Source organism: Diorhabda carinulata, chromosome 4 (genome assembly GCF_026250575.1).
Source record: "Diorhabda carinulata isolate Delta chromosome 4, icDioCari1.1, whole genome shotgun sequence".
Lineage (NCBI taxonomy): Eukaryota > Metazoa > Arthropoda > Insecta > Coleoptera > Chrysomelidae > Diorhabda > Diorhabda carinulata.
Window position 1 is genome coordinate 23,052,632 of NC_079463.1, and position 984,667 is coordinate 24,037,298.

General features: G+C 32.9%; 18 protein-coding genes, 1 long non-coding RNA gene and 3 other non-coding genes across 34 annotated transcripts; 14 read left to right on the plus strand and 8 right to left on the minus strand.

The window, feature by feature from the left end:
* Positions 1-878: 878 nt before the first annotated feature.
* LOC130892361 (myrosinase 1-like) lies at positions 879-22,835 on the minus strand. 5 transcript variants are annotated; one of them, XR_009059025.1, is made up of 10 exons: positions 22,640-22,799; positions 17,237-17,509; positions 11,962-12,365; positions 11,752-11,846; positions 9,872-10,135; positions 9,682-9,819; positions 6,926-6,991; positions 4,570-4,673; positions 3,939-4,153; positions 3,245-3,814 (listed from the first exon to the last, which is right to left on the minus strand). XR_009059025.1 is itself a non-coding variant. In XM_057797752.1 (9 exons), the coding sequence occupies exons 1-9, from the start codon at positions 22,681-22,683 to the stop codon at positions 896-898; spliced, it is 1,533 nt and encodes a 510-aa protein (XP_057653735.1). In that variant the 5' UTR covers positions 22,684-22,835; the 3' UTR covers positions 879-895. The 5 variants fall into 5 exon arrangements, 4 of the variants coding, with proteins under 4 accessions (XP_057653735.1, XP_057653736.1, XP_057653738.1 ...); XM_057797752.1 differs by lacking the exons at positions 3,245-3,814; positions 3,939-4,153 and adding an exon at positions 879-1,040 and having other exon boundaries at positions 22,640-22,835; XM_057797753.1 differs by lacking the exons at positions 3,245-3,814; positions 3,939-4,153 and adding an exon at positions 879-1,040 and having other exon boundaries at positions 9,875-10,135.
* A 7,012-nt stretch (positions 22,836-29,847) lies between these two features.
* On the plus strand, positions 29,848-29,955 carry LOC130893557 (U6 spliceosomal RNA). The gene has a single exon (XR_009059222.1). It is a non-coding gene; the product is annotated as a U6 spliceosomal RNA (small nuclear RNA).
* A 2,333-nt stretch (positions 29,956-32,288) lies between these two features.
* On the plus strand, positions 32,289-65,090 carry LOC130892407 (tyrosine kinase receptor Cad96Ca). Its single transcript, XM_057797823.1, has 8 exons — positions 32,289-32,651; positions 41,846-42,087; positions 48,832-49,440; positions 50,004-50,129; positions 52,995-53,130; positions 58,327-58,664; positions 61,478-61,759; positions 64,363-65,090. The coding sequence occupies exons 1-8, from the start codon at positions 32,597-32,599 to the stop codon at positions 64,585-64,587; spliced, it is 2,013 nt and encodes a 670-aa protein (XP_057653806.1). The 5' UTR covers positions 32,289-32,596; the 3' UTR covers positions 64,588-65,090.
* A 4,800-nt stretch (positions 65,091-69,890) lies between these two features.
* LOC130892579 (probable pseudouridine-5'-phosphatase) lies at positions 69,891-81,179 on the plus strand. The gene is made up of 4 exons (XM_057798047.1): positions 69,891-70,201; positions 70,253-70,471; positions 76,944-77,148; positions 80,775-81,179. Exons 1-4 carry the CDS (start codon positions 70,117-70,119, stop codon positions 81,055-81,057), a joined length of 792 nt encoding a protein of 263 aa, XP_057654030.1. The 5' UTR covers positions 69,891-70,116; the 3' UTR covers positions 81,058-81,179.
* Positions 81,180-86,853: 5,674 nt separating this feature from the next.
* LOC130892430 ((2R)-3-sulfolactate dehydrogenase (NADP(+))-like) lies at positions 86,854-104,173 on the plus strand. Its single transcript, XM_057797853.1, has 8 exons — positions 86,854-86,983; positions 87,052-87,213; positions 87,265-87,453; positions 89,346-89,461; positions 94,268-94,366; positions 96,108-96,294; positions 102,283-102,440; positions 103,996-104,173. The coding sequence occupies exons 1-8, from the start codon at positions 86,908-86,910 to the stop codon at positions 104,152-104,154; spliced, it is 1,146 nt and encodes a 381-aa protein (XP_057653836.1). The 5' UTR covers positions 86,854-86,907; the 3' UTR covers positions 104,155-104,173.
* Positions 104,174-105,273: 1,100 nt separating this feature from the next.
* Positions 105,274-119,538, minus strand: LOC130892776 (PAX3- and PAX7-binding protein 1). Of its 2 annotated transcripts, none has more exons than XM_057798384.1 (7): positions 118,996-119,538; positions 118,717-118,938; positions 118,419-118,636; positions 115,936-116,152; positions 112,859-113,140; positions 107,971-108,430; positions 105,274-105,882 (listed from the first exon to the last, which is right to left on the minus strand). In XM_057798384.1, the coding sequence occupies exons 1-7, from the start codon at positions 119,405-119,407 to the stop codon at positions 105,369-105,371; spliced, it is 2,325 nt and encodes a 774-aa protein (XP_057654367.1). In that variant the 5' UTR covers positions 119,408-119,538; the 3' UTR covers positions 105,274-105,368. The 2 variants fall into 2 exon arrangements, with proteins under 2 accessions (XP_057654367.1, XP_057654366.1); XM_057798383.1 differs by having other exon boundaries at positions 118,419-118,642; positions 118,996-119,530.
* Positions 119,539-129,065: 9,527 nt separating this feature from the next.
* On the minus strand, positions 129,066-448,451 carry LOC130892636 (protein jim lovell-like). Of its 4 annotated transcripts, none has more exons than XM_057798145.1 (8): positions 447,918-448,451; positions 247,823-247,884; positions 162,705-163,237; positions 159,312-159,691; positions 159,018-159,248; positions 153,414-153,536; positions 151,200-151,379; positions 129,066-147,265 (listed from the first exon to the last, which is right to left on the minus strand). In XM_057798145.1, exons 3-8 carry the CDS (start codon positions 163,154-163,156, stop codon positions 146,832-146,834), a joined length of 1,800 nt encoding a protein of 599 aa, XP_057654128.1. In that variant the 5' UTR covers positions 163,157-163,237; positions 247,823-247,884; positions 447,918-448,451; the 3' UTR covers positions 129,066-146,831. The 4 variants fall into 4 exon arrangements, with proteins under 4 accessions (XP_057654128.1, XP_057654130.1, XP_057654129.1 ...); XM_057798147.1 differs by lacking the exons at positions 247,823-247,884; positions 447,918-448,451 and adding exons at positions 175,588-175,617; positions 189,642-190,175; XM_057798146.1 differs by lacking the exons at positions 247,823-247,884; positions 447,918-448,451 and adding an exon at positions 190,008-190,175.
* On the plus strand, positions 328,383-638,601 carry LOC130892635 (protein argonaute-2-like). Of its 2 annotated transcripts, none has more exons than XM_057798143.1 (3): positions 328,383-328,669; positions 635,668-637,610; positions 638,402-638,601. In XM_057798143.1, exons 1-3 carry the CDS (start codon positions 328,646-328,648, stop codon positions 638,409-638,411), a joined length of 1,977 nt encoding a protein of 658 aa, XP_057654126.1. In that variant the 5' UTR covers positions 328,383-328,645; the 3' UTR covers positions 638,412-638,601. The 2 variants fall into 2 exon arrangements, with proteins under 2 accessions (XP_057654126.1, XP_057654127.1); XM_057798144.1 differs by having other exon boundaries at positions 328,472-328,669; positions 638,405-638,601.
* LOC130892637 (uncharacterized) lies at positions 480,962-558,699 on the plus strand. The gene is made up of 2 exons (XR_009059070.1): positions 480,962-508,579; positions 513,546-558,699. It is a non-coding gene; the product is annotated as an uncharacterized LOC130892637 (long non-coding RNA).
* A 9,281-nt stretch (positions 638,602-647,882) lies between the features above and the next one.
* LOC130893023 (uncharacterized) lies at positions 647,883-652,788 on the plus strand. The gene is made up of 5 exons (XM_057798786.1): positions 647,883-648,089; positions 648,154-648,321; positions 649,149-649,447; positions 650,862-651,127; positions 652,670-652,788. The coding sequence occupies exons 1-5, from the start codon at positions 647,883-647,885 to the stop codon at positions 652,786-652,788; spliced, it is 1,059 nt and encodes a 352-aa protein (XP_057654769.1).
* Positions 652,789-696,742: 43,954 nt separating this feature from the next.
* Positions 696,743-696,815, minus strand: Trnar-ucu (transfer RNA arginine (anticodon UCU)). The gene has a single exon. It is a non-coding gene; the product is annotated as a tRNA-Arg (tRNA).
* A 107,378-nt stretch (positions 696,816-804,193) lies between these two features.
* Positions 804,194-805,135, plus strand: LOC130892495 (collagen alpha-2(I) chain-like). The gene is made up of 2 exons (XM_057797935.1): positions 804,194-804,369; positions 804,663-805,135. Exons 1-2 carry the CDS (start codon positions 804,358-804,360, stop codon positions 805,041-805,043), a joined length of 393 nt encoding a protein of 130 aa, XP_057653918.1. The 5' UTR covers positions 804,194-804,357; the 3' UTR covers positions 805,044-805,135.
* Positions 805,136-810,411: 5,276 nt separating this feature from the next.
* LOC130892542 (uncharacterized) lies at positions 810,412-811,560 on the plus strand. Its single transcript, XM_057797998.1, has 2 exons — positions 810,412-810,550; positions 811,055-811,560. Exons 1-2 carry the CDS (start codon positions 810,539-810,541, stop codon positions 811,469-811,471), a joined length of 429 nt encoding a protein of 142 aa, XP_057653981.1. The 5' UTR covers positions 810,412-810,538; the 3' UTR covers positions 811,472-811,560.
* A 7,385-nt stretch (positions 811,561-818,945) lies between these two features.
* On the plus strand, positions 818,946-819,593 carry LOC130892507 (collagen alpha-2(I) chain-like). Its single transcript, XM_057797951.1, has 2 exons — positions 818,946-818,996; positions 819,152-819,593. Exons 1-2 carry the CDS (start codon positions 818,985-818,987, stop codon positions 819,506-819,508), a joined length of 369 nt encoding a protein of 122 aa, XP_057653934.1. The 5' UTR covers positions 818,946-818,984; the 3' UTR covers positions 819,509-819,593.
* A 7,071-nt stretch (positions 819,594-826,664) lies between these two features.
* LOC130892512 (collagen alpha-2(I) chain-like) lies at positions 826,665-833,729 on the plus strand. 2 transcript variants are annotated; one of them, XM_057797957.1, is made up of 3 exons: positions 826,665-826,768; positions 829,830-829,990; positions 833,145-833,729. In XM_057797957.1, the coding sequence occupies exons 1-3, from the start codon at positions 826,747-826,749 to the stop codon at positions 833,631-833,633; spliced, it is 672 nt and encodes a 223-aa protein (XP_057653940.1). In that variant the 5' UTR covers positions 826,665-826,746; the 3' UTR covers positions 833,634-833,729. The 2 variants fall into 2 exon arrangements, with proteins under 2 accessions (XP_057653940.1, XP_057653941.1); XM_057797958.1 differs by having other exon boundaries at positions 829,838-829,990.
* Positions 833,730-843,402: 9,673 nt separating this feature from the next.
* On the plus strand, positions 843,403-845,996 carry LOC130892539 (cuticle protein 64-like). The gene is made up of 4 exons (XM_057797995.1): positions 843,403-843,527; positions 845,185-845,248; positions 845,349-845,567; positions 845,631-845,996. Exons 1-4 carry the CDS (start codon positions 843,516-843,518, stop codon positions 845,888-845,890), a joined length of 555 nt encoding a protein of 184 aa, XP_057653978.1. The 5' UTR covers positions 843,403-843,515; the 3' UTR covers positions 845,891-845,996.
* Positions 845,997-868,608: 22,612 nt separating this feature from the next.
* Positions 868,609-908,562, minus strand: LOC130892228 (histone acetyltransferase KAT6B). Of its 3 annotated transcripts, none has more exons than XM_057797479.1 (20): positions 908,002-908,562; positions 905,025-905,267; positions 902,311-902,642; positions 900,406-900,610; positions 900,124-900,343; positions 899,630-900,045; positions 897,832-898,098; positions 897,568-897,768; positions 896,711-896,919; positions 894,176-894,521; positions 892,247-892,508; positions 891,786-892,183; positions 889,481-890,346; positions 886,869-889,367; positions 884,149-884,646; positions 882,406-882,646; positions 880,962-881,418; positions 880,603-880,891; positions 880,165-880,471; positions 868,609-880,098 (listed from the first exon to the last, which is right to left on the minus strand). In XM_057797479.1, exons 1-20 carry the CDS (start codon positions 908,024-908,026, stop codon positions 879,413-879,415), a joined length of 8,967 nt encoding a protein of 2,988 aa, XP_057653462.1. In that variant the 5' UTR covers positions 908,027-908,562; the 3' UTR covers positions 868,609-879,412. The 3 variants fall into 3 exon arrangements, with proteins under 3 accessions (XP_057653462.1, XP_057653464.1, XP_057653465.1); XM_057797481.1 differs by having other exon boundaries at positions 880,962-881,415; positions 908,002-908,513; XM_057797482.1 differs by lacking the exons at positions 868,609-880,098; positions 880,165-880,471 and having other exon boundaries at positions 880,769-880,891; positions 880,957-881,418; positions 908,002-908,513.
* A 709-nt stretch (positions 908,563-909,271) lies between these two features.
* LOC130892429 (proteasome subunit beta type-4) lies at positions 909,272-912,018 on the plus strand. The gene is made up of 4 exons (XM_057797852.1): positions 909,272-909,513; positions 909,569-909,775; positions 911,069-911,204; positions 911,264-912,018. The coding sequence occupies exons 1-4, from the start codon at positions 909,407-909,409 to the stop codon at positions 911,564-911,566; spliced, it is 753 nt and encodes a 250-aa protein (XP_057653835.1). The 5' UTR covers positions 909,272-909,406; the 3' UTR covers positions 911,567-912,018.
* A 12,337-nt stretch (positions 912,019-924,355) lies between these two features.
* LOC130892724 (uncharacterized) lies at positions 924,356-927,863 on the minus strand. The gene is made up of 2 exons (XM_057798291.1): positions 927,618-927,863; positions 924,356-924,621 (listed from the first exon to the last, which is right to left on the minus strand). Exons 1-2 carry the CDS (start codon positions 927,754-927,756, stop codon positions 924,395-924,397), a joined length of 366 nt encoding a protein of 121 aa, XP_057654274.1. The 5' UTR covers positions 927,757-927,863; the 3' UTR covers positions 924,356-924,394.
* Positions 927,864-929,285: 1,422 nt separating this feature from the next.
* On the minus strand, positions 929,286-931,473 carry LOC130893024 (uncharacterized). The gene is made up of 2 exons (XM_057798788.1): positions 929,948-931,473; positions 929,286-929,871 (listed from the first exon to the last, which is right to left on the minus strand). Exons 1-2 carry the CDS (start codon positions 931,471-931,473, stop codon positions 929,286-929,288), a joined length of 2,112 nt encoding a protein of 703 aa, XP_057654771.1.
* An 8,540-nt stretch (positions 931,474-940,013) lies between these two features.
* LOC130893025 (uncharacterized) lies at positions 940,014-957,893 on the plus strand. The gene is made up of 7 exons (XM_057798789.1): positions 940,014-940,234; positions 940,615-940,856; positions 943,552-943,813; positions 945,040-945,230; positions 945,992-946,245; positions 948,849-949,011; positions 957,586-957,893. Exons 1-7 carry the CDS (start codon positions 940,014-940,016, stop codon positions 957,891-957,893), a joined length of 1,641 nt encoding a protein of 546 aa, XP_057654772.1.
* A 3,854-nt stretch (positions 957,894-961,747) lies between these two features.
* Positions 961,748-961,820, minus strand: Trnar-ccu (transfer RNA arginine (anticodon CCU)). Its single transcript has one exon. It is a non-coding gene; the product is annotated as a tRNA-Arg (tRNA).
* Positions 961,821-984,667: the final 22,847 nt, after the last annotated feature.

The following is a 984,667-nucleotide window of genomic DNA, read 5'->3' on the forward strand; positions in this document are numbered from 1 at the left end:
CAGTATTGGCGACAAAACACAACCTTGTCGTTTGTCCATATCTAACCGTTGCTTATTGGTTCCAATAAAGATTTCTTATAAACTCGATGTGTCTTGTTTATCTAACTCTTTTTTTCTGTAGTAGTGTCAGTCGATGATCGAAGGCTTTGTCGTAGTCTATGAAACAGGCATAAACATGTTTCCTATCGTCTCGACATTTCTGAAAGAGTATTAATAAATATTTTCTCTCATATTGCCCTAAATTTCTTTCGTTTCGGTACATCTACAACTATACAGGAATTAGATGTAAAAAATCCGAGCTCGCTACATATTTCCTGTGAAGAGATATTGCTGCTACAGACACACGGATAAAGCGCTGGTAATAGCGCGTATTTTCTTGTAAAAAATTAATCTAATTGATCAGCCTTCTTGGCCGATCTTGACAATCCGTTTGCCGTTGAAGTTTGCTGTTACAAAATTAACATTGAAATGCATTAGACGGTATATAGTTGCCGTTCGACGTGTCCCTGTTTGCTGATCAGTCTGCCGTTGGTGACTTTCAACATAACGAATCTTATCTTTTCTTGTCGGCCGTTTGCGTTTTTCACGTTTGTCCCAATGAAAAAATTCTTCGTTATTTTTCATATTATCGTTCATAAATACCGGCAGCAACGTCAACTTTATGAATAGGGTGTAGAATTTGATACGAACGTCAAACGGCAAACGACACCTGCGAACGGCAACGGAAAACGGAAAGTCAAGTTTATGAATCGGCTTAATTCTTCAATATTTACCCATAAATCTATTACTTATTCGCTTCGGCAAAAACTCGTGACGCGTTTTAGAACAATTAAGGAGTAGAAACTTAACAAGGACTATGATAATTGGAAAAAAATACATTGTTTAGTGATAGAGTTTAAATCAAACAAACTGGTTGGATGGTTTCTGTACAGTTCAAAGTTCTGGTTCTCATCAAGTCTTTAATAAATTCAGCTGACTTCTTGGGGACTCTTGGTAATTTGGGATCTTCAAAATCGATGTAATATAAACCAAATCGAATACTGGAAACAGAAAAAGTGAGAATAGGAAGCGTTAAATACATGACAAATGATGTAAATTCATTAACCAACTTATTTCCTATCCATCTTTTAAAACATAATAGTAAAATTTTTCACTGGATATCTTCTTCATTCTTAATAGCTACTTATTAAAATTGAAAATGATCAGTATTAAAACAAGGGTTTTTCATAGTTGTAAGTGAACCACAAAATGCTTTGTAATATTTTAAGATATTCCATACAAAACTGAAATTCCACTTTTGAATTTCTCTTGGTACTAAAGCCTCAAGACTAAAGTATAAATTTACAACAATAATTTTAAAAATGGTCAGCTACAGAGATGATTTTGGAAGGAATAAATCATCGGGCACATTAAATACAAATAAATTATTGACAGAAAATATTTTTGGTGTTGTCTTCATTTCGGATCAGAGACTCCAAACGATGTTAACAACTCTTACGAGAATGATAAACAAAATCGAAGCTGGTCAGTAGATTGCGCCGCTTTTCTTGCAATTTTGAGTAGGTAGAGATGCCGGTATTAGTCCATTGAAGTCACATTCCTTGAAAAATAGATATTTTAATATATATAATATTCGTCGCGGTATTAACCAAGAGAGTAGTTGTTTTCTCGGTCATTTTATACTTTTGTAGTCCCCTCCTTTTTTACGACCTTTTTTCCGAGTATACTGAATAAAGGGATGAATTTCATGGAGTTTTAAGGAGCTTAAAACATCCTTTATTTACGAGCATCTTTATGAATACTTAATATTTATAATCTGATTTTATACCGGGTTTTTCACTTAATATTACTTTCTCGCGAGATTACTATGGAAGAATCGGCTATAACAGAATTTGTAACAGCTTGTAGTTGATATAAAATTGCAACACTCACATTATGAATCTAGTTATTGATCTGCTGAACACAACAATCTTATAGCCGTTTAAAAACTCTTTATTAAAATCGAAAATTGTTTTTTATATTTTCACCACCAAGAAACTAGATTTAGAGAATTGGTCAAGTGAACAACAAAGTATTTAACGATCAAAATGGGCATTTGGTGATAAAAGTAGTTCACGGAAACAATTTGTGCTGATCTAATGAACTTGAAGAACGACGGATATAACTTGGTGATGAGGGAGGTGTTGGTAGGTCCAGATCCTCGGTTGATACTAGAAATATTCATGTATCAACGGAGAATTGGCAATTGGCAAGAAGATATTGCTGAACGAAAGCTTTTTCGCTTGAAAAGTTCATAGAAGAACCGAACTTACAGAGTTTTTTCCATAACAAGGTTATCACTTCCCCTTACCTGTTATTTGGAGAGATAGACTAAAACTTGTAAATGAAAAATGCGTAGAATTCGCTGAAGAATTTTTTTGTTTTATATAAAGTGCCACTTGAATGGGTGAATATTAAAAACTTATGTATTTTTTATATTAGAGTGTGAAATATTCTTTTCAGTAGTGGATCAAAAATTTTAAAAATAATTTCCACGTGTTTCTCGAGGTCACTTTTGTTATAATTTTCATTCCCTTAAGCTGTAATATGATCAGTTTCTAAAATATACATTCCGGGAATCTATTAGATTTTAAGGTAGAAACATTAAGGTCTAGTTAAACGGAAGCGAGTTATTTCACAAAAAGACAAAAGTTAGAATAAGATCGAAGAATTTGCTACCTACTACATCCAATATTTATCCCAGAAATCTTTGTTTTACGGAGGATTTATGACAAAAAAATATGGAAAACATCTCACCTGAAGATTTCATATAGTTTTATGACTTTAAATGAATGTGATCATAAACGCTTAAAATCGTTCATAACTTTTTACAAAGCGTCAAACGCCGTTCACATATTTTTTTTGTTAATCTACACAAAAAACGAACATTTTGGAAAAAAAATTGAAAAATGTTTGGTTGTTCATTTTTATCTCACTTAATGATTTCATATGGTTTTCTGACTTTAAATGTTATTATAAACGCTCTAGAAAATCGAAAAATCATCCAGTTTCGATCAATTTCTTTTAAAAATCTTCGTTTTTACGTTTGTGAGAAAATATAGAAAAGATTGAAGATTTTATATGGTTTTATGACTTTAAATGTGGTCATAAATCCACTTCTTGAGATATAATCGTTCATAACTTTTTTGCCAAGCATTAAACGAAGTTCATATGTTTTTTATGTTAACCTCCAAAAAAACTAATATTTTGAAAAATAAAAATCACATAATAATGTTTATTTATTAATTTTGTACATAATCAACTTTTATCGTTAATAATGGTACATAAAATTTATGTACATAGTCAAATTATACTTATTTCTTTGGTCTACACAAAAAAATGAATATATACAAAAAAATATGCACAACTGATGAATATTGAATGTTAACTAACTTAAAATAATATTTATAAGTTCAAAATGTGATATTTTCATGTTTAATGGCAAAAAATATAATTTAATTGTATTTTAAGCAGAAAATAGATAAAATTTTCAATGAATGATCTTAAAATGACAAAAATAAAGGAAATTAACTATGGAATGTATTCAAAAAATAAATCAATTCGAAAAAATCTTGTAACAAAATAAAAAAATTATGCAATCTTTGACAGTGATTGCTATATCTTAATCTTAACATAAATTCTGCATTATATCCTAGCCTTTTCTCCTCCTTGCATCCGATTCTTGAAATACAGGCTCGCTCTGATCTCCAAATTCTCTCAATATGTTGAGTATGAGCTCCACAATCCGGGTCATTAAAATTATAGGTGCGGTTCACTGTTAAATGTTTGAACCATGAAATATTCATAAACAAGTTGATGAATTGTACAGAACAGTATGTATAATCGTATCCATAAATTTTTATTCAAAACAATACTTGAAATGGAAAATTGATAATTACCTTCATCATTTAAGCAATCATAGGTCCAGCAATCCTCCAGACTTAACTCTTCTTTTGATCAATGTTTTTTCCCTCCGATCCATTACTGGTTCCATAAAAAAAATTTGACTCCCTCTCGATATCTCGAAAAATCCATTTTCCTTCAATTACTCTTCCTATGTCCGAATTTAGCCTCATCGATTTCAACAATTTGGCGTCGACCACCAATTTTCTCACTACAGTGCCCAATCATTGTATGTATTAGGTGATATCTTACACTCATTTTGTAAATAATACCATTTTTTTAATTAATTTTTCAAAATTAACTTTTAATATTGTGATTGTGATTTTAAGAATGAATTTAAAAGAACTTGTTATTATTTTTAATTGTAAAAACATGATAAATCAATATTTTTGTATAATTTTCTTTCAGAACTTGTTCTTTTTTTGTCTTTAAAGCACTGAAACCTGAAACACTGAAAACGAAGATTTAAAAAAAAAATCATCGAAATTTGATGATTTTTCGATTTTCTGAAATTGGATTGATTATTGGATTGGATTGATGAAATTGGAATTAAATAATTATTCTTCCATATATTAGACACACTTAGTATATAAATGGAAAATAGTATGACCGTTTATAAATACGTACTTGTAACCAAATATCCACTCGAGATCGTCCATAAGATTCCAAATAATAATTCCAATGACGTTAATACCATCTGTAATCGCTTCAAGAATATAGCACATATAGCCCTGCAAAAAATTGTGAGAATAGAAAGTTTGAATAGATTTTTCTATTCTAACTATAGGTTTCCTATAGTTTATTCCAGAAAGGTTTAGAGTAATAAAACCTTATTAGGTATGCAAAGGGACCACAGAGTGACCCAACGAATATTCAAGTCACTTTCAAAGTTATCCGTTTACAAACACTGAAAATAATGTGCCAAAGGTGTGCCGGTAGGATACGAGAGAAGAACGAGAGAAGAACGAGAGAAAAACGAGAGAAAAACGAGAGAATAACGAGAGAAGAACGAGAGAAGACCGAGAAAAGAACGAGAGAAGAACGAGAGAAGAACGAGAGAATAACGAGAGAAGAACGAGAGATGAACAAGAAGAACGAGAGAAGAACAAGAAGAACGAGAAAAACGAGAGAAAACGAGAGAAAACGAGAGAAAACGAGAGAAGACGAGAGAAGACGAGAGAAGAACAAGAAGAACAAGAAGAACGAGAAAAACGAGAGAAGACGAGAGAAGAACAAGAAGAACAAGAAGAACGAGAGAAGACGAGAGAAGACGAGAGAAGACGAGAGAAGAACAGGAAGAACAATAATAACAAGAAGAACGAGAAGACAAGAGAAGAATAAGAAGAACAAGAAGAACAAGAAGAACGAGAAGAACAGGAAGAACAAGAAGAACAAGAAGAACAAGAAGAACAAGAGGAACAAGAGGAACAAGAAGAACAAGAAGAACAAGAAGAACAAGAGGAACAAGAAGAACAAGAAGAACAAGAAGAACAAGAGGAACAAGAAGAACAAGAAGAACAAGAAGAACAAGAAGAACAAGAAGAACAAGAAGAACAAGAAGAACAAGAAGAACAAGAAGAACAAGAAGAACAAGAAGAACAAGAAGAACAAGAAGAACAAGAAGAACAAGAAGAACAAGAAGAACAAGAAGAACAAGAAGAACAAGAAGAACAAGAAGAACAAGAAGAACAAGAAGAACAAGAAGAACAAGAAGAACAAGAAGAACAAGAAGAACAAGAAGAACAAGAAGAACAAGAAGAACAAGAAGAACAAGAAGAACAAGAAGAACAAGAAGAACAAGAAGAACAAGAAGAACAAGAAGAACAAGAAGAACAAGAAGAACAAGAAGAACAAGAAGAACAAGAAGAACAAGAAGAACAAGAAGAACAAGAAGAACAAGAAGAACAAGAAGAACAAGAAGAACAAGAAGAACAAGAAGAACAAGAAGAACAAGAAGAACAAGAAGAACAAGAAGAACAAGAAGAACAAGAAGAACAAGAAGAACAAGAAGAACAAGAAGAACAAGAAGAACAAGAAGAACAAGAAGAACAAGAAGAACAAGAAGAACAAGAAGAAGGATAGCAAGTTACGATTCGGGCGATTAAATTTCAGAACTTTTTTTATTTATAAATCGCTATTATCTTTTCAATTTCCGCTAATTTCCATTAATTTATGATAGTTTCAAATTATAAAAGACTTGTGGAATAGGCCTACTGGGGAAACTATGTTAAAAGAACGCGCTAAGTACACTACCTCAAAGATGACGAATATAACTTTTTGAATCATTATATCTCAGAAACAGTGGCTTGTAGGAAAAAAATGATTAATACGTTTTTTGTTGATAATTTTATGATCTACATTAAGGTATTTTTATGATAAATCTTACCGTTTTGCTGAAAATCGCGAAAAACTTTTTTTGACCTCTCAACTTGAATAAAATATTTTTCCATTCACGGGAATGATGGGAAACTTTTATTTTTAATTATATTTTACACAATTTTAGCGATTTTCAGCTTGGTCGGAATTTATGTAACTTCGAATGTCTAAATTGACAGAACTATGTATCATACACGAATTGAGACAAGCGATACCACTTCTGCACGAAGCGAAATATTGAAATCGATCTATGATAATAATGTAGTGACTTTGAAGAAGTGGAATGAGCGATTTAATGTTAAAAATGCTTGATTATTTGAATAGCTGCTTGATGAGAGTCCATACGGATCCGCAACGTTTAATAGATGATTAACAAATCTGACAAGTGAGGGCTAAATTTGATCTGAGACGTTTTGCTGATGAAAACATGCTTTTGCCTGGAATTGACATAATGTTTTCATACAAATTTGAATTTCATTGTAACTGGTCATGTTATAATTTCGATTTTTAATTGACTAATCTTTTCTTTTTGAATATAAATGAAAATTTTGGTTTTACTCATCGATAACATTTTCTACCGTTTGTATAGACATCTAGTTCTACTTACTTTAAAATGATAAATCCTCTCGATATCATTTATGTAAATATTTTCTGTTATTACATAAGGAGGCTTCTGAAACATAAATATTAATGAGAATCATTATTTGGATTACTAAAAGATGTAAAATCTTTTTAAAAATTACTAAACAGAGAGAGATATTCATGAAGACCTAAAAACATTGAGCTACCAAAGTAAATAAGAAGATTAGTGAATGTATCGATGAAGCAATCAGCGTAAAAGTGATGACAAAAGAATAGCAAACAAAGGAACAAATGAATTTGAATTTAACATCAAAGTTTGGTGAAGAAATACATTATTCCTCACATTATTTCAATAGTTGAGATTATTACAACTGTTAGTTTGATGAGAACTATAATAACCAATCAGATATCTATTACAGTTTCTACAGACATAAAATTAACAAATATTGAGGAGCTGAAAAATATTTTCAAAAAATGGGAGGAGGAGAAATGAGAATATTAATGAATGATAAATGAGAGAATATAAAGGAGACGAGTGGGATTGTATGGGAACATATAGAAAAAAGGAAGAGAATGTCAGTTGTAGAAGGACAGACCAGAACCTATATGAATATGAAGACAGCGAAGAAAGAAGTGAAGAACAGTGGGTAATGGAAAAAGTAGTGGAATAAACTGAGTCACAATAGAATATACGAGTGCTAATCCCTTTGCTCCACTATTGACTCACTTTTACAATGATAAATTGGCAAAAATCATTTTAATTTTTTCTTAAAGGCTCCATTTAGCCTATATAACACATGATCTAGTATTTTTAAAGCGCGTCGAAAGGAAGATTGTTCAATTTATGCAAACAACTGAATTAATTCACCACTACTTTTTTATCCTAAGAAATCGTTTAAAAGTATTCTTCAAATGGATACAACCTTCAATCCTTCTGTACACAACTGTCTGCCATATTCAAATCCTCGATATTATGGAAATGACGTCTTTCTCAAAATCGGGCTTCTAGGGCACGTTTCAACATGTTCAGATTTCGTCGTTAATTTTACAAAGTGTCGTATCGCATTTTTTATTATTATTCAAGTCGGAGGTTTGAATATTTTCATCATGATTTGGCAATCGTTAAGTGTAAAAAAGCATTTGCCAACATATATTCATTTAGTTGTGTTTCATAGGTTTTTGGGATATTTTTTTTTTAGTTTTGTGATATATTTTTTTAAACTTGAGTTATGAAAAAATTAACCAGATAAGGCCATTTGTGACAATAAATTTCTATTGAATGTTGAGATACGTCTTTGTGATTTGAGATTAAATGTATTATTTTTTGGATAGAAAAATAATGCAGCCCCTTCAAAATGAACAAATTTTATTTGAAACATATGAACTTGAATACGAGTGCTATAAAAACTCAATACAATTTAAAAAAATTCAAAAAGAAATAGTTTTAAGTAAATTTTATGGCTAAACTAATAATTATTAGCAAAATCATAAGACACTAAAAATGGAAATCGGTACAAAAACTCATCTATTTATCATAAAATTATAAATCATAAAACTGAAATATTATTACATTTTTTTAATATGGCAGTAAACGATAAAAATGTTTGTGTTCTTCCAGGCGAATCACTGGTGTCTCTCCCGTACACATTGATTGTAAGTCGGAATATTTTTCTTCAGAAATCTTAATTGGCTGGTTATTCAAACAGTTTTCTAAGATCCGTGCCAAGACGTTTTAAAGATAAAACTTTAAAGTCTTCCGTAAGATGGCTAGTTTTGAAAAAAATCTGTTGTGGGTTATGTTTTGATACTTTGAGCTCCCTAATTTCCGTCCATTTTATTGGCTCTCCACTTTCGGACTTTTTTACTGTCAGAACTCTTAGTTCTTTTGCAAATAACAAGTCGTTGTACTGTAAGGGGAAAACATTTTACGGTTGTTGTCTTCTAGCTAGTTTAAAGACTGTGTACAATTGGGATGGGATGAAGATGTTGCCAGCATGTTTAATAGCGCGAGAGATAGTACTATGGACAGAGTCTCCTTCATTTTATCCATGATATGTCTCAAAGAATTTCGATGGTATGGATTTCCCAAATGCTTTAGAGCTTCTTGTACAAAATCCAACGATGCGATACCTGAAACATTTGCTTCTGTAGAGGAGGTGGAAGTAGAGGAATTCTCCTGCTTTAGTAATGTTAATTCTCGACGCCTTATTTTCTCTTCACTAATTTAAGTTGCAATACAAGCTCTATGCCAGGAACAATTGTGTGCAGTAAAGATTGTATCACTTTCTATTTTCTTACTAATATCACCTTTTCTGCGATCCGCTGCTTTTTTAATACTAATAAACGTTTGTGATTTTGGATTCTTCACTAAATCACCCGTTATATCACAAAACAAACACAACAATTCATTTATTTTTCGCTTCTTCACATTTAACACTTGTAGTGACATCGTCCGCGCTTTTATTTAAATAAATAATACCAATAAAATAGTCGACTACGAAAAAACTTTAATATTATTACTTAAATACGCAAAAATAAACCGTCATGGGCTACAAATTCTTTTCTACTGACTACTCCAACCACTATGACTCAGCAACGTGCTGAGCAGGGAAAAGGGGAAGGGGAAAAGGGAAACGGACCAGCACGGCTGCCGGCAACATGTGATTTTCTATTATTTAGGGTCTCAGGTAAAAGAATTTGAGCATAGTTGCCGGTCCTCACATTTTGCATACTCAACTCAACATGGACCAAAAACTGTAATTTATTACGGTGTTAACTTACGGATTGTAGATGAGGTGTTTTAATTTTATTTAAATACGTAAAATTTTGACCCAATCCTAATTCCGTTATTAAAATTTCATGATATCCATATTCTTTTGTAAGCCATTTTAAAAGTTCATATATACCATCCGGTTTATACTGAAATTTAGGTCTCGATAAGAAATTCAAAAATTTGAAAATCAATACTCACTACATCAAAACTATCGGTGACACGAACATCTGCTTCATAACTAGTTATATTAGGAGGAGATTCAATTCCGTTTTTGGTAAATATTGTATAATAGTGATTTATTCCTAAAAAGTCATAATTTCCTTTGATATCGTGAATTTCTTCGTCAGTAAATTCAGGAAGTCTTGATTTACTCAAGTTCGCAGCGAAACTTCTTTCTTGTATTCTTTGCTTAAGTATTTGAGGCCAATCACCATTAAAAAGAGGATGGAAGTACATACCACACTAATATGACATATAAAAAAGAAAAAATGAGTTGTCATATATAAAAATTCTGAGACATGCTCAAATAATATTAAATCGATAAAGGACTGTGACTTACGACACTAGTTGTTATAATATTTGTACGAGGATGTGTTGATATCTAGTTAGCCTAGACCAGTTCTAGTCCATAGCAACGAACAATAACTTATTAGAAGTGTCAGTGTAAAGTTTGACGTCAAAAAAGTAAACCAGAGTTACGCAATAAATTAAAAGAAAAAAGATGTCCACCGAAATTGTGATAATCGAAAAATTTGAGTATCGAGCCATCATCAAGTATTTAAAAGGGTAAGCAGATTTACGAAGATATGCTTAATACCCTTGGTGATCAATGTCCTTTGTATGAGACCGTGAAAAATTGGACTGCAAGCTTCAAAAGAGGTAAAGTTTCCATTGAAGATGATGACCTATAGGGAAGACCAGTTTCTGTGTCAGTCCCCGAAAATATCAATCAACGGGTCAAAATAAAATTTAGACCACACCTGCATCTCTAAAAAATTTACAGAAAACATTCAACATTTGGATAAGAGTGAGGTTTAGGTATAGGAAAGTATACATGATTTTGCCTTATTTTTTACCCCTGGATGCATTAAAATAGAAAAAATCTGCTGGTTCTATTTAAAAAAATAGAGAAATTTGATATTTGTGGAGTTAAACTTTTTATACACACCCTGTATAAAATGAAAAATGTTTCAACACAGATTCAAATACGTCTGACCTTGATTAAAGCAACAGAACAGAAACCATTTTCATATCTTCAAGGGTATATAATTCGGCTATCGGAAGTATTTTGCCATATACAGATAGTTTTAACTCGTCGTGGGACACCCTGTATAAGAGTACCTTTATTAAGACGTTATTATGTCATACACTTATATCCAACTCGAAAAAGCAACCTAAGTGTCAGTCGATTTTTAGATAGACAGGAAAATTTGCTGGAGCGATACCACAGGACTATAGTGGTCATTACCCAGAAGAAAGTAACTTATTTGAAATCACAAATCACGTTCACGTTTTCTTTCACTTCTGTGATAGAGTTAAGCCATAACAACCGTTTTCACAGCGGCGCATCATTATCAATTACTTATTTATTATTATAAACTCTAACCTCATTAAGTTTTCGTTACTATAAATTGTCTGTGTTTAGTATTTCTATATTTATCATTTAATTATTATTAATGTGACTATAATGAACCATAAATATATTTATCTAATTTTATAATTATTATTGTATAAGATAAGAACTCATATATAAAGAAGTCCGTAAAACTAATACTGGATTCATTCAATTTGATATTCGTCTAGTACGCCAGTCAGATTAGTGTAAGCAATTGTAACTTTAAATTATTAAATCCTCAGTTTGCTAAATAAATTGTTTTTAAAAAACAATTTGGTGAATTGAGTTATTTAATTATAATAAGCTTAGTTAAAGATGTATATGATCAAATAAAACAAACAAATTTCTTATTAGAACTTGGTTATACAACTTATATGTATGAACTTTCTTATTATGTGAATTTTGGATGTTTCCACGAAAGATTTTCAAAAATTTATTTGAAATACACAATTTGAGATTATACCTCGAACTGTAGTTGCCTAGTTGCTGCTTCTATATCGGACGGAGAGCTTGTTAATGGACGTATCCACTGGCAATCAGAGCCAAGTGACATTTTAGCTGAAAACAACATATAGTTGCAGTTATACCTCCTTCTCAGAGTAATGATTATAAATTCGAAGCTATTTTTGATACATTAAGTTCTTTATATTTTATATAATTCTTCTATATTCACCTGTGTAATGAGGAAACTCTTTTTTAAACATACGATAAACGGCGGCATGTGATTTTAACACAATATAAGCACAATGATATTCTAATACTCCATTGCTTTTTATTCCAGGAGCGATTACACCAATCCCATATCCCAAACGACATATCTGCTTAGGCTCATTAATAGTAATCCAATAGCCTACTTCAGGTAAATTTCTAATAAGAATTCTAGAATAATTTACGAAGTGAGGAATCAAATCGTTTGTTGTCCAGTCGATACCATCTTCGAGAAGTCGTTGCGGCAGGTCCCAGTGGTAGATTGTTACCGCAGGTGTCATGTTATATTTTAATATTTCTTTAACGACATTTTTATAATGAGTGAGACCTTTGTCGTTTATAAAGTTAGCATAGCCCGTTGGTAGAATTCTGAAAATTTATATAAATAAGCTATTTAATTATCATAACATATTGTATTGAAATTCATTCTTGTAAGATATCCAATTAATTGAAATAAAATCATTTATTGTAGGAAGGGTCAGTGCTTGATCTCAATTGTAGTGTTTTTTGTATCTACCGAAAAATGTCCCAAATTTTATTGATAGGAATAATGGAATTTAATGTGCCTAAGCGTGAATAAAATAATTTTTATTGATTGCGTAACCTCTCATTTTCGGAACCTTTCCAAACTAAGCAAATCCAATAAGTAGACAAACATATTTTTCCTACGATCACTTATGAAAATTATAGATTGCACACTCATTTTTACCTAAGAAAGTAGCTTCACACATGTACTAAAAAATAACTGAAATGCTTCTTCTTTTTATGTAATATATGGTATCGAACTGCAATTTAGTAATTGTTATAATAACAACTTTACATTTAAATTTTATTACGTCTCAGATGAAAAGTAAAACAAAATCATCAATAATTCACTGATCGACAAAAAAATGAATAGCATATTGTGATCAAATGGACCAACACAAATACGAAAATATGAAAAAAATATTGTAACGCATAAGGTTAACCTTTTTAGAATCATAAAATATTTAATATTTATTAAAAAAATAATTTCACGTTTTTTGAATCGTATATATTAACAATATTTATAGTTTACATCTAATAAACTAATAAACATGCCTCACATTTATTAAAAATCAAAACTTAAAATAAATGACTTCAAATATCAATTAGCTCTACTTTTTCCTCTTATGATTGGTTGCACTTTCTCTTTTTAAAAACCAACAGTAATCACCCATCACGGCCGAATCCCATCGTCCTTGATACCGAATTTCCATTGTTCTAATATCTTGGTGGAACCTTTCATCCTGCTCATCACTGACAGCTCCCTAATTTTCCGGAAAAATGGTAGTTTGGATCCACATTGTTGCCCAAAAATCCTTTCACTACACTAACAAATGCCTTCCATGCTCCAAGTTCCTGTCTGGTGAGCTTTTTTGCAAAATTGTCATCGTCCAGCAATTTTCTTATTTGTGGCCCAATAAAAATACCTTCCTTTAATTTGGACATCACTCAACTGGGGAAAGACTTCTCTAAGTTATTTGAATTCATCGCCCTCTTTATCCATAACCTTTACAAAGTTTTTCATCAATCCAAGTTCAATGTGAAGGGGGGACAGAAGGACATTTTTGGGATCTACAAGGAGTATAAACTTAACGTTTTGAGATCCCGGTTGAAACTCACTTTTTGCTTGCAGATTTTTTTTACATAGTGTTGATCTACTGCCCGACTGTCCCATAGACAAAGAAAACAGCAATGTTTCGTAAACCCTCCCTGAAGTCCCATTAAAATTCGAATCACCTTCAGATCCCCACATATCTGCAACTTATATCTACTTGTTCTAGTTAATTTTTCTAAAAGCAAGCGATTATTTTCATTAGTTTCTTTCATATTCACAGAATGACCAACTGGTATTGTGTAATATCACTGCTTTTAAACTGTATTTAGACGAGTCAATAAATAGGCGCCACTGGGATCACTCACTGGGATTATGCTCAATCTCAAGTTCCTTCATTAGACACCATCAATATCAGTACACGCACACAACGAATTTTCCATACTGAAGAATGCAGAAAATGTAGCATTTCTTTTTGTAAAGGTCGTAATTTTTGTTTTTTTGGATAACAAGTTCTATTCACACTTTTGATGGGTATGTGGTATCACCCTCTTTACAACCCTTCTTAATTAAATCAAATGATGACTCTAGTTCAGACGATTCTGACTACCACGATTATTTATAAAGATAGTTTGGAATTGAAATGTTTTTTTCTTTCGTTTTATTTGCGAAGAATTTATTTTCCCTTATGGTTTGCTTTGAAATTTCGTTTTCCAGAAAAAAAGAAACGAATGAGATACAAAAAGGGCTCAGTTCACGTCTGGAACCCTGTTTAAACCAAACTCCCTTACAGGCAGGTACATTGATGTTTATTTACAGTGGGTTTGGGTTTGTAGTTGCAAATAAATTGAGTCCAATCTTGATCAATGTTCGATTTATTGAACAGGATTTCAAAGTGCGTTCAAATCGCATTCAAGGTTCATCAAAAAAGCATCAAAAAGTACCTTTTGAATATTCTGACACTACTTGTTTTGTTAAACAAAACTCTCGCCAAACAATCGACGGATTGTTGCGCAATACTTTCAAACAAACGGAATAACAATTTCGGAGCACGTTTGTCTTTCGCCTTTCTTTTCGCTTGTGTCACTGTTACATGAAACTGTCAAAAGGTGCTTATCGCCTACCAACTTAATAAAATCAGAATACATTAGAATACATAATGTCAAATTTTGACTCTATATAAAACAAAAGTATAGTGTGAAGTAGGATAGGGTCAAGGTTGGGTTGGGTTCGGGTCAGCTGTCAATTGATCAATTCTCAACATACATTTTACTCGTCTATTTACGTTTTATAATTCAATATTCAGTTGTACATATAATAATGATTTTTTTTCCAAGTTCCAATTTATAATGATTTTATTGCCCTTCACCGAATAATTTCTCGCATAATGTATACATATTGTCAAAAGTATTTATAAAAATAATAAATTTATAAAATGGGGTATATACGCCTATGGTAGATAGATCTAACAAAATTGTCGGCAAGGGCTTTTATATAAGTTTTTATAACCTGCAATTGATATTTGAAGAACTATACTAAAACCGGAAAGAGAACAGATTTTTTGCTAGAGACTTTTGACCGTGAGCGTGCGAATTGGGTTGATTTTTTTGCTCACGACTAGAATGAAAAACATAAAAGCTTTTAGCGTCCAAATGTAGGCAACATATTATACGTTATATATAAGTTGTGTTTGCTTAGCTTGTAAAGGTCATGTCATTTAATTTTTTTAACCAAATATTATTGCATTCAAACATTTTTCAACTTTACCGACGACTTTGTGTGTTAGTAGTGAAAGTAATGAGTTTTTATAAAAACATCAAGCTCCCACACATAATTTGTTACAGCTAAAGGGTACGGAATTACATATCAATATTTATAGTTAGTATGTACTAAATATGGATATAGAATACAAACAAGACATTTGTTGCCTAAGATGAAGAATTAAATTATTGTGTACTTATCATTAAATAAAAATGTGTTTTTGCTAAACTTGTCGTGAAAAAGATGTCAGGTATATAAAAATTCCAAATATTCAGCACATGAAAAAATTCTTTATAATTGAGATTCCAAATTATGAAACCAAAACGAGACGTTTAGTAGTAGTAACAAAAAAATTTAATTTAGACCTTCTGATATATAAATGCATCTAAATGTTCTTGATTTTACGTCTCTTCTGTTTTAAAATTAGTTTTTTTTATTATTTTGAAAAATTGACTTTTCGACTTAACTTCAGTCTTTATTTAAATATCAATCTTTCAAAAATTATAAAAAAAAAACTAATTTTAAAACAGAAGAGACCTAAAATCAAAAACATTTAGATGCATTGATATATCAGAAGGTCTAAGAAATATGAAATTGAAGAAATTTATGTTATTTTGACATGTGGTTAAATTTTTTTGTTACTACTACTAAACGTCTCGTTTTGATTTCATAATTTGGAATCTCAATTATAAAGAATTTTTTCATGTGCTGAATATTTGGAATTTTTATATACCTGACATCTTTTTCACGACAAGTCTAGCAAAAACACATTTTTATTTAATGATAAGTACCCAATAATTTAATTCTTCACCTTAGGCAACAAATGTCTAGGGCATTTTTAGAAACTTGATAATTTGTTTCTAAACAAGTGTTTTCACCTCTATATCCATATTCAGTACATACTAATTATAACTATTGATATGTAATTTCGTACCTTTTAGCTGTAACAAATTGTGTGTGGGAGCTTGATGTTTTTATAAAAACTCATTACTTTCACTACTAACACACAAAGTCGTCGGTAAAGTTGAAAAATGTTTGAATACAATAATATTTGGTTAAAAAAATTCAATGACATGATCTTTACATGCTAAGCAAACACAACTTATATATATAACGTATAATATGTTGCCTACATTTGGACGCTAAAAGCTTTTATGTTTTTCATTCTAGTCGTGAGCAAAAAAATCGACCCAATTCGCACGTTTCTAGTAAAAAATCTGTTCTCTTTCCGATTTTAGTGCAGTTCTTCAAATATCAATTACTGATTATAAAAACTTATATAAAAACCCTTGCCGACAAATTTGTTAGATCTATCTACCATAGGCGTAATACCCCATTTTATAAATTTATTATTTTTATAAATACTTTTGACAATATGTATATATTATGCGAGAAATTATTCGGTGAAGGGCAATAAAATCATTATAAATTGGAACTTGGAAAAAAAATCATTATTATATGTACATCGTTAACTTGCTACAACTGAATATTAAATTACAAAACGTAAATCGACGAGTAGAATGTACCTCCCCGTAAGGGAGTTTGGCTTAAACAGGATACCAGACTGAAATGAGCCTTTTTTATCTCATTTCAAATCTTCAATCTTTGAAAAATTTAAAAAAAATTCATTTCAAAACAGAGGAGACCTAAAATCAAGAACATTTAGAAGCATTAATAACATAAATTTTAATCCTTTTGCAATGGAACATCTATTTGTATTATCCTAATGCTAATATATCCTTCCATGGACCATATCACTGGCTCACTTGGATTAAATAAACTACCAAGAAAAGACACGTGACAAAGAGCTAAGAAAATAGTATAACAATGTTTATACTGTAAGCAAGATAAATGCTAATCTTACAGAAGACTTTCCAGAGGAATCTAGAAATTGAAAACTCACCTACTCCAAGCGATAGAGAACTTATAAATCTGAACTCCGAGCTCTGCGGCATTTCTGATATCTTCTTTATATCTGCGATAAGAATCACATGCGATATCGCCTGTATCACCATATAATGCTGGTGATGGTACTTTATGCATGAAATTATCCCAAATACTTTCGCCTTTTCCATCTACATTCCAAGCACCTTCGGTTTGATACGCCGATGTTGCTGTACCGAATGTAAATTTATCCGGAAACCTCCCATTATTTTTTAACCGTATTTGTTTATTCCTGTAAATAATGATATTATTTTCGATGCTAACTTATTCAAATGTGACAACAAGGCAGCTTATAGTTGGAATATAGTTATCGAAATACCGAATGGACTATCCAAATTGGTAGAAATAACACTTACTCAAATAAAAAATTTAGTTACAATAGGAGGACACTAGTCGGAATAATTTGAAGTATCCCAAGAGCTAAGGCAAGTAGATCCATTCTTATTGAAAAAAATACCCGAAAGAAAAGTAAGTAAATTAGCTTATTACAAAAAAACCATCAGTGTTTAGCTTACGCAGATACTATAGGAGCTAAAAAGCAAACCGATTAATAAAGACAGCAAAATTTATGGGCAAGGAAATAGACGAAACAAACCTTAACATATGAAAATTGAAAATAAAGAAGAAGAAACCGTAGGAAACAGATCACTACAATTAGAATAATTACAAAGGGAAAAACTAAGCATTGAAATAATTGTAGGTTTTATAAGTCTGGGAGCGCTAAGGAATGAAAAATGTGAAAAGGAAATGGAGATAGATCTCAGACTAGTCAGGCCAATAGATCCGCTGGATTATACAAGATTCTAGTATCAAAATAAGTCTCAAGAGAAACATGAACTACTTCATAAAATAATAACGAGATAAGATTGCTAGATGCATGGGTTGTGGAGAAGAAATAAGTCTGGAAGATGATATTAAGAGAAATGTATGACAGTAAAAAATATTAATGTTAAATATGACAATTAAACAATACAGTATTCAGGGTCTTTCAAAATGTTCGCATTGCGATTTATATCACTGCATTAAGCGAAAAAAATCTATTAAAAATCACCAAACAATCATATGTTTATAACGCATAGATTAATCGCAAATTAACAATAATATTAAATATGGAGCAAAGGGATCAACCGTCAGTCCCCATGCATTCAAATGCAAATTGAGAGAGAGCACTACTTCGATATCCGTAGTGCCAGGATTTGGCTACGCCATTTTGTGAATCGATCCAAAATAAGTCGAAAATCGTCGAATTTATAACGGAGTGATGAAATTCATAAATATCTGCCCATTTTGCTTCAGAAAACCGTTCTTTTTATTTTATTATTGAAATTGTAGGGTAAATTATGTAAAAATTAATTAAACAACCTTTTATTCGTTGAATTACAAGACTCCTGTTGGATATAAGTGACAAAATCTTCATTTCAGACGAAGTATTAAATGCCATTTCTTTTATAAAGCGAATGTCGAAAAACGTTTGGTTGTGACGTCAAGTATCGATATCTCGAAAACGTACAGAGATATCGAAAAATGTATTTTTCATTTTACTCTTCCCTGTGAGATGTAGAGAAAATATAGACAATAAAGCTAAATATTTTCACATGGATCGGGAATTTGAAGTATTAAAAATTTTATGACTACGAAACTTTTGCAGGTCTAATCTAAATAAAATAATTAAACGCATTATGGAAATTTTAATCTTTAAAAAATTATGTCGCAAAGTCTCGGTTCATTGATCTTAAGTATTGTCTTCATAGTCCAGTGAGTGCAGCCCAATTAGAGCCAAAACCCTTGAAAATTAGTTATGTCGCCCATTTTCTGGATTCTCTGGATTTTCTGGTAGTTCTCAGGGTGCTTTATCGATATAGTGAAAGTTAACATCAAAATTTTGACCGTCGAGCGATATATTTTTGTTTTCAAAATTCCGAATTTTGTAAATAACTCGAAATCTATGCCAAATTTCGAAAAAAGTGAAGGGTTCAAAAATGTATTTTAAGAAATTTGTCTACAAAAAAGGTTCCCTGTGATTTTTCGATTTTTCCCTAAGAGCTGTCATTTCTTTGTAAAATGCGCTCATACTTCGTGGGTCGCATCTTATCTATGCCAAATTTCGGAAAAAGTGAAAGGATCACAAATATAGTTTAAGAAATTTTCTACAAAAAAGGTTCCCTGTGATTTTTCCTAATCTCAAAATTACTCTTACAAAAAGCGAATTTCGTGTTACTGGATTATTTCAACAATGCATTTTCTGCGGATAACTCAAAAAAGACTTGAAATTAAGAGGTAAATTTCTGAAACAAAATGCCGAGCAGAAAATTACCTTCGAAAAAGCTCAAATATGATTTTTTATAACCTACAACAAACTCTAAAATGCCAGAAATCGTCTTTTAAAATCTTGATTGTTGTAAGTACTCTAAACTTAAGTGTGGGACAGGGATAATCCTTAAAAACCCTATTCTTGTGAGAACTTTATTTAAACATTTATCAAAAATGGAGAAAATATAAAAAATCTAACATAAGAAATCAATTGCAATCTAGTTGATATCATCATCACTCTCAAGCATTTCTTCCAAGAGGAATTCCGTGCTCGTCAGGGTGTCCTCACTGTCTTCTCCTGCAGGACTCATCTCTCCGTCGAAAAGTTCTTCTTCCCTCAAGTCAGCAGAAATCAGATTCGTGCAGGAATTTTGTGAACACGACCCGCACAGGCTTCTACATAACAGTTCAGCCTTCTTGCAAGTACACAACTTACTACAACTTTTTGGCCGTTACAAAACATCATTTTTAAGATCTCTGAGGGCGATGGTGGTTGCTTCATTGCTTTCGGTCTCAAAATGTCTCGATATTCCAATCCCCACTTTACTGAATTTAAGCTGGTATTGGAGAGCCAATCTTGAACCTGGAAATACACTGTAAAGCAATGCAATTTGGTTGCATCTGAGGTTGGAGGAAGAGACCCTAGATTGACCACTTTTTTCTTAACAATAGCCTTTAAAAAACACGTATATTTATACAAATCGAGGTCAGAGACATTACGAGGCGCATTATATAAAGCAAGAACTGCATTCACTCCATACACTCGTCTGTACTGTCAAACGCTTCAAGAGCTTCTCTGAGATTAGATTCATTTTTTAATTTTTGTTCAAACAACTTACAGGCACCCAAAAACATATTGAAAAAGTTGGGACAATGGGAATAACTGAAACCATTCTCGAACAAAGCCAAAATTCCTATTTGCTGATAAAATTTGTGAAAGAGAGGCTCTACAGAGTCAAATTTACTTGGTTTATCAATATCACAGCTTAACATTGTATAATCCACCATTAAATTATAAATATATAGCAGCTCCTGTCCACTTAACTAAACTGCTAACCATATTTTATAGTAAAGCCTTATTTCACGACTTGAGACTCTGAGCTATACTTGTTATGAATATTTACATCAGACTCGTCAAGAAAGTCTCCTTCATTCTCATATATATTGAAGAAAATCGAATCGCGATTAAAACAATAAAAACAATGGAACATTTCACTAATCAAAGAGTATTTTGTTGCTGACATTTACGACACTTTACGTACTAAAAAAGAAACACAATTAATTATTTACCTTGAAGTAAGAACTTCCATTGGGTTCCTTTTCTGCCATTTTCACTATTTATTTTCACAATTTTCATTCAACAATTAACTTTACTCGTGCACTAATAAGATGTCTTTAGCTGTCCGTCTGTTTTGCTCCGACGGCGCCCTCTACATCCGTAAGGCTTCGGCTGATCTATTGAAGAAACTCTTCTAGTAAAAAGAAGTTTCCTTTTTGTAATGGATATCTATATAGAGGGTGACTGGACTCATCCGATTCTCTATCACGTAAGCTTTCGTTGTGTTAAAACCAAACCCTCGAAAATCGTAAAAAGATTCAAGAAAAAAATGTCGTCTAGGAGCTCTTGGTAAGTTTTCAAATTTTTGATGGGAAACTGAAGGTTTTACGAATGTTTGGGAAGAAAATTGAACCTCGACAACTCAGCTACAAAATGGATGCTTTAGTTTTCTCATTATTTTGCGAAAATGGCTGCTATTCAACAACTTAAAAAAGTAACCAAACTTTTCAATTATTAAAAATCTAACATTAGTAAAAGTAGTTTTCTTCTTATCACAGAGTCAGTTCAAAGGTATAATTGGTCTCATTTTAAAGGTAATTTTCTAATTGACGACCTCGAGCAAAGGTTCGCTGCTGGGTGTAAGTAGAGACATAGACACGTGTTTTAAGTTCGCCCAGGCAACCAGCGAAAAACAATTCTGTTCGTGTTGTTTTTCAAAAAAAAATTTACAAGTCTGAATTTTTTTGCAGATGCAGTTGAAAAGTAGAGACTCTGACGAGTGCAATGCACTTTTTTTCGTCCCGAAATGTTGAGTTTTCGAGCAGATACAGCATTTTCTTTTTCAGCCGGAGACGTAATTTGTCTCAGACTCTACGTGGCGCGAAAACCTTTTAGTAAGATGCGACCCACGAAGCGCATTTTGCAAAGAGGAAAAGGGAAAAATTACAGGGAACCTCTTTTGTAGACAAATTTCTTAAAATACATTTTTAAACCCTTCACTTTTTTCGAAATTTGGCATAGATTTCGAGTTATTTATAAAATTCGGAATTTTGAAAATTTAAACAAAAATATATCGCTTAGCGGACAAAATTTTGATATCAACTTCCACTATAACGATAAAGCACCCTGAGAACTACCTAAATCCAGAAAATCAGCGACATAACTTATTTCCGTGGGTCAGGAGCTGTGATTACTGGACTATTAATGATTATTCTGTTTATCAATTTCCTGTTTTTGTTCGAATTACAATATTGATTGGACTTGAAATTATACAGCAAAAAATTTTTTAAATACATTTATAACAAAACTACAAAACTGTAAATTTAGAAAAGTAAAAATACAGGACCTTTGTCTAGGTGTATTTCCGAATATTTGCCTTCTAGTTGAGGGAACAAGATGGATTTGCTTTTCTTGGCTTACAATTTGTATGTCCATGGATGTCATACTGAGCATTTGTTTGATTGACTTAATTTAAGTCAATTATTTGATTACTCGGTTTTCATAACGTGGTTATTTTTTACTATTTTGTAATTGAAGGAATAGAAATTCGATATTTAGAATTGACTTTATATATCTTATGAAAATAATCTTTAAAATGAAAGTGTGGCTAGTTAACAGAATTCAAGATACCGTCGTATTTCTAAATTGAGATACCCTGTATACATTATAATTGTATATAAAAAATCTTGATCGAAAATAACAATCGATAGGTCCCACATTCAAAAATTGTGAAAATTGTATGATATGATTTATTTCTATGATATAGAAACTTACGATGCTGTTGAAAATAACAAAATAAATATTAACAAAAAACACATGTTTGTTAACTTTTGAAATTTTCGATACTAAAAACTTTATATTACACAAAACGACACATACTTCACCGAATCACAATAAGTGATACAATGTAGAAAAGTAAATTTCTAAAATTAGTATTTATATACCTTATCTACAGTTGGAAGTCGAGTCTAATATTAACGTAATTAAAAATTAATTTGATTCATAAACAATTTGTTAACTATATTGATAAAAAGTGTTTCTGTATGATATCAGACAAAATACGAAATAATTCAACTTATTCAACGTCGTACGACTTCTTGTGACGATGAATTCAACTGGTTTAAAAATTGTATGAAATTCGCTGTTCGACGAATTTTCATCTTCATTAAACAATAAGCACACTATATCAATATTTGCTTAGTATCTTCTGTATTTTCAATACAATATTTTGTTTAAATTTTTGAAGTGTATGTGTAGAATATCGCTAGGCACATAACGTGTGGAACGCCGCATGTTGGTTCAGCGTGGCTAACATGATTTTCAAAGTTTTTCTCCAAATTCATTTGGTGGAATTGCGTGTAGATTGTAGGTAGCATCGTAGTGTACAAATACGTCTAGAAATAATACAAATGAGTTCAACGAACGACGAAAAATTTGATAGTAATTTGCTCGAACAGACTCAAACACCATTATAATGTCTTCATATGTTTTTATGTTTGGATATTATTTTGGTGTATTTGCCGAAGCCAATTCCACGCCAAGTACAATTAAGTTAGTGATATTATGATTTTTTGACGACCCTATAAAAAAGTGTCTATATTAATTCAATCTAGTACTGTGCAGACTCGATAATCCGAATTAATAAAAACCAAGGCGATTTGGATTAACAAATAATTTGGGTTACCGAAACAGTTGTTTTTTTATACAGTAACTACGAATAAGTAACACTAAAAAATATATGTATAAAAAAGTAAGAATATGGTATGTTTTAATTTCTAAAGTAATTTGTAATCTTCGCTTGCTTTACACATCTTTGATTATTCATAAAGGTCATTTCTTTTAATCTCTGAAGTATATCATTTAATGGAATATCAATTCTTCGGCCAATTTTCATACAGGTTAAAACTTTTAGCTACTTTAGCGTTATTAACATTTTTGTTTTTGTTATCTAATTCCGAGCCCTCATTCTCGCCAACTTCAGGTTCATCTCCATCTGTTTCTTCCAGCGCTAATAGGTCTCATCATTTTCAACCCAATTACGTACTTCCACGTTTGTTAGATTTGGTTCTGCCAAAACATTGAGCATTCCAGCAACATCTAAAAAGAATAACATCTTTATTTACCTTCCATATCTCTATCCAAAAAAAGCAGATTAAGGCGTAATTCATTCAGAGCAATTAGATCTTCAGCTTCATATTTAATGTCTTCATCGTTATCGGACATAATTTTGTCCCAGCACTACTGTAAGACTTCCCAAGCATTGCATAGCAGACATACTGCATCTTTTAGGTTAAGAGTTTTTAACAACGTAACAACGCTGTGTTCGTTATTTTATAAAATGTGGGCTAAAAGGCTTTTTCGGTAAAATAATTTTATTAGTCTGATTGCATTTTGATCCATAGGCTGCATGAGTGCTGTACAATTTGGTGGGAGGAATAATGTTGTAAATCTTCTATCTTCACTAGTTAGCTCTTCTACAGTTCTATGACTTGAGGCATTTTCTATGATTAACAGAGCTTTTTCAGAAAAATTATGACTTCTTAAATGGCTCCTAGCCTGAGGTGTAAATGATTGATGAAACCAATCTATAAAAATCTTTGTAGTAATCCATGCATTATCAGGGGATTTGTATTCTACGGGAATGTCTGCGTTTTTAAATGCTCGTGGATTTTTTGTCTTTCCAATCATTAGCATCTTCAGTTTATGTGACCCATCTGCATTGCAACAAGCTAAAAATGTTACCCGTTCTTTGCTTATTTTTCGACCTGGTGCGGTCTTCTCTTGAGAACTAACCAGCGTTTTTTCTGGCAACTTTTTCCAGTAGATTCGTCTGCGTTGTATATTTGATTAGCCACAAGATTTAATTGTCGTCTTACCTTCTCTTTAAATGTAGTCAAGAAAGGATTGACGACATTTTGATCATTGGATAGTATTTCGCCGCACACTTTTAAAGCGCGCAGACTATGCCTATTTCGAACAAATCCAGCCCCTGTTAGCTTTAAAATTATCATTTTCATATGTTTCGGTATAAAACTGTCTTGTTTTAGCAGATAAAATTTCATAGGAAATTGGGACATGCCTCGATCTTTGTCTACAAAGCCACGCATACAAACAAAGTTTCCGTTTCAGGATATTCAGCTTTTCGCAAAGTTTTTCTGCGCCCTGGGCCAGAATCACACTGACTAATAAATCTAAAAAAAATATACACAATTGGACAACTGGTTCCTAAAAAATGATACGACTCTTTAACTACTTTTTTTCCAAAAAATGAGCAGTGTATTTTAGTGCCACTAATATCTTAGTATTATATTTTATAATAACGTATTGGTCAGATGTTGATTTACTGGTCATAGAGTGTTATATCAATGATTATTCTTGTCAATCTGACAAAAAAATTGATTTAAATTTGCAAAATATGTCAAAAGTCTTCACGTCAAATTGATGATGTGTTTAGACTACTCAAAAGAATAAAAATTATTTTTAGATCGTATGGTAATTTTTAGGAACCAGCTGTATAAAGAAAAGCACTAAAATTTTTTTAAAATTAATCCTACCGTCGATTCTAGACTTTTTCTGTTTTATGTCACAGATTGTAAATCTTCCAGCTCCAAACTCATCGGCCAACACTTTTCCACTTTCTCCCTTGTTAAGTTTTTAAATAATTTCACTTTTTGGTTTTATGGACAATGTCTTGTGTTTTCTTTTAGGGGCCATTTTTATTTTAGCAAATATTAAAATAAAAACCCACTTATATCACCTAAAATGGCATTACGAACATCCCAACAAAGTATGTAAATATCACTGCTCAAAAGCGTACAAAAGCAGTGAAAATGCTGCATACCTGTTTAATGTGAGTCCCAGATATAAACAAAAGGGTAATTGGGGAAATCCCTGAACCTATAGTCATTTCTATAGGAAATAGGCCTAAAAGTATAGGTTCGGATTATCGAGTACTATGAAATTCGGATTAGAGAGTATCCAATGTATTGAAAATGCTTGTCCGGACTACTGAAGAATTCGGATTATCGAATCTGTACTGTAGCTACGATTTCGAACATACGGCGCCGGCGTTAATTCTTATCGCAGACGTATTTGGAACATAACGCACGACATTGCAAACATCCCGCAACTCACATGCGATTGACTGTGAGGCTGTAGAAGTTTCTGGCAGGATATTGAAGCTCGCTGATGCGGATGGGAAAAATGAGCCGTAGCGTACTCTCTTGGTTCATTAGCATAACTAATACATTTATAGATTTGACGGTAGATAACACGAGGGGCTATGATGTCCGGCCAATCAGAAAACAGCATTGATATTTGACATAATGTAATGAATGCGTAGTTGATCTCGTTAATATCATTGTAGCACATGTTCAGTCGAAAAGAAACGATTTTGTTTTATTTGTTTGTTATTTTGATATCTGAAATGGGTGAGTAAAAGTGTTTTAATATGCCATTCGGCGTGTTATGTTTTTTTTCCAAAAATTTTGAATATTCCTTTCCTATTGTGGCACAGTAGTCATCTGTTTTATTTATTCTAAAATTCAAGTTTTTGAAGAAATTAATTTGTTATCGACCTCCCACTCCATTCGAGAAATTCAATCAAACCTCGAAATTAATTCGAATTTTTCCTCTAAACTTCAAGCAAAAGTAAATTTTGTAGTGATTTTATCCATTATATTCGCTGTTCTACAGCTGCCAAGTTGGGAGTTCCAATCACCAAGGATACAATCACCAGACTACAAACTCAACCTCAACTCTAGCATCTGGGAACCGAGCTGAGAGCTGCAAACATCCCGGATTTCCATAGATAAGTTCCAGTCTTATCTTTAATATATAAATAAATCTGAGTTTTTTTTATTTATAACTGCTTTTATTAATTTAATTAATGCCAATTTATTATTTTTTTTTCAATAAATTTATTTTTTGCTTAAACTTTGTTTTTGTTCTTAGCAATAAATATTAATTCGGATAATCGTCTCCCGGGGATTGTTCTATATCATTTAATTTTTATTTTTGACTTAATTCATAAGGTGTTTCCAGTTTTTCCTTTTTTTTTTTTAATTAATTGTAACATCGTTCGTTAAAAAGCTGGTAGCGTCCAATTTAATATTGATTGTTCACACCAAATAAGTACCAGTTAATTAAATACTTTAACTGAGGTCGAATACCACTTCCCGAGGAAGATTCTCCTGCTGAGGATGTAAGATTACAGTGTGTAGTGTCAAATTGGGAATGAGAAAGGTAGTGGAACCAGAAATAGAGAAATATCAGAAAGGTTTTAGGCAAGGAAAATCTACAGTACATGCCATACATACTATAAAACAAGTGATTGAAAGAAGCTATGAGCACAACATTAATATTTAAATGCTATTCATCGACTTCAAAAAAGCATTCGACAGTCTGAAAAGGAGGACGATTATAAAGGACATGGAAAAACTACAAGTACTCCAAAAGTTGATAAGATTGGTGAAATGACTATGCAATGGTAATAAAAAAAAACGGACCAGCTGTGGACTTTGAAATAAATGCTGGGGTAAAGCAGGACTTTCAGTGGTATTGTTTAATATTGCAGTTGAAGGCATGATAAGAGATGGAAGTATCATTAATAAATCAATACATATGCTGATGATTTGACTCTAATACCAAGAGACCAGCAAAGTTTCGAGAACACATTAGAGAAAATTGTAAAAGAGGCAGGAAAGAGAGGATTGAAAATAAATCAGAAAAAGATAAAATATATGGAAACTGGAAGAAAGAAGGAATTTTGCAAACAAGAAACAGTAAATGACCTCATCTTCGAAGTAGTCGACACCTTTAAGTACTTAGAAACAATGATACGGAAAACTAGACAAAATAAAGAATTCATGCGGGATATAGGGCATGTAATAAGTGTAAAACTATAATGCAGAGCGAAAGAATTATCCTAGCAACCAAATTAAGCGTCTACCAGACTGCGATAAAACCAGTAGTTACATACGCCGCGGAAACTATATAACTAACAAATATAGACAAAGAATAACTAAGGATATATGAGAAGAGAATAATTGGAAAAATTCATGGACCAGTAAAAGTTGGGAATAATGACTATAGATGACTTATGAATTATGAAATTAAGAATTAATCAGAAAATGAGAATATAGTAAATACAATTACAGCAAAAAGAACACACGGACACATTAAAAGGATGGTAAAACGGCAGGGTACAAGAAAAATCACAGAATGGAGACCGAGCGGAAAAAGATTGCCTGGTAGACCAAAAAATAGATGGGAAGATCAGATTGTATAAGATATGGAAAATCTGTGAGTGCAGAAAAAAATGGAGAACAATAGTCGAAGCTGCAAAAATATGTTATAAGCTGTAATTAAATAGGGTAAAATGTAGGCTGACCACTCACATAAATACAGGGTCAAAAGAGCTCAATTTGAGCGGTTACAATTTTCAATAGAATGTATAGCCTTGTATATATAAATAGAGAATTCTTTGACACTCGCAAAACTGTATAGTTTGTCCACGTAAGTTGGCGGCATATGGGAAAATTTTGATGATCAATTTTACGAAATAAAGTTATTCTTTATAAAAAGTTCTGCAGAATTGGTTCGTAATATATATAACACCCCATATGGTTAGCAATGTCTTAAGAGAATTTTGTAATCGAACTGTTACATGTATAAAAAGAAATGGAGGATATGTGGAGGCGTTAGTAAATTAAAGATAGTGATTATTCATTAGTATTTATTGTAACAGAGTAAATTATGCATACAAACTTCATTTAAATGCATCGATAGAATGTTACAAACTAGTTAATTAGTAATTAATAATAAAAAAGTTTCCCATATGCCGCCACCTTACGTGGACACACTGTATATAATGAAATCCTATGAATTAATAATGAATTATTTCTAGCTTTGAAGTCAAGAAAAGAAAATCTCTAGGCCGCAACTTCCTTTCGAAGTTATTTTAGAGAATACACGACTTAATGTCCCTATAACATATCCTGATATATTTCAAATTTACTGTTTGTACTCACCACCTGTTCCTTACAAAGAACAGTTCAAGGCAATCGTCCCGCGAGAAAAATTCATGTTAAAAAGTCAGCTACACTTTACATTTCGAAATAAAGTTTGAATAAAGACTTACCCTGAAGTTTACTATTGCGATAGCCAAGAAATAGAAGAAATTGATAGCCACTAACCGTGCGAGCTTCTTGTATTGAACATGAAAAATACTTCTCGGTGCAAGCTACTCAACTTATCTTTATCAAAACCAAAATTTAATCAACTGGGAAACACCAATAATTGAATAAACGTGCTTCCAAGCGAAGAGATCCTACCAATGACCTGCGGACAGCAACAAGAATTTAGAAAGCTGAAAAGAATCTTCTTAATCGAAATCCCTGTAGGATGTGGCATTCAATCAAAAACACTAACGCTAGCAAATGAGAAATCCATAGCGAATAGCGAACCAATACTTCTTCCAGACATTACCACCACTACTAGCTTTAAAACTGGGGGTACCAATGGAACACATGAAGTTGGACCAATTCACAGACATCCCAAATCAAGAGACAGAAATCTACCCCTTGGAATTGGACTACCAGAGTAACCCATACACGCAGCGTGTGGACTAAACTGATTTACACCATGATAGCAAGAGCAATCGCAGCCTTTGCTTACAGAAAGTTCCACATCAGGAAGAAGACAACATACCAGGCTCTTGTGGTTCCATCTCTATCGATTCAACTCTCTCTTGCATTTTGAGTTGAAACTTTGTCGGGAAGACCTTCTTGATGACGCAGTAGAAGATAAGCTAAGTTGCGAGCGTTGCAGTATCATGATATACAAGACGATTGATCCAGAGATAGCAACATTAATTATTCATTATTGTTCATTACGTTTAATAAATATTTTTGTTTTTAAAAACGGGCTCCAAAGTCCTCGAAAGTTAATTCACGTACAAATTATTTCTTTAATTATTTTATTTACTTGCTTCGGCAGTACATATACTGAAATTCGAACGATACAGAGAATATTAGCATGGACCCTGCGCAAGGATGACACGCAAAATCGTTTACAAAATACAATCTAGTCTAATAAAAATCAACACATTTCGATGGCCACTGACCGTAGGAGCCATATACAGCCCATCAAGGCATACTATCACATCAGACGAATACAGTGACATTTTACGACCACTAGGATCCCACTTCATAGTTGCCGGTGACTGGAAAGCCAAACACACTTCCTGGGGATCAAGATTAATCACTCTAAAAGGAAGAAACTTGATGCACACCATGCAGATATTGGACCTAAGAACTTTATCAACTGAAGAATCCCGTACTGGCGGACAGATCCAAGCAAAATAAACTAATAGATTTTGCAGTAACTGAGGACTTATCAGATATACACTCTCATATTGAAAGCGATTTAGGTTTAGATTCAGATCACACAGCTATTTTAATAACACTAAGTGCAAACGTTATCTGGAGGACACGCTTCCAAAATTATATAACAAGAGAACAAACTGGGAGCAATTTCAACTCATAATAAACACCAATATAAACCTAAACCACAGAATGTAGGAGCCATAAGATGTCGACGAAGCTGTGGAATACTTGTCAAACATTATACAAGAAGCAGCCTGGAAATCAACGTCAAAAATTCAAAAGAAAGAAAATTGCAAGCAAACAGGAATCCTTGGGATAAGATAATTCTGAACAGATTAATCCATCGTATCAAGAACGCCTTAAGTCAAAACAGAAACGATAATTTTAACTACTACATAACTAACTTATCTATCTCTCCTTTAAGGAAACCCGATGAAAACTGGGCTCGCACAAATGATGAAAAAAGCAACGCGTTTGCAGAGCTCTTAGCTAAATTTTTCACCCCACTTTCATTACATAATCCAATAATACCTGTCGAGATAGAAGCCAACTTAGAATCTGCCAACCAACTATCCTAAGAGCAATAACCCCATCAGAAGTGTACAGACAGTATACAAAGCTCCAGGATATGATCTCGTTACCGGGAAAGTATTGAAGCATCTTCTAAGGAAAACTATCGTACTAACCAACACAATATTCAAGAGAATACTACAAATTAATCATTTTCCAATATAATGGAAATATACATAGCGAAGCCAGGACTACCTCTTACAAACCACTTATACAGGCCAAATACTTTACTACCACAACTATCTAAACTCTTCGAAAAAATCCTTCTACACAGTGTCATAGATTAGTGAACGATATCAAGCAAGCACTAGAACAAAAGGAATCACGTGCTTTAGCATTTTTAGACATCTAACAGGCTTTCGACAAAGTATGGCACCAATGACTACTGTTCAAAATAAAACAAAAATTACCCCATCATATCTTCCTTTTACTTAAATCTCACCTTAGTAAGTCAAAGTCCAAACCTCCTTATCCAATTATCAACCCATAAATCAGGCGTTTTCCAAGGAAGTGTCCTTGGGCCTTATCTGTACCTTATGTATGCTGCGGATATTTCAACTAACAACGATACTTTAATCGCTACCTTCGCAGATGATACTGCAATAATGTCTTCAGATACAGGCTCCACAGGAGCATCAGAAAAGCTACACTACCACCTACAAGAATGACTACATCAGTGGAGAATGAAAGTCAACACTGACAAATCCACACAAATCACGTTCACCACAAAACGAGGTGTCTGCTCACAAGTGACCATTAACGATATGCCGATTCCGGTGAACACAGAAGTCAAATACACGTGGACCAAAAATTAACTTGGAAGAAACACATACAAACTAAAAAACACAACTAAAGGTGAAACTTCAAAATATGAATTGGCTAATCGGCAGACGATCGCAGTTAACAATGGAAAACAAGATACTTATGTACAAAATCATCTTAAAACCAATATGAACATATGGCATAGAGCTATGGGGTTGCAGTAAACCATCGAACTCCAAGATACTTCAAAATTTCAATCTAAAATACTTCGCATAATAGTTAATGCTCCATGGTTTATAAACAACCACATGTTACACTCGGTATTCGGTTAATCAGACATCAGCGATAGGAAATAAAAACCACCAAGATCCACTAATATCCAAGCTTTACACTGATGAAATGGAACAGAGAAGATTGAAAAGACGCTGGCCAGAAGACCTCATAGAGTGATCTACGGATGGTGCACGCCTCAAGTCATTTAGAAGAAACCATATCATTTACTTATTACTCTGTATTTTTTGAGTAGATTGTAAATTTGCAATTAAATTAAAAGAAAATTATTATCATTTTATATCATATGTATTTCTTCACACCTGTTTATATTTAAAATTACCGCGGTTTTGTACCGTTAGTCATCGGTGTTACTTTCTAAAAAAACCACTCGGTTAGCCGAGTGCCAGCCTCGCCTAGTCCGGTTATTTTTCAGTAGTTGCCGTGGTTTGGCGGTAACGCAGTTTAGCGAGTACGGAGAAGATTTTTTAATAAAATAAGGAAGTTAATCATATTTTGTGCAAATGTATCGGTAATAATATTCTTAGTACTCTTGAATGAAAACTATTTTTGAGTTAAATTTCTATGTAATCATAATGAAACGACGAAAAATATCAGAGATATCAATACTGCATTAAAAACGAAACCTTTAATTTTGTGTTTGGGTGTGTGGTGTGGTTATATCTACCTCAGGAAAAATTTACTGGCGGAAACGTTTAGATTTCAAAAGTGTTGTTCAAAAATGTGTTGGAATATCTATTTTGTACTACTTTCTTTTGCTTCGCTACCGATGAAAGGTGAGTTGAGAAAGCATAGCCGATGTTTGTAATAAATACTGTTTATTATAATAAATGTAGACTCGAATGACTAACTAGAATGAAAATTATTGCTGGAAATAAAATTCGAACTTGAATGAAGCTTAAATCTCTTTTCTATTACACAGGCCTACAAAAAAAATCTTTTTTGGGTGCCTAGTATTTTTGAGCTGATTTTAACTATATTTTTATTGCTGAATCTAAATATGAAAGCAGTTTTTCTGTATCAGCTATAAATATTTAGATAAATACTTTCAAGTGTGAGTGTTGTAGAATTTATACAGGAATAGATTCTTGTATATTTTCCTTATTGTCAGTCTTCTTTTATAACAAATTGAATTTAAAATAATAATATTTATGAAATAACATTATTATTTTGAAAAATAATTATTTTAATTCATTTATTACAAAAAGAAGACTAACAATATGAGATATATAACTGATTGGTTGACAAACTGTTAACAAGTGGGATTTAATCCTACTTATTAGTGTCATCTAGTTAGTTCCATAGAAATCCGATAGATGGAGCTATCCAGTATCTGAAGTGACCTTCAAAACTTCAACTGCAGTTGAGAGTTGAGGTTAGTTTGTGATTTCCCGCGGTGCAGATAGATAGAAGTTATCGTCGTATGAAATTTCTCTTTAGTAACGAGTTGTTGAAAAATAAATCTAAAACGTAGATTGTTAATGTGAATTACTGTATTTGTGTCCTTGAATAGAAATAAAATGAGTTCAAGTAGAAGAAGCTGTGTACATCATCCTGATATTTTTTGCTACATATGCGGAGAATAGACGTTACTGGAAAACAGAAAAACTATTAGTGACTTTGTATCTAGGATATTTTGGTGTTAAGCTCAGGATAAAACCTGGGCACCACATATTATCTGTAAAACTTTTACAGAGCACTAACGACAGTGGAGTACCGGGAAAAGTCTGAAATTCGGAGTACCAATGGTTTGGAGAGAACCAAAAAATCACTTCGATGACTGTTATTTCTGCCTAGTAAATATTACTGGAATCAACAACAAGTGTACTTATCCAGATTTAGTCTCTACAAGACGCCCTATCCCTCACTCAGAAGTGCCAATTCCAACTTATCACCAGCTACCAGAACTCTGTGAAGACACATATTGTCTCTCTGATCAGAATTCTGACACTACTGAAGGTGATAGTAATTTTGAAACGATATCATCAATTTCTCAATGTTTCAACCAAGATGAGTTAAATGACCTCACTAGAGATCTCAACCTGTCGAAACAAGCTTCTGAATTACTGGCTTCCAGATTAAAGGAAAAAAAATTACTTGAACCAGGAACGAAAATTACATTTTATCGCACAAGGGAGAAAGATCTGCTACCCTTTTTCTCTGAAGAAAAAAATCTTGTATTTTGCCATGCTATTAGAGAACTCCCGGTAAAAGAGAGTCTTCCTGAATATTTTCCGGATGATTGGCACCTATTTATTGACAGCTCAAAGCGAAGTTTGAAACGTGTTCTTCTACATAATGGGAACAAATATGGCTCAATACCAATTGCTCACTCAACGAAAATGAGAGAGCAATATGACATCATAGCTTTGGTTTTGGAAAAAATAAAGTATCATGAACACCAATGGGTGATTTGTGTAGACCTAAAAATGGTAAACTTTCTCCTTGGACAGCAAAGTGGCCACACCAAGTATCCTTGTTTCTTGTGCCTCTGGGATAGCAGAGACAAAACGCAACACTGGGTTAGAAAAGATGAGTTAAATTATCTCACTAGAGATCTCAACCTGTCGAAAGAAGCTTCTGAATTACTGGCTTCCAAGTTGAAGGAAAAAAATTTACTTGAACCAGGAACGAAAATTACATTTTATCGCACAAGGGAGAAAGATCTGCTACCCTTTTTCTCTGAAGAAAAAAATCTTGTATTTTGCCATGCTATTAGAGAACTCCCGGTAAAAGAGAGTCTTCCTGAATATTTTCCGGATGATTGGCACCTATTTATTGACAGCTCAAAGCGAAGTTTGAAACGTGTTCTTCTACATAATGGGAACAAATATGGCTCAATACCAATTGCTCACTCAACGAAAATGAGAGAGCAATATGACATCATAGCTTTGGTTTTGGAAAAAATAAAGTATCATGAACACCAATGGGTGATTTGTGTAGACCTAAAAATGGTAAACTTTCTCCTTGGACAGCAAAGTGGCCACACCAAGTATCCTTGTTTCTTGTGCCTCTGGGATAGCAGAGACAAAACGCAACACTGGGTTAGAAAAGATGAGTTAAATTATCTCACTAGAGATCTCAACCTGTCGAAAGAAGCTTCTGAATTACTGGCTTCCAAGTTGAAGGAAAAAAATTTACTTGAACCAGGAACGAAAATTACATTTTATCGCACAAGGGAGAAAGATCTGCTACCCTTTTTCTCTGAAGAAAAAAATCTTGTATTTTGCCATGCTATTAGAGAACTCCCGGTAAAAGAGGGTCTTCCTGAATATTTTCCGGATGATTGGCACCTATTTATTGACAGCTCAAAGCGAAGTTTGAAACGTGTTCTTCTACATAATGGGAACAAATATGGCTCAATACCAATTGCTCACTCAACGAAAATGAGAGATCAATATGACATCATAGCTTTGGTTTTGGAAAAAATAAAGTATCATGAACACCAATGGGTGATTTGTGTAGACCTAAAAATGGTAAACTTTCTCCTTGGACAGCAAAGTGGCCACACCAAGTATCCTTGTTTCTTGTGCCTCTGGGATAGCAGAGACAAAACGCAACACTGGGTTAGAAAAGAGTGGCCTAGGAGAGAAAACATGGATGTTGGGCAAAAGAATATCATCAATGATCCTTTAGTTCCACGAGAGAATATCATCTTTCCACCAATGCATATCAAGTTGGGTCTAATGAAGCATTTTGTAAAGGCTTGATAAGAATGGATCATGCTTTGCTTACATAGGGAAAAAATGCCTCAGCTGAGTAAATAGAAAATTAAAGCAGAAATATTTGATGGCCCACAAATAAGACAGCTGATTAAAGACCCTGACTTCGTAAATTCAATGATTGAGATTGAACAAAAAGCCTGGAATTCATTTGTTTCAGTTGTCCAAAATTTTCTGGGTAAACGCAAAGCAGAAAACTATGTTGAATTAGTCAATGAGTTGCTGAATAATTTCAGATCACTTGGGTGCAACATGAGCATTAAGGTACACTATTTACACAACCACTTAGACCGTTTTCCTGATAATTTAGGCGACATCAGTGAGGAGCAAGGTGAAAGATTTCACCAAGATATAAAATGTATGGAGGATCGCTATCAAGGAAAATGGGATACTCACATGATGGCAGATTACTGCTGGTCTTTAAAACAAAAACGGGATTGTTCTAAAATACATTCAAGAATGTCACGCAAAAGAAGTTTCTGAAATATTTAGTGAGTAATTGGTTTAAATAATGAATTTTTCTGTTTTCTATTGTATATAATAAATAATATTTGTAATATCTGAGTAATATAATAAAAATTTCTTGTTTATTTTGTTTCTTTAAACCATAGTTTTTCTTTTAAAATAGTGTAATAGTGTATAATTCCCAAAAATGTTGATATCTTAAAAATTCGAGCTGATAGGCAAAAAATAATAGCATATTTGAATTCAGGGCATCAAATTCATAAGAAATCACCTCCAAAATCTTCGGCACCAAAACCACTGTTGACCAGTGTTATAAATATTGATTGTTAGAATGTTTTGTTTGAAAAGTAATCACCCAATCACTCAATGAATTTTTATTTGTTAATTCATTCATATTATCTCCAAAATTAGTTAGATATGCGAGAAATTTGGTGAAAATTCTAATACATATTGTGATTTATAATCGTATTCTACTTCTAATATTCAACAAAACAATCAAGAATAATATTATTTAATAAAAAATTATCGTAATAATTTGTGTAACTGCGTAACCCAAAATTTTCTTGAAAAATTATTTATTCATCATTTCCGTTAGCATTTTTTAACGCTAAACTTGATTTGAGTGAGTTTTGCTAATTGAATAATTTTTCATGCTTTCGTATTTTTATAATTGTGTTGGGTACACCAAAAATTGAAATTATTCTTACTTATGGAAAATTGTTTGGTGAAAATGGTTTCGTTGTTAATAAAAAAAGAAATGAAGGAGTATGTCTCACGAATCATTAAGAGAAGCACCACAGTTATATATAAATTCCAACCTTATAAATGCAAAATGTTTTACAACGTTTGGACGACAATTTCGTCACAAGAATTCGATTATGTAAAAAAATAATTGAGACTATTGAACTTTATCATCATGTTTGTAATCTATTCAATATCATCCGTTTTTATTAGTTTTCAGGTGTAATATTATCCCTTGTTACAGGTTAATATATATCTTCGTATACGATTTTTGAATTATTATCTCCCATATCTATGTTGACATTGAACTTCATCTGTTTATTTCCTAGTGAAATCCAGTTTTTAAACTAAGGTCTTTATTTTTCTTTGACGCATGTACGTTTATTATACTATTTTCGGTTTTTATTATAACCTCAATTGTTTGATATTGCCTCAAAATGTATTAGTATATGGATTAGCATTTATTTTCAATGAACTTTGTTTCAAAACATTCATCGTAGTTTCCAATGTTTAAAAAAGTCTTTTTCCATATTTTTTATGGTATTCATTTGCTTCATTTTCTGTAAGACTAAAATGTTACATAATATATTTTCTTATAATCTCTACAGTTTTTAAAGCCAATACAATCAGTTCTTCTATAATCCAGGTCAAAATTTCAAAACATTTTCCCCCCCTTTTACTTCCTAATTTTTAATCATTTCTTGTCCTTTTCTGATATAACCTCGTGGCTATAAATAACGCACCACCCCTTATTTAATATCAAAACCTAAAATGTTAATCTTTTGGTTTTTTTTTCTATCACAAAAAGTGAAAGTATCTTAAATGTTAGCGATAAAATGTAGCACCGATTTTGTGGTTTTTCAAAATTTTGTATTATGCATATTTTAATGTTTCTTTCATTCTATTGTTGTACTAACTTGTGGACAGCAGTAATTAAAGTCAATCAAGGTGTGTTACAATCCAGACTAGTTAAACAAAAAATGGGACAAAGTTATCGTAAAGTGGCAATTCTGTTTGGCGTACACCACACAACCATTGGCAGATTGATGCAAAGATTTTGAGAAATTGGTTCACGTTCTAGGAGGTCTGGACATGAACGTCCTTCAGTTTTAACTTTTCGAGATGACCGTTTTGCAATTAAATCCGTTAAAAATCAGTCAATGACAAGTGTCGAGCTGAACAGCCTTTTACGAGAAGTACGAAATGTAAATATCGTGCCAGGCAGCATCGTGTTGCTAGACTACATTTAGATTGGAATCTAGAAAATTGGTGCCAAGTTTTATTTACTAATGAGATAACAATCAGTCTTAGAGGTCCAGACGGACGTTATCAAATTCGAAGACGGCGAGGAGAAAGATTTGCGCAGTCTTGTATCATTCCCAAGGAGACGTTCCAAGGAGGATCTATCATGTTTTGGGGAGAAATTTGTTTTGATGCCCGCACAGAATTAGTGTCTCTTCCTAGACCCGCCCTTAAAGCAGCAAGATACATTCTTGAAAATCACGTCGTTCCGTTTGGGCCATTTTTGGTGACGATTTTCGCTTAATGCATGATACTGCTAGACCACACGTTGCGGCAGATCCTATGAATTATCTAAACGAAGTAGGAATTCATACTCTGGACTGGCCACCAAGAAGTCCAGATATGAATCCTATCGAGCATTTCTGGGACATTTTAAAACGCCGCATACGTCGTCGAAATCCATCTCCTCAAACTTTAGAAGAGCTTGAGCAAGTGGCATTAGAGGAATGGAAGAACATACCTCAAGAAGTGATACGGCACCTAATTGAAAGCATGCTCAGGAGAATGTTAGCAATAATTACATACACGCTACTAGCGTTTTTTTTAAAAAGGAACATTATTGTTTAAAATGCAAGTTTTATTTTTAAGAAAATTTGGTTTTATTGAAATGTTTTCTTTCTTTCTTTCTTTCATTTCTTATTATTGCGTCAAAATGATTGAGAAGAAGTTAGACAATAGCAATATTAAGTTAAATTTATTAAACAAAAAAATATTTTCAGAAATCGGGGTGGTGCGTTATTTTTGACCACGAGCGTTGCTGAATCATTATACATTTCACTATCCCAACATTTGTTGCTACTACTGGTTCTTTGTACCTGTTTTCTTATTTCTGAGTAACATGGATTAGTTTCTTTTTATTTTATTTTATTCCCACTCGTCGTCATCTGTCTTCAAGTTGCTAAATTTTGTTACATTCCTTTTGTCCTTCTCTGAAACCTTTCTTAATGTACATTGTACTTTCTCATCTTCTTTGCTTATATCGTTATTAATTTGAATTCTTCATATTTCTCAGGTTATTTTTGTCGACAAGTGACCTATGCGTATAATTTTAATTTTAGCACATGTCCAAATTTTCTGATTCTTATTTAATTTTCATATTCAGTAGTAGATTTCATATAATTCATATGACGCAATCTTCTGTATCTTGCTAATCATCAAACCCCTTGTGTTAATGAAAATATTACTTCTGACTGAACGTGTAGTAATAACTTTACCTATTACTTATCACTCATTGAGTATTCAATTTAAATTTCCATTTTTTTGGGATAATCGAGAATGATCATATTTAAAAATGTAAAATTTTCTCGTCTTTTCATTGTTAATGACTTTCGTTCTGCTTTATGTTTGTGTTAATCATCTACACATCTACGATAATTCGTCATTATTATTTTATTAAAACCGTTATCTCCGAGCTATCCCACATACCAAATAGTTTACCACTACTCTGTTTAACATTCAAACAATCAAAAGAAGGACTACAGACGTCACCACTGTAGTGAAACAAGTGAAAGTTACCAATAACAGATTTTATGGACTTTTGTTGAATCTCAAGGTCACTTAGAAGGTCCGGTATTCATTTAAAAAACGTGGTGTTCATTTTATATCACAAACAAATTAATTGTGATAAAATTGGGTTTTTTTTGAATAACACTTGTGTCGGTTTGTTCTGGATAGAACCAATTTGGATTTTAATTTAATATTGGGGTTTTTGAGAATGTGAAGAATGTGTGGATACAGGGTGTTTCTAAATTAGTTCGACAAAATTAAGAAGTGATTGCTCGTATGAAATTAATATGAGTTTCAGAGATATCACCTTAAAAGTTGACTAGAATAGGTTTTTTTTTTTAATTTCAGTAATGCTAGAAACTTGAAATTGTGTAATTTTTGTGAACTCACAAAGGACTAACAACGGGTACTTTTTCAATATTCCTGCTTCAATACGGGGTTGAAAGTAGCAGCCCTTACTTTATTTTATATTAAAAAACTTTGCTTCAAGATGAAGTTTCTTGAAATACAATTATAAATCAAAATCCTTGTTTTTTTAGAATTTTTTTTATTCTTAAATTTTTTCCTAAAACCAATAGTTCCAGACAACAAAAAATAAGCACTAATCATAATCAAATCATAATATTTTCCAGTAAATTGAGTTGAAAACACTAAAGATGTATAATGTCATACGATTCCAACAGATTCAACCTCTTTTACCTTGAGATTTTCCTTAATGACTAAGATTTTGTGAATGATTAACACACGAAAAGTGATCCTCACCTAAAAATTAATGGGCAATGGAAGGAAAAAAATCGGCGACTTATCTAGCAAGATTTTCACCGGCACTAGAAGCATATTGAGCTCAGTGAGATTCCTTTGTGTTGAAAAGGGCCTTTTAAAAAGAATCCTAGAGAACGATGTACGAGAGTAGCCGACGTACTGAAGAAGATATACGTTAGTCCATGAAGGGGCATCTGGGAGTGAAGAAAATCCTTCAGCTAGTTCGTGAAAGGTTTTATTGAATAAACAGCTCCTACGATGTGAAAGACTGGTGTAAGAAATGTACGACTTGTGCTATGAAATGTCATAGTACTACTAAACTGAACAAAAAATAGTAGTTTGGAATAAGAAAATACTAAATGGACATATATGTAATTGAATTATTCCATCTCTCAGGCATTTATTCTAGTTTATCCATTCTCTTATGTTATCTTTCTCGCCGTATTTAATAATTTCTGCTAGTATCTCCTGCACTCAAATTTTCTAAGATTACTTCATCTGTTGGTTCCTTCATGAGACCCACATTTCTTCCTCTTTCAGTGCTCTCTCTTATTTATCCAGCACTCTCTCCCTCTCTCATTATCCCTTATATAATATTCTCTGCAACTAACTGTGCCCTTTTGTGATTTATTGACCTCTTGGTGAAAATTTCCCAGCTCCTCAGTTTTTAGAGTATTATTAAATATTTTGTAGTTTATTGCGCATGTACATTCTCTTCTTTCACCTTTTGATTTATTTTTCTCGGTCTCCTGGGTTTCTCTTCTGGAACCTACTGAAGAGTAGTTCTATTTGATGATTCTCGGAAGGTGTTGGATAGCAATTGTACTTAAAACGTTGAAACATCAGAATAATGTAACTCACTATAAGTGTTTGAAACGAGCAAGGTACGTATGGTTCCTATTAACAACTCGATTTTTGCACAGCTTATGCGAATCATACTGACTGCGCCAATTACGTTTATTTTAATTGAAATAGTTTTTCAAAAAAGCAGAAAAAAAGTCTTATGAAAGTTACAAAACACTGAACTGCAGATATGATCTGGATCTGCGTCAAATACATTGCAACTCAAAACTTGTACGATCGAATCCAGTATCTTGGATGAACGGTTTTTGAAAGTAAATTTATAGTTTAGAACGTTGATATCTCTTCCATTCAGTACTTTCTACTAACTACTACAGATAGTGACCTGTTATTCCTCTCGATTGGTCAACAATAAACAACAATAATGATCTTTATGTGTAAATGGTGATAAAAAAACCTCGACTCATATTTGACATAATTTGATCCCTTTCAAAGTTGCTTAGGTGGCGACTGATTGTATTACATAAAACGTATTAGAGGTAACAAAAATAATAAACCCATTTTGAGGTCTACTTGCGAGGCTCAAACAAATCATTTGTGATAAAAAATAAGCAATAGAATGAATATGTCGGAGAAAATCTCGTTATAATTGAAGATGTTTTTTTTTTCAGGAAATACCCAGCTAGCTGACAATACACCGCCTTCAGTTTGGTTAGCAGACAGAAATTGGAACCTCCGTGAAAATGAAACAGTCGGTACTAAAATATCACAAGCACATGGAGATGATACTGACGATGAAGTTCTTACATATAGTCTCGAACCAATATCATTTGATGGTAAATACGTGAGATTACCATTCAGAATTGACAACGAAACTGGCACAGTATATTTGAACGAATCATTGGTTGGCAGAGTGAGTATTGTTCATTATACGATTTATCAAGTTGATCTGATTTATACAGGGTGCGCCAGAGACGTTTCCTTATTTGAAACGTCAATAAAAACAAAAGTACTTCAGATATTGTTTTAATTATTTTTTTTATTTGAGAATACAATGTCTCAAGTTTTTTTTTCCTTCAGTGCTGAATATGACATCTGTCAAATGATGTCCGCGATTGTGTATACACCGATTTAGGCGATTTCGGAAGTTCATCTCCACTCTTAACAGCATATCAATGGCATCACGAATGTTGTTCTTCAGGTGAACAATGGTCCGTGGTCTATTGTTATAAACCAGTGATTTCAAATAACCCCATAAATAAAAATCGCATGGAGACAAATCTGGAGAGCGTGCTGGCCATGCGAGATCACCTCTGAGAGAGATGAGGCGACCGGGAAAATGTTTTCGCAACAAATCCATTGGGCCTCGTGCTGTGTGTGCTGTGGCTCCTTCTTGCTGAAACCACACGTTCCTAACGTTCATTTATTCGAGGCTTGAAAGAAAAAATTCATGTTACTGTAACGAGCTGCATTCACGGTAACTACACACGTTCGTTTTCTTCAAAAAAATGAGGACCAATTATTCCCATTACCAATATCGCACACCAGACAGTAACTCGTACGCAATGAAGTGGCTTCTGGTGAAGTTTGCGCGGATTTCCACCACTCCAATAACGCATGTTTCGTTTGTTGCCCGAAATGTGAAGCCTCGTCACCGAAAAAAAACGACCGAATCTTCAGGCAGGCTGACAAGCAGCACTTCACATGCGTTTTGACGGGCAACAAAATCGCGTTCAGTCAATTCTTGTAGCCCACTATAGAATTGAATTACGGCCAGGAACAAGTCTGGTAGGAAGAATTTCAAAACGAGTGCGGAAGGTACGTTATGTGGCAACAATTGAGCGATTGTTAGAAAAGTAACTCTCAACGGCGAATGCCCATTGCTCTCGACCAGAACATGATGGCAACTCATTAGAGGGAGGACAAACTTGGGGACTTCGGATGCGCTCCACTCCTCTAGTCCCCCAACTCACCGCTTGGTAGTTTTTTCAAATAAGAAAGTTTCTCTGGCACAGTATAAAACAAAGTTTATCATTTACTAGCGTTTCACAAGATCCGAAATAAGGCAAAACTAAAATAATAACTTTTTAAATCCTCCTGTGTTGAAATGCTACTAGGTCAACCGTAATGTTTGTAGAAAGTTATACAACGTCTAAACTTATGATTACATAGTTGGTAAGTAGCTGATAGTTTTGAAAAACAATGCAAAATCAAAAGAATACTTTACGAAAAACATGTTTTATTGTATGCTAGTGTAACTTTATGGGTGATGAATTGTCCAATTTTTCCGTTGGGTGATTCTATGGATAAAATGATTGGACGTAGGCTTAAGGTTTCTTAATTAATTTTTGGTAAGCCATGAAATTTTGTAATTATAGAGGAACTTTCTATTTTCGCTCAAATATTTTCTGACCGATGCTTGATTTTTTTATAGTATTATTGAGTTGGGATTATTTCACATTACCTTTGTCAGTTTTTTTCTATTTCTATTTCCGGACGTTCTTTTAGAAAATTTTTGCATTTCTGTAAATTTTTTTGTGAAATAGTTATTTATATGCCAAAGACTGAAAGTGCTACTTTGTTGGAAGAGTATGACGAGTACATTACAGAAACTCCGTTTTGTTCGTGTAACGTTATTCGATTATAAGAGTTTTCAATAATTTGAAATGTATCAAACTTAAAGCACGATAATAGCACCTTCTTCTAACGACTTTGTTGACCATTTGATCGACCAATTTGTTGACCACCTTCTAATCTACCACCTTTTTGATAATTATCTTCTTGTTTACCACTTCCTCGTTGGTGACCGCTTCCTTGTTGATCACCTTCTTGTCCACCACTCGTTTTCTGATTACATTTCTGTTGACCATTTCCTTGTTGACCCTCTCTTTCATGAATACCCCCCTGTTGATTGTTTTTCTGTTGACTACTTCCTCTTCTACCACTTCCATGGTGACTATCTCCATGTTGACTACTCCCATGTCGACCACTTCCATGGTCACCACCTTTATGTTGATTACCTCCATGTTGACTATGTTAACCACCTTCATGTTAATGAGCACCTTGTTCACTACCTCCTTGTTGATCTCCTCTTTGTTCATCACTTCCTTCACCTACTTGTTGACCACTTTCTTGTTGACCACCCTCATGTTTATCACTAGTCAAGTGTCGTTCTACTCCTGGAGAACCATCCAGAAAACCTTTGTCAATTTTGAAACCACTTTCCATATCAAGTCCATGACCCAAGATAGCAATATGTTTTCAAATATATCGAAAATATTGGTAGTTTGTGAATATCCTACGAAGAGCAATAGGACAATCTGAAATAAAAAAAAAACTGATATTATTTGGAATAAAGGGTGGGGGGTGGAATTTTATTATTAGAAAATTGCAGTATTCAAACTAGGTATTACTGAATTTCGTTGTAAAATAATGACGACGTTGTGAATGTTAAATAATATTTTAATAAAGGCCAGAAATTGGACCGAATTGATTGTTGCTAATAAATTGAAAGTGCCCGTCTATATATCCATTTGAACATTCTCAAGTTAAACAGCTTTATACAGGGTGGCGCAATATTGTATCATCTTTTTTCGCGAGGAAAACGGTGCGTGATTGGATAGTTGCACTCGTGGAGTTTTAGTAGCCATGAGACACTTCGACGAAAAGCGTCGTCTTTTTGTGTTTTGCAAGCTTCGAGTACAAATTCAATTGAAATATGGATTAAGCGTTTTGAAGAGACCGATTCCACGTTTAAACCACCAACAAAAGGTCGTCCAAGAACGTCTAGGATCACAGACAATATTGATAGGGTGAGGGAGTCAGTACGAAAAAATCTGCATTTGTATACTCGGAAGCGATCAGCGGCTTTAAACTTGTCGCGACGAAGTTTACAGCGAATTTTGAAGTTGGATCTTAAACTGCATCCTTATAAGCTCCAGTTAACAAAGGAATTAAAAAGTACCGACTTCGGAACAAGGTTGAAAATTGTTGAAGAAATGCTTAATCGATTTTTCACTTTTCACAACATCCTTTCTTCAGATGAGGCTCATTTTTATTTAAGTTAGGTTAAGGTTTCGTAAGCCGACAACGACAAAATTGTCGTTATGGGACCGAAAAAAATCCAAAAATGAAACATCACAAACCGCTGTATAGTCCGAAAGTTACGGTATGGGCAGCAATCTCAAACAAAGGAATTATTGGCCCTTTTGAAGATTTACGAGTACGAAACATCACCGTTAACACCGACTGCTATGTTACGATGTTGGAGGGATATTTGACTCCAGAACAAGAATAGCGAATACGAGACAGAGCGACCTCTCACACATCAAATTACTCTATATGGCGGCTGTGAGACAGATGTTTCCTGCAAGACTAATTTCCAAATGAGATGATATACCTTGGCTTCCATTTAGCCTTGAATTGACGCCTCTTGATTTTTTTTTGTGGAAACAACTCAAACATTAAGTCTAAATGAACAACCCCAGGAACATCAGGCAGCTAAAGGAAAATATCCGCCAAGAAATGACAGCAATCACCCCAGATTTATTGACATGTGTTTTCACAAATTTGCATTCGCGTGCCATCTTCGAGATGGTCATCATTTAGATGATGTTATTTTTAAAGAATAAACTTCATTGATTTACCTAATCAACATATCTTTTATTTCAACATTACCTTATGTATTTATTTTTTTATTCTATACTTAATAAATGCACGTTCTATTGCGCCACCCTGTATTGTGGTTTTATTTTTTTTCATTATTGCTCATATAATATAAATACGTAATATACGTATGTTATTAAAGGATGCTCAATTTATTTACTTTGTTTGGTATTTGTTCATTTTATCAAACTTAGAAAAACGTTCCTGAATTGATGCAAAATTATAGGAAAAGTTCTAAACGCTACCCTGTAAAATTTTATTAATATACAAACTATGCAGCAGTATAAACTAAGACGAATCATTATAGCTTGTTGTAAGTTTTTTTTTTGGTATCACACCAATCTTGAAATCCGCAACCTTGGTAATTTTAAGCCCAATATTTAACATTTTTTGTTGTTGTTCGTATTTCCATATAAAAATTTTTTCATTGTACGATATTATCATCATTATAATCTTTGAGTTAATTTCGAACTAGTTGAATCTACAATTATCAAATTATATGGAACCAAAATATTCTAGGATATAAATAAATAACTTGAATCAAAATGTTACAAATTTATTTAAAGAATATATAGTACCAAAAGTTAAATATTATATTGATTTTGAAGATTCCTTACATAAAAAATTCAACACCGTTATAAATAAATCCAAAGGTCATCAATTCAAATTTCTATCAACGAAAGTGAAATATGCCAAATAACAAAATGTGATCGGAAACCCGTGAAAGCACTTTTCAATATTAATCCAACTAAAATGGTTTCAAATAATACATTATTAGACATTATTACCTTAAGAAGCACTATAATTTTCAGGTCTATAGACTCTTTTTCAAAATATGAACAGTTATATATATTAATCTTTGCTCAATGTATAGAAAGTTAATAATTTATTTAGATAATGCACGCATCATTGCACACAGGAAAATATAACATCAGGACAAAATTCAGAAATAGCTTAGATTTATTATGAATTGAACATATAGGACTTCTAAATAATCAGACAAATTGAAACAAGAAACAGATATCAACCCCAAATAATATAATTCGTAAACAGAAAGAAACTGCAAACATTGTTAAACGTTATACTGCTGCCAAAGGAACCTATTCAAGATATTAAATAATTATTACTATAATCTAAATATTTATACGGTATACTTGACCTTCAAGTGCAATATCACAATCTTACTTATTTCAAAGATATCTTAGATGAAATTTTAATTATTTATAATGTAATATTATATATTATTGAAACTGTAGAGATTTTTTAGATGTTCTGCAATTTAAAATCATTACATCCCAGTATTTTGTAGATTGTTTTGGAGAATCATTTGGCTTTACAACCACTCTGCACCTATACCTAGAAAATATTTTATACAAGACTCTACATCTTATTATTCTGCTTCCAAAATACATAGACTCCTCCCAAAGAAGGCTATTTTTTGGGGCTCTTGTGTCTCACTTCCCTAGGTCTCAGTACTACGGTTTCAAGGTACTTAAGGCTTTTAGCGAAATAGGCAGGACGCTCCCAAAGTAGAGGTTCTGCTGTTTCCATGGCTTATTCGCAGAATCTGCAGTTGTCGTCCTCTGCCAAGCCCATTGTATTAAGTTGGTATTTGACAGGGCAGTAACCTGCCAGAAGAACAACCATCACTTTCAATTCGTTTCTGGTCATCATGTTTTTAGGCTTCTTGGCTAATATGATTATGAATCTTTTTAATTGTCTAAGGTATGGAGTGTTTTTCCAGTAAGACTGGACTTCTAAACCTTTAGCCATTCGTTCAGTTCGATATTGAAGTGGTAGATCGTAAGACCATATAAGGTTCTAGGTATGGAGTTGTTGACCATTTTTGTCGATGCTGTTTGCTTCTTTATTTCCTTGTATACCCTGGTGGCCTGGAAGGGTGACTTTGTTTCTATTAACTATTGTTTTCAGAGTTTGTTTGCACTCTCATATTAGTTATGATGTGCACTCAATAGCTTCAAGATCTTCAAGGCTCCTTGGCTATCTGAGAGAATGTAAATGTGCTTTTTAGAGATGTTTCTATCTTGAGCACATTAGTTTATTTTTAGCAACTGTATCTGAAAAAATGGTGAGTGATGTTCATAGAGGAATCGAGAGTTTGTATTGGGGTCCAGAAATATCCAGCTTCTTCCGTTAGCTTTCAAGCATCTGTGTACCAGAGCGATACATGTCGAGTTTGCGGAAGATTTTTATTGACCCATGATTGGCTATCGTTAGTTACCACTTCGAATGGGGCATCTTTGTCCAATAATCTATGCATTTGGTCCTTTGTTTTTATGTTGGTTGCCGTTTTTGTATTGGATGTGTTCTTTACATTTTGTTAGAAACGATATCGTGTTATTTGGTTCCTTTGGTAGTTTTTTTATTTCTATTATGACTGATCTATGTAACTTTTTCAATTTTTTGTGCCAGAAGTGATTTATGTCGGGTCCTGGACTTTCCAGACATTAAATTGATAATATTGTGAAGTTTTCGCTTCATATATTTATATTCTAATTTTATCTATATTGCTGGGATTTTGATATTGATCATATTTCATTCTAGAAATTTTCTATATCCAGCTTCCTGTGTGCTGGGTGGATTTATCCGTGTCACTTTCTCACCAATTTTATTGGAACGCTTATTTGCTTTAGTTGCACTGGGTATCCTGCGATCCTCTATCGTTTATTCCTATATATCATTTTAGTCGTTTTGCGTATAAAACAAGATCATATTTTTGTGTCTCTGATATTGATTTCTGGTTATTTTCAATGATTTTGGTGATTTAATTCAGAAAGCTGTTTGATCTATTGCCATAGCTGTATTCAATTGATAGGGTGATGTTCCTTCTTATGATCTGTATTATTATTATGATTATTATTATAATTATTCAGTTTGTTTTTGAAAAAGTATATTTCAAAATGCAATCTTACTTTAAAAGCAGATTTCCAGTGTTATTACTCCGGTGTATTTAAAACTGATTTTTTTGCAGGCAGGAGAAAATTTACACCTTTATGTACAAGTCAACGATGGCAAACTCGAAGCAAAAACAGAAGTAAACGTAAATATATTAGCCGCTAATTCTCGTTTTAATCCATCAAGACCGCTTCGGCCTCCTTCGAATGGTATTATCAATTACCCGGGAATGATACACAGATCCGGACAACATCCTCCTATATTAAACTATCCAAATGGCAATCACCAATCTGTGATAAATTATTCACCGTTTATACCAAACCCACCTTACTTTTCAGATATCAGAAATCCTTCAACAAATGATATGAAAAGCACGAATAAAACTACGATATTGAAGCCAGTACTAGTGAAACACGATGAAATTGATAACAGTATTAGTGAAAAAACAAAAGAAACTACCACTACAACGGCGAAAATGATAACAAAAACATTTCTTCAGGACGATATAGAATCTACGAACGAGCTGTTAACATCAGATCTACCAATCAGGTCTACAGAAACACTATCTGGTACTATAATTCCTATAGCAGCAGTGATTGGTGTATTTTTGACCATTGGTGGTATTGCTTTCGTATTTGGAAAGAAAATTTACAATTCTAAGGAAGGAGATGGCAAAGATGACATTGTAAGTATTGTCTATCTATAACTGATAGAGCTTTCCATGATTTCATAAACATACATACAAAATTAATCATTGATTACAAATTTTGTTTCTTAATCAATTATATTTGATACGATTTTTTCACTTAATAAACGAAAGTGAGCAAAAAAATTGTCATTGTTCCAGCTATATACTAGTTGTAAACACATCCTCTGGTAGTCTCAAGCTCCTGTTAATATGCGAAGGAACAGACCTTTGTGTATTTATTTATCGTCTTTTTCAAAATACATTCTTGGATTCTATAATCAATACGACTTGGACCAATTTCAATTGTTCGATGTTTAGTTTGATATATAAAATGCATGTTTTATTGATTTTCATTGAATTAAAATACTCCAACCCTCAATTTTTATAAATTGCGTTATGTTTTGATAGACACTGAACGACAGTTTCATGTAGAAAAATATTTAACTATGATTGTCCGTTAACAATTATTCACGCTTTTTATATAAAAATGATATTGAGAAATTTGATTCAAAAATTGTAGAATTTGGCTTTTAAATTATTATATAGTGACGATTTTACAGCGTAAAGAATTTCCGAACGGAACTGTCGTTCAAGAAGATCCTGGTGTCAATTTGCAGGAATGGAGAAGACCCAGGGCGTCCAGTAATCGTTATGAAGCATGGAACTTGGATGCAGGTCGAATACCGGTAAGATTCCTAATAATTATCCAATTCTTGTTGTTTCTGTACCTCTCCAAATTTATTATTAACTCAAAGGTGATAAGTAAAAAAGAGTAGTTCATATAAATGCAAAAAAATCAAAATTCTCGTCGAATAAAAAAATTTAGTGTTCAGGCATTGCCTGGACGCGTTCAAGGCAGAATCCTACCATTGATTAGCATGGGCTATAAATCAATGTTTCTCATTGGTTGTTGCTAATTGCTGGTGCGTTTAGTACAAACATTGCTAATCGCGGGTAGATTTTGTCACTCTAGAAATACTATGCGTACTATTGCCAATAGGAGGTAGGATTTGCCTTGACCTTCATTCATGAGCTTGCTGATAGAAAAGGAAAGATATGGTAAAAGGAACAATACAGGCTTTATCATTTTATTATTTATACAAAACATTTTAAATTATTACAGTAACATTTTTATATTTAGTGGACTTCACATTTGGTACATTTTTATTTACATTGAAGGCGAGATTTCTTTTCCTTTTTGAGTGTGTTTTTTCACCAGTTGCTGGTCGACCTGCAGGTCGACGCTCACTGCCTCTAGTTACACCTGGTTTCCTTCTGGAGATGGATCCTTCTTGGATCTGCGTAATACCCAAGAAGTATTAGTTTGGGCAGAAAATTCTGATATCCACTGAATACATTCATCACTAGACTTCATAGCGAAAATTTGCTGGAAATTTCAAATCAGTATTCATATTGGAATGTATAATAATAATCAAGAGACACTGACTACACCACGCTAAAAATAAAACAGAAATGCATGACTCATAAAACAAGATAATGCAATAATAAGTGTGTAGATAAAACATTCCGCTGATTAGCAACGTCAAGGCAAATCCTACCTCCTATTGGCAATAGTACGCATAGTATTCCCAGGGAGACAAAATCTATCCGCGATTAGCAATGTTTATACAAAACGTACCAGCGATTAGCAACAACCAATGAGAGACCTTAATTTATAGCTTATTGCTAATCAATGGTAGATTCTGCCTAAATGCTGCCTGGACAGCAATGAGTACATAGGCCGCTGAGGTATTAAGAAAACTTCGCTCTGAAGAGAACAACCAAGAAAGGGACAAAATCGAGAGAAAGTATTTGACGGAAGTGGGAATGGGAAATGTTCCGTATCCGATGTACTAAGTAGAACGGCAAGCTCTTAAAATACTTAATAACAAAAACATATACAGCAAGCTAATCAGGATTATGGCACGAATGAATTCATTGTTTTGTCATCAGTATGCAAAATTTTTAATAAATCCAATATTTTGAAGTGCTGTATAAACAACACAAAGATTATAAGTTAGTTAAGTGTAAGTGATAAGTTAATTATTATTAGGTAATTAAGTGTAGTGTAAAGTATTTAAATAAATCAAGAACGTAAGAGATAGACACGAATAGAGAAAGTGTAAATAAATAAAAAAAACATTACAGTACATTACGAGGATATATTGAAAAATTCTTCGCCTACTATAGAACCAAACAAAATTTCAATGTCAAAATATTTTAATATTCGACATATTCTCCTCTGAATTGGTTACATTTATTACACAGAACCTGCAACGTCTCTAGATATTTCAAAAAAAATGTTTCTTGTTGCTCTGCAAACCACACCTCTTCAGATTTTATTACCTCCTCGTTGGAAGAAAATTTACGACCTTTTAAACTTTTTTTCAATTGAGGAAAGAGATGATAGTCGGACGGAGCCAAATCTGGTGAATAAGGGGGGTGTTCTAGTAATTCAAACCTCAAAGCACGAATTTTTTGCAGGGCAACATGAGATTTATGTGCAGGGGCGTTGTCCTGCAAAAACAAAACACCTTTGGATAGCTTTCCGCGTCTTTTCTCTTTAATTTTTCTCCGTAGAGTGGTCAGTAATGTCGAATAGTAATCTCCAGTTATTGTTCTACCCTTATCAAAAAAATCAATCATGATTACTCCATGGCAATCCCAAAAAACTGAACCAAAAACTTTTCCAGCAGATTTTTGGACACGAAATTTCTTAGGTCTTGGAGAACCAGAGTGTCGCCATTCCATCGATTGTTGCTTTGTTTCTGGATCGTAGAAATGTACCCAAGTCTCATCCATAGTAAAAATTTAAGAAGTTTACATCGTTTGGGGATCCATTTTGCAGCAATTTTTCTCATGTCCAAATTGAGGTGAACTATATGATGAACGCATTCGTATGAAATATTCAGTGCTTCAAATATCCGTATAAGCCCAATTCGACGGTTTAATAAAATCATGAGAAAAATTACCTCTTTTGAAGCTTGCAGCCTAATTTTACACGGTCGCATACGAAGGACATTGATCACCAAGGGTATTAAGCATATCTTCGTAAATCTGCTTACCTCTTAACCCTTTTAAATACAGGTACTTGATGATGGCTCGATACTCCAATTTTTCACAATTTCGGTGGACATCTTTTTTCTTTTAATTTATTGCGTAACTCTGGTTTACTTTTTTGACGTCAAACTTTACACTGACACTTCTAATAAGTTATTGTTCGTTGCTATGGTAACGCAATATTTTGTTTATGCATGGAACTGGTCTAAGCTAACTAGATATCAATACATCCTCGTATATTACTAGGAGAAGAATACACTTATGTGTTAGCTCAGACGTTTTCTGTAGAGACGTAAGCCTAACATTATAATCTGAATACACAATGAAGTCTTCTACTATAAGTAACATATCTAGTTTTTTCTTCAAAATCCAAACATTCCAAGTTATACGAGTGATTTTTATCAGGATTTATCAAGATTTTTATCAAGCACCAAATTGTGATTTTTATCAAGCACCAAATTGTGATTTTTATTCAATTCTTTGTTTTTTAGATAGGAAATCAACTTTCTACATCAGATAATGACACTGATCGATGGGAATTTCCTAGACATCGTCTTAAGTTTTTCAATATATTGGGAGAAGGAGCTTTCGGTCAAGTATGGAAATGTGAAGCTATAGACTTAAATGGTGAGAAATTTTATTTAAAATCTTTTAACAAAAAAACTCTGGCATTAAAACAAAAATGATATTTGAGGGTGTAATACATGTGGAAAATATTTCAATATTTTTTGCATCAAGTTTCTCAAAACTTTCTTCTAATTGCGTGAAACATTTTTGTTGCTGCGTACAGAAACACCTACGTTGCCTGGTCAACTTCAGTTGTTCAGCGCAAATTAATTGAACCCTTCCAGAGGAAATAAGCATGCAGAGGACATTACTGGTGATCATCTTATATTGCCTCATTTTCTTTGATTCTATTTATGAACAATTTGGGCGATATTACCGACGAAAATTTACATTTAGTATTAGCTAGAATAAATTCAAATTCTGACAATTCTACAGAGATAATTAGTTCTCGATATATATAAGAAATCTTTTTCTGATGAGCCTGGAAACATTCATTGTAAGAAGAAAATGTCAGTAAATAACAGATACTGCATCTCAACAATTTACTTCAAATGCAAACAATGTCTTTCGTATTAAGGGTGGACCTGAAGATATACTAGTTACACAACTATTAACAACTGTACAACAGTATAATGAAACTCACCATGAATACCACCAAAGAGTTACAGTTACAGTTACAACACATAATAATCAATGGAAACAAATAAACTTTGGAACTATTTATTTTAGAAATATGGCATTAAAAACTTTCAGCACAGGTATAAACGACCTCTTCTGTGAATAACTTTCGACATTCAAATAAATTCTTTAGACAAAGCTTTACATCTATTGCTTACGATAACCACAAAAAACAAAAGGAGTACATGGAAAACTCCACAAAATAGGAAAACTTTTTCGTCTACAAAAAAGCCCAATTTCCCGACACCACTATCGAATGTGAGTATGTCTACTAGAAGAACTCAAAGTATAATTTCCCCAAAACCAAAACCAAAACCTTCGTTATTAGCATCTGTGAAAATAACCTACAAATATTTGTCTAAAATTAGAACACCTTTATTTACCAAGGCTAGGTATTCATAAACTTATCGATCATCATATAGCAGATTGGAGTAAAGATTTTTACTTGTACTTTCACTTGTAAATGTTGATTTGGAACATTTGAATGCTTTAATTGATTATGAGAATAAAATTTTAACATACAATTCAATATTACAATTCATTTTTCTTACAATAAATGCCAGTGGACAAAAATAAAAATTGATAACTTAGAAATTCCTCAATCTATTCACACGGTAACAAACGACTATGTATGTCATATCATATGTCTTTAATAATAGGTATATATGTTTAACGCCTTAATAGTTATAAGATTTCACATGCTCAGCAAACTTCGACCCAGCAATGATAAGAACTCAGCAGTTAAATCCGAAGAAAAGCAAAAGAATTTAAATCTTTGTGAAAAAATTCATATTTTATGATGAAAAATCAGACTTATTGTTTTATCTATGTGACCATACAATAATTAGGCCTTTCATAACCCTTCCATCAACCCCCAGTTTGGATTGTGGCAAAAACGCAGACATATCCGGAGAAAAAAGTTTCACATGGTAATTGATTACCGTATGGACATTTCGAATTTTTGAGAATGCCATTTGAATTAGAAAACGCACCTTTCTCTTTCGAAAAATTGATGGATTATATCCTCAGACCCTATCACTACAAATCGTGCTTCGTCTATATGGAGGACGTAATTATCTGCAAATCATTGCATGAGCACCTTCTCTTCTTCTTCTTCTTCCTATTCATTTTCAAGAATTCATACAGGTTTCTTTGTATCAGTTCCTGGGAGGTGGACTGCCAGCTGTCTATCCATCTCGGTTATCTTTCCCTTCAAGTACGATGCGTGACGGTTTACTCTCTTCCATTCTTCTCACGTGCGCGTACCAGTATCTTTTTCACCCCCATCTTACGATGTCTTGCACCCCACATTGTTCCCTGATGTCAGTGTTCCTGATTCGATCTACTCTTGTTTTTCTCATTATAGTCCTGAGCGTTTTTATTTCGGCTACCCGAAGCATGCTTTTCGTTTTGTTGGTTTCCTCTCTGGTTTCTATTCCGTATGTCATGATTGGCTTATAGATCCTAACCTTGCTATCCTTTCGCATGTATTCGTTTCGCCCATATTATCTGCCTTAAGCAGCCCGATATGGCAGTCGCTTTGTTGATCTTGCTTTCTTAGGTACTTCACTGGGTCGTGATAACTCGACAGGTTCATACCCAGGTATTCCAATTGTGAGATTTGTTCGATGATTTTGTCCTGTACCACCAGCTAACATCGTACGCGCGAAGGTTATGCTTTTAGTTTTTTCTGTGGATATAGCCATGTTCATCGTATGGCTGAGCCTGCAGAATTTGTGTAGTTGTCTCTGTAGGTCGTCTTGCATTGTCGGCGTAGCGTACCATGTTGATTCTTTTATTCTGTCCCATTCGGAATCCCATATTTAGTGATGATAATTCCTCTATAATTCTGTCCATTAAGAGATTGAACAGAAATGGGCTGAGGCTATCGCCCTACCTGATGCCTCCTGGTGTTGGAATCTCTTCCTTATAAGTGTCTCCTGCCTTATATCGATCAAGTTTTTGAAATATAATAAAAAACTAGCCTCAAAGTTCAAACGAATAAATGTGAATTTCTCACTAAAGGAATTGAATTTTTAGGTCATATTTTAAGCCCTCAAGTATTAAGTCGAATCCTACTGAAATAGAAGCCAACCAAAAATTGCCCCTTCGAAAAACTGTCAAAGAAATAGAATCTTTTCTTTTACTCATTGGCTTTTATTACCGATTTATTTATAATGTTGCAAAAACCACCTCTCTTTTTTCAGAGAGAACGTTCATAGAAATTAATAATCCTTTATATAAAAAATGCTTTGAAAAGTCTAAAGAGTTATTGAGCAATGCACCTTTTCTTCGATATCCTGATTTTTTGAAAACACTAACCACCAAAAGAATTACTCGCTATCGTGCGTATAAATTCGTCTATGCCTTTATTTTCAAAAATTCATTGTTGAAACTGCTCACAATCTCTTAGTGTTAATATACAAAATATGTCCCCAAAGTAAGCAGATCAATATGAGGAAACAGATAAAACAGTAAGCGTAGAATTAAATGCTAATTAAGTGCCATATTATGAAATTTTCCGTTGCGCATATTTTTGAGGAATTGGCTATTCTTAAATAAAGTTAGCAAAGCGGTGCAAGTTAAATGTGCAAAATCAATAGATAATAAATATAGGATGCTTCAATAATTACATGTTTTTGTGAAAAAAATTATAATTCTTCTATGGCATTGGCGACTTCCACATCTGTTTCCTAAAAGTGAAAAAGCTTCAGAGAAAAGATCAAGTACTCGACTAATGCTAATTAAATGGTGCGAAAAAATTAATTTTTCGGAGACGTCACAAAAAAAATAACTTTTCTGAGCAGAACACTATCATTGGCGAGGAACTATAGACCTAAATAATTACTCTAATCCTAATTATGACCTAGCAAGGCACACTTGCCTATAAGTTTTCAATAATGATAGTGTTCTACTGAGAAAGCTCTGAAAAACTCATTTTTTCATTCACCTGCTACAAATTCGAAAAAAATCATTCTTTCCATGCCAACTGCGAAAAATTCCTTTTTCCGTAGCGTTTAGTTAGCATTGTACCTAAATTCCAAAGGTAACCCTTCCTAAATTTTGACAATAAACATAAATTCTTTCAAATGAACTATTTCTAATTATTTGCTGGGATCTCTTAAATCTGTTCGTTTGTACATCCTGTATAAACGAGAAATTAAGATGCCTCCTATTTTTTTGATAAATATAGTTCAAAAATACTGAAAAATACGCTTTTAAAACATATAAAACAAAAAAGTTGAAAATAATATTTGATATAAGGGGTATATTTTTTGCTATTAAATTGTGTTATTTTACAAAAGTAGTTATATGGCATTATTATACAATGTTTTGACTTGAAGTCACGAAAATTTCAAAAAAAAAAAAATTTGATTTCGAAAGTTATAGCTGTCTGTGTTGACCCAGTTCCAAAAAAAGGTCCTTGCGGTGACAATCATAAGTCTTTGGAGATTCATCTAAAATGAATCGGATAAAAAAATTAGTTTTATAAATAGATAATCTTGGGCCTGATCGAAGGATTTTTTTTTAAAATTAACAAAATGGCGGCTTCAGGAAATTTTTGTCTAGATTTTTGAGAAAAAAATCAACAGTTAATTGGTCTTAAAAAATCGAAATTTAAAAAAAAATCCTCCGAGTTTATTATGTATAAAAGCTGTATAAATTTCATTAAAATCTACTGAGCAGTTTTCGAGTTACAGTTGTCACTAGTTCAAAAAAACATAGTTTTGAGAAAAACGCGTTTAAAGTTTCACACTAGACTCACGTACAGAAATACGAATTATTAAATTACTTACACCGAGTCATTTATTCCTGGGCCATATAATAGTTCTTCAGCCATTGTGGAAGTTTCCAAAACATCAATTTGCTATTGCCTACGAAGCATTCTGCCTTCCCGAGTGTTGTCGTTGGCGCGCTGATCTGCAACTTTCACACGTGCAGCATCCATTTTTTCAGCTACCTGCTCCCGAGCGCTTTGAAGTGCCCGAGCTCTCTTTGTTATTTGTCGAATAACTCAAAAACTAATTATCGGATCATCTTGAAATTTTCAGAGAATATTTTTAAGATGTTACACTTAACGAAAATGCAAAAAAATTGATTTTTTGAAAATTCTGACTACCCCTAACCCGATACGTGAAAAATACTAGTGTTAATGGGAAGAAAGTGTCGGGCGCTCGACGAACGGCTCACGAACGTGATTGAAGTGGTGGGATATACTAACAGTAATAAGCCACAAAGGACAGTTACAAACGTGTTAAAAGCAGTGAGATAATCCTCGTAAGTAAGATGATTTGGACCAATAAATTTACTCAAATGCGATTTTACAGTTTTTATACCAGCCTCCAATTGGCCGCAAGAATATAGCTACAATTTATAGTAGCAAATTAATTGCGGCTAATTTTTCATTGACAACCTATCGCTTAACCATTACATAATCCCTCAACGTTCATTTAAAATAAATTTTATCACAAATTATCTTCAGAATCGACCAGTGGGAGCTTATACTATTAGTACAGTCAAACATTTAAACTACTCTAACATTAAGCGAAAAAATATTAAAACATACTATTGTTCCAGGCAAAGATACTGGCGTGACTGTTGTAGCAGTGAAAACTCTAAAAGAAAACGCCAACGAAAAAGAAAAATCAGATCTTCTATCCGAACTTCAAGTTATGAAAATGCTGGAGCCTCACGCCAATGTTGTCAGATTGTTAGGCTGTTGTACAGATAAAGAGCCGATTTTCCTGATCATGGAGTATATTAGCAAAGGAAAATTACAGGGATACTTGAGGAATTCGAGGGCGGAAAGATATTATAATAATATGCACGGACCAAGTCGATCGCTGACCTCCAGGGATTTAACTTCTTTCGTTTACCAAGTTGCCAAAGGAATGGAATTTTTATCTGAAAATGGGGTGAGTATAACCGTTTGCTAGATAATTTCACTTTAACTTGATGGATGGTTGGAACAAGAAAAATTTGTCTTATATTATAACGAGTTTAATAGGGTTTTCGCACTCCACAATTTTTTACGATAAATACCGAAGATTATCTTGAATTACTTACTATAATTTGTTTTCTGTGAAACTATTAGAATAATAGATTTAATTGAAGCTAAGGTTGAACTCTTACTTTAATCCATAAATAAGAAATAAATTCTACTCATCATGATCGATATGTGAAGAAATAAAATAAGAGTATTATGTTAGAAGATATTCTGATTGAAGTAATCCTTTCACATTATCAGATTTTATTTTCTGTACTTTAAATATCATTATTTATTATTCCAGAGTAAATATACCAATGAAAATATTGTATAAAGTAGTCATGTCAAAGATACGGCCCGCGAGTCGCTTTCGGCACCTGGGCCTTACCAATAAGGCCCGCGATCACAATGTGCCACAGAAACAAGAATCCTGTTTTTTAGAGCTTTCAGACTACATTCGATTCCTCTACGGATATTTTAAATACTCGTAATCTCAAGTCTACGGATGTTTACAAGTAATTATAAGGACAGCGCGTGCCTAGACAAGCGAGAGAGAAAGACAGTATCGCCACCTTTTAGCAGCAAGCGGAAATATCCTATTATTTTTGTCGAGAATTATAGAATATTTCACGAGCTTCGAGTCTAGACTAGAACCTTCCTAACCTAACCATATAAAACTAGTGCGTCGGCGCGACGTGAGTCAGTTGAGTCGAGTAATCGAAGCGATACGGTTGGAGAAGAATTTTAATTGTACTGCGAAGTAGTGATTGTGAAGATATTGTGCATTTGTTTGTGTTGTGTCGATTTTCAGAATTGTTACGATTTTGGCATAATCTCACAAAAACGTGCAGAGTTTTTCAGTCTAAATGGGAAATTGCATATTTTTTCATAGAATGGAAAGGTAAACTGTGTTTGATTTGTAATCGAATAGTTGCTGTTTGTAAGGAGTTTAATTTTAAGAGACACTATGATACGATTCAAAAGTCAAAATTCGATTGTTACACTGAAAAAAAAAGAATCGACACATTGTCATCTTTAAAATTCAACTTCACGGTTAACAATCGATGTTTACTTAAGTTAATACAGGGTGTGAAGATGCCCTGAAACCAAGTTTTATTATTGCATCAGAAATAGCGAAAAGATCAAAACCTTTCACTGATGGTGATTTTATTAGATCTGTATCTATATTCAAAGTTGCTGATGTTTCAATCCATCTCAAAAGTCAATAATTCAAAATATATTTCGCTCTCAAGAAACACTGTTGATTCAAGAATAAATGATTTATCTCAAAATTTGGTTCTTTAACTGAAGGAGAAAATTAAGGAATTTACAAACTTTTCACTGGCTGTTGACGAGAATACTAATACTGTTGATACAACTCAAATTGCTGTTTTTATACGAGGTATTAACAGTAGCTTTGAAATAACTGAAGAACTATTAAAGTACGTTCTATTGTCAGATACAACAACAGCAAATGATATTTATTCTGCAATTGAACATTTTATAGCAGAATACGAACTCGACTTCAATATACTTAGCAGCACAACTAGGGATGGCTCTCTTGCCATGGCTGGCGAACATTGGAACGTTGAAACTAAATTAAAACAGAAAACATCAGGGAATTTTGTGGGATTTCTCTGTATAATTCATCAGGAATCATTGGCATCCAAACATTTGAAAATTGAGCATGTCATGCAACTTATAATTAAAATTATAAATTTTATAAAGACCAGAGGACTAAATCACCGACAGTTCAGGTAATTTTTACAAGATTTGGACGAAAAGTTTTCTGATGTGTCTCATTTCACCGAAGTTCGTTGGATCAGTCGAGGAGTGGTTTTAGAAAGATTTTTTGCATTACGTGGCCCTACTCAAGCTTTCAAACCGATTGATTATGGCAATGACTGGTGGATTGATTGTGCCTTTTTTGTAGATATGAATAAACACTTGACTGATCTGAATATAAAGTTACAGGGTAGAAATCTGATTGCCACTCAAATGTATTCATATAATCAAGCCTTTGAAACAAAGTTGAGGCTGTGGGAGAACCAGGTAAAAAGTCAAACTTTGGACATTTTCCCTCATTTGGCACAGTGCACAAAAAAAAATTGGATGCATATTCTAAACTTCTGTAAAATTTGCTTACGAAATTCAACAATCGTTTTAAAGACTTTCACAAAATTAATGAAATATAATTCCCAATTTTTAACAATCCATTCAATGTTGAAGCTTCACAGGCACCAGTTCATTTGCGAATGGAGTTGATAGATCTTCAATCGGACAGTATTTTGAAAGAAAAATTTAATGAGATTAACGCTCTTATATTTTGTACATAAATATCGCACAAGAACTACGAATGAACATCTCCAATCAATTCTTGAAATCACTACAACGAAAAGTCAGGTATCTGGAACCTCGAGCTCAACATAATTACCTACCATCTTTTATAACTTTGATATGATTTTTAACAACCGTATATCACATACTTATATAATTTGATAAATAAAATATTATAATAATTCAGTTCATTTTTCTTTATTTTAAATCTGGCCTACCTACGAATTCAAAATTTAATATATGGCCCTCTGTAAAATTGAGTTTGACACCTCTGCTATAAAGTAATGATGGGTAACAGGTCTTGAAAGCATTTTCTGAATATCAATTATAAACTCATGCTTAAACTTTGATATACTATTGAAGTCTTTTCTATACTCCTCATAATTATTTTTGGAAATCTTTCAGATAATTCATCGAGATTTGGCCGCTAGAAACATTCTTATAACCGAGGATCACGTTTGTAAAGTAGCAGATTTCGGTTTCGCGCGAGATATTATCGCTAATCATATATACGAAAGAAAAAGTGAAGGCAGATTACCGATTAGATGGATGGCGCCGGAATCACTATACGATAATATTTTCACAATTAAATCTGACGTGTGGAGTTTTGGTGTTCTTGTTTGGGAAGTTGTCACTCTTGGTAGTACACCGTATCCTGGAATATCCGCTGTAGAAGTTATGAAGAAGGTGAGATAGTCAAAATTATTATTTATACAGGGCTTTTCATCCATAATGTATCTGTTTATCATTATTATACTTGACTATAGACTTTAGGTACTTTCACTAAATTATTTATTATATATAATTTTGTTTTATCTTTTGAAACACAAATTCATAAAATTCAGAAACCAATGTCCAAGTTGATGCGTGACACAAATATGGAGTTTATTGATTCTGGTTGCTATTTAAATTGTTGTGAAAAATTCAATGTCATTTATGATCTAACTAATAAAAATTATCAACAATTTGAATGGCGATTAGAATGAATATATATGTCGCGTGACAATGTGAATATTGATTTTTGAGTCTTGAATTTTCTATATTTCTCAAAAAAATTATCAAATTTGAAATTTACATTCTTATCGCTATTAAAATTTTTTTCAAGTTTTATTGGTTAAATTAGGTAAGGTAACGTTTTTTGATGATATTTTTTTAGAATTTATTCTTTAGAAATGTAAAAGCTATGCATCGAATACATTAGTAAGTGACCTCTTACACTGACTATTGTATTTATATATATCGGAATTTGAGCAAATAATTGCATAAACTATGTTAGGTTGTTGTTTAAGAGAAAAGTCATATTGATTGCTGCTCCGTAACTAACTTTGTTTTCCGGAGAATTACGATCAATTAAAATCAACAAATTTGTTATTTCCTAACTAATAACTGTTCAAGTGTGAAGTGCATAATTTTGTGACAATTTAAGACAAAATAACACAGATACATAACAATGTTGGTGACAACAATAAATATCGCCATACAAAAAATTTCAAAATGGCTAAAAGAAAAACAACTTGAGCTGACTCCTGAGAAAACAGAAGGCCATACTTCTCGCAGATGGAACAGGTACTAAACAAGCGGCTATAGAGGTAAAATATATTCAGATAAGAACAAAGAACAACTAAAATACCTCGGTGTGGTTTGTGAATGAGAAAACACGTGGTAGAAGCAAGCAAGTGAGCTATGACATATCCTATGGCTCTATACCGACTTATGCCTAATCTAGGAGGTCCTTCATCAAATACACGGAGTCTACTTAGTGTAGTAACTCACTCTATAACGCTCTATGCTGCACCTATTTATCATGAAACTCTAACCTTGCATAAATATTTAAATATGTACCTTAGAATATAAAAAGCGACTCCAATTCGTGTGGGCAGTACGTTTAGGTTTGTATCAACTGAAACTGTCCAAGTACTGGCAAGCATAGTACTTATTTCAGGCTTAAAAAAGAGTTCGATGTATGGGGAAAGAACGACATGTAAAGAAGGATGAGAGGGAACGACCCATAAGTATGTGACTGAATGAATTAGAAGGTTGATACCTAACATAAATTTATGGATAACAAGAACCCATGGTATATTGAACTATCACCCAAATTCTAACCGGACATGGATGCTTCCAACAGTATTATTTCCGGTTTAAAATTTCCGACACCCATATTGCACCATATGTAGAATGCAAATAGAGGACGTTTACTACACCTGTTTTGAGTGTCCCCAGTGAGAGACAGAAAGAAGAGCCGCTGAGATAGAAATAGGCGATAAAATTTCATCCAAAAGTATCGTGGAACATATGCTAAAAATTGCAAATTTCACTGAAAGTATATTAATACGAAAGGGTGATTCCAACATTCTTTAGCTGCACGTACAGGAGGAGTTTTTCAGTGAGCAGAAATCCTATACCATGTCAAACTCTGTCAATCTCTATCGATCATGTTGGTAGATGTCTTTCTAGTAGATTTTTCCTCTCTGATTTCATATATATCTATCCTTGAGTTGGTTTGAAGGTCCTCATTGATTTAAAAGCGCTTCCCACCAAGCCAAGTCTTCAGTTTAGGAAAAATATAGAAGCAGTAGCTTGGTGAAAATGTGGTTTTCTTCAACCATTCTGTCAACTCGTCGAACCAGGTCATCTGAAACGACAGATTTGCGTCCTTAGCCCTCTTCTTCATGCACGGCCATCGTTAAACTTTTGACACTATTCACACATTCCCATACACGCGACTCATTCTATAGAAATCGAATCACACTTCGCAATTCACATTTGGCAGGAGCATCAATAATGGCCGACATGTTTACGTGGCTGAAGCACAACGCCGACTAACGCATGAATGTAAACAATGGCGTAGTGTGTAGTGCGAGAGCTTCACAGTCGCCTACAGCGCATGCCCGCTGTTTTCTGCCCGCGTAGCGTCTACACGGAGCGAGAAGTGTTTTTAGATGTAATTACCCTCAAAAAGAAAGGGACTAATTATTTTGTATACATTCACTTTTTCGGTATATTGGTTATGGGATTCACGCATCCAACAAGGATTGTTACGTGACCAGTATCTACAATTATGTCGATTTACGTTTCACTTAATAAAGAAAGTGGCGTCATAACAAAATATAGCTTTACTTAAAAAATTTTGATTGTTTTCACTTTTTGAATTATTTCGTATCGCACAAATCAACAAAGTATTCAGATATTTTAAACATCCCTCAATGGCACTTACTAATGTATATGTAATATAATTTTAAGGTTCAAATAGTTAAAAGTTGAAATTAATATTATGAATACTTCAATAGGTTCGAGACGGTTTTCGCTTGGATAAACCTGAACACTGCAGACGCGAACTATACAATATAATGTATTATTGTTGGGACAAAGACCCCAAGGAAAGACCCTCTTTCACAGAGCTAGCGGAATTGCTGGAGAAATTGCTGCTTACAGAAACGGACTATATTGAATTAGAAAGGTTTCCCGATCACTCTTATTATAACATGATGAGTTTAAGTGGTGAAAAACTTTAACTTGTAATAGACTATTAATAAATTGGGTAACTATCTAGATTAGGTTACACCCCTCCGATTTCGTTAAAATTTTAGTATGCTATAGAAAAAATTTTTCCAACTTTGAAGTTCCAGAAAAAGAAAAATAATTTATACATCATAGTTTACCTTCGCATGTCTTCATTACTTAAATGGCATCATGTATCATAAAATTTGCAGAGAAATATGATGTATAAATTATTTTTCTTATTCTGGAACTTTAAAGCTGAAAAACTATTTGAAGGGATGATTTCCGCGCCCTACATATATACATCAAATTTTTCAGCATAATTTTCTCTATAACATACTAAAATTTTAACGAAATCGGAGGGGTGTAACCTAATAGAGATAATTACCATAAATTGTTTGTTTTGTATTCAAATGTTGAAATAATTATGTCTAATTGTATATATAAACATTTTATGTATGTCTTAACAAATATAAAAATAACTGTGATTTTGGTTAAATACAGAATTATAAGAAAACGATACATTTTTATTTTCACTAGAGGTATTTTGAGTGAATCCAACAACTGACTGAAATGGTGAGGTTTATGGCCCCCCATAAGTTAATGCTCGGATATCCAGATATTCGTTTATCCAACAGCAGCGATACTCACTCTGGTGTGAAACTTACAAATGTGAGATTGTCAGTAACAAGTTATACATAAGCTTTTGATCTTTTTTTAGTTCACTCACGAATTATGAAAAATATAATATACTTTTATTCAAACTTGAAGTATCAATGAATTTCGATCGCAAAACTGATATGAAGAATGAAAATTAACTACAACCACTTTATAAAAAAGATTTTAGGTTAGAAACAGCAGCTATGTGTCGAATAATTCCGATAAATCCCTATTATTCGCTCATAGTTTGAAATATTTGATTAATGGAGGTGAGTAATATAAAAACACAACTTCTTTTAGAGCTTATTTCAAGACTAAGAATTAAAATTATACGGCTTAATCTCGGTGTTGCCACGTCCTGTTTATCGTCATAATGAAAAAATATTTATATCTATAATGTTTTGAACATAAAACAATTTTCATTCTCTGTACATTCAAATACATATTATAGATATACATAAAGGTATCAAAAACTTGTGTTGAACAGATTTACATACCTGAAATAATATATTTCCTACTTATATGTCCAGTGTATACTATGAATTCGAGGCATGGCTATTAAATAACGAGACTTCGCTAGTCATATAGAGACAATTACATAATTCAATATAATAAATTGATAACAGTGCAGCTCATACAGTTAAACTTGATCATAATTTTCTAACTTTATCAGCAAACATGTGAAGAAACATCCTGTTAACCAACATCTACTATTTCTTTTATATTTAATAATTGTATTTAGCATTTCTAGTTTTCTCATAAAACCTGAGAATATTTTTAATGTTATCGGCAGACATATGTAGACATCCTGTTAATATAAGTGCTATCATTTTGTTATACTTTACTGTATTCAGCGTTTTTCCATTTATTTAATATTTGTTAATTCATTGATACAGTTAGTCTTCATTCTAACCCCTATTGTTGTAGGTCTATGGAGACAATTCTCTATCTCGTAAGCGTTTTTTTATGAGTGCTGTAAGCGCTTTAGTAAAGATCGAGAGAGCACTGAAGATGACCTAGGTTGCACTGAGACTGTTTCAATTTTGGAAACAGTGACTAAAATCAACCAAATTGTGCGTGCAGATCATCGAATGAGCATCCGGATGATTGCCGAGGTTGTAAACGACAAAAGTCTGTGCGAAGTTGGTGCCAAAAAATCTGACTCCTAACCAAAAGCTCTTGCGTCAACGGGTCTGTTCAGATATCCTTGAAAGGTTAGAAAAAGATTTGCTTTGAAAAGATCCCGATTTGAGTCGATGGAAACGGTAAAGCAAAAAATGGCAGAGCTCTTAAAAGTCATCACCAAAGAAGACTTCCAGCGCTGTTTCGATCAATGGAAAAAACGTATGGAAAGGTATGTGACGATGGGAGGGGAGTATATTGAAGGGGAACATTCGATTGTAGAATAATTTTTATAATAAAACCCTTTTCCGTAACTAGTTTCGTTATTTAATAGCCAGACCTCGTATTCATATGAGTATCAATACTTAATGAATATTTTAGGTATATAACGAGTATCTACACAGATAAATATAAATACGTTGCACATATAAGGCACTTATGGTTTATCCTTTGCATATTAGGAATGTTGTTTATGATTATAGGCGTTTTTTTCTAATTGTTTCAAATTGTCACAGTTATAATGAAGAAACAACAATATTTAGATTTATCCAGAGAGCTAATTGATAATAGTATATCATACAGAGAATTTACTAATGATCCTACTCTTAGAATAGTTATTAGTTACAATAAATTAATAAAACAAGCTTTCAACGAAAATCAAATTGACAAAGAAAATGAAGAGAAATTAATAAACTATAACCAATATATTTACTAAAAATTCATGAACCTTCATTATCTGCCAGACGAATTGTATCAATAAATACTACAATTGAATTTCTTACTGTTTTGTTAACTGAAATTTTGACAAAAGTTTATATGAGATTATATCAAAGACTTCTTTACAATCAATGAAATTTTCAATCATTTGGTATTACCAAAGATTCTATTCTCTTGATAGGGTGCAGAAAATAGCATGCAATTCCTTGAAAGATCAAAATATTACATAGACGAATATTTTATGTTGTTCGACATCATGCAGGTCTCTTCACACTACATCATGGTCGCCACTAATCAAAATTCCAAATGTAAAATAAACAATTTCCTAGCCTCAAATTTTATTTGATATTTTGTGGGCAGTTTAAAATTGAAAATAACAGAGCCAATTAAAGTAAACAAGAAAAAAGTGGCTAGTACGTCACTGGCAATAATGATATCTGCCTCTGCCTTGCTTTTTGAGTCTGATGATTTTAGCTTGGGAATTAAACGAGAAACATAGAAAAAGTAGTTGAAAATATATGAAGAAACATTTGTCTTGCATCATGTCAAGCGGCCTTTAAGTTTATACGCAATATCACCTTTCGGTGATGCTCACTTAAATACATGTCTAGCTGCTCTACAACATAAACAAAAATTGGAAACTTCATAAATAATCGTAATTACGCTCAATTTGATAATACATATAATTCTTGTAATAACAAAAATTACCAACAATTCTTTTCAACACCAATGGGCTCTTCAATATATTCCATAGTAGTCCAATAATGGATAATATTTTGGGCGATGTTATATTCGTTTTACCATTCAAGTAATTCTTTATAAATATGTATGGAGATGGAATAATTTAACTCTTCAAAATGATGAAAATGTTATTTAATAGTACAATACTTCCGATGTAAATATACGATTTACTATAGAAAGAGTAGATACGGAACAATCCTTACTAAGGGTTTGAATTCATTTTCAGGCATATGCATAGTTATTCCTACCAATTTATGAAGAAATGTCCTATATTGGATACCAACATTTTTCAACTTAAACACAAGCTTTCTGGCTGAAAATATTAATTTCATCATGTGACATGCAGCTGTGTTTAAGTTTTAATTTGACCGCTAATGATTTGATATTAGTTATATTTCATTTTCACATTTTCAAACAAAACAATATCATCTGCAGAGAAGAAATTTCCATTAAAATCTTTTGCCATGAGAGATGAAAGATTTTAAGTTCTTTTTCAATTGCTGTTTTTGCACTATCTATATCATGAGTAAAATTGATGAAACCTTTAGGTTCTGAATTAAAGATGGAAACATTTTGGTGGAGATATTACTACTATTAAACTTTTATCCATATAGTAATATGGCCAAAACACTTTACTTAATTCTCCTTGTTCTCTCGATTCTCTGGTGTTGTATCATCATTTCTGCAAGGACAGATGTTTTTATCCAACGTAAAAGATGACTGAATTCATGAAGAAATCTACCATATTTTTCATGAGGCAGTATAGTTAATTTTTGTGAAATATTTATAATTAAATTGTTTATATAAGCCACATAGTTTAAGAAAATTTACATTTTGGATTTTGGCATTCTAGAGTTTTTTGTAAGTTAGGGAAAATCATATTTGAGCTTCTTCGAAGGTAATTTTCTGCTCGGCATTTTTTGTCAGAAATTTACCTCTAAATTTCAAGTCTTTTTTGAGTTATCCGCAGAAAATGCATTGTTGAAAAAATCCAGTAACATGAAATTTGATTTTTGTAAGAGTAATTTTGAGATTAGGAAAAAATCACGAGGAACCTTTTTTGTAGGAAATTTATTGAACTACATTTTTGATCCTCTCACTTTTTTCGAAATTTGGTATAAATTCCGAGTTATTTACCAAATTCAAAATTTTTAAAATTTAAACAAAAATATATCGCTTAGCTGCCAAAATTTTGTAGTTAACTTTTACTGTATCGATAGAACACCCTCAGAACTACCTAAATCTAGAAAATCAGCGACAATTTTCGTAGATTTCGATTCTAATTGGGTTGTACTCACTAGACTATTAGTTTTGATGGCGTCTTCACCTACTTTATTCCATCACGGAACTGGAATCTAACTCTGATCAACTTTGTTCTACCAATATAGTTATCATTATCTTTGGTTATAGTGAGGTTTTCTATTTTCTAAATGTTCTCGGAAAAAACATCCCAGTTTGCATGTTTAAACCCCCAAATATAAGATGGTGAGGTGGTTTTAGTTTCGAACTTAGTATTGCCTATGATAATCGGATAACGATCACTATCATATAAATATGAAAATTTATGTATTTGGATTAATATCTTCTGCGACGAACCTCTACGATACGCGTTAATAGCCCCTGTGCAGGAGATTCCTAATTACGTTATTTTTTAGTTCATTTGTAATGGCAAATAAAACACTAAACTTTCTTCTTATTCACCTTTACTATATCATTAAACTATAAACCAATAAGTAGTGGACTGCCTTTACTATTTAACTAAATTGTACTTTGAAACTTAAACATTTATCCACTCTTGCTAATTGACATAAACCAAAATACATAATATATAAATATATTATAAGATAGTAGCACGCTAATAATCACACGCACGCTACCAAGGCCAAAAAGCAAGTGTTACATTTTTTTTTTCTATTTATCTTTTGCCCAGCGTTAGCCGACGGGACAGCAAAAAAAGGTCTAAAAATAGAAACCACAATACAGTTTGTTGCCACGGTAACAAAATTCAGTATAATCGGTGAACAGATTAATAACAAGAAAGAAATATAGATATATACGAGGTGCGTTCACAACAGCCCCTTCATAGTTATTATTCGACTACCTTCACCATTCAACAACACTTCCTTCAATTTATCTCTGTGTTAATATTTACGTTTCAATTCATTTGGGATTTTTTTCATTCCTGTAAAATTAAAAAAAAAATAGATCTTACAGTTAATGAAAATGGGCTACTCAAATAATGTCACTCCAAACGTCATGATGACTTTTGTTCAAACTATTCACTGAATTTTTAGCGAGCGGGAATGGCCACATTACCAGCGTGTTGTATACCTAATAAATTCAAACCTGTAACTCATTGTATATTTGACTTGGACGGAACAATTTTAGGTAAGTTTTGATCGATTGTTTGGAAATATAATTTCATGTTTGTGAATTTAGAAACGGAAACTATATATTCTAAAGCAATCCATTCTATACTGCAAGAATATGACCAAGAACTAACTAAAGAGTATCATACCACTATTACCGGATTAGTTGAAAAAGATTTAAGTATCAAGATGGTGAAAGATTTCGACCTCCCAATAACTCCAGATGAATTTGTGACAGTATTTAGAGAAAGATCCGATTCATTTCTTCAAGAAGCAGAATTTATGCCAGGTATTAATCCATTTTCTTTGTACACACTGTTTCGTGTTTTTTTCATCTTATTTATAGAAATAGGAAAAATTGAATAATTATTATAGTAAGATCAGTTCAAGGAATTTAAAGGTAAGGTAGCCAGTTCAAATTAAATTAATCGGAATCGAAAGTTCAAGCTCGTCAGAGTTGATTTTTGTAGGAAAACATATTTTTACTACAAAAAAATGTTATTATTTTCATACTTGATTCACGAAGCTAAACAATAAATTAATTAGAAACATTTTAAATTTTCCATTTTTAACGAAACATTTTCCCAATTTCTGTATGTATGTACAACGTCAATACGTTAAGAAAAGTCTCAATTTCGCCTGGCTATTGTTAATCCAGTCATTTTAAGTAGATTTAGGCAAGAATTTCGAAAAATCGAGATACCCAGCTATAAAGTCGTTTAAGCTTGTTCATTTGACATCCTAAAACTCCTCTCGAAACTCATATATAATTCGATGTGAGCAACTTTAAAAATCGGGTATCAAAAGTCAAAAAAAAAACGATTTTTTGCACATTTTTGCAAATAACTCGTTTCCTATGGATTTTACGCTATTTATATTTATTATCAATATTTTAGAGTATTACATTATTTACAACTTTTGTTCAAAAAATTTTTTCATACGATGATTCGTTTCTAAGATAGAGGGCAGAGAATTACATCATATTTAAATATTTTTTGCTTAATTATTTATTTCCAATAAAGTATAAATTCGTTAAATAGCATTTACCTGTAGTTTCAAAATCGTAGGGAGAAAAATTTTAATTATATCAAAATTCAAATCTTATTTATCGTAATTATTCTCAAATAAATATAAAATAATAGGAAATAAATAAAAATGTAATTAATTTTTATTAAAGAATGTCATTCGATAGATTTGTGATTGTTAAAATTAAAAAAAAACAAATAAAAAATAACTATAAGGACAATGAGTTCTGAGTATTGCACAGTATTACTATAAGAAGCTGAAAATCCTAAGCTAGATAGACTATCCAATAATCTTTTAGAACCATATCTTCTATATCTTAATGCAGTGCATTTTGTTTTCAAATGATCTATCTTTCTTCTCTTATTTTTAATAATAACTTCTTCTAAGAAATGCAGTAAAGTTTTTCGAATTTCTTGATTGACATCATCCAATATTTTACTGGGAGGTGGATAAGATTTCGTTTCAACTATGGATGATCTGATATCTTCTCTAATGATAGCTGCTGCAGATTCTACAATCCTTAATCTTTCTGCTTCAGGATCTAATTTTTTATTTTCGTACCAAGCTTTTGAGAAGATATTTGCGTGTGTATCACGGAAAGAAATGATTGTAAAACTCCTACATAATTATTATATCAGTTAAATATTTTTGTTGCAGTCTGGTAATGTAATTGTTGATAAAAAATTATTTATAATTATACATTTAGCAATAATTTATAAACTTTATGAGATTATTTTGATCGGGATTACCAGTTGATTTCAAACGGGATTCTAACCGCGCTCGATCATAGAAACGATTCGCCGTATGAAGAATTTTTGAAACAAAAGTCGTAAAGAATTTAATGCTCTACAATATTGATAATAAATACAAATAGCGTAAAACCAATAGGAAACGAGTTATTTGCAAAAAAATCGATTTTTTTTACATTTGACCCCCGATTTTTAAAATTGCTCATATCTAATTATATTTGAGTTTTGAGAGGAGTTTTAGGATGTCAAATGAATAAGTTTAAACGACTTCATAGCTGGGTATCTCGATTTTCCTAGATGAACTACCTTAAATGACTAGACTATGTTCCATATTTCCGAAAACAAGTTCAATCGGATTCAAGCAGTGATCTGCTTCAATAGAAGCCGGATGAAAAATTTTGAATTTCTTGTTTTGTCAAACACTTGTCACGGACCGATAAAAATATGCTAATTTCACAAATTCATACCAATATCCTTCACATAATCACCATGTTAGCTTGTAAAAAGGTTAGAAGGTGAAGCATTAGATGAAATTATTACACTAGAAAATAATTGATAAGATGACATAACTGTTTTACCTTGCAGAAAGCTCGACCGGTTTACATATATTTAAAAATGAAGTATGTTCACTGTCGTCAAATATTGTAAATAGAAAAGTTGCTTTTTAAAAGTCTTTACATCACATTTTAGACCGATTTTGATAAACTTTACTTACTTCAAATTCACTTAGTTTAGATGCTACAATATTAAAATAGTTTTTCAAATATAAATTCAAAGCACTTAATGGGAAAATTTGGTACGGCCAGATAATATTATTGGGTGAATAGTCATATCTGAAATGAATGGGACAATGTTTATTTAACTATACTCCATTCGGAAAGAGTGTAGAGTGATAAATCAATCCCTCTCTTGGCCACCATAGCCGTAGCCACATTTAAGAACAATTTATTATTTTATTTTATTAAACCTTAGTAAATGAATCCAACATTTATTTTTTAAGAAATTTATAACATTAAGTTCAAATTTCCAACTATGTTTACCTATAGGCCGAAACAATTCCTTCGGGGTATATTAAGAAAGTATTATGTTGACAGGTAAATATTTCACGCCCTTTATAGTATATACCTATACCAGACAGGTTAATTTGAAAACGATTTGTAAAATGTTTTCTGGGAAAAATGATAAATAGGTACATGCCAGAGGGCAATAAAAGATTAAAATATGAGATATACTTATATGGTTATAGACAAGTTTCAGTTTAAGAAAAAGTCCTATAAAAGAAAATTCCCGATACACAACTGCATTTCTAGTGCAGTGTTTATAAAACTTTAGTGAATATTCAATATGTCGACCTTTGAAAACTATACTGCAATACATAAAGTGAAGACGCATGCACTTTCTGTTAACGAGAAAGCCATGGCTTTAAATGTATATGGTGCATTAAAATATCTACCCTTCAATGAGTGTGGATGATTTAACAAGTATTTGCTCGAAGATGTTTAAGTGGTCCAAAGTCTTGGTCAGGAAGGCCAAAGGTTGACATCGATGAAGATTACAAATATGCAATCCGCAGGAAAGTCCACTCATTTTACTTTTTAAAAAGAAAATTCCTACCATTGATAAAGGGAGGAAGAAAAAACTATTTTTCATTTGGACGAGACTTAGGTTAACTGTAGGAAAAATATGGTAAGATAAGACGGTTAACAATTTTAGACAAGCTTTCTTGGAGGGACTATCAACAGGATTGAGAGCTCCATCAGGGATAGGCAGACGATTAATAGTAACATATATTGGCAGTGACAGTTGTTTTGTTGATGGTGGCCTACTGTTATTTGAATAAAAAAAACGGTGACTATCAAGAGGATATGAATGCAAATGTGTTTGAGGAACACTTTAACAAATGCTAGATCTTATTCCAGCCGGATCTGTAATTGTTCTTGACAACGCCAGTTACCACTTTAGACAAGTTGAAAGTCTACCTACGACGTCATGGAGAAAACAAGACATTATTAACTGGTTAATACAAACAAATATTAAATTCAACAATGACTTGGTGAATAACCAACTTTTGTCAATTGTCAAAATGAATAAAAATCTCCACAAGAAATATAATATTGATGAAGTGGCAAGAAATCGCCAAATTACTATTATTCGTCTTCCTCCCTATCATTGTGAAACTCAATCCGATCGAATTGATATGAACCCAAGTTAAAGGCGATGTAGCTCGGAATAACACAACATTTGAATTAAAGGACGTTGTAATATTACTAAGCTTTAAAAAACGTTACTGCTGAAAACTGGCAAAAATGCATTCGGCATGTTATCAAAGAGGAAGAAAAAATGTGGGAATTAGACAACATTTTTGATCAAACTGTAGAACCTCTCATGATTAATTCAAACAATTCATCCACTAGTTCTACGGAATAAAATTCATATATTCCAAATATTTACATACTTTGAATATATTACAGGAAATATTGATAGACTGTTGTATATAATATAGTAATGTGTAGTTTAGTTTATTTTGTATTTTTATTTTTCATACTTACATGTATATACTCGTATTTGTAAATAATTGAATAAAAATAACTGTATATATTAAAAAACAATAATATTTTATTAATTGCGAAAAACCCATTGCAACGGCGATGATGGTAAGGGCCTTCTTACTTTTGGGGAGATTCAGAGGTTGGTGTGAAAGTATTAAAATAGAGAGAGAAATAAAGCTATCCTTCAATTTTGCAAAGAAAAGGATGGCCATTCGGATTATCTAGGTAACCGCTTACATTTTAGTACGGTCAATTATGGGAAAAACATCTCTGTACAGTTACTTATTTATCATTGGCATATTTGAATATTGCAAATTTTGGACGTAAAATACCGTACTAAAAATTTCAGGGTTTTGCATTTATAATGAGCATTTATTACTCTACGCTCCTTCCAAATAGAGTACAGGCTTGTTTTGGCTATAAAAATATACAGTGCTTTTCAGATAAAAGTATCCACCTTTAATAACTTTTGTAATACTGGTATTTAGAAAAAATCCGAAAACACGTCAATTTATGTTGGAAGGGGCAAGCATTATGGCTTATTTAAACTTACTGGAAAAGCCACCCCCTCACCCCTAGCAGCATCCCCTTTATTTTTTTAAATTACTTTTCATATTTTTTATGTAAAATTTGGATACTCCTCTTTGAGCTGATTTCAAAAATGTATAATACTTGTAGGTTAAAGTGGTTAGTTTATGAGATAAACAATTTTTCTTTTAAGAGCACAAATTTTACTTATTATTTACTTTCACCTTATTTGCCTGTACTAAAATGGGTTGTACAACAGTTCAAACTCTTTAATCTTTTTAACTGTGCTATTTATTCTACTTAAAAAATCCAAACAACAAAAAACTCTACTTTTTATTAAAGTTTGACATTGTCAACTAGAATTTGTAGTCACTATTGATAGTGTAATTTGATACATTATTTATTTTGTTTCTCTGAAATGGTTTACTCTTTGCAAGAAAAAATTGAAATTGTAGGTTTATACTACCAAAATAATAATTCTGCAAGAGCTGCTGCTAGAATATTTAACGAATTACATGACGGAAGACATGCAACTCATAAGTATGTAATTCAACTGATGGAGAAATTTACCACAACAGGGTCTGTTTGCAATAAAGTGCATAAGCGAGAGGGACTCGTAAATAACGAAGCAATCCAAGTGGCAATTTTAGGGCAAGTCAGCTTAGAGGCTCAACAACCCCAATCGTTGTCAACAATAAGTAGAGCGATCGGTGTTTCATCTTCTACAGTTTTCCGAGTTCTACATAAATTCAAGTACCACCCATACAAAGTTAAGTTGGTGCACGAGTTGAATGAAGATGATTTTGATCGTCGTCTAGAGTTTTGCGAACCAATGACGCAAATTATCAATAACAATCCACAATTGTTAAACAATATTTGCTTTTCTGATGAATGCTCATGGTCATTAAATGGCTTAGTAAGTAGGCATAATTGTAGATATTGGGCTGAAAGTGATCCACATATTATGCGTGAATTCCATACACAACATCCCCAAAAGTTAAACGTTTGGTGTGGTATCCTAGGTGACCACATTGTCGGACCTTTCTTCATCAATGGTGAATCATATCTTGAGTTACTCAAGAGTTACATTGCCTGTCCGACAATTTTTAAACGAAACATTCCCCGCTCGTTGGATAAGTAGAAGGGGGCAGATGATGGAGTGGCCACCTAGGTCACCGGATTTAACACCCCTAGACTTCTTTTTATGGGGGTATTTAAAAAAAAAAGTTTATGCTACCCAACCAGAATCTCTGGATGATTTACGAGAGAGGATAGAAAATGAATGTCGACAATTAAATCCAGCCGTATTAAGCAATGTCAGAGAGGCATTTCAAAATAGATTATACCATTGTATGGAAGTGAATGGTACTCATTTTGAACACTTATTGTAACTTCATAATAAATAGCACAGTTAAAAAGATTAAAGAGTTTGAACTGTTGTACAACCCATTTTAGTACAGGCAAATAAGGTGAAAGTAAATAATAAGTAAAATTTGTGCTCTTAAAAGAAAAATTGTTTATCTCATAAACTAACCACTTTAACCTACAAGTATTATACATTTTTGAAATCAGCTCAAAGAGGAGTATCCAAATTTTACATAAAAAATATGAAAAGTAATTTAAAAAAATAAAGGGGATGCTGCTAGGGGTGAGGGGGTGGCTTTTCCAGTAAGTTTAAATAAGCCATAATGCTTGCCCCTTCCAACATAAATTGACGTGTTTTTGGATTTTTTCTAAATACCAGTATTACAAAAGTTATTAAAGGTGGATACTTTTATCTGAAAAGCACTGTATAGTAGGCGTGTTTTGAGACAAATACCTTGAGTTGAAAAATATTATTTCGTTAATCTGCTTATCAGATAATTTTTGTTAATTTAATTCTGATTATATTAAAATGATGTGTCTATAGGAGCCGTGGATCTTCTACAACATTTACATGCACATAGAATACCCTTAGCTATAGGAACATCTTCAGGGCAATATGCAGTTGATTTGAAATTTAGTAATAAAAAGGAAATATTCGATTTATTCAGCCATGTGGTTTGTGGTGGCAGCGACCCAGAAGTTTTAGAAGGCAAACCAGCACCAGATATCTTCATAGTAGCAGCTAGAAGGTAAGAGCTGTACAAAATTGTGTAATAATACATTTTAGAAGTTTTCCGTTTGAATAAACAATTTTCGCAACGTCGCAGTGGATTTGCTTGACCGTCGGGAAGTTCTTACACAGGGCCAAATCAGGCGAATGGGGTAGATGCTTAATCACTGGTATTCTTTCACGAGAAATTTAACTGTACGTGATGATGCAATATTGACCCGCGAATATTTACTGGCGGTAAAGATTTTGTGGTGTACCAGTTTGCTGAAACTTATCGTTGATCTTCAAGCCATTTTTGGTGTTGATGATTCTGCATGAATCCTCATACGGCTTTTCTGGCGCGAAGGAATATCATACAATGGTATCTGTTTCATCACCTGTTATTATTTTAGAGAGAATACGATATCAGTTATGGAGATAATCATGTAAAATTGAATTTACACTCGCGGATCTAACACAGAATTTCTTCAATCGCTTGATGGTAGCAAATTTCTTCGATCATATGCCTCACTCTTGAATACTTCCACTATTCCCAAATCTCTCCTAAACAACCCCAACCCTTTTTTTCTTGGTTTTTATCTCCTTTTTTTTAACTTCTTCACCTTTCAATACTCGTTCTACCATCTATCTTATGTTATATCTTATGTCTTTGTGCCTATTTTGCATTATTTTGGTAACTGTCGGTCTTATTATTGTTTGATACATTCTTATTTTAGCTGTTCCTGATACATATTTTAATTCAAACATTTTTGATATCATTCCTGTTGTTTTACTCTCTTATGCAATTATTTTTTCTCTTTCCCTTTTTTTTTCGTCTACTTTATATGTGATATTGACTTCCAAATATTCGATTTGCAGGATTTATTTGCTTCACAATTTGTAATAATATCGGTTTTTTGACTCTCATGTATTTAGTTATTTTCTCATTAATGACAAAACCATATTCTCTGGCCTGCCTTCTTTTCTAGATACAGTTTGATTGATTAATGTTTATTTCTATAAATTAAACCTTGATAAACCACTTTCTCTTAGTATGAAGTTTTGAATCAATTTGACGAAGATTATGGATCGAGACTTTATTTTTACTATTTTACTATCTATTAGGTTCTAACAGTTATTCACACCAATGTTGTCCTGCACACTAATACACACAATACACTAAACTAGCTCGAAAGATTTGGTCCTCTTAAGTCTTCTTTTCAAGTTCACATTGTCCAGGAGCTGGATTGCCTTAACGTTGGTGTGGTGTAGAAGTCGTTGTTCGTGGCTTCCTGTGAATCTTTTGATGGTTTGATAAATAATTTGAGCCTCCATTTATTGTCTCTTGCTACGCTAAAAATGCCTGAAAAAAATGTGCAACAGAGCACTAATTCTTTTATCGGTCAATAACTAAGGTTTCAAACTTTCAATTTTACACCAAAAAGAAACTCTTGATAAAACTAGAAAAAATGTTTTCGGAATATCATGATTTAAAAATTATGAAGTAAGAACGGATGCTGGTATAAAGTATTGATGAAGTATTATTATTATTAATTAGTAAGCCTTATATGAATTGAAATTTTTTTTATCGCGTACACGAGAGCTCATCTATAAAACGGATACATTTACAAAAAATTGACACTGAGCGCATTCGTTTCCTGTAAAGTTTCACAAAAATCCAGTTTAATTAGTATAAATTCTTGTTTTTGAAAGTTGAATAACTAAGGGCACTGAGCTTTGGAGGCCTTAGTATGACAAAAACAACAATTTGATCATCATTTATAGGGGTTGTGGAACTCAAACTGTTGTTTATTTCGTACTAAGGCCCCCAATACCTGCGCCTCCAAATCTAATACAAATATTATTCAGAGATGCCAATCTAAAAAACTCCGTCAACTAGTAGATGCTCCATGGTACGTAACAAATCATACCGTTCACGTGGACCTGGGAGTGTTATCCAAAAGAGGATCATCAAATACCACAAAACTATAGAAACCCACCCAAATCCACTACTAGAGGAGTTGTTAACGCCACGAAACGCGAAAAGTTGAGCTGAAAAAAAGTCAATAGACCTAATATGAATCACTGGATGTGAGGCTCACCAAGACATTATAGATGTTAGATTATCTAACACTCGCGAGCAAATTAAAAATGTATTCAAAGTTTGAGTACACTGATATGTTATTAACTTTAAGCGAGTGTTTAGTGCAACTGTTAGGCGTTATGCAGAAAAGTTTACTTTACGTTGTCGAGAAACTGTGAATGTGAGACCTAAAAAACTAAATTCTGGTAGGCCAAGAAAAAGTCTTCTTCAAGTACTTGGAGGATACTTAATCAGGAGGAAACAACATCCTTATTATTACAGATAAGTCCAAAAGCTCTTGCCAGACGATCTACCGGTTAGAGTGGATTAGAGTGGACTTTTTGCGGACGAGACCGCTTTTACGCGACAAGGTATGCTTAACTCCCAAACTGAACACCACTGGTGTGATGAGAATTAATGTTTGGGCATCAACTTTAGGTAACAAATTATTAGGTTATCACATTCTACCTGGAAATTTAGATGGTGATATGTACCTGGATTTTTCAAGTAATCACTTATTCGAGATATTAGAAGATTTAACGCTAAACGAGCGAAGATCTATATTTTTTATGCACGATGGAGCTCCACCGCACTTTGATAGAAGGTGTCGTAATTGGTTGAGTGTTCGATGGAGCAGAAGCTCCGATTCATTGGTCTTCTCGGTCATGCGATTTGTATCAGCTTCCAAAATATATTCGTATAAAGTTTGAATACAATGTTGCCAGTAGTTGCGGTAAAATCTTAAGAAATGTGTATAATTTTTTTCCTTCAACGCCCTTTATCTTCAATGCGGATAGCGTTACGAAAATTTTTTACTAAGAAAAACCCCAAATATTTTTCTATCTATCCTAGAGATAGGGTCACCTTTTTTAAAACACCCTGAATATTTTTTAATGGAGAATAGTTTGCTGGATAATAATATGGTGTTTCGAAGAATCGATGGTATTTTTTATTATTATAAGAAAAATATATATTATTAAAAAGGAATGTTGATAATTATAATAAAGAAAATGGATTAATTTACAGAAAAATTTTCGTCGATACAATGTTTGAGCATTTTGGCAACTTCATTAATAATAGATCATCGATGCAGCAGATAACTTTGCCTGGCCAATGACAGTTTAGTCGTGGTTAAAATAATGTCCCAGTTAAATTGATCTCGCGTTATTTCATGACCATCTAGCAGCCCCGATCTATCTCCAGCTGATTTTGTACGTTTTTTCCAATTAATATTTACGTGAATAAACCAAAAGTAGTACTCGAATAAAAAAAACCTTCGTCGAGAAGTAGGTAACATGCCCGGTGCTATGTGTCAATGAGTTCTAGTAAATCTAAAGGCCAGTTTTCAGGAATACCAGTGGCGATATTGAGGCCACATTACTTTGACGATATAATTTGCCATTTTATGTTGTCAATTTTGATTTAGCATTTGTTTGAATACAATGTGTTTTTTGTTTTCAAAGTCGAAGTGTATAGCTCACACTGTATAAGTTGACAAAGCGAATTCACTATTGATTTAAGTACGTACAGAATAAATAGTAGAGTTGTTTTAACAATAAAATAATTAACAAACCTTTTGTTAGATTTCCTGACCGACCTAGTCCTTCAAAGTGTCTCGTTTTCGAAGATGCAGTGAATGGCGTGAAGGCAGCACTAGCAGCAAAAATGCAAGTTGTCATGATACCTGCCCCTGAAGTTCCTTACGATTGTTGGAAACTAGCTACTTTGAGACTTGATAGTTTGAAATGTATGGTTCCAGAATTATTTGGTTTGCCAGCTTTTAATGCACCTTTGCCGGAAGAAAAGGCTGTAAATGAAAATGATGGTATGGATGCAAGTGAAGAAGCTGTGACAAACGAAACTTGATCTATCAACGAGAAATGTGAAAATAAAATGCCTGTGAGATTTCATTTATTCCTTTAATGAATATATTAATATTATATATGTATTGAAATGTCAAAAACCATTAAAAAAAATTTGCTGAAGTACCTGAATATTTGACTTTCTAGCGATGATAATGTGAATCATATTGTTTTGTTTTCGTGAAATTTTTCAAAATGAATGTATTTTCACAAAAATTGGAAATCTTATATATAAAAATTCGGTGTCCGTGTGTATGTTCTGAATGAACCCAAAAACGAATCAACTGATATTCACGAAAGTTGGCATATATATGTGATTTGGTCCAACTTAAATGATAGGATAGTTATTATTTGAATTAATGGTCTCAATAATTATTAATAATAAACTGATCATCAACGTTGATTGTTGTTATTAATCGTAGTTTCCATAAGTCTGGGACAGATGACGCCTTAAGCGAATTTTTTTACAGAGAACTATAAAATTTTGTCTTTTGCACCTCATAGATGGCGCCACACTTTAATGTGATATATTTTCATAGACTACACACTATATATCCTTCTTAAATCACTCAGCCACAGCAACGCGTGGCCGGGTCTGCTAGTTGATAATAAAATGTAAGATCCAGTATCAAATTCTCTGTTAGATTCTACAATAATATTTTTCAACAATATTTATTCTAAAAAAATGTTGGGGATGTACGTCGGCTCTCCGCTTAATAATGTGCTCAGTAAAATAATTATAGAAAAGCTGAAATTGAGGTAAATAAGCGTTGATTTTATCATTTTATCGAAAAATGTAGTTCTAAAATATACGGTGCAACGCTATAGGCGGGGATTCGTGGTCCCCATTACTTCCACAGTCCCACAGCTAAACACTTTCTACTACAAAAAGCTAAAAAGACAATTTTTTTCGTGTATCTGTTTAATATTAGTTCATGAATTTCAAGATTTCTCGGTATTTGACATGTTTGACACGTTTTTTATTAATAAAACTGTGCGTATATGCACGCGGGTACATTGCGTCGACATCACGATAACTTATGCAAGATAAAATATACAAAAAAAAGAAGTAATTTTTTTTAAATGAGACACCTTGTATATTTGTTTATCATCGAACTTAGCTTAAAATTCTGCATTTATCCCTGTCTTTCCGTTTCCCAACGTCGCCAAGTTGGAGCGAAAAATATGAAGATTTGACGAAAATTGGTGCAATTATGTCTAATAATGTACCGGGTGTCCCAATAAGAATGGCTCTTTACCATATCTCGGGAACCGTTTATAGTACAGCTTCGGGAAAAAAAAATTTATAACAAAAGTGACATCGAGAAAAATCTGGAAATTATTTACAGAGTTGTAGGTTCACCGCTAGAGGGCGTAATTAAATACCAAAAATTATAAAAGGAATAATTTACAAATTTTGCCTAATTAAGATGCATTCAAATTATGATTATCGTATTGTTCAAGAAATTCAGCGTAAATTTGATTTAACAAGTTTTAGTCTATCTCTTCAAATAAGAGGTGGGGGAAGCGGGAGCTTTATTAAGAAAACACGCCTGTAAGTCCAGTTCTATTTAACCTACCTATGCAAACATAGTCTTTTTGAAGAGAGCTCCTTTCTACCAATGTAAGAGTTATAATTTCGAAACAACCTAATGAGTAACGTATACGCTAGAGGACGCTATTTATTTATTTTTTTAAATATAGCTATCCTTGAAAAATAATGAATGGAAACAAGCAGTTTTAATTAAGGAATATAAAAGTACATCAAATTAGTAACAGAATAGCGAAAACCGCATGTCGATATCCTGAGAAATGCGTAAATTTTAAGCATTTTCCTATAAACATGAATTACTCCGGGTTGACCGAACGGATTTTAACATTTTTTGAATCCTGAAAATTGTCTTTCCTTGTTCTATTATTGTTCCAATTATTATGTCAATATTACTTATGCTGTCACCGGGAAAGTAAATTATAGAAGTTAAAATAGAAATATAACTTAAGGTACCTCGCTAGTGACGACCTAAATGTTCAAATTGTCGCCCATCATTTTCGATATAAGCGTTTATTCTTTGAAAAGTAGATTGAACAGCAGTCTCAATTTCTGTTCTCGAAATATTCTGAATGGCGTTTCGTATTCTCTTGATCATGTTATCTCTAGTAGTGGTCTAATTGCACAAACAAGGTCTTTAATCCTGCACCAGATATAGAAATCTAAGACGGTTAAGTCTGGTGACCTGGCTAGCCAAAAAAAATAGGCCTCCACCTCCTATACACTTATCAGGGTAAGCATTATCTAAAAATTCTCTAGCTTGTCTGGAGAAATGCGCCGGACAACCATCGTGCTGAAACAACATAGATCTACGAGTTGCTAGTGATATATCTTCTAGAAGAAGTGGTAATTCATCCCTTATAAAATTTAGGTAGCCTTTCCTGTTAAAAATTAAAGGTCTAATTATCTGACCATCTACAATACCACACCATACATTCACCGACCATTGCCCCTGATACTGAACGTCTTCTATCCAGCGTGGATTATTTTGTGACCAATAATGCATATTATGCCAGTTAACCGAACCATCACTACTAAATGTAACTTCGTTTGACCACAAAATACGTGATGGTTTGTTGAACTGTTGTAGATATAAACAAATACAGTAACAGAAATTGAACATACATCGTGACGACAGACAAAAATCGACAATTCTCAATTCCCTGTTCACTGATATAAGTATATAAAAATATGAAATTATTACTAGTCGCCTAGTACTTAGAAGCTAGACATATAATAGTTGATTCCTCTTTGAACTATGTCACAGAGTGTATTCGATGTCGTGGGCTTATCCTTGACAGGCGCCTCCTATGTATAGGAAGGCACACACTACGTTTTCTTCGTTTGTAAGAACATCTCTGTTCTAATATAGTTTTCGACAGCTTTTCCCATCGTTTTAAGTAGAAACGAGGTGAAGCTGATTAATCTGAAAGATTTGAGATGTGTGGTGTCCTCCTTTTCTGCTTCTGGTATGAAAGCTACTTTGGCCCTTCTCCAAGGTTCTGGTTTGTACTCTAGCTCGAGACTGCTTCTACTAGGCGGATTAAATGTGATAGGATATACTTCTATCCTCTTTGAAGGATGCTTAGGAAGATTCTGTCCACTTCTGGCGATTCTAATATTTTAAAGGTGTTTAAACCCTACTTCAATCGTTCATTATTGTTGCATATGTGTTTTGCAATTGCTGCAGTTTCTCTCCTAGCTCTGCTATGGTGTACCATTTTGTTCTCTAGGGCCCGACTGCCGCTTCCCTCAAAATGAGTCTTCAACAAAAGCTGTGCTCTGTTTTCTTATCCCATCGTGACGATGCTATCCGGTTTCCTTAGTGCCATTGTTGTATTGATTTTACCCTTTGCCAAGACCTTGTGTCTTGAGGCCGCAGGTGTAGAGTCATACCAACGAAGAATTTTTTATAGCTTTATCGCTTTACTTGTCTGATTTCTTTATTTTGGGCAGTGAGTTTTAAGTTGTCGCTCTGTCAGTCCCTGGAACAATTTGCTCTATTGAAGAGATAGGAAAATGATCATTCCACCAGGGAGCATCGCTACCATTTTTGCTTTTTTGTATGAGGCAAATCGATTCGTGAGCATGGGCTATGGAATCACTTAATTCTTTGAGATCTTATTCCAGATTCATTTGGTATCTCGACATTCTGGTTTTCAATCAGTTTTCCTTAGATTCCTGCTGAGTTTTAGCTGAGTGGGATCGGTCTCTATTCTGAACATGATCATTTTGTGATCAGAGTTATGGCTTATTCGATACCCCTCAGTTTTCCTTCCGTTCTTCTAGGTTCGATGTACTTAATGTTATCTCTAAAGCTTCTCCTCCTACTCTTGTTTCAAATGTTGGTGTTTTTCCTATATTCTGTATGTGAAAGTTATTAGTTAAAATAAATTCTAAGAATGGATCACCTCTGCTGTTGGTGTTTGTGCTTCTCCAAACATTGTTGTGTGCGTTTGCATTGTGTGTTAACCCTTTCACAGAATAATAAGTAAACACTGAGTCTACATCATTGAAGTGAAACATATTCATATAGAAAATATCATACATAATCCAGTAACTTCACCTATAAAGGTTTAGTGTTGATAGCCGCCGCGCCGCTCTTGCTGATAATTTATCAAATATGAAATTCCTCCACCTACATGTTTGTTAAATAATAATGTGGAGCCTGTCTTATTATCTCTGCGGGGATGAAGCATTTCGATCAATGCCATATTCAGAGTGACCCTATCAACTAAGAGTTTTGACTGTATCAAGACGATTTCCAATATCTTGTGAAGACGACTATTTTTTAGGGATTTTTTTAATATTTTTTTTCTACGACCAGTAAATGGATAGAGCTTTGAGTTTATTATCATTTCTTAACATATATATCGACAGTATAAATATAAATTTTAAGCTAAAAATATTGTGTAGAACTTGAGTTACAGCATTCTGAGCACCCCCGCTTCGAAAAAATGAGCTCACACGATTCCGACTGATTGGCTTATCTGAAACAAAAAAACGGCGTTCTAATCTGTAATCCTAAATGCACGGAATGGACTATTATCAAATGAATATACAAAAAATTGGACTTTTAGTAGACATTTGAAATAAAAGTTGCGAATTTTGGGTTTTCTTTTTGTTTTTTGCTATTAAAAAATCGAAATTTTGATTTTCGATTGATAATAGTTTATTACATGCGTTTTCATGTATTGAGTGTGCCCTATAAATTTCAAGTCATTCGGTCAAGCCGTTTTTGAGATACGATGGAGGAAAGTTTCAAAAGCACAGTTTTGGGGAAAACGCGTTTAAAGTTTCAAGTCCATTTAAAAGTATGAAAATCTCAACTTACCCTCAATCGGCGATTATCACACTCACACGATAAAATAATTTTAAAACCTAAGCTATGAAAACTCAATTGCGAAATAGACACACCACTTTTACAAGTTTTACACATTTACATACTATTTCAGAAATTGCAGCGAATACCGAAACAAAATGCAATACGCGAAATTTAAAGCGATGGGAACCTCCATGCTCATGCTATTCTGAAGTTTTTTTACCGAAGCTGATGTAAACGCCATTTCAGTTTGGGTGGTAAAACGGTTTCCACTAAACTTTTTTTTTTACTACGACCAGGATGAACATTTCCACTCGTACTTCCTTTCCGTCCACTCATTATGAAAAAAAAAAATAATTTGTAGTTGTTGCACTCTTCGAAATTCAACCAAGACTAAAATAACTTCGGTAAAATATTTAATAACTATTTAAATTTCTGTTTAATCCTGTAAAAACTTGTCTAAACTTGTATATATATATATATATATAAAAGGGGGGCCAGGTATAAAGTCGACGGTCCACAATAGGCCCGGACCCCAACTGCCCATTCAGCGCTCCGAACAGCTCTTTCTTCTACCTGCTGTATCTTTCAAACGACTTCGAATTTTCAAAAATCACTTTACTACCGTATTCTAGAAATTTTAAGAATTAAATTAATGAAAAAAAAAAACGATTTTTTGAATACATCACATGGTTTGAGCCGATTATGGTATTTCCGTTACATTACGTTTGCTATATACAAAGATGGTTCCATTTTTCGTAACAAAAGGCGTCGTATCATTAGAAATAAAAAACACAAAAAATCTATAGTATATATTCTCAATATTTAAAATGATTTGCATCGTTAAATTTGACTGTACCTAATATCGCAATCAGATTTCCTTCATTTTCATAGTATTTTTAAACACTGACAACGTACATAATGATAACATGTCATTTTATGACTATCATGGGTGACAAAATTTGTCAAATTCATATAAAGTCATGAAAAATCATCTATCATTCAAAATTATTAGTCAAGAAATCCCAAAAATTTTCAGAAGGACTAAATGTGACGGGGGTAAGTGTTTTACAAACTTTTATAATCATATACACTCATATTTGAATAAATCTTTTCGCAAAATTCAGGAAAGAAAAACGAAAAAGTTGCTCCATTATCCGAAATTCATAGATTTGTTGTGGATTGTCTCAGCTGCCTCAATGTTGCAAAAGAAAAATCTACAGTATTTGCAGACTCTTTAGTAGCATCTGATTACAAAGGAGTGTACAGCCATGGTTTGAACAGATTAGGTAATTATATTAACTCATGATCATGCAATGTATCTAAATTTAAATTTATAGAAGCGTATATAAAAGATATAAGAGAGAAAGCGTGCGATGCAAACGCAGATCCAACCATATTAACGGAATGTGCTTCGATTGCTGCAGTATGTGGCAATAATGGTTTGGGCGCGGTTATAGGAACGTTTTGCATGGATATAGCTATTAAAAAAGCGAGGGAAACAGGAATAGGAATGGTTGTTACAAACGGTGAGTTATTTATAAATACGCATAAAAGGCAAAAAACCTAAGCGCTATTTAAATTTTTGGCAATTTTACTAATACATGCTCTGATATGTTTCCAAAAAAACCTTAATAAAATTGGCATATATATAAATAAATATGTTTATGTTTCTAAATCTTCTTTATTTTAAGTCTCTTATGTTTCAAAATAAGTTTTTCTTATAATTTTTAAAAGATTGATAAAAAATTGACGTTCCGACTAATTTTACGTCTTTATCAAAAGATGATATCAGATCACCTTCATCATGAATATCAAAATGAGAATAGAATCAAACTAGAACTATCTTCTAATAAGAAAAATTAATTTTTCCTTAGTCCTTACTTGTGATGTTTGTCATTGTTGCTACCGTTGTAGTAAAAGCAGCTACTTGTGTGACGCTAATGATAGAGCTCGTGTGTTTTATTATGTAGATGGTTATTGTGCTACTTTGACATACGAATGATTGAACATTTTGAATTCCGTTCTCATGAATAACAATTCCAGACCCAATACTCTGGAAACAGCCGAGGAATTGTTGCAATTGTTCATCACTCAGCAAACAAGTAGGCTGTTTAGTCCAACGAAGTTTCATACAGTGTAGCGCATTTTGAAACCACCTCACACTCAGCTCAGTACTTGCATCGCGATTGTCCTATTAATAAAACAAAAAATTCATGAATCTTACTAAATTGTTTCCTATTAAACGGCCTTCTAGAATTTCACCAGATAACTTGAATGCTCTACTACTTTATTTTCGGGAAATATTCTTTTTTTTTTTCGAGTTGTGACAACATAATAAAGCTACATCCTTATGTGCAGATTACAGATCGAGAAGTCATCTTTCACCTTGTACACTGATGGTGGTTTTTGTGTGGTCTGTATTCAATAAGCGTTACTATTACTATTAAAAAACGTTTAGAGGGGTTTGGTTTTGACCAAACGTAAGAAACAGTCTGTCATATTATTCCTTTCTATTGTGGATGATTACGAGTTCTGGCTATTGATTTACGAGACTGGTTTTATTACAAAAATTATTCTACATTCAAATGTTCCCTTTAAATATACTCCCCTCCCCTCGCCACACACATTTCCATACGTTCTTTACATTAATCGAAGCAGTGCTGGAAGTCTTTTTGATGACCGCCTTTAGGATCTCTGCCGTTTTTTGCTTTACCGCACCATCCACTCAAATCGGGACCCATTTAAAGCAGATATTTTTCTAACCTTTCAAGGAAATCTGAACAGTCCCGTTGACGCAAGAGCTTTTGGTCAGAAGTCAGATATTTTGGCATCAACTTCTTATAGACTTTGGTCATGTGTAATTCTTCGAGTTAAATTTTTCTAACCGTTTATTGGCGTTTACAGCATCGGCAATCATCCGGATGCTTATTCGATGATCTGTACGCACAATTTGGTTGATTTTGGTCACTGTTTCCGGAGTTGAAACAGTCACAGGACGACCTGGGCGCTAGTCATCTTCAGTGCTCTCAAGACCCTCACTAAAGCGCCAAGACCACTCAAAAACACGCGCACGAGATAGAGAATTGTCCCCATACGTCTCTTGCAACAATTTATAGCACTCGGTTGGAGTTTTTTTCAATTTGAGATTGATACGTTGCTCCTGGTTTTCGTCAAACATGGTGAGAAAAAAACACGTGACGAAAACGTGTTTTGAGACGTGAATAGACAATATATCTAGATACCCAACGCACTACTTGTTTTCCATCCCACCCGTCTAGGGCACCATTTAGGCGCGCAGTCTCGTTATTTAATAGCCAGACCACTTACTTCATTACTCGACCTGTAAAAATTTTACGTTTACTCTCTTTCAAATACCATCAAGCGTTAATGCATAAAATGAAGCTCTTTAATTTATTAGGCTCGAATCATTTCGGAACAAATATGTTTTATACTGAAAAAGCTGTTCGGCAAGGATTGATTGGTATGGCTTTCACAAACACTTCTCCAGTCATGGTTCCTGCTGGCGCTAAGCAGGTGAGTATACCACAGTAATGGGCATAAACCAATTGTTTGTAATAAAAATAATAATGGATTGTAAAGTTTTTCGTTCTGATACTGAATGAAAAAATTTTTGGAAAATAAAATCAGTAACGTAGAAACAATACAAAATGGCATCATTTAATAAGTGATAGAGAGAACAAGACCAAAGGCCGAGTTTGATTGTTCATCAACATGAATTTAGATAAGAATTATATATAAAACTTATTTTACTATCAAAATTTTTAATGTAATAAGAATAAATAATCTCTAGTTTAATTCAGACGTTTAATCATTTGTCATACGAGGATGTATTGATATCTAGTTAGCCTAGACCATGCATGAAAAAAATATTCCGTTACCATAGCAACGAACAATAACTTGTTAGAGGTGTCAGTGTGAAATTTGACGTCAAAAAAGTAAACCAGAGTTACGCAATAAATTAAAAGAAAGATGTCCACCAAATTTGTGTAAATCGAAAAATTGGATCAATGTCCTTCGTATGCGACAGTGAAAAATTGGACAAGCTTCAAAAGAGGTAAATTTTCCATTGAAGATGGTGACCGATCGAGAAAGCCAGTTTCTGTGTCAGTCCCCGAAAATATCGATGCAGTTCATGACATGATTTTATCAGACCGTCGAAACCGTCGCTAAAACGGATATATAAAGCACTGAATATTTCTTATGAACGCCTTCATCATATGGTTCAGGTCAACTTGGACATGAGAAAAATTTCCTCAAAATGGGTCCCCAAATATTTGAATGTTGACCAAAAGCGTGTAAGGGTAGAAGCATCGCGTTTGATCTGTGCTTGATTTGAAAACGATGTAGACTTCTTAAGCCGAATTTTTACTATGGATGAGACTTGGGTACATTTCTACGATCCAGAAACAAAGCAACAATCGATGGATTATCGACACTCTGGTTCTCCAAGACCTAAGAGGTCCAAAAATCTGCTGGAAAAGTTCTTGCTTCAATTTTTTGGAATTGCCATGGAGTAATCATGATTGATTTTTTGGATAAGAGTAGAACAATAACTGGAGATTACTATTCGACATTACTGACCACTCTACGGGAAAAAACTAACGAGAAAAGACGAGGAAAGCTATCCAAAGATGTTTTATTTTTGCAGGACAACGCCCGTGCACACAAATGTTTGAATTACTTGAACACCCTCCCCCATTCCCCAGATTTGGCTCCGTCCGACTATCATCTCTTTTCTCAACTGAAAAAAGTTTAAAAGGTCGTAAATTTTCTTCCAACGAGGAGGTAATAAAAGCTGTGGAGGTCTGGTTTACAGAGCAAAGAGAAATATTTTTTTAAAGGTCTAAAGACGTTGCAGGTTCGCTTTAAAGAATGTATCCAATTAAGAGGAGAATATGTTGAGTAATAAAATATTTTGACATTGAAATTTTGTTTGGTTTTATAGTAGGCAAAGAATTTTTCGATATATCCTCGTATAAGTGGTGTTTGCCAGGAACATTGGAATCAATTATTTTGGCAAAAAACAGCATCAGAATCCTCCTTTCGAAGGAAATTTTCGAGTTCTCATCATATTCGGATTTAAAAGTTTCATATTGTAGTACGATTTGATGTAATTGATTGAAATAGTTCTATTTAACATTTCTTACTCTGAATCATAGAAGGTTAGATTAGAAAAGGAGTGATTGAATTTTTCCTACATCAATTATTTTCGTTTCATTCCTCTCATCGCATACCTTCTTCTGTTCTGACATGCAAGTATAAATATTAATCATTTTTGTCTTCTATTATAATCGCTTTAATAAGTTTAAAATATGAAAATGGATCTTGAACAACACAATTAACTCTATAGTGCGCATTGTAGAAAATGTGATACACCATTCTTTTATATAACCTAATTTGAGTCTGACCCATATAATCTCTATAGCAGGTTTGATAAAACCTTATGTACGACACCGTACGCGTCTTTTGTTGGCGCGTAAAATTCATTACTTTGTTGCTGCCTGTACATGCATGTAGAATGTAACCTCATTCTATTTTTCTTGTTTTTTGTTAGTTATTGTTTCATTTTTGTGTTTTTACTGGTTAAATTTTAACTAGATTGTGAGTAAAATAAACGTGTTATATAAGGTGTAATCTTGAATTGATAATTTTTTATGAATCACGTCATTTTTTTGGTTGAATCAGATCTGCAACATAGCGTTTGTTGCAGGGTAAAGATGGACAAAAAGAAGTCATTATCTGAACGTGAACTAGAGGAAATTGCAGCGAATTTTTGAAACTGTGACGACGACTTGGATGTCAGCGAATCTGAAGTATGCCTGGAAAGTGAATTTCGAGAACAAAATGTCAATTACTTGGACATTGATGATATTGATATAGAAAACCTACCTTTAGATTTTGAGGATTGGATTATTGGTAATAACAAGCCTACTGACCAACAAAGGGATACTGTTCCAGAGAATTATATTACTAGTATAGTGTCAGTTACTGCACAGTGTAAGAATGTGGTATGGAAGAAGATAAATCTAGTTATCGATGAAACTGCAAACGCGTTCAAGAAACACACTACCCTTTTTAAGTCCATACTGGATTTACCTTATGCTTTTTTCAAACATTTTTTTGATGATGAACTCATTCAGAAAATAGTGTATGGTTCCAATAATTATGCAACTGAAAAAAATCGAAACAAACCTTCTGGCCCGACTGAAATCGATATAAATCAATACTAGTTATTGGACTAATTCCTTGGGTTATCCTCTAATAATTTCAATGACAATGCTAATTTAGATCAAAATAATGCAGAACGAAATCGCCTACATAAATTACGCCCTGTCATTGACTACCGGAATAAAAAATTCCAAAGTATTCCATTAGAAGAAAAACTTTGATTGGATGAACAGATATGCGCTTCTAAAGCCAGACATTATATGAAATAATATATGCTTACTAACCCCAAAAATTGGGCTATAAAATTTTTGTTTTTTGTGGAGCTAGTGCATATTCATATAGCTTTGAAATTTATACTGGTACAGAAAATGATAAAAAACATCACCGTTCAGAAGAGCCTGATCTAGGTGCAAGTCCCAACGTGGTCGTTAGGTTGACCAGAATTGTCCCACATGCACAAAACTTTGACAAATACTATAAGTCTCTGCCTTCACTACACTATCTCGCTAGGCAATGAATATAATCGCTAGGTACTGATAGACGTAATCGTATTCCAAACTGCAAATTACATTCGGATGAGACTGCAAAAATTTGGACAGTGGGACATCTGTTGAATATGTTTGTGATCTTGAAGGTGTGGAAATATCATCCGTTTCCTGGAAATATATCCAAAGTGTAGCATCAACTTATTCTGAAGAGTTACCAAAAGGAAAAATTGATCGATATAATAGAAAAGCAAAGCAACATTTGAACATTGATTGTCCCAGTGTAGTTCAAGACTATAACCTCCAAATTGGGGGTGTTGATCTTATGGAAAGCCTCATTGGTCGTTGAAAAATCAAAATAAAATGTGAAAAGTGGTATCTGAGGTTGTTCTACCATCTTCTTGAAAGGACAGTTATAAATTCCTGGCTGCTTTACCGAAGATGCTTTGCACAAAAAGGAGTTCAAAAATATGAAACTTGCAGATTTGTGGGATAAGATGGTATATTGTTTATGTAATTTTAACCGTATAGTGTAAAGAGGTAGGTCATTAGATTTCGAAAAAGAAATACAGGAAAAAAAAAGAGAAAAGGTCAGCAACAACATCCCACGTTACTCCAAAAGACGTAAGGCTGGATGACCAATCACATTGGCCATTGTACAGAAAGGAAAGGCAGAGATGCAAGCTTCCCAAACGTGCTTCTTTTTCGTATATACAATATTCCAAATGCTGATCACATTTTTGTCTCAATAAAAACAATAATTGCTTTCGGAAGTTCTACAATACTTAGTTTTATATGTGTCCTATTACTTTTTTGTTTGTATCCGCTATGTATCATATCTGGTACAACTAATTTTTTTTAAATACACTTTTTTAATAAACCTAGAATTCATTTACTATTTCTGCTCGTTAAATCGTCCGTCAAAGCACCAGAAAACATATTTTTCAGTTCACTAGACAAAATTGCGCACTATAGGGTTAATATTAAACATTATTTGAAGAGCAATTTAAAAGTGAAAGTAAAGGACAAGGAACGATTGGGTTGGCCTAAGATCTCAAAAATAAAAAAGCCCAAAAACTGTACAAACTTTTCTGGTATTGTCAAGAATTTGAAAACCCGTACCATATCAGCAAGAAGTTTTCAGTAAACCCAACTGCTTTCCTGGTTCCAGTTTTATAAAACATGAGTCAAGATGTGACGGTTTAAAATTTGTAAAGCAGTTGTCTGCTTCTTGGCTGGAGTGACGGGTCTTCAATTATAAAGAGATAAGATGCTTTTGGGTTTTTAGTAACAATATGGACATTGTGGAGGTAACGATTGGCATTACAATGGATTTATAAACGTGTCTCCAATTTCTATATCCATATCCATGGATATGATTTGTCTATATCATTAAAACAGTTGTGCTTATGAATAAACATCTCGAATACATCAACAATCTGTTTTGAAAGAGGCTTTGGAGTTTATTTTGTATTAATATTAGTATTCTTGATCTAATTCTGACTATCAAGTATCAATTATGTAGTTTAAAATAACATATTGATAGTAAATAAATAACTACAATAAAATTTTCAATCATAGTCTATTTCTTACCAGGATTGATATCGTTTTAAAATTAATTAAGGACCCAAACAAATATACTTATATTTAAGTATGTAATTTCTAGGTATGTTTAGGAACGAACCCCATATCTATAGCCGCCCCAGCTGAATGTGGAGATTCTCTAGTGGTTGATATGGCAACTACAGCAGTCTCAGTGGGAAAGGTAAAATGTTTAGTAATTTCCATCATATACCAAGTAATTTAGATCTCGTTTCATTACATCAAAATTGTACTGGCAACAGTCGATCAAACTGATTTTCCCCTTTTGTCTTTCTGATTATTTATACGATTTCTATTTGTAGGGTGAAACACTTACATTCTTAATTTATTTAAATATTTTACAATACACTTAACTGATTTATATAATTCACTTATTACTATCACTTAATGAAATGAAATAATTTATTTAAATTACTTTCTATTGCGATCTGTTCACTATGAATATTTTTTATAAATTGAACTAAATCGCACTACACAAACTCCTTATATGCCTCAATATAATTATAAAAACTTCTAGAAAATAAAGAAACAAACAAATAAGTGAATAAAACACCTGCTATAATAAGAAGTTATATAAAAAGCAAACATCAGACGCGTGAGCCCGATTTTAGAATACTTGGTATATCAATCGCATATCAAAGGTTAAAAGCCGAATCTTAGAATTCCATAATAGCCGGAGAGGGCCGCCTTAAGGACCCATTTTGCGAACTTGTTCGTAACATTACCCCACCTTACATAGAAGTTCCTACTTTAACTCATGGATAGCCGAGACTGGATGTTGAAATCGACAACTGGACCCATTCCTGCCCTTTCCGGTCATATAGAAACAACAGGGCACCGTCTTCACCAAGTACTGATGGTGGGGTGGATAGCTGCAAATTAATATGAGATCCAGTATCTAGGAATATCACATCTGCCATGTTGCGGAGGCTTTGAAGCGATTCCCATACATCTGGGTAGGTAAATTGATATCGAAACTTCTTCCGGAAGATGGTTGCTAATCCTCGTACCAGAGATGTTGCAGACCAGTGAATAATTTTCCGGCAAAGTGAAAAAATCTTGTTCTGTAGTGACTACTAGCTTTACCGGTACCTCAGTACGCACCCATATATTCTTCGAAAGCAGGGCCAGGCTCTTCTCACAATTGATTCACTCCTTCCTGTAGGTCGTGGTCAACAAGAAGGCGAAAAAAATTTCTTTGCAGACCAGTTTTATATCTATTTATAGGGCTAATCCTGGGAAATTGAAAACTCATACTCACATTCGAAAATTAATTAGTCTAAAGATTTTCAATTTGTTTCCTAATTTTATTCAAAAATATACGTTACACACTTCAAGTACATCATTTTGTTATTTGTTAAGACTGAATAGGTCTGATTAGGCTGTAAGCAAATGACAACCTAGAGTTCCTAAATAGAAATTTTGACTTCACGGTAAAGTTAAAATTTTAAAGTACTTAAAAAATCATTATTTTATTGATATAGATTAAGAAACTAAATGTGATTGTTCATAGGTAGAATAAAAACTGTTAACTCAAATTACCAAGTCACAAGAGTTCCCTATAAAAAAGTCATTTTGCTTTGGAAAAAAGTTAAAAAATGTTTTCCTGATTTTTTGAGTTATCAAATTGATAGTGGAAAATGAATGTGGTAATTGGACTGATGTATTGTTCTATAGAAAATATAATTGTTTTCTTGATTCTGAATCATTTTTTTTAAGAAATCCTCAGATGGGTCGGATCCGACCCCTCCTTACTATTTAAGATGATACACCCTACCTTACCGTTAGAGGAATTGTACCGTTTTTGTTCAAATATGTTAAAAATCTGATTGTTCTGTTTAGTGGGAAAGCTAAAATATAGTTAATTTCAAAATTCGATGATCAGATCATATTCATATGTTTAGATTGAAATGCACCGACGAAAAAAACAGAAAATACCTCCTACCTGGGCTCTAGATGAACACGGCAAACCAACAACGGATCCAGAAGTTGCTATGAAAAATCGAAGGTTGATGCCACTTGGTGGTGACGTCAGTTACAAAGGGACCGCCTTTGCACTTATGACGGAGTGTCTTAGTAGTATAATTGCAGGTATTTAATGATTTAATTTTACTGTTGCTATTATCGTCGACGGCAGACGCTATACTGCAGCTCAATATCCCAAATATATGCGAAACATCTAAATTTTCTAAATTCAATCCCCGACCATTATAAGCACATTGTTTTAACCTCTTTGGAATTAGGAAATACGAAGTGAATGTGCTGTCAAAAAAATAATGAAAATCGATCTCAAGCTTATGATTTTGATTTTTCCCGATTTTTCAATTTCGGTAATTATCAATGAGATATAATCTGATTTAATTAATTTCTGATTCTTACAACTTCAAATTAAGATTACATTGGTTATAACCGGATTTATTATGAGACGAAATTAGAATCATATTTAAAGTGGATATTTGGATTATTTCACCTCTCGATTACATTATTGCTTGTTAAAAAAAACCTCAAAATTCCTATAAAAAAGACCACAGATTTATACCTTCATACACCTTCATTTATTTTCCACATTGTTCGACAAAATCTGCAAATAAAACACAGGCCAACGATGAAAAAACTTTTTTACTGAAAATACCTTGTTCTTATGTTTTTTAGGTTGCTGAATCCAAACATGATGTTTAAAAAGGTGTAACACCCACCATTTATTCACATTTTATAGTTACATTTACGAAATCAAACAACATTTTTAGAATATAACAGCTTTTTTATAGTTGAAATAAAATTGAAAAAAGAGGTCTAATGAACCAAGACCGACTCCTTACCTATCTAGGGGTATTTAATGAACGAAGATGATGTTGGTAGTACTGCTGAAACACATGCTAAACAGCTGATGTTTAGTTTAGTTTCAACCTAACCTCAGTTTCATGTTTCCTGTATGTACATGTGCTCAGTGCAATGCCTAACTGCGGTTGTAAAAACTGCTGACAATTTTTGTCAGCAATATTTGTGGTGAATTTGTTATTAAAAAACACCAAAGAAACATTACAGACTCTGTAAAAAAGGTTTATCTAGCATACTTTGGAACTAAACTTGGAGATCGGGATAAATCTTGGGCGCCGCATAAGATTTGTTATGTATGTATTGAAGACCTTGGAAAATGGACAAAAAAAGAGAAAAAACACTTCAAATTTGCTGTTTCTATGATATGGAGGGAACCAAGAAATCATTCCGATGACTGTTACTTTTGCAGTGTTGATATTACTGGTCATAACTCTAAGAACAAGAAGGGAATAAGCTACCATAACCTTTCGTCCGCTATCCGACCAGTAGGGCACGGTATAAATTTGCCGATCCCTGAACCACCAGAGGACTTAAATTCTATTGTAACAGAAGAATTTTCTGATGTACAGTCGGAGTTAGATGAACACGATGAAGAATTTCAATGTTACAGAAAATGTAGAGCCTAAATTGTTTACTCAGGTCGAGCTTAACGACTTAGTTAGGGATCTGGGCTTAACGAAAGAAAAAGATGAACTGTTTGGCTGTAGACTAAAAGAAAAGAACTTGTTGGCGGCTGGAACTAGCATTCATGTGTATATCCTCCAAAAATAGTTTGAGTGATGTTTTACTACACAACAGTGTTAAGTAAAATAGATTATTCTGCACATGGTTGGATGTTATGTGGTGATTTGAAAGTAACGTGCATGCTTCTTAGTTAGCAAGGTGGTTTTAGCAAGTTCCATGTTTCCTGTGTGAATGGGACGGTAGAGCTAGGAATTTACATTAGTCCAAAAAGAACTGGCCTGCTAGAGAGTCTTTAATGCCTGGCGAAAACCTTGTATACCCAAAAAACGTGCTCCTACTACATATTAAGTTAGGCCTCATAAAACAGTTTGTAAAGACTTTGCCTAAAGACGGGCCTTGTTTCAAATATCTCTGTCACAAATTTCCACACCTTTCAGAAGCTAAATTGAAAGAAGGCGTCTTTACCGGACCTGATATTAGAAAAATGATGTTTGACGTTAACTTCGAATCCACAATGACCTCAAATGAAAAAGAAGCATGGGTATCTTTGAAGCAAGTAGCCACCAAGTTTTTGGGAAATTGAAAAGACTCAGAATATAAGTTTATTATTGCCAACTTGCTAAAAAAGTTTGAAGAGTTAGGATGTTCACTTTTTGAACAGCCACCTCGATTACTTCCCGGACAATTTAGGAAATGTTAGTGAGGAGCAAGGTGTGCGAATGTTAAAGTGATGGGAAAACGTTCCAGGGCCGCTGGAACGTCAACATGATGGGTGATTACTGAATCGTAGAAAAAGTTACAAAAGAAGTTTCAAAGAAAAAAGGGAAAGAAAATACAGACAAATTCCAGTTGTCAAGTAAACTCTGTATTATCACATTACATTACTATACAGTGAATACAAACCATTTTTATGATGTAACATAGTGTTTCATTAATATCCCTATATACCGTAGAGGGGTATTAGATTATAATAAAATACATATTGCTTGGAAGCTATGGGTGATACAAAAAAACTAAGGCCAGATTTTGATCAGCACATAAAAATCTATGAAGTTTCCAAACAAAAGTTTTTTGTTGGCCTGTGTAATTTTTGAACAAACGTTCAACACCTACGCAACAGTCCATTGTTCGTTTATTTATATTTCCTGTCAGAAATTTATCGAAAGATGCTCAGAAGAAGCTCTTGATAAAGTAAAAGTCATTTTATAAAATATAAAGACAAAAAAATAGCCTTATGGTCAGTTTTAATCCCAGGACTTGTCTAGCTGAAGCGCTAACCGAGATTTGTTTTGTTTTTCAAGTCTTTCTTCAGATAAAAGGGTTAAGATATCTGCACAGTAAGAAACTTAACGATTTTGCTTGCAATAGTTTCGAATTGATTTCATTTGATATGAATAATTTTTTAAAGGAAGAATTTCTATCTGATTTTGTTTGTGAGTAGAACCTTGGTGAAAATGTTGACTTTTATTTTTTTAGATCCTTCTTTATCTTTGTGCATGTGCACCTTATTTGGAAAGTTTGCTCGATTCTTAAGGTGGGAAGTTGCCTAGCAATAGAATACCGTTTCCAATCACGCAATGCTGGATCTAATTTATTTGAAATGGAAAAAATGATTACAGGATCCCAAAATCTAGTGTGTCTATTTTCTAGATAAGTTATTTGTTATTGTATCAACCAATGACCTATAAGAAGAAGGATTGTTTGTCTTAATTTCAACTAAACTGAACATGTTTTTAAATGTTTATGCCGTAGTAATTTTTTATTATCAAAATGCTCACAGGCCTCAAAGGCCCTATGCAAAATATGAAATTTGGCAAAAGCGATAATCTCTGTGCAATTGTGAACTAGCGATAAGTAAAGATCTCTAGCCATGTTCCTTTTTCTGATTCTTCAAAATCAACACCCTCAATTTATAGCAATTACTCTTGAAGTTCATGGAAATCTGGCAATGACTCTGAATCAAGCTTTTGAATACCTAATTTCTAATTCCTCTAAATCTATATGTGAAACTGAATCTTGCAATTTCAATTTAACAATAAATCTGTATCAGCTCGATTTTATATTAGCTCTGTTTTCGATTGAAGTTTGTTGGTTACCCATGAATGCTTGTGTAAAGCTGTACTTGTATTTGCTAAGTGACCTTGAAACTGATAGATGTCTAGACAGTTTTTTCGAGAACCAAAACGGGTATTTGCTTCTTTGCAAATCTGTAATACACTCAAAACAAAAACAGTTGTTTGCTAGTTCTCGGTTCGCGTTAATTCACTCGAAAATTTTCTTTTGAAAGAACGAAAACCTTTGCTACAGAAAAGGGAACAAATCTTAACATAGATTAAAAATCATATTAAACAATTTCAACATCAGCATTGAACTTGCAAATGACCTCTTTAATGAAATAATTTGACGTTGACATCTCAGACCAATTATCTACCTATTACAATGACCTTCAGAAAATTCTTTGGTAATTAAAATTTTATGGGAAACGATTAGCAATATACTTTTAATATACTTTCAAACGCTATTATTAACAGAAAAATCTACTACTTATGTAACAAACATTTTTTAATAATTCTAATTTCAGTCCATCGTAATTTTGAAACTATGCGGTTTTGAATGTTATATTTGTGATATGATAATAATGAAAGAATGAATATATTTACCCATTGTACCATTTAAAAGATATGTTAATATGTTATTTACGACTTAAGCAGATTGCTTTGATAATAATTATGACCGACAAGATTGTCGTAACACAGGCGAGACCTTTATTTTTAAAATAGAAATACCCGTCCAATAATAGAAAAAATATTTATTAAGCACCAACACGTACCACTTTTCAATAGCTTAATTATCTCTGTTTATATTAGCAGGTAGGTAATTTTATAAAGTAGCGGTTAATATTGGTAAATTTTATGGCCGAAAAAATACCTAAACTGTATTATTCAAAATTATAAACATAAAATAACATTAAAAATTAGTATTCTGTTGAGTTTCATAGTGAGTGGTTCTCTGTTCATAGTGCAAAAAGTGATTTTAAAGACGTAAATGACGAGTCAAACTCACCGCAGTTGCAAAACTTCTCATGACAAATTTTGTTATATTTGTGGAGAATTTATGGTGAAATCGAAAGCCAGGCCATTTTCCGAAAATGTGAAAAAAGCCTATTTCAAATATTTTGGTACTTTAATTGAAGACCAAGACAAGCAGTGGCCCCCCACGCGTGCTGTGTTAGTTGTAGCGTGTCATTGGTGCAGTGGATGAATTCACATTAAACTTGGATTGATGAAAAACTTTGTTAAGGTTATGGATAAAGAGGTCAATGGATTCAAATACCTTAGAGAACTCTTTCCCCAGTTGAGTGATGCCAAATTGAAGGAAGGTATTTTTATTGGGCCACAAATAAGAAAATTGCTGGACGATGACAATTTTGCAAAAAAGCTCACCAGACAGGAACTTGGAGCATGGAAGGCATTTGTTAGTGTAGTGAAAGGATTTTTGGGCAACAATGTGGATCCAAATTACTAACAGTAAGTTGATGAATTTCTAGACGACTACAAATCCCTTGGTGCTCGATTGTCATTAAAAATTCATTTTTCTACGACCGTGCGTTTTAACCCACTTTCCCGCACGCATTTTAGTTTTGAAAGTGTCACTTTCCCGCACTAGTGCACTGTACTACAAATGACTTAAAACCGTTGCCGTCACCGTCATCTTTATGCGACCTGCAACCGATGCCATCTTCACCGACGTCATCTACCTTCCAGTTGAAACCAAATAACTCCACTGGGCCGGCAATTCTTACTAGTCTACAGAATACAACAAATTGTGTTTTCAATATTAATATTTATAATAATTAATAGTTTTTAGTTAAAATTTTGTATATTATTATGTTTGTTGGAATAAAATAATTTTTGAAAAATGGGTTGGTATACTTTTTTCTTATTAAAGTGATTTTTTTCAAAGATTTTGTTTTTAATAGATGTGAGGCATGTTTATTCGATGTAAACTATAATTACTGTCAATAGATACGATTTAAAAAATGTGAAATTATTTATTTATTAAAACATAAAAACCTTACGTCTTACAATTATTTTTTCATATTTTCGTATTTGTACCTATAGGTCCATATTATCACAATATGCTATTCATTCATGTGTTACTACAAAAATTTTTTTTATCGACCAGTGTAATGAAAGAATGAATATATTTACCCAGGATACCATTTAAAAGATATGTTAATAAGTTATTTTGGAGTAACGGTGCACCCCGTATGATTCTCAACGACTTATGCAGATTAATTATAAAAGAAATTTTTTTCTGGAAACCCAACAGAAATCGAAATTAGTTACTTCATGAATATTTCACTGTATATACAAACAGAAAAAGAAATCCGTTGAGAATTTAATTTCAATAGACTTTTGAAACAAAATTGGTACTGTACAATTTAACACTAACTTTTCAAAATATCACTGCGAACCTTTGAAATTATTTAAATAGAATGCGATAAATTTACTATTGTTACATTCAAAACTCTTAATGTTGTGATATTGTTTATAGACGCTGCTTACGGACCGAATGTGAGACTATGGGGCATAAAATCAACCGAACCTGCAAACTTAGGACATGGCTTCATAGCAATAGATCCTGATAAATTCCTACCTGGTTTTAAAAAACGTTTGAGTGACTTGTTGAACTTCATCCGACACATGGAACCGGTAATATCATTTACGTTTGTTATCTCATGTAAAGTTTTTTCCAAAAGTGTCCAGCTAATTCTCATATCTCTTGCTGCTACACTTCTTCATCTGGTGAATGACATCCTTCAAAGTAGTTCCAATCTGATATTTTTACATTTCGATCATACTTTTAGTCTCCGATGTTTAATACATAGTTATTTGACAACTTAGAAGACATATTAAAAAGACTGCAATTTGGCATTTTGTTGCCACTTGTGTTGTCAAGTTAGAAAATATGTATTTTGAATTTATATATATTAAACAACAATTATTATTAGTGTTAAATTTTCAACTCAAAACTGGGAAATGTGACTAGATTATTACAGTTGCACTAATTGAGATCAGTTGTGTAAATGTTTTACGCTATCACTTGGATATAACGACGCGTACAGTTTGGCAAATACAGGAGTGAATGTGGAGAAACGTACGAGAGGCACGAAGTTAAAATTAGAAAGTATTCGGATGACAAAGAGGGTAATATGGGCTTGGTGAATTAGTACGTTAAATAATGAACGTAGGTACCCACGCAGTGCTGTTCAGTGTCTAACAGACACAATAGAAATGACAATAGTAGTCAAGAATACCTGCCTGAGGGACCGTACTAATCCCTACTACCATCATCTAGTAACGCGCATTGATGGCATGGCTATTTCACATTTAGGCCCGCCGCAAATTGAATCCAGCCCACATACAACACACGCGAGGGCCAGACCGACCCAACCCATGTCCACGTTTTTTAATAGTAACGCATATTTTGAACACAACTCACGCCCACGATTTGTATCCAAATCCCCATTAGTATACAAGATGACAGCGAGCCAGCAGCTTCTTCTCGATCCGGAATCTGAATCTAAGGATTACAAATAAAATCACTTACCATCAGTAAAATTTAATTCTTTTGCTATGTTCTCCCACAAATCATCCTTCAGTTTTGCTCTCATATAATCTTCATGAGTAGAATCATAGAGTACAGGAAAGGATCTCACAATTTTGATTAACCTTTCCATTTTTGAGCCAAAACAAAAACTGTTTGGTAATGGATGGTTTATTTAAAAGTAGCTACCCACGACCCACGAAACTGTGTTGCAAGTACAACTCGGTACCACGCCAACCAGGTTGGGTCGGAGCTGGCCGTGGGATGGGTTTAATATGCGCCACTCCATTTGAAACAACGTTCTACAAAATAATCCACGCGTGTGCTGGGTTCAATTTGCGGCGAGCCTTATTCCTGTATTTGTGTAGGTATTTTCAAGGTCATATAATAAGAGAATTGGACACTTTAACTAGGCAACTTCCTCTTAATATTCTATGTATCAATAACTTTCTAACCTATGAAGCTATACTCGTATTTTGGAGTTGTTTTCCTTATAGAGAATAAAAAATAAAAACATATTTTTTAGAAGAAACGAACAAATGAATAAATAATATTATTATGTAACAAATAAAGAATTTTAAAATTAATTTGAGTTTCCAACTATTTTATTCTGTAATATTCAAGACGTTAAAAAAATATTTAATACTTTATTATTTATAGGCTGATCCTAAGCATCCTTTGTTGATACCTGGAGATGCAGAACGAGCTAACATGAAAAGAACCGACCAATTAGGAGGTATTATTTATACACCTAGCCACTTAAAAATGCTAGAAAAACTGACCAAACAGTTTAATGTCAAACCAATTCAATTCAAATAGAACATTAGAATAAATCAAATTGATTTTTTTTATAAATTTTCATCCCTTTAAAAATATTAAAAAATAAATGATAAATCAAATGTTCAGTTTTCCTTTAGAAGTGATGACATACATCGTGAGGAAAAAACTTTTATTAATATTTTTCTTAAAATTTATATACAGAACTTCTCCGTGGCTTTCTTGGTTTTTTTCGACTATGCAGTGTTATGCTTCGTGTAGGTAAGTGGTGAATAGAGTCTGTAAAGTAGGGTTGTACATACGATTGTGAAATTTTCCGAATTATGACACAAAGTAGCTTAAAGTACCCGTGAAAGTTAAGGCTCTATTTTGTTCGTTTGAATCTAATACGTGTGTTATAAAACACGTGCAACATTAAAAATCCAAAATGCATTTTCATATTTCCATTTCCAATTCTTATAATCCAGGAATCAGCGGTTAATCATCGTCGATTGAACGGCATTATACGGTGTTATTGTAACTTGAAAAAAAAAATCATTATTATACCTCGTTAACTTGCCAAGACTGAATATTAAATTATAAAACGTAAATAGACGAGTAAAAAGTACCTGCCTGTAAAGGCGTTTGGTTTAAACAGGGTACCAGACGTGAGCTGAGCTTTTTTTGTACTCCATTCGTCTATTAGAACTTCAGTAGTCTTTTATTAAATAATCTTGTAGCCATCGAACTATCCTTGTCGATTCGGTTATTGCCATCTGTTTATTCACTTTTTTTGTGTTTAAAACCACATGCCGACAAAACTACACTGTGCAATTTAATTGTCTCCATTTGCCCATGGTCTAAAGAATGCCCATATTTCTATTTATTTAAAGACATTTATGAATTAAATTAATCTCAGCTATCACGCCAATGCTTATCGCATACTTTCTACCAGGAATATTTCGAAGAAATTGTGTACATTCGGCTTCGGCCAATAGAAATGCATTTATGTTTGCGATTCGATGTTTTCATTGGTAAACAGTAGAGATGATGAGTCCACGTGGACTGACGGTTTGTTAAATGTTTATACGAGCAGTAAACATTATTTTTTATTATAATTGAGATTGGAAGAACTATAATTTTATTGTCTTATTTACTAAAAAATGCAATAATAAATAAAACGATTATGTTAATATTTATTTTTATGTTTTTCCTCCATAATTCACTGAGACATGTAAAAATAAAATATCAAAATGAGAATTAAAATCCTTACAAAATCAAGTATGCGATCTTAAAGTTTTCAAAATACTATTAGTAACATCGATTGGCTCCAAATGTAGAGGATTATTTTTATCGAGTTGTTGATGTAAATTCATCACAGAATTCAGAAAATTTTTAAATTCGGGCGTACCGCCTTGCAACCAAATCCTTGGCAAAATCAAACTTATTAACCTCACTTTCTGTACGGCGTCCACCAAGGTACAAAATTTCAGACTGCTCAACAAATATCGATCGAGAAGCGACGTCAAAGCTAATTCTTTAAGTGTATTATCATTGAGAATGCCTTGCCAGCTGGTAATGTTTTTCAGTAATTTTAATCCGCTGGCGAATTGTCGTTGAAAAAACGGCGACTTGTTATCGGCTAATTTCGGCGTTATCGGTATAAAAACGTCGTGTTCTAGTGCCGTTTTTATTTTATGGAGAACGGCACTGAATAAGTTGTTTAATGATTTGCTAGCTGGACTAAGTGTAGGAAACCTTCGTATATATCGACTTATAACTCCAACCAGCCTAAAAATAAATAATAATGAATAAAAAAAACAAAAGACAAACATTACAGTAGAAAGGAATCATAATAATCCCGTGGGAAACAGTCTACGTTATTGAGTTGCGTCAGTTAATAAAATTAATTTTCAATCAGAAGAGAACTAAAATCATCACGATTTACCAACAAAAAATAAATTAATTTCATATAAATAGAGAGCCATACCATAAGAACAGTTGTCTACAAGACCGTATCGGCTAAAGCAGCCTAGGTTATAGCAGGATTTCCTCTCATTGATCTCATGGTAGCCGAGAGATATATAAAATAGGAGGCAGGCTAGCCGGCAATAGAAAGATGGCAAGAGAAAGAACATACAAAAAGTGGACAAAAACCTTAATAAAAGACATAAGAAGCTGGGTCACGTGTAATCATAGAACCACTTCTTACTACGTCACGCAGATTCTTACGGGACATGGTTCGATTGGTACCTTCACCAAAAGGATCCGTAAGACCGTTGATGGCACATGTGCAACATGTGGACAAAGTGATGACCTGGTCCATGTCGTTTTAGAATGTGTACGATGGAGTAAGGAGAGAAAACAACTTAAAGAACAAATAGGAGACTTGCCACCGGCAGGTGAGATCATAGGAAATATGATCAACAACAAGGAAACCTAGAAGGCGGTAACGACATTTATGACCGACGTGATGACCAAAAAGTAGAAAGAGGATAGGAACACTCGAGGTTAAAAATTAGGAGAAAGGAAATAGGGGAGGTACGCTGATAATTTGACAACTTGTTGTCCTCCCGGCGTACGCAACGCACAAAGACTAGGAAGGAGGATGGTGGTTTAGTGGGCGAGAGTCCCACACAAACTCACAGCATTGCACCCGCCCGCTGTGAGGACGGCATTACCTTCCACCCCACCTCAGGGCAAAAAAAGACGATAAAAACAAGTAAAAATCCAGAAGCTATCGAAAGAATAGAAAAATTTTGACTTTACTTCGGTTGTTACCTATTTTTTTATTTATGGAAATGAATACTAAAATTACATGGTGTCGTAAAAGCTTTTCCTTATTTTAATACGTTGTAGCGCAAAAAATAATCGACGGAGAATAAGAAAACAAAAAGAGAAAGAAATTATATTTATAACAAAAAAAAAAGAAAATTATTTTTAGAAAAAACATTATTAAGATGGATTAAGACAGAACCTTTTCTTTACTCTATAGGGGTTAGTTTAGAACTTCTCGATTTCCAACGAAAGTTTTGAGATATGTAAGGTGGCGCCGTCCCGTTGAAACCAAGTCTTTCCATCCCGTCAAATTATCGAGTGCGGCTCTTAAAATTAGAAAAAAAAATCTGGTATTAACGCCTTTGGCCTATTTCATGTGGGGCAATGTTAAGGCTTATGTCTACAGGGCAGCAACGATTGACGCGTACTGGAAGCCAATATTGAGGCATTTATTATTATGTTGGAGAAAGTGTGCAAATTGGATCTTGCGCATGGGCTATCTAAAGCGGAACCACGACTAACATTTGCATGAAATCATCTTCAAACATTAAGTTATACTGATCTTGCTATCGATTCCGATGAAGATTTCATCAATTTCTTCAAATTTTTTGTGTTTTTTTTCAAAATCAAATCCTATACCTGTTGAAAAATCAGTGATTACATGTAGGTTGAGAGAATGGTTTCGTCCCAAATGGCTTATTAATTTTTAAGAAAGGTAACCAGGGTTATTACTATCTAAAATACTAAACGACTTCAGTTGTTATAATTTTATTTTAAATTTTTTTTCTGGTTCCAAAAGCGATGACTACCATGATAACATGAATCATGAATGTTTTTTGAGGGAAAATCTATAGACCCTTCGATCGAAGTCTTGATATTAAGAGCTCAAACTTTTTTTTGGTACTTGCAACAAAATTTCACGATGGGATAGAAAAAAATTAGTTGAAAAAAGCACCTTAATATATACTTTCCAATCAATTGCTGGGATCAATACTAAAACCATACGTAAGTCAGCAAGAATTTCCAATAAACTGAATGAAGAAAACTCAAAACAATTTCCAAATTGGTTATTAACGAAACACTGTATTAATAAATACAAACCTTAATGTCTGAGAACTAGATAAAGGATCCCAACACTTATCTACAAGTTGCGTCAATTTTGGAATTATGATCTTCTCGATTATAGTTGGTAAAAGAGATATATCTGGATCTTTAGCTAAACTCTCTTCAGTCTCATCGTCATGTAAACCATATAACGCCAATGTACGATACCAATCGAGTTTTTCCAACTCTATAGTTTCATTAAGTGGATTCCAAAAAATGAGATTTAATCTTATTAAAGGACTGACGACTTTTGGAAGACAGAATGTTGCGTAAGCTTCAGTATAAGCACTCAAATCATTGGATCTCCACTGTTCGAATCGAATAAGAATGCTAGCAGTCGATGAATATTCCTCAATTACATCTTCAAACACTTCTTGTAATTCTGTTTGAATTTGTTCTCGCTCTTTATCAAACAACAGAATATCTTGTTGAGAAATTTCTTCGTCACTAGACATTCCTACAAAAAAATATAGAATAAATTGATTTAATAAAATAATATTTGAAAAATTTTCTGGAAACGAAAACATAATTAACTCCAATCTAGCACTGTTGCAATGAAAACAATTGAATCAATTCACTCTTGTAAAGTCTATCACCAATTACTAAAATGCTTGTCATTGCCAGCTAGATTATGAGCGTTTTCGTAGTGGGAGTGTACTAACTCTAATATATATCCTAGCTTTCGAATATTTTTATCCTCTGGGACTGAAATTATGGTCAAATACAATTTAAAAATATATATAAAATGTATAACAATAATGAAAATCACTTACTTAATTAATTAAGAATTACAGTATGTTAAATTCTATAAAATATTTTAGAAAACATTAGATTAATTAAATTCAACATCCAAATTGATATAGAAATATTAAACGTATTGATTTTGGTTACTATAGAAATCGTTATTAATTTTCATTGGTTGGATTATGAAAGAGATTAGAGTTTTATAGGTTAGATAAGATTAAGTAGCTGTGAGTGATGTTGAATTTTGATTGGTTAGGTTTATAAATATTAAATATCTCAAGATTTATCCTATTCGTTCAGTTTAGTTTCAATATTGAAGCGAGATGTGAATAATAGTGAAATAATAGATTTGGACTTTTATTGAGTATTTGCTTGAAAATAGATAGAAAAAGTTCGCGGGGAAGCTGTAGTCGTCCAGATAGGAACAAGAAGAAACAATTTTCATCAAATTATTAATAAACTTTGGGTACTGTCTTCGGGAATTTTACTCAGATTTCCAAATTCTCCCAATCTTAATTGTATATGCTACTTGAAAAGAAGAAATTAAATTTTCCCAAATGGCACCACGTGGTTTAGGATTTATAATTGCATTACAGTGCAGTTCAATATATGGATTGCCCCAAGGCTTAATACTAGGTCCTATTTTGTTTCTCCTGTTTATAAACGACATCGCCTATCTAGACATCAGTGGTAAAATATGTCTTTTTGCAGACAATACTAGTTTCTCTTGTAACAACCCTGATTCACGCCACTTCCTAGGACCATATCTAGTGACTAATCACCCTTAAATCATGATGTGATTCTAATCTTCTCTGTCAACGTTCCTAGAACTAAAAAAAATACATTGATGCCTTTTTATTAAATAACATCACCATTGACGTCATTGAATCTGTAAAATTCTTAGGTGTTGTTGTGGACAATTCCTTGAAATTGAAAAGTTACATATTGTCGCCTTAACTAGAAAATTAAGTTAGTCCTGTTTTGCGCTGATATCAGTTTCCAAAGAACTGAACCTATCCATTTCATTAATAGTTTATTTCGTCCTTATTGAGTCGCATCTCCGATATGCCCTTCCCTTTTGGGGTACGTGTCTGTGACTCTTCCTTATTCATCTTTGAATCCGTTTGTCTAATTCGTAAGAAGGCTTCTTCAATTTCAGAAAGGTCGTTGCACGGCTATCCACGCGGAGCTCGATCTTTAACTACCCATTCCTCGTTCAGAATTGGTCGAGGGCACAATATTTTACAATACAAAAATGCACAATCACTTGCCAATTGAAATCAAATCGATATCATCTTTTCTCGCTTTCCGGAATAATTTGAGGGCATATTTACTGGAAAGTGCCTTCTACTCTGTAAGCAACTTCTATTCTAATAATAATATTTAATTCCGGATATGCTGCATACTGGTTGAAATTTTGCTATGGACTTCAAATTGTAACATTTTTTTGACAATAAAGCATTTCTCTCTTAATTGTAAATGATACGGTGGCATGCGTGGCAAATCCAATGAATTTGAAAACTCAACTTGATAATTCAAAGCTTCGTCGGCATCGCAAACTGCATTGACAGATTTTTATAACACCAAGTCCCCATGCAACAACTGAAATTGAACCCAATGAGGTCCACATATTTTGCTGCCAACATCGGTCTTTCTACCAACCACTTATGATTTTTATATTGTGTGTGTACATCGAGAAATATGTGATCGATAAGACTATTATGCGAGTTGATAATTGTGCAGAAGTCCGACTGTAATTTTATTCATCCACTATTTTCATGTACAGCAACTTTTACATTGCCAATATCTAACAGTTGTTTTGAGAAAATAGGAGCTGATCGTAGAAACGTGGAAAATTGATAGTAACATGAATTTTTTTATTCTACCTAAGATATGAAAAAATATAAATCTTGACAAAAAATGAAGTTTATAATTACAAATAGGGGTTGATCGTAGAAGGGTAAAATTTGGGCTCTTATGTATTTTTGAATGCTGTATCATGAAAAAAAATTAAAATCAAAAACAATTAAGGGATGGACCACTTTTAACATTTAGGGGTTTTAAAAATAGATGTTGACCGATTGTCAGATCTACCCGATATACACACAAAATTTAATGAAAATCAGTCGAGAAATTTCGAAGGTTTGGCAACAAACACTGCGTCACAAAAATTCTATATATGATTGAAACTCTATTGATTAATATAATAATGCAAATTGCCACATTTTAATAAAGACCGAAATAGATCGAAAAGTCTATTTTCATCTGATTTTTGAAAGTTATTAAATATATGAACCACTGCACCAACACTCTCAATTACACTGTCTAATGTGTGTTCCAATAACCAAATTATCTTCTGCAAAGACAAGATTTACTTTCTCAGTCCCTTTTGATGGTTATCGAAACGAACATGTGTTTAGTATGAATATCACACAACAATTCTGTAAAATCCAATATAAGTGTTTTTAGTTCCTTTATTTCCAGTGTCTATAAATAATTCAAAAAATTTGCGTTCCTTGTTGACATCCCTCTGAAAACAACTTATCTTGGTTTACAACAGTTTGAGAAATGCAATAGGGAATTGGTCTTTGAATATTTTCTTTTCAAAAAGTTTTAATTTAACTTGGTATTTTAAAATCACAGTTATCAAGTTATACATAGAGTTGTGTCTTATAGGGCCGGATAACTTTGGCCATGATCAAGTTTTTTGTTTTTCAGTCACTTTGTACAAAACAACTGATTTGGTGATGGAGTTAGTTATATTTTTCTATATGCTATAAAATACTACCTCTCCTGGAAAAGTGAATTGACTAATGTTGATAGAAATAAATGGCTAGTTTTCCAAACTAAAGTTCGTTTCAAATAACAGAAAATCTACTTATTGTGTTTAATATTAAATGATATTATCTCGTAGAATAAATGTCAATTCGTTTTAATTAAATTGTGAGTTGTAGTCAAAAAATAAGGTGTCTTATTTTATCAAAAAAACTGAAAACTGAAATCTGAGCCAGATTCCTTAAAAAAACTACCCTTTTCGAAAAATGCACTTATTCCAATTGGAAGCATTTCTGGAAGGTTCTCATCTGCTACGACGTAGCTAATATCAGGAATAGTATTAAAACTTTTAACACATATGGACAGATGTGTATAGATAGGGAAACTTTTAATAGTCACAAAACAAAAGATTCAAAAAAATGGTACGACGTGTTGCTATGATGAAGAAAAAAACTGTCGGCCTATTTTTTATGTCTTTTCCTTCACATAAAGTTTTGCAAACGTTACAGTACTCGTGAGAGGACACAAAAAATCAGGATAGGAAAGAAAGGAAACTGCTGTGGAAAACGAAGCGTACATAACGACTCAACTCCAGAATGCTTTATAAGATAGAAAGGCTTCAAGATTAAGTTAGTAGTTGGAACGAACCTGATCGCCCTACGTTCATTTACATTACATTATATTTGAAGTTGTTTTCAAATTTCTTTAATGTTTTGGGACTTTCAAGTACATTTTACATTATTTTGGAGAATTCATCGAAGTTTTAAAATAATTTATGTTCTTGAACAACATACCAGTTTGTTCCTGTTTGTTTCAGAAAATCTTGGAATATCCTAGAACATCTTTAACTATTTTTCGATACATTTGAAGTTGTTCAAGAACGATTTATGTTCTTGTAGAACAAACCAGAACGTTCCTGATTGATTGATTGAACATATTAAAATAGCTGAAAATATCTTCAACTACTTATTGGTACATTTAAAGTTGTTCTTTAGCTTTATATCATGTTGTTGGACCTTTATAAACATTTTATTTGAATAAAACGATGAACATGATTTTGATGTTGAATTTTGATTGAAGGACTTTTTGGGGAAAGGTGAGTCACTTTTTTCTAAGGGCCGTAGTATTTTTTTAATGTCTAATTTATCAACTTTTTTGCATATGTTCATCTGCTTGTAATGTTAAAGTACGATCTTAAACGACTTATTTTCACTTTAAATCGCTCATTGACAAGCTGAAACGGGTTCAAATTTGTCACACTTAAGGGTATCAGATATACTAGTTTAAATAGACGTATAGAAAGATAAGAAAAATCATTCAGCGCATTTTTTCATTAGAACTCTTAATTTTTTGAAATATTTACTACCTTCAACATGTTTTGGAACTTCAGCTGCTTCTCTGATTCTCCTTCTTCTTGTCCTCCTTCCTTCCCTCTCTGCTGCTCTTCTTTGTTTCTCTTCACTATCATAATCTTTTTTAAAGGTGCTTCCCTTGTTTGCAACTTCTTCCGCTTGATCTCTAACGTCTTGTCGTCTCCTTTCTATTAACCATTCTGATTTGCGAGCCATAATATCTAAAGCCCGTTGCTCTAAATTAGTGATTATGCTTATTTTTTCGTCCAGACATTCAACCAAATCAGTTATGTACCCTAAAAATTTTAATATTATGTTTAACAATTTCATATTATAATTGAAAATACTAATATAACAGTGAATTTTCAATTGCCAATAACTTGAAAAGTATTGGGTTTTTTTAAAAACTTTATGGAACATTTTCTTTTCAAAATTAGGCCTCTATCGATATCTGAGGTTATTTTGAAAAAAAAAAATTTACACCACCGATAAGGGATGGCAACCAGGCAACTACCCCTAGTGGTGAAGTTAAGGGTAAGATGAGCCTAATTCCAAAATTTCATGCAAATTGGTTCACAGTAAAAAAATCGGAGCAATAACGTTTCAATGACTGCACTAAACGTAGTTTGGAAATTACTTATTGTATTAAAAAAAATCACTAAATTATTTTTTCTAAAGCCGGTCCTGAATTTACTCAGTTTAGTTAATACCACTAGAATGCTTGATAGTAGTATACTGCATCATGGGAAAAAATCAATAATTAAATGAGATATGTAAAGAGACAATTAAAATTGATGATCAATTTCACACATCACCCTGTAAATATATAAAGAAGAGGTGAAACTTTTAAGACGCCTCATAATATCCTCCCTCTACATATGATTAAAATATGTAAGGCTCCTGAAAACACACCCTATGTAATAAATGTTTCATATAAATTTTTTAACATTTTTTAACACTACAACCCTAAAGCAAGCAACATATAATTTATCGTGAATCATCTCAATGATTCCCACAGAAACCGATCAATCCAAAAATCAATAGAAGATTGTTGAGAATCGTTAATTCAGTGAGTATCTAATTTCCAACTTGTCACCAAAAAATAGTAATATTATAATCAAGTACATTGTAATGAATGTGACGCTGTTTACATAGGACAGACATTTTAGTATTTGGAAAATGGATTAAAAAGTCATCAATGCGTTAAAAAACTGCATTAGTTAACTATGAAATATCAAAAATACATATTCAATAATAAAAATTCTTGAAACGGAATCATATACACGAAAAAGAGAATTTTTAGAATTAGACAGGAACTAGAAAGAAGTCAAAAGACCTAATTTGAGTCCAATTTGTAGTTTTATTTTATAAATTTTAATCCAATAATGAATAATTTAATTGATGACTGCCACATATTTTTGAAATGTGACAACCTAATTTTTATAATTCCGACAGATTTTTTTTTTACTTTTAATATTCATATTGCAGGTGATCTATTGTTTAATATAGTTATTAGCTTATTACTCTCTTTTCAAATCATTTAGTATTGTTTTCTGTCTGCAATTCTGTTCGTTTTCATCCATCTTAGTCTTGCTTTCATTAAATTTATTCATTTTCTGATAGTTAATTCTCTATATGTACAATTTATTCTTTCCACATTTTTTCATGATGGTGTTAGTCCAAATTCTATTTATGACATTTACATTCTGTGCCAGTTATTTCTTTTTAATTTTGTGTCTTATCTTGTCATTTTTATGGTGCCGAAATTTGGTACTGCTGATAATCGTATTCGTTTATGCTGCTAGATTACATATAGTACAGGTAAAATAGGATTAAACTCGAAATTAAATTGGGCGCTTCTGATTTTTTAGATTCTCAGAGGTTTTTGGTTATTGACTCTTAACAACCCGTGCAGCAAGGTTTTCGAAATTTTGGAACTTGTAAATTTTGAAACGCGAATAAATCGAAAATAAAGAGGAATTTGAACAAAACTACCTGAACAAAAAAATGTAGAACACAAAATTTTCTACAAAAAAGGTCTAGTCATTTTTTCGTTTGAGCCACTATTTTGAGTAAATCTCCTTCAACGCGGAAATCTGGAGCTCGCGAATTTCCGCCAGTGCGAATTTAAGCTAATTTACGTTCCAGGCGCACATGGTCACTGCTCTAACTCTTGGAAAACTATTTCGTTTTCAAAAAATCAAAATGCATCATGATGGTTAAGACCTCTATTTTCTACTCGGATAAGCAAGCATAATTTTCGACGAGATGAAGAGGTATATTGGCCACATAAACAAATGAAGTTTCAATGGATATATACCATAACTCGCCATAAAATCAAACAAGGAAATCTAACGAGAGATTTGTCGTTTGTGTGGTTATCAATATTTTCATGTATATAACAAACATGAACTACTTCTTGGTTTCAAATGAAATAAATTTTAAAAACCAACTAACAACCGTTTTCGGTTGATTATTATTTAAATATTGCTGAATTCTTAATAGTTTCAATTTCACAAAAATGTGGATACTCATTTTGTGCTCTACAGTTTTGGCTCCGGCACTTTTTTGTACTACTACGTAGTCTTCGAGTTATTCGGGATTGAAAATATTTTTGAGCGGTCAAACCCATTTTATAATGGAAATTTTGAAGTTAGGAAAAAATTGAAATTGAAAAAATTTTTAATACATAATGTTGTGCTCCACATTTTTTATCTCGACAGTTTGTGTCGAAATCCTCATAGTTTTTGAGTTATCAATTCAAAATGTTTTTGAGTACATGAACCCATTTACAGTGAACATTTTTAGGTTATGAAAAAATTCTTGCAGACCAATCTATTAGAAATTTTGTGCTGCACATTTATTACTGCAGAGGAGCGCTAAACTGAAATAATTAAAACAATGTTTAAAATAGTACTAGGATCAGATAGATCTCCTGTAAATTGAAAGAAACCAATTCAAATTATTTTTCATATCAATACAATTTCATACAGTATTAACACACGAAAATTATTCAGCCCCTAGTCTATAAAGGAAGAATGTGCATAAATGGATGTTGGGAGGAATAGTTTTCTTTAAACACACTACTTACCTCTCAATTCTTGATAAAACCTGAATCGATCAGCAGCATTCGGTGCTTTCATCTTCAAATCCTCTAATTCCTTCACAACTTCTTCTATATCTTTCCTCGTCTTTTGTAATTGTAATTCATGATTTTGTTTCGATTGATTAACCTGCTCATAATGTTCTTTCAATTTTTCCGCAATCATTTTCGGAGTTCTCGGAATACCGGGTTTCATAATGGGTAACTAAAAAGTAAAAACATAAGAATTGTATAACAGAAATAACATTACATATTGTGAAGTGGGTCCTTAGGCTAGTCCTGTCCAGCTACAATGGAATTTTATAAACGGCAGATGCTTTTGATGTTTCCTTTTAGAACTTTTTATAATAGCAGGCGGTTTATTTACAGTATTATTTCTAAATAAATTCTAGCTAAGTCTATTTAGTTATTTCCTTTGGTGCTTTTTGTTCTAGATCTTTGTAGAATTTTATTTAGGTATATAATTGATTTGTGTAAACGCAGTTTGGTTAGTTTTAAATAAATATTGTAGTGAAAAGAACGAATCAGTAAAAGTAATCGCAGAAATTATTGAATATAGTGAAATTTATAAGTAAATTATTATGAGTTGAATGTATTTAATAGTGTATACATAAATTAAGAACATAAGAGACAGTGTTTATTAAATCACCCCAAGAATAGAGTGTAAATAAATACAAAAACGTTACAATATGTTGATACATATTTTCATCATTATATCTGAAGAGGTTGTTGAAGAAGTTAAAAATATCAAAAAATGCACGGTTAGTATCTCTGAAATGAGAACGAGGACATATAAACAATTTAAATTTCAATTGTTTTATTAATAAATTGGAATTTTTTTAATATTGAAACCATTTAAACAGAAAGTCTTTTTCAGCTTGATTAAATTATATAAAATAAGTTGTGTCTAGTCCTTGGGGTTCACATCTTTATTACCTGACCTAATAACAGTTAGTGAATCGATTGAATTGAATGAATCGATGCCTCGGTCTACCCTAAATTTCTCTTACAGCAATTACTAGATAGAGTACATTTTACCATTCCAAGACCAAACCCTTTCCCCTAGACTGTGATCCAATTCGCCTCAGTCTTCCCTAAAGTTGTCGAATAGCAATTCTAGATACAGTACAGTTTACCATTCCAAGATTAAACCCGTTCCCTTCCACTGTGATCCAATTCTCCTCAGTCTACCCTAAAGTTGTCAAACAGCAATTACTAGACAGATTACAGTTTACCATTCCAAGACCAAACCCTTTCCCCATCACAAATTTAAAGCCATGTAGAGAAATAGTTCAAGACATTTAACAGAGTCACACAAAAAATTAACACTACCAGATCTAAAAGTGGTTGAAGTACATATCTGACTATTGTTTCAAGAAATATATTTAAAATAAAAAAAATTATTTCGTGTAGTAGCAGTGTATTCAAATTTAGAAAAAAATGGAATAGAACTTTTTATATCAATCTCAGAACCAAGATTACAACACTAAAGAAAATTATCAAAAACACTTTCATAAGAAGCATACAGAGTCTGTCCTGATGCGACTCCAGCAAATATTGTGGTACATTCTAATATCAATGATATTCCTTCCTACTGTAGGTTAGTTGCCATATGTTAAATTCCCTTAAAAAATATTGGAAATACATCGCCATCAAAGAAATTTATTGTTGTATCATGTAAAGGTAAAATAATAGGATTAAGAGCCATGCTATTATACTGTAAATTTGGCAAGAATACTAAATAGAGGAAAATTCAGAGCAAAAGAGGTAAAAAGATATCGATAGAGAGTGAAGACAATCCTGACGATAAAAACAATAATGGACAGAAGAAAGAAAACAATACAAAGTCTGCGCGCCCAGAGGGAGCCCTAGACGGATAGGGCAGCAAACAAAATTATATCATATTAGAAGATGAAGAAGAGACTAAATTCTTAGAAAGAGAAAAGCTTTTATTCATGTCAGAAATAATACAGGCCTCATTAACACATTGATGTTAACTAGTGGGTTTACCCCAAATAATATCTTAATCTAACTACTTTATATGATATACACAGGGAATTTGGAAAATTTGCTAAAAAAGATACCAAAATATTTGCTGACGAAAATTGTACCTACGCAGAATCACAACAAATATATAGCTGTAGTAACATTGATTCTTAGAATATGCACATATTAATAAATAGACAGAGGAAGTAAATAGGCCATATGGTACATGTGTTGTAATATGATGCCCAAAAAATTTCATCCTGGACTGTCCTAACAATTTAATACATGTCTAAAAGCTCCTCAAAAATATAGAAACAAAATAATAAATTGAAATCCCATATTCAATCAACCTCAAATACTTATTAGGCGATCAAAATTTTGTCACTACCTCGCAGTAATGTATGAATTCTGGTCTGAACTTTGAGAAAAAAAATTTTGGATTTCTAAAAAATGTTAGAAAATATAGAAAAAACTATGGCATTCACCTGTGTGCTAATATTTGGTGGTGGAGGGCATTCTACAGGATATAACAATTCTCTTGCTGCTTCCATTGCAGCTCCAGTTACTCCTTTCCTGATTTGCTGATCTTCCCATTCATCCATTTCACGGTCTGAATCTTGAGCAGATAAAAACTGCTCTCTTCTGCGCTCTTGATCTTTTAAAGTTATGTTTATGTCCATATCAATCCTTTCTTCATCACTGCCTGAAACTATGTTTTAGCAATTGATTCTCTTAATATTATGTATAAATTTTTATCAAATGATAATAGTGGAAATAACAAACCTTCATGATCATCCTCTCGTAACAATCTTCCTTTATCTTCAGGTTCCTCCTCTTCTGTGGGGATGAAATCTCCTAGTTCCCTTGCTCTCTGACGACGTTTTCGAGCTGCATGAATCATAGCTGCATCTGGAATAGCTCCCGATTCTAATATTCTCTTGAAATTATCTGGCTTGTTGAATCTATGAGGTTCTTCATCCTCTTCAGATGACAAGTCATCTTTTCCTAAAAAAAAGTGTTTATGATTAATTCATTCAACCAATAAAATTACTTTGATTTTACCTGCACATAAGGCATCTCTGCCACTAAGAATGAGTGGAGGTGGTGTGGGAGGTTTTTTGTGACTAGAATTTACGACTAAAACAAAATCATCAGTAATTATTTCAGTTTTTTCCTTGCTCTTAGAGTCCTCTTTTTCAACTTTAACTTCCTTCTTTTTCTTTTCTTTCTCGAACATACGCAATACTTTCTTGCTGTGCAAAGATTTTTTAACTTGAAATACTTCGCCTTCTTCTTCAGCATCAAAACTTAGAAGCGTTTTTGGAGTTTTGTTGGATTTGTCTTTCTTTTTCCCTTTTTTGTCAATAGGAACGGCATTACCAATTTCCATTGGTTCTGTATCGTCATCATCATCATCATTTTCAGTAAAAACCCTTCTTTGAATTGTTTTCTTAGGTTTTCTAAATAACGACATAATTAGGTTATTACAGTATATCTCTTCCACTGTGATATTTTAGATCTATTTATATATTTGGTTATTTGGTAATTGTGGTTATGTTAAAGTTCATTCCATATTTCTTCTTTTTTAAGTAATCACTATCCCTTAAAGTAGTGAGGCGCTACAGTTGCATGCTTATTTTTTAGTATCACTATTTTGAGGATGGCAAAGCGTTGTAACTAGAATAAAATATTCTAAAGGGACAGTAATCCTATTTTTATTGAATTAATCAATATCGAATATGTTAATTCTATACAAAATTTCACTCTCATACGATAATTCATATATGTAATACTTGGATAGTTTCTATAAGTGAAAGCTGTTCCGACTAAGGAAGACAGAATGACAATGATTTCTCTATCCTCCGAGGCTCCAATTCGGCTCTGCGCATTCTGAAGTATGCGCAGTATAGATAAAGTGTCTCGAACGAGAAAGAAAATTATTTTGTCGGCACCGTAGCGTAGGGACGTTTTTTTCCCATACCAACAGTCCATATAGGAGTATTACATATATGAGATAATTTCACTTTTCTTACTTTATCTTATACAAGGAGAATTCTTTCAAAAATGAGTATGTGCATATACCAAAATGAATCTAATATAATTGAAATGTGGTGAATAGACTAAAAAAAACCTTTTCTAATTAATAAATGAAAGTAATTATCACATTTTTCTTTGATATTCATTAACGCCCTTGTTTATATATAAGGTTACGCTAAAGTTACGTTAGTTATTCAGTGATTTGAAATTACTTAAGTAAGAATGGCATTTTCACGGTCAAAATATGCAAAAAGTAGCTATTATGAATGAGCTTTGGAGCACAAACCACCTATTTGTAGACGTTTCCCCAGATCGCCAAAGGCTATAATCAATTTTTAACAAGCTTAAAGCCTCACCATTATACGGGTTTGTTTGTCAGCTTGTTTGTAACTCTCCTTTAAACTAAAAGTGGATTAATACATTCTTACGTTTGCGCCCACGCAGCCGCCCTCGTTGGCTTAACGTTTGACTTCATGTTGGCTAGGCACTGGAACCCGAGCGCCGGTGTTTGTGTTTATAAATTACACTTCGTAATCTTTCTAATTTATATTCAACGTGAACCAGAGCGCCAACTTAGGAACGAGGGTAAGAGTTTATAAATTGACCTTCAACGGAGGAATTCGAGCCTTCGATCTCCGTGTTAGAAATTAAGCACTTCGACAACCTTACCAACAACATGGTTCTTCTCCTCTTAGTGTAGTGTTTTTAAATATTTTTAATTGACTAAAGTATTTTAATTTTTGATACATTAACTTTTGTTATTCGTTGTTCCCCCTTTGGCAGGAAACAATTAAAAACCATGAATATTTCAGTTTTTTTCAAGTTTCTACAAAAACCCTTAATTTGAGATATATGAATTTACTAACGAAGTCCCCTCAATTTAAAGCGTAGAATTCAATGGTAAACACAAAATGAACTCCAACCATTTGAAAAAATTAAGTTTTCGAAGTTTATAGATAGTAAAATTCGGATCCATTTTCTGACACCCTATATAAATTTTTGTCAACGTTTTCGTAGATTTTGAGAGCTGTAAGTGTTATTTGTCCAAATCTCAAAAATATTAGACCTGACTCTCTTAAACATAGAAATATAATTTTTTTAGTGGAGGGCTGCATATTTTAAAAAATTTCGAAAATGTGAAATAATTAAAAAATGGTAAACTTTAGGCATAGGATGCCTCATATAAAAATATATTGAAATTTTGCGTAGATTCCAAAAATTTAATAAAAGCCATAGCATTCCGTTTAAAATAACGAAGTTTGGGTGCACTTCCGGTATAACCGGAAGTTTCAGCTGATACGAGCATTTCGGAAAACCCATGCAAGCCAATTTTTAGAACACTAGTCGCAGTACTTTATACTGTATATTCTAATGGATTATTCTGAACTACAGAGGGAAAATTCTAAAATAAGATAATATTTCTTGACGAAGCTTTATTGATTTTTTCAACATCATCAAAAACTAAGCCTACCTAATATCAAATATCTATTTCTTATACCGTATGTACTACAAATTATAATACAATATTTTTTTATTATTAAATGCATAATTCTGCACTTATGTGTAACACCTCGTACATGGCGAAACAATTTACTATAAAATTCAATATATTGTTCCGCCCTCGAAACCACCTATATCACTGTATACGGTTTTTTATCATTTTTCGGTATACATTTTTACATTACATTGTATCTCTTTATTTAAATTAAGTTATTTATTCAGATATTGTTAATTATTACCCTGTATTTAATTTGGTTTTTGAAAGAAAATGTTAAAAATGGCAAATTAAACGAAAGTACGAGGTGCCAAGTAGGATTTTTTCCAAAATATTTGTTAAACAAAAATTATATTAACCACATTTTTATCGATTTTATAACAACTTTCTCCACTTCTAGATGATTTTGTAATTGATAAAATTACCATTAATAATCATTTTCTAGCATATAGAAACTTCGTGCATTTATAAAGGTCTAATATTTTTTCAACTGTTCTATTATGTTATCGTGGGGGAATTAGCAGTCCTAATTTCTTGACCTTTCAAAATTTTCACACAATTAGATTCAGACACATATTTCAGGCGCAATATATTTTTACACTTTTTTGTATACGATTCTTCAAATCGTTGATGTATTGTAAACTTCTGATTTAAGGTGATCCTAGAACAAGTATTCACATGACTCTCCTTGACTAATCCAATGATTTGCATCTTATATTCCCTAGAGATCCGACTAAAATATATTGAAGCTCTACTAGACCAACATCCAGTGATCAATTTCAACTGGGCATTTCAGAAGTCGCGAAACTTTCTACTGTAAATCCTCTATACCTATTGAAAATGAAAAGCCACTTCTGACAGCCCTCTGTGACCGGGGTAGACTACCCTAAAATTTGAAGCAGGGTGAGAATTTTAGGAAATTTAGGACAGTAATATGGATATCAGCGGATTAAATTGAAAGCGCTTATTAGGTATCTGTGGACTTCATTAGACGTAGATATAAAATAGATACATAATGCAATAGATTTTTTCTTTATGTCATTGTCAAGAATACTGTGGGATAATATTAAAACGCGTAATATTCTAGGTATTCTTTTCTTTTAAGAGTGACAATTCGTAGAAGATCTATTGCTGTTACCTTTACCTGTGATGTACTTTTATATTTCTTACTTTACATTTCGAAGGTCCGCAGGTATGAATAAATAGTTGGGATCCTCTAACGTTTGGGGGTGTTGCATACGAATCAACATCGCACTAGTCGTTCATATATATTCGCCATATAAATTACACATTAATAAGTGTCCAAGTGCAAATTTAATTGAATCAAGGGTTTAAAAGCACGAAGCAATTGGCACAACCATTAATAAAAAACAAACAGCGCTGTTACAGACAAAGGTAAAGAAAAGGGTCCGTGGCACATGCAAATTAGTCTATGCAGGTTGATCTAAGGTTATCTATATGCAAGTGTTCAGATATTTTGGCGATACCCCTAAAAACTTTACGTCGGATATTATAATTGGACTTAAAACTGCATCTTTTCAAGATGGAGTCAGTGCAAGAACTGGAAGGCAATAATATAAGTTCAAAAGAACTGCTTATTCCCAAGAGTACATTGCATAAAACACTTCGTTTCCTAAAGGATGGATGTTTTTTTTTTCAGTTTCCTAAACTCTTATCTAATTGTCAAAAATAGTTGCTGTTGTAAATAAAATTTTCATTATGAATAGAAAATTGTTATCACCCTTCTAAAGCCTCAATAATTTTTGTTTTGTATATGGATTTTGGAAAAAATCCTCAAATCGTGGAATATTTTTCGAATCTTTATAATTTTTTGTTTCCTATCGATTTTGTTCACAATGATTGCACCATTATACGAAATTGCAACATTCATTTTTTATACATATTAATGCCAGGGGTTACGTTCCTTTTTTGTTTAAGAATTTCGATAAATCCTTAAAATTTATATTACAAATTTTAAATATTACTAAAAAAACAATCAACAAATTATTGCACTCATAAACAAACACAATAAATAACGTTTTAAACATAAAATATTGAGTATTACGGTACCGCATTCAGATTTAAAAAAATAATACCCTGCATATTTATATAAATTAAATTGAGGCAAAAATCATTCTCAAAAGGGAAATCATTTTTATTTCTCTCTTTGTTTTGCTCAATTCAAATATTATACAATAGGTGTCCGCTTCATTACACAAATATTGATGACGATAAAGATAAAAATATAAGTAACTTTTACTTGGAAGCAAGTTGAAAAATTTATCATAAAAGTTATTAGATTCAAATAGAAATTAAAAAATCATTAATTTACAGATATTTGGCAACAACACAACATTATTTATTTTAGTTTCAAAGAAGACCTGAAACAAGAGGAATGTCATCAATTTTTGGTGAATGTTTTGGCCTGTCTTCCTTTTCACAAGCAATAGGTATTTATATTTAATTGGACTGCGTCTTGCGTCCTCATCTACAACTCACTGCTTTTACATGTACCCAAGCTGTGTGAAAATCGGTAACCGAAAATCGTCATGCTGCCTATGACGAAATAGATAAAACTGCTAATAGGATTTATGCCAAAAATCATGAGAAACCTGAAGTGTAATATCTAAAGCCTTGCAGTTTCACATTCTCGAAACTATAAATGTTTGATTCCAGCTGATATATTTTTTATACACAAATACATTACTTCTCAATTTGGCAAGATTATTCAATAACGAGCTAAATAAACTAGAAAGCTTCAGCGCAAAGAAAAAAATATTATTGGTAATACAGAAACAATCACAAAACTAGAGCATAATTTTTAAGAATGATTTTCGCCTTCATATTGTCTAAAAAGTGCTGAGTAAAATAAAAAAATTGGTTTAGGTGCTAATATTACACTAATCGATGCGTCAAAATCTAAAAGAACTCAAAAGTATACTGTATAATGTATTTTCAAAGTAATTATAAACTAATAATACTTTTTTAGGAATGTCTGTGTGTTTATCAGATATATACAACTTAATATTATAATACCAGCACCATATTTGTTTTTAGTTTATATATTGAATATGCTCAAATATAATCATCGAAGATTTTTTTCCAATTTTCATAGAAATATCAAATCAAATCTAAGTTTTATGAAGCCATTTATCATTAGGTTTGTGAAACTAACGTATATCTATATAGTAGTGGGTTCATCAATATAATTGTACTCAGTAATCAGTCGAAACTAACTTAAATGTACCATACAATGGTAATATCTATTTTAAAATCTTTCGATCACATTTCTGACAACACCTGAAACAATAAACAGAATTGTATAGAACTTTTCTTTGAGGTAAATTTTCTAGAGAATCAAGTTATGATGTAAGTACCATCAGGCGACATGGTTAACCACACCACGGTTCTTCTTTTCCTAACACCATTGAAATAATAATTCAGAAACTGCCAGACCCGTACATTGATAAATGTGATAATGTACAATATTGTTAAAAGAAAATGTTCGTGCTTCAAAAGGTTAATGTCGATTTCATGAATTTGAGTTATCATTAGATTAATGTAATTTTCCACCAGATTGAAGTTACTGCCACCATCTAGACAACCAGAAATAAGGTCCCTTTAAATACGAGTTATATTTGTTATTAATGTACCGTTTTGAAATTGTGCTATTGCAACTTCACCGTACACGTCAACACTCGACACTAATACAGGATTTTGCATTGGCGCGTTCAGTTTTACAAAAATTTATAAAATGCCTCCACTAATGGAGCTCGTTTTCTTCCATTTGTAAACCAAAAAATCTGTTATTACCTATCTGAATAGTTTCCTCAAAATTGTAAAGTGATGTTCAAATTATCGGACATACTTTTGAGAACCAGCAAACAGAGATGCTCAAAACCAAGCGTTTGGTCAGTGCTTTCCCTTTCCTCTTGCATTACGACGAGGAAAGTGAATATTTTTCAAGCCAGATAGAGATGGTTATAGAACATGGGATGATATTCCACATTTCTTGCAAGTTTAAGCAAATAGTGTCAGCCTGAAAGATTTGCCACAATAAATATCACGACGTGTTGTTGACTTAACAAAAATTCGCCGTGCTATTCAAAATAAAAGTATGCTGGGTGACAGCTTTGCTAGAGTTCTGATCTAACGCTCAATGACTACCACATTTGATGAAACATCTGAGCCCCACGACAAGGATGAAGGTGTTAAAAGAGTGGTACCAAGCTAGATGAAGGAATTGTTCGATGATTGTATTCAGGAGCCTGACTTGTATCGGCCAAAATATTTTATTTCTGTAGACTTTAGGTTGAATTTCCATCACATACCTGTATTTGTGATAGTTTTCTTCACCATCTGGTGACAATACGTGCCTGTCACAATTTCAGTTCAATTTTGAAAGATATTCACATTCACAAAGGATTTTTAGCTTATGTTTCAGCCTAGTGTTTTTCTAGAATTTTTGTATTCCTGCTATTCAGAACAAAAATAATTAATATCAGAAATTATCATGGAATATATCTCTTAATTTTTTATATATTTTTATTATCGTTTGATTAACTTTTTTCTTAATGAACATATGAAAATGTGTAACTTCATTTAAATACAAAAAATAATGTATATTGGTAAAACACGATTAAATTTTATAATCCTCACATTTTCCAATGCAAAATTTTTCACGACTGATTCAACACTTATGAGTTTGTTGTACCCAAAGCTTTTTTTTATAAAGTATACGATGATTATATTGATTCACATCCAATTTTTTATCTATTGTAAATTAAACTTATTTGTAAACGAACACTTCGAAGCTTTTCTTAAATAAAAGCAAAATAATAATAATAATATGTGCACAACCATTAATATTTCAAGAAATATACTTTATACAGAAAATTAAAATCACAAACAGAACATTATATATAAGTAAGTTATCTACAGGGAATTCAAGCTCAACCTTATTCTTTGAAATCAGTACGTAATTGATGTGAGAAAGATGTATAATCACAAAATAATCAAAACTATCCGTTAGAACTATACTTGTACGTATTTAGCTGTTATTTTATACGTTATTTGGTGTAATTCGTTCTTTATGACCTACTTGTTTTATTCTATTATTCTAATAAATATATTTGTGAAATAAAATGATATATTACAATCATTATAGATAAAAGAAAAAGTAACAGTCTCAATATCTTTTTATAATTTTCAATTTAGTAATCAAATTCTTCCTGATATGCCTAGAAGTTGTGTATAAAAGTACAAACGTTTTTCAACTTCCAAAAAGAAGAGTTTGATAAGATCAAGTTCTCACATCCAGATTTTTACTTTTTTTCAAAAAGATTGTTAAATTATTATCGAAATGACTTAGAGCTTTGATATTTTCCTCAATAATGAAACGTAAAGTTATTCTTTTAATGTTTTTAGTCGATTTTGAGATATTTCGAAAAAGCTAACTCTCACAAAACAAAGCTAAAATAATAGCTGCTTTCCATTTACATAAAAAATCAGATTATTCTCGCTTGAGACGTTATAACTCAGTTTCAGTCTCACAACTGAGACCCAATTGAGTTTTCACTATCAATCTGCACAAGTTTGAGTAAACTGAGATTAAAAGTGAGGTTAAGGACATCATATCTTGTCATTAAAATAAGCAAGAAAGTACACAATACTAAATGATTACAAACAGTCAATGATGTAAATGTAATAATATTATTTTAGTTATGTCTTTTCTTTTGCTGCGAGTAACATACTGTTGAATCACAAAGAATTTTATGTTTTAGGCATTTCTTTTATTTACTGAGCAGTGACGTCATTTTCTGAGTATAAGATAAGCCCATATCTGTCTCAATTCACTTGAATGTGAATGGAAAGCCGCTAATGTTAAACTAAATGTGAGATACGTCGATAGAAATGAACAAAATGATATAGATTAGGTTGGGCCGCAATTCTTTTAAGAGAATAACCAGAAATTCAATAGAATAAAAAACGTACACAAAGAAAAATAGGTAAAATAAAAGTGGTAACATATCATTCTGACTTCCTAATAAAAAATCGTGAAATTTCGAAAAATTTATATTCGATATTTGACGATTCTAATCCTACTTCTAATGTCTAACAAATGTCTACCCAAATATCTTTGAGTAGCTATATCACATTTTAAAATTCTGAATAAAAGTGTCATGTAGATATTTAAAATACTGATGTAAACGAATCAATATATTTATATCCGATGTTATCAAAAATATTTGTGGCAAGCAATAAGTATTTGCATTAAAAATTTAAAAAAAGTACCGCAATGAATCTACTACTAAGATCCCACCGCTTGATATTGCAGGTAACTGTTTTTTTTTTGATGAAATTAATTTTAAAGGAATGTTGAGGATGTATGGAATGGATTAAGGGATAGGTTGTCTTGTAAACATTAGCCGCAATTACCTGTAATTAATTTTAATGTCATTAATATACTAATATGACTTGCAGCTATAAGTTTTTTCAGTCAATCTTACAGCATTTGAAAGAAAATATCACATATCAAAATAAAAATGTTTGCCAGCTCACAGTCGACCGCAGCATTAGGGTTGCCAGGCATAAACAGGTATATTATTGTTAATTAACTGCATTCACCGTTTTTTTTTTAAATTTTATGCAAAATTAAAATTTTATATACATCGAACATGAAAATCCATGGTTGCCAGTTGCACAATGGAAACAAACAGAGGCTGCCATGATTTTTGTGAACGACTCTCACTCCAGGTAAGTAGAAGCGCGAGAGAAAAGATGCACGCATTGTTACGTGCGATGAATAAGGACAAAGCATGGCAGCTGCAACACTTATACAGTTTATGTGCAGCTTAGTCATTTCGTAGCTTCATTTCATTATGCCCAAAAATTTATGTTTAATAAATAATAAGTGAAAAAATAATAAAACTTAATTTACACAACTTTATACTATTGTTAACAGCACGTAACAATGCGTGCACCTTTTCTCTGGCGCTTCCACTTACCTGGAACGAGAGTCGTTCACAAAAATCATGGCAGCCTCTGTTTGGGGCCATTGTGCAACTGGCAACCATGGATTTTCATGTTCGATGTATATAAAACTTTAATTTTGCATTAAATTTGAAAAAAAAACGGTGAATACAGTTAATTAACAATAATATACCTGTTTACACCTGGCAACCCTAATACTGCGGCCGACTAGGACCTGGCAACCATTTTTATTATTATATGTGACATCATTTTCTTTCAATTGCTGTAAGATTGACTGAAAAAACATAAAGCTGAAAGTCATATCATAATTGCGGCTAATTTTTACAAGACAACCTATATTTAATCCATTCCATACATCCTCAAGATTCCTTTAAAATTAATTTCATAAAAAAAACAGATACCAGCAAGATCAAGCTGTGGGATCTTAGACTATACAGTTAATTAGTGCGAGGAGAGGTCCATATAATCAAAAGAGATATCATACAAAATTTAAAACAAAGTATAAACAACATATTTTCAAATATACAGAGTTATTCATATTGACGAAACAACTAAACATATATACCTGATAACATATATATAAACATATACCTGAAAAACTCAAACCAATTATGTGGCACATTTCTCACCGTATTTCGTACTTCAAACGTAATATTTCATTATTAACTACTAACAGACAGTCTGACTGACTTTGTCTAAGACATTCTGATCCCACCACAGTTTTTTTTTGGGCAATTGTCGCTCTCAGTAGCTTTCTAGTTTGTAGTATGTCATATCTTGCGTGGATGAGTTGTTGATGGGATTAAGGGGTAGGTGTAGATTTAAAATGTACATTCCCTCTAAACGAATCACTGGGAAGCTTTCTTAAAAAGAATTGAGAGCCACTTCTATGGCCTCCAAAAGCAAATCTGGCGATTTATCAGAAATCAGAGAAAAGAAACCAACGAACTAATTGTACCTAAACATATAACAAAGGAAACTTGGGTCGAATATCTCACAAAACTATATAGTAAAGAGGAAGATGATATCGAACACAAGACTCCAGATATAACCACAAATGAGGATATACAAATAGAGAGCAGAGACATAGAATCGGCGATCCGACAATTACAAAAAAACAGAAAAAGCCCTGGACCCGACAAAATTCCCAATGAACTGCTTAAGCACGGTGGTCAACAACTAACCAAACTGATTAGAAATATCTTTATATACCACAGAATACCTGATGAATGGCGAACAAGCACCACCACTCTTATGTTTAAAAAGGGAGACAAAAAAATGCCAGAGAATTACAGAGGCATAAACCTACTGAGTACAACATTTAAACTAACAACAAAAATAATAACAAACAAAATAAATAGTATCATATTCCTGTCGGATGCACAACAAGGATTTAGAACGGGAAGATCATGCACTGGTGCAGTGTTTGTTATAAGACAGATTGCAGAGATGTCGATCGAATACAACAAACCAGCCTACATGTGTTTCATAGATCTGCAAAAAGCATTTGACCGGGTTCAGTTAGAGGATATTGTACATTTACTCTACGACAGAGAAGTAACCCTTACCTTAATCAAAGTCATAGAGAATCTATACAGCGCGAACAAAATCCAGGCCAAGATCGACGGAGAGCTCACCGAACCAATCCCTGTGGAAAAAGGAATACGACACGGTAACTCACTGAGTCCACTCCTTTTCAATATAATTATGGATGAAATAATAAAGTAAGTACGCAGATTGAACGGATACAAAATGGGTGACTGCAATATTACAATCCTGTGCTATGCTGACGATGCTGTGCTGGTTGCAGACGACCTCCAGAAGGCTGCTATATCGCTTTAATTGCACAACAACATCTCTAAATATGATGGTTTCTACCTCCAAAACAAAAAGCCTAACAACATCAAAAATACCTCTGAGATGCAAGATGGTCGTAAACGACAAAATAATCCAGCAAGTTATGAAATTCAAATATCTGGGTATAGAACTATCCGGATATGGTGATATTGAGACAGAAGTGAATTTGAAAATTTACCTGTAGTCTGAAATCGGAAAATTGTTAGAAATATCAAAAACATTTCGTGGACATTGTTATGATGGGCATCAAGCAGAGAAATATGACATGGATTAACGACATAAGATTGTCAAGAACTGTTCTTCTCTGAGGATTTCAAAGTTGTGCAAATAGGAACAGATTAAGACGTAGAAATAGGAACGACAAATCGAATTGCGAGCGGTAAACGTAAAGTAGTGAATAGTGAAATTTGAATATAAAATAGGTATTGTTCAGTCTAAATAAATAAGAGATGAGAAAATATACCTTGTGTTCAAATTTATTCCACTTACTAAGATAAACCATGAGCACGAAATATGAAAAAAACATTTCAACTTACAAAGACTGTTCCAAATTTGAACGTACGAAGAAAAGTATAGTACAGTAGTATACTTATTGCTCACCATATTATTTTTATTTTTGATAACATGTTGTTTCAAATTACGAAATAAACAATTATTATTCTAGTGATGTGTCCTTATTTTTGTAAATTGAATTTTTATTGAATAAATTGTTTGAAACTGCAAGTTTTGAACTCATTTATACCCTGCATAGATTTCGAAATCTATGAAAATGTGCTTATTTGCTATAGATCGTACAGATACTATTTAAAAGCATATTTGAACAAGTTTGAATATATTTAATGTATGGAAAACTATTTAGTGTACTCTATATTTTAATCAGCGTGATTATTCATTATATCATATAATCAAATCAAACCTGAAAATGTTATGAGTAATAATTTTTAGTATTCTTTATTTTGAAATTAAAGAAGATATTTCCAATTACGTTTATTATTTAAGTTGATCACTCTGTGTATTTTCAATGACCAAATTCAATTTTTACTTACGCATCAAGTCTCCTTGAGATCCACCCTGTACTTTAACTTTTATTAACCGGATGCGAGTAATGTTACTTGCTTGCAATGGCTAAGTAAATGCTCAAAAGTACAAAAATATAAGATTTAAAATATTAAGAATTAAGTTTGTTGGGTATATTGTGGAAATGATAACCCAATCTTCCAATCTATTGAAAATCTATGTTTTTGGGCACTCTATATATATTGTTTGTTCAATTTCATGCGGTTGAGATAAAATATCAATTTTTATTTGAAGCTTTTTGTTGTGTTTTCAAAATATAATGAAAATAAGGGTTGTCCGGTGGCAGAATTAAGATTTGATTTTCGATTTTCTCCGTAAACATTAACGGGAACGGGGCAGAAGATTTTGTCCACGTTACAATATTCGACGGTTATGTGATGCCCCATGGGTGCGAAGGTTCCGAGCAACAAGTTCAGTAGAAACAAACCCACGACCAGAACCCAGCAAGGCGTCGAGAACGAATGAAAACATTCGGCAAGTTTGCGCGATAATCCGCGTCAGTCCGTTCGCTACCTTGAAGCTTCTAAAAACTATAGTGCACGAAATATTGAAGAAGGATCTTAAATTTAATCCATGTAAAATTCAAATTGTGCAAACGCTTGACAATGTTGGAGCGATTTCGCACAGTGAACACTATCTTTTGGAATAATTAAGCCCATTTTCATTTGAATAGAAGTATGAATAAGTCGTTATTGGTCCCCCCCCGCTTAAAACATCCACAGTACCAAAATGACGGTTTGATGTGCGTTGTCAAGCAGGGGAATAACTGGAAAAAATTTTTTGTAAATCGTCAAGGGCAAGAAATCTCTGTAGATGGTGTTGCTTATAAGTAAATGCTTGACGATTATTTATTTCCAACATTGGGAGAACATTCTGCCTTCACTTCAGAGACATGTTTCAGCAAGATGGCGCCACGCCTACGCCCTAGCAAATTGATAAGCCGTTTCTGTGATATCCCTTGGCCATCCAAGTCCCTCGATTTAACCCCCATGGACTTTTTTCTGTGAGTGCATCTCAAAAGTAAAGTGTAAAATATTGTTCGCGAAGTCAATGGCATCTCGACGGCACTTCTCCAGCTAGTGGCAAGAAATACCGAAGCCAGGTTCGAAGAATGTGTTCGACGTAACATTTAACATTCGGACGATGTAATTTTTAAAAGATAAAACCCGCATATGTTCTGTAGTTTTTTTGTTATATAGATTTTGACACCGAAAGATTTGGTCAAAATATATTGAGATAACAGTAGGCCTTTTTTTTTCATATTCACTATATGAAAAGTTATTTCATCGATGGAATTGAAATTTTGTATATAATTGAGAAACATCATAGAAATTGTTAGATCAAATTAATGCGGCGTTCTTTCAAATATTCATCATTAAAACCAAATATATGTTGATCAAAATGATTCACCCAAATTTCGCACCAAAAACTTTTTTCTATAGGGATTTACATCGTTCAACAGCAAACCAGAACAGCTGATCTTTTGGAGCAATTTGGTAAAACCTTTCTCACATTATGTAATAAATATTTTTAATTCAAAATTTTTTTATTGCTTGCGTTTATTTACCTTACTTTTAATTCTGCAGGACTGGCAGCCAAACGAAAATGATTAGTTAGAGCAATTTTTTGATCTTGTAGGGAGCTTTCATTATTTTACGTCAAATTCCGTTTGAAAGATTATTTAATAATTGAAAATACCTCCTTATTTCTGAGTAAAAATAATTAGTAAGTAAAAATATACACCGAGAAAAACCAAAATACACTTTCAGATTAGAAATAGGAAATAAAAATTTCACCACAATATAATTTGAAATTATTAATAGAAAATACGATATATTGAATTAATAATGTTTATCAATAAAATGCATTGAACGCAATAATGTGTATAGATTGCATATATGATGAAACAAAGTGCATTCCATACATGTATAATATCACATAATTTTTATTTTAAGAAAAATGGAAAGTATCCAAATAGATTATTCGAGGTAAACGCACTTCAAAAAACTTATAAGCAAAGTGTTCATGCAGACGAAGTACACCTCGTATACTTAAACTTGTTTGCAGGGCGTTTCCAAACGTTTTTCTTTTGAATACTTTGTCCATTTTGAAGCGGTTATGATTGTAGAACAACTTGCAGTCAAAATAAACGCATATAGAATTATTTGTACATTGTTGACCGTATACCTATATGTTTCTCGCCTAATATTAGTTTTTTTTACAATTTCCTAATGGATTTAATAATTTTTTTTGTCATACACCGAACTTAATATATATTTTTCTCACAGTTAATTCAGTAAGTTTTTTCCATACATACACATAGTCAACACATATTTTGTACAAACATTATTTTATTGAATAGTTAATGCTTCAATTTCTATGGGTAAAAATTTTTAATCTCGAACATCGAATTTGTTTTTTGCAACTATTATAAACTTGTATTGTGTTTTTGAATTTTCTCTAAAAACTTTAAATATTTTCAATCGCTGTTGGTACCATGAAATAAGTTCTAAATTTGTATAAAAATGGTCATTCTTGCAAGGAGCAATGAATAAGTTTTTATACGAATGAAATCATGATAATTGTGTACTGAGTGTCTCGAGAATTGTTTAATAAAGTAAGATATCTCTCCAAAGAATTCAAACTGCGCTCCCAAGTAATAAAAAAATGAGGAGGGAGAAATTATAAACGATGTCAATGGTATTACAGATGTTTGGAAAGTATATTTTAGAAAATTTTACAAGGGTAATTTAGAACAACTCCAAGAAGAAATAACTGTTAAGAGTCTGATATACTAAAATCGGAAGTTGAAAATGCCTTAAAACTTCTGAGAAATAAAAAATCATCGGGTACGGATGATGCCAAATAACGGCAGAGGTCTTAAAGGCTCTGGGCAAGGAGAGAATAGAAATATTTCCCAAAACCGGTAGCTTTATATGGAAAACAGCACAGTGGTCTGAGATTTGGGAGAGTCGCTGTTTATTCCAATATTCAAAAAAGGTTCGCGCAGCAGCTACAGAACGGTTTCTCTCATTTCACTAGTAAGATCTTCCTGCATATCTTCCATAACCGTCTCAAACCAAATCTTTTGCCACAGCTTTCAGAGAAGCAAGTAGGTTTTGTACCAGGGATCAAATATTAAATATCAGGGAACTTATTAAAAAGGCTAGAGAAGTTAATATTCCACTGTATTTCTGTTTTGTTGATTATCAAAAAGCGTTTGATAAAGTTAACTGGAGCTATCTTTAGACCATAATGGAAGAAATGGGAACGTCAAAACACCTGGTTCAACTAGTGCGCATCCTCTATCAGAAAAATAACGCGAAAGTCAGAACCGACGGGGACCTTCAAAACGGCCGCAGGAGTTAGACAGGATTTCACCTACATTATTCAAAGTTTATAGCGAATACGTCAAGAGAGAGGTTCTAGATGAGGGACAAGACGGAATATCAATTGGAGGAAGGAGGAACCTGCACTACGCCAATGGCAAACTGATCATAGCCGTCAACCATACAAGCAATAACAGAAATTATGACTAGACTGCCTGTTATCAGCGAAAAGTATGGCTTAAAAATAAATAAATCCAAAACGAAAATGATGATAGTTGATAGACAAGACAACAATTCTCCACAAACATCAGAAATTGCAGCTACGAAGTAGTAAACAATTTCAACTATCTTGGTTCCTTAATAAGCAGCACTGGGAAAGGCAAAATCATCGACTACCAAGTTAAATAAAATATAGAAAGACAAAACTATTACGAAAACAACGAAAGTCCGTCTAGTTGAAACGTTGACTTTAAACAACGCAGATAAAAACCTCTTACGAGTATCATGGACAGGATACCGAACCAACGTATCCGTATTACAAGAAATTGGTCCACGTACAAGGCTGCTAACCAGAATAAACTGCATGTAGCTGCAGTACCTGGGACATACAGCTAGAGGATCAGGAACAATGGAACGATTGATCATAGAAGGGAAAGTAGAAGGCAAGAGGTAGATCTCCAACTAGACTGGGTAGACCAAACAAAATCCTTGATAAATATGTGACTGCATCATGCCGAAAAGGTCACACAGGATCTGCAAGCATGGAAACAACTGCCGAATTAAATAAAAATTTTGGACGATAATGGAAAGAGGAAACACTGAGTGTAACCAAAACTCTTTTATATTTATTGAAATGGGATTCAATAGTCCCATTAATTACTCTAAAAAACAGCATAGAAGATTTAGAATAAGAAAAGTGACATTTAGAACATAATTTTTTGAAATGTGAAGGAACGTTTACTAGATAGATTACTAGATAGAGTCGCCTTTCACTTTCCAGTGTTCCTTGGTTTCATGAAAAATATCAAATTAGTTTATTAAGCGAGTTAAAAAGATCTATATATTACGTATAAATTCACAATTCAACATTTTATATATGCGTATGAATAGTTATTGAAACCATGGAAAAGTGACATGCTGCCATTGCAGATCTTCAAACCAGCAGTGATAACCTCGTTCTGAAAGGAATATGTCGAATCTCCTCAGTTTTTTATTGCTATTTTGTGGAAAATATTATGGTTGTTAATTATATGGCTTTTTGACTTTTGACGACGATTAGAAATAAAGGACAATTAAATAGAACCTGCAAATATCGAATTGGTTACTGTTGGATATGAATACTTTGATGAAGTAGTTGTGCATCTACTAATCCATTACAAGATGGCATAGATTGATCAAATTACATCAGAGCAAATGTTTTGATCTCGTTTCCATATTTCATGATGCAATGAGTCGTTAATTATCTTTGTTGGGTTGAAAATATGGTATTTTCTTGTACATAATACATCAGTTATAAATTCGTTTCATTCAAGGTAAAAATATGATTCTTTTCTTCTTCATTTCATGTATTATTAAATTTTTCTCACATTTTGCCCTCCTTTTCTATTCAATTTTGGAATACAATAATTCTATTTTCAGTGAGTGAAAAAATTAACATTTAATGTGATTGATTGCAGCGCTTTTATAATATTTGTCATTATTCACGTGATATGGCGAAGGAAATTTAATTCAATACGCTTATTTTAGATGAGGTTTATAGATAGTAATTGTAAATTGGAGCATTAACTATTTGTTTTTCTAAAAAGGCTGATTAGTCCGGTAATCCGCTTCTTCTCGAATCATTTTGCCAAATATTCAATAAACACAACTGAAAACTGTTTCAATGCCGGGAAAAAAATACTTCTATATATATATATATATATATATTCAGAAAACAACGCAAATTTCAGTCTGTTCCAACTGTAAAGTTATTAGTCATAATATATTTAAATCTGTAAATGGTAATATTATAAAAAGTTCATATCTGTAACCATATTGTTATTGTAATTATTATAAAAATACTGAAAAGCCGGGATCTTACGAGATCAAAAATATATCTGTCGAACAAATTACTGTAGCTATATATAATCTGTATACTGTACAAACTGTTCATAAAAAATCACAAGTATCGCAGTTGAAAGTAAGTCATATTATCAAGTGCAGTAGAATATCAGCCTCAAAACAATCTTACGTATATGTCAAATTGCTGAAAAGTGGAAAAATCCGAATGACATTAAGACTGTAAAACATTAAAAATAATTTGCTTTATTTAGTACAAAGAAATTCTTCCAAGAAGGCCGGTCCTGAATTTGGTTGATAATACCACGTTCAATTCGGTCTTGTTTAATTTATGAAAGCTTTTATTAAAATTGAAAACAAATCATCTTATGTCTATCTTAACCTAATTGCAGTGACCATCCAGTGATCACGGATAATCACAGTGTGTATTAGATCTACAAGTATTTTACCTTTTTAGATCTGGTTTCATTGCGAGGGATTTTCGACGGGTTTTTTCGGAACCTGTCCTAATTGACGGAAATTAACCAGGGACAGAGTCGGCCTTAGAAAATTCTCCAACATACTAGCCACCCATAAATAATGGAGTCAAAATTCACGACTACATTGTAGGTGTTGGATCCATAGTTCCAACAGAATTTGTATCTACCTCTCCTCCAAAACAACAGTTGATTACCTAATCCCACACGATAAATCAATCAAAATAAATGAAACCGATACCGAATGTATATTTGTTATATCAAACGTATGCCCAACAATACCCAATTCACAAATCGAAGAAAAAATCCAAAATATGGGAATAAAAACAGTATCAAAAAAGACATTCCTAAAAGTAGGAATAGGCCTAAAGCATATTATAGCCACGTATTAAGCTTTCGAAGACAAATTGTTATCTTTTCCATTGAAAATCTATTTCAGAATCTTTTGTGTTAACAAACGATAAAACCACCTACTGATTATTTCTTTCAATCGAAGGATTGAATTGCTCCACATGCAAATCCACAGGTCATGAATAATCCGCCTGTTTGAAACAAAGAGACACACATACCACTACAGAAGAAATGATTCTGACAGAATGAATAATTGCTACAGAAGAAACAGAGAACATAATAGAAGCCACACCAGAGACGACAACAGAGAATATTCAGCTTCAATCATCAAAAATATCCCAAAAGTTCCTACCACACCTCAAACACCCACAACAACGACCTCGTCAAATGTCGTCAAGTTTTGCATTAAGACGGAATACACTAAATTCAAGCACCAACACTCCTATCACTACAAAAAGAAAAATTTCAACATCACCTGAATATTTTGATAGCCCCCCCATCACTTTCGCTCAACCTACTAAACACAAATCAAAAAGAAACCAAAAAAATATAAGGAAACTAGTGAAGATCTGACCCCCTTACTAAAGACAATTAAATATTTGATTGAAAACCGAAGCCCACCTTTTGTTTTAAATTTCAATGAGATTTTTTTCAAAACACTATTAATGCTGCAAACCCTGAAATAATCGCACCAGATTATTCAAACGAATTACTCGAAATTCTCAATTTTATCTATAAAAACATACAAAATAAAACCTTAAAAAAAATATCACAAGACTTAAGAAAAAATTATTTACTATCAACATCTCAACTACAGATTATTGATCAAAGGAATTTAAACGACTTTTGGTGCCATCACGAACAAATAAAACTACTCCTAAATGAATTATTCTCTCTTTAATACTTTACTTTCAAAAAACCCATCTAAAAAATAATACAAACGTTTACCTAAAAGATTATACGACTTACTAAAAAATAGAGACACAGCTTTTAAATGGCAATCAATCTGGAAAGAAGCCGAAACAAAACTAAAACAAATAATACCTGAAATTAAAACCAAACTGCCATTACTCAAAAAAGAAGAAAACAAGTAATCCTTAATCGTCTAAAAATTGGACACACGTGCTGAGTGGGATTAAGCTAGGGGCTTGGGGGGCTATAGCACCGGGCTCCGGATCCAAAAGGGCCCCAACATTTGGAAAACAATCTGTATTGTGTTGATACCAGAAATCTAACGTATTGATATTATTCTTTCGGGTTTCCGAATTCGTTAAGGGGGCCGCTCATTATTTTAGCCCCGGGCCTTATACATTTTAATCCGGCCCTGCACACGCGCATAACATTTTCTAACAAAAGAAACGGCGCCTTTATGTCAAACATGCCTAACCATTGATTTGTCTTCTCAGCCTAAATTCTCATATTATTTTTCTCTGTCGTTGTCTTCATCGCGCTGTAAATCATCTTCATCAACTGCCACTAGTACTCCATCATCCGCATCTCATAACATTCTGAACAATTAATCTCCCATTCTGGAAGCTACGTTGACCATGTTGACGCTTTGTATGATTTTAAGTTATACCAATTGAGTTATGACTAAAGCTGTGTTCTTGTCATATCCCGATCCATAATTGGTAGTTCTTTGGAGAGACCTATTTTGGTTTTGATTAACGATAAATGTCCTGTATTCAATTCTATAAAAATATTTGAAAATTTATGATTTGTATTATTTTTTTTTCTATAATATTTGTCAGGTCTCTTAAACGTACTCTATCAAAAGCTTTTGTTTGGTCAATAAAACATATAAACATGGGCTCACTGAAATCTATTTTTCTAGGTACTAATTAAGTATTATGAATGTCTTGAGACGATAATTTAAATTTATTTTCTATAACTTTTTGTATAGGATAAGTCAGAAATAGAAAATTGCTTAATGCTAGAAAAACAAATCAAATAATTTTTGAATTTAGCTTTATTTAATTAAACGTATTTATGTAGATTCACGGTATATTTATATCAAAATATTTATGTTAAACGAAATTAGAAAACTTTCATTATACAAAGAATTTTTTCCTTCTTTTCAATAAAACGTTTGACATTTTGAGATTCTAAAGAATGGTGGAGAATTTTCTACTGCATCGAGATAATATGGAGGAGTGAACAAAAAACCTTTGTATAATATAGAATATTGAGTATATATTTGGTAAAAAATCTGTATATCTGAGGAACTGTGTAAAGTGGTATTAGTAAAAGAAAAATGTTGTAGATTAAAAAATATCTATGTTGGAACGTTGGCAATATGATATATCAGTCTTATAATACGACAAATTCCGAGAGAAGATATCATTATATTTTAAAATGAAGTTATATGTACATTTCGTCTCGGAATTTGAAAAACTCTTTCGATTAATACCGGAAAATTAAAGGTGTTAAAATATCCCAGAAGTATTTGCCAATTTCCCTTAATAATATTAATATACCATACACATTCAAAAAAGTTGACAGTGTTTATTCTTATTTTAAACTCATTCAATCAAAAATATTCATTCCCCTTAATATGTAAAATATTAGATTCAAATATTTCAAATAGTAAAACGAACTAACCGAAACCCCTCACAAGATCTACTGTCAGTAAATTAGTAAAAAAGTTTAACGAAACTGGTTCAGTGAAAGATTTATCCAAACTAGGGCGTAGAAAAACTGCATCAACTGAAAACAAATCAATAGATGTTTGTGTCCTGTTAAACGATCTACACTTGAGTGACAAATATCCAGGAATATTTTGCTAACATCGGTAATGAGAATTTTACATGATCCATCCATACAAAGTAACGCTGGTTCAAGACTTGTCAGATGACGATTTAGATAGAAGTGAAGAGTTTGTAGACCTTATTAAGGGAAAATGTTGCAATCAAAACCATCCAAAATTTTTTGTAATGTTATGTTTTACGATGAGGCCACTTTTTGTATTAATGGAAACGTAACCTGACATAATTGTAGAAACTGTTCACGTAACAATCCTTGTTGGATGCGTGAATCCCACACCCAATTTCCCGAAAAACTGACGGGGTGTTTGGTGAAGCAATACCTAGAAGATGAATTAGAAGGCGTGGTTTTATGGAATGGCCCCCGCGATCAACCGACATGAATCCTTTAGACAATTTCCTGTGGGGTCACTTGAGAAACATCATTTATAGAAGAAAACCTATATGTCCTGTTAAAAGACGATCCACATTTGAGTACTATCCAGGAAATTTGATATATCGCACACGTCCTTTAAGAAAATTTTACGAGATAATAAATTCCATCCATATAAAGTAAAGTTGGTTCAAGAGTTGTCAGATGACGATTTTGATAGACCTGAAGAGTTTGCAGACCTAATGATGGAAAAATGTTACGAGATGTGTATTAACACCTGAATTTTTATAGGATATTTAAATTAAACGAGTTTATTCAATCGTAGCCATCTAAATATCATATAAAAAATCGTACAAGCCGTTTCCGAGATAATTGAGGTGTTCCATAGATAAAACTCATTCTGTATATTGAATAAGTTTCGTTTTCATAAATTATGTTATAATAAGAACATTGTGGGAGTACGAAATTAATGGACTGCAACAGATAGTTCATTTTAAACTACAATTTAAGAGAAAAGATGTAAGTTCGAAAACCAACCAAAGTTAGGTGAAAATATTCAGGGTAAAAAGTATGTATCAAAAGAGTTTTTGACTGTGCAGTTATAGAAGATAATTACAAAAACGAAGGATACCGAGTCAAATGACAACAGTAATAAAAAATGATCGGTAATCGGTAGAAATGATGACACAAGAATTTCAATTTGATAAAGGAGTAAAACAAATAGATAAAATGTCCACAAAAGGTACCATAATAACAAAATATACAGAACTAACAAGACGATATAGAGATCTCAGATATGTTAATAAAATTGATAATTCAAGCTTAAAAATGTTTGCATCCATAAATAAATGTTGACGAAGAAAATTCAATATAAAACAAACCGAATACCATGCAGTAGCAGCTTTTTAGTATTCAGGTTCATTCTTAGGAGGAGATAACGACAGGATGTTTGAAATTGCTCAAAGGATTCCATAAGGACATCTTAAAACGATATCTGCAATTATTTGTGTTTATACTATTTTTTATTATTCTATTTGTGTATTAATTGTGTTTTGTTTTGTAGTTATTTATCTATGAAATTATTAGTACAAACACAAATACAAAAATATACACAGCGATCTTTGAATTAATGAAAATGAAAATAAAAAGACACATTGAAAACATATACAGTATGTTTCTGAGGAAACCGGCCATAGGATTTCCCATGTTACCATTTAAGGGGTCGCCTACTTTCTCGCTCTGGGGGGCGGTAAACCTCCGACCTTTTCAGGTCAGTCTTTCTACCTGAATTTTATTGTTGTTACATCAAATAACATTTTTTTTTGTTCATCATTTTTTATCGCTGTAATGCTATTTTATTAAACGCTATGAAATTACATTTATTTTGGTTTTTGAATGAAAAATATCGAACAACTTTAACAAATTACAGGTCTGATTAATAGCTTGAAACTGTTTTTTTTATGTAGTTTAAAAATCGTTCTCGGGCACCTAGTGTTCTAAAAAAAATGTGAAACACCTTCTGGTCCTCTTAACCAAAAATTATGTTTAAAATGGTTTAAAAGCTTTGATTTCAAAAGTACTATTTATTTTAATGTTCTTCATTTAGTGTTTAATAAATATTTTGTCATAAAATGCTATTAGTAAATTTTTTCATTAACAAAACAATTTTTGTTATAAAATTAGAAAGTTCCAGCTAGATAAAACAAAAGAACATGAAAAATTAACAAAATGAAAATTCAGTCAAATAGCGTCAAACAATTTCAAGCTATTAATCAGTCCTGTCATTTGTTAAAGTTTTTTTTATTCAAAAACCAAAATAAATATAATTTCAAAACATTTATTAAAATAGCAAAAATATAAAAAATGAACAAATATATTGTTATTTAACATATCAACAATAAAATCGAGGTAAAAAGACTGACCCCAAAAAGGTCGGCGGTCAACCGCCCCCCCGGAGCGAGAAGGTCGACCGCGCAGGTAGGCAACTCGAAGATAACATGGAACTTACATGGTAACATGGGAAATCCCAAGGTTATTAGAATAATAGAAGGTTTGTGACAATAACAAGATGCGCAATAGACAAGTGACAGCTCAATAAATTCGTTAGTTAGAAATATATTCGTTTGTATAGCCAGATCAGCAAGAGATAACACACATCCTCATAACTGGAACATAATGTTAGTGAGGTTCTGTTTGACATAAAAATATAAACAAAATTGTAAACATAATGACGTAGCTGGTGTTCTAGCAGCTGATCGTTTGTTTACAAAAGCATGCGCATGTCACAAACCTTCTATTATTCTAGTAACCTTGGGAAATCCTATGGTTTGTTTTCTCAGAAACATACGGTATAGTGGAACACCATTATAGATAGAGTAACTAGAAGTGTGTAAAAAATTTAGTGGGAGGTAGTTGCAGATACAGAAATTTAAAGTTTGTGATATTATTGAATCGAAAAGCAAGTAAAAGTCACAAAGGTAGTAATTGGATATTGGAATGTTAGAAGAAAACAATGTGTTTTTTATTAAAATGTGACAATATAAGCTTCTGATAATGAATATACATTTATGTATATGTCGATAGATTCAGTTCAATACTTATTTTTGCAGCTTTAGAATGTCTTATTCAAATTGTTCGACATAACCTCATATTGTACAATTATTATGTGTATAAGAGAAGAAGGCTCTAGATCCACGGGAGACTCGACAGGGGTCTAATTAAATTTCCAACGTAACATCTAATCTTGAGATTGTTTGTCGTTTAGTGGGTAGAAATTTGTAATGAAACCAGAGAAATTTTTAAAATAGACTATCAAGAAAAGAGTTTGAGCAAATGGAGTAGAGGTAACAGAAATGTTGATGAGAAACATAATTGTTGAGTAACTTCGAGACTTAAACTGAAAAAAATTGAATGAGGTTAATAAGATGAAATTTTCGGATATTTATACAACAAAAAAATTATTATTTCATCTCAATTTCACACGTTGTTTTAATAATGAAAACATATTTAGGTAGAAATTAGTTGATTAATAGAAAATATAGAAAATGTGGAAGGACTCTATTGACATAATCCTTAATTTGTAAATATATAGAATCTTATTTATCATGTGGATAGAATGAAAATATTGAATTGGCTCTCAGTATTTTGTACTGCTGGTTTGTGATAACTGTCAATTATAAGATTGGATATTTTATATTATTTGGGATATTAGCAAATAGCTCTGTGAATAAATTTTTAAACACCCATCTGAAAATCAGGAAGCACGACAGCTTATTCTAATCAATAAACATCAACCAACAATACCACAAATTGATCTTTGTGGTTCACAAAAAAAACATAATCAAGTCAATAACAGAACGGTCCCTCTTATGAAGACCCATTTTATCGCCATATCCTTTTTACAAATTTCTACTCAATATATATTTTCTAATATTGCCCTCATTATTTTATAACTTTGATAAATTGAGCCAGTTTAGTATGGAAGAGAAAATATATGCAAAACTGTTGAAGGTTCGTTTCATTTCTTTTTGTCATCAAAACCATGAGAAATATTTCATTTGACATCATTAGTGATTTTGTAAAAGAGCGAAATTATATTTAAGCAGATATATAACTAATTTTTAACATAAAGAATAAAATTTCAAAACTGTTTGTGCAATTTGATATTATTTTATAAGGCCAAAAAGACATTGAAATTGAGTTTTATTTGAACAAGATTTTTTAAAATAGTTGAAAATATTGTCCAGAACTATTAAAGCACATATATAGAGACTGGACTGTTAAAAAAATCGATTTTTTTTTATTTTAATATTGAAAAATTTCGAAAATTTCAATTTCCCATTTGATTGAATTGGGAAATTTTTTTTCTCTTTAACAAGTCATCGGACTAATTAAGTTAGAACATATTTTTATCGAGAATTGAACGTTTTACAAAAAAAGATTATAATTTTTTAATATACTTACTTTTTCAAAAGTCATTTAACGCTAAATATGGATTAATTAAAAATTTTGACATTTTTCTAATTTTCCGACGCAACCAACAACTTTATGAGAATATTCGATGGGACTTTTTTTTAGAACATTTAATTTCCTATAATTTATTTTTTGAGAAAATTTCGATAGTTATCACAGATCTTAAGTTATTTGCAAAAAACTAAAAACCTATAACTTTTGAAAGGCTTGACCGATTTAATCGCGGTTGACGCCATTCGAAAGGGCTTGACTGAAGTTAGATTTTGACTACGGTTTGAACCGATTTTGAGAAATCTTAAAAAAACTACTAAATGTGGTTTTTTTTGGAATAACTTTTAAACGGCTTTGCCGACCGATTCCAAAAACTAATCAGTTCTTAACATCAAACAACCACGTCGATCGCCACCAAGCCAGTCAAAATAGGTATTTAACTGAAACGCTAGCCATAATTTCCTTGTTTGATGATGAAGTAGAAGAAAATTAAGGCAAGGAAATTTGAAGTAAAAACATCCAAGTTAAATGCAATATTAGACTTTGTGTCTATAGATTCTCCGTCTATTTTCAAAGATTTTGATTTGCCTTCTGAATTCATCGAGGAAGATGTAAATTCTTGGGCTAGTGATGGAAGTTTTGAAGAGTGTGTGCGATGTTTTACAGAATTAACAGTCGTAATTGATGTCGCGGAGCTTGGTGTAGCATTAATTGAACAATAAAATAAGTATTCCACTAAAAATGAAAAACAATTACGATACTTATTCTAAGTTCTAAGTCAATACAGAAAAAAGTGCCTAATTGTTAGGGAAATTTTTTAGTGAAACGATGTAAATTGCTTTGACTATAATAAACATTCAATTTTTAGGTTGAAAATTTATTTATTTAATATAATTAATTTTAAGCATTCAAATGACAACTTTTTAAGAAAATTTTTGTTTTTTTACAAATAACTTACGACCTGTAGAAATATTAAAAATTTTTTGAAAGGTAAGTTATAGAAAATTAGATGTTCTATAAAAAAGTCCTATTAAATTTTATCATAAAGTTGATGGTTGCGTCGGAAAACTAGAAAAATGTAAGAATTTCAAATCAATCCATATTTAACATTAAATAACTTTTTGAAAAAGTAAATATATCAAAACATTATAAGAATATTTTTGTGTAGAGCGTTCAAGTCTCTACAAAAATTTGTTCTGACTCAACTAGTTCGATAACTTGTTAAAGAGTTAATGAATTCTAAAGCTAGAAAAAACCTTTTAATATTAATATCAACATCTCTAAATTTTTCAGGATTTTTTTTTCGTTCTTTCAAACAATATTTTCAATATTAATAAGAAAAAATAGTCGATGTTTTTAAAACAGTCTAATAGAGACTATAAGACCTTTGATCTTATGTCAAGATTACCATTTGACCCAATTAGTTCAGAATTTGTGATATATCAAAGACCCAGGTAGTGCCACACAGCAGTGATTGACTGGAATTGTAATTACAGAACATTACTGTCTAAATCAGTGCAATATTTGGCAAAAAATTACAGATCTCTCAAGAAAATCTTGTAACATAATCTGTTGGATCTATATCTGGTAATCCAATTAAAATTTTCACCTCGAAATATTCCAGGTTTTGTTCAAATTATGAAAAAAATATGTGGTACTTCACATTGTAGCCATTTACAGTTTTTTAATTGGTGGTTTTGAGCGCTAGAGGGTCGAAAGGAAAGTTTGAGACTATATATATAATAATAAAAACATATTTTATTATTTTCCATGTACAGGCTTTATAATTATTCAAATATTAAATTTAAAATCATTGCAAAAAAGGTTTTGAAATATCTAGATCAAGTTCTGTTATGATTAAACTGAAAACAAGTCAAAGTAACCTCATAATAAGGACGGTTTTGATTGAAAAACTATATAAAGAGGTTTGTAGTGGAATACTACGCTACTTTATATGATTTGAAGGTAAATGAACAAATTGTAATGGTAGCATTTTGTATGAACCCTAAATAATTCAATTTATATTAACAGGGTATATGATGAAGAAATATTCAGTACCTACTGGATCAATCTATCATATAGTTTTGATTTGGACGATTAATCTTTATATATTATATTGTACTAGCTCTAGTCCTGCCCGTTTTGTTGTACTAGTTCACGCCTATCTAAGAGCGATGATGGTCGGAATATATCTTGTTGCATTTCTTCGTTTACACCTTTTGCTCTATCTTTATTATCCTCTTCCATCGATTGTTGTGCGAAGTGATCTGTTCTGTTTTTTTCACTTTGCGGCAGCAAGTGTAACATACTTACTGGTAGCGGAAACCCTGATCCGAAGTCGGGAAAGAAACTGTGAGGGAAGGGATTGAACATTGTTGGTGGAGGCAACTGTTGATCTTCCGTACTGGGCGGCCTAGTATTAGGCTGGATTTGTTCAGGTTTACTATCACTTTTACCAGGAATGCTATTGTTGGTGTTACCTCCAATATTCATGATATCCATTGAATTGTTCGGACTTCCCATGCAGTCTTTTCGTAGTTGTTCTAATTTAAGGCTTTTACCTAGAATTTTGGAAATAATTCAAATGAGAAAACAATTTTCCAATTTAGTAAGTCATATTACTAATGGTAATTCTTTTTAGCAATTTTAGGAAAAAGTAGTATTCCATAGGAATCTCTACATGCCCTAATACCCATAATACAACTATCAAATATTATCTCGTAAGTCATATTCGAGGTCTTTGTGTCAAGAAATATGAATTTCACTTTGAAGTGATTGATTTCTGTGAAAAATAGTTTTCAAAAAACATGTTTCTATGTTTCTAATTATTGAAAAGTAGCTGTGGGAACCTCAAATATCAGTACTCTGAACTTTTAAAGTATGATCTCAGACCCGATGGATGAAAAAGTATATACTTGGACTGTGTACACACCCGCTAGCTGCAGTCGACAGCCAATACTTTTCAGATACCAGGGTACTACAGTTAAATACAAAAAATTACTCACTTTCACGTTAATCAGTTAAATAATTCCTATTTATTTTGTAGGCAATACACGATGTTTCAACAAATACATGACGTCCCAGAAAATCAGAAACCAGGAGTTTCTTGAAAATGTAAAGAACGTCATATTTTATTAAAAAGAAGATGAGTTTTGATATAAAATTATACCTACCAAGAAAAAACAGGATATAATATGTATATACAGGGTCCTTCACGACGAGCTGAATCGATATGTATATGGGAAAGTACTGCGACTAGTGTTCTGAAAAATTTCTTGCGTGGGTTTTCCGAAATGCTCGTTTCAGCTAAAATAATTTCAGTTTTCTGAAACTTCCGGTTATACCAGAAGTAAACTCCACTAAAAAAATTATATTTAAGTGAGTCAGGTCTAATATTTTTGAGATTTGAACAAATAACACTTACAGCTTTCAAAATCTGTGAAAATCTTGACAAAAATTTATATAGGGTGTTCAGAAAATGGTACCGAATTTCGCTATCTAAAAACTTCGGAAACTTAATTTAATTTCGAACATTTACTTTAGTTTAATTTTTAGTTTTGTTCTTCTCATCTTGGTGTAGTGTTTTCACATATTTTTGTTCGTTGACGCCATCTGCAGATGACAATTAAAAACCATGAAAGTTTCAGTTTTTTCAAGTTTCTACAAAAACCGTTAATTTGAGATATATGAATTTACAAACGAAGTCCCCTTAATTAAAAGCGTAGAATCCAATGGTAAAGAGCAAAATGGGGGTTGCTATTTGAAAAAATTGAGTTTTCGATGTTTTTAGATAGCGTAATTAGGCACTATTTTCTGAACACCCTATATAAATTTTTTCACGGATTTTGAAAGCTGTAAGTGTTATTTGTTCAAATCTCAAAAATATTAGACCTGATTCACTTAAACTTATGAAATATAATTTTTTTAGCGGAAGGTTGTGTCCAAAAATTGTGAAATAATTAGAAAATGGTGGACTTCAGGCATACGATGCCTCACATAGTTATATTGAAACTTTGAGTAGATTCCAAAAAATTTAATGAAAATCATAGCATTCCCTTTAAAATAACGAAGTTTGGATCCACGGTATAAGTTTCAGAAAACTGAAATTATTTTAGCTGACACGAGCATTTCGGAAAACCCACGCAAGAAATTTTTCAGAACACTAGTCGCAGTACTTTCCCATATGCATATCGATTCAGCTCGACATGAAGGATCCTGTACATATAGTATTTCTGATATGCAAAAAATATACTGAAAGCTCCACGTATAATCACTTATGTAGATTCATCTGTATATGTACTAGTTACATACATAAAATATTCATTAAATACTGATGGATTTATGTGTATCTATAATAGATAAACGTACAGACAATAAATATTTCTCTATACTTATTATTTATTTGTTGATATACAGAGTGAGTTTTATGTATAGAACGCCTCAATTCTCTCGGAATTTTTATAAATTTTTGTGCACAAGGATCTTGTGATACGGCCAGTATTATGGTAGTATTTAAATTGTTGTCAGATCTTTCTTTTTTCCGGAAAAATAAAAAAACACCCTTTATATTTAAGAAATACTTATTATTTTTCATCTAATGTTCCCTACACTATAAATGCCATAATTTCGGAGCTATAACTACAATAACAAATTTAACGTTTCAATAAATTATTAATGTTGAAGTTTATTGCAAATAGCAATGGATCGTTTATTTGGAAAAGAACGAATTGATATTTTGATGATATTAGTATTATGTGGTAATAGGCGTAGAAGTCAACAAGAAACGTGTAATATCTTTAATAATTTATATCCTGACCGAAATTCCATACCAAAATCTACTGTCAGTAAATTAGTGAAAAAGTTTAACGAAACATCTGTAATGAAAATTTTACGCGATAATAAATTCCATCCATACAAAGTAAAGTTGGTTCAAGAGTTGTCAGATGACGATTTTGACAGACGTGAAGAGTTTGCAGACCTAATGATGGTAAAATGTTACAATAAAAACGATCCAAATTTTTTAAGTAATGTTATCTTTTGCGATGAGGTAAGTTTTTGTATCAATGGAAACTTAAATCGCCATAATTGTAGATACTCGTGATCTATTTGAAATAACAAAGTCGTGTATGGAATTCATCAGAACACTCCGCATATGTTTGGTGCCCATCGTTCAAGTCCCATCCAAATCTTATTATCAAATATCAAATCCTGTAATCGTATCTGAACGTTTTGAAAAGAAATTCCCAACCAACTCAACTACTCCTTCCTATGACAAAGTCAACATATATCTATTCAGTATAAATCTGCAATTTCCAAATTTTCCTACCGCAGACCAAGAGCTTGCCCAACTCAATAAACACCAACAAACGTAATAAAACAACAAAACTTTTATAAGGTATAAACAGATGCTTTGAAAAATCAGGATGAAATTGGAGCCGTCTTCTACTCTGAAAACCTGTCGAAATCCTTTGTACTCCCTCCTATCACATCCATCTACTCATCTGAACTGTTTGCCATTCTAGAAGCACTCAAGGAATTTCAAAAAATTGGATCCAATAATGTCCTTATGGTAACAGATTCACCAACGGCAATCTGCCAGCAATATCCCAACAATCCTCTTGCCATTCATATTAAGAAGGAGCGACTCACTTGCGGAAGCAACAAGATAAATGTTAATTTCATGAGAGTTCCATCCACATCGGAATAGAGGGACATGAAAGAGTAGGTGGATTAGCAAAAAAGCATACAACAACGAGCAATCAGAAAAAAGTAACTATATAGTACATACCGATTTCAAAGCATTTTCTTCCAAGAAAATTGTCGAGGAAATGCAAATCAAAACCAACTCGAACCTTACGAAACCATTAAAAATTATCAGGACTATAACTGCAACAACATAAGTAGAAGGGAAGAAGTGATCCTCTCCAGTCTACGAATATCATACATGACTATCTATTAGCGAGAAATCACCAACCAACGTGCGAGATGTGCAATAGTGAATTAACAGTGAAACACTTCTTAATCGACTGTTTAAAAGATGACAACGAACGAAAAATGAATCAACTACCATATTCACCGGAGAAGCTACTTCAAGAAGACCCAAAAAGAAATTTATGAACTACCTGAAAGACTGCAAACTAAGTAGTAAAATCTAGATTTAACGATAAAATGTATCAAACCTCAATCAATAACCCTGCGTGGTTGATGCGTATAAAAAAAGTTGTGCACAAAAATTTATAAAAATCGTACAAGCCGTTTTCGAGTTAAATGAGGTGTTCCATACATAAAACTCACTCTGTATAATATATACATATAATTAATATTTTAAAATGAAAAAATCTAGAGGGGCCATTACTGCAAATTTACAAAGAATTTATATTTAGTATTAGTTTTGACAGTTGTTTCAGATTATGTAAATATTTTGATGAACTATTACGTTTTTCCTAAAATTGATAATAAAAAAGTTGTCAATTTCCATAAAACTTTTGAACTTACCATATTTTCCTCTAACATACATTAGAAGAGAATTATATGGAATTCCAAATATCCTTGAGGCTTGGCTAGTGGTCATTTTTTTATTCCATACTTGTTGGAGGGCTTCAGTTAGTTCACCATTTGTCCATGATCTTGGTGGACCTCCTCTAGGCGCTGAGTGCTGACCTTTTGGTCTTCCCACTTCAGAAAAATATAAGCAGTAAATATTTAGAAAATACAACAAACTGAAACTTGTTAAAATGGTACTAAAATTAATTAGTTTAAGAATGCATCAATACTACACTATTTCATAAAAACAATTAAGGAAAAAGTTCGGTATATAAACATAATCAAAGTTAAAACATTTATATTTTTATCTTAAGCTACTCTAAATTTAGTGATTATGTTACCAAAATCAAGGTCAAGAAATTATTCCTCCTTAGTGCTATATGCATTCCAAATCAAGCAAGTAGCTTTAATAGTTAATACTTTATTACAATTTTTGCCGACCAAAAAAATTGTATTACTGTTCCCTCAATATAATGCTCTAATTAATAATCACTGGTCGACAAAAAAAGTTTTGTTATAACACAAGAATGAATAGCATATTGTGATAGAATGGACCTATACAAATAAGAAATAAGAGAAAAAATAATTGTAACAAGTAAGATTTTTAAGTTACATTCATTGGTAAAATATTTAATATGTATCAAAAAAATAAACTCATGTGTTTTGAATCGTATATATTGACAATATTTATAGTTTACATCTAATAAACATGCCTCACATCTATTAAAAACAAGAACTTAAGAAAACAATCACTTTGAATATCAATTAGCTCTACTTTTTTCTTTTATGAGGGGTTACACTTGCTCTTTTTGAAAACCAATAGTTCATTACGGACAGCTCCCAAATTTTTGGGAAAAAATGTCAGATGGAAATGGAGGAAATGAATTTTCCATGACTTTCGAGCACCAAGGGATTTGCAAGCGTCTAGAAGTGCATCAACTAACTGTTGGTAGTTTGGATCCGTATTATTGTCCAAAAATCCCCTCACTATACTAACAAATGCCTTCCACGCTCTAAGTTCCTGTCCGGTGAACTTTTTTGCAAAATTGTCATCGTTCACAAATTTTCTTATTTGTGACCAAATAACAACCTTCTTTTAATTTGGCCTCACTCAACTGGGGAAAGACATCTCCAAGGTATTTGAATCAATCACCCTCTTTATCCAGACTCTTTATAAAGTTTTTCATCAATCCAAGTTTAATGTGAAGGGAGGGCAGAAGGACATTTTTGGAATCTACAAGGAGTATGAACTTAACATTTTGAGATCCCAGTTGAAACTCACTTCTTGGTTGCAGATTTTTTTTACATAGTGTTGATATACTGCCCCACTTTCTCATCGACAGTAGGGTTTCATAAACCCTCCCCGAAGTCCCATTAAAATTCGAACCACCTTCAGGTCCCCACATATCTGCTAATTATACTTGTAGTTAATTTTTTCTAAACGCAAGCGTATATTTTCATGAGTTGTTTTCATCTTCACAGAATGACTAACTGGTATAGACGGTTTTAAGTTTCCATTGTGTAATAACACTGCTTTTAAACTGAATTTAGACGAGTCAATAAATAGGCGCAACTCACTGGGATTATGCTCAATATCAAGTTCCTTCATTAGATCATTAATATCAGTACACGCACACAACGAATTTTCTATACTGTAGAATGCAGAAAATGTGGCATTTCTTTTTCCAAAGGTCTTAATTTTTGTCTCTTTGGTTAACAAGTTCCATTCCTTCAGACAGACGGGAAGCAAGAAGATCAGACTGTTGATTTGATAACCCAAATCACGTGCGAAATCATTCAACTCACTTTGAACAATCAAATGTGGCTCGCCGGAACTGGTACGCACTTCACTCTTTGTTAGTTAAAAATAGCAAAAAACAGAATACTAATTTTTTATGTTATTTTATGTTTATCATTTTGAATAATACAGTTTAGGTATTTTTTCGTCCATAAAATTTACCGATATTAACCGCTACTTTATAAAATTACCTACCTGCTAATATAAACAGGGATAATTGAACTATTGAAAAGTGGTACGTGTTAGTGCTTAAAAAATATTTTTTCTATTATTGGACGGATATTTCCATATTAAAAATAAACGTCTCGCCTGTGTCACGAAAATATTGTGGACCAGTGAATTACTTGTAATAAATCTAAGTTACTTACTTTTCTTTTTGGCCAACGTATGTTGATCAGGTATTGATCTTGGATCTGGTATGTCAAATAAAGGATTTCTACAGCTTTCAAGTACAGGAGGAAATAATCCCAAGGGAGAGTCGAGTCCAAAAACTGAAACATAAATTATCATTTTGTAATATGCAAAAGAAGACAGCTGAAATATGAAGATTAGCATAAAATTATTTATTAGAGTAGAAATCAAGGATCATAAAACTGAGCACTAAATATTTGATATTACTCCAAACTCTCTTATCTTCTCTTATATCCAATCCGATTTTCTCGAATAATCCCCCCTGGTTTTTGAAAGTTTAAAGATTGTTAGAATATTCGATAACTACATAAGGTGATATTAGATTTACCTCATGGGCTCTAAATTGAGTCGCAAAGATAAGAGACTTTTCCAAATTCGTGATGTTAATCAAATAGAGTGATCGGAACCAGTCATGGAAAGGAATTGTTCACATCAGGCGTGCTTGTAAGATAAGTATATACCTTAGAAAGAATATCTTTTGTACTATTAGTAATATTATGACAATTATTATATAACCAATACCTCAAAGCACTAAACTGATTAATGAGAATTTTGAGATAATTTCAAATACCTGAGGCGCATATTTATTTTATCTGTAATTACGAATTTAAAAAATTTGTTCATATAAATGAAAAAATGTAAATAACTTGTAGAACAGATTACAAGCCACTATGAAACTTGACAATATCTTAAATTTCCTAGAATCGGTTTTGGTACATAGGTAAAAGCACCAATTGTTGACACTAATCCAAAAAATAAGGTATTGGGCCACTGTAGGTACTCGAGATTGGCGTTATTTTGCTGATAAGATTGTCGTTATTGAGGTCTGTCGCTTCTACTAGTTATAACATCCGATATAAATCATCTGGCTGATATTGCAGCCGATGACGGCGGTTGTAGCAGATACTCCAGAGACGCTAGCCTTGTTCACCTAGGAAAATCGATATACCCAGCTATAAAATCGTTTAAACTTGTTCATTTGACATCCTAAAACTCCTCTAAAAACTCATATATAATTCGATGTAAGCAACTTTAAAAAATGGGGGTCAAGAGTCAAAAAAATAGATTTTTGCACATTTTTTGCGAATAACTCGTTTTATATGGGTTTTACGCTATTTGTATTTATAATCAATATTGTAGAACATTAAATTTTATACAACTTTTGTTTCAAAATTTTTTCATACGACCTATCGTTCCTGAGTTAGAGGACAAAGAGCGCGCGGTTCGAATCCCGTTTGAAATCAACTGGTAATCCCGATCAAAATAATTATAATTTGGATGAACTTGCAGCAGCATTTGAAGAAGAAAACTGTCCAGTTCAGCAGGAAGACGACGACGATGAAGAAGAAGAAAATTGAAATTAGAACTATTATCCTTATAATTATTTTTTTTGCTCTTCCAATTTTAACAATCACAAATGTATCGAACGACATTTTTTAATAAACTTTAATTATATTTTGATTTTTTTCCTATTATTTTTTATTTATTCAAGAATAATTACTATAAATAAGATTTTAATTATAAATGATTAAAATTTTTCTTTCTACGATTTTGAAACTACACGGGCAGGTAAGTGCTATTAAATGAATTCATACTTAATTGGAAATAAATAATTAAGCAAAAACTATTTAAATATAATGTAATTGTTAATAAAAATTCAAAATTATCCATAATTATATATTTAGCAATATTTTATAAACTTCATAAGAAATTATTTTGATCGGGACTACCAGTTGATTTCAAACGGGATTCGAACCGTGCTCTATCTGCCCTCTATCTCAGAAACGATTTGCCGTATGAAAAAATTTTTAACTAAAAGTTGTAGAGATTTTAATGTTCTACAATATTGATAATAACTAAATAGCGTAAAACCCATGGGAAACGAATTATTTGCAGAAATCGATTTTTTTTATATTTGACCCCCGATTTTTAAAGTTACTCACTTCGAATTATATGTGAGTTTTGAGAAGAGTTTTAGGATGTCAAATGAACAAGGTTAAACGAATTTATAGCTGGGTATTTCAATTTTCCGAAATTCTTGCTTAAATCTACCTAAAATGACTGGAATATCATAGTGAGGAAAGTCAACAAATTAGACTCATGAAAAACGTAAGGAATAATGGGTAAAGCATTAATGCCCTTAATTTCAATAGAAAACCATGTTTGGGTTCGGTGTCATCATTAGGTCTCACGAAATAGCTTAGTGTATTTTGCTTTTTAATTGATTCTAGTATCTTTATTTTTTTTTTTTAAATTTTCCGGATAATTATTTTCTTTCAATGCAGTTTTTGCTTTTTGAATAGCTCAGCATCTAAATTCAGGATCTGATAGTTGGATAGTTCTATTAGCCAAACTAATTATCACTGATCTTTTCCCGTATAATTTGAACAACTATCGCAAACAATGTTTCTCAATACAAGTCATAAATGTTGTTTATGTGAAGAAATGTTTTAGTTTGTTTTTATATTTACTGAATTACGGCTACTTGTTATCAATTTATGTTATTCAATATATCTTGAGAAATGAATTAAAAACCTATATCTACAAAATGAGAAAGTCAAAAACGTTAACGTTGTAACTTAACTCTAATACCGCAAATTTATTTTGTATAAAATAAAGATAATTGGAAAAAAGTGCAGAAAATGCATTCGTTATTTGGTTATAGTTGAATTGTCAGAACTAATTATCAAAGCTTAATATTCAGTTATAGTCGATTGCTAGAAGTAATTATTATTGACAAAGAAAAAAAAGGAACATTTCACTGGCTATTGTCGAATAATTTCATATTAAATGGTGTTCTTCTAGAAATAAAAACTATTTACGTATTACCTAAATAGTTTTAAGTACACAGTAACTGAATAAAAATGTAGTATAAAATAAGACATGAACTGAGAAATAAAGAGGGTAAAAGTAATAAAAAATACAAGGTCATTGATTCTTGAATAAATGGTTGGTCCCTCCAATTAGTATTTCCAATCACGTTTTTATACACAGTGAGTTTTATGTATGGAACGCCTCAATTATCTCAGAAACGTCTTGTACCATTTTTATAAATTTTTGTGCGCAAGGGTTTCGTGATACGGCAGGTTTTATGGTGGTATCTACATTGTTGTCAAATCTTCCCCTTTTCCGGAAAAATAAGTTATTATAGTTATATTTATTACAATTGGATTTCTTAGGGTGTTCGAAAAGCGAAATCCTTAAGAAATATTCATTATTTTTCATCAGATGTTCCCTGTACCTAAATGCGATAATTTCGGAGTTATATCTACATTGGCGTTATCTCCGCAGAAGTTAAAATAGTACATTTAGTTGGTTATGACTGCCATGAGAACAAATTTGACATTTCAATGAATTCTTATTGTTGAAGTTTATTGAAAGTTACAATGGATCGTTTATCTGAAAAAGTTATTGATATTTAACTGATATTAGGATATGATGATAGTCGTAGAAGTCAACAAGAAACGTGTAATATCTTTAATAATTTATATCCTGACCGAAATCCCATAACAAGATCTACTGTCAGTAAATTAGTGAAAAAGTTCAGTAAAAGATTTATGGAATTTCTTATCACGTAAAATTTTCTTAAAGGATATTTGCGAAATATCAAGTTCCCTGGATATTTGTCTAGTACTTAAGTGTGGATCGTCTTATAATATGACACAAAAACTTAGAGATTTGTTTCCAGTTGATGCAGTTTTTCTGCGCCATGATTTGGATAAATATTTTACTATACGAGTTTCGTTAAACTTTTTACTAACTTACTGACACTAGACCTTGTTACGAGATTTATATTAGCATACGAATTATTAAAGGATATTCAAATTGAACGAGTTTATTCAATCGTAGCTATCTAAATGTACAATATTTATTGTAACTTTGTTAAAGATAATGTAAATGTAGCTATAACTTCGAAATTATGGCATTTAGGTACAGAAATATATTTAGGGTGATCCACGTGAAATAACAAAATTCATTATCTTTTCGGAAAATGCAAAGATCTGACAACAACCATATCACAATACCCACATAAAAATTTATAAAAATCGTCGTTTCCGAGATAGTTGAGGTGTTCCATACATAAAACTCACTCTGTATATACAATAATAATCAATCTAAGATTCATAATTTAGAGATATCTGGATATGTGATACTAAATTATTACATTTGTATAGGGTGTGTAAACTTCTACTCAATTGACATCTCATGATACTTGAACAACTTGTGTAAGTACATTATCATTTCAGCAAAACCAGAAATTTGTTATTGAACAAAAATACGGTATTGCTTTAACAAATGGTTTGATATGGTTCATTTAGGAAAAATATCAAACCGTTTCGCAAAGCACTGCGTAAGAAAATCCAAATATTTCAACCAGGCAGATATCGAATGATCTTTAAATCTTCTTCTATGCTTTCTGATAAATGTTTTTCTATGTGTAATTGTTGAAGGAAAGTCTTACTAGACGCTCAAAACAATAAAATGTTTTGGCAAGGATTGTAGGATATCAAATAATAGAACCATTATTCTAAGACAAAATTTTAAATGGAGTGAGATATTGGAATTATTGCAAGAAGAATTAGAGCCACAATTTGAAACTTATCTATTTTCTACATGTATTTCATTTAAATTGTCAATGTCCCTCGCAAGATGAAACAATTCTCCGACGCTGAGATTTGTCCATTCTCTCATGTTACGCAGCCAGTATTTCTTCTTCCTGCCGATGCCTTTCTTTCCTTCTACTCTGCCCTGCATTATGCTCTGTAGCAGTAGGTATTTATCGTTGCGTAATATGTGTCCCATGTAAGATGCTTTTCTTATTTTAATAATCGTCAACAGCTTGCTTTTGCGACCAATACGTCTTAGTACTTCGTCGTTGGTGATTCTGTCAGTCCAGGGTATCTTCAAGATACGTCTATAGAGCCACATCTCAAATGTCTCAAGTTTTTTTATCATTGGAGCTTTCAAGTTTCCTCTCCATACATCAGTCTTTACCACACATAACATTCCATGAATCCTATTCTGACGTTGAGGTTTAGATTTTGAGCGTTTATGACTGAACCAAGATACTTTAATTTCGGCACCCATTCTATTTGTTTTACATTCAGTATGAGGATGGGGCGAATATTAATATTTTAATAGTAAGACATACTCTTAATAGAGGAAAATTCGAGAGTAACTTGTGCCAGGAACTCAAACAAGACTACAGTAATCCCATTCACCTAGGGCTTAAAGTCTGATTAAGATCTTTTTCAATCGGGTTTTCTGTCATTGGGAAATCAAGTATAATGGAGAAGCCAATAAAGAATGTTTCCATAACTGTACCACTCCAAATAGTTCTGGAAAAACTTTAATGCTGTGAGATCTAAGACATATCCAATTCTTGCTTCAGCTAGCATCTGACGGAACTAGGTCTAGCAAAAATTGGTTAGGTTTGCTATTACGTATCAAGGTAGAAATGTTTTAGATAGGGTAGACCTTAAGGTCCTTGTACAATCTACAAAGATAATTCTCAAATAACTCTAAAATATATTATTTCCAAAATCTCCATTTGTACTTACATTTACTGTGAGGCTGTGTCATGGTTAACGCAGAAATAGACGGCATGGGCGGGAAGGGTAAAGGTGAATGACTGTCGATTTCTTGTTTGAGGTTCATTACAGGGTGGTGCATATTAATTGGAGACGTTCGAAAATCCTTGGTGCTGGGCAAACTCAGATCCATTTCAGGACTTCCAATACTCGTTTCCGGTGACCTAGACTTTTCTTTTTTCACTTCTCTCCTAGGTTCTTCTACAAAAAATAATAAAGCATTATTGGTAGTCAAAGCTTATTTTGAGAACAATTGTTACTTACTCGGTCTTTTTATACAAAGATTCTCCGCAGTTTCTTCTTCAACAACCGTAACAGATACAGCGGCAGCGGTAGCAGTTGCAGTGGTGGTAGCAGTAGCTGTAGAACTAGCAGCAGAGGTAGTAGCAACAGAAGGAGAATTCGATTTAGATGATGGAATCGAAAGATCTTGAGGTTGATCTCCCGATCGTCTTCGAGGTCGAGCTTGTTTTCTTCTAGGTACTGGTGAGTGGCATTCGGGTCGTGGTAGACCGTGAGGGAACGGAAGTCGAGACATATGTGGAAGTCTGACAGAAGATTCGAGATTTGTTTGAGAGTGACAAGAAGAAAGGGAAATTGGTTGTTCCGTGGGACTCTGGACAGTTACTACCGTACTTGGGCACCTGAAATTGAGAAAAATTCATAATTATTATGATTGTATTCTAATTTGTTACAAATTATAATTTTGTTATGGCGGAATATATTGATTTATAGATAACATTGTTGCTTCAAAGATTATTTGAAAAGCTCCAAACTTATCTGCTGGAACATTTTCCAAGAGACATCGGTGAGAATATATTTTGCATATATTATGTATGGAATCAGAATTGAATAAAGCTTAAATTTGGAATAGATGTTTTATCTTGAGCATAGAACTAGTTGGATGGAAATCAAAAACAGTTGCTAATAGTTACATGGTCGATAAGTTTGTACGAGGAAGATTACTACTATTATGTTCATTCAAATTAAAGATAGCTTCATATTTTTTCCTGATAGCAAAAAATATACTATTATTCAGCTGGAAAGACTCCTCTTTCCAGCTGAAAGGTTTGTTTGTTTATAGGTTTCTTCCCGCAGTATACTATGATCATATTTCGAATTTCAGTACATTACGCATGACTTGACTATTACTAATATATCCCGAAGACGTATCCAACAATTTCTGGTGGCACAACACCTTTAAATTAGATGGGGAAAAGAAGAAAATCATCATTTTTGTCTTTAGATAGTTTCACTGATTATTCACTTTTCACGACCTGATAAAGTTTGATACACGATTTAAAATATTTTGACATGCGCGTATCCATATGCTCCAAATTATATTGAAAACATTTTTGCTCGTTACGAACTAGTATTGAACAAGTTAAATTTGTTGCCGGAACGTAAAACATTTTGTTCATTACTTGAAATTGATACTTCTTCTTCTTCTTAAAGTAACATCTTTTTCGCAGCCATGATATTCTTCATCGTCCTATACCTCTGGAATTCGTATCATAGTTCCCTCAATACATAACCGAAGTACTCTAATTTGCGGGCTTTTATGGTAGTCATTAATTCTCTTTGTATTGCCATTTTACTCAAAACTTCTTCTATCTGTCCATGATATTCGTAGTATTCTTCTTAATATCCACATTTCAAAGGCTACCAGTTTTTTTCAAAGTAGCTGCCTCCAGAAGGATCCAGTATATGTAATATTTTATCATTCTCATCTCATCATTTTTCATTTTATGAAATGCACTGCGGGCACTTTCAATTCTTACGTTTATCTCTTCAGTGCTGTCATTTATCGAATTAATCCAAGTTGATAGATATTTGTATTTCTGTACTTTTTCAATGTGGCTATTTTCAATTTTTAACTGTTTATTTTTGAGATGTGCATGTATTTGATTTTATTTGAATTCATTATTTATTATCGTTATCATTATTATTATTCATTACCTTTTCTGTAATTCTTTGAAGGTCTTCTATATTCTCCGCTATTAAGACAGTGTCTTCAGCGTATCTTATGTGGATAATCACTTCCGATTATATATTAAGAAGTATTGATGATAATATGCAACCCTTTACATTGTCTGTCGGTTTTAATAAAGTGCTCCCATTATTTTGAGATCTTTGTAATATTTTTGTTTCTCTTTCAGTATCTGTATCAATTCTTCACGTCCGACTCTACAAAAAAGGACCATCTCGTAATCAATAAAGCTCGTATGAACTTATCTGTTAACATCAAGGCACCATTGGATTAAACCATTAAAACAGAAAAGGGCATCTCGAGTACAAAGTTTACTTCTAAAACCAAATTGAGTGTCACTCATACCGTCCTCCAGTTTTCGATAAATTCTATTGTGTATAACTTTCAAGAATGTCTTGAGTGTGTAACTCATTAGTCCGATATTCGCATTTTCGGGCATTTGTTTCCTTGAGGATTGTTATTAAAGTGGATGTTCGCCAATCTGATGGGATAGTGCCATAGTATTGAAAAGATTTTTCAGTATTTGTAATTGGTCTTCCTCAAACAGCTCAAGTAGTTCCATTGGTAGTTCATGAGGTCCAGGTTCATCATATAGTTCACGTCAATTTGGACATGACTGCAAAATGGATCCCCAAATGTATGAATGTTGACCAGAAGCGTGTAATGGTAGAAGCATCGCGTTCGATCTGTGCTCGATTTGAACACGATGTAGACTTCTTAAACCGAATTGTTACTATGGATGAGACTTGGGTACATATCTACGATCCAGAAACAAAGCAACAATCGAAGGAATGGCGACACTCTGGTTCTCCAAAACCTAAGAAGTTTCGTGTCCAAAAACCTGCTGGAAAAGTTCTTGCTTCGGTTTGTTGGGATTGCCATGGAGTAATCATGATTGATTTTTTTGGCTAAGGGTAGAACAATAACTGGAGATTACTATTCGACAATACTGACCACTCTACGGGAAAAAATTAAAGAGAAAAGACGCGGAAAGCTAACCAAAGGTGTTTTGTTTTTGCAAGACAACGCTCTTGCACACAAATCTCATGTTGCCATGCAAAAAATTCGTGATTTAGGGTTTGAATTAATAGAAAACCCTCCTTATTCACCAGATTTGGCTCCGTCCGACTATCATCTCTTTCCTCAACTGAAAAAAAGTTTAAGAGGTCGTAAATTTTCTTCCAACGAGGAGGTAATAAAAGCTGTGGAGGTCTGGTTTGCGGAGCAGGAAGAAACTTTTTTTTTGAAAAGTCTAGAGACATTGCAGGTTCGCTGTAATAAATGTATCCAATTAAGAAAAGAATATGTTGAGTAATAAAATATTTTGACATCGAAATTTTGTTTGGTTCTATAGTAGGCTAAGAATTTTTCAATATATCCTGTTTGTACCTGTACAAGATAAAAATGAAATTTGCTAATACTAAAAAACTAAATCGCGTCAATATTTGTAACTAATTTGCATAATTATTTATAACTAATTGGAGTGATTAATTCATACATTTCATTCCAAACTATTGTGATATCGCATTTGTTTAAATGAAAATCTGGTCAAATGCATACAAGAACAATTACTTATACCTATAAGACCACCTATATACCAGAGTTGCTGAAACATGTAGCATATTTGGAATGAAAACTATACAAAGTTGAAGACATTTCCAACTTACCTTCCGGTGTGAAGATAAATAGTATCAAAATCTTCATTTGGAGACGTAGCAGGCGTTGGTGTTTGATTAATGAAAAATTTACTCTTCTTATTTAATTGATTTTGTGGAGTTAATCCTTGTACCTGAAGATTCTCGGCAGCTTTTATCAAACACGGCAACTGTTCTTGCCTCACGCATATCTCTCCTCTATACATAAATTCGATGATCGCCTTTATTTCCCAATTGGTGAAATCTTTGAAAACGATAATTGGATGTTTACAAGGATTCTCGGTGAAAAGTTGTTGGAATAATGGCGAGCAAGCACCCAATACTACTTTGTGAGCTCTAGTTGACAATCCATCACATACTAAAGTTACATCTACCAAAGTTTCAGTTTGTAATAGTGCTTCGAAAGCCGCCACTAAAAAGCTTTGATGGTCATTCCATCGAAGAAAATACTCAGGTGCGGTCATTTCTTTTACTCCGTTCGTAGGCTCTTTGATTAGCGGTGTTATACTATGGTCATTTCCGTTTTTTTCCTAAATTTTGAATTCCTGCAACAATAAGTTATGTTAATAACTCTTTTATTAAATAACTCTACTAAGTATAGGCACTAGTAGTGATTTTGATAAACAAAAGTTCTGAATTTTTCATATTATAGGGGTAATAATAATAAACGAAAAAAATATACGGAATCGTGGAATAAAATCATCACTGTTCAACCAGTAATTGAGAAATAGAAACGTTGAAACACCTGATTTGATTTTACGTTTGACGAATTTGATACCTATGTTAGGTTTTGCCAATCAAATTTTAGCTCTATTCAACTTATTTTTTTTTAACATCTTGTGTAGCTTCATTGGATTGAAGTGTCGTGAAGTGTCAAATGTCTCAATACCGCTATACGTTGACTGGTCGGTTCCGATATTAGCCGGTAAAGTAAGTATACTTGATCATTTATAGTACTTCCAATATCAATTGCAGAATATGAAAACCCTTACCGACAATTTTGTTTGATTCACGTACTTGGAACTTAAAAAAAATCAATATTATACCTCGTTAACTTGCTACAACTGAATATTAAATTATAAAACGTAAATAGACGAGTAGAATGTACCTGCCCGTAAGGGAGTTTGGTTTAAACAGGGTACCAGACGTGAACTGAGCCCTTTTTGAACCCCATTCTTTTTTTTCTGGAAAACGAAATTTCAAAGGAAAATCATGAAGGATAATGAATTCTTTGCAAAAGAAAAAACATTTCAAATCAAAAGTATCTTCATGAATAATAATGGTAGTCAGAATCGTCTGAACTAGAGTCATAATTTAATTGAATTTTGAAGGGTTATAAAGAGGGTGATACCACATATTCATCTTCTCTTTTGATAACATGTTCAACACAGTTTTTCCAAAGCTCTTGGCGGTCTGTTGCTTTACGTTTGCTCATATTTAGCCTATAAGGTTAAATATGCAATAGGAGAATGAGAAGAGTTTTTCTTTACATGTTTTTCGGTTTTGTAAATGATTCACAGCAACCTGTGACTGCTCGATAACTGGAAAATTTATTTATTTCAACGTCTTGTTATTTATTCTCCCTACACTGTGCAATTCCATTGTCTTCATTCGCCAATGGTCTAAAGAACACCATATTTCTATTTATTTAAAGAAATTTATTAATTAAATTAATCTCACCAAGCCATGCCAATGATTATCGTAGACTTTTTGGCAGGAATATTTCAAAGAAATTGTGTACGTACGCCTTCAGATAGCTTAGGCCAATAGAAATACATTTATGTTTACGATTCGATATTTTCATTGGTAAATAGATGAGTCCACGTAGACTGACGGTTTGTTAGATGTTTATTGAATTTACATTATACAATAAACATTATTTTTCCTTTCTTAATTTGGTATGAGTGCCGTGCGTATTTATGAAATATTCATTGTTCCTCGCATAACTGTCTTTTGCAATTGATATTGTAAGAACTATAATATAACACTTTGAGGTAAAATTCTAAATAAGATCTTTATATTTTGGACGCAGATGGGTTGATCAATCAAAGCATTTTTTTAAACTGAAAACAATTTTCGTATTGTTTTCGCACTATGTTCTTGCTGGAATAATATAAAACTAAATGTTCGACAGACCTCCCGGTATTTTTTGTGTAAGATAAATGTATGTATTTTATTTACAATGCAACAGTAGACTTGGCTACACGGCTACACAAGTTCCTCCGTTCTTGAAATGTCAATTACTTGCAAGGAGCTTTTTGAGTGAAAAGGTTACAGCTGAACGCCATTTAGACTTTTGATTACATTGTAACAATATATATTGTGAAATAATGGTGGGACATTGGATTGGAGGACGTGATACAACTGAATATCAATCAAGATTTCCGGAGCGCACTAATTTCTATTCATCTGATGACGTTAAAGCTATATCGGGTGTTTCAAAACGTTCGCATGCGAGTTACATCACTCCATTAAGCGAAAAAAATCGATTAAAAATCACCAAACAATCACATGTCTATAACACAAAGTTCAAAAATGAGGCAACAGCTAATACTTTTATGGCTCGCTCGATAGGGAGGAACTTAAACGTTCCACAAGCTTTGATTGGATTAATCTATGCGTTATAGACATGTGATTGTTTGGTGATTTTTAATCGATTTTTTTCGCTCAATGCAGTGATATAACTCGCATGCAAAAGTTTGGAAACACCCTGTATTTTTGAGAAAGTACTAAGTAGAATCCATATAGAAATTTCTGGATGAAGTTTTCTGTTTTAATTCTTAAAGATTCATTTGATCAACCCAATAAAATTTTTAAATATCATAATAATTCCCTCCCACTATTGTAATAGTCATAATTATGAATAATAATAAATAGTGGAGTTGATTTTAATTGAATGGTAGAATAATCAAACTTGCTAAAGATTTGTGGGTATTTCAGGTACTTTCTACATCTCCGTGATGTAAACTACTGTAATATTATAGTTGAAAAAGCTGTTATGGTATTATACTTGGTCTGCATGTAATGTAAATTTTTTATATAGAAGTTCTCAAGAATTGTCAAACATGATATCACACTTTAAGTCTAATTTTCATGCTTCACAGAAATCTATAAAACCGTAAAGTTTTCTTCGATGTATATTTCTTATTTATAATGATGCAAAAGTATTCGATATATTCATAAAACTTGTATGGATTTCTCACGATAATTGTGGTTTCGGATTAGACCGTAAAATGTTAATAATTGTACTTATTGTATTGTGAACCAACTGTACAAATGGAGAAAAAATTATAAAATAATTTCTATCCAAACGGGTATACAGAGTGAGTTTTATGTATGGAAAGGCTCAATTATCTCGGAAAAAGGCTTGTACGATTTTAATGAATTTTTGTGTGAGCAACATTGTTGTCAGATCTCCCCTTTTTACGGAAAAGTGATGAATGTTATTTCGAATGGATCTCCTTGTATATTTTTCGCTTTTCGAAATACCTATATTGATAATTTAATGATATGAGGATATGTTGATAGACGTAGAAGTCAACAAGAAACGTTTAATATCCTTAATAATTTATATCCTAACCGAAATCCTCTAACAATATCTACTGTCAGTAAATTAGTGAAAAGATTTATCCAAATCAGGGCGCAGAAAAGCTGCATCAACTGAAAACAAATCTTTAGATGTTTCTGTCCTGTTATAAGACGATCCACACTTGAGTGCTAGAAAAATATACAGAAAACTTGATTTGATATTTCGCAAAAATCCGTTAAAAAAATTTTACGTGATAAGAAATTCCATCCTAAGTAACATGGGCTTCAAGAGTTGTCGGATGACGATTTTGATAAACGTGAATATTTTGCAGACATAATTATGGAAAAATGTTACAATCAACACGATTGACATATGTTAAGTAATGTTATGTTTTGCGATGAGATCACTTTTTGTATTGATGGAAACGTAAATCGGCATAATTTTAGATACTGATCACGTAACAATCCTCGTTAAGTGCGTGAATCCTACATCCAATATCCACCCAGTTATTATTAGAAATTCTCAGACAATAATAATATCCCAAACGACAATATTTGGCTACAACAAGATGGTGCTCCACCTCACTAAGCGTGTGTGGTGAGAGAATACCTAAATTATGTGTTTCCCAGAAGCTGGATTGGAAGCCGTGGTTTTATCGAATGGCTCCGCGATCACCCGACATGGATCCTTTAGATTATTTCCAGTGGGGTCACTACAAAAACATCGTTTTTAGAACAAAATCTGTCAATATTCAGGAATTAAAAGATAGGATCACCACAGAGATAAGAATTGAACAGTCAGGGATGTTGCAAAATGTATTGCAAGGTTTTAAAAATCGCATGGCTTGTTGTATTGAAGTAAATTTTGTTTATTTACTACAAAAAATTATTTATTTATTTTCAAATCTTGTGAAGCAATAATGAGAAGAGAATGATTGTGAAGTAGTCAGAAAATATGAAATCCAAGCAAAAATAAGCATTTATGAAAAGAGCTCTGCATGACCTTTAAATACTAAATTCTATTCTCTAAATGCAAATTGCATGCATATTTTGAAATTTCGTGAATTTATTGCATATTTGAAGGAATTGTGGGGACATGACTGAATTTCTTAGTTTTTCAGAAAATGTGGGTGATTCATTCCGTTTAGTTTGCAGCCCAACTATTTTCACTATAAATGCGGTGAGGGTTGGATTTCATTTTATCATTAATTCATTACCTCATCACTTCATCAGTGACCGTTAGTGTACAGCCAACGAACGTTGGTTGCGATCAGGTCGCTGTGTTGTAAATCCTTTGCATATGGCAACGCTTCTTTCTACTTCAGAACAGATCAATCCATGGAGGATAAAGAATTGTTTCCGGGTATATACGGGAAACGGGGAGGTAAATAAAATATGGTATTCATCCAGTTAACGCAAAGAGACTTACATGTGGACAGTTCCACACATTATTTGGTCTTTTTAAAAACCACGAAGGTTTTTTTCATACTTATTTTTATCAGCATTATTGAGTTGGCAGCCAATGATTTCTTATTATTTCGGCAGATCAAAAATCAATTGCCAAGTTAACGTTTTCCTACACCTGAAGAAGTGTTCAAATCACATGTTTTGGAGTACCTCAAACGGATAATTTTCGCCAAATGTCACATTATTTTTTATGAAAAAAATCTGTGATTCAATCCTAAATAAAACTAAGGTTCAACATTTAATGAAATTGTGGGAAAATACGTGCAGTTCAATGCAATGCAAGCGTGTGCAGATAAAGCTAAACAGTCTACTTAATTCGTTTCACTTAGCTTTGTTATTTTTAAATTGGTTTAAACTGGTCACAAAATATTAAATAAAATTTAACGTAAGAGACTTGTCAAACGATGTCAAATATTAATCTATGAAGCATTTTGACTTTGAAAAAATTAAATGCAATTTCTTGCACGTTTTCTTGCAGAATGTCAAGCTGTCTTAAAAAGTAGAGCAAAATAGTAGTATGTATGTGTATGAGTGTGACTCCGTTTGTTGATAAGAACTTAGTGGTTCATTTTGTGATTGACTACGAATAACATCGGCGCCGAGCACGATTCTTTGTTTATAGTAAACGTTATTGATCATTACAAAAACATCATCATTCACAATTGAATCGCAAGAGAGTCTAAGTAAAGTGAAAATTCCAGTATCTATGTAATTAATTTTTCATGGGCTTATGTAAAGATAATGACGTTGTTTGAGTGTCCCTAATGAAATTTAATCTTAATTTTCACGAATCTCGAACTGTTTAGTTACGTTTGTTGAAACGCAAATATTTCTGTCACCCGATAAATTAGTGATTTATTATTTTAATATGAAGAGATATTTATCTATTTTTATATCTATGTTGTCCCCAGTTTACAGACAATCTCAAGTAGTTCTCTAATAGTAATTTTATGGCCAAGGTCGGAAATAATTCAGAATGTGCACAAATTTATAAAATGGTTAGAAAGGGTTTTAAAGAAAGGGTAACTACGACGTATTGAGTAGTTGTCAACGCGCTGAAGCAGATTATTAGCCAAGCCTATTGCACTTCATAAAATTAGTCTAACTATGGAGACAATGGGGGGAAACCAGAAGAGAGAGCGAACCAACTGAAAACTAACAAGTACAATCATGAAACACAAGAAATAACCGTAATGAACAAAAGAGAAGAAGAAGAACTTGAAAGGTACTGAGAGAAATATCATGAGAACTATAACAGGTCCACCCATAACAGGAGGGAGAAAGGAGAGCAAAGATTACGGAGAAATAGAGAAAGAGCTGGAGAGGGAAAATATATTGTGCTGGGTATATAATGAGAAGAAAACCAACTGAAATGATCAAAAGAATAACGCAATAGACTCTATTGTGACCAAGGAGAAAATGCAGGCCGAGAAAGACTTGGAGTTAAGAGCACTGTATATAAAGGGCAAAATGCCAGAATCGAAAGGAATGGAAGATAATAACAAAAGCAGCCAAGACAAACGATAAACTATGAAGAGAACAAATATAAAAACCGAGGAGTAAACCACCTCAAAAAAGCGATACACATAATCCAAAAGATTGAAAGGCTTGATGATAATGATGATGATGATAGAGACAATATTCCAAGCCATTGGAGAGTAAGCAGGATTTAATTTTTCAGAATAAATTCATTAAGAAATCAGTTTAAAAGTGCATATGACATGAAAAGTTTAATTGGAATACTTAGGAATGTTGAAAGATACATAGAAGACTAAAGAATGATAGTATATTGCGACGAAACCAAGATTCACAGCTCACATAACCAAATTATGGGACAATGGAAAATATTGAAATATAAATCACCAGTAATTTAAAGTGAAATTGATATTTATATCATCCAACCACCACAAACAAATGAATTCAAAAACTATGGTAAATTTAATCACCAACTTGCTCAAAAAATACGTTTTGATATTAGATTATGCCTCTTGTCAAAATACTTTAGTAGATCCTATAACAAATTTTTCGTGGAAGTGACAAATAGAAAGAAACATATTTTATAAGGTGGTTGATACTAAAACAGAATTTTATAGTTTAATATGAATAAATAAACACACACAAGATATGCTAACACTGCAATTGCCATTTTACCATGCGGAATTGAATCCAATAGAAAGAATTTGGGTTCTGGTAAAGAATGGCGTAGCTTCAATTCACTTTGCTCTTAAGCTAGATGATGCGTACCAAAAGACTTGCATACTTGCAATGTTTTCATTGTTCTACATATCAAGTTTGGCGCAGAGAATTTATGTATACATATTTCAATTGAAAAAGTAATTAATTAAATTTTTTCTACGATATTTGTCATTTTATTTCGATATCTAGTTACGTATTTTCTGATAAATAACTCAAAATAATAGTGTTTGATTATTGTGTCGATTCCAAACACACAAATACTTGGACCTACTAAATCCGAATGTACACTTCTGTTTATTAAAACAGCGTAAAAATCTTGCAATTTTTTAATTAAATTAAATTTACTCGACATTTATTGTCATGTTTAACAATATTGGATGAGTATTTAATATATCATTATATCAACCCTTTCAGTTCAGCCGACTCAAGTAAATCCTTACCATTCAAACCCATTTGTTAGTTAGATGATATGCTTGATAATAACAGCGGAGTATCTTTTTTTCTTCTGAAGACTATTTAAGAGCAATAAGTCCATCACTAACTAATAATAAAAAATCTTTTTCTGCCGTTGTATCTATAATAACAAATACTGTTTTCACTGCATCTTTCTGAATCCACTTAGAAGAGCTTGGGTTGCTGTGAAAACCTTGTCAAAAACTGTGTTTCTTTGACATTAAGAAAGTGCTTATAGTGATCTACAATGAATCTAAGAAGGTAAACCAATGGGGTCTTCCAATGTTATAACTAAAGAATAAAAACATTGGAACGGTTCATACTATATCAGCGAATCCAGTTGTTTGCGATCTGATTTCAGTGAAGACTCTAGCCGCGTCATGAGTGAGTCAGTTATCCATAATAAAACTTGGAAATGAATAATAGAAGTAATTCTTATAATGATGATAAAACACTAGATAACAGTATAAATGTTTAACAAATTGGAATATAAATAATTGAAGAACAGAACAAAATTTTTAGTAATTAATTAGAGCACTATCTATGAAATCGTTCTTATTATAAGTTTGATTTACCGATGACAACATCATATTGTCAGAATATTGAGATAAACTTCAGAGTTGAACCTTGCATCTATTCTCCAACAAACGCCAGTCCCATTGATACTCATCCAAGCACAAACATCTACTGAAAATTTGTCAAACATTGCCGATTCAGAGTGATGTTCTGTTAAAAAATTATTCAATGCAACATCTTGTGCCTTATTTGAAATTAATCTTTCTCCATGCTCAATCTTTCAGCGCGAAGTCCAGTCTGATACCAATCGCTTCTCCACTCTGGTATTAAGACCTAGATGAGTTACCAGTCTTCTAAAAGACAATCCTTCCCCCATTTTGGCAATAATGGCAGTTTCTGAACTTCAGTTAACTGTGGAGGCATTAAGTAGACTTTTATTTACTGATTTACGCAGGCAAAATGTACGCTTCTTCAGTGTACAGTTGAATTTTGAATGAATATAATAGATTGGATGAAGTCTTCGGAAAAAAAATTATTATATATCTAAAAGTAAATGATGAAACACTTTGAAAGCTACTCGGTGTCAGAAAGTCACACTGTTAGAATATTTGAAAATGACCAGATCAAAACGAAACGAAAAACAATTTATCAACCAATTTATGTTAGATCAAATATTCTTTCCAATTTAGAGTTGATTGACAATGCTAATAAATGTGAGACTATTTGAAATTTATGCTAAAATTAATTTGTTAATTGCTAGAACAACTTAATACGATATAAGAAATCTGCCCTTCGTTCTAATTCTCCTGATTGCACCTCTGTTTTTCCACCCTCATTAGAAAGTTTTCTGAGAGAGCGTAGAAGAACAGCCAGAAAAGCTTCTTAAAGCATAGATGTTTTTGTACATACTGGGAAAATCGGAAAATGCCACATACGCACGCAACCGTTCTTCGCATTTTCACCGGATGTTCCGTGACTTTCTCCATATGAGTTTTATTCTAAGAATTTTCGGCGTTTAATTGTTATGATTTACCTTGAACGTTTAGAACCCCAGACACAAGGTTAAAACTGAATATTCATGATAGAGAATGCGGTTTTCTTTATGAAAACCCGTATGTTTGTGACGACAAAAATCTTTCATTTATCCAAATTTAGGAATTTAATCTTGGGGTATATAATAAAAAGAAAACAATACATTTCATTACAATTGATTTTTTCTTTAACAGTATGAGATCTATTGAGAAATGAATAAAGTTTGTCATCACTATCTATACATTATATTAAAAAGTTCAGAGAATACCTGCCGTCTAGGCACTTCTTCGTACAAATAATGGTATAAGCTGTAGTTTGCTCACTATTTTTAAAATTTATGCCATCCATATGAATGGAGAGATCAGTGAGGTGGAATAGTTTGAGAAATAGAGAAATAATTGATTCTAATAATGGCTATAAAGCCGCAACGCCACAGAAAATTTTAATAAAACAACATTAAAACCGAATCTACTGGTAATCTACTATAAAATTACAGAGCTACGCAATCTGTTTCGATTCACTCATCGCCATAAAATCAATTCGACAAAAAGATATAAAGTCCTTCAGCAAACCATATTCAACAATTTCTCATTTAACTATATAATCTATAATTGCAGAAATTGAAACTAAAGTCCAAAACAATTTCTTTCGATTCTTGTACAAATTTCTTCTCAAACTTTTTTCAGAAAAAAGATTGACATTATGAATAAAGATTTTGGATTTGCGATGCCTTCTGATGCTGATTGATTGGATTGTCTCTGAAGACGAAAACTTGGTTATCAAAACGCGCGCTAGACATTGTAATAGTGATTGTTGGTTTAGCCTAAACAATGTATTTAATGTGACGTATCCAAAGAAAAGAATGTTTGAAATTTCATTTTATATGATGTTATTTGAATGAATATTCTATTAAAAAATTGCACTGGTACATACGACGAATATCAAATGACAATTTAGAGACACTGAAAATGAAATAGTTTTATATAAAAGACAAAATGTTCTAAGCTAGTAAAATATTTAGTGATATATGATTCACACCTGACACACGTTACAGAAGAATTGTAGGTAGATGGTATCATTATATATTCAATACTTTAATATTCTTATAGTTCTTCCAATATGAGATGCAGAAGACAGTTATGCGATATTTCATAAATACGCACGGCACTCATACCAAATTAAGAAATGAAAAGTGTTTACTCCCCATATAAAATTTGGTAGGCATTTAATAAACCGTCAGTGCACGTTGACTCATCATCTCCACTGTTTACCAATGAAACTATGAAATCTTAAACATAAAAGCATTTCTATTGGCCAAAGCTGTCGGAAGGCATATGAACAAAATTTCTTTGAAATATTCCCGGTAGGCAGTCTGCGATAAGCAGTGGCGTCACTAGGTGAGATTTATTAAATTCATAAATTTCTTTAAATGAATAGAAATATGGCATTCTTTAGACCACGGGCAATGAAGATGATGAAATTGCATAGTGTAGTGGAAATAAAGACAGTTAGCTGTTTTAAATATATTCGAATGTTTGAAAAAGGAAAATATTCAGCAATCTGAATGCAATCATAATAAGAATTGCTGAATTAACTACAGTAAATGAATTTTCCATTGCTGTGGATCATTCAAAGAACCGAAAAACATGTAAAGAAAAACTGAAATCAGTTGACCAAGCTACTCAAGAGTTTATACGTAGGACAATTTATAGTTTATATACTACGCCTATGCTAGATAGATCAAACAAAATTCTCGGCAATTGATATTGGAAGAACAAATGAAATGGTTACTATAGCCGTGTTATAAGTTTTCTGCTGATGGATCTTTCCCCACCTCTTTTCCCTAATACAGTTGCAACGCTTGCGCACAACGAATCGAGACTGAATAAGTGAGAAAGACGACAATCCCTGTCTCTCTTAGTAGGCAATACTTCCACTTACTGGGATAAACAATATGATAAACACGTGACAGTACGTAATACATTTTGGTTATGACAGATGTGATTCTTCTTCTTAAGGTGGAATGACCTCAGCAGATTATCACAGATGTGATAATATTTCAGAATGACAGAAAACAAAGAACACGTGATGGTACAGAATATACGATAACCTACACAGAATATTAAGTTTTAGATTCTTCAGGAGAAATTTGAACAATTTTTGGAGAAACGAATAACGTTCCAATATATTTCTGAAGGAATTAAGCAAGGGCAAGTAATAGGTAAATTATGTTTCTACAACACAAAAACACAATTACTTTTTGACGAAAATTTGATATTATTAGATATCCACCAAAAAGGAAACCAAATAAATTATTTGAATGAGTTTGGTGAAAAATTTGAATCGTCTCTAAAATTTGGCAAGACAATAACAAAATACAAGAAGGTTGATTGTCATCGTAAAAAATTTCTCCTGATAAAAGGTCAACGGTTATATCTTCACATATTGGAAGCGCAGTAGGATTTTTTTATGGTGGCCTGGTGGCCAAAATTATCAAGAAGTATTTGAAGAATCGGAAATGTTTAGTTACGTTCCGATTTTTCAACCAGAAATATTGACAAAGTAATGTGTTCCAAGACACAAGCAATATCTCTTTCACATATTGTATCATAATAAAATTTAAATAATTGCTCCACATCGAAAATTCGAGTTGTTGAACTGATGTTATTTACAAATTTAAGCTATTTGCCAATGACCTTATACAATATTTCAAATTTATAATGTTGACAATATTTTTTCTCTCAGTTCCACATTCTTCGTCTTCTTATGATAATTAGTTTTATACACGCTTCCTGACTTTCTCTATTTTTTTTTCACTGGCATAACATACAACATATTCATTCATTTTCTTTTACACTTCTAGCAATGTTATTTTTGAAAAACTGAACCTATACTTACTGATTTGAAGTCGGAAGGAAATATTTCAAATAGAAGATACTGGACTTTCATTAGTCATACTATAATAGTAACAAACGAATCCGAGCATACAGTGAAAATTATTTTATTATTGCAAATATTTGGAAAATATACTAAGAAGATTGATGTACATGATAAATTACAATCCAATTGAGTGAGGATGAGATAGTTTCGACTATCTTTAATAATGGTACGGTTGCAGATCTATAATTCCTTATGCTCCACCTAATTTTAATCTACTCGAAGTAGTCGAAGGTTTCACCAGCTAAATGTGGCCGAGCGGTATCTTGTTGATTTTCATGTGTTTCATTATCTTTGAATGTATCGTTGTGCATTAATACTGCCCTTGATAAAAACTGAAGATAACGTCAAGACATGGACAATGACATTCTATACCATAACATTACACTCAAACATTTCAGAGTTTGCTCCTTCTCCTTTCACCTTTGCTCAAACTAAGCTAAGAATATATCGAAACGGTATCCACAACTGAAGATGTGGATATATATTCGTCGCTTGTTTCAACTAGTGCTAATAAAGTCGATTTCTTCGATGTAAACGGCAACATCAATTGATATGAACAAATAAGAAACTTCTTCAACGTGTACGGGACATATCAACCGAATCTTCGGATTATACGACCTATTAACTCAAATTTCCATATATCAGTTATAAAGAAAGATAGTGAAGAATAATTCAGGTAACCATTGAAAAGATACTAGTATGTATGTAATCTTTTAAATTTGATCTAGTCTAATTATCATGCAAAAACACATTCGACACTTACCTCAAAAAGCCGGCAAAAGCTACATTGCATCTACAAAATAATAAATAACTTATCGTACTACTCTGCAATAAACTTTTTACGAATAGGATGTTATTGAAACGGATAATTACATGATTTTTCTCAACATTTGCAATAATTGATATTGATTTTAGTTTTCATTCTTTTCATAATACATATTCCATTCTTACGATTTGTAAATGTTAGCCACACGGTTAATTTCAAATAAAAAAGCAGCTGAACGTGAATCTAGCTATGAAAACATTGATTGAAACAGGACCTTCAATTTTTGTAGATATTTAGTAAAGATCAGGATCTGTATTTTTTTTTTAAATAGAATAACAAAAGTATGCCGCTCTGCTTTTCTATATTTTCGTTGGCAACACTGAGTGTCTGGGAGCGCTGCAGCCGATTAGTCATTGCTGTTTTTGTTTCGCAGACTGTTCACACGTGTACACGTTTAAGCTCTTTCCTTGTTTGTTTTTACTATGGCTAGTATAAGCAAAAAGCAGAAAACATATCACTATAATGAAGAGTGGGAAACTGATTACTTTTTTACGCAAGTTAAAGATAAATGTGATAAATGTTTACTTTGTAATGTGATTGTCTCTATAGGAAAGTAAGAAATGTTGAGCGTCATTTCAAGAGAGTTTACAATGGAATTGAAAAAGATTATCCGCTGAATTCAACTCCGAGGAGAGGTAGCTAAATGCACAACAATAAACTTTTTTTAAAACAATGAACAAGAACAAGGCAGCCACCGAGGCGTCATTCCGGGTTTCCAAGGTCATCGCTCATCATAAGAAACCGTACGAAGATGATGAGTTCATTAAAACTGTTCAGCTTTCTGGTAATATAATGATGTGAAGAGTTGAAGCTATGAGTTCTGATTTAGTTTCACAGATTAAAACTTTTGATTGCTGTAGTTATTTTTCCTTACAACTTTACGAATCAACTGATATAGTTGATACAGCTCAGTTGGCTATTTTTAGGCTTATTCGGATATTACGAGCAGCCAACAAATCTGTTTGCAGCCTTCGAGCATTGGTATGCGTAATTCTTAACGCCGTTAACCTCAAATAACGATCATCTACTACCGAAGTTACACTTCCGCGGCCTTGTCCGGGTCTTCTGGTTAGCTGCCCTGTTTCTTGGTAGCGAATAACAACTCTGGATATGGTGTTTCATTTGTCACATGTCTTGTTAAACGTCGAGGCACATCCATTATTAACAAAATAAATTTAAATTTTCACTATACAATAATACAATTTGCTTAGAAAGTTCTCGATCTCAATGCATTCTCCAAGACAGAAATGATTTACTCGGGTATTTTTGCTTCCCAAAAAATTTGTAAGGAATTGTGATATTTCTTTGCTCATGATAAGAAACCAGAAATATCTAAAAATAAGTATTAAAAATATTCTAAAATACCAGTGATGCGATAATTTTTGTGATCTGTATATTTTAATTAATATTAGAAATAAATGTTCGTTTGTAATAAACCGGTTTAAATTCCATTTTGTGTTTTTTCTCTGGGCCAATATTCCTAGGTAGCTCAAAATGTTAGGATGTCGCATTAACTTAAAAGTTTGGCGACCACTGGTCTAAAGAATCAACAGAATTTTCTCATATTTTATACAAATCAACAGTTATCTTCTCAAATGTCCTGACAAAAGGGACGATACGAATTAGGATTACTGATTAATATAGTAAAATTGCTAATGTGATCGAAATAGACGACGAATAATGGAAATTGTTTTACACAAAATTCGCGCTGTTCTTCCTTGGAGCGATCCATTCCTCCGATTCCTCTCTCAGCGCGATTCTTTCCTTAGATCGGTTACAAAAGTGCAAAAGCTTATGGTTCACCCCGTTATGGGTGAATTTGATAAGATTTAAAAAGCAGACGTATAAAACAATTATAATAATATAACACGAATAGTGATGACGAATATTGTGTTATTAGTCAACAAAGTAATAGATTTTTTATCGGATTATCCTATTTACTACATAATTGGCTACATAATTGAACATTGAAATTTGATTGTAATGTTTAAAACGTATTCTAATCTATTCGCAATTTATTTTCATATGCATTCGATTCTCTCAAAAAATGATGGAAAGGCGTTTGTATTTACACGTTATTAACGGCGGTTGAAATTACTGACTACAATAATCACTAATCCAGGATTTCTATAGACCTTCATACTCCGTCCGCGTATCCCCAACCAATCGCCATTGCGTATGCGCTCTGTTGTCGTTAAACATCATAAAATGTCCCTAAGTTACGGTGCCGACAATATTTAGTTTCTCTCTCGTTCGAGACACTTTATGTATACTGCGCATGCTTGAAAATGCGCAGAACCGAGCTGGAACCTAGGAGAATAGAAAGATCGTTGCCATTCTGTCTTGCTTAGTCGTCTTGCTTCCACGTATAGAAACTGTCCCTATAGAAGTATTACATATGACGAATTCCCATATTTAGCTAGAATAATGTAAATAGAAATTTCAAACAATCAAAAACATTTTATAATATTTTAAGTTGCATTCAAAGAATTCTTATAATATGATGGGTGAAAGAAATCCACTTGTAACTTTTCATAATTCTTGTAATATTACTTTCAATTACTAAAAATTAATAATACCAGGGTTGCTGTTCAAGTTTTCAGATAGACAAATAGAAACGAATTTTTATGTGGATTTATTGTATTCCAAAATATTTTCTATTAAGATCGATACATTTCTACATGCGTTTGAATCAATTGTCGAAGCATTTTTTTCATTCCAAAAACATGTGGCTTCAACGTATCAATTGCTTCTTCAAGTGTTGAAAAACGTTCACCTCGCAACTTATTTTTGATCTGCGGGAATGAAAAGAAATCAATTGGGGCCAAATAAGGCCTATACGGCGGATGACCCATCGATGTTTTGACTGTTCGAAAACGTTTTTGTTTGAATTGATGTGAGAAAGTTCACATTGTCGTGGTGAAGAATGTCTTCTGCGATTGGTTTCCCTGATTTTTTCGACCATTTCTGTCAAACAAATGCTGGCGTACTACTCAGAATTTACTTTCTATGTTGCTCTAACGGAACGATGGCGACATGTTAAGTTATTCCGAAAAAACAAGCGACCATTTAGTGCTTCCTGCGCGAACAGATTTAGTTGGAATTGGCTCATATAGAAAAACCCATACAGTTAATTGTTGTTAAGTTTTGGGTTCATACGTACCGATCCATGATTCGTAGCCTATAACGATCTTAGAGACGTTTTTTGAAGCATCGCAATTTTTTCAGCATTCATTTGCACCAATCGATACGAGCTCTTTTTTGAGCGATTGTCATACATTGCGGTATCCAATGCGAACAAATCTTCTTGAGACCAATACTCATGCAATTTTGAATGTACGCAATTGGAACTAATACCCAAGTTTGCCCTAATCTCATGGTATGTCACATGGCGATCTTGTGACATCAGTTTACGCACAGCATCGATGTTTTTTGGCATAACAGCCGATTTTGGGCGATCTCCACGAAATTCATCCTGTAGCGAAGTGTAACCACGATTGAACACCTAACACTAGTGAAACTTGATGGACTAGGATGGTGATTCATCACCAAAAGTTCAAGCAAATTATTGGCATACAGGTGTAGGCTGAATCCACATCGAGGCTATAGAAAATTCATCTCCCGCGATTTAACCCCATTTTTTTTTTTGACCAAGTATCTGTAAACAACTTAAACAGCACTCGTATGATAACACATTCTGAGTACGTCCACCTTTGAAACTATCATACTTTATTATGTCAAAGTTATATTTGACATATTCACGGCACACTTCAAAACTTAAGTAGCAATCCTCGTATATTGTTCTTTCTCTTGATAGTTGTAGATAAATTATTTTTTTTTATATTGAAGTAGTGGCTAATCGCTACGCTTGTGGTGCAAAAATCGCCCTCACTACTAATAGCCATCATTACCCGCTCATTGAACAAAATACTAGTATAAGAAGTCCCATTTTTTTATTATAAGTTTTGAAGTAAAACTTCTTCGCGCACGCTTCACTTGAGGATGAAGCTGATGAATGCGTGACGAGAAAATTGCGGAAAGCGTAGTCGGGCGAGGCGAACGGAAGTTGAGAGTGAGATATAAGTGAAGGAGTATAGTAACTTCGGGTATGGACATTTCTTGCAATATATTTGTGCAATCTTAATTGGCCAATCATCAATTGGTGTTTTGGACGATTGAATAATAGACATCCACATATAAATCCATGTCTATTATTAATCTGAAGGTTATTTTTTGAATTAGATCAATTCTTTATTTCCTGGAAAATTTGTTATGCCGCAATTCTCGATTAATTACTTCCCTGATGATGACTACATTCGAAAGCGTGTAATACACATTAGGTGTTTCATTACCACAATCCTTTAGCGATCACGTTCATAAACTGATCGAGACAATTGATAAAAAGGAACAATAAAATTTTGTGTACTCTTTAACGTTAACGTCCATGTTTTTCGAATACTTTCAGTATGTATTCATCATACATACTGAAATTGTGGTCATAGTACGTTGTATGTATTTAATTATAACAGTCGATGATAAATACGAAAGTATTGGAAAACTTGAGATAAATATTGGAAAGATTACACTTTGGTGTTTTAATTGCCACAATCCCAAAACTAAGCAAATGTTTGGATTACTATCTTATGCAGAAAAAAACGATCCAATCCAAACAATTGTTTCCAATAATAGTGATTAGTGAGATTTATGAATTGAACATTGAACCAAACAGTCTAATTTGAACTCAAAATATCACACCAAACCAATAAGATAAGTTAAAGTTCCTTAAGTTCCTTTTCTTAATCATTCGACGTATCCTTCATACGAGGTCTGGCTATTAAATAACGAGACTAGTTACAAAAAGGGTTTTATCATAAAAATTATTCTACATTCGAACGCTTCCCTTCAATATACCCCCCTCCCCTCGCTACATACATTTTCATACGCTTTTTTCATTAATCGAAGCAGTGCTGGAAGTCTTCTTTGGTGAGCGCCTTTAGGAAAAAGTCATAGGGAGACTTGGCGCTGGGTATCTTCAGTACTCTCTCGGCCCTCATTAAACGCTTAGACCACTCAAAAACACGCGCAGGAGATAGAGAATTTTCCCCATGTACCTCTTACAATAAATTATAGCACTTTTTTTCAATTTACCGAGAAATTTGTGATTGATAAGTTGCTCGTTTCAAACCGCTACTACACAAATACTATAATAGTGACGGAAACGTGTTTTGGGATGTGCATAGACAAGATATCTAGTTACCCAACGCACTACTCGTTTTTTTACCCCACCCACTTATGGTGCCCTCTAGGCTCGCAGTCTTGTTATTCAATAGCCAGACCTCGTATACTTAACGGGAAGTGTAGGTGAAGTATTTCCTCTGAATTATGTTTAATAAATGCTATTATCCGACACGTACGACATGGAACGGTGATTATAGAAAAGAATTTAGCAAAGGTGAACTAGTAAGCCTTTAATTGTAGCTAAAAACGTTCACATAACATGCGAGACCTATTTTATTTAGCAATATATGACTTATAATGAGAAAAAACGGATAAATATGAAAAATATTCGATTATCGTAAGAAATTGGGGATTTATAATATTTCACTTTGATGCTCACGTTACTGCTTCAGTTTAAAAAGATGAAAGTCACTTTATAATATTATTGAAGGAGCTTTTTGACTCAAAGAATGATACTATAACGGTGGTTGAAGGTTTGTTTCAATTATGTGGGTGCATTTGGAAGATTTGTACGCGTTCATTGTTTTGACTGTTGTTTCGTTTCAGGCATGTCTATCAGCTATCAAAATGAATATGGAATTCTGTGGTATGTGGAACCCAGTGAGTGCAACTGTTCAGTAATGATGGAGGAACTTTCAATTCTTTCCAACCTATTGTTGAAATCAAGTCATTAAACAATAGCGAAAGTTTTGTTATCTTGACCCTGTTCATCCTTTCGCGTCAATCTTTTCATCTTCCGACACTATTCACTAACAAGACCATCAGTTATGAAGCTGCCTACATATACCTGACTCATTTTTCGATGAACTTTCATTGTTATCTTCTGCCTGTAAAGACAAATCACAGTTCGAAATTTAAACGGAAGATCAATACTCAGTGAGAATCATATTTGTGTTATTTCAACTTAACTGAAAATTGTTTGTTAGACTTGCTAGTATAATATGCACTATAAGTACCTTCTGTATACCAGACAATCATATTTGGCACTTAAATAAACAACCACCGTAATTTCACCAAACAGTAAGGTTTACATTTCACCTGAAAGGTTGAATCTTCAAATATTTACTAATGAATTAACAATTAAAATATTTCCAATCATCAATAAAACACTTCCCCTTTTTTATAAATGAGAAATGAACAAATGTATAAGAGACAAGGATACTAAAGTTGTTATTAACATTATTAATAAATATAATATTACGCATTAAGCACAACCCTATATAATAAAAGTGTAAACCGTTTAATTTGAAATTATTACATTTACGTAACGATCCATGATGGCCCCCAATTATAGATGGTATATGAAAAAAGTCTATCAAAATCCGTTAAATAAAGATGGCGCTACATCAGCATCAGGGTAAATTTCTTTTAGGTTATATTTACTATACTATATCGTGCAATACAAGTTGTTGAATGATACAATGATAATTTGTGATGGATTTCAATCTTTTTAAATCCATTCTGAGTGGTTTTGGTCATATGCAACTGGACCTTTTTCAACTTTTCTCCCACAGAAGATACTACTCCTTATCTCTATCCCTCATATCCACAAAATGGATAAAATGTATAACATAGGTGGTTGAGATACATAATGGGTGACAGATACTATCATAGACGACACTGTATACAAGATGGTTGACGCAAGGAATTGATGACTGGTTGGTGATAAAAGACATACATGAAGAATGATAGGTGAAGAGTGTATTTTAGTGTATTCTTAATCGTTGCAAAGTACCAAGTAAGGACGATAGAGTTATAATGACACTTTACAAGCTTAACAATTTGATTACAACAAATGATTCGACGACCTTAATTTATAAAGAAATTTATAGTTTTTAGTTTGAGGCTAGAGTACATTTTCAGTTCCTACACGTTAATGCAGCACTGGTAGCTTTTTCATCCTTAATAATTTTTTATTATTTCCCATTAACCACAAAGTAAAAATGAGCGTAGGAACTAGATTGGAGGTGTATCTTGGGAATCCATGAATCAAGTTAATGAAAAAGAAAACGCTGTTCATCTGTGAAAGACGACTAAGAAGAAATGTTAACTGTAATTTCACGACTAGAAACATAATCTACACCCAAAATTAAGTGGATTGGTCACAATTCGAAAATTTAATTGCAGATTCAAAATGTCTTTAGATCAATCAAAAAGTATCTGGATTTTATGATAGGCTATAAGTAATACTAGTGCCTAGCACGATTTTGTGTTTTTAGTAAATTCTATCGACCATTATAAGTTGTTATATTAGATAATGTCTCTTAGCACCATACTTTGGTGAAGTCAATATCGAGTTTCTCTTGGATGTAAGCTTCGATATAAAAGTGGCTGATTAGTTGATACTGAAATGGACTTGTATACTTCAATGTAAATACATGTACTATCACAAAAAATATATAATGTTGACAAAATTTCATGTAGTGGGAATTACCGCCAAATGTGGAAAATATTTGGGCACATCTAGCAAAACCTATATTATAGGTGATGATTTAATAATGAATGCAGAAAATTATAGTAGCGATAGCGATGGTGAAGAAGCAGTTATAAATAAATATTTATTGTATATGTTACATTTAATAATAAGTATATTTAATAATAAACGATAAAATATAGTTTGTTTAACTACAATTCAAATTGTATCAGCAAACTCAATTTACGACTATGTGAACGTTGAATTTTAATAATTTTAGTTGTAGGGCGCAAATATTTTGAAGGCCGTCGCTCATGAGAAAATCTCCATACTATACCAGCATAAGTTGTTGGAATTAGTAAGTATAAATAGCTTGGAAAGATCATCGAATTTTTAGGAAACGTTCTCATTCTATTTAGCGATGAAAAACATTGGCCTCATATCCTCTTCCAATATCAATTGCAGAAGACAGTTATAAGAGAAACAATAATATTTCATAAAAACGCACGCCACTCCTACCAAATTAAGAATTGAAAAACAATGTTTACTCCCCCGTAGAATCATCTAACAAACCGTCAGTCCACGTGGACTCATCATTTCCACTGCTGGAAATGCATTTCTATTGGCCGAGACTATCGGAAGGCGTATGAACACAACTTCTTTGAAATATTCCTGCTAGACAGTGGCTTCGCTTGTTGAGATTCATTTAATTTATAAATAAATAGAAATATGGGCGTTCTTTAGACTATGGGCGAATGGAGATAACACAGTGCACAGTGTAGTGAGAATAAAGTCTGGTAAGAATTTAATGATGAAGATTTAGATATAGAAACACGGCAAGTTATTTTAAATATATTTGAATGTTTAAAAAAGGAAAATATACAGCAATCTGATAATGCAATTCCAATAAGAATTGCTGAATTAACTAGAGTGAAAATATTTTCTATTTATCGAGCGGTCACGAAAGGGGTTGCTGTGAATCATTCACAGAACCGAAAAACATATAAAGAAAAACTGAAATTAGTTGACAAATCTGCTCAAGATTTTATACCTTTATACTATTTATAGTTTTTATTAAAGAGAACAGGGCTGCGATATGAGAAGTTATACAGCAAAAGGTAGCAGATTATCCAGAATAAAATTAAACCAGTTTAGAAAGATTGCGTCAAGTTCTGTCAGCATGTGGTTTTAAACATAAGAAACTAAATAGCCGGATAGCAATAACCGTGATTTGCATGAGATAAAAGACTACCGAAGTTCTAATAGATACATAATTTATCTAGATGAAACATGGTTTGACAGTCACGATGTAGTAAATTTCGATTGGGTTGACAATAGTAAAAAGTACTGTTTGAAGATGAAGATATGACAGCAGAATTATTTTTTTTTGTTTTATTTGCAAGAGATGGAGTACAAAAAGGGCTCAGTTCACGTGTGGTACCCTGTTTAAACCAAACTCCCCTACAGGCAGGTACATTTTACTCGTCTTTAACGTTTTATAATTTAATATTCAGTTTTAGCAGCTTATATTATAGCTGATGATTTAATAATGAATGCAGAAAATTATAGTAGCGATAGCGATAGTGAAGAAGCAGTTATAAATAAATATTTATTGTGTATGTTACATTTAATAATGAGTATATTTGATAATAAACGATAAAATATAGTTTGTATAACTACAGTTCACATTGTATCAGTAAATCTCAACGTACGACTATGTGAACATTGAATTTTAGTTTCATGAAGATGTGACAGTCTGGTACCCTGTTTAAACCAAACTCCCTTATAGGTACATTTTACTCGTCTATTCGCGTTTTATAATTTAATATTCAGTTTTAGCAGCTTATATTATAGCTGATGATTTAATAATGAATGCAGTAAATTATAGTAGCGATAGCGATAGTAAAGAAGCAGTTATAAATAAATATTTATTGTGTATGTTACATTTAATAATGAGTATATTTGATAATAAACGATAAAATATAGTTTGTATAACTACAGTTCACATTGTATCAGTAAATCTCAACGTACGACTATGTGAACATTGAATTTTAGTTTCATGAAGATGTGACAGTCTGGTACCCTGTTTAAACCAAACTCCCTTATAGGTACATTTTACTCGTCTATTCGCGTTTTATAATTTAATATTCAGTTTTAGCAGCTTTACTAAGTATAATGAATTTTTCTTAAGTTCCAAGTAGGACTTCAATTAATTGCCTGTCTAAATAATGGCGTATTATACCGTCCAATTTATAATGATTCGATAGCCTTTTAAAGAATAATTTTTCGCATAAGTTATCATACTATTAAAAGTATTTATAAAAATAATAAATTTATAAAATGAGGTATCTACGCCTATGGTAGATCAAACAAAATTGTCGGCAAGGGTTTTTATAATCTGCAAGAACTTATACGCTCTTAGGGATTATAACAAGTAAGTACCTGATAAATTTTATTGAAAACAAATCGATATGTATTAAGAGAAACTATTCAGAAAAATTTTCAGCTTTCTTATTTTAAAGATGGACACCTGGAAGTTTTTAACTCTTACTCTATTATCATAATCTATCTGGGTAAATTTTTAACTATGCATATGGATAATTTTCATATTTTTTCCCTCTCTTTTATGGAACACAAATTTCATAGAAGAAAATTCGAAAATTTTCTTTATTATTTTTTCATAATAACAATCTATATCTTTAACTAATTGTGTAACAAAAAGTTTCACTTTTTAGATGAAGCTAAATTATAACAGATTTGAAACAATGTAAAAATGAAGAGATACCAATTTATCAAAGTTAATTGAATTAATCGAAGTAAAAATTGATACAAACCTCAAGATTCTTCTTTTCAATATACCTGTTTTCATAAAGAGTACATCACTAACTGACCATATAATTATTAGACTATTCAAACAAATGCGATAATAAACTATTTACTTTTACCGAACATTTAATTTCATAGTTGAAATACATCTACTACTAATATGGGCTCGATTTATTAGCCCCACATTATGTATTATCTATTTAAGTATCTCTAGATATTATTTGTGTTATTATACAAAACTTCTATTGCTAATCACTTAGCACACAAAAGAAATATATGTTCCAAAATACTAATATCTAGAATATGAATTTTCTTAGATAGTTATGAGGGTCACTAGAAATATAATTTTTTGGATTTTTTCGATCTATACTGAAACAGTAGCACTACTGTAGGTATTAATAGGCTTCTGTGATTTGAGACCTGTCAAAGTTTAGATAAGCTCTGTTATTATGTATTAGTTCAACAGCCATTAATAGCAGCTACATTGAGACTTAAGAATAAAATGAAAAAAAAATGTTTTTATCTGCTCATTATCAAATTAACATGTCTATAAGACCTTTGATATACCTCTACATGTGAGCCTTTCAGAGACATAGCTTCATCTATCTTTTCTTCGTTAGGTAGCATCTCAACAGTCGGTAAAGGGCCGTAGTGTTTTTAATAGTTGTTTTATTTTATATAAAGTGATAAAAAAACTTTATTTTTATTATTATTAGTCAGATTTGGTGCAATCAGTTAATAAAAAAAAATGTAGTCAATATTAAAAGTTTTATATCGATAAAATCCTTTCAATACTTTCCGTTCTATATCGATGCATTCTGTTGAAATGTTTTTTATTGTAACCATCGGTACTAACCAACTGATTTTGGTTAATACAATTCGATTCTTCATCTAAACATAACAAAACAAATAATCAACTACCCAGCTCACTATAACTGAGTTGTTAAATCTATATATAAAACGATATGAAGTTGGGAGCCTTCTCAAAACACTTAATTTCTCGAAGAGATTCAAAAATATTTCATTATCATCATGGATTTAATGGGAGTTTACCGCACGAGTTACCTTTCATGAAAATTGAAGATATGGAAAATTATAATGAAACTCTTATAGTTAATATTCCGGTAATCAAAACAAACACGTTTAGATAGTTAACACGGCAAGAGAATTTTGAAAATCTTGTGAAAGATATCTTCCATTGTGCCTCATAAAACTCTTTATTTTTAATTTACCAAAATGATAAATGTACCATATAAGAAGTTGCTATGAGCAAACATATGGAAATTAACCGCAATTGGCGAAGGTTATGTCGTATAACAATATAAAAAGTAATTAACAGTAACTGTTAACTGTACCATACAAAGTTTTGTAAATATTACAGCTACCTAATTGGACGGATCTCAATTGCCAAAAATAAAAGAATAGTAACAAAAATCAACGAACTCATATTTCCATATCTATACAATGTTTATATGTTTACATTATATTTAGATCAAAATTTCAGTGCTTGATAATGAATATATAGTTATGCGAAAGCTTGGAATATATATTGAAAAGAGTAAGCTCTGGTGATTCATTGCCACAATCCCACAACGATTTTTTCTTGATAAATCGTCTTGATATTTGATCTCATAAACAGATGAAAATTGACGGTTTTTATATGTATGTATGAATTGTAACGAAGTCTTTGTCAGCTAAATTATGAGCGGTTTCTTATTGGGAACGTGGCAATGAATCAATATCTCTATCAACGTCATATTGAATATTGAATTTTGAATCCTAGGAATTTTTACAATAATTTATACAACTTAAAAGCACCACAAATCCACAAATCTCAATGAATTATTTCCCAGACGGTGAACATATAAGTATTCGAAAGCTCGGAAAATATATCGAAGTTAGTACACTTTGGTGTTTCATTGCCACGTTCCCAATAAAAAACTACTATATATATATACAGTTTTGTTTATAAATTGTCTTGATTTTAGGCCTCCTTAAAATGGAACATCGTTTAAAAAACATAAAATCTTGACGGTTCGACCTACTTCGCTCTTTTACAAAATATAAAAATATAGCAGTAGATTATGGGATTGTGGCAATTAATCTCCAAAGTCTATTGATTTAATATACATTCCGAACTTTCGAATACTTATGTTTACATCATCAGAGAATTGTAGTGTCTTGAAATTTTGTAAATAGACATTCAAAATGACAGTTGACATAAAAATTTTTCATATTTTCACGTGCCATTTAATACCTCCGATTTAATATATAATAAGTATTAAAAAGAGAATACCTTCATTATCACTTGCCACAATCTCTCACAACATATATCATGAAAATAATAATAAAATAAATTATTTGTGAAAAACGAAATAAATTGTTGAGATAAATGAGACTGAGAAATCAATTAAATAATTTGATGTAAACAGTCGTATCAAATAATTATCAAATGATGTAACAAATAATGCTAATTCAGGTATGCCAGAAGGACAGTTTACTAAAATGACTGGATAGGCAAATAATAAATCATTAGGGTCTTATTTACAGTTCAAACTACAAGTGATATGAACATTATACAAGAAAATTCCACCAAGAAGATCTCTAAATGATATGTGAATACTTTTAATATGTTTTATTTCCATCTATTTTGAATGTTTATTGTTTATTTTGAATTTTGAATTTCCAATTGAATATTCTAGGGAGTATAGTTTTCACTCATTTTCCTAAAAATATTTTCGATAATTTCTCATTAACTAAATAAGATTCAAATTATATAATCATCTGCCAAAAAGTTTAGAGTTTTCCATGATCAAAAAACTTATTTAATGTTATTCGAAATGATACATACTTTGAAGTATTTAAATAAGTAAAATTTTTAATACCGATACTAAAATACATATTCCATAGGAATACATCTGTTTGCCAAATTGAAATAAAACGGGAAACCCTGAATATTTTCAATTAATTGTATTTTGACGACTACAATTATTCAAACAATCAAATGAATATCATGCAGCCAGTATAATTATTTATAGTTCATATTCCTCTTTGGTTAAAGTTGATAATCGAAACTATGTCATAGTGAATGGAAGACGATAAAAAATTTACAACAAAAGCATTGTTTAGTCACTTAAGTATATCAAATCAATACTCTCATGGTAGTAGAAATTGTCAATGATATTAAAATTATTTTTTTATAAAAAATCATTATATCTTTTTAAATTAAATTCTACGACAAAACTAAGAATCTATGTGAGAACTGCTTGCTTTGTTTTAAGAATTTAAATTATCAGTATTATTAACACTTAACACTCACTCTTAACACTTAACAAAATATCATAATTTAACTTAAGCTCGTTTATGTAAATGAAAAATTTGATGATTTATGAGATATGAATGTTTTTAGTATGAATGAATTATAAATATAAATATCAATACCGCAAATGTTGTGTGAATTATTGAGAATGAAAAAACGAAGTCGTTGGGTCTCTGATTTTGTTACGTTACTTACAGCTGATGAGAACGTGTTACCGGTAAATTTTGATGTTTGTTATGAACCAGTTTCCGAGAGGAAGTTTCACCGCACAAAACACGTGCTGTTTAGAAACTTTAAACCAATGAGCGCGCGAGAACGATATTATTATTGCAAAGTAGCACATCGCTGGCTAGTAGCGCGAAAATCAAACAGACTATAAAAGGGAAACGAGAACGGGAATGTTTGGGTTTAACAGGAGAGTTGAAAACACACACTGGCAAGCAGGCACACACGGAAACTAAAACCAGTAAGTAGTAGACTAGAGAGAGATATATAAGGCGCATATTCGCCACACATGCACATGACACATTCGAAAATAAGTGTTGAGTGTTTATCGCGCACCTGTCATCAGAAGGACGTTTTCTACGAGGGTTACCGGTTCCGACTGCTTTCAAAAATATGCCGACTAGCAATGGACGCATAATTCCTGGATCGCTGTTAATGAATCCGATTAGACAAAGCCTACTAAGAGGGTAGAACGCTTGCGCCCAACTTCCCCTCATGTAAGACTCACCCCCTCCAACTTCTTTACTCTTACTGTTTTACCCTTAGACATAAATTAAGGGGCGGCGTATACTTAGAATCACACACGCTCCTCTACCCTCTCTCTCCAACTTGGCGACCACTAATTACTTGAAAAAAGGATCGGTATACGGCGCTTCTCTCTCACTCTGTTTTGCATAAATGCACTAAGAAATCATCTACGCCGTGGAGCGGGTTTTCTTTTTAACGAGGCCGCCCTTCTTTTTCGCCCTTCATACACAATCTATCTTTTTTTCAACGTTTTTCTTATTTCGCAAAACAAAACTTCAACCCCTTCTTTCTTGAGATTCGCGAATCTTCATCAACAACTCTCAAAGTTTTCCATCGCATTTTATATATATTTAACTAACACTTTTTCCAATTGGCATTTCATTTTAATAAATATTACTATAAAAACGAAAGGGTATTGATAATAAAAATCGATGAATTACTTCTAGTTGCGAGTAGTTTAATACATTCATTATTTCGTATATATATATATATATATAGTGCTATACTAAAATATCACTACAGAAACTTTTTTCAGATTTGAACGTATTAAACAGCAAATAATAACGATTAGTGAGCTAAAGAGACGTCACGCACTTTGTACAAATTGATTTTCAATGAGAAGTATAAGTTTTCATTTGTATAATTTGATAGATTGAAACAATTCCTAAAAAACAAACGTTGAATTACGAGGACTGATATTTTATTCTCTCTTATCAAGGGTGTTCGGGGTCCACAAACTTTAGGGTGATTGTAGATTGTGTAATAAGTCATTCGTTGTTTCTTCGTATTGATTTCGCTAGGTAATTGATTATCACAAACAATTAATAAGTGTGAGTAATGAGGACTATCTAAAATCAGCACATTACCAAATTTTTTTGTTTTCGTTGTTTTACTTTTAGTTGTTTTAGTTGTTTTAGTTGTTTTAGTTGTTTTAGTTGTTTTAGTTGTTTTAGTTGTTTTAGTTGTTTTAGTTGTTTTAGTTGTTTCAGTTGTTTTAGTTGTTTTAGTTGTTTCAGTTGTTTTAGTTGTTTTAGTTGTTTTAGTTGTTTTAGTTGTTTTAGTTGTTTTAGTTGTTTTAGTTGTTTTAGTTGTTTTAGTTGTTTTAGTTGTTTTAGTTGTTTGTTTTAGTTGTTTTAGTGGTTTTAGTTCCATGCATAAACAAAATATTGCGTTACCATAGCAACTAACAATAATAATAACAAGTGTCAGTGTAAAGTTTGACGTCAAAAAAGTAAACCAGAGTTACGCAATAAATTAAAAGAAAAAAGATGTCCACCGAAATTGTGAAAATCGAAAAATTGGAATATCGGGCTATCATCATGTACCTGTATTTAAAAGATTTACGAAGATATGCTTAATACCCTTGGTGATCAATGCCCTTCGTATGCGACCGTGAAAAATTGGACTGCTTCAAAAAGGTGAATTTTCCATTGAAGATGATGACCGATCGGGAAGGCCAGTTTCCGTGTCTGTCAGTCAGTCAGTCAGTCAATATTTCATACGAACGCGTTCATCGTATAGTTCCCGTCAATTTGGATATGAGAAAAATTGCTGCAAAATGGATCCACAAATGTTTGAATGTTGACCAAAAGCGTGCAAGGGTAGAAGCATCGCGTTCGATCTGTGCTCGATTTAAAAACGATGTAGACTTCATAAACCGAATTGAAACCAAAGCAACAATCGATGGAATGGCGCCCTGTCCAAAAATCTGCTGGAAAAGTTCTTGCTTCAGTCATTTGGGATTGCCATGGAGTAATTATGATTGATTTTTTCGATAAGGGTAGAACAATAACTGGAGATCACTATTCGACATTACTGACCACTCTACGGGAAAAAATTAAAGAGAAAAGACGCGGAAAGCTATCCAAAAGTGTTTTGTTTTTGCAGGACTACACCCCTGCACACAAATCTCATGTTGCCATGCAAAAAATTAGTGATTTAGGGTTTGAATTACTAGAACATCTCCCTCATTCACCAGATTTGGCTCCCTCTGACTACCATCTCTTCCCTCGACTGAAAAAAAGTTCAAAAGGTCGTAAATTTTTTTCCAACGAGGAGGTAATAAAAGCTGTGGAGGTCTGGTTTGCAGAGCAAGAAGAAACATTTTTTTTGAAAGGTCTAGAGAAGTTGCAGGTTCGTTGTAATAAATGTATCCAGTTAAGAGGAGATTTTGTAATAAAATATTTTGACATTGAAATTTTGTTTGGTTCTATAGTAGGCTAAGAGTTTTTCAATATATCCTCGTAAGTCTTGGTGGTCAGAGAATCTAGGTTGGATACTAATTGTGTTGTTACCAGGGAAAAGCAAAGATTCAATAATTGGATTATCACGATCGAATTTCTTGAAAAATTATTTCGAAATCGTTTTCTTCCAAATATATCGGGAGAAGTGTTATTATGAAGGTTTCATAAAAGAGAAAACGCACTCCATTTTTAGGCCCAATAATTAATTCAATTAATTGATGTCTGTAGGTTGACTGGTTATTCATCGTGAGAATCGCCTACTGTGGTTTTCCAATGTCATTAGTGTATAAGAGGTAAAGAACCAGATCAAGAACACTATCTTGTGGTACATCCGCGTTGATTTCCTTAATTCTTTTAATAAAGCATCTTCTTGCTTTATTATCTTCTGAAGGATCGTCTCTTATATAGGACAGTTTTGCATATTGGTTAGGTAAGAGTTTGTTCAGTTTGTCTTTGAGCCCTCGATGACAAACTTTGTCAAATTCCTGAGTCTAGACTAAGAAAACAGAGAAGCAGAATATTTTTTATGATATCGGTTAGCCGATTTACTTTGAAATTTGTATCGTAAGATCTTCATTGTGTCAAATTTTAATCTTTCAATAAGCGTATTATAAGACGCGTGGATAAATTGAAGATTTAAAGACTGGAATTTTGAGTGATTAATGGATGGTTTTAAAATATGGCGGAGCTCTGTGAAGCGAGTTCACCTAAATTCAAACTGTGCTTAGTGCAACGAGAATACGGAATGAAAAGTACAAGACGAAATAAGATTACTATTTCAGTGGACTATATTTAATCGCAGGTTCAAAAGTATTATTGTTCGTTGATTTTTATATTCGATTATTGGAAACTGAAGACATAAAAACACCATAATTTTTGTGTAGTTTATTCTACGACCATTCAAATTCTCTTCTAGTAAATTATATCGATGAAGCTCGGCGTAAGAGAAACCACGTTGTCGCGTCCTGTTTATAATCTTATATGTTGAGAAAAAATTGTAATTATAGTGTTTAGAATAAAGTTGAATTTTCCGTTTAGTTATTTTACCGATTGTAGGTATCACCATATACTATGATTGAATCTTTAATTAAAATAGGAATATTAATAATATGGTTAATAGAATAATTGGTTTCAACGGAGGGAAAAGATGGAAATAAAAGTAATCGTCGATCCATATTGGATGTGGATACATGGATATGTGTTGAAGTCTACCATAGACCACCACTAAAATATTTCTTTCAACAGCTGTATTCAATTCCAAAGAATCGCGCTCAGGGGCGACTTGCACTAAAAAAATTTGTAGATGCAAAAAGTTATAGGTTTGTCGTGTTTGTTAGGTTTTTATAAATCAAATCGGTTTCTGTGTGGACATGATTATTTGTTTTAACTTATTTTACTGAATGAGAGAGTAATGAAATGATGAAGCATTTGTAATTTCTACAGATCAAACTCTCTATTGTACAGTTTATAAAAGATCTATCAAATTTTTATTTTAGATTTGGATTAGTAAGTACACGAAGAAAATATAAATCACCAAACACTACTCCACATCTTTATCAATATCTTTACTATACATAACTATTTTAATTTAATTTTCTTTACAGAAAACTTGCAATGCTTGAAATTTCAAAATTCAAAAATGTCATGTAAAACTTGTATACATACTTTTAGTGACTCAACCATGCTGAGAAATTAAACTAAAGTATGTTTTGGGATAGAACGTTCGTTGTGATGTTATAACTTTTTTTAATGAATCAAGTCTATCCTATATTCTTTTCGCTTCACAAAATTTGTAATCACTTTGTTATTAATATTGTCTATTTCAAATAAAAACTTTTTTCTATGGATAGCTTGGAAAGATCATCGAATTTTTAGGAAACGTTCTCATTCTATTCAGCGATGAAAAACATTGGCCTTATATCCTCATCCAATATCAAATGTAGAAGACAGTAATGTGAGGAACAATCAATATTTCATAAATACACACGGCACCCATACCAAATTAAGAAATTAAAAATAATGTTTACTCCTCGTATAAAATTTAGTAAATATCTCACAAACCGTCAGTCCACATGAACTCGTCATCTCCACTATTTACCAATAAAAACATAGAATCGATAAATTCTCTGGTTTTCCTTCACATGTTAACATCATCATTTATCAAAAAAGGTCGTTGCTGTTGAGATATTCAATTGGAATCTATTCACTCTCCTAACCAAGGATCAACTAAAATATTCACTAATAACAGTGATTTTTTTTATTAATAATGTAATTACCCTGTATATTCTTTTTTACTTTTAGTTTTTATGATTTTTGTGAAACCCGATACTGAATAATTATGAGGCAATCGTTGGAGATATTGCACATGTAATTGTATGACATTTTAAGCAAAATTATTATTATTGGTCTGCACGTGCTTCATGACTAAAAATAACATTATGACATTATATACGAAAATTATCACATTCCTTTTTTATAATATTCAATATCAAAATTTCAGAATTTAGAACCCTTTACTACTAACTAACTCCATAGCCCCCCTCGTAAACAGTACTTTTCATGTAAATTTACAATCATCTATATATTTTATTTCTTGCCGATCTTCAAATTACTTCTTGTATATACCCTCTAGAAAGTTCTTTTACATGCAACAACATACAAACAATGCAAAGCCTTGTAGCCCTCTAAAAAAACTTTTTGCTTCTTCTAAAACCCCCTAGAGATATAGTTCTTCCAATACCAATTGCAGATTTGCAATATTTCCTAAATACGCATAGCACTCATACCAAATTCAGAAATGAAAAATAATGTTTACCACTCGTATAAAATTCTGTGTACATCTAACAAACCGTCAGTCCTCGTGGACTGATCATCTTCATCGAATCGTAAACATAAATGCATTTCTATTGGCCAAAGCTGTCGGAAGGAGAATGTACACAATATTCCTACCAAAAAGTCTGAGATAAGCAATGGCGTGGCTTGGTGAGATTAACTAAATTAATAAATTTCTTCAAATAGATAGAAATATGGCGTTCTTTAGACCATGGGCATATGAAGACAATGAAATTGCACAGTGAAGTGAGAATAAAGATAGGTATGAATTGAATAATAAAGATTAGATATTTCGATAGACTTAAAGAAAAGTCGAAATGTCAGAATTTATTTTTCTTTTAAAAATTATCAAAAAAACTAATTTTAAAACAGAAGAGGCCTAAAATCGAGAACATTTAGTTGCATTAATATATCAAAAGGTCTAAGAAATAAGAAATTGAGGAGATTTAAATATTTAGATATACAAACACAGAAAGATATTTCAAATATATTCGAGTGTTTAAAAAAGAAAAATATACAGCAATCTGATTTATTGAATATTTTGGAAAAGGTGATGCGCTATTCGATGCCCCGCAATTAGTACATACTTGAATAAATAAAAGACACTCGAAAAAAAAAACAAAGTTGCGATTTTGTGGAAGTAGTTTTGGACATAATTAATTCTTTTTAATTATTGCTTGGACGCCTGCGTGTTGGCCGCTCATCAATTCTGCTTTATCATAATACACTTTGTTAGGTGACTTTTAATTATAAGGATTTTCAACATTTCAAAATCTATGTTATAGGACTCGGGTAGTTCCAAAAACGTTTATTAAGGTCACCATCGTCAACATGTTTAAAAAAACTTCCAGTTTAGATTTTGCATTCATAGTTTCAACTGTCATCATTGCCAAAAAAGGTATTATTGATGTATTCATGACAAATTCCAAACTTGTCCTGTGATCATTTCATATTTCTTGCATGGTTATTGTGAATATTGAAGAATTTTCTTTCTGCTTTCTTAGACTTGTATCTAATTCAGTCGGAAAATTTTTAAATAGAAACATACAACGATTATCGGAATTTTCATTTCTATCGTGTTCGCGGAGCGTTAATTCAAATGCCCCGCAAAAAAATTCGTACAAATGATAATTTTTGACAATGAGTACTGTCATCTCAACACATTTTTATCATGCTTCTGAATATTCAACCAAAAAAACAGGAATTTTCATCTTCAAACTTTCTTTATAACCAAGAATAAAAGTCGTTTATAGAGTCGAAGGCTCTTTCCAATAAATATTCCTTCAAATTATTGTGAAATGCGGGACAGTATTTTATTATTCTCTAGATTTTGTTAGTTTTGAAGATTATTTCGATCGTTTTTTAATTAGGTTTTGTAGCTAAAACACCACGATTTCTAAGCTTTTTTTTTCACTAAAACATTATGTTGAAACATTTTATCGAGTACACGTCCAATAGACTAAATTGAATTATTTCATAAGCTTTCATTCAACTTTTTTTGTAAAATCATGGGAAATCTAAATAATTGCATGTTACGTAACTTTTTGAGAACACTGTATAAACGGGTATATGTTAGTGATGGCTGTGATGGCTAAATATTATCACTTCCAGTCAGATAATTTGCCTCACATTGTACATGACTTAACTATAATGAATTACTATTAAAATCGAAACACAAGTATTGATATTATATACTTTCGCGGTCCCCTCGTTTTTTGGCTCTAGAAAATCGAAAAATCATCCGATTTCAATGAATTTGTTTTTAAAATCTTAGTTTTCACAGCGAATTTATGAAAAAAAATGGGAAATATCTCACTTGAAGATTTTATATAGTTTTATGACTTTAAATATAATCGTTCATAAATTTTTTACAAAGCATCAAATGCAGTTCATATATTTTTTCGTTAATTTACACAAAAAACGAACTTTTTGGAGAAAAAAAAATTGGAAAATGTGTGTTTATTAATTTTTCATCTCCAACAATCAACCTTAGTAAGATTCCATTTTTTTAATGGTGAAAATTTTTAATTTTTCAAAGTTACTTTTTTATATTGTACATTTGATTATAATAAGTGATTTTGAGAATGTTTTTGTTCATATAACTTGTTGTAGAAATTGTTATTGTTTTTAATTGTAAAAACATCATTAATAAACATTTTGCTATAAATGTTTTTTATTTGTTCGTTTTTTTGTGTAGATTATGAAAAAATATATAACAACTTCATTTGATTATTTGGAAAAGAGTTATATGCAATTATACGTGAGAGAGTGCATTTTCATGAACTGAATGTTCATAAAGCCCTGAAACCCATTTTTTTATTCCCATAATTTTTTTCGTAAATCGGCCGTGAAAACAAAGATTTAAAAAAATTCATCGAAATCAGATGATTTTTCGATTTTCTAGAGCGAATTCAAAAAACGAGGTGAACACGAAAGTATATAATTACCTTGATTAGGACAAAAAATATCATTTCGATCATTATTTCTGATCTTGATTCCGCATCTCTATTCTTGATGATGAGATCAAGTGGTTTGACAGAAATGTATCGCTCTTTAAGGTTCGATTTTTGATACATCCACTGTCGAAGTTTTTATCTCCCCTGAGGACACTATTAATTTTTTCTACTATCAGTTAGTCCCTGAAAAATTCAGTCTGGTCGTTGTTATGTTACGTTTTGGTCATAATGATACCAAAATTTCATTTTAAATGATGATTTGGTACATCTGCATCATACCTTACAATATTAAATAGAAATTTTGCGATTCGTTTCACATTTTTTCAATAATCTTCGAAGATATCGATTTTTTTTAAACTTATTTTCAATATCTAATTGTTAAACTTGTGTTCACCTCTTACTCAATTGAAAATAATATCGAGTGGACAATTATTCCACTTCAGATGTGAAAAAATATTCAATTTATTGAGAAACAAACATATTCATATCTTTTTGCAAAGTGTATAACTTTCAGCACGAGCTAAAAGTGAAAGCGTACTGGGGTAAATAGAGACAGACAGGTCACGTACAAGTGGCCTCTTCGTAGGTTATAGGAAGCGGTGCAATAAATCCCTTTTATCTGCTTACCTGTTGTTAAGAGTGACTAATACTATATGGTCAGCTTTAGTAATACGAAGAATTTTTATACTTACAGGTAACAAATGAACCGTTGACTTTTATATTTGTAGTAACCAATACAAAATTCTGCTAATAGGTGAAGTTGAATGTTTATTCTGTTTGGGGATAATTGAAGGCACAATTATTTTGTAAATTCTCTTTTTCCTATAAATAATCTAGTTTTGTCATACTGATATAATTTTGAAAAATGTTTGACCGTCGATTAATATTTCCAAATGATTTTTTACAAACGATTATGATGTATAGAAAATATCCCAATATATGTAAAATTCTCAGGCAGAACGAGAAAATATGCATGCAGAATTAATTATTGAGGAACATTTTAAAACTAAAGAATTAGGAAATTTCTACCAAAAGGCCAAGAAATCACGAGGGTCTAGTTGCTGAGATATAATAAAAAATTTTAAATCAAAATTAAAAATTTGCCATAAATTAAGAACGCCTTTATTTTTTTTCAAATTTGGTGCCCAATATGCTCCTTGATGAAGTAATATTTTGACATGAATAAACTTTGGAAAAATTCAACCGGTGACGCGATTTCCACCGTAGTGTTTTATTTTTAAAACTGATATAAAAAAATAGGAAAAAGCAATGTCTAAACGTCAGCAATGTCTTTTAGACGATGAAACACTGATAGATAATGTAAAGAGTTTTCCACATTTGTATGACAAAAAGGACCCATACAGTTTTTGATTTTAACTCAAAATTTCGAACACACTATATCTCAGCAGCTAGTCCCCGTGAGGATTCGTATTCCTGTATCAAAATGCATCATTTATTGAGATCTCTCTGTGATAGAGCGTTGTCAGTCAAATATCGAATCACCCTGTATCAGAAATAGAGAGGGAAGGCTATTAGTAGATCCATAAGAAAAAACTGTCGGGTCTAATACTCCGAAAGAGTGTTAAGTGGACAAGAGGAAATCAGGAAGAAGATATAGGGGAAGAATGAAAAAATGTTGATCTGTGAAAATTTGAAAAACCATATGTGCAGGAGGGATCCATATGATCAAATCTGGCGGGAAAGATATACGGAAATACGGAAAACTATTAGATGTGAAAATTATAGAGAAATATTACTTTTAGATGTGGTGAAGAGGAACAGATTGAACGAAAAATCAAAAAACATTGTAGGTAAATAACGAGAAGATTTCAATAAAGCATGAGTTTCAACGGATCAGATATTCACCCCTATATTATATACGATAACGGGTAAACTCTATACGTGACTTCTAGGCCTAAATTTCATGTTTACAAGTATAGATTTTATCAAACTTATGACTTAATAGATAGAAATAAAATTTATATTGCATGGGATGTTCAAAGAATTGTGAAGCTAATTTAAATGATACTAGACAACTCAAACAATAGAGTCCAATATCGGTTATAATCTATTGTTGGAATAAATAGTATGAGATAGCAGGATAGCGCCGATTCATTACCATGGGCAGTATATAATTGCATATGCAGACAAGATTCAGCTTTGATAACAAAACAAGAAGGAAATGGAAAGAATATTCTCTCAATTAGAGGAGGATGTAAAGAATTTTGAACTGGGAATTCAATAAAAGAAAACAAAGTATATAAATTTGAGTTGGAGAGGTTTAAAATATGAGGAAGAAAACGTATTTGAATGCAAATACTTGGGAGCAACAGTGATAATTGAAAATAATGGAAGGATTAACAAAGGAATTATCTATAGAAATAAGACCGATAGTAATATGCCCAAATGAAACATGGCATTTAATAATGGCGAGAGAGACGAAATTGGTTATGTAGGAAACAAATTTACTCAAGAAAATCTTTGAGCAAATAAATACAAATGATGATCTTTGAAGAAAAAGAACTAAGCACGGACTGAATAATCCTCATAAATAACCATAAACAATTTTCTTATGAGCTCAAATAATGAGATAGTTAGAGCATACTCAAAGGATGCTCTAACTATCATTGGAGAAGGATCATTAGGGAGATGAGAGAATAAGAGAGAGCAAAGAAAATATGACTGGATGCAGTATTGGAATATAATAGTGAGGTGGAACCAATTTGGAGTACAAAAATGATTATAGTAAGTTTTGATATAACTAAAAATATTATTTACACAATGTGCTTGTTAATAAAATTGTTAGATTGCACCCATATCATATGGTTTCACATCAAGCCTTTCATCACGAAGACTTTGAACGAAAGTTAGGTTATTGTGGTCATTATTAGATTTGAAGGAAATATTAATTTGCATTATTGACCTGAGAAAATATGCAATCACGACCAAGAATTGAACATTCAATAGGTAAGATGTAATTCATGGAAAAATAAATGATTTTTTCAACGAGATCATCAAGTTTGTCAAGATGTTTGTTGGGAGAAAAATTGAATTACCTCCCTTTACCTCAATCGATATGTCATAAAGTTTTAAACAAGAACTACAGGGGTTCTGAATAACCTATATCAATTGGTAACATTGATTTGATAGATTCCAGTGAACAATCTCTTTAATAAATAATTTGAAATAATAGTTACGCACTTTAGATCAGGGTCGATAATTTTTGAAACAAAAAAATAATCGTATTACAAAATACAATGGAAAAAGAGGAGAATATAATGAGAAAGAAATTAAAAATTATTTACGTGTGATTTGAGGTCGTGAAGTGGGGTGAGTTTCTGAGGGTGAAAATCGGCTTATCTCGATATCCGGCAAAACTACAAGTTATGTGGAGAAAAGTTAGATAGCAAATTTGTAGGTAATAAAAAAATGCGAAAAATTCAAGAGTTCCTATTTTTTTATTTTTATCTTTCGCAAAAAATATTTATTTTCACGAAATTTGGTGGAAGGTTATTGTATCCCGTATACACTGTGATTCATTTGATTCAATATATTTATTTTTTTAACATGATTTTCAAGAGCTCTCTTATTTTCAATCAAAAATTCAGTTAAAGATTTTATAAGCATCTAAAAATTATACATAATTTGAATCAAGTTTTTTTCGTTTTTTGCCTTACCGATGGTTATATTTATTACATCACCAAAAAGTAGAGATTTAAACAACCAAAAACTCACCGACTATCTTGACAGGATAATTTTCGATTGAAAATTAGGGGGCTTTTTCGAAATTGAGGTGAAAACATAAATATTTTAAATCGAATACTTTACAGTATTTTTGAGACATGAAAACTTAGGTTTTCACCAAATTTCGTGAATAAAAATGTTTTTAGTGGAAGATAAGAATCGAAAACCAAAAACTTCAATTCAAATTTTGAGCTATGCAAAAAAGTGTGAACACATAAGCTGTACATATCTTTATTACCTACAACTTTGCTTTTCAGCTTGCAGCTTTGCCGAAAATCGAGGTAAACCGTTTTTTACTTCTAAAAATTCACCACCTTCCACTCCCCGACCTCAGATCACCCGTAAATTAAATTATTTTTTTTCTAAATTTTATTTATATGATACATTATATTCTCCTTCTGTTTCAAAGGGTTTTATTCTACTATTTTCTTTTCTTATAATTTTCAAAAGGCTTCTACTCTGACGAGGATTTTAGTTACAATTTGTACCTCAAGTTATAACAAAAAGTTTCTAAGAACGTTTGCATTTTTATCTGGACACGCTTGTATATATCTAAATAAAAATTAATATGAATATGAAGAGCAAGTGATCAAATGATTCAATTCAATCATTGACTATTTTACTGTATTCCGAACGCGATCGTTCATTCATTTTGGATATTACCAATTATTTTCGGCGAAACTAATTTACCCTTTTTTCACTTGTGATTTTATGTCTTCAACATTTGTTGGTTGGCATTAGGAACTTCACTTTTCAAATATATCCAGGAACATAAATCCGGAGGAAGTAAACTAGGATATAGATAACCATTCTGTGGGTTTTCTTGTACATTGACATGTACAGGGTTCAAACACAAATTAGCGTAATCGCGGTACTAATTTCTCTTGCAAGACTTTCAAAAACACACTCCGTTGTAGTTGGTTCAAAGAATATTGGAAATATAATTTGAATTTGATTATGACCTCCTCTCACATCCGCAAAATATCTATAATTTTGTCGATTTACTAATGCCCTCTGGATGTATTTAAATGAAATATGCATTTTTTATGTTTTTGAATGTTCTTGATTTTTAGTCTCTTCTGTTTCAAAATTATATTATTTTCAATAATTTCTAAGAGATTCATAAAATTTGACGCTTCGACTTTTCTTTAAGTCTTCATCAAAATATGATATTGACAATATAAAAATAAGAATAAAATTAAACTACAACTTTGCTAAATTAAGAAAATTGATTTTTCCTTACTCCTTACATCTCAAATAATAAATTATTTATTATACATCAAGTGCCTTGTACTAATTGGGACGCTGTCACGCTGTCAACATAGGGCAGTCATCTCAGTATTTAGAAAATAGATTAAATGGTCATCGATACAATAAAAAAATCGGGCTTCATTAAAAAACCATGAAGTTAAAAAAACGGAATTTAATAAACGAAAAAAGAGAATTTTTAGAAATGGTTCACATTCACAAGATCGAAAAAGCTATAAATGATTTAAAAAACCTAAATAATTCATTTATAGCTCGATTTTACGCTTTAAGAAAAGTCGAAACGTCAAATTTTATCCATCTCTTGAAAAATATAAAAAAAAAATAGTTTTGAAACAGAAGAGACCAAAAATCAAGAACATAAACATATGAAAAGGTCTAAAAAATAAGAAATTTACAAGTATATTTATACTAATGAGAATAATTATTGAAAAAATATATTACTTCTTAAACTGTCAAGATGTAACAAACTAAGAGAAATATATGAATATATTTGATCACACACGAAATTGAACGAGTACTATGATTAAATAACCGTCAGTACCTACAGTAAGTGAACCACATTGTACTAAGTACATAACTATTAACAACCCAGAATCAACTACTGTTATAGAAGGAAACCACATAACCAGTTTCCGGTATTTCTGAATTTAATATTGGAAAAATATTATTAGAATCTCTGTTACCAGTTTTAATATATTTTGGATTTTTAAATTAGTTCGAGGTGACTCCATAAACCATTTATTTCATAAAATAATTTGAAAATAGGAATGTATTGGAAGAATATCTTATTCCGTGAATTCCCAAGAAAATTTAAAAAAAAATGTTTCCTAATATTTCATCATCACTTCCTAAAGTTGATCACACGGGAAGTTGAGCTAGTACTACGAGTATTGAAATAACGGTAAGTACGTAGAGTACAATAGAGGTGAGATTTCCAACTACCTGTTCATTTTGGTTCAGTATTTCGATGATAACTACTCACTTGGAAGCGATCCACTCTCACTTTAATCTTTTCCACAAGCTAATTTTTTCTAAGAAGGGGTACTTACGGTGCATCCTGTTATTAAGGTTTAAAATATGAACTGTACTCTTTTTGCAATGAAATGAAGAATTTTGTGTAATTGGTTTCAAATGCAAACTAGATTTTTAAATAACTCAATTTCAATAGTATCTTTATAATTTTTCACAGTCGAAGTTTTATAATATGAAACAAATATTCAATTTATTTGAAATTCGTAAACATATTTAAGGGAGTAAGACCTTGTAAGTAATATCAAAAAAATTGGATTAAATTCAACGGAAAGCATGATTAGAATGAAAATTTGACATAAAAAATATGCCAATTTAATAAAATTAAGAGTTAAGTAATATCGTTAAAAGTAGTACTTTTCATAAAGAAACATTTTTTTAACATAACATAACAATTGTACTTTGTAAAAAAAACACAAGTAGTTTATTTTCTACATACAGAAAGTTGTATAAAATAACTTACCACTTTAGATAAATTCCAACAAAAAAAAAAGTAAACACAAAACACAATTATTAACCACACGAAAACTAAGAACTAATTATCTATAGACTTTTCGCTCGGACCCATTGGTATCTCGAAGATGACTAACAAATCACGTTGAAAGGAACCACCATTTACCCATACATTAGGTAGGGGTAGTGACAAGTATTTTGTGATTGGTTTAAGTTATATAGAAGCATGGTACTGTTAATTTTGTTCATAGAAACGTTACCCGATATTTATATTATGTTGAAAAAGAGCTACAAATTAGTAAATGAGTACTTAGTAGAAGTTGTAATTGGTAAAGAAGTGAATATGAAAAAATAACAAGTGTAATTAGTGGGCCATAATAATTGACCAAATAACCGACTGGTCAATAAGTTTTGTTACGCAATAAAAGATGGAGCTATCAACTTTATTGTGTTAGTTTTTTAAAATTGATAATACCTCATTATTAATACTTAAAAAGTTTTATGTATATTGGTTACTCATTCGAAAAATAATGTCGTTTTCTTGAATTAAATCAAAAATATTTTTTTACGTCCGTTATAATATTCACGTTTTAGTAATTTTATACTTTCGCGATCCTCTCATTTTTTGGGTATTTATACACTTTCACGGTCACCTGGTTTTTTGGCTCTAGAAAATCGAAAAATGGATGGATTTTAATGATCTTGGTCTCAAAATGTTCATTTTACGGCGGATTTATGAAAAAAATTAGTAGAAATAGCTGGAATGAAAATTTCTCATAGTTTTACTGTTTTAAATCGTAAAAAAACGGTTTTGCAAAATAATCCTTTACAAAAAATTATGGTAATTATACACATTTTTCGATTTTCTAGAGCCAACCTAACCTATCCTAACCTAACCTATTCGGTAATTATACACTTTCACGGTCACCTGGTTTTTTGGTTAGGTTAGGTAAAGTTAGGTTAGGTTAGTTTAGGTTAGCTCTAGAAAATCGAAAAATGGATGGATTTTAATGATCTTGGTCTCAAAATGTTCCATTTTACGGCGGATTATATAGAATATAGTACAAAACTATTCACGAAAATTGATTGTTTTTCATCGATTTCATTTTAAGCTATAAAAACTGAAAATCATTCTTTTTGGATTTTTTTTTAAATTGTTTATTAATTTATGTAGAATACAAAAAAATATAAGAACTTTATCTGATAATGAGATAATTTTTTGTAAAGTGTTATTTTGCAAAACCGTTTTTTTTACGATTTAAAACAGTAAAACTATGAGAAATTTTCATTCCAGCTATTTCTACTATTTCTTTTTATAAATCCGCCGTAAAATGGAACATTTTGAGACCAAGATCATTAAAATCCATCCATTTTTCGATTTTCTAGAGCCAAAAAACCAGGTGACCGTGAAAGTGTTTAATTACCATTTTTTGTCACGAGAAAATCGAAAAATCATGCGATTTTCATGAATTTCATAATTTTTTTTTTAAATTTCCGTTTTTATGGTGGATTTATGAAAAAAACTTATAATGGTTAGGTAAGGGGGGAATGTGCCAAATATTCAGAACAAATGATCACATTTGGACTGCTTTTAGTAAAATAACATTTTTTTAATGGTGAAAATTTTCAATTTTTCTTTAACTTTTAATATTGACAATAAAATCTTCCCTAATCCCATCAACCTGTAACGTTCACACAGGTGAACTATTCAGCATTCTACAGGCCATCAATTCAATCTCTCCACCTTATAAGCTCGTCGCCATATGTACAGACTCACTTGCCTCTATTTTATCCATCCAAAATATATTTACCGAACATCCTATTGTCCAATCAATACATGACTCCTACCAGCTTATCTCATCCCAAGGAATAGCAGTTACTTTAATTTGGATACCTTCCCACATTGGCATCGAAGGCAACGAACTAGCAGACAAACAGGCAAAAATTGCAGCTACATATACCGTCACCGACAATGTAATTATTGGAAAGGATTTAAAATCACAGTTCAAAAGAAAATCCAGAGTTACATGGCAGCAGCATTGGGACACTATTAACACATCCCTACGTCAAATACAGCGTTCAATTGGTAACCAACTTATTATCTTCGCTGGTCTCTCAAGGCAAGACTTAACTGCGATTAGAAGAGTAAGAATTGGCCATTCAAGACTTACTCATGGATATCTTATGACTACTACTGCCAGACCATTTTGCTCCAGCTGCAACTCGTACCTAACCATGAAGCATATTTTGACCGAGTGTCGCAAATATACCGTCGAAAGACAACAGTTTCGGCTTAGCCAGAACTACAATGAAGTCCTTAACAACTCGGAACAAATTACCTCTCTACTTCAGTTTATCAAAGATGTACAGCTGTACCACCAACTATAGAACAATTGTGTTACTGTGTATTCATATTGTATACTTGTATCAATGAACCATTTCATATTTAATGTATTATAACCGCTCCCGTGCAAGTGGCCATAGTAGCCGAGCACGTTAATTTTAAATAAAAAAAAAAAATATTGACACTTGATTTCAATAAGTCATTTTCAGAATGTTTTTGTTCGTATAACTTTAATGATCACTTGATAAAAAAAGTACAAAAGTACAAAGATTATATGTGAGAAAAGGTCAATTTTAAGAGGAATTTGTAACATTTTTAACTGTAAAAACATGATTTCGTTTTTTTGTGTAGATTATTAATAAAAACAACATAACAACTTCATTTAATTATTTGGAAAAAAGTTATTAACAATTATACGTGAAACTCATTGCATATTTGAAAAATAAATCAGTTGACTATAGACACAAAAAATCTAAAACATTTGTCCGTGAAGAAATTAAATATTTTCTGCTGCAAGCTCCATACGATCTTATCTCATGCATTAGTTATGACAGCAAAAAATTTTAATGTAAACTTGGATATTATTTGTAACATAACAACAACAAAAGCTCATGCTTAACGTCGATACTGTTATTAGTGAAATATCTGATAATAGTTTAAACTTGGTAAACATTTATAAAAAACTACCCACAAATGTCAAAACAGATAATTTCTTTTTTCAGTATAGAAATTGAAAATGCAAAACTCAAGTTGTGTATTAGTGGATTTCGGTGGTGAAATAATTCAACTAAAGAAGCACGGTGGGTGGAAATCCAACACAGCTGCGGAGGGTTACGTAGACGACGCAATAAAAAACAAAATGGATTCCGCAGTGAAAATTTTAACGGGAGCAACTAGTTCGACTTCAAGCAACATTGAAAATGGTCACGATCCCACCAACAATCCAATAATATAGACAATTATAGACGATGTTATTCATCCAATAGTAAAGTAACTTCTTTACTTCAAATTAATAATGCTTACAGTTTTACTTTTAATATTACTATTACAAAATCAAAATTAATAGGAGTTTTGTCTTCTACGAACGTAGAAAAAATTTTGTATGAATCTTCTTTTTCACTTGTGGGAATTACCACACTCGGTCAAACCATCCTACTCGTGAAAACAAGTATTACTTTACTCACTTTTCACATAAATAACTATCAACTTTTTAGTTTGATGTGCTTTAAAAGCATGTTTTTCAGCTTTTTTGAACTATATTTATTTATCACTTTTTCAATTGATATAATAATATATTCAGAAATTTAAAGTTTAAACTATAAGAATATTAAAAGATACTTGCATTGAATGAACTAGAATTCTGGTAGCTTCAAACTTTGTTTCCTTTAACAGAATTATCAAATTCATAAGATTAAAAAATCAATATTAAAATTGACCTGTGACATAAACTTGTTAATTATTATCACTATTGAAACAGTTTGGTGAATTTTTTATAGGTGTGATTAGTTCATGAATGAATTTTAATTTTATAGGTTTTGTAAGGTTAGTTGTTTATGTTGAATTATTCATAGAATTTGTTTTTTCAAAATCTAAAAGATATTAATAGATTAAACTATAATTATTTATCAGTTTTTTTATTAAAATGCTGATCATTTTGAGTAGGTAAATGATTATGCTTCAAAATACAGCCAGTTTTTATGAATGTTTTCAGTCATCAAAACTTTGGCAGATTTATAATCTGATAATGAACTTCATAAAAAACGTATGAAGCAAGTGAGCATCTCTCAGGGTATAATTGGCTGTCACTTATGAAACGGGTTATTTTTATCACAATTTGAACTATGCTAGGCAATTTATTGGTGTTGGATCTTTTATTTTAGTGAAGGCACATAGAAGTGTCAAATTCTGTTTGTAAGCTAAGCTTTTATATAGCTCTAATAGCCTATAATAGTACCAGTAATTATACAGATTTTCTGAGTTTTACATTTTTCTAGTAGTTATCTTATTCTGTTAAGCCAATAAACTAGCAAAAAATAACATAAAATAGAAAGCTAAAAGTAATAGAAGTTCTTGAAAACCAACAAGTGACAAGAAATAGGTGTAAAACAAAACACAGAATTAACATAATGTTCTTACTAACTTTCTATCCAATATTCAAGAAAAACACATACTGTGGTTTTTGCTAGTTAAACTTATTTAGAAAGAATTATACTACAAATATTTCGAGTTTTGTATGAACATTGATTTCAATTTCCTATATTAATTTGGACAAGAAAAATTATTCAATAATAATCGAATTTACAGATTTTGGTAGAGTTCGTCTTCAACAGGTTACAAAATATCTTGACATTGACATTAGATATTCTATAAGAAACTTTTTGAATATGTTGCCAAGGATTTTGTTCCCTTGGTTTTTTAAAACGATAAATCATATCTAATGGTCACTCACGTGGTAGTCGTAAGAATCAATAGCATAATTATTATCTTCCAATAAAAAATTTAGACTATTAGAAATTATCTAAATCTTGTATATCGGGGTATCTTGCATAGTACATGTATTCGTGTGGATTCTTGATAAAATTACATACTGTATGCATCATATATATACGATATTTCTTATTTTCAATTCACGCGAAATAATAATTTCCTCGAAATACTATTTGGTAAATTACTTTATGGTACTGTACGTGGTCATATAATAACCTCGCGTAGCTCCAGGTAAAAAGACAAGTTATAAAATGAATATATTTGATGAACGATTGAATTTGTAGTAGGTCGGCTTCAAATATATTTCTTGGAAAATGTTTTAGAAGTAACAATAATAAACAAAATAGGGGCAAAATTCCATCCACCCATATTATTCCGTTATTTTTTCTGAGGGTATTCATTTTTGGAATTAGAATAAGCTCATGTATTGTGAAAAAACAACAACTGCTATTTTTTGAATAAGGATATAGTAATTACTGTACAGATATTTGTTTTTATTTATTCATCTTTTTGGACAGATTATATATAAAATACAGAGTGAGTTTCATGTATAGTTATAGTTATATAGGGTGATCGAAATAACAAAGTTATTTTTCCGAAAAAAGGAAAGATCTGACAAAAATGCAAATATTACTATGATACCGGCTGTATCACAAAACCCTTGTACATAAAAATTTATAAAACTCGTACAAGCCGTTTCCAAGATAATTGCGGCGATACGTAAAAAAAAATTCTGTATATTGTTGTTGTTTTTATTTGTCATAAAAATGGTTTTTCAACAAGGACAACTTTTTTTCAAAATAAAATGAGAACCATCATTTGAGATATTTCTAAAACTTTATTATCGGGTTGAAGTACATTCAAAACATTTATGAATGGAACTCGACTTCGCTCATATGGCCACCGCGGGCACGTTTGCAGCGGTTGGACTTCGTTGGACCCAATTTTCCATGACTCGGCCATACATTTCGGCCGAACGGCTGCTATTTCGCGTTCAATGTTGGCTTTGAGCTCTTCCAACATCGCGGGCTTAATAATATAGACCGATGACTTGACCTAGCTCCAAAGAAAAAAAATCTAGAGGAGTTAAATCACACGAACGAGGCGGCCAATCGTCTGGTCCATTTCTTGAGATAACACACTCATCAAACTTTTTCTTTATTAAATCGATTGTAATGTGTGCTGTGTGGCTTGTGACGCCGTCCTGTTGAAACCAGATGCTGTACAAGTCCATATATTTCAATTCGGGCCAAAAATAATCGAGAATCATGGCGCGATAACGATCACCATTCACAGTAACGTGGCGACCACGGCCCTATGACCCCACCGGCATGCAAACCACACCAAACAGTTATCTTTCGTGGATGAAGTGGTTATTCATTAAGCACATGTGGATTTTTACGCGCCCAATACCGTATATTATGTTTATTGACAAGCCCATTGAGCCAGAAATGAGCTTCGTTACTGAATATGATTTTTCGATGAAATTGATCATCTTGGCTCAACCGGAGATCGTACGTCGTTTCGAATAGTCCATCGGCTTCAATTCTTAAGTGAGCCTGATCTTGTATGGGTGTAAAGTAAGATTCTTACGCAAAATTCGCCATGAAGTGGTCTTGGCGATGCACAACTCTTGAGTACGCCGTGGAATTGACTGATTTGGATCATTTGCTATGGACGTTTCAACGGCAGCGATATTTTCAACACTTCGACCAACCCGTAGTCTCACTGGCACGGCATCATCACACAACGAATATGTAGACTCAAACTTTTTCACTAAACTTGTTACTGCCTGTCTACTAGGTGAAGAATTACGACCGAAAATCGGAGTTAACGCGTAGTAGCGGCCACCGGCTCCGAATTTCTGTAGTAAATGTTTAAGATTTGCAGACATTGTTCGTTCGTGTAATTTACCATGAAGAGAAGGTTATGTCTACTGAATAAACTGGCAGTGACAGTTCGATGTTTAGTGAAAAGGTGCATTCACAAACTAAATTCAAATTTGTCAAGTCCCTATTGAAAAACCCAATAAAAGGTGATCCCGTTTCTAGGATAGATAGATAATTATTAATTAGTATGCATTATGTGACTTAAAAATTCTTCGCCACGTGAATGAGATCTCATCGATAAAACTCATAGGTGTTGATTGGGATAAAGGGCTTTCCTTTCTTGTAACTTTCCAGAAAAATAATTATTGCTTGCTTCTCTGTTGAGGTGAAAAACTGAAAGTTACGACGATAAGTCGACAATGATAAGATTATCGAAACCTTGTTATTTGTAAAATTGGATAACGTTATTCAAAATGTATTCAGATGTTGTATACACCGACATGTTATTAACATTAACATGTTTAGGAAGCTCTAGAGTAGACTTGGAAATATAAATTCAGAGCTATTGAACGTCGTCGGGACGTTATTGAGAAACTGGGAATGTGAGACGAAAAAAGATTTATTCTGATAGATCAAGAACAAGAAACATTGTTAGAAAATATCAAGATCCAATAGTTAACGTAAGGAATATGGCGGAATAAACAAGTATGTCTTCTTCAAATATTTGTGGACTTGAAATTTCTATTGACTAATCTAATCTCAAAAAAGTTATGTTCAATAGTACTTAGTAATTAGCATTATCTATGAAAGTCGGACATGAAACCGAATTCATGAGTTTCTAAAACATTATGGTACAAAATTTTATTACAATGTTGTTAGTAGTTTAGACAAAATCGTAAAAAATGTTTATTTTTTCTTAAACGCTCCTTTTTTTGACGGCAGATTACATTACATTACATTACGAAAATTTTTTCCCAAGCAACTTGCAATTATTTTCCAAGAGACGGGGAAACATTTTTTGATATATTGATTTATTAAATTAGAAATTATTACGAAAGTCATCAAGAACTTACGTGGTCTAAATTCATTGTTTTGTGAAAGCTGTAAATTGATTTACAAATTAACTATCAATATGAAAAGCCGTACAACGGTTACATATTAAATATGTTCTGAAAGAAACCTACAATCGTCCTCAAATACAAACTAATATTCATGTTAAATATTTAATATATTACAAGGGTAAAAGTACTTAAGAGTCATTAGACACATAATGGTAAGAAATAATAAAAGTTGTTATTAATATTGAAACAGTAGCTCGAAATGTATATGTCGTCCTTAAATAGAAACGGGTATTTATCTTAATGATATGATGTATTTGTTTGCGATATTAGACTTCGTAATTATCAATTATTCATCAAGAAATTGATTGCTATGGAAAAGACATTAAATTATCTACCACGAGATACGTTTTGTCTTCAATTCTAAAAAATATTCTAGTACGTATACAGTGTAACCAGATAAGAATACAAATCTCTGTAAATTGGAACTTTTTAGCGGTAACAGAAATTTTTGCAAAATATATGACGTCAACGAATGGGTTCTATCAAGAAAGAAAGAATGAAACAAACACATAAGTCGTATGGACAACAATAGACTGGTCAAGACAGCGCGCGATAAATCCCCATTGGGCCGAAGGAGTACCGGCCGACCCAGAAAAAGGTGAAGCGACAACCTTGGAGCAGGATAGGAGGCAAGGATGTCGAAAATAAAACAGGCGACTACGCCTAATACACGGAAGAAGAAGAACAATAAATTTCGCACTAAAGTGGCTAACAAAGAACCATGTAAATATGTCCAGATCCCCAAGAACGGGAACGGGAACAACATCGCCACCTCAAACTTTCTAAGTGGTTACTCATTGAATTTCTTCAGGCTATCCTTCACTTATTAGAGTTATTTTTTTTTAAATTTTCATGAAGTAGCTATTAAGATAACGTTATATGGAGTAACAAATAAAGAACTGAACAGCTTTCGTCAAACATGGTCATCCATTATCCATTTCACTAGAGATATGTTTGCTTGATTGCGTTTTTCGATTAATAAGAAAAAATTTATTCAAAAAATTTAATTTTTTAATACTATATAAATATATTTTTTTGCACTATAAGAGTGTAGGAAAATTTTTCGTTAATATTAAAGTGAGAATCGTATTTCTATATCTCCTTCGTAGCTTGAAATATGGAAAAACGAAAATTTATGGACACAATTACAACCGTATTAATTCAATGATAAAATTGAAAACTTGAATTGCTTTTGTTATTCAAAAACTGTTAAGTTATGCACCCTCCTATATAATCTGTGCGCTGGAACCATCGATGCATGCATTCCCCCTTTCACATGTGTATTTCTGCTATTAGCAACTATTTGAAAATTGGATATTGGCCTTATCTAACAAAAATAAAAATAGTTTGGGTATACAATATTCTTTTTTTGTCCAAAAAGGAGATAAAAGCGTGTTTTTCAGTGTACGTACAAACTATACGTGTGTCAAAAACTTACTGAATCTTCTGTATGTCTTGTTGCCTTTTATTTATTTTTTATCGAGACAAAATTCATAGAATAGTATGCAAACCAGTTGCCGTTATAAATTGCACCAGTTTCTGTTCCAGAACGATCTTTTTCCTTCTAAATTTCGCTGGTGAAATGCTTTTGCGAGTTTTTAATTTTTCCTCAATTTCTCGTAATATTTCATGTATATCAAAGTTGATTTCTATAAGAGAATCATGTTGTTTCCTTTTTAAGGCTTTTATTTTAAGCAACCGATAAAACCGGTACATGGTAAATATGGTAAACATCAATCAACATTTTTCTGCGATATTTTTATGACATCACTGAGCGCATTAACTATTCTATCGATATAACTGAACACAAATTACTGAAAAATTGAACTGAAATAAAAATTTGTTGATCGTTCACACTGCATAAATTGACTAACCACCTTTGATTTTACCGATCAACGGCAGCTTTTTGCTAATTCATTCATTTCTGCCTAAATTCTTGTATTCGAATAACAAGAAGATTATAAAAGTGCTTATACTCATATTTTGATTGGTCTTCAAATCGTTATTTCAACTTATTATTTCCAAATAATGCGTAAATTCTTACATATTCACAGAGAACAAAAAAGCTCAAGTGAAGAAGTGAAGTTCAAAGGGTCCCTGACGATCGAACTATTGATTAGCACCGATATCTCCACACTCTGACTGAAATTTGTGGAAAAAATCCGAATTGTGGAAGAGAAATTGAGGAATTCTCCAAGTCAAAGCGTGGGGGATCATTCCGTGTTATCTGCCAAGAGGTTTCTAGTTTACCAATGTTAGACTGCCAGATTTTTTATCGTACACTTTCTATCGTTTTGATTAAAGCGAAATCTCAATTGAAAAGAAAAACATTTGTTTTCGATGAATCTGTGGAAAAAGAAGCCTGTGAAGGAGCCGAAAAAAATTACTTCTGGCACTACAAATAAAGGAGAAATTGCATGAAGAGTTGAAGAAAACAATTTTAGTCTCGTTGTTTGATAACCATATACCAATATCATTCAACTTTGACCACATTTTAGGCTATATTAGAAATTATTCGATGACAAATCTGGCAGCCTAACATTATTATAGTGAGTTCGACTAGAAATCTCTTCGCAGACAATGCGGAATGGAATCACGCTGTGGCTTGGAAAATTCTTGACTTACTCTTCCTCAATTTTCCTTGTTTTTTTCCATAATCTTCCGCCAGAGTATGGAGGTATTCATGCTAGTTAATAATTTGAACGTCAAGGACTGTTTGAACTTCCCTTGCTCAAAATTACATAAATATTCTTCATCTTCAAAACTTTCAAGACTATTTTCAAAATATTATTTCTTCTCAAAACTTGATCTGCAACACCCTATTCCAATTAATTAAAGTCGTATAATTATTAAAACTACTGTTAAAAAACTATTGGTATTTTGAAAATATCTTTTATTCCAAGTTCAGTTTAAACTTAATAATTCTCGCGGACAGGAATATTAGAAAAATAATAGCAACTGTTCAGTTCGTAGGAATTATTAAATGGAAATAACGCGGTGTGACCTTAACCCCAACAGTTTGTGAGATTTGTGTGAAATCGAACTACAAATATGAGCCAGCAATTTTGATGAAATTCATGTTTCTACTGCGGAGTAAATTATTCAATAAGAATTGCCCATCTAGAAGATAACTATAATAAATATTAGTGATAACAAATAACAAGATTCTAACCACGAACACATGAAAACAAATTATTTTATATCCAATAATAATAAATCTCATTCCAAAAGCGATTATGCTAATTTTTGTGCATTATTCCTTTCACCACCGATGGTATAAAGGTCATAGAAAATGCATTTGTTCAGATGCATATTATACCAAATATACTACATACGTATAATTTGAGTTCTTTTTAATATTCTAATGGTCAAAGACACTTTTTGTTTTTAATAAATTTCATGAATTTTTTAGAAATTTTATCATTTTTTCTTCATATTACTTATAATCTTTGGAGGGAAGATGGAATAATTTATATTCTTTGAACAATACCTACATGGTGAGTCACCTGTATTTTTACAATTTCTAGTGGGTGCCAGTAACATTTTCTCAAAATATGAACATCAATTACATTTGTGGTAAAAAATTATTTCTAGTCCCAATGTTAATTAAATACAATCAACATACAATTTTTCTGAACGAAACGCTCAATATTTGATCATATCTTTGAATTTACATGAGAAATTAGGTGAACTTTGGATTGTTTCTTTAAAGTTACTATCAACTACCCGAGTAGCACCACTACTTTTATTAACGAAAAACAAACGATTACATAACAATTTTCGGAAGCTCAAAATAGTTAGGAATACGTTTATACTTTATTTCAATAGCTATACACCAAATATCAAACTATTAAACTATTTCAATATTCTCATAAGCCACTATTCAGTAATTATATAACATATTGTTAGACTAAACATTCTCCAAAATTTCCATCATATGACAAAATCGAAATGTAGGACTAATAATAATAATAACAATCATTTTAGTGTCGATTATAGCTCAAATAACACCCAATTTAGTCGTTTTATATCAGTTAGAAATTCTATTTTACCAAATTTACTTATCATTTGAAAGGGTTGTTGAATTAAGAGCTCTGTAATGGTGCGTGTAAGATGAATAATATAATATAAAAGAACTTTGTCATTTTTTCTTGATCATGTAAATCATGACGTCTGTAGAATTGATATTGAATATGAAGAGTTGTGAAAGAAAACTCTTACACAAAAATTTTCATACATACAGAGTGAATTTTATGTAAGGAATGCCTCAATTATTTCGGAAACGACGATTTTTATAAATTTTTGTGTACTAGAGTCTTGTGATACCCACTTAATACATTTAGGTGGCTATGACTGCTACAATAACAAATTTGACGTTTCAAAAAAATATTATTGGATCGTTCATCTGAAAAAGAACGAATTGATATAGTGTAATATCTTTAATAATTCATATCGTAACCGAAATACTATAACAAACAAACAAATTGTCAGTAAATAAGTAAGTAAGTTCAACGAAACTGGTTCAGTAAAAGATTCATTTAAATCAGGGCGCAGAAAAACTCCATCAACAGAAAACAAATCTTTAGATGTTTGTGTCCTGTTAGATGATCTACACTTGAGTGACAAATATCCAGGGATATTTTGCTAACATCGGTAATGAAAATTTTACATGATCCATCCATACAAAGTAACGCTGGTTCAAGACTTGTCAGATGTTACAATCAAAACCATCCAAAATTTTTTGTAATGTTATGTTTTGCGATGAGGCCACTTTTTGTATCAATGGAAACTTAAATCGGCATAATTGTAGATACTGATCACGTAACAATCCTTGTTGGATGTGTGAATCCCACACCCAATTTCCCGAAAAACTGACGGGGTGTTTGGTAAAGCAATTCCTAGAAGATGAATTAGAAGGCGTGGTTTTATCGAATGGCCCCCGCGATCAACCGATATGAATCCTTTAGACAATTTCCTGTGGGGTCACTTGAGAAACATCATTTATAGAACAAAACCTGCCAATATTCAGGAATTGAAAGATAGGATTACCACAGAGATAAGAAGAATTGAGTCGTCAAGCATATTGCAAAGTTTTGAAAGTCGCATAGTTTGTGAATGGACAACATTTTGAGCATCTGCTGTATTCGTCTTTACTGTATGTTGTCTAAAATTTTTCTACTTCACAAATGTGAATCCACTGGTAACATGAAACAAACATTTAAAGACTTTTTTTAAGTTGTAGGTTTACTTCTTCATGATTTGTATGAATATTTTGCTGAACCAGTTTCGTTAAACTTACTGATACTAGATCTTGTTACGAGATTTATATTAGCACATAAATTATTAAATAATATTTAAATTAAATGAGTTTATTGAATCGTAGCTATCTAAATGTACAATATTTATTGTAACTGTGTTAAAGATACTGTAAAAGTAGCTATATCTTCGAAATTATGGTAATTAGGTAGAGAAAATGTTACATGAAAAATAATCAGTATTTTTAAAGAATTTCTAAAAACACATAATATATAGAATGATCCATTTGAAGCAACAAAGTTCATTATTTTTTCGGAAAAAGGAAAGATCTGACAACAATGTAGATTTCACATAATTCCGGGCGTATTGCAAGACCCTTGCGCTTAAAAAATTATGAAAATCGTACAAACCGTTTCCCAGATAATTGAGGTGTTCCATACATAAAACTCACATGTACAATATTCTAGAAAAGGAAATTAATATTTTTCTGTCGTCAATAAATTTTATCAGCATCAATGACAAATTTTCTGAAAATGGGGTAGTTCTGAACAAGTGAAAAAATGTTGTTACTTACCTTACCTAACCTAACCTCATAAATTTGTCCAGCAGTGTTGTCTACCACCAATAGAATTTCGCAATAACAACTTGCAAATGTATAGTAGTGGAAATCGAGTAGAGCTATGAGTCATACTGACGCAGAACTCAATTTTACGTTTGAAATAAGATCCTATTACCTATCTTAACAATTTTATGCAATATTCTCGTTCACTTAGATTTCTCTGACTGAATATAATCTATTATTGCGGTAATTATGTTTCATTTCAGTAAACTTTTTTTAAGCTGACGCATATGAATTTTTAAATTTGAAGAGAAAATATAATGGTAGAGTATTTTTTCCTAATTTTCGTATTCACTTTCCGTTGTTAAAATGTCTGTTAACTAATTCTGCAAATCTTTTGTTTTAGACAAAAATTGGAAAATTCAATAAAATAATTTGTACTCAAGTTCGAAAAATCATATACAGTGTATATGATTTTATGAAAATGGAAGAATATTAAGCACTAAAAATCTTCTGAATAGTTTGCAGGAGAAAGAAACCGAAACGTGGATGAGGATGAATGAGGATGCATTTGAGGGAGAAGTTCATACGTGCTTTGTACTTATTATTTCTAACTTTCACAGATCCATGAATTTTCCTAATTATTCTCCTCTCATACATACTTGGTTGTCCTGCAAGAATTCATTGTCTTGTCTTATCCTTTGTGTCATTTTTGCAGCTTATCATTGTTTCTAAGGACTTCTTCCATGAGCAAGTCCGGAATAAAATATTATTATTAGAATAAAAGCCGTTTACAAAGTAAAATGCACTTTCCAGTAAATATACTCTCAAATTATTGAGGAATGCGGGAAAAGATGATATCGATTTGATTTCAATTAGCAAGTGATTGTGCATTTTTTTGCATTGTGAAATACTGAGCCCTTAACTAATTCTGAACTTGAATGGATAATTTTAGGTATATTTAAGTTAGGGACAGTCTGGGATAATTATAGTAAATATCGGCTAGAAATTATAACTGAATAACTGCTGGAACAATTAATTTCAATTAAAATATCGAATCGCTCTCGAAATATTCATGATCGTATATTTTAAAAGTAATTTTTATAGAATAACTTTCCTTTCTGTGAAAATTTCAAAGTTTCTATGTGAGCAATAAATAATTTTTGAAAAATTTTGCCGCCCCTTGAAATCTGCCGCCCTAGGCTACTCAACGTACTGGTAAATCCAACCCTGGTTTTAATACTCAAATATTCGCAGTTGTCACGTAACGTTAAACAATTATCTGTAATACTAATACCCATATACACAATGGACTGTTATCTGTCATAAAATTCATGTATTTGTAGTGAACTTTCGAAGAAATTCATTACGTTTGGGATTAAACAAAATATTGTCTGAACTCCCATAATCTTAAAATGTACCCTCTCTTGGTTTCAATACAGATACGTGCATTCAAATTATTTAGTTTGATGCAATGCAGTATGGATTTCTAAGAAAAAGAAAGACAAAATATAAGCAGATGCATTTTTCTAAAAAAACTTGTTGATAATGCAATATGTACAACTCAATTTCATTTTTACAATTCTTAAATACATTATAATATTTTTTAATCATTTTAGAACAATCTAGAATGGTCTAGTCATTATTTTTATTTGATTTCAAAGTTTTAGGTCAATTTATCACCCTTGAATAAGTCAATCTACAGTCGATCTAAACGAATTAGAGTAATAAAATAATGAAGCATTCGTAATTTTGACAGGTCAAAATCTATTGTTCTGTACAGCTTATGGTTGTGAAAGATCAATAAAAGCACGAAAGCTTGTATTAACTCAACTACATTTATTTTAGTTTTGAATCAGTATTGAATACACTGTTTATACCACCACTACACCAACACTCACAATTATACTCACAATTATCGTCTTCAGAGACTAAAGGTAAACTCAACTTTACCAACCTAACTTAACCTAACCTAACCGTCAGTCTCTGAGATCAAAGGTGAACTCAAGTTTACCAACCTAACCCAATCTAACCTTCAGTCTCTGAAGACGATAACTTGGTTATCTAAACGCGCGCCAGACAGTGTAATTGTGAGTATTGGTGTAGTGGTGGTGTAAATAGTGTATTCGGTATAAATATCGCCAAGGGTTCCAAAAATTCCAACTTAGTTGAATCAGTACATAAAAATAAACTACAGTATAATCATTGAAATAATTTCAAACTACTTTGAAACAGTGAAACTGTTAATAATTTTACCAGTCATTATGAATAATTCTTGATCGATTGGAAATATTTTTATGAATTAAACTCACTTCGTAACTTAGAAGTCCTAGGATAAGTTCAAAAGTTATATATCAATTACATTCATATGAAATAAATTTAATCATCGGAATATATATGAGAACTTTCATGATCTTTCGAGAAATTTGTAGAAGAATCATTTTTGACCAATTGCAGCCACATATTTTTGAACCCTCACACCTTTATAGCGATTGAGTCCGAATTGTCACTGGGTGCGATGTGTTACTTCTATCTACTATCTCATACACGATCACCCACCTTAAGTTATGTAGAAATTAACATTGATTTTTACCGTCAGGTCATTTTCGTTGACGATATACACAGTCTCCACGACATAAAGTGTGAAAATGAACAACAATCTATTCCAATTGGTTAGAGAAATGAAACAAGACATTTACAATTTAGGAACTAGTTTCATGAACAATCATGATGGATCTTCGCAAGTCCAGGTTCACGAATCACCAATAGAAGTGTTATCAAAAGAAATAGCTGATCTGAGACAAAGTATCAAACAAATGGAAAAGTTTGCTGCCAAGAATAAGTCAAATATTAGCAATAGACTACAAACAGTAAAAAAGACAATATCAACGCGGAGCGACCATAGAAAAAACAAAAATACAACTGTTTCTTAGTCTCCAGAAATTATCTCATTCCCACCTCATACAAACCCCACAGAGGAGGATTCGAATTATGTGGTTGTGTCCAACATTCCGCCTCCATATACAGCAAATTAGCTTGCACACTACGTGAAAGAAAAACTAAGAACTAATGACTTTTTACGATGCTTCCCAATGCTGAAAAATAAAGATAGTTTGCACTCCGATTTGGTGTACTAAAGAAAATTTACTTGAAGCAACTCAAGGATATAAGTATGTGGCCGCCTGGTACCAAAATAGACACTGCCAACTCACCCTCAAAACCTTTAAACCTTATTCCGCGTGATCCATGTACTGTGTCTATCAGTGAACATATTGGAATGGACAATGTGAAAAAAGAATCAAGCTTCACTCGACGAAACTTATTTAAGGAGGTCAAAACTGTTTAAATAGGTTCAGACAGGGAGGCTACAGCTGCTTATAAGTCCCAGGAGATACAAAAGTCTGATATAATTATAGAAAAAAATGCAAAAAGAGATGATTTCTTGTGGACGCAAGCTATTCGCAAGACTGAGGTATCCCACAATATTCAAAAAACTTGGTCTATTCCTCGCCTATCTCCACGACCAATAATCCACCGTGTGCTTCGAAGGGCAAAGGGATACAAGCATCAAACTAACGCTAGTGTCAGAGGGACTCCCTAGCTACGTGGACTCCTTGCGTGAGTTATATTTTATCGCGTACCATAGCAAATATTATTCCAGTAGCTCTTCACCCTCTGAAAGACTGAACGATAATATCATCGGCCTGTTTCTTATTAATATTCAATCCCTAAGACACATAACAAATGTACTTTTACTAGAGGAGTTCAATTTTCCAGAAATTGTTGCCATCACTCAACATTTGTTAAATAATAATGAGCCTGTTCTTGTCAAAAACTATATCACAATTTATCTCATGGAGGTACTATGATCATGTCCACAAACAATGACTTATTCTTTGTGGCGATCTCAATATTGATTATTCCAGGGTGTGTGCTGGTCAATTCTTTTGGTATGATGATGCATATCACTACACCAATCAGAATAACTAAGACCAGTTCCAGTACTATAGACTATATCGTGTCATCATATGATCCAGAATCCACCGACTGTTCTATTTTTTATTTAGGTCTCTCCGATCATGAAGCAGTGATAACAAAATTTTCGGTTGAATCCAATACCGAAAATGCTTCTCGGAAATTATGCCGTATCTTCTCGGAAAAATTTTTTCCAAACTTCCAGCACCGTTGTCAAGCAAATGACAGATATGGTGATGTGAATTTTCTAGATTGTAACTAGTTTGGCATACAAGACTTTTCTCTTTAGGCGTATTAAAAATAAACCCTGGTCCGCTAAGTTCACGTATATCTGCAAAGAATATGCGATCTTCATCTCACCTTAAGAAATTCTCTTCTCGGATAGTATCTTCTTCAAAAATTACGTGAAACTATACTGAAAAATTCATCAGAAGACAATAAAAGCTGCCAAAGATATTTATTATAATAGGAGACTCGCCAATTCTCGTAATGTTTCTAAAGAAATATGGTCTATCGTGAATGATCTTAGGAATAAGGCTTCTTCATCGAGCATAATCTCTACTTCACTTGATAATAATTACTTTGTGAATGTGGCCAAAAATTTATCAAATTCTGTAACTCCTTCACATGATCCTCTTTCATATCTTCTTGATGCTAATGCTAACTCACACAATTTCTTCTTTGTGCCCGTAGTCAAAAATAAATACTCATCTGGAACTTATGGACTTACATCAATATTATTTATTTTTCTACTTGTATAATACATGAGTGTAGTCGATCGGAACACAGAACTACGTTAAAATAACACTCATATTAAATAAATTTTTCTAAAGCAATGTCACATGATTTCTTTTATTTAAATCACATCTTCTAATAATAAATTAATTTATATCATATTTCTTTCAAACTTTAGAAAATAGAACTTATTTGAAGTATTATGACCGTATTATGAGGCGAAACCAATGAAATAAATATATATGTTCCTAATCAACGTGAAATTTACGATAATTGCAAATCACTCTTGTAATATTATCATTGCATTCACTTGAGAACATATGAATGATTCTTGCATCTTACTTAAGCAATATTAATTTTACGCATGAATTATCAATCCTTCATATAACAAAGTCATTTTTTATCTATGGGTACTCATAAAAAACCAGTACGACTAGATTAATTTGAAGAAAATACTAGTAATGTAGCTGCTATAGATAAATACAAGAAATAAACTTGTACCATGTTCAATAAATTAAAAAATCTACTTAATGTATCAACTATAATTGGCAATACAGCTATGATAGTATACCAAGAATATTTCAGGAATCAAAAAAATTGATTTGTCCTAGTACAAATACCCTATTACACTCGAGTAGTTCGAGTGGTACCTGCTGTAGAAGGTACCTGTGGATCTTGAGCTACTGTATGTTGTAGTTAAAGTGAAAGACATGCTTTGGTAGCTGATTCTGCAGGCTTGCACTTCTCCAAAGAAAGGAGTCCCGATTAATTAACGTTTTGGGCGTCTACAAGAAAACTCGGTGTTCATGAGCCGCGTTTGCCTGCCGAATAGGTCTAGCAGATACTGCCAGTCAACGACTTTTCTCAAACGCCCTAAGCTGTCCAGGTTTCTGATCAACTCTGGGTTGCCTATTGTCGAATTGCTCTCTTCTGTATAGAGTCTAGCATCTTAAGGGTCGAGCTCCAAATGTGCGAGAAAAACTTCAAAGATGGACGAATCTGGGCATTGTAGATCATTAAAAGCTGTTGCGGAGCGTATAACTTTTTAGTCTTAAAGAGGACTCCAAGTTTTTGTGAAGCTGCCTTTAGCAAAGTCCGTCACGTGACTATGCCTCCAACTTCAACTCTGAACAAGTGATTATACGGCGATGGTGATATTTTATGTCGAAACAGGATCAAAACCAGAGCAGCAGCGCCAGCCTTTGCTGCATTAAACTCAATCAGATTGCTTTCACTCTACTCCAAAAGATTGATATTGATGGTGGTAATCTGTTGCTACTTACGGATTTGGGTGTAAGCCGAGTTGATTATGGCGACTGATTTGAACTAAGACACCAATGTGCTATCGATGACGAAACAGTTTTTTGTTCAGTAGATCGTTGATGTACAGAAGGAAGAGAGTAGGTAACAAGATACAACCTTGACCGGAATGGATTGATCTTTGAGGAAGCTACTAAACCAGTCGATAAGTGAGTACGACAAATCGTTCGATTTTGATTTATTTAAGAGGTTGGCATTTCAAACCCTGTCAAAAACCTCCAATATATCCAATGCGATTTCTCTAAATTTTCCATATTTCTCTAAAGCTTCAGTCCATACACTGATGATATAGGCCAGGAGATCCCCGATTGATATATGTTTATAAAAGCTCATGGTGATATAAGCAGACTGAAAACATCAAGATTTGATGGTTAACACTTTCTCCTCGATCTTGACTAGGACTGCATCAATCGGATGGTAGTCGTTGGGAACGGTCTTGTTTACGTTTTCTCAGTATATGCTGAGCCCGAGCATAAGTTTTTTTCTGCATAGTGGACTCGTTAATTCAGCTGCGCATTTCTTCAATACCATTGTTGGTATTGCATCGAATCCAGTGGCTTTATTGATGCTCTTTGCTACATTTCTGGTATCGATGAACCAATTCCAGATAGTCTAGGGGTATTTCTCCTCGCGGATCAAGAGTTGAATTTGAAGGAAATGGGCGAAACAACAAATCCGCTTTTTCTTTTGCGGTCTTGTGATTGACTCATCTTCAGAAGTGCTTTTGCTACATACCAAATAACCAAATGGAACCAAATGACAGTACCACCAATTTGAGATTCCAATCATTTCTCTTTTATTGATGTTTAAACATCGGCCAGAGAATGGTAAGGAAGACTTGTAGTCTGTAGATTTTGTGATTGACTGTGAATCATACCAACACCGAGCATAATTTTATGTGTACAGTAAACCCAATCGACCCTCATATAAATAACGTAATTTCAATTTGGAACGCTTGATAGTGAATACGATGTTCAGATATTAGTACAGTGAAAGTTCTATTTTTGTAGTTGGTTCATTATTGTAGTTTCGGTTGAGACCTAATTGTGCTGGTTGACTATTACTAACAATTATTAGTGTTAGTAATTTAGTGAAGTTATGTGAATCTTGAATTTTTCTGTTATCGTCTCACTCGATAACGTTTATGTTCAGTAAAATAAATGCAGAGACACGTCATAGTGTAAATCCAACAGTAGTTAAGGAGTATTATAAATCGAAACCGTTATTTTTGATAGTAAATTTGAATAATACACCTATAAATGCAAAAAAGGATAATCCATTCATTAAATAAGAAAATTGATGATGTCTACGGTTGTCAGCAAAACAGAATAATCATTTCGACATTTTGTCTTGGTACTTTTTACCCAAACGTTCACTTACGAAGTGATTTTGATGTGTACAATCAACCAATAGTCACATTGTATTATTATTTTAAACAAACAGACTAGTATGAGAAGTTGTAAGAAAGCTGTTTATAGTAGGGAAATGATTTAACATAAGAACAAAATGGAGAAACCGGGGAAAAACAACACGGCCTTAAAATCCCTTAAGTCGTCTTCAACAAAAGGTTCTAGCTTTAGCATGTGGAGTTGGTCTCATTTCACTAAAATAGATTACCATAGCTAAAGAATAAACGTGCATCGAGCGCACGGGGGCATTTGCAGGTTTAAATGTTTATTTCTGTAAATAAACAAATTATGACGGGATTTATTATTATTATATTCTTAACTATCTTAACTAGGTAAACTCGACATACTCTACAGGTAGTTTTAGGGATTTTCAGTTGCAGGGATAATTCGTAGAAAATGGTATAATTGTGAAAAACATGAAGGGGTTTTTTTGTTTAATATTTTATTTATTGTTTAGCATACAGGGAGTGAATAGTAAAATCGTTAACATATTATTGGTACGCCGATATAATATATGTATTAATATTCTTGCGTCCTCGATATTATTGTTTTGTGATTTATTTATTTATTATAGAAATGAGTTATACATAAAAATACTACCTAACCTAACCTAAACTATCCTATCATAAATAAATAACTTTTGAAAGCATTCAGAACGTAATTTTTTTACATTAAATTACTAATTGCATCTTCAAACTATCATTAAATATTTTTTTATCCTGTAAATAATGAAAAACAACCGACAATTCTTTAAACATCAAATTATTCATGTATTTATCGTATATTAAGATATATTCATCACAGAGTGATGAAAGTTATGAAAAATTGCTCATTTTGCTATAAAAATCTGTTTTTTTCAATATAATTTTGGAGTGTCAGGGTAAATAATATAAAAATTGAATAAAAAATCTTTTGTTTATTGAATTACAAGATTCATATTGAATTTGAAGTGATAAAATATTAATTTTAAACGAAGTATTGAACGCCATCTGTTCAATAAAGCGATTATAATTATAAGTATCGATAACTCGAAAACGAAGCGAGATATCAAAAAATTTCATTTTCATTTCATCTGCTGTTAAATCGCGGCGCCACGGAAATCGTACCCTCCCCCAAAAGTTTGTATGTTTGTCCATCTCTAGGACTCACTTACGCAGATCAATTTTTTTTGTGCGCTAAATTCACGAAATATTTTCTAAATGTGCCTGCGTGCTCGATATACGTGCGCACCCCACCGAAAAACCAACACTATAGACACAAAAATTTCTTCAATTTCTTATTTCTTAGACTTTTGATATATTAATGCATCTAAATGTTCTTGATTTTAGGTCTCTTCTGTTTTAAAATTAGTTTTTTTAATAATTTTTGGAAGACAAAAAAGAGAACTTAAATGCAGAACATTTAGATGCATTAATATACAAAAATTTTTCGTATCTTTTAGTTATAAATTATAATAAAAGACCAGGCACAATTATAATACCTGTTAATGTGGAAATCATGAAGGTTATGGTTGCCTGTTTGAATACATATTCATAATTCATTAATTAGTTAGGCTATTTTTATTCAGATAAGAAAAAATTGATTCCAAATAAATTCGGTATATGGCTTCTTATTTTTAAAACGAAGAAAAGTAGAGCAAAACGCTCAACACAATAGAAGCGAACATTTTTTTGTAATGAGACTGGAGCACTCATATTCACGGTTCGATATCGGTACTTGATTGATCTGAGATTCGTTTCTATTTGCGGCTTCGACGCTCAAAAACTATGTAGGAAAAATAATTAATTATAGTCGGTTTTACAAAAGAGCACGTTTTCGTGAATGATATAGTTACCAAACCAGTTGGAATATTTAGTTTTATGAACGTTCGGATAAGCCAGGTCCGGCCTGAGATGTGTTCTATGGTTCATTCATTTCTCATCGTCATCAAATCATATTTGCATTGGGAAATGATCATTAACATATCTTATTTCGTGAAACAATATTACAATTATTTTCACAGCATATAAACCATAGAATCAATATATAAGTTGAATGTAGACTGGTAAAAATACCAACTAGCACACGGAGAAGAGGTCGACCACGAAAAACTTAGAGTAATAATGCCAAGATGAGGGAAGACATCGCAGAAGGAACAGACGTTATGGCTGTTATCGAAGAAAGAAAAATATATTGTAATTATCCGAAACACCGCGAATCAATAAAATGAAAAAGAATAATAACACGTCACTTTGTGAGCCTCAAACTCCTAGTTCTAGGATAAAAGGATAAAGAGAGGCACAGCCCGAAAGGCAGATCAACAACGAGATAACTTTTGACGCTGAGGGAGAAATTATTTAAATCGAGGTATCACACCACCGGCAATCATAAATGGCTAATCAGTATAGATTGAGATGCGACGAAACTCGAGGAGCTGAAGCTAGCGACACGATTCTTGAGTAGTAAACTCTGAATGCAGCTGAGTGACTGCTATAGGTTTAGCTTTTGGGTTAAGATTTGAGCAAAAAGTATTGGAAGGCTAGAACGCGCATTTGGTGATAGTCCTACGCTAGCAGCTCTGCTTTGCTTGTATAGAGAATTTGAAAACGGATGGATATCGCTTGGTGACGAAGCACAAACATTGAGGAAGTGAGACGTATGATTGGAAAAGATATAATGGTCACCGTTGTTGGATCTGAAACACTAAGTTTCAGTTTTATATGATCATTATTATGAGAAAAAATATGTTATTCGTTGGGGGCTAGATACGCTTAACGATTTCCAAAAATATAGAGTAAGTGATCTGGCGTGAAATTTTGGAAATGACAAATAATGATGCTTTTTTCCCAAAATAATAAGAGATGATAGAACAGATATACCATTTTATGGCATTCCTATCCGCCAAAAGAGTATTGTGTTGACGTGGATTCACCAAACACCAACAATAGAGAAAATGTAAGGGTCTGCTGAGGAATTTATATAATAATATGCAATTCTTTCTGTACTACAGAATAAGTGGAAACATTTGAGCTTGAGGATCATCATGCAGTTACAGTAAACTACAACACCACAGAATGTTTACTTGCGACTTTAAAGTTAGTCAATATTCGCAAGTTAATGTTACATCAGGATAATGCATCTTGTCATTACTGGTCATGTTTCAACCTAAATAAACATGCAAATAATTTAATTTTCATGCATCTCAAGATATACCGAGTGAATTTTATACGATTTTTATAAATTTTTGTGTATAAGGGTCTTGTGATACAGCCGGTATAATGTGGTATCTACATTGTTGTAGGATCTTTTTCCAGAAAAATAATGAACTTTGTTATTTTGAAAGGATCATTCTATATATTTTTTGTTTCAAGAAATCCTTAAGGAATACTGATTATTTTTCGTGTAATATTTTCTATACATAAATGCCATAATTTCGGAGTTGAATATTGTATATTTAGATAGCTACGATTGACTAAACTTGTTTAATTTGAATATTTTTTAATAATTTATGTGCTAATATGAATCTCGTAACAAGGTCCAGTGTAAGTAAATTAGTAAAAAGTTTAACGAAACTGGTGCAGTAAAATATTTATCCAAATCATGGCGCAGAAAAACTACAACAACTGAAGACAAATTTTTAAATATTTGTGTCATGTTGGAAGTAGATCCACATTTGTGAAGTAGGAAAATTACGAATTTTAGAAAACACACAGTAAAGGCGATAAATATATGATTTTTGGTATTTTGCAACATATTTTGCAGCATCCCTAACTGTTCAATTCTTCTTATCTCTGTGGTAATTCTTGAATATTGGCAGGTTTTGTTTCATAAACGATGTTGTCAAGTTACTCCACAGGAAATATTCTAAAGGATTCATGTCGGATGATCGCGAAGGCCATTCGATAAAACCACGCATTTCGAACCATCTTCTGGGAAACACATTATTTAGGTATTGCCTCAAAACACACGTATAGTGTGGTGAGGTACCATCTTGTTGAAGCCAAATATTGTCGTTGGGGATATTGTTATTGTCTGAAAATTTCTAATAAAAAAATTTTTTAAAATGTTATTGAAAATAATTACTTGGATTTGCAAATATCCGAGCCAACTCAGGTGTAATACTATTTTCCAATAAATCTGAATACACCGGACCTTTTAAATTACCCTCAATGAAAAAGGGACCAATTATTTTGTCGCCTGTTATTCCAGCCTTCACACTCAATTCTTCGGAATATTGGGTGTGAGATTCACGTATCCAACGAGGATTGTTACGTGAACAGTTTCTACAATTATGTCAGGTTACGTTTCCATTAATACAAAAAGTGGTATCATTGCACTACATAAAAAATTTGGATTGTTTTGATTGTAATATTTTTCCATCATTAGGTCTACAAACTCTTCACGTCTATCCAGATCGTCATCTGACAACTCTTAAACCAACAATACTTTATATGGATGGAATTTATTATGACGTAAAATTTTCTTTCAGGAAATTTGCAAAATATCAAGTCTCTGGATATTTTTCTAGTACTCAAGTGTGGATCGTCTTCTGACAGGACATAAACATCTAAAGATTTGTTTTTAATTGATGCAGTTTTTCTGCGTCCTCATCTGAATTAATCTCTTACTAAACCAGTTACGTTAAACTTTCTTACTAATTTTCTGACAGTAATTCTTGTTATGGGATTTCGGTTAGGATATAAATTATTAAAGATATCACACGTTTCTGGTTGTAGCGCCACCTATGTATTTACGTATACTTGTTTTTCACATCCTTTTACTAAATCATTATTATCTATTTATGTATGGAATACAATTTTCAAATTTGATTTTCTTCATGAGGATTTTCACGATTAACGATTAGATAAATTAGTTTAGACATGTAAAAATTGATATTTCGACTTACTTCGCTCTTTATCAACATATGATATTGACACTAACAATTTGCGTATTTACATCATAAATATCAAAATCAAAAGAGAAATATCTATTATCAGGAAAAATTAATTTTTTCTTAGTTTTTATCTCAAATATGTAGCAGTCATCTATCAAATTATTCGTAGTTGCATTACAATTTATAAAGTAAAACTATAAATTTTACTTAAATTATTTATAGTGCAGGGCATAGTGGCGCATTCGTTTGCAAAATTGTTTTAAGTCTTATATTTTTTTTTCTTAAATGTCCGAGATGTGTTAAAAAATACTCTTACGGCTTCTAATATTAATCTATCAAATTTTCCAACTTATTGTTATGTGTAATGAGATTTTTATTTATTATTAAAATATTTTATGTAACTTTTTTTGGTGATTGAAGTTAAAAGAAACATTTATTTTCAACATTTCTTTTTATTTATGAAAAAATCATTGTCAGATACCGTCTAAGATGTAACCTTTTTTGAACCCTATTTCCAAGTAAGATAAAAAAGGACAATTACACTTGTCGTGATCCGTGAAAAATTTCTACCTGTTTCAATGAACATTGTTGGTTTACTGGGGTCATACAATGTTATCATTTCCAAAATACCTATCTAATTTAATTATTTTACAAAAAAAATTACCAAAAAAAGTTATATAAAATGTTTTAATAATAAATAAAAATAAAAATAAGTTGGAAAATCTGATAGATTAATATTAGAAGCAATAAGAATATTTTTTTCAATGATTACTGCTGAAAAATAGCAAACAGCACATTGTTATAACATAAATAGGACATATAAAAAAACAAAATTCTTTAAATCTATTTAGGTTAATTTGTTTAATATAGTTGAAATATTTGATAAAAAATCAAAAATTATAACATTCCACTTTTTTAGGTATCTTATTTAATTCAGGAAAATTAGGATTTTTTGCGACATTGAATTTTAAAAAATTCATAACAATTAATGGGTTGGAGATACGATAATAGGTGTACAGACTTTTTTCATTCGAAATATTGTAAAGAATACAAAAAAATTAATTCATTGCAAAAAATGCATTTTTCCGGCTTATTCAGTTTTTCGTTGTTTAAACAAGAATGTCAAAAGATATTAAGTGCTATCTTATACTTTTATAATCAGGAACACCTCCCGGACATTTAAAACAAAATTACGACTAAAAACAATTTTTCAAACGAATGCGCCACTATGCTCTGGTCTAACAGGTGATTTAATTTTGTATTCAATAGGGTTAACAATCAGAAGCATTATTTTTCAACGTACTCAAGTAATTTCAAAAAATTCAAAATTTCTGATTTAACTATCGTAGCCTCTCTCTACCTGCAGTTATTTTTTTCGTTTTGAATTGTAGTTTTTGAAAAAAAAGTATGAAATAAAATAAGGACGGAAAAATATTTTTTTCATCGTTTTTTGTTTACTTTTAGCTTAAATTTTGACTTTCTCAACAGAACGACATTTTTAATGAGAAAAAAAAGGTTTCAGATATTTATCACTGTACATTTTTTAAGAGTTTGTGATTTGGTGTAGAATCATTTACATATTATAAATTATCAAATTAATCAATAGGAAATTCGTCAACTTTAAAACCCAAATTTATAAAATTGATAGACCACTATTAGTTTATATTCAATTAAATCATGATCGATTTAACTTTATGTAAACACAAATTTTCGGTCAAAAATTTTACTTCAGTTGTGTTAACATAACAAGGAATATGTATTATGATTTAAAATAAATTATCACCGAAGGATTATGAGGCTTTAATTGTGGAATAGTTGGCGAAAAAAAAGTTGGCTTTGAGTTTTTTCGATGTCGACGACACTCAAAATTTTTTCCATATTTTAAATCCAAACATCAGCGTCCCCAAACGTTATGGTGCTTGGCGAATGGTGAGTGCAAAGAGTGACAGTAACAGAAATAACTGTTCTAAATTTTCATTTACTGTAGATAGCTGGACTTTGGATGATATTACGGCGTGACTATTCAATTCATCGATAGTAATTAGCAGCTACAATCTTAAGCTTTAGATTTTGTTCCTTCTTGTGGTAGACATAGCAGAAAAGATATCGCAAAAGTTTTTTTAATACATTCAATAATACGCGTTAAAGAATATGGTTCAAGGAATAACCCTTGATAATGCAATCACGACATTTATGAATGAATTAAATGTTTTGATGGCAGAAAATGACCAATCGTTTTATTATCATCGACATTTTCGTTATTTTACCCACATTTTGACCTCAGTGATGAAAATGTTAAAAGTAGGTCTTCTTGAATCCGAGAGTGATATTCTGGACAGTTTAATCTCCAAAGTAGAAAATGTTGCTGATGAAGAACTCAATCATGACGTTTTAGATGAAGAGGAATTGTTGAAATGACTTTTAATGATTTCAGTCCATCATCAGCTATTTGTATATTGTTCAGTACTTTCATTAAAATCAGAAAGAGTGAGCAAATACAAAATAAATTGATTGACATCACAGAAATAAACTATATTAAACCTATAATGATATGATAGAAGTGGGAATTAGTTTGAAAATTATTTCAAATTTATTTTGGTTGAATCAAGAAAATTATAAAAGTAAGTTAAGAGTTAGATTAAGTGAAAATGATTGGTTATTACTTGAACAAATATTTATATTTTAAAAAAAATTCAAAATAGTTTCGAAAGCAATTTGTGGTGAAAAATACGTGACGCTACCAATAGTAGTTGCTTTTAACATACTTATCTCAGATATTGAATGGACAATTTTTGAGTAGGACAATAAGTTAAAGCGTACAATGAACTTCTATTAATTGCTTTCCAAGCATCTGGAGATGTTAAAGTATTATAGGAATACCAATTGGGTTTGTTGTTCGAGTTTATAGATCCTCAACATAAGGTCCAAATATTCGACAAAAGCAATTGGGGTAAATAAATGAAGACTTAAGCTAATCCGATGTTTCAAAAATTTTGATAATAAATACGCTAAAAACACCCTCAATAAAATCAACCAACTGAGAGAGTAGTCATTGAAAGCTACAACGATTCTGTTAAAGAATATATTGATACTAAAAGCCTGTAAAAAACTTCGAAACATTGGAAAGCTAAGTTTGAAAAGTATTTACAATTGGAAAGAGTAGATAGAAATGAAAATATGTGGTAGAAAGTGCATGAAAAAGTTTTTTCTACATTTTCCAAGATGGCCAAAGATTTATTTAGTATAATGGCTAGATCCAAACCTTTTGAGCGATTATTTTGGTCATTTTTGATTAAAAAAAGAATTAAGAATGTTAAAAATTAAATAATTTATTTATATGTGAAAATATTGGTGTATAATAGAGTTTCAAATATAGTTTGAAAAATTATTTCTTATTTATTCTTCATTTCATAACATTCTTTGTTCTTTATATTTAGAACTAAGCGAGACAGGACAAGGCAACTGGTAACGAGACGAGACCGAGACTCGAGCGAGACTTTTTTTCGAAATTGATACCGAGACGAGGTTTTTGATACTCTCATCTTGTGCAAAGCCCTACTATTTATAAAGTATACTTCTCAAAATTTAGTAGTTATTCTCCCTATAAATACAAAAATATCAGCATTCATTTCTCCATGGTAATATTTAGTAGAATTTCAATCAGGCACACCTTTATCAAACAATTTCCGTCTCTCACACCAGATTTTATCTTTTTGTCTTCTCCAATTTGACTGACAATAAAATAGAGGGCGAGTTTCACTATTTCACTATATAGAAATTTTAGCAGCAGAAATAACGAATTCTGATTCATGTGAAGTTTTCCACAATTGTCCTAATGTTTGGCAAGGTTCATCCAAACTAGGTATCTTTTTTTCTAAATAAAATCATAGTTTTATTAGTTGATGTTTTAGATCTAACTGAAATACTTTCATCTTTCTCTCACTTAAGAAGTCTCTTAATGGTTGCTTCCTGAACTCGCTTTAAACACTCAAGAATTAAAAAATTATGATGGTATTTCTTAAAAGGGTATATATTAGGAAATTGTTGAATGCTAAAAACGAATCACAAAATAATTTTTTAGACGACGCCATCTGAAAGTTGTTCGTTCTATATTCATTTACTTATGGAAAGTTGCGTTTTAAGTGTTTCATGTAGAGAAAGTGACAGTTCCGTACTGTAAAACGCTCTGGAGTAGACAACTTTAACTTCCTTAAATGTGACATAGTCACTTCAATGTTGACAGTTGACAGTTTCATTTCGATGATTTTGCATAATCTTAAATTTTTAATTTTCTGAAATTATTTGTTTTACTCGAAGTTTTGTCTAAATTAACTAATAACAATGAATGATGATGAAAAAGAAAACATCAGCGATGAAGAGTTGTTGGAATCCACGCCACCTCATCTCACCGAAGAAAGCGATGCGGCCGTTCTTAATTCGTTGCCGGATAAATCTCGTGCAAGGTACGAAAAACAGCACGAGCTCTTTATGTGGTGTCACCAGAAAAAGGCGAAAATCCTAACGGAAAACGTAGTGCTCGCTTATTTTTCGGAAAAATCTGAAATCTGGAAAATTTTTACTTTATAGTCTACATTCTCGATGATTAAAAGTACTCTCGCAATAAAACAAGATAATTTTTCTTCTTCTCTATAACTCTTCATGCTCTTATGAGCGTTAGAGTGTTGGTATTTTAGTTTTCTTTCTCCTTTCATCCATTTTTTTCACTTTTTCCGATCTTTTGATACTTCAATCATCTACTGTATTGTTTTCCCTTGTCTTCCCCCTTCCTGTGCTATTTGTAGTAGTTTCCTCAGGTCTTCCTTTACTTCTCTTCTCATATCGTTTTAGCCTCGTCCATTTTCTTATTAGGCTTTATGTGTCCGCACCAGTTTAAACATCTTTCAACTATTTCGTTCCCTATTAGTTTCTGTTTGAGTTTCTCTAAAATTACCTCATTTCCTATCCTATCCATCCCCGTTTTCCTTTCTAATTTCCTCAAATCCTACAACTCCGTTGCTACTATTCAACAATATTGATACGATGAATAATACGATGAATGAATTTTCATATCATTGTTTTAATTAGTATGTGTCATACTTTTATGTGTTGGAATAAGCAGATTCCTGTTTAAACTTGTTCCGGGTTGTTAATCTTCTACTATAGCTGTCTTTATGAGATCGTGTTGGAGTATCTGTCATGATACATGGATCTTATAGATGATCCTGATTATCACAAGCTGAAAACTAAAGTGTCTACAAAACTGACGATTTGTTTAAATGGTCTATAATGATAATATGAATTTCATAATTGTATGTATGAGTAATTTCATGTATATTAGTCAAGTAAGAATGAGGAATGGTTGATACTTTCCTATGGAAACGTTGAAAAAACCGGTGATCGACTATTCGAAAGGATGAAACTGAAAAATTCTGTCTCATCTTCATGTAAATTTGGATCTAATTGCAAAAAATGTACTGGAGATGTCTCAAATCATGTTTTTAATGTTACCTCGTTCTAAATGCCCATCAATAAAAGTTGAGTATCTAAGTAATGGTTATAGTTTTATTGAATTATGAGGGTGCATTGCGACCAGAGCTCAATATAATTGTGTTCTTCGAAAAATGATTTGTGGAGATAGAAACGGCTTTCTTCTTTATCATTACAATACGCCAAACCATAAGTCGTTAAAGTTCTTATCACAAATCATAATTTGTCTTATCATAAAAAAATACAACAGCTTCTAAGTGATATTACAAAACATGTTTTACGAAATTGAATTTAGAAGAAAGTCAACCCTCGATTGGAATTAGGAGAAAGAATATGTGTCATTGCTCTATTCAAATTTTGCACAAAGGGGTTTCAGACATCAGTGCTAGTGGAAAATTGAAATTAATGTATGCCCTAATAGTTCTGGTTCTTAATATTCTACTTCATATTTTTGTAATAACGATCTTAATGAACCACAAATTTAAAAAACGAGAATTTGAAGTAAGGAAAACCAGGACAATTCAGTTTAAAAACAGGACGCATTAATTAAAATATAAAACAAACACTTTAGTTTTAACAAATTATGGAAACTTAGGTTATAGACTATAACTATTAGATATTAGTTACTATAACATATAGTTACAACTAAATAGTAATCTGACTGGATAGCTAGCTCTGTATGTCTAATGCAAGATTTGAAACGAGGCGCTCGAATTTTAAAATTTGAAAACCCAGGACGCTGCTTAAAAACTATTCAGGACGTCACTACAAAAACTAGGACGGTTGGCAACCCTAGTTAAAGCTGAATAAAAGAGTCGGTGATCCTCAATTAGGCGTAATGGTTAAACTCTAGACTTAAACTCTATTTCGCGTATTTTTCTATAATTCTACTAGAGAGATAGCTGGCTGTAAAACACCTGGCCTATCGGATGAAGTATTTTTTGAATCATTCACTATAACTATTGAAAAAATCATTCAGTAGTAGGGCAAATATGGTGCACAACATTGCTACATTTTTTCTACGGTACATTGTTTGGAAATAAACTGTACTATCGAGTAACCGCTTGAAACTGATTTTAAAATTCACTTTCGAGTGAGTAAAAAATAATATGAACAAGTGCCTCATTAAATTTGGTGCTAATCCCATGGCACGACAATTTTTAAATTTTTTTCTGTTGCATTACCGTATTTATTGAGTAACCGCTTCAAATTATAATCAAATTAAAGTTTAAACATTTCTTATTATTAATAAAATACATTGGGGCCACTTCTATTCTAGTGACAAACGCCTGGCCCGATACTTTATATTCCTTCAAGCCCTATACTATTCATATAGCAAGGCTAGTCAAGGACTATTTTGGAGTAAAGAGAGAAAAAAAACTCATTCACATTTTCCATAGACTTAATGTCTATGCCTATAAACAAGAAGCGTCGCCTGTTTAACTATCTTTCCCAGGTATGCTATGAGCCGGTAAGTTTTGGGAACAACCGTTGAGAGGCATTTTTAAAAGTACCTTCCTGTACTTTACTATGCTTCATCTATGCTACCTAGAGAGAAATTTAACATTAGAAAAATATACAATGGAGACGCTGTTCAAACTTGATACGAACATTGAGCGTCTCAGTTATTGAACTAGTGGTGCATTTCGCACATATTTGAAAATTTTTTGAAATATTTCCTATTAATTATTATTAAGAAAGTGCCCCGAAACAATAACAATGAAAGTGTATCTTTTATGTGGTCGTGCTAACAGTTTGAAAGACTTCGATGAAGCTAATCTTGAAAAGACTACAGGTATGCACGTGTTTCGTAAGCAAATAAAACATAAGTATCTCGATATTAATTTGCCTACAACGATGAATGATGCTGGATATCATCCTGAGTGTTATGGAAAATTCGTGATATTAAAAGAAAAATATAAAGAAGAATACGAGATGAAACTAAATCACTGAACAAAAAATTCTACGAACTATTCAAGTAACTTCAATGTGGCAAAATGCTACAGAAGCTAACTGCATTAATTTCTCACCAGAACAATGCAGATGGACAGTTAATGACAATAAAATTGAACCGATTTGGTTCGAACGAGATCCGACACCTCTCTTAGTTGAAGAAATTGTTATGGTAGAACTTGATGAAGTAGAGCTTGATGAAATTGATAATTGTGACAATGATTATTATGATAATGATGATTGCAACGAAAATAATGACAGTGATCATGTCGATAATAACGATGATAATTATAATGAAAATAAAGGTGACCCATGGTGATAATCGAGATAAAAGTGACTATGATCATGACGATGGTGATGATAATGATCATGATAACATTTAATAATAATTCCATATATATGTTTTATTGTATATTTTTAAATATTTAAGTATTTTATTAATTTTATAGTGAAATATATAAGAAAACTTTTATTGTATTTTACCTGAGTTTACCTTCAGCCTCTTAAGACGATATTGGTTATCGAAACGCGCGTCAGACAGTGTAATTGTTAGTGTTGGTGTAGTGGTGGTATAAACAGTGTATTCAGTGTTTGTATTTTAGGTTTATACTTTAGTACTCTAAACTATGAATAAAAAAATCACTATATTTGTTGCTCACCAGATGTTTTTTATTAAAAAGAACTGCCTCAACCGTGAAAGGTTATTGGAGGCCGGACAATGTGAGTAAAGTCTTAATCTAAGTTTACAAAACAATTGATCACTATATTAATTTGTAAAGGCTAGTCAATTTTGGAAACTTATCATTTTATCACAGTTGACATAGTCCAGCGCACTTTTCATTACACGTGGAAGTTCACTTTCTAGTCGTTCCTGATGGTTTTTGTTGCTATATCTTCAATAGGTACTCATGGGTTAACGTGTCCTATTCTCATTCCCGTCGTCTTTGAGATATTTTCCTTTTTGGTTGTAGATTTGGATTGGTACGTTAGAGTTTATTGTCTTTAAATTTTTCTCACTTTTTGCCATTTTTCCGTCGAATGTTGTTTAATATAACTTCTAATGTCGGAATGTAGAATTTCAGGAAGTTCGTTTCCTATTCTATTGATACTGCAGGCATCTTTAGCTTCTCGATCGGCTTTCTCATTTCCTATTATACCGACGTGGGATGGAATCCACACGAACTCGACTTGTTTTTTTGTTCATATTGTGGAGAGCTTCAAGGTCGGTTTTAATTTGGCGTAAAATTGGTGGTTTGGGTATACCTTCGATATTTCATTTCATTTAAGGAAACAGTAAAAATTACTGTCTTTGATTAGCACTGTTGTAATATATGATGCAGGGCTTTGGAGATTGCTGCCAATTCTGCTGAATATATGGAATATTCCTTGGGTAACTGAAATTGATAGGTGGATGTTTCGTCGACGAAAGCTACGCCTACTGCTTCCATTTGAAATGCATTTGTGTGTATTTGGTAGTGGCTTTCATACTTGTTTTCGATATCTTAAAAATTTTGTAGAATCAGGGGTAACGGAGTACTGGATTTAGGGTACAGAGAAGATTGCATTTGGGACTTTTTATGGTCCAGGAGGAAGGATAGTTAACATTGTTTGAAATAATTTTCGGGAAATTGAAATCTACAATTCGTTTGCTAAATGATGCGGATATATTTGATTTTTTGTCGAAAATCGAATGAAAATTATCAGAGAAGGTATATGAAGTGGGATTATTAGGATAGGCTCCGGTTTTAGATGCGTATTGTAGACTCAGTTTGCACCTTCTGATTGTAAGAGGGGGCTCGGTAGCTTCCACATAGAGGCTTTCCACTGGACTGGTTCTGTAAGCTCCAAGTGCAAGTCTTAATGCAATATTCTGTATGACGTCCATTTGCTTCAATAGGCATCCTTTGGCTGAAGAGTACACTATAGAACCATAATCTAGCTTGCTTCGAATTTGTATTTTATAGGCAGTTAGTAATTGTGTGGTATCGGCTCCCCAATTATGATTTGCTAATACTTTAAGTTTTTGTTTTGTTTATGTTTTGCATGCAGGATTTCTCTTACGTACTAATATCAAATTGGGCAGGTTTATTTGGTTTTTTACTGAGAAACACATTGCTTTGGTCTTGTTTATAGAAAAACGAAGACTTGTTTTTTAGACACTGTTATATTATAATTACAGCCATGTGAATATTTCTGTTACTAACATAGATGACAAGATCATCTGCATATAAACCAGTTTGTACCGAAGTATTAATATGGTTTACTATTTGATTAACTATAGGAGTTTGGTCATTAAATCTAACTCTAAAATTTCTGTCATAGACAAAGTTTATTAATTTTTTCTACAATGTTTCTGTTATAGGTTGTATGAGCAATAGTATAGGGCTTGAAGAAATATAAAGTATCGTGCAAGGCATTTGTTACTAGAATAGAAGTGGCACTAATGTGTTTTCTTGATAAGAAATGTTTAAACTTTAATTTGATTATAATTTGAAGCGGTTAGTCGATAGGTACGGTAACGCAACAAAAAACATTTTTAAAAAAGTGTCGTGCCATGGGATTAGCACCAGATTCAACAAGGCACTTGTTCATAATTATTTTTTACTCATTCGAAACTGAATTTTAAAATCAGTTTCAAGCGGTTACTCAATAGGTACAGTTTAGGTCCAAAAAATGTACCGTAGAAAAAATGTAGCAATGTTATGCACCATATTTGCCCTGGTACTAAATGATTTTTTCAATAGTTACAGTGATTAGTATCATTCAAAAAATACTTCAACCGGTAACTCGATAGGCCAGGTTTTTTGCAGCCGGCTCTTGGACCATAGACCATAATTGTTCCTTATTTTCGCTTGTCACCCTTCATCCTTCATAGCAAGATAAAAGTGCCCTGAGGTAAATTAGGAGGGTTATCTTGTTGTGGTACAAAAGAAATGCTATTTTGATACAGCCAATTTTATATGGCCCTTACACTACGGACCCTAAGTCCGACCAAAACATTTTATCGTCTCCAACGTGATGTTGACGTCCAAAATCAATGGATTTAGGGAGCCAGTTGTTAATATACCTTCCAGGATCTACAGCTTCCCACTTTACTCGACCCACATGACGTCTGGATATCCCTCTTGTCGAAATCGCTCACCAGATCAGATCTTTAATAGGGAACTTTACTTTTCATTCAAATTCTACATTGTTAGGGGACTTATCTATATTGTCCGACGATTCTTCGATTTTCGAAGAGTAAAGTGTCTTTCATTGTCCATTACATTCGCAAAATGTATCCGCCTTGATTGACGCCAGCATTTTGGTATCGATGCCAATTTGATTTCGGAGTATTTATGGCATTTTTGATCATTTCTTGCTAATTTCGACGATTCGATACCTACTCTTTCAAGTATGGTATTTACGCGCTAATTTTCTTACGGAAACGCCGGCTCTATCTATTACTGTTCTTAACAGTCTGCTCTGTTCGACCAAATTATGAATGTTTATTCTTATTCTCAACTTATGAGATGTCGCTTATATAAAAGAGGACAAATATCATGAAAATGAAAAATGAAAAGCCGTTTTGATATTGTAATATTACAACCTATTTTCAAATTAGTAGATTTATGCCAAAACTATTGCGATAAACGTTATTTGAGGAAAATTCATGAAAATTGAACTCATCGATTCAGAATCAGAAATTCTTCGAATATAATGTAATAATATAAATTAATGAATTAATCAGAAAATTATGAACATTATTTTGTTACAGGACTGTTATAGCATGGGAAATTCCATTCAGAAACATCTTTTAAAATCGACCATGTCTTTGTCTAAGTATTTAGTCCAAGATCAAAAATAATGTACTGCAAGAATGTACATGTTTTTCATTTTCTTTTTGAGCGCCGTCACCTATTCAGAATTTTCCTTGTTGTCTTCGAATTTATGCAGTCTCTTTGCATTTATGCTATTTTATATCTCAGTTTTCCAAAATCTCACTCATGAAAACATCAATTTTCTCTGTATATTTCATGGATCAAAAAATCACCATGAAGTAATTAACAGCACAAAAATAGACTTTGATGAGATTTTTTTTTAAATCTGTCAATTTTCTGGACGCATTTGGTTTCTTATCCTTAAGAAAATCTAGCTCAAGGGGATGAATCATTTGTAGAATCCTTTCTATTGATATTTTTGGTAGTTAAAAGTTTTCCACATTCGCATAAAAACCAGATTTAGTTCCATACGACTTAATCTTTACGAAAAAATTACTGTTTTGATAAAACTATTGCGAAAAACGCTCAAAAAATTATTCCAGTCATGAAATCCACATTGTTTTAAGTGCTTTGGTATCATGGGCACTACTTTGAGAAACATTAATTGATTACTTTTTCTACTTCTCCCTCGTCCCGAAAATTTCTTGATACTATATTTCAAATGGTCGATAACTATGTTTTTTAGAAACAATAATTTCAAACACTCCACGGAAGTTTTGTCCATTTTATGTCCCGCAAGACTTCCTAATCCGTTACTGAAACCCAGTAGTTGACTTCAGGAAATTTGCGGTTAGGATGTTATTATTTTCTTATACGTTCAAATCGAAGATGAAATTTTTATGTTCGGTTGAGAAGAAGCAATGATGTGATGAAACGATATGTGTGTTATACGTATTCTTGGAATCGGATTTAGGCTTCATTGAACAACACTTTTACCGTTTTTATTAGTTTTTATTTTGCTTCTTATTCGTTAGAATTATCACAGTTGGACTTATTTGTTGAACAATAATTAATGGAACGGTTTACAACAAAAGAATTTTTCAATCATTATTGAAAATGTATAAATTGTTCTTATTGTGATAATGAATACTTTTTCAAATGAGTACCGGGAATTGATTGGTAATATACAAGTTAATTCGTAAATGATCAGCCAAATTTTAATTACACGTTCTAAAGAAAAAATAATAACATTTTCGTTAACATAAATTTGTCTAAACCTTCTATTTAGAGAAATACAGGAAATCAACATAATCTAACGACAATAATATTATTTAAGAACAACATAATTATTATTTATTATTACAAGTAAGGTTCTCTGTTTTCAGTTACACATGAGGCTTGACTTTTCACTTTTGAACCCATTAGAAATGCATTCTCCAGTTCAGTTGAAATGCTGAAATCTTTGGTCGTCAAGATTTAACTGTTTTTTGCACATTTTCTAATTGTAATGAACGACGATCGAACATAATTGAACGACTAATGAAATCCGTCTATTACCATTTCTTTTCAAACATAAAATCTTGATAGCTCCACAGTTTGGTTTCCTACCTAATAAATGCACTAATGACGCTATGCTTTCTGTTCTCAATGAAGTTTATATCTCACTTAACAATAAATTTGATACGCCTTTAGTTTTTTGTGATTTCGCTGAAGCCTTCGATTGTGTCGATCATGAAATTCTGATTATCTAACTAGAATATTATACCATCCGAGGTGTTCCCTTCAAATGGTTTGCATCTTACTTTGAATGTCGAATACAATTGATAAGAGCTAATAGCAACACTATAAGTAAATGGCCAGCTAGCAGTGGTGTACCTCAAGGTTCAGGAAATCCAGGAAGATTATCTAATCCAAACTTGTAAGCTGGTTCACCGGTCTAGAGGCAGTAATTTGAACTGTTCAATTATATAATAATTAAACAGTAATTTAATAAAAATCAACAATGTAATGGCGTCCTAGGTGTTGTCCATCATTTTTTATACATGAGATCAGTCGCTGACGGGTGGATACGACAGCGATTTCAATTTCTGGCATTGAAATACTGCGTATTGAATATTGCTTTCTTTCAATCATATCATCTCTTATAGTAAATCTATTGGTGTAAACGAGATCTCTCATTCGGCCTCACAAATAAAAATTTAGGCAAATTAGGCCTAGAGATGTTGAAAATAAATAAACTTCGACATCCTATCCACCTATCAGAGTATGTTCGATCTAGAAATTATATGAAATTATGTGCCGGACAACCATATGTTGAAAGAACATGTCACTGCGAACCGCTAAGCATTTCGCTTCTGAAAAAATTGGCAATTCGACTAGATTCTCACACCACAGATTTACAGACCTAAGATTCTGATTTTAGATCTGTTGCATCCAACGAGATTTCGTTTTGGGACCAGAGATCAGCCTGTTAAATAAACATCTGAAGAAAAATTCCAGCTGTTCTCAAGATATATCGGGATACTACTGTTAATATATTTTAATTATTTCCACCAATTCATGCCTTTTTTTGTTGTACAGTGTTATATGATAAGAATACAAATTGTTGGATTCCAGTGAACAATCATTTCAAAAGGTTATGATATCGGTTATGTCCTATTGGAACTGAAAATATTTTCCTCGGTCTTCTTTGGTTAGTTAAGTGAGACACAATTTTAAGGCAAATCTCTTCGATAATTTTGAAGCTATACATTGAACAGAATATCTGGTGATAGACGACAATGAAAAAGTATTGTGACGTTTGCGTTTGATTATTACTTAATCATAATTAAGACCCAAATCTCTAAAATTGATTGAAAAACCACTAAGCATGAATCTCATGAACCGTGATGAAACTCGATAGATAGATAGATATTAGATTCGACGTTACTATTATGTTTGGTATGGTAATCCAGTTAGATGGATAAGTAACATTGTTCCACTTGATAAAATTTATTTTTGTCGTAAAACCTTATAGTTTCCACATCGATTTATCAATCATTGTTGAACATATAAATAGTTATGCAATACGTTTGGTTCACTGATTTTTATTGAAAATTGAAGGCTGAAAATAATACTTTTATAGATATTTTATATACTGCGATGTTTTGTAGAAAAATTGATGAAATGTAAAGTTATTAAAGATTGGAGCTGTAGATACACTGGTGAGCAAAAAATTGAGGTCACTTCAGAAATTGCGAATAATTTTAGCGTCAAAATTGATAAGGATTAGTAGGCGTTGAAGCAAATTTTTCCCGAGACTTGACAGCTGTCATTCGATGTATTAGAGTACGACTTTGATGAAAAATGTGCCTTTTCGCTAATTGAACATTCACATTTCCCTGTTTTCCAGTTTACTGTTGATTCTTTGTGTAAAACCTAACGATTACAAAGTGTAGTGATTTAAGAGGTCCATAATGCCTTTAGATCCGATTGTTGTAGCAAGAATTGTTGCGCTGTTACAAGATGGTCGGAGGCAACGTGAAACTGTAAGAATTGTTGATGCTACTCTTTGTGGTGTGCAAAAGGTGTAGCAGTGGCCTGATCACTAGAAGACCAGGGTCTGGGCGAAAAAGAGTTACCATTCAACGAGATGACCGTTTTTTGGTGTCCACAAGTTTGAGTTTGCGGAATAGGACAGCTACTGCAGATTCACTGCGAAATCAGTTGGAAGAAGTAAGAAATGTCAACGTTAGTGAATGGACCGTTAGAAGAAGACTTCATGCTGATGGACTGTCATATAGAAGAATAGCTGCAGGTCCCCCATTGCAACGGCAGCATCGGACTGCAATATTGACATTTGCCAGAGATCACGTTCGCTGGAATAATGATGACTGGAGGTGGCTATTGTTCTCGCGTTTTTACCTCACTGAGTCAGATGGACGTCGACGACTGTGGAGAAGACCTGGGGAAAGATATGTTGAAATTTGCATTGACGAGCGTCTTCCTTTTGGCGGTGGGTCAGTTATGGTTTGGGCGGGAATCACTGCACAAGCTCGTACAGAGCTGGTCTCCATAGAAAATTCTCCCTAACCTCTTACAGGTACATTACGAAGGTGCAGGAAGACCATGTTATGCCTTTCATGATGACTAAGGGGGGAATATGGCATTTTTATGCAGATTATGTGAGACCAAATACAGCCAGAATTGTCAGGGAGTGTCTGGATGAGGTAGAAATTAGGCGCTTTTGACTGGCCAGCCCACAGCTCAGACATGAATGACATACAACATGTCTGGGACGAGTTGGGACGACTAATCCGCAGACATACACCAGCACCAAGAACTTTCCAGGAGCTGAGAAGATTGCTGTTGCAGGATTGGGATAACATCGACCAGAATGTGATCCGCAACTTAATTCAAAGTATGTCGCGCCGACTTCAAGCAGTCAAAAATGTTAATGTGTTGCTTTTTCAGAATAAATCATTTAATCCAAGAAAAAAATGCATTTTTCTTTAGTATAGAGTATCACAATCAGCTTATAAAAGTACAATGATGTACAGTTTGCGAATACTATCTGAAAACGTAAAATTTCAAAGAACATGAAAATTTTAAGGTGACCTCAATTTTTTGCTCGCCAGTGTATATTGAGAATTAAAAAATGTGGTTATATTTATCGAAAGACTTCCAATCAATATTATTAAAATAAAGAAATAGTATGCAAAAGTCAACTACCTCAATGGAAACTCTTTATCTTAATATATAAGAAGGAAAGATAATGGAAAGCTTTATTCTCAACCAATAAATACGATTGTTGAATTTGCAAAACCGTCCGTCGTCGTCGTCGTCGCCGTCTACGTCGCAGCACCAGCAGCAACACCCAGCACCAGTACAATTATTCATTCAAGTTATAACATATTCTGGTTTTAATCCTTGAACGTCCTTCTTTGTTTATCGAGCGAAGGAAATGAGTCCGTTTCTTTTCAGAAAGGCAAAACTTTTAATGACCGCCCCACCGCCGTCGCCGTCGTTCTTACTCTGCTGTGCTGTTTCCATAGGCAGCCGTTGATTGAGGGTGGAAAGAGGAGTGAGCTGTCAAAATATTTTAAATTTATTCTGATAAATTGAGGAAAGATGATTCGGCGGTTAGAAATTGGAGTAATATGTGGATCGACTATATGAAAATATTCTTCATTCACGGATTTATCCGTAATTCAATATATATTTACAGGGTGTCGATATCAGACAGAACCATAATCAATTTACTTGAAATGCGAAATCATTTTCTATTATAAATATTCAAAACTAATAATTCACAAGCGAATTGACAGAATGCAGAGACATTCATTATTTGTCAAACTGGACGCATGGATTGAGTGAGATAACTCTGTTATTATGATTAATCAATTCTATAGGATAAAGTATGATTCGTCGTACATTCAATAGATGTAATACATGATATTTGAGGATAAATGATTTGATGACAGTTCATACTGTTGTCTAGTTATCTCACTCTGTGACCGCCAGTCATTATAATTATTTCTATAGATATTTAAGTGTTACAAATATAAGTAGTTGAAATGTAATCCCTATCAAACACTTAAAGCCCTACTGAATACATTGTTTACACCACCACTACACCAACACTCATAATTACACTGACGCGCATTTCCATAACCAAGTTATCTGTCAGTTCATCTGTCATCTGTCAGTTTACCTTCAGTCTCTGAAGACAATAACTTGGTTATCGAAACGCACGTCAGTGTAATTGTGAGTGTTGGTGTAGTGGTGGTGTAAATAGTGTGGATATCACCAACGGTTCCAGAAATTCCCACTTACTTAAAACCCTGACATCATAAGAACCAGGCCTCACTGTAGGAGTTGGTCTTGGTTTCAAGACCTGTATGTAATATCGTGCTACGAGTGTTTTTGATACAGTCGAAATATTCCTAATATATAACAGATCACACATTTCTTCTAAGTAATTAAAAATGAAATATTTCATTAGCGTTTGATTCAAGTTGCATTAATCACGAGTTTAAAAGAAGTCAGCCACATGAAAGAGTTAGAATCAATGAAAATTGTAGATATGGAAGACTACTACGAAGCTCTTGTAGTGAACTTGTATTAAAAGTATAGTATTCAATTCGTCAGAATCATTCATTAGTAAATTTGTAAGTATTTATGTAAGCCGTTCCACAGACAAAAATATGATGAAAAAGTTATCCGAATCTGATGGTCTGAGTCCATTGCTAAAAGACAAAAATGATAAAAGTTGGGGTAGCGAATTTAGGGCAAAAATTTCAATGATATTCTCTAGAATATCTAAGTGTAGTTGTTTAGAAAGAATTAGAGAATGGACTGGGATAAGAGAAGTAGGACAGTTATTTAGACTAGCTCAAGATAGAGAGATACTGATCGCCAACCTCAAATGGACATGATACAACACGTTAAGTAGAAGAAGAAGTTGTGATTTAATTAAAATAAGTAGGCAATTCATCACATTTTCAACGTAAATCCTATTTCCATTGGAAATATTATTTTTCTTCAAAACAATTTTGAAATAAACTCACGTTATATTTAATATGGAGCATTAAGATTCCAATTAGGACCTCCGCATTTACTGCTTTGCAATCTGTAAAAAAGTAAAGATAAATCCTGTTAGTATTCTATTATAATATACCTATATGTAACAGATGTTAAATGTATTAATAAAAGTTGAATGAGAAAAAAAAAACATATTTTCATATTTCTATGCTTGCTTTATACACTTCAAGTACAAGTCAATGCAGATTGAAAATTCTGACTATTTGAATCTGTTTGCCTAATTCGTAAGCACGCTTCTTCAATGGGAAGAAAGGTCGTTTCACGGCTCTCCACTTAGGAACGCGGAGTACGACCTTTACCTACCTACTCCACGTTCAGAATTAGTTAACGGTTCAATATTTTACAAGGCAAAAATAATGCACAATCACTCGTCAATTGAAATCAAATCGATATCATCTTTTTCGTAATAATTTTCAAGTATATTTACTGGAAAGTTCCTTCTACCCTGTAAACGACTTTTCACGTTTTTGCAAGCTTTTGTCTAGAAATTGTAACAGATTTTTTGACAATACAATATTTGTATTTCTCTTTATTGAGGAGCTACTTTGATTTCTGATGCCAAAAATGGAATAAATGCTTCCCAAGCTAGAAAATTTTTTTTTTAATTGAATCTTCTTCTTCAAGTACTATACACTTTGCAGCTTGTAGGTGTTCTCTTGTCCAAAATTTTCAATCTATTATCTGCACGACGAAAAATTGTTGCCGCACCCTGAGTGCCACAGCAGTCTCATATTCCGTAGCCAGGAATGTTTTTTACGCTCTGGTTCTCTCTTTCCGTCGATCTTTTCCGTCAATATGAGCTTGAGAGTTGAATATCTCGGTCCTCGCAAGATACTTGCCGTTGTTTGATTACCGCGATCAGTTCTCTTTCCACATCCGATCTCCTCGGTACTTTCTTCATTCGTAATGTGCTCGGTCCATGGGATCCGCAGAAGTCTGCGCAACAGCCACATTTTCATTGCTTCTATTCTGTTTCACTTTCACCGGATCTCACTTTCAGGGACCACGTTTCCACTCCGTACAATAGGATTGGCCAAATATAACATTTTATTAAACTTATTAAACTTAGTAAAAGCTGTTTTTGCAGTTGTTCCTCTTCGTAATCCCATTTTTCATTTAACACACATCCAAGGTATTTAAATTTATTGACTTTCTTTATGTTATTTCCATTGACAAGTAATTGAATAAGTTATTCAAAATCTACTGAAGATCTACTACAAATATTGTTAAAGTCACTCAAGTTTTTATTTTAGCTCTTTAACATCATATTCCAAATACAAATAAGACAGTAAAAGAGACAAGGATTTTCCCAAAGAAAATTATTGGTTCCGTAAGGAAATTTTACAAAAATTGTTGTATTACATACGTCTTGAGATATACTTTTTTATGTTAAATTGTTATTATTTGCCTAAAATTTATTTCTTGAGATTTTTATCATTCATGGAAAATTTTTGTATATTCGATAATGGTTCAAGTTGTTTTCGTAGAAAGATGTGAGACATATAGAAGGCATGTTTTAAAGTAAGTGCTGTTATTGCGTTGTAGAAATGCGAATTTTTATCGGGACGTATAGTTTATAACACCTCAGTCAATTTAGGGTCCGGCCGACCGCAAAGTACGTTCTTTTAAATGCATTCCTTGGGCACATTTCACAAAAGTCATCTATATTCACATCGTGAAATCCGAGCAGTGAACAGAAAATATTATGGATGTTGTGAATAAAAAGTGACGTAGATGAGATTTTGTAATTACTGACGATTTATTGGAAAAAGTTGACCTAAAAGCACAAAATATTTCATTATTAACACTAATTGCACAAAATAGTGACAAATCGTTTCAACTATAGGAAAATGTGTTGATCCTATGCAGGCGTTGTCTGCTTGAGTGTTCTTCATTTGTCGTAACTTCTCTATTTGTCTTTTTGTGAACCTACAGTCTTGTAACACAATTTTGATTTGAATTTTGATGTAAGTACTTATATTCCTCACATTTTTTTCAAGCTCGAAGCACTTACTTAAAATGGATGTTTAAGATATGGCAACACTGATATTAATATATTATATCTGACATTGCTATCATAAAGTTTGAACGTACTCAGAGATTATTGTCATAAGAGTGCTTTTTCAGCTCTTCAGAAACTTGGAACATTCATCTTGGTAAAATAATAGAATTAAATCGCATTTTCTTGCTATGACTTTCGTCGTGGATTAAATCGACAGGAGTGGGCCAATTAACTCGCTTAGGCTTTTGGTGATGAAGGTCGAAGCTTATTCTTCTTAGTGTGCCGTATTAAGTCCCCTTGAGGCTGGCGATCAGCGTGGCAAAACTCTCTTTATCTTGAGCTAGTCTAAATAACTGTCCTGCTTCTCTTATTCCAATATTCTTGAACCAAGAGGCTTGTTTCCTTCCAATTCCTCTACGACCCTTCACTTTACCCATCATAATCAACTGAAGAAAACTAAATCAGCTACTACGCATTATGTGTCCCAAATAAGCTAATTTCCTGAAATTTAATGTTATCCACCAACTCAGGAACCGCATTTGCTCTGTTAAGGACTGCATCGTTTGTTTGCATAGCTAAACACGATATCTTGAGCATGCATGCACATTTCAAGTACTAAAAAAGTTGAATAATTTTTAAGGTTATGAAACATAGTACGTTAAAGCACAATCAAAATAGTACTTTATGGAATGGTAGCAATCAAAGTTTGAACAAAAATTTGTAGTCACAAATCAGGAGCATTTTGGGATATAATGCGATTTCTGGTTGATTTCTGATCGAACTCAAAATCTGATTGGAATACTTAGGCACTCCGCACACGAGTCGACTCATTTGTAATTCGAGTTGTCAACGGGAGTCGCGCTCAACCTTGTCTGTGTTCCACGGTGGGAGTCCTCACACGGGCCAACTGCCAGTCGTCAACTCAAATCCAGTTGGCAACGTGAATCGCATCAGTTGCACGTAACGCTGACTCCCGGTCCCCTGCAATCTCAGTCGCGTAGTTGCATGCCATAGAATAGAAGACCACGGGTGCAGAGGGGCTTATATTATTTAAAATGAATGATCAATCGATCAATACTTCTTTTGTTGAAGAGGTGGAGAAGTATGAAGTGTTGTACAACTATAGAATGCTACAAACTTTTCATCTGTTTCTTTCATCTCTTCGACAGCAACAAACAGCTTGCCGCTTAATTTTTTTTGAATATACGGATGACACCAATATTTCCTTCTTCCTCCTCTATGATACCTTCTGTACTGATAGTAATTTATCATTTCTTCTTCCGACTCACTACTGCTAGAATGCATTTTCAAAAACTAGCACTACATAAAGATTATAGCTCGTCCGAGCTCTGTTGCTAAATGAAACCGACTATCAGCCGAGAGTTGCGGACTGAAGTTGCATACATGGCCCTCCTGTGTGCAGATTCCAGTTGCAAACAGGTTGCACAATTCCGATTGCGCGTTGCGCAGTCAAGTTGCAAACTCGAATTGCAAATGAGTCGACCCGTGTGCGGAGGGCCTTAGTCATCTTTTATAATATAACAACGTCTATGTTGAGACATTTGTATTGAAGTGGTTCTGCGTATTGGTGGAAAAAATTTGATTACAGTACAAAACATAAAAAATTACTAAATAGTTATGTATAATTCGAACATCAACAAAAGGAATTTACAGTAGAAACACACATTGTGTAAATGGAATGTAGACAAACACGAAAAATTTGTGACAGTATTGTATCCAAATAAATATAGACGAATTTTATCCTAATTAGATTTTTTAGCACGTCTATGTTCGGCTCTTTTCTTGTCTTTGCTTATTGCATGTAAAAGTAGAAGAAGGAAGAATTCTCAATCAATAATTGTTACGGGCTGGGCTCTCTCTAAATATACACACATACATACATTGCTCGATGCATACATTATTTGAACCTCTCCTCTCCTCCGTCCATCCCCACTTTTCGACGAATTGAAACGTTTTATCTCTTTCTCGCTTGTCCGTGCAAGACGCGGTTTTAAAATTTTGATGGGGAAGTTTGAAATCTTTCATTTTTAAAAGAATTGATCATTCTCATTTCGATATAATAAACAAAGTAAGTACATTGAGAATATTTTGATCACGTACCTAAGAGCTGGGTTCTCATTGTTATGTAGAAACATATTGGACAATTTATTGAGAATTTAGGTATTTTACAGCTTATCCTTGTTAAAATTACTATAATTTATTATTTAGCATCACGCACAAGATTCTTGTCTATGTATGGATTCATATACAGAGTGAATTTTGTGTATGGAACGCCTCAATCACCTCTAATTTATATTGATAAATTTTTGTACGCAAGGGTCTTGTGATACGGCAGGTATTATAGTGTCTACATTGTTGTCAAATCTTTCCTATTTTCGGAAAAATAATAAACATTTTTATTTCAAATGTATCACTATATATATTTTCCGCTTTTCGAAATACTTATTTTTTATCTAATGTCCTCTATACTCAAATGCCATAATTTCTTGGGTATTTTTTTTCCTTCTCTTATTAATTTCCATATATCATACTGGTTATTACGGTATATGTGGCCTTTCTTCTCTTTATTGTTGTAAGTAATTTTGTTTCTTTTCCAATACGTTTAAGCATTTCATCGTTAGGTATATGTTGAGTCCATGATATTTTTAGTAGTGTACGGAAGATCCACATTTCAAAAACCTCGTGTTTGGTGAGTTATCCACTTTTAATGTCCATGTTTCTGCTCCATACAAGAGAACTGAGCGCACGAACGCCTTTACAAAATGGTATCTTAGTTTTAAGTTCAAGGTTGCGTTACATAATAGGTTTTTCACCTTTAGGAATATGGCTCTAGCTCTCTAGCTTGTTCTATACGTGATTTTACTCCGACTTTAGGGTCTACATTTGTCGTTTTGGCAGCCGCCAAAATATTTAATTTTCTGAACTTTCTCTATGGTGATGTTATAGATGTTTATGTTCAGTTGTGGGTTTGGAAGTCTTGTTATGGCCATTACTTTTGTTTCTATTACAATAATTTTCATGTCTAGTTGATCTCCCACTTCTACAACTTTGTTGATTAGGCGTTGAAGGGCTTCTGGATTATCTGCAATGATAACCGTGTCGTCTGCCTAACGTATGTTGTTTAATTTCCTGTTGTTAATTTTTATTCCATCCTCGTCATCGCCTATTGCTTGGTTAAATATGTGTTCAGAATACGAATTAAACAGTATTCGCGCCGAAACACAACCTTGTCGTACCCTCTCTTCTATACACGCCGGTTCTGATGTCGTTTGTCCATATCTAACCGTTGCTTCTTGGTTCCAATAAAGATTTCTAGTAATGTCGATGTCTTGTTTGTAATGATGGTATGATTAACTCGATCGAAGGCTTTCTCGTAATCTATTAAACAGGCATAGAGTACGATATTTCCTCATGTCTCGACATTTCTGGAAGAGTATTAATAAGCTGGCTAGTGCTTCCCTTGTTCCTAGACCTTGGCGAAATCCAAATTTGGTATCGCTTTGATCTGCTTCACATTTATGGTAGATTCTAGATTGTATAATTTTAAGTAGTATCTTAAACACTTGGCTCATCAAGCTTATCAGTCTGTACTCATCACATTTCTTGACTTGTAATTTCTTAGGGAGGGGAATAAATACAGGATACAGAATACAGAGGTAAGTGTTTTGGACTATTACCTGTTGCATGAACTTTTTCGTCTTGTAGTTTTATCATTTCTATGTGGATCTCATCCGGACCCGTTGTTTTCGTTTAGTATACCTGTTAGGGGTTGATTTTTATTGAAATGCGTTACCTCTTTGATTTTCTTATGAACTCCGTGGTTGTTCTGTTTAGTCTGAAGTAATTTAATCTCCTCGAACCTTTCGTTATTCCACTTTTCTTTTTTTTCTTCTCTCTCTTATTTCTCTATTTATTTGTTTGTATTTTTTGATGTTTTTATGCTTGTGTACTCTCGGATTGTCCTCATCAGTAAAATTCCTTCTGTCATCAATTATTTCTTGGTCTTTGGGCTGGTATATCCTACTTCTTCTTGTACGGTTACTAACGCATATTTGATATATTCTATATTCGTATCTGTTTTTGTAGTTGACTTTATTGTTGCAAATTCTTTTTTTTTTTATTCGTTCGGATACTTTTGTCTGTGTATCTTTGTCTTTAAGTTTTTTCATGTCCATACTTTTTTTGTTACTCTTTCTTAGCTCTTTGATTGAACTATAACATTTGAAATAAATGTTCTCATATTTCAAATTGAACTTTGAGCTTTATCTGACCCACCGGGTTCCACGATGAGTTAAAACTATCTGTATAGGGCAAAATATTTGTAGTACAATCATGAAAATTTCTATGTTTGGGTTTTAAATAAAATATTTTTAAAGATTGCCGACTTCCCCTTCTACCGGATGTCGACTGTAACTTTGTCATTTTGAATAGAACACCCTATATATTAATACATTTTTGAAATCTTAGTAAAATTTTAGTATACTTTTGTCTGAAAACTTTTTTCGAGAAATGCATACTTTTTGAGTTATTATTTCTTTTGCAAAAAATTAACCATTGCAGACCCTTATAAATGATTTTTTCACGAGGATACCCTTAAGGATATGGAAATGGTTTCTAGTCGATTGCTTTAAGCAAGATCAAACGTATTTGAATCTATGTTGGGAAATTTTCCATTTTATACAGTGTGTGTATAAAAAGTGTTAAAAGTTTAACTTCATAAATATCAAATTTCTACATTTTTTCAAAAAGAACTACCCGGTTTTTTCTATTTTAATGCATTCAGGGGTAAAAAATAAGGCAAATTCATGTATACTTTCCTATGCCTAAACAGTGCCGCTATCCAGATATTAAATGTTTTCTGCAAATTTTTAGAGATGCAGGTGTGGTCTAAATTTTATTTGGACCCGTTGATACGAACACTAAGAAATAAAAGAGTATTTTTCTGTATCTTGTCAAGATCAGTCAAAAAAATTGAATCAAATTGTATAAAATAATCCTATTCCAACTTTTAGTCGTTTCCGAGACATTTGAGATTTTAAATTATTTTTGTATTTTTGAACAAACTTTAATTTTTTATGTATACTTTTAGTAGGCTTTGTAATAAATGTCACTTATTGTCATGTCATTAGTCAATTGTTGATATTTTCGAAAATAGCTCATTCTTAATTTAATAACGAATTAGACCACACCTGCATCTCTAAAAATTTACAGAACCTTTGATATCTCGATAACGGTAAGGTTTAGGTAGGAAAATATTTATGAATTTGCCTTATTTTTAACCCTTGAATGCATTTAAATAGAAAATACCGGGTAGTTCTATTCAAAAAATAAAGAAATTTGATATTTATGAAGTTAATCTTTGAACACTTTTTATACACACCCGGTATAAAATGAAAAATTTTTCAACATAGATTCAAATACGTCTGATACTGTTGAAGGCAACCAAGCAAAAACAATTTTCATACCTTCAAGAGCATCCTTGTAGAAAAATAATTTATAAGGGTCTGCAAATTTTGTACAAAAAAATCAATAACAAAAAAAGTATGCATTTCTCGAAAAAAGTTTTTAAACAAAAGTATACTAAACTTTCACAAAGATTTCGAAAATGTATTAATATACAGAGTGTTCTATTTAAAATAACAAAGTTACAGTCGACATCCGGTAGAACCGGAAGTGGGCCATCTTTGAAAATATTTTATTTGAAAAGATCGTATCTGAAAACCTGAACGTAGAAATTTTCATGATTTTACTATAAATATTTTGCCATATACAGATATTTTTAACTCGTCGTGGGACACCCTGTATAATTAATATCCTTTTTATTCTTGATTATCAATGTACAAACAGTTCCAAATTAATTAATGCATTGAAAGGAACAATTGAAACTGAAAATCAATATCGATAGAAACAAATAACAATTGTGACCCCCAATACCAACGAAATAATTGGAAAAAAGTTGTGAGAAATAAGAAAGTGTGTAAACAATAGATTCGGATTGGTTGTCACCTTTGGTTTCAATTGTTTTTTTTCTTGTTCGTGTGTTTTTAACCATGAAGTTCAATGAATTGGTGCGATATTGTCAACATGGTATATACGATTATTGTCACCTCACTGCCGCATCTAATACTGACACTTCAGTAACTTCAAGTGAAATATTCTTTTCGACGTCAATTAACATCATAAAATATCGATAACAAAATAGTCGTCACTCATATATGTAATACTTCTATATGGACAATTTCTGAAAGTGGAAGTTGTTCCGACTAAGAAAGACAGAATGACAACGATTTCTCTATCCTTCGAGGTTCCAGCTCGACTCTGCGCATTCTCAAGCATGCGCAGTATAGATAAAGTGTCTCGAACGAGAGAGAAAATGAATATTGTCGGCATCGTAAGGTAGGAACGTTTTTTCCCCATACCAACTGTTCATATAGGCGTATTACATTTGAGTTATTATATACAGAAGTTATAATAATTACATTAAGCAACACTCAAAGATACTAGAATCAAATCTGTTGTGCATTTTATTAATAACGCCCCAAAAGTTAACAGAGTCTTATCCGTGATTCCAAAAATGGTCCAGGCGCACCACAAGGTGTCCACAGATGATTTGAGGTGGGTCTACGTTGGGCTCGACAAGAAATGGGTGTCCACAATCGTAAGTGGGGGTCCATGAAAATTTATTTGGTTTTGATAGTGAAGAATCAATATGTTTGCTCGACTTCTCCTATCGACATAGGCAGATAATATGTTAAGGAGCTCAGCGACTGATATTTGTAAAGACTTGCATATTCTATATTCAGTACAACGCGTCAAGACTTATCGATGCCGCGTTGGGCGCCGTCACGTTCACAACGCTTGTTCAGGAGTACAAATTAATTCGACTTGTGATGTATGCGCTAGCAGTCTCGTATGAACTTGTTTGATTCTTCAACAATATAAATACTAATGTTATAGATAAACGTTATTCATTCGTTTCCGAAGAAAAGTAGATCGATATCGATATCTTTTGAAAAGAAAAGTGAAATGAATCGATATTATTGATTGCCATTCGTTTTATTTTATATATTATTTATTTTACACAAAAAAATGGAAATTAAATGGAAAAAAATCTATTATATGAGATGAATATATTTATAATTTGACATACTCGAAAGAATTCCTTTGAATAACAACACTGTACAAAGACGTATTGGTGAAATGAGCTCAGATGTTGAAAGTTTCTAGTGTGATTAACTGCAGAGCTACTATTCTGAATCAATATTAATATTTGATTGATTTAATTCACGAAGGTTATTTTGTTGGCAACAGATGGAGCTCCTGCTATGGTCAGGTGATATTGTGAATTACTAAGCCATGTTAAAAGAATTATACCAGAGGTAGCTGCAATCCGTGTTATCCACGGACAACATCTAGTAGCGAAAACTTTGGGTGTTATATTACACCAATCGCTTCAATCTGTGATTAATGCAGTTAATAAAATAAGAAGCAATGTTATATACTGAAGTACGCTGGTTGTCGAAAAGTGCATATTTATTAATATTTCATTTACTTTTCTGAAAAGTAAAGATCCTGATTCAAAAAGAATCTTATCAATTTCAAAGCAGATGTTGCGTATTTGACAGATTTGTTAAAAAAAATTTGATGATATCTACTTATAATTACTTGAGAACAGCCTTAATTTGATAAATCCCATTTTATCCCATACCCATATCCATATAGGAGTATTACATATATGTCGTTAATTGGCTTCAACTCATGTCATTTGAGGTCATTTTTCATTTTAAATATTATGAGAATTGCCAAGAAATGTTGAGGGAAAAATTATTGAATATATAAAATTATTGATATTTTTTCGTTAGTTTATTTTTCATGGAAATTTTTTTCTATGAATTTAGATATCTGTTAATATTTACTGATTGCTGAATGTCAGAAACACGTTGTTGTTTTGATAATGTCAGAGTGTCATGAGATATTGTCATAGACCAAAAGCCAGTGACCAGTTTCTGGTGGTCATCTCAAAAGTCACGAAACTTTCTACAGTAAATCCTCTATACCTACTGAAAATGAAAAGCCTCTTCTGGCAGGCCTTTTGTGGCCGAGGTAGACTACCCTAAAATTTTAAGGAGAGTTAGAAATAAGATTTGTTTCAGTTAAAGTATCAGTCATAAAATTTTAGGAAATTACTTTCGACAGTATTTTATCTTCATGGAATTTTTGCCAGAGCACTTACATCCTCTCCTAATTGTTGCTGTTACCTGTACTTGTGACGTACTTTTATATTTATTAGGTACTTTACATTTCGAAGGTCTTAACACAGGTATGAATGAAAAGTCGGTATCCTTAATGGTTTAGGGTGTTACATACCATTCAACAATTCAGTAGAACTGAGTATTAAAAAAGTCTATAGCGAGTCTGAAGTATTATATAATGGAGTAGGCAAATCAACACACGTAGAAATATACCTCACGATACTTTAAAATTGTTAATATATTGTTAATCTTTATGAAAAAAAAAAAAATTTTCACAATATTTTAGCATAAAATATTTATTCTGATAGCAAGAGTAAAACTGAACCGCACATTAAAAATGTTCGTAAAGATTACTGAGATGTTGAATCATATGCAACACTCCAAAACGTTAGACTAAGGATCCCTATTTTCTATTCATTCCTGTGTTAGGACCTTCGAAATATAAAATAAGAAATTTAAAAGTTCATCACAGGTACAGCAACAAACCTTCTACGAATTATCACTCCTAAAAGAAAAGAATACCAAGAATATTACGCGTTTTAATATTTTCCCACAGTATCCTTGATAATAACCTAGAGAACACCTGCGTCAAAGGTACAGAAAAATCTTTCAAAAGTGATGTTTTAACAAGATTAAGAAAAATCACTTTAACCCGCAGGTTTCCATCTTACTTGCACTCGTACGGATCCGTTTTTCGCCCTGGCAGACTTTTGGTGATGGAATTTCGTTCTTGCATTGTATATTATTAATTGTTTATTCACTTTATATATTTTGTTGAAATTTGAAGACTGATGGAATGACAATAATGAATTTGTAATTTCCTAAAATATTATGACTGATACTTCGACTGAAATAAATCTTATTTCTTGCCCTCATCAAATTTTAGGGTACACACACGGAGCTGCCAGAAGTGGCTTTTCATTTTAAGTATGGATAGAAGATTTACTTCTGAATGACCACCTAAAATTGGTCACTAGTTCTTCCTCTAACATGACAATCTGTGTAATGAGTTTTTTGTTGCATCAGAAGCTGCAACATCTTCAAATAGGGATATAAAGCACTCTGAACTAGTAATTCGTTATCTTTGTTATCTTCGCAAGGCATCTGCATAAGCAGCTGTTCTGATTGCCGTGTTAATATTACTTCTTATTCGTCTTCTTTATCGTACGTTAGGACTTAGTCCTGTATTTGCATCAATGGTTGCTTAGTTGCAGCTGGGATGATGAAGACCAGGTTTCATACCATCTTGTAGGTGGTTAGGTTAGGTATGCGGTTTTTCTTCCTTTGCAAGATTTGCCAACCAGTCATCTGACATTCTGTCCACGTAGTCTCTCCATTCCCTTCACCGATTTCTCGCCCATCTCACTACATCCTGGATGTCATATATCTTAGTTATGGTGTTCTCTGCTCTGTCGTGGTCTCACATAGGTCTTGTATATTCTGACTTTGCTCCTGGTCGTCATATATTTATTTCGCCAAATTACATATCTCGGGTACCCTGATATTAATGACGCCTTTGTTATATGACCTTTCACTTCATTCATTAGATTTTTATTATTTGTTACAACTACTCCTAGATGTTTGACATGTCTTTTAGGTGGCATTTAAGCATGCCAAGGGAAGAAAAATTTAATAACTGCACAAAGTGCACCTTCAATATTAGTGTTTTTACTAATTGAATTCGTCTGTTGTTTCGTTAATTTGTTCCAATCTTGATTAAAATGTTCGAAACAATAATAAATATATAATATATCTTATGAGAAATCAATAAAAAACAATTAAACACACTTCACGCACCAGTGTGTGAAGAAAATTACCATTAACCGTATGCTGTAAAAATTTTCACTAGTAGAAAAAACATTGTATGCAATTCGTTTGAAAAGGCCTTTTTTCGATTCATATTACATAACTGAAACGTAACAAGTGCGAAATACACTTTCCAACGGGTTGTGTACACTATTTTTCCTACGACCACCACAATTCTTCGAAACGTATTTTTTAAAGAATGTAAATTGAACAATATCACACATGTGTTGAAAAGTATATAAACACGTGTGCTGAAAAGTTGAAATATCCTACAAAATTTTTATTTTGTAATAGTAGAAATGACAAAAACGAAAAGAATGATTATGAAACATATAAATATAAATACTAATATAACCTCAAAAAATCATATTGTGTACTTCTTCAATCTTCTTAAATTTGGCCTTTTGCCTTTCGGCACCCAGCCAGATTCATGTTGTATTCGCGTATTCCCTCTATAGTTCTAGACCATATGTAAAGTGAGAAAAAGAAGCATTTCAATACATGTATGTTTTGTTATTTTTTAGTATATGTGTGAAATAAGCTACTTTCTTAGATAAAAATTAGTCTGTAATCTATATTTTTGATCGTAGGAACATATTCATACGCATGCTTTGTTATTTAATTCAATTTTTAATCTTATCAGCTTAAATTAAAAATGTCATTTTTTTCTTCATAAAATAATATTTATCGAAACGAAAGAGTCGAATCTAGGGGAAGTGGTTAATAATTGAATGAACAATACAATTATTTTTCAGTAAATATACAGGTCTGTTATTTGGAATAAATACAAATGATGCTTTGTTTCATTTTGCTCTGACACATCGATAAGTATTTCAAATATTTTATATATAATAATAAAATGTATGTGGTATCCATGTTTAAATATATGACGTCAATATCAATTTCAATTGATTGCAAGTTGATACAATTAGAATTCAAAGTTTAATATTAATTAAAGATTGGAAAACCGGCATTCACTTTCCGATAGTAAAATATCATCTTATGGAATTTATGTTGTACTTTTGCGAATATGTTTGTGAAAAAATAGCAATAATGCTGTTTGAAAATATAAAAATTGTCTTTAATGGTGTGGATCTTTGATTCTAAATATTCACATAGAAGATGTTTTGGACATCGAAGTGACTATCCCATTAAACTTTGTCCTATCCATCCACCACTATATTTTTCCTCCAATCACCGTCTCAATCAAATAAAGTGAGGCAACATCCTGTTTGAGAGTTACTCAAAAATTATCGAATTCATCGTCCAAAATTTCAAAGATTAACGCTTTATTGCGTTTTATGGTTCCAGATAAATCTTACCACTTAAATTGGTATAATGGAACAAGTTCAACGATTTTATATTCAAAGATACTTACCTGCTAAACAATAATTAACCATATTCGAGGTCTGGTTATTAAATAACGAGACTGCGGGCCTGGAGGGCGCCCTAGACGGGTGGGGTGAAAAACGTGAAAACCGAGTACTGCGTTGGGTATCTAGATATCTTGCCTATGCACGACCTAAAACAAGGTTTCCGTCACTATTATATTATTTGTGCAGTAGTGGTTTGAAACGAGCGTGTTTTTTTCTCAAATTTCTCGATAAATTGGAAAAAAAACTCCGACTGAGTGCTATAAATTGATGCAAGAGACCTATGGGGTGGTGTAAGCGCTTTAGTGATGGTCGAGAGAGCACTGAACATGACCAACGCCCAGATCGCCCTCTGACTCCAGAAAAAGTGACCAAAATCAACCAAATTGTGCGTGCAGAACATCGAATAAGCATCTGGATGAGGCTGTATACGCCGATATAAAAAAGGTTAGAGAAATTTTACACGGGGAATTAGACATGTGCGAAGCTGGAGCCAAAAAATCGGACTCCTGACTAAAAGCTCTTGCGTCAACGGGTCTGTTCAGATTTCCTTGAGAAGTTGGAAAAAGTGAAAAAAATCTGCTTTGAAAGGGACCCGATTTGAGTCGATGAAAGCGGTAAATCAAAAAACGGCAGAGGTCCTAAAGACACTCACCAAAGAAGACTTGCAGCACTGCTTCGACCAATGGAAAAAACGTATGGAAAGGTGTGTGGCGAGAGTAGGGGAGTATATTGAAGGGGAGCATTAGAATATAGAATAATTTTTATAATAAAACCCTTTTTCGTAACCAGTCTCGGTATTTAATAGCCAGACCTCGAATTTCACGAAATATGTAAGGATTTGAATCACTCCAATAACATTCCGTATATACACGTTTCCATTTTTATTTAGTTACGTTGTTTACTGTTAGTCATCGGTAACTATTAACAAAAATCTCAATTTTATAAAAAGGAGTTTCCACGAAAAATGAAACAAACAAAATATCATGAATTTCATTTCTTTAATAATATTTTCTTCATTATTTCTCGACAATTCTCATAATAAAAGGTTTAAAATATGAACAAAGACAGGTGAAAATTCAAACAACGGTTAATATTTGACATTTCCAATTGTTGTAATCTTTATCAAAACATTACTTGACATTTTTTTCCTAATAATGACCAAAATTCCTTTGATTTCGGTGCAATTACAGTTATACAGAAATTAAATGGAAAATACCTGAACTTACTACATGTTTCCTGTGAGGAGATACGAGGGTTGCTAATTAAGTTTTGTGCTATTTGAGTCGCGAACAACATAGATGCTGTTCTTAACCGATATTGTTATATCCTCATGTGACATACCGTGAGAATGAAACATACTTTTGTTGTCAAAAAGATTCGTTCGCGTTGGATACCTCATAATTTGACAATCGCCCATAAAACTTATGTCCATTGGTGCAAAAAAATGCAGAAAAAAAAGATGTTGACAGGCGACAAATCATGGATATATGCAAATGGACCCGAAACTACACAACAACCGACTATATGGATCCAAAAAAAGATCCAAAAAAACTTGTTCGTCCCTATTTTTTCAGAATAACTGGACATCGTTTCATTAAAGCAACGTGGAACGGTCAATTCTGCATGATACACCAGCATTTGTTGGCCTGAACCTTTCGAAAAAATCAGGAAATACCATCGTAGAAGAAGAATCATTCTCCACCACGAAAATACGAGCTCTCACACAGCAGTTTAAATGAAAACGTTTTTGAACTGTCAGCACAACGAATTGATGAGTCAATCTCCGTACAGACCTTGTTTAACACACAACGATTTTATTTTATTCTCGCGAATAAATTGCGAGATCAACGTTTTTCTATACTTGAAGAAGCGGTTGATGTTTTCAAATCACATGTTTTGGAGGTACCTCAAACGGAATGGAAAATTGATTCAAATCATACAAAAGGTGGTGATTATAATGGAAAATATTTTGAAAAATAATAAAGCTACATCCAATCATAAATACTATTTTTGTTAGTCTATATCAAAACTTAAGTAGCAGCACTCGTATCGCTGTTACAGACGGATTTTAGCGCCTTTTTTAATTAAAAACAACCAAAAATATCATATAAAATCATATCATATAAAATGTCACTTTTTTGGAAGTATTGAAACTCCTCCATTTCCCAAATTACTTATGTTCAGTGATGGATTTACACCTCACCTCTTGAGGCCCAGGCCGAGGACGACAAATTTTTCTAATGGCCAATTTCTAGAGACAAAACCGAAAACCAAGTTTTTAGGAAAGCGTAAAAATGAGAAAAAGAACTACAGATACTACTCTTATAGATATACTGCTAAATTTTATTTATAAATCCGGTGGAGCAATAAATCAATCAATTGTCCAAATTCCATAAGCATAACGTGTGTTAAAATAATAAATTAACACTTTACATATTCAACTCATTGATATTTTCTACTGGGTGTTTAAAATTAAGCCGCCAACATGTACAATTCAAATCATTACAAATTGCTTACTTCAATACATTTGAAAATTTGGTTCATATTAGTTTATATAATAAAAATAAAGTATGAAAATAAATAACAAATATGAAGCATTTTAAAATGAATTAATCTTTTGCATTACTGTCTATTGAAGCTCGATTAGTCCTAGAAATTAATTATGAACATATATAAAAAATATCTACTTGAGGCTTATAACTTATTTACATATAACATATTTATTGGTTATACTCACTTGAAAAGTGGAGTACTCAATGTATGTGTTTCTGCTCTTAGTATGAAAGGATAGGATGTTAATGATCGATCATATTTACTGTTAGTGACATCAGGGTAAACAACAATTTGATCGACTGATTATTAATTCAATGAGAAGTATACTTCAAGAATTGTTTGATTTCTGAAGGAGCCGCTTCGGTTACTGCAGATTAAAATCAATGAGCATTTTTTGAATTGAGCTGGGAAACTATGCACGGCAAATTTTGTTCAGGAATATCTATAAAAATTAATTACTTTCATTTTTTAGGTACATTTACTTGAGATGAATTGAGCTTATAAGCTATTTTCGTGTACTTAGATTATAGTTCGCATTTTATAATTTATTATGTTAACTGAATAGTCTGATAATTATACAGAACACTGCTAACTAAACAATCTAGATTGTGAATGTGAGAATGAGAATGTGAAATGTGAGACATAAAACAGAATCTTCAACAAAGACTTCGAAGCAATTATTGGTATTGGAAGTAGGGGAACATAATACGAAATCAATATTCTAATAATTAAAAATACATAAAATCATCGGGTTAGGGAAAAGATGGAACTCCATTTTAATGTATGCGCGCAGGACAACCGTCAGAAACTGACATAAACGTAGGTGGATATTTTCAAGAAGAGGTGATTCTTCTCAATAATTTGGAGAATTATTTGAGTATTTTGCCTTTGCACAACATAATTCGAGTCACAAGTAAAACTTAATGGTATGGTGTACTCGATCATTGTATTGAGTCGCTCAACTAAAATTTGCACACCAAAATATTTTTGTTAAAATTTTGAGAAAATGCCAAACAGTCAATTATAGATGGCTGAATTTTGATTTGAGCATAGCTTTCCACTATTCTAACGACTAGAATTACCCTTTGGAATACTTGAACGTGAAAAAAGATTTCTGACAATTAGAACCAGAGCAGATGCAGGTCATTTCCAAAAAATCTTTCCAAACATGCTCCCAGTCATGGGTTCAAATTTGTTCCTTTCAATCCTTAGCTGCAGCACTACCAACTAGCTTGTTTTCAAATTTAAAAGGACGTCGTGTCATTGGAAACCTTGTGTATAATGGAATTTCATTATAGCCCATTATTTCACTTATAAGGCTCTTGTGAAATAGGAGAAAATTGAAAACAAAAATCATTACCTTTCACGCTTAAGTTGAAATTTGACGTTTTAACTGCCCAAAGTGTTTTTAATCAAAGTTTATTCATGTACCATCGTATTGAACCTTTCCAAGTAAAAAGTGCACAAAGAAGTTTTTGGAAATATTTAGTTGGTAGAAAATTTATTTTTCTCATTTCCCAATAGCTACAGAAGTGAAAGGAAAAAGGGTACGGTGTGACTTTACTTTTCACGAGCTTCTCGATGACGCTACACGTATATCTTTATCATCATCATCATCATCATCAAGCATTTCAATCCTTTGGATTATGTGTATCGCTTATAGCGCTTTAAAATCCTTTTTTTTTTGAGGTGGATTATTCCTCGTTTTCCATTTTTGTTTTCTTCATATTTTATCGTTTGTCTTGGCTGTTTTTCTTATTATTTTCTATTCCTTTCGGTTCCGGTATTTTCTCCATATTAAGTCCTTTTATGTCCTCCTCTTTTTTTGTTTCTCTATCTCTTTCTTGGCCTGCTTCTTCTTCATGGCCACATTGGGGTTCATTGCGTTATTCTTTTGATTATTTCAGTCGGTTTTTCTCTCATTATATGCACAGCACAGTTGAGTCTTTGTGCTTTTATGTATCTCCCTATATTTTCCTTATCCAGGTCTTTCTCTATTTCTTCTCCATCCTGTATTGTGTTTGGACGTGTTATAGTTCTCAATAATGTATACTTTACCATTTTAAAAAAGTTGATTAGATTTTTAAAATTTGGAGAAAAAAAATCTACTTTACTGGCAACAACAACATTCTACATAAAATCAATTTAAGTGTATATTTAAATATGGGAGGGTGTAAATGTGAGAATTCTGTTTGGGATCCACCAGTGAGCGTAGAAGCGTCAGAAGCGAACGATTTGCGACCTATTTTAAATTATCATTGATTGCGTTCTTAAGAAATGCCGAAGCTTATTTTTCCACGACGAAAAGGGATGGATTTCTCATTCAATTTTCGAGTTGTAATATGTGCTCGTTAATTATACAGACAGAGGAGAGAAAGAGAAGAGCTTTTATGAAAAACAACTTGAGTGGTAGAAAATTCTGCGGTATAAAAGGAACGCTTTGTGTTTTTATTGCTGTACCGTTAAATAATCAAATTATTTTTACAGAATACAATTTAATGACCTAACAGTAGAATGAATTCTAATAAAATCATAATTACCTATTTCTATTGATCACTTTTAAACAAAAAATGATAACATTAAACAAATTTACATTTGCATTTAAAAGTGTCGTAGAATTTGATTATGTTGATCAACTTTTGACTATGGTCTGAATAATCTGTAATATTTTAATTATTTTTTCTGTTGTATAGGAGTGTCAGCTAAGGCTACATATATATGATAACGTTAATAGAGATGCCCCTTATATCTTTTGCCTGGCCCAACAAACTCAATATTGCTATATTGAAGAGAATAAAAACATGTACATCAAACTTTATTTGTTGGTGTAATATGCATAATATGCATCTGCAAAATTGAAGAAATAAAAAAAATCCTTTGAAATCTTTCAATTGGCCTTCTATAAATTTAGGGATGGATAAGATGCCCCCTACATGGTGGTAGTGTTGGTCTACATGTTTTAATATTTAATTATTTCTTACTTCTTCACGTTCTTATAATCCACAGCTTTACAATTTTATTATATAGTCCACTAGCTAAGTTTTATTTGCAACATCCAGACTACTATCTGGCCTCATTCTTTCCATTTTAGAATTTTTCAACTTCAGTCCTTCTGCAAAGTCTTCTTGATGGTATTCCATAAATTCGAGCTGTTAAATTAGTGCCCAGCTCGCCTTCCTCAACTGCCTGGATGGCTGTTAATAAATTTTTCCATATTCAGTTATCTCTTTGAGGACATATTCTTTTATACAAAGAAAGCATGATATCCTAAGAAAAAATAGTACATATAAATTAGCCATCTCTACCTACGACGACTGGGGCATAGTTACCCAAAAGTTGTACCAGATGACGGAGCGTGAAGTTTGTATAAACTAACAGATAAATGATTTTTGTAGTTTGGATATTGTACCTAGATCTACACTAATCAAATTGCAAATAAAACGCTTAGTGCTTAATGCTTATACAAATTCTAGACTATTGTAGTAAAAAAGTTTGCACCTACCTTAAAAAAATATCATTCATATATAATTTTTCCACCGCTAGCCAATTTATAGCAAAAATTGAAAATACAATTTAACATTTCGATAATTGATATAAAGAACTGCTTTTACATAATATTCCACCGCCGTTTGTGTTAGTTATAGAAATGCATAGATGCAATATTGTAAGATACCATATAGTAGCATTGTAAAAACTGGAATAATTGTATTTTTCTACAAATAATATAACTCTGCAGGCGAAAGAATCGGAAAAAGATTTGTAAAAAGCTTAATGCTGGGAGAAATATATAGACGAAGCGTGCGAAGAAGTGACACATACTGTTCTAAGACTACCTCCATACTATTGCAAGGGTTCATAGTAAAGAGCTCAGCTAAAGTGCTCACTGCCCCGATGCCATCAACTGGCCCAAAGCATGCACGTTACTTAAATAAAACTAACCAAATATTTATACGAGCTGACTAATTATATCAGCGAATGCTTCTCGATCGTGCATAGGCGGAATTTTTCATTTTTTTCGCGAATGAGATGCTAAAATTTTTCAATGGCCTTGACAACTAGAACCCTTAATAAAAATTTTTTAACGCCGATAAATTAATAAGACTTTTAATGACCAATTCATGATCTTTAGTTCATATGGTATAATTGGTCGATTGAAATTCCGCACATGAGGTGCTAAGATAGTTGAGATGTGAAGGGGTTGTGAAAACTGCAAAAAATATAAAAGGAGTCGATGTTGTGCAATTGATTATAATAATAATTCTAATTAATTCGACTATAAACTTCAATAGTTTTTTTCCTGTATAATAGTTTTGTCTTTGTTAGGGGATTGAAGGTATTTCTTCTAAAATTCAATTTGTATCATGTTATAAGCTAAATGAGAACCGGCAGAAATCAATTCAAGTCTGTTACGATAATAGGTATGAAATCTCGTAGCTTTGAATATTTGTTATCTCGTGTATTATTGTGAGAGGCGCGAAGCGTGAATCTACTCGCTTCCCAATCTTCAATTGTTGCCATCTAATTTTTTTTTCAAAATTTGTCTTCTCATGCGTTTAGTTAGTTCTATATTGTATAAAGGTTGGTAAGCTCATTGTTTGTTAAGCAGTTGTCTCTATTAATATATTACATTCCCAGATTTACTATTTTCTGAGTTTTCTTTCCATCCGTATCAAATAATATGATGAGCGTTCTGAATTTTCATGTGTATGCAAATATTCATATATAGTAATGTCTGGAAAATAGTTCGGTTTCGGTATCATCGCGCCTCCTCAGAGCAGTACTAATGCTTTTTGTCTAACGTCTCCGAACTGAACAGTATTAATAAGTATTAACAAAATCTATCATTCAGTACTTACATCTTTATTCAAGCCAACGACCTTCTACAACGTATCTCTTGGACACCTTGAAGGATATAGGAAATTCGTTCCATCCATATTCGGCACATTAAGCTTAGAATACCTCTGGATTTAGTTTAAGAGCTTAAGGACCAAAATTATCTTTTCTTTATACAAAACTGACTCAAAAAGTAAGTTACCTTTTGATTATCCCACCTCTTAATCAAGGTTAAGCTATGGAAACTCTGTACGAGGGGTTGCAAAAACCATAGACTTTCTATCTAACCCCAGTTAAAACGAGGGTGAATCAACGCCTAAAAAGGCTTAGGAAGACTTGTCATCTAATACAGTCCTGACTTACCGTTTTTTTCTATCCACGCGATGTAATCCACATTGACTAACTTAAAAAGGGTGAGATTATTTATTATGGTAGATATCACATAAACTTATAGGCAGAGGAATGAGGATTTAAGAAAATACGAATACATTTGGCCAATAAAAAAGTTCTTTTGCACTAGGACAATCTAAGAGTTTATAAATGTGCAGTGTCCTCGGTAAAAATCCTTGAATTTCGCTACTCACTGCTTTATCATCCTCGAATTCACGTCATATATGTACAAACAATTTTTCCTTGTTTCCAAACTTTAAGCTCAATGAAAAAATATTCGATTCCAACGATAGAACCATTTAGCGAACTAATATTTATTTTGATGAGCGCGAATAAATATTTGTGGAGGGAGTAAAAAACTACAGACATAGGTATTGGATAGACTTTAAAATGAGCTCAAACAAGACCACACTGGAAAATAAGACTATTTTTTTGTTAAAAAATCTGTGTTTCACTGTATCAGTATTTTTTGTTCATTCTTTGATACTTAATATTTAATAGAGAGAGAGAGAGAGAGAGAGAGAGAGAGAGAGAGAGATAGAAACTCTTTATTGTCAAAAATTTTGTAGAGAAAAGCTTGTAAAAAGTAAAAAACAAACAAAAACTAAATAAATAAACAAATTTCAATACACAGAAAAAAACTACAATGAGTAACAAAATTGTAGGTAATGATATGCCGTAAATTATTACGAAATGCGGGAAAATATGATATCGATTTGATTTCAATTGGCAAGTGATTGTGCAGTTTTTTTGCATTGTAAAATAATGAGGCCTTAACTAATTCTGAACGTGCAACGTGCAATATGATTCTGAAATTGGAGAAAAGAGCTTACGAATTAGGCAAACGGATCCAAAGATGAATAAGGAAGGAAGATTCAGAATTTTTAATTTGTTAAAGAAGTTTCTACAGTGAGCCCTGTTGTTTAGTCCGAGTAAATATCTAATAGCTCTCTTTTGTAGTTTGAAGACACCTCAAATTGCATCACACTACACGTACTCCAGAAGGTAAAGGCATATCAGAGATACGACTCAATAAGGGCATAATAAACTGTAAAGGAGATGGATAAGTTCAGTTCTAGGGAAAGTGGAGTCATTTCAAGGAATTTTCGTCTGAAAATAGACATATTTTACCACTGATGTCTAGATAGGCGATGTCGTTTATGAACAGAAGAATCAGAATAGGACCTAGTACTGAGTCTTAGGGCACTCCACATTCTATTGGCTTGCAAGAAAACATCGTTGTATCAACCCTTATAAGCTGACTTCTATTTGTAAGATATGGCTCAAACCATACGAAAGGGGTTCCTCTGAAACCATAGCATTTCGTTAATTAAAATATTATGATTAACACAATCGAAAGAAAAATCACAAAAAGTTGTTGCAGTCCGTGAATTTCCAACGAGTAACAGGTACTTAACGCTCGTGATTACTTAGATTTGTTGAAGATGTTATATAAATCTTGAATAATTCGCATTCACTTTTTAATAAACACATTACATCCAATAACATAACTAAAGCAACTATAGACGATTACTGCATTGCTATAAATGCACCAGCAGCAGTTCATTACACACTAATTTTCACGCATTAGTTTCGTACCTATAACTACTTCTCGAAATCTAATTTTTCATTCTAGAATTTTTCATTTGGAATAAGACTCTTCGGTACTGGAATAGTTGAAATTAACTGTTATTGACGTTACGGGGGATGAATAGAATATTCATTTTCTTTCTTTATCAATTATTTGCATACATACATACATACATCATTGAATAATTCCGTTATAACATGACGTATATTTTCAATCACTTGAAATAGATAATATTTACGTAGTTTTTCTCCTGATATACTCTAAGATGAGGTACCATCTATGAATTCTCGAAAATGCTATAACTAACAAACTCGTTTTTCGAATTATTACTTTAGAAATAGAAGTAACTACTTTTCGTGTTTTTTAGGAACAGATATGTTCTTAATTTTTGTAATTGTTAATGTCACATCTATCACAATGACTGTTTGTTACAAGCTGATCGGTGAAATAATGATGCGATAAAATTGTCTGTTTAAAAAAATACTCGGTTAAAACAAACTGATGTTTCTATGAACTTTCATATTTATAATTAGGATATGTACTTAGTTTGTTCTAGGAAATATTGAATAATGGCATTAATTGGGATTTATAAAAAGCATACACTACTCGTGGAATAGCCTTTTTGGTTGCATCATCAATTTCATCAGTCACTTCGTTTATATCATCATTTTTTATTTAAAATTACCTGACTGACTCCCCTACTAATACTTTTCTCACTATTCGACGCTGTAGTGAATATTTTAGTGATGTTTAACCAGTGAGTCTACTTGTTTGGAAAGTAGTGCTGTAGAAACTCGATTATCAGGCCTTCAGTTATACGGATTCACGATTATCCGTACTATCAACTACGACCAATTAAATAATTGAGTTATATTGAGCCAAGTTACAAAATGTTTAACATATGTACTAATAGTCGAATTTAAAATGCATTAAAAAAAAAAGAAAAACCGGTCGTAAGTTAGCTTATGAGTTTGGTGTAGGTATACATGATAGTATTAGATAGTAAAGACGGGAATAAACATCGGAAAATGATGAAGAAACCGGGAAACAAACTTTTAGAAGACGCTTTGTATTTTTGTTTTTACAAAAACGATCAACTGGGCAACTGATATCTAGCCCTTTACTCTGTGAAAAAGCATTACAATTAAATAAAAAATTAGGTGGTGATGAATAGTTTGTCACAATTAACGAATGATTATACAGATTCAAATCTCGTCATGAAAATCGTGATTGGAAATACAAGGTGAACAAATGTCAGCTAATGTAGACGCAGCAAACTCTTTTAAAGGCGATTTTAAGAAGAAATTGGATGAAAATAACTATGACTTGGATTTTGTTTATAATGCTGATAAAACCGGATTAAACTGGAAATCATTACCTTTAGTTTCAAGGCGAGAGAATTCAATTCCAGGATAAAAAACTGGCAAAGTGCGAGTAATAACTAAATTAGACAGCACTCGCTACCGGGACCCATACAATACCTTTGCTCCTCATCGGAAAATAAAAAAAAAACCAGATGTTTTAAAAATAATAGTGTGTCCTTAAGTTATAAAAATCAAAAAAGCGCATGGATGAACTCTGAAATATTCATTGACTGGTATGACACAACGTTTATCCCAAAAAACGAAATTGGCAAGCAAGGTAATGTAATATTTTTATTGGATAATGGTTTGGTTGAATTGTGAGAGAGAAAATGGACAGTTTAAAGTGAAATTTTTGCCTCCTAATGTGACAACCAATGGATCAACGTATTATTGAAACGACTTTATAGAAAATAACTTTTACGTGGGTTATTATCGGTTGATGAAGATGATGTAGAAGTCGTTTTATCATTTTTAAGGGAATGAGTTCAAAGGAGTGTTACATGGTTGTAGATGCGTGGGATTTGATTGAAAGGAAAACTTCAAACAATACAAGGCTTGGAACAGAGTACTTTATCGGGAGAATGAAAATTCGATAACTAATGCCAGGATTGTGATGATGATATCAAAGAGTGCTTCACTCGTGACAGTAATGATCAAGGCTTTTAGATTATGTCGGATGACGAAATCATAGAAAATATACTCTACAGATAAATGAACAGCAGGAAATGCAGGAAGATGAAACTGAAGAAAATCTAGACGTGGAAAATGATGTAGGACCATTTCATGATGAACCACTTCAGGCTATGGAAACAACTTTCAAATAGTTTGAGAAACAAACTGTGAGTTTACTACAGTTTACTACAATGAAGCAATGAAGAGAAAAAGTAGCTTACATCAAATGCCAATTACCAAATATTTTAAACCAAATTAAACTTATTTCATTTCACAAAAACCGCTCTTCCTCATACATTCGATTATCCGGTTAATCGAGTTTCCACTGTACTAATAAATTACTGACTGCATTAAAATAAGCAAGAATAATTTTATATATGACCTGAACGTTATATATGGTGAAGCTACAAACAGAAGTATGCTCAAATTCTCCAGAAAAATTATCCATTTTGAAATTTTAACAATCATATTAAACCAGATAATAACAATCAGCTCTTATACCGTATAATCTTCTTGAAGCTGGATTTTTATTTTTTGAAATTACGCAGAAAATCTTTAGCTGTATTTATATATAACCAAGTATTACTTCGTATCCTGAATCATAAACAGTCAATCAAACAAATATAATGTTGAATTCATGTCTCTCAATTTGACATATCGTATTCTTATCAGAGCTCATTTATGTGACGTATAAGGCCTACTTTGCAAAATCGAAAATTCTTATTTTCTCTGTAAAATTATATGAAATCACCTATAGAATAATTTCTTTGAACAATAGTTAATAATTGCTGATGCGGCATCTAGTGTTCATGGTAATCTTAATCAGTTGCTAAAAATAAAGTACCAAGTATATATCAAAAATCATGCAAGAACTATTTTAATTGTTACTGAATACACTGTCTACTCCACTACTACACCAACACTCACAATTTCACTGTCTGACGCGCGTTTCGATAACCAAGTTATCATCTTCAGAGACGGAAGGTGAACTGATTACTTTCAGTCTCTGAAGACAATAACTTGGTTATCGAAACTCACGTCAGACAGTGTAATTGTGAGTGTTGGTGTAGTGGTTTTGATAACCAAGTTATCAGTCTACCTTCAGTCTCTGAAGACGATAACTTGGTTATCGACACGCGCGTCAGACAATGTAATTGTGAGTGTTGGTGTAGTGGTGGTGTAAACAGTGTATTCAATAAGAATATCACCAACGGTTCTATAAATTTCAACTTGTTTTAATTGTTGTTCAATAACTTAAAAATTATAGTGTTCTTGTTCTATTTGATTGAGATCCAAATAGAAATGTTCTTGTTGAATGAGTTAAATCAACGTTTCCATACCGTAATTTTAATTATAATTCCATTTAACATTCATTTATGTATTATTTTTTAATAATGATGTGGTTGAAATGCACATTTCATATTATTCTTTCACAAAACACATAATTTTACTCGTCAAACCATTGCGGTTCGTACCTACTTTCGAATAAATCAATCGCACAATCCGACGCACTGGTTGGCGTTTCTAACTAATTTATACCGCACTATTGAATTAAACCATTGATACCTGTCAGGTGGTATATTTTTCCTGTTCACTAAACTGAAGAAATAATTTAAGGAAAACGGTTTCATTGTAATGAATCAAGGTGCAAGGTGGACGTATGTTTGATTAAGCGTGAGATGTGAAAACAGATGCTTGGATAGAATTAGATGACACACTTTGGGTTTTATATGTAAATATTATCATATCATATTATGAAATTATTTATTTCTATATGGACAGTTTCTATGAGTGGGAGCTGTTCCGACTGAAGAAGATAAAATTGTAACGATTTCTCTATCCTCCGAGGTTCCAGCTCGGTTCTGCGCATTCTCAAGCATGCGAAGTATAGATAAAGTGTTTCAAACGAGAGAGAAAATGAATATTGTCGTCACCGTAACTTGAGGACGTTTTTCCCATACCAACTGTCCATATAGGAGTATTACATATATGTGTTATTATATACAGAAGTTATAATAATTACACTAAGCAACAATCAAAGATACTAGAATCAAATCTGTTGTGCATTTTATTAAGAGCGCCCCAAAAGGTAACAGACAACTATCAATTTATGTCATCATACATTAAACGAAGAGTAACTTAAATAATTCAGTGCGTCTCGTGTTAAGTTCAGCTTTGATCCTCCAGGTGACAATAAAATCCATGGATAGTATCATCACTTTGAATATAACATTGATACAGAATCCGTGATTCCAAAAATGGTCCAGGCGCACCACAAGGTGTCTACAGATGATTTGAGGTGGGTCTACGTTGGGCGCGACAAGAAATGGGTGTCCACAATCGTAAGTGGGGGTCCATGAAAATTTATTTGGTTTTGATAGTGAAGAACTAATATGTTGGCTCGAGTTCTCCAATCAACATAGGCAGAAAATATGTTGAAAAGTTCAGAGACTGTTATTTGTAAAAACTTGCATATTCTATATTCGATACAACGCGTCAAGACTTGTCGTGTATGCGTTTGCAATCTCGCACGAACTTGTTTGATTTTGCAACAATATAAATACTAATGTTAAAGATAAACATTACTCATTCATTTCCGGAATTTCATAAAGAAAAGTCAAGTGAATCAATATTATTGATTGTCATTAGTTTTATTTTATATATTATTTATTTTACAGCTTATTTTACACAACAAAATGGAAATTAAATTGAAAGAAATCTGTTCTATAAGGTAGGTATATTTATAATTTGACATACTCAAAAGAATTTCTTTGAATAACAACACTGTACAAAGACGTATTGGTGAAATGAGCTCAGATGTTGAAAGTTTCTAGTGTGATTATCTGCAAATCTGCAAACAACTCATTTTCCTATTCAACTGGACGAGTCTACATTACTTGACAATGAATCATTATTATTGGCATATACCTAATCCATTTGGTAAGGAGGAAGCAAATTCATGAAGAGCTACTATTGGTGAAAACTATACAGACGAACACTGAATGTGAATCAATATTAATATCTGATTGATTTAATTTACGGAGGTTATTTTGGTGGCAACAGATGGAGTTCCTGCCATGGTCGATAGAATGTCATAATGAAGATGTTCAGACCAACGTGTAACATTTGATTGCCCTGCATGATTATTATAATATCATATTTGAAGATATTCCTCCGATGGAAATACCACCAGAGATTATAAATCCATTTGATGAAATGAAAGTGGAGTATATGACATTAGAAGAAGAGCTACCAGATCTTAGCACTAATGAGGACATGAATTTAAAATATGGTATCAAAATTTTTGGCAGCAGGTAAAAATACCCGAAAAATATCCTGGACTGTAAGGAATTGTTCTCAATTTATTTCTACTTCTAGATTTTGCATATCTTGTACAATCAATTTTCCCATCTATTTTTTAGTCTTTCTCTGGCAATATTATCTCCTTCGGTCTCCATTCTCTAATTTTCCTTGTACTCTATCGTTTTTCATTCTATCAATGTGTCCGTAAAATTGTATTTCTTTCGCTTTAATTGTGTTTACTACATCCTCATTTTTCAATATATTCTTGATTTCAAAGTTAATAAGTTCTCTATACTCATTATCTCCATCTGGTCCATGAATTTTCCTTATTATTCTACTCTGATATATCCTTAGTTGTTCTTCATATCTGTGAGTTTTATATTTTCCACAGCGTATATAACTACTGATTGTATTGCAGCAGACTTTTAATTTAGTTGCTTGGTTTATTCTCTTTCTTCGCATTATGAGTTTGTACTTAAAGAAAGCCTCTATATCCTGCATGAAAGTATTCATGTAGGATATAGGATATAGAGTCTTGTTTAAATCTTCGTGTCATATTTGTTGCTTTTCATTGTTCCTAAGTGATGTCGTTTTCACCAATCGTAACAACTTTTGGGGTACTTGTAGTTTTTCCATGTCCTTAATAATTGTCCTACTTTTCAGATTGTCGAATGCTCTTTTGAAGTCGATGAATAGCATTTGCATACTAATGTTGTGCTCATAGCATTTTTCGATCACTTGTTTTATAGATTGTAGAGAAGCGTCTATTAATTTTCCTCGTCTTAAACTTTTTTGATACTTCCACATTTCTGTTTCCACTATCTTTCTCATTCTGTATATTATTATTATTTTTTTATACGGTATTAAGCAAACTGATACCTCTATAATCGCTACATATGTTGAGATTTCTCCAATTCATTATTGGTATAATTAATCTAGGGACCACTGTCTCGGCATTATTTCTGTTTTTCACACTCTTTACAATATGTTGGGAAACATTTTTCAAGGTTTCCTAAGAACAATTTTTCGTGTGATGAATTGATGAAAACTTTTAGTTAGAGTTTTACGTAAAACATTTCGAGTTCCTCTGTTTTTGATGTATCATCTATAACTGTGTTATAAAACATTGAAATCTGGCTATTTTGAAACAACCGGTAGATCAATATAGATGTTTCCATTTCCATTATCAGCTCTTCCGTGTTATGAATTTTTATAAGTGAATTTCTAAATTCTCATGAAATTTTTCATAGAATAAAATATATGAATATATAATTATTTATATGAACACGGTTTAAACCATATATTTTGCAAGTCGTGCTTTCTTTTTTTGACACCATTTTCTTTTCCATGTATTTTGTATGGGAAGAGATTGTATCTACAATTTTTGAAATATCTCGTTTAAAGTAGAGATTTTTTATGGTGTATCACGCAGTACGGTGCGTCGTTGTTTGTCGTATATTAAAAAAATTCCACGCTTTTAAATGCGTAATTACATATACACTTATATATGATTACCAATATTTTAAATAACGTGTGTACATAGTAGTTGTAAAAGGTTTCATTGAAACTTTACAAAAGGAGGCATACATCATATATCTACTCATATCGTTATTTCCATAATTCCCATGGATCGTTCAATCACGATGTTTCCTCGGGGTACTGAATTAATGAGGGTCAACAAGAATCTTTCGTTCAGAATTGCCTCAAAATAATAAAATTTGTAGGAATGAATTCTATAAAATATTTTTTTTTATTAGAAGTAGCAAAAAATACTGGATAGTGTCTTCTCCAAAAATTACGTGAAACTATACAAAAAAATTTATCATAGGACAATAAATCTTAACATATACTGCATTTTTTATTGGTAACGTAGCAAGGATACACCAAATATATTTTCCTAGCTTTCGAATACTTATGTATAACAATAATGAAATTTTACTTACAATAATTAATTGAGATTTCCGGTGATTTTGATATTATTAAAGCTTGTAAAAATTTTTAAACTCATGGAATTCAAAATTCAATATTCAAATTGACTTTGATAGAAATATTGATTAATTGAAATATTTATTCTGATTACTATAGGAATTTTCATTGATTTTTGATTGGTTAGATTTTGAATGACGTTGAATTTTTATAGGTTAGATAAAGAAAAGTTTCAGTGAATGATGTTTAATATTGTTTGTTAAATTTATGGATAACATCAAATTTCAATAGATTTGGTCGTTATGAATGTAGTTGAATATTTATTGGCTAGAATATAAATGACAATAAATTTTATAGGTTAGGTCGTTATAAGTGAAGTTGAAATTTATAGGTTAGGTGAGGTTAGTTGGTTGTTAATGGAGTTGAATTTTTATAGAATTTGTTTTATTTAAATCAATTTTCTCATTAATGCATTGATCATTTTGGGCAATATATGTTGTTTCTAAAAATAAACGTTTTCTGTAGTTTTTTTAGTTGTCAAAACTTTGGCAGATTCATATTTCATATTGTGTCCTTTGTGATAGACATGAACATAATGAACATCTATCAGGATATAATCTGCTATCACTCTTGTGAGAAGTTATCCGACTGATCAGTGACCTTTTCGACAGACCAATTGTTTGACTGTATGCTATTTTAATATTGTGTTGCTTAAAGGTTCCAGAAAGTTTGGGAATAACTGATTTTATATATGGTAAAGGTGTATAAATATATCGAATAGAAATGTTAGAAATGACGTTTGAAAATGATGATTCAATATTCGTGTCAATGTCAAATGAATTATACAAAATTCGTTTTAAAAGATATTAAAGAGATCAAAGTGTGTAAAGTATTTTAATGTTTTTTTTTTCATGAAAAATTGGATCAAAAATTTTTAGAACTAGAATTTTTCATGTGTTTGATTGAATTAATTTCACAGTTACGCGGGTGATTTGAATGATAATTGATATATTTTTCAGAACTTATTGGTTTCCCATACCAGTCAATTAAAATTTCATCATTTTCGTTTCTTATAAATTTAGTATCAAGAAACGGTAACGATTTTTCAGTATTATCCTTTTCTGTAGTGAATTGTATATAGAGATAGAAACTATTGAAGTAAGGATAAAGGTATAAGGTTAAGGGATAAAATTATATCATCTACATACTTTTTAATGAAAAATAATTTGAAGCGTAAAACATATATTACAAAGTTCAAGATTTAATCCATTACATAATCTGCTAATATAGGGGATATTGAAGATATTATATAAGAGAAATATGTATTGTTAAAAATGAATGTTATTAATTCTAATGAAATATCATTATTAAGTTTGCAATTTTTACTTATATCGCTCCATTTATGTTGTAGAACTGTAAGGCATATATTTAAGTGTACATTACTACATAGGGATATTACATCCAATCCTAACAATACATAATTCGGTGGTAATATAATACTATTAAAAGTTTCTTTGATTTTAAACGAGTATTTTATATAATAATCATTGTGATAATCATAAGATTTAGTCAAAAATTCACTTAACCAATTAGTAAGGGGTTCGATGGGAGTGTTAATTGATGCTACAATAGGTCTAGCTGATAGAGTAGGTTTATGAATTTTTGGTAAACAATAGAATTTAGCAGAAATATCGTTATAGTTTTTTAATTTCTTCTGGGTTTCTTTGTCAATTTGTCTTTTGTTAAAAACTTTTTTTATTAATTTGTTACAATTATTAGTTGTTTCTAAAGTTGGATCATTATTAAGTTCTTTGTCTGATATGTAGATAAGTTCTTTGGAAAAATCTAAATACTGTTGTTTATCCAAAATGACTGTGACATTACCTTTGTCAGATGGTATGACTATTAAATTTGGATTTTCTTGTAGAAAATTTTTGGTTTTATATAATAAATCTCTAAAAACAGAAGATTGTTTTGATTCATGAATGTGTTAGTTAAAATATTGGTTGCTTTCGCTATAAAGACATTTCTTTCTTGTTCATTTTGTATGAATGAAGATATGTGATCAATATTTGCTAACATAGTTTTGATTGAAATATCTTTAGAAATTATAGGTTCGATACTGAATTCAGGTCCTAACGATAGAAACTGTAAAATATCCTTTCTATTGGGAACGTGGCAAGGAAACACCAAAGTGGAATAACTTCAATATATTTTCCGAGCTTTCGAATACTTATGTATTCATCGTCTGGGAAATAATTGATTAATTTTCCGGTGATTTTTGATATTATTCAAGCTTCTAAAAATTTTTGAGCTCATAGAATTCAAAATTCAATATTCAAATTGACGTTGATAGAAACATTTCTATCTATCTAAGGTACAAATTTTTAAAAGCTTCAATAATATCAAAAATCACCAAAAATCTTAATTAATTATTTCCCAGACGATGAATAAATAAGTATTCGAAAGCTCGAAAAATATATTGAAGTTAGTCCACTTTGGTGTTTCCTTGCCACGTTCCCAATAAAAAACTTTTTGTCGTTATCAAAGAAATATAGCGGTGACCGGTATTTCTCACTGACCACTATTACACCATTTTACCCTACATGTTTACTGAGGATTTATCATCTAAGTTACTAAGAAAACGTTAACTATATAGTGAAATTCACCACCTTTTTCGCGCGAAAAAGTATTATAAGCGTTTTGTTAAAACTCGCTCCGGTATATTAGTTTAGTCGTTGTAACTTTTTGATACTTTATATAGTTCTTCAAGAAAAATTAGTACTAATTTGAGAGTCTATTACATTTCATGTGAAATAACTTTGAATTGGAATTATTTTATAGTTTATTTCAGAAAGGTAAAGAGTAATAAAATCTCATTAGGTATGCAAAGGGACCACAGAGTGACCCAACGCATATTCAGGCCACTTTCATAGTTTGGCATTGATTTCATTGTAAAATTCGTTCTTTTTATCAAGTGAAGGTAGTACCACCCGGGTTGGGGTAAATATATGGGTTCAGCCTATTGTTATTCATTCACAAACACTGAAAATATTGTGCCAAAGGCGTGCCGGTAGGATACTCGTAAAAAGGAGAGAATTTTATTTTAACAGAATAAAAATTAGGCTTTATGTACATAGTATTAAGTACACTTACTTTTTATTGAAGATTATACTAAAAATACATTATACAGAAATTAAATTATAAAAAATCATGATATTCTTCGTCATCTGAGGAGCTGTCATCTCCTCTTGACGTTATAATTAACGGGTCGACGATCCGATCGATCAAGTTGGACTGCTTTTCGCCAGTTCTCTGGTGTCACCTCCTTAATGGCTTGATCAAACAGTAGCTTAACGTCTTTTATTTTGAATGTCGTATTGTGTCTTGCTACAAATCTTTTCATTTACGCCCATATAAGTTTTATCTTCAAATTCAATATTTTTGGTGGTTAACAAGTCAATAATTTCTTGTTTTCTCCGAGATGAAGTAGGAGTATTTTCTATGCGTCGAGAATGATAACTTGTGTTATCCATAACTACTACTGGACCAGCCGAAAGATATTTTATGATTTCAAAAACATCCGAATCCATGTCCTCGTGATAATCTCCCGTATGGCACGACTGATAGGTTAGCAAACCTTCTTTTAAAAATTCCTCTTCGCTTCCAATATGGAAGATTATTAGTCTTTTCCCTTTACCTGAAGGCACCTTAATACCCGTTAAAAGGCCTTCCATGAAAGCTTGGCGAGCACTGGTCATATTTTTGTCTTGCCACATTTTTGGTACTGTATAACCTTCATTAATCCACGTCTCATCAAGATAAAAGATTTTCTTCTGGTCTGTTTTGTACTGCTTTATACTTCTTAAGTATTTTCGTCACCAGTAAACAATTTTATCGCTTTCCAGTAAAAGTGATTTACGACTATGCTTTTCCCAAGCAAAATCTATATTTCTCAAAGTGGTCCATAAAATTTTTTTAGTTATCAACGGAATACTGTCATCCTGGCCAAGCTCCATTAAAATCTCATCTAGGGTGGGTAGTTCTTTTCTAAAATCAAAAAAAGAGTGAACTTTTCTTTGAATTACACTTTTGGTGTCTTCATCAAGGACTTTTACTGGTCTGCCTGGACTTGTCTTGGGAAGTTCCACTTTGCCTGCTATCTTTCTCCCCAGCAATAATTTAAAAACGGTGGAGTTTCCAACAGTCTCTTGTACAGTGAATTTCTGGTAATTATATTTCATGCAATCGTATAAAATTCAAAATAATAAGTTTTTCATTCACTGATAGTGGAGAATTATTGGAACATCTTTTCGTTGGTCTAAATGTCGCCATTTTATTACTAATCTTATAATACTGTGAACACTATTTACGGCTTAACAGCAAATACTGATGCGTTAAACTAAACAAATATACTTATAAAGGTCTAAGAATTTTGGGTAGGGCACCATTGTTCTTACGGCGCATGGTTAAGTCGAATCTGAAATAGGGCTGGAACTCGGCATAGGCCCTAATAGAAGGTTAAACGGTACCTGTTAAACATAACTGTATAATCTACTACCTAAGTAATCCCTACACAATATTTCAAGACCGACACCTATGGCCGACACCGAAATTGAGACGAACTGGACGGAATTCCCCATTTTATTGCTCTATATCTTTTTGAAATAGACTATAATTCCATTACGAATGTAAAGAGTCTTTTGTCAATTTCATGTAAGATATTTTTTTATTAGACAACATGTAAATTTTCTTTCGAGGCATTAATAATACATGTTATATCTTTTCGCCTTACCAGGGATGTGAAGCAACGCAAGCATAAAATGCTCGCAGGTGTTGTAATACTAAGAAGCACAAATAACCAAATACCAATAATAACGAATGATGTGTTAACTGGATGATATATGTGATTGTATTATTACGCTCTCACATATTGGAGTTGAGCTAACATCTAAGTTCGTATTCATTTAAACTTCGAGAATTATTAATGAGTCAGCTTGGATACATATGACTCTCTCTTACTAATGAGTTTGTTTGAATTATTAATTTATTACATTTCCATTTGATGTTTTGCCTTTTCTGGGATTTAGTATTTGCCACAACTTAGAGATATCGGGTTTCGCTATTTTATATGAGCGTCGAATGGAGAGACGAGTTCCACCTCTATTACTTGCTCTATCTCAGAGAACTTTTGTTAAATTGTTAACAAGTTATCTTTTCCCTCTGCTCATGTACGAACGTCGAAAAGACATCGAAGGTTTCTTCTTTCACTTCAAATGTAATTGGTATGTTAAACTCTTCGTATGTTTGCATACGGGAGGTTGTTTTGAAAACAATTGTTTGTATTTCGAGCTACTTTTCAACACTTATGGAGCGATGTCACTCAAAATTCATCATTAACAGTTCATGATCAATTGTGGACTGCTGGAATGGTTATAATAAAGCTGTACAGTATTGGAATATTGAAACATAGGAATATTGAGATGAAATATTTCACTATCTGGAATATAATCTATCAATCTTCTTGTTCTTATTATTTATTTTCAATATCTCATGATCTATTAGTTTTGCAGGTTCTTCTGTATCAGTTCCTGGGAGGTGGACTGCCGTCCCTCCATCTCTTAGGTGGTTCTGTTTTTTTCTATAGGTTTCCCTTCAAGTACGATGCCTGGCAATATACTCATTCTTCTCACGTGGGCGTAGGATATCAGTATATTTATAATGGCGGAGAAGAGGATCCTATCAAATGCCTTGGTCAAATCGATGAGGCAGACCTACGCTGGTGTATTAAATTCGATCGATTTCCCTTTTAGTTGTTTAATAATGAATATGGCGTCGGTAGTGGATCTGTTTCGTCTGAAACCTTGTTGTTCTTCCCTGTTCGTTATTTGTGTTTCAAGTCTTTTCTTTAAAATGCCAGTGAAGAGTTTCATGCTTGTGTTCAGCAACGTTATACCCCTGTAGTTGTCTGGGTTTCGTCTTCTGTCCTTACTTAAATATAGGTATTTTTGATGTCGCTAAAATTTTGTTATAGAGAATTTTTTTATGTTTTCCAAACGCAAGACCGGTATATTTTAGAAGTTCGTTTAGGATGAGGTTTGTTCCGGGGGCTTTTCTGTTGTGTGACTCCTTACGTTCGCACAAATTCTTTTGTTGGCTTTTTCCGGTTCTTGAGCATGTTCCACACTTTCTTCTGTGCTCCATATAGGTCATGATCCATGTCGCTCGTAAATTTTGTCCAGAAATCTCCTTTTATGGCTTTGATTCTAGTATTGATTCTATTTTTCTCTTCTGTATGTTTAGAGTTTTTTGCTGTTATTGGTCCCATTTATGTTGACTTTTCTTCTACCAATAGATTCTTCGGCTGCTTCTACGATACATGAGTTGATTTTGTTCCAGCACCTCTCTACACCGCACTCCAGGGTATTAAGTCCTTTCAGTTCATTTGATAGTCGATTCCCATATATGCTTCTTCTATAGACCTAACCTAACTTTTAATTTCACTTTACTAGGAAAAGATACTCATTCACTTGATTTTATAGGACCACAAGCCACAAGACACATATTCTAATTCAAAGAAATATACAAAGGAAAAGATATACCACGATATAGAGAAGAAGTGATAATAGCATATAAACCAGTCGAGAAGAATATGGAAAAAGTTCAGTTTATATAATTGGGTTTCTTGCTAATAGAACATGGAGACATTGAGGAAAAAAATATAAATAGAAGAGCAACAGAGAGAAGAGTGTTATATTCGGATATGCTAAAACCAAAAAGATATACTGAACGCCCTAATAAAGATGTTACTTGCAACATCAGTACAAAGTTTTATTTGTAATAAGTAGAAGCATTTCATATTTTCTATTTAATAAAACATTTCACAAATAAGTTTAATATACAGAGTGAGTTTTATGTACGGTAAGGTAAGATTCGGACGCCTCAATTATCTGGGAAACGGTTTGTACGATATTTATAATTTTTTGTGCGAATGAGTCTTGCGATACGCCCGGTATTATGGTGGTATCTACATAGTTGTCAGATCTTTCCTTTTTCCAATATATATACCCAATATATTTTGTTTAACGAAACTGGTGCAGTGAAATATTTATTTAAAAACCTACAACAACTGAAGACAAATTTTCAAATGTTTATGTCATGTTAGAAGTAGATCCACATTTGTGGAATTTTGGAATACATACAGTAAAGACGGTTACAACAGATGCTCAAAATGTGGTCTATTTACTTCAATACAACAAGCCATGCGATTTTTAAAATTTTGCAACATGCCTCACTGCTCAATTCTTCTTACCTCTATGGTAATCCTATATTTTAATTCCTGAATATTAGCAGGTTTTGTTTTACAAAAGATATTTTTCAATTGACTTCCCAGGAAATTGTCTAAAGGATTCATGTCGGGTGATCGCGGTGGCCAATCGATATAACCACGCCTTTCAATCCATCTTCTGGGAGACACATAATTTAGGTATTGCCACCGCATAGTGAGGTGAGGCACCATCTTGTTATAGCCAAATATGTATATTGTCGTTTGGGATATTTTTATTGTCTGAAAGGATTGTTACGTGGACAGTATCTACAATTATGCCGATTTTCATTAACACAAAAAGAGGCCTCATGGCGAAACATAATATACTTTGTATGAATGGAATTCATTATCACATGTAATTCTCATTTCCAGTTCCTTGGATATTTGTCTAGTACTCAAGTGTGGATCGTCTTTTAACAGGACACAAACATCTAAAGATTTGTTTTCAATTGATGCAGTTTTTCTGAGCACTGATTTGGATAAATCTTCTACTGAACCAGTTTCTTTAAGGTAGGTCATCTGCGATATGGTTGGAACATTTAATTTTGAGATTAGTGAAATCACGTGTCTACGCGGAAATACCAAAAACACTTCGGAATTTGAAAGTTACCATTCAACGTGTGATTGCCGAAATGCAGCTTTCAGTACTGTAGAGAATATGTAAAAATTGGACTTTTTCAAGAGTTAAGGGTAAAAAAATGTTTCCAATATAATCAGTAATATTGGAAATAGTCGCATAAAATTTAAGTTGCTCCGTGTTTAAAAAAAGACCCTATATAAGCATCAATGTTACAGTTTATGACTACCAAATTTCATGCATGACGTGGACCATGAATACGTCGTAGAACTCCCTGTATATTCCTTAATATGATTCACTCTTCATTCTCCTAAATATCCAAATCGAATCATTGGTTACGTAGCACTATGTTAGTTTCCTTCAGGCTGTCACTGGCTGTCAAACAAAGTGAAGTTAATATAAAAAAAGAAGAGGAAATTACCTTCAATGTTTGTTAATGTTAGTATTAAAGTGTTATGATAGGATGAACCGGTTTCATTGTATACGTAGACATTGAATAGTAGTCAACACGAAAGTTGAGACATGAAAGAAATTTATCGGGATTGAGGGTTAAAATAAATTTTTTGAATATATATCAGGTATAAGTAAATATGTTTTTTTATCACTTTTCATCTATTTTCCTAGCAATTTTATTTATATAACTATAAGAGTAAATTAGTATAATAATAATTCTACTTCTGTGAATCTATTGGAAATATAATCAAATTTCGTTTGAATAAAATAGCGTTATTCTACTCATTTGCTGTTGAAAACTGTTGAAGAAGTAATATTTGTTCAAACCATTAAAACATCAAAATCGTCAAAATACATCAGCTGCCACTGTAGATATATAGATAAAACATATTTAAATGTTTTTATACCTGTCGCTGATATTTATCCGGTCAATTTAGATATTCGAAGTTACATAAATTCCCATCAAGCTGAAAATCGGGAAAATTGTTCAAAATACAATCGAACATACAATTTGAATATTCCCCATCATTTCAGTGTATGAAAAAAGATTTATTCAAGATCAAAGAAAAAAAAAAATGAATTTTATGCATTTATCAGCAAAACGGGTGAGTTTTATCAAAAAAATACCTCAGACAAAAATTGTAGATTATAAAATTATATACAAAATACGTATCAATAACTTCTTTCCTACAAGTCACTGTTTCTGAGATATAGTGATTTAAAAAGTTGTTAAAGTTGTCGTATTTAATGGTTTCACCAATATATTTTCAGCAGTAAACTTTTCCTTCAACATTGAAATGAACCGAGACTTGTTTTGAGTATTTGTAAGAAATTTTTGTTGCCTGGTTGGAACTGTTATAAGTTCATCAAATAAATTATCAATTGACGAGGATGTTGCTAAAGTTTGACGATGTTCTTCTGCAGCTTTGGTAATTCTCGTGCAATCGGTATAATCATTAAATACGATAGTTAATCCGAAACATTATAACTTTTACAAATTTTTGAATCGTTATATCTCAGAAACGATGGCTCGTAGGAAAAAAAGTTTTGATATTTTCTTGTAGACAATTTTATGATCTACAATTTTTGTTTGAGGTATTTTTTTGATAAAACTTGCCGTTTTGCTGAAAATTATGAAAAATTCATTTTTTTGACCTCTAACCTTGAATGAAATTTTTTGCTTACACGAAAATGATGGGGAACATTCAAATTTTATTTTCAATTCTGAACAAATTTATCGATTTGATGGGAATTTATGTAGCTTCACTCTTATTTTTCGGTCAAATTTGACCGGACTAGTTGTCGGCCGACAAAAGCACAGAAATTCAGTCGAACTTTGGAGATCTCTTGTTATTATTTTTTTAAGTATCCAGTAATTGGTTCTATAACATAACATAAATCGGGTTCCATCAGATGAATGGAAAGAAATAAGGAAGTCTGGAAGTGCCATAATATATTTATGGTTCAAAATAAGAAAAAGGGAAAGCTGTCTTATCCAATGATCTATTTTGAGCTAGATACGCCTATTAGATAAGACTATTAGAATAATAACAACAGTTTATTGAGGCAGCCACATTTATCCGAATTAGCCACAAGATGTTAGTAGACACGAACACTTATTTACTATTTATAGACAACGATGAACCCAAAATTACGATATTCAAATTTATCGTTCGCTTATACCTTCTACGATCATTTATGTAAATTCTCTTGTTTCCTCACAATTCATACTTTTTATCAAATTTATTCAATCACTTTACTGTTTACGAAGTTCATCACTTGATTCGTGTGGTGAATACACTAGATGACATGTGAAAATTGGAAATAATAACAATAAAATCGGAAAAGGTGCTCATCCAACTTCAATTAATGTAAACATAAAAAGTCGTACCTGACGACCGAATCTTATAATCTGTCGGTGCATCTGTTTGGACAGGTCAGCATTCAGGAGCGAAGCAATAAATACATGGCAATGATAATATCAAAACTGTTCAAAACAATGATTATGGTGTTGAAATTAGATGAAGATTAAGAGAAAAAAATCGTTTTGGTATTGGATATCAATTTATCAAATCTTAGACATAAAGTGAGGTACCTATCTTACCATCTCAGGAGAATTTTTGACCATTTAAAAAAAGAAATAGGTTAGAGAAATCTGTAATCTCATAATATGATAATGAAAATGACAATATATTCGTTAATTCGTTATACAGTGGCGGATTCACGAATTTGCCGTCTACGGGCCAGACCGGATTTGCCGCCCTGCCCAAAACCATGTAATGGTGGTTGGGGGAATAGGCGAAAGGGAGGTACGATGCTTGCAAGGTTGGCGAAGTTGGAAGCTAGTAAAATTTCTTGTATGACCAAGAAACTAAATGAATATGACGGTAGAGATTAATGAGACCTAGCCTTAGCTTTTAAATTTGAAACATATTTGTCTCTATCAGAATATTATGAACATTGTATGGGGAATTGGAACTAAAATCGCAACTTTAGTTCACTCACGTATTAACTGAAATGTTTACTACTAGTACTGTTACGTTATTCTACCTTCTTATCAAAATAAACTTAAACTTAGGATATTAGTCGGGTAATTTATTCACACAGTTATACTCTTGAATTACTCGATTATATATTTATATTGACAACAATAGAAATAGCTTATGCTGTATATTAATACATAGTTTTCAAAGTTATTTGTTACAAAACAATGTTTATTTACATACACAAATGTGGAACTGGAACAACTACTATTCACATTTTACAATAGTTTTCGTCTTGATTAGCCTTTAGCAAATACGTCAATTATCTCATTGAAGTCCAACACTTTGGTTATGTCTGACTCAATCGCCTGCCAATTCAGCCAATCGTTGGTCGTTGTAGGTAGTTTTTCAGTCGCTTCATAACTGAAAAGGATCGTTCAGTTGAACAATTCGAGACAGCCACGGTCAACACAATTTTCATATATATGTCCACATATTGGTAGATCTCTCTTATCCTATGATCATGGATGATTTTCTAAAGATCGAAGAATGTTTTGCGGTGATCTTATTCGAGACATAAACTTTTCGAGTAACCAAAAAAATGAAGACATTCATTAGTAGAACTCTCTTCGTCTGGTAAATCATCCGGGAATTTTAAACTTAGTTTCTTGGCATTTTCAGCTATGGTTCTTCCATCCCATTCAATACCAGAGATGAGTATGTCAAACAGGGCACAATTGCTAGAAACGTGTTTATTTTGAGGCTGTCTCGTCCGGTGAGATCTGTTTGTTCTCTTGTCTCATCGTTTTGTAGCTTTCTTATTTTTTTTCTTGAACTATCCTCATAATGCGATATTTCTGATTTTTCGATTGCTTTCTCTTCAAAAGCATCAAACTGTGATACATACTCATAAAGAGAGCCGTAAATATGTGTTACTGTTGAAAGATTTATTTCCTTGGATTAAAGTGTCTTGGTTGAAATATTTAGTCTGTCTAGCAGTTGACAGTTAAAAAAATTTTGCCGCCCCTAAAATTTTCCGCTCTCGGCCATGGCTCGTGCAGCCCCCCTGTAAATACGGCACTGCTCATATATGATATCTATCATTCAGTTTCCAAAGAACTGAATTTATCCACCTCCTCTTATTATGTCACATCTCCGGTATGCCCTTCCCTTCTGGTGTACTTGTGGTCCGACTCAATTTGAGCAAATCTTCAAACTCCAAAAGATAACTAGGATTAAACAGCAGGGTTCACTGCAGGGTTTTATTCAAAAGATTAAAAGTTTTGACTCCCTTGCACAGCTATCCACTTAGAAACGCGAAGCACGACATTTACCTACCTACTCCATGTTCAAAATTAGTTAAGGGCTCAATATTTTACAATGCAAAAACATGCACAAGCACTTGCCAATTGGAATCAAATCGATATCATATTTTCCTGCATTCCGCAATAATTTGAGGGCATATTTACTGGAAAGTGCCTTCTACGCTGTAAACGACTTCTATTCTAATGAAAATATTTGATTCTGGGCATGCTGCACACTGGTTTAATTTTATACTAATTAATATCTATTTCTATTACCTATAATTTTGTTACTCATTGTGGTTATCTTCTGTATATTGGAATTTTTATTTATTTTAACCTTCATTTAGTTATTTTCATGTTCAATTTTCATTTTTTACAAGCTTTTCTCTCTTTCTCTCTCTCTATTGAAACAGAGTGAAAGAGGACCAAATATTTTAATATATATCGGGAGGACTTTGGGCAGAAAATACGTTGGAAAAAAAACGGAAAAATATTATATGCAATACCGAAGCAAACATAAACAATAATTACAATAATTATAAGGTGCGTTGGAACAGAATATTCAGCGCGATAAAGAAAATAGAGCAAATATACTGGAATAAACTCTGCAAAGCTGCAACATGACCTAGCCTATATAGAGTGCTAACTAGTATCAATGATATTCAATCCAAATATATCTGTACATCCGATTAAATCCCTTGGTATTTGAAGAGCGGAAGCGTTTCAAATTGGCTGTAATTGATCAGAGAGGTGACAAAGGTAAGAAGACTTTTTAGGCAAAATCACGTGAAAAGATTAAACAGAAATACGTCAATAAATAGCAAAGTTTGAATAATATTTATACTCTATACATCATGTTTACTTCCTATGAAGAAGACATTGATTTGTTGACATTCTGGAACTCGTTCTGATCTCTTTCGCACGTCAGTATCTATACTTCTCACCATTTAATATAAACAATATTTTTTTTGAAAAGTTTGATGTCCCCTAATAGAATTTTTACTCATTTATAGTTAGATTCAAAATAGTTAGATCCAAAATGTGGCTGTAAAAGATATCTGAAACGGATAGTACGACACTTCAACGATGACAGTTTATTAATGATATTTTTTCCGTTTTCCTATTTTTCATATTCTATTTTCATCTGATTTTCGAACTGAATATATAAGTAGTGGAAAAAATAGTTTCTAAAACTTGAAAATATAGTCTGATAATTTCGGATTGATCCGAGCCTGTCGTCGAATCAATCTTTGTCTGAGAGTCGGCGAAATAAAAAAAAAAAAGTTGAGAGTGTGTCAGCTCAAGCGGTAAATGAGCGTTACACATGGAAGAGTCAAAGAGCCACGTATGCCCATGTCCAACCATAGCCATCCCAATCCCATCAATCGACCATACGCAAGCGGTGTAAATGCGGCCATCCATGACCGGCGGATAATACATCCTTCCAGTTCATATATATCAGTTCGATGTAAGCGATAAGATTAACACCAAAAGCGAAATAAATTTCTTTTCGATCTGTAGCTACTCGGAACACAAATTTTCTTGTCGGTATTGTATACAAGTTTTCATATGGTAATCTAGATTTCTTGTCTATATAAACAAGTGATAAATGAACGGACGTGATGTTTAATTTTATGTTAGAATATCTTCATTAGTACGTTTTCGCGTAAATTTTTGTTCTAAGGCAGACACATTTTTAAATAGGAAATATACCAAGTGTGCCATATCATTAATAAGGCATTTATGACTTATTAGATTCTTTATTATGTACATATTTGCAAAAAGTTTTGATGAATTCCAACTCCAAAACATCTGAAAAATGTGACGCAACCCCTTTTTTCTGTCATATCAAAAGTGAATCAACAAATATTATTAATTATATTATATTAAATTAGTTATTTGATAGTAAGGCATTCAAACAATGTTTGCTATTCACAAATAAGATATCGGAGAAGTGACAAATGACGTTTACACCTTAATTTTTGTATTTCATATTTTACTACTGATACAAACAATAAGCATATTTGAGCTTCGTTCAAAATGACATGTTGTGTTTATGTCCAGCTAGAGATTATCCCTCTATGCAAATATTAGGCTAGTTCCAGTATTACCATTTTTTTTTATATTTCACTCATCTCTTATGATATCTTCTGCAGCAGAAAGAGAGTACAAAATACTTTGGAAGTCATCTGGATTGACGACTAACCTGGAGCACTTACATACTAACCAAGAGTAAGTAATTGTGTCTAAAACTCAACAAACTGTACTGATCAATAGGTTGAAGATACCAATTAACAATCAACAACAAGCTGCAAATATACAAAATCTCCCTAAAATCCATCTGGAATTATCCTATTCAACTATGGGTCACTGCATCCAACTCAAATAAAGACGTCAGCCAAAAGTACTTAGAATTAATTTAAAAAGCTTCATGGTCTGTATCCAATAGCGTTATTGCTTGTGTACTTGAATTGAAGTGAGCAGGAAAAGAAATATCTCACTTTCCCCAGAAATATTCTCATCGGAATGGAACCAATCCCAAGGCATTTGCTCAGTCTCTAATTAGACCTGCCACTTAACGAAGGTTCAGGAGGCATCTTCCGTGTGATCAGCCTAAAAGTTTAGTGACCTGTTGTGTAGGTATACCTCAATCAGACTATTTTTTTAAAGTGAAAAGAAATTGTCACTGGGCCATCTTCCTACAACTTATACAGGATGTCCCACGACGGGTTAAAACCAACTGTATACGGCAAAATACTTATAGTGAAATCATGAAAATTTCTATGTTTGAGTTTTCGGGTACGGTCTTTTTAACTAAAATATTTTCAAAGATAGCCAAAGTCGACTTTAACTTTGTTATTTTAAATAGAACATCCTGTATATTAATACATTTTGATATCTAGGTAAAATTTTAGTATGCTTTATCAATTATTTATTGACCGTTGCAGACCCTTATGAATTATTTTTTTACGAGGACACCTTTTGAGATGTGAAAATGATTTCTATTCAGTTGCTTTTAGTAAGGTTAGACGTATTTGAATCTGTTAAAAAATTTTTCATTTTATACAGGGTGTGTATAAAAAGTGTTCAAAGTTTAACGTCATAAATATCAAATTTCTTCATTTTTTCAAATAGAACCACCGGGTTTTTGCTATTCTAATGTATTCAGGGGTGAAAAATAAGGCAAATTCATTTTTTTTACCTTAACCTAACCTTTATCCATATATCAAATGTTTTCTGTAAATTTTTAGAGATGCAGGTGTGGTCTAAATTCAATTTTTACGCGTTAACTTTTGCTTCAAATAAACCGTATACCTTCAAATTGTTGATTCTTTTAACAGAATGCGAGTTTGGTCCAGGTTTATCTGGATATCTTGCAGCAAATGAGTAAGTACATGTTTTTGTAACAACTTTGACTACTGACAGTTAAATAAGTGTCATTTATTACAAAGCCTACTAAAAGTAAACATTAAAAATTAAAACTTGTTCAAAAATACAAAAATAATTTTTTATTTCTTAGTGCTTGTATCAACAGGTCAAAATAAAATTTAGACCACACACTGCATCTCTAAAAATTTACAGCAACCATTTTATATATGGATAATGGTAAGGTATAGGTAAAGGAAAGTATACACGAATTTCCCTTATTTTCTACCCCCGAAAGCATTAAAATGGAAAAAACCGGGTGGTTCTATTTGAAAAAATGAAGAGATTTGATATTTATGAAGTTAAACTTTGAACATTTTTGATGCACACTCTGTATAAAATGAAAAATTTTTCATCATAGATTCAAATACGTCTGACTTTGCTAAAAAGAACCAAATGGAGACCATTTTCATATCTTTGAGGGTATCCTCGTAAAAAAAAATAATTTATAAGGATCTCAAATTTTCTACAAAAAACTTAATAACTCAAAAAGTACACATTTTTCGAGAAACGTTTTAAGACAAAAATATAATAAAATTTCACGTAGATTTCAAAAATGTAATGTAATTAAAAAGTTACAGTCGACTTCCAGTAGAACCGGAAATTGACCATGTTTGAAAATTTGTCTGTTAAAAAGTTCGTACACAAAAACCCAAACGTGGAAATTTACATGATTTTACTATAAGTACTTTGCCATATACAGCTAGTTTTCACTCGTCGTGCGACACCTGTATATTACTTTGAACTATTCGCTCATTGTAAATATTATAGATTGCAAATAAATTTTTTAACATTTCCCCGAACCATCAGTCTGTATAAATAATAATTCATTGAACTAACTTTTTTGTTAGTTTCGGAACCTGTAACTGGATTTATCATCTTCATTGAAAAATGATATCCATCTTCATGCCAAAAGAATATTGCAGCGCATCGATGTGTTTCGGATAATCGATGCAGTAAGAATAATTATCCACGAAGTTTCTGTGCAAATGTCTCCACAGTTTCTGAGATACAACGGGTGGATTTAGACATCTACTAAAATATCTATGTGAGTATTAATTTGTAATCAACATCTCACCCCGATAGTGTCACAACCAGAAATACAAAATACGATAGAATTATTCAGTAAATATAGCACTCCCTGTATGATACTAAGTAATTATACGAAGGTTAAATAATAAACAAATCAAGTTAATGAAGAAACGATTTAGTTCGTTGAGATATTTCTAATTAGTCTAACGTAATTACTCATCGAGGTATCCAATTTAGGAAATCTCACAATTATCCTTCAATTCAACGTTGTCAGTATTGTTGGAACGATAAATCTCAAAAAGAGATCAAGTGGCGAGGAGCACTTGCGATATATACATACAGCCGTACATGGAGCAGGTAGGTATCTTGGGTCTCCACGGTTGGCTAAACAACAACGTGCTTACAAATTGTGTCCGCTTTGCTTTTATGCATACATGAACTATTGTTTATTATTTATTTATTTTTTTTTAAAACTTGAATTATCGTTTTCTGTCTATAAATTCTAGATACTCTTCTATACGTACCATGTAATTCGAAAAAAAGGTATCTCAATTTTCACAACGCCATGTTTTTATCTTGTTTCTTATTCTATTACATACACGGGGTGGCCCATTAGTGTGTAGAAGTGCAATAACTTTTCTTTTCCTATAAATTGTGACGTTGCCAAGTTGGAGCGAAAAATATGAAGATTTGACGAAAATTGGTGCAGTAAAGTAACTTAACTTGTTTGGTAAGTGCGAAGGTTAAGAATTGCTGAAATGTCTGAACATAGTAGAAGTTTCGTTTGGGGTTCGTTTTCGTTAGATAAGCGATAATTCAGGAGATTTTAATTAACAAAAACTTCATTTTTTTAAATGAAACATCAAGTATAGCACGAGGCATATTTTTTAAGTAAGTATGTTTTGAAATTAAAAAAAGAAGTGCAAAGATATCGCAATAATTTTATTTTTACATGAAAGCCTGTACCTTAATCCACTTAATCTACTTTTGTAAATAATTTCCGTGAATATTGAGGCACTTGTCATAACGTGGCACCAGTTTTTGAATACCCTCCTCATAAAATTCTGCCGCCTGACTTGTTAACCACTGTATCACAACTGTTTTGACTTCGTTATCGTCTTGAAGACGCTGACCGCCCAGGTGTTTCTTCGTAGTCGCACAATGATGAAATTGTAAAGCGTCTGTTTTCTCTAATCTTTTCGTCCACTTTCTGCACCAAATCTTCATTAACGACCGAAGGACGCCCACTCCGTTCTTCATCATGCACATTTGTGCGGCCATCTTTAAATGCTCTCACCCATTTTCTTACCATTCCATCACTCAAAATGTTTTGTCCGTAAACTTCACAAATCTCACGATGAATATCGATCGGTTTTACGCCTTTATCACTAAGAAATCGTATAACAGCCCGTACTTCACAATCGGCAGGACTCACGATTGTCGGAGGCATCTTAAACACTCTGTAAACAACGTAAACAATGAAGAATCAGACTGTAATGGCGCGCATGTGCGGAACGCCGACCTTGGAGTTGCGGCGGCGGAATCGCGAAACGGTACTTACTTAAAAAATATATTTCACCATCTTATAAAACTATTTTACCCCTTCAAATTATGTCTAATAATGTTCGCTATAAAATTGACTGTTTTTAAGAAAATTGCATTTTTAGAGAATGATTTAAAAATATTCACCTTTTTAACAAGTAAACACTGAACGTGACGTTTAAAATACTTCTAGTTTTTGTGACAAAATCAAACCAGTAATTTTATACCTTTAAAAACTGTAATAAAATAAATAGGGTATCTACAAAACTCAAAATAAACAAATTGAACAAAAATAACTAACAACAAATAAGAAAGAACTAAAAACTTTAGATAACTATTCTATTAAATGTTCAGAATGACCACCATTTACTTCGATACAATAATGAATGCGATCTTCAAAAGCTCTACTAGCTCGATGTAACATATTGACATCAGCAGTTCGGAAAACCTCCTTAATCATATTCTTCATGACTGGGGTTCTCCTCTACCTATCCATCGTCCGGGAAATTCATTATTAAAATGTATATTGATCAGTTGGATATGGTTAACTGGTGCACCGTCATGTAAGTAGCACATTCGCCGCCTATCCTGAGCAGGTAATTGCTGAAGTAGTTGGGGTAATTCGTTTTGTAATGTAAATAAACTTGTTCATTAACAGTTTCGTCAAAGAAATATGGGCCTATGACATGATTCCCAATTATTCCACCTCATACATTTAATGACCACCTCGTCCCAATTCACTCATCTTTATTTTATAAGCGATCGGTGCTTAACACCAAAAACTTGAGCGCAATTTGTAAATGTAACGTTATAATTTGTTCCAAATCAGTGTTTCCGATTTAGGTTATCTGTAACGACATTAATTAGTTCATAACATTCGTATATAATGATGACTGTAGTAACCCTTTTTAACACGTACGTTAACCCAGCGGACTAATTTTTTTAAAAATGACTTAATTAGCTCAATAATAGCCGTTTTCAGCCATGTTTTAGCCATTTTTAGCCGTTTTTAACCGTTTTTTGCCGTTTTTAGCCGTTTTTAGCCGTTTTTCTGCAGTGAAACTTCAAGAATTTGCCGTTAGTTATTTAAAAAAAAACCTATGGTCCGCTATCATAGCACATAAGTTAGCGAGCCACCGCCTGAAAAACCGCTTCCCTACGTACGGCAATTATATTTGAACACATAATAATTGCCGCTTAATTTGCCATACAAGAAATCATCGTTGATTCATTCGAAGCACATCGGGGTTGAACGCAAAATCGTGAAATAGCAATTTTCCATATAAATTTGCGATAATACTTTCCGACAAAATATTTTTTATGTTTATATGGAAAATTGCTATTTTCCGACTTTGCGCCCGACCCCGATGTGCGATCAACGATGATTCCTTGTACAGCAAATTAAGCGGCAATTATTGATGTGTTCAAATATAATTGCCGCTAACTTATGTGTTAAGATAGAAGACCATGGTTTTTGTTAAATAACTAACGGCAAATTCTTGGAGTTTTACGGCAAGAAACGGCAATTATTAAGCTAATCAAAAGTCATTTTTGAAAAAATTGGTCCGTTAGGTTAACATACGTCTTTTTATGCTTGTACTCATCGCGCCGATTCCAGTATTAGATTGAATCACGTTCATATTTGTCATAGCAGTTCCACTTTGTATATAATTACAGTGTATACACAAAGAAATCAATCTTGTGATCAACTGATTTGATTGAAGAAAAAATACATGAGTTTAGATTACCTTTTGAGCAAGGCAACATTGTATTTGGAATAAATTTTCGCTCCGCTCTATATTAACAACAAAGGTTCTAAGATCTAAGATCAAATTAAAAAAAGTGTGAATTCAATTATTGCTGGCACACAAATAATAATGAATTGATGTATTTTTTCCTAATTTGATGATCATTTTTGTGTGCTCTGCATTTTTTCTGTACAAAATTGATGTGGGAAGTTTATCGTGGTATGTGTGTTGTAAGATCAAGACCGAATATGCAAGAATAAATTGAAATTACATTACAATTAAGAGTTAAAGTACGTGAACTTCATTCTAACATATGATTGTCTTCCGGTCTCAGAATATTTTTTTTTGTGTTTGACATTAACTTCATTTTTAACTATAACAAAGACAAAACTTTATTTTTCACACGCTCATCTACTTACCTAAAATTATGAAAACGATTCTAGTGATCAAAAGTTGTTCCACAATAAAATAGCTTTTGATTTAATCAGTTCTATAAAGTATTGAAAAGCAGTCGAAATATTTTCTATAAACTTTCATATCTTTTTAACAACGCCTTGTATATGATTAGTAAATACACCATGGGAAGTTGAGTGAGCTCGAGTTATTGAATTCGATGATAATCTAAATATTAATGTTTAATATTTAACAAACATTAAGAGTGTATTTCATCATCAAAGCTTGTAGTTTCTCACATCTTGATAAGTTTAGCGTGAGCTTGTCAGCTCACCATATCTCACAATCTATTGTGGATGGTAGAGAAAAGTAACTACATTATCAATTTAAAGAACAAATCAATTATGAAAATTATACCAAAGCACCAGTTTCAATATGAATATGCTAATTTTCGAAATGCAATAGGACAAGACAAGTATTGGAAATTTGGAATTGTAAACAACTGCAAACTAATTGATAGAAAGAGATCGCTGGCGTGAACTTGAGGTAATCATAGGTAATCTTTTCTACGGAAATTGTTCTGGATATTCGACTTAGGTAATTTAAAAAATTATTATCTGCTGAAAAAATTATTCCAACAAAAATTTTATTTCATATTTCATCAAATTTATATGATATTTATCAATTATTTTATCATTTTCAATTATAATTTTTTGATAATGCTTCTAGTCAAAAGCGAAACGTCAAAGTTTTGTTTACATTGTATCTTTAAACTTTTTAGTTATTCAGTTTTATAGTTAGTCTAGAATTCACTTCGATTCGGAATAGTTGTAGTTTAAATAAACAATTTTTAAAGCACTTTCCTAGTGTGAAAAGTTAAGTGGCGCAGTCAGTAGGATATGTTAAACGGGCGTTAGTGAATATAACAACTGCTTCGTTTCAACGATTTATTAAAATACCTGTGAAATATTGGGACTCTTGATTGAGTGAATTGAGTAGTTCAACTAGAAATCTGTTGACTCGTAAGAAAACGAGTTTCAAAAGAATATTGCTAGTTCAAGCTTCAAATTCAACTACATGGCAGGAACAGTTCTACTCTTTATGTCATGTAGAAATAATAATTGTTAAAATTATTCAGAAAATCAGACAACTCCGATTCTGATTCCGCTTTAGATTCTGATTCGAAATCTTCCTTTAATCACAGAATGAGTATAATATTATGGAAACCTAAACCATTGTAGATAAATTTCACAAAATGCCTACAGATCACGTAGTACCTCAATTAAAAAAGAAATATCTGGACATGATTCCAGAATTCCACGGTGCCATGCCTTACTACCTAGATTTATAGAAATCTCCGAAAAATTAGTTAATAAGTTTTATAATGTAGTAGATTTAGTAGACATCTAAAACGGATATTTGATGTCTAGTATTTTATCTAAAATTTAAGGCCAAGCGGCAGTAAATATTTCAACATGTTGCATATCTAACTAGCAAAATTTGAAAGTGGCTTTATTAAATACTTATGCAGATAAACGAGTCATTTACACGTTAAGCATAGAAATTTCTGGACTTAAGCAAGGTAATGAATCACCATTTTATTTTTAAACTGAATACAGCATTATCAAATTCCTTGATAGACATTAAATAAATTGACTAATCATTATATTTTTTAATAACCAGGCATTTGTTATTTCCGCTTGAAATAGTTTTTGCTTATATTGGATTTTTAAACTTTTTAGTTGTTCAGGTTTTATACTCAATCTAGAATTTAATTCGATTCGGAATAGTTGTAACTCTCTTAAATAAATAATTTTAAAAAAGCTATATATATATATATATATATATATATATATATATATACATATATAAAGTTCTTCAATTTCTTAGACCTTTTGATATATTAATGCATCTAAATGTTCTTGGTATACGAAACCAACATGGCCCTCAAGATATTTGAACTTCAATTCGTGTCATCCTATGTCACTAAAAAGATCAGTGATAATAAGTTTGACTGATAGATCTATCCAACTATTAGATCCTGAATTTAGATTATATTCAAAAAGCAAAAGCTGCCTTGAAAGAAAAAGTGCCTTGTACTAATTGTGACGCTGTCTAAATAGGGCAAACATCTCAGTATTGAGAAAATAGACTAAGAGGTCATCAATACTATAAAAAATATAGAACTGCATTAACGAACCATGAAATATCAAAAAAACATAAATTCAATTATAAATTTTCAAAAATTCTTGAAACGGAATCTAATACACGAAAAAGAGAATTTTAAGAAATGGTACACATTCATAAGAACGAAAAAGCTATAAATGACAAAAAAGATCTAAATAATTTAAGTAAAATTTATAGCTCTATTTTGTAAATTCTAATAAATATAATATATGTTTTTGATGTGGAAACCAAGGAAAAATCAATCAATCATATATGGGGAAAAAGCAAGAATTCCAACAAGGGCATTTCCTAACTGCGTGAAGAAACTTGTTGATTTATATCATGTTTGAAGAGATTTGCAAAAAAATTGTAAGAAAACTCAGATTACGTTCAAGAACCATGAGAACAATTTCAAAATTGATCTTGATAATTTGATATTGCACATGCTGATGCTCTTGAGAGAATGAAAATAGAGGAAGATAAATTATTTTCAATGAAACAGAGAGAGCCAGGTCGACAGGGATGCTTAGATGGTGTAGATAAAAAATTGGCAGAAAAAGAAGAAAGATCTAGACAACGACGATTAAAAGAAGAAGAAAGGATTGTAAGGCAAAGAGAATCACTAGCTGTTGCGTTTATTTCCACCACAACTAACTTAGAGTCTAGAAGATTCAGACGAAGAACCGATCGTGAATTCTGAACTTAGTTTGCTGGATGTTCCCTGCCATGATCAAAGTTCAAAAAGAGGTAGAAAGAATCTCATAACACCTAAACTATTTGCAGTTTTAGATCGATGCCAATTATACATTAGAAATTCCGTTTACATTCTTAATGCGGTGGTAGAAGCGCTTGGTCTGAACTTGGTCTATTAACAAATCCTCGATTCAGCGAATTCGTACTGAAACTAGAAAAAATCAAGGGCAGAAGCAATAAAGTCTGAGTTCCAAAACCATGTACCCGACGTAGTCACAGTCCATTGGAATGGAAAACTATTACCCGGGTTGGATGTACGGAGTTCAAAAGAAGAACACTTGCCAGTTATTACTTGACTTGACGGTAAAGAACAGCTTCTTGCAGTACCGAAACTAGACAGTTCTTCTGGAAAACATCAAGCTAAGGCTGTCTCAACAGTTCTCTTTGAATGGAACCTTCATGATAAAGTACAAATTATGTGCTGCGACACAACAGCTTCCAATACGGGCCGTTCTAATGGAGCTTGTGCTATTTTGGAGTAAACTTTAGAAAGAGAATTATTGCTTTTCGCCTGTCGTCATCATGTTTATGAATTGGTCCTAAAAGCTGTCTTCGAAACCAATATTAAGCAAATTACTAGTAGCCCAGATATTCCGATATTCAAAAAATTCAGAGTAAATTGGCGAAACATCGATTCTAGTAAAATTGAACCATGTCTTCATTTCGTAAAAGAACGTATTGCCTATACAGACATTCAAGCTTTGTTACTATTTTATAAGGCAGAATTAGGAAAAGGTTTTGTAAGAGATGACTACCGTGAATTGGTCGAACTGTGCGTTATATTTTTAGGAGGAGACACAGAGGAAAAATTAAAAATAAAACCCCCCGGAGCTATGCATTACGTACGGCGGATGGTGAGAGCGATGTATTCTTTAAAAATATGTTTACTTCAGTCACAATGCAAAATGATTGCAAAGGACAAAAAAACTCTACAAGACGTTTGCTAATTTTTCGTTATGTTATTTGTGAAACCTTGACTCGAATGCACAGTGGCGACGAAAGCTCCTAACCAAGATTTGCGCTTCTAGAAGATGTTAAAAGCGTACAAAAAAGTTGGCGCAACGATTTCTCAAGCGTCTATAAGCAAGTTTAGCCATCATTTGTGGTATTTATGTGAAAAGATAGTCATTCTATCACTATTTGATGATAAAGTTGATAACTAAACTAAGAAGAAAATGATAGCCAACTTCAACAGGGAGAAAAGAAAATGATTTTAGCAAACGCTACGACCTTTCGAAGGAAGAACTAACTCAAAAGTTTTTGGTAAGTAAAATTTACTTCTGTTATATTTTCAAAATTTTTATTGACTTTTATTTGTTTTTCAACTTATCCTTCTTTTTCTTTTCAGATAAAACACTGGATCATTTCGTACCGGAAAAGAGCGAACAATTTTTATCACGACTGCAGATCGACGAAAGTTTTCTAAAGGAAGATGTATCTTCATGGAATAAGAATGCTGCTTTTCTGGAAGCTAAAAGAAGAATAAGTTATTTGAGAGTTGTAAATGATACTGCTGAAAGGGCTGTTAATAAATGCAAGATTTTAATGGACTTATCACGGCTCAAGAAGAACAAAAATAGTTCTTGCTGCGTCCTGTGTCCACGAACATAGAAAATTGTATCCGGACTGTAAAAAAACTACTTTAAAAAGAAGTTACCCTGAATAATTGTTATTACTTCATGTTTTTAAATAAAGATTTATGTTCATCTTATTTATTTTTCACTTTTATTTATTTTATTCGTTGCATTTATAGTAATTTTATAGCAGATCATAATTTCAGGACAAAACACGTTTTTTCCTAAACTTTGAAGCTCGGTCGGCACTGGCTGCAATTATGCTAGATTGATAAAATTTGATATTTAAGTATCTTATAGCGTTAGTGAAAAATATAGAGGGTATGCATTTCGAAATGCATAGTGATGATTTTTTCTTATTTTGATAGAAGATCTGTTCGATTCGTCATTTCGACCTATTCCACACGTTCGGACAACGAATATCTGTCTGGATATTAGTTAATTTATTAGTTGGTGTTGGTTTTAGTAAAGCTGAATTAAAGTGCCGTATTTTATTAGAGAGCTAGCTTCAAATCGCATTATTTGAAGATTGCGACAAGTTTAGGAGTAACTGATTTTATATTTGGTAAGGGAGTGTAAACAGGTGAGATAGTAAGTGTCAGAATTAGTATTGCTCTTTCGTCTAACGTGTAAGTCAGTGTCAGATGTGTTATATAGAATTTGTTTTCAAAAAAAACTTGAAAGACTCTATAATTAATGTTCAAATTGACGCTTGACATAACGATTGAGTTTATTGATTCTGGTTGCTATTCGAACCGTTGTGAATTTTCATTGGTGGGTTTATAAATAACATTAAATTAGGTTAGGTCCTTATGAATGAAGTTGAATATTTATTGGTTAGATTATGAGTGACATTAAATTTTATTAGCTAGATTAGGTTAGGTCGTTTTCTAAATTTTTTAAGACAGGTAAAAACTTTTGTTTTGTAACAATATTCCTGATTATTATATCTCAAAATTCTAGTCATTTGTTGTTGATACCATATTTTCCATTATGTTTTGTTCTATTCCTTATAACTTGATCATTGTCTTCAGAGGAACTTTTGCAACAATTGCTCCGAATTGAGAATTCGATTAATCTTCATCCACATCATTCTGAAACAACATGTCGTTTATGAAGTTCGTACGTAATCATGATCTATAGATCTATAGACTAATGATACTAGTAATCCATCACCTGGAGAATCATAACCTATCTTAATACGGAAGATACTCATCTACCATTCCATGTTTGCGAACTGTAAAACATGAAAAGTGTTCTGTTCCTCAGTTCTCATATTCCTAATCAAACAAAACTGTTTCATCTCCGCTTTCGTTTGATGTTTTGCTTAGGTATGTTGAATGCTAGTGTATTTTGAAACAACGTATTGAAAATATTTGATTCCAGTATCGGTTTCGAATTCTTTTGTTTTCATTTTTGTAGGTATTGTTATAACTTAAAAATATAAGTTGATATCTTATTGTGATGTTAGACTTGTGAAAGCGACAAATAAATACTTTCGAAACATCAAAACTTTATTGAAATCAATAGCACTGAAAATTTATACTGTTGATATACTTTACATTAAAATATTTTATTATGATAGATATTTATCTGATGAGGATCATAATGACGATCATTATATGGTACTAGCCCGAGGGAAGGCTTTAACTGAATCCGTTAACAAAGCATGTATCATAAAACTCATAATCGAATGGTATACAAAATTTCTGCTGGAAATAATCTGTTTAAAATAAAAATTTGATATTTCTTACAAAAGTTATTTGAACTCAATACGATCATTCATATAATTAACGATGTTAAATATAAGTTACTTGATGCGATTTTCACATTATAGTGAGATTCCAAGGCTCAACATCAGAAAAGAAAAATACAAATAAAGGCGTCAAACAAGTGAGTCAGTGTCAGATGTGTTATATAGAAATTGTTTTAATTGATATGGAAGAAATCAGTTTTCATAAAAACTTGAAGGACTCTATAATCAATATTCAAATTGACGCTTGTCATGAAGATTGAGTTTATTGATTCTGGTTGCTATTCAAATCGTTATGCGTGAAGACACGCACAAAAAAAGACGTCAAACAGGAAGACCTAATGTCATCACGCTATTCAATATAATATTGGAAGGCATTGTGAGAAACGCAGAGTTACAGAATAAGATGGAAGATAATAACAAAAGCAGCCAAGACCAAAGAAAACAAAAATAGAAAACAAGGAGTAATCCATCTTAAAAAAGGATTTTAAAGAGCTATAAGCGATAGCCATCAATCCAAAGGATTGAAAGACTTGATGGTGATGATGTGAGTTAAAAAGTATGTGACAGAAATATAAGTAAAATCAAAAGACAAATGTATTTCGATTGACTCAATATTAATATATATTTTTCAGTATTACACTCTGTTTCATATATACACTCTGAATTTTGCATACGAAGGGAACTGCGCCATTGATATTATAATATTTAATGAGCGAGTAAAGATGGTTATTTATCATCACCAAATGTGGCGAGGCTTCAGCCATGCTCCAAATGTATGCGTATAGAGAATGTGAAAAGTAAAGGACCTAAGAAAATAGTGAGATAAATCTGTTTGGAACTGTACGACGAACTGTAGCGGCAGTATGGCAAATTGCCCAGTCTTTCTGGAAAAATTGGTCTCGAAATGCCAAATTTCCTGCACAGAATTGAACTAGATCGGGATAATTTTTTGAGGAAAGATAAAATTTGACGTTTCAACTTTTCTTCAAGTCTTTTTCAAAGTCGAAACGTAAAATTTTATCTTTCTTCCAAAAATCAAGAACATTTAGATGTATTAATATTTGGAAAATTTGAGGATAATGATAATAGTTGCGTCTAAATAGCCTCACTATTACCTCATTTTCAAATTTAGTACGAGTATAAACATCTAAACATGAAGACTGGTACATTTCCTAGCTCCCTCACTATATTTCGAATGTCCAGTATACTCTTGTGGGTTGCATCTAGATTGGGAAATGTGACAATCTGTTCAGACATAATTCATATAGTCTAAATACATAAATGAAAAAATTATTAGCAGTAATATGATATGATCGCAGTGGTTTACTAATTTGTAAAATAACTCTTCTCGTGCGGACGGTAGAGTCCGATCCTGTGAGATTTTACCGTCATATACGTTCCAGTTTTCATGGGATATGAGTTAAGTGTCTACTACGGAGGTAGTAGAGGAGATAGTACATTGTTGGTATTTAAAAATTTTTAAAAATCGTAAACAATAGTTCATGTATGCATAAACTGAACGGACACAACACAATTTGTAATGTTGCAAGCTAGCCAACCGTATAGAATAGAATCATACATTAAGATCACTATGTAATACCTGATTCCATTTCGTAGTGTTTAAGTTCAAGCTTATACTTTTTTATATAATGAGAATATCAAATTGATGGGATATTTACAGTGAAAAATTATTTGACTCTAGTAATATCATCTGTATGCGAATGTTTTATATTTTGGTGAGTACAGTCAAATATACAGGGTGTTTCTATATTCGACCGACAACGCTTAACGACAAAGAGATCTCAATAAATGATTCATTTTGATATACGAACTCTTACGGAGCCTAGTTGGCGTTATTGATTTACGGTAAACTTTTGATTTTGATTTAAAATTTTGAACACCCTATATCTCAGCAACTAGGCCCCGTGAGGGTTCGTATTCCTGTATCAAAATGAATCATTTATTGAGATCTCTTTGTCGTAAAACGTTGTCGATCGAATATAGAAACACCCTGTATATTTTGGTTAGTACAGTCAAATATACAATTTAAAGATATAAAATTGAATAAATTTAACTTCAAAGATCGTCGAAGTTGGCTTTAAGCTTAAGGTTCGATTATGGAACGCTTTCAAAAACTTGAAGAAGACATTAAAATGTAAACTCATTTTAATTTTATTATGAATATGAATAATAAAGTTCTACTAACTATTATGCACCGAAAAATTCGGTTTCGATTAGTTCATTTTAAGAAATATTCGACATACTAATAATTGAGATCGAATACGGATGCTTTCGAAGATTTGCTTGTTGAGATATCGATTGAAGAAATACAGTTAATACCAGAAAAACGAGCTCATTCTGTTTGACTTATTGATCATTACAATTTTTGAATCAATGATGAATTTTATAAATAGTTCCGCTTACAAAAACCTATTGCGTCACCATCGGTATGTTCAGCACATAATAAAGTGATTGAATCGGATTCAAACTAAATGTGAAGAAGAAGAAGGGTGAAGAAATTTTTTGAAAATCACAAGTTCCTGCTGACGTCATGTGACTAACAATTATTTGACACTTTATTAAATTGTTTTCTTTTCTAGGACGGCAACTACGAGTTATCTCGTCCGGTGTTTACTTACTACGATTAAAATCGGAATATATAAGTGCTAATATCGATAGATTAGTTCAAATTCACGTAATAAAATAATATTTTATTGTTTGTGGAACTTCTTAAAGCAATCTTTCACAGAAAGGACTGGCTTTTCCTTACATGCTAGACAGAAATAACACGTTTCTCTACGTTTTTTTGCTTGGGTACATATACGACATAGTTTTGTCGGACGCTGCTTTTTTTCGGTAGGTGGTAGACTCTCTAAATAATGAAGCTCTTCAAATTTCATTTTTTTTTCGAAACTAGTTGAATCTCTTCTCCAATCAACGCGACGACGAATTCTTCTCTGAACTTGATCAGTTTTATTTTAGAAGAAGTTACTTTTTGGAAAATTTTGTGAGTATTGTGTATATATATATATATATATATATATATATATATATATATATATATATATATATAATATGTAACGAAACCTTTTTGGGCCATCTAATAGTCTTTCTTGGGTAGTACTCAATTTAATTTTGAGTCAGTGGTCTTTTCTTATCCATATTGAATTCTTAATAATTTAATTATAACAATAATTATAAAACAAAACACTCAAGAAAGACGTAAATGTAATGCAATCGAAAATATCTGAGATTCTACTGACTAATATGGACGCGTATATATAATTTACCTTTAGAGAAGCGAAGAATGGTTGTTGGTATTCAGAAAATTAGTGCCGTGCCGCAAGAAATTGCAAAATTTTTGAAGTTAGAAAATTGGAAGGAGTATACTGGACATTCGCTAAGAAGAACATCTGCTACAGTTCTTATTGATGATGGCGGTAACCTCACTTGTCTTAAAAGACATGGAGGCTGGAAATCGAGTACGGTAGCAAAAGGATTTATTGAAGAATCACGTATCAACAAAGAGAATACTGCCAGAAAAATATTGCAACCTGACAAAGAAGGTACAAGTACCTGTTCAGATATTTCCTCGAATGTTTTATCAACAGTTACGGAGAATATTTTGAGTTGTTCTAACATTAATGAAAATCTTTTGAATTGTTCGAAAATTGTTATTGATAATTTTATTGGTGCTTTGAATTTTGGCAATAATTGTTCGAATTGTACATTCAATATCAGTATAAATAACAAATAAATACCTATATAGTTGCCCAATTAGTTTGTTTTACTAAGTTTGTAAGAGACTTCTTCAAATTTCAATTAGAGAGCACCTGAAAATAGTACAAAAATATCAACATTTTTTGATGGTTGGAGAAAAATACATTTTCATACTTTGTATGATAACTATGCACTATAATTTGAGTTTTTAATAATATAATGTAATTAAATCAAATTTTGAAGGGAATTCTGAACCTCACCGTGGCAGTCATCGTGTTAATATTGTGATTATTCTAGATGATGCTTTGTTGAAATTATAGAATATGGCAAGAGAAATTCCATTTTTCATCGCATAAAAAATTAAAAAGGTACAAAATTCTGAGGTCGCTCCTGTTTGCCAAATTTTCATTCCGAATAAATCCGCTTTTCCGTCTTGTGAATACTCTTCCTTTTGCGTTTCTGCATGTGTTTCACAGTCTCCACACCAAAACCCATATGCCGTTACCGTTGTCTTTGTGAATAATGTACTGCATTACTTTAAACGCTCTTGAGTTGTTAGTATTTAGGGATGTTATTTACTTAGAGTGAAAAAAAAAACATTTATGTCAAGTGGTTTTCCAATATACCGAGAGATAAGCGAGATAATTTTCATTCCGAATAAATCCGCTTTTCCGTCTTGTGAATACTCTTCCTTTTGCGTTTCTGCATGTGTTTCACAGTCTCCACACCAAAACCCATATGCCGTTACCGTTGTCTTTGTGAATAATGTACTGCATTACTTTAAACGCTCTTGAGTTGTTAGTATTTAGGGATGTTATTTACTTAGAGTGAAAAAAAAAACATTTATGTCAAGTGGTTTTCCAATATACCGAGAGATAAGCGCGTAAAATGAAAGAGAAAAAACTTTTCTGTTCTAATCATTGATTCAAAAATATTGAGGCTATTTGACAAGAAGTGATATAGATAACATGCAATTCAATGCATGTATCTTGTTCTGATCGATTAGTGCAGAATTTAGCACGTGTATTCGATTCTTCATTGTATTCTATTTGCAATTTGGTTATTTTAGGGTTCAACAACGCATCAAATATTAGATTAATTTAATTTAATTCAAACACTAGTGGAACTAACGTTTTCGTCTCTTCGGTGATAGATCTAATCTTCGTATTTTGCCAGAGGACAGTAGCAGAAGAGAGAATGATACAATCGAAGGAATGTCAGACAACGTGCACAATGTAATAATTTTATTTACAAGAATTTTGCGCGTGTCTAAGTCTTCTTAGTATTCATTTTATGAATAAATAAAACAAACTTATAGGTTAGATTTTATAGTACCGATATACTCTTTTTATTTATTATATTTTGTACACTACCCCAAAGTCCAAAAGCTAAATAGTGGGTAAGAAAGACACACTAGGAAGCTTCCTATCTGCAAATAATTTAAATATAAATGAACAATAAGACTTAAATTTAGAAATACACAGTATATTCCGTTATTCAAAAATAACCAATTAAGATTTTTTTTTTAAATTAGTAGACCTCGTATACAAGGGCTTCTAGTAGACAATTAGTGACATTTTTCTAATTTTTTTCTCCTGACGATATGAACGTCAGTTATAGCAACATATTCACAGCCCTATAGAATGTTTCCAAAGGAGTTTCATGTGAGGTTTTCCCATTTTTGAAATATTCCATTCTGCGGGGATGAAGAATTGTTGATTTTAATAAATCTACTAAATTGGAATAGTATTTTCTATGTTACTTCACATTAATTAATTACAATTCGTGATATATAGCACACTATTAATTGGAAATTCATTATACCTAATGTCCAAAATTAACATAAGGCCCCTTGATAAAATTTTATCAATGGTAAAGAATATATTGTTTTTGGAAGGGTATATAACAGTTGAAGGGATGAAGAGGGAACCCTTAAGCTCTATGATAGAAAACTGAAAATGTAGTTCAATATATTGAAAATATACCGGATGTTCCATTTAGTATAAAAGAATAATTGATTTTCAAATTTAGCCAATGTAATCTTCAATATTTGTAAGATTTATTAGGTAAAACGAATATCCCGCTTCTATCCTAAATCATTGCTGTAAAATTCGCTTTGTACAAATCAAATGATTTCATTGGGATCCGCAAAATTGGAATATCACAATTACATGGGTCCAATATAGTCGTCCCCGGAAGAAAAGTATTTTCCTCAAGAGGAACGAGTTTTTCTTCGAATTTTTAAAGAAATGCCTCATTAATAATTTCTCCTAGAGTGGTCGATGGCGTTGATTGATCAGTAACTTGACGAAGTGAATTAGAAACAGAAATTGCTAAGCTTGACGTAACAATATTCTACACTAATCTCTTCAAGAGATTCTTTAAAAGGACCAAGGAGAATAGTAAGGTCTTGAAGCTGCGAAGTTGCCACTATATCAGGCGTATTCTTGTAGAGGCAGCACTTTTAGTAAAACTTGCGCGTTCTGGTTTACCCTTAAACGTATACTCACTTGTATATTTCATTAATTTATAATTAGAACGGGTAAAATATTACGACAGTAAGTAGAATACATAATTAGTAAAAAATATTATGAAGATTTTGAAAAAATATAGAATTTGATACTCGAAAATAAATATCCACTATCGATACTTCAAGATAAAAATTAATCGACGATATTTATCAGTTATTTTTTGAAAAATTTAGTGTATCGATATTTTATGCCCTTCCCTAGGAGTTACTATGAACAGTCGTTTGTTTCTATCTCATTGTTAGAATGTTCTCGCGCATTATTCTGATTTAAATGTGAAATATATTTATTATGCATCATTTTATACTTCACCAAAACACATAGGCGGGTTTTCGAGAGAGAAATCTGTAAATTAAGATTCGAGTATTATACATGCCTGCGCAAACAAATGGTTGTGCTATATATGAGACTCTATTCTTTTTAAGATCTCAATCTTTAATTCATTAAAACTGTTTTTCATTACTTCTCAATACTCCCAACATTTCAACTGTATGTCTTAGAAGTCAGTCCAGCCTCCATTCTAGAGCAGTTTTTAAGCCAGCGAATTACACTAAAAAAAGAGTTTTGGATTATTGGCGTAATGAAATATTTCATTCTTACACAATGTTAGCTGATCAAGTGCTAACATTTTTGGAATGAAATTTGAGCTTTTATGATCTACCCTGCTCGTTCATAAATTAAAATATTGAAGAAATTAGTTCAATTGTACAAGGTTTAAACGTGAATTTTCAAAAATCGAGAAGAGTATAGAACCGTTAGTTTAGAAATGAATATTAGGGTCCTAAAAATAGGTACTTTTTTTATTAATACCTTACTTTAAAAACATGAATATTCATGTACGGTGAAATTTCTGGAACCTTTAGTGATAATCAGTCTGAACACACTGTTAACACTATTACTACTCCCAAACAGATACACTGTCTGACGTGCGCTTCGATAACCAAGTTGTCTTCAAGAACTGGAAATAAACTAAAACCTATTAAATTGACTTCCCTAATTGTTGACAAAAACAATTTAGGCTAGGAAAATCACTTTGACGGTCAATTTCGCATTCAGGTTTTTACCGCTGGAATTGCTTCTGTGGGAGAGAGTTAATAGTTAGCTTATAATATATAAGCTTATATATATATATATATAATAATAGCTAATAATTAGTTAACATTCAGTCTCTGAAAACGATAATTTGGTTATCGAAACTGGAGTCAAACAGTTGATGTCTTAGCGTGAACATTGTGTTCAGAATGACTGTTACCAACGATTCAAAAAATTCCAATTTAGTCATTACATATTTATTTTCGAATTGTTAAACATCAACGGCGGTTCGTGGTTCAAAATTTGGAGGTTTATTTTGTGAGATTTCCAGAAAACCAAGCACATAATATTCTTTTTGTGTGTTGAAACCATCAATCTGGGCTAGGAAATTGAGGGATCTCAGAAATAATGCATTTTGTATTTCAAGTTTTGAATTCGATGTCAATTCGTCTAGCTTGCGATTCTAATCTAATCTAAAGTTTTACCATATAAAATTTATTAGATATCACCATCATTGACGTCGTTGAATCTGTAAAATTCTTAGTGCTTATTGTGGACAATTCTATGAAATTAAGTTCCTCATGCTTTGCGCTGAGATCAGTTTCCAAAGAACTGAACTTATCCACATCCTCAACAGTTTATTCTGCCCTTATTGAGTTGCATCTCCGATATGCCCTTCCCTTCTGAAGTACGTGTGGTGCAACTCAATTTGAGCGAATCTTCAAACTACAGAAGAGAGCTATTTGATATTTAGTCGGACTAAACAGCAAGGCTTACTGTAGGGACTTCTTTAAAAGATTAAAAATTCTGACTTTTTCTTCCTTATTTATCTGTGAATCCGTTTGCCTAATTCGAAAGCAAGCTTGTCCAATTTCAGAAAGGTCGTTGCACGGCTATACACTTAGGAACGCGGAGCACGACCTTTAGCTACCTACTCCACGTTCAGTATTAGTTAAGGGCTCAATATCTTACAATGTAAAAAAATGCACAATCATTTGCCAATTGAAATCAAATCGATATCATCTTTTATCCCATTCCGTGATAATTTGAGGGCATATTTACTGGAAAGTGCCTTCACGCTGCACACTGCTTTGATTTTTGCTATGGACTTGTCTACTAATTATCATCTATAACTATTACCTATAATTTTGTTACTCATTGTGGTTTTCTTTTATATATTGAAATTTTATTTGTATCTTTAGTTATATTTTTGTTTGTTTTTCAGTTCTTACAAGCTTTTGTCTACAAATTGTAACATTTTTTTGAAATTAAATCGTTTCTTCCTATCTCTAGCCTTTTTCGAGATAAATTTATAACATTGCGAAGGCATTTGATCTATTTTCACGTTACTTTCGTAATTGATGAACCTCGCTTCAATTGCCCAAATCTCTAAAGTTAATTTTTTTCTTTTTAAGGAAGGAAAGGAAAATTTTTTCTAGATATTGCTTACTAGTATTCGTCATTTTATCAAAATTACTGCTTCGACACTGATTATTACATTCGCGAGCTGCAAGTGCACTGATTTTTTGTGCACAAGAACCAGTATAAGTTTTGAACGTGTCTTTAAACTGAAGCAGGAGATAAAGGATAAAGGATAAAGGCAGAGGATGGACTAATAAGCTCTAATATTCCAACGTACATTGACAATTTGCGCCACGTTAAACGAATGGCTGCATTTCTCGACTGGACTTCTAACAAACAGCGAGTTGCATTTTGAAATAACGAAAAGACAGAATTTTCCTTGTTTTTTTTTAAAGTAGGCATTTAAATTGCACTTATTGTGCTATTTATGATCAATAGAAGTGCTATTAGTGGAAGTGTGAGTTTTCTGTGTCTAAAAAACTAGCAGTTTAATACGAATAGAATTTCTTGTGAATCGAAATATAAATATCAACTATACTCTCAACAGTCATTTGTTAGTATCAGTTTTCTAAAAATAGGAGCCTTGCACGAGCAAATCATTTTCAAGTACTTTATGGTGTTGTAGTTAGAAAATTTCAGGCAGAAAAACTGCCATCAATTTTACTTTAAATAAGCGATATAAGTACCAAGTTAAATTGACACATTAGTAGTAATCTGTTGATTTGGAATATTAACTCCAGGGCAAAAAGTTTTTTTTTCAGAATATTATACTTTGGACCATGTACAGATTCGTCAGAAAAGTATATTTTTAACGAATAAAACAATATATTATAGATAATTCTTACATCGGCACGCCTATGACCGCGAGAATGATTATTTATTTGGATGGTAAAGCTTTTCATTTGGCATTTGTTGTGTCCCCATTGAAATGCTGATTTGAGAAAGTAGAAGTCGAGATATGTTACAAAAGAAAATTTATTTGCAGATTACCTACGTTCTGAACTTAACATTAGGCTCACGGTTTTTGTTTGTAGACGCCGAATAATACGAGAGAACCAAATGCACGTTATTATTTTATGAAAAGATGTATGTACAATTGCGGGCTTCGTCTTTGTCAATGATTTGTCGGAAAGAATTATTCTGAAGCAAGTTGAAGTTTATCTTATTTTGCAACATCAAGAAATGCCTTTCAACAGTTGAGTTTATCCACTTTATGCATTGATATAATATTCATTGTTATAGTTATAAAAATTGGTCTAACTGTTAATGTAGAATTATTGATTTTTGGTAAATATAAAGTTCTTTATATGACGTGCTATTGTCAATTAGTTCTCTGCATAAATTTAAGTATTGACGTCTCTTTATTATCACTTCTGTCAGGTGGTAAGACTATTAATTTTGGAATTCCGTTTTTGATGATGATTACATAATTAATGGAAAACTAGGCCTATGGATTAAAAATACTTCAGTGTTTGTTATTCTTTGATTTGACCATAATTTCAGTTCCTGATGATGAATACAGAAGTATTCGAAAGCTAGGAATATATGTTATAAAGAGTACATTTAGGTGTTTAATTTGCCACACTCCCACAACAATCACGTTCATGTTTTCCGTTAAATTGTTAGGGCAAACTCTTATTCTACTTTTTTGGAGCTATCTAGAACCTCGACTTCTACATTTGCTTCTCTGTCACTGAAAGTTGATAATCTTGTTATACTTATAATGCAACAAAATATTTCATATTGTGGAATAATTAGGTTACAAAATCAAGTTCATCTAACAATCTGATAATTTTCATCTTTCGAGAGATTTTAACGATTATCAATGACGCTACTCAAGTTTCAACCCTAAAAATATACAGATGCTTAATTTCAATTTAAAAATATCGTTAAAGTGATATAACATCGCACATTATTTTAATTGATACTGATTATAATAAAAAATGAGGGCCCAGGAGAAAAGATCCGTTCTTAAATTTTTATCATTTTGTGGAGAGCGCTACGAGGTTTTGTATTTAATTAATATTAAGTCGTTTTTATGTCAAAGAGTTAAATTGTTGAGAATATATTAAATTTTAATCATGGCAAAAAGTAGCTCAATATTTAGAAGATGAATCAAATTTCTTATTATACATAAAAATAATATTTTGCTCATTTATATGAATCAACTTATCAAAACATCGAAATATTAACTTCTACTGATTAATTGTGACATAAATTTACTGTCGTGATGATAGGAGAGAACATCGACCTGTTAGTGGTCATCACATGTCTTTGCCAATAACGAAAAAACGTATTTTTCCTGACACCAGTACGGACAAAAGTCCCTCCAACGACCCACTTTTCTATCCACACTCTGGAAAACAAAACCATTAAAGGACACATCTGTTTCTCCATGGATGTAGCACGACTTCGTTACAATATAAACAAAGGAAATTGTGGAAAGTTTGTGGAAACTTTCACCAGAAACCGCCGATGCTGTAAATATATTCAAAATCCTGAGGCAACCCCAGAAAGTATTGCATCTATAAGGGAGAGATTCCTTGTCAACCAACAAGAAGATCTGAACCAGCAATAAACCGTCTGAGATACATTATTTAAATGAAGGCAGACTTTAAAACTTCATCAAAGATAGCTGCACCACAACCGTCAGCAGCTACATTTATACAACACAGTTTTAGGGTATAACACCAGATACAACAATGGCTGGGAGTTGTGGAAAATGCCGAAGATTGGGATTGGAAATTAGGTCCAAATTGCTCTTTTCTGAAGATGCGCCAAGTCTTGCGTAAAGCATATAGCTTCAAAAAGCAGCAAGGAATTTGAATAATTGTAACGTTTTTCTCATTTTTTAATTTATTTAAACTGTTTCAACGGTGGGGTAAATTTTTACATTTTCTTTTACTCACTTAATTTACTTAAACACTAACACTAGACTTAACTACTTTTCTAATTTATTTAAATCTACTGATTACTTTCCTATCTCACTCCGTTCACTAAGGCTTTCAATTATGAACTAACTTTCGCTGTTAAACTGGCTGGAATATATATTAGAATGGAATTTCTAGAATTCTAGGAAGTTAACAACAAAAAACAAATAAATAAAATTACTTTGAAGAAATTAGTTATGAAAAAGTAGCATAAACAACTCGCCGATGTTTATAACATACATATATCAAAGGCGCCGATAAACATCAAGCGATTCGGCGTTTTCGCAAAATTTTAGAGTTCTAGTATTAGCGGACAGGACCGGGTTCACGGCCCAAGTCGCGGAGTCATTCGTAACAATATTACAATACCTACAACACAAATATAAAAATAAAAATCTGTTTTAAACACAATTAATAATTTGTTCTTAGTTGTTATATCTCCAAAATAAGTAGCAGCTATCAGTCAATCTATTCATAAGGGCAGTGAAATTCATAAAATAGAATTATAAATTTCACTCGAATTGTTTAGGAATCTTTCTCACTTTTTTCGTTCCTATGTATGAAACTTTTCTTTTATTATTCTGTTACACGAATGTTCGAATTTTCATAATTTTGAGAATAAATTTAAAAACAAAAAACAGCCGAGTAATATCGAATCTCGAAATATAACTATATGATTTTTGTAAACTTAATATAAATCGATATAAGCAAGTTATCTCACTTTATGAACACACTATAATAGTATTATATGATGATGTTTGGCAGATATCCACTAGCTGGTGGACAATCGGGATAAAACTCGGTGAACAGACCATTATATGGTTATTCGTTATAGAAAAAATACTTAACTTCGTGATATAGCACATAATTGCTGTGCTTATGAAGATAAAAAAATAGTCGACGTTTACTCGTGTAGCACCTTAACCATGTAATATGCCTCGATGACATTTAGATAAAATAAATTATTAAGTTTGAACAACAGGCGATTTATTACCATTGAATGGTTTAATCTCACATGTGCTATCTCCACAAAACGAAATAGGAACGCTGTGAATCTAATGAAACAACAGCACAGAAATTTTCCATATGAGATAAGAATAAGTCCTGTCATCGCGCAATTAAAAACTCATTTTGAGTATAACAAATTATTTTTTATTTATTGATATCTCTGTAAATAATGGATTTTAGTACTAGTAGTACATAGGTGACGCTATATATTTTGAGACACTAAAAAAACTTTTGGATATTTCAGGAAAATGATCTTAATTATGTTCATAATAATTGCCACCTTCATCAATTGACATTTGTAACTGGAGTTTGTACTTAAACTCAAAAACTTAAAACCTTTCATTTTTTAGCATGCTCCCAAAAAATGGATGAGTTGCTTCATCTTTCTCAACCTACATCGTGCATTGTAAACCACGTAAATGTCTATAGTGCAATGATCCGTAGATACTTACTTTCAAAAACTTCACATTAATATTTTGAGGTGTATCAATTTGCTGTAACTGTACGCTCATCTTCAAACTAGGTGCTCTCACTAACTCTTTAGTGTGAAACAAAATTGTGTATATAAATTTTTTAACAAAACTTTGTTTTTTGTCATCGTTGGTGTTGATGAGTCTTAGTGAATCCACACTCTGCTCTCCTGGTAGGTAGGAAGACTTAAGACTTTGATGTTTACTTAAGCTAACATTGAACCTGCAGGTCAGACCTCACTACTTAAAGATGGTGATATTCTACTGTCAGCTCTAACTACTCACAAGAGCAGTTTCAAATATTTTCAAAAATTAGAAATATATACCATAATCGACCTAGTAACAAAATAAAAAATAATCACTGGACTAATGTTCAGCTCCTCCTCAGTCTTCCTTTCTCTTGTAAGCTCGTGTTTCATATATCTTACGTATTATTTGTTCTTTTTCCATTCTCATAAGGCCAAACCATCTTCATTGATCTTCTTCGGTTTTGTTTTGAATCTATGTTCTAATTTTTTCTTATAATGTTATTCCTTACTTTGTCATATTTCGATTTATTCTCTATATTTCTCAGAAATCATTTCTATACTTTGAATTTTGCTTTTTTGTTTCATTGTTAGTGTCCATGTATCATACTGTTTTATAGATTTCAGTTTTTATTCGTTTAATTTTTCCTTTTTGACTATAAACTCTGTCTTTATTGCATTGGATAATCTTCTAGCTGCTCCAGTTCTCTCGTATATCTCTTGTTCCAATCTTCCATCTTCTGTTCATTTCAAAATATCTAAAGATTTTGATATACTCTATATTAAAATTTTTTAATGTGTCTTCTCCTTTTGGCTTATTATCATCGTCTTAATTTTGTGCTAGTTTATTTCCATATTCATTATCTGTACACTTTGGTTGTATCTTAATAAGTTTGAGCTCGAGGTTTTCACATATTCTGCCATTATTACCATGTGATGTGTGTGTATAATATCTCTGATAATTTACTATCTTCCAATTTCCAGTGTCAAACTTTATACTGTTTTATTTGTCCTTTTGTTCTTTTTATTTCTTTATCTAACACGATATACATCGCTGCTTTTTCTTGTTTCTAAATTATTCGATCAATCTTAATTGGAGCCAAATTAAGGTCAGCCTACCTTCTAATGATAACATCTATTGTAATAAGGATCCCAAACTGGATACCAGCTAAAGCAGGCTTATACAAGAGCCAAGAGAGTGAAAGACTCATTATTTTCCTAGGAAAAGTACGCTTTTGCTAAACAGAACAATCAAGTGATCATTTTCACTGCTGATCAGATTGTTGCTAAAACTAACCACCACATTAGTGTACATATCTGCACGTACAGCGTAGAGGCACAAGCACCAGATTAAAGTTGGTTCTGGAATGTTACAAGAAACTAAATGACTGGGAGGACAGACTAAGCTGCTTTGTATACGTGCTGGTCAAGCATGAAGCCACTTTTCCACTGGCAGAATGAAAACTGCGATAGGGCAATTATGGAGTGTAGAAAGTATAGAAGAAGGGCTAAAATAGGTGAAACAAACCTCTCAGACAAAATTTTGCAGCTGGAAGTCTTTATTACAAGGCACGCAAAGGCCTACAATCGCAGATACAACACCGACAGGACGGCTTAGCTAAATATCTGGTTCTATGGCATAGAAAGGTAGATGTCAAGCTCTTATTAAGACAAAGAAAAAAATCCTGGGATTCAACTAGGAAGAAGGCGAGGCTAGCGAATTAGGACAGACAAGGACTCCCTATTCTTAGTATTAGCATTATGAAATTTTTGTATTGCTGCTGATTTTCTGATGTGTTTTGAAGTAAGAAAAAAAGACAATACGAAAATTTCACCCTTCAATGGTTATCCTGGTAAAGATAATCGAAATAATCTATGAAATTATCCTATTGGCATTGGTCCTTAATGAAGGCAGAATTTCAAAGTAATCCGAAATTTTCAAAATCATTTTCAAAAATTTAATTATCATCTTTTTACTTCTTAGACATGTTTATTTGTTTTTCGTGATAATTTTTCTCAATTTATATCATTTTTTCTAAATTTCAGTGGTAAAGGAACTTAAAATCAAGTCAAATCGCTAGGAAAAAAATTGAATTACTTGGATGCATACATACCAAATCAAATGGTATAAAAAAATGCCAAGAAACATCAATTGTAAATACGAATTCATCCTTTTTGATAATATTTATTATCCAAAATAGTCATTAATTTCTCAAAATAAGCTGGCGGACTCCATGATTGTTGTATATGACCTCTTCTAATAATATGATTAACTCACGTACACCAATGGGTTTATATATTATACGTTTATAGTGAATGTATTATTCGGTTTAAGGTAACGTATACTTTGAATGTTATAAATAAAACGTGATGTTTGAAATTTTGCATGATTATAGTATTTGAGGAACGCGGTAGAAAAACAGAATGGAAATTATTTGATGAAAATTAAGTTATCAAAATTGAATGGCGAAATTAATTTGGAATGGTGTTTGAGCATACCTAATTGTCGATTTGTACGCTTGAAATACACAAAGGAAAATATCGGACAACTGGCCTAACATCAATTTTGAATCGAAATTAAAAATAAATATTCGAACATTCTCATGCGATTATCAAGCATAATTTTTTTTGAGAATGTTGTTATTGTATGATTATCGAGCATATTTTGACGATTGGTTATAAATAGTCTGTATATGAAGAAAAGGATTCGCGTCGACATTGAGAAATATTTGGCCCATCCTTTCCAATTATTTCAATTCCAATTATACCGATTATATATACGAATTGAGGTTAAGTTTCTCAAAAGCTGATGAAAATGTTTTAAATATAAAACTGATCAACAATGATTTGTTTTCCATGTCATTAGATGGATTCCGGAAGTTAAGACTTCATTTTAACGTTAGGACAAATAACAGAAACTGTTATCCTAATAATCAATCAGTTAAATGAGAAATATACACATATACTTAACTCAATATTTAGATTAGAAGCAATGGGAAAAACCAACCATATTTTGTAGGAACCAGAAAATAAAATCTCTCGGGAGAATGGCAAAAAAATTCAGATGCTGTATTGTTTTTTAGAGGAAATAGCCTTGGACACGATGGAGCCATAGAAATGCTCAATTTTACAATTTGTGAAAGTAATGATTGATATAAATAATGCAAAATCCTTTGGAAGACTCGAAATCGCAAATAATATTCATTTAAATCCATTATAAAAGAACTGTTAAAAGTTTAAATACAAGTCTACTAAATCATTAAACATTCATTAAATTTGATGTCATTATTGATTTAGTAAATTGTATAGTCGTGCCTCCGAAAACAGAACAAATAAATGAATCAAATATTGAAAATATTGGTAATGTCAAACCTTCGTACTATTCCTTCGAAGAGTTCATCGAATAAGAACAAACCTTGATCAAAAATTTTAATGCTAAGATTAATTATCAAATCAAAACCTCATATGATTTGTCTACTGATACTAAATTGTATAGATATCACAAAATGTATAAGACAGAAGTCCCAAATCAGATGAAGACTATGTTGGAGCAAAATATTTTAAGGAACTCTGCTCCCCTTAGTCAAGTAGCATAGGAGTTTTTTCAGAATTAGACAAAATTGATAAACTAATGAAGATAGATACCCATTATCAAATATTATCTATCTATTGGATAAATTATGACACTGACAATAATTAACTACCCATTACTTTCATACTGATTTCACGAAATTGAGATAGCTGAACAGGATATACCTGAAAAGGCTTTTTCAAAATGGCCATGGAATGGAAATTTGGAAGAATGCTATTTTGTAACAATTATGGAAGTCTCCAAATGAAGAATATTTGGTATACTATAATGTTCATAATTTGTATAAAAGTTTTTAAAAGATAACTGGAATTACATTCCATAATACAAATCGAGAAGAAGCATACTTATTCGAAATATATTGTTACCCTAAAAAGTTTCAAATCAAACCCCTATAAATTAAATGGAATCTTGAAATGCACAATTCAAGAGCAACCGAAGAAATCAAACCTCTTCTCGGACTTCTTGGGTATTATATTAGATTATATTACAGATTCCTGAAACTTACTTAACCTTTAACCAATCGCTATGAGAAAAATAAAGTAATTAACATAAAATATCCAGGACATATGACAGTGGATCATTAGAAGGAGTTGAAGAATTTGATAGGTTAAATAGAGAATATGCTTGATGAAGAAGCCCTATTTTTTACATCATTCACAATGGACCATGTTTCTTTAGAAACATATTTTAATAAATATATTAATAATAAAGTATATTCCATTAGGGGTCTGCAAATAATAATTTTTCCGTGCGCACGTGACATCCATTTCTGGACGTGTAACGCACGATAATTTTCCTTGTCTGAAAACACCGTAAAGAAGGAAGAAAGTGAATTAAGATCATTCGTTTCTCAAAGTAATCATAATACATAGTAATAGTACCTAATATGATTAACATTTATATATATTATTAGCATTGTTTTAAAGAATGTACTCGAGAGAAAATCTAGATATTCGTGAGAACATATTAGATCTAGCGGCATAGTCAAGTGCTGATTTGTAACCAGCAAAATCCATGTCGAGATATGAACACGGGTAACAACTTTTTATGGAATGGGGAGATATCGAAAAATTATAAGTGATGATATTCTTCTAGTTTATTTTGTCGATAAAGCCAAGAACATGAAATTGTTCACATTATGGAGTCGGTTCTCAATGCTAAAGAGTTGCTCATCTATAAAAAAAACGACTAGCGACACAAAATATCTAAAAACTTTTGCATTTTTGGAGCGTCAGACTGAGGGCTATTTACTAAAAAAGCCCAAGGTACTAACATCAAAACACATATTTATACGAAGCTTCAGATGAACAATATACACCGGCAAATCTGATTTTAGTATTTGGGATCTTTGACTCATGTCGTGGACATGATTTAATACGTTTGATTTATTATTTCGACCAGTAGTCGTCAAACTTTCAAGTTAATGAGCTATCTTAGCACTTATAATCCTTTTAGTGAGCTACCTAGGAATATTGGGCCAAAGAAAGTACATAAAATGGAATTTAAACCAGTTTATTATAAACGAACCTTTATTTCTAGTACTAATCAAAACATATAGAAATTGTACTTTAAATACACAGAGTATTGGATGTCATACCGTCAGCTCTGTCCCAAAATTTGTTGCAAAAAATCCACAGGAAAATCCCAAAGAATATACCAGACATGGACTAAAGCGTTCTTCAGTAACCATGTCGGTGGAAAACAGCGCTGATTTGCCTACTCTGAAAACACACGGAGGATGGACAGTTGTTTTTTTACTACCAATTTCAATTATGTTTTTTTATTTTGCGCTCGAAAAAAATCGGAGATCTGGACAAATTTTCCGTGCGCTGGTCTGAAAATGCCACATTCACGTCAACAGATGAAAACAAAGTGTTTCCAGGTAAGTATAATAAGATATATTTTGACATTATTAATGTCTACTTTTTTGTTGCTAGAAAAATCGGTAAGAAATGTCTGATGTGTCAAAGTCGAAAGGAAATATTGGAATTCCCAATACAAAAAAGGTTGAAACTTTATCGCAAAACCAGTTACCAAGAAAATCCCAGGATTCATACGAAAAATAATGCGACTTATTCTTAGAGTGAAAATCTGAAAACGTTGCAATAAACATTAAAGAAATTGTGTTGTTGGGGCACTTTACTGATCAATCTTAAAAATTTTCCTCGATCTCTCTTTAGGATGAATATTCGATGATAAAGAAAATGGTCAAAATGAATTGATTATTTTCAGAAATTATGTAAGTATTTAAAACAAAGGCCAGAAGGATATAAACCAAAAATATCCAACCTAGAGAATATGAATAGTTTTTGATAAATAAGTTCGCACTTTTCTTTCGTATGTTTGGTTGATATCGGTGGCGAGAACTTGGAAATATGAAGAAATTGTAAATCACGCATGTAGAGCAGTCTTTAATTTAACGGTGAAATATACCAAAATTAACAAAAAATCGATTTTTGACCATTGTCGATGAGGACGAAATTAAGAGTTTGAAACTTATAAAAGATAATAGTTATTTTCCGCCAATACAATGTGCAACCTGTTGGAAAAACTATATTCGGGAATATGTAGTGATATAGTTTTAATTACCCTAATTGAAAATTAATCTATATACCAAATTCCCCAAAATAAGAAAAAGTCCCCCATTGAATCACATGTAGGTAAAGAGGAATATTATATGGATATATCACTTAATTCAAACTTTAATCTGAAAACGATTCAATCTGTATATCTGTATACTATTCTTTAACATTTATCACCAATTCAATTTAGTGTAAAGTGAGATATTATATACAGAGAGTTTTATGTATGTGCGCGGGGGTCTTGTGATACGGCCGGTATTATGGTGGTATCTACATTTTTATGGAAAAATAATGAACTTTGCTATTTCAAATGGAACACCTCATATATTTTGTGTTTATAGAAATCGTTAAGAAATAATGATTATTTTTCATGTGATATTTTTTATACCTGAATGCCATAATTTCGGAGTTATAGCTACAACTCCACCAAAATTATAATAAATATTTTACATTTAGATGACTACGATTGAATAAACTCGTTCAATTTGAATCAATTTGGTCTAGTGGCGGTAAGTTAGTAAAAAGTTTAACGAAACTTGACGCATTTTAGAAAACATACAGTAGAGACGCTTACAACAGATGCTTAAAGTTTTGTACATTTACTACAATACGTTCCTGACAGGTAAATCCAATTTATCTCTGTGGGAATCCTATCTTTGAATTCCTGAATATAGAATTGGTTTTACAAACGAAATTTTTTTAATGACCCCACAGTCGCCTATTATTCCTGCCCATACATTCAGTTTTTCGGGATATTGGGTGTGGGATTCATGCATCCAACGAGGATTGTTACGTGACCAGTATCTACAATTATGCCTATTTACGTTTCCATTAATACAAAAAGTGGCCTCATCGCAAAAGAAAACATTAATAAAATTAGTTTCGATTTTCCCATCATGAGGTCTGCAAACTCTTTCAAAACGTCTTTCAAAATCGTCATCTGACAACTCTTGAGCCAACGTTACTTTGTATGGATGGAATTAATTATGGCGTAGAATTTTGATCTAGGATATTTGTGAAATATCAAGTCTCTGGATATTTTTCTAGTACTCAAATTGGATCGTCTTTTGACAGGACATAAATATCTAAAAATTGATTTTCAGCTAATGCAGTTTTTCTGCGCCCTTATTTGGATAAATCTTCTACTGAACCAGTTCCGTTAAACTTTCTTACTAATTTTCTGACAGTAAATCTTGTTATGGGTTTCGTTTAGGATATATATTATTGAAGATTACACGTTTCTTGTTGACTTCTACACCTTCGTTCTTTTTCATATAAACGATCCATTGTGACTTTTTGAATAATTTATTGAAACGTCAAATTTATTATTGTAGCAGTCATAACGACCTAAATCTATTATTTTAACTTCGGTGGAGATAACGCAAATGTCAAATCAATTTAATATAACGAAGTTCATTACTTTTCTGGAAAAAGAGAAGATCTGACAACAATGTAAATACCACCATAATACCATAATAAAAGTCCTACAAGCCGTTTCCAAGATAATTGAGGCGTTCCATACATAAAACTCACTGTCAAATTGTTATTTTATATTTTTATATTATCTAATATAAAATTGTGTCGATAAAATTGTAAAATTTTCTAATGATAATAAAGCTTCTCTCTCTCAATTCATCCTTCTATTTTAGTTGTCCCATCTCCTACGCTTCCAAAAAGTTTTGGTTAGGTGTTGAAATCGATTCGGGAACAAGAGTAATTTCCAGGAATTTTGTTCAGGTACACACGTACGCATACTTATATAATGTAAAATTCCGACTGCAAAGTTTTCTCTTTTACAGATAGGTATCATCCTATTCATTTTCTACTTCGAATGGATGAGAAGAATTGACAATTAATGGAGTGAAAGTGAATTTGTTCAATTCCTCTTAATTTCCTCAAACCAAATACTGTAATATGGAGGGTGTAGGAAAGAAACAAAGATGCCTTTTACGAGAATGTATAATAAATTATTGTTGTAGCGATATTGGCACCAACGGACGATGAGAATAACTATTTATCGTACAGCCCCCGTATTAAAAACGTTAATTCCATGTTAGAAAATCCTTTTTTGTTTATGTTGATTTAGAAATCGTCAATCAATGATTAATGTGGTTGTTACTATTTTTGGTGCTTCAAATGTTATAAGTGAAAATATTATCAAATGCAACAAACTCAAAAGAACAAAATAATTCATTGGGTGCTCAACTTATATACGAGTAGGTTTCAGGGCCTTAAGAGTTCATTAAAATGCACTCATTCACGTATACTTGTTGATAAATTTTTTCCAAATAATCAAATGAAGTTGTTATATTTATTTCTTTGTTGGTCCTTCTATTCTTGGAAATTACTTTTTTGTTTGATTTATCCCTTACAACTGAGAATCTAGTTAAACTACGGGATAATCAACAGTAAAGACTTGCTTCTTGTAGATGATCGATTGACAAGTTTCAATAGCTAAATATTTCCATCCACACCATGCCAATTTTCTGGCGGTGAATATCTATCAAATATCTGATTTATGTACGCCGCTGGGACAGCAGAATTTTTTTCTCAGGCCTCGTCTCTGAAAAAATAGGGTTCAACCTGACTAGGGCAATGAGATAGAACTAAGAAATTAGTGACGTGCATACTTTCTGACCCTAGTGTAGTCCTCACCTGTAAAAAGCAAACTAATTCTATGCGGCGATCCCAATATTGATAATTCCAGTGTGTGTGCTGGTCAAGAATGTCTTTTCTTTTGGTATGGTGATGCATAAAATAGCACCAACCAGAATAACTAAGACCAGTTCTAGTAATATGCCGTGTCATCGTATGATTCAGAAACCGTCGACTGCTCTGTTTTTTATTCAGGTCTTTCCGATCATGATGCAGTATTAACAAAATTTTAGGTAAAATCCAACACTAAAAATGCTTCTCACAAATTATGCCGGAAAAAAGTTTTCAAAACTTCAAACACCGTTGTCAAACAATTGAGAACATTAACCAATTTGGTATCCAATTTTTCTCCCTCTCCCATTAACAATAAGCAAAATAAACCCTTGTCCACTAAAAGTCAATTGCAAAGAAGACAAATTATCAGAAGACAATAAAAGCTGTCAAAAATATTTATTGAAATAGAAGGCTCGCCAATTCTCGTAATGTTTCCAAAGATACATGGTCCATTGTAAATGATCTAAGAAATAAGGCTTCTTCATCGAGCATAATCTCTACTCTAGACAAAAATTTATCATGATACTATGACTAACTTACACAGTTTCTTCGTTTTGCGAGTAATTCTAGCAGAGCTTCGCAGTACAATTAATGACATCAAATATAATCATATTGTACTGATGGACTTACAAATTAGCTTGTAAGGGTTGATACAACGATGTCTTCTTGCAAACCAATAGAATGTGGAGTGCCCCAAGGTTCAGTACTAGGCCTTGTTTTGTTTCTTCTGTTTATAAATGACATCGCCTATCTACAGTGGTAAAATATGTATATTTGATACTAGTAACTCCTGAAGCAACCCTGATCTCATAGCACTTTATAGGACCTTATCTAGTGACCTAATCACCCTCAAATCATGGTACGATTCTAATCTTCTCTGTCTCAACGTTTCTAATAGTTTTATTATATAAAAATACGTTGCAGCCTTCTTTGTTTAATAACACCATCATTAAGGTCGTTAAATCTGTGAAATTTTTAGGGCTTGTTATGGATAATTCCTTGAAATGGGAGTAAATAGCCGGGGTCACTGCAGGCTTCTCCAATTTCAGCTCCACATTCAGAATTAATTAAGGCTCAATATTTTACAATGTAAAAAAATGCACAATCACTTGCCAATTGAAATCAAATTGATTACATCTTTTCCCGCATAATTTGAGGGCATATTTACTTTTACTCTAATAATAATATTCAATTTTGGGCAAGCTACATACTGATTTAATTTTCACTATGGACTTATATACGACTAATACTAATTATTACCTATCACTTTTGTTACTCATTATGGTTTCCTTGTGTATATTAAAATTTTATTATATTTATATCTTCATTTAGTTATTTTTATGTATGTTTTTTAGTTTTTACAAACTTTTGTATACAAATTGTAACAATTTTTTGACATTGAAGCATTTCTCTCTCTGTTTCTCAAAAAGCCGATTTATTGAGAAAAATATTATTAGGTAGAACTTATTAACGAAAATTGGCAATAATCAGGTCACATTCTTTTAACACTGACTGAAGAGATTTTAGAAATTATAAGGAAGTTATGATCGGAGACCACCCAAACATTTAGAAAAATTATATGGAAATATTGAATTTGTTCTTGAGAAGAGAAATGGGCCTATTTCTGACTTATTACAACAAATTACCAACTGATGATTCTAACTCAAACGAGACTGACTGTTATGGTTATCAAAAACAACCTCAGAAGTTTCAGAATTTCACTAAATTTTCTTAGTTATAAATATTGTGTTTGCTTTGAAATTTAATTTTCAAGAAAATCGAATGGGATGCGAAAAGCATTTATATAATGTATTGTAGTTTTTGTATGCCTTTTTTACATCATACTAAATAAAATACTCTAGATAAGACAAGTGAACTAGTAAAAAATTGAATACAATGTATAATTAACAGAAAGGTAAAAATAGGTTTGTACATTAAATTATTGCGGTAATTATGTATGTACAACACGGTTCGGATCTTAATCACGTCAAATTGTTAATTTTATAGTTTTTCGTTGCATATAATTGTAATTAACAAAGCGCTTTGAAGTGATAAGACTTTGAGTTAGAAGCATTTAGAGAAAATTAAATGTAATAAGCGTACATTTGTTTCGCGAACACTGTTAATATCGCCCGAAAAAAATATTCGCGACTTCGACCGGTAACAAACGATTGGAAACGACCCAAAAGATAAATCAGCATAGCAAAATGAGGAATTTCACTTCTTTCGCGGTAAGTTTTGACTATTTTCCACTGTTGTATATATTATATAAACATTTTATTAAAAACTATTTAATTAATCGACCTTAGCTCACTTGCTTATAAAATAATATTGAGCGAAACTCGTGTTGGACGCATTTGTTATCAAGATAATAAAATTTTAGCGGTGATCCCATCCAAAAATGAAGTCAACTATACCTATGTCGTTAATGGAAAATGAAAAAGAGATCATATAAAAACAAAAAAGTATTTCTAGGTGATAGTGGAACCTAATATGGCTCGGCTATGTCTAAGGCGAGTCTAAACACCAAATTTTATTGACTCACCATGTTCAAATGTAATAAAGTAGCCTAGTAACAAATTTTTTGCATCGATGAACTGTTCTTAACTATTCTGTGTATAATTGACTTGAAGCCTATATTTTATTTATTTGTTTATAGAAAGTGTTCTTTTTAAATGTATTAAACGAAAATAATGTTGGGGATGGGAATGGAATGCGGAGTCAAAGTGAAATGTGAACTATCCAGATAATTACTTACAGAAATTTGAGAAGCAATACACAGTGGAGGACTTGCCATAAAGTCGGCAACATTTTTTCGGCGAAAATAAAAAATTGGACATTGCCATCACTTCTGCAACAAGATCCACCTTTTTCAACAGTGTTGTTTACCCAAAATGCTGTGTGTAGACGAACCATAAGTTTTCTTAGCCATATCTGAGGCATACTTGGTCTAAGAGCTTTTGAAAATTCACTTTATCACTTTAATTTTTTGAAAATATGATGAGACAAATCGCTTTCCTTGCTCATACTTAGCGTCGTCTAAAATAAATGTATGGGCAGGTACAATCAACAACAGAAATTTAGCTTCATGCTATAGATATAATAGATAATATGAATTATTTGCATTACTCTAGATTGCTCGGATTGGTGCAATTCAAGGGCCACTAGGATATCCAGAATTAACGTCATTTAATAACATCATTTATCTCAGTCAGCTAACATTGAATATCACGGATTCATCAGGATCTTAGGGTTCATGAAGTAGCAATTCAAACTTCAATTCATTAATTTTGGCTATTGCAATAACGGGTGTGTGAGCTAGTGCATTGTCCTGATGAAACAAACAAACTTCTTGCTCTATTTCTTCGTTGAAACGTTGCAATAAGTTTGCATACTACTTTTCAACGATACTTTTTACTTTTTTAATATAATCAATGAAAATTGCATCACAAGCGTCCACGAGCATCCCAAGAAACCGACGCCGCAGATAGAACGGTCTTTGCCTTCTTCGGAGCCGGTTCACTCTTTTCTGTCTATTATTTTGATTATTCTTTTGTTTCGAATGTGACGGGATGGATCATGGTTTCATCCTTGGTTATAAAATGGTGTGAAAATTTGACTTTATCTCTGCGAAACATTGCCAAACACTTTTGAGCAATCGCGGCACCCGTCTTGCGCACAGCTTTTTGATGTCCAAATGTTTAGTTAATATGCCTTCTGTATATGTTTGCAATGTTTGCAAACAGAAATCAAAGCCTCCATGTCGGAATAGGATTCATGGAATGTTAAGTGTGGTCAGTACTGCTGCAGAAATTGGAAACTTGGACCTTGAAAGCTCAAATGATCAAAAAACTTTGAGATGTGGCTCTATAAACGTATCTTGAAGATACCCTGGACTGGCAGAATCACCAACGACGAAGTACTAAGACGCATTGGTCACAAAAGGAAGCTATCGACAATTATTGAGATAAGAAAAGCATCTTACAGAGGACACATATTCCGCAACGACAAATACCTACTACTACAGAACATAATGCAGGGCAGAGTAGAGGGATAGAAAGTTATCAACAATAAGAAAAAATTCTCGCTCCTTGTTTCATGTTGCGAGGGACAGAGACGTATTTAAAAACAATTAAAAACGTTGTCGCTAAATTTAAATGAGAAAGCGGCATGAGAAGAAGAGGAAGATGCCTTCTGTGTCTGCTAATTGGCGCGCTTTCAGTCAACGATCATCCAATACCACTTTGTGGATTTTCTTCAAGATTTATGGAGTCTTCACCCCAATTGGTAGACCGTTGTTTAAACTTTGCAGGTCAATATTCTACTGTTGATAACAAAGGATCAATCTCATCCAGGATAGTATCTAGTTCAGTAAAGTATTGTATCACAAAACGATAACCAATTTTTTCCATGTTCACAAATTCACTATTAATGATTGCCAAACAAATATTAAACAACGTGGTGTCTTCAAACTTGAAATATATGCTGTAAAGATTATGTACTTTCTAATACAGTGGTATTTTCCAAGCAACTATCGCCATCTCTAGGTCAGGCAAGGTACTTCTAGGACCATCATTGTATATAGTTCTGAGCTATCTCATATTGTATTGTATTGTATTTTTTTTTCAGTCACCATAGTTAACCCTCTACAACAACTGCATGTTTCTTACTTTTTGAATATCAATTTTCCTTTTTTTACGATACGATCGCAAAAATTACATGATTATGTTGAGTAGGCCTTGTATAAAATCACAAAAACAGTGGAGTTACGTTTTTAAATAATGATAACCATTCTTGTAACATCATAAATCTGAGTATGTATTTATATTATAATTTGACATTATACGTTTTGAATATGAAAAAAATTATTGTTATTTTCTTTAAACAAATTATTATTTAACATATCTGATGATGAAACAAGTTTCACCCCAAGGCACATGAAATACCAACAGATAATGGGTGTGTGATAATTGTAAGAGGTCGCCTTTAGAAAATAACTAGGTAGGAACAAAGCATTTTAGATATAACTGGTATGTCTATATTATTTATTAACACACTCAATTTAATTATTTTGAAACAAAAATCGTAAAACGGAGCAAAAAATGTATAACGTATAGTATGTTTATTTGTGTGATACAGGTAATAAAAAGTAAAATATATCTAAAAGTCAATCTTAAACCGAAGTTCACTGAGGAATCGTAGACGTTGTTCCATAAAAACTGCAGAATATAATAAATTATCGCTCACCAATTTTCCTCGATTCCAGCCAAAGCTTTCTTAGATAACGACAAAATATCGGTTAAATCAAATTATTCTAACAACCGAGGTATTTTGTTTCTGCACGCTTCGGTAACGTTTACGGGACGGAAAAAACTTCAAGATATTACATGGTGGAAGTTCACTAAAGCTTACCTGGAACAAAAATGTTTATGTTATATTTACCTTCACATATCTTTTTCTCGACATATGAACATATTACGATTGTTAAAGTATTTTTGATAATGTGAGATTCTTTGCCCAAAACAAAAAAACTGAGGAAAATTAACCGATATTACTGATCACTTTGTAAGTATAGTCACGAACATGATTGACTAGTTATAAGATATGTCTTAACGACAAATTTCTGTAGATATCTTGGGAAAATATTAAACAAAAACTCCAATATAGACAAGCTCCCAAAATGTGAAATTGTGATCGCCGACGAGTTGTACTAAAGTCACCATTGCTCAAAAAATGAGAACGAGACAAAGATTTCCAACGTAGGTCTGGTTATTATAATATGATTCAATGCTAATTGCAACAAAGTCAAACAAAATAAACAATCTTATCACGTTAACAGATGAGCAGATTTAGATCGGGAAGGTCGTGCACAGATGCGATCGTCGTCATCAGGCAGATCACAGAAAAATCGATTGAGTACAACAGATCAGCATTTATAAGCTGTATAGATATACAAAAATTCTTCGATCGAATACAACTAAAAGACGTAGTACATATTCTCTACGATAAACAAATCCATTGAAAATATGAACATAGACAAAAGAATCCAAACCAAAGTGAACGGAGTGCTAACGTAGCAAATAACAGTACACAAAGGGATTCGCCAGGGAGACTCTTTAAGCCCCTTACTTTTCAATATCATTAAGGACGAAATAATCAAGTTAGTAAGAAAGCTAAGGGGCTACCAGATGGGGGACCGAAATATTACAAAATTATGTTACGCTAATGATGGTGTTCTAGTCTCAAAAAATGAGGAGGATCTTCAAAGATGTTTAACTGAACAGCTAAATCTTTCAATATGATAATATCTGGGTCCAAAACAAAGTGTATAACCACAAAACTCCGATAAGATGTAAGCTAGTCGTTGACGACCAGATAATTCACCAAGTAATGGAATTCAAATGCCTAGTAATCGATATTTCAGGATTTGGAGAGACGTAGAGAACGAAGTAAGAGAACAATCAACTGAAGCCTCAAGAATAGCAGTATGTTTGAACAAAACCATATGGCGAAATAAACATATCGGAATAGAAGTTAAATCGAGAATATACAAGGCCATGGTAAAACCCATAATGACCTACCCCGCAGAGACACGGCCAGAAACGGCGAAAACCAAAAGATTGATGGAAGCACCAGAGATGAAAGTGCTACGCAGGATAGCCGGAAAAACCATTACTGGACAGGGAAATAAGTGAGAACATCAGAAGTTTGTGCAAAATAGATGACGTCAACGAATGGGTTCTATCAAGAAAGAAAGAATGGAGTGAGTGCATAAGTCGTATGGATAACAACAGACTAGTCAAGATAGCGCGCGATAAATCCTCATTGGGCCGAAGGAGTACCGGGTGACCCAGAAAAAGGTGGAGCGACAACCTTGGAGCAGGATAGGAGGCGAGGATGTCGAAGATAAAACAAGCGATTACGCCTGATACACGGAAGAAGAAGAAGAAACTAATTGCAATAGAGTTCAAGATTCCAATATACTAACTAGTAGAACGACAAAAAGTATGTATGTTGAAATTTATAAAACTTTAAATTGTAAAAACCAGATATATTTCTGATTTTCCTAATCCTAAGATCATTGTGTGGTATTAACGTATTATTTTGATCGAGTATACGGGCAATTCTAAACGAGGCACATTCAGATTGTCCTATTTCACTGTGGGTTATGGGGACCGCACGTGCATCGAGCGCACAATACTTGTTTCGAATTCGAAAGATCGTTCGACGAGCGCACAAAACAATTTGATCTGCCTAAGTGAAGGTTAGGTTAGGTTAGATTAGAATAGGTTAGGTTAGGTCAGCTACATCTGGAATACACTGATGGGTGGTTGCTTGTAGTACATCGTATTTGACTGCAGTTGTTTTAACACTTGCTTCATCTTTTCTGAACACACCTCCAATAAATAAACTCTTTGTTTTTACATCCAATTCGGTAACGTTGTCCATCTAATATTAGTAAAAGTTTTCCTTTAAAACTTGATATCACTTCTATCGTAAGAAATTTATTTAACATTTCAAGCTAAATGAAGGGTTTGAAGATACCGTCTTTATACCTGCAAATTTGTGCTCGATACACCTACTTACATAATATGTGCGCTAGAACCACCGTGTGCATCCAATTTCACACCACTATTTCCAAGATTGCTGGTGGTATGTTGCGAATAACACGAGGCGTCTATTGTTTCTGGTTTATCATCAAAAACCAACAATCGAGTGATGTCAAACAACACGATATTCTCGAGAAGAAATTTATCGTGAAATTTTGTTAAAATAAGTCTGATGATTATTGTATGAGACGTCATTTTTTCGAAATCACAGTTTGCCCGGATCTTTCAGATATTCAAAGATATTAATCTTCATCAAGGTGCGATCTCCATCGACTGTAACTCATTGTATCAGCAAATGGCGCATGAAGCGAATTTAACGATAATAACATTTTCCATCTCCATCTCCTGGCAACAATTCTTTTAGTCTTTACTAAAACTAGTAATACAAGAGAAAGATAAACATACAGCGAGTTAATTTGCAAGTACAAGATTGTCAATAACACTCTTAATATAATATGATCAGCCTAATTTCTCAAGAAGTATGGAGAGATGGGTATTCAGAAGATTTTCTTCTAGCTTGGCCTAAAATATTGTCGTGTTCTTTTCCTGTACCGTTCAAATCAACATTAATTATATATGTTCTCTTATAAATACCGAAAGCTACTTTTTATTAATGCAGCATTAACATGTCAAGAACTTAATACGAATGCTTTTAAGAGTGCAAGTAAAAACCTTTCTAGGTATACATCAGAGAAGAGTTGGAAAACACGAAGGTGCCTGGCTTCCCCTAGCACCGGTCATGATAATTGCATGTTTTAAACAAATTTAGTCGGCAGGTTAATTTGTATGAAACCATATAAACGGATCCACTCATCTGACTATTGTTAGACCGCATTTTTCCTCTCACTCGCTCCCTTTTTATGTTACAGGACCGGGGATAGGGGTCTAAAAACAGAAAACTATTTAACGTTTTTCAAATGATTACGGACAGTCTTGTAATTCCGATCAAAATGGTTTTCTCTCAAATCATTGATCGAATGTTCACGTTGAAAATTTCACGCCTTTTCGATTTAATTTGTTTTTTTTTTCTGTAGAAATTGTGTTTTCAAAAATGTATAGAACAGATCACTGACTTCCTCTCTTACCTCTTTTCAACATCAAGAATCTTGGGCATATGTTTTTAACTATCATCAATAGTAATAACCCAAGGATATTGATACAGCGTCGGTCTGTTGCCAATAAGCAACAAGCTTTCGGAATCTATTATCAACATTTTGAGCATTTATCAATATTTGAGAGTTATTCCAATAGAAACTTTTTTGCTTATTATAGAGAAAATACAGAGCGAAAACAAATGATTTGAAGGTGCAATTAACAAAAGAACAATTAGAAAAGTTTAGTGAAGATCCAAACATGTTAGTTTCTATAACTAATGGAGAAGTATTACCAGCTGTTATAATTTGATTATTATTTTCTTAGTCAATATTCAGGTAGGGTTTTATTAAGTTGACATTGTTGTGACCCGTAATTTTCATAAGATCTTCTCTTGTACACCACTTTTGGCCAAACGACTACTCACGGTCGATGTATTGGAGTGATTAGAATTTTTTTTCTTTGGTATTCAAGCCAATCGCTTTGGCAGAAGATTTTGTCCAATTTTGAATCGTATTTCTTCCAATCGGCATATTATAATATCAGTAATCATTCTCGGATTTCCAGTGACGATTTATTCTTAGAAATAGGAAGATATTTTTTTAATAATCTGTCAGTACAAACGTAGCTGGCATTATTTTCTATTGAAAATTTACTGTTATTAATACTGTTATTAAACCACCTTGGCAAGTGTTGCTGTATACAGGGTTACAAGCAATTCGAGTTGTTACGAAATCATAGTTGTTTGATTCAAACAAGCAGCAGTTTCCCCACCTCGCCAAACTAATTCTACCGCGGCTTCAGGGGTATTTTCATTCCAAAAATTTATCATTACCTTTATTTCTGTCGTTCTTTATTCCTTTTTAAAGGAACCTAATTGCAGTTTTCCTCGAATAGAATCGCGGGCAACTCGCGCTTGTTGAAATACAACACTTTTGTAGTCAATCATAGTTTTGATTTCTTTATAATATCTTTCTTCTAACAGTTTACTTGTTAGGTTGCACATGGTTTTGACCATAATTTTTTCACCATCTGTACTATCTTTTCTTCTCATGTTCACAAACCAATTCTTTAAAATCAACGCCAATTCCGCCGCCATCCTCTTTCCATCTAATTGATACTTTCTTCTACTGCCAAGTTCATAAATGTTTCCCATACGAATGTTTTACTATAACGGTATTTTTTGATATGCTTGATTCCATAATTTCATCAATATTCTTTTCAGGATTATGAACAAATAGTGACATTTTGAAATATTAAAAATTTCAGCAACGTCATAAACTGAGAATAGCCCATAGGATCTGTCGTCAGTAAAATGTTGTACTGATTGGTTGTCTTCAGTCATATGACTTCGAATTAATTGATTACATTAAATTTATATTGGTTAGGTTGAGTGAAGATTGTTTTATTTAATCGCTTCCAATAAAACCTCTATGAGAAAATCGACACTGCGCTGAAGCTTCTTTTATAATAATTCAATCATTTTTTGTCGTGCTGTCATGTTGTTGACGCGACCTTGGAAACTTTTCAAAAACGTGGCGGATAAATGAATGTCGCAAAATGGCCCAGGCGTGTTACAACCTACTCATCCATCCAGTAGCTGGTCCTAGCTACTCGATGGATGAGTAGGTTTTATGTTTTAATTATTTCAGCAGTATGCTTTCCACTCAAATAATTAAATCACGTTTGTTTTGGCATTATTAGATAATGACACTGAATCTTCCACACTTTTAAATGTCTCAATGATTTTGGTTTAACCTTTAAACGGGCAAGGTATCATATATGATACTATATGTTCAATATTTTTTTAAAATCGTCGGTAAACCTTTGCACCTGGTTCCTTTTCTCAGGGCAAGGGAATTTAATTGTGAATTTATTAGTCACATTTTTTTATGTCTAATGAAATTTATAAAAATGTTTATCAATAAAAACTTTCAATAGCTCACAGCTCATCAGTGAAATGGCGTCACATCCTAAAATGTTAAGTTGTTTTTTCTTATCGTTCAAACAATGTAGTATTTTTTTGAGATTGTCTTGGCTTCATATTACTGTTTTGAATGCAATTATGGGAAGAAAAAATAGTGATAACAAATTTTCTGTTTTGGAAAACGCATTTTGAGAAGGTATCATATTTGATATTTTACCCGTTTACGAAAATGTAGATGGTGTCACAACGAACAAACAAATGTTCAATGTGATAAATGTAAATTACCTTTTTGCTTTTGCTTAAATAGTAATAGTTGTTTGTATGCCAAGGACAGGACTGAAAGTGCTACTTTGTTGGACGAGTCTGAAAATTGTTTTCTTCGTCTCGCAGCAGACGAGTCCAACAAAATAGTATTACAGCCGCGGCATACAAACATTTTTTGGACGACGCATAAGATGGAAAACTTTTTCAATTACACTGGGGAAAGAAAATAAACATTTTATTTATTGAACATTATAACGTACTTGATGAAATTTACAATGTCAATATTAATTTATTAATTATTTGCAAAAAGTAATGTTGATTGCACCTCCAGGACAATTATTAATATTTATTGGATTGGATGCAGATGGAATATGTATATCTCTACTAGATGTTGATGGAATCTCTTTAGATGTGTTTGAGATTTCGATGAAATTTGTAGATGTGTTTGTGTCTTCGATAGAATTTGTTGATTGTTTCGTATTTGTGGTAGAAGAAAGTATCCTGTTAGCAATTTGTTATCGAGTCTTCTATATAAGGTTTCGTTACGATGGAAGAAGCCTACCCACCATGCCTTTCTAACATCAGAAGGTCTGCGCCAGTATCAGCTAAAAGGGACACTGAGATACGGCTAAAACAGTGGCCTGTATAATCTTCTGGATTTTGTAAATGTAGATATTTAGCAATATTACATGGTATCTTACTTAAGGTATGAATTCCCACAACTTGGGTTGAACACTTGCCTTTATGATAGCTGAGAAAGAAATTTGAATGATTTCTGTATGGAGGTCTCAATGCTAAGTATTCACGAAACAATTCGATTGGATTTATACCAAGACAAATTTTGTTTGTTACAGTAAAGATACGTTGTTATAATTAAAACATCATTTTTATCTTGAATATAATTCAATTTTAATTTTCTTGATTCATACTGTCGTAATCCATCTGCAACAGCTATTATTAGACAAATTAAAACATACTTTCCACATGAGATATGTCTCATAGAGTGAACATCTTGTTTTATTGCGAGAGTACTTTTAATCATCGAGAATGTAGACCATAAAGTAGAACTTTTCCAGATTTCAGATTTTCCTAAAAAATAAGCGACAACCACATTTTCCGTTGAGTTTTTCGCCTTTTTCTGGTGACACCACTTCATACTGCTTTTCGTATCTTGCACGCGATTTATCTGGCAACGAATTAAGAACGTGGTGGCGTGGATTCGAGTAACTCTTCATCGCTGATGTTTTCTTTTTCATCATCATTCATTAATTTAGACAAAACTTCGGATAAAACAAATAATTTCAGAAAATTAAAAATTTAAGCTTATGCAAAATTATCGAAGCGAAACTGTCAACTGTCAACATTGAAGTGGCTAGAGTCACATTTCCCTTTCACTAAAGGGAATACTCAAAAAGCAACTTTCGGTATGTAAATGAATATAGAATGAACAACTTTCAGATGGCGTCATCTAAAAAAGAAATTGTTTCTTTGATACGCATTCCTAATAAATAATTTTATTATTATTTTGTATATTTTTATATACTAGCTTTTACCCGCGGCTTCGCTCGCTTTGAAGCCATTAAATGAAGAAAAGTAATCATTCCAATAGAGATGAGTCAATATGATTGAAAGCAAGAGTTATACTTTCTTAGTTTGATTGAAAATTGCTTTGACTTGACTTTGTAATACTTAACAATTAAGTTTTTAAAAGCTCTTCTGGTTCACGAAGTAATGGATGCGAAACTTTACCACTGGAACAGCTCATTCCATTAGTTTCATATTTCCATTTGAAAACATCGCAATAGTGACATTTTTTATTCATTGAACCAATTCTCGCCTGCGATTTTTCTGTCCTTTTCTATCGCTTTTCTAGCTGCCTGCAGCGTAGCTTGTCTTTCTGAACGAACCCGTACCTGAAGAGGAATTCCAGCTGCTCTCAAAACACTTGTCTCTCTGCTTGCTCTTGTCTTCTCATCTCTGCGTAATCCGAAGATTCTTTATTTCCTGCAGCTTTTTCTGGACGGGGCTTTTGCTTCCGATCATTTTTAAAGAAGAACAGATTAAGAATTAAAAGCAAAGAGTAAGATCTAAAATAGTATGTAACCACATAAAGGACACCGAACCTCGATAATTCAAATAGATATATACTGCATATATAATGATATAAAAAAATAGCAATAAATAAAGAAAAATTCCCAGCAGCTGAAACTATTGGATTCGATATTGACAAGTGCAACGGTATTCTGTATTCAGAGTCGGAACTCCATTACTGGAATGCTAGATGGTGTTGAGGAAGCTAGATTTTGAGATTTTTGACAAAAAATTGATTTATAATACTTAAATTTTTTTTCCATAAGAAGTATATGTTATTTCTAATACCTCCAAGAATATGTCTACAAAGTTTTATGATGATCGGTTAAGTAGTTTTCGCGTTGTTCTCTAATTTATTGCTCTCATCTAACTGATTATGATTGAATGGTCACCATTATTTAAACAAAAATTCTGTTATATATAATAACAGCAATAAAAACTAATTAATATCTAAATTTTATGAGCCGACGAAAAGTTATTTATCTAAATTTAAAAAAAGGAAATAGAAGATGTGATTTCAGCTAAATTCTAGAAATTTTTAGCTTAATAGCTATAAATTTCAGTACTCCCTAAGCCGGCAAGGTATCATACCTTATTGAAACATATGGTTCAGCAATTGAAAAAATCTCTTTTCTTTCTTGAGGTCTAAATGATAGGAAATCTTGAAAACAAGAAAACAAAGTCATTGGTTAATATACTGTCAGTTTAATGGTTGGACAAGTACAAGAATGCGACCCTTGTGAAACATGGTCTCAAGTAAATCCATAATAATTGGAGAAGCGCTGACGTTTCGCATTTTATCTTTGCTGGTTGTTATTGGCTCTATGAACCTTGACACCTAAGAACAACTGTCGCCGTATAATTTTTTCATTGATTTTATTTTGATTATTTTTCTCTTGTTAAACATGGTGTAACTTATAAAAAGTGGTGAGTTATAGACCTTCGAAGTTGCGAAATCAGAACTTGTATTTAAGTATATTTTCCAAATTATATATAATCTGTTTGATGGAATAAATAATTCAACACTACTATCTGAACTTTCATAGTAAAACAAAAATGGACAAAACGTTTGTTTAATTCGATAAAATTCATGGTTTGAGAGATATATAGATTTTTAGATCATTGTACATCCCATAGGAAACCTTTCGCCATAAAGAAACATTCTGGAGAAAATTATCATAAATTGTAATTATTTATTGAAAAAATCTCGCAAAAGGTATTGAAACTAAACATTTTCGAATTTAACTTAACATACGATGTTGATTCTTTGTTTGAATTGTACTGTGAGGATTTTCATTCGATTTTCATCAATATAAATTATGAGAATTAATAGAACCGTCTCGTATGAAACCAGCGTCATCAGTAAACTGTACTTTTCATCAAATGATTATCAACTCTTTGTTTATCTAGAAACCAACGAGCAAAGGCCAGTCTTGCCGGATAATCCTCTACTTCCCTGGCATGAACTTTCTGTGAAAGGGGTAAAAAAGTTGCTCCTTGAGAATCCTATGAATAGTTGTCCTTGATACGTTAAGATGTAGTGACATCTGGCATACGCTAGTTTTGGGATTAGCATCAACTGCATCTCATGCATTTTGCTCTAAAGCAGGTGTTTGTATAGTTCGTTGTTGACCTTTTTTTGGTAGGACACTTCCTAAAGTATCATTTTATGAAAAATAATACCTCCTGAGAGTATTTTCAATGAATAATTACAATTTATGATAATTTTCTTCAGAATGTGTCTATATGGCGAGTGGTTTTCTTGTCATTTTCAACGATCGAAAAACGCATATCACTAAGAAACGGTAAGTCGCATGATTTTCACGTCATCTACTCACCCCCGGATTTTTTGCATCAAGTCCGGTAACACCCGTATTCATAGCTTATGAAACTAATCAGCGAAGCAGATATTTTCAGCTTGCCATATATAAAACATGCCGAGCCCTGTATATTCGAACAAATATTGAAAATTTCATTTGGACGTCACAAAATATGACTTGGATTTTGAAATGAAAACTTGGCGAGCTTTTTGCGGTCCTGTGAATTTAAATTATTTTGAATTCCTCAACCGAGTTCAAAGTAATTTACAACAGCTGATCGTGAACATCTAGTTAATGCTTTCACTACTAATAACGTAAGTTTGAAAATATATAACGTCGGTCTCACAGCTCTATGGAATTGCATTTTAACGAACAAATGTATTGTTGTTATTCATAGGTCGTTAGATACATTCTTAATAATTTCGACATAACGGGGATTCCAAATGCTTTAGGTCGTGTTTGGAAGAAATTGAAAACACGAATTTTACTCTAAATATCTCTCCGAGTCAATATATATCAGATGTCCTTTGAATTGAATTGTTAATAAATCCCTAAAATTTATGTTGGTTAGACACAGGATGTTGAAAAGAACAGAAGAAATATTAATTTCATTGCATATACTCTCTAGGGGTAATTGTGAAGTCAAATAACTCTTAATCTCTACAAATTACATCAAACAAAATCGTTTTATCAAAATCTAATGAGCTAGTAGTGTGGTACTAAGAGCGTCTAATTTGAAATCATGTTTGGTGGAGGGTGAACGTCGCTGCAGCATTATAATAGACCGAGCAGGAGAAGAGGAGGTGGCGCATATACAAAGTATATGGTATCTTTGCTTTTATTTCTCAAGATTCCCTACAATCATTACCAGCGGCAATATGAATGCACATTAATAAGAAATCTTCAATTTTTACATAAGGACACTTCAAAATATAACTTTCAAGGTGATTAACGGTCGGCCATATACCAGTTAAGGACTATTTGATCAAATTAATCTCGTTCCTTGCTCTTCAAGATACGCTGATTTGTCTCAAATCACAGCATTTCCGAGATATGAACGATAGAAGGTTAAGAAAATTACAGAAACTTTCTCATCGGCATGAAATGCCCAGGAGGATATTGATCCCTTGATGTATATTCCTAGACGCATTTCAATCTTACAATTGGAGTTCAATTCTAATCATTTGCTGATGACTGCTGCTCCTTGATTTCTACAGCAAAAATTATGCAAATAAAAGATATTCATATTTCTAAGTCACTTACTTTGAATTCTAAGCTGAATTCATTTTTTAAAATAGTAATTAACAACTGTGAATAGACTATTTCATTTTCAGAACAAAATGAGAATCCATAAAAATGTTATACACAAACATTTATATATATATATATATATATATATATATATATATATATATATATATTGCAATATTCCCCCCAGCCTTTTACTTTTCTTTTCATATATTTTTCCTGGTTGTTTTATTAATTTTAGTGGTACTGTAGTCACTACTCTTGTATGTATGTATGGATTTGGCGTCTCGTATACACTGCGACCCAAAGGATCTATTGTTGCGATACTTGTTTACAGCTGATCCCCCTCTTTTTAAAAAGTCTATAATGTGGTGCAGTCCTCTGGAGATCATTAGTGTTTCACACTTCGAGGTTTCGTCCACTGTACAACCAAACCTGCACGTCGCATTATCAGCTAATCGTGATGTCTTCAGGTGTTAGTTGAGGCGACAGTGCCTTGATAGAATTCCTGTTAGTAATTGTAGATTGTTCTTACATATTTAATACATTCTGCAGATCTACTTTGGTTATAGTTTCCCGAAAGAGTATCTCAGCTCTTGTAGGTTGTCCCAATAATTAGTTTTGCTCCTATCTATTTTTTTATCCCGTGCTTTTTCCATTGCCCTGTAGCTGAAACCACAAAAGGGTTCGGGTCCCATAAAGGGCTTGTATGCCCCCATCTAGCGATCTTATTAGCTATTTCATTTCCTTTCGCTCCGGTGTGTTAGTTAATCCCAAACTAGTTTGGATTTTATAATTTGAATCCTAGAGTTGACTATCAGACAGGATGATGTGCTTCTGTTTGCGAACAGATTGAACCGAATACATTTCTCAATTGCATAAATTCTGCTTGAATAATCCTTGTTGCGCTGCCTTCATAGTGTTTGGTTCTAGGCCCACACACTCCTATTCCAGTTCCATCTACTGTTTTTGATCCATCCGTATACCATTTAATTGCATTTCTGTACATTTCTTGTATAGTGTTTCGGTCCCACTTGCTTTCACAGTTTATTATTGAGGAAGTTTTTCTCAAAGCTAAGCTTTTTCGATGTGACTTCCTGAAGCATGTCCCAGGGTTACGCATTATCTAGATACGGGTTTTCTATAATGATTCCGTCTCTGAACATTCTAAGTGATGGTTTTTCTGCCACGCTTTCCAGTACCATGTATAGAGTTAGGAGATATAGAATCAGTTCTAGTGAAGCTGTTGAGCAAAATTTCATGGCCCCGGTTGCACATAAGCAAGCCAGTCGTTGTATCTTTGAGAGGTTGTTCCTCGTGGCATTCAGACTAGTTGTAGTATTCCAAACCACTGCCCTATAAGTGTTGATTGATCTCACAATTGCCGTGTACATCCACCGTAGAATCTTTGGGTTACAGCTTCAATTCCTCCCCGTAAAGTTTCTGCACACCATCAGAGCTTTTGTGGATTTGGTGATTATCTCTTTTTCATATTTGTTCCAGAGAAGTCTAAGAGGAATTCATTTTTCACTTATTCACTTCAATTCGAATCTACAAGGTTTTAAAAAGTATTGCTACTATAATATAATGTTTACTATTTGTCTATGATCTTAAACATGTGAGATTAAAAATAAATAGAATATTAAATTTTTGCCAAAAAATTAAAAAATCAAATCAGAGATTGATAAATAGCGAATTTTTTTCTCCATATTGATTTATCCTGATGGGTATCATCAAATCTTGTAAAATCTTCTTCTATTGTACATTATACCAGCATTGATGCTCCATCCTCCCAAAACTTTTATTCGTTAGTCATGGCTATTGAAGTAATTTCTTGTTTCATATATGAAAAGCGGATTTCTCTATTGAATGAAAAACCAATTCACATCCATGTGGTTCAGTGTGTTAGTATTGGAATTGTTAGAGCTATTCTAGTGAATAGATTTTTGCGAAATGATTAGTCGAAATATCGATCTATTATTTATGTAGTATGGTCATTTCGATGTTTGCTTATCTTACCTCACGTTCACTGTTCACTAATGCATACTCCATTATATCCACTCGAGTATCGGTATGGAAGCATCAGAGCCCTTCTTCCAACAAATTAATTATTCTACCCCTTTCGAAATGAGCTCATTTCGTATTAACTACCAATTATTACAATTGTATACTTTATTTATCGATACTGATAAACTGTTTGTTTTCTTCTTTGTGACATTTACCTTGTTTTTGACACTTGTTGCTTTGGGGCGGCTAGGTTACGATTACATTCCTCCTAGACCACCAAACGGTAGAACATTGCTATAACAACCGAGCCTTCTCTAAATTAGATCTTTTATATTATATGTATCATAGATGGATATAGGAATGATGTTGTGGATACGCAATTAATAAATATATTAATGCTTAAACTTTCGGTTTCCGTACTTTATATTAATTACAAAAATTGTATTCTTGGATAATTTTATTGATTCAATTAACGTTAATTACTATATAAGGTGTTTCAAACTCTTCCCCGTTACTTTTAATTTCTAATTATCATAAAAAGGCTGGTAGCTTTCAAATTTATTTTGATCGTGTCCCTCATAAGAAAAAGTTTCCAACGTGAAAATGTCAAGACACAATACAAATTTATTGATGGTTCTTTCTTTCTCCAATATTGCCATATTACATCCGATGACATTTTCGCGTCTTTCTTAATTCACTGTTCTCCTCTTCTTCTTTATCACATCAGTGTCATGAATTATTGTTAAAAATCTTTTGAACTGTGCTTACGTGTTTTCCTCCTACTCATTTTTCCTCTAGGACGTCTGCTGTACCAGTATTATCATTTGATTGTCTGTTGCCTTTGTTTTCCTATATTTACTATTAGTTCTTTCCAGGTATTTTTAAGGCTGTCTCTTACGCTTTCCATATGCGTTTGGCCACTCTTGTTCCATCCTTGTTAGATGTTCAAACCAATTCAAGACTCTATTATTCATTTTTTATTCGGTTGTTTCTTATAATTTCATCTATTATTTTATCCATCTTAGTTTTCTCTTCTGGTTTTGGATAGCGTTCAATTTACCATCTATTTTGTTATTAACTACCTACGTCTCACCTTCTTATGTCACGGTTATTGTATAAGCTCAGGTAGATTTTCCTTCTCCTTCTTATTGATCACTGCTTTATTTAATGCGTGGTACGTATTTGTTGCTTTTTCCATTCTGTTTGCAACCTCCTCTTTTATTTTGCCATACTCAGTTATTACCCGTCCAAGATATTCAGAAGTTGTGATATGTTCTATTTATTATTCTTCTGTTATCAGTCTGACTTTATTTCAGTTTTTCTCGTTTATTATCCTCGTTTTGCATTATTCTATGTTAATTTTCATTGCGATCAATTCTATTCAAATTGTTATTAGTGCATCCATCTTTCCGTAATGTTTTGCCATATTTGTCTCGTCCGTTTTTTCGCATTATTAGCCTGAACAATAGTGGGTTTGGACTATCCCTTTATTTTATCCCTTTTTCCATCATGAAGCTTTCTTATCTTTGTCTATCCAGCTCCACTTTCCCATTTACCCTTTTATATAAGCTTCTTGTGAAAATTATAATTTTTTTTGGAATTTCTAGCTTGTTGAAAATCTAGGTGTTGTTTCCTTGGTTTGAGTCGAATGCTGTTCTCATGTTTATGGATATTAAGTGGATTGTTTCTCCTTTCCGTAACGTCTTTCTGTTATATAAACAAATTACTTATATTTTCTCAAGTATGTTTACTATATAGGGTGTTTCTATATTCGACCGCCAGAGAGATCTCAATAAGTGATTCATTTCTATACTGGAATACGAACCCTTATGGGGGCTAGTTGCTGAGATACAGGGTTTCAAAATTTCAAATCAAAATCAAAAATTTGCCATAAATCAAGAATGCTCCTTAATAAAGTAATATTTTGACATAAACAAACTTTGGAAAAATTTAACCAGTGACGGTTAGTTGTCGAGTATTTAAAGATAACCTTTGAAAAATATTATCTGATATTTCCTCTTCAACACGATGGAGCATCTGTTCATTTTGCTGCAGCGGCAAGAAATTACTTAAACAGACGTTTTAGGGAAAAAATGGATTGATCGGGGTGGACCCAATTGTTGGACAAGATCACCTGACTTACATCCTATCGATTTTATATATGAAGCTATATAAAGTAATTAGTGTACGAAATCATCGAATCAGAACAAGATCAAATAGCTAGAATTCAAGCTGCGGCAGAAATCATTCAATCCCATCCAGATTTATTCTCAAAGACACGTTTTTTAATGACAAAACGCTGTAATACGTATATTGAAGTGAGCGATCAATAGTTTGAACAATTGAGATGATGAATAATTTTTATTTATTTTGAACTACTCACGATTAATCATTATTCGAAATTAAAAGAATAATTTATTAATTTGTAAATTACTTACGTGCTTGCAAACTTTTGTTTAGAGGCAAATTTCTGCAACATCCTTCATTTTAGCTTAATAAAAGATCATTATTTTCTTAACTAACAATAATCAGGCAATTTAAAACAAAATTAAAAAAAAGAATTTGCTCCAGTGGGGTGAAAAATGGGTGGATGAAATTGACAACTAACCCTGACAGTGGCTAAATTTTTTCAAAGTTTGTTTATGTCAAAATATTACTTTATTAAGGATCATGTCTGTAACCAAATTTGAAAAAAGAATTAAAGGACTTCTTGATTTATGGAAAATTTTTTATTTAAAATTTTGGAACATCCTATATCTCAGCAACTAGCGTTGTCGGTCGAATATAGAAAGACCCGGTATATTCTCTTTTAATTTTATGAAATTTTTGTAAAACGAATATTATTATATTCAACTCGTAAATTTCTGATATATTTTTTAAATTAAAATCGCATCAATTTTAATAATTTAACAAGGTATTACTTCAACTGACCCTGTACTTTGGAGAACATTCTATTTTTTGTTAATCTTGAAACATAAGGTTTTTTTAATTATTATTCTAGACTATAGTATCTAGTATTTTTATGAGCAGAACGTGCAATTTGAAACTTCATTCTAAATTCATAAAGAAAACGTTTATGGAATTTGGATAATCGAATGATTTTTCAATTGATTTCCGGAAATATTATGAAACTATCGATTTCCGGTCACAGTACAATGCCTATGCGTTTCACGTTTACTGAATTAGGTTAATTTTCCAAATGGACAAAATGTGACTCGGCAAAAGAAATAGCTTTTCAAATATTCACCTTGCTTGGAACAATTAGAGACTAGACAGAAAATGTAATAATAGAGTAGCTGATATATTTTCAAATTTGTACTTTATAATAAAGGTCGAAGAACGGAACCATCGTCTTTGACCCGGAGCATACTTTATTCATAAGTAGAAAAATCGTGTTCACAAGAACAAAGCCGTAGTAGAATCTTTTAATTAAACAAAGTTCTGCTCAAAATAATGCCGCAACAATAAAGTCGTAATGACAAAGGTGGAAAGAAAATCTGTCGCAATTAGGTCCCGAATTTATTCCTAGCAGACTCCTTCAAATTTGAAATTCTCGAGAAACCTTTCTCCGAATACGGAAAGTAGACCGATACACGTAGCATATTTAAGAAACGACATTGTAAGAGAAACTGCCTCTGTATGTGTGTAATGAAAGACTTTACTTTGCACGAGTGTAGAAAATTTCGTTTTCGCAAGGGGAACTTTAATTTCGTCTCGGGCTGACGTCACATTACCATACGGGAGAAAGAGAGATAGCAGAAAGATCTGAAAATCGAGCAGAGCGAGACAACTGATTACTAATTAAGAATTTGAAAGAAAGGGGCCGATGTTTAAAATGCGTGAGTTGAGAGGAGAGTCTATACGTATATATGAGACAAAGAAATAAGACTTCGTTCGGCAAGACGGGAATTGAGTTAGAAAATGGCGGATTGTACATTCTAGAGAAGAATTTGCATGTAATTAATGCATAAGGAAAAATCGGGGCGCACAGATGTACAGTACAACAGACTAGGCTTCTGATTACATTAATTTCTCATCTGCAGTGATAGGAAGTTTTAAAATGTTCATGAAGACCATTTCTCGCTTTTTATTTCCTTGACTACTTCGTTCGCACATTTTCATTTATTTTTCCTCTTCGTTTCTTGCAAAAATAAATCATTACTCAAACTCGTAAAGTATTCGAAGAGGTCGTCAGTTATTTCATCTCACATCATGATGGAATTGATGTTCTGATATGAATTTATATGGAAAATTATTTTGAATATTAAATACAGTTTCTAAAAACTTGTAGGATTTAAAAATCTCAGACACACTTTTTCCAATATATAAACTCAACGATAAGATAATAACGGAATAGTACATACGAGGATGTATTGATATCTAGTTAGCATAGACCAGTTCGATGCACAAACAAAATATTGCGTTACCATAGCAACGAACAATAACTTATTAGAAGTGTCAGTGTTAAGTTTAACGTCAAAAAAGTGAACCAGAGTTACGCAATAAATTAAAAGAAAAAAAATGTTCACCGAAATTGTGAAAATCGAAAAATTGGAGTATCGAGCCATCATCAAGTACCTGTATTTAAAAGAGGTAAGCAGATTTAAGAAGATATGCTTAATACCCTTGGTGATCAATGTCCTTCGTATGCGAAAGTGGAATATTGGACTGCAAGCTTCAAAAGAGGTGAATTTTCCATTGAAGATGATGACCGATCAGGAAAGCCAGTTTCTATGTCAGTCCCTGAAAATATCAATGCAGTTCATGACATGATTTCATCTGATTGTCGAATTGGGCTAATACGGATATCTGAAGCACTGAATATTTCATACGAACGCGTTCATCATATAGTTCACTTCAATTTGGATATGAGAAACATTGCTGCAAAATGGATCCTCAAATGTTTGAATGTTGACCAAAAGCGTGCAAGGGTAGAAGCATCGCGTTCGATCTGTGCTCGATTTGAAAACGATGTAAACTTCTTAAACCGAATTATTACTATGGATAAGACTTGGGTACATTTATACGATCCAGAAACAAAACAACAATCAATGGAATGGCGACACTCTGGTTCTCCAAGACCTAAGAAGTTTCGTGTCCAAAAATATGCTGGAAAACTTCGTGCTTCAAATTTTTGGGATTGCCATGGAGTAATCATGATTGATTCTTCTGGATAAGGGTAGAACAATAACTGGAGATTACTATTCGACATTACTGACCACTCTATGAGAAAAAATTGAAAAGAAAAGAATTGGTAAGCTATTCAAAGGTGTTTTGTTTATGCAGGACTACACCCCTGCACACAAATCTCATGCAAAAAATTCGTGATATAGGGTTTGAATTACTAGAACACCCCCCTTATTCACTAGATTTGGCTCCATCCGACTATCATCTCTTTCCTCAACTGAAAAAAAGTTTAAAAGGTCGTAAATTTTCTTCAAACGAGAAGGTAATAAAAGCTGTGGAGGTCTGGTTTGCAGAACAAGAACAAACATTTTTTTTGAAAGGTCTAGAGACGTTGCAAGTTCGCTGTAATAATTACGAGGAGAATATGTTGACTAATAAAATATTTTTACATTGAAATTTTGTTTGGTTCTATAGTAGGCTAAGAATTTTTCAATATATCCTTGTATACAAAGCCAACAATACCTCAAAGAATCAAAGTTTTTCAATAATAATCCAATAATAATAGTAATAATAATAAGGGAAAATAATTATTTCAAAAATATTGGAAACTTATAGTTGAACTATAAAGACCAAAATGTGACTGTGGAAAATATTATATGAAAGTTATAGTTAACCTTTCCTCATGTAATTTTTTTATATCATTTCAGGACATATCTTTTGCAATAATTAAATGTTAATAAGAAGCTGCAAACAATATAGCGGATTTTAACAAACTTCGAAAAGTCTCGTTCGAAAAAGCATTTCTTTCCCCATGTTACATTATTTTTAGTATTGCCTCTTAGTGCGTTTCCTAATGAAATAATAGCAACTGTTAACCAAGTTCTTATTGTTTTTTTTTAAACATGGATATATGAATAGTTTTTAACATTTAACATGACATTTTGGAAAGAAAGTATTTGAACTGTTTTTCTTTACGTATCTTTTTGAAGATCAATATATTATAAGTATAGTTTTTTATTAATAAATACCTTTTCATTCGTGTAAGTTTTATTATTGTGGTAATTTTTAGTTTCCAAATAACACTGAAGTTTGAGTACGGATAGAAATGAATGTCTCTATTGAAAAAATTCATCTGTTATATTTGAGAGGAATTCAAACACAACTATACGTAGATATACCTACATCATATATTATAAAGATAAATCAATTGCTTCTTTAAATTTATTGTCAGCAGATAGTATTAATTTTCAGGATTATTATTCATGAAGAATTTGAATAGTCTGTAAGACTCATTCCATACATTATTCACCACCATTTTCTTCATATCACTAGTTTTTTATGATTAATACAAGACATTTATTTGAAGTTGTTCACAAAATTCAAAATATGTTTCTATAGAAATTTTGCTAAATTCTTTTGGTTGTTCATTCCTTGGAACTAAAAGCAATTCTAGAAATTATAGACCAGACAGATATAACTGAAGAATTTAATGATTGAATCGATAAATATTTGGTTCATTAATACGGATTTTTAAGAAAATAAAAATCACCGTCAGCTAAATGCTTGTAGGTGAAATCGTTAGTTCATCTGTCAAATAGACCAGGGTCGATAATTTTAATAGTAATAGTAGAATGAAACGTATCGAAAAAGAAGGAAAATATGATAAAAATAGAAGAAAAAATAATTTACGGGCTATCTGTGGCCAGGAAAGGAGAGGGGGGAGTTTTTAAGAGTAAAAGAGGGTTTGTCTCGATTTTTGGCAAAACTACAAGTCCTAAGAAAAAAAATTAAGTGACAAAGTTGTAGCTAATAAGAAGATCTACAACTTTTCTCTTCACACTTTTTCCTCATAACCTCAATATTTATGTGAAAAATGAAAAAAATCCAGTTTCTCGTTCTTAATTTTTATCTTTTACGAAAAACATTTTGTTTTTACGAAATTTTGTAAAAAGTTACGTTTTTATGTCCGATATACACTGTAATTTAATTGATCTATTTCATTTATTTTTTTTACGTTATTTTAACATAATATCGAAAAAGCACCCTAATTTTCTAACGAAAATTCTCCCATCAAAATATCAGATTTTTTGAAAAAGTCAGTGAGATTTTTATTCGTTGAAATCTCTACTTCATCATGAGGTAAAAAATATTACCATCACAATGATAAACTTTCTCAGAATCAATGTAACATGGATTCTCACTTTTTCGTGTAATTAGAGCAGAAAAATTTGATAAACAGCTTAAAATTATACGTATTAATAAAAAAAATTTCGGAAGCTAATTTTTTCCGTCTTATTTTTTGCCTTTTCTGAGAAAACTTACCATAATCATGGTAATATTTTTTTACCCCTTCAAGTAGAGAATTCACAGATAAAAATATCACACAACTTTTTTGAGAAAGCTGATATTTTGACGGGTGAATTTTCGTTCGTAAATTTTTTGTGAAAAATAAAAATTGAAACCGAAAAACTTGATTTTTTCTAATTTATAACATAAATATTGAGGTTATGTGAAAAAAGTGTGAATACAAAAAGTTGTAGATCTTATTACCTACAACTTTGTCGCTTAATTTTTTTCCATAGGACATAGGCCGGAAATCGAGATAAACCGTTTTTTATCCGAATATTCGTTCGAAAATTAGGGTACTGTTTCGATATTATGTCAAAATTCGAAAAAAAAAATAAATAGGTATTTCAAATCAAATAAATCACAGTGTATATGGGACATAAAAAGGTAACTTCTTACAAAATTTCGCGGAAAAAAATGTTTTTGGTAAAAGATAAAAATTAAAAACGAAAAACTTGGTTTTTTTTAATATCTAACATAAACATTGAGGTTATTTAAATAAAGTTTGAGTACAAAAGTTGTAGATCTTATTACCTACAACTTTCTCGAACAATTTTTTCTCCATAGGACTTGTAATTTTTCCAGAAATCGAGATAAACCGTTATCTTATTCTTAAAAACTCACCCTGTTTCCCTCATACAGAATTAGCTTATACAGAAAGTCTCTGCTTGAACCCAATATTTTATATTCACAATTGTGACTTCTCATATAAAGTAATAATGAATACAGGGTGTCCCAATTTAACAGGAATCTTTAAGATTGTTCTGGTGAAGAAAAATCTATTTTTATAAACATATTGACTTCAATATTAGTTGCGGTTTCTTTGATGTCTATTCAGGGAAAATTAATACGTTAAAGTCGTTCTTTCAATTGTTACAAACACGTAAAGTATGCGAGGTACGACTATTTTATCACATTCCCATATCTTCCCATAATATGCAAGATTATTGTATATTCAATTGTACCTTCAATCGATATAACAACCATTTTCGGATGAGTAATTATCATACCGTAATTTATAGTCCGAGTTTTTTGTATAGCAAAATAACTTGAAAATAAATTGTATCATTATTTATTTTTCAATCATCGTTTTATAGTTTCAATAGTGAATCATATACGGATACGGGCGCCATGTGGGTTACCCCCTAGAGCTGTAATAGTCATCCCTCTTGTCCACAAGTCTTTTGAACCTTAAGACCCATTCTTATACCTGTCGCTTCACCTACTTTCATTTTCAAACAATAGGTATTTATGTGAGCTTCAATTTAAGGATTCCCGTTCTGTTATCTTTTAAATCGTTATTTGAAAAATAATCCACCCATATATTTCCCACAGTATACAAGGTATTGCGTGAATTAAAGGTTTAGTATATATAGTTGAAATTTCGTATGTGATAAAAAAATACACATTGTAACGAATCAGTTCAATAATATGTATAATTCAGGGCTTGTTTTAAATTATTTTCCCAAAATGTTCCAGCGCAATATTTAAAACAGACGCAAATGTTCGAAAGGACTTCTCTGGTAAAGTAAGGGGTTAAAAAGATGAGGAAACGGGGGACGAGAGGCGATTCATCTCATTTCGCCCGCACTCTCTTACTGTTTTTACTCTGACACACACTGACTACAATCAGTCTTCTTCATTTCCCCACCTCCACTCCTTTTTCCTTACGCCTTAACCGTACAGTGTTGTTCAAATAAAAAAATAAAATGGGGTATTTTTTTATCAAAATATAGAAATTTTAAATCTAATGACACGAAAGATATCTATTAGATGGTTTATGTGCAGAAGGTTAAATATTATCTTCAAATAATATATTTTACAGGTCGTGATCATAAAGTTCTGCTAGTGAAAAATACACTTTACGCTGGAAAAAATGTAGTTTCTATTATAATAAAAAATTTTGAATTGTGATGAAAATAATTATTATTTATCGTAACGTTTTCACTGCTCACAGCTTGCATTACTTTTGTTGTTATAAACATTATACGATATAAACTTACCAACTTCTTTTTGTAAATAATTTTCTTTATAACATATTTTGTCATATTATCTTTGTGTAGAAATATTTACATATTATATTCCATATCTCTTCTGTAGTTTTATATATACTTGTTGGTGACATATTGGGTTCCCGAAATTTAAGTTATTTAGTACAGTTTAATTTGTCTTTTGGTTGTACTATTCCAATTTATACAAATTGAATGTTTGGTTATTTTCTTTTAAGGTTAAGTCCTGGTCTACAGGGCGCAAGCATTATTCGAAATTTGCCAGACGTGGTATAATTGGTTGCTTGTAAGAGAAAAGTTGTTTCCCCTTGGAAGGTTCGAGCAACATCAAGTTAATTGTTCACGAATTAAGTTATTCGTGCAGAATTTTTGTAAATTTTGCGGATATTGATTTTTGGTTGTTCAGTCCGTTGAAGGGTTATTTTGATTAGTGAATTTGTTTGCTGGTGTTTTTGAAATTGAGCTATTGCTGCATCTAGCTAGATTGTCGTCATGTCAAAAACACCAGCTGACAAATTCACCCATTAAATTAACTTTTCAACCAAAAATCAATATTCGCAAAATTTACAAAAATACTGCACGAACAACTTGATTCGTGAACAATTAACTAGATGTTGCTTAAACTTTCCAAGGGGAAACAACTTACAAGCAACATAATTCTGCAAACAGTTATACCACGTCTGGCAAATTTCGAATAATGCTTGCGTCCTGTAGACGATGACTCAAAAGAAAATAAACCAAACATTCAATTTGTTTAAATTAATATAGTACAACGAGAAGACAAATTAAACTGTACTAAATAACTTAAATTTCGGAACCCAGTAAGTCACCAACAAGTATATACAAAACTACAAAAGAGATATGAAATATAATATGTATAACAACAAAAGTAAAACAAAGTGTGAGCAGTAAAATCGTCATAGGATAATGCCATTCATTTCCTCGTCAGTTATTTAATTTTTATATTGAAAGAATGTACTTATTTCAGTTCTTGGTTTGGTTATAGTTTTTATCTAGTTTTCAAGTATTATATAATTTATTTGTAAAATCATACACTCGTGAGCAAAAAAAAAATCGATTTAAGCGATACTCCTTTAATCGGAATTCGCTGGTAAGAAACTTAACACGAATGTTTCTTGCTCTCATAGTCCAACAATATGCCAATCTTATACCCTATAAGGGTAACTGATCCTTATAAAATGTTATCAACTTGACCTGCCAGACATCAAATCGATACAGTCAATCGATACACATTTCCGTTATCAACGAATACGAATTCTACCTGAAAATATATACAATAGGTGATAGAACTGCCCAAACAGCGACAAGGTCAGAGTCATCGAGAAGTGGTCAGTGCACTGAACCTAAATCAGTATGCTGTTTCCAAAGTTTACCATTGTTACCAATAGGTAAAAAGGGTGCTCATCCGATAGAAATGAATGATTCATTATCAGCATATCGCTGAGGAATCGGGTCCTCACTAGTGTCCAGCAAGTCCAACAATAGCTCAAAGAACGCAACGAGTGATTGTGAGTAGCTGGACAATCAGAAGAAGACATAAGGTAGCTAGCCTTGAGTAAAAAAGGCTATACATTGGCCTCAAATAAATCCAAGCCCACCGAGTCAGAGAACACGTTAATTGGACTGACGGACAAGCTTTTGGAGGAAGCTCATGAATTGTTTGCGCGGGCATTTTAAAGGGTTTTTATTGAAACTGGCGGTGAAGCGGAGGGATTAAGGGCGAACCGATCCATAAGAGAAGGTTTGAAGGATCACATCATTCCCTACGGCCAGTTTAATCGCCAAAAACTTCATCCCAATGCACGTCCACATACTGAAGGTTACGCGGTATTAACAGGATGTCAAAATTGGCTTGACCAGCGAGTAGCCCAGATATTATCGAGCATTTATTTGATATTATTTATTTAGTTCAGTACATATATTTTTATAATTCATTACAATCGGCTTACGATCATTAAAATTCGATCGTACAAATTTAGAATTACCTGCTGATTTGTCAACAAGTTTACACACTAACTAAGGATTATGTCGAAATCGAATACTGCTCATTTAGATTGACAGTTATCTGGTAGTCAGACGAATTTTATATAGTAAGAACCAGAATCTTCCAGAAATACAGATTTTTTGCTAGTCGATTTTTTACTCACGAGTATAGATGTTTAGAATATCAAGGCTTCTCATAGATCATTTCACAATATAATCAGTTCATAAGACATACATTAAAGGGGAATCTGCTTGCAATTGAGGTCGTTTTCTATTCGTGTGGGCGGCTAAGTACTATTGCCGAAATTCTGGACAAACAACAGTCAATATCTAACTCAGAATAACGATTGATTGAAGTTGGTGAAATCGAGTCCAAAGATTTTTTTACACGGACATGTGTGAAAAAGTTTAACATAATGTTTCCCAAAAATTTATGAAGAAAACGTGATATTTTACGAGAGAACGAAAGATTTGAGAATATAACCGATAATAGTAAGATAAAATTGATAGGAAAAATATTTAGTTTCTGCCCAATTTAGTTACGGTTGTAAACGAACGAAATTATGATACCGCAAGTTTTTTGTTGTTATTTTCAGTCGATATTTATTTGTAGGAATGCAAATTCACAAAAAATTCTTTTATCCTACCAAAATACCAGATATTAAAATGCATATTTCTGTGAATTGGGACCTTTCACGATAATGAATGATGAATATGCATAAATTTAAATAAAAGAAACTTATTCGTATTCTCTCACATCACCTCCGACTCTGGTTCCATCCCTCTACCGCCAACGACGACTTTTCCTCATCAACCCCTTCGGTGTACACTCTCCAAAGAAGATTCTCAATTATTAATCGAAAGGAATTTTTAATCGATGCGAGCGTGTTTTAAACTGCGCCCTTTTTCTTTGCTGTTTCTTTCTCTCTTCTGTTATTTCTTATGACCGCGCAATGAAATTTGCAGAACTCCGGCGAGCAACTCCAAAGACGGGGAGAGGGGAAGATATATGCAGAGAGGACGGGTTGAACTCATTATTATTTTTATTCCAATACAGATTTTGAATAGAAAGAAACAAACATTACTACATTAAATATATTATGACATTTCGAATGAGATTCTAAAGAATTGAGAGAAAATTCTTGTGAATTTATTTTATCCATACCTAATTGTATTAATATCATTGGATAAACTTGAAAAAATAATGATATGTTGAATCAAGACGACATACTTAGAGCTTGTCGGGCTATACTTCAATAATAATTGGATTTCCTCTAGAGATAAATTACCCTAGGCAAGTTCTATGAACCTAATTTTCCAATAATGGTCTATTACTTTCTATGATCGGCTAGAATACATGTCCAAAATGAATCTTAATTCATTACGATGAAGTTATTTCATTTAAGGTCCTAGTTCAGCTCTGCACTAGGCCAGTCGATCACTTCGGTGCCTGGGAATGAGAGTTGGAAAGCCTTTAGGAATATATGAAGTAATCTTCTAATCCGATGAAACGCAGCAAACTTTTATAACGTAAAAAATCACTATTTTGATTTCTTTTCTTATCTTTATGAATCGAAAACTAACACGGATATACAGAAAACAGAGGAGTAAAAACCTATTAAAGAACCTGAAGCTGAGTTGTGGGAGGAGTTTGTGGAAAAGATGGAGAAAAACGCAGAAGACAATGCAAAAAGATTGTATCACATACTGCGATTAATCATAAAAGAGAAGAAAATCCAATAAACAACAATAGTTAAATCATAAGAGAAGAAATTTTGAACTGATGGAAGGAACACTTCGAAGAATTACTAACAGCGGGTCGTGACAGCAGAAAGTAACAATCGGAAAGAATAGACAGATATATAACAGAAGAAGCGCAATCCGAGAAGAGCTAAAATCGAGAGGAAAAAGAAAGAAATATAGAAGACGGAAATGCTAAAGTACTAAAGAAATAAGGTTATGGAATTATTACGCAGAATATAACTAGTAGCATCGAATACATACGCAATCCCAGAGAAGAGAAAAATAGCAATACCAGCATTCATCCACAAAAAAAGGAAGTTATATGGATTGCCAAAATCATAGAGGGATAACGCTACTCTGTACTACATATAAGCTCTATGTATGCAGAGAATATGAGCCAAGTTAGGTGGGGGGAATGGGGGAAGGGAGGAAGACGATAAGTAGCTCTTCAACTCATAGGAGTGAGAAAAGGCGGTGTTTTAAGCCCGTCATTGTTTCTTTTGATCGTGTACAAGAATTGTTAAAGAATTGGACACAGAAGGAAAGAAAACACACTTAGGAAACAACAGACTGAAATCAATCTTCAGAAACGAACTGATATAATGCAGACGATATATTATTTTTCGCCTACACAGAAGAAGGGCTACAAAACAAAATTCTGAAGTAATGTGATGGAATAAAGGACTCTAGATAAACATACAAAAGACAGAAATAATGAAAATATCAAACATAAAAGAAGAAACATTTATGCAAATGCAAAAACTGGTAAGCGGAGAACGTTAACAAACTAAAGTACCTGTGGAAAATAGCAAGACCTCGTGGAAGAAACAAAGAAGATATAGCCAATAGGGTGAATAAGATATTATTCGAATATGAAGGACCCTACACTGTATTTAAAAAAACAGAGATAACAAAGCGTTCAAAAATAACAATCTACGAATCATTACTACGTCCAATGCTGATGTATGATTGCGAATCCTGGGTGCTAACGAACAAATCGAAGTAGGAAATAACAATAAGCGAAATGATAGTGCTGAAACGAATAGCGAGGATGAAGAGACTACACAAAATAAGGAAAGACAAAAACAGTTAAGATGGTTTGGACCCATAGTGATAGACAGAACAGTTGAGATGATATGGGAAACTGAAAGCAAACAAAAAGAAAAGAATGTTGGTTTCTGGAAGATTCTATAACTTTCTTTCTCTAAATAAATTGATTTTTTGTAATTGAGTGACACATTTTTGTGAAGTGACGTAGTTATTTTCACGTAAAAATTTTTCTTGCGAAAATGATTAACAGGAATATAAACTTATCAGTACCATATTCTCATGGTATTACTTCTTCTAGTTGAGAGTATCCCTAGCATACAAATTTTATAGGAAATTACATAAATGTTTATTTTTTTATGTGCTCTTAGTATTCTATTCCAAAGTTTATGTCAGTGTCAGCTATATTATGCCCTTTTTTTCAATCTACGTTGAAAAACTTCATTTGAGTAAACAGCATCTCTAAAGTGTGGTGATGCACCATCCAGGTGAAACCAAATGCCATTAAAATTGATAACAATTATATTAAGAATCAAATACTGCCTTATATAAGTTACTGTTCAAAAACAATGGTGCCGCTGATAACAACTCAAATATTAACTTTCTAAGGCTTTCGTCTACCTACATCAATCTAGAATTAGAATCACTTTAATATCTACACCCTGTATAATATAAATAGAACCATGTAGATAGCCTGAATTATCAATGTCAGCTACCTTGCTTTACCTTATTTTATGACAATTTATAATGTACGGGTAAAATTAGTAAAAAGGTTGAATTTATGTTTACCCGGGTAAACTAAAGAATACCCAGGAAGTTGCTAAGAACCTGATTGATATATTTCGTATTTTTGGCGCCTATCCTGTACTTCAATCGGACAATGATCGGGAGTTCGCGAACCGTGTCATTGAAGAGTTTTGTTCCATATGATATGACTTTGAAATAGTGCATGCCAAACAGCTATTCATAATGCAGTCTGGAAAGGACAAATCAGGATATACAAAATATACTCATGTCGTGAATGGACGATGAAAACTGCGAACGGTTTTTAGAAGGTTTGAGATTTATCCAGTTACTGAAAAATGAAGAATAACATGATAAAATAAAATACTGCCATGTTCTAGCATGATATTAAATTCGAACTATTATATCAACTTTTATAAAGGAATTTGTCGCAAATCTACGACCCGAATATGAGCTGGAAAAAGTGGTCGGAAAATTTGGTATAGAAAAACAGCTTCGACAGAAACAAAATTAAGACCAGTTTATGGATAGTGAACAGTAAACACTTTATCGAAGCTGAAGATGGAATGTGTGGATAATAATTATAGAAAAAATGCCAGGATATCAGAGACCAAATGTGCAGAATGTGAAAAACCGAATACACCGGGAAATATAATATGTGAACTCTGTGCCAAAAAATATACAGAATAAATGCAAAAATAGATTCGGAATACCAAACAGGAACTAGTTTTCTATGTGTAATAAGAAATTTATAGATCTGAAAAGTGCATCACCCGAACAGAAAAGTTTACGACAACTTTCAAACCAATAGGAGGTCAAAACTATAAATGATGTAACTGTGAAATCGAATGCATGGTCAACAAATGTAAACGTAAAGCTATGGGGAATCTCTGTAACTCCAAATGTCATAGTTGTTTGTCATATTGGAACATATCGAAATAAATATATTATTTATAAAATCCTTAATAATATTAGAATGATACAGATTTAGTGTTCTTACTTATATTTGTAAAATGTGTTTTTATTATACATTTAATATGTTTTTTAAGCATTTATAGCTCTGTCAATATTTGGTAGGTACTCCAAATTCTACCTAAGGAAAAGAGGATATAGCGTGGTTTATCAAGGTGAAGCATAAAACACGTACAATTTCAGTTATATTTCGAACTTTCACCATGTTTCCTCGGTATTTTGCAGTTTACGCGGGTGAATATAGGTTTGACCGTTACACTGAGATATATAATATGAAAATTCAGTGTTTATTAAATACGTATTAAATAAGAGTTGACATTTCAAGATTGTATTCCATAGTTTTTCCCTTAATAACTATCATAGGTATAATTATTAACATAAATATAAGGAATTGGTAATTTCACCCCATATTCCCATCTCTAGCTCTTACGAGGATATATTGAAAAATTCTCAGCCTACTATAGAACCAAACAAAATTTCACTGTCAAAATATTTTATTACTCAACATATTCTCCTCTTAATTGGATACATTTATTACAACGAACCTGCAACTTCTCTAGACCTTTAAAAAAAAATGTTTCTTCTTGCTCTGCAAACCAGACCTCTACAGCTTTTATTACTTCCTCGGTGGAAGAAAATTTACGACCTTTTAAACTTTTTTCAGTTGAGGAAAGAGATGATAGTCGGACGAAACCAAATCTGGTGAATAAGAGGGGTGTTCTAGTAATTCAAACCCTAAATCACGAATTTTTTTCATGGCAACATGAGATTTGTGTACAAGGGCGTTGTCCTGCAAAAACAAAACACCTTTGGATAGCTTTCCGCGTCTTCTCTCTTTTATTTTTTCCCGTAGAGTGGTCAATTATGTCGAATAGTAATCTCCAGTTATTGTTCTATCCTTATCCAAAAAATCAATCATGATTACTCCATGGCAATCCCAAAAAACTGAAGCAAGAACTTTTCCAGCAGATTGTTAGACACGAAACTTCTTAGGTCTTGGAGAACCAGAGTGTCGCCATTCCATTGATTGTTGCTTTGTTTCTCGATCGTAGAAATCTACCCAAGTCTCATCCATAGTAACAATTCGGCTTAAGAGTCTACATCGTTTACAAATCGAACACAGATCGAACGCGATGCTTCTACCCTTGCACGCTTTTGATCAACAATCACACATTTGGGGATCCATTTTGCAGCATTCTTCTCATGTCCAAATTAACGTGAACTATATGATGAACGCGTTCGTATGGAATATTCAGTTCTTCAGATATTCGTTTTAGCCCAATTCGACGGTCTGATAAAATCATGTCATGAACTGCATCGATATTTTCGGGGACTGACACAGAAACTTGCCTTCCCGATTGGTCATAATCTTCAATGGAAAATTTACCTCTTTTGAAGCTTGCAGTCCAATATTCCACTTTCGCATATGAAGAACATTGATCACCAAGGGTATTAAGCATATATTCGTAAATCTGCTTACTTCTTAATCCTTTTAAATACAGGTACTTGATGATGGCTCGATACTCCAACTTTTCGATTTTCACAATTTCGGTGGACATATTTTTTCTTTTAATTTATTGTGTAACTCTGGTTTACTTTTTTGATGTCAAACTTTACACTGACACTTCTAATAAGTTATTGTTCGTTGCTATTGTAACGCAATATTTTGTTGATGCATGGAACTGGCCTAGGCTCACTAGATTTTAATACATTCTCGTATATAATCTGCGGTAAGAATGGAGAATAAATTGAGCTTATTAAAATTTCGGTTTCCAGAAATTCTCAAGATACTCTGTCATTTATAATATTTGAACTTGTAGTTGCATCTTCCCAAGTTCTAACTATTCACACCAAATCAACATGAGAATTCATATTACTTACCGTTACAGCTACAAAGCTTAAGCATCTAAAAAAACATCCTGCCAATTTTCAAATGATCACTGATAAAACCGAATCTATCGATATCATTTTACCTTGGTATCTTCTTGTGTAAAATCTTAGCGTAAGAGGATTTCTCAGGTGTTTCCACTAAAGCAATTAAAGAATTTATTCTTTGAACTGTGAATGATAAATATGTGGATTTTTTTAGTACTTTGTCACACAAATAGTGTATTCCCTTAAACTTATCTTTGGAATACTTGCTCGATTTCAATCAATTCCCACGTTCAGGTAAGAATTTGATATTTGACATTGGTAATCACACTGTTTGACCACCTACTAAGCTAGAACTATCATATTAGAAATCTTCTCCTAGCTTTCAACAAACGATTAAACTTACAGAAAACGCTAACGAACAAAAAATTGGGTGCAAACCGATTGACATTACTAACATTGTACCGAACCCAACTGTAAAAACTAGATGATGGATCATTTGTATATACCCCAGCCAACAAATCGCTTCTGAAAAAACTTGACAGCTTTCACAATTCAGCGTTACGTTTATATAACAGATGCATCCAAAAAAACAGCAGTAGAATCTGGAGAACCATCATTAGGAGACAGAAAAATATATTTGAGCGTTACGTATGGAGTTAATGTAAAATCCAATGCTTTCAATCCTACCCTCCAAAATTGCTTATTTAAGAAATTCCCAAATCTTTTTTCAAATAAAACCAGAACCCCCAAACCTTTCTCTGCTATAATTGGATCATATTTAATCGAATTAAATTTCTTCCTTCCTGAATTACTTCCTATCGAATCTTCTTAGACTCCTCCAAGGACAATAGAAAGTACCAAATTCATTACCCAGCTCACCTCATTCGACGATCGCCACACCAACCATACGCTAATCGAAGGAAAGTTTAATAACATACTCAATGAGTACAAAAACTTTGAACGCTTTTACATAGACGCATCGAAATCTTAAAGTACGGGTATCGCAATCATCACACCAACCTCCAAATATATGTTAAAAGCTCCTCCAACTTCATCCACTTTCACTACTCATACTTACAGATTCCCTTATCTCAATCAAAACTCTTAAGAAAATTCACCCAACAAATTCCTTAGCAATCGAAATCAAGCAGCAACTGCAATATACTTAAGGACAACAATAAAAAATATCATTTTTTTGGATAGGATAAAAGAAAATCACCGTCCAAACATAAACTTCGTGAGTGAAAGACTCAGTAAAACAATGGTCAATACTACCGAAAAATCGCAGAGATGAAGATTCTCTAACCCATAGCTTCCTATTTGATGCGAAACCTGAACCAAATTGTGGCAAATGCAATTGCAAATTGAATATAAAACACATAATCGCCAAATGTCCTTGTCTGAATATTAGTATTTATAGATAAAACACTCAATTTTTACTGAATCGCTAATAACCAGTATAAGGTTGATACGAATTTTGTAATAGAAAGAGGTATAGGATTTGATTTGATAAAAACACCACAAAAATTTGAGAATATTGATAAAATCGTTATTAGAATTGATAGAAAGATCAGTATAATTTAATGTTTGAAGATGATTTCATGCAAATATTGGCCGCAGCTCCGCTTTAGATAGCCCATGCGCAAGATCCAATTTTGGCACACTTTCTTTAACATATCAACCGGTATTTCCCGAATAAGTGTTTTAATATTAGCTTCCATTGCGTCAATCGTTGCTGGTTTATCCCTGTAGACATTAGCCTTAACATGGTCCTATAATAAATAGTCCAAAGGCGTTAAATCAAACGATCTAGGCGGCCAATTGACGGGCCCCAAACGTGAAATGAACTGTTCACCGAAGGCGGCTCTCAATTTGGCCATTGTTGAAACCACATGGTAGGTATGTACAATATTTCCATTTTGGACAAAAAATATCGTCAATCATCACACGGTAGTGCTCGCCATTCACCGTAACGTCGCTTTTGAAGAAGTACGGCCCGATTATGCCAACGTCCCATAATCCACACCAAACAGTGTCTTTTTCGGCATGCAATGCTTCTGGCTGGTCTTCACTCCAGATGCGGCAATTTTACTTTTTGACGTATCCATTCAACCAGAAATGTGTCGTCGCTGAACACAATTTTTCGATAAAAAAGAGGATCTCCCTCCAACTTGACCAGCGCCCATGCACCAAATGTTGGATGTTGTGGGAGATCGTGTGGCTTCTATTCTTGCACCAGCCATGTCTTATAAGGTTTTAGACTCAAATCTTTTCGCATAATTTTCCATGTAATAAAGTAACAGATGCTCAATTGCTACGAATCGACATTTCACACGTGTTAATGTTTTAATGTCCAATAGTGTAAACTGGGTTCGAAATTTAGCTGTAATCTTCCGAATAATTTCCTCAGTAGGCCGACCAAACTGTCCATAAATTGGAAGAAGTGCGCGATGCAGTCTCTTAACCGAGTATGAATTCTGATAGTAAAATTTAATAATTTGCAAGCGTTGTTCGTTCGTAAGTCGATTCATGATTAAATTATAGACCAAATTGAACAAGTTTGACAATGACACAAGACACGATTGATCTGTCAAAAACAGTCTTGCCAAAAAAATCACTCGTTATTACCAATCAGAATACCCTGAACATAATAGTTATTTGTTAGTAAAAATAGTGACTGGAACTATCAATCGATTTGATTGATGTATTGAATTCATTATATCATATTACTAATTCATAATATATGAATTTCATATTCCCCGTCTCTTTGGAGTATTTTATATAAAATTAGTTATTTCCCCCTTACGTATACGTAATTATGTAATTCTGTAATCGCTAATTTCAGAAACCTTCAGAGACCAAAAGCTAAAATCCCACAGATAAAGAGAAATAAGAAAAAAAAAACAACCATCCCAGTGTTTTCAAAATATTCATTTATGCCTCCTTTCTTAGCTACACACTCCAAGACTTACAACTTTTAACGAATTCCCAAGCGTATGAAATTCGCAGGAACCCCCTTTTCTCACTGTACCCCTCGCCGTCGCCCACCACCACCTTCCTACCCTTACTGTGTCTCATACGCGACTTGATAATTAACAAAAAAATCGTTATCGCGGACGACCGTGCATAAACGAAGAATCTCTCTTTGCGTCTTCACCCTCCGGACCCCCTTCTACCGCTCTTACCTCCTCTTCCCCCCTACCGTATTCTCTCTCACACACGCTCGCTGCCTCCGCGGCCTTCTTGATTGTCATTATAAGGGAGTTTTAATAAGGGAAGTATTGATGTTCGTTTTTAATGCACGTATTCTTATTCTTAGCGCACATCGGTCTTCTTTTGCCTCTCCTCCCTTCTCTTTTCGCGACCGTCCTAGGATGGATCCGCGTCGGGACGATCAGTGCGGGGGCGCAAAAGGGTAACGAAGGGGTTGAGAGTAATCGTGCAAAAATAATTGGTATTTCTTGTAATGGAAAAAGGTTTCTATCTCCACTCGAATAGGAGGGGTCCTGTACCCTAATCTAAGCCAAGAAAGTAACGTTAACACTTTTAAAGTTTAATGAAAAATGAAGTATTTTCAAGTTACAGAACAAGATTGGTTATTATATAACTTTCAAGTTACCATTAGCTGACCAATAAAAAATATGGATATCGAAAGTAATGCCAGACTTTCTTTCATTTCCTAACATGGCTTAGAAACACCACGGGTCCGAATAACCCGCAACGTAGCGAATTTTATTTATTCCACTGACGTATTGAGAAGGGAGAATAATCATAAAAATTCCTTTTTATATAGTTTCATCTAAAAACAACTCTTGTAAAAATCCTTATCTAGAACAAATTTACGTTTTTATGATTGCACGGTTAGAAAAATTTGTTATTCTCAATTTTTAAATGTGTAATTCTATTTTTTCTGAGAGCCTTGTGTATTTTGATAATATATCAATACAAATCGAACAAATATTGTAATCAGTTACTATCATTTTATTTATTAAATTTGCCACAAATCCACAGAAAATATGTGTCATCGATAATAACACATTTTAAAAAATGTATTATGGAAAAATTTGCCTAGTAATTTCTCCAAGCTAGTTTTACTGTAGCTATAGGAAAAAATGTGTTTTGTAGTGTTTTCATTCCAATATTATCACAAGTTATATCGTGTCTTTGAATATATATTTGTAAGGATCAATATTATTCTGTCTACTTCTTCTTCTTCTTCTTCTTCTTCTTCTTCTTCTCAGCCTGTAGTTTCCAACTTGTCATTCTTGAGATGTGGATGTCCATGAATCCATCCATCTTTTTGGAGGTCTTCCTAATGGTCGTCGTGTCCCTGGTTCACCGTCTCGTGCGATCTTTGCTAATCTTTCTCTGATCATCCTGTCCACGTGTTCGTTCCAAGTTCTTCTACGTTTACGTCCCCATCTGACTCGCATTCGTGTCTTATGTCTGTGTTTCTCCTTCTGTGTCTTAGTGTGAGCCCGCATACGCAATAAGTATTATTTCTTTTATTGTCCGCTATTGTTTCTATAGCATATTAATCTGGTAGTCAGTAATTTTTCGCATCATGAGTTCTTAGTTTACGATCTACAATCAACGTCATTTAAGTATGAGTTCAAAAAACCATAGACAAATTTACCAACCCGTCGGATGAGTGTTACTTATATGCAGTCGGTTAGTTATCATCCAGAATGGGTTAGTAATCGATTAGAACGATTCTAAATTGATTACGAACTGATTCGGAATCGATTTTAGATTGAATTGAAAACAAAGCTCTATGGGTGTAGAATTTGGAATGTGGCATTCCAGGAATCACCTATTTGTCACTTGTCAAGAAGTTTATCAAATAAACGCGCCTGTCAGCTGTTCGAATTTTTGAAATTTGAATATGGATGTGTTGATGATAAATAGTTTTGATTTAGTGTTTGGTTTGATAGTTTTAAAAAACAAAAACAGGTCGAAACGTCAATTTTTACCTGTATTAAGAAACTAATTTTTTATCGAAAGACGATTCATCACGAAAAACATAAAAAATATATGGAAACGAAAAGTATATACAGAGGTAGATGAAAGAATTCTGTTACTGCATATATTTTGAATTTTCGTTTGGAATCTTACAGAATCCATTTTGGCAACAATGGCAACCCAACTGAAATTGAAGACGATTGGTGTTTTAATTGAACGATATAACTGAATGAGAAAGAAAAATGTGAAAGTTTGTTATTGAGAGTGAGATAAAAAACCAAATATATAAAACAGAACGGTCTGAACTCTGGATCTATTAAAATGATAATGGATAGAGAATAGTGAAAATTTCGAACCTGTATAACGTCATATAGAAATAGAGAGAAGAAGTTCAAATATTTAGGTGTCGGAATCAGTAAAGGGGAAACTAAAGAGCGAGTGTGAGATTTCATGAAATGTAATAGATAGAAATGAAAATAAAAGAAATCAACCCAAGTGATCAAATGTGAGTAAGCTAAAAATGGAATACTCTGATTCGATTCTTGGACGCGTTAGGAGATGAAAACATAACGAAAGGTAAAAAAAACAAGTAGATTAAAATCGCCTCGCAAATATAATTCAGATGATAATGATAAGATTTGTAGGACAGAATATAAGACAGAAAAATGTTAATTGAATATGAATGAAAGCAATGCTGGTGATACAATCAAATCAGTATTATATTGTTTTGGTTTTTACAATCACTCAGTAATTGATATCATTTTAAAAGCCATAGGATTCAACTGTTCTTTTTTTTTTCGTAAATTTCAATGGGCAAGAACTTCCGTTTCCAAATTGAACGGAAAATTTCAAAATTTTAAAAGCTTAAGGAACTCATTATTTCGTTTCTTCTCCTGAGTTCAAATTGAATAACTTTAGTAATACTTATTCAATGGAACCATGCTATAGGATGTTCTACATTCTGAAGTACAAAACATCATTATCTACTCATTCAAAAATTATAACTTCCGCCACTTTTTGTTTTTCCACTTCAGAAGAAGAGAGAATATAGTAGTTATGATTATTAGTGCTTGTGTGTTGAGTTTGTTTTGCCAAATTTCACTATAAAAACTCTTGAAAACGAATCTGTTCTTGGTAGGTAGAAAAAACCTATTAAATGCTCAAAAATCTAAGGTTGACCGACATATTTCATTTCGGAACTCCGCTACGGAACTAAACGTTAACCATGAAAAAAATTAGTACCATTTACCTCAGAGTTTTTAATCGTGATTTACATAAGCTACTTCAACCTGATCAAACTCTAAATTCTATCACTACTACTACTATCATCAACTAATGCGATTGAGAAAGACAATCGACGAAACAATCAGCTTGAATTGATTAATCAGACCTTTTATGTATCTTCCCTAAATATCATGACACGTTGGATTATGGCTTTAAATGCATCTTGTGATAATCACTTGGTTCAATTTTTATCCAAAAATTTCAGAAGTTCTGTAGTAACAAAATTATATTTAACGAGAAAAATGGCAAAAGGTGTTCAAAATAAATACTGATTGATTCATATCCATTGTTAAACATAAAAAAATCCCAAATTATTTTTTAGACGACGCCATCTGAATGCTGTTCGTTCTGTATTCATTTACATAACAAAAGTTGCATTTTGAGTGTTCCATGTAGTAAAAGTGACAGGTCCCTATTGCAAAACAATCTCGGGACGCTCTGGAGTAGATAACTTCAACTCCTTTAAATGTGACTCTAGCCACTTCAATGTTGACAGTTGACAGTTGACAATTAAATTTCGATGACTGTCGAAATTACAAACACATCTACAGAGATTTCATCTGCATCCATTCCAATAAATATTAATAATTGTCCTGGAGGGGCAATCAACATTACTTTTTGCAAACAATTAATAAATTAATATCGACATTGCAAATATCATTAAGTAGATTATATTGTTCAATAAATAGAAGGTTTATAATTCTCTATTATTTATTTTCTTTCCTCAGTCGTCCAAAAAATGTTGTTTGTGTACGCCGCGGCTGACATACTACTTTGTTGGACTCGTATTTTCAGATGTGTTCAACAATGTAGCACTTTCAGTCCTTAGCATACAAATAACTATTTTCCATAACCAAATATTTCAAATCACTTAGATATCTTATTTTAGATAACTTTGATAAACCCTTGTACATGAGATGATACTAAATGATTTTTTGGGCTTACTGGAAAGAGCCTCACGAAATATTTTAAGATTATTTGGAAACTACGAGCTGAAATCAGGTAGATCATCTATCAGCTGATTGTAGAACCTTACACAGAACCAGTTCCAGATCACAGTTTCGCGTTCAACTTTCCGTGCCAATTAAATTTAAAATATAATCTAGAATAACTTTTAATTTTTATTACGTTTTTGAGCATTAAATCTTACATGATTTTCATTTGGTTGTTTAATAGATTCTTGATGTTTGATAACTCTTATTGAGTAGTTATTTTAAGCTGAACTGTCAAAAAGTATGAAAACCGCAAAACTGTGAACTACGCTCGTTATAAGAATTAATTATAGGCAGTCATTGAAGGGCAAAAATAATTTTCAAAGTTCAACATAATGATATGAAACAATTCGTCAGCTGATAGCATTTACCCATTGGTCTACCAAAATAGAAAGGATCATATTATATGAACTCAGTTTCAGAACAACAATGATCATAGTTTCCGAAAAATATATAAACGATTCTTCAGTGTACACATTATTTTCTACTACCCTCTATCCCGACTCTTCCTTAAAACTGCAGAAAAAATCGTGATCGAGACCTTCAGAAGCTGAAATTAACACCCGCCGCCCCTGCGTCTACGTCGTTTTATTTTTTCCCCTTTCTCCATCCACATACGTTCCTGGATCGCTTGATTGTCATTAAGAGGACGGAGGGGTGGTTTGAGGAGGTAGGGAGAGCACGTTTAATAAGAAAGTATTGATGTTTTACGTTTTTAATTTATGCATGTATTCTAACTAACTGCGGAAATACCGAGCAGGATTCGTTCTTTCCCCCTTCTTTTCGCCCATACCAACTCACCCGCCCCTCACGTCTTATCTGCTCAATGTTATGCCCAACATTCAGAAGCGTGGTGATTAAGAAAATGAGAGTGCCTTGCATCGAACTTCTAATATTTATACTGCTCCTCGTTTGTAATTAGAATTGATTATGCGCTGTGTATTTTAAATTTTAGGAGATGGAATCTTGAAAAAGGATTTTCATTACTTTTTCATAGAGGGAGCGCGCCATCAAATGAGTTTTCCATTTATCTCTACAGATAAAAAAAAGTATATGAAATTTTAACAGAATCGTATGTTGGGACCCATTTATAAATATTTTTTTTATGAATATTCATGTTGAAAAACATAAAACATCTTTATTTCAGTCAAGACAGATTTCTAACTATGAACAATCCATAAATCATCGACCTGTTTCCTGTTATGATAACTATTATCTGCTTTTATGTATGAGGGAGTAATAAAATGATTAAGCATTCGAAAAAATCAATATAAGTGCGAAAACTTGTATTAGCTCAGGTATATTATATTATTATTGGGTTTCTAACTACTCTCTCCTACATAAAAATGAACTATAGCATTAGCTTGGAAATTAAAGGAACTAAAGTACTTCTTTTTGTATGAATCGCGATAGAAAATATCACATTTGGTAAAAATTACACTGATAACACTGTAGCTGTCGAAGGAAGACTATCGGAAAAGTTTGTAACAAAAAGAGGTTTAAACTAAGAAGACCCACTATTAACGGTGCTGCTTAACTTTGTATTAGGAATGATCCTAAGAAGTAGTGACATCCGATCCATTTACAATAACAAACCACAAAGGAGCTAGAAAAAATATTGCTACTCTTTGAAAAGAAAGCAAAAGAATATGGATTGCGCATAAATGAACAAAACACCAAATATATGGAGATGGGAAGGGGTCTGAATAGCTGCAACCAATTGAAAGTAACGACAGAGCAAAACAAAGATTATAGATTTGATGAAGTCTGAGAGGGAACAAAACGTTTTGAGGACTATTGAGATCAAAAGATATTTCAAGAGCCTCCAGGTTACGCTTTTACAAGCCAGTTATACAACCGACGGTGTTGTATGGCAGTGAGTGTTGGAACATGAATAAAAAAGAAGAAAACAATATAAACATATGGGACACAAAGGATTTTCGTAGGAGTGCTAGAGCAAAACGAGTAGAGAAGCACCAACGCAGAGATCAAAATACTGTATGGTCAAGTTGAGATGGAATGCAAAAGACTCCGTTAGATGGGGCATATAACCAGAATGGGCGAAGACAGTTGGGTGAAAAGATCTTTGTTAAGGGGAGAAGGAGTGAAAAGGAAAAGAGCGGGTCCACGAAAAAAGGGATAGGAGAATTTAGAGAAGACTTAGAAAAAATAGAACTGGCGTGAAGTAGCCTTGAAAAAAAATAAATGGAAGAAAGTAGTAGAGCTACTCCCAGCCCTTTGCCTATAAGGCATGTCATACATACACACTTACGTCACTTTTAATACAACAACAAATTTAATTTACGACAATTTTTTCTCAATCTTTCCCTCATCTTTTTGTTAGGATACCTCATTTAATTGAATCGTAATAAACGTTATCCATAACTCGATTTTTTTCAAAAAAACTTTCCCTTTTTCTACTATTCATTGTTCCTATTTTGTTATTTGTTTTGCAATTTGAAATTAAATGACAAATTTAATGCGTTTCTCTCTTAAACATAATCGATTTCCAAAGTTCTGTATTAATAAATTTAAAATTAGACACACACATTGCCTTTCACCGCACAGTTTACGCATATAAAACGTACGCATTGGATGTTAATATATTATTTTTTGATATTCGCCAGATATACAAACACAACAAAACTAATTGAATTCTCTGTAGGAGGCACGCGATGCTAAATATTCATAATTTGTGGCTCCTACGATTTTATTGCCCTAATCTACATTATATCATTTTGCTTTACTTCTATTAAATCTAATTTATTTCTTATTCGAAGGTTTTTCCAAGCTCCGGGTCTTGTCAGCCATACCTTGAAACATTTTTATGACTCTATTTCAGTTTCGTCAAGAGCATTTGTAAGCATTTATTTGTAATATATATACTTCTCTAATTTTTTTATCTCTTAGACTCTTATTATTACAATTGAAACAGACAGACAATCGTTATTGTTGTGGGATTGTGGCAGTGAAAGATTAAAGTTTATTCTTTTTCATATGTGTTCTAAGCGTTCAAGTAACTATGTATTCATTATCAAAGACCGAAATATAATATAAAATTTGAATATTATGTAAATATAAAAATTCATAAAATTGAAAATGATGATATTAATTGATCGAAATTTCCAAATTACTCAATTTATTAGATTCAAAAAATCAATTTCAGTTTGATCATTTTTGTAGCTATTCTTTTGTTTTTTGAAATTGAAATAGACCAATCAAAGGTTAGGTTACTTTAGGTCGTCATGAATGACGTAAAATTTCCATACGTTGTGTTCAGGTATGTCATCCTGAGCAATATATGATGTTTCTGTATACAAAAGTATTGTTAATACTTCAACAGATTCATAATGGATAGAATGTCCCACATAGAAAACGTGCTAGGCAAGAGAACATCTATCAGGGGATCAGATACCGTATCGTAATATTATGTAGACGTGCTATTTCGTTCAAAAAACGGGTGAAGTTAGGTGGATTGAACATTTCAACTAACAATGGTTGCATTTAGCGGACGATTGGTAATTCGCATGTGTTTATACTGTTCCTTATGTGCAAACGCTGATATTTTTAAGAAAATTTTTTCATAGCCATATGAACATCAAGTTATTTTTTATATGGAAAAAGGTGTGATATACCTTTTTGATAATGAAGACTTGGCGTAGAATTTGAGTTCATTTAATGTTTAGATAATAGGTTTAATGTAATAGGAGTGTTTATGATACCTTGAACTAGCAGTTGTGATATTTGTTGTGCTATTATTCCATGATATAAATTGGCCTTATATCTATTGCGAATAATAGCCGCCCTTTCGGGCTCTGTCGATTCAACTTTTATGACGAATCACCCCACTCATACGTCCACAACTTGTCTGCAGTTTCTCAATTGCCCCGCTGCAATATCCTGCATTACTTGTTGTTTCCAGCGGACTTTGTGTCAACCTGTGTCGAATCTTAGACACTGCCACTATATCACCATCTTTCACCTCATTGTTGATCTCGTGGTTCATTAATCTCTTTAGGTATCCTCCACCGGTCTCAGTATCTTCCTTAAACTTTTTTTCTGCATTATTAGAAGATCCTCCTCGTCCTTTCCCGACAGGTAAATGGTTTGGACTCGAAACTTTCGACTCCATATGTAATGATTGGTTTAAATCCCGCTTTATATATTTTTAACTTTGTGTTGGGGCTCAGCTCTGGACTTCTTAGAAACCTGACATATCTACAGTATGCTCATTTTGTCGCTGTGATTCTCGCAGTCATTTATATGCTTCTATTATTTGCATCGTGTATGGTAATACTCAAATACTTGAAATCTTTCACTTTTTGGCATTCATATCCTCCAAGAATGATCTTCCAGTCTTTATTTCTCCTTTTTATAGTCACCAACATGTACTTTATTCATGAGCTTTTATCTCCAACTCTATTTTACCAGTTTTTTCCATCAACTGCATTATAAGTTTTTTAAGATTTTCTCATCCCTTGCCATAAGTACTAGGTCATCACCATATTCTACTAACATCTCTTTGTTAGCCTATCCTCTAAAATTTTGGCCTTGAGATGACGATGACCAACTTTATTCCTTTTCTGTTGACACTAGCGAAAGTCCACAAACATTATATGCAGGTTCATTTCGTATTCATAAAACTTTTTTACTGTTTGCGACATCATATGCATTGCATCTATTGTTGATCTGAACAATCATGATAGGGTGATCAAATATTGAAAGTAACTTGGGCCAAAGTCGAATATTATTGATTTCCATACTTTTTTCTTATTAGAAATGTTTCATACATATATTTTATGACAATTCTGGATATTAGGTATACTTGAAATACTATTTAATCAAGATAACTAATGTCATTAATACCTTTGATAATATATCAAAACAAAGAAAATACTTACTCAATTTATTAAAAATTAAAAAAATTAAATTCACAACAAAAAATATTTTGCAACGTTTACTCGATTGAGGTACATTTTTTGTAATACATAGTGTGACTATTTGTTCAAATGAAAGTCTTAAATCTCTTAAAATGTCAGTTGTAACTGCAGCAATTTTTGTACAAATACAGGCTAATCATCCTATACATTTAAATTCAGCATTTAGTCATTCGATTTAGATTCCTTTTGACTAAATAGGTTTTTTTGTAAAAAATGTACGGGAACAGGTATTTTTCTTTGAATATGTTCAGGGGTGTCTCCAAAATGTAAATTGCTTCTATATAAATAACCTCGTTATTTTGTCACAATTGTAGAATAAATATGTCAACAATATGATAAGTATTTGATGTGACTGTATTTGCAGTTCAAAAATATTTTTGCTGCGTCTGCAGAATAATTTACGAATTGTGATGAAACACGATTTTTTTTTATTTAGAAGTCTCATTTTCTCAACTTCAAAGACTCTGGAAATTTCCGTCGTCTTTGTCTCAATCACTTGTCGTACACTTCTGGACGAATGACTCTTGGAAAAGTATCCATGTCCGCTTGTTTTTTTAGTCTTCAAATACTGAAGTAAATTTATCCGCCATCTCCTAATTGGACCTCCCGAAGCCCATCGAGAACACCTTGTACACTAACACCCTCACTACTGGCTTCCAGCAAACTTACCTCTCTTAAAATTGAAACCGAAACGTCGAGAAATTTCCAAGGCGATTTAACACGTGAACCTAGTCCACTACCTCACTGCGGAAAAGTTGGAACATGGCTTAACTGTATGTTTTTGGCGTAAAAAATGATGTAACTATATCGAAAATCGCTTGGTTGAATCGATATAAGCAGTCAAAGTTTCTCGATTAAAAATTGTTGTAAATTTTCGATAAGCTAGAAAAGTTGGGATGAGAAACGAAAATTCAATCGCCCAAAACCAAAATGTTGTGTTGGTGGTTCATTTATATATTTCGTTAGGATAGTTTGAAATTATTCTCTTTTGTTAGCCTCGAAAAAGCTTTGTTTCCCCCAAAAAAGCGGTTTACAATGCAAATGTTATTGAAAAAACTCAGTTTTTCAAATTTTGTAAAAAACTGTGTATATTTGTCTGCCCTTTATTTTCTCTATCGAAAATTGTTGTCGAAATCACTAACAGAAAAAGAATTTTACGAATGTTACTTCAAAAAAACGGACTCAGGCATTTGTTATAATATAAAAAGTGGCGCATTATTTTACAGGGCGAGTCTTTTTTTTTCGATATCGACAAGATACTCATCGCCTTTTGAATCTGCCTCAATTAAAGGCGCATGATTGAATATACAGCATTACAATATCGTTATAATCTCATTTACAGCGTAATAGTTCCTAAACTATAAATGCTACGGGAAAAAGTTTACAATAAAATTTATAGAAAATTTTATGGTCTACAATTCAGTTACTACGATTTTCAATTTATCATTGACCATTAACTAGATATTTAGCAAAAACCATATTGAAAAAAGTTTGGAGCGCTATAATCAAAAACTTATGCGTTATACAAAAAAAATATTCAAATGAAAAAGATGGCAAATATTATTATCTAGAATAATGATTAGTACAATTTTTATCGTACGATGCGCGGTTCGCGAGATATTTGATAAAACGTGTTTTTCAAGATGGCGGCTAAAGTGAAGCCCTCCCCCATGACGCCCACTTGGATTTACATTTTGGGGACACCCCTGAACATATTCAAAGAAAAATACCTGTTCCCGTACGTTTTTTTCGGAACCTACTTTCTTGGATGGGGCCCTTGGACTAAAATCCTAGGCCACAATATGCCTACTCCGTGGAATTCCATCAAGAACAGCGAAGTATCGAGAACACCTTGTACACTAACACTCTCACTATTGGCTTCCAGCAAACCTACCTCTCTTAAAATTGAAACCGAAATGTCGAGAAATTTCCAAGGCGATTTAACACGTGAACCTAGTCCACTACCTCATAATTCTCACTGCGGAAAAGTTGGAACATGGCTTAACTGTATGTTTTTGGCGTAAAAAATGATGTAACTATATCGAAAATCGCTTGGTTGAATCGATATAAGCAGTCAAAGTTTCTCGATTAAAAATTGTTGTAAATTTTCGATAAGCTAGAAAAGTTGGGATGAGAAACGAAAATTCAATCGCCCAAAACCAAAATGTTGTGTTGGTGGTTCATTTATATATTTCGTTAGGATAGTTTGAAATTATTCTCTTTTATTAGCCTCGAAAAAGCTTTGTTTCCCCCAAAAAAGCGGTTTACAATGCAAATGTTATTGAAAAAACTCAGTTTTTCAAACGCTGCTACAAATTCTGTCTCCAATATTTGTGAAAAAGAAATAAATGAATGAAAATTTCTTGTAGAACGTAACCCATTTTAACAAGTACATTCGTATATTTTTATGACAGGACGTTATACCCAATTCCAAAACAATAACGATGGGCCAGGTTAACGTTGACACATATTTAGATAAAATCATTACTACCTGGCATTTCGGCGCCAACTGATTGTGACCTCTTGTGTGGTCGTATATATAACATTATGTGTAGCAAAAATTGATAATGTTCGAAATGCCCACATGACATGTTTGTAAAGCTGAATTTACAGCTTTAGAAAATGTTAGAATTTGCTAGTATTTTATTAAATTAAATATTTGTTGACAAATTCTCGGTCACGAACCTCGAAACTCGTTGACGAATGAAGCTTTTTTGAGATAAATTTTTGTAGAATATTATTATAGTAAGAGTCTTCTTTGATAATACAAATTATTATTTCGTAATTATTTGATTTGGTTTTATAATGTAGGAGAAACTCCTTATTAACTTTAAAGCGTTGGTAAACTTATCGAATGTTGGATTTGAAGAAGAGGAGCTATTGAATGATCAGCAAGCTCTTGAAAGTATTTTTCCGTATGCACGCTTTAAGGATTGATTTCATACACCGAGTTATTTGCCGCGAATAAAAGTCACGTGATAGAGAAAGTGTAGAAAATATGCAAAATATGCACTCGCCATTAGTTGGATTTATTATAAATAAAGTGTTTATTCAAATTTATTTAAAGTTATTGTCGAAATATTCAGTTAAATTCATACTGTTGGGAAATTTTTTACTTTTCATATTGTACAGAGTGGGTTTTATATATGGACCTCCTCAATTATCTCGGAAACGGCTTGTACGATTTTTAATACATTTTTGTGCACAAGGGTCTTGTGTAACGACCGTTATTATGGTGGGATTAACATTGTTGTCAGATTTTTCCTTTTTCCGGAAAAATAATGAATTATGTTAGTTCAAATAGATCATCCTGTATATTATTCGCTTTCGCGTTATCTCCACCGAATTTAAAATAATACATTAACGTTTCAATAAATTATTATTATTGAAGTTTAATTTAACGATCTACTGTCTGGTAATTAGTAAGAAACTGGGTCAGTATAAGATTTATCCAAATCAGGGCGTAGAAAAACTACATCAACTGAAAACAAATCTTTAGATGTTTATGTCCTGTCAGAAGATGATACACACTTGAGTACTAGACAAATATCCAGGGAACTTGATATTTCGCAAACATTCGCTAAGGAAATTGTACGTGATAATGAATTCCATCCATAAAAAGTACCGTTGGTTCAAGAGTTTTCAGATGACGATTTTGATAGACGTGAAGAGTTTGCAGGCCCGATGATGGAACAATCAAAATGATCCAAATTTGTTAAGTGATGTTATGCTTTGCTATGAGGCCACTTTTTGTATTAATGGAAACGTAAATTGACATAATTATATTTACTGGTCACGTAGCAATCCTCGTTGGATGCGTGAATCCCACACTCAATATCTCGAAAAAAAGAAAGATTTGACAACAATGTAGACACATCATAATAAAGGCCGTATCACAAGACCCTTACGTACAAAAATTTATAAAAATCGTACAAGCCGTTTCCAAGATAATTGTAATAAATAATACAGGGTGATTCATTAAAAATGTCCAATCTCTGAACTGTAGATTCTAGACCTCAAAATATGACGATTCTGCTCAATATGCCGTATGCGAATATTGCTAGTTTCCGAGATACGGGGTGTTCAAAGTTTAAATTTAAATTTTGATTTTCGCAATAATTTTTTATGTTTTCACAATTTCTCTTTGAAAATTGGCAATTTTACGTTTTTTGGCATGAGGAATCATAATTTGCACTCTAATTTAACATTGCTAATATAGGACGCTAGTTACACTTGTTTGTGTTAATTAAATAAAAGTAAACTTTTTTTGGGCTAAGCTTACAACTAAAATAATAAAAAAATATTGAAAAGCGTTAAATTCTACAAAAAAAGTTACTCTTCTTTGATTCGTCTAACTCAATCGGTTATCGAGTTATTTGCTTCTAAAATGTTCAATAAATCTCAATTTTTCCATAAAAAATTCCTTAAATATGTAACAATAACAAGTTTAAGGTTGACATTTGGTGTGGTGTAATATGTGGGTATTCAATAGGCCCTTTTGAACTGCCAACCAATTTAAATGGTATTAAAATTTATTTTTAAATTTAAAATTTAGTGACTGAGTATTTTGACACATTTTTTTACTACATACACTATATTCATATAAATAATAACAAAAAAAAAATATTTAAGAATGTAAATTAATATGATTTCATCTGTATTAAAACCCCAAAATTTTTAGCTTAATATCAGGTAAAAAAAACAAATATTGGATAAGTAATTTTTATTTCTTTATTTCATAACACATATTCACTATTCAGATTTTGGTCTTGCCAATCAAAAGCACCTTCATTATTAAAATAAGTTGTAGTTGCTCCTAGATATTGGCGCGGAAAATTCAACGTTTTCGGTAGATAGCACAAAAATCCAAAACGTAGTCTAGACCACACTATGAAATGTGGAATATAAAATCAAGAAGTGTTTTGGTAGGTTCAGAAAAGTTAAAATCAATCTTTAAGGATGAAAAACTCTCTAGAGATCAGAGAAAGCGTTTTATCAGAGATAGTGATTCTTAACAAGAAAAGTAAGAAGAAACAAATCGAAAGGCGATGAGAGGATAATACTTAACGAGTTCATAGGCCAGTCTACATTAAAAATGACAATATCAGGAAAAAAATTAAAGTAATAATCATATTAGAGAAAACTACAATCTATTGAGAAACCACCATATTATAAGATATAAATTATTGCATTTTGGAGCTACGGGAGGTCCGATTAGGAGATAGCGGATAAATTTACTTCAGTATATGAAGACTAAAAAAACAAGCGGACATGGATACTTTTCCAAGAGTCATTCGTCCAGAAGTGTACGACAAGTGCTTGAGACAAAGACGACGGAAATTTCCAGAGTCTATGAAGTTGAGAAAATGAGACTTCTAAATAAAAAAAAAGTCGTGTTTCATCACAATTCGTAAATTATTCTGCAGACGCAGCAAAAATATTTTTGAACTGCAAATACAGTCACATCAAATACTTATCATATTGTTGACATATTTATTCTACAATTGTGACAAAATAACGTGGTTCATACATTGATAACAATATGCGATTCACTCTCTAACACAGAAGCAAGTCATTTCGTCCCATAACCATTTTTATTTTCCAACATTCTTCAAATTCGATCGCTTCCATGTAATCTTTTCCTTTATCTAATGAAAAAATGATGCATCATACTCCTCAATTATTAGTTTTTTTAAATAGTACGTGAAAAGTAGCTCAAGACTACTCAAAAAAACAGTCGCTATCTGCAATCCACTGTCTCTCTTGTTTTTTGTTCCAGTTTAGTGTGAATCTACTGTATTTATCTACTGTATTTCGAATAGCTCAGGCATCCACGATTCCTCAGTTCTTTTGACATGCCACTTTTATCTCTCTATCCTCAATCTGAAAGTCGTCTAGTCCCATTTAGCGAGCTTCATCGATGATTGTTGCATATTTGTACTGTCCCCAATGCTCATCGCCAGTCAAGTTGATAAGGCTACGTTTGAATTCAGCTGCCCAAAAATTCACGATCGTGAATGATGGTGCAGTGTCCATACACAGTGTCCATCTTCTCTTTCATTTGCGTATACGTATTGTTTTTCAAAAACAAATATTCAATTACAGCTCGATACTCATTTTTTCCCATTTTCAGAAACATCTTCACAACGACTCAATTATACGATTGTCAATAAGAAATTTAGCATCCAAAATGGTTGAAATTTTTAACATGGAAGTGCTAGTGCTAGTATCTTCAGGATAAGGTCAAAAATTTTTCAGAACACCTCGTACATCTTTTGATGCTTGAAGAAGAACATTTTTTACATTCTTGTAAAAAAGGTTTAGCAGCTCCTGTAGTAGATTTATGTATATATAGTTCAGGGTGTCTACCTAAAGGATTTATTGTGGTTCCTTGTTTGCTGCGGCACTGAGGATGCTCAATATTTTCAATTGTTCTATTATTTTTACTTCTTTTAGAAAGTTCAACATTTATCTCTCACTAAATACAATTTAACTATTACGGAAGCCATCACTTTCCATTATTCACTGTTATGAACACTAATATCCAAACCACTATTTCAATTTGTGATTTCACTACAGCAAATGACAGTTATGGTCACCGGCGCTTAGGTTTTCATTAAATTGCGATTCTACAAAAATTAAGCGACCGCATCATCTTCACAAAAAGTGTCTGCGAACTTAAAAAAATAGAGAGCAATTTTTGAAAAAATTTTCATCGTTGAAAAGATAGGATTCCACCTGTAAATGGAATTTTATTTACTCTATTGAATATTTCTTCATCAGTGCTTCAGATATCTCAGTTTGTTGATGGTATTCTTCTTCTCTTTATGTATTAATTCTTCTAGTATACTTGATATTTCCATTATACAGTGAGTCTGGACCATATGGAAAACTTTTTTATTAGTGGTTTTATGAAAAAAGTTATTCTTGATAAAAAGTTCTGCATAGTCCAAAACTCAAAATGCAACCATCAGATAATAATTTTTCTAAGCAGTATACGAGGTTTGTACAAGAGTCGCGTATCTTTATTTTTCACAATTCAAAAAAATGTTATTTTCTATTTTTTACTGTTTTTGAACAGCCTTGCAATTTACATACGCAATGAGTGCATAATATTTTTTTATTTTAGAAATTGAAAAATCCATACTAAGAATAGTTATTAAACAGAAACAAACGTATCATATTTGGAGTAATTTTCTGATCTTCAGAAATAATCCTCTCCAAATGGTCTACATCATCAAATGGTTCTCTCTGATAAACCTGCTGTTTTAAGTAACCCCATAAAAAAGTCAAGGAGAGTCAAATCAGCAGATCTAGGAGGCCAAAAAATATCTGAATACCTGTGTATCACCTTCCCATTAAACATATTTTCAAGGCGTAATCTAACGTTTAATGTACTATGGATGGAAGCAATGGCGAAATAAAAAAAGATCCAACTAATTTATTTTTGTAAGCACCATACCATACGTTCGTTTTAAAAGAATATTGGTTCCGAGTTTTTATTAGAAAGTTTGGATTACTGTGAGACCACCAGCAACAAATTTGTGATGAGACGGTTCCGTTTGAAGAAAATGTGTATAATATCAAAATTATTTGCGGCCTCTCTATGTGTTTTGTAATTGTCTCCAACTATTAATACAAGTTCTATTTTTCCTTCACGATTTAGTAAATTTGCCATTTTTATTGTAATGTTATAAACAACTCACTCTGACATTCACTGCCACATACTTCATGTCAGGGTGTCTTAAATTACGTTGAATTGTATCCATCCAGAATAATTAATACGAAATTATTAGTAAATAATCACAAAACCCCAATTTTCATAATGAATGGCTGTGATTGCATGTTTGAATATAACTTTTAACTCGATCGAGTACTGCAAACACATGTAGGCTGGTCTACATGTGTTTCATAGATCTGCAAAAAGCATTCGACCGGGTTCAGTTAGAGGATGTTATACATTTACTCTACGATAGACAAGTACCCCATACCTTAATCCAAGTCATAGAGAACAACAGCGTGAACAAAATGCAGGCCAAGATGGACGGAGAGCCAATCCCTGTGGAAAGAGGAATATGACAGGGCGACTCACTGAGTCCACTCCTTTTCAACATAATTATGGATGAAATAATAAAGCAAGTACGCAGATTGAACGGATACAAAATGAGTGACCGCAATATCACAATCCTGTGTTATGCTGACGATGCTGTGCTGTGTAGAAAACGAAGACGACCTCCAAAGGCTGCTATATCGCTTCACTTGCACGGCAAAATCTCTAATTTGATGGTTTCTATCGCCAAAACAAAAAGCCTAACAACATCAAAAATACCTCTGAGATGCAAGATGGTCGTAAACGACAAAATAATCCAGCAAGAAATGAAATTCAAATATCTGGGTATAGAACTATCCGGATATGGTGATATTGAAACAGAGGTAAGGCAGCAAACAGTAAAAGCAGCCAGAGCAGCCGGATGTCAGATCGACACTATATGGAAAAACAAATACATGAGTATTTAGGCCAAGTCAAGAGCCATCAAAACTGTATTTAGGCCCATATTGACGTACACAGCAGAAATTCGGCTTGATACAGCAAAAACAAAAAGGCTCCTGGAAACAAGCGAAATGAAAGTCCTACGGAAAATTACTGGAAAAACGCACTTGGTCAGGGAACGTAGCGACGACATAAGGCAAAAATGCAGAGTAGAAAATATAAACATAAGTAGAATGAGCGAGGAAAGAATAGTAAGGAGAATCACTGGGGAGAAGAAGTACGGAAAGGCCACGAAAAAGATGGAGTGATAATCTTATCATCAATTGAGGCAATAGGCATGCTGCGAAGAATGCCTAAAATGGAGTAGGAAGAAGAAGAAGAATTTTATTTCATAACATTTTTGACAATCCTCGTATACTATTTCAAAATATTAATATCTGATGGTTGCATTTAAACTTTTGTACCATGCAGAGTTTTTTAACAAGATAACTTATTTTCATAAAATCACTAATAAAAAAGTTTTCCATATGGTTCCAACTTAAGTAGACACACTATATATATTAATAATCTCTTATTTTTCCAATGTTCAACTTTTAACTAATAATAATGGCTCCATATCTGCCAGGATTATCTTTTTTGATAAAAAATTCTGTCCTCCTCCTATTTTTTTTCTTCAAGTAAATTCAAGCACATAAATGTATCTGTATAATATTATCAACATGACCGATATACTAAAATTGAAATATTAAATAAAAATGTAATTACATAAATTCAGGTATAGAAATTGTTGGATAGTCGGGAGACAATAGAAGAATATTCGACGCGAGCAAAACAAGTCGGTAATCTTGTTATTGAGTTGGAGGAGGAAATAATGCAGATTTTGCAGTTTAATAAAATCATGTTTGAATTCCTACTGGATCTTGTATACTCTCATTGCTAAATACATAATTACTTGGATTCACTTCACCAATATAATCATCAGGACCGTATTTTTACACGGACTACACGTAAATAGTTATTCATAGAAAATACAAAAATAAGATTTATTGAGATGAATATCTGTATAATAAAAAAGGACCAATTATTTTGTTGCCTATTATTCCAGCCCATATATTCAGCTTTTCGGGATATTGAGTGTGGGATTCACGCATCCAACGAGGATTGTTACGTGACCAGTATCTACAATTATGACGATTTAAGTTTTCATTAATAGAAAAAGTGGCCTCATCGCATAACATAACATTACTCAAAAAATTTGGATCGTTTTGATTGTAACATTTTTCCACCATTAGATCTGCAAACTCTTCTAAAAGGACACAAACATCTAAAGATTTGTTTTCAGTTGCTGTGATTTTTCTGCGCCCTGATTTGGATAAATTTTTCACTGAACCAGTTTCGTTAAACTTTCTAGTTTCGTTAAACTTTCTATTAATTTACTTTAGGTAGATCTTGTTATTGGATTTCGGTCAGGATATAAATTATTAAAGATATTACACGTTTCTTGTTGACTTCTACGCCTATCACCATATCATTAGAATCCACATATCCGTACATAAAACTCACTCTGTATGTTTACCAAATCTCACAGGTATATTTGTAACCTAGCATGACGCAAAAAATTTGAGTTGGTTGCAAGATTTTTAGTGCAAGAACGAAAGAACTTCAAAAATTCAAGTTCTGACAGTTATTAACACTAATAATCTATTTCGGAAATAGAAACGTGTTTAGTTGGATAACGCTACATTAGCAGCATAGTGCTTCAAGGCGGTGTAAGAACCTTCCTGAGTGCACTAGTACCAGACTTCAAAGCGAATATAGAAAAGCTACTCTCGTTATGGCAAAAGCTTCACAATTTGAGTGAAATTTCATAATAAATTGTCTCTCTTTTCCTCTATAGCATAGGCTTTAACGTATAAATCATGCGGAGAAATTTAAGCTATTATTGTTGAAGATGATGCAACTGATTATAATGAGAGTGATTATTTGGGACATTTCAGTAGTGGTTATGAAAGTTTTGCTTCGACCTATCGCTGAAGAAACAGATGAAATTTTGCAATTGATTGAAATTGATCCGAATGTAAAACATCATCATCAAGCAGTTTTGAATCATTTGAAAAAAGCACATAGACAAAAAAATTCAATGTTGACTGCATCTAATTTATGTCGAAATATAAGATACCTTATGAAAAAGCTATAGTTTGGAAACTATTTCTCAAGAGATCAATAATGGGCGATGCAAAAATAGAAATATGATAAAATGAGGGAAGTAAGTTCAAACAAACTTTAATAGAACGAACGTTATGTTCCACCAAGGCAACACCAGATCAAAAATACCTTAGATGACTCGTAAAAATATGACTGGTTGCTAAGTTTGAGTACAATCACCGCTCAGCGATTTGTTACCGTCTTTGTAAACCTTGAACAATAAAAGAGGATTCATGTTGCTACTAAGAAAAGGTCTAGGATAATAATGACACACGTATCCTTAAATAACATTCATTGTTAGTAAAGACAAATTTGCATTTAAAAATCAAATCGGAATCGGAAAATACTTTTTGTATTTTATTTAGTTGGTTTCGCCATCTTTTGATGGACACACTAACTCTCTTTTTGAGTTGTTCTATCTACTGTTTTTCAAGGATATTCATCTTAACGTTTTTGTTTCTGTTATTCTCAAAATAGTTTTCATTTCCTATATGTTTGTTTAGTTTTCGTGAAATATGTTATTAGGGACCCAATTTATATATGTATACTCCACTATCTAACTCAATATCTTCTCATTCTTCAGTTGATTTATTGAACGTACATGTACGTTTTGGTCTATATAGCTGGTTACTTATATCAATGCTTCTAAATGTTCTAGTTTTTGTCATAATTTTTGGAAGAAAAATAGAATTTAACGCTTCGACTTTTCTTTAAACCTAAATTTAAAACAGAATAGACCTAAAATCAAAAATATTTAGATGCATTAATATATCAAAAGGTCCAAGAAACAAGAAATTTCATTCAATTATGTCGAACTTTGTTCCTGAAAAAGTGTTTTTGCGGAAAGTTCTTCTTCATTACTTTAATATGAAGAAAAATGTTGTCGAAAATAATCGTATTCTTGTGGAAGCTTATGGTGAACATGCTCTAGCTGAGCGAACGTGCCAAAAGTGTTTTGCGCGATTAAAAGTGGTGATTTTGGCCTGGAAAATTATGAACGTCCTGGGCAGCCAAAAAAGTTTGAAGATGAAAAACTGGAAGCATTACTAAATGAAAATTGTTACCAAGCACAAGAAAAGCTCGCCGAATCTCTCAAGCAGCCATTTCAAAACGTTCAAAAGCAGCCGAATATAATCAAAAACAAGGAAATTGGGTTCCACATGAGCTCAAGTCGAGAGACGTTTAAAGGCGGTTTTGCATGTCCGAAATGCTGCTGGAACGCCACAGAGAGAAATCATTTTTGCATCGGATTGTTACTGGTGATGAAAAATAGATCTATTACGACAACCCCAAGCGCAAAAAATCATATGTGAAATCCGTACAATTAAACGGCAAAGCCGAACATCCATGGCGCGAAGGTAAAGCTCTCTTTTTGGTGGGATCAGAAGGGCGTGCTGTATTATGAGCTGCTAAATCCGGGTGAAACCATCAATGGAGAACGCTACCGAACATAATTAATCCGTTTGAAGAGCTGAATAACGCCTGGAATATGCGACCAGACACGAGGTAATAATTTTTCATCATGACAACGTAAGTTGCTATTCCGGTTAAGAACTATTTGGAAAACAGTGGATGGGAAGTTTTACCTCACCCACCTCATAGTCCAGACCTTCCCCTTTCTGACTGCCATTTGTTCCGGTCGATGCAGAACGCCCTCACTGGAAAATGGTTAACATCAGAGCTAGATATCAAAAATTGGCTTGATTCATTCTTGGCTGTCAAGCCGGCGCAGTTCTTTTGGTACGGGATCCACAAATTGCTAGAAAGATGGAAAAAGATCATAGCTTTTTTCTTAAACAAACGTTCAAATGTTGAAAAAAAAAACGGCTCGAATTAAGTTATAGCTTAACTTGTAATTTCAGAATCAGCTAACCACTACGACGGAAAGTTACTCTTAATTAACTGTAGTACATTGTGAAACATTAATATGGTTGATTCAATCGAAGTTTTTCGATGTAGGACTCATCCTTTTCTTCTATTTATAAGATTTTTATAACAAGGAACAGCCAAAAAATATGCAGGTCCGTCCCTGTTAGAAATAATTTCTCTCCCAATAAAATGATATTCTTCGCTAGGTATGCAAGTTTTACACAAGTGGTGCTTTGAATATTCACGTTTAAGAAAATAAATTTCAGATATACGAGCGACGGCAAAAAATCGTTTCGATCCGCTATAATTTGGTGCTTTGCTTTCATTTCCTTTAAACATTGCAAGTGAATTAAACAGTCCAGTTCAGTTCGAAATACTACTAAATAGGAAAAAAGCACAGTTTAATGTTTGAATATAAGATTGAAATAAAGTTATGTTGATTATACGTGGTGGTTGTGGTGATTGTTTCTCTTCTTATATCAGCTTCGTCAATACGTTCCTTTAATATAGATTTCACCCTGGGTAAAGACAGGAATTATATGGCACAATATCCGGATAATGGGGCAAATACTTGCATATTAAACTTGGATAGAAATCTCTTGAAAACTATGAAAAATGGACCCGATCATTGCTTTCTTGGAGAAAGGACTACTTCGCATATCACATGAATATCAAAAAAAATATCTATAAATCATAATTATTTGGTACTTTCATTTATTTATTTGATATTTCTTGACTTTCGCTCGCTAAAGTTGAACTCTTCGTTTCAGGATCATAAGTAGAAAACCACAATTCATCAAATGTTATAATTACCCGATGGATTGATTTAGTGGACAAACTATGTCTTGTCGTTGTGTACGGTTTTTCGACGAATTCCTCTGACTTCAACAATCCTAGTTATTAACCGATAGACAGATCAGATTATCATATTTGTCTATATCGTCATCTGTGTTTGAGATGGAAGAGTGTTAAGCGGAATCATCTAGAACATCTCCTCGGTTCACATGAATCTCTCGCAAAAACGGGATTTCAGAAAGATTAACAAACTTTCGGAGAAATTATTTTTGTTTACATCCTCAAAAGTAACTCTTATTTGATATGAAACTTTATTACGTGAAATTTAACCATCTAATTTAACAAGCTGATCCATTTTATTGAGTTTCCATATGTTTTCTTCGTCATAACCAGGTCTATTTCAAATATAATTAGAGGAAATATGAATTTACAAACTTCGGATGAAAAATGTCAGCGGACAAGGAAAGAAAGTAATTTACGATTTACCATCACATAATTTAGTTTTAAAAACGGAAAAAATCAAAACTTGATTAAAAAACTTATAGAATTCTCAATATTGTAATATTTGTCATATTTAGAATTTATTTAAAGACTTACATTCACTATTGATTGTATATAAAAATAAGCAATTATTTATTATCAAAAACCTAATATAAACTAATATATTTGAAATCACCGGAAAATTTTTACTATTTCGATCGGTTCACTATGAGATTCAATTAATAACTGACTACTGTTTTACTGCATTATTGAATAATTCGATTCTAGAAAGTTAATCAACAAATCAAAAGGCCTTCATAGATATTTATTCTATAAAAACAATATAAACAAATCAACGCTGTATATAAAAAACATGTACAGTCTTTCCGAGAACCGCCGCGTCTGCAATCTTTCAGACTCTTCCATCATGTCCGAACAGGATCAGGTTCACGGTCCATGTTGTGTACGAGTTTGTTATTATAATTCATCTAAATTTCTTGAATAATTAGATTCTAAAAAGTTTCGGTTTTGGAAAAGTTGGTTTCGCAAAAAGATTCCTCAATCCTTGATCCGTTTTATCAACTACAAGTTCCTTATAATAATTGTTGAGTACAGTCACATCCTCAATAAAGAAGGTCAAACACCAATTTTGACGTATCTAAGCATCACTTCGTTTGTACGTATGCAGGTAGTTATAATTATTTTCTTTTCGTTACTTTGATAATCTTGTAGGGTGAGAAGTGGGTGTAGTAAATTCAGCCATATAGCGGGTAGATGATCTTTTGATAAGGTAAATTCAGCCAAAGAAATTGGGAAGCAATATTTGTACATTTAGGTAGGTTTTGAAACATGGATGTTTTCCTAAACGAACAAAAAATGAATAAAAAACAATTCAGATCCTATTTTCATGAAAATATGAAAGAAACGATGTAAATTAACTGATTTTTCTGTTTGTAAATTAACCGATTTTTTGTAAGAGCTGATAGGTTAATACAAGTTCTTGTTTCTCTAAAATTCATTGGTAAATAAAATCCTGATATTAATTTTTGAAGTAGACAAGGAAACCCAGTTATTTTTAATGTGTTTCTAGCTGTATTACCTAATTAAAAATCATCTGTAATTTTTCACTCATTATTACACAAAAATAATTGGGAGAAAAACAAGGTTCTGAACTTCAAAACAAACTTCAATAAAAATAAATAAATTTTACGATTTAAGTTGTAATAATAATTAAAAACAAAAAAAAACAATTGATCAATTAATATTAAAAAGATAAAAATTTTGAAATAAAAATATTGGGTATTAAATTTCCCAAAATTTGTCATCTAGTTCATGCAGAAGAAAAAGTTTCGCAGGCATATCATCTGAGAGGCAATTTCTGAGAAAGTTCAAAATCAGACCTGCTTGGGAGAATAGATGCTCAGATGGAACAGATGTGGCGATTACAGGTACATATTCGAATACTACTTGAAAAATAGCAGGGTAAATGTCCTTCCTCATTTTCCAGAAAGCCAGAGGGTTCTGATGAATCTCCTCGTTTGGGGAACTTAAGTATAACGAAATTTCTTCGGTCATTGATTTATCTATCGATTGTTTCTTTTTTTGCCATGCGGTCTGAATTTTCTTGTTGTGATTTCTTATCATCTCACTGATCGAAATGAAGCCATATTTCACTTTTAGGACCCATTTTGTTTGATATTTGAAATTTAAATGCGTGAACGATACAGATTTGACACAAATGACAAACTTAACTGTAACAGACTAACGGAAAAAATGATACAATACAACATACGAATGAATATGAATAATAACAATACCTGAACCTGTCTCAAAACGTACACCCTTGTTCCACAACCTTCTTTATTCATGGGAGGGGATTCAAATAATGAAATAATTAGTCTTGGCTGATTTGAAATTTATTAATTGAAGTAGCTTTCCAACAACTAGGAATTATTGAAATTACCAAAACATCGATGTTTATTTAGAACCATCGATAACTGCAAAACATCGAAAGAAAATTATCGATTGAGAAATCATCGATGTTTTCGTGAAACCATCGATGTTTTGATAACATCGAACCATCGATACCCATCCCTACATTTAGGTGAACTCGGCCAGATTCTAAGGTGCTATTTTGAAATCAAAAAAAAAAACCTGAAATAGATATTATGAAAATATTTCAATTGAGTGAGGAATATTGAGGTATACAACGTCGAATATGTATATTTGAACTTTTAAAAATTTACAAATTCATACGAATACAACAAAATTTGAAAAATTCCAGAAATAATGGAAGAATATTTAACTGGAAAATAAAACATTGCAAAATACGAAATAAATTTTTCACACAGCATAAAACCAAGGTTGTCATCAATGCGATTATAGTTATAATCTCATAACCTAACCTAACCATTCTTAAATTGAAAGGCTTTTTTGTGGAAAGTTCAAAATACGTAATTTTTCAATTATTTTGAACCTAATACCAAAAATGCACACATTCTTAGAAAATATAATTTATCTATAAAGTTTTGTTCAATATTTTATATTATATTGAACATTTGCTAATTTTGGAAAATCTTAGATGTTGCTGATGGTTTTTCGTTTTGTCTTAATGATAATAATTATTCAAAAGTTTGTATTTTGTCCATCTCTAGGACTCACTTCGGCAGAACCAATTTTCTTGTGCGCTCGTGGAACGATCTTTCGGATTCGACAAAGGTAGTCAGCTCTAAATACACGAAATCTTTTCTAAATGTGCCTTTGCGCTCAATGAACGTGCGCTCTTCGCACCATACCACTGATTTCACGTACTGAAATCTAACTTAATCTGTGACTTTTTGGCTGAATTTACCAGTGAATTTAAAACTATCTTTATGACTCCATAGAGCAGATAATTTATTTGACCGAATTCACATCTCCCTTGATTGCTCTATTATAAAAATAGATTCTGGAGTTGTATATGAATCAAGTTCTATTTATAATTACAAACATAGACCATGAAGTATATCTCAAATAAACAGAAGCAGCTACAATTATAGTGAATTCGGCAGTTTTTTAGCATATTACCAATACCACTTTATGTTTATTTTCTGTCTGTTCATAAAGACCATCGGGAGGTCTATTTCGTGTCCTCTTGGCACCATATAACGGTTATCCATTTTAGTGACCTTACATGTACAGACACGTACATAGATCTTAAAGAAACAAACTGAACCTACCTGTCGAACAAAATAACCGTAAAGAATTGCAAATAATGCGTTGAGTAGGGAGATTGCTGACGGCTTGCCTTTTATTATAAGGTGGCTTTACACATTGACATATTTAAAAGCAATAACGTACATAAAATGTAAAACTTTTTCTTGAACCGTCTGGTCGTATAAGCTAGAATATTTTATTGTGTTTATTAAAAATAATATCGTGCATACGAACTAATATCTTGACAGATAATACTGTTAACATGTGATGTATGATTATTTATATTATTTAGAACTTTATTTCTTGTATCTCAAAATATACAGCGTCATCAATGTATATTTATGTAGGATATTTATGATTTGTAATTTACCTGCTTTCCGTAATAGTTTTGATACATTCTTGGTTCCCATTACCTTAGTGACATCTGGTTACTTCATGACATGCTAGGTATTACAAATAATTCGTATTGTTATCTTTAATAAAGATTCAGGTTCAAACCAAATGAGTCTCATTGAATTATGAGCTTAGAGCTCATATGATTGGTATTTTTTAACAAAATTTTTCTGGAAATATTGCTCCTAGTTCCATTCAGAAATGCAAATTATTTTGGGTATCATCAATAAGTTTTTTAGGCCATAAAAGAACTTCTCACAATTATTTCATAATATCGTACTCACTTAAAATCAACACACCTCAAGAATGTGTCATATTAACAACGCCTTTATGTAGCAATTCTGCCTTTCTATTAAAATTCTCGAAGTTAAACCAGGTAAACCACTAAATGGAATTAAATAAAGGGCCTAACTCCAGGAAAATAATCCACGAATAGTGAACTTTGGAATAAATAGGTGGAATTTCAGTGATGTGGTACTTGAAAGAGATAACAAATGTCCGTTGTAATTTTAAATATGTTCTAAGGAAATATAAATTTAACTCGATCAAATAAAATTTTACTAGCACTTTATCAATACTTTTCATTACTTTTATCATATATTAGGGTTAATAAATGCCGTATTTCATACTTTAATACTTTAATGGTCCTTCGAACATCCTGACAATATCAAATGCCCTAATATATGATGTATTCCATATTTTGATGGATGGATTTATAACATTCAAAATGTTTGAAGCCGATTGGTTCAATATCTGTAACTGCTTGAAAAACTCATTCCAGTTGCTCAGGAAGCTCATTTAGGATTCACAGAGATGAAAAAATTGTATTTACACGGAGGCCCCCTGATAGTCCTCCATTAAAGGCTAGATTTTGAACCTCACACTCATCGATGACGTAGCCTGCAGTTTCTTTCTCCTCCAGGCATCAAAGACATTTCGGCGTCTAAAATAAAAGTGCCCCGTTTGAAAGGTCAGTGACTAGTCGAATTTCTCGACTGTTTAAGTAATTGATTGGTGAGAAGGGTAGGAGGCTTATCTATTTGATGGTCCTTCGAACATCCTTACAACATTCAAGGCCCTAATATATGTTGGATGGATTTATAACATTCAAAATGTTTGAAGAAAAACGTATTGGCATGTTACTAAATAATGTTAAATAAAGGTTTGATAGGTGGATTTGAAGCAATCTAGTGATGAACTACAATCGCAATAATCGTCGTTTTAGCTAATTTTTATCATCATTAAAAGAATGTATCACATTTATGGGAGTTTCACAGAATAATTGACTTGTATCTGTGATGCTAGAAAATAATCTACACTAAACTTCAATCTTACCAAAATTTGATAACATAAAATTCGTTTTTATATCATTATCAGTCCCGAGAGAGTTATTAATTCTCTCCAACTAAAATGGGAAGTGATAAAAGTTACATAATAATTATGAGACTTGAATTTGACTTCAGTTTTTATTTTAAAACTTCTGAGTCTATGGGTTTATAACCAACGCTTAAAATTATTTCGTTTCTTAATAAAACACGGAGAAACTGCTTAAAAAGTATTTTCAAAATAAAATGAAGATATGATTTCTGAATGTCAATATTAGATAGAAATATATGCGTCTCAGAGATGTTTGTCTGATTTTTTTACAAATAAATAGATATACGAAATTTTTAATATTCTATTTTTATAACCAATCCAATAACCAAAAATATTCCTTCCATTTTTTCCCGTGGATTTGGAACATTTAATAAAATAATATGCACACCTCTTGCTCTTCTCTTCCTCGAGCAAAAATTGATCAACATTAAAATGTCAAATTTCACATTAGAACAAATTTTTTACATACGAGTATACGATTAATTAGATTATAGAATTCTTCACAATCCAATAAAGTGATAAGCTTTCAATCAACGCCTTGGTGTAAGTTCAGTTACCCTGTATTTAAATCAAATGAATATCTAAAACTCAAATTTTTCTTCAAACTATGAGGAAAATAAAATATATGATATGATACTTAAATTTTGAGATATGGCAACAATGATATGAATATGTAAAATCAGACATTGCTATTCATAGAGTTTGACATTTCTAATGGTGAACGTATTCAAAACGTGTTGCCAGACGAGTGTTTTTTGAGGGGTTTACAGTTACTTGAAACAAAACTAAGCAACAATCGACTGTATAGGTCTGAAGACAAACCAAATCCTTCAAAAGTTGTTCGCGTACGAAGCCTGTTTTTTCGGAATAATTGGATAGTCACCACCATTACCATAGAGCAACGTATAACGTCAAATCTAAATGGTACACCGGCATTTTTTTGCCAGAAGTGTTCGTAAGAATCACCAATACGACAATGCGAACTCTCAAATATTATTCCAAACGAAAACTTTCTTAAACAGTCAAAACATCGAATTGATGTGTCATCCGCTGTACAGTCCTTGTTTGGCACACAATGATTTCTTCTTGAAAAAACTTCGATAATTGGTTCAAGTATCGACTTTAATGGAGAATATTTTGAAAACCAAAAAATCCATATCCTATAATAAAAATTTGTGCCTACTTCTCCATCTCAAAACTTAATAACAAACTTCGTATATAATAGTTTATCCCTGTAGAATGCCCTCCCCCAATAAATAGCTATAAATTCATGATTTTTTGAGTCTTATCAAATTTATATTGGTTTTGGTTGTAAAGACACTTAGATTGTGAAAAATACTATAACAATATGGATCTATTTTCACATATTTGGGATAATATTGAACCTCAAATTGGGAAATAAATGTTGAGAAGTATTTGGAAAAATTTCCCTGTTCAGTTCATCGATCCATCTTGAACCAACTCATTCAGTATATAAAGTGTAACTCATGTCATTACTAACCTTGTTTTATTATAAATTATTCTATAATGTACTAAATAAAAATAAAAAAATCGATTGTATACGATTTCACTTCAATTTACAGTAGACACAGTACTTGTAATGAAAAATGGAAATTACTTCTTCAACTTTCAAAAATCAACAATAACAATCTTGATTCTATTAAATTATTCTTGAAAAGAATCATATTAGCGTAAAGAATTGCCAGCGAATGCATTAATTAAACTTCAGTATAACATTTTATAATCAGATATGAAATATATTGTTTAGCAAATAAATTAGAATATAAGATGTATGGCTATCAGATAATGAATGAAAGAAATAATGTTCATCACTATCAGAGTTTTTACTGTAGTCTATTGAGAATTTTGAAAATCGATGAAATAATATTATTCAATTCATCATGTGAACTCTTATGTTATCAATACTAGAATTGTAAATACACTAATCAAAAAATTGGCATAAATGAGTTGGCTACTATGGGAAAACAAACTGGTACGTTCTTAAATCCTGAACTTTACACAACAATTTGCTTGAGTGGGGGTGATCACATGAGATTTGTGGAGAAACTAAGATGCTGGAAAGCAACCGCAGTCGCGGTTGGTTACATCGACGATACCCTACAATGGATTCCGGAACACACTGGAGCGAATGGAATTGAAATAGTTGATAAGCTCGCTTAAGCGAGGGCAGACAAGCCCTTCTGGGACCTGAATCCTGGAAAAAAAGGTAGACAGAAGCAGAAACAAATATTGAGCCAACCTACAAGGGTTGAAACAGGCAAAGACTCTTCTGGGAAATTATAACCAGGGTAGATCTGCAGAATGTATCTACTTAAGTAAGAACAATCTATGAATACTAATAGGAGTTTTATCGGGGCAATATCGTCTCAACAAACACCTGAAGACACTAGACCTAACAGATAATGCGGCATGCTAATTTTATCGCACCTCTATCCACACTCTCTCGAAGTGTGAAACACTAAGTAACTCCAGAGTGGCATTAATCGATCGGCTGGAAACATTAGGTTCTCCAGTATCGCAGCAAGAAATGAAGGTACGATAGATCCTTTGGGTCGCAGTTTATACGAGACCCCAATTCCATACATACATACATCGACGATAACATGAATAACAAGCTAGAACGAGGAAGCAAAATTGTGGGGTTAATTAACAATTAGTATTCCAAGTACAACTATATCAAGAAGTACTAACTATAATATAACAAAAAAAATTTATAATACGTTTGATTGTTTTTATTGTACTCGCGAGTAATTGCTATTAAGGGAGAGGTCGCTAATAAGGGGTTGCTCCTTAAGTCTTGAGATATCGCAACACTGATGTGATTATGTCAAATCTGATATAGTCATCATAAAGTTTCACATTTTTAATAGTGAACGTACTCAGGCCATGCTGTCATACGAGTGTTATTTGAGTTGTCTACTTAAAATATTCATCTGGGTCAAAAAATGGAATTAATTTGACATTGACGTGGATTGAACCAACAGCAGTTTGCCGATCAATTCGATTCGACTGTTCGTGATAAAACATATTTTCGAGTCATCGTGTTTCGCTTGTTTTCCGAATTCAATTATGGTCGCACTTTGCTAAATGATGAATTTTATGAAGGTCGTCCAAAATGATTTGTTTAGCCAGAAAACATCGATGAGTAAAATGATATTGCAAGATCGTAATGTGACATTACCTTGAGATTGAAGCACTCTCATACATTCAATATTGGATGAACATTTGGCTGTTGAAAATATTTTTTGTATAATTTAACAATCGCTCAAAAAAAGCTCTTGTCTATTGGTGCAGAGAAATTCTGAAAAAAAATCATTTGCGTTGCTTTAAAAACTCTATAAGATCATGACAGACGAATCATGAATCTATGCATATGAACCAGAAGCTGAACAACAACCGACTGTATGGGTATGTGGAAACGAGCCAAATCCAAGAAATCCACTCATCAGTTCAAACAAAAACAATCAAAATATTGAATTGATGGGGGTCATCCTTTGTTCAGTCCTTGTTTGGCCCCCAATTAAAATGCGTTCAAATCACATGTTTTAAAGGTACCTCAATCGGAATGGAAAGAATGCTCCAACATTTAGTTCAAACCAATGTGAAAGTATTTTGATTTTAACGGAAAATATTTTGAAAAACAATGAAGCCACATCCAATTATAATTATTAGCTTATCTCAAAACCTAATTTGCAATCCTCGTAGTATATTTGAAAACACGAAGACTCAAGATAGCTGGATACAGTACAAAATAATAGTATCAACACAATCTTTGAAAGTGACACTATTAAGACCGAGAAGAACAGGCAATGATGACTAAACAAATATAATGAGAGTAACCAAAACAAGCAAAAACCGCTTTTTTGATATTTTTGAATAAATTAGGTAAGAATAACGGAAAAAAACATCAAGTTAATTAATTAAATCTTGGTTATATCGTATGATACTTCACGCTTTGTTTCTGATGATTTTAATAGAAAACATTGTAGTCAAGTCAAAAAATGATTTTGGCATAAACACTTCGAATTGCTTCAGCATCTTTTCTATTATATTCTCCAGATGTAGCCGCAATAACATTTACGTACTCACAGACCAAAAACACATGAGTTTTGCTGGAAAGAGTTCTAGAATTGTTGACGAAGAGAATTAATGAATTAATTTTCCGGAAGCTTATCAGACAAAATTACATTATAGTGTACATGAAATCTATCTGGGAATAATTTATTTCTGGAAAATAGTAGGAAAGCTCACGCGTTCAGTCATTCCTGATTTTAATGGGCAGAACGTGGAAAATTAGATTATTAGCCAGGAAAATCATTAATCTAATTTTTGAAGTTGTAGTGTGGAAAATAATTTAACAATGGTTGTTTATTGTTAAAATGAGATGAGGTGCAGCGATGACAACAATAAAAAATAGTATAAGTTATTGAAATCAATCAAAAGCGTTTACTAAACTATTACGATCAAGAGTGAACTATTTTACCTAGTATATCAAAAATAAATTTCTACAATTCAGTCACCCAAAATTGTTGAATCATCACTAATAACTTGAAAGACTATCTAACAGAAACTAGTATCTCTGGTACGCTATTACGTTAGCTGTACTAGCTCCAAAGCTAAGTCCAATTTCTATTTTAACTACCGGCTCTTCAACTGCTACTAAAAGGATGTTATTTCCAATGTATATATTGAACTATTACAAAATTGTTATGCGGTTATCTCTAGCAGTTTAGATTTAGCCAAACCACATCCAGAATGCGATTGTTTAGAACCAAGACTAAGATCTCTATCAAATTCGTGTCGAGAAAAACGAAATTATGAGAAAAAATGTAACTTATTAAAAGGGACAGCATAGCAAAGGGCAGGCACGTGATTATCGATTGAAAACAGCTTGGGAATTCAATTTTATGACCGGATAGTAAGGCAACGCTGAACAAAACAGTGATATTTCTCTATTGTATTTAATCTGGGCTTGACCTAGTATTTCTATGTGAACGTTGTTGGCAGGGGATAAGTCTTTAGAGACGGAATGCACTATTGTGCTAGTAAAATAAACAGGTCTTTAGCAGACAGATTTTTTATTGTCCTTGGAATATTATAGAATGTTTATTATTACAATCACAGCTTTACCAGATTTTGGATTGTTTGCTCTAAATTTATTAAGGAAAATTATTGCTTATGGATTTATGCTATAATTACTTTTCTGCTATTGATAGAAATTCGAACTGAAATTTACGAATGTATATACGAATTAGGTTCGAGTGCTTAACAAACCATAATAATTAAAAACAGGTTCTCACGTTTATCACGAACACACGGTACTCTTTGTAAGCCTCGTTATTTTGCAAATGTGCTATTAATTATAGGTTCGACAAATAATGTTTGCTCTCGAACAATTTTATGTAACGAGTTAACGTTAATGGCAGACTTTCAATATTCTTTTCGGGAAATAATTCGCTTTAGTTTTGTCTGGTTTGGCATAAAACTTTCAGTTTTGAACTAATTACCTGAAACATGTGTACCTATATATGTCTTCAAATCTTCAAGTTGAACAGTATCATTAGTATCATTTATTGTCAATACATTTGTCCATATTGGAAGACTATACTAATTAATGACTATTAAATTATATCCATAAAGCTCATCCATCGTTCAGGACATATAATAAAAACAAATCTAGTTGAAATATAATTACTGTAAATATTGAAGAACAAGTGAACTGTCACAGGTCATAAGAGGTAAAAATCAATTGGCATTTTGCTACAGTGGACTGTTCAAGTTACTAACGAGCTTGGTTCATGACAATGCCTATATTTAATCCAACCACTTTATTTGTTACCCTTTAAAACTGTTTTTAGTATATATTGTAAACAAATTCATTGCAATTTATTTTACCAGCAATTTCAAAGCCTCATTACTAACTCATATCTTTAACTACATATTTTGAGATATAAAATCTACAGGGACATATCGACATATCTTCATCAATCGATATCCTCTATACTAGCAAATTACAGTTGCTAGTGGACGATTTCTTTGACCGATTGCCCGTTATCGACCTTCAAATGATAGTACGTGGTGTGGCTATTAAATAACGAGACTGTTTATGAAAAACGATTTTATAACAAACATCAATCTACATTCGAATGCTGCCCTTCAATATATTCCTCTCCTATCGCCACACACCTTTCCGTACGTTTTTACCATTGATCGAAGCAGTGCTGGAAGTCTTCTTTGGTGAGTGCCTTTAGGAGCTCTGCCGTTTTTTGTTTTACCACTTCCATCGACTCAAATCTAGTCCCTTTCAAAGCAGAGTTCATCTTCAAAAACAAAAAAACTCGCACGGTGCCAAATCTGGTGAGTACGGCGAGTGTTCGAGTACTGGAGTGCGCTTTTTGGCCAAATACTGCTTCAAAGATAGTGCGTTATGGGCAGGTGCAAAATCCACGAGTTGTTCTTCCACAACTCGGGCCGTTTTTAACGAGCTCTTTCTCGCAGTGTTGCTAAAATTGACAAATAGTGAGTCTGGTTGACAGTCTGACCCTCTAGGTCATTACGATACCGAAAAAAAGACGATCAACATTGCCTTGAATTTTGATTTGCTTTCTCGGCCCAAGTAAAGCGCTTACAACACTCTAATACACGAGCACGAGATAGAGAATTATCTCCTTAGGCCTCTTGCAACAATTTATAGTATTCAGCCGTAGATAATTTCAATTTAACGATAAAGTTGAGATGATACGTTGCTACTGTTTTCCGGCACGAGACAAAAACACGTTCGTTCCAACCGTTATTGCACATATACTATAATAGTAACGGAATAGTTATTTTCCTAACAAGTGCGCAAAGTGATACTTTTCCGCACGCGACTGCAGTTGTCCCGAACGACGCGGAGCGGAGTTCGGGCAAGCGGTCAAGTGCGGGAAAGACACTTTACGCATGAGTTAGGAACATTATTTTTTCTACGACCGTATATACATAAAAGTATACCAACCCATAACCAACAACTACAACCAACCCAACAAACATAATAATATACAAAATTTTAACTAAAAACTATTAATTATTATAAATATTAATATTGAAAACACAATTTGTTGTATTCTGTAGACTAGTAAGAATTGCCGGCCCAGTGGAGTTATTTGGTTTCAACTGGAAGGTAGATGACGTCGGTGAAGATGGCATCGGTTGCAGGTCGCATAAAGATGACGATGACGGTGACGGCAACGGTTTTAAGTCATTTGTAGTACAGAGAAACTTTTTACCATCGAATAGCGGGACAATAATGTATTAGATTTCAAAACCTTACTTAGGTCTGGAAAATACGCCAGAAATACCTCTTCCTTATAAGTTTTGGCCCCTTTCTCCTTACACCATGTAACAAAATGGTCGTATTGCTTCTCATACTTTAGTCTGGATTTGGCAGGTAACAGCTCGGAATTAGCTTCATTTGCAGCCTTCAAAACGGCTTCGGGAAGTTATTCGTCGGATGAATCCATTAATATTATTGTATCGGAATCGGTTTAATGTGGTTTAATTTAAAAGAAGATTGTTCTTATTCGGTCACTTCCAAGACGTTTTGAACAACTTTGACGTTTTAGTAACAATTACACGCTTGGGTTGTCATAGCAACTGATATCAAACCAGTTTTGATATTTGTTTCTCCTTTGAAGAATGTCACTTTCCCGCACTAGTGCGGGAAAGTGACACTTTCAAAACTAAAATGCGTGCGGGAAAGTGGGTTAAAACGCACGGTCGTAGAAAAAATTGTTTTGGGACGTGCATAGACAAGATATCTAGATACCCAACGCACTATTCGTTTTTTATCCCACCCGCCTAGGCGCGTAGTCTCGTTATTCAATAGCCAGACCTCGTAGAATATTACGCGCTTATGTTTTCTTGACAGTCAGAGTTCAGTACTTGAGGATAATGGTTGCCAGTATTGCCAGCTCTAGCTCCTCTAGTTTCGTTGCATCTCAAAATATACAGAGTGACCCACGTATTTGTTCAAATATTTCCAAACTAGCTTGAAACAAAAGTCACAAATTAAAAATTATATAGGGATATAAGCTATTTTGGAAAATATATCAGTAAACTTTGCTTTTCATATGTTCTCACAATAACTTTATATAAACTATAGCTAACAGTTTCTTGCCATGATTTGCGAAAATTTAGATATTTCAGCTTTGTCAATCTTCTCAAACATTACGTCAAATTTCAGTTATTATAATGACAGAATAGTGAATGATAATCATTTATTGTTGTTTCAATTTGTAATTATTGATATTAATTAAATATTGGACGCCACTAAGAAACATATCTTCAGACTTACTCACGCGATCTTGCAGCTTACAGTTTGGCAAATACAGGAGTGAATATCAAGAAACGTAAGAGAGGCACGAAGTTAAAATGAGAAAGTATTCGGATGACAAAGAGAGTAATATACGCTTGATGAATTAGTACGGTAAATAATCAAAGTACTAAATTCTGTACCTCAAAATAAAATATATATTCTATTACGGAACCCAGTTAAAACAATGAAAGTAGGTACCCACGCAGTGGTCTTCAATATCTAACAGATACCATATAACTGACAATAGGACGTAGTTAAGCAGAAAACGTCCAACCCACAAATTACAAAAAAATGAGTTTTTGTTTTAACAAACTTTAAAAATGTTAATAAATTGCAGGAATCGTCCAAGTCAAATAAAATGTTTTTGTAACGATATTCTGTAAAATTCTAACCCACATAATTACAAAATGAGATTTTCATGTTCACAATAAGTCCAAGTGGTTTGGACGTATTGTGTCAGAACAAATTTGGTTTTGATTTTCTACCACAATAAATTGTTGAAACATCTTAAGTGGGTTGGATTCATTTTATCAAATAAATTACGTAAAAAATCCTACTGTTATTTTTTCGTTGAAATCGTCCAAGAGGGTTGGACGTTTTCTTTCTTACAATATTACGCATAACTTTTATAATGTTTAATTTTTCGGAAAGAATCTCTTGGATGAATTCGATGTTTTCACATTAGGATGTAAGTCAGCTAGAGATCAGCATAATATCACGTTCCCGTATTAGTGCGTTTTTGTTCACTCAGCTTACTAGACGTTGTCGCAAATTTTTTAATAATGTCAGGAAGAGGAAAATTAATGTGTGAAGTTAAAGTTAATGAATTGATGTATGCCGAAATGCAGTCCGAGGAGATGGGAACAAGTTTTGAGGTAAATCTATTATCTTCATTTCGTTTTTATAGTTGTTTATTGTTTACTTATTTTCATCAGAATGTTTGAAGTTTAAATAAACATTTTTTACTGTTATAGAAATCTCCCTTAACAGATATTACGAAGAATGATGACACTGGCCAAATAATAATGTTTGATGAATGAACAAACTGGATGTTTCAAGTTTCTTGGATTTTTGTTTCGCTTTTGTACAATAAAATATTTTAAAAAATTCACATCTTTTATTTACCTGAAATGTGCCAACCCACATAACCATCTTTTGCCAAAATGTTATTTATTTACTTAATATTTGTCTCTAAAACCGTCTAACCCACAAATTTGTGATTTATTCCAAAATTTTTGGCATTTAAAGTAAATTATCATGTACCATTACAGCTGCAGCTACATAAGAAAATCAATGTGAATTTTAATTTAATTATTTTAGGTTTAAAGGGCACATCAATAAACTTTAATTATCAAAATTTATCATTTGTGGGCTGACGTTTTCTGCTTAACTACGTCCAAGTAGTCAATTATACCTGCTTGAGGGACCGTACTAATCCCTACTACCATAATCTAGTAACACGCATTGACGCGCGTGGCTATTGCACATTCATTCCTGTATTTGCCAAAGTGTAACTATGATATTTCGCAAATTCGGCACAAAACAAAAGATGTTTTCTGCATATTAAGTACTGAAGAAAATTCTAGTTAGATCACAATTCCGCCAGTGCCGCGAATGTATGAATTTTCCATTGGCACTTTCGTAGTTTTTTGGTGTCTCATTATGCAATAAATTTGAACCAACGATCAAATGATATATTTTGGCTCAAAGTACCGTGTATATGTATTTTTATTACAATGAAATTGGATATTGAAAATTGAAAACAATGAGTTTGTAGTGAATATACAATAGTCCTGAAGACATGAGCCAATTTTCATATTCCGGCTTATGTCTATATCGTCTTCATTTCAATGAAATTCAACATTGTTCATTGAAAACAATAAGTTTGTACTAGTAGTTGTTCAAATAAACACATTATAAAAATGACAATGAATAGAGTTGTTGAGCTTCCTTTATTTTCGTTACCAAATTTATAATTGGATGGTAGGAGACAACTTGATGTTACCAATGTTTTCAGTCTTTTGCGAAGTGCAGTCTAAATCATAGTTTTAGGATAACAGGCGATGTTGCTGTGATTCCTCGAACTGGAACAGCAAATATACTGCCAGAAGACAAGGTCATTTATTACAATCTTGGTGCAAAGGAATGTAATCTAACCAGCATCGGCGATATTCATGGAATGCCTATTCACATATCAAAATTATATCAGACCAGACATGGATGAGGACTAGAGGGGCAGAAGAAATTTGTTATTGGAGGTAATCACTCGAATTACATCGAATACGGGATCAATTATCACAACAAATAATTGATAACTGTATAAGAAGTATGAATATGTTTATCGTTAACACAAGGAACGACATGATCGATAGAATGAACTTCCATTGTGATGCTATGAGGCAGAATCTTGGAATGCCGTTCCTAGTACCCTCTTCGAACATTTATTATATTTTTTTGGTCTTTATTTGATAAGTTATAGGCTAGCCAACTTAATTTTTCTACATTTTTTCTTATGTAAGTGTTTCAATACCTCCCGTGAGTATTTTCAATAAATGGCTACAATTTATGATAATTTTATCCAGTATGTCTCTCCATGGAGAACGATCTGAATATCTCATAAACTAAAATTTTATCGAGTTAAACAAATAGTACCTTCCGTTGAAAAATCCATTGTAAAATTCATTTGTGCCATCTTTAGATTGTACAGGTTGTCCATGTAAAAATTACGTTTTGTTAAGCATTGATAGTTCTGATAGTGTTATCTATTCCTTCAAATACATGGAACGGATATTGGTAATCATCCATTAAAAATTCGTTATGTACGAATTTGTAATCTAGAAAATTATTACTTAAATATAAGTTCTGATTTCGCATCTTTAAATGCCTATAACTCAGAAACAAGGAATCGTGCGAGAAAATTTTCTCTATTCTATCTACTCATTAGTACAATTTTTTGCATCAATTTTTGGAACATCCTATATAAAAGTGTAATTAATGCATTTTAATTTTAATGCATAATTAATGCATGCATCTTCTGTTTTAAAATTAGTTTTTGTTCGATAATTTTTAAATGAAAGATAAATTGGAAATTATCAAAAAAAAACTAATTTTGAAACAGAAGAGTAACTAATAATCGTTGTTCAATATTTGTTACATTTTTTTTTAAATAAATTCCTTTTCAATATTTCCCTAATTTCTTTTTATATACATATAAGGAGTGTATATTCTGTTGACTTGATTTATAAATTATGGAGTCGTCGATGATGTCACAATTCCAAATAATACGAGGGTTGCAAGGTAAGTTTTGAGATATGTGAATATTTCGAATTTGACATTGCGTTAATAAAATTTGACATATTTTATGGTGAACGAAATCGAACCGCGTTTTTAAAAAATGGAATTAAATTCTCGAACATTTTTGTGGGATTTTCTTTGACTTACGACGTGGATTAAACTGTGACTGTGTTTTGCTGGTTTTCAGAATTCAATCGTGGTCGCACTTCGCTACAGAATGAATTTCGTAAATATCGTCCAATATCGGCTGTTATGGTAGAAAACATCGATGCTGTACGTAAACTGATATTGCAAGTTCGTCGTGTGACGTACCGTGAGATTTCGGCCTACTTGGGCTTCAATTCCGCTTGCATACATTCAATATTGCATGAATATCTGGCTGTTGTTTCTGTTAGCGTTGGATACCGCACAATTCGACAATCGCTCATGAAAAAGTTCGTGTCAATTGGTGCAAAATCCGCAACTAAAAAATAATCGAATCTATGAGTCTTTTAAGACGAGCCAAATTTAAAGTTGTTCGCGCACGAAGCACTTTACCGCTTATCAAATTATCGCCTGTTAGTCGAAATAACTGCACATATCGCCACAGTTTCATTAGAGCAACGTAGAACGGTCAATTCTGGATGGTACCCCAGCAATTTTTTGTCAAAAGTGTTCGATAAAATCAGGAAAACTAATCGCAGAACACGAATCGTTCTCCACCAAGACAATGCAATGTTTTTGAACAATCAAAACCCAAAGATTCCTTCTTATTCTTGAAGATCAACGTTTTTCTACACCCGAAGAAGCAGTTGATGCGGTCAAATATTTTAAAGGTACAATTGGTCAAACTCAAGCAAAAGTCTACTGATTTTAATGGAGAATATTCCGAAAAACAATAAAACGTTATCCAATTATGAATATTTGTTTTTATTTGTCTATCTCAAAAAATAAGTAGCAGCCCTCGTTCCACTCAATTCGGTAGAAAATCTATGATATAGAAGAAACTACTTGCAGAGAGTGGAAGTTGTTATGTGAATTACAGGAAGAGATACCCAACTATAAAACTTTCCTCTAACTTTGCAAGCTAGGGAAATACTAAATAATGACAGTAAAAACAAACATTTTCATTCATAATTTGTTTGAATCATAGTGTTTTCAAATAAAAGTGGTATGAAAAATATTTTAAATTCCAATTATTCAGTGCCATGTCAGGAGATTGAAAGCTTTTATTGTTAATTGTAATAATTATAAAGAGCGTGACATTTCTAATTCCTAAATCTGTCATAGTCATTCAAGACATTATTTTACTAATACATTATTACCAAGTATTTATGCGGCAATAGGAGCTTCGTATCTTATGGAACAAAGTTGATAGTGATTTAACAATAGTAGCGTATCGTTAATATTGAAGTGGTTTGTGGCAATCTCTATTGTTTCACCTACCGAAAACGGTGCAAAATATCTCACGGTAACACCGTATGTGATGTGTGGGAAGACAGATTAGAACTCTAGATACAAATTGTTTATATTTTACGACTTCCAGAAACCGAGAAATAATTACCTTACCTTACTAAAATTACAGAAATTTTCGTTGCGTAATATTTTTTTCACACTGTCCTGAAAAGGATGTCCTTTTTCTACTATATCTCATATTCAATATTATGCTAGAGTCCGTAAATCATTTTCCAATTTTGATGGATTCATTTTGTTTATATAATATACCAATATCAAAATATACCGAGAAGGTTTGAAAAATAACTGCAGTAATTATATGTACAAGGTTAGTTCCTTAATTAACGAACTTATCTTCATATGAGTACGAAAAAACCTTCAAGCGACCTTCCTGGGGCGTGAAGTTCCCGAGTAAATCTTCATATACATACTCCTTGATTTGTGCAGTTAGTGCATTTGTTTACAACGACTTTTTCCGTTCCCAGTATTTTGTTACAGTGAAAAATAAACCAACGAAGTTTTATCCATACAAACATCGACAATATTCAAATTCCTAATGGATAAAATAAAAAAGCATGCAGACTAGAGCTTTATACAAAAATATTTGATAGAGAATCAGTTCCTCCTGTGTGATACATTCCTAATGTAGCATCCTGCGACTTTAGGCTCTTTCTCAGATTGAAAACGAACAAAGCTTCGATGACAAAGAGAAAATTAAAGGCGATTTCAAAATTTGACTCCAGGACTGCTTTAAAAAATGTTAATACCACTAGAAACGTGTTATTCAATCAAATGAGAACATTAAATTTTAACACTAACCAAATGATACGAAAGAAAATAGGTGAATACAACAAAAGTAGTGATAGAAATAGAATTCGGGTCAGAATATTTAGGAATATTCATTTCATCTTATCGCAAATTGACTTATTGAATCCGGATACTGAAAAATAATATTTTTTAATAGTTTTGGAAAGGAAGAAATTAACAGGATTTTATTAAACAAATAAATAAATTGATTGTAATATATAACTAAGAAATAATAATTTAAAACGGATTGATATAGTCACTGTTTGGCATTTTACACTATCTACTAATTGATCGATGTAGAGGTGCCAGTAGGCCGATGTGTGCTTTAAAACATACTATCAATGACTTAGGCAATGCATGAAATATATGTCACTACATAGAATATGGTAGGTGAGACTCATTGTTTAAAGGTCGATCTATATCGACGGACAACTTTGTTCGAAAATATCAAGTCAGAATTCAAATTAGAATATTAAATGGGAAATTGAGATAAGGTTAAAAAATTACGTATTTTTTTATATATTACTATCTATCAGGATCGTATAGTACTTCCAATATCAATTGCAGATTATAAAAACCCTTGCCGACAATTTTGTTTGATCTACCATAGGCGTAGATACCTCATTTTATAAATTTATTATTTTTATAAATACGACTTTATTTAGACAGATGCACTTAATTGTAGTTCTACTTGGAACCTGGAAAAAATTAACTTGCTACAACTGAATACTAAGTTATAAAACGTAAATAGACGAGTAGAATGTACCTGCCTATAGGGAGTTTGGTTAAAACAGAGTACCGGACGTGAACTGAGTCCTTTTTGTCCTTCATTCGTTTTTTTTTGTGGAAAACGGAATCTTAAAGCAATAAACCATAAAGGAAAATGAATTATTTGCAAACAAAACAGAATAAAAACAATCCAATTGCAAAGTAACTTCATAAATAATAATGGTAGTAAGAATCGTTTGAGCTAGAGTCTTCTAAAATTATTTCCATTCTAGAGGATGTTCCAAAAGTAGTTAAATAAATCAAACAAACAATAACAAGGTCAATTTTTATTGAGGTTTCATGTGAATATGTGAATATTAAGTTATAAAACGTGAATAGACGAGTAGAATGTACCTGCCTGTAAGGGAGTTTGGTTTAAATATGGTACCGTACGTGAACTGAGCCCTTTTTCTACCCCATTCATTTTTTTGTGAAAAACGGAATTTTAAAGAAATAAACCATAAATGAAAATGAATTCTTTCAAATAAAAGAAAAAAAAACTTTCCAATTGCAAAATGACTTCATAAATAATAATGGTAGTAAGAATCGTCTGAACTGAGTCATCTAACATTGTTTCTATCTTTAGAGGATATCCCAAAAATGGTTAAATAAATCAAACAAATAATAATAAGGTCAATTTTGATTGAGGTTTCATGTGAATATGTTTTTGCTTTTTTGTTTGAAAGTTTAATTCCGATCAATCCATTTAATTTCGGCAAGTCAAGTGATTTAGGATACCTCGAACTACGAGGACCGATTTTTTTCCAACCTCCGATAGACTATAAATAGAAGACTAAAAGATCAATCACCGAAGAGATTGGGACATTTGTCATATCTGTGGAAAAGCTTTCCAATACCCTCTTCAAACAAAGTGGCCGCCATTGAATTCAAGTAGTGTACAAAACAGCTTCTGGATTTCCGTAGACAAAGCAGTAATGGTGAATCTGCATTTCATCAAACAATTCTGTCAACTCGTTGAATTATATAATCGGAAACGACAAATTTGCGTTCTTGACACCTTTATAATGCACATCATTACGGTCATCTTTAAACTTTCGACACCATTAACGCACAAAATGAAGTTTTCTCTATATACACGACCCATACTCCGATGGATTTCTGCAGCACTACACCCCTCAGCATGTAGAAAATGAATCTCATTTCGCCATTGAAACTTGGCGGGAGTAACAATAATGTCGGACATGTCTATGTGTCTGTAGCACAACGCCGACTGACGCCAGAATGTCAAAAATGGCGGAGTGTGTAATGCGAGAGCTTCGCAGTCGCAAGCTTAGTGCCGTCCAAAGATAAGTGGAATGGATTTCGTCCCAATGTAGCTTCTGGTTGAAATGTGCAAAATATCTATGAATGTCATATTCAACGATTTCAAGATGGTTTCTTCTATAAATGAACTGCAAATCATGTTTCCGATTATTCGAGGATATAGATTTACAAATAAATAATATTCTAAAGCTCATCTCACGCCGCTGGTTTTGTAGCTTTGAAACTAAATTCTCGAAACTACCAATAACGTAATTAATCGGCGTTTCCTTGACTATTATATGAGTAAACTTTACTTTCACCTTTCCAACCACATCCCAACAACCGTATAGTAGTGTATAAAATAAGAACTTCTTGGTCAGAGTTAATTTTAAGCTTAGTTTTTTGAAAACACGCGTACGGAACCCATTGGACACAATATAATTGACAATTACATCAGAAACTACATCACATACAGAGTGAGTTTATTGTAACTTTGGTGGAGATACTATAAATGTAGCTATAACTACGAAATTATGGCATTATGGCAGTATTCCTCAAGAGTTTACACAAAATATCTAGGGTGATCCACTTGAAATAATTTTATAGGAAACAGGAAAGATCTGACAACAATAAAAATCGATCAAGTTGTTTCCGAGATAATTGAGGCGTTCTATACATAAAAATCACGCTGTATAGTACAGTCGCTTTGCGTGGAAACAATCTCTTGAATTATTTACTTTTTCTAATGATTCTAATGATATACTTGAATCACACAGATAGAAAAAGGTCGTATAAAGCTCAATTTGTTTTTGATCTTATACACTGAACAATTGTTTTCAAAAATAATACCACCTCTGTTTGATTTACAATTAAACACCATGGTGTTTCGTATTTGTCTTATTCTGCTCCTTAAAACTTAATCGGTTATTCAACAATGTAGAATTAGATGCTTAGACATCCTCAGTTGTGTAGTTATGACCAATGGTATAGAAAAAATAAAATTACTTCTTTCTCAATTTAACAAATAGAGAACTAATAAACTTTTCGCCGGGATATGGCACTGATCTACACATTGGTCATCTTTGCAATGGCACTTTCTAACGAATGGCAGCGTATGATGCCTGGTACTGACCGTACGCTGTTTTTAGTTTGATGTATCATATAAGTGATATTGGAATGATGGATATTATGGAGGCTTTAATACATTCTATTTATTTTAAAACAAACGGTATAGAATAGTTCTTTGAATTTATTTCTATGGTAGTATGTAGGATAAATAACACCAGAAAAAAAGTTGACTTGTGCCAGATCATCGTGTGAATAGACACTCCCTAGTTAAGTACCCTGCAAAACGTATGGTCCAGGGAAAAGAATATTTTATGAGAGTATGGAAAGTTTTTTCAATTATCAGAAGCACCTAAACGTAATACGATTATAATATATGAAAAACGTGTCTCCAGCGAAGCACAGCGGAAGGCGCAATTAAAAGTAAATTCTCTGTTATATTTATGAATAATTATTGAACTCATTACACTAATTATTTATCTAACCCGAGGATATCGACAGAAAGGACTATAAATGTAAGTTACACCATATAAGTGCTCACTTCACGATTAAATAAATAATAAAAGAAAATATATTTTCAATTTGTAATTCTTAATGCAATGTGGTTTCATGGGCAACAATTCCATAGCTATAGTTTTTTTTACAATTTGCTCATTCAGTCTATTAATCACACCTAGGTCATATCCACTTACAATAAATTTTATATGAACATAATTATCCTTGAAATTAGCATTGTAGTTACACGCTTCAAGGAATCTACAACCACTGATCAGTTTTTATTGTTTTTTCGAAGCAGATTCCTACTACAAAATTTTTAGTAAGATGTATTGATATCTAATTAGCGTAGACCAGTTCCATGCATAAATAAAATATTACGTTACCATAGCAATAACTTATTAGAAGTGTCAGTGTAAAGCTTGACGTAGAAAAAGTGAACCAGAGTTACGCAATGAATTAAAAGAAAAAAGATGTCCCCCGAAATTGTGAAAATGAATGCGAAAGTGAAAAATTGGACCGCAAGCTTCAAAAGAGGTGAATTTTCCATTGAAGATGATGACCGATCGGGAAGGCCAGTTTCTATGTCAGTCCCCGAAAATATCGATGCAGTTCATGACATGATTTTATTAGACCGTCGAATTGGGCTAAAACGGATATTTGAAGCACTGATTATTTCATACGAACGCGTTCATCATATAGCTCACGTCAATTTGTACATGAGAAAAATTACTACAAAATGGATCCCCAAATGTTTGAATGTTCACCAAAAGCGTGCAAGCGATCGATCTGTGCTCGATTTAAAAACGATGTAGACTTCTTAAACCGAATTGTTACTATAGATGAGACTTGGGTACATTTCTACGATCCAGAAACTAAGCAACAATCGATGGAATGACGACACTCTGATTCTCCAAGACCTAAGAAGTTACGTGTCCAAAAATCTGTTGGAAAAGCTCTTGCTTAAGTTTTTCGAGATTCCCATGGAGTAATCATGATTGATATCTTTGATAAGGGTAGAACAATAACTGAAGATTACTATTCGACATTACTGACCACTCTACGGGAAAAAAATTAAAGAGAAAAGATCTCATGTTTCTATGCAAAAAATTCGTTATTTACGGTTTGAATGAACATCCCCCTTATTCACTAAATTTGGCTCCGTCCGACTATCATCTCTTTCTTCAATTGAAAAATAAGTTTGAAAGGTCGTATATTCTCTTCCAAGGAGAAGGTAATAAAAGCTGTGGAGGTCTGGTTTGCTCAGCAAGAACAAACATTTTTTTTGAAAGGTCTAGAGATATTGCAAGTTCGCTGTAATAAATGTATCCAATTAAGAGGAGAATATGTTGAGTAATAAAATATTTTGACATTGAAATTTTTTTTGTTCTATAGTAGGCTAAGAATTTTTCCTTATATCGTCGTATATTCATTCATTTTTCATTACCATTCGTTCCTAGAGTTATCAGCGAAGTTATAATGCGTTAATTAGATTGATACGATTATCTGTTCAATGTTCAAATATTTTTGACGTATTTCTAAAAAATCACAAGCTTCAAACCGTCGATCTTAATTACGTGATGTTTCACGGTAACTTCAAGGCCAGTAATTATACGAATTCAATTTTGAAGCTCGAGGTAAACTTGATATGAATTCCATGTAAATATTAACTAAAAGTCCAGCTGAGATTAATATCTTCAGGTAGATCAAGTAGACTATTTTGAAAAAATAAAATCCAATTGCATAGTCCTTATCCATATTTTAACTAAAAAATCATTTTGAAACCGGAGCTTTTTTTATAATCTAAATTAAACGGATATCATATTTGATATCCTTGATCCAGAAAATATTTTATTGAGTTTGTAAAAACTGAAAAACAAACTAAAAAATAACTAAATAAAGATTGAACAAATAAAATAAAGTCGTTCAGAGAGTAGAAGACACTTTCTAGTAAATATGCCCTCAAATTAATAAGAAATCGATTTAATTTCAATTAGCAAGTGATTGTGCATTTTTTCATTGTAAAATATTGAGCCCTCAATTAATTCTAAACGTAGAGTAGGTAGGTGAAGGTCGTGCTCCGCGTTCCTAAGTGGATAGCCGTGCAACGACCTTCCTGAAATTGGGGAAGCGTACTTACGAATTATGAATAAAGAAGGAAGATTCAGAATTTTAAATCTTTCAAATAAACCCCTTCAGTAAGTCCTACTGTTTAGCCCGAGTAAATATGTGACAGCTCTCTTTTGTAGATTGAGGAATCGCTCAAATTGAGTCGCATCACACGTACCCCTGAAGGGAAGGCTTATCGAAGATACGACTCAATAAGGACATAATAAACTGTTAAGGATGTGGAAGAGCTCAGTTCTTTGGGAACTGATCTCAACGCAAGTTATTAAATTACTGTTTATTAGTCCTTAAAAAAACATGAAAAATTAATGTTTCACTGCTTTGAAAGTGAAGCAGGTGAGGTGGAGAAAGTTTGATAAAGTAAAAACTCATTACATTATTATCCATAAAAGCATTTTCTCTCAAACACATTTTAAAATTTCAAAAAAGACCTTTTATCCTCATGGGAATTGAGCTTTAGCCAATTTTTATAGTGTTTATTAAAAGTTAAAATGAGTACCATACGTCAAAAACCCTCCAAAACTACCCTTCTAAGATACCATGAGAGTAGAGGTTTCGATCAGTTTTACTGAAACTTGGCAAAATGATAGTCTGAAGTGAGCTGATTAAAAAGCTCACCGGGTCGCTAGTGGGGTAGGTAAGTTTCATAAGTAACTTCACAAGCCTTCATCAGTCATTTGAGACTAGATGAAATGTTTTACTTCATATTACCTTCTAGGACTTTCAAATATCTTTCTTTGAATTATCATTGTGATAAATTTCATAAGACATTGGTCATAACCAATTCCCTTCTTTCCAGAGTATCCTCAAACAATTTAAAGGTAGTTTTTGGGTTTCATCCCTATTGAAACTTGTAATAAGCTTGATGCGATTTCTACTTAGTTTTAGAACAGTTGACTGAAACTAAATTTTAATTCTCCCTAGGTAGTTTTGGTGGTGTTGGGGAGGTTTTAGATTTTTCGTGCCCATCAAGACTCTTGATCAGCTAGCTTCAAACTATCATTGTGCGATGTTTCAGAAAACTTAGTTGGAAACTAATTTCCATAAGGATTTAGCGGGGTTTTTGCACCTTAGGCTTTCTCAAAACGCAACTGCTGCATTTTAAATATTCAAAACCTATGATTGATGAATAATAGATCCATAAGAAGAGACGTGTGATAATAGTGACCATTTCATTGTTCCTCTTCGACCAAAACACCTTCCAAGGAGTCTATGGTTCAGCCAATTTACTGGGACAGAGTCTTGTAATAAACCTACACCTTGCTTCAAGTTAATTCAAGTTAATTCTCCCAAATTATTCCTCAAGGATGCATCCTGTCACCTACTCCCTTTCTCTCTCTTCTGTACATCAACAATCTACTCAACAAAACTGTAAAGCAAGACGCTATATACTCCACAACAGCTTCTAATACGCTACAAGACTCAGATTCGTCCATTTTTGGAGTATTGCTTGCACATTTGGAGCTCGGCTTCCAAGAATACCCTGAGGATGCTCAATTCAATATATAAGAGAGCCATTATACTAGTAGGATATCCAGAGCTGAGCAAAAACTTAGACAGCTTAGAGCATAGAAGAAAGGTCGTAGACCTGATTTTGTTTTACCAATGCTACCACGGCACTTGCTTTTCCGAGCTGTCCAGAATAATCATATCTAGAGCAGTATTTGCAGGACCTACTAGACGTGCCTTATGAACACCGCGTTCGTCAGCAAACGCTCAGAACAGCAATTTTTCAGGACTCTTATCTTTGGAGAAGTACAAACCTGTGCAATCAACTACAACTACTCGAAAAAGCCAATAATACCATTCCTGAAAATACCATTGCAAATATTCCCTTTTTAGATACTGTTTATGATCTTACATGAAAAGTTACGAATATCCAAGGCTCCAGTAGTAATAATTTTGTACAAATGCCTATAAAAAATCGTATAATCATCAGTAAAGCAAATACTCTACACCTTTTTCTTGTTATTTGAGATTAACACAGTCCAGAATAGGTATTTAAAAGACCTTTCAAATAATGTATTACAACACCCACATTTCCATTTAAACATTTTAGCGATGAAGTCATCACGCTCGCATAGATGACGTCAAAAATAGGTATTCTTACGATGATTCTTAAAATGAAAATCGACGGGTTTCAGTACTTTTCCTTAAATACGCCAGTTTACAAAATAACGAATTTATTCCTTTCATTTGCACCATACTGTATATCATTCCAAGTTTCCTTTCATTTCATCAAATCATTATTTCAACAATTTTTTGTCTCATTCCAGCGAATTATCTTTGAAAATGAACGTTGGTTTCAAAATAATTCGTCAAGTCATGTTCTACAATAAAACTTCGAATATCCAATTGTTTGTCATATCTCAAGACATCTTCATACATGAAACGAGATAATAAAGAAGAGATAAAACAGAAAATGTGGTTAAACGACCACACAAAAAAATTCTCACGCATGCCAAAATCGTATATATATGGAGATCTAAGTTGATAAGAAGGAAATAACTTATTACATAAACATTAAAGACCTTGTGTATATGTGTGTCCATAATATCAATTATAGTCGGATTTATGTTGTTTTTTTAATTGAGGTGGGCAAATGAGATACAAAACATTATAAATACATTTAACATTACAAAATTAAAATTATTAGAATACGAAATGACCCGATGAACTTAGTTTATAATATATTCAAAGTGTTCCAGAACTACATACTTAAAAAATGAGAATACAGTTTGAAGTACTTAAACATAAATATATTAGGATAATCAATTTCCTCTTACCACATACCTTATCCCATATTCTATTTACTCAAAATCAAATGTACGAGGTGTGGCTAGTAAATAACGAGACTTATGATATAAAATATTTCATTCTGACATTATATGAATTTATTTATCAACACCACATTCTCTATACCTACATACCTTCATGTTATTTTCTATTGCTCGAAATAGTGCAGAAGTCAGTTCCTTTAACTTACTGTTACTTCAGATTTGACCTTAGGAAAGTGGTTGAAGTCGCACGGTACAAAATCCGGTGAATTTGGGTGGTCTAAAACTAGGATATCATACTTGTAAACTTCTTGTTGTCCAAATTGGAAAATTCAAGGCACCAGTTCTGCAGACAATTTTCACATGTAAAAATTTTCATGTAAAATTTGCCGCAAACCTTCTTTGTCAATTCCTATAGATTCAGCAATCACCGACGGTCAGATAACAAAATTTTTTATGCGTAAATGCTACCCGAACGTGAACCATCTGCAGCATCTTCTCGGCCCTCTTGAAATCGCATGAACCACTCAAAAACACGTGGACGCGGTGAACGTTCAATACCATAATCTTGTTTCAATAAATTGTAAGTTTCAGTTGCACTTTTCATGTGAAATTCCAAAACAAAAAAACAGCTCCTATACAAAAGAAAGAAACGGCTGCTCTGGTTTGTCTACAGACACCGTAGACATAGCATTCGAGAGAGTAGACTTCAGGCTAAATATCTGACATCTCTCACATTTGACGCATGCGTATAAGTATATGTTATCGAGAAGCGCACAAGAAACTATAGTTTTCAGTAGCTACAAGGTGCCTAAAAAGAGTATCGGGTATTTGTTTTCGCGCTACATTCGAAACGGGGCGACGAAAGAGGAGAGGTTCGTGGCGTCTGCCATTTTGTGGAGTTTTAGTCACGATGGAACAGTACTCGGGGACGCATCGCGTATTTTGCGTACGAGCGTTTTATCGTGACGGTGATTCAATAGTGATTGCTCAACGTCTGTATCGTGCGGAATATCGTACACGCCACGCGCCAAGTGACGATAGCATTAGGAAATGGATCAGGATGTTACAGTGCAACAGTTAAAATTCAAAACTCTGGTCGCTCTCGTTCAGTTCGCGATGAAGAAACAATTGAAACATCAAAACATCGTCCTTACATTTGATTTTAAAGGAAGATTTGCATTTAAAAGCGAGTTTGCAGGTTTCAACTCAAGAACGTTGTACCAGCAAGATGGGGCCACTTGCCATACCTTCGAATGCCTCGATGGAAGTTGTGAATGAATTATTCTCTAATAAAGTCATTTCGCGAAGGGGTAACATCAACTGGCCTCCCATAAGCCCCGACCTTATCCCGCTTGACTATTTTGTACGGGGATATCTTAAAAGTAAGGTTTGTCAAAATAATCCAACGAACCTAACCCAATTGAAGGAAAACATCAGGTCAGAAATGGCAGCAATATCAAGAGCTTTGTGTCGACGTGTTATCGCCAATCTTCGTTCCCGTTGAGAAGAGTGCCAGCAACGTAATGGTCATCATTTGGATAACATCTTCTTTTCCAAATAATTTTCCAATTCATATGGTATCAAAAAACAATAAGTTTTTATTGCTTATAAATATTTTTTTTTTACTTAAACTTACAACTACCCGATACCCTTTCTGGACACCTTGTAAAATAAATGGTTAGTCACAACATTACGTAGGTGTAAAAACAAATTAATAGAGAAGCCAAAAAATAATTCACATAGAAAAAATAATGTTGCATAATCAATTTTATATGTTTTTCGTTCAGTTAAAATAGGTGAACAAGTGGGAATGGAACGAATTTCATGGAAATTATTTTACATTATCGAAAATACCCTTTGAGGCGTGGGATAATACATAAAGTTAGGATTTTTTCATTTTGCTTCGTGGTTTGTTGGTGAATCCACAATTTGAATTTTGAAGTACTTAAGCATCTCATTTTTTTTTAACTTGAAACACTTAGTTAAAATGTATGTCTTTATTGACCCTGATATTTTCTATTTTTACGCTAAGTTATTATATGATTTATGTAATTCCTAAGTACAAATGGAAAATGAGGGCTTCTTTGCCTCTTTTTTTGTTCATAATATGTGTAATATACTTTTGTTGTTTTCTGATATTATAGTCATATGTTCAACTATGCAGCATGTCCGGAATTAAATATTATTATTAGAATATAAATCGGGAAGAGATGATATGGATTTCATTTCAATTTGCAAGTCATTGTGCATTTTTTTGCATTGTGAAATATTGAGCCCTCAACTAATTCTGAACGTGGAGTAGGTAGGTGAAGGTCATGAAATGCCGTGAGATAAGGTTTACTACAAGAGAAACTAGTATCAACTGCAAATAAGACATATTTTACCACTGATGTATAGATAGGCGATGTCGTTTATAAAAAGAAGAAACAAAATAGGGCCTAGTACTGAGCTTTTGGGCTCTCAACATTCCATTGGTTTGCTGACTTCTGTTGGTGATGTGTGACTTAAACCATGCGAGAGCTGTTTCCCTGAAGCTGTAGTTGATTAAAATATTATGATTAGCACATTCAAAATCCTTAGAAAAATCACAAAAAATTTTTCTTTCTGTGATCTTAGATAACGTGGGGAAGGAGTGTAGTTGGGCGATAATTAGATGCTTGATTTTTATGAAGAAGTATAATTATAGCCGTCTTAAGGCAACTGGGAAAAGTGCCATTTTGAAATGAAACGTTAATTAGAGTGGTAAGGTGATTTAATGTGCAAAAACTGAATTAAAAACAGTACAGTCTGTGAAGTCTGGATCATACGACGACACGACAAAGTCTATAATACTAAAACTGGTCTTAATTGGTCTGGTTGATTGAAATATGATCACCAAATGGAAAGGATAGGTTTCTTTCCCAAAACTGACATGGTTCTAAATTGAATTGCAATAATTAACAAGATGTAATCAACTAAAATGGGATGATTAGTTGCGTGAAGTAGTCATCTTTTCACAACCTCAGCTTATCAACTCCATTTCCGCCTATCCAATGTAATTTTTTTCAGTTTCTCACTTTTATCTTTTCAACTTCATGTCCACCTCATACAACCATATCGACCTTGGTCTTCCTTTTACTCTCTAACGCTTATCTTTATTTGATTCTCGCCCTCCAGCATTGCTTCTATGTTTTTTTCTGTATAGGTCATCTCATTTTTTGATCCTATATAATCAAGCGCATACTTTTTCGTATTATTTTTGTATTCTTAGTATTATTTTGTCATTTCGATTTGTCATACTCATTATCTCGGCAGCATAAGTCATGATGGTTCTAATTTATCACTTTGTTCCCTCCTTCTCTTTTTTCTTGCTACATTTCATTTACATAGTCTTCCTAGCATTAATTATTAAACCTATTTATTCGCTTTTTTCCATTAATTGTTCCATTCTTTGCTACTAGAGCTCTATTTCCTATTGTCTTCTTCGAGAGCCAAGATAAATAATGTGCATCCCCTTGCATCTCTCCTTTATCTATTACAATTTGTTCTTTGTCACCATATTATGTTTCTACTCTGGAACTTGAGTTTTCCATGATCATATCTATCAAGTTCTGCAGTGCTCGCTTCTTTGAAGTGTGTCGAAAGACTACTGGAAATCTATGAATAAAGTTTTTGCATCTATATTGTACTACTGGGTGAAAGTTTCTGTTTCTTTATATCTATCATCATTATTTGTTCAAAGTTTCTTTATATTTATTATCATTATATGTTTGAAATATCTTATACTCCTATAGAAGTGTAAAACTGCTACTGAAAAAATAATAATACATAATAATACTCGTATATGAACATTGTGAGTTAGCGGAATCGTCATCCGGCGATGTCTGCTGTCACATGTGCCGATTTTCCCATAATCCATTACTTTTGACATCGTTTTTAATTCATATGAGTCGTCATGCAAACAATTTTAATCAACGGAAGAATAGGCTGCGAAGTTCGACCTCCGTCTCATCGATTTAACAATCATATAAAGCACCAGGAGGGGACTGCAATTGATGCATAAATTATCTACGTTTCCATACAATAGGAGAACGGTTTTTGTATATACATACACACAATATTATGTCGAGTAAGTTAGATGGGATCCTATTATATTGGTAATGATTAGCTGTGTACTGATTTTTTGGGAACAATCAGTTTTCTACACCATCTACATATTTCTTTAAGCACTTTATTTGGTGAATTAAGGATAAGCAAAGCATTAAGATTAATATAGTTTTGCATGAACCAATTGGTGAAGCATTTTCTCATTCCGTTTTAGGTAACTCCAGAACATGTGATTTGACCGCTTCTTCAGGAGTAGAAAAACGTTAACATCGCAATTTATTTTTGATCTGCGGTAATAAGAAGAAATGATTGGTTGCCAAATAAGGAGTATACAGCGAATGATCCATAAATTTGATGTTTTAACTGTTCGAAAACGTTTTTGTTTGAACTGAACAGTTCGCATTGTCGAGCTGGAAAATGATTCGTCTTTTGCAATTAGTTTCCCTGATTTTTAAATTTTAACTTTTAATTTTAACAACTTTAATTGGATTTGGCTCGTCTTGAAAGACACATACAGTCGATTATTTACGTGCATAGATCCATAACTCGTTGCCTATTACGATCTTAGAGACGCACCGCCACTGAAGTTTTTCAGCATTTCTATGCACCAAACGACTGGAGTTTTTTTGAGGGATTGTCAAATTATGCGAACAAATCTTTTGACAGATAAATTTTGATACAATATTGAATGTATGCGAGTGGAACTAATATTCAAGTATACCTTGATCTCACGGTATTTCACATAACGATCTTGCAATATCAGTTTACGCACAGCATCGATGTTTTCTGGCAGAACAGCCTATTTTGGACGACTTTTACGAAATTCATGCTGTAGCGAAGTACGACCACGATTGAGTTCGGAATACCGGCGCAAAAATGTTAGTTCCACATGGTGTTTAATCACGAAAAGTCGAAGCTAGATGATCGGCACACGCGGCTGATTCAATACACGTTGAAAGTCATAGAAAATCATCGTTCGAAAATGTTCGGGACCATTGGAAATGTCAAACTTTATGATGGCAATGTCAGAGTCGATATATTCACATTAGTGTTGATATACTTCAAAACTTTAGTAGCAACCTCCATATCTTATTATCTGTTATCTAAGTTTAAGATGTCAAATCACTGGTTTATCTAATGTAGATAACGAAAATTCCTACTGCATCTTATAGGGAGAGACAGTTATCTTTATAATTGTATGTTTCAGGCCCGCACTGTACATTAATATATTGTGCGGCTAGGGCTTTTTTTACGCCACTGGTTCATTAAAAACTTACTAAAGAGCCGCCAACCGGTTTGTCATTAACAAATAATCGATTATTGTGATGTACTCATCAATCTCGTGATCAATTACTGATATGATTAATTATTTAAGCTTTAATACCCATATGATTTTATGTGGCTGTTTGAAATTTCTTGAGAACCAATGAATGCGATTAAACGATTAGAGAAAAGTAGTTTATATGAAATTAGATGTTTCTGGTCGAGACAAAAAACGCTATTGATTTGTTTGATTTTACAAAATGGAATTCATACAATTTATGCAATAAATCACCGGTCTAGTTAACAGAAATATCAGCTGATTTCTAGTTCTCATCAAATTAATATGGGATTTTTAAATATTTGTGACATTCCAACATTATTTTAAGAAGACAATTTTTCTCTATACCAAGTTACATCTCTAATAATTTCCCTAAAACTCTTTAGCTTAAAAATACCCAAAATACCAAATTTGGTACACTGTATGAGATTTTTAAGGGCATTAAATAATGCTAATTAGAAGCTGATCGAACCAATATGGGTGGTTAATTAGGGGTGACCTAACCTTTTAGATTTTTAAATAATGTTGATTCGAAATATTTTATTTTCTTACTTCATTTCTAAAACTCTTTCAATCTTAAAATTTTTCTCATCAAAGGAAAAATGGATACCAATTTTGTTAGTATTCGGTTTTGTGGAGGAAATCAAAATTTTCCTCTCATTTAAGAAATATAATAATCTAATTACTGAAAAGACGAATTTCCAAATTGTCACATTTGATACATAAATTCATAAGCAACTCTTGACTTTTTGTATTTTTGAAAAATAACATTATTCAAAACATGTCTTTGGTCAAAAAAGTTTCAAGAGAAAATGAAGAAGTTAAAAAGGAATTAAAGTATCCATGGTATGAAAATGGAATTTCTTATATTCTACATCTACACCCAGAGTATATACATAAGTTACAAGCGAAAAGTGTATATTCATCATCAGGGAATTAATTCAATGAGAATTGCAGAACAAACATTTTTTTATAAAATATTCAGTTCAAATTATTCAGGAAAAAACAACCCTATCAAATTTACACAATCAAATCATATTTACGAGATCTGGCTATTAAATAACCAGACTGATTATTCATTATTCTACATTCGAATGCTCCCCTTCAATATACTCCCCCCCCCCCGTAATCACACACCTCTCCATACGTTTTTTCCATTGATCAAAGCGGTGGAAGTCTTCTTTGGTGAGGACCCTTAGGAACTCTGCCGTTATTTGCTTTACCGCTCCCTTCGACTCAAATCGTGTCCCTTCCAAAGCAGATCTTCTTCTAAGCTTTCGAGGAATTCTGAGCAGACCTGTTGACGCAAGAGCTTTTGGTCAGGAGACAAACTTTTTGGCACCAACTTCGCACAGACTTTTGAAATGTGTAATTCTTCGTGTAAAATTTTTCTAACCGTTTCTTTATCGGCGTTTATAGCCTCAGCAAACATCCAGATACTCATTCGACGATCTGCGAGCACAGTTTGGTTGATTGTGGTCACTGTTTCCGGAGCTGAAACAGTCACAAGGCGACTTAGACACTGATCATCTTCAGTGCTTTTTTGGCCCTCACTAAAACGCTTACACCCCTCAAAAACCATAGGCCTCTTGCAACAATTTATAGCACGGAGCTTTTTTTTTAATTTAACGAGAAATTTGAGACTGATACGTTGCTCCTGGTTTGCGGCACGAGATAAAAATACGTTTGTTTCAAACTGTACAAATACTATAACAGTGATGGAAACGTGTTTTTGAACGTGCATAGACAAGATATCTAGATACCAAACGCACTACTCGTTTTCCACCCCACCCGTCTAGACGCGCAGTCTCGTTATTTAATAGACATACCTCGTATGTACTCTTTTAGAAGCTTTCTAATAACTATGTATTCATCATCAAGTAAGTTGGAATTTCTGGAACCATAGGAGATATTCATACTGAATTCACTGTTTACACCACCACTACACCAGCACTCACGATCACACTGTCTGATGTTCGTTTTGATACAAAAGTTATCGTCTTCAGAGACTGAAGGTAAAAGTGTACCTCACTACTCAGGTTGTCATATGACCAAATCAATAATCAAGTGATCCAATCAAACAATGAGAGAGTCTCAATACAGCCACCGTATAGCGCCGACCTTTATCTTAAAGATGTAGTGTTTACACTCGTGAACTAAACAACATCCTTCAAGCTTTCAAATTTATCTCTCCTCCCGGTAAACATATAGCCGTATGTACTGACTCTCTTACAGTCAACTAAAACTATATTCAACGAACATACAATAGTTCAAAACATTCACGAGATCCACTAAAATCTCATTGATCTTGATATAACAGTCTCTCTCATTTGGCATCCATCGCCCACTGGAATCATTGAATCAATAATTTGAAGACTAACCCTAAAAATTTCATCTAAGAATCTTGGTGCGATATATGGAGCAAGTGTTCTACAGCATTACATAACATCCCCCCCTCTACTTTTCATTTGCCCCTGTACTTTTTGAGTAGGAGAGGAACTGTGATAATTAGAAGTCGTCCTATCTACCAAAGTTGTCACGTTCCTGAGTTTGATGAGCACATTCTCACTGCCTACAAAGAATACATCAGTTTGATCTGTAAACTAATCTCCAGGAGGCACACAAATGCCCAACAAAAATCCTGGAAATCCTTAAAGTCACCAAGCTGTTTTGGAAAATATAATTTAATTTATGTATCGTGATGGATTTTGTGAAAGTCCTTCATTTAACTTTTTCCAATGAAATAATTCACTATAGATTATATCCCACCCCGTTTTTCAACTTAAGTCAATTGTAAAAATGATAGGCGCATCCATTAGATCGCTTAGAAGAATAAATTGACAAATAGACGCGGATATCGACTTTATTTGTTGCTTCATACACATGGCAATAATTTATATACAAACATTGTATTATACAATAGCAAAGAATTATATAATATCTAACATCAATAATCTAAATACGCGAAAATCACCCACGCTCTCGAAAAAAAAATATACATTATTATTATGTATGTTTATCTATATTATTATTGGTACAACTACATATGTTGCGCCGTTGGACCACTCCTCATTTTGCTTATAGATGATATTGTTTCAACCCACTATAAACTAAATGATTCTATTGTTTTGTTCTGTTTCCATGTTATGTCTTTTTTATTTCTCAATACTTTTTGTTTCGCCACGGTTATGTTGTAACGTATGTTATGATTTGAGGTTTTATCTGATGCGTTGTTACCATTCATCACAACTCGCTTACCTATACGTTATTTTTTTCTAGCACATAAATCTAATGAGGATTGATATTTTACAATGTTATTTATAAAGATGCCAACGACAACAATGGCAAGTAAAGTGTATAGATGAAATTAGCTATAGGTTGATTCAGTTCGTTAAGATTCTTCTTAATTCATAATATTTTAGTTACAAAAGAATACGTGAAACGGTTAAAAAAGGTTGAAATTTCATTCATCTCCGCGCAAACTACCCACACCGTCAAGATATCGAAGTTTGTAGCTCATTTTTTCTTAAATTTTTTGCCGATTCGTACTATGATTAGTCGGGAAAATAATTTCGTAGTTTGTTATAATTAAGTCGTGAAGGCGAACATGCAGAATGTTTTCGTGCTCATTCAACGCACCATCAATTACCATTGGATTTGCAAGAGAGGAAATCCCACCTCAGTCGATAGCGATACTGTAAATTGGAGCTTTTTAGTACTGTGGTCTCTTAATCTAACCTCTTTCTATCTTCTATCAATCTATTAGCGATATTTGGTACTGTTCCGTAGAGTCTGCAGCATTATATAGCGGTGATTCCTAACCTATTACGGAAAAGGAGTCTTTTTATGAAGCTTCTCGTTTCTCACCAGCGAGTCACATAACAGTGGTTTCTCAACTTACATACGTATATTATCTGCCTTTTCAATTAGGTAACTGACCTAGCATTTTTAAAATTTCAATATTTCAATAAAAAAATTAATTTTTTCCTTAGTCCTTACATCTCAAATTTGTAGCAATACTCTATCAATCAAATTATTTGTAATTTTTTTAGAATTGACGAAATAGAGCTAGAAATTTTACTTAAATTATTAAGGTCTTTTTTTTCGTTCTTATGAATGTGAATCATTTCTCAAAATTCTCTTTTTAGTGTATTAGATTCTGTTCCAAGAATTTCTGAGTCTTTATAATTGAATTTATGTTTTTTTTTTGATATTTCATGTATTGATGACCTTTTAGTCTATTTCTAAATACTGAGAGGTCTGCCCTATGTAGACAGCGTCACAATTAGTACAAGGCACTTGATATATAATATCACTTCTTTTGTTTTTTAGTGTTTTAGATTTGAATTTAGTGGAATATTAGGATAACGTATTATCATAAAAAACTTCAATTCACAATACCAGCTTGGTCCTCAAGATATTTGAACTTAAATTCATGTCATCCTATGTCACAAAAAAGATCAGCGATAATAAGTTTGGCTTATAGATCTATCCAGCTATTAGATCCTGAATTTAGATGTTTAGCTATTCAAAAAGCAGAAACTGCATTGAAAGAAAATAATCATCCGGAAAAAATGATAAACAATATATTCAAGAAAAGGATAAAGATACTACAATCATTAAAAAACAGAACAGAAACGAAACATCAAAACATACAAAAAATTTTTCCTTACCATATGTACAAGGAACTTTCCTAACAACTATCAAATTATTTTAATAAATTAAGTCATAAAGGACATAATACGTTATCCAAATACTTCAATAAATTCAAATCTAAAACACTAAAAAACAAAACAAAAGATATTATATATCAAGTGCCTTGTATTAATTGTGACGCTGTCAACATAGGGCAGACATCTCAATATTTAGAAAATAGACTGAGAGGTCATCAATACATGAAATATCAAAAAAAACATAAATTCAATTATAAAGATTCAAAAATTCTTGCAACGGAATCTAATACACGAAAATTTTTAGAAATGGTTCACATTCATAAGAACGAAAAAGCTATAAATTATAAAAAAGACCTGAACTAAAAATAATTTGATTGATTAAGTAGTACTAAAATTTAAGATGTAAGGACGGAGGAAAAAATTAATTTTTTCTATTAAAACAATCTATTTATTAATATAAATAAGCAAATTGTTAGTGTCTATATCATACTTTGATAAAGACTTAAACAAAGTCGAAACGTCTGATTTTATCTTTCTTCCAAAAATTATTAAAAATACTCATTTTAAAACAGAAAAGACCTAACAAAAAACACTTAGAAACATAATTATATATAGCAAGCAAATAAAAATGTTTCGAAAAAAATAAAAAAAATTATATTCGATTCGCTCAACTCTTAATCTCTCTCTTAATGCCACCTAACGAAATAATCATCCGTACGATACGTGAAGGCATAATGTGGAATGTTAACAATTTTCCGGCGATACTATCGATATACTTAAATATATGTACGCGATTCTCCGGTGATCTCGAATTCAAAAGCATTGAAGAGTAACTTTCTTATCGACAGAAGATCAGTACACCTAAGCAATGACAAAGACTTTTATAGATCTTGTACCTTGAATATGGTGCACGATATATACTACACTATAAGGAACCTATTAAATAATATTAGTTGAAAGTTACGTGAAGCAAAAAGCAGAAATAAGAAGTTCTTTTTGAATTATCACTCGGATTTAGTTAGTAGCGAATTGAAAATATTGATAAAACGAAGACAACTGAACCGAGAAACGCTTTGCATTGTACAAAATACTCTTTAAATACGATATGAAATTATAAAATAGAGCAATAACAATATTTTGGACCTTTTCTGATAATCGTCTCCGCCACTGAACCATTTGTACTAAGAGCTAAGCTTGGAATACTTGTCTCGCATATATATGTCACGTTATCGCCTATAACTAAGTAATGATCTTGTTGAACACATGTTTTTGCGTTCTTCATCACGACAGATCAAATTATGTTATTGGATTAATAATACTCAGACCGCTGAGTAGTTCTTCGTTCTCTTGTCCGAGCGATCTATTGTAAGTAGATTAAGTTTGCCACGTCGAACGATGTTTTGATCTTTATCGGAATTAAACGTAGAATCATATTTGAGATTACGAACGTCTAACGTATTTTTTTTTCTTTTATTTTATGTATATGGAGCGTGGTAATTGGTTATTCGTTATTAGTAGTTTTAATGTTCAATGATGAGTACTTACTGATATATAGAGATATCTTATATTGATAATAAAACACAAACGCTACTATGTTTAACATGCCTCATAAACAAATGTTTCATAAACAGTTAGTTTACTCATGTGGTCAGTACAAATCTTCTCCATTTACGATACATTCAAATACATTGGTTATTGAAATATTATTGAAATAACATTCCATTCTGGAATTCTCGGAAAAGGAATAAATTGAATTGGAAAACTTCTGAAGTTTTTAGGGACAATCATCATTTCACAAATAACCTGAATGAAGAAATTGTAAATCCGCCTGGTGTGTTTCGGTGTGGTGGATTGAGTAGCCCACTGGACACAACTGCCGGTCCCAAGCCCGGGTAAAGGAGGAGGGTCAAGTCGATAGGCCAGCCCCCTATCACTTGGAAAAAACTTCTTTTGGCTAAAAATCCGAAAACTAGGCCTCGGAATATGGATGATCAAAATGGAAAACGACAATGGCAACGAAAACGGACTATGATTTGTGGAACATGGAATATACAGGGAATTAGAACGAAGGTAGATGACATTTTACAAGAAATTAAAAAACATAAACTGGACTTTATTGCTCTCTCTGAAACAAAGAAAAAAGGACAAGGTACACAAACACTCGGGGAATATATCCACATATACAGCGGCGTTAACAAAGAAGAACATGCAAAAAGGGGTATATCGCTCCTTATACATGAGAAGTATAAGAAGAACGTCTCCAGCTGGGAAGCAATAAGCGATAGAACAATAAAAGTTAATGTCAATTTAAAAGGCTGCAAAATAACAATAATTGCTACTTATGGACCTAATGAAGACGCACGGGTAGATGAAAAAGAAAAGTATTATGAAACGCTAAATGAGCTAATATCTCAGACAGGTAACGATCGAGAAATCATAATACTGGGAGACCTAAATGCTAGAACTGGCAAAGAAACGAAGCATGAGATAATAGGGCCCTACGGTGAAAATACCAGGAATGATAATGGCTCCAGGTTGATAGATGTCTGTCAACATAACTTACTAAGAATAATGAATGGGTATTTTAAACATAAGGAAATACACACATATACATGGACGCAAATAACTAGAAATCTAAGATCAATAATCGACTATCTTATAATGAAACAAAAAACGAAGATAAAAGTGCACAATGTCAGAGTATATCGATCCGCAGAATGTGGAAGTGACCATCATCTGATAAAAGCTAAGTTAATAATGCCAATAATCAAAGACAACAAACAAAAGAATCAACTGCAAAACAGTAAAGATTTAACAGATATAGATATACCAAACTATAATATAGAAAGCCTTATGAACGAGAGCACAAAATTATTATACCAACAAAGACTGGACCAAAACCTCCCACAGGAGTACGAACAAGAACCAACAGACAATCTTACCAAAGTAGTAATTGACAGCATACACAAAGCAGCCAAAGAAGCCTTAGGATATAAAGAAATGAGAAAGAGAACACGAAATTATTGGTGGACTGAACAACTGCAAAATTTAAAAGAACAAAAACAACGATTGTATCATACCTGGCTAAGCACTAAAAAAGCAGAACATAGGGAACAATATAGTGAAGCTGTATCAAAATTTAAAACCGCTGCGATAGAGGCCAAAAACCTCAGCTGGGAAAATAAATGCAAGGAATTGGATACCTATTTAGGAGGACGCCAATCCAGGGAATCGTGGAGATTTATAGATAATGTTAGATCTGGCAGAAAAGAAAATATCCCAATAGGCACCATATCACCAAATAAATGGCAAGACTATTACCGCTCATTACTCAGAGAACAGAGATCTGAATATAGTAACATGCCGGCTGAAGACATACGGATTACAGGTGAACCAATAAAAATCAACGTAGAAAAAACAAAGAAAGCTATAACACTACTTAAAAATGGGCGCGCTCCTGGTCCAGAGGGAATACCTGCAGAATTAATAAAAGCAGGAACAAATAGGCTGTTTAATATCCTAACAGAAATTATCAATAGACATCTAAATGGAGAACCAATACCGCAAACGTGGAAAGAAGGATGGATCACGTCCATATACAAGAAAGGAAATAAGGAAGACTGCAATAATTATAGGGGCATTACAGTGACTAGTACGCTCAGTAGGTTATACGGAAAAATAATAAAGGAGATCATTTGTGAAGAATATCACCCATACGAATCCGAGGAACAAAACGGCTTCAGAGCAGGTCGATCGACGATAGATAGTATTTTCTGTCTATCACAAATAATCGAAAAGAGAACCGTAAGATCACAAGAAGTGCACCTACTATTGGTAGACTTGAAGAAAGCGTATGACACAGTACCTGTCTCAAAATTATGGGAGGTTCTGGAAAGAACGAGCATAAATACCACTCTAATAAAGGCTATAAAAGAACTATACAGAGACACAACAGCAAAAATAAAAATAGGTAACAAGGTGACAGACGGCTTCAAAACAACCAAAGGCTTGCGACAAGGGTGTTGTTTATCCCCAACTCTGTTCAACATATACATAGATGAAGCCCTAAGAGTTTGGAAGAAAAAATGTAAAGGAATGGGACTAACTATTGGGGAGAGCACCTTGTATACACTGCACTATGCCGATGACCAGGTAGTGGTAGCACAGGAAAAAGAAGATCTGGAGTACATGTCTAGAAAACTTATAGAAGAATACCAAAAATGGGGTCTACAGGTTAGCACGGAGAAGACACAATACATATGTATAGGATCAGAAGATTCACCTGGGGATTTAGATCTAGAGGGAAAAATAATTAAAAACTGTAAGGAATGCATATACCTAGGTGTAAAACTAACAACAACAGGACGAAACGAGGAAACAATTAGGGACAGAATAACCAAAGGAAGAAAAGTAATAAGAGCCCTGAACTCAGTGCTGTGGCAAAAGAATATTAGACCAGAAACAAAAAAGAGAATATACAACGCCATTTTACAACCAATAATTACATATAGCTCCGAGGTTTGGCAACTTACAGAAAAGCAAAAAAATAACTTAAATGCAGTGGAAATGGATTTCTGGAGGAGAGCAGCAAGAATATCTAGAACGGAACATATAAGAAACGAGGAAATAAGAAGACAATTGAAAGTAGAAAGAACTTTAGTAGAAGATATAGAAAAGAAACAGTTGATTTGGTACGGACACGTTAAGAGAATGGGAAGAGAACGACTACCAAGAATAATATTAGAATGGACCCCCACAGAAAAAAGAAAGAGGGGAAGACCACCTAGAACATGGCTACAAGGAATCACTAGAGCAATGTCCGAAAGGAACCTAGCAGTCGACGACTGGCAAGATAGACAGGCCTGGAGATTAGGAACCCAAAGGCGTATAACGCTATAAAAGGGGATATATATATATATAAGAAATTGTAAATAGGAAGGAAACGATATAATACACTAATGAACAAAAAAATCGACTTAAGTCACACGCTCACAGTCAAAAAATCTATAGTTTCCATTATTTTTCTAATTTTAGCATTCCAAAGCCTTAGCTTTATAATAAGTCATCCATGTTGTTGATGAGCTATTTTCTTGGCGAAGGAAAAATCTCAGAAAAGAATCTTAAACATTGAAAAAGGGTACAGAAACCGTACAGAAAATACAAGCTCAAATTTGTCAGATTAATGATTTATTTGAAATCAACCAATGAATATTTATAGTTTCTTTCCCTGGCACTGATAACAGCTTCCACAATCTCTTTTGCATTGATCAAATAAGTTTCCTCATTCGATCTTGTTCGATACTATTCTATTCTTCACTGAGAGCCATTTTGAAGTCAAATTTCGTAACTGTTGCAGGATCATCCTAAAAATACTCGATAGAATTCAAGGTCGGGCTACGTGCTGGCAAATCCATAGCGGCAATTACGACATCCTGTAAAAACTTCCGGCACCTGCGGTATGTGCACGGGCATTGTCCTGCATTAGGATGTAATTGTTGATGTTGAAATTGGAGAAGGGAACGATGTGATCCCTTAGAATTTCTTCTATGTATCGGTTCGGCATTATCCCTTTACTCCACCGCCAGTTTCAATAAAAACCAACGCAGTTTCTACTTCCATTGAAATACCCGCCCAGACCATCAACTAACCTCTCCGAAATCAGCGTTTTTTATGCAAAAATGCGCGAATCTTTCTCCAAGTCTTCTGTAGACCTTCCATCTTCTATCGCTAGCATGCAAGCACATTCTGTTTTCGTATGAGAAGAGAACGGAGCCCTATTGTTCAATCCAATTAAAGTGTTCTCTGGCAAATCATAGACTTGAAGGGCTAAGGTTGATTTAGAGCCAGGAGCCTTTTTTGGGCTAGGCCCTCAGCTGTCTTGAGTCTTCTTTTGTTTGTCCAACCAGTACTCGCGTTTTTCTGAGGTCTTATTGGACTTGAACACCCGTGGTTGGTAATGACGGTAAACTCTAGTAACAGCAGACTGACCCATCAATAGAGTGACCGCTTGAGTTGCTTCATCGCTTGTTATATCCATTTTCAAGCAGAATCTTGTTTGTTGTCAATGGAGGTTAGTATTGTTTTGATACAGATAGTAGTGGGTCATGTTTACAATTTCGTGTTCAGTTTTTTTGCCAGTGACTTGCGGTTGTGGGGTGTCGCCTGATTCGATTTTTTTGCTGTTGAGTTTACATGGAACATGGATCAATATGTTTATTATTTCGACAAAAATTAATGGGAATTTTATCCTGACATTTTCAATTATAAAGTGTTCAAGGGAGTTGAATTATCATACGCTAGTTCTAGAATTTAAGTTCATTATGAACTTTATTTGGAATGAGAATTCTAAAGTCAAAATAGAATGTCTGTAACTGAAGACACAAATTCATCATTACAATATTTTACAGCACCACGTATTTAGAAAAAGCAATTTACTCGAATAATGAATGACTATAGATAACCGACTTTCTCATATTTCATATTCGGGTTTATCTGTTGAAATAATCTCTACATTCACATTCATTAACACATAAAATAACTGAAACAACCAAAGCTTCCGAAATACTGCGTTATAATTATTAATTGACTAATTATCATTACAATAAAGAGTGATGTTCTTCATACAAACCATCAACAGAGACGTGCAAAGAATATTTTATAAAACAAGTAGCTTTTTTCGAATTTAGGTTGAAGTGGCTTTTCGAACTCCATAAAATTAATAAAACAAAAGTTATAACCAAGACACTTGTGAAGATTATTGGAATCCGTAGACCTTTGTGAATGTTTGGAAGGGTCCTATAAGTTGAAATTTGGTATTGTTGATATCTATATCAGAAAGACTAAGATAACTTCATGCTAAGGATACAATTGGAGGCAAATCCATGTCAAACAATTTGGAGAATTTCAGACTCCCTTAACTAACTTTAATGGACCATCCAAGAACATCAGCAGCAGATTGAGAAAATAAGCACAGCACTGGTTTGGATCCATCAAAATCTTTTTGAAAAGAGCAAAACCATTCATCATACACAACTTTTCATTCTGACGAATCGATATTACTTTTGGTTACCATTGGTTATAAATATGTTTGTGAAAAGAATACGGTTGTTGGAAAAAGGTATACTCTCCACAATGTACTTGATCCGGTGATGTTCTAATTCATGTATTCCAACCTTGAAGTGATAATCTGGAAGGTATATCGAATAAGTGTTCCCTGCCATTATTTACTAATCTTCATCAAAGATAAGTCGTCAATATTTTCTTTCATTACTATCTCTTTACAAAACTAGACTAAAAAGTTCTGTTGGCTGATAGAATCTAAGAACTAAATGAATTGTTTTGATAAACTAAAATTTTTCTATGCGTGTAGCTCGTTGTTCTTGGTCTTATTACTATTTCAAGAATCAGTCATAGCTAGGTACAAATTGCTGCATTTTATTATCTTATGTACTTGCTCAAACTCTATGAATTTATTAACTTCGTGAATCCAATTACATAAGGAGATACAAAATAATATTACAATAAAATGAACCAAAAAATTGATAAAACCAAAATATGAAGTTCAAAATTTTGGAAAAAGAAATTGATACAACCTAAAAAATAAAAGTTAAGAAGAGCAAGAAAATCATTTCTATAAAAGATAAGCACAACCAGACGAAGACAGATGCTGGAAGAAGCGATAAATCGAGAAGATATTACTGATAAACAATTGAGGAAATTGAGGAAAATTGAGGAAATCATTTGAAGGAAATAACAACCAATTATCGGTAATATATAAAATAGAAAAGAAACAGTTAAATTTGTACAAATATATGGAAATAAGCCAGCAAAGCAATGGTAAGGAAAATAATGGAGCTAGGAAAAAACAATTAAAAAGCAATTGAGGAAATCAAGAAAACAATTGAAGAAGAAATGAAAAATGAAGAGTTAAGTATAGAGGACATGAATGAACTAGCCAATGATAGAAAAATTTGAAGAAAACGGGTGGTATATGACACTAAGTCCAAATCAGATGCCTGATAATGCATAAAGATATGACAAAACGCAGATAAAATACACTAGATAACAAAATTATTGTCATTAATGTTTAAAAACTATTGATCATTGAATTTCCATATAATGTTAGAAGTATAAATCGTTTTCATTGAAAAAATACATAATAGAATGAGTTACAAGCATCAGTACATTGAAAAAAACAATAAATAACTGACGTAAAGTTGTTTTAGTCATAGTTTTAATAAAATGTTTTCTTAGCGTTGATTACAATTAAAATAATTGTATCTAGAAAATCTGATTTGTGCCAATTCAATGTTTACAATAAAATTCTCACGCTTTCTTTTCTAGCAGTACGCCGCTGCATTCTATGATGTGTGAACCATTAAGAACATCCAATTCATATGTAAATTAGAATCAGATTAAATAGAAGTAACGAAACGTAATTTGTAACGAACCAATTGACCAATTAAACAATTAACTTAACGCCTTTCCTCGTTGAAAAAATTAGATACAACTTAATGATTTTCACATAAATTAGTAAAGACATATAACATAGGCGTGACGCAAAAGGTGTATTATAAAAAATTGTTTTCCCTATAATGCGATATACCAAAATAGTCAAACCACGCTAGTGCATTGTACTTAGAATTTCTCTTTCTATTCAAAAATTAATTGATTTTTTTGTACAGAAAAAATATTATGCACTGCTTGGAAATGCATTAGAATGTTGAATTTTGACAATTAATTATTGAAAGTTTCACAGTTCTCGTTAATAGTTTTTTAGCTTGCAAAATAATTTATTTACTATAATTTCTTCTAATTTGAAACATTTCTTTACAAACTTAACAGCTTCTATTCCTTTACAAGGTCGATATTAGTCCAACTTTGGAATATTGCTCGCACATTTGAAGCTTGGCTTTCAAAAATACCCTGAGGATGCTCAACTCAATACAACAGACAACATTAAACTTGTAGGAGAACCAGAATCAACCTTGGACAGCTTAGAATAAAGATCGCTGACCTGACCGATACTATCATACTGTCCAATATAATCCCAACTAGAGCAGTATCTACAAGACCTGCTCGACAGGCTGACGTGAACACCGGACGCCCAGAACGTCAATTTATCGGGACTCCTTCCTTTGGAAACATAGAGAAGTTCAATATCAATATCAACAAGCATCTCCATACGATAAACACCGCTCGAACTACTCGAGTGTAATAGGGTGTTTGTTGTGTTGAATGAAATGATAATACAATTTGAAATACAAGCTGAAACGCTTGATTCCTTACTAGTAAACTTTGTCATTGAAACTCCAAATCAGAGTCCCAAACTAATTTCGGTATTGGACTCCTTCTCCAAAATTGTACCTAATTGATATAGATGTAATGATATCTAGTTAGCCTAGACCAGTTCCATGCATGATCAAAATATTGTGTTACCATAGCAACGAACAATAACTAAAACCACCGTCGAGTACCTGTATTTAAAAGGGTTAAGAGAGGTAAGCAGATTTACGAAGATATGCGTAATACCCTTGGTGATCAATGTCCTTCGTATGCGACTGTGAAAAATTGGACTGCAAGCTTCAAAAGAGGTAAATTTTCCATTGAAGATGATGACCGATTGGAAAGGAAAATATTGATACAGTTCATGACATGATTTTGGGCTAAAACGGATATCCGAAGCACTGAAAATTTCATACGAACACTTTTATCATATAGTTCACGTCAATCAAAGGTGTTTTGTTTTTGCAGGACAACGCCCCTGTACACAAATCTCATGTTGGCATGCAAAAAATTCGGGAATTAGGGTTTGAATTACTAGAGCACCACCCTTATTCATCAGATTTGGTTCCGTCCGACTATCACCTCTTTTCTCAATTGCCAAAAAGTTTGTTTGGTTCTACAGTAGGCTAAGAATTTTTCAATATATCCTCGTACCTCAAACTCCCATAGAACAAACTACTCCCCCAAAATCCTAGTGCGTGAACAAAATTCATTGTATATAATTCGTGTGCAAAGGCCTTTTTTCGACTCTCGTGTGACAATATTCACATTCTTCGAAAAAAGTCTACTTTACCCACTTGTGACATAGATAACTATGAAATCGCTTTTTTCGGTTCTGATGCATTATCAAAATACTTATATTGAAAAATGATTGAAAATAATTGAAAAATGTTATATAAATTCGATACAATATAAAATTTATTTTGTTCTATGAAGATCATTTCTATTATTGTTAATTTTTGATCATTTTTATTTTGGTATTTTTGAAATCAAATTCGTGTTTATGTAAAGTGATTGATGCGTTTTCAGTATATTTGTTATCATTTATTGTATTACCTATATATCGCATAGTCATTCCTTTATAATTTTTGAACAATATTGATTTTCTTACAAATGCTTACAAAAAGTTTCATTATTAATTGAATAAATTGTAAAATCATACCGTTATTTTTCAAATGTTAATAATAGTAATAGTACCTGAAGTACAAGTTGCGAAATATGCTCAAAAGTATTTCAGAACGAGTATTATACAATACTTTATCTACGACCACATTTAAAAATACTTTTATGAAAAATACGTTTTTAACATGACGTTGACAATTTCTATTGATATTGTCTTGACTTTTCCGAGAAATAAGCAATAAGAACATTTTCCATGTAACTTTTGATTTTTTTATTGTTAAAACCAATCCACAAAATCGTCAGATAACTTCCTGTATATTTTTCTTGACTTCTCTGGAAGCAGGTTTTGAGTTACATTGTACGAAATTTCAGAGTGCAATCAGATTTTTCTTCAAGCTTAACAATCAGTGTTTTGGCAATCAAAATTAGGAAAATATTTTTCAAAATGATGATGATGTTTTATAGTTCTCAATGACAGTACAAAATTATCAAAAATACAGAACTTTTGTACAAATAAAAAAGATTGTTATCATGATAATCCTATTTAAAAAGCACTGTTCTTTTTAGTACGTTTGGACGTATGCATAATATATAATATCACGTATTTATATGAGTTTTTAAATGTTTATTTTCAATGGTAAAGACAACGATAATGGTTTTGATTACTCATTACGTACAAAAAACAATATCACACATTCGTAAATATTTAATTTTGTATAATCCTTGTCTTTGAACAAAAAAATAGTAACCAAACACAAGCATATAAATACAAATCTAGTCAAAGAAAGAACTACCAAATCAAAAGCGTTTCCTTGCAGTATAATTGTATCTTCACAAGCAACAGCGTACATCTTTAAACGAGGATAAATTGAAAAATTCTTTGCCTACTATAGAACCAAACAGATGGAATGGAATGGAAAGAGATGATAGTCGGACGGAGCCAAATCTAGCGAATAAGCGGGGTGAATCAAACTCTAGATCACGAATTTTTTGCATGGCAACATGAGATTTGTGTGCAGGGGCGTTGTCCTGCAAAAACAAAACACTTTTGAATAGCTTTCCAGTTCTTTTCTCTTTAATTTTTTCTCGAAGAGTGGTCAATAATGTCGAATAGTTATCTCCACTTATTGTTCTACCCTTATCCAAAAAATCAATCATGATTACTCCATGGCAATCCCAAAAAACTGAAGTAATAACTTTTCCAGTAGATTTTTGGATACGAAACTTCTGAAGAACCTGAGTGTCGCCATTCCACCGATTGTTGCTTTGTTTCTGGATCCTAGAAATGTACGCAAGTCTCATCCATAGTTATTCGGTTTACTACATCGTTTTTAAATCGAGCACAGATCGAACGCTTGCACCCTTTTGGTCAACGTTCAAACATTTGGGGATCCATTTCACAGTAATTTTTCTCATGTACAAATTGACGTGAACTATATGAGGAACGCGTTCTTATGAAATATTCAGTGCTTCAAATATCCGTTTTAGCCCAATTCGACGGTCTGATAAAATCATGTCATGTACTGCATTGATATTTTCGGAGACTGACATAGAAATTGGTTTTCCCGATCGGTCATCATGTTCAATGGAAAATTTACCTCTTTTGAGGCTTGCAGTCCAATTTTTCACGGTCGCATACGAAGGACATTGATCACCAAGGGTATTAAGCATATCTTCGTCAATCTGCTTACTTCGATTTTCACCATTTCGGTGGATATCTTTTTTCTTTCAATTTATTGCGTAACTCTGGTTTACTTTTGTGACATTAAACTTTACACTGACACTTCTAATAATTTATTGTTAGTTGCTATGGTAACGCAATATTTTGTTTTTACATGGAACTGGTCTAGGCTAACTAGATATCAATACATCCTCGTACTAAATTTCAATATTACCAATAACTTTGTTCGCGTATCAGAGAGTATATTTCTGATTTCTTCATCTATGTTTCCAGTTCTTACGCTGGTGGATATCTACGTTTGTAGACGGTATCGTTGGTAATTATTTCATGGAAATATATCGTTTAAACTCAATAACGCAGTAGAGATAAAACAATCAAGTACTTTAACGCATAACAGTTAACAACATTTCTACAGGTTCTACTCGTTACTTAATTGATTCTCAAAATGATATAAACACATATGTTTATTGTTACAACGTATCACACTATTCTATAGTTAATTGGTATTGCAGCTCGTTTCTATTGTTCACCATAATAGGTACTTAGGATTACATATTTATTGTTTTGATAAATCTCCCATCAGTGACAGCTCGTGTTGAAAATGTTCAGACGTTATAAAATGTTGTACAAGGTCAAATTTCCATCCATTTTATCTGTGTCCCTGCTAAAATAATGGATTGATAAAACTGTTATCATAGAAAAATATGACGTCTTTACTATACCAGTTTTCCAAATTTCTTATCTTTAAAGAGAATTCGCAGTTTGAATTTTCAAAAATGTCATGAACAACTCAAACATTAAGAAATATTCGTTAAAAGATTGTTTCTAAACTTCGATGTCTTCATTAGAATATGTTTCTTATCAACTGAGTCAATCCTACGTCTTTGTCGAATGTGAAAACAAGCTAATTATCTTATATTTCAATTCAATTTTTTAAAAGAAGGTTGGATCCAATTTTTTTTACTGTTTTAGCTCCTATTCATTGAATATATATTTTTTTCCTCGAATCATTTTTCTCGGGTCTGAAAACGGTTATTAAACAAAGGGAGCGAGTGTTGGACAATATGATGCGTGCGGAGGTGATTAGGTTTTGAGTTGATTGAATATTTCTATCGACTTGAGACACGGTACATTGTACTGCTAAATGACAATTATTTTCTTATGTCTGTAAAGCGGCTTATTAGGGAGTTGCTTATTCAATCAGTCAATAATTCTTAGTTATAGTTACTTTTAATTGTTATTGCTTTACTGGTCTTTGTGGTTTTTGCAGGATCCAGTCTACTTTTCTGAGTACTGTATTAAATCAGGCGAATCAGAGTTTCATTAATTGTCAGACCTGTATGAGAAAAAACCCTTTTTATTTTGAGTGATCCGTTCTCACTCATCAATGTGTTTCATTTTGTTTTTCCAATGTCAGGAACGGCAGTATCCAATGCTGATATACGAGTGAAATGGTGTTCAAAATCTCATTCGATATATTCGTAATGTCTACCACTTATCTCAATCCCAACTTGCCATGTTTTCCTACTATTTGAAGAATTTTTTCATGTGTAACCGCTTCATATGTATGTCTTGGTTGTTTAATATCATCGTTGTTTATACGATTACGATTTAACGTATAAAATGTCCGTAATATTTGATTTTTCTAAAGAAGGAATACCATAATACTTCCAATTTCAAGCTTTTGCTTAAATATTCATTTTGTCTGATTATAAGAAGGTTAAAATCTTTCTTTTCTGTAGTTTAGAATATATGTATTTGACAGCTAACGTTTGAAATACGGTTAGAAAAAATCTAAAAATGCTAATGATCCTTGTATTGCAGTCTTACAATAAAAACTTATCAAATGATTTTCACAGTTGTAATTTAATAGAATGAATAATTCGTTTCAAAGAAAACCCATATAGGATTTTACGATGAGCTCAGTATAGTCCCAGACAAGTATGTACAACTCTGGCCCTAGTTAGGAAGCCGTTATTGGCCCAGACTTAATGGGACCCTGGGATGATTTGGTTAGTTTGAAAGCCTGAACCAGGCCTGGTTACTTGTAAAAATAGTTTTTTTTTCATATTGTTAATAAAAGTATAGTTTATGTTTCTAAATGTTCTTGATTTCAGGACTCTTCTGTTTTTTTTATAATTTTTAAAAGATAGATAAAAATTATAGTTTTATGACAAATTTCTATGAATTCTAATTCTACTAATTAATGTACATAAAAATATTAGTTGAATAATTGAATAATTAAACATATAAAGAAGTGATACTATTTTTTATGATTCTAACTTTATTGTCTTTTATGCATAAAAGAATTTTAGTCATAAGAAATTATCAATTTTTATGTTAAGATATCTATTATGTATGAGATATTAGAACAAAACTTTATATAGTTATTCAGAGATCTGCCAAGCCTGGCTGACTATATGATGGCCGAGGTCGGGTTACCCAGAGTTCAGCCACTCTTGGGTGAATATGGGATGACCGGGGCTCAGTTACCCAGACTTCAACTAGGCTTGTGCCATTATCGGTTTGCCAAGACCGGGTTACCCAGCGTTGGCCCAAGCTAAGCCCCGCCGTTCAAATTACAAATCACTGGATACGATGATACTGGAACCAATTACATGTAGACGAATTCAGAAGATATTTCTATGATATAATATATTCGAAATCAAATGGTTCGTAATCATCAATATTATAACAAACATAAAATTAATCATCGAAATTACTCCTTCAAGTTTCCTTCAAAGTAAATAAATCGCTCTATTATTTAATATAGAAACGAGGAATTCATGTATATCTATAATTCAGTAAACCTTGTAATTCCTTTCAAATTTGTTATGCAGGAGAAGGTAAAAGCGGTGCCCGAAATTAATTTAATCCAGTGAACGTAGTGTAATCGTTTCAACTCGCACATTTTCATGTATGAAATGAGTGTGTGTATATCTATATGGCGGAAGCCAAAAGTCAAACCGAGCCAAGCGCTTCGTATGTTTTACAGGTTACACTCTCTGCGGATTAATTTAATGATTGAATGACACAAAGCGTCGTTTTGTGGTCTGGCTGTGACACGCCTTTCGGAATCTCTACAACCACCTGTTGATATGTTATATGAAGCTGGATGGATGTACTCGGTTATACTTTAAATTGTGTCATCAGGATAGTTAGAACGCTTGTCTATTATAGTTTATTGAGTACTGAAACTTAATAACAGAATTCAACAATGAATCTGATTAAATATTGAAAAATGAATGACTTAAATAAAAGTCTCACTTCTTACTCATACAATTAGTGTTTAGTTGTATGGCAATTTATATATATAATCGTTTCGATTTTAGATCTCCCAAGCACCCAATTATAAATAGATACTTGTAGAAAAAAAGGGTCGTGAATAAGTTACCTGCCACCGCGCGTTAATTTGAATACATCCTAAGCGCAACAGCCTAATCTTGCCTAAAAACCTTTGCAAATTATTGTGTCAAATATTTATAACGTTCTAGATGTTATGAGCTATTCGTTGTCGCTATCAAAACAATTGTAAGCCATTAACAGTAACCTCAAATAGTATTAATACTTTGCAACTAATAATAAATGAAGTTGACGTACCTTCAACTCTATGAAGAATCAAAGATTTTGCTCGAAGAAAATGGTAGTATATTACAAATGCCACGTATCGTGGGAGGACAGTCGGATAGGCACGTATTACAAAATAAATTCATTCGTATCATTTCAATAAGATACAATTCAACAAATTATTGAGAGGTTTACGAAGTAACGTGAAGTAGTACATTGTGGAGTACCTTCAAATTTTGCGGCTCGTTCTGGAATTTAATAGACAATTCGTATGTTTTCGTAGTGCAGCCCGAAAACAGTACATCTTTCATCAAAGCAGAACTTGAAGTGTGGAAAGCAGTTACGACTATCACCTCTCCAATTCCAAAATCTAATTTGAAATGCGTATCAAAAACGATCAAAAACTGTACCCAAATATTTATACATTGTTACAAATATTGGCTACCATACCTTTTCCAACCGCTACCCCAGAAGAACTCTTTAAAGCCTGAGGAGACTTAGAAACTACTTGGCTCTCATGAATATTCAATATGGGATAGAAATCGATGAGAATGAATTAGTGGATATTTTTAAATGGAAAAACAGAAGATTAGTTCTGTTTTTCTTTGTTTCATTTCTTGAACCCCATACTAAAACCTGTCTACATCCGTAGATCTAACAAGTTAAAGAGATATATCGTTTGAACCCAAGTATCTACAGAAAAACATGTATACATGTACTCATGTGCCGGGAGGCTAATAAAGATTATAGCTAGACCCTGTTTCGAAAATTCTATGTCGATAATTTTAGAAAGGCCAAGGGAAAATGGACAGTTTAAAGCCTGACATTGTTCCGATTATTTATCGCTAAATGCTTTCCCTTAACTCTTAAGGCATACTGCACTCCATAGTGTCCAGGTACCCAGCAGATCCTTAAACGATGTCACGGATGATTTTGTTTTTTGTTTTCAAGCTTTTATTTTTGAAACTGTATGCTATCTCTATAGATTGTGGTATTTCTGTTTAATTCACCACTTCCCTTAAACAGAGTGACAGCCTTCTTTATCCTCTCGAAATATATTACATCCAGTTCTGAGTACGACTCCTGGGTTTCCAGTTCTTTGAAATACCTACTGGTGCTATTCCATTGTTTGTTACACAGCCTTCTCTGAAGATTGAATTTTGTTTTTCCTTCATTATGAACTTTTCATTCGAATCTTCCCGAATGTGAGCTATTTCTAAAAATTCAATTTTTCGTATATAAGATTCCGTTCCAAGAATTTTTTATTCTTCATGATTAAATATATGTTTTTCTGATATTTCGTGGTTCGTTAATGCGATTCTATTTTTTTATCGTATTAATGACCTCTTAGTCTATTTTCTAAATATTGAGATGTCTGTCCTACCTGTATGTAGAGAGCGTCACAATCATTACAAGACACTTGATATACAATATTACTTCTTTTGGTTTTTGGTGCTTTAGATTTTAATATTTGGATTATGTATTATGGCCTTCATGACTCTTACTAATATCATTTATTGAAGTCATTCGAAAGTTGTTGGGAAAGTCCTTGTACATATGGTAAAGACAAATGTTTTATGTTTTAAGTTTTTGTTTCTTTATTGATTATAGTATATGTTCATCCTTCTTCTGAATAAGTTGCTTATCATTTTTCCTAATAATTATTTCTTTTTAAATACAGTTTTTACTTTTTGATTAGTTTTTGTTTAATTCACCACTTCCCCTAAACAGAGTGGCAGCCCTCTTTATCACAGGAATTTCCTCTCGAAATATATTACATCCAGTTCTGAGTACGACTCCTGGGTTTTCAGTTCATTCTTTCTATTCTATTGTTTGTAACCCAGTCATCTCTGAAAATGGAATTTTTTTTCCTTTGTGATGAACTTTTCATTCGAATCTTCCCATGTAGGAGTTTTCATTCTCATACTATTCTTCTCCTATAAGATACTTCTGTGTCCTAGACTATTTTTCCTGTTTTTATCATCACTCCATAAACTTAATCATCAATGGAGTATTTCAAAGACTTTTGAATCAATGTCTTCGATTTCTTATTTCTCAGATCATTTATATAATATGTTCATGTTCCTTAATCGTCTTGATTTAAGGTCTCTTCTATTTTAAAATTAGTTATTTTTAGTATTTTCTGAAAGACAGATAAAAATTTGACTTACAGTCTTTATCAAAATATGATTTGATACTGACAATTTACGTATTGATATTAATCAATAGATCACCTGCATCATGATTATCAAAATGGAAATAGAAATGTGTTTTAACATGAAAAATTAATTTTTTCTTAATTTTCACATCTCAAAAATATGTATTTTTACTATAATAAGTATTTTGTTGTTCTAAGTGTAAGTTCTGTATCTATTATAAGAAAGGGAACTTTCCAAACAACTTTCGAATGATTTCAATAAATATGATATTAGTAAAAGTCATAAAGGACATAATATATTATCCAAATATTTCAACTAATTAAAATCTAAAGCTTCAAAAAACAAAAGAAGTAATAAGATATGTCAAATGCCTTGTACAGATTGCTATATAGGGCAGACATCTCAGTATTTGGAAAATAGACTAGAAGGTGATCAGCTCAAGAATTATAGAAAAAAACTAATTTTAAAACAGAAGAGACCTAGAATCAAGAAGATCTAGAAATAGAAACAAATATAAAAAGTCTAAGAAATGAGAAATCAAAAAATTGATTCCAAAGAAGTCTTTCAAATGCTTTATTGATGATTAAGTTTATGGAGCGATGGAAAAAGAGGGAAAATAATCTAGGACCTAGAAGTATCCTATAAGAAATGAGTAAAATAGAAAAAAAATAATATAGGAAATTAGAATATGGACTACATGATCACTGAAACGAATTTCAAGAATAGAATAAATGAACGAATAATCCTACAAGAGAAAATTCCTACAAGGGAAGTTCATCATGAAGGAAAAAGAAAACTCAATCTTCAGAGATGGCTGGGTAACAAACAATGGAATAGAAACCAGTAGGTATTTCAAGGACCTGAATATCCAGGAGTCGTGTTCAGAACTGGATGTAATAAATTTCAAGAGAAAATTCCTGTAATAAAGAAGGATGCCACTGAGTTTTAGGGAAGTGGTGAATCAAAAATAAATACAACAATCTATAGAGGTAGCATATTTAAGATTATTTAGCGATAAATAATCGAACAATGTCAGGCTTTAAACTGCCCATATTAGATATATTCAATATTAGTATATTTAACAGAAAACGGAATTTGTATTTCATAAATATTATCACTATTTAAGAATATTTATTTATTTTAAGAATAATTTTTTCCCAACTGACGCGTTTGGTTAGTTTCAATTTTAAAATTATTATAGATATCTTTAAGTGTAAAACTATCGTTCGAAGGTATCATTTTAGTTTTAATTATTTGTAAAATTATCAATAATAATTGTTTAAAAATATTCGCTACTTTACCAAAATGGACGTTTTTGGTCGAAAGAGTTAGAGAATATTCGATAGTTTGCAATGAAGTTTCATGGCATTCATTTTTGATACTTTAGATCCATTTAGGATACAAAATTGCTATAAAAATTAATAATAATGGATGAAAAGATGGAAAAACGTTTTTATTTACTTGGAAAAACTTTTATTGAACAGAAGGCAATAAATCCTTAAAAATATAATGTAAATAATGGAAAATAAATAATCAGGTAAGTAATTTCGTTACATTTTACAAACGATTAATCGGAAACACATAATACATAAAAAATAAATTTACTATTGAATTTCAGTATTATCGGGTTCTGCCACAGAATCGCGGACCGATTTGGAACCCGGAAGCTGCTCATAAAAAGACCTGTATGCCCTGGGAACTAGCCCTTAATTGCATAGTTGCAATAAATTTTTTTTTTCACCTCTGATATACAAATCTGACCATCGTACGGCATAAAAGGTTCAGGAGAGCTATCATTGAGAGTAATTTTTTCCCTCGTTTTCGTTTTCGAATCAAAACATCGAAATCCATATCATCAAAATTACTTTTGACAAAAAATTTTATTCAGTTCAGATTTCCGGTATTGAATCCACACACAAGAATTAAAACTTTTTGTGTTTTTCTTTTTCTCAATGGTTTCTGGAACAAATTTGTCTTTATAAGGATCAAAATTGAAAAAAAAAAACATCATGCTGGAGCCTAGTTACATTGTAAGGTTTGGGTTTTGTACACGCCAATCTGATCAAGTGGTCCCAGTCGAGTGGACCGAGTCACACTCTATTTGCGATTGGCCTAACTCAAAATAAACATGATCAAAGTTTCTAAATGAGGGCGAAGTTTTTTCGAATTTGAATGGTTGTACTGTTGTTTGCTGTTCCAAAAAAATAATATGCACTACACACTCCAGTTGAGGAATTTGAGAGTTTAAAATGAAATAAGACATCAATTTGAGAAAAACATTCAAGGGGTTCAAGAAATGAAACAAAAAAACAAAAATAATCTTCTGTTTTTCCATTTAAAAATATCCACTAATTCGTTCACATCGATTTCTGTCCCATATTGAATATTCATAAGAGCCAAGTAGTTACTAAGTCTCTTCAGGCTTCAAAGAGCTCTTTCTGGTGTAGCAGTCGAAATATGTAGGATAGCCAATCTTTGTAACAATGTATAAATATTTGGGTACAGTTTTTGATCGTTTTTGATACGCATTTCAAATTAGATTTTGGAATTGGAGAGATGATAGTCGTAACTGCTTTCCACACTTCAAGTTCTGCTTTGATGAAAGATGTACTGTTTTCGGGCTGCACTACGAAAACATACGAATTGTCTGCTCAATTCCAAAACGAGCCGCAAAAGTTGAAGGTACCCTACAAGGTACCACTCTACTTCTCAATCAATTGTTGAATTGTATGTTGAAATTGATCATATTGAAATGATCTGAATGAATTTGACGCAGGAATTTTAGAACCATTCAACTGTCTCCCGACGATACATGGCTTTTGCAGTTACCACCATTTTCTTAGGGCAACATCTTTGCTTCTTCATACAGTTGAAGGTAGGTCAACTTCATTTCTCAATAATTGCAAAGCATTAATACTATCGTCGACGTGGCTAAATGCTATAATGAGGTTACTGGTTACTAGTTATTGGTTACTGCTAATACCTTACAGTTGTTTTTATAGCGACAATGAATAGCTTAGAAAATCTAGAACGAATTTGCGAAGGTATTCTGTCCTTGAAGGTAGATTAGGCTATTTCGCTTAGGTTGTATTCAAATTAACGCCCGCTGGCATGTACCTTGTGTACGATCCTTTTTGTGTACAAATATCTATTTATAATTGGGTGCTTTATTTGTTGTTTAAGTTAAATAATGAATGAGCGAGCGCCCGATCGTGATAATACAAATTATTAGTGTAATAATTAGTAGTAAGTTATACCACCCGCATTTCCTTATTAATATCATATGGAATACCTTAAGTTTTCGGCGGTGGTTGAACTTTCCAAAGCCTTCTATACTTTTTCTATCTCATGCGTGTGCTTTTGAGTGGTGTAAGCGTTTTCGTGAGGACCGAAAGAGCACTGAAGATGACCCGCGTTCAGGTCGCCCTACGACTGTTTCAACTCCGGAAACAGTGACCAAAATCAACCAAATTGTGCGTGTAGATCGTCGAATGAGCAGCCGGAAGATTGCCGAGGCTGTAAACGCGGAATTACACATGACAAAAATCTGTGCGAAGTTGGTGTCAAAAAATCTAACTCCTGACCAAAAGCTTTTGCGTCAACGGCTCTTCTCAGATTTCCTTCAAAAGTTAGAAAAAGATGCGCTTTGAAAAGAACCTGATTTGAGTCGATAGAAGCGGTAAAGCAAAAAACGGCGGAGCTCCTAAAAACCTTCACCAAAGAACTGCTTCGATCAATGGAAAAAACGTATGGAAAGGTGTGTGGCGAGGGGAGGGGAGTATATTTAAGAGGAGCATTCGAATGTAGAGTAATTTTTATAATAAAACCCTTTTTCGTTATTTAATAGCCAGATTCGTATTTCATGTTTGTGCTAACTCCAGTAAAATCACCTTGTACATTTTTCAGCCCAATTTCATCATTGAATAGATAATAAAAAGTTGCATAATGTTGTCAAAAAAACACTGGCAATTATAAAATGTATATGAAGTTTTTTTTTCTGATTTTTTAATCGTATTTTTAAATTATATGTGTATCAAAACATGTTTTTATTGCGTTTTTTTATTAATCATAACTGTTTACGTTTGTTTTCATATACACCCAACAATATTAAAATTAGATCTAAAAAACGAATTGGAGAATGACATACCTTGATACTAATCTATATTAAACAAAAATATGGAGCAATTAACTTCAATTTAGTATACCAAATCCTTTGTGATGATAATAACTAGATTATAAATAACGAATGGAATGAGAATTTCAACTTACCAATCAAAAAACGACGTAGCACCAAAAAACTGTAGATTCACAAAAACATAAAACGTTCTAAAACAACACAGTTCTATTAAAATCGGTAAAATCAAAACGTTAGAAATATTAATGCGCGCTCGAATCGCGGACGGATAGTTGTGTCAATTCTATTGATAAAAAAAACAAACAATAAGAGCCGCAGATGCGCGTATGCGAAGAACCTGAGCGATAGTAAGCTAAGTGGGCTTAGAAATCAAGGTGGCTGGACAAGTAAGACCGCCTTCGACGGTTCCATTGGTCGTTAATTTCCTACTTCCACACGCGGCACGTCACTTATACTCATATAATGAGCATACTTTAATATCGTCGTCAGGATTTGAACATCGAGATTTTGTCACCAAGTTTAATGAAGGAGGCGGAGTTAAGTTTTGTCTGTTTATTTCACGTATGTACGATTTAGCGAATAACCGCGGTACTTTACGATTAGTACTTATATAAAGAGGGTATTGAACCCGTTGTAGCATTTCTTAAAGTTTTTCATGACATGAATTATATTAACATAAAACATGATATATTTTGGTTAGGTTATTAATGGTAACAATAATTTACGTTGTGGCAACCAATATCCGTTCATTTGGAGAACAATAAAGTTGTTAGGTCCTATTCGTCAATCATAGAAGAAAGTATCAAAAATACCAGTCTTTGATTTTAATTTTGATCCTAATTTTGGTTCACTATATTAACCTGGATCTTGAGATATGATTGTATCCCACAGAGTTTTAAGTTTTAAGAGATTTTTTATCAATTTATATACATAAATACGGAGACAATTACAGTTGAATTAATTAATTCCTTCTATCATATATTAACTAAATATAATATAGTTGAAATATATCACAGTGGAATATCAAGTTCTTGAAGTATATTAAAAGATGATCCTCAAGTTATAAGTCAACAGTTATGATTTAAAAGAAAGTTACGTGATTGAAAATAGAACTGAGACAAGAAAAAATGGTAATGATCTCATGAAAAAAGAATTAGTAGATTGACAGTACCAGCAAGATGCTGCTTCCATGCTTCATATTGCTTCTTCTTCTTCTTATAGTGCCGAGTCCGTTATCGAACGTTGGCGATCACGTTCGCTATAATAATTTTGTTCACTGCAGCTCGTAAGAGGGAACTAGTTGTCTGACCGAAAATCTTTTTAATTCCTACATAAAACAAGATAAAGAGCGAGTATACCACTTGGAACATACAGAAGACATTATGGTTTGATTCCCAATAAAAACAAACCAAATAATGAACTTACAGAAGATATTTGGAAGTGAGATTCTGATCTTAACAGATAGGCATAGAAATATCAGGATACGGTGATATCGAAACTGAGGTAAGATACCAAGCGGCAAAGCAGCACGAACCTCAGCTTACCTGAACGATACAATCTTCGGAAACTTCGAGTGTTTTAAGAGTTGCTTCCATGAGTGTCCATGCTTCCACGCTATACAAAAGAGTAGAAAACACATAATACCCTGACGCGAAGCTGTGACTACACAAGATGTTTTTTGGTCTAATGAGTGCTGCTCTAGCTTTCTCATTGCGACATTTTCAACAAAAATGTCACCATCGTTTACTGAATTTTTGCTGATGATCATGTACATAGTCTTTTTGGTATTAATTTTTATTCCATACTCCTGAAATTTCTCAATCATTTGATCTAATAACTTTTTTAAACCTCTATTGAGTCAGCTACGAGTACAGTGTCATCGGCGTACCGGAAGTTGTTTACGGTCCCCCCATTTATATTTATACTTTTTTCGACATCTTCATTGAAAAGTATTGGTGACAGTATACAGCCCTGTCTGATTCCTCTTCTAATTTTGATATCTGGAATTAATTTATCTTTCGGTCGTAAATTTACTTTTTGATACCAGTAAAGATTCGCTATAAAATTAATATCTTAGCTATCAATTCCAGTTACCTGTAGGATATTTATTGGTTTATGAAGACGGACCTTGTCGAATGCCTTTTCAAGATCTATTAACCATAAATATACGTTACGGTTGACATCTCTACACCTCTGCACCAAGACCTGAACGCTAAACATAATGCATATAATTCATTAAAATACTCGAGGATTATTGAATAGGATCTAAGATATTATGATCAAACAATAATGAGAATAACAATACAGTGTGAAGAAACGTACGTAAGAAGATCTCCATATTTATCATACTCACACGATTCACTGCAATACAAAGATACATGTTTAGAAAAAAAAACTGATTCTTATTCTATTCTATTATCGATTATGCAATATTAATTAGTGTCCAAATGAAAATTTAAATCGATCATAAGTTGAAATCTCGAATAAACCGGCACGACTGTCGATAAAAAACAGAGTGGTCACATAGCAAGAGAAGCAAAGAGACCGTGACGTAAGTAAACGAAATGAAGATTTCAGTTTTTTTAAGTTTCTACAAAACCCGTTAATTTGAGATATATGAGTTTACTAACGAAGTCCCCTCAATTAAAAGCGTAGAATCCAATGATAAAGAGAAAAATGAGAGGGTGCTATTTGAAAAAATCAAGTTTCTAGAGAGCGAAATTCGGTACCATTTTCTGAACACCCTATATAAATTTTTGTCGAGGTTTTCACAGATTTTGAAAGCTGTAAGTGTTAATTGTCCAAATCCCAAAAATATTAGATATTCTTCACTTAAAATCTAATTTTTTCAAACTGTGTCCCAAAATTTTGAAAATGTGTAATAACTAAAACCTGGTGGACTTTTGGCATACGATGCCTCATATAAAGTTATATTGAAATTTCTCGTAGATTCCAATAATTTAATAAAATCATAGCACTCCGCTCAAAATAACAAAGTTTGGGTCTACTTCCGGTATAACCGGAAGTTTCAGAAAACCTAAATTATTTTAACAGAAACGAGCATTTCGGAAAACCCATGCGAGCAGTACTTTCCCTTAGTAGAAATAATCGTTATGACTAATATTCCCAAGTTCGGCTTTTTAATAATTGGTAGTTAAAAATAGTTTCAACCTTTTTAATTGTATCTATATTATTTATATTTTTAACATCAAAATTTTTGGCAGAATATAGGTACATATTTATTCATCCAAAATTTTGACGAACGACTGAGCTATTTAGAATGAATATTTTTTCTTTATAAACCCTAATTCCTTCGATGAGACGTGGATTACATAAATCCAAAAATCTCTTAAAACAGCTTTCATAATCCCAATCAACACTTGATACAACAGGAGTTTCACGTTTTTTGATACCTAACTACCTCTAATAGATGCTATTTTTACATCGTAATTTTTTATCAAATTTTTTTCATCTCACGGACTCTTGATTAGCTTTTTTCATGTGTCTGAAACTTCTTCTCACTTCTATGTATTTGTGACGTAGATAGCTGGTGATAATCATCAGAAATTTTGATCTTAAAAACTAATATTGGCTATTCGTGCCGTGGATATTATATGTTTTGGTCTTGTCAAAATTAAGAGCAGTATGAAATGATTTCAAACAAATTTCGTCCAAATAATATTTTTGCTTACGTTTCTCTTAGAAATTTACCAATAGTCAAAGTAATTTTACTTGTACGAGGGTGGCTACATAATTTTTGGGATAAATACATATAGGCAAATATTTATAATTGAATATGGCTTTACAGTTTATCCAAAATATTCTTCCTTAAAATCAATCCACATTCTCATGTATTTGCACCAGTTGTCGAAAAATTTCGTCCATTCCATTGTGAGGTAAATTCTTCCAAATTATGTGATTTCAAAGCATTAAACGCTACTTCAGGTATAGATAAACGTTGACTTTGCAATTTATTTTTGATCTGCTGATATAAGAAGAAACCATTAGGTGCCTCACAAGGACACCCATCAGTTTAACCATAGCATCAATATTTTCTGACACAACATCCGATTTTGGACGACCTTCACGAAATTTATCCTGTAGCGAAGTGCGACGACGTTTGAATTGGAAAAACCATCGAAATACCATGGCTCGAGATGGTGCTTCATTACCAAAAGTCGAAGCGAATTGATCGGCACACACTTCATACAAATAATCGCACGAAAATATTCGCGGTTTAATCCAATTTTTTGACCATGATAAATGTTTCAAGTATCTGTAAACTGTCAAAAAACTCCTATGACAACACGTACTGAGTATGTTCACAATTCAAAATATTAAACTCTTAACTTAAACTTAAATGAATGAAATGTCAGATTTGCCATATTCACATTAGTGTTGCCAAATCTCAAATCTCACAAACAATTTTTTGGCCTGATCAGGGCAGGGCCAGCTGAGTAAAACACTATTTATATAAAAACTGAGAAAGGGGAAATAATAATTGAGGAGACCGAAATGATCCAAAGATGGGAAGAGCATTTCAAAGAAACATTAAATGGAGAAAACGATGGTGGAAAATGGGAGGAGCTTACAGCCCAAGATTGGAATAATATATAAAATATATTGCCACCACAAAAGGAGGAAATACTAGACATAGTTCAGGGGCTAAAAAACGGCAAGTCCCCAAGAGAGATCGAAATAGAGCCAGAATTAATCAAGTATGGTGGGACTGCACGAAGACAACAATATATGATTTAATAAGAAGTATACCAGATAATACCAGAAACGTGGGAAATGACAATAATAGTACTAATACACAAGAAAGGGAAATAAATGAATGCAGAAACTACAGAGGTATGGCGGGCGCTACTAGATACAACAAAATTTTGACCAAGGCCATAGATAAAAGTTTGACAGTATATGGAGAAAACTTGTTCGGAGACTACCAATGCGTGTTTAGATCTGGAAGATCAGTCACAGACGATAGTTTCACTCTGAAGCAAACGCAAAGAAAGGGGTATGAATACGATCTGCCAATTTACTCAGTCTTTATATATTTCCAAAAATCTGTGAACAGAAACCATTTGTACAGCATAATGGAAGATCTTAGTATTCCAAAAAAGCTTATAAGTCTTACGAAAATGACACTCGAACATACAAAAACGAAGGTAAAGGTAAATCAAAGAATATCAAAATGTTTCCAGGTAAACACAGGACTAAAACAGGGAGATCCTGTTCAACATAGTATTAGAATGTATAGTACGTAAAATCGGTTTGAGCCTGCAGAGATAGGAAATCTACGATACAACGAAGATAAATCGAAGTTCATGATAATTACACCACCACAAAGAAAAACAGCAATGAAAAGTTTGTCAATACAACTGAACGAAGAAATGGTAATGGGATTAGAACAAGTTCAAAGTTATGTATATCTCGTGGTGGTTATTAAGGACGACGGTGATGAAGGAGAAAATCTGGAATCGATGATGATGAGGGGAAGTAAACAGTTGGAAGCGCTGAATAAGATACCAAAAAATTTACATGTATAGAAAACAATATTAAGACCATCAGTGACCTAAGGAGGCGAATCGTGGATTCTTTACAAAGCAGAGGAATAGAAGTTGGATATATGGAAAAGAAAAATACTGAAAAGGATACTAGGCGGTAAAAAGGAGGGAGATTTATGGCTGAGGAGAACAAATTATGAAATAACGTATTTATTTGGAGAAGCAGACTAAAGAGAATAATAAGGTCGAAAAGAATAGAGTGGCTAGTTCATATACAAAGAATGCCAGATTTTAGAGCAATATAAAAATGATGGACATAGAACAAGGAGGAATAAGAAAAAAAGGAAGACTAAAGAAAAGATGGTACGCAGAAGTGATGGAGGACCTAAGAGAGACAGAGGAATTTAGGACTAGAAAATGATGATCAGTAGGGATTTTTATACAAATGAAGTGCTATTACCTCAAATGGCATTACTAATGCTGAAACTGCAAATTTATATTGAACTGAAGTTATCTGAAGACGATCAATTAGTTATGAAAACACACCCCATATGGTGGGTATGTGCAGTATGAATGTCTCAACTCCTAACTGACATCCAATATTCTTAATGGTTTTTTCCGTTAAAACTTTCATAAAAATATTGATACTTCTCCTCCTTATTGGTATTGAAATATGATCATTTTGAAATTCCAAACAACAGAAGTAGTACAAGCTGTCAATCCAATTCAAGTATCATTAAAATCCAAATCAAACCCCATATAATTGAATTCTATTGTCCATATCTATAGGAAACAAGCAGGGTATGTTGACGATCTCACTAAACATAATAAAAATCAATATTCTCAATCTAAAGACAAACAAATTTTCGGCTTTTATTGATGAAAACTAATTCTCCTTCTTCTATTATTTTCTCTTTCTATAAAATGAGCGGTTCATCAATCTCGCACGCTGGTATCGCATCCCAACTTTAGTTTTTCACGACCTCTTAATTTCCGTACCGACCATCCTCAATGGTCAACCCTTGGGGTAGATCAGGTACAATCTTTCGCTGCAAGGGGTCGACGAACTTTTACTAGCATAACACCGGTATATCAGGTTAGCGACGGGCCCACGACAGGTCGTTCGAAAAAAGCAAAACCCCCATATATCTTTCCGTTGGTCTTCTTGTGTTCTTGCCTATGTTAAATGTGTTGCAGAAAGAAACATAGCGCAAGGTGCGTAAACGATGGTATAGGTAGGGCTGTTGAATTCTGAATAAATTATCTTAACATTGTTGTCCTACCGAGGACGAAGTTGTTCAATATAAATAATGACGTAAAATAACAGTATTATGTTTCATAATTTAGGTTCATGATATATATTATTATGATATATATATATATATATATATATATATATATATATATATATATATATATATATATATATATATATATATATATATATATATATATATATATATTAATAATAAATTGTTTTTTTTTAGAAATTTGTCGTGCGTTATAAACAAATTAAAATCGTTTTTAGCCACAATATCGTTGGAGAAATAACGACTAGTAAAACAAACTTGCTCTAATGTATTTTGTCCATTTCCTGATAACTTTTGACAGAGTAAATCTAAAAGAAATTCAACAATTTACAAAACGCCGAACTCTCATATCTCCCAGACTTTTTATTTTGTTCCGTGCTACATTATCTAACTGGGTAATTTTATACTTTCGAGGTTTCCTGGTTTTTTGACTCTAGAAAATCGAAAAATCATGCGATTTCGATGGATTTTTTCTAAATCTTTGTTTTTACGGCGGATTTGCAGCATGCCCGGAATTCAATATTATTATTAGAATAGTCATTCACAGAGTAGAAGGCACTTTCCACTAAATATGCCCTCAAATTACTGCGGAATACGGCGGATTTATGGAAAAATATGGGAATGAAAAAAATGAAAACTTATATAGGTTAGGTTAGGTTAGGTTAGGGGAGAGTGTGCTAAAAATACAGAACAAATGTTCAAAATATTTTTAAGTTAACTTTTAATACTGTACACTTGATTACAATAAGTGATTTTGAGGATGTTTTTGTTCATATAACTTTAATAATTACTGAATGATAAAGGTACAAACGATTATATATGAGAAAAGGTCAATTTTAAGAGAAATTGTTATTTTTTATTATAAAAACATAATAAATCAACATTTTTGTATAACTTTTTCTTCAATTTATTCTTTTATTGTGAAGATCATGAAAAACAAATGTAATAACTTCATATGATTATTTGGAAAGAGGTTATCAACAATTATGTGTAAATGAGTGCATTTTCATGAACATTTAAAGCCCCGAAACCAATATAAGTTATAATTTTGTTAATCCCATATTTTTTTTCGTAAATCCGCTGTAAATCGGAGATTTTAAAAACAAATTCATCGAAATCGGATGATTTTTCGATTTTATAGAGCCAAAAAATGAAAGGACCACGACCTCTAACTCTTCAATATGCATATTGTGTTTCTGTTATTGATTTTTCGTAGGTTTATCTATTTCTTCTTCTGCTATCTATTAATGGACGTTTGCAATCACTTCTGTCCATTTTTTTTTTGTTTCTGGTGGTAAGAATTAAATTTCTCATGGTCCTTATGTCACTACAATCCTTTTATTCTCTTTATCTTTCTCTCTAAAAAGAGTTGAAGCAAATGGTTCCTCTCGATTCTCATCACATGTCCCAGGTATTTCTTCGTTGGTTTTTTTTGCTGACCATGGACCTCTCAACTATCTCCAGTCTATTCATGGTGGTAGCTTCCAGTTCCTAGCCTTCCATACGACTATATCGTACGATATCACTCACTTACATCTATCAATTTCTTAACCCATTTTTTATGACCTTTGCTGATCACATATTATGATGCAATGGAACAGTTCTTTTTTCATTTTAATAATTGTTGATAAAAGATTCTCTTCTGATCATCTGATCATCTTCATCAGTGCTCTCGATATTCTATTCTTTCTAAGGACAAGTTAGTGTCCTCTTGAGTATTTGCTAATTGTTATTCATCTGTCCAGGATAAATTTGTCCACCCTTCTTCCAACTATCTTTGATTAATGACGCGAAATATTTAGAATAAAGTTGGTCGAAAATAGTTGAAATAACATCATCATCATCAGATTTGTCATTATTTTTTCAAAAAGATTTTTATTAAACCCTACCAATTCCTTTTGTTGTATTAAATGAAAATTTCCAAACAATTACTCCAAAATTCAATCTGTTGTATATAATTCGTTTACCCCGATCGTTTTTGTGGCCTCACCTATGCCTCTTCCAAACGAACGAAAGTGAAATTTAATTTTTCTAATCTCTGTAAACTTTTCCACCTAATCTCTCGCGCGCGTTTCAAACATAAAATTAATTTCATGCAAAGGGTTGATATGTCTCTTAAGTATCTAGACTTCGGTCAGTGACGTTCAGACTTTTTATTTAATTGTGAAAATATATAGAATTGGAAATGGACAACAAATCAAATCCAGCTGTAAATATTTACAAATACCGGTTAAATATGTTTTCAATTTTATTAGTGGCTTCAATTGAGCCAAATAAATCTAATTATAAATTTCTTCAGTTATTAGAATATATTTAGAAATCAAAAAATATGTCATGGGGGAGGAATTATTTATTAATCATGAGACAATGATAACTATATAGAGTATAATTTTTCTTCATATGAAGTACTTGAATTCAAAATATTTCCAATGGAGTTTTCTTAATTCAATTCATCATACGATACGAGTTAAAGCAAAATTAACCTACCTATGAGTGGGATGGTTGTACAACGAACGAAATTAATTCATAACTGAAAATCAAATATTATGTGTATTTCCATTTAGATTGTAATGAATTTTGGAATAAATGAAGGGCATCATGGCATCATTGCAATTTTTAGAAAAATTGGCATGCAAATATCGTTTTATTCATTTCTATTCAGCTTGACGACGCGGTGCAGCTATTTATAAGTTTATTTATTGGTCAAGGTTGTTGTTGTATTTGGGCTTGCAAGAGCTTGTCGCATTTCTAAAATCAGCCAGGTAACATTAGATGGTATTGAAGATTCGGGAACGTTTTTAATTGTGAAGCTTCGAAAAACAAAGAATGATGTAAACAGAATTTTTATAGTTACTGAAAAATATGTTAAACTTTACGGAATATACCTATCCCTTCGTCCAACAACAGTAAAGGATTACTACCTGTTCCATTACGAGAGAAAACGTATCAATCAGGTTGTGGGTACAGTTTTATTAAGTTCCTGGAGCAGTTATCGAAAAAATGAGAGAAAGAAAGAGAGAGCGAGAGAAATGCATTATTGTAAAAAAATGATCACAATTTGTAGATAAAAGCTTGTAAAAACTAAAAAACAAACATAAAATTAACTAAACAAAAGTACAAATTCAATGAAATTTCGATATACAGAAGGACACTACAATTAATAACAAAGTTATAGGTAATAATTAGTATACAAGTTCGTAGCAAAAATTAAACCAGTATGCAGCATGCCCGGAATTAAATATTATTTTTAGAATAGTCATTTGCAGAGTATAAGGCACTTTCCAGTAAATATGCCTTCAAATTATTGCAAAATGCGGAATCGATATTATTTCAATAGGCAAGTGATTGTGCATTTTTTGCATTGTAAAGTATTGAGCCCTTAACTAATTCTAAACGTGGAGTAGGTAGGTGAAGGTCGGGCTCCATGTTCTTAAGTGGATAGCTGTGCAACGACCTTTCTGAAATTGGAAAAGCGTGCTCACGAATTAGACAAACGGATTTAATGATGGTTAAGGAAGGAAGAGTCAGAATTTTTAGTTTTTTAAAGAAGTTCTTGCAGTGAGTCCCGCGGTTTAGTCCCAGTAAATATCAACCAGCTCTCTTCTGTAGTTGCGCCCAAATAGAGTCGCACCACACGTACCCGAGAAGAAAAGGGCATATCGAGGATGCAGTTTTTTAGAAACTGATCTCAGCGCAAAGCTGGAGGAATTCAATTTTTTAGATAAGGCGACAATATATAACTTTTCAATTCCAAGGAATTGTCCACAACAAGCCCTAAGAATTTTATAGATTCGACGGCGTCAATTGTGGTGTTATTTAATAAAAAAGGCTGCAACACATTTTTTTGGGAGCTCATTTATAACAAAAATAATTTTTATTATATTGGATTGGACGGAAAGTGGATCCACAACTCATCTTCCATTTCAATAAAATGTCGTTCATAGGTTTAAATGTGCAATAGAATGTAGGTAGTCTTCAAAGATTGTCATTTCTTTTGTTAGGCAGTTAGTTAATTTTTTCAACATTGAACTCATTATAACTGATCACTTTGTATTGATCAGTCACAGAAAGATGTTTTCACACATAAATTAGCAATTATTTCAAGTTTTCTATTGCTAGTTTTTGGTATCTCAGAGAGTTGACATTTTGTTCACAGAGATTAAGACTGCGTTGAAATATTAAGATTTTTTCGGTATAAATTTTTAATTAAATTCGAATAAAAATTAGTACAGTCAAGTTTGGCTAGAACAATATACTGTGTTTAACCTTACAAGTCATAGTTCAAAGTAAATGAAACTAGGTATTTTGATTCTGAACGCATTTTTAAATGTCGTTCAATATTTTCAGTATGAGCCTAACCTAACCTAACCTAACCTAACCTAACCTAACCTAACCTAACCTAACCTAACCTAACCTAACATAACCTATCTAAATTTTCAACATCGAAAAAGTATGTGAAGGAATAATTTCCGCTGAAATGAATCCATATTTTCACAAGCAGATATAAACTTGCAAAAATATTTGGAAATGAGACGAGCAGAATGGGTTAAGAGTACTGCGTTCAGATAAATAGCTGAATAATATGATTTTTTCTATTTTATTCTATTTTATTTATATTAAAGCCCTATCAGTCTAGATATTCGGTGATACATAAAGCTGCAACAATCTGAAAATCAGTTAAATTGATTAAAATATCATTGTCAATGAAATTTTTGAATTTCCCACAGTTTCCTTGAATGGAAAAAAATTATACTAATTTTCAAAGGTGAAAAAAATGGAATTTTTATGTTTATAAGGAACAGCCACCTCAATATTAACTATGAATTGATAGCTTTTTCTTATTTTTGAGATATGATAACGAAGGAAATATTTATTGTGGTTGAAACTTATTTTTATTCGGTTTTCATATACCAAAATATTTTGATAAATGCCGAAATACGTCGGAACATCAATTCTTTACCAATTTTATTAAATGAATTTTTTATCAAAAGGGAACTGGAATCAAAACAAAATATAAAAATTGGGTATTCTCCGCCTTTGGCAGTCCAGATTCTCTTTTCAGAGTTTACCTAACGTATGTTGGCGATTAACTACAAAATAATTAGTCCTTTGAGATTCCGTCCGGTAAAAAAACTTGTTGGGATAACAATTAAATTATTCCGGAAACCATTCGGTGGAGTTTTAATTCAGAAGCGAGTTGCATATATATATATCGGAGTAAAGATGCCCACGTTGTTATCCGAAGGATCGAAAAAAGGATACATAATGCTTTTAAAGGCAATTTATTCAATCGTTTTAATTGTGGTTTAATTTGTACGTTAGGTTAGGAAGGATATTATATCAATCGAAAAAAAAATTGATTTTGGAAGTTTAATGAAGTTTTTTTATTTTTTACAAGATATTTATAGTGCTTAAAAATATGAGTTTGAGATATGCAGGGTCTCAGAAGTTTGCGACATGGCTTAAATTAGACATTTAGGACAGAGGTGTCAAACTCAATTTTGCAGAGGGCCGTATTTGAATTTTGGATTCGTAGGTGGGCCACATTGAAAATAAAAGAAATGAACTGAATTATTACAACATTTTATTCATTAAATTATATATGTACATGAAGATATCTACAAGTTTTTAATAGTTGGCCTTTAAAGGATCTTGTCATTCTATTGTCCACCTACTTTACATATACTACGAGCCCCGTCCCATTTCAGTTGGCCCACTTAGAAAAATTCGAAATTATTAAACTTTATTTCAAAATGCCAAAAAGTAGCTGTTAGTAAAATGTTTTAAACTTTTGGTTTTACGTGTAAAATAGGTTTTGGATGAATATTGTCAAATAAGATATTTAATACGATTGAAATAGATAGGTCTTGTTGATAATAATCTTTTGTTCATTGTTTCCAAAATTGTGTTCAAAGTTTCATTAGGTCTAAAATACGAAAATAATAAAGTAGCCTGTGTAGCTCATATTTTCAATAAAGTGTTTTTTTTAAGTGGCAAATAAATTTTTGAAGTAAAAGGTGAGTATAATTTTTAAAATGGGTAGAGTAAAAGTTATTGATGAAAAAATTCGATTAATCATAATAAACTTATTCAAAAATGGGAAAAAGAACTCAGCAATCTCGAAAGTTGTAAACGTGTCAAATTACTGTGTTCGAATATAGTTCGCTTGTATAAAGGAAATGGTCAAACCAAGATAAACGAGCGTTAAAAAGAATAATTCAACAAAACAGACTTGCTAACTATGATCAACTAAGTGTACTTTGGAGTAATGCAGTGGTTAGGTGGGTTTCAAGATCCACATGTCACAAAGAGGCTCAAAAATTAGGATTTCGGACATACAAGTTGAATTTTGTAACACCTTAGTTCAATGCATATTTTTTTAAATTTAAATTTTCTTTACATAGGCCAAGGAAAAGCCATTATTGACTCAAATCCAAAAGAAAAATAGACTTAAATAGGCCAAAGAGCATAGAAATTGGAATTTTGAACAGTGGAGCTGTATACATTGGAGTGATGAGTCTCGTTTTGAAGTTTACGTGGGTGACGATCAAAGTAGAGTTATTCGACAAAGAAATGAAGATTTTCATCCAGATTGTTTGAAGCGGAAAGTGAAATATCCGGCATCTGTGATGGTGTGAGGCTCGATATCCGCAATAGGAGTGGGAAAACTGCATTGTTGCCAACAAGAGAAGTAACTTTAATCGTTGGGAATGCCTTTATTTTTCAGCAAGATGGAGCAGCATGCCAAAAAAGGCATTAAAATGGTTCTCAGATAACAATATTCCACTTTTAGAGTGGGTTTCAAGTAGTCCAGATTTGTCACCAATAGAAACACTTTGGCATGAAATGAAAAAGCAGTTGCGTGCAAATCTAGCTAGAACTGTCATGGAATTAAAAGAAGGACTACTAGAAATTTGGGATGATTTTACTCCCGAATACTGCCAGAATTTAATAAACACCATGCCTCGAAGAATTAGGGCTTGAGCTAAAAATAATGCGGATGTTACGCAATGGTAACTTTTAAAAGTATGTTTAATATTTAAGCTTTTCTGATTACATTTGGTTTTTATTTTTTTTTTTTGGTTTGTAATTATAACATATGTAAAGACTTGTAACTCCTGTAAAAGTATCTAAAATGTTTATAGAAAATATAAAGTGCTCAAAACGAAACAATTCGCCGGTTTTGAATAGCTGAAAAAGCAATAATTAGTAGTTTTTTTCAATTGGGCCAACTGAAATGGGACGGGGCTCGTATATACTAAATATAGATATACAAATGCATCTAAATGTTCTTGATATTAGGTCTCTTCTATTTTATATTTAGTTTTTTCAATAATTAATATTTAGAAAATAAAAAGGTCATCGATACGATAAAAAAATAAAACTGTGTTAACGAACCATGAAATATCAAAAAAATATAAATTCAATTATAAAGATACAAAAATTCTTGGAAGGGAATCCAATACACGAAAAAGAGAATTTTTGGAAATGATTCACATTCATAAAAACGAATACGCTATAAATGATGAAAAAGACCTTAATAATTTCTAGCTCTATTTTGTAAATTCTAAAAAAACTACAAATAAATTGATTGTTCAAGTACTTCTACATATTTAAGATGTAATAAGAGAAAATTAATTCTCATTAAAACATTTTATATTTTGATTTTATTCTTATTTTAATATTAATGATATAGGTGATCTATTGATTAATATAAATTAATCAAAATCAAATTATAAATTAATATAAATGCAAATTGTGATTGTCAATATCATATTTTGATAAAGACTCAAAGAAAAGTCGAAACGCCAAATTTTATCTTCAAAAAATTATTGAAAAAACTCATTTCAAAACAGAAAAGACCTAAAATCAAGAACATTTAGATGCATCTATTCAAAAGGTCCAAGAAATAAGAAATTAAATAAATTTATAAGTATACATTCTACTAAATTTGATGTTTTGATACTATGTATCACATTATTCGAATTTGAAATATCTTTTTTTTGTTTCAGGTAAGTTTTCAATCAGCCAGTCTCATATTCGTTATATATTTTGGATTTTCGTTTAACGAATTACCTCATCTAGTTCCTGAATATTAGTGAGTATTGATCAATGATATGTTTGGAATCGAGATTTCCATTTTGCATTCTAATTTGGTTATTTTGATCTCTATTCCATAAGTAGATACACATTCTATTATTGAGATTTGAAGGTGAGTACAACAATCGTTTTTTTACATTTCTCAAATCGTTCAATGAAAGATTGCATAACATAATATATTCTTAAAATTACGATTGATGCCTCACTATTTCCTTTTATCAATTTATTTTCTAAAAATTTCTGCTTGGAAATGTTTTTGCAGCAAACCTATGAAAAACATTCTGATAAAACAAATTTTAAAATAAATTGAACATATCGTATAATTTGAGTGTAAATTATACTCCGTTTAATTCATTACTAGAGAACGTCTTGATCAACACTTAGTAATGGGTAATTTGTGTTCCTCGTATATTATTCTTTCTTTAAGGCTTTTATGCTATAATTATTTTTCAAATTTAGTGAAAATATCTATAACTTTTTAGCTCATATGTTATACAAAGTGAGTTTTATCTATAGAACACCTCAATTATATCGGAAACGGCACGATTTTTATAAATTTTTATGCGTAAGGGTTAGATTATTCATTTTTTCGGAAAAATAATGAACTTTGATGTTATGTAAATTTATTGAAAGTCACAATGGATCGTTTATCTGAAAAAGAACGAATTGATATTTCAATGATATTAGGATATGGTGATAGAAGGCGTAGAAGTAGAAGAAACGTGTGATATCTTTAATAATTCATATCCTAACCGAAATCCAATAACACGATCATACAATTCCTAACAAAAAATAGAGAAATATGGAAGTTACCTCATCAGAAAAAAAGTTGCAATTAATATATTGTATTACATTTAATGGAATCATTTTGATTTTCCTAAAAAATATTATATTCCATTTCGATTAAGAATAAAGGAATCGAAGTGGTGAGATTATGGCAAAATACATCGTAACTTCAGGCTTAGCAATATCACTTCTAGAAGAAAAAAATGAATTTCTTGTAATTATAAACTTCTATCAATAATCTTTCTTATGTTTCAAATGTCCCGTTCTTTATAAAATAATAATATACGGTGATTATAGTAAGACCTAGATCAATTTATAATTGATGGAGGTATCGGCATCAAGCTCCGTTATAAAGGGATGGCCATACATGAAGAATTAAGTCTCCTTCACCACCATCTCTCAAGAACCAATTTAAATTTTTCAAGAGTTTCCCTGTGCACTAATTAACCCTCGAGAGTCCCCGGATATGACCGGATCCTTTGAGATCCAGCTTTCCAGACCTAAATCTGAGAAAAGTACAGGGCCAGCTTTAGATTGAATTTAGGTACAAAATAGGTGGAGATATTAACAATTTGTTATTGTTTTTATGTTGCATTTTATTATTGGTAAGATCTAAGAAGTGGATTGATTAAACAAATATATTCAGCTATTTGCAAAAGTATATAATGCCTCACAATAACACATACAGGGTGTTTCAAAGAAAGGTGATCCCGTCTCTAGGATAGATAGAAAAATATTCATCATCAAATACACAGTTTTTACGATTTCGCTGCAACTACTTGAAACATTATATTGAAATTTTATACGAATATGTTTTTATGTATGACACTCATAGAGGGCGCTAGTTACACGGTTCGTACGAAGTAGAATTGAATTGAATTTTTCAATATTAGATTTATTGAGCAAAATTTCCAGTGAACTTAAATAACTTGTAATTTTACACCAAAAACAAACTCTTGATAAAACTCGATATTGTGTACCGTTTTCGGAATATTTTGATTTGGAAATTATGAAGAAAAAACCGATGCTGGTATAAAGTATTGATTAAATTATTAGTTATTATTATTATTAATTAGTAAGCTTTATGTGAAAATTTTTTGTCGCGTGAACGGATACATTTGAAAAAATTGAGACTGAGAGTTTTCGTTTCACGAAAATCCAGTCGAATCATTATACTGTCTTGTTTGAGGCCTTAATATGAAACAAACAACAATTTGATGATCATGTATTGCGGTTTTGGGACTCAAACGTACTTAGGACCGCAATAGCTGAGTACCCATAATTATATAAGTTTCCTTGTTATTTGTTAAATAAGATCTTTTTGATCAAATTATACTGAGCACTCTGACATGTTATTAACCTAAGGCGAGTATTTATAGCTATTGAACGTCGTTGTTGACAAACTAGGAATGTGAAAGTCCAACAGTTAGCGTAGGGAATGTGGCAAGACGAACAAATAAGTCTTCTCCAAGTATTTGGAGGATACTTAAATCCTTATCATCACAGGCAAGTCCAAGAGCTCATGCTATACGATCTCCCGGTTAGAGTGGATTCTTCTCAAACATTACAAAAAAGGACAGCCCTCAATCCACATTTTTTAAAATGTATTCTTTTGACGGACGAGGCCACTTTTTTAAGATATGTTTAAATCTCATAATGCACACTACTGTGTGCCTCCTAGGTCATGCGATTTTAATCCCTTGGATTACACAGTGTGGTTGTATCTTAAAGAAAAAATTATGCTACAGAGGTAAATTCACCTCAAGAATTGAAAGACAGACTTCAATAATCTCATAGCCGACTTCTAACCGTTTAGAAGATTAATGGATTCTTTAGAAAAAAGGATACATTTGTGTATTCGTGAAAATGGAGGACATTCTGAACACCTACTCTAGTTGAATCCTATTTTGTGTTAATAGCCTTTTTTCGAAATGTTCATCGGTTATTGCTTCATAATTTCAAATAAAAATATTCCGAAAACAGTACACAGTATCGAGTTTTATTAAAAGTTCCTTTTTGATGTACAATTAAATGATGTTTAAGTGGAATTTTGCTTAATAAATCTAATATTGGAAAAGTTATGTTCAATACTACTTGGTACGAACCGTGTAACTAGCGCTAGACATAAAAACTTATTCATTGGATGTATCAGCTTCCAAAACATATTCATATGAAATTTCAATACAATGTTTCCAGTAGTTGCCGCGAAATCGTGAAAAATGTGTACTGAGCAAATATTTTTCAGTCATCTATCTATTCTAGATAGATCTATCACCATTTTTTGAAACACCCTGCATAATAGAACACATTCTTAAACTACAGAAGTATACTATAGTGTTGGAACCAACGTTTTCCAGAGCTTGGGATAGGATGGGGGTTCAATAAAGAGGTCAGCTAGATCACCCGATCTCTCATTTTCCAATGTTTTCATGTCAAGACATATGAAATCAAAAATATACGCCAGTCCGCCTACAAATCTTGCAGAAGAGTGACAGAAAATTTCGACAGGATGAAGATTGCTGACACCGATTGCTTCATGAACAGCACTCCAAAATAGTTGCCATAATTGTATGGATCTCAAAGTTTTAAAGATTCAATTCGTTTCTGAATGTTTCCAGGATTTCGAGCTTCGTCTCATATTCAATAAATAAATTAATTGAATTCAAAATATCTTCATATATCTTTACATAAAGTTTATATCATTTATGAACTATTAGTTCGGGAGCCAGTTGCATATTTTGTATAGTCATTCCGTTCCACCCAATTCTACTTGTCATGACAGAACTCTCCTTAGGAGTGAACATAATGACCTTCAGCTGGTAAGGTAGCGCCGGATCCGTTTGATCCAGGTGTAATGAACTCCGTTAATTCATCTCATTTCGGTATGGCTCAAACTGAATAATATGGTAGATTATATTGTATATTCAACAAAAAAAAAACCTTCAGCTGCAAGTAGGGGGACGGAAAGTCCTTCAGGTGATACGCTGAAGGTCCCCAAGAGTGCGCGCGCGTAGGTACATTGGTATCAGTGTTAGTCGCATAACTGAAATACTTTCTACCCGTGAATTACCAGCTAAATATTCTATTTTTGTTAAATTCGCTATAAAATATCGCTCACTTTAATTTCAGTTAAATAGTTAATAGTTTATTAAATTTATTTATACAGGTAGCTGCTCAGATACATTTCTGATTTTTATAGGGCGCATAAAATATTTATACTTGCTAAAAATTACTGTTTATGAAATTATTTTGAAATTGAAAATTTGTTCACCTTGATAATTATTTGGAATAAGAGTATTTCGTAGTTTATTTTAATAAATAAATTCATGAAAATAATAAATATCAGGCTAAAATTAAAGTATCCGATAATTTATTGTGCATTTAACAGAAATAAAACATTCAGCTGCTAATTCACAGGCAGAAAGGATTTCTGTTAGGCGATCAATGCTATTACCTAACCTAACCTAACCTACTCCCGCGCACTCTTGGAGACGTTCAGCGTATCATCTGAAGCACTTTTCGTCACCCTACATGCAGCTGAAGATTTTTTTTTATTAAATATACAATACAATCTACCATATTATTCAGTTTCAGCCATCCCGGAATGAGTTGAATTTACGGAGCTCAATACACCTGGATCAAACGGACCCGGCTGTAGCTTGCTAGCTCAAGGTCATTGCGTTCACTCCTAAGGTGAGTCCTGTCAGGATAGAATTGGGTGGAACGGAATGACCATTCAAAATATGCAGCTGGGTTGCATATTTGCAATTTTCAATTTTTTATGTTGTCTATTGTTATTGGAGAGATCTGGGAAGCAAACTGACCAAAGAAATATAGTCTAATCCAACTTCGTTAATATATTAGATTTATCTAATTCAGCTAGTTGAAAAAATATATGTTGCTGTTATTAAAATAACAAATATTAGGGGTGCACTAAATACCTTAAATTAAAAAAAAAATAATTCTATGTATTGTTGATACGAAACTGCATTTTTCCATTATAAATTTCAAACTATCGTAGGAATATCGAGTAAATTCTACTGGATCAAATAAGGTCGGTGACAGTTCTCGATAATTAGTTTATCAAAGTAGAAAAATATTGCATGTTATTTAGCCTCGGATATTCAAATTATTTTTTATTTGGAGAAGCAATATCAAAGTGAAGTATGAATGAATTCTTGAAGCCGTTTCTGTAAGGACATCGTCTTAAACTCGGTCGGTATTCGCATGCATGAGTCCGCCGCAACGAGAACCAGAAGAGAAGGCGGATGAAGGATAGAGTCCAAGTCCTGAAATCCGTGATGTGTGGACGTGAATATGCAATGTGGGACAGAAACGAGCTAAGATTAATGGACCAACGGGCCCCGGATTTCTCGGCCTAAAATAACCCTTAGTTATGCTTGGGGGCCACTAGTAGTTAGCAGTCTCCAAGCGATGGTTTTTACCCCCGTATGTAGATTAGAGGACTACTTCCTTTATTACCCTGCATCTTGAATGCTGTATTATTTGCTTTCAGGAAAGATGCTTACATTGCCTTCGGTTTCCTTCAACCAATTTATATAGGGGGTAAATCAAAAAAACATAACAAAACAGTGACATTCGAAATATTTAGTAGAATTCACTACTTGAGAAAAGATGTGAAAGTGGAAATTGTTTTGTGCTAGGGCGTGTACAAATTTAAAAAAACACATAAAGTTAAGAATGTTTTAAACACAGAATAATTAAGTTGGTTCCGAAGTTATTAAGTAAAATTTTTAAATTCTCATTATTTGAGAAGTCATATTTGGTTACATCTCGATGTACTATTACAAGAGTAGTACGTGATAATATATAGGATGAATATTAACTCAATTATAACTTAAATAGAAGTTTCTTCCAAATAAACTCCTCTTCAAAATTAATGTACCACTATGAAGTTTGTATTTGATTATTATTTGAGAAATACTACTTTTATGTTCCATATCTATTATAAAAACATAAAAATTATGGAAATATAATGAACTCTATCAACAAAGAGAATTCCCAATTTACTAAAAAATTTAATAACACGTGTTGGTTCTTCTCAGAGAACTATTGGGGTACGTAGAAGACTAATTTTTCATTTCTGCGCGATGATCACTCTTAAAACTGCATCTTCAATTTAATTTATTCATAACGATTCTTGTATGGTGTGACTGTCAATAAGGTTTTCCAGGTAGAATTTTGCATCAGTTCGAACAGAAATCAGCTTTTTGAGTACCTGAAATCCATTCCCACCCAGAAAGTTTCTATATCACCTCCAAAGAACTTTTTTGGAGAGATAGTATAGTCAAAAAATCGTTCATATTCAAATCTTCACCCAATGTTATAAAGACCATCTGGAGGTTATAAACTCACTCTAGTTTTAACTGTTAACAACATTATTCCAGTCATTGATCAATTTTACCTGCACGATTCTTACTATGTGGTAATTTGTGGTGTTGTATATGTTTTTCTTCATTTCAGCTTCTTTTATTCTTTTTATCCAAGGTTGACGAAGAAATCCTAAAATTTCGAACAGATTCTAATCACTCAGCTTTCTACTAGTACCATTTCCTTGCTAAAAACCTCTTGTCGGAGAAGGCGGTTATCAATTTAACTATTTGACTATTTGTCGAATTTTTTAAATTTAATATTGTTTTAATATGATTAGTCTTTTTAGAACGAAATTGGTACGAACTAACACTGAAACATTTATCAAACTGAAAGAAAGACTTACCTTTTTGAATTAGTTGAATAACTTAAAATTAAACCAACAGTACCAAACTAACAGAACAACTTGACCTTATAGTGATTCGGTGATATTTTTTATAGAAGTGAAAGTATGTTATCTTCAAATTGTTAATGAATATTGCAGCTCCCAAGAAAATAATACTTCGTAATATTTTTTTATATTTAATATTTATTTTTGTGAAATTTAAGAGTGAATTGCTTTATCATAATCTCGAATCAGAGCCGCGATTTGGAATTACCCAAAACTATTGATCGTATTTTGTTAATTTTTATTATTTTCATTATTTAATCCATTTCCTATACACGCAAAAACCAACGCATAGTCGACCCAATATCGAGTTTCCCCATTACTAATTATTGCAATCATTATCTCTTTTTTCAACTGTTCATCGAGTTACGAATAGAATAATGATGGGTCGGTGATTCGTGCACAGGACGTAGATATTTTTATGTGTTGTCCTTTTTTAAAAAAAAAAACACAAAATTCAGCGTATAACTTTTGGTTGCATTTGTAATTTGTGATTTCTAGGAATAAATGAGTTTTATACACTGAAAATCTACAAAAAGTAACAGATTTCATAAGCTAAAATAATTAAAACAAAAGAAGCGAAATCAAATAAAAAAGTGATTCTATCAATCAGAAATCTTCCCAAAAATCCAATTAGTCTTTGTTCTACGTTAAGATGTATTATTAGATGTTTCAATATACAGGGTATCTCACGAGCTTTTGTACATATCCCGGAAACTATTTGAACTACGATATTGAAATTTGCCACTTCTAAACGAAAGTAATATAATATAATTTCTAGGCAATCAGATACTTTTAGAAATCTCAATTTTGTTCCATTGCTCTAAAGATTTTTCTGCGTCTTGATTTGGATTAAACTTTTACTGAACCAATTTCGTCAAACTTTTCTACTAATTTTTTGACAATATATCGTGTTATGGGATTTCGGTTAGGATATAAATTATTAAAGATATTTTACGTTTCTTGTTGACTTCTACGCCTAATATCTTTAAAATATCAATTCATTCTTTTCCAAATAAACGATCCATTGTGATTTTCAATAAACTTCAACAATAATAATTTATTAAAACGTTAAATTTGTTAATGCAGCTGCCATGGCCACCTAAATGTATTATTTTAACTTCTGAGGAGATAAAGCTAAATTATGGCATCATTAATGTTTAGTATAAAAGTTCGCTTATCGCTGTCTTTCTTTCACCATCGGTACTCTTTTTATACCAACACTGACGATTACACTGTCTGACGTGCATTTTGATAACCAAGTCTTGTTTTTCATTGTCCAATTCATCAATTTTCTCGACCTGTCTCTTTAATTTCTATCACATGAAATAGTCTTATCATCCACAGCTTTTCACATTTCCAATCAACTTATTTTAGTTTCATTGCTTGCATGGATCAATTATTTCACTCTAATATTATTTATAAGTTATTTTTTGTACCACATCTAGACAGACACCATTTTTTGTGTTTATTCTCTTGTAATATCTATGTTTGATTCCATTTGAAGGATGTTTCTGCGAGTAAGCAGTATTCCACTAGTATATTTTTTTTTCTAAATGAAGCTTCGTTTCAATCAAATATATTTTTTGTAGTGTAAGAAGTAATTAATTACATAACATTTTCTGGAAGATACTGACAATTAAGTTCATTTGATCATAGAATAAAAATTTTGAGTCGAACCAGTTCTATTTCACCTTTTCGGACGACAATGGGTGTTAGTTCGCGTGAATACAATTAATAAATATGCAGTCTAGTTCACGGTTCGATACGGGCCTTTCTCGTGCTGATTTATTAGACTGCACCGATTCCGTTTTGGTACAAACAAGAAAAAAAAACGAACTGGAAACATACGAACAACGACTTTTCTATGATTTGCAAACGAAAACGTCTCACCCGAATTATTACTCCCTTCTTTGACACGTCACGTGTAGAAAATGTTTTTCTGAAGTTCATTTCAAACTAATTTAAACATTGAAATTGAGTAGATAATTTCTCAATTATTGATCAATGTATGTAAACGATAAAAGTGACAGAAAAATCTGAATGGTGCGGCTGCGTTATTCCCTATCGCTAGACATTTTGCTAGAAAACCGGTTCATCAGGTTGCAGGGAAACCGAAGAAACCTGCAACCCCGACGATCGACAAAGAGTATGTGGGGTGGGTGTGGGGGGTCAGGTTTTATCTGATGGATATGAGAGAGCCGGCGAGAAGTCTGCTGGTAAGGTTGGTTTTAGTATCACCAAAAAAGAGCATTCCTGAAGTTGTACTTCAGTGGAAGGGAGCTTCTTTTTGGATTTCGAGCCGAGAGACCGTAAATTGTTGACTCAAGGAATGAGAAGGATTTCTCTCCTAGCAGAGTAATTTGATTCGATGGTACGAATCACATAGCGGGCTTAGAGGTCATTTAGGCGGCAATGGATGGAGGTTATGTCTGTATTGACATAAATTGTGTTTCTAGGGCTGAATCTACACTTGTATTGGCGGTATCTGAAGCTGGATTGCTCGCAGGCTAGGAGTTTTTTAAAAGATATTAGGGTAAAGAGCTGAAGACGTTTGCTCTATATTCCATAATGGGTTGGATGTATGTTTTATACATTATGCATCAGGTTGAGGGGGTTGGTTTATCCGAAATTACCTCCGAGCGCTTTGATAAGACAGACTCGTTTCAATACTCTGTTTATAGTGTCAATCAAATAGAAGCTCAGCTAAGAGTGTGAGTGAATTTCAATCCCAGGTAGACGGCTTCTCTGCGGATTTTGAACGCCTCTCCCAAAAGTCTCAAGTGGAAGTTTTGGGGTTGATGTATGCGCACGTAGTTCGGATGTTTGAAGATGATGGCTCGATTTTTTTGGGAATTGCTGCACCAATCCGAGAATTGGTCCAGAAGGCATTGGGATTTGATAGTGAGGGAGCGCATGTTTTGGGCGATGAGACAATTGGACCTTTACTGTGGGGTCAAGAGGGACAGTGGTGTCATACATATAGATGATATATAGGAGTGAGGCCAGAATGGAGCCTTGTGGAACGCCGGTAAGGGGGTTGAATATGAGTATATCAATTTTATTGTAGAAGATACCAATCAGATAGTCAGAAACTTCCTAACAAGTCCGGCATGCCAGATCTGAAAGCCTTCTGGACATCCATTAAAATAGCACAGGCGCATTGATGTTGGTTCATTGCTTTGGTCAAGATAGTTTGAGGATTGGTGATGGCGTTGTGCCTGGAGTGTTCGGGTCTGAATCCTAATTGGAGTTTATAAATCAAGATAAAATATCAAGCTATCTTTCAAATGATTAAAGCATGTAGCAGACGTACTTTAAGTGACATTCTGCAACTCTCGAGTCTGTCATTAACAAGCATATTAGGAATGAGCTCTTTATTGCCAAATAGCCAGATATTATAATTTTGAGGATGAGCCACGTATGGTTTTATTTGTGTTCAGTAGGTTGGAATTCTTAATCGGTGATTTATTCTTTTTATTTTTTGAATGATAGCTTGAAGTTTGGTTTCGGACAATTCCGGATAAATGATCTTTGAGCATACAAAAGCTTTGAAGTATTGACGAAGAGCCTCACCAAATTGCTTCAAGAAGTCTAGCCTTATGTTTTCCTATCTGAAACTTGATCCGGTCAGACTGTTAGTGGTGAAGTACTATTACTTAAGAAAACAAAGCATGTAAATTTCATGAATTACCTTTGTATTTCCACTAGAAAATTAACTTAACAGTTTTTGCTGTTACTGCATAAGATTTTAGGTTCCAAAATTTTATCTTCACTTTGAATTGAAGATTGAAATAAGCTTCATAAGTAACAAGGAGTTTAATGAATTCACCACAAATAAAGTAGATAGAGTTAACGTCATCATCGCGGCCTGGTTATGTTCATGCGCATACTACCGAAGCTACCCACGACTCCACACTGCACATTCGTATTCCTTCTAATCCTGTCTTTTGCGTATTAAAAACGTTGCTCCTAAAAATGACATCCAAAATTCTTGAATATTGATGTTTTCCTTGTGAAATATATGCTATAGATAGATGTAGAGTATTTATTTGAAAACAAACCAAGAATATTTTTTAATGACTTGTGTTTTCACCCTCCAATCCACTGAAAACTTTGCACCAAATTTTCACAAACATAATTAATGAACTTTTCAGATCAATAGCAATTAACTCAACATAAAAAAGAGGACTCTAATTATAAATGATTATCAGGATTCCTTTAAAATAAACGTAGTAGTAATTTTTTTCCACCGATAATATCAATTTAGGAGAGATTCAGATAAAATCAATTTTTCGTTCTTCAATACTTCAAACATCGCTTTTAATACGGTTTGTGTTTAAATTTAAGTGGTTGAATTTGAAGTCAGAGCTGAGATTATGATCGCCCTAAAATATTTTCGTACGTGAACTGAAAAAATTCCTTGGCCTAAGTACAAAACGAAATAAAGATCATCGTAAAACATGCAAAGCCGCGCTAAAATATATCTACTTGCAAAACACGGGTAGCAGGAAAAGCAAAGGGTTGCCACAGACAGGAAGATAGAAAATACCTTGTGAAACCACAACACATTGCCAGAATGGAAATAAAAACTTGTCCGAAACAAGTTGAACGTATCATTTTCAGGGGGTAAAGGCATTAGTCAACCCTTCTCACTGATTACTGTAAAGACATGACTAACCACGTATTCTGTTTTCGTCTAACCTTTTCCACATTTATTTAGAAAAATATTAGTTTAAATACGACCATATCGTCGTTGCTCTGCGGAACTCCTTCATGGCACAAAAAATTTGATTTTACATGAGAAAAGTTTAACATTTATTTTTCGGTGATTAAAGTCAACAGAGATTTTTTCCAATATATGGTAACCATTATACAAGTCCAGCGCTTCTTTCCAAAATGTTCATGAAAATAGAACTTTCGTATCAGTTATACTGTAGAAATTTTGAGACGTAATTTTTAAAAGGCGTTATCTAACATTGGGATGTCGCTGAGGGTAGCAGAATCTCTTGTCACTTTTTACTCTCACCGTATTTCTTATTTCTTTGAGGTAAAAATGAAATTTTGCCTTTTCTTCTAAGAATTAATGAACAATTACTATTTCAATATACAGGGTATTCCGGGACTTGATGCAGAAAATTCGGGAGTGAGAAGACGACGTGAAAATAATGCTGTGACTTTCTGTGAAATCTCTCAATCGACCTCTCGTTTTTGAGTTATAGGTCTTCAAACCTGCGAAATCAGAACTTATATTGCAAATTATATATTCCAAATCATGATAACGTATGTCCATGTAGACGAAATAAATAATTCTACACTACAATCAAATAACTCAATTTAAGAACTTGCTTTTTAAAAGCAATTTAAGACGAAATAAATAATTCTACACTACAATCAAATAACTCAATTTAAGAACTTGCTTTTTAAAAGCAATTTATTTAGCAAACTGAGGATTTAATAATTTAAAGTTACAAGTGGTTACACTAATCTGACTGGCGTACTAGACGAATATCAAATTGAATGAACAAAGACGATACCTTAATGGGGCTGAAGTTGAATCTATAAAACTGACAGAAATACTAAACACAGAAAATTTATAGTTACGATAACTTAACGAGGCTAGAGTTCATAATAATAAATAAGTAATTGATGATGATGCGCCGCTGTGGAAAGGGTTGTTTTGGATTACTTAACTCTACTATAGGAAAGCCCATATCTAATGGTTAACAATTTGTAACTTCCACAGGGACATCCTGTACAATCTAAAGATAGCAGAAATGAGTTTTCTAATCGATTTCTTAACAAAAATGACTCTTCGTCAACAACCCCTTTCACATCCAAAAATTGCATAGAGGATTATCAATTACTGGCCTACGCTCGGTGGTTTCTAGATAAACAACGAGTTGATAATACATTTCTGGGAAAGTACTGTTTACTCATGAAGCTGGTTTCACACGAAACGGTTTTATTCATTCGTATAATTTAGATTTATGGGCAGAAGATAATCAACAATTCAAACAAAGAATCAACATTGATTTGTGGGTAATAATTTAGTAGTTCAATATTTTTTTGATAATTACCTGAATCGTCAGCGATACTTGGAATTCCCCACCTATGTAAAGTGATGTTTTTTTAAACAGTCGCAGAGACATATGGTTCATGTACGATGGAGCCCTTCCCCACTTCCTAAATGGTGTAAAAAATCATCTTAATAACAATTCTCCTAATAGGTGGAATGGTGGAATTTCCTGAATTAAATAGAATGAATCCATTATTTGGAGTTATCTTAAAAGCTTGGAATCTGCAATATCGGCAACATCGATAAAATGAACTTACATTCGGACGCTATGAGGCTATGAGGCAGAATCTTGGATTGCTCTTCCATGTTCAAACAAATATTCTCCGTTTAAACATTAACATTTATCATAGTTTCTTTTTTCGTTTTTATTTGATCATTTGAAGGCTAACCAACTAAGTTTTTGAACATTTGAAAATTGAAGTAAGTAACACGATGTTCGACAGTATGAAGTTCAATTATAAATGTTTGATTTTATTTCAATACCGTCTGTAAGTATTTTCAATAAATAATTACAATTTATGATAATTTCCTTCAGAATGTCTCTTTATGGCGAACGATTTGCTTGGCATATACAACGATCTATAAATCTACTTATCTCCTAAACCATAAATTTTATCAAGTTAAGTGTAAGTGTAAGTGTTTGTTGAAAAATCGATTCAAAAACTCATTTTTTCTAGCCTTAGATTGTACAGGTTGCTTCTGTAAAACTTACGGATTGTTAACCATGGGGCAGCCTTTCGAATTCTAGGGTCTGCTCATGCCCAAATATGTATACTTACTCGTAAATATAAGTCCTGATTTCGCAATTTCAAGGGCCTATAACTCAGTAACAAGGGGTCGTATGAAAATTTCTTCCATGTCACAGCATTATTTTTACGTCCCGAATTTTTGGAGTCAAGTCCCGGAACATCCTGTTTAAAGATAATTTATTCTAATTCTTGCAAAAATTCATCAAATCTTTACCAAAGTTTGAGATACATAGTAGAGAAATAAGTACTGCAATTGAGGATTGATATAAGCATACATTTTCTGTTTTTAATGATTATTAAGATGATCGTAGATCCAGATATATCCAAGAAAATTCATGGTATAGTTTAGAGTTCAAGATAACTTTATACAAATGAGTGATAGATGAGAATGATAACAATAGAATAAATTTTCTATTTGTAATTCTGTCAATTTGGAAAACGACAGTCTATGTCCAAACCATATTTTTACTTGCACAAAAACAATTCCTGAATGATATCTCCCAATTTGTTTAGACATATAAGCACGCTATGCAAAACAAATAACCGTGGGAAGTAACGATTATGAAACAATACGTAGACGTAAACGGGGATTCAACTCGAATAATCACAGGTTAACTACGTAATCTGTACTGGTATCTCCCATTACCAATTGCATTAATGATTTTTAAATTTAGGAGTAATCTACATTCGCGCTTTTCCGTTTTAAGATATAACACACTTGTACTATTTACGATATTGTAGTTTTCATTTGAAGTAATTTTTAATGAATATATCATTAATTTTATAAATTACGTAGGACAGCAAAGAATTTTTTATTTCTGCTTTAGTTTCCGATGCAGAGTTGAAATTAGCTTAGATACAAAAATATATTCAGATTTTGTATACATAATATATAATTTCTAACGCCAATTGAGAAGAAATACGTGGATTTAAGTATTACATACAAAATATATAAACTTTGGTCACTATTTTTAAACGTCTTCCTAGTATGAGTTCAGTAAGATAGCGTAGAAGTCGAAAAAATAAGTTTTTTGAGGGTTTATTTCCGAAAAAACGACAGAAAAAATCGAGATAAAGAAACATGATTTTATTGAACATACGAATAACTGTTGACAATCATTTTTTGAAGCGATTTGTTTGAGAATAACGCCTGTGCAGCGTTTTTGCAACAACCTATCCTTCTCTTCCCTAATATCTCCGGTAATTTTCTTGAATATTTCCAATAACGAATAATTCATTTTTGGCCCAATAGTGCTTCTCTAAATTTGAAAGTGAAAACTTGCCTAAAAAGTCGTCAGATAATTGATAATTAAAAATACTATGTAATATAATGAGCAAATTCAGTTTCAAACAGTGCATTTTCATGCATATTCAAAATTTCAGTCAATAGGTTGACAATTGTTTGAGTTATGAGTCGAGCCAATCTAAAGACTGCAGTATTGAGATAAATGCATTTAAAGTTTTGAGTAGAGGAAAATCTTGAAAAATTTTGCAATACCGCTGAATTGAGATATCAATAACCAAGTATTAAGGGCTTTTCTCGGACAGAATCTTTTAGAACATGTTTTTTAAGGTCTTATGGAACGATTTTTCGAAAATTATAGAATGTCCTAATGCCTTAAGATAGTCGGAGTGATGGCAATATTTTTTTTTTCTTTTATTACGTTCGATCGAAATCAACATTGGACATTAATTTCGTCGATAATTGATACTTTTTCAATTTCACTATGGGTTTTTTTATACAAGTGAGAGATTCTTTGAATATATCCTTTTTATCAATGCATCTTCTTGATTGATGCAATATTCAATTCTATCATTTCTTAATGCATTATATGACACCCACATTCTCATATATTTATAACTAATACACTGTTAGATCCTTCCTGCAAAGGTTCTATTTGTATTAACCTGAATATCCCAATTTTTGAAATGTTCTATGAGTTTTCGGGCCATACATTCGATTTTCTCATAGTCTGTGAAGTATAAATATTATGAATAAATCAGCATTCTCATATCTCAATTAAAAGGACATTCTTTTTACGGTGTTATTTTTTATATTTGTATCAATATTCCTTTTTATAACAGCATAATTGCTCTTGTCAAATCTATTCTCTTGTATACTTTCGTAAGTTTTCTAGTCTAAAAATTGTAAGATGTCCACAATCCATCATCGTTGCTTACAGACGTTGAAGCGAACATGCTGTCCACGGTATCTTTCCATATTTTTCCTTCGATGCTTGGAAATATTTCAAATCTTTCATCAGGATGACACCTTCATAGATGATTTTCCAGGATTGATGGATGTTTTCATAGAGTCATTGCTCAAAACTTGATTTTTGTTGGAAGAAAACCAAATTGTGAATATTCAACATTGACTGACCTGTGAATAAAAAGAAAATTTTGTTTTAGTAACTTTAAGGCGATCTAACTTCATAAGATATAATAGCTATTTAAACAGAATATGATTATGAAACCAAAAATTGAATAGTTTCACACTGAATATAAATGTAAATAACTTATTTTTATTCATAACATGAGTAAGTTTGAACAAATCTAAACCCTAATTTACGAATTCCATAATTTGCTTCAAAACAGATTGTTTTTTGATATAATTATCTAAGTGTTGTACTAGTTGTTCAGAATGACCAGCTTACTATTTCTATTCAGGAATTGTTATAAATATTTTATATATGAGGTCTGGCTATTAAATAACGAGATTGGTTACGAAAAAGGGTTTTACTATAAAAATTATTCTACATTCGAATTCTTACCTCCTTTATATTCCCATCCCCTCATCACACACCTTTCAATACGTTTATTTCATTGATCGAGGTAGTGCTGGAAGTTTCCTTTGGTGAGTGCCTTTAGGAGCTATGCGGTTTTTTGCTTTACCGTTTCAATCGACTCAAATCAGGTCCCTTCTAAGGCAAATATTTTCCTAACTTTTCAAGGAAGTCTAAGTAGACCCGTTAAGGCAAGAGCTTTTGGTCAGGAATCCGATTTTTTAGTATCAACTTCGCACAGACTTTTGTCATGTGTAATTCCTCGTGTAAAATTTTAATCGTTTCTTCATCGGCGTTTACAGCCTCGGCAATCATTCGAATGCTGGACGATCAGCACGCAAAATTTGGTTGATTTTGGTCACTGTTTCCGGAGTTGGAACAGTCACAGGGCGATCTGGGTGCTGATCATCTTCAGTGCTCTGTCGGCCCTCATTGAAGCGCTTACACCACTCAAAAACACGCACACGAGATAGAGAATTGTCCTCAAAGGGCTCTTGCAACAATTTATATCACTCAGTCGGAGTTTTTTTCAATTTAACAAGAAATTTGAGATTTATACTCTGCTCCCAATGATAGAGGATGAACTGAATAGCATAATTCTCATCATCATTATCATCCAGCTGGGATTTTGCCAATACTGAACTATGTCTTGTGATATATCCTGCATACCTCAATCATGGTGTTGTTAATTCCAAAATAGCTTAATTCTGTTTGATGTTTTTAAAAATGATACTATTTCCATTTTGAAAACTATTTAGAACACTAGTTTCCTATAAACAATAAGTAAATAATTTCGAAATATGTTGACCAAAATCCAAACCGATAAGTTTTGATCACAGTATCAGAGTAGAGTGGAATTGCGAGCTTGAGTATTCTAGTAAGTGACAACGATATTTTCAATCTCCACAAAACCTATTTTTTGCTGTTACCAACTTATCATAATGGAAGTTGACTTGATACGCTCGTGTTTTCTTAGAGAAACACTTTACTATCCTATATCTTATATGTCTCCCTAACTACTATTTCCGTTGTCTTGTCAGGACCTTTCTTCCATCATCGCCACCACCGTTCTGTACGAGTCCTTCTGTCCTTACGTTAATAGTCCAGGGTAAGCAACTTTCGATATTAAGGAAGTGTTTCACTTCATGTTATGTCATTTGCATGATTTTAGACCTTTCTTGTGGGTTTAGCACCCTAATCCATTCGCTAACGTTATCTCATCGGAATTGTGTGATTCTGGAAGGTAACTGTAGATATTGTCTAATGCGGTGTTGGAACTAAATAGGAGAAGGAAAATATACTGGGTGAAAAACGTCGATTCGACGGATAAATATAGTTCTTTCATTTACAATTAATAAAATTAAAAAGCTTTATATATTGGTCCAGTCTATGACGATAGTATGAATATTGGAACATGCTTCAGACAATATATTTGTGCTATTGTAATGGTAGCATAAATATAACCAACGGTTCCAGAAATTCCGACTCAATATTAAAGTTTGATTTCTGATATTGCGTTTGCCATATTAGCTCTATAGGATTGAATATGCAATAAGTTGCCGATTTTCTACTATCTTTGGTGTAATCATCACGCGCTTAACAATATGTGTTCAACATCACAAATTAGGACTTTGGCAGTATGATTTCAATCCATATAATCTGCTTATTTTTGCTTTATAACTTCCTTTATATTATCTGTAAATAATTCCACGTATTAGATCTGATAGAGTTCTGTCGACAGCTGTGTTTTCCAAGTCTATTTATCGAAGAAAAATAGTAAACCAAAACATATTCACCCATAGTGCACATAGTGAACAGGTTTGAAAACGCCTAATCCGAGCATTCAATAAAATTTTTCATTTTCTGCACCAGCATATTGTTTCATATCTGCCCAGATTTAATCAATGGGACTGAATTGACAATGGTAGAGCCTAAATGGTGGAATGCTTTTATTTTTCGGCCCTTTGATAAATAAAGTTTGACTAAAACTCATTTTTATGATCTTCTTTTTCAATTTATGAAAGTTCTGTATTAGCCATCGCTTCATCAAAATCGATATTTTTAGAAGTAAGCCTTTCATGCATAACTGCTTTCTTAGTTGCGATTGTTGGAATTTCCTATGTGTGATATAAATCATTGTCTAATAAGACAACACAGCTCTCTTCAAGCTTTGCTAGAGTTTTCGAAAACCAATTTTCAAAACAGAACATTTCTTGTGATAGTCCCCAGTTTCTGGCAGTAAACGATTCTACTTTTCCCAATCATAAACTGTTCCTTCCTCGTCTTTTGTTAAAAAAAAATTGGATACAACTCTTCTCATGGCGAAATTATCGATTGAATTTTTTTTTACTCGATCACTGAATGATTAGCTCTGTACTTACGAAGGATTAGGTAGACACTTGAAGAAGCTTCTTAGCTCTCTTCTTATGCTTAGTATAGCTAAAGGTGACATTTTCATATTGATGAAAATTACGCAACAAACAAATTCAAACAATCTCATAGTATTATGATAATACGATGCCGTCCCTGTACTACACCTGATCTAGAGGCTTCTGCAGCGATGCGTTGATCGCTCCTCCCACACGGCTATTTATTTGTGCCACGTTTCGCTCGGGATACGCTGATCACGCACTGATAATTATTTTGGTTTACTATTTTTCTTCGATAGATATAGACTTTAATCAAAGTATAATTTTTTATCTAGTCTACATGAACCACAGAATATGCGTCAATGCCTGGGATCCTAGTTTTCGACGATAAGAAGATGTTTAAACAGACATGATTTAATGTATATTATTTCTCGTTCTGGTACTTCACATATCGTATTAGGGAAATGAGTTTTTGATAACTCATTTAAAAAATAACTTCTGAAATTGTAATTTTTTAATTCCACGAATGTTATGGCATTTTACTCTTCGATGGGGAGGAAATAATGCTATCAGAGAGGGTTAGAAAGGGATCAACTGTGAAATCTAGGCTGTGCTACCAGATTTAGCAACATTATTTCTGAAGATATATTCACGTCTTTATTTTTTTCTAGTATCATGAGAAAAATCCAAAAATAATATTGGTTATTAGTTTCCGTTAACTTCTACAAAGTCTACAAATCGTAAAAGGTGATATTTAATTTTTATCTTTTTGTTGTTATCAATAAATTGAAAAATATCATGTTGACACTAAAATTGTGGTTTATATATTGAAATAAATACATAACTATTATTCATAGAAAACCTTATGGGTCATTTTATAAAAGGGTGAGTCTCGATTCTCCCCTAATATGAATTATAGCTCAGATACTAGTTAGGACCCATGTGCGTCGTTGACATCTTTTTCGATTTATATGCGTGTACTTAATCTGAAAGTGACATTGGACCTGTATCCCTGGAAATTATTGCAGGGATATAGTTCTCGTATGGAACTTAGGCATTGTGATTAAATTAAACTATTTAACTAGTTGTGTAGCATTTAAAATTTCCGCTTCTCATTAACTTTTTAAAGAACCGATTGTATCAAAATCAGGTCGACATATGTATCAAATTTTTTTTCTACGACACAATATATTGTAATTAAACGAATATCTCGTGATCCGATCGTTATAACGAACTTCCTGTAATAGTACCTAGACGTTATCACGAAGGGATTTTGCGTCTAAGACGCTGCCGTTGCTAGCATTAATAACTAATATTCAGATTGGCATACAGGCACATTGTGGTGTCAAGGCACACATCAACTGATTTGCCAGGATAATGGAAAAGACGGCGACGAAGGAGAAGCAGGACAGCAAACCCTTGTACATATTCAGCAGGAATAAGGCATGGACTACGTACAATCAATTCCTTATTCCATCTCACTGGTAGTTATTGGACAGTGCCGGAGGACTAAATATGCTAAATAAGATGTTATCGAAAAGTAATAATTTTTGAGAAAACTGGTTGTTTGTTCTAATAATTGGCAAGTGATTGTGCATTTTTTTAGCATTGTAAAACATTGAGCCCTTAAATAATTTTGAACATGGAATAGGTAGGAAAAGGTCGTGCTCCCCGTTTCTAAGTAGACTTTTATGAAATTGGAGAAGCGTTTTTAGAGTCGAAATGTTTAATCTTTCAAAAAAGTCCCGGCAGTAATCACTGCTGTTTAGTCCAAAGCTCTCTTTTGTAGTTTGAATATTCGCTCAAATTGAGTCGCACCACACGCACCCCAGAAGGGCATATCGGAGATGCGTCTCAATAAGGGCATGATAAACTTTTAAGGGGTGGATAATTTTTTAGATAAAGCGGTAATATGTAACTCCCATTTCAAGGAGTTTTTTGTATTCTGATGTATATAGTACAAATAGTACAAACATATTTTAAATTTCTTTGGATGAAAATAATAGGATGAATGATATTTGTCTAGTGAGAAAATAATGAAGAAACTTCATATATCAAGGACTTTGTATTCTCCAGATATTTTCTAGGTCAGATATAATCTCGAATAAGAAATATACTAGACGTTGAAATTTGATAATTCAACTAATTTCAATTAATATATCACAAAAATTTAAAGAAGTGCTTCTAATAAACTCCGAAAAAGCACAACCCTATTAAATACAAATGAGAATGTTCAATTTATCTCAAAATATTCAATCTTATATTGCTGCGTCCAAACTTGTGACCTGGTGTTGAATGAACTAAATGCATTTGTTCATACCGTTCAAATGGAGTCATTGATATTTCAATAAATCTAAGGGATTCACAAACAGAATTTAATAATTTTTTATTGAAGAACAAAACAATAATAACCACTTAACACACAGATATATAAAATGGATGCTATATTACAAGATAATGCTATTAAATAACGAGATTCTACAGAAAAAGTACGCATGCGCCAAATGTAAGCGACAGTCAACTGTTTAACTTGAAGCCTACTCTTTCGAATGCCATGTCTACCATGTCTGTAAACAAATCAGTGTAGCCGTATCATTTGTTGGTATAGAATCGATTTTTTTGCAATGCAAATATTCAAATTCAAAATGACTAAAACATATTAGAAAAGGTAATAATGCGTGACGAATCAAATCTGCATCAGAATGAAAAGTATTTTAGTCTGTTGGAATGAAAAGGCGACGCGCGTGCTCAAGAAACTAACAGAAAATGGCTTCATGCACTGTTTCGAATAATGGAAGATTTGTATGGAGTAAAATAGGGGTGGAGAATAAGTATATATTGAGGTTGATAATAAAAAAAACATACATAGTATCAAAATAAAATATTATATATGAGCTGTCTCATTAATTAATAGCCACACCTGGTATGTCGAGAATGACAGCCCAATATCCGATATATTTGGTAAAAATTTAGTTCTGTACTATAAGCAGTGAAAAATTTGTTTTTTTGACATCAGAAGGAAGCAAAATTTCGGAACACCGGAAATTTCATGCCAATATTTAATGGTAAATTTAACTATCGGTTAAGTAATCCTCTACTTAGAGATACATTCAATTTATATTTTATTTACGCGCTTGTTAAGATTGCCCAGCAGTTTAATATAGCCTACATTAGTGGTAAAATATGTAATAATTGAATATAACTTGTAATCTTCATTTGATTTAGAGGGTTTTGAAAAAATAATAATGATAATATACAAAGATTTTTGAAGATATTTGTTTAGTGTTAAAAAAAAATTTGCACAACCTACAATTTGGACTATTCATAACTATTATTTCTTAAAAATTCATCAACACCACTATGAGTCGGAACATCTAATTAAAATCAACTGTAAAGTTTAGGGTTCGAAATACTGCAGCAAGCTCTTGGGATTCATATTTTTACTGTTCTTCAAGGTGGAACTTCATGTTATTCTCTACTCACAACACAGTGTATTATAAATTTTTTTATTCCGACCACGCTTGAATGTAAACTTGCTAATAAATTTCTATAACAGTATTCTCGTATTAAGAATATTCATTTATTTCTAATACTGCCTAAAACCAGAAGACTTGAAGTGTAGCTGTTGCATCTGGATGTGCAGGTTCAAAGTAGTGTAGAACCTGAGTGTCATCAGCATATGATTGAATGAGACACTGTCACATATATCAAAGACATAAACGGAGAACAAAAGTGGGCCAATTATTGAACCCTGCCTCTGCCTTCTTCCTTCGAAGGATTTACAAGATATTTCGTCAAATCTTAGATATTTCAGCTTTGCGCAAAGAAGATCATGATCTAGAGACAACTTTCTCCTCATCCTATGCTCTTATTATGTTGTCAGGGATATTTAACATTGCAGTTGCTATGCTATGCTTCTTACGAAACCCTAACTGATACACGGGAAGATTATTTTCCTGTGAAGAAGAGCAAATCTTTCAACTCAGTCAGATTATGTACTTTAGGTACTGGAAAGACTAACACCTTCTTCCTGCCGTTCAGAAAATGGCCAGTCTCTAGAAATCAATTTATAATATGTGTAAATATGTCTATAGATTGAGCGAAGTTAATGTAGTGTCAATAAAAAATTAAACTTGTTTTAATAAAAGTTGTATTTATGTATAAAATTGTACAATGGTAGTACCATTGGGTGTAGAATATTTTTGTTAATATTTGAAGGGTATAAGCAAATGAATTCGAATGGTTTTCAAACTCTGGAATACGCAATATTTAATGGGCCAAGAGAAAAGCGCGGATTTTTCAAATCTAACCCACAAATCTTCATTATTTAACCCTGTGACTTATTAATAGTTATAGCAATTACCAAAAGGAATGTGAAATTGTAGACGTTTGAATGCTATAGATGAATCTGAAAAAATCATTAGGATCCGTGTCGAAGTGTGTCTGATTAATGTGTTATTCTATTACTCACCTTTTTTCGAATTAAAAAATGGTTTAATAATGTGTTACGCAATCAATTAGCTACACAAATAGGTTTGTAGATTAGGATATTTGCTGATCAACGCACGTGTAAATTTATTAGAAAACCATGTGAAATATTTACTTCAAACTAAATTTGAAGAATCAATATTTTCATTCTCAATTCAAAACTTTTTAAACTCCAATTATATTATTATTTTTTTCAAATTTTTTCTTAATCGGATCGTAGCACCAGCTGTCGGGTCAAACTGGAATGATAATAAAATGCGATCGTAGCGCAGTCTTCCGAATTCAATGTAAAACATTCCAAGATCAACAACAATTTCATTAAAATCAATTCAAAAGTCTATTGCTAGATCTTGTTTGAAATAAACCTAAAAAAATGTCTTCTACTTACAGTTATCATTATTTATTTAATTACAATACTTATTGCATTTATTATTAAATATGATTGTTCAGTTGTGTTGAGTGAATAAATTTTTAATGTGTAACAAATGTCATCAGCGTCCCAAATACACACCACGTATGTTGAGGAAAGTTTTATTTCTAATTGTTTTATAATATATAAAAAAAATTTAAGAAAAGTTGTTATTGCATTATCTATCCAAGAAAATAAACATAAAAACGTCTTGAGACTAAAAAATTCTTTTTTCATTTTAATTCTTTGTATACGAAAGTTGATTTGAAAATTCAGTTATTAGAGTTGATTTTTTCCCAAGATCCAATGGGACGCTCCAACATTAACCAAGAGGAACAATTGTACGACGTATTTACTGATATCAAACATTTTTGAACTGACATTTTCATGAGAATCAATTTTAGTCGAGGAAGCAACAGTATTGTGGAATTAATACAAATAATTTTACATCACCCTATCATTTATATCAATACATTTTGACCACTACTTTCCCCCCGTATTTTCGTCCTCCCTATAGTCCCTTCCGTGCCCGGAGATCCTCCTACTAGTTCACTTTGGCCTTTTCGTCTCTCGCCCCGCATTTACCCATCTCTCGAAAGCCCCCAAGGATCGTATGTGTATATGCAGATATCGCCATGATGTATATGAGTCTATTGATCAGGGTATGTAAGCATCTTGGCTCTCTCTGTCATAGACGTAGAAGATTTCCTACAAATAGTCGCATCTACTAAACTTTGAAAACCACAAAAAAGAAATTTTCATCACGTAATATTATTCTAATACTGAAAATGAGGATCCTTTTGATAAAACGAAACGTATAAGGTTATAGAACGTGCTCTTTTTTCTTCACTTCCAATTAATTGGACTCAAGACATGAAAAAACTCAGTCAAAGAAATTATAGTAAACGAAAAACAAATAAAGTTATCGTTTAGCATCCTGAAGACACAATGGGACTGAAAAGAACAAGTTCCGTAAAATAACACGATGAGTATCTGGTATGGGTATGTCTCACAGAGGTCTCATTATGTGAATTGTTGATCAGATTTCGTGCTACATTGGGCGATTCAACTATTTCTAATAAAAACAAAAATTCACGATAGATCACTAGAGCTTAGCTTGAAGCTTTAAATATGCACGAAAAGAACAGTTGGAGGATCTGAATAAAGGTAGCAAATTATTTTACGGCGCCTCTTGCCATGTGACATCAATCTTTAATGCTAGTTCCCCCTTACTCTGCCATCACGTTTCATGTTTCTGCACATGAAGCCACAATGTTCTCTCAGAAAGACAGTGATAATGTTTAGTACAACCAGATATTTCCTAGATCTCACAGCATTGAATTTCCGAACTTTTGGATGTGTCTTAGAAGGATCCAGCAGAGTCAAATTTTTTTCACATTCTCTCTTCTTCTGAAACTTTTTCTTTCAGTTGCCATTTCCGATGTCACAGAATGACTCAACCAGCGAGAGTTTTGTACTTTTTTCATTTCGGTGTTCAAATTCCTATTCAAAAAAATTTATTGGTTACTGGGAAGACTATCCACTCTACCTAACCTAACCTAACCAAATAATCCAAAGATTTCAATATAAAGTGCTAAGGAGCATCGTTGATGCACCTTGATACCGATACCGGAACAGCGATCTTCATGTAGACCTGGAGATAAATACAGTGAGACATCCACTAAATTCGCAAAGAGTCACAATGTCGAAACATGTGAACATCGAAGACTGAAGAGGACTAAGCCTTTTGAGATGGTTAACTAAGTGCTTAGTGTAAAAGCAGAGCAAAGTGCCGAATTTTACATATTAGTGTTAGTGTTGACAATAATAATTGTACAGGGTACTTCACGATGGGATGAATCGATATGTATATGGGAAAGTACTACGACTAGTGTCTACTGAAAATTTGCTTACATGTGTTTTGTTATACCGGAAGTGGACCCCAACTTCGTTATTTTAAACAGAATGCTATGGTTTATGGAATCCACGCGAAATTTCAATATATTATAGGCATAGCATGCCTAAAGTCCACCATTTTTTAATTATTTCAAATTTTCAAAATTTTTGGACACATGCAAGCCCCCCACTTTTTCCACTATTTCTAAATTTAAGTGAATCAGGTCTAATATTTTTGGGATTTGGGGAAATAACACTTGCAGCTTTGAAAATCTATGAAAACCTTAACAAAAATTTATATAGGGTGTTTAGAAAATGGTGCCGAATTTCGCTATCTAAAAACTTCGAACACTTAATTTTTTCAAATAGCAACCTCTATTTTTCTCTTTGCGATTGGATTCTACGTTTTAAATTGAGGCAAATTTTCTCATATGCATATCGATTCAGCTCGTTATGAAGGACCCTGTACATAATAATTGAAGGAGTAAGACACTTAGTTCACAGACACTTGTAGTAATTTAGGATGGAACAAAATTTTTCGTTGATTGTGATAATAATCAGATCACAATAACAGGAAGATCTTCCAGGTTTTCTTTTAAAAAACATCTTATTCCAAAATAAGTCCATTTAGCGAGAGGACTAATAATCGACATCGAATAATTTATTTGTTATATATAATTATTCAACAACAGAGACTGAAAGTTCGATATAATAATCAATCATCATTACCTTGTATGATTTAAACGTTTGAAGTTTAAACACGGCTATTCAAGCATCGATAATGCTCAACGATCAGAATTTCCATCATGATGGAAACTGGATGTTTATCGGCATGATGCAAAGGAAATAAATATGTATTACACCTAAAATTGTTGACTATTTATACCTTCCAGTATGAAAATAAAGACGATGAAAACACTGAATCTGGCCTCATTAGAGAAGACCCTTTAAAACTGCAATTATATCAAGAACGTCAAATCATGGTAAAGTCAATAAAGGTGTTTTTATTGATCTAAGAATGTTGACATCAATTTGGCTTTAATTACATGTACCAGGTGTGGCTAACTTGGACAAACATAAGAAGTGAGAGTCTGTTTACGATATTCAGAAATGACGTCAAATTCTAATGAATAAATGTTTCATATCAATTAAAACTAAGAACTATCAAAATTTTGACAATAGAAGACATATATAAAGACAAAAAAATACAGGCAAGAATAGACTTACAGAAGAAATAAATGTAGGCACGAATATCAATCAGGGAGATTCCTTAAGCCCCTTACTTTTTAATCTCATAGTGGATGAAATAATAAAAGCAGAGGAAAAGAGGAAAGGTTACAAGATGGGAAATAGAGAAATAAAAATCCTCTGCTATGCAGATGATGCTATCCTTGTAGCAGAAAGTGAAGACGACTTACAAAAATTGGTTCACGAGTTCAATATAGTAGCAAAGAAGCTGAACATGGTAATTTCATCCCAAAAAAAACACTGGTCATTAGCAAAGAACCGATTAGATGTAAGATAGGAATTGACGATACCAGCATTGAACAGATTATGGAAACTAACTACTTAAGCATCACACACTATCAAGCTATGGAGATGTAGAATCAGAAGTAAAAAAACAAATACAGAAAGCCAATAGATCAGCAGGATGCCTCAATAAAACAATATGGAGAAACAAACATATTAGAACGGAACTAGAAATTTAGAATTTACCAAGTTCTTATAAGATCAATAATGACATACACAGCAGAAACGCGACTGGACACGTCCAAAAGACAAAGAATGCCGGAAACAGCTGGAATGAGAATACTAAGGAGAATCACGGGGAACACACTGAAAGATCGAGTAAGTAGAGACTAAATTAGAACAACATGTAATGTGGAGGAGAGTGGTTATTGAATAGAAAAAGAGAATGGAACAATCATATAAGTAGAATGACAGATGATAGGGTAGTAAAGATAGCAAGAGACAAATCGCCGGCCGGGAGGAGAAGTGTCGGTCGACCCTGGAAAAGATGGAGCGATAATATAACTTAAAAGCACAACAAAAGAAAGAAACAACCAGAATTGCCTATAGAAAAGATAGAAGAAGAAGATCTTGATCGAACCTCGGAGGTGTCCCACTACTAATTATAAGGTTCATAAAAAGCTAGAAGTAGAGATCCCAGACTGAGACTAAGAAGAAAAAGAAACACTGTTATCTATTCATCTGAATTCATCCCTAGCGAAAAATTGATAAAGAACTCTTCACATTGTCTTTCTAAAAAAGATCAGAGCTGTTTTTGGGTGGCAACAGCGTTCATACTCTCCAAATCACTGCTTTAAGATGGTGGGTGCTACTATGCCGAGGTTTGGACGACAAATTCTTGTGGTTCTGTGATGGTTCTACGTCTAGAGCTTTTGGTCATATCTTAAGCGAATGCTCGTTAATAATGAAATTTAGAATATTGATTCTGAAGTCACATTACCGAGACAGCTGACGAATTCAACGTTGGTTTACATGGTCAAAAACAGTACATAACAAGGGCATGAAACTTTTTTTTTTATTTTTAACTAACATTTATTGGTTCTGCATTTTGTTAGCTAATGTGAACCTGAACTATTTTTGATGAAATAAGTAACAGAATCGTAAGGCAATTGCTAGCAGTTACTGCACAATATGCCGACAATCTTCTTTACATCTGCTTGGTTTGAAAAAACAAGACCGTGTCACAATTGATTTAAAAGTACACAAAACAAAAAAATGTGAGAATTGTAAAAGTTTTGTCGGCTAATTACACATATACACAACCAGTAACACTCATTTTCCGTTCAATTTACTGAACAAAAAAACCCGTTTTTACATGTGATTTCTTGAAGCGCAGGAAGTTAGTTTTTTTTTTGTTCTATCCGAATTCAACTTTTGTTTCAATCGGGTAGTTCAAGTTGCACAGTCACTGTTATATGCTTCATTAAATTCTCATATCGATTCGGTATGGGAACAATTTTAAGATAAATCGATTAAGTAATAACTAAAGGGTTCAAAGACTGTGAACGTGTCAAAATGATCTAATAGCGGACAAAAATTTAACTTATGTTGATTCTTACTTATAGGTGTGAAGAAAAGAAAATATGAATGTAGAGTGTAGGAAATATATTTCTTCAATTTCTTTTTAAGACTCTTCTGTTTTTAAATTAGTTTTCAAAATATTTTGAAAAAAAGTCAAAACGTCGAATTTTATCTTCCAAAAATTATTAGAAAAACTAGTTTTAAAACAGAAGAGACCTAAAATCAAGAACATTTAGGTGCATTAGTATAGAAAATATACATATACATTCTATTTATACTTTTGGATTTATTTTTCACATATTTATAACTAGACTATTGAACATACGGGTTGTTCGTTATTATGTGTAAAAATTCTACAGGAAAAATCGCGAACCTAGAATATGAAGATGAAACCCGAATCATAGATTGAGGTTAAAAGTGTACAAATCAAAATATAAAAATTTTTTGTGTTTATTTTCTCAAATCTTTTGAACATTTTTCATTATATATTAGTATGAGTCAAAAAATAATTTTTATTCACAACCATATATGCAATGCTGTCATTAGTAACGTCATTTAAGGCTAGAAAGTGTCATATTACACACCTCTATTTCTCGCCCTCATTTCCTACCCTCACTTTCCGCCCTCTAAAATGTTGTGTCCGTTAAAATTTTTCTCATCTATTCTAGATGAATATTTCAAATATTATAATACCTATTTAATAGCAAACAATTGAAACTAACAATGAACTTAATCACGACAAACTACTTATTGAAATTAATGATTGAATTTGAATTATTATGAGCGTTTATAGAAATATTTGTGTCAGTACCAGCGATGAGGTCTCCAACAGTTATCTCTTTGGTTGACTAATTGCTTTGCTATTGAATGCTATTGCAACAGCTTCAGAAGACATGGCACATTGAGGCAGCTTAATGGTAATTTTGTTTTCATTCTCCATTGATCTATCCATATAACCTTCTGCCACAGTACTAGATTTACATCCTCCCAGTTTTTTGTTTGGAGTACATTTGCACCGTTTTTGGTAAGTAACGTAGCGGCGGTTCTTCTTAGAGCCTACTCTAAGAGTACTCTAAATTCATAAAAGTTGCAATTTTTTGGGAAAAATCAGCTTTTGGGCACAATACCATTTGGTTGTTTCTTAGTATTCCTCCTCTAAGCTGAACAAAAAAACTATAGATTTCCATGTTTTTTCTCAAATTCATGTAATCTCGAATGATCTTCACCCATTCTGGATGTGTAATAAAAAATGATCTACTTGTATGTGTTTTGGAATAAAAGAGCACGATTGAAAATTTTCACTAATTCGCCCGTCCGACAAGCTTCATACGCCTATTTTTAATGCGAACTAAGACAATAAGAAAAATATAATACTGTAATTTGTAATTGTCGATTGCTTAACACATCTTTGATTATTTATAAACGCAATGTCTTTTAATCTTTAAAGGACAAGTATATCATTTAATGGAATATCATTTTCATCGGCCCATTTTCACAGGTTAAAACTTTTAGCTATTTTAGGGTTCTTAACAGTTATGTTTTGATAATCTAATTCCGATCCCTCATGCTAGCTAACTTCAGGTTCATCTCCATCTGCTTCTTCCAGTGATAACAGATCATGTTAGATTTGGTTCTGCCAAAACATTAAGCATTCCAGCAACATTTAAAAAATATAGTTAAATGAAAAAGTAACAAACAAAAAACATTTTTATTTACCATCCTTAACTGCGTCCAAAGAAAGCAGATTAAGGCGTAATTAGATCTGCAGCATAATATTCAATGTCTTCATCGTTATCGGACATAATTTTGTCCCAGCACTTCTGCAAAACTTCAAAAGAGACCTTTTCCCAAGCATTGCATGGCATTGCATAAGAGTTTAACAACGTAACAACGTTGTATTCGTTATTTGATAAAATGTGGGCTAAAAGGCTTTTTCGTTAAAATAATTTTATTAGTCTGATAACATTTTGATCCATAGGCTGCATGAGTGCTGTACAATTTGGTGGGAGGAATAATGTTGTAAATCTTCCATCTTCACCAGTTAGCTGTTCTACAGTTCCATGACTTGAGGCATTTACTATGATTAACAGCGCTTTTTCAGGCACATTATGACTTCTTAAATGCCTTCTAACCTAAGGTATAAATGATTGATGAAACCAATCTATAAAAATCTTTGTAGTCATCCATGCATTAGCAGAGGATTTGTATTCAACAGGAACGTCAGCGTTTTTGAATGCTCGTGCTTTTTTTATCTTTCCTATCTATCACTACCATCTGTAATTTATGTGACCCATCTGCATTGAAACAATCTAAAAATGTTACCCGTTCTTTGCTTATTTTTCGACCTGGTGCGGTCTTGAGAACGAACCAGCGTTTTTTCCGGTTTTTTCCAGTAGAAGACCGATTCGTCTGCGTTTTTTATTTGAGTAGCCACAAGATTTAATTGTCTTACCTTCTCTTTAAATGTAGTCAAGAAAGGATTGACGACAATTTGATCATTGGATAGTTTCTTACCGCACACTTTTAAAGCACGCGGACTATGCTTTTTTCGAAAGCTACAAATCCAGCCCCTGCTAGCACTAAAATTATCATTTCCATATGCTTCGGTATAAAACTGTCTTGCTCTAGCAGATAAAACTTCATAGGAAATTGGGACATGCCTCGATCTTTGTCTACAAAACCACGCATACAAACAAGTTTCCGTTTCAGGATATTCAGCTTTTCGTAAAGCTTTTCTGCACCCTGGGCCAGAACCACACTGACTGATAAATCTAAGAAAAACTACACAATTCTACAGCTGGTTCCTAAGAAAATGTATACGATTCTTTAACTTCTTTGACAAAAAATGAGCAGTGTATTTTAGGGCCACTAATATCCTAGTATATTTTATAATAAAATATTGGTCAGATGTTGATTTATATACAATAATAATCAATGATTATTATTGTCAATTTGACATAAAATTGATTTAAATTTGCAAAATGTCAAAAGTCTTCACGTCAAATTGATGATGTGTTTACATTGCTCAAAAGAATAAAAATCATTTTTAGATCGTATGCACATTTTTAGGAACAAGCTGTACAAAGGAAAGCACTAAAATTGTTTTAAAATCAATCCTACCTGTAGATTTTAGACTTTTTCTGTTTTATGTCATAGATTGTAGATCTTTCAACCCCATAATCAGCGGTCAACACTTTTCCACTTTCTCCCTTGTTAAGTCTTTCAATAATTTCTCTTTTTTTGTTTTATGGACAATGTCTTGTGTTTTCTTTTAGGGGGCATTTTTATTTAAGTAAATATCAAAATAAAACTTATATCACCTAAAATTATTACATTACACACATCCCAACAAAGTATGTAAATATCATTGCTCAAAAGCATAGAAAAGCAGTACACCTGTTTAATGTGAGTCCCAGATATAAACAAAAGGGTAATTGGGGGAATCCCTGAACATCTAGTCATAATTTCTGTAGGAAATAGGCCTAAAAGTATAGGTTCGGATTATCGAGTACTATGAAATTCGGATTAGAGAGTATTCAATTGAAAATGCTTGTTCGAACTACCGAAGAACTCGGACTATTATTATAAATGTTCGAATTATCGAGTCTGCACTGTACCATAATAACTGTGCACGTATATGAGCTCAAACATGATTTTTTTTAATACTTAGTTAAAGATCATAAATATATTACCTTTATCGGTAGAAATTCATTTGAAGCTTTGTTTAAAAAATCCAACATATTTTTTCTGGAAAATACGTTCGATTTCTTGAGCCTGAAGCCCACATTTTTTTGGTTTTAGGAAGGTAAACAGTTGCCCATGTTTCTAAATATTAGTTTTCTATTCAATTTGTAGCATAATTCGAAACATACTTTATATTGTCCACAAAGTGGACGCCTCCCTTTGTCTTGTTTATTCTCGAAAATATGCTAAGAGTACACTTTCAAAACCGGTACTCTTCACTTTTTTCTACGCACCACTTCTTATATAATTCAATAGCTTTTGGGTAGGGATACTCAATTTTTTTCTGGCACCAGCCCTTCTGCTGCTGCTGGAGAGGTAAAATCCATCAATTCTTCATCGGAAGACATTTTTCTCAATTTCTTATTCGCGAACTTAATATCCATCCGACTTTATCTAACCTGCGTGTTTATTCTGCGAAAAATGTCTCGTCATTTTTTGTTAAATTTTAGGTTTATCCAGAATGAGGCAAGGACAATGTTGATCGAAATATGATGGTTGTGAATAGAATAGTATACATACCTCGATAGGAAGCTTCATTTCTATCTCGAGATCATAGCTAACCTCTAGACACACTTTCGGTTGTGTAAATCTTTACTTTACGCACTAGTTTGTGAAAAAACATACTTTAAGCAGTTGTGCGTAAAAAACGTATTATTAAGGTCTCCCTTGTGTAGTGGCTAGAGTACATGTAAGGCACTGATGTTATTTTTTATTTTTATTTATGTTGTAAAAATTATATATACATAACATGCCGAAGGGAAGAATTGACAGTTATTTAATAAAACAAATCGTCTGTTGTTTCGTTAATGTGAGTAAGATGTTTAAAATATTGATATAATAATAATTAGAGGATACAATTAAAACATTGGAATTAAACAAAGCAGAAGGACCAAACGACATCGTCAATGAGATAGTGAAATTTGGTGAAAATTAACTACTGAATAAATTTCATCAATTGATAGAACTAGTTTGGAAAAACAAACAAATGCAATATGGACGGAATATTGGAGCCATTTGGCCCATATTCACAAAAGGAAACCCAAAAATGTGCGCTAATTACAGATCTGTCACCTACTACAAGATTTTCACTTCCATCGTTTATACAAGATTAAAAAAGTATAAGGAATCGAATCTTGGAGAACGTCAATATAGATTTAGTCCCGGGAGATTAACAATAGATGCATCATTCATATTTTAAATCAAATTATAGGAAAATGTAACGATCAAGATATGAATATCCACATTTTATTTATAGACTTTCAACAAGCTTGAATGTCAGAATTGCACGTTCCAAAAACATTAATAAGCTGACAGGTACAAATATTACTGAATATGTCCAAATATTAGCATACTCAGATGATCTGGCGATGATAACGAGAAGTGTAAAGAATCTAAAGGAAACAACCGTAATGAACGGGGAGAGGATCCAAGCAGGCAACCGAGCGTATCATAAATTCCGGCTTCTAATTCTATACAAAAAAATCAGTAGACTACTAAAACGAAAATATATAGAACAGCAATAAGGTCAACAGTAATAACCCATGGAGGAGCAACGATGAATCTAACAAAATTTGATGACGAAAAACTTAACAACTTCGAAAGAAAAATGATAAGAAGAATATATGGGCAAAAAAAGTTAAGGACAATATAGAATCCTAATGAACACTGAAATTAGAGCGGATACTATCACCAGATATACAATCGCAGCGAATACATCGGCTAGGACACATAAAACGTATGAAAAATAATAGTGAAGTTAAAAAAAATGGAAACTTTTAGGAAATTGGTCCAAAGGAAGACCAAAAATCCAATGGGAAAGTCAAGTAACAAGTGATCTACCAAAACAATGATCTTTAGAAGAAGAAGAAGAAAATGATTTGAACGTGGATTGACTCACGACAATAAATGACTCAAAGAGCTCTTGATTGAGCGGTTATTATTCCTATTGGATTGTACAACTGAATATACAGAGTGAGTTTTATGTATGGAACGCCTGAATTATCTCAAAAACGGCTTGTACGAGTTTTATAAATTTTTGTGCGGTACGGCCGGTATTATGGTGGTATCTACATTTTTGTCTATACCTAAATGCCATAATTTCGAAGTTACAGCTATATTTACAGTATCTTCAATAAAGTTACAATAAATATTGTATATTTAAATGGCTTCGATTCAATAATCTTCTTTAATTTGATTATTCTTAAATTTTTTTCAACTATTATTTTTTAGACTGGATTTGTCCTTCGTCAATTACCTTTTTCGAATGATTAATAATCATTACACGTGAATATTATACATTATACTCAATTTACCACTATTAAGGAAAAAGCACAATATACTATTAATCTTTTTAATTATTTTATAATTTAATTATAATTACAATTGATAATTCTATTACTTAGGTTATTAAAAGTTACAAGTGTCATTTTTTCACTCTCCATGTAGTACTTTCTGTGGTGATTGATCTGGTTAAGCAGTCACAAGAGGGTAAACCACTCGATTAATTCTAATGGTGCCTGCCGTGTGAGGGTGTCTGTGGATTCTGATCTTGAACTTCTGTAGGTTGTAGTGTTCTGGCAAGACGTGCCTTGGTAGCTGATTTCACAGACTTGCACTTCTCCAAATTGACGTTCTGGGCGTCTTACAAAAACTGCTCTAGATGGAATTATGCTGGACAGCGCATTTGTCGTGGTAGTATCGCTAAAGCAGAGTCAGGTCAGCGACCTTTTTTCTATACTCTAAGAAGTCCAGAATATCTGGTCAACTCTGTCTCACCTATAAGTCGAATTGTACTTTTCTGTATTGAATCGAGATCCTAAGGTCATGCTTGTAAGCCCAGCTCCAAATGTACGAGAAATACTCCATGGCATGTTAAACCCTGTCAAAAGCCTTCGACATATAATATTAGCAAATTCAAGACATCTTAAGATTTACTGGTTAACGACTTTCTCCATGACCTTGGCAATAGCTGGTACTAAAGCAATATGACGGGGATCGACTTTTGTAATTTTTTCTTGGATGGGTTGAACCCGAGCATGTTTCCAATTTGCAGTTATATATTGTTATTTCTTATGATTCATTCCATTAATTTTTTTGTCGTCAAAGCTTGTTATTTAAGTTCTCAGCTTGTACAACAGCTTCTAATAACAGCTTCGATACCGTCACAAATTCTAGTCTATGATTTTTTTATAGTTGCAGATAAAATGTTTATATTATTGTTTTCATATTGTAGAACAGTTGATTTATTTTAACGATTGTAACAAATTTGTTAGTTTTGTAGCTTCTTTCATGCTTGGGTTTAACAATTCTAATTCAATGTCAATACCATTGTCCATTTCATATCTATTCAATAAAATAACATTGAACAAATTAATGAAAATTTCATTCAAAATTCCGTCACTACAACCTAGTAATAAAGTTTCTAAAAAATTTTTCATAGCAATGCACTAATGAAACTGCTCATTTATTTAGTTGATTGTACATTTTATCTTGTTTATATAAAGACGTATGCTATTCTCTTCTTGAACGAAGAAACCTTGAGGGAATAGAAAAGCATCAAAGTAAATAGACGCTTCGTTGTGAGGTACGTTAATTATAAAACTGGCCTACTTTGTGTAATATGTAAAGCTTAATTCACTGACCTAATCAGAAAAAGCATGGAGAGTCCTGGTACTCGGTTTCTAATGAGCTAGCTAAGCAATATGTATTTTTCTTTGGTAATTATCTTTTGTTTTATTTGATCAAATTCGCATTATATACAAAATGCATCTGAAATCTACAGTTCACGAAAAACATAAAAAGTTTATGATTAGTTGAGATATAGAAAATGATATTTTGAGGATATTCCTTTATCTACAAAAATTGCGAACCAACTAATTTCACACAAAACTAACCTAGCTCCAATTTACAATACAGGTGTTTTTAGTGATTTCCTATGGTAATTAAACACTGCTACTCATTTTTACATTAAACAGCCGAAAAATCCACTAACAAAAAGTAAAATTGTTATAAATCTTCATATCAGCTATTTATAAAAAATCTGAAAGCTGCTGAATTTCTCGGATAATGAAGGGAAACCTCTGCATGAATCGATCTACACTAATTGCTTCGAAGCTACATTTCTTATCCGTGGTATATATGCATTAATTCTCCTAATTGACAACTTGAGAGCAAACTACGTATAGTTAGATGATGGTGAGAAAGTATAAGTCTTTGGGTTCAATACTCCAATATTCCCATAATGCACTTTTTGTGGACTCTATCCTGGATGTCATCCTTTTAATTTATATATTGTACCCCAATTCTTGAGTCATAAATCGTTTTTATTATATTTCCTCTCTCCTCACGCTCCTCAATCATTCAAAAAAGTTCTGATGTGTTCACAATGTTCCATAATATTTCCTAACATTCAAGTTCTATAATGATCTAAGATATTCACAACGTTGCAGAATGTTTTAACGAAACTTCAAGCATAAGAACACACCCCCTGGGTTAAAACTGGCTAGGAGATGGTTACCAGACTATATCACTTCCTTGACCTTACCAGGATTCATTTAAGCTAGCCAAAGAATAAATACAAATGGTAAATTTATCCTCGATATCAGCAGTGGTAAGAGAGTGGAATAAATTTAATTTGAGTTGAGAAAAATCAATTAGAGAGTATCTCGTAACTGTCAACGACTGTACTTGTATTCATAAATCAAATTCAGCATTTCAATTTTTGAGTTATAAATTGAATCATTATTTGTCGAAACTTGTTCGTGTCAAAAACTAAACTTGACGTGTATGGCGTTTTGCGGATGCTCTAGTTAATTAATAAAGTGTGCAAACTATAATTGTATTATAAAAACTTGAAGTTGATAAATAAATATAATCATAGAAGAGAATTACGAAGCATTTAAAAAAATTTACTACTTATGTTGTGAACTCTGCTATGAAATAAAAACCAGGTAAGCCAGTGTTCATCGTAACAGGAAGAGATTGCTCATAGATCACAACAGGTATATTTGTCTTCTTTCATCTCATTCAAAAATGAGTTAGAAAAGTTTATTTCTAGCACAGATCCTGATAATGATTCTTTAAGACAAAATATTTCTGTTCAATTACCGAAAAAGTTATCTAGAGTGTCTTAAAAATGAGAAAAAAATCTTCTTATTCTCCTTCATCGTACGTTAGGAGTTAGTCCTGTGTATGCATCAATGGTTGCCTAGCTGCTGCTGGGATAATGAAGACCAGCTTTCATACCATCTTGTAGGTGGTCGTCCTGGTGGTCCTGGATGTATTCGGTTTTCTTCCTTTGCAATCTGACATTCTGTGATCGCGTTCGCGTTTCAGTGGTTCTTAAAAGTCGCTTAGTTATGTTGACCTTTCAGTTCATTCTTTAGATTTCTATTACTTGTTATGTTCGTTCCTAGATATATAAATGACTTCACTTGTTCTACACCATGATCGTTTATTGCGAGTTTACATCTTCTCGGTTCTCTGGATTCTGTAAAAGATTTGGTTTTCTTCAGGGATATTTGCACGTTAAAAGCTTTCGCTATTTGTTCAAACCTATACAGTAGCCTTTGTAAGTTATCTTCGTCTTCTGAGATGATCACTGCGTCATCAGCATAACATACTATTTTCAATTCTTTGTTTCTCATCCGTTATCCTCTTCCAGCTTGCTTTACCTCGTTTATAATCTCCATTATGATGCTTAACAAGCTCGGACTGACTGAGGCTGTCTCCATATCTGATACCGGACGTCACAGGTATTCTACTACTCAGTTTATTTTTCAATCTGATATATGTGTAATTATCGCTGTTCAAGTCTTCGATTACTTTTATTATGTTGGGGTGAATCTTCTGAAATAAAATCTAATTACATAAAACTTTCAGTTGGAAAATTCAATAGATCAATAATAATAATTTTTGTTAACGTATCATCGCTGAAAAACAGCAAATAATTTTTTAAACGCCCCATTGGCTTTTCTCATACTGTATACGTGTATGCGCGAAGGAAGCACATTGTTAAAATGTGAATAAACATATAAAAAAACAAAATTTAGGTTATTTTGCTTGATATAGTTGAAATTATCTATGAAAAGTTCAAAATTATAACATTTCGATTTTTCAGGTATATTATTTGATTCAAAAAAATTGTCGGCAATTTTCAATCTTAAAAAAATCATAACAATTAATAGGTTGGAGAAACGGTAGTGGCTGCGAGGATTTTTTTCATTCGAAATATTATAAAGAATAAAAAAAATTAAATGTTCGCAAAAAATACATTTTTTCTGGTTTATTTAGTTTTTCGTTGATTAAACAATAACATCAAAATATATCAAGTTTCATCATACACTTTTATGATCAGGAACACCTCCCGGACTTCTTTAAAAAAAACTACGAATTAAAATAATTTTTCAAATAAATGCGCCACTGAACTCCGGTCTATATGCATAATCTACGGATTACTAGAGAATATAGACAAGTAATGACAGTTCTTAGTGGATTGAGTAATATTAACAACTCGATGGAATGTCATTTCAAGATTCAATGTTACGAACTCTTCCACGACATAGACCATGAATCCGGTCCTGTCTGCTTATAATGGAAGTCTAAAATATGGGGCATACGTAGATTCGTTTGATTTTGTTTTTTATACATATTTCTATAATATCGGCGTCTTTGATATGTTTTTTCATAAGCAGCAGAGATTTGTTTGTTTCTCGTGCAAGATATTTATCTGATACATCTGATACATAAAAAACCAAAGGCCGCATACAATAATTTTAAGGATTGCAATTGAGCTTTCTCTGGAAATGAGTGGAAATATGAAACTGCAAGGGTCCAGAAAACGCCTGTCCTAATGCCTTCGACAAAAAGCCTTAATTTTGGTTTTTCCAGATTGCTAAACATTTTTAAATCTTTGCACCGCTCAGCTCAGGTGGGAATATACAATTCGTTTCCAGCAGCATCTGGTGAATGTCCAATTTATCATATTTTTTATATGAATTCCTGCTTTTGCATTACAGCAACTGATCCAGCATGTTTCACTTTCGAATTCCGAGAGATTTCATAAAAGTAATAAACTAGTGGAATGTGAATTATTATTTTTATTAAAGGTATGGAAACAAGTCCACGGAACATAAAGTTTTCGGTTTACAAATAAACATTTTCACCCATTCACAATGTTTTTCTGGGAACGGGAAGAATGAGCCCGTATAGCACAAGATGTTATGTGTCGGAATTGTAGATTCAACGAGAAAATATGTTTGATGTTCCATTATAATTCCGTGATGGAAAAATTTCTCTTATTTAAGTAAATCAATAAAATTGATGAGTAAATAAGGAAAACACGCTAATATAACCTACCCATTGTACAATTTCGGCGAAGTTAACTTCATATCAGTTTGAACTTTATCTTTTCCTTGTTAAAATTCACCCTGAATCAACTTTTAGGGTTTCCATAATAGAAGATCTTAAAATAGTTAATTACCAAGCAAAGACTCTCTCATCTCTTCGATATTAAAATCGTAAAATATGCATTAATTCCGAAGAGCAAAGTTTTACGAAGAGGAGTCCGTGTGATAAAATCAGAGAAAATAATAAAATTGTGAGTCGGATCTCGTGATATTAACGTGAAGATCAAGAGAGGGAAAGTATGAAATATTTTTACGCGTAATGATTAAGGTTCGATGGGTAAACTTTTGTTTCCTGTATTGCGTTGAAGTAGGTTGACACTAAGAAGATGAAAATTTGATAATACTGCTTTTTAAATTGGAGCTATTATGATGGATCTAGCAGTTTACTCACACTTTTTTATAATACGTTTTAATTTATGTTCTAATCATTGTTTAATCACATATCAAACATAATTTGTACGAAAAAATGTTCAGTCTATCAGCTTCACTATATTAACTTTTTCAATGTAGGCGATGCATTTTATATCACATATCTGTGAGGACTATTCATAATTTTAGAATGAAAATGATGAGTTCTAATAATTTCTGAGAAAATTTTATTTGAAATTCATAGTTTCACTCAAGTATATACCATTCTTCTATTTCTACCCCATATAGGAGCCCCCAGAGCTGAACGACGGGGCTCAGCTTGAGCCAACGATGAGAAACCTGGACTTGGCTAATCAATAATGGTCCAAGCCTGGTTGGTGTCTGGATAACTTAGTTCCGGCCATTCTATAGTCAGTCAAGCCTCGCTGAACTCTATATAACCTTACCTCGGCTATAACATATTCATCCAAGTCTCGGTGAACTCAAGGTAACCCCACCTCGACCATCCTATAGTCACCCAAAACGGACTGAACTCTGAATAACTATATAAATTTGTTCTAATATCTTATCTATTATAGATATCTTAACATTAAAAGTAATAATTTTTTATGAACAAAATTTTCTCATGCCTAGAAGACACAAAAAAATTGGATAATAAAAAATAGTATCATTTCTTTATATATTTAATTATTTATTGACATTTTTATGTGAATTGATAAGTAGAGTGCAATAATTGAAATTTGTCATGAAACTATGATTTTATTAACATTATATTGAAAATATTTTTATAAGCAACCAGGGTTGCAGAACAGTCTTGGGTTCATCTATGCAACCAAGCCTGTTCCAGGCTTGCAAACCAAGCGAGGGACATTGTTATCATCCCAGGATTCCACCAAGTCTGGGCCAATAATAGCTTCCAAGCTAGGGTCAGAGTTGTACATGCTTGACCCAAGTCTGGGCCTATGCTCGGCCCATCATAAAATCCTATATGGGACATCAGTTCTGCGGGACGTGTGTCATTTTTTTTTTCATATCTTCTAATTTTCTATATACATATATGTTTCTAGATGTTCTAGATGTCAGGTTTATGACCTAAAGATAAAACTTCTTTCACTTTCACTACATCTGGTATGGATCGAGTTTTATCTTTAGGTCCCAATTTTGCACAAATATTTCTTGTGACAAAGAAATCAGAATCATACAATAATAAAATGATGAAATCATTAAACGATGATACAACTTACAAAAAAATTAAACAAGACCCTACGAATTCGTATCAAAAACAAAATAATAATCTAATTCGATCTGGGAAGAACAACTTCCTATTTTACCATCATATGCAAGAAAATTGATAATTCACAATGCCTTAGCTCCTAAAATATATTGTTTACCAAAGTTGGCTGATTGTTTCAAGTATTCAAACTCCTCTTATCTTATCATATCTAATTATTTGAAAAATATTTTGAAAAAAACTTTATACCAAAAAAAATTACTATTTCAAAAACATTTAGGATTTCTAAGAAAAGATTAAAATCAAAATTCCTAACGAATATGCATTTATTTCATTAGATGTGGTTTCTTTAAATATAAATATTCCTATTAACATTGTGAAAAATATATTAATAAAAAATGAGACAAAATTAAAGAATATACAGAAATACCTCAAAACGAATTAATAAAAGCTATAGAACTCACACTTATATCTATATATATTAGGTCTTTTTGAATTTAAAATTAGTTTCTTTTATAATTTTTTGGAGATAGATGAAAAGGGGCCAAAGAAGTTTTGACGAGCATTCAAGATTTCTATACTATAAATCGAACCTACAAATTAAACTCTGTGTTAAGACTTGGTGGATTTAACGTATTCAAATGATTAAGGACAGAGTGGACACGTACTACGAGGGCTGCTACTTAAGCTTTGAGATTTAATTGATATTTTGAAAAAGGCTAAAAGAAGTAAAAACGTTAAATTTTCATCTGTCTTAAGCAAATTATCTAATTCAAAGTTTTCAAGGTTTTTATCGACACATGTGTATTGTTCTTTAGATGTACCAGTGAAGAAAGTCCATCAATTTGTAAATCCACCGTTTCTCCGCATTTTGTTTTCGTTTCCTCTCGAATTTATAGGTTCCTGTCAATCATCCTCTTGTAACTTTCTTTTATGTCATGTAAACCATTGAGTTGAGTTTTTACACCCTAAATTCTAAAATTTTATTCTAGATAAAAATTGACGAAACGTCAATTTTTATCTATTTCTTAAAAATTATTAAGAAAACTAATTTTAAAACAGAAGAGACCTAAAATCTAAAACATGGTGGTTGCACTACTTAATCTTTCGAGTAACTATAATTATAATTGTAAGAGAACAAACTCCTACCATCGAACCTTAAGAGAAAATCGATGGGAAAGGGTTAAGAATTTTTATGCGTAACGTTTAATTTCCCTCTTGAAAACGTGAATACCTACTGTGATTCCTTAGAAAGAATTCGTTCAAGTAATAATATAAAACGGAGAGATAAAGTTACTGCTCACTATAAGGGTGATTTTAAAATACGAAACGAAAGAGAAACACTCTCGAAAATTTGTGCGTTAAAAATCATGTTGGAACCCTACGTGCAATGAATATATAAATTCCAATTTCTTAGAAATTCAATCTTTTGGTGGTAATTATGAGAATTTTGATACAAGATGTAATTGAATTTATTCCAAGCAGAATACTAGATATGAGGTTTGAGAAAAATAAGAGTAATTGTATATTTGTAACAGCAATTATCAAATGTGTTGTTTATATAACATTAAGGTGTGGAAGTGCAATAACTTACTTAAAATGAAATTTAAAAAGAAAATATTTAAATAAAAGTTGTTATATTTGCACAGATACACATTTCTAAAATATTTTGGGGTATACAGGGTGTTTAGCCTAAGCGTGACAACATGAAGTTAAGTTTTTTTAAATACAGCGTAATTTAGCGTGAAATTCTGCATCTAGCCCTGTCACTTTTTTTCTCATAAATTGTAACGTTACCAAGTTGGAGCGAAAAATATGAAGATTTGACAAAAATTGGTTAGGTTGGCTTAGTAAACGTTATAATTGAGAAGTAACTAAACTTGTTTGGTAAGTAAGAAGGTAAAGGATTGGTGAAATGTTTGAACAGAATAGAAGTTTCATTTGAGGTTCGGGGTGTTTTTTAGATAAGCATCAATTCAGGAGATTTCAATTATCAAAAACTTCATTTTTTAAATGGAACACCCAGTATATTATTTCACCATTTCATAAAACTATTTTATCCCTTCAAATTATGTCTGATAATGTACACTCTAAAATTGACTGTTTTCAAAAAATGCATTTTTAGTTTATGATTTGAAAATAATCACCTTTTTGACTAGTAAACACTGAATGTAACGTTTAAAATACTTCTAGTTTTTGTGACAAAATCAAACCAGTAATTTTGTACCTTCAAAAACTGTAAATTTTTGTTTTTATATTTGATCTAGTAAGCTATTGCACTTCCACACACTAATAGGCCACCCAGTATTGTAAGATAATTAACTTTCAAAGGAAATTATTGTTTTTTTCATTATAGTTTTATAATCCATAGAGATACAAAATTAGTACAGTGGCAAACTGCAAAAAAGTGGCAATCAATGATAGAAGCATGAAAATTGGTATGTTGGGCAATGATGCCAAAAAAATTCCATGAATGTATATAATATGTATGTAGGTAATATTTTTCGACCATTCTCCTACCATTCCTTCTTCAAGAAAAATATTACCTACATACATCTTATTTATATTCAGGGAATTTATTTCATTCCAATGCAATGTCTCGAGCTTTTAAACTTTTGGATGGACGCATGGGTCAATTTTCTGAAAGGGAGGGGAATAGATTTGAATAAACGTTTGTTTTCCCCGCGCCCCAGCAAAGTGGTCAAAAGGATTTCGCTTCTACACCTCCACAATGAATTATTGTTTCAAGAACAGGTTATTACGATGAAAATTTTGAAATCGATTCCAATACTGAAGAATCGTCGAATATGCTCTGAAGAAAAAAAAACAAAAATTGTGACTTTTTAAATGCTAAACTAAAATCCTCGGAACTAGTCAACTTGCGGTACCTCCTGTTTCCCCCCACCTCGACATATCGACCTCATATAAACTTAAAAATGTCATATTTGACCTCTACCACTAGAATATCGTATTGAAAATTCGATCCTGAAAAATGTATGCGGTCTATTGAAGAAAAACCGCAATTTTGACGTATTTTTCACAAAAATTGGAAAATGGGGAAATTTTCAATTTGAAATTTGGTGCATTTTTCGAGGTCGCATCTTGTAAGTAATGACATATTCATGTTCAGGGGGGTCAAAATATGTAAAATCGACCCGTCAAAATTATTCACCCCACTTTTTCACGGGGGGCTCCCGATCTCAAAAATTTTCTTTTGGCATCACTGCCCAACTTACCAATACTCATGCTTCTATCATCAATTGTCACTTTTTTTTCAAAATTCACTGTTTACCACTGCACTAAATAAACTATTTGCAAACACAGTAGTCAACTGTCATTAGTAGACTATTCCAGACTAAAATTAGGCAAACGAATGAACTGAGTATGGTAACAATGTGGTAACTTTCCAACTAGTGGTTGAAAACTGGAGAGAAATCAGTTGAGGACGAGAAATGGTCGAAACGTCGAGTTCAGAACCTGATCAGGAGATTGCGATAAAATTTCACATTTTTCACAGTCACAGTCACGAAACCCTGATGAAAACTGAAATTCACACAGCTCAACAAATGTTTTTTCCTTTTGTTTCATTTGCAAAGAATTTATTTTCTTTCATGGTTTTTCCTTTGGAATTTCGTTTTTCGGAAAAATAACGGATGGTGTTAAAAAAGAGCTCAGTTCATTCTGGTACCCTGTTTAAACCAAACTCCCTTACAGGCAGGTACATTTTACTCGTCTATTTAGTTAACGAGGTATAAAAATTATTTTCTCCTAGCTTCCAAGTAGGACTACAATTAAGTGCATCTTTCTAAATAACGGCATCCAATTTATAATGATTCGATAGTGTTTTAACGAATACTTTCTCGCATAAGATAAACATAGTTTCAAAAGTATTTATAAAAATAATAAATTTATAAAGGAGGTACCTACGCCTAAGGTCGATCAAACAAAATTGTCGGAAAGGCTTTTTTTAGTCTGCAAATGATATTGAAACATTAGAAGTTTAAACATACAGGCATAGGCAAGGCATTCATTTAATTACATTCAACATCGATTTTACATTGGTTCGGTTCAGATGTGTGCTTCTTTTATCTTCAAAAATAAGACTAAAATAGAATCACCTCCCAACGGGTTGGTAATTCGTTAACAATTGCCGGCAATAAATTATTGCACTTAGATTGAATAAATTGGTCGGTCGGTACGGTTAACTCGAAATTAAAAGTAACGTGTTTTGTGCCACACAAATACGTGCAAGAGGTCAATTTACTACAACTTCCTTCCATTCTGTGTTCTCCATTACTTCCGCTTCACTTGTTCTCGTTATATTTTTTCAACGGCGATTAAGTGATATATTCCTGTGAATACACTTGGTTACAAATACAATGGATCGCGTAATCTTGAACTATTTTTTCATCTTATGTTCTCTGCATTTCCAGTTTCTTATCCCTCAAATAGGCACGCATCAAAAATACAATTAGGCGTATTTTATGTGACTATTCTTCTTTAAACTCTAAATAAGTGCTCAATCGATAATAGAATTTATCAAAATCATCAGTTGTATAACATTTTTCCGACGATTGCTGTTTGCTTTCAGGATCGTGGAATTAATTATAACTACAACTTTTCTCCCACAACGATTACAACGACAAATGTTATGGGGCTATGTGGAATATGTGATTGGTCCATTTTTCTGAAATTGCAGAGTATTATTTTTTGCCCGAAAACAAGCTGTTTTTACTTATGGTCAGTTACTTCTTTATACGATTATGAATGAACGTCGAAGTACTTAAAATGATAATTATATTTTGAAATTATCATAATAACGTGAGATTATGATATCAGTATGAGTGAGCCTTTCAGTCGTCAAACTAATATAGCAATCGAAATTATAAACGAAAATCTATTACTATTGTATTCTAAATTTGGAGCTTCTACTCTTCAAGAAATGCCTCATAGTTTTGATGATGGAACAGTCAGTCAGGTAGGGAATGACATAAATTAGCAAACTTTGATAGTAGTTTGTTGTGTTTATACAATACCTGCTAAATTCTTCCTCCTAAATAATGTCTACTCTAGCTTAAACAGCCATCAGCCTCTACTACAACGATTTTTTGTGATTTTTCTAATGGCCCCTCCACACTCTCGCAAAAATCTTGCTGAGAATCTCCACGAGATATTATAATTATACATATATTAATGAGTAAAGAATTATTAAAATGAAGTGGCGAAACAGTGGCGAAATAGAACAAGGTAAGTACTTTTTGAAAGGCAAGGCTGTTATCTTATCATTTTTATTCCTTGATAATTAATAAAAAAACACATTGAACGCATCGTCTAAATTAATTAATGCTTAGACGATTCCACGCATCATAGATTTTTAGTTTATTTTTGTAGTCTTTGTATTTCAATTTCAATTCAAGTTCGTTTGTTCAAGTTACGCTCATATTGATACCTTGTGGTACACAACAGAATCATTCAAATCGGCGACTCGCTCGTTACTGAGAAACATGCGAGTGTGGAGTCAAAAAAGCCGTGAGCAGCAGAGCTCCAAGACGAAAGTCGAATTTTTCGTCGAATGAAGAATTTAACTAATACATAAACAAATCTTTCCATAAAACGAATTTCTTGGAAATGATATCAATTCTCAATCTTATTTCTTTATATGGAAAATTTGCTATTCCTCATAACTTTTCATTTTACAAGTTAACTCTCTTTCTCGAATGAAAATTCATAATTTCAATAGAACTGGTGGTCTCGAACCCTCTTGTTCAATTCCAATTGACAACAAAGAAAAAATTGTCATAATGACAAGAAATTTCGAAAATGGGAAGTAAAAAAAATCACCCTAGCAACGATCATACTCGTATTATTCATAAAATAAGAGGCGGTCCAGTTCAACAATTACAACGATCAAAATGATTTCAGGCGTTTTGTGCTAGATGAACTGAAAAAGAAAACTTTGAACTTGCGAAAGACAATTCTTCAACATCACCCCTACTTGCATGCGAAGTTCGAACCCTCTAGTTAAACTTTTTCTGGCCAAAAAATAAGAAAATATAACTAAAATGACCATAAAATGGAGAGGGGTAGAGATGGAAAGTTTCGACCTTAGACAGGAAATCATCTCGCAACTAACTGAACCTACATGTGAAATTTCATTTTTCAGTCGCTTTTCGTTTGACCTGCAGAGGGGAGCAAAGGTCAAAAACCACTATTTTTCCACTGCGACCCCTCGAAATATTCATTTGTTTTCAACCAAACTCTAATAACATCAATACGCCGCCAAAAAAGCCATGTATGCTAATTTTGAACCAAATCGGACCCATAGCAATTGCTCGAGAGACGAATATATATATATATATATATATATATATATATATATATATATATATATATATATATATATATATATATATATATATATATAAACTACAGACATTCGAAAAACCATCATAATCGTGTTCAGGAGGTCTCAAAATATGGGAAAAATGATGTGCCCCCCAATTTTCTTCTAGTCATGCCTACCGTAATAGTCTAATTTTTCCTTGAAAAATTCGACTAACAAACCTTCTCCCCTGTTCTCACGTTCTCGCGGTGTTCTCCATCTTTGCCGAGAACGTCGGAGAACAGCGCGAGAACTTGAGAAAAATACGCGAATCGGTTCCACATTCGCATTTCTTACATGTTTCTTACGTTCTCGCGAGATTCTCGTGAGATTGTGGACGGGCCTTGAGGCTTTCTATGGTGTTAATCATATTTCAAAGGTTTTGGGGGAATTTTCGCATTGCTTAAGTCATACCTTACCAACAGAAGTCACCTGGTAAGGGTTGATACAACGATGTCTTCTTGCAAGCCATCGCCTATCTAGACTGTGAAATTAAACTAGTTTCTCTTGGAGCAACCCTGATCTCACGGCATTTCATAGGACTATATATAGGGACCTAATCACCCTTAAACCATGGCGCGATTCTAATCTCCTCTATCTCAACGATTCTAAAACCAAAGTTTTATCATATGAAACTACATTGCAGCTTTTTTTATTAAATAACAACACCATTGACGTCATTGAACCTGAAAAAATCTTAGGGCTTGTTGTGGACAATTCCCTGAAATGGGAGTTACACTTTGTCGCCTTATCTAAAAAAATAAGTTTTGTTTTGTGCAGAGATCAGTTTCTAAAGAAATGAACTTATCCACCTCCTTAACAGTTTAATTTACCCTTATTGAGTCGCATCCCTGGTATGCCCTTGTCTTCTGGAGTATGTGTGGTGCGATTCAAAATACAAAAGAGAGCTGTTAGATATTTATTTGCACTAGACAGCGGGACTCACAGCAGGCACTTCTTTAAAAGATTAAAAATTCTGACTCTTCCTTCCTTATTAATCTTTTAATCCGTTCGCCTAATTCGTAAGTGCGGTTCTCCAATTTCTCCAAGACTTTTGCACGGCTATCCACTTAGGAACGTGGGGCACTCCACGTTCAAAATTAGTTAAGGGCTCAATATTTTACAATGCAAACAAATGCACAATCACTTGCCAATTGAAATCATATCGATTCCGCATTTTGCAATAATTTGAGGGCCTATTTACTGGAAAGTGCCTTCTACTCTGTAAATGACTATTCCAATAATAATATTCAATTCCGGACATGTTGTATACTAGTTTAATTTTTGCTATGGACATTTACCTATAATTCTGTTAGTCACTATGGTTTTCTTCTGTATTAACATACGCTATTAATTTTTCACGTAATTAGTTTTTAAAATTATTTTAAACAAAAAATTCAATATTTTAGAAAAAAATGTTTCTGCTATTTCATTGCCCAGAGTATGATTTCTTGAAAACATTTTTTTTCAATTTCAATTTTTATTTATTTAAAATCGTTTTTTGCATATTTCGAAGTTCAAATGATCAGTTTTATTTTGCATTTAAATATCATAATTCACACTTTTAAATAGTTTGGCAAAAAATTTTATTTATTAATTATTCAATTGTTCTATCAGTTTAAGCATTTGTTATAAACTATGATAAGAACTTGTTGAAACTGTTTTTTCCTTTCAAAGGTTGCAAGTATTGGTAGTCGTAGTCTTTTCTGCAATTTTTGAGAGAAATATATTATTTTTGAATTTGTAGAATAGAACAAATGTGGATACTAATATCAATGGCGGCAATCTCTTGCCAATTTTAAGAAATCATAGAAAAACTGTCGTGACTTTCTGGAATCATTATCTCAGATACTAAAAGTACCATAGAATAGGTATTTTCATTTCAAAAGCTCTCTCACAACAGATTTGCTAAAAATTAAAATAAGTAGCATAAAATATAGAGATTTCCGTGTATGTTTTTCAAAGCTGGAGAATGATAGTTTTATTATCAAAACAGCCTATGAAGAAAAAAAGTCATAAAATATGGACAAAAAATATGAATTACAGTTAAACTAAACAGAAAGTATTTCGGGTACATAATAAGTCTCCGCTTGGTCTGCATCACCTTCTATGGCTTCTGGATCTGCTTCAGTGGGAATAGCTTCATTATAAAAATTCAAGTCGCTTAAGGTTCTCCAATTTTTCCGAAGTGTTTGCCTAGTAGCATGTCAACATCTTTCAGCTTCAGTTCGTTCCCGACGTGACCCTTCTCGATTCGCTCCACACTAATCATTCAAGGAAGTTCCCCTTTTTTTGTTATGCTTTTGAAACAGCCCAAATCATTCTTGTAATACAGTTCCCCTCACAGTAGAATATTTCCAGAGTGACATTTCTTTAGAAAAAATATTTTTGAATTTTTCAACTGAAATTGCCGAGATCCTGGCAGCTTAAGGACTTCTTTAGCTGCACTTTTCCAATCAGATACTTCACAATCTTCACCCATTTGCTGCTGATTCTGAAATTAAGTCCAAGTAGTCGTTTGGTTTAGTAATGACTTCCAGTTTCTTGATTTCTTGTTCCAAGTGATCAAAAACCCTGTCGTCTGGGAGAAATGAATGCCCATCGACTGGAAATACTAGCTCCAAGTCTTCAACATTTTTTAGAGCACCCTCAGATAGCCAACTACAGCACATGCCAATTAATGTGCTGTTTTTATTTTGTCCGCTACATCGGTCATCAATCGTACTGTTTTTCATTCTCTGAAGCTGGTGGTAGACAGCCGAGGCAATTTCATTTGATCCCTTTCCATACTCATGATCCAGCCAAAAATAAGAGAATACATTATCTTTGGTCAATGCTGACTTAGAAGTCCCTCGAACGATAGTGAAATTGTATAAATATAACTGTCGTGAGTAATACGCAGCTTGGTCAGGAACCTTTGGCAACACTAAATTTTTTTGACAGTCAAATGATAATAATATTAAATTTTCACGTTGTTCTCTTAAAAGGTCAAAGAATGCACCTGCTCTGAGATTATGTATTTTTTCTCAGTTGCTAATTGATTTCTTTCTTCTTCAGTAGATGAATTTTTTAGTTTCTTACCGATTTCCAATCAGATGGAACGAGGTGTTTTGAAGCTCAAGTTGAATTTGGTAGTAAAAACAAATCTAAAATAGTACCTCTTAACTTGTAACTCCTGATCTACTGCATTGCTGTACATTTTGTGCATTTTATTTATTGATAGATCAGATGGTAGATACATTCTCCTTGTGAATGACCGACAATAGTGAGATTCGATGCACTTGAAAATTTTTATGTAGCTCTCAATGGCATTTTTCTCTACAGGTGTTTCTCCGGTCTTCGAAAAATGTTTCGTAATAGAATTCAAACGATGCTTTCCAATGATACTGAACTGTGTAATCATTCGATAAAGCATGCAAGTATGAGAATTATGACGTATAGAACTCGTTTTCCAAAAAAAATGGAGTCTGCCGCTTTTGATATTAGTACCCTCAAATGTATGTGGAGCACTCAGGTAGTAAAATTCTTACGTTTCAAGAAATAAATTACTTAAAAGCATATATTGTTGTTAACATGAAAAATACACCAACATTTTACACACAGAAACAGTTAAAGTTAATATGGTTGATTCTTGTACGCGGCTGGACTTAATCATTTTGATAGAATTGCTAATTATTTTCCTCTTCACTGTGAATTTGAACTATTACGATATACCAATGAAAAAATCCCCCCATACGTGTGTTGTACGCGTGAATAAAATCACGAGCGCTTTGTGTTTTTGCCTCGCCTGCCTTTTGTCAAACAAACGCCTGAAACACATTAACAATGTTTGTTGTAGGTGGCTTTGCCACGGGCTATCTCGATACTCAACAACGTATAACTTATTTTCAATTGTTCATCAAAGTTACTATGATTAAAATATTTTTTCTACTTCGGGGATATACTATGAAAAGAGAATGGATCGGGCATGTCTTAGGAACGTCCCTTCTTTGAAGTATTTACTATTTTAGAAAACTGTTAATATTTGTTTTTAAATGTTGAAGGTCAGTGACTGGTATTTGTAGAAAAAGATAGTTATCATTTTCCACAATATACAAATATCAAATATGAATGTTTATTTAGAAAATTACAGAAATAATTATAATTAATATTAATATAATTAATATTAATATTGATTATTTGCAAAATATCAGTGAGTAATGTCAATGACAAGTAACATTAGGAATCAGTCTACTTACTTAGTTTTAACTATAGTTTCTAATAATATTAATTATAATTATTGTGATAATAGTGAGATGTTAACTCTGGAAAAAGTCAAAAATATCAACTTGCGACCTCATGAAATTTTAATCTTCTATTTTGCTGTAGACTTCGTCCTTGACGTCTCGATTTAGACTATATCTTGGTAATTATACTTCACAGTGTATACTGTTATTTTAAAAGTGGTTGAAATTAGCCATGAATTTCTAGATTTTGGAGTTTTTTAATATAATTTCGTGCTTCGGATGCAGCTTGATTGGAACTACTTGCGATACTGTAATTTCTTACTTAACAGTTTTCTCAGTGTACCGTATCCCGTTTATAATTATATTTGAACTTTGCAGGTGGTTAGATCATTATTAAGAATTGGGTAAATCCTAAAATGAGTCTTAGGAGTGTGGATTAAATGTTAAGTACAAGTATTTAAACTATTAAGAGTATCAAGTTGCTGGTTACGCAAACTAGTGATTTGGAAAATTCAATTGTTATTGTTGATGATGATGTTAATCATTCATTAAAAGTATATTCTGAGAATATATTCCAAATAACCATTTTCAAATTTTCATTTCATATATAGCAAAGAGCTCGGTATTGGGAAGGTCTAGCTCGGATTAGGTTATAGTTTGAATTAGCTCTAATAAGACATTTTCCTCTTCTTACGTTAGGACTAGGTGCTGTATTTTCATCAAGGGTTTGGCAGGAGTAGTTGGGATGCTGAGAACCATCTTTCATACCACCTTATAGGTGATCGTCCACTGTTGTGTCTGGTTTCTTTTCCTTTGCAATTTTTGCTAACCGTTCATTTGACATTCTGTCAACATGGTCTCTCCATTATCTTTTGCGGCTCCTTGCCCATCTTACTACATCCTGAATATCGCACATGTCCCTTATTTCTTCATTTTTCTTCCGATCGAGTAACGTACGTCATGTTATTTATCTCAGAGTCCGCATTTCTGTTGTTCTTAGGAGCCGTTTAGTGGTTGTGTTCTCCGCTTTAGTTTCTATTGCATATGTCATGACCGGCCTTACGTAAGTTTTATATATTCTAATTTTACATTTTGTGCTCATGTATTTATTTGGCCAAATTAAATTTCTAAGGTATCCTGATATTAATTATTAATTAATATCGTTGTTTGTGCTTTTACTTCTTTCTTTAGATTTCTATCGCTTGTTATGTTTGTCTCTAGATATTTGAAGGACATCCTTGTTCTACACTCTGATCGTAGATCGCTAGTTTACATCTTCTCTGTTCTTTAGATATTATCAGAGATTTTGTTTTTTTATGGATATTTGCATGTTGTACGTGTTCGCTATTTGTTGGAATTTATATAGGAGCTTCTGTAGGTTATCTTCGTCTTCCGAGATAATTACTGCATCATCAGCATAGCATATTATTTTTATCTCTTTGCCTCCCATTCGGTATCCTCTTCCGGCTTGCTTTACTTCGTTGATGATTTCGTCCATTATAATATTGAACAGGATTGGGCTAGGCTCTCCCCTTGTCTGCTACCAGTTGCCACAGGTATTTTATTGCCTAATTTGTTTGCCGTTCTCACAAAGGTATAATTATCGGTGTTAAGTTTTTCGATAACTCTTATTATATTGGGGTGAACGTTCCTTTTTTTTTTAGTAGAGTTATAACATCAGTTAAGCGTATCCTATCAAACGCTTGGGTGAGATCAATGAAGTACATAAAGGCTGCCTTATTAAACTTTATGACTTTTTCAGTTATTTGGTGCATTATAAATACAGCATCTATAGCAGATCTGTTGTTTCTGAAACCTAATAAGACATCAATAGCAGTAATATGTGATTCTGATAATTCTTGGGGTTTCTAGATATTTATTATATTATATATTAATTCCAAACCTGTGCCAACTTGTTCTAAATTTCAGGGGCTGGAATTTTTTTCACATATTTTCAAATTTCCTATTAAGTTGCCCATAAAACCGGTGTGTGCTAATGAACCGATAGAGTACGCTAGAGTTAATTCTCCCCATCCGCGCCAGCGATTTTCCTTTCCCTGGTCTTAATATTGATTGAAGAGTTTGAGGAGTATGTGCGTGAGGTGTATCGATCATATAGGTAAAAAAAAAAGATATATGGAAAATTATGATTGCTTACAGGCTAACAATGATGCTAAAGTGCATTCCGGATAACTACTATCATCAATCTTCTCTTCGTTTTAAACTTTCTGGATGAACTTCAGTCGATTTTCCAAAGGTTGTTTTATTTTATTATATTCTAATATTTTAAATTAACACCAAAGTTTTTCAAAGGCCTCTTTTTTTGTTCGTAACTTATGAATACTTTTTCTAAGAAATTAAATTTGATTTTCACTTACTTATTGTTTCTTCTCAACATTTTTGCATAAACTTTGTTTCTCAAAAATTCTCTGTAATGGACAAACGTTAAATAACTAAGGGCCACTAGCCTCCTGACTGCGCCAATCAAAAGTTACTGACACAAAAATCACTTTTTAAAAAGATACTTCATTTGAACAGCAAAACGACACTATATACAAAAATAAATGCAACTATAAACTAAATAATATGAAATTCAGCAAGATCTTCAGTTTAATAAAATATTTGTTGAATTGTGGATCAGCAACTTATATTTTCAACTTATATTTTATGAACGCTTGAAGAAGACGGCACTCCTCTAAATGCAAATTTGTGAAAACTCTTGTCAATAAAATCTGGGGCGATTGCTGTCATTTTCTTGTGGATATTTTCCTTAAGCTGACTGATGTCCCTCGGATTGTTCATGTAGACTTTATTTTTGAGGTATCAAGTCAGGACTACGTGGGAGCCAAGCGATATCACCTCTTTTGAAAATTAGTCTCACAGTCGCCATAGAGTCATTTGATGTATGACAGGTCGCTCCGTCTTTTTGGCACCAAGATTTCGTATTCACTATTCTTGATATCGCAAGTTCTGGAGTCAAATATCTCTCTAACATCGCAACATAGCGGTCGGTGTTAAAGGTGAAGTTTCGTCCTCGTGAATCTTCAAAGAAGAAAGGGCCAATAATTCCTTTGCTTGAGATTGCTGACCATACCGTTACTTTCGGACTATGTAGTGATTTTGATGTTTCATTTTTAGATTATTTCAGTCCAATAACGACAATTTTGTCGGTTTACGAACACATTTAAATGAAAATGAGCCTTATCTGAAAACAGGAAGTTGTCAAAAGTGGAAAATCGACTAAGCATTTCTTCGGCCAATGCCAACCTTGCTCCAAAGTCGATATCTTTTAATTCCTGTGTTATCTGGAACTTATGAGTATGCAGTTCAAGATCCAGCTTCAAAATTCGCTGAAAACTTCGCTTCCGATTGGACACATGCGGATTTTCTCATACTGACTCCTTCATCCTATCAATATTGTCTGTGGTCTTTTTGCTGGTGGTTTAAACATGAAACTGGTTTCTTCAAAACCTTTAACCCATATTTTAATTGAATTTGCACTTGAAACTTCATTAATTAATCATTTTGAAGAATCTTTTCTAAATGCGAATCGAAAATATCGGTGCCAGTTAGATTAATGTCTAAAATATGATTCACCTCATTTGATTTGTTTATTTCTTCTGCATGATAGCTGTTCTGAATACACTGTTCACACCAACACTAACAATTACACTGTTTGATGTGCGTTTCGATAACCAATTTATCGTCTTCAGAGACTGAAGGTAAACATTTGACCTTTGTTATTTATCAAAGAATTGAAATACATTTCGTTTTATATAACAATTATTGTCATAGATAATTATTATCATGAATGATAAAATCGAATCAAGTATACCTTATAATCGGAATTGAAACATAACTAATTAGAAAAGTACTTTACATTTATAGCTTCACAACGGTTAGAAATAGATATAGGGAACGCAAAAAATAAAATACTTCAAGAACAGCAAAACGTATGTACATAAAACTCTGCTCAAACTTGAACTAATTTCACTACTAAAATTGAAAGATGTGATCAAAGACAAGTCGTTTCATGTAAGAAATGTTATGTTGAAATTATTGAATTATTTTATGGACATTCTAAAAGACTGGAAATGATTTTAGATCGATGCCTTAATTGATACTCATATTGCAATAAGAAAAAAAAAACAATAATGTTTTCCCACTCGAAACTTTATGTGACTCACCCTGTTTATAGTAAATTTGATACGATAAATCATAATAAACCGAATAAAATGGAAGTTTATAATTAACAACTCATTCTTATATCTTCTTATTACAGTACTGAGAGAGAATATATATTATAATTATGATCTTTGGGGTTCCATTGATATTTTCCTGGAAAAATGAGATTTTCTTTGCATAAAATAGGTCCTGCCGAGATATTCTGATTCCTGTCATGTTCATTGGACTACATGTTACATATTGTTGGAAATGGTGTTGTTCGGATATCTTTATAACGTTCTATAAACATTACATCTGGAGCAGGATACATTTTTTTTTTCAAAATCTTATTTCCCCTACTTTCTATTGTTTACGAACTCTCCACTTCGAATAGATATAAACTCTAAAATAAATTACGGTGCTCAACAGCATAATATATATTTTGCATAGTCCTTGTATAAGTCACTCATTCAAGCGCAACAGGTTAATAGCTGGCAAATGCGACAGTCACATGTCAATAATATGTGATAGTAAAGTCACACGTGCGGCAGTTGTCCGTTTTCCACCATTGTTTATTTGTCTGTGATTTATTTTCGAAGATATATCGAGATTAGCCATGGCAGGACAGGCATACTACGATATTAAACGCGCACAATCTCCCAACAATGAGACTCTTTTCTTCGATCAAACGAGGCATTGGCATATCGTGATCAAAATCGATGTAAACGATGATAAGTGCATTCAGAGTCGCTGGTAAAAACTTTTCAGATGAGGGGAATAATTAATTTGGGTAATGATAAAAATATCATTTCCCTTTAGTACAGAATCTCATTGAATTTGTTTTATAAAGTTCATTTTTAGATATCCGAAACATGTTTAGTTTTCTTGGCGGGTTTTCTTCACTTCCTTATAAAGTCTCTACTAGCTTTTATTTACCGAATAAACAAAAATTCGGTTTCTTCACCTTCTCATAAATCAAACCTCCGAATAAACCGAGTTATTTGCCAAATAACATATTAGATAATTACAACTGTCAATTAAAGAGTTTAGTAGAAACTATTATACATCAAAAGTGGTTTGTTTGTTTATTTTTGTTTGTTTTGAAAATACTCGTCATACAAATAATTAAATATTTAATATGGATGCTTTCCAAGAAGATTTGTTTGATGAGGAAATACAGCAAATTCCAGAAGAACCAGCTTATTCCGTTCGTCATAAAATTGATCATTACAATATTTGGTCCGATGATGAAATTTTTTCTAAACTAAAATTCTCAGACCATCACAACTATCGACTACTTCAACATTAACCTTAACAAAACACGTGCAAATATAATTAACACCTCAAGCGACTGATATGTTTTATAAGCCGTTGGGGGCAAAAGCCAACCGAAGCGCATTCTTTTAGTGTTGTTCGGCGCCTTTGCCGCTTAGTATTTGTTATGACTTGGAGAAGTTCACGTCGTTTACCTTTCTTGCCAGTGATTGCAGCTTAGGATTTGTACTGATTCTCTATATTGACGTGATTTGGATTCTGTATTGTGTTCAGAATGGAAAGAGCAGAAGAAGATCAAAAAATTATGGGAAGATGTTTTGTCAGCTAGTGAAGACGATTTTTCGCCCGATGTAAGTGAATATAAACCATCGGATAGTGAATTATCTAGTTCAGCAGAGGATCCCGAAAGCCTAACGAAAAAATTGGATTTTTCGTTTCACCGAAAGTTGCAGTTCAAACAGTGAGTGTTCCAAGTACTTCAGCAAAGCGTGTAGTTTTTCCAGAAGTATCCAGTCCCGTTTCTAATTCTCAATCACTCCCACAGCCAACTGACACTGACAATGTAGATGATAATATAGAAAAAGTTATAAGAAAAAATTTTAACTACACTGAAGAAAACGCAGACGAAGGATAAGTTCCGACAAATATTATTTGGTCTCCTGTTACAGGAGAAAACTTTTAGACCGTAAAAAGTTTGATATTTGATTTCTTTGTGGAACACACTAATTTATATCCTGAACAACAAAAGCTTCTTCAAGCGGCAAAATCAGAGCTCGTATTCATTAGTGGAAGAAAACCAGTCGTGAGGAAATGGGTGTATTCTTCTAATGGGTTTGGTACAAATACCTTCTATAATCTCTTATTGGTCGACTAAGAAGATTTAAACTAATTACCTAACAACTATCATGCGAAGAAATTGCTTTCAGCTGTTATTGAAGACATGGCATTTTACAAATAACCAAAATGTTCCTAAAGGTGACAGATTGTACAAAATAACACCACTCATGACAAAGCTTCTAGAATGCTTTCTAACCCCAATTATTCCAGGCGAATTTATATGTACAGAAGAAACCTTATTGGCTTTCAAGACAGGTTCAATTTCAAGCAATATATTTCCAACAAGCGCCGTAAATTTGGCTATGTTTGAAAAATGGCTTCTTTTATGATCTTTCCATTTACTGCGGAAGAAAGAAATCCAAATCAAGAACAAACTGTGTCTTCTAACGTCATCTTGAAATTAATCTTGAACTTACTAAATCAAGGTGATAATTACTATACATAAGTAGAATTAGCCAAGGCATTACTCCAAACAAAAACCTACTTATTGTGTACTGTAAGAGGTAACAGAAAGAACAACTCAAAAATTGTTACCTAGAAAAATGTAAAACGAGAAGAACGCATTGCAAAATACAAAACTTGTTCCCGAGATGATTGCCTTGAAGAAAATATCAGGAGAAACACCAAAACCAAAAAGTGTTATTGAGTACAATAAACATAAGACTTATATTGATTTGTCCGACCAAAAAAAAAATTCTACAATTCATCATTGTGCCGCGTACCGAAAATTAACTATATTAAATATAGTCGATTGTTGGATCGGCATTAGTTAATGTCTTCGTCTCATATCAGCAAGTTACTCAAAACAAAATGTCCATTACCAAATTTCGAGAATATGTTATCAAGGGTCTTATCGAATGTGAAGAAATCCCCCAGTATGAAAAAGATCACGTGCCTGGTCACATCCTGGAAGACTGCGAGAAGAAAAAATCATCTAGCGGATGTTATGCTGAAATTTCAGTAGCATCTGGTCGTCAAGTCGCAAAAAATAGAACACCAATCACTAAATTTCTGAATATACTGAATATACTGTTTATACCACCACTACACCAACACTAACAATTACACTGTCCGACGTGCGTTTCGATAACCAAGTTATCGTCTTCAGAGGCTGAAGGTAAACTGTTTATCTTTAGTCTCTGAAGACGATAACTTGGTTATTGAAACGCACGTCGGACAGTGTAATTGTTAGTGTTGATGTAGTGGTGGTTTAAACAGTCTGTTAAGTGTGAATATCGCCAACGGTTTCAGAAATTCCAGCTTAATTACTAAATTTCGCTGTAATATATGCCAAAAAAACTTGTGTTCCAAATGTTCCTTTGATTTTCATGTTGCATTCATTCCAAATAATTGTGCTTTCAAAAATTAATTATGGATCTATTATTTTTCCATTTAAAAATATGTGACAACATCTAATTCCAAAACCAAGTATACCCTCATATTGTCCAAAATATACTCAATAACATCCCAAATCACTTGCACTGAAGTCGCATCAATGCTATTCGGCGCGACCAGAAGTATTTTTTGATATGTCGGATAACATCGATCCCCCATGGCCGTATTGAATTTAATTTTGTTAGCAAAATGGGGGATAAGGTGGATCCCATGGCAGTTTACGTGTTAAGCATAGATCATTGTCAAAAACACAGATCATAGGAAATCGTCCATAGAAGAATCGCTTATTTCTTTCCTTGTTCAATAGTGTTACCAACACCAGATTATTTGTTGAGTACATAATGAAGTGACAAATTAGTTACTTTGTAGTATGAAGTAACATTTATTTGACAATTAAAAGTTCCTACTAAATTTATGTGGCTAATAATTATTAAGCATTTTATTAGAACGTGAATTTTTATTTAAAAATAATAACAAAATGATAATTTTTTTAGTGAAAAGAATGTAATTTTCCTATTTTCAAGACAATTGTGATAGATGGCGTTACTTATGCATTTTGCATGAAAGCTTGATTAGAAAGTACCTAAGAAAGTGCGTTATCAAGGGCTTGGTGTCCGGTCACATATTTAAGAAATTATTATTTCTAACAAGATAACATTCTATGAATTTGAGTATCTTTTGTGTCGAAAAATTAATGTTTGTTTTAATTTTTGAGTAAATATCTCCTCCCCCCTTATTCGATGAGTTATTGATATTTGCTTGAAAGTAAGAGGCTCTTACTCTTATAATGAGAAATTTTTGAGTTGAATATAATATTATAGTACTTGAACCCACTTCAAACTACTTACTAGTCGAGTACAAACTTTCAACAGACCGTTTTTTAAGTAAAAAGTATGGTTCGTTAGGAGAACCACCACCTTATCTGAATGTCTTCAGCTTTTTATTTATAACGATTGGTCATTATCCATTTAATCACATCGGGGAATTCAAGCATTTGAGTTTGAAAATATTCTATAATTAACAATTGTTTCAAAATTGATCTGACCGGGAAAGTGAAAAGTGGTTTTTGGTGGTAGTCTATAATTTAGATTCAACAACTAATTACTAACAGAAACAACAGAAAAAGAAGCCTTCATCTTGGTGATAAGGTTATTGTAGTATCGGCAATAAATTATTTTACAGGATCTTGTTCTCTTTTAGGGTTCGAGAATCGTTGCTCTATCATATAGTACGATAAGCTTTGACTCCTTTATCATGCAATTTTATATATAAATCCCATATTAAAATTCCCATTGCGGTCACCGCTGCCACAAAACATGCACAGATAAGTAAATTGGCATTGCAGCCTTTCGTTCCTTTTGTTATATAGGGATAACGATGAACACAGTTAATTCATTAATGCGTGAAGAATTTTCATTGCCGTGATCGGATTAACCATGCATCTATCGATCCGATCAATCTGATAGAAGCGATTCGAGTGTGTGAAGTTTTAAATTTTATTCCTGACAAAAGTGTTTTTCATTATATCGTTAATAGAACTTGGGTCGAATATAAATATTTAAAGTTTCATATTCTAGTTAGGACTTTACTTTTTAAAACTTTTAGCGAAACGTTAAGAAAACTGCTGTACTGTAGTCTATATTTTTTCAATGACATATACAGAGTGTTTAAAAAAAAGGTGATCCCGTTTTTAGGATAGATAGAAAACTGAAAAATATTCGTAGCGTCACCCGTATTCAAGCTAAAGGGCGTTGAATAAACTTGACTTATTGAATTTTAGCTATGGAATTTTCAAAAATTACCAGAAATGGTAGCTTCGAGAAGGGTTAGTAAGATTTTGGGATATTTTGTTATCATCATCGTTATCTATTAACCTGACTTCAAAAAGCTTACAGAGAAATTTTTCAAAATTAATGATATACGAGGTCTGGCTATTGAATAATGAGACTGGTTACGAAAAAGGGTTTTATTATGAAATTATTCTACATTAGAATGCTCCCCTTCAATATACTCTCCTCCCCTCACCCCACACCTTTCCATACGTTTTTTCTATTGATTGAAGCAGTGCTGGAATTCTTCTTTGGTGAAGAGCTCTGACGTTGTTTGCTTTACCTTTTCCATCGACCCACATTTGGTTCCACTCAAAGCAGATTTTATCTTCGGAAACAAAAAAAATCGCACAGTGCCAAATATGGTGAGTATGGCGAGTTTTCGAGCACTGGAGTGCGCTTATTATCCAAATACTGCTTCACAGATAGCGCATTATGAGCAGGTGCGTTATCTTGGTGCATAATCGGAACGCTTTTTACGAATTCGTTTTCGTAGTGTTGCCAAAACTGACAAATAGTAAGTCTGGTTGACAGTCTGACCCATTAATACCGTTAATGTTGAAAAAACGATCAATATTGCCTCTAGGTCTCGTTATTTAATAACCAAACCTCGTATAACAATCAGTTTTTTTCCCAGTATAACAAATTATGATATACCACGCACAAAATGTACACCATCTCCCCTTGTGTCCTTACTTAATTACACAGTTGCAACCCCTTTTTCAGATACAAATCACTTATCAAAAATTGATGCTATTAATGACATGTTAAGGCTTTGATTACTTTAAAAAATGTATCATTTCCATGTCTGATATCGTGCAAGTTACTATTTAACAAATTATTATAAATAAGTTATGACGTATTTTTTTATTTTCAAATGGAATAATTATATATTGTATCCATACTAGTTATCGGTTAATAGAATTATTGATGTATTAGATTTTCAATTCAATATTGGGTGATTAATTAGAGTGATAAAGCCCAGTGCTTATTTCGTCCTTTGACATAAAAATTTGAAGATTTGAGGGATTATAGCCATAATTAGTCTCCAAATTTTTTATATTATTCACAATCTTACATAATCTTCCAGAATGCTGTGCCATATCAAAGTGGAATTTTTAATGTATAGTAACTTTCATATCATGTCGAAAAATCATAAATTTGTTCTTTATAAGATATTTTAATCGAGTACAGACTTCAAATTAAAATGATAAACCCTGAAACTTCTAAGTGATGGAAGTCATGTCCGTGTTATTCAATGATTCCAGATGGAATTATTCTACATAGGGTATAGTATAACAAGGTGAGATGGGTTCTTACGTTGGTTCGGTTATTTTTTCCCCTGTATGTTCCAGTTTGCCTATATTATATAGCGTAAGAACAGTCCCTCTCCTAAAAAGATTAGATTCATTGCATAGAATAGGAAAATTAAGATCAATGAATATGTATCACAATAATTCCTATCTCTTAAAAATTACTTCAAAGTGGAAGACGAAACCTTCACCCTTAGACGACAAAGTATGTTTAGCTCCCATAAGGTACACTATTGATGTGAGTTCACAAGTCATTACCAGCACTGATAGAAGTTAATGTTTGCAACAACATCAGGTAACGAATTAATGTGGTATCACTTTTTATCTCGAAATTTTAATGATGATATATACCTGGATTTTATACACATCACTAATTCAAGGTATAAGAGGATTTGAATCATTCGAACATTTTTCGAAACGATGGATTGGTACATATGCAGAAGCTTCAATTAATTGGCCTCTTCGGCTCAGTTTGGTCATATCTCAAGAGAGAGGGAAAATCGGAGTTAACGCTCTTAAAGTAGCGGCCACCTACTCCGAATCTCTGTAGTAAATTTTTGAGATTTGCAGACGTTGTTTGTTCGTGTACTTCACCATAATGAAAAGGTCATGTCTACTTAATAATCTGACAGTGACAGTTCGATGTTAAGTGAAAAGGTATGATCACAAACCAAATTCAAAATTGTCAAGTCCCTATTAGAAAACCCATACTATAGAGGTATTTCACCAAGAACTGAAAGATAGGATTTGACATCACTTTAGTGACCTCATAGATGATCTCCAACCGTTTATAATATTATTGGATCCATTAGGATAGGATGGTTTTGTATATTCGTGAAAACGAAGGACGTTTTGGCCACTTACTTTAATTAAATTTAATTATATCTCATTAGTCTTCATTTTGATATTCTTTATAATTTTCAAATCAAAGTATGCCGAAAACGGTATCTTTTTGGTGTAAAACTGAATGTCAAACCACATCAAAGTTAGTTGTAAGCAACTTTGAACTTTAATTACCTAATATTAGTTGTCTTAATCCATCCAATAATTTAAAAATAGTTTATCAATTATTATAAAATGTTTTTCGTTATTTAAAGATAAATAATCGCTTCACCTCACATATATAGACCACGATCATATCCTTTTGGTATTAAACGGTCGAACGAAGGGTGGTGATCGACGTTATTGTACAAGAACACTAACATTACGGCGTTATTACCAACTAAGTAATAGCCTCTCTAGTTAGTTGTACAAACTACTTATTACACTTAACTTTAACGCTCATCTCGTTCACTCAACCTGTGCCCTACTAGCAACGCTGGAAACACAGATTATCACACTCTCAATTATCTCCTTAGGGACTCACTTCAACTTTTCTTAGTTACCGTACCGGGTAAATACAGGGTATTCCAAAATTATCTTTATAACTTCATGAATTATAAATTCATAAAAATAAACAAGATATTTATATTCTGTCTATTGCAAGTATTACTGCAACTAAGTTTTTTTAGTATACTACTAATGCGGCGTTTTAAGTCATCAATGTCATTAACCGGTGTCCTGTAAAAAATGTCCTTCAAATAATCCCACAAGAAGAAATCGAGGGGTGTTAGGTCCGGAGACCTTGGTGGCCATGGAAGACACATGGAACGTGGCCTCATTACCGAAACACATCTTTTTCAAGAAATCTTCATGATTCTCAATACGTTATATCTGTCTACTGCAAATTCCACATGTTTTGGTCGACCTGTTGGTAACAGTGCCTGCAGCAACTGTTTATGAAGAATCCTGTAGATTTATGAAATATCCTGTGGATTGTAGCTGTAGGCATTTGGAGCTGCCTTGAAACCTGACGAATTGAAGTTTTCGGATTGTGCTGGAATGTTTGCCGTATTGGTTCCACGTTTTCTGGACTTGCGCTTGGTCGTCCGGCACGGATGGAGGGTCTGGATGGTGAGTTTCTTTGGAATTTTTTCCTGAAGTTCCGTTGATCCTGTGTATCTGATTTCGCCTCTATGAACCATGAGCTTTCTGTTGTGGTGTCCACATCTTTACTATAACTGTTCAGCCTATTAAAAAAAAACTTGTATATATTCGAAGTTGTGAATTTTTGAAGTTGTGAAGATAATTTTGGAACACCCTGTATATAATATATAAAGCTACACGAGTAGTTATGTTGTCGAAGTTTCCAATATTTTCATCTCGTTTCTTTAAGGTATTTCGTTAAAGATAATTTGTGAATAAAGTAACTTGTCAATTTTATATACTGACTGACAAAAAATTAAACACCTATGAACGTTTCTAAGATATCAGAATTGTATATCATTTGATAATTTCACGAATAAAAAATTTTGTGACAGCTACTACTTTTGCTAATACTGATTAAATCGATAACTTTTTTGTTAATCAATTTGAAAGTGATTCTCAATCAAAAGATGATATTTAAATCTTTCATAATAACAAAGATTGTCCATCTGTTAATTCTTTATTAGTTTTAGACATAATTAGAAACATTTAAACAAGGTATTTGGCATTGAAGGTCTTAATATACAACTCATTACTCTGTTTTCTTATATTCCTATAATTTTAAATATTTTACAATAACAATGTTTTTAATTGTTTATATTTTTAGTGCACCTTCCACAAAAGGTTCCAACTGGTACGATACCCTCACCTAAGCCTAATACTTTTCGCATCCACCCCTTTACATCTTTATTTATAAATTTATTTTCGAGTCTGTCTCTCAAGTGCGGTCCAACTAACTGACGTGTAAACTTTCCTATAAAGTTGAACCTTGGTTCCAATTTGCTCTCAGTAAAACATTTATGTACAATAAAAGCATTGATAATCGCCATATAACACTGGATACAGAAAGGGGACATCTTTGGTCTCTGCGCTGGGTTGGAATACATACTGCACTTGAAATCCAGGGCAGCAACTCCTCCTTTTGTTTCGTTGTAAAATACATTTATTTCCGACTTTCCTGTTTCACATTTTTTTTTTTTAGTTTTACCTTTTACTTTCCAGAGAGAAAAACCATATGAAACATCAATCAGTGGTCTTCCTTTTGTTTGGGTGAATTCGGGGGGCAACTTGCACTTATTTTTTCATTGTACCCACGTATGTTATTCCCCTTTTCCTTAGCTCAACTACTGCCTGTATCAAACTGAACCAATTGTCTGCTGTTAGATTTCTGTTCCTTCCCAGAATTGGTTTTGAGACAGACAGCAGAACATGAGTAGGTATCAAAAGTTTTTTCTCGCTATCAGCTAAATCTTTGCCATCCGACCCTTTATGTCGTTTATTGGACATGTAAACCCGAAATTTAACACGTCTTCGAAACGGAAGCAATGTTTCATCGATGGTACATCGATCGCTAATGTTATAAACAACTTGACTGTTTGTTATAAATTTATGCAATATTTCAGAAATAGCTGCGACAGGATCAGACTGTTTCTTGCTGGTCTAGTGGTGAGATCGTCGGAGCGCAACGCTTTTTTTTATTACCATAAACATTTTGTATGACATGGCAGTTCTAAATATAGCCCTTTGTGACCAGTGTCATATAAAGATTTTGTACCTTCTTTATTCGATTTCATCAAAACCCCAAGAACTGTAAGCAGTTCATTTTCCGATATATCATAATAATTTCTAATATTTGCTGCACCAATTTTGTTTCTTATTGTTGAAGATGTAGATTTGTAAGCTCATCTTCCATCATGTCTGAATCGAATAAAGAGACACCAAATATCGATGGAGAATTTCCCAACTTTCTCGATGCATATTGGGTAACCTCTGGTAGCTTACATTTCAAAATATTAAAAAATGGTGGCCTTCCCACTCTCCTAGGTTCTTTAGAAATTCATTTCATTCTATTCTTGGAGTTCTATATTTTCTCTGGGGGACCACATGCTGGAGGAACCACTTGAGGTTGAGTGGAATCAGATTCGCTAGAATCGCTAGAGTCACTCGCGTCTTTTAACTCACTAAGATTTGGTAAGAAATCTGAGTCATCTTCAGACTCCGAAAATGAATGGATTAGATGATCATGAGAAAAACTGGATCAGTTTGAGTACTCGTACCTGGACGTGAGGAATCTCGTAGTGTAACCTCAGCAGGTTCACGTGTTAACTGAGCTTCTCCACTGTCGCAAGAGTAGTGATCCTCTTCATTCTGATTTTCCTGTGCGAACAATCTTCGTATATCGAAAGTAAATTTTGGGTCCGTAACCCGAAATATTTGCTTGTCCATCTGCACAGAAAAAAGTTACTTGTTGATAAATATTGACCTGATTCTACAAAGGTAATACTATTCTATTAACCCTATATTATATTATTTTGAAGTTTCAAATTTAGTTTAATGGTAGAAAACTTAATAACAAGGGATGTGAAAAGGTAGACATACTACAAAAAAAGTATAGCATCTGTGACACGTGGGTCTGACAAACCCGGTAATTTAAAAAAAAAATGCCTTACCTGTAAAATTAGTAATGGCTGAAGTCTCAATACTCTCCGTGGCTGTCACTAGCATACTAGATTCAATTTACTTGGCAGCTAGAAGTGTACAGATGACACAAACAACAAACTTTCCCGTATGGGTCTTACTGACCCACGTGTCGCGTTACGGGTTAAATCACATAATATAAATAGTAATTCTTCATTTTATTAAATTAAGTTATCCGGCTATTGCCAACAGGTTAAGTTAGATGATGTTATGTTTAATAATTTGACGATAAAAGAAATTGTCCCTCAAGGGAACATTTTAGTGTGAAGCATGGGTCAATCGACCTAACACAAACCTTCCATACATCTTCCTATAAACATTGATATTTTGTGAATGAATGATTTATTATTATCACTATATTGTGGTATGTCATGACTAAAACTACAGGGTCGGCAATAAATTTTGCACTTTCGAAATTGCCATGAAAAAAGAGAACTTATTGCATTGGAACAATGCTCATTTAAAATGAAGAACATAGAATTCAAAATTATTACTTAAAGTGGCTATTATCTGTTTTTAGTTATTCGTGTAGACTAGACTTTCAAGAAAACTCTGATATTAGTCTGGACTGCTTAGAGGTTATATCTACTCTCCTGGAGATCAATTTGCTTAGAACAATTTATGCCACCACAGGTATACTCTTTTTGGATTTATGACAAGTTGGACCAACTTCGTGCATCAATGCTGTCTCTTTGTAACTTCTCAAAATAATGTCACTGTGGTTAAATGAATATACTATAAAGAAATGATAAAACACGCTTTTAAAGCACATCAAACTAAAAAATGTAGTTGTAAGGATGTCGGAGTGCTTAATTTCCAACACGGAGGTTCCAATCCTTTGTCGAACGAATTTTTTCTAAAAAGAGCTACTTGCTCTTAGTCAAAAGGAGAGTTACAAACAAACAAACAAACATTTAGATGAAACTAATAGAAGTTACCAAAATGTTAGAACATCGTATCGATGAAGATTTTTCGTGAAATCAAATCCCATATCAAGTTTTTCACTAGAGATGAAGTTTTAAGTACAACTCCTACATCTATACGATCTATTTTCAAGAAGCGAGAAAATGTATGGCACAGCTTGTAGTTCATACCCAATTTTCAAGTAATTTCCTGGAATAGTAGCCGTTCAATAGATTCTGTACATCACCAAGGAGCCCCAATTAAAGTTAACGAAAATATCATTACTGGATATGAAATTGTAGTTATAATTCTACCCATTACATATCAATTACCCTGTATGAAATTACTTGAGAGGTTCAACAAGTCCTAGAGATGAAACACATGATATACTATCTAAACTTTGTGTGGTAACATATCCCAGAGGATGAAATTGTTTGATGATCAAGATTCTGTGCAATGCGAGAGAATCCCAATATCAAATACATATGAATACGTTGGTTATATAAAAACCAGTGCTGGCCAAACAAAATGTCGATAGATGTTGATCTAAAGAATACAGATTTTTTTATAAAATTCCGCTTCATCAATTGAGGTGGTTAATTGAAAAAATATTTCTAATGATGCGGTCGTAATAATTTATGTAATGTGAATCAGCTTTTCAAGGATTATTTACCAATGAATTTCTTTGATATAAATTTAACACATATGAGGCATTTTTGTATTGAATACTTTTCGAAATATGTATCCCGTATCAAAAAGAGTTATTCAATATGTTGAGAGTTGTAAATAATAAGATGGGATGAAACTTCACATTTTGCGGCTACTCCATTGATAATTGGGGAATGAAATTTCAATTGAAACTTCTCCTTAGTCTTATGAAATATATAGTATTTAATGTCATGAAAAAAATTATATTCTGTGTTTTGTTCAAACTTCACTCTATCGATAATGTCAACTATTATCCAAATTTCGTTTCAATCACTAGTGCTTCACACGAGCTCAAAACCTTCATCTTCTCGACTCAATTTCGTAATCTCAGTATAGACGGTGACAGCTAAGAATCTCTTTTTTCACCTCATAATAACTTATTTCACAGTGTGCTTTCTAGAGGAACGGAATTGAACATTTTCATAAACGTTCAATTTCTTCCTTTACGAAATAGGAAATCTCGTAACCGTGCCTGTTGCATTATTTTCTATATATTCGACTTTTGATAGTTAGTGGAGCATCTACGATAGCTGCTTAAAGTTTTTGCTCTTTATTTCTATAATGTAGAGTCCACAATTTGTGACAACTTTTTTTCCTCTTTATTTAACAAAAACAATGAGAAATATTAATTGAGTATGTGGTTTTCTTTCTATATCTATATGTTTTAAGTGCTATAATGTAGGAGAGAGAGAGAGACAGAGAGAAATGCCTTATGGTCTAAAAATTTGTAGACGAAAGCTTGTGAAAACTAAAAAATATAAACATAAAAATAATTAAATAAAGATACAAATACAAAAGGATTATGCCCTCAAATTATTGCGAAATGCGGGAAAAGATGATATCGATTTTATTTCAATTAGCAAGTGATTGTGCATTTTTTTGCATTGTAAAATATTGAGCCCTTAACTAATTCTGAACGGAAAATTGGAAAAGCGTGATTACGAATTAGGCAAACAGATCCAAAGATTAATAAGGAAGAAAGAGTCAGAATTTTTAATCTTTTTAAAGAAGTCCTTGCAGTAAGCCCTGCGGGTAGACTCCAAAATATTTTTAATGTTTATTTTTGATGTCATTAATTGTACTGCGAAGCTCTGCTAAAACTACGAGAATAAAGAAGAAACTGTGTAAATTAGAATTAGTATCAGGTAGATATGAAAGCGAATCATGAGAAGGAGTTATAGAATTTGATAAATTTTAGGCTAAATTCACAATGAAAGATTATAGCGACATTCAACAAGCTGTATAACGTTTAGAGGGAAAAACGGCAAAAGAATCTGCTCCAACACTGAATGGAATTTTCATAATTTTGTTTTTGTTTAGAATATCTTCTCTAAACAAATTCGTTTATGCTCATATAAGTTATTACCAAAAATATATTAAAACGTTTGAGAAGAAACGAAATTAAACAAGCCAAATTATATAAAACGTAATATAGACCAATCACAGATATCACTATTCCACCAATAAGTGATTTGCAATTCTATAGCTTCTCAGAAAATGATTTTTTGGTTAGCAGAAGTATAATATCTTGCAAACAGTTAAAAATGTTAAAAATGGCTCTAAACTATAATCATCTGATGAAAAAAGAGTTTTACCAGAATTCCGATGATGGATGCAGCGAAAGCACAAATAAAAAGGTACACAGAGAAAAATAACAGCTCTTAATTTACCATGGAAGATTTGGGAGATAAATCAAATCTCAGTATGTTTATTAGATGTCGATAATACACAAACTGACATAATACTTGAAGAATTGATAAATTAATTTCAAAATCTTCATATTTACCACGAAAATAATAATAAAAAATGAGAAAAATAATACGAAAACGATTTTTTGTTATGGAAAGAAATATAAGTTTATCTTGCAAGACGAATACTATTATTTCTATCATCTCTGCAAACTACTTTGGCTGAGGTAGACGTGATTTAGGACAGTAGAATTATCAAAAGGTCTCTATTCGCCTCGTTACCTCTTATAATGCTGTTAGGGCTCCTTAAAAAATTATGTAATTATAATATGTAGATATCTTCAAACATATGAAAGCACTAGCAATAACAAATTTGTAATGATTTGGCTGGAATGTAAAATTTCCTTTCTTGTAGTAGGTGTACCGAAATTTTTGGTTACGTACCTAGTTATACTTCTTTATGAAGGGCATGAATTGTTTTGACAAAAATATTATGCCCACCACCAAGCGAAGCTTACCCTCCCCCTTAATATCGAAAATAACGTTCTTAATATGTCAAATACGAAAAATATACAAGATTCCAAAAATTAAATCACGTATATAGGATTATAGAGGTTACCCCAACTTTACAAGATTATCCTCGAAATTTTGAGAATTCGAATTAGAAGAATTACGAAAACTTCTTGGGACCACACGATGTCAGAAAATATCATCACAAATGACGATAAATTTTGAGGTTATAATATTTTTCTCACCTCGGTAGCTATATAAAACATACTCGTATACCTAAAAACACTACTACGAGCCTTCCAGTGCCATTCGGAGCAGCCGCTGGGAGTTGGGTGGGGGGTGTGTTTAAAGTACTTCCAGTCAATTCCAATTATAAGTACTCAAAATCCGGAAGATCTTCCGAAAATTACATCTCCAGGTTCAATATTTAGCGATTCCTGGCACCCTCACAAAGTGGGGGGAATTCAATATTACCATATACGAATGTCAAGGCGCTTCGGAATTTTTTCCCATGAACTTTCCCCCATGAATCCCCCAAACTTTATCCATGTGATTATGGATATTTTTTTGTCTTCAAAACGTACTTTCCGTTTTTCTGCTATGGTGTAACGTAAAAAAGTTACACACCCCCAATTGAGGTTCTCCGAAAATTCCGACTTTCGGCCCCATCTAGACTCCCCAAAAAGTGGGCCGATTGCAAGAGCTCGGATATTTTCAGGTATCTTAAGCTGGCTTATTGATTTCTCAAAATGCGGAAAAAAAATTTGTGGAATTTACTTTTCAATTTTTTACTTTTTCAGTAAAAAATATCTTTTTATTTGAATATATTAATACAATTCATTCGGAAAATATCTCCAGCTATCCTCTACATACGCCATTGGAGTAAATGATCCAACACTATTTCTCCTTTATTCAAATATATATCCTTGGACCAGCAGCTAGCACATATACACACACCGATTTCCATACTGACTGATGTTATTTACCCCTTCCATACTCTGTTCCCGTGTAAGGTACACTCCGAATATATTTCAGACGTTTGTACAAGACATGTACACTCGAAAGTAAAACTAATGGAACGTCTTATTGAACAAGGAAAATTAATTTTCTAATGAAACTTATTTCTATTAGTACAACAATATTTTTTGTAATCCTGGAAATATTTCATCAACATTTATAATTCATAAGAGGTTTTTCAAGATTCTTGGGTGCTGAATACGGGACAATCTACCTTCCTCTCCCAAAAAGTAAGAGCGGGATAAGAAATAAAGAAACATAAGGTTAAAAAAATAACCTTGTGTATTATCTGGAGCTTAGTATTGATATAATTAATATTTCTTCTGGGATCTCCACTTTGTGAATGTTGAGAACATGGCTACGGCTTTCATGAGCAATAGAAAAATCTTTATTGCAATATTTGCATGGGGCATTGCAAACACTACCTTACATGGTTGAAGCTACTCACACGCAAAACTCTTTCTTTGGCATATCTTCAGTGCTACAACTTTTCCTTTTTTTTCATAATTCATTGTATGTATGAAGAATATAGCAGCAGTATCGATAGCCTAAATTCAAATTATAAAAGAAAAAACTTTCTAAAACACACTCCACATCTACTCAAACAGTATATAAATTAACAACATCACTCGGTTAGAGCATAAGTCGACTGCTGTGAACTGTACTGGGTAACGATTGGTCAAATGGATGACATGACGTGCTGTGGTGGTGACGCCAATATTAATGTTCTTTGTTGCGGGATAATACAATTACTAAAACATTTTATGTAACTTTTCATTTAATTTTCCCAATTTTTTCACTAATGAAAGTAAAATACGGGACAAACAGCTCCCGTTTCACTTTGTTGTGGAACGCGTGACAAGTTAGGATTGGTCGTTGAAATCCGGGACTTCCTGGAAGAGTAACATCGCCCAATTTTCCAAACTATTTGGCAAGAAACTGTTGGAGAATGCATTCTACATGGGTAATATTCAATTAACTGTGCTTTTCTCAGTGTTTCTATTGAGACATTTGGCATACTTCATTTTTCTCTTAGGACGCATTTACATGAAGCCAGTAGATGGTCCAGTTGACTGGTGCCAACTCACTGGTGCCAGTAGCAGGCCTCGTACGAACTCCACTGACGTCCAGTGAAAAAAAGTCACTTCAGTCGACTGCCTCATGAGTAGCTTTCAGGTCAGCCCAGTTTCCCTCACCACCGAAAATTCAAGCTAGCGTGACTCGTGGAATCGTGTGAATCACAGGAAGCGTTACAGTCCAGTTGGACCTCCAGTTCCAGACAGTACACGTGCCTTTTGTTACGTTTTGTGTTTCGCGATTCAAATTTTGAGATGCCAACGAAGAAATTGAGCGATGATTTAAATGTTTTTTGTTGGAGCCCACAGAGAAAAAGAATGTTTGTTGAACCAGTTATACAAAAACTAACTCGGCACTCTAGAAACTTTCAGATGAAATGGAGTTGGAGGATTTTGGCTGAAGTCAAAGCAAAAAAGTCAAAGCAAAAATAGAATCTCTTCGAAAGTACCTACAACCCAGAACTGGACAAGCAGAAAAAAAGAGAAATCAGGCCCTGGATCGGAAGATGTTTATGTTCCTATATTGGAGTGTTTCAAGTTAAGGAAGGAATTGCTTTCACTGAAATGAATAACTACTTGTAACAATTATTACTTCAATTGATAATAAAATATTTGGATATATTTCTTTATACTAAGCTTCATACTAGATACTTCTTGCAAATCTTTCACATTCCATATTTAGTAGAAACGGTGGAGCTCTTTCATCACGTGACTCAATCTACGATATATCGAACACGTATTATCTACATACTACAATGGAAATATAATAACATAAGATCGATTGTCTTCTTCACAAGATGAACTACAAGACATACTTGTTGTTTTCCTTGAATTAACAGTATTAATCGTAAAAAGCGACATCGACATAACGTGACCGGACTAAAAGTTAAATTTCAGCTTTGTTTCCTGTGTTGTTTTTAGTGATTTTTTCGTTTGAGCCTGTATTTATTGTGAAATAGTTATTTTCCTAACAAGTGCGGAAAGTGATACTTTCCCGCACGCGACTGCAGTTGTCCCGAACGACGCGGAGCGGAGTTCGGGTAAGCGGTCAAGTGCGGGAAAGACACTTTACGCATGTGTTAGGAACATTATTTTTTCTACGACCGTATATACAAAAAAGTATACCAACCCATTTTTGAAAAATTATTTTATTCCAACAAACATAACAATATAAAAAACTGTAACTAAAAACTACTAATTATTATAAATATTAATATGGAAAACACAATTTGTTGTATTCTGTAGACTAGTAAGAATTGCCGGTCCAGTGGAATAATTTGGTTTCAACTGGAAGGTAGATGACGTCGATGAGGATTGCATCGGTTGCAGGTCGCATAAAGATGACGATGGCGGTGACGGCAACAGTTTTAAGTCATTTGGCAGGTAACAGCTCGGAATTAGTTTCATTTGCAGCTTTCAAAATGGCCTCGGGAAGTTCTTCTTCGGATGAATCCATTAATATTATTGTATCGGATTCGGTTCAATGTGGTTTGATTAAGAAGAAGATTGTACTTATTCGGTCACTTCCAAGACGTTTTGAACAACTTTCACGTTTTAGTAACAATTACATGGTTAAATAAAAAATATCTGTATTATTTTATATTTTTAAAAAATTAAAACTGCTACAAAAAGCTAGAAAAGGTTTAAATTTTATTTGATGGACTATTTCGTGATTATTTATTTGCTTGTAGTAACAATAGTTATAATCTCAGAAGTAAAAAACTATCTAATAAGGTCAAAATTTGCATAATTTTACTTTCCCAAAAAACTAAAATGCGTACGGGAAAGTGGGTTAAAACGCACGGTCGTAGAAAAATTAGTTATTTTAAGAACTAACTAGATTTTTATTCAATTTTACTCTTACTTATAGTGTGGTATTTAAAATTCTAATCTATTGTATTTAAACCCCAGCCGACAAGTTTGATTTGATTCTAAAACGTAAATAGACGAGTAAAATGTACCTGCCTGTGATTCAGGGTACCAGGCATGTACTGTACCCTTTTTGTACACCATTCGTCCATTAGAACTTCGGTAGTCTTTTATCTCATGCAAATAATCTTGTCGCCATCGAACTACCCTTGACGATTCGTTTATTGCCATCCGTTTATTCAGTTTTTTGTATTTAAAACAATATGTTGACAAAACTTGACACAATGTTTCTAACCTAGTGTAATTGTATTCTGGATAATTTGCTACCTTTTGCTGTATTACTTCTAATGCCGCAACCGTTTTCTCCTTATATAAACTACTAAATTTCCCAACGTATAAAATCTTGAGTAGCTTTGTCAACTGCTTACAGTTATTTTTTAAATTCATACATGTCTTTATTCTCACTACACTGGGCAATTCCATTGTCTTTATAACTATCTGAATGGTACTCAAAAATATAACTTTTTAAATGCTGCTCTAGAAGTGTATGCAAAACGAGTCATCTCTGGATTTGATAAATCTCAAGACTATCAGAGAGCTTGGCAAAAACTTTGTGAGAAGTTTGATAAGAAAAATTCCCAATCGATATCCATATTAAAGCACTTTTCAATATTAATCCTATAATTAAATTCATGAAATTCAGAAATTAAGTAGATGACATTTCAAAACATATCACAGCACTTAAGGAATGGAGCTTTTCAAAGAAGCCCTTTGAAATTTGACTATTATTCATCATTTACAATAAACTTGCTAAAATTACTCAAAATAAATGGGAAAACCTCATTCTCAAAGTAAAAAACACACTAATTAAAATCAATCAAATGTTCAAGTCCACAAATCGCCAAAAATACACGGCCACAGTCAGTATACATTTAATGACTTTTTGGAATTAAGCATCAATGACAGATAGGACAAGGTAAAAGAACTACGTTAGTTAGTTATTAGTACGTTAGTTATGTTGAAACTAAGAATAGAGCATTTGAAAAAACGTGCATTTTAGGTTTCTGTGAGGAATGCAGACGAAATCACAATACGTTATCACATAATTTTAATTACAAACATAAAACAAGTTAATCAATGCAATTCTAAACTAGTCAAACAGTCATGCAGTGACTAACAATTCTTCTATCTCTCAAGAATCTTCAAATATTCTGTTACAAACAATGTCAATGTATAATCAACAAAATAATTACAATTCATCCATTCTTCTCTCAACTGCAACTTTCAAAGTAAAAGATGATCAGGTCAATTTAGTACTTTTCGATATCGATTCAGTACATTCGTCCGAAGACGAAGATGTAGTACCACCGTTTCCAGATTACATTTATTGCACTGTCTTGCACTGAACTGGCTGAACTGACTCTATACCTAGTGCTAGAAAGAGCGCTTCAGTGTACATTTCTTGAACTAGTTCTGACAGTGCAGTTACCAAGAAAAAACCTCTGAAAACATTAAGGTACGCAAAACCTTTGACTGGTAAAACACACAACCAATTATCGTGAAAAATCTCGAAGAAGTTATGAGTGTGGTCTCTTTTCTTTATATTATTCTAAGTACGACTAAAAGTTGTGAGTTCTGAGACTGAAAAATAATCGTGACATAATAACATATTATTGAATTTGAATAGAGGCTGATGTAAAGAGGTTTTCTAAATTGTCACATTATTCAACGTTGTAAAAACATCGATAATTACTTAATCCTAATTTTAAATTTGCGTGTGCTTGTTTATTTAGCATATCATTATATACAGCATAAATCAGTTTCTATTTTGAAAAGACAGTGAATAAATCTCGCAAGATGCTTTGAGGCATAATTTACATAGAATCGATGATATAAACATGAGGGATAGAATTCTATTGAAACAAACACCTCCGTCATCAAGGGAAATAAATCGTTCGGGGACCGGATCTGGCTACTTCACCCTTTAAGGTCATTTTGTGACATTAGCTCGGCAAAGAGAAACTAAGAAGATGTGGGGTTGGCAAGGGTGTGCATTTAAGACGTCGGTCTTGACTTGACTTGGCCGACATACACTAGCTTCGAATGAACGAGCCATCCTTAGTCTGCAGTAGTCCGATAATTAATCATACATTGTAATTAGTTCCTATGGGGGCTCAGTGCCAGGCCAGAACGGCGTGACCTCCAGATACGAGGCCATTGTATAGTTCCGACTCTTTCCTTCTCTTGTCTCTTGTCTCCTGTCCGCAGATACACAAAATGTCTTTGTATCGTATATTCTCTAACGTGTCATTCGACGGGGGCAGAGGAGTCAATATATGGATACTTCGTCGATAATTTTCAGCTAAAATATGAAGTTATTCGTTGTTGTTTTGATCAAAGAGGAACGTGCATAAACTGAATAACAAAAAGTTTTAAAAACTATAGTTTCTAAGATGGTTGTTCCTCAGCGGCATTAACGGTATTCTTTATTTCTTCAACTTATCTCGTGTCCCAATTATTTCAGTCTTCATACTTCACTATAAATACGAGATGTTCTGAAAGATCTTTCTTATTTACTCATCAAATATCACGCGAAGTAGTGAAAATGAGAATTTACACATAATGCAAGTTGAGGAAGCAAATCAGTTACAATGAAGTTATTTGTCGGTTGAAAACGTGTTGGTGGGTTTAACAAAAACAAGCTTCCTTCGTTGTCTATATCGACCCCATTATCACCTTCTTTTGGCTCCATCTTCGGTTGATGAGACATGGGTTGCGAAGGTTCTAACATGAATCCTGAAAGAATACACTCTGTTCTTGCAGATACTTACTTAACACTATCAAAACTTGCTGTAGTACTTTATTCAAAGGCAAGTCGCACTTTTGTCTATATGACTTTATATGGATAAGTTGAACTGTCGGTACTGGTTTTCGAGAAAGGCCACTGCATTACTTCAAAGTGATAATACAGGCTGCAATGAGCACCAGTATTTAGAGTTCTTGCTCTTTAAAACAGGGATATTTTGAAATTTTTTCATATTAGAGCTCGATAATTCTGCTGTATTCAACTTCATATTATATACCAAAACTGTTACTTTTGCAATAATATTTTATTATTATATTATATAACATTTTATTGTTTTATCGCCGACGAATACAGCAATTAGGTACAAAATATTGAGCAAAAGAATTGGCTTTTCAATTAGTTCTGTCCTTTTATAAGTGATGGATCTGCTAGTTTCGCCTTTGTAGTTTTCTATGTCTTCATCAACTTCCCTGAAGTTTCATATTTATCAATAAACTCATTCTTTTATTTTCATATTATTACTGTTCATTTGAAAAGCAGTGATAAAATCATTAGTTTTTGGAAAGTGTGCAGCTAAACCAAATTTTGAAATTATTGTTGGAAGTATACGAAGACTCTTCTTCTGCAATTCGAAAGGTAGAAAAATTAGCTAGTGCATTAAAAAGTGGTCATAAAATCCATGAAAAGTGAATCTATGAGGGAAAACAAGATAGGATAATGCAAATCGTAGATTAACTGTGAGAAAATATTGGAAAGTACATGTAAAAAATAAACAAAGACATACTGGTATTGATCGCAAATCAAGATACATGTCAAAACTGTCCACTTAACTCGTGGTATGTTTTACTATTCAGTTTTTTCATAGTAGCTTCACAACAACTTGCTCTTCCCTGTTCTCGTTTGGTACAAAGTGGTACAAGTTTTTTTTTTGGTCATAATATATATTAGATAACAATATAAGTATCGTAATTATGGTCTCAGATTCTTCTATCATGTAATAATTCTAGTTGACCATAGAACCAAATTAGGAATAAACTTGAAAGTTGTTGTTTATATTTTCATTCACCATTGTAAATTTCAAATGACCCAACATCACAATATAACATGTGATATTGTTATTAGTTTGTAGATGAACTGGCATATTTATTAGAATTTTGTGTTCCCTTTTTCTTTTTTCCTGCCAGAGATCTTCGTCTTCTATTTCATAAGATCCCTAGTGTAATATTCTAGAGTTACGTTGGGTCTCATACATTCAGAGAATGTGAATGAATTTGTCGTTCAATACTCAACAAAATCTGCGCACTGTATTATCTGTTAATTCTAGCGTCTTCAGATGCCCACTGAGGTGACAGTGCTCCGGAGTCCGGTTGGTATTGCTAAGGCTGATGAATTCATCAAATCTTCTCTGGTTATAATTTTCTAGGAGATTATTTGCATGTCTTAGCTCCTGTGGGTTGTCCTAATAATTGGTTTTACCCCTATCTACCTTCTTCTCCAATGCTTTTTCCATTGTTCTGTAGCTGATAATTCGGAAGGATTTTTTCTCATGTTTGTTCTCTCAGTGATAAGCTTATTATTCACTTAGGAATAAACTATATTGGGCATGTGTGAATCATGATTCTTCTTGTGAAGTTAGGGGGCTTTGGGCTTAGTTTATGCCGGATGTAATCTGTTTATTTCAATAATTTATGCTGTCAGTTTTTTTAGAAAAAGTATAAGTATAATTTCTGACTATATTGTTTTTGTAGACAATTCAATATTCTTGAAACTTCTTATATCTGGCGAGTGAAATGTTCGATAATAGTAAATCGCCATCAACATCGTATTATGAAATAACTTCTTCTACTACAAGCGTTGTACTACATCCATATTAGTGGAAATCATCTTCGATGTCACTTTCTGGTTTCGATCCAAGTATAGATCGTCTCTTTGAAATTGAACGTCATTCCTAACGATTCCTGTGATATTTTCCGTATTTGTAAGCAAATAATGCATATAAGAGATGATATTTGTGTAACATAAAATAATTTTCAACAAAAATCAATTTATATTAGTCACCTATAAGTGTTTGCTGATTCACTCAAAAATTAATTTGTTTATGATTTTTTTAATAATTACATTCAGTTGAGATACCTCGAAAATGGTGATATTCTCGTAGGTGAATATAAAATTGTTTCTAGTTTCGTAATATTTTGTGGTATCCCGTTTGATTTGCTAATGTTCGCATATGATCCGATGCTGCTAACGCCTTTTGTGTTTCGTCGAAGACCGCAAAGCAAGGCTCTCTGTCTCGTTGCTTTCTTGGGAGGATACGTACGAGATTTCAGGGATAATGTAAAGTCCTATAATGTATTCCGGATCTTGGTCACTCAGCTGTACATGACATAATGTATTCCAATTATACGACGAACAATGTTTATCACGGCAGATCCCTCTTTGATAGTGTTGAAGTTAGGTAGTTACTCTTCTTAGTAGGGACATTGCATATTCACGATATCTCTCGATGAAGGTTTGCTTCTGACATTTGTCATTCTATCGTACGGGAAATTTTGATAATTCATGTCCATTTATAGACTCCATTAAGTGATTTATTACTCTAACTAAAATATTTCAGATGATTTTAGAAATAAACTATGATATAATATTAGTATAGTATAGAGAATATTACATAAAAAATAATCAGTATTCCTTAAGGATTTCTTAAAACACAAGGTATAAGATGATCTATTTGAAATAACAGAGTTTTTTTTTTCCGGAAAAAGGAAAAATCTGACAAAAATGTAAATACCATCATAATACCGGTCGTATCACAAGACTCTTGCTCACGAAAATTTATAAAAATCGTACAAGTCGTTTAAGAGATAATTGAGGCGTTCCATACATAGAACTCACTCTGTATATTGAGGATACCGGATGTTTCAAATTCACATATCACTGAATTCTAGAAAGATCAAAGTAATAGTTGTGGCAAAGCTGTAGATTAGAGGAAAATATTCAAATTTATTTCTTGTTTTTAAGATATAACTACCTCGAAATTGGAGCACTCGGTATATAGAAAAGATCAAAAGAAAATATATTCAAGGACGATCCATATTTTTCCAAATGTTCATTTGCAGTAGAAAATACGGTTAATTTGTGAATAAATATTGTATAACGCATTCAAAATGGATATTTCACACTCCGGTGCCCCAAACGAGTTATAATGAGCTTCATTTAATAATTGAACCTCCCAAAGATTTCTCGAGATTATTATCCGAGTTAATTCATTAGCAAAGTTTCAGTGACTACATAATACTTAATAATATCTTAATACAGGCGTACACTATTTAACATATAATTACTGGCATTACTGCCAATCATTAACTGCCAAGTTGAAAGTTAAAAACGCCGACACCTTTGGCCCTTATATCAAGGTGGTCTTTAACTGCACTTCAAGCTTGAGCACGATCAGATTTTGAAGTCAAAGAAGAATGTAAACACCTACTTTATGTAAAAATTCAGATGATTAAATTCGTAGTTTACCATGCTGCTTATTATTCAATTGTATAATGATTAGTATCAAATTAGTGTAAAAAATAAAACTTGAAGTAGATTTTATAATATAATAATTATTATGAATATACGAGATGTGTTTAGAAAACAGCAGGAATGAATAAATTCCACAGTTTTAATTGCCGCAGAAACTCGTTAAAATTTTCAGTGTTTGACTATTTATTTGTTCGTGCTAGACGGATGGTTCGACATATTTTTATGAGCTCGTTGATTTTTATTTCTCAACAGAATTTTGGGTAAAAATGAAATACAATGTTAACAAAGTCCTATAGCAAATCGGTCATAATTTGTACAAGAGTTTACGAGTTTTACAAATTTTTTTAGAGGGAGACGAACCAACATACAGTTACTTGAACAGATGACAAAACGTCAAAACTAAGCAAATGATTCGATAAATATAATCAAACCTGAAGGTTCCATTGAATATGTTCAGTTTCAATGGAATTTTTTTATCTTGAAATCTCAGTTGTCAGCTTGCATGAAAAAATCCAAGAAAAACGCCCGCAGTTTTAGAAAAAGAATTAATGGTTTTCGCAGCTCCTGACATTTTGTCCAAGAAACAATACTGTAATAATTTTACACATCTACATCCTCGTCAGACATAGTTCTCTATATTTTTCGATCATAATAGAAGCTTAACCTAATGGTTGAATTTAAGAAGTGGATCAACGGTTGGAAAAGGTGCTAGCACAAATTGGGAGTATTTTAAAGGTAGAAATATTGATATATACGATATTTTTCTGTGACGGAAAATGGGAAAAATTGATACTTTTTTCGCAGATATTGTATAAACACATTAGCAAAGGTAGATATTCAGTTTTAGAATATTTTATCATACAAAGAAGTAAAATTTCCTTAATATGACAAATACAATTACTAACAGAAGTTAGCTTTTAAGGGTTGATACAACGATGTCTTCTAGCAAGCCATTGGAATGTAGAGTGCCCCAAGGTTCAGTACTAGGCCTTATTTTTTTCTTTTGTTTATAAACGAAATCACCTATTTAGACATCAGTGTTAAAATGTGTCTATTTACAGACGATACCTTATATCTTGGTGCGATTCTAATCTTCTCTGTCTCGCTATTTCTAACGTGATGTGGTTTGACTCAATTTAAGCGAATCTTCAAACTACAAAAGAGAACTGTTAGATATTTACTCGGACTAAACAGCAAGGCTCACTGCAGGGACTTCTTTAAAAGATTAAAAATTCTGACTCTTGGTAAGCACGGAACGCGGAGCACCACCTTTACCTACTTACTCCACGTTCAGAATTAATTAAGGGCTCAATATTTTATAATAATTTGAGGGCATATTCACTAGAAAGTGTCTTCTACTCTGTAAACGACTTCCATTCTAATAATAATATTCAACTCCGATTACAAACATATTGCATACTGGTTTAATTTTGCTATGGACCAATTATTCATTGTAGTTTCCTTCTGTTTATTGAAATTTCATTGTATTTCTATCTTTATTTAGTTAATTCGTTAGTTTTCGCAATTTTTTTTCTACAAATTTTGACAATTTTTTGACAATAAAGCATTTATCTCTGTAATGACCTGTATATAAGTTAGCATTTTTAAATTGTAGAAAATTAGTTACTGTTTTGGTAACTTTATAATAATGGTTTTAACCCACAATCTGATTAATAAATTTTCCATTTCGATATGTATAAAACATGTGGCGATCCTTATCTGCTGCTGTACATCACTGCAATTCCAAATACAACAACAATCTTGACCTTTAATATTCAGCGGGAGCATCTTTGTAATTAGTTTGAAATATTTTCAAATGTCTACATTATAATTGGATAGTAACATACTATTTATCATTAAATAATTCGACCACACTGTTCATGCTTTCTGTTTTTTGCCAATTTCGAAAAATAAGACATTAATACCATCTCCGATAAGAAACTACATGTGTTTTTCATATTTTATTCAATGAATCTTGAATACGGGGCTTCGTCAACTTTCCGCGATTTACTGGTAATAATCTTTGTAACACTACTTTGGCTACTTCTACTAATTACAGTGGGATCAAAAAAAAACTCGGAATCAAACACTTTTTACTTTATAGTATTGAAAATAACAACCACTATGTTCACAATTTTCAATTTAAATCAAAAATTAAACTCTCAGCTTACTTCAAAAGTTTCCTTGGCATCGCAAGTCTAATAATTGTTGCTATAAGTACAACATAGTTTTACTAATTTGAAAATTGAAATTTCACATCTATAATTTTTTACTTGAATTTTATGATACTAGCATAATCTTGATGTTTGCTGCCTCCAGGTTGTGTTAAATGCGGCCTATTTCTTTTTTTTACCAGCAAATCATTTACGGTACTAAATCCACATTTTGCTAAACTTGAAGATGGAAATGGTAGCAATAATTTTCTAGCACATTCGGTTGAATTTGGCATCGTTGAAGTAGTTTCTAGATTATCAAAGGGTATGAAATATTGTTGAATACAAATAAATTGTTCCTTATAATGTTCCCCTGCCAGTTAGAAATCTGAAATAATATATGTTAACCTAGTGTATCTTGACATTTTTTGGGCCATTCCCACCTTAGCCTTTCTGAAATTCTTAGGCCTCCCCTACATAGCTTTCACTACTGATCAATTTAATTATTCACTTGATAAGCTTAAGTGATTGATTTTAGGACGAAATCACTAGGAAATTGTTAACGAAACACCCAAACACATAATGAAAAACTAAAATTCAAATTTCAAATAATTTTAGTTAGGTTTTTCCATATTAATTTGTCATCTTAATTTAGTGAGATTATTCGCTTGGTGTTTGCTGCCTCCACGTTGTGTTAAATCCGGCCTATTTATTTTATTACCCGTAAATCATTACATCTTCCTCTCTCGTATAATGAATAATTTTTTCAGAAAACTATTTTTTCATTACTTTCCGAAGATACTTGATAGTTATATTTTTGATCTTGGAATATAAGCAAAAACTTATTTTGAAGGTAGAAAGTTTGTAAGCTAGTTTTGAAAATCTGAATATATTTAACCAAGCAAAAGAAAGTTAACCCTGGTGTTCTTGGGAATAATTACTATCTGACTTATATTTTGTAAATTTTCTGAATCAAGATCAAGATCTAGAAATTTCAAAACTAATCAGAATGGAAAAATGAATTTACTTACGTTGTAACATAACACATAAAAGTATAAATAAACAATCCCTTTAATATTATATAACGATTGATTACAGAGCACGATTTAAAATGGAGCTAGTCCACAAATTGGTGAATGTATAAAAAAAGAAGTGCCTGTTACTTGATCAATAGCATCAGATAATGAGCTAAGTTAAATTAACACGTTGTTAAATAAACGGTATTACATCGAAACATACATACAGGACAAAATAATTTAGGCCTGGTTAATATTTCGGAGATTCCAGAAATTATTTAAATTTAGAACAGGCAGAAACTTAGAATATAAGATCAAGCATTGGATACAAAGAAATGGAAGAACTACATAATATGATATGAGGAAGAAAGAAGACAGAAAACAAATCTATCAGCAAAGACAATTTAAATTTTGTTCACATTTTCTGCGGATTTTAATAAATAGATCTCGGTTAATTGATACATTTTTAGACATCCGTGGATCTATCACGTGGATCGTACGGCTTGGATGGATCACTTTTAAATGCAACAGAACATCTTTCCTTTGTTCGAATTACGGTGCGAGATTCACAATAGGCATGATATTCTAAATTTCCATTTTACAAAAATTCTGTAATACGCTCACTTAGAACAATTCAGAATATGAGTTGATCCATAAACATGAAACTTCACACGTGTTGACAAAGATATCATTTTTGGAAGACAAGCGACATCTTGTCTTGAAAGACAGTACTTATATTGGGTACCAGCACAAAAGAAAGAGATAGGTAGTAATGACAAAGATATTATGAGATTGTTTATTAGAAAAATTGTTATTAAATTAATATACTGGAAATGAAAATTGTGTTGAAAATAAATTTTGCGGTTAGGAATGATAGAATATGGAGAGAACAGTTATTGACAACGTGGAAGATTAAAATAAAACTGAGGCTCTAGGTAGTTGTTTTTAATTACTGGAAATATGTGTCGTTTTGCAATAGACAATCATATAAATTAGATTTTATGGTACTAGATTTCGTTCATTAGCTTCTTCCACCTTTGTGTGCTAGTACAAGCTGCTAGCCATTCAATGTCATCCATACTTCCTTCTCTATGTTATAATACTGCTTTCTTCCAGGCTTACCTCTCGTTTTAGCAAATTTTGGATAATATTGGATCCAATATTCTTAAGTGGTCTAACCATGGTAGTGGAGCTGTTGCTGCATTCCCGTTTTCTCTTAAAACTCTTTTTTCTTATTTTATTTAATCGTGATTAATTTTATTTTGTTCATGTTGGTTTTATCTTTTTTATTTTCTATAAATTATCGAACAATCGCATTCATACTGTAAAATTGGCTGGATTATCATCCTGCACAGATCAATTTCTCATTGCTCAATTTGCTCTCCCCATTATCTTGCTATTCACATGGCATCCTCTGCGTCTATTGAAGAGAATGTTGTACGGTCAAAAAATTTTTGGACAAAAGCTTGTGAATAACTCCAAAAAAACACACAAATAAGTGAATGATTACAAAATAGAACAAAATCAAATTTTAAGATGTACAGTTCTGTTCTCTGTATGTGCACTTAATGCCTAATCAGTTAACTGAAATTCAGAAAGCTGCCATTATCTCCAAATTGGAAGATGGCTGGTCTATCAAAATGGTAACTCATTTAGGTCTTATTGCGAATAACTTGGCGAGAGTGGAGGAGCTGATAATTTATTATTGGTAAACATGGTAACAGATGTCAAGTGAATTTACACAGCTAAAAAATTTCAAAAATTTGTCTTTTCTATGCTACTTCAATTAAGAGAAGTGTCCCTAAGTGGATAGCTGTGTAATGACCGGAGCAGCGTGCTTATGGATTAGGAAAACGGATTCAAATAAGAGCCAGTGTCAGATGCCAGATGTCCCGGCATATTTTTTTTCTCTCGCAATACCTCACTATGTAATTTACTTAATGTAATTTGAAAAACTCTGCAAACATGAGTGATCAAAAAGCTTCCTCAGTTTACACATTCCTAACGAAGTTAACGAAGTAAATTCATAAATCAATTCACGACTTATGGACGAGACACACTTGTCATATACCAATCCGATCCGATTTTGCTCCAAAGAACGGATCGGTACATGATGAGCACACATGTCCTACACGCTTCCGAGCTCCGATTTCCAGCTCTAGCTCCATACATTCGCAACTCTCGCCAGTCCCCATTCAATTAAAATCGCGAAACATTCCGTGCACAAAAATTTAAACAACTGCGATTTAGACTTGGAGGCACTTTGTTTAGAGGTAGATGTAGAAAACCGAAGAAATTTCATGGAGAACAGAGGAAAACGCAGATTTGAGTACACTCTACTTGGAAAAGGAGAATATTCTACACTTTTACCTCATCTCTTGGATGAGGTAAAAACATTCTAAGAATATTTTAGAATGTCGATGGCGGCGTTTAACCTGCTGGAACTTAAACTCCAAGAAACTTTGTCTAAGCAAGACACATATTTTAAACAAGCAATCACTTCTAGACACCGTTTGGAGGTTTTTTGAGGTAAGATACTAATTTAGTTCCATTTATTTCTCAATTCCAAGAATTTGAGGTACACTAATGAAAAAGGGAAAACAAAAAATGGAACGTTAATTGCATTTCAATCAGAAAACCTTATTACAAATTAATGAATGATAGGTCGGCGTCTTATTCTCCAGTGATGGCTGGAGCATTTGGTGTTGGTATAACATGGATTGGAAAATGTGGAGGTTCATATACATCTGCATATGGTTCATTTTCTTCTGATGATATGATAGGCGCAGGTGTTGAGGTAGAGGAAGTGCGGGCTGATGTTGATAGATTCGTATAGATCATGGTAGTTCTTTGTTGGTTATTCGCATGAAGCTGCTGCAATCAAAAGGTTATATATATTCCCAATTTAGTAACAAAAAACAAACATTGCAAAAATTTAAAAACAGACATGCAACCTGCAGCCGTGAAGCGAATAGACTGCACGATCGGATGCATGATGGGAGTCAAGAAGAACTGGGATCGGACACGTGTCGGAAAGGTGTGAACTACGCTGTTCAAACTCTAGTATCATTTCCCTCTCAGACACTCGTCCGACTGTGTGTGTTCCGGCCTTTATTCGAAATAGATAGGAATAGGTCAACAAGTGTTGATTGAAAAACATAAAAATTCAAACGCTTTTCCATATTGTCAATTGTCGTTAACATAATCAATAACTGGCCTATAATTTTGATAGATTCTGAAGTGTATATATACCTGTTGTTGATTTTTTCACTACCTCAATACTTCAACAATACTCTGGCGTAGTAACGAAAAAAAAACGCAAAGAGATAAGAACATTTACATTTTTGCCCGTATAAATCGCGCGCGCAAATTGTAGTGTTTGTTCACGACCGTTTACTTCGCCTACTATTATCAAACAATTACTTTTATCAATATTCTAACCTCTTTCGTTCGCTTCATGACTGCCTTAGATGCGAATGGGACACGCTCAATTTCATTCCATGAGTTCACTGAGATTCTCGAAAGTGCTATAATGGGATCCATGGGATTTCTTATCAACAATTTCGAAAAGATTGTTCAAAAATAAATTTATTATCATGATTTCAATCAGAATGGAATGTTATGATGAATTTTTTTTTATATATTCATACCTACTATATATACTTATATTTGATATAATGATATATATAATATTCTGAGAATATTGGAATTCAGTAAAAATAAATAGTAACATAGCCTTGTTATTAATAAAAATTAATGAACCCATTGTGCGAAATTGCTAAATTATACAAAGAAATCCAGAGGCGTCTGGTGTTCAGAGATTGGCAATCTGTAATTTTGAGACATTAAATATCTAATTTCTGAAATTAATTATTCCATCCATCGATGAACATGTACTATATTTGGAAACCATCAGTAGATATCATGAAAGTTTATCTGGAAATTTGAATCTTTAGATTGGAATTTGGATGTTTGGAAGCCCTCAGTAGATATCATGGAAGTTTATCTGGAAATTTGAATCTTTAAATTGGAGTTTGGATGTTTGGAAACCCCCAGTAGATATCATGAAGGTTTATCTGGAAATTTGAATCTTTAGATTGGAATTTGGATGTTTGGAAACCTCCAGTAGATATCATGGAAGTTTATCTGGAAATTTGAATCTTTAGATTGGAGTTTGGATGTTTAGAAACCTCCAGTAGATATCATGAAAGTTTAACTGGAAATTTGAATCTTTGGATTTGAGTGTAAGTCAAGCGCCCTTGTCATAATTCTGTGAAAACAAATTGGAGTTTGGATGTTTGAAAACCCCCAATAGATATCACGAAAGTTTATTTGGAAATTTGAATCTTTAGATTTGAGTGTAAGTCAAGAACCTCCCTTGTCATATTCTGTAAAAACAAATTCATATGAAAGTCTGTTCGCTCCTAATACTATTTGAGATGACATCATAATGAAAATGAGTAGATCTCAGGTCAAAATATTGAGAAATAACGAACAAAACCTGAAATTGCTGTGAGTACTTCTCGATCTAACAACTTTGCACCTCTAGGCACTCTCTGAATTCACAAATGATATTTCTTCATATTCCAAAGACCACTTCTCAATTATGTCTTAAAATGAATGAAAATGAATCAACAAAATGCATTTTGGGTAATTTGGGACTTCGTTTATTGGGAAAATTGTTAATGATATGATTCTCTTCATCAATAAGCACTCGTATATCTTATTGAATTTGTAGAGTAGTACTGATTATTGAAAGCTTATAATATTAGATGATTTGCGGCAGTTTTTCCAAAGCTCTATTTAGTAACCTGTTCTTTTTATATTCTAGTCTTTGGGTCTGAATTTACCAAGATATAACCATTGAGATATTAGATTTCATGACTTCATCCACCTTTTTGGAGGCTTAACCAAAGTTGAGGCTGTCTCTTGCAAATATTGCTAGTTTCCTCTAGCCATCTTGTCTATATGTCCAATTTGGGCCCATTTTCACTCAATAATAGACAATAATATTCTGTTGTGATCATATAATATATATTTTCTGTCTTAGTGTAAAAATTTCAATTTTGAAACTGTTATTTATATATGTTTTTAGTGAAAAGATTCATATTTTGACAAAAAACAAAACGAAAAAATGATTATATAAACTCTCATGGGTTATTAAAACATGCTTTAAGTTCTCGCGTATATAATATGAATTTTGAATTTTGACTATTTTTGACATTTTCAAAAGTAGATTTGGAAAATCGGATAGATTTTCACCAATCTTCACGACTTTGTAAAATTTCTAACATAGAATTGAATACCCTTAGAATCAAAAAGTTGGACGGAGAAATTGATGAGTGTATCGAAACATAATAAAACTCAATTTACAAACATCTATCGTGATTCCTCTTTGAATTGTTTTGTATTTTGTATCCGTAATATGAAATGTTATTGTATAAATATATTGTGTCATGGCAGCGCTTATGACAGCAGGTTTTTAAAAACTAAATTCCATCTAGGCAAATGCAACAAGGTTTATCACTCCTTCCAAATCATATTAGGAGACTCGAATTCATTACTTTGCTTCTCCAATTTCAGAAAGGTCGTTGCACGATTATCCACTTGGGAGTACGATATTCAACTACCCACTCCACGTTCAGAATTAGTTAAGTGCTCAATATTTTACAATGCAAAAAAATGCACAATCAATTGCCAATTGAAATCATATCGATTCCGCAATATTTGCAGACGATACTAGTTTCTCTTGGAGCAACCCTGATCTCAAGCACTTCATAGAACCATATCTAATGACCTAATACCCTAAATTATGATGCGATTCTAATCTTCTCTGTCACAATCTGTAAAATTATTAGGGCTTGTTGTGGACAATTCCTGAAAATTGATAATTTACATATTCTGGCCTTATCAAAAAAATAAAGTTCCGCCTGTTTTGCGGTGAGATTAGTTTCCAAAGAACTGAACTTATCCACCTCCTTAACAGTTTATTATGCCCTTATTGAGTCGCGTCCCCGATATGCCCTTGTGTTCTAGGGTACGTGTGGTGCGACTCAATTTGAGCGAATCTTCAAACTACAAAAAAGAGCTTACTCGGACTAAACAGCAGGGCTCACTGCAGTGACTTCTTCAATGAATTAAAATAACGTGTAGCACGACCTTTACCTACCCACTCCACGTTCAGAATTAGTTGAGGGCTCAATATTTTTCAATGCAAAAAAATGCACAATCACTTGCCAATTAAAAATAATCGATATCATCTTTTATCGCATTCTGCAATAATTTGTAAACGACTTCTATTCTAATAATAATTTTCCGAACATGTTGCAAACTGATTTAATTTTTGCTATGGAATTACCTATAATTTTGTTACTCACTTGGTTTTCGTCTGTATATTGAAAATTTTTATTATAAAGTATCTTTATTTATTTAGGTCAGGTTAGGTTAGGTTTGTATCCCTATTTGTTTCTTGGTTTTTACAAGCTTTTGTCTACAAATTGTAACAAGTTTTTGACAATAAAGTATTTCTCTCTCTCTACTTCACCTTGTCGTAATTTTGATAAGATTACAGAGCAATAAATTCCGACTCAATCCAAATTTTCTCACCTTATGCTCTTAGAAGTGTATAACTTTACTCAATGCTGCTCTGTCATAAAAAGTTTTTCCCGAAAACAAAAACTACTCATAGAATTTGTGAAAAATCCAGAGGTACATAGCAATACTGTAGAAATTGAAGAATTATTTGCTCCAGCAGCACTCTCAAAGATTCATGAGCTCATTTTATTAGATGAAACGTGAGAACACAGTGAATTAGCAAATATAATATAAAATTCGTTGTTCGAGTGTTGCTTTATTAAATCATTTATTTCTTGAGCCTTCTTTGCATAGATCTATATGTAAAACCCTCATCATTTTGGTATGAGTAGTCAATAGCAACAACTTGACTTTCTTCATGAAAGTATTGATAATAAGGATAATAAGGAATAAGAAACTAATAGCATTCATATAATAAAAAAACTCCGGGTTCGCAGTATTTAATGCAAAAGTAAAGTTAGTTATTTTTTAGTTTTATGATTATCAAAATCTAAAACTACAATGTTGATCTCAGATGATTTAGTTTCTCCATTATTCGTTAATAATTTGATTGAGAAAACAACGATTTATATAAAATTTTTAAAAAATTGTTCATTAGTATAATTATTTTGGATAATTACACACAGAAACAGTCTAAGCTATATAGTAAAATCAATCAGAGATAGCAAGAGTATAGCTAGATACTTCTTTTCTTTTACTAGATAACGTTTTGCCCAATTCCTCACCTCAGAAATTTTTTAATTATGCTCTAGCTCAAAATATATTTAAAACTAGTAATAACGATGTGATGAGCCTGTGTTTTTACTTATCATTGGTTAGGTTAGGTTAGGTTGGTTGGTATTAGCTAAGAAGTGTCTGAAACTTTTAAATATAAGAGTAAAAGGTCCAATTCCATTATCAGCTTTAACAAGAAGCCGGAAAATCATCATGAATGATTGGCTTGTATTTAACTTTTAGATCTTTGAACGAAATGAATCTGATCTTGAAAGTTATAAGTTCAAAATTGTTGAAACCTCTCTATTTAATCTAGAAGAGTTTTAGTATTTTGCTACGCAAAATTTGTCCTCTGCTGCGTCCTTTTTTGTAATTAGACTGATCATTGGAAGTATTTCTCCAGCTACTGAAGAAGTTTTCTTCGTAAAATACTACGTTTCATAACTGGAAAATCTTCTATAATAGAACTATCTTTTACTACACACATCTCCAAATGTCTTGGTCTCCCTTGTGAAATTTCAAGTTTGCCTATGTATAGAGCCTATTTTTTATTCACGAAATGAATCTGCTCTCTAAATCTAGAAGTTCAAAATTGGTCAAATCTGTCTATCTAATCTAGAAGAGTAATAGTTTTTTGCTACGCAAAATTTGTCCTCTACTGGGTCCTTTTTTGTAATTAGACTGATCATTGAAAGTATTTCTCCAGCTACTGAAGAAGTATCCTTCGCAAAATACTACGTTTTATAACTGGAAAATCTTCTATAATGAAACTACACACATCTCCAGAAATCTTGGCCTCCCTTTTGAACTTTTTAGTTTGCCTATGTATAGAGCCCGTTTTTTGATTTTAAATTTGTGGCACTGTGGCATTGGGCAAAAAACCAGTCACGGTTTTGTGAAAGCTACATCAGAAAGGGTAGACCGTTACATACCCAATTTCATTCGAAGAAACCGATTTATAACGGTAACGGTCGATCAAATTCACTATTTGCTAACAAGTTTAGATTCATCGAATCTAAGGCCAAGAAGACCTTCAAGGATGCCTAGAATTTCACGACGACACATAGCAGCCCGTCTCCAATGGGCTCAAGAGCACAAGTAATGGGTTTTATAACAAAGGCGTAACGTTTTTTTTTCCCGACGACTCCCGATTTGGTTTCCACAGTGATAGTCGGCGGGAAAGGATCTGGAGAGGTCCAGGTCGATAGGAACGACTTAATTTTAGCAGAGATGTTCATGGCAGATACGTGATGTTTTGGGGGGGTACAATGTATGGTCGTCATACACCACGCCACAAACATTATAATACCGATAGTTCAACGCAATGAATATGGAGTAAATTTCATTTTTCAAGATGATAATACAAGACCACAACGCACGGAAATAGTACATAAGGAAGGAGATAATCAAATAATGAATTGGTCAGTACCAGACATGAATCTAATGAACATTTGTGGGATTATATTGGCAAACCAATATCCAATCGATAAAACCCTTTTTGACCGCTGCCGTTCAAGAAGACAATATGGCTGACCATGTTATCGATAACTTGATTCGCGGGATGCCGAAACATATTGGTCAATTAATTGCAACAAGAGGCAGTGAAGAACTATTAATTTGTTTTTTTATTACATTATATCTTTTTTATTAATATACAAATTTTTACACTTCAATATTTTGCACATTTTCCGTTACTTGGTTTACTCTATATTCTTGGTTAAGTAAATTTAGATTTTTTCCTTCACAAATATTGTTATCACACAAAATATTGAATACATTTCATAAATTTGAATATATTTTTTTAATCAATAACAAGGGGGGCCAAGACTATTGAAGATGTGAGTATTATCTCGATCGCCAAATGATCATTTTCGTCAAATACTAAAAACTATCACTTATACTTGCAAAGGTCTCATTCAAAGGCACTAGTCCCAAATCTAATGTTCTCTTCACTTACTTATTAATTAATGAAATTGATTTCTAGAATTATATTCAACTACAATCAGTAGTCGGTGAAACACTCGTGCATTTTCAGTTTATACTACAAGTAAATTTACTTTTAAAATTGAACTTAAAATGCAATAAACAGCATGTCTTTCATGCTTAAACCTTTTTATCGTACTATGAATCATTCAAGAGTGAAAAGGTCATTTTTGGATATAAAAAAATATTGTGGAAAAGCTAACCCCTCTATATCCACTAACCTAGCCTCCCTTGGATTTTCCAAGGCCGTTGTGGAAATGAAACCAATGCAGATTGTGTTAATTTCAGTTGGCGTATGTGTTGGACTGAAAGGGTGTCTGTGCGGGGATAAATTAGAGTTAGGGCAATCGATGTATGCTGGTATTAAAGACGACATACTAAGATTAATGGTAGTGGTAAACTATCCTTAAATTTATCTGGAGCGGACCGAACATCTGAAACTTGAAATTATTCTATCTATAAATAGATATCTTACACGACCGGTTTAATATGGTGATTGCATAAGACTTATCATCAAACTAAAATATTCTCCCTTTTTACGTGAACCATTAATATACACTCACAATCATAGAGTAGATTTATTTGGAGCTAGTGGATAAGAGACTAATTAAATGCAATGATGTGTATATAACTGAACACTTAATTTATTCACAAAACACTAATTGCCTATTTCTGTTTGCCTATATGACTATAGAAAATGGACTGACTGGGATGCTCAAAATCAACAACTATTCGAAATATTACGAGTTTTAAAAAACAGAAGTGAAGCAAATATTGTTTAAGCCTTGATGATCAATTTTTTCACCACTACTATATCATACCACTCAAAGAATCTAATGGAATCGAATGGTAAACAGATTTCTTAAAACACAAAGTGAGCTGGTGGTGAGTATTCTACCTCCTGTACCTGCTTCTTCAGATAGACTTGTAGCCAAGAAAATAGACCTAGGAGTAAACTGTCAAAAATGTGATGTAGCAATCCGTTTTCATAATCACCTTGCAGTCGAAGCATCGAGTTCTCCAGTTGTCAGATCAAAGCTTATTCGAAACAGTAAGAAGCTCAAAACAAGCAAAAAGAATTGATTTTTGGTTTGAATGTGCCGTCGTTAGGAAGATAATTACTCTGGTGGATGCTTCCAGGACTATTCAAGAAATTAGGAATATTGTTCAACGTGCAATATTTAATTCACATTATGTTTACGAAAAATTAAGCGAACATAATATGACATTATTGACCAACTCAAATTTTGTAATTGACTATTTCGTGGAGGCGCGTTCAGAAGAAATCGAAAGATTGGATGCAAGTAACCCACTTCCCAGACGACCGACGTCGAAATCAACAAATTTGAAATCGTGATGAACCTGTTATTCATACTCTTTCCACCTACTCGTTGTCGTCAGCGTTCACAACGAAGATGTGTTATGTGTTCGTTAAATAACATCAGATGCGATATTAGATACTTTTGCAATATATTTTGCAACATGCCTGACTGCTCAATTTTGTTTACCTCTGGGGTAATCCTATCTTTTAATTCCTGAATATTGGCAGGTTTTATTCTATAAACGATGTTTTTCAAATGACCCCCCAGGAAATAGTCTAAAGGATTCATATCGAGTGATCGAAGGAGCCATTCGATAAAATCACGCTTCCTTCTTTTGGGAAACGCATCCAACGAGGATGGTTACGTGACCGGCATCTACAATTATGCTGATTTACGTTTCTATTAGTTTTGATTGTAACATTTTTCCACCATTAGGTCTGCAAACTCTTTAAGTCTATCAAAATCGTCATCTGACTACTCTTGAACCAACATTATTTTGTGTGGATGGAATTTATTATCACGTAAAATTTTCATTACGGATGTTTACGAAATATCAAGTTCCCTGGATATTCGTTTAGTCTGGATCATCTTCTAAGTACACACCTAAAGATTTGTTTTTAGTTGATGCAGTCTTTCTGCGCCCTGATTTGAATGATTCTTTCACTGAAACAGTTTCGTTAAAGTTTTTCACTAATTTATTGAACATAGATCTTGTTATGGGATTTCGGTTAGGATATAAATTATCAAAGATATTACACGTTTCTTGTTGACTTCTACGCCCATCACCATATCCTAATAACATTAAAATATCATTCCGTTGTGACTTTTAATAAACTTCAACAATAATAACTTATTGAAACGTCAAATTTGTTATTGTAGCTGTCATAACCACCTAATTATATTATTTTAACTTCTGCGAAGATAACGCAAATTTAGGCATAGGGAACATGAGTTGAAAAATAATAAGTATTTCTTAAGGATTTCGAGAAGCGAAAAATATACAGGGTGATCCATTCGAAATAACAAAGTTTATTATTTTACCGGAAAAAGGAAAGATCTCACAACAATGTAAATATCACCATAAAACCGGCCGTATCACAAGCCGTTTTCGAGATAATTGAGGCGTTCCATACATAAAACTCATTATATAAATATTTAATTTTCGATAGAAAAGAAAATGAAGTGTATAACATCAATTATACCTTCTCTCAAAGTTGAAGTTGGATTTTTATCAAAGATCTCTTTTAGTAATAATGAAATCAAAGAATCACGGAACAATCGCCGGTCTGCATCTCAATAGGTTCGTCTGGTTTATAATAAGGAATGTAATTAGCAGAATATATATACTGTTATCTTTCTACTTCGGAATCAACGATACTCGAACAACAAACTAATTTTAATTACATTAATTCAATCATAACAACAATGCTGTACCGTTCAAGATTTATTCTGGGAATTTATTAGCGAGTTTTATGAAAATATATGGTGCATTCTTAATAATAAAAAACGTAAAACACCTCTCGCATGGTTTAAATCATACTTTACCCACAGGAGCCAGCTTGTGAGGGTTGATACAACGATGTCTTCTTGGAAGCCAATGGAATGTGGAGTGCCCCAAGATTCAGTACTAGGCCCTATTCTGTTTCTTGTGTTCACAAACTACATCGCGAATCTAGACATCATTTGTAAAATTTTTTTGTCTATTTGCAGACGACCCAATCACCCTTAAATCAAGGTGCTATTTTTATCTTCTGTGTCAATGTTTCTAAAACCAAAGTTTTATCATATAAAAATACATTGCAGTCTTTTTTATTGAATAACACCACCATTGATGTCGTTGAATCTGTAAATTCCTCAAGTTCCTCCTGCTTTGCACTGAGATCAGTTTCCAAAGAACTGAACTTATCCAGCTTCTTACCAGTGTCCTTATTAAGTCACATCTCCGATATGCCCTTCTCTTCTGGCTTACGTGTAGTGCCACTCAATTTGAGCGAATCTTCAAACTACAAAAAAGAGCTGTTAGATATTTATTTGGACTAAGCAGCAGGGCTCACTGCCGGGATTTCGTTAAAAGATTCATAATCCTGATTTTTTTTTTCTTATTCATCTTTGAATCCGTTTGTCTAATTCGTAAGCACGCTTTTCCAATTTCAGAAAGGTCGTTGCACGGCTATCCACTTAAGAGCGCAGAGCCCTAAATACTCCACGTTCAGAATTAGTTAAGGGCTCAATATCTTACAATTCATAAAAAATGTACAATCACTTGCCAATTGAAATCAAATCGATATCATATTTTCCCACATTCCGCAATAATTTGAGGGCATAATCACTGGAAAGTGCCTTCTATTCTGCAAACTTCTATTCTAATAATAACATTTAATTCCGGGCATGCTGCATACTCATTTACTGTATGTTTTTGAGTTTTTGACAGTAACGCATTTCTCTCTTTCTCTCTAAATGCACATGACAACCATTGTCGAGTTTCTAACTAATGAGCTGCTACCATCGTTTGAGTCCTTGTGAAATTCATACTCCATCCAGGTGTAGAATAAATATATTAATTACAGGTGGCTGTAATAGGCAATTTGATCTTCCACTCTCGTGTTCAAAAAATTTTTTTCCAATCAAAAGATCATTTCTCTCAACTTCGTAAAAAATGCTCTGCCTTTCAGGACATAAATCCTGAAAGCTGACTGCGTTTATTATTATCCTTTTGAGTCACGGAACTGCATCGCGAAAAAATATCGGGTGTAGACGAACCAAAACCGATTGCAGCTTGGTCTTTGTTCCTTCAATTATAGAATTCAGCTTCTTTATTGATAAATTGATAGGCAGATGCTACTTTGTTCTCTACAATAGTGTACATCATAACATTTCGATTTTTTAATAAACAATTTGACAGTACTTTTCTATTCAGCACAGTTGCAATCAATTCATTGTATGCGATCAATTCGTTCAACTTATTTTTACGAAGTACTTATTGACTACCAGCTTTCTTGCTGAATTTGCTTTTTTCTATGAATCGTGAAGGCATGTCAACTGATTTCATAATGAAGCTGTCTTGTTCAGGTTTGGTTTTCAGAAAGTAAAATAATAATCTGTGTAAGTCCTAGTTACGATGCATTTTGAGCAGTGAACACCGATAGGTTTTTCCTAAATTCAGTCGTATAATGTGTAATAATATTTTGCAGTGACACTATATAAATTGCAGAATTTGTATCGGTTGCTTGGATAGAACAAGTTTCGATGGACAAGGCAAATTATGAAATGATTCATCAACTTTTGTCCGTAGGATAAGTTTAATGTGAATCATCGCATAAGTGACAATTGATATAATTGATGGTATCGCTATCTCAATTTTTCTAAAAAATTGAAAGGCGAACTTTGGAATGGAGCCCCTAAGTTATGGCGCACCCATTCCATAGCCAAACTAGACCGAATTTAAATCCATTAGAAAAGTTTTTGTAGTAGTTCCTGGGGAATAACACCTTAAATTAAGGAAAATATATATTAAGTAATGATAGCTGTTCATTTCATACTACTATAATTATTTCTTGTTGTTGTTTTTGGTGATTATTAAGTGATAGTTGTTGTCTGTTTCTAGCTGAAAAAAACTTAAAATTGTCAATTTGAACGAAAAAACTCGGTCGGTACAGTAGATTATATTCTTATATTCAGTGGCACTTTTCATACTTTCGCGGTCCCTTCGTATTTTTGGCTCTAGTAAATTGAAAAATCATCCGATTTCGATGATTGATTGATTCGATGATGATAACGGCGGATTTATGAACAAAAATATGGGAATAAAAAAAATTAGTACTTATATTGGTTAGGTTAGGTTCCATGTTCTCATTTGGTCTGCTTTTCAAACAACTCACTACCCCCCTCCGCTCCCAATTCTCTTCAACAGTCAACCTTAGTAAGATGCCATTTTTTTAATGGTGAAAGTTAACTTTCAATATTGTACACTTGATCACATTAAGTGATTTTAAGAATGTTTTGTTCATATAACTTCAATGATTACTTAATAAAAAGTTATAAATCATTATATGTGAGAAACAGTCAATTTTGAGAGAAATTTCAATTGATATTTATTTATTTCAATTAATATCTATGGATATATGTATTTTATTATATAATGAATTAATTCAATAATAATTGTAAACAGATAGTAAATCAACATTTTCGTATGAATTTTTTTCTCAATTTGGTCGTTTTTTTGTGTTGATTACAAAAAAACATATAACAATTCCATTTCATTATTTGGAAAAAAGTTATCAACAATTATATGAATGAGTGCATTTTCATGAACATTTGTAGCTCTGAAAGAAATATAAGTAAGTTCTCATTTTTTTATTTCTATTTTTTCCGTGAATCCGCCGTAAAAACGAATATCTTAAGAAAAATTCATGGAAATCGAACGATTTTTCGATTTTCTAGAGCCAAAAAACGAAGTGACCGCCTAAGTATAAAATTACCCTTACTTCAATTTCAAAGTTTAGTTTCAATAAACTACTTTCTTCATGTAAAATGGAACGTAAATAAAATAGAAAATTGTTGTTGTTGTTGTAGTCATTCTGTTTAACATGTTTTCTTCTATATTTTGACTCATGTTAAAAAACATAAAACTTGCCAAAATCATACTTTTCTTTTTTGTTTATTTGAACCCAAACGGTAGGTTTGATTATGTTGTAAAGAACCACGATTATATTAAAACGTTGTTGAGAACCAATAGAGGATAACATATAACATCATATATATCTTAATGAAAACAGTTCTAGAAATCAAAGTGTTAAAAGTATTGATTAAATGTCAATAAACAGAAATTTTCGTATCACGGTTTTTTTTTGTATCTGTAGAATAATCAGTTTATTTCATCCAAATTTTCTAGAATTGATTTTTTCTTTTATGAAAATAACTTTCATTTCAACAAATGAATCCCCTAAACGATGGCACTGCTCCATATAACAATGTGTAATTTTTCGGTTTAATATCGAGCGTATCACTCTTGTTCGATTCGGTAAAGGGCAATTACAAAGTGGACCACACATCGAACCGTTCGAACAATGGTCAATGCCCAGTTTTTCTCATCATATCATAGAGAGATAGTTGAAAAAGAGAAAGAGATGATCTTTACTCGCCGAAAATCAGCGGGAAGCTGCACGCACTCATTAGCAATGTCAAGAATATGTGTAGAGGTATGCCTATGTTCTTAAGATCATATTGACTGGTTCATATCTTTTGTATATAAATGACAATATCATTCACTGCCACGATTTTATGTGTTTGTAGTTTTAAATATGTCATACGGAAACATTGTTGAGTTTAATTTACTTTTCTGATTTATTTGGATCGTAATTTTGCAGTTCTGTTTTATACTTTACTGATAACTTATCTCGTTACAAGATATACATAATTCAAATATTTCTCATGACTAATGAATGCATAATTCTATGTTGAGAGACTTTTATTTTTAATCTTAATTATTATCACACTAGTTTTACATCCCCAGCTTCTACTTTTTCTACAGTTTGTCCTCTTTAAACATCCAATTGTAATCTCTGTTATAATGTATGATTATTTCGTTCCCAAAATGAATGAGTTGTCGCTTCCACTAATTATCTAATTTTGATTGCCTACAATTTTCTCTGAGGATCCAAATTCGACTATTATTGTGTTTTTCTATTTATTTTTTAATGTGATTTGAATATATACAGGGTGTAGTACGAAAAACTTCCTCATAGAGGCGGATGCAGTTAGACTGAACATCTGACATTACGAAGACATAAGTTTTGAATCACGCTGAGTTGTCCTGAATGGTAATTTGGGCACAATGTCCAATACCAACAATGAAATATTTACGAGATATTCCAATTTTGGAAAAATACTAAACCTAACCTAACTAATCTACATTGAATAACTATATATCCATTAATAATGGAGCAATCATGAAATTGTCACCAATAAACAACACTTGCTCGTTATTTCCGCATATCCAGCTCAATGATGTTTTATACAGGTTGTTTTAAATTGAACCGCCAACAAAATTTAACTCATTTATAAATTGCCAGCTTTAAATTGATTTTATTAAATTATCCATTTTATTCTTTGAGCTCATCCGTTTGGTATTATTATTAAGTATACCTAAATCCAACCACTTTTGAGATATTTTATTATATTAGTTAAAATATGATTACAGTATGATATATGTATGAGGGTTGGTAACTGAGTTTCGATATATGGCAAGAGTGATTTAAATGTGTTAAAGCTGACATTGGTATCAAATTTTGACATTTTTATTGGTGAAAGTACTCAGAACGTGTTGTCATACGAGTGCTAGTTGAGTTGTTTACAGATACTACAAAACATGGAATTAAGTCGCCCACATTTTCGTGAGATTATTCCATTTCCAGTTGAGAACGGAACGACGCCAATGTGGTTTTTTTATTATTATAATCTACTCTGGGCTTATCAAAACTGTATATTGAATTTTTTTTTCGTTCTGAGTACGCAAAAACCGAAAATATGTTCTTCTTCTTATCGTGACGTATCAAGTACATCCACCAATAGCTTTGGCGATGGAAAATGTTCGGGGCACCTTTGGGCACCCCAACCACTTAAGATAAATATATTGTATCGATTAGTTAGCATGATCGACGACTTACGAGCCCAGAGATAGCAGCTCAGATCAACGAATCCATCTGATTTTGAGTACTTCTACAGTGAAAACGAGATTAAGAGAAGCTGGCCTTTTTGGAAAGGTGACAGAGAAGGAACAACTTTTGAGACGTCAAAATATAATTAAGAGGTTGCAGTAAGCTATGAAGTGATGAGTCAAACCTTGACATTTTTGGATCTAAGAGAACAATGATTGTGGGCAAGTCAAAGGAAGAACGGATGGTAGATCCATGTGTAATCCCGCCGGAGGCTTGGTGACTTAGATATAATTTGGAACATCATCTACTGGTGCAGGTGATAGGATGTTGAAGAGATATAACGAGCCCAAACATTCCTCGAAGCTGTGCAAAAATTATTCGAAAGAATTAGAAAGAATGTACTAAAACTGATGATTTGCTCATCACAGCAGCTCAATCCGATTGAGTTGTGGAACAAATTGAACAGGAAAATCAGAAAGCATTATGAAATATACTGAAAAATTGATGGAACTATATAAACGAAGATTTTTGGTCGAAATTGGGCAACAAACTAATAAAAGCAGAAGAAGGTTACACCGATATGAATCAAAAATTTAAATTTGTTACAATTACAGACTGTAGTTTTATACAGCTATATCATTATATATATAATTATATTCTTTGAAATATAAACATCACTATTGATCGTGATGTTTTTATTTGTTGTGTATCACGCAAACTATAGTGCGGCAAAAACTTTTGACCGGTAGTGTACGTATGTATATGAAAATACTGTCAGTATGCCGAGCGAAAAAGAAAACCAGAAGAATAATCCGAAATGCTAAGATAATATATTCGTAGGAAATATTTGGAAAAATAATCTCTATCAACGACAATACTATAACAATTTTTGAAAGAGAAATTAAGGACATAATATATACAATATATTCTGCCGATTTCAAGTATAATAGAAGGATGGAAATTGAGAAAATACGGTATAGAGTAGTGGGATGTGTTAACCCTTCGGTCGCGTATAAGGAAAGGGCTGAGTGCGGTTAATACGCACGTGGCATTGCTGGACCTACGCAATTTGTTATGTGCTACATTGGCGTAACGTTGTTCATAAAATTCGACAATATAATATACGAATTAATCATAAATACGGTATATAGATAAGCATTATACTTTTGGCGATGTAATTTAATCACTGTGTATTGCGATAGTAAGAAATTTATCAAATTCTAGCAAATATCTGCCGTCAGATTCTCCAAAATTCCGTAAGGCAGAAAAAGCCATACAGCTGCATCTAAACGGTTGACATCGAACAAAAAGTGTCAAGACAAAGTTTTCTTTTAGAAGATGTTTAGCGAAGATAAGAAAGATAATTTGATATAAAGATGATCCAATAGGTATTTACCAGCTTAGTAAATGAGAACTTCTAGGCAGGCAGAGTATTAGGATTGATATCAAGAAGGTTAAAATGAAATAATAATTCTAATCGCTACTCTGTTGTGAGAAATTTGAAGCTAACTCACAAAGTTATTGAAAACACTAATCATACTATTAGCCTCAAAAGTCATACCTAGAGCTAACTAATAAAAAACGCTATCTATATTCTCAAAAATGTATATATCTTCTCAAATTCCAATTCTTTTGAATTATAGCCATGAAATTCGAATAGTACAATAAGGCGGTATCAGGGGTGTCATTTTTGAGTAAGTTTAACTCTGAATTACATTGTTTGACGCGCATTTCGATAACCAAGTGATTGTCTTCAGAGACTGAAGGTAAACTAAACCTATCAACCTGACTTACCTGTTTTATACTAAATTTTCTCACCAATAAACCTTTTCCCGCTAAAATTAATTCTTGTGGGAAAAAAGTCCTTGACGGAAATATTCATAATCATTCTTTGACTACTAAACTATAGAGTGTGCTGTAAGGAATTGGCCCTTTGTCCCTATTTAAGGTTTTCTTACATTTAGCAATTTCTATGCGCTCAAATACGTCCAACAACTTATAATTGGATAGACTTTTTAACAATTTTACATTATTAATATTTATGTCATGATTATGACTTGCAGCGTGTTCGGCAATACCTGATTTCCCGATCAGTCCATATTTTAAATGAGCTATGTGCTCTTATTTCATATCTACCGCTCTTTTCCCAATTTGTTATTTTATTTTTAAGATTGTCCAATTGTTTTAATGTATTGTTGGATTTATAAACCAATTTGAAACCCACTCTGCTTAATATTTCTTCCAATCCTTTTGTATGAACAGGATTGGAAGGTATCAGAACAAATTTTTCTTGTTTTCCACTTTGGGTTTAGAAAAACGTGATTCCACATAGAGATTTCTTAAACCTATTGAATAACCTATTTACAATTCTTTTATCATAACCGTTGAGGACAGCTACATCCTCAATGAAGGACTTTTCCTTATTGTATCTCTCGATGGTAAGTGGAAAGTGGATTAACCGATGTACCAGGAGACTGGTCATCTTATATTGGATACAATGGAAACAATCAGTCGGAATGTACCTGCATGTACATCAAATTCTAACCTATGACTATTCCTAATTACTAGAGTATATAAACATGGTAGCTGTCCAATAGTTTCCATTTCATAGGTGAACTTTATAGATGGATATTTTGAGCTGAGCTCCAAAATGAATTAGTCTACGTTTGCCTTCTTCGAATTAAATATGGAGAAAATATCGTCCACATACCTGTACCATATACTGGGAAAATACTGAAACTCTTGACTGATTTGCTTTTCAAAATGACTCATGATCAGTTCAGCCATGAACGGTGATAGGCAGTTTCCCATTGCTCTTCCTTCGTCTTGCTTGTAGGCTTCGTTGTTGTAAAGGAAATAGTTTTGTTCCATACATTTTTTTGTTAACTGTAAATATTCTTCCTTTACATCAGCTCCCAAATTATTAGTTCTCAAGGTACTCCAAGGTCTGCTGGATCGACACGCTGGGAAATAATGAACTTACATCACAGGAGATTAAAATTTCCCTATCTTCAATTTCCATAGTCTTCACTTTGTTGATAAACTCTAACGAATTCTTCACTGAAAAATTCTCAGGTTTGAGGGGTAGCTTTTCAAACTTCTTCGTTAACCACCTGGAAATATTATAACTAAGTGTAGGTACAAAGTTCACCTATGAAATGAAAAATAATGGACAGTTATCATTTTTTAGGTACTTCAGTAATTAGGAATAGTAATAGGTTAGAATTTGATGTATTTAAGAAAAACACCACTACGTGCAGGTACATCATGGCTGATTCTACCATGGAGAAATACAATAAGGAAGAGTCTTTCATTGAGAATGTACCTGTATTCAACGGTAATGATAAAAGAATTGTAAATAGGTTAATCAATCGTCAAAGGTTTGAGAAATTTCTATGTGAAACCACTTTTTTCCAAACCCAAAGTGAAAAACAAGAAAAATTTGCTCTGATGTCTTCCAATCCTCTTTATACTAAAGGGTTGGAAGGAATATTGAGTTGGTATAGTGGCGGTGTAAACAGTGTGTTCATTATAAATATCGTCAACGGTTCCAGAAATTCCAACTTAACTCTGAATGGAATCACAAGTACAAAAATTATATCACACAATAGTCGATACAGTGAGAAAACTCAGTGATAAAATAAGAGCTACTTGCGGGGGGAGTCTTTGTATAATAAATCTGATAAAAACACGTTAAATTATTTTTTATAGCAACATGTATTTAAACAAGTTCATTTTTTCTCCCTTATATTTATAAAATAAAATATTTAGCACGCCCCTGTATACCTCAATCCTTTTCGCACCACATACCCGCCGATCCTCGTTCGATTAATGTATGGTATGTGTGTGTATGTTAATACCTTCCTTGTCTTCTTCTTCGATAAATGTCCGTTTGTTGTTTAATCGCTTTTGGCACTACCGAGCCTCGCGCTATATACCCACCGTCGGAGAAACTGCGTAAGATAATTATAGGATTTTGCACAGGGCTTAGAAGCGAACGATTTAACTTAGATTTAGGTCTTATTAATGGAATGAGATATGAAGGTGAATCGGCATTTGGTCAGCAGATCATACTTTCATTTTTAGAATCCCAAATTTCAATAGTCGAATTACAAGGAAAGGAGAAAATACAAACAGTGAAGATATCTACAGTAATTGTGTTCTTGGGAAACTAGTTTAAAATTGAGATAATCTATTTTCAACAGATATGTAGAAATTTTTAAGTTAGATACTGAACCTATTTTTTAGGTTGAATTCTGATGAACCAATTTTTTATGTTAAATTCTGCTGAACCAATTTTTTAGGTTAAATTCTGATGAACCAATTTTTTAGGTTAAATTCTGATGAACCAATAACACTCTGAAGCTGGAAGTTGTACCATATACTTCAAAAATGAATTAGATTAACTCACGACAAAACTTATTAATTGTACTTTTTTGTAGGAAGTGAATAAACTCATTATTTTTTAAACATGACGTCCTCGGTTTCAAGCAATTTTTATACATATTCAAATTAGCTAGAAACGATCTGAAATGATTACAAATAGATAAAGTGAGAGCTAAAACTGAGTAGAAACTATAACAAATAATATTGAGCACCCCACGTTATCACGTGTCATTAATTTTATCGTTAGTTATTTTTATTTAAATCCATCATCATTTGTTACTTTTTAGCTTGATGTAATATAACAGCACGTTTTTTGAATGTTTTCAACTATGATTTAGTTTGTATTACTAGAATATTAGATCCTCTTATGATTTTTTCCGTCATCAAATCATTTCATCTAATTCTTCTCCGTTACGTTTGTGTCCGTTAATTTCAAGCGATCAAATTTTGTTACTCATATACCGCCGATGAATCATACGAGGGTTAAATGCTACTACGTAAGCTTGATCACTATTATACAGTCGTGAACTTACTCAAACGACAGCCTCGCATCTTGTGGACGGTTGACATCTAAATGTATTTATGAATTCAATGCCTTCATCCGAACCTCGCTGGTATAGTGGATTCTTTTTCTCAGTCCGAAATGGATTTTGCTGATAATCATGCTCGTCATTATCGAATCTATGGATTTACTGCATCGTCATCGATCGTTGGCAAATGTGAAACAGTTTGAATTTATTTATTATATAGGTTACAGTTTAAAAATTCATTTACAGATATTCTGGTGATCACTGTTTTCAATTAATGTTTGAAATTTCGAATTATTTCGTCGATCATCAATGAGTGTCCGTACGTCTAGAAGTATTCAAAAATCGATCTATTTCATGCACAAATAGAGAAGCTGATAGAAGGGAGTTGAAAAAGTGCCCATTCAATGTGAGAATATCAGTGAAGTAGGTATTACACCCAAAAGTAGTAGAACGCCAGAGATTCTTCCATAAAATGAAATACTAGCATGGAATTTGATCCAATTTTATCCATTGAGATTTTTTGATATTATCGTAGGCCCAGCTTTCATCTTCAGTAATGAAAAATGAGCTTCCAATCAAATGCGAATTGACACTCTATTTTATCTATTCAATTCATTTAATTTCACTACCATCTGCTTTCCGAGGATCTGTACTGTGTAGATCAGTCAATAACCTCTTTGAATGTACACTTTTGACACATTCTAATCTGTTTTCGAGTGAAAAAACGACTCATTTGCACTTTTGAATCTTTTCTATGATGGCTATTGACAGATTGTTCCATTAACATCTCTGGAATTGGAACAAAACTTAATATGCGTTGTACAATATTAATGTTTCACGACAGACAATGTAAACATGAACTCACTAAAATAGTTGTAGTATCCAGAACGGGTTCAAACTTATATTTGCTTATCTAAGCACATGAGGAAACTGTTTGACATAGTTGTAGCATAAGTGAGTTCTATTATGAAAATATACACTACAAAAAGTAAGTATTTTTATTTTGGGTTTTATAATATTTTTTTTTCACTGCACCTCACACAATCTAATCTCACTTTGTGACTTGGATCTTCTTTCTTTATTTGACAATAAGATTTTGGTTTTGGCGTATCTTGATCAGCATTATCCAACAGTTTATTTTTGTATAATTTCTCTGATACACTAATTTGAGAACCAGTGATTGCTATTGCTATTTGATCTGACAGATCTATAGAAGATTTTTAGTATATTTATATAACTCACTGTAATATTATTATTATATCTTTTTCGTTTTCTTTGCACGTAATTTTATGTTTCTTCGGCTTTTTTTGTACAACGTTTATGGGTAGTATTTTCCAATTTTTTCTCAATGTCTTCAATCAATGGATTTGCTTTACTAACGGGGTTTCTACTTACTTCAAATTTGAATAATTGTCTCCCTTGGTCGAGAAGATTCTTCGTCAATTGTCTTTCTTTCCCAGCACAGATTTTATTATTTCTTATGTATCCCACTCCACAGCGAAGTTTGAATACTTTCATACCGTATTTGTTTGTTGTGTTTGGAATGTATTGACGGATCTGCAGTCTACCACGGAAAGGAGTCATAATCTTCCCAACCACTTCTCCGGGCACACACATTTGTTAGTAGTTGCTCACAAGCTTTTTCTTCATGTTAGGCATATTTTAACACAAAAAAATGCAGATAAATAAATATACCTGACCCAAAAACATTATTTTTGATCTCATATAATATTTTTCGAAACACATTTTTGTATACTTTACATACGAGTAAAAGCATAAAACATCGATGATAGGATGAAAAATAGAGAATAAAATTTTGTTTCTGTTTCTCCTTACTACACGTAGAAATGTAATAAAATTTTTTAAAAATGATGTTCTTCGTGTACGGCCCATAGGATCGCTCTGGGCACAGGGAAAAGTTTTAGCGATAAACTTTCCCAAGTAGCCCAAAGAAAGCTAGGAACCGGACTCAAAAAACATCACTTTCTCCCACTTTTTATATCAAAACATTTTTTTCTTGGATCCACACCCTATGTGGAATGTAAGAACACAAAAAAATTTTTTCGTAAAGTTCACAATTTTGGTTAGAGCTCAACGTGTTAAACTAGTTAGCCCATGCCCATTAAACACTTCTCATATACGTGGTTTTGGCATTAGTACGTCGCAATAGAAATATTTTTATACCAGTTGCGATTCTATATTCATTTCCCCTGTTAGGTACCCTAAGAAAAAGTCTTTCACTGTAATTAGCCTTTCTGAATATGGTATTCACCGAAATATTTAACTTACACTAACTTTAGTGGTGATAGTAACATAGTAGTCTTGATGTATCCAATAAGACTAGGGGCAGTTACTAATATTATTGAATAAGGTTGTCAAAATCAATGCTTCTTACCCTTTGCCATTAACTGCCTCTAGATTGTGACTAAGTACACCAACACTCACAATTACACTGTATGACGCGCGTTTCGTTAACCAAGTTATCGTCTTCAGACACTGAAGGTGAAACTCTCTGAAGATGATAACTTGGTTATCGAAACGCGCGTCATACAGTGTAATTATGAGTGTTGATGTAGTGGTGGTCTAAACAGTGTATTTATTACATGGAACTTCATAAATTGTCTCCAAATAGATGAATCATATTCTCATTACTTAGTAGGAGCTTATTAACATTGGGGTTAATGTTTTCGTTTAATTATCTCACCGTAGTAACTCATTTTGACGCCTACAATTCATAATTATCGCTTGGGCAAACATACTGGTGGGTCCATACGTTACAGACTTTTTTTCGTACAGATATCTGTACAGACTATGAAGTCGTAGTAAAAAATTTCACCTAAAATTTGGATAGAATGTCTGTACAGACTTTTCATTGATTTTCGTTCGAAAATACAATTTAAATTTCTTAGCTACGATAAATACGCAGACTTACATGCGTACTCCGACTTTTGGATCTCACTGATATTTGTCTGTACTGTCTAGTTTGCACAGATAAAATTCTATAAAATTTTATTGAAGTCTGTGTCGTGTGGACCCACCATACAAGTTTTTGGACCATTTGTAAGCGAGGTAATAGTATGTGAAAGCTTTGATGATTCCACTAAAGGCACTGTTAAAAAATGTTGATATGACAGAAATAGTCTTACTGAAGACACTGTTTACGGCTCCCATACTAACATTAATAATAATTATTACAATTTAAAACGCGCATCTTTATAACCTAGTTAGGTGAAAGTAAACTTTGGTCTTTGAAGACGGTTATCGAAACTCAAATCAGTTAATGTAATTTTAAAATTATGAGCGTTGATGTGATGGTAGTAAACAGCGTGTTGTTATAAATATTATCATCGATTCCAGTTATATCTAACTTATATATTATCGGGACAGTTTTTTTTGGGTAATTATATAAAACATTCACGTATGAACCATTTCTAATAATCTGTTATCTTCGGCTGTTTGGGTATAGAGGAACCTCTCGTAATGAAGCAGATTCCTTAATAGCGATTATTAATTTCGGTCAAGAGGGAGAGTGGAAAGCGACGAAAATTTACATACGCCATATGAGTTGAAATGTGGAAGCATCTTTCCCCTACGTGACAAGCAATTGTATAAAGAAAATCAATGAAATTTGTTAAACACTGTTTTATTAAACATTAATTTATTATTTTTATTCACAATTTTACACGTTTTACTGTAGACGCCATAGAATTTAACTATAAAATCGATATTATTCAAACAATATGATGGATCAATTCATAAAATTTCTTGAGGATAAAATATCTTTCAATATTATGCAAATTATATTACATGAAACTGTATTGAAAAAAAAAACAAGAGAGTGGAGTGGAAAAAACTAATTTATCACTTATTTTGAGGACATTCTCAATGATATCTTTAAGGTATTTGTTTTCTTACTCATGTTAGTTGGAATCTATATCTCTAATAAATACAAACAGCTCAACCTTCAGCTTAAGCAACTGCAGGAATCTTATATTAAATTCAATAGTTACATGTTATTGATTAATTTCAAGCCTTCGGCGTCCCATTGTTTCGAACATTTTATTGTATTTGGTTGAAAACTATTGATTTATTCGAAAGCTTATAAGAAGTATATTCAGAATAATTGATGTAGTAATTATAACTAATAACTGTAGTTAATTGGGTCACGGCAGAAAAATGAATATCTAATTCAAATCATATTTTGAAAATACTGGTAACAGTGATAAAACGATATCATTAAATTTTTTCCTAAAATCTGAAATGACATCAAAATAACTTATATGTAAAGAACCCTGGGACATATCGATTCTTTTTCGTCGTAGATATTAGGAGAAATCTCTTTACTAGTGGATGTGAATGTAATTCAAGAGAACTAATTCCAAACTTCGAAACAAGAATTGTAAAAATAATGGAAAATTTTTTATGAAATAATACTATAAAGCGAAAAACACAATAACAACAAAATTGTTATATAAAAAGATGACTACTATTTATCAATCAAAGAGCAACATTTTATGAGCCTATTCCAAAAACTTCATCATACACTTCAAGATATTACCTTTAAACGTATTCCTTTAAAAGGATTCCAGTATACACAGCAGAACAGAAAAAATCATCATCATATTGAGCTTGATGTTTAGTTCATATACACATCGTTGCCAGGCGTCCAGATAGACATAGGTAGGCTTTTTCATTGCTTGTCCGGACAAAAAAACGTTGTCAGTCTTTTGTTAGGCTTTTTACATTTCGCAACGACGTGACTCGGTCACTCACCCAGGCTCAATTTGCTACATCTTGCATGCTACATTGAACATTCATTTTAAACAAATACAAAGACGCGCTGGTTCCCAAACGAAAAGATACATACAACAATTTTTTTCGAAAAGACCTTAACAAAGGCTATCATTGTGCTGTTCATTCTTTTATGGCCATTTATCAAAACTACATCGAAGATACAGATGAGGCTGATGTTTCTGTATATGGGGTTTTGGAAAACTCTAAGATAACGAATAACATGAATGAAAGAATTGAACAAGACATTTGCCCTCTGGAAGTGATTTCTATTTTAGGAAATTTAAAGGAAACAATACACAATACAACGTCAAAATTGACGATAGCATTATTTAGACCAACTGCCAAATCTAAAAGTTTTCTGAACACTAACAAAGAAAACGTTGATTTTAAGAAGCTATGATATTGATAACTTATTTCAAATCGATGATAATTCAAGATTGCTTTTCAGAATTTCTAACTTTTCGTCGGTATTACTTTTCTCTCCCAATACAAAACGCCAACGTTGAAAGAGTTTCTTTCTTGTTAGGTCAGCAATGGAAGAAAGAACGCAGCAGATTACATGTTAACACTGTTGCCAAAATGTTGGTTGTAGAATTAAATTCTAAAAATTTGACTTGTAAGGATTCTTACAAATACATTTTGGAAAAAACTAAACTCTTAAATTAATTAATTATATATATATTATGTGCTCAAAGAGAAGTTCTTTTTGTTTTATTGTTTAACTTAAAGAGAAATTTTTGATTATTTCTTTCAGTTAAAGAAGTTTTATATCTGCTTTTCATAAGAAGAATTTAAGTTTTATTGAATGCTTAAGTATCTAGAATTTAAGTTTGACTGATGACTATTTGATTATTATTAATAAAGTACCTACCTAAAACTGATTTGGAATTCGATATTATTATTTCACTAGAATTTGACAAGATTTATGAAAATAATCAAAAAAGCTTCATTTTACATACAATTTTTTTGTCGTACCTATTAATAATGAGACAAAATCCTCAATAATATAGGATTTCTGGCCTTTCTACCCAAATGTCCCGCCAAAACTGACTGATCTGTCCGGCTATTAGATTTGGCAACCTGACAATCCTATATCCACACATAATATTCATACTTGAATTATTGATTGAATCCACTATCATCCCTAATGATACTATTTCATCTTTTTATGACCACAAATATTGTTAAATTCGGATTTTTACTTTGATGAATATAAATTTGTAAAAATTTCATTTATAATAATCCTGTACATTACATACAAGTGGGAATATATAAAGGATGAGTACAAATTTAGCCATTGTTTGAGGTGTAATGTAGATTATTGATTCAAATTGGTATCTAGCAGATGTCGGTTTTGTGTTTAGTGCGTATGTGCTTGCGCTATTAGTGGCCAGCATCGCTGATTCTCCTTTTATCCCCCACAAGGCCCAATAAACCCCGTCCCTTAAACTTCCTGTTTAATGTTAATTCTACCAAAATATATGTAAAAGTACATTTAAATATAAATTTCTTTAGTTTCTTATTTCCTAGACCGTTTTATATGTTTTTGTTTCTAGATTGTGTTGATTTAGGTCTGTACTGATTAGAAATTAGTTTTTAGAACTGGTAAAAAATAGATGTTCCGATCTATTTTGGTCTTGATCGAATATTTTTTCATCTTAAAATGACACGTGCTTCATCTATTCTCAATTGAAGGATAATAAAAAGATTTCCATGACCACAAAACGGATACTTGAGTTTTGCTACGAAGAAAAACGAATATTTATAATTGGATAAGCCCTTTTTGTTTTCCAAAATACTCTCTACTAAGATCAAAACACTTTTGAATGCGTTTGAACCATTTTTCGAAATATTTTATCAGTCGCTTCTTTAGGTGCGGAAAAGCGTTGAGCTCGCAATTTAATTTGGTCTTTGGAAATAAAAAAGAAATTATAGGGTTCCTAACAAAGACTGTAAGGCGGATTACCCATCAATTCGATGTTCTAACTATTCAAAAACGTTTTTGTTTGACTGATGTGTAAGAGCTCGCGCATTGTCGTCTTCTGCGAATGATTTTATTAGTTTCTCTCAAAGGGAAAGCAGCCATTTTGTATATTCTGTAGATTGTTGTTAAGTTTTGAGTTGATATTTATAGATCCATGCATTTCTTTGCACCAATATTCACGAGCTTTTTTTAAGATTATCAAATTATGCGGTATCCAACGCGAACAAATCTTTTGGTCACCACATGACGATCTTGCAGCGAACCACCAAAAGTCGAAGCGAGTTAATCGACAAACTGCTGTTGGTTTAATCCACGTCGGAACACGAAAATTTTTGACCAAGACGAAAAATTCAAGTATCTGTAAATAACTCAAATAACACTCGTATAACACTTCAGTCAGTAAGTTCACTATAATAATGTCAAACTATGATGACCACGTTAGATTTGACATATTCGCACGAAAAAAAGTCATTTTTACGTACGTTGAAAGTTCGAATGTAGAGATAAGTCGAAGTATTATTTTAACTATTCTTCAGACGCGAATATAAAGATCTGTCATGAAATGTTAGTTTCAATTAATATTAAACAACCAACTAATTCCATATTCTACCATCTATCGCGTTGTACAAATGCGAAATTTTATATATCATAAACTTAAACGATAGGAAGTTAACCAAAAACCAATCAAAGATGTTATTCGACGGATAGTCGATGACTTGTGCTAGCTTTGGACATAATTCACAACAAACTGCGTGCGTAATATAGTTTTGTATTGCTTTTGGTCTGTAAATACATGTCCCCATCCTTATTGGTTATTGCTAGAAACACATGACATTGAACATTGAACATTGAACAATATTTCTAATACCTAATTTCTAATCTTTTATAAAGATGAGATGATAAAATTGAAATATCCTTATCTCTAGAACAATACCACCTAACCTAACCTAACCTAATCTAACCTAACCTAATCTAACCTAACCTAATCTAACCTAACCTAACCTAGCCACAGAAGAAAAAGGTTATAATTTGAAAAACGAGTATATTATTGCAAAGTTCATGAACATTCCCTATTAAGACTGCTTCCGTATTATTGTATGTTCCATTTAAAGAAATGGCTTGGAGTACATTGAAAGAAAACCCACGCAAATTAAGTTATATCGAAGATATGGAAAATGAATTAAGATTAAGGAAATTGATATTCAGATCGATGTTTTTCCAATATTTTGTGGGGATTCATATAATATAATATCATAAAAAAGAAATTATACATACCAAACTAAAGCGTAATGGGCTAATGAAAGGCTGTGAGGTAGATTTGAAAGAATGGAGTGATAATCTATAATTGTTTTATTTATTCTATACGACTCATTGGAATTCTCTATTTCCTTACAAACGTTTTTGATAGCGAGAATACAATATATTTAAATACAAATTCTAGCCAGTTATCCTACAAAACTCATTTCATCTTATTATTAACAAAGAACATACGTTGTAAGCATTTTTTTTTATTTTTAAAGTAACTTTGGAGAAGCTTTAGTACCTTGAGTGCTTTACCGAGAGCTCAAGATTTGAGTTGGGCACCATGTCATAATATAACATGATTATGACGTTACAGATTATTATTATCAAAATTTTAATTGGTAAATTCCGTCCTATTTTCGGTGGAAATGATGTGTGTAATTCATCTACTGTGAAAAGAATAATCTATATATTCGAAAGTATTGGATCTATGCATATGAACCCGAAACTAAACAACAATCGACTGTAGAGGTCTTTCAAGACGAACCAAATCCAACAAAAGTTGTTTGCGCACTTCATAGCAAATGGTCGTATGTTTCTTCGGGACTGGACGTGTCTTCACCGTTCCACCAGAACAACGAAAAATGGTACATCAGTAATTGTGCGCTCTCACACAGTTCAAACATCAGTTCTTGTTTGACACCGAATAACTTTTTCTGATTCTGATTCTCAATCTAAAGGGACATTTCGTTCAAACGCATCCAAAAGTATATTGATCTTAAAGAAGGATATTTTGACAAATAAAAAATTCATGTCCAATTATTAATATTAGTCTTTATTTGTCCTTCTCAAAACTTCAACAGCATTCCTTGAACACTCGTAACTAACGGACGACATTTTTTTTACTGTTTAATGCTTCATTTGCTCTGGTCAATATATTATTGAATGTTAAAAAATTTTAAGGTACAGGGTAGCGGAATAGAACATGTATTTATTAAGTAGAGGCTGAAAAAAAAGTAAAATATTGTTGAAATAAAAGAAATGATGATTAGGTAATTAAATGAAGTTTATTTTTTTCAAATAATATCATCTAAATGACGGCCTTCTCGAAGATGGCACTCTGGGGTGATTGCTGCCATTTTCTGGCGGATATTTTCCTTTAGCTGACTGATGTCCCTTGAATTGTTCATGTAGACTTTATGTTTTATTCTTATCATATATTCTTATTCTTTTGGAAATTGGTCTTGCAGGAAACATCTGTTTTACAGCCGCCATAGAGTCATTTGAGGTGTGACAGGCCGTTCCGTTTAGTTGGAACCAAGTTCTCGTATTCGTTATTCTTGAACTCGCAAGTTCTGGAGTGAAAAAACACTCTAACATCGCAACATAGCGGTTGATGTTTCGGCCTCGTGAATCTTCAAAGAAGAAAGGGCCAATAATGTCTTTGCTTGTGATTGCAGCCCATACCATGACTTTCGGACTATGCAGTGGTTCTTGATGTTTAATTTTTGAATTTTTTTCGGTCCAATAACGACAATTTTGTCAATTTATGAACCCATTCAAATGAAAATGAGCCTTATCTGAAAAAAGGAAGTTGTGAAAAGTGGAAAATCGACTAAGCATTTCTTCAGCAAATGCCAAACACACTCCAAAGTCAGTATCTTATAATTCTTGTGTTAACTGGAGCTTATGAGGATGTAGTTTAAGATATAACTTAAATTGAAATTCGCTGTAAACTTTGTCGCGACAAGTTTAAAGCCGCCGATTCCGAGTAGACATATACGGATTTTTTCGTACTGACTCCTTCACCCTATCAATATTGTCTGTGGTCCTAGACGTTCTTGGACGACCTTTTGCTGATGGTTTGAGCGTGGAATTGGTCTCTCAAGAACGGTTAATCCATATTTTAATTAAATTGCACACGTAGCTTCATTAATGTGTCTTCATACATATTCTGAACTATACAGTCGCCTTGTCAAGACGTTCATAAAACGTGCGAACACAAAAAGCGTGACACTTTCTGTCGAAGTGACTCATGTCTACTAAAACTCCACGAGGGAACTATCTAACCACGCTAGGCTCCCCCGCCCACGCATATTTTACCTCGCTAAAAACGATGATGCAATATGCACGTTCTATTGCGCCACCCTGTATTTGGTATAATGGAAGAAGAAATGTTCAATAATTTCCATATATCAAGTTTGTTCAAAAAATATCTTTCATTCTGAAATGATATATTCTTCTCATTATGGCCGATCATCTAATAAATTGATATAAACTAATATAGTTTCTGATCGAGTTAATTTTAATGTAGAATTATAGATATGTCCATATTTCTATTTTATTTGAATCTTCATTCAACTTTATCAAAACGTCGTTAAGCTATAAATCACGCTCGTGTGTCTCTGTTGATCACCCCTTCAGAAACTATGATACACAATTTTCCTTCCCCTTTTCAATTCATTCGATTCAATCGATTACAGCTATCATATGAGTATTGAAAGACAATTTATCAAAAAAACATAAGGTCAAATAAGCTCCCAATCATCCTATCACCGATACTCGACATGATTTATTTCAATATAAAAAGGTGTAAATTGACAGTTTATATATGATAATGGTGATATAAGAGGGTGTGGTTATAGATAACAGGGACGTATAGAGAGTTTTTTACGATGAAATGTGAAAAACTTAAATTATCATTCAATTAATATGAAAAAATGGGAGAATTCAAAATGTTTAAATGAGCATAAAATTCTACGAAGGGTATATAATGCACTGAATAAATATTTTGAAAATTTCATATGAAAAATTGATTTATGAAGCTCATTGTAACGTTTGTGAAACTGTTTTCAAAAGACGAACACATTGTTTCAGCAATATATGAAGTTTCCTATAAGGAAAAAAAGAAAAATGAGAATAACTAATATTATTTGGCAAATACAATCAATTCTTACAATTGAGAATAAGTAGTTTATAGTACAAAATCTACAGTAACGAGAAAAAAATTGAGATCACCTTAAAATTTTCATGTTCTTTGAAATTTTACGTTTTTAGATAGTATTCGTTCTATGGGATTCATATCTGGGCTGCGGGCTGGCCAGTCAAACCGCCTAATTTCTACCTTATCCAGACACTCCCTGACAATTCTGGCTGTATGTGGTCTCGCATAATCTACATTCCCATTCCCATAGTCACCATGAAAGGCAAAACATGGTCTTCTAACATCTCCGTAATGTACCTTTGGGAGGCTAGGGAGCCATTTTCTATGAAGTTCAACTCTGTACTAGCTTGTGCAGTGATTCCCACCCAAACCATAACTGTCACACCGCCAAATTGAAGACGCTCGTCAATGCAAACTTCAGCATATCTTTCCCCAGATCTTCTCCACACTCGTTGACGTCCATCTGACCCAGTGAGGTAAAATATGCGATTCATCTGAGAACAATACCCAGCCTTAATCATCATCATTTCAGCGAACGTGATCTCTGGCAAATGTCAATCTTGCAGTCCGATGCAACGGAGGACCTGTAGCTATTCTTCTGCATGACAGTCCAGTAGCATGAAGTCTTCTTTTAACGGTCCATTTACCAACGTTGACGTTTCTCCCTTCTTCCAACTGATTTTGCAGTGAATCTGCAGTAGCTGTCCTATTCCGCAAAGTTGTGGACACCAAAAAACGGTCATCTCGTTGAGTGGTAACTCTCTTTCGCCCAGACCTTGGTCTTCTAGTGATCAGGCTAGTCTCCAGAAAGTGCTGGTACACCCTTTGCACACCACAAAGACTAGCACCAACAATTATTGCAGCTTCACGTTGCCCCCGACCATCTTGTAACAGCGCAACAATTCTTGCCACAAAAATCGGATCTAAACGCATTATTGGCCTGTAAATAACTACACTTTACAATCGTTAGGTTTTACACGAAGAATGAACAGTAAACTGGAAAACAGGCAAAAGGAATGTGAATGGGAATGAATGTTTGTATCAATACGTTCTAGATTTTCCTTTCCTTATTAAGATTTAACTTTGTTTAATTACCGCTGGATAGTTGGTGCATATTCTATCATAGCTAATTTGACAGGTTTATTGTAGTCACCCCTATCAAATCTTTAAATAGTATCCAAGCCCTCCACTCCAACTAGACTTCATCGTTTTGACTTTAGCAACTCCATATAACATTCCGGTTTGGACTTTTCTTATCTAACGTTCTAAATATGATCCGACATAATACTTCACAGCATATGGCCATTTTTTTCACTTTCCAGTATAGCTATTTCTCGTTATTCCGTCCATTCTATCAGGTGCTGTGACTAATCGAGACATCGAGCTGGTTTCGATAGATATCATGGGTGGACGTTGTTTTCCACCTAACATGTTATCATTGGTCATATCTTAGTGGAGTCATAGATTCATTCTTGATCCCAGCGCTTCTTATGTCAATATTTACATGATGATCACTCCTTAATACTTGATTCAATTGGAGAAAGAGATTTTCGCCGTTTTAACCGTAGGTCGTCTGATTTCTTCCTTCCTTCCTTCTTGACGAAGGGACCAATGGCTGTTTTCTGCATATTAACAAACAGATTATACTGTCGTCTTCTCAACCTAGGCAGTAAAATGTATCCATCCATGCGAGAAGCCCCCAATTTTGTCTCAATTTTATCCTCACCTACACAACTATGTTTATGTATCTACTCCGGATTCAACTACAGTTTAAAAAAACTGTTGAGTCAGCTTACAAATTGAATACTAGCTAAAAGTTAGAATATACAAAGATAAGATTATCTAAAGTACAATAAATAATTATTATATTATTATATTATATAGCCCCCTGTTCTTTTTTGACCATCCTATTCTTTACTTCCAAAGATTCCTTAAGCTTTCATCTTTCACTAACTATTTCCAGCACCGGCAGCAATTTATATTCACTGTCTCTCACTTACTTATTCGGATTTATTTACATACTTAAACTAAACACTATAATAATCAACTTATATAATTAAATATTCGCTACGTTTATAATTAATATAAATTCACTGGTAACTTTTCACTATTTCGTTCTGTTCACTATGACTGAAGTATGTACTGACTTCTCACTGCTAAAAAAGCTCGTATTTATACCAGAAATGAATTTGTCGAATAATCCTAGAACGTAAACAAATAAACGCATAAATAAAAAGGCCTTCCTACAAATCGTTTCTTAAAAACACTATAAACAAAGTCTTCGTTATGATAAAAACAAGTCAAAAAACAATACCAAAGACCCCACTAAATTTTAGATTCTTCCATCACAACCGAACAGGACCGGCTTCATGGTCCATGTCGTGTCGTAACAACAATTTTCAGATAGTAATAAAATTGATGTCACAATATTGACAATTTCGTGTCATAAGAATTACATAAGATTTGAAAGGGGACTAATTCCAGAAACATTTGTTCTCGAATTACTTATGTCTGGACAATTTCCCGCGATTTTGTACTTCTTTTTACTTTGACCTACAAGTCTAGAGACGCTAGAGCTAACAGCACTGCATTGTTGTATACCACCACCTTCCTTAAGTAAAAAACTTGGTAGTTGAGTCATCGCGCTAACCACGGAGCAAATTATAATTCATACGAATTGCCATTCGAAACATGATTGCCATTCGAAGCTATGATTTCAATGTTGGTTTAACTGAATACAAAGTCTTCAACAGCTGCAGCTCGTATTTGGTGAGTCTTCTACTAGTAGCTTTGTTTTACTGGTATAGCGACTTTAGAAGAGGACGGATCTCGCTTGGTGATAAGGTATGGTAGGTCTTCTTATCTACTGTTGGAAACTTTAAGAGAATGAGAAGTATGATCCACAAAATGCACGTGTCAAGCGATTGAAGGAATTCTTGGTGTCAATGATTTCATCTAAGTCCATATAAGCCTTCCGGAATTGAATCCAAATGTCTGAATTCTGTGCTTCATCAAGTTTTATTGCACTCTCTTGATATCATTGGAAAATCTCTTTGGTGAACGTCTCCAGCTACGGAGAGCGTCTTGATGAGGTCTCTACTTCTTTTACCTGTTTAGTACCTTATACCTTAACGATTTCTAAAAGGCAGAGTTGGTTAGAATCAAGCGGGAAACGTTGAATAAATGTGGAGATGGTTTTTCTTGATTTAAAATAGTGACGAAATAGCAAAGATCTGTTCTTGATGCACCCAATATTCGTGAGTTAATTTTGCATCAAGAAAATTCATCTCTTGGGAGAATTACAAAAAATGACTGGTTTCAAGCTGCCAAAACTTTAAAATTGCGATGATGTGGGTGGTGATTACTTGATACAGTGATGACTGTTTGTTACGAATATCGTTATAAAACTTATGAGCACCAACTTTTGAGAAACACTGTATATATATATATATATATATATATATATATATATATATATATATATATATATATATATATATATATGTATTTCGAGAATCGTGAATAAAATTTAATGGAAAGTAACAGGACCCAAGATATCCTTTAAATCAATAAAGGGCTGGAATTTGTTGAAAAATCAAAATTATTCCCAACAATGTATTTTTTTCTATTATATACTTTCATCGAAAAACATAACATCTTTTTCTATGATACAGTCATAGCAGTATCGAGGACTAACTCTAAAATTTTCAAGACAATCCCATAACTAAAAGGCAAATACCGATTTCGTGTTTCAGTGAAGGCATGATCACATGGTCTGCGTTCCTGGTGAGGTCACGTACTGGTCCAGAACGTGACTGATCCCGCTCCATATTAGATTACACATCACAGATCTATTCCATCGGACTGTCGACACTCTAATTGCCATTAGTATTCCTTTATTATTCCTCGCAAATATTATATTCACATACAAACATACAAGAACAACAATCTACAAAGGATTTTCTAGGTTATGTTTCTGTTTTTCGTAATAGCACGAATCGGGTTTGTAATAATCGTACTCTCTAAAGGTTAGTTCGTAGTTATCGACGCTTTTGATGAGTATGAACAGATATATTGTATTGATAAGAAACGTGGAATATACGGGGAGCGTAATATACGTTGATCAATTAATTCATTTTCCTAAACTTCAATTATGAATGAACTCAAAGAATGGTCGTTCAAAAATATTTGAAAATCAATATCTTCCGAATATTAATACCAGGATGTATTGATATCTAGTTAGCCTAGACCAGTTCCATGCATAAAAATAAATTGCGTTGCCATAGCAACGAACAATAACATATTAGAAGTGTCAGTGTAAAGTTTGTCGTCAAAAAAGTAAACCAGATCTGCGCAATGAATTAAAAGAAAAAAGATTATCAAGTATCTGTATTTAAAAGAGTTAAGAGGTAATCAGATTTATGAGGATATGCTTAATACCTTTGGTGATCAATGTCCTTCGTATGCGACCGTGAAAAATTGGACTGCAAGCTTCAAAAGAGGTCAATTTTCCATTGAAGATGATGACCGATTGGGAAGGCCAGTTTCTGTGTCAGTTCCCGAAAATATCGATGCAGTTCATGACATGATTTTATCAGACCGTCATTTTGGGTTAAAACGGATATCTGAAGCAATGAATATTTCATACGAATGCGTTCATCATTTAGTTCACGTCAATTTGGACATGAGAAAAATTGCTGCAAAATGGATTCCCAAATGTTTGAATGTTGACCAAAAGCGTGCAATGGTAGAAGCATCGCGTTCGATCTGTACTCAATTTGACAACGATGTAGACTTCTTAAACCGAATTGTTACTATGGATGAGACTTGGGTACATTTCTACGATCCAGAAATAAAGCAACAATCGATGGAATAGCGACACTCTGATTTTCCAAGATCTAAGAAGTTTCGTGTCCAAAAATCTACTGGAAAAATTCTTGCTTCAATTTTTTGGGATTGCCATGGAGTAATCATGATTTATTTTTTTGGATAAGGGTAGAATAATAACTGGAGATTACTATTCGACATTACTGACCACTCTACGGGAAAAAATTAGAGAGAAAAGACGCGGAAAGCTATCTAAAGATGTTTTGTTCTTGCAGGACAACGCCCCTGCACACAAATCTCATGTTGCCACGCAAAAAATTCGTGATTTAAGGTTTGAATTTCTAGAACATCCCCCTTTTTCACCAGATTTGGTTCCGTCTGACTATCATCACTTTCGTCAACATAAACAATGTTTAAAAAGTCGTAAATTTTCTTCTAACGAGAAGGTAATAAAAGCTGTGGAGGTCTGGTTTGGAAAGCAAGAAGAAACATTATTTTAAAGGTCTAGAAATGTAACCAATTAAGAGGAGAACATATTGAGTGATAAAATATTTTGACATTGAAATTTTGTTTGGTTCTACAGTAGTCAAAGAATTTTTCAATATATCCTCGTAGATAGTGAAAATGGTACCAATGAATAGTGCAGGGCAAGTAAATATTATCCAGGAAGGGTGTAGATATGAATCTAAAATTTTAGATAGGTTAATTATCCTTAAATGTACTTCATCCAGTCCTTTGGATGTTCGCGATAACTATAACTAAAGCTTTTGCTTGTTTTGGCGTTCAATCACGTATATTAAGGAGAAATGATTGTTGTCGCTTCTCTCCCCCTCTTCGACCTCTAATTTAGCCATCTATCTATTATATACACTATATCTATTATATCAGACTGTATTTTTTTATATGGATCTGTATATGGACCACCTATAAGATATTTTGTTCTTGCAACCCTTAGAGGGAGGGTTCTCACATCTGCTGACTAGAGCTTATTCAAATATCTAGTAAGAAAACAGATTGAATAATGAGGGTAGCAATGTGCAACCTTGAAGTACATCTACATCTCGCTCTCAACGTCTTCGACTTCATAGTAGGGATGTTCTTTCCATTCACTGTGACAGTGTGGAATTAATGCGAAAAAAGAACTTATAATTACGTGGAAACTTGTTTTATTTAGTTTGAGTGAAATTTTCAACTTTATGAGTTTCTTGAAGAATAAATTAGGATGTTCAATATTTGACATTTGCATTTGTATTCAATGTGTTACTAAATAGTCAAGAAACATAAATAATTTTAATCCAATATTCAACCAGACTTCGTGATTATCTATTTAAAACTTTCCAATATCCAAAAACCAGATAAAGTTAAGAAAAGTAACACACAGTTGATACAACTATAATAAAAAACGACACTCACTTGTAAGAAGCAGGAAGATTTATGAATTCTGTGGGCCTGGAAAACGAATTCTGTTCCTCCACGAGGGTTGTTAGAGCAGTTGACTGTTAACAATATTGTTCAGAAGAAACAATGTAGGACAATTGAAGATTCATTTTTAACCAGGGAAACCTATTATTCTTTCTTTCGTCACACCCTTCTCTTTTTGTGAAATTTTTAAAACACCATCGAAGATTTTCATCTTCAAATTCAGTGTTTTAGCATCAAAATCAGAATTGTCTCTACCAGAATTGGGCAGGTCTAATTTCATTGCATTGTAGATTACAGGGAAATAAAAATAGGAGAATTTCGTTTTTGGTATTAACCTTTAGTAACCCAAAAGCATTTCTAAAACTAAGCTGCGAGATCTCGTTCACTTTACCATTGAATAATAATAATTTATTCTCAAGTATTGAGCATATAGGCTCTCAGACTGATTAGTACAGCTTCTAGGCTGTGCATTTTCCTATACTGCCAAGAATGTGGATTTCACTTCTTCGGCATTTCATCTGTGTTAAATATTGTATTGAATGGATTGAGTATCGTGTTTATAGGGCTTCATAACCTCCATTGGTAATTGTGCTTACCCGATAGCTTTTCTATTTTTCCTATTCTCAAGTAAAAGGATATAAGTGATGTAAGATATTCATATGTCTATTCATAGCTGTAGGCTTCAAAATATAGAATTCATAAGCTATTACTAGTTCTTATAATTCATTTAGGGGTTTTTATACATCAGATGATTCACCTGTTTTTTCTATTTTCCTATGTATATTAGTAATATCATGTTTGCAATTTCCTAGCATTTTTTCCATCCATTATTGTTATTTTATGCGGCTAATAGTTATCAGGATTCTGTATTTTCTTGTTCTTCCTTCATCTTTAATACATGATCTGTTATTATTTTTTAATACCAGTTTTGAGAAGTCGAAGAAGCATCGACTATTTACCACAATTTCTACATAGCCAGAAATTTCTCATAAGCTTCTTATAAGCTCATAACATCCTCTCCTCCTGCGTTTTGATTTTTTTCAGTTTATTTTCACGAATTGGTGGTAATGTCTATGTTTCGACAGCTTCGAATTTCAGTTCCAACTTTGCCACAAGACGAACATAGTCTTCATCAATATCAGCTCTTAGTTTTGTTAATTTCTCTATATTCTCCATTTTATCCGTATTTGAGTTTATGGTTACTCTGATATATAGTTGTTCAAATGTACAGGCAGATCGAACAAGTTGGTGTCAATCGTCAATTCCAAATCTATACAAAACTCACCTTATTATTGAATAGCAATCCGAACTTACCCACAATATCTACCCGCTAACCCATTGGTTATAGAATCCACATAAACGGTACGATGTCTGGCTATTTCTGGCGGTTTGAAACGAATGTGTTTTTTTCTCGTGCCGAAAATCATTTGTGATGAAAAACAGGAGCAGCGTATCAATTTCAAATTTCTAGTTAAATTGAAAAAAACTCCGACAGTGATATAAATTGTTGCAAGAGACTATTCTCTATCTCGTACGGGTGATCATAGTTTTTTTTCGACATTAACGGTATCGTGATAACTGAATGAGTTCTAGAAGGTTAGACTTACTATTTGTCAGTTTTGACAACACTGCGAGAACGAGCTCGTGAAAAACTGCCCGAGTTGTAAGAACAACTAGTGGATTTTGCACCAGGACAACACATCTGCCCATAATGTACTATTTGTTAAGCATTATTTGGCCAGTAAGCGCACTCCAGTGCTCGAACACTCACCGTACTCACCAGATTTGGCACCATGCGACTTTTTTTGTTTCCAAAGATAAATTCTGCTTTGAAAGGGACCCGATTTGACTCGATGGAAGCGGTAAAGCGAAAAACTCACCAAAGAAGACTTCCAGCACTGCTTCGATCCAATGGAAAAAACGTATAGTAAGGTGAGATGCGAGGGAAGGGAAGTATATTGAAGGGTAGCATTCGAATGTAGAATAATTTTCATAATAAAACCCTTTTTTGTAACGAGTCTCGTCATTTAAAAGCCAGACCTCGTATATTCTCCATATAGTGAAATCCAGAAAGAAGACACCGTGTTTATCACATGACTATCCATCCCAGTCTTCATTTAGCTATGCGAGTGAAAAGTTTGACGCATAAACTACTCATTGACACACATTACTGTAAGCAATCCATCAATATTTTTTGTATTTTCCCTCTAATAACTTCTTAGAGTCGTTTATATTATAAAACAATGTCTTGTACATTTTTGTGAGATTCGTTCTGATACTCCTATTCCACTGACTCTCTACATCTATAGTTCACTGTTGTATTATATATATTTTCAACTAGATATTTCGATATCAAGATTTCAACAAGTTGTTCATAACACAATGATAATCAAAATTTGTTGTTGTTTTGATTTTAATAATTTTTTTTATGCAGGAAGTACATAAAGTGGGTTCACATTATGAACTAATATCATGTGTTGGGAGTAAAATAAATTAATTTCCGGAAAACATTACGAATTCTCAAATTCTTGTGATGTCGCGATAAAATCTCAAATTTCCGTTGCATGTGAAGTTTCCCAACATATATTGAGCCCCAACCTGACTTGCTGGAATAAAATCTAAACATTAACATTTTTACATATTGGCATGCTTAAAAATTATTTACGCGAAGACAGAAATTTTGAGATGAAACAAAATCTTGAAATTAGAATAATAAGTGAAGGATTTTTTGAGGACATTTCCAATCTTACGCAGACTATTAGTTAGGAGATTTTCGCTCCAACCAGATCTGTCATTCCATCCACTTACATAAACATATAGTCGTACTTAGGACTACCAGATCTGATATGTGAGATGACGAATCCGTTAGTTAATGGAAAAATCTGGATTTCTAGAGGTCTGGATAGTTGATAGTATATTTAATAGTTGTCCAAAATCGTGACGAAAGTCGAAGGATAGATCGTATCGACAATGGTGTGAAAATCTTGAAAATGAGAAGAAAAAAAGAGGTTTGGATATGGTAGAAATACTGGAGTGAAAAAAAAGAAATATAGAACAAAATGAGTGAAAAAATTGGTACTTGAAGATTTGATTCTCAAATAATCTAAAATGTCATTATACGTTTGTGACTCAAGATTCTTATTTTGGTATGTTTGATCCTTTATTTTGTACAGATAATGCTTTTCTCAATACAGTTCAATTATGTTGTTTATTATTTACTCAGTTCGTTCCATACTGATCTGATCCTCTACGAATCGTACACCATAAAATAAAAACAACTTAGTACCTAACCAAACACGTGGTTACTCATAAATAGAACCATACCTCGAGATCAGATCTGTGCGAGATCACATAAATTGTTCTAAGCTTATTGCATTTTCTTCTTTCAGTTATATCGACAAACTTTCCAATGTTCTTTTCCTTTGTGGTGTTGTCATTATCATGAACTTCGATTTATCTTCGTTGACTCGTAGATTTCCTATTTCTGCAGGCTCAAACCGATTTCACGTACTATAAATTCTAATACTATGTTGAACAGCGTAGTGAATAAAGGATCTCCCTGTTTTAGTCCTGTGTTTGCCTGGAAACATTTTGATATTCTTTGATTTACCTTTACCTTCGTTTTTGTATGTTCGAGTGTCATTTTCGTAAGACTTATGAGCTTTTTTGGAATACTAAGATCTTCCATTATGCTGTACAAATGGTTTCTGTTCACAGATTTTTGGAAATATATTTAGAAAGACTGAGTAAATTGGCAGATCGTATTTATACCCCATTCTTTGCGTCTTCAGAGTGAAAATGTTATGTGTGACTGATCTTCCAGATGTAAACCTGCATTGGTATTCTCCAAACAAGTTTTCTCCATATACTCTCAAACTTTTATCTATGGCGTTAGTCAAAATTTATTCCTGTATAGTTCCTGTATTCATTTCTTTCCCTTTTTTGTGTATTGGTACCAATCTTGGGTTGTAAGCTCCTCCCATTGTCCATGTTTCTTTGAAATGCTATTCCCATTTTTGGATCATATCGGTCTCATCAATTATTATTTCCCCTTTCTTATTTTTAATATAAATAGTGATTTGTTCAGCTTGCCCTCTATTGCATTTTATCTCTTTATAGAAATTCTTCATTCCTTTGTTTAGAAAGCTTTCTTCGATGCCATGAATTCTGCTCTCCATTCCTTTGCTTTTCTTCGCTCTACACATTTTCTTTGTCGTTCTTCTTTGCTCTTCCTACAGTTTTTTCTTTATCTGTTCCGGTCTGTAGCTTAGATCTATATATATTTGTTTATTACCGTCTATTTCTGTGCAGTTTAATGGGTTCTCTGAGAAATTAATTCCATTTAATATCGTTCTGTTTGTCGATTTTTCCTATTTTTGTCAATTTCAATTTGTTTTTTTTGTCTGTCTGTTTTTCATTTGTTTTTATTTATTTTTATCTATCATACATCTCAATTTAGCACTTCTCTCCATACATCTAGTTGAATTAAAACGTTTTTCCACACATTAGTAAAACATGACAAAATTAATCAAAGCAGTTCTGGAAGTCTTGTTTGATAAGTGCCTTTAGGAGCTCTGCCATTTTCTGCTTTACCACTTCCATCGACTCAAAATGGGTCCCTTTTGAAGAAGACTTCATCTACGGAACTAAAAAAAGTTGCATGGTGCCAAATCTAGTGAATACGGCGGATGTTTGAGTACTGGAGTGCGCTTACTGGCCAATTAATACTTTGCTGATAGCGCGTTATGGGCAGGTGTGTTGTCCTGGTGCAAAATCGGGCCACTTTTCACAAACTCGTTCTCGCAGTGATGCCAAAAATGACAAATAGTAAGTCTGGTTGACAATCTGAACCTCCGGAACCCATTAATACCGTTTATGTCGAAAAAAATAGAGAGATAAAGAATTGTCCCCATAGGCTTCTTGCAGTTTCTTTCTTGAGTTTTTTTCAATTTAACGAGAAATTTGAGATTGATACGCTGCTTGTTGATCGTGTCAACGCTGATAAATATTTTCATGGCTTGAGTAGATATAGGGCGTTAAAAGTCGGCGTTGAATCGTCAACAGAAATTTTTCGTATTAAACGTATGGAAAGAATGAGAACATTTGAGTTCAAATATTGAATTTGGAATTTTTTGATTCAGACAGATTCAACTTAATTGTCAAAAATAAACTGATCTGTTTGTAATGATGTTACAAACTAATTTCGAAATGCTTTTTTCAAGCTTTCTTTATATTTGTCACGATTTATACACATTTGAAAAAGATAAGCATTCATCTGTGTTTGTCGGGCGGTATATCGAGATTCTTCACAATAGTATAACTTTTACAATTGAACAATATACTGTTTCAACTAATCTTCATATGAATTTCTGTTACTCGAAAATGAGCAGTGGAAAACAAAGGAAGCGCAGTTCATAAACATGAGGGAAAAATGTATCACCGTAGTAGCTTTTTAGAGGAACGGGAGGCAATTAACGGATTGAAACTGTTAAAATCTTTCTTTCACCATTTCGAAGTGATAAGTCTCTGCTACATTTAAGTTTTGCCCATTTGGGAAATGTTTCCATTCATCCAAGAAATGAAATGAAACAAGCACAAGTAATGCATGATAGGGTACCGGAAATAATATAATCAAATTATTAATTTCAGTTCAGATATCTGAAAATTTACAATCAAAACTGGTAATGTTGTTATGGAAAGTTTTACGAAAAATCTCAGGCTGACGTGGTAAAAATTTGTATCTCATAGAGGGCGGTAGTTACACGATTTATACCAAGTTATTATAAATATAACTCTCTTTAAGTTGAATCTTTGATCAAAATTTTAATTACCTCAAAGCCCATCCTCAACAATTTAGAAGGGAGATTAAGAGAAAAAAACTAACACTAACTGAGTGGATACTCTTCTCTTTTGACAGTATTTGTCATATTAAATGATTAGCGAAGCTTTTTAGATGAATTATATTTTTTTATTAATAATAATTATGGCAAAGCAAGAAATTTGAAGTGACCCAGTAATATTATATGGGTTCCTTAGAACTGTAGCAATCTTTTAGAAAGGTTAGTAATCTCGTATTAGAAATTAAAATTGTTTGTCTAAGATAACTTACTAGTGTATACACTACCGGTCAAAAGTTTTTGTCCACACCATAATTAATTCATTATACAAAGTGAGTTTTATGTATTTATGTATGGAACGCCTTGATTCAGAAACGATTTTTATAAATTTTTGTGCGGGGTCTTGTGATATGACAGATATTATGGTGGTACATGGTTTTCAGTTTTTTCCTTTTTCCGGAAAAATGATGCTGATGTGTTTATTATAATAATAAACACATCGGCTTGATTTTTCCGTCTTTAGGCAAAGCCTTCACAAACTGTATCATGAGGCCTAACTTAATATGTAGTAGTGGTAGGAGCACGTTTGTTGTATCTACAAGGTTTTTGCGTAGAATGTTCTTTTCGCCAGGTTTGCTGACCTACTTTCAAATCACCGCATAACATCCAACCATGTGCAGAATAATATATTTTATTTAACATTATTTTTAGATTTTCGTAGCTCTCTTTCATATGTACAGAATGACCGACAGTTACAGAAGCATACATGTTACCGTTGTGTAATAAGACAGCATTCAAAGTATTTTTGAATGAATCAATAAACAGCCTACAGTCTTCTTTTTTGTACTCAATTTCAAACTCACTCATTAGACCAGGAATGTCTGAGCAGTATACCTAAACACCCTCTTCTTCAAAATACTTTGAACATTGGTGTTCTATCTTCCTATACACATGAACGCTAGTTCCAGCCTCCAACAAGTTCTTTTCTTTTAGCCCAGTGCCAAGCAGTTCAGCTTTTTCTTTCGTTAAGCCCAGATCCTTAACTAAGTCGTTAATCTCGACTTGAGTAAACAATTTAGGCTCTACATTTTCTGTAACACATTGAAATCCTTCGTGTTCGTCTAACTCCGACTGTACATCAGAAAATTCTTCTGTTACAATAGAATTTAAGTGCTCTGGTGGTTCAGGGACCGGCAAATCTATACCGTGCCCTACTGGTCGGATAGCGGACGAAAGGTTATGGTAGCTTATTACCTTCTTGTTCTTAGAGTTATGACCAGTAATATCAACACTGCAAAAGTAACAGTCATCGGAATGATTTCTTGGTTCCCTCCATATCATAGAAACAGCAAATTTTATGCGGCGCCCAAGATTTATCCCGATCTCCAAGTTTAGTTCCAAAGTATGCTAGATAAACCTTTTTTACAAAGTTGGTAATGTTTCTTTGGTGTTTTTCAATAACAAACTCACCACAAATATAACAAAAACTGTCAGCAGAGTTTTTACAACCGCGATTAGGCATTGCACTGAGCACATGTACATACAGGAAAAGGAAACATGAAACTGAGGTTAGGTTGAAACTAAACTAAACATTAGCTGTTTAGCATGTGTTTTAGCGGTACTACCAACATCATCTTCGTTCATTAAATACCCCTAGATAAGGACTCGGTCTTGGTTCATTAGACCTCTTTTTTAAATTTTATTGTAAATATAAATAAGCTATTAAATTTTGAAAATGTTGCTTGATTTCATAATTGTAACCATAAAATGTGAATAAATGGTGGGTGATACTGCTTTTTAAGCCTCATATTTGGATTCAGCAACGTCAAAAACACAAGAATATGGTATTTCCAGTAAAATTTTTTTTTTATAATTTTTTTTGATCGTTGGATTGTTCTTCAACTGTGAATTATTTCTTCATTGTGTTTAGTCCCAGTTATTCCCGTGACATGCAAAAACATTCTATGATTCATACTTTTTGTGAAGTTCGTATTCGAATTGTTTACATTCTCGCAAATTCAGTCAGTACTAAAATGAGTAAATCCTAAAATCTAATGGATGACACTCGTGTAGTTTTAAAAGACTAGTCAAAAGTAAACGTACCATTGCCGCCAAATTAATTTTTAATAATTATCAAATACACTTTTAACCACTTTTCTGGTTCCATGTTATTCTGGTTATCTATACGATAAAATGGAACGAATACACAGAGTATTTTTTTTCTCAGCAAAACTATAATACGATGTATCTATGGTAAAAAGAAAATTCAAAGACTTAAATGTGTTGTGTTATGTGCTAAACGTGATGCTAACATAAGCATCTCTTACTTGACATAGTTCTACGGTGCTTGTTTTACGTGAAGTGGTATACACACCTCTAGATATATATTATGATAGACGAAATACAAATTCATTTCATACTCAAATAAAGGTAAATAATGTAAGTTTCTACTTTTATATTTTTTCCGTAAGCTGGATGTAAAAGGGACATTTACCTTTAATACCATCCTCTTTTAACGACCACGACTTCAAAGGTATCTTTGGTAGCCTAAGGGTGTCAATGGGTGCAGTTAGACGTGCACTGAACGCTGGACCGGCATTCACAATGATGAGTGGGTGAATCGCGTACTCGATAAAATAAAGCAAAATAAAGATACATATATATTTTGTGATGGGCAATGCTTATTGAAGACCATACTCACTTTCTTACAAGAATTGACTTTTGTGGTACAGGGTATTGTGATTCATATTTTCAAAACATGTTTTGAAAAATAATAAAATTACGTGGGCTATTCACAAAGTAAATCATGTTTTCTTGTGATATTTTTTGACTCCGTAAGTAAGAAGGAGTCTATGACAAAGGAGCTTCAACGCTTGTCCAGTGGTATGCTCAATGCATCAGTTTATTTTCTGACTATGTAGACAGGTAAAAAAAATATTAGTTGCTTTCTTAGATGTAGATAAAATGTTTTCTTGTTCCTCGTTTTAATTTAATCCCAAATGTCCCTACTTTATGAATAGACCTCGTATAGATGTTACTGATTTTGAATTAGACATATCAACTATTGCATATACGAGGACCGTTTTTTTTTCAACTTCCGATAGGTTATAAATAAAAGACAAGTTCATAAAAAACAATAATTTTATTAGATTGAGATATTTGTCATATCTGTGGACAAGCTTTCCAATACCCTCTTCAAAGAAAGTTGCTGCCAATTTACAGTCCTAGAAACTCCTGAAAGCTCCGTAGACAAAGCAGTAATGGTGAATCTGCGGTTCTTTAACTGCCAACTCGTTTAATCAGGTCATCTGAAACGACAGATTTGCGTCCTTGTCCACCTCATCACGTATATCAATAACGGCCATTTTTTAAATTTCGATACAATTCACACATTCTCCGATGGATTCCTGCAGCACTATGGCCCCCAACCTGTAGAAAAGGAATCTCACTTTACACTTAGCGGGAGCTTCAATAATGGCGGACATGTTTACGTGGCTGTAGCACAACGCCGACTGACGCCTGAACGTCAATCATGGTGGAGTGTGTATTGCGAAAACGTGAAGAAATAAAGTTAATGAATAAATTCAATTGAAATTTTTGAAAATATGTTTTATTAACCCTGGAGTAGTCGCGCCCTAGTTTTTGCCAAGTATGGTCGATCGTATCATATTAACCCAATAGTTTTTTTGAGTAATTTTGAGCAGAAACTGATTTCGAAGGGTATTGGTGAATCAAAAAACATTTTTCTGCTATACATCTATAGATAATATGAAATATATACAGAAGAAAACGATAAAACAAAACAAATTCAACTTAGAAAACAGAAAAAACATTAAAAACCAAAGAAAATCAAGAAACAATCTAAAGAATCGTCGTTTTTCTAATCATATTCATCTGAATCCACCTCTTCAAAACAGTTTTTACATAAAGTATAAATATGAACCATAGATAATCATAACAATTTTCACAGTTTTTTTTTATCTGAACAAATACTTCCTTAACGTCGCTTCCATTTTCCAACTACGGGGGGTCTTTGTTCTTTAATGTTCTTCACGAATACCGAGAACACTTTCTCACTTCACGTGGCAAATTTCTTAATGCTACTAATGAACTCACGTGCTAACTACTGTAGAACTAATATGCGCAAAGAATATAATACTACCATGAGCTGCTTTCCTATCTACCTCATCAATTCCAGATTTGATATTTACGATAGAAGGTTTGGCTTTCTCTTTTGTAGCTGAATCTATTTCGTCATCATGGTGCATACTAGAAATATATATCACATTTTTAATTTTTCTTTGTACATAATAGACCAGAGTCTTTTGTTTTTGAAGTCAAACATAGATGAGTTTAAGGATTATAACTTTATAAGCTCTAGAAGTAATTCCCGCTTTTTTGCCTATGATCTCGAGACCAAGCATCCACTAATTCGTAGTTGATAAACCAGTTATCAGTCGTAATATTCCTCCCCATTCCAGAAATCGGGTGAATCTACGACCTCTAAATATAAATTGTTCTGGTTCAAGTACACCCGGCGAGACTACTCCATGGTTTATATCCATTATGATTCCAGAATAGTAAATTCATCCGTCACGAAATCAAATGAATTAATTTATTAATTACCTTTTTGTATTATTATTTTCTTCTTCAACCGCTTTGGTAAGTTCTTGCTAAGTGATAGATGGATCAGTTCTTCCAAATATTTCTCGACAAACCATATCGCAGAATTAACATTCGGTAACTTTTGGATTCAACTAATCTTTAGTAACCTACTTTTCCAATACATTCCACAGCATTCTCGCACGTCTGTGGTATATGTTTGTGCAACAGGTGATACTTCATCAAAATCTTGATCCATTACAGGAATAGAAGAACTTCTCTAGTAAGAATTATTCCATCTACTAAATAATTCTACGTTAAAAAGCCGGGATTTATAAAAAAAAACGATGAACGAGCGAGTACTAGATGGTTTAACATGAATTTCTGAATCAAAATGAATATTCTTCACCAATCTAGCTTAAACATAAGAAAAAATTGATGCTTGTTACTTTGAAATGTTGAGATGATTACAAATTTTCGCTAAAACTACAAAAAAATCCAATTACCCAATGATTATATCTATCAAATAATGCTGGTAATTTTGTATTGCGCTTTGCGAGTTTTGGGGAAGCTTTGCTGGTGTGTATATTTCAAAACTTGTAATGAAATGTCAATTCTTTCCATACTTTGAGATATACAGAAATTTCAAAATTCGGTCCTCTACGAAGCGCAACTAAAACCTATTGCTAAGTAAAAACTATTTTTCACACCAAACTGAAGAGTTTAATTCTTGTAGTTTTGACGTATTTTCCACTAATACCAACAATTATTGACTAGAGGCTTTACATGAAACATAGATCTTGAGAAACGAATTGACATTAAATTGTGTTTCACGATGTAAGTGGAGAAGAAGTTCATTCAAAAAATTTTTACAATTGATATGAGCTATTTAAAATAGGAAATATGTCATTTGAGAAAGAAGACGTCTTTTGATTCAGAAAAGGATCAAAATATACGAGAAATTGATTAGATGATTGGGATATTCTAACATTTGTGATATGGCAGATGAAAGAGAGAATGCAAATTGGCCGATGGCTTTTTTCTTTCAATGCCACAAGTCACCTCAAGTTGAATAGAAATAATCACGTTGCACAGAATGAATTTGCGATTTTTCGTTTTAAAATACACAGTACATTTTGCATTACCGAGTTTTTGCTTGAATGAAAAATTATCGTCAAGTTCACTCTGCTCTGGAATTATCAAGCAGCAACGTTTAATTATAAGTGTAGCTTCAGTTACTTAAACAATTACAGTTAGATATGAATCAGCAAAGCTAATATTCAGTTCATAATCAGAGATAAAATCATCCCACAAGATCTATGGACTGCGTTCGTAAGTGAAAATAAGCAGAATACATGTTGAGATATTTTTCAAAAAAAATACTCGAGTTGAGTGGGTGCCTGCGTTACAATGAAAAATTTACTCCCAAGATTGTCATGTAGAATATGCCGGAGTATACGAGGGAAAATATTCAATAGAAAAAAGACTAATGGAAAAAATGACAATTACTTTCTATATATTATTTATTGATTAGAATTAAGAGTGTTGAAGAAACTTCCAAATTTATATCTTCTTTTTTGGCAATTTTGAGCCTTTTTTATATGAGTTTGTATGTTCGGGAGCATCCACAAAGGTACCGGAATATTTTGAAATATTCAATCTTCTTTGTGTTCCATGAGTTCCATGAGTTCCTTGGGTAAAGGCTAGACAACATGATATTTCGTGGATTTGAACAACAGTATCTTAGTGGAATGGAGTAAATGAATAGAAACGATGAAAAGCTCATTTTCCAAAAAAAAAAAAGATTTGATCTTTTATGGAGTTCCCAAACATAGATGGGAAGAGGATCTTCTACTCTGGAGCATAATCAAAACCAAACAAACAAAGAGGACAGCTTAGTAACAGAACAGTTGAAAGCAAGAAGGACGTTTACGTTTCTATCAAAGGAGAATGGGCATTGTGAGAAGCAGGGAAGCCGAATATCAACGTCAATCAAGAATTGTGACAATTTTGTTCATAACAGGTTACACATTACCTTTAGAAATATCACTGTGGTTTCTCTTGGAGCAACCTTGATGTAACAGAACTTCATTGGACCATACCTAATCACTCTTAAATCATGGTGCGACTCTAATTTATTTTTTTGCGAAAGATTCAAAATATTTACTATTTCTTCAGTGCATAGCCATCCACTTAGGAACGCGAAGTACGACCTTTACCTATCTACTTCACGTTCAAAATTAGTTAAGGGCTCAATATTTTACAATGCAAAAAATGCATAATCAATTGCCAATTGAAATCAAACCGATATCATCTTTTCTTGCATGTCGCAAGAATTCGAGGGAATATTTACTGGAAAGTGTTTACGCTGTAAACGACGCTATAGCTAGTACTCAAGATTTTTAAACTGGTGACTTGACAATGTTATATAGTTAACAGGTTAGATAGAGTTCAAACGTATCAAGGACCAAACCAGTGCCCCACAATCTCATTAAATTTGACTCTAATAACTGAGGATTCAGTTGAGGACTGCAACTTATGAATTAAAAGAAGAATTAAAATGAAGGAAACGAAAACACAAATGGAAATTGCTCAAAAAGGACGAGTAGGTAGAACAAAAAGAGCTGATCCTCTAACCTTTGAAAAAACTGAAGTTACTGAACCTAACAGGAATCTGTTTTATTCTATGCGGTCTGTTAAATAAATAGAAAATAAGAATTTACAAGAAAAATACAAAATTTGCTTGAAGCGAAAGAAAATTAATAAAGATATATATATAAAAAGGAAAGTTTAAAAGATATTTGAAAAGCTTAGAAGTGATTATAAAATATGAATTTCACTAAACTTACCTATATTTTTTGTAGAATCTAGACAGATAGAGGACGATTTAGAATTAATACAGAGATTTTATTGAATTCTTCGAATGGAGTATAATTTTTACAACAAACTAATTTCTTCAAAAACTATAATGTAATATCGTTATTCAGTTTTGTTTTTGTGTGTATAGTCTTCTTCTTCCTGCTGTGTATAGGCATCATTGCCTGTTTTTCTTCACATCATTGCCTCTGCTCAGTCACCTGGGAGGTTGTCACTCCATCATTTCCTTGGTCTTCCAAGGCTTCTTTGTCCTGCTGGTGATTTGTCCCTTGATATTTTCACAATTCGTTCTTCCGTCATGCGGTCAATGTGCTTATTCCATTTTATCTTTCTATCCAGTACCCAGTCATTGATGTTATCTATCCCGCATGTTCGTCTTATGTTTTCACTACTTTCTCTATCCATTAGTGTTCTTCCCGCTATTCTTCGAACTATTTTCATTTCTGTAGTCTCCAATATTCGTTTCGTTTTAGAGGTCTCAGGTCGGGTCTCTGCTGCATAGGATAATATAGGTCTGATTGCGGTCTTGTATATGCGGGCTTTTGCTTCAGTTCGAATGTATTTATTTCGCCAGATTGTGTCATTGTGCTCTTGAGGCTCTTGTAGCTTGGTTTCTTACTTCCGTCTCCACGTCCCCGTGTCCAGATATTTCGATTCCCAGATATTTAAATTTCATTTCCTGGTGTATTATTTTGTTATCCACCACAAGCTTACATCTGATCGGTGTTTTGGAAGTAACCATTGATTTTGTCTTTGCCGCTGATATTATCATATTGAACTTTCTTGCTGTTTAATTGGTACAGTAGCCTTTGCAGATCGTCCTCGTTCTCTGCCAACAGTATAGTCTATATTTAGATTTAATTTATTTCTGTAGTTATTTGTCTGTTTGTTTTTTAGTTCTTTTCTAAAAATTGTAAACAATTTTTTGATAATAAAGCATTCTCTTTCTCAGCCTCCCCACTAAGTGATAGCACCAAAGTTAACAACAGGAAAAAAACAACAAATAATATAGGTACCTATATTTTTTGTCGCAATATAAGCATAGATATAATGAAAATGTTTCCACTATGTAAGCAATAAGAAACGAGCTGACTTTAATAACGCAAAATAAAATCACGACTGAGAGTTTTATAGTTATGTCATAGGCGTCCACTGATTCAATACTATGTATTATACATCAATTTCATGAAATTGGGAAAAAAATGTATTCAACATCTGACATTCAAAATTCTGTACCCAATTCTCATACAATATCAATTTGATAACCTCTTACTTTTTTCTATTGAATAATGATAAAAATACAGATATTATATAAATTTCAATCACTAGGGAGATATTTTCGGAGAATCCTTACTAATTAAATATATCTTTATATATATAATTCTTCTGTACGTGTGTTTACAGTGAACTCCTCCTAAACGGCTGGATGTTCAATTGGACTGGAAAATGGTGTGGATTCACAAATAAGCCCGGCAGATGACGCTGCAGTCCGTATCTAAGTTATCCGATTTGAATAAATTTTTTTGTGTGCGTTCAATTGGATTCGAGAATGGTTTAGATTCACAAATAATCCCGGCAGATGACGCTGCCCTAGGTCTCTAGGTTATCCAATTTGATTGAATTCTTAATGTGTGTTCAGTTTTATCCGAGGATGGTTTAGATTCACAAATAAGCCCGGCAGATGACACTGCAGTCCGTTACTAAATTATCCGATTTGAATGAATTTTTTTGTGTGCATTCAATTTTATTGAGGATGGTTTAGATTCTCAAATAAGCCCGGCAGATGACGCTGCAGGCCGTAACTAAATTATCCGATTTGAATGCATTTTTTTGTGTGTGTTCAATTTTATCCGAGGATGGTTTAGATTCACAAATAAGCCCGGCAGATGACGCTGCAGGCCGTTACTAAATTATCCGATTTGAATGCATTTTTTTGTGTGTGTTCAATTTTATCCGAGGATGGTTTAGATTCTCAAATAAGCCCGGCAGATGACGCTGCAGGCCGTTACTAAATTATCCGATTTGAATGCATTTTTTTGTGTGTGTTCAATTTTATCCGAGGATGGTTTAGATTCTCAAATAAGCCCGGCAGATGACGCTGCAGGCCGTAACTAAATTATCCGATTTGAATGAATTTTTTTGTGTGCATTCAATTTTATTGAGGATGGTTTGGATTCTCAAATAAGCCCGGCAGATGACGCTGCAGGCCGTAACTAAATTATCCGATTTGAATGCATTTTTTTGTGTGTGTTCAATTTTATCCGAGGATGGTTTAGATTCACAAATAAGCCCGGCAGATGACGCTGCAGGTCGTTACTAAATTATCCGATTTGAATGCATTTTTTTGTGTGTGTTCAATTTTATCCGAGGATGGTTTAGATTCTCAAATAAGCCCGGCAGATGACGCTGCAGGCCGTAACTAAATTATCCGATTTGAATGAATTTTTTTGTGTGCATTCAATTTTATTGAGGATGGTTTGGATTCTCAAATAAGCCCGGCAGATGACGCTGCAGGCCGTAACTAAATTATCCGATTTGAATGCATTTTTTTGTGTGTGTTCAATTTTATCCGAGGATGGTTTAGATTCACAAATAAGCCCGGCAGATGACGCTGCAGGCCGTTACTAAATTATCCGATTTGAATGAATTTTTTTGTGTGCATTCAATTTTATTGAGGATGGTTTAGATTCTCAAATAAGCCCGGCAGATGACGCTGCAGGCCGTAACTAAATTATCCGATTTGAATGCATTTTTTTGTGTGTGTTCAATTTTATCCGAGGATGGTTTAGATTCACAAATAAGCCCGGCAGATGACGCTGCAGGCCGTTACTAAATTATCCGATTTGAATGCATTTTTTTGTGTGTGTTCAATTTTATCCGAGGATGGTTTAGATTCACAAATAAGCCCGGCAGATGACGCTGCAGGCCGTAACTAAATTATCCGATTTGAATGCATTTTTTTGTGTGTGTTCAATTTTATCCGAGGATGGTTTAGATTCACAAATAAGCCCGGCAGATGACGCTGCAGGCCGTTACTAAATTATCCGATTTGAATGCATTTTTTTGTGTGTGTTCAATTTTATCCGAGGATGGTTTAGATTCTCAAATAAGCCCGGCAGATGACGCTGCAGGCCGTAACTAAATTATCCGATTTGAATGCATTTTTTTGTGTGCATTCAATTTTATTGAGGATGGTTTGGATTCTCAAATAAGCCCGGCAGATGACGCTGCATGCCGTAACTAAATTATCCGATTTGAATGCATTTTTTTGTGTGTGTTCAATTTTATCCGAGGATGGTTTAGATTCACAAATAAGCCCGGCAGATGACGCTGCAGGCCGTTACTAAATTATCCGATTTGAATGAATTTTTTTGTGTGCATTCAATTTTATTGAGGATGGTTTAGATTCTCAAATAAGCCCGGCAGATGACGCTGCAGGCCGTAACTAAATTATCCGATTTGAATGCATTTTTTTGTGTGTGTTCAATTTTATCCGAGGATGGTTTAGATTCTCAAATAAGCCCGGCAGATGACGCTGCAGGCCGTAACTAAATTATCCGATTTGAATGCATTTTTTTGTGTGTGTTCAATTTTATCCGAGGATGGTTTAGATACACAAATAAGCCCGGCAGATGACGCTGCAGGCCGTAACTAAATTATCCGATTTGAATGAATTTTTTTGTGTGCATTCAATTTTATTGAGGATGGTTTGGATTCTCAAATAAGCCCGGCAGATGACGCTGCAGGCCGTAACTAAATTATCCGATTTGAATGCATTTTTTTGTGTGTGTTCAATTTTATCCGAGGATGGTTTAGATTCACAAATAAGCCCGGCAGATGACGCTGCAGGCCGTAACTAAATTATCCGATTTGAATGCATTTTTTTGTGTGTGTTCAATTTTATCCGAGGATGGTTTAGATTCTCAAATAAGCCCGGCAGATGACGCTGCAGGCCGTAACTAAATTATCCGATTTGAATGCATTTTTTTGTGTGTGTTCAATTTTATCCGAGGATGGTTTAGATACACAAATAAGCCCGGCAGATGACGCTGCAGGCCGTAACTAAATTATCCGATTTGAATGAATTTTTTTGTGTGCATTCAATTTTATTGAGGATGGTTTGGATTCTCAAATAAGCCCGGCAGATGACGCTGCAGGCCGTAACTAAATTATCCGATTTGAATGCATTTTTTTGTGTGTGTTCAATTTTATCCGAGGATGGTTTAGATACACAAATAAGCCCGGCAGATGACGCTGCAGGCCGTAACTAAATTATCCGATTTGAATGCATTTTTTTGTGTGTGTTCAATTTTATCCGAGGATGGTTTAGATTCACAAATAAGCCCGGCAGATGACGCTGCAGGCCGTTACTAAATTATCCGATTTGAATGCATTTTTTTGTGTGTGTTCAATTTTATCCGAGGATGGTTTAGATTCTCAAATAAGCCCGGCAGATGACGCTGCAGGCCGTAACTAAATTATCCGATTTGAATGAATTTTTTTGTGTGCATTCAATTTTATTGAGGATGGTTTGGATTCTCAAATAAGCCCGGCAGATGACGCTGCAGGCCGTAACTAAATTATCCGATTTGAATGCATTTTTTTGTGTGTGTTCAATTTTATCCGAGGATGGTTTAGATTCTCAAATAAGCCCGGCAGATGACGCTGCAGTAGGTATCTAGGTTATTTATCTATACTACAAGAAAACTGCTGAATCGACTTGAATGAATTTTTGTCTATGCATTTATACATTCATTTTATTTTGTGTATGTATTCATTTAATGCATTCAAGTTTTTGGTACGCTGTGTTATTCAATTCTCTTGTCATTTGCCAAGACTTTTAATAAGTCACAAGGTCAAACAATGTGGACTTGTGTGATAGATTAGGTCTTTTCAATCAAAATAAAATTAAACAAACATTATTGATTATAAAGAATTGTTTTTACAAAAATTGATGTTTTATCAAAATAAATAATAATAAAATTATTATATTACTTATCTTTCATTTCCTACTTTGTTTAATATCCTAAACGCTTGGTGTATCATGCAGGACAACGTCTGTCGGGTCCGCTAATATGGTCTAAGATATGTCCTGAGCTGACAGTCTGTAAAAGGACTTCCCCTGCGTAAAGTATTTTGTTTTCTATTACTTCCACTCTAATTCTTATTGTGTCTATTTTCTTTCCTTTTCATTAGAAATTCTCTACTTGCATTCCTCTTTACTGTATCTTTCTTGTCATAATTCCGTATAAGTTCTAAATACTAGAACTAGTTCTTCTTGGAACAATTTTTTTTTCAAATGTAACTTCTATGTACGGCTATGGTTAATTTATTTTATGGTTTCTTCGCATCTTATTTCTACCGTGTGTTTATTACAAACGAAGTCGACTATGGCTTATGGCTTGTGATAGATATGGGCTGTAATAAATAACGACGTGTGAGAGACAGGTAAATCTCGTAGTCGGCAATTAGCCCAAAATCAACAAACCGTGGTAATGGTCATGCATGCTTAAGATCGTCCATCGACCACGATGTTGGACGAGATGAGAATATGATGAAAATGCAAAGTTTTATAGTGAATTTGAATGAAATCACGTGCTTTGGTTCTCACCGGTTGACGTCTATTTTTTTAAGAAGAAATCAAGCTTACAGGATGAGTTTTAAGAGTTTTATTATTTATACTCAACCGCATTAACAAATGGGGATATTTGCGGTGACACATCGAATTTGATGAAGTGAAAAAATTCGATTCCAATCATTTATTCAATAAAACTTGATAATATCAACACAACTACGTATAAATTGTACCGGTCTATAAAATTTCAATGATCCTATGATCTTATTTGCTAGAAGTAAGACCAAGAACTAATTTTGCATTGGAATATACATTGGAAGAAAAAAGTGCAGCGTCAAAATGGAGTTACTAAGAAAAATTACAAAAGGGATCTTGATCAATTCATTTACAGCAACGTTTCTTAACGGTGAAGCATGTCAAGCTGTCCGCGAAGAATGTTAAATTCTTATTCAAATGCAGTTGAGAGGTTGGTTGTGAATTCACAATAACAATTTATATGATAATCACTTTGTTTCCTTTAACTTTTTGGCATTGCAAACTCCATTGCTCTTTTTTACCTCAATATAACCAAAAATAAAACTTAGCAATCAACCTAAGAAATGAAAAATAGGAAAAGTGTTTGTCTTGATTTGTTGCAGGTTACTTGAAGTTAGCTTAATGAACTTACTAAATATTCAAACGTGCTTTTTGATTATATGTTTCCTTGTTCTTCAATGAAAATGTAGTAAAACCGGTTAGTGTGTACCAACCTTTATGTACTTCTGTGAGTACAATATTATAGAATAGATACTTTGTATAGAACATGCGATTTGTCAACAAAGGAAGGAATTCTACATCCGTATACAAAATAATGTGTTATTCTTGCTGTAACTCTCAAAAATAGAAGTTTCCAATTGAATATATAATATGCTTGAGATAATTGAGATTAACAAGAACTCATCTTCGTCATATTTAGAATAACTTTTTCTGTCATAGGTGTATAGGTAATATTCTATGATTTGCTTCCTGTTTAGCCCGTCTTCAGTCCAGTCCTCTATCTACCAACGTACATGGAAACGACAGTTTCCTTTCTATCTTTGGCGGCATATTTCAAATTCAAATTTGTCGTCTAGTTATTTTTCGAAACAATTCAATGGAGTTGCATCAACCAAAACGATTGTGGATGTTGATGCAACTCCATTGAATTGTTACGAAAAATAACTGGACTGGATGACAGTTGGTTTTGAACATGATACCTTCTTTCAATTTCGATTATGGGGAGAATGAGACTTGCGAATATACACTCCTTTTAGAAAGTTCAGGATGTGGGATGGCTATACCTGCCAGAGATCTTCGTCTTCTATTTCATACGCTCCCAGGTGTAGTACACTGGAAATCCGTAGTGTCTCTTTTTTTTTTAGAGAATGTGGATAGAGGTTTCGTTCCCTGTACAACAGAATCTTCAGACTGCATTATCCGCAAATCTAATGTCTTCAGATCTAAACTCACGACGATTTATCATGAAAAAAATATATAAAAGTCCAAGAAGTGAAAAGTTGATTAAAGAAAAAATATTTATGTACAATGCTGAATTTTGGACTTTTATTAGTCCCACTGAAAGATCTGGTATTTCATCGACCACTTAAGAAGTTGATGGCTAAGGTACAAGTGTAATTTCTGTTAGACAATATAAGAAAAATGCAGTATGCTCTTCACATAGCAGTTACACATGTGGAAATTTGAATGTTTACATTAAACTTACCGGAATCTTTGTATAGTTGTCTTCTTAATCCCTATACTCCAATAGTTGTACCTTCAACGCAGTAAGGGTAGAAGGGGTCAATAGAACACCCACAATTACATCTACAAATATTTTTGAAGATAGTTATTTAGACCCTTATACTTATATAGACCCTTGACCCTTATCCTTATATCCACCTTCAATTTTTTCTTGTGTTTGAACGTTTGGTGGAGTGGTATTGTCGTGGAGTCTCCAACAACTACATAGTCTATAATGGAGGGATGGTACCGCATCTTTACTAACCCCAAATTCGACATCTTGTTTTAAACACAAAGAGTTCAGCCTCTGATTGAGCTAAGACAGTGCGCTAGGGGAAAAAGTTTACTGCACCACTTCCTTGTTCAAACCATCCAAACTGCTGTTCGATTTATTGCTCTTAACCTAACCTATAATTTGTGTCTAATTTCGTACGTTGTTATTTTCTGCTCCAATTTGTCTATATTTTCTAAATGATCCTTACTACTCAAATTACCACTAAAGATTAATTTTCAATTTGATTCACGTCACTATGAACCGCATTATTCATTATAATATGTACACTGCCACATACCTTAGTGTCTTTAGCGTGTTTGTCAGCATCTTCATTTCTCTTGTATTCTTTGATGAGAGGGCACCCACAACAATCTTACATCTAAGTTGTTGTTTAGTATTAGATGCAATGGATTTGTTGTTCAAGGGGGTTGTTTGTATAGTCTGTTATGATTACAGTTTTTTGTAGGTTTGATGATTGAATTTCGACCAAAGCTTGTAGGATAGGATATATTGTTACAGTTCATACAGTAATATCAGGTAATTAATATTTCGAGGCAGGTTTATGAGTGTCATAATAGCAGCTACAACTCCATTTGGGGTTTTTGAATGCATCAGTGTAAATTAGGTAATGTCTTTCTTTAGCTTTTGACAACCTTACTAGTTCTACTTGTAGGCTTTCGATGGGAGATGTTCTGTAAGCTCCAATAATTGATTGTTTTCTCATGAGATGCATATAGATTGAGAGTGAAGTCTGTTGGTCAGATCCCCACTCTCTGTTGGAGAGAACTTTCAATAGATCCAGACATCTGAAGACATCTTAATGTGTTCATTCTAATTTAATTGCGATTCTAAGATTATTCCTAGATATGTGATTTTTGATACATACCATTAAGTTTGTGTAGTGGTTTTTTGCCTTCTTCTCTTTTTACTCTAGTCTCATTCTAGATTTATTGAATATGATTTTTCCTCACTCCAATTTCTCTCAAGTGCGTAGTAGATTATTTCGGTTCTTGGTTTCTTAATTTTTTTTTTATTTCTTTTCCATTCAAAAAAAATTTTTTATTAATATTTAAAGAGAGTCTGTTCGACATGTCAACATTAACATTTAATTTTGGGATTAGTGAAAATTTATGAATTTATTCTTGTGTCATCAGTTCTCAATTAGTATGCGAAATTCCAAATTTATCTCATCCATTGCAAAGATTCCGTTGAAATGAAATTATTGCATTGTCATTAGTTCTTAATCGAAAATCGAGTTCGAACCTTTCCCTTACATACGTACAAATACACATACATCTAAGGAATTTGCAATTGCATTCACAATTACGTTCAGATTCATGTTATCATTCAGATATTCCTAACAACTCAAATTACATAATCATAAAATATGGAAATGAGTATATGAAATACATTGAGTGTAAAATATGGAAAGCTTAATATCTAGTCTCAAAGGTATATTTATTTGTGCAAACTAATTCATTGTAATTTTGATTTTTATTAGAGACAGAGAGAAATGCTTTATTGTCACAAATTTATTGCAATTTGTCGACAAAAGCTTGCAAAAACTAAAAAACAAACATAAGTAATAGGTAATAGTGATAGGTAATAATTAATATATAAGTCCATAGCAAAATTTAAACCAGTATGCAGCATATCCGGAATTAAATATTATTATTAGAATAGGAGTTGCTTACAGAGTAGAAGGCACTTTCCAGTAAATATTGCGGAATGCGGGAAAAGATGATATCGATTTGATTTTAATTAGCAAGTGATTGTGCATTTTTTGCATTGTAAAATATCGAGCCCTTAACTAATACGTGGAGTAGGTAGGTAAAGGTCGTGCTCCACGTTCCAGATTCAGAATTTTTAATCTTTTAAAGAAGTCCCTGCAGTGAGCCCAGCTGTTTAGTCCGAGTAAATATCTAACAGCTTTCTTTTGTAGTTAAATTGAGACGCACCACACGTACCCTAGAAAGGAAGGGCATAAACGAAATGCAACTCAATGAGGGCAAATTGAACTATTAAGGAGGTAGATAAGTTCAGTTCTGAACTCAGCGCAAAACAGGAGGAACTTATATTTTTTAGATAATGCTGCAATATGTAACTCTCATTTCAAGGAATTGTCCACATAAAGAAGAAAATGTGTAAGTTAGCATTAGCATCAGGGAGATATGAAAGCGGATCATGAGAAGGAGTTATAGAATTTGATAAATTCTTGGCTACATTCACAAAGTAATTATTGATATATAGAGATTATGCTAGATGAAGAATCCTAATTTCTTAGATCATCAAAATCGAGTCCAAATTGTGGATTACTCAGAAAAACACGAAACGAAAAAACAGCAAACTGAAGGAAATATTGTAATTAAGATTCTCAATTACTATAGAAGGTAACTATTCAAATTCAATCGAAATATCAACGATTTAACTTCTTTAAAAAAAAGATAAAGATAAAAAGCAACATCACGTTGCGTCTCCTCGTCCGAAATCGAATATGACGAGAATGTTAAAATGACATGAAATTGAATCAAAGAAAACAACACAAGGTGTTATATATTTTAATAAACCAGTGAAGTAGATTCAAATAAAAACGATCATCAGGATGTAGATATTTAGCTACGGTCTACGGAATAATTCGTTGATATACCGAACGGACTGTCAATACCAATACAAAAAGATCTATTAAAATTTATATGGATAGAATGATGCGTGAAATTTATTTAGTAAATTCTTCTTCTACCTCAAAAAAATTAATATGTTGTGAATGAGAATTCTCTAGTTGAATGATACCTTTGTTCCGAACATTCATGAGTTTCGACTGGAAAGAATCGAACTTGAGGTTTTTCATTCATCTTTTAAGGTATACTAACTGCCGTATTCGTTTTTTGCCTCTTTTCATCGCCAATATTGTGCGACGGTACTGGATTTGAATAACGGTAACTATCAATCGATTTCAATACATTTTTCCATGTTTTTTTATGTTATATTCAATTAAATTATTTTCAATACATTAGAATCAGGAATTAATTGAATATACAGGAGGAGTTATAAGTGTAGAGATAGATAAGATTTAGTGCCTCCTTTGTCCTTTGAGATATCAATTTCAAAGTTCGAGGAATTATAGCTATTAGTAGTCTTTATATCGAAGTTCTATACCTTGTACAATGTAAAAGAAATTCAACAATGAATGTTTCTTGCGGCCAATGCATTCGAATAGTAGTAATAATTCAGGAGAATTATTTATTTCGTTAATAATCATTGAATCTAATTAACGGTAAATCAAAATACTAATACATTATATTTTGGTTTTTTATTCAAAAGAATTACCTTTTATTTTATGTAAGTATCGAAAAGTACTACCAACCCACTTTTTTCATTTCCTATATATAAAATTATTAGTTCTTGAGATATTTTGATTCTTCTGGCTACGAAGACTGGTTACGAAGAAAGGTTTTATTATAAAAATTTTTCATTCGAATTTTCCCCTTCAATATACTCCCCTTCCCTCGACACACACCATACGTTTTTCCCATTGATCGAAGCAGTGCTGGAAGTCTTCTTTGGTGAAAGCCTTTAGGATCTCTGCCGTTTTTTGCTTTACCGCTTCCATCTACTCAACTTGGGTTTCTTTCAAAGCAGATTTTTTTTACTTTTTCCAACTTTTCAAAGAAATCTGGGCAGACCCGTTGACGCAAGAGCTTTTGGTCAAGAGTCAGGTTTTTTGGCACCAACTAGCTATAAATAAATACATTTTTACATAATTTTAAGACTAATACATAGATTTTGGTGTTGATTATTATACGATTATTATAATTTTCGATAACTATGTACTATGATTGAATGAAACATAATATATTATATGGAATATGATCTGGATATTGGGAGAATGCATTAAAAACGCCTCACTATAAGCTAGAGAGAGTTTGAACTGGCTCATTCGCACGGGTTCATTTAATTATGAAGCATAAACGATTTCCAGCAAAAGCTGTTCAATGAAAACTTAACAAAAACAAAATGCACCCTTAAGAAGTTTAAAATGGAAAGTTAATCAACAGAGAGACTTTTCAATTATGTTTTATTTGTATATATAGCCACGTTTAATAAAAATGGCAAAACTTTCACTATTATCCATTAACTAATCCATATTACATAGTGACACACAGTCAAAATAGATAACCGTTGAATGTGTGGGAAAATATTGTTGGTGAATATGTAGTGGGACTATATTTTTCAAAAAAATGTAAATGCTAAAATGTATTAAGATTTTCTAGTACACCAATAACCTATTTTATTGGGAGGTGTCCCACTTCGTAGACGCTAAAGTATGTGGTTTTTACATGATAATGCGCCTGCTCACGGTAATCTATCAAGTATTGGTAAGTAGAATGAATTATTCTCTGAAAGATGGTCCAGTACAATGGCCACCAAAAAAACCAGATTTCGATAAAACGGACTCATTTTTCTGGGGTCACATGGATTGATATCAAATACCTCCAACAACAAGGGATGACATGATAGCGAAAATAAGGAATGAGCTTCGGAGTTTTTCCTATAGAAATGGTTTGTAAAATGAGTTACTTCTTGAATTATCGCTTTCAAGCTTTCATATAGATAACTTTGGAGGTCATTTCAAATACCTGTTGTGATAATCAAGACGTGTACGTATACTGCAGTAACTAGGATAGTTTTTTATTATTTCATTCTTTTAATTTATTTGTCATATACGTTTTTTCTCAGTATTTACAATTCAACCTCTACTGTACCAAACAACAATGATAAAATATCTTAAGAACTAATAACTAAGTTATATGGAACTATGAAAAAAGAATTGTTTGTAATAATTTTTGATACTCACATTCAAATGAAAAAACCTAGAAAATAATGTATCAGTATTTTGATGTACATTTAAAGGTATAAGAGGTCTGGTTATTAAATAACAAGACTGCGCGACTAGAGGGTGCCCTAGGCGGATAGGAACAACTCGTTAATTTTGCACCAAGACGCGATATCAGTACCTGAACACCCGCCGTACTCACCAGATTTGGCATAGTGCGATTTTTTTTGTTTCCGAAGATAAAATATGCTTTGAAAGAGATCCGATTTGAGCTGATGGAAGCGGTAAATCAAAAAACAGCAGAGCTCCTAAGGCCCTCACCAAAGAAGACTTGCAGTACTGCTTCGATCAATGGAAAAAACATATGGAAAGGTATGTGGTGACGGGAAGGGAGTAACCAGTGTTGTTATTCAATAACCAGACCTCAAATCACCAATTCAGAAAGCAACGGTAACATGAAGAATGAGGTACTGGCAGTTTGGCAAAACGATCTTTAAAAATATTTTTCATATTTTGTGTGTATCACAATTGAAGGCACTTCACTACATTACTGATTAATAAGAGTTTTTATTCCTCTTCTTTCACAAAGTCATTATGGAGTTGCAAAAATTTTTCTTTTATACTTTTAGTAGAGGTACCAAAATTTGGGTACTTTTATCTATAATTATTATTTCCGAAACGGATAAATTCTTGAGGAATATTTTTTTTGTATAAAAATATAATATAAGCTGTGTTTGCTCAAGAAGAAATCTTACACTCCTCGGTAGAGAACTTAATATTAACAGCCCAAACTTCCAGGTAATTTTTTTGAGTACTAGCAACAGAAAATATAGTTAAAAAAAGCACCCTACTGTCCACATAAGTCAAACTGTTGTTTTTAAGCTGCTCAGAAATTTCAATCGATATAAACCAATTATTGGCTGTCACGTTTCGGGTTATTCTGAATATAGGTTATGGCAGCCTAATAATTGCTTGTGCAGGTTCACTGAATCCTTGAAAGTGTTCTGTCAAGCTAATTTTGTTTGTATTACAGTGAAAATTTATTTTTTCTACGACCGTGCGTATTTTAGTTTTGAAAGAGTCACTTTCCCGCACTAGTGCGGGAAAGTAAAATTATGCACATTTTGACCATATTAGATAGTTTTTCACTTCTGAGATTATAACTATTGTTACTACAGGTAAATAAATATTTACGAAATAGTCCATCAAACAAAATTTAAACCTTTTCTAGCTTTTTGTAGCATTTTTAATTTTTTGAAAATATAAAATAATACAGACATTTTTTATATAACCATGTAATTGTTACTAAAACGTCAAAGTTGTTCAAAACGTCTTGGAAGTGACCGAATAAGTGCAATCTTCTTCTAAATTAAACTACATTAAACCGAATCCAATACAATAATATTAATTCATCATCAACCGAGGAAGAACTTTCCGAAGCTATTTGGCTGCAAATGAAACTAATTCCTGCCAACTGACTTAAAACCGTTGCCGTCACCGTCATTGTCATCGTCATCTTTATGCGACCTGCAACCGATGCCATCCATCCTCATCGACGTCATCTACCCTCCAGTTGAAACCAAATAACTCCTCTGGATCGGCAATTCTTACCAGTCTACAGAATGCAACAAATTGTGTTTTCAATATTAATATTTATAATAATTAGTAGTTTTTAGTTACAGTTTTTTATATTGTTATGTTTGTTGGAATAAAATAATTTATGAAAAATGGGTTGGTATACTTTTTTGTATATACGGTCGTAGAAAAAATAATGTTCCTAACACATGCGTAAAGTGTCTTTCCCGCACTTGACCGCTTGCCCGAACTACGCTCCGCGTCGTTCGGGACAACTGCAGTCGCGTGCGGGAAAGTATCAATTTCCGCACTTGTTAGGAAAATAACTATATCTTTGAAAGGTACTAATATTGACACCCTACGTTCAGGCCGCCTGAGTATTTTGATTAAACTGGTTAGAAATAGTACACAAAGGATTACTTGATTTGTTTTAACGGAATATTTTGAAATAAAAATTTTGGTTGGGCCACTGGGTACCAACATAACCGAAAACGTATCTCCTGATATAACCATCAAGTTCAAAACCGTGTAATTATCACGTTAAGCATCTAATAGGGTACCATTTCACTAGTCTAGAATATCTTCGGGGTACTCTAATAACGTTATTCCTCCAATTTGTGTATAGCTAGATTATTATTTAGATATCCAATTAAACACGAAGAAATTAATTGATTAAAGTTGTTATCTATACTGCCAACCTTCTTCACGAATATATATTAGACGTGAGCTTTGATCTCAAAGAAAATTCATCCAACGTTTCTTGACATAGTACTTGAATAGACGTGTACCTCAATTTCCATATTTATACACCGTTCAGTTCTGATATTAGTGTCCATGAAACTGTTCAAGAAACTAACTTTTGAGATTGTCTACTCGACGTATACGGCAAGCATTGTTGTGAACAAAAAATTATCTATCAAGCTTCATGAAATAGTTCATGGTACGATTATAAAAATAGGTGATGAGCATGGTTCCGATGCGTAAATTCGCTGCTTTTGTGATAAGGTGATGCCGGGGAATGTTTTGCAAATTATACTATACGCACTAAACAAGAACCTTTCAACTCTCACATGAAACACAAACGAAGCTGAGCCAAACAATGACTTTGGTCAATTCTGCACGATGCAACTCTTTCCGTTCTGACTTCAACATTCATTTAGAAATTATAAATATCTCATTAATTCATATGTTTATACGAGGTTTCAGCATTTATGTCTGAAAAAAATATTCCTATTCCTATCAGCGATCGTAAAAAAGGCCCAATAAACAAATAATTGTTTACTGTTATTAAAGGTCTAAAGTTAGAGGAAATTTATCATATTGATAAACTGTGCTGAAAATGTTATCAAAGAAGATGAGTATGTGATATTAACCTCTTTACAACCCTTCATAATTCAATCAAATTATGACTCTAGTTCCGACGATTCTGACTACCATGATTATTTATAAAGATGCTCTGTTATTGAAATGGTTTTTTCTGTTTTATTTGCAAAGAGCTTATTTCCCTTTCTTGCTTTGAAATTTAGTTTTCCAGAGAAAAAATGATTTGAGTACAAAAAGGGATCAGTTCGCGTCTGGTACCCTGTTTAAACCAAACTCCCTTACAAACACGTACATCTAACTCGTCTATTTACGTTTTATAACTTAATATTTATCAAACAAAATTGTCAGAAAGGGTATTCATAATCTGTAATTGATATTGGAAGAACTATAACCCTTTCGCTAATTGGATCTTCTCCCATGATATTAGCCCTTTATAAACACACTCATCAATACTCACAATTACATGTGTGTCGCGCGTTTTGATGAAAAAGTTATCGTCTTCAGAGTCTGAAAGTAAAATTAAAATTATTTACTTGACAAACAATGAACCATGAACTTTTTTCCACCAAAAACATGTAGGAAAAACTGATTGGCGAGAAATTTCGCATTAATTTCTCAAATAATAAACTACTTTTATCTTCAACAATTTCATGTGCAATCAACGTATTACATTATTTATATTTATTCAATAATTATGACTGATAACTGATGAACGGGATCTGTGATCCGGACATTGAAAGAACTCTAATTTTGACCAACATACTTTTGTGACAATCATAACATCTGGTTTAATATACTTGGGATTACCCAGCAATTGTTTCAATGTATTGCTGAATTTATAGACCAATTTAAAACCCATTCTTTTAAAATTGCCTCTCAATCTATTTTTAAAAACAGTACCAGAACAAGTTTCTTTTGTTTTTCATTATTATGAGCAAAGGTGATTTCACAGAGGGATTTATTGAACCTAAGACGGTTAATTAACCTAACTACAATTCTCTTATTGTAATCCACTACAACTACATCCCCAATAAAATATTTTTTCTTCTTGTATTACTCGAAATTAAGTGAAAAATGAATCAACCGATGCACCAGGAAATAGCGATATCTTACGTGGGATGCAATGGAAAGAATCAGCCGGAATGTACCTGCACGTAGCGGTGTTTTACCTAAATACATCAAATTCTAGTCTATTACTATTTCTAATTACTAAAGTATCTAAAAATGACAACTGTCCATTACTCTCCATTCTATCAGAAAACTTTATGGTATTGAGTTTTGGGATAGCCTTCAACAATTACCTTTTTCTAATCAAATATAGTGATAGGCAATGCGCTCACCTGTTCCTACGTGTTGTTTGTGAAATTCGTTTTTATCCTTTCCTATCCTGTTGTGGTCCATACATATGTTATTTAATTGTAGATTTTCATCTATTCAATTAATTCCAAAATTATTAGAGTTCAGTAAGTCCTCAAGATACCTCAAGGTTTGCGAAATGGTCAGGCTGGAAAGTAATGAGTTGACATCAAAGGAGATTACAGTTTCCTTACCTACAATTTCTGTTTTCTTCACTTTAATGATAGATTCTAAAGAATTCTTTACTGGAAAAATGTCTGGTTTGATGAATTGGTATTCAAACTGCTTTTATAATCATCTGAAAATATTATACAGTTGAGTTCGGCTGATCTGAACTAATTGAGACCAAAAACTATTCGGATTAGCCTAAATAATTGAAATATTAATAATAATGGAATTTAACGTGTCCTTAGTGTTATAATATGAACAACTAATACATAAAAACCAGTTTCAATAGTCTATTCACTAATACCAAATTAAAGTTTGAAATATTAGAGTTTTGAAGTGTGAAAGGAAAGTGAAATGTCTACTAAACGTATACCTTAACTCTTAAAGACAAACTGGAAACATTAAAACGTTTGGATAGCGTGGAAAGTGTCACAAAACTAGCAAACGTTAAACGTTGGCAAAACCACAATATGTGACTGAAAAAAAAATCGTGCGAAGCTTCAGCAATATTGAACAACGTTTTGAAAATCGGCAATCAGCGCCCCATTCAGACATTGAAGATTACTTGCTTCCAGATGAAGGCAGCCTTTTTACCACCAAATGTGACACCTTTATTGCAGCCAATGGACCAGGGATATTTGCAGATGCTAGAATTGAATCCCTGTTACTGTTACAGTTTAAGCAATAGGAAAATCTTGGAATAAACTATGGAATCTTTGGAATTTGAAGAAAAGTCTACAAAGAATGACACCGTTAATCCAATTCCACTGATACAGCACATTCTAGGTTGTGAGGATGCGGTCGAAGCAGACGCGAATGTTTGGATGGCGGTAGATAACGCTAAGACTTTGATAGATGATGATATCACCGCTGCTGTGACGCATGATCAGGTTCAGTGCAACGAGGAGGAGGAGAATGGCGATAAGCAACGGGGCACGAAGGCAGAGGAGAAAGTCTCGTACCATGAGGCAGCAGCTGCGCTTGACCTCTTTGCTACTTGGAGCAAGTCTACTGCCACACATGAGGGATTTTATGTTCAAAAACCTTAGTTTATTCTTTTGTTCAGTACAATCTTTTTTACTGCGTATTCCATGTAGGAGCCCCCAGACTTGAACGACGGGGCTTAGCTTGGGCTAACGCTGGTAAATACGGTGCTGGTAAACCAATAATGGCCCAAGCCTGACTGAAGTCTGGGTAACTTAGCCCCGGCTATTCTATAGCCAACCAAGCCTGGCTGAATTCTATGTAACCTCACCTCGGCCATCCCAACCCATTATAAGCAATCAGCCTGGTCTACGGCTGCAGTCTTGGGTTCATCCAGGTGATCAGTACTGGTCCAGGTTTGCAAACCAAGTGAGTCCTACCAAGTCTGGGCCAATGATGGCTTCCAAGCGTCTTTTGTTTATTGTTTGCGTTGTGTCAATTTAGTCTGTAATTATTAAACAAACCATTTGTACTTTATTTTCGTTTCTTATCAATATAATTCATCTTCCTTTGTCTACTTTCAATTTTTTGAAATACATTTTCACATTAGTCCCAATTATGTACTGTATGTACAAACAATTTCTGGAAGGTGTTCGAATTGAACGGGCGTTCGGGACTCAACTGTAATAAGGTATAAAAATTGTTGAAATAATAGATGTTATTGCTTTCCCAGGTTTGTATATGCTAGGTTAACCTTTCACATTGTTAGGTTACTTACAGATAACTCATACTTAAAGTGATAGAAGGGAGAAAGTGATAACAATTTTTAAGTATTTCTTTCGTCAAACAGTGTAATTGTGAGTGTTGATATAGTGATAGTGTAAGCAGTGTGTTCAGTACTAGTTTTTTCATGTTATTAAAGTGAATAACATCTGAGCGTTTTGAACATGGTTGAAAAACTCTAATGTCGATGAAACATTGTTTGAGATCGGTGAAATTAACGTGAGACTAAAAAATTATTTTCGTAACTCTTCACCATAAAAAGCAAACATAATTGACTGATATGCTGTTTAAATGTGGTCGTACAAGCAGCGATGATCGTTCACAATCAGTACGTATAAAAGAGGCGCTTACATCTGAAAATATATTGAGATTACTTGGAATCTTGATGAAAAATAATAAAGTTGAGATATATGGAAGGGTTCAAACTAGTCGATAGAAACGATGGTCGAATTCAATAAATTAAACTACCCCACACCCCAGAGACAGACTGTTATAAGAGCTAAGAGATAGAATAGGAAGTATGAAAAAACATTAGATAGATTCTAAAGGTTTATATCTTGATAAATTAACAAAAAATTGCTGAAAACCTTCACAAGACTTCATGAAGATGCTTCTTTAGAATAAACTTTAGTTTGTTTGTCTTCAACTTGTTATATATATGTAATAATATGAGATGCCACTGTGCCTAGCTACGCATCCATCGATCAAAACATTCCGTTATCGAGATGATCAGATATACATTTTCTGATTCGTCGTCTTCACTAATTGAGAAATTCATCAATGATCAACGGGGCTACAATCTTATAGAACACATATTAGTTACAAACATATCAATATTTGATCACCTAATTATTATTTCCTTGAAATAGCCTGTGATTGTTATCTACAGTTTTTGAGCGAAAATTATATAATTAAATATATAATCACGATAATAAAACCATCGGCAGACCAAATTCGAGACGAATAAGATATTTGATTCGACATGTTCGTTAGTAACTAACAAGAGTAACAAATTGATGAAAAAATAACTAGTGGGACCATATCGTGAGCTTTTTGTTTTTCTCATGGTTGGATACAGATCAGATCGAAAGAAGTATCTAATATTAATGAGTAATGATGCACGACTGAATCCACCATACACAATCATTAGTAACAAATAGCAATAATAATAGGTACAATGATATATGTCGATCGCTGATCGTAATCGTATCGTGCAGAGGAGGAAACTTCACCCCACTTATATGATTTCTTGATTCTTTTATTCTTTGTCGTCAGTAGCGGCACTCAGGAGCGCACGCTAATTTTTTTATTGAGAAAATTCGATCTTCTTATTTTGCTCGTGCATAATTTATCACTATATAGAGTGAGTTATTGTTATTTTGAATTGATCAATATTTCATTATAGGTTATAGGCGTAGAAGTCAACAAGAAACGTGTAATATCTTTAATAATTTATATCCTAACCGAAATCAGTCAGTAAATTAGTAAAAAAGTTCAACGAAACTGGTTCTACTTCCAACATGACACAAACACTTAAAGATTTGTCTTCAGTTGTTGTAGGTTTCCGCGCCATGATTTGGATTAATAATTTACTGCACCATCAGTTTCGTTGAACTTTTTACTAACTCACAACAACTTTAGAGACAAAAATTCATAAACATCGTCGGAGATGTTAGAAAAAGCAATTGAAACCTAATTTTTTCATATTCTGGAAGATAAACTAAAAGAGTTTAGTAACTCAACTCAACTCAAAACTTTTGAAAACGGTGTGATAAACTGTTCGCTTTATTGAGAATAACTTAACACCTTATTCATTCTCAAAAACTTAAAATACATATACTTATAATAATTTAAAAAATTGTCATGTGGTTCACAGTGTTTGTGGTCGCAGTGTCGTCGTGGAAGTCTCGTCGAGAGTGAATATACAAGTCTTATCAGCAAAAGACGTTATACAAATTGTCAATAAATACTTCTATATTAGCACAATGTTTTTTCGACCAGTGTTATTATAACTATTATCACTAGAAATACATATTGATCTAAAAAGGATTGAATATCCCTATTTTTAGTCTTTTCTATTAACACGTTGAGCACCGGTGCGGTCCATAGGCCCCCAACTGAAATTTCCCCACAGCCCAGAGCGGTCCTATAGGCCGCACGACGTATTTTATTCCAAACCTTCTCCACAGCCCAAGGGACCGTATTTCAATGTGTTTTATAGTTTGGGTAGATCGTCCTGGATCCTTGGAACATTATCCTACACTTGGTCTACTTGATTTTTTTTCATGATATCCAATTTCATTTTCAAACAAAAAACCTTTTTTCATATTTTTTTGTTTTCTTCAATATAATTCAAAAAAATAGTTTTCCGCAAAACACGGAATACAATAATGTGGTTTTTCCAAATAAATACGGCCAGAAGTAATCACTTTTTTCACTTTGGATTTTACAATTTTTTTTTATTTTTTTCACTCCACCCTACTCAATTTGTTTTCACCTAGTAATTTAGACTTTCTTGAAAAGGCAATGGGTTTTTGGATTTTGGCGTCTCTTCTTCAGCATTATTCGTAGTTCCTTCCTTCGGTAATTCCTCTGCTACACTGTTTTGGAAAACAGTAATTGGTACATTATTTTTGTTATTCTTTGTAGTGTTAGAACTTGCCATGTAATCAGATAGATGTAGAAGATTTGTCTTTGTTATAGTCGACTAGTTTTGAGGCTTCACAACCATTCATTATCGTCTTCCAATGCTTTCTTTCTCATCAGCATGCTATGTAGAAAGCATCCAAGCGTCACGCATGGGGCCTGGGAAAAATTTTAACTCGGGCTCAGAGCGAGCCTATAAACGCAACAAGAAACATAATTTTTTTGCACTTTTTATTCCAAATAATTTTTTTCTCCTTGGATCTACAAAACCTTATATGAGGTGTAGAAACACAAAAAAAAAATTTGGGCCCAGGGGAAAGTTTATCTATTTTGGTTGGGGCTCAACGTGTTAATTCATGGATCTCCAAGTTATATAAGTATAAGGTCTGGAAAAGCTGAATCATGGAACTTGTGCCAGAGACATTATTTGTACCTCAAAATATTTGACTGTACTGAAACCGTGAGTATTTTTTTGAGGTTTATATTTCAATAGACAACAGGAATGAAATTACTAATTCTCATTTATATTAGTATCACTATAGCGAGTAACGTAGAATGGTGTCTATAAATTATGAAAAATTATTTCATTGTACATTCGATTCGATCATTTAAACATTTCTAATTATAAATATTCAAAATTCAGTATACGGAAAAGCGATTATGATTTTAATTTATTCATACTTTTTGGAATCGTGTCAACAAAGTATACTGAATTTTATTTTTTTTGTATGGTAATTAGTTAATGTTTTAAGTTTTTAAAATTGTTTTTTGCAATGTCATTGTTTGTTAATCTCAATCTTTGCCCTATCTATCTATCATCAATTGTCCTAAACAGCATCAGAATTAACATAAAAACCTTGATATTACTTTCTCGATTTGTTGTTGTTTAAAATTTTATTCTAGGTGTTTCAATGTTTTGATCTTGTATTATTTCCTTAGTAGATTATTTTTATTCTTGATTCTTAAAAATACTTCTATAAAATCATTCGAAGTATAAATACTTTATTACACTTTAGATATATGAATGGTTGTATTACTGCTGTATCAAAAAAAATAGATTGAGTATATATGCAATAAATATTCAATCTAATCATTTTAATTAAATTATATCTAATATACTGAACGCACTGCTTTCATCATCACCGATGCGCGTTTCGACAAACAAGTTATCGTCTGTATGTATTCTATCATTGGATGGTGTGTATAAACATAAAATGAAATCTATGAATAAGGAAAAAATTTGAAAATTCTGACCGAAAATATTCTTATTACTGAGATATGTCCATGTTTAATATTGATGATTCTTTGACTTGTTCACACGTAAACCAATAAATATTCCACTTTCCGCATATCCGATGAGGCAGACTTTTTGAGTTTCACCTAATTAAGATCTGGTAACTTTGTTTTCGCTGATGAATATCCAACAGGCAGACCAACATCAATAAAAATAGATATTCTAATAAAATCATTCTTAGCCATTTCGTAAGCTATCTTTTTAAAAACTTTTGTAGTACCATAAAACGTGTACGCACATCGAACCTCGTAATCAATTAAGGATGCTTCTCTTCAGAAGTAATATTTCAATTCACTTTATAATTTGGTATTGATTCCACTGCAACTCCAGGTCTTTGTGGCTTCAAAAAATAGCGTGTTGGATAAGCAAGACCCGTTCGTTTTATTGCTTTCCTCAAACTAAGACCATGACGTGTTGGATCAAACGCCTGTCTCATTTGTTCTTAGGAATGTTTGCCCATTTCATGATTACCAGTACACAGTAAACCAATTAACCAGTTCAGTGTGTACTGGTTCACTTCCAACCAAGTAACTAACTGCAATAAAGAAACTCACAAAACTAACTAGCCACGTGCTAGCAAAATTCCAATCAAACAAATTGTCATTTTCCATAAGGTCATATTCAACATTATTCAATCAGCGTTCAAAAGAAAACAGAGAATTATCTCATTTTATCGATTTTTATATACAAATTTGAACAAAGAAGAAAACAGCTTTTTTATGAGGAGTTACAAAAAAAATTACATTAATTTCGATAGAATATTTTGTGAGTTATAAAACCTCAAACATGTTGCAGAAATACTCATAAATTTCATAAGAAATGGAAAGAGAATGCTAAACTAAAACAGCTAGTTTCAAATAAAACATCAAAAAATATATAAAACTCATTCTTCATATTCTAATATCTTTCTGTATGAATGTATGGGATTTCATAATGAAATTCAATTATCAAAATATCACTAATCATTCAACCGGTATGGCTTGGATTGATAGAGGTGATTTCAGCACAAACCTCGGAGACAGATGCATATCTATATAAACATAATGACTTTCAACATCAGATCACGTATGAGATAAAATTTGCGTCTGCACAGATCATTATTATTACTATTATGATTGTTATGACGGAATGTATGTGCACGCAGAAAATTATATGCATGAAATTATCTTCGAGATCGGTGAAGTATGCCTTTGTCCCACACGAACATTTTTTCTTCTTCTTCTGTATATTTATAATCACGTCCCATGCATACGCAGAATATATTATGAGACAATTCAAAACAGACTACAAGGGCCTCACTAAATTATACTTACTAGACACTAGTAAGTATAATGGTTTGGTTTGATGATATGAAACTACTACCAGTATCACTGAAATGTATTTAAATACGAAATTAGTTCTTTGGATATTTCCTTCGTCATCAAAGTATATGTTGACGATCTTAACTTCTAGCTTCGCTACCCTCTTAAAAATTGATTTTTATGGAAAAAGTCTAATTAATAGCTCCTGGGAGTTAATGTAATTTAGTTAAATACCAGCCTAAAAGCTATCCCGATTCAAAATAAGTGTAACGTGGGTTTGTATACTCTTCATTTCCATATATGGGCCGAAATTCTCAATTTTTTTGGTGAAAAAACTAAAATTATGTTATCTGAAGATGGTTACTTATATTCCTGCTTTTGATTGGCTCTAATCGATCGATGATCAATCGTTGTAGTTTAGCAAAGTTAATTTAAGTCTAAATTAAGATTAAGTCAACAAAGTCGAATACAAAATATCCATGAAGAATCCGTTGTCTCGCATGTTTTGGTTTGTTTTAGATACTAGCTTAAGATTTTTTTCACAATGTTATTGTATACCTAGAGCTTCGTATTTTTTCATTTGAGACAATGCTTATGAATAAGTTAAACGATTGAAAATTAATTCTGTTCAATTGCGAGTTCAACGTTTCTCTACACCTGAAGAAGCGGATGATTCGTTCAAATCACATTTTTTGAAGTTACCTCAATCGGAATGGAAAAAATGCTTCCACAAATAGTTCAAACTCATACAAAAGTGTGTTTATCTTGATAAAGCTTCTTCTGAAAAACAATAAATCCAAATGTAATAAATATTTCTTTTTATTTTTCTATCTCAAAACTTAAGTAGCAACCCTCGTATCTATTATCACTACATAACAAGTTTAAGACCCATAGAAAAATGACTAATTACTGGAAGACGATATATATTTGAAATTTCATTGTCTGCCTACCTGAAATATTTAAGAAATGGAGGTATCCGTGATTTCAACAACAACAATTGGGTTTTATAATCAACCATTAATTAATATGAGATAGGTTAACCCAAACACTTCTCATTTGCATAATTTTAATAGTACCAAAGAATCATTTATTCTCAGTATACGCTCAACCTTTCCATCATATCATTATCAAATTACTTTACAATGACACACGATCTTTTGAACACCTCATCTCCTCCTCCAATACAATTAACAAAGCAAGAAATTTGTTCATCTGATTAGAGGTACGAGATGTGGTGGCAATAAAAAAGTGAGAGAAGAAAGGACCTGTTGCAACATACATGCATGTTTATTGTGTTTTATAATTGAATTTCTAAATAGTTAAATGATTAGCCAGAGCTTTTCATATCGCAAGTCATTTAGGTTTAATTAAATTTATATGATATACTTAGTGGACAAACAAAATCATTCTCATATTTATATATAATTTATAAAATGAATTTTCCGTTTTTTTGCGAAGAATGAATTTTTTCAATCACACAGTACAATAATTCCATGGGAAATTAATATGAATTAGGATTTATCATTATTCAAAATACAATAAGGTAAAAAAATCCAAAAATTACTGGCAAAACTACTGGTTTCTTGTAAAAATACTTTCCTTTGGTTTTTGTCTTTGTGAAATAATTCAGACATAAAATTGTGGGGAAGAATATAATAGAAAAACATACGTTTCTATATAAGAGTAAATTCAGTTTGTAATTTCTCAAATGGTAGAGATGCAAAGAATAATTAATCAAATTAGACTTGGACGTCACACATTTTGACAATATTTTGAAACACAAACATAAGGAGGGAATTTTGGTTAGTAAAAACGTAAAACGGCAATTGATAATAGAGGAATCCAAAATCAAATTGAGTAACCTGACATCACAAATAACATAAGATCAAAGAGAAATTTGACACAAGATACAATTTTATAATATGTTCTGTCACTAAGAAGTGGACAGACAAAGTAAAAAACATGAAGCTTCTGCGGTGAAAGGAGTTGTTATTTACAAAATATTTTATCTGAAAATAACCCGATTTGTGATATTTCAACGACAACAATTGAAGAAGACTTGAAAAATGTGATTAATTCCATTCAATCCGACATTGCTGGCAAAGCAGAAATCGAGCAATCGTATCGATTGGAGATAGAAATTGTTATAGAAGCAGAAGAGGTCATAAAAGAGCAGCTGGAAGGAGTATTAGCGGAAAATCATGATAAGGGTCAAGAAATTTCATGTGAATGAAGAAGGTTTCGATGTTGGAAACCCATGTTTGGAAAATATTTGCAGTTTTTGCACTAGAAACAGAAACATAGCAATGGCAAGAAAAGCTGCTCATGATGGATTACAGCAACAGGCAAAACGAATAAAAGTAATATCAGATAGGACCCATCCAAAACCGAAAATTGGATCAACTGTAAGAATTCCCGTTCCAGACGTCGATCGAGGCAGTTTTAGCTGTAGTACGGGAGGCCACAGAAGATGGGTTTTACCGCTTGGGAACAAAACAAGGAGTGATTTCAAAATACTATAGCCGTTCAGAATTTAGTACGTGCCCTGTTAGCATTTTGAAAATTGAAGAAGTTTCCAAAGACTGGGAAATCCCTCTTAGATCGGTGGCTACTGATCAATCGACAGGACATAGGCAAGGTGGTAAAAAATGTAATTGTGAGGGTAAATGTCAATCAACGAAATGTGCTTGTCAAAAATGTAATGTATCACGTAATTCTAAATGCTATAATAGCTTAAGTTGTACAAACAAATAAAAAAAAATGGAATGTCCTGATTTATAATCTTCACGTACGTATTTTTATGTAGAACTCATTTCTATAATAAATAAATGAAAAAAAAAATGTGTTCTAATATCTTAGAAATAGACTAGACCTTTGACAAACGGACTAGACAGTTCGTTAAAAGACAAGCTTTTCACACATATAGACTAATATCCTCAGCCCTTTTCTATATGGACTAGTCCTTTCATAATATATGGTCTATTTTTATAATTCAGTCGAGGTGAAATCAATGTAGCAGAAAAAAAATTCAGAAATAACGACACGGATTTTTAAACTAAATTCCAAGATAGAATATTCATATCGATCAATGATGCAAAGTGGATTTGCACAAATGAAAAGTCTTGACAATGGAACACAAAAATTGATATCATAATCCTGATAGGGTGCATTTCCAGAGATAGTAAATTGGGGAAAACAAACAGCTCATAATCAGAGCAAAAAGAATGAGATATTAGAGCCAACTTCAGTTAAAAGTTGGAAAGCTACCACGAAGGAATAAAATAATATATTCCATTCAATTTCAACAAATTGAAAGTAAATTGAGAAAAATGTCAACCTCTCATATAGATATGATGCAGCTGTTGGTTTAAGCAATGATGTGTTAGCAGATATTTATTTCGTAATTATTCAAATTGAAAGAAATGAAAAAACTAGAGAAATATCTGAAGGCTAGTTATGAACAGATTAAAATGGACCCATAGGGGGAGGTATCGCATCTGCATTGTACTAATCGAATCTTATTTTGTCTGGAACATTCTAAAAACTTCTGAAATCTATCTGGGAGAATTGGATTATCTTAAAATAAGTCTCTTCTATCATTTCAGCTACCCAACTGATATTTACAACCATCAAATATCAATTTTCTAAAAATTAAACTGATCAAGAAAGACGTGTTTCCAAAAGAGAATTTCTATTGTCTTGGGTTTTGAAACAGAACTTTTTACGGCCTTCCGGTATGCAGAAATATAAGCTTGTGGTGGTATTTTCCAATGCGATCTAATACATACCACACCTTCTTTATTGCCTATCAACACTGGTACTCTTTTTTTATTAATTTCAACTTTTAATATGTACACTTGTATATAATTGAACATCATCTGGTAGTGTCGGAATCGGACAATAGCTCACAGGAGGGAACACCTTGTTAGATCTTGTCTTCTTGTTATTATGTTCATTGTTTTTTTAATTATGTCCTTAATAAATTCTATTATAGTGATTGTGAATGTTCAAGCTTGCTTAACAATATTTACATATACAAACTAAGTTTGTTTGAAAAATGGACAAGTAGGTAACATATTTTAAAAAAGTAGTATAAAATCAAAGTTCTCGAATATTTGGTTGAATAAGCGTCAATACATGGACAAATTGAGAGACCGATGATGGGATAGAACCTATAAAAGCATCCATCTGAACAAACCTCCTTATATCTTTGCAGTCATAAAAATTTTAATAACCATATACCAATAACCAATAAATTTTGTAAGTAAACATACTTATTTTCAGCTGCTGATTCGTTGAATTCAGATCCATGTCACGATGGTCTGCAAAAGACCTAGTTCTTCTAAGCGCCGTTGTCTCCTGTACTCATAAAAACAGGCGCGATATTTTCGGCAAATTAGCAACCGAGCACCTCTTTAATGGACTGATGATGACTTTCTTGGATATCAGTTTGATTAGTAATGTCCTAAATTCATCCAATTTAATTGTAAACGTGATTATTCATCAATAAATCGGCCACAGTTTTCAATGGTCGATTAATTTCAGTACCTGCTCTTCAGAATTTAGTACTGGTGCAAGTCTAGTTCACAATAAAACATCAGCTCCAGATAAAAATAACGATGAAAATATAAAAAGTTATCAATAATGTCAAAAGTACTAGAAAGACTGCTTCTGCGTAAAATACAACCAGTTGTTCCTATAAACGAGCTCGTACCACAGCACCAATTCGGTTAGTTAACAATATTAAAACAATCTTAGAAGAAAAAAAGGTAGGTGCTGGAGTATTTCTTGACATATAACAAGCGTTCGACAGAGTCTGGCATGATGGTCTCCTCTACAAACTGAAACTATATTTAACGGAATAACATTATTTCAAGATCTTATATCACCGACGGCTACTTTCAAGTCAAACTTGAAGATTCCTACGCAAATTACTATTCGATAGAATCTGGAGTACCTTCATAGCAAACTTTGAAGACGACACGGAAATCATGGCAACTGTAGCTGCATAAAAAGTACAAATTTTCATCAATAAAATTCCCATTCCAATAAAATCAGTTACAGCTACATTTGGATGGAAAACTTACATGGAAAAACAGTTAGCTTTGAAACTAAAAAATATGCACTGGCTACTCAACAAAAGGTCCCAACTAAGACTCGAGAATAAATTGCTAATCTACTGTTTCATATCAATCTGGTTGTATGGAATAGAACTGCAGTAAACCTTCAAATACGAAGATACTCCAAACATTCCAATCCAAAACACTCCGTATGTTGAGTAGAGCCCGCTGGGACGCTACTTACAATTCATAACGATCTGAACATCCCAATAATCAAAGATGTGATATTCAACAAGATACAAAATTTGATCCAATGACCACAACATTGAATTACTAAATATTCTATTCAACCACTAGCAAAAATAAGATCGCAGAAAATATGGCAAGAAGATCTACCTCAATAAATACTCTCAGAGTACTGTCAATGGATGGTTCGTGACTCACTTTAGTGACTTATAGACGATTTACTTATTACTCTACTTATAGAGTAGATGAAAACTTTGCTATGATCTGCGAGACACCAAGTTCTTGTGATCAAGATGTAATCAGCTGCTTGGGATTCTCTTGCACACTCTCACGATATTTTGCGCAATCTTGCATGGAAACCTCTAATGAAACGATCTAATGATTTATAATAAAAAAAAAGAAATCTTTGATAGTCGTGACGCGACCCAAAGCCGGTCGTTGGTTCCTTCCTTCATCAGTTGTAGTTGAAGTATTATACATTTTCTTGAGGAAAGCTTAAGCTTCGGCCTATTTCATTTTTGCTAAACTTAGTTGTGGGTGATTTATAACCTCATTATGTTCTTGGCAAAATGTTTGGCGCACTTTCTATGAAAACTGCTACTGTATTTAACCTTTTCTTTGTTTTGTCATATTCGATCACTTATAATCAATTATTGGATCATACACAATAACCACGATTACTGATTAAACATTAAAAAAAATCGGAACACAATTATTGAACATCTGAACCTCAAAAATATAGTACCGCCCCCTTCCATGAAAAAGGCTATTGTAGGCCTATAAGATTTTTGGAAATTCTCCAGTTTTTATAGGAGCTTTCGAATATTTATTAGGTGCTTTAAGATTTATGAAGGTTTTAGAAATAAGTTGGAAAATCCCAGAAGTAAAAGTTTTGTAACAAGGTTTCTAAAAACTCTATAGGACCTATAGGATAAATGAGGTAATAGAAATGTTTTGGATGCAATGTTATTAAACTTTCAGTATATTGGTATTTCCCGAAGTCTCAAAAAACAACACGTGGTCCCTTATAAAACTCTAAATAAAACTCTAAAAACTATTAAAAAAGTTAAGTTTCTCTATAAACCTCTTATAGATATACGTTAACGTTTAATAAAACTTTAAGCTCCGAAGAATGTTAGTTGGGATGTTATGGGAAAAAAATAAAAAGGAACCATTAATCTAAGATGGTTGACGAATCACGTCGCTACAAATATCGGAATTCAAGAGAAAAGTTGAAGCTTTTATGAACAGACTCAGGAATTCAAAAGACAAATTATTGTGATAAATCACAAACTTTCCAACCAGTTCAATTAGTACTCGAATCGTATATGGAGTTGACAAGCTTATGAATATAAATATGGATTTCTCATTTTTCAGTAGTACTGTTATTTTGAATATGTCAAAAATAGTTACAGATGTATGTCTGAGCAGTTTTAGTTTGGAAATACATAATTTTAACACTTTGAATTCTACAACAAACTCCACTTGAATTTGGTGACAAAAAAAATCTGACATAACAACTCACATGAACCTCACAATGTTAGATAATCGAATTGCACACGTAGCCACATACGTAAAAATGAGCGTAAAAAAGAAAAAACTCTAGAACAGTGGTTGTGGCGTTTTCTCCCATATCCATCAGTGGTCGCTGCAATGACTGAAATTATTATGATCAAGGTGAAACAGTGCATAAAGTAAATTACTTTATTGATATTCGATTTTTATTTGATTCGCATAGAGAACATTTTCCAAATATAACGGGAGATACCACTCGAATTATTCGAGCGAAAAGGGTTTACTTTCTAAAGCTTATAATTTGAGTTATTTAGATGTATTCAGGGTGCTCATTTATTTCAAAATAACAAAATAACATGTTTTTACATTAGTACACCCTCTTAATAAGTTCAATACAAAACCGCATAATTTTCCATTTAATAGTGATGAATTCGTTTGAAATTGAAGTTATTGAAGTATTGAAGGACGGCTAGAAAAGTTTTTTGTCATTTATTGCTATTAAATGTCATTGTGAAATTTTTTGGAGAAGTGAGTCCAACGAAAAATCGTTCTAAAACTGCGTCATCAAACACTGTAACTAATGATGAAAAATCATTGGATATCATGCCAAGTTTTGAAAAATATTCCTGGTACATAATACATAAATGTTAATGCAGACCCTTATTCCACAGATAAGATTACACTTTTCATAATACAGGCGATAACTTTATTTTTAAAATGGACATACCTGTCCAATAATAGAAAAAATATTCATTAAGCCCTAACACGTACGACTTTTCAATAGCTTAATTATCTCTGTTTACATTACCAGGTAGTAAATTTTATTAAGAGGTGGTTAATATCGGTAAATTTTATGCCACATTTGATTATTCAAAGTGAGTTGAATCATTTAGCACGTGATGTGGGGTTATCAAAACAACTGTCGGAATTTCTTGCTTCCCATATTAAGGAATGGAGCTCGTTAACTAAAGAGACAACATTATTTTTGTCTATATTATACATTTCGTAAATCTTTGCATAAAATTGGTTTCTCTTCGCCTTTGATGTCTTCCGGATCCGTCAAATGTTCGAACATATTTTGGTATTCTTCATTCTGTATTAAAATATTGAATGGTTTGACTTTTCCTTTGCAAACAGAAGCTGCTGTATAATCAGAGCCTATGAAGGTATGGAAGCCCGGAAGAGCTCGAGAAAGTGATAGAACTAATTCTCGTGCAAGATTTTACAACTTATATAATTAATTTCTTTATTATTTGTTATTCATACTTTTTGGTTTTTGAAATTGTGAATATTTCCGAGACAAATGATTAGAATCAGTACCTACAGATTTAATGAGAATTTTTTGGTGTTTTGAACAAGTGGAAGAAAATTCTCGTCGAGACAGTTCTATTCATATTAGTATAAACGAAACATTGTTCTTTAGCTGTTAAGAAAATTTTTCTGTTATTGAGGATGGAGCTGAGTGAATCCTCCGTCTAATGCTTATGTAAAAATTGTACTATCGATTCATTAAATTGATGTTACTTAAATTTTTATTCAAATCAGTTGGTCTACTCTGTAACAACGGTAATTCGACAAAAAGCATTTATTCCAAAATAAATTATTGAACATCGTACATTTTGGAGTAGATGCTGATATAGATCAGGTGGTATGCGGGATTTTTCCGGCAGTTTTTGAGCGCGCATACCAAGATATTTTTGAAAATTATACAAAAATTAATAAAATGGAAAAAAAAATTCTGGAATGATGGAAAAATTTTAGCTCTCATCCCTCACTTCAAATAGGTATGTCCTTCCGGCAAAAAAAGTGGTTTGCAAGAGTCAATAAAATTTACTGTCGAATACATTAAAAAAAATCCGCGATTACGGTGAAACATTTTTTGGGAATTATGTTAGGCGCGCAAAACATTCTTTCACATAGTTTTTAAGGTTTGAATATTGGAAAATTTCTTTCACATAGTTTTTAAGGTTTGAATATTGGAAAATGTACACTATCTTGAATAGTTGATATTTTGTAAATATTTGATGTTAGAGAGGATTAGGGGTGTGAGGGGGTCTGATAAAAACTTAGACTATCTTTTAACATCTACCCCCCGCCCCCAAACCTCTCCAACATTAAATATAATTAGTTACGACTGAAGTAATGACACAAATCGATTTCTAATAATAATTATTTATTTACACGTACAAATAATCATCAATTCCTATTGGATACATTAGTGACATTTCATCAAGAAATGTTACAATTCTATTTGAATATGAATAATGTCTTTAAATAGAAATTTCCCAAAATACCGACGATAATGAGATCTAGTTCTTCCATAACGAGGTATATTATCCGAGGTATATTATCATGAATATCTCGCCAAATCGCTCAATATTTTGAGTATGAGCTTATCCTAGCCTAACCTGATCTTACCTAACCAAACCTAACCTAACCTATCTAAATTTTCAACCTATATATATATATATATATATATATATATATATATATACAGGGTGTCCCAGAAATTGCACGCCAGGCTGACACGGGAGGTAGATCAGCTTTAGATCTATCAAATAAAAGCAACATGACCTCAGTCATGTTTATAATTTATAATTCTTTTTTTTCTGGGCTACCACTAATAGTTGGTTGAGACAACCCAGTATTCATTTTAATAAAAAGTAGCACGACATTAACAAAAAAAAAACAACTCAATCTTACCTTTTGTTTCAAAGCGAAAACCTTAACTAAAGTTTGGTTAGCGACTGTGAAAAAAAAAATGTACCAGACTGAGTCAGAAAATGTTCTCAAAAACTAGCCTACTTAGTGCTCTTTAAAAATGGTATAATATTCATAGAATTATAAATTAGAGGTTTTTTATGCCCATAACAGACAAAAATAGGGCAAAAAGTAGAGATTTTCTGAAAAAACCTAAAAGTGTTAATATCTCGAAAACTAAAAAACTTTTACTGAGGTCATGTTGCTTTTATTTGATAGATCTAAAGCTGATCTACCTCCCGTGTCAGCCTGGCGTGCAATTTCTGGGACACCCTGTATATAAATTAATCAGCACAATTTTCTCCACGACATACTAAAATTTCAAGAAAATCGGGCGTATGCAACCTAAACTAAATAATTACCATGTTTTGTTCACATTGTTTCGGCAAAAGGAGTTCAGGCATACCGAGCTTAATTCATTCCTATACTAATGTTCTATCTATTTAAATGAAAATTTTTTTATTCCGCTTTGACGGGACTTTCAGTATTATCGGCTTCCGCCTATAGTAACTGAGGACAAATTGTTTTTAGTGGTTGATATTCATGTAGAAATGTCCAGTCATATTTTGATAAAGTTTTAGGAATAAATTTTTATTAAAAAAATCCTAAAGTTGAGAAAATTTGATATAAAAAACATACAGAAGGGTCCAAGAAATAAGAAACTGAAGAATTTTTATTTACTTGTATAAAAAAATTTTGAATATCAAATAAATAATGCAGCTTCCATATTACTAACAATATGAAACTTTACGACAACTTCCATATCAATTATATTAATATTTAATAACATTCAAAATTCCGTGAAACACACTGTATAGCATTCAATATTTTCCTTGAAAGTAATTCTCATGTAATCAATTTATTAGTGGTACGAACATTATTTAACTTCCAAGATCGTTGATTAATGTATGGAGATGATAAAAGCAATTACTCAGATCTCTGGTATTGGTATCAGAAAAGACGACCGCCTTATGATTTAAAGAACTTCACGCGTGATCACGTACTTCATCGTTGTTACTTATCTTAGTATACATATTGACGACACCAACCGCTACGGTACTGCCGTGATGTTCGAACAAACGTCATATTAGATATTGACAGGTTTCGATGGTATAAGTTTCGTTTATGAATGTTAAATATGCGTACTCTTCAAGTTATTGATTTTTTGCTAACTAATCGAGTTAAATTATTTCGATATAGCAACATTGAATGGTCTATCTGTAGCTCTCGCAAAATAAGTTTCGTAGAAGGAACTTACGGTTGAAATTCTTGCAAATTACAGGGTAGCGCAATAAATACATAAGATATTGTTGAAATAAAAGTCCTCAAAACACGAACGCAGATTTGTGAAAAGTCTTGTCAATAAATCTGGGGTGATGGCTGCCATTTCCTGGCGGATATTTTCCTTTAGCTGACTGATGTCCCTTGTATTGTTCATGTAGACTTTATGTTTGAGGTGTTCTCAAAAACAGGTCAGGTCAAGGTTACGTGGGAGCCATGGGATATCACCTCTCTGGAAATTAGTCTCACAGCCGCCATAGAGTCATTTGATGTGTGATAGGTCGCTCCGTCTTTTTGGCACCAAGATTTTGTATTCACTATTCTTGATATCGCAAGTTCTGGAGTCAAATATCCCCCTAACATCGCAATATAGCGGTTGATGTTTCGTCCTCGTGAATCTTGAAACAAAAAGAGCCAATAATTCCTTTGCTTCATATTATTGCCCATACAGTTACTTTCGGACTATGTAGTGGTTTTCGAGATTTCATTTTTAGATTTTTTCAGTCCAATAACGACAATTTTGTCGGTTTACGAACACATTTAAATGAAAATGAGCCTTATCTGAAAACAGGGAGTTGTCCAAAGTCGGTATCTTTTAATTTCTGTGTTATCTGAAGCTTATAAGTATGCAGCTCAAGATCCAACTTCTTCGCGACAAGTTTAAAGCTGCCCATCGCTTCCGAGTGGACACATGCGGATTTTCTCGTAATGACTTCTTCACCCTATGAATATTGTCTGTAGTTCTAAACGTTCTTGGATGGCTTTTTGCTGGTGGTTCAAACGTGGAATTGGTCTCTTCGAAACGCTCAACCCATATTTCAATTAAATTGCACTAGGAGCTTCATTAATGTGTATTACACAGTCGCCTTGTCAAGACGAATGAACGACCGTTCTCGTGCAAACACAAAAAGCGCGACGCTTTCTGTCGAAGTGACTCATGGCTACTAAAACTCTAGGAGTGCAATTACCCAACTCCTCAAGCTCAAATCCAGCGTGAGAAAGTTCAAATTGTTATATAGACGGGTACTTTCGATTTATTAGGAACAATCATTGCTTCAATCAAAATATGGTTCAATTGATGGTGATAGTCAGGCGTGTTTATTATTATTGAAATTATTTTGATAATTCATTTTGACATTCACAACGAGATTTAGTAATACCTAGTTTGAATACTGCAATTTTCTAATAATGAAATTCCACCCCACCCTTTATTCCAAATAATATCAGTTTTTTTTTATTTCAGATTGTCCTATTGCTCTTCGTAGGATATTCACAAACTACCAATATTTTCGATATATTTGGAAACAAACGTATTGCTATCATGGGTCATGAACTTGATATGGGAAGTGGTTTCAAAATTGACGAAGGTTTTCTGGATGGTTCTCCGGGAGTAGAACGACACTTGACTAGTGATAAACATGAGGGTGGTCAACAAGAAAGTGGTCAACAAGGAAGTGGTCAGCAAGAAAGTGGTCAACAAGGAAATGGTCAACAAGAAAGTGGTCAACAAGGAAGTGGTCAAGAGGGAAGTGGTCCACAAGGAAGTGGTCAACAAGGAAGTGGTCAACAGGGAAGTAGTCAACAAGGAAGTGGTCAACAAAGAAGTGGTCAACAAGTCGGTGAAGGAAGTGATGAACAAGGAGGTAGTGAACACGCTCATCAACATGGAGGTGGTCAACATAGAGGTGGTCAACATGGAGGTATTCAACATAAAGGTGGTAAACATGGAAGTGGACAACATGGAAGGGGTCGACATGGGAGTGGTCAACATGGAGGTAGTCAACATGGAAGTGGTAAAAGAGGAAGTAGTCAACAGAACAATAGTCAATGTAATCAGAAAACGAATGGTAGGCAAGAAGGTGATCAACAAGGAAGCGGCCACCAAGGAGGTAATGGTAAACAAGAAGGTGGTAGATTAGAAGGTGGTCAACAAAGTGGTCAACAAAGTGGTCAACAAAGTGGTCAACAAAGTGGTCAACAAAGTGGTCAACAAAGTGGTCAACAAAGTGGTCAACAAAGTGGTCAACAAAGTGGTCAACAAAGTGGTCAACAAAGTGGTCAACAAAGTGGTCAACAAAGTGGTCAACAAAGTGGTCAACAAAGTGGTCAACAAAGTGGTCAACAAAGTGGTCAACAAAGTGGTCAACAAAGTGGTCAACAAAGTGGTCAACAAAGTGGTCAACAAAGTGGTCAACAAAGTGGTCAACAAAGTGGTCAACAAAGTGGACAACAAAGTGGTTCTCAACAGGAAAGTGGCCAAAAAGGAGGTAGTCAACAACAAGATGGAGAAAAAGGAGGTTCTCAACAGGAAAGTGGCCAGAAAGGAGGCAGTCAACAACAAGATGGAGAAAAAGGAGGTTCTCAACAGGAAAGTGGCCAGAAAGGAGGCAGTCAACAACAAGATGGAGAAAAAGGAGATTCTCAACAGGAAAGTGGCCAGAAAGGAGGTAGTCAACAACAAGATGGAGAAAAAGGAGATTCTCAACAGGAAAGTGGCCAGAAAGGAGGTAGTCAACAACAAGATGGAGAAAAAGGAGGTTCTCAACAGGAAAGTGGCCAGAAAGGAGGTAGTCAACAACAAGATGGAGAAAAAGGAGGTTCTCAACAGGAAAGTGGCCAGAAAGGAGGTAGTCAACAACAAGATGGAGAAAAAGGAGGTTCTCAACAGGAAAGTGGCCAGAAAGGAGGTAGTCAACAACAAGATGGAGAAAAAGGAGGTTCTCAACAGGAAAGTGGCCAGAAAGGAGGTAGTCAACAACAAGATGGAGAAAAAGGAGGTTCTCAACAGGAAAATGACCAGAAAGGAAGTAGTCAACAAAAGGATGGAGGAAAAGGAGGTTCCCAACAGGAAAGTGGCCAGAAAGAAGGTAGTCAACAGAAAGATGGTGAAAAAGGAGGTTCTGAACAGGAAAATGACCAGAAAGGAAGTAGTCAACAAAAGGATGGAGAACAAGGCGGTTCTCAAGAAGAAAGTGACCAAAACGAAGGAAATCAACAAGAGGGTGGTAAAAAAGGAGGATCTCAACAAGAAACTGGTCAACAAAGCGGAAATCAACAAGGAAGTAGTCAACAGGAAAGTAAACAACAAACAACTGGCCAGCAAAATAGTCAACAAGGAAGTGGTGACTCTTCGGAGAATGATGGATTCAAAAGTGACCTTCTCGTCGTACACAACACAGTTGAAAGGTACAGCTAGAGGTTTTTCACACATTCATTGATTCATTTCATTATCTGATTTCAACAAACTCTAATATTTCTATTTGCTCCTCAGCTCTACACTCCATAGTAATTGCGAAGCCAGTGTCAATTTAGAAATTGTCTGATTGAAACGTTGATAGAGAAGGTTTGTGCGAAAATGGGATTAACCCATGACGTCTTACGTGACGATTATTTATTATGATTTTAACAAAGGTCCTACTCAATAACAATTGATAGAATGGCATCTGGCAACTTTTGGTAATGAACCACGATAAAAAAGGCTGTTTACAATTGGTTGCCATTGTCAATGATGAAAGTCGAGAAACTCGGTCAAAATCGGTTGTTATTCCGATAAAAATCGATGCTGTGCGCAACATTATTGACGAAGATCAGCATGAGTTTTTACAAACAGATAAAAGCGTCTTAGAATATCGCAGGCCGCAATAAAATCGATTCTTTGGTCATTGCTTGAGAAAGAGATGTTCCAGAAATGTTCGCATATAGCACGTCAAACCACTGATTATTCAAAAACCGTCATCTTCAGAGTTGCCAAATCATTCCCCGAATCAATTTGAACGTATGCAAAAAGGGCGAATATTTAGAGAAGCATCAAAGCACTTTGTTTCGAACTTGTTAGAGATAATTCACGTATCACATGCCGTTTTTAAAAATATTCCTGAAAGAGAGATCGAAAAATAGATTTCTGTCGAAAGCAAACATGAATGAATATATAGCCTATTTATTTGAAATAATTCTAATAATTATTTTATTTGTTCCAGCAGCAACTGAAACTAAGGACTCCGGACAATAGAAGTAAAATATGCAACAGTATCTGAAATAGAAGCTTATAATATTTATATAGAACAACACTCAATATAAGTTTGGTTGTCAATATAATAATGGAAGGGGTATTATTTTTGTTTTTTTGTTTATATAAATTTGTCAAATTTTTGGGTAATAAAGGAAACTTACTGAATTATTTTTGTGTTTTAATGGAGCTTTAATCATAATTATAGAAAAAAATGAAACCTAAATGAAGTGCAAGAGCAAGTGTTTCTTCGTAGCAAATATCACGCAAATGAAATTCGATTCTTAAGGGGAAAAACGCATCCAATAATGTTCACTATTCGTATGCGTTCAAAGGAAAGATTTCCCGTTCAACCTTCTCAAATCCTACCTGTAGGAGAGACAGTTTCAAGTCAAAATCCAAGAACATCAAAACTTTACATGCAATCATGTCAGGAGTTCTATAGGGGAGTGCACTTGGCTCGATCTTGTATCTTATGTACAAAGCTGATATTCCCACACACAACAACTTAACTACCGCTGAAAGCTTATACTTACAAACAACGAAGAGTTACCAGTTCAACTTTGATGTTGAACTGATAACTTCTGCAGCAAAAAGACAATGCAAGATACCTTGGAATTCATTTGAACCGATGATTTGCCTTGAGCTCACACAAGCGATTGTGTTCAAAACTCAGCAAACTGTACTGGTTAATAGGTCGGAGATCACAACTAACAGTCAACATAGGCTACTAATATATAAAGTCACACTAAACAATCTGTAGCTGTGGTATCCAACTATGAAGCAATGCATCCAACTGAAATATAGCAATTCTAGGAAGAATTTAGTCAAAAGTACTTGGAATTATTGTAAACACTTTTTGGAATGTATCCAACAACCCATCCCAACGCATTGGCTCAACCTCTATTGAGACCTCTCGTCCATCGAAGGCTTAGAAGGCATTTTACGTGTGATCTGCCTGACAGATTTTAGTATCATAGTGATGTGTTGTGTATTTATACCTCAATGAAACTATTTTAATTATGTGAAAGGAAATTGCCACTTATCTTCCTACAAGATAACATATATCACTTTGAACCGTTTGCTCTTTGTAAATTTCAAAGATAACAAAGATTTCTGGTAGAAGTTTCTTAGTACTAGACACTCCAGAAGGTTTTATTATCACGCTATGAAATATGGCAAAATAAATATAGGAAAAGAGTTGAATATTGAAAATACGTGGTGAGTGACATAAAACAATATGGCCGAATGAATTGAAATATCTTTTGGAATGACAGTGTAGTAATTTGTGTGATGAAGATTGAAGACAATATGCAAAATAAACTGGATGAGATCATGTTATCTCAAAATTACACAAATGCAATGTGACTCTTTTTTGGGTGCGAACCGGTTCTAAAAATTATCGATCAATTGTAACTGGATGATTCTGCTGGATTTGTTGTTATCTGTGCTTTCGCAAATTTATCAATTCTTTATTTTCATTAACGGTTTGGATAACGTGTAGAAATTGGATTCAATTTTCATTATCCTTCTTTCTTGGTCTTTTTTCTTATTCCGTTCTGCAGTAACTATTATATATTACATATCACTTGATAAGAGGGACTACTTTATCATTTATATAATGTTTTATTCTTAATTGAAAAATAAACGCGTACATTGATATAACATCACAGATTTTGTGTCAATACAAAGGATTGGTGTGGGTATGACACAACCCAGCGCTTGAAAAATGCAGAAAAAATATTCAAATTTACCACCAACCGCCTCAGCACCTTCAAACTAAGTATTCTTCTACACGTGGTTGTTCAAAGCATAGTTCCAGCATAGACACAGTGTGAATAGGACCGTTTCAAAGTTGCTTGAGGTTTCTCACACCGAGCTTGTATTAGCTCGTGTATTGATGGGAGATTATGAAGAAGAGCAGAGACGTCTTCAAAGACTATGGCAAGATGCAGAAAATGACGAAAACTTTATTGATGAGGATGATTCCGAAGAAGACGACGAAATAGACAATGTCAGCGTGTGTAGTGATTACCCTGACTTAGAACAGGATGCCGAAAAAGAAAACCCAGAAATGCAGGAGGTCGACGGCCAACAAAATGTCACAGACCCAGTCGAAATCCATAATTTTCATGGTAAATATTATTACCCATCTGGCAAGAGAAAATTTTGGGTGAAACTCCGGAGCCACCTACCAAAAAGACAAATCTTCATCAACAGGGAAGATGCTCTGTGTACTCATGTTTACGTGACAGAGAAACTAGATATGTTTGTGAAGCGTGTTTCGTGTTTTTATGCCTCGAGCATACAGTCATCTATTGCAAATATTGAACTAATTGAATAAACAAACGTTTTTGTTACTAACGAGAATTTTATTCGTTTTTTTTTTCGTTTGATAGCCTGTAGTTTTATTTATAACACTCTGTTTCGATTTGTTTAGTATCTTTATTGAAAAATTTTCAGCGAGTGAATAAAAAAAGTATCTCATTTTTTACTCTAAAAGAATTTAGAAAGAAAATATTTTTATACAAATACTAATAGGGCCCAGAAAGCACTAACATTTCTCCAAAATTGATGCCAGGAAGGCATCGCTCACTGAATCAATTTTGGGTTTTCTTCACCTAAGTGTCACAACTCGTAACTATTTTTGACCTGTCTATTACCGGGTTAAGCTGTTACTCCGCCCAGATCTCTTCCAATCTTCCAATTGCAGGATATGTCACTGAAATGCAGGTGAAAAACAAACTTCTCTTGTGCATTAGTTGGCACTCCAGCTTTATATGAAAATTTCACACACAGGAACAATTTTAGATCAGAAGTTAACAAAAGTCTGAACATCAATCCGTCTTAAACCAGATGTCGAGATCACTTAAGCTCACAAAAGCACTTCAGAAAGCTCCCTGGCAAAATACTCCATTTTTCATTCGCTCTGTGAAACACGGAGATTTACCCAACTTGATAAAAAATAAAAAATTTAATAGAAAAATTCGCATGATATGGCAAAATACAAGATCACCCTTAGATAAAACCAAACAGAATAGAACCAACTCAGGAACTCAGGAAATCCTCCTATCCGCAGCTCCGGATGTCATTAGTTAGAAAGCAATAGCGGGTAAGCTGTAGCCTTCGCAACGCAGTTACGAAATTCGCAGAAGTAGAAAAATATGGAACCAATATTATTCAATATTTGACTTTTCGTTATCAACAAGAACCTCCTATCGTAAAAATAACAACAAAACAAGTCCAAGACACTGTAAATCTCCTAAAAATCAGAATGTTCCCGGATCATAAGCTGAAAAAGCCACTACAATGATAATATTCAGTTATAATGCAATACACAGAACTGGTTATTCTCCAATTCAATGAAAATTAGCCGAAATAATACTCATACTCGAACCTGGTAAACCGACTGAAGAAGTTACTTCATTTGGACCAATCAGGGTACTTTCAATAATTGCTAAACTATTAGAGAGGCTATTAAAATTCAGGATAATACCTATTCTGAAACAATACCAAGTTATTTAGAAACATTAATTCAGATTCCGAAAGGAACATGCTACCATCGAGCAAGTACAAGAAATAATAAATAAAATCATGCAAGATCTGGAAGATAAAAAATACGGTTCCGGGATAACCCTCGATGTAAGTGAAACCTTTGATGAAATCTAGCATTGGGGACTAATTTATAAAATCAGAAAATTCCTTCCTCTAAATTACTTTCTATATCTCAAATCCTACATTGAAGATAGGTATTTCATGGTTATTATTCTATTCATGTAATCAATGCAGGTGTTGCCCAAGGTAGCGATTTACCCGCATCAGACAATACACACCGAGAGCCTAAAGCTGCGTCACAAATTATTCATGCAAATCTCGACAGTATACAGTAATGGTTAAGAATATGGCGAATTCAAATTAACGAGTCTAAATCTATTCACGTGACCTTCACAAAAAGACGAGAAAACCTCCACCTCCACCAAGGAAGGAAGTCAAATAATTTGGAATCCATTTGTATAGGAAAATATCTTGAAGGAAATGCCTCTTCACTAAAAGAAAATAGCTTTGGAATCAACTTAGACAACTATATTAGATAATTGGCGATCTATCGATAATAAGTCAATGCTTAAACCTTTTTGGAATCTAGCTAAGGGGCTCAGCTTCCATAACAAATATGAATATTATCGAGATTTTTTAGTCAAAAGTTCTGAGGATGCTAACAAATGCTCTGTGGTATGTGTCCAATAATATCATTGCTATTAATCTACAAGTGCTCTCGCTTGGAGAAGAAATTAAATTGATCACTGATCAATTGTCCAAAAACCTAGTGCTAGAATCTATTATCCGACGTTGACTCGAAACATTCACCCCGTGTGACATCGCTAGTTAAGAAATGTCCTCTACATTTACTAGTATATTTTAGCATATTCAATTTTAAGTGGACTAGGGTTGCTGCCCTCTAGGTTAACTATTATCTTTCAACTAACCTCAAATATTTCGATGGTAGAAACCACAGGGCTCTCACCTCACAAATCATTGTTCTATATTCACCTACGTTTTACTTATCGTTCCTCTTAGAAACAAATGGTAAATAAATTTGGTGAATAAATAAAAAAGTGCTCTCAACAAGTGAAAATATCCTCCAACCTCTTCTCACTAACCCTAACCCTAGGTAGATAGAGTACTTTCAGATCTGAATGAGGTTTTGTCAGAAACTGGTAAATTTGAAAAAGTTATCGTTGCAGTAGGAAAACATTTCATTCTATTGATAGAAACACAAATCTATGTTTATTGTTGAAATATGGAATATGATCAGAAGCGTTGGTAGAAGTTGAGACTCAATGTTTATTGCCTGTTTTAATGTTATCTTTGACTGTTAAGAAAATTAAAAATAGAAAAATTTCGATATGGGTTTGATCAAAAAGTCGATTTGATAATCTTATATCGTTAGCATATAAATAGCATGAGTGGATAAAAAAATATTAATATATATATTTATGTGTGTATCAAAATGAATTTGAAAACTGGTGTAAGTATATTTCCAAAAAATTTAAATATTTGGTACCACTATACTTAATAGTATTGATTCATTTTCTAATTTTCTATAGTTAGATATAGAAAAATGTTAGTCATATAAATTTATTTTATTATTATTTGTTACATAATTTGACACTCACTTTTTAAAAATTTATTATATACATACTTTATGTCACAAACTAGTGATCCTACTGGATTCCCTATCTCTATAAAGAAAACTAATTCTATGTGACGATCTCAATGATAATTATTCCAGTGTGTGTGTGCTGGTCAAGAATGTATTTTCTTTTGGTATGGTCATGCATAAAACAGCACCAACCAGAATAACTAAGACCAGTTCTAGTAGTATGCCGTGTCTCGTATGATTCAGAAACCACAGACTGTACTATCTTTAATTCAGGTCTTACCGATTATGATACAGTATTAACAAAATTTTCGATAAAATCCAATACTAAAAATGCTTCTCGCAAATTATGTCGTATCTTCACGGAAAAAACTTTTCTAAACTTCAAACATCGTTGTCAAACAACTGACTGGTGCATACTTTCTACTGATGTGGACTGGCATCCAATTCGTTTTCCCTGAGTCGTAATAAAAAATTAACCCTGTCTTACTTAATGTCTACTTATATCTGCAAAGAACATGCGATCTTTATTCCACCTAAGGAAATTCTCGGAGTGTCTACTTTAAAAATTATGAGAAAAATTTATCATAAGACTATAGAAGACTCGCCAATTCTCTTGATGTTTCTAAAGAAACGTGGTCCATTGTGAATGATCTAAAAAATAATGCTTCTTCATTGAGCATAATCTTTACTCCACTGGAAAGTTCTATAACTCCTTCTAATGATCTGCTTTCATATGTTCCTGGTGTTAATGCCAACTTACACAGTTTATTCTTTATGCCCGTAGTCAAAAATAAATACTCATCTGAATCTGATGTCATTAAATTTTTAAAATTCTTAGGGCCTGTCTGTTGTGGACAATTCCTTGAAATTGGACTCACGTATATACCTTTTATAAATAATTAAGTTCCTTCTGTTTTGCGCTAAGATCAATTTTAAAAGAACTGAATTCATCCACCTACAACAGTTCATTATGCCCTTATTTAGTCGCATTTCCGATATGCCCTTCTCTTCTGGAGTACGTGAGGTGCGACTCAATTTGAGCGAATCTTTAAACTACAAAAGAGAGCTGTTAGATATTTACTCGGACTAAACAGCAGAGCTCAATGCGAGGACTTCTTCCTTCCTTATTCATCTTTGAGTCCGTTTACCTAATTGGTAAGCACGGAACGCGGAGCAAGATCTTAACCTACCTACTCCACGCTCAGAATTAATTAAGGGCTCAATATTTCACAATGCAAAAAAATGCACAATCACTTGCCCATTGAAATCAAATCAATATCATATTTTCCCGTATTCCGCAATAATATAAGGGCATATTCACTGGAAAGTGCCTTTGACTGTGTAAACGACTCTATTCTAATAATAATATTTTATTTCGGCCATCCTGCATACTGGTTTAATATTGCTATGGTCCTATATACTGATTATTACCTATTACTATTACCTATAATTTTGTTACTCATTGTGGTTTTCATCTGTGTATCAAAATTTTATTTAATATCGTTATCTAGTTATTTTTTATGTTTGTTTTTTATTTTTTGTCTTCAAATTGTGACAATTTTTTCACAACAATGCATTTCTTTCTTTAAAAAAAAACTGCTTCTTATTTTCTTCTTTCCATCGCTTCATATATAGCCTGTCTCCATTAATCAGTCTGTCTTGTCCACTGCTGGACATCATTCTTAACCTAGACCATTTTCGTCGATCTTGGGTATCTTTAATCCAATCCAGATATTCTTTTCGTCGGCTGACGTTCCCTGTTTATGTATGCTTTATCGATGGGACGCCATTTTATTTGGTTTGCTTTTTCCATATTCCATTTCCTTCAGTGTCTGCTTTTTCCCTTATTTTAGTTTCTCTAATCACTTCAATTGTTCCGTCATTCTTATTCTTACTGTATCCAAACTCTCTCTACTGTTTTTTGGCACTGCACTTACTAAGTTTGATTTATCTTCACACCCGCTTTTTCCTCAGTATCTTCATTCCATTCATTGTTATCTTCTGTTTGAAATGTTGATAGTACTTGTAGATTTGTGCGTTCTTTTTGTTCAGTGGAAATTGTCTTGTCTACTGGATAAATTTTCGTCAACTTTTCCATTTCAACACAAAATTTTCTCTAGATACTTCAGTCCGTTCAGGTGTATTGGTCTCAGTTCTTTTGTATTCTAAATATGTTTTATTTTCTTCTTTGTTCATACTGTGCTTTTGCTATTTCGTACATGATGCGAAAATTACGATATTCCCAAGGGAACATTTACAAGGCCGGTATGTAGAAGGTAAGAGATCGAATTCACTGAATGGAAGGTTATTAGCTTTAGCCGCTGAAGTTGAAGAGAAGCTAGTTTTCCACATTCTGAAAGTAGAAGAGCTGCTGGTTGAAAATGCCTAATACAAATTCTGATACGATACTCGCAATCATCAGCACTGTTTCGTAAGCCGGAACAAGTATGTATTCAAATGATGCAGATGTGTCTGGTACTGCTTTGAATAGCAGTTGTTCCATACTGTAGTTTCCTAATGATAAAATTAGTCCATAAAATTAAGCACATGAAATGTTTGAGGGATATAGTATAAGTTATGTCACCATCACCACTCGCTGTCTCACTCACAAATTTGTAGAGAAAAATTATTTGTAATGTCCAGCTTGAAATAAACTAGATAAGCTATCAAAAAAAAAAAACTTTGGTAGTGTTACCTTGACAAAAAATCATATTCCTTATTTTAAAAAAGAGAAAAACTGAGAAGTGGTGAGATATAGGCAACTTTTCCAATAGTTTTCATGCAAGAACCAGGGCTGAAAATTATTTTCAACACATAATATTGCGTCTGTAGAAAACTGCCAGCCTTTTTGATGCTGAAATATCCACACTTGTACTTTTTCTTCCATTTACAATTATGGAAGTTCATTAAACAGAGATGGAGAGGGAAAACTATTGAAGTATTCCGTTGTTTTTCAAAATTCAAAACTATACATTCAACGAGGAAGCATATTCATTAACTGTCTATAACTTCAACGATATTTTCATCAGGTCTCATTAATTCGTATGAAATGCCGAAAGAATTTTCAAAACTGTTGAATGATTTTCAAGTATTGATACTCCAACTATTTGTTTATAACGTGCAAGAAACTGTTATTGCACATTGTCTTAAAACCAGGAGTTATCTACCTATCGAATGTACCATGAGAGTTTTCCAATAAATGTTCACAGTTTTTCTAGCGTAACCGACGGTGCATTCCAAAACGCGATTAATTCGACCAACTCGATCAAATCCAATTCTATCACTAGTGTTTATAGTAATGGGATTCTAGATATTATACGGTGATTTTATATTAACTCATTAATTTGTTTTTTAACAAAAATTTGATTTTTTGTATCTACTCTTTGGGATTATTAGCCCAAGAAAATTTAAATTTGAATCTGTTTTCTTATTCCTAGTTCTTCGAAATACAGGATGTTAGGTAGGTATGCAGGTAATGCTGAACGATTTGACTACCTCCTTATTAATATTATCCAAAAAATACAAATTAGTAATTTTTTATCACATTGTTCTGTTTGACTATAAACAACCTTATCCAGAAGTTCTGTTCATGTACCACATTTGCACCAAAGCGTATCAATTATCCCCTAATAAATTGTTTTCGTCCTAGCATTCAATAGTGATCGCAATTTCCAAGTTTTGTCCGATAAATTAACGATCAAAAAAGTGAAATTTACAAAAAACTATTTCTGCGCAGTTGATAACAAGTTAATTTTTAGGCCACTGTACCCACTGTACCCAGTAAGAATAAGTATGTCTATAAAACACCGTAGAAACTTTTGGATCAGAAGAATTTTTGAACGAGACGTATTCCGATGTCTTGTCAATAAGCATACACGAAACATAATCATCTATATAAAGTTAGAGCAATTTCACAGGAGAAAGTTATATTTTTTGAAGTCCTGACTTGGTTCAAAGTTCAAAGTAGCCTTAACCTCATAGAAAATTGTTTATATTGAATGCGACGGTTTTGTTTATCATTAGTCCTTGTTATAATTGTCCGAAAATCTATGATTCTTTACAATCATTTTTTCCATTCTGAAGTTAAGCACGTAAAACTACAAAGCCATCTCCATCTTCGGCACCTCAATCTTCATCGGTTAGGATGCTGGTAGCCAGTGGTTAAATATATATCAAAACAGCATTCTCGCTGTAAGCAATTTATAGAAATTCTTTAAGAATTAAGCCTATTCTGAATCAAAAACTATTTTTGTTGAAAAAAATAGACATTTCAAACGGCTAGCGTTACCAAATGATAACGGACAGTTTACCTACTACAGTTTTTTGTGATTTTGCTGAGGCCTTAGATTGGTTTGATCATGAAATAATGATTACCAAACTAGAAAATTATGGCATCCGAGGTGTTCCCTCAAAAATGTTTGTATCTTACGTTGAATGTGGAAAAAAATTGGTAGGAGCTAACAGTAAAGTTTCAAGTCAATTGCCAGGAAGCAGTTGTGTACCTCAGGATTCAAATTTGAGTCTAGTTATTTGTTTGCTATTTATTAAAGATTTTTTCGCAGATGACACCCTGGAGTGGTCTAAATATACAAACCTTACATTTTACCATAGGCGAAGATCTCATTACTACTAAGTCTTGGTCTGACACCAACGGTCTCTGTTTAAACACTAATAAAACTTTAGTTTCATCTTATAAAGGAGCTTCACTAGTTCTAAAAATCAACAGTGACGTAACACAATCCTCAAATTAGATCAAACTTCTTGGTCTACATATTGACAGTGCCCTTCAATGGTTTGTAAATGTAGAAAACTTGGCAAACAAATGATCCTCTGCTTGTTTTGCGATTGAATCTGTGTCTGAACTGCTCGAGTCTCATACTGCCCTAACAATTTACAACTCATTGTTCGAATCGCATCTTCGGTTTGGTATGGGAGTCTTGTAGTTTGCACCTCTTCGAATCTGTCTTCAAATTACAATCTCCCCACTCTTTTTATTTTAGAATCTGTTTGTTTGGTTCGCAAACCCTTTCACAATTCAACTGAGATACCCATTCATGCCTACCCTACTAGAACAAAGAATTTGAACATTTATTTACCTACACCCACTTCTGATCTGGTAAAAAATTCCATCATCTTCATCATCATCCATTCCATCAACATCTTTTTATGTTATCTGATATAAAATTGTGTTGCTTCATCTCTCTCTTCCTTTCTCTATCTCCCTCTCTCTCTTCAGTCTCTGAAGACGATTAGGTTACGTTGGTAAAGTTGAGTTTACCTTTAGTCTCTGAAGACGATAACTTGGTTATCGAAACGCGCGTCAGACATTGTAACCGTAAGTGTTGGTGTAAACAGTGTATACACTGAAATAACCATTTTTTTTTCTTATTTATGAATAGAGTTTCATCATTTATCGCTAGGAGTTAGTGGGTTAAGAAGTACTTTGGTTTGAAATTTATAGATGGAAGGTTAAGGCTACTATTACAAAACTTGAGGTCGAAAATTTCCAAATTAAATAACTCAATTAAATATTTATAATAATCATTATTATTTCCAGATTATCATTTTATTATTTGTGGGATATTCCCAAGCTACATTTCGGCTATTTGGCAAAGATAGTATCGCAAGTAAAGCAGCAGATTTTTTGGGCATGAATAACCTTATTAGAGTAGATGGAGATGCCCGTGCCAAAGTTTTTGGTAACGAAGTAGGAGTAGATGCCGCTGTTGGAATAAGTAAAGACGAAGCTGGTGCACACGCAGGCGGTAACGCCGATGTTTTAGGACAAAAACTTAATTTACATGCTGATATCCTCGACGGACATGAAATTAGTCAAAGAATTCATCAAGTATATAGGTAATATGAAAATATTGGTAGAGTTGATGGATTGGATTCATATAAAAAAAAAAATAGAAAAAACGAGATAATTTCACGTGCAGTGTGATGAAATATTGTATATTTCTTGTACGTTGAACAAATCATCGTAGATAAATTCCGTAACCGTGTTTTTGGATGAACATTTTTACCTAGATAGAAAAAATTTGTTTAACAATATTTTTCCGAGATGTATTTGTATAGTTGTTGAAAATAAATATTTGTCATTTTTTAACAAACACAATTTTTGCATAAACCTCCATTGCTGGTTCTTTGAGTTCATTGAGTGATCAGTAATGTCGAATAGTAATCTCCAGTTATTGTTCTACCCTTATCCAAAAAATCAATCATGATTACACCATGGCAATCCCAAAAAACTGGAGCGAAAACTTTTCCAGTAGATTTTTGGACACAAAACTTCTTAGGTTTTGAAGAACTAGAGTGTCGCCATTCCATCGATTGTTGCTTTGTTTCTATATGATGAACGCGTTCGTATGAAATATTCAGTGCTTCAAATATCCGTTTTAGCCCAATTCGACGGTCTGATAAAATCATGTCATGAACTGCATCGATATTTTCAGGGACTGACACAGAAACTGGTCTTCCCGATCGCTCATCTTCTTCAATGGAAAATTTACCTCTTTTGAGGCTTGCAGTACAATTTTTCACGGTGGCATACGAAGGACATTGATCACCAAGGGTATTAAGCATATCTTTGTAAAACTGCTTATCTCTAAACCCTTTTAAGTACAGGTATTTGATGATGACTCTATACTCCAATTTTTCGATTTTCACAATTTCGGTGGACATCTTTTTTCTTTTAAAACCTCGATATCACACGAATGGTGAGTCATGAGAGAAAAAGTAACTAGACTATTTCTTACAGAATTGTATGATCTACAGTTTTTGTAAAAACTATTTTCACGTTAGTATTCACCGTTTTGTAGAAAAATGAAATAAACCCTAGTTTTGAAATTTTGGCCTTGAATGAAATTTCTTGCAGAAGTAGAATCGAAAGGGATTTTTGACATTCCATTTATAATGATGTATTTATATTCATAAAATATTCTAAAAAATGAAGAAAATAGCTGTGCGAAGGTAGTCAACTGGCAAGAGGCACATCCTCAATGAAAGGTTCAAGTCGAAAGCAGACATGAAATAGTTTGACAACAGCGGAAGCTTTTCACCTACCTCAAGAATATCCTGCCTTGTTCACGGATTTATCTTCAGTTTCATGTATTCTTATGTTTATATAGAAATAACTATTCGAAATAATCGTTTTATCATGAAATTATGAAATCAAATTTGAATCAAAATCAATTTTCTTGGTTAACATCATGTACCATCATGGACAATATCATGATCCTCATTAATACGTTTTATTATTCCATAACAGAGACGACAATGGTCGCCAGTACGTCCTTCAACCCGATTATATTGGATCAAAAAAAGTTTATCGAAGAAAATATCTTGACGATGGTGTCTATTTGGACAAAGGAAATGATAATGGTAGTAATGGTGCCACCAATCGAATAGATAAGGTATCAATAAATAGTGACAATCAACCCAAACTCTCTGCTGGTAAAGCATCAGAAGTTTATTTTACTGGAAATAATGGGATTCCTAGCAATCCTGTTGACGATGAATCGGTTGTTATTAGAGGTGAGTTCACTTGCTGCTAATTGACTTGACTGAACATAAACTTAATCCCCACAGATTCCTTTAACATCCCGTATTTCAGTTTTATTTCGATCTGAACGTTCACGCCTTCACTACACTCAAAATGACAATATCAGACACGCGTTTCGTTAACCAAGTCTTCAGAGACTGAAGATAAATTGTTAATCTTCAATCTTTGAAGACTAAAACTTGGTTACCGAAACGTTAAATTTATTGACAAAAAAATAATAATGTATTTGTGTTGCCCTGAATATCTCTACTATCAAGAACATATAGGAGGACGATAATAATGAAAATACTTAGTTTCTGTTAACTTGTTCTCAAGATATGAACCGTAACAACTAACGAACATTCACTTCGTGTTACTTTCAGCTCAATAGAGCTCAAACTTTTCCAAAAACAATGTTAAGCTTGAAAAATTAATTCATGATATTAATATTTGGAAATGATCCCTGCTCTATGGCCACCACGGCTATATTCATGGAGCGTATTTTGGACTTCCAATTTGGGGTGACATTCTTGGACATTTCTAGTCGTATGTTCCTTGTCCTATAGACAGTAATCGAAAGGTGTCAAACCATATGAGCTTGAATGCCAGTACATTCTATGAAATCAACTTATTACTAAATAATTTAAACCCTATGTGCTATGAATGTCATTTCATTCAATTCACATCTAACTTGTACCCATGTCATATTTTTAAACAAAAATATTTTATCGTGTTTATTGACCAAAAAAAGGATTCGAGTATTTAGAGTGTGTTGTCGATTGGTTCCACTCTTAATGTGGACAATATTGTTTATTAATCGACAATTGGAACTGAAAATTAACCTCATTTCTTAACACATTTTTGCGATCAAACATCGGATCTAGAAACTACATATCATTTTTTCCCAGCATTGATTTTTGTGAAAGAATTTATCTCGATTAACTGCGATCGACGACGAATGGATAAACTTGAATCTTAAACACTTTCATATTCTTCTCACATTTCTTCGGATTATACTAAATCTATGAAATTTCACATAAAGGGATGATGTGATCGAGGTCATGATCGATCATGATTCGAAATGTTGGCTTGTCGTTCCTCAAAGGAGAAAACAACTACATTCCTGGCTAATACCACGAAGCGTAGCAGTGCCAGCTGGCTGTGTCTTCAGTTCGGATTAGAGAATCCGAACGAGAGGTCGTTACGCCTCTCCGAAGAGACGCAACAACGTCGAAACTAGTCAGTGGTTACGACCCTCTCCTTGTAATTGCGAGCTATTAGGTATGCCAATTTCGGCGGATTGTCGATGACATCATGTTCTTCAGAGAAGATGTGATTCAATATTATGGTATTAGCCAGGATAATCTTTACAAGAAAGTATTATAATATTATAAAATATTTTTATATCTGTTAAAGCTGTCCAGCAAACTTACATTAAACTAAACGGTCCCATCCTTCATTTTGTTAACCAACAGATGATTTGATGATGGATAATAAAATGCTTCATCTTGCAGTTAATATTTTGTTTGTTTTAGGGGACGATGATACCGAATATTGGGTGAGAGGAAATAATGGTAAACTAATTCGAACCCACGTTAACAATGATGAAGCGATTCCACAACAGAATGGAGAATATTACTATCACTTTGAGTGATTCTTTTATTTGAATAAAGTCATGTTGATAATGTAGTTACTTTTCTTTTCCGAATCGACTATTGACTAAACATTGTAACTCAACGTATGATACTTTAAACATCCATAAACAAAATCAGTTCCAGGACCAGTTCAGGAAAGTGCTTGAGACTTAACTAAGAAATAACAAGGTTTTTCACCTCCAAAGAACATAAATTTCTTTGAGTATTACAAAGTATCTACAAAGTACTATTGGATATAAATAGTATTTCAATTTCTCTCAGTGACATAAGGAAGGACCTTGATTCTTTGGCAACATAATTAACATATTTGAAGCAGTCTATGATAATATTATGTTTCGTCTTTGACCAATTTCACAGAAACTGCTTAGGCGAGTTAAATAGTATGGAAATTTTTAGTTTTTTTTCTTTTGTTTATATTGGGTGCGGCAAGAAGATAAAACAATACTGAGAATACCAACTGGTCAACCGAGGGTACTATCAACAACTGGATTTTCGAGTCTGTTTGTCTATCACTTGTTAAATTACTGTCCTATAATTCGGAGAGGAAAGTATACTTGTTAATATTCCTATATTATATCTTTGCTGGTCGTTAAGTGGATGATGTATGAACCAATTTATTGCTTCACTTATCAGAGCGTCTATAATTTTTTTCCATTGGGAAAACGCCTTTGTAGTACATCGAAATATGGAGCTTTTCCTAGTGTTTACTTTCGCATATATTGACACAAGCAATGTTCGATTTATCAGTATTGTATTACAGCAAATTATTAATGATAACGCAGTAACTCCACAGAAAACAAGAAATATGTGAGAGTTGTGTTCATTCTAAAATACGGAATTAACGACTACAACAACCCCAAGTTGTACCATCCTATTAGCTCCACTTGTTCCTTACGATAGATCGGCATTTGACAGAACATATGTTGGTTGAAAGACCATTACATACAAATTAATATGGACTGGCAAATCGACGGACATGGCTCTACATTATGTGATAAGAGGGGTAGAGACTACATTGAGCAGTGAAAAAGTATTCAACCATATCCTCTTTTCAACGGCGCACCAAGATAAAGGCAAAAGGTATATCAACTATTATTCATATCACCTACGTAACACCAAGATAAATTCAAACAGATGAGAAATGAACTCCTTAAAATATCTGATCCAATATTCCTTAAAAATAACCTCAAAATGCTTTACAAACTTTTTTATGAAAACTCATATCTTTTGAAACGAATTCTGTATAACACATCTGACACTGACTCTGACATCTAACTAATATCATATATATGATATACACCTTTACCATATATAAAATCAGTCAGTTCTAACTTTCTGGATAAACAACACAATATTAAGATTAAGCGTGAAAACAAACTCTTAATAATCAATCTGTAAATCTATAAAACATCAATCAAATAAATTTGCTAACAGTATAAGAAATTCCTTCTTCAAATTGTGACAAGAAGTACATTGGCCAGTTGAAGATGCTCCTTACCAATCGGATAGCCTCTCACAAAATCGATAGCAAATTATATCCTGATAGGTGTTCATTAGCGACACCTGTCTGTTATGAAAGATATAATATGAATTAAGAATCTGCTAAAATTTTGATAACTGAGAAAAACTACAAAAAACCTCTATTTTTAGAAACAACATACATTGGTCCAAATAATCAATATATTAATAAAAAAAATTGATTTGAATAACCTTAGCGTAATCTATTCATATCTTTGAAAGTTTGAAAAATCAAATTCTATAAAAGAAATTCAACGCCAACGTTAACGAATTATCCTCACATAACCTATGAAATTCAACTTCAATCATAACAACATAACCTATAAAATTTAATGTCATTGATAATCGAACCAAGATATTTATTGATTTGATTTTTAACGACATTAAATTTTGTAGGTTGAGTCGTTATAAGTGAAGTTAAATTTCAGGTTAGTTGATTGTCAAAAGCTTTGAATTTTTCATAGAATTATTTTCTCCAAACTCCAAAAGATTGATGCATTGATCATTTTGGGCAATAGATGTTCTTTGTAGTTCATGGTAGACATGTGTCGCTAATGAACACCAGTCAGGACATTATTTGTTATTGCTTATGTGAGAGGTTATCCATTGGTGAGTGACCTCTTCGACTCACCTATTGTAGCATCAATTAACACTCCGATTTAACCTATTATTAATTGGGTAACTGAAATTTTGACCAGAATCTTATGATTATATCAAAGGCTCCTATGAAATCATAGAAACTTTTAATATGATATTCCACAGAATAACACCTCTGTGATCAGGGAGTGATCATCTGTCAAAGTATAATTTGATATAGCTATGTGAGAGGTAATCCAATTGGTAAGTGACCTTTTAGATTGAATAATGTATTGTTTATCACAGTTTAAGTACAAACAATGTTAATCAATTTATAGGTCGGTGTTTATCTTTAACATTATTATTAAGTCAGATCGTGAGATATTGTCTGTACGGTATCCAAAATAAAATGTAAAGGGCTCAATATTGTATCTATTCAAATCAAAATAAAAAATCAGAGATAAAAAATGTTAGTATTCTAAAATTGAAACTGTTGTAAACGGTAATTAGTTATAACTACTTATCAAAAATGATATTATGAATTGATAACACAATGATTTTATTGTAGTTTTAGATTAATATCAATGATTTGAACCCTAACTAAGCTTGTGGTTCAAATTTTCGACAAAAATTTTGATAAAAGCATAAATTTTAATCTATGGAAACATTTATTGCATCTGGTTTATACATTATTTTGAAAATATTGTAATAACCCACTCAAATTATTTTGTCAACATTACACAATGTTTCTGTTTTAGAAGACTGATATGAGTTATCACGTCTACATTTATAAAATTTAAATTCACTGCTAATATCATTCAGTTTATCAACATTAATTATTTTTTATTAAAAATTAAACAGCTTGATTGCACGTTATTTTTATCACAAATATTATTTATGAACAAATTAACAGAATTATCATTAGATAACCACAGATCTATGTTAACAGAATTTTTGAGAAAAAACGAAACGTTGATGGAAATTCCTGGTTTTGGATACATATATATCTAACAAATGAAAAGTTTTTAATGATAAGTGGATCATCAAATTTTCCTAATGAATGAATTCATTCTAGAAGCAAATTGCCACCTTAAATCTTTATCTTTGCCGAGCAACGAATTGAACGAGGCCTGCTACCATTGATACTCCCACCAATTATAATTTGTTTTGGTAAATCTGAAGGATGCAGCGTGGTTGAAGTCGAAGAACGACGATAGAAATTTATCAAATGTTTAACAAACGTTATGGGCCAAAAAAAAAAAACGTTCTTGGCATATATGACATTGGCGATGGCATAACTTGTTGAATATCTAACGTGATCAGTACTCCATACTTTGGACCAGAGCTCTACTGTGACCTCATGAGATGCCACATCAATAATAAATTGAGTGGGTTGCTATTGAATCAGAAGTTGTCACTTCAGCTTAGAAGTCTCTAGAAATTTTCGTGATAACCCGAAACGACATTCAGCTGGTGGTTGATCTTCTGACAGATCACTGCACACCTTAAGGCCATATACAAGTTAGCGAATGACAGCTTTGAGAATGTTTTCAAAAGTACCTCGAAGGAGTTGTACTAGCGCTTGGCGACGTGGGATCAATAAACACCACAAAAATGGACTTCTTTGAAAGGAGTCTCCATATTTTATTAGCTGACTAATCAGGTGAGGTGGCTAAATATCTACTAGGTATAGGCACAGAGGTAGACGTCAATACTACTCGCCAAAAAATCTACAATCTACTATAGATCAAGAGCGAATCTTCCAATATGATCAAAAATATCAAAATTGAAAAGGCTTAGTCCACGATGTGAAGAAAAAGGAAGATTGTGTCAGAAATTCCACTAAATTGGAATTTCTGACACCATCGGTAATATTCATACTGAACATACTAGTAGTGCCATCACTACACCAACACTGTTTACCTTCAGTCTCTGAAAACGATAACCACAGAACATATCAAAAAGTAAGTCAACTTGTATGTAAATCTGGGTAACACAAATTTAGTTCTGCTATCTACCAATCGTGATGGTAGTGTAATAAAAATTTGTCATTGCTATCAATGTCAATATGTCATTCGTCATCAAATTCTGGATTTAATTCAGATTTCGGTACACAGGTAGTTGATATTATCAGAAATGTAATTTATGTTTCTTGAAATCGGTTTGAATCAGATTGTAATTTTATATTAATGAGAATTTGTTTTAGAGCCCGGTAGGGAGCATAGCCGTAGACGACGAAGGATCTTATTGCAAATAACTGAAAAATTAACAACTAAGTACTCTTTTCATATTTCAGGATGGACTTGAAAGTAATTGATAAAGTGAAGTATAGATGTAAATTTCAAGGTTGCAATTGTAAATATAAGAAAGGAAAGATTAATAAACATTTTTTTCTATTTCTAGAAGCTTTCCTGGTTTATGTTCAATGCTCAATATCAAATTATAGCTGTAGTAAAAATCATTTTCTGGAAAGTATTTGAAGTATGAAGCTATCCCATATATTCTTACCTCTCATCTGCTTCATTGTCTACTCCCATTTATGAAGATCACAGTTATGCCAAAGTTTATGACTGGATACTGAACCAAGAACATTCATATGCTGTAAATACAGGTATATTAGACACTTATATAATTGTCGAGGAGCATCAAGCTGATAGGTCGAGTGTACATACCATAACATTTAGCTAAAGACGAGCTATTGGAGTTTTCAAAAAGAAGATTGTATAACTTTCTTGAAGAGAGTCGACTTTGTACCAAGTTAGAAAAATTTTTCTTTGAGTGATTTAAGACAAAGAGAGAGATTCGTTGGTTAAGTTTGGTAGGATAAGGAGGATTTTTGTGAGGAATGTAGTTTGTTTGAGTAGGCCCTGATATAGGAATAAATCCTCTGAAGGCTGGGGTTGTGGTGGTTTCGTTGGGTTGTGTTTGCCTAACTATTTCTAACGGGAGATTTTGGCCGTATGAGCTTGTAAGTAAAAACGGCTCGTTTTTTTTATTTAGGGGTTGGGATTATTTTTTTTTGTTTTTCTTTGAATTTTGTGTTTTTTTTTTATTTTTAATGCAAGTGGGGTGGGAGGGTACAGCTGCGACTGCATTATTCCCTATCGAAGGCCATTTGGCTGGAGAACCGGTCTATCAGGTTGCAGGGAAACCGCTGAAAACCGACGATCTCGGGTGACTTTAAAAAAGATAACTTTCTTCGGTGGAAATGCAGATTGTTTTTAGATTATGATATTTTATATATGCTAATTGAGAAGACATCGAAAAACGCGTTGTTTGAAAACTGTTCTGACCCAAAAGTTTCTCTGGACGAAGGGAGAAGTTTCACAGGTATGAATATTCTTAGTGGATACGATGACCCACTAGTAGAAAAGTATTATTGAGATAGTGTACGATAAATGGAGAATGAAATCTATGCGCAGGGCTCGTTTTTTGAAAATTTCACGTTGTACTCACTTAGCTGATGATTTAAAACCAGATTTATCGGACAAAATTAAAAAATTGCGTCCACTAATTGACAAAATAGAATCAAATATGGCAAAAATATGATCAAATTCTTTGTAAAACATGGCTGTAAGCAGGCGTTCTGGTTTTAAAATGTGCTGGTGAGGGTTGTTTGTCGTCAAGAACAACAATATATCAAGTCGGCCTCTATATAGATTGTTTTTCTACTCTTACACGAAATACGAGTTGTTCATTCATTAGATGTATTCCAAGTTTCTGGCCTAAACTCAATTAACAAGATTCAAGAATTATTATAATATATTTTTTGAAAAATATCAAGTTTATAGAGTAGAAGCACTTTCCAGTAAATATACCTTCAAATTATTGCAAAATGCGAAATCGATATGATTCCAATTGGCAAGTGATTGTGTAGTTTTTTGCATTATCAAATATTTAGCCCTTAACTAATTCTGATCATGGAGTAGGTAGATAAAGGTTGTGCTCATTCCTAAGTTGACAGACGTACAACGATCTTTCTGAAATTGGAGTAGCGTGCTTATGAATTAGACAAACGGATTCAAAGATGAATAAGGAAGTCCAGGCAGTGAACCCTGCTGTTTAGTTTGAATAAATATCTAACAGATATCTTTCATAGTTTAATGATTTGCTCGAATTGAGTCGCACTGGATAAACTTGTTATTTAAAAAATTGTCTACAACAAGCACTAGAGTTTTACAGATTCAGCAATGTTAATGCTGGTGTTATCAAATAAAAAAGGCTGCTGAGATAAAGAAGATTAAATCGAATCATTATTAAAGGGTAATTAGATAACTAGATAATGGTCCCATGTAGTGCCGAGTTGCTCCAAGATATGTCTAGATAGGCGATGTCATTTATAAGCAAAAGAAACGAGATAGGGCCCAGTACTAAGTCTTGAAGCACTCCACAATATTTTGGCTTGCAATAATACATCGTTGGTTCAACCCTTACAAGCTAACTTGTATGACTTAAACCATGCGAGAGGTGTTCCACTGAAATCGTAGCACTGCAATATGTTCTTCTATATTCTATTCTAGATTAAAACAGAAATAATAAAACATGATAATAGATAACGTTGGAAGAAGTGCATCTGGTAACATCCTGTGTTCCGAGAAAATGGGAATATAAGAAAATCGGATTTAAAATTTTACCACAATTTTACCATATCGAGTAATAAGTCGACTTGATTATTTTTTCAAGTTCATTACTACTATGTAGAACCAAAATTAATTTTCATAGATTTATGTAACCTTACATTTTCCACACAATGAAAAAATATGCGTATATATCTTTAATAAATCAATATTCTATCAAGATAATTCTATTAATTGAGTCTTCTATGCTCATACTTCAGCCAAGAGCAAGCTAAAGAATTATTTCTTCTTCTCACAACTTAAGAGGCAATTCACGAAACGCTTTGTGGGTGGTTATTTTATAGTATGACGCTATTTATTGCCTAGTTCTTAATTAGTACGATATAATAACAATCGGTTGCGTGCAGTTGAATAGAATAAAAATAATATAAGCCTCAGAGGCCTATTTCGTAGGGACTTCCATAATTTTAAATAAATACATGATGCTCAATTAATCTGATTACGATTATTTGATTAAATACGATCGATTCGCAGTTGTATTGCTGTGATGAAATAAGCAATTTTAAATCTTGATTTTTGGATACATCCCACATTTAGATGATAAACTCTCGTAAATGGCTTGCACTAGAATTTTTCAAAGTACAAAACTGGAACTATGTGCTCGAATTAAAAGGTAAACTCACTTTCAGTCTCTGAAGACGATAAGTTGGTTATCGAAACGCGCGTCTTACAATGTAATTGTGAGTGTCTAGTGATAATGTGAACAGTTTGTTCGATACTGAAAAAAAAAGAAGAAAAATCCTTCAAAAGTGTTTATTATATCACTGTCTCACGTGCCTAGGAAGCAAAAGAATAAATCAGTGTCCAACACCAGTTCAGAGAATTTTTGTTCCATCCGGACGACAACTTTGGAAAACTACTGATATTGTTGTTACATTCGCATCCTGGTATCCAAGAGAGAATTTGGCATCGCTCCATGCCAACTATCCAGTTATGGAAACTTCACATTTTTAGTTGCTTTTAACGCAAGTTATATGAAGAAAATTCCAGAACATTCTTTAAAATAAAACGCAACAAGAATAAATTTCACAAACATTTGTCAGCATTTATTTTATTATAAATAAGATTATTGTGAATAACTTTTTAATGAATATTATTAGTTCATTCTTGATTTATAACATAAAATTTGTAATATTTTTTTGTCAATAAAATTTTTTAAGAATATTTTTCGAGTACCGAAAAATATAATTCTTATATTTTTTTTATCTCGCTGCGCCTTTGCATTGTATAATCTTTGAATCAATATATTTATTAACAACAGAAATTGAAATATGAAGATGATAAACCCACACTCATGCGAAGAAATTGATTTAATTGCAATTGAAAGTGAATGAAGGATTTGTTTCTATGTTATTAGTTAATCTCAAAACGATATTATTTGATACTACTCAACCTAACTCTCTTCATAACATTGAATTATATATATTTTGCAAAAAATAGTTTCTCCAGTTCCTGTAATTCTTTTAGATGGAAGACAGATATTTTGAAGAAATTCCATTTGACAAATTCGTCCAGTCATGTTGATAGAAAGCCTTGCAGTATCAAGTGAGCGATCAAAGAATGATAATGACTAGAGACCGATTCTACTGAGCAAGAACTCAGAAGGAATCCAAGGAAAACTGATCGGGAAACATACAACACCAATCTACAATATAACTTGATGTGAATTCAGACTGGAACAGCTAGACACCAGGAAAGTCACTGCCTACAATATCAGTAAAGCACAGCGGCAAGCTGCAGAAACTTCTGCGAGGATATTAGCTCCACATCAGTGGGCGCAAGACTTCATAATGTCTTGGCAGAGGGTTGAATCAATATAACCATGGCACTAACGAAGCCATATGTCGAGTGGCATGGATTCATTATACGAGGAGCGGCGGCGGCGGTTTAGCGTCAAAAAACAACATAGAATCAGTAAACATAGTAAAACTACAAGAAAAACTGCAGCAATGGCTAAGCACGTATGCAGTAGTGATCAGAGGGAATAGCTATAAACACCTTTTACGAGTTCAAGTCACCAGGAGTGGATGAAATTTTTTAGGCGTTCTTCAAAGAGACTTTGTTTCTCCATACTAGATCTCTCAGACAGCCGCTGACTTTTTATGCTTTCATCGCTTGTGTTCGTGCCTCCTCTGTCAGGTTTCTTTCAATAGATATATTCACTCCCAGGTAGTTCAATCTTGATACCTGCTATATTATTCCGCTATCGACTGCCAATTTGCATCTAATAGGATTTTTTGATATTACCATTGATTGTGTCTTGTTGACTGAGATACTCATATTAAATTTTTCGGCAGAAATTTTCATCTTATATAGTAGACGTTGTAAGTCGTCTCCATTTTCTGCAGCGGCAATACCATCGTCTGCATAAAACAATACCTTTAGGGAGCGGTGACCCATTCTGTATCCTGCATTTACTTGTTGACTTCCTCGATAATTTGATCCATTATGATGTTGAAGAGGGTTGGGCTAAGACTGTTTCCCTGCCGAGCACCAACCATTATTAATTTGAACTTCTCTGGAGAATCCTACTTTAGTTTTAATTCTTGTTCTGGTTCCGGTATAAAATTCTTTGATGACTTGTTGGTACTTATAGTCTATGTTGTTTTTCTCAAGACTCCTAATCTCGTCTCCCAGGCATATTCTATCAAATGCTTTGGTGAAGTCAACAAAAGAGACAAACATAGATGTATTGAATTCTATAGACTTTTCCACCAACTGACGAACTATGAATATTGCTTCTACTGTTGATCTATTAGACCTGAATCCCTGTTGTTCTTCGGAAGTTGGTACCTTATTTCTTATTCTATTTGCTAATATGTTTATATGTCTATATTATCAATTATTATATTTGGTAATTTTTTTTCTTCCACTACTCAAAAATTGCAGCGTTATAGTTTCTATTGAGTTTGAAGGCTCCCCAGTCGATTTGGGCCTTGTTCCAGTGCAGAAGTTTCTGCTATGGACTTATCTTCAAATTCTTGGCTATCGACATTAAAAATTTTTTAGCCATTTTTTTTTTCTTATCGAGGGAATTTTCGATGTAGCCTTCTGCGAAGGTAGAAAATTTCTCTCCGCCGTGTATTTTAACTGCTAATATATTTATTCCTAAAAAAGTGACCTGTGTAGTCCTTGGGTTTGTACAAATACAAATATTGTGGATGAAATTATCCCAATCTGGTTGATAGCAACAAGTTGTTCGGTACAATAATTCCTACAATATGTCAAAAAAAACGTTTATTACTTATTTCTGAAGGCCGCAAAGACACATTTTTTGTAAATATCCAGGAAACTTGGTTTAAGGCTCTCTGATTGTCTTTTTATGAAGATAATAGGTTCATGAAATGTACTTTATGGTAGATTTCAACATTTAATAATGGGACCATAATGTAATTTTTGATTTTTTTATACATGGTGTTATTTTTTAGAATATAATGTAAATCTCTGACAAACAGATCATTTTTGTTTGTCGTTTATGATTATTCATAATGACATAAAATAGCCTTTGATAACTTTTATGTTTATGTACTATAAATAATTTTTCATTTCTTCGAAGTTCGTGATATGTGTACAGATTTTGATACAATGCTTAGAATTGTAGTAAGTATATTCTAAAGTATATTTCAGTGGCACTCAAAGAACGCCAATTTTTTTTTATCATAAGCATATTTACAATGAAGTTTCGGTATAACATATATAAAAAAAGTACTAATTTCATTGATATGCTTCTTGATTTTTTCTTTGTTCATATTCTATACATTTATTTAGATTGAGCTCTTTTGACCCTGTATTTTTGTGGGTGTATCTTATACAATCTATGTCTTCCTGGCAATCTTTTCTCGTTCAATCTCCACTTTAGAATTATCCATGTACCTCGCCGGATTTTCATTCTTTTGATGTGTTTATATCATACATATATTATGTTTGCTTTAATTATGTTTTTTATATCCGCATTTTTCTGTACTCTATTCTCATTATTTCCAACTCTGACTGGTTCATGAATTTTCTAGCTATTCTTTTCTAAAATACTCTTAGTTGTTCCATATTTGTTAATCTTGTTTTCGCGGCGTATGTAACTATTGGTTTTATCGCAATCTTATAGACTGTTAATTAGCTTGCTCGGCTTATCTCTTGGTCTACATTTTGCACTTTTTATATGCCCTATATACCACATAAATTCTCTGTCTTGTCTCATTCTTTGTGTCATTTGTTCAGCTTATCATTGTTCGTGAGTACTTAAAGGTGTCGACTACTTGGAAGATGAGGTCATTTATCATTACTGTTTCTTGTTTATTCACCTCCTTCTTTCTTCCAATTCTCAAATATATCTTTCATTTATTTTCAATCCTCTTTCACCTGCAGCTAATACAATTTTTTCTAATGTGTCTTCAAGACTTTTTCGATCCCTTGCTATTAGAGTAAGATCAAGAGCATATCCCTTATTAGGCCTTCCACTGCAATGTTAAACAATCCCTCTGAGAGTCCATCACCTTGCCCTAGAATTTAACATAGTCTTTTCACTAGTTGTATTAACTTTTGAGGTACTTCAGGTTTTCCATGTCGTATATAATTGTCCTCGTTTTCAAACTGTTGAATGCTTGTTTGAAGTCGATTAATAACATCAGCATCTACTGATTATTTTCCTTTTCTTTATAAAATCAAAAATGCTGGACCTCAACTTTTCTATACTGAGATCTAAGATCAATTTGCAGTTTTCACTCATCGTTAAATGAAGTTTAATATATAGGTGTTGAAGAAGAATTCAGGACCGATGTTTTTCCCTGTAGTTATTTTTTTCTCCATGACTAATCGTTTTCATTCCAGTAGACGTTTTTTCCTTGACTATCCCGCGAATATTTTATACCACGATTTTCATATCTTTCTATAATGTTCGTAGCCAGGTTTTGATACTATTAGACTGTGTCGTGTTGGTAGAGTAGTATATTTGAGTCAACTCTATAACGTTTTTAGGTCGGTTTACACCTTTTATTTGACAAAGTACAAAAATTGCAAATACTGGTTTTTCCTGGCTCTTTCCTTACAATAAGGTTTCCAAATGCAAGCTTCGTTCCCATTTTCCATGATCAAATTTCCCACATATTGTCGGGGCTAGTATCATGAATTTGGCTCCTCATGTTAGCTTAAATTCTATCAAATAAATAATAATTAAGATAATATTTTTGAGAAGTTTTAATCATTGTAATTCAAAGTTTCCTATCAAATACTCCCTCATTGGAGAAAAACAAAATGATTATATTTTTCGTATAGATAAGTTAAACAAGGGTGAGTCCTTCTTTAAGCAGCTGTATCGTCTTAACGTAGTTTCTATTACCAGTTTCCATCTCAAGAACAATTATCACTCTTTGGGAAAGAAAATTTTTGATGCCTCTCTGTTAAATGCTGGGAAAACTTCTTCTAATTCATCAATGATACCACAGCCTCGTCGACAAAGCATGCTGCACTTTTTTTGTGTTTTGACATCCGATATCCTAATCCAGTAACGTACATAATGGTAATGAGAAGTTGAGAGCTAAGACTGTACTTATCTATTCGATATAGCACCGAGAGCTGTGTGATGGAGATTCTCCTCCAACACAAAGCTCCCTGTCACCTGATATCCATCCTTGTTTTCTCACTTCCATTTTCTTTGGTTTTATTCTACCTCATCCAACCTAACCTAACCTTACCTAACCTAACCTAACCACCTGTCTTTTTTTTTCTATTGATCTTTAAAGACTTTTTTATAAACTCACTGCAGATGTCTGAGCCACTGTAAACGTTTATTTTTTACACCGTTTACTATGTCTTTTCAGTTGTTCCTCCATCTTCAGAAATTTGGTTCGAGTAGATAACCTCTTTTCATGTTTCTGATTTAAGAATGCGTTCTGCTGATATATAACAATTCAAGAAACTCTATTCATCATCTTAGTAAATCTCTTCTTTTAGTCTCTGCATATATGTTTTCTAGGACCTTAAAATATCTAGCTTTAAACTCCGTAAAAGGAGTATCTAACCCGTTTTACATGGTGAATCAATCCCTATTTTCCTTTACTGATTTGTATTATGGAATGGCGTGGTTAGTATACCACCTTACTCGACTCTTCTTTGTATCTCACCATTTCCTTCCAATTCGCAGCACTCAGTATATTTGGTTTTTCCATCTGGATTTTGGTCCTCCTTTTGATCTATTTTTGTAGGTTTCTAATTCAAGATTTTTTTTAGACAACGCTATCTGAAAGTTATTCGTTCTGTATTCATTTACATACTGAAAGTTGCGTTTTTAGTGTTCCAAGTAGTAAAAGTGACAGTTCCGTACTGCAAAACACTTTCGGGACGCTCTGGAGTAAACTTTAACTTCCTTAAATGTGACTGTAGCCACTTCAATGTTGAGAGTTGACAGTTTCTCTTCGATGATTTTGCACAACCTCAAATTTTCAATTTTCTGAAATGATTTGTTTTATCCAAACATTAATGAATAACAATGAATGGTGATGAAAAAGAAAACATCAGCGATTACTCGAATCTACGCCACCTGATACTACCGAAGAAAGCAATGCGACCGTTCTTAATTCGTTGCCGTATAAACCTCGTGCAAGTACGAAAAACAGTACGAGCTCTTTATGAAGTGGTGTCACCAGAAAAAGGTGAAAAACCCAACGGAAAACGTAGTGCTCGCTTATTTTTCGGAAAAATCAAAAATGTGGAAAAGCTCTATTTTATGATCTACAGTCAGGATTATTAAAATTACTCTTGCAATAAAACAAGATGTTCACATCAACAAATATCCAAACCAGAGAAAATATAATAGAGTTCTTGTTACATTCTTATGCGTCGTTTAAAAAATGTTGTGTACGCCGCGGCTAAAATACTACTTTGTTGGACTCGTCTGTTTTCAGACTTGTCCAACATAGTACCACTTTCAGTCCTTGGCACACAAATAACTATTTTTTTCATAGTGTACTGTGAACTCGACTAGAGTACTAATTTGAGTTCGGAAAATGGCACTTTACGGTCTCCTTGATGAACTCTTCCATCGACTATGCCGTTTCAAAACATTGATATCAGCCCAAGCGTTGGCCAACAGCGTTGATGAAATCCTTCTGAAGCAATTTCATTTTCTGGATGCTCTATTTGTCAATTATGACATTTCATATTCATATAATTTTGCTTTTTTGACATCTATCTCGTACCGTACTAAATCACTTCCCAGACTTATAACGTAAATAACTATTTCATTCGTCCAATTGAATTAAGTGATGAATCTCCTGTACTCGCTATCGAACTACCCGTTTCGTCGCGTATTTTCCTCATTTTTCAGGATATCTTGTCATTTCCTGTATGATCCTTCTACATTTTTTTCCGATTCAACCCCGGTAGATTTTTCTGATAGGTTTCCGAATAATTTCTGATAGTTTTTCTTGGAAATATTTGAGGTTTTGTATTTATTTTTTTTTTGGTAGTGGTCTGTTTTTGCATCTGCACTCCTAACATACAAAGTATCTGATACTTGTCTTTTCCAACCTATTTCTATTTGTTTGTCTATCTGGCGATAATCATGTATGTTGTGGAATTCAGACTATTTCATTACACAAATCATGTAAAATAAAAACTTTACTAACATTCTTGATATATTTTCATATTTTTATTGGAGAACGTTAAAAATTCATTCTTCTTATCCACAACAGCTTCCTCTTTTGACGCATCTGAAATGATGTATTGAGGAATTTTACTTCTTTTTCTTTCATTAGATGATTTAATACTATATTTTGTTGAAGGCCTTTCTTAACAATAAATCCGGTGCCCTGAGTGTTTAGTTTTGTATTTGCACTGTTCAGCAAAAGGTATTTACCCATTTTAGATGCCACTCATCTTCCTTCTATTTTCCTGAACAATCGAAAAGTCTGAATTATTATTCTTTAGTCTGTATGTGAGTGTTTCACTGCTCCAGAACGAAATTTATTGACTGGGAACATAATTAATTTTCATACACCTTATCCTAAGACAACTTTGCAAAACTCTCTTCTTATTAATTCGAAACAATTCTCAACTACTCTAATACATTTTTGTGCTTCATACATATCCGTGTTATTACTGAATTACTGAAGGAATTTTTACCTCATAAGCATCTTGATTTTTTTCGTAAACTAGGGTTTATTGTTCAGTGTAATATTTTGTGATACCTTACATGTTCCTCAGGCTTCTTTGACACTTTTACCTATATTTTCTCTTGTCCATTTGCACTTCATTTTATGCATAGAACTCACCAATCAGAAATTTGTCGAGGATTAATGCATCTATTTGTTAAATTCAACAAAAAAATTCATTGAAGAATCAATATATCTATGTGAGTATACTGTTGACTTGAGATACTTATATATCTGTTCTTTTTACGTTTCACTCGTTCAAACTTTTTCACATGAATGCTTGAATATGAGTGTAGGACGTATTACATACATAAGTTAATACACATTGACTTATAGTGAATACACTGTTTACACCACTACTACACCAACACTCACAATTACACTGTCTGACGCGCGTTTCAATAACTAAGTTATCTTCTTCAGAGACTGAAGGTAGACTGATAACTTGGTTATCGAAATTACTACACCAACACTCACAATTAGACTGTCTGACGCGCGTTTCGATAACCAAGTTATCGTCTTCAGAGACTAAAGGTAAACTCAACTTTACCAACGTAACCTAACCTAACCTACAGTCTCTGAAGACGATAACTTAGTTATTGAAGCGCGCGTCAGACATTGTGATCGTGAGTGTTGGTGTATTGGTGGTGTAAACAGTGTATTTAGTATGAATATCGCCAACGGCTCCAGATATTCCAACTTATATTGACTTGTAGATAAATGGAAAAAAGTTCGCGGTTGACAAGATGGAATGTTTCAGGTTATTATTTCCTTGCTTCTATTCACGAGTGCTATTCCTTTTGATTTTCAAACTAAACCAGAAAATGACTTAGTGTATGGATCCGCATATAACATAAAACATAAGAAACCTTTAGAAGAAGTAAATGAGGTCGATGCCAATGCAACTATCATCAAAAATGTTGTAGTTGGAGATTGTAATGAAACTAAGGATTCACATGAGAAACATGAGAATATATTTCATATAATATTTCATCATGAACATAAATCAACAAATTCACACAAAGTAGAAGAAACTGATGATAAGAATGCTTCTATACAACAATCCAACCAAAGTCATAAGCTTGGAGAGAAGAAACAAATGAATTTGTTCGTGAAGTCAGTGGACGTTTCGTTAGAAAATGTTCATCATATTGTTGATGAATCAGGAGACAGCAACGGAAGCAAATCGAATTTTTTGGAAAAAGTTATACAGAACACTGGAACAGCTATCAAAAGTACCGGAAAAGCGATTGACTATAGTACTAACAAATTTATTAACAACACAGGTGGAGCGATGAAACATACAGGTGAAGTCATTAAAGACGGTACTGGCAAATTTGTCGATAAAACTAGAGAAGTTCTAAAAAAATCTGGAAAAGTTATCCATGATGGTAGTTTGAAAATTGAAGAAGATGCAAAGATAGCAATGGAAAAAACCGGTGAGGGTATAAAGAAAACAACTATAGAAGTAGTAGAAAAAGGTGAGTAGTAGCCTTATAAGACTCATTCCCATAATCTGAAAAGTGAAAAATATGATAGTTAGCTACATTATCGGTGGTAGAAAAATTCGAATTTAAGTACCAATGGCGAAAAAATTTGAAATTCGAAATATTCTAATACAGGGCGATCGATCTTCACTTAAGTTTCTTAGCAATATAAACATAAATTACAACTATTATATAAAATTATTTCCAGGTATAAAGTATGTCCCAAAATTAGTTTGACAAATACAAGATAAGATTTTTTTAATGAATCACATTATGTCAACTTTGAATCAGGTGACATGTACCCAGGGTGTTAGAATATTCCAGTTTTTGTGAAAATGAGCTGGTGTAGATGTTTAATAGCGATGAATTCATTTAATTTTGATAATTAAAATGAAAAACAGTCACTCAGGATACCTTGAAATATCAATCGTGCTAATTGTGGAATCATTATTTGATAATAAGGTGCTCAAATATTGAAGAACACTCCGGTACATTTGAATTATGAATTATTTTATCACTACAATCGTCTTAGTTTCCTATCGTAGTTATAGGGGCTGTCCAAACCCATTTCTATCTGTTCAGGAAATACATTAGAAATAATATATTCATATCTGAGCCTGTCATTTTATATACAATATTGTTTAGTTTACCTAGATAATTTGATTGTTTCGCAAAAATATGATATAATGAGACATATGGAACAGTGGGGATTTACAGATTCACAGGCTATTTATCTCTTGCCGCCTCTACTGTCCTCTAAAATTCGATACCTTAGTTCATAATTATTTGAATTACATTTTTTATCAGAACAATTTCTAATTTATAATTTGAAAAATGAGGGTCCATTCAATATTTTTGATTATTATTGTTGAATCACGTACTATTTGGTATGTTCAAAATTATTCAACAGTTATATAATATAGATGAAGCTTTTGACAGGGTTTGGAAAGACAATCTTCTAAATAAATTAAGATCGTACGGTTTGTCGACCACACTCATCGACTGGCTTAGTAGCTTGCTCAAAGACCGATCCATCCATGTCGCTGTCGATGGACGACACACCTTAGAAAGTTTTGAGGTCAACGCGGTGTTCCCCGGAGATACATAATGTCACATACTTTCTTTCTCCTGTACATCAACGATCAACTCGATCTTGAAAACATTCTGGAATGGCGATTTTAAAGCAGCAAAGACCCAGGCTGCTATTTTTACAAAGAAGACTTGCACTGCAGCTCAGGATTTTGGTCTGTCTGAACCATCACTGTAAATTCTCTGGTTGGGTGTTAAGGTTGGGAGCAATAGGTCAGTATATAATGTAGTCATGTGACTGAATTTGCTGAGGTAGTTTCATTAAACTTGGATCCTTCTTCAAGAATAAAAAGTTATAATATACTCTGCAATAGCTTCTAATCCTCTACAAGGGCCAGATTCGTCCTTCTTCGGAATAATGCTCGCAAGTTTGAAGTTCGGCTCCCAGCATTCCCTGAATCTGCTACATTCAATACAGAAGAGAGCAATTCGACTTTAGGCGACACAAAGTTGACAACAAAATTGGGGACAGCCTAGAGGATGGAAGAAAGATCGCCGTCCTGACTCTGTTTTACGTAAACTTCCATGGCATGCAGACGCTCAGAATGTCAATTTATTGGGATTTTTTCCTTTGGAGAAGTGCAAGTCTATGGAATCAGCTACCAAGGCACACTACAACCTACAGAAGTTCAAGATCAATATCCTCAAGGATCTCCACTTTAGACATAAAACAGTCTTTCAACAACGTAGTATGCCGTTTTTTCGTATTACATAGCACTTTATCTTGTCATCGGGAAACATTCTCTCTAGCCACTGGATCATCTTTGTGGTGGGTGAAGAGTTTGTGGAGGATATAGTCGCCTCCAAGGCTTGTTGAGGAATTACTCGAGTGTAAAAGGCTTAACCTCGTATTATCTGTTGATATTACAGCTTAAGTTATGTTATAAAACATTCCAATATATTTTTGCAGGTCTTAGCATTTGCTAAAGCGCTAAGCATTTCCTGACTTAAAGTCGATAAATATTTTTCACTTTTCTCGGGCAATAAAACACTCACCTGAAAAATTTTACTCTGTTGAATATAGAACAATACGTGGTGGAGTATTAGAGGAACCTTTGAAAGTGGGCGCATTCCTGAACCAATTCGTTAGGGTACATTTTTCCACAAAACTAGATTTCCCGCTAGAACCGATGATAACATAAATGACTATTTCAAGCTGTATCTGTAGGCAGATTTCGGCGTGTTTTTATAATACTGCGTGTTCAAAGTTCCTGGATCATTGAGAAAATCACACGCTTTCACTCTTCTGACAGTAACATTAGTTTTAATTGGCGCGACTTCGTCTTTCTTCCTCCACTCTGTCCGGAATATAGTTGTGTACCCAATTCTCGTCTCTATTGAATATTCAGTTGAATAAATTTTCTTCTTCCTCTTCAATCCGCTGCAAAATTCCCAGCGTTTGCTCAAATTTCAGACGTTTTGGCACCCATCTGGCTAAAATTTTGCCAAAAATCCACCACCACTTCGTGGACCTAAGCCTTGGAAAAGTTCTAATCCCCAAATTACTTGAGTAATTTTCGATAAATCTTCGCGGATTTCACAGTATCTTTGCCCAAAAAACAAATATTTAAAAATTATGATTCATATTTGAACTACCCTAGTATATAGCTTTCTCTATGTAGTTCTCAAACCAGGAGGATTTAAATTACATTGTCTCGTCTAAAGCCTAGTCAATAAGTGCCCGAGCTTCGACGTCCGGTTAGAAGTTTCTACCAGGGATCACATTTACAAATTTTTTAATAAAGTTCAGATTCCCTAAGCAATTTCTCAGCTCTTGTGCAATATTTTAAAACTGCTTGGTATAGTATGGTATTGCCAAATTGCATATCTTAGAGATCCGCTCTAAAAAAGGATTAGCGATGACACTGAAGAGATAAACCCCATATTATTTGTGCCATCGACAAAAACTGACAAACAACGAAGTTTTGATAACGGAGATCAAGTGAAAGGAGAATCAAATTTGCTGGACATATAACATAAACACACGAAATTTCTCCCATCAACGGTTTTTCATTAGTTACAGGGGTGAAAAGTGCACTACCCTAGCTATTAGTAATAAGGAATGAATAACCTCTGCAACACTGTCACTTTCCAAGAAGGATAATATTAGGAAATTAATTTGGAAGACACTGTTCACACCACCACTACACCATAACTTATAATTACACTGTCTGACACGTGCACTCTGATAACCAAGTTATCGTCTTCAAAGACTGAAGCTGAACTAAAACCTATCAACTTGACCTACCTGTTTTATATCAATTTTCTCCACCAATAAACCTTCTATTGTGAAAATTGATGCCAGTGAGGAAACCTCCTTGGCAGGAATCTTCCAATTTATTTCTTGACTACTAAACTATAGAGTGGGCTCTAAGGAATTGGCTTTTCCGCTTCAATTGAGCTGTTCTTATCTTAAGCAATTTCAATGCTTCCAAATGCATCTAACAACTTATTATTATTAAATTTCACATTATTAATATTAATGACTAACAGCGAGATCGGCAATGATCGATTTTTTGGTCGGTCCTCATTTTAAATGAGCTATGTGCTCTTTAAGCCGGACATTAACTGATCTTCTAGTCTGCCCAATATACTTACAGTCACAATCACCACAACCAATTCCATATATACCCCTCTTTTTCAAATTTGTTATTTTATCTTTACGAATACCCAACAATTTTTTAATGTATTTTTGGATTTATTAACCAATTCAAAACACAGACGGTTCCAGAAATTCCAGCTTAGTTACAATACTAATGTTTTAACAGTATAAAAATTGCTTAAAATGGACGTTACCTTTGGTGAAGATGAAGATTATATCAAAAGATTATTTGTGATTTTTTCCAATGTTAATTGATAGATATTATCCAATATTAATAAAAAATATCTTTGGTTTTTTCATAGATGTAGCAAAATTATTGTATACAACTAGTGTAGAAAATGTTTATTGCGTTCAATGTGTTATCTAGCTTGGTCTGACGACCTCGTTGGTCAAATTTATGTCGCATGAAATACACACTTCCTTTTCAAAGTTATAAATAAAATTTGAATACATTTTTAGGTAAAAGAATTATTAAAGGAGAAGATCCAATTGCTGATTTAAATGTTAACAGTGGAATTAAAATATTGGATAATGAGGTTAGGTTACAAGGTGAAGTAAGAATTGGATTTGGACATCAAACAGGAGCTCACGGTTCTGCGTCCGCCCATATTCTAGATCAAGAAGCTCATATAAATGCAGACATACTCAACAGTCCCACTTTGGATTCTTCGTCAACTCCACATTGAATCGTTATAGAAATACAGATGGACGTGCATGAAAATTCGAACTTAAAATTAGTTCACAATAATCGTTTCCAAGGGAAATATAAGAAAAGTAGGCTAGGAAATTTTACAAGTTCGTTTTCTCATTATATTTAAGCTATCAAAATAGTTATATACATTTTTGATGTAATTTGAATCGAAAATTCTTATGAATTTATGAATTTAAATAATACATCAAACAAATTTGAGAAGTTAATTGCTAATATCTCCAATATCAAAAAAAAACTAACAAGAAAGTTTATAAACAATATGAATATTTTTTGCCAAGATGGACTGATTCAAATATAAGTGTGATTAATTTGGAAAAGTAAATGGAGGATGATATGCAACAGTAATTTATTTGACATACATTTCCATACCCAATCACGAAATAGTTTTTGAAATAAGTAGTAACTGTAGAGATTGAATATAGTTTTAATTGTATATAATAAGTTTCATCGACCAAAAATGGGAAATTCATTTGAAACATCAGTGGAAATATTTACAACACAAGACAAAAGTTTGAAAGCCTCGAAAAAAGACAACTAAGTTAAATATTATTTGGTTTGACAAAATTACTTCCAAGATAAGAATACTTTTTTGCAAAGGACACGTAAACTAAAAAGTTATTTATAACAGAAGATTTATCTAATTGATACTTCACCTTCCCATAGCTCAAGAGCACACTTTATGAGTAAAATCATGGTAGCATCCAAGATTTTGTTTCATTGTCTTAATCAGGTTCACCAAGTGTAATGATTAACTTCCGAAGACGTAGCCTGGAAACGGAGTGTTATTGTTTATTTTTAACTACACCTAATTTTAAATTGATATGCTGTCTTACTATTTATGAACTTTGATTGATTATTATTGTTGGAACAAATGATTTGTCTGTATGTGTATAGTTAAAAAGCCTGTAATCTTATATTTAAGATGAACATTCAAAAATAGTGCATCGAAGTGGAACGGGTCGAAATTGATTAAAATATCTTAGAAAATCTCTCTTTGAATCTCATTAAACAAAAAACTCATTTAAATTCATATCGTGATGAGATTTCTATTCTTATATCTTGAGGATTTCTTAAACTTTCCGAAACGTAATTCAATTTGTATATCTTAGTTTCACTCGGGAAATACTCATTAGTGACTTAAGAAACTTAATCAATGTATTCTATTATTTTCTTGCACAAGAAACAATGTAATTATAAACATTAATTTCGTAAAATTCCCTCTTTCTAACTCTTATACGAAAAGAAGAAGAATCCAGAAACCCTTTATGTTTTACCAGGCTCGGCTTCTCACTTTCAATAAAAATCAGAAAATTTGTGCATTTGTTTGAAAAATTAGATCTTTTAAACTATTTTTTGAAAATTTTTATGTTCCGCTCCGTTGCAGCCCAGAATTGTTTTATTTCTATGAGAGCTGTTTTTTTTTTCAACCTCCGATCGCTCCGTGCAGAGGCTACGCGGGCAGAAGAAAGCGGACTTGCACTGTAAGCGAAGTAGCACAGCCACGTGAACATTTCCGACATTATTGATGCTCCCGCCAAGTGTGAATTGCAAAGTATGATTCGTTTTCTGCAGACTGAAGGCCAAAGTGCTGCAGAAATCTATCGGAGAATGGAAAACTTCAAGAATGATTGTGTTGTAAGTGAATGGTGTCGAAAGTTTGAAGTTGGCCGTAATGATGTGTATGATGAAGGGGGCCAAGGACGCAAATCTGTCGTTTGAGATGACCTGGTTCAACGAGTTGACAGAATGGTTGAAGAAAACCGCAGATTCACCATTACTGCTTTGTCTACGGAACTCCAGAAGTTTCAAGGTCTGTTTTGTACTTAAATTCATTGGCAGCAATTTTCTTTGAAGAGGGTATTGAAAAGCTTGTCCACAAATATGACAAATGTCTGAATCTCTTCGTCAAGTTAATTTGAAACAATGAATCAAATTGAATTTCGCTTTGATATCAATGTTTTAACAAGTGCACCACAAAACAAAAACAGAATAAAGGCTGTTCACGGTGACTGGTGTCCATTATTTTGAACAATTGAAAGTTTCTTCGCTGGGCACGATAATCTTTAGAAGATGACCAAATTGCGGGAGATCCTTCGACGGTGACTACTCCAGATAACGTTAAATTAGTGGAAGAAATTGCCACACGAAAGTGTCCAGCGCCTTAAAACAGAATATTCGAAGGATTCTAAGCATTTGAATATGACAAAAATAAGTGCTCGGTGGGTGCCTCCAATTTTCAGTGAAGTACATAAGCATCATCGAGTAGATTATTGTCAGTAATTTCTTTGCTTTACCACAAGGACCAAAAAAGTATAATCCGATCAATTAAAACGAGTGATTATTGATTGAGCTATGATCGGACGTATTATTCCACAAAGTTTGAACACCCAACATTTAGCTCTGACCTGGTCCCGTCTGAATATTTTTTGTTCGCAAAGCTGAAGGCCGAGTTAAGGAATAAAAGATTCAACATGGAAGATAAAATTGGACATTCGGTTCACAAAAATTTTAGCTTTAAAGATACATCGTATTTTTATAGTAGCATAGAAGTTTAAGTACTGAAATGTGTGTGAAAATAGAGGGAGAATATGATGAAAAAATCATTCATAACTCTACGTAGTTACCTCTATTCAGGTATAATATTAATCTGCCCGAATAGATCGATAGACTTTTGTTGCAGTTTGTCTAATTTGTATTGCCATTTCATTGTTTTTTATAATTTTTATAGTAAAACTTGTACAGTAAGCGAAATCTGATCTTATTTAATATATTTATGACCTTTTTAACTCGCCTTTGAGAAGTATTTTCATCAATCATTACTTTAACCTCTTGTCGTTTTCCTCCAACACCAATTTAATTTCCGAAAATACACTGCCGTTTTCAAAAGTTTATTTTGGCTATGAGGCTTCGGATGTCAAAAACCTACAATTGCGTACCGTGACGTTAAAAGAATAAACCACCATACAATCAACATCCCGCATATCGGGACTGGTTAAAAAAATACACCGGTAAACATCGCGCATTCTGCGACTAATTAATAGAAAATACCGATAAACAACTCACATACCGTGACTAGTTAACAGAAAATACGGGTTAACAACTTGCACACCGCGACAAGTTAATAGAAAACACCGGTTAACATCTCGCATACCGTGACAAGTTAACAGAAAACACCGACTAACAACTCGCATACCGCTACTAGTTAATAGAAAACACCGGTTAACATCTCGCATACCGCGACAAGTTAACAGAAAACACCGACTAACAACTCGCATACCGCTACTAGTTAACAGAAAACACTGGTTAACACCTTGCATACCGCGACTAGTTAACAGAAAATACGGGTTAACAACTTGCACACCGCGACAAGTTAATAGAAAACACCGGTTAACATCTCGCATACCGTGACAAGTTAACAGAAAACACCGACTAACAACTCGCATACCGCTACTAGTTAATAGAAAACACCGGTTAACATCTCGCATACCGCGACAAGTTAACAGAAAACACCGACTAACAACTCGCATACCGCTACTAGTTAACAGAAAACACTGGTTAACACCTTGCATACCGCGACTAGTTAACAGAAAATACGGGTTAACAACTTGCACACCGCGACAAGTTAATAGAAAACAGCGGTTAACATCTCGCATACCGCAACTAGTTACAGAAATCACCGACTAACAACTCGCATACCGCGACTAGTTAACAGAAAACACTGGTTAACATCTCGCATACCGCGACTAGTTAACAGATAATAGCGGTTAACATCTCGCATACCGCGACTAGTTAACAGAAAATACCGTTAAACGTAAAGCTACAGCTGTGTTAATAAGAATTTTAACCATTATAACCCAAACTATAAATAATATCAATTGATAACTTGACATCAATTTACTGAGTTTTTTTGGCCAGTTGTCATGAGAAAATTTCATGTTAAGTTTGTTATAAGGGTTTTTTTCATTGTATGGTAGAATTTACTAGTGAATTAAACAATTAGGTTGTAATTGAGTATGGGAAGCTCTGGACGCGTGACACGTCAGCGCATAGGACGGCTGCGCAAGTTTTAACTACTGGATGGGACGCCCCTGCCATTATAGGTCAGATAGCATTGCAAAATATCGAAATATGACACCTGTCCGAAAAAAAAAACATAATTATCTACATTCAGCGCCTCATTTGGTCAGAAAACAAATATCACCGTACTATTGATGGCAAATGAGAATAAAATGTGTGTTATCTCTCTACTCGCCAGCTAAAGAGAGAATTAGAACTCGAAAATGTGTGTGTTCGAAACATCAATGACAAAAATGATTAAATTGGCCTCTAAATTAACTAATACCAATATTCTTATATAACAGAACATACACACAAAAATTTGAAGAATAACTATTTTATCGTTGGTATTACGCAAAAATCAACATTGTTTTAAGAAAAGGCTTATTTACACTGATCTGAACATTGGTAAATAAATAGTTCCACCATGATTGTCACAAGTGCATTTTGTAAACAAGGCTTCAAAATAAGTGTTGCTGCTGAATGCGTTACGGGTTACGGTGTTATCTTAAGGGATCGAAGTCACACTTTGACAAAGAAATAAATGACACAAGTTCCCCAATAATGTTTAATGCCTAGTATTCATCCATCGACCAATGACTAGCATTGTCCACTCTAAACTTCCATATTTTATTCACATCCTTTCTTCAAACAAGAAAAACTGTTTTGTCCTTATTTATAGTTCAAAGATTTTCATTCTACTCAATAATAATGAGAGTTTTTTTGGTACTAGGTTTTAAAGATGTATCACATGAAGAAATATTTTTTGGCTTTATTGTTACTTCATCTTGAAGTCGTCACACCTCGTAGTATACGAGTGAATACAGGGTGAATAATGAACGACATCTTCTGAGTCACTAGATTTATTGATTATTTATACATTGAATACAATTTCTATTTAATTTACTTCTATGTACAACTAAACACAATTCTATATATCACTGTATACCACTCTATATACAACTATATTTTATATGACTTATAACTATCTGTATATATTTTCTTTCATGGCCTTTCCTCATGATTATCTGTGACTTATAGTAAGCAATTCATGTTTTGTTTACTTATACATATGTATGTTCACATGAATTCCTAAACTAACTTTCAAATGTTTAACAATATTACAAAATTAATTTTGATTTCTACCAACCTTGTCCTCGCGTCGGTTTAACTAAGTTCATATTGGTTTTATATGACCGCCGAGGTTAATAACAACCATAATACTAGGAAACAGTTCCTAAAGATGGCGGATTTTATAGTTATTTGCAGTTAAATCATTTTTGTTATTGATATTTCACACATCTCATTTTCAACAATCAATTCTCTAGTTGGTGAGTAGAGATAATTCCACATATTTTTTTTATTGTGATTTATACACAGGAGGTGTCTCATAAGAATAGTCGGTTTCCAAAAGTACCCATAAATTAGCGTTTCATTTATTTCTCTAAACATTCCAGACATAGAAAAGCATTGGTTAAGCAAATTATAAATACCAGAACTCGTCGTAATGAGAGGTCGATTCTAGTGTAAAGTCTTTTGAATTATGAAGGTTTACTGTACTTCGAAGTCATTCCAGATGGTCGAGCTATCAATACTGAAGTATATACTGCACAGTATGTTCAACTTACAACAAGAAAATTCTAAACCACATACTGCGAAAGCTACATGGAATAAGAAGAAGTATTGAAATCTTAGCACATCCAGTATTCAGTCCAGATCAGATCCAAAGAAGAAATTGAAGATGCAGCGCTACCATATTTTACATCTGAGCTCAAAGAATGATTCCACCAAGGTTAAAACCATGAAATACGACTACTATTATAACTAATATTATAACTACTATTATAACATTAGAAAGCGAAATTACTTGAACGACAACCTTTATAGTTGTACACCGCGAGCTATTCAAACAAGTGACAGCCACTGCATGAATTATAAAGGTACCTTCGTCTGCTCTGCAACGCCATCTTTCACCAAATGAATCAATGGGAGTTTGTTTAGAAAATATCAAACAAAAATTCAGCTATGAAGAAACAACCAATACCTGAAAGCCTCATAAGCCAAGTTTTGTTCCAAATATAGTGAAAGAACCAACTGAGAGCCCCAGCAATCACCACATCGATAAATCTTTTGATATCTTAGAACTGAATATTGCAGAATCTACTCGTACAGCTACCGGTAATGATGAATAACATATGATATTATCAGAAATATGCCTGCGAAACAAATTTTACTACAAAGGTAAAAGATAAGTACCTTGAAAAGCTGAGGTAAAGAACCATCTGTCTAATATAAAACTACAAAAGGACCGAAATTTATTTACGTCTTATCGATCTATATCTCGAATGTCCTGTATAACAAAAACTTTTGAAAGGATGATTAAAACAAGGCTAGAATGAACACTATTATATAATACTATCTGACCTGGCCTACCAATAGTGTTGTGGCATCCTATGCATAGTTAAAGCGCAGGGATTTTTACTATGTGGAGACGTATCGCGCTCTGATTTTCTGACGTTCGACCATCGTAGTTCTTACTAAAGCAACAGGATATATTTAATGCCAGAAATAAGTGAAAAGAAGATATTGAGAAACGCTATAAAATAGGGTACGAATGTAGAGAATCAAGTATACAGGTCTCAAGAACTAGAATTTTAAAGAGTAAATGAAAGGTAATTATAATTACAAATAACTCACAAAACATCTCTTCATCAATGTCACGGATGATAATAATTATTTTCATTCTATGTAAGCGTAGGAAAAGCTTTGACAGAATCCAATTGATAGAGAATTATGAATGTCTTTGAATAAAGAGGTGTCAAATACAAACAATAAAGTTTAAAAAATCATATATGAAAATAACATAACACCATCCAAGAATTATCTTAAACAACAAAAAGACCAAGGGGGTGAGCTAAACCCTATTTCACTGCTTACGGAAATTACCAAAAAATGTACTATAAGAAACAGATTACGAACGCCAACGAGAGCGTCAGTGCGAGCGCGAACGTATGAGTTTAGAAATCTAACTCAAGTTTATTTGAGTAAAAACCATTTAAACATAACACAAAATAAGTTGAACGAACTCATTTGACCGATTAAGAAATCACTCATTACATAATATTTTATTGAAGCAGATTCAAATATAAATGATTATAATTATTAATTATTGTAATATCAAAGAGAGAAATTAATAAACTATTTAATCTTTAGTTTTATTCCCTGTTGAATTTTCAGAGGCTGGAATTTGTATGATGCCGCTAATCACTCAAATTTCTTATTATTTTAACATGAGGTTGATACCAATAATTGCAGATCATTAACATAATCGTCTGGATTTTGTTTGGAATTGATTAAATTTCATTTATTTATTGAACTGAATAGTCGAAACCAAAAACCAAGTTATCTTTCTCCTTCACTAACACTACGGACTTGAAGATGACCAAATGACGTAATCAGCCTGTATTTTAATCATCATCTTTTGGGCCTCAGTCTCGTTAGCTTGTGACCTAAAAGGTCACATTTTGGGCTCCGACTAAGCTCATCATGTTAATGTGTGTTGTCGGGGTTTGTTGCAAGATTTTATTGCGTTTAAGAGGTATAAAAAATTTGTATGCTTTCAATTTCCCAAAGGGGCACCACTCAATTACAAATAGGTTGAGGTATCTTTAGGAATAAAGCTTCTTCTTCCTGCTGTGTATAGGCATCATTGCCTGTTTTTCTTCACATCATTGCCTCTGCTCAGTCACCTGGGAGGTTGTCACTCCACCTTTTCCTAGATCTTCCAAGGCTTCTTTGTCCTGCTGGTGATTTGCCCCTTGATATTTTCACAATTCGTTCTTCCGTCATGCGGTCAATGTGCTCATTCCATTTTATCTTTCTATCCAATACCCAGTCATTGATGTTATCTATCCCGCATGTTCGTCTTATGTTTTCACTACTTTCTCTATCCATTAGTGTTCTTCCGGCTATTCTTCGAACTATTTTCATTTCTGTAGTCTCCAATATCCGTTTCGTTTTAGAGGTCTCAGGTCGGGTCTCTGCTGCATAGGATAATATAGGTCTGATTGCGGTCTTGTATATGCGGACTTTTGCTTCAGTTCGAATGTATTTATTTCGCCGGATTGTGTCATTTAGGTATGCTGCTGCTCTTGAGGCTCTTGTAGCTTCGTTTCTTACTTCCGTCTCCACGTCCCCGTGTCCAGATATTCCGATTCCCAAATATTTAAATTTCATTTCCTGGTGTATTATTTTGTCCACCACAAGCTTACATCTGATCGGTGTCTTGGAAGTAACCATTGATTTTGTCTTTGCCGCTGATATTATCATATTGAACTTTTTTGCTGTTTTGTTAAATTGGTACAGTAGCCTTTGCAGATCGTCCTCGTTCTCCGCCAACAGTACCGCATCGTCTGCATAGCACAGGATTTTGACTTCTTTATTTCCCATTTTGTATCCTCTTAGTTTGCGTACTTGTTTTATGATTTCATCCATCACTATGTTAAATAGGAGCGGACTGAGAGAGTCCCCTTGCCTAATGCCCCTATTTGCAGGTATCTGTTCAGTCAGGTCATCATTTATTTTTGCTTGGATCGTATTTTTTGAGTATATGTTTTCGATTATTTTAATGACATTACATGGTATCTGTCTATCATAGAGAAGGTGTATTATGTCTTTTAATTGTATTCCATCGAAAGCCTTCTGCAAGTCAATGAAACACATGAAGCTTCTAGTTGAAAATAAAATAAAATCTATATTTGAAGTTTGAAATTACAAAAAAAACACAGGTTAAAAAAAATTACCCGCAAAACTCATGAGTTTGCTGGTTTACAGAAAATAATGAAGTAAATTTTACAGCAAAAAGAATTAATATGAGTGGATCTAACCTTTAGCAACACATAAGGTTTCCTACTTGTGAGGAGAATACATATAGGACAATATCCGTGGAATGCGGTTAGGAATTAAAGAAGTTCATTCAGTTAATTGTCCCGGACTAGGTAGTTCCACGAATCAAAGTTTGAGGTTAAATCCAAATTAAGGTTTTCTAAGTTTTAAGCCCCAATAAAGGTCCTATGTCCAAAACTAGGTCCCTTCCTTTTTAACGAAGGGAACTTATATCTACTTCTTATTAGAAGTCAATCAACAATTTTATATTCCAGAAATTTTTAAAATAAGGCTCCTTTAGGCCGACTAAATCCCGCTTTTCAAAAATCTCTGAAGAAATTAATCTTCACGCTAGCACGGTCGCTGACCAAAAGAACAAGGTAACTACCTCTCCAATTGTCAAATTCTCAGAAATATAAACTACTTCCGCAAATTATAATCAAATCCATAATGAAAAATTCCACATCGGTTGACAGTCAAAAGGAAAATATGAATGAAGTTAGCAGCAGACTTCTTGAACAAAATCGGGTCATACGTCATGACGACAATCTAGCCAGGTGCAACAATAGCTCAATTTCAAAAACACCAGCTAAAAAATCACTCATCAAAACAACCTTTCAACGGACTGAGCAACCAAAAATCAATATCCGCAAAATTTACACAATACTGTACGAATAACTTAATTCGTTAACAGTTAACTAGATGTGGCTCTAACCTTCTAATGGGAAGCATCTTGGCTTTTACAAGGAACATAATTCTGCAACCAGTTATACCACGTCTGGTAAATTTCGAACAATGCTTGCGTCCTGTAGACTAAGACTTAACCTCAAAAGAAAAAAAGCCAAACCAAACCAATTTGATTATGTAAAAATAGTTCAACAAGGAAAAATTAAACCGTGCTAAATAACTTAAATTCCAGGAACCCAGTGTGACACCATCAAGTACATATAAAACTACAAAAGAGGTATGAAATATGATATGTAAATATTTCTACTCAAAGATAATATGTCAAAATATCTTATAAAGAAAATTATTTACAAAAAGAAGTTGGTGAGTTTATATCGTATTCTTGCGATGATGTTTCCACAGGCCGATCTTGTCCTTGCTCCCTATTCTGGGCGACGGTCATGTCTTGTTAATATCTTGCATAACGATTGCAGTACCTCTTTTCGCCGTATCAACATAGCTAGGTAACGTTCAACTACATGAACCAAGTAGCAGCGCTGGCTGGTGGTGCCTTCAGATCGAGTTACAAGCTTCGAAGAAGAAGCTGCTACGCTGCTCTGATGAAAAGCAAAAACGTCAAAGCTAGTCTCCTTACAATTTCGAGTCATTAGGGTTGTTGATATCGATAGAAAGTTCGAGGGACCTTACGTTATTCGCTGAAGATGTAATTCAATACTCGTCGTAGTATTAGCCCGAAAGGTAGTTGCTTTCTCTTATGGGGAGCGGTAAACAAAGTGACAATTCATTGGACGCAACTTGTATAACACCTAAAAGCAGTAGAAGTAGTTAAGGCCAGTTTTGGTTTCTTAAACGTTCTCCATAAATAAGAATTATTGTGTACACAAAAAATGGACAAAACTAATTTTACAATGAAGCTATTTTGGCAATAAAAAATCGTGTGTAAAGAATTAATAACATCTTTCTTTTCATAACAGGTTTATGTTAAGGTAGTAGAACAACCAATAAAATGATATATCAGTCAAGAATCTTCTTCAATGAGACTTTAAACATTTTTTCTCAGTCTGTTGAAAAGTTGATATGATTATTTCAAAAACCAGTCACCAAACTATCATCTACCCTTAAAACTGTGATATGGGTGATTCCGTTCTAACTGTGATATTCAATGTCCTGTATTGTTTTTTTGTACTAGTCATTAATTAATAATCAATTAATAAAAATTTTGTGTTAATTGAATAATTCTTAAGATATTTAAACATTATTTTTATACAATATAACTTGCCACTTAAAGAAAACTTATACTACATCACTTGAATGTCAGTACCGTGTCATGTCCATTCCTAGAATTTACCGATAAATTATTAATTTTTTTTGTCGTAACAAATGATTTAAACTAATCACCTTATAAATTCTAATGTTTATGATCAAACTGAGGAAAATTGATGCACTTGTTGTTTAATATCTTAAGTTACCATGTCAGTACCGTGGATAAATGAGTCAGTACCGTGGAACTCAAAATCCGACATTTGTGTCTTGCTCGTGATACTTTGAAGTTGTAGTAAATTCCTCTTAGAGTTTTATTTTTACAGTAAAATAGATGAATAATATGCATAAAAAAGTTAGAAAAGTTAAATTTTAAAATCTTGAAATTTTGAATACAAAAAATCACAGTTAGAACGGAATCACCCATATGGCTTTGTATATTTTTGAATATTGTATAGGTTTTCATATTAATTTTCAATATTAAGCACGTTAAATTCTAGACCTACACTCCACATATTTTTAGCTTGTTAAATAATTGAATCAATAAATTTGATACATCAAATTGATGTACTCACTTATTTTACACCTCAACCGTCAATAGTTAGCCACCCCAAGTATTATTATATTACTTACCATATGGAGAATGCATTGAAAAATTTTTATTTTCTATTTTCACATAGAACGGTCCTGTATTTAAAAGATAAAATACAACCAGTACCTTCAACCTACCCCTCGCTTTTTCAACCTGGGAGTAATTTGTCCGGAGAGTTCCTGCGATAAAACGCACGCAGAATTGTGATAGATTTAAGAATAAGAGACAGAGACAGATTATAAAACAAGCGAGATATTTAAATGAAAGAAGGAATCAAAAGAGAAAACCCGACTAAATCAAATTCCACCAAAAATCGCTTCCGACACTAGTGTTCATTTGAAATAAGGTCCTTGCATACTTTTTTTTATACCTTAACCACGTTTAGTATATCCTTCTTAATAACACACTATTTTTTAATTCTTTTTTAAACGGTATATTTGTCCATAAAAAAAATAAATTTTAATATCTAAACGGGCCAAAACGTATTTGTTGTCACATGACTGAGTGTGACGTTATGTGACGTAGAAAGTAAGTAAACACACTTGGGTGAGGTTAGTTGATACAGTTTAAGCAGAGTTGTTGCGATTCTCTTAAAAAAAACACTCGCACGGCTGTGAGTATTCAATTTTGTAGAATACAAGATGACGTATCGTTGATGCATTGTACCAGAATGTTCAAACACTAGTACAGAAATACCAAATGAAGTTTTCGTGCAAGTCCCTCAAGAGGAAAATCGACAAAACAATGGTTTAAAGGGATTATGCGAACGCCAAACTTGGCAGCCCAGTATTTGTTTGTGAAGACCATTTTAATGTTATTTTCATCTATTGGTATTCAAAAAATGTTACTCATTGTTATTTTTTACTGTAGCTTGAAACAGATTGGGAAAATTATATCATGTGGAAACTAACATAATGCAAAACAATTCTGAAAACAGCTGTTTCAACAAAATTCGATTGCCAGAAAGACTGGAAAGAGGAATTTCGTGACACCTCGTCCGTTGGTATTAAAACGACAAAAATGAAACATTAGAAGAACTTCTTAGTGCCTCAACTTCAGCTAGCTGTTCAAAAAATATAGATACATCAATGGATATCAACATTAGAGAAGTTGCTAAAAGTGATTTCCCATCAAATATTTTAGAAGTTTATTCATCATCGCCCATTTTAGAAGTAAAAAGAAATCCGTACTCAGAAGTAAAAAGTGATAAGGCATTTATGGTGAAGCCAAATTTTCGGTTTAAATATCTACAAACATCTAACAAAATGATTTGTAAAAGTTGTTCAATGTATAAGTCAAATCAAAACATAACCGTCAAAGCTATCATCTTCATGACTACATTTCAATAAAGTATAATTAGTAGTACTTACTTATCTACTTTTACTCCTGGTATTTCAGCCGAAGTATTATTAGCAAAGAACGTAGCAACCATGAATGCGTCTACCTTAGGTAGATTGTCCGATCTTGCTTCGATAAATCCTATTTCAGCCATCATTTCAATTTGAATAATCTTTGAAACTCTTACAAAAATACAAATCGCACTAAACAACTAATTACCTCCACTCACAACAACAGAATGACGTTTGAAAGGCGACACGCGGCGACCACTTTTGAGTATTTACTTACTTTCTACGTCACAACAACAATAACTAATAGAAACATGTTTTCTGTCACGTGTTATTATTCAAATTATCATCAATTTATATTTGCGATTTATGATATTTTAAGTTATAATATAATTCAACCTAAATTCATAAATAAGAAGTGATATATAAATATTTAAATATGTTAAATACCCAAATTACCGACCACTGCAAGAACCCTATTCTCAATACATTTTGAAATAGAACGAACAGAACAAGAAGTGGTTTAAATTGAGTGAACTGGGCTTTTCTCTACTCAGCAGTTATATTTCATCTCACGAAAGTTCTGTCAGGAAACAATCAGGATTATGAGAAAGACATTTTTCCATGTCCATACAAAGGTTTCTGATTGTTTGAAAGTAGATGGATGATATAAAACAAGTCTCACCGATGGTTATGTATTCTAATTTTATCACAAATCATTCATTTATGATAGAGATTTTGGAAAGAAATGAAATAATTTAATTTAATCCATTCGAGAATTTTAAAATTTCACTTCTGATGCGAAGAATCTGATTTCGACGTCGTCAGGCAATAAATAAGCCAAAAATTTAATATTTATTCTCACCATGACTACTAATTGAATATGAGGAAATTACTGATGGACCATTTCATAATGAACTCTGTTCAGTCAAATTGATTTGTTATCCCAATGTCAAAAAGTTTCTATTGAAAAATTATATGAGTTAACAACTGGAATGGTGGTATAGGTCTTCAAATTTTAGCCAATAAAGATCAAAGGAAACACAATATGAAAATCAAAGTAGAAAAAATATTATCTTTGATAAAATGTTGAAAGAAAATGTAATCTGAATTTAGGTGCTGCTGTTCCATGCTAGTCAGGTATTGACGCAGTTGGTTTAAACTAAGATCTAAAACCGACCAACTTTGCTTTGGAAACTGTCAGTAATTGTTTGCAGATTATCTGTGAAAAAAACCTACTAACGACCTATAATATGATGGATTATTTATAGCCATATCGTGAAATGAACTTGAGAGCTCTATTTATTCAAAGTGCTTCAACTATTATCACAATACTTTCAGCTGTATAATTTGTTGTTTTTCAGCTTGTAAACTTCCACTTTCCACATTTTTTGACATAGCTACACTTTTTATTTGTAGAAACTAGAGTCAAGTTTCAATCAAAAAAATATATCTTACAACTAAATCAACTATAAATTTCACCAAAACATATAAAACAAAAAAGTTCTCAATTAAATCATCAATTATACACTACTAACTGGTATTGACTGATCTTGTTTGAAGCTGGTTTGAAATTCAATTTATTATTCGCCTGACTTCATACTTACCAAGGCCTCACATGAACTGTTACATCGACTAAATGAACATCTCGTGAAGTTTATTTGTCGTTAGCAATTATTTTAAATTGGGACTGCAGCACACATATTATTTAAATAGCTCTTGCCATCCAACGTACTCAATCCATCACGCTAGAAAGTCTGAGTTTTATTTTGTGCTCAATACCGTTAAATCTGTAAAACTCTTAGGGCTTGTTGTTTGTGGACAATTCCTTGAAATGGTAGTTAGATATTGCCGCCTCATCTAAAAAATTAAGTTCCTCCTGTTTTGCGTTGGGATCAGTTTCCAAAGAACTGAACTTATCCATCTCCTTAACAGTTTATTATGCCCTTATTGAGTCGCATCTCCGATATTCCCTTTAAAAGATCAAAAATTCTCCCTTATACATCTATGAATCTGTTTGCCAATTCGTTGCATGGCTATCCACTTAGTAATACGGTCCATGAACTTTACCTACCTACCCCATGTTCAGAATTAGTTACGGGCTCAGTATTTTACAATGCAAAAAAATGCACAATCACTTGCTAATTGAAATCAAATCGATATCAAATTTTCTCGCATTCCGCAATAATGTGATGGCATATTTACTGTAAAGTGTCTTCTACTCTGTAAACGAATTCTATTCTAATAATAATATTTAGTTTCGGGCATGTTGCATACTGGTTTAATTTTTCTATGGACTCTTTCTATATTAGGAGAAAATGAAAAGCTCGATTAGTTCCTGTTAATCGTCATGTGTAATCGATTTTGGCACCTCGTTACTAGAAAAAAAAAACGAAAAAACCCGTTTCGTACTAGTTTTTGTAGACAAGCTTCATTCAAGCGTCTTATATTCAATGCTGTTATATCCCAGCACATTATTAGTACCTTATCTTCTAGTTTTCAATCATGAGGTGCTACCACTTTAGCTTGATCTTCACTAGAAGAACTCTCTAACTTCGGCACTGCAAGGATTTATTTTTTCTCATACAATGTAGTTATGATAGGCAGGTTTGCTTGCTAAGATCTTCTCACCTTCAAACCAGGTTACAATCTCGATCATAAATCACAGTAACTACTTCGAATACGTTACCTTAAAACATAATTTTATAGCACGTCGCTGTAAATTTATCTATTTGTGTTCGAATATATATTTATTTATTGGAAAAAAGTTACCACGAGGACACCACGTGCTTCTATTATGGAATGTATATATACAGTCTTGACTAAAGCTTCGATATCATGTTTAGTTTCATCGTCGCTGTTAAATATATTGCCTTTTAACTCGGCCTTCAGCTTTGTGAATAGAAAATTATCGGATGGGGCAAGATCAGAGCTATATGGTGTGTGTTCAATATTTGTGAAGCCACATTCTTGTACAGTAGCATCAGAAAGCGAAGCAGTATGGGCTTGAGCATTGTCATGAAGCAAGCGCACACCTCGGCTGATTGTACTGCGCCTTTTTTTGACGTTACTGACTTATCAAGTAAGAGTGATATGCCGCGTTCACGGTTGTATCTGATTTCTCGAAGACAATCGAAAAAATTTCCTCGCAGTCTCAAAATATTTGAGCTACCACTTTTTGGGTGTTGCTGTAACCTTTCCTTTTGGTTTGTTTTATCACCTGTTTTGATTGATCGGATTACACTTTCTTGGTCCTGGCGAACATAAAAATTCTACTCGATGTTGCTTTTACATTGCGCTGAGAATTAGGTGCCGGTCACTTAGAACAATTTCTACCACTAATTTAATATTATTTGTAGCAGTGACCGTGAAGTATCTCCCGCACGTGTGTAACCATCTAATGAGTCTCGTGCTCAGCCAAATAACTTTTTCAATTTATTGAGAATGATGATCACAAGTAACCGTGAACAGTCTCTATTATATTTTTGTGTTGGTGTTAAACAGCTCCAAGTTTAATTTGACACATTTTTTGAAACTGAGGGGTCTACTACAATAAAATAGATCAAAGCTACAACTTGAAACTTTGTCTAAAGTTGTATTTTCTAAATGAGATCAACAACTTATGGATCGCACCACGTACTTTTCTTAACAGTGGGCGAGTGTGGCACTTCTATGAACATGTTTTAATTTATGGCGGTTGGTATTAAGTTATAGAGCTGAAATTTCTTCTACAGTTTTACTAGATTGTCTCCGTCATATTCTACACCTGTTTGTCACGTCTTCGGAAGCTTTCAGATGTCTTTTTCGTAAAAACTCTCGGCTTGCTACCATTCGCGCACGAAGGATTCTACCTATGCATTGCTTGCAAGTGTCTATTCCAAGCAGTGTTTCCAGCTCGAATTTTAGAAAATTAGTAGATCATGTGCCAAATGTTGGTAGAACTTGGTAGAATGTAAAATGCAAAATTTGTAGATCTACCATCTACCAACTCAATTTAGAAGATTTTTAAAGATTAAAAATGCATGAACTATTCAAAAAATGTTTATTTTTGGAAATTATACATATTTTTATTGAAAAATTTTAAAGGTTCTACGCTAGGCTGCCCGTTATTTGCTATGGATCCATTAGTAAGTAATAATCCCTCTAGAGTCTTCGTGCAAATTCTATTTCTCTAGAAGGTTTTCAATTATTAATTGCAGAAAACAATCTCTCAACGTTGGCGCTACTGTGTGGAATATTAATTAAAATAAACTGAGCATAAAACCACGGAATAAAAGTTCACCTTTCACTTATGCTACATGTTTTAAACTATTGGCAAGTTTATTTAGAATAAATCTTCCACCAGCACCTACATGATTTTAAATGTAAATATCCTTTAACCTTGGTACTTTCTTGAAGTCAACCTGCAAATTTCTCGTCTTTCTCCCATAATTAAGAATATTTTTGGTCTTTTTCTAGCTTTTCGTCGCGAAGTTCCTAACCTAGAACTCTGTGCATCGCTTTCGTTGCTGTCAGAATTCATTATATAAATAAATGCACGCAACACAGAACAAACAGCAATCGGCAACGTTGATACGTAGTTACGAGTATTTAGTTTTAACAACAAAACAACACAAAACAGGAGCTAAGATTCACCATTGATTCAGCAACAAACCAACCGGGAATGGGCCACAAAAAAATATAATTTTGTCTATGGGCGCGAACGGCGTACTGTGTATGCTTGACGCATCGTCACATGGCTCATGCAACACATGGCAACGCCGCTCGTCGATATAAAAATAATTCAAAGTGGTGATATATCAAACTAATTAAAAAATAGGTATTATTTAGGTCTAGAGTGGTAGATAGGTAGACTGAAGTGAAAATCGGTAGTAAAAGTTGGTAGATATGACATCACTGGCCATAGAGAGGGTTTCCAGTGTTTCCAACCCAATTAGTTCAACGTGTCCATCGGAAGCCAAATTGTTAATGATTATTATAGATTGGCAATAACGCCAGACATCACATTCCTTTGTCCATTACAAACGTTTTGAATATATGAAACTATGGAATAAATAATGTGGACCCATAGTGCTGCAATAATTTTCTTTTGGTGGAATGAACCACGTAACTCGGTGCTGTAAGAAAACTACGTTTTAATTCTGATTTCCATTGGGGGTTTAGCTGAATTAAATACGGAATGAGAAAGGCTTTCAGATTTTCCAATTCTTAATACTCAGTATTACACCACAATTACAAAGAAGGACGTAAAATATTACATGTAATTATTTTCCCAATAACTTATAAAACCAAAGTTATTATCTCAGAAACTGAGTAGCTGAGGGAGAAGGAAATAAAGTAAAAATTTTGTTACCTTATTAATGTCTGACTTGAGACAACGAACTGCTGTATGTGATACCTAATAAATGAATATATAAACGTAGTTTTTCGTTTTCTTCTCATTTGTTATGTCTCATGACAGATATAATGATTACAGGATGACAGTTTCTGTGAAATCTAATTGATTATTCCGTCCAATAATCCTGTATATACGACAATTAAAACAAGAAATGTAAGGAATCCCAACATGAATGAATTAATTGCAGAGGTTAACTTCCATATTGGATGATACACTCAGAGTCTTTTAAGCATCGTTCTCCAAAGTGATAATCGACATTTGGAATAATGTTCATGTATCACTCAAAGCATAGAAAATCTCAATTTCAATCTATTAAAAAGTGTTTGATAGTATCTATTATAACAGACATGCTTCCAGAATAGATCATCTCCCAAAGACATAAACGTCGCGCTGGGAGGGATTAAAGGGAGTTGATTTTATTTAATTTTTTTCAATTTTCTTAATGTTATTTGATTATCACTTGAATGTTTTCTCAGGATTCATGACAGATGGTTGAATATTTTTGATATCGAGTATTCATGGCAACTTTGACAAATATTTTTGATTGACCTTTCATTTATTTTTGTAACAACATAAACAAAGTTTATAAATACTATATTTGTTTTATATCTGAAACTATGGATTCTTTGTACAATGTGGTCCATATATATGGAATAAATTCAAATTTTCGCGTTATTATACAGTCCCACGTCGAGTTAAAACTATCTGTATATGTCAAAATACTAATAGTAAAATCATGAAAATTTCTACGTTTGAGTTTTCGGATATGATAATTTTAACTAAAATATTTTCAAAAATAGCCGACTTCTGGTTCTACCGAAAGTTGACTATAACTTTGTTATTTTAAATAGAACACCTTATGTATTGATACATTTTTGAAATCAACGTAAATTCTAGTACACTTTTATCTGAAAATGTTTTCCGAAAAATACATACATTTTGAGTTATTGACTTGAAAAAAATTTGACCGTTGCAGACCTTTATATATTATTTTTTTAAGAGAATACCCTTAAATATATGAGAATTATTACAGTTCGGTTGCTTTCAGCAAAGTCAGACGTATTCGAATATATGCTGAAAAATCTTTCATTTTATACAGGGTGTGTATAAAAAGTGTTCAAATTTTAACTTCAAAAATATCAAATTTCTTTATTTTTTTAAAAGTACAACCCGGTTTTTCCTATTTTAATGCATTCAGGGGTGAAAAGCAGGCAAATTCTTGTATAATTTTCAATACCTAAACGTTACAGTGATCCAGATAATGAATGTTTTCTGTAAATTTTTAGAGATGCAGGTGTGGTCTAAATTTTATTTATTCGTTAGTGAATTGAGAAATAAGTGTCATTTATTTAAAAGTTGGAATACGATTAGTCAATACAATTTGACAAAATAAAGAAAAATACTTTTTCATTTCTTAGTGCTTTTATCAACGGGTCAAAATAAAATTTAGACCATACCTGCATTTTTAAAAATTTAGAGAAAACATTTATTATCTGGATCACGGTAAGATTTAGGTATAGAGAAGTATACATGAATTTGACTTATTTTTTATCCCTGAATGCATTAAAATAGAAAAAACCGGGTGGTTCTATTTAAAAAAATTAAGAAATTTGATATTTATGAAGTTAAAATTTTTATACACACCCTGTATAAAATGAAAAATTCTCAACATAGATTGCTAAACGCAACCGCAACTATTTCCATATCTGTAGGGGTCTTCTCGTAAAAAAATAATTTATAAGGGTCTGCAACGGTCAAATTTTTTACAAAAAATTAATAACTCAAAAAGTATGCCTTTCTCGTAAAAAGTTTTCAGACAAAAGTATACTAAAATTTCACGTAGATATCAAAAATGTATTAATATACAGGGTGTACTATTCAAAATAACCAAGTTACAGTCGACTTCCGGTAGAACCAGATCGTTTTAACTCGTAGTGGGACGTATACTATGTGAAAAAAAAACTAAAACAGGTGTCACATTTTTTTATTCTTAAACTGACAATTTACAGTATAAAAATATGATCACCCTCCATCACCCCATCTGAGTCACCTTGTCGGATTGTGGCACCTTATCGGAAAGGATCTTAGGCCATTGTTCAACAATAGAAATTTTTTTTGAATTAGTTGCAATCATAACTGAGAAAATTAATTTTAAAGATGTGAAATCCTAATAATATCTCTATCACAAAATTTTACGTGGAATGAAATAAACAATTTCGCATAATATTCAGAATGTACTTCACAATTAAATTAAATGTTCAAAATGACCACCATTCACTTCTTGACAATAGCCGAGGCGGTTATGGAATTGTCGTACAACATTTTGTATCACCTCAGGGGTTATTTTGTTGTTGTTGATTTTAAATAACCCCATAACAAGTAATCGAGAGGAGTCAAATCGAGGAATCTAGTCGGCCATTCGATCGTTCCACGTCTTCCAATCCATCTGTGGGCAAACCTCGTTTAAATAATTTCTAATTGTACATGCAAAATACGGTGGAGCTCCGTCTTGTTGGTGGTGAATAAATAGATCGATCTATCTGGATGATTAACATCAGGAAAAAGTCTTTGTAATGAAGATATTAATAATTTAATGAAAAAATCTAGATAAACCTCACCATTAACTGTGCCTTCAAAAAAATAAGGACCAATAATTTTATTGTTAATGATACCAGCCCAAACTTTCACTTCTTTAGTATATTGACTGTGAGCTTCACATATCCAGTGAGGGTTTTCTCCGCTCCAATATCTACAGTTCTGTTTGTTAACCGTTCCGTTTAAATGGAACGGTGCTTCATCAAGTAAAACTATTTTGTTTATGAACTGCAAATCTGCGTCCATCGTGCCCGTCATCAATTCCTAGAATTGCCTTCTATCAGGATCATCTTCATTTAACTACTGAATCAACTGAACGTTGCACGAGTGGTATTTTTTTATGCAAAACTCTTAAAAATGTTATTTACTTACATCATTGTCGGCGACAAGCTCTCGAGTTATCTTATGCGGATTTTCCTCAATCTCTAAGAGGAGATTCTTCTTTTCATCAGTATATCGAACATAAATTATAAATAATCTATACAATTAATTTTTTTTTTTGATATAAAAGTGTTATACTTGAATTGAATATTGAAAAAATATAACCAAAAAAAAAATAATTACAATATATTCGATTATATTTCCCAATAAATGAGGCAGAGTTCTTGAAAATGGGCGTCAGGTGAGTTGTTGCACACAATAAAGATGATATAACAACTAAACGCTGTTTTTGAAACATTTTTATCAAATACAGTATGTAATGTTTACGAAGTTTGGTTATTGAGACTAGCGCTGTTACAGAAAAAGTAAACATGTGTCAAAAATTAGCGACTGTGCTTTGCCATAAAACTAATTGACGTAAAAATTAGGTAAAAAATTGTTGTGAAATTTCACATGAAACTTGGAAAACTGCAACTGGAACTGATAATTTATAGAAACAAGTGTATGACAATGAATGTTTTTTATCGGATAAAGCATTTTCAAGACTGCTCAGAGAATGTTGAAGATGATTTACGTTCGGATCTCCTTTCCACGTCAAACACGGTTGAAAATCTCGAGAAAACTAGTAATCTTGTTCAATCTGATTGTCGGCTAAATATTCATGCGATTGCTGAATCTATAGGAATAAATAAAGGATGAATTTTAGGAAAAAAATTTGAACATGCGAAGTGTATCTAAAACTTGTCAGTATGAATCCAATTGAATCCTGGATCTGTCACCGCGCCACTTCTACCTCATTCAAATCCTTATTGAAAAGAACAAAATTTGAGTCTGTTGAAGCTATGAAAGAAATAGCGGCGCGTGATCTATAGGAACTGACAGAAAAAGACTTACTGAGTTGTTTCAAACAGTGGAAGATTCGTATAAAGCGATTTAGGGATAAAGAAAGGGTATATATTGATATTGATAATAAATAGAGAAGCTAAGATGATTTTAAAGCCTTGATTTGAGTCACTGTTTTCATTTTCCATTAGACAAGAAGATGATTCTCAATGCACTTATCTCTTATGATTGACATACATAAAAGACACGAAAATCCTAAAATAACTGAAAAACATTTCGCGCTCCACAAAAGTATTAAATAAAACAAAACTTTTAGGTGGTTATTATGAATTGTGAGTTCCTTGTGAACAGTTTGCACGTATTGGACTTACCAAAATAGTTTTTTGTCTGACACATATTGACACATTTGTCTGCGAAAATTCCATATGTTGATATTTGTAGTTCCTAACGTTGACACCAATCTAAATATTGACCCTTCGCTTTCCTGAAGTTATTCATCAAGGCCTAAATGAACAAAAGATATTCAGAAATATATTTCAAGAAGGTATGTGAAATTTCAGAAAAGAAGATAAGTGAATGTTTAGCACACAGTTTGTATTGTACGTTGCTGGCGGAGATGATTCCCGTTGCCCGAAGACTTAAAAACCGTCCTCAATCAGTTGCAAGGAAGAAGTGGTGTTGCTTCAGCATTACCTCCAGAATCAATTTTGACAACCAAGCAAACGCATTCCGTTTCACGTTTTTTGTTAGGCAACACAACCACAGCCATGTCTTCTTCAAGATTCCATCGAACAGAGATTTTTCTAACTATCTGTATAAATCCCATGAGAAAACGTGGTGCAAATTAATTAATAAAGATCCTGACACACAGAAGGTGTTGCAATATGAAAATATTTGAAAGATTTTGATTCATAAAGTAATCGTATTATCTTAAGTTCCCGATTTTTCATTTCATGTTTGGTCGTCTGCACCCTGAGTTAGAAATATTTAGAAGAAATTTCGATTTAACTAAGGGATGTAGGGTCCTTATTTTTATTATGTAATGAATGAATAAAATTTGTATGTTAACCAGAGTGTAGAATTTTTTTTGCTATAGTATGTACAATGCGTTTAGTAAACACAAAAAAACGTTTAGCCCTTGCATAGCATCCCTGGTGGGGATCGAACCCACGACCTTTGGATTAGAAGTCCAACGCGCTATCCTCTGCGCTACAGGGACGATGAATGATTTTGTCGACACACCCGTTTGGATTTGAAATCGTCATATTTATGTTCATATCAAATTTCGATAAATACTAATAATCTATTTCACATATACCTTTTTTGATAATACTTTAGAATTATCATAGATAACTAATTATATATCTTAAGTGTCCTGTTATTTTTAATCTGGACAAGCAGTCACTCAAATTTTCCTTCTCGAATAAAATTTCAAAAAGTAGTTTAATTAAACGTAACAATTAGAAGAGTGCAAAGAATGGATACTAATAATCGTCGTTTTGATATTAGAGAGGTAGCTGCATTCATGATAGTCCGGGCGCTGGCAGGGATTCCCGTAGCCCGAGAATCGATTTTAGGGGGTTGCGGGGCCGGCATCCTGGCCAGTTTATTATTAACAATTTAATTGTTTAAACGGCTATAATTTATTATCTACAATAGTTACGGGGTTTTTGATGAAACAGTCACGTTGCAAATCTTCTAACGAATATTTCCGTTTTTGAATTTTGAAAAAATATTCATTAGCACTAAAGTTATAGGCAAAGTAGTGTAATAAAAATGCAAAAATGCGCTGATTTCTCTTTCAATCGGTCGTATTTCGGCCTAGGTGGATTTAATTGATACTTTTTAAGATCCTTTCCAAAGAAAATCTTTTTCCTTTCAAAACGAGCCCTCATCCGTACATTTTCAAGCATTTGGAACAGTTTTATAGCACTTGGAAGACCAAATTTTAATAGGAAAATGACACTTTGATTTGTTTATAGGCTATTCGTGCAAAGAATAAACATTATGGAAAATAAAACAGCGCCATTTTATTCCGCATAGTAACAGACCACTTTGAAGCTCTCACTTGAAATTCTATGACAATTGGTTAATAAACTACAGCCGACTTTCGGAGCACGGAGTCTACGAAGCTTGTAATCTAAGCGACGTTTTCTTTGGCAGTCTGTAGCATAAATATTTCACCAAATATCAATTGAACAACACTTGTTAGTTGCTTTAACATTTTTTAAAACATCTTACGGAAATTATTATTACATTTTCTTAACTTAAGTAAGTATTTATTGGTCACAAATTAAATTATATTGTAGTATTATGTATTAATAATAATAGTTTTGGCAAAACTCACTCGTTTTATCACAGTTTTATGTTGATGCAAAATTCAATATTAATATTCTAAAAGAATACAATATTTTTACATTATTCACACGAGGCAAGGGTTTTCAAAAGTTTTAGTTTTACTACAAGCGCAGAATGAAATGCAAATACAATATTTTGTAATTACAATTTGGTACCAATTCACTTATTGGTGGAGAAACGAATAGAACATAAATTTTTTCAAGTACAAGAATATTCTCATGTAATTCAAACCCAAAATCATGAGGATTTATCCGAATACGATCAGTGTTCAATATATGAACTTGCTCATAAGTTATATAAAATGCTCTTAATATATTTAGTCTGATAGAATTTGACGTGGGAAAAAGCTTAATTATTGTTTTGTTCGCAGCCAATTTCATCAAACGTAATTGGTGTTGTCATCTGTAGTGCACCTATAGAAACCGCAGGAAAATCTTTGAAGAAACTTCTCTGGAAAAACTTTTAATGCGGCATGTTTCGTGCCAAATTTGCTTGTATAACAGAAGCCGGTAAGGTAGTGTAGAGCTATCAATATTGAGGAGGTTTCATATCCGATTATTTTTAATAATTTACGCAGCGATACAAATCTTCTTGTCGATCCTGCGCCATCTCTTGATACATCTTCAATGGACTGGATGAGAAATCGTTTTATTGGTCCTACATATGAAACTGCATCTCTTAGTACTGATGAGGAGAGTGTAGCCAAGTTAAAATTAAAGTAAATGTAGATAGATATTGCATTCTTTTGGATCCCTCCTATAAATGAGTATTCGTTAATCTCAATGAAAGCAATGAAGGAGATCCCGTTTTCAACTTCGTATATCTGTTATGCCGCATTTTCATCTATGAATGCAATCAAGACAAAAAACCGTTGACTGCTAAAAAATTTGGAAGATGACATGAGGGTGTGTTTGTCAACTATTCAACCAAGACAGGATCTTGTAATAAAGGGAAATCAGATTCAAATTTCCCACTAGTTTTTCTTCACACCTACTATTCTAAATAAACTTTATTGAATTTTATGAGTCCTGTAATGATTTTGTTTTCACTTAATATTGAAATATTTGTTTACTTGACTTTAGTTTTTTTTATTTAGTTTTCATTGGTAATTTTTTCCGATAAAATTTGCTATTATCATGTGTAAATAATACCAATTCATGCCATATAACTTAATGAAACGCAATATTGAAATACGGTAATCAAATGGTTAAATAAGGTTTAAAATTAATGTGCCGTGACGGATAAAAGGTTGGGAATCGCAGTTCTATATCTACACTTCACATACTTTTAGCTTCTTAAATAATTAGAACAATAAATTTCATACATCAAATTGATGTATCCACCTGTTTTACAACTCAACCGTCAATAGTTAGCCACCCCTAAGTATTATTATATCACTTACCATATGGAGAATGCATTCAAAAAGTTTAGAAAAAATTTTATATTTTTCAATGCTGCGTTTCTCTAATTTTTATTGAATTTTCTACGTATCAAACATGAAATCTAGTCAACAAACATTTTTTGACAAATGAGAGATCAAATTACAGAAAGTTACTGCAAAATCATCAAATGTACTCATTTTGTCCATTTTAACTGGTGACAGAAAGAAAATCGGCTGTAGTTTATTAACCAATTGTCATGGAATTTCAAGTGAAGGCTTAAAAGTTGTCTTTTATTATGCGAAATAAAATGGCGCCGATTTTTTTTCGAAAATATTTATTCTTCTTTGCACGAATGGCCTATAAACAAATAAAAGTGTCATTTTCTTATTAAAATATTGTCTTCCAAGTGCTATAAAATTATTGAAAATGTACGTATGAGGGGTTTCGAAGGGAAAAGTATTTTCTTTGAAATGGATTTCAAAAAGTCTTAATTGTATTCACCCAGGCCGAAATACGAGCGATTGAAAGAGAAATCAGCTCATTTTCACACTACTCTGCCTATAACTTTGATAGTAATAAATATTTTTCCTAAATTCAAAAACGAAAATATTCGTTAGAAGATTTGGAACCAGAATATTTCATCAGAACCCCCATAACTATTGTAGATAATAAAGTATGGACGTTTAAACAATTAAATTGTTAATAACAAAAAATCGATCAAAAATCGATTTTCAGGGCCAAAAAACATAGATTCAATGATTTTTTCGTGGCGACCCATGAAGGGATACGGGAAACCCTGTCAGCGCCCGGACTATAAAGTATTTACGGATTGAAAAATTTCATGTCTTAATAATCCTAAATTTATGAGAACTCTGACCTCTCTTAAATTCTTATTTGTCATTTTAGAAGGATTGGTATTCAAATTAATAAAACGTATTGATTGTTTGTCTTATTGAATTGAATTAAAACTAAAAATTTATTGCACATAATTCCACATAGAAGTACATAATTTGCATTCAATTAAGAAACACTTTATACTCATAATCCCGTAAACGTTTTTATCGACATCAAAGAGAAAGGTCCGTTATGCCACGTGTCAAATTTTTGACGATTTTTATTCGTCCATATCTCGACCATATCTCCATATTTCACGATTGATTTTGAGATTATATAAAATAAATTTCACCCATTGACTTTGCTTTTTTGAGATATTCTTGTTGTATTTGAGTGCAATTTGTAAACAATACCGAAATTCTTTATCTTACGCATGAATGTTATACAATGGATTTAGGAGAAATCTTATACCTATTCATCAGGTGTAAAGTTATGACATGAGCTTGGTGTAGTATTATAACAAAATGCATAGAATTGTGTCGAAGTTGACTAATCTTATTTTTGAATCATCAAGAACTCGGTGATTACGTTCACAGCCCCTTATAGTTTGGCTATGATAGGCTGTAAATAGTTTTCAGAATGTTCTTTGAATTTTTCAAAAACTTCATGGGGCTGTTAACTAGAATAAAATTTTCACCAATATTTGATGTAGCTATTAAAGCATTGAAGCATGACCTTCATTTGACCTTATAAATAGTGTCAATTCATACCATGTCAAATAGTCGTTGAAGAATTAACGTGAATATGAGAGGCTCAGGTTGTTTAATTTTGAACATATTTTTTCAAATTGACAGATATGACATTGTTTCACGAAGTTAGCAACGTCATGATGCTTTATTGTCCACAATGACCACCCAACCCAAGAGTCGTTATGGAACTTGTCAATAAATGTTTGTGTTATTAATTTCCTAGCTATGTTCAATGAGTTCGATACTTTTTTTAAAAAAAGAATCGTTAAGCTCATCAAAATAGCTATCAACTGCCGACATCACCTCTTCATTGTTGGAAAATCTTTCACCATCGAGATATTTATAAAAGTCTGAGAACAGAAAATAATCAGAGGGGGCTTAATTTGGCGAATAGGGTGCATAAGGTAGCAATTGAAACTTTTGGTCATTAATTTTGGTCAAAAGTTCGCAAAATACTCGCCGTTGATAGTGTTTCCTATTTCAAGATAGTCAATTTACATTATGCCACACGCATCCCAAAAAACCGATGCCATGATCTGCAGATGGAACGGTCTTTACCTTCTTTGGTTGGTTCTCCCTTTTCAGTCCATTTTTGTAATTGGGAAATATTGCCAAACCCCCCATTTTCAACATCTTCACGAAGTTGTTCTTGTTCCATTGTGAGCAAACACCCATCTTGCGCACAGCTTTCTCATGTCCGCATTTTCAGTTAATACGCAATGTACTGCACTTTTTGAAATGCCTACTATGTCTGCTAGCTCGTGTAGTTTCAGTCGAGGATCAACCAGTAGCGCTTTGTAGATTTTTTTAAACATTTCTGTAGTCGTCACTTCATTCGGTCGACCTCTGCGATGCTGGTCCTTGTATGGACTAATGGCCTTTTAAATAAAAGTATTGTATCACATATTGATGACCAATTTTTCTCATGCTTACACTGAAACTGAAAACATTTGAGGCGTTTCTTACAAAAACCACCAAAGTTCAGTTTTGACTTATTTGGGGAAGGTGGAAAAAAATTTATGTCGCTCAACGTTTTGCTTAATTTGGCTTTTTCTTATGTAAGACATATTTTATTTTATAATTAGCGAATGTCGGCTAAGAAAAATTTATCAAAATTTTGGTAATATTTCAAATAACAACGTAGTTTTTTTTTTATGGACAATGGTTGTTTTTACGGGAATTTCTATGAAACTGACGATTTCAAAGTGCAAAAGGTAAAAAAAAATTTATTTCTAAACAATGTTAAGTTGTAATAAATACAAAGAGAATTGGCATCATTGTTTAATCTTCTGAGCCACTGCTATTGTCTATTTCAACTTCAGGTTCAGTACTGGTGCTGGGCTGAGCAAGGTTTGATTGCAGATTGCAGATTTCGTACAAAACCTAGCTTCTGAGGTTTGATTTGAATCTCACCTTGATACAGGGGCTTTAATGTTAGTTCAGTACCAAGCTTCTTCCGGTTTCGCAGATGTATTGTTTCCCAGGCACCTGTGTATGAATACTTATTCTTTATATAGTCTACTTCAGCTCTTTTAATCATTCTTACTTATTTTATTTCCATAGGCAACTTTGGATTTGAGATAAAAAATGGTTTCAGAGCTTCAGCCATATTAAAAAAATCTTTTTGCTATTGTTTCACAATCTTAAAATGAGAAGGCTTCTCTCATGCTGCTGATATTAATCTATCCCAAGCAGACAGTACTTCTGCAGTGTTCTTCCTTTTTTTGCCTCAATTAAACTAAAATCTTGATCGTTGGACAGTTGGGAATGTCCTCGAATAGGAAAATAATATTTAATGGTTTTGAAAATTTTCAAAATGTGAACTAAGGCCATCACTAAACAACACTTTGTTACTTATATCTGCCCTGTTAAAATAATGCAACAACAAAGAAGGAACATCATTCTGGCCTTTCTTGCCAACAGTTTCATCGTACATGAACATAGTTGCATCATTGGTTGCCAATGCACTCAAAAATATAGTACCAAAGCTGGCTGGCGAAAAAAACCTACCTAACCAATTTGAATTTGAGGAAATGTCAAATTTTGCACGTAATCAAACGACAAGCACATAACAAGGCCTTGCTCTGCTTTAAGTTTATATTGCATTTTATCTCATAGAATTTCTCAGCCTTACATAGATGAAGATTTTTCTCTGTTTAGATACTAACACGTTCTTCTAAGTCAGTGCATAAATTTAGTTTTGATATAAATCTATCACAAATGTTACATCTCGGCAGTCCAAACTTAATATTAAATGATGTGATGTGAAAATTATGCATTACTTTGTCAAAAAGTGTTTCTGGAAGGTATAATCTGTTTGGATTTTTTCGTCTTGAATAATGTGATTGTCGAGCTTTAAATGACTGGATATGGGTTTAATTCGCTACAGGCTGTTATCATGCCTTCCTCTTCTATCGTGTGGTGATTTACCTTGAAGTAAAAAAATATTTTGTAGTCTTCGTACTCTCCCTCTAGTAACACCAAATATGGTTGAAAAAGCCTTTAAACATACTGGATATTCTTTGCCTTTCACTCTTATCTTGTAAGAAAACCCTGCACTTTTACTAAAGGATTTCATTCTGTCATTTCCTTCTTCCGCATTTGGTTCATCATCACTTGTATCACTAACTTTTGTGGATCTATGACGAAGTGGAGCTCTTATGGATATTAAGTCTTCTAAATAAGAATCTTGTTCATACTTTGACGCCATGTTATTTATCAGAGTTATGAAAGTCTGTCGATTATTCTCGTTAATATTTTGGAAGCACTTTAAACACGAACACCTGAAATAAAAGATCTACTCATTAATAACATGAATACCTACAATCAGCGCCAGTAAATCTGGCCGAAACTTGTTTTCCCACATGATTTATATGTGCCACACCACGTACTTATTTTCTTTTATAACTGTTTCTTCCTTTACAAATTTTCTCTTCTTTTTCTGCCAATTTGTAACATTATTTTCATCACAAATATCGTTAACACTCGCCATTCTTACTAATCAAACAGATCGGGACAATGGTGCTGTTTGCAGGAATAGACTATGGCTATTTTTATAGAACCACTTGATCTTTTGGCGGCTGTAACTTTGTAGAATCTGACGTTCTCTATCAAACAGGTGGCCCCCGATTTATAAGTGTCAATTCAAACCGCGAAATCCGAATTTTAGGACTATGGTCGTTCTTGTAAGAAACGCCTCATTTACTATTGATTACTGCCAAACAAATAATAAACAACGTGGCGTCTTCAAAATTGAAAAATATGCTGCATAGATTGTGTACTTTTTGATACAGTGGTATTTTTCAAGTAACTACAGCCATCTCTTGGCCAGTCCGGGTACTTCCGAGATCATCCTCGAAGAAGGAAAGATCTGACAACAATGTTTATACCACTATATTACCGGCCATATAACAAGACCGTTGTACATGTAAAATTATTAAATTTAAGCGTACCATACATAAAACTCGCTCTGTATAATATAACTATCGTCGTGTGTTGCTTACTGCATATGCATATGAAATGTGTTACGTTGAGAGGTTATTGAAACTGATTTGTTTATTGCAAATTTAATTTCAATCCTTGGTTTCATATTAAATACTTTATATAATATATCAACGAATATGTCCACGAGTGTATTATTGAGCATCGTACTCTAAAAATGGACATCACAAGCGCATCGGAAAATGATCGAATTTCATTACACAAGTTTAATCACTCGTAATTATAATACTTATACTAAACTGATATTATTCAAAAATTAATAAATTATTAATTGAAAACAATATTTAATTGGCAACTTCTTTCATATCTATATCTCTTACATGTGTAATATTGAATGTAGTTATTGAACATTTTCAAAATAAATAATGATTTTTAATCATTTAAAATAATATTCATATACCTACATACTTATGAATAATTCATAATACAAATGAAAAAAATTAACCGTGCGTGATTCTCTCATGACTCTAACATTCAAAGCCTAGAGCTTTGCCGTTAAGCTAAGGAATACATGCCATGGAAACTTTATATGTTGACCTTCGCAATTTCTCCTACCATATTGACCCCAGTCAATTAATAAAGAGAGATGACAATCCCAAAATCTTTCGATCACTTGCTTCAGGATGATCGCCGATTGTGACAAGTGACAAATAATCTTAGATGACAATTATTCTCAATTCAAGTTTTTCTTTTGAATCTCTTGGGTGTTTATTGAGGCTTTGCTTTTAATATTGTTTATTCGTCACTGTTTTTATTCTAAATTAGCTTTAAATTTAGTTTAGGTTCTTTCTATCATTGAGTTCAATTAAATAGGCCGTTAGTTTAGTTTAGATTTAGTTATTAGTTTAGTGTATGAAAAAGCTAAAAATGGTCAATTATTGTTGTGTACAAATAATGGGAAAATTAGAGAAATGCATAGATTTCCTTTGGATGATGAAGTTTGTTGATACTCCAACTAATTTTTGTTTTCTAGCTCTAATCTCTATGCTCAACATTAATATTTCACTAATATTGTAAGTTACGTAAAATTTTGGTTAACCAAATTAATAACCAAAAATTGAGTGAGAAAATTCTGGTGGAAATACGGCAATCCTACAGAATAAGTGCGATTTGCACTTTGCTGACAGTGCAAAAATTTCTGATAGTAGAGGAAGATCAAGCCTGAAGTTTGGAAGTATACCATCTTTACATTCAGCTTCTACTAGTATGGGTTAGTTATTCATGAAAAAATTGAAGAAAAAATGAATAAAATGAAATCGGGCGTCTAAATGCAGGATCCTACTACATTTGAGAAAATAGGCTACAGAAAGTTCTCTAATTGGATTAATAACAAAATTTCAAGGACGGAATCTCCTTTATGATACTTTACTCTTGATATTATTCTGACTGGATTTCCGTGATTTTTTCTAATATTTGTCTTAAAAGACATATTGCATTCAAATGCTTGAAATGTACATATTATATAAATATAATAATAATTATTGTATAACTGTTATATGTATCTGAAATCAAAGTTGTCAAAATAACTTGAAATGCGTTTTTTTATATCCTATCCTTTATATCCTTAAATGAAACACCATATCATTACTCTCAATATGGTTATTAAGTAATATGGTGTTTCATTTTAGTAACGAAGGTCTAAGATAAATCTTGTTTTAAAACAGAGGTATATTTTGAATATCCTGGCAAACCCCAATTAGTAATAACCCCGCTCGCAGAAGCGCTAAAAACGAAATTTACACAACAAGTTGCCTATCTACCTGTATATCTTTTATCTATGATTAATTATACCATAAAAATAGTTACTATAACTGCTTTATGAAGTTCATGGGGATAGAGCTTCTCCTATTACACTGATTTCCCCACTACAGTCGTGACGCTCGCGCACAACGGATCGAGACTGAATAAATGAGAAGAATGCAGTTGCTCCATATATGTAATATTCCTATATGGATAGTTGGTATTGGAGAAAAACGTCCCTAAGTTACGGTGCCGATAATATTTATTTTCTCTCTCGTTCGAGTCACTTTATGTATACTGCGCATGCTTGAGAGTGCGCATAACCAAGCTGGAACCTCGGAAGATAGAGAAATCGTTGCCATACTGACTTCCTTAGCTGGAATTGCTTTCACTTACGAGCTTAAGCAATTAAAAGTATTAAATTCAAGGCGTCACCTCCGAAATTTGTTCGTCTTCATCAAAATGATAGATACAAAAATTTCCAACGGTGTGTTTGAAATTATAAAAAATGTGTCGCTTCGCCCAAGGTTTATAATTGCATCGAATTATTATGTGTGATATCAACCTATGGGCGATAGCGCCCATGCTTTTCCTACCAAGAACATCAACTTTTTCTTAACGATATTATTCTCCACGATTAAAAATAAAAGGGGAAAAGGAATGAATCTTTTCGTTTGAAAAAACACACAAGTAGTACGGCACGTAATCTTGGCAGTATTTAAAAGTGAGGATAAAAGATTTTATAAATACCTCGAACGAGGGAGCATACTTTTAATCTGGACCACTCGGCATCGCAAAAAGCTCGAATAGAATAGATTGCTGAATTCTTGTTTTCCTTTTGTTAGAGATTAATTAGTTAAATTCTTAGCCATGTCGAAGTTAGCCAAGATATTCAGAGAAACGGAGTTGCCGATTATCCGTTTCAAACAAACTACAGATTAATCTCCTAAGAATCCATTTTTACAAGTTGATTCAATATATAATAAATTGATGCTTCTAAATGTTCTCTATTTTGAGTCTCTGTTTAAAAATTAGTATTTTTCTAATAATTTTTAAAAGATTGATCAAAAATTGACGTTTCGATTTAGCTCCAGGTTTTATAAGTATACGTTATTGACATTGACAATTTGATATATTTATAAATAAATAAATAAATTATTATAAATAAATATATTAATATATTTGATATATATTAATAAATAGATCCTTACATCATGAACATAAAAATAAGAATAAAATCAGAAGAGAAATTTGTTCTAGTAAGAAAAATTAATTTTTGTTCAATACTTATATCTCAAATACGTAGCAGTACTTAATCGAACAAATTATTTGAAGTTTTATTAGAATTTACAAAATAGAGCAATAAATTATACTTAAATTATTTAGGTCTTAGATTCCTTCCCAAGAATTTTTAAATCTTTATAATTGAATTTATGTTTTTATTTCATGGTTCGTTAATGCAGTTGTTTTTTTTATCGTATTGATGACCTCTTAGTTCATTTTCTAAATATTGAGATGTCTGCCCTATGTAAACAGCATCACAATTAGTACTTGATATATAATATAACTTTTGTTTTTTGGTGTTTTAGATTTTAATTGAGTGAAATATTCTTACAACAACGTATTTCAAATATGAAAATGAAATATACGAACAAATTGATGATTGTACTATGGGAGCTTCCATTTCAAGTGTTATATCACAATTATTAATGGAAGTTCTTGAAATAAATATTTCATTCTCCTTTCGATATTTAAATGATTGCATTACTGTCGTACCAAAGAATCAAATTGAAAACATGAACAAAACGTTTAATTCTTATAATAAAAAACTTCAATTTACAATCGAAATCGAACAAAATAATAAAAGCAATTTTCTTGATGTCATATTATATAAAATTAACAATAACATAAGAACAAAATGGTATAGGAAACCAACTTGGTCCTTAAGATATTTGAATTTCAATTCATGTCATCCTATGTCACAAAAAAGATCAGTGATGATACGTTTGGCTGATAGATCTATCCAACTATTAGATCCTGAATTTAGATGCTTAGCTATTCAAAAAGCAAAAACTGCATTGAAAGAAAATCATTATCCGGAAAAAATAATAAACTACAAATTTCAAATTATTTTAATAAACAAGATATTAGTATACGTCGTAAAGGCCATAATACATCATTCAAATATTTCACTAAAATAAAATCAAAAACACCAAAAACAAAAGAAGTGATATTATATATAAAGTACCTTGTACTAATTGTGACGCTGTTTACATAGGGCAGACCTCTCAATATTTAGAAAATAGACTAAAGGGTCATCAATACGATAAAAACGAACCGTGAAATATCAAGAAAAACAAATTCAATTATAAAGATTCAAACAACAAAAAGAGAATTTTTAGAAATGGTTCACATTCATAAGAACGAAAAAGATATAAATGATAAAGAAGACCTAAATAATTTAAGTAAAATTTATAGCTCTAATTTGTAAATTCTAATAAAACTACAAAAAATTTGATTGATTAAGTACTGCTACAAATTTGAGACGGAAGAACTGAGGAAAAAATTAATTTTCCTATTAAAACAATCTATTGATCAATATACGCAATATAGTATATGAAGAAGGCGGAATACATTTTCGAAATTTTTTCAGAGTTGAAAAATCGAAAACCTTTATTTTGATACATTTTGCACACCTCATTTACCATGAAAATCCATATTATAAGCACCTGTATAAACGGTGTGCTACCATTTTCTCAATTTTTTGTTTACGAGAAATTGCATTTGGCATGTCCATTTTTGGGAAGCATCCCATATACCAAATATTCATTTCTTCAAATTTTAGAACAATTTCGTTAATATAAACAAATATTATTAATTAGTAAACAAAGACTGTAACAATATTCAATGGAAATCATCGAGCTGTCCACTTATAAGACCAATGCATGTTTGATTCAGATTTAGAAAGAAATTTGCCACATTCCCAACAATTCTACGTTCATTGGAAGCTCTCTTTTCCTATATTCCATTTAGGCAACTGCAGTTTCTTGGTATATTTTCTAGACCAATTTCTTTAATGGTTATTCATAAAATAATTGAGTAGAATGAAAAAGTTAATCATAATATTCGCTGTCTTGAAGAATTTTTTTTTTCAATTTGATTGGATTAAAAGTGTTTTGCATTCGATATAGTATTCGTAACGACAGTGTTTAACTTTGAATGCAAACGTTAAAAGTTCCATAACAACTCATCTCCGACATTGGATGCAATGGATAAAGTTGAAAATTGGAGATATCAATCAGTCATTTCACAAAGAAAACTGAGTATAAACAAAATTTGCGATGAAAATAAATTAAGACTTGCAAGAAGAATGTGGAACCATTAATATTTTTAATGATAATCGTCTCACTCAAATGAATAATGACAATAATGTATGTAGACGCCTCTACTTACGGACTAAGAATAATACCGAGAGAGTTTTGGAGGAACAAAAAGGGGCTTTCCTCACCCCTTTTATAATTTTAGCTCCGCATATTTCTCTATTCGTTTTGTCTTTCTCTTACATAAAATTCAGTGGAGCAAGCGAAGTAATATGCCCAATTAAATTTATTTTATACAATTTATAAGTTGAATTAATCAAACATTCGATCGTGGACTAAATCAGACACTTCAAAACCATTTCACACGATCATCAAGACGAATCTGGTCCATTTGATCCGAGTATATGTGAGAGTTGAGCTGAAAATTGAACAATATCACTTTTAGACATTTGGAATGAAAAATTGGCCGAAATTGACTTTCATCTATCTCCTCTGGCATAAGAAATATACCAAGACCAAATATTGGTTTCGAAAACTAGATTGGACATAGAATAATAAAAATGAGAGCTTGAAAAAATGCAAAGAATATTGAAAATCGAGCCAATGAAAATGAAAAAATATTTACTTGCATGTTCAAGAGCTCAAGAGAAGGAGCGGGACGGTTAGAAGACAGAACATGGACAACTTTGAGCATACTCATGACTTACTTGATAACAACTAATTATCAACTACACAATTCTGCAACAAAAATGCCGTTTTCAACTGATTTCTATGTATGTAGGTGTTCTGAAAACTAGAAAAATATTCAAAAAGTTTCAAAACGTTATTTTACAAAACGCAAAATTCTATTAAACAAAAAGGGAATTTTTGGCCTAACCTGAAGTCACAAATAAAAAAGAACAATTTTATTTTGTTTACAAATATATACAAGCCATAACGTATCATTACTTTCTAAATCGCCGTTTGTGGGCTAAATTAACAAACATGTTGCAGCCTGGGCACCTCATAAAGTCTGCAAACAGACCTTCGAAATTGATTTAAGGGCAAGAAAAAAGCTTTCCGATCTGCGATTCCTATAGTATGGCGCTATCAAAAAAACCATAGAGATGATTGTCACTTTCGCAGACTCTCTAGTAAGAATCCGACAGCTTCCGCCAATAGAAATGCATTTATGTTTACGATTCGATGTTTTCGTTGGTAAAAAGTGGAGATGATGAGTCCACGTGGACTGACGGTTTGTTAGATGTACACAGAATTTTATACGAGTGATAAACATTATTTTTAATTTCTTAATTTGGTATGAGTGCCATGCGTATTTATGAAATATTGATTGTTACTCGCATAACTGTCTTCTGCAATTGGAAGAACTATATTAATATGGATTAATTCATAGTAGTGGTTTTCCAGTACGAGACTCACGACAAAAAATATCAATATAATTGAATATAACGTCGAGAAAGTTGAATTATAGTGAATTTTCGTTGAATACGTACCTGATTTCTCGATGGACCTGCATATATTTACAAGTGATATAGAAAACGTGGGTTGCAGGCTCTAGGCTACAATATTCAAATTAAACGTTGCATGAAATTAAAATTATTATTTTAAAACTGTTGCCGTGGTACTGTTAACTTCTTCGTGTTGGTAGTAGGAGTAGATATGTGTGAATCATTGAATTATAACGAGTGAATCTTATGTTGAGATTACATAAATCGAAAATGTGTAGCTTTTGTACCATTATTTTTGTATATTTCCTAAATTTTCAATTATTGTACATTTTTAATTTCGTTGTCTTGAATAAATTCCCATATTTAGAATCCAACGTAATAAAAATATGTGATTATGAAAAAGTCGATAAGATGATCCAGTAAAAAATGGTTATTTAGATTTGAAAAATATTTCAAGGGCATAGGAATAAATTACAGATAGCTGAAATTTTGAAATAGAGTAGAATGACAACGGATAACACGGCACGAATACGATTTCCGTGGCGCCTGAATTTGCTATGCCATTGTAAATTGACCCAAAACAAGTCGAAAATAAAGAATAAAATTTTTCGATATCTTGCTTCGTTTTCGAGATATCCATAATTGAAGTTGGAAAAATTTATTTTTATTTAATATTTTTATGTTACAGACCGTTGATGTAAAACAGATCATATATTATAAAAGGACTAGTCCATATAGAAAAGGACTGAGGATATTAGTCTATACGAGGATATATTGAAAAATTCTTAGCCTACTATAGAACAAAACAAGATTTCAATGTCAAAATATTTTATTACTCAACATATTCTCCTATTAATTGGATACATTTATATACATACATACATTTATTACGATTTACGACCTATTAAACTTTTTTTCAGTTGAAGAAAGAGATGATAGTAGGACGGAGCCAAATCTGGTGAATAAGCGGGGTGTTCTAGTAAATCAAACCCTAAATCCCGAATATTTTACATGGCAACATGAGATTTAAATGCAGCGGCGTTGTCCTGCAAAAACAAAACACCTTTGGATAGCTTTCCGCGTCTTTTCTCTTCCTTTTTTATCCTATAGAGTGGTCAGTAATGTCGAATAGTAATCTCCAGTTATTGTTTTACCATTATTCAAAAAATGAATCATGATTACTCCATTGCAATCTCAAAAATCTGGAGCAATAACTCCAGCAGATTTTTGGACACAAAACTTCTCAGGTCTTGGAGAACTAGAGTGTCGCCATTCCATAGATTGTTGCTTTGTTTCTGGATCGTAGAAATATATCCAAGTCTCATTCATAATAACAATTCGGCTTAAGAAGTCTACATCGTTTTCAAATCGAACACAGATCGAACGCGATGCTTCTATCCTTGCACGCTTTTAGTCAACATTCTAACATTTGGGGATCCATTTTGCGGAAATTTTTCTCATGTCCAAATTGACGTGAACGATATGGTGAATGCATTTGTATGGAATAATCAGTGCTTCAGATATCCGTTTCAGCCCAATTCGATGGTCTGATTAAATCATGTCATGAACTGCATCGATATTTTCGGGGACTGACACAAAAACTGGTCTTACCGATCGGTCATCATCTTCAATGGAAAATTTACCTCTTTTGAAGCTTGCAGTCCAATTTTTCACGGTCGCATACGAAGAACATTGATCACCAAGGGTATTAAGCATATCTTACCTCTCAACCCTTTTAAATACAGGTACTTGATGATGGCTTTCGGTGGACATCTTTTTTCTTTTAACTTATTGCGTAACTCTGGTTTACTTTTTTGACAACAAACTTTACACTGACACTTCTAATAAGTTATTGTTATTGCTATGGTAACGCAATATTCTGTTTATGCATGGAACTGATCTAGGCTAAACAGATATCAATACATCCTCGTATGTGTAAAAAGCTTGTCTCTTAATGAACTGTCTAGTCCGTTTGTAAAAGTTCTAGTCTATTTATATACGGCCCAGCTGCACCCACGCCATATGTATATTCCTAAGATATTCAACCACATTTTTTTTATTTATTTATTATAGAAATGAGTTATACATAAAAATACTACCTACCCTAATCTAAGTAAATAACTTTTGAAAGCATTCAGAACGTACTTTTTGCTTGAAAGAGGATATTTTTACATTAAATTACTAATTAAATCTTCAAACTATCGTTAAATATTTTTCTTTATTTTATAAATAATGAAAAACAACCAACAATTCTTTATGAAAAACATCAAATTATCCATGTATTTATCGTATGTTGAGTTGTTTTCATCACAGAGTGATGAAAGTTATAAAAAATTGCTCATTTTACTATAAAAATCTATTTTTTTTTCAATATAACTTTGGAGTATCAAGGTAAATAATATAAAAATTAAAAAAAAAACTTTTGTTTATTGTATTACAAGATTCATATTGAATTTGAGTTCATAAAATATTAGGAAATAAAAATAATTATATGCTTACCGTCAAAATAGTGTTGACACTAACACACTGGTCTTCGAGAGCAAGGAATATATTAAAGTTTGTACACCTTGGTCTATATATATTTTGAATAGAACTTATAAATAAATGAGAATTATAATGACAATAAAAACAAGAAATATGATATTAGGTCAGGGACTAATAGACTTGGAGATCTAAGGAACAAAAATGTTTTCTGTAGGGTTACCAATTCAATCGCTCTGATATTAATGCATCAATTTTAGTAGATAGGATGGAATAAGAAATGAAAAATAATACCAGGGTACTACAATAACTCTTGTAAGTTATATTATTCATGTTTGAGAGGGGGGATGATAGTAGTTTACGAGGGGGTGAAGATCTTATCGATGTACCACGTTTCAATGACTGTCTATTTAAATTTTTGATAAATCTTCCCTTCATTTTAATTTAATCCTACTTCGCACAGTCTCACATTCTCGCACCTTCACCATTAAACCTGATTTTCCATTTACCATTCTGAGGCCTCTGGTTAAAAGTACGGAGAAGTAAAAACTATTTTTCTCAGATCCCGGAGCTCTCATTTTAGAGACATGTTGAGTCAGACCAAATGCGAGATTTGTTCATCAAATCCTTAAAGAATTCAACAGATTTATCAAAAGAATAAAGAACGTTTCGTCCAACCCTTTGATACCATTAATATACAACGTTCTTACCGAAAAGTTTATTATAGCTTACATCAATACCAACGAACTGTATCTCGATTTCTGAAAGATACGTAATCAAATTAATTTCTGCCATCGTTTCAATAATAAAATTTTAAGGATCGTGCTGGAAACTTTTTCATTAAAATTATTCGAAAAATAACATATCTGGAGGAAAGATAAAAGGATTCTCTTTGGGTATTTCTAATTACGCAATGGTACGTAATTTCATTACGTTTCTCCCAAATATATCGATTTTCAGTTTTACCAAACGCCAGTGGCGTACCAGAAATAATTATTTTTTCGTTTTTAACATATCGCCATGACTTCGGTGCTTATCAAAATATTACCAGAAATGGACAGCCCAAATCTAACATTAAACATGAAGTTTGACATTTTTAATGGTGAACGAACTCAGAACGTGTTGTTATACGAGTGTTATTTAAGTTATTTACAGATACTTGATTTATTCAACTTGGTGGAAAATTTTCTATGACCTTCGAAGTGGATTGAACCAACAGCAGTAAGCCGATCGATTTTTGATGAGGAAGCACCGATAATCGTGGTGCTTCAAAAGATGTCTATAAGATCGTGACAGGCAACGAATCACTAGACCTACGATTGAAGGGTCATTTGCCCAACAGTTTTGGCAACCAATGGTTTCTTCTTATCCCCTCAGATCAAAAATCAATTCCGAGATCTTTCTATACTTAAAAAAGCGATTGCTGCGTTCAAATCACATGCTTCGACAATTGGTTCAATCGTATGCAAAAGTGTATTGATCTGAATAGAAAATAATTTGAAAAAGAATATCCATATCCAATTATGAACCTACCCTCGTACATCCAGAAAATATTTGGGGGATGGAAGAAAATGATTTTCGGCGATATATAAAAGAATAGAAAATACTGATAAATTGGATAAATAACTTTATAACACCAACATATTAAAAAATAAAAAAAAAAACTAGATGCAATGATTGTAAAGACAATACTAATTAGAAGAAGTACATATGGTACCAGATGAAGGTAATATTGGGTACATCAACAAATGGTTTTGGACAGTCATGCAGCTAGAAACAATGTCATCCACGGCTATGAACTTGACTCATTCAACATAGCTTCAATGATTGGAGAAGACAGTCCATATTCCGCCATTAGCTCTCCATTTCTGGAAGCGATGGTTATGTAGATTGATTCAGTGGAACGTAGGAAACGCCATAGCGTTGGATGTTGACCACCGATGACATATATCTCGTCGATTGCATTATCTCAATGGCTACATCACTAGATTCTTGATTCTTGATGAAATGAGTTACAACTGCCATCCACGGCTATGAACTTGGCTGTTGTAGTTTAACATAGCTCGCATACTCTAGCGATTGGAAAAGGCAGGCCATATCCCGTCACTAGCTCTTCCTCTGGTTCGGTAGCAAACGGTGGGAAGGAACTATGCTCTCTAATTCTTGAGGTATCCTTGGTGCGACTCAGTGAAACGTAGAAAGCTTTTTCGGGAAGCGATGCACCAGGGCTATGGTATATATCTCGTCCTTCTACTGTCTCGTTTTCTTAGTGTGCGTTCACATTGTCTTCGCGCGCGTTGTCCTGTTCAAATTGGTTAAGCGTCGTTTTAGTTATTTTTTAGCTTTCGAACCAAAAGGACATGATGAGTTTGGTATCCAAACGATTATATTACTCATAGAAAGTACACGACTGCGAAGGTAAATTTCAAAGAAAAGCAAGGCGCTCATGAACTTAATAAAAATAGACTTGCTTATGGTGAATTCCATCACGTTTATCATGAACTTCGCAGTGATCCAATAAGATATTTTCAGTTTCAGAAAAAATCAATCATCGACTTTAAATGAAAACAACTACGCACTTCGATTCCATACTAAATAAAAGTATAAACATGAGCACACCACAAAGGCGATGCCGCTCAAAAAAACGAACAAGATCGAAGCTCGAGCGGAGTAGATCTTCTGATGAATGGAGGTGTCCTCAGATCACATGTATCGTCTCTCTTAGATCAACATCAACTTGTTTTGGGAAAATGGTTCAGCATATACTTCTGCTGAGAAACACAATCCAAGTGCTGTATTCAAAAGATCAACCCCCTGCAGCTTTCGTAGTATGTTGTTGCGGGAGTAGATATCAATTTTTGTGGCTTTGCAGTATTTCTTCAATGTTTAAGTCCTATGAAGTGTGATTTTCTTGGGGTTTTGTCCAAGTTAACCATCAATCACCATTCTAAATATTTACATTCAATGTGAAAAGCACACACTTCCGTTTTCGATAGATTTGGAAGTTTTGTTTGTAGTAGTAATGAAGACTACCGGGGCAAGCTCAAATTCTAAGGTGTTAATAACTTGTGTAGCGATAGAGATAGCTTAAATCCGTTAAATCAAGACCAAAATGGGACATTGGAATATAGGTATGGAAGGAAGAATGAGAAAATACTATACAATGAAGATAACAAAAATAATGGATGCAAGTGAAGCAGGATATAGAGAACCAATGATGAAGCTAAAATAAATTAAGTCGAGATGAAATAACTAAAAATAATAGCGTGACAAACAATGTGACACAATTGTAGAAATTAAGAGAAAAAACAAATTAAAAATAAAGACATGAGAGTTAAATTGGTATGAACATACAAGAAAGGCGATGGGAAAAGAAATTAACAGAGAATATAGGGTATAGATAAAATGCGTGCGATAGGGGATGAAAAAGGAAAAATGAAAACATTAGTGGGAGACAGGAGAAAATAGAAATATTAGATATAATAGAAACCGGAATCCTTGTTGGACACTTGAACAATTATGAACATAATAGAAGGAGGAAAAGATTACATTTGAGACTTCTAAAATGGTTATTTTGGATCTGAATTGAAAATATTAAATGGACCTTTCCAAAGATACAATGACACAATTCAGGTACTAAAATTTTCAGGACAGACTTGGTTTTCTGAACCATCCTGTCTTGTTTGTAATTTCTATGCAGTGCTATCGGAAAAACTAATTTTTATTATTGAAGTTTTTATATTAAGAAATGAGTATTCGATTTATTTTTCCAATTTTTTTCGTAGAATGAAAAAAATTTATAGAGTTGCTTGGAAATAAGTATGATTACGTTCAATTTATGCATTGTGATTTAAATGTTGACGTACTTGAACCATTCAACCTTTGCAAACTTAACATAACTGGCGCTAGATGTAATTTTTATTTTAATAAAGGCACTATAATCTTCAAGCGAAATTGAACATTTTTTAGCAAATATTTATTATCATTTATATATTATTTTTAGTAAAGTTTAAAATCAATTCGACGTAGATACTTTTTTTTTCAACTTTTCAAATTTAAGTTGCTCTCGACTAACGAAAAAAATATTTCAATATTAAGAACAAAAGCATGTAAAATAAAACTTTTTCATGTCTGACTTTCAACAGTGCTGTCAGTTTTTGCTCTCAAATATTATCGGGTCATCATTAAATTTAATATGTACCAAAAAAGAATCAAAGCATTTTGGATTTTTCCCAAAATTTTCGTATAAAGTGTTTCATTAAGTAAATTTACGTTCACTGGAAAAGCATACACGTTCCTTCTTGATATCACTGTATCAAGTGGGTCCAGTTGTATTCCAATAAAAATGTACTTAATGCCTTATTAATCAACTGAAATTCGAAGAGCTGCAGTTATTGCCAAATTGAAAAATAGCTGGCTGGTTTATCAGGAAATCTGTCAGGAAATCGAATCAGGAATCAGAAAATCGTCAGGAATTGATGAGAAAACATGAGGACAGAATTCTCCACAAGAAAATAAAAGAATTAGCAGAAATGATAAAACAAAGGCCTACTTGTAGACTCACCAACAACAACAATGTAGCTATATCGGAATTAGGCGAATTAAACAGCTAATGGGGAGATTATATACAAGAATTATTCTTAGACATAACGCCAGACCACCAGAAATATGAAATACAAGGAAAGAGTCAGCCAATATTAAAACAAGAAGTGGAGAAAGCCATCTGAAATGCTAAAAATGGAAAAAAGCTTTTGGATCAGGTGACATACACATCTGAACATTATCATCAAATTATTCAATCAGATATACGAAAGTGGAAACATTCCACAAGTCTGGGTGACGTCAGTTTTCATCTCCCACCCAAAGACCCGTAAATGGCTTAGAACACGGGAAGCATTGATCAGTTTCATTATACTACTACAAAAATGCGAGACCAGCAAAAGGACCTTTTCTTACGTTTTATTGATTAAGAAAGGACTTTCGACAAAGTAAGACATTATAAGCCTTTACAGGAAGGGTCTAGACAAGAATGTGGGGAGAACTGAAACTGGCGACATAGAACCATACAGTATTAAAATAAGCGTGCGACAGGGATGCATGTTCTGTCCTCTACTCTTCAATATATGTCTTTGCCAGAGCGTTAGATGAAGCAAGAGAAGGTGTTGAAATCAATGGAAAAATTCTTAATAATATTAAGTACGCTGATTTCACGGTCTTAATTGCAGACAGTGAACAGTATCTCCAAGCACTCTTAGATCGCATAAAAATTATAGGAGAAGATTATGGCCTTAACATCAGCATCAAAATGATCAAAACCATGATTGTCTCCAAAACATCTAATCATCCTCCCACGTCTATCAACGTAAATGGTGGCATCATCGAAAATGTCGAGAAATTTAAATATCTGGGAAATAAAAGATATAGACCCAGATATAGATCACGCATCGAGCAAGCAATAAATGTCTTGTCTAAAAATGGGACAATTGTTTACATTCCGAGCCCGATGGTGAAATGCTATACCTTTAAAGTGAACTCACTAAGGCGCTTATAGAGTTTCGATATGTGGATCTTTCGGAGAATGCTGAGAATTCTCTGGACCGCTCATATCATATCAAGAAGGAATGTCACCGACAGGAAACTTATAGAATTAATAAAAACTCGAAAAACCTCGTATCTGGGACACATATATAGAAATGACAAATACAGACTTTTGCAACTTGTGACCAAAGGGAAAATCGAGGGAAAACGTGGTCCTGGCAGACGACAAGCTTCATGGCTGAAGAATATTCGCGAGTAGACCGGTTTAGACTCTCAGCCTTTGATAAGAAGGGCCAGAGACAGAAATGAATTTTTGCTAGGGTTATCGCCAACTTTCGTTAGAAGAGGGCATCCAAAGAAGAAAAAGAAGGTCTCTCACAATACTGGGAACTCATCTAGGTCTCAATGCGAGTGAGTATCATAGCCAGAGTGATGAAGTGAAAGTAACAAGACTGAAGGTTGGGTCTGACACAAGGAAAATTTCAAATTATTCATGTGTGTCACTTGGAAACGAATTATCATCACAGATGAAAAAATATTCAAGTCCGGCAAATTTTCAGTAAATGTTTGGGTTTGGATGAGTATCAATGAGACTAATGTTTGTTGAAGAATTGTTGCAAAGTTCAACTTTAAAGTTCACTTCAATATTCCAGACAATATTATAGTTCCATCATTAAATCAAACTTATGATGGAAACAATTTGTTTCGACCAAACAATATTGAGACTTTACCGTGGCCGTGAAATAGTCCTCATATAAATCCCATTGAGTATTTTTAGAAGCGATTGATAAGAAAAATTTACAAAAGGGATTTTCGACCTAGAAATCAAGAAGAGCTATGGGCAGCCTTAGAACCATCATAGAAAGACCTCAATTTAAATTGATATATTTATCGGAATTTAAATCGCTTCATGCCATTCAAATTACTAGAAGTGAGTGAAAAGAATGGAGCTCTAACTAATTATTAACAAATTTATTCTCCTCTTTAATTATTTATTGTCCAATATGTTGAACATTTGTTCTGTTATCTAGTGTTTCATCATCATTATAAGATTTACTTCTATTCTGTATTTACAAGTTCCATTATGGATTCTTTAGAAGTGACTCACTTATGACGCGGCCTGTGATATAACAGGTCGTAGGAAACTTGATTCTTCTCAAATCATTGCCGGGGTCTTTACTGAGATCAGACTGGAAAGTATTCGCTGTTTTAGTTTGAAACAGTACGATTTGTTTCAAAGTTTTCATTATGTAGTTCTGTTTGGTGATAACATCGGAAGACCTCATCGTTTTACTTTCTTTGTTCCATTGTAGAACACTATGAACATTTTTCCTAATGTCCAAGAAACACAGTTTGTGACCAAGGGTTCATATCATCTCAAGCTCTTCTGGATCTATTCAGAAGGATTAAGTGAGAAGAGTATTAGTTGCTGGAGATACAACGGCAAAAAAAGATGTTTAGTATTAAGGAGCGCTTTAGTAGTCTTTACATAGCTAAATAATTGTAAAAATCTGATCTAAGACTTGTATGTTATTTCAATGAATGTAATTCTATACTGATTAATTTCAATATTAAGAACAGAAGCATGTAAAATGAAACTTTTTTATGTTTGTCTGTCAACAGTGCTGTCAGTTTCTGCTCTCAAATATTGTCGGGTCATCATTAAATCCAATGTGTACCAAAAAAGAATAAAAACTGATATTTAAATTTGGATGAAAGATTAATACCTTAAGCAGTAACCCTGTTTGTACTATGACCAAAATGATTCTATTAAATAATACAGAATTATCAATAAATTGTAAAACAATGTGAAAGGCGAATCATTTAATTGACGTATTAAAAGAAAAAAAAGTATTCATGAGGTTTATTTTTATATTGTAATATTCATATATAACCATTGCTTCAGTATTGTAATTGACTTGGCAAATTTTCAAATCTCAATTAAGTTATTTTTTCGTTTTTCTGGAAAGATTCGTTACTGGGTATTTTTGTCCACGATATACAATAAATAGTTATTTGCGTTAAATTCCGGGAAGTGATTTAGTACTGTACGTTTATGGACGAGGCAACGAAGGAGCCGAGTCAAAATTATCTAATGCAGTACTGTAATAATAACTTCACGGATGTATGTCGTTAGATATTTTTTTCATTCTGCTCTCGGTTTTATTTAAAAAGTTATTTTAAAATATGAAAAGTCATATTTGACAATTTTCCTGAAAAATATCCCATTTGAGTCTTCTCTTATTATTTAAAAAAATAAAAATTAACGAAGTCACTAAGGTAACATTTTAAACAAAGGCAGAAATATTGAATTTTGTATTTGGAGAATTTAAAAGTACTGTAAAGTACAAGGTTCCCGTTAAGTGCCATTTTCCGGACACAAATTAGTACTGTCGACTTTACAGTACAGTACGTATTTTTCAGTACTTTGCAAATTATTTTTCAGACATGCTATTATTTTTCACTAAACTATATAACAGCTTCCTACGTGAACGTTTACATTTTATTAATTTCTAGTGATCCTATACCAATATCCTGTCTCGTCCTACTCATTTCATCACATCATTTGTAGCACGCGGAGATCTATGGCACGCGGAGTTCGTTCTCGTTCAGGACAACGCACCTCGTGCAATTTCAATCGCTAAGCCGCCACCTACGAGCGGAGTTTTCTACAGAGAGATGGGAAGTAGATATGTGTATAGTTTAAAAAACAGTTATAAAATAACAGAATTTAAAAATTTTTAAACTTTGAGCTAATTATCTCTGAAAGTTTTGGTTTTACAGAGATTCATAACCTATTTAATAAAAAGTGGTTGAGGTGTATATTTGTTTTATATCTTCTTAACTAATGTTAAATGTGTTTTTATTGCATTTTAGAGTGTATTTCTGAATTATACTATGTCAAAGCTGGAAGTTAGAAGAAATTTCAGCTAGAATCGATGACAACGACCAAGAACATCAGCTTTTTATTTTATTTATTTTTCAGGGAACAAATTATCGGACACAAACAAATTTGTATAATCAACATGAACGTGTTGGGGATATTCGATGGTATATTTTGAATATAATCCACAAAAACTTGAATGTAATGGGAATTAAATCAAACTCAAGCATCAATCGACGAGATTTTTTATTGTGTTACTACGAGACAACGTATATTTTGGATTTTCTAATAAAATTGCTACAATCGATTATGAAGACAGATTTAACATTGACAAAACAGGAAGTATTATCCTGACATCTTGAAAGTAGATACTTTATATGAAAGCCCCAATTAATTTGATGTTCTATAAAAAACAAAAACCAATGCTTGTGGATTTCTTCAAACAACTCGTAGAACAAAGTGAGAAATTACCATATATGTAATACTCCTATTTGGATAGTTGGTATTGGAAAAAACATCCCTAAGTTACGATGCCGACAATATTCATTTTCTCTATCGTTCCAGATACTTTATGTATACTGCGCATGCTTGAGAATGCGCACAACCAAGCTGGAGCCTCGGAGGATAGAGAAATCGTTGCCATTCTGTCTTGCTCAGTCGGAACAGCTTCCACTTATGTCCAGCTGTCCAGATAGAAGTATTAAATATATGGAAATTACAATCAAACTGTCAAAATGGTACAAAAAATATAATTTCCATCTTTTGAATACAGCGGTTGTTTTCCTTATTTTTGTTTTCATATAATACGAACCAAATGCTCACTGTTTACAGAGTGTTCCTAAATACATGCGACAAAATTCAGTTGAGTTGATTGCTCGTATGAAATTATGATGGGATTTTCCAACAACAAAATTTCCTCAGCTCACCCCTTTTCCGAGCTACTTCCTTAAAAAGTGGTGACTAAAATTGAGTTTTTCTTTTTTTATCCTGAAATTTCAATGAAGCTAGAAATTCTGTAATCAAGGGTATTTTTTCAATATTCCTGTTAGGTTATACGGGGATGAAATAAGCAACCCTTACTTTATTTCATATCAAAATATTTTTTGCAAGATGAAGTTTCATGAAATGAAATTATAACTGGAAATCCTTGTTTTTTTATTCAAAAATTTTTTTTATTGTCAAATTTTTTTCCCAAAATCAATAGCTGCAGAGAAAAATTGAATTTCATGATTTATGTTTTTTTTTAATAAATTGTGTGGAAAACAGTGAATATGTAAAATGTAATACAATTTATAATAAATTTTTAAAATTGAGGGCTGCTACTTCCACCCCCGAATAATGTAAATATTGAGAAAATTCTCGTAGTTAGTCTTTTGAGAGTGGCCCATTATTACATAATTTCAACTGTCTAGCATTACCAAAATTTTATAAAAAAACAATAAACACTCAATTTTAGACACCACTTTATAAGGGTGATAGCTCGGGAAGAGGTGGGCTTAGGAAATTTTGTTATAGGAAAAACTCATGTCATACAATATATACATATATATACCGCTCGATAAGAGTTATAGCTCTTCCAATATCAATTGCAGATTATAAAAAGCCTTGCTCACAATTTTGTTTGATCTACCTATTTGGAACTTAGAAAAAATTCATTATTATTTTAACTCGTTAACTTGCTACAACTGAATATTAAATTATAAAACGTAAATAGACGAGTAGAATGTACCTGCCTGTAAGGGAATTTGGTTAAAACAGGATACCAGACGTGTACTGAGCCCTTTTTGTACCCCATTCATCTATTAGAACTTCGGTAGTAGATAAAATTATTCTTGACAATTCGGTTAATGGCATTCGTTTATACATTTTTTTTGTGTTTAGAAGGAATATTTCAAACAAATTGTTTACATACGCCTTCCGACAGCTTCGGCCAATAGAAATGCATCTGTGTTTACAATGTTTCCATTGGTGAACAGCGGAGATGATGAGTCCACGTGGACTCACGGTTTGTTAGATGTTTATTGAATTTACGGAGAGTAAACATTATTTTCAATTTCTTAATTTGGTATGAGTGCCATGCGTATTTATGAAATATTGATTGTTTCTCGCATAACTGTCTTTTGCAATTAATATTGAAAGAACTATAGAGGGTTAACGTTAATGCTTTCACGGATTTTTATATTGCTGATATCCATATATTAAGAATGGATTATTTCAATAAAATATCGAGTAGTCTTGATTTTGGAATATGTAGGATATATTTGGCAAAAATTTAGAAAATAAAAGGTGTCTAAATTCTAGACTAGAAAATGAAATCAAAATTAAGTAATATAATCGAATATATATCTTTCCTTCGTAATTTATGATTTGCTTTGAGAGCTGTCCATTCCAGAAATATGTCTTGGGCAGATTACAAAAGTAAAGATATATAAATGGAATTCTTTAATTTCTTATTTTTTAGAGCTTTTGATTGCTTCTAAATGTACTTGATTTTAGGTCTCTTCTGTTTTAAAATTAGTTTTTCTTAATAATTTTTAAGAAATTGTGGAAAAATTAACGTTCCGACTAATTTTAAGTCTGATATTTTGATAATGACTTAAAAACTAATAATAAATAAAAATTTAAACTAATTTTAAAACAGAAGAGACCTAAAATCAAGAACATTTAGAACATTTTCCTAATTTGTATTTACAAAATATTTTCATAGTTAGAATTGTGTCGAACCAGCGCACCATTTACACTACACTACACACTTAATGTAGTGGTGGTGCGCACTTTACACAACTAGCTCTGCTAGACTAAAACCAAGGGTTTGGAGAGTAAGATAGAACTGTTAGTATACGTACATTACATACCCGCAATCTAGTCTTTGAATATACTGTCCACAATAGGCTTTCTTTGATTGCAGACCACTAAATACCATAAACATATGCGATAGTGCGCATGACAGCCATTAAAGGGTGAGATGCCTTCAAGGATATCATTTATTTTGTACAAGAATATGGAATTAATGATTTGAAAATTATCATTGGAAAGCAGAATATTGTAGTAAGCGAATATGTTCACGTGTACTTGGATGATGCTGCCGTGACCAGGGACGTAGAATTGCTGTCGAAATTAATAAGCACAGAACTTTTAGAATGATGGTTTGAGAAACTATTGCCTTTTAGGACTTGGGTTCATTCAATGCAGTGCAGACCATCTTAGCACCGTAGTTCAATTAATGCCCATACGTCTTTTCAAACAAAACAATGAACAACAACAAATTACTCATCGAACTATGGAGTTCCTCCGATGTTTCACGTTAGACACCCTAAGCATCAAACTTGAACCCCATCGTAATATGTCTAATTGCATGTTATCATTTGATTCTTCATGTAATTATTAAATGAATGAATTGAATTCTTCAATTGAAAATACAAAAAAGGTCCATGCTCAGAATTGATCTCCTTCAGTTCGGGAAAATGCTGCTGCATTTAAGTTACCTGTTTGTTTTGTGATGTGGGGGTCCCGTGAAGAGTCGAAATTTTATGATGTAGTTCATTTCTTGGTAAATCGTCTCTCACAATGTCTTAAGCTGTTAAATATGTTAATATGTTATCAATGTTACTTCGAATATAATATTAGTTCTATTACAAAATCATCAATAATCAAATCGTCCCATATGTTTGTGAAAAAATTAAATATTAAATCGTTGTATTTGTCCAATTTGAATATCACGAGAATTGACAATCAAACTCTATTAATTATACTTATGTCTTGATGAATTACGTTGGTTTTAACACTACCTCCAATAGCTACAAATAAAAAGAAGAATCCGAGTACAGATAGATGTGTTAATTAGTCGGTGCACGAGGCCTCCGGGGCTGGCGGGACCCCGCCTCATTGACGCGCCTACTACATCTTTAAGATGGGTAGTTATTTTTTAGTTATTTTGGAACGATTGGTTCCCAAAAGATTCACTATACTTTTAGGAGTAAGCGTAATTTAATATTGTATACACTTATCTAGCGTATTCTATTTTATATCTTCAATATACAGTGTGTGTCATATCACTTCTAATGGGCAAACAATGATATACTTCAAATTTAAAAATTTTAAAATCGAACATACAATTTTTCAAATATCCGGGAATTGTCCCAGAAATACCGGCTTCACCTAGAGATTTCAGTAGTTGTTTGTAAGATACCACTGTATTAAAAAGTGCACAATCTATACAGCATATGTTTCAAGTTATTTGTTTGGCTGCCATCAAAAGTGAATGTTTTCAGTGATTTAGTAAACGTGGAAAAAATTTGTCATCGTTATTTGTTATTTGATACAATATTTTTATTTGAAAAGTCCAACCAATATAAAAGCTGTACTAGATTCTACTCTGGGTCAGACTGCTCCTTCGATATCAACTGTAAAATATTGGGTAGCATAGTTTAAAGAAGCCGTTCGACCCGCGAAGACCACCATCGCAGTGGTCGATCAAATGAGGTGACGACTCCAGAAATGTTGAAGAAAATCCACGAAGCGGTACTGGATGATGGTCGACTGAATGTACGCGAACTAGCAGACATAGTAGGTATTTAAAAAAGGGTACATCGCATATTAACTGAGTATTTGACCATGAGAAACCGCATTTGCTCACAATAGGACAAAAACAGCTTCGTGAAAATGTTTCCATAGAGTGTTTGGCAATGTTTCTCAGAAATTTTTCGCCATTTAATAACCATGGATAAAAAGTGGATCTGTCACTTCACATCCGAAACAAAATAACAATCCAAACAATGGAATGAAAAGGGAAATCCGACTCCAAAGAAGACAATGACCGTTTCATCTTCAGGTAAAGTGATGGTGTCGGTTTTTTGGATTGCTCGTAATATAACTTTCATTGACTATCTTGAAAAAGGAAAAACCATCAACGGCAAGTATTACGCGAAATTATTGCAAAGGTTGAGCGAAGAAATTAAGCAATAACGGACGCATTTGACTAAGAAGTAAGTGCTGTTTCGTCAAGACAATGCACCAGCTCACACATTCGTTATTGCAGTGACCAAAATCAATAAAATAAAGTTTAAATTACTACCTTATGTACTCTATTCGCCAGATTTATTTTCTGTTCCCAGACATGATAAAATGGCCTGCTGATCAAAGATTCTTATTTCAACTTATTGACCTTCCTCGAAACTCCCTTTAATTGATCACATTTTTGAGGTCTACATTGGTAAGTAGATAAATATGGAATGTAATTATTCCATTTCTTACGAAAATGAAGAGTTGAGTAGAAGTTCATGCCGATGCATCATTTGGGCAAGTGGAAATCATAACGGTGATTTAGGATACCTTGAACTATCAATCTTATCAATTTTATAATGGGACCATCGAATATTGAAGGTCACTTTGGGCAAACTCAAATATCAATCAATTCATTACTTCAAATGGAATACTCTATTGAATTTTTCATAATAGTTTATAATAATTTCCTCCATTAACAATGATATACTTTCATTAATAATGTTTTGTTAGATGAAGACTGCAAACGGGCATTAGAAGAAAGAAACCAAGCAAAAGAGAGGATTTTGAAAGACCCAAAGGACGCATTGAAACAGAAGGACGCACAGGAAAGAAAGAAAGTAAAGAAAATGTACAGGAAAAGGAAAGCATAGCTTCTGGAGGTTGAACTGAAAAAAATTGAGAAACATTATATGGACAAAGACATTAAAATTTATATCAAGAGGCAAAAAGAAGTGAGAGACCAAGGGAACGAGAAAAACGAGTTTAAAGAAGAGGAGACACTAAATAAACCATTCTCGGTAGAGAAAACATCCAAAAATATAAGTGGAAGAAATAATTAATAATATGAAGATTGCCAAAGGTGCAGTAGAAATGAGATTCCAATAGATGTGGCGAGATAATTCGATTAAAAACATATGGAAACAAGAGCAGATGTTACATCAATTAGATGAGGCAATTATTTGAAAAGTACATGAAAAAGTATAAGCGACAAACTACGTGAATTATAGGAGCATTACTTTGTTAGATGACATATACAAAGTCCTAGCTATAATCGTAATAAATAGATGAGACAATTAGTTGGCTAAACAAGTGGACGAGTACCAAGGGGGTTTCAAAAGGGAGGATCAACTATATTTCCATTCTAAGGCAACATATAACAATAGCTATGACTGAGGATTGAATCTGGAGCTCCTCTTGATAAATTTTAAGCGAGCTTATGAATCAATAAGTAGAAAACATTCATTCCAGGTGCTGGCAACACTCGGAATACCCTAGAAAATACTATATTTCGAAAAAAAGACACTGAATAACACCGAAAATAAAGTAGTTGCCGAAGGAAGAGCCATCTTCTCAAAAGGGATGATTTACAACAAGAAAACACAAATCCTCCCACTTGAAAATGATGTGGTACTTATAACTAGGACGAGAAAAGATGTAGAAAAAATATTTGTAGTCTTTGAACAGGAAGCAATGAACAAAGAACCAAACGAATGGAGAGGGATTTAAATGATTTCAACCAATTAAGAGTGACGACCGAGCAAAACAAGCCTTCAGAAGTTCGGTGGAAGTGACAAACCAAGGAGATGGAACTAGGTAAATCGACAAAAAAGAGAACAAAACTATTTAGATCGAAAGAAATTTCAAGAGCCACCAAGCTACGTATTTACAAGACAGTTATACAAGTAATGGTACTCTAGGGCAGTGAGTGCTGGATCATGAACAAAAAAAAGGAATCAAATGGGAGTGAAAGGTACTAAAAAGAATTTTCCGAGAATTTTAGGAACAAAACGAGTGGAGGAAAAGAACAAACTCTACCGGAAGGGGCATATAGCCAGAATGGACGAAGATAGTTGTGTGGAAAGATCCTTATTAAAAGAAGAAGAAGTGAAAAGGTAAAGGGGGCGGCCACGGGAGAAATGGATAGAAGCATGTAGAGAAAAGTTATTAATAATGATAATAGATAACTGGCATGAAATAGTCATTAACAGAAATAGAAGGAGAAAAGCAGTAGAGCGATTCCAAACCTTGTACCTGACAGATTTGGTTAGTCAAAAATAGAACCGTTTTTTATACATGAGCCTGTCACTTCAGTTTGACACAATATTTTGTAGAGAAAATATTGTTTTCAATAAAGATTTCACATCCTTACAATCACAAGGAAGTTTCATGAGAACATTTTTGTGTCATGGGGCATATGCCCCAAAAGAAATCGTCTAAAAATATGTTTTGCAAGCGTCAATGGATAAACTAGACAAAAGAATAACATTTAATCAAAGAACATCATATTTACTAATACATTCACGTTTATTTCAAATGGTGAGGGAAAAGACAATATTTTGAAAATTTAACGAATAAGAATCAACGATGAATAGAGGAATGCCATAATCAACGTCCAAACAGATACAATATCATCTTTACAATGCATATGCTAATGTAACGAAAAAAGATAACGAGATACTCCTTTTCGAAGTAGTGATTATCTCGATGCAGTATTTTCCAATTATATATGTAGAAGTTGGCCCATTGAATAGTCACGGAGATTCCCTGATCTCAATCCTTTGGACTTTTTTCTTGTCATATTGTTAATGAGCAGTAATTATGAGATTTTGTTTACTTGAAATGATAAAATTTGATTATTTGATTAGTTGTTCTCAATAACTTTGTTATATGTGGTATAAAAGAAATAAAATTTTGAAGAGTCGCAGATTATGAAGTTACCGAAGAGTGAAAAGCTGAACGGATGTTGTAATTTGTAATGGTGTTTGAAATATTAGATTGTACGTTTATAATCATCAAGATATTGGATTTGTGAGGTAAATTTAAAGCAGATTCTTTATAACAAAGAGCTCAAAGAATAAAACCCATATAAGAAATATTAGAATTATAAATTATAAAGAAACATGAATATATTGAAATTCTTCTACTTCAATGAATCAGATAAATGAAATGCATCAACCATGCCACTTTTAGGAAATTTATAAATGATCATTATTGAATAGAATAATTCTAGTTATACTTTAAACAGGATTAATTTTCTAAGACTTAATCTCTTATCCAAACTGAAATATCAGGTGATGAGTATGCTAATACATACAACTTAATTGCGATTTTTACACACAAATTATCAGTCTGCTTCGTTCTTGGCGCCTATTTGAGTTGGTACTTAAAACTAGTAACAGTAGTTTTTAGGAAAAAGTTTGATTGTATACTATTTATTATTTGAAAAAAAAACAGTATCTGAATGAAATTAATCCCAAGTATGTGATATATATCAATGTGTATCACTTTTAAGTGATTCACAGTAGTTGATTTAATTGAATAATGTGGATGAACTGAGTATTTTTAATCAAAGAACAACATAAGTAGTTAGTAAGTAGTTAAAGTAGTGTTTTACGTTTAAGGAGAATTTGAAGTACTTGAGTAACTCAAAACCAAACTCACAATAAACCAAAACAGAAAAAAAAATGTGAAAATTAGATTTATGGATGTAATTTCTAGCATAAGAATATATAACTACACATATCAGTGAATCACAAGATTATTGCGACATTTTCCATTTACTCCCAACATTCTTATCAAGCTTTTGAAACTGTAATGTTCCCTTTTTTATCACTATTCATTATATTTGTATATTCGCTTGCTTTTTCTCCGATAAATACACCCATTACATGTCTTCGAACATTTCGGTGTTTTCATCCATCATAATATTCTAATTATCCTTTTTTCACCCTAATCTTGGTTGGTAACTTTCTTATTATGCTTTAAAATGAAACTTTACTACGGAAAATGAAGTTTCATTTCATGAACACAGGGTATTCCAGGACAACCTATACAATCTTAATAATATAGTAAGAATTAATTTTCAATGGATTTTTCAACGAGAAGGTACTCCTTGTTTAACTCGGTGAAATTTATGGTTTAGGAGATAAGTAGATTTTTAGATCATTGTATCTGCTAAGGAAACCGTTCGCCATAAAGAGACATTCTGAAAAAAATTATCATAAATTGTAATTAAATATTGGAAATACTCAAAAGAATGTATTGATCATTTCTAGTTGAACTTCATACTATCGAACATTGTGTTAATACTGTTCGAACAGTGTACTTTGCATCAAAATTTTTCCTTATAGCGTCATAATGTAACTTTATTCTATCTATCATTTCGTTCATTGAGTTTACTGGTGCTGCACATACCAAGCTATCAAGATATCCCCAAAAAAATCAAGCAATTGTATTTAATTTAGGGAAATGTGGTGACTATGCTAATAGACCTTCCTAAACAATCAACATATTAGAAAAAATATACCCCAAATAGTAGTGTGGTATTATTTATTCCGTCAAATACACTACATGGATTTACGTGATCATCCATTAAAAATTTATAATGTTCGAATGTATAATTTGGAAAATATACTTAAATAAAAGTTCTGACTTCACAACTTTGAATGCCTTTAACTCAGAAACGCTTTAGTGAGATCGCGTTTGTAATATCCGTCGTGAAACATGGCTTGTAAACAATATATGATCATCAACCTTTATGAAAAGCTTGAAGAAAATACCAAAGAAGTCAACTAAATACAAGAAATGGTCTGGACGTCATTCGACTTCAAAAACAAATCAGAAGGTACAACTTCAAACAAACCAAGGCTCTTGCCAAATCGCGCCAAATTTTGATTGAAATTAAAAGCTCATTTCAATTGATGAAATTGTTGAAATTTCATTGTGAGGAAATAGTCTTTTCGAAGGTTATTTCAAGCAACAGTAAAATCAGGATTGTACATGAGTATCTTGTGCAAAATGATGTGCGTAAAAAGAAACTTGAATCAACTACTTAAGCAATACGCAAGCGCGGATCCAGGGAGGGGGTCTTGGGGGGTCATGACCTCCACCTAAACCCAGATTAATTAACTTGTTTTTTTATTTCTTAGAAAAAGGCGTAAGTAGGAATATGTAAATGTAGGAAATACTTCACAACTTGGATAAAGGGAGCCAATACCCCCAAATATTTCGAATATCAAAACAATACCTAATAAAACAAAAATAAAATGCTCAGAAATTCAAGACTAAGAAGTAGAAGAATCTGACATAAACTAATTAATATGAATCAAATCAAACTAATCGAATAAAGAACCGGGAGTCGGTCTAGGGCTCTATGTGTAAACGACTTATGAGTTGGTCTAGTTGAAAGAATTAAATGTCCGTAAAAGAATTAGTAAACTTAAGAATCGACTCACTCGAAGAGTCGGTCTGTTCTCGGGATAGACGAAGAGTTGAACTAGTGAGGGAAGGCAAGAACAGTCGCAGTATTTTTGGAATATGATATATGATTCAAATTCGATGGGGAATTGAGGTTTAAAGTATAAATTTCGTAAATTCGTCATTATGCTGCCGAAAACAACGCAACTAACTTATATTTTGTGGGTAAAAGTTTAAAATGCCATGTCTTTGGAGGACTCGTCCTAATACTAATGACCCCCTTTTGTCAAGACCCTGGTTCCGCCCTTGGCAATATGAAAGGCTGCAAGTATAGTCTTGAAAGAATTAATGGTGATTCAAAGTCTTCCTTTTAGACCACATACGCAATCATTAACGCTGTGTGACTTTTTATAAAAACGGGAAATATATAGAAAAATGATTATTTCAACACTGTTTCCAGTATCAAAAATTACAGGGCAGATCAAATCAAAGCCTTTCCAAATGAAGCAATCTTCATGTTACCTCTTTCTTTTGTTTTTAATTAATCAATTCACTGTATGCTCTCATCACAACTTTTGGTAAATAACTATCAAAAATTTGCAGCAATTTGCAGTAAATATTTTGTGTAGTGTCTTTTTTTTCAAACCATATTTCTGTTTGTATATAATACTATTTTAAACCAATCTCTCAGAGTTTTAAATTAGTTCAATACTTCCACTTTCTCTATTAAGCTCTCTCCTCGGAAATTAAATTGATATATAAATAGTTCATTAAGGTACAGATGAAGATTCAGTTGGAAACAATTGAATGGACGGCTCTGCAAGAAAAAATATCGTTCATTTAAACGGCTCAGTTGGAATTTAAAATTTATTGAACGACTGGACAATACCGATATATTATAGAATGGCTTCGAATAATTTGCACTAATACTCCAAGATAACAATGTTAAATGTGAAAATTCCTATCGTGTCGAAAACAGCTTGAACCAAATAGATAATGCATCATGTATTAGTTGAAAAAAGTGAACCAAAAAGACAGTAATGATAAAAAAAAGAGTGAAACGTCAAAATGAAAGTTGGAGTGATCGAAGCAGATGATTCAACTTATTTTGAAACGACGTTTTAAGACATTTTCTGCAAATTGTAGAAGTGCGGTAATCAACGGACAAAGTTATAAGTTACTTATAACAAAAAAACCTGTTTTCACCATACTAAATAGTTTTTTTATCTTTAGATGTCATGTCTCAAAAAAGAGTTTTATGAAATTATAAATTTATAATTGAATTTAGGTTTTTCTGCATAATTTATTGATGCCGTAGTATTTTGTTTTGTATCTTCTCCCAATTCATTTTTTGCTCCATTTTGCATTAGCTTTGCATCTTAATTCATCATCTGATAGTTGGATAGATATAACCGCTGAACTAATAATTACTTTTGTGACATAGGAAGACATGAAATAAAGTTTAAATATCTTGAGTACAAAGTTTTGTATACCATATTTGTTTTTATGTTATTGATAACTTGATGTAAAACAAAATAAAATGAATTTTGCATTTTATAATTATTTTTCATATTTTTATCAGTTTACTTAAAACAACTTCCTGACAATTTCCTTTTTTTTAAGAAGATGTGGAATCCAAATAACAGATTCAATCAGAAGAACTGTGGAACTCCCTTAGCCTACCCACTAAGCCGCCATCTTCTGTCATCTACGTCCAACCAGGGACTATTGTGAAATTACTTCTGGTTGATGGATCTGTCAGTGTATGATGTTCTATTGAGTACGTTTATACGATAGATTCGTCGTACCATGAAGCCGTCTACATTCTTTGTATGAAAGTATGAAAATTCATATTGGCATGAAGCGAATGAAGTTCTATCCCTAATAACTAACTTTTCTCCAAATATTTTCAATGGCACCTGCGACTATTTATATTTTAGAAATATTTCGTGGAAAATTGGGATCTTAAGATAAAATTTCATTCACGTGATTAGTATTGAATGCTGTAGTTGATATATTGATCAATATAATCATGAAAATTGTAATTATCAAATTATATTTGATAAGGACGGAAGTAAATCTCTACTTCATTATTTAAATCTGTTGTGAAAACTAATTTTTTGATTCAAAGTGACTTAAAATCTAAATGAAATATCAACTAAAACAGCTGCACAGTTTTAAATTTTTTTAGCAGATATTGATAAACCATCTTTGCTTCCAGCGTTTCCCTTTAGGACATAGCTCGTTCAAATAGCAATTTTCACTATTTACACACTATTTACACAACCCAGCCCAAATTTATTAAATCATGACTGTCAAACCATGTTTCATCTAGATCATAATTATACCTCGTTAACATGCTACAACTGAATATTGAATTATAAAACGTAAATAGACGAGTAAAATGTACCTGTCTGTAAAGAAGTTTGGTTAAAACAGGACACCAGACGTGTACTAATCGAACTATCTTTGACAATTCCGTTATTGCCATCCGTTTATTCAGTTTTTCGGTTCTGTGACTGATCAGTGACAGCTGAAGAAACACTCGTAATTACTATAAGGTGAATCTTCAACAATAAATAAAGTGGCAAGTACCAGGATCCAGGAAATCATTATAAATTGTATCTTCACCGTTACTGTTCTCGTCATAAACACTTGGGGAAAAATTAATTGGGTGCAATTAATTATTCCGGGAAGGCTCTGGACTTAAATATCTTGGATAGTTTGGAGCATAGCTGTTAGACATATGCTTGTACTTTTTCAAAACTTCCACGATCTCCATTTTGGCATCCAACATGAGAAAGTGCCTAAACTATTCTACAACGCCCAAAGCTGATGTTGTATGTTTTTGGGTATTTTGAAGAGCAATATTAATAATAAAAAAACGATTTTTGAGTCCTTGATCTTTGCTGGGAAGAGTGTCATAAATTTCCAAAATATTTAAACTTATCTTACAATACAAAATTTGTAATTGATTGTAGAGTCGACTCTATATAGATAACAGATTCAACATTCTCATTTTCTGTTGTCAATTGCATAAATTTATACGAAATGACACATTCCATATTCTCGATAAAACAAATATCTCAACGTGTCACTTACCCCATGTGTCTCCCATTTCATGAGAAATAAACAACTTTTCACATACAAAATGGAAAAGGAAATAAAAGGTAGATTATTAGAGCAAGTAAGAAGGAGCTCAATTTCCTTTGTTAGTTTTACATAAAATACTACGTCACAAATATAGATATAAGACGAATAAACATATCTTGGCTTGGCTCACTTGATTGAGATGGTATTTGTGGGTGACATTAGAAGAGACGAGGTGGTTTTGTCAGTCTGCACTGGAAAGATATTTTGCAACAATGCCATTGAAGAAACCTTATCCCAAGTTTATAGAGATATTCTCTTTCGGTTATATAAGAAACGCTGTTATTTATGGATCTCATAGCCGCACACAGTTTATTTTAATTCCATTGTGTTTCTGGTTCTAGTATCAACAAAATATTCCACTAAGATATACTGAATATCTTTTTTTGATTATAATATTTACGTGATTGTATAAATAAAGTTTGGAAATACTGAAACATACAGTTTTAAATCACATCAAACTCAAAAATTTAATAACTTTCAAACAATACCAGTATTTTTCGTTCATCATTGTTTATGCTTATTATGAAAATTATTTCCTACTTTTGAGTTTGATGTGCTTCAAAAACTGACTTCCCTGCTTATATACCTACATCTCGTCGAAACTTGTATCAAGCCATAACGGTGTAATTGCTAAGGTTGTCGGAGTGCTTGAGTTCCAACACAGAGATCGGAGGTTCGAATCCTCTGTCGAACGAAATTTCTATTGGATACAACACTTGCTTAGTCCAAAGGAAAGTTATGAACTAGCTCACATAGAGGTGAAGCTAATATGAGCAAGTATAAAAATTCTAAACTAGTAGCAGTAGTCTCTAGTATCTTTCATTCATCATTGCTAGCGCTTATTTTGCAAATTATTTATTACTTCTGATTTAGATGTTCTTCAAAAACTGACTTCCCTGCTTATATACTTACATCTCGTCAAAACATGTATCAAGCCATAATGGTGTAGTTGGTAAGGTTGTCGGAGTGCTTGAGTTCCAACACAGAGATCGGAGGTTCGAATCCTCTGTCAGTGGTATCAACGCTGTTGTCAGATCTTTCGTTTGTCTAGAATCTACAATTTGGTTTCGATAATTATTGAGAAAAACTCAATATTGATATTTAGCTATTAGCACTAAATTTGAAATAATATTGTAAAGTCCATTCCCTACTTTGCCCTTTGAAATATCAATTTGAAAATTTGAGATATCAAAGCCACAAATTATTTACAATCTTTGTTCCAGAATGCTGTGCTATATCAAAATTATTTTATTTAAACTAAACACTCAATATTTTATTGCATATTTGGAATCAAGTTTTTTGATTTTGATGTGTTCTACGGGGTATTTAAAAAGACATAACTAATTTTCCATAAAAATCAATAGTTCAATACCCTGTAACATATAAGAGATCCTTGGCGATCAAAGTATTGGAATATTCGTCAATAGGCGCATTATTTTTATATTGAGGGGTTGGGTCAATTTTTTTTTTGTTTTGAAAAATTTGAACTGGGGAAAAATGAATTTCACTAGTGATGAAATCATCGATAAGATTTAGATAATGGGAAAATGGAATAAAAACGACTATCAGCAAGAGGGTACTATGAACGTTTTACTGATAGACGGCAACTGAAAACTTAACCAATAAAAAGATCAAGATGCATGTAAATTTCGGCAACACAAATTTAGTTCTACCACTTACTAATCGTGGCACTAGTGTAATAAAAATGTGTCATTACTGTCAATTGTCAAGATAAATAAACATTTTTTTCAGTTTTTCAAACGCTTTCCTGATGTGTGTTCTAGGTGGAAGGAAGAATTTTGTAAGATTAAATGCTCAACATCAAATTATCGCTTGTGTGGAAATCACTTTCTGAAAAGTTATTTCACAAATTTCTATAGAAAATATTTGTAGTATGAAGCTATCTCATATAGGAATATATCTCAGTAGTAATTGATATGATCGTCGAAGAGCATCAAGTTGATAGTTCGAATGATTATGCCTTAACATCTGACAATTAATCTATGAAAGAATCATTGGAGTTTTCAAAGGAATTTTCAGGGAGATTACAGTAGAAATTGATAGTTTTGACAAACAAAAATCGAGCTTTTTGAATGTATCTGGAACTAGTAAGAACAATTTAACGCTTAAGGAAATGGTAATGTATTAAGTTCATTAGAATGCAACAGCCTAAATATCAAAATTGATAAACACGCTGAAGAATAACAAAGAGGTGTTAAAGACATTGAAGAATCTGTATTAAATTGGAACATTTGTATAGACAAGGTACAGCAAAACGATGAACTATATAGGACAGAACTTCTGCTCTTTTTACGTTTCTAAATTGTCTTGGTTTTAGGTCTATTACATACCTCATTTGCCATATCATTGTGATCTATATTATCGACGACTTCGCTAGATTTCTACGTGACCAGTGGTTCGCAGTTGGAAGTAAGGATGGCGCCACTTAGTGTTCGCTGGAGAATGTTTAACTACATGTGCGGTTCGGGTGTCAAGCCCGAACAAGAGTTGTTATACTACTCTGATGGGACGTAATAACGTCGAAATTAGTCAGTGGATACACAAATCTCCTTTCAATTGCAAGCCATTGGGGAAGTCAATATCGAAAAAAGGTCGATTGATATTACGTTTTTAAGAGGAGAATTGGATGGGTATTGGTAGATGTTTGCCATCGATGTTTTGAAACATCGATGTTTTCCTAAAAGAACAAAAAAGGAATAAAAAGACAATTCAGATCCTATTTTCATGAAAATCTGAAAGAATCGTTGTAAATTAACTGATTTTTCTGTTTGTAAATTAACCGATTTTGTGTAAGAGCTGATAGGTTGCTACGAGTTCTTGTTTCTCTAAAATTCATTAGTAAATAAAATCCTGACATAAATTTTTGATGTAGAAAAGGAAACCCAGTTATTTTTAATGTGTAATTAATTGTATTACCTAATTTAAAATCATCTGTAATTTTTTACTCATTATTACAAAAAATAAATAGGAGAAAAACATGGTTATGAGCTTCAAAACAGACTTTATTAAAAAGAAATAAATTTTAAAATTTAAGTTGTAATAATAAATAAATACAAAAAAAATAATATGGTACAATTTCCCAAAATTTGTCATCTAGTTTATGCAGAAAAATGAGTTTCGCAGCCATATTCTCTTTGGCGATTTCTGAGAAAGTTCAAAATCAGACTTGCTTGGGAGAATATATGCTCAGATGGAACGGAAGTGGCGATTACAGGCACATATTCGAATACTACTCGAAAAATAACAGAGTAAATGTCCTTCATCACTTTCCAGAAAGCCATAACGTAAGTTCTTCGGTCATTGATTTATCTATCGATTGTTTCTTTTTTTGCCATGCGCTCTGAATTTTCTTGTTGTGATTTCTTATCATCACACTGATCGAAATGAAGCCATATTTCATTTTTAGGACCCATTTTGTTTGATATTTGAAATTTAAAAGCGTAAACGACACAGATTTGACTCAAACGACAAACGTAACTGTAACGGACTAACGGAAAAAACCTAACCTAACCAAAACATCGATGTTTATTTGAAACCATCGATAAATGCAAAAAATCGAAAGAAAATCATCGATTGAAAAAACATCGATTTTTTCGTGAAACCATCATGTTTTAATAACATCGATACCCATCCCTAGAGGAGATGTAATTAAATATTCGTCGAGGCATTAGCCAGGAAAGTAGTTGATCCAATTTTTTCTTGGTGTATTTGAAAATGAATGTATTATTATTATTCACTAAATCAATGTGTCCCAGTTCTAAGATGTTTTTTATCGTTAACTCAGGAAACTGCGAAATAAGTGGAATTGAATATAATGGAATACAGTGTTGTAAATTCAAATGAATCTCGGAAATAGATTAATCCAGCTTTTTTGTGTTTTCTAAGTCTGGTAAGTCCTTTACTGTACTCTGATTTTCAAAATTATGGGTAATTTTACAGTAACCTGTGAATTGTGATATTCCGGATATTTTATTTTGCATTTAATAAAGTACACACTCCACTTTGACTCTTTATTCTATCCCCACATTCAAACAATATTAAAACTTCGATACGCTGTTTCTGTAACAATACAATTTTGATACATTGAATATAGTGGAGCGCCCGGGGGTTTGGACTTCGGAAAATGCTTACAGTGAATGAATATTCTGCGTTTTCTTCTCTATACTGTAATTTGGAAAGTTTACCAAAATTTTTTTGCTTTCAATTTTTTTATTATTCAATTTAAAAGAGATAAAAATTAATATTCCAAGATATAATTTAACTTCAAATAGTATTTTTTATATACATCGAATTTGACTCGAATAGGTACGGAAAGTCATCTTATGTGTTTATGAAGGGTCATGGAGGCTTTGGACAGGTAGTAAAACGTGAAGGGGAAGGAGAAAGAGACACGTGTCCTGTATATTTTGTTTATTTAAAGGTGAAACGTGTTTGATTTTACAAATATTTGGTATATGTTTTATTGGAAACGATTTTTTACCGTTGAACATATGCTCAAGATTTTTTATTTCTTCGTGTGGTAATAAAAGTGATTTTATCTTATATTTTGTACCTAGTTTAACAATGAAAATAACAGAGCTCAGTTTCACGAAAGTCAGCAGATCTGTTAGTATCAAAGAACTGAATAATTGGAAGATGTTCAATTCCGGTAAACTGAAAATTGATTAGAACGCGATCAATTTTGTTAATTTCTATTTTAGGTTTCAAAAAATGGATTAAGAATATAAGATAATAAGAACTGCCAATTCACCATGAAAGAGTTGATAAATATCAAAACTACAAAACATATTCCGAATTAAAAGACTATTAGAAAACGATTCATAGACCAATATCACTATGACATTGTTATTTCGACTAAATTTCTATACAGTATCAACCATGATTATATTAACAGAAAACGAAGTACCCTTAAAAAAAAGAAGCGGGATTTCACATATTAAAATTGACCAGTTTACGATAATGAAAATTGCATAGCAATTGACAAAATACTTGGAAGATAAATCAATTCCACAAACTTTAAACTTCTTATTGTAAGGAATAATTATAAAAGATAAAAAATAAGGTAGACACAATGTCTGCTTATGAAAAAAAATGTAAATCTATTTTGCATGCTGTAATATCTGCTGTACGATCAAGATCATTTCTATCACCTTTGCATATTATTTTACCTGTGATGTTTCATAGAAAATTTGGGTCGAAAGAAGTTATGAATATTTGTATTCCTTAGTGTTTTGTGCTTCATACAAAGAGGCTACGTTAAGGCCGTTTGACATAATGCAATACAACGTGCAAGTAATTGCATGTAATTTACAAAGTAAACAGTAACAGTGAACCAAATTCCTAACCTCAAATTTTATCTAATATATTGTAACAAGTTCAACAATGAAACTAACGAAGTTTTACGAAAGTCAGCCAATCTGCTAAGCCAAAAGTAACCAGATTACAACTTGAACGCAATAAAAATGGCACAAAACCGATAATGTCAAGATCTTTCATGAAACAATCAGATGAACTTCATCTGCGCATGCTTTTGAGCAAGAAATACTCCGTCTTGCATTGCATTGCACTTTGTCATGTCAAGCGGCCTTTATAAGAGAAGCTTCCGCAATTTCCAAAATTTTATTTTAAATGTTACTTTTTTTCGATTTTCATACATCTTAATAAACCTCATATTATTTGAATTATTATAATTATGCATTTCTTTTATTCTAAAATAAACACCACAAATTTCCAATAAATGAACTTTTTCATTTATATTATCAGCAAAACATTTTTTTTTTTCACCTATTCTAACAAAAATCCGAGGTTTGTATGATTTTGACGCACCAGGCGCTCCACTAATATACAAATAATAAACTAGACGTTCCGATTTGATTGTATACAGATAATCTGAGGAATAAGACAAAATATTTAGTCAAAAAAAATATATAAGGAGTGCAACAATAGGAATTTTCGTATACTATGATCGGGTCAACCCGATCATGATCTGAACGTTCGGAAACTAACCCGGTTCATGCTCATTTTTGTTAGGAAATTGATCGAGTTAATCGGTTGTAGTGATATGATATGATCCTTTATACCCTGGTAAACCAGTGGATAATTGCGATCAGCTAACGGGTTGTTTCATTTGACTATGGTGTTTTGAACTTTGATAAATATTTATTCCCCTCAAATGAGTGTCTACTATTAATAATCATGAAGAATATAATGGATAGGTTTCTGAGGCTTGTGCATTTCCTATTTTTCGACAGGAAAATAGCTTATTGGTATTCAACAACAAAATAAATATCATGAAAGAATTATCGCACAAAAATGTAATAAATATCCTTGTAAATCATGTTTTAAATTTGAAATTTCCACCGAAAATTTAAAGCGACGTTCTGAAACTGCGGTCTAAATCTCTTTCTGGTTTATGATCTACCTTAACCTGGATTATAGTTTCCAAAAAGTCATGTACACTGCTCAAAAAGTGGAGGACATTCTTAATATTTGCTAAGATAATTAACCTGTTGAAAGTATTAAAAAGGTGCTCGGAACTTTTATCAATTTTACAATAACCACCAAAGGAAATGATTAATTCATGAAGAATTGGAAAAAATACGTCTGACGTGACAGCTCTGTATATTCTAGATCAGGACAAAGGAGTTACTAAGAAATAAATGAATTTAGGTATCTCTTCTGAAAACAAATTGTATTGAGCATATTTTGATTTCGTTGAACTTTTTTTGTCGGTTAATAACAAAGTTGAAGGGGGTTCAAATTATAGTAAAAACTTGGCACTTCTAGAGATATCTCATTATTATATACAAAACGTTTTGTTAACATTTTTAATCACCAAAAAAATTTTGAACCATTGAAAATTTAATTTTTTCAGTATTTCTAGAAATGTAGTCGACGTTTCGACATCAATTGTTCGAAATTTTTGTATATCGCCCCGTATTTTTGAATTAATGAGAATAGCGGCACACAGAGCGTAACCAGTGCGCGGCATATTAAAATTTCTCACACGATGTAAGAAATGTGGAAGAAAGACGGCTCTTTCGATCGATACAAGACTTAATGAGCCCGGAGAAAAGAAGGCGCGCTGATGGGAAATGAAAAGGATAGAGTGGGGTAAGGGGGCAAAGGGTAGCTAGTTAAAATAAGGGAGAGAACACACATTGATGCAAACTCCCGCGTACTCCTCGGGGTCTCTCCTTGTCCCTCTATTCCACCGCTAAAATAAAAGAATGAGAAATTAGACGAGGCGACTTAAAATTAGATTCCCAACCAATTTCTTCGCGGATGCACAACGTGAATTGTCACTCGTGGCTCTCAGTATTCGCTTTTTCTCCTTGGATTTTGCCCTTTCGCCTTCAGATAATTTTAATTGATGGAAAATTTCCTGGTCATATTGGTTATTAAACATTTCTCAAATTGAATATTCTATTCATTCATAAGAATTTAATTCTTATTTTATATATTGTATATAAAAAAAACATGCATTGAAGATACCAGTAAAAGCTCTACTATACGCGGATGATTTGGTTGTTTATTGTAAAGAAAAAAATATGAAAAATCTCTTCCCACAAAGTCAGGATTTTATCCATAACTTTTTCAACTACAAAGACATAAGAATATACCAAAAGTACCGGTATTGAAACTATATAATGAAGACATATAAATGGAAACTGTCTGGATATACTATTTTACCACATACTAAACTGTAACCATCATATTAGAAATTATTTGAGCGTTACGTATGAAGCTAAACTAGAATCCAATCCTACCCTCCAAAATTGCTTCTCCAATAAATTCCCAAATCTTTTTTCAAATAAACTCTCAAACTCCCAAACCTTTCTATGCTAGAATCAGATAATATTTAAGCGAATTAAATCTCTTCCTAAATGCCTTCTTATCGAATCTTCTCAAACTCCACTGTGGACAATAGAAAGCACCAAAGAAAGCACCTCATTCGACAAACCCCACACCAACCATACGCTGATCGAAGGACACTTTGATAACATACTCGATGAGTACACATTTACACAAACGCTTCTAAATCTCAAGACGGTACGGGTATCGCCATCAATACACCAACCTCCAAGCTAAGAGCTCCACCAATCCCATCCACGTTCACTGCTGAATTAGTTGCTATATATCGAGCTACACAAATCGCCGCTTCATCGAACGAACCTAATCACATCATACTCACAAATTCTCTTAGCTCAATCGCTCACCTCACACACTGGAATAAAAGGAAACGAAGAGGCAGATCTAGCCGCTAAGGAAACTGGAATTATTGATAGTGCAGAGTGCGTGAACTTTTCAACTACTGTCGATAATGAGTCGATACTAAAGCGAGAAATGGTCAACGTCCACGTACAAACTCCATGAAGTGAAAGACTCTTTGTATTCGTCTATAACATACGCGACCATAGCTTCCTATTTGATGCTAAACCTGAACCAAAATGTAGCAACTGCAATTGCAAATTAAGTATAAAACACATAATCGCAGAATTTTTACCGAATCGCTAATTAATAGTATTCGGTTGATGCGAATTTGGTAAAAAAAAAATGACAGCATTGCCATTCAACTTGAACAACGATGATGTTATAATCAGTGATTTTTCAAGAGGTATAGGATTTTATTTCGAAAGATACCACAAAAAATTTGAAAAAATTGATGAAATCTTTATTGGAATCGATAGAACGATCACTATAATTCAATGTTTGAAGACGATTTTATCTAAACATGCTTTAATATTGGCTTCCAGTGCCTCAATCGTTGCTGGTTTATCCCTGTAGACATTAGCCTTAACATGGCCCCACAAGAAATAGTCCAAAGGCGTTAAATCATACGATCTAGACGGCCAATTGACGGGCCCCCAAACGAGAGATGAATTGTTCACCGCAGGCGGCTCTCGAATTGGTTATTGTTTCGCGTACCTTGTGGCTAACCTAACCTAACCTAACCTAACCAAACCTAACCTAACCATACGCGACTGACCCATAGCTTTTTGTTTGATGCGAAACCTGAACCAAAATGTAGCAACTGCAATTATTGCAAATTGAGTATAAAACATATAATCGCAGAAAATCCATCTTTTAACTCAGAAAGATCATCATCAAATCTATCACTCGGAACAATACGTGAAATTTTAGGACCTAAATACAATATTACTTACCTTAAAAATTACCTCGATCACAAACTTAATTAAACAAATATCTGTAGATAAAACACTTAATTTTCACGATGAATCGCTAATAACCAGTATGCAGTTGAAGCGAATTTTGTAATAAAAATCAAACAAGCTATAAACTAAGACGCGTGACTAAAAAAGAATCAACTTTGGATTTCTAAAAACTGGAAGATGATAGAATAGAATAGATGTTAAAAATGAAATAAAAGTATTGGAATGAAACGGCAGAAAAACTATGAGATGAAAGCATTTTGAAACATGACACTAGGGTTGCTACTTATGTTTTGATATATGGCAACATTGATGTGAATATGTCAAATATGATATTGCCATAAAGTTTGACGTATTGAATGGCGACCGTACTCAAAACGTGGTGTCACGCGATTGCTATTTGAGTTGCTTATAGACATTGTAAATATTTCTCTTGGTTAAAAAATTGGATTAAGTCGCGTACATTTTCATGTGATGATTTTCTATGACTTTAGACGTGGTTTAAACCAACAACAGTGTGCCGATCAAATCGCTTCGACTTTTGGTGATGAAGCATCATCTCGAGTCAACGATTTGCACAGGTTTTCCGAATTCAAAGTAGTCGTACTTCGCTATATGAAGGTCATCCAGCCGAATCCAATAAAAGTTGTTCGCGCACGAAGCACTTGGAAGCAAATGGTCGCCTGTTTTTCGGAATAACTGGACATGTCGCCACTGTTCCATCAGAGCAACGTAGACCGGTCAATTATGAATGATACACAAGCATTAATTTCTCAGAAGTGTTAGAAAAAATCAAGAAAAAATCAGTTCAAAGAAAACCTTTTCAAGAGCAGTTAATATATCAAATTTATAGGTCAACTGCCGCACAGTCTTTGTTTGTCACCCAATGATCTCTTATAATTCCCGAAGATCAAAAATAAATTGCGAGGTCAACGTTTTTCTACACATGAAGAAGCGGATGATGCGTTGAAATCACATATTCAGGAGGTACCTCAAACGGAATGGAAAAAATGCTTAGACAATTGGTTCAAACGCATTACAAAGTGTATTGATGGAGAATATTTTGAAAAATAATAAAGTCATATTTGTTTCCATTTGTTAATCTCAAAACTAAAGTAGCAACCATCGTATTGATGGAAAAATTAAGTAAAATATACAAACCACAACATAAGACAAAGAAGAGTATCATAAGTAATTAAATGAACCAAAGAAATACTGAAAGAAGAACAATTAAAGTTTGGTGATTATTAGAAGAAGAAATAAATACAACCCAAAATATAGATAACAGTATATTTTGAACCATAATAGAAATATGAAAGGAAATTCACAAGACAACCAAAAAATAACAAAAATATAACGAAATATAACATAGAATGAGGAGAAACAGATTTGGAAGAAGATAAATAAAAAATAACAGATGAATTTGTGTAGAGGATAAAATGATTCTGGAAATGATAAAGTGGATGGGGCAATGAGGATTGGTGTAGCTGTGCGAAGTATGTAAAAAAAACATAGAAAACACAAAAGAATCAGAATCGGCGAGAAAAAATGTGATACTGCACAATACACAAAAAAAGAAAGTAAAAAAATTGAGAGAATTGCCAAGATATGCCAAGAAAACGTGAGAAAAAGTTGAAGCAAATTTTTCGTTCGACCAAACAAGCGATTGAAAGAAAAATTCAGAAAAGCGAAGTATATTCTAGTAACATGCAAAAATAAGTATTAATATATGGAACACAGAAGTTGAAAAAATGATAATAAACATTTAAAAAATGGTAAAGAATACTAATGGCGAGAAAATTTACACAGAAGTAACAAACAAAGTAAAATAGAAACTTTTTACAAGAATATAGGAAGATTCCTAAAAAAATATATTTTATTAAAGGCATTGAACCAAAATTTACTTAATTGAAATAATATGGCTGAAAGAAAAAGACACAAAGATATATTCTAACAATCTTCCTCTTTCAAGCTCAAGCAATTCATAAAAACGAACCATTTTTGATTTCTAATAATAACCTACGAATCCTAAATTTGAAATCCCATTTGCTACAACCAAAAAAATGAAAATTAAATATTAAAATTATATATAGTTTGGAACATTATTTTTTCTGACCTCATAAAACTGCTACCCCCATAATTTGGTTAGGAAATTTTTCCTTATCATTCCAAAGATTATTTCATTCGAATTTCGAATTTAACAATCTACTCGTTACTTTTTATAGCCAAATCTCTTTTCCAGCCTCATTTAAGGAGCAATAGGGGGTCTTCAAATGTGTCGCTTGATGAATAATTGATTGATTATCACAAACTAATGGTTGTGTTTGGATGTAAAACATCGGTTAAGTGAACCGAGGATAAATAAGAAGAGAAAAAATATCTTGTGGCGCGTTATTCCTACATTTTGAGGGGTTCTTCTGTCACGAACGAGGGTGTTCATCGAGAATTATCTAATTTAGAATGCATAAGAAATTAGCTGCAGATATTACACTAATTTAGAAAAACTTCTTTGGGAAACATGTCTTAACATTATTTTGTAGAAGGATTTGATGATACTGCAATCTACAGTACTCAATTCTTATATTAAACATTGAATTTCAACAATTTTTATGTATATTTCCGCAGAAAAGTTTTCCAATATTAAATTTTTTCAATGACAACCATCTAAGAATATTTTATCAACAAATTCTGGGAATCCACTGCATTATTACGATATAACTCATTTAAACAATCTTGCAAAATGTTTACCATTTACAAAATTTCTAAATAAACATTGAAAATAACGTTATTTATAGCAGCAACTAGGTGTTTAGAATCTGTAAGCCTGAATGTTAACCGAACCAAATGACACTTACAAGGCGTGTATTGAAAACATGCGAAAAGGTTATACAGAGTGGATTTTATATATGGAACGCCTCAATAATCTTGGTATTCGAGTGTTGGAAACATGAATCATCATAATTGTAGATACTGGTCACGTAACAATCCTCGCTGGATCCGTGAATCCCACACCCAATATCCCGAAAAACTGTTTGCCAGAAGATGGATTGGAAGGCGTGGTTTTATCGAATGCCCCCGTGATCACCCGACATGCATACTTTAGACTATTTCTTGTGGGATCATTTAAAAAACAACGTTTATAAAACAAAACCTGCCAATATTCAGGAATTAAAAGGATTACCACAGAGATAAGAAGAATTGAACAGTCAGAGATGCTGCAAAATGTATTGCAAAGTTTAAAAAATCGCATGGCTTGTTGTATTTTGATCATCTGCTGTAATCGCCTTTGTTGTAGATTTTCTGTACCCCGTTTTTGATAAACTTTTACTAATTTACTGACACTAGACTTTGTTGCGAGATTTACATTAGTACACAAATCACAATAGAATATTAAAATTTACGAGTTTTATCAATCGTAGTAATCCAAATGTATAATATTTATTATAAATATATGGGGTCATTTGAAATAACAAAGTTCATTATTTTTCCGGAAAAGAGAAAGATCTGATAATGTAGATACCACTTGTACACAAAAATTTATAAAATTCGTACAAGCGGTTTTAGAGTTAATTGAGGCGTTCCATATATAAAACTCACTCTGTATAATTCAGATTGTTCCACTTTATACTCTGTTTCATCTAAGAAAATATTTGCTTTTAATAAAAAGTCTATACATAGTTATTTTAAAACTTCTTGACTGGCTAGCTTCCCAAATTTAACCCACAGAATTATTTCTTTTAGTATTACCTGAAAAGGAATGTTAATTTAAAAAAAATATATAATAACTGTAGACGTCCGTAATTAAAGAGAATAAACAGTCATAAAAGAAAGTTGTTTAAAGGAATATATAGGAATAGAAGTGTGAAAATAGGAACCCCAAGTAGCCTCATTACACAGCAATGGAAAGAAAAAGATCTCATATAATAAATTCCGCTTCAAAATAACGTGGTAGCTTCAAATGATTTAAATTTGCACAAAACCAAACTAAGAACCAAATTTTCTGTCAGTTCATGAAAATCTAAAAACAAAATGATAGTAAAAGATAGAGTACAGATGATAGCTGTGGTCTGGGCTTCTATCTTAATCGAATTAAGGTGAAAGGAATAACTGGAAAACAGATTTCTCAATGTACATGTACAAAAAAAAAACTAACGCCATTAATAAAAATCAAGAACATGAAATATTGTCAAACTTATGAGAATAATCATGAAATCTAGAAAGAAAAAAGAAAAGAAAAATGCAAAGGAATAGAAGATATTCACTAATAAATGAGAAAAATAATTGAAGAATATAGAAGAATCGAAGAAGCGAATGAGAATATGGTAAAAGCAAGTGGAGAAATGAGGAAAACTTCAGAAAGTGATGGATAGATTCTAAGTTTCGAAGATATAGCTTTGAATAGACTATTGAATTATCATAATTGAATAAAAGCAATATAATCATGTAAATAATGAAAACAACAATCAAGACATACTTAAAAGTGGAAGTGGAAGAGGAAAGATAAGCATAAGGTGATGCCAGATACAGGCAGATTGAAAAAAATTGAGGATCGAAGGAAATATATTGACAAACTATAACAAAATATGACAGGTAGACGTAGAGCACACTAAAAGAAAGGGTATGGAGGAATAGGTGTAGATAGAGTAGTCCGGAAGTGGAAAAGGATAATATAATTCCAGAACAGAGAAAAAATCTGATAGAAAAGTAGGTAAATCAGGGATATTTGGTACTATGATATTTAATAACAGTTCTAGTACTAGTTATAGGTATACAGGATGTCCCGAGACTTGATGGGAAGAATTCAGAAGTAGATGACGTGAAAATAATGCTATGATCTCTTGTTTCTGAGTTATATGCCTTTAAAGTTGCGAAATCGAAACTTACATTAATAATAAATAATTCTACACTACTATTCGAAGCCCAGGAATCATGACGCGCAGGTGCGAAAATTCCACTTTCGTCTCTTGTATTGTATTTTGCTATCTTAAGATTGTACAGGTTGTCCCTGTAAAAGTTACGGATTTTTAACCATTGGGCATGAGCCGTCCCAGGCCTTCATATGGTATAGTTTAGAAAATGTATAATATTCGAATGTATAATTAAGTGAATATAGTCGAATTTAATCTCTAATTTAGAAACGAGGGGTCTTATGAGAAATTTTTTTGTATGTTACAGCCATATTTATACGTCATCTACTTACTCCTGAAGTTTTTGCATCAAGTCACGGAACACCCTATAGAAGGAAAAGAATATTTAGTTTTGTTGATAACAAAATAGCCAAACCCAAAAAATTAGATGGAAAAGAAGTGACTTATTTAATGCTTTTGTCTACAAATCGTCTTGATTTTATGTCTCTTCTGATTGGATGGTTTTTAAAATATGTAAAAATATTGATGATTCAATCTATTTTGGTCTTTATCAAAATATATATTCAGTAGAGAGAAAACCGCTTGACTTTGACTGCTTGGTTCTTATTTTGCAGCCATTAGTGTCGGGTGCTACTTTGACTAAAAACCTTCATTGCTTCTGTGGAACCTTTTTAGTGCTACCAGTAGGTATTGCTTGAAAGATTAATCAGCTCATCACCAAACCAAAAAAATGGTATAAAAATTCAAGCTAAACTAGACTTAAAATCAAATAACTCTAACGAGCTTAAGATTACACCATATTTAACAATTGGATATCACTTATTTTCATGTTTGATTAAGTGGAAATTGAATGTATCGTTCACTATAGGATTCTAAGTAAACAGAGTGTTTTGAAGCAAGAAATGAGGAAGTGAGTAGATGACGTGAAAATAATGCTGTGACAAGAATAATTTTCTCATACGACTACTCGTTTCTGAGTTATACGCATTTTAAGTTGCAAATTCAGAATTTATATTTGAGTATATTTTCTATATCACACATTGGAGCATTTTGAGTTTTTTATGAATGATTTCTTATGACCATAAAGTATGTTTGACGAAATAAATAATTCCGCAATACTATCTGAAGGCCAGAACCACGACTTATATTATATACTTAACAATGGTTAACATCCGTGATTTTCATAGGGACAACCTCACAATCTAAAGATAGCAAAATGAATTTTCAATTGACTATTCAATAAAAATGTACTCTTCAATTAACTCGATGAAATTTATGGTTTAGGAGATAAATAGATTTATAGATCGTTGTACATGCGAGGAAAATCGTTCGCTATAAAGAGACATTCTGAAAAAAAAACTATCATAAATTGATTATTTAAAATACTTACAGAAGGTATTAAAACAATCGAACATTTATATCTGAACTGCATACTATCGGACATGGTGTTATTAACATGAGGAAAAAATTGAAAGGTAGAAAAATTTATTTGGTGAGACTATAACTTATCAATTAAAGACATAAACAAACTATAATAAATATTCGAAGTGGGTACTTTGCACTTCTACACACTTCTAGGGTTTACGGAGTATATTAGGTATATGCAAAACCAATAAAGGAATGGAATGATGAATAGAATAAACTTCCATTGGGACGCTATAAGGCTCTTTAGACTCTGGAAATGTGTAGAAGTGCAAGGTGCCCACTTCCTTGTCATGTATAACGAGCTAAAATCTACATATATCCTGAACCATAGATTTAATCAAGTTGAACTTCTTTGCTTTTTTGTTTGCTTTCTTCAGATTGTACAGGTTGTCTCTGTAAATATTGCAGATAGTTAACCATTCTCTGAAACACATACGTAATCTTCTATTGAAAATTCATTATGTTCGAATGTATAATTTAGAAAATATACTTAAATATTTCAAATTTTTTTTGCTACAGCATTATTTTCAGTCATCTACTCACTTCCGACTTTGTTGCAGAGCACCCTGTATATGATCTATGAATTATTGTAATATGGATATGCATTCATACAAATTTCGTTTAATTTATTTAGGAAAAATCATGTTTAATGAGAAAAACAAGTTTTTTAGTAAGATAAAATTACAATTTTCAAGAAAATCTTATTGAAATAATTGTAATACTAAAATAGTGAATTTTCCGAGATGCAACTTTTCTTGTATCCCACGAGACGGCTGAGGTGATTTAAAATACTTGAAGTAGAAATTCTATAGCCGAGAGCATCATAAACTTCAGATATTCTCTTAATCACAGCCGTAGATTGAAAATTTCTACACAATACATTATTCTTTTTTAATTTTTTCTTAATCTGATATATTGAAGTCAGATTGAAAAAAATTGTATTCAGGAATATGAGGTCTTTAGTCTTGTTTGCTGCTGGCTTTTCTTCCTTCACATGGATTTATTTAAAGTGTGTAAACTACCCTTATAGTTTCTGCAAATTATTGCCGAGCAATTTACTCATTTTTCCGTTTAGATGCTCTCATTGGGAGTTGGGGCGAATCTTCAGATTTTCGCATTTCTCTGTGTAGTTTTGATATCTTCTATCTTCCTCTGATCAAACTCACAGTAGATCTGTTAAGTCTAAGGGTAATTTTGATTGGAATATGTCCTAGTCCTCATCAAATTAGTCGTAAGTCCCAAACATGTGAATTACGAAGAAAATAATTCAAAAGAAATTCATTAATTCATTGTGATGGGTATTTCTCTTCATTCATTATATAAATTTTCCTATGAATGAGGAAATTGTCCTGCCGCTGTTCTAACCACGAACCCCTCGGCAGCGCTGGAAAAGTAACGGAAACCCTGTTGACCGGATGAAAGTAAAATAAACCTCGAGAGTGTCCTCAGATATTTTTAACTGCAATGAAATATGAACGTATTAATCTTGTAAGTATACAGCAAGAATAATGGAAAATATAGTGCACGGTGGACTTCTTTATTCACTATTTCGGAAATAATATGTAATAATATGAAATGCAAATTAAAATTACTTACACCATAGCGGTTATAGGTAAGATGAAACAAAATGATGTATATATTAGGTTATTTATTATTTGGGAACGCATATCAGAAAAGGTATTTCGAGAATAATATTTTATTCCTGTAATCTCTATATCTATAAAAGAGGATGTCCTAGCTGACTGACTGAGGTGGTATAAGCAGTGGTAAAAATCAGTAAAAAATCGAGAGTTACAATAATCCGAAGTGACTACTGGGCCACAATACGTGACAAAAGAATATTCAAAATGTTAGAGGAAAAACCTAACAAGTAGTTTTATTTTTAGTAAGATTTGATCGTTTAATAAAAATTGAAAGTGGAGCAAAATTTTCATCGTCGTTTCAATGTCGTTTTCATTAATTCTTTATGTTATTTATTGCATTAAAAAATATATAATACGGGGTGCAATATTCAATACGAATCTAAATTGGTTTTTCCAAAGCTGGTCCAGGAATTTTTGAGCTTAGATAATACCAATCGAATACTTGATAGTGTACTGCATCATGGAAAAATTTTGAAAATCATGACTTGCTCTACATAAATTATGTAAAGTTAAAATTGGTTTTTCCAATGGAACTTTCTTTTGCGACACCTGTGTAGATAGAAATAGGAAACAGACTTTTCTTTTCCCCGCCCTGTATAGTATAAATAAACTAAACACAAATTTACATAAATTTTAATTCAAAGTAACAATTTTTATAAACCTTTTGTGGCACATAAATAATATTTAATTAACACAAAGGTTTCAGGGATTTTTATAAAATAAATAAATCTTCACCCAACAAATAAATTAAAGTTGATCGTTTCATAGATTCTAAAAAATTATGGTACAAGCACATAGCATATGTTTAAACTGTAAAAAAATAATTTACGGAATTAGTTTTGTACAAAACCAAATTATTTGTGCTGTAAGTTCAAATGTTTATAGCTGCTTCAACCTTTAATACTTTTTCTAGTTCAGCCTGTACGAACAAAAGATCCAAATCTTTCGATAAAGACCGAAATAAGTCGAAACATCAATATTTTCAAATTTTTCAAAAACCAATTTTCAATTAGAAAAGACCTATAGGCAATACGAGGTCTGGCTATTAAATAACGAGACTTGTTACGAAAAATGGTTTTATTATAAAAATTATTCTACAATTCTACAATTCTACAATTCTATTCGAATGCTGGAAGGCCTCTATCAACAATTTATAGCACTTAGCCAGAGTTTTTTTTCAATTTAACGAGAAATTTAATATTTATTTAATAGCCAGACCTCGTACATTTTGATGAAGTATAAAATAGTCAAAATGTCAATCTTTTTACCTCGTTCAAAAACTAATTATCAATTAGAATAATCATAAAATCAACAATTCTTTTTATATAATCCTCATCAATAAACAAATAGAAAAATTAATTATTACCTCGACTGCACCTTATAATTGATCACTGGAGAGGTGAACAGATCTTTTACGCAAAAGGTAGCTGCTCTCTCCAAATGTGTGTTTGGTATATGTCTAATTGGTCGTTTCGAAATACTGTAATTGGACAAACTGTTAACGCAGATCTTTATTGGAAACAATTAGTTCTAGTCCCACAACACTCTGCTCAAGACGAACCTTAACCTTTACCCTCCATTAGTCGCGCAGAAAATCTGCAGGTTTATGGTACACACTAACCTTTCTACTAGCAAGAAATCAGTTTGTTTCGGTGTGTAGAGGTGCGCTAAGAAAAGATTTTGCGAAATTTCGATTTTAAAGGGGTGAATTTTGATTTTAAAGAAGTAAAACGGGGTATGTTTGCAAATTCAATTTTTTAGTTTTACTCGGCCGCTAATTGAGATATCGACTTCCTTTTTTGGCACTAAAACATTCTCCATACAAATACCTAAAAAGCAATTTCTGCGATTTTCAAAATTCGACTTGGAAAGGGTTCAAATAGTTGAACTAAAATTTTTATAACGAATCCATATATTTAGTAATTCTTCATGACGAAATGAGATATCAAAGCGAATCTTTTTTAGAAATGGGTCCCGTGTGAATATCTAAAAACTAATTTTTCCGTTTTTGGAAATCTCTTTTTGATTTCTTTGAAAACGGTTAAATTCATTTGATGAAGAATGCATGGAGTTCGATCTGAGGATTCTGTGTTACAAGTTGATAATGCTGTGCAATACCCATCAGAGTTCCTAAACACGCTCAATCCTCCAGGTTTCCCGGCACATAGACTTAGTCTAAAGGTTGGAACACCGATAATGTTGTTACGAAATCTCAATCCTCCTAAACTGTGCAACGGTACGAGACTACATGTGAGCGCTCTTCAGAAAAACGTAAACGAGGCTACAATCATAACCGGATATACCAGAGGGGAATCAGTATTTAGACCACGCATACCTCTTATACCTTTAAACTACCCTTTTCAATTTAAAAGAATGCATTTCCCTATTATAGTTTTGCTATGACTATAAATAAATCACAAGGTTAATCTTTGGAAATAGCGGGAATAGATTTGTTCTTTTCTTCATAACACTTCCAAATTGAATTAGTGCATAGAATACATAAGTCATTTCTCATTGAATTATCCCTATATTACGCGAGGCTCAATAAACCGCGGGCGAAGCCGCGACGGGTATTGCTAGTTTATTAATATACGTAACTGAATACCGATAAAATTGAAAAACACGCTGATCAAGCAGTTAAAATCCATCAACTCGGTGGAAAACGTCAAAATATATTTTAAATCAACCAAACTTTGATACATGTATGTACGAGACTCGAGACGATACTTTAAATTTTAACTTGCGATACAAGAGGAGAATTTCAAAAAATCTCGTTTCAAATCTCCTACTAGAACCTCAAAAGTAACGCAGATAAAAATAATAGCAATAACTGTAGTAGCAATGTTCCCTTTTTTTGAGCATTTCGAGATAATTAAGTCAAATGTAGAGCAGCAATATGAAACAGAGATTATTCCGCAAATTACAGGAAAATTTATGTATGTTTGTGAGCGGGAGAGTGCGAGAATAGGTATGAGTAAGTTGTGATACTTATTTTTATGCTCTCATTTAATCACTTTCAAACTATACTCGCACAAACACTCACTCACACCAACACTCAATCACATACACAGTATCCAATAGTTCGATCTTAAACCATCAAACATCCAAATACTCACGCTTTGACGTTTCGCTTCCGACTAGAGGCATTATCAAAAGAATTATAATTAAAATTATAAGAAAATATGATATACTGGTTTGTCAACGTCTTCATATGACTCGCGACAAGTTATCGTCTTCAGAGACTGAAATTTACCTCTATTATCTAAATGCGTGTCAGACAGTGTAATTGTGTGAGGGGTCAAACAATATCAATTTCATATTAATCTTTTCTAAGCTTCGATGCTTTAAGTTTCATTTTTTTTTGGTTATGTTCAATGCCCTTGATTTAGTGTTCTATAGTTTTCGAGAAATTACCTTTTTTAACTTCATGTACAGCGCATATTCGACTATTGCTATGAAAATTATGGATAATTAGAGTAGATAAATTGAAACTTATTAGCTCAACTCTATAAATCTCGAAAATTAGTAAATTTTCATAATAATCTAAAGAAAAATGAATGATTCGAAAAATTAAAGTATAGATATTTAAATTATAACAACTGGCATTATAAAAATTCGAACATTAACTTGATAAATAATCAATGATTAATTTCTTCCATATTCTTCTCAAAGAGAAATAAAAAATTCATTGAAACCACTGCTGGAATTTAATCATTTCGCACAAACAATTTAAATTTTTTCTTAACAGAGTAAGAATAAATCCTTTTTCCATTCAATATATTCACGTCTTATTTTGAGCACTCGGCTGGTCCTGTGTTTCAGCATCCCCCTTTCTTTAATTAATATCTCACCCTGGCAACACCCTTAGCAACGAATATACGCACAGTAACACAATACAGTTTTTAAACTTTTCTCCACTACGGCTTTCTTAATGTCTCCGATGGCTGACATTAATTAAAAAATCTTGTTACGCATGCAAGGGTTCCCTTTCGTCGTTTTTACGTCCTTTCGCACGCCCCGCAAACTCCTTACGACCAAGGACCTCCGACCCACTTATTTCTCCGAAAGACGTTTATGAGTCGGGATAAGGGACCACAAAGGCATATGCAAAATATCCGCATTTGTTTAATTTATGCCTTGCACGATACCTTTTTTAAGTAAGTAATTATTCTGGAACTTGAAAAAACCAGAGACACCTGGAAAATACTCGATATAAAAATAGATCGGAATGGGATCTCAAAAAATTATTGAAAATTTCTCATTACTGTTAATGTAAAATGGCAAAACATTCGAATATATTGAACAAAATATTGTAATTTTCCATTCAAACTATTTATCAACGGTGGGGTAAATTTATATACACTGTCTTACTTTTGCCGTTTATTTTTCTCCTTCGTTTCGTTTATCACGACTTTTAAATATAAACTCTAGCTGCTGAACAAACTAGATCATATACCCAAAACGAATTTCTGAACAATTCTAGAAAATAAACTAAAACAAATGAATAGAAAGCCCATCATAAAAATCATTTGTAATGAAAAAAATATAAGCAACTTGCTGCTATGATAAAAACATGTAATGAAGACGCCACTGCATTCAGCGATTCACGAAATTTATATTATAACAGAACAGAACCAGCTTGACGGTCCATGTCATGGACGTGATTGTAAAAATATATATTATCCGCAGTCAGTATCTCTATGAGGTTACACGGCGAATACAGAAACAATAATAATAATAAATGGATATGCATCGACAGAAAATGAAGAATAGAGATTGAAGTACGAGTTTTATGAAGATATGGTAAGCGCACTAATTTCAAAGTAACAGAACGGAAGAGTTAGATATTGAAAGTATGAAGGTACTGATTTCATTCTTGAAATAATATGGACTTCAGAAGGTCCATCAACCAGATTGACCAGATTTTTATGGAAAGAAATAATAAGAAATTAGTGAAAGATGTGAGAATTTACAGACCGCAATTACAGGTCATGGTTAAGTAGCGCAGCAGTTGCCAAGAATAGCGAAAATAGTCAAAAGAAGAAGGAAGTGTCAAGGATACAGAAAAAGGGAGTCAGATAGGAAATTGAAGAGTATGTTATGCCAAATCTAAGAATAACGAAAAATTTGCAAATGGAGTGGATGTAAGTAAAAATGTTAAGAGAAAAGCTGGCAAAGCAATATAACATGAAGGAACGGTTTGATGAGGAGTATGGAAGTTGCTAGAGGAAAGGTGTTTAATACGATTGAGCTTAAAAACTGAATCGACAGAATAAAGACTATGCATGAGGGATAATCTACAAAATACTGGAGAACTTTTCAAAAACAAATTTTCACTAAATGGTCAAAAAATCACGATAGGGCACAGTTAATTACCAAGAACCTTATATCAGGAACAACTAAAATTGGGTTTTAATAGATACACATAAATAAGTTAAAAGATGGGCTCAATCTTTGAAGAAGTATTGAATAAACAACATAAAGAATCAAAACACCTAGTGTGAAATTTTCAAAAAATCGTTTTTTTTTTCCTCATATTTCGATAGGTTATACCTTTCAAAATAACATACTAAAATTTTAAATCGATATCATAAATAGTTTTTGAGTTACAGCCATTTAAAAGAGTAGCCGTTTGGCAGTTAGATAGTTCTTCAGGTATAAAGAAATTTATAAGTATAATTATTCCGGTATATTTTTCGTTTACTGCCACGTCACGTATTTTCAGAGCCAGAGAAATATGATTTTAATCCATTTATAACAGTAAAAACGATCATTTTATCTTTAAACGCGTTTTTCTCGAGATAGCATTTTTCGAATTTGCTGTAATTAGTCGGAGACAAATGATCCGATCGCAAAAAAAATTTTTTTGCATCTTCTCTATATAGTTCTTCATAGGATGATCCTCCAGTTTTTTGATCTTATCAAAAATCGAATTTTAGCAGGCCAAAAACCATCAAAATTTTGGGTAAAATTCAACTTTTTTTTCAGCATGCCGCCATTTGGTCAATTTTTGATTTTTTGTTCGCCCCGTTGAAAGGCTGCAATCACTCCAGCAGTGGAGGACCTTTTTTTGGCGCCGCCGGAGATCGCCTGTCATTTCAAAAATATTTTATATTTAATCTCGAAAATTTCAATATGTATTCTCAAAACATGTATAAATATACACACAGAAAATATCCTAAATCTACCTATTTCTTCCATAATAGGTCTACTGCCTACTCCTCTTTCGTTATTTTTACTCATCCTGGTTCTAGATTGTCACTCCACCTCTTTTGTGGTCAATCTCTTCTCCATGTTCCAATTAGAGATTCACTCCTTGCTATGTTTATTAGTCCATCGTTGTCATTCGACTCATATGTTGTTCCTATTGTTTTTTTTACGCTTTGTATGGTATGGAATGGGATACCATACTCATTCGTTGATGATATCAACGTCTGATGTTTTCGCTTCTTTCTCGGTCTAAAAGTAATTTCCCCGAGATCTGCCTGAGAATTCTCATTTCCGTGGTCTCCAAGAAAATGTCACATATCATTTAATTAAGTGTGGAATGACGTGTAACAGTCTTGTTTTGGTGCTTCACTGGCGCCATTACTCGCATTTAAGCAATCGGCCAAAGGAACCATACAATGAAAAGTGAAATTTTTGGCTTTATTTCCACAACAAAGATCTACGCATTCACAACTGCAGTCATCAAAAGTCGATAAAAAACTTTTTACCGACATTTGGTGGATTTGCGATTTATGTCATACAACATCACCATCTGATCTGGGCGATCTACCCCACCCATGACGTCATTATACCTGACAATGGTCATTGGACAAATAACCTCATCTTTTTGACCATGTTTTCTCTCTTTCTAGAGTATGGTAATATCATGTTTGTGACAATTTGAAATAACAAACACCTCCTTAGAGTCTTTCCATTTGCAGGCAATGATCCCTGTCTAAAAGCAAACAAATTCTGAATCTCCTTTCTCCATTTTTTTCTTCCCAAATTCTTGTTTGAAATATATATGTCAACTAAAGGAAAATTGACACAGTCCATCATCGTCACACTTGTGAAGAACCGATCCCAAGCCATCACTTTATTGCCTTTGATGGTTTCCTCAAGTTTCCAAGCAACACGTTCACGCAACGTCTCTTCATATTAGGTATTTTCCTCCAAGGAATAAATATTTGAATCATACACGTACCCAGTTTTTGTATCCGACCTCTCCCAAATTTTAATTCCCCTCTTCGCGGGTTTCATTGGCTTTTATTGTCTCAGGCTCGAGCACCCCTTGAATGTTGTAATTGATTCACCTATGTTTTGGAAAGTACTGCCATTGCAAGCAGCTTGAAATGTATGCATCAAACTAGTCAATACTTTATCAACACAATAACGAGGTCAACGTTTTTTTACACCTGAAGAAGCGGTTGATGCGTTCCAATCACATGTTTTGGAGGAGGTACCTCAAGCGGAATGGAAATAGTTAAAAATATTTAATAAATATTTATTTTTATTTGTTATTCTCAAAACATCAGTAGCCATCCTCGTATATAAGCTTACTTCACTTAAAATTTTGGTGAATGTTGGTATGCTAAAATATGGTGAAGTTTCTAGTTAGTTAAATTCAGACACCAGTCAACAGTAGAAATTGGAAATTCTAAAATACATATCGTAGCTACGTCGACATAATTATTCAATATTTTAATATCGAATCAAAACATTCATAGTAGTTGATTTATGGAGGCACTAAAAAATTAATTCTCATCAGTTTTTTTATTACAAAATCGCATCAACCGTATACTGGTTATTAGCGATTTATTAAAGATTAAGTATTTTATCTATGAATCTTTGTTAAATTATATTTATGATAGAGATCTGTTTAAGGTAATTTTTAAGGTGAGTAATATTGTATTTAGGTCCTAAAATTTCACGTATTGTTCCGAGTGGTAGATTTGATGATGATCTTTCTGAGTTAAGAGATGGACATTCTGCGATTAGGTGTTTTATACTCAATTTGCAATTGCAGTTGCTACATTTTGGTTCAGGTTTCACATCAAATAAAAAGCTATGGGTCAGTCGCGTATGGTTAGGTTAGGTTAGGTTAGCCACTTCATCTCTGCGATTTTTCGGTAGTATTGACCATGGTTTTACTGAGTCTTTCACTCACGAAGCTTATGTGTAGACGTTGACCATTTGGTCTCCCATTCATTGAGCACTTTACGCTTTAGGATTGTTTTAATATCGGTAGTAGTTAAAAAGTTCACGCACTCCGCACTATCACTATTTACAGCTTCCTTAGCGGCCAGGTCTGCTTATCCGTTTCCTTTTATTCCAGTGTGTGAGGGGATCCAACAGAATGCTATTTTTTTGTTGCTGTCTTGTATATATTGCAGTAGTTGCCTGATATTGATTGCTAAAGGATAAAGACTTTGGATTGAGCTAAGGGAGTCTGTGAGTATGAGATGATTAGGTTCGTTTGATGAAGCGGCGATGTGTGTAGCTCGATATATTGCATATAATTCAGCAGTGAAGGAGGTTGGTGTAATGATTGCGATACCCGTACCGTCTTGAGATATCGATGCGTCTGTGTAAATATGTACAAAGTTTTTATACTCATTGAGTATGTTATTTAAGTGTCCTTCGATTAGCGTATGGTTGGTGTGGTGTTTGTCAAAAGAGGTGAGCTGGGTAATGAATTTGGTGCTTTCTGTTGTCCATGGTAGAGTCTGAGAAGATTCGATAGGAAGGCATTCAGGAATAAAGAAATTTAATTCGCTTAGATATGATCGAATTCTAACACAGAAAGATTTGGGGGTTCTGGGTTTACTTAAAAAAAGATTTGGAAATTTCTTGGATAAGCAATATTGAAGGGTAGGATTGTAAGCATTGGATTTTACTTTAGCTTCATACGTAACGCTCAAATATATTCTTCTGTCTCCCGAGGATTGTTCCCCTGATTCGCTGTACAGACTTTCCACTGGTGTTGTTTTGAATGCACCTGTTATCAAACGGAAGGCTGAATTGTGAAAGCTGTCGAGTTTTTTCTGAAACGATTTGTTAGCTGTTGAATATACAATTGATCCATAATCTAGTTTTGATCGAATAGTAAGTTTAATCGTTCATTACAAGCTAGGAGAAGATTTCTAATATGATAGTTCCAGCTTAGTGTGTGGTCGAATAGTATACCGAGAAATTTTATTGATGTTTCCATTTTTATGTTTGCATTATAAAGTTTCAATACCGTTACGTTTGGTATGTTCTTTTGTTTTGAAAAAAGAATATAGCGAGTCTTTGTAGTTGAAAAAGTAAAACCAGTTTTTTGTGACCACAGTTCTAAGTTATGTATAAAAGCCTGACTTTGTGAGGAAAGGTTTTTAATACTTTTTCCTTTACAGTAGATAACCAAGTCATCTGCGTATAGTCGAGCTTTTACTGGTAACTTTAAGTTTTTCAGGATGTCGTTGATTGCGATGATAAAGAGTGTGAGACTTATGATTGATCCTTGGGGTATACCATTATTGAAATATGTTTTTTCGGAGGTGGTGCCGGAGGTTTTCACTTTAAATGTGCGATTTCTCAGGAAGTTTTTGATAAAAACCAGGCAGTGACCATGTATGTTGAGTTCGTATAATTTTTTTATGATGTAATCATGCCTTGAAATGTCAAAAGCTCGGTTAATGTCAAAGAAAATAGCTAAACAGCTGTTTTTTAGGACAAATGCTTCGTTGATTTCACTTTCCAAGTCTATTATATTATCCAGGGCTGATCTGTGTTGTCTAAGTCCGCTTTGTTCCGGTATAAAGAGGTTTCGTTTCCAGAGCAGTCTGTTGTTTATTATTTTTGCCATTAGTTTGCACATAGCACATGTGAGAGATATAGGTCTATAGGATACAGGATGGGTTCAAATGGTTTGTGGTTTTAGCATAGGAATTATTATGGATTCATTCAGAAAAGTTATGCTGCAGCCAAATGGTATTAAACAGGTTAAGGATGTATTCGTGAGCAATTAAGGAAAGATGTTTCAAGAAGACAACTGGTATTTCATCTGGTCCTGGTGACGTTTCTTTCAGGCTTAAAAGAGCTTCATCATATTCTTGGGTGGTAATGGGTAAATTAATGGGTTCGTTTTCTTCGAACTGTATCATTATCTCATTCTTTTCTTTTTTCATATGAGTAATAACAGTATCATCGTAATTGCATGTGATGGAGCGGTTTTTCTAAGTGGTAGCTAATATTGAGACTATTTTGGAGTTATCTGTGGTTGAGCGACCGTCTTTCTCTGGCATTTGTATATTATGGTGCTTGTAGAGTCCTGATATTTTTCACACTCTATCCCATACCTCATCATGGGTGTTTCAGAGTTTATTGTATTCTATATAGGATTTGCTTTAGCATTTTTGATTGTACGTCTAGCTTCGTCTCGAGTTTTCAGGAATTCGATTTTGTTTTCTGGTGTATTGTATCTTTTATATCTACACAGGATTGCGTCATTTCAGGCGCGTAGTTCTTCCGATTGATATGTTTGCTGCTCGCTGAAAGATACTAATAAGCTTCGTCTATATATGTTGAAATTATGTGAGTTGTCAAACTATTTGAAATAATTGTTTTGAAAAGTGCTCAGTCTGCTTTTCATTCCATTTTGGATATAAGTCGTGATTGTGAATTGGTTTTCTATTGTTATGAATAACGATTTTATAGTGGTCACTGTTGTAGGTATAGTCCAGTCGATCCCGGGAAAGAGCCGGACAAAGTTGGGTCACAGATATTGAGGTCAATACATGAACCCTGTCCTGATTGTTAAATCTAGTTAGCTTCCCGTCATTTAAGATGGAGATACTTGAGTCATCAGGAGTATCTCCTAGTAAGCGACCTCTGTGGTTTGTTGATGTGAATCCCCACATAATGTTATGGGCATTGAAGTCTCCGACTATTATTCTAGGTTGAGGAATTTGTTCCAATAATTCATTTAGTTCTTTAGCATCTGCTTGATATGCTGGAGGAATATATACTTTGCAGATATTTACTTTTGGATTAGTGTGTAGTTCGATAGCTACGGCTTCAATGTTTGTAAGGATCGTGATTTCTGTGCGTGGAGAGATTTATCCACAAATAGTACTACTCCTCCGCTAGCTACTTCAATATTTATTCGATTCTTGAAGAAGCTGTTAAATTGCCTAAGCGGTTCCTTGCTATTGTATTTGAAATCGGTTTCTTGAAGACAAATAACTTCGCATTTCTGTTTGGATAGGATGGTTTGCAACATTGGTAAGTTGTTATAAAAGCCATTGATATTCCATTGTAGAATAGATGTAAGAGAGAGACCACAGAGAGAAAAATGAAGAAAAAGAAAAAAATATTAAAGTAGAATATTGGTTGAGTTAGTTAATCTTTGCTTGAGTTTATTCACTTTCTGTTTCTGAGAGGTCTGTTTCAGGTATGTTCATTTGTACGTGAGAAAACAGATTCTTCTTGAGTTTAGTGCTTTTGATCGATCTGTGCTCAAAGAAAGGGTAAATTTTTGTGAGCATGTCTATCAATGCAGTGAAATCATTTGTGTAGTTCTTCATAATACTTATTGGATCAGATGAACCGTAGACATTTTCAAAAAGGTTAGATATCTGGTTGTGGTCCAATATGAATGGAGGATCCTGTTCTGAAATGACTTTTTTAATTGGTTCCATGAGAATTTCTGCAGAGATGTCTGGTTTATTTTTAGGATTTTTACTTGGCTTAAGAAGGTTTCTTAGGGTTCTCTGGTTCGTTCCTTTTGGTTGAGGAGGAGGCGTAATTATTTGCTCATAGTTACGTTTGATGCTGTTTTGCGGAATTCCTTTTATGTTTATGGGGGATACATTCTGGGAGTGAGGTGTTATAGGGGTTTCTGATGGGATCTTGGTGTGTGCTTGGGGAGTATTGGCTTCGTTATTTTGGGGCTGCCGGGAAGGATGGGTGGGGTTTTGTGGTAGTTATTTGGGGTTCTTCATAAGTTTGTAATTGGGAGTTTTCACAGTTTGCTGCAGTATGACCTGGTTTTTTGCATGTAAAACATAGTAGACTGTCTTGGGATAGATAAATTCTGTAGCTGGTGTTGTCAAGTGTGATCATTAGACAATCGGGTATTTGGATTGTGGATGGTGAAATAAAGATTTGTCTTCTGAAGCTGTAGATGTGATTATATTCCGGAATTGTGGAGCTAATTTTGAAGAAAGACTTTGGTGAGAGTGTATTAAGACCTATTTTGGTAAGTTCATCGATTAGAGCTGAGTGTGTTATGGTGGGGCATACATTTGAGAGTATTAATAATTCGGAGGTGTTATAAGCTTTCGGGCTTGGATCGGAGTGTTGTTGATAATAATCAGCCCTTTATGAAAGGTCATGAAGCGTTCTAAAGTATCTTCATTTGCAAGGTACTTGCATATTCTATTGTTGGACAACCTCGATATGAATAGTATATTTTTTGAATCGATTAGTTCTCCAAGTGATATCAGGTAATCTTGAATTTTCAGGTTATCAACAGCTGGAAAAACAATTGCTTGATATTTTGTAGGAAATTGTGGTTGACTAAGTGCAGATGAGTATGTTTTTGCAGGGTTTGTATTTGGATAGCTTCTGTAGTCAGAAGTCCCAACATTCGTATTAGAAAATATTAATTTTAGAAATATTTCAGCTTTGATTCGAGAGTACGGACCTATTTTGGCACAGGCCACTTCATATCAAGTTGATAAGAACTGGTTTTTTTGCGAATTCTTCTTCAAAACCGGTGTAAAACTGATAGCACAGTGTGTAACAAGTTCACTGTTTTGGTATGAATGTATGAGATTCTACTTACAGTAATGTGTCTCTGAGTTTAGAATACTTCGAAAAGTTTCTATCTGAAGTTTTATAAATTTTTAGAACTGTGATAACTATCGAAAAAGAGTTATTTTTATAGGAATTGACATTTTCACTCTTAACGTTACGGTTTCCAGAGCCGGACTTAGTTATTTACATTATTTTATGCACTTTTCTCAAAAAAAATACACTTTGCGTAATTGTAGACAGACTTAGATATTGGATTTATTAGAAACAATAATATGATCATATATCACGACAATGAAAAATATATGTAGTAGTATTTAAGTTCGATTAAGAATTTGTGAATATTTATAACACTAATAAAAAATCGTTACATTGATAAGAGTAATCAAATTCTTGTGACTCACAATATTTGTTTTTGTTTTGAATTCGGAAAACGTCAAATTTAGAAATAAGTTCAGTTGAAGGATTATGACTGAAAATAGGGAAAATACGTGTACTTTATTTTGCTCTCAATTGTTTAAAATAGATTATTAAAGAGAGCAAAACAATGGAGCCAAATTCAAATTTGATAAACGCATCATAATTAGTCGGAATGTCAAATATTCCGTTCTGTACGCTAAAAATAATAGTGCAGTCATTGAAGCGAAAAATAGGGTCGTACCTCCGAATTTTTTTATTGTAAAGTTATTTGCATGAAATTTTGGAATTAGGCTCCTCTTACCTTTAACTTCAAAAGGGAAAATGATCTGAGCTGCACCTATTAATTTTAAAGAGTGTTAACAACCCCTTAACGGAAAATTTGACATTGAGCCGCCAATTTATCGCTAGAAAACGTGTTTAATATTGAGGGGTGAAATTGTAGATTATATTTTCATTTTAAGATCTATTTTAAGAAAATCAGTTTTCACTTTACTCCAAATATTCACTCTCCGAAATTTTCATTTTACTAAGTAAAAAAAAGTACGATTAGTTTTTGGACCATAACTCCTTCAATTTTGATGCTATAATAACCATTTCAAAGATAATCGAAAGAGCTACAACTGTTTTCTTCACAATATATAGTGAAAAACTTTTTATTTTAAAACGGTGAGGGGTCAAAGGATTTTTTGAAAAATATGTATCCCAACGCAGCCAAACTGCTAGAATCTATCAAAATATTCATATTAAAGTTAACTTTAGAAGAAATATGATTAATTTTAATTTTGTTGAAAATGGCACTTATGAAACCCATTGATTTGAAAGAAAAAACCATTAGATGTTCCTCTTATTTGCATTATAGCTTACTCATTTTACGTGGAAAAGACTTTTAACAGTACTCATTCTAAAGCTTATTTCAAGCACTACAAAACCCCATTTCATTAGAATGTATAAAATATAACTGCTCGCCGCTAGATGGCATTGAATACATCCTTTAAACAAAATAAAAAACGGCTTTGATCTATAATATTTCTCTTATTATTGCACTCAGAAAACTTTGTAAAAATCCGATTTGCTTAGTTTTTTAACTGCTACAATTTTTTCATTATAAAGTTTTCGCTAAAATGCATATTTTTGAAGATATTTGAAAAAAACCGATGAAAAACTTAAAAAAATTCCGAATTTCAAATTACCAATAACTTAACAAGTATTTTTTCTCAAAATTAGGTCTTCTATCGAATCTGAGGTTATTTTGAAAAAACAATTCATATCACTGAGAAGGGGTGGCAACCACTCCAAGGGTGGGTACGGAGTTCAGATCATTTCCACTTTTAAAGTTAAAAGTAAGATGAGCCTAATTCCGAAATTTATGCGGTCCGAAGTAAAAAATTCGGAGCAATAACGCTTCAATGACTGCACTACAAGCAAATATTTGAAATACAATATTTAATGCGTTTCAAAATAAAAGTAGAACCTCCAAAGCTTAAGCGAGAGATCCCACAATGTTCTAGGTGCTAACGTTAAAATAGCACTAAAAGATTTTATTAACTTAAGCCGCGTTCCGTGGCTGGTGGCAACCTAACTATAAACTGCCACAGAAAAGATAAAACACAGTCCTTGTTATGCATGCTAAAGGAACCATCCAGCAAATCATAAAGGATGCACATTCCTAGAAGACCAGAACCAGGACATGTACCACCAGATATCAACTATGCACAAAAAGTAAATAATCAACAAAATGAACTCATAAGCATGATCAAATGATTAGTTGAGCAAATTGGCACAATGTTAAATCTATTTACATCGGTTATAATAAAACTATGACTAAATTCTTGAAAATTGGTATATGGAATGCAAATGAAGTAACACAACATGCTGATGAATTGAAGGTATTTCGTCCTCATCTCCTCAGAATCTGCTAAGCCTAGTGTTAACTGTACAAATCATCAATTGAAAACATGAAATTTTCCTCTAGATAAGTAAAGATAAAGATAATTTGTGTGATAAGATTCAGGTTCACTAGATCAACATCAAGTGGAAACTTTCGTTTTTTCGGAACTTTCAAAACGTCGCATGTAATAATTTGAAATTTTGCCTTGCTATTAGTGGTATTCATACATTTTTATAGATATTTTTGTCAAAAACTCCGGAATAACTTGTGAGGAAATCATTGGACTCGATTGGGGTCTGCGCATTCTTATTAAGGACCTATGATCAAAAAATAATGTCATAGATTTCTACCATAAAATTTTCTGGGAAACCATAAAAGAATGTAACCGAATCTTACTTTTGTTTGTCAACATTCAACCAACAAATTAATTCAAATAAAAAGGAAGACCTAGATTAAACAACCGCCATTGATGATTGTTTTACCTGGGACTGACAGTTCGCAGAAATCTTCGTAATAGATGCAGAATCTTGGGAATGAGACTTAATACAAGAGTTGTTTCTGTATAATGTTTGAGAAAATTAGCTTGGACATTGGAACGCCAACACTGATGTAATAAATGGAGAAACATGAGTCTGGTTTTCAGTCCCTAGACATCTATTGATACCCTTGCATCAGCATCCAAGATATTCACCCATTTCGAGAAGGAAGGGCGGCGATTTTGTTTAATAGCCGTACTGAGTCGATTTCATTGGATATAAACTTGTCAGCACATTGTTTATATTCCAGTAAATTTTAATTTAATGATAATGCGAGATCATAACTAGCTGTGGTCGTTTAGAGAGAAATATTTTCATTACATATCGTTTCTATCCACGGCGCTTGAACTAAATCCCATAGATCAGGCACTTATAAGAAGCTATTGACTACCTGATCAGGAATCAAAAACCATATAGCCTAGAAAACTTTCACAATATACAATAAATACGTTGGAAAACTAGATAGAAAGCAAGTTAAGAAGATTTTATTCTCTGATACGTACAAATGGTTGTCATAATCAGCTGCTGTTTAAAAATTCAACAGTTAATAATTTCTTCGAAAAATACAATTTTGTTCTAGCTTCCGAAATCAAATAGATTGAATATAGTTAACTTTTGAACAGCCGTTTAACTTTGTTCGGTACAAACGCAGCCTGATAAATAAGGTCTGCTATACCAAGGGCGTAAATATTTTATTCTATGCCCATGTCTGTGAAAGTCAAAAATCGCACTGTCAACATTCCTTGTAAATGACATTCAACAATAACATGCACGTACTGAGATCTCATAACATACACGTGCGTTTTGAAAAGAAAACTTAAACTTCTTGTTTTTAATCAAATTACAATTAATATTTTTATTTATGTAAAACATTATTTGATATATTTACACAAATTTGGTCAATTAAAAAACATAAAAATTTTTAGCATTAGCGAGATATATTTAGGATTGAAAAAGTGATGCTCCTAAATATAGGCAACACATTATGCAATTTCTTTAGAAATAGGACACATTTCTAAAGTAGCATGCTATGAAAATAGATGTCATATCAATATTGGCAATTTTTTGAACAAAATATGATTGTATCCGAACATTTTCTCAACTTTATCTACGTATATGTGTGATGGTAGTGGAAGTGATGAAATTATGAGAACTACAGATCTACTAAGATTTTAGGAAAAGCTCAAGCTGCCACACATGATTTGTTACCGCTAAAATTCAACGAAAGGTACGAAATTACCCATTAAAAATTTATGGATTGGCGACTCAAGCATAACGTTAAATCCTTTTCGGAGAATGTTTCACTTGTGTATTTTGAAGAAACATCAAAAACAATGAAACCATCTTCTCTATGGGCCATTTATTTGATGCTAAGAACTACACTAAACATTAATAATACCATTAACATAGCAAATTATCCAAAACTGATCGCCCCTACGAAAATCTTTTCTACAGAACAAATTAATAAGTTTTTGAAAGATGCCCCAGACGATAAACATTTGTTGTCAAAGGTAAACAATTAAAACGTTGTATAATTATCATCACATAAAAATGAGAGAAATATAAAGATGGAGCACATTCAGGACACGGGAACATCCTTGATAATTGATATTCCAGATTCTAAAACTAAAACGAGACGTTCATTTGTAGTACCAGAAACTTTTTATATCACATGTCAAAAATACATGAATTGGCGTCCTGCTGAAATGTAACTTCCTTTATTTCTTAATTAAAGAAACGGAAAATGCATAAAACAGGTTTTGGCGATAAACACAATCGTTAATACACCACGTAAAATTGCTGAATATCTTGAGCTGCCGGAACCAAAGCAATATACCGGCCATTATTTCAGGAGATCATCAATCACTATGTTATTTGATGCAGGAGGTGATATGCTATCATTAAAACGGACTTGGTGGCTGGAAATCTTCTACAGTAACGGAAGGCTATGTGAATCAATCTCTTGATAATAAAAATGACAACGCATTACCTATTATCAATCTTCGTCTTCTCATGTACCGAGCAGTACTACAATTATAAATAACCATTCATCACCATTAAATAATAAGGCACAAACCATTTACAATAATTGTTCAATTGTTATCAACAACCATTATAATAAAGTTTAAATAATTGCGATTTTTTTTATTTAATGGAAGAAAATGAATGGGCGTAGAAAAAGTATAGTACGTTACACGAGTTGTGAGTCCATTACGCACTCATGAATTTTGTTACGTAATATACCATTACATTGAAAATTATCTTTCTGAATTTGAGATCAACCATCATTAAGGCGCTTAAACTGTCCGGATAATCATATTGTCGTTTACTCAAACTATCAGCTGCTTGCTACTTACTGAAGACGCATACGGTTTACGGACAAAATCACTAAGAAGGGTTTATCTAACTGTGAAGTTAAAGATGGAATTATTTCATTCTATTCATATAGATTTAATATATCAGTGATAATAATTGAAAACTCTCTTAAAGTGAAAAATAAAGTCGACAAAACTCTTGAAACTGTTAATTAAACTGAAAATTAGAAAAGAATTCTTCATATACTTAAAAAAATAAATCGATCGATAAAAATGATACGACTGCTTAATATCAATCATTATAGTTTCTTATCAGTTTTATTCGATTTTAAGAAATGACATCTAACCGAAGCTCCCTACCTTTTTTTAACAGAGATATCAATTATCTCATCCGTCATTTCTTTCTAATAATCGGAATTATTTCTGATTTCTATGTAGAGTTTAAGGTGTCTTATGAAGTTTATCGTCAGTTCTAATTATATTTTGATTTTCAACTATAAAAATATATTTTACAACAATTTATATATGCTGATTCACACATATAGTATCATGTCATTTTAAGAATAATTTCGTAATTCAATCATTTCTTCTGATGTTTCATCATTACCATCACAATGCCCGAAATGACAATGTTTAGTCACTGAATGGTTCTATTGAATAGAAACGAAAATAAATAACATAAAAAATAATATATTAACATATTTTCCATTTATTTTCATATTAATATTCATTTCATTTTTGCCCTTTGAATTATTAAATCTGAGCTATGATTTCAATATTATTTTATCAGAGAGAAAGAAATAGAGAGGGAAATGTTTTATTGTCGAAAAATTGTAATAATTTGTAGACAAAAGCTAGTAAAAACTCAAAAACAAACATTAAAATAACTAATTAAAGATACAAATCAAATATAATTTCAATATACAGAATAAAACCACAATGAATAACAAAAAGTCTTATAAGCGTCCATAGCAAAATTAACTACTTACTAACTAATTATTGCAGAATCTAAGAAAACATGATATCGATTTTATTTCAATTGGCAAGTGATAATGTATTTTTTTGCATTGTAAACTATTGAGCCCTCAACTAACTCTTAATATGGAGCAGGTAGGTGAATGTCCGCGGTCCTAATGCAACGATGAAACGTTAATTGAAGTGATAAGGTGATTTAAAGTGCGATCCAGCAGACTCGAAAACATTTTTAATCAAATTCAGACGAGTATTTATTTTTGTTGTCATTAATTGTACTGCGAAATTCTGCTAAAACTACGGGCATAAAGAACAAACTGTGTGGGTTAGCATTAGAATCAAGGAGATATGAAAGCGGATCATTAGACGGAGTTCTTTCTCTTTTTAGAAAAAATTAAAATAAACTAGTAACTATTGCTTCTTAATTACTAATATATTAGCGTTGAATTTTGAATAGTTCAACTAATCAATATTAAGTTTCCAATATCCTTATTTTTATTCCTGATTGGATTGCTTCTAACAATTTTTAACTGATCGTATATTAATTATCTCTTAGTAGGGGGAAGTTTCATGTTTTTATAGGGTTTTATAAGTCCCCATCCGATTCCGTAATCTGTAAAACTCACACTACACACCAGCTATTGCCAGGGCTGGCGGAGGCTAAAGTGTTTCATACGAATCTTTCCCATTCCATCTCCATCTCAAGAAAGACATAAGTGAAACAGAAAGAATGCAAATGAGCTAAAGAGCGCGTCTTTGCTTAATTCGCGCGAACTTTTCCGTTTCTTTCACTTCCCTTCACTGCTCCCTCCAACGTGCCCGACTGACGGCCCCCCCAAGGATGCTTTCCGCGGACCCCCTTCGTCACCAACTAAGGGTAGAGTTTTTGCCACAGGCTCACATGCGCAAATGAAATCGATTAAAATGCGAGTTTGTGCTTTGAAGAAGAAGTATTAATGGCAGGGGGCCGTTGGGGGGCGACCCACGAGAGCCGGATGGGGTTAGCCAAAGGAGTATCTGAAAAAAGGATGCGAGAGAGTTAGGAATAAACATAATGTGTCTCCGAATGGGACAGCTTTTTGATAATTTTATATTGTTTCTGTAAGTTTGAAGTTCTGGATACTGAATACTGAATACATTATTTACACTCACAATTATACTGAGTCTGACGCGCGTTTCGATAACCAAATTATCGTATTTAGAGACTGAAGGTACATTTTCTATGACATACGCTAAAATGGTTCAGTCACAGTTATTCGTGGATTATTTTGAATCGTTTTATTTATTATTATACAAAAGAAAACAACAATAATTAACAAAATTATAGGTAATAGTGATAGGTAATAATAGGATAGAATATGCCCTCAAATTATTGCAAAATGCGAGAAAAGATGATATCGTTTTGATTTCAATTGGCAAGTGATTGTGCATTTTTATGCATTGTAAAATATTGAGCCCTTAACTAATTTTGAACGTGAACTAGGTAGACAAAGGTCATGCTCCTTGGTTTCTGAGTGGATAGCCGTGCAATAATCTTTCTGAAATTGGACAAGCTGGCTTACGAATTAGGCAAACGAATTCAAAGATGAATAAAAAGAATCAGAATTTTCAATCTTTTAAAGAAGTCCCTGCAGTGTGCGATATTCAGAAAACCAAACAAAAAATATTACATATTTCAACATAAAAATCAAATAGAGAAATATTTATAAATAATAGATGGAAAATACAAAATGAATTTAATAGGCAGATGTTTGCACATTATTGCTCGAAGAGAACATTATAGAAGTAAGTATCAATGTAGAAAACTAAAAATAATCATAAAATGTCAAGTTTCAACTGTATTTGAGATTTCTTACCTAAATATGTACATTACATTGTCATGCAGGTGATCGATCAGTATAAACAAAGTTTTCAGTATAAATATCGCCAAAGGTTCCAGAAATTCCAACTTAGAATCTATGTTGATTTGACTGTAGACTGTAGAATACAGTGGATACAAAGAATGCACGCACATTTGACATCCATAGTCAAATTGTAGAAGCATACACGATTCTTTCCATTTAGAAAGCCGTAATATTGTAAGGAACGCCCGGTGAATTTTTTTAATGACAGAAATCAACACATTAAAAGCAGATAAAACGATTCAAAATAATCGATAAATAACTGTGACATCAGAACTGTGACCAAGTCATTGTAGCGTATCACTATAGTATTTGATGTTCTGAGATTCCAAGATGTTAGGCACTGGATTCCATTTAAGCCATACTAATGATGTGTAGGCTCATATCATTTATCATAATTCCACTCCCATAAGCAAAATAGCAATTACTGGAGTAGAAATACCCAGATCATCAACGAAAAAAAAGTTTGTAAGATCACACAACTATAGTTATACTGATCGATTACCTGAATGACAATGTAATGTAAATATTTAGGTAAGAAATCTCAAACACAGTTGAAACTTGACATTCTATGATTATTTTTAACTTTCTACGTTGAGTAGGTTCTATAATTTTCTCTTCAAACAATGATATGCAAACATTTGTCTATAACATTCATTTTGTATTTCCCATCTATTCTTCATAAATATTTCTCTATTTAACTTTTATGTTGAAATATGTAATATTTTTTGTTTGGTTTTCTGAATATCGCACACTGCAGGGACTTCTTTAAAAGACTAAAAATTCTGACTCTTCTTTCCTTACTTATCTTTAAATTCGTTTGCCTAATTCGTAAGCACGCTTCTCCAATTTCAGAAAGATCATTGCATGGCTATCCTCTCAAGAACCAAGGAGCACGACCTTTATCTACCTACTTCACGTTCAAAATAAATTAATGGCTCTATATTTTACAATGCAAAAAATACACAATCACTTGCCAATAGAAATCAAACCGATATCATCTTTTCCTGCATTTCGCAATAACTTTAGGGCATATTTACTGGAAAGTGCCTTTTACTCTGGAAATGACTATTGTATTGATGATATTTAATTCCGGACATGCTGCATATTGCTTCAATTTTTGGACTTATATACTAATTACTACCTATCACTGTTACCTATAATTTTGTTACTCATTATCGTATTCTTTTGTATATTAAAGTTTTAGTTTATTTGTATCTTCATTTAGTTATTTTTATGTTTGTTGTTTAGTTTTTACAAGCTTTTGTCTACAAATTGTAACAATTTTTTGACAATATAACATTTCTTTCACTTTCTCTATTATTTTAAACTTAGTTTATTGACGAAAAACATTTACTTTGATCAACTGAGGCCGAAAATACTCTCTGATGATGACGGTGGATGAAAATCCAAGTAACAAATAGATTCATAGAACAAAAAACTGTCCTCGGAACGGTGATTATTCTGAGTAATAAATGTCCAACTGGGCTATTATGTGCTCCAACCAGGTCCGGATTAAGATTCTTAAGGCCCGGGACTAAAATAATGACGGAGCCTCCTTAAAGAATTCGGAAACACAAAAAAATTGATCAATATACAATTTGTGGTATCAGCACATCAAAAAATACAGAATGTTTTCCAAATAATGGGGCCTTCTTGGACATGGAACCCGGTGCTGTAGCCCTCCCAAGCCACGAGCTTAATCGAGCTCTGGTTCCAACCGAATTAGTTATCGTTTGTGAATCGTTTTTAGGACGGTCTTTTCAATACTTGGTTAAGTGATATTCGAAGAAAAATTATTTCTCAACTTATTCAACTTCATCTATTTGTATTAAGCATGTGTGGAGTGTTTGGGCAGAATAGGATAATGGAACAATAGAAAGAATAATTGGTAAACAGATTCCAACCACCAGTCGTCTATATTGGCACTCAAAGCAAAACTCATTCTGCTACCTCGCGTCAAATAGCTAACCAATAGTTAGCATGTAAAGCTATAATTTTACAAGAAATCGAACTCGACGAATTATTGCTTCTGGAACTAACACTCCTCATCTATGAACCATTTCTGAAAACTCTCTTTTCTTGTATTTGACTATATTTCAAAGAAAGTTATAAAACTATTTGTATATTTGAATATCTGCGTTATTTTTCTTATCTTTTAATAATATAAGACAGAATCATTTCATTTCAAAAGCATACAAAACCTTCCATCTTTCTTAAAAGATAATATTCAACACCAAAATAGTTATATATGCAGTAAAGTGAGTAAAGTAATAGTTTTTTTCATAAGTAGGTCGGTGTGGCAATTCCTACGAGTGAAAAAGAAGTTACTTCACTCACGAGATTTATATAAAAATTTTTCTACGTCCGTAGATTCGACAAAACTTTTATCAATTTTCATTTTTGTGATAGTAATATTAAAAGTACAACTATGAGCTTTATTAATTATTATTAATATAAGTGTTTATCGTAGATACGAATTGATATGAGAAAGAAAGCGTTTACACCCCACTATTTTGATAAAACTATTTTCTAATTACGTTAAAAAATGACGTTACGGCACTTTTTTAAAAAAATAATAGCTACAGTTATATGAAGGAAATTCTAGAACATAGTTAAAAATAAAACGTAAAAAGATTGTATTTCATAAACATGTGCCAGCGTTTATATTATTACTCGTATAAAATAAGATTATTCTAAACAATTTGAAGTTGAATATCAATTAGTTCGCTTGTGATATTAATTGTATTCATTCCTTCACATTTTGTGTAAATAAATTTTTTTAAAATAATTTTCGAAATCCGAAAATGATAAATGGCGCAGTCATTCGGATTAGTGTGGTCACAATTTTTCACGCATAGTGCGATAAAAGTTTCGACTACGTATTTCCATACGGAATCACTAAATTTACGTTTCAACGAGGAACAGGACTTCAGATAGCTAAATATGAAGCTAACACGATACTAATATTACTACTAATTTACAAGGAGACCAAAACGGAAGATATAGAAATTACAAAATTTATTCGAAAATTTAAAGGAGCATTTTTAAGAAAACAGCATGTTGAAGAAATTGAAGGAAAGAAGAGGACGAAACAAGAGAAATACCTTCGTTATTCTTCATTCCTAAGGATGGATGAATTATGTAAAGGAAATTCTAGAACATTCTTGAAAATAAAACGTAAAAAGATTGTATTTCATAAACTTGTGTCGGCGTTTATTTTACTATAAAAATAAGATTATAAAATTGTAAACAATTTAAAGTTGAATATCAATTAGTTCGCTTGTGATATTAATTATATTCATTCCTTCACATAAAATTATTGTAATTTTGTGTAAATAACATTTTTTGACCAAATCAGAAATATTATATATTATTTATGAATGCAAATAAATAATAATAAACGGGAATATTAAAGCAGACGTGAAAACAGTTAATTTTTTTCAATAATAAAAGAAAATGAAATGAATTCCTTCAATATTCGCCTCCGTTTTTCTAAACTCCTTTTTCTAAGGGTACGTAAGAAAGTTGACTGTGCTCGTACGTGTACAGCGGCCCTTCGTTCGTATAGAGCATTTTTCGCCCGCTTGAATTTTAATTAAGCTGGGCAACTCTTTCTTTCGTTTTCCTTCCTCCCCACCGTTCTCTATAGCATCGCCCCCGCTACTTTTCTTTCGGCGGTTCTTATACTGTTCTTAGATTTGCAGACATCGCGTATGGATACTCGAAAGCTATTTTATGATGTTTTCACTGTTTCTCTGAGTTTCTCGCTTGTCTTTCGGCTTATCAAATAAAAACGGGTTACATTGATTTTAGTTGTCATGCCATTTTATTTTTTAGAACGAAAATATATATACTAAAATATTAATGCATCTAAATGTTTTTGATTTTAGGTCTCTCCTATTTGAAAATTAGTTTTTTTTTTCAATAATTTAGATGCAATAATGTATTAAAAGGTCTAGAAATGAGGAATTGAGGAAATTTATACGAAAATAATTATATGAACTTCTTCACTAATTAATATTATGTCATATTGTTTTCTAAGCGAGGTTAAATCTAAGATCCCACCGCTTCATCCTGCAGGTATCTGTTTTCTTTTTGTAGAAATTAATTTTAAAGGAATGTTGAGGATGTATGGAACGGATTAAGGACAGGTTGTCTTGTAAACATTAGCCGCAATTACCTGTAATTAATTTTAATGTCATCAATATACTAATATAACTTGCAGCTATATGTTTTTTCAGTCAATCTTACAGCAATTGAAAGAAAATAATGTCACATATCAAAATAAGAATAGTTGCCAGCTCTCAGTCGTAGCATTAGGGTTGCCAGGTGTAAACAGGTATACTATTATTAATTAACTGCATGTTTTTTGTGTGTTTTTTGTGCCACGAAGGTGGAAAATTAACCGATTTTAATAGTGAATCATTTAAAAGTGTGAGTTTATGTCGTTGTTTCGTAAAAACTATTAATACAGTGACATAATGCAGTTAATTAACAATAATATACCTGTTTGCACCTGACAATTCTAATGCTGCGGGCGACTGAGAGCTGGCAACCATTTTAATATTAATTTATTACATAATTTTCATACAAAGGATGGAAAATTGACTGAAAAAACATAAAGCTGCAAGTCATATCAGTATATTAATGATATTAAAATTAATTACAGGTAATTGCGGATAATTTTTAGAAGGCAACCTATCCTTAATCCATTCCATACATCCTCAAGATTCCTTTAAAATTAATTTCATCAAAAAAACAGATACCTACAAGATCAAGCAGTGGTATCCTGTACTAGAAGTTCACAGTAAAAATAGTCAGAAAACACTATTGACTGAGACATCACTGCCGATACAACGATGATTTTAAGTCTTCGGTCTTTCTTGAGTCACGTCTTTTTTGTATTTAGTCTTGAGTTTTCGGTATTTATTATATATCTAGTATTTGAGAGTGTGAATAGGAACCTCATCAAACTTCTCCAAAAGTTTCTTCTGAATTTACAAATTTTGTATGATGGAATCAGCTGATTCCCAATTAAAACCGACAGTTGTGGGAGCAAACAAATGCTTCGGCCGTAAGTTTCCTTGTGATTTGTCGAATTATTCAAATACTTATTATTTCCAGTTTTATTGAGAATTGGTTTCTTAAAGAACTGCGACTCAAAGAAGTGCGAAATGTCCTTGCGGAAATGTGGCTCTTCGGGCTTTTTTCTAACTAAAGCTTTATCCATCTAATAAACTCCACCTAAAGCTTCAAATTTGTCTGTTCTTGTATCTTTTAGTCGCCACTTTACAACCTTACGAAGTACTCACTGATGTTTGACAAACTTGAACTCAATTTCCATAATATAAGCAAAGAATTAATACAAGTGTTCCAAATTTTGTAAATTGCTCGAAAGTTTACTTGTAGACTGACTAAAAACACTGAAAAAATACTCAGTTTCAGTTCAAAAAAGTATCTATGGAGATAAGAGAAAAACAATACAAAACAACTCTCAATGCCGGATAGAACAAACCAAAAAAAGGGATACATACGAGGAAATCGGTTGTTTAGACGATGATTGGTTACAGCGATTCGCGATTTTCATATTAAATGTAATTGTTAATTATTTTTTAGACGACCTCATCTGAAAGTTGTTCGTTCTGGATTCATTTACATACCGAAAGTTGCGTTTTGAGTGTTCCATGTAGTGAAAGTGACAGTTCCGTACTGCGAAACACTTTCGGGACGCTCTGGAGTAAACAACTTCAACTTCTTGTGACTCTAGCCACTTCAATGTTGACAGTTGACAGTTTCATTTCGATGATTTTGCTTCGCTTCGCTCGTCTCGCAATTTTCAACTTGTCCATCAAAGTAGCACTTTCAGTCCTTGGCATACAAATAATTATTGTAATTGTTGATAATTCATATAATAAATAAAATAACTTTTTATTGATGTATGAAAGAATCATGAAACAGTAAACTGAAATTATGTTGACAATGTTAAAAAAATGTCACCCCCACCTTAATATAACTTATTTTTTTCCCTAAAAGGATCTGAAGTGCAGCAAAAAATTTTTGGAGTAAGTTTGGGGTGGAGTCCCACTTCTAAATATATACCAAAATCAGTCCCTAGTATTGATTCTAAAGTAATTTTATTTCTCATGTAGTTTTTCCAACATAAAACAATTTGTCTACGCCACTGCTTCGGTGAGCAGTATAATAATCGTTCCAGTCCAGTACTTTTGAGATATGAATATTAAAAAAGTGCAAAAAATAAAAATTGATTGTTATGTGGATAAATTAATAATACATAGTGGGTGTGGCACATAGCACTGTGGGTTTCTGCCGTTACATATTAGTCACGACTTCAAAAGTATAAAATAACTAGTTTACTATTATAGATTTATTTCAACTTTAAATCCGTTGTTCTCATGGTTTGCTATATTATTTAAATATCATGGACGTGAATTCCTAAAACGTATTTTTATTATTAAGTCGGGTTTACACATACAGTATGGTAGAAAATTTAATCGATGTTATTTGATAATATCAGAATCCATGTTTTAATTAATTTGAACACTGTCTGGTCAGAAAAAACATATTTTGCAAACCAATGAAAGGAATTCAACTAATTTAAAGAGAACATCAAAAAACGTTCACGATGGTAATAATTTTATATCTTAGCTAGCTCGGGTTGGTTCAGAATTTCGATAAAAAGACTTCTACTGAAGACACTGTTTACACTATATAACGCGCGTTTCGATAACCAAGTTATCGTCTTCAGAGACTGGAGGTAAACAGTTTACTTTTAGCCTCTGAAGACGATAACTTGGTTATCGAAACGCGCGTCAGACAGTGTAATCTTGAGTGTTGGTGTAAACAGTGTGTTAAGTATGAATATCTTCAACGGTTCTCGAAATTCCAACTTAAAAAGACTTCTAGCTGATTCGAAAGTATAATTATATTAATTCCAATTCTCAATTTAAAAATGTGAAGTTAAATTACTTTTTCTTCAATGATCGAGATCTACAACTTCGTCCAACTATAGACTGCTAACTCAACTTTTCCTGATAACGCTGTTCCTTGCCTGCTATATCCTGGTAGGTGCTCATCACTAACGTCTTACATACATTGAGGAGAAAAATTTGAAAGTGAGTCCAAAATCTATATTTTGAGGAATATTTCACGGCAATTGACGCACAAGGCATATCTTCTACAAGTGTTTCATGGTTCTCGGTTATCACCTTTTCGAGACCTTTAGTAAATACGTGGATTTCCAACCCCTCCCTCTTTGTCACTAAATTTATTGTTGAAAGTATTGTTGCTTAATAACCTCCGCATTTGCACCCCTTTAAGAATCCCTTGTTTGAATTTTTCCTCTGTCATTTTTGAAAACTTAGTTTTAAGATAATGGAAAGCATCACTTTCAATTAAGAGATACTAGTTTTTCAGTTAAACTGAGAGTGGATCGAATATATTTCCTGATCCTCGAAGAAAAAATTTCCTGGGTGTCAAAACCTTTCTGACGTAATGATTTCCTTGATCGCGACCATTCCAAATACACAAGAACCCTGTTATATGCTCAAAATTATAGCCATAATTTTCAAGTACTTCATACTTCATGTTCTCAAGTACAAGCCTCAGATTGTCGTAGCTTCTTTTCAAAGAAACTGAATGATCCACAGGTCAACGTTGTGTACCTAATAAATTTTTCATAGATTATTTGAATCTATGAATAACCTCAATGTTTGTGGGTCGTATTTGAGACTAAAAACTTCAAATAGGGAATCGATATTATCACAATAAACCAAATCGCCAACAATAATAAAAGATCAAAAGATCAATATGGAGGTTTCGGAAGACGGTGATCTTTGTGCCTTTCACTAAGAGATTACATTTCTTGCGGTTCAAGCGAAGAAGTTTTGCGTGTGCTTTCGATAGATGTCTGTCTCTAAGTAAGTCATTTCATTCAGGCAGAGTGATCAAAACAGGTTTAGATTAGATCTTCTTCAGTTTCTTTGTCCAAAGGCGCTATATGAATTCGATAGTGTCCATCGTGTAGTCGAGGTCTTTAAGCTGACGTAGTCTCAATATTATATTATATGTTTCCTTTTTTTTCCGAGTGATGACTCCTGAGGTTCTATTCACACGAAAATAACAATCTTCAAGATGATTGTCCTGTTATTTCGATAGGATTGGTGTCGCAAAAGATGGCCAGACAACCAATCCAATAAATTTTCGTCACAACTGGAATATACCAAGTGTGGAACCCCCTTTATCTCGATTTCTAGCTTCGCGGCCAAATCGCGGAGTAAATTTTCATCATTAGTAGGTACAATTACCGAATACAAATGCAAAGCATAATGAAGATGTAAAACTTGGATAAAATCGATGTCAATTAAAATAAGTACGCAGAAAAAGCTTAAAATTCACCTTATACGAAATACACTATTCAAACTATCTATTCGCTACAGATTTAATGCTCTAGAAGTTCAGTAGATTTATATTTATAAAGTTATCGTCTGCAGAGATTGAATATTCAGTATAAACCAGCTGTGGAACGTGGTAGATAAATAGTCACCGTGTACTTCTTGATATTACAACTTATTATTAATCTTGTTGACCAGTTTAATTAGAAAAAATAGGGATACACTATGCTATTTCCACATTAATAAGAATTTGAATATATTATCACTTAATTTCTTAATAAAATTTGACTTAGATAAAAATCGATGTTAAGTACATTGTGTGCCATCATTATATTTAATCTATCATTATTTACTATTTCTCGATTAAAATAATAATTTCATGGAAGGTTTAGTGGCAAAAAATTTGTTAATTGACTAACATCAAGTGCTCATTTCAATTTTTCTGTAGAATTGAATATTCAAACATTTTTATGCAGTCTTGAACACGCAAAAAGGGGCAAAAATCGCCACAGAAAAGTTAGTTGTTCCACATATCTCTTCTAAACGATTGAAAGGAGCTGAAATGCAGTTAAATTTATTTGTAAGGGGTGAAAAACGAGAAATAACTGAAAAAATCAGAAAAAAACATTTTCCATAGTAAATTAGACAATAATTAATGATATGGATATTTTTAATTAAGTTGGAAATTCTGGAACCTTTGGTAATATTCATATTGGATGCACTGTGCAAGTTCAGATCATCGTAGGTTCTTAATAGCGTCATAGATAAGGAGTTCAGAACATAACCAAGTTTCTCGTCAGTTATTTTATTCTTATATCAAGTTTCAGTTTTTAGATCAACCATGAAACGAGTTTCCAAAAAAAAGAATATTTGGTAAACCTAATAAGTACGACAAAATTAAATTATTGGATTAAGATATGCCTATTTATGTATCGAGAACATTGAGTAGATGATTATGCCTTGAGGACGACAAAGCCTGACAAAGCCAAGTGCCTTTAGCCCCAGGGGCTATAATCCCCAAAGAGTATATCTATCAATAACCGTGGTGAATACTTTTCTGTCATACCAGGACATTTCTAATGATTCATTTCTTTCAAATTCATTTTTATTGAAAACTTTTCATTGTCAGCTTTTCTGTTGATAGTGATAAAAGTATTTAAATATTCAAAATTGAAACATTATCGAAACTGTACTGTTAGAGTACTTCAATAATGTATCCGAAAAATTTTCCTCGAGCTTTCTGTACGCCCAATAGTATATATTAAGGAAGACTTTAATGGTAAATGAGGATATTAAGATTTGTTTCACAATTTATGTGGGTATTTAGAGCAAATGTTAAAATGTTAAAACCTCTAGAGAAACTTTAAAAGTTATTCATAAGGCATCTGATGAAAAGTTTTTGATGAACAACGTTATATTATTATTTGGTAGATGTTGAGGAAAAGAGCTTGTAAATATATTGTTTACACACGTATAAGATAAAAAATCAGTTTTTGTTGTAATGATACCAGAAATCAAAGCAGAAAAAAAAACGAGCAATCACAATTGTTAAATAAAAAGCTCCAAACTTATAAGAGATTATATGTCTTTGTAGAATCATGACTAATCTACAGACAAGGCCGTCGTATTGAATTGTACAAACACATACATTTGGAAAAATGTCATTTTGTGCAATATTTAGGTTTGAACAATCGCGAAAAGCCCACAGAACATCGTTTTCGTCATTGGTCACCCTTCCAGCAGAAGCTGAAGTGAATATCCTCATCTCATTTTTCTCTGTAACCGTTGGTTATATTTCTGCTTAGTAACACTACCACATTTCCTGGAGAAGACCATGACCTCAAAAAATTGAGTTTTAGTTTTAAGAAACTAGATACCTAGACAATAGATCGTGAGTCAATGCTTCTGAAATTCAGTAGAACCTTCCAGAATTACTAATTCTATATAGATGGATGTTGATTTAAACTTTGATATTTGGTTGATAAGGAAAAGTTGATCGGAACTATTCTTTGCGCTCTTATAACCACGCGGACCGTAATATGTACTATCAATTATGTGAGATTGTTATCTATGTTATAAAAACACGATAATTCACTGGTATGCCATCAAAAATCTAATCCAAAGATTTCGTTACATATTACCTAATGAACTGAGTAAAGATAATGTACGAATTTATGATATTGTTTTATCATCGGTGTTTGATTTATCTGATCGTGAAAAAATCGGGCAGAAATTTTCTCATGCATGTCAAGAACTCCTAGTAGTATGATGAAATAACATATTTACAATCTTTATTGATATGTTTTCTACGGAGATCTCATAGAATAAACTCAAAATTAACGAAGTATTTCAGCAGGAGGACAAGTGATTAGTTTTAATGTATTTGTAGCCTTTGAGATTCTAAATTATTTTTATTTCTCTTTAAAATTATAATTGAATCTTTTATTATTATATTTACAATGTATAACGAGCTTAATACTTGAGGAGTCACCCGATAATAAGCAAATCGTTTCCTAGTTGGGCACGCCCTGCTACAATTTCTCAATCGCTTTGAAACTTAAACGATATAAATATATATTAAAAAAGAAATAAATTTAACGAAGTTTGTAATTATTCCGCCAAAAACGTTGGTTCTAGATATTGGAAGGTCTCCATAATATAAATATTACATTAAATAAGATATTATTTAGGAGATTCCGCTTAACTAAGTCCTCCTTCGCTGGTTTGAAGGATTAATTAACGGTGTCCTTTGTTTAAATCAAATGTGTAACAGACAAAATTTACAGAATCTTCAAACCCAATCGGAAACTCTCCGATCTAATGAAATCCGTCAAAGATAAAATATCCAATAAACACAATGGAGTGTATGAAATACCTTGTTTAGAGTGCCTCCGTTCTTATATTGGCCAGACAAATCGACGTATTTCCGTCAGAGTCAAGTAGCACTTATTGTCTGTCACTAATTCCGATATTTCCTCCATCTATTACCGTCAACTTGGAAACACCTTCTTATCCACTCCGGCCAACAATAACATTTCCTCTAAAACCCTCCGAGAAGCCAATCTCCACACATCTCCGCAAATTAGGTCCCGTATAATTACCCAGGTCAAGGCAACTAACAAACCAGTTGGCTTAAGACCAGCAGTGATTGTGATGTCAACAGTGTTTTCGATGGTAAGAATATTATTTTTATTTTCTATTGTGATTTTTCTTTGTAACAGCTTTTGTTTTTCTGGGTGAAATTCCAAGGAGTAGGTAGATTGAAGCCTTGGAATCAACCAGGAAAAAGGAGTGATTCGTTGCGTGAAATAGGCAGATTGAGACCACGGAATCGGATCACTTCTTACAAATGAACGAATAACTACCTCATCCCCACCGTTCTTGAGGATGGCTCCAAAGGGTGGGAGTCTAAACGTCAAGAATTTTCAGAATATATATGTTTCTCAACCTTCTTGATTTTAGGTTAGAAACATAAACATATCAAAAGGTCTAAGAAATAAGAGAAATGTAGAAATTTATATATATATATATATATATATATATATATATATATATAGATTTAAATAGGTAAATTTCATCAACAGAAACACCTGTAGGCATTTATGTGACGCTAATGTTCAAGCTCCTAGCCATTTCCCTATTACTTGCACTTGTACTAGTTACCTATGTGTGTACAGTTACAAGTATTTCAATTAGTGGTCAAGGTCACAGCAACAACAACACTTGGTTATATCTAAGTTTGCAGAATACTTTGTAATATTTTTCATTTTTCTATATAACTGGGATTTTAACAGGACCGAGTTGAAAAGAAAGAAGCATTTTGAAATTTTTGCTCCTCATAACTTGCTTGATTCTACAATCTGCCCTTAGGCTTCTAATTTGACAAAAACAGGAAAATACAGGAGAATCGTTGCCAGTCACAAATAATTATCATGATTTCACAATCATAATAACCGAGGATTGTAGAAAAGCTGAGCACGAGTGACGAATCATAAATTCATATTTAAGGAATATATTTTTTGATGAAGATCTTGATTTTTGAAAAATATGAGATTTTGCTGGAAATTTTTAACAAAATTTGAATCTATGTATTTTCGTAAGAAAAACTCATTACTGAATCCACCGGATAAAGCGCGGGTAAGGAATTTGAGATAATCTTAAGCAAAAGTTACTAAATTGACTCAGGGTCTAAATATAGAAAATAATTTATTTCTACAAACACGGTTTAAGTATGAGCACAAATGAAATACAAAGTGGAGTTTTTTTTATTTTATTTCAATTATTAAGAGTCTTGATGGAAAAGCGGTGATGAGCACTCGACATGCAGGCATTTCAGTTTTAATAAAAAAATTTTCTTTTATCCACCACTTGCATTGCTATGCTTATTATTTGACGGCCGCTTGACATGATGCAATACAACGTACAATGTAATGCAAGACGCAATATTTCTTGATTAAAAGCATGCGCAAATGAGTTTCTAATCTAGTAATATTACGTTTTATTCCCATTAAATGTTTCTTCATCCACACTTAACTAATTTTTCTACGTTTTTCTCGTCTGATTCTTTAACTAATTTGTCCATCAGACTTCAAAAGCAAGGCAGATGCAGCAATACGTTAAATCTGTTTGGAAACATTACCAATTTTCTCCAAAGACATTAAAAATAAAGTAATAAATTATGGTACTCAAATATCTTTGTAAAGTCGTTCAGTTTCCAATAAAATCAATGGAAATTCCACATAGACCTACAAGGTAAGTTGTTTTGGAACCATTGCAGAACACCTAAATTATTTTACCACGGATCGCACTGCAAGCAATCGTTGCTTGCATTGGTCAATATCAAACTTTGCAGTCCATTTTCAGAATATAATACATGATAGCGGTACAAATAATTATAATTCCACTTCCACAGGTAATTTTAACTAACACATATTTTGTATCAATCGAAATTCAGTTTTGAGTAGATGATTTGAAAATAATGCTGTAACATGAAAAAAATTTCTTACACGACGTTTATGCGTTATAGATGTTTGAAGTTGCGAAATCAAAGCTTATATTTAAGTATATTTTCTAAATTATACATTCGAAAATTATGAATTTATCAATGGATGATAATGTTTGTCCATTATACTTGAGTTGGCTCGGATATTTCCAAATCCAAGTAAGTATTTTCAATTACATTTATAAAAACATTATTAGAAATTTTCAGATAATAACAATATTCCAAACGACGATATTTCTGCAACAATATGGTGCCTCACCTCACTAAGGTTGTGTGGTGAGGCAATATCTAAATAATGTGTTTCCCAGAAGATGGATTGGAAGCCGTGGTTTTATCGAATGGCCCTCACGATCACCCAACATGAATCCTTTAGATTATTTCCTGTGAAGTCACTTAAAAAACAACGTTTATAAAACAAAACCAGCCAATATTCAGAATTGAAAAGATAGAATTGAGAAGTCAGGGATGTTGCAAAATGTATTGCAAGGTTTAAAAAAATCATTTCGATAACATTTTTCCTAGTAGGAGGTTTGGATACAATAGATTCATTTTTTGAAGGATATCTTAAAATATTGTTAGAATAAACTTCCATTGGGAAGCTATAAGGCAGAAACTTGGAATGCTCACCCAAGTTCAAAGAAATATCCTCCGTATACACCGGAGGTGTGTAGTAGAAATGCAAGGTGCTGAAAAATCGATTGAAAAATTCATTTTTGCTATCTTTAGATTATACAAATTGCAGTAGAAGTCTAGAATTATTTATTACGTCAAACACATTACATGGACATAAGTAAACGTCCATTAAAAATTCATAATATTCAAATATATACTCAAATATAAGTTCTAACTCGCAACTTTAAATGCGTATAACTCAGAAACGACAGGTCCTATGAAAAATATCTTTTGTCACAGCTTTATTTTCACGTCACCTACCCACTTCTGAATTTTTTGTATCGGAACACCCTGTATTTGTAGAAAAATTTGAGTTCGAATTTATTGAAATTATATTTTTCCGCATTCTCATCGTCCTTACATACTATTTTTCGTTCGAGTTCTTGGCCCTGTACGTTATTAAAATTTCTATTCCTTCAGATCTTGTGTTGATTGAGATCCTACTTTATAATTACTTTAATTACGAAAAAGCACTCTGTGAGAAAATTACGATGTACTTTGTGAAGAACATATTTGAGTTTTAAAATCTCTCTTCTATAATTATGTACTAGCGGACTCCGATGCCGCTGTCGCTGTATGAAATCCATGGTCTTGATTTTTTTTTCGAAACACTTTACCAACGTTAAATCGTTTTCGATTTTACACAACTAATGATTAAAATCAAGGAAAACTCAGTGGCGAGAGTTAGACTTTGTTATTAAGCTAACGAATAAATTAATGAGTTGCTGAGTAAACAATATTTTTAAATTTCACAGGAAGAATATGTCGATACTTGATTTTATGGGTTTTCAACCTCACTTTTACAATATATTCTAATTATATAAGCATGTACATAAAATTTATGAAGTTTTTAGCAGAATAAGTGATGTCATTTGGTATCTCTGAGATTCGCCCCAACATAATAAAATTTATCGAAGACCTGAACACCGATAATTACACATATATCAGAATGAAAAATAATCTGAGTAGTAGAATACCTGTGACGGCCGGTGTCAGAAAAGGAAGCAGCCTCAGCCCAATCTTCTTCAACATATATTTCTCTATAGCCTCACTCTATACGTTGGTGATAAAGTTTAGAAGGTTCCCGGTTCCTCAATGTTTACAAAAGCCATATCTATAGCTGCTGAAGATGTTATCAGATTCAAGATTTGCTGGTAAACGACTTTCCCATGACCTTTGCAATGGTTGGTATTGAAGCAATCCGATTTCAGCACTATTTGCGATAAGCATAATTTTTGTTTTGACTGTTTAAGTCCAGTTTTTATTAAATCATAGATTGTTGTCTGCAAAGCCCTTGAAGAAATCAGGAATATAGGCTTCCATAACTGCCAAGATAATTCAGAAATCTCATTTACACACACTGAAGGGTCATGGGAATTGAAGCAAACATCATTCTAAGGAAAAATAAACAGAAGATCCTTTGGATGCTCCCATTTAGCCAATATTACTTCCGAAATCTCGTTTACACACACTGAAGGGTCATTGGAATTGGAGCAAAAATCATTCTAAGGAAAAATAAACAGAAGATCCTTTGGATACTCCCATTTGGCCAAGATTACTTCCAAAATCTCATTTGCACACACTGAAGGGTCATGAGAATTGGAGCAAACATCATTCTAAGGAAAAATAAACAGAAGATCCTTTGGATACTCCCATTTGGCCAAGATTACTTCCGAAATCTCGTTTGCACACACTGAAGGGTCATTGGAATTGAAGCAAACATCATTCTAAGGAAAAATAAACAGAAGATCCTTTGGATACTCCCATTTGGCCAAGATTACTTCCAAAATCTCATTTGCACACACTGAAGGGTCATGAGAATTGGAGCAAACATCATTCTAAGGAAAAATAAACAGAAGATCCTTTGGATACTCCCATTTGGCCAAGATTACTTCCGAAATCTCGTTTACACACACTGAAGGGTCATTGGAATTGGAGCAAAAATCATTCTAAGGAAAAATAAACAGAAGATCCTTTGGATTCTCCTATTTGGCCAAGATTACTTCCAAAATCTCATTTGCTCACACTGAATTGGAGCAAACATCATTCTAAGGAAAAATAAACAGAAGATCCTTTGAGTGGTCCCATTTGGCCAAGATTACTTTCGAAATCTCGTTTACACACACTGAAGGGTCATTGGAATTGGAGCAAAAATCATTCTAAGGAAAAATAAACAGAAGATCCTTTGGATACTCCCATTTGGCCAAGATTACTTCCAAAATCTCATTTGCACACACTGAAGGGTCATGAGAATTGGAGCAAACATCATTCTAAGGAAAAATAAACAGAAGATCCTTTGGATACTCCCATTTGGCCAAGATTACTTCCAAAATCTCATTTGCACACACTGAAGGGTCATGAGAATTGGAGCAAACATCATTCTAAGGAAAAATAAACAGAAGATCCTTTGGATACTCCCATTTGGCCAAGATTACTTCCGAAATCTCGTTTACACACACTGAAGGGTCATTGGAATTGGAGCAAAAATCATTCTAAGGAAAAATAAACAGAAGATCCTTTGAATTCTCCTATTTGGCCAAGATTACTTCCAAAATCTCATTTGCTCACACTGAATTGGAGCAAACATCATTCTAAGGAAAAATAAACAGAAGATCCTTTGAGTGGTCCCATTTGGCCAAGATTACTTCCGAAATCTCGTTTACACACACTGAAGGGTCATTGGAATTGGAGCAAAAATGATTCTAAGGAAAAATAAACAGAAGATCCTTTGGACTCTCCTATTTAGCCAATATTACTTCCAAAATCTCATTTGCACACACTGAATTGGAGCAAACATCATTCTAAGGAAAAATAAACAGAAGATCCTTTGGGTGGTCCCATTTGGCCAAGATTACTTCCGAAATCTCGTTTACTCACACTGAAGGGTCATTGGAATTGGAGCAAAAATCATTCTAAGGAAAAATAAACAGAAGATCCTTTGGATTCTCCTATTTGGCCAATCTATAGTACCAAACTGTATCAAGCTTAAGTGAATACTGAGTTTGGATTTCTAGTTCACACGTTGCAGTAATTAGTTTGTAATCAGAAGTTCCGAATAGTGCATGGCTATAAATAGGTACAAGATACTATCAAAGTCACCATCTTGATAGAGAACTTTGGTTGGCTCAATGATAAGTTGGGTCAGTCTATTGACAAAATCCTCAGCTTCCTGCCTCTCATCGTCATTTCTGTTGGTACAATTCAACCCGCTGACGTGATGAACATGGAAATCACCAGCGATAAAAATATCTGCGTTTGGATCTTTGGATTGCATGTAATAGATTTATCCGTAAAATTTGATAATAACTGCGTTATAAGGGAATGTTATTGGTCTTTCAGTCGTTATTTGAAACCACATAACATCAAATTCTGAAGGCTCAAGATCATCTTTCCTATAGCAAGATATGTCGCCTCTAATGAAGACGGCAATTCTAAAACTATGCATGAATCGGGTATTTATGTCGTATCCACGATATACAAGGTGAACCTTTATATTCGAATTGAAATTTCGTATATCTATTTTAAAGATATCTTTAACTGATTGACTCTTTAGAGCAGCCTCCATCCGAGGATCGGATTGGAAGGTTATTTTAACTATTCTGGTCTAAAAGGTGCCGCCATTTTATTGTTTTCCTCCTACTCTAAAAAACGGAAGCATCAGCACAGCGACGAAACGTAGAACCCTTAGGTTCAATTCACGTTACCTGGATCCGATGCGGTGGTAATTCAACGGGTGATGCGAGTGGGTCATATCCACCACCTACCTTGGTCTACCTGCATCTACCGTCATTTAACAGAAATGTCCAAAATAACCATTGATTGGTTATGGAAATATGCTAGATAACAAAATGATCCAATTAGAGATGAGAGCACATTATTACTTCACGGTTATATTAATCGTCGCTATGGGTCTAGTGCCAAGTTTGACGAATTGATACCTTGATCCAGCAAACTAACAAGTTCTTCGTTCTAATGAGATTTTTAAGTCAATGTCTGGCAGTACTCGAATCAAATTTCTCCAAATCAGTGATTGAGGAGACGCGAATCGATAGACTATCTCCTAATCTGACGCAGCCTTTTACGAGAAATCCGAAATATGAATATCTCTGATAAATCAATACGACACCTTCAGAATGCTGGTTTACACAACAGAAGAGCTCTCCAGGCAACTTTGCTAGACTAAAATTTGCAAGGCAAAATTAAGATTGGAATTTGCGCAGTCTTGTATCATTCCCAGAGAGCCGTTCCAAGGAGGGTCTATCATGTTTTGGGGAAGAATTTGTTTTGATGCCCGCACAGAATGAAGTAGGAATTAATACCCTGGACTAGCCACCAAGAAGTCCAGATATGAATCCTATCGAGCATGTCTAGGACATTTTAAAAGGCCGCATTCGTCGTCGAAATCCATCTCCTCAAAATTTAAATGAGCTTGAACAAGCGGCATCAGAGGAATGGGATAATATACCTCAAGAAGTGAACCAGCACCTAATTGAAAGCATGCCCAGAATATTAGCAACAATTACATCCAGAGGCGGAAATTCATGCTACTATCGTTTAAAAAAAGGAACATTATTGTTTAGAATGTAAGTTTTATTTTTAAGAAAATTTGGTTATATTGCAAAGTTTTTATTTTTATTTTTTTACTAATTAAAAATCACTCAAAATTAATACACATTTCTTTCTTATTATTGCGTCAAAATGATTGAAAAGAAATTAAATAATAACAATATTAATTTAAATTTATTAAACAAAAAAATATTTTCAGAAATCGGGGTGGTGCGTTATTTTTGACCACGAATATGTAAAAAAGATTTTTCTGGTTTCGATTCAAAAGCTCTATTACAATCATTTGCATATTGTTTATCTGTGGATTCGCAAAAGAAAATTTTTATGGTCATACTGTTACCAGAATGTATGAATTGTTATATCAGAGACTCAAGAAATGTTCATCCTTTGGTAAAAATCTGGTTTTTCTATACTACTAATTTCAATGTTCCTCAGATTCTTGAAAAAAGTTTATAAGAAATAAAAGTGGATAATATACACAATAAAACTTAGTAATTTACTAAAACTAATAAGTCAGCAATAAAATAATTAAAGTTTATTTGAAATATTAACGATTATCTTTAAAATGTTGGGGTGTGGTGTTTATGAGAATTCCTTATTATATTAGTAAAAAAAAAATACAAAAAATGGTTTGTGAGAAGTAACAAGGTTGTTCCGCTTAGAACGTGACTATCTAATAAATTATTGTTTAATTAAATAAATTCTACATACGCATATTACATATATAGATCGTTGTTGATTAGTTCAATAGCTACCGGTACCGTATCAGCGCAGCCAAAGGCTAAATCCATAAATCAATATAAATATCAATAATTAAATATGACATTGTTCAATTCAATTGTTCAATTCATGTATCCATAGTATTCAAGATTTGAGAAAAACTATGTTAGAATTATACTATTTTCAATTGCAGGAACTATGCGAAACACTTCGCTATTATAAATGTATATGAAAAATAATGGAGAAGAAAATAAGGTTCATACTAAATACATAAATAACAAAGAATTCTTCAACGTCCTATTGTTAAAATTAATAAAATAAGTTGAAGTATAATAGGCAACAATGTTATAATTTTTATATTTGAATTTCATGTAAATTGGTTACACTGGACAACAAAAAAACATTTTGCGAGCCCGTGAAAGGAACCCAACTTATTTAAAGAAAATAGTAAGAAACGTTTGCAGTGGTAACAATTTTATGTCTTAGGATTTTCTGAGAATTCCAATAAAAGGACAGCTCAGTTGAAAGTTTATTTATATAAATACATTGTCGAATTTTGATTTTAAATGTTGGACTACTTTCTCTTCTATAATCGAGATCTAGAACTTCTTTTCTTGAAGTCCAAAAATAGTCTGTTGGCATAGTAGAGCTCCACTTCCTCTGATAACGCCATTCCATGCCTGCTATATCCTAGTAGAAACACCGTGCTCATCACTAACGTCTCCCATACATTGAGGTAAAAAATTCAAATGTGATTCCAGTTTATTTATTTTGAAGGACATTTTACAGCTAAATATTAGTAAAAACGTGTACAATGGATTTCAAATTTATTACAATTTACTATTTAAAGAACTTTCGTACTTGAAGCCCTATAAAAATCCCTTCTTCTACTTTTCCCCTTGTTATTTGGTAACATCGGTTAGGTGGTTAAGAGATTTCACAAATTTTTCCATTATTTCTAATTTTATATGCAAAGGTGGCACTATAATGCTCTGTTGTTGAACTAATGTTGGATAGAGCATATGTTAATGAAAATAATGTTAAAATCGTAGGTTAATCAGGAGGTTACGATGTTCCCCGGGGGGGATGGAGAATTTTTCACCCAAAATCAAAAGATCAGCAAATATAATGTAAAAAATGTCATATAAAGTTTTTTCGCCAGATTAATAGTTTTTGAGTTATTCGCAATTGAAAAGTACGCATTTTTCACCAAAAAACCGTATTTTTCAATAGATTTTTACGTAAAACTCTGTAATGATGGATTTTATCGAAGAAAACAAAGGAATTAAACTATATTTTAAGATCTTAATATTCTACCTAAAGCAAGTTATAGATACTTGAATAGCTTTTGTTTTAGTATAGGCATAGTATACTTTTTAAAGAGCTTGAAAAAAAGACCTTTCAAACGACCACTTTCATTGCGACTGAAATTTCAGTGAGTTATGATGTAAAATAGTTAAAGCTAAAAAAAATTGCACTAAAACTAATGCCATTTCATTGAAAATCAAAATTAAATTTATTCCTCGTACTAAATACCTCATTTGGATGTTATTTACAACGTCTGAAAGTTTGACTGATTAGAAATGCATAATTTTGAAAAAAATGATCATTAAATAATACTTTTTTTTGATTTTTGAAAGAAAATTTTTTTGCTCACTTTCTCTCTATAACTATGAGAGATACAAAAACAACTAAACAGTCAAATGAAAGCATTTTTTATGACGATTATTTTGATTCTTTTTAAGCGTAAAAATTGAGGGAGCTATAACCAAATTAATCTGTCGCTATAGTGCGAAGATTGCTTATTCACACTCCTTTGACCCTTTATTAATAAAAAGTGGAGGATCTTAATCCCTTTTAACATACATAGGCTTGTAGCTCCGAAAATTACCTTTAAAATGGATTTTTGTAGGATGTAATAGCTTCAAAATTAATGGAGTTACATAAAACATAAGAATTTGAAAAGAAAATAAGATATATAGATATCCTTATAAAGCAGCTAGAAGGAAAGAATTCAAAATCAAAACATTAACATTCATTAAGACAATTGCTTCTTTATTTTTTATCAAAGGGGTAGTTCTTAAGGGTTAACAGGCTATAGACAATTAAAAATTACTTCAAGTAGACACAAGTAACTAATATCTAAAAGAATACAAAATCTAAAAGTTGGCAATCATTAGATTTTATTTCATTCTTTGCAAAGGGGTAGTTTTCAAGGGGTGAATAATAAAAATTGATAACCAATTAAATTTTATTAAAATGCTATGAATGTTTCACAGTAAAAATGAAATTGCAATGTTTTAAATTGTTAAAAGATTTTTTCCTATATTCTTTTCATCAGAAGGGTAGTTTCAAAAATTTTTAAGGGTTGATACTTCAAAATATCTGATTTTATATTATATAATAATTTAAAATATTTATGCTGCATAAACGGAAACCATTTGAATTGAAAAAAAAATAGGAAAAAATATAATATTGGTATTTTTCGATAAGGGGTGGTTTTCACCCCTCAAAAACAATTTGCACACCTTGCGACCATGTTGATCTTGATATGGAGGGTAAGATGAACTTGATTCCAAATTTTCAGGAAAATCGGAGCTGAAATAAAGAATTCGGAGGTTTGACACCATTTTGAGCTTGAATGCCTACAATAATAGGACACAAATGACGTACCAAGCAACCCACGTTTTTAGGACATAGACATTAGACTATGTGTTGTAGAAGTTGTCAAAGTAGAGGATCAACTAGGCATGAAAATTGAAGTAACAAAATCAAAATTAATGGCCACAACAAGACTTCCAAACCAAAGTTGAGAAATTTAAATATCTTGGCAGCCAGATAATGACAAATGTAGACCTTGACGTCGAAGTATAGAACAAGTTAGGGTCATATTCCTAAAGGTAAAAAACCTATTATGTAACGCAACCTTGAACTTAAGCTTGAGATACCGTTTTGTAAAGGCGTCCGTGCACTTAGTTTTCTTGTATGGAGCAGAAACATGGACTCAACATATACCTAACGATGAAGTGCTTAAAGGTATGGGGAAGGAACGAGAGTTACTAGGAGGAAAAATCGAAGGAAAACGAAGACCTGGTCGCAGACAAACATTCATGGTTAAAAAATATACGCGTCTAGCAAACCCGGCGAACTCCGTTTCGCCACCAGATGGCTTCGTTTTATGTAACATTTCATTTGGTGATTAAAAGATGAAGAAAAAAATTTTTTCTAAGTAAATGAAAGTGAATCCAAAGTGAATACTGAATCGAAGCGTTATACGTGTCCTCAAATTATCTGTTTCATTGAAGTGCTCTTTGGTCAACCACATTTTTTGTTTTTTGGTCTGACGTTAACACAAACAAAGCGGATGGTTTCCCAACTCGTGAACACGCAACGTATAACTGCCCATGTGAAAAACAATGATTTTCTAAATTTATTCCGCAAACACTAAGCGAGGCAAGGCGAACTGGAAACTGCAATCGTTTGAATTCAAACGGAAGATCAGTCGGAATCATTGGTATTCGAGGAATACATACATTTCACCTGCTACTTTTCGTTAATAATGGTTGCCTCAATCAAATTCGGCATAAGTCTTTTTACCCAAAGTCGAGTACCGTTGCAAAGTCGCGGTGGATTTAAATTACGCAATATCATAATAACTGTACCAACTTTGAGTTTGCAAGTTATGTGGTGGAAATCTTGGTAACTCCAGAGAGTTCAAAAACTCCGTTGGATAATTTACTACATCATCGGAATTTGTTATGGAATCAACGGATTTGTATGTCACCATCAATTTTTGATTGAATGATGAAATTCAGTGCGTGTACATCATTATTCTTTGCGGCAAGAATTGCTCGTTGACTTAACCAAGCATTATTCTGATAATTCTCACTAATGTTTGGGAAAACATTTTCAATAAGAGCTAATTGAGAGTCTACAAATCGGCAAAAGTCGTTGGTAAGAGTAATTAATCCAGATGTCGCATCAACTTGGACTTTTCCATTTCCAACAGCTAACAATTGTTTGGAAAATTATTGCAGCACTTTGATCATTTTGAAGTTGAACTCTCATATTAGTGGTTAGCGATAATGTTTTTACGTTATTCCATAAAGGTGATGCCTTCAGGCAAGCATTCAATTCATCCGCAGGCGTTCCACGGGGAATTACTGGCAACGTCTGCTGAAATCGCCTGCCAACAATATCATCATGCCACCAAAGATGTTGTTATTTCGCCGAAGATCCTTCAGTGTGAAGTTAAGTGCTTCAAGTGATTGTGCACTCATCCCTAACAATGAGCTTGCATTGCATCAACAATTTTCCCATTGCACTGGATCGGGAAATATTGCATGTGGGAGTATCAATTGTGTTTAAATTGAGTGGCAACTTAAGCGCAGAATGTGCAGTACGACCGCCATCTAGAAGAGTCGCCGCAATTCCAGATGATGCTAACGCCAAAGCTATGTCACATCTTGATCGACTTAAAATATTGGTTTGTAGTACATGCTATGTATCAGAGATGGCGCTGTACGTGAAAAAAGATTTTCCCGCTTTTCTGTTGAAATTTTTCCTGAATTTTCTTTGCTATAAACCTCACGGAGCCCGAGACCTTTCCAACGAATGCAAAAACGTGGAAATCGGTTCGTGCGTTCTGGAGTTATAGCGTCAGGAAGGTAAACCCGACTTATTTTTATATAGTAGATTGGATCGGAATGAACGCCTTCATTAAAAGAAAAGAAGAATTGAAATATATTTTCCACTTTTTTATTCGATTGACTATAAAAGTATTTTAAAACTATAATTCATTAATTTACATTACTAATATCCATATTATGCATAATAATAAATTCTCTATACATAATTTATGTTTTGCATCGTAGATGAACATGTGTAGCTATATTAAATGCTAAAATAATTTCTGTAAAAAATTAATACCAATGAGATAGTGATTAATAAACGTTGTATGAAATATTCAATATAAAAAAATGACAAGCCCACATTTTATTCATATCTTTATACCGATTCGGTGACATAACATTTTCATTTTACTTCTAATAACTTTTTAGTATGCATAGTGGCATACAGAAGTTTTTACCGGTTGAATGAAGCTTTGATTTAGAGTTAGTACTTACTAATAAACGTAACTGACCTACCTTGAAAGACGTAATTGATGGAAAGAACAATATAATTACAATGTTCGAACTTGTTTTATATAAAAAAAACTAAAAGATAAATTGCTACAAGTATAGTTGGTGTATAATTAGCTATTTCATTTTATTCAGATTATGCTAGAAATCTTATGAAGGGTACCTGACATGGAGCGACACAACTAGATTCCGCTAAAAAAGTATCGCATCACCCTTAAAAAGGGCAACAAAATCAGCGTTACAAAAAACGAAGCTCGTGAAATATGGATTAGTTTTTGTTCGGTACATATAAAAATTCAATTTGTGTCTTTAGGCATTTTCGAAATAAAATTCATTATGGATGAGCGTGTAAACAGAAATGTTAGAGAGCAAATTGTTAGAATAATTGTTCGTCAAGACACCGGAGGATATAATAGAAGACCTATGCAAGACCGTCGACTACTAAACCTACAGAAAGAATATTTTAGAGGCTGCAAACTTTACGAAAACGACATGTAACGGCAAGACAGCTTTAATAAGAGTTAGCTGAAGGTCAAAATCTCAGAAAAATTTCATAAATGATCTAAGAAATGCTGTTATTAGTAGCTGATATTGCTCATCAACTATCCGGGCAACACCATGCAGTTGAGACTCGCAAATAACATGCGAACTTGAATGTTTTTAAGGACGAGATAAGATTTTGCTTATGTACTTCAGATTAGAGAATACCTGTTTATGGAACGGCTAGTGAGAGGTATTCTCTTTACAACCTCAGACGATTAACAAATTTTGGTAGAGAGTCTATCATGTTGTGAGGTGGAATACCTTTAAGGGCGCACACAGAATACTTTTAGAGAGTGAATCTGTTCATGTTCTACAAGAAATTACTTTTGGTAATTATTTAGAATTGGGGCTCTAGACAAAAATCGTTCCAAGAAATTTTTCACGCATTTGGGGTTGTTTCTGAGGGTATAAATAGTAAATTTAAGGCGGGGGAAACATATTATTTCCATTATTTAAGACATTAGATGGTACATATGATAAATCAATGAAACCTAACCTAATCTAACCAAGATTGTAATTATTTGGAATTGGATAGGTTAGGTTAGGTTTCATTGATTTATCATATGTAAGTTGTACCATGTAAAGTCTAGAATAATGGAAATAATATGTCTCCCCTGCCTTAAATTTACTATTTGTACCCTCAAAAACAACCCCAAATGTTCCCTATGTCGCTAGAATAGTATATATACTAGTACCTAGGTTATTGTTGTTTTTGATTGGCCTGCACACAGTCCGGACTCAAACCCTATTGAGTATTTTTGTGAGGCAATATTAGAGAAAGATGAAATCTGCAGATTTGATACCAGGTTACTTCGAAAAACTACACAAGGTGTTTATAAATAAGTGGATAAATTTAGACCAAATATACTTTGAGGACTTGAACAGATAGGAAATCATGTTATGGGGATACTTTTTTGAAGGAGTGTATTTTTTCATAAAATTACAGCTTGCTGGAGCTAAATTGATGAAATTAACTTATGATGTTTCCCAGAAACCAATCAATTGGGCTTTCTTACGATCATATTGCATCTTTCATTGCATTATACGTTGTCTTGCTCCAAGCAATGGGGTTGAGTGAGGTAAACGAAATATTTATTCTCCTGAGGACGTCCGCAAAACCAATAAATCAATTAAAAATGTACAAGATATCTGGTATTTCAATATTAAAATTTCGAAACCAAGTAAGAATAGTTGTGTAATTTTTTTTAACTATATCCTATTTAAACTCTTTGAAACAGAATAAAAGCACAATAAACAATAGATATTTTGATAGAAATTCGATATGACGATAAAATAAAAACAAAAATAAATACTGCGTAAATAAATGGTTGATCTGACCACTTCTTCCTCATTACACTGAGGAGTATTATCTTATAACGTCAAAATTAGTACTTTGGGTCTACCATTTTGTTGCCTATCAGTGTTAATAAAATTTTTGATAAAATCCAATACTAAAGATGCTTCTCGCAAATTATACCGTATCTTTTTGGTAAAAAGTTTTCAAAACTTCAAGCGCCGTTGTCGAACAACTGACTAGGTGATGTGCACTTAGAATTCTAGATTCATGAGAACACACTAACTAGTCTGGAATCCAATTCTTTATGAGCAAAATAAACCCCGGTCAACTAAAGTTTTACGTTTATCTCATCTAATGAATTTCTCGGTCTTCTTGAAAAATTACGTGAAACTATACAGAAAAATTTATCATAAGATAGTAAAAGCCAAAAGCCAAAAGAGCCAATGCTCGTAATGTTTCTAAAGAAACATAGTCCATTGAAAATTATCTGAGAAATGTCTACCTGGTGGTAATGCTAGCTTACACAATTTCTCCTTGATGCCCGTAGTTTTAGCACAGCTTTGCAGTAGATACAATTAATGACATCAAAAATAAATATTCATCTGGAACTGATGGACTTATATTAAAAATGTTTTTCCAATTGCACACGGCTATCTACTTAGGAGCACGGACTTTACCTACATACTCCACGTTCAGATTTAGTTAAGGGCTTACAATGCAAAAAAATGCACAATCACTTGCCAATTGAAATTGGGTTCCGTAGAATGCACTAACAAATCGACTTTCCAGTTGAATAAATTTAGTCGGAAATTTTGCTTTAATGATTCCTTTACCATAAAAAATTCTTCTGAAATTCACCTTTAAATCCACCTGAAACAATATCATAACGGGGATACATTTGTTAACTGCTGAAAAGCAAATGCTAAATCATATATTTTCAGTTATATTATTGGAATAACCCAGTCACAAATCTTACTTGTTTGTCGAATGCTAAATAAATAATTTCAAATATGAATTCATTTCTACATCGTAAGTACCAAGACTTGGTCAGGAACCTCAAATCTCTTATTTTAAAATTCTTTTTGATAATAGTGAATCATGTCGCAGCTAGTAGTTGGAAGTTAATTCAATAAAATTCATGATTTTACAACATTTTGTTCTGATCTATCACTTGTACCCTATCCAGTGAAATAGTGCGGTTTGGATTTTTTGTTTGGAATACAAGGTCACATGAAGAAACAAACTTTCATTATAACAACGTGCTTAGTTTCTGAAACAGCAAAAGAAATCCAGAAAAGAGAGTTTCATGAGTGTAAAATGTTACTTCCTATTTGTGAAATATGCCAGTGACCGGTTTTCTGCTATAGGTTCCCATCTGTATAGACCCAGAACATAGAGTGCTGACAATCAGGATCGACAGCTAATGAGAGATTCGTTAAAATTGTAAAAATAACTTTGGAGCTTCGATACGAAGTTGTTAGTGAAAATAAAACAAGCAACTTCTGCTCTAATTACTTGTTCTGACTTCTAGAAGCTGAGACCTGAATTACACTCAATAAAATAATAGAAACAATTGAATCATCACAATTTTCTAGACCTATATGGTTCTCTCAGATTCATGGTATAACATCGGGACGACAACATAATAATTGTCGAGTGCTGTATAACTGATAATATTGTTCATGTGCTAGGAACTCATAAACTTTCAAAATTACATGAATTTACTAGAATCTGGGTTTCTGCTTTTAATTATGACATTTTTTTGGCTCTATGACTATGTATAGCGCCAACTAGCTCCTGGACTAGCTGACTGAGTTTCCGGTCCTGAAGCTTGTTCATGGGGTTTAACAGAGAATCAAATGCTATTCCATCAATGACAAAAAGAAGAGTTAAAACGGTATTTGCGCTTGAAACGATACGCGATTACTGCTGAAGATTAAAAATACCCTAATCTGTGTATGAAAAATCGGCTAGTCTAATGTCAAATATTTAGCATATTCATAATAATACACTCCCACAAATTTCTCTTCCATATTGTCAAGCGAAGGTCGAAGCGGTGTCTTACAAATCAATTTGTTTACTTTCTACAAGTGCATGTTTATATTTTGTCTGAGTACGACAAGTCAAAACCTGCAAATACCGGCTGATTTGTTTATTATTCTTTAGCTGTGGATTGTTTCTTCGAGAGACGCAAAAACAACTTTGAAGAAAGTTATAAAAAATATTTAAGGGAAACATAGTAAGTTCTAGCCAGCACCTGATCGGCAAAAAATTTTTCTTCCAGCATGCCAACGTACCCAAGCTGTGCAAAAAGTATTTGAAAGAATTGGAAAGGAAGAATAAGACTTCAAAAGAAAATTAAGAGGTTGAAGTGGGCTAAAGAGCATGCAAATTTGACAACTTGACGCATGAAGTGTGGGTGAGAGTTTTATGGAGTGATGAGTCAAAGTTTGAGGTTTTTTGGTCTAAGAGAGACTAGGTGATCGTTTGAGGATGTTTTGAAGACAAAGCTACTGGAAACCTGGTAAAAGTTTGATGGACTTTGGAGAAAGTTATGAAAAATATTTAAGGGAAACATAGTAAGTTCTAGCCAGCACCTGATCGGCAAAAAATTTTTCTTCCAGCATACCAATGAACCCAAGCTGTGTAAAGAGTATTTGAAATAATTGGAAAGGAAGAATACGCTGAAAGTATTAATTTGGCCCAGCCTCAACCTAATTGAGTTATAGTGGGATAAAAGCGAAGTCAGAAAGCATTTTCCTACTTCCGGCTGACATATTTGGAGTATCCTGAACAACGAAAGGGACCAAATGGATAAAAACTTTTGACCAGCAGTGTATATTGATAAATTCTGGGGAAATTGGATAATGGGAGGCACAAATAATTTTCCTTATTTGATCAGCTTACACTATTTGCATCTTTCATCTTACAAGATCTCAACTTCGTCTACACTATCCGACAAAGTTTGCTCCTTTTAATTAACGCTGAACGTCAAATCTCAAAACTAAGACTGTATATATGAATTGGCTCCTAGAACTACGCAAGATTAAACAGCGATGGCGACTCAATAGTGGTGGAAGGAATATAGAAATGTATTTCTCCCACTGAAAAAATTATTTCTCTTCTTTAACTCCAGACCTCTTTATGTCCTTTAGAGCGCCAGAGTATAGGGATTATAGTTTTTAATCTTTTTTTATCCATTTTTTGACTCTTTTAGACCCCTTTCAAGTTTTCTAGGTTTTCTTTTTCTTCTCTTTTTATGTTTTTCTGCTTATCACTTCTCTTGGTAAGTTTTATGATGTTTTTCTCTTTATGTGTTCGTATTAGTTTAAACATTTTTTCCTGTTTTGTTTCCTATTGGGTCCTGCTTAAGATTTTCCATAATTTACTCTCACCCATCCCCATTTTTCCTATTTTCTCTAGTTTTTTCATCTTTGCTGCTACTATTCTACTATTTTTGTTCATTGCCTAGGTTTCACTTGCATATATTTACGTAGCTATATACTTTCATTTTTATGACTTCGGCTATTTCTTTTTCCCTGAAAATTGTCTTATTTAGAGAAAAAGAATTTTCTTTCACGAATAACTAGAAAAGTGGAGATTACCTCAGTTTTTCATTTATAATTCGAAAACGATAAATAGAGTTAACCGCCAAAAAAATCCTCAAAGTGTAAATTTCTCACAAAAACTGCGGCTCACTAAAATCAATGTTAATTATTATGCATCGTTCAGAATTCATTCCGAATTTTCTATCAAAAGAATCTGGCAACAAAAGACTTGGAGCACTGTTTCAAATATTATCAACTGGTTTATAGTCTCATTATCGAACCGTGTTTTCAACTAGTTGGTGCATCTATCCATAATTCAAGAAACCTTCTTTGAAAGTTGTCTTGGTGTATCAGTTTTGTCAAAGAGACTGTTTGATACTTTTTGCAGGCATTCAAGTGAAAATAGATGAACCATACTAATAGATATAGTTTAAAAAAAAACTAGAAAGTACGCTTTTGAAGCACATCAAACTAAAAAGTTTAAAGTAATTTTCAAAATAAGCTCAAAACAATAATCAGATGAAAGCATGCCCTTTGGGTTTTTTAGTCTACATCATTTAATTTATACCACCCTCGTTTAATGGCTTCGCTGCTTATATACCTACATCTCGTCGAAACTTGTATCGAGCCATAACGGTGTAGTTTGTAAGGTTGTCGAAGTGCTTGATTTCCAACACACAGACCGGAGGTTCGAATTCCCTGTCGAACTAAATTTCTATTAAATAAGTCACTTGTTCTTAATCCAAAGGAGAGTCCTCATACAGGTTAGGCTAATATAAGCGTGTTGAAAAAATTGTTTTGAAAAAGGCAAGGATTATAACAAGCTTACGCCTATAACAATGAAAAGATATACTTACAACTTTTGTATGAAAACTACAAGGGACATTTGAGTCAACCGCAGTAAAAGGGTTGATTACATCAAATTGTAGATATATTCAAATGTGGTTAATCAATAGTAATTTCATTTTTTTGTATAACCAATTTTCAGTATAAAGAGTTTATGAAAAAACTATAGGGTGCAAACCTTTTGAAAATGTTGTCAATCAATTCCAATAATGAAACGTCTTCAGAGGTATTTATGTCAATTGTCTGTTAATAAATAAACGGTTATTTGAAAGTACATTTATTTCATACTTACATTACTTTAACCTTTCATATCTGGCGAACACGATCATTGCCTATTTGAAAGAAAAAACTTACCGAGATTGGTACTATTGTAAAATGACCGAAGGTTATTCGCAGACACTTGCATTTTGTATATAAACCGAGGGTAAAAGGGTAATTGTATCAGTTAGCTTCCGTGACTTGAGCAAACTCTCAACATGAACTCCTTGGTAAGAATATACACAGAATATTATTATATCATAAAAATATTTTAAACAAAAGAAAAGTAAATTTATTGTCTTCCAAAATTCTCTATCCCACTATTATTTCGTATGTTTTGTGTGAAATGAATTTTAATTACAAGAAGAAACTTGAAACTCTATTATGAATTGATATGGCAATAAAAAGTTCTCCTCTATTCCACTTGAAACAATGTGTTGCTCAGTATCTACTCAGACAGTGAACAAAAAATAATGACTATTCTAGAATCCACCACTAAATTAGTTTTAATATTACATTTCAGATCGTTCTCGCTATCGTTGCATTCGCAGCAACCGCATCTGCCTCTGTCCACGGACTCGGTCTTGGTCTTGGACTTGGATATGGATATAGACACGGTGCTTTCGTCCACCCTCATGCCCTTAGTCCAGTCGGTCCATCTGGAGTTGTCACTGGAGCAGGTGCCGCTGGACCATCCGGAGTTGTAACTGGTGCTGGTGCCGTTGGACCCGCCGGTGTAGTTAACGGACATGGTGCAGTAGGACCAACTGGACCTAATGGACATGGAGCTGCTTGGGCTGCACCATTGGCTGTGGGATTAGGACATGCTGGTGCTGGTTGGGGACTCGGCGGATGGGGACATGGTTTGGGAGCCGGTGCTGGTCATTGGGGCCTCCATGGTTAAATAACCGGACTGTTTTTTCTAGAAAATGACTTGTTTTTTCCAACTGAACTGATGTATCTTTTTTTATAAAAAATAAACGTTGTACATACATATTTATTGTGATGTTCTAATTTAGCCTGTACCATAAGAGTTTGAGGAAGTTCAGTTAATCGAATGGGAAACGATAAGAAAATTTATTTCAAGGAAAAATTGTTTGCTCAGAATATGTCATAGGAATTACTCCTTGAGATTTGACAACGATGGGGTTCATCAAATTAAAGTAGTATCAGAAGAATTAGAAACAAAAGATTGATCGAGAGACTCAATGCGACAGATAATGGGATAGGTTGAGGAGCTTTCGCAATAACCTGATCCATTGAAATAAAATTAAATAATAAGAAAAATGAATATATATGATGGGGCACTAAATGAAAAATATATCAAAACACAAACACTTTGTAATTAAAATAACGATGATTAAAGAAATTAATTTAAGAAACACAAATAAAATACCCAGAGACTAAGAAAAAAATTGATACCACTACAGAAAATAGAAATCCCTAAAAAACTAAGAGAGATAATAAATAAAAGGAATATAAGAATATGAATAAAGGGAAGAAGATCGACGGAGATTAGGATGGAGATGGGAATATAACAGGAAATAGTCTTGGTCCTATTCTATTTATTCTTGTCATGAATGGATGATGGAAATAATAAAATAGAATAACTTCAAACTTGAGAAAATAGACGGAGTAGCATAAGCAGACGATATAGTAATTGTAGTAGTTTAAGAAAGTGGAAGAAAAAAGACAATAGAATACCAGAGAATGGACGTAAATATCAAGAAATGCAAAAGGATGATAATAAATCAAAAAAGAAAACATTTAACAATGAAAGGGAAACTAATGGAGTAATCACTCTTGAATATCTGGGAGTCATTTTCCCGGAAGACGAGAAAATAGATATAGAAATAGCGAACAGAGTAGGAAAAGACAATTTAAGGATAAAAAAAAATAGGAAAAGATATAAAAAAATATACACTCGATAACAGTATCCACGTTAATATATGGAAGTGAAACTTTGGGAATGAACAAAAAGATAACGAGTATATATAATATAAAGCAGCAGAGTAAAATAGCAGGGAAAACGAGGATGGATAGGATAGGAAATATGAAGTAGAAAGGTATGGGAAAAGAAGGAGAGGAAGACCCAGGAAAACTTGTCTACTACAAATAGTATAGGAATAGGGAAGACAAGGAAATACAACACAGCAGATAAATGAAGTAGCGAAGAATTGAAATGGAGTGCAACAAATGGATGAAAAGAGATGAAATCTAAAATTCCTATACACTTGAAAGGGCACAACTAGAGAAGAAGAAGAGGAATTTGAGAAATTGCACAACAATCGTAGCATTTTAACTTGGGTGTTTCTTTGGCACGAGGGAGATCACAGAAGAAGCTGAAATGAATCCAAAAACCTATTGGCACATTGTTTTCAATATATAAATATTGCCAGGATTCTATGAACAGTGTTTTTTGGAAAAAGGTCTGGTAAATTCATCTCGAGCGAGCAATAAAAAAGGCTTTCCGGTTCATGTCCTGGGTAACAGATTAATCAACTGTTGCATCCTAGGTAAACTCAAAAATATTGACAGGCTTTATTCTATAATAGACGTTTCATAAGTTACCCTCTGAGAAGTAATCAAGAGGATTTATGTCGGGTGAACCGAGATTTGTATGTAGCAACTTCTTCGAATTCCTCTACTCTACAAAAACACTGAGGTGTACCTAATTACAATATATTTCATTTTTTTGTAGTATTATTGGTTGAAGATATAAATAATTAACTTAATAAATTTAAAGGATTCAGGAAAATACAAAATTTAAAAGCGAAGATAAGTTTTCTTCACTGAAAAAAGATTTAGTCTTGGTATTTGGGCAACAATTTTAAACGTAATATTCCTCCAAACTCATGTTTACAATCTTTTTGTCTACTGAAAAAAAGCTTCATGTAAAGTAAGACTTCCAAATCGATCTTGTAGAAAACATGTCATTGATATGCATAATCTTGGTGAGGCTAGTGATTGAGATCTCGCTTAAATCCAAAAGCGTTTGGAGATACGGAAACCAACCCAAATATGAGTTCATGAGAAAACTTCTATGAATTTAAGGTTTTTTTCAGTGGAACTCCTCATAACTCTGATCACCAACTCTATCTAAATCGGCATATGATAACTCTTATATCGACATTGCTATAAAAACATTTGGAGTACTCTCTTCATTGGACGTAGCCCTAAATAATTTTCTCCAAAATCAGTTCTACATCCTATCTTGCAATTTTAAGAATTTTCAGATGCGCTGTGACACCAAAAGCTCATCTGCTGATACTAGTTCTTACTGTTAATATCATAATAACTCCAGAGGTATAGCTAGACCTTTTATTATTAAATTTGTGTTCATTTTATTCAAATTTAAATGGTTTGTTATGAAAAGTTGAATCTTGAGTGACGTTTAAGTCGTGAACTAGTCTTTCTGAAGAAAGCAGCCGTAATACTAACCGAGAAAGTATTCACTTAAAGTATGTCTACACTTTTTAATTAATCTGTTAACAAACTAAGTTTCTTGTTGATCTTATAATTTTTACCCTTTTTATTTCTTACTTATGTTAAAAGGATGATGTGCAAAATTTCAAATTGTATATTCATTTTAAATCGATAAACTTGTATCAGCTACTCTCAATGTCAGCCTAGTAGTTCAATTTCTAGTGATCCAAGTTAGAGGAGAAGCTTTTCTAAAGTGCTCAAACAAATAAAAACACTTCGAACTTTCCCAATTCAGATCGATTTTTCTTAATATTCGAATAATTGTTTGATATATTTCTGTATTTTTGAAAATATATTTTATATATATAAATTTTTTTGAGATAACGATGTTAACATTTTTACTAAAAATATATATGTCATCTGTCATGTTTTTTTTTGAATTTGTGAATCAAAGACATAACAAACATCAAAATATCAATCAAACAATCAAAAATTGTTACAATTTGAAGACAAAAGCTTGTAAAAACTAAAAAACAAACATAAAAATAACTAAATAAAGATAAAGCAAATAAAATTTCAATATACAGAAGAAAATCACAATGAATAACAAAATTATAGGTAATAGTAATAGGTAATAATTAATATATAAGTCCTATTTAAATCCAAAGGAAAATTTAAGCCATTATTATTAGAATAGAAGTCGTTTACAGAGTAGAAAACACTTTCCAGTAAATATGCGGAATGCACGAAAATATGACATCGATTTGATTTCAATTGGCAAGTGATTGTGCACTTTTTTGCATTATAAAGTATTGAGCAATTAACTAATTTTAAACGTAGTGTGGGTAGGTGAAGGTCGTGCTCCGCGGTCCTAAGTGGATAGCTACTCAAATAATCTGTTAAAAGACGTTAATTGATTAGAGTGAGCCACAGAAACGCCCTACCCAATATATGACAGTATTTATGAAATGCTGCAACATGTTAATTGTTTTATAAGGGGGACATTTTTACGTTAGTCAACTGTCATTTGTCAACCCTATCCGTTTTATTTTTAAATTAGAAAACGAATGCTGGAGGTTCCTTTTAATAGTATTTTATACTATTTACTCTGTTTGAGCTGGTATTCACATTATTATATTGGTAGCTTTGATTCGTGTTTGGCAGTTTAGTTTAGAAATATCATTTAAATTTGAAAGTTTGATTGACTCATTCTATAAGCGGAATGTCAAGTGGAAAACTTATAACACCAGAATTCGGGAGGTGGCTTCTACCACCATAAATAATTCACTGCTTGTTAAATCAAAAAACAATTATGGAAAAAATAGGAGAAAATATACATAGCTTGCATGTTTTGATGCCATGAGTAAAAGTTATAAATGCTGGAAGACTTTTTCCATGTTAAGTCAATGTTAAATGTTCTTCAAAATATAGACTTCAAATTCCTGAAATTGTAATCACTTTCGAAACGATGTTCAACGGGATATCAACCAAAAAATCGCAAATATTGGAATATGCTAATATAGAAAAATTTCTTGAGGAAGCGCCTGATGTTGCTTACTTGGCATTATATTTCATGATATTGAATATAAACCTGAATCAGTATTTGTAATCCAAATTATCCAAGGTTGTTTTCAATAACATGTGACCACTGAATTGAACATTTTAAAAAATATGTCTGCTTAAGACCAAGTTCACCAGTTCTTGCAATAATAGTAAGCAGACATATTCTCCTCTTCCCGAAGGTTTTGAACAAACAGAGACCACGGTATCCACCACCCTCGAAGCATCGGTTTCCACATATGTTGATGCTCTGACTGGTATTATCGATAAGGATCCAGCTCCTAATAGATCTCTAACCGATTCCCTTTGCTCACTAGGGTTCAAAGTCATCAAATAGAGGAGAGTCTCGACTTTCGCAATCTGTAATTGATCCCACCATTTGCTCAATTAATAGAGTGAATCTACTTTGCTATTTTTGAGAGAGGCATTGCAGATCTCAATTTCGGAGCATAGACACATTTTGTACGAGCTGAACAACGACACGGATTTCGTAACGCTCACCTTCAAAAACTCAAGTTTAACTAAGAAACACGACCACCGAGGCATTTGTGGGTGGCTGTCCAATTGGAAGAAAGCCAGATAATACTCAGAATAATCTAGTAAATTAGCTGTACATTGAAACACCAAGAAATGTAACGCTGGCTTTTGCACAAGGCCGAGCATTTAAAACTGGAAGTTGACTGATCTGTCCGAAGGTACCCCAGCACTCACACTTGCAAGGTTCAAACACTTGGACAAACCTCACAATCCGCCTTTTGATGTTAAGAGGTTCACTTTTCAAAAAACATCTGCATTGATTAGTTTAAAGTGAGTACGAATAGTCAATCTCAATCAATGGGTTAAATTGAATTGAATTTTGCGTGCCTGCGTTATGATATACCGATATCTTTTCGCCAAAATATTTAGCTATGGAAAATCGACATTAACTGAGAAATCGATTACTCAAATAAACTATTAACTTTCCAAAATCATCCTCATTCTTCAATTACTTCATTATTGTATTCGTAATTTATTTTTATTATTTTGTTAGGGTGGAATTGCTTTTAAAGAATCTACTTATTAACAGTGTTAACTCATTGTAAATATCAAACATATAAATTATGAAGTACATTTCCTCTATTGAGTTTGCTGGTATTCTGAAATGATTCATGATTCTTGGCTACTCAACTTAGACCGCAACCCATAATAAGTGATTGTCTTTCTGAATCGACATTGAATGCGATTAGGAAAAAAATTCGTACATAAACACCGCAATAGATCAATAATATATTATAGAAGTAATAGTATTTTACTCTAAAATGAAAATATAATGAGTAGTTTTTGGTTGAAGGTCATTTTCTTATTATATAAAAGGGGGCTGAAATAATAAACAGCAGTATCAGTTCGATTCTGTTATTTGAACTATCATTCAACATGAACTCATTGGTAAGAGAAATATGAAAATTTATATGTTCATATTATGAAAATATCCACTTGAGATAATGATAATAATAAATTGTTTTCCCGATGAAATGTTTTTTTAAATTCAATTGACTGATTATCACCAAAATTCCTAATATTACATAAATTCTATTCATTGATATTTTATGGTATTTAACAAACCAAATAATCGTTTATTTCACTCCTCAAGAAAATAAACATGTGAAAAATGCATCTTTTACACTAAATTTCCAGAGCAGTGGATAGAAAATAAAATGTATTAAATCCATAATCAGCTTTTCTTGACTAAAAAAATATTCGACACGTTTTTATTTGTTCTATTCTAGTCATATCCTTTCCTAAGTGATTCTTTAAAGTAATGTTTTCTTTATTTATTTCAACTAAGGCCTTTTTTTCATCTTCTTTATTGTGAAATTTCATATTTGTTTTATAGAGATCCATATTTTATGTGTATATGAAATAAATCTCAAAAATTTTTGTTATTTTTAGATTGCCTTTGCCTTCGTCGCCTTCGCAGCCTCTGCCTCTGCTTCAATCCACGGTCTTGGACTTGGTCATGCTGCCATCGTGAACCCCCATGCTCTTAGTCCCGTTGGCCCATCAGGAATTGTTACTGGTGCCGGAGCTGCTGGTCCATCTGGAGTTGTAACCGGAGCCGGAGCCGCTGGACCTTCTGGAGTTGTAAACGGACATGGAGCAGTAGGACCAACTGGACCTAACGGACATGGAGTAGCTTGGGCAGCTCCTTTAGCTGTTGGGTACGCTGGATTAGCAGGACCCGCTGGATGGGCAGGACACGGTGCATGGGGTGCTGCTCCATTAGCTTTGGGACACGCCGGTTGGGGTCTAGGATATGGCGGATGGGGACATGGATATGGAGCTGGTCATTGGGGTCATGGTTGGTAAATTTAGGAACAGAAATATAAAATATATTGTTATTTATAAATTAAATTCAAATGTGAGCTTTTGGAAACAAAAATAAATGTTGTATATTATGTTGGTATATTTTTCTTTCGAAAGTAGCAATCATTATGAGTGGAGTTGATTGAATAATGAAAAAATTTGTCAAAAATATCAAAAGGCAACCAATGTGATGAATTAATGTATTACGCCTTAGTCAATTTCGAAACAGTTGGTGATATTTCCATAAATGTAATTGTGGGATTTTGTTGTGACCGATTCTCTGGCAATATTGTTGTAAAAATTGTTGTATAGACATACGATTATTTCTTACTACATGTACTAAGAAATTTCACACACCATGATGATATACACTGAATTTACTGTAAGTAGATTTATGACAAAAACTAAATCAAAATTTCTGATAGTTTCATAGGAATTTATCCAAATACAAAAGATATAGTACAAATAGAAGTGGTTGTGGCAAATTATCGGAATATTAACAAATCAAGTAAGGCGATAGAACTTGTGCTCTACAGTGATCTAACATATTTAGTTATTTTCTGACCTCCTAAGTATAGTGGCATGGTGTGGTTGAAAACCATCTTATTTCCGTGGAGTTATTATTAGATACTGTACGTAATATTAGTGAATCCAACAATTATTACGTGGCAAATCTATTTACCTTTCCATTATTGACAAAAGTAGCCGTACGGCTTTAGTTAAAAATTTCCGACACATAACTTCTTAAACTTTTTATCTGAACTTGACTCTTAATAGCTAAAGCGCTACATAGTCATGCACAGACCGATCAAAAGCTTTTGCCCACCCTATAATCTATTCATTAGATTTCAAAATAATACAATCAAAAAATTTTCCTTCCATATTATCACGCGAAGTTATCTTACAAACCAAACATAATAGTGACTGTTATATGTTTACTTTATGTCGATAAATGCACAAAAACCGATTAATTTGTTCATAATTCTCTAGCTATAGATTATTTCTTCAATGTTTAGAGTTGTAGTTTAGTCCCAGCTTGTCCTGTGCGCAGTAATAGCTTTATACTAATAGCTAGGTAAAAGTAAGCAAACTATTGCCCTAGAATTAAAAATACCTCGTCGTCCTGTGGATAACAACGTGAAAAAATATTCAAATTTGGTGATTACTTCGAAAAACCACAACCTCGAAGGAGAAACGTATTGTAGTGATTAGTAAACTTGATTGACGACTCACGGGTCCAGAGATAGCAGATCAGATCAATGAATCTTGGGATCTACCTTTGAGTACCTCTTCAGTGAAAAGGAGATTGAGAGAAGAAGGATAACGGTGAAGAAACGTCTTTCAAGACGTCAGAATCAAATTAAGCGAAGAGTGCTTGTGCGCAGGTTAAAAGAAGAATGGATGTTAAAGGCATGTGTGATTCCCCCAGTAAGAAACGAAAGAGGCTCGGTGATAGTTTGAGGGGGTTTTGGAGGAAAAGCGACTGGAAACGTAGTAAAAGCTGAAGGGATTATGAAGAAAGAAGGGTACGAAGAAATATCAGAAGAAAATTTAGAACGTTCTGGCTAGCGTCTGTCGGCATAAAATTTATCTTCCAGCATAACGACAATCTCCAGCGAGTTGTTGTGGAACATATTGGACAGGGAAGTCAGAACCCAGTGACCCACTTCCAATTTACATCTTTCCTGAAACACGAATTGAACCAAATAGACGACTATTATTTGTCGAAATTATTACATTGATTGCCAAAATTGTGTACCGAAATGATAAAACCCAAAGAGGGTTACTTCGATGAATCAAAAATTTGAATAATAATCCGGTCAATTTAGATATTCGAAGTTATATAAATTCCCATCAAGCTGAATATCAGTCAAATTGTTTGAAATACAATTGAACATAGAATTTGAATCCCATCATTTCCGTGTATGCAAAAAATTTTAATCAAGGTCAAAGGTCTAAAACATGTGTTCACGCAATTTTCAGCGAAACGGTGAGTTTTATGATAAAAATACCTTAGACAAAAATTGTAGACCATTGCCACCAAAAAACGTGTGAATACTTTTTTCCACTGTTTCTGAGATATAATGATTCAAAAAGTTGTGAAAGTTGTCGTATTTATTGGTTTTATCAATATATTTTCAGCAGTAAACTTTTCTTACAACATTGAAATGAACTGAGACTTGTTGTCAATATTTATAAGAAATTTCTGTTGACTGGTTGGAACCGTCATCAAATAAATTATCAATTGACGAAGATGTTGCTAAAGTTGCAATCATTTTAGCCATTAAATACGACAGTACATCTGAAATATTATAACTTTTACAGCTTTTTGTATCGTTACATCTCAGAAACGGTGGCTCGTAGAAAAAGAAGTATTGACGCGTTTTTTGTGAATAATTTTATGGTCTACAATTTTTGTCTGAGGTATTTTTATGGTAAGAGGTAAGAGGATGGAAACCCCAAAATTCCCCCCAATAAACAGCCCCAGTCATCCTAGAGAAACCTCAAATTAGCGGCGTGGGTACCGCATCCATTTCACTTTTCCCTAAAAGTCAAGTACCTCCCACTGAAGTACAACTCCAAGTTCTACCATATCCATCAGATAAAACCTGATCTCCCACACCCACCCCACACACTCTTTGTCGATCTCCAATTTTGCAGGTTTTCTATGGTTTCCCTGCAACCTGATGAACCAGTTCTCGAGCGAAATGGCCGACGATAGGGAATAACGCACAGCTGTATCCACCCGCCCCCTTAAATTTAAAATAAAAATAAATAAATGAAATTTTTCAAAGAATCAAATGAAAAATTTAAATTAATAAAATTGAAATAAAAAAAACAAAACCGAGAAAAACCGTTTTCACATGCAAGCTCTCTTTTCGATTTCTTTAATCAAAAATCCTAAATTTTTGCTTTTCCTCCTGCAGAAAAGCTAACAAACATACCCAAGGCAATCACCACAACCCCGGCCCCGTAGAGGAGCAATTCCTATATCAGGGCCCTCTCCAACAAACCCTCCTCCTATTAAAATTTTCCTCATCCTACCAGATTCTATCCATCGAATCTCTCTCTTTTTCTCTGAGTAAGGTAGAAAGGGACACAGACTGAGCGCATTAGTGACATAGGGTTTTGTATATTTCTTTTTAGACGACGCCATTTGAAAGTTCCTCGTTCGTATTCATTTACATACCGAAAGTTGCTTTTTGAGTGTTCCATACAGTGAAAGTGACAGTTCCGTACTGCAAAACACTTTCGGGACGCTCTGGAGTTGACAACTTTAACTTCCTTAAATGTAACTCTAGCCACTTCAATGTTGACAGTTGACAGTTTCACTTCGATCATTTTGCATAAATTGTATCGAAATCACAAACACATCTACAGAGATTCCATCAATATCTAAAAGAGACATACATATTCTATCTGCATCCAATACAATAAATATTAATAATTGTCCTGGAGGTACAATCAACATTGCTGTTTGCAATGCTGTTTAATAAATAATGCAAATATCATTAAGTACATTATATTGTTCAATTAATAAAATGTTTATAATTCTCTATTATTTATTTTCTTTCCTCAGTGTAATTGAAAAAGTTTTGGATCTTATGCATCGTCTAAAAAATGTTGTGTACGCCGTGGCTGTAATACACTTTGTTGGACTTGTCTGTAGCACTTTCAGTACTTGGCATACAAATAACTATTGCACGTAGGGCCGTAAGCACCCTCGTGTAATGAGAACATCACAGCTTTTCCACTTTGACAATCAAATGAAACAATTGACCTTGATGCTAGACTTTGATTAGCCTACGTCTTTATGGTGTTATCAGTCACTGGTTTTCCGAACTTTGAATATCTGTCTCAGGGTCATGGACAACTAGATGTTTCACGGCAAGCACAGCAAACACGATCTCAGTACAGCTGCGTGCTGGTTGAGATAGATTCTTACTGTGTACAAGCTATATGCTAAATCCGATACAATGGACGACTAAATTCGGATTCTTACACTCAAATCAACATCAAATAATGATGTACACTTCTTGACGTTTGTTGTCATGTTTACCAATATTAAATAATTAGGTAAGTTTTTACAAAAAAATTTTCATTATACCATAATTATTGACTCGGATTTATCAGCGGAGTATCTTTTTTTTTAAATTAATTATTGAATGATCTATCACTCACAATGACAGTGACATTAGGCAAAATGTGAGTTCATGCTTTTTCAGTGAACAGAAGAATGACAAAGTCTTTCTAATAGATGCTGATATCAATTTTTTTCTAGCTACACGATCAACGTGTTTATTTCACTAATGAGCATTTATACATCACAGGTTTCGTAAAAAAAACAAAATTATTTAATGAATTTAAGAAAAGAAAGATATTATGTACCTATGATATTTCACGTATATGTATGAAGTAACTTGGAATTGGAGTAATATTTTGTGGTACGGCTAATTTGCGGTTTTAAATCCCGAATTGAACCAAATATAATCTATTAATATTTTAATGAAATAAGACATTCACCAATAACAAAGGTCGCACCTGTTTCAATATTGCACTTTCTCATTAATAATATCAAAATAAATTTGAACATTTTCCAATGATGAAATAATAACGTATCTATCTATACAGGGTGTCCCACGACGAGTTAAAACTATCTGTATATGGAAAAATACTTGTAGTAAAATCATGAAGATTTCTACGTTTGGGTTTTCGGATACGATCTTTTCAACTAAAATATTTTCAAATATGGACGACTTCCGGTAGAACCGGAAGTTGATTGTAGCTTTGTTATTTAAAATAAAACACCCTGTAAATTAATACATTTTTGAAATCTACGTGAAACTTTAGTATACTTTTGTCTAAAACATTTTTCGAAAAATGCATACTTTTTGAGTTATTAATTTTTTGGGAAAAAATTTAACCATTGCAGACCCTTATAAATAATTTTTTTACGAGGATACCCTCAAAGATATGAAAATGGTTTCTGTTCGGTTGCTTCAAGCAAGGTCAGAAATATTTGAATCTATGTTGAAAAATGTTCAAAGTTTAAATTCATAAATATCAAATTTCTTCATTTTTTCAAATAGAACCATCCAATTTTTCCTATTTTAATGCATTCAGTGGTAAAAAATAAGGCAAATTTATGTATACTTTCTTATACCTAAACCTCACTGTTAACCAGATATTAATTTTTTTCTGTAAATTTTAGAGTTGCAGGTGTAGTCTAAATTTTATTTTGACTCATTCATACAAGTACTAAGAAATAAAAAAGCATTTTTCTTTATCTTGTCAAGGTCTGTGAAAAAAATCGAGTTAAATTGTATTTACTAATACTATTCCAACTTTTAGTCGTTTCTGAGATATTTGAGGTTTTAAATTATTATTCTATTTTTTAAAAGTTTCAATTTTTTTATGTATACTTTCAGTAGGCATTGTAATGAATGACACTTATTTAACTGTCATTAGTCAATTGTTGATACTTTCTCTATTAAATATCGAATAAATAAAATTTATACCAGACTTGCATCTATAAAAATTTACAGAAAACATTCAATATCTGGATAACGGTAAGGCTGAGGTATAGGAAAGTATCTATGAATTTGCCTAATTTTCACCCCTGAATGCATTAAAATAGAAAAAACCGAGTGGTTCTATTTAAAAATATGAAGAAATTTGATATCTATGAAGTTAAACTTTGAACACCTTTTATACACACCCTGTACGAAATGAAAAAATTTTCAGCAAAGAATCACGTCTATAAATACGTCTATAAATGTCTGCAACTGTCAAATTTCTTACAAAAAAATCAATTACTCAAAAAGTATGCATTTTTCAAGGAAAGTTTTCAGACAAAAGTATACTAAAATTTTACGTAGATTTCAAAAAATTTTCAATATACAGGGTATTCTATTTAAAATAACAAAGTTACAGACGACTTCCGGTAGAACCGGCGTTTTCCTTCGAATATTTCTTTATTTTTATTTTATGATTCAAATTTATAATCATTATCTTTTACAAAAGCATGTGTCGCATAATTTCAATCATTATTTCAAAAGTTTTACCACATTGTTTCTAATTTTTCTTCATATTTACTTTCACTTTTTTCATCCTTCCAATATTTCTATCTCTGTCTCTTCTATTTATTGTCCTAATATCTCTTCGATGTTAATCAATATCGTTTCCCTTTCTCCAATCTTATTTCCAAATTACTTGCCATCTCCCTTTGTTAAAGCGATTTGTTTTATTTTATGTTCATTAACAACATTTTTAATACTCGTTCATAATTCTCATATAATTTATCATTGCTTCGAACTGTTTATTCCTAGAAACAAAGTTTTCCTACGATCGCTTATTAATGATATATTGCACACTAATTTTTACCTAAGAAAGTAGCTTATTTCACACATGTACTAAGAAATAACAAAACATACATGTATTGAAATGCTTCTATTTGTTATGTTATATATCGTCTCGAACGATAGAGAGAATATGCGAATACAATATGAATCTGGCTGGGTGCCGAAAGACAAAAGGCCAAATTTAAAAAGACTGAAGAAGTAGGCAATACATTTTTTCAAGGTTATATTAGTCTTTACAATAAAAATTGAAAGTTTGTTCTGATTTGTGTTCGAATACATACATACTAGTGTCTGCAAGATAATTTAAACATTAAAATTAAGTCTTATTACTATTACTGGGTAATGTATAAAGTAGTTATTACAAAATAAAAAATATTTTGTAAGATTTATCAACTTTTCAGCACATGTGTTTATAAACTTTTCAACATATATGTGATATTGTTTAATTGACTTTCTTATTTAAAAAATGCGTTTTTTGAGGAATTTTTTACGTGGTCGTAGGAAAAATAGTGTTCACAACTAGTTGGAAAGTGTATTTCGCACTCGTTACGTTTCAAAACAGTTACTAGTGCGAAATGTATCACTTTCCAAACTCGTTATGTAATATACTATTTCTAATCATCATTATTAAGGTCAATCTAAAGTATATTCCTATTCTAAATTTTTGAATATTTCACTTTATTACATTCATCCATAAATTTATGAACGTTTTCCCAACGTACCTAACCTAATCAAAATCCGACTTTCAAAAAAATATATTTTGAATTTTCTAAATGTTCTATAATATTCATTTTTTTAAAACAAAACTTCCTAAGTACCCGGTTACTAATAACTTTAATGATTGTATATCAATAAAATTTTGTTGGGAATTCTATGAATATCATTGGCATTCATATAAACAAAGAACCATCGACTGAACCTATACATTCGACATTGATTTTAATCTCGTTTACGAGGTATTTGGGAAAAAATTTAATCATTTTTGCTGGACACTATCGAGTACTCACGTAAAAGTAGTTCCTACTAATAATAAATAATAATATGAACATTTACTATGGTTGAAGGTCGTTTTCTCACTTAGTATTTTGTATATAAACCTAGAGAGATCAGGGTAACGGCATCAGTTCAATCCTGTGACTTGAGCAATAATCAACATGAACTCTTTGGTGAGATTAAACTTGATTTTGTTTTGATAAATTTTCCGATAAATACGCGACTATATTTTCTCAAACAAACAAATTAATTAGAAAAATGTTGATTGTAGAATAAATAAATATTTCAACTATTTATGTTTCCTAACAACTTTTTATTTTGTCCATAGATTTTTCTTACTGTTATTGCCTTGGCAGCCACTGCTTCTGCCTCAATTCATGGTCTCGGTCTAGGTTATGGACTTGGTCACGGTGCTTTTGCTCACCCTTACGCCCTCAGCCCAGTTGGTCCATCTGGTGTTGTAACTGGAGCCGGTGCTGCTGGTCCATCCGGAGTTGTAACTGGAGCTGGTGCAGTTGGACCATCTGGGGTAGTTAATGGACATGGAGCAGTAGGACCAACTGGACCCAATGGACATGGAGCTGTCTGGGCAGCACCATTGGCTTTGGGATTGGGACATGCTGGTGCTGGTTGGGGTTACGGCGGATGGGGACATGGCTTAGGAGCAGGACATTGGGGTCATTAGTCGTCGATAGATTATGGAAACAATTTTTTATTATGTAAATGATTAAAAATTAAAAAAAAATAAAACTAAATAATAATGAACATAACAGCTTCTTATTCAAATAAAGTGTGGAAAAAATTTGACACTGACAAAATATTGTTTGGTACCGAAGCATCTTGCTGATAGCAAAGCGAAATATGGGCTTTAAAGGGATGTAGAGTATGGACATATCTTGTAAATAATGAAATTATAATATCAAATGAAGTTTTAAAATGTTTTTCTGGACGAATATTTGTTTGTGAAATGACCGTTCAATTAAAGTTGAAGTAGTTTCTCTGATATTTGAAGGAGCGAAAATACGATGGGAAAAAAATAACTCTACCGAAAAAAAATCCACAATTCGCTTTGGTCATAAAGGGTTAAAGTTTTTATAGTATAACTAACTCTTAAAATGTTGTTTCGCCATTAACAACCTTTACTAGGAAATGAATATTTTCAATTATTAACATCCCCATTTCATTTGACATATCCAGTGAACTATCAGTTTTTATTTTATTATTTTATTTATATAAAGTTACCATTTTATTGATTTAAATCGACCTCGCTGTTCTTCAATAAAGTATTACTTATTACGCATTAGTTTCTTGTGTACAATTCTTAGTTGATATAGTAAATACAGTGCGTTCACAAAAATCTGTATGCACGCGTCAGTGCCGAGTTTCACACTTCTAACTTGCTGCTTTGATCAATTTTATTTTTTAGTAGAGCTCAAACGACCACACAGTCAAGTTGTTTCGAAAAATGCCTCAATTAGAATTTGACACTGTTATAAAAATTTTGAATAGGACATTGGGTCAAAAATATTGTTTATCTTCTCTATTTTTTTCTTTGTTCTTAAATTTGCCTACAATTTAAGACCCGTAATATTTTAAGATCGTGCATGTTTGGGAAGCTTGAAATACCTTCCATAAAAGAGGGATGGCACGTATATCATGCCTCCTTTCTATAACATTTATATTTCAGCAAATATAGAGATGCCTTGTTCAATAATTACAACAACCATGTTTCTCCAAAGGCATTGAAATTTGCAAAGATAATGGAGTCGTGCTTCTGACTATACACAGGCCATCGTCTACAACCATTAGACACTACTGAGTTTCCACCGATTCCACGTTCACTTAGATAGAACGATTCAACGTTAATCTGCCATGATGATGATCCTCGAAACGTGAAACGTGTGAAGTTAATTACCAGTGCTTTTCGAAGACCTTTCACACCTTTTTATATCACAAATTTCTCAAAACTGTCATATTATCCTTTTACTGTCCTTCTTTTTTCCGATTACAAATATCTGACCTCAAAATTCACGGACAGATCCGAACCAGTACATACCCAGAATCATGAGCAACAGCGTACTTCAGATGCAAGCCCCGAGGTCACCCAATCACATACATTTATTGACTTAGTCATACAAATTGCCAATAGAAAGAAAATCTGCAGCACACACACTTCCCAGGTCAAAATATTCGGTTAAAAAAAGCCTGCCAAAATTAAGGTTCCTACCGATTTGCCGAATATGAAGGAAATAAAAAGCATTCCTTCAAAGAAAAGCAAAGAAATAAAACGAATTTTATCAGAAATATACTAGAAACTAAATTCTTCAAAATCAGTTAATGGAATAAAGACAATAAACTAAGAAGTAATGAAGATTGATACGCTTTTGATGATTTTGCATTTGATGATGACCTAACAGAATAAGGAATTTGGAAATGAACGTGAAGAAGAGCTGAAGAAAAAACTTACAAACGAATTAATCTGAAAAGCGAGCTTCTAAGCAACTGAAATCGCCAGAATTAATTATTATTGGCGTTCTCTAGGACGTATTCAATACAATTATTTAATGTTGGTTTGTAAAACATAGAAACTACAACCAAAAGTAATATATTGGTCAGATACAGCGATCATGAGGCTTTCATAATCTACGGTTCAGTAGTATAGTTGGAATCTATGAAAAAACTAAACGAAAGTTCTGAGGCTATCAAAGCTAAGAATCTAGATAGCCACAAGAAGTACTGCACTACCAGCAATAGAAATAATTCAAAGCCTGCAGCCTATAAAAGTATTCATAAAAGTTTTGTAGAAGAAGAATTACTGACAAAGAGCTATCCTGCATCACAAAAAAAATTAAATCTTCACAGATGCCTCAGCAGCGAGAAATGGAACTAAAGTTTTTAAGAGAGCTGAACATCCAGAAGTCGTTCTGACTGGAAACTGAATGTTATATCCGTCACGCTATCAAAGAAAATTGGTGAATCCTATAGAAACTCAACAAGAACGGATTATCACCATCAATACCAATCTTGGAAACATTCTGGAGTGGGGTGGAAGCTAATTGATTTTTGTACAGGCTGCTGATTTTACAAAGATGGCTAGAACTGCAGCTCAGGATTTGGTCATGTCTGGACATAAAATATCACCATCACGACAAACTCGTTTGTTGCGTTAGCATTTCTGGGTACTTTGATACTATGAAGGGAAAAAAAGTAAAGCAGATATGCTTGCAAAAATTGGAATTAGGATAGAATATGCTAAAGATACAGCTACAGCGCTACTAGCGGTGGAATGGAAGAATGAAAGATGTTATTGACATAGGAATCAAAGTCAAATATCCAGATATATGGTCAAACAAAAAAGATTGCACCATATCCAGAAGATTTAGCCAAGTGTCAATGAAGAAAAATCAAAAAAGATAGTGAGATTCAAGAAAAAATAAATCCAGAAGACCATCGGAGTGACCATTATACAATGTACGTTTACAAAAGACTCCAGCAACTCATGTTGGTGGCCTGCTTTGATTGGAAAGCAACGTCAAATGCCGAACACGACATAATAGAATGTTTCCAAGAAATAACAGAATTAGGATTAGAAAAAGTGGAAATCTTCATTCTGAGTTAGAAATATTTAATGATAAACTACAAAAATATAATATAAGAAGGTGGTTAGATAGATAAGTTCTTGTGGAAAATAAAGAGAGGATAAAAAAACTTTCGACACCATTCACTTACAACACCATCATTCTTGAAGTTTTCCATTCTCCGATAGATTTCTGCAGCACTTTGGCATTCAGCCTCTAGAAAACGAATCACACTTTGCAATTCGCACTTGGCGGAGGCATCAATAATGGCGGACATGTCGACATGGCTGTAGCACAACGCCGACTGACGCCTGAATGTCAACAGTGGCGGAGTGTGTAGTGCGAGAGCTTCGCAGTCACCTACAGCGCATGCCCGCTATTGCCAAAGAACGCGATCAATTTAAGTCATAGATATATTACTAACTTGAGTACCTTTTCTATGATGTAATCAAACTCAAAAAAAAAACAACAACTGAATCACATACAATTAAGAACCAGTACAAAATTTAGAATAGTGGTGGAATTTAGAATAATGGTGGAAAAAACTTTGGAATGTGCGCGGTGGTAGTCTGGTTTTACCAATAATTGGTATTTTAAAAAGTATTTTTGAATTGAATGACAGTTTCTTCCATGAATAAATATCTTTTCCCGAGTTATTAGCCAATTAGGATAACTTGACAAAAATTGAAGTAGACCTAATCTAAGCTTACTAGAAAATGTCTCCATTCCCCAGATCACTTAACAACATTTGAATGTAAATTAAATTCGTGTAAATCAAATAATATAACTAAAACAGATAGAATCTAACTAAACTCTAACTTGTTCACTTTAGAAATGCGGAAGTGAAAATTTTGATACGATATTCATTTATAAGTATAACTGCAATTTAATAAATATTATATGGCCTCAAACTCTGGTACTGGTTTTTTAATACCTTGATTATCTTGCCGAAAAAGTCAGGTGACAAACTTCAATAAACGATCACGAATCTCGGGTTTATTAGATTTTTAAATCTACCATTTTTTCAATATACGGTTTTTAAAATGAATTACTTAAGCTAGACAATTAATTTCACTTACTAAAAAATCTTACATCTCCTAATTTTTACTAAGTGTTTAGTTATTTCTCACTAAAATGGATGGAGCTGCTATTTTTTGGTTTATTCTAGTCTACAAGTTCGTAAATGTGAATTATAGAGATAAAAGTCCTAACAATATGACTCATTCGATTCGGAATCACCTATAGAAAAATGATTTTGACGGATTTTGGTGCAAGTAAAACATTTCAATTTCTAATAACAAAATAAGTAGAAAAAATTTAATTTAGTTTGTCGTTAATAACTCAAAAAATATTAATATTTAAGCAATTTTGAAAAAAGCTCGTTAACGTCTAAAAAATTTTGGATAAAACTCTTCCAACTCTCCATTTTCATAATTTTAGTTTGACGGAAATAGGGCTAAAGATACTTCAGTAAAAATGGTTGTTTCATGATATAAAATGTCATTTTAAAAATTTTAAAAGATTCTAGTAACCTTTTTATACTTGAAAGAATCAATAAGGGTAGAAAAAAAAGTTTGATTACTATTTTTCAAAAAGTTATTCAATTGTTAACAAACAACATTTTTCCTAATCTGCGTTGGCATCAATAATGGGATAAAAGGTATAAATAATTTTAAGCTTCGTGGAGCCTTTTTGATATATAAACTTCATAACATCCTGCGTTAAATGTTCATGAAAGCTGTTAATTATAATTTTTCATGACAATTGCAAAATTAAATAACTAAAAAATGTTGATAATTTTTTTCAATTAATATTTAGCTGTGCCTGCTTTCACATTAAACAATTTTTTTACGTAATTTGATTATAAAATTCCTTTAAACACGTGAAAAAGTTCAATATTTCTGAATTTATTCTACTATTCTGTTGTCCAGTATGTCTGTATGATTTAAAAAAATGAATTTTTCTCTTTATTTCAAATTTTAATTTCTTAAAATGGATTTTTTTACATTTTAATTGTTTAAATAATCAGTTAAAATATAATTTTGCTTTTTAAGATCATAATTTTTACATTTAAATAGTTTGACAAAGGAAATTTATTAGTTCAACAATTTGTTGTAAACAAATATTGACCACTGTTATATTTGTTTTCTGTAACAGAAAAACAAATTATAAAAACAGCTGTATATAAGAAAGTATAAAAAAATATTTTTTAGTAATTATAATACTTTCTAATATCATATGATATATAATTAAGAAGATTTTTTCAAATTTTTAAAACGACAATTTATGTTATAAAAAAATTATTTTTTTCTAGTCCGTTATAATATTAATTTATCGTTTTTTTTTCGCACATTTGCATTCATAAAGAATGCAGTTTCTGAATCGGTCACCAAGCGTGAAAAAAAATACCGTAGAGGTTCAGTTTTTCACGCTTTCTCATGTCAATTCGTTTCTCAAATAAACTGTCACACTTTTGTTTCTTGATATTCGTTCAAGAATATCCGTTTTGTGTCTAATTAAAAAGAGTGTAGTTTAATTATAAGTAATGGAAAGTAATAGTGAAGAAAGTTTGAGCTGCACATCAGAAGATGTTGTTGTATCTGCAACTGCAGCGACTATGAATCTTCTCCTTGAGAAATCCAAGAAACAGTATTTGAAGGAATATAAATCTTTTATGAAGTGGCGTACTAAAAAAGGCATAAACAGCTTCACAGAAAGAGTGTTACTAGCTTACTTTGAAACTAAATCCAAAATGTGGAAATCCTCAACACTTTGGTCGACTTATTCAAATCTGAAAGGCACCCTAATGGTAAATAACGACCTATACATCAGTAAATACTCGAAACTCATTTAAAATTTGAAACATAAATCAGTTGACTATAGACTCAAAAAATCTAAAACATTTTCCCGTGAAAAGAAATTAATAAGTTTGTGTTGCAAGCTCCAGACCATCATTATCTCATGCATAAGGTATGACAGCCAAAAATTTTGATGTAAGCTTAAATATTATTGTAACATCTTTTAGGTTGCTTTAATATTCGGAATCGCAGGAGCTCTGAGAGGAATTTTATAAAATGAAGTGTAACGATATTAATAATACCAGAAATATTTTAATTATCATAGTTCCTGATACAGCAACTCATTTCCAAAGTTTAATTACTGTTGTTGGTGAAATATCTATAGATAAAACTTGGTAAACATTTATAATAAATATAAAAACCAACGACCCACAAATGTCAAAACGGAACATTTCTTTTTGTAATATAGAAATGGAAAATGCGAAACCCAAGCTGTATATATTAATACCTTTTCAAAAATTCCCTTGCTTATCATAACATATTTGAATTTATCTGATCCAAAAAATTACACAGATCTCTTCGGCGCCTCTATTAGTAGATTCCGGTGGTGAAATGATTCAACTAAAGAAACGCGGTGGGTGGAAATCCAACACAATTGTGGAGGGTTACGTAGACGACTCAATAAAAAACAAAATGGATTCCGCATTGAAAATGGTAACGATTAGTTCGTCTTCAAGCAACAATGTAAATGTTCACGATCCTACCAACAATCCAATAACTAGTAATATAACTATAGACTTTGAACTCGTTAAATGTTGCCACCTCAACTACCAATAGTAATGTAACTTCTTACTCACGTCAAATTAAAAATGCTCACAATTGTACTTTTAATATTACTATTACAAAATAAAAATTGATAAAAGTTTTGTCGAGTTTTTTCAAGTCTACCAACGTAGAAAAAATTTTGTATGGAACTCGTGAGTAATTATCAGTTATTCCATGCTCAATAGCCAAAATGGCCAAATCTTTAAGATGATTTTACGTTGTAATGGATCGTGAGAAGTTCCTTATTAATTTTAATCCAGAGAAACTCCTTTCCCCATTTGCTACAGTTACTGGTATAGTAAGCTATATTCTTATGGTGAAACAAAGAATTTTAAATTGTTATTAATTTAAGTATTTCGTTTATTCTTGCTTTTTTTCTCAAAAGCGCAGAAACTTCAGAAATTTCCTCCGCTAATTCTATCCCATTTATGTCAACAGAATCGTTAAAACTATCTGCAAATCCTTGAAGTGTTACAATAGAATTTCTTTAGACATGTTTTTAAAGTCGTAGATATTATACAAAAATTGAAAATAATTACTGTTTATCAAACTTCCAACACTTAGACCGGCCCTGTAAGTAAATTCCAGTAACTTGGATTTAAGTGGAAATTTAAGTGGAAGTACGTTTGCTGAGTAAGATACAACATTGTAACTTCGTTATTAGGAACACGGTCTAGAACATCGGGCGCGACTGTTGCGTACACATTTTTGTACTTTCCCATATGATCTGGTTAATTTTAATCGGTAAGTGATTAAGTTAAGATTAAGATTAAGTAAGATGAATCGGTAAGTTTTTCAACTTTTTCTTCCTTATTTATATATACATATATTATATTATAAAGATATGAACCACCAAAAGTAACAAGAAAGATTATTGAGATTATTTGAGAAAGTTTCGACTGAAGAAGAGACGTATGACAACGAAGATGATGAGGATGAACAAAATCAAATTGATCATATAGAAGAAAGATCTGAATCTAGTGATACTGAACAACAGTTTGAAGATGAAAAAACAGAGGGAAATGATGATAGTTTCAGGAGAAACCCGTACTTTATAGGTAGAGATAAAATAACAAAGTGGAAAAAACACTGTCCACCGAAAAATGTAAGAACACGTACCACGAATAAATATGTACGATTGCCAACCATCAAACAATTCGTAAAGTCTAAAACAACACCTTTGGGTATTTGGAAGTGCATGTTCGATAAGGAAATGCTAGATTTAGTTGTGGAATGTACAAATATAGAAATTGAGAATGTTGGAAATAAATATAGCAGAGAAAGAGATGTGAAACCTACAGACCTTGCTGGAATTGAAGCTCTGATTGGCCTTCTTTATCTTGCTGGTGTCAGAAAAGCAAATCACATGAATTTAATACATCTTTGGAGAGCAGATGGCACTGGTGTTGAAACTTTCAGGCTTGTCATGAATAGGGCAGGATTTCTGTATCTCTTGCGCTGTCTTCGATTTGATAATATTCATACCAGATACGAAAGATGCGAAATAGATAAACTGGCTCCAATACGAACGATTCTAGATAGATTCATCAACAATACCAAACAATGTTATTCTCATTCTGCTTACGTCACCATAGATGAAAAACTTTAAGCTTTTCGAGGAAAAAGTAGTTTTAGGCAATATATTCCTATATAAGCTATAAGCCAAATAAATATGGCATAAAAATTTTTGCTATTTCTGATGCCAAGCAGTTTTATACCAGCCACTTGGAAGTTTACGTCGGAAAGCAACCCAATGGGGTGAGTACAGATACGCAAATAGTAGTAGAAAGACTTTGTGAACACATTTATGGTACCAATAGAAATGTTACTGTAGATTTGGCTTGTATAGTATTCCACTAGCTGGTAGTCTCAAATCAAAAAAATAACTTTATTGGGTACTATTCGAAAAAATAAAAAACAATTACCAATCGAATTTGTACAAAACAATGGTAGTTGCATTGGTTCTTCGATGTTTGGTTTTTATGATAGAATTACTTTAGTTTCTCATATTTAAAAAAAAATCGGAACGTCTGGACAAATTATGCGCGCAATATAATTGCGCTCGCGCTACAAGACGATGGCCCATGGTGCCTTTTTTTAGTTTGTTGAATGTAGCAGAGATAAACTCTTTTGTAGTTTACACATCTTTTTATGATGAATCTAAGACACCACATAGAGAATTTTTACTGCAACTATCAATGTTGCTAGTAAATGACTACCAAAAAGTACGGTCTGTGTCTAGTAATCTACCAAGAATCATTAGAATGAGACCTAGGGAGATATGTGGCTTGCCAGCAGAACAAGAAGTACCAACCCCAATTCTCGGAGTTCAAGGTCGCTGTGCAGTATGTGATTGGCGGAAAAATAGGAAAACTAAATATTACTGCCAAATATGTGCAAAATATTTGTGTTTTGAACATGTTACAGCATTGTGTAATTCATGTTATGAAAATGTATGCTAAACGTTCGTGTTATAGTTTCTTATAATTATTTTCTTTTTTTTTTTTTGTTTTAGTTTTAATATTGAAAGTTCACTTTGAGTTACTAATACACAAATTTGATAAATTTCCGAATTTTTATTTTTTTCCTAAGGTTTTTTGTATTTACATGAGTGTATGCAAAAAATAGTGGCGTTTCAATTATTGTAACATAATTATGATTTAAATTCATATTGAAACAAAATATTATCACAAATCAATTAAATAATGTAACATTATGTTAAAAAGAAAACACAAAAAATCAATATTGATCCATATTTAGGATCCCGGTCCTCTGAACCGTGCGCGATTGTTCTATCCCAAAAAATCGCTACGAGTAATGAAAGGTTAAGTTGTTCAAATCTGCTTGATCAAATGTAAAATCAAAAAGCCTATTTTAAACTTTTCATTGGGATCTTTTCATCTCGCGCTTCGTATGAAAAGTTGGTTTTCTTTCTTCTTACTCAGTATCGTAGTATTGTTGAATCAAAATTAGAATCAACGTCAATTTCATCAGCTAGTTCTTTAGTATCAACAACAGTTTCATTAAAGTACTCTTCCGATCTTAGATCCCTAAAGAATTTTTTGCAGTTCTGTAAAATTTCAAGTGCAGATGTTAAATCGTAATCTTTTGTTTGCAACAGCTTGCTTATTGGATTAATACAGTTTAATATTTTGTACGAAATAACTACTGAACACAAAAACAAAACACAAGGAATCATAAATATCTCCCAAATGATGTCTCAATGGCTTTGAGGCCTTTATATATTTTTTGGATAGTATTGAAAAAATTAGCGGCTTCAAATGCTTTTGTCATATCATTAACCATTAGATTGAGAGAGTGGAACGTAAAAGGCTCGCGAATTTGAATTTATAACTCTAGATTGCACTTAAGCGACGGCGAGCGCATACCATAACAACCGCGCGAAGCCCTTTTTTCAACGTCAAATTAAAATTATAAATAATGAAAATAGAGTTCCGGGAGTTGGACATATTTATCCAAAATTTCCTCCACTGCAACGAGCTTCATTCAAAATTTTTTAGATATTAATATTTATCCAGTTATTATCCAAAAACTTTTGTTAAAAACAATTTTTTACCTGCACCAAAATCCTTCAAAAACATTTTTCTAGAGGTGATTCCAAATCGAATGACGTTTTTGAACTTGTAGATTAGACTAGTTGATACCAAAAGATTTCTTATCACTCCGATATTTTCCATATTTCTTAGACGATTTGACCTTTCACTTACCGAGCTAGGAAAAGACTAAATTTACATCAGAAATCAAATACGGTATTATTCTAAAAAGTATGATGCAAGATTATTAGTTTTGCAGATAAGACTAAGTTGGATAATAATTTATAACATACTCGGAGGCCGTTCAGTATTTTTGAGTATATATACAGAGGAAAATACTTTACAAAGTATCAGTTTCTTCCTAGTTCTGGTAAAACATCCAGCGAATATCTCAGACAAAATGAAATTCTTGGTAAGATTTGTTTTTTTTATTATTTTAATGATACTGCAGTTGTTAGAGAGGTTTTAATTTAGAAATATACTAAAATCTCTCAAAAAATCTGTTATTTGGTAATTAAACCCATTAGTATAACTTCATATTTCCAAAATTTGAGCTACGGGATTCTAGATATGATCAGCTTAATAATAATAATTCAGATTCAATGATAATGATGTTAATAGGTCTTTATTCGCGGAAAATTTACAAGACAAAAGAAATATCACTATTATACTACGATACCTATAATCTCAATGTATTAATTTTTTAAAAATATCGAGACGTTGGATTCAAATCTCAACACGTTGACAGAAGGAAGAGTTTTCGTCAAATGGTGATCATCGCCGAAACTATGACACCTGTTAGTGCTTTTTCAATTTATTCTTTATCGGTCTGGCTATCTAAAAACAATTCTAAACTTTCTTGTCACCTTTTCAAACACATCTACTTTGTATTTGGGCCACCCGTTACAGATTTTTTTTTTTTAATTTTTCTCTGGAAACTCATTTCTAAAGATAAATTTCACAATCTACATAATTTTTTTCTTATTCATTATATTGAAAAATGGATTATATGAATGTAGTTATACAAAACCGACTTTTTTGACAAATCTACATTTTTTCGTTGATTTGGTAAATATAAAAATACTTTTACAATTTTCACGTATCTTTTGGTTGCTTTTTGCAAAACTACGCCCATATATTTTTAAATAAGATTAAGTGTATTTTTGCAATTCAGGCATTCACAAAAATTCTTATTTCCAGTGATTAAGTAGTTCTCAATGACGGCCATCAAAACACCCTTATGGTATATTCAAAGTATTGCAAAATCGTTGAATTTAAACAAAACAAAACTTTTTACCTCATACTGCATAGCTGCCAACGTGTTAAGATTAGTAGAATTGATCTTCCTCCTGATAGGATATTATAGTTGAATTATACTGACTTCCTTGTTCCTACACGATTTACAAACATCTACTTATTCACCTGATGAAATCGAAGAGATCTTCGTTTCCCTCTGGCATAGACAACCAATGATTAACAAGTGTCGTATAGACTACATAATTTTCATTCCAAAAATTTCTTTAATGCAAATAACACTTGAGGTAGTTCTGTTTATGAAAAGAATTTCCCGATCGATATGACCCTTTTGTAAAATATAATTAAGATGATCAGATATCAGTTTGAATAGATTATGAAGAATATTTTCTTTTTTGGTGATATTCTCACTAATTATAAGGGTTCTAGAAATAACAAATCAATATACTGAAATTAGAGTCCGCTATGAACCCTAACCTAAGTATTGAATTTATTCAATTTTCAATACACTGGTATGACAACAATATTCCTACAATTTCTCGGTGTTGTGCCAAAATATTGAGAATATGGGCTCGTATTGAAAGTATGTTGAAAATAATTAGATATCATGTATTCGTCGCCGGAGATTCTTAAGAACATATACATTTTTGAATCGGACTTGTGGTTTTCCCGAAAGACCAATTTTAATGGATTTTCCCGAATTTTATCCTCGCCATCGTTTTATTTCCCAAAAATTGACAACTTTCATGGAGACAAAAAAAATTTGTCTCAAATTTCACCCTGTATAATATGCGTATGTATGGGAATGAAGGATGGCAATGGGACTATTGAGTAACTTGGAGGTTTTCTAAATAGATTGATGCCATGAAGACATCCATATGTCACATGGTATTGAATTTATTCAATTTTATACACAGGGACGACAAAAATATTCCGAAAATGTCTCGATTATGTTCCAAAATATTGAAAATATAGGTTCGAGTTAAAAGTATATTGAAAATAATCAGATAACATGTATTCGCCGTCGGCGATTCTAAAAAACATATCAGTTTCTCAATCGAAAATGTAGTTTTCCCGAAAATCCAATTTTCATGGATTTTCCCGAATATTCCCTTCGTCATAATTTCTTTTTTTTTCTGAAAACTGAGAACTTTCCTAAGATCCCCATATCATTCAGCCCCCATGTGCACAATTTGGTGAAAAACGGGGTCAAAAGGTTTTTTCTCCATTTTCATTCCACGGAGTACCCTTTGCAATGTCGAATTCCGTTCCAAAAGCTCAATTTCAAAGCTTCATAACTCGCCTTTTATAACCAGGAGGAAGAAAGTTCATTTTTTCTATGATAATACCCATGTTCTTCTTTCGATTGTTCTACATTACAACGTTTCAGTTTGTAATCTGTGAATAATATGAATTTTTATGTGGATTTTTTTTAGAAAAAAGTTTATCTCAACTTTCACCCTGTATAATAGGCGTATGTATGGAAAGGAAGAATTGCAATGAGACTGTTGAGTAACTTGAAGGTTTTCTCAATCGATTGATGCCGTAAAGACATCCATATCTCTCATAGTATTGAATTTATTCAATTTTATACATAGGGATGACAACAATATTCCGAAAATTCCTCGGTTTTGTGCCAAAATATAGAAAATATTGATTCGTATTAGAAGTATGTGAAAAATGATGTCGCCGGAAATTCTCAAAAAACATATCAGTTTTTGAATCGGACATGTGGTTTTCCCGAAAATTCAATTTTCATGGATTTTCCCGAATTTCTTTTTCTGAAAACTGAGAACTTTTCTGAAATATCCATATCATTTAACCCCCATGTGCAGAATTTGTTGGAGATCGTAGACCCTTTGAAATGTCGAATTCCTTTCAAAAAGCTCAAATTCGAAGCTTTATAACTCGCCTAACCTAACCTAACCCAACCTAACCTAACCTAACCTAACTTAACGTAACCGATCCTATCCTAACCTAACCTAACCTTACTGTTCATCTGGTACAAGTGAATACTTAGTTTGATTAGTTTCACTAGTTTTTCATTGCTCTTTCAAGTGAGTTTGATTTAGTTTAGGTGTAGATGATAAACCTCACTCGCAAAAAACACATTTGTTTATTATTAAGGGACACAAATTGTAATAAATATCAAGTTTAACCTATTCCGTTTTAATATCAAACTTTGTTAACTGCCGCTCCGATATTAGGATGCATTAAACTTTTTATATGACTATGCTACGTATATATAGCTTATCAAATTCTGTCAAAACTCCCAACCCAAAATGATAACTATTATTCATTCATTATTTCAGGTTACTTTTGCTTTATTGGCCTTCGCTGTCTCCGCTCATGCCTCAGCTATAGGTTTAGGTTATGGCGGAGTTGGTCTAATCAATCCACTAGCTCTTAGTCCTATTGGACCATCTGGAATCGTAACTGGTGCAGGCGCTGCAGGACCTTCTGGTGTTGTAACTGGTGCTGGAGCCGCTGGGCCTGCTGGAATTGTTACCGGAACTGGAGCTGTTGGACCAACTGGACCTAATGGAATTGGATATTTGGGAGCACCAGCTTTAGGCTTGGGTCTCGCTGGACCCGGACCATCTGGAATCGTAACCGGTGTAGGCGCTGCAGGACCTTCTGGTGTTGTAACTGGTGCTGGAGCCGCCGGACCTGCTGGAATTGTTACTGGAGTCGGAGCTGTTGGACCAACTGGACCTAATGGAATTGGATATTTGGGAGCACCAGCTTTAGGTTTAGGTCTTGCTAGACCTGGTTTGGGACTTGGCTTGATCGGACACTGATATTTTATTAATATTTGTAACGTACTTCTTTATATCGAACTAGTAGTGCTTTGAATATATATATATATTTATTGCAATAAATTAAATTAAAAATTACGGATCTTGATTCATTTAACCAAATTGTATTTGATAAAAAAAGTTTTGGCGATTTCCTCCGGTACATCAAGCCGCATTTTCGTCTTTCCTTTTGGTTCTTATATGAAGCTTTATTATTTTGTGCGATGATCATTAACCAGCATGTCCAACTTTGGTAAAACTGGAAAAAACCACCCCTAACCTAACCCCCTAATCAATACAATTGAAATTATTTCTATTAAGCTAACCAAATTCATCCCAGAGTAATAATAAGCTTACCAAACCTTTACTGTGAGAAGAAGATATTAGACAATAAGATTAGATGTTATACTAATGAAGAACAACGGCTCCTGTTCAGTTAATATAGTGACAATAGCTTGACAAAATGAACGTGTGAGAAGATTGAAAAAAGAGTTAGAATATGTGGAAGTCGGAACAGAGATCCAAGAACAAACCAACACAGCTGTATGCTAAACAATGCAATACAGCAGAAGAAATACATTCAAATAGAAACCAAGGCCAAAATTTAGACAATAATGAAGCTCTTCGCTGAAACGAGACTAGACACGACTAATACGAGAAGACTTCTGAAGACGACAGACTACGAGTGCTGAAGGCAACGTGTCGAGTGGATATAGAAATTGGATCGCATGAGTATAGAACGAAATAGGGCGACAGACTGATGTAACACAGGCTATTAATCAGAAATATACTCTTGTTGAGATATTTATTTCAGTTAAATAAGTATGGGTATAAAATATCTAACATCTACATAATTTTACATGATGCTGACCACAACGTTTGCCTCCTCACCATCCCGATCTTAATTCGATCGAGTTATTGTAGGCAGCGATGAAAAGCTAGAAACACTCAACGTAATTAAGCTCTTTGATGTATTCTTCCAATAATTTTCGGTACGTTCGTGGAAATAGCGTTGTAAAAACAATTTGAAAAAGAATTTGATGAGAGTGAACCCATGATGGATAAAGTGATTGATGAACTGATTATTAATAACAACAATGACAGTAATGATAGTGATAGCTGATTCTTCCTGAGATCACTTTAGTAAGAGTGATAGCGAATTATTGTCTGGGATAGTTACAAAATATTTAGTGAATAAATATTGTCATCTATTATTATTTTATTCCATTACATGGTACTGAATACACTGTTATCATAAACTAATAAATATCCTACAGGTAACTGGAATTGATAGCTAAGATATCAATTTTATAGCGAATCTTTACTTTAATCAAAAAGCAAATTAAAGACTCAAAGATAAATTAATTCCAGGTATCAACATTAGGAGAGGAGTCAGACAGGGATGTCACAGCTACTTTTCAATTTATACTCGGAACATATCTTCCGAGGGGCCTTCGGTAAAGATGAGGTATACAAATAAATAGCGTAACCGTAATCAACATTCGGTACGCCGATGACACTGTCCTCGTAGTTGACCAATGGAAGGTTTTCAGAAGTTATTGGATCAAATGGTTGAGAAATGTCAGTAGTATGGAATAAAATTTAATACCAAAAAGAATAAGTACATGATCATTAGCAAAAATCCTCTTAACGATGGTGACCTGATTGTTGACAATGAACCATTAAAACGAACGGAATAGAAACTATTCGGGAACAACAATTAATGTAAAATGGGATTACTCAACAGAAATAAAATATCGCATTGAGAAAGCTATAGCAGCATTGATTAGACCAAAAAACATCTAGTGTAGTCACGATCTAAGTTCACAGCTTCGCGTCAGGGTATTAAGATGTTTTCTATTCTTTTGTATGGTGTGGAAGCATGGAAACTCACGGAAGCAACTCTTAAAAAGCTCGAAGCTTTTGAAATGTGGACTTATAGGCGTACGCTCCGAATCAGCTGGCAGGATAGATTGCGTAATGACAACGTTATGGGTGCAAATGAGAAAGGAAAGAGAGATTGTAAGATCTGTTAAGACCAGGAAATTATCTTCGCACAGGTAAAACGCAATCATGACACGTATAGTATATTGCATCTTATCATCCAGGGAAAAATGGGAGGAAAGCAGAATCCTGGAAGAAGAAGAACATCATGGTTGAAAAATTTACGTCAGTGGTTCCGTCAGACAACTAGTTCCCTCTTACGAGCTGCAGTGAACAAAATTATTATAGCGAACATGATCGCCGACGTTCGATAATGGATTCGGCACTATAAGAAGAACATTTTAGAGTTTCTATTATGAGATCATAATCGAAATAACAAAGAAACAGGCATTAAACCTAACCTTTTAGTTTCCAAAAAAAAGACTTGGCGAAGCAGTGAATAGGACCATGTGATCGATAGGATAAAATTAATTCAAAATATGATAAATTAATGTCGTGAATCACAAAATAATATACTCAATTCCTATTTGTTTCCAATAATTACAGTTATTTTCAATCTGGTTGGAAATATTTAGATATGTATGATACCCCTTGTTTATGTGTTATTTATTTTACTGTGTTAGGCCAGGTATTCAAGCATTTCCAATCCGAATTCTATAGAATGCAGCACCAATTTATATGAAATTTTGACAGATGATAGGTGTGTATCCAAAAAGCGAGATCTACATGGTGCCCAACCCCACCCCGGGGGGATGCCACCCCTTTTCGAGGGAAAAACCGCATTTTTCAATAGTTTTTACGTAAAACTCTGTAATGATGGATTTTATCGAAAAAAGTGTAATAAACAAAAATGAAGCTTATAAAAAAACAAAGAAATTAAACTATATTTTAAGATCTTAATATTCTATCTAAAGCAAGTTATAGATACTTGAATAGCTTTTGTTTTACGTAATTGAGCATTTAACCTCAAATAATGGGAACGGGGTACATTTTTCAACAAAAAGTTCAACAAAAAAGGCTTAAAAAGACCTTTCAAATGATAACTATAAAAAAGTCGTTTCAAACTGAAACTTCAGTGAGACATGATGTAAAATAGTTAAAGCTAAAAATAATTGCACTAAAACTAATGCCATTTCATTGAAAATCAAAATTAAACTTATTCCTTCTACCGAATACTTTATTTGGATGTTATTTACGACATCTGAAAATTTGGCTTATTAGAAATGCATGATTTTGAAAAAAAATGAGCATTAAATAATACTTTATTTTTATTTTCCAAAAAATTTTTTTTGCTCATTTTTTCTCCATAACTATAAAAGACACAAAAACAAATAAACAATCAAATCAAAGCATTTTTTATGACGATTATTTTGCTTCTTCTATGTTTTTTGTAGCATCAAAAAAACCAAATTAATCTGGCACTATAGTGCGAGGATTGCTTATCCACAGCCTTTTGATCCTTTATTAATTAAAACTGGAGGGGCTCAAGCCCTTGCAACATACATAGACTTATAGCCCTGAAATTACCTGAAGTATTTTTTGTAGGATGTATTAGCTTCAAAATTAATGGATTTACATAAAAAATAAGAATTTGAATTTTTTTTGTGAATTGTAGGATATGAACAAGTTTCAAATTTTGGCCTAATCATACATCACATAGTATCTTATTGCTACCCTATAACAACTAATGAATTCCCTAATTTATGTTTTTTGTTGATAATATTGTTTTGAAAACAATTCGGATTTTAATAATTATATGACAATCTTTTAACTATAATAATAGCCTAAACAAACTGTATTACTAATTCTTAGTAACATGAGAATGGAAGAGAATATTTACTTTTATATGAAACATTGCAAACAGAAAAACCAATTTAAATCTCATATACTAAATGATTAAAGCTAATTTTAACAAATTTTATCACTTGAATTTCATAATACATCCCTTGCGTTTAATTTATTATTGTTTATATCCAGCAGTCATTTATTGAAAAGCTTTTATAACGATTTGGGAACAAATTATATCCATTAATAGATTCGCAATATGATGCACAAAGTGCATTTTGAAATCTCAGCATTATAGAAAAACAAAAAACACAACACAATGAGAATTAATCATCAAAAGTAACTGAACAATGCACACCAACAATTAATTATCTAGTTTTGTCAACTTGATATCTACTTATGCTAAAAGATATTAAACCCTTATTACTTTGGTCTAAGTACTCAATGGTAAGAATTTGCCTTTCTTCGAAAGAATTTTTAAAACTTACAAAAAACTAATGGCATTTATGAAGCAGAGCTCTGCAGACATGTCGTTGAGATGAGTTCCAAAAATTGAGTGTTGAAGACACAGAAAAAGTAAGTTCGATATTATTTATGAAAATACCACGTTTAAAACCGGACAATGAACGAAATTTGACCTATGTCCATGCTGTTGGTGTTTGTTGAAATCCCGTATGACATTGCAAAATTTCTGAATTTGGAGAATCTCGAGCTATACACAGGTCACTGCTTAATAATTGTAATGATTTTTCAGTGATTGTAATAATTAAATTAATCGTTGAGACCTAAGCTAACCTTACCTAACCTAACTTAACGTAACTTAAGAGATACCAACACCAGGAGGCATCAGGCAGGGCGACAGCCTCAGTCCAGATATGTTCAATGTCTTAATGGACAGAATTATAGAGAAAGTATCATCGATAAATATGGGATACCGAATGGGACAGAATAAAAGAATCAGCATGGTTTGCTACGCCAAATTCTGCCAGGTCAGCCCCAAGCGAAACATGACTACATCCACAGAAAAATTGAAAAGCATAACCTTTGCTGAAGAGTCCGTACAATGTAAGCTGGTAGTTCAGGACAAAATCATCGAACAAGTCTCACAATTTAAATACCTGGGTATGGACCTGTCGAGTTATTACGACCCAGTGAAGAAGCTAGATCAATGAAGCGACTGCTATATCGGGCTGCTTAAGGCAGATAATATGGGCGAACGAATACATACGAAAGGATAACAAGGTTAGGATCTATAAGACTTGTATCGGGCCAATTATGACATACAGAATAGAAACCAGAAAGGAAAAAACAAGAGTAGATCGAATCAGGAACACTGACATCAGGGAACAATGTGGGGTGCAAGACATCGTAAGATGGGGGAGACAAAGAAGAATGGAAGAGAGTGGACTGCCACGCATCATACTTGGAGGGAAACCAATAGGGAAAAGAGAACCCGGACGACCACCTATGAGATGGATAAACAGCTGACAGTCCACCTCCCAGGAACTGATACAGAGGAACCTGCAAAACAAACAGATCATGAGATCTTTAAAATGAATAATAAGAAGAAGAAGATATATGGGCCAGTTTTCGAAGGAGAAATACTGAAAAACAGAGAACTCAAGGACCGATACAAACGACCAGATATTGTGGCTGCGTTAAGAAGTAGAAGAATCAGGTGGTTGGGCCATGTAAGAAGAAGAGATGAAGAGACAACAATAAAAAGAGTATGGAGAGGTCAACCAGAAGATAGGCGCTCAGTTGGAAGACCGAGAGCAAGATGGAATGACCAAGTCGGTAAAGATGCTAAAGACTTGGTGGAGAAGTAGATATGGCTGAGGTTAGAAAATTATGGAGACAACTTGTTTGGCGAGAACGAAAATCATCTAGGATTTGAGTGGCCACGGTAGTAGTAGTATATTTATCAGTATGGTTTATCAATTTTCACTTGAATGCCTTTAAAAAATATCAAACAGTCCCTTTGGCAAAACTGATATACCTAAATAACTTTCAAAGGAGCGTTCGGATCCAAAGTAACGGCTGATTATATCAAAGAAGCCGCCTCATTATATTTTAATTTATTTTCTGGATCTTATTTTACTTTATGATGGTCCTACCTAATTTCATGGTTTTTTATTATATGTATTTGTTATTTGGGATGGTCAAAGTTGATAAAAACTACTATAAAACCCCTTCAGAATCCACTGAAGTGATATATTTCAATATAATTACATGGATGTATGTGCAAATAAATGGCCCTCAGTCCCTGGTAAAACTAAGGTGCTAAGAATCCCCGAGGTGAAATTACAAATCTTTTAATATTGGAACATATCCAAAGTGCTTTTGTTCATAGTACCATATATGAGCATTAACCCGGCTTAAGGAGACCCAGAGCTGTCGTCTCTGACCTCACTTAGGCAAATCTCAGCAGGCGCGTCAAAGTCGCGAGGGTGGGCCCGACTCAAAAGTCGGTGGCTAAGTTCTACTGGGGACCCAATATTGCGGGGTATAACGCAATCCCCTACCCAGGGATACGGGTGAAAACCACACCGGCGAAGAAGGCGAAGAAGAAGAACTTCAGCTCGGCGGACCCGGCGCAAGTGGCAATCCTTGCTTCTAGGGTTAATAAAAGAGGAAAGTGGGTAGATAAAACTCATTAGCTGCAGAGAAAGCAATTTATCTAGGAGAAGGCACTCCGATTTAAAACCCTGGTCCTCCAGGTTGGGGGTTGAGGCGTCGGGCCAACCCCTCGATACTCGTAAAAACGAATAAAGGTTAAAAATCCCAGTCAAAAGCCTCGGAATAGGAAAAGTAAAAAATTAAGACGACCAAAGCAACGGAAACGGAAAATGAATTTAGGAACATGGAACGTACAAGGCCTCTCCACCAAAATCAATGAAGTTCTACGAGAAATAAGACAACTAAATATGGATATAGTAGCGCTAACGGAAACAAAGAAGAAAGGACAAGGTTCAGAAAATTTGGGTCATTATGATCACTTCTATTCGGGAATATCTAAGGACAAACGAGCTCAGAAAGGAGTATCTATATTAATTAAGAAAAGTTTAAGAAAATACGTGTCATCGTGGGAAGCAGTCAGTCAACGAATTATCAAAATAAATAGCTATATGCGGAAACAAAACGACAGTCATAGGAACATATGGGGTAAATGAAGACGACACAGTAAATAACAAAGATGACTATTTTGAATGTTTGTCCGAAGAAATTTCTAAAGTAGGCACCTCAAGAGAGGTAATTATCCTAGGAGACCTAAATGCAAGAACAGGCAAGAAAATAGACGATCAGATAGTAGGAAGATTCGGGGAAGAAGTAACAAATGATAATGGAAACAGACTTATTACATTATGTCAACAAAATACATTAAAAATACTGAATGGCTTCTTCCAACACAAAATGATACATAAATACACATGGGTACAGCATACACGGGACTTAAGATCTATTATAGACTATATAATAATGAGACAAAACACAAAAATTAGAATACAGGATGTTAAAGTACAAAGAGGGGCAAACTGTGGCAGCGACCACTTCTTACTTAGAACAAAAATTCTACCTTTCATGCAGATGAATAAAATAGAAAAACAGCAACAAGAAAAAGCATTTGAAATAAAAATTAATAGATTCAATCTAAATAGCTTACAAGAGGAAAGTGTAAAGAACTTATATCAAAAACGTCTAGATGGAAAACTGGTACAGGAAAATTTTGACAATACGGAACAACACTACAGCTTTATTAAAAGAAGCATGATTGCTGCAGCGGAAGAAGCCTTGGGAAGATCCGATAACACTAGAAGACCAAGAACGTACTGGTGGGACAAGGAAATTGAGGATCTCATAAACGATAAGAAAGTAAAGTTCTCCAAGTTTCTATGCACGAAAAATGATAATGATAAAAGAAATTTTAAAGAAGCACAGACAAAAGTAAGAAAAGCTATAACAAAAAAGAAAAACGAGACATGGGAAAAGACCTGCACTCAAATAAACACCTACCTAGGAGGCAGCAGAAACACAGAAAGTTGGAAAACCTTAAAATCTCTTCGAGAAGATAGATCAAATAATCTTATATCGCCAATAACATTAGAAAAATGGGATGAGTACTTCTCTAAATTGTTTACAGAAACAAGACCAGAGTTAAAAAATCAAAGACAGGACAATATAAACATCATCACATCTCCGCTTAGAATTACAATTAAAGAAGTAAAAGACGTTTGTCAGTCACTAAAGAATCGAAAATCTCCAGGCCCGGGTCAAATAGCATCAGAGTTAATTAAAAATGGCACTGAAAAACTTTTTTCTCATCTGCAAATGCTTTTCCAGAAGTGTATAAATGGTGAAGCACTACCCCAAGAGTGGAAAACATCTTATATGACTACCGTATATAAAAAAGGGGGCAGAGAAAATTGCGACAACTACCGGGGACTTACAGTGCTGTGTACAATATCCAGAATTTATGGAAAAATCATAAAAAATAAAATCGAACAGGAATATTGCAACATGGAGGCAGAAGAACAGGCAGGCCTCAGAGCGGGGAGGTCGACTATTGATCATTTATTTACGATTTCGCAACTAATTGATAAGAAAACCGCCAAAAATCAAGAACTCCACGTATGTTGACCTTAAAAAAGCATATGACAGCGTACCGCAAACAAAACTATGGGATGCCTTGGAAAGAACAAATATAAATGCGGCCCTAATAAAAGCAGTACAAAAGCTTTATGAAAACAGTAAATCACAAGTAAAAATAGGAAACAAGGTCTCAAAAGGATTCTCCATCAATAAGGGGTTAAAACAAGGATGCTGTCTGTCGCCCACACTCTTCAAGATATACCTGGAACACGCACTAGCACACTGGAAAAGGAAATGTCAGAACATGTGCATTCCACTAATCGATTCCACACTATATACCCTGTGTTTTGCAGATGACCAAATAATCTTGGCACAGGATTACGAAGACTTAGAATATATGACAAGAAAGCTAGTAAAGGAATACAGAAAATGGGGTCTAGAAGGAGGAGTGTATTGGAGGAGAACAACAAAATTTAATACTTGAAGAAGTTATTGTACAAAATACAAATACCTAGGCATGATCATCACTAATGATGGAAGATTAGATGAAGCAATAACACAAAGAAATAACCAAGGAAGACAAGCAATAAGACAACTAAATAGTGTATTGTGGGACAAACAAATATCCAAGGAAAACAAACATCGAATATACAATAGCATAATAAATAGTATAACAACATATAGTAACGAAGTCTGGCCTCTAAAAGAAAAAACAATCAAAATGCTTGAAGCCACAGAAATGGATTATTGGAGACGCGCGGCAGGAATATCAAGACTGGAAAAAATAAGAAACGACAGAATCAGGGAGATCATGAAAGTGCAACATACGATTACGGAAGACATTAGGGTGAATCAGTTAAGATGGTACGGACATGTCCAAAGAATGCCTGAAGACCGCATACCCAAACAAATTTTAAATTGGGCACCACAAGGAAGAAGAAAGAGAGGAAGACCAAGATTAAGCTGGAGAGAAGGTATCGAGAAGGATATTCGAGAGAGAGGATTGGAAGAAGATCTTTGGGAAGATCGAGAAAAATGGAAACTGGGAATCGGAAGACGGCGAAGAACGTTTTAAACCCGATTAATATATATATACATATCCAAAGTATGTTTGAATCTGAAAAGATTGCAAGCCTCATTCAGGAAATGAACAGACTTAACATAAATGTTCACAATAACGGTCTATACTGGTTGTTAACAAAAATCTTGTTATATCAAGAGGTGATATTTCCGCTAGCCGTATAAATACAAAGCAAAGTTCAATTTCTGATCGTAAAAAATATGAATAATAATTTTTACGCCCTCGTTTAAAACTTATTCATAATTAAATATATCATTGAAATACACCCTACGCTGAAAACATAACCGTATCTCTGAATACCGTTGTATAATTATGTATTATGTATAATATATCAAGTTGGAATAATGAAATTCCAGTTTCCTAAAAAAAATAGTCGACATTTTCTAATTATTTGCAAGGAAGGTCGTTTGCTGAACTATATATACTAGGGCTGAAACTGTACGATATCTCAGTCAGCACCTGCGATTTAAAACCTCACCAACAAAATGAACTCTTTGGTAAGATTATTACATCAGATTTTATAGAATAATGATCACGATTAAAGCACCTTGAAGGTACATTTTTCTCATTTATTTGCATTGTTTTGTAGGGCGTGGTGACTCCATGTATATGTAAACTAATTTGTTTATAAGTTGAAATTTCTATTTGCCATATTTATTACAATTATGCAGTTTGATGTTTGTTTGATTTATTAGCAAATATCATAATTCTCTCTACTTAACTCCACAATACAGAGACTGAATTACGATTCTTATTTATTTTTATTACTTGGAATTTATGTGGTTTCTCTTATTTTTTCATAATTCATTTGTCGAATTCTTTTAATTACTAGTTTTCACGCTGGAAACTACCTCTGAATGGTGGATAGTCTACCAGGTTTCATTGTCGTTTTGTTTTGGTTATTCTAAAATTTCATTGATTTCTTTGTATAGTAGAGATGCAAGTAATGATACTTTATTAACATTTTACATTTTAAAATAACATTTTTAACGAATACAAGTATAATTTTCGTGATAAGATAAAATATGAGAAGTAAAAGTGAAAAAATTAAATGTTTATATAGAGTGGCTTTCTAATTAAGTAGATAATTGAGATATTAATATTTTTCTGCCGCATATGAATTATTGTGTAGGAGTTGAATTAAGTTTATAAACTATAATAATATAATAAACAGATTTAATATCAGAATTTTGATAACTTTCTAACTTCTGTATTGCATGCCTCAACGTACCCATTTTTTTTCTTTCTTATCTACAGCAATTTTCCTAATAAATTTTCAATAATGTTGACAGTTATATTCTGAACATTACAATTATTCCCAAATTCTTTGTATACTTTCTCTATTCTATCTAACCAAAACATGTATAAAATATTAAAAGTAATCGTTCTGTTCTGTTGGTATCATATCTGTTGCTCATCAGATAGTGGTAAAACTACACTATTTTTTGACTTTCTCTCAAAATAACATGAAGCATATTTTCGGAAAGTTTCTTGTCGCACCAATTACGAAAATTTTCAAATGTTTCCTCATATACTAATTTGGATTTGACATCGATACTATTGCATATGCTTCCTCAGATATACCTGATGTGGTATCACTACCACTATCAAAAGCAACATCCATCTTCTTTGAAAAAACTCAAAATTGAAGCAACTACGAGCAAATACAATCAATCAGTCAGGCACGCGGCGTGTTAACAAATCTCGAAATTAATTACATATTTTCGAGTGGTCGGAAATCAAGTTTATGATTCCGATGCATAAATGCACCCAAGTATAACGTGTTAAGATTTTTCTCTATGCTGAGAACACAAAACACAAAATTATATTCGATGCTACATATAGCAGAAATCAAACGTGCAGCAACCTATGTTTACGAAAAAAATCACGAATATGGTTCTATATAGGAAATCAATTGAGAAAAAACATAGACCAAGGTAGAAATTGCAGCAGAAAACTATAAATTATTTTCCTTCCTCTGGAACTATTCATCTCATGTCCATTCTCTTTATCATCATCTATTTCCAATTAGTATTCAGACTTGGGTCTTCAAGATCACAACTATGAGAAAATATTGATTACACGATCTACTAATTGGAATATAAATAATAATTAAGTTTTTAAATTGGTCATAAAATGTAATTTTTCTTTCAGTTTGTCGCTATTTTCGCTACCGTAGCAGTAGCAGCTAGTGCCAGTGGTATTGGACCAATAGGAGGTTAGTATGATATAATTTGCTATTATGATAATTATAAGTGGATGAAGTATTCCATAACGCATCAAAAAATTATCAAAATTGCATGCTGAAATTATTATAGGTTGGGCTGCACCTGGTTGGGGTGCACCAGGCTGGGGCGCTGCCGGCTGGGGTGCTGGCGGCTGGGGCGCTGCTCCCCTTGGCTGGGGATATGGTGGACACGGAGCCGCCCTTGCCGTACCCGCTGTTAGAGTAGTTCAAGCTTCAGGAGTTGTTACAGGAGCTGGTGCTGCCGGACCATCCGGCGTAGTTACTGGAGCAGGAGCTGCTGGTCCCTCAGGTAATATCTTTTCATTACTTCAATTTATATTATTTCTAATATCAAAACTAATATATTTTATAGGTATTGTAACTGGTGCAGGAGCTGTTGGACCTACTGGACCTAATGGTAGAGGTGTAGCTATCGCCGCTGCCCCTGTAGCTGTCGCTGCTCCCGCTCTAGCTGCTCCAGTACTTGCCGCACGTGCACTTGCTGGTCACGGTGCCGTAAATGCTGGCCCTGCCGCAATAGGAGTTCTAGGTGCACCAGCTCTCGGTTGGGGACATGGAGGTTTCGCTAGAGGGCTAGGTTGGGGAGCCGCTGGATTGAGAGGTCACTGGTGAACTTCAGTTACCGTGTAGGATTTTCCAATTGTGATTTTCAAACTGCCATGATTTATGTGTTTATTTATTTAATCAAATGCTCAATTAAACAATATGAATACGATAACTTTTTCATTCATTCAGGTGGTAACTTAGGCAAGGGGTAAGTCTTTATATAGATCTCTATAGATTTGAGAAGTATACAAAGCTACGTCACACTTTATTGAGGGTTACAGGTTTCTAGTTTTTTTACAAACCTTCAAGTTGGAGTTGTCATAACCACTAACATCTTGAAATAAAAGAGTAGTTGGCTGATACCTCAGTGCCTATTTTAAAAAAGCCGAAACTTGATCTCATTCTTCACTTTTTATGTAAGCTTACGTTAATGGTGGAGCTGCAAGCTTACGTTTAAAAATATTTTAAATCAATGATTCTGAAGAAGAAATATTTTTAAATTCAAATGCATTAGAATAGAAAAATAGAAAAAAATACAAATTCTCTGAACACCCTATAAATACAAGAAGGTACATGTTTGGAGAATTTTTCTATCATCAATTTAAAAAAAGGAAAAGTTTATGGAATATATGAAATCTAATCTAATCTAATTCTATTCAAATCAATTCTAGGACAAAAGCAAAATAATAAAATTAATTTTCTTGATGTCACATTATATACTGGCAGAATGGCATTCGAAACTTGGTTCTCAAAATATTCTTACTTCAATTCGTGTCATGTCACAAAAAAGATCAGTGATAATGAGTTTGGCTAATAGATTTATCCAACTATTAGATCCTAAATTTAGATGCTTAGCTATTCAATAAGCAAAAACTGCATTGAAAGAAAATCTTTATCCGGAAAAAATGATAAATAACATATTCAAAAAAAGAATAAACAGATACTACAATCAATAAAAAAGCAAAACAGAAACGAAACATCAAAACAAAACATTTTTCCTTAGTCGAAACGTCAAATTTTCATCTATCTTTAAAAATTATAAAGAATAACTAATTTTAAATCAGAAGTGATCTAAAATCCAGAACATTTAAAAACATAAACTTGGTGGACCCCCACCTGGCAGGAACTGCACCGGATCCACTGATCACCGGATTTCATACTTCAATCTAGTTTACAGTAAAAGCAAATGGAATTTTTTTCATCGTCACTGTTTTTTTTTGACATCTTCTTCATCTCTAATCTTGTTTTTGTTTTATCAGTTTATCTTTTCAATATATTTTTCTGGGGTTTGGTGACTTTCAATAGTCCCTCTATTCTTAAAGATGACAATTCACTGGCAGGAAATCGATGTCATTTAGCTCTAAAAGGGCATTCATACGTTGTCTATCCCAAGTACAATTATGTATTAGCAAATATGAACGGAGTCAGTTCAAAGTGAAAATCCCGGTTCGTATATATCAACAAACAAACAAACAATGGAAATAGCTTGACGTTTAAGCGTTGCAAAAGTGTTCATCTAGTTCCGTTTAGGACAACCTTATCACATTCCCCGTATATTACCAGCAAATTGAAATAATCTTCATTAATAAATCCTAAACGGGACGTGATGAACAGTTTTGCAACGCTTAAACGTCAAGATATTTTCATTGTTTGTTGATATGTTAGCTTTTTTGGTCGCTCCAGACAACCGACAATTAAAAACAGTGAAAATTTCAGTATTTTCAAGTTTCACAATAACCGTTAATTTGTGATATATGAATTTACTGACGAAGTCCCTTTAATTTAGAGTGTAGAATCCAATGGTAAAGAGAAAAATGGGTGTTGACATTTAAAAAAATTAAGTTTTCGAAGTTTTTAGACAGCGAAATTCGGCACCATTTTCTGAACACCCCATAGAATTTTTTGTCAAGGTTTTCACATATTTTGAAAGCGATAAGTTTCATTTGTCGAAATCCCAAAAATATTAGACGTGAACCTCTTAAACATAGAAATATATTTTTTTAGTGGAGGGCTGCATGTGTCCAAAAATTTCGAAAATGTGAAATAATTGAAAAATGGTGAACTTATATAAAGCTATACTGAAATTTTAGCTGAAACGAGCATTTTGGAAAACCCATGCAAGTAAATTTTTAGAACACTTGTCGCAGTACTTTCCCATATACATATCGATTCAGCTCCTCGTGAAGGACCCTGTATAAAGTCAAAAGTTTAGATTCAATTTAATTTAATATAATAGACTCAATATTGATTCGTAGATTTCTTTAATTTGAATTATATTTTCGATGTACTAATTTCACGATATTTTACTAATATACCAAACGATTCGTTTCCATTTTCTTCTTTGTCATTTATTTTCAACTTGATATAAAAAAATATACATTCCATATCATTGTGTAATGTTTAAATATAACTTAGATGCTCAATTCGAGTGGCTTGGACCTAATAAATCTTCTAACTAATATCAATATGTCGGAATAGATCTTCAGCAATGTCGTAAGCGATTATGAAATTCCTTATGATGTCCGCAAAGGTTATCTAGGTTGTTAAATGTAGTCTGTAGGGAGATTTGTATTGAGTGGACAGTTGTCTAAAGTTTCTGGAATTTAGACTATCGAACTTTGCGAAGTAGCGGTATTAACCTGGACGGGACCGGACGCGAATGCCATTTGTCATGGTTTGACTCGACCTGCCTCCGCCATTATTCTTGGCTCTGTGGTCACCTAGTAAACAATGCAGCGAACTTTAAACACGTATCAAGGAGTATTAGTTACCTGTAATTGCTACGGCCCTTTCTAGATACATTGACGGGCTATTTCATTACATTTATGTTTCATTAGAGATTCGAAGTTTGAAGTTGGATTGCTTTCGGGTTTGCGGCAATCGACTAAATGGCCAAGTAAGTATGTACATCGTGTTTTAACCCGTCCGCCGTTCGAATACTTGGAGAGTTTAGACCACTTCTGTTTCAATCACCATTGGATATCTGATATATTCGATATTAAAGTTCTGTTGTTCGATTACTTGTATCGGTCGCTTTATTAATACCTTACGAAAACAATATAATAGATATCGAACTAGACAAAGGATAAACAAATACAAAGCTGGATAAACTTCATTAAAATAATAATAATTTGAAGCAAGAGATACAGGTGATTGTTAAATGCGTGTTTGTTGAAGTTAAGATCAAGTAACTGACAAGATTCATTCTGAATATAATCACATTGGCTAAATTCTTCTTGTATCTAATGATGTCCACGTATCATTCAATCCTTAAAAAACTGTATTGAATGGTTGAATTGGCATATAATTAAAAAAGAACATGGAAAATTGGAAACAAAATCTTTTTCAACTCTTAAAGGTCAATACAACGTGCAATGCAATGCAAGTCGCAATATTGTGTTGTGTTGAAAAGTATACGTAGATGAAGTTTAGCTGATTATTTCATGCAAAATCTCCCACTTGCAACATTATCGGTTTAGTGGTATTTTGACTGCGTGCAAGCTGCAATTCTAGAAAGAAATGAGTTTCTGCTCTGCTGATATTACCAAAGATTTCTTAGTTATCCTATATTTTGTTTTTCTTGGGAGTTTGTTAAATGTTTTTAATCCATTCTCGACTAATTCTATAGCTGAATTTATGTTTTCCTTTATTCTATCTGGCTATGGCTTGGCCCACCATCGCCTGCCCATTAGACTCCAAAAACAAGGCAGCAGCCCCATAAACTGACTACAAATTATGAAATAGAATTTGAGGTTAGGAAATTGTTTATATTTTCTCATGGAATTTTCATTGATGGTAACCATGATGCAAAGGGAAGAGACAATATTCATCTATGCATTATTTTGATCTTCCAAGAAATTGCATGCAATTGTAAAAACAATATTTTCTAATTTTTTTCTCTTTTACAAATGACGATGACCTTCAACGCACCTGGCTCAGTTTTTTGCTGATAAGGATCAGAAATTTTATGAGCGCGGAATCATGAAGTTGAAAGAAAGATGGCAAAAGGTCATTGATCAAAATGGCAGATATATAATTGATTAAAGACTATTTTTTGTTAAAAAAATGTTATATTTTATACTAAAAAATCGAAATTACTTTTTCGCTAACCCAAAGTCATCAATTGAACTTCAACTTCCAAACTAGAGGTCGTTGAATCAATTCTTTTGATCAATACATTTTCCAATTTTAATCGATTTGAAGCTTTGAAAAGAATCAGTTAGACAAATCCTTTTTCATGTAAATAGCTAGAAATAATAGAAAGAATTAATAATTTGGTTGCACCTTCTAAAAAGTGGAAAACCAAGAATTTTTAGCCGAGAAAGAGCAGAAAACTGGTAGTCCGTGAATACCATACTTCAAAGAGTACCATTTCTCTATAATTAGCAATAAATTGTCAATGGTGAATTAAAACTACCCCATACCAGTTAGCATGGACCCCAAAATGCTCTGGTTACTGCTCTGCGAATAAGAAGATCATTGATATGGACGATGATAACTGCCAATTCGAAAATCAAAGGACACGATACACGGACAATAAACAAGAACAATTTGAAATATGCAGAAAAATCATAATGCGCTGATAAAGCTCTAATCTGGAGAGCGATTCCGATAAGAGGGATATCCAAATATTGTTCGAATAAGTGCGAATCTGTATATTCTGAACAATATATTAACACGTTGACTGCCACCGCAAATTCAGAATTCCGTTTAAAATGACAATTTGATTTAATTACATTATATTATTGAAAACCCAAATTCTAGTGCATAGCTATCATAAAAAGCATAAGAAATGTGTTACGAATTATCTCGTAGTTGGCTTCTGTAACATAAATCTCTTCGCGGAAGCCAACTACGAGTTAATTCGTACGCAGACACGCACAAATACGATTCGAACTGTCGCTTCTCTAAAGCTAAATCATATATACGCGTCCATATTCGTCGGTAGTATCTCAGATATTGTCCAGTGCATTACATTCGACTTTCTTGACTGTTGTGTTTTATAATTGTTGTTAAAATTAAATTATCAAGAATCCAATATGGATAAGAAAAGACCACTGACTCAAAATGAAATTGAGTACTACGCAAATCTAAGAAAAACTATTAGACGGTCCAAAAAGGTTTCGTTACATATTATAGCGATATCTATGCACAATACTCACAAAATTTTTCAAAAAGTAACTTCTTCTGAAATAAAACTGATCAAGTTCAGAGAAGAATTCGTCGTCGCGTTGATTGGAGAAGAGATTCAACCAGTTTCGAAAAAAATGAAATTGCAAGAGCCATGTCGTATATGCACATAAGCAAAAAAACGTAGAGAAACGCGTTATTTCTGTCCAGCATGTAAAGAAAAGCCAGCTCTTTGTGTGGAGGGTTGCTTTAAGAAGTTCCACAAACAATAAAATATTATTTTATTTCGTGAATTTGAACTAATTTTTATAATCATATTTTTGTTCGATTTTCAATAACTTTTCTGTTCTTGCAAGCCAGCATTGATATTTTTTTCTTTTCTCAGAAGCCATCTATCGACATTAGCATTTATATATTTCGAGTTTAATCGTAGCTGCACCTAAATGGCAAGTAAACAACGGACGAATTATCTTGGCAGTCAACGTGTTAACAAGTACTTCGGTAAATTAGTTGATTTTGTACGTAAAAATCACGTTGGAGACTTGCCATTATGCAAGAGCAACTCAAATTCTAGCCAAAGATAAAGAATAATTATAGCGTAGAAGTTATAGAAAAAAACTCGAAATGATGTTCAAGTCTTCCAAGATGTTCGCAGAAAATTGCACCGAATTCTTCATTTATTTTGAGTTATCAACTTCATTAGTGACGGTAATTATTGCAAATAAGAAAGATATTTTTTTAGGAATTTTTATTATCCCACACAATGTTTCTATCTATTGAGTCGAATGCAGCTTTCAAATCAATACATGTAATATGTAATTCTTCTCCCTGTTCAATTTTCCTTTCTATTATGTAATTTATCGTTTGTTCCCCTTTTCTATGTGCTCTTTGGTCCTCCTCCATTTCTTCATCGATTTATTCCCTCATTTTTGTCTCGATGATTCTTATCAAGCCAACTGATCATAAGCATATTACTCTGTAGTTTGAGCATGTTAGGTCATCTCCGTTTTTATGTAGTAGTATCAATTAATTTTCTTCCCGGCGCACATAGATCGTTTTTCAGGATTTAGGCGGCCAAAATTATTTTATGTGATATTTATATTACAAAATAGTTACATAAAAAGAACTCTGTGTTTGGAATAACTTATCGAAAATATTTGTTGGTGCACGGTGGTTAATCAAAAAATATTTTATTCGAGATCGTAGTTGATTTCAAAGTGTTTTTTAATATTATATTGAAAATACATATGACATACTCACGGCTTTCCCCAAGGAGGGACAGCTGTCTACGTTTTAGTAATACTTTCAGGTATGTAAGTATTATTAAATGAAACAAATTTTGTTCTAATAAGTAAGTAAATATATTATATTATTAAAAGGATCTTTACATTCGTTATACAATATTAAAATTACATAAGCTAAATAGATAATCACTAGAAATAATCAATCATACACTGGAGACTTATTCATCTACATTTAAATTTTCGCCGCTTTCATCAATTTCCATTGGTCGGTTTGGTTCGGCAGGAATTAATAGCTGCATTGTTTCAGGCAAAAATAATTTTGAAGCGGTTTTTTTGGTCTTTCTCGTGGAACTAATAAATGAGTCGGATGTTAATAGTAACCTATGATAAATATCTAAGTTGCATTCTTCCCTCGAAAACTTGCGAGCAAAATTTAGGCGATAAGACCTAAAATGTTTATTGCGGGCCTCAGCAGCTTCTTCCGAAAGTTGCCCTATCGGCAACAACGAATTTTCTATTATTGAAGCTCCATGAATTAAGACCCTATGCATCGTTGGAGTCATAGGATGCCAGCCATATAACCCAACAAATAGTTTCGCAGTTTCCATGGCGTATTTATCATATTTTGCTACGTCAATCTTATGGCCGCTTGATATGACTTCTAATATCACTTTTAATCTAATAATCAAGTAATAACTTATCCCAGTGATTTCTGCAGCCAATTCAGGGTTCTCGAAGAATCTTCTACTGTTATTTCCATCGTTTGTGTTTCCGAAGTTACTTTTTGGCATATCGACTAAGAGACCTGTCTCCTCTCTAAATATTTGCTGAATATCAAGTTTCTTCTGCTTTTCTAGATTTTTTTCTTCTTCGGTTCGTCTCTCGCGATATTTTTTCACGGGCAATTTATATGCTAAATGCAGCACACTCCGAATCCGAATATTCGGATTCTTGCATGTAATACGGAAAGGCCAAATTCAAGAGCTTCAGGACATACATCATTTTTTTCATACATCATTAAAATCTTTTGATGTAGCTCCACATATATAACATCTGCTGGTCGATTTGGTGTCTGTAGCTGCATTGCAGACCTTTCCGTCAACCATAGTCATTTTAAAACTATGTTGACAAAAAAAATTCTCTCCATTGAGGTCAAATTTCGTCAAGTTTAATGAGTTTACACTATTCTTTACATAATTGATTTCTTCTTTTGTGATGTCCGTAGATTCTTTTACGAATCTAAATCTTATTGGACGGCAATATCTAGGTGAAGATGGAGTTGGATTTTGCCACACGATTTTACTTTTATCCTCACCACAAACAATTCGTAGAGGCACAAATGTGCTTATAAAAACTGGGCTTGTTGAGAGCCGTTACAAACCCATTTGCAGATTAACAGTAACGAGTTCCTTTCAACGGTATCAAGTGTGAGTAAGACTTCTTCTAAGAAGAGGGATAATCTGGTTACAGTGTGATCCAACGACGATTGTAGGTTTCCTTCTGCGCAGGTAGACGTCACTCGTAATGAATCCTTGGGTGGGTAGCAATCTTCTTTGGTCTTCAATAATAATTCATAATGTGGATAGAATCTTTTGTTCGTTGCTCGAATAATTTCGTACTGTCTTCTGGTCAAATCGGCTTCAACAAACATTGTCAGTGTTTGCAGAGGAGTAAGGGGCTCTATTTCTTAAGACTTCGAATGTCTGTTTTTACAATCACTGGCAGACGCAGAAGAATTTGTAATGTCTTTTAAAACAGTAGACGCGTTTCTTTTTCCTTCTGTTTGTAAAATTACTTGTGCCGCGTGAACAATTACTTCTTCGTCGTAAGATGCGCGGACTCCTTCAGTTTTTCTTCTCTTTGTTCTCGTGATTTCCTCTTTTGTTCTATCGTCGAATAATTACAGTATAGTTACAAAGATGGTTATTTTATAGTACAAAAATAAAGTTTAATGGACTGAATTCATCATTTAGGCTAGTATATAAAATTATAAAATATCCCTTAATCCATTTTCAATCAGATCATTTTATCTTCCTCCCCTATCGAAAATAAATACAAATAAATTTTATAAAAATTTTGGTATCTATTTCAAGTTACAATGAGTATTTATTGCTATTTTTTTATTATTTATCGTCAAATCTTTGTGATTAGACAGTTGAAATCTTGTATACCTACTAATTTATTGAAAACTGTATTTACAATATACCCAAAAACAAAATTTGCAGAGAAATCTTCAAACAACTTGGATAGTCTTTTCCCCTGAGATACTACTTTTATACATTAGATGAATCTGAGAACTTAATCTTGGTATATATAAACATTCTCTTAGTTATAACTTTAATTTTTATTTGTCATCTAATGTTCCCTATACCTAAATGCCATAATTTCGGTGTTATAGCTACATTTAAGTGGCTATGATTACTACAACAACAAATTTGACTTTTCAATAAATTCTTATTGTTGAAGTTTATTGAAAGTCACAACGTATCGTTTGTCTGAAAAAGATATTGATATTTAAATGAAATTAGGATATGGTGATAGGCGTATAAGTCAACAAGAAACGTGTAATTTATATCCTACCCGAAATCCCATAACATACTTCCATTAAATGAGTCAAAAAGTTTAACGAAATTGGTTCAGCTCAAATCAGGGCACACAAAAACTGCATCAACTGAAAACAAATAATTAGATGTTTGTGTCCTGTTAGAAGATGATCCACACTAGTACGAGTACTAGACAAATATCCAAGGAACTAAATATTTCGCAAAAATCAGTAATGAAAATTTCACGTGATAATAAATTCCATCCATATAAAGTAAAATTGGTTCAAGAGTTGTCAGATGATGATTTTGATAGACGTGAAGAGTTTGCAAACCTAATGATGGCAAATGTTACAATCAAAACGATACAAACTTTCAAGTAATGTTATGTTTTACGATGAGACCACTTTTTGTATTGATTGAAACGTAAATCGGCATAATTGCAGATACTGGTCACGTAACAATCCTCGTTGGATCCGTGAATCCCACACCCAATATCCCAAAAAAACTGAATGTATGGGCTGGAATAATAGACGATAAAATAATTAGTCCCTTTTTCATTGAGGGTAGCTTAAATGGTCCGGCGTATTTAGATTTATAGGAAAATCCAAGTAAGTATTTTTGTAATCGTTCGAATGTGATAAGATTGACCTTTTTGAACAGAAATTAGACGTATTAGACGTTTGAATGGTAATGCGCAGGTTAAAAAAAGAACGGATGTAAGATCTATGTGTGGTGATAGCTTGGGAACGTTTTGGAGGAAGTACAATTAGAGACCTGGTGAAAATTGAAGGATTTTCGGATAAAGGAGCATATTGAAGGAAAATATAATACGTTGTGACCAGCGTCAGTTACTTTATCTTCCAACATGACAACGATCCCAAGCATACCTTGAAGTTGCACAAAGAGTATTTGAAATAATTGGAAAGGAAGATTGTCACAATAGTACGACCTTAACCCATTTGAGTTGTAGAACAATTTGCCAAAATTGTTACAGGGAATTAAAAAAACTTCATTATTAGAAACTTTCAGACAAAAACAATATCCGAAACGACCATATTTGGCTACAAGATTGTGCCCCACCTCACTGTGCGGGTGTGGCGAGGCAATACCTAAATAATGTGTTTCACAGAAGATGGATTGGAAGGCGTGGTTTTATCGAATGACCCCCGCGTTAACCCGACATTAATCCTTTAGACTATTTCCTGAGGGATCACTTCAAAAACATTGTTTATAAAACAAAACCTGCCAATATTCAGGAATGTTGCAAAATGTATTGCAAAGATTAAAAATCGCTTGTCGTATTGAATTAAGTGGACAAGATTTTCCTCATACTTTACTACACCAGCTTCGTTAAACTTTTTACTAATTTACTGACACTAGACCTTGTTACGAGATTTGTATTAGCACATAAATTATTAAAGAATATTCAAATTGAACGAGTTTGTTCGATCGTAGATCAAAATGGCGTTTAGGTATAGAGAATGTTACATGTAAAATAATCAGTATTTCTTAAGGATCTATTAGAATCAAGACATATCAAAATGTTTGAATGTACGAAGTATTAATTATAAATTGTGACTATTGATGAATTATATATTATAATATTTACATGTATGATGAAACTGGCTGTATCTACTAAACTGACTTTAAATATATTCAATGTATATTAATGGCCCTGATGGCGTAGCTAACCGGCTGAACCGCTACAAAGAAAACACATGGAGCGAATTTTAAAAATAAATTATGAAGTAACTATAAATGCTAGAAGAACCAGGTAAATTGCTAAATATAAGTTATAAAGTGCCCCTTTTTGTAAAATCTAAATGTCGCTACCAAGATCATCGTAGTTGGAAAAGTCTCTATTCCATTCTCTATTCAACTATGTTAAGTGATTATTATATTATATTATACAAGTAGCTAACAATCTAATGTTAAATAAACATTCCAAAAATCATCTTTATATTTCCTTACTCGTTCCCGAACAAAAAATAAAAATTGATTCCAATTAAACTCATGTCGCAATGAAATTGAATTTTCAATAATGTGATAACCGGAGTAAGAAAATCTCGATACCTCATTAACTCTAGTTAAACTAAAGTGTGAATTTAGGAGTGCTGAACTGGAAACTTACCGACGTTTATATATTTCTTACTTTCTATTTTCATGAACAGGAATGCATTAAGGAAGCTGAACATTTTGTAGTGAATATAAACGATAAAAAAACTCACTTTGTCGTTCTACAAATTGTGTCGAAAGTCTCATAAAATAATTGATAGTAAAAGTTGAACAATTTCTTCGAACAAAACGTCCCAAAGATGTTCCATGTTGCTGCTGATCATAAACATTAGATGTTCCTTGAAAAGTTGATTCCACAATGACTTTCAGCCACCATGACGTTTTATGGATGTAATTTTGCTGTTCCAAGCCATTTTGCAATCAAGCTGTACTTGTTTCGTTATCAGCTCATGGAATTAATTTATTGATATCATCCCTTGATAAAGCTTCAGATTTCTTTCCTCGGTATCGCACATTTCTGTTTTAAATAAACGGGAGTTCATTTTAAAACTTCCTTACATCAATATTTTCCTTAAGATTCAAACTTTTTTCACATGTTTCTTGTCGCACAATTCACTAAACGGAAAAGTGAATATTCAATACTTGAATGGGAAGAAAACTAAAAGATAAATACCAAAAATGGGGTCCTCAAATCAATATTACAAAAACAGAATATCTCTAAATTGGTGGTGATATCACGGATCTTGTTTTGGAAAATAATGAAACAATAAAAACAACGAAAATAAACAAGGCAAAGCAGATAATAAAATGGAATTCGTTGGAGTACACAGATGGATAAACAAAGAAAAATTACGCGGCGACTAAAAGAGTAAAAAGGAAATTAGAAGCTGCAGGATTAGGCCCAATAAGAAGGGCATCTAGGAAATCAGGATTGGAAAGAGTGACTAATAAGGGTATTGACAAATAAATGGATGTAGAAGAGACAGTTATAACATGTATAGAAAGGAAACAGAATGACAGAAGCAAGACTACCAAAGACAATAATAAGATGGATATTACCAAAAACCGAAAAAGACGAAAAAAAAACATGCATGGAAAGAATAAAACGAACAGGACTGAGAGAGGGAGACTGCAACAATAGAAAACAATGGCAAATGGGTATCGGAAAACATCGCAAGGTATTCTGCGGTTTCGACGAAAAACTCTCTCAGATGCTATTGAAAAAATACTCATTTTATGCACTAAACACTAAAATAACTATTTTGTAATACTTCCAGTTTCGACATTCGATATATACCTCTATATATATTGAGTTTCATGGAATCATTTCGAAAAAATTCTTTTGATTTCGTATAAAACATTTAATAAGGTTGAAATCAAAGTATATGTTCAAACCTTCAAATTATTTATACTACCCTTATCCCTTTAAGCAACTACTCAATTTTATGTCTTGAATGCACTACTCACTAAAGAGAGAGACAGAGATTCGTTGGTTAAAGTTTGGTAGGATAAGGAGGATTTTTGTAAGGGAGGTGGTTTGTTTCAGTAGGCCCTTATATAGGAATAGCTCCTCTGCAGGGCTGGGGTTGTGTTTGACCAACTATTTCTAAGCGGAGATTTTGGCCAAAAAAAAAAAAGTGAAGCTTGTATCTCCGATTGTTTGTTATTTATTTTTAAAAGGCTTTATTTGTTTTTTTGAATTTTGGGTTTTTTTGTTTATTTTAAATTCAATTTAGGGCGGCCGGGTACAGTTGCGGCTGCGTTATTCCCTATCGTCGGCCATTTAGCTGGAGAACCGGTTCACCAGGTTGCAGGGAAACAGTAGAAAACCTGCTACACCTAGTGTGAGGGGTGGGTGGGGGACTTCGGGTTTTATCTTATGAATAAGGGAGAGCCGGCTAGGAGTCTGCCGGTAAGTTTGGTTTTAGTATCCCCAAAAAAAGGGAAATCATGGAAATGTACTTCACAGGGAGGTACTTGACTTTTGGGTAAATTTGAAATGGATGGGGATGGTATTCATTATTGTGGTTGCCAGGATTTTGGTGTCTGTAGAGAGGTCGTATGGGGTTTGGGGTTTTCCAAGCGTGACTGGGGCATTTTCCAGGGAGAATTTTGGGGTTTCCATCCTCTTCGGATAACGGGAATGAAAGGCGGGGCTAGATCCATCGCAATTTTTAGATGTAGGGGAGTTTCATTTTGGGCATTTCTCTGGTTTGTGGTCAGATGCACCACAAGAGGGACAGATATATGGGGATGACGACGATTTTCTTGTCGTCAATGGCGTAACGGATTTTCCTCGCCAACGTTTCATGATGAAACGCTGAAGGACTTTTTAGAAGTGCGATACCTTTCGGATTTGCTTTGAAGAAGCACATTTGTACCCTCAAAAGCTCTTGCGTGATGAGGAGATTACTCACTAAATGGGAGATTCTATATTTATATGAATCCAGTTCTCAAGCCTTCAGACCAAAATGTCACATGATTTTTTTGATTAAAAATGTCTGCGATTTTGATTCTAAATTTGGATTTATGAACTAATTCTTTCGAATTCGCAGTGAAAACTATTTTGTCTTTCCTCTATCGCTGGAGATTTGATTGGCTGGCCTTATGTGAACCAATCGGAAATGTCATTTCACTTAATCACAAAATATTTTTCATATTTAGACATTTCATTTGCATCGCAGAAGAAAAATCTTCTATGTGTTTCATTTCTTTCAAGTTTCGGTATTTTTTAGATTTCTTAATGTTGTTTCTATCCTAGTTGTTTTTGTACTTTTTCTTGAAAATGCTTTTTGGTGAGCAAGAAAACCTAGTATTAGCACATGTAGCAACGTTAACTGGAATTTTATGCCCCCTCCCGTAAAATTGAAAAGGAAACGACAATTCAAACACAAATAACAACAATATACGCCACACTAGGAAAATAAGCACAAAATGCTTCAGTTTGCTTATAGCTGCTGTGTCTGCATGCTTTTATGACTTAGATAACAGTTTTTATTACCTAATCGCTATAACGCGAGTAACGAACATGAAAATTGGCCATCTCCCAGCGCGAAATAGGCGCGAACTTGAGCGCGAGCGCGGACTTTTGTGTTTATAAATGACACTTCGTAATTATTTAATTTATGGTAAACGCGAGTTATAAATTGACCTAAAAGCGGTTAATGGAATTAACGCGAGCATGACGCGCTCTAGACTTTAATAAATGTCAAACATAACTCAAATTGTGATAACGCGCATAATGATCGCGCTTATACGCGTTCTTGACTTCGTTAGTTACCTTTTTACTTTTCCCGCGCTGATCGTCGTTAATCGTCAAAAACATAACCTCACATTTCTAGTGTAGTTTGTAGTTGCAGATACCTTAAAAAAATTATTTCTCTGAGTGAAAGGCTGACAGATTTTCTATGTGTTTATATAACAGTCAGCTGAATACAAGAAAACTAAAATTGGGCAGAATATGGGGAATAATTTTCTCATTTGAAAATTCCATGACAAAACTCGTGATTAACTTCTTATCCAATCGACAATTAGGTTTTCTTATGTCTCTGCTCAATAAGTTTGAAAGTTGTTCATATAAACGCCGATTCATTCTTTTATGTTTAAAAATTCGTCTGGATCTATTTAATTCATTTCAAATTATGTTGTGGTAAAATAGCTGTGGATATTTTTATTTGAATTGAAGGGTGCTGTGTCAAATGATGCTTTGTATATATTCCATACAGTAAAGTAAATATATAATACATTATGAATAATTCAAATCAAATCAATCACTGATCACTGTTCAAATATCTTTATGTACATGCATTTTTAAGCTAATGTTTACTAGCGAACCAGCGTCTTCGCAATCACACTTATATATAATCACAATAATAAAAATTTAATCAAAAAATTGAGTGACATTTTGATCTGACAGCTGCAATAATTTCAATTACCGATATCAGCTCTCTTAAGTTGGCGGGGACAAATAATTTTTTTTACTTTTTTTATTAGATCGTTTGTTCGTCGTTTGTCCTTGATTGTTCGATCAAGTTTTTTTTATTATTCTACTCAATTTCAGTCAGTTATCGTTTGTTCGGTCAAAAAATATGTTCTTTCGAAAGTTTTATTCTTAATAATTAATTTTTCAATTCCCTAGCATCATCATGTTCCAATTATCATTTCTGCGCATGCGTGCTTATACAAGATTACATATAAAACATAAAAAAATAAAAATAAAATATAAAACAAACAAATAAAAGCAAAAAACAAAAATAAAAAAATTGACCTGAAAAATGCATTTTGTTTAGATTTAAAAATTTTTTTCATCATAACAACTTCAATTTCTAGTAATTTTTAGGGATTTTTTGCTATTTACACAGACTTTCGATGGTGTATAAGCCAAATAAACTTAAAATTTAGATTCAGCAAATCGAAATACATGAAAATCATAAATTGGCTCCATAAAGTGTTTTACATCATTAAAAACGCAATACTCTAGCATTTTTCAACATTTAGTTTGATTTTAAACGGCTAATGGTCAAAATAAACTTTAGACTTATAATCGGCGGATCAAAATGCATGATAATCATATTTAGTTGAGTTCAAAAAAATTTTTTTATCACCACCGAATTCCTTTATGTTTCGGTTTTTTTAAGTTTTCTTGAAATTTTAGGAGTATACAGGTCAAACTAACATCGTATTCGGAGTCAGCAAATTTTAGGAGTATACAAGTCAAACTGACCTCGAATTCGGATTCAGCGGGTTAAAATACAAAGACTTCGAAAGGTCCGGTACGGAGCACTTTTATTTTTTTGTGTGCCGGTGTAATTATTATTTGTGTTGATTGATATAAACAAGATTCAAATGAACAAACATATTTTTTGACCGAACAAATGATAACTGACTCAGATTGATTAGAATAATAAAAAAACTCATAATTGATTACTTTAAGAGCTGGGTTAAGGTCAAAATTTTGATAATAATTTTTAAGAAAATGAATTTCGAACAAACATCAATTTTGATCGAACAATTAAGAATAAACGACAAACAAACGATTTAGCAAAAAAAAAGTAAAAAAAAATCATTTGTCCCCGCCAACTTAAGAGAGCTGATATCGGTAATTGAAATTATCAGATCAAAATGTCACTCAATTTTTTAATGAAATTTTTATTATTCTATATAAATGTGATTGCGAATAAAACGTTAAATAAAATGTGTTTTTTATTGAGTTAATTTTTTTTAATCAAAATATCTAATAACATATTATAACCTTAATAAAATTCTACGTTATTTGTACTAAAAGTACAAAATGAACGCGAACATGATGCTGTAGACGTTCATAAATGACAAAAATACACCCCGAATTTAAAGCTGCACAGCTGCGAACATGAAGCTGGTTCATTAGTGAACAGAGAAGCATGTTGGACGAGGTTCTACAATTATATACTTAGCACAGTCGGATTAACTTTAAAGAGGGGCTGAGATTTACGAAAATTCTAAGCAGCAAATTTCATTCGGAATTCGTTGGGGGCGGGAGGTTACTGGTAGCCTAAATTCAAAAAGTAGAGGTACCAAACTTGTTGCTGCATCCGCCATCATGATTTAAAGGGTAATTTTTTGTCTCTTGAATAACTCGTTTATTTTCAATTTTAAACGAAAAATAGTTATTACAAAAGATGTTTAAAATTAAATTTCCTACAATTTTAGTTCTCATCAATTTTTTCCTAGGATCGATTTTTTTCGATTTATACCCGAAAAGAGGAGTTTGATTTGAAAACTTGAACTTTATTTTCTTTTCAGTACACTTTCAAAAGTCTTTCAAAATTTCAATTACGTCTACTTGGCTTGACCAAATTTTCGTCGTTGGATTCTTTCTTGTAATTATCAACGAATTCATCCGGAAGCTCAGGAGGGTCGGGAGTGACTTGTTCTGAGCGGTTTTCGTCACTACCAAGGTCGTCTTCGTCTTCAGCAAAAATTCTGGTGCTGGATCGACGATTGTAGCTATAGGTTCCAGTTGACGATTAGTTTTTTTTTCCACCCCTATTCCGTAGCGTTGACTTCATACTCCATTCACATTTGCACCTGCAGGTACGTCCTGTAGATATATTGTTCTGCTGCTGTCGAGGTAGGTGGAAGCGTCGCAAAATTGAATTTGTACCTCGTAACTGATTTTGTGAGGTTCTTGAAGGTCGTTGAGTCTTTTTACATTTTCATCGCCTCCAAACAAAATATGTTTTGCTATTGACTCTTCATATTTATAATTTGCCGGTGAGTTTAATTGTTTCAGAGTCCGTCCTCTGCCGGGTTTCCTGAAGAAAACGTTTTTCAAATGATACCCTAACTTTGTTCATTACAATTTTTCGCGTAAAATTGAAAATAAACGAGTTATTCGATAACCGAAAATTTACCCCTTCTTTTCGGGTATAAATCGAACAAAATCGATCCTAGGAAAAAATTTATGAGAACTAAAATTGTAGGAAATTTAATTTTAAACAACTTTTGTAATAACTATTTTTCGTTTAAAATTTAAAATAAACGAGTTATTCAAGAGATAAACAATTACCCTTTAAATCAAGATGGCGGATGCAGCAACAAGGTTGGTACATCTACTTTTTGAATTTAGACTACCAGTAACCCCCCTCAACAAATTCCGAAGTAAATTTTCTGCTTAGAATTTTCGTTAATCTAAATGACTAATCCGTTTGGGCTAACTGTACTTTCTAGGTTTTTCAAACTTTTTCAGGAAACTTAGTAAAGATTCCGCACCTACACTCGAAATTCCACAGTTTTTTCAATCTCATAAAAGTAATTATATATCTAACATTTTCTTGAACTTTCTCACCTTGAATGTTCAACTCGTTCCCTATATCCTGCCAAATTTTGGTTTTCTTTATAACATTCTTGTATCCAGCCAACTGTTTGTTATACAAATACTCATGAACATGAACAAACAAGAAAAGTGAGGTTAAGTTATTGACATTCTGCGACGTTCAGTACGTAGCACATATGTAATACTTCCATATGGACAGTTTATATAAGTGGAAGTTGTTCCGACTAAGGAAGATAAAATAGCAACGATTTCTCTATCCTCCGAGGTTCCGGCTCGGTTCTGTGCATTCTCAAGTATAGATAAAGTGTCTCGAACGAAAGAGAAAATGAATATTGTCGTCACCGTAGCGTAGGGACGTTTTTTTCCCATACAAACTGTCCATATATAATATAATAATATTACATACATGAAACTACACTAGAAAAGTGAGGTTAAGTTATTGACATTTTGCGACGTTCAGCACGTAGATAGTTAATTGACTTAAACGTCACGAGCGTGGTCATAGTGTGCATCATGTTGGTTTCTCAACTAACTTTGACATTTGACATCTACAGCGCATCCTATTCGCGTTCATTCTGTTCAAGTATTTTCAATTTAATAGTTGCAGTTTTTTTGAGTAATAAGATACAGATTTAATGTAGCATAAATTATTACCACTCAAGGTTAAGTTACGTTCCGTCGTCATGTAAAATCGATACCTTTTTGGTGAATATTACTTATGTCTTTCCAAAGAGTATCAAATAGCGTTGTTAAGGGAGAAGAAAAAACACTTTCCCCATTAATATTATTTGAGTGAAGGGTTATTTGTTAAGTACGTTCCTGTATTACCAATTTATTTCATATCGCGAAGACATACCCGCGAGTGTTCTTTAGCATTCGTAGTAATTAACGGGCGTTCACAAAATCTTCTTAAATATATTTATATACATATTTATCTAGCGCAGGTATCTCGTTTAACTTCAATTTCTACTGATAACTGACTGTGCCGGGGGGCGGTCTTTACTAATTAGTGAGAGACGGTATCATTGACGGAAAACATGTTTCTGGTGAAACTAAATTTTCTCGTTAGTAAAAAGTGTAGATATGATTTCATTTATCCGTCTTCTGGTGATCTCCGAAACGCGATTCAGTTTCTAGTATTAATTTTTAGAACAAATGTAGCAAGAAATTAACAACAATTTTCACTTTTCCTGTTTTTATTGAGTGCATCTCTTTTAGAGGCAAATTATCATACTTTTCAAACAGTGTAATTATCGTTTTATGCAATGTCTGATACTTAAAAATTTCTTTTTGTGAGGTAGAAAACAACGCGATTTTCCACTGACAGGAAAGTGAAGGAGTTGGTGACAGGCGTTCACCAGTAGCCCCAAATCCGTTAGGCAGGTTAGACCTGAATTAACAATTTCTATAACGACTGTTTGGTTTCACAGGCAACTTTATGGTTTTTTTCTGAAGGCTAAAGACCTAGTTTACCAGCCAACAAATATTTGGTCCATGAATTTGATCATTTTATCGTTCATTTCGTTTTCAATTGTGAAGGGAACTTCCAGTTTAGTGGACAAGTGAAAACTTATAATGCAGCGATAGAAAAAAATGGAGTGAATCCAATTGTTTGAGCAACTGTAACTGGTACTTCTTATCATGATACTTTTTTTCCAAGCTAAAATATATGCAATTGAAAATTGAAATTGAAAAATGTATTAAGATGAATCTAGAAAGAAATTATTTCAAACAGGAGATCATCGTCCTGACTGATAACCAAGTGAAGACATAGAACCTGAACCTTTTTGGGTATAAGCTACAGCACATAAAAAAGCGCTGATAAAGAAGGTAGATGAGGTTAAAACCAGTTTCTGAGACAATCTACAGGGTTTGAAACAGGCAAAAATACTCCTGGGAAACTTTAACCCGAGATCTGCTAAATGCATCAACGTAGACAAGAGCAACCTCCGAATATTAACAAAAGTACTATCGGGCCACTGTCGCCTGGACACCTGAAGACGCAAGACTTTGCAGATAATGCAGCGTGCAAATTCTGTTTTTCGCAGAGAATGAAACTTCTATGTTCGAATTTCTCAAAATATGAGAACTCCAGAGCACTACACTTAGAAGCATATAAAAAAGATTTTTGGAAGCAAGAGTCATCCCACATTCTAGATTTTCTGAGAACATTGGGATTCATAGATCACTTATGAACACAGAGAATTCTGAGTTTCACGACACAATACGAGGTTAGTACAAGAGCCAGTCTGTATTGTAATTATTTTCACTTGCGTTGCTAGCATCACGTTTTCCTAGCACCGCAACTTTGAGTATTTATTTACTGTGAAAATTACAGAGCACCTAATTTTTGAACTTGACACCTAATTAGCACCTAATTTTGGCATTTTATAAATACAATTTCTCGACTTTGCGTTGCTGGTAAGACGGAGCTAATTTTGAAGTATTTTGGAAATTATATTGACCTTTTCAATTTATTGGTTGCCTTGGTTGCCACGGAACCGTTGTCAATACAGGACGTAAATCTGTAGTCATCAAAATATTAGAAACTAGGTTAAGAAGACCCTTGCAATGGATAATTAGTCTACTACATGAAAATGAACTTCCTTCAAAGCACCTATTTCAATATCTTGATGGACAGACTACGGCTCCTGGAGGATTTTCTGGACCAATAGGTCATTCAGCTTGAAAATTACCAAAAAATTGAATTGAATTTGGTAGAAATTGATTGGGAAGTATTGTTTAAAGACTTGGCAAATAGAAAACCAAGAAAAGTTCCTCATTCTCGTTGGTTATGGCCGAATAGAATTTTACGTTTATATGTCTCATGTGAAACTCCTCGAAATCTTCAAGTTTTTGTCGAATTTGTTATTAAGGTTTATAGCCGAATGTGGTGCAACATCAAAATGAAACCTTCTTGCAAGGATAGAGGGAAATCATCAAATAAACAGGGTAACTCGAAAAACAGCATGGAGACATCATTGATCCAGTTATTTTGTTACTCAAAAAATATTCTTCTAGCAATGGTAACTGACTCTAGGAAACATTTTAGGGAACTAGTGTCTAGAAGGATTATTGCAGCTAGATTCAAACCTAATGAAAGTGTTAGGTGCTTTGATGTACTTCCTTTGATGCATGAGAATAAATTGGAATGTTTGCAAAAGCACTGAAACTCCAATCTTGTCATTATTGACCGATGAAGAAATTAAGAAAATGATTCAGGCTGGAGATGTCCCAGATTTTCCACGCCGCACTAGTTATATCAGGAAACTAAAATCATGAAATATTATTCTAAAGTTTGAAACCATTTTAGGCCCGTTAATTAGACAGATAGTCACTTATGTTTTTTAAAAAGTGGTGGATGGGTGGAAATCGATATGCAGCCACCTCCTCGTGGTGACTTCTGGGTAATATTCCGCACAAGTAAATATGAGCTGAGAGCTGAGTTACTGTACTTTTTCTTATACTTTTGTAGCACCGGAAGATGAACTTTTGTACTGTACATTCACGAGGGCCGTTTTTTTTCAACGTCCGATAGGTTTTAAATAAAACACAAGTTCATATAAAACAATAATTTTATTACCAAAAGATTAGTACACTTAAGGTTACTTCTCGACATAATCTTAATCACCGAAGAGATTGAGACATTTGTCATATCTGTAGACAAGTTTTTCAATATCCATTTCAAAGAAAGTTGTCCCCAATTAATAGACCTTGAAACTTCTGAAAATTCCGTAGACAAAGCGGTAATGGTAAATCTGCGGTTTTCTTTAACCATTCTGTCAACTCGTTGAACCAGATCATCTGATATGACAAATTTGCGTCCTTGGTCCCCTTCATCATCATTAAGGCCATCTTCAAACTTTCGACACCATCACCTATGAAGGTTTCCCCATAAACACGATTTATTCTCCGATGGATTTCTGCAGCACTTTGGACTTCAGCTTCTAGAAAACAACACTTGGCGGGAGCATCAATAATGGCGGACATGTTTACGTGGTTGTAGCACAACGCCGACTGACGCCTGAATCTCAACAATAGCGGAGTGTATAGTGCGAGACCTTCGCAGTCGCCTACAGCGCATGCCCGCTGTCTTCTGCCCGCGTAGCGTCTGCACGGAGCGAAAGGGAGGTCCAAGTCAAATAAAAACTTGATTTTCTTTGTTATGATTAAGTTCCACCCTAATACACACATATCTTGGTATTCTCTATAATTCTTCCTTTAATTAGAAGATGAATCGAAGAACTATTGCAGCGCCACCTGGCGTCATTCTACCAGACCAATGTCTTGAAGGTCGATTAGACGCCATGTTATTTCTACCTCTGGAGGTATATATGTACTTCTAGTACCATCATTTTACCATGTGATGAATGTTGTTCACATCGAAAGCTTTTACGTTAAACTATTGAAACTGCTAGTTTCATGTATCATTCATAATTTTTGAATGTAATAAATATTATAAAGCGTTAAAACGCTGCTATTCATTTTGAAATACTCGGTATAGTACTGCCAACCAAATCAGTAGTTGATTTTCTTTCCACCAAGGACCTTCAATATAATAAGGTCCTCATTGTTAGATAGTCGGATCGGTGAGCAAGAATTACTGCAAATTTTTTAAGTTAAGTTAAGTATCTGGTAAATACCAGTGATCTACGAGAGACTCGATGGGGGTCTACGTTGAGCGTGACAAAAAATAAGGGGCGACAAATGTAAGTGGAGGTATATTCTTCTATCAATATAAACCAGATAATATTTTAAGAAGCTCGGCGACTGTTACTCGTACTTGTAAAAACTTGCATATTCCATATTCAGTACAATGCGTCGAGACTTGCCGTTGCCGCGCCGGCCGCCGTCCCGTCCGCAACACTTGATCAGACGTGCAAATTAATACGAGCAATCACCTCCTGAATTTAGAAACACCCTGTATGTTCGTACTAGCGTTGCGCGATTGTGTATGTTTGGAAAATCAGTAGTTTTCTTTTGAAATTTAGTCTGTAATTGAACAAAATAACAAGTTTGGAAATAAGAAGACAAACAAAAACTAACATTCTTTTTAATTTTCAGGATTTTGTCACAAACTGAAATTTACAATATTATAATATAATAGATTATTAAGAGTACAAAACAGAAAAATCTAATCACAGTGCTATACAAAGAAGTGAAAACGTGATAAAAAACAAATATTCTTAAATATACTTTTGATTTAAACCTAAATAAAAAAAAATAAATTGAAATTGATAAAATAGTAACAGATTATACACAACCGAAAAGTAACTGAGTTACTGATAACATGATTATTTTTTCCGGCTCACAAAACTGTACAAAAGCCGTTTTTGATTTTACAATATTTCTCTTTATAGGTACAATAATTACAAGGTTACCTATGGCTCTATTTTAGAGTAAAAAAAAAACAATGAGAGAACAATTTATAACAAAATTTAACAATTATTTACAAGCAAATATATTCATAATTTATACAACATTCAAAAGACCGAATTTAAAAGAAATCTACTACACCTAATAAAAATGTCTGTTTGAACTAATTTTCCCCAGTTTTTTTCCAATAAAAAAACGTTTCCAAGGAAAATTTACAATTTTTTATTCATTTATACATAAGAGGATATCAAATACTTAGTTGGCATTTCTGGAACCGTTGGTGATATTCATAATGAACACACTGTTCACACTACCACTATATCAACACTCACAATTACACTGACGCGCGTTTCGATAACCAAGAGTAGTAAGTAAGTATAAAAACTCATTTTAGTTAAATTATCAGCAAATAAATTTTGGGAAATTTCTTTTGAGATAATTTCGATTTCATGTAATTTTTACCAAAACATTTACACCTCTTCTAATTGCTAACAGAACGTGATAATTATTTTTAACCTTGCGGGTGGGGTGAAGTCTCTTAGACCCGACGTTCGACACAATTTGTGGTTGTGTGTCTATTTGAGTTTTTGAATTATTTTAATTTTGGTATAGTATTTTCCAATCCTTCTAATCCTGTCCATTCGCTAATTACCACCATGTCCGTACCTACCAACTCACGAACAATTATAAATTCTATTCCTCAACTGCTTTCACCTCTACTCCAAAATACCAACCTCTTTTTGCCTTCTCCCGCTTGGACCAAAAGTATTCCCATAGTAGATATCTTACTTACCATTTACAATAAACATGAATCCCCTAGCGTCCTTGTAGAGAAAGCATTCTTGGAAATTCTGAATAAAAAATCCTTCGACCTAATTCTCTATACGGATGCCTCCAAAGCTAAATCCGGTGTCGGTTGCGCAGACACTAAAAACCACGAAATCATTCATTCATCATCAGTCTTTCATTCATACTGTCAATTACAACCATATTCACCGAGTAGTCCAAAACATTCACGTCTTCTCATCTGGTCTGGAATTGCTGGAAACGAATCTGCAGATCGCCATGCCAAAGGGGCCACAAAGAATCCTCCTGAAATCCCAGTTCAGCTTGCCAATGAACTAACTAACTTCAAAAGCCTCTTGACGCAATATATGGAGCAAGAGTACTACAGCATTACATAACATCCACTCATCTACTTCTCACCTCTCCCTAAACTTTTTGAATAGGAGAGGAGCTGTGCCAAGAAGAAGACTCCTCATCAACCACACAAAACTTACTCACGTCAGAAAGTCGTACTGTCTGCCAAAGTTGTGACGTTCCTGTGTCTGTTAAGCACATCCTCACCGACTGCACCTACCGCATACCAGCAGTTTGATATGAAAACAAACCTCAAGAAGACACTTAACTACCCGACGGTTCAGGCTTGTTTTATTTTTTTACGGTAAGTTAGGATAAATATTTTGTATCATAATTAAGTAATAACTATGAGGAAGAGGAGAAAAAACTCCTTGCAAAATTCTTGGAAATACCAACTTTTATTGGTAATGGAACCACACGATGGAAAAAACATTGTCCAAACAAAACAGTACGAGCTAATATCATCCATCGATGATCAGGCGTCAGAAACTGTGGCAAAAACGCCAAAACAGCTATAGAATGTCGATCACTATTTTTCACAGATGAAATGTTTGGCCTTATAGTGGAAAACACAAATATGGACATTTCTAAATTAACACAAGAAAGAAACAAAGAAGAGGAAAATTCACGGACCTATGTGAATTAAAGTTTTTCTTGGTCTAAGGTGGGTGACCCAAATAAAGCCTATGTCCTAATAAGGCCTATTTTTAAAATTTCCCGCTTCATGATTTAAAATTGCCGCCAACATGGGTAGATGTGTGCATGTACATTAACTAACACCCACAAGCACAGCAAGGGGCCCGTGCCGCGAACGTGTCGGAACCTTCTGGTAGCGTAAACAGTAAGTATTTTTATTTGTACACGGTGTGCTGTGTTTTGTTTATAGGATAATTATAGTGCATTCATCCCCTCACGTAAGTGAAAAAGCTGTAATATCGGTATATTTCCATATAATTGTTGTTTTGTTTACCCATGTGCCATGCCCTAATAAAGCCTACAAAAAAAATGCGTAGGCCTTATAAGGGCACAGGTACAGGCCTTATTAGGACATTGTTTTATGTCAGTTAGAAAAGTATCACAGTAAAATACTAAAATACTAAGCATTTACAACATCGATGGAAAAATTGTCGCATATCTCTTCACCATCAACAGGAAGTTCTGACAGCCAAAGGAAGAAAAAGAGTTCATCAAATAGCGAATGAACATGCTGAAAGTGTAACTGTGGTGGGCTGCGGAAATGCTATAGGATCAGCTATTCCGCCAATGATATTGTTCAAAGGTAAGAGACTAAAGCAAGAATTCCAAGACAATTTACCTCCAGGCTCTCTGGTGAAGATGACGCCAAAAGGAAGTATGACGACAGAAACTTTCATAGAGTTTATTAATCATTTGCATAAATACAGAACATCAGGGCCATGTCTCCTCATATTTGATGGTGCAAAATGCCACCTGGACTTCACTATTGTGGAGGAAGCTGAAAAATGTGGCATTACTTTATATTGTCTTCCGTCAAATACCACGCATGAGTTACAGCCCATGGATAAATCTGTTTATCGTTCTTTTGAACACCATTGGAACCAAGAGTTGATTAAATAGGTCAGTCAGCAACCCGAACGAAACCTTAACAAGACAAGCTTCAATGCCATCCTCTCACAAAGATGGCCGAAATGTATGACTATTACTAATATCTCGAATGGATTTCGCGCTACAGGGTTATATCCATATAACCCAGGAGAATAAGGAGAACAAGAGATTTCAACTGCAAATGTGGAAGATTCAGATGGGTCAGACACAGATACAGATAATTTGCCACTGTCCTTGCTCTCAAAAGACAATCCGTATGCTGGAACTCCACTGAAGATAGACAGCCAATCAACCACGTGTGAGATTCATAAATTTTTACCAACTCCTAAGTTTAAAGTTGTAGCGACTGCTCCACGCAAGAAGTCTCTGAATTACAGGGCTCAAGAGGTAACAAAAGATTTGTTTGGTGACAGTGCTATGAATTCCACATCACAGATTTCTGTACCATCGTCAAGAGTAGAAGATGTTCCTGGTACTTCGTCCATGATCCAGATTAATACAAAGACACCAAAATCAACCTGTTACTGGCTGCACATCTGCACAACCTGCAGTTGCTGCAACGCGAAAGCGAACGTCAGTAAAGACTGCTTCTTTGATATCAGATAAGCTTACGGAATCTAAACCAAAACATCACGATAATAAACACGATTCTTAGTACTGTCCAGCTTGTAAAGATCGAGTTGATGATATGCGACAATGTCTTACTTGTGCGGTTTGGTATCATGAGTTGTGTGTTGGACTCACACCCGATGATAAAATATTTTACTGTTCAGGAGATTGTTTAAAAAAAAAGGTAAAAAAGGCTGAATAATAATTTCACTCTTTAAATCTGATCTCATTAGATTTAATATAAGTATTGACAACGTTTTATATTCATTTAGAAGTTCATTGTTTGCTTGTTTTTATTAAGACTTTATTAAGACACATGGCTCCCAATAAGGCCAAAGTGACATTTTAATAATTTATTTTCACAAAAGTGTGATTTTTGTTTTTAAAGCAATTTTGTTTTCTTTATTACAAAGTTCAATAAATAGATATAAGTATTTCAAATTACCAGTGCATTATTATTATAAATCCGCTAGTTATACAATAAAAAAAAGGTAGGCCTTATTTGGGTCACCTACCTTACTTATCTCAAAATTGGAAGACTTAATACAAAAAAGCTATGGTAGAGAAACGAACGCTTTTGGTTAATTATGTCTCACGATCGATTTCATTTTCTTGTACGGTGCCTTCGTTTCGACAATTCGACAACAAGAGAAGAAATGAGACACTCCAATCAGAAGCCTATCTGACCTTTTTGTTAAAAACAATACAGTTGGAACAAGCACAACGTTGGATGAAAAGCTCGAGGCATTTATAGGGCGATATGATTTCGAGCAGTATATTCCAAGTAAGCCTAACAGATCCGAAATAAAAATTTATGCCCTAGACGATTCCTCTACATCTTATGCTTCCAAAATGGAGGTATATGTTGAAAAGCAACCTGAGGGTCTATATGAATGACCTAATAAACCACAAAATATAGTATAGAGGCTAATGGGATCTATATCTGGGACTAATCGTAATCTTATAATTGGTTTACCAGTGGTGGATTGGTGGAAAAGTTAATTAGCGAGCACAAAATATGTAGGAACGATAAAAAATAATAATAAAAGAGAATTGGCAACTGAATTTACCAGTATCAGAGCTCGCCTTTAATTTTCTTCGATATTTGGATTTCAAAAAGACATCACTATTGTGTCTTACACACCAAAAAAAATTTGGAAATGTCAATCCTATATCCAGTTTACATCATGATGATATGATTGATCCATCTACAAAAGAAAAATGTAAACCTATTATAATTATACCAAGGGAGGTGTAGATAAATTGCCAGGAATACCAGGAGGTAGCCGATGGTTATTTGGTAAATGGTAAATTCCCGAATTATTTTTGCGTGTCATAATAAAACATATAAGACTGTGAGTAGATTATATCTAAGAGATGTTGGAATATCATTGACAAGAAAACATCTGGAGCGACGTTCATAAGAAACAAATATTCCCAGAACGGTAAGAGACAAAGTTGCTCGAACAGGAGAATCCTCCATAGATGAAGACATCCAACCAGGGACCAGAAAAAGATGTTTCTTTTGTAAAATAGGTTCAAAAACAAAATATTTTTGCAAAAAATTTAAAAATTTTGTGTGCCTTTGTCATATCCATTCAGTTTAATCATTTCATAAGTTTTGAAATTTTAACAGAAGATATAAAAATATGAACAATTCCCAATTTAAAATGCCACAACGAAATTCCATCACCAATGATTTGCCAGAACGAAAAACGTCTCCGTGCAAATGCAAGTAAAATAGAAATATAGAAAAAGAGCGCTTATAGAGAGCAAAATAGAAGTTGTACAGGAGAAAAGAAAAAGTTGTTTGTAATAATATATACAATTTAAGATTAACTTAAACTTAACTTACTATACTAATATAAATAGTAAGATATATAAAAGTTCGGTTCGTGAAATTATTCAGTTGTTTGATAGTCTTCATCATATTGGTCGCTGGGATCCTCAATTAATACAGAATCATCCGTGTCTCTAATTAACTCAATTCAATGCTCTAATATCTCAACAACAATCAACATACGTATCAATGTAGTCCCCGAAACTTTTGAATTGTTTATACTCGAATTTGTAGACAGTATTTTACAAAATATTTAGTGCGATTTTTAGTATAAGAAATTTATTCTGATAGCATAAGTAAAACTGAACTGTACTCCATAAATATTCGTGTACGACTACTGAGACGTTGAATCGTATGCGATACTCCAACCCGTTAGAAGATCTCTACTCTGTGTTGCGGCCTTCAAAATGTGAAGAAAAAAATAGAGAAAACTGCGTCTACTAAAAAAAAACGCTTCTGACAATGACCTAGAGAATATTCATGTCAAGGGTAGAGAAACATTTCTGTTAAGTAATGTTTCAACAAGATTAAGAGAAATCTACCGCATTCTCTCACTAACCCGCAAGTTTCCATATCCCTATCTTACTTGCACTAGCACGGAGACGTTTTTCATTCTGGCATTGTTCATATATTTTATATATTCTGTTAAAATTTCAAGACTGAAGAAATTACTAAATAGGTTTAAATGTTCTGACAAAAATTCCATGAAGTCAAAACTAATTTCCTAAAATTTTAGGACTGATACTGTGAATAATAAGTCTTAATTCTTACCCCCCTTAAAGAAGATTTATTGTGGAAAGTTTCATGACCACCTAAAATAGGTCATTGGCTCTTCCTCTAAGACCAATGTGTAATTTATTAAATTATTAATTGACACGAGAACGAAACAAAGATTTCCGAATGCTGTAGAGGGATTTAAAGGATTAAAAAATAACAAGCTACTAGGTATAATAAACTCCTGGCTAAAATAAACCCACCACTTATATTTTCTTACAAATTTTTATTATTAAAAAAATATCGATGGCTTATCTACTTTCAGCTGAAAGTCGAAAGATTCTATTATTTTTAAAGTAGCCTTGGTTGTGGTCCAAGCCATAGAACGAAACAGATAATATCAGTATCAGTTGACTCATCTCAATTTTACTCTACTCTCAATTTGTATAGTTTCTTCATGTTGTTCATAAAGTTTTATCACCTAAATTTGTTGGGGTAAAGTAGATGTGGTTTCGGTGTACATGAAGAAACTATACAAATTGAGAGTAGATTAGAATTGAGACGAGTCAGCTGCTACATATTTTCTGTTCTGTTCTATGGTGTAGAGGCTTGGACCACAACCGAGGTTACTTCAAAATAACTAGAATCTCTTAGAATGTGGATATATCCGCATATTTTGGAATTATCCTGGATGGATCCCATCAACAACATGGAAGTTATGCAGAAAAGGAAAAAGAAGGGAGTTGTCTTTACAGTACAGAGAAACCGAAATTGAAGTATTTTGGGCCACATAATAAGACATGACAAGTTCCGTATTTTGCTGTTGATTCTCTAAAGCAAAGTGGTTAGTAAGAAGTAACTTTTATTTAAAAGGTATTAGCCAAACTAATATAGAAATTGACCTAGATTCTACTCTGGGTGAAACTGCTCCTTCGTTATCAACAGTAAAATATTGGTTAGCAGAGTTTAAGCGCGGCCATACGACCTGCGAAGACCAGAATCGCAGTGGTTGACCAAATGAGGTGACGACTCCATAAATGTTCAGGGAAATCGACAAAGCGGTACCGGATGTTCCTCGACTGAAAGTGCGTGAGTTAGCAGACATAGTAGGCATTTCAAAAAGTGCGGTACATCGCATATTAACTGAAAATTTGGACATGAGAAAGCTGTGTGCAAAAACTACAGCGTTTGGCTAAGAAGAAAGTGTTTCATCAAGACAATGTATTTTAATGACTAGGATTAACAAGGAATAAAGAGAAATGGTACATTTTGCATAAGCAATTATAGTAAGAGCTTCAATTTTTCGATTAGTATGCGTTATTTGACCAGAGAAAGCATGATCAAGGCTGTAAAGGGACTAAAAGTCAAATTAATCTACACCGAAAGGGATTGGATCAGTGATTGTCCACGATATTCTGATTGCTACCTTTTAGAGTACCGCTACTGATAGTTTTCTATTATCTTGTATCTGAAAGTGAACATCTGGAACTTTGACAAAAATCTATGAAAATGTTAATACTTACTTGGAAAGCGCCTAAGCCTTCATGTCTTAAGAGCAATATATTTGAAGCAAGGCGAATTTGGTATCAACATAATTTTTGCATCAGTGTAGCACTGGGGTCAGATTAATCAGGTATATAGGGGCAAATTGATCATAATTACAGTGATCAATTTCACCTCATCTTAAAAGATTAGAAGCAGGTTTTTTTTTATTTTGGGTATAAAATTCGCGTTCATATAAAGACTACTTACTAAGGAACATGTTCAAAAAGGCTTAGAAAAAGTGGAGGACATTTTTTTGCGGAAAACGAGGAATTGAACTTTCCCTGATGATGGGAAGAACACTTTCCGAAAGCTTAATAAATAGTTCTCATTTTCCAAATTTGCTGCAATCCCCAATTTATTGGTTTTTTTAAATATATTTGTTATTTATATGTATAATGAATTGGAACGAAAGCTTTGTCAGTTAGATTATGAGCGTTTTCTCAGTGGGATTATGGCGAAATTGAACACGACAGTGTACTAACTCTAATATATTTCCGAACTTTCGAATTTCAATAAGCCTAATATTCTTGAATACTTAATTGCCAGATGAATGATACATAAGTATTCTAAAGCTCGGAAATATATTAAAGTTAGTACATTTTGGTGTTTAATTTCACCACAATATAATAATTGCAAATAAAATAAACAATGTAAACATTACAAAATATATAGTGGTGCGTCAATTTTAAACTTGAGTTCATACGCATACAGTTTTATCAATCAGTTACAGGTTAAAAGAACTTTTACTGTTAAATCAATCCTTTTGATAGTAAAAATTCAACAAGAGCTTATAATAACCTATAATACACTGAACTTTAGTTTTGAGAAAAAACAGTTTTAATTCCAAGTCCGAAACAGTTTTAAATATAAATTCGGAAGAAAATGGTGTCCCCGTAAGTAAATGGAAATGAGGGAAAATAGATACTTAAATTCCATAAAATTAATGAAGAGTAGGTACGGACCAGAATCTTGATAAAATGAATGGATGAATCGAATATTAATACTTAAAAGGTTTATAAAGAAAATATACGAGGACAGTACGAGAAATTTAGTCACGTTCTGCTACCGGACTTAAATATATCAGTTTATTGATCGTTTTAAATTTTCAGTTTCAGCTAATTACAGCTGACACAATATTTTTCACAGTATATTAAAAAAATGGAGTGTTGGAATTTAGAACAACTTCATGCAATCAAGTATATTATATATATTAGTACTCACTTAGTAACCTAAGACTACTGAAAAGTTGAAACAAGCTTATAGGAAAAATTGTTTATCAAGAACACAATTTTTCTGATGATGAAAAGCCAGAGAAGACGTTGACAAATCTGGCAAAAAAAATTAAATTGCGAGGATTATTACCAGATTAGACCTTGTTTAATAAGAAGGATAATGACTCTCAGTACTTTAACTGTACATCAAATTTGGACATGAGGAAAATTTGGGCCAAAACAATGCTTCAAAAATTCACAACTAAACAGGAGGAGTATCGAAGAAATGTGTACATTTAGAAGACTGCCAATAACCAAGAATCTTGATTTGAGTCCTTGTGAAAAATAAATCTCATTACTTTTCTCTCGTCAAAGGTAATGATAAAGAAATTATTGTAGAAACAGAAGCTAAGAATCTAAATAAAATTTATGGACCATGTAAGAAAATTAATATTGGAAAGATTTCAGATAAAATGAGAAATAGAAAGACATAAACAACCTGGAACGGTAGGGGATAAGAAGATTATTTTGGTTACAAAAAAATTTTTTATACCAAATTTACATGTGAAAAAATAAATTCAACTCCGGTAACTGCATATGGTATTAAAAGTCTTGGTAATCCAATTTGAACAGACATGAGAATACTATTAAGATTTGAATACTGAATATATTATGATAAGCACTACTCACAATGCTTATCAAAGATTGGCCTCTAATTGAGATTATTGGTGGGTTTTATTTGATGCATTTTGTTATATCATCAAATATGTTTGATTATAAACTCAATACTTAAAATTAATGGTATACTAAAATATGTATAGTAATAAACAATCGCTATTTACATTTATGAGCAGATCCTAAGCCAGCACAGCCCAATGTATTCAATATTGAAATAAAATAATTTAAGGCAATATTAATTTGTTTTTAGTTCGAGTATAGACTATATTGTTTAATAGGCCAGTACATGCATGTTTTTAAAAATTTTATTCTACAGCAACGTTTCCCAAAGTGTGGATCGCGACCCAGCGATGGGTTGTAGAAAAATTCAACTGGGTTGTGATAAAAATTGTAAAATAAACTAAAAGATGAAGCCGCAGTATTTCTGAATGAGCACTAAGCATCTAAAAAATATTTCCATTTATGGATAGATGGAATTTAAATTTGCAAGGCTTTGGTTATATTTTCAAAATCGCTGTAATAATGAAAAAAATTAGTTTCAAAAAGAAATTTTAAATCTTTTAAAACATCAAAGTATTGAAATATTGAAACTGTTTCAAATAACAATGGAGAAAATTTACATTTTGAAACTCAATTACTTTCCATATATTCCTTCAAATAATATGCGGACTAGTTAACAATTTATATACTTGGTCTAACAGTTAACAACGATAATGAAGAGGAGATGAAATTATTCAAAAGAGGCTAGCGAGCATACTAAAATAAAAATCTAAAGAATAGCAATAAAGTCAACAGTAACCTATGAAGTAAAAACGATGAATCTAATAAAAGCTGATGAAGAAAAAATTTACACCATCGAAAAAAAAAGCCAACGGTAAGATATTAAATTTTTGTGATTTCCAAATATGACAAAATCGTTTACAATTACCCCAGCTAAACCTATACTTCCTTAATATTAATTTAAAAAGTTTTAGAAAAAAACAGATACCCGCAGAATGGAGCAGTGAGATCCTGTGTTTATACTGGTTGCTCGCTTGAATTACTGTTTCAGGATTTAGCAGCATAAATAAAAAATAGATGTAAAATACTGGCCTATAAAGCACACTGATTAATCACTGGGTAAATGAACCAAACCTGTAGTACATTAACGTCTCATCGTACTATTTAGAGGTTGCAACATACCATTGATATAAGTTCTATACATTTGTGGTTGCGCCCTCTGTAAAGCGGCTGGATCTTGATACTGAGTTTGCGCCATATTCATCATCTGCATAGGAATTTGATTGTTTATAAAACCAGTGTTCGCTATATAACTAGTAACAGCACCGGGTGTTTGCTGTGTGGGCATAGGATAACTGTTCATATTGTAAGTCTGCATATGTTGCATAGTAGCTACGTTTGTACTATTCCTACTAGTTCTACCGAGATTTTGACCGATAGGAGGTGTTACGGTACCACTCAATTGATTAACATTCATATTTGTCTGATAGTATTTGTGATAACCCAAAACTTGTTGTTGAAGATTAGGCGGTAAACCGGACGGAGGAGTCAAATTTCGAACAGTTTGATTCTGTACCATTTGATGAGGAGGCGGTGGAGTTGCGTGTAAATGTGTCGGGGGTGGAGTCAATGTCATTGTAGCTGGAGGAGGGGTCATTATTTGACAAGAAGGAGCTGGCGTCATGTCTAAACCGTTCGTTAGCTGTTGCAGTTTAGCTATGCTCGAACTAGCATTAGCACTAGCCGGTTGTCCTCCCGTATTTCCTCGCTGTGACGGAGAAGGCGTTGTTGAATGATTATGGGGATTTGTTTGTATGTAAAAGTTAGTTCCTGTAAATAAATTATTATTGTTATTATTGGTGCACTTCACAAAGTGAGGTTAATATAATCTATTACCTGTTGTTACAGCACAGCTTGGGCTGGGGGCTAATTTTTGATTAGTGGCACCGACGGAATTTAGTGGACTAGCTGCGTTTTGTGGAGTAGAGCTCATGCCGTGTTGAATTACCGTCGTCATGGGCGGTATATTTACGCAGGTACTAGTGGATGGAAATGCTTGTGTTGTTACTGCCAGTGGGATATAATTTGCTTGGCTAATAACGGCGTGATGATGTACGTGCGGATGCTGATGAACCGCCGATGGACCTATTTGATATTGATAGCCTTGGTGTACAGCTACTTGATGATGTAAATGAGGTTGTAACTAAAAAAATAATTTAAGAACGTTTAAATATATATTTTGCTACCAAGTTTTGATCCCAGTTTATTTTTTAATAAAAATAAAACAGAATAGGACTAAACTTAGATTAATCCCTTTTTCTTTATATTTCTCACCTGTTGCGAATTATGATGCTGATGTTGCATGGTAGTATGCTGTGCTGTCGGGCTGACCTGCATCTGTTGCAATTGTTGAGTATTACAAGGAGGTGTCGCTCTCTGCCTGTTTTGTGTGGCACTGGGAGGTGTCGATCTGCTAACATTATGCTGTTTGGTAGAAGATGGTGTATTACTTCTATTGCTACGTTGTTGTTGAACTTGACGTTTACTAGAGGAATTTTGATGTAACTGTTGTGTAGAGTTCTGATTCTGAACTAATTGGATGTTGTTTTGAGGTACTGTAGGACTGAAATGGTTCGATTTATTAAAATGTTTGTTAAAAAAACACAAATAATTTACTTGTATGTTTACCTTACCTGGTAGCTGATATTGAAGTAGTTTGTAGATTCTGCAAGGTATGCTGAACTGTACAGTCATAGTTGGGTTGCTGTGTTGGATTTTGTACTACTGCAGTTGTTGGTCTCACTGTATCAACAGAATTCTGAGAATTCACATCGGCGGTAATAGTGGCTGGTGTTTCAAGATTCAATTGATTGACATCAATTCCACAATGTCCATAATGTAAACCGTGTACCGAACTCGAGGCGGAATCAGCGGTATAAATAGATGTAATATCTGTACTCGTCGGAGCAGTGCTTGGCGACTGTTTAATGGAATTAGCAAGTTGTTGAGATGCTTCTTCAATTTTCTGTTCTTTACGTTCTAATTTCGTCTTATTGTCTGATCTATCTGAGAGGCTGATTGTAGAACTGAGAGAACTGTGTTTCGTCAAATTCTGATTGTATGAACAGCTAGCGGACTTTGATGATTCTTCTGAAAGGAGTTTACTTTGATATTTTTGAATACAATTGTGACAAATTTGGTTAAAAATAAGACTAATTCCTGAGAGGTTAACTTTAGCGGTTGGTCTACACATTTGCAAAACTACAGGCCATTTTAAGAAACGAAAAATATTGATAGTAAAAACAGTCTGGGGTGGGAGAAATTTTTGTCATCGTCTTACTCGGGTATTTCAATTTAGAATACCATGATACACAGTAATTCTAAAAAACTATTCCAAAGAAGTCATCATCATTATTCAAAGATAGTATACAAGTATATATTATAATCTAACGTTAAAGTGAAATTGAATGACTGAAGATCCAAACTTTTCATTGTTAGGCAGGCATCCCTGAGTACGGATGGTGTTCCCGGTCACTACAATGAGTGAGATATCGTCGCATATTCATTTAAAGGAAGAGGATTTCCCAATTTCGTCAAAGTATAGGCAATGGAAAATTCTCTGCTCACATTGGACAATCTAAATCAAATGTGCAACAAAAATATCGAATGGTTAAAATATTATAAAATATTGCCACATCCTAATGATGGTACCTCTTCTGCCTCCTCTACACCATACAGCTGTTATGTAAGGCTCACAAATATGACCGATAAAAAACTAAAGATGACAAACGAGGAGTATTATAAAAAATACGTGAAGTATTATAGATTTATATTAAGATTAAGTTTGCATATTATTACATATAAGTGAAGAAATTCTAGAAAATTTTAAGACTATTTTAACTTAAATCCAGTGACAGAACAAACAACCCCACACCCATATTTTAACCAATATTAAGAAGAAAGTAAAATGTAACGTAAAACTTGGCTTAATCTCTTTCAATGTAGTCTTTAGTTATTAAATTGTTTGATAAATGACTGGAACATTCTTAAAATAAGCAGCATGAGGACATAAAAAATGTGAAAAACTACGAAAGCCCTAGGTCTAGAAAAAGCAGGAAGATCTTCAGACCTACTTACCCATTTTAATCGTACTAGAAGATTCTTGTTCGTGTCGCAATTTTTTATCTTCCTTTTTAGGAGAAGAATGTTTTTCTCTACTCTCACTCCTGCTCGATTCCTTTTTGTTACTTGAACTACCACTAGTACTGCTACTTTGACTGGAGTATCTATGAGATTTAGATTTTTCTTTCTCACATGTTGGTTGTTTCGGTAACATGTCCAGAGGAGCGAACTGATGAAGCATTGGATGTGTATAACCCTAAAAACACAATAGTTCGTCAAAATTCGATTTTTATTTGAAAAATTTGGCAATATTTGTTATTTTCTAACTTACTGAAAATTATTTATTTTTTCGTTTTAATGGATAAACTAATTGATTTTTGACATAATACTGATTTCCAAAAAAAAAATGTAATACTCTTTCTCTTACAGACCAATAATATGTAATGATCCGTGACCACCCTTTTTAAGCTTGTTTACAATAGTACTATAATTAAAGGTAACTGACCCTTATAAAAGATTATCTACCTGAACTACCATTATCAGTTAGCCTTCAAACATCAACCAATACATATCTCCATAAACAACAAACAAGCATTCTATTTGAAAATGGACATAACAAGTGATAAAGATGCTCAACATGACTCAGTCTGGTATGTTCAGAGTTTATTGTCGTTAGCAAAAGACTAGTAACTTTCATCAAAGACGTGGTTCCGCTAAGTAATCGGGCACTCAATGGTGTTCAAGTCCAACAAGAGCGAGGAATAGCTGTGAATAGCTGGATGGTCAAAAAATAACTAACTTCAAGCCAAAAAAGTGACCTACCGGCCCCAAATTAACCCCAACCCACCGAGCAGTCCGTCTACGATTTGTCAATGAACACGTTAATTGGACTGAAGCAATGGGGCTCCGTTCTCTTCTCAGACGAACGCAGAATGTGCCTGCATAGTAGCGATAGAAGAGGGAAAGATTTGTGCAGTGTTATATAAAAGAAAACGTGGCTTTCCAGGTTCCTGTATGGCTTGGGCGGGTATTTCAATGGAAGCAGAAACCGACTTGGTTTTTATTGAAACTGGTGGTAGATTAACGGCGAATCGATACATGAAAGAAATTTTAGGAAATCACGTCTCCAGTTTCAACAGAGAAAACTTCATACTAATACAAAAAAGTGCCCTTTCATATACTGAAGGTACCGCACGGCAGTATTTACAGGATGTTGGAATTGCCTTCAAGGATTGGACACCACGTAGCCCGGTGACTTGAATCCCATCGAGCATTTATGGGATGAACTTAAGAGAAAAGTTCAGGCTAAAAACCCTGCACTAATCACGAAATCAGACCTTAAAACGAGGCTTACTGGAAAATGGGATAGAATCGAATAAGATCGAGTAAAGAAACTTATTTAATCCATGAAAAAGCGATTATTAGGACCAGGGGAGAGAACATTAAATATTGATGAGTTAGTTTCGAATGATTTTGATGATTATAAGCTTATAATTTCTTTATAGTTAATTATAACTCTTATCGTTTGATATTTTCTCTTTACGAAAAGAAAAAACTAAATAACAACATAGCCACTCATTATAAAGCTAAGACTAACGGCTCTGAGATGGTAAAACTAAAAAAATAATGAAACTACAGTTTTCTTTGATAGAGACTATTAACCGCGAGCGTGCGTCTCGAATGGATTTGGTCACGAGTGTAATTTTCATTATATATTTGGTATAAATTATCCAGCTCTTGTTAAAAAATACTAATTACCTTATTATCATAATAAATATTCTTTCCCCACAGCCTTTCCCACTGCCAATGGTATTGAGCTTGCGTCATATAATTTTCGGTCATGGCATTGGCTAAAAGACTCTCACTGTCCATGTGCATCTTCTGTTGTGCTTCATACATACATTTTTCTTCATGCAATTTTTGATGATATCGTTTCTCGTCGTATTTTTCTTTTCGGCTCTCTGATTTTGACGTTTCTTGTTTTGGTGATATTTTTGGTTCTATTTTGGTTTTACTATCGTGATGTTCGTGCGTCTTTATATCCGCATGAACATTATTTCTAGATTCAGAGTATTTCATTTCGCGAGAAGACACTTTTTCTGGGGGTTTCATTTCTTGCGTTTGCATTGGCAGATGTTGCAACACACTCAGTTTATGATCCGTCGCCCTTTCTTGTGGCTTTTCTACTGGTTTGGATTTCAAAGTTTTTTGAGTCTCTTGATCGGGATTAATCTTGCGTTCTGTTGTTTGTCGCACCTAGAAGATAAAACATAAAATGAGATGAGCTAAAAATTACGAAGACGCGGCAATTATAGTAATTAACACACGTAAACCGGGTATGTAATTTAACAAATTAAAAATTGAATTGTCATTTATGTTATTGGTACATATTAATGGTTTAATTTAAGCGCCAATGGCGGAGGAACCCGAATTATTTGTAATATTCTTATATAAATATAATTTGAAATGTTTGTATTTGGTTTTATACATCACATCATTGACCATGATCAATAACATAAACAAAATTCTTATGGTAAAATTTAGTAAGAGCCAGTTGATATGGAACTGTCCTTAACTAGTTCCTACATATTCCATAATGGCTTGTCCGATAACTTCATCTGTTGTATTAAATAGAAAACGTTTCTTGTCTCAATTTAAAATGTACTTTATAGTTCTATATATGTTACTCTTTGTCAGTAATCAAATAAGTTAATGTTGAATGTAGGTTGCTTAGTGCAGTTCAATAACTGCTCATAACTCTGCTTCAATTGCAGCATCATATACAATCTTCTATTCATTGGGCATTTCAACTTTCAAACTGTTTGAAGTAAGATTAGGTTTGCGCTGTCAGCTATGATACACTAATTTATTTACACCCTTTCTATTTGTGGGATGAATTTATAAATACTGTCTTTTACATTCTTAATTTATTTAAACACTTAACTAACTTAGAATTTCCTAGAAATTAGTTAAAAAGAATCGATGTAAACAAATCACCTGCTATGAGGAAAACTTATATAAAAAAAACATCAAACAGGTCCGAGTTCGCCAAATCTTAGAATTTCATTATAACCGGACAGGGACGGCTTCGTGTAGGGGATAAGTTTGCAACAATACATTATTATCATAGACTGATTTTCAGCACTTGGCAGCATGGACTTAACCATAGTTCGAAGTGATCTGCGTCCATATATTTCAGTAGTTACAATTTTTTCAGTTACTATGTTCCTTCAGAAATTCACTTCACTTCCTTTGGGAGTTATTATAAGTTGGTCTTATTTGCCTATAGTTCTAACTGCTTATGATGGTGTGTCACCCCATTATTTTCAAACCATATATCAACATTTATCTTAATAATAAATTATTTGATTTTGTTTTTGCAGCATGGACTTAACCATAGTTCGAAGTGATCTGCGTCCATATATTTCAGTAGTTACAATTTTTTCAGTTACTACGTTCCTTCAGAAATTCACTGTCACTTCCTTTGGGAGTTATTATAAGTTGGTCTCATTTGCCTATAGTTCTAACTGCTTATGATGGTGTGTCACCCCATTATTTTCAAACCATATATCAACATTTATCTTAATAATAAATTATTTGATTTTGTTTTTGCAAAATTCTGCTATTTTACGAATATACTTTCGTTGCCGACTGATTTCCTTTCTTTCTATCAATGCCTATTTACTGTTATATTCAGCAAAGGTAATGTTTGCACCAGGTTTCATTATTCTTATTGGGTACTACGTCGTTGCCTTTAATTGCAACAAATATACCATAACAGTCAGAATTTCTTGTAAAAAGAATGTGAAAGCAAGAACAAGAGGCAAAAATCTATTACACTCGAGTAGTTAGAGTGGTGCCTGCCATGTGCAGATGCCTGCGAATATTGATCTTGAACTTCTGTAGTTTGTGCTGTTCAGGAAAGACTGGCATCTGCAGGCAAACTCGGTGTTCATGAGGCACGTCTGTCTGTCGAGTACGTTTCGTAAAATCTGCTCTACTACAAATGCTGAACAGCATTTGCCGTGGTAGGATGACACTTCCACAACGACTGAGTGCTTTCACCTATGGAAATATCTTTATCCAAACATTCCTTAATGTTCTTCTATTTGAACAAAACCTAAACTAATAAAACAAAAAATATCGATAAACTATAAGCAAAACAGTACTTTAAGCTCAGTATATAACACTGTATATGCAATCTCTGACACTTGAATTTTTTATGTACCAATAATTCACGCAACTAATTTCATTTCTAGATTCAGACCACTACAACAACACTTACACTGTCGGGTTCTTCGAACTTTCCTTGGGCTGTTGGTTCATACCCGACTCAAAGGACCAGACAGTGTAATAGTGAGTGATGGTAACAGTGCATGCAGTTTGAATATAACCAATGGATCCCAAAAAATCCGACTTTCCAATTATAGTGTTATTAAATTCTGTTGACATCCTTCCAAATGAACAATTTGCCTCACCTGTTTTTGAATCACAGATTCGGTGTTTTTCCTAGGATTCGATTCTTCGGAAATAGCATTTAATGAAGGAAAATCCATAGGCCTCTGTTCCACAGGTCTCTGCAAAGGAACTTCTACGGATCGCTGCTGAAAACCTTCTGATGAGCGCTGCTGAGAAACTTCTGAAGGGCGCTGGTAAGAGACTTCTGGTGGTCGCAGCTGAGAAACTTCTGGTAGTCGATGCTGTGAAATATCTGGTAATCGTTGCTGTGAAACTTCTGGCAGTCGTTGCTGAGAAATTTCAGGTAGTCGCTGCTGAGACACTTCTGGTGGTCGCTGCTGAGAAACTTCTGGTGGTCGCTGCTGAGAAACTTCTGGTGGTCGCTGCTGAGATACTTCTGGTGGTCGCTGTTGAAATACTTCTGATGGTCGCTGCTGAGAAACTTCTGGTGGTCGCTGCTGAGATACTTCTAGTGGTCGCTGCTGAGAAACTTCTGGTAGTCGCTGCTGAGAAACTTCTGGTGGGCGCTGTTGAGACACTTCTAGTGGTAGCTGTTGAGACACTTCTAGTGGTCGCTGCTGAGAAATTTCTAGTTGGCGCTGCTGAGAAACTTCTGTTGGTCTCTGTTGATAAACTTCTAGAGGTTGTTGCAGAGATCTTTGAAGAAGATCGACAGGTTGTTGACAAGAAAGTTCTGCAGATCGCTGTAGAGGAACATCGATGGTTTTTCTAGAAATCTCATTTAAAGGCGATACCGAAACATCAAGCGATTTTTGAGTATGCTGATCCACTGGAAGGTCACTAGTTTTTTTAATATGGAAATCACAAGATTTGTATACTGGCGGCTTGGATTGAGGTTCGTTTTTCTTCTGAGTTTGAGGATCAAATTTAGATATTGGAGGTTCGTTTTGCGTTATATAAGTTGTATTTTTAGAAACCTGATGATTAATTTGCTTTGGAGATTCCATTGGTTTCTCAGTTTGATATTGGTTTTGTTTTTGGACTATAAACCCACTTTGTTTCTGAGTTGATTGATCTTGTTTTTGATTTTGACAATTGACTGGTGTCTGGATCTGTGGTAAAAGTTGTGTTGGTGTTTGGACTTGATCAGACTTTTGTTTTGGGATTTGAGGCTCAGCTGAACTGTCTACTATACTAGCTTCAACGACTTTTTCGGTTTGATGGGGAATATTTGACACCATATCATTTGGTATTTTGATAGGTTTTTCAGAAACCTGTTTATCTTCATTTGATCCTTCATATATCTTGTCGTTAGTTTTAACGTTATCAGATTCTCCTTGAGACTTTACGAAGTTGATATCATCTTTTGTAGCATTCTTTTCTGATGCGTTATTTTGTGATATAGCATTTTCTTGTACAGGAGGAGAAATCGGGGCAGTCTCTTCAACAGCTTCTAAAATTTTTTGAGCATTTTCCAAAAATTTGGTAATCCTGTTTCCTGGATTTTCAACTGTGGGGGTATCACTTGTCTCCATTTTTTCGAGAGTCTTCTCTGGGACGACTATTACATTTTGTTTAGGTTCAATTATATTGTTTTTGTGGGTATCATCGAATTTCTCTAGTTCCATATCGGTCGATTTTCTACCAGATTCGATTTGAGAATAATCTTTTAGATGATCTAAATTCACTGTTTCGAGTGGAGTTACTTCGTGTTCTCGATTGATCGTAAGATCGGTCTGTTTTATGTGAGGCACTATTAAACCACTTTTGAATACTTCTCTATGAGATATAGTTTTGATTTTTTGTCCATCTATCTCCATTTCAGATTCGGATGTTGTAGTATATAATGGAGATTGAGAATGTTCGGTTTTTTCTGTTTTATCATCCTTTACAGCAACATTTTTTTGGGCGGCATCCAATTTTTCTTTTGGAGGACTAACTTTGGTATACTTGAATTTATTTACTGGTGAAATTTCTTTCTGTACAGGTAATTCATCATTTTCCATTTCATCATCAGCTTCAGCACTAGAGTCTTCTTCTGTAGATATTCTAGAAGTTCGTTTAATTTTATCTTCTTTTCTGGGCTTAATTTTTTCTTTTTCCGGAGTGATGGGTGTATTCGCAGGTTCCTTTGTGGTTTCTTCGTCAGACTTTTCAGATATTAAAGATTCGCTTTCACTGTCTTTTTGTAAATTCTGTTTTATCATTTCATGTAAAGTCAACTGTTTAACGATTTTTCCTCGCGTTTTAGCCTTGCCCCAACCACGTTTCTTTCGCATTCTTTTCCCAATCGATTTATGTTGAGGCGTATTAAGTGAAACATCACCAATAGTTTGAGATGTGTTTTCGATATTCGTTTTTGTGGTGACCTTCAACGTTTCTTGCAATTCCGATTCCGATTTTGCTCTGACATTTTCGACATTCGTTTCTTCAATCTTTAGTTTTTCTTTCTCCTTCTGTTCTTGTTGCTTCTTCACTCGTCTCTGAGACCATCTTTCGCCCAAAATCCGTTCTTTGGTAACGGAAGTTTTCTTTGGTTTGGTAATTGATTCCTCCAGCTGCAATTATAAAGAAATATTAAAAAATTAAAAGTAATATCTATGTTCAAAATATGATGTTCCATCATACATGTTTAGTGTACTATTAATATTAATTCATGAAAAAGTCTTACCGTATCATTTTTCACTGAAGTCTTTGGTGTATTTGATGATCTATTGTTACCCCTAGTAGCAACTGGTATTTTGTTACTTTGTTGATTAGCTCCCTCGTCAGCTTTCTCAACTATTAAATCAGTTTTCAATCTTTTCCTTGATGTAACTTTTTCTATTAGTTTCCTCTTATTATTGTCTTGATTTTTCGGTTTTATATCACCGAAAGTGGTTTCGTTAAATTTACTAGGTCTCGTTCTTTTTCTACCCGACGAAGTAATCTCGATTTCTGCGTTTTCATTTCCCTCGATTGACGAGCTATTCAAAGGAGTCTTCACTTCTAATTTACTCGATTTGTTTACTCTAGAAGATGTCAACGAAATCTTTCGTTTTCTTCCTCTTTTCAATTTAACTCCGCTGTGCGCTTCTATTATAATTTTCTCCGGCATTGGTACTATAATATTCGCCGTTTCTTTAAGTTCAGGACTATCTTCTGGTTTCGATTCGATCAGTTGACTTATCGGTTGTGTTACAAGAGGTGTCCATCTTAGACATTCATAATCAATTGGTATTCTGGTTTTGGAGTTCCTTACTCTTTCCATATGTGCATCGACCTTCTTCCAATCAACACAAATGACTGGCCTGCTGACACCATCTTCCATCGGTACGAGTTTAATAAAACCGAGTAATTGAAGCGCCAATGATATATCTTGACAGTACATTCCAGTATCCCTACTTATTTCTGTTAATTTCAATTTGGCAATGCGATGAGTGTAGAGGTATTCTAATATCACCGATTTCCAATAAGCATAATAGGAAACTTTTCCTAAATCGGAAAGGGGTTTTTCAGGAGTGCCAGGTTGACCTTCTTCTTTTGAAAGTAAATAACCTAAAAGTAGAATGATGAATTTCAGTGATATAACCATCAAAATTTATTGAACAATTTATTAAATCACTTTAAAACCAGGTACAGGAAAGAAGAGGAGGTTAAGGAAGAATATCTAGTCAAGTTCGATGTCCTACTATGCGAAATACATCTTAACAACATGTATGAACATGAATAGCAGAGATCCGTGAAATAAACACATTAATAAGTTTTCAAATAAAGATACAATGACCATTATGATATGAAAAAGAATAACAGGCAAATTGTAGGGATCACCAGAAACAAATACTGAAAGTAAAATGTTCAATTTTTCAGTTAAGATAAAAAAATGATAGCAGATAAATGAAAGGGCAAAGTGGCATAGAACTCATGCACCCTCAGATAAATTATACTTAACAGAATAAGTAACCAACCGAAAACAAAAATAAAAGAAAAATCTTTTAAGGATTATATCACTAGTTTTGACCCTTTTGGCAACCAGTCAAAAATTCTAGGAAAATCAAAACTCATACGCCACCTATTTGTGACAAACTAGAATATAATCTACAGTGGGGTAGAAGCGACGAAGAAATATCAGTATTCTTTGCTGAGCACCTTGTAAAAGTGTTTACTCTTAACAACTCTTTACGTACCTAATCCTGAAATGGAAAGAAGATTATCTGAAATTCGTCCCAACGTGTCAGCAATTAAACCACTAACGGTAAACGAAGGGGGACGATGACACATTCTAGACTCATTTGGTTCTGAACTCTATTGGTGTTAGTCGCACTAACGCTAATTGTAGTTGTGTTGGCGCGTTTATTTTTGCCATTTTTATTGATATCTTTGGTGCTACTGTATGAGTGGGAAATGGAAGAGAGTTGTAGTTTCTCTTGAAACAAAATTTAATGCTATTAAACGATTGGACAATGGTGAATCGATTAAAAAGGTGGTTGCTAATTTGTGGATTGGGAAAGTGACTGTTGGCGATCGGAGACGAAATCTTGAAGAAATCGAAAAAATATGTTTGAGTTTGAGTGGATGTGGTATGCCTAGTCTAAAGACTACGAGAAAGTCGCCAGCGAGCAGACGTCTGAAGCTCTTTTTTTGTGATTTTCCCAGTTTCGAGGGATGGGCAGTCCTGTGAGTGGGCCTATGCTACTGGCTGATGCACTTGAATTTCATAAGAACTTTAAAGACGGCGAGACAACATTTACCGCGAGTGAAGGATGGCTGGACCGATGGAAGAAGAGGTATGGAGTAGTGCAGCTAAATATTAGTGGTGAGAAACTATCAGCAGATTGACTCATCTGAAATCGCGGAATTTCAAAAGAAAATGGAAGAGATTGTGTTCAAGTAAGGATTAACATCTGATCAAATTTTTAATTCCGACGAAACTGGCCTTAATTATCGAATGCTACCTTCTAAAACCTTGGCAGCAAAATGTATTTTATATTACTTACTAAAATCGATTAAAAATCTTCCGAATCCTTGTCGCTGATACTGCGGCATTGTCATAATACAAGAAACATTGTATTTTTGCACGCAATGCTTTTCTTTGGAAAAATATCCTACCAAATGACATCCTTTTTTGTCATTCTTTGTCAAAACGTAGAATAGAAACGGTTCTACGTCGTAGTATAATGTTTTGTGATCCAAAAATAATTTAGCCAGCAGACATAAATTTTGACAATAGATTTTGTTAACATTTCCATCAACTTCGAATACAGACAAGTCATTACATCGATAAATTTCTGTAGCTGGTGGATGTCTCCAAGTACATTTGTCTTGATGTCTTTCTAATACTGCCTTGCTTTTTGTATATTTGAGACAAAACTCGCAAAGAAACAATTTTGGTAACCTGTAATATACAGAAAAAAATAAATAATATTCACTTGATCGTCTAAAATATACTTTCACCTACCTGGCATATTCTTGGGGAAAGGGACTTGAATACCAAGTTTTTATTTCATATTTCCCAAATTCTATCGCCGAAGGGCATCTTATTTCCAATGGTGCGTTCAATGGACCCAAATTAGATGTATTCAGTGCTACTTCAACTTTAGGCGGCACCGGAATAGGTAACAGCGCCGCTGTCGCTTCAGCAGCTCTTTCTCTAGCTTCCTTAAAAAGCTCGACATCTTTCTGAGTGACTCCCGGTGCTAAATGTATATTCTTAATATCAACTAAAAACATTTAAATATATATTATTAATTTACATGGTATTATGATGTTTCCAAAACAAAATCAATACTGCCACCTTCCAGGCGGAGAATCTAACTATTGGAAGGTACGAACAGACAGTCAGATTGTCACGAAAAAAGATCAACTAATGTCTTTGAAACACAAAATGAACCAGGCAAGAAAAGGATACAATGTTCTCCTTATATAGAAAGCAAAATAAATACTAGACAAAGCTAAATAACTCAGCCGTGCACTAGAATTGGACTATTTATCCAGAGATTGTCCCTAAGAAACTATGACTAGAAAAGGACTGATAAATACGAATTAAGTATAACAACTGGCAACTACAGGATGAAACACAAAAACACAATTTATGTATGCACTGATACAGCAGGTACCTGAGCTCGAGTAACAGAGCTGACCGAAGTCGAAATCGAAGAAATAATATCATTAGTTGACTCAAATAATAGTATATTTACATATTTGGGGTTGTATGCAGAGCTGTAACACACATGTCCAGGGCAGATCTAGTAAAGGGTGTTCACAATAGATCTTGCACAGCATGTTTTTTAAAAGTAAACTAAATATTATTTTTTTTTTCAACATTTTTGAGTTTAAGTTGAAGAGTGGTATTTTGAGTTTATGTTTTGAATATAATTAAATACATAGATTTAAATCACATGGCGTTTTAAGAAAGTAAATGTATGTGTGAGAGAATTCATGTCCTACTATTAAATAAGCAAATATAAATATGGATTTTTCTGATTTTTGAAGCTGAATTTTATTGAAGATTAGGTTGTGATACATGAATGTATTCAGAGGAAATATTTTACGCTAAAATATACAGGGTGATCCATTTAAAAAATACGAAGTATGTGCCTAACCTTAAAAGCAGTGATCAAAAAAATTTTAAATACGCCACTGATTTTTATGTAAAAATATCTGTTACAAGCAGTTTTCTTTTTTTTCTTTCATATACAGGACCTGAGAAATAATAACATCTCCAAAAGTGAACATTTTTGTTTTCGCCTTGTATTTCTGGAACAAAAGTAGTTGGAATATTTCTATTTGTGGCTTTAAAAGGTTTACAAAAAAGTGATGCAGAGTCACTATCTTAAATAGTAGCTGAGTTGCCGTGTGTCCAAAATAGGACATGTGTACATCAAAATGAGAGTTATACCGAGTCTTAATTTCAACAGGTACTGGAAGCAGCCATGACGACTTTGCGTTTGACCATCCAGAAAATTTAAAATCTCGTGTTAAAGCCCGCTTTTCTATTTACCACCTCACAACCCAACAAATACACGTTTACACGATTAAATTTCGCACTCCTTTAAGTAAAAACTCTGAGAAGGCTTTTCGCAGTAAAACTAAAAATAATGATGTCTAGAGACCAACAAATAACTTCACAAAGCAAATAAATTTGCACAAGCTTACGGCAAACTCAATTGCTTATCCCACGCGGCCATTTTTAAATGAACATTAGCTTATTTTGACAGTTCGTGAGGTTGCTCCATAAATTTAAAATAAGTTATTTCAAGTTTAGACTATAATATACGTTTCTTATTTTTATTTTCTTTTAAAACATGTAAATTTGCAGTAGAAGGACTAGACACAGTCGATAGCCAGTGGGTTGAGTCCCTAACAATTTAAAAAATTTAACACTTACTTATAGAGTTATTTTGGTAAGGCACAGCCGGCGGATTCGCTACATTCTGATTCCTCTTCTTCATACTTCTGGGTTCATTGTCAGTTTTTGTCTTAACTTGAGAGGTAGTTGGCGTTTCCGATATAGGAACGTTCTGATTTTCAGATTTAATCAATTTCCTCTTCTCGTGTTGTTTAGAATTAACTGCCGTTTTCACCAAATTTGACGGTGTCAAAGAAGTAGAATTTTCCGCTTTAGGTTCAGAGATAGATTCGGCAGGTATGGATTCGGCTTTACATTCTACCTCTGGTTTGACTCTGGTGTCCGTATCTGGTTCGATTATCGCATCAGCTCGAAGTGGTGACAACTACAACACAAAATATTATTCCATTAGCTTAAGCCAATTTAGAATTTTAGGTTCACAGTTTGTGACATTTACACACGCACGATTTAATAACAAACTTATTATCTGCCGTTTGTCTTTGGTGTCTGAAGACGAGAGCTTTGTTAACGAAACGAGCGCCAAAAAGTGTGATTGTGATTATTTGTGTAATTGTATATAAGGAAATATTTGAATTTCTAAGTTCTGACATCACTTTAACTTTCAGCAAAATATCAAAAATAAAGGTGTTAAGCAAAAACACCAAATAAATAAAACGTTATTTATTTATTATTATACTTAGTTTTCTATAAGTGGAATTCGAGCTGTGGATATTTAAAGTAGTTCTGATATCGAGCATTATAAGACTTTAATAATACATTGTAGCCTAACCCCCACTCTACGTCAACAAATTAGAGCTAACATCAGAATAACAAGGACATTAAGTTATAATTTTAGAATAATTGATAACAACTTCTATGACTTATAGAAATTACTAGATTCTCGAAAAAAATAGAAACTTTGAAAACAATGGGGTAGTTGATGTTTATATAAATTTTGTTTGGTTGGAATTTTATTCGCATACTCAGTCAGTAATTTTTCCACAGTGAGCAATCCAAAATATATATTTCACAAGAATACATTGTTCAATTGGTTTTATTTTTTTTCTCTTTTGAAAGCGTTATAAAAGTAACGCACGAAAAAAAGATGAAGTTGATAGTCAAAACTGTACAAAATTGTCAAAGTGATCGCTTACTACGAGGTTTGTTACTCAAGTTTTGAGATAGACAAAAACAAATATTTGTAATTGGATATTGTTTTTAAAAAGATTCTCCATTGAGATCAATACATTTTGTCATAAATTTTAACCATTTGTCAAAGCAAAAATAGTAGAACCAATTCCAATGTTGATCTTTTAAATCATCTTTCAATATCTTCGGACCCTTCAATATCTGCAAGCAAATTCAAAGCACAATTTAGGGGACATTAAAAAATATCTTTTGAACGATGACGAATATTCTTTGGAATCAATTCAATTTGAACTGGACAACTTGTCCTCATTACGTCACCTGATGAGTGTATGTCAACGAGCAGTGACTCAATATAATTTTCAGATGTATCTTCTCAATCAATTCATGCATTGTAAATTTTATTGTTGTGATATTAATTATTATTTTGTAATTTCTTAAAAATTATCTTTGTATTCAGAAATCTTAAATATTTTGTTTTTTAAGTGATGAATAATAGTTTTCTTTAAAAGCCGTCAAGAATGACTTTTGTCCATTTCTACCATAAGAGCGCCGCACTGTGGATCGGTGACATAACTTCCAACTTAAGCCGCATAAATTACGCATAAATTACGTACAAATAAAACAAGCTCATCTTTAGCACTAGAAAAGTAAAATATATAATGAATATTACCCAGTTTTATTCAATTTATTTTTAAAATACATTTTTTGTGGCTAATTGAAGATATGGGAAAATATTTTAAATTTACAATACTTTATTGTTTTCTGATTAAGAGAGGGAGGCGCGGAAAATGGTACAAACCTAAAGGGCGCTTTGATTCTAAAAAGTTGCCTACCCTACAGGATAATGATCAGACTGATTCCCCAATCAGTCTGATATTTCATCATCATTGTCGTGCCGTTTAATCTTTTGGATTATGGCTAGCGTTTGGAGCTCCTACATATCCCTTTATTGGGGTGGATTAATCCCCTTGTTCTTTTATTGGTCCTAGTCAGCTTTCTCCATTCTTTTCTGTTTTTGAAATTGACTTTCCAGTCTACTATTCCTTTGATTTTGATATCTCCTTCAATTTGGTTTCTCCTAGTATTTCTTGTTCTGCCTCTTGTACAAAGAGGTATCCATTTCTGTAGGTTTCCTTCTCATGATTGTCCGACCTAATTTAGTCTTTGTGCTTTTACATACATTATCATATTTTCTCTCGATTATTTTCAGGTCGTCTTCTTCCTTTTTATTAAAGAACAGTTGTTTCCATGGCGTACGCAATAATGTTTCATATATTTTTGTGTTCTTTTTACTGTGATATATCATAAAAATAATATTTTATTTGGAAACTCAGGAGAAAAACTTCTTAATACAAAATGTGAAAATTCTTAAATGAAATCATTTAGCGCAGTTCAATATCAAACTACATGTAAACATAAATTTACCTGTATTGGAATCTTCGTAGGTTCCACTAACTTTTTTTCCTCTATAGTTTCTTTAAAATCTACAGCGTCGGGTTTCTTTTCTTCAATTTGACAGTCTTCATCTTTTGCATCTTTTGGTTTTCTTCTATTTGGATTGTAATTAGGCTGTGATCTGCTGGCTCGACTCTCCGAAGGAGCCGCAAACAGATGTGATAGACCATCAAAAAGACCTAAAAAAATATTTTATAAAAGTTTATACTATCTGATTTTCAAGCTCTCATTAATCAGGTCTATTTTTGTTATTTAGGAACTTGAAGAAAAACGTTGAAGTCATTTAATAAATCCAAAAGTACAGTTTTTCGCATCGTTTAAACACATAAGCCGCCTTCTGTTCAAAGGGATCTATAAGAAGTTTTAAGTCATCTTATCAACTATTCGTATAAACTTTAAAATATATGATGGGAATAGAGGAATCAACGTAAGTCTGGTATAGACTCAGAGCTAGACTACAGCATCGATTTGGTATACAACATTTGAGTTCGTAAACCCCTAGATAAACGTTAGTTCATCACTAAATGGTATTTCTGCCCGCAAAATAAAATAGCAGACTGTTTTCCACGACGAGAAATATGCCGGAAAAACTGATAGGTGAAAATTTTTTCTTACTACTGTAGGAACCTCAACTTTGCGCGGTGCAATAGTGTCAGAAATTTATCTGGTTGGAAAATCCCCGCCAGAAGACCCAAAGTTCCAGAAAAGCCCTATGAAAAAACCAACAAGAAACACGAGTAAAACTTTTTTCGTATTTTTTTTGGGACAATAATGCCAGATATTCTATTCACATGCTATTCTTAGTTAATAAAATAAAAGTTACCAACCTTTGAGTTGTCCAAATCCTGGAGTTTTCTGTGATTTATCTGAAGATATATCGTCAACTTTAGTGGGAGAAACTACCGCATTATCTTTTAGCAATCCTTCTTCCTTTAGAGCGGTTATAAACAGATTCTCGTTACATTTGGATTTTTTTGTTGGTGATTCTTCGAGTTTAGATTCTTTTTGTTTTGCTTCTGCAGCAGCGGCTAAAAATAAATATCGAGATTTCAGATTTACTCAAACTATTCACCTACATTATAATTACTTACCTGCAAATCCCCAAGGTTTATCTTCATCAGTAGCCATACCGCCAAATGTATTGACATTCTTTTGTTTGGTGTTAAATATATTGGGTATTTTTATATTCCGCATGCTCGTTTTCGAATCTGAATTATCAATGGACGAATCAGTTTCCGAATCGGAACATGAAACGCAAGACGAACTATCCTCTGAAGAACTGTCATTACTATCTTCGTCTTCAGATTGTTCTTTTTCATCTGTTGGTTTTTCATTTGTATTGGACGGTGCTTTCAAATCTGTAGAGAAGGAATATATAATAAATATCAAAGAAAATGTAGTGCAGTTATTGGACCTTTCAAAAACAATAATAAATGTATTTGCTAATGACACTGCAATACTAACTGTGACATCAAACGAAACTATCAAAAACAGAGGTATTGAAAATCAAGGAAAACAAATTACAAATGAAGTGCGTCAAATATTTAGATAAGATGCAATATAATATAAGGGTAAATATGTTATGCTGCATCGATAATATACCACAATTAATATACACATTAAGGTAAAATAGCCGGGAGCAAAGTTTTGAAATACCATGAAATTGCAACACTTCCTCCGAGAGATATTAGCTAATATTTGAAAAAATTACTCTCTTTAATTGTTTAAATTACAACTTTTTATATATTCAAAAATTTTTCAATACAATTTGTAAATATGTAGTCAATTTTCGAAAAAGTATTTTTTGATTACTGCACATATGCAACTTCTTGATATTTCAATAACAGACTCTGATTCATAATAACAGATAGAAATGCATTATAGAAAATTATGAAACAGACATTATTTATTAAAGAAAACCTTAATTTTCTAATCATACCATTTTTATAAAGATCTGGTATGTTTTTCAATAGTTAAATTCCCTTTGGCTTTTTATTTTTATGCAGTGTGAAAAAATTTTTAGTTATAATTATTTTAATACTAAATTAGATCTATATCCCTTTTGCAGATTTATTATTGTAATAAATATATTTAAAAAAAAATTGAGAGTTTGGGTAGAAACCAAGTCCTTCAGTGACAGAATTATGGTTTACGAAGCAAAAGGTCATTGACATGAGTGGCAAATATATCACTGATTAGTGTTCAAAACTTATCTTAGTAAAAATAAAAGAATAAATGAAACAACCACGAGGTGTAGCTATTAAGTAACGAGACTAACATTGCTACAGAAAAAGTACACATGCGCAAAAGTTAGCATTTGTCAGCCGTTTAGCCTGAAGCCAACTCTTTCGAATGCGATGTCTACCATGTCTGTAAACAAACCAGTGTAGCCGACGCCATCGTTAATATATATGAGTTGTTTGGCCATGAAAATTAAACTTGTAAAAACTACTACTGAAACTTATAATTTATTGAAACAAGTGTATGACAATGAATTTTTGTGGTAATGCTGTTTCGAAGAGGGGTATATATTGAAGATGATAATAAATATACATAATATCAAAATAGCATATTTTATATCACCAGTTTCGTTATTTAAAAGCCACACTTTGAATGCTGAGTGTTAACTGCTAAAACAAAATTCTGCACCCAGAAATTCTTATAAAAACCAGAATAACCAATGTCATGGACAAAAAATGATGTGGCAGGGAAAAATACAGAGATAACGTTTCAAGAAGCTAATAGAAAATGTTTACATCCAACATTGAATGAAAGTAGTATTAAAAGAAAGACTTTACTAAAATCGAAACGAAAAGTAAAAGAAATGAAGTTTAGTTTCTGCCGCTAAAACCTAGGTTTATGAATACTATTTTGAAGCATTTTCATTACCTGTATTCAATTCTGAATTCACTGTTGATGTTTTATTTTTCTCACTGTTTTGTACCTTGGAATTTCTTTTATTTTTTGCAGAACTTGCGTTTTTTAACTTTTCACCATTATTAGTTTGTTCCTTCTCCTTTTTAGAGCTTTTATCAATTTTTTTACCGATTCCATCTTTTTTCTTTTCTGAATTGAAAGCCGAACTTCTAAAGAACTTCTGCTTTTCTTTAGACATTTTATCATTAACATCCAGCTGTTCATTTTCTTGTTTCGTTTTTTCTAAATTGGTATTGGAGATATTTTCAAATTCGCTTTTATCGCTATCATTTATAGGAGGAACTCTGTTCTTTCGAACTGAGGTTTTAATATTATCGTTTTTAGCAGAGGGGGGCACTGTGGCTGGAGTTAATCCTACATCTTTTGATCTAATAAAAAAAGAGATAAAAGTGAAGTGTTTCACTAGAAAATGTGGTATGCTCAATATAAGTGAATGTGAAACTTACTTTTGATTTTTTTCTTTTATCTTCTCCCTAACTTTGTCCAATTTTCTACGTACGCCGTTACCTGGCTTTTTAGAATTCTTGTTGTCGTGATGATTTAAACAATGTTTACACCTCCATGGGCACTTTGGTTTTTTCTCTGCCGGAGGATCTAAACAACCCATATGGTATTTCCGGTCACAGCTACAGCAACATAACAGACACATGGATATTCCTGTATTACCTAAAACATAAAAAATCAGTTAATTCCAAAATACAATACTAAACTGAAGATTCAAGACTCACCACAACCATCGCACGTCTTGCATTCCTCGCAAAACCATTTACCACCTTTTACCAATAAAGTAGATAGTTCCTGTTCTTTGGAGGTACACGATAAATGAACCAGGGCTCCACATTCGAAACAGGCACTTAACTTTTCGAAAACTCCGTTCCGATTTTTCGTTTCGGTACCCAAACATTCAGAGCATATAGGCAAAGGAGTCGGTGTCTGGAATACATTTATTAGGTTAGGTTACTTATTTATATATTTCTTCAATTTGTTCTTTCTATATGTTTCCAACTATTATGGTCAAAATTTTGATAACTCAAACACAATCGAACTTAATTTTCTTCATACGACACTAGATATAATTAACAATATCATAACAGAATGGTATATAAAAGCAACTTAGTCCTCCAGCTATTTCAACTTATATAGGAGGAAATCTCACTAAGTCAAGGTAGTCGTAAAGACTTACAAGTAAAAGTGAAACATATTAACGCTATCAACAATTTGTTTGAGCATCTCTTCTGAAAAATCAAAAGAAGAGCATTTTGGACATCTACCCCAGAATCAATAATTAAGCAGCTTAAAACATCGGGAATTCAAGTTAATGCAATTTTATTTATCGTATTGATGACCTTTTAGTCTATTTTCTGAATACTAAAAGGTCTAAGAAATATGAAATTGAAGAAATTTTTTTATTGTTAATTGAAATAAATTACATTGAATTCAGTTTTCAATGCCTTCACTCAAATCGTGCATATAAGTTTTTCTCAATAAGTAGGGAAGTAAAGATGAGAACAATGACGAAAAATATATTTTTTTATGTTTTCAAGACATTTTTTTGTAGAAAACTGTAGTAGATTGTGAAAGCCATCAAATATATTATTTTAGGTTGAGCTTTAGCTGCGAATAACTTTTAACCAAGTTAACTTGGCGAAAAATTATTTCAGACCTTTTTTGTAGGCCCTTCAATTTCCTGCATCAAAATTCCAAAAAAAAATCCCGTGTAATTTAAATGTGAAATAAAACATCGGGATACGGCACCTCTTAATAATTATTTTTAAAAGAACTCGAACTTTACCAGAATTTTTTTCATCATCTTGGACGATATTTTCGTAGTAGATAAAAAAAATAAACCACTCTAATTACCATAACTTCACAATAATTAGTCATCACTAATTTGGCGAAGACTTCCTTTTAACACGTTGAGCTCAGGTGCGTTCTATAGGCCCACAACCCAGAGCATTTCAAACCTACTCCAACGCTCAAGAGACCGTATTTAAATGTGTTTTACAGTTTGGTAGTTCTTGAAACCTAAACTTAGTCCATTTGATTTTTTTTTCATGATCTCCAACTCCAAACCCTACTTATATTTTTTTGTTTCTTTTTTGTCAATTCAATTCAAATAATATTTGATTAAAAACTTTTAATTTGTTCTACCTTTACATTACCTGGATCTCATATAATATATTCGAAACACATTTTTGTACATTTCACATGAAAGCATAAATCATCATTCAAAGGATAGAAAAGCAAAAAAATTTTGTTTTTCCATACTACAAGTAGGGTATACCTTCAATGAAATACAAAGAAAAATTTATTTCGAATGAAAAGTACAAAAAAAGTTTTTGTATGCGGTCCATAGAACCTTTTTTGGCCCAAGGGAAAGTTTTAGCGATAAACTTTCCCTTGTGCATAGAGCTGGCTAGTGGACCGCACACAAAATATAATTTTTTGCTTGGATCCACACTCCTTATGGAGTGTAAAAATACAAAAATAATTTTGGGCCCAGAGAAGTTCATCAATTTTAGTTAGGGCTCAACGTGTTAATTTATATATTCACTGATGAAATTATCATTGTTGTAATGAAATGCTTTATAATCATTAATATTAATTTGGAAATAGCATCACTAAACACCCACCTTAGGTTGCAGAATAGAATCTTCTTGGTTCAAAGACCTTCTAGTTCCTTCTGATTTTCTTTTAGCTCCCGTACTCGGATGATTATAATTATATTTAAAATTTTTACCATCCTGTACGATGGTATTCTTTGTAAGGGCTCTCTTGATAGCCGTATTAATGGCGCTTTTTAAATCGCATTCGTTGGATTCTTCAATCGTATGTGAATGCCTTATGTGTTTTTCGATAGATTTCATAGAAGAACCATCCCTTTCTCCTAATTCTCGAACAGCTTTAGCAACTACTTTAGTTATATCACTGCCTTGCTCGATTCTGAGAATGCTCTGGATACCACCTGCAAAATTGATATATTTCACACATAATAGTAGATTATGTAAAGGGAATTTTTCTTAAGTCTCATATCGAACTATTAGACAAACTGTATTTTTTTAAAATAATTTTCAAAATGTTTCTTGAGAATTTTTATGCCGTAATTTTATATTTAAACTACAATATTATAATTGTATCTACTTTTAACATATGGTAACATGTTGTGGACAAAGTGATACGTGAACATAAACAAGTACAATCCTGTATCAGAATCGTGTCAGTATTTTGTATGCAGTGTCTTCAAAAAAATAATTGGACTATTTTCATTATGGGTAGAATAGATAAAATAAAAAAACTGATTTGACGGCACTTGTGTATACGAAAACAGTTACATACCGGGATTACATACCACGAGGATTAAAGGTTTCTGTAACTAGTGCACGACACAAAAAAAGGCCGAAAAGAAGCAAAAGATGCGGTAGGAAACCAATTTTCACTCCACAATCAGATATGTTTGAAGAAAATTTATCTAGAAAATAAATTTGCTACAACAAAGGTAATAAAATCATAATTCCAGGATGTGTAAATGCTTCTCAGCGCATTGTTCAAAGAAAATTGAAATAATTAGGTTTTAAGGCTTGTCGCCCCGCCAGGAAGTCCAAGTTAACAGCTGCAATAAAAGGAAAGCCCCTCAAGTAGGCCAAACAACGGCAAAATAAAAGATGTGGACTTTTGGAGATCGGTAACATACGAGGATGGCTCAAGAAGTACCTGGCCCAAGAAAGAAAACACATAAATATGGTACATTGACATCTGATTCAGTTGCTTTTGGGTGGAGTAGTAAAAATAGAAGTTTTAGATAACTTTATCGAGCATCACTTTACTGTATGGTACACCAAATAGGAATGTCTTAAAAAAGACTACATTTGAATAAACTTTCACCTTATAAAAATGATATTGCTAGAAGATCTCATTCACTTCTAACATGATGGTGCTGAACCGCGTTGCTGTTGTCCAATTACCCAGAAGTTAAATGATATATTGGTCAATGAAGAACAATAAAATGACCATCAAGATTACCTGACTGTACCCTGTATTTTTCCTATATTGTCACTAAATAGGTTTTTCCTTTCTTTCATTTTCCATTTCCCAATTAACATAGCTCACTCAAAATGGTGTTATTGAAATTAAGGACTCTATGTCATTCGATATAATTTTTTATTAGTTTCATTCCGAAGCACAGATTTAGAATAAAACTATCTCGGATTATATTCTGTTCCCAAAATTAAATTTTTAATAATGAAGAGGTGATGGCGGCAGTTATTGGCTATTTTGAAGAGTTTGAGGATACTTATTATAAAAAGTGTATCGAACTTATTGAACATTGCTGGGAAAAGTGTATGGAGGGAACTAAAAGGAGATTACGTTGAAAAATAAATATATTTTTTTCCAAAATTTTTGTATTTTCTTTGCTGCACCAAATAATTCTGGGATTATTCTCATAATAACCAGAGACAGGATAAAGGAAAGGATACAAAAAGGCTTTCAAGTCTACTGAAGAAACAAAAACTTATTAAAAAATAAAAACAAAACAGTAATCAACAAAAAAGAAGAAGAACTTAAAAGAGCCGAGAGAAAGATAATGAGAGCTTTAACAGGTCCAAACATAACACAAGAGGGAGAAAGAAGAGCAAAGAAAAACGAAGAAATAGTGAAAGAGTTGGAGAAGGAAAATATATGAGATACATAAAAGCAGAAAGACTCAACTTGGCTGGGCATAGAATGAGAAGAAAATCAACAAAATAGAGGACATAAGAGCACTTAATATAGAGAACTGGAGGGCAAAATGCCGGAACTGGAAGAAATGGAAAATAATAACAAAAGCCGCCAAGACAAACAATAAACTATAAAGAAAACAAAAATAGAAAACGAGGAGTAATCCACCTCAAAAAAAAAAAAAGAATTTTGAAGCGCAATAGCCATAATCCAAAGGATTGAAAGGCTCGATGATGATGAATATGATGACTCAAATTAAACTAATATTTATTGAGATAATTTTCCAAGATAAAATACTAGTTTCCATTATATTTCTTTAATCACTTAAAATAAAACGCAAAAATAATAAAGAACATAGCACATCTTCTTCAAAACGTCGCATTAGTTTTAAAAAGAATTTGTATTTTTCAAAATGAAATATTCGGGACAAAAAAAAAACTACCATCCCACCAATTTCAATAAAAATCGATAGACACAAAAAGCAGGAATCCATAGAAACACTCATTTGGAATCATCGAATTAAAATATTTTCACCCGTTAAACCCCCAACCTAACAATTTCCAACTTGAGTACATTGAATACCTATTTGTATGAATTTTTTACATTTTTATGAAAAATTATTTTCAAATACCTGGATCTTTATAGGAACTTTGTCCTTTATTGAAAACCTTCAAAACTACACCTTCTTTTACTGCTGCCTCTAAGTGTTCACCAATTACATCTTCATGATAGTTATGGTGTTGTCTAATGGCATGACAAATCCTTTCAGCACTTGGTCTCTGCTTCTGAGAACGTATTTTTCTTATTGCTTCTAATATCCACTGGGACCAGACTTGCTGGGACACTTCCCTGGGATCACACATTCCTATATAACCTTAAAAAAATTAATTATTCACAAAAAGATATATAAAATTTCTATTTTATCAATTCTCCTAAATTGTTTATTACTAATTAAATCTCATAACTGCTATTTAGTAATATTTGTTTGTGTGGTATTTTCTATCTTTAAATGAGCGATTTTGTATATATACAATCTGAATCTCGGAAACGACTCCATTTAGTTTCATGAAATTTAGTATACAGAGGATTTCGGGTGCTTAAGTATAAACATATTTTTTTATTAGAAAAAAAAATGACATAATTGGAAGTAGAATCACAAGAAAAAGGTGTCGTTTGGGTAGCCCCAATGCAGTTATAGTTCTTCCAATATCAATTGCAAAAGATAGTTATGCGAGGAACAATCAATATTTCATAAATATGCACCTCACTCATACCAAATTAAGAAAAAATAATGTTTACTCCCCGGTAAGCATCTAACAAACCGTCAGTATACGTGGACTTATCATCTCCACTGTTTACCAATGAAAACATCGAATCGTAAACATAAATGCATTTTTATTGGCCGAAGCAATATGTATACAACTTCTTCGATAGTCTGCAATAAGCGGTGGCGTCGTTTGATGAGATTCATTTTATTCATAAATTTCTTTAAATAAATAAAAATATGGCGTTCTTTAGACCATGGGCGAATGAAGACAATGAACTTGCACAGTGTAGTGAGAATAAAGACAAGCATGACTTTATTAATAAAGATTTCGATATACAAACAGCAAGTTTTTTTAAATATATTCAAATGTTTAAAAAAAGGAAATATTCAGCAATCTGATAATGCAATCATAATAAGAATTCCTGAATTAACTAGAGTAAATAAATTTTCCATTTAGCTAATAGTCACAAAAGGGGTTGATGTGGATTATTCACAGAACTGAAAAACGTTTAAAAAAAACTGAAATCAGTTGACATAGCTACTCAAGATTTTATATGTAGGACAATTTATAGTTTATACAAGGAGTACAGGGTTGCTACATTAGAAGTAATACAGCAAAAGGTAGCAGATTATCCATAATACATTTATACCAGTTTCGAAACATTGCGTTTTGTCAGCATGTGGTTTTAAACACAAAAAATAACTGAATCGTCAAGAATGGTTCGATGGCAACAAAATTATTTGGGTCAGATAAAAGACTACCGAAGTTCTTTTAGACATAGATAGAACAGCTTTTACCTAACATTCCACCACAATCAGTAATCGTTATGGACAAGGATAAGATATAAATATTTTTAAAAGTATTTATAAAATTTAATATATATTATAATTTAATAAATTTATAAAATGGGGTATCTACGCCTACGATAAATCAAACAAAATTGTCTGCGAGGGTTTTTATCTACAATTGATATTGGGAGAACTATACTTAAATATAAATAAAAAAATATGGTTTTCAACTTTTACGATCCACTGGAAATTCGGATCTCCATTTCAGTGGAAAAGTAATAGTACTAGGAAGAGTTTTCCGCCAATGTTTGCCTGTACCAGCGATGTTTATTCAGGCAGCACTAATTCAGCACTAAATTATTAGCTCATGTGACTTTCCCTGCAACTGTATCATAACACTGTCACGAACAGTACACTGCTAGCTTAATTAAAAGTTAGCAGTGTTCTCATTTTTGATTCACCTATCACAGCACCAAATATCTGTTATCAGCACTAAATTATCACTAAATTTTTAACTAAAAACGAGTGATTCTGTCGACTTGACCTTTCTAACTTTACAGATTTTCCCCAAAAATCCCAAGACCCTCATAATATTTTATGGGAATTTACCCATCACTCATTTTCAATACTACCACTGTATATTTTCCAATTCACAAATAGAACAGTGAAGACCTGTTGATGGTGTCTTTATGAATTTGAAAGTTGTGAGTACACAAGAAAGTATGGATGAAAGATATTTTTCCTGTAATAAAATATGTTGCTGAGAAGATATTTGTGCTATTATGAGAATGACAAATTCCTTTCAGTTTTATTGAGTTTTCTTAAATCATTTGTTATTCCAAATATTTTTTTGACAATCATAAATAGACTACATTCAAAATTATTTTCAAAGCAACTTATTGAGGCATTATAAATTAATTTCTTCCAAGGATCAACAAATAATGTTCAAAATATGGACTTACAGCTTTATGCATCCTCACTTGAAATATAAAATAATATCAAAGTATTTGGAACTTTTTCATTTGGAAAAAGTGATATTCATAGTACAAAAAGAGGTAGCTAGCATATAAAAATGAAAAGAGAAGGCTGAAATGGGAAGGATTTAACACTATTTGTTCAAGGAAGATTCTCACTTTCTATAACCAAAAATATGTTAAATATATAACAAACTTACTTATGTGCATCTATAAGAAAATAAATATAAACACAAAACATTACATGAGTCTGAAACTTTATTAATTTGAGGCTAAGTTGTTTTTAGTAGGTATATACATGTTAGCATCAAAACAAATAGAATTACCAAAATAAACATGCTTATATTGTTCAAGTAATTAGCATAATAAAACATATTTGTTGCCATGAGATGCATTTCATTCAATAATCAAGAATCGTTATGGGTAAAATTATTGGAAAATAGAAGTAAATTATCAAAATATACAATTCAGTATCCGGCGGCACCCAGATTCTCACACTCCAAAATAAAAACCAATATAAAACCGTATTAATTGCAACATAATAACTACTTAACTATATTTAAATAGTAATTACATACCTTTGTATGTCGTAAAATGTTTCATATACGGTTCATTACTGTCCACGCTGAAATAATGAGTAGTTCATACGCAATATAAAAGTAAAATGAAATCCGACGGCAGCCATCTTGGGCGAGTGAAATAGTGAACATTATTTGTTTTCGCCTATTAATAGTTTTTCAAGCGTAATAATAAATTTCAAATGATTTCACACTATTCTCACAAATATGTTATATTAAATATCACTTCGAAATATACACCAGACGTTTAGAATGTGACAATATTTAATTGTCTGATGACTATGACAAGCCACTCTTCCGGCGGCAACCAACGGTCGAGATATTTCTGTTCTCTCTAGAAAATATTCTGTACTTTCCATCAAACACCGTTTTTGTTTCACTTCAATCATAACACTTCGAACGAAATTTATGATATGCAAAATTCAATCACTGATCGATAACTTTACATGCTTAGTATCATATTAATTATTTTTTGATGGACATAATTAACTTCAAAGCAATACAACAAAAGGTTAATATATGTGACGAAATGATACAGGTCGCGTTAAGCGCGCGCACATTGAATTCGCCTGTTTACGTTCCCAAGAGATTATAATTAATTTATAATACCTGTTTCCACTGCCAACGGCATTGTAAATACTTGTATTCCATTTTTATTTTTCACTCTAAAGCGCTGTAAAGTAGCTGGACAAGGAAATTACACCTATATAAGTATATTTCTGAATGAAGAAGGCAATACATTATAACTACTTCTTGTGATTTATATAAATCATTTCGTTACATTTTATTTTTTAAAAATCACAACAATAACAAAAAAATCCATTGACTATTTTCTACTACAATGAATATTTATTTACAAAACAATCATTTTACCAAAAAATGTATATTCGTGTTTGAGAAATTATGAAAACTTATCGGGTGATTTATTAAAAGATTTTGTTTGTACACTATGTAGAGAAACACTTCTAATTGTCGATATCCAAAGTTAATGTCTAATAATGTATGTGCTATTTTAACTTTCCCGCGTTACACGACAGGATACTAATGTATCTAACCTTTCAGTTCGGATTTATTCACAAAACTACAAAGTGTAACGTTATATAAGAGCTCTATGGTGCATTGATTATTTAGTTAATAAAATAAATGAAAAATAAAAAGCGTTTAAGGTTAGGCTTTGTAAATTTAAGATCATTCTATTTATTTATTTTTAATTTTTTTATTGAATGTAATGTGTAAAGTAATTGAAATAACACTGTTAAGATAGGGATTGGCACTCCAGTGATTGATATATCGCTCAACTAGAATGTCAACTGTCATTTATCAAACATTTTTGATTATCATCCAGTAGTTAATAAGTAACTTTATTTGAAATAAATTATTTAGTCTATTTGGCGAGTTTATCAACATGGAGTACCATTTAGGAAGTGCACCACCTCTGTGGAATAATGGACCTATACCGGGAAAATTATACAATTTTCCAGGAACAAAAGCAACTCCGAAAACATTCACTCAGTAAGATAGATTTTTATTTTAAATAATTTGCATTATTACTAAATCTATTTCTTAGATCTCCTGTAACAACGTCCACTTCAATAATAGCTATTACATATGATAAAGGAGTACTTGTAGCTGGAGATTTAGTTGCTTCATATGGCTCATTGGCCCGTTATCGAAATTGCCCTCGAGTTATTCCCATCAACCAAAATATTATATTAGGAGCAGGAGGTGATTATGCAGATTTTCAGTATGTGAAAAGCTTTATAGAGCAAAAAATGTGAGTACAATATTATATTTTGCAAAATTCATAATATGGCTCATCCATATGAAATGAAAGGTTGTCCTCATAGAGATTAAGAAAATTTTTTTTCAAATATCTTCAACAGTTTCAAAATTATGTTAAATGTTCTTTCTTTTGTTATGTGAGTAATTCTACGATACCAGGTAACTTGTGCGACAATCAGTTAAAATAGAAATATTATTCTATATGTTGTAATTACTTTATCAAATAATGTCATGATTAAATGCCTAATTAAAGTATGTTTTTCCGAAATAACTAATTATGACATTAAAGTCTAAATAAGTCTACACTGGCCTGTCCTCTAGTCAGTTTAAGAATGGTTTGAATATGAGGTTAAATGCTGGTAAAAGAGATTGTGACAAAGAAAGGAGATTGCAAACAAAAGAAAATTCTTTTGGATCTCCATAAATCTTTTACGAAGAACTGCAATGTCAAGATATATTCTCTATTCATTCACCATAACCAGTTTGGATAGTACATCTGAATTGTGACAAAATTGATACTTGTTTGTGCAGTTTACACTCTAATATGGATCTGATGCTTACAGCTCTATTGCATTTTGGAGGTTCGCATCAACAGATAAGTCTGCACAAAGTCGTCACTTACATGAAGGAGCAAGTATTAAGTGAAGTAACAACTACTTGTTATTGTTCAATGGTACAAAATTTTTTACATTACTTTCGAACACCCTGCCACCTAAAGTAGAGATCCTCCATTTCTCTAGTGATGGAATTGTAACACAATACTGCAACAAATATATGTTTTATGTTCTTGTCTCCCATTTAACAGAGCTCTTACTCATGGGGGTTGTATTATCGCTGTAAAAGACTATTGGACAGTCAACTTTGTCATTTAAATGTTATAGATTATTTAACAGCGACTGGCGTATCAAACAATAGATCTATATTTTTATAAACATAATGATCATATCTACTTAAATATATACCCAGCTAAAGACATAGGGTCCGACATAATAATAGATAGGGAAAAAATAATTTTTTTTGATATTAATAACTGAAAAACTTCATTTTTCCACATATGCCAGTTTGATTTAACAGTGACGATACATCTGTTAATTTTTTTTTGGTGGATTCTGGAAAACTTTACATAGTCCTAATTTTTAAACTTTTTGAGATATTTGAAGCAAAAATTGCCACTCTTTTTAATCATTATGAGGACAACTTTTATACCAAATTTCGTATCAAATTCTGAGGGGGTCAGTGTTGATATGATATGGAATAACCATATTTTCTTTGTTACATCCCTTAGTATTGATGAAGAATGTATTGATGATGGACTTAAAATGAAACCCAAATCTTTGTACTGTTGGTTGACGAGAGTCATGTATCAAAGAAGAAGTAAATTAGATCCGTTTTGGAACAACCTTGTTATTGGTGGTCTACAGGTAAATAAAACAGTTGTAATTATATTATAATCATGTAATACTGAGTTTTCCATTTTCAGGATGGTGTACCATTTTTAGGAACCGTTGATAAACTAGGAACTGCTTATACAGATAAAACAATCTGTACTGGGTACGGGGCCCATATTGCTTTGCCTATTCTAAGAGAAACTCTTGATAAAAATCCTGAAATAACTTTGAATGAAGCTAAAGATCTTATACACAAATGTATGGAAGTTTTGTTTTACAGAGATGCTAGGAGTTATCCAAAGTATCAACTTGGAATTATCGATAAAGATGAAGGAGTAAAAATTGAAGGACCCTTATCTGTCCAACAAAACTGGGATATTGCTTTAATGACATAATTTTCATATTTCTAATGATATAAGGATTGTATTTGATTTTTGTAATTATACAAGTCAAAAAAAGCATTTTTTTTTTCTAAGAATATCAACTTTTACTCGGTAATATTTCCTCGAAAGTTTTCACTGGTATAAATATTACATTACTATATATTTTCGCGAGCCTTCGAATTTGCAAAATCATTAATTATTATCAGACATGCTTAAGAAGTTCACGCAACAGAAAAATATAAACAATCTCACTGCAGTACGATAATACGAAGCTGTCCCTGTACTACATATGATCTACTGGCTTCTGCAGTGATGTAACGCTCGACCCTCCCACACGGCTTTTTATTTGTGATATATTATGGTGCACTGATTTGGACCAATAACCATGCCTCGTTTTTGTCTGGAATGTTCACACACTGATCATTGTCTAGATTTGCTATTTGTCTTTGATAAATAGATTTATTAGAAATATTGTTTCATTTAAAAACTAAGATCTAAACCAGTATTAAATATCATTTTGTGTCCTTCCTTGTGTCCATTTTCACCAGAAACATATTGATTATATATTCAGGATGATTTTTTTCTTTTTATGGTTAATAAACTTGATATAGAGCACATGAAATTGTCTTTGCTGCATGTTTACTTTCTGTATATTTTTGCTTCTTATCATCGTACTCACAATCATAGATGGATGGTGAGGGAATCTCCAACGATCCATATGAAAAACAGCAACGGAGATTGAGGCGTTTGTTTAAAGAAATACCGTCGGGAGAAGAAGAAGAAGACGAACTCGAAAACGATGAATATGGTTCAGATGAAAACTATGAGCATAGCGAAATTTTTTCTGAATCTGTAGAAGAACGAATCTCATCTGAAGAAAATAACCCAAGTGACGAGCGAAATATTGAACTTTATATTTCTTCAACACCACATTAGTAAACCTCTTGTAGGCAATCTCAACCTATAAACATAAAGATAGACCTTAAAACACGAATAATCTATGGGACTGCCTACTGCCATTAAAATCAAAATCATCCACCAAGTACTGTCCATGAACCATGAACGTGTTAACAAATTGAGCCGCTTGAAATTTTTAATTGAATATCACGTAGTAGCTTATTCGACAGTAGCCTACTAGATGAGTTATTAATCTCTTTCAAGTTTTTCCTTATGCCAGTAATATGATATTCTATAGTATGTAGTACAAATGTTTATTTATTTATTCTTAGTTATTTTCACGAAAAATCAACATAAAATGAAGATTTACTAATTTTTGTAAGGTTAAGATAAGAGGTTAGGTTAGGTTGTGTTAGAAACTGAAATAAAGGTAAACAAAAATAATTTTCTTCAATCAAATATTTTAATTGGACTTAATCTATAACTTTTACATTTGAAAATCTTTTTTGATTTCTTCTATTAATGAAATGAATGAGTCTGTTTTTGGGTCAGATTTACGATATTCTCGTCGCCATGTAAATATTCTATGATTCTGTCGTCCCAATCTTCTGAAGGTACATGCCTATTGCGGAAGAATGTCTCCAGCTGGCCTCAATTCTTTGGGTATGATCCCCGCTATCAGAAACAAATCTTTCTTTGTGATTGACCCACTCTGCTGAGGCATCGATAGGCTAGCCAGCCATCTGTATGAATTATGCTTCCTGGAGCGACGTGATTTTTTGATTAGAGGAATGAAGACCTCGGAAGTTATTTCATTGTCTGGACGAGCTTCAAATCTGATGTCTTCTTATCCATTAGCAATAATTCCAAGCAGCCAGTGTCTTACTTTTTTCACAGAAACTCTTCCGCGTATGCGTCAATCATCATAACTTTTCACATCAGATAGATCTTGATAAGATCTATCGAACAAAGTTATCCATGATTCGATATCTGTTAACCTTCCAGAGATAATGGCCACTTCCGGTATCTCCGGAAGTAAATGTTTCCGTATAAATCGATTTCTCGTATCATCAATAGTCTATGTATAGAGTTTCATGATGATCGTCGTGGGGTGATTTATCATACTCTTACCGTATTTTTAATAAATAATCATAATTTATGATAATTTTTTTCAGAATGTTTCTTATGGCGAACGATTTGCTTGGCATGTACAACGATCTATAAATCTACTTATCTCCTAAACCATAAATTTTATCGAGTTAAACAAAGAGTATCTTTTTGTAAAAAATTCGATTGAAAAAGGCATTTTACATCTTTAGATTGTCCCTGTAAAATTTACGCATTGTTAACCATGGGCATGAACCGCCCCTGGCATTTAGATAGTAGTGTCGAACTTTAAAGGCCTATAACTCAGAGACGGAAAGTCGTATGAAAAATTTCTGTTTATGTCACAGCATTATTTTCATGTCACCTACTCACTTCTGAATTTTTTGCCCGGAACACTCTGTATAGAACAGTTTGTTCCACTCTATAATTTCAACTCGAAATTGAAATAAAATTTAAACTTTAAAAAATAATTTTTTAACCTGTATCTGTAGAACTATCAATAAATTTTCAACAAATAATCACAATTTATGATAATTTTTTTCAGAATGTTTCTTTATAGCGAATGATTTGCTTGGCATGTAAAACGATCTAACAATATACTTACCTCCTAAACCATATATGTTTAATATAAATTAAACTTAAAAAAATAATTTTCAATTTTTTAATATGTAGAACTATCAATAAATTTATAAAATTGAGTTTTTGTGTGAAGGCCATTCCGTTTGAGGAAATGGCGTCCTTTCGCGTTTACTAAATGTTTTCGTTTCTTTATTTCATTATACGCCACTGATGAAGTGAACGTACACCGAAAGCAGTAAGTCCCGTAAGAACTGTATTTTGCAGATAACGGCTACATTCGTTCACAGGCCGTACTTTCATCTCGGTAGTACATTTACAATAAATTCGTTTAATTCATCTAATTCTTAAGAGAAAAATGAACTTCGCGCGGGCAAAATTTTTCATTTAAGGTTCAAGTTTTATGAAAATAGTGGTTAATAAAGGATCACAGAGACGTAAAGGTAAGAATTAAATATCCATTCAACTTTTTTAGTATTGCATAAAACAAGTAAATTAAATAATAAAAAAAAATTAATGCTTCTAAAAGTTCTTAATTTTAGGTCTCTATATATTTTCATAAAAACTGAAGTTAAATCGAAACGTCAAATTTTTTAAAAATCTTTCAAAAATTATTGAAAAAAACTAATTTTAAAACAGAAGAGACCTAAAATCAAGAACATTTAGATGCATTAATATATCAAAAGGTCTAAGAAATAAATTAAAAACAATATGAGCTTCAAGAATGTTGGTAATTCTATTGAAATGTTTACAATTTTAATCTTGGAAAAAATTCAATTGTAGGCATTTTTGGATCTCTAATATAATGTGATTATAGTTTCCTACACCCACCCTAATAATTCCTTTATGCTTTACTATTAAAGGAATTATATGTTTTGTGAGGTCCTAAAAAATAAAGTCATTTTTTCATAATCATGAATGCAATTTCATATTCCTGATATATCAATTTTTTTACAAATTAACTTGTTAATATTTTGGGTAATTGCACCTCCGATCACCTTGAAATTTTAATATGTTGTACAATTTTTCATGCTAAACACATAGTTTTTTTAGGTAGAAAAATTTAAAAATTAAATAATATGTTACTTATACTTTACGAATGTCTGATGCAAAAAGGAGTTGTAAATAGGGAGGGTGATCCTAACCTAACCTAACTCAAAAACCCGTTCTACTGAAAGTAACTATAACTTTGTTATTTTAAATGTAACACTCTGTATATTAATACATTTTAGAAATCTACGTAAAATTTTAGTACACTTTTGTCCAAAACCCTTTTTTCGAAAAATGCATACTTTTTGAGTTGTTAATTTTTTTGTAAAAATTTTGACCGTCGCAGACCCTTATAAATTATTTTTTTACGAGGATACCCTTAAAGATACGAAAATGGTTTCTGTTCGGTTGCTTTTGGCAAGGTCAGACGTATTTGAATCTATGTTGAAAAATTTTTCATTTTATACAGGGTATCTATAAAAAGTGTTCAAAGTTTAACTTCATAAATATCAAATTTTTTAATTTTTTTAAATAGAACCACCCGGTTTTTTCTATTTTAATGCATTTAGGGGTAAAAAATAAGGCAAATTCATGTGTACTTTCCGATACCTAAACCTTACCGTTATCCAGATATTATCTGTAAATTTTTAGAGATGCTGGTGTGGTCTAAATTTTATTTATTAATGCATCTAAATGTTCTTGATTTTAGGTCTCTTATGTTTCAAATAGAAAAAACCAGGTGGTTTCTATTTAAAAAAATATTTTATTTTCACTCCTGAATGCATTAAAATAGAAAAAACCGGGTTGTATTTAAAAAAAAGAATAAATTTGATATTTATGGAGTTAAACTTTGAACACTTTTTATAAACACCCTGTATAAAATGAAAAATATTTAAACATAGATTCAAATACGTCTGACCTTGCTAAAAGCAACCCAACAGAAACCATTTTCATATCTTTAAGGGTATCCTCGTAAAAAAATAATTTATAAATGTCTGCAACTGTCAAATTTCTTACAAAAAAATTAATAACTCAAAAAGTATGCATTTTTCGAAAAAAGTTTTTAGACAAAAGTATAATAAAATTTCACTTAGATATCAAAAATGTATTAATATACAGGGTGTTCCATTAAAAATTACAAAGTTACAGTCTACTTCCAGTTCTACCATTCTACTAAAACCAAATACCAATGAAATTGTTTCCTATTTCTTATTGCAGAAACAAATCTATATAATTTTTTCTAATAATAATGATGTTGATAATAACTTCCCAGAAGTCAACATTCATTAACCTAAAAGTGATTTTATATAAAAATATTATCTTGTAAAATTTTCAAATAACACTTTCCAAAAATGAAATTCTTGATACTACACTAACTTCACTCTGTAATGGATATATAAATATTTGGAGTAAAACTTTGCATAACGTCCAAATATTTTTCATCATTAGTTGCGATCTGTTTTTGTCCAGCTTTAGAACGACTTTTAATTGTTCATAAAAAGTTTCCTAATCCTCAAAACTGCAATTTTGATAAACTGGTTGCGATTTATATAATAAATAATTGAATTACAGCAATATATCATCAATTTTTGTCAACATGATTATCATAATTAATAGGAAGTTTTTTTTGTAATATTGTTAACACTTTGTAAGGTACATTTAGTATTGTTAATTACTTCTTCATTCCAACTTGTTATTTATGTTGTCTACAATGTAACCTTCGACAACTACCGTTGATTTCCACGCTCCTAGTTTTTTCGCGGCTATTATGTCACGATCCCCGCTCACACAAATACTTTTCGATGATAATCGACAAATAATCAGGATTTTCTAGTTTTAGAAACATACCGAATTGTTTGTTGCGATATATGTGGCAGTGAAAAATATCTTTCACCAATTCCATACAAATCACCTGAGACGGTGAACAATACAGATGTTTTTGTTTTGTCGATAGGTGTATCTTCGTTGTAATCTTCTATATCTTCAATTTTTATACAAAGTAACTCTTGTTAGGAGGTTAAACATTTCAGCCCATGTTTAATACAACCTCTTCAAAACTCTACTGAAATATTTTGAAATTCTGTTTTTCATGACTTACTTTGATCGATAGAAACTGATCATCTAGTGATTCTTCAAGAAATTTATTCAGCTCCTTTGGAGTAAGTCTAGCCTAGTTTTTTGGTTCAAGGGCCTTCGAACTGACGCTTATGAACGTTTGCAGCATCATATAATTTTTCGGATGGATGTTATGGTGAATATTGAGAAAACTTTTCAGTATCAAGCTTCATTTTAGCAGAATGCACGAGTAATATACAAGAAATTCTAATTTTTTTTTTATAAATAGAATCCTTAGTTTCACAAAGCTGTTTGTTTCTTTTCCGCCATACTGCGTGAGTCCTGTTTGTGGAAACTTCACATACTCATTAAGAATCATGTTTTTTTCGATGGTAAACTTCAATCTGAACGGATAAAGCGTCGATTTGAATCCTTGATGCAACTTGAGCCGACTGTTGCCTCTAGTGAAGGTTTAGGTTAGAGGAAGACTATAACCAACTTTCCTAAGCTCCAGCTACTGCCCTATAACGTTGATATTTCCCATTGGATTGTATTTTGGTCACAGTTTTTTAGTATAGACCTTTTTGACGAAAACAAGTTTCAATATTTGATTCTGCAATGCAAAGGCATTCGTTGACATTATTATTATCTTCTGCAGCAATCACGATCCATGAAATTCTCATTATTACTTAATTGACAAAAATTGTCATTACTTATCATTATTCTCTTAGTAATCCATAAATTATATTGTTGATGTAGATAAATGTAGATGAGTTTTTAAAATACTCAATTACTGTAAACACCTCGCACTCAGGAACATCCAATGACAATGAGAAATTACTGAAATGACATTTTAATCCAACGCATATCAGAAAAGGTTACCACTTATTTGATATAAATTTAAAAAATTGCGTTTAGAAAATCTACGATTTCGACAATTCTCCAACATACATTATTATCTAAATTAATGAATTCATATCAAATTTTAGACTTACTTTGTATGCTATGGTAGAAATTACTGAAGATATTTGTATATTTTTTTCTCTTGAATACCCAAATCAAATACTAAGGACGAGTTGAATTGGTAAAGATCAGTTATTTGAATATACTGCATGCTATGAAAAAAGTCTAAAATTTATTTCTCTATGTACGTATATGAAATTTTTAACGATCCGAAACGAATTATTTTATAATTAACAAGGAAAACAAAAGAACTTTCTTTAGATATTAATGAGTAAATGGATACATTGTTAGTTTTGTAACTAGGTTTTCACTTTTTTTTACTTACCAAGTGTTAAATTATTCATATCAGTAATTAAGTCTGTTACTGTGACGTAATGAAACGTTTAGTGTTTTATCTAACAAGCATCCGCATCCACATGACTGAAATTAAAGGTATTTGGACAAAAAATCCGTACGAACTGTTTTTATCCAATAATTTGTACTTTACTCTATGAAACAATGGTTATAGTTCTTTCAATATCAATTACAGGAACAATCAATATTTCATAAATACGCACGGCATGAAAAATAATGTTTACTCCCCGTATGAAATTCGCTAAACATCTAACAAACCGTCAGCCCACGTGGACTCATCATCTCCACTGTTTACCAATGAAAACATCGAATCGTGAACATAAATGCATTTCTATTGACCGAAGCCGTATTTATACAATTTCTTCGAAATTTCTTGCGATAAGTATCGCCGTTGCAGTTGCTTAATTGATTAATTTAATTCATGGATTTCTTCAAATAAATAGAAATATTGCGTTCTCTAGACCATGGGCGAATGAAGACAATAAAATTGCACAGTATTGGTATGAATTTATTGATAAAGATTTAGATATACAAACACAGCCAGTTATTTTAAATATATTCAAATGTTTAAAAAGGTAATTATTTAGTTTAGATTGCATACGCCCGATTTCCTTGAAATTTTGGTATGTTATACAGTTTTTTATCCTGAAAAAGAATATATATTTATGTTGGGCGCGGAAAACATTCCTTCACATACTTATTAAGGTTTGAACATTGGAAAATGTACATTATCTTGAATCGTTGATATTTTGCAAATATAGTTGATGTTGGAGAGGATTAGGGGCGGTTCTGTTAAAAATTTAGACTATCTTTCAACACCACCCCTCTCCCCCGCCTCCAATCCTCACCATGCTTAAATATAATTAGTTACGACTGAAATTATGACACAAATCAATTTCTAACAATAATCATTTATTTACACATACAAATATTCATTGATTTCTATTCGATACATTCGTGACATTTCTTCAATAACTGCTTCAATTGTATTTGAATATGAATAATGTTTTTTAAATAGAAATTTCCCAAAATACTGACGATAATGAGATCTGTATGTTATCACGAATATCTCGCAGAAGTCACTCAATATTTTGAGTATGACCCGAACCTAACATAACCTAACCTAACCTAACCTATCTATCGAAAAAGTATGTGAAGGAATAATTAAAAAAAATTAATCAGCATAGGAAGGGGCGTATACAATCTAAACTAAATAATTACCTTTAAAAAAGGAAAATATGCAGGAATCTGATAAAACATGGTTTTACAGTCAGGATGTAGTGACTTTCGGTCGGGTTGACAATAGTAAAAATTGCTACAACCCTTCATAATTCAATCAATTGATGACTCCAGTTCAGACGAATCTAACTACCATTATTATTTATAAAGATACTTTGAAATTGAAATGTCCCTCAGAAAAGGGCTCAGTTCACGTCTGATACCCTGTTTAAACCAAACTCCCGTACAGACGGGTACATTTCACTCATCTATTTACGTTTTATAATTTAATATTCAGTTGTAGCAAGTTAACGAGGTATATTAATGATTTTTTACTTTTACTAGTTTCAAGTAGGACTACAATAAGTGAATCTGTCTAAATAACGGCGTATGATGCCCAAATTTATAATAATTCGATTGCCTTTTAATGAATACTTTCTCGCATAAGTATTTATAAAAATAATAAATTCATAAAATGAGGTATCTACGCCTATGGTAGATCAAACAAAATTGTCGGCAAGGGTTTTTATAATCTGCAATTGATATCGGAAGAACTATACTACACTATAATCACAAACATGTTTTATAACTGAATCAGCACCCAATCGGCTAGCTTTCCTAATTTTTATTTTTAAATTGAATTATAAAATATTGAATCTGGCGTTTGTCAGAGTTTCCTCAAAATTCTCAATTTTTCGAATTGTCCAATTGAGGCACATTGCATAATAAGCAGTTGCCATATCTGGCCAAAATACAAAATTTGCTTCTTTATGAACAGAATTTCCTAAAGGGCAAATGTATTCTGAAGAACTACCACGAGAAGAAATCGTCAATCATACCAACATTTTCGAGTTTAACTTTGTGTATCTTTTTAAATACATTTCTTAATTTACCTCCTCGCATTTCTGACAATAATAAGTCTCATTATTCGCTGTTTCATTCTAGTTAAAAGTAACTTCCGAGGTCTGGCTATTGAATAACGAGACTGCGCACCTAAAGGGCGCCCTAGACGGGTGGGGTAAAAAACGAATAGTGTGTTAGGTATCTAGATATCTTCTCTATGCACGTTCCAAAACACGTTTCCGTTACTATTAAGGTATTTGTGCAATAGCGGTTTGAAACGAACGTGTTTTTTTCTCGTAAAACCATGTGTGACAGTCTCAAATTTCTCATTAAATAGAAAAAAACTCCGACTGAGTGATATAAATTGTTGCAAGAGACCTATGGAGACAATTCTCTATCTCGTGCTCGTGTTTTTGAGTGGTGTAAGCGCTTTAGTGAGAACCGAGAGAGCACTGAAGATGACCCGCGCTCAAGTCGCCCTATGACTGTTTCAACACCGGAAACAGTGACCAAAATCAACCAAATTGTGCGTGCTGATCGTCGAATGAGCATTCGGATGATTGCCGAGGCTGTAAACGCCGATAAAGAAACGATAAGAAAAATTTTACACGAGAAATTGCACATGATAAAAGCCTGTGCGAAGTTGGGACCAAAAGCTCTTGCGTCACCGGATCTGCTCAGATTTCTTTTAATGTTTAGAAAAAGATCTGCTTTAAAAGGGACCCGATTTGAGTCGATGGAAGCGGTAAATCAAAAAACGGCAGCGCTCCTAAAGGTCCTCACCAAAGAAAACTGCTTTGATCAATGGAAAAAACGTATGGAAAGATATTGAAGGGGAGCATTTGAATGTAGAATAATTTTTTAATAATCAATCTCTTTATTTGTTAGCGAGACCTCGTATGACTCGTCGTCGATGATTTGCAAACTAAGCATGCGAAAACTCGTTGTCACTTCTGTTATGATTTTTGTTCCATTTCTTACTTCTCAGAATATTTGAATGCCGATTTTATTGGTTTTTGAACTACTTTTTGTTCTTTTAGAAGGTTGCTTACATATTTTTCATGGATTTTGAATATATTCCACTTTTAAAAATTTATATCGTATATTATGAGTGCTAAATACAAAACCGACATCGTTTTCAGACCCATTGATGCTTTTGTAAATTAGCAGCTGATATGAAATAATAGAAATACTTACTTTTGTCGCAAAACTTTAACAAGGTACTGCTCAAAAAAGACTTATAACAAGATATTCTATTAGTGAAAATATTTATACATTCGACAAAACAGTTGCAAGAATTCATTGACGAACTGTTCAATTCAATTTTTGAAAGTTTCCTCTAGTTATGTAGCAATTTATGTAAAAGTGTGGTAAATTTATTGGGGTATAATGACCTGTACGAATCGAGATTTTGTTTCCATTGTTTAGCAGTTAGCATTGTGATGATGAAGGCGTATTTCCCGTGAGATTTGAAAAAAAAAACAATAAATCTGATTCATACCATGAATTTGTTAACGAAAAGAAATTATCAACCCTTTCCTGATGTTTACATAGCGTAAAAATGTAGGTTAGTCTGAAGTACTAAAAATTCCCAACTTGTTAGGATAAATCCAAGTATTTAAAAAAAAATTCTATCAATACAAAATATTAACGAGTGTGTAATTTACATATAATAATAAGGAAAAACTGGTACTGCCCTCAATATTTTCTCAGAAAACCAAAAAATATTTTAAAATTAGATAATATGTGTCACTATTTATGTTTTTATTTTGTTTGAAACTCAAAACGACTTTTAAAAGACTGTGCTATTGATTCAAAATACACAAAACTTTAATTGTGACATATTTTGATTTAATTTTTTTAAATAAAGGATATAAATTTGATCATAAAACCACAACCGAGGATACTTTAAAAAACTGGAAACTTTCGATATGTGGATATATCGGCGAAGTACAACATCAACTTGGAAGGTATGCAGACACTAGGGACAGATACTAGGGAAACTAGAGTATTTTGGCCACATACTAAGACATGCCAAATTCCGTCTTTTGCAATTGATCTTCTAAGTAAATAGTAAGAGGGGACCAGGGAGAAGAGGGCACTCATCGTTGCACAACGTCTGCCAGTGGTTTAGAGAGTCACCTATTGATCTGTAAACAAGATAATAACGTCCTTTGAAGGTTACAAAAATTCCCATAGAGAAAAAAATTGGTATGAATGTTCGGAATACTATTATAAATGAATTGTGAAAAGTCCCCATCAATCTCCCTTGTGCAAAAATAGGTTTTCCGCGTTTTTCAGCTGAATGGTGAATTTTACAGCAAAAATAGTTCAAACAAAAATTGTAGATCATCCGATTCTCTACAAAAAATGTATCAACACTTTTTTTTATAAGTATTACCATTTCCGTGATATAGCGGTTGAAAGAATTGAAGAAAATATTTTATTTGTAATATGAACCGTTATACGAGTAAATATATGAGTCCCTATGTCTTATAGATACCTGCTTTGTTTCAAAGGTCTCATACTCAACAAAATACTGTTAGTTGTAAGCATTCCTTCTTGACTCGTGACTATCGCTTATATTTTGTAACAAAGTTTGTGCATTTTATTGTTTTTTAAAAAAAATGTCGCAAGTCCGCTTTATTTGTAATCAACCTTTGACTCAAAGTGGAGTTGTTACTGTTGATCCCGGCATGAAAGCATTAATTAATGCAAGTTTTGAAAGAGGTGATGAATTTTCGGAGTTCCTGAAAGACCTGTAAAAATTCAGGTGCAGTGTCGAAAAAATTATACTCGAAAAAATAGCATTGATGCCGTGAAAAGACGGCGCCAAGAAGAAGAAGCTGGTTCATCAAAAATAAGTCCTCCACGAACTAGAGCACGAGTAAGTGAAACTACATTTTGTTTCAATCAGTCTTTGTTTATTTTGCGGCAATGAATTAAATGAAGAGTTGGAGAAGAAAAAGCACTGCAGTACCGACGTAAGATTTTCAAAGTGACTACACTTTCGTTCAAAGACAGTATTCTAACTATAGTTAAAACTCGTTGTGATTATGTAGCCAAAGCTGTTGCTGCTCGAATTGAATTTGAATATGATTTAGTCACTGTCGAGGCTAAGTATCATAACGATTGCTACAATTCTTTTTTGAAATCGACCACTGGGGGCAAAGTCGGTCGTCCTCAAGATGAAGCTACAAATATTGCGATAAGGGAAATATTAATATGAATTGAAAAGTATTTGTAAAAAATCAACGATAGATAACAGAACCATTAAAATGCGATTGAAGTTGGAGTATGGTGATAAAATTATTATTACAGAAAAATCAGGATCATCAACAATTCCTATGTTTTATTGATAGTCACCATAATATTTTGTATGAAGCTTGATATTTTTTCATTTATATATTACATAATTTACACAGCATTTACACAACGTGTGCATATTCGAATAAAATATTTTTTTCAATTCTTTCAATCGCTATATCACGGAAATGGCAATACTTATGAGAAAAAGTGTGGATACATTTTTTATAGAGAATCGGATGGTCTACAATTTTTGTTTGATCTATTTTTGTTGTAAAACTCACCGTTTAGCTGAAAAACGCGAAAAACCTATTTTTGCAAACTTTAATTCGTTAGATTCCCTAATTTGACGGATGTGTAAAAGTTTAACAGCTGTTACATTAAAATATCGAGCGTAGCCAAAAAATATTAATAGTGAATTTGGTGATATTAATTGATTTTGATACAATTGTTTTGATAATTATTCGCAGTCAATGAAAATATAGAATGTCATAGCTTTCAAAAATGTTTATTTATTCCAAATGAGAAAAATCATTCTTTAGGATCTTTACATGAGTTGTTAATTTTTTTGCAAGGATCTGGTTTTTTACAGGGATCTTTACCAGGTGGAGAAGGACAATCTTCTTTCTTTTTAGGAACACGTATTCTACAGTTTGGTATTGGTTTACATCCTGGATCTTCACTGGCATCTCTCACTTTCAAAAGCATAGTCTTTTTATAATTCGAATCGATTCCAATCCAAGGTCTTATTTCTAAAACTAGAAATAAATAACTTTTGATAAAATATCATAGTATACATTGGAAATATTGTGATAGATGGAAAACAAAGATCTATATTTTCTAACTCTATTACCCACTGATAATTATTACTGAAACTATTATCTACTACCACCATAGTGACATTCAGAATTACACACTCTGGAGCTGTCCTTGAAAACCAAGTTGTTTTCTGTTCACCTGCGAAAACTCCACTATGAATATGACGATCAATAGTTCCAGAACTTGCAACGTATTGATGGTATGAAATTAGAATGTATAAAATGGGGTTCAAAAAATAAATACTATTCGAAAGTAAAGCGGTGAAAATTATAGTTTATCCCCGTTAAACTAAAAAATTTAACTCTGAAATCTTGAAAATTAAACACTCAACCTAAATTTACAACCAGTTCAATTTCCAATCCCATTAGATCATTTTTATTTTTTTGTGTTGATTCTTTTGTCCAAATAGTAAATTTCAAGATACACTTGTGGCAAGTTTGGAACAAAATCGTCGATAAAAAAAATTTCTTTTTGAGTTCTATGAATAATTATTATCCCAATAAATACAACGCCGATCTAGAGCTGGATCTTGCCCACTCTTTATGGAAGAATAAATGACGATTTATGATTTTGCTCCTGTTTTCCAGATGTTCGTCCTCATCCTCAAATATTGTCCGCAGGATACAACATTCTAATTTTTGTTCCTCATCAAGACTGTGTTACTTATCGTCTTGTAGATGGACTTCAAATGGAGCAGATGAGATGATTTGTTTCTTATTAGAATTTTTATTTTTTTAATTATAAAAATATGGGTCTGAAATTATTTAAAATTAATTTGATCGTTTCAAAACGTTATATTCATTTTAGCCATTAAAGGTATTAAAATTAATCTCCAAGGGTGTTAAAACCTGATACAGAAATGTTCATTTTAATGACATAAATATTAAGAAATTGCCACATTTGTAGATCCTTCAAGTACAACCATTCAAACTTAAAATCGACCGAAACCTCGCAATTCAAAGATCGATCTTCTTGAAAATTTGGAATTAAGTTTATCTCACCCTCTTCTTCAAACCTGACTTGGTCACAAAGTATGCTTTTTATTTTTAAGAAGTGAAAATCACCCCTTACTCCAATAAATTGAAAACTAGTGAATGAAAGCGGTAATGGGCTATAGTTATGTTTAAATATTATAAATGTTGATTGTTTGTATCATGAATTAAATATTTTGATATTTTACAGTTCACCTACTCTTAAAAACAACCCCTCATACAAAGATTATTTAAAAAATGTGATAAAAAACATGAATTTTTTTTATTTTGGATCGTAATAGGGGGATTTTTTTTCTTCAAGTATAAGAAATCTGACCCTGAATATTTTTAATAATGCAACCACCAAAAACCACCCCTCAAAATAGAAAAAATTGCAAATTACTAAATGGAAGCCCTTATCGGGGCTCATTAGGGCTCATTATGTTCAAGCACGTGAAATGATTGTTGTTTTTTTACAATGTAAGTAATATTTCTATTTTTTATATGTAACTACCCTTCAAAACTACCCTAATACAGTTATTTAAAAAACAGCTGAATATATGAAATCATTTTATTTTCGATTTTGGGTAGAAAAAATATATATAATTCAAATATAACGAACCTGATACATAAGTTTTTGATTTAATTCAACCCCTAAAACTACTCCTTTTCACAAAAATTAGGGAAAAATTGTTTTGAAAGCTTAAAGTAATGAATTTCGATGAGGAAATGAAATTGTTGCTTCTGATATAATGGAATATTTCTACAATTTTCCACCCCCTATAAATATTAAACCTTTCAAACTTCATGCTTTGATGATAATAAAAAATATTTATTTTACATATTAAATTAAGTATAAAATTAACATGATTTTTAAAGTATATAAATACAAAGGAGACATAGCACGTATAAAAGAATAAATACTCTAAAAACATCAAAAGTTAGACGTTTTGTGATTTTCCATTATCTCTAGAAAAATGAATTCGGTTTTTTAATAATAACTCTGCTCCCTTTAAGCTTTTTGCATTCATCCATGCATCATTTTGAAGGGAATTTCATAAGCTACACAACCATGAGAGTGGCAAAATTCACATTAAACAACTTTTTTCAAAATATAAGTGTTTCAATTTACCGACTTTTTTTTTCAAATTCGAGTTACTTAACTTATTTTCATCATAACTCGCTTAATTTTAATGCTAGACGGTTTTATAAAAGCTCATTTTAAAGGTTTGAAAAAGTACTTTAAAGATATTTATTACAGTTTTTTATGAAAAATCGATCGTTTTTCTGTTATTTGAGCTCAAACCTCTACATAAATTTACAAAAAAGAAAAAATTGGCTTTCAGTGACTTAAGTTGCTGAATATTATTTGAAAAATTTAATTTAAACTGACTAATTTCTTTGTTTTTTTATAAGCTTCAATTTTGATAAGAATAGTTTTTTCCTGAAAATGCGTAATTTTCGAGTTTTTCGTGAAAAAATGTTAAAAAACGTGTTTTTTTTTGAATTCTCAATAGCGAATAACTCAGAAATTATTTCAATTCTCTATGGATTCCCGGTATTATTTTGAAATTTTCAATTTCCACCCCCGAGTAAGGGTGGTATTCACCCCTGGGGTATAAGTATACATTGGCACCAAATCAGATTTGTTATTTGCACAATTTTTGAGCTTCTGTCAAAATTTCAAACTAATCCACGAAGGTCTTTAAAATTTCTAGATGATTTGCTTGGTTCACCGTACTATTTGTTGAGGTCGACTTGATTATGTCCTGACTCAATCTCGAGAATTTGGTGTTGTACTTGGATAGCCCCTTACAACAACTGGACAAATTACCTGTTGAGGTAGGAGCGATTGCTCTTAATCTAGATTATTTTCATCAATTACTAGTATTATTAAACATCTCGTTTAATATAAAGGTCAAAAGGAATGGAGAAGATTTGTAAAATAAATATAAGATACTTACTATTCAGTTTCAGAAAGTTGAGCGGGATTTTGGCATTATATAATTTCGTAATATTTTTTGTTGGAGAAAATTTAAAGGTATAAGCGACACTTTTTCTTGCAATGTTCGTACAGACTCTTAAATTTTGCGATATTGACATTTTTACAAAAAGATTTGGAATGACGTTAAAATTTTATAACTTCATTCTAATAAAAGAAATACGTCAATCATCGCAGACAAAAAATAAACGATATCTCAGTGCAAGCTTCCACACACTACACTTGACTGCTTACCTCCTTAATGTGTATATATCAAATAAGGACAACATGAAGCTTAGTGTTTTCATAATCTTCTGATTAAATCTTATATTTAAGCATCAGTAAAAATAATTCAAGCTGATCTTCAGTCTAAACCAAGTTATTTTATAATGTCGAGGATTATACATCGTCAAGGTAGTTTAAAATAGTATTCTAGTTAAACTATAAATCTGGCCGGTCGGTAGTGAGAGCGATAAAAACGCGTGATCGGCTCATGGGATGCTAGTGGTACCTTTTATAACGATTCGTATTGGCTGAAGCAATGTCTGAGAAAGTCAAGTTCACACAGCTGCACGTTACATTAATTCATTATTATTATATTCTAAAAATTTTACATTAATAATTATTTTAAGCTTTTGTTTTATTATGTTATTTATTTACTTTGATAAAAATTGAAAATTAAACTACATTTCTAACATGCGCTTTTACACTAAGAATTAAGTGACTGTATAATAGCGCATGTTAAACATGTACTTTTAATTTTTATTATTCTTTAATATGTGGTATTATAGTTATGTTATACATTGACTATCCTCTATTTTAAAATAAATTTTATTGTTAAAAGTGGCTGTGATATTCATGGAAATAAATTTAAATTGTCTATTTACGTTATTCAATCTGAAGAACAATCATTTCTAAACGCGTCATTGCTTTAATACTTTTAGAATTTTGACAAAATGCCTCTGAGGATACAAAGCATAATAAATATTTATTATTTATAAAAACTGGAGCGATTTTTCTCATTGCAACCAAGTTATTGAACGAAATATTAATTTTGAAAACAATATGGTGCGGGCAGAAATATTGGCATTGGTTAAAGAGAATCGGTCATTAGTACAAAGATATGTCGTTGATGAGATGGCCAAAGAGAAAAATAAAATTACGTTTTATACGATTGCCACCTTACCATTGTGAATTCAAGACAATTGAACTCATATGGGCACAAATCAAGGGTGAGGTGGCAAGGAAAAACACAACATTTAAAATTAGTGATGTCCAAACTTTATTTACTAAAGCTTTAAATAATGTTACCCAAACCAATTGGAGTAAGGCAATCCAACATGTCCGCTTTTTTCGAAATAAAATGTGGGACATTGGTAATTTAATGGAAAAACAAGTGGAACCTCTAATAATAAATTTAAGAGCTGATTCTTCCTCGTCGGAATCAGATTCCGATTTAGATTAAAATAAAAATTCATCCGCCCTTATATCCCTCTCAACCACCTTTTTTGAAAACAAAGAATTTATTCAGGAAAGGACCTTGTGTTGTTTATAAAGATTATTATTATTATTATTATTATTATTATTATTATTATTATTATTATTATTTTTTTTTTTTTTTCTTTTCTCGGGGGCGTAGCCAGTGCACGCACTAGGACAAGAGGCCCCCCTGAACCGCCCTATTGCCACCGTGGAACCGTTTAACTTTCCATTCGTGGACTCTGCCAGCTACCATCTCTGATGCAAAGGTAATGTCTGGAATGGATTCACCCCACCCGGGCCTTCTGTATGTGGTTGTAGATCCTGTGTTGACCACCAGGAGATTGAGTCTCGCTGCCATCTCAAGTATGAGCCTTCCCCTTGTATTGGTGTGCGGCATTCCCCATTCGGTTGCTCGGGCATTGAAGTCTCCTGCCATTATGACCTTGTTCGGAAGTGCTCTGAGTTCGTCCTCGAGGTTTTGCAGTTTTTGACGGAGTTCTTGTGCGTCGACGTTGGGGGACAAATACACACTAACATAAGTCACATCATTTATAGTTGCCCATACTTGGTCCTCGCCTTCACCATGTTGTTCAACTTTTAGGTCGTTCGAGTTCGGTACCCATAAGGCAGCTGTATTGGTATCGTTCTGGAACCAGAAGGAGTTTTCCCTGCGGCGAAATGGTTCGCTGATGATGACGACGTTGGCTTGTAGTTCGGATACTATTTGTGGCAGCAGTTCGTGGGCTAGCCGGCTCCTGTTCAAATTACCTTGGACTACTTTAAGCATTCCGGGATTTCTTCTCTTTCGCCTTTTTTGCTGCATCTCGGTACACTTTACATTTGTAGGATCCAGTTGAGTGTCTTAAGCCATCGGCCGTCGTACCTAACTCTTTACAAAGACAGCATTCCGGCTGGTCCTTACAGTTAGCTGCTTTGTGCCCGGGCTTGCCGCACCTCCAGCATAGAGCACTTCTGTCAGGGCCGTTGCAGTTTTTGGATGTGTGACCATACCCTTGGCATTTATAACACCGTGCAACGGTCGTGTGCAGCTTTACTTGGCAGTATACACATCCCACCAGCAACCTTCCTTTGTGAAGTAGAGCATTAGCGGCTCCCTCGTCCAATTCCACTGTGGCTGTACGTATTTCTCTATGATTCGGTTTGGATATACGTATTCTAAGTTCGCCTGTCTGCCCCACTGCTCGAATTACAGCATCTTTGACTTCGTCCATCGTGGTGAGTGAATCGAGGTCTCTGACTTCAACGGTTGTTTTCGGAACCAGGTCTCTAACAGAGAGATCTTTTCCTATTACTTCCTGGATTCTCTCTCGGAACGTGCTTCTGCCTTGTGTACCTTGGCTCAGTTCAACCAGTACATGCCCATCTGCTGTCTTTCTTATACATTTGACCTCCGTTGCGTTCTCTTCTTGTTTGACTGTAGTCCGGAGGGCTTTTAGCACATCCGAGTATGTGATGCTTTCGGTTGGCTTGATCAGTACTGCGGTATTTCTTCTATTTGGGCCCTTTGCCTGCACTTTTGCGTTATGTGGAGTCTTCTTTCTTTTGCTTGTGACGAGAGTCCAGTCTTCGTCGGCTGTTGCTTCGCCCGCAGGTAACGCCGAGTCCGTAACGTGCGCAACACTTCTCCTCTTTCCTCGCTTAAAGGCACCGCCTTCAGGAGTCTCCGAGGCACCCCTCTTTTTCTGCGGCGTTCGTTGCTGTGACTCACTGCTCATCAGTCGAGTCCTCATCGTCGGCTGGTTTACTTTGGACAACTCTTTCTTGAAAATTTCTTGAGACTTTCTCAAGGCTCCTCCGTTGTACTTTAGACCACCCATGTATTCCAGTGCCTTTGCCATGGAATCCTTGATTGCCATCGGTGCATTCTTCGGTAGTGCGTTACTCATTGTTTGGATTGCCTTGTCCAGAGTTAGAAGTATTCTTTGCTGTTCCTCCAAAAGTGCCATCATAGCCTGCCATCCTGTCATCCAGGGAGGTAACTCTTCGAAGACCTCTGGCTCTTTTGTCTTCGTTGTGGGCGACGAGCCTCCTTTCGTTACTGTTTCAGTAGCAGCTTCATTTAAGACGACACCAGTGTTAACACCTATGGATCCTTTTCTGCGTGCGGGTGGAGTTCTCGCAAGTGACGATCTCCTCACCGAAGGGTCTGTATTCTCCTTCCAGCCGTATCCACCGGACTTCTTATCATCTCCTGTCGTTTTCGCATGTGACTGGCCCCCCCCAGAATCCGTGGGGCCTGCACCGACCACCGGGGCTTTTACCCGATCGGAATCGGTGGTGAGACTGCCGTTGCCGGTACTCACCTGGGGTACTATTTCTTCCGTTTTACTTCCCATGCTACTTTGCCTTAAGACATATCCCTCTCGCTTCAGCCTTAGTAGCGATCTCCCTCCACCGGGGTTGGGTACCCGATCTCGGTTGAATCATCCTACTAAGTTACCAGGGTCTGCGCGCGGAGCAAGCGAGTAGGAATTGACAGAAGAGGCTATGTTTTGCGCTTTACTGCCCTTGACCCCATTATTATTATTATTATTATTATTTTTTATTTTTTTCTCGGGGGCGTAGCCAGTGCACGCACTAGGACAAGAGGCCCCCCTGAACCGCCCTATTGCCACCGTGGAACCGTTTAACACATAATCTTCGCCGGTGACGGGCTGTCTTTTCTTCATCTCGTTTTTCTTGTTTCCTACCTCTCCCTTCCTCTGTTGAGACAGAGATTAGGAGTTCGGATATTCAGTTGTTAGTCGTTTTCCAGGCAGCCGTCCGACTTCTTTTGCTGCAGTACTAATTATTATTATTATTATTATTATTATTATTATTATTATTATTATTATTATTATTATTATTATTATTATTATTATTATTATTATTATTATTATTATTATTATTATTATTATTATTATTATTATTATTATTATTATTATTATTATTATTATTATTATTATTATTATTATTATTATTATTATTATTATTATTATTATTATTATTATTATTATTATTATTATTATTATTATTATTATTATTATTATTATTATTATTATTATTATTATTATTATTATTATTATTATTATTATTATTATTATTATTATTATTATTATTATTATTATTATTATTATTATTATTATTATTATTATTATTATTATTATTATTATTATTATTATTATTATTATTATTATTATTATTATTATTATTATTATTATTATTATTATTATTATTATTATTATTATTATTATTATTATTATTATTATTATTATTATTATTATTATTATTATTATTATTATTATTATTATTATTATTATTATTATTATTATTATTATTATTATTATTATTATTATTATTATTATTATTATTATTATTATTATTATTATTATTATTATTATTATTATTATTATTATTATTATTATTATTATTATTATTATTATTATTATTATTATTATTATTATTATTATTATTATTATTATTATTATTATTATTATTATTATTATTATTTTTTTTTTTTTTTTTTTTTAAATAACGACTTGTCACACTTCCTCAGCAATTTGCTGGGAAACATTCACCACCTCTGCGGAGTCCTGCTTTGCAGAGAGGCTCGGACGGTTGGAGTGTCCTTCTAGTCGTCTACGGCCCCTTTTGTCACTTATGGCATCGTTCCTGGAACATACTTCATGAGTGACGGGCTATCAGTGGTTTCCTTTTACCCTACGTCTCCCTTCCCCTCTCGGGATTAGGAGTTCGGGTTCCTTTCTCTCTGCTGTCTTTGCCTTTCATCTTTTTCCTTGTTGCTGAGAATACTCTTAGCCAAGTTCTGCACCAATTTCCAGTTCTCTGTGCTGTCAAGCATCTTCTCTACAATGTTGTCTGGAGTGAGCTCGCATTCCAGCTGTCTGTAAGTCCTGTCTCTGACCTCTCTCCACTTGTAGCATACGAAGATGGTATGTTCGGCGGTGTCTACGGCGGCACAGTATATACATCTATCCGTGGTGTCTTTTCTGAACCGTTTAGCATAGCATCGAAAGACGCCATGTCCTGTTAGGACCTGTGTCAGGTAGTAGTCTACCTGGCGGTGCTCGCACTTAACCCACGGCTTGATGTCTGGTATTAACCTTTTGGTCCATTGGGCCTTTACTGTCTCACCTTCCCATCTAGTTTGCCATGTTGTGAGGGAACTTTCTCTAGCTTCGTTGCTATTCTGTAGCGATTTGTACTTGGATGTTCTTTCCTGGGCTAAGAGGTCAATGGGCACCGTAGCCGTAATTACTTGGAGTGCTACTCCAGACACAGTTCGGAAGGCGGAGGCTACTCGCAACAGCATGTCTCTTTGTGCTCTATTGACCGTAGTAAAGTGCTTTTTTCTCATAAGCGCTTTTTGCCATATTGGGGCTCCATATAGGACAATATTTTGCATAGCACTACACAACACTGCTCTTTTGCTTTGCCTAGGACCTCCTACGTTTGGCATAATCCGAGCAAGTTTGGACACCCTTTCTGTAGCTTTCTTTGTTACTGTTTCTACATGTTTGCCAAAATTTCTACTTTCGTCAATGGTTATACCTAGGTATCTCAAGTTCTTTGCTGGCTTTATATTGACTCCGTCTACGCTGAAGCTTATTTTCTCCCTCTTTTGTTTACCCTTTAGTAGGATTGCCTCAGTTTTGTGGGGGGCAAGAGCAAGCTTGTTGTCTCTCATCCAGGTATTTATTTTTTCCAGGCACATGTTGGTGTTAGTAACCAATGTCTGTTGGCTTTCTGCTCCGACTATCAGCGCCAGATCGTCAGCAAATCCTATTGTTACAGCATTACGAGTTAGTTCTAAGCTCAGCACGCCGTCATATAGTACATTCCATAGCAGTGGGCCTAGGACGGAACCCTGGGGAACACCTGACGTAATATCCATCTCCCTATTCTTTTCTAATTGCAGCTTTCTGTTTCTTAAATAGTTAGAGACAAGGTTTATTAGATATGTCGATATATTCCTTTTTTGTAGCTCTTTGATAATCAGGCTGTGACATGCAGTGTTGAAAGCATTCTTAACGTCAATTGTGACAAGGGTGCAGAATCTACTTTTGAACTCCGTTACAGTATTCAGTGCAGCTTCTACAGCCTGGATCGTGGATTTCCCTTTTTGAAAGCCATACTGACACATGTGCAACCCTCCTCTGTCTTCAAGCTCATCTTGTAGTCTTCCCCGTATGAACGCTTCTAGTAACTTGCTCAAGGAATTTAACAGACAGAGTGGTCTGTAGGAACTAGGTAACTCAGCTGGCTTTCCTGGTTTTAGTATTAAAACCATCTTTGCAACTTTCCATTCATTTGGAAATTCCTGTTTTTGAAGTAGTTTGTTCATCATGCCTAATAACCAATCTGGGGCACAATCTGCTACTATTTTGATAGCCTTAGGGGGAATTTGGTCAATTCCAGGTGATTTTCCACATTTGATACTTTGGGCTACCTTCCTTAGCTCTTCTGCTGTGAAGGGTGGGGCTGGAGCTTCCTTTTCAGGGTATCTCCACTTATCATTTCCGGGTGGAAACAGTACTGCCACGATTTCGGATTTCTTTTCGATGTCAAGCTCATAGGGTTTTAGAGTATTAAGCTTTTTTGCTACTAGCTTATACGCATCTCCCCATATATTATTATCGAGTTCTTTGCATATGTCGTTCCAGTATTTCTTCTTTGATTCCTTAATTAGGCAGCAGAGTTCCCTTCTATTGGTCTTGTACGCCTCTTTCATTGCTTCAATATCGTCTCGATTTGGGTTGTTTCTTCTCGCCGCACGTTGTTGTACCCTTCTTAATCTGTTGCATAGTGACCGTTTTTCAGCAATGTTTTCATTCCACCAATATGATGTTTCAGTCTTTAGAATTCGATTTTGCGTGCTGTTCTTGCTTGCCATCTGTATCAGCTTGGTTACTATTTCATGACTCATTTCATCTGGAGTAATGGTAAGCAACTCTATGCAGGCTTTAAAGGCGGTCCAATCAATAAGGGGCCTTATTGAAGTTGTTTTGGTCTTCGCTCTATCTACTTTAATTTCGAATGCGATATATCTGTGCTCTGTCAGTGTTTCGGTATCAAGTATCTCCCAGTTGGTTACTCTTTGAGATACACGATTGGTTGCTATGGTGACATCAATAAAGGACTCGCTATCTCCTCGGATAAATGTGGGCTCATTTCCAGTATTCAGAACCACCAAATCGCGAGCGTTGATCCATTCCACCCAGTATTGACCCTTTTCATCGGTTACAGGTGATCCCCACATTGGGGACTTGGCATTTAGGTCTCCCAGAATAATGGCATCACTGTTGTTCGTTATGTGCTCCATTATACTGTCCACCTCAGTTTTGTAGTCTTCCATGCTGATGTTTGGGGATATATAGCAACATATCAGCTCAAGATCTTTGAGTTTGATAATTACGTGACCATCTCCGACTACGTGGTTTATTACGCTAAGCTTTTTATTTAGAAGTAGGACCCCCACATTATGCCTGCTGTCCTTGATCCAGTTTGCTTCTTTGGTCCTTTTTTTGTTCGGTTCCCCAGTTACCATAATATCAATACCTTGCTGAACTGCGGTGGCATACGCCATGTCTTGGGCTGTATAGGCACGTCCAACGTTGGCTTGAAGTATTTTAATATTGAACACTAAAGTTTTGACCGCGTGCAGTGCTGAGCCTGCGTCTGGTGTCACTAATTGCTTTTGATTTTTCCTTTACAAGCTTAAGGTAGTAAGGGCAAGCAGTCTGGTCAGCTCTGTGACCGTCTTTTTTGCATGTTAGGCAATAGCTTTTGTTAGTACAGTCTTTGGCCTTGTGGTTATCTTTGCCGCATTTAAGGCACATCTTCGAGTTATCGGTTCCTTTGCATTCATTGGTGCGGTGGCCAAACTCCAAACATTTGTAACACCTGGTGATTTTGACCCTTGCTCGGACCTGGCACGGTGCCCACCCTATTCTCACAGTATCCATTTTGAGTAATTCGCTGGCCACTCTTCTTTTGACCGCAAGTGTAGCAGTTTGGTTTCCCCTCTGGTTTGGTCTGCAAGAGAGCACTCGGACGTCATCTTCTTTTGCGTTTGCTACGCTTTTCCTGACATCTTGCTCTATCTGTTTTGCGTTCATATCTCCGTCTATGTCCGAGATATGAATAATGTCTTCATCTCTTTTAATTTCTACCTGGGTATCTTTATCCTTGTCCATTATAGCTTGTCTGAGGGCGGTTACTTGATTTTTTTCTCCAAGTATCTCCATAAGGACATCACCCTTAGCGGTTTTCTTAATGCCTTTTACCTTAACACCCATCTCATCTATGTTCACACTACTCTTGATCGAACGGAGTATGTCAGCATATTGCTTTCCTTCAGATTTGATTATAATCTTCTCTGTTGTCGTCGCTGGTCCTCCCTTACTTGACTTAGGTGCTAGTCGGCTTGGATCTCTAGGTATAATAACTTGCACTTTGACCTCAGATCCTCTGAAGATACCTTCTGCGCACTTTCTAAGGTAGATTTTATCAATTTTGCCGAAGGCTACTACTTGAATTTCCGTCACTCCATGGTTTTGAACCTCTGCTTGCAGTTTGCCTAGCAACTGATATAGTTGACCCATGTCGTTTTTCCCTTCTGGGTTGACCTTGTACGGCAGCATGTACATGGTTCTTGACCTTGCTCCATTTTTGCCTTTGCTGAGTATGACCTCGGTGTTCGTCCTCACATATTCAATACACCCTTCCTCAAGTTCTTCGCACATAAGGCTTGTTATTTCCGGAAAGTTGCATTTTAGGTCGCTTTCCGTAGTGGTGGTCAAGGTTACATCAGGGTCTGCTACTATTACCAGGTCTCCTCGAAGCTCTCTAAGCGATCCCAGCTCTGTAACAACGGTGCTTTGGTAGCAGCTTTCTGGCCACTCGAGATGTATTACCTCTTCTAGCCCTGTCCATCCTTTTCTTGCTGTTATTTGCGTCTCAACCCTGGTACGTATTTCATTTGTAAGATCGAGTAACTCTCGTCTTATGTCGGTTTCATCAGCTTGGACTCCTATACTTTGTCTTGCGTAGCTAGGATTATTGTCCTCTGGTTTAGCTAAATTATTAGCAGTTTTGCTCTTACCTGGCGATGATTGCTCAGTGTTGTTTCGCACCATCTGCGTGTGTCTGATGTTTAAAACATCCATTCTTCTGTTCAGGGTTGCCATTATGCTTACGAGCTCTCTCGTTATTGCCTTGATTTCAGTTTTTGTCTTTGTACTCACTTTGACTTCATTTTTTAATTCGTCGACTTTTTTATTAAGACTACCCAAGGCGGTCATAGCAGCAGTCATCTCTTGGCTAGTATCATCCGGGATATGCTTTCCATGTGAGTCTCGCTTTCGTTTCTTTTTGTCTGGACTGGTATTTTTTGCCAGTCCATCGTGACTGTTGTCGCTACTTGCTTCGTACGCCGTGTTACTGTGGCTCCCAGTCTTGTCATCTTGACGTGTGCCAGAGTTTGTCTCTAGGCTAGCAAAAACATCATCCGTGGCAGAGGCAGTTGAATCTTTGCGATTCATTGGTGGTGTTCTTGCCAATGAGGATCTCCTAACACTAGGGTCTGTAGTAAACATCCAGTGATACCCTGTTGGGGTCATATCTCCTTCATTTTGTCCTTTGTCTTCTAAAGACAATGCAGTTTTTTCGTCGTTTGAACTATAGCTATCCATTTATTTCTTGTCACCAGCGCTTCGTATGTAAGGGGGCGGGTCGAGTTGATTGAGAACGGGTGTACCCTCGGCTGTCGCCTACCCCAGTTCACTGAGGCCCAATCCTCGCTTAGCCAGTCCCGGAACACACAGACGGACCAGACTCGCCCGGGGCGATGTGAACTTCCGACTTCCACATTCAATACATACTACCTGATCAGGGCCCGTAGTGGCTGGCTTCCGATCCCGCGCCATCATCCACCTCGGCAGAGACTAGCTCACATCAGCATCAGCAGCTACTTCGGTGACGAACCGAAAGCAGGGCGATGCACTCCCAGCAGACTACAACGCAGAACCAATCCGGGATACAGGAAAAAAGGTAGGAAGCCCCCTAGCCCTCGTAAACTAATAGCGTCGGAGGAGGAAAATCTTCTAGGAATAGTGGGGTTTTTTGGGAAGAGTCCACCTTGGGAGTGGGGTGGATCTCTAGCTAGGGTACCTCGGGCTTGCCACACCCGTAGTCGCAGTGCGACCCCCTGAGGGCATTATTATTATTATTATTATTATTATTATTATTATTATTATTATTATTATTATTATTATTATTATTATTATTATTATTATTATTATTATTATTATTATTATTATTATTATTATTATTATTATTATTATTATTATTATTATTATTATTATTATTATTATTTGTATTGTTTTGTATGAATTTACTTTATAACCTTTGATACATTTTTATTTAATATACCATAAATTTGAAAAACCGTCTAGCTATTTAAGCTTAGGGAAAACAAAATTACGATTAAAATAATAATTATATATATTTATAGATACTTTTAAAAAAATCAAAGCAACGTGTGAAATATGTAGGTATAACATTTAGTAGTTAACTAAGTGAACGAAGATTTTAATGTATGAATGCTATGCAATTGATAAATAAAAGTATTATTTATATGATATGATATTAAAATAAAGTATTTAAAATTCAAATAAAAATGTTAGTTTGAAAAAAGCATTTAAAATTCAATTTAAATTTGCCACTAAATATCTTTTAGTGTTGTGTATGGTGTGATTCAGGCTTACAATTTCTCTCTCACGCACTATGCACGTGATTACTCTCTGTAATGAGCGGCTACACTTATACTGCCATGTGGTCTACAATAATATGAAGAAAGATAAGCATATATATATATATACAGGATGTCCCACGACGAGATAAAACTATCTGTATATGGGAAAATACTTCTAGAAAAATCATGAAAATTTGTACATTTGGGTTATCGAGTACGATCTTTTTAACTAAAATATTTTCAAAGATGAACGACTTTCGGAAGAATCAGAAGTCGACTAATTTTGTTATTTTAAATAGAACACCCTATATATTAATACATTTTTGAAAACTATATAAAATTTTATTATACTTTTATTAGAAAATTTTTTTCGAAAAATGCATACTTTTTGCGTTATTAATTTTTTTGTAAAAAATTTGACTGCTGCAGACCCTTATAAAATATTTTTTTACTAAACTACCCCTAAAGATATGGAAATATTTTCTGTTCTGTTGTTTTCATCAAGGTCAGACGTATTTGCATCTATGTTGAAAACTTTTTCATTTTATACAGGGTTTGTATAAAAAGTTGTCAAAATTTAACTTCATAAATATCAAATTTCTTTTATTTTAAATAGATCCACCCCTTTTTTTCCATTTTGATGCATTCAAGGATAAAAATAAGGCAAATTCATGTATACTTTCCTATACCTTAACCTTGACGTTATCCAGATATTAAATGTTTTCTGTAAATTTTATCTTGTCAATGTCCCCGATACGTCAATACTCACAGACAACGTACTCGAGATGCAATTACTACTGGATAAAATATGCAACAAAAACCAAGTGCATGGCAATAAGTAGAAATGCAATTTCAAGTACCCAACTGTATATAGATAACAAGCCTATCGAGCAAGTGAAGACGTTTAAATATCTAGGGATAACTATAAATGAGAAATGGGACCCTCAGCAGGAAATTAAATGCTGCATTGAACACGCAAGATAGGCATTCATTAAATTTAAACCAATGTTGTGTAACCTTTGACCTAGAATGGTCAAATGTTATGTGTGGTTAATTTTACTGTACCGCATGGAAACATCGACATTACAGATATCGTCCATAAATAAACTAGGAGCCTTCGAAATGTGGACCCTTCGAAGAATGTTGCATGTACCATGGACAGACATAGTGAGGAACGAGGATGTACTAAGAAGAGCAGGGACTGAGAGAGAGCTGTCCAATTTGATCAAAGTGCGAAAGGTTGAATACTTGGGTCACGTTCTTAGAGAAGAAAGATATACAATACCCCAATTGATCATACAAGGAAAGATCGAAGGAAAGAGAGACGTAGGCCGAAGACAAATGTCATGGCTTCGCAATATAAAACACTGGATTGGCAAAAATAACACCGGTGAGCTGTGTCATGTCTGACCATAAGATAATAATCGCTAACGCACTGTAGGTGCAAGGCAGTAGAAGAAGAAGAAGAGGGGATCAAGCATCCATTGAGGTGATGATGAAGCGTTAAAATCTATTACCCTTGTACCTTTCAGGCACTAGTTACAGCAGCTGCCCGATACAGAAAGGATTTGGTTTGATTCTATACAGAGTCAAATAGAGTGGTAATTCAATTATTTCGCTGGTTTATAATTCAAATATGTACTTAGAAGTAAAAGCGTCGAGTGTATCTACATAACTGATAATAAAATAATCGGTTTTCTAATTTCTCTGTTTTATTTTCCAGATTGCACTGCAGGATGACGTTCAATATATGGTTATTCTACGTTCTATTAAATTCTTCAATCGCATCTATATGGACGGCATTTGCTCCTACTTTAAGATATCCTCTTTCGGTCCCTATGAATAAGATTATTTTAGTAAATACCACCTGCGATTCGGAAAATTTCAATGTATCTGTGTTAATGCAATCGCCGTTCAAAGGACTAATTTTTGCAAAAGATTTTGCACAAGAGTGCAAATCTGTAGGTAAGTTATATAGTTGAGTACTAAATTAACCAATAAGGGATGAGGGATTTTATATCTAACTCTCTCAAAACTTTCAATTGATTCAAAGATAAGAATATTTGATAATTTTGTACTTAGTATACGATTGTGATTCGTAATATGCTCGACAATAATCGATTTATCTTAAGTCTAAAGAATCTAAAAATGATTCTTGAATAAAACTATAAGATTGCTCAATTATTTTCCATCCATATTTTTCAAATATATTATTGCGTCCTTTCAGTTACTTAACGACTGCTTTGAAATATCATTTGATTCATTATTGAACTTTCAACCTATGCTGTTAGAAATATTTGTTAGTCCTCTTGTAAAAGCAGAATCAGGAGTTTAGCAAGCGTTTTTCTTGAACATACTATCCATTTATGCACCGAAAGATAACAAGCCAAAACCAGACCGAGAGGACTTCTACCACCAACTCCAGGACACAATGAACCAACAATAATCCTCGGTGACTTTAATGCCTGCCTTGGCAATGAAATAATCATAATCCCAGTGAGTGACGCCTATTTATTTACTCGTGTAAATACCGTTTAAAAGCAGTGTTATTACACAATGGAAATTTAAAACCATCTATACCAGTTGCTCATTCTGTGAAGATGAAAGAAGCTTATGAAAATATTCGCTTGCTTTTAGACAAAATTAACTACAACAAATATAAGTGGCAGATATGTGGGGACCTGAAAGTGGTTCGAATTTTAATGGGACTTCAGGAAGGGCTCACGAAACATTGCTGTTTTCTTAGTCGATGAGACAGTGGGGCAGTAGATCAACACTATGTGAAAAAATTTGGCAAGCAAGAGGTGAGTTTTAACCGGGATCTCAAAATGTTAAGTTTATACCTCATGTAGATCCCAAAAATGCCCTCCCTTCACATTAAACTTGGATTGATGAAAAACTTTATAAAGAGGGTGATGGATTCAAATACCTTAGAGAAATCTTTCCTCGATTGAGTGATGCCAAATTAAAGGAAGGTATTTCTATTAGACCACAAATAAGAAAATTGCTGGTCTTAATTTTGAACAAAAGCTCACCAGACAGGAACTTAGAGCGTGGAAGGCATTGTTAATGTAGTGAGGGGATTTTTGGGCAACAATATGAATCCAAACTACCAACAATTAGTTGATGAACTTCTAGACGCCTACAAATCCCTTGGTGCTCGAATGTCATTGAAAATTCAATTCCTCCATTTCCATCCGACATTTTTTCCCGAAAATTTGGGAGCTATCAGTGATGAGCAGGGTGAAAGGTTTCCACCAAGATATTAGAACAATGGAAATTCGGTATCAAGGACGATGGGATTCGGCCGTGATGGGTGATTACTGTTGGTTTTTAAAAAGAGAAAGTGTAACCCATCATAAAAAGAAAAAAGTAGAGCTAATTGATATTTAAAGTGATTTTTTTTTCAAGTTTTTGTTTTTAATAGAGGTGAGTCATGCTTATTAGATATAAACTATAAATATTGGCAATATATACGATTTAAAAAATGTGAAATTAGTTCTTTAATAAATATTAAATATTTTACCAATGAATATGGTTCTCTAAAAGTAACTTAAAAACTTTCATGTAGCAACTCTTGTAGGAACCCATTTTGCAAAATAACTGAAAATAATAAGGTCTAATAATATCCAACAAATAACTTCACAAACCACACAGAAACTTGAAGCACAAGTATTTGTTTATCCCACTGTGTCCATTTTTAATTTAATCCGTTCGATTCCTCCATATATATATGGACAGTTGGTATGGGAAAAAACGTCCCCACGTTACGATGCCGACAATATTCATTTTCTCTCTCGTTCGAGACACTTTATCCATACTACGCATGCTTGAGAATGCGCAGAACCGAGCTGGAACCTCATAGGATAAAGAAATTGTAGCCATTCTATCTTGCTTAGACGGAACAGCTTCCACTTATAAAAACTGTCCATATTAGTATTTTATATAAGGATTCCTCAATTTGAATTGACAGCAAAAACTGATAGTATTTGTGATAGTCACTGTTTATAATAAAATATTTTTTTCGTAATCAGAAAAGAAATAATTAAATTAAATAGAAAAGAAAGGTATCTAAGTGAAATAATCCTTCATCATCATTATCATCATCAAGCCTTTCAATCCCATGTGGATTATGGCTATCGCTTTTGGCGCTTTAAATCCTTTTTTTTAGGTGAATTACTCCTCGTTTTGTAATTTTTATTTTCTTTATAGTTTGTCGTTTGTTTTGGCTGATCATTTCAATTGGTTTCTTCTCTCATTATATGCCCAGTTGAGCCTTTGTGGTTTTATGTATCTAACTCCTTCCCCAGTTCTCTCTCTATTTCTTCGTTTTTTTTGCTCTTCTTTCTCCTTCCTGTGTTATTTTTGAGCCTGTTAAAATTTTCATTATCTTTCTTTCGGTTCTTTCAAGTTCTTCGTGTCTTTTGTTCATTACTGTTGTTTCTTAACATATGATATGGAAATTATAGTGCTTATTTCAATTACTCATTGTGGATATAGAGAGCTTTTTTAACGAAAATACAATTTAAGGAACATAGAATACATCCATTTTATGTATTTGCTTAAAGTTTGAATAGAATTCACTCACAAACCAAATGAAAAAAGAAATGTGGTAACTTTTTATTTTCGGTGATAACTCTATTCAGTATTTCTTTTTCAGGCAGATTTTCTGATGAGCTCAAAATTAGTTTACCAACCTCTGGTTGCGGAGTGAGACTCACATCAGTTCACACAGAAGAAGGAACATTACGAATGGTGTATTCAGTGAATCTGATCATACAACAAGATAGACATTTACGGCAAATAAGCGATCAAGAAAAAGTCGTACACTGCGATTTAAAAGATATTGACCTATCGTTTAAAAGCAAAGCTTTAATAAAAACTCTGAAGCAGGAGATCAAGGGGGGCAAATTGATTAAAAGGTATGTGCAAGTTACTTAGATAAATGTTTTGGGTAGTTGATTTGAAAAAAAAGGGTTTTTCTTATGATAAATGATAAACAGCAAGAAGAAAGCCTTCAATACAACATCATTGGAGCTACGAAAAATACCCTTCGAGAGAAGATCAAGTTTCTCTCTACCAGGTGATAGAGGGATCTATCCAGGAGGCCATGGGAGAATTGGAGAAGACAGAGCAGAGCGTAGTCTTTTCTGGCAAAAATACATTTTATCGATGATTTTTTCGACTGGCATACTGATCACAATGTTATGTAGATAGAAAGATCCACTACCCAAATTCTCAAGAAAATTACCATCAACGGTAACCATATGTTTTTAATGCCACGATGAGGACTGGCGCTGGAGTATTTAGAACTGATACCAAACGCTTACCACCACTAAGACTCTGTGCAAGTACTTTTCGAAGCACTGAGCTCTTATGTTACTGATGCAAAGATCTCGGAATGCTAACGCATGAATAACAAGTTTTTCCAGTTCTTTTTGGTTTCGGTTTCCGGAAATTCGGAAAACAAGGCAAAATTGAAAGTACTTCCGGTTTTACAAATAATTGGATTTGTTGACTTCCAATTAATCTTTTTGTACTGAATTTATGAATGAATCAAAAGTTTTATTTTGATGGACCTATTTTTAAGCGACGGTGACTTGGATGAAGAGGCGGGAGATGTACAGTGGTTAGGTTAGATTTGACAAGGTTTACTTTATCTTCGATTAGGTTAGGTTTACTTTAGCTTAGTTTATATCAATGGGCCGATAACTAAATATATTTTTCTATGGAATGTTTTTACAATAAAAAACAACTGCTTTAGCAATAAAGTACCGAATGATAAATGGATTCTGCGATTGACAAAACGTCAAACTAAGTGTAGATACACATAAGTATTTTCTTAGTGTTGTGTCAACATTTTTCACTCTAGATTAATGCTAAACAACGAAATGTATCGACGCCTAATATTTTTTAATAACGTTTTTTTAAGCTGGAATTTCTGGAACCGTTGGCGATATTCATACTGAATACACTGTTTACACTACCACTTTAACAACACTCACAATTACACTATCGTCTTCAAAGACCAAAGTTAAACTGACAGTTGACAGAAACGCGAAACGCGCGTTAGACAGTGTAATTGTAAGTGTTGGTGTAGTGGTAGTGTGAACAGTGTATTCAGAACTTTTTTTAATTTAATTTGTAGAATTGGTCGAATGAAAGATGAAGGTTGGTCCAAAGAATTAGATGGAAAACAACTACAAGATGAAATAGATGAAGCTCTATCTGCAGCAAGGGCCTGGATGGAAATTGTTTCAGAAAACGACGACGACCGAGCTTCTGATACACTTCAAGTTGGAGAAACTGCCTCGTTAATTGTCAAATCAACATTACCAGGTATTAATTATTAGATTTAGAGGGATTCTGGATGTTTAATCGTATGCAGTATACAGATATGAAGTGATTCACATTTCAAAGCAGCAATCAATGATATTAAAATACTTGTAATATTTAAAAATTTCAATTTATTTGAAATATACATCTGGGAAATTCATTTCTTGAAATCATTTGGTGTAATTTCTGCAGAAATTGAATTTTATACGGGTGTAATTTCAGATCTTTCGTAAAAATGCGACGCAAAGATGTTCTGGATACCTCAAGTTCGGCTCATCGCTTGCCAGTCGATAGACCAGGATTACGTTGAACTGAAGTTCTAACTTGTTGAATTGTGTCTTCTGTTCTTGTTGATCTTGGTTCCGAGAATCGAGCTACTCATCCCCACCACTTGCACAGCTCCATCTCATAACTTTCAAACGCAGCAGAGTTTGTAAAATCGTACCCCTTTCTGGCCCACCCTGTATATTGCTTTAAATCAGATTATTGATTATCAGCTCAATATGCTTCGTGAAAAAGATAGAATTTGACTTAACGTTTTATATTTGCAATAGTGTCTGAGTTTCTAGAGGGGTTTAAATTATTCATTTGGAACCATTGGAATAACGAATATTTTTTTGTTTTATTGATTAGTACTAAAATTAGGTACAATTATTATGATGATTGATGTAATCTGATAATGGAGGTGGACGGTTAATGTACGTTCATAATTTTATGATGGTTCACAAGTTTAAAATAAGATTTATTCAATTGCCTTTTTTTAGTTGGTATTGGTTGGAGGGTGATAGAATGTTTCGCTCATGACGGTCTCGGAGATTCGTCTCAAAAACTTTCGAATGAACAAGGTTGTCCAATAGATGAATTGTTGATGCCAGCTTTTATTTATGGTCCGATTAGACCGATGGCGTTGATGCAACATCAAGAGGCGATAACAAGATTTCCAGCATTCAAATTTCCCGATAGAGATCGACTTCATTTATCGTGCGGGCTGCAAGTGTGTAAAGGGGAGTGTCCCAAGGTAAATTTGATATTCATTACTATAGTTAGAAGATTTTTGGAGGCGAAAAGTTTAGTTTCAAAAACATTTTAATAATAATTAAGCAGAAACGAAAGTCATGATGTAACATACTAGGTTTCCATTCTGGATTTTTTCAACAAATCGTGCCAATTCAGTTTATATTCAATGAAAATCTATTTTCTTCTCTCTGAACTTAGGATAATCTTCAATAATGAAAATAGTGAAAACATACATTCATTCAGTCACTCTGAAGTAGTTATTCATATTTGGAATTCAGTTTAATTGAACATTTTCAACAGACAAAACCTGGCCAGGGAATGGTGAATATTTTCGAAATTATCCCCATATGAACACAATAATCAAATCGTTTTTGAAATCTACGAAAAATTTGTTCAATTGTAGATGAAGATATATTAGAAATTCCTTTTCTAATAGCTCCCCTCAAATCATCTTTGGTCTTGGAGTTTTCTGCATAAATGTAATCTATCAGGAATCCCCTTGAGAAGAAATCACATGAGTTTAAATCCGGTGATATAAGGGATCATTCTATAACTCCGTCTGCAAACTTGGGATATCCTAAATCGTTGACAGGTTCCTCGTAAATCTGGTAATACCATGGAGTCAAATATATATTTTTTTTGGGTCCAGCTTTATAGGGTAAAGTAGAGGGGGAAAGAGATGCAAATACTTTGGGCAATTTCCATTTGTCACCCTGTACATTTCTTATAATATATGAGGTGTGTTTAATTTATGAAAATTCATATAGTTCGAAAGTTAATATTTCGAAAATATGGTCTGCCGTTCTTCGAAGGCAAAAACAACCACTTCCCTGGCTTAGAACACGACAAATATTGAATTACATCTCCTTCAAGAAACGTGATGTCCCTTTTCAATTAGGGACTGACAAAATTAGTGATTAGTGAGGAAACTCAAACAAGCAAATCAAACACGAAAAACCCTCTACATTTCTATGAACTTTCATTGTATATGGCTATTAAATAACGAGACTGGTTACGAAAAAGGGTTTTATTATAAAAATTATTCTACATTGTTCTTTGGTTAGTGCCTTTAGGATCTCTGCCGTTTTTTGATTTACCGCTTCCAATGACTCAAATCGGGTTTCATTCAAAGCAGATTTTTATACTTTTTCTAACTTTTCAAGGAAATCTGAGCATACTAGTTGACGCAAGAACTTTTGGTCAGGAGTCAGATTTTTTGACACCAACTACACACAGACTTTTGTTATGTGTAATTCCTCGTGTAAAATACCCTTAACAAGTTCTTCGTTATCCCGATGATCATTCGACGATCTGCACGCTCAATTTGGTTGATTTTGGTCAGTGTTTCCGGAGTTGAAACAGTCACAGGGCGACCTGGGTGCTGGTCATTTTCAGTGATCTATCGGTCTTCACTAAAACGCTTACACCACTCAAAAAAACGCGCACGAGATAGAGAATTGTCCTCATAGGCCACTTACAATAATTTATATCAGTCAGTCGGAGTTTTTTTTCAATTTAACGAGAAATTTGAGAAAAAACACGTTCGATTCAAACCGCTACTCCACAAATACTATAATAGTGACGGAAACGTATTCTGGAACGTACATAGACAAGATATCTAGACACTCAACCGCAGTCTCGTTATTTAATAACCAGACCTCGTATGTTGTTTATTAACAACTTGTTTTTTACTTGTTTCTGTAATATGATATTTTAATAACAGATATCGGCTGATTTCGCATCACCTTTTGTATTGAATATACAATTATATTTACTATTTTAACGCAAGCACAACAGTAAACATTTTTTCTTATCCAATTATTAAAATATTATCTTATCTAATAAAAATTCATAAAACACTACAAAGCACAAATCGATGTTATCTCTTCAAAACCACAAAATAAATAGGAAAAGATACAAATTGGTTTAAACCATAAGCAGATCACCCAACAGAACTCAAAATTAAGAGTTTGAAACGATTTTTTTTGACAGTTAGGCTGGGAATACTCATAAGTTTTCTTTGAACTGTTTGATTACCTTTTTCAAGATCAGTTTCTTGAGTACTGTGAGAAAATTCCTTCAGATTAGTAGATTTTTGAACTGCCTGCGAAAGCTCTACATCATAGAAAAAACTGGGTGGTTCTATTTAAAAAAATAAATAAATTTGATATTTATGGAGTTAAACTTTGAACACTTTTTATACACATCCTAGGTAAAATAAAAATTTTTTCAACATAGATTCAAATATTAACTTTGCTAAAAACAACCGAATAGAAACCATTTTCATATCTTTAAGGGTATAATCGTAAAAAAATAATTTATAAGGGTCTCAAAGTTTTTAGACAAAAGTTTACTAAAATTTTATGTAAATTTCTAAAATGAATTGATATACATGGTGTTCCACTTAAAATAACAAAGTTACAGTCATCTTTGAAAATATTTTAGTTAAAAAGATCTTATCCGAAAACCCAAATTGTAGAAATTTTCATGATTTTACTATCTAATATTTTGCCATATACAGATAGTTCTAACTGGGACAACCTGTATATAGGTATTAGCCTAGCTATCTCTTGAATATAAATGTAAATCGAAGTAATATTTAAGGTGTCATGTGGTAACGATCTGGAAAAGAATACACGGAAAGGAAAGACCTTTTCCGATATAACAGATGGAGTTGTCATTGATAGATTTGAAGTTTTCAATAGTGTGGAAGTTCTAGCGCCGGAAATAGATGATCTTAGAAGTGACGGAAGGACACCAGTTAACGGTAAGTTCAAGATTAGAAGACAGAATGTGACATTTGTACATATCTTTTCACTTTTACTCCGTACCTTATCTATGTGTAAAGAAAACTTGTACATAAATATATGTTTGCACTTACTTTCTTCTTTCTTTTCTTTCCTTTTCCTCAGCACGCATATAATTTTAATCGTATTATTAGTCTGAAACCCAGGACATAGGCGATATTTGTACAATTATGTGTATTATAATTACAGTAACTTGAAATTATTTAGACATTTTTAAGTGCAATTCAAAAATCCAAATTCATATTATCTTTTTGGAACCTATGAAAGTTACAAAACAATTACGGTCATCTCTGGGTCTGCCACCAGTATAAGGTTAGATGGATTAGTAGGTTAGGTAAGCTGTCAGAATTGGGGATCTTTTAAGATGAAGATGGAAAGGGGCATTGCGAACTGTCAAGAATACACAGTGCTACTACCAGTTTAGAGGCGATATAGAGGAAGTTTCTTTTTATGTGGAAAGCCCTCATATTAGGGCTTTATTACTCTCGAGTAGTTCGAGTAGTGCCTGTCGTATGGAGATGTTGTATGTGGATATTGATCTTGAATTTTTGTAGATTGTAGTATTCGGAAAAAACGTGTCTTGGTAGCTGATTCTTCGAAGAAAGGAGTACCGATCAATCGACGTTCCGAGCGTCTGCAGACGAACAAGGTGCTCATGAACCACGTTTGCCTATCGAGTAAGGCTTGTAAATACTGCTCTATGTTTATGTATTTTGGACAGCATCTTCCGTGGTAATACCGGCGGAACGGAGTAGGTCAACGACCTTTCTTGTATATTCTATGCTATCCAAGTTTCTGGTCAACTCTGGATCGCTTATAACTCGAACGGCGCTCTTCTGTATTCAGTCAAGCATCCTCAGGGATTGCTTGAGATCCGAGCTCCAAATGTGCGAGCAATACTCCAAAGATGGGCGAATCTGGGCTTTGTAGAGGATTAGAAATATAACTTTTTGGTCTAAAAGGGATCTCCAAGTTTTTTTGAACATGTCTTAAGGACCTTAATGACATACACACGCACAGAAGAAGTATATAACTGTCAAATAAAAATATGAAAACCGAGTAATCAAATAATTGACTAAGTATACAAAGACAAATGTTTTCCATCGATTATGGAAGAATAGGTTATATAAAGTTGTACTGGTTGGTTGAGCCGTAACTTTGAGGTTCTTTTTCCAGATTTAGATGTTTAGAGGGAGTGTTGGGTTTTGCTTAACTTTGTGACACTATTTATCACCACAATTAAAAGCTTTACGAAAAATAAAATTCAAATATCTTGAACAAATTCATTAGATAACAATTTCTGTTTCCACACTTCGAGCCAAAACGTGTGCGCTCTCAAAAAACGCATTGTAAAAATCTGAAGTTATAAAAGGAGCAAGAGAGACATTAATATATAGATCAGTCATATCAAAGATAGGGCCCGCGGGCCACTTCCGGCCCCTGGGGCGTATCAATAAGGCCCGCGATCGCAATGCGTCACAGAAAGAAGAATCGTGTTTTTTAGAGCTTTTAGACTACATTCGATTCGTCTACGGATGTTTTAAATACTCGTAATCTCAAGTCTACAGATGTTTATAAGTAATTTCAAGGGCAGCCCGTGCCTAGACAAGCGAGAGAGAAAGACAATATCGCCATCTCTTAGGAACAAGCGGAAATATCCTATTATTGGATAGAATCTTCCACGCGCTTCGAGTCTAGACAAGAACCTTCCTTAACCATATAAAATGAGTGCGTCGGTGCGACGTGAGTCAGTTGAGTCGAGTAATCGAAGCGATACGGTTGGAAAAGGATTTTAATTGTACTGCGAAGTAATTATTGTGAAGGTATTGTGCATTTGTTTGTGTCGTGTGTTTGCGATGTTTATAATAGTTGTGTCGAGTTCCATAATTTTTATGATTTTGGCATAATGTCACAAAAACGTAAATTTGATAGTGATAGTGATATTTAAAAAATAAAATGTTATGATAATTCAGTTCATTTTTTTTTCAATTTTCAATCTGGCGAATCTACGAATTCAAAGTTTAATATATGGCCCTCTACATAATTGAGTTTAACACCTCTGATATAAAAAGTTATAAGGAGGTGAGAACATGATTGGTTGATGATGAGATGAAATAAAAAATGTGGTTCCCTTATAGGATTTTGATCATACCTAACAAGTTACCTAAAAATGTATTAAGCGCGATCAAAATTCGTTTGGATTATTCCTAATGTTTCAGACATGAAATGATGGTCTTCTATGTACATTTCGTCTTCCTTCATTTTTAATCTAAAGAATTCATATTCACAAACTTTGGATGTTTTCTACTTGGACCAATTTCATTGGATGGAAATATATTCTGGAAATGACTATTCTACGTATTAATCACTTCCATTCGTACTGTTAGCAGTAGCCATATAAAAAAGGTTCAAATAATTGAAATCTGGGCATCTTGGTGGCTATTAAAAGAGTTTCCTTCTATCTATCTATACGTCTGAAAATACAGTATCGGGAAAATTACGAACAAAAAACGAGGAAACGAATTATGTACCAGGTACCACTATGCAGGAAATTAATTTAGGAAGAATTCTTTATTGTCAAAAAACTGATTACAATTTTTGATAGTAAATAACTATACACAAGTAAATAAATTTAATAAAAATTATATATAAAGTATACACACTAAAAATAAAATAAATAACATTACATGTATATCTTTTCAAAACAAACGGCAATCCGTGTAAAATTTTTATCGAAAAATACAGCGAAGAAAGCAGTTTTCAGTAAATATGCCCTCAAATTATTGCGGAATGAGGAAAAAGATTATATTGATTTGATTTCAATTGACAAGTGATTGTGCATTTTTTTATATTGGAAAATATCGAGCCCTCAACTAATTCTGAACGTGGAATAGGTAGGTGAAGGTCATGCTCCATGTTCCTATGTGTACCATGTACCAGTAGAGTGATGGTTGTTTAGTCTATTATTTGGGAGGGAGAATAGACCATCATTTGTGCATTTGTTACTTAATAATCCAAGTTAAACGATAGTAAGTATCTGATTTTCAAACAGAAATGATATAAGTCTGTTTTGATCAATCTTTATCAATCAAATATTCATTAAAGTGGTAAGGTGATTTAATGTGCCATCAGGTAAATTCGAAAACACTCTCAATGTTAGCCCATCGATACCAAATTCATTATTGATGTCATTAATTTTTACTGCTAAAACTACGAGCATTAAAAAAAACTGTTTGAATTCACATTAGGATATATGAAAAGGGATCTTAAAATAAGTTATAGAATTCGTTGGCAGTGCTCGACGAAGAAATTTATATCTCTGATCATGCACAAAAGACAACGTTTAGACATTCTATATGTAGTATATTATTTCACTTATTTGAAAACCATAATTTTATTGACACTGGATTCAACTATTTAACATCCGCGCCAGCCGCTTGCTGAGAACATAATAATAATGACTGAAAACTAAAATCATAAAACGTTTCCTCGTTTACAAATTCGTCAGTGATAAGCGATTAGTCAGGTTCTCGAAACAACACAAATACATCGATTACTCATTTACGTAAAACTCCTTAGAAAAATACGAATTCTTTATTATTATGACAAATCGAAATAAAATTATACAGGTTGTAACAAAATATGAATTTAATAAGAACACGATTCTACCCTACATTGTAATACGTATAAACTAATAACAAACAAGTATCTAATCATAAAACATAATAATGTATATTTTTCCTGATAGAAATATCTCGTCCTTTATCTTAAATTATTACAGTGCAAGCCTAAACATTCATTATCCGGGCGTTGATTATGACTTTCATACATTCAATATTATCGAATGTATCCATATAGACCAGGAGCCGGTAACACTGAAAGTCCTGTCAAAGCGGAATCAAAAAATTTTTATTTAAATGAATAAAACAATGTCAAAGAAAAATCATTAAAAAATGGAAAAATGTCTTACCGTCATCGCGGATATTAATTTTTTTTTTGTATTCGACAGTAAATTTGATTGGCTTTTAGAAAAAAATCACTCAAACCACTTTTTCTTGCCGGAAGGGTCTGGCATACCTATTTGAAGTGTGTGATAAGGGCTAAAATTTCTCCATCATGGCAAAAAATATTTTTTTATTTCATTTATTTTTATGTAATTTTTGAAAATATCTTGGTATGCACGCCGGAACAATCCCGCATACCACCTTGAAGTGCATTAACTGTATTAACATCTACTCCAAAATGTACGATGTTCAATACATTTATTCTGGAGTTAATGCTTTTTGTCGAATAAGATTTTTTTTTCCTTGCTTAGACTCAAAAGAATATGAGGATAAATATGACTTAAGAAATAATAGGAGAATTTTTATTTTAGATAATTGAAACAATAATATAATATTGAAATAATTGACGATTGAAGTTTATTCTCAAACTTAGTATATTTATTGATAATAATCATCGAAATCAATTTCATCCATAGCATAACGGTTTTCATTTTCTGATTCTTCACTTTCTTCTCCATTTAATTGGCCATTAAGAATTTCTTCAACGTTTGAAGGTACTGCTGGGCGTTTATACCACAATGGTTCCAATTTTTTATCTTGATTCAGTTGCCATCCACATTCTGTTGGTTCAAATGAAATACAAATTGTCTTAGTGGCATTTTGCCACATTGCATTTATATATATGGTGCGTAAAACTTTTTGTGACAGAGTTTTCCAGCATGGAGGAATATTGCTAGAATTGAAATTTATAGGACCTTTGTGAAATTCTTCTTTGTCATTGGTGCTTGCAAAAAATTTCAAATCTTTTCCTTAGTAGATGTATTACAAATAAAACACTTCATTTTGCAATTACAATAAGGAAATAGGAAAATTTGACACAGATATATAAATGTTTCACCACATTTCACACAACACACTGAATTAATTGTCACTAAGACACAGTACAAAAAAAAACAATACCAGTTGATAATATTCAAAAATATAAAGATGCAACACTTCTATCCAAAATAGAAAACGAAATGACGAAACATTCGACACTTGAAGGTAAAGCAAACTGAAGGGATAGAATAGCTTGTACCTTCTAAAATGCCCAAGGACAACTTTACCTGAACTAGAGAATATATATATAGAAACCATGGAGACTATATAGTCTATTCTCCTGAACTACTAACCAACAATAATAATTTTACAAGAAATATAATTATTATTGATGTATGAGATCATAATAATTATGTAAAAACGGTAATTCGATAAAAAACATTTACTCCAAAATGAATGTATTGAACATCGTACATTTTGGAGTAGATGCTAATATATTTTATGCGCTTCAAGGTGGTATGCGGGATTTTTCCGAAAGTTTTTGAGCGCGCATACCAAGCTATTTTTAAAAATTACATAAAAATGAATAAAATAAAAAAAATAGTTTCCAGCATGATGTAGAAATTTTAGCCCTCATCACACACTTCAAATAAGTATGTCAGACCCTTCCGGCAAGAAAAAGTGGTTTGCGTGATTTTTTTCTAAAAGCCAATAAAATCTGCTGTCGAATACAAAAAAATCTAATATCCGCGATGACGGTAAAACATTTATCCATTTTTTTAATAATTTTTTTTCACATTGTTTCTGCAATAGGAATCCACACATACCGAGCTTAATTTATTCCTATACTAATGTTCCATTTATTTAAATGAAAATTTTTTGATTCCGATGACGGGACATTCAGTACTACCGCCTAATATACTTCACAATTTAACATAAATGCAGATTCATAAGAACTTGCATGCTGTTTGATTTATTGACGCAAATATACAATCTTAATATTAAGATTTTTTTATTAATGTTTCTGAATGTTCTTGATTTTAGATCTCTTCTGTTTAAAAATTAGTTTTTTTTTTCATAATTTTAAAAAGAAAGATAAAATTTGACGTTTCGACTTTTCTTTAAGTCTTTATCAAAATATAATATCGAAGAGACCTTAAATCAAAAACATTTAGCAACATTAATTTATCAAAAGGCTTAAGAAATAAGAAATTAAAAAAAGATTTTTTATTAGACTAATATATACAAGATGTCCATATATCAATAATTTTAAAATTTCATTATTCACAAAAATTTTATATTAGGCAATAATGTACATCTTCACATCTTCTACACTCATGGGGTTGTGATAATAAAATATCAATTACTATAGAAGACTATTTTGTATATTTGGAGGTGCCAGAGGAGCTGAAGCTGACCACTTTACATTTTTAAATACCACCTCCCTTAAGTAGATAAGAGTAAATAGTTTTACAGACGATTAGCCTTAGAATTGGTCAAGAGAACATATGCGTACTATGATTTCAAGATGGTTTAAGTAAAAAAAAAAATATTGAATGGTTTCAACTTGAATTCGGAAGTACGAGGATGTATTGATATCTAGTTAGCCTAGACCAGTTCCATGCATAAACAAAATGTTGCGTTACCATAGCAACGAACAATAACTTATTAGAAGTGTCAGTGTAAAGTTTGACGTCAAAAAAAGTAAACCAGAGTAACACAATAAATTAAAAGAAAAAAGATGTCCACCGAAATTATGAAAATGGAAAAATTGGAGTATCGAGCCATCATCAAGTATCTGTATTTAAAAGGGTTAAGAGGTAAGCAGATTTACGAAGGTATGCTTAATACCCTTGGTGATCAACATTCTTTGTATGCGACCGTGAAAAATTGGACTGCAAGCTTCAAAAGAGGTAAATTTTCCATTGAAGATGATGACAGCTCGGGAAGGCCAGTTTCTGTGTCAGTCCCCGAAAATATCGATACAGTTTATGACAAGATAAAAAAAAATATTTTTTTATTTCTTGTATCAAAGAGTCAAAATAAAATTTAGACCACATCTGCATCCCTAAAAATTAACAGAAAAATTTAATAATATCTGGATAACGGTAAGGTTTAGGTATGGAAAAGCATACATCAATTTGACTTATTTTTTACCACTGATTGCATTAAAATAGAAAAAACCGGGTGGTTCTATTTAAAAAGAATAATAAATTTGATATTTATGAAGTTAAACTTTGAACAATTTTTATACACATCCTGTATAAAATGAAAAATTTGACTTTGCTAAAACCAACCGAATAGAAACCATTTTCATATCCTTAAGGGTATCCTCGTAAAAAATAATTTATAAGAGTTTGCAACGGTCAAATTTTTTACAAAAAATTTAACAACGCAAAAAGTATGCACTTTTCGAAAAAAGTTTTAAGACAAAAGTATACTTAAATTTTATGTAGATTTCAAAAATTTATTAATATACAGAGTATTCTATTTAAAATAACAAAGTGACAGTCGATTTCCGGTAGAACCGGACGTTAGCCATCTTTGAAAATATTTTAGTTTAAAAGATCGTATCCGAAAACCCAAATGTAGAAATTTTCATTATTGTACTATAAGTATTTTGTCATATAGAGATAGTTTTAACTCGTCGTGGGACACCCTGTATATACAAATCATGGTATTAAATATACAATAAACTTACGACGAGGAATAGTCACATGGAATGAATTTGTTAATAAATAATTCAGGGGGTGTTGGACACGTCTTCTTCTTCTTTCTCTCTTATTCTTTCTCCGATATCTTTCCTCGTCCTTGCTTTAGATTGTCACCCACTCACTAACCTGGTTGTTGGATACGTTGATTTGCATTTTTTAATGCGACTTTTTTCGAAGAAAAAAATGATATGGGTTAGGTGACATGTAACAGTCTCTAATACCAACTCTCTTATTTTAAATGCAACACTGTGTATATTATTGAAACGATTATGGACGATTTCGATTATTTTCACCCAGGTCTTTCTTCCACGACAAAAATGGATGATGATATAGGGAAAATAGGTAACCAGATACGATCTGATCCACGGTTAAGTAGTCATACGATTACAGTTTCTTACTTATGGTCCTGAAAGGAGGGAAAATTCTGGAAAATCTAGGTTGTTTAGGGGACCTTAACCAGATTCTTTTGTACTGGTGTATTACTTAATTTCATACCTTGAGTTGTTGTTTCCGCATTTTTCCGCGAATCTCGGTGAGAAAGTGAAGGTAGTAAGGGCTAATCAACATTACTACCTTCACTTTCTTACCGAGATTCGTGAAAAAAATAAGGAAACAACCACTCAAAGTATGAAATTAACATTTTGCATTGTCAGCCGAAAGGTATCTTACCAAGTTTAACGTTCCAGTATTAGACTGTCCTCCTTATTCGCCAGATCTTGCACCGTGTGTTGTTTATATGTTTCCTAAACTTACACTAAAAGGAAAATAAATCCAAGATTCGTGTTTAGAACTATGATGGAGAAAGCTGTACACGTTCTGAAGCAAACTATGGAAGGTTCGCGTGGAACGTTTGAAGGATATAAGAAGGGTTAGGAAAAGTAAAAATGTTTTCATCCAAAATAAAATATTTTACAGAACCAGTCTCGTTATTTTATAGTCACTAGTCGTATATTTTGAGGGAAAGAATGTATTATATTTAATTAACTATTTTTTCCAGATCCAGAAATGTATCCGTTCACCAACTTACCAGGAGACAGGACATTCTGTGTTTCTCAAGATAAAATGGCTATAGCATTTTGTATTTTAGGAATGATATTTCTGGTAGCCATAGTTATATCTGCGTGTTCTTTAATAAAAACGAAGAAAGACGGTAATGGGTTTCCCTCTTATTCGAGAAGCTTATTTTCCGGCAGTAGTACCAGCGGATCTGTATTCGGTAGTAAACTGTTACTTAGAGACACTCCCAGTTTAAGACATAGTTCCTCTTCTCATTCTCGAGGAATGCAATACGGAAGAATCCTGTGATAACTCATCGAATAAGATTTATTGAATCTTGGGGAGCTGGATCTGCTAATTTTTCCGACAAACTCTAATCTCTTATTTCGTGATGTGGTCGTTCTGGTAAAGGCAAAAACTCTTTAACGGGAACTTGTAGAAAATTATTATCTAAAAATTTCACTAATCTAAAATGACAATAGTAGCAATAACTAAATATACACATCTCCAAAAGTCTTGGCCCCCCTTGTTTGGTAATTTTTCGCAAGTTTATTTTAATTTGAGGATTTTTTGTTTGCAAATACTTGTTTATCTTATCATACAAATAAAAACAATTATAAAGTAAAAACTTGTATTCGTGTAAAAATAAGCAGAATTTTGTAAAATAAATCCGAAAAAAAAAAACAAAATAAAATCTTTTTTTTTAAGAAAAAAATGCGAATACTGAAAATAACATAACTTAATAACTTGTGTTAACACCTCTTCTTGCAATTAATTCTCCAACGCGTCTTGGCATGCCACTAATTAGCTCAACAATATGCCCATTATTGGGCATATTGTTCCACTCTTCTTGAACAGCTGCAGTTAGGTCCCGGAGAGTTAGAGGGGGGTTTTCTCTATTGGATATTGCTTTGCCAAGATAATCCCATACATGTTCGATGGGATTCATGTCTGGCGAGTTTGCTGGCCAGTTTAATATTTGGATATCTCCCTCTTGTAGCATATTCTGTACCCTTGGTACGCGATGTGGTCTGGCATTATCATCTTGAAAAATAAAATTTGCTCCATATTAGTTGCGCAAAGGTTGCACGATTGCTTGGATAATGTTTTGAGCGTATATGGCACCGGTCATTGTTCACTCAATAAGAATAAGTGGAGTGCGGCGACCATACATTATATCTCCAAAACATAACTGATCCACCTTGATAAGGGCCAACGCCTCTTGCGAAAATTAGTCGCTCTCGTCTACCTGGACCTCTCCAAATTCTTTCCCGGCGACTATCACTGTGTAGGTCAAATCGTGACTCGTCAGCCATTAGCCATATACTGATCTTCCCTCCTTGAAGTCACTCTAGATCGACCAGACACCGGCCTTCGTGCAACGCCAGCAGTTTCTAGAAAAAGGGCCACTACCCGCCTTATCGAAGTTCGCGGCTTATTTAAACGCCTAGCAATCTCATGATTTGAGAAACCCTCTTGGTGTAGGGCCACAATTCTTGCTCGATCAAATTGAGAAATCGGATTTCCTGACATCTTAGACAAACTTCAACGAATACTTTCTATACACACTACAATTCAAAACTGACCTTTTTTACAAAATTCATACGAAAACAAGTTTTTGCTTCCTAATTGCTTTTATTTGTATGATAAGATAAGAAGGTATTTGTAAACAAAAAATGCTGAAATTAAAATAAACATGTGACAAATAAACAAGGGGGGCCAAGACTTTTGGAGGTGTGTGTGTATATTAAATAGCTTCTATAACTAGAAACTACGAAAAACGAAACGAAAATCACTGCACTATTGAAATACTTTGAGTCAAAAAGAAGGGTGGTAGGATCTTATTTCAAACGTAAAATTGTGTTATGAGTCATTATGACTCATAGCTCTACTCGATTTGCACTACCTCTAACCACTTTAACCACCGAACATGTCGATTCTTTTCGTGTGTTTGTTGGGGATGTTCAGATGTAATTTAGATAAAGTAGAGTTTATGAAATGTTTATTTAGTATATTGTACACCGTGTTTGAAAAATGTAAATATGAATCATGGATCATGTCGTGTCTTGCGTGTCAAAAGTCATAAATACACACGACATTTTTCATGAAAAATTCAGAAGTAAAAAAAATGAAATTTTAAACACCGTGTATGAGTTTTCTGTCATCAGGTGGAGGTACTTGGGAATTTTTGTATTTGATGGAATATATGTTACTTAGTCAGACAAATAAATATGGCATATATTGTTTAGTACACGAATTTTGTCATTTAATTTGTATTTAAATTGTTTGCAATAAAATTTTATTGATATAATAATAGTTTCTTTCCTCTGGACTACCAAATTCACCCATGATTCGCAATTTCTCCTACCAGTCTGTTAATAAAGATAGATGACAGTCTATCTCAATCCCAAAGCTTTTCAATCACTTGCATCAGGATGATCGCTGATTGTGACAAGTGACAAATAATCTTAGATGAAAATTATTCTCATTTCAAGTTTTTCTTTTGAATCTCTTGGGTGTTTGTTGAGGCTTTGCTTTTAATATTGTTTATTCGTCACTGTTTTTATTCCAAGTTAGCTTCAAATCTACGTTTTTCCTGTATATCTTTTACCTATGGACTACATTTGCATATGGACAAAATCGGTGAGAGAGATCCAAGTCCAGATCAACCACCTTTTTTAGAAAGACAACTCGAGCCATCTCTTGGTCAGAATATATCAAGAACTGATAATTTTCGGTACAGGGATTGGTTGATGAAAAAAAATAAGTATGGTAGTAGTATTCGATACTCACATACAATACAGAGTGAGTTATTTGAAAAAAAAAAACTAGAAAACAATGTAATCTATAATAATATATTAATATTTTGAATCACCCTGTATCATATTCAATGAATATTAGGGAAATTAATAATTTTCCAGAATTTTTACCACTATTCAAATGTTTTGGTCACGGTAGATCATCATTCCTGAATTTCTTTTATTTTGTACAGAGTAATGAACTTGATTTAGTTACTATTCTTGTAGAAAATTGGTTCTTACTTTTTAAATACCCCATATAACACATCACAATCCTATATTATTGTAATGATAGCTAGCTATCTAAATATAGGATGTTCCATTTAAATATGGCACATCATTCTGGAATACTCTGTAAGATTCTAAATAATTTTGAGGACTAATCAATTTTCTATTGCCTTCGAATAATTTGTCAGTTTTAGTAACAATGCGAGAACAAGTTTGTGAAAAACGGCCCGAGTTAAGGAAGAACAACTCGTAGATTTTGCACACGACGTACTCACCAGATTTGGCACCGTGCGCCTTTTTCGAAATGAATTAATGAAATGAAACGAAGTCGACTGATAGTTTTATAGAGAATGCGCAATTAAGTTCTGTATGATTGCATACTTATTACCTTGTATTTAGTGTGAATAGGAGATTAATTCCTTGAACAATAATTCTGTTTATACTGTATGTATAATTGTATTCATTCTTTCATCCATAGACCCGCAACTGATTTTTCTCAACAGCCCAGAGCGGTCCTATGGACCGCACGACGTATTTAACCTAACCTAACCTAACCTAATCTAATTAATTTAACCAACCTTTTGATAAAGAGTATGAATGAGTCATTTGGCATTGACTGTCACGCATTTTTCTAAATGTTCCAACACAAAATAAACATTTACAGATTAGTGAATATGACCTCGCCAAATATTTATTTTTGATCTCATATAATATTTTTCAAAACACATCGTGCATTTTTGTACCCTTTACATAAAAGCATAAATAATTATTCTAAGGTTAAAAAAGCAAACAAAAGTTTGTTTTTGTTAATATAAAGTGCAAAAATGATGTTTTTTGTGCGCGACCGCTCTAGGGAAAGTTTAACCGTACACAAAAAGCATTTTTGTCGCACTTTTTATTTCAAAATAATTTTTTCTTCACGTTTCCTTGGATATGGAGTGTAAAAGCACAAAAAAATGTTTATCAATTTTAATTTTGGTTAGGGCTAAAATTGTTAGAATCATCAAAAAGTATCTAACAACGTATAAATCGTTTTCAATACAGCTGATGTATTGAAAAAAAAGGGTGAAAATTAATTTCTATGTGATGTTATTCTAAATAATAATGTATTTGAATTATAATACTAAAAAATTTGTTTACCCCTGGTGGGACTCGAACCCACAGTCCCCGGCTTAGGAGGCCGATGCCTTATCCATTAGGCCACAGGGGCTTGAAAATTATTCGTATTCTATAGGATTATAAACATTCTGATATTACATAAATAAAAGAATAGAAAAAGCGGAATAAACTAATAGTTATGTTTATTAGTGCTAAAGGTGAGATATTAAAAAATCAATTTAAATAAAATTGAAATACAAAGTGATAATATTCGTATTAATGTAATGAAAGATTTTGAATTGATAGAAATGAGGTTACATAACATTGAACTTCAATGGTGTAACGAATAGATAATAATTTTGCAATAATGAAGGAACATTGGAATAGCAGCAACAGAAAATATGATGCACAGTACCCGTCAAAAGTTTTTGCGCCACCCCATAATCCATTTATTAAATTTGAAAATAATACATTTTAACAAATTTCCCTTTCATTTTATCAAGCGAAGGTCGTAGCGGTGTCTTACAAATCAAAAATAGATTTGTTCTTGTTACCTGCACTTGACTGGACTGAACTGGACCAGTGCAGACCAGTTCATAATTGTATAAAATTAGTTCGATCGGATACAAAGAACGAGTGCAGAGAGCAATGGAACATTTGTTGATTGAGGTTATATAATGTGATTCAGGCCTTGTAGTATTAATAATGGAAAACGATTTAGTACTTTTTGATATTTTATATTCGTCCGATGATGTCTTGCACTGCACTGGTTGAACTAACTCTAGACCCAGTGCAAACAGTACAGTGAATTGGGTCATGTAGTTCTCTTGCACTACTACTAAGAATAGAGACACTAGCGCTGGTTGCTCTACAAAGAACGCTTTAGTGTACACTTCCTGAACTAGTTCTTCCAGTGCAGCTACCAAGAACAAACCTAATAATATTGACCTTTATTGGTTTACTTTATACGAACGTATTTTGTCGGTGAACGCGACGAGTTAAAACTTGTAAGTACCGGCTGATTTCTTTATTACTCTTCAGCTGTGAATTATTTTTTCGGTGTTTATTATTGTAGTTTTGTCCCAGTTAGACCTGTAACATGCAAGAACGTGCCGTGAATTATACGTTTTGGACCAAGACATCTTTTTGTGAAGTTCGTATACGAATAGTTCTCGTTCTTGCAAATTCAGACTCGTGTATTAATCGAAAAACTTCGTAGGTGACAGTAAGCGTACCATTACCGCCGAATTAAAAATAGTTCGACGTACCGTGGACGTAACAAAAGTAGTTTTGGCTATAGAAAACGTTCAGGGCGCCGAAGATAAACGTATTGTATAAATAAGTAAAAGTGATCGACGATTCACGGACCCAAAGCAGCTCAAATCTACGAATCTAGTAATTTACTGGATACTTCTACAATGAAAAGGAGATGAAGAGAAGCTGGCTGGAGACACTCCACATTCTATCGGCTTCCTAGAAGACATCTTTGAATCTATTCTTACAAGCTGACTTATGTTGGTAAGGTATGAGTTGATCCATGCGAGAGGTACTCCCCAGAAACCGTAGTACTGCAATTTATTAATTGAAATATTATGATCAACACAATCGAAAGCCTTAGGAAAATCACGAAAAGTTGCAGTTGAGAGATTGTTGGTTAAGCTGGAGTAAACTGTGTTTACCTTTAGTCTCCGAAGACGATACCAGGGCTATCGAAACGTGCGTCAGGCAGTGTAATTGTGTTGGTGTAGTGGTGGTGTAAACAGTGTATTCAGAATACTGCTTGACAATCGGGGAGACCTAAATAAAGATAATACCGTCGATGGATTCTGAATCATACGATTTCTTATTTCTTAGACCTTTTGATATATCAGCGTATTAAATGTTCTTGATTTTAGGTCTCTTCTGTTTTAAAAATTGTTTTTTTAATAATTTTTGGAAGATAAAGGAAAGTAGAAACGTCGAATTTTATCTTTCAAAAATTGTTGAAAAAACTAATTTTAAAACAGAAGATACTTAAAATCAAGAACGTTTAGATGCATTAAGAATCAAAAATTGACTGAAGACATTATTGAGCAGCACATATATCGGAATAGTCAATATTGAGATTGACACATTTTGATTAATTTGATTTTTAGGGCTAATAGTCCGGGAGCCGGCAATCTTAAAAGGCCCGTGATCGCGGAATTGCCAAATTTTTTTATAAATGGACTATTAGCTATTAATTAAAGGAACAAAATGCACTCGGTAAGCGTCAATTTATTTAGCCGAAACTTCATCGTGAATTTCGATAAAAAACGGTTTATTCGATAGGAAGTTTTGTGAAATAATGAAAAAAATCGGCTTACCAATTTTTTCCAGCCGGAAGGGCCCGGATTACCTATATAAATGGTGTGATTGGGGGATAAAATTTACCCGGAAAACTTGGTGATAGTCCAACCGAATGCGAATGCCAATTGACAGAAAATCATAAATTCGAACCATTATAACGGACCAGCGGCACCACTAAAAGTTGAAGAAATTTTGACTGAACAGGAAAATTATGAAGAATGTGACGAATCAAAGGATGAAAAACATTATAATTGTGATAGTTTATAATCTAATATTGTTTCTGTTAATTACTCTAAATACCAATCTAAAATTAAACGCTTATCATAGTAAAAAACAAAATGTACAAATTTTTATAAATCGTTTGATAATAACTTTGGCTAAAATAGTTACTTACCCTGTCAATATTCAATTAGAACTTGTTGAACTGCAAAATCATGATACGTTGAAAAACCTTTTTGTTAACAAATTGTCTTCGAAAGCACGAAATTCGTCAGAAGTTTTTGCATATTTCTGGAAATTGGTACCAAAAGGAAAATTTCGAACAATAACTGACTTGGCGTAACAGTTTTTAAGTAGTTTTGGATCAACATATGTATGTGAAAAGGCTTTTGCAAATCTTAATTATGTAAAAAATAAATACTGCACATCCTTAACTGAGCAACATATTTGTGACTTGTTGTTACTGTCAACGTCGAATTTGTCACCAAAAGTAAATTATAAAAGACAATAGCAGAAATTACATTGACTATTTCCTTCGAAAAATTTAAGCCAACCAAAAAGCTGTAATATTTTATGTTTACCTAGCAACGATCAAATTTCAGCGATAATACTGCACTAGTGCAAATTATCGATAATTTGCACTAGTGCCAAATTTTCGTCTAGGATTAATAAACATCATTTTGTTTTAATTTTATATTTTAAGAAAAGGAACAATTATTGAAAATGCAATTAGAATATACAACTTTACTGGAGGCCGACGATGGTGTTTCTATGCTGCTTCCACCACTTGTTATTATAATTTAAAGAATAACAAATTTTAAACACAGAATTAAGTTTATTTTAAATTAAATTTTTCTCAGGAAATAGTCTGCCAAAATGCCCTCTCGTGCATGTCAAATTGTCTCAAAATTAAATTATCGACAATTTGACATGCACTCGGGACATTAATATTGATTATATAAACAAATTACCCTAGATTTCAATTTTGTTTATTTATTTAGATTTTAGAATAAGATACAATTTGTTCCTAATAAACAATAATTCAATTTATTCAAAACAGGAAATGTAATTGACCCGTCGATAACGACTGAATCCACCGTTTGGCCCGACTCTTCAAAAGGTTGAGCAGCCTTAGTTTAGTTTAGATGAATGATAATAATTATGTTCTGCTTTAGTATAAGCAATTGTTTATTGTATTATCTCAAATTAATAAATTGATTACGATATTTCAATCAACTGAAATAAAAATGAACTCGAAAAAAAATTCCTATATTTCCTTCGATTCTTTTTATCCTTTTATAACTTTAAATTTAAGATATAAATAACATTTTGTATTGTTATATGGACGCTTATTACAGAGTGAAATGATGTAATTGAAGGCTTATTGATGAGAATCGAGTCCGTATACAATAAAACTGATATGCGCGATATTTCCGGCCGTTTACCACGATATTTTTAAAATTTACATTAAAATGAGCAAATTAAAAAAATAATGGGGAAATTTTATCCCCCAATTACCCTTTAAATAGTTAAGCCGGGCCCTTCCGGCTATAAAAAATTAGTAAGTCGATTTTTTTCATTTATTTACAAATTTTTTTTTTAATAATTACTTTTTTTATACTTATACTTTCATACTTTCGGCTAAATAAATCGACGCTTACCGAGTGCATTTTGTTCCTCTAAATAATAACTGTCAATTTATATTTTTTGCAATTCCGTGACCACGGGTCTTTTGAGATTGCCAGCTTCCGGAGTGTAAGAACTCCAGTAAGATCAGTGGTGTGTGACAGGAAATAGTCCAATCACCGAGGGTTTCACCTCGGAGTTTGAGATAATAAGCTGGAAACTCGTATACAGAATAATTTTGACGTTCTAAAAGTTGTCTCAAAAGTCTCATATTATCTCGTGTCTTTGTCGTAAGTTATTCGAGGTCAAAGGTCACGAAAATTGGTTTTTTTGCAATTATCTCCGTTTCTATGGTTCCAATCACTTCAACACTTAATATGAAAATTAAAGATAAAAAAATTTGCCACAACTTTTGTCTCAACTTTTTTTCTGTACGCTCAAGCCTTTTCGAGATAGAGAGCGTAGAGCACCCAACGCTCAGGCATATATACTGTAATACAAGTTCAACCGTGAATCTCGGTGAATAATACCTTGTATATAGTTATTAAATCATTCAAATATTATCAACAATAAATAATTTGAAACATCTTCTCTTTCCACATGCATTTAGTGGTTGTGATACAACTTCTGCGCTGTTTAATAAAGGGAAAAAACTGCAAAAACTTGCTAATTTCGACGAACTGGCTCATATTTTTCTACAAGAAAACTGCCCTGTAGAGTAATTATACGAAAATGTTGTACGCATCTTACTAGCAATATATAATGCTACGAAATCTGAAAATAATATTGATCATCACAGATACATTCAATTCATAAAATCTACTAAACTTCATAAACCTGTCCAGCTACCTAATCTTCCACCAACAAGTGCAGAAGCTCATCATCACATAAATCGTGTTTATTACCAAATTCAAAAATGGTTAGGACATGATTTAGAAACTCAAGAATGGGGCTAATCAGCTCCAGATGAATTACTCAGTAAATTAATTTAATTTTATTCGATAATAGATTGTAAATAAATAGATTGATATATATGTAGATACATTGTGTATAGAAATAAATCAAGTAAAAATAATTCAAGTTGATTATTATTTAGTAGCCGTACTTTTGTTACAATTAAAGTTAAATTCTTCAAAAATCTGAGGTTCAAAAATATCAATTTTCTTCTTCTTCTTCATCATCATCTCCTGGGAAATTGAAAATTTCAATTTATTTTTATTATTATTACAATAAGGTACGGGCATGGACCCTAAGATCCATAAGCCCTGAAATATACTATATATATTACAAAAATTAAAGTAATTAAAGTACCTAATTGGAAAATTAAAAATTACAAGGAAAAAAAAAATATAATTAGAAAATAGAAAAGCGTCCAGTCTATTCTTAAAAATATTGACAGACGGTACCGTTACAATATCCTCTGGTAGATGTTGAAAAAACATGATTACACAAAAAATGTTGCATTGTCCGACAAGTGAATATTTCTTTTTTCAATTTCCATCTGTGTCCTCGAAGCCGATTATCAGTGTCCACATTAAATATGTTTCTTAAGTTACCAAAATTGAAATTTAGAAGGATAGTCTGGTTGATCGACTCTGAACGACACCACATAATTCCACAATACTCCATAATTGGGCGAATATAAGTTTTATATAAACGATTTGAATTATGTGATATCCTTCCGAAAGACTTGCGGAGGAGATACAGCTTACTTTTTACTTTGTTGGCAATACTTATAACATGTTCGGGTCAACTCAAATCTGTAGTAATTGTAACACCGAGATCATTATAAGAATTCACTTCATTTAAGGCGTGACCGTTTAAGAAGTATGTGTGTCTCGGATAGTTTTTGCCTAAGTAAAGAGTTACACACTTATCTGCATTAAGAAGCAGCATCCAGTCCGAGCACCACTTAGAGATCGAATCCAAGTCTTCTTGAAGATTTATATGAAGAGATGAATCAGCGAATATTTTCGAATCGTCGGCATAGAAAACTTTGTTGCATTGAATATGAAATTGTAGGTCACTTGCATATATTATTTAAAAGAGAGGACCCAGTACTGATCCCTAACTAAGGGTTTCTCAGCTGAGAAAAAATTTTTTATTTTCACACAGAACTTTCTGTTTGTTAAGAATGAGTCACTCTACTCCAGTAGATCATCTCGTATGCCAAGATGTTCCAATTTATAGAGTAATTTTCGTTTTGGCACTCGGTCGAACGCTTCCGCAAAATCTAGTTTAATAATGTCCGTCGAGGTTTTCTTGTCTATAGACTTTGTCCATTCATTAACACAACAAAGTAGATTCGTTATTGTTGAACGTCCTTTTACAAATCCATGTTGTTGTTCAGGTATTATTTTTTCGATCAAAACAAATTCACTGACATATTCTGAAATTATAGATTCCATAACGTTACAGATAATTGGTGTAAGGCTAATGGGGCGGTAGTTATTGGGGTCAAATTTATTGCCTTTCTTGAAAATTGGTGTTACCGAGGCTGTTTTCCAGATAGGAAGTAGTATAAGTGTATTAAATGACAAGGACATTATTATAGACAGAGGTTGAGCGTGAGCATTACAACATCTTTTTAGAAATAGAGGACAGATTTGATCAAGACCGGGAAAGTTGTTTTTTAATTTTTGAAGGAGACATTTGACAGTTTCAGGAGTAAAATGAAGTTGCTCTAAGGATGAAATTACTCTTGTGGGCAGAATGTCGGGTAAATTATTTTTGATATTTTCTATAGAGAAAACCTTAGAAAAGGAAATGTCAATGTCATTTTGACAAATCATGCCGTCATCTTTTTTATTAGAGGAATGGATACTTTTGATGACAGTGATGATCGAATGTATCGCTGCATATTATAGACTCTTCGTACACTTCTCGGGTTTCCTTTATAGACTTTTTTAAATCTTTGGCAAAATTTTTTGTGAATTTCAAAATCAACTTGACTGACCATGCGCTTGTACTTTCGCCACAATTTGCTTTTATATCTAATCAAGGCGATTATCTCACCATTGATCCATGGTTATACTTTATTTATGTACACCACTTTCCTGGTAGAATACTTTGCTTTCATCTTCATCATATTCGTTTACCTGCATGATTGTCTCCAAACCTTTTAAAATTTCTGGATCAAATGCAGTTTCTTCCTCAGGATCGTATTGCAATACAACAGCATTAAGACAAGCTTGTCCACAAGCTAAAGTGCATTGCAAGCCCAATTTTCTGCATCCTCAGCGTAAACCACAACCATTCTTACAATTCCAAAATATTGTACTGAGTAATTCATCTGGAGCTGGTGGTAATAGTGTAATTATTGGCTGCAGAATCTCATTTTGGAGTACACAGAGGTTCTAAATCATGTCGTAACCATTTTTGAATTTGGTAATAAACACGATTTATGTGATGATGAGCTGCTGCACTTGTTGGTGGAAGATTAGATAGCTGGACAGGTTTATGAAGTTTAGTAGATTCAACATCTACCAGAGGATATTGTAACGGTACCGTCTGTCAATATTTTTAAGAATAGACTGGACGCTTTTCTATTTTCTAATTATATTTTTTTTTTCCTTGTAATTTTTAATTTTCCAATTAGGTACTTTAATTACTTTAATTTTTGTAATATATATAGTATATTTCAGGGCTTATGGATCTTAGGGTCCATGCCCGTACCTTATTGTAATAATAATAAAAATAAATTGAAATTTTCAATTTCCCAGGAGATGATGATGAAGAAGAAGAAGAAAATTGATATTTTTGAACCTCAGATTTTTGAAGAATTTAACTTTAATTGTAACAAAAGTACGGCTACTAAATAATAATCAACTTGAATTATTTTTACTTGATTTATTTCTATACACAATGTATCTACATATATATCAATCTATTTATTTACAATCTATTATCGAATAAAATTAAATTAATTTACTGAGTAATTCATCTGGAGCTGATTAGCCCCATTCTTGAGTTTCTAAATCATGTCCTAACCATTTTTGAATTTGGTAATAAACACGATTTATGTGATGATGAGCTTCTGCACTTGTTGGTGGAAGATTAGGTAGCTGGACAGGTTTATGAAGTTTAGTAGATTTTATGAATTGAATGTATCTGTGATGATCAATATTATTTTCAGATTTCGTAGCATTATATATTGCTAGTAAGATGCGTACAACATTTTCGTATAATTACTGTACAGGGCAGTTTTCTTGTTGAAAAATTTGAGCCAGTTCGTCGAAATTAGCAAGTTTTTGCAGTTTTTTCCCTTTATTAAACAGCGCAGAAGTTGTATCACAACCACTAAATGCATGTGGAAAGAGATGTTTCAAATTATTTATTGTTGATAATATTTGAATGATTTAATAACTATATACAAGATATTATTCACCGAGATTCACGGTTGAACTTGTATTACAGTATATATGCCTGAGCGCTGGGTGCTCTACGCTCTCTATCTCGAAAAGGCTTGAGCGTACAGAAAAAAAGTTGAGACAAAAGTTGTGGTAAATTTTTTTATCTTTAATTTTTATATTGAGTGTTGAAGTGATTGGAACTATAGAAACGGAGATAATTGCAAAAAACCGATTTTCGTGACCTTTGATCTCGAATAACTTACGACGTAGACACAAGATAATATGAGATTTTTGAGACAACTTCTAGAACGTCAAAATGAAGCTGTATACGAGTTTCCAGCTTATTACCTAAAATTCCGAGGTTGACCTATTTTTTGCCTAAAGTGACTGGACTATGCACTTCAGCGTCAGGTATTCTGTAAATACAAACAATATACAGATCATAAATATTGTGGTAAACGATAGAAAATTCCAACACTTTCTCAGATATTATATCATTGAACTGTGTTATTTCGGAAAAGTCGTTGTTTGTGGACATGATTATAGTACCTCCATGAGATAAATTACTTCTATTGAATCTGGATACTGTGGTATAGACAAGAACAGGCTTATTATTATTCAACCAAAGTTCAGTGATGGAAATAATTTCTGGTAAATCATAAAATTTATCTGCTTTGTGTCTTAGGGACTGAATATTAATCAAAAATAGGCCGAGCATGTTATAGATCAGCTTTTTACAGGGTGTTTGCTTTTCTGATCGCGTCATTTTAATTAAAAATTTTTACAATCACACGAAGAGCCACTTCAATAATATTTGCTATGACTTTTCCTAAATTTTCAAAATTGTAGAAGTTTCGTTGAAAAGAGAGACCTGAAGTTTGATAGATTTATTTCAACTTGTTATACCGTAACTAACAAAATTAAACACAAATAATTCGTTCATTTTTTTGTAAATATTGAACGCATTGTCTATTCATGGTTTTCGTACAGTTAATTTCTTATTGAAATAATTCATAATAGGTGATAATAGCATGGGAATTATTCTTGGATGGATGATTGTCGAGATGACACGCATTCTTTCGATATTATTAAACTGTATAAAATTCAATACCGTATATTTAAATAACGGCTCTAAAATATTTATTTTATTAAGTGATCAGGCAGAAAATATATTTACATTTAAATTGAACAAATGAAGAATATTTATCGTTTATGTTTGTTAAAATAGATATCACACTTTATATATCTATAATAAAATGATAAGGTTGCTAGTTTAAATAGAAAACTATGAATTAAATTGGGTTTAATCAGAAAAAAAGTTTCAAACGTTATAATGTACAGGATCTTTCAATACAATTATCATATTTATGATTTAGAAGAATAAATTGATCCACCCCAAAATAAAATTCACTTCACACAAGTAGTACAGTTCTTCCAATATCAATTGCAGAAGACCGTTATGCGAGGAACAATGAATATTTCATAAATATGCACGGCACTCATACCAAATTAAGAAATGAAAAATAATTTTCACTCCCCGTATAAAATTTGGTAAAATTCAACAAACCGTTAGTCCACGTGGACTGTTTACCAATGAAAACATCGAATCGTAAACATAAAAGTATTTCTATTGGCCGAAGTCATCGGAAGGCGTATGTACATAATTTCTTCGAAAGATTCCTGTGCCTCCTTTGTCTTTTGATACATTAATTTGGAAATTCCGGATTTTACCAGCCATCATTAGTCTTCACTTTTAAAATTATTTTTATTTTTATTGAGCAGCACAGTAGACCTTATAGTCCAATGATTTGAAGACTATTTACTGCTTTTCTTCAACTCCTCGTTCATGGCTTTTCGCTATCCATAACTTCTGTAAGTCTTCTTCAGATGTATCTAGGCATTTTCTACGTGGATGCCATCTTCTTCACTTGCTAAAGCTCTTTTAACCCACCTGTTCTCTTCCTTTTTGCCCCAGCCAAAGCAGTCCATTTGCCCTTACTATTCATCTTGTTCCACTCATACCCCTCAAACTCCAATACATTCAGCCTGTTTTTTTCTTTCTTATTCATCACCCAGAATGCTTTACCGTTTAACACCTTGATATATCTTTGGACCTCAATAGATTTTTTCAATTTCATCTCTTCACTTTAAAATCAACAGATATCCCAAATAAGTAAAATCGTTGATGCACTCTGGTACAGACACTCAGTTTAAAGACATTAAAAGATTTGTAAAACCTTTGTACATCGAATTTCTAATTAATAAAAATAATTAACCGAACATCAAGTCCAGTCCATTCGCGTCTAGTCAAGTTTTGTTCAGTCAAGTCACGTGAAAATTTGCTTTCTCACTGAATAAGTCGCTTGTTGAGTCTGAGTAACTTAATATTGTGAAGAATTTTTGACAAGATGGATGCTCTTCTGCAAGCCATAATTTTACTCCGATTATACAGAAGAAGGAAGATGAAGAAAAGACGAAATTTCTGTTAGGTTCATCCCATACATTTAACAAGATCAGTGTTCGGTTCTTTCAATCACCTCTTTCCGGATCTACTCGATGACCCCAAAAAATTTCATAAATACTTTTGCATGAGCCCAGATTTGTTTCTTCCACAAAGAAATTTTATTGCTGAACGTATTTGAAAAGAAAAGAAAGAAAAGAACTGCCATTTCACCAGAAGAAAAACTAGCTGTTTTCCTCTGGTACGAAAATCGTCAGAGAAATGGAAAGACATTGCTCAATCGATTTATACGATTTGCCAAATGCCGAACTACATCGGGAGCATCGACGGTAAACACTGCCGAAGTGTCCACCAAACGCTAATTCTCAGTTTTACAATTACAAACATTTTCATTCTGTAATTTTAATGGCCATCGCTGATGCAAACAATAATTTCATTTTAATCAACGTAGGAGCTTATGGTAGAGAAAACGATAGCACCGTATTATCAGAATCTACAATGGGAAGAGCATTGAATGGAAATGCATTAAATATACCTAGCTCCGAAAAAATTATTAATATACCATTTTATTTAGTAAGCGATGAGGCTTTTTCTTTAAGTGAAAACCTAATGCGACCTTATGCTCGTCGGCAGTTAAATTTTCCAAGCAGAATATTTAATTATCGTTTGTCCATAGCAAGGCGAATCATAGAGTGTGCCTTTGGCATATTAACTCAAAAATTTGGCATATTTCAAAAAGCTATAGAAACTGATGTACAATTAACGGAAAACTCAATTAAAAGTGCTTGCGTATTATACAATTTTTTTCGATAAGTTCAAAAGGAAAGTGGCAAGATTCTGGAAACCGAGTTTTTGGAACAAAATTCAATCGATCTTCAGCTTGATTCTCCAGACCTACAAGTACCTACAGAGCAAATACAAAGGCAATGCAGATCCGAGAACAATTAACAGAGTATTCCATGTCATCAGAAGGTTCTGTACCATGGCAAAACGAGAAATGTCGGGATATTTTGTAGACAAATCTTTTTCACGAAAATATACTGTAATAAAAACCTGGTTACTTACCAGTTGTGTTCAATTCTATAGCTATACTTCTCCATACAGCAGCAATAAAATCCTGCAAAATAAAATTAGTGCTTCTATATCCATTTTCTCCGTGCAACTGTCACGACTGATTCTTAAAATTTTCGATCGGCTGAGTGGCAAAAGTCTTGGCAAGTCTTGACGGGACGCGCTTAGTATGAAACTAGATTTATACATTCTTTTTGTTTTAATGGTAAGTTAATATTTCCCATTCAAAGGAGTTCGACTTGACTGGACGCGAATGGACTAGACTGACTTGTGTGAAATGGGCCTTAGTAAGCAAAAGAGTAGTGTTGAAATGAGCTTCAAAATTCTCTGATATGACATGATCGAACGAAACTATGAAATGATTACCATAATAGATGAAAAATCATCTTATCGTATAAATACTTTTAGGTTTATTTCAATTTTATTTTGTGTGAATAGATATTTCTCAGCCACTAATCGCGATTCACGTTTAAAATAAATCGACATACAATTTTTTTTGTTTCAACTTACTGTTGATTGAACGTGAGAAACTCCGTTGAATTTTATGTTCGTAGTGGTTTTGTGTTTATAGACGTAGAAAATTTAGTTCGATTTTATACAGAAATCGCTCGGTTGTTTATTTTCGAATGAACTACATTGTGAAAACAGCCAAGAAGCCCGTATCGAATGTGTCATTTTTTAATTTTACAATCATGAATTTTAATCAAATAAACTATGATACAAATATTCGTTACGCCCAACCTCTTCAGCTGTGATTTTGAGAAAATTACACATATTGATATTACCGTGTTCACCTAAGGATTTTTCACGACCGTCATTGTAAAATTTACTGATCCACAAAGTTCCTCCTTGGGTTTCTAAGACTTTCTCCTTTGTTATGGTTTCGTTGAGGTCTTTGATCTTCATTTCCACTTGGTTTCCTAAGACAAGTACCAACGCATCTCCCTCAACGAAATCGGTCACGGCTTCTTGTCAACGTAGGACCGAATTTCTTCTTCTTTTCTTCCAAAAAAAAAACGAGTTCTGTATGTGTTTTTATTGATAGAAGTTCAGTGAATATATAATTTTATGTATCAGAACACATAGAGTATTCTGCTTCTATCTCTATTTCCTCTTGGAACAAGCGTTTGTTTCCCCGTTGGATTCATATTAGTTAACATAATGTTCCATAAAAAGAACCTTAATGTCCTCCAGGTATCCCTGGTACCCTCCAAAAGACCGCTATCTGTGACGTATTTGTGGATTCTGTTGGTGAAGTAGCTAACAAAAGTAGAAACGGTGGAGGTCTTCCATCACGTGACTTATACGTCAGCAGCAATTTTCATATGAATCAAATCAAAATTTCTGTCAACTCTCAACATGCTGCCTTATTACTGGATAGTTGATTTTTTTGTAGAATGACATAGTGAAGTAGTTCACAAATTGACGTAATATTTAGTCTATCAACTGGGTGTCCTCTCAACTAAATTAAAATCGAACTTTAAGTAGAAGATTCTTAAACAGGACAACACAAATAAAAGTATCCATAACAGACGTTAGGAATGAAAATCAAGCACATATATGTATAGTTCTTTCAATACCAATGAATTCATACCAAATTAACAAATGAAAAATATTGTTTACTCCCCGTATAAAATTCAATAAACATCTAACAAACCGTCAGTCCACGTGGACTCATGATCTCAGCTGTTTACCAATGAAACCATCGGATCGTAAATATAAAAGCATTTCTATTGGCCGAAGCTGTCGGAAGAATAAAGATTCAGATATACAAACAAGGCAAGTTTTTTTAAATATTGTCGAATGTTTAAAAAAGGAAAATATTCAGTAATCTGATAATGCAATCATAATAGGAATTGCTGAATTAACTATAGTAAATAAATTTTCCATTTATCGAGTAGTTACGAAAGGTGTTGCTGTGGATCAATCAATAAACAAAATTGTCGGCAAGGGTTTTTATAATCTGCAATTGATATTGGAAGAGCTATACTAGAAATCGAAGCAAGGCTGATGAGTTTTTGAATAGCTCTAGCTGGCACGCAAAGCCCTTTATATCTAAGTGGTCCTTGGTACTTTACCTTGATTTCCTCTGCTTTCACTTTGTGAAATTCCGCTGATTTTTTTATAAGTTCACGATTCTACTTTATACAATTTCTCTGAAATTTTCACAAATATTTAGTTAACCATAAATTGGAAAACATTTACAGATAGTCCTCAACTTGACAATCAGCATAAATATACACTTTCGCGGTCACCTGGTTTTTTGGCTCTAGAAAATCGAAAAATGGATTTTAATGATCTTGGTCTCAAAATGTTCCATTTTACGGCGGATTTATAAAAAAAAATACGAAAATTAAAAAAAATAAATATTTTTTACAGTTTCATGACTTTAAATGCAAAAAAAATGACTTTCTACATATAATCCTTCGTAACTGTTTCTGACGTCGTGGAATCAAGTTCGTATATTTTTTCATGAAACTGTAAAAAATTTTTATTTTTTTTAATTTTCGTATTTTGAGACCAAGATCATTAAAATCCATCCATTTTTCGATTTTCTAGAGCCAACCTAACCTAACCTAACCTACCCTAACCTAACCTAACCTAACCAAAAAATCAGGTGACCGCGAAAGTGTATAATTACCATAATTTTTTGTAAAAGATTATTTTGCAAAACCGTTTTTTTTACGATTTAAAACAGTAAAACTATGAGAAATTTTCATTCCAGCTATTTCTACTAATTTTTTTTATAAATCAGGCGTAAAATGGAACATTTTGAAACGAAGATCATTAAAATCCATCCATTTTTCGATTTTCTAGAGCCAAAAAACCAGGTGACCGTGAAAGTGTATAATTACCAATAGAAGTTATAATCTATCGCATTCATATTAAAAATATTCAGTATTGTTTGTATTTTAAAACTATCATTACTCAGAAGCTCAAACTATGTTAACACATACCCTGGGAATGTTTCGAACGGGAATAATTTAACATTCTGCTTATTTTCTTCTTCCAGAATTATTTATAGTTGCACCGGTATACAAATAATAATTTTCTCAACATTCCCTTTATACCGAACAGTTCACTCAACATAACGTAATTTCTATTACTACCCATTGATATTATTTATTCGACCATCACGTCTTAAGAAATTTGAACTTCTCTAAATTGACCAATACCAACCTTCTACATATAATTAACCTTGTGGCATATTACAACTCACAGTTTCATATTTAATTAACAAATAGATTCATAGTGTGGTAAAAGGGAATAGAATGTTTCTTATTTTTTAATCCTCATTAATAACTTACTTGGTGCCGATAATCATCTATTTTGAGAGTTTTGCATAAAGAAAAATACAAAGTTCAGTTGGTTCAGGAGTTCCATGAAGATGATCCTGACAAGAATTTTCTGAATTGATGATGGACAGAATGAACGCATATATGCAGTTCATAAACAAAATAGTTTTACCTGATGAAGCGACGTTCCATTTAATCGAAACGGTAAACAGAAATAAATATATTGGAGCAGAGAAAATCCTCACTGGATGTGACTCAATATCTAAACTTCTTAGTGCTTATGTTACAAAGACTTTTTCTTGATGTTAATCATCCAAATGAGATAGATCGTGCTATTTACTACCAGCAAAACCTCCATCGCATTTTGTTCATCCAGCTAGAAATTATTTAAACGAGGTTTTTTCCAATAGGTGGATTGGAAGGATAAAGAAAGAAATTAACAAAATAGCCCGTGATTATACAAAATGTTTGGTGGCAACCATGATGCAAGAGACTTGCATAATGACGTGCAATATTCCTCTATGTAATATTTTGATCTTGCAAGGAATTGCATGTCAAGTCAATTTAAACAGATATGTTCTTTCTATATTTGTCAACAAGGATTTTAAAATAATGTTTTAAAAGCCAAGAGAAAGGTCTAAATAGATACTACGAATGCAACAGATCGGAAACAAAAAACTTATAAATCTGTTAAGTGAAACATTCAATATATTATTATACCTTTATATTTCGTGAGATGTTCAAGTAAACATGAAAATGAAATAAAAGCTCTAGTTATTAAATTGGTAAGATATTAATCAATGACTTTTTTCTTGCCCGTGGCCATTCAATCATGTCAGTTAGACGAGAGCAATAAATTAAGATAACAACAAAGTAATATAATAAATATCAATAAACAATTTAGTAATATAAAGCGTATTAATTTTGTTTAAAAGAACAGGCGGGCAAAGTATCAAACATGATACGTTCACAAAATGCATTTTCTAAAACAGAAAATCAGTTATCACGATTTTTCTTTTCCATAATTGCATTCAATACAGTATTATGAAGCTAATACAACTTACCACATTCCAAAAAACACTATATTGTTTGTACAATAACAAAAAAACTCCATTTCACTGATCAGATGTGAGCTATTGAAGGTTTTTTTTTTGATAAATGTTTTTATATCTTTCGTTGGACGTAAAACAGTGTGACCAATACATTCACAATGAAATTCCCACTAGAGAAAGAACCAGGTCGAAAGGTTTACCGCCGATTTTTAAAAAAAATATTGAACAAATGATATCATATGTGATACCAAGCCCGATTAAGAATTCCAGAAATTCCATCTTCGAATTTTAATAATGTTAAAAAATCTAGCAGTTCTAATTAACTAGTTTGTCGCAATTGGTCATTTTGCTTTGCTTTGCTACTAGAAATGTTTTTGTATAATGTTAATTCAAAAGAGGTTGTAGCGGAAAGCCCATACATTAATAAACTGGTCAATCCAGGAAACGGGCAAAATTTCACCGAAGTTTGTAAATCTTGAACTGCACTGTTTAAATTTCTCAGAAGCATAATTATCCAAATGTCGTCCTCAGTTACCTCATTTTTTTTAAATAATAGAAAGTAATCTTTGATTCAGAACACTTTTTTTAGTCATTTTGATGTCTTTTATATGAAAATGGAATGAATATTGAGAGTTTTGATATAATGAAATTATAATATAATTTTCGAATCGGCTCAGGATCTTCACGTCCTCTTAGTCAAATGCTCACAATAACATAATCGGTAATATATACAGGCCGATAATTCGAAATATCGCTTAGGCAGCTGTCCATTGCAATTTTCCACTGTAGAAATTGTGTAGCTTATTCCAAACATTCTCAAATGGATTGAAGATGGAAAAACAAGGTGGGCAATTCACTGGTTTCATGTCAACGAGTAGGAGCAAAGAGATTCCGATGAAAAGAACGGAAGCTTCTACAGAATGTCTTCAATGTATCCATGCCCATTCAACGCACTATCAATAATCACTAAATCGGTTCGTACTTAGTACCTGCACTCCAAGTCATTACTTGCCCTTCACCAGAAAAGGGAACGCTCTGTGCGCTCTCTCTTCGATGTAGTCTTTTTCCTCTATCAATTGAGTCTTATCTGTGAACAGAACGTTTGTTCACTAGGCATTATTCCGAGTGTAGTGAGGCCTGGAGATAATTATTCAGGTCAGTCAAAACCATTGCTGCAGCATTGGATATTACTCTATTTTGTTCTATTTGTTCAAATTCTTCGATCTGTAGCAGTGTTGTGGGTCTGTTTTTTAAATTTGTAACACAGGTCATCCCTAGCCGCGATATATCATTTTCGACCTTGAACTTCTAGCGAAGTTTGTCTCCAACGATCCACATGCTTTTAATTATTTACTTCGTAGTATGCATACTACTCATTTTTGAAATGTCAATATGAATACTGGAAAACATGGCTATGAAAACAGATGCTGAAAAACTATCGTATCAAAAACGGATGGTACCATATAAAATATTGTAAATTCTTTTAAAATTAAGATCTACTCAAACATTCTTGTCTGTCAACGTTCACATCACAAGATGTTCTCAATAAAAGCTTTATTTTCATTATTTTTGTTCACCCTTGTATGTAATAAAGAACAATGCAACTAAGGTAGGTAATACTATTTTCGAGGAATCAAGCTACAATTAAAAACAAAATTGAATTAAAAACATTAAACGTTAAAAAGTTGTATGTTTCCTAATTTATAAATAAACGAAAAAATTAAACAAACTATACCTCGTACCCTCGTACACAAGACGCTCGTACTATATGCAATTATAAATGAACTGATTTTGATGGCATGCGTTAGATCCATTGTACCAAAACATTAATAATAACAATAAACTAGAGATGTAGATAAACACACTTGAAGTGTGTTAAGGACATCAGGTGATGTAAAAAAGGAAGTTACTGGAAGCGATAACAATATTCTCGTAGAATATCTTTCACGTGGGCCATCATTATTCATGTTTGGTTGAGCAAAACTTATTTGAATTAAGACGTCACATAAAAATGAAAAATTAATTAGAGAAGGTATTACCAAATACACAATATTAATCAGAGTAAATTTGGATGAATAATGGGTAAAAACTTCGAAGCAACCGAACTCAATATTAATAAAAAAAACATGCAACACAGTCATGGAGCAGAAGAAGGGACAACACCGTAGCGCAAGTAAACAAACGTATCTAAACATATCTATGCACAGGCTTTCAGAAGCTCCGTTTCGCCAAAAACGCAAAGTTGAGAAATTGCATTTAGAAAATGCCAGAATTAGGTGCGTTTTAGGTGCAAAGTTCAAAAGTTAGGTGCTCTGTAATACTCAAAGTTATGGTGTTCGGAAAATGAGATGCTAGGAAGAAATATCATTAGGAATGAGATTTCTTGACTATCTCCTGATTATTTAGTGAGTACCTGATTAGCACTTAATTTTATGTCAGTTTTCAAATCCTTCTAGGACTTAGTACACATCAAGTATGGTGGTTTTAATGTCCCCAAACACTGAAGAAATGATATTTCGAAGATAAAAAATCATCCCCTGGACGTATTGCATAACTCATGGCTGCTCTATGGCTTTTATCACCCATAAATTTGGCTATATTGCAATGTTTTCTTTTTACTATTAAAGCATATAGGATTTTACGATGGGCCCAGAATAGGCCCAGACTTGGGCCAAATACGTACAGCTTTGGCACTAGCTTGGAAGCCATTATTGGCCTAGACTTAGTGGGACTGGTTTGCAAGCCTGGACCAGACCTGATTGCCTAGATAAACCCAAGAACTTATCTACAACCCTTGGCCAGGCTGGTTGCTTAATAAATTCTATTATTTATTGTCTTTTATGCATAAAAGAATGATCATTTTTAATGTTACGATATCTATTATGCATAAGATATTAGATCAAAACTTTATATAGTTATTCAGAGTTCTGCCAAGGTCGGGTTACCCAGAGTTCAGCCAGGCTTAGCTGACTATAGCTTGGCCGGGGCTAAGTAAGATTTTAATTTTAGAGATTTTTAGATTCGTTATATCACGGAAATTAACTCGTTTATCCACTATTCGGGTACTTTAACGATACCGACTCTTCAGCACCCAATAATCACGATATTTTATTACCTTTACAATCAAAGTATTATAATTATTTTCAACTTTGGTTATTCCTTTACTGTGAAAATTACAGAGCACCTAATTTTTGAACTTGGCACCTAATTAGCACCTAAAAAGCACCTAATTTTAGCATTTGCTAAATGCAATTTCCTAATTTTGCATTGCAGTAGGTGCAAAAATTGAGTTGGTGATCAGAGACTATAAAAGATGCAATTAAAAACTAATGGAGAAAATACCTTACATCCAAATCGGGTTACGATAAATATTAAGAAAGGTTAGAAGTTAAGAGATTGGTTGAAGAACAAAAACAGAAGTAATGACAAAAATTTGGAAATAAGATGACTAACGCCAACAAGAACTATTATTTGATTCCATTAAAACATCAGAAAACCAAGGTATCATAATGAGACATCACTCATCAACATAAAAGATACAAAAGGAGATACAACGACAAACGAAGATATTATCATGGAAAGATGGGGATAATATTTTAGAGATCTTTTAAAAGAAAAGGATATAAACGAGACAAAAAAACAAAGAGACCACAGGATAAGTAGGATTAACATAAACCCAAGAACATAAGTTGAAATAAGATCAAAAAAAATACAAAGAACAATACAGAAACTCAAATTGGAGAAAGCGTCAGGAATAGAGCAAATACCGATGGACATGATAAAAGCGGTAGAAAGAAAAATAATAGAGACACTAAAAGCGATACTGAACAAAATATATCACAGTAGAAGCTCCAAGAGATTAGTAAGTGGGTATAATTACATTAATATACAGGAAAAGAGACACAAAAAACTATAACAATTATAGAGGAATCCATTACTAAGTACAGTTAGCAAGATATATACGAGAATAATAGAAATCAGAGTAAGAGATGATCTAGAAATAACCATAGAAGACTCCACGATGTCTAATATTTGTTTAGCAGCCATTAATAGTGAAATTGTAAACATGGGAAAAATTGGTCATCGTTATGTGGTACTTATATTTGAGAGACCTTAGCTCAACCAATATGAAAGCGTCGGCGCCTGTTTTTTGAGATACTCGTGGGATAATTTCCATCTTAAAAAAGGAGAAACTATCAACGATGAGTATTATCTAAACTTATTGTAGTGTTTAAGCGAAGAAATCAAGTAAAAACGTTTGCATTTAGCTAAGAACAAAGTGTTGTTTCAACAAGACAATACACTAGCTCACACATCCGTTATTGCAATGGCCAACATTAATTAATTAAAGTTTGATTTGCTACCTCATGCACACTGTTCGCCAAATTTAGCCCCATTGGATTATTTTATGTTTTTCGCCAGCTTCTCTGGCTACTAGATCGAACGAATATAGACTTGTAGGTAGGCTGGCCTTCAAAACATCAAAAAGTGTAAAATATCTTTAGGATGTTTAACACTGGCCTAACCCAAAACTAAATAAAAATGTTTTATGTGTTGAGCATGTTTATGCACAACATTCATTATGTTTATGAAATTATTGAAATAATATACAAAATAGGGTATTTAAAAAACTTCAAAACATCCTTTTAAAAAAATTTTTTCCTAAAATAAAGAATATTCACTTAGACTCTATTATATAGTCTATTCTATCAACATGTATACCAGTGACAGTTCAATCAACATTTTCGACAGTTCAATCAACTTTTTCTCTTGAATGTCCTAATTGTTGTGTAGTTTCTTTTCCTTTGTTACAAAAGTACTTCTGGGAACTGCTTATTTTTCTCAATGCACTTTTGTTTTTTATGCATTTCGTAAAATTCATCACAAGAATGATCGAAATTCACTCAGACCATCAAAATGGAACTTGCCGTTTCGATCTGTAGCGACTCAGCGTATGAGCAATCGGCACATTATACACAATGAACCGTTTATCTGAAAAAAAAAGAAAATGGTATTTTAAAGATTTTAGGTGATAGGCGTAGAAGTCAACAAGAAACGTGTGATACCTTTAATAATTTATATCCTAACCGAAATAACATATTGTCATTAAATTAGTCAAAAAGTTTAACGAAACGGATTCAGTTCAAATCAGTGCGCAGAAAAACTGCATCAACTGATAACAAATCTTCAGATGTTTGTGTCCTGTTAGAAGACGATCCACAAAAGACAATGTTTGCCTACAACAAGATGGTGCCCTACCTCACTAAGTTTGTGTAGTGAGGCAATACCTAAATAATGTGTTTCCCAGAAGATGAATTGGAAGGCGTGGTTTTATCGAATGGCCCCCGCGATCACCCGATATGAATCCTTTAGATTATTTTCTGTGGAGTCACTTGAAAATCAACGTTTATAAAACAAAATCTGCCAATATTCAGGAATTAAAAGATAGGATGACCCCAGAGATAAGAATAATTGAGTTATGTTGCAAAATATATTGCAAAGGTTTAAAAATCGTATGGCTTGTTGTATTGAAGTAAATGGACATTTTGAGCATCTGCTGCAATCGTCTTTACTGTTTGTTTTCTAAAATTCCTAATTTTTTTACTTCAAAAATTTGGATCTACTTCTAACATGACACAAATATTCAAAGATTTGTCTTCAGTTGTTGTAGTTTTTCTGCGCCATAATTTGGATAAATATTTTACTGCACCAGTTACGTTTCCGAGATAATTGAGGCGTTCAATACATAAAACTCACTCTGTACACCAACAAACATTTTTTCTAAATCTACATGAGGATTAATTTCATTATTAAAATTCTAGAAGTCATTCTAAATCTTCTACGAATGTGTTATAGAAAATTAGTAAGTTTTTACTTATTCTATGAAACTTGATAATTGAAATTTTTGTATTACTGGTAAAATAACGGCTTAAACTTAAACTTAAACCGACGGGACGACACGAAAAGCCTAAAATAACGGGACTGTCCCGTTCAAAACAGGACGTATGGCCAGGCTACTTATAGGGTCATGGAAAAAATACTAAACGTAATGTAAATGATTAATAAATATAATCTTAACAAAGTTAAGAGGTGTAAAACGATAATTAGTATTCAAACTACATTATTTTAAATAACTTGTAATTATACCACAAATTTTTTGTAATTACATGATATAAAATATCTAAGAATTACTAAACACAACCAAAAGTTTCATTTATAATAGAATATTATGATTGATCCCGCTTGTATTTGAATGTTTTTATGTACGGATAACGTAGCTTACTAATTTCATTTTTAGTTTGGTAAGCTGGGCATTTTAAAATTAGAGATTCGATATTAATCATTTCACGAGCTTTGCGGCATCGAATTTAAATATAGCAGTACCTTGACCGGTTTGTCTTCATCGACAATTAGTATTTTCCTACTTTATGTCTTTTCGGAAGCAGAAAATATTAACGAAATTGGAATATATACCGCAATAAAATATTGCAAAACCTCAATTTTCCATCGATTACAATCGGACAAAAACTTGTTCAACTGAAGAAGAGAGAGAA

Excerpts from the sequence above, each read along its gene's own strand:
- LOC130892361 (XM_057797752.1), bottom strand. The coding sequence starts at position 22,683 with ATGTGTTTTTTGTTAATATTTATTTTGTTATTTTCAACAGCATC. Across the intron at positions 11,847-11,961 it reads AGAGTTTCCTCATTACACAG|CTAAAATGTCACTTGGCTCT; the intron begins GTGAATATAGAA and ends TGTTGTTTTCAG. Across the intron at positions 10,136-11,751 it reads CTAGGCAACTACAGTTCGAG|TGTGGTATGTACTTCCATCC; the intron begins GTATAATCTCAA and ends ATGTCATATTAG.
- LOC130892407 (XM_057797823.1), top strand. The coding sequence starts at position 32,597 with ATGTGTTGGAATATCTATTTTGTACTACTTTCTTTTGCTTCGCTACCG. Across the intron at positions 32,652-41,845 it reads TGCTTCGCTACCGATGAAAG|GAAATACCCAGCTAGCTGAC; the intron begins GTGAGTTGAGAA and ends TTTTTTTTTCAG. Across the intron at positions 61,760-64,362 it reads CTGTAGAAGTTATGAAGAAG|GTTCGAGACGGTTTTCGCTT; the intron begins GTGAGATAGTCA and ends ATACTTCAATAG.
- LOC130892579 (XM_057798047.1), top strand. The coding sequence starts at position 70,117 with ATGGCCACATTACCAGCGTGTTGTATACCTAATAAATTCAAACCTGTA. Across the intron at positions 70,202-70,252 it reads CTTGGACGGAACAATTTTAG|AAACGGAAACTATATATTCT; the intron begins GTAAGTTTTGAT and ends TTGTGAATTTAG. Across the intron at positions 70,472-76,943 it reads AGAAGCAGAATTTATGCCAG|GAGCCGTGGATCTTCTACAA; the intron begins GTATTAATCCAT and ends ATGTGTCTATAG.
- LOC130892430 (XM_057797853.1), top strand. The coding sequence starts at position 86,908 with ATGAAAAATCATCTATCATTCAAAATTATTAGTCAAGAAATCCCAAAA. Across the intron at positions 87,454-89,345 it reads AGGAATGGTTGTTACAAACG|GCTCGAATCATTTCGGAACA; the intron begins GTGAGTTATTTA and ends TTAATTTATTAG. Across the intron at positions 94,367-96,107 it reads CAGCAGTCTCAGTGGGAAAG|ATTGAAATGCACCGACGAAA; the intron begins GTAAAATGTTTA and ends TCATATGTTTAG.
- LOC130892776 (XM_057798383.1), bottom strand. The coding sequence starts at position 119,407 with ATGTCGTTATTTAGAAAACCTAAGAAAACAATTCAAAGAAGGGTTTTT. Across the intron at positions 118,939-118,995 it reads CAGAGATGCCTTATGTGCAG|GAAAAGATGACTTGTCATCT; the intron begins GTAAAATCAAAG and ends ACTTTTTTTTAG. Across the intron at positions 118,643-118,716 it reads ACGAGAGGATGATCATGAAG|TTTCAGGCAGTGATGAAGAA; the intron begins GTTTGTTATTTC and ends GCTAAAACATAG.
- LOC130892636 (XM_057798145.1), bottom strand. The coding sequence starts at position 163,156 with ATGACCGCACCTGAGTATTTTCTTCGATGGAATGACCATCAAAGCTTT. Across the intron at positions 159,249-159,311 it reads TCTTTGTATAAAAAGACCGA|AAGAACCTAGGAGAGAAGTG; the intron begins GTAAGTAACAAT and ends TATTTTTTGTAG. Across the intron at positions 147,266-151,199 it reads GTATGTTAGAGGAAAATATG|GTAAAAGCCTTAAATTAGAA; the intron begins GTAAGTTCAAAA and ends CCAAAATTCTAG.
- LOC130892635 (XM_057798143.1), top strand. The coding sequence starts at position 328,646 with ATGAGGAATTTCACTTCTTTCGCG. Across the intron at positions 328,670-635,667 it reads GGAATTTCACTTCTTTCGCG|ATTGTCCTATTGCTCTTCGT; the intron begins GTAAGTTTTGAC and ends TTTTTATTTCAG.
- LOC130893023 (XM_057798786.1), top strand. The coding sequence starts at position 647,883 with ATGATAACGGACAGTTTACCTACTACAGTTTTTTGTGATTTTGCTGAG. Across the intron at positions 648,090-648,153 it reads AATTGCCAGGAAGCAGTTGT|ATGACACCCTGGAGTGGTCT; the intron begins GTACCTCAGGAT and ends ATTTTTTCGCAG. Across the intron at positions 648,322-649,148 it reads TTCTAAAAATCAACAGTGAC|ATTATCATTTTATTATTTGT; the intron begins GTAACACAATCC and ends TATTATTTCCAG.
- LOC130892512 (XM_057797957.1), top strand. The coding sequence starts at position 826,747 with ATGATCTGGTTAATTTTAATCG. Across the intron at positions 826,769-829,829 it reads GATCTGGTTAATTTTAATCG|TTTTGCAGATAAGACTAAGT; the intron begins GTAAGTGATTAA and ends CAAGATTATTAG. Across the intron at positions 829,991-833,144 it reads CAGACAAAATGAAATTCTTG|GTTACTTTTGCTTTATTGGC; the intron begins GTAAGATTTGTT and ends TCATTATTTCAG.
- LOC130892539 (XM_057797995.1), top strand. Across the intron at positions 845,249-845,348 it reads TGGTATTGGACCAATAGGAG|GTTGGGCTGCACCTGGTTGG; the intron begins GTTAGTATGATA and ends AAATTATTATAG. Across the intron at positions 845,568-845,630 it reads AGGAGCTGCTGGTCCCTCAG|GTATTGTAACTGGTGCAGGA; the intron begins GTAATATCTTTT and ends TATATTTTATAG.
- LOC130892228 (XM_057797479.1), bottom strand. The coding sequence starts at position 908,026 with ATGAAACATTTTACGACATACAAAG. Across the intron at positions 905,268-908,001 it reads ACATTTTACGACATACAAAG|GTTATATAGGAATGTGTGAT; the intron begins GTATGTAATTAC and ends AATTTTTTTAAG. Across the intron at positions 900,046-900,123 it reads ATAAAAGAAAAAAATCAAAA|ATCAAAAGATGTAGGATTAA; the intron begins GTAAGTTTCACA and ends TTTTTTTATTAG.
- LOC130892429 (XM_057797852.1), top strand. The coding sequence starts at position 909,407 with ATGGAGTACCATTTAGGAAGTGCACCACCTCTGTGGAATAATGGACCT. Across the intron at positions 909,514-909,568 it reads ACTCCGAAAACATTCACTCA|ATCTCCTGTAACAACGTCCA; the intron begins GTAAGATAGATT and ends TCTATTTCTTAG. Across the intron at positions 909,776-911,068 it reads AGCTTTATAGAGCAAAAAAT|TATTGATGAAGAATGTATTG; the intron begins GTGAGTACAATA and ends TACATCCCTTAG.
- LOC130892724 (XM_057798291.1), bottom strand. The coding sequence starts at position 927,756 with ATGTCAATATCGCAAAATTTAAGAGTCTGTACGAACATTGCAAGAAAA. Across the intron at positions 924,622-927,617 it reads CAACTTTCTGAAACTGAATA|TTTTAGAAATAAGACCTTGG; the intron begins GTAAGTATCTTA and ends ATTTATTTCTAG.
- LOC130893024 (XM_057798788.1), bottom strand. The coding sequence starts at position 931,473 with ATGGGAAGTAAAACGGAAGAAATAGTACCCCAGGTGAGTACCGGCAAC. Across the intron at positions 929,872-929,947 it reads GGATCCTACAAATGTAAAGT|GAGCCGGCTAGCCCACGAAC; the intron begins GTACCGAGATGC and ends TAATTTGAACAG.
- LOC130893025 (XM_057798789.1), top strand. The coding sequence starts at position 940,014 with ATGTGGACCCTTCGAAGAATGTTGCATGTACCATGGACAGACATAGTG. Across the intron at positions 940,857-943,551 it reads ACAAGAGTGCAAATCTGTAG|GCAGATTTTCTGATGAGCTC; the intron begins GTAAGTTATATA and ends TTTCTTTTTCAG. Across the intron at positions 945,231-945,991 it reads TGTCAAATCAACATTACCAG|TTGGTATTGGTTGGAGGGTG; the intron begins GTATTAATTATT and ends GCCTTTTTTTAG.